The 1153433-nt window shown below is 38.8% G+C and overlaps 17 protein-coding genes, 3 long non-coding RNA genes and 1 pseudogene across 68 annotated transcripts; 11 read left to right on the forward strand and 10 right to left on the reverse strand.

Annotated features, from left to right (window-relative positions):
• Positions 1-3890: 3890 nt before the first annotated feature.
• LOC131685482 (PH-interacting protein) lies at positions 3891-39222 on the reverse strand. The gene is made up of 11 exons (XM_058969218.1): positions 38729-39222; positions 32710-32768; positions 32600-32629; positions 32121-32180; positions 16433-19678; positions 16119-16378; positions 15916-16056; positions 15730-15851; positions 15358-15509; positions 5048-7144; positions 3891-4984 (listed from the first exon to the last, which is right to left on the reverse strand). Exons 1-11 carry the CDS (start codon positions 38769-38771, stop codon positions 4652-4654), a joined length of 6543 nt encoding a protein of 2180 aa, XP_058825201.1. The 5' UTR covers positions 38772-39222; the 3' UTR covers positions 3891-4651.
• A 12201-nt stretch (positions 39223-51423) lies between these two features.
• On the forward strand, positions 51424-53265 carry LOC131685493 (dehydrodolichyl diphosphate synthase complex subunit DHDDS). Its single transcript, XM_058969241.1, has 2 exons — positions 51424-51582; positions 51637-53265. The coding sequence occupies exons 1-2, from the start codon at positions 51571-51573 to the stop codon at positions 52570-52572; spliced, it is 948 nt and encodes a 315-aa protein (XP_058825224.1). The 5' UTR covers positions 51424-51570; the 3' UTR covers positions 52573-53265.
• Positions 53266-64473: 11208 nt separating this feature from the next.
• LOC131685483 (myotubularin-related protein 13) lies at positions 64474-129869 on the reverse strand. The gene is made up of 8 exons (XM_058969219.1): positions 129793-129869; positions 89834-89919; positions 84517-89768; positions 84300-84455; positions 84017-84235; positions 83827-83951; positions 83664-83752; positions 64474-65588 (listed from the first exon to the last, which is right to left on the reverse strand). Exons 1-8 carry the CDS (start codon positions 129845-129847, stop codon positions 65496-65498), a joined length of 6075 nt encoding a protein of 2024 aa, XP_058825202.1. The 5' UTR covers positions 129848-129869; the 3' UTR covers positions 64474-65495.
• A 3-nt stretch (positions 129870-129872) lies between these two features.
• Positions 129873-131076, reverse strand: LOC131685495 (uncharacterized). The gene is made up of 3 exons (XR_009304817.1): positions 130925-131076; positions 130435-130681; positions 129873-130226 (listed from the first exon to the last, which is right to left on the reverse strand). It is a non-coding gene; the product is annotated as an uncharacterized LOC131685495 (long non-coding RNA).
• Positions 131077-142456: 11380 nt separating this feature from the next.
• On the forward strand, positions 142457-154845 carry LOC131685496 (uncharacterized). Its single transcript, XM_058969243.1, has 6 exons — positions 142457-143451; positions 143514-143955; positions 144042-144132; positions 151938-152030; positions 152095-152652; positions 154619-154845. The coding sequence occupies exons 1-6, from the start codon at positions 142582-142584 to the stop codon at positions 154698-154700; spliced, it is 2136 nt and encodes a 711-aa protein (XP_058825226.1). The 5' UTR covers positions 142457-142581; the 3' UTR covers positions 154701-154845.
• On the reverse strand, positions 152760-175844 carry LOC131685497 (protein O-mannosyl-transferase TMTC4). 2 transcript variants are annotated; one of them, XM_058969245.1, is made up of 6 exons: positions 175665-175804; positions 175449-175599; positions 175110-175380; positions 154423-154529; positions 153321-154358; positions 152760-153258 (listed from the first exon to the last, which is right to left on the reverse strand). In XM_058969245.1, exons 2-6 carry the CDS (start codon positions 175500-175502, stop codon positions 152815-152817), a joined length of 1914 nt encoding a protein of 637 aa, XP_058825228.1. In that variant the 5' UTR covers positions 175503-175599; positions 175665-175804; the 3' UTR covers positions 152760-152814. The 2 variants fall into 2 exon arrangements, with proteins under 2 accessions (XP_058825228.1, XP_058825227.1); XM_058969244.1 differs by having other exon boundaries at positions 175110-175599; positions 175665-175844.
• Positions 175845-189779: 13935 nt separating this feature from the next.
• Positions 189780-427856, forward strand: LOC131685498 (uncharacterized). 19 transcript variants are annotated; one of them, XR_009304818.1, is made up of 12 exons: positions 222470-223206; positions 303219-304350; positions 305681-307254; positions 349979-350070; positions 367701-367934; positions 368000-368427; positions 378020-378330; positions 378411-378569; positions 378652-378725; positions 389379-389687; positions 405489-406351; positions 417593-427856. XR_009304818.1 is itself a non-coding variant. In XM_058969252.1 (12 exons), exons 3-12 carry the CDS (start codon positions 305268-305270, stop codon positions 405571-405573), a joined length of 3282 nt encoding a protein of 1093 aa, XP_058825235.1. In that variant the 5' UTR covers positions 222470-223206; positions 303219-304560; positions 304953-305267; the 3' UTR covers positions 405574-427856. The 19 variants fall into 19 exon arrangements, 14 of the variants coding, with proteins under 14 accessions (XP_058825230.1, XP_058825235.1, XP_058825238.1 ...); XR_009304819.1 differs by having other exon boundaries at positions 418061-418175; XM_058969252.1 differs by adding an exon at positions 304953-305283 and having other exon boundaries at positions 303219-304560; positions 405489-427856.
• A 299-nt stretch (positions 427857-428155) lies between these two features.
• LOC131685499 (uncharacterized) lies at positions 428156-437261 on the forward strand. Its single transcript, XM_058969263.1, has 6 exons — positions 428156-428584; positions 434565-434975; positions 435032-435358; positions 435412-435939; positions 435992-436847; positions 436914-437261. The coding sequence occupies exons 1-6, from the start codon at positions 428444-428446 to the stop codon at positions 437054-437056; spliced, it is 2406 nt and encodes an 801-aa protein (XP_058825246.1). The 5' UTR covers positions 428156-428443; the 3' UTR covers positions 437057-437261.
• A 790-nt stretch (positions 437262-438051) lies between these two features.
• Positions 438052-439045, forward strand: LOC131685501 (translocon-associated protein subunit delta). The gene is made up of 2 exons (XM_058969266.1): positions 438052-438441; positions 438583-439045. The coding sequence occupies exons 1-2, from the start codon at positions 438187-438189 to the stop codon at positions 438841-438843; spliced, it is 516 nt and encodes a 171-aa protein (XP_058825249.1). The 5' UTR covers positions 438052-438186; the 3' UTR covers positions 438844-439045.
• Positions 439046-446044: 6999 nt separating this feature from the next.
• LOC131685502 (uncharacterized) lies at positions 446045-447553 on the reverse strand. Of its 2 annotated transcripts, XR_009304824.1 has the most exons (3): positions 447369-447553; positions 447050-447169; positions 446045-446988 (listed from the first exon to the last, which is right to left on the reverse strand). It is a non-coding gene; the product is annotated as an uncharacterized LOC131685502 (long non-coding RNA). The 2 variants fall into 2 exon arrangements; XR_009304823.1 differs by lacking the exon at positions 447369-447553 and having other exon boundaries at positions 447050-447362.
• A 7456-nt stretch (positions 447554-455009) lies between these two features.
• LOC131685500 (protein ABHD18) lies at positions 455010-479599 on the forward strand. The gene is made up of 4 exons (XM_058969264.1): positions 455010-455527; positions 477370-477637; positions 477703-477815; positions 477884-479599. The coding sequence occupies exons 1-4, from the start codon at positions 455436-455438 to the stop codon at positions 479040-479042; spliced, it is 1632 nt and encodes a 543-aa protein (XP_058825247.1). The 5' UTR covers positions 455010-455435; the 3' UTR covers positions 479043-479599.
• A 10357-nt stretch (positions 479600-489956) lies between these two features.
• Positions 489957-539718, forward strand: LOC131685503 (poly(A) polymerase type 3). Of its 8 annotated transcripts, XM_058969272.1 has the most exons (8): positions 489981-490090; positions 490302-490583; positions 490666-491129; positions 514343-515185; positions 515247-515983; positions 516053-516292; positions 516603-517176; positions 537732-539718. In XM_058969272.1, the coding sequence occupies exons 4-7, from the start codon at positions 514468-514470 to the stop codon at positions 516942-516944; spliced, it is 2037 nt and encodes a 678-aa protein (XP_058825255.1). In that variant the 5' UTR covers positions 489981-490090; positions 490302-490583; positions 490666-491129; positions 514343-514467; the 3' UTR covers positions 516945-517176; positions 537732-539718. The 8 variants fall into 8 exon arrangements, with proteins under 8 accessions (XP_058825253.1, XP_058825255.1, XP_058825251.1 ...); XM_058969270.1 differs by lacking the exon at positions 490302-490583 and having other exon boundaries at positions 489957-490090; XM_058969268.1 differs by having other exon boundaries at positions 489997-490469.
• Positions 539719-544282: 4564 nt separating this feature from the next.
• On the forward strand, positions 544283-545117 carry LOC131681004 (putative zinc finger protein 833; annotated as a pseudogene).
• A 20571-nt stretch (positions 545118-565688) lies between these two features.
• Positions 565689-675109, reverse strand: LOC131685507 (dystrobrevin beta). Of its 6 annotated transcripts, none has more exons than XM_058969290.1 (11): positions 674913-675109; positions 588061-588197; positions 587684-587983; positions 586978-587623; positions 586801-586921; positions 586379-586742; positions 577376-577576; positions 576937-577053; positions 575134-575184; positions 567768-567811; positions 565689-567689 (listed from the first exon to the last, which is right to left on the reverse strand). In XM_058969290.1, exons 2-11 carry the CDS (start codon positions 588179-588181, stop codon positions 567630-567632), a joined length of 2025 nt encoding a protein of 674 aa, XP_058825273.1. In that variant the 5' UTR covers positions 588182-588197; positions 674913-675109; the 3' UTR covers positions 565689-567629. The 6 variants fall into 6 exon arrangements, 4 of the variants coding, with proteins under 4 accessions (XP_058825273.1, XP_058825274.1, XP_058825275.1 ...); XM_058969291.1 differs by lacking the exon at positions 674913-675109 and adding an exon at positions 674057-674685; XR_009304825.1 differs by having other exon boundaries at positions 567639-567689; positions 575134-575746.
• Positions 675110-692565: 17456 nt separating this feature from the next.
• Positions 692566-695882, reverse strand: LOC131685512 (uncharacterized). 3 transcript variants are annotated; one of them, XR_009304828.1, is made up of 4 exons: positions 695690-695882; positions 695256-695618; positions 694810-695201; positions 692566-693805 (listed from the first exon to the last, which is right to left on the reverse strand). It is a non-coding gene; the product is annotated as an uncharacterized LOC131685512 (long non-coding RNA). The 3 variants fall into 3 exon arrangements; XR_009304827.1 differs by having other exon boundaries at positions 695680-695882; XR_009304829.1 differs by lacking the exon at positions 692566-693805 and adding an exon at positions 693829-694008 and having other exon boundaries at positions 695680-695882.
• A 50-nt stretch (positions 695883-695932) lies between these two features.
• On the forward strand, positions 695933-696703 carry LOC131685511 (dynein light chain roadblock-type 2). Its single transcript, XM_058969299.1, has 3 exons — positions 695933-696100; positions 696176-696254; positions 696310-696703. Exons 1-3 carry the CDS (start codon positions 696098-696100, stop codon positions 696519-696521), a joined length of 294 nt encoding a protein of 97 aa, XP_058825282.1. The 5' UTR covers positions 695933-696097; the 3' UTR covers positions 696522-696703.
• LOC131685505 (AP-1 complex subunit gamma-1-like) lies at positions 696647-882313 on the reverse strand. Of its 14 annotated transcripts, XM_058969289.1 has the most exons (12): positions 882042-882313; positions 845386-845946; positions 714094-714161; positions 713890-714031; positions 713633-713821; positions 712998-713570; positions 712546-712930; positions 712285-712483; positions 712110-712230; positions 697592-697829; positions 697182-697529; positions 696652-697114 (listed from the first exon to the last, which is right to left on the reverse strand). In XM_058969289.1, exons 2-12 carry the CDS (start codon positions 845439-845441, stop codon positions 696896-696898), a joined length of 2538 nt encoding a protein of 845 aa, XP_058825272.1. In that variant the 5' UTR covers positions 845442-845946; positions 882042-882313; the 3' UTR covers positions 696652-696895. The 14 variants fall into 14 exon arrangements, with proteins under 14 accessions (XP_058825271.1, XP_058825267.1, XP_058825270.1 ...); XM_058969288.1 differs by having other exon boundaries at positions 696647-697114; positions 712110-712483; positions 845386-845869; positions 882185-882313; XM_058969284.1 differs by having other exon boundaries at positions 696647-697114; positions 712110-712483; positions 882185-882313.
• A 16691-nt stretch (positions 882314-899004) lies between these two features.
• On the forward strand, positions 899005-900088 carry LOC131685509 (sugar transporter SWEET1-like). Its single transcript, XM_058969297.1, has 4 exons — positions 899005-899296; positions 899364-899649; positions 899707-899826; positions 899904-900088. Exons 1-4 carry the CDS (start codon positions 899127-899129, stop codon positions 900000-900002), a joined length of 675 nt encoding a protein of 224 aa, XP_058825280.1. The 5' UTR covers positions 899005-899126; the 3' UTR covers positions 900003-900088.
• Positions 900089-912022: 11934 nt separating this feature from the next.
• Positions 912023-914098, forward strand: LOC131685510 (sugar transporter SWEET1-like). The gene is made up of 4 exons (XM_058969298.1): positions 912023-912318; positions 912393-912678; positions 912743-912862; positions 912917-914098. The coding sequence occupies exons 1-4, from the start codon at positions 912149-912151 to the stop codon at positions 913007-913009; spliced, it is 669 nt and encodes a 222-aa protein (XP_058825281.1). The 5' UTR covers positions 912023-912148; the 3' UTR covers positions 913010-914098.
• Positions 914099-919862: 5764 nt separating this feature from the next.
• LOC131681007 (uncharacterized) lies at positions 919863-921998 on the reverse strand. The gene has a single exon (XM_058961716.1). It carries the CDS (start codon positions 921996-921998, stop codon positions 919863-919865), a length of 2136 nt encoding a protein of 711 aa, XP_058817699.1.
• A 5470-nt stretch (positions 921999-927468) lies between these two features.
• On the reverse strand, positions 927469-931382 carry LOC131685508 (KH domain-containing, RNA-binding, signal transduction-associated protein 2-like). 2 transcript variants are annotated; one of them, XM_058969296.1, is made up of 4 exons: positions 930937-931382; positions 930269-930869; positions 930031-930203; positions 927469-927954 (listed from the first exon to the last, which is right to left on the reverse strand). In XM_058969296.1, exons 1-4 carry the CDS (start codon positions 931145-931147, stop codon positions 927857-927859), a joined length of 1083 nt encoding a protein of 360 aa, XP_058825279.1. In that variant the 5' UTR covers positions 931148-931382; the 3' UTR covers positions 927469-927856. The 2 variants fall into 2 exon arrangements, with proteins under 2 accessions (XP_058825279.1, XP_058825278.1); XM_058969295.1 differs by lacking the exon at positions 927469-927954 and adding an exon at positions 928045-929382 and having other exon boundaries at positions 930937-931381.
• Between the last annotated feature and the right edge of the window lie 222051 nt (positions 931383-1153433).

Genomic DNA, 1153433 nt, shown 5'->3' on the forward strand with positions numbered 1-1153433 from the left:
TGAAAGAAAACGAAATTCAATTCATGCCCGCGGCGATGAATGAAATTTTTGGTTCGTTTCCCTCGTCATTCGTTCTCCCGACGCAGCGCATTCAGGCACGGACATGTTCGGTTTAAGAAGCAAACTGAATTTTGTTTCTATGCTAGCTCTGAGGAGAATTATTGAGCAAAAGTACCTCAGATATAGATTACGCAGTTCACTTATAATTGAAAATGTAGAAGATTCTAACTTCTGTCTTAAGTTCTCCACATAATAACAAATGAATGCTTTGGTCGGCGAATGAATTTATATTTCCTCTGCAGTCAAGCATTCAAAATTCCAAAAACTCCAGCTTTAAATGAATTTTCAATCATAGCTAATTTGATGTATTTCGCAACAAAAGCTCGAAGACGTAGTGTATTTATGGGGATCCCAACCTTGGCTATACCAATCAACCATTCGGCCATACGATCTTCCTCTTCATGCCTGATGATAGGCGGTGCTACTTGTGTAGAAGTCGTTCGATTTTATCGCTGTTTGCTTTTATCGCGGATGGTGCTTTCCGGAACTTCATATAAACGAAACGCAGCACGGACAGGTCTACATTTCGTCACACTATCCACTGCTTTGTTTAGTTGCTCCAGATGGTAAAGCATTCGTTTTTTGGGAGCCATCATAACTAAAATTCAGCCACGGTATTATACATGAATGAGTATGGTGAAGCCCAATTCCGTGACAATTTGTCTACCAAAAAAGCACCAAAATAAATAAAAATGTTGCGAATTCGATCATTACCGAAAAAGTCTTACCCGTGAGAATAAATTAAATGCAGTATAGAATTTACTGAAAAAACCGAAGAAAAATCACTTTGAAATTTTCACGCGCTTTTAGCCATTTTGCTAAGCGTAGGGCTACGTTTGACAGTTGGAAGCATGCGTTTTTGTTTTTTTTTCATTGTGCAATGTGCACCTAACTGTCCAAATAATTAATTGTCATTGTCATTTCTCAGCCCACACCCTGGCAGACGTTCATCCGCCCATCTAGACTCTGTCAAGATGAGGACCTACAAAGCCTAACTGTTCGTATGTGCTAGTCCGTATAGCACACCAGTTTCTTCCACAAGCAGGCGCCGGCTGTTAACCAGTCCCACAAGTTTCAGATACATTACATAGAGGATAGTTGGAGACAGAAAATGAAGAGATAGATTTTGGTTTGCTGAAACGATACAAGAAAAGCAAAATAATTGTGATTAGTCTTTTTTTTTATCGGGCAGATGGGACTGCAGCTTAACGTAACGTCAAGTTCTCTATTTTGTCTGGTCCAATGTATCCTGCTCCTAACAACGCGTGCTAAGTCGTCAGTGATGCAATTAAAACTTCGCATTGATTCCGCTTCTATTTTCTTCCTGATCTCCTCATGGGTCCCCTAGGTCAGAAGCGGATCAATCGAATACAAACTATTTGGCGCAAGTTCAGAGCGTGTAACGTCGTGTCATCTAGTCTGTCATCCTATGGAAAATCATCCTACCATCGCCTTGGGGTCAACGTCATATTGGCAAATTTCGCATTGAATCCGCTTCTGTCTCTTCCTAATCTCCTTTTTGTCTGCTAGGTCCGAAGCAGATCAATCGACTATTAATTGAAACGGTAAACATACTAGCAGTATTAGTCCTTACTCGCGAATACTTTTCCTTCAACTGTGCTGTTTCTTCTCTATCTTATAACATAACTCGATTATCCCTGTTCTAGTCAATATACATATTCATTACATTATGGACCAGGCAAACCCTTAATTTTTCTATTATTATTGTCCTGAGTAGCTATACCAGTGAAGGTATTTTAGGATTTCGCAAAAGAATCTCTGCCAATAAAGGCATAAGAAATATTTATCCACTATTAACCATAAAGTTTGCTCGAACCGAATGTCCGCCTGGTTCGACTCGAATAGACTACACCGACCCGAAAGGGTTGCTTATCATTTCTGAGAGCCGGTGTGCTTGGTCGAGTTTAGTAATCATAAGAACAAGTCCTGAATAATTAACTATCTCTTAGGTGCCAGTCCTGCACTCCTTTCCTGAACTAGCCTCATACTCACGATCAAAAGAGTCGACAACTAGTAGGATCCACATGTCCCCCACCCAAGCGAATTGATCAACTTGCAAGTAGGAGCACATATCTACCAACCAGCCAAGAAGACTTCCGAATCAATGAGAATGGACCATGCCAGTCGAAGGCCACAAGCCCAGCGCCACCTCGTACAGTGTCATTGTCATTTCTCAAGATGAGAACCTACAAAGCCTAACTGTTCGTATGTGCTAGTCCGTATAGATTTTGGTTTGCTGAAACGAAACAAGAAAAGCAAAACAATTGTGATTAGTATCGTAGCTATAATAAATAAATAAACGATTTCTCCTCTGTTGTCGGTTTCCCTGTTCGCAGTCCTCCCTCCTGTTCCTGATCTGTTTGGGCCACTGGCTTTCCGTTTCCTTGGCCGTCCCGCTCTCCCGCACACATCGTAGCAGGAGAAACAAATGAAAAAACAAAACAAAACATAATGAAAATAAATGGAAGTGTGCTATCTGTGCCTAAATTGATGTTGCTTCTCAGTTTTGCACGACCCAGGGGGGACTTGGCCTTGATCCCAATGCTCTGTCACCGATGTTACGTGATATTCGTTATGGAATATTCTTTGTTTGGGGGCCATTCATAAACAATGTTGTACGTTTTTTTATCCCTGATCCGCTGATACGTCTAAAATTCATTTTTAGTTTTTTTATCTCGTTACGTGACGCTCTTCCCTATTGTCAATATCCAACATCATTTATGAATGATCCCCTGGTGATATATTTAGAGCAGACAATCCAATGAGAAATAGGATTGACAGGATTTTAGTGCGCTCTTGGCACCTTGTGTCACATCTTCATGTTTGTTATACATACTAAGTATACCAAAGCATGCGATGTGATGACCGGAAGATTAGAGAAGCAACTCCTCCCCTTCCCCCCCAACTGTCCAAATAATTAATAGTTATAAAACTAAATGAGGCATTATGGTGCCACAATAAAAAGTTCTAAAAAAATCAAGGCATTAGGCGCTGCGCGGAGCTGGTCACAATTCTGGTTCTCAACCTGCCTTTCAAAACTCACCATCTATATCGGTATCTTCGTTGCGCCATCTCCAGGTTGCCAAAGCTCGGTTTTCCTAGCGTTTCGATACCATCAATCGTTGTCAGCACGCAAACGTTCAAACTCCGTGAAATGCAAACACAACAATCTTAAATTCCAGAACGCTAGCATACCAAAACAGCCTTAAGTGTCTTCAAGCCTTCTGGACAGTTGAAATATGCCTCGTAGCTGCCATCAAACTTGACATTCCCTTCGGAACTAATTTGTAACCGACAAATGAAAGGATTTCCGGAAAGTAATTATTCTCACCACTTTTAGTACTGTTGTATCGCACTATCTGAAGCGAAGAGAAGTTATTTTTGTGATATCGCCACTAGCCAAATTATCTATAATAAATTAAGGCTCCCAACCTAGATGATAATGATGTGAACATCACGAGATATGGGTCTGGATTGATTGCTTAGACACCGGTTTCACCTTACCAATCCATAACAGGGTTGCGACAAGACCACAGCTCTCTGCTTGATTTGACAGCTACTTTAAGCAACATCTGATGCTCTGGATCTACACAGGTCAAGCTTCTTCTGGGTCCGCCATCCAACCTAGTTTGCATACGGTCCATAATTAGACTCACTGTTGTTCATTCACCTACGAGAGCAAAAGCGTTTAAATTTTCATCGCTGAATGCTGATACTAGCCCTTCCATCAGGGAATCTTCTCAAGATCATCTGAAATTTAAAGATAAACGAGGTTATTTCGGAATGTTGTAGGCTTTGAAAACGCTCGGTTTACAACATTTTTGAAGGTTATAATCTATCTTCTCACAGGTTCTTACTCTGGCTTAATAGCTAGCGATTTTTTCATCGGCTTCTTGCCATATCTCTGTTAGCAATGAATCACGATTTTTGTTTTGTATTATTTATATGCAAACTTAGCGAATAAAACTACTTACAAGAGTCACGATTATGCCACTGTTACTCGATTGATCGCGACTTTCACATTTATACTGAAATTTGTTCGGGCAAAAACAGTAGAACTGCCTGTTGTTAATAATGTTCCCTTCGAAACGCGCTCTTGCCGCAAGCACTGTTTTCTTTTAACAAAATGATCGCGCGTGGCTCTGAAAAAAACTAAACAAAGCAACGATTTCATGAATTCGATCAGTCTTTCTTCTACAAGATTTATTTTCATTCGGTATTTTAGGATTCGAAATATCCTTCTTGTGTCCAAAGACATTGTAAGTTGATTGTATTTATGTAAATGAAAGTCTACTTTCGAACGCTGTCTACCATAGATAAATAATATAAATCAAGGGTAAACGCATCAAATATTCAATTGTTTGAGTAAACAAACTAAAACTGTTGTTATTAAGTGGCAGTATTGGAACGCGTTGTGGTGGCGACTCTCGCTTCGGCAGTCACCTACCAATCTATTATAATCTAACAACGGGGCACGACTAATGCAACTATGGAACAGGGAATATATTACAAAGACTGCACTGTACAACTGGGAAAGCGATGGACGCTGTAAATCAATGGCAATGGGACACTATTCGCGAAATATTTTCCGTGCTTTCGGATTAATCCGTCTCACTCGGCCCCGGCTGCTAACGCTAGTTAACGCTTCGTTGTCCTCACTGATGGCATCACTCCCATCGCCACTACTAGCCACTGCATCACCGTTGGACCGATGGGAAGAAGATGAAGGTCCATGTTGCTGCGACGGTCTAAGGTGACTACTACTACTACTGCTAGGCTGACTACCGAACATGGCATACCGCTTCGGTCGTTGCCGGGTCGTTGCATCGTCGTCATCGCTTTCTTCATTGTAGTGAGGGCGCTTCATATTTCTGGTACTTCGCAAACTCGACGGGCCAGGACCCTGTTGTTAGAAAGAGAAAAGAAAATAATAACTTTTGTTGAAATTATGACAAATATTACTTACCCCGTAATCATCTTCAGAGGAAAACCGTTCGCTCTGCCGCGTTCGACTGCTGACATTTGTTTTCCGGGAACTCGCTGCAATTTTTCTGCTAGCCGTTTGTGATCGACTCCCGCGGGGCTGCGAAGACATTGTTTGCAGCGGAGTATTATCGTCCGAATCATCATCCGTGCTTGCTGCCTCTTCTTCCTCGGATTCAGCTTCCTCTGCATCACCGACGAACTCCTCGTCGGAATCATCCTCCTGGTCATCATCCGAGGTTGCAGATGGTTTCTTTCGTTTGGCTGGTGAATTGGTTTTACTTCGCAACCGAGAACTGATTTGACCTGCGGTTTGACGAGGTCTCAATGGAGCATCGTCATCAGTAGCTTCCTCCGTGTGATCATCTGGAGTTTGATCTAACTCATCCGCATTGCGCTGGTGACGGGAAAGTTGATGTCGATTTCGCGTTCTCCGCGACGAGGGTTCACCATAATTGTGGTCAACCGTGTGGGGAGGAGGCGTTACTGAAGGTTCACTCCGGGACACATTACGTACCCGGCGATTCGTGGAACGACTTTCGGTTTTACGGGGTGATTTCGCGGGCGAACCATTCGTTCGATTAACCCGCGAGCGAGAAGGTCCAGCAGAGCTCGTGCTGGGCTGCTCGGGAGATTGTAATTGAGCGTGCGGATCGTTATCACTTTCGCTTGCCTGCCAATTTCGAGCTCGATTAGCGGCTCGTTGAGAAGTAACACGTTTGCTAATGTTACTCGTTTCTTCTGGGCTTTGTTCCGGATCCGATATTCGATTTCGCGGTCGTTTTCTTCTGCCGGACGGTTGCGAGTTCGATGGTTGCTCGTCGTCGCCCGGAGCATCCAAACTGTCTTCACTTTTGCCCCATTCAGCCTGTGCCCGTCTAGTACTGCCTCTAGTTGATCGCGGAGATTCCTCCTCGTGCTCGGAATCGGAAACTATTCGCGATGTTTTCGGTCGTTCCATATGATAACTGTGATCTGACTCGTATCTCTGCGGTCGTTTTGAAAGTCTACGTCCGCTGCTCGGGCCTTCGCCGGCATCATCTTCTTCACTATCGCTTCCGGTATTATTTCTAGTGCTTCTCAACATTCGTCTACTGGTGGTACTACTAGTAGTGTTCTTTGGCTTATCGTTTTCCTGTTCTCTTCTGCGTTCTTCTCGATGTTCTCTATCCTCAACAACTCGCTCAATCTGCCTGGATCCTGTGATTGCTGGCACACTTGCATTTCCGTTTCTTTGTCGTTGCGTCGTTTGTTGTCTACTGGACACAAAATCCTCTGATCTTGATGTGCTTGCGGCAGTTGCGACCGCACTCGCCGTTGAAGGTTTCTTTTTAGCTGTTGACGAGCTTACCATGCTCTTGCTGCTAGGATTTCGTTTGTCCTTCTTGGGTTTGGCCTTCTTACTACGTTTCCTTTTGTAAGGGTCATAAATGTCACCCGAATCGTAATTCCTTAGGTATGAAACCGGTACTCCCGCACTGTCGTCACTACTATCACTCGAATCGCTCGAACTCTCCGATTCAACACTGCTAGCCGTTCGGTCTTCAGCTTCCGTTTCCTGAGATCTTCTCGTCATCCGACTGGTAGTTGCAGGACCCGCTGTGCCTGATGCCGTTCTGTTGCGACTTGGACCAGGTTGTGCATTGAGTGTCAAATTGTTACTACTCGACGACACACCGTTTGAGCTGGTCGATTGTCCTTTTCTGGTTGCTACCGATGCAACAGCAGCCGTTCCATTCCTGGTCGGTCTCTTCTTCGGGCTATCATCATCCTCATCTCCATCGTCGTCATCATCCTCCGAAGGACGTGTCCTCGATGACGATCCTGTTGTGTTGTGACTCGGATTGGAACGTCGACTCGGTCCTGCACTACCAGTACCACCGCTGGTTCCCGCCCGGCTTCGATCGTTTCGACGGTTCTTTGGTGCTGCCGAACTAGACCCCGCAGCTCCAGCAGTGCCGCCACTAGTTCGTTTAGCTGCATTGGCTTTGCCACGCCTTCGAGCCGACTTCCAGTTGTAGATGACTGGCTTGACGTGAGCCTCGAAGAGTGTGCTTAACCGGAGGGTCATAGAGTAGATCTGGAATACGAATGGAAATGGTTGAATTTAAAGTCACGCATTTGATAAGTGTAATCTAGTGAAAACTTATTTTGCTCATATTTTTTTTTAAATTTTGATGACAATTCAATAAAAATTTATTAAAATAAATAAAACACAAAACTACACACAAAGGATGAACAAATTTGCTTAAAAAGAAACAATACAAAATAACGCTAGGCCAATCGGGACAGTATCGCTCTGATGAACGAAAATACATATAAATTTCATGCAGAACTGAACTGGAAATAATCAGATAATACGTAGATGGATAATCTGACTGGTTCTTACCGCAATGCTTTCCTACACAAGATAATTTCAAGTTTTGGTGGAAATTAGTCGTTTTAATAAATTTTTATATGAATTGCGCTCATTGAATGGAGGGTTTTTATTTTATTTTTTTTATTGGTTTAGTGAGTGCATGGATGGAATGAGAAAAGAAGACAAAACAAATGAATTGTGAGTCAGCGGATTTCTGCGTAACTGTGGGAGTTTCTTGATAACGTTGTTCTTACTCCTAGAAGTGTCTTACTTCTAAGTGGACGAGAACAATCGGTTATAAAAACGTGATAGATATAGCTGGGGCAGTATTTCTTAGGTAAAAAAACAACTCTTTAAATGAGCCCAGACGGCTGCCTCAATACTGAAAGCTTTATGCTGAGTCTTATATGTATATATGTACTTAATTTCAATAGGCGCAAAAATGTACAAGGAAAAATCTGATAATTTGAACTGCCACAATTAGAAAATCAAAAAGTAGACGGTTTCTTAAACTAATAAACATAAGTAAATTTGGGTTTTTGCATCACAGAAAAATATTCGGCAGAACTAAGTTTTACAACAATCATCTTGCCAGTTACCAGAAATTAAATAGCTAAGAGAACATTTATGCGAATTACGATTCTGTTTCTAAACCCAAATGTTCGTCCCCTTTTTTTAACACATCGCTCTAAGACTTTGGACAACTTCATAAGCGACATTTTGTTTATTCATCCCAGTTGCTTTTATTTCTTGATCCCTCCAAATTATTTTAGGATGTTAATGAGATGTACAATTTTTTTCCCTAAGTATACCTGCTCGTTGGTTATTGCAATAGACAATAATTAGTCCCTCTTTCGTCCGCAAGGACAAATCGCTTGCCAAAAAAATGAATTTCTTGGTATACTTATTATGTTCAGGTGACTGCAATTTTAGTAATATTGCTTCAAAGATTAAAATTGATGCAAACAACCCCGTTTGACGGCAATTTTCAATCATAAAACAGAGCGCTTAACAATTTTTAATCTTTCTCAACACTTCTCTTCCCGAGCCACAATCCAGCAGATCATCGTCACTTTTTGTCGCCTAATATCATCTTCGTTTCAAATGGTCGGTGTTAAGTCAGACCGGACCAAGTCGCAAAACATCAAAAAATGAGTTAATGATAGCACTGGATAAAGAATTTCTTCATCTACGTTCCACTTTTACCAGATTTGAAATATGAAACAATAAATAAGAATTATGGTTAAAATTATTTTCCAATTATAATGTAAAGGATGCTGCGATTCAAACTTTAAACGCGTTTTTCTCGAAATCAATGCACTGTTACTTAGTCCGGTCTGACCTAACACCGACCAAATGACTTTGACTCTTTCATCTTCGCGGCCGCTGCACGAGACTCTTTGGGTCTATTGGGATCTTGCTTCGTGTAGTTTCTGATATTTTTTAGGTAATGGTATCTGCAGATTTGTTCCATCACATTTCTTGTCAGGAGAAGCCGCTTATCCAATTCTTGGGTATTTCTCCTTAGATGGTACATACTGTAACACGAATAGAACCTGCTTCGAGCTCAAAATACATTGATGCATTTCAAATACCGCGCGTGCATGTATAAACAATTTCATTCGCCAGGTGAATAGTGGCCCCCTGTTTACTAACACCTATGACCAGACCCATCGAAAAAATGTCCTTTTATTATGGCTGTTGCAGCATCGGGGAAGCGTCCTGAAATCTCTAGGTTGATGAGCAACTAGCACCAAAATTATAAACTTCATCAACTCATCTTTTACTATGACTTGCTAAAACATTTCACATACATCGTCGACAAAGAACAGAAGAGAGGGATGTGAGCTCAGAGCTGAGATTTGTTGGTCACGTCACAAGACCTTCACGAAAATCAAAATGTTCGGAATTCAAATGGGAAACACATTAGTATTGTAAACATAAGTCATCACAGTAGAGTCGTGGTTATTTTCCTCTCATTCTTATTTCTATTATGAACACACAAGTACATGTAGACAGGGAACTCAGGAACAGTATCGGGTCATTAGGCCGAAAACCGCTATGCCAAATACTGTTAAGCCGAGTGGGTCTTAAAGTCGAAAGCCATCATGCCGTATGGGTCATAAGGCCGAATGGTTATAAGACCGAGTGCCATGAGATTTAAAAAATCAGAGCTAGTTTCACTCCAAAAACGATAACGATAACGACTTTATTTGACCTAACTGCCCATAAAAGCATATAAGAGTGTTATATGGATTTTTGTCGAAAATAAGTTATCTGTTGGATTGTATTCTGTATCACCACTGAATCACAATGCACAAACACATAAGATTAACAGGTTTGTTCAATACATATCGGAAAAAAACCCAAAACAATGTTGTCATATCCATAAGGCTCAATGAAAATGTAAATCTTGAGTAGCATTTTTCTCGGCTTACTGTTTTTCAATATACTTTAAGAGGGAGGTAAGGTTTTCAGGGTGAAAAATGCTTTTTTCCAATCTTTTTATTTTTTCATGTTAAGAAAGCGACAAGCGACTCGATGACGAAAATTTTTGTAGAACGTCTTTCGGAAAAAATGCGATTTGCGGTGTTAACTGCCATTCAAAACTACTAACCCGATTTATTTTAAACTTTGTATAGACATTCTATGTGAAAAATACCTAATCCCTACGTTGAGTTTTTGAGATAAATTTTAAATAAAGGGGATTTTTTACTCATTAGAAATAAAAGTTACTATTTAGCACGAAAACGAAACGATGAAACCCTTACCCCCTCCCCCCACCTTAATGGGCAGTTAAGGTCTCTGATATAGCAACCCGTAGCATCAGTAAAGCCCATTTCTAGCCATGACGTATTATAATGTTTATAATCACACGATTGAGTATAAAAAAATCAATTATGTATTTTTCCGTCTTTAAATCATGAGTTGTTCTTTTCAATTTTCAGAACTGTGATGACCGCATTACCAAGTTAATGCACAGCTGGAGCCCAGTCGAAGGCGACTAGAACATTAGGCAGAAGGCAATGAAGCCGCATGTTTAAGAAAAAATGAAAGCTTCTTAGTGATATGTAGGCCGTAACACTACACAAAAAAACGACTTCAAGCATTCTTTCGGCCAAATGACTCATTCGGCCTAATGGCACATTCGGCCTAATGAACTTCTCGGCCAAATGACCCGTTCGGTCAAATGACACATTCGGCGTAATGACCCAATCGGCCTAATAACTCATTCGGCCCAATAATTCATTAAGTGGAATGACCCATTCGACCTAATGACTCATTTTGCTTAATATGATCCATTCGATCCGATGACCCATTCGACCTGATGACCCATTCGGTCTAACGACCCATTCGGTCTAACGACCCATTCGGTCTAACGACCCATTCGGTCCAACGACCCATTCGGTCTAACGACCCATTCGGTCTAACGACCCATTCGGTCTAACGACCCATTCGGTCTAACGACCCATTCGGTCTAACGACCCATTCGGTCTAACGACCCATTCGGTCTAACGACCCATTCGGTCTAACGACCCATTCGGTCTAACGACCCATTCGGTCTAACGACCCATTCGGTCTAACGACCCATTCGGTCTAACGACCCATTCGATCTAACGACCCATTCGGTCTAACGACCCATTCGGTCTAACGACCCATTCGGTCTAACGACCCATTCGGTCTAACGACCCATTCGGTCTAACGACCCATTCGGTCTAACGACCCATTCGGTCTAACGACCCATTCGGTCTAACGACCCATTCGGTCTAACGACCCATTCGGTCTAACGACCCATTCGGTCTAACGACCCATTCGGTCTAACGACCCATTCGGTCTAACGACCCATTCGGTCTAACGACCCATTCGGTCTAACGACCCATTCGGTCTAACGACCCATTCGGTCTAACGACCCATTCGGTCTAACGACCCATTCGGTCTAACGACCCATTCGGTCTAACGACCCATTCGGTCTAACGACCCATTCGGTCTAACGACCCATTCGGTCTAACGACCCATTCGGTCTAACGACCCATTCGGTCTAATGACCCATTCGGTCTAATGACCCATTCGGTCTAACGACCCATTCGGTCTAACGACCCATTCGGTCTAACGACCCATTCGGTCTAACGACCCATTCGGTCTAACGACCCATTCGGTCTAACGACCCATTCGGTCTAATGACCCATTCGACCTGATGACCCATTCGACCTGATGACCCATTCGACCTGATGACCCATTCGACCTGATGACCCATTCGACCTGATGACCCATTCGACCTGATGACCCATTCGACCTGATGACCCATTCGACCTGATGACCCATTCGACCTGATGACCCATTCGACCTGATGACCCATTCGACCTGATGACCCATTCGACCTGATGACCCATTCGACCTGATGACCCATTCGACCTGATGACCCATTCGATCTGATGACCCATTCGACCTGATGACCCATTCGACCTGATGACCCATTCGACCTGATGACCCATTCGACCTGATGACCCATTCGACCTGATGACCCATTCGACCTGATGACCCATTCGACCTGATGACCCATTCGACCTGATGACCCATTCGGTCTAATGACCCATTCGGTCTAATGACCCATTCGGTCTAATGACCCATTCGGTCTAATGACCCATTCGGTCTAATGACCCATTTGGTCTAATGACCATTTCGGCCGAAAGACTTTTGGCTCAATAACCTCTACACTCTCAGAAACGAAATGCAGTTTGCATGGGAACTATTCTGACTGCAGGTCTGGGGTATTTACTTATTTAGCATAACGGACATTTGGTATAATTTTCAGAAGTGGTCACACTGGAGGTCATTTCCCATTTTTTCATCTACAGGGAAACAGACATAATTTTGGACTGTATGCAAAGATAGGTCATTCGGCATAACTTTGAGCCGTGCTGCTACTGAAGGTCCAAAATTAATTAGATTATTCTTCTTTGCAAATTAATATATAACATTTACGCCTAATGTGGTTACGCCACCTCGCTTCAAGTCGTGTGCTGTCCGAACTTTCGTATACGTAGTTGAAGTTGGTGTAAAAAAATGTAAAAATCCTCAATAACTTTGAAACGAATGAGTATTTTTACATATAGTCTTCGACAAAATTATGTAGCTTTGATACCTACACATTTGTTTTAAACATAGTTTGCACGAAAAGCCACAATAAAAAGTTATATTGAAAAAACTAGATTTAAGGGGGTTGCCATAGAAAACGCCTTATAAATCGATAACCTTAAATCCTACAAGTTCAAGCTCTTCAACAAAATTTTTCACCATTAGCATTTCTAAAACTTTGTCGAGGACACCAACTTTCTACCTCGTCAGTATAAAGTTTTTTTTTTTTTAGTTTGATCATAGTAAGCCATGCCTAATTTCAATTGTTATCAGATTGTGGGGAACATTATTACGAACAAATCCTCCAAAGACACCCTGTGAATATATTCGATGGTTTGGCCTCTAGTGAATTAAGTTCACGTTTTTGGCGTTTCCGACCACTGTGCACTGTCGCTCCGTCGAACGTCAAATAATTGAACTAACTAATCTTTGAGTAAACCGCACAAACGAGTGGATCGCAGGTTTGTTGGCGAGGGACCGCCGCTTCCGACGGCGAATAAGCGGCGACCTTGCATCGGTCTCGGTTATGCGGCAAAACCACATTACACTGGCTTCGCCCAAATGCTAGAGCAGTTTAACAACCGATGATTTAATATATGCAAATGATAAAGTTAACTATAGTCTGGATCGAACGGTATATAATTCTAAAGAAGAGCTCATGACACAAAGAAGGGTAATAATGATACTTTTAATTATAGAAAAACCGTATGGAAACTCACTGGCGATCATAATAAAGATAACCAAAACAAAACATACGTCTGGTGAATCGCACTTCTAGTGCGCTGCACAAACAAAAACTTGTAAAATCTACACTATACTACAACGTAAGTCATAGACAAACAATTTATAATTGCAAAAATGAGCAAACACAAGAATATCAAAAATGAAACTCAAAAGAATAAGGCAAAATCAGTTATAATATGCATTCACTCGAAATTTAATCAGTATATGGAAAACAACTCATTATTATTAAACTAGTTATTGGAGAGGCGTTTCGATTTCCTCTCATCAGCATCCGGATCCGACGCTAGCTTAGTGACAGGACTAACACATCATGATTATTGCTTAGGGCAGCTTAAGCCTTATGGCTCATTCGCTGATAAACTAGACATTCGTCTGTTATGCCACATGACCTTCAGTGAGATCACTTAGCAAAATTATGCTAAATGTCCGTTACGTCAAATGACCGTTTTACATAAGTGAAAAATAATTATGCCAAATATCCGTTATAACCTGCAGAATGATCGCTTTTCAAAATTATCTCAAATGCCAGTTATGTCAAATGACCTGCACGGTGATCACTTCTCAAAATTATGCCAAATGTAATTTATGCTGAACGTCCATTATGCCAAATGACTCGCTCACTCTGACTGGAGTACACATTAGAAACGCCCTTAATGCGCAAATTGGTTTAATCCAATTTTACCTTTTGGGCAATCTTGCATAATGCCAGACGTTCGATTCTTTGACCAATATACAAGAGTTCGTTTTCACTTTCTCGTCAGCAAACCAAAGCTTCTGTATTTGCTTCCCGTGAAATTACTCGGCACAAGCCAGCTGCTTTAGGCGTTCACATGTGTGGTGTGAACTGTTTGGATTTTTGTGTCTAACTAGTGTTAATTTCGGTACTGGTTTAGCTACATCGTCTAACTAGACACCCAGACGAGATTAATTCGGAACACAAAAACCAAACTCAATTTAAGCTAGGTCGTGTGGTTTAATCCAATTTTCTCTTTTGGGAAATAATGCACAATATTCGAACGTTTCGCTATTCGATTCTCCAGGTATGCTACTATCGTACAAAATAGGTGCTACCGATAGTGATTTATCTAGCTATGGCGAGAATGATAAACCACAGCTCGTTTTCGTTTATAGTTGAGAGGAGCTTCAAAGTAATCATAGGGAAAATTCAAGCAGAAAAGAAATACCTAGATAAAGCATTCAATATTTTTCTCAGCTGCTACAGATCAACGTTCTGTAATCTGAAATGCACATCGTGAAAAATTATCTATAACGGAACTAACATCGGTAATAACAATAAAAAAATTTATTATGGATTTCGCGTTTAGAATTTGTTCCACCAGAATCCGACACTAACTTAGTGACAGGACTAAGCCAGCGTCGGATTGACGCTAGCTCCAAAAAACAAAAAAAACTATTTGTATTTCTGAGCACATCTGTAGTCCTGCGTGATGTCCCGCAAGCAAAGAAGTTCTGATTAAGCTGGGGAGAATTAATGATATCGAAACTTGGTATGGCTTAGCAAGTCAATGCAATATGCACTATAATTCTCCTTAGTGGATAAATCTTTTGCTAAAAACTATTTTTCTTCCTTAAATCTTCTTTAGCTCTCATCAACTTAAAACAAGCTTCCTTTCTTGAGGGACATCACGCTTGACTAGTGGTTTGTTGAGGAACGCAAATTGCGCCTTCGCTTTTTTTGAGCTAGCGTCAATCCGGCGCTAATTTAGTCCTGTCACTACGTTAGTGTCTGATTCTGATAAGACGAAGTCTAAACGCAAATTCCACAACTAATTTAGTTATAGGTTTTGTGCTCTTCGTGCGCAGAGAAGGTTTTGAACAACTTTCTTCTTAATAGAGAAAAAAAATAGTTTCAACCAAAAGTTTTCTCCACTACGGAGAAATGTAGCATAATAATTAGTTGTTCTCAGTAGCATTTTTTCATCATCGCGGACATATCCCAGTTTATAGCAGTTACGATCATCCGCTTCGTGGATCAGGGGGTTTGTTAACAAGGGTATTCAAAAATGACTCGATAATAGCAAATCAAAACTTACCCTAGACCGTTTATTTGTGTTGTAGTTGCGCGAATTCTGGAATATGAGCTTCATATCTTTGCAGAAATCCAACGGTGATTCATAGTTTCCTCCCAGTAGGTCTTCCTTTATCGTGCGGAGATCCATCGGTGTGTCGACAATTTGCAGATAGTCTGTAAATGAAGTAGAGGATAGTTTTCTAGAATTTTGTAAATAAAAAAAGCTGGATATAATACAGTTTTTCGGTTGGGCAAAAATATGTAATATGCTGCTTAATAGAAATTTGTTTGGGTTCAGGTTAATCGATGGAAGTGTAACGAATGCAGGTAGGTAAACAATTCGATATCTATTCTTCCACAACTAGATCAATGTTAAACAAAACAAACAGCCTACCTGGATGCTGGATCGTATCCACCGGTTCCCGGAACGGTTCCGAATCATCACACTGCCAAATCATCTCCAACAATTCACGACAATCCACACGCCAGTCGCCTTCGGGTACCAAACGACGTGATCTGTGCGTAAAATATCATTGTAGTTAGCGACCTTTAAACATTACATTCATCATCACCATCTTACCTTCTAGATCCAGCCGGAGGTCGTCTGGTGCTGGTGCTAGTGGACGGTCCCGGCTGGTTCCCATCGCTGTCCGAGTCCGAAGAAACGTAAGTGTCCGCTAGTTGATGGTACACAGCAGGAACGTCTACATTGTTCAAATCGCTGAGGAAAAGAAACAAGCTATAACAATTTTTCTGATAGTTCAAAAACTTAGCTGCGCTTACCCCAATATCCTTAAACAGAGATCAGTAATGATTCGAGCATGCTTGACGATGTTACTGTGACTTTCATTGAACTTTTCCGCATTAGTAGCCAAATAACGAACGTCGAATTGGGCCGATGTAATTCGCCTGTAGAAATGATTCTCGAACCGTGCCTTGATCGTGTTTAGGTCTATCGGATACTCCACAACGAAAGCATATTCGGGATAAATGTTGAGGTCCACCGGAGCCAGAAACAGATCCGCTATGGCGAGTCCCATTACCTGAAAAATTTGATTTGTGAGATCAGAACATAAACATTACACCACAGTACTCACTTGTTCCATTCCGGCAATAATCCGTCGACAGGATGCATCTCGATCACCGCGTGGCCATTCCTCTGGTTTGGGCTGGTACAACGTTGCCCTCAACTCCTCCGGTAGAACAGGAACTGCTCCACCAACCTCTGCCGGCAATCGGTTTTCATCCACCGGTTCCAGATCCCACGGACTCATGAACTCATATTCACCATTGTCCCACCGAACTCGGAAACACATAAAGAGCGAATCGGGAAAACCAGCGGATAACTGATTGTGAGATTCAATCTGACCAAGCCACCAAACGTCTTCTATCATACAACGGAAACGATCACCGGGACCCCAATTACGACGGACGGAGGTGTCGAATGTTTGCTTCAGAACCAAAAAGTCTAGCACGTCCGGCATGTCGTGATATTTGATCACAAATGAGCGACCCGTTTGTACCCGGTCCTCGTTCATGATTGCCAGCTTTAGGCAGCATAATCGTGGAGGTCTTATCTCGTACTTGATACCAATAACCTTACAAAATTCGTGATCCCGCAAATCGAGAGAGGCCCATGGCTCACATTTGTTTCCCAGGTTGAAGACGTTTTTGGTGCGAACTGCTTCAAGATAACGGGCGTGACCTTGCCGGAAGTACACTACTTCATCACCCATCTGCGGATAGTAGGGAGCTTTGCGTGGAATAACTTCGCTCAACCATTCCGGCGGGCGGAATTGTTCTGGAATTTCTCCATCGCGAGTAATTGGGATTTTGCGTACTTTTGGTCGACGGTTACTATTGCTCGGTCCTGGCTGCTCCATTTCCGGTGGCGAGTAGGCGCGTCGTTCAACGTGTTTGCGTTTGGAGCGTTTTGGTGGTTCTAAATTACGTCCCGGTTCATGTGAAACCCAGTCAGAGTAGTCGGAACTTTCCGAATCCGAACTAGACGAGGCCGATAGATCCAACTCCTCTTCGATAGCTGTCGAATCATCACTATTGCTCGTCTCGGACGAGGAAGATTCGTGTTGTTCTGGAGCTTCAGGCTCAGGTTCATTCTCTCGAACTGCTCGGGTACGGTAAGCAGGTTGTGCTCTTCCATTCGGATCTCCATTGGGTTGAGCACGTCTGGCTGGACGTTGATTAGGATTGCTACGTCCTCCCGAACGTCGGTTGGCTTGGCCTCCCGCAGAATTACTGCTGTTCGATGTATTAATCATTAGCGGGCGTCGTCGCATTTCCCGCCGGTATTGATCGTGCTCATGAAGCCCAGCAGCATAAATTTTCTGTTTAAGAAATTGAAGATTGGAATGGTTCATTGGACGCACGTATTGGCGCCGGTGGAATTTATAGCCACCTTCTCGATGCCAGTTGCCGGCACTGAACCGCTGAAATCCTTGCTGGGAAAGGCCGATGGGTCGATTTGGGTCATTAGGTTGTCCTTCCTGGAACCCATTTCGAGCTCGATTGTCACGATCGTTGTTCGAGTCTGGGGCCTGATTGACATCGTCGGCTGGAGCTTGCCGGTTTGCCAACGCCTCAATCATCCGGTCGATGTTTGAGTAAGATATTTCCTGGGCCGATTCCGCCTCTACACCTAGGCCAATGTTTGGTATTAACTGATCTGTTGGGCAGCTTTCACGCCCGGGAACCAGCCTTTGCATACCTGGAGGGTATGGGTTTCCGTCAATGTCTACCAAAAACGGAGGTGGCATCAGATGAGGCATGGTTTGTGTCTGTTCATCCATCACGTGATGAGACACATCCCGAATCAACGGTCGATAGTCTGTATGGAAGAAAAGTTCTTTTGGCAGTTGTTTCAATCTTTCGTGCCCAGAACCGTAACCGAACATCAGTATGTGTCCGTGGGAATCGGTCGCGGCGATCATGTTCCCATCAGGTGACCACTTGGCATCGAAAATTCCTCCGTCACCCTGTCCGTCGATGTGATTGAGGAAGTTTGCCAGCGACACTCCACGGACAATATCCCATATGAATAGTTGACCATCGTGACCGGCAGATAGTAGAACCCCTGAATCTTTTTGATGAGATTCTAGCACATAAATTTCATTGGTATGTCCACGGAGCACCTTGTGTAGCTTGAAAGTGTGAGCATTCCATATTTTGATAGTGAAATCATTCACCGCAGTAATGACCCAATCGTCCGTGTTATCCCATGAGACCATTGTAACCTTCGGTTTAGTGCTTTCCTCCGGCGATGGTGCCGGACAGCTCGGTAGTCTTTCCGTCATGTGCAATCGGGAGGACTTCCATTGCTGAGTTTCGAAATGCCAAATAAGCGCAGTTCCATCTTTGCTGCCAGAAATAAACTTCAATCCATTGTGGGCCCACTGGATCGAATCAACCGTATCCAAATGTGACTCCGTTTCCAGAATTCGTTTTGGACCGTCTTCCCCCATCAAATAAACACGCACGTGATGATCTGCCGAGCCAGCTGCCAGAAATATTCCACCCGGAGAAAATGATGCACAAATCATCTGTGCCTGACCGGGACGCAACTTCTCATGATACATGACGGGTTTCGCATTGAACGAAGCCTTTCCACTACGGGTACTATACTCCCAGAAGGCAACAGATCCATCTGTGCTGGTAGTAACCAAATAACGTAGGTCAGCCTTCGGGGATGGACAAAAGTTTACCGACGTTATCATTCCTGTGTGCCCGGATAGCACCGCGATTGGTCCACCATATTGTAGATCCCACACGCGCAGTATTCGATCAAGCGACCCCGCTGCCAGCATAGTGTTATCAAGATTTATAGCAATATCGGTAATTTCAGCGGACGCTCCACGAAACGTCGCCAACAGCCGTCCGTCGATTGCACTCCACAGTTTGACCAACAGATCATCAGCCCCTGTAATGATATATTTTCCTGTTCGATCAAACAGCACACAATAAACGGCCGACAGGTGGCCCAACGTTTGCCGCTGCAAGTTCTGCTTCGAGTAGAATGAGGTAGGTATTGCCAGGCTGCGAACTATCGGACCAGCACTTTCCCGTCCATACAGCACCTTCACTATGTTGTGAGTATTGTTCCGATGAATCGCATCCGCCAGCGGCATGTGATGTAGCCGGGTACAATAGTCCACCAGCTGGCGCGGCCGGGTTATACTTTCTTTCGTGCGCAGAACACTCTGCCGGCCGGCTCCCATCAGCGACAGTACCCCGGGAACGGCCGGGGCCAGATCCTTGTCCAGGATGGGTCCTATGCGGGAACATAGCTCCAGCAGATGGTGCGGTCCGATGTGAGGGTATTTTCTTTCCTGTCGTGGAAATAAAAAAAGGAACAGGTTAGCAAAAGCTTTCGATATTTCGGATGCAGCACATGCTGCATTGGATGAATATTTAAACTAATACATAACAACCGAAGCACCCGCAGGTCGCAGAGGCCAAAATAAACGCAAATTCGAGTAGTTTTTATTAGGTTGCACACGGATTATGCACGGAGCTGAATATAATTATGCTGGGTTGACACGTATTTCGCACACTCGTTTGTTAGATAGATGCAGTAGTTTACTTCCTTATTTTTAAATTCTCGTTTTTCTCTCGTAAGGAGCATATAGCAAATGAAAACTGAAAACATCGCCAACTAACCCCGGGCATTGGCGTCCTAAAACTTCTAGTGTATATGAGGTTGTTGTTTTTTTTTTGAGACCAAGATTGAGACTTTTGGACTTGACTGAACCGCACTTGAATTATAAATTCGTAAGTGCTGATCAATGAGATGTTTCTATCATATAATCGTATGAGTGACAAAATTTTAAATATCGCGAAGGACACGAGCATTTCTATGTTAACGTGTTTGATCGTGTAGGGATGTTTGTAACTTCGCGTGTTTGAATTCGTTTATATAACCATGTGGCGTTTTTCATGCGAACCCTTATTCTGATTTGTAATTTTGAGTGTACGATTCAAATAAAGAAAGAAAGTGAGCTCCCCCATCTCACTGGGGTCTACAACTATGGTGCCCTGTAACTTGTTGTCTAGTGTATATAAATTACGTACTTTGGAGTGGCAGCATAAGGTTTGAAATCGCAAAATTTTCTGCATTGTCAGCAACCTTTCGCAATTCCTTTGGACCTACGACTATTACTGGCACAAACAAATTTCATGTCGCAAAGATCAATTTGATTGTCGAAAAAATAACATGCTATTTACAACAAGTTGTGAATTTAGTTGTGCTGGGAAGGTACAAGAAATTTTAGTTTTTTTTTCTATTATCATGCGAATAATAGTTGAGATTGACAAAAGATTAAAGCTTTTACCTCGAAAAAACTTAACCCAAAGTTTCCCAATCAGTCTTATCAATTGTTCTGGCACATTGCATCAGTGCTATTTAGGACACACAAACTCGTGAACCACCGCCAAAACCCTGTATAGATACTGGTCTGCGCTATTCCTACGTTTCAAAATGCGTGTGGGAAACAGCCGTCGGCTGTTATTCTGTGTTGCAGGGGGCGAAAATAAACCAGCATTGCCATACCTTAGACTCGCAGCTCACCGTTTACCAACCAACCAGGCACGACGATGTATACGACTCAAATGTTGAACGAAGAAACAATTTATGTGTGTCGCTCTCGTCGGATTTTGATATAGTGGTGCATGGGTTGGTTCAGCGCCGTCCGACAATGGGCCCAACAATTAGTATTTTTTTCGTTTATGATACTGTTGCAAATAATGTATGTACAATGCTCGACTACTGGATGATTAGGATCTAAAAGTAAGCTGACAAAGTACACTTTGAGGGGAAATAACAGACGAACCGGTTAATTAGATGGCCAAGACCATAAGTATCTGTTTGATTTGGACTTTTATCACTACTTGTGAAATAATAAAAGCTCACTTTGGCAGCGAAAATGATTAAAAAACCAACACCGTATTTTTATGTTAAGAATCGCATTTAAAAGCTTTAAACCCTAGATCTGAAATTCATCCTATATAATGAGATTTATTGCCGGGATTGAGTTAGTTTTTTTTTTTCGAGAGTTGTCCTACTGGAGCTGTAGAGCTAGATTCTCGGAAGGGCTCCCCGTCAGATACTACAATTTGCAGACGAGACAGGCAATGTCGCCCAATAAAACACTGCATTAGGACAATTGTAGCGGGCCGTGATTCTGAATGTGATATTCATTGTACGGTTTAGGTATGTGCGGGCGTAGGGACTCGCGATCACGTGTATCATCGCGAAGAGCTCGAGCATTTGTAGGTAACGTCTTCGATCGCGTGTGCGTTTGTATGTCTCGTGTGCTAACGTGTATGTAACTTCGCGTGTATAAATCCTATTTTGTAACCGTATGTCTTTCGCATATTCGCATGTGTTCTTGGATAATCGCGCACGGACCGTGAGTCTAATACTTTATTTTTTGGTGTACTTCTAAGATGCTAAAATAGTGTGAGATCTTCTATATCACTAGAGTGCCCGCTGATGTCGCCATGAAACGTGTTGTCTAGTGGATATGTGCTTTATTTTTTTGGTCCTACTGAATCTATGGACCTAAGTTATTAGGACAGAGAGTAATGGTTTCCAGACGTGACCGATTCATGAGCGCGCGAAAACGGACGTTTGTAGGTTTGTGTTTGAGACAGCGTTCAAAATTTCGCGAGCGCTGAAACGTTCTCCTTATTACCAGGGTGTTATTAAGTTTGCACGATCGCGAACGTAGGTGTGCGTTGTTAATCGCGAAGGGCTTAAGCGTTCGTACGTTAACGTGTCTGTCACGTGTGCTCGCGTTCATGTGACTTCGCGTGTACAAGACTGGATTTTGTAACCGTGTGGCATTTTCTATATACGCGCGCGTTCTTGGATGGTCACGCGGACCTTCATTCTGATAGTTAGTTTTTGGTGTCCAATTCACATTCTGACAGGGAGTAAGTTACCCCACATCACTAGAGTCCTCGGTCATGTCGCCATGCAACATGGTGTCCAGTGGATATGAGAGCATTCTTTTTTTAATTGATCCAATTGAAGGCATGGACCTAGTCTGCTGATATCAAGGATAGAAACATCCGCAAGTGACCGATTCATGATCGTGCGAGTTCGGGAGTTTTTAGGTTCACGCTTGAGACCGCGTTTGAAATTTTATAGGAGCTGAGACATTCACTTTATCACTGGGATGCGATCATGTTTACTAGATCGCCGATGTAGATGCCGGGGATGATAGCGAAGGGCTCAAGCATTTGTATCTTAACGTGTTTGTCACGTGTATGTGACTTCGCGTGTATAACTTCGATTTTATGATGACGGATTGTGTATTTTTGTTTGATCGCGCGCGGACCGTGAATCTGAAGCTTAATTTTTAGTGTATGATACAGATAGTAGTCCGTTTCCCCATATCACTTGAGTTCTAGGTCATGTCACCATGGAACGTGTTGTTTAGTGAATATGAGCGTCACTTTTTTGATTGGTTCAACTGAAGGCATTAGTCCAGACTGGTAAAACTTTCGGACGTGATAGCGCGAGTGGTGGGTTAATGTTTGAGACTGCGTTTGGAAGTTTATGGATGCCACGTTTCCCTACCGGGGAGTTTTCATGTAGGCGAAATCGCGGGCGTAAAAATATGTGGATTATTGCAATTGCATGGTCGCGTTTGTAGCCAGGTTTGTGTTATCGCGAAAGTCACGAGCGTTTGTACCTATATGAGTATAGATAGTGTATAGTAGAGATATACTAATAAAAGGAATCAAAACATGCCGAATAAAGAAAAAAAGATGCAAAGAGCTTGATTAGAAGTGTATACATAAATAATGGAAAAGCAAACTAATAGATGTACAAACGAAACAGACTAATGAAGTAGAATAGAAAAACACATGTAACATGCAATCAAACTCGCCTAAATGCAGCAAATGTTGTATATTTATCATTAACGGCAATTGCATGCTGTTAAACTTTCATCATGCTATGCTGGCCGGGAATGGATGACTCACGTGCGTCGGTAAATTTATTTTACCCTAATTTATCCAACCCGACTTTCCCGAATGAATAAAACCAAATGCTCAGATTGATCACCAGAAGTATTAGCCACTATTCTATCATATACGTCAGTTCTGCATCCATTCCCTGACCCAACTGTCACAAATACTCAGACGAATACATGCATAGATAGACATACGACTAGCACATAACAGTTGCACACTAGCACGAAAATCTACGATTATCACAAAGCTAAAACTAATAGGTTTCTACTTATTCTACTTTATTAAATTAATTTAATTATTAAATTAATTTAATTAGTATATGCAAGATGACGAAGTCGACCGATAAATGGACACACAATGACTCCCTCCGTGAGCCCCATCCACGAATACCACCAATAGAACAATATTTGCAAACATGGCACACAGCAAAAGTCAATCTACGTCGATCCGCCAGTCGGCCACGACACAGCGCATAGACCAGTGGTTTAGCGTTGGTATGCGCAGGTGCAGAGTATGAAAAAACATATAACATAAAAAAGGCGCATAAGCCCTCTCGGTCTCCTCGATGCACCACTATCGAAGCGTAATGCAACACCCATCTCTAAGCAATTGGTGCTTGATGATTTTTGCAATACCGTCAAACCCCTAAACCTTGGGAGGCTTCGGCATCAGTATCCAATTTAATAACAAAAATGTCCTGAAAATGGGGAAATACCTCTGTTTGAGCGCTCCGAAATCTCGGATTGAACGATCCTATTTTCGCACTACTATTTGAGCCAATAGGTTGAAAAAAGATAGCCGACGCTGTTTTAACTATCGGCTTCAAATGGGTAGGGCTATAGTAGAAATAGGGCGAAAATAGTCTCCACACCCTATGTCAATTTTTCTTGATTTTACACTATTTAAGCCATCTTCGCTGTAGGCGCGGAGCTTCTAAATGGATTGAAAAATTGATCAAACAAGTTCAAAAGTTACATGGAAACTAATGGGGCGCGCAATGAAAAACTGTGTTATTCTACATATTCAACTGGCCCCACTTGGTGATAGAATTCCGAGCAAACATGATTATTATCCTCGTTGCCAATACCTTTTAAACAATATTGATAGACACATACTTTGTAAATCGTTAGGAAGCAGAATAAATTGGCTCAATCGGAACATTTACCACGTTATTCGAAGATTTGTACCTTTTGAAAAACTTTGTTAAACCCGCAATAAGCGTAAGATATCTCCAAGTTTCTATGGCTTTCTTGAAGTTGAAAACACTTTGCCGGGGATCGCAGAACAACACTGATTTTCATAAAATTTCTTGAAAGTTTGTAGTAATTTTCTTGATGTTCGAAAGACTATCGTAAATTTCGTAGAAATCCTCTGAAGTTTGTGGAACATCCCAGGTTTCCGCAGGTTGTTGTCTCAGGGTTGGAGCACTTTCATGCAGTTTAGAGAACATTTCGGAAGTTCGTAGAACTGCTCTGAATCTGATTGGATATGCTTTAAGTTCGTAAACACTCTTTAGCCCAACGGAAATGTCTGAGCTCTTAGAAGATACCTAACGTGAAGAAGTTTCTTTAATATTCATACGACCTTCTTGAGTTCCTATGATTACCTTCCCTAAATTTCAGAGGGCCTCCTTTAATCTCGAAGCCCTTCTCTGAAGATACTATGAAGTTTGACAGTGTGTTAGATATCCCTCAATACTGAAAGACTGACTCAAAATTCCTCTGATTTATTGTTTGGATCTCTTTGGAGCTTAGAAGTTCACTTCAAGGTTTGGAGATTATTACTTTCATTTAAAATAGTTTGCGTGCTACTGCTGTTAATGTTAACTCAAAATCGATTTCGGGACTATGATTTCGCCTACCTGTTCAATGAACAAGTTGAACATACCGACGCGCGGCCTCTGGATATCAGTTCATTTTGACACAATCATTTTTTTCTGGGGAATGTATCTATGGAACAAGTGCTTGGACATTGTTTGCTGCGAATAGTACTGTACTCAACAGAGCGAAATTAAACGATATTATTATTGCCAAATAGAAAATAAATTTTAGCAAATTATTAGTGGCGGGCATAGCGTAATTGGTAAATCGATTGCCTTGTACGCAGCTCACCTGGGTTCGATTCCCAACTTCACACATAAGGTTAAATTTTCCAAGCCGAAAAAGGGGGGAACAACCCTAAGGATAAAACCTCTATAATCAAAATAAAAAAAAACATTATCCACACTTTCAACAACGTCCCTTTTCAGTAGGGGAGACCAGGGCTAGTTGGCGGTGTTTTGAGTTTTCATTTTTGACCACTTTGATTTGTGTAGATCTTAAAAACCGACGGTTAGCAACATCTCTGAATTTTATTAAAATGTTTGATGTATTGTCTCCATTTTTAGAGACAAAAACATGTGACGCGCAGAAACTGCCGACTTACCCCAGTCCCGGGCTAAGTTGGCGGTATGTATGGGGAAGATGGTGGAATGCCAGAAAATAAACAATCAAATGAAAATTCAATTACTTCAGGGGTCCTTATGACATGTGCTGATTGTATGTTCAGAAAAACGATGTATTATTCGACACTTACCATTCCTATTTTAGTCTCAATACCCCAGTATTTTGACGTCGATGCGTACATGGAGTAAAGCAAATTTTTGAAATTCTTCGGGCGATTGGCCGAAGTAAATATTCCCTGCATTAACGAGATAGGGGAGACCGTGGCTACTTGGCCGAAGGGGCAGGTTGGCCGAGTCTCCTTTATGAAAAGGCTATTATGCGCAGTAGCGACATCTACAGTGATTTTGATGGGGTATTAGGTCGCCCAAGTACCGACGAAATTTCAGATGTTTTTGTGTTGCCGTTTGTACAGAAACATTTGTTCTTTTTCCGACGCCGGTGAGTAAATTTACGTGTTTGAAAAGTAATATGTGTGACGTCAATCAATTAACATCCGATTTCCAAAAACTTGGTACCGCTGGAAAGGGTATTCAAAACTCTACAAAATGGATTACAGCGTAACCTTACTTTTGTTTTTGTAAATCGTGATTGTTGTCAATTGACGGCGCCGGCGGTTGAGTGATAAGCGTGACCGTTAGGGATGTAATGCACCTCAGAGCAAATAAAGAATAAAAACGCTCTTTGAACTTTTCATGCGAACCACCGCTATTCTTTCACTCCGAGGTGTGTTGCTCCCATAAGTGCATTCTACTCCATGGCTGCACACCTCAAAGAGTAGGAATAAAGTGTGAATCTTGGTCTCACACGCACGGAAACAGAGAAAGCAACAAAAAACATTTTAAAAACGTTCTTCCGATCAATCTTTGTCTGAATTATAGTTTGATTCGCCTTCCTACCTGGTTGTCAGTAAGGAGAGGCAGAAAAAAGTGGCTCTTCAAGGTGACTTTGTGTGAAATTTTGCAGCTCCACCAGAACAGATCTTGCTCTTTTTTGCTTTCAAATTTATATCGTTCTGCACATCGCAGTGTTTTTGTGCTGCTCTATTTTTCATCGGAGTATTTCGCTCTTTGTGCACATTGTGTGAGCAAATAACAAGCCTGGTGACCACCACCCATCCTAGTTGGTCTGGGTTCAATCCCAGCCGAGGTTGTCGCGATTTTTCTGAGGTGAAAAAATCTGTGGTCACGTCTTCCTTCGGTAAGGAAGTAAAGCCATTGGTCCCCAGTCCCCAGGTGTTGATGGGTCGATATCTAGTCCAGATGGTTCAGTCACCTCTCTGGTGTCGGTCTTTGGCTTCGTAGCGAAAATTGGCTGACAGAAAATAACTAGAACATGAAAAAGAATCGCACTTACTAACTTACTAACAAATATCCTCCTCCCGTGATACTTGTGGAGTGCGCAGTAGTATATACGGCCTCTAGCAAATCTTCATGAAAATGAATCAATGTATTCGGGCCATTGATAAAGTATTACATGAACACGGTGTGAGAAAAAACTGCTTCTTTCGTTTTCCAACATGGCCGCTTATTGAGGCGTTCTCAGTTGAACCTTAAGGATTCCGTTTGTAACCCTGTTGTATACAGTATAATGTTAATCACTGTCTGTTCCATAGGTAGGTACTCTGAATTAACGCTTGATGGTAGAAAAACTATCCATGGAAATTGAAATATGCCACTACTACTATGTTACATTTTACTGTGAAATGTATCAAATAATCAAATGATAATTGATGTAGCATCCGACATAAAAATGTCTCCATCGATAATTGCAGTGCAATTATAAAGCATCAGCAACGCCTTGGTTCTACATCAAATTCCCTTAAGAACTCCCTTGCCGATACTCGAGATATAATCATGTTCGCAAAAGCTTTTGAATCATCCAAGTTTTCTTGAAGTTATATTACGATTCCGATAGAATTTCGTTGATTGTAAGCGAGCGTGGTATGTACGCGAATGCGATGAACATTAGGTATAGTGCATCTTGTTCCATTTTCGCCCGCAAACCTTCTCGCTTGAAAGTATAGCAATGGAAAAGAAAACACAGCTACCCTGATTTGTTATGACACCACAATTGATCAATAAGCTACCAAACCCTATCTCGCCACTGTCTTTGGCTGGATCTATCAATTTCTCGAATACAATTCATTCTTTGTTAGACAAAATATAAAAAATTTAAAAAAATGGGTTTTTTCGCAATTTAAATTTCTTATTATAAATTTTTGTTTCTTTTTTTTTTGAAAAATGACGCAACATTTTTTTCAGTGTATATTTTTTTCGGACAGAAGTATTCATTCTCTGTAACTTGTTCTCAGATAGTTTTGCTGTATAAAATACAGTAATCGAAAAAAAAAATTGAAATTCATACACGAAGAAACGTTTACGTCCTTTTGAAAAATTACTCTTGTATCAAAATATTTCAATTGCCAGAGAATATCATGGAGATTCATACAGCGAACACACCTGCAAAGTTTCGTTCGAATCGACGATGGTCATATTTTGCGGTCGGCCGGTTTCTCATGGAATCCCTCTATTAAACCCGAGGAATTCTCTGCATCATCCACAAGTGTCATAGGATTGGTGTTAGGATAGGATTGGTGTTAGTAGGTCTGGAGATAAATCAGTATATATCTTGGTAAATATTGTGATTTAGCTAAGTACTCACACGCTTTGTTTTTTTTTTTTTTCATTTTAGGACAAAGTTTTCAGGTGTGCAACCTCCAAAAGAAATATTAATTCCATTCGAATAGGCACTTTAAAAAATTATTCTTCCGTGGGGCGTTATATAAAAGGATAAAGCCGCGTGGAATATAATAGAGGTCTATTCATTTATAGACAATACGATCATAGTAATATGTACGACGAAGTCGCTCGCGATCAATTTCCGAGAATTCAAAACGTGCAATTTGAACTCCGAACAGCCAGCCATCGGAAGTATTGCGCTTCTTATTAACACTTCAATAATAATTTTCAATGTTTGCAGTACAAAGAAAGCGTACAAAACATATAAAAGGAAATCCCAAATGAATGTGAAGAAATTCAGTGCGAAATGTTAATGACAAGTTGGCATCTCCGCTACCTATCATACACGATCCCATAATTTAGTTAAATGCCAAATTGCAAACGACAAGTTTATTATGCGTAATAATTATAATAAACACTACAACAAGGGCTCTTGATCCATCGGCGACCCAGAAGAAGAATGGATGGGAGAACAGCAATACTGGCAAATACCAACTACCATATGAGCGGTTCAATCTCGAACGAGTGGCACAGAGTACTGCACAGGATGATTTTGAAGAAAGGACCAGCAGAGCGATTTTACAACGTTTTAGCTTCCAATGGCCTTACATTTTCTGAAAGAGTAAAGTTCTGGAATGTTGATATTTTTACCACTGTTTAGGAAAGCAAAAGTATTACAAAGCTAGTGTTTGACCTTCATGAGACCTCAAGAAATCACTTTTGAAGGTATTCGTCAATGTAGATTTGTCGGTAGACGATTCCAGATTTAATAAAAAAAATGGCTTATTTTGAGACATCTACAGATCGCTTGCCACACAAAGAACTTGTTGTGCAATTCGACAGGTTCATCTTAAGCAAATTTAATAATTTACTACATGAAAGTTTTTTTAAATGCGGTTTTTGAACCAAACCTTTGCAAGTTATACCTTGGTGTGGAATAACTGGTATATTAATATATGTTATTACTGTAGAATTAGACTTCATCCTTCGCGGTTATTGTACAATCGCCAGAAGAAACCTAAAACGTTGGTACACAATCGGGAATAGCGAATCAGAAAAGGTGACTATATGTCAGTGCTTCACTCAAAACAGAATGGATAAAGGCTATGATACAAAACCTTAAGGTCCGTGCAGGATAAGTCTTCGGTACGGAGCAATACCTTCACCTAGGAACTCCTAGCATCTCAGTTACCTCTTACGATATGGAAGCGGGTTCCCAGTGGTTCTATTCTCGGTTGAAATGGTGCAAAAAGATTTTAGCCCGCCGGACACCACACGGCTTTTCAGCTTCAATTGCTCGTTAGGCAAAACAAAGAGAGGCGTTCATTTGCAGATCAGACCCAATGAAGTCTTCAAATGAGGAAAAAAAACCTGAAAAGAACAGCTCATGGTTTAAAAGCCGAAAATGATTAATCAATTTGTGGCTTCTTTTATAGCATTGGCCCTTGTTTTAACCAGAACAGGCTACTGTGGTATCTTGAAACATATTCAATTACGCTAATCCTAAAGTAGAAAATGGTTGTTGTTTTTATGAGCTCTTAAGTATTCAGGGTACGGAATTCTGGAAATTGATATTTGCTTTGGATTGCATTTCATGGGATGAAACTATCTGAAGAATGACAACTTAAGAAAAGCTGATTTCAAAATTATCTACAAATCTCCTGTAGTACCCTAGAAAACATTGCAAAGAAAAAAAAACGGCACGAAATTTGGCAACTAGATAGGTTTCAAAATTCGAGTATATCATCATAGTGATGTCGTCGGTAATTTTCATTACACTATTTGAATATTAGTCACGTTTATTTCCATCTGGCCCATAGCCAACACATCTACACTCTACACACAATATGATTACAACCGCAAATAGAGCTGACGAAGGTTTCTTCTGTGTGTATTGAACTGTGCTGTGCGGGCAGGCAACCGACCGACCGACCGAACGACCCAGCAGCGGCGAACAAGCAACCGTTCGTGTACGTTCCAACATGGCGACTTGTTTTTCGTTATGAATGATGATGATGAAATCGAACCTCCGGGGGGCAATTTTGTTAAAATTTGTATTTTTGGGTAATTTTCATATTTTTGGGATCGGGGCATGGTCCACACTAGGAAAAGTGGAAAATTGATTTTTAGGTTCGATGTCAAAAAATGTGAATTGATTGAGATGAAACTTACACGAAAATGATGGGCATGATCGAAGGAACTCGTTGGTAAACAAATCATCATGATTAACCTTCAAATTGATGTCCTTTCAAAGGATCAAAAATTACCCAGTGCCACAGCTCACAAGTTAATTTCAACCAGCCAGCGCTTAGGTAACAGATACAGACGAGAGCGACGAGGAAAGGTTTCGCTATCATTCATCGATCGCCTCTCTACAGACACCGACCTGCTTTGTGCTGGGTTGTATGCGTGTCGTGGTGAATGGCGAACAACAGCAAGGAGCGAGGGCAGAAAAATACGTTTCTGGTAAAATGGCGTCGCGAAATGAAAAATTCCGTATTATGTTACGAAACCAACAATTTGCTAGTAGAATTGGCCTTTTACCAGATGGGAAACAATATTTATAATATATTCAATGGGAAAATAATTTACTATGATCAACAACAAGCAAACGACACTATGTACTCAAATATGACAGCTGACAATTTCCCTGAATTAAATTCAAAAACTTGATCGGATAGTCCCAAAATCAAAGTAGTATTCAGAAATATCTCCGCCGACCAATGAAAAAAGCATAGCGCAAGCACATTTTAGTTATCGAGCACACACCGCTGGCAGTGTAAAAGGGAATGGGAAAAATCCTCCGCTCGCGGTGCTACGAGAGGTAAATTGAATCGTCGAATGGCGATGTCCGGCCTGGTCCACCAATAGCTATCAACTAGTTATACCCGGAACAGCGGTGGATGGAAGTCACTTTCATCCTAGCATGCTAGCTTGGTTTCGACTATGGCTTAAAGCATTCAAGATGGCCGCCGAACAGATTGAAAAATCAATATTAACGCAGCAACTTGAGCTAGCAGAAAAAACGGATAATCCGGATTCCGGCGAAAGTTTGGACCACATTATGGTCATTTTGTGGTTCTTTAAGGACAATTTCAACTATATTTAACCATATTGTCGGTCTAATGTTTTTATGCATAAAAATTGCACAATCTCACCTAAATAAGTTTTACCGGTTGTTCCGGGTTAATTCCTGGTTCCGGATGTTAAAACATGTTTTTAAATCCATGCCCCTAGTTCCTTTCGTACCCGTAACCGAAATAAGCGACAATGAAGAAAAACATTTTTTTCATCAACCCGGATTCTCCGGTGGCCATTCCACCAAAAATAGAGACCAAAAACTGTCTCCGGATCTCAAGCGCTTCGCCCGGATGCCCTTCAACCAACAAAGACAAAAACGCCACGGCATCATGCAGTGCTGAAGTGCGCAACACAAGCAACGCTAAATGGCACGGCGGCCTGTGTCTGTGTGCGAGCGAGCGGACGAAAACGGAACCGAAAAAAGTGGCCTTTCCGTGACTCATGGTTGCTCTGACGTCAGAATATAGTTTCAGATTTACGTTTTCGAAAAAAAATAAACTAAACTAAAAGTATTATTTTGCACTTACCAACTCCTCCAAGGTCTGATGATGCTCCTGTCCGGTCCAATCCAGACGGCGCGGTAAAATCTGTACGGCCGAAGAGTCGTCATCAAGCGGGTGATGGTGGCGGCGGAAAAAGGGAAAAACAAGACCAAAACAAAACCCACATAAGTCAATGAACTTTCCTCACTTTCCACCCAGACAGAACGGTGCTGTTTGGAGGCTCGACTGGCTGCCTTTCTAGGACAAGGTCAAGGCCACACACTGTACTCGGCTAACGTTGACGTTCGGTACTTTTCTACTTCTTCTTCATCTTGACAAAATTGGTCCCATCCCTGAACGCTCGCGATCGGTGGTAATTCCCACCAGCTTGCATCGGAGCACCTCAAGCAATTTGTGTTTGACAGATCGCCGAGCACGTGTGTGATCCTAAGCAAAATATTTTGAATCGAACCAGCCAGACGCCCGACGGGGAGGAAAGTGCCGTTTGTATACAATCAACTTACATTTAAATGCTCCAATTCACGGGCCAATACCTGGAACAAACGGAATGAAAGTTAGTCAGCGGTTGATCCCATTGCCCAGGGTACATTCCGAGGGACCTTTTTTTACCTACCTTGGCCGTTTCCCGTAACGGTCCATTGGCCAAAAACTTGGATATTAGGAAATATAATTCTGTAACGAGCAAGAAACAAACATCGGATTTTGAGCGATTTGCACTCTCGTTATTTTTCATGTTGACGCTGAACCAGCCATTCACGGGTAGCGCAAGAAAAGAACAGTAAAGAAAATAACCCACAAACAACTGATTCGCACGTACACATTCTCCCGTTCGATACGCGAATCATCCGTACACACACTACAGTACGGAGTGATGAGGCAGCCGAAGCAAGAAATCGGCTATGGGTAAGAGCAGTGCTGCCAGATGAGAGGTTTTGGTTTGGATTAACAATTTTGATATCATTCACTTTGTTTAAAAAAATATTATTACTTGCTAAACTAAGCTATTTATACTGTCATATAAGATCTTAAAACCATCTGTTTAGTTTCGAAATGACTGTAGTATCGTTATTAGGTTGAGCAAGTTTGGATGAATGGATAACTTCTCTTTATGGGAGGATAAGGCTAATTCGGTAACACATTTTCAAAACGATTGTTGTGGCTATACAGAGTGTAATATCATTCAATTTTCATATAATAATGCCACATTTGAACAATAGTTTCTCAAAAATTAATTGCAAAGATTGACATGGTGTCTACTCAATCTGAAGAAAAATATTCCCCGAGTATTCCAGGTTTTCCAGGGACTTTTAAAAAAATTCCAGCTTCAAAACGAAAGAAAATTTCATCCAAAACATACTTTTTTTCTTTTATCTCGTGTTTAAGTCACATCATCGTTTTTATATGTTGTATGTTGTAACGACATTTAATAGGCAAAGAACCGGAAGATATGAAACGTTAACAATTAACGTCGTTTTTACTTGAAGCGAAACTGAGTCACCTTCTAATCCGAGCTGCAATCCAAATGTATAAACTGAAAGCGGCTAGGGGATGCAATCTTACTCAGTTTCGGGGTCACGCAAAAACAACGTGATACATAAAGTTAACTAATGTAGCAAGCATCTTCAAACCTTTGGCCGACTAGGTATTTGCAGATAATTTGTAGATTATAATTATTCCCAACTTCATCATTCAAAAATTTTGTATATTAGGTAGACCGGTTATTATTCCACTTAAGCCTACGTTGCATTTTCGAATATAGTTTGGAAAACATAAACTAGTGCAGTGTCACGAATTTTATCGCGTGGAAAATAAATCACACAACGCACCGCAAAGCATTACTGCGAAAGATCGTCGACCTCGAGCTATCTTTCAAGCGAAACTACGAGTGGAACGGCAACGTGTAATGTATATACCACCGGATTCACTCCGAATCAGCTTTTGTGGACTTTCGACAAAGGGCGAAGTGTCTCTACAAGGCCTAACGTGATCGGCTAGCGTCTCCGCTAACGACTCCCGCTAACCGTAAAGAAAACCCTCCTCGAAATATGGCATTGAAAGCAATGTCAACTAACTATGTGAGAAGGCTGTAAAGCAGTTTGAAATTTTCGCATTCATGAGCAGATATAGGCGATATTCCACCTACGTCCACCAGCAATAGAAAAGTAAGCTATTTTTCCACTAATAAATTACAACAATGAGTTGATATTGATTCGTAGAATAAAAACACTGCAGAATTGTGGTAAATAAAATGCTGTAACATAATAAATCGATTGTTTTCCCTGCACGTAGATTATCACAAGATTCGAAGCCGCGAACATGTCATGTTTCCATACTGTATTGTCAACAACTTTTCGCTATTTCGTGAATGGTAAAAATTGAGTCCCTGCCTACTAAGGAATAAAAAGAAGTGCGATAAACTTGTAAAAATGAGGGCACATTTCAACCTCTGCTGCGAAGACAACTAACTTATTGGCAAGGATCATGCCAACGGAGAAGCAACATGCTGAACGAGATGTCTTCTGATGGGTGTCTCATCCCTAATACTGAAGAATGGCGTACCGGCCTGGGCAGCTGCGCTGATCTCAAAGCAGAACCGGATGAAGTTGACAAGCAGGTTTTGTCTAACTACCATTCGTGTCGCGAGCGCGTACAGAACAATATCGTCTGAGGCGGTATGCATCATTGTCGGGAACATTCCCGTCTGCGCCACTCTGGCTGAGTACATGGAATGCTTTCAGCAGAAGAATACACGAAATGCAAGGAGCGAACTCACTGGCTAAGTGACAGCAACAGTGGGACAACGCGGAGGAAGAAACCAATTCATCTCAAATATGTCGGCGTGGGTACATAGGAAGTATGGAGAGCTGAACATTCATTCGACGCAGCTGCTGCCCATGCTTGGATGCTTCCGGAAGTACTTGCATCGGTTTGGACAAGCTTCGTCACTCCTTTACCCGGAGTGCGTGAGCGTAAAGTTCGAAGGGGTATGCCTGGAGTGACAGTCGATAATATCGTCAAAGATATGCGCCACGATGAGCATATCTAGGATGCGGTAAACAGACTAGTGACAAGAATACTATCTGAGCTGCAGAGAAAGTGGCGAAGGGACTTACAAGGCAACGCCGCCGTGAAAGAACAGAACGGATTCGGGAAATATTCCGCCACAGGGGAACCCTCAGCCGTAGTAGACTAGATCTACCGCCGGGGACCAGCTGAGTAGTACGCGACGCAGTACCTGGTTCGGATTATCGGTGCGCCAGCAAATCAGATGCCAGGCTCCACAGGAATCAACGGACGGACCTCGACACCCTACCGGGTAGCTTGTGAGTAGCCTAGATCCACCGCCGGGGACAAGTTCGAGTAGATCACGTCGAACAGCCAGCAAATGGCTCACAAAAACAAGCATCGGTGTCGGGCAAAATCTACCTCCGAGGAATTCTGAGTAGGGTAGATTCAAAATAGCTGGGAACTAATTAGTTTACAAAACAGACATCGATACCGACAGAAATTCCGCCGCCAAGGAACTCTCAGTCGAAGTAGGGCAGTGTCACCGTCGGATAATATCCGAGTAGATCTCGATAAAGCTAGGAGCTAAATGGCTCAAGACGGCGGGTGTATTGGGAGAAATTCCTCCGTCGGGAAACGCTCAGTCGGAGTAGGATAAGTTCACCGCAGGGGACTATCCGAGTAGATAGTGATGAAGCTGAGAGCTAAATGACTTACGGAAATAGGGGCAAAGTTGCTCAGCTGCTGAACGGCTCACTATGACGAGAACTATTCGACTCGTTTGAATTCCAGCTAGAGGTGTGCGCCGCGCCGCCGATTACAGGTAAAAATCGGCGGCGCACTTACTATTTGTACCTGCAATCGTCAGCGCGGCGGCGCTGTGCTCGCCTCTAATTCCAGGACAGGCGGCATAACCAGCAACGACGTGGCAGATCGGTTTGCGAACGAGGGCAGAACAGTCGGTCAATTATATGCTGATCCCAGCAGAAGATCCTTGGAGAGCAGTTAAATATGTTATACCATGACAGTAGGATATGCAGTGGTTTGGTTTCCGAGAGAAATAAAGCGCGATACGCAAAATCGGAAGGAGCGAAACAGCGCTATCGACCAACACATGAATTAAAAACACCTTTCTGCTGAAAAAAAGAATCAGCACCGATGTGTGACTGCTGCGGAATACCACTGGATGTATGGCACTTGGTTCATTACAGAGGCGACGCGTTCAACCTGTTCATTGAACAGGTAAGCAAAATTTGACGACCCGAATTTTCAGTTAAAATAAATAAACAGTAGCAGCACGTAAATTAATTTAAATGAAAGTAACAATCTTCAAACCTTGAAGCTCAACAATTTAATCCGAACGATAACCAACCTAGCATACCGAGCGGGTAAATTTCAAAAAAAAATTTGTCTTCCCATGAACGGTTCAACCTCAAACATGCCCGCATCTCGTACTCTCACCGCATGCTCTGGATAGAGCAGCTGCACGAGCGACGGCTGTAACAGCAGCGTGAGTGTCATGGGCGCCGGCCTTTTGTATTTCCTTTTGCACCGGTTCAAGTCAAATATTGAACAAATACATTGGTGCGATATCCATATGGGCGTCAGAGTTGTGTGCAAACGAGAGCGATTTATAATTTTTGAGCGCGTGTCGCCGTGCGTTGATAGCAGTCGGTCAAACGCTTGTTTTTTGGTAACCTGAACAAATGTTGCTGTACTTGGGGCATATTGGTTTTAGACGCGTATGCATTCCGTTGGTTCAACAATAATAATGAACCGTCTGCTTTTGCTTCAAAGAAATTTTTGCTCTTTGCATTAACATGTTGATAACTTGTCTACTGAGAGTGTAAAATGGACATAAATTCAAATCAGGGGTTGTTCGAATGATTTCCCGTTCTATTGTAATAATGAACGGGTTGATGTTGAATATCTCATGCCTACGATATTTTACGAGAAAAATATTTTTTCTGGATTCAATGAATTGCATGAGGCACATTCAAATTTCTATCCCATTTGAAAGAATTGAGGGATGACTTTAAACCGGTAGACCAATCTTTCAATCATTGTCATACAGAACGACGATTATTTATTGGTGTGTAGAATATAAGAGTCTACATTTCAAATTAATTCATATCATGCTATGATTTATAAGTATTCAATGACAGAGTCACAAATAATCGAAGTCATTGAATAAAAATTGATCATATTCAATCGCTTTCATTTTCAATATTCAGGGACGCACCGTAAATCGCAAACGAACAAACATTCGTCTCAGATTATTGCACGAAGTGAACGTGCAGCAACGAATCAAACGTGTCAAAGTAGTTCGTGGCACAATGTAAGCAATGATAATTATTTTACATGCTTTACTAACATTTGAAATCATTTACCTATATAATAAGTGAATTGAATACTATTGTACGATATTCAACTGAATGAAAAACATGGATTTTTGAATGAATATTTTTTCTATTCATCACGAGTCACATCAGGTTCATTTTCAGCCGCCCAAAAAGAGCTTCGATTATTTTAGCTCTGTTCAATGATTTTTATACATGATTGTTTTGCTTAAATTTCAGTTCGAAAATCTTTTCAAATTCTTCGCTTCTCGGATATGTTACTTTCTACTACTCTTTTAAGCATTCTACCAGACGATTATTTAACAATTTACCGGTGGATTTTGACAACAAATTTGTTTTGCTCAGCTCTTGCGAACAGAAAAACCCGTCGACTAACAACTTTCATTGGCCCTATGATGTTGGATGGATTCGACGATTTTGTCGTACGTCGAATCCACCCGAGTAACGTCAGAAGAGATAATCAAAAAATAATTAGCTGATCTAAGAACGTCCCATGGAGTCGAATTAGTTTTAGAGATGACTGTGACGTTTTGAGGACCTTTATGGTATATTGAACAGGTTGACGGTGGAACCACACGTCGCCTAAAATCACCTTTTTGGTCAGAGGAACTGTACGAGACAGTCGTATTTTGTTTTGATACAGTATTTTGTTTTGATACATTGTACTGATTTGTTCGTTCGAGATTATCAATTTCTGGTAGTCTTTATGACAATTGATGACAAATGCAGATAAATCTTTTGTGAGCAGATAGACTAGGTCAGTTCTCGATAAATCTCGCATTTCAAAATATAAAATCAATTTATAGTTGTACAATATCTATATTGCCTCTGCTGGGTAAAAAAAAATAATTAAATAACTTTGACTCCAAGATCAAATTGTATTCATGGAATAGTTGTTTTTGAAACGTGATTTGCCCGGTAAACTTCGTAATTGTATTTTATCAACTACAAAAGAATAGTAATTATTGAATTGTTCGATAATTGTTTGCACACTGTAATCCCCAGGTTGCAATGTTAATAACTGTCCAGTAGATAATTTGACATAAAAAGATTTTCTATTTTTGCAGTCCTTTAGAAACAAAACCAATTATTATAACGTACGGGTCTAAAATTTGGTCAAATTCACCCATACCATATCAAAACCACCTCCTGGCAGCCCTGGATCATACACTTTAGCTCTTTGTGAACCCCGTAATTCGACGAACGGATGGCGAATATATCCAATTTCCAGCCCTCATTTTGAAGGCAAAAATCAGCCGTTCTCACCTGGAACCAGGACATTCCTGTTCTCTACACTTTGCAGTTCCATTTTAGCACGATCTGGTTTCGGTTCACTGATGAAATCCTTCCGAAAAAGTCATTTTTATACCACACTAAGCACTAAACACATCCGCCATTACTTAACTGCTACTTCTCGTATGAGCAACGAAACGAACGATCCGCAGCAAACCATCGCCCGAAGACAACACACGAACGGCAGCAGAGACCGAACGTGAAGCGGCGCCTCGAATTCACTCACACACACGCGAATATCTCTTCTTGGGAAATCAGCTCGCTGATGTTGCACGGGGAACAAGTCGACAGTTTCTTCCCTATTTTCACACAATTTCACTCAAATCCGGAAGGTTATCCATTATTTTCACATACTTCCGATTCACATGTATCATTTGCGTCCATATTCCGATTAGTTTAACGATTATTACCGATGAAAAGGCAAAATAATACGGAGCACACGCGAAAAACAACCGCACCGACCGATGGTTTCCTTTCTTTTGAAACGCTTCCACTGTGTTGGTGTCGAACAGCAGCGCAGTCGAGCCGAGCAGAAAGTCGAGCACTGAGGCAAGGTATGTATGAGTGCATAGTTTCGAGCAGTATGTTTTTGTGTGTGTTCGGGAAATAGGGATGGGCAGTGATATTTGAACGAACGTTCTTGAATATTCCGTTTGCGATCAGCTGATTGGAATGAAAATATATACCGTTTTCGTGTATAAATAATAAAATAACTATATATAATACACTTTACTGCATATAATGCCAAGTGAGCCCAATGTAGATAGGGAATCCCATGCTACAACTGCGTTTAGCTTGTTTTTTTAAATAATGTAATTTTATGAAATGAAACAGATTTTAATTTGCTTTCTATACAAGAGATGCCTATTTGCTGGAGAAAGACATTTATAGTATTGACGATAACTGCGACGGGACTCGCGGATAGATGTTTTCTTTTCCATTTTTTATTTTTCATTCTCCATACTACTCACATACGCTCTCATTCTGATTCACATATCGCTCCTGCCCACACTGGTTCAAAATGACGTTGTAGAGCTGGATCAATTTGATTCTTGTTATTTTAGGGTGTCTCAAAATGACATCATGTTAGAAAAGTCATCAGGCACACTTCTTAAATGAAAGGTTGGGGTATTTGGAGCACTTTCTTCTTCGGAGTGAATTTGCTAAAATGATCCCTACTGGTGGCGAATTTTGATTTTTTGAAAAATGACAATTTTGGGTAAAATTTCAAATGCATGCCTCTTGAAGTGCTCCTGAACGACTTTAGATTTTTTTTTCAGCATTTTTAGTTTTCTGAAGGTCCTAATGGAGCAGTTTGGATAGGCTTTGCCCACCCCCCCCCCGCGTTTTCCGACGCACCTCATACTTACATACTTTCTCAGATTTAAATGTTGGAAAATCAATTTTCGGTATGTAATATCAATTCATCATTACTATGTTTATTCTGTACACCTGTACACTCGGGATACCACAAGAGAGCAATATTGCGAGAGAGAAAGCTTTAGCCATTAGTTCGGACGATGCCGACGCTCTGAGTAGGGAAGGTAGTAAAGTGATGAGTATCCATCGCTGTCGAACTAGGGAGTAGAATAAAGACATAGGCGACTCATACAATGTAATGTAACTCTAAACTCGAAGGTACTTTGAGTCGATCATACCGATACTAAAGAATGGTCAAATAAAGAATGCGAAAGGCATATTATTTGAACTGTTTCTGGGTTGCGGTATTATTTATGATTTATGAAAGAAAACCCTTTTACAGGTTCGTTGAAGTGTGGTGAGGACCCTACCCGGTTTTCTCACACAACTACACTCTGCTAACAGGTTATGGGCCCAGAGTAAATTGTCCTAACAGATAATTGCTTTGGAAGAATTGAGAATTGTTCAGGCGGAGACCACCCTTTCTGCGGAACAATTATTCTCGATTATTTTTGTTGGGTTCAGAGGCTTTTTGTGGAGTGACTTTTCGTTGCATTTGCTCAGACAGAGATCTGTTTTGTCTGTGGGGCAAAGCTCCGAATATTGTCTACACAGCTAGTGCTCTATGTTGAAAGAAGGGGAAATTATTTAATTTCTAACATTTGTAAGGTTTCCAGGTATTGACATATCTTCAATTATGGACAACCGATTGAAAAGAGTAATCGTTCCGGTATTCAAAGGAGACGAAAAATCTTTCCCTCTTTGGCGAAAGAGGATGGAGCAACACTTCAAGCATGAAGGTTTGTTGCATGCCCTCGAGAAAACTCCCGAGGAAGAAGAATATTTTGAAGCGGCAGTAGGGGCTTCAGCCGAACAGGAAGCTGAAAGGAAAGAGAAACTGGCAAAACGTCTGAAAGATGACGACGCTGCTGTTAATGAGCTTTGGCTGGCACTAGATGATGAACCGATGGGGCATGTGCTGCATTGTAAATATGCAAGAGAAATCATGACTCGGTTGGATCAAGTTTACCAGAAGCAAGGTGCGGTAGCCATGCTTGGGCTGCGAACAAGATTGTACACGCTCAAGACGCAGAGATTTAAATCTCTCAAAGAGCTTTTTGCTTCTCACGAAGAGATTGTTCGACAACTTGAGTGTATGGGAGAAACTGTTACCAGTATTGAGCAGTTAAATACACTACTGGTTGCCATACCGGAGAGATATCAACATATTCTCGGAGCGTTGTCGGTTGTGAGAAAGGACGACATAGAGAAGATGTCGCTTGATCAGATAAGACGCATTTTTCTGGACGCGGAGAATTCTGGTGCGAGCGGACAAAATTTCGATCGACAAGTGGCGATGGTTGGGAACGGCAAGCAGCCAACGCAAAAACCACAGAAGAAACAACTTGTTTGCTTCCATTGTGGTAAGCCAGGCCACAAACAACGTTTTTGTCGACAGTGGAGGAATAAAAAGCAGCAGGATAAGCCTCAGGTAGAGATGCATGCGGATGGAAAGCATCGGGATGTAGCGTTAGTCACACGTCAGAATGGTAGCTTCATGGTACGAGTGCCATTAAAAAGGCTGAACGACGATTTTGTGCAGGACTCTCGAGTTTTCTGTATGGACTCACGAAAATTTCCCGTTCAATCGACAACGTTTATTCCAGTGGTGATGGATTCCGGCGCTACTCAACATATGTTTAAAGACATAAGAGCGTTCAACGAGATGTGGGACTGCCAGGAACTAAAAATTGATACCGCTAAAACTGGTACCGGTATCATTGGTAAGAGACAGGGAAACTGTTGTTTGAGGACCAATAAAATGCGTAAGGTTGATATTTACGACGTGCTTTTCATTCCGGAATTAAGCTCAAATCTCCTATCAGTTTCTCGTATTGAATCTACTGGAAAATCAGTTGTTTTCAGGAATGATATGGTGGAAATACTTGATGAGACAGGTCATGTTATTATCACAGGTAAAAAGGTAAATGGTCTCTATATTTTGGAACTGTTTTTAGTTCAAAATATTGGTAAAGCATTAACAGGTAAAGGATTGAATGAAACTGAATTATGGCATGCTCGTTTTGGACACTTGGGAATGCAAAGTTTATCCAGACTGGTAAGAGACAATATGGTTGAGAGGTTGAATCTAGTACCATCTTCCATGATTGCGAGCCCGTTTGGATGCAATTCATGCATTTTTGGGAAACAAACGCGAGAAAAATTTAACATTGATCCAAGAATACGATCATCAAGGCCATTAGAACTAGTTCATTCCGATGTTTGTGGTAAATTGCCTGAAGTGACACATGATGGTTACAGGTATTTTGTTACTTTCACAGATGATTTCACACATTTTGTCATGGTCTACTTGTTGAGTCAAAAAAGTGAAGTTCTTGAAAAATTTAAAGAATTTGAGGCTATTGCTAATTCTCATTTCTCTCTTCGTATTTCTAAACTGAGGTCTGATAACGGAGGCGAGTATTATGGTAAAGAATTTTTGGCCTTCTGTCGAGGAAGAGGAATACAAATGATACCTACCGCTCCGTATACACCTCAACAAAATGGGGTAAGCGAGAGAATGAACCGAAGCCTAATGGAAAAAGTAAGAACCATTTTACATGAAAGTAATGCACCAATGAGTTTGTGGGGGGAAGCATTATATGCTTCATGCTATACACTAAATCGTAGTCCAACAAGTGCGTTGAAGGTGTTGAAAACACCGTATGAAATGTGGTTTGGAAGTAAGCCCGATGTAAGTAAGCTCAAAGTATTTGGTTGTTTAGCTTATGCACACGTTAATAAAGAACATCGGACGAAATTAGACAAACGAAGTAAAGTTCTTACTATGGTTGGGTACGCACCAAATGGATATAGACTATGGGACGAAGACGAAAGGAAAATAATAATTTCACGAGACGTAAAATTCGATGAAAATAATTTCTATTTCCGAAGTTTTATTGACGAGGAACGCAAGCAAGTTGAATTTCACGAGAAAGAAATTTTAACAGAATGCGAAATAGAAAATGAACAAGAATTAATAGACCCTCAGATTGAATCAGCTAATGCTTCTGATAGTGAAGATGAATTTGTGGACACCGAGAATGTTTCTAATGACCTCGAAGATATAGCTATTGATGAGAGACGCCGAAGTCAAAGAAACACGAGAACCCCAGCATGGCTGAATAATTTTGAAACTAGTTTTGTTATGTCTCATAATTCTGAAGAGGTACCACAACGAATTGATGAATTAATGCAACGCGACGATTGGCACAAGTGGGAACAAGCAATGAATGAAGAGCTTATGGCTTTGGATGATAACAACACGTGGACATTGGTTAGTGGGCTTCCTAAGGGAAGAAAAACTATCAATTCCATGTGGGTGTTCGGCATCAAAAATGAAGGTGGTTTACCACGGTACAAAGCTCGACTTGTTGCCAAAGGTTGCTCACAGAGGCCAGGGTTAGATTATTCGGAAACCTTTGCGCCAGTTGCGAAAATGACCACGGTTAGGACTATGCTGGCAATTGCTGTGAAGAAAAAGTGGTTAATTCATCAAATGGACGTAAAAACTGCCTTCCTATATGGGAATTTGGAAGAAGAAATATTTATGAATTTACCTCGAACCAAGAATGAAAATACAAGAATTTGCAAACTAAACAAGAGTTTGTATGGTTTAAAACAAGCGGGTAGAAGTTGGAATCATCATTTCACTGAAACTATTTCTAAGTTGGGTTTCAAACAGCTGAACAGTGATACTTGCCTGTATGCTTGTTTTGAAAAAGGGTTATTCATTGTATTATACGTTGACGATATTCTTATTTTTGGATGTAATACCGAGAATGTCCATTGGATTAAAAACAATCTTTCTAAAATATTTAAAATGAAGGATTTGGGACAGTTGAAAACTTTCTTAGGGCTGGAATGTACACGAAATATTGAAAAGGGATCATTAGAATTATTTCAATCGACTTACATTGCCAAAATATTGAACAGATTTGGAATGACAGATTGTAAACCAGTTGCCACCCCTATGGATGCAAATTGTAAATGGGTGAAATCAGGAAACTTAACTAATGAACCGTATAAGGAACTTCTGGGTTGTTTGCAGTATTTATCCCTGATGTCTAGACCTGATATAACAATTGCTGTAAATATTTTGAGTCAATTTCAGAGCTGTCCAAGTGAGGAACACTGGATTGGGTTGAAGAGGATTCTTCGATACCTTAAAGGGACGATATCTTTTCGTTTGCTATATCATCAAGATAAAGACGACGTGCCACTTAAGGGTTATGCGGATGCTGACTTCGCGAATGACGTTGAGGAACGTCGGTCTAATTCGGGATATGCTTTTACGGTGTACGGAAACATCGTGTCCTGGAGCAGCAAGAGGCAACAGCTCGTGACACTTTCGTCTACAGAGGCTGAGTTGGTTTCGCTTTGCTATGCTTCTAAAGAAGGTGTATGGATGTCGGGTATATTGCGTGAAGTTGGGATACAATTTGTCCCGTTCACTATATACGAGGACAACATACCCTGTATTAGAATAGCAGGAGAGCCAAGAGAACATCAAAGAAGCAAACACATCGATATTAAATATATGTATATGAGAAATCTGATTAAAGAGAAGAAAATGATACTGGAATACATTAAAAGTGAAGATCAGATTGCAGATTTGTTTACTAAACCATTATATAAAACTCGATTTTGCAAATTAGTTAGCAGTTTAGGAATGATAAATTGAGAGGAAGTGTTGGAAAATCAATTTTCGGTATGTAATATCAATTCATCATTACTATGTTTATTCTGTACACCTGTACACTCGGGATACCACAAGAGAGCAATATTGCGAGAGAGAAAGCTTTAGCCATTAGTTCGGACGATGCCGACGCTCTGAGTAGGGAAGGTAGTAAAGTGATGAGTATCCATCGCTGTCGAACTAGGGAGTAGAATAAAGACATAGGCGACTCATACAATGTAATGTAACTCTAAACTCGAAGGTACTTTGAGTCGATCATACCGATACTAAAGAATGGTCAAATAAAGAATGCGAAAGGCATATTATTTGAACTGTTTCTGGGTTGCGGTATTATTTATGATTTATGAAAGAAAACCCTTTTACAGGTTCGTTGAAGTGTGGTGAAGACCCTACCCGGTTTTCTCACACAACTACACTCTGCTAACATTAAATAGTTTAAAAGAAAGATGGAAGGAATAAGGAAAGAAATTAAGGAGTAATAAAAAACAATAAAGTGATCTATTTGTATAGTTTATACTGCGTTAATTAGTAACGACCCGAAATTTCACCGCAGCAAATTATCACAACATAACGCGATCTTGTGCATGTATGTGTTGGCGGTTTACTACCCAGCGGGCGATATATCGCAGCAGATAACGGTAGTTCGGCACAATCTTTTCCAAAAGACCAAGTTCCAGCGCCAATTGTTGGTGCAAAATGCAACTCTATTGTGACGCTCGGTGTAAGCTGAGTTAGCTAGTACGCAGCAACCTGACATAATGAGTTCGGTGGTCTCGTGCGGCAACTAACACATCCGGAATATATCCTTGACGTCTTGATGGCAAACATACCTCCTGCAATTCCTCGTCGGCATTATCCTGTCCTGGATGGCTATCAGTAAATTAATCTTGTTTTAGCCATAGGTTCGATGCAGCCTTGTCGATGTACGGCTGCCCCAACTGGTGGGGGTGGGCACCAGACTGCCCAGTCTCAAATTTTTGAAAACTCAGTCGGCTCATCCTGAGTCGATTCCTAGTCCCATCAGGAGTCTTTTATCCAAATCGGACGAGTCTAGCTACTAGACCAACGTGTTAGAAATTTGTATGGGATTTTTCGACAATATACATGGAATCAGCATACTAAGTTGCATTTTCACCGCTTGGTGGCACTGTATAAATCACTTTATCACTGCAAGTGAAAATTAGAAAGATATTTTTTTACCTACAACTTTGTCGAATACTGCCAATCAGTTTAAATTCTTTAGAAGAAATTATTAAACATTTAATGAAATGCTGTCTGAGTCAGTTTTGCAACAGCACAAGGTGGTGAATCATTAGTTGATTCCTACGAACTTTATTTTTTGCTCAATAATAGTTGGGTTCAACTGAAAAGTATGCTTGGAATTATTTTAGTGCATGATATGAGTCAGCTTTTGGCCACAAAATTTCAGTTACATATTTCACCGCATAGGGGCGCTCTCACTAAACTAAATTTTAAAAGAAGACATATATAATATGGACATGTTACCAAGAATTACTGGAAAAGATTTGTTCTACAATTTTGTAGAAGACACCTAATTGCTTTCTCTTTCCACTAAGTAGTTATCGTTGGCGCCCTCTTGGTGGTGAAGTGTAGAACTAAAATTTGTTAGTTAAATAATGATGCATAGTATGTTCTCAAATTCTTTTAAATATACTATTTTGCTAAACCCAACCAGTATTTCACAAAGTAAAAGTTCGTGTAAATCGACTACTGATATCATGTGCTGTTAGGTCTCATGCAAAACTGACTCAGACATAGCTTCATTAAAAACACTCCCAGTAGGACGAAGAATCGAAAGAGATGGCCCGAAGGGGATTGGGTTATTTTATTCTTGTCACTCTAGTGGGCACCGTGCTTTCTGCTTCCACTACTGCTTTCTACGCAGTCTGCAGATTGCAGTTAAGGTTGTGGTTCGCTTACGCTAGGTGAAGTGCGCAGTAGTTGCTGCTTGATATAGTCCATGTCGGTTCGCACTTTCCACAAAGTATTCTCGCAGTTGTAGCACCTGCGCTAAGCATAGTGCCTGAATGTCGACTATTCCTTGTCCCTAGGCAATGTGAATCTCTCCAGCGCCGACTGCGGATGACGTATTCCCACTTGTCTAAACACCTTCCTCAATTTACTCTCAAGATATTCCAGGTCAATCCGGTTCCATTTTGATGACACCGAAACTGTAGGTCAACGCGGGGACAGCAAACGTGTTGATTGCTCTCCTTATTTCCCGTATTCAGGAAAGAACCATGTCCCAAATCATCACGCTTTCGTCGATCTCCAGCCTCCAGTGTCGACTAATCGCCCTGGTAGTAGCTGATCAGATCGGAATTTCTCTAGGCCAAACGCCATGCCGACGTCGTCACTTATCTTTTCGACTAGTTTGATGACTACACCCAGTCATTTTGTCGAGTCATCATAGATCTTGAAATCGTCCATGTGGAAGGTATGGGTATTCTCTTCCGGTGAGCTTTCTTCATACTTTATCTGATAGCCATGCCCGTTTCGATTGAGTGTCCTACTGAACGTTTTAGAATGCAACACGTGTTTCCCACTTCTGAGCTGCAGAGTCGTCGTTTTCCTCTCCAACGCCTGCTGCAAAAACCTCACGGCTACAGGATTAGCTTTATACATCTCCAATACCTTGATGAGGAAAACATACCACGTATGCTATCTTGTAATCGATTAAGGCCATACTAAGGTTCCGTTGGTAACATACAACTTCTTCAACAATGATTGCATCGATGATGGCTTGATCTATGCAGTCATTGTGTTTTTCTTGTATCCCTTCTGTTCATCTGTCAGGATGCTATTCTGCTTACAGTAGGTCCATACGTATGTGGTGATGAAGGTGCTCCTGGTCTAATGCGGACTTGGTCTGTACTTGGAAGGGTTGGACGTGTTGCTGTCCTTAGAAAGGAGAATTGTAGTACCACGGGTGATTGAATCCGGTAATAAGCATGGTTGGCGTAATGCTCTGTTGAAAGTGCAGCCATCGTTGGATGTACAACCAACGTTGGTACAACGGTCAGCTTCATGTACCAAAAGTCGGCATCTCGTCAATATCTTAACCTGACCATTCCTCCTTGCGCCATAGCCCGGTTGCGATGTTGTACGAGGATCTCCCAAATAGTGACCCAAAAGTTAGTGACTTCGCCGATATCCGGTAGGCCTTCGCTTCGGGCTCCTCGTGTTTGATTTGGTCGTACAAGTGTATCGCCTCAGCCGTTTTAATAAGACACTGTGTTGCTGTTCTAGTGTGTCGAGTTTTTCTGTCAGCAGGTGAGCTCCCCGCACGCGAAGCTCAGTAAGTGCAATGATCGTAGCCGATGACGGCATAATTTCGCCGATCTTTTGCCGTCTCTGTACTCCAATAGCCTTTCAATAGCGGCACGTTTATTCGCCTTTCCCGGTGATTTTGAGGCGGGTCGTCTCTACGTGTAAGTCGGTATCCTAATCATCTTCCGAACACCACTGCAACCTAGAATACTATTAGCTGCAGATCATGATCTGAACTTCACATGTCAACTTAAAAGAATACTGCAGTTTCGGGATCCTGGGGTGCGACATTGGGTCCATGTCGCGATACTGCGCAATCGCTTCGTCAATATTGAAGACCAAATCGCTTAGTAGCTGCTGATCAAGAGTTGGATCTTCTAGCAATGATTCTCTTTCTTTTCCTTTTTATTAATGACTAAGAGTGAGTCAATTTTGTGCTGTAACGAACGAAACGGTGAAGGAATAATCTTTGGAATAGCGTGAAATAGGGACATATGAGCAAGATTGGAGCTTCCTAAAGACTTAACCCTTTGTCTTTTATTACAGGAGTCAGGACCGTTTTTCTCTTCCTTGAGTACTATAGATATTAATATTAAAAAAATACTTCTTGTCTTCCAGTCCCTTGCTAATTTTTCATTGCAACATAAAAAGTTTAAATATACGTTAAATTCAATAGCAAGAAATTGTTCCCCCTCGCGCAAAATAGGATTGCTGCGGCTCTGTACCCCATTATCCGTAGCTATACACTTTCTTCTGCAAAATTACGCTCCTGTATTCGGCTCAACTATATAAAGTGTTTTCTATACTTTTAAAATTTTGTAGATACCCAGTTATGAAGAAAAAATACTGAAAAACACCAAAAATTTCACTTTTTACTAAGTTTTAATGGCTCTGCCGCTCTTATAATGCAAAATTTGTACAAACCAACTAACCAAACTTCTCCTTTAGGATCTCCAGAAAAATCCAGAAAAATAAAAAAGACAGTTCAGGACCACTTCAACAGGCATAAATTTGAAATTTTATCCAAAATCGGCCCATTTTTCAAAAAATCAAAATTCGCCACCAGTAGGAAGCGTTTTAGCAATTTAACTCCAAAGAAGAAAGTGATGCGAACAACCTAACCTTTCATTTAAGAAGTGAGCCCGATGACTTTTTTAATGTGATGTCATTTTGGAACACCCTAATCCACATTTCCCGTCCCAGGACGATACTGCTTCATTACGTCAATCCCATTTGAAATGTTGAAATACATACTTTTCCAATAATTGGAACCGACAAATGGGCCTAAATAACAAGTGTACACAAACGGAGATTTTATTAATATCTTAAAGAGGTGTAAAAATACTTCATAAAAAATATAAACACTCATTTATAAATATTTCACACTTCATCAAAATCAATAAAAAACAAAACGGCGTATCCGACTTTCAACTGTAAACAAACCGCCAGGCGGGTTACGCCTCTACATTTCTAAAGCAGTGTGTACGGGGGAAATTGACAGCATCATTGTTTACAAGGTCCGTAAACAGAATCGCCCTAAAAACAAAAACCAAATGCTTGTCCCCGGGGCGTGGGAATAACAAAGTTTCCCCTCCAGCGAGCATGGCGAAAGCCACATTTGATTTTTGTTTTCTGGCGACACTGCAGGGCGAAATTGAGAGTAGTAAAAACAAGAGGGCGACTCGAAAATGGCCTAATCAACATTTCATAGTAACACTCGGCGAAACAATTTTTTTTTCAATTTTATCAACGAGAACGTTATTATATAAAACATGTTAGTTATGCTTCCGAAAACTAGTATTGTTTCAAAGTGTTTCAATATATTTGAAAGCACAGTATGCAAACACTGTTAAAATAATTTTCTGAAGCGAACTTTCAAAGCTATCTTTCTCGAGTCGATATCATTGCGACCTCGGCCCTTTGGTTGATTCATGATCGAATTGTCCGTTCAATATTTTTGTCATTATTTCCACCAATGACAATAATATTGTACATGTACGGGTCGCTATCAACTAACAGCTAGATCCTGAACGAAGACCGAATCAGGCTACATTAAGTGCCGCCATTATAAAAGTTCGTGACAAATGTACTGTCAATTAATAGTAGGAAATATTTTAAGCGCATTTGTACTTGAAATATGCAAATGTACAGCCAATTTGTCTTTTGAATTCGTATCGAAGAAGACTATATGTCATAGTTGAAATACCTTAGTATCTATTTTGATTTCGGGGTTTTGAATATTACCTTGGATCTAGGGGCAGATCGCTCTAGGAATGTATAACAAATTTACATCAAATTAGAAAAAATGCATTTAATTTCCATTTTTTCATCAACTTTGCACTCCCTTGCACAAAAGTTTGTTTAATAATCGTCCTACGCTGATCCACTTTGTTCGACGTTGTGTAGAATATAGGGCTAGTTTTTTGTAGGGTTTTGACGTCTTACACGCAACGCAAAATACATTGCACGCAACGCAAAATACATTTTGAATTTCTATTTTGATGGAAAGAAATGCATTTAATTTCGCTAATTTTTCAAAATGCATCACAAGTGATCTGCCCCTAGTCTTGAATCCACTAAGGGCCGATTTTTTCACCCTCGCTTAACCTTTAAACCAGGTTCACCAGTACGTTTAAACCTGGCTTAAGCGTTAAGCGAGGTTGAAGAAATCGGCCTTAAGTCGCTCATATTTTCTAAGTGTCACGTCGGTTTGTCGATGACATGCGGTTAAGTCCAACACGGATACAGGTGGGCATATTTTTTTTCTATGCGTGAGTGTAGTTGTCATTTCTCTTCGACGAAGCCGAAAAAACAAAAAGATTTGAAAAAAAAACAAACAAATGACGCTGTGGGTGTGGGCCTTTCTGTTGTCATAAGTTTTGTTTCGGTTCGGTCATAATTATTTTTAATCGGGTAAAAAGTGTCCCATCGGTAGATCCGAGGTGAAGCTCGGTCTTTTCTCACTTTTGATTGTGCACTAAAGAGTCAAGATGCTCGTTCGTATGTTTATGTTTACTTCAAGGGCCCATAACGCCATGCTGAATTTTGCAAGTATAAAACTAGTACACTCAAAAGTGTCAAATGTTCTCACCTTTTTTCTCTACATTTTGGTTTAAATTCGAGTTGAACATTCTACTTTATCGACATTGTATCGTTATCTTTTTTCTCGGGCGTTCACCCTTGATATGAAAAACAAATCGCTGTCATGTGAGTGAGCGATGAGCGATTAGCTTCCAAATCGACAAGATCCAGCTCAGCTGAATCAATTTTACAAATTCTCGTTGTATCCACGGGTAATCTTTAATTTAAAACTGTGCATCTAACTGAACTAGTGAAATTTTACGGGATGTCACAGAAGGTAAATTCATTTAGTATTGATTTCACGCAATAAAAGCATACATTCCCGTTACAGAATCAATCCGACACCTCCGACTGGGTGCGTGAGAGTACTCTACCCTGGTACCACCGCGCTATCATCAAGATTCTGCAAGCCGGACCCATCCCACAGCATGTCGCGTTCATCATGGACGGAAACCGTCGTTTTGCACGGAAGGAAAACATTGCCAAAGCAGAAGGTCACTCGAAGGGATTCAACAAACTTTCTGAAACGCTGCAGTGGTGTCTCGATATTGGCATCCGAGAGATCACAGTTTATGCATTCAGTATAGAGAATTTCAAGCGCAGCCAGGAAGAGGTAGATACTTTGATGAGTTTAGCTAGAGAAAAGTTCAACAGGCTGGCCCAAGAGCGGGACAAACTGCAGCAACGCGGGATCCGCATACGAGTGCTTGGGAATTTGAAGCTTCTACCAGTTGATATCCAGCAGGCCGCCAACGATGCAGTTCTGTCGACCGAGAAAAACGATAAGGCCTTCCTGAACGTGGCATTCGCTTACACTTCGCGAGATGAGATGGCCAATTCCATCCGAATCGTTGCGGAAGGTGTCAGGGAAGGGAAATTGCTGGAAGACGATATCGATGCGAAATTGCTCGGCAGTTGCATGTACAGTAAAGACTGCTCCGAACCGGATCTGCTGGTACGAACCTCTGGCGAAGTTCGGCTTAGCGATTTCCTGCTGTGGCAATCTAGTTCCACGGTTATCTACTTCACCAAGACGCTGTGGCCAGATTTTAGCATCTGGCATCTGTTCGGGGCGGTATTCTACTACCAGCGGTGTCACTGGCAGGCGGATACGATAAGAAAGGTGCTGTTAGAGCGAATTGAGCAGCACGGCGGTGGCAACGACGATTGTCAAAAACAATCTCGAGTGAAGGAGTTTTTGTTGGGATTGGATCGGTTGTATCGGACGGAGATGGAAAGAAGTACACGAGGGAAAGCTTTGCAATAGCATGAACAAGTCAATTATGGTTCGTTTAGCCTCCTTTGCCAGACGAAAGGTTTATCCACTAGGCTTTTGCTTAATTATAATTTATTATAATGTAAACCTGTGGGCTATATTTGTAGACAGTTTGCCTGGTCAAGATTAATTAGTAAATTACACATTCATAAGTATCTATTAAATAGGTCCATTTATTGTTTACGGACGAATGTGTGCATACAAGAACGCATCGTAAATGTGTATTTGATTCAACATTGTTAAACTTTAGTAAGTCATAATAAATAAAGTCATCAGCAGACAGTGGCCGAGATAACTTCGGATTTTAGTCATTTGCTACATAATGCACCAATTCGACATATATCTGGACTCTAGACTCAGGAGCAACTCATCAGAATTTAATGAAATTTGACGACAAGCGGATTTGTCAAATGCATGTGGTCCGATCGAACACGACTTCTATTTGGCGCTTTGAGCGAAATTAAAATTTTAGCAGACCCTGCCCTGGTGCGGCGATTTAGAGGGTATAGCACTGGTCTCCTAAGCCAGCCGTTTGTCAAATAATCGAGCCCCTATCGGGAAAGAGTCTCAGTGGGATCGTAGCTCTAGCCACGTAACGTTCTGCAAACTAAGAATCGGTTGCGAAGTCTGTTAAATCAGAATTCCTCTAAGGGATTGTGCTGCCAAGGCTTTGTGATAGAAAGACGTTGACGAAATGTGTATCAGCACAGTTCAATAAACCTACCACTTATTGGAATAAAAATCTTTGTATTATATGCTAGCTAATCCCCATCGCGCGTTGCTGCGACTTTCAATGAAGTATTAGGAAAACACAATTTGTTTCGAAGCGCCATCTGACGGGCAGATAATCTCCAACCAATAGCACACAAACATGCTCTATAGATAGAGTCTTCTCAAATTTGCAGAGTGAACTCTTCCACCGGAGGAAGCACTTGCGTGGACTCGATTTTGTCGGATATCGCGACCGTGTAACTCTTCAAATCAATATTTCATGGGAGGCCATGTGAAACATTGATTGTATTCCTTGGCCCTGAACCGTTAGAAATAGTAATTACGATTGGCAGCTGGTCGCCAGCGTGGAGATCGGGGACTACCTTCTACCACAGAGAACAGACATTCATGATCGAACAAATATATTAATAAAACGTGTGTAAACATTTGAATTAATGTACGATAAACACTAGCGCCGCCAAACCAACTTATCCCAACCATCCGTCAAATCTATTCAGGAACCAGTTCGAAATCCTGAATTGATTCAGTATGGAATCTTGCTCAATGAAAACAACCGACTCCGACTCAATCGGTTGATGCATTTCAGCTGGAATTCATACTGAATCCACTCAGAAGTCCGAACCGGTTCCGGACTAGTTTGACTGGGTAGAGGTATAACCGCTGCCAATTCAGTCAAACTCAGGTACTTAAACACATGACGACAGTAGCGCACCTGGTGAAGATATCCCAACTACCTTCGAAACTGTTAGGGATTTTTACACAAGTTGAATGATGAAGATAGACGTCTGTTCTCTGTGCTTCTACATGCAATATCTATCTGCCTGACGCAGGCCCGTACGCAAGGGGGGGGGGGGGGGCTTGGGGGTTCAAACCCCTCCCATGAGGGTTTTGAATTACTTTTAAAAATTTATTAACTTCCTGTTCAGGAAAAAAATATACTGCAAACCGTTTTGGCACATAAAATGTCATTTGAGTTCGGTCATTCTAGAAACAAGCTAATGAAGAAGCCAAGGACGAGGGTGGCTGGAAAGGGACGTATGTCAAGTTGGACGGACCGGTTCACGTTTCGACAAGCTTCAATATTAGCAACAGTAGTGAATAGACAGCAGATGTCGGTCAGCGGGCTAGCAACGGCAGCTAAGGAGGAAAAACGCGAAATTGGAGAAAATCGGGATATCGTTGTCTAGAGAAATTTTACCGCCGATGATTATTCCGTTGGAGTGGCAGCGAAATGGATCGCGAAAATGGACATCGGTGAAGGGTGAAATACCGCCGCCGAGAAGTTCTCAGCACCAGCTAGCAGATAAATAGGAACGAGCACCAAGAAGGATAAAAAGCCCGGGGAAGGTAGTTATAAACAGATGTAAATTTTTATGGTCGATACCTCCGGATCGGTCTACACACTTAATTTTTTCTGTCGAATTTCAGCTTTTTTCCATCTTTTGCCGAAATCTCAACAGCTGAGATTCAGCAAACATTATTTTTGCTGATATCTCAGTAAAAGTGACGTTTGAGTGCTGAGACTCGGAAAATATTTCACCGAATATCAGTAAGCTAATCTCACTTTACTGAGATATTACGAATCTTTTCTTAAATCCACATTGCGACTTTTCAGCCATGCGCCACCGACCCGTGCATTGAGTTACGCGCCCATCTAGTTCGCATCAGTGCGAGTGAAAAAAAGTTTTGACGTTTGTTTCCGGTTCGATCGCACTCGTGTGTATCCCATATAGCAAGAACTCGACGAAATGCTAGATTATCTCGAGATAGACAATATCAGTTGCTGAACACCCAGCTGTTGGGAAATTGCCGAGCCGAATTGAGTCTGTATGTTTCAACATGTGACGATATTTGCAGTAGACCTGAGCAGGTCAGATATATCGCGAGGGTCGAACAGCAAGTAAGGAAAAGTATTCCTATATAAGGACTTTGTACGAGCGCCATTGTTATGAAATAGGCGCAATGGAATTGTCAGTTTCTAGTATCAGACGTATGCATTGAGTTTTTGAACAGCTGTAACTTTCAATTTACTCAAAAAGTAAGAAAGGCTAATTATTGCGACTTTAGCCCTTCGACGTTCACTAATACTAATATAGAGAAACGTATTTGATGACGGAATGAGACAAACTTCAACTCGAGTATTTCCATAGAGGGCCGTCTTGGGCAGGTATGATTTTCCAGCATTTGTTGTGCTTTTCTTGCGCTTTAATTTGTTTATCAAGTGGTTTGCCCGTTTTTACCCGTTTATAAGTTATCGGCATTGCAAAAAGAGCTGTTTTCAACCAAAAAACGTGAATATCTCCACACATACTAGCGATAGCAAATTTCTGTCGTCGACAAATTAATGCAGTTTAACAGTCCAAACAATGTTCTAGAACATTTATATAATGTCAAAAATATAGAAGAAAACTTATGAGGAAAAAATCGCTTTAATGGGCCTTTCACAAATAATGCCCCCTATATCATAAATCTTCAACGATAGAGAATTAAAGTCTTCAGGTAAAATGTTTGTAATGAGTTTTTCTACTATTTTGCTGAAGTAAATCTTTGTCTATCTGAATTATTAAAGAAAATAAATTTTGCAACTCACTATTAGGGAGATTAATCAACAATCTAATAAGACAGAAAGAAGGGGAGTTCTATTCCAAGAAACTACAATGCTAAAGTCAACAGTTTTGACGTAATCTAAAAAACCCCTTTTTTGATCTTTGAGACCACTGTGCAGTGGTCGGAAATGCAAAAAACGTGAACTTAATTCACTAGAGGCCAAACCAGCGAATATTCACACGGTGTCTGTGAAGTAATTGTTCGTATGAATATTCCCCACAATCTGCTAAAAATTAAATTGAGACATGGCTTACTATGATTGAACTAGGAAAATTAACTTGTTATACTGACGAGGTAGAAAGTTGGTGTCTTCGACAAAGTTTTTGAAATGCTCGCAAGGAAGAATTTAGTTGAACAACTTGAACTTGTAGGACTTAAGGTTATCGATTTATAAAGCTTTTTCTAAGGCATGAACTTTAAATTTAGTTTTTTTATATAACTTTTTTCACTGTGACTTTTCGTGCAAACGATGTTCCAGTTAAATTGTGAGTTATTAAAACCACATAATATTGTTGAAGACTGCATCTAAAATTTATACCTGAAATCGGCGGCGATGCACACATCTCTTGTAAAAATACCCATTCGTTTAAGTGTTATTGAAGAAGTTTTCAACGACATTCAATTAGCAAGGGACTGGAAAGTGGAATATAAGTATAAGTAAGTATTTCCAATGCCAAAAGATCCTGACTCCTGCGGTAGCAGACAAAGCCCTGTCAAAAAAATGCGGACGAACATGGTCAGGCGATTTAAAAAGTTTGACGTTTGACTCAACTTGCCTGTGCTAATAGGGATCTTTAATTTGGAAAAATTGTGCCAGTTTTTCATATGTATTGGTAGCGGGTGTCCTTACGAGTACACTCATATCATTCTTAAACCTTAATTATTCTTTTATGACTTCTAAATTTAAAAAAACCAAATTAAACTCAACCAGCAAACTGACAGTTGTCCTACTAAATGACGTATCTGCAAATATCTCGTTCGCCTCATTGTTAACCGGGACAGCACCCCACCCAGCATGATCTGGTACTTTGTCAATCCGCTAGCAACCTGCCATCCCAAGTTTCATCTGCAAACTATGGTAGATCTGATAAGGCTATAGGGTCGTGCAAGTCGCATGGGTTTGGATGTGTTATTGTCCTAAAAGGAAACAAACTAAAAAATGTTTTTTTCAATAGTTTCGGGCCAAAAAATTGAAAAAGGACTGAGATATTAACTCACGGTACTAATCTGCATCAGAATATGCCTTAACCCGCACACCCCTAAAGATCCCTATTGCCCCTCGGAACAAATGCAATTTGCGAATGCGATTTAAAGGCAATTTCAATACTTAGACAAATTTTCTGGCGGCTGAAATAGACTTGGTTGTTTTTCACGTTTTTCAAACATGGCGGTTCATGTTTGGCTTAAGCTTGAAATTGTTTTTTGAACAATTCGACACAGATCTTTCATTAGGGCCTAAGTCGCAATGTACTCAAATGGAGAAAAATCAGTTTCAATATTCGGCGAAGGTTTTCTAAATGTAGTTTTTATTGTAGGCATAAATTACTTTATGACCGTGTTTTTCCGGAAGCATTTTTCGTTAAACCTTATGACAATATAACAAAGAATTTAATTCCTATGTGCTTTTAGTGGGTAGAAACTAAAAAAATGCTTACGCCCAATTTGCATCCCAGTCGTGATTTAGCCCTTCAGCAACCACCATTTGCGGAAGGGCTAAACCGTGTACATAATTTTCAGAAGGGCGCGGTAAATGGGCTAAACTGACTCTGTCTTGCTGGGTAGGGCTGGGTAAATGGGCGAGCTTGACAGTATACTTTTTAATAGGGCTCAGCAAATGGGCGCATAGAAAGCCAATGTAAAAGAAAGGGCGCGTGAATCTTTTCTTCAAATTTCATGAAAATATCGAAATATTCGAATGTTTATGTGCAACAACTATCGAGTAGACATGATTATAGTAGATATTGCTTATCATTTATATAACAGAATCGCCGTTTATTCTTTTATTTGTGAATAATAACTGTACACCCGCTTCTGTCTAAAAATGTAAGTTTGGCCTTTATATTCCATATGAGAAGAAGGGCCTAAGTCGAAATCTCGAAGAAAATGCATGTTTCGCCGTTTTGTTTTCTTTAATTATACATCGAACTAAAAACCATTTTAACTAATTTTCACCTCAATCTTGTAGTATTTTTGTTGCATAATGTCGTAATAGCGAAAACGCAGTTTGTTTACATTTGCGATTTAAGCCCTAATGAAAAATCTATTTCGAATTGGTGTGTTCTCCCTTATACTTTGTTTATCTAGTGCACTTCATTTAGACAAACAATGTGGGAAACTGTGGAATAGTGTGTAAGTATAGTAGAACAAGATCTCTGACATAAAGTCTTAATGAACGTCAGATTGCGATAAGTTTTAGTGTGCAATTTGATTCTTCCTATAAGTTGGTGGTGATTACCTAGTATACTGGTAAGTATATGTGAGTGGATAATGAATCCAAAAATAAGTAATATTTGTAATTTTCATATTAGGCAATTAAGGGCGATTAAATGGCGCGTTCCCTGGGCGATTTGGGGGCGATTTAAGGGCGGGTTGGGCGCCAAAAAAATGACGGCGGCAAATCGCCCAAATGTTGCATTTGAAATAGCCCCCTAATTGCCAGCAATTTGCTGGCAAATTGAAGGGCAATTAGCGCATCCGAGTTGGCAAATAGCCCCCCGTTCGCCAGCAACTTGCCCTTTTTGACTGGGAGGGTTACGTCGCCGGTAAAGTTCAAGCTTGCTCATATGACCCTTCTACGCTTTTCTAAACTTCTTCTTTTTTCAACTCCTTGCTCTTCCTTCAGTACTATGGCTCTTAATATTTAAAAATATACTTCACTTTCCAGTCTCTTGCTAATTGAATGTCGTTAAAAACATAAAAAAGGAAAAATTAACTCACTCTCGTTAATAAAAAAGAAAAAAAAGTTTTTGAAGAATTTTAAATTTTTTGCACCAAGCTCAACTGCGTATATAAGAGAAAGGTGCAAACCAAAATGGACGATGTCCAGACTATGCATAATAAAGGTAAGAAGATTTGATGCGTGGCACTCTAGAATCCTATGAAGAGGGTAAGCTCACTTTGTGATGTTTTTTTTTTACTTTTTCCATATAAAAATCAACAACAAATTTTTTTTCGGTTTTTTCGTAAAATTTTGTAATTAATGGTAAAAAATGTTAAAATCTTCAATAACTTTAAAACGAATGAGTATTTTTACTTACAGTCGTCAACAATATTATGTGGTTTTAATGCCTCCTCATTTGTTTGTAGCATGGTTTGCACGTGTTACCATAGAAAACGATTTATAAATCGATAACTTTAGGTCCTACAAGTTCAAGTAGTTCAACAAAATTCTTCATTACAAGCATTTCTAAAACTTTGTCGAAGACACCCTCGTCAGCATACTTACCTTACCGTTCAGGCTAGAGCCTTGTTGTCTCTATCTGGTCGATCCACCGTGCTCGCTGTGCGTGCCGTCTTCTTGTTCCTGTAGGGTTGCTCTCAAGAACCATCTTCACTGGGTCGTCGTCCGACATTCTTACGACGTGTTCAGCCCACCGCAAACGTTTTATTTTTGCGGTATGCGCGATGGATGGTTCTTCCAGCAGCTGATGCAACTCATGGTTCATTCGCTTGCGCTACGTTCCGTCTTCCACCTGCACGCCACCATAGATGGTACGCAAAACCTTTCGTTCGAAAAGACCAAGGGCGCGTTGGCCCTCCACGGGCATAGTCCAGGTCTCGCGGCCTAACCACCGGTATAATCAGTGACTTGTAGATAACGAACTTCGTGCGACGGCGAATTTTGTTCGACCGGAGCGCCCTTAGGAGTCCAAGGTAGGCACGATTTCCCGCCAAGATCTGTCTCTGAATTTTTCTCCTGGTAAAGGGCGAACACGAAATTATTGCGACACATTCAACAGGGCATAACTTTTTTACATTGGGTAAAAATCAACCAAATTTTGCACACTTTCTTATTGATGTGTATTGTTTACATGCTGTCAAACTCGAAGTCGTGTTTTTAGATTCAACGAAAATGGAGGTGAACCAACGCGAGTCGAGAGAACAAATTCTTTCCAAACACCTGGAATTTCCCGACCTGTCGCACCGGCTGTTGGGAAAAATGTTGAACATTCACCATTCAACCGTCTCCAGAGTGTTGAAGCGGTTCCAGGAGCGGTTGACGTTGGACCACGGCTGAGGAGCTGGAAGAAAACCGGGACCGGAGAACAAAAAGGCGGAGGGAAAGGTGAAGCGGATGATTAAAGCAAATTCCAACGTCTCAAGCCGTGATTTGGCTAAAAAGATCGGCATGTCGCAGAGCTACGTCCAGAATGCAAAGAAGAGAGCTGGACTACATACATACAAGGTACAGAACTTCCCAAACCGCGATGAGCGGCAACAATCGACGGCTAAAACTCGGGCACGGAAGCTTTACGAGAAGATGCTGACAAAATATGGCTGCTGTGTGATAGACGACGAATCGTATATAAAAGCCGATTTTAAGCAAATTCCGGGGTTGGAGTTTTTCACTGGCAAGAGCAAGTTTTATGTGGACGACAAATTTAAGAAGAAGAAAATGTCGAAGTTCGCCTCCAAATATCTCATTTGGCAGGCCATCTGCTCTTGCGGACTGAGGAGTGAGCCTTTCGTGACAAAGGGCGCAGTAAATGGCGAGATCTACAAATCTGAGTGCCTCGAGAAGCGCATTTTGCCGTTCTTGCAGCAGCACGACGAAGCTCCGCTATTTTGGCCAGATTTTGCATCATGCCACTATTCTAAAAGTGTCCTGGAGTGGTATGTGGCCAATTCGGTCCATTTTGTTCCAAAGGACATGAATCCGACAAACTGTCCGGAGCTGCGCCCGGTGGAGCAGTACTGGGCAATGATGAATCGGGAACTTCGGAAGAGCAAGAAGACAGTCAAAGACGAGAAGGACATGTTAAGAAAATGGAAAAAAACTGAGAAACTGCTACCGGATGACACTGTAAAGACTTTGATGGAGGGCATCAAGCGAAAATGTGTTCAATTTTACACTCAAGGCTCCATCGATTAACTTTTCTTTTGATTTTTGAAGTAAATATATGTATAAAACTACCCTAAAATTTTGGTTTGATTTTAAACTTTATAAGAAAATTGGCATGACATTTTCGGTGTCGCAATAATTTCGTGTTCGCCCTTTATCATTGGCGGCGTTTATCAGTGATCCCAAATACACGAATTCGTCGACCTTCTCGATTTCGTCACCGTCAGTCCTAACTTGGGATGGGAGGTTCATATTGTCGTCTCCAGAACCTCGTCAGAATAAAAAGTTATTTTTTTTAGTTTGATCGTAATAAGCAATGCGTTATTTTTGTTTTTATCAGGCTGTGTGGAATATTTTTACGAACAATTCATCCAAAGATACCTATTCAATGGTTTGGCCTCTAGTGAATTAAGTTTACGTTTTTGGGTTTTCCGACCACTATGCAGCGGTGTCTTTTGATGATTCCTTCTCGATAACAAACATTTACCCAATGTGTTGAGCTGAGTCTTTTGGTTCACAAGACTAGGTCCAGGCCTCTGAAAAAGTCTTCAAAGTTTGAGGGTTTCTGTACGTATCTTTTAAAATTACCGTAAAAAATAAGCAACGTAAAGGGGCGCTCGATCTGATTGGTAGAATAACATTTTTTTATCCCTGAAAGTACAGTCGTGATTCGCTGGTTGGGCCACAGCCTTGTCCAACTAACGAATTTGATTCGCTAGTTGGACCGACTGACAAATGTCAAAAACTCACCAAAGGAGATGGTGTCAGTGTAAATGCATCTGTTCACATCTCAAAACATTGTCAGATTGATTGATCACGAGATTTTGACGTTCAGATGCTTTTTAGTTGGACAATGGTCCAACTAGCGGAGGACCAACTAAAAAGCGGTCCAGTTAAAAAGTGTCCAACCAGCGAATCACGACTGCATTCGAATCTTCTCGATCCAAGCGAATAGTATTGAAATCGTGAAAGTTGAGATCTATTTCTAAAGTAATCCATGTTTCGCATAATACGCATGCATCGCATTTCAAATTATTTATTAAAATTTTAAAATAATCTATTTTTGGAATAATGCTTTTTGCGATTCCCAAATCCGTGAGCTCGTTCGCTGAACCGATGGATACAATCGTTGAAAGGGGCCAGGATGCCGTGAAATGTGCCAAGTTTCTGTAGTTATTAGTAGTGGTTGGTGGCGTGGTTCTTTTTAGCCTTTCTGCAAAAGATCGCTTGAAGCGTCGCTGAAGGGGACGCATCCATTTCTCCTCGCGCTGTTTGTACACAGGGCATATCGGGATATCATGTGGACCTTGTCCACAGTAGAGACACGACTAATCCTGAATGCAATCGTTTTCAGTTCAGTATCTTTACTGTGTGAAGCATGGGGTCTATAAAACAGCCAAGCCCGTTTCTCAGCAGATCCGCACAATTCAGGCTCAAATTGGAAACGACCCCATTTACTTCAACCTATTTAGCTGGTACATATACTCTGTACTTCTTCGTAAAAGGCCCGTAGCTAGCTAACTCATGTGTCTGCTTTAAACCACACGAAGCTTATCAGGATGAGTTGGAAAAATTGCAAAAGATATAAAAACACCACCAAGGGCCCGGTTGAAGAGGGTGGGTATACTTTCAGTCGGGGAGTCGATTTTATTTCTACATCCATATCATCTTGAGGTGAATCATTGTCAGGGCAAGTCATTTTCGCACGGGCCTATTGCCCAATGTTAGATGGTAGAAGAAATGTGACACATTAGCGGTAACGATATCCAGGTGGCTCACAAGTAAAGAAACACTGCCGCTATGCTGGCCAAATAATGATCATTTACGCGCCCACACAAAAGAAGAAAAGCGATGCCAAAATCTCGAAGAGGCGGAGAACGAATAACGGAGAAGAAACCTTGAAAGTGGATTAGAAAGCTTTGCCCTATACTGTATAGCTTTGCACTGCACGGTCAATCGGTCTAAGAGTCACCGTATGAATGTCTCTTATCTATTGATCTCCACTTTCCGTACTTAGTGATCGTCATTCTCTCGGCTTGTTTCATTTCGATGACAAATTTCTATGAATTTTGTGGGACCAAAGAAAGTTCAACTTAAATACTCAGCTGATGAAATTGCTTCCGTTGGGCCGTATAACGCTCCATATTCATTTGGATTGGATCGAGAAAAAAGTTCGGTGATGTTTATTTGTTGTCGTTTACGTCAATACCTCACCACCTAAGAACGACCCGGTTATAGTAAACGGACAAGAGTAGCTGAACATTTTACTACTTAACTTACATGACTTCTATGAGTTGTTTGGGCGATGCTATGCCATGATTACGCCGTCGACAGTAGGTGAACGACAGAATTATAAATGATGTCTTTGTGGGGACTACCATTCCACTCATCGTTGGTCATTCATCACGGTATACAGTATCCGACTTACTCGAGCGTCCATACCAACGATGACAAGTTCCACTTCCACGTAGAATGCCACTTTCTTGTCTCACGCAATCAGTAGTGCCCAGTGATGATGCTATAGTTAAAGAAACGGCTTTTAATCCTTAACACGTACATTCTGTCATTTGATCACAGGTATGTGATATATTTTTGGTAATGTTTCAAAATGTTTTCGGATAAAACAATCTTTCGATGAAATTTTTTTTATTTCATAGTATATTTTCATAAATTTGATACATAATAATAATTTTATATTAGTATTGTATTACCTATAGACACTTATGTTTTTTTCACAAATGACCATGCTTTTCTCGCAATGGGTACCTACTATAAACTAGTTGTTTAAAATTTGTACAGGATGCTGAGACAATATCCACTGATAATATCGCAATTTGTATGTTTTCCTACGTTCTGTACTTTCACTGTATTTTTGTTGTATTATATTCCATGCTAGACGAGCATATGATTTTGTTTACCTTTCTTACATTACTAAATATCAATCGAAGCAACTGAACGAGATATCAACAATAGTGACAGGAAGACTAAAATTGAAGGCGGAAAACTGATATGATGAAATGATACGTAAGAACTAATCTGCGTTCAATTCTGAGATGAAGAAACAAATGATTGTTTTGAATCAGTCTTCTCTGAACTGTGTACTTTATTTAACAATGGAGTGTTTGACCTACAACTGATACAATCTTGGAAACTAATATTGCTGGACTAGTGCACTAAACTTGTTTGGACAAAAACAATAGGAAAATTTGAAAGCGAGTTTGTCGTCACCTCGTTAGGGATAAAACGATTAATATCGGAGTGAAACAATAAATATGCCCTGTATTGTCCCGTGGTGGGAAGACAGATGTAGGAATGGTCCCTTTGCTTCGCTGGAGAACGCGATTTTTCTATTAGCTTTATTGATAGATTGGATGAGAAAACAGGCCGTGCACAGTATGAGATCGTACTGTCCTATACATTTCGACATCAGAATCAGTCAAGCTGCTTCGAATCTCCGGAAATCCACTAGCAAAAAAAAACTACACAAAAAGTTGTAAAATATAAAGCGGTTTATCACATGGCGGATTGTTGGTTGGAAGTCGAACAAAAGGAAATCAAAACAAGTTGCATTAAACGTTCGGTCGAAGTTCCGAAACACTGATGATTAGACCTTTATTTAATTGATATTCTTGGAAGCTGAGAGTGCGCCCCGTTCTTTGAGTGCATGCCCCATATTTATATAATTATAGTTGAGCTCTTTCTCTTAACCCTATCCTCTAATAGAACATGAAACGGTTTCAACACTTAAAACAAGTAGAGAGTAAAACGATCAAAAGTTCACATATAATACAATGAAGGTAGAAGCACTGATGAAAATCGAACGTAAAAAAATATTTGTAAGCAATTGAATTGGTAGTGAAGAATGACGAGTTCTTTCTAAAAGAATGTAACCTCACCTGGAACGGAAATAAATGCACAACGCAACAGTATAATATAAAAGAAAATGCAGAAGTACGAAACAAAATCATTTGGTATAAATCTTTCCACTGAGAGAGGGGAAGGGGTTTTGCCATTAAACTGTTTGACCTATTCGAGAATGTCCCTTTTATGACACATCTTTCGTCGCCCTTAAAACTATCACGTAAATGTGTAACATTATTTTACTGTTATAAATGAAAAGAACAGTTGCGTAACAATAGTGACACGTACACAGATAAATACTTGCATTTTCTCACGTTTGATTTCCATCTTTTTTTTGCTAATCGCATCCCGAACTCTTTTTGCTAAATTCGAACAGCTCGAATCATAGTGAGTGAGTAGTCATTCAATTATCCTAACTTAAATCCATCTCTTCACGTGCACTGATATGAAGCGTACACACTTTCACTGGTTCATCTAGCTAGTCTCGCGCGCGCATACCTATTTCGAAAATTGAAAGTGCATTGTTATCTCGAATGTGGCTAAGTATGTATGTATGTATATGTGGCTACTCTATACATGTACTATCAATGAGTATGTGTCGATCGAAATCCGTTGGGAAATTCAAAGTTTTCAGGAGCAGTTCGTGTTTCGTTTACTGCAGGCAAGCTTGTATCTTCTCGATCCATTCTTGAGCGCTGGAAGCGTCGACGGCGTAGAAGTTGTACGTTCTACGGCTAGTTTTTAGCTGAAAGAGGAAAAAAACGATATGATGATAATTCGTTGTATCGCCCTTTTTACGTACTACCCGTAGCACTAGAGAAGAGATATGTTTGAATTGCAAATGGAAATAATGCAGTTGTATAGATCGAGTCCATCTGTTTCGGGATCGATAACCAATCATTGACCTTCAACTGAACCTCACCGAGCTACTAAACGGTCTCGTGGACTGAACGGGCACAAGTTATAGCAGAATTCCAGCCTGGCTCGAAACTAGGGTTGTGGTACTGGTAATATCGGTACTGAAAATCCCGAGAATACCAACCCATAATTGGTTCCGAAACACCGGTACTGAATAAAGATAAATACCGGTATTTTCGGTACTATATAAAAGTATTTATGACAAATACGAGCCTTATTAGGTATTACAACGGATCGTTGTTCTACGAATAAAGGAACGGAAAATTATTTTTTGCCCTGCTTAGCGGAAAATAAATTTAGTTTAAATTTTAATTTTATTTTTAAATCTTCGGTCATTAACGTACAGACGTATTTTAACATAAATGTTTCTTATTATAGCAAATCTCCAACTACTTAGTAGTTAGTTCTTTCTGTAGGGTTACAGCACCCATCCTCGACACACCACCAGTTTTGGACCATCCACACACCGTGGCAATTTGTGTATGGTAGTAGGAAAGTTAGCTGTGGGTCTAGAATTAGTGCTCTTCCCCTACGAGGACAATCTGGGCGGCAAGCTTCAGACTGTCTAATTTACTGAGCCCTTCGATTTTCTTGTGCCAGTTAGTACTACTTCCCCGTTGAGCTTCTGACTTGTTCACGAACTATTCGGTCTAGTCCCCGAGGATGGATCTGGCCTACTCTGACGAAGAGCGCCCCGGTGAGAGAAGTTCGAAAGCGAGCCAACCAGCCAGATGCCGAGGTCAGTTCGGTGATTCTGGTGGAGTAGGGCGTACGGTTTGCTAGAGCCTATGCGCGACTGGTGGTGTTTCGTCGCGGTCTACTCAGTCTAGCTTCCGGCGGTGAATCTGACTGTACGCTGATGGAGAGTTCCCTAAAGAAGTTCTCCCGATACCGATTCTTCTTTGGTTTCAATACCGCAACTTCTTGAGCCCTTTGGCTCCTTGTCCGGTGCCATTTAGCACCGCAACTCCTTGAAGCCGTTTAGTTGTCTTCTTGTGCCATTTGGCACTACTTCCTTTATGTGCCATTTAGCTCCCCGACTTGTTCGCGAACTACTCGGTCTAGTCCCCAACGATGGGCCTGACCTATTCCGACAGAGAGAGTGCTCCCGAAACCGAGCCATTCAGCGAGGTGCCGAGGTCTATTCGGCGAATCCGATGAAGTAGAGCGTCCGGTTCAGTGGTGCCCCGATGACCCGCGACTGGTGGTGTCTCGTCGCGGTCTACTTGGGCTAGTCCCCAGCGGTGCTTACGCTGACGGAGACTTCCCTGGCGAAAGAAGTTCTTCCAATACCAATTCTATTCTGGTTTTCGCTATATTTCTATCGAATTAACTGGTGGGGATGCCGTGGTCGGTCTAACGATCCCGGATGGAGCGTGGCGTCCGGTTAGCTGGCGTTTCTACGACTCTGTAGTAGTCTATTCGACTAATCTTCGGCGGTTTATCTAGCTTATTCCTGCGGAGAGTTCCCTGGCGGTGATTGCTCTCCCAAAACCGTTGCTCGATGTTCATCACGCCGTTTCCGCTGTAAGAGGTCGTGATCTACATCACGACTGTAGCCTCCATTATCCGGGGTGATGTGCGGTCCTCCCGTTTTAAGTAGCTCGCAGCACGTCGCATCAAATATCGGACATTTGAAGACCACATGCTCTGGTGTCTCCTCGACATTCTCACCCTCCGGGCACAATGGTGACGTTGCGTACCCGAACCGCTGAAGATACTTCTTGAAGCAGCCGTGACCCGACCGAAGCTGTTTCAGGTAGAAGGTCATCTCTCCGTGCTTTCTATTGACCCACGTCGACAGGTTTGGGTGGAGCCCTATCTTTTTCCGTATTGTCTCATTCTTGCTGCCACGTCACCATCGAATCGATTCTCATCATCCTCACGTTTCTGGTGTTTCATTGATTGTAGCACTTGATATCCTCCGCCAGGGTGATGCAGATGGGGATCATCTCGGCGATAATGCATACTCCCTCCGAAGATATTATTCTGTACGCAATCGCAACTCGTACGGCCACCAGACGGAACGTCCTGTTCAATTTTTGTTCACACCCCAGTCAGGAACGCAGTATCGATGACGAAACACTAGATAACAGTGTAATGTAATCAACGTGGTTGTTAAAGCTCAACCGGTCGTCGATTATCACTTCCAATTGCTTCAGTGCACGCTTCGATGCAATCACATGCCCTTCGACGGTGATATTTATCCTCTGAAACGCTTTGCAGTTGCTGACCGACAACACATCCGTCTTGTGGTGAGCTATTTGCAGCTTGATCCCGTTCATCCAACTCTCGATCGCGTCTATTGTCTCCAAGTCTCCAAGTGTCTCACTCATTACCGTTCGTGACACGCCATCCACGAAACGAACGATTTCCACTTCCCCGGGCAGCCGCAGTGTTAAGACCCTATCGTACATCCCATTCTAAAGAGTTGGACCGAGAAGGGAGCCCTAAGGAACGCCCACTGCGACTCGCATTGACTTCTGCCCTTTGTTCGTCTCGTACAGAAGTACTCTACTCTGGAAGTAGCTCTTCATGATTTGGCTCATTCTTCTGGCCTATACGAGGCTGGATGGCCCGGTGACTTCCATGATTTTGACAGCAACATCAGCTTCTGTACCTTCCACATTTCAAGGAAATTGCCATCATCTAAACACTTCTGCAGTAGCATCCTGAACATGTCCGGATATGCCAGGATCGCAACTTTTAGCGGTATTCCAGACCGCACGCTTTCTTTGATTTTAGTTGCATCGACGCTTTTTTGACGTCTTTATTTGCTTGCCACTCGGCTGTGTTTGCTCTTTCTTCTTCTTCGCCGTACGGTATCTGTGACCAGGTATTTGGATCGTGCTTCGGGCAGAGAGCATTAACGATTATCTTTAGCGTACCCGGGCATATTTCAGCTACTGTCGACGGGCCCTCATCTTCGTCATGACAACTCAGTACGCGTCCCCCAGGGATTGGCGTCTACTTCTCAGCACAGCTACTTATGACAAACTGGCTTGCTAAGCTTGAACTCCCGTTTTAAAGCGTCCCTACCTTCTCGAAATGTTGCTTGCGCTCCTTCGTCACTCCCCGATCTTGCGCTCTGGGCCCGTCTTCTGGCTTTAAGATAAGCAGCGTGTAGCGTACTGAGCTACTCATTTAACCAGTAAGCTGCACGCCGTCTACTGCATGGCTCGAGGCATTGTAACATCACAAGCCAGCACATCAGCCGCATCAACGTACTTGAGATTCCGCTGTTTGCGGAAGTGACTCAACAAAGAGGTTTTTGTTAAAGACGTCTTCCACTTTTGCTAGCCAGTCATCCTTCTTCGTGCTGCAGCAGGGTTCCATTGGCCGGTGCGGTAGCGAATAACCTGATGGTCGCTATAGGGATACTTCTCGCACACTCTCCAGTCCATGTTCACCGTCAGTCAAGGATTACAGAATGTGGCTGAATTTCTCTCGGTACCGATGTACGTACGTGAACCAATATGCTCCCACTTTTGTCACGAAACCAGGAGCCATTCTCTGCAAGAAGATGCGCCGGGCCTCAAAAGTCTGCAAATCTAGCTAGCAACATACATCTGTCTGTGTGTGGCAGTAATCTGACGGAATCGTTCCATGGAAGTTTCTTGAGAGCAAATCGCACGAAACATTTTTGTACATGCTCTATATGGTATCAAAATATGATATGGTAAATACCTACACTTGCCCCGCGTACTCCAAAGTACTTCTAGTCAGGGAACAGTAAAGACTTACAATCAAAGAGTACTCTCAGGTCACGAATAGAATCGACTCGTTCTATAACTCGTCCTTGTAGGCGATATTCGTAGCGGCATAGGGTTGGCAAACATCTGAAACTTATCACATTACATTTTTAACGTTGACTTCCATGTCGTTAAGCATACAGCACTCTTATAGCATGCAGATGTCTCCTTGAAGCACTACAGAGTCGAGTACCGTAGGAGGGGCATAAAGAGCGGGGGTGCACTAAGGCATATAAGTGCCTTATCTGCACCGCTAAGAAGCAAGCCCATAAACATGCTATGGGCGGACCTTCGTGTCCCTTCGGCGAGTTAAATAAGAAGAAGCCGTGAGAGTCACACAGCTAAATCTTAACCATTGTGCAGCAGCCCAACAGCTGCTGTGGCAGTCGGTCTCGGAGTCGAGGACAGATGTCGCCCTCTTATCAGACCCGTACAGCATCCCTGCCGGCAACGGCAATTGGGTGTCGGACGGGTCTGGAATGGTGGCAATCTGTACAACGGGAAGGTTCCCGGTTCAAGAGGTAATACACCCCTCCGCCGAGGGTGTGGCGATTGCCAAGATCAATGGTGTGTTCTATTGCAGCTGCTACGCCCCACCAAGGTGGCCAATAGAACAGTTCTACCAGATGATCGACAGGCTCTCGTCGGACCTCGTGGGCCGGAAACCGGTAGTAATAGCGGGAGACTTCAACGCTTGGGCAGTGGAGTGGGGCAGCCGCTGTACAAATAGCAGGGGTCAAGCGCTAATGGAAGCGTTTGCGAAACTCGATACTGTGCTAGCTAATGATGGCTCCGCTAGTACATTCCGTAGAAACGGAGTGGAGGCGTGGATTGATTTGACCTTTGCCAGCCCGAGTCTGGCTCCAGGCATGGAATGGAGGGTAGACGAAGGCTACACCCATAGCGATCATTTAGCAATCCGCTTTAAGATCAACTATGGTGTGCAGCATCCGAGGGCGGGAGATCCCTGTCAGGTACGCGGGTGGAAGTCCAATTACTTCGACAGCGAAGCTTTCACCGCGGCCCTGGGACTGGAGGCCAACACCGACAGTCTAAGCGGGGATGCGCTGGTAGCTGTTCTATCACGCGCGTGCGACGCCACTATGCCGAGAAAAACACTGCCAAGAAACGGTAGATGCCCGGTATACTGGTGGAATGCCGAGATTGCAGCTCTACGGTCAGCCTGCCTCAGAGCTAGACGTAGGATGCAAAGAGCTCGCACCGAGGATGCAAGAGAGAACCGCCGTGAAGTGTTTCGAGCTGCGAAATTAGCCCTTAACAAGGCTATTAAAAGCAGCAAGAGAGCGTGTTTCGACAACCTGTGTGAGAGTGCCAACGCGAATCCGTGGGGTGACGCCTACCGGATTGTGATGGCCAAGACCAAAGGGGGCTCCTCACCCCCAGAACGGTCTCCGGACCGGTTGGCAACGATTATCGAAGTACTCTTCCCGTCTCGAGCCACAAGCCCCTGGCCACCTGCACTACGAGACAGTGCGGGCACGGTCGAAATGGTGGCTCCAGTGACGAATGAAGAACTACTCGCAGTGGCTAAATCCCTAGCAATGAACAAAGCTCCAGGGCCGGATGGAGTTCCAAACAACGCTCTCAAGGCAGCGATCATAGCGAACCCGAACATGTTCAGGCTAGCTATGCAGAGATGCCTTGACGAGTGCCGTTTCCCCGATAGATGGAAAAGGCAGAAACTGGTGCTGTTGCCGAAGCCCGGGAAGCCGCCAGGCGACCCATCGGCGTACAGACCAATCTGTCTGATAGACACGACTGGCAAACTGCTTGAGAGGATCATCCTCAACAGGCTCACCCCGTACGCGGAAGGTACGGACGGTCTGTCAAGCAACCAGTTTGGCTTTCGGAAGGGTAAGTCCACAGTGGACGCTCTCAACTCAGTGATAAATACTGCCGAGATAGCGATCCAACGAAAAAGGCGAGGTATTCGATACTGTGCGTTAGTGACACTTGACGTGAAGAACGCATTTAACAGCGCAAGCTGGGATGCCATCGCGCTCTCGTTACACCGGCTTAGCCTACCGGTGGGTCTGTACCGGATCCTGGAAAGTTACTTCCAAAACCGCGTACTGATATACGAGACCGATGCCGGTCAGAAAAGGGTTCCGATTACCGCCGGAGTCCCGCAGGGCTCGATCCTAGGCCCAGTGCTATGGAACCTCATGTATGACGGGGTTCTGAGACTGAAGTTCCCTCCTGGGGTCAAGATCGTCGGCTTTGCCGACGACGTAACCTTGGAGGTCTACGGGGAGTCAATTCCTGAGGTAGAACTAACCGCAGAACACGCGATTAGCACGGTGGAGGAATGGATGAGCGCGAGAGGCCTGGAGCTCGCTCATCATAAGACGGAGGTAGTTATCGTCAACAACCGCAAGTCGGCACAACATGCAGTTATCCATGTGGGAGAAGTCGCGATCACTTCACAGCGAAGTCTGAAGTCTCTCGGAGTCATTATAGACGACAAGCTGACCTTCGGCAGCCATGTCGACTATACGTGCAAGAGAGCGTCGACTGCTGTTGCGGCACTATCAAGAATGATGTCCAACAGCTCAAAGGTGTGCGCCAGTAGACGTAGGTTACTGGCAGGCGTTGCCGTATCTATCCTCAGGTACGGCGGCCCGTCATGGTCAAGAGCACTGAGGGTAACCAGTTACCTACAGAAACTGGAGAGCACCTACCGCGTGATGTGCCTCAGAGTGATATCTGCCTACCGCACGGTATCACACGATGCATCCTGCGTGATAGCGAGCATGATGCCAGTCGGGCTGGTCATTCGGGAAGATGAGGAGTGCTTTGAGCTACGTGGAAATAGGGGAGCCCGCGAGCGCACCAGGGTGACCTCGGTCGCCAGATGGCAGCGTGAGTGGGACAACTCCTCGAAAGGTAGGTGGACCCACCGGCTGATACCTAGCATATCGAGCTGGGTGGGAAGACCCCATGGGGAAGTTCACTTCCACCTGACACAATTCCTGTCAGGCCATGGCTGTTTCCGTCAGTACCTCCACAGGTTCGGGCACGCGGAGGTCCCAGTCTGCCCGGACTGCCCAGGTGTAGATGAAACTGCCGAACACATACTGTTCGTATGTCATCGGTTCGACGTCGAAAGAAGAGCAATGCTTGACGTCTGTGGCAGGGACACAACCCCGGATACCCTTATTCAGCGGATGTGTCAAACGGTGGAGAAGTGGAACGCAGTCTCGGCTGCTACCATCCAGATTGCCAGTAGGCTACAGGTAATCTGGCGAACCGAGCAACAGACGGCGGGCACGGCTAACTAGTGATTGGTTAGCTGGAGCGAAAAAGGCCAAGCGCAAAATAAGAGAGTGAATGGTCTGTTCATGCCGAGGTAGGTTGGCGCAGCGAATGGCAACCGCGTAAGGGGTAAACCCAGCCACCCCGAAGCAAGACAGAAGAGTGAGTGTGTAGGCGTATAAGTGGACTGCCTCATGCCAAGACGGGAGGGTCGTAGCGTAGTATGTTGGAACTAAGCTATCGATGCCTCATGGCGTGGCAGAGGAGTGAAAGGGTGAGCATCCAAGTCAGTCTCACATTGCATGTTAAGGGTGAGCATAAAAGTCAGCCTCACAGGTTGGTAGCGGCTAGCACAAAAGTCAGCCTAGCAAGGAATGAAAAAGGTGAGCACAAAAGTCAGCCTCGCATGGTATGTCAGAAGTGGGGCCTAAGGAAAATGTCCCACATGGGATGCCAGAGGGAGTGACAAAGGTACAATAGAGTGGCACGATTGAGAGTGAATCAGGTGATAGGGTGAGCACCCAAGTCAGCCTCACATGGATGGGTAGGGCGAGCACAAAAGTAAGCCTAGCAAGGAATGAGTAAGGTGAGCACACAAGTCAGCCTCGCATGGAACGTAAAAGGTGAGCACAAAAGTCAGCCTCATGTGGGAGTGTTTGAGAGTAAATCAAAGTGTGATTGAGAGAGCACCCAAGTAAGCCTCATACAGGATGTATGATCGCGTGAGTGAGAGTGAATGAGTACATTCAGTACAGCCATCCCCCCAGAAGTAATACCGAGAGGTAGTTCCTGGGAGGAATGATGGCGGAGCCCAATGGAGTTTAGTCGGTATTAATGGCTGGTCACCATTCGAGTCCGACACGCCCCCAGTGCACCCCGTGTGGTAGATTGGACCCTACCGTTAGCACGTGTACTGGGCTAGGACATAAAGGTCTTCTCCATTGTAAAAAAAAAAAGAGTCGAGTACCGTAACTATGGTACGGAAAACTAAGATCATACGAATGCATTAATGAATAGGATAAAAATGAGGGGGCGTAGATGACTGCCTTGCGGACGCCGCTAAGTACATTAAACATGCTTGACCGCGTGTTATTTATGCAAACAAATGTGGACCGATCAGTCAACCATTTTGGAAATCCCAGCCGCTGTAGTTTCCGGATTGCGATGTAGTGAGGTACTTTGTCAAAAGCCTTAGAAAAATCTATATAAATATAATCCACCTGCTGGCGATTCTCGATGAAATGGGCTGATATTCCGAGATTAAGTGGGGAACAGCTGCATACATTACATTGTAGACAAACTTTTCGAGAACTTTAGGAAGACAGGTTAGTAGGGAGATACCTCTATAGTACGCGACGTTGTGAATGTTTCCAACTTTATCAACAGGAACGAAAGCTGCTTCTTCCCACGTCGTAGGAAAAAAATCCTTCAGTTAGCAAACGATTGAAGATGAAGCACATCGGAAGAGTCAGCGCGTAAGCGCAGCTTTTTATCAATTGGGGCGATACTCGATCCAGAACAAGTCCTTTTGACGTATCAATGGCAACCAGAACTTTTAAGACGTCGGCCTCACTAAGAACCAGACGAGGTAGCATTATGTTGTACGATGGCAATGTTGCTAAATACTTATCCGAAGCGGTGATGCAGTCGCTGTTGAACACATCACGAAAGAAATCAGCAAATAGATTCACGGCCTCAGCGGAGAGGGAGTGGAGGAGCTGTTCCCTAGAAAAAAAATGTCAGTTGGTGTAATACCAGAACGTTTTCTGCGATTCACGAAGGACCAAAACGTTGCGGAATGGTCACGGAGACTACTTTGCAATCGATTCATGTACTCGCGAAAAGCGTCATTCCTAGCGGTTTCATACTGCTCAGGCATGGCAAAAGCACCGAACGGTGCTGCTCGGTGGGCACTTCTACCAATAAACACGCCACCAAGAGGATTGAAGTTGGCACGCCGTACCGGTGCTCAACAGCAGACACCGGTCGCCGATACCAAGGCACCGGTGTCGGTGCCAGCGCATGATATTTAACCACCGTGCTCGTTGCTTCGGCAAAGCACCGACCCGAGTGTTTCTGACTTCGGTAGGCACCGTAACCGAGGTGCATCTCACATCGGCAGGCACCGCAACCGAGGTGTTTCTGACATCGGCAGGCACCGTACCGAGTGTTTTTAAATTCGTAAAACACGGCAGCTTATATTTCGGTAGCGATTATCGCCGCGCTATTGCTGTCGCTTGGTAAGTGGCTCAAAGCAATTTGTGCGTTCATATGCATGAACGAGCTTGGTACTTTATGAAGAATCTGTAATGCATTATACAGTAAGGAAGGATTAAGTAGGTATGCATGTAGGAATTATAAATAGATGAATGAATGGATTTAAATTGGCGTTGGTACTGAAGTCGAATTGTACATCTTAGCCAACTCTTACATCAAACAACCTCAGTCCAAGTATTACGTTTGAAGACCATAACTGACCTTTATTCAGTATCAAAATTAAAAAGATTCTTCTGCACTTCGAAATTTAAATATCGTCCAGTCATTTGTATTCTTTAAAAATAAGAGAAAATTCTCTTCTAAAAACTAAAAAATTTAATATTAAGACTAACTATTTAATGATTAATAGCGATTGGATTGTAACCTCCACATTTGTATTACTAAAAGTATCATTGAAAGACTAATATGTCAAAGTTTTCCGCTACTTAGTACTAAATAGATCAGTTTGAAAATTTTATTCAGGTATGGAAATACATATGCGCCTAAATTGAATTGAAAAGCAAATAGGAATGCGTGATAGAAAAAAATGTTGATTTTAAATATTTTTATTCGGTCAACTTTAGGACCAATATTTTCAGTCTACCTTTCGGGCAAATGGTAGTGGGTCCAACTAGTTTGTATTCCAATTTTTAGATCTTGGGTTTTGTTCAATACAAATCATCCTATTTTGTCATTCTAATAAATTCAATCAAATATACTGTTCATTTGTCAAAATTTACAGTAAAAGTAAAAAGAAACAACTTACCATATGATAATACGCAAGCGAAATAAGTCAACTCGCGTGGGAACATATCATTTACATACGCGTTTAAATTTCTATGACTTACACAAACCCAACACAAATTATACCGATGGTCTATTGACGAACCAAGCCAAATTCAAGTATCATTTCTTAAGAACGTTGTTAACATCTTATAGATGCAAAGTATGCACACATATTTTTTTTTGTTTTGCTGTGGAAAAAGGGAAATTTATTCCAAATAATAAACAGATCAGATTCGAATATCCGGGGATTTAAAAAATCTTACCCCGGGTAATCGAATCTAAAATAAAATATGTTAAATGTAAATGTATCAATTTGGCTCTGTTCAATTTGTAAAATTCCAAGGTGTGATTTGTCTTTTCAGTTGCTTTTCATTTATATAATATATTGTTAACGGGTTCATGATATATTTCAGTTTTGTATAGCTATTTGTGCATGAATTCTCAAACAAACTTAAGGTGTATTTATTGCATTACAGGTCACATTATCCGGGAAATCATTGGTCTGTTATTCGATTTTCTGGTGTAAGTCAATTAATTTTTCAACATCTAAAAAAATAAAGTAAATTAATGAGCTTTTCGTTGGTGTTGTGGTGTTACATGCTTTAGCTAACTTCTCGACGTTTAAGTGAGAGGAGTCTCTTCCTGTGCGTAGTGCTTACACAAAGCATAACTTCATTGACCAATATTGTACTGGATAGTCTGGTGGTCAATATGCTTTTAGTTTTCACAAACTTTCCAACTCATGTTTGCCATCTCCGACGGACTATAAAAAGTTATGTCGATGATAGATGCCCGACCGTATCAGCAAAAATCATCGCATATCCTTACATCGATCACTGTTTCCAGTACAGTTATACTCTCTATGACTGGTAAGTCTACACACCCACTATACTGTGCAAGAATTTAAATCTCTTTAGACAGTCAAATAAAATTTTATGTATCTAAAATGCATGCAGAAATTAAATTTTGCCGATCAAATTGTAAAAACCCATTTGAAGCTGGCTTTTTTATACCTTAAAGCAGAATAGATATAAAAACGACAAGGTATCGGTTCAATTATTAAAAATGCAGAATATAGCAAGACAAAAATTTAGTCTTCAGATTTCAAACTGCATCACTTCAGAATGTAGTTTGGGTAATCACTTACCATCTTGTCAACTAAATTTGTCTTTGTTTTATTGAGTTTATAGCTTATATAGTATAACTATCGAAGAACTGATAAGGACTAGGACACTAGCTAGCGATATTTATGATAACGTAGATTTTTTCTAGATTAATGCTCTATAAGTCTATAGTACAGCGAACCAAACGGCACGTCAACACACGGACGCCGTTGGATGTGCCAGAAAAGTAATGAAGTCCGGCCAAAATTCATTTCTATGCATTGTGCTGTGTTAAAAGTTTTGTAATGGCACTGGTAATGACGTATAAAGCGGAAATAAATCGTATGGGCGCACCTTGATTGTGCCCTAACGCCTTTACATACGATAACGTGTTTCAAGTAATTTTGAAAATTGAAGTTCTCTGCAGTAGGTAACTTGCTACAAATGATATGAACAATTCCAGTTCCATTAGAGTAAAGCGAATCCTCCCTCCCTTTTAACTTACCAGGACGGACGGAGTGCTTGGAATGAATATGAAATATCTGCGAAATATGATCACCTTATACATGACCTTGTTTTAGCGAAGGGCCACAATTTTATATGAGATTAGCTCCTCTGAAAATACGTTTTATTGACCGCAATGATAAAATTAGTACTGTAATTTGACATTCTAATTGAAATTAATTCTTTTTTCAAAACAACCTGGTAACCGGATAAACAGATTTTTTCAGTGTCTCCATTTTGTCAGCCTAAAAAGCACTATGAGGCAGTTCATCACTATTTTAGCTAAATATTGTAATAGAGTTTGCGACATGAAATGACTCAATACTTTATTATTACGACCAGCCATAGATAGAATGTCTAAAAATTGGTAACAAAGTTTCGTATAATAAAAATTATCCAAATACTGTGAAATACTTGCGATTGATTGATCGAAAATTCGAAACGTGTGCCCCAAATGGCGGCAATAGGAATAGATTCAAATTGAGCTAAGCACCATATGGTAATCGTTATCCGTATAGATTGGGATCATAAAAAAATAAAAAGATGTTTATCGATGGCAAAGTTCATATCTTTTGCTTTCAATTAGATATACATTTGCAAGCAGATAAAGAAATAGAATTTTCGTTAACTAGTATTTCCAAGACGCAAAATTAAAAAAAATCCACCATCCGCGATCTATACTTGCATCGAGTTTGGATATTTTATAATTACATATCTAACTAAAAATCAAACTGCCGTGATAATAGAAGTATATTTGCTGTTCTCTTTTATTCCGTCGCACCGAAAAATCTTTTTTTCTTTCTTTTTGTGCATATGCTAGCGGGCTTAAACATTCTCGCTTTGATATGGGTGCAAAGTCAAAGAGTTTCCGAGGTGTTATCCGAAGTTGAAAGCGCTCGGCTCCGGTGCTTCAGAAATTTTAAAGGACGATTCAGACGATACATCAGCTTCCGTCAACGTCAACGGAACGTCACCGTTCCGTCAGGATAAGTTACTTGCAGTTAAATGGAGGCATTCACACACAACATCAACGGCACGGAACGTTTTGACGTACGGCACGTGTGAACGGGCGCAAGAGAAAAGTATTTAACTTATCCTGACGGAACGGTGACGTTCCGTTGACGTTGACGGAAGCTGATGTATCGTCTGAGTCGCGCTTAAAGCACCCGGCCCGAGTGTTTTCCGAAGCATCCAAGCACCGGATCGAAAATTTAACACCGCCACCGACACAGGTGCTTCGTTTATAGCGGCCCTTACACGTTCAATATTTTTGTCAATACTAGAGAGTATTGACAAAAGTATTGTACGTGTAAAGGAAAAAAGTTGTATTGACGATGTGGATTTCAAACGGGACTGAAATATTGCAACAATATCGTCAATACTGGTATTGACAAAAATATTGAACGTGTAAGGGCCGCTTATCGTGTATCGGTGCTTCGCATCGAGCACTGGCTTGGGGTGCTCATTTCAATACACTCGGTTGCGGTGGTAAAATGCAGCACGCGGTGCCGTGGCGTGTTTGGACATGCCTGACTGCTGCTAGGATTGACGAAGCGTTATATGGTTAGCGTCGGATTTATGGCGGAAATATCGTTTGCGATGTTTTCATAGAACGTTTCGTAAGCAGCGATTTTCAGCGTACCACCACGGGTGCTTGTGGTCTCTTCTTGATGCGTCCCACTGGAACATTATGGCGGAGTATTTCATAGACAGCGCTGTAGCAAATCGCGACGGCCACGTCTAGCTCATTGCAGCACATCAAAATCATCTCCTGCATAATTGCGAACATCCAACCGCAGCACAAAAAGTTTGTGGTGCGGATCTATTTTCAGTAAAGAACTCCAAGATTTAAGCAGCTCAACTACATCGATGTTGTTTACGAACGCGGCATCGAGTATCCTTTCGATCACGTTCGTAAGTGAGCAGATCTGGTACAGACCGGTGGCAACCATAGATTCCGCGACATCTTCTTCTTGTTCTGATAAGGCGTTAAGAGACAAATAGCATTTCAAATCGCTGTCAAGCGACCACTGAACACGAGTGTAATCACTGATGACGAGAACACTGTCACAGCGGGTGGTTTTGTCTAACATATTATATACGGAATTGGCGTGTGCTTTGTACAACTCTAGGCCGCTCTTTGGCCTCAGGTATATACAGCAAATAAAGACAGACTGATGCGGAAGGGTGATACGTAATGCAATTAACTCAAAATTTTCAACTCTCCTTAAGCTCAGCAGAGACTCTGTGAGGGAGTTGTTTAACGCTATAAGAACGCCACCACCAGGTGATTCGGAACTGGAATACTGAAATAGCCTGAAAGCTCCCACCGTCCACGATACAACAAATAAAGTTTATTCTATTGATGGGGTTACTGCATTGGTTCTCCCATTTTCTGGTTGATCGATAAATTATCGGAATAACAAATCGGCAGGCCACGATGATGGATCCAAAGCATTACTTCTCATTGCAGGATCCCAACCGGCTTTGAAGGACACGAAATATATACGAGAATCATCTGGTCGCTTGGGAACTAGATGGACATCTGCGGGTTCTATTGCAGATAGGAATCTGGATACGAGTACAGTTGCGAGTTCGGTACTGCTTCGATCTCAACCAGAACGTGCACAACACTTCAAACGATAACTTAACGTTCCGACGATGCGTTTCAGATGTGTTTTAGTAGACTTCAACGCGGCCTCCCAAATAACACCGTCCGGTGCAATGAAATGCCATTCGAAAATTGGTGCCGTTGTTCGTGTGTAGTTGCTGAACCATTCCTCGTCGGCCAATAAATCATTTCAGGGATGCCAAAAGGCATCGATAGTTAAGTAGGAAACAGATTTCAGCTGAACGGCCTTCGTAATCATGCACACGTAGACGCATACGTATGGTTTAACCAATGCTGGACGTAGTATCCCTTGCTTGATGGAAGCGACTGGCGTAATCCACACCGGTAACGGTACAACGAGGGTACAACTTTTGCGGCGGACAAGTTTACTATTAACTGACAAGTATTAGTTGGGTTGATTCGAAAACATCGCACGCACTTTCGTGTGATCATTGGGACATTAAAGTGTGCGTTCAGATGCCAGTATCGCTATCGCATTGTGTTCATCGGGCCAATCTGCCCGACGTGAAGTAATTCGACATGCATATTCCGAAACGGTAAACGTATCACTGGATCCTTGTCTGGTAAGATGATGGGTATATCGGACAAATGTTTGCGAAACTCTCACATGTTTTTTGCAATTAGACGCTTAATCTTGTCTGCCAAATGAATGAGTTGAATAACGTGTATGATGATTTCTGTTGAACGACGCTACTCGCAAACTTGGTGTCAAATGTCGACTGGTTTGACGTTGGAGTGGACGATTTTGGCAATTTTCGGCGAAACGTAACCTATGATGTGTTGAATTGTCCAAAAACTACGGAATCTGGAGAACATCGGCTCCATACTTAAAGCTGTGGTGACGGCTCTGGAAATTGATAATCTAGGATGAGCTCCGGAGAATTGATCTTGTAGTCCATTTTTTGGAGAAATTCAGGGCCGTTTCTCCAGATGTAGCGCTTCGGGTAGTTGCCCTCGGGAAACAATGTCGGCTGAGTGTTGAAGAGATCGGACATACTGCCCATCTGTATTCAATCGTATGCTCTTGGATCACATCGATTCGGTTTTGCGCGAATAACTCTAACTGATTAAGTAATTTTCTTATTCAAGCCAGGACAATCGTACTATTGCACAATTCAATTTTCTGGAACGGTAGAATCCGTTGAGAAGCAGAGCAGCACATAACTCTTTACGAGGGATGGAGAGGCCATGCAGAGGTTTCAGTTTCTATGTTCTGGTAAAGAGCTGTAACTTTACAGAACCATCGGCCACCAGATTTCGCAAGTTCGTATGCCACCGTTGCGGAATCGGAGAAACCGTGCAGTTCAAACACAATTACTCCGTCGAATGTTGTACATCTTGGGATAGCGATTTGGTGCAAATGCGAAAAGGGTGTTTGCAGTTCTTGTCACCTTTGCGCTGTAATTTCGTCGACCGGCTCACGCCAGCCAGTCTTGAGCTGCCACGCTCGCTGAACCAAGAGCTTCCTCACTACGTATACTGGTGAAACAAGACCCACCGGGTCAAAGAATTCCGCAACTTCCGAATACATCACTCGCTTAGTCACTCATTGGTCGGTGGCGTGGACGACTTCGGGTGGTTGGTGATGAAAAGCATATCAGCACTAGGGTCCCACAACAAACGTAGCACCTTAATGACTTTGTTCAATTAGGATCTTCTTCTCGCGAACTTCTGGAATCTGCTCTGGAAATTGTTATGAATTCGACCACCATTTACAAATGGGAAAGGAGCTGTTTTGGCTGCCGTTGGCATCTTCCGACGAACCGATTCCGGATAGTACATCGTCCGTATGCGTTTCTTCTTTCACTATTCGAGCGGCGATTGGAAAATCAGGCACCAAAGACCTCGTCGCTACCCAAGTAAAAATTGAAGTTTTATAACGCGTTACAAGTGCAATCTTAGTTCTATGAGTAGCTATTAAACTACCATAACACCTCAATTGTTAGTGGGTTAGCAAAGGTACCGATGCTGTGCCATAGGTGGCAGTAGACAATTCCTGAGCCCGTAGCAATTGTGCTGGATGAGGTCTCCAAAAGATTAGCAGGAACCGTTTTGCTTCGTATGAAGTACTTGACGGTACATTTTAGATGCGTCTCCAGAAAACACTATTTTGAATTTTCTGAAGCGCACTACGGCCCAACTTGGGGCAGCTCGGTTAGACTTGGCACCAACGTCGAACCCAACTCGACATTTCATGGTCGAGCTTGATGGTCGCAGTACCGCGTGGTGCGGCATATAGTACGCAAGTTCGTTCGGTGGATCATCGTATTCATAGATCTTGTTGCAGTGTACAAGAGCGTCGTACTCCTGGAGGAACTCCGCATACTGCGCTGGAATGTTCTGAGTTTCGGATGAGTCGCTTTTATAGCATCTGAAACATCTTAAGGGCTAGAGCACGATAGTCGTCCAGTCAGTGATGAATCTTCCGTCCACATCTCGTTTGTAACTGGAAAGAAAGTGGGCTTCGCATGCTAACTTCAGTCGAATATTTGGGGATGTCCGGCACCTTTCCGATTTGCCAAAACTGTTGCATCATCTGCTGAATGTCGTCAATGGTAGCATGGTTAGTTTGTCGAATGAACTATTCAAAGTGTGTATCTCGCAACATTCGGCAGGACTCAATGTTCGATGGTGATGTTAGACGATGGGATTGCACCTGTCAATTTTGGCGTTACCAGGTACTCGAGAATGCAGTAAAATCGGATACTCGGGACTGAATCTACGTTCCTTAGCTACGCGCGAGGGTGTGCACGGCGTTGACACCAGTAATCGTAACATTCGCAGGTTTTTTCGGCAAAGCCAAGTGGTTGATTAACTCCTGTCACAAAATTCACCTGGGACCCACTGTCCAATAGGACGCGGCATGGAAAGCGTTGATTCATTTTATCGTAGTCCTGCAAACGCAAACGCTTCAAATTCTCTAGGTTTGAAAACCTAGAGGCAACTGTCGTTTACTCGAATCTGCTGATAAACAGTGTCCAAACTTCTGCTTCCCTTTTAAACTTGGGAAAGTTCTGAGAAACTACTTTGTGACCAGTTAGCTGGTAATACGACCAGCGATACAACCCAACGTTTAACTGCCGGTCTTCTTCGGATTCGTGCCTTTATCAGCCGTTAGTCGATATGTTTGCTTTGGAAAGGGTCCGTAATAATCTAGCAGTAATTTTTCTTCCACCTTCTGTTACTGGTTAGATTCCGGAGCACCACCGACAGGTTAATTTTGGCCCTTCAACGCGTTTATCTTATTAAGGTTTGATTAGCCTGCATATTAAGCACAGAATTAAGAAAAAGATTTAAAAGCGATCGAGTTATTAACTAAACAGAGTGAATTTCTCAATGTTACTAAATGCTATTGTAAATTTTCAGAGATAAACTTGGAGTTTTTAAGTTCTAGAAGTAACATAAATTAGTACATTCACCGCAACTACAACTCGCTAGCCATACCAAATTTACTTGCTGTAGTTTTACTTTTTCGTTCCCATTTATCTGGAATGCCGCGTTATTCGCTGGCAGAAATTTTCTGCATTGAAACCAAGCTCCCTGTCGCCAACAAAGTTGCTCCAGAAGAACAGTGTGCTATAATTGCTACTTACATCAAAGAACGCCTTTTCGTCAATCTTCTTTGAGGGCACCGGTGCCGCTTGAGTAGGTGCTTGAGCCACGGATTGCACTTCGGCCAAATCTGTAGATTAGATAAATGTGTACACATTTTAGAGACATTCATTACCTAGCCTACCAGTGCTAGCCGCCACTTACCGATAAATCCCTTACAGTTGCAATCCTCCATTGCATCGTAGTACCTCAGCTGATGTTTGTGCGAGTCCAGCACGAACCACCGCTGCTTCCAGTTCTTCAGTATCGCACCTCGTTTGTACAAATATCTAACGGCGAAACAGAATCAAACGGTGAACACTTGTAAAAATCGAACTTTTCCAGTTCAACCTACCCTTCATGGGTCCTATCGTCCGCCACATTACTGCTAAACTGATCGTAGTAATGCTGACTGGTGGTATTGGTTGTGTTCACACTGGACGTAACGCTACTGTTGTCACCCTGATTCCGAGCCAACGTTTGTTGATTTCCTTCGACGGCCTTATATTTGGTGCAGTTCTTCGGCACCGACTCGGCACACTTTTCGTGGTAGGTATTGCCGCAATCGACGCATCTAGAATTGGAACATGAAAAGATCAGATCCAGAATGTAGATGTTTATTCTAGGATTAAAATTACCGTAGACCATTCAGCAGAGGACCCCAGAGGACATTCCCGCAGTGATTGCAGTTGATCGGAGCCGAGTAGGCATGCTTCTCGAAACGATGTGGATGAAGGAAATTCTCCTGATGATAACCAACCTGACGGCCACGCATAATAATTTCCAGAGTAGATCTAAAATTAAAGAACATTATTTAACTGAATCGAATTTATTATAGGTATTGTCAGCAATCACCTTTTATGCAGTAATCGGCCATGCGACCTAACCAGAGCACTGCTAAACGATGCATGTCTAGTAAGCGAGTCGGAATGCGGCAGTTCTAGTTTATCCCACACCTGCCGCCACTTTTGCGGCAGCAACCCCCGTTCGGCTTCGGCATTCTTTAACTCTTCAAGAAGCCTAGAAAACGCATCAGCATCATACTTGTTCAGGCTGTCATAGCCAACGGAAACTACTTTGCGCTTTGGATGCCGCACGGTCGAACTTCCACTGCTAACGTAATCGCTGTCCTCTTCCAAACTATCACTGCTGACTAGCTCCGGATCGTATGGTGGACCTTGCGCTAACTCTTCGTCCAGATAGTATGACCACACTTCCAGCACGGAAATGGAACTCTGCGGCCGTAGCACCTGTCGGTCCGGATCAGGCGTGAACATGAAATTGTAGAAGATGGGATTCTTTGCGTGCTGCCGTTCGATGTAATCGAACAACGAAGGACCGAACTTTTGCGTGTTAGACGCATGGTTACCCCGACCGCCACCTCCTCCAACCCCTCCAGGATAGATGTTATCGTCGTCGGAAACGGTCAACGTTTCCACTACGTGTTTGTGGTGCGAATTGAGTGAACCGCGCTTGTCATCAATGGCCGTAATGCCAAAGTCTACGCGTTCCAGCTCACAATCAAACAGAAACGTTCGGAAGCGACAGCTTACATGGTGGTATGCCAGAAAGCGAAGATAGAACTCGTTGAATTCGAAGGCAAGCGGAAACTGAGATTGTATTTGGTGAACTGCGTCCAGGAACTGTAGGAATGTCGGAGCAAATGGGGAACCGGAGCTGCTGTTCGGTTTGAGATTGCTGCGGTGTCCGAATCGGTGACCAAATGCGAGCCATTCCTTCTCGATGAGAACACGGAATCCGGCAATGGTTCTGTAGTACGGATCGAGACAAAGCTGAGCGAGGGATGATATTTGAGCTGTCACGTCCCAACCGTCTTCGAGGGCTAGCGTGACGCTAGATTCCTGAAGGTCCATCAGATCAACGACGGCACCGGATAGTTGCAGCAGACCACGGATCTGCTGAAGCCACTCGGATCCTTCCACTAGGCGGGAGAAGGTTTGATCCGGTTCAGTGTTCACACAGGATGGTAAACATGATCGCATTAGCTTTTTGAAAGCGGTTCGCGAATGTCGGACGTCCGTGTAGTCTACGGGGATGAACTCAGCGTACATTTCCGACAGCTTCGCTGACTTAGACTGCGACTTTTCGCCGAGGAAGTATAATGGCACACGTTGAAAAGTGTATTGCTGCGATGACTGATCCCAGTGGTCACGGACGTCCCGAAGGGCGGCGGTACTATTGGTACCGCTGGGTTTGAGGGAGCCCCACTTGTTGTTTTTAGCATTCGAGCGAAGGGCTCCAAAGCTGGAGAAGGAAGAATTGTTCATCGAGTATAGTCCGACGTTGTTCTTGCGGCTGATATCGGGGGTGAGCGTTGACATATCGGATCGGGTCATCAAATTGTTGGCCGCCAGCGTCAGCGAATCCAGAGAAATGTTCGAATCGGACAAACCCCAAGTGTGTCGAATCGGGCGAGTGTGAGGTGTGGTTTTGATGACAGATACAAAGTAGCGATCTTGCTCTTGAAAGCTGGCAGAGTCAGCCGAAGTGTTCGACGATCCTGGATGTCCTTTGAGCATTCCCATCACTCCTTTTGCCAGGGGGATAGCACCTCGCAGCAGAGTAGCTCCATTTTTATGCCTCCAAGTGGCCGTAGGTATCCGATGGTGTTTGTAGCATCGGGAAAGATTCCGCAGAGCATCGTCACTGACGTCCTTAGGGCACACCAACATGGCTGGATATGTTCTACATAAACTATAATTACAGTTGATCGAGCTTATCCGGTATCCGGTTTGTACATCACCTAACCCTACCCTGAACCAATCTTTCACATAGCTTCGTTCCTTGAGCCTCTCCACGTCTTTGACCGTAATTCGAGGCATCGTATCGGCTCCGTCGTCGGAACCATCTTCATCCTCTGGATTCTCGTTGATCCCTGTCGCACTGCTTCCATACGTCTCCTCGAAATCTGCCCCTGGCAGAATATATTTCCGCTTAGTTGCTCCTTTCTGCTTAAATCCGGCCTTCTTTGCCGTTCGCAGTAGCGTCTTCTTGGCAAAATCTTTCAAGGTAGCATTTTTTTCTTTCACTTTATGCAGCGGCGTAGGGTTTGCCATTCCGTGGGTCGTAGCGAAAGCAAAATGACCAAACTCATCCTCCGGATGGCGAACCCTGTGTACAGTCTTGCGAAAAGCTTCGATCGATTCCTGAACCACTTCCTCGTCGAAGGCAACCTTGATCAGTTGGAATGTACAAGAACGTAGCTGCATACCCTCCTGAAGCACCTGCTCCAGATGTTGCAGGTAGATCACCGTCAGACGTTTCTCTTTGGTTAGCGATGATATCGGGAAGGCTCGAACGATACTCTGCTCACAGCAGTACGGATCGCAGGGCCATCCCTTGAACACGATGCGGTAGTTGGTCAAGAACAGGGCACCTTCGGCCGGTAACAGATTTGAATTGCCCACTTCCTTCTCTTCGCGACCATCGGCCAGCAGATAGACTCGCATAGGTTCGCCAATAATTTCCTCCCCCAGCAGCAACGAAGGATACTGCAGCTTGGGTTTCTGAATGGGAGGAATTCGTTTCGCTTCCCGATTTACCGCTTCCAGCGTTTCAATGTGCATCTGAATCACGCCCGGAACCATCTGGTGGAGGTTTCTCAGATGTTCGGCGGTAACGTTACCCTCATTGCACACTCGATCGATAAATTTACACACCATTTTAGCCACCTGTGTTCCCACCTCCCCTGGATCGTTATCCTCGAAACCTTCATCACTATGATCGCTGTGACTGTGCGACTCGATCACACTATTCGAAACGCTGGCATCGTCATCCGCATGGGAATCAATTTTCTGAACCTTCCCTCCGGTGTTCACGTCCTGCGGAATCAATAGAAACACCATCCGGTTTGCGTAGTGGATCGCTTGACTGTACAAAGTCTTCTCCTCGGAGCTGATAAGCTCCAATTGCTTTTCGGCGTCTACCGATGGCCATATCCGCATCTGATCGGCAGCGATCTCCAGTGCCGAAGGTTCCTGAACTCGCGAAAGCAATGTCGCTCGGTCCATTTTATCACGGGAGGCAGAATGAGTCAAACCATTGTCCGTAGACCAACTGCTGTACGGTTTGTCGGGATTGTTCCGGGGAAGGTACAGTTCTTTGATAAAGTTTTGAACATCGTGGTAGAAGGCGTCCTCCCAAAACTGTTGGTTCTTCCAAACCGGATGATCCTGTATGCAAGTGTAAGCAAACTGTATCACACCGGTGCACAATTTTCGGCAGAAGGTAGTCGAAAGAGGTAGTAGCGCTGCCGCCACACCGTATTCATCCTTAGAGGAATCGTCCTGCAGTGCTCGGTTCATTAGTTTAACTACCAGATCAAACTGCTGATGATCCAGCTGTTTATTCCCGTGAGCTATCTTGGCTAATTCTCTGCACATAGTCAACCTCGCATCCCGTTGCTTCAATATTCGAAGTACAGCAGGAAAACTCTTCCTGGCTTCGGTGATCTTATTCTCGAATATACAACTTATGCAAGTTTTCAGAACCTCCAACTTCCTTGCACTATTATTCACGATCGGTCGTAGCTCTGGCACCGGCTTAAGATACGGACCCATCGGAACTATCCGCGGTGTTGGCCGAATCGTTTGTAACCTTGCCTGGAGATCGTTTGCCGCTAAACCATCATTGATCACATTCTGAACCTCCTGAGAATCGATTAACGGCATCGATGGTTGATGTATCCTAGCAAACGCTCCTTCCGGTGGTCGTAGAATCTTCTGCTGATACGGCTGCGGGTTAGGATTCTCATTAATAAACAACTGCTTGGCTAACTCCTGAATGTGCACCAATATAAGATTTGGATCTTGAGCTTCCTGCTTGAGCAAATCATTCATCGAACTGTACAGTTCATCCCACGCATCACACGGCCTCCACGGAGGACCTCTCTCTGTCACGAAACCCGTAAAAAACATGCTATCCAAAACACGCGACAAAAAATCACAATCCACCAGATCTCGTGCACCCAGAAACCCCGCCCGATGAAACTGAATAATCGGCTTCGGATTGATCCTGATCAGTGTCAAACACGACCGATAGCCCTGCAACAACTGTGCAAACAATCGCATAAACACAGCCCGAATTTCCTTATCCAACATGCCGTCAGTTTTCTGCTCCCGAAACCCGTACGCTCCGTTATTGTTGTTGTTGTTATTCGGCGGAAATGCCAAATCCGCCAGCGCCAACTCCGGATGCAGTACCAACCGCAGCGCATTTTCAGTCGCTTCCCACAGTGCACGGGGAAGTTTAGCTACCGGTGGTACCAGCGATTCTGGAATATGAATCGAACCTCCGTCCAGATCGGCAATGATCACGTCGAGCACTTCGGTCACCTCCGACTGCATCGCACTGTGAATACCCATGATGAACGGTGTCGGTGTAGATAATACTTCTACCAGCGACGCCGGTAGGATCGGAATGTACACGTGACTGTAGCGGAATGGATACATCAGGGCCGTCAACGCTCGGCAGCTGTCCGTTAGGCGAGAGTAGCTGGTCGAGTGGAAGAGAATTTTGTGCTCAGTCATCACAGCGCAGAACAGAAGCATCACGTTTTTCGTGCCCAGCTGCTGGAACAGCAAACTAACGCAGGACCCCGTTACCGGAAGTGTGTGTGACAGGGGTGGCTGCAGGAGCTGTTTATCACCTGCACCGATTGAAAAGCGAACCTGTGGTCCACCCGGTGGTGGTACCTGAATACAACCCAATATACTCCCGATCAGATGGTGCAGGTGAAATTTCAAGCTCTCCAGGTACACTGTGTATATCGTACCCAGGCAGTTCCGAAAGGTTTCAATGTAATCCAATCGGGACACGATCACCAAACATTTTGGTGCGTACATGATACTGTGGTGGGTGATTGACGGAGGGCCACTGCTGTTCGCCAGCAAAGCCCGACTGGCTGCGGAAAGGTTATCGTCCTCTTCCTCCTCGTCGATGGGTTTACTGGGCGTGATGGCGATTGTCTCGTTGAAGCATAGACACGCGCAGTAGTGCCGATTAGCGTCGATATCCGTCAGGACCGATACGAAGAATTGTGGTTCCTGGCGAACCGTGGATAGTGACCAGCCTTGCGGTTGACAGAACTGAAATAGGAAAAAAAGAAACATGTGAGCGTTTTTCAGGATCAATATTGAGACCAGACGATTACCCATTCGATGCCAGCGATAAACGGTGTATCCGGCCAGTCTTTCTCTGGGAAGCGCTGAATGATCTTGCCATTTCTTATACCGGTTCCTGTGGGAAAAGAAGAGAGAATAAAACGTATGATTAATGATCGTCTAATCCTGGCATATTCATGGTTGTGCTGTACAAATGAAGACGTTTATTATTATGGGATTTTCGATTGAAGTGCACCGGTGTGGTGGAGTGCACTGGTTTTTCACTTTCGAGCAGAAGTGCAGAAAACTGGGTACATTGACACTTCTGCTCGAAGGGGCAAAACCAGTGCACTCCCCCACACCGGTGTATTGTCATAAAAAACGGCATCTGTGTTTTTACATAGAGCAGAAAAAATGTTCAGAAACACCCTGAACTCAGGGAACGGGGTTGAGCAGTCCCTACCGACTCGCCAAAACAACTACTCTTGCCGCCGAAGCTGATTCCTCTCCGGCACTACCTTACGGTATTACTTCGAGGAGGAGTTAATTTATGTGTATAGCACCCTCGCTGGTCTAACTACTTAGTAGTTGGTTCCTTCAAAGGTTTAAGGCACCACTCCTCGACACACGACTAGTTTCCAAAGAATTGGACCGAGTATAGAGGAGGAACGCCCGCTATGACTCACGTTGACTTCTGTCCTTCGTTCGTCTCGTACCGCCGCACGCTACTGTGGAAGTAGTTATTCAGGATCCGGTATAGCTAGTCGGGGACCCTCATTCTGATAACCTGTTAAACGCATTCTGCACATCTATCGTGACCACAGCGCAGTATCGAACTCGCCTTCACCGCTGTTTAGGTGTGTTCTCAGCACTCTCCAGAACTGTCTGAATTGCCTCCACTGTCGATTCTCCATTGCAAAATCTGAACCGCATATTGGACGCACTCACCCACCGTGCATTTCGTCAGCCTGTTAAGAATGATCCTTTTCCGTAGTATATACAACAAACATATAATTCTATGCGAGAACGGATCGCCTGCTGGCTTCCCAGGTTTTGGCAGCAATACCACCTTCTGTACCTTCCACATTTCGGGGAAGTTGCCTTCATCCAAGCACTTCTGCAGCACCATCCTGAACATGTTCGGAAATGGTATTCCATCCGGACCGGAGGGGTTTCTTTGATTTCAATCGCATCGACACTTCTGCTAGCTCGTTGTTACTTACCGATCGTCCGTGTTTGCTCCTTTTTCGCCGTGCGGTGTCGGTGGCCAGGTAGTTGGGTCATGCTTTGAGAAGAGACCCTCAACGATTTATCTTTAGCCACAACAGTTACTCTGTGGTGTCACAATGATTCAGATTTATCTGGATTATCTCTATTACGGTTGGTCTGCAATCGCCCTCGCCTGATGGTTGTTTCCGTTCTTTGGGGTGCACTTTAGTCTCTGCATGCAGTCTTTTTCCCCACATTATCGTAACATCCTGGACCTAAAGGAACCATCACTGTCTGTGTTCCTCCGTACCCCTTCTAAAACCGGATCGTCACGTGCACCTCGTCCAGGTTTCACCGTTGCTTCAGTGCACCTCTCAGCTCGTTTACTGTCGTGATCTCATCCAGGACCTTGCATACAATTACCGTCTCCGGACTTAAGGCTTTAACTTCTGCCTCTTCTCCGATCATCATCTCTTGCATAGTCGAGCTGTTATTCGTTGGATCTTCCTTCAACTCGAAGAGCATCTCACCTTTTTGGGATCATGCCACGTTTTCACCTAAATTCCTCAGCTCCGGATCCTCTCTGATCTTCTTTGGGAGCGCTGAATATGTTGTCGCGCCATTGGCTTTGACCAGACGGCTTCTTCCTTTGGTGTCTTCGGACGAGCCGGAGGTTTTTCTTTCCTCTTCTGCTCCACTTTTCACTGTCCCTGTGTTTCTCCTTCTGACCTACAACGGTTCTCCAGCTTTCTCCCTGTTGAGTGGTATTCTTCCATTCGGTAGTGAGAGCGTCCTCTCGTACGTCTGCCTTTCGGGCCCGCCTATTCTCCTGGAGAGGTTCATAAAAACCTTCTCTAAAGTCATAGAAACTGGCGTGTTCAACTCTCCAATTCTTTACAGATTTTTACAAACGCGCTTTGAAATGAAAGATTCAATATTCTCATTGAATTTCATTCAGATCTGACTTTTGGTTATGAAGTTACCGGTTGGATACTGCGGTCACATAGGAGATTTCCATCTAAACCGGTACAACCGTAATACCTGAGAGGTTGAAAATCTATTGAAATGGGCATCAAATTACTTCAGTTCAAGGAGTAATTAAATATCGACAATTCCGGAAGTCCAGAGTTCCGGGCATGTTCCAGAATTAAAGTCACGTCGGTCATTCGTTAATCACAAACGAAGTATTAGAAGGAAGGTATAGTGTGCAGTTGGGTGTCGCACTAGACTGTCCAGAAAAATGATTTTTTGAAAAAAAAAAAAAAAAAAAAACTTAATCGGCTTCCTCCTGAATCGATTCCTAGTCCCATAAAGAGCACTTGCTCCAAATTTGAAGCAAATCGGAGAAGTCTAGCTATCGAACCAACGTGCCTGAAGTTTGTATGGGATTTTTCAACAATTACATGGAGAAAACCCACCCACGGTATGCATCATATTATCATTGTAAGTGAAAACAAGAAAAATAATTTAATTATCTATAACTTTGTCAAAGACTGCTAATCAATCCGGCTTTGTTAAAAAAAAGTTGTCCTACGGTACGGTTCAGGTATGTTCGGGCGTAGGGACTCGCGATCGCGTGTATTATCGCGAAGAGCTCGAGCATTTGTACGTTAACGTGCTCGATCGCGTGTGCGTTTGTATGTCGCGTGTGCTAACGTGTATGTAACTTCACGTGTATAAATTCTATTTTATAACCGTGTGCTTTTCGCATATTCGCGTGTGTTCTAGAATGATCGCGCGCGGACCGTGGATCTGATACTTAATTTTTCGTGTACGGTTCACATTTCAGAAGAAAATGGGTTCTTCCATATCATTAGAGTTTCCAGTCATATCGCCGTAGAACATGTGGTTTAATGGATATGAGCTTTATTTTGATTGGTCCAACTGAATGTATGGACCTAAATTGCTAGAATGAAGGCTAAAGATTTCCGGACGTGACCGATTCATGACCGCGCGCGTTTGCGGGTTCGCGTTTGAGACCACGTTTGTAACTTCGTAGGTACTAAAGCATTCACATAATTACCGGAGTGTTAACAAGTTTACGCGATTGCGGGCATAGGTGTGCGTAGATGATCGCGAAGGGCTCAAGCGTTCTTATGTTGACGTGTTTGACGCGTGTGCTCGCGTGTATGTGACTTCGCGTGTATAAATTGAAACCCTGCGGCCATTCATATATTCGCGGACCGTTATCCTGATATTTAGTTTTCGGTGTACGGATCACATTCTGACAGGGAGTGAGTTACCCCATATCATTAGAGTTCCCGATCATGTCGCCATGAAACGTTTTGTCTAGTGGATATGGGAGTTATTTGATTTCTTAATTTTTCGATTTTTTTTTATTAATTAACATGGACCTAGACTGTTGGTACGGAGAATAGAGACTTTCGGAGTTTATGAGTGCTGAGACGTTCACCTATATTCAATCGTATTACTAGTAGCCTTGTCTTGTCTTAGGAGTAAACCGTCGAACTCGTTAAAGGTACAAGATGATAGATAACGGAAATCGATGGTTAAAGTCATTTTAAATGAAGGCGCAATTGGTTGAGTGGTAAGCATGAGTCTGAGTTCAATCCCAGCCGAGGACGTCTGAGGTGAAAATTCTTCCTTCGGAAGGGAAGTACAGCCGTTGGTTCCAGGTTCATTAGTCGATGGGTCGATATCTAGTTACTAACAATTATCCTCCTCCCGTGATTCTTGTGGGGTGCGCAGTAGTATATACGGCATCTAGCAAAAGCAAGTATCGGACTAACGTTCCTTGCGCGATCTACGTTCGGGCCTAACCGGCGCCGGTTTCGTTCAATAAACACTTTAGGATTACCAGGAGTTGCACATTGAAAGATGTTTCCCTAATCCCAAGCATAATTATCTACTGATTCCCTGTGCAAATTCAGCTTGTCCAGATCGATAACGGAGTGGTAGGCGGGGGTGATCGCAGAAGGTCAAGCTTAAGCTCAAGCTCGATGGCTAAAGTTATTTTAAAATCAGAGATGAGGGCAACATGGATACCATTTTGAAATCCAAGATGGCGGCCTTTTATTACCAACAAACAGTGAAAACAACTATCAATATGGGTATCATTTAAAGTAGTCATAAAATACTGGAATTTATTAATTTAGGCAATTTTGAAAACAAAGATGGCGGTTTCCGGTAACCACCTAAGCGAAAACCATAATGAATATATATCTTTATCGCTTTTGCAAGGCTGGTCAGTAGATGACGGAAACTGATGATTGAGGACATTTTGCAATCAATCCAATATGGCGACTTTTGGTTACTTCAAATCAATAAACCCACCATCAATATGACCTGTTCATAACATTCATATCGAGCAAAATCTTTTCGAATTCTTTCTGAAAGAGAACATCGACTATTCTCGTGTCTGGAGACCGTGCTCGTAATGTGTTCCTATAGAACCAGTGTGGAAGTGTTTTACCCCTTTATCATGTCATCGGAATTGTTCACAGGAAAATATTGGTAGAGGCGCAAAGAAAATAGCTGAATTACATATTTGATTTTAGCGATGAATTTGACAGCTTAGTACAATTATGATAGCATACTGCGGCTATCATATTTATTTTTCAAAATTTCTTAAATTCGCAAATTTCAGACGAAAAATAATGAATCTAGTAATAACAGCTTGTTGGAACTGGTTGTAATGAAAAACGTATTCATCTCTATTATATTTCTGTTGCAAATTTGACTCTGATGAATTGGCTGTTATGCTGGCCAAATTTGCTACGAACATGTAGTATGTGATAATAATGTTGGATTGATTAGTACCAGATAAATTTTGGCGAAATGTGTGTTAATAAAATGGCCATTATTATGTGTATTATAGCAACATACCTAAAAATGGAAAAGAAATTGGCTGCACTGCCAACCTCGCTAGATGCATACACTCATCTGTCATCTGGCACAAGAAAGGCAAGATAATCAAAAATACGAAGCCAGTTGTCTCTTCTTGTCTTAGGTTTACCCGGATCTCATTTGACTGGTACTGACTGGGGAAATTCAAAGCGGATCTATTCATTTGAGAGGATCAAACGAAGGAGGTTGACTATGAATTGCGACTCATTTGAAAGCGACGGTGAGTGAAGAGCCATGAACCGAGCTTCAGATCAACAGCAACTGATGCGTTAAATCAATATGAATGCTACCGTAGACGACTGATTGACTGTGTTCATTCAGTTTCCATTGAATGAAATGAAATTTTACTGCACTGGCTTCACCTACTTAACGGAAGGGCGATTTATCAGACTCATTCATAGGTGCCGCGGAGTTGGTTGTTTGGAAGGTCTAGGATTCGCTTCAAGCAAGTGATGCGACCTGTAAAGTGAAGTTTATTAGGTATTTGTTCAGTTACACTTCGAGTACGCGATAACGCGAAAAAAAATGTTTTTGAGGTTTTTACATTTCTTAGAAAAGAAATGTATAGAATTCGCTCAACCTTTCAAGATTTTTTCCGAGGCCCGGAGGGCCGAGTCTTATATACCAATCGATTCAGCTCGACGATTTGGGACAATGTCTGTGTGTGTATGTAACGGACAAACTCTCATTCGTGTTTCTCAGCAACGGCTGAACCGATATTATCCAAACCAATTGCAAATGGAAGGCCTCACACCCAGACAGAACGCTATTAATTTGTTTCTAATTCTGATGTTTAGTTCCTAAGATATGAATGTTTGAAAGCGCAAAAATTGCGTTTTCGCAGATTTTTGAAAATTTCTGCCAACGTTGACGACACAACTGAACAATTTATATATTTTTAAAAAGCTTATACGAATACCTTTCGAACGAACTAACGAGCTAATCGTTGAAATCGGACTATCATCAAAAGAGATATTTAACATTAAATGTGGACGAAAGATTTTTATCATTTCCCATAGCCAGAAATAAGACCAAAAACATTTAATGTATTATTAGCGCCAAAACGGATAATTTCAGGTCAATAGTATCTTCGGAGAATTTAAAGCATACAATATGCCCTTTCTTTTGGTATTGATTTACTGATTAATCCCCCTAAGATGGAAATATTTTCATAAATTTTCTTGAAAGTGATTGTATTGAAATAATGTCTTCAGCAAATTTGTAGCTCTTACTTTTGCGAATAACTTTACTGAAGACATCAAATACATATTTCGAATACTTTAAAAGTTTTGGCCTGGATTATCCTTTGTCGCCTATTTACGGTTCATTATAGTAATAATCCATTTAAATGAGCCAAATATTGTTTCGATAAAACAAATTTCGTATTTGATTTTTCTATCTACAACCACTAGAATAACCACCGAACAATTCCAAGTTGCCTAAATGGAACTTCATCACTTATCGGTGCCAAAATTTTCATTTGCGCGAACCTTCTGACTTATAACCATCGGATCATATCTCGGAAAATGTAAAGCGAAATGAATAACTCCAAGCAGTGGTGTAGCCAAGAGGATGCTTTAGGGTTTAACCACCCCCCCCCCCCCCCTCACAAAAAATAATTGGATTGAAGTTAAAAATTTATTGATGCTGACTGATTTAATCCAATATTACAATGATAATTATCTGGTCAGCACATTGATAATCTATTGTTTGAAACCTTAGAAAAATTGTGGGAATGCGATCTTGATCTGTAACTGATCTATTGGTCTTGATCTCACAGTTGTCTAATAACATCAATATCAAATACTTGCCTAAAAACATTCCAATAGAAACACATTCCAGAGTTCTGAAATCAATCATAATCATAATTTCCTATCATATTGAGTTCAGTTTTGAAGGGATGTACTGTAATATGGATTGGGAGCTTTGTTAATAGGAAGCGAAACTGGAATTGCTTTAATGTAGGGTTGTGGTACCGGCAATACCGGTACCGAAAATCCCGGGAATACCGACCCATTTTTGGTACCGTAGTACTGGTACTGAACAAAAGCCAGTACCGGTATTTTCGGTACTATACAAATTTTTAAGACAAATATGTTAACTCTGCAGGGAGATCTGTTTCAAAATATCGGTTTGCAAGATAACGTTTAATTATATTAATTTGCCTTCTAGATAAATCGTTGAGATAACACCTTTGTGTGGGAATGAGGTGGGGCCATCATCATAATAATTCTAGAAGTTAAAGTTTTATTAGCGACATTCTGATTAGTTTCCATTATTCACTGGGTGGCGCGTAATAAGACTATGGTCTAAGCCATGTCTGTATTTGGTTTGCTCTTAAACCTTTATCTATAAAAGAACGAACAGCGATTTAGTAGCTAACAACTTTAGACTGCTTCAAATGGGGCGATTTGTAATTATTGGTGATCGGAAAATTCAGCAAAACTCCATAGTTTACAGGAAAGCAAGGAGCCTTGATATACATTAGAGAATAGCAGGCAAACGACATAAAGGTTGGAATCAATTTTCAGAAAAACAAGAGAGGAAATGCGATTAACCTGCTCGGATTTACTGCCATTCACGCTTTGATTTACTGTTGTTAATAGGGTTTCATATATTTACCATCTGTTCAAATCGACGAAATTCGCACCACTTAGCAGTTATTGATTTCAAAGTGGCCTAGATTTCGAAATAAAAGAAGGTGCCCTACACGAAAAATATCTTCTGTGAAATAAGTCTTGCCATTCCGCAGCAATTAAAAATAATAAACATGTTTTTTGATCAGCACAAATCAATCATCTGAGAATAAGATCATCAGTTTGAACATTCAATTTCAGTTTGAAGTTTCTTTCGAATTTTTTAAAAAGATATTCGAGTACCGGTACTTTACCGGTACTACCGGTACTGAGGGCTTCAGTACCGTAGTACCGGTTCTCACCAAAAAGGTTCGGTACTGCGAACCCTACGTTTAATGTCTATGAAATTTAGAACTGCTCACCGAAAAATTGCATAACTTCCAACATTTGCTAAACATGTTTTTATGTTGGGAATGCGTCGAGTTGAGAAGAAAACGTTATAGAATTAATAACGAGAAAACCACCTTCCAAAAGCAGGGGAATTTATGAAAAATGGCATTTTTCGTTCCGCAAATTTCACAGGTTTAGCATCTTTGATGAATTTTACAAACGTTAAACAGCACATCATTTGATAAAATAATTTTGGCGTTATATTCACCAAGAAGTATTTATGACGAATTCACTCTTGAAACAAATTTAGTTCCAGACTTAGTAGACGTAGTATTCATGCCTACAATAAAGTTGTTTTAAATGAAAGTCTCAACAAATTCGCTAAAGTCAGGAACTTTTACAAGTTTTTGAAAAGCTGATGCTTCATAATTTTAAAACTTCAAAAATGGCGGTTTCGTAATTATGCCATTTGAACATTAAGTTAGATTTTCACCAGATCCCCACGAAAGCGATTTTCTGGCTACGCCGCTGACTACAAGTAAGTAGAAACAAAGTCGTTCTACACTCGTCCACAAGAAACTTCTTCGAATACTGCCTATCTAATATAATACATTGAAGACCCGATTTGATCAGCCCCCAATTTTATCAGCCTCATATGAAAATATGTTTGATGGGCTCTAGCTGACAAACAAGGCTGAATTTGAGTAAATCCTTTCTTGACCATGTTTTCCTTATCTTAAAGATGCAAATATGCAATAATAAAAAGATCTTTTTAATTTTTGCGCTAGAAGACTATATTAAATAATCAGAAATAGTTATTAGACTACATCAAGGGAATGGAAGAATATTTTAACAGTTCCAGTTTACTATGAAGAAAAAAAATGTCGCGATTTAGTCCATTTTGTCAGCCTAAAATACACCATGTAGATGATAAAAACGGGTCTTTACTGTATTTATTATTCACAGTAATAGGTGCATCCCATTTTCTGAGGATATTTTCTTTCAATTGCATCGAACTACACCAATTTTTAGGAAGTTTTAAGGGGTTATTTTATCGACTTCTTCCCTAATTCGGCGAACCTATTCCCATTCGTGCGATAGTTTATGTTAAAAGGGAATCCTAAATTAATTAGTACACTTAAGGGTTTATATATTGCAGATAGGGAAAATTCATAAATTTTCAGCTTTTCCTACACAATATTACAAAAGCTTCTTAAACAACTGTTCCTAATAAGATTATATAATTTACAAAGTATTTGAAATTTTTTAATAGAAGTGACAGAAGGTTATCGAAAAGTTTCGTGAAAAAGAAAATTCCAGTAATGGTAGTGGTTTTTTCTAACTGGTTTCGCGAGTTTTTTTATTTGTTCTTTGGTATTAGGAGTAGGAATAATAATTCAGATCAAAGGTAATACTGGGAAGTCATTTTTAGAAAAAGTCGATATCGAAGTAAAATTTGAACGCATGTACTTCAGAGGTAGCGAGATATCAAGAGCTGAAATTTCAGTGCTCAGTTCTCAGCCGCGTTGGGAATTTGAGTCAACGCTATGGAGAGTATGAACTTCAAATCCATTTGAAAATTTGTTTTTCGAAATTTTTGGCTCAGCACAACATATATAAATTCAGTTTTCCCTACCCAATGCATTGAATGAAGAATTTATGTATGTTATTAACGGAGCATTGGCGATAATTCGTTTGTATTACTATTTTATGGACCATTTTTCCGCTTTTCCATTACATTGGTTTTACCTTTGAGATTTCTTGCACTGATATTGTCCAATGCTAATTTGAGCGATTCTCTGAATCCTGCCACTATCCCATGTAGTATGTGTCATCAAAAAAATCGCGAAGCATCAAGTTATAAATGTTCTCAATCGATATAATACCTGAAGAAAGCGATAAGAGTTATAAGAAATGTATCATCACACTGTTGGGTGGATTAAAAGCATTTTTTAACTAGGCAGCCGGCTACCGAGAGTATCTTAAGTTTTCAAAGGCAATTTAAATTCCAAACCGTCGGCCCTGGGATATTGCCTAGAAAAGCTAAGTCACTATTTATTGCAACAATATTCAAATAGATTTCGTTATTTCTTTTCACTATATTTTTATTGGGTTGAAAACCACCGAGTGATAATACGTAATATAGACAAATGGCTAGGATAGCGCGAAATGTTATAAATCAGGAAAACATTTTTTCTCCATATCGGATTGTTTGTAAAATATGCATATACGAATAACGATAATAACGACCATTGAAGAGAACTACAAAATGTGGACAACCTGATGCAGAAGATTGTTATTGACCAAAAAACTTCTTTTTTTGGGAAAAATGCCAAATGTCAGGTGTTTGGTTTTCAAACCAAAAGACTAGTTTTGGATTCAGTTTCCTCATCAGCGAACCAGAGCTTCTGTGTTTACGACCGAGACATCACTCGGAACAAGACAGTTATTTTGACGTACACACAAGTCGTGTGACTTTTTGGATTTAGTGTCTAGCTAGTGCGATTTTGATGCTCGCTTGGATCTATCTAACGGGATCCAAGTTGATACCAGTTACTGAAGAGGAGAATCCGAAACGCTAAAAAACAAATTTTCGATATAATCAAAAGACAATCAAATTTTTTAACAATTTGTTAAACCGAGGGAAGATTCCATGGACCGACGAATGGTTCAATCGAGACAAAATTTGAATTTTATATATTAGCTCTAGATGAACGATTCCCCTCAAATTAGTTGAAATCCGCGGGTTCTTCGCGCGGAATGACCCATAATTTCAAATTTTAATCCACCAGTTTCAAGAAATTTAAATTGTAAAACAAAGAAATCGTCAAGCTAACGAGAACGTGCCGGGTCAAATAAACAAATTGAACAGCAGACATGAAAAATCAAATCATAGTAGAGATATTCTTTATACGAGCAAACGAAACTAATTTCTTCTTTGTACCCATGAACGTTTGGTATATGCAAGCACGATACAAACAGGCATTTGAAGTGTAATTGTGGTCAAGGAAGAACCGACGATGTGGATCTTCAATTGGAGAAATCATCGGCTGTAGGATAGGATTTTGCAAACGCGAGGAACGAATTTATTGTCGATGGAGTTGCAATAGGTACAACAATTTCTTGACATTTTGGCAAACAGTAATATTGAGCTGAGTGCCGTGAGTCATAATACGCGTTTCAAATTTGTGAAGTGTAAGGGCCTTTCATGCTGTAAGGTAATGCGAAGCAATATTTTGTGTATTTTACCATAATTTACCATAATTTTACCAAATTTTAACAATACCTTATTATTTCAATTTATAATATTTTTTCTTGTGTATGTGGATAAATTTCTTAGACTATTAAGATCGTTTTAGGAAACCCATAAACATTGTCAAACACAATAAAAATGTAATCTCGGAGCAAGCCGACCCCCTCATATCCTTCTTCCAATTACACCGGCCCGATTGCACGCAGTTCATCAGCACCGTCTGATGAGCATAACTCTAGACGCGGTCAGCCATTCCGAATTTCGATTGGAATGGCAAATATGTGTATCAATTGCCACGGTTCATGGAACATCGGCATCGCGCTGAACCGAATTGTTTTACTTGAGCGCGGTTTTGGCCCGAACTAAACGAAATGGATGGGCCAGATGTGTGCGCCGCTGCCGCCATAGCAAGCAGCGAAAGCGAAATAAACAACAAATCCCAGTAAATCAAGAGAGAAAGAGCCACATGAAAAGTGCGCCGAGGATAGACCTATAGTCATGCCGCAAAAATAGATTCAATGGCTCCAGTGGTTCATAACGAAAGCGGGAGGAGGTACTAAAAAATGTGAAGGTAATAAATTTCCTAGCGAAAAACAACATTGATCCGTAAAACATTTAACTTTTATGCAATTTTCCTCGCCATTCACTCTCGATTGAAGCGAGATGACGAAAGAAAAGTGGCGATGACCATCGATGAGGCGCGATGAAATTGAGAGCTTTGCGCGTGTCGGTTGCGTCTCGTGATTTTTTTTCTGATCCAGCACTTCACGGCTTGAAGCTGTTAAATGCTGTGGTTTGTATAGTGAATAGCGGTAAGTACATTCCACGGAAGGTCTTCGGTTGTTTCCGCGGCGGTGACTTTGGTGGGGGTGTCCTTAACCACTGGAAAGCGTGTCGCGTAATGTTGCCCGAAGTCAAGGTTGGTTAGGTTTCCATTGAGGAAATTTTACCATCCAAGCAAACTGTAAATGTCATCCATTTCAGTGTCATTAGTTGGATTGGTGTGGTTTGGTGATGATAATGGGTTAAGTTGGTTCCGTAATATAGGCTCAAGTCAAAGAAGTTTCGATACAACTTCAAACCTCAAACAACTGTGTCCTCAAAAACAACTACAACTGAATGAATTTTTATCTTCAAAGTACAATTTTTTTATCATTACTATGTTAAGTTCATTTCAATAGGTCCGTGGATTAAGTGGTCGGTGTTAAGTCAGACCGGACTAAGTGACAAAATATTGATTTCGAGAAAAACAAGTTTAAAGTTTGAATCGCAGCATCCTTTACATTATGATTGGAAATTAATTTTTGCCATAATTCTTGTTTATTGTTACATAGTTCAAATCTGGCAAGAGTTAAATGTAGCTGATGAAATTCTTTATCCAATGCTATAGTTATCTCATTTTTTTTATGCTTTGCGACTTAGTCCGGTTTGACTTAACACCGACCAATTATAGTGTCTTAGTTACAAATAACTAATTTGAACGACCGACTTCAACGAGGTCGAACCAAGCTAGTTGATTATCATATCAACCATGACTACTGCACCAGGAATTTCGATATCAACCTAGCCAGAGAAAGTTGATTCCCGATAACGGAAATACGTAAAACATGACTTGATCGAGTAACATTTCCCGACAGCGTCACTGCCTACCGCAATCGATATAACAATCGGCACCACCCTCTCTCTCACTCTTTCTGGTTCGGACTCGAACCTGCGCAGCCTTGAAGCCCCCAAGCGAAGCTGACTGCAACTTGCTTTTCAACCAGCTGGACGTGGTTGGGTTAAGTTTGCATGCAGGTTACATGGCAGCGTAGTAATCAATAGCAAACCGTTTCCGATATGGCCCCGACAGCGAACTTCGGTCTCCCGCCGGCATCGGTACGGATCATCGCGGTCTGATTCGATAGGCGAAATTGGATATGCTCTTTTCCTCCCTCTTATTGCGGTTCGCTCGAGCAATCTTTCTCAGATCTTGTCTTAATTAGTGCCGACGCGATCTATCCGACTTGCAGCTTGCAGCTGGGATTTGTTTCAACTGATCTGATTGGAACTCGTTACTTCCTCCATGAGGTCTATGGGTCGGTATCGATTTGCCCGAATGAAGTAGGAGGGATTACGGTCATACATCATATGTAGAGTAAGGTGAAGCATCAGATTGTATCGGTACGTGATAGAGGTTACCCGCTAGGATGAGTATCTAACAATAAAGCATTGTATTATTTCCATCGAGTACTGGGAATACCTTGAATGTCAGTTACCGAACGTGGATTCCAGATTTTTTTCAATTATGTTCATTTTCAGAAAAGCTATACCACTAAGAACATTTTCAAAACACAAAGGTATCATCAAATACCACTAACTAGGTCATGCTCCTGCCCCACAACACTCTGAGATGATGAGATTTACGACGTGCGAAACTGATGACGGTGTTGCACCATCGGAAAGGCATTCTAACACGCACGGCCAGTGGAATCTTGAATAGTTTCGATAACAATAAGATCAATTCATTTACAACTGCATCAAACGACGTATTCCTTTCATTCCTAAGTTGCTTGGCAAGTGGAAAACAGCCGATATTGATCAGTGTTTTGTTTGCTTTAGCAGAATGAAACAAAATTTTGCATTATCGATCAAAATTTAGAAAACTTTTGGGGTCGATATTTAAGAAGCTTTATACACTCGAACTCGCTAGAATTTCGTGCTTCATCTTTCTTATAAAAGAAAGGTTCCATCCCGGGAAATTATGTTTTCTCATTCCTGGGATTCGGGAATCCCGGGAAAAAGATTTTTAAATTTTACATTTCTTATTACATTTCTTACAAAAGAAATGTATAGGATTCGCTCAAACTTTGACAACTTTTTCCGAGGCCCGGAGGGCCGAGTCTCATATACCAATCGACTCAGCTCGACAAATTGAGACAATGTCTGTATGTGTGTGTGTGTGTGTGTGTGTGTATGTGTGTATGTATGTATGTACAAAATGTCATGTAATTATCTCAGCAATGGCTGAACCGATCTTAATGAAATAAGTTTCAAATGAAAGGCCTAACATTGCCATTTGACACTATTATTTTTGATTTTCGATATGTTGTTTACTTTCTGAGATATGGGCGATTTTGTCAAAACACAGCAGGTTTTTTGCAAATAACTTTCGAACAATACAATATTGTCCCACAAACTGCACATAAATAGAAAGCTTGTAAAAATACCTTTCTAACAAGCTATAGATTGTCTAAATCCGTGCACGAGCGGCGGAGATATTAGACATTTTGTATTTTTAGTCCTCGCTTACCAATTTCCACTAATTAAAAATGAGATTGTTTCATACAGAGTATTGCTTTACTGGTGTTTTAGGGGCAAAACTAAACCGATTTTGAATATCGGGGTATGAAAACACATCTACGTGATTCAAGGAATTCGATGTTGAGAACATTTTGTGAATTACCTTTATAATAAAAGAACTATTTCTCAAAAATCAATATATAAGTTCACTTCAAAGACAAAATAATGCGTTGATAAAGAAACAGTGAGTTCTAGTATTTATTCCTTGGATTAGGCATTGCGTTCAATCATGAGGTAATGTTGGATGGTATATCAATACACAGATCAACAAGTAATTCACCTAGTAGTGAGATAAAAGATTTCTAATATAATTATACTTGTGGCGTCACCGAAAGCAACTGCATGTTTGAAGCCCAAAAATCTAGCGAAAATTTAGCTCTTTTGCAAGATTTAGGTTATACTGGTTATGGAGCAAAAATTACTACTTACATTATTTATGATAAGAATGTAAGAATCAATATATCATAATAATATACCTATAAAAATAATGTCACTGCATTAACCATCATTTGCCATTCCTCACACGCCCCCCCCCCCCCACCCATCTCTATCTCACTCTCTCTCTCTCTCTCTCTCTCTCTCTCTCTCTCTCTCTCTTTCTCTATCTGTCTCTCTCCTATCGCATCTATCTAGCTATTTCTCTATGCATTTCTAAGTTGTGTGATAAGATCTTCTGCCAATCTGAAATATTTGTTAATTGTAATTGCGAAGGTTTGAGAAAACAAAACTATTTTTTGTCTGCTGCTACATCAACTCAATTTTAATTCAATTATATTCAAAGCCTGTATCTACACTATAATTAAGGAAATTCATGGCTATATCAGAAAAATATTTGGCTTAACTGGGTAATATGAAAGTTTGACGATGGAAATTTTCAAAAGAGACATTCCACGTGCGATATTTAAACTATTCGTATCTCTATTGAATTTTGAATGAAATATATACTCAAAGACTGAAAGCTGAAGCCAGGATTTCGAAGACAAAATACATGAGAGGAAGAGGTTCTAGAGACGACAATGTGAACCTCCCACCCGAGTTCGGATTGACGGTGACGAAATCGAGATGGTCGAAGAATTCATGTATTTGGGCTCACTGGTAACCGACGACAATGATAACAGCAGAGAAATTCAGAGACGGATCTTAGCGGGAAATCGTGCCTACGTTGGACTCCAGAGGACACTCTGGTCGAACAAAATTCGCCGCCGCACGAACTTGATTATCTACAAGACGCTGATTAGATCGGTGGTCCTCTACGGCCACGAGACCTGGACTATGCTCGTGGATGACCAACGCCTTGGAGTTTTCGAACGAAAGGTGTTGCGTACCATCTATGGTGGCGTGCAGATGGAAGACGGAACGTTGCGCAGGCGAATGAACCATGAGTTGTATCAGCTGCACATTCGTTGTATTGGTACGAACTTTCATGAAAAATAATGGATCAAACACCAAAAATATCCACAAATTAGATCCAGGAAAAGAAGTCCCCAAAGTACCCACTCTCGATGGGGGATATACTGAGTAGTTTGAACCATTTCTTTTTCACAATATTGGTCTGTATAGGACTTATTTATCCATATTTCCTGCACGAGAATTCCGAACGAAACAATACAAACACGCTTTTATGCAATCGACATAGCCTAGACATTTCACACTATTTACTTCAATGCAAATAAAAACTTTGAAATATCTACCTGTCTCATTCACGAATCGCATTCTCCCTCTGTCGTTCTCTGTTCAAGGGGCTTGAAAGCACATGTGACCTTGTCTCACTTTACTATATTCAATTGCGCGTTAAAATACTGGACCAGTAAATTCTGTTCTGCACATAAATCTTTTTTCGGGAATATGTGACCAAAAAGTAAACTTTGAATTCATCAAGTAAAGAAGCATGAAAACCAAAAAAAGATGGAAGCCCTAGAAAGTCCATTGCATATTTATTAGCCTTTTCTCAGAAGATGGGATTTTCAAAAACATTTCAAAACTTTCTGATGCAATGGTTTTCAATCCGTACAATCCGGTTTATTCATTTTCTTTATTCAAAAATGTGTTTGGCTTCAAATATATGACCATTTAATTTTAATTAATTATTTCATTCCGCATCTTTTTATTCGTTTTGTTCATCTGAGTTCATTTTACTTATTTTATTCGTTTCATTCTTTGGTTTCACTCTGATCAGTTTATCCTTTTTGTGCATTTTAATCATATCATTCATTGTTTTCATTGTATGTATTTTATTAATTTTTTCCAGTTTATTCATTTTGTTCAGTTTCTTCATTTTAATAATCTGACTACTTTTTCAGTTTTAATCATTTCATCCAAATAATTTATTTGATTCAATTTATTTCTTTATATTAATTTATAACCTTTTACTGCTGTTCAATTATTCATTTTAATCAATGCATTTAATTCTGCTCATTTTCTTCTTTTTATTCATTTTATCACTTCAGCTCATTTTGTTTATTTGATTCGTTTGTTTTATTTATGCATTTCATTTATTTTTTACTTTATTCGTTTTGTTCATCCATTCTTTTTATTCATTTGATCCATTTCATTAATTTGATTCATTGTATTCACTGGATGAATTAAATCAATTTGATTCATTTAATTCATTTGATTCATGTGATTCATTTGATTCATTTGATTTATTTGATTCATTTGATTAATTTGATTCATTTGATTCATTGGATTCATTTGATTCACTTGATTCATTTTGTTGCCGCGCAAATGAGTTAATTATACAATGTCAGCAGTGCATAAGAAATGCATCACTGCTACGCGTAGGGAAGGTTGATGTTGATCTTAAAATCCCGAAAATGAAATGAAAAGAACACAGAAAAAGGGATCACTGCCTATTTACCAACCTCCCGCGCCTAATATACATAAGCGTGCCATACGCAGTCCGATTAGCTAGCTTTGGTTTTTCCTTCTCACTTACTCTGCGGTTAGGATAGTAATAAAATCTTAGAAAGCGGTACAAATGTAACCGCATATTTTGTGAGCCCTTGTGGGACTGGACTAGGATTGAATAGCAGGAATCCGTATTGTGGTTAAATACGTCAGTCTTGAAGAGGCAGGGCCAAATATATAAGTAAACAAATAGGAATTGCGCCCTTCTAAGGCCATAGGAAATCTACACCGTATCTCAGGAGAATAGGGAAAAACTTAAGAACTAAAAGGGACAAATTTTCCCGTAGCGATATATGAATCGCGCGGGCAACATGTAGCTTTAAGATAACTTTTGTAAATATTTTCTGAATAAATTAAGTTTCAAAGTTCTAAAACTCCAGACGTCCTTCTAAGAAAGAAAACCCAACCACGGAAGCAGGACCACAGCCCAAGGAACATTAGGAGAGATATAAAGTCCACGGCCTCGCTCTGGTAAGCAAAGTGTTGGGAAAACATTCCCGTTGTTTCACATTTGATTCATTTGATTCATTTGATTTATTTGATTCATTTGATTGATTTAATTCATTTGATTCATTTGATTCATTTGATTCATTTGATTCATTTGATTTATCTGATTTATCCGATTCATTTTATTCATATCTTTAATTTTATGCATTTCATGTTCAGTCATTCGTTTTATTTCATTCAATTTGTTAGTATGAGTCAATTTATTCTATTAATCTTATAACTATTTCTAAATATCTTAATTTTTATGTAATAACCTAATCTAATTTGATTCGTGTATTTGGATCAAAATTATAATGATTTCCATTACTTTTTCTACTCATTTTATCAATTTAAAAACCTATTGTTTCATTTTTTGCTTTACTTTTTTATTTCGGTCGTTTTGTTGATTTGTATAATTTATTCAGTTTATTCGAGATTTTATTCGTGCAAGACTAGAAACTGTTTTCATCCCACCTCTAATTGGGTGCCTACTTCTCGTGAGTTCTGCAAACTAATCCAATAGTGAAATGTGTAAGAAATGTCTCATCTCACTGCTAGGTGGATTAAATCGGTTTTTCCAAAAGGCTTAGGTTCTGTAAATGAAATTCTGTAGGAAATATTTTGACCGGTAAACATTTGGGGTGCGTAGTGATTGCAAATTATGCTTTTTAAACCCCAAGTCCAAGTCTTACTCAAGTCACTGCTAACTAATGTGCGTATTTTCATGAAAAAAATGGATGAATTTGCCGGCCGTTGTTCCGAAGCATTTCCTTACAGTAGCGTTAGCGGAGCACAAGATATCTCTGCAACCGATGAGCCGATCGATCAGATTTTTAACAGTTCTTTTAACAGTTCATTTTAATAGTTAGATCTTAAATGAAAGGGTCTGCAAACACAAATTAGTTCTGGAAATAGTGTTACTTTCTTAAAAAATCAATCACTGTTTGTGTTAAAAATTGTTTGTAGAGGTGCTTAACTCAAACGCTATATAAAATAAGAAATGTTTCTAGAGCATCTGCAGAAATATTTGGTCGGTTCATCGAATGTATACTTCGTATAATTTGTTTTACCGGAACTGCATTTGCATGAAATTTTGCATGCCCGGATATTTAAATTTTTGGATGTATAAAAAGTAATACAAAAATGAAAGGCCTAACATTGCCATTTGACACTATTATTTTTGATTTTCGATATGTTGTTTACTTTCTGAGATATGGGCGATTTTGTCAAAACACAGCAGGTTTTTTGCAAATAACTTTCGAACAATACAATATTGTCCCACAAACTGCACATAAATAGAAAGCTTGTAAAAATACCTTTCTAACAAGCTATAGATTGTCTAAATCCGTGCACGAGCGGCGGAGATATTAGACATTTTGTATTTTTAGTCCTCGCTTACCAATTTCTACTAATTAAAAATGAGATTGTTTCATACAGAGTATTGCTTTACTGGTGTTTTAGGGGCAAAACTAAACCGATTTTGAATATCGGGGTATGAAAACACATCTACGTGATTCAAGGAATTCGATGTTGAGAACATTTTGTGAATTACCTTTATAATAAAAGAACTATTTCTCAAAAATCAATATATAAGTTCACTTCAAAGACAAAATAATGCGTTGATAAAGAAACAGTGAGTTCTAGTATTTATTCCTTGGATTAGGCATTGCGTTCAATCATGAGGTAATGTTGGATGGTATATCAATACACAGATCAACAAGTAATTCACCTAGTAGTGAGATAAAAGATTTCTAATATAATTATACTTGTGGCGTCACCGAAAGCAACTGCATGTTTGAAGCCCAAAAATCTAGCGAAAATTTAGCTCTTTTGCAAGATTTAGGTTATACTGGTTATGGAGCAAAAATTACTACTTACATTATTTATGATAAGAATGTAAGAATCAATATATCATAATAATATACCTATAAAAATAATGTCACTGCATTAACCATCATTTGCCATTCCTCACACGCCCCCCCCCCACCCATCTCTATCTCACTCTCTCTCTCTCTCTCTCTCTCTCTCTCTCTCTCTTTCTCTATCTGTCTCTCTCCTATCGCATCTATCTAGCTATTTCTCTATGCATTTCTAAGTTGTGTGATAAGATCTTCTGCCAATCTGAAATATTTGTTAATTGTAATTGCGAAGGTTTGAGAAAACAAAACTATTTTTTGTCTGCTGCTACATCAACTCAATTTTAATTCAATTATATTCAAAGCCTGTATCTACACTATAATTAAGGAAATTCATGGCTATATCAGAAAAATATTTGGCTTAACTGGGTAATATGAAAGTTTGACGATGGAAATTTTCAAAAGAGACATTCCACGTGCGATATTTAAACTATTCGTATCTCTATTGAATTTTGAATGAAATATATACTCAAAGACTGAAAGCTGAAGCCAGGATTTCGAAGACAAAATACATGAGAGGAAGAGGTTCTAGAGACGACAATGTGAACCTCCCACCCGAGTTCGGATTGACGGTGACGAAATCGAGATGGTCGAAGAATTCATGTATTTGGGCTCACTGGTAACCGACGACAATGATAACAGCAGAGAAATTCAGAGACGGATCTTAGCGGGAAATCGTGCCTACGTTGGACTCCAGAGGACACTGTGGTCGAACAAAATTCGCCGCCGCACGAACTTGATTATCTACAAGACGCTGATTAGATCGGTGGTCCTCTACGGCCACGAGACCTGGACTATGCTCGTGGATGACCAACGCCTTGGAGTTTTCGAACGAAAGGTGTTGCGTACCATCTATGGTGGCGTGCAGATGGAAGACGGAACGTTGCGCAGGCGAATGAACCATGAGTTGTATCAGCTGCACATTCGTTGTATTGGTACGAACTTTCATGAAAAATAATGGATCAAAGACCAAAAATATCCACAAATTAGATCCAGGAAAAGAAGTCCCCAAAGTACCCACTCTCGATGGGGGATATACTGAGTAGTTTGAACCATTTCTTTTTCACAATATTGGTCTGTATAGGACTTATTTATCCATATTTCCTGCACGAGAATTCCGAACGAAACAATACAAACACGCTTTTATGCAATCGACATAGCCTAGACATTTCACACTATTTACTTCAATGCAAATAAAAACTTTGAAATATCTACCTGTCTCATTCACGAATCGCATTCTCCCTCTGTCGTTCTCTGTTCAAGGGGCTTGAAAGCACATGTGACCTTGTCTCACTTTACTATATTCAATTGCGCGTTAAAATACTGGACCAGTAAATTCTGTTCTGCACATAAATCTTTTTTCGGGAATATGTGACCAAAAAGTAAACTTTGAATTCATCAAGTAAAGAAGCATGAAAACCAAAAAAAGATGGAAGCCCTAGAAAGTCCATTGCATATTTATTAGCCTTTTCTCAGAAGATGGGATTTTCAAAAAAATTTCAAAACTTTCTGATGCAATGGTTTTCAATCCGTACAATCCGGTTTATTCATTTTCTTTATTCAAAAATGTGTTTGGCTTCAAATATATGACCATTTAATTTTAATTAATTATTTCATTCCGCATCTTTTTATTCGTTTTGTTCATCTGAGTTCATTTTACTTATTTTATTCGTTTCATTCTTTGGATTCACTCTGATCAGTTTATTCTTTTTGTGCATTTTACTCATATCATTCATTGTTTTCATTGTATGTATTTTATTAATTTTTTCCAGTTTATTCATTTTGTTCAGTTTCTTCATTTTAATAATCTGACTACTTTTTCAGTTTTAATCATTTCATCCAAATAATTTATTTGATTCAATTTATTTCTTTATATTAATTTATAACCTTTTACTGCTGTTCAATTATTCATTTTAATCAATGCATTTAATTCTGCTCATTTTCTTCTTTTTATTCATTTTATCACTTCAGCTCATTTTGTTTATTTGATTCGTTTGTTTTATTTATGCATTTCATTTATTTTTTACTTTATTCGTTTTGTTCATCCATTCTTTTTATTCATTTGATCCATTTCATTAATTTGATTCATTGTATTCACTGGATGAATTAAATCAATTTGATTCATTTAATTCATTTAATTCATTTGATTCATGTGATTCATTTGATTCATTTGATTTATTTGATTCATTTGATTCATTTGATTCATTGGATTCATTTGATTCATTTGATTCATTTTGTTGCCGCGCAAATGAGTTAATTATACAATATCAGCAGTGCATAAGAAATGCATCACTGCTACGCGTAGGGAAGGTTGATGTTGATCTTAAAATCCCGAAAATGAAATGAAAAGAACACAGAAAAAGGGATCACTGCCTATTTACCAACCTCCCGCGCCTAATATACATAAGCGTGCCATACGCAGTCCGATTAGCTAGCTTTGGTTTTTCCTTCTCACTTACTCTGCGGTTAGGATAGTAATAAAATCTTAGAAAGCGGTACAAATGTAACCGCATATTTTGTGAGCCCTTGTGGGACTGGACTAGGATTGAATAGCAGGAATCCGTATTGTGGTTAAATACGTCAGTTTTGAAGAGGCAGGGCCAAATATATAAGTAAACAAATAGGAATTGCGCCCTTCTAAGGCCATAGGAAATCTACACCGTATCTCAGGAGAATAGGGAAAAACTTAAGGACTAAAAGGGACAAATTTTCCCGTAGCGATATATGAATCGCGCGGGCAACATGTAGCTTTAAGATAACTTTTGTAAATATTTTCTGAATAAATTAAGTTTCAAAGTTCTAAAACTCCAGACGTCCTTCTAAGAAAGAAAACCCAACCACGGAAGCAGGACCACAGCCCAAGGAACATTAGGAGAGATATAAAGTCCACGGCCTCGCTCTGGTAAGCAAAGTGTTGGGAAAACATTCCCGTTGTTTCACATTTGATTCATTTGATTCATTTGATTCATTTGATTCATTTGATTCATTTGAATCATTTGAATCATTTGAATCATTTGATTCATTTGAATCATTTGATTCATTTGATTCATTTGATTCATTTGATTCATTTGATTTATTTGATTCATTTGATTGATTTAATTCATTTGATTCATTTGATTTATCTGATTTATCCGATTCATTTTATTCATATCTTTAATTTTATGCATTTAATGTTCAGTCATTCGTTTTATTTCATTCAATTTGTTAGTATGAGTCAATTTATTCTATTAATCTTATAACTATTTCTAAATATCTTAATTTTTATGTAATAACCTAATCTAATTTGATTCGTGTATTTGGATCAAAATTATAATGATTTCCATTACTTTTTCTACTCATTTTATCAATTTAAAAACCTATTGTTTCATTTTTTGCTTTACTTTTTTATTTCGGTCGTTTTGTTGATTTGTATAATTTATTCAGTTTATTCGAGATTTTATTCGTGCAAGACTAGAAACTGTTTTCATCCCACCTCTAATTGGGTGCCTACTTCTCGTGAGTTCTGCAAACTAATCCAATAGTGAAATGTGTAAGAAATGTCTCATCTCACTGCTAGGTGGATTAAATCGGTTTTTCCAAAAGGCTTAGGTTCTGTAAATGAAATTCTGTAGGAAATATTTTGACCGGTAAACATTTGGGGTGCGTAGTGATTGCAAATTATGCTTTTTAAACCCCAAGTCCAAGTCTTACTCAAGTCACTGCTAACTAATGTGCGTATTTTCATGAAAAAAATGGATGAATTTGCCGGCCGTTGTTCCGAAGCATTTCCTTACAGTAGCGTTAGCGGAGCACAAGATATCTCTGCAACCGATGAGCCGATCGATCAGATTTTTAACAGTTCTTTTAACAGTTCAGTTTAATAGTTGGATCTTAAATGAAAGGGTCTGCAAACACAAATTAGTTCTGGAAATAGTGTTACTTTCTTAAAAAATCAATCACTGTTTGTGTTAAAATTTTTTTGTAGAGGTGCTTAACTCAAACGCTATATAAAATAAGAAATGTTTCTAGAGCATCTGCAGAAATATTTTGTCGGTTCATCGAATAATTTGTTTTACCGGAACTGCATTTGCATGAAATTTTGCATGCCCGGATATTTAAATTTTTGGATGTATAAAAAGTAATACAAAATGCTGTATTCGTCATGTCATGTCATATCATTCGCATTTAAACTCTTTGAAAGTCGCTTTCAAAGACGCACGCTGGATTTCTGAAGGACCTTAAGATCAAGAAATTCAGATTCTGACAGATACTCGCTCGTAACAGGAAATCGATGGTAGACTTCACCCATCGCTGCACATTTCGTCCATTATCTGCTTGATTTTGATTCATACTTAATTCGCAATGATGCTGATCTTAATGTGACGGAAATGGAGTCCACATATCATGTTTTCTAATTTGATCGAAAATAATTGCACACTACCCTGAAGCAGCTCAATCGACGGCGCCGGTGGTTGAGTGGTAAGCGTGACCGCCACTCATTCCAATTTGCCTGGGTTTTCAATTCCAGCCGAGGTCGTTGAGATTTTTCTGAGGTGAAAAAATCTGTGGTCACGTCTTCCTTCGGAAGGGAAGTAAAGCCGTTTGTCCCCGGTCTATGAGTTTGGTGGATCGATATCTAGTCCAGATAGTGAAGTCACCTCTCTGGCGTCGGTAAAGAAGAAGTGATCCAACTTCTATACTCTTACTATCAAAAATATCCTCCTCCTGTGCTACTTGTGGAGTGCGCAGTAGTATATACGGCCTCTAGCAAAAGCAAGTATCGGACTAACCATTCCTTCCCTTTCCTTCCGCGATCTATGTTCGGGCCTGGCCGGCGCCGGTATTGATGAATACTTTAGGATTACCAGGAGGTTTGCACATTGAAAGATGTTTTGCCACTCCCAAGCATAATTATCTACTTATTCTCTGTGCAGCTAGTCCAGATCGATAACGGAGTAGCAGCCAGGGGTGGTCGTACAAGCTCACTCACTACCCTGAAGCAGCTCAATCATTTCATTCAAGATTACCAAAGAACTGAGGCGACGCGTGGTTCCACCGTCAACCTGTTCAATACCACAGTCCCTCAAAATCGTGGATTCTAACATCAAACGAATAAGACCAATGAAAGATGTTCATCGGACGTTTTTTTCTGATGTTTTTCTGATCGCAGGAGTCGAGCAAAACAAATTTGTTGTCGAAACCCATCGGTGAATCGTCCAACAAACATCTTGTGGAATACCTAATTCGAGAGAGTCCCATAGAGAAAAGCAAAAAAAAAATCCGTGTAGGCAACTTCGCATTGAAAAGATTCCTAAAGTTAAATTTAAACAACACAATCATGTCTAAAGGCAATATTGAATATTCATGAATCATGTTATGATTCGAATCAACCTGCAATTATCTGTGTAAAAAATAAGATTCTATTTTTTACACAGATAATTATCCCTCCTTCCGTATAAGATAGGTTGACACATTTATAAACCTGTTTAAAACCTTAATGATGCGACAAATAACCAATTATTTTAAATATAGATGATTTCTACCAAATAGGATAGAAATTAAAATGTTCCATATTCAATTCAATGAATCCAGAAAATTTTTTTTGCTTGCAAAATATCGTAAGAAAGAGACTTAACATTATTACAATAGAACGCGAAACGATTCGACCAAATCTTTTTTGAAGTTATGCCCATTTTACATTGTTAGTAGACATGTTTTCAATATGTCAATGCAAACAACAAACAATTTTTACAAAGCAAAAATAGATGGTTCGTTGTTATCGTTGAACCAAGTAAATCCATATACGCTTATAACTAGTGTGTCCCAAGGGGAGAAAGATCTGATTAGACTACCCATGAAAACAAGCGTTCGAAACGTGTTTGAAATTTATAAAGTGCTCTCGTTTTGCACACAGAGCTCTAACGAGCATGTGGACATCACTACAATGCACGCTGGTTCAATAATTGATTTGAACCGGTGCAAAAGAGAATAGAAAAAGCCGTCGCTCTTGGCTCTCACACTACTGTTTCAGCCATCACCCATGCGGCTGCTTCTTTCAAAGCATGTGGTGAAAGTACGAGATTCGTGTATGTTTGAGGTTGAACCGATGAAACAATGAAGACAGAAAATTTCTGAAATTCTACTGGAGACGCTAGAATGGCTTATCGTTCCAATCTGAATGTGCAACTTTAGTGTTTGAAGATTTTTTCCTTCGTTGAAAATATTTTGCGTGGTACATACTGCAGTTAATTTCAACTCAAAATGGGTTTCGGCATATTCTGACAACTGGATTTAAGACTGATATACATGCAATCAAACGGGTATGAAAACTTTTCAATTTTACCTTTTGTTTTCAAGAAAATGATTCACTTTTTTATTTATTTCCATATTCCCAGGATCCCGGGATTTCCCGGGAAATTTCATATTTATTTCCCGAATCCCGGGAAGCTGAAAACCGTCGGGAAATGGAAGCTCTTGGGGTACAAATCGGCTAATCGAATAATTTTTTTATTCTTCGAGCGTGTTTTCACGGTTACGCTTCGTTCTCGATTGGTTGTTTCCTTCTCTCTACAGGACGGTGTTCATATGGTTCCGCTCGATCGACAGAAACTACTGGCTCTGTCCCGAAAATTATTTCAAAATATTCGTCGCCCCGCTTTATTACCTCATAAGACCCTTCTTAGGTTATTGGACTGGTCGTCTAACTGTATCGATTCGGACGAACACAAGGCTGTTATCCTTTAATATCGGATTTATAAAGACTCGCTCCTTGGAATGACGAACGCTCTTTGGTGCTGTCAAACCCGAAAACGTTCGATATAATGCGCATGCGCAAATTCCGCGCGGTCCCCATTTTGTCTCGGTGAATCGGGGTTCGGGGATTCTTACTTGTTCTCCGAACACAAGCTTAGCTGCAGAACATCGGAAATTTTCTCGAAATATGGATTTTAAACCAAGAACTGGTACTGATGCAATGAAAAACGATCGCCCCATTTTTTGGATCGGTGTACATCAAAGCCACATTCATAGTGCGATGAAAACGCTCCAACATTCCATGTGATTGGGGATGGTAAGCGGTGGTATGTATGTTATGTACTCCAAGGAGACGCGTCAAATCCTGAAAAACTTCTGATTCCAACGGACGACCCTGATCGGTTGTGATTGTTTCTGATGTACCATATCATGAAGTCCATTCTTTCAAGGTCATTGCTACCGTTATGCCCTGAAGCGGTATCGTCTCTGGCCAACTTGAAAATCTGTCGACGATTGTGAACAGATAACGGTATCCTTTGTATGGCAACAGTAGTCCAACCAAATCGTCATGAATATGTCGAAATCGAGCCTTTGGCGTATCGAAAGTCAAGTTCGGTGCAACGGTGTGTCGAGAAATTTTAGACTTTTGGTACTGTTGACAATCTCTGACAAACTTCGTGATATCATTGTTTATCGATGTCCAAACAAATCCATCGGTGATGAGTTTTCTTGTGGATCTGACTCCAGGGTTACCAAATCGGTATTATTCTGGGATGCAGTTTCCCGAAATACCATTGCCCGAAATGAACTATACCAATTATCCGAATTTTCCGCAAATTCTATAAAGCTACACTGCCCATGATCGCAAATCAGTCCCATAAAGGGCGAACACGAAATTATTGCGACACATTCAACAGGGCATAACTTTTTTACCATTGGGTAAAAATCAACCAAATTTTGCACACTTTCTCATTGATGTGTATTGTTTACATGCTGTCAAACTCGAAGTCGTGTTTTTCGATTCAACGAAAATGGAGGTGAACCAACGCGAGTCGAGAGAACAAATTCTTTCCAAACACCTGGAATTTCCTGACCTGTCGCACCGGCAGTTGGGAAAAATGTTGAACATTCATCATTCAACCGTGTCCAGAGTGTTGAAGGGGTTCCAGGAGCGGTTGACGTTGGACCACGGCAAAGGAGCTGGAAGAAAACCGGGACCGGAGAACAAAAAGACGCAGGGAAAGGTGAAGCGGATGATTAAAGCAAATCCCAACGTCTCAAGCCGTGATTTGGCTAAAAAGATCGGCATGTCGCAGAGCTACGTCCAGAATGCAAGAAAGAGAGCTGGACTACATACATACAAGGTGCAGAACTTCCCAAACCGCGATGAGCGGCAACAATCGACGGCTAAAACTCGGGCACGGAAGCTCTACGAGAAGATGCTGACAAAATATGGCTGCTGTGTAATGGACGACGAAACGTATATAAAAGCCGATTTTAAGCAAATTCCGGGGTTGGAGTTTTTCTCCGGCAAGATCAAGTTCTATGTGGACGACAAATTTAAGAAGAAGAAAATGTCGAAGTTCGCCTCCAAATATCTCATTTGGCAGGCCATCTGCTCTTGCGGACTGAGGAGTGAGCCTTTCGTGACAAAGGTGCTCGAGAAGCGCTTTTTGCCGTTCTTGCAGCAGCACGACGAAGCTCCGCTATTTTGGCCAGATTTGGCATAATGCCACTATTCTAAATGTGTCCTGGAGTGGTACGAGGCCAATTCTGTCCATTTTGTTCCAAAGGACATGAATCCGCCAATCTGTCCGGAGCTGTGCCCGGTGGAGCAGTACTGGGCAATGATGAAGCGGGAACTTCGGAAGAGCAAGAAGACAGTCAAAGACGAGAAGGACATGCTAAGAAAATGGGAAAAACTGAGAAACTGGTACCGGATGACACTGTAAAGACTTTGAAGGAGGGCATCAAGCGAAAATGCGTTCAATTTTACGCTCAAGGCTCCATCGATTACCTTTTCTTTTGATTTTTGAAGTAAATATATGTATAAAACTACCCTAAAATTTTGGTTTGATTTTAAACATTATAAGAAAATTGGCATGACATTTTCGGTGTCACAATAAGAAAAAATTGGCAGCACTGCCGAACCGCTCGGACGTGTTTTTCTGTTCATGCAATATTTTCCAAAGTTTTCCAATAGTATATTGTGTGTTTGACGGAAAATCGAAGTCAATCATTCACATAGTAATTTCTTCTGTAGAGTTACGTGTTAATAGGTGTGAATAGCGTGGAAATAGAGAGATTTTACGTAGTGATTATATCGTCACATTCTGATAACTTTTTAATGCATGAGCGTGAATCTAGCCGCCAAGGGTACACCAGCTCGTTTAGCGTAGCGCCATCTATACATGACTAGTTGATGCAACGATTTCACTGATGGTGGAGGAAAATTCATGCACCCTAATTAATTGAGAGCAGGTGAAATTGTTAAATGTTATTTTTTCAATGTTTATATATTTTATCTAAATAATTTTCTTATTGTAAATACGGGCTAAACAAGGTAAGTTACATCCATTTTGCACTGAAATATTGTTGAATAAGCTCCTCATAAATAACCTGCCCTACTAACACAAATTCCTATTCCTGAAACATCTATGAAAGTTGTATGGGTTCCCTGCACTTTTGTAAGTAGATGTTGAACTAACATTCCTTCCCTTCCTCGACGATTGTCAGGACGTGGCCAGGTGTACACTGTGATGCTTGTTCCACTATGAAGAAAAAGCGTTAATCCCAAATGTTTTTTTTTCTTGCGACACGATATGGTGGATATCTTGGTAATTATCAGCTGATCATTGTACAGCCACCCACGATTTGTGCAATCGTATATGCTATGCTATGCTATGACATGTTCGGTGTCGCAATAATTTCGTGTTCGCCCTTTAACAGAACGACAACACATCCTAAGAGATATTGTCATTCAAATACGGCTAAAACAATATCTCTTTACCACATTGGGTTAGGAACAATATCATATCCTTAAATTTCAGCTCTCTGTACATAGGTTCATCTATGTATGAAGAACCAAAAATCCGGATACGTAATTGCATTAATACAGGGCAGTTGCATATCAAATGATATGTTCCGTAATCGGATTCACAAAGATCACATGAATAATACTCAGCGCGCTGAATAGTAGCCATGTGATAATTGAGTTTGCAATGTCCAGTCAGTGCCCTGACTAGAAGACTGCAGTTGTGCTTGGAAAAATGCAACAAATTTTTTGACATTTTCGGATTCACGTCCGGTAGAAAAGTCTTTGTTTGAACGCAAGTTTGCAAGCTACGCGAATGGTTGGCAAGAGCGAATCTTGTGCATTATCCAACTTATCGACACTGGTACAACTGGTTCTGGACCAACGAAATCAGTCGCAGTGCCAGCTCTAGCCAATTCGTCCGCCCACTCATTTGCAGTAATACCGGAATGACCGGGTACCCATAGAAGGTAGATAGCATTTGAAATGCTAAGTTCTTCGATTGGAGTTCGACATGTGATTACTAATTTCGATCCCGAATCTGCCGAACTAAGTGCTTTCAGGGCAGCCTGACTGTCAGAGCAAAAATAGATTCTTTTACCGCAAATTCCCTGTTGAAGTGCCGATTGTACGCCACACAGTATCGCAAAGATTTCTGCTTGGAATACGGTACAGTATCTACCAAGCGAATGAGATTGGTTTAATCTCATCTCATGACAATAGACACCAGCACCGGCTCGGCCCTCCAACAAAGAACCGTCCGTATAACAAACTACGTATTCTTCAAGTTGTCGCTCCATCCAGCCAGACAGCCATTTCTCGCGAAGAGGAATTCTCACATTAAAAGTTTTAAAGGGAAAACTACATGTGCGTGTAAGGTCACTAGGAGCAAGTGTATACTCATTTCAATTAACCATTTGGGGCTACAGTCTTGTGTGGCTAATTGCACGATCTATTGGGTTACTGTTCCAGAGCCCAGTAACCTTAAGATGGTATACACAAGAAAGTGCTTCTTGTTTCAGAAACATATATTGGTTTTATGTTCAAGAGCGGCACATTGGTTTTATGTCTCTAGAGCAGGAGTAGGTCAAGAACGCACCAGCCACCGCCATCAAGACCATCCTCTGAAAATGGTTTAGCTTTGATTGGATTGTCATGACTTCTCCCTTCTGCCTGTTAACCTCTCCTCAATTAATGCCAACAATAGATTCCTCGACCTATTAATCCTTTCGTTTTTTCCTACTTCTATACAAACAGCATATCAGTACTGTTAATTCAAATATATATTTCATCGCCTTACCTTAGTCTCCAAATTATGGTGTAGTTAAAATGTCCGAACAGCATAATGCCCTGCCACGTTCTAGCTTAATCATTTGCATTATATAATTTTATATAATTCCTTTTGTTTGGTTGCTCGTACTCAATCAACGTTTCGCACTTTCCTACAGGTCATCGTGTAGGTTCAGTCGGTCGTGCCCAGCGGCGCTAATAAATACCATGCTATATTTCACCCTAAGGAGGAAAATTTGATAAAAACCAAAATTTCTCGCTAGGGTGAAACTTTGTTTGTAAAAACCAGTCTTTGTACAGGAGGGCATCACGTTTGATCAGTCGTTCGATTGAAACACAAAGTGTGTTTTAGTTTTAAGGGATTTGCGTCAAGCCGGCGCTAATCTATTCCGACAATAAGTTAGTGTTGGTTTCTGATGAGGCGAAGCCGAAACGCAACACAGTATGCTAATAAATACATTTCTGATAAAAATTACTCGATTGAAAAAACATTTCGTGGACACATTTTAACGCCATTTAACATTTATCCATGAAACTGTTATAAGCACTTTTTCCACGTATATGACACCCCTATCCCATTTGTATTGAACTGACATAAGTCAACATCTCAGCGGGCACACAAACTATGGGCTCCACTGACAGTTCAAATTGTTCTGCTTGTTTTGCTCGAAGCTCGATTTTCACTAGTCAGATACCGTACGGCATGACTCAATTTTTAGAAATTTGTTAGAAAGCGAAAATATTGGAAAGCTAATTAAAGAAATGTGTTGTTTTCGACTTGTCGGTGAATAACAAAAACTTTACATCATGGTGCACCAACAAATTAAACGAACTCGACTATCACGAAATTGTGTCGAATGAAATTGATTCTGTTTATTGTGGATCGACCCTAACGCGACGTTTTAGAAGTTGGCATAGAAATCATGGCGGCGTAGCAGATACCTGACTTTTTCATTAAAAAAATTCTGTTTATAATCCCAGTAGCACTGATTAGGGCAAGTGAAGGTTATTTCTGTTTCATCTTCATAGTAGGTCATGACTTATAGTACTCTTGATATGGATATTTTAAAATGCCCATTTTTGAAATTTTCTACGTTGTCATTATTCAACCAATTTTTAACCTTTTTATGTTATAAAAAGAATAAGAAACGACCATTCCAAAGATATGCTATGTTATGTTCTTTTACTACAAGTAGGGCATTATAGGATCGCGCACTATAGGATTCTAGAATTATATCCGTTATTGTTCAAAATTTTAACTTCAATGTTCACACATGCTTTTGATTGTACACGTAATCGAGCCAAAGCATTTTCTAGTCCTCCGATCTTACTTCGTGAGGACAACGCACGTTGACGATGCTGTAGTTGAAGAAACGGCCTTTGATCCTCACTACACATATCCTTTCCGCTTACCACTTGATCACGTGTTGATGTATCTTTCCCAGCACTATAAAACCGGTTCTCTGCTTGTTTTTGCGCCGCTGCTCTGAATGTAAGCGCTCAATATCCGCGTTTCCACTCCTTCTGTCCTGCCAGGTAAAGTTCCTGCCATACAACAAGTTCGAAATTGAGAGTTTTGCAGCTCGTCATGCAGGATTTGGTCGAACCCGGGGAAGCCAAGCGACTTGCAGTTCCATGGTGTTTTCTGGGTCTGCAAACAAAAACCTTCTGTAACCCTTGCTCGCTCGCGCTTTCTCATTTTGCTACTACTGCAGAAGACAGTAGTATCCAGTTGACGCCGGCCTACAGGTTTGATATCCTCAATAAACGCAAGGGAAGGCATGAAATAGAATTAAGTTTGATTTTTGTGTTTTGAATTCATCTCATCACTACCTAGCACCAAAGTTTAGAAGATGTACCTAAACTAGACAAGAGTTTGTTTTTCGTTATCTCGTCAGTAAATCAGAGCTTCTGTATTTGTTTCTAGTTAGGCGTTCACATGTGTCGAGCTTTTTTGTGTATAGCTAGTGCTAATTTGGGTACTAGTTTAGATGCATTGTCTAACTAGACACTCAGTTGGTGCTAGTTACTGACGAGATGAATTGGAAACACAAAAATCAAATCCAATTTACGCTAGGTCTTGTGCCATTAACGCGCAAATTGGTTTCATCCAATTTTCTCTTTTGGGAATTAATGAGATAGAAGTTTTTGAATACTTGGAAGTTCCGTAAAACAGTCTCTTTTCATTAGATACGTGAGAGATACTTGCCTCTACTCTCGGAGACGACGAGTTCCCCCGAATGATCCAATCGGCTCGAATTAAATACGCATTAGAACCACCAGTTATTCGGAATGAACAAACATCGCCGATCTGAGGTAGAAACTGGTTATTTTCAAGAGCCAAAAACTAGTTGAGCGAAACAATCAACATTCTCCCAGGTGCCAGTATTGCACTTTTTCCCTGAACCTGTCAACACACTCAAGGTCAAAAGAGTCGACAGTAAGCAGGACCCTCATGTATATCTACCCAAGGTAATTGATCTTTTTTTTCGAGAGTTGTCCTACTGGAGCTGTAGAGCTAGGTTCTCGGAAGAGCTCCCCGTCCGAATCACATATTACAATTTGCAGACGAGACAGGCAATGTCGCCCACTAAAACACTGCATTAGGCCAATTGTAGCGGGCCGTGATTCTGAATGTGATATTCATTGTACGGTTCAGGTATGTGCGGGCGTAGGGACTCGCGATCGCGTGTATCATCGCGAAGGGCTCGAAGATTTGTACGTTAACGTGCTCGATCGCGTGTGTGTTTGTATGTCGCGTGTGCGTTTGCATGTCGCGTGCGCGTTTGTATGTCGCGTGTGCTAACGTGTATGAACTTCGCGTGTATACATTCTATTTCATGACCGTGTGCCTTTCGCATCTTCGCGTGTGTTCTAGAATGATCGCGCGCGGACCGTGAATCTGATACTTAATTTTTGATTTTTGGTGTACGGTTCAGATTTCAAAAGAAGGCGGGTTCTTACATATCATTAGAATTCCCATTCATGTCGCCGTAGAACGCGTGATCTAGTGGATATGAGCTTTATTTTTTTTTTTGATTGGTCCAACTGAATGTATGGACCTAAATTGCTAGAATGAATGCTAAAGATTTCCAGACGTGACCGATTCATGATCGTGCGCGTTTGCGGGTTCGCGTTTGAGACCGCGTTTGTAACGTCGTAAGCACTAAAACGTTCACACAATTGCCGGAGTGTTATCAAGTTTACGCGATCTCGGGCATAGGTGTGCGTAGATGATCGCGAAGGGCTTAAGCGTTCGTATGTTGACGTATTTGTTGCGTGTTCTCGCGCGTATGTGACTTCGCGTGTATAAATTCGATTTTGAAACCCTGCGGCCATTCATATATTCGCGGACCGTCATTCTGATCTTTAGCATTCGGTGTACGGATCACATTCTGACAGGGAGAGAGTTACCCCATACCACTAGAGTTTCCGGTCATGTCGCCATGGAACGTTTTGTCTAGTGGATATGGGAGTTATTGTTCAATTTTATTATTTTTTTTATTAATTAACAAGGACCTAGATTGTTGGTACCGAGGATAGAGACTTCCGGACGATCCCGATTCATGATGGCACGAGCGCGGGAGTTTGTAGGTTGACGCTTGAGATCGTGTTGCTAAGTTTATGAGTGCTGAGATTTTCACCTTATCACCGGGGTGTAATCACGTTTGCGAGTTCGTGGGCGTAGGTTGCTTGGAAAATCGCGAGGGGCTCTAACGTTTGTGCGCTGACGTGATTTTGTAACGTGTGTTCTTGAATGGTCGCGCGAACCGTGAGTCTGATATTAAATTTTCGGTGCGCGGTTAGAATTCTAGTAGAGAGTGGGATCGTTTATATCGATAGGGTTCCCGGTCATGTCGCCATGAGACGTGTTGTCTAATAGGTATGAGCGTATTTTCTTAATTGGTCCAGCTGAAGGCATGGACCTAGGCTTCTAGGATCAAGGATAGACTTCCGGACGTGATCGATACGTAACAGCGCGCGGGGGCTTTTTTATAGGTTCATGCTTGAGACCGCGTTTGAGAATGTGTGAGTGTTAAGACGTTCACTATCACCATCTTTGCTGACCCAGCTGAAGGCTGGTGTAGAATGGCAGTATAGGACTCAAAAAGAAGAAATAAAGGACAATATATGAGAGACGTAATAGATTAGGTAGGTACAAGATACAGCTGAATTTATGATCATCACATGAAAGACATACATTAGTACTGAGAATTGGGCCCTAAACCCACATTGTATATTATTTGACCATGGCAGTGGACAATAAAGGTCGCCAAGTTAAGTACTAAAATTGATCACAATGTACCTTAACTAAAAAGAAAATAATCGTATCCCAAGTTTATGTGATATAATCACTGTAATACTGCTTTGGTGGAAAAGCCCCCGGACCACATCAAGGTACAGTATCATGCCGAGGGATCTACCCAAGGTAATTGATCATTTCACTTATAAGTAGAAACAGATATCCATCAACTAGTTATGAAAACATTCGTATCAACGAATCTGGACCATGCTATCTGAAGGCCCACAACTGACTTGAACCGTCTCAATAAAAAAAAAACTTGTACCGGTCCCTTGAAACTATTTAATCAGAGGTTACTCATTGGTTCACACCAATAAACATAATCCACCATCGTACTCAGACGATACAATGCGTATTTACGCTGCAAATAAAACACCACAGGTAAAAGTCCCATCAGTGTACAAGGCAAATAAATGGTTTGCGCAGTAGCTAATCAGTATAGCACCACCCGGGGGGGCTCCCCGTCAGAATCACTCACTACGATTGCAGACGAGACAGGCAATGTCGCCCACTAAAACACTGCTTAAGGCCAATTGCAGCGGGCCGTGATTCTGAATGTGATATTCATTGTACGGTTCAGATATGTGTAGGAGTGGGGATTTCGCGAGCGCGTGTATCATCACGAAGGAGTCGAGCATTTGTACGTCAATGTGTTCGATCACGTGTGCGTATGTATGTCGCGTGTGCTAACGCCATTTTAGGTTCTATTTTATATTAGCGTGGTCTTGGATAATCGCGCACGGGCCGTGAATCTGATACTTCATTTTCGGTGTACGGTTTAGATGCTAGAAGAAAGTGAGATCTTCCATATCACCAGAGTTCTAGGTCATGTCGCCATGGAAGGTGTTGTCTAGTGGATATGAGCTTTATTTTTTGATTAGTCGAATTTTTTCGAACACCTCTTTTCGGTTTACAGAAATCTCTTTTGGAAAAATCTCTAACCCTGTGTGCGGGGTTGGGAATCGAACGCAGGTGAGCTGCGTACAAGGCAATCGATTTACCAACTACGCTATGCCCGTCCCCTAGTCCAACTGAATGTATGGACTTAGGTTGCTAGGGCGGAGGGTAATGATTTCCGGACGTGACCGATTCATGATCGCGCTAGTGCGGGAGATTGTAGGTTCACGTTTGAAACCGCATTTGAATGTTTATAAGTGCTGAGACGTTCATATTATCACCAGGATGTTATCATGTCTGCGAAAGCGCGGGTGTAGGTTGTGTGGATGATCGCGAGGGGCTCAAGCATTTGTATGTTTGTTTGTCGCGTGTATGTGACTTCGTGTGTATAAATTCGATTTTTATGTCGCCATGGAACGTGTAGTTTGGTGGATATGAGCATCATCTTTTTGATTGGTCCACCTGAAGGCATTAGACTTATGCTACTAGGGCCGAGAATAGGAGTTTCCGGACGAAACCGATCCATGATCGCGCGAACACGGGCATTTAGAATTTCACTCTTGAGACCGCGTTTGTGAATTTATAAGTGCTAAACAGTTCAATTGCTAAACGGTTGGGTTATCCCGTTCGCGAGATCGTGGGCGTTGGTGTGCGTGGATGATCGCGAAGGATTCGAACGTTTGTATGTTGATGTTTTTGTCGCGTGTGTTAGTGTGTATATCATTCGCATGTTTACGTGTTCTTGGATGATCGCGCGAGGACTGTGAATATACTTAATTTTTGGTGCATGGTTCAGATGCTAGAAGTAGGTTGGCCCCGTTCCAGGTAATGTCGTCATGGAACGCGTTGTACATTTCTTTTTCTATTGTTACAATTGAAGGCATGAGTTTGGGGTGCTATGATCACGGACGCGCTCAAATGATTGCGCGAGCGGTTGGTTGATGCTTGAGACCGCGTTAGTAATGTTTAGGTGCCAAAATATTCACTAATTACCGGGGTGTTTGAATGTTGGCGAGATCACGGGCGTTCTCGTTTGTGATCAGGTTTGTGTTATCGCGAAGGCTACGTTTGTATGTTTGGAATGAGAGAGATTGTGAGTGTAATTTATTTTGTTAGTGAGTGTTAGCATGGAACCAATTTAAAATATGGCAATCAAAGAATTTGGCCCTAAATCCACATTGTACATTATTAAATTTGTAAATTTATTATGAAATCTAAATAGCGGTTAAAGCAAAAATACTTTTCTAACGATACGGTTATTCAATACGATTTCCGCATTATTTTCCGAAAGATTAAGGTCGATTTCAGCAACCAATACCGCTTTCTTAACCCTATAATACATAAACCCGTATCAAACAATAACGCGGGTGACGTCGTAAAAACTACCGAATAGTAGTTGACAACAGCTTAAAGCTCCAGTCGTGTATGTTATCTGTTTTATGAATTAACCTGCCTGAAAGCCAATTTTTGATAATCTTTGCAAGCCTTGCATAGATTGATGCAAGTCAAGGATTAGTTTTGCTTGTAAATCGTTAATTTTTGTTGGAATCCTATGGGAAAGATGGTTCGAAATGGAGAGTTAAACGAAAGCAATCGTGTGAAAAAAATATCTCCAGAGGCAGGATTCAAACCTGCAACCCTTGGGCCGCCAGCCCAATGCGTAAACATTTTTGTTATCCCTTAACTATGAAGACGTTCCGGGAAGAAAACCTTATTATCGCATTGGCGACAATGATCGTACCACTGTCTCTAGAAAGGGATCATACACAATAATAAAAGCCCCGGCCTTGGTATCTAGCGGGGAAATTAAATAGATCAAATGTGATCTCTCTAGAGACAGTGGTATGATTACTGTCGCCAATGTGATAATCATGTGTTCTTCCTGGCACGTTATCATAGCCCAGGGATAGCAAAAGGGTTCGTGCTTTGGACAGAGTCCCAAGGGTTGCAGATTCAAATTCTGCCTCTGGGTGAAAACGAATTAATTGTTCATGTTATGATAGATGAGCAACATTTGTCCGATGTCATTGATATCAAGATCACAAGAGAGCCGAACGTTCACTCTGACCATTATGGTGCGAAAGATTGGCCCAAGACTGCTTAGCCTTATTGGTTCCAGGCGTGTGAAAATCATGCGTCTAAATATACAACGACTGTCGACTGAGGATGATGTCCCTAACCTTGATGAACGAAAAGAAGATCCGCTAATAAGAGATAACCTGAAGGCAGCGACGGGACAGGCCAGAAGCCAAATGTTTGCAGCGGCTACACGTCAGAACAGTGAACGATCTGGTGAGCTGAACAAAAAGCATCATTGGAGTTAGAAACGTGTGCACGACGCAACAAAGGCACTCGCTGAAGCAGAGATAAACTTTACCAGCAACAGCACGTGAAATTTTTACAGATCGGTCAATGGCATGAGGAGGTACAGCATGCCGGTCACGATTAAAACCCGGGACGAGAATCTGTTGACAGATCGTAAATGAGTGGCTACCAGGTGAAAAGAGCATTTTAATCTGCTATTGAACGTAAAAATGGGTAGAGTCACAAACATAATCAGGATTGGGGAGTATAGACAAGCGGTAAGGTAGTAAAGTAAATAACGGAGTCCCGGCTGATCTTCTAACAATTGAGGGTGACCGGCTGTGCGTAGCAATCTACTGTGTGATCGTGATGAACTAGGTGGAAGAAAAAATGCTGTCCGATTGGTTGGATGGCCTCATATGTCCTATATTCAAGAAGGACCACAAACTTGAGTGTAACAACTATGGAGGCATAACGATCTTCAGTGACGGCTACAAGGTACTCTCCCGTGTTTTATTTAGTAGAATGAACAGGCTGATTATCGGCGAATATCAAAGTGGGTTTCGAGCAGGACTCTCAAGGACGGACCAGATGTTTACCTTGCAACAAATTTTGGGTACATTTCGGGAATACATCTTTTGGAATAACCATCTGTTTGTGAATATCAGGGTGACTCATACATAAGGAACGTTCTGTGGCAAAACATGCTTGAACAAGGCTTCGCATGATGCTGCATGGCTAAAAATCCAGCGCAAAATAGTCCGAGTCATCCAATATGTTTGTGACGTTGGATGGATTGAAGCAAAGCGATGTACTTTAATTTATTGTTCAATTTTACTCTTAGACTTCAATCCTGCATTCTGTTTCTGAGCCAGCTGAACAAAGTTCAAAATAATCGATAACTAACAGCACAAATATACTTCCACTAAAGCGAATTTATCAATTCACTTGTAAGTAGAAATACACAACCATCAATGCTATGAAGATATCGAAACAAATGAAAATGTACTCTGCCAGTCGAAGGCCACAGGCACAGCGACAATTATAAAAAAGCTATGAACGTGCTTTCTAACCCTTTGAAATTCCCATCAAATCAAAGATCATCTGTCGCATTAGTCAGGTATTTTTTATAGGCAGCCTTTAAAAAAACAACCAGCAACTATCTCTTCAAGCCGAACTGAGTTTTAAATGACAACGCAGTTTTGGCCCATTGGTCAATCCACTATCAATTACGATGGTCTACTAAACAGTGCAAGTGAAAATATGAGTCCCAGATCCCACTGACATCTGACAATATTGCCTGCATCTTCTAAACGTCTATTTTCAAATAATCTCCTTATAAAACAATCTCCATTAATTAACGGTGCCAATTATTGCTCCGACCAATGACAGCTTACTCGAAGCAATAAATTGATACCCTATGAATATGAATGAATGAATCAGTCCTAATAGAGACAATAATTTCAAAATACGCAACAAAACGGAAAAACACAACCAACTTACGTTCTTTCTCGTGATCGTATCCCACAATTACAAAGTAATCGGCCAGCCGTGCCATTTTCGGGGGGGGGGGGGGGGGGGGGGGGGGGCTTCTTTTAGCTGCTATCGATGACCCAGTGAACCTCCTCGGTTAGAACTGCTGACGGGATTCCTCTGCCCGCACCAACCCACCAGATTGCTTCGATCGAGCGGGTTGTGCGGGATGATGAATACTGCTGCTCTACTTAATAATGCTTCTTCGGCTGGTTGGCTTTGTTCAGTTGTACACTTTTCCAAGCAGCGTCTACACTGACCTGATCACTACGTTCCGCTAGTTTGCGTACGACATTGATGATGTTATAACTGAAGATGTTCACATCGCCACTGGTAGGGTGAATCAAGTCCTAGCTTTGTAAAGATTGTATTGAGTTTGTAACATGAATTCTACAGTTTAATTCCTACGAAATATTAATGATGATTATATGCATGTGTATTGTATACATTATATTGGATCAACACTATTCATAGACTTGATTCACACTACTAACAGAAGCACTTTGCGTACATCCAGCCCAATCTCCGTAATGACGAACAGCAGCAGAAAGGCGAAAGGATGAAGATTAGGCCGGAGAATGTCAACCACTGTCCACCATTTTTTTTATTCACTTGCTCGTTTTCCAGCTCAGCTACAACTCCTCCTGACTATTCCATTTTCGATAATCTTACTCCTCCGGTACTGGCTGCTACTCTTCCAGCGGTAATCGAAATAACATTCAAAAATAATCGTATTCACACTGATAACACTTGAGCACACACATCAATTTTGTTTCGCTGCCGCAGCACCCCGGAATAATCCCATGCATAGGTTTTCTTTCGCCTCGAGTGAGACTCTTCTATCCGGAACGCGGAAGACCTGCAACCGCCAGAGTAGCACAATCAAAAACGGGAAAATCTTATTTTGGGACCGCACCCCATCGGCACACACGAAAAATCAGAATACGAAATCTACTGCTGCTGGTGCTAAACTATAGTGCCAGGTATGCGGAACGGGTGAGGGAAGCAGAACAACAGCTTATGATTTTTCTTGAGGAGCAATCGCCTTTCCCGTTTTCTTTTGCATCATCAGCAGAAGCACAAAACAGATCTTTATTCTCACTTTTGTTTGTTTCCAGTGCCTATCAAACGGTCGCGAGAATGTTGTCGATATTCCAACGGGAGCTGGCCAAACTTTAGAAGAACGCAATAAGTGCACTATTGACCCCTCACTTTTGAATGGATATACGAGCGGTCGAGGTGCCTAGTCACTTTACTTACTCGAAACGGATGAAACTTCTTTTCTTCACACGACAAGACTTTGCACTGCGAGGAAAGTTGCTTGTTTGACGTTATTTTACTCTTGTTCAACTACGGCGAGGCAAGTGCGGATCGTGCACAAACACAAGCGCGATTTTTCAATTCACGAAAGTTTACCATCAACTGACATTGCGACGAATTGAAGTCAGAGGTGTCATTTTCCGGGATTCTGAATCTTTGAATAAAATTTTTTTTGAAGCTGCGTGTTCTAAAACAGTGTTTTTTTGGTTGTAAATGGCCAATAAGCATGCTGTCAAAATTCACTTTGAGAGAAAATTCCGGACAAACCGTACCTCGCCGAGAATGGATGTTAACATTTTATGAAAGAGAAAAGTTTTTTCTTCCGCTTGCTGTTATAATTTATAATCGGCGATTAATGGTTTCTTCAAAATTTCCTCTCAAAGTGAATTTTGACAGTATTCTTATTGGCCCGCGAGATCTACTTTTGAAAGAAAAAAACTTTTTTTTACTTTTTTATTTCGACTATGTTAGTCACATTTTCTTTTTAACATTTTAACGACATTCAATTAGCTAGAGATTACTGGGTAGGGAAAGTTATGAAAATTGGAGCCATAGTACTCAAGTGAGAGCAAGAATGTGAAGTAAACAGATCGGAAAACTAGAAGTGACAGGGTCATTAGAACAGGCTTAATATCGTACGGGCTTAATCTTTGTCTTCTGTCTTTGTCTTTGTCTTCTGCTCTCACTTGAGTACTATGGCTTTAATTTTCATAATTTTCCCTACCCAGTAATCTCTAGCTAATTGAATGTCGTAAAAATTTAAAATAGAAAAAAACTATTCCAACAAAGGGCATGTGATTTAAAATGTCGCCAATATCCTACTCATTTCAGGTAATTATTATCCAGCTTTTCACGTGCTATACTGGCGGTCTAAATTGTTCAGTTCGTAATACGTTTAATGGCCCTTTTTTGACCATAATCGTTTACGTGAAGCGCCCAGTGAGAGTCATTCTACGTTAGTCCAATGCGTTGGATGCTTATTTAATGAACGCCCGACATCTTCAACTGGGCGTTGCTGTCAAACTGGCGTAAACGATTATTGTCAAAAAAGGGCAATTAAACGTATTACGAACTGAACAATTTGGACCGCCATTATGACACGTAAAAAGCTGAATATTTTCATATCAACTTTTGAAACTGATTTTTCTTAGTTTTCTATAATTTCAACACAGAAAACAAATCAAATTGCTTCTATGAAGGGAAAAGATTTGGATTAAAATGCATTTTCCCTGAAATTCTATTCTGTAGCCGAATAATGACCAAAACAGGTTTAGCCCTTTTGAAGAATTAATATTGATTTCATTTGTAATTTTATAATTTTATGGAGTACAATAACCTGTCAGCACTGAGAACTGACATACAAGTAAAGGTTTCTATGTGTGTAAGAAATAAAACCGTTGTTTTTAAATGCCACCAGAAAGTAGCAACTTGTCACTAGCTGTTGCTACGACCGGCCAGCAAACACTATACGGGCGTTGCATCCAAACTTGGATACAATGGTGATTCATGCATGCGAACCTGTATTCCATGGTGCTTTTCAACGTATTTTCATTTAAATGTTTACACAGGTTTTTCAGGGGAGTTTGTTCTAGCTTATATGTCTGTTCTCTGTGCTGTAAGTACAGACTTTGAATCAGGTGAATGAAGATATTTGGATAGCAATAAATACATAAGGTACAAATAAAGTTAAACAAAAAGAAACAGCTAGCTACAAAAAAGGGCGTGGAACTAATTGTAAATCGCAATGAAATGGTTAAGTCAAAGGTTTGGGAGCATTTTTGAACAATGCTATACTAGGTTTTTCTTTTATGTTTACGGGTAGGCCGTTCCAGCATAATACTTCATGGATAGTGAAGCATCATGTACGTCCTTGTGCCTCTTTGTAGGTGTTGTTAGATGTAGTTTGGTAATAGGCCGCTATGTTCTTGCTTCAAGAAACAGCAGATTCATTGGTGGTAGTTAATTGGTACATCGTGTCGAACACACTTAAATTAGATTTAGCTGTTCGGTAATTCTTTTAGCGGAAATTTCGGTAAAGATCAAAAGATAACCAGTTTATATTTGTATTTGTATGTATGTATTTGTGACGATAGCCCGTTAGCGTATTTGCCTTATATCAGGCCAAGTTTGTCGATAAACATGATTTATTTGACAGAAAATACGTCAAATTTTACCGAACATTTTGTTATATACGAACGGTTTTACTAACATTGGCTAAGCGGTGATACAGGTGCTGGGATCAAAGTTTGAAGTAGACGATGTCGCTTCGTGAAAAATTGATTGAGTTCATCAACGTTAACGTGACGGACTGGTCCGTTGTTGTGGATTCATTCTCTTCGCAGGTTACTTTATTTTTTTTCGCTGGCTGGTTATAGTCGAAGTTTAGCTCAGCATGCCGCTTCTTGGCCGAAAAAAGAGATCTGGCTCCGTCACATTTTTTGAAGTAATCCATTGATTACCGCCTTGTGCTGGAATTTCGGAAATGTTTTTCAATGGTTTATACGCGTGTTGTGGCTTATTCCACTGTTGCCAATTAAATAATTGAATGGAGTATAAAATTCTTCTTTTATTACATAAACCGGGGGAGCTCTTCTTTCTAAATATAGCATTATATATGTTGAATTTCAATATAATTTATAATTGATTTTCCAAGAAAATGTAAACACGACCTCGTTTGACACTATCGGTCTTCCTTGACAGTGAATTTAGCCACATGTGTTAATATTTTTGACAGTAATCCCAGCAAAAGGAATGGAAGCTGTGGTCGTAATAAAGCAATTTTATGAAATAATTTTTGTTATTTGGCGTACAAAGAAGTGAAAAAAATCAAAAATATTGGCTTGATGATCCAATTGATTACTCTTTATACAGGGTGTTTGGTTCATGGTTAAGAATCTCTCGGGGGGTGATAGACTGCCATATTTGGAGAAAAATATTGTTCTACACATACCATCAAATCTCAACCGTTATAGAGTTATTGAACTTTTTGTGTAAAAAACTTATTTGTCTTAAAATACCTCTAACTTTAAAAGTATACTTTATATTTTAAATGCTTCAGTTCCATTCGAAAGGTGAGAAAATTTCCTATTGAATGGTGTTCTCATATCTTTTAAGTAATTAGTTTTAATTACCTTTTAGCTGTAAAGTAGTTAAAAGTTAGTGTTTTTGAAAAGGTTTTTGCTAATTTTCTCGAAATAATGAAGTATGATTATAGCAATATCCATTATCCAAAAGTTGGGTTTTAGGACGATTCATAATTTGTTCTTGGACGTCATATTTCTATCTCTTCTCATTTCTTTGTAACTTCATTACTATACTTTTTCTGTAACCGACTTGCAAGTGCTTAAAAGACTCTAATCTAAAAAATCTGCTTTATATCGTTATTTACAAGATTTAATTGGAAAGCTGAGAAAATGTCCTATCAGTGTATGTACAAATATCTTTTAGTTAAGTGTACTAAATGATTTTTTACTAACGAAATAACTCAAAATTTGTGTTTTTTGGAGAGTTTTTTAATTATTCTAATTATTAATCAACAAAATTTATCCTTACTATTGTTCATTTGATGCCCCTTAATGTTCTCTATAACTTTTTATTTGACACTTTGTCTATATCTCTTTTCATTTTGCTGCTATTTCATAGTTAACACAGCATGAGCTCGCCACAAATGTAGTGAGTTCGAAATCGTTATTTTTCCATATGAAACGAGGTGATAAAAACGATTTTGCGTCGAAACCAAAAGAGATAATTGAATGGAGTCAAAGAAAGAAATGTAGAACTTGCTGAGATGCATTATTTCCATGATAATAATGGTGATGTTTATTATTTACTATTTTAAGAAAATTAACGAAAATGCTAATAATAGAACTAACTTTAAACTAATTTACTTTTAAAAGAATACTAAATTCACTTAACTGAAAGGTATAACTACATTTTTCACTGTAAAATTTTCCTGGCTTTCGAATAAAAAGAAAAACAGTACAATAAATGCCATAATTTTTCAATTAGAGCTGGTACTAGTGAAAATGAGATAAAAATATCAAAGTTGAATAACCCAAAATCATGAAAATAAGAAAAGGTAAGTGTATCATGTCAAAGAACGAATTAAGCAGCTCATCAAGACTAACAATCTGAATTATTAAAATGATGAGGTTAACTATAAGGATTTTCAAGAAATGAACGAAAAATCGTTTAAAATTGTTTAATTTTCAATAAATTACTTTGAAAAGGCTACTTAAACTCATTAGCTGAAACATGTGGGGGCATCACTCAATGCGAAATTTTCTCACCTTTCGAATGGAACTAAAACATTTAAAATACAAAGTATACTTTTAAAGTTAGAGGTATTTTAAGACAAGTAAGTTTTTTACAGAAAAAGTTCAATAACTCTGTAACGGTTGAGATTTGATGGTATGTGTAGAACAATTTTTTTCTCCAAATATGGCAGTCTATCACCACCCGAGAGATTCTTAACCATGAACCAAACACCCTGTATAAAGTATTTTAAGTTATAGTTACAAAACGACTAAACTTTTCTGTTCACGCTTTTCACAATTTTGGTGGATACAAAAGTCATCGAGGGGCGAGTGTTTCGTTTTCCCTTTCTCACTCCTGGCTTTTCGTGCTATACACGTACATGGTGGAGCTGAAGCGAACCTTCGGTTTCAAGTTGCTTTCTGGACATGACCTCGAGAAGAGGTTATACGACAATACTGCCACTACTGATAGTCGCGTACATCATAAAATATCCGCACTTTGCTCGTAAGCTGGTCCTACGGTACACGTACCGTGCCGGAGAACCAAATAATATTTGCCGAACTAATGCCCCAGATTAACTTTTACGAGGAGGAGACGGGTGTAATACCCCATCAACGGGCTAATTTTGAGTTCGCGGAGTAAAATGTACATGCACATATAATTGCGGAATACCAGTATGACGAAGGTTTCCAAGCAGATGGAAAGATGAACAAACTACCGCCGAGATCGATGATTGGAAAGATTTTGGACGTGAACAGAACAGGTCAGTTAGTTGTGAATATTTCGGATTACTTTGAAGAGCGGTAGTTAATAGCTAGCATGTTGCCATTTCTTGCTATAAAAACTTTTTGACAGTCTTCCCTGCTACACGCGGTACAAGGGTACGAGCAGATTTTGTGCTTCGTTTTACACCCATACTTCGGGTTCGTACCGCATTCAGCAATTTGTGCCTAAACTCGTACCCGGAACATGAATGCGATACACTCATAGGGAACTCAACCTCTAACTTGTATCGGGTACAAAATTTTCGTTTTCTGTTTTGCATTATGTTCTGCTAGTTCAGCACCGGACTCCTGCACTCACTCTGTTTAGGTATACAGTAAAAACGACACCCAACTGAACGCAGCACGACCTTGGTGTTGTATTTCGTTTTGTGTCTTTGCTTCGTACTGGTACTGTCCATCCATTATTATATAACTTATAACTCGTTAAAATTGGCAGCTTGAAAAAAAGGTGTACAGAGAAGCTCCGTACGACGGTACTAAAGTGCGTTTCAGTCCGTGTATATATCTAAATTTTTATTACCGGTCTGTTCTATGTGAAAAGAAGTTGTTTTTTCTTCGAAAAATATATTAACATACGTGTTTACACCACCGGTAAGTCTCAGCTCTGTTGTTAAATGCATTGGCACTAGAAATAAGTTCGAATTCGTTATCGCATAATTGGCACCACAACAGACCTCCAACCTCCTCAGGTGGCATGTTACCTTTTTTGAGACGAGTTAAGATAGGGTATAAGATAGGGAGTGCCGCACTATTTCATAATTGACGCGGCCTACGATCGATGGAATGCGAATAAATTAGCATCAGCACCTTTTCTCCGTTCTTAAAAATGACATGTTACGATTCTGTTAAAGCTCAGCGAAAACTCGAATCGAATAGCCCAATTATCGCACTACTATTTGAGCCTATCCGTTAAACAAAGATGGCAGACGCTGCCCTAACCAACGGCTTATAATGGATAAGGTAATAATATGTAGAAACATGGCGTAAATACACATCCTACTATGTTGTTAAAATTGCATGATCTACATAAATCAAAACGAAATATTTTGATTTTTTTCAAAATACGAACACGATCAGCATAAGGTTAGGGGTAGTAATCTCTACTGCTCTACTGCTCGTCATATAGTTTTTTTTTCAGTTTGGTTGCTCCCCGGCTTTTCGCATAACGTTGAGAGCCTATAAGAAAATTAGCGAGGGAGAAACAAACTACTTTTTTGTATCTCCCTCGCTAATTTACTGAAAATAAAAACAAAAGCAATCTCATGGAAAGTTTTCCCGGAAAATGAATTACTATTTTTCCGGAAACAATAACTTGCTAGACTTTTTAATAAACATGGTATTACGAATCGATATAATGATCAAATGGTTAAATTAATGTCAAATGTACCACGAGCATCAACATTTATCATTATTTATCAAGTGAATTGGTCTTGTAGTAAGAATTATTCAGAATGATTTGCTAAATCACAAATATGATCGGTGTTAAATCAGACCAAACTAAGTGACATTTTATTGATTTCGAGAAAAACATGTTAAAGTTCGAACCGCAGCATTCTTTATCTTATAATACTGAATGAATTTTTGCCATAATTCTTGCTAATGGTAAAAAATCTGGCAAAAGTCGAATGTAACTCAAGAGAATTTTTATCCAGGGCCATCATTATCTCACTTTTCGATAATTTACGACTCAGTCCGGTCTTACTTAGCACCTTACTTACTATATAATTCGGAAATCTTAAAATCGATTCACGATAGCAAAATTAAAACTTACGGGTATCAATCATCACTTTTTTTGCACTTGCTCAATCAATTACTACTAATTCTACAGACACAAAACCATGACCAAACTCAAACATATAGTGGCTTAAATATGAACCTGTCGTTAAATTTTCCAACTACGTTTCTGAAATTCAGTGAATCATTTTGAATAGTTTTTTTTTATTGAAAACCACATCTTCGCAATAAAGATGTTCTGATATATTATGATATGTTCACAAAATCAATAAATTTCTGCAACCACTTTGATCCTTTTATCCATACATCGTCAGAACATTGACGAGCAAGTTACTGCTTTCTGAAAAACTTAGCCACATTCTAAACTACACTTTTATTTGTTTTTAAATTGTAGGTTTTCACAATTTTAGTAAACCGCGATGTGTATGAGCGAAAAAGCAAAAAAAAAGACTTTCCATACACATTTCCATTCAAACTTAAAACGTGATGAGCGAAAATTGGGAAAAAAAATTAATCGCCCCCAAAATTTGCAGTCTTTTGAAACCACAAAATGAACGTAAAAAGCACTGTGATCGGTCATTAGGATTATTTTTATTATAAAACCACGAGCAAGCCTACTGGTCGGGTCTGATTGTATTGAAAACGAACTTATATGTTAATTTATTTTAAAGCTTGTCTAAGATATGCATTTGTTTTGAATGAATTATTAGGTAAAATGAATAAGTTGGTAGTGAAGGAGCGTTTTTTCACATACAACAGGGAAGAAAATGTATATGAATGTACAGTAGATGGCTGTAAGAGCAAGTTAAAGGGTCCTGAGAGCAGTTTAAAAAGACATTTGTCAAATCTACATCCAACGTTAGCGTCGCAGATCCGTATTCAAGGCTATAAAAGAAAATCCGAGTCCAGTCTTGAAGAGGGAATCAAGACTAAAAAGTGTAAAACATTTACAGTAAATGTTGATCCAAATGATTTCTTTTGTGGACTCATCGAAATGGTTGCAATCAATTCGATTTCCTTCAATTTTTTCGACAGTCCGGCCTTTCAAAAAACAGCTGGTGTACTTGCCAAACCACTCGGAATCTCTATTAATGCTGACGGTATGGCGTCGTCTGTTACGGAGGTAGCCAAATGTATTCGAGGCCTCATTGCCAACGAGCTGAAATAGAAAATGTTTTGCTTGAAGTTCGATGGAGCCGCGCGACACAATAGAAAAATTTTGGGTATAAATGCACAATATTTGAACAACGGAAAACTTATTATTAGAACACTATCTATGGAGGATATGACAATACGTCAAACAGGCGAAAACTTAAAAGCACGAATCGATCAAGTTCTTCAGAAATACAATGTGGATATAATGAACGTTTACTCTGCGACGACAGATAATGGGAGAAACATGTTGAAATGCACAGAAAGCCTTCGAATGCAACAAAATAAAGAGCTGACTATGAATTTGATGGAATCTCTCGAGGCGGTAAATGATTCGGATCAAAATGACGATGAATATACTTTTGATGAATGGGATCAACAAGAAATTGAGAAGGACGATAGTGTGGATGACATGCTCAATTCATTGGAGAATTTGTTTCACAACGGCGATGAAGGATGTGTTGAGGCTATAAAATGCGGAGCACATACGTTCAACCTGATTGTAAAAGATGCATTGCGTGTTGAAAAAGACGATTCTCTAAAAATGATAAGAAAAGTTGTCAAAATCTCTAAAAGGATTGAATATCGCACGTTCTTTGAACTGGCCAAAATACCTTTGGCGAAAATTGATGTGGAAACAAGGTGGAGTTCGGCTTGGGAAATGATACAAAGCGTGTACACATACCAATCGTTTTACAATGATATTGGCAATAAATGCAATGATCTGAAGCTAACTGACGAAAATTGGAAATACATGGGTGATTTCATTGCTGCGTTTGAGTCAATCTTCAGTGCCATCAAGTCTTTTCAGTACAACAATTTAGTGATGGGAGATGTATTGAAGATTATAAAAATGTGCCAATTTAAGATTGAAAAACTTCCCCGCGAGAACCGGTTCGTCCCAGACCTTCTGAAAGCATTCGACAATCGGGTGCAATATTTGTTTGAAAACAACGCTTTTCGGGCCGCTATGATCTTTGATCAGCGATGGTGTTTCCTCGATTCACCCTTTTTTTCTAAAGAAGATAAGCTTCTTGGTATAGTAAGTAATTTGAAAGAAATATATTTTCAGCTCGTTACAGAATTCTTCATTCACAGGACCACTTGCTTAAAGTTTCCAGTTTGCTTAAAACGATTAAAAAGACAAATGAGCCACTGTTACCGGTACAAGATGCTTCGCTTGAGCATCAAAATGATGATTTTGAAGCAATGTTGGCTGAATCATGTAGAAATGCTACGACATCCATTGAAAGGAATCAGATGGATCTTAAGTTAAAATTGATTCATTTGGCGAAAACTAAAACGCGACTTCCGGTATCTACTGATATTATCAAATATTGGGAGGCAAAAAAATTCGAAGATGACGAGTTATACGAACTTGCGTCTGTCGCTTTGTCTTGTCCAGCGACGCAAGTATCAGTTGAACGATGCTTTTCGGCAGTAAAACTGCTACTGGAGCAACATCGCTTAAGAATGTCCTCGAGTCGGCTGGATGATCTGATGATGATACGTTTCAACCAAGATCTTCTTCCAGCTGCAATAGTAAAAGTTTGTGGAAAATCCATGGATTAGCACCTACCGTTTCTTTTTTAATTACTAAGTTAAACGTTTAATACAAAATACGAAAAAATAAAATTTGACTTTTAGTAATGGAATAGCTGTCGAAAATAGCTAACCTCACTCACGTCACTAACAGTAACAGTTACGACATAAAAGTAGAGTGGATTACTTGTTGTGGTTAAATGCAAATTTCTCTTACATGAAGGAGCCAATAAGCGTCAAAATAGCTATTGATGGTGCACAAATGTAGCTAATCAGCCTGAATCTGTAATACTACAGATTTTTTTTCTAATAAATGAAGGCAATTCGCATTATCAATAACGACAGCAATATTAAACGTGAATTTTATTTGATTGAACCGGGATAAGGCTGAAAACTCGCAATGATGATGTCATCATCACCAGTCAAGAAAAACTTTTGTAAGTATAACGACTGGCTGGGTCGCTCCACACAGCGCCCTAGATTGAAAAGAAAAACAAAATCAAATTCGTTATGCGCTCGTCCTGTGAAGAAAATAAATTCCATCCACACTACACCGGTAGAAGCCGCAGCCGAACTGCACCCGACACAGTATGAAGTATGGTACCAGCACGAAGCAAAGGCACAAAACGAAATACAAAACCGAATTCGTGTCGCGTTCAGTGGGATGCAGTGTTCACTGTATACCCGAACTGAGCTAGTGAAAGAGTTCGGTGCTGTACGCCTACCCAATATTTTTGTTCCCGATACAAACTTGGTATGGTTTCAGGGAAGACTGCTTTTTGATACAGCTGGAGAGTAAACGTTAGAGGACCGCCAACCAAAAGTAAAACAAACCTTCCAACGAGACCACATGAGCCATAGTTCCAGGATAGGTTGTAGTACTGAACGCGTGAGTAAATAATATTGATTGTCGTCAGCTGTTTCGCTTTCCTACACCAAAGGAGAAGCTGTGATCGTTATTCTATGTTTTCATACTCTTCGTGTTCGATGTCGCTTGATAAATAGAAGTTGTGTCCAGTTTCGTAGCTCACAAAAACTAACATCAAAATAGGCATCATCACTAGCAGCCAAAACAGGCAAAAAATGAAAATGAATTGTAAATGTAAAATAGATGTTGAAATTTCTCCAGTATTTTATAAATAGAATGTCTGCACTTCAAACTCGTTTCCCTCGATTTCTACAAAATTTTACATACATCCATTTGAAAAGTAGTTGAGAACTGTCAGTGGGTGTTTTATTAGTGGCATAAGCTTGATAATGACATTTCTTTGCAACATGATATTTTTTTGATTTTGGACCTTTTGACCTTAAAAGTCTTAAAAGTGTCAGAGTAAATTGCGTTCATGTTTAACAGCGAATGCTTAGCAACAAGAATCTTAAGCAAATTATACCTCATTAGTTAACGATCACTCTCTCTGTAGGGTCGTGTTTAATTTGTCACTGTGGAATAAAGCAATCCATTGAATTGCTGACCAATTTGAAAATAAATGCGATAAAATTCGCATTCGACATACCGTTCCTTAGGTTGACCAAACGTTCTTGTTTCCCAGGACATGGCCTGGTTTTTAACTGACTGTCCTTGGATATCGAGAAAAACGCCTAACGCTTGTTTATGGCTAGGAAATCAATCGCTTGGAGCTATACAATATTTATTACCAAACGCAACCAGAATTATAATAATAATAATAAATTTTAAACACAATCGAAAAAAATAACGAATCGGAAAACTATCACGGAATCTGATACCTGTTTGATGCTGCGAATCCATAAGTACCACTCCCAGTGCTAAAGCAACGAATGTCATTTGACGCAAACAAGTCTGGTTAACGGCTTTGTTCCGCAATAAAAAAAAACGTAAATAAACAACTCGTTCGGGTTTACAGTTTCGATAGGAAATTTCGAAAATATTCCAGTTTCGCAACTGTTCAAATAGTTGTGTAGCTTTCGTGCTACACAGGGAACGATTACCATGTCACTAAATCCGGAATGGAACATTACTTGCCGGATTTGTCTGCAGGAGGGCGAAACCCGCTCTCTGTTCGAACTGTGTCCGGAATCAAATCTAAGTTACTGTGCCAAAGTGATGCAGTGTACCAGCGTTGAAATACGATTGAATGATTCTCTGCCGGAGCAGATCTGTGCCCCGTGTATTCGGGATCTGAATGTGGCCTATCGATTCCGGGTCAATTGCGAAAGTTCCGATGCGATACTGCAATCGTACCGGGAAGCCAGTGGGACTAAGGGTGACGAGGTTGACGATGGCGATGAACAGGATGTAGATATGGCCGAGGTGTCTAGTTATACCTCGGAGATACAGATACCGATTGGCTCGGATGTTCTGTATAGTTATAAGCCGCCCTCTGGGCTCAATGTGAAGCTTGTTTCGAGAGAGCAAACGTTGCTGCTTGAGAACAATGGCGAAATAATCATATGTGGACGACCTCCGCCTGAGCTGATGCCTGAGTTGGCGGTTGACGACCGGGATGACATTGCATCTACGGGAGAATCTCTAGAAGCACCAGAACCGCCTGATGACGACGACGACGACGACGATAGTGATTCGTTGATAACGTATGACGATGCTCTGCCGCTTTCAACGTCCCGGACGGGAAATGTGGAGGAGGAACTTGATGAAGGGACCGAAGCGCGGTCAGAGTTGATCAACGGCGTTGTGGGAGAAGAGGATAATCGAACTGCCGACAGTGGTAAGCAACCGGACGACAGCAGTGTTGATCTCTTCTTCGATGCGGAGCTGGTGTATGTGGACAAAGAGGATGATCTGCTAGATCAGCTGGCAAGCATCAAGCGCGAGGATGACGTTGACGATTGGGAGATTATTGTAAGTTTGAAGATTCAAAGATGATTTTTACTTTAATCTTGTTTTTTTTTTTTTAATTTCAGTACGATGACGAGAGCAGTAACGATTACTTCAAAAAGATACCACAAGTGAGAGCAGCAAGAGCCTTTGAGGAGTCTACTGCAAACAAAGTAGAATCAGCGGTAGAACAACAGAGTTCAGTATGCTTTACTGGAAGTCCAATGAAAACCATCAAAACCATTCGAAAAGCTAATGTTCCGAACGAAGAGAAGCCTACGATCGAAAACATTATCACCAAACCCGGACCGGACGGGTTAATGGAGACAGTCATTCGGGTGAAGCGAAACTTGAAAACCGTTAAACAGCGGCACGTTTGTAAGCTGTGCAACCGTTCGTACAAATACAAACATGCGCTGGAAACTCATCTTCGGCGGCATCGTGGTGATAAACCGTACAAATGTACCGACTGTGAGAAGGCTTTTGTGGTGCCGTTCGAACTGCGGCGACACATGCGGACGCATACGGGTGAGTACTGGTGGTAATCGGTAATAGCGGCGGCTGTTTTTGTCTCTTTGGTTAAATGATTTTATGCGTTTTGTTTGCTATTACAGGTGCCAAACCGTACAAGTGCAAGTACTGTGAGCGACAGTTTTCGGATTTTGGTAGTAAAATCAAACACGAACGAACGCACACAGGAGAGAGGTTTGTGTTTTGTCTTTATTCTTTACAAGTAGTGGAGATGTTAGTGGAATGCTTTATACGTAAGTTATCTCAATAATCTTGCAAGGTTTTTCAGTGGTATGGGTATTTGATTGTTAATATGTCATGTGTTAAGTCAATAAGGCCCCGGTTTATTAAAATCACCGAGGACAAACGCTACATGAATTGCGTTAGGCTGTGAGAAAGCGTTATCCACAGAACCCAGTTTTGCATGATATTGCAGTCAAGTTGAAAAGCGTTCAGGAAGAATGCAGACTACAGAAAGTAGTTCTACACAGAAGTAGTAATACTGTTGCTTCTACTTTGGTCCGAGCGGTAAACGGTTTATTAATCGACGAAAAGCTGCATTAATTGTACGCTTGCATCAAGCCATGTTTCTGTGAAAACACGGATATCATTGTCACCGTCAACAGCAGCCAATAAATTTTTGTCCTTTGTCGTTTAACGTTCTGGTGGTACATCTGTAAACCATCAGTATTGTATACCACTGTTACCGAGATCAAATATCCTAAAGAAATCTCGGATTGGCCGTCTGGGAGCAGAAGGCGGAGTTAATGGAAAAGGAGTTGTCGTTGGCCAAGAAGTCCTTGGAAATAAAGCAAACAGTGGCACCACCAAAAGTGAAGGAGACTTATGAGGGGAAAGATAAACCCCGGAGAACGGAAACCGTGTCCCTATCTACGTTGAAGAGGTCGAGAGCTTCACCAGGTGATGCGAGACCAGCAGGCCCCAAGAAACACAAGAAGGCTCCCGGCACCGCGGTACGCGTAGCGAAAGAACAACGAAGCAGCTACTAACGTGGGTAAAAACACCAAAATAAAAAGTCGTGGGCAGCACAAAACGGAAGGCAAACAACAAGGATAAGTCAGAAAAGTGAAAGTTCTTCAAGGGACGAAGCAAAGGTCAAGCACTCATAGTCAAAGCTAACGATGGCTGGTACAAGAAAGTACTGCGCGCAATGCAGATAAACCCGGTACCGAAGGAGCTGCGACGGTACTCAAGCAGCCACACCGGAGAGATGATCCTCGAATTGGAAAAGGATCCGATGTCAAACAGCCCTACTTATAGAAAGCTCACCGAGAAAGTGATGGGCGAAACAAAGCACTAAAATCCGGGAAAATCAAAGTTGGCTGGTCGGTATATCCACTGAATGTCTCTCAGCGACAAGTGTGCTTCAAGTGTCAAGAGTTAGGCCACCTGGCGCGAAACTGCAGTGGACCTGACGGGAGCAAATTATGCAGAAGGTGCGGGGAAAAAAGCCACAAGGCTAAAGACTACCGACAGGCTCCGAGATGTCTGATCTGTGCAAACCAAGGAGATAACCATCACGTTACAGGAGGCCCACGATGTCCGGCCTTCAAACAGGCAACTGCAATGAACTCACTGTGGAGGTAACGCAAGTCAACCTTAATCACTGCGACAAAGCACAACACTTGTTGTGGCAGCCTGTAGCGGAGTCTACATGTGATGGAGCTATCATCTCGGAGCCATACCGTATCCCGGCCAACGATGGAAACTGGATGTCAGATAACGCAAAATCAGCGGCAATTTGGTCGACGGGAAGATATCCATTTCAGAAAATATCCATTTCGATTCATAGACATAACTGACAAAAGAACTTATCGATCGAAGACCAGTCATTATGGCCGGCGATTTTAAGACTTGGGTAGTAGAATGGGGCAGCAGCTTCACCAACTCAAGGGAGAGTAGTCTACTCGAGGCCTTTGCAACGCTGAACGTAGATGTTGCAAACGATGGTGCAATCTGTACCTACCGCCGGGAAAGTCGAGAATCAGTTATTGACGTTACCTTCTGCAGCCCCGGGCTGGCAGGAAGTTTGACCTGAAGAGTGCGTGAGGAGTACACCCACAGCGACCACCAAGTGATTCGGTACACTCTCAAAAGCAATAGACAGTCTGAAGCGCGTGACCCAATCAAATGAGCGGTGGTGGAAATCAATTAAGTTCGTCAAGAAAGTCTTCGTTGAAGCGTTGAGACGTGAGTGCAAAAACCTGTACTTTTGTGCAAATGAAGTGATAACGGCATTAGCAAGAGCGTGCGATGCAACCATGTCAGGAGAGGGTAAACCGAGGTACAGTTGCCACTGAGCACGGAGGAAAATGCAGATAGCCCACAACGTCGCAGAAAGAGCAGCTCTAAGACCAGTATATAAGGCAGTCGCATTTAACAAGGAAATCAAGCTGAGTAAGAAAGCCTGTCTAGAGGAGCTTTGCCGCAAAGCGAATACAAATCTGTGGGGCGACGCCTATGGAGTTACAATGGCGAAGATAAGAGAACCGGCAGTATCACCAGATAGGTACCCGGAGAGGATGAGAGTAATCGTAGAAGCGCTATTCCCATAGCTTGAGCCGGAACGGGTCGCCCACGCGGAGTTCAATGTGATTACGAAGAAGCTCGGGTAACCAACAAGGAGCTGATAGTGGTGGCAAAAGCCTTGAGAACCAAGAAGGCCCCGGGACCAGATGGTATCTTCAATCCCAACGATGATAAGTTCCCCGGTATCTGGAAGCGACAAAAGCTGGTGTCGTTGCTGAAGCCAGGCAAGCCCTCTGCAGATCCTTCAGCATATAGACCGATATGCCTGTTGGATACAGCCGGCAAGGTGCTTGAAAGAGTAGTCATTAACAGGCTTACAGTTCGGCTTCCCGAAATCTAGATCCATTGTGGAAAATATGGAGGGTGCACAGAAGCAAAAGAGAAGAGAAAACTGTTGCTGCGGAGTGGTTGCGCTGGACGTAAAACGCCTTCAATAGTGTTAGTTGGGCTGCAATCGCCGATTTGCTGTACAGATTGAGAGTTCCCGAACACCTCTGCAGGATTCTGAGATAACCTTCTGAACCGGCCACTGATCTATGAAAATGACGGCGGAAATAGAAGGGTAACCTTAACAGAAGGCGTTCCACACGGTTTCATGCTAGGTCCAAATCTTTGGGGACAACGGAGTGCTAAATCTGCCCTTTTATGCAATTCTGACGTTAGCGCCAATAGGAATATTTTTCAGGAAACCAATTTTTGTGTTTCGTGATGTTTTCAAAAGCACGAATAATGTTCCAACTATCTGTTCTGTACAAAATGTGTACAATCCATCGTAGATAATAGCCAATTGCTTAAATTTTCACTTTTTTGCAAAAACCTTGTAAATTTTAGCTAACGTCACTTTTGCAAAAAAATAGCGATTTCATTTCACTGTTTTTATGCAATTCTGACGTATGTATACAAACCAATAGTAGCGGGTAAAACGTGTCGTATATTATCAACCGTTTTAATTGAATTATCTGCAAATGATTTTGAGTTCATTCAAGTTTCCGAGGCTATGTGGTGGTCTGGTCAAATGGTCGGTTTTGGATCTATACGGATGTTCCGTGGGTTATGTCCGAGGGCCATTGAGTACATTTTCATTAATTTTCCAAAGTTTAGCTGCAAGTCAGGCATTATTATAAAATGTATTGTATATTATATCCTACATTTGAACACTATGACTACATTTTGGTATCATGTAGGCCTTTTTCAAGCAACGTGGAAGCGGTTCTGGGCTGAAAGTCCTAGTGAATACGGAATGCGCTACCCATGTTTGTGAAACATTTATACTTGAAGATACCTGCCATGCGGCACATTAACGATGATCTGCAGTCATGTAAAATCATTCGGAATCACGGAGAAACTTTACAACCCATTCGGTGATTCCGGATTCCTTTTCAACGGATGAATTTTTAAGTGAATATTCCTGTCACGCGGCACATCAAGGTGCACCAGCTCGGTTTTCTACGAACAATGCTATCACATGTAAAGTCATCCGGGATGAAACGTTTTTGTTAAACATTTCTGTCATGCGACATATCAAATAATATCAACCCTATAATTTATGGACAATGCAAATTCAATGTCAAATAGGGATACTTTATTAACAATTCTGGAATATGGCAGTTCGGACCAAACAATTCTAGTAATTATTTCTGTCATGCGGTACATCAAATTCTGTGATCTGTGATAAATACAGTCATATTTGAAGACATTTGGATACAGTGTTCCACTTAACGACTGGTTCCGGTAATTCCGGTTTCCCGCTTCTTTGGTAATTTTGTAGTGAATATTCCTGTTACACGGCTCATCAAAATACATCATATAGGTTGTCTATAAACTATTCATGCACATTTGAAGTCTTCCTAGTATACGGTTATTCTGGAGTTGGTCTTAATCTGATTGCATTTTTAGTAGATCAAGCGTGTCGAATAACAGGTGTTTTCAGGTACAAACGTTTCACAGGTATGGGTTACTCATTTTGAATCCACAAAGTCTCTCAGATGGTTTCCAAATTAGTTTAGAGCTTTTATATATACAATTTATTAATGTTCATGTTATAATAATACCAGTTTTCATGCTATAGTTTGAAAAATTAATGAAACTGGCTTAACATTGCCTCGGACTGACCCCATGAAATTTTCGTATAAATTTGGATATGCCGGATATGTGAACAGTTTTACTCACGGTTTATGAGACTTGAATAAATTCTATTTTATTTGCAGGTATTTTGGTTGGAATTGGTTTTGAAATTAGTTGGTTGGGTACCAATTACGCACTAAAATGATGAAATATAGAACAACAGCGGTCAAGGTTTTGAACAAAAGTTTTCACCAACATACATTCGTACATTATCGTGGTATGAAAAATCCATGTTGAAAAAGACTAAGCTTGCTGCTTTACAGAAGCATTCCAACTTTCACAGGAAACTTCTTTATAAAATATAAAAGGTTAAAAAAAATTATCGCACTAAAAAACTAATTTGAATACCACCCTAGCCTAATTACAACACCACCCTAGCCATTAACATCACAAAATGGGGCTTATCTAGCTCCCAACATTACTTATGATACAACAGCTTAGGAATAAATTGTTTTGCGTTGTTAAATATACCTTCAATACTATATTGCACCGGTACGTCACTTCGGTAAAAAAAATGGCGTCTACGTCACTTTGTTTTTCTCGTTTTAAAAGGCCATTTTGCATAATTTTTTAAAGACAATTACACTGAAAGACGTGGATTTTTATGGAGAACTCAGCAATACGAAAAAAATGAAATTTGACCAAAGTGGCGCTTACGTCACTTTTGCATACAAGGGCAGTAAAGTTGAGCCTCCCCAGGGTGGTGAAGATTGTCGGTTTTGTAGACGACGAGGTGCTCGTAGTGATCGGCGTATCCATAGAGAAAGTAGAAGTACTCGCCACGGAGGCGGTAGATACTGTTGAAGACTGGAAGCTCGAAAGAAAGCTGGCGTTAGTTCACCACAAAACCGAGATTGTTTTGATAAGCAACCGAAAGGTAGTAGCACAGGAACAGGCGAGAATTTTGGTCGTAGAGTATCATCAACTTAAAGCGGGAAGTTAGACAACTGGGAGTGATCTCGGCATTATCTCGGATCATGTTTAAAAAAGTGGTGCTCAGCAGCAGTAAAAAGAAGTCTCCATATCACATGCATGGGTGATGGCACTGCAGACGGAGAGGAACACATCTCGGCTGAACAGCACGTTCGGGATGATAGCCAAGGGGTGCGTCATAGGATCCGAAAATAAGTGTGCGTCATAAAGTCCGGGCCCCAAAGATGCATATCCGTTTTCGGATGTTATGACGTACCTGTTGTGCGTCACAATGTCCCGGACGTTATAACGCACTGTCGTTTTCGGATTTTATGTCGCAATGGACATGTTGGACAGTGTGACGCTCTCCTAGTATCGGATATTATGACGCACAGGTGCTGCGTCATAATGTCCCAGGTCATAACGTCTCAAAACAGTGAGCGTCATAACGTCCGGGACATTGTGAGGTACGAGAGTGAAATGCGTTATAACATCCGAAGTTATTCTTGTGTCACATGTCCGGGATCTTATGACGCACACTGATATTGAGATGTTATGACGCAGAGGTATTGCGTCATAAAGTCCGGGATAATATGACACAATCATTGTTTCGGATATTTTGACGCACACGTACTGCGTCACAACGTCCCAAGTCATGCAGCATTGGGACATTATGACGCAGTTCTTATGCGTCATAATATCCGAAACTATACCTGCGTCACAGTGTCCACGAAATTATCTGCGACATAAGATCCGAAAACCAACGTTCGTCATAACGTCCGGAACATTGTAACACACAAAGTATGCGTCATAAGATCCGAAAAGAAATGTACGTTGTAAAGTCCAGAAACTTGTGACGCACACCCGTTTCCGGATATTATGACGCAGCCTGGTGCGTCATATTGTCCCAGATATTATGACGCGTTCTTCTTTGGGACCTTATGACTTGTGACGCTATGACGCAGTATCTGTGCGTAAAAATTCCCAAAAAAATGCGTGGGTAATAGAATGACAGGAAAAAAAATTACCCCTATCGGCCTACCCCTGAGTCGATTCCTAGTCCTACCAGGAGTACTTGCTCCAAATTTACAGCAAATCGGACAAGTCTAGCTACTGGACCAACGTGCCTGAAGTTTGTATGGGATTTTTCGACAATTTACATGGAGAAAACGCACTAACTCGCATTTTCGCCGCTAGGTGGCTCTGTATGCATCGTATTATCACTGTAAGTAAAAATAAGAAAGATAATTTGATTGCCTACAACTTTGTCGAAGACTGCTAGTGAATCCGGCTTTGTTAAAAGAAGTTATTAAACTTTCAAAGAAGTTATGTCTGAGTCCGTTTTGCATGGCGATGATCATTCTACGAGGCAAAACATGGAACAATCGCCTTTCTACTTCACTTACAGTTGGAAAGTGTTGCCCGATTCAAAGACGGCTCACGGCAACCAATAGCACACACTGTAATCACAGTAGCTGAACGCGGGAAACGAACACACGGTGAACACGCGATACAAGTCCGGGACGGGACGCGAGAATTCACAGTTCGCGTGGCATTACATTAAGGCCATAAGAGGCTGTAATCAGCAACTGAGCACCTAAAAACCCTCACTAGAGGTAAGGTTTTTGCACTTATTCGTGGTAATGCCTTGCTCATGGGCAGTAAATGCTTTTCCAGGGTTTTGTTGGTCGATCGCTTTGGTTCAAGTTCGACTGGGTTGGAATCAGTGTCCACGATTAGACTCGGGAATCCGACGAGCGACCGCTAGGAGCGGTGGAAGCACGTGGCTTGGACGGAGAAACACAACGTTCGGAAGTTTGAACGGCGTGATCGTCAGGGAGTGAACTAACTCGCCGTCGCAGATGCATGGCCATCGGAATTCGTGAGTCGTAGCACATAGTGTGAGGGTGCACCTCGAAAAGTGAAAAGAAGAGAGGGAAGGATGGAGAAGAGAGAGGTGGAAAGGGAAGGAGACAAAGACTACATGTATTGTGAACTCGACTGTAGTCCTTTACTCCGAAGATCGTTACATCATTACACCAAGTGGAGCGGCATGAAAAAGGCATCTGTTAACGACATGGCAGCGCCGAAGTTTTTCACGAGGATATTTCAAATGTGTCTCGTTTTCTCGTACTTTTCCAATCTACTCCCTATGTCAGAGATGTTGGGAGATCTCTATCCAGCTCCCGGAATGGCTGACACTTGATTTATCCCAGTGAACCGTTATTGAGATTGACGAATACAGCACATCGTGATTTGTCCCATAAATCTTTTAAATTTAATAAAATGCAGTAGCAGCATTTTTTTCCTATATCTGTAGTATTTGTATTCGAAGTGTTCGGATGTTTAAAAATATTTCTCAGTATGACTATTGTACTCGTATGTTAGACAAGTCCGTCTTTTTTCCATTTCAGGCCCTACGTTTGTGAGATTTGCGAGAAAAGTTTCACCTATTCTCATGTACTCAACAGTCACATGTTGATTCACACTGGAGTCAAGAAATATTCGTAAGTTCAATAGAATATTTACATTTTTCGATAAAAAAGTCCATTTCTTCTTATTTTCCTCCAGATGCCCAGACTGCGGCAAGCGTTTCGCGAAATCACACCACTTGAAGGCACACATGAACACTCACGTTCGATCAACTAGCAATAACAATAACAACAACAACAGCATCAACAAAAGCAACTTCAGGAAGGAAAACAGCATCGACAGCATCGGCATCGGTAATCCTATTTCGACCATCATTTCCGACGCGGACGGTGATGCCGATGATGACGATGACGACGACAACGGCGACGCCGCGAGGGCACTGGCCCAATTTGATCGCCACCACCAATCCAGTAGTCTGATGGCGAGCGGTATCGATGACCGGAGTACCGATTTCCAGCTGGACGAGGGCAACCCGTTCGGGCAGCTTGTAAATATTAGCGATTACATGATCTCGACCAAGAGTGGTGATACGGCCTCGATTGGTGCCATAATGGCGGCTGACTGTGGCTCGGCGGACGAGGACGGCGTCGGTGATGACGAGGACGCTTTGCTGAATGTAGTAACCGTGCTGGCGTCGTCCAATCAAGTTTCCGGGCTGGTCGATGGAGATTATGGAAATATTCGAATTATTAACGGGTGAGTACCACCAGGGAAGGGAAGGGGCGAAAGCTGGAATAGAGGTCTTCAGGGACTTTTCAAAAGTGTCTGATTGTGGGTAGAACGACTTAAAGAAATCCTGGTGGTTCGATGAAAAAAATGTTTTATTTGTTAAAAGTGTACAAAGAGTTTTAAAACTGGTTAAAAACTGCCAGTTTGAATCTGGCGGGAAGTCATTAATTTGGCGAGATTCGTTTTGGCCATTTGTGAATCAGGGTTAAGTTTGAGCGCCTCTCGGTAGAGGCGCTCCGCTTGCTCCAGCTTACCCCAGCGATGATACAGGACGCCCATGTTTTGGTGGTATTTTTCCACCCGTGGATTGGTCCGAATTAGATCGCTGTAGATTCGTTCCGCTTGCTGGTAGCGACCCATTTTGGCAAGTGCAGTTGCTTGGGCTGCTAGCAGAGTGGGATTACCGGGAAGGTGTCGTAACGCACGGTCCGTAACGGCAAGAACTTCTTTCTGCATGTTTGCGCTATCGTACACGTTGACCATGTTGTTCCACGCTTTGATGTGCTGTGAGTCCTGCTGAACGGTCTCGTTCCAGGTAGCCAGCGCTAAGCTTTGATTTCCCATGTCGTTGTACTGAAAAATACCACGAAGCGTTAGCTGTTTAATTTTCATATCATTTGTGGGGTGAAACTTACCAAGTTCCCCAAGTTGAACATACAATTGGGATAGTGCTTCTGCTTTCGCATCGCCCGCTGATAGCTGGCCAAAGCCTGGTCGTAATTTTTCATCGCAGCATGCACAATACCAAGATTCATCCAGGCGGTGTGAAAGTCCTCGTGAAATTCTATCGCCTTCTTCAGATGCTTCAAAGCCATCTCGTAGTTCCGCTCATCCCGGTACAGATTACCTAGATTCATGTGAGCTGCTTCGTATTCCGGGTATAGTTCTATTGCACGCCGATAGAAGGTGAAGGCTGTTCGCTTGTCGCCCTCGTCGGTCGCCAGTCGCGCAATATTGTAGTGTACTTTGGCGTTGTTCGGAACCACGCGCAGAGCCGATCGGAACAGGTGATTTTCCGTGGCCCACGACGCGGATCGTTGCATTGTTCGAACAACAAACAGCAGGCAGACTAGAAAAAATCCCGTTCCTACCAGAACACGGATCCATCGAGTATCGACTTTTTCGAAAAGTTGATCAAACCCAAAAGCTATCAGGTAGCAGTATCCTAGGGAAGGAATGTATAGAACGCGTTCGGCTATGACAAACCCCACGCGGACGATTCCACAGGCTGGCAGAAAGGGAATGACCATTAGGGCTACTCCCTTCAGGATGTGGTTTCGAATTCTGGTGCGCAAAAGTAAACTTATCATAAACATGTAAAATAGTATCACAAATAGTACTCTGTAGTCGAAGAGTGATCTAACTAGGGGTATGGAGTCCATCGCCCAATCGAAGCTCAACCAGTCGGGACATAGAAGGAGCCACAGATTTAGACAGTACAAATAGTTTTGCGATAGAACTCGGGTCAGTCCTTTACTAATGGCTACCGGATTGTCTTTGTCTCGGAATTGTGGCTGAGTAAAGTCCTGAATCCATAGCCGACCGTAGATGAGGGTGCTGGTCATTATGAATAATGTGATGATACGGGCTTGTAAAATTCTATTAGCTAGGAACGATTTTACAGGACTGTGCCCGGTGATGTGCGTTAGAATGTCCAGGGCTGCGCAGGTTGCCTGAAAGGTGAAGAAATACAATCTGTTAGGTGGGGAGCTGGAGCGCTGATTTTGGGATAGCTACCAACACAGTGATGCCGGTTTCCTTGCATAGAACTGATATGATGGTACATAGGAAGATCGATGGGAGAATAGCTGCATGTTTCCAGAGTGATGTGCGGTTTTGGGGAGCTGGAATTGCATAAAAATAGGGGGAATATTTTATTCAGAGGGTGACAATATCACATTGTAGTAATTCGGTTTTTTTTTCTTGGTTTCAGGTCGATTTCGAATGGAAGCAAAATGCATGCCGCAGCTACGAGAATCCTGCCTAACTCTAGGTATTTAATGAGAGCCTGTTGAGGTAGGTAAGCTGAATTATAATAGTTTGTAAAATATAATTGAACAGAATTAACTTTAATTGCTGGTAGAATCTAGAATTCACTACCGACTGACTGAATTGTAATTAATATGAACTAGTATAATGTTATGACTTTCCTGTAAAAACTGATTGAATTTTTAATTTGTAATTTTTTTCAAATATTCAATAAACCATGTCAAGGTATGACTATTTTGACAGTGTGAGATATCTCACAATAAAAAAAACTTGAATTGTCAAATGTGGGCTTAACCACGTTCCTAAAATGTTAGAATCAAATTTTTTGTCGCATATTTTCAGTAAATGTATGATTATAACTGCATTTTATTAACACAGGTAAGAATGATAATCTATTTCGCAAGCATTGTATTTTTCGACGCTTTTTAATTGTTATATAAATTGCCAGGGGATTCCGGGCACCACCATATTCATTGGTGTGCAATATCCCAACGAGATTCTGACTTCTGGATCACTAGAAAAAATTAATAAGGCGGCTATGAATAATAATCTATCAATAAGTGATAGCAAACTCGTTCCACTTCAGTTATCCGTGCTTTGGTAGGTATCACATTGTTATCGAGTACTGTGCTTAACTAATCAATAACTTCTCTCTTTCGAATATTGTGGAGTAGTTCCTTACATGCACATGGTCAGACACTAAAAACTATGCAACGCCCAAACTTCAACGAAATGGCCAAGTCGTACTCTATGATCATTATTCCTGTTAGGTACCTTGCCAATGCTCTTAGCTATGAATAGCTAAATGCTGCTCGATGCGCGCTGATCGATAACGTCATGGAACAGAGCTCAAGCAATACTAGACCCAAGTTTAGGAAGTACACCTATAAAAAAGGATATCTTGAAATCGCCTGTGCAGACAAAGATACAGCGATCAAGCGCTGGGAAGGCGCTTCATTGGAAGCCGTTGCAGCGTCAAAGATTCCAAAACAAGCACTTTACATTGGCTATTTTCCCGACAGCATCGACAGGTCCGATGGGAACATCCTCCGCCTGGTACAGAATCAGAACGACAATTTCTGCTGGAGGGTCGTGAAGAGAAGCACGGTCCTCAAAACGATAGGGCTCCTGTTGGCGGTAGATGAGGCTTCGGTGAAACTGATAACCTCTCAACACAACCAGCTGAACTACGTATTCGGAAAGGCTAGAATGCGCCACTTGAGGGGTGCCCCGGTGTTCACTGAACGTGTAAGTTCTAAGCAAGCATGGACTGAAAAGGCTCCCCTGAGTGACCCAGCATGGTACACCTAACGACGGACTTCTGATCATAGCAATCCTGCAGCAACGGGTGCATTGGTGGCAGCTCGTCTCACGAGCTATACACAAGAGCACCCTACCGTATGCGGCTCGTGAAGTTCGTAAACTGATACACAAGGAGAGAATCGAAAAGCCCCTGTAGGCGAAGGTGCGCCAACGGCAAGAGCTGAAGTAAATACTGGAACGTTGAACAGCACACAGCCTGCGACTAGCCGCTGGGATGCCCCCATTGCCCCCAATACTCGACGGTAGAAAAACACCATCAAAATGAGCAGCACTCGCTGCATCCAAGAGAACCTTCATCACACAAAAGGTGCCACTAGCGTCTTTGCCCGGAGGTTCACCAAAGAGCACCTAGGCATCGCTCTTCTACAGGAGCCGTGGGTAAATTTAAACAATCTGGACTGAACTCCTCTTCTCCCATGTTAGTATATTGTAACGACCAGCCAACTCCGAGAGCTGCAGTTTTGATAAACGAAGCAATCAAATTCTCTCCAATTACAGGCTGCATCCAATGAGACGTTGTTGTTAAATAACAGTGGGGCACCGACGGCTTATGGCAAGCAGGAGATTGTGATCGCATCTGTCTACTGCTCTGGCGATGTGGATACAGCACCACCTTCTGAAATCAAGGGTCTCATAAAGTTCTGCAGAAGCATAAACAAGCCCTTTATCATTGGATGTGATGCCATTGCACATCACATAATACAGGGTAGTACGGATATAAATACCAGAGGTGAGTACCTATTAGAATACCTTTCGTCAAATGATGTCAATATATGTAACAAGGAAGTTGTACCTACATTTATGAATGCAGTTAGAAGCGAAGTACTGGACCTCATGTTACACGGGGCTCAAATAACAGAAAAGATTAAGAGTTAGAACGCTTCTGACGAACCTATAACTTGTAACGTCTGTACAGGTAGGGGCCGTTACGATCGAAATTCCAACAAAGAAAACGTATGTGTCGCTTTACATACCCCCTTCTCACAATAATCGTCCCTTAAAGGATGAGCTGTAAGAGTTGATTGAACAACTTCAAACATCATTTATAATAATGAGTGAGCTGAACGCCCTCATTCATTAATTTGCGGTGGCTTAGAGATGGACGTCAGGGGACGAGCAGCGATAAACGCCTTAGGTGACTATAATTTGTATATTCTAAACGACGGAACGCCGATCTTTCTTAGTCTAGCTAATCCAACACAATAAACCTAACTTATACTTCGGTTCGGTTTTGCGGTATCATCTTGCAAATTCTCGAAAATTAACATGGAATTGTACAAATTTGCAAGATACAGTCCCTCAATGGCGATGTTAACTGGACTGAGTACCAGAACGGATTAGGAGCAGTTTTGGACCCAAAAATTAGTTATGCACCCAACAGTGTGTATAGCAGCTCTCCCGTTGAAAAGTCCGTGTTGTAGTGTAGCCTTTGATATCTGATAATTGAGAGAATAACTCACCGAGGATATTCGCGGTTTCGATAGGGTCATCCGTTCTTGATCCATTGCTATTTTGTAGGGTGAATCTGTTATGTCGTCTTTTGCCAGCCAGTACGTTAACCCGCCTCCGCATCTCTGGTACTGATGCTTTATTGTCAATCTCGTCTACGAACTTCTCCCAGCTGTTTCTTTCAGCTTCTCCGATTGCTTGGTGGCATTCGTTACGTGCATCACGGAAGTTTGGTGCTCGTACTTCTGCGAGGGGATGGTTCGGCGGGTTTTTTAGTTTATGAGGGCTTTTCTTCCTGTTTTTCACGGAATCGCTGACCGTGGGACTCGCGCCAGCCAACGGCTTTTTTACCTGGTTTTATCGAGGTTTGCAGTATGCTTTTCATTGCTGCTACGACTATTAGATCAGATCCATCGTTTAGAATAATGGTGTTTGCATCTACCACTGCTTCAAGAATGCTGTTTCTATGGGATCCGTTGTTGGTAGATCCCCAGGCGTTGTGATGGGAGTTGAAATCGCCCATTGACTAATCCATGTGCAATTGTGTTAGTGCGAGATTGAGGTTAAATCGGGTGGAATTTTTGCCAAATGAGGTTAAAGGTTCCCCCACACTGACGCGATTATGTAGCAGCGACTGCGAAAATTTCGCTTAGCGATTTCGTCGCGCTTCCTGCGACAGTGCGATTCGCATGTGTGCCCACACCGGCGCGAATTTCGCATTACAAGCGACACAAAGTGACATTTGCAAACTATAGTAGCTAGATGGGACAACCTCAATTTTAATCTCATGGTAAACGACGTATGTTGTCCTAAAATTTCAAAAAATATTTTTCGATTGTTTTATCAGCCATTCAGTGAGAATAGTTCTCGACAAACATATGATTACGGCCTAAAAGCCAACTGTCAAAATCCACTTTGAATGGAAATTCCGGACAAACCGTTACACGCCAATCACAGATGTTGATAATAAACGAAAGAGAAAAGTTTTCTCTTTCATAAACTGTTGTGAACTGTGTTCGACTAGTAACGGTTTGTCTGGAATTTCCATTCAAAGTGGATTTTGACAGCTGGCTTTTAGGCCGTAATCATATGTTTGTCGAGAGTTTATCTGTCCGCGTGTCTTTATATTTAAAACATCGTCTTTGGGTCGTTTGTTCGACACAGTAATAGCGTTTTTGCTTGAACCTGAAACTGAGTCGGGTTCTAACCCCAACCGCTGTCAGTTCATACATTTTGACCAACCAAAACACATAACATAACACAAACAAACACATAAAAACCACATAAGAAAATAAGCAAGAAGAGAGGATAGTAAATCAGTTGACTATAATATTGCATTATTCAATAAGCTGTTTTGAACTATAGTGTACCAAGAAGCGCAGCGCTAGTTCAGCAACAGAGAAATATACCTCAGAAGAATCAACTTTCACCGCTGAACAGGTTCGTGTTCTTGTCCGCGAATGTGACATCGGAGGTCGTAAACTACTGTTTGATTCCAGTGCGGTCGAGAAAATTTCCGGCGAATACAATGCAGCAACAACGTCCACTTGCAGTACCGCAATACAAAGCCACAAAGCGATCCAACAGCGTGGGAAATTTTATCATCGCAAAATTTTATATCAGCACAACAGCTAAACCAAAAGTGATACCACGTCGATGGCCGAAATGATTTTTGGTTCTGCACCGATAGTATTCCAGGACAGCAGTTTGAAGGTACATTAATTGAAAACTCGAAAAGCCATTAAGTATGCTTACGTGTTTCCTATGCCGGCACAGCATGCAACCAACAGTAGCAGCAACAGCAGTCCACTTTCACCTACTTGGGCGCTGAACTGCCAAGTATCGGTCAGAGTGGACTATACAACGGCCGACATACGTCGGAAAGTGATCTTAGCTCCATAGATACAACGTCGCTACGGTCGTTTACTGTTACTTCGTCCACTTCGACGTACAACCACAGACAAAGGCCACCACTGCCAATCGAGTTTGCGCATTTGGAGCATCTGGCAGATCTGAGACTTTCAACCAACAGTGACCTTGACTCAGGGTATGGTGGAACGGATCCTTGGGCGTTTTCATCAAGTCAACCACGCCATCGCACTGAAACAGTCTAGCATCAATTTCTAATGATTTCGAGTGTTTTCGAAGACTTAGTTTAGATACCAGTATTGATATTCCGCAGCTTCTGAATTGCACAAGTTTAGACGACTCAGACGAAGTCAGAATGGCAGCTTTCATCGAGGTGTATTGAAAAATCTTTCCATCTCATTCGAAAACCGACTCACTCTAGCCGATCACGTGGGGCATGATGACGAGCTCAATACGACCGGTTCGGTGAACATTAGCAATCAAGTGACAGCGAGCGATGGTTGCGCCGGTGGTAAAAATCGACGGTATAGTGAAACCATAGTACTTACTAGACAAAAAGCGTTTAGCGGGGAAGTTCTTTCCACTGCAACCAAATATCACGGGAGACCTTTTCACAAAAAGGCACGTCTAGGAATTGTGCTGTGCGTTCAACTAAACGATGACATGCCGCAGGGAATTGAAGCATTTAGCTCGGAACACATGAGTATATTTGAATCAATGCTGTGTCGTTTAAGAATAACTGCCGAAAACGCAAGCTACAGGTAGCCGCAGTTACTCCAGGTAGGCTTGATAGAAACCCTCCACTTACCTGTTCAACCAGATGCTATTGCTGGCCGACATTAAGGATACAAATTTTTTCATCAGCACACTACTAACGGCGATATAAAAGTACCACCTGGGCTGGGTGAGTACCATTGCTCCTGTGAGTGGTTCCGCTGACGAAGCAGATACATATTGTGCTACAATATAGCGATAGAAGGAGAAGCGGTGCAAACTAACCACCAATCACCCGTACATCGTACTGTGGGTCCAATTGAGCGATTTGTACGGAACCGTCGGACAGCCGGTGAAACTGTCGAGAACAATGATCTGCGGAGGCCCCCTTGGAGCAATACAATGGATAAAATTCTAAATGAGCTATCTTACTTCGTAAGATGTAGCAAGATCAAGCGGGCTGTCCTCGTAGAGGCTTTCGACGAGTATAAAGCTGAGCAGGCATTCGCTGCGCAAAGGATTATAAATAATTATTTGCTCCTTATGTTAATTGTTAACTTTAATCAAAACTGCTTTTCCTTGACCTGATGTACAGTGTAAACTAACAGATTTTCGTTCGCAATAAAACTACAAAATTACGAAAAATACAGATTATAGCAACAGTGTCATAAGGTTTGGAGGAAATAACTGTGAAGAAAATAGAGGATTACACAAATCCCCCAGATTCTTGCGATCCGGATCTGCGATGGTTCGTTCGGCAACCACGACCAAAGACTAAACTTCGATGGCTGGTAATGAATAAGTCCTGCTGAGAGCGAACTGGTCGGAGTTACGCAGACCGGACTAAGTGACAATATATTGATTTAGAGAAAAACAAGTTTAAAGTTTGAATTGCAGCATACTTTATATTGTAATTGGAAATTAATTTTTGCCATCATTCTTGTTTATTGCTGCAAATCTGGCAAAAGTTGAATGTAGCAGAAAAAATTCTTTATCCAGTGCTATCATTATCACAATTTTTTGATTTTTTGCGACTTAGTCCAGTCTGACTTAACACCGACCAACTGTCCAAGCTAATGGAGAAAACGGTTATGAATGATATTCCAAACGTTCTGCTTTTTCGTGATTCACGGTTCGTACAGTAGGAGCTTAGACTAAGACTAAGAGCATGGACACCTAGATGGAACTCTATGCAAACTAAAAGCGATTCCTGGAGATGATCTATCACATAAAGAAAGAAGTTGCAGGTTCACAGATTAGAATAATTTTGACGCAACCTGATGAGACAGGACAAGAAGCTATAGAACTGGACGTTAATGACTTGGAATGATGTGGAATATGTTCGACTGTCACGATCGATCACAGGTACCAACATAGAAGAGGGCGAACGCAGTCAAAGAATACTTGGGGTCTTGGGCGGATTAAATAAGAATTTACAATGGAGCAGATGAAGTACGTTGATGGCTTTCGAGGTGACCAGGAAGTATCGAGGCCACTCAGCCGATGGCGCACCGGAAGAGAAAAAACGAAATCCGGTGTATTCGAGTAGGCAGCAATGCCGTGGAAAGCATTATAATGTCCCTCAGGGCAGATATTGTGCCGAAGACGGTGGAAAATTTTTGAGCATTGTGCGCTGGGGAGCAAGGTTGTGACTATAAAGGGTCTACGTTTCATAGGATTATTCCGGAGTTTGCAAGTTTTTTTTGTTCTGGTAGTGCATCAAAAAAATGCCAATTTTCCGTTTTAGATGTGCCAAGGTGGGGATTTTGCTGCAAACAATGGAATGGGTGGAAAATCTATATTCGGAAAAAAGTTTGTCGATGAAAGTTTTAATTTAAAACACTTTGGGTTTGGAGTACTGTCGATGGCTAATTCCGGTCCTAATATGAATGGTTCCCAGTTGTTTATATGTGTCCGGAAAAGTAATTGAGATGCCACATATATCACTCCGAGCGTCAATTTTAACGGTATATTTTTAGAACCGATTGACTGGATAGTAAACACGTTGTGTTCGGAAATGTTATCCGTGGAGCAAATATAGTTCTTAAAATGGAAAGATGTGGCTCGAAATTTCACGGTGCGTTCTCCAAATTGCAATCTTCTTAACAATCTTTTTTTCAAAAGTTTTTAACAAATCTCATACATTCAGTGCACTTTTGTACAAGTAAATTCCATCGTGAATACAACCGGTGGGTAGCGTTCGCAGCACCCTTTTTGGCAAGAACCGGTACTACGGTACTGAAGCCCTCAGTACCGGTAAAGAACCGGTACTCGAATATTTTTTTAAAAAATTCGAAAAAAGCTTCAAACTGAAATTGAATGCTCAAACTGATGATCTTATTCTCAGATGATTGATTTGTGCTGATCAAAAAAACATGTTTATTGTTTTTAATTGCTTCGGAATGGCAAGACTCATTTCACAGAGGATGTTTTTCGTAAAGGGCACCTTCTTTTATTTCGAAATCTAGACCACTTTGAAATCAATTACTGCTAAGTGGTGCGACTTTCGTCGTCTTGAACAGATGGTAAATGTATGAAACCCTATTAACAACAGTAAATCAAAGCGAGAATCGCAGTAAATCCGAGCAGGTCAATCGCATTTCCTTTCTTGCTTTTCTGAAAATTGGTTTCGACCTTTATGTCTTTGCCTACTATTCTCTAATGCATATCAAGGCTCCTTGCTTTCCTGTAAACTATGGAGTTTTGCTGAATTTTCCGATCACCAATAATCGCCCCATTTGAAGCGGTTCACCAAGTCTAAAACTGTTAGCTACTAAATCGCTGTTCGTTCTTTTATAGATAAAGGTTTAAGAGTAAATCAAATACAGCAGACATGACTTAGACCATAGTCTTATTACGCGCCACCCAGTCAATAATGGAAACCAATCAGAATGTCGCTAATAAAACTAACTTCTAGAATTATTATGATGACCTCATTCCCACACAAAGGTGTCATCTCAACGATTTATCTAGAAGGCAAATTAATATAATTAAACGTTATCTGGCAGACCGATATTTGTCATAAAAAATTGTATAGTACCGAAAATACCGGTACTGGCTTTTGTTCAGTACCGGTATTACGGTACCAAAAATGGGTCGGTATTCCAGGGATTTTCGGTACCGGTATTACCGGTACCACAACCCTAGTGGGAGCTTCATGAGATCGATTGAATAGCGGTCTCCAGTAGGCTGATTTGTTCACATCTAGCTGTGTCAGGAACACCCGGTTCTCTTTTGGAATATTTCCCTAGACGTTGTCCTGATTGACAAAGTAGTAAATTCTACATAAAGGACAGTACGTATCGGAGCTGGAGTATTTTTTACCGCTGGTTGTAGATCCACAAAGTAGAAATCGTTGTTCTCTCGTATAATGACAAAAGTACTATCACCTGTTAGGAGACTGTGTCCTAAGATAAGATACACATAGTGCTCCAAAAAAATGTAAAAACAAGGTAATAAAACATTTAAATCCTTCGGCGAAGCGCACATCATATTCATGATTTCCTAAAAAACTTGGTTGCATAAATATTGTCTATCTTTGGAACCGATTAAAAATTACTCGGTTAGTGGACCGAATTCCGCCAATTTGTGAACATGCATCCATGTTGTAGTGAAACATATCGCCTATATATCATTAGCTCCACGTTTTCATCGATCACAAAGGGAACATTGATCGGACCAAGCAGCCTTGTAACGCAGACCCTTTCGCCACTGAGCAACGTTGCTAGCGGTAGCATCCCCTCCTAGGAAACTCACTGCGGTACGCCTCTCCTCACAGATAAATACGCGCCATAGTCTGCTGCAACTCCACACACTCCAGTCCGTTGGTGCCGAACTTGGGAGTCTCCACATTTGGTTCCAGGATTATAAACAAGGAGATGTAAGTTAACTCTCGCATATGCGGCAGATTAGATCCGGTTTGCATAGAGGTGTATTCAGATGATTCGTCGTGGCTGCGCGTATATCCGACCAGAAGCAGTGGGGTTTTGATTTCGAATGTTCCCTCAATCTAGGCGGACAGATACATGTACTCTTGAGAAATTGAGCAGCTATCAGTGTGAGTATATTTTGATTTGATGTGCACTTGCTCTATTGGGTTATACCGTTAACCAACATACAGAACTTGCTCGACGAGAGGTTGCTATTTCTCCGTCCAGCTGAAGAAACATGATTATCATCTGATTGCATGGGAATTCCGATCGATTCCGTACCCAAGATTTCATCGATTTATCTTTATTTTGTCGGTAACTTCAATCTCCCGCTCGATTTGCGGTATGAACTTTATATTCTTATATTTCAGATTGTTATGGAGTCTTTGGCATAACATGTTCAACCGTTCATTGGCGTTAATTTCTTCCCTCAAACAAAATGCTAAAAGATCTTCCTTGAACAAGAAATGATCGTCCTTTTCTGGAAGGCCTTCTTTCTCATCATCCGAATTATTACCGACGTATCGTTTTTCTAATGCTTTCACTAATTCTTCTACGTTCGAATCGTTGGGATTAAGAGCCTGTTTGTCGAACTATTTTTCGATCAGCTCTTTGGAAAGATGAGTCCGCTTTGGAATATTTTTTCTTCTCGAAAGACTTGAAGCACTGGATTATAGTAAATAGCTCTAACCACCCTAATTTCAATTCAATTTTACCGCTCCAGTATTCATTTGATTTACCTGGCTTTCATACGGTATGTAATCTTCTTTTTCAAATAGTTTTGTTGGACTTGGTAGCGCCCATCAGTTTGGTTTTGAAATTTAGGCAATTTTTTTCGTATAACTATTTTCATTTTTTCCGGAATTCTGGTCAACTTGACCGAAAAAGGGATATCAAAGTCAACCAACAATCTACTTTGAAAGTATTATTATTTATGTAAAGTTGAGATGCGCCAAATGACAATAGTTGATTAGTCTGCGCCATCTTGAATATCTGGCGAACACCCAGCGACTGCGACACAATCCTCGCACGCAGCGATTGTTAAAAAAACGCTGCAATTTCGCAACAGCCGACGCGAAAAGTTCGCGTCAGTATGGGAGCGCACATCTGTCGCCATGAGCAGAGTTGCTAGCGACAAGTCGCTTCGCGAAATTTTCGCAGTCGCTGCGACAAAATCGCGTCAGTGTGGGGGAACCTTAAATCAGATGGCGAATTGAAAACATCGCGTTATATGTATGTTGTCTATACACATTGGAACTGTTTGGTGTCCTAGACGTCAAATAAGTTAATAACTAATGTCGTTTTTGCTTGAAGCGGAACTGAGTTTCTAACCCCAACTGCTGTCAAAATGTATGACAGCGGTTGGGGTTAGAACCTGACTCAGTTTCGGGGTTAATCGAAAACACCATAAGAATAACCGTCATATGCTGATTTCGTTTTTAGAATCGAGTCGCTCTAGGTTCGCTCTGAGCTGTCACTTTTGCATCGATTTTGTAAATATTAGAGCGAACCTAGGGCAACTCTGATCTAAAACCGAAATCCACAATAGTTTACTTAAAACTCTTAGAAGTTTTCCGGAATCTGAGAAGGAGATCGAAGTAAGCTACAGTAGCAGGCGCAAGAAAATTTGTGTCAATCTTCCTTGTATTAGAAACGGAAGAATTTGTTCGCAGTATTATTCGAATGGGTCCGAACTTACAGTGTTGTGTGCTGCCCTGATAAATTCTGTTTATTCTGAATATTCTTTGGCGGGTGTCCGGTGAAGTTTTCGTGCCTCAACTGGAGTTACCGGAAGAGATTATTCTACCTGAAGCATCAAACTTTGTTACGTGGGAGTGGTCAAGAACTATTGAAGACAGTTCCAAATAGTAGAAGGCGGATCTGAATGACAAGGGAGTATACCAACTCCCTATTACTCTAATTTTTATCAGGTAGAAGCGCAGAACAATTTCTTAATTTTTTGTATTGCGAATCTTTTTTTAAATCCAATTTGTGACTTTTCAACCATGTGCCACCGGGCCGTGCGTCAATTTATGCACCCATTTAATTCGTATTAGTGGGAGTGGAAATACGTGTTCAGTTCATTTTCGTTTCGTTTGTAGCCGAGTGTTTCCCATATAGCAACACCCGACGACGCATTGGAAACTAGTGTTCTAAGTAGCCCTGCACAACGGTAATTGAATGATACATTTTTGGGTTTTGTTCAGCCTCGTTTGATCCTGTCGCTAGTCAGCAACCAACTATCCATGATGTGTTCATTAATCAAAAGAAGTTTTTACTCGATAGCCAAGCTCATTTGCGCATCACACACACGCACTAAGCAGGAAAGTAATTAAAATTTTGTTTTTATGGAAGCGTTTCCGTGGAATTTTAATTTTTATTCTGTTCTCTGAGCTGTTCGGGTGTTTTTTGTTTTTATATTTAGTACTAATCAAACGATTTCGCCACAATATATACGCGAACGGAAATTTGAAATTGGCTAAAGAACACCCAATGAGTTTTTGTTTGTTCCTAACAAAAGTGAAAGTTGCGGAAAAGTGTGAATCGGAAAGAAAGAGAAAACTTTTGGACAAGAAGTTCGACAATTTAAGACCAAAATCCTACATTGACCGACCCAAATTTTGAACAAGTAATCATTGACCTAGAGACAGATATCAATAATTGCAACCTTCATTTTTCAACAATTAATGACGCTAGATCCACGACAGCGGAAATAATTAAAGAAAATACTTCACAAAAATGTCAAACAAAAGAAATAACAATTATAAAAGAATTGAGGGAAAAGCCAGTTTTTTATTTGAAGGCTGACAAGGGAAATAAAGTAGTAATAATGGACAAAGAACAATATGATGCTGACATGACCCAAAAAATTATATCTGGCCCGTACAGGGCACAGAGAACGAACTCCCTCCCGGACATGATTAAACGTGTTGTATAAACTCGTAAAGACTATAAACCCCTCTTGGGCGAGAATCTCACTCGTTTCAAAGTTTCAAACCCCATCTTATGCCGAATAAAGGGACTCCCAAAAATTCATAAACCCGGAAATGAAATTAGGGAAATTATTTCATCAATAGGTGCCCCAACCCAAAAAATTGCAAAATGGCTAGCACAAGAATTTCTAAATATGCCAAAAAAAAATTCCAGTCGGTCCATCACCAATACACAAGAATTCACTCTCAAACTTTAAAACTCAGGTGAAATCAAAGATTATGGTCTCCTTCGACGTAACCGCACTATTCCCAAGTGTCCCTGCAAAAGATTCAATTAACCTACTAGAGGATTGGTTATTACAACAAAATAGCAACAGTCTATGGAAAAGCAAAGTAAGATCTTATATCAAACTTACTCGCCTTTGCATGGAAGAAAATTATTTCACATTCCGGGGTGTCTTCTATAAACAAACCGAGGGTGCTCCGATGGGTAACCCACTCTCTCCATTTCTTTGTGAGCTTTTTATGGCAAAGTTAAAGGAATGTTTAAAAGAAAAAGTTGGACTAACAGAACGCTGGTGGCGATATGTTGACGATATCTTCTGTATTATCAAACGAAAAAAATTTTCCCGGATGTTGGAAACTATTAACAACATCCATAAAATTTTACACATGAAGAAGAGAAAGATAACAATTTGCCCTTTTTGGATGTGCTTGTAAAAAGAGAGGGGGGTCCTTGACTTTCGAAATATATAGGAAACCTACAAATACTGAGAGAATTATACCAAATATTTCAAACCATTCATATCAGCATAAAATGGCCGCTTTTCATCACATGGTCCATAGAATGCTTACTTTACCATTAGGGGAAGAAGCAAAAACTAAAAAAACTGAATTTATGTTCGAAACAGGTAAGCTCAACGGGTATCCAGAGCAAACCATCCAATCAAAAATTAATAAAAAATTTAGAATGCTTCATAAGCAAAAACCTCACAAACTTAACTCCAACAACTGAAAATTTAAAAAGGATAGCAGTACATTTCAACCAGAGTACGGCTTATCCATTTAGGAAAAAATTTAAAAAGTTTGGTGTAGATCTAGTTCAGTGGTAAAAATTACCAGCTAAAATCAATACTAGGATCCACAAAGGATCCGATAGAAACACTAAGCAAATCGGGGATATACAAAATATCATGTTCACATTGTGATAAAGTTTATATTGGACAAACCAGGAGAATATTAGAAATCATGCTCACATTGTGATAAAGTTTATATTGGACAAACCAGGAGAATATTAGAAATTCGATTCAAAGAGCATATTGCGGAAATAGCAAAAGCTTCTAGAGAATCTGATAAAGATTTACCATTCCACTTTAAATCCAAGGTAGCGGAACACGCTTTTTCAGAAAAAAACATAACTATAGAAGATATTAAAATTCAGCGTCAAGTCTCTAATCCTTGGAAATCGCTGTAGTAGCTGAAAACCTGGAAATTTTCAAACATTCGTCTCCTTCCTTATTAAAACGAGATCAAGGTAACGGATGTTCATGGGTCTTCGAAATTTTACCTACATGCAAAAAAAACGGTCAGCTTCATGCATCTAGGTACCCACCGACCACAGCCTACCCGGTTCCCTAGATAAAACGACTTTACAATCCCGTAATTTCCTATAGACTGATACAAACACTGAAGAAGATTACAAGTAGTAATCGAAATACCGGTATCTGTTAAATAGTGAAGTGCAAGTGCATTTAACTATAAAAAACATAGTGGAATTAAAGGGAAGAAAACCTTTGAAATATTATTGATTTCGCCACGTCAATTTTCTGTTTCGTTATTTCAGAGAGCGAGTTAAGGTGCTATAACTTTGGCTCATTAGCCAGGCTCTGCCCCATCTCAGGAATGTAGGACCAAAGGAGTGACATTAACCCTCTTAGCCAAGCTACTCCCAACGATTTATCGGTACGGTTGTCCACGTGTCTTCCTTATTCAAGGCTAAAAATAATTCTTTAATTAAATCATTCATTAAATGAATAATTTGATTGCCGTATAATTTTGAATCATCTTCATTTTGTATGCTGCACAGTTGATTGTGTCACATACCATATGTACCATAAACATAACATTGACAAGAAAAATGTAGGCGAATGTGTATGTGTAGACTAGACTAGAAAGTCTAAGAAGTTTTCTGAAATCTGGTATTCTACCCGATAGTATATATACACATGCTATTGTGATTGGAGACGACCGTTTAAGCATGCAGCAATTTAGTAGTAGCTGGCTGTCGATCTCTTTCTGGATTGCCAGTGCGATAGTTTGAAATACGTTTTCACCTGATTTCTGAAGCCATTTGTAATTAGTTCCGGCCCACTGGTTGATATCCTGGTTAGTCCTGACGTGTGTTTCTTGCATTGCCATGCAGGCTGGTAAACTTGATATGATGAGTAGCTGTAGGTCATTTCATTGGCCGCATAGTCCGTTCATTTTCCATTGGATTGCTAGTTTGTGTCTGTTTTGAAGTTCACCAGAGATATCCGTTATACTAGAAGATCTAGAGAAAAGATTGTCGCATGTCTGGTAGCTCGAATCCCGGGGTGGTTGGCCTTCTGCCATAGCCGCGTTGTTCTGAAATTGCAAACTGCGGTGGGTGATATCAGCAGGTGATTAGCCTTTTGCCATAGCCGCTTCGTTTCTTCGGTTTTTATTTGCAGTTGAATAACTGTTATAACATGTTGAATGGTTCCGCAAAGAGAGTGTGTATGAATAGAGTCCCCTGAGTTTCTTGTCATATTTGGTTGTTGTATAACCCGGAGGCGTGTCGGTGGTAATTCATTCGAGGGACAGGTGTTTTCACCCTTGTGCGTCTCGATATCCTAGGGCGCAGGTTGTCCGCTAGGTTCGGTTGGGGTGTAGCGTCTGAACTGATGGGGCTGCGTCTCCTCCAAGAGGTTTTTGCTAACGGCAAAGTGTTTGCTTCGTGATCATCGGATTTTGGATGCTTGCGAGCATGTAGCGATCTTGATTATAGCTTATGCCATAGCCGCCTAGATTATAGCTGAACTGAGATTGATGGTTCCTAGTTGCGGTTGGCCTGCAGAATGATCCACAAAGATCAATTGCTTTGTAATTGTTTAGAGTCGAACGCAACAAAATGCGAAATTGTCTAGAGAAAGCAAAATAATCTAATTGGACTGCTTTCGTAGAGGGTATCAATCCAAATTCTTCAGCATCCGACATTTGGCGACGGATTGGAACCTTGCAAGATCGTGGCAGACTTCCGAAACATCATATTAAATATAACGTAAATGTCACAGACAATCCTCAAATAATAGTTGATGCATTGGCTAATCATTACACGTTCATATCAAATCGAAACAATCATCTCCCGGCTCACATACATCTTCATTTCCTGGTCACTGCTCCTTAGAGTGGAACATGGCAAAGAAAGAGTCTGCCTCGCCTACTATAATGATTTTACAATGAACGAACTGGTCTTCATGTTAAACAAGTGTACCAGTAAAGAAATAGAAACGGATGGTATCGGTTTTACCCTTCTCAAAAATCTACCTTTACAAACCAAACCCGCATTATTGACCATTCTCAATAGTGTATGGGAGTCAGATAACATTCGCTTGGTCTGGAAACAAAAAATCGTGATACATATAACCAAAAGCAATCGAAAGAAGCGGTACAAGACGTGAAGACTATCGATAAATCTCTCTGTTAAGTTGCATAGAAAAACTACTTGAATGACTACGAAATCGGAGATTGTTTGATTTATAAGGAAGTGAAATATTAACCCTATGCAATATACTTTGCGACTGAGACTGACGTATTTTTCTCTAATCTAGAAGGTTTCAGTGATACTCCTATAAAGTTAGGAAAACATTGTGAAATGCTCGAAAATTCAAAGTCCCCATAGGTGGTACCGAGTCATCCATCCGAAATATATCAAGAGGAACTCCCCATAGATCAGTGATCTCCGTCACGCTGTTTTTCATAACAATGAAACAGCTGTTTTCCGCGATTTCAAAGAGGCATTTGTTTGCGCTGACGATATTCTTTTAGTAGCATACGGGTCGTACAGAAAACGTCTACAAAATAGATTTCATCAAGCTGCAGATAGCGCCCTAAAACAGTTACCATCGGCCGGTTTTGAAATATCGGCATCCAAATGTCAACTGTTGCATGCCTGCAATTACCGACGTCATCGCGGAACAGTTTCAGAGCATTGTATAACATTCCTCCGAAAACCATTCCCCAGAAGAAAAAATGCCGAAGCTTTTTCCCCAGAAACACATATTTCAGAAAGTACTAATTCCCAGAAAACAGATTCCCAGAAAGTACCCAGAAAACTTTCACCCAGAAAGAACCAAAACCCAGAAAATTATTTTGCCGAAGAATTTTTTTTCAGCTATTCAAATTTTTTCGATTTTTTGAAAATTCTAATGATGTAACCCCTTAATAACTCGATACTTTCAACAACAGAGTACTTAGCAAAGATCATTAACAACGTTTTCTAACTTAATAATACCCGATTGATTGCATAATTTCTATTTAATAAAAACTGTTGCATACGGCTAGTTTTTAAAAGAAATGAAGCATTTTTTTGGGAATAAACTGTTATGAATAGAAATAGGGAGTGAATAGATTTTAATTTTGTTTTTTATTACAAAGATACGTGTTTTGGCTTTCGAATTTAATTTTTGAAGACGAAAAAAAGTGCGTTTTCCTGAAAGTAGTGTTTTTTAGCTGTCGAGTCTCCTCATAGAGCTATTGGTCCGTTCTCAACAATTTTTTTAATTGTTCAGGAATCATACCGCTATGTTGGGCCGAGTGTGATTTGCAAAATTTTATTCAAAAAATGAAGTAATAATTGGAATATTTTACAGTAACGATTTGTAACATAACATAACATTTGTAACACAATTTTTTTTTTTAAAAGGTCGGGAAAATATAGCCAACGTAGCTATGATTGTAGAGAATATCAACCTTTTGGTTACTGAATACCCAATTAGCCGAAACTTTACTTAAGCGGGACCCATGTAATTTAAATATCAATGTCACCAATGACCTTTCAAGATCGCAGACATTTTTGTTTTCGTCGCTTAAAGTTAAATTGAAAAGCCGAAACATGTATCTTCAAAATAAAGAAAATCAAGATCCATTCAGTAGATCTTTCGCAATTTATTCTCAAAAAACACCTCAATTTTAGGCCTCTAGAGTAGATGACCCCCTTGAAATTTCGATGGTACATGATGCAACAAACATCAAATAATGTTATAAAAAATCTTTAATATGATAGATAGTTCTAATATGTTTTTCCTATTTTAGCCAAATTATTGCTCCAGCTATTCCTTAGTGTGCTGGAAAGAATGAATCAACCCCTATGTTTGAGAAAACCGGTCAGACGAGTGGATAACAAGTTTCATTCCGAGGGCTATTTGGCATACATATTCAAAGAGCTGCTCATGTTTAAAAGAAGGAGTCAACTCCTATGTTCGAATAAACCGGGCATACGAGTTGATCACAGGTCATTGATTCATCTGCTACATAAATTGCCATCCACGGGTCAATCGGAACATTGAGCATTGAACGAACGTTATTGCCCTTAGTACAAATGCTCCTTCCAGATAAATCAGAATCCAACTACAAAAAAGCCCCAAAACTGATGAAAACCATAGCAGCTAACAACAATATTACAATTAATCCGTCGATTGTATTGACAGATTTCGAAACCGTTGAGATAAACGCTATAGCAAGGATTGTTCCCAATTCTGTGCGATATAGTTGCTTTTTCCACAAAACGACAAATTGGTGGAAGCGGATCCAAATTTGATTATTTGAAAAGCGATCAAATGCATATCTCTTTCAGACAAACCCAGGTCTTGGACTTTTTGAAGCATCAAGATGTGCCTGAAGGCTTGGGTATTGTCCGTGCTTCAGCTCCGGAACAAATGTCCCCTTACTTCGATTACATAAAACTATACGAAGGGTTGAAAAACACTGAAGGCCAGGCCAGGCCAGATTTTCCCCTGAATTATGGACCATGCGATACAACAATGACATACCCAGAACCTCAAACGCAATAGAAGGGTATAACAGCAAATGAAATGCACTCTTAAAAGGTACCAGTGACCTTAAATTTTATGCGGTTGTGAAAGCGTTCAAAGAGGAAGAGCAGTCCACGTCTACGGAATATATGCGATATCTGCAAGGAGATATGATAAACCGGCGTCGCTGTAAAAAAAAACATGCAGGAGAGACAAAAAATTAAAAGAAGCTTTTATTGCCGACCAGGAAGATGGTACAACATTAAAAGGTACCTTTTTAGCAATAGCTCTTATATTACAAAACCAATGAATAAGTCATCTTCAGTTAAAAAACCTCAATTTCTGGGAAATGGTTTTTTCTGGGGCATGAACTTCTGGATATTTGTTTATTCTGGGCAACGGTTTTCTGAGCAAAAATACTTTCTGGGAAAAGGTTTTCTGGTAATTGGTACTTTCGACGGAATGGTATTCTGGAGAATGGTTCTTTCTGGGGAAAAAACTTCGGCGTTTTAGTTTCTGGGGAATGGTTTTTTGGGGGGAAAGTCGTACAACCGTTTAAGAGATTAGACTGAAAAATACGAGCATTTCATGTGTAAAGCAAATGGAAATACTTGGAATGATATCGGGCAGCAAACTAGATTTCCAAAAACATGCAAATGTATGAGGGTCCGCCGCTTCAGGGGCTTTGCATCTATAGAAAAAGATTAGCGGGAAAATACGCGGAAGCCGTCAAATATCCATAGTTCAGTTTGGCAAGCAGACGTAGAAACAAGGTCTCGCCGATCACCTGTCTGATCTACAACAAAGCGATACGTATAGCATCAGGAGTGGAGACAGGCATAGCGTAGTTGGTAAATCGATTGCCTTGTATGTAGCTCACCTGGGTTCGATTCCCAACCCCGGGGAAAGGGTTAAAGATCTTTCTAAAAAAATTCCTTTTCCGACAAGTCATGTGAAGCAGACCGTTTCAATGAATTCGTATATCTAGCCAGTCTCAGGGAAGTTAGAAGTGTAATTCTATTACTGGACGTGACTAGGGCGTCGCCAGATCTAACAGTAGTAAAAAGAACTCAATCATGGGTCTCAGTACTGACCGGAGCCGATTTCTCTGAAATCACTGGATCATTGAGGACGAATATACCACTATGGAATCATAAAACACTTGAAACTGACTGGTCAATATATAATACCATTCGTACTGGGGACAATTCGGCGAAAATTAAGGCAGTTTATCTAGAGACAATACATGACAAGTACTCTGAATATTATCATAAGTGTCAGGAAAAAGTAGGATACAGCGTTTTCTCAATTGGCGAAGCAACTTGTGGGACAATTAATGGCGAATGTTCTGTACTGTCGTCGGAAGTGTGCTCCACAGAATAAGACAACCGAATTTTTTACATATAACACTAGCAGTCTCAAAGCACTAGAAACAGGATACTCATAAAATTCATGGATTCAAGCCTGTGAGAATACAGCTAAATTTAAAAAAAGTCTGATTGGGTTCCAGGACATACTGACTTACTGCAAAAGATGAGATTTTCAAACATAACCTAAAAGAAACTCCCGAGGCTTTATGCGAACAGGATGGAGCAGGAAAAGATATGGGAAGCTTGGCAGTTGCAAATGAGTCCGTCTAACTCTGTTAAACCAAATACAAGAAAAAGTATCTATTTGGAACGATAGAATAAACCAATATGAACAAAGAATGTGAACTGGAACTAGAACTGGTCACAGTCGGCTGACACTCGGATCCGTCCACGATGCTCCTCTTTGCTCAAGTTGTAATGCTATGCTTACTATAACATAGAATGTACACCGTCAATCAAACCTGTTCTCGAGGTCACACTAACTGCTTAAATACTGAAAACGTCACACCACAACTTTTGGTGCAATCTCATCCAATAACAAAGAAGAAATACACACTTCCCCGCAGATTCATTATCTTGATGCCTCATAACTATTTCAAACATCTTTTTGTTTGAAATTTTATCGATACAAGTTACTAAATTGATAGAATATGATCTCAAATCACGGCTTGTGTGCAATTTGCGAGCAATGCTTTGATGTGCCAGTAGAATCTGAAACTTAACGTTAAGGTATCCATCTTTACCTAATTCCCTTTAAGTAACTTATGTTATAAATTCCAACACCCAAATACTCACATCCAAACAGTGTACTGTAAACCACCACTCCCACAATGAACCAGAACGTCGCCAGCAGCTCCGCCCGTCCCACAATACCGGCGATGGCTTCCGTGTGAATGGGATGCACCACAAACAGTACGGCCGCCCAATACTCGAAACTAAACTGCTTCCGACTTCGACTCCAGCTAATGATGCTGAAAAATTTAGGCAACATCAACCCAATCACCGTGTGCAGCAGCCAGTTGGTCGTTTTCATGCGCGTCGGATCCATTCCGAACAGGCTAATCTCCTGCTGGAAGCTAAGGATCGTTAGCGGTCGGTAGGATTTGTGACTGGTCGGATCGGTTAGGTTGCTACCCCAGAAATCATGCCGAAATAGGTCCCGCAGTGGTGTTTCCCCATTGGTGACATCTTTGTTTTTCACGATCGCTACCGTATCGTCAAATACGAACGTTCCCGTTCGAGAGGGAAAGTAACAGCAAGTGGATAGCACTATCAGCAGGCCATACTGGAGAGTGGGTAAACAAACTGGAATCGGTAAGCAATTATGAATGAAATTTAGAGGTTACTTACTCGAAAAATAGATTTCAGTGCGGGGTGGAGTCTTGGACCTAGCTTGGCACCCATCCTGCGGGAATCGGCATTGTAAATTCCGGTGAATGCTTTGTAGAATATACGATGATTACAACGTCGCTTACTCGCAAATTAGGGCGATTATCTGATGAGTGAGATGATGCCAAAACAAACACTCAATTTGACGTTTACCCGTATACTCACCACGCTCTATACAGGGTGTTGTCCGAGTTCAGGGAAATGTGTTGTTCAAATCGATCGTTTAATTTTCATAAATATTTTCGAGTTGTGTCAGTAAAGTAGATAGAATAAGCTAGATATGCATTGTTGTTAGTGTTAGTATTAGATCATTCTACTAGCTATTTGGGTCCCTAATAAAAATAAATTACAAATCCCGAAGACATTTTCGAAAGTCTATGTCGGATGTAATTGGTAAACTCATTTAAATGATTCTGCAAGTTTCACTCTGTTCGTGAAACCTGATTGGTATTTTGGATTTATTACCTAAATTTGGGAAATTTGTACCGTTGCTGCTTGAATTGCTTGATAACAGTTATAAATAGTTGCGGAATATTGCAGTGGTTTTATAGTTTTAAACAATTTGAGATACCTATTATGAATTTGCTGGTGTTGTTCGCAACTAGTATGACTGAAGTCGCAAAAAAATAGAAAGCTAAACCGTTTTTGATGGTATTCTGGGAGTCGATATGGAATGAGAAGAAAGCGCCAACAAGTTTGCGGTAGCAAAAGCGAAGCTTGATACTCATTTTCCCCAAAGAGCTTTGAAAGGTAACACGACTGTTTTAAAAGGTACTTATTTTGGATGATGTTAACTTAGGCAAAGGAACATATAAAAAAGTGTGTTAAGTAGAAATATATACCTTCGGGAAAACGTGCTGAAAAGTCGATAAATTGGAGTGATAGATAAGATCATACAGTTTGCACCGGAGGATCTACGCGAAAAACATCTAGAAAAGGGAAATTTGACGTTAATCAAGTGCATAAAAGTCGTTAATTCACATCAAGCAATAAAATATCAAGCGACCAAAATGAATGGAAAATCTGCAGTTCAATTATCTACAGACGTTTAGAGAATGTACTCGAATTTCAACAGGACAAATGTTGGGATTCTGTTCACAGAAATTCCCCAGGTTACACTAATTGCGAATACAATCAGCATAAGGCAGGCGAAAGATGCACGGCTGTCCCGTACCGCTATTAGATAAAGTGAAGACAAAGCTGGATGATCTTCTCGCTCAAGACATCATGAAAAGGGTACGGAAACCGAAATCTTGGGTTTTACCCCTAGATCCGATTTTAAAGGACAACGGAGATTCAAGGATGTGCATTGATATGCCCAAAGCTAATCAAGCGGTACAGCGGTTTAAACTATCCACCTGGTTTTCGATGAAATTTTACCCCGGGTTCGTAAGGCTCGGCTCTAGTCTCTATTGGATATAAAAGAATCATACTACCACGTGATGCAACTGAAGATTCAAGAAAAAAATTTCGGTGTTAATTGTGCTCCTGAGCTCTCCCAAGCAGAGTTAAAAATAATCGAAGCTCTTTTTTGACGGCTGAAAATGAACCTGTCGCGACTCGCGGTGAATAGAAAAAATATTCATTCAACTATCCATCTTATTCATTCAGTTGAATATCGTACAATATATTCAATACACTAATTATCTAGGAAAATGTTTTCAAATGCCGATAATGCATATGAAACAACAATCATCATCGCTTACATTGTGCCAGGGCCTACTTTGATGCGTTTGATTCGTTGCTGCACGGTCGCTTCGTGTAATAATCGGAGCCGAATGAAAATTCAATGAATTTGAATATTTTCAACTCTGCTCCCAAGACTTAATGGAGAGTCTATTGGCAGCTTGGCCCAATCTGGTAGGTAGAATGGTCATAATCGTTAAAAAACGTTTTTTGCCATCATTTTCCCCTTATATCGGCTTCATCGACAATTTCCTAGTGTTCGGTGATACGGAAGAGGTTCATGACAATACATTGAAGAGAGTTATTGATAAGTTCGAGGAACTCGGAGTTCAGTCGGCTTATAAGAAATGTAAAATTCAAAGATTTTCAGGATATGGGGCTTTCCGGGAAAAATCAGTTTGGATAATTGAAAACAATTCGTCTCGACAAACTTTTAAATATATTTTGAATGCTAGGATGCATCAGAATCACAGTTCAGCTCAATGGCCACAGGCTAATGGTGTCAACTCTGCATGCCCATATTCGGGTCATGGAATGGATGCTTAAGGTAAGCTACAGGTTGCACATTGACAAGTATTACAGGACATGAGACAATAGAGAAATCGTTGACCAACGGAAAAAATTAATTCATGATCGATTTCGTAATTTCGTGCTGTTGGACGTGGTAAAAAATCGATCAAGCATAATAAACACAGGTAACCGTTTTTCGGTTTGGCTCATTCGATATGATAGATTCATTAGTTTTATAATAGCTTTTTCGGATTTATACAAGTCAGAGTAATGGGTTAAGGTATACTGATGCGCGACAGATAGTTCGACCAGTTCACACAAAGAGACAGTAGAAATTTGCAGTAGAATGATGAACACAATACAATCACGACACAAACAGTAAACAGCCTAGATTATTCACTCGCGTAGGAATAGTGAACCTAACTGATAAAGCCTATAGCTCTTTATCACACTGGGTTAGAAACAATAGCATATTTTTGAGTTTTAGCTCCTTGTACAAAAGTTCATCTTTGCATGCAGCACCAAAAGTCCTACACGTTCATTCATAACAATTCAAATGTGAGTGGCACGTAGTCAAGAAATGAGTCTGTCAAGTTTACTCAGTTTTGAGTTTGGGATGCAAATGTTAAATTTGAGTACATTTTACTCAGAAAGCAAATGTTAAAAATAATCATTAAGTATTTTTAATACTATGGTAAGAAATGTCATAGATACTTCAATTATCATTTACCTGAACCTCCAGGCGCTAGCGATGTCCGGAAATATAATCCGACAACGTTTTTGGAAACCTCTTTCGTAGTAATGGCTGAAACTATGAAAACTAGAAAGAAAGTTAGATTTGAATAGAAACAAAAATCAGAGAAACGTACCTTTTAGTTTTCTGAATGTTCCGCGTCGACTCTACAGCTACTAGGTCCGAGGCATGATCTATTATAATGGTTTTAATCTGCGTCAAACTCCACGCTCTTTTACTTGAGAATAACTATTTTTTCACCCGAAACTTTAAAATTTAATGCTTGCTCACCAGTTGAGTTAATTCTACTCAAATTAAAACTCATTTTTGACACATTGCCTCTATTTTTAAAATTGAGTGTTTTGAACTCAAATTTTGAGTAGTTTTGAATGAACGTGTACAACGCAACTGCATTACTGTAGGGCTGTTATATACCAAATGATAAGAAGCTACATAGTCGAATTCACGAAGATCACACGAATAATACTCAGCATGTTTAAACATAACCATGTAATAATTGAGTTTGTAATGTCCAGTCAGTTCTTTGACTAGAATACTGCATCCGGCAGACAAGTTTTTGTTTACCCAAGAAATAACTAAAGAACAACTATGAAGAGATGGCGTTGTGGTAACGGATTTCATACGATAGTAACTATATTTCGTCTAGTACCAAGGTTTCGAAGGTCTGCCTTCGAAACATTGGTACTAGACGAAATATAGTTATTGTAGTTAGAAATCTGTGACCAAAACGCCATCTCTTCATATTAAAGAGAAAGTGGTCGTCGTTCCTACTATAAACACTCATAGTAATAGACTCGCGGATGTAAAAACCGCAAAACTGGCAACTAAAAAAACAAGCGCGTTAAACTGGCATCACCCAAAAATGTGCAAGCTCGAACGTGCTCGACTGTATTCGATCAGCTTTTTTTATTAAAATAATTTTTCAAGTGGTTCAATATGTGAATCAAAAGAGAAGTTATACGTTTGATACTGAGCAACAAGAAATTAAGAAAAGCAAACAAAATCCAATTTCTTTAAAAAAACACAAATTTGATGAAAAAGAGTATAAGTAAAATGCTTTTTATTCAGTTATATATAACACAATAAATATCTTTCTAAATAACATTGTAAAATACTAACACGAACATGAAAAGTGAAGCCTACTGTGAATAACAAAATAATTTTTTTATATAAAATCGCAATACTTGTTCTGCTTATTTGCATTGTATGACGTCATGCTCGTTTGGCTCCGAATTTTGACAGTTTGTTTGGCTCGATAAAAGTACCTTCGCTGGTCTATTACTATGAGTGTCTATAGTTCCTACCATTTAAAGAATAAAAGATCAGGTGATTTAGGTCCATCAAGAAGGATATTTTTGTAATTTTCCATCGAGTGTATTCTTTGACAGCAGCCCGATTTAACAGTCACTGCTTGACCATGCATCTAGTTCTCTCCCACCACACTGCGGTCAGTATCGACGTTCGCTTTTCGGAAGATTATAAAGTCGATGACATCAAAGAAATTTGAACCGTTTGTAAAAGCTCGGTTGCTTTAAAAACACGTTTCACCATTCGGCTGTTTCAAGGTATGTTTCCGAATATTCTGTGGTACTAAATAGGTATGGCCTGTACCCATTTCTATGGCTGTTGCGATGTTGGCGATTTTTGGGACGGGCTCGACGAGTACAAAGATGGCGGCTTCCGGTTCAGTGGAATTCTCTAAAACCCACCACTGTGAACATTTTTGCTACGGGTTTGACGAGTAGACGTCAAATATGAATGTCTGGGGCCATTTAGAATATCAAGATGGCGACTTCCAGTCTAACGGAATTTTCTATAACCCAATCAGTATGCATATGTTCAGAGTGAGTGCATGATAGAGATCAATGTCTGAAGCCATTTTGAAATACAAAATGGCAACTATAGGCTTAGTGATACTCTGTATAACTCAGACAACGTGGAGTGTTTTGGAACTTGATTGACAAATATGTAGTTGCCAGAGGTCTGACGTCATTTGCATTTATAAGATAAGAAAAATGTGCTCATGAATGGATTTACTCTAATATGAGCTGGTTCGTATGCTAGAGCTCATCGAGCGTATTTTCGAGGCTCAGAATCGAATAAAAAAACTGACAGAATCAGGGGGAACAATAAAATCAGGTCTTCGTTGTATTATTAAGATGAATGAGATGTCCACTAAACTAGAAATTACCATCTTAGATTAAAACATGATTTCCGGAATTGACATCCGATATTTATTCATCAATGTTATTCCAAAAATTCACACATTGTTTTGGTAATTGAAAATTATACTAAACCGAACTGGCCATCTTGATTTTCGAAATGGCCTCAGACATCGGTATTTGACATCTTCTCGTCAATCCCGTTCCAAAAATACTTATATTGATGGGATTTTAGAGAATTTCACTAAACCGGAAGTCGCCATCTTGGTTTTCAAAATGGCTCTAAACATCGGGTATCTGACGCCGACTCATCAATCCCGTTCCGAAAATACCCATATTGATGTGGTTTTAGAGATTTCCGCTGAACTGGAAGTCGCCATCTTGAGGAATTATTGATGGCGCATTAGCGGATTCCACTGAACCGGAAGTCGCCATTTTGGTTTTCAAAATGGCCTCTGTCATCAATCTCTATCATGCACTAATTAGGCCCGCTTTGAAAATATACAAACTGATTGGGTTATAGAGTACTCCGTTAGACCGAAAGTCGCCATCTTGATCGGGTTTTAGAGAATCCCACTGAACCGGAAGTCGCCATCTTGGTTTTCAAAATGGCCCTCAACATCGATATCTGACGTCCACTCATCAATCCCGTTGAAAAAAAATATCCATATTGATGGGGTTTTAGAGAATTCCAATGAGTCTTTTGCCTTCAAGAGGATTTAGAATATTTTTACTAAAACCGTTCTAATTACGAAATTCGTGCAAAACAAAAAACTTGATGGGAAATCGTCTATGTCTTTTGCCTTCAAAAGGACTTCGAACATTTTACGAAATCCGTACAAAAAAGGTCCTTTAAAAGGACTTGGAATTTTTTAGCGAAAAACCGTGTTAATTGCGAAAACCGTGCAAAAAAAACCGTGATAATTGCGAAAACCGTGTACAAAACCTTAGTGTACTCTTTTGTACGTCAGAAATCAAGACGGAATATTCATACGTCTCCCAACCTTTGAACGGAACGGATCGTTATATTTCACAGTGGTGTTCGGTGTGTAAATTTTAGTGAGTCAAGGTCATCCTTTGTTCGTTCGTTAGCTGCCATTCTGCTGGTGCCGGCAGTAAATCCAGTACATTGTTTTCGCTGGTGCGGAACAATCGACGTTGTTTGCAGATAAGTTTTGCTTTATTTTTTTTTCCTCGTTTGCTTTCTTTCCTTTTCCCTACTTTTACTCTACCTTGTAATCAAATAATAAGACACATTCCCGTTTATATAACGCTCTGCCCTCGTGCTTAAATGGCCGAGGGCGAAATACCATCTGATGTAATCATGGAAGTCCCTGATCCCCCTAATACTCGCATTGCTCCCCGTATAAAGCAGTACCCAGAAGGTTCCTCTGGGCCATGGGTGGTATATTTTCGGACCGGAGAGAAACCGGTTAATATATGAAAACTTTCTCGAGATCTGACTGCTAATTACCCGGCTGTAGCTCAGATAACACGTGTTCGGGCAAACAAGATACGTGTTCTAGTGAATGATCTCGGCCAGGCAAACGCGATTGCTTGCTGTGAGCGCTTTACACGTGAATTTAAAGCGTACGTGCCTTGTGTGGCCTGTGAAATCGATGGGGTAGTGTCCGAACCGGGCCTGAAATGCGAAGAACTGTTGGAGCACGGGGTTGGCTGCTTTAAGGACCCCTCTCTTGAACAGATTAAGATCTTAGAATGCAAACAATTGTATACCGCAAACACCGAGGGTAAGACTACCTACTCTCTATCAGGCTCGCTTCGGGTGACATTCGCCGGGTCCTCTCTACCCAACTACATCCTCCTTGACAGGGTTCGCCTACCAGTTCGCCTGTTTGTACCGCGGGTCATGAGCTGCAGCAATTGCAAGCAGTTGGGCCACACAGCCACATATTGTGGAAATAAGAAACGATGCGGCAAATGCGAAGGAGAGCATGAGGATGACTCTTGCGACAAAGAAACTGAAAAGTGTATTTGCTGCGGGGGCCCTTCACATGCTCTTAAATCATGTCCTGCGTACAAGCAGCGCGGGGATAAAATTAAGCGCTCCCTTAAGAAACGCTCAAGGCGTTCTTATGCAGAAATGCTAAAGAATGCTTCGCCATCTGTCCTGTCCGAAAATCCCTATGCTGGTTTGGCTAACGTTGAGCAAGAATCTGACGACCCACGAGAGGGAACATCTTTGGTTAACCCAGGGGAATCCAGGAAGAGGAGAAATCCAGCCTCCCCTACATTGCCCCGTAAGGGTGCCAAGGTGTCGTCCACTCAGAGTGCGCCATCTACAACCAATAAATCCAACGGAAGTGATGCACAAAAGCCGAAGCAATTTGCTCCAGGACTTGGAAATATTAATTCTAACAAGGAGTACCCACCACTTCCAGGGACATCCAAAACCCCAAGTGTCCCCTTTTTTCAAACAGATACTCAGTCCAGTAGCGGACTAATGAAATTTTCTGACATAGTGGACTTAATTTTCACAGCTTTCAATGTTACTGATCCTCTTAAAAGCCTTCTGATACGTTTTCTCCCTATAGTGCAAACATTTTTGAAGCAGTTGACTACTAAATGGCCCCTCCTTGCAGCGATCGTATCCTTCGATGGCTAAGTCATCGAACGAGGTCACCGATTCGATCACTGTTCTACAGTGGAACAGCAGAAGTATCCTCCCGAAAATCGATTCCTTTAAATTTTTACTAAATAGCTTAAAATGTGATGCTTTCGCATTATGTGAAACTTGGTTAACTTCCGATATAAATCTCAACTTCCACGACTTTAATATAATTCGTCTGGATCGAGAAAACCCCTATGGAGGAGTACTTTTGGGGATCAAAAAGTGCTATTCTTTCAACCGAATTAACCTCCCTTCGACACCAGGCATTGAAATTGTCGCTTGTCAAGTTTTAATCAAAGGTAAAGACCTTTGCATTGCTTCCATCTACATTCCTCCTAGAGCCTCGGTAGGGCACCGAACGCTTTGTAATATCACGGAATCCTTACCGGCACCGCGGCTAGTTCTGGGAGACTTTAACTCGCACGGTACGGTATGGGGCTGTCTTCATGATGATAATAGATCAACATTAATCCAAGATCTTTGCGATAATTTCAACATGACCATCTTAAACACGGGAGAAATGACGCGGATTCCTACACCACCAGCACGCGCAAGCGCGTTGGATTTATCGCTTTGCTCGACATCGCTACAGTTAGATTGCATGTGGAAGGTGATCCCTGATCCCCACGGTAGCGATCATTTGCCTATCGTGATTTCAATTGCTAACGGTTCAAGACCATCGGAAACAATCAATGTATCGTATGACCTCACACGGAACATTGATTGGAAGAGTTACGCGACCGCGATATCCGTTAAAATCGAATCCACTCAAGAACTTCCTCCGGAGGAAGAGTACAGGTTTTTTGGCTGGCTTGATTCTCGACAGTGCGAATCAAGCTCAGACTAAACCAGTACCCAGCGCGAATACCCATGGACGGTCTCCCACCCTGTGGTGGGATAAAGAGTGCTCAGAGCTGTACGCGGAAAAGTCCACTGCATATAAGGCCTTCCGGGAAGACGGGTTACCCGCTAGCTATCAACAGTACGCGTCGTTAGAAAGGCGAATGAAGAGTCTAATGAAAGCCAAAAAACGCAGTTATTGGCGCCGGTTCGTCGACGGGTTAACGAGAGAAACAGCGATGAGCACTCTTTGGGGTACGGCTCGACGTATGCGTAACCGTAATAGTACCAACGAGAACGTGGAATATTCAAACCGTTGGATATTCGCTTTCGCAAAAAAGATCTGTCCGGACTCTGTCCCGGTACAGAAAACGTACCGCGCCACGTCTTCTCACGATACCGCGAACGAAACACCGTTTTCGATGGTGGAGTTCTCACTTGCTCTCTTATCGTGCAACAATAACGCCCCAGGGTTAGACAGAATCAAATTCAACTTGCTGAAGAATCTGCCTGACACTGCAAAAAGGCGCCTGTTGAATTTATTTAACAAGTTTCTTGAGGGTAACATTGTCCCTTATGAATGGAGGCAAGTGAAGGTCATCGCCATCCAAAAACCAGGAAAACCAGCCTCCGACCACAACTCGTATCGGCCGATTGCAATGCTGTCCTGTATTCGGAAGTTGTTCGAGAAAATGATCATGTTTCGCCTCGACAATTGGGTTGAAGCAAATGGCTTACTGTCAGATACACAATTTGGCTTCCGCAAAGGCAAAGGGACGAACGATTGCCTTGCGTTGCTTTCTACAGAAATCCAAATGGCCTATGCTAACAAAGAGCAGATGGCATCAGTCTTCTTGGATATTAAGGGGGCTTTTGACTCAGTTTCTATCAACATTCTGTCAGAGAAGCTGCACCAACATGGTCTTTCACCAATTTTAAATAACTTTTTGCTAAACCTGTTGTCTGAAAAGCACATGCACTTTTCGCATGGCGATTTAACAACATCGCGATTTAGCTACATGGGTCTTCCCCAAGGCTCATGTCTAAGTCCCCTGCTCTACAATTTCTACGTGAATGACATTGACGATTGTCTTGCCAATTCATGCACGCTAAGGCAACTTGCAGACGACGGGGTGGTCTCTGTTACAGGGCCCAAAGCTGCCGACTTGCAAGGACCATTACAAAATACCTTGGACAATTTGTCTGCTTGGGCTCTTCAGCTGGGTATTGAGTTCTCCACGGTGAAAACTGAGTTGGTTGTTTTTTTCTAGGAAGCGTGAGCCGGCGCAACTCCAGCTTCTATTAATGGGTGCAACGATCAACCAGGTTTTCACATTTAAATATCTCGGGGTCTGGTTCGACTCTAAAGGTACCTGGGGATGTCACATTAGGTATCTGAAACAGAAATGCCAACAAAGGATCAATTTTCTCCGAACAATAACTGGAACATGGTGGGGTGCTCACCCAGGAGACCTGATCAGGTTGTACAAAATAACGATATTGTCGGTGATGGAGTACGGGTGTTTCTGTTTCCGCTCCGCTGCGAACATACACTTCATCAAACTGGAGAGAATCCAGTATCGTTGCTTGCGCATTGCCTTGGGTTGCATGCACTCGACCCATACGATGAGTCTCGAAGTGCTGGCGGGCGTTCTTCCGCTAAAAAATCGATTTTGGGAACTCTCATATCGATTGCTCATCCGATGCGACATTCTGAACCCGTTGGTAATTGAAAACTTCGAGAGGCTCGTCGAGCTTAATTCTCAAACCCGTTTTATGTCCTTGTACTTCGACTACATGGCACAGAGCATCAATCCTTCTTTGTACAATCCCAACCGTGTCCGTTTCCTAGATACTTCTGATTCTACTGTATTCTTCGACACATCCATGAAGGAAGAGATTCGTGGAATCCCGGACCAAATACGTCCGCAGGTGATCCCCAATATATTTTATAATAAATTCCGAGAAGTCGACTGCGACAAAATGTTTTACACTGACGGATCAAATCTCGATGGGTCCACTGGCTTCGGTATCTTCAACAATACTATCACCGCTTCATTCAAGCTCAATGATCCCGCTTCAGTTTACGTCGCAGAGTTAGCTGCAATTCAGTACACCCTTGGGATCATCGACACTCTGCCCACAGATCACTACTTCATCGTTTCGGACAGCCTCAGCTCTATCGAGGCTCTTCGTGCGGTGAAGCCTAAAAAGCAATTACCGTATTTTCTGGGGAAGATACAGGAGTCCTTGTGTACGTTATCTGAAAAATCTTATCAGATTACCTTTATTTGGGTCCCCTCTCATTGTTCTATCCCGGGCAATGAAAAGGCCGACTCATTAGCAAAGGTGGGCGCATTAAATGGTGACATATACGAAAGACCAATCTGCTTCAACGAATTTTTTAGTATTTGTCGTCAGAGGACGCTCAACAGTTGGCAAACCTCGTGGAGCAATGGGGAACTTGGACGATGGCTACATTCGATTATCCCAAAGGTATCAACGAAGCCTTGGTTCGGGGGGATGGATGTGGGTCGGGATTTTATTCGTGTAATGTCCCGACTTATGTCCAATCACTACACCATGGATGCGCATTTGCGGCGTATTGGGCTTGCGGAGAGTAGTCTGTGCGCTTGTGACGAGGGCTATCACGACATCGAACACGTTGTCTGGGTGTGCGCCGGGTATTGTGACGCCAGGTCTCAGTTGAAGGAATCCCTTCGGGCCCGAGGTAGACCACCCAATGTACCAGTCCGAGATATGCTGGCAACTCGTGATTTCCCCTATATGTCCCTTATTTATACCTTCATAAAAACGATAAATATCCCAATTTAGCCCCCCTCTTTTATTTCTCGTTTTTAGAGTTTCCTCCTGCCTTGTGGAACCGATCAGCTCCAGAGTGCCACTATGTAACCGCCATCGCCCTTACCACTACGCCTGCATAGAAGGAAACTGAAGCGAGAGCGACTCGAGGTCCGATGACTTTTGAAAGATTCCCCGCGGGTCCGAAGAATACCATCCGCCAATCCGGTACTCGACGACTTACTATACTGAGGCGCAAATTTGATACGCTGATCCCCCTCCCCCCCCCCCCCCCCCGCCGTTCGAGCGAAAGTTGCAAGTTTTGCTCTTCTTTCCCTGTCTCTCCCCTGTCCTTGATACAACTGCTGCTACACTGATGCGGAAATAAGCCACCCTTTGAATATCTTGACCAAGCATAAGTTTTAGTTAAAAAATTCAAATTAGTATTCTGTATTCCTAGTTTTAAGATAGCTATAATTTTTACTCTTTATTGAAACTCTTGTCCTCCATCTTGTAAATAGAATTGAATCCCTAGTTTTAAGATTTCTGTGAAATTTCTCATAAATATTTGTTCCCCCTTTTGTGTACTAAACTATATTGTTAGTTTTAATATTTCGTAAAATACTATTACTCCCCCTCTTGTATATCAAAGTGAATCCCTTGTTTTAAATTTTTTCATAAAAAAATCTTTTGGCCCTCTTTTGTATATTGAATCTTATTTCTAGTCTTAAGATAGCTGTAAACTTTCTTTTCCTTTGTAAAAAAATATTTCAACATTGTAACCTCCTAGTTTTAAGATATCCAAAATGTAAAAACAAAAGCATTTGGCACCGCCAAGCTAACGCATTTGTGCCTATCAAATAAACGAAATGAATAAAAAAAAAAGACGGAATATTTACCTTGACAAAAAAGTGGGCAAACAGGTAGTTGGCACTGAGTCTAAAGGGTTTAGGTCGCATTTTTTGAAAAATTTCTACAATAATACTATTTCAAATTTTGGCTTGCTCTTCTTGTCAAAATGACGGCATCAGCTTAGGGTTAAAAAAATAATGAAACGAATTTTGAAAAATATATGACTTTGAATATCCATCCTTTAAATGTTTCCCCGCCGCGAAGGAAGGTCTTCGCGCACAATAAAAAGTTGCGTGCATGAGATCCAACGGATTATCAATATTCATTTAATTTTATTTTTTTCAAATTCTAAACTTATCAAAGATCCACGGCTCTGTTAAGTTTTCGCTATAACCCGTGCCAAATAGGCGAATTCAATGAAAAAAATACGATGTTAATGACAATCTTAATCTAGGTTTTTGTATCTACTATTATTATTATCTACAAAAAAAGGGTTTTGCTATATAATTTTATTTTTGTTTGTCAAGCGTTCTAATGGGTACCATTTGTGTTAGGGCTATTAAAATTAAATTCGTCATTCGAACTCATTATGATTTTCATTCACGACATGTTAGTTTTTTCGTCGGCAGCATTGACTTTGTGTACGGTTGAAATGAGTGTTCCTACCAAATTCACCACTTTTGGGATGATGTCTCGCCAAACGTCAAAACAGATTGAAATACAGCAGTATTCGTGTTATCCACTCATCACCACACGCTTGCTATGCTTGGCACAATCTCCTTATGTTGTCCTTTCTCTTTGTGCTCTCACTCTCCGGCTCCGATCGAGGAAATCAATGCACCGTGGAATCAACCCTCCACCCACACGAATTTTAGGGTGAGCAGGAAAGAATGAAAACCGAGAGAAAGTTTATTATATTTCTGGACGATGTATACCTATAGGACCCTACTTGCTCTGCATTTTGTGTAAACGTAGCGGAAAACACATCCAAAGCGTTGGACCGCATGTTCGTTTTTATTCAAAAATGTAATATTACTTCTACACAGTAGGTGCAACTGCACTTTGCATATGTGGTGTTGTGTAAATACCACGGTTTAATGACAGTATGTTAAATGAAATGACATTCTTGCGAGACTTAATGATGATTCATTTAGTGCATTATTGCCATTGGAGTTTGGCATTCTAGCTTCGTTTTCCTAGTGATTTTGTGAACTCAGCGTACATGACTACATGACTAAACGGTGATATACAATAAAAAACTGAGGACGTCTAGACGGATGAAGATGTCTACGAATAATTTGAGCGTTAATCTCAACTCGTTAACAATTGAGATTTTATGGCATCCTTGAACCAGAATTGCTACTTGATATAGATTACTTTAATTCAACTCGTTCGCCATCCCGCTAATCTACAAATAAAATTCGTTTCTGGACATATTCTGAAATCTGAACAAACGGAAACAAAACAATTCAACACAAGTAAAACTTTTCAAGATTGCATTCTGCTCAAATATTCACCGCAAATCCACATTTCAAGCAACCGCCTCCTTCCAACAGGAAGAGAATAAACATGTGGCCTGTCCTGTCCCGTCGGTCCAGTACCTATATAGTAAGCTAAAAATCAAACGACACCCTCAGCGCACTCTTCATTCATTCATGGACGCAGGAGGCCTGCATATTTCCCTGTGTAGGTAAATAAAAGAGATAGTTTGTGCGCGAGTGTGAGTTTGTACCTACTGTGGTGTTACATTTCCGTGTAGACCGAAGTTGTCCAACGACGACGGCAACTGCCTCGGGAGGAAAATTTCTGCTCATTTTCACACTCGTTCTCGGGCTCGGTCGAATTCGAATCCGCAACCAAAACCACGGCAGCCAGTAGGTGCAGCAGACGGTAGCTTAAAGTGTGTGCCCCCATACCGAAGACGACGGTTCGATTTTTCCGGGTTGCTGCTCCGGTGGAAAAACTGATTTTTTTCTTCTCAGAAATTTGGTTGCGCTGCGTAGATTTGTGTGTGGTTTCGATTTCCAGCACTAGGAAACAGGAACGCGGTGCAAACTGGTCGATAGTGATGTGAACGATTTTCCACTGGTGATCGGTGAAATAGGTTATCAATCGCCATAGAAATGTTGTAAATCCACGACTCGGGTAATCGATAAATGGTAATTGAAACCGTGGGAAAATGAAATTCTATAGTGGAGTGTGCTGAGCTTTCCGGTGAAATGTGCTGGAAAATTGTGGTTTGAGTGTGCCGGATAATAGTGTTTTCTTCCTACAAACTGTGGGACAGGAAAAATTTCCTCCGTCGCGACGTGAAAACATGGCGATTGTGAACAGACATCGGGAAGCAAGGAATTGACTTTAGGAAATCAGTCTCAGTGCAATGGAAGGAATAGCTGCTGCCTCCGTCTGGTAGAGAAAATGTAAGTTATTTTTATCCTATGCCCAGGCGTAGGACTAACATCAAAAGAAGCGGTACGATAACAGTAGCAAATCAGTTAACCAGTTCGTAAAATTGTGCAGTAAATTTTATGGCCCGTTGGCCGTGAGAATTGGTGAATATTTTTTCACGTCAATCGAGGGGGATGTTGCATGGCAGCAATATCGCAACGGGGTGTAGATGAATTTTGGATTTTATAATGTTGCTAGACTACTTGGATTGGAGTACATTTTCTAACACAGAACGACTGGAACACTGCCTGGCCTTGGGCTTATTTTGAGTTACTACTGTGCAGCATTTCATGTCTGTCGTTCCTCTATTTTTCTATATACATAAAGCAAATTTTTTATTCGATTTTTGAGCATTTTTTATTCAATAATACACTCAGGTTTTTTTTTACGCGGGGGATACGAGTCGCGTAAATGAAAACCGCGTAAATGAAAACCGCGTAAATTTCAAAATCCGCGTAAATGAAAACCGCGTAAATTTCAAAATCCGCGTAAATGAAAACCGCGTAAATTTCAAAATCCGCGTAAATGAAAACCGCGTAAATTTCAAAATCCGCGTAAATGAAAACCGCGTAAATTTCAAAATCGGCGTAAATGAAGACCACTTAAATTTAAGAATCCGCGATAAAGGGAACCTCATTGATGGATACCGCGTAAATTTCAAAATCCGCGTAAATGAAAACCGCGTAAATTTCAAAAACCGCGTAAATGAAAACCGCGTAAATTTCAAAAACCGCGTAAATGAAAACCGCGTAAATTTCAAAATCCGCGTAAATGAAAACCGCGTAAATTTCAAAATCCGCGTAAAAAAAACCGCGTAAAAAAATACCGCGCAAAAAAAAACCGCGTAAAAAAAAACTTGAGTGTATAGATAATATATAATATACCGTGGTAAATTTTCACCCGATAACTATTGTCGGCCTGCATATTTAAAGCCTTTTGTTAGGGCAACGTCTGCCATCTTTGTTCAAATAGGAGTATTTCCCATTTTGCATGACATTGGATTGTAGCGAAGAATCCTATCTTTTAGTAACCAAACAAGGTTATTGAAACCGATTCGTACATGTCAGACTAGTGAAACTGATCTATACACTTTCCCTTCGAGTAATTAGTGGTAGGGGAGCCCGGGGCTAGTTGGCGGTTGGGGTAAGTTGGCGGTACTATTTACGGTGCAAAAATAGTCATCAAAAAATTTTATTTCTGGAATTCACTCCAAAGTAAGAAAATCTTTTTCTTGTGTATCTCGTCAATGCAGGAAACATTTACTTCGGCCAATCACCTGAAGAATTTCGAAAATTTGCTATTGAATATGGAGTACGTGTCAAAGTCAATATTCCGGGGTACATATTGAGATTGAAATATAATAGCAAATGTCGGTTAATATACAGTTTTCTTGACAAGACATTCAGCACGTTTCAAAAGAACCCATGAAGTATTTGATTCTTTTGCTTATTTTATGGCGTATCGCCAACTTACCCCGGAGCCGGGGTAAGTTGGCGGGTTTTCTGCGTCGCATATTTTTGTCTCTGAAAATGGAAACAAAGCATCAAACCTTTTTATAAAATTTAGAGATGTTTCCAACAGTCTGCCCTTCCATGCCACGTGTTCTATTTTGCAAAATCTAGCTCCATCGAAGCGGTAAAAAATAAAAACTAAAAACACCGCCAACTTGCCCCGGTCTCCCCTATAATGCATCCTCCATAATAGGTTCAAAAAAGCAAATTACGTTTAGCAGCTTGATGAGGGAGTTTTTCAATATTCAGTAATCTTCAAGATTACTAGGAGGTCGATTTCACTATTATCATGCTCCGGACAAACCCAGACTAGTTGCGGTGAGGAATTGATCCAATGGGTTCATGCCCTACGTCGTAGGAAGTGGTAAAAATAAGACTCTATACTTCATTAACTGCTTCTTTTAGACATTTCAAATTGATGTACCAAATTAATTCTGATCATTCTTATCTATTGCTGACAAACCTTGCTTCTGTTTGTAGTAGTTAAGTTGAAAAATAATGCACGCGCACCTGAAATTGCCAGTATGTCCGTCATACAAAGTAAGTTTTTGGTACAGTTAATGCTTATTTTGGGCCGCTCAAAATTATTTCTTGTTCTCGTAGCGAAAACAATCGATATTGTTTTAGTTGTAGCCCTAGTTTGTTTTCCCACTCTTAATACTGTTTCATTCCGAATTTTTTGGAATTTTTCTTTTGGCTTTTGTAAAAATAATATTTGAAATAAGTGCATCTCTTGTTATTCATCGAAATTTCTAAATCGTCTTACTGGCACTTAAATCGTTTTTACTCTTAATAAAATATATACCGTTTAGGCTCGCAGTGAAATTTTAACCCACTCTTGCTCTCTGCCTCTCACATACGAATGAATATAAAACACTGAAAGCCATTCGATGAAAAAAATAAAACAAATTTTTGTTTTCCTATTTAGTTGATTTCAACACAAAAATGAAAAACGTAACTAATTTTTTTTTTAATTTTGCGGGATTCTCCAATAATAGTTATTGAAAATAATGGTTGATTTTGAGTCAAGACGCACATCATACAAAATGACAGCAAACTAGCCAAGATGCACACCTTACTAAAATACATCAAAGTAGCGACAGCAACTAGGTTCATACACGCTGGGCATAACAGTTACGCAGGTAGGTTGCTGTCTCAGCTAGGAAAGCTTGTTTTAGCCTGGACGCAACTACCTGTACCAATACACAAATAACAGAGATTCAACTGACTTCATTTTCTATTTTAACTAGTTTATCTTTAAAAACATTTAAATAAAGGGATGAATTTGATTGATATTTTTTTTACATGTATACTACTGAAGATTGAAAGTTGCGAAAATTGTCAATTGTGTGTTTCTATTTCGGATTTAGTTGATTATATCGTCAAATTTCAGTCATAAACCAATTTCGAAATATGCAATATAATTATTTTCCATCTTTCGAGATGCCAAACTAGTTGTGGAATAAGTATGATTTTTTTGTAGTTCTGGCTAACTAAATAAAAATGAAATAAAAATTGTGCCTTTCATCCGAAATTGAAATCATCAATCAATTACCAACAATCTTTAAATACCTTTGGCCATTTCGTCTCTTTTATGAGCGCAGTTCGTAAAAAGATAGTATTATGAGAAACATAATTGAATATTATATTCACGTGCGAATTACTGGCATACGGAGTATTCCAATAATTTAATTCCATACCTTCATCCGTCGGTCAGAAAAACAAAACGTTTGAAATATCCTACGTTGTATTTTAAGATGAAGCAGTTTAATTCAACAATGAGATCAGTTGGATTCCAGTCGTTTGTGTCTTGGCTGAAATGGTAACGGCATATGCAGTTGTGTCCGGACTGAAACAAACGTTACAAGCTTAGAAAAGCATTTCAAGCTTTACTTCAAGTTTTGTGCTAGGCAGAAACGTTCGTGTCCAGACTGAGACTGACAGCATGAAACCAACAGCGCTGGATTGTTGTTTTCAGCAAAAACTTAGTTCGCCCAAATATCAACTAGACGAAACCAAAAAAAATCAACTAACTTTTTGGTTGAAATTGTGATAAATCGGTTTTCCGTGAAATAAAACATTTGTTCTTTGAGCTGATATGACTGCCACAGATTGGTAAATTATTTTCGATCCTTTTCGCAAATTATCTATTCTCAATTCTCTTACGTGATTTAACAATTAACATTCCACTCAGAAAGGACCATGCGTATTTTCCACACATTAGATATCCTTATGGGAGATTCTGAGCGCATTATCTTAAAAGTCACTTCAAATTACCTTAGTTTGAGTTCTTTCGCATTGCTTCATTCCAGGTAATGAGAAGGCGAACACTAGAATGGTAATGAGAAAGCAGATATCTAGGCATTAGAAGGTGATATTTATGAAAGATCGCGTAGCTCATTCTGCTATTATCGGCAGAAAGCTGAGATATGAGAATTATGTTATTTCACCGTTTGACAACCGACAAACGCTCACGCGATCGTACACGTCAACGTACAAACGCTCGAGCCCTTCGTAATGATACAAGCGATCGTGAAGTCCCTACACCCGTTCATATTTCAATCGTAGAATGAATATCACATTCAGAATCACGGCCCGCGTACATATTTTTGTCTCTAAAGATAGAGACAATGCATTAAACATTTTAATAAAATTTAGAGATGTTGTCAACAGTCTGTGCTTTCATGCAACGCGTTCTACTTTGCAAGATCTATCTAGATCAAAGCGCTAAAAAATCAAAACTGAAAATACCGTTAACTAGCTCCGGCATCCCCTATGCATACTGATTTGAAATGGCATTTAGAATCATATTCTACAAGAAAATCGTGTTCTTTACTGCAAACAGTATGATATGTTTAATCTTAAAAGATGTTGTTTTTTGTTACTGGCTGCATGATACACCAAAATTGTTTTCATGTTTAAAATGATGAATATTTGAATGTTGATAATATAAATAAAAAGGCCTAAGATCACAGTTATGTCCCGTGCATAATTTTTTCGCGTATAACTACACATTCGCTTTAGTTTACTCTCTACTTTAGTTAGTTTTGCTGTACAAAATACGGTAATCGAGCTTGTTTTGCGAAAGTAATACATGCAAAAACTACTGCGCCTTTTGGAAAAATATGTTCTAATTGTCAGAGATAAATTTGAAAATTCATGGACTGCAAAGTTTTGTTCGAATTGGCGATGGTCGTGATTTATGGCATAGAATTCCAACTTTTCTTTAAGAATAACGATTTAGTGATTTGCCAAGTGTATAAAAACGAGAGAAGGGTGTTTAAAAATCTCAAATCTCAATTGAACCGTGAACATCTGTTTTGAAATGGTACTTAATTTTCCGGAGCATCATGCCAAATATATGTGAGAGTCACATTTTTTCATCAAAAGGCAGAATATCGCGTCGAACGAAACTCGAGCTGGCTGTCCAAGTTATGCCGGTTACTGTGTTTTTGTTTTCGTTTTTAGACTGAAATCCTCGAACGAACCCAGTTGAAGCTGTAGCTACTGCATACCTTGCTGGTTGTACGTAAATACATATGTACAACTTCAGTTCATTCCATCTCTTCTCGATCAGTTGGCTGGTAGTCTAAATTTAGAATTTTTGAGCAAATATTTGCACTGATTTTTTCCCGCCTGCTTGACTCAAAACTGCCTGCGGCGGAGACGTACAAGATGCGAGTAGTGCCTAGGGTTAATGTTCCTGTTTGTACTTGTTCGTAGCTACTAGTGAAACATTGCAAATAAAGTTAACTATAAAAACAGACAAAATGCTAAGTAGTAAAAATAATCATTTTTATCTGCTTTACTAAGGAAAATGTCACGTCTAACGGAAGCAAGCTTTATTGGTTACAGTGAGGTGGATTCTATTGCTGACATTCGGATGGAATCTTCGAACTATAACCAAGTATTTCCGTTATTTTCCGTGTGTACGGTTTAATTGAAAATGTTTATGACCAAATACACAGCAATCTACTCTACACTTTACGTTAATCCTACCTCCAATATATAGCCGGATTATCGGGACATAATAATTCACCAATCCGCCACAGAAGTGACATCGTTGACTGCTGTGTGCTGCCAGGCGAGACGAGATTAAAATGGGATAAATATATGAAACAGAAGCGTCGAACCAATACGGCATAAGGATTAACGAAGACGCACCATACTGTATCAGAGATTTGTGGAGTTTTGTACCGTTTGAGGGTTACAGCTGGAACGATGTTTTATTTATAAATATTCGGGAATTTTGTCGCGCGCTACTGTCGGTGGCCGGGAAATTTGAGCAGGCGTTGGATTTTCGGCAAGTGACCTGGCAAGACGCCCAATTTCGGTGTGTCTTAATTGTGTTGAATATGAGGTTTTTGAATCAAACTGGAGGCTGGGAACGTTTCGGTCGGGTGAGTTCAACCGTTGCGAAAAGTTTTAGTTTTAACTGATTTCTATCCTGAAATGTATATGTATATAAATAACCATACAAGTCGTCAGCATATATTTCGCACCACCTAATAAGTCTATGAATATCTAATCTTTAAGCGGCTGTTGCTTAGATGTAAGATAATATGTCCACTCGTGAAATTGTGAGTAAGCTAATTGGATAACTCCACATTCATTGTTGATGCGAACAAAAGATCTCGAAAAAGACATTAAAATTTTCTATACTAATTAGACAAACGGAAAAATTGGACCTAAAGGGTCCTATAGGTTTCGTAGTTCAAGTCAGTTCAGAGGAATCATTTCCATGGCCAGAATATGCATCGTATTACCATTCCAACACGCTCTCAATACAGTGGAATGAAGCTAAGTCCCGCCAAAATAGTCACAAAAATGGCAATCGACAATTTTGGCAGCATTCCGTTTTGTAAATTTCACCACTGATGGTGCCGGTTGTGACGACAGCTTTACTTCGCTTCCTACAGGTACAGATCGCCTGCCAAATAAGCATTTTTGTTGCGAATTTCAACGCTGTGATCCAATGATAACCGATTATTGAACCTGTTCCGAACACATGCGACAGTTGAATTAGGGATTTTTAGTATTGTTTTTAAAGCATGATGTGTATTTTTCATGTGACAGTCCAGAAAAAAACGAATTTTTGAAAACTCCATGGGCCCAACACCTTAGTCGATTTGTAGTTTCAGCGGGAGTGTCTGCTCCAAATCTGAACCAAATCTGATAAGCTCAACATGTTTGAAGTTTGTATGTGATTTTTTGACAATTTACAATGTCTGAGTGGCCTGGACTGAATCGAATCCGACACTTTATAATTTGCATTTTTGATTTAATATGTAGAGTAGAATGGGGTCAAATAGGTATGGGGGTACAATAGATACAGGTGCAGTTATAGGGCATTATCTTTGCTATATTATTTCAGAGGTCGCTCGCGTTGCGTGAATTAGATTCACGGTTGAGAACATCGTTGCCGTTTGACGACTATCATTTCGGCTGTTATCGTGGATAAGCTGTATTAGTTACGGCGTAGTTTATGTTTTCGCATGTTTTTCTCCGAAAACGCATTGTCTTTCTTCCTCAGTACAGTACATTTATTCAATGTAAAAAACTTATTTTAATCCACCTAGCGGTGCAATTGTGCCTTTCTCAATCATGAATCACGAGAATGTGTGCGTTGTTTATACTCATTAAAAACTTTTAAATGCATATATTACATTTTATTATCATACATACCATGACAACTATATACAGGAAAATAAATCATTATTCGAGTTCTAAAATTTTGAAAAAGAAAAAACAGCCACGGTAATATTGAACTGAAAAAAGGTGCGAAATCGGCAAAGTCCCAAAAAGTCGATTTTTATAAAAAAAAAAATTTCGAGGTAACATAAAATCTCGACGTTTCATGCATTTTAAAGATGTTTGGCAACAAAAATACGAATTCGATTTCTGAAATTTCATGGGGTCCCCCCTTTTAAAAAAATTTTGAGTTCCGGCTTATATGGGAATTTCATGTGTGAACGGACCGTTCAGTCTATATTTCCGGAACCATACAAGCGATCCGTGCGAAATTTTACAGACATTTGTGGGGATAATATAGCTATCATTTGGGACTAAATTTGTGAAAATCAGCCCAACCATTTCCGAGAAACTGATATGAGTTTGCTAGTTATGAAAGATGGCCGCTTTTCCCGGGCACTTCCGGAACCGTCTATGGTGGTCAATGTAGTCAACGAAAGTTTGTTTGGCCGTCGGTGACCTAGAACTGCAAAGTTAAGTTATATGAGAGACATTTTAGCGAAATTTTTACCTTTTTTGCTTCCATCGGAGTATCGGTTTGAATCACAATTTGCTATGTGATCGCACGCCACCACCCGTAACTCCGGAACCGGAAGTCGGTTGGGGATAAAATTTATTAGCCATTTACGGGGACGCAACATCTTTCATTTGAGACTAAGTGTGGTTGATTCGGTCTAGCCATCTCCGAGAAACCGATGTGACTGTTAGTCTGAATTTGGATACTTCCGCCGGGGCTTCCGGAACCGATGATGGTGGCCAATGTGACCAAAGAGACTTTGAATGGCTGTTAATGACCTAGTACTACAAATCGAAGCAGTTGTGGTCACATTTTGGAAAAATTTTCACCATTATACATTCATTGCAGAATTTCTTAAAATCGACATTTTCTGCGTGATCGTACTCATCACCCTGTAATTCCAGAACCGGAAGTCGGATCCATTAGAAAATCAATAGCAGCCTATGGGAACGTTGCACCTTTCATTTGGGACTAAGTTTGTAAAAATCGGTTCATCCATCTCTGAGAAAAGTGAGTGAGATTGTGTTCGCGTACACACACACAGACGCACATACACACACATACATACACACACATACATACACACACAGACATTTGCCGAACTCGACGAACTGAATCGAATGGTATATGTCACTCGGCCCTCCGGGCCTCCGTTAAAAAGTCGGTTTTCAGAGCAATTGCAATACCTTTCTATTGAGAAAGGCAAAAACTGTCAAGTGAGTTTTTTCTTACGTAAAATTTAACGCTGAATACGAGTTGGTTTTTCGATGTTTTTATTTTCGAAAAAATACGAACATCAACATGAAACATACGCTTGGGGGCACGATAGGTCAGCCGTTTGGGGGACTAAAGGTCACTACTGTAATGTAAATTTAAATTATTTTGACAGGAAAATTGTGCGTAATTTCGTGCAAAAAACGCCAAAACGAAGTGAAAAGCACATAACGCAATTGCATCTGTACAAGATGGCGTCAGTGTTCGATCAGCTTGTAAACAATTCAAGCTTCCGTTCGAAACTTGTGCTTGTGTAAAAGGAAAGTGCTTGTCATCAATTAAAGCGTGTTAGATATTTCGTGTGAGTTAACAATATAATAATTTAAGGTGTTGTTGAATAACATAGAATAGATAATAAAAAAAAAAACATGATCGTAAAAGAGAAGAAAATGGAATTGAAAAAATGCTCCAAAGCGCAAAAGTGATCGTCGCACGTGAGCCGGAATGCACAACTTCAATTCCACACTCTGGCGACGACGAGGACACCAAAGAAGTCATTCGCAAGTACAAAACCAGACGCAGCTGCTAGAGAAACATGTTTTTTCAACATTTCTTTCCGCGGTTTCATGATTTTTCACAGCATTTTCCACTTTCTCATTTTCTTACGTCAATGAACTAAATTTATTAATTGTGTTATTAATTTTTAAATATTCTGCAGTTTTCATACTTTTCAAATAAAAGTAGAACCGCTGATTTTCTAGGTGTGTACATTGTTTTATTTAACCTCGAATGTAGTGACCTATCGTACACCTAGATTTTAAAAACATCGAAAAAAGAACCTTCGCCTGATTGGATTAAGCTTGAAAAATATTTAGCCATGCATGAAATCGTTATTGCCAAAACGCCAGATGTATAACTTTTCCGAAGAGTGATTGTTTGTTAAAATCAGTGCAAAAATACCATCGCACGAGCTCGCCTAAAAAAGTTGACCTGCTTGACCCCACTCTACTCTATGGTTATCTCTATCAATCAACCAATCGAACTAGCTTCGAAACTTTATTTCGTCTTTGAAAAGTCAAAGATCTTCGTTTCGTCTTTGTCTCATCAGTAATGGCCACCAATATGGCAAGGTGCATCTCGCAATACCTCACCCACAACAGCTTTTTTATTTAGTTTATTTAAAACGGCTCTCTGCGTTAGCATAAATTAACCGTGAATCGATTTTTATGAATTGAATGTAAAAATACAATTCGAATTAATGCTACATTGTATCTCCACCACACTGCTTGCCACTGTGTATGAAGATCTTCCTTTCAGGTGGTGTATCGTTTGCTGCTATTACTGCAGCATAAATCGATTAGTCTGTCCCTCTCTCGTTCTCGTACACGTCCATATAGTATTATTTGTAGTAGATAACTGCTTCGGTGTTAACTTTTCTGTGGTGAACTGTCTGGTTACAGAAATGACGCGTAGGAATCTGTCTGGGTTATGGGATGAGCGTTGTTTGATTATAGATTATGCCTTTCCTAGGTGCATTCAATTGTCAAAACAGAAGGAATAGGTCTTTAGCCATCCGCATTCTCACAACGCGAACGCCGTTGGACATATCGGGGAAAAAGTTTACCCAAATATCACTCTTCGTGGATTCCACTTCACCGCATTTCGAAATAATTTTTCCATGTATTCCGGTTAAGTACGTGATTTTCTGTCGTATTTTCGAGTTTCAATTTTATAGTCGTTTATAAACGCAGGGTTTATTTATGATATTGTTGTTTTCAACGTCGTGGTGCAAGTTGTTTTTGCACAATGAACTTATTTGCCTTGACTATACCTCTGACCGTTACCAGTACAGTTGCGCACGTGGTGTATTTGTATGTGGCCCACTTTATTTACCGGTTCGCTCATTTCACTCACCATAGGAAGCTACAGGACGGTGCTGTTTCTACAATGTATAAGTAACAACGCGGCGTAAATAGTATGCGTTCGTTTGCTTCGCCGGACGGAGAGAATTTTAGCTACTGGTCTGAAGGAGATGAGACGGTAGACTGGTTTGCACTATAAGTGTGGAAATGACGGGCCCGAGGAAGATCACCCAATGTCCCGGTTCGAGATGTACTAGCAAGCCGCGATATTCTCTACATGTCCCTTATATACACGTTCCTCAAAACCATCAATATCCAAATTTAAATGCCCCTATCTTTTCTCTTATTATTCCCAGAAGTGCCCTCTTCCGCCTACCGTACCCCAACGATGGTTTGATACGACTCCAAGACGAGACAAAACATCTGTCGAATGAACCAACAACACGAGATCTACAGTACAACATCACACACGCAGCGCGGTGTGTTCCCGATCCGTATCTGAGCCGTACTACGAAATCATCTGGAGGAACCCCTGCCGGCTCGAGGAAAACCGCCCGGCGTCCCAATACTTGATACATCCGTTCGAATCTGTAATCCTGGTCGTTGATTCCTGATGCCGGAAACTGAAAGTTTATATCCCCCCTCCCCCTGTTCAGCCTTGTCCACCCTCTCTCCCATGTCTCTGATACACAGATGTATGACTTCACCCCTTCTCCCCTTGAATATCTTCCCAAAACTTATGTGCCCCCCTATCTTCTAGTGTTAGTTGATCAATCCGTTCGAATCTGTAATCCTGGCCGTTAATTCCTGATGCCGGAAACTGAAAGTTTATATCTCACCCCCCCCCCCCCCCCCCTTCAGCCTTGTCCGCTCTCCCTCCCATGTCTCTGATACACAGATGTATGACTTCATCCCCTTCTCCCCTTGAATATATTCCCAAAACTTAAGTGCTTAGTTTTAGTTGATCAATATTTAATCTCGTTAAGAAATGCCCAACAGTACCACTACTTTAAAATAGCCCTAATTAATTCCCCTTAATCTTGAACCACTCTTTCTAGTTAATAAGCTTGTAAAATGTTCCGCTTAGTTAATAATTAATTTCTCCTACAATCTCCCTTCTAAAAATCATAAAGTGAATTACTATACAAAGAACACACAAAATGACCCGTCCCCCAAATCTTACGAATATTATATTATACCCTCTTTTATATGTATAAGTTAGCTGTAAAGTTTTTTTTTTTAGTTTCATTATATAAAACAAAATAATATTGAAATGTGTAACCCCCTAGTTTTAAGAAATTCAAAATGTAAAACAATGAAAAAATGGCACCTTTAAGCTAACGCATACGTGCTTTATCAAATAAACAAATTGAAAAAAAAGTGTGGAAATTTTTGATCTATGGTCTGACTGGCTGCTCTGTCGGTGCCAGTTGCTGATGCGACGAGGTAGTAACGCATTTCGTGCAGAGAAATTTTTCTAGTTATGATGATTATCGAAGGAAATTGATGTGAAACTCTTGGCCGTTAGATTGCTATTGGCTGAGTTTCCGTGTAATGTGAGAGAAATTAGTTGTTGGCCGTGAAATTCTAGAAAACAGATTGCAACCGTTTAGTTTTGATGTTTTATTGACACTCAATGAGCAAGGGATTGGAAGACATGAAGTAGTTTAATGACAAGAGCCAAAGTACGCAAGGAAGTGTCCGAATAGCATAAAGTGCTAAGTCACTTTACGCTTGTCCGGGCATGCCGTGGACTCAAGTGATTCGCATTTGATAAAGATGATAAAACATCCTGACTCCTGCGGTAGAAGACAAAGCGTTAACTCGTTGGGAAACTCTAAGCCTATTTCACGCTTTTTTAAACTATTTTCCTTAACATCTTTGCTCTTCCTTGAGTACTGTGTCTTATTAGAATATAATGTCTTCCAGTCCCTTGCTAATTGAGTATTGTTAAAATATAAAACGATAAAAGTTTGACTTACTTATAGTCACTAATAAAAAGACGAAACCGTTTTGGGACAATTTCATTCAAACGGCATTTTAAAATTATATGAAAACACCTGTTCATGTGCCACACGAATACACATGTGCATGCAAAAACAAATTTCCGTGCGAATGGAGCACGGTAGGTGTTAGCAAAATCAACTTGCTCTTAGTGTCGATATTGAAAGGCTCTTATACATTAACTATTTTTTCTGTAAGTGTGATATGAAGCACCATTGAGCAATGCAAGAATTAAAAATGCAAACATCTGTTTTGATGTCTTTCATTATTTGTTTTTCAAAGGGATATGGTTCTTAAAGCCCTAAACTACGTTAATTTATGTATTTCGTCTAACAGATGTAGACTACAAAAATTGTTTAGATACATCGTCTAACTTGGCCCCAAGGTGGTGCTAGCTACTGAAGAGATGAATTTGAAACACAACAATCTGGGTTAATTTTAAATTAGGTCTTGTGCCCTTAATCCTCAAATTGGTTCGATCAAATTTAACCTTTGGATTTGGAAATGAATATTGCACAGTGCCAAGCGTTTGGTTCCTTAGCAAAAAAAAACAATCGTTCGTTTTCGCTTTCTCGCCAGCAAACCAGTGCTTCTATTTTTGCTTCACGAGACATCACCCGAGACTTGTCAGTTGCTTTAGGCGTCATATTTGACGTGCGACTGTTTGGGTATAGTGTCTCGCTAGCGCTAATTTGCGTACTAGTTTAGATACATCGTCTAGCTTGGTCTCAAGTTGGTGCTAGTTACTGACGAGATGAATTTGAAACACAAAACTCGAACCTAATTGAATTAGTTAGTGGAGGCGTTTCGAGTTCCTTTCATCAGAATCCGACACTAACTTAGTGACAAGACTAAGCTAACGCCGGATTGACGCTAGCCCCGAAAAATGAAAACACAATTTGTGTTTCTGAGCAAACCCCTAGTCCTGCGCGATGTACCGCAAGAAAAGGAATTGTGATTTAAACCGTGAGAAAATAATGAACCGGTTTCGCTTAACAAGCCGATGCAGTATGCACTATGTTATATTTCTCCTTCATGGAGAAAATTTAGGTGAAAAAATTATTATGCTCCTAATTCTTGTTTTAAATACATTTGTGCGTAAAAAACAATTTTCTCTGGTCCAAATCATGAATATGCTGCCACTTCATCATGCTGCAACTGGCAAACTAAGAACATTATTTTGTTCTACTCACAGCTAACAATAGTTATGCATAACTCTCAAGTAACAATTGAAGTTTTATAGCACGCTACAAGTGCAATCTAACTTTTATGAGTGGTTATAAACCTACCATAAAACTTAAATTGTTACTAGGGTGGCTTACATGCATGCAAAGAAAAACCAGGTATTGTTTGCGTAGGTGATACGGGAATCTGATGCAAACAATATCACGCATACGGTCCTATTAATTTTTATTGTAACAAATTGGTTAGACGACAGCATTCAAATATACGAATTTTACCCGTCAGATCCAATATTTATTTTTATTATTCTTTCTAAACCCTCCAATGTTTGGGATCTTTCTTGTAAGACTCCATTTATATGTTTATTGATTTTATTTTAAACCTTGATGGTCATTCACCTTTTTGAAAATAGTATACGTTTCGGAAATTCAATTTGATTTACAATTCTTGAGATAAAAAATAAACCAATATTATTGCTGTCATTTATCCTGGGCGCACTGCTTTTCATTCCTTGTGTTAAATTTCTGGTGAGCAAGGGTCAGCTTTACTTTCTGCTGCTTTCTTAACGTTCCGTATGCCTTCTCCCTCGCTTGTGTTTGCATCCCTGTCGTCGTCGCTAGAACTTTGATTTTCGCAGTTAGATGTTTGGTGCTTTTTGCGTTTTCGAGTGAATCTGATATAGCCGTGTTCTGTTTTGTTTATTACTTTGTTAGGTGTGTTAGCTATTGGTTTGGGGATACCGCGGAATCTTGTTTGTCCGGCATTTATTTTTGGTGGGTTGTCTATGGCGTATCAGCAGATGTCGAAGGTTGTTTGTTAGTGTTGGTTGTAGTAGATGAATTTTCTTTATTTGTTTCGGTGCATGGCTTACCGTAGTATGCCGTCTAGTTACAGAGGTGGCACGTGGGTGTCTGACCAGGGTATTCTTTGAATGTAATAAGCACCTTGAGATGAACTGCCCCGAAGGTCAAGTAAGAAGGTATCGGTTGGTTTAGCTGCATTCGCACTACCCGAATACCGTTGAGAATGCCTGGGAAAAAAAGTTTCTTAAAGTGTCTTTTGTGACCGATGCACACTTTACCAGATTTCGTCAATAACCTTTTAATATAAGCCGTACTATACGTAACAAAAATTGTTCCCTAAAATCGTGAATAAAGTGTCATGAATTCTGGAACAATCACTTTTTATGAAAACAGGACCATGAACAAAAATCATGTGTTTTATAATTTTGTTCAATTTTCCTTCAGCAACACGCACACAACGCTTTTATTAGTGGAAATATTTGTTTTTATTTTGTGATTTTCAGTGACGGTTTCCGGCATGTCATTACCCAATCGGTTTTCTGTACGTGAACTAATTCGCAACTCAATGAACATTTTTCATAAAAATAAAGGTTGATTCATCATGTTATTCGTAGATTTAGGAACCAAGTGTACACAAAAAAACAAACATTCTGGATATTTTAAGCATAAATCCATTCAATCATCGTGAACTAATTCATGATTCCTAATATATTAGTCCCAATCCAATATCCGTGCTCGCAAAATAGTTCACAAAATCATGAAATAATATTCATGTATTCGTGAACTGGTTCATGATTCCTAATTCATTGGTCACGATCCAATATTCGTGCGCGTGGAGTAGTTCACAAAATCATGAAATATTATTCATTTATTTGTGTTGATGATACCTAGTATATTAGTAACGACTTACCATTCTTACTCGTGAAATGGTTCACGAAATCTTAAAATATTATTCATGTAATCGTGAACTAATTCATGATTTCTAGTGCATGATTTGCGATTTAATTTTCGTGCTGGTGATGTTTAGAAGATATCCCTAATCGTTTTCAATTTTATGGTAATGAAATTTTCACGTGAACTATTTCACAAAATTTGGAATATTATTCGCCTTATTAGGACGTCAAACATAAAGTTCAGTGTGATTTCTGGACAGAAAACGAAGTAGCGCTGAGCACTACAAATCGTAATAGTGATAGAGTTCACAGCACAAGATACTGCGTATCAATCACACTTTTATGATCCAGTTCATATTGTCTCGTTACTCTGAGTGAAAAAAAACCTATAATAACCAAAAAATAGCAGATCGCGAAGAGAAATTACGAAAACGATAATAGAACTGCTGATATCATGAACATGAGTCACATTAGTCCTCGTGTCAAATTCATAAGCAAGTTCTAGAATAAAATATCACGATAGCGTGAACAGAAATTACGATAATCGTGACTAGGATCCCAAAATCATGTACACAAATCACACAACTCCCAACAAAAATAACAAAAATCGTGACTAAGATTCTGAAATCAGGAACATGAATCTCTCTACTCATGACTAAAATATCACGATAACGTGAATAGAAATTAAGAAAATCATGACTAAGATCCCGAAATCATGAACATAAATCCTGCTAGTCTGACAAAAAAAAATCCGATAGTGAACTCGTGAATAAAATTACACAGTAACGTGATGAGAAATCACAAAAATCGCGAATAAGCTCCTGAAATCATGACTGTCGGCTGTGTATTTCCAAATCATGAACAAGAATCATAACAAAACCTAAACAAGTCTAGGGAACAACGACAGAAACCCAACCAAACATTCGAATGTAGCGCCACGTATATATTCGAAGTGAACTAGTCTTTTGAAACACACAAATAGTTTCATGACTACGAGGTTTATTATTCATAATTTCAGGAACTTGGTCACGGTTTTTGTAAATCGTTTAGTTAATGAAATCGTGAATTTATGAACGGATTTTTCTCCGTGTAGTGCGCGGTGTCAAATAATGTAGGCGAATTTCCGTTAGATCAAGGTCTATATACACGGGGATCTTGGTTTTGACGTTTTCTTATTCGATGTTGTGTTGCATGTTGTTCTTCGAAGCTTTTTGCCTCGTCTAAAGAATTGAAAGTTATTAGTACTACATGCCTCGTATGATGTAGCTGTATGTGTGACACTTCTGTAAGCACAAATTCTATTTTCACCCTGATTAACTGTTCCACCTCTGGCACTGCAGGTGTACGGCGGTTCTGCGGAGCAGGTTGAAGTACTCGAAACTGATTCGGGCCTATGTATGGTATATTGGAGATAATCTTAACTTGGCTGGCGGGGTTGTTTTGATTGAAAAGCGGCAGGTTCGTTAATGTGTAGTAGATATAGATGACGAGACGATTACAGTTGGTGTATCATTTTGTAAGACTTGCGTAATCCCACGTGAAGGGCACAAATTCTATCTCTATTTGTGCCCTTCACGTACAAAAAAGTGGTTTCGACTTCGCTGTGTCTTATCGGCTTAACAGAACTTCTGGTCTAACAGAACATCGTAGGCTTAACCAGTCGTTTGATTGGAAACATAAATAATGTTTCCGTTTTGGGATTTAGCGTCAAGTCGGAGCTAATCTATCCCGCCAATAAGTTAGTGTCGGTTTCTGATGAGACGAAGTCGAAACGCGCCCATGACTATATTAAGTTAGGATTTGTGCCCTTCACGTACAAAGAGTGGCTCCATCAAATCATTTTTTCACCTTTGGGAGAAAGATTGGTGTTTACCCAATTTTTCCTCCTTAGGGAGGAATATAGCATGAACACAAATAGTTTTTTTTCGTTTTTTGGAGCTAGCGTCAATCCGGCACTAGCTTAGTCCTGTTACTAAGTTAGCGTCGGATTCTGATGAAAGGAACTCAAAACGCCTCTCCAATCACGAATTTAGTTATAGGTTTTGTGCCCTTTACGCGCAAATGTGGTTTAACACAATTCTTAGTGGAGAAAAAATCTGGAGTAAATTTAGAATAGGACGTAAGTAACATTGAGAGCCTCTCTTTGATTACTTTCTCTTTCGATTATTACAACATAACTATATCACTTTCCACTAATTTTCCAGTACATATCAAAAGCCGACGGTTTTTACTACAATACTATGCGAATAGTTGAGTACTAAATGTCGAAACGACCGAGTAATGAACAGTAGAGAATGACTCCAAAGATAATCTTTCATTTTTACTTACGTTCTATTCTAAATTTTCTCCAGAAATAGTTTTTACCTAAATTTTCTCCACTAAGGAGAAATCTTGTCATATTTACGACGAGATGAAGCGATGAAAGAAGTGTGAGTGACTGAGGGGAGCTTGCCAATAGTAGATGCGGTGAGTGTCGTAGAGAGAACAATGGCTCATGTTTATTTACGAAAAACTTTTTGCGATTATTGGCACAAATTATGATGCGTATTCCAGAAGTGAATAGTGTAGAATAGGTAGTTAAGAATCGTTCACTAAACACAATTCAAACTAATGAACAGACAGTCGTATTTGACTGGTAATTGATCAAAGTTTGGAGCGCGGAAAAACGCTTGAAATGACTGGCTATACACTGAACCAAAAAAAATGCGACATGGAAATTATGCTGGAAAAGTGCAGCAAAGATTACACAATACAGTCTCTCGGAGAAAAAAAATGAGAACAAAACTGGTAAAGCATATCGAGCACATTTCCAATTTCTTACTCCATTGAGCAGCTATAATTTACCGTACGTGTGCATTAATTTCCGGGATTACACTTATCCTTTGCAACACTATTAATTTAGCGAATTGATGACCTCCGTTAAATGCCTGCCAGAACTTTCCCCTACTTCCATCACTTTACGCTATTGCTATAGTGTTGTGCACTTCTTACCGATTCATTCGATTTGATGAATATAAAAAATAAACGACCTCCTCGCGGTTGGTAGGTATATGTAGAAGCCAATGAGGCCGGATGTCCTAGTTTCCGATACTTTCCTGCATAAAGCAAGATTTACGAGAACAGATCCTTTTAACGAAATGAATATTAAATCAACGTTAGTGCTCAGTGTACTAATCTATAACGCATGTGGTTCCGGCTAGTCGGGAGGGCGGGGATCATAGACTCTTTTGTAAACAATAGATCGGCGGGAACAGTTATGTTGTCTGTTTTAGGTGCTTTTATGGATTATAAATCCAGGTTTTCTAATAAATTATTAGAATCGATCTTAAAGTGAGCGTTACCACATTACAATGTCTCTTCCGGGTCGGTCTGTTATTTCAATATCTCCTCGCTGTGTTGGTATATCCGCTCTTCGAGAAGTGTTTTTTATCCCCTTGGGATCTAAGAATGCTTCCGTATTGTCTATGTTCTCTATGTCGTTATTTTCCTTATCCCTAACCATACCACTTCTCCAATCCTTCCCATTAGGGAAAATGGTGAAAAGACAAACCGCGGCAAGGCACAAATCTCCGATCAACATGGGGAACGTGCGGTTTGAGCCAGTCGCTACTTATTCCTGATTCCTAAAATTGAACTCTGGTTGCTTTGTTTTTCTTGGTGATAGACACTTCAGTGAAAACTTTGTTAATTTTTTATCAAAGCCCCATCTGATTTTAGAATCTATCAGAAACACGATAACCAGCATGATGAATATTAATTAAATTTTCCGCCCGTACATATGAAAAATGAAGTGATTTTCCAAATTAAAGATCCCTATTGCTGATAGGGTTACTTTGTGCGAAATCCTACAGCTTCAGAGAAGGTGAAATATTCATACATACACACTAAATTTTTTTCGTCGACCGTCAGCTAAAATTTTTTGGCTGAATTTTCATCAGCTGAAAGTTTCTGCAATCCAAGATGCCGTTTTTTTGTTCGGAAGAAAAAACCAACTGGCGGATCCTGCCCTTGCATTTCCCGAAATGCTGAAAATTCGGTAATTGTGTCGTCAATTTGACAGCTGTCAGTTGCTGATTTTCTGTAAAGTAAATCTGTCAAACGGGTTAAATTTACATTGCTGAACTTTCGGTAATTTGGAATGCTAAAACTTTCAGTTGATGAAAATACCGCAAAAATAAATCAAATTTTTGTGTGTATATATCGATGTAAGGTGTAGAAAAATAAATCCACGAGAGCCAACACGCGGTGGTGGAGCGCGCTCGGTGGAAATCAAATCAAACCTAATGAGCCAATGCAGAATCATTACATCAGCGCCGGTGCTTCCCGCCATTAGCAAGCTGCTTCCAGCGATATAATCATTATGGGATTATTATTACAATTTTCCGTTTATGGCGATGTGACGTTGCGAAAAAGCTGACCTCGTAGCTTGCTGTTGGAAAAGTGTAGAAGAAGAAGAAGAAGCAGAAGCCAATTCGGTAGTAAATTGAAGCATGGGAGTGGTCTTCTGCCATAGTGTAAAATGCCTGGTAGTCAGGGTTGCCTCTTGCCACATATTGGCGATCCACTAGTATTAATGGAGCATTTAATCTATTGCCTGCTTCAAGGTTACTTTTAACGATATTAATGTGTGCGCGCGATGCTTCTGCAAATATGCTTACAATCGTGTTGAATGTGAATTGTTCTTATAATATTGGTATTCATCAGAGAAATCTGGATTTATTTGAACCCACAATTTATTCATAAAATAGTATTTTTTTCAATTTTTGTTTCGAATTTCATTTGTGCGACAAATAACTCCTGGTCTTGCAAGCACTCTGCGGATGTGGCAAAATGCTTCAGCCCTTCATCTCATCTGTAACTGTACAAATCTACAAGGACGACTTTGTTCAAAAGCGACTTCTGCCTTTCTTGAAGTTTTTCAAAGGTCTGCGAACTGTTTAGGATGGATGAGGCATCATATGACAATGACCGTCTTAAAGGGTGTTACGATCAAAAATTGGTCATTGGTGTGTACATCGGTCCAACTTTTCTTTAAAATATAAAATCATGTTTCTTTTGCAAGTTTACATACATAATAAAGAAAAAAATAGTCACTCAAGCTTCGTTTTCAGTGAATGAAATTTTCCGAGCCTTTCGTTTGACTCCTTCCGTCAAGTTTTGCATAGCCTACTTGATCACTTTCCTCGCGGCAGGATGCCAGTTTTTCTTGATTTTCATCTCGCTGGCAACTATTTTTCGCGTCTTCTTGACGACCCGCTTGACGATTGACCAATATTTTTCTATTGGGCGGAGCTCTAGCGTGTCGAGAGGGTCCACCTGGACGTTGTTCGCGGCGTACCATTCCATGATCTTTTTCCGTAATGGCATGCAAGGGCGGATCCAGAAATAAATTTCGGGAAGGGTCCGAAATTTAGATTTTGGAATGAAAATTGTACAATACGTTATACGTAAACACTTCAGTTAGTGAAAATCAGTTGTGGTGGTAAAATTTGGTTTGAAAGGATTTTAGTTTAAAACTAATATAAAATTGTATCTAATTTAAAATTTCTCAACAGGTTGAAAATTTTCGGGGGAAGGGGGTTCAGACCTCCAGGACCCTCCACCTGGATCCGCCACTGATGGAAAGATGCCAAATTCGGCCTAAACAGAAGGGAACAATTGTGTTGCTTGAGGAAAGGCAACAGAGGTTCTCTTGCATATAAATTACCTGGTTAATGGTTCCGATGTGAATGTCACTCTTCAAGCCACACGAACAGATGGCCTGCTACACGAGATATTTCCTTGCGAACTATGTCAGCTTAATGAGTTTGAAAATCTCTGCAACAGGTTTTACAGAGTTTGCCTAACTAGACCACCCATACAAGACGTAAAACGCTTGCTGAAAAAGTGCATACTATTCAGTTTCATCATCTACGTAATATTGTACTTATGGGATTCAGTAATTACGACTTTACAGTACTCATTTCTTTGAGACCATATAACCCTTAGGATAGTCATGCAGAACTCGGAGGTCGGATTATCATCGTAAGACTATCTCAAACGAGATCATGAGAGTCCACTAAGATCAGACGGTGTGCATGGAGAACCTTAGTTTATATCTTTGAGCAGCTGAAAATTTAATGGAGCTCCTGAGTGGGATATAAACAAACGCAATGGATTAGTGAATCTTCCTTAGATAGGAACTTGATAGACCACCACTTCAATAAAGGGGGAAATATGGGGGGGTGGGGCTAGATCTTATAAAAGGAGTAACATTTTCGTATGCCCAAAAGTACTCCTTCACGAGGAACTATCATGTCAAAAACACAAATTTTTTTTTAACAAAAAGGCAATGTTGCGAACATGTTACAACATGTCGTCTGAAGAAGTTTGAATGTGTCCAATTTTGGGACAAATCTCCCACTGTTCCATCGTACAATAACGGTGTTCTTCATGCTACTCGATGTAGATATTAACCATCGAAACCGATACGTGTAGACAAAAAGGGCTATTTAGCGATTAGTTGTCCTGCTACCTCGCTAGTAGTTGAGAGCCAGGCAGATAGTCGAGCCGCGATTTCAAAACCATTGAAGGAATTGGTCAATACTCACCATTTTATACGTGTAAGTCGTGGCGAAGATGCAGTACTTCTCTTTATTTTAGCACGTCGAAGTTTGCCCTGCTGTATGTAGTTCGGAAGAGCAGTACCTTTAAATATCACTTGAAATAATTTCGAACGTGTGATAAATTAAGCATCACGTTTGCCAGATACTGCCTTTACTTAGGTAATAAATTTCGATTTATATGTAGCTTGCCCTGCGGAAGGTTTTGGAATTAAAAATATCCATCCCGCTCTTTTGATCAAAGAGAAACCAGGCCCCATCAGTTAGCACGTCGTCGATTTCGACGATATTAGCTGGCGTGTATACGCGATATTCGATATTAAATCGTGGGTCATTCACAATAGCATTGGCCTAACTTGTTTACACCAGCGAAATTAGAAGTCAGGGTTTTGTTTATCTAAGCTACTCTGGAAAGTTAGCCTTTGGAGCAAAGGGAAACTACAAACCGATTGGTCATGGTGTGGTCGGGCTCGCGGATCATTAGTTTAGTTTACTATTTATCGATTAGTTGTCCAGTTAGCTCGCTAGTAGCTGAGAGCAAGGCAAGGATAATATTCTTGAGTTGAGCCACGATTTCAAAAACAATGAAGGATTTGGTCAACACTTACTTTTTGTTTCATGGAAGTTGTGGTGAAGACGTAGTACTTCGCTTTATTTTAACACATTGAAGTTTGCCCAGCATTTAGTCCGATAGTGCAGTGCATTTGAATGTGACTTGAAATAATGTCAAACGTTTGATAATTTAAGCATCATCTCTGCCTGATATTCAGGAATCAGTAGCGTCTGGCTCAAATGGTACGTTTTCCATGTTGATCGAAGATTTGTGCCTTTCATGTGTGTGATATTGCGTTTACTTACCTGATATAACCTTCAAGTTGTATGTTTCTTGTCCCGCAGAAGGTTTTGGAATTCAGAAATATTCACCTATTTGTTAGGAGAACAAGAAACAAGGAACCTTCAGTTAGCACGCCGTCGATCTCGACAATGTTAGCTGAAATGTACACTCGATATTCGATATTAAATCGTGGATAATTCACAATTGCGTTGGTTTGTTTTTGATAAAGCGATTCTCATTCGCATTTACATTTGTAATTTTGTTTTTTCTTTCCTCTTATTTTTTTTTAATTTGGACTATATTAGTCACATTTTCTATTTTACATTTTAACGACATTTAATTAGTTAGAGATTACTGGGTAGGGAAAGTTATGAAAACTAGAGCCATAGTACTCAAGTGAGAGCAAGGATGTGAAGTATACAGATCGGAAACTAGAAGTGGCACGTTCATTAGAACAGGCTTAATATCTTACGGGCTTAACTTTTGTCTTCTGCTGGTGAGGGTCGAGCTTAGGCAGCATAACTACGAATCACTCGAGTTCACCCGAATGTCTCCTGGCATAGACAGATTTGTCCATCTTTACTGTGAGAACCGGTTCTCACGCTCGCACGCGTGTATAGGAACGGCCACACGGTTACAAAGTCCAGTTTTGTACACGCGAAGTTACATGCCCGTGAGCACACGTGACAAACACGTTTACATACGAACGCTGAGGCCCTTCGCGATTAACAACGCACACCTACGCCCGCGATCGCGCAACCTTGGTAACACCCCGGTAATAAGGTGAACGTGTTAGCACTTACGAAGTTTCAAACACTGTCCCAAACGCGAATCTACAAACGTCCGTGTTCGCGCGATCGTGAATCGGTCACGTCCGGAAACCATTACCCTCTATCCTATTAACTTAGGTCCATACATTCAGTAGGACCAATCAAAAAATACCGACATGACATGGAAGATCTCACTTTCTTCTGAGCCGTACACCAAAAATAAACTATTAGATTCACGGTCCGCGCGCGATCATCCAAGAACACAGGCGAATATGCGAAAGGCACACGGTTTTAAAATAAAATTTATACACGCGAGTTACATACACATTAGCACACGCGACATACAAACGTACACGCGACCGAACATGTTAACGCACAAATGCTCGAGTCCTTCGCGATGATACACGCGATCGTGAAGTCCCTACGCCCGCACATAGCTGAACCGTACAATGAATATCACATTCAGAATCACGGCCCGCTACAATTGGCCTAGAGCAGTGATCTAGTGGGCGCCATTCCCCTGTCTCGTCTGCAAATTGTAGTATGTGATTCTGACGGGGAGCCCTTCCGAGAACCTAGCTCTATAGCTCCAGTAGAACAACTCTTGAAAAACTCGACGAACTGAATCGAATGGTATATGCCACTCGGCCCTCCGGGCCTCCGTTAAACAGTCGGTTTTCAGAGCAATTGCAATACCTTTCTATTGAGAAAGGCAAAAAGTGGAAATAAGAAATTATAATAAGTGAAACTTTACTTTTCTGCTGCATACTGGAACGCCTGCAGGATAAGGGTAAAAGTGAATGTCATGGATTAAGGCAACATTGTCCTGGACATCATCATTGCAAGGCCGTCAAAACCATGTCCGCTACGCCGAGCAATGATCGCCAAAAGCATTACCACTCGGTACACTACTGTGCGAGAAGCCCTCGTCACCGTTTTCGCACATTCGTTTGAGCGGATTAAAAAACATAGGTTGCGAGAATGCGTGCTTCTCAGTCGAGTTATCAACAGGCGTTGTGTCCTTTGGCTTGCATTGCATCATTTTACAGCGGGATTTTTGTTACAATATCCGGCTACATTTTTAACCTCGAGGTCTGGAATAGTTTCAGAATCATTTAATTCTTAGTGAAACTCCAGCTAAATAGCTAAATAAGAGACAAGATATTTTTACAGGTATTCGAAACGAGAAAGTCAGTAAAAGCATATCGGATTTCTCGCATTCACTTTCGAAATTCTCGTTTCGCCGTGAATATGTTTGTCATATCTTTCCTTCGCGCACTATCTTCCACGGCACATCAGTGCCCCTTTCTAGCCGTACCTTTTCGCTCGACAGTAAATGGCCATAGTACATCGAAGCGAAACGAATAATAGTGAACCGAATAAAGAAGAGGCTTAAACCACAAACTAATTCTGTCGGCACACAACGTTGCGTCTGGAGGCTTAAAAAAATATGTTAATGCTAGATTGTCATATTTTGAAATTAAATGCAAGATTGTGGTAAATATATGCGACCAAATAGTGCCAAAATTCAAACATTTCGTAGGATAGACGAGTTTTCTCAATGTTTTAACAATCATCAAATTCTTCAAAAAAGCAACGCTAACTTGCAATAATTTAAAAATTAAACAATCAATATTTTTCTGATTTTTTCCCTTGAAATTAACGATGAGACGAATTTCTTCATCGCTACCAACACCATAATCATATCATATTAAATCACTTTGTTTTAGAATTCCTAAACGCATGAGAAAATAATGAGATTATTGTTTTTAAATTTGAATTTGTTTTTTCGTAAATTTATCTCAAAGTATTGTTTGCATACATTCAAAAGCTCGCGTATGGCTGCCAAAACAGTATATGCAATAGTTTATTTGCAATTGATAATTGGCATGGTAGTATGCTGCCCATAAAGGCATAAGAGTCCCATATTGAAAAACAGCAAGCCTAGAAAATTGCTGTTAAAGTATTATATTTTCATTGAGTCTTATGGATGAGACAACCATGTTTTGATATTTTTTCGATGTTTTCTAAACAAACCTGGTGATCATATTTGTGCATTGTGATACAGTGGTGATTCAGAATACAATCCAACAGATAGCTAACTCATTTTCGACAAAAAATTCATATGGGACTCTTATGCTTTCATGGACAGTATGCATCCCAATATGAATTAAAAGAATAGAATTAGAGATCTATAACTAGAGAGGACGAGTCCTTATTCATCTTACGATTGATTTGTTCCGGAAAATATGATTTTCTTACTCCAGGTTATCTTCGCAAGTTTTTTTTATAATTCATCTATAGGACACGGCGTCATGCATTAGCCAAATGGAGCCAAAAGGAGATGTAAAAATTTAAAGCAATGAATCGAGTTTTGACAGTTGTTTGTCTGAATTCGTGTGCGCGACGTTCCGTTGTGTGTTGACCGTTCTACGCGGCTGGGAAACATTTGTTTCTTCTCCAACTGCGCCGTTCGGGTCGATCGTTTCTCACTCGCTATTGTAACTTTCGTGCCATCATCGTGATTGCTGACTTGACGTTCGTAATCAGATCTTCTTCCTTGCTTCTTGACCTTGCGGGTCCTTACTTACTGCACAGTGGTCAAGAATGTAAATTTAGCAGGAATTTTAACTTTTTGCTAAAACTAAACAACTTAACCTTCCATTATGTTTAGGAAAGTTTTTGTGCTTTGCAAGGCCCACCTTTCCGTTTAAACTGAAGCTAGGGTGGTTCTAATTTTAGCAAGTCTTAAAATTGAACATATAAACCGTTTGAGATACAGCTCGACTGTCTTGGTGGTGAAGTTGTAGAACAACACGTTTAGAAAAAAAATGCTAAAAGCATGCAAGCTCTATTTTTTATACTTTCCATTGTTCGACATATCCAAATGTAAGCTTCAGAGTGTTCCTTGAAAAAACGTTTTATTTCAATAATTTATGTAGTTTTTATTTTACACTACCCTTTCGACAATTGAGATTCTTTTAGGGTGCATAATTTGTTTTTATACACCAACTACTACACTTTTTTCGTTTTAGAGTTATGAGAACTTTTACATAAAGTATATGATTTTTTCAAATAGCATTATCTTCTATTAGGGCACTTAACATTTAATACCGATGCTGTCATATGAAATATCATTCTTTGTAGTAAAGAACACCAGAAAATGGCAAATACGATATTTTTATATATCTTCCAATATACCTATACTCAAAAAAAGTTCATTTTTAGTTAAAAGTAATATAACTTTATAACGAAAGAAGCTAGAGGATCAGTATATTAGGATGAGCTATTCTCTTTCCAAATATATATGAAACCATTTTTTAAGAAAAACCCTATTTTTTCAGTATATTTCTTGTATAATGAAAAATACATAACATAGAGTTCCAGTGTGTTCGACGAAGTTTTTTAAAATTTGATTTTCTTCCCCTTTAAAAAGGCTACGTAGCATGACATGAACCCCTACACCCCTTTCGTCACACATCATCACAAAATACAAAACACCCTCCTCCCCCATATAATGCAACGTCATTTATGGATGGTCCCTTAAAAAGGGTCAATTCATGAAAAACCAAATTTTTAATATAACTTTTTCAGTTTTATTTTTTTCCAACCTATCCTTCAGATGTTCTTGAAGAGTCTTGAAGACGAACATTTTCTTCTAACACATCAAAACTCTAGCTTCTATTATTCAAAAGATATCAGCACCTAATATATTAAAAATAGATGTTTTGAAATGCATTTTATGAAATTTAAATAAATTTCGCATTCGCTATTTTTTGCTACATTATAACTCAAATCATGACTGTATAGTTGTAAAAGAATTATCTTTTGTTTGCCTCAATGAGTGATATTGTTATTCCAAAGAACCCCATTTTTGGAGAAAAAGTGCTCACAACTTTTTAACGAAAATAGTTAGATATGTGGTGCCGTGAAACAAATGATTCGCCCTAAAACAATCTTAACGTTGTCTGAAGACTACTTCAGTTTTAAATCAATGCCGCAAAAGGTATTTGAACAAAACAGTTTTTCTACCAAACACTAAGAAACACCGTAACCTTCGATTTTAAATTTGTTGTAAAATGAAAAATATGACGGAGAGAGCTTAGAGAATTTGTCGTTCTACAACTTGGCTCTAGCTAGAATGATTAAAAAGTTACACTTCAAACCGTTCGAGATAAACTGTTGTTTTAACAAAAGAAGGGTCTCAAAAACTACGAAAACTTCTCCAAAGACATAATAAGGTTAAGTTGTTTAGTTTTAGTAAAATCTCAAAATTCCTACTAAATTTGCATTCTGGACCACTGTGTAATGGGCCAGTTCAGGCCGAAGCAAAGTTCGACTGTTTTACCATATCCTCAAATTGCTTGCCTGGTCAGAAATTTTAGGGCATTCAATTTTAAGCCCCCGAAACCAATTGCTGGCTAGAGTTACTGCAAGCGATAATAATTATTGTTTTGTGTGCTTTACCAAGACTAAAAAACCCGTTTTAATCCACATAGTGGTGCAATTGTGCCTTTCTCATTTATCCAAACTACGATTCCATGGCTGGTTATGTTTAATATAATGATGGAACTGTCTATTAGATATTCTGTGCGATTTACACATACGTACAATGAATCGACAGCTACGAACTTGAGTTGCTATGTGTCGATGCTGAAACACTTGAACCCAGCGGCGGATCCAGAAGAAGGGGTTCGGGGGTTTAGACCCCGCTAAAGATTTTCAAATTGTTAAGAAATTTTAAATTAGTCTCAACTCAAAATCATTTCAAAATTTTTTTTTAGAGGAATAAGAAAGTTTTATTCGCGTAGGGCGGTTTAGGGAAGGGTGGTGAGTGATGTGGGGGGGGGGGTTCCCCTCACCGTATCCCCCTAACTACGACCCTGTTAAAATACAGAAAACTTATGTAAGTAAAAAAAAAATTAGATTGACGATGTTCAGAGTGATTGCATAACCTTTCTATAGGAGAAAGGCAAAAATGTGAATTTGCTATGTGTCCGCACTCTTAAACCCGTAACTCCGGAACTCGGAATTTAATGAAATTCAATAGCAGCCTATGGAAACGTTGTACCTTTCATTTGAGACTAAGTTTGATGAAATCGGTTGAGCCATCGCCGAGTAACCGATGTGCTTATTTTTGGTCACATACATACATACATACATACCTGGTGGTGCATGGCTGAAAAGTTGCAAAGTGAATTTTAGAAAAGATTCGCAATGCTTTCGCGTATACTCAAAACCAAAGCAACAAAGAGTTCATTTTACAGTCGGTCTGGGCAATGTTGCCAGAACTTCGGTCGAAATTAATTTATTTGCTGTGGTTGCAATAATCACATTTTGTGGTTTTTAACCGTTTAAGTAATGTACAGGTATATAGGAAATTCCTATGTGACCGCACTAACCAACCTATAACTCAGGAGCCGAAAGTCAGATCGGAATGAAATTCAAGCATGAAGCATCGCACCAATCACTTCATATATAGAAGATGATGGAAAACGGTCAAGAATGCTCTCTGAGGAATAGGCGTGAAATTAACTCTGAACATTGGCAAGATTTCCGAGGCATGAAGACATTCTAGGTGACCAATGTGATCAAAGTGACTACAGGCCAGCGAATCTAAGTAATTTAACAGGTATTTTAATAAGTTTTACATCTTCTAGCTATCATGGCAGTACCAGTTTATATGGGAATTTACTGTATAATCGCACTTGTCAACCAGCATTCAGAGTTGCCAGAACCAAGAAAAAATATTACTAAATTTCCTTGGTTTTGATAAACTTTTCTATATGAAAATCGAGTTACCAAATTTCTATTGCGATTAGAGCTATGTTGACCCGTTAAAACATGTTAAGATATGTCTAAGGAACAACCTGTGATGATTTGTGGGTCAATGTAGGGCCTATTAAATCAGAGTATAAGTGATCTTCCTATTGAAACATATCAAAAACACGACTTTTGATTGGAGACACCTCTAAATCATGTCCAAATTAAGCCATTTTTGACGAAAGTTCTTAAATTCACACCTAAATTAAAAATTTGAGCTGACCCATGTATATTTCAAAACTTTTTCAAAATGTGGAGAGATCTAGTACATACGCACACACACATTCGCCGAACTCGAGGAAGTGAGTTGAATGGTATAAGAGTTACGGCTGGTGATTGCATAATTTTTCTATAGGAGAAGGACAAAAAGATTTATTTGGGAAATTTATGATGTGAACGTATTCTTTTATTTATAACTCCGGAACCAATACTCCGTTAAAATGACAATCGGTAGCAATCAATTTGAATACTATACCCTTCATTTAAGAATAAGATTGTGAGAATCGATTCAACAATATATGAGAAACAGGTGTGACTCTAATTTCAGAATTTGGTCATTTCTTCGCACCTTCTGGAAGCCTCGATGGTTCCCAAAGTGGTCATAGAGACTTTGATTTGCAATAAGTGATCAGGACCAACAATTTCAAACAATGTAAAATTCATTTCAATTAGTTTTGCATCATTTAGATGTAATGATTATACCGGTTTATATGGGAATTTCGCATGTGACCTCATACTTCAACCCGTAACACAGGAACCAGAACTCCGATTCCAATGGAATTTAAGAGCAGTTAATAGGGATGCAGCAGCTTTCATTTGAGACTAAGTTTGAGAAAATTGAGACAGACATTTCTAAGAAGCAAATGTGAATTAAATTTAGGAACTTGGTCATTTTCCAGAAGTTTCCGGTTCCGCCGAAGGTGTCCAAATTGGCCAACGTGAGTTTGATTGGACATCAGTGAGCTGAAACTACAAATCCAAATAATTTAGGCCACATTTTATGAAGTTTTGCATCTTTTAGATAACATGCTGATGCCGATTTATATGGGAATTTCATGCGTGACCGGACTCTTTACTCCGTAACTTCGGAACCGGAAGTCAGAATTAAATGAAATTCAATAGCTGCCTATGGGAACGTTATACCTTTCGTTTGAGACTAAGTTTGATAAAATCGGTTCAGCTATCTCCGAGGAACCGATGTGCATATGTTTGGTCACATACATACATACATACATACATACACACACACATACGCACACACACAGACATTTGCCGAACTCGACGAACTGAGTCGAATGGTATTAGAGACTCAGCCCTCTGGGCCTCAGTCAAAAAGCCGGTTTTCAGAGTGATTGCATAGCCTTTCCATAGGAGAAAGGCAAAACAATTACCTATAGATATTTAGTGAAGTGAATATATATATTTGCACAATATTCAATTGAATGAGTAATACGGCAGTATGTTGTATTTCTCCTTAGTGGAGAAAAAATTAGATAAAAACTATTTGTTGACCACTAAAGAGAAAATTGTTTTAACCCACATTTGCGCTTTGAGGGCACGAAACTTATAACTAAATTAGTTATGGAATTTGCGTTTCGACTTCGTCTCATCAGAATCAAACACTAACTTAGTGACAGGACTAAACTAGCGCCGGATTGACGCTAGCTCCAAAAACCAAAAACACTATGTTTCTGAGCAAACCTCTAGTCCTGTTTGATGTCCCGCAAGAAAAGGAGTTTTGATTTAAACCGATGAGAATTGGTGAAGTCGAAACTTGGTTTGGCTTAGTAAACACTATGCACTATGTTGTATTTCTCCTTAGTGGAGAACAAAGTAGGTAAAAACTATTTTCCCCACTAAGGAGAAAATTGTTTTAAACCACATTTGCGCGTTAAGGGCACAAAACTTATAACTCAATTAGTAATGAAATTTGCGTTTCGACTTCGTCTCATCAGAATCCGACACTAACTTAGTGACAGGACTAAACTGGCGCCGGATTGACGCTAGCTTCAAAAAGCTTAGTCCTGTCACTAAATTAGTGTCGGATTCTGATGAGACGAAGTCGAAACGCAAATTCCTTGAGCTTTCGATCTGCAACGATTGCCTGTGTGTTGCAAGCTGTTTTCTTACGCTTCCATTATTTGGAAAGTATATTGTGTATTCTTGCTATTTGGGGCTAAGTACGCTTCCCGTACCTCTTATACAAGCCGACAGTGATTTTGTGGGAAAATCAAACCCGCGTTAATTGATGTTCCAATTGGAGGGTAATGACTTCGTACGCTGAACCGAAAATTTGCTCGAATCTTGGAAAATACTCGAACTAAGCCAGCCACAAGAACAGCCAAGTGCCATCACACTTGCCGCCGTCCGTGTCCGTGATGGAGTTCGTGCACTCAATGCGTATAGATCGGTAGATTCGAATCGCTACGCGCGCAACATTCGTTCTCTCGATATAAAAATAATTCGACTGAGTGGCGTTGGTATTGGTGGCGATCACTTTGTATCTGCACTTTAAAAATACACATTTTTGTCCAGTAGATGGACGATCATAAATTATTTCTCTACACACTCCATAAAAAACTCCACTCACTACCGGGAGAGGGAACACACCTTTGTCGTCGCCATAAGCACATTCCGTGAGCGGCACTCTCTTGTCAGAGAGCGCAGCTCGTGCATGAAAAAAAACCAATCGCATCTCGATCGTGTGTGATGTTGTTTTTTTCTCGCTATGTACTCGCTCACATATGTTCACAGAGAGTTCCAGAGTGGAAGGCCGATCGGTAGAGGCAGGCAAACTGGAGTTCGGGATTCAGCAAGCGAAATCAGTGCAGCTGCGACATCGGGCGCGTATCGGTGACTTTATTGTTTTCGAGCTCAATCCGAACGCTAGACGCTTGGAGACGGATATCTAATAAATATTGAAGTGGATTATCGTTCGCTCGCGCGCGTGTTTGTGTGAGTGTGTGGGAGTATTTGTATGCTGACGCGGGGGTGTCAGCGGATATTGTTATTTTGTTCTTGTTGCTGGGTTTTGTATATACCGACGAGTTTAGTGTCGTTGAAGATTGTGCGCGCGTGGGGGTTTGATGTTGGGAGAAGAAATAACACTAAATTCCTTCGCTTTTTGGACGACTAGAATCTGCACTTCAAGTGTGCATCGGATCTGGCTGGTGTCTCGTGGCGTGGGTAGTGCAGTGAGTGTCGAAAGTTTTACTTGAATCAAAGAAGGTGTAGCGAAACGTAAAACGTGTAAAGTTAGAAAACTGCGTGCCTGTGCGAAGTACCATTGCCACCACCACCAGACGACGACCCGACGGCGGAACGTCGTCGGATGGAGAAAATCGTGAATATTGTCGCGTTTCGAGTGTTGCGCTTTTTGAATAATAAATGAGCGGTACCCTGACTCGCCGATCGGCCCCGACTACGGTGCTGCGCACATCACAGACTAGCGCAATTTCCTGTTTCCAACAAAACTCTCGTAGCGCGCAACTTTCTATCCAGCCTGTGGAAGGGGGAGAACCGCGGGGTTATTACTCGTACTTTTGGAGAGGTAACTTTTTGTTCGAATTGTAATAAAATCCTATTACATCGTACATGTACTTGCGACGACAAGACTTCCGTTGTCGAAAATTGCTTGTGAAGCAGTTAAAAAATGACCATTCGACGGACCTGTGAAGTACGGTTAAGCGGAACAAAAAATTGGTATAATTTTCGAGTAACGTTCAGCGCGCACAGCCAGACGCGAAACAAAATAGCAAAACACAAAGCCCCGAAAAATTCCAAGGGAAAAACAGCCCATTTGCAATTAGATGGCATTTTTTTCGTTCGTTTCGAGCCACGATCGTTTCGCCACACGGGTTGGGTTTGATTGTGGGATTGAAACCCGCAGCAGCAAAAAGCAGAGAGAAAGAGAGCGAAAAATTCAACAACAAAATCGGCCACGAGAGGTTCTGACAGGCTAAAGTGGGCGATATTCTTTTTTTTTGCTTCGCTGATGTGTGCGCGAGTCGTACTCGTGAGTGAACGAGAAGTTGGAAGCAAATAAAACATGTGCGAATAAAAATCAATGCGCCAATAAGTTTCTGTCGGGCCTGGTTTTGTTTGTAGGTAGGTATGTTTGTTTGGGGATCATCGTGTGAAAAGAATATCATTTCTCTGCCACGGATCAGATTGGTTGGTTGCGAAAAGAGTGTGGGAAAGAAACCGGAGGTAGGGTCTGTTCCCGCGTGTATTGATTGCAGCATGTGTGCGTACGTACCAGTAGATTGGCAATAAACGGTACAGAATAAAGCCAGCTGTGAATAAATACAGTCGTACAGCGGATTGTCTTCTTTTTATAGTTTTTGATGTGTGTAGTTGAACTATGAAAAAGTGTGCACAAATCTCGGTGTAGGCGTTATTAAAGTTTTTGTCTGCCGCGAGGTGGGTTTTATCGTTTTTTTTTATTAAATTAATCAGTGATCGTAATATATTTTCGTTGGGTTCGACAGCCAACTCTTAGATAATGTTATGTTTTCCGTTTCGAGGTTATACATTGCGGCGTTGGTAGATTCGTTCGGCAAACAGGGACCGTTCATAAACCACGTAGACCGAAATTTGAGAATTTCCAACCCCCCCTCCCCCCTAGTAGACTTTAGTAGACTTTTACCAACCCCCCCCCCCCCCCCAAGCCAAAAGTCTACGTAGACTTTTATTTTTTTTTATTCGCGGGAGATGTGAAATTAGCAAGAATCATTATAATATTCAATTAAAAATTAGCGTTCAGATTTATTTTAAGCTTTTTAAATATTAAAGAAAGGTTTTTTGCATTGGTTTTTTGTCTATGATTGATGAAATCAATTAATACCGATTCAAGGTGCTTTCCAACGTTTGTGTAGCAGAATACTTCTTTTCAAGGTTAGTCACACAAATATATGTAAAAAGATATATTGCTCTAACTAGCTTAAATTTTGGCCGAAGTGCAACCTACACCAACAATGCAGAATTGCTAAACACTTTTTGAGCCTTATTGGTACATTCAAAATTGTTAAATTATAAGAAACAATTACAAAATAATACTGTCGATGTGTACTATCATCTAGACTAAAATAATAAACCAAACATGCATACAAATTTCACTTTTTGTGAACAAATTTCAATATTTCTAAGATAATAAGATAATCTAAACAGCCTTATTTGATTAAGGGAACGAAGCTATTTAAATCTATCCAAAAATATTTATTTTTCTTATGTAATTAATAGCCGTATCACCTAAGAGTATTATCGAAAAGTATCAAATATCCGAATATTTTCGAAGAAAAATATAGTAGAACCGGTTTGCATGGAGTTGCGTAGGGTCAAGACGTAAAATTAAACGGGTGTTTAAAGATTTTGAAATCAGTGTAAATGATTGCAAGAGAAACTGATTAACTCGAGTATACACTTTGTTGTAGAAGTTTAACTACATTACTGCTTTAACCACCGAAATCAATTAATAAAAAATAAAAAAAATAATCCACTTATTGTTAAAAATCGGGTGCTTTGTTATTACAATGCTTAACATTGACCATTTTTTAGCTTTTTATGGTTCATACATTTAATGCATGTCTGCTAACTAGTGGTGTCTCAGATGATTTCACAGTCAAAATCTTCCGTCGAGAGGAATTTTGTGCGTTCGTCTTTGGAACTGACATTTTGTATTATTCCTAGACAAAACTACATCAAAATATACGCAAAAAAAAACAAGTGTGAGATTGTCCAAAAAAATCGTGGGTTCTGGGTTGAGTGGTCGCTTAATGAGTAGTTGCCTCAATAGTGTACTAGCTTTGAAGTGTCTGCATAAATACTGAATAGACCGATATTTTGAATACAACTCTCTTTAAATCCAATTTATAATAAGTAATACGAATAATAAAAAATAAAAGTCTACGTAGACTTTTGCAAAGACCCCCCTCCCCCCTCGTAGACAAACGTAGACTTTTGCCAGACCCCCCCGTCCCCCTATGAGTCTACGTGGTTTATGAACGGCCCCACAGCAGCTCGACTAAGATTCAAAACCATTATTTGCAAGGTGAAAAGAACTTAAATTTCGATAGAAAACTAATCATTGACCGAATGTTTGGAGTATGTGACCGCCTAACGTAACTGGATGGCAGTCATTATCTGTCTTTTGCCTTTCTCGGTACCTTCACGCCTTCTGAAAACTAATTTTTCATGCATACCTCAATTAATGTTTTCAACTCAAATTAAATCAGATAATGAAACGAGCAACGGGGTTTTTGATTATCATTCAGGTTCTGTCTATGGATTGAAATGTCATTTTGAGTAAAAAAAGTTTTTTTACGTGACACATCAAATCACCTTTATCAACTAACTTATAATACTTAACGAATCGTTTTTTCCAGTTCGACTAGAACATCTATTCAATACACAATACATTTGAAAGCTCCCGACTAGGTAGAGTTTTTCAACTACAGCAGTCTCCCTCAAAATAATAAAAAAAAAATCCTTTCCTTTCTTGAGACTCGTTTTGTGTGAAAGTGTGAGATTAGTGAAACTGGAAAAAATAGCATCTGTGCAATATTGTATCGAAATTGTTTCTTTATTAATCAATCTTCGTTAGCAGTGATAATCTCTGATTTCAGAGTCTTTCAAACTGAATTTTGCACGTTCCGTTAAAAGGCTTAATTGTAATGTTGACAAAACAACGAACTAATTGGTTCACGAAACGAACGACGGTACCGAGAGAAATTCCGCCGCCGGGGAACTCTCAGTCGGATGAAGGTGAGTGTGCTTCCGGGATCTATCCGAGTAAATTGTGACAAAGCCGGGAGCTAAATAGCTCACGAAAACCGAAGCTAAATGGCTCATGGTATCAGGAGCCAAATGGAGAACTGAGACGAAAATTAAAAGACACGAAAATGGGAGCTGACACCGGAATTAAATCCCTTGTGGTAACTTACCGCTGGGTAGTACCCGAGTGGAGTTTGGGGCTAAATGGCTCAAGGACATAGAGGATCTATGTAGGGTAATAGAAAGAGAGAATGACGGAAAGCAAGAGAAACGTCGGGAGCTAAGGTGGATGAGAGGTCGAACCATTTTATAGATCAAACGAGGCTCCTAGTTAACTTCAGAAATCTCATGAGCAAAAGGCTTCGTGATCCCCAAAATCAACAGCATCTTCATGTGCAGCTGTAACGCACCTACGAGGAGCCTAGTTTACTTTACAACTTCACCGAAGAAATTTTTTGGAATGATCGCCCCTGTCAAAAGATCAGTTTCTACTTATCTAGATCAAAACCAAAGTTGTCAAAATAATGCTTTTTTCCATCCAAGATACGTTGCTGAAGCCACTAATCTTTCATGATGCATACCCAGGGCGCTAGAGGTTTTGAGTGTCGTAGCGACGTCACATTCTGGAGTTCTTTACTGATGGCGAACATAGACTAGAGAGTGTGCGAGAAGTATACCCGTAGCGACCACTAGGCGATTCGCTAGCAGATCGGCCAATGAACTTGGCTACAGCACGGAGAAGGCGGGTGAAAGTGGAAGACCTCCGGTGAGAACATCGAGGAGACACAGGAGCAAGTGGTCTTCGAATGTCCAAGGTTCGAAGCAATAAACAGAAAGATGTTTCAAACGGGAGGACCGGACATCAACCCGGATAATGTCGTCCACAAAATGATAAGCGAGGTATTCACGTGAAACGCGGTCAACAGAGTGGTGACGCAGATCACGACTGCCTTATAACGGAAATAGCGTGATGAACAGCGATCAACGGTTTCACCATCGGGAAACTCTGTCGAATTAGGCTAGATCTACCGTTGGGTATTAGAGTGGCTCGCGGTTGTATGGGAAAACTTCAAAATGATTTAAACTAGCGGGCACAGCACTTTTTGAGTTCCTTTTGTGGTCCCAAATGCCTGTGCAAAATTTGGTAGCGGTTGGTTGCTTTCCGGGTTTGCGCATTGCATTCAAAGTTTGCATGGGATTTTATATGGGGAAATCAATTATTTTGCATTTTAATTGATAAGGATCCCTATTTCACTGATAATGAAAAACCAGCTACATAAAACTATAGTTCAAACCTTGGTTAACAACTTTGTCGAAGACCGTAACTAGTTACGAGTTTTCAAAAAATAGTTATAACGATTTTAAAACTTATGGTAAAATCCAAATGCAGAAATTGATTAGTTTTTCCAACACTGCCGGTGCACCACCGACATCGACATTAAAAACTTAGATAAATGAGAATATATTCATCGCAGAGACTTGGTATCTTTGAATGAAATGTTCAGAATGAATTGCTGAATAAAATAAACGTAGTCAGAAAATGAAAAGAAGCGGGGATGGGGGGGGGGTCTTGTGTACTCCCCAGTCCCTTTTTAGATTGTTTTGTATAAGACAAAGAATCATTACGTCCTTGTAAAAGTCAACGACTGAACTTTCTTAATATTTTGAGAGACCCAAATATGAATCATACTACAATCTTTGTTGTGGGAAAAAAAACATTTACAATATTTAGGATTTACACCTACAAATTTATGTTATTTTTGCTTGATGCAAAAACTAACTCAGGTCTGGAAATCGCGTTGGGTTCTAACCTGAAGTATATTGCTGGTCCACCAAGATCAACTCTGTTTTGCGTGAACCTAACTCAATTTCATCAAAAAACGCTTGTATGAAGTAACTATCCTGGTTTCGTTCCTAGATTCTCTAACGAAAACTTAAAAAAAACAATTCCGAGACTTCAAGGAATCTAAGGATATGTATTTTTTTTTAAATTCTGACTCTGAACGGCTAAGAAATAGGGTTTTAAAATATGTAAAACTTATAAACCGTTGTACCATTTTAAATGAGATAAATAGTAACACTCAAACACGTAAGATTAATTTTTAATTCGACGGTACAAACCTGCGTTGAAGATGTGCTCCTTATGTTATACTAAACTATCTAAAAAGGGAACTGGGGAGTACACAAGCCTCCCCCCTCCCTCTTCTTTTCATTTTCTGACTACGTCTGTGTTATTCAGCTATTCATTCTGAACATTTCATTCAAAGGTACCAAGTCTCTGCGATGAATATATTCTCATTTGTTCAAGTTTAAAGTATCGGTGTCGTGGTGTACTGACAGTGTTGGAAGAAATAATTAATTTCTGCATTTGGATTGAACCATAAGTTTTAAAATCGTTATAACTATTTTTTTGAAAACTCGTAGCTAGTTACCGGTTTCGACAAAGTTGTTAACCAAGGTTTGAATTATCGTTTTATAAACCTGGTTTTTCATATTGAGTGAAATAGCGATCTTTATTAACGTGAATGCAAAATAATTGATTTCCCCATATAAAATCCCATACAAACTTTAAACGCAATGCGCAAACCCGAGAAGCAACCGACCGCTCCCAAACTTTTCACAGGAATTTGAGACCACAAAAGGAACTCAAAAAGTGTTGTGCTGAAAAATGTCATTTTCGAGCAACTCTATTGGGTATTCAGTAGCGACTGGCTCAAATGGCACGTTTCCTATGTCAATCGGAGATTTGTGCTTATCGCGACAGAGCGCCGGGTATGGGTCGTCGGGGTGCCAGCGAACCAGACGCTCCATCCGTAATCGTCGAACTGACCACGGCCTCCTACCGGCAGGCCCGAGAGAAATATGGTGAATACAGAAGAAGAATCGGTGTCGGGAGAACTTTATCATGCAGGAGTATTCCCCGTCTGAGTAAGCTAGGTACATCGTCGGGGGCTAGAGTCGAGAGCTCAACGAGGAAATGGCGCTAAATGGCACAATAAGGGAGCCGCAGGGCCTAAAAAAGTTGCGGTGCTAAATGGTACCGGATAGAGAGTCAAAGCGCTCAAGAAGTTGCACTGCTGAACGGCACAAGGGAACCGAGTCGTAATATTGAATGGCACAAGGGAGCCGAAGAGCTCAGTAAATTAGACAATCAGGAGTTTGCCACCCAGATTGTCCACGTAGGGGAAGAGCACTAATTCTCTACCCAGAGCTAGCTTTCCTAGTGCCATGCAGAAATTGCCATATTGTATGGTCGGATGGTCGAAAACTGGTAGTGTGTCGAGGAGGGGTGCTGTAACCCTACTTAACCCTTTCATGCCCAATTTTTCAAAACTTTTTTTTCTTGAAAACGGTAGGGTCAAGAAACACGAAACGCTTTTTTTTTTTCATAAAAATAGATGCTTCCCTCGCAGTGCTAGAAGCTGCTCAATTCATACCTTCCAATGCTCAATTCAATTCTTGTAGAATATTTACAATAGTCCAATTGCATGGAAAACGTAGACAAAGCAGTCTAAATAGATAAGTTTTATCAGTTTTCAATAATATTGCAACATAACGAAGATATATGAAAAATTCAACGTAAACTGTTCCTGGCAGCACTGCTTCATCGGAATCCAATAAGACTAATTGCAATAACTTCATTTCTAGAGCTGATCCTTACAACTGTTAATACTCAAATGAAAGGATATAGTCCGGTTTATTAGCCTTACTTGTTTTTGTAAGCAAATCTTGCCTCAATCAAAAGTTATAGCTGTTTGAAAACGTTGTTGTCCACAAACAACATGGGCATGAAGGGGTTAAGCAATTAACTACGTTAAGTAGTTTAGCTCGAGTTTGTTCACTTAAGAACAATCAACTCATTTTTTGATGGTGATGGCGTTGACTGGTAAGAGCGGAATGTTTGCATAAAAGAAAATAGTCGCCTTGAAGAACAACTCATGAAATGAAGAATGATAAATTATATAGTTTATATTCTTGTTGCCATCAAATATATGTCCGTGTGCTGTGTCGAAATAGACAACATCCTTAGCCTATTAATCCGCCCAAAATGTTGCAAGTTTTGAAGTTCTAAAAATATAAGGGTTAAATATTCTGCATTTCTTTTGTGGATTTCGCAATCTCTCGTTAAAGTTATACGATAGAGTGGTGTAGGATGGCATAGCTTTTTCTAACCCGACAAAACGAGCCTTAGATTCAAATCTACCCCCCCCCCCCCCGAAAATTTTTAACATGTTGAGAAAATTTTAAAATAGTTTCTAGTATAAATTCGTTCTAAACTCAACATCATTCCAAACCAGATACGACCATGCTGAAATGCTGGTAGTGCTGAATCAAACAAAATCGTCACACTCATCGTGCGTGTGAAGCTTTTACAGACGAATTTCGCGCCAACTCGAACAAATGTTAGCAGCACTCTCTCAGATGTTAATGAAACTTTCTGTACATGAGAACTTTGTCACAAAAAGCCACTTCGCATACTTTGTTTTTCCAAAAATGATCTAGACTGTCTTTTGAAAAGAGTCAAACTTTTTTAACCATTTTTTTCAAATGTCTATAGTTTAAAAATGGCAAATCCTACAGAAAAATGTTGAAGGAGTAATTTTCACAAAATTAGCCAAATTTTTTAATAAAAATATTGAAAAAATTCTTCATCGTTTTCTACACTGAAAAAAAAAACGATTTTGAAAATTTAAAGTCGATTTACAAAAAACCCTATCTTTGATTTGGATGAAATTTTGTTCCAAGATTGGTAATTATGTTCCCTACCTACCGTCAATTCAAGTTGGGCACTTTTAAGGAAAAAAAGTTATTTGAAAAAAAATTTTCCTTGTCCACACTGATTTTTTTTTCAGTGCATTTTTATCGAAAACTGAACCAATAAAAGTCATAATCATCTCAGAATCCAATTTCCCAACTGTTAGTTAGCTAATACCTGCAAAAGGTATCAGTAATGAATTTGGTATAGCATCTCGGACAGGACTGGAGCGAGCCCGAAGGGATTCGTTTAACGGAGATCGCGACCAGACAACATGTTTAATATCGCGATAACTGCCACCACAAGCCACGATCTCCACGATCTCAATACGCCGGAGATGGGTCTTCTACGTATAATGATTGTACATGAGCCGAGATATCATTACCCTCATCCATTCTCTTGGACCAAGGTTTGTTGATACCTTCGGGATTTCTGACTTCCGTTGATCCACGAAATTTGTGAGCGTCCTCTGAGAAGAAATATTTAAAAACTCGTTGAAGTTACGCGGTCTTCCATAAATATCACCTTTTAATGCCTAAATGTCCACCTTCTCATTATCATTCTAATTCAAGTGTCCGCCTTCTCATTACCCGGAATGGAGCACTGCGAAAGAATTCAAACTAAGGTAATCTGCTATGATTTTTCAGATAAAGTACTCAAAAACTCCCATGTTTTCCCCAGGAAATACAAAAAATGCTTTACATGCTCCATCAAACGGAGAGCCTCCTTTAATCGTAGTACAAATGCATTGTAAAAAACCTGGGACTGAAATATAGAGACACTTGAGGTTGTTGATGTCCCATGTGAAAATTCCTGCCAGTTTCTAAGATTACCGAGACAAGGAACCACTTACTTCGGTTTTGTAACAGCACTCTTTAAGGGAAACTCTCACGCCTTTACGAGGAAGCTTAGGAGAAAAAACTGATTTTCCTCTTTCGGAAATTCATAGGCACACTAGAAGATGTTCCCACAATGGGATGGTCAGACTCTCGCTCTTTAGTGTACAAGGAAACGTAGAATTTAGTCGTTGTTGGTGGCGTGGCGCACTTTTGCATTATCGGAGCGTTCCTTAAAAGAATGTTTCATTTTGTCCCACATAATTTATATGCGGGATATGTCGAGAGATCATGCGGAGTCTCTCCACAGTAGGAAAACTTTTCATGATTCTCTCTGCATTTTCCACAGCGTGCCTTGTTTCTATTATGCCCAATTGTTTGCAATTGCGGTAGTTGATGCCTCGCAGCACAAAAAGGCGAACAAGTAGACTAGCCACGTCCAAAAGACGAAGTTTAGAATAGCAGATTCGGCGAATGGTTCGAAATGATGCTGATGGAAAATAAGTTGTTTTCATATACTCCTTGATTTTTCCTGAACAGAATTGCTTGCGAACCAGAGTTTTCACTGCTCGAAGCAAAGGGTTCTTGAAGGAGCGAACCCCATACTTTGCAATTAAGGCCTTTGTTGCAGACTACACCATCAATCTCTACTCCCCTGGCGGGTACATAGACAAGATACTTCTTCGTACACGGCTAAGTGGTATTTAGTTAAATCTTGTATATATCGATAATGTTAAATGATTCATCGTTGCCCTCATTATAGTTTGTTATTAATATATACCAAACTCGCTACTGATACTTTTTGCGTATATCAGGCAACTAGCAGTTGGGAAATTGGATTCTGAGATGATTACGACTTTCATTGGTTAACCCATTATTGCCCAACCTACTATATATAGTAGGTGCTAAGAATAGCTCCTATTACTTAAGCAATAACGCAGAACAGGCATTATCAATGAGTTGATATTGTTCATATACTCTTACAGAAAACGTTTAGAGAAGTTAGAGTGGTTAAACCGGTGTTTATGTTTTGTTTTTATTAAATTTTCCCTTAAGGGGTTACACATTTTTTCATGATGAAAAAAACGAATTTTTGTAAGTTAGATATCCTCAAACTACATACGCTGAGGAAAATTTTCTCAAAATTTCATTAAGATCGGAATACTAAAACTTGAGTTACAGCGATTCATAAACCGCTACCTATTGACGACTCGTAGGCGGTGCGTAGTATTTGATACGCTTGACCGTTGATTCGCTGCACCGACAGTAAAACTCGATTATCTCGGAGTTGTATTTTGTCAAAAAGTTCATTCGCGGCGACCACGATATCTCAGGAACCAATTAATCGATCAATCTGAAATTTTCACTGGTTGTTCCTTAGTATATCAGCTACTACTATTTTACTGGAATGACTACATTATTTTTTTCCAATCGGAAAACTCAATTTATGTTACGCGTGAAAAATAAGTTGGGCAATAATGGGTTAAGTTTTCGATAAAAATACGCTGGAAAAATAAATTCAGTTTAGGCAAGGAAAAGTTTTTTTAAATAACTTTTTTTTCTTAAAAGTGCCCAACTTGAATTTTTGACAGTAGCTACCCAAGCAACATATGTAACAAGTCTACGAAAAAATTTAGCCTATTTGGTTGTATATCAGTTGTAAAAAAGTATAAAAGCATTTTTTCAGATAGTGGTTTGTTACTAATAGACCACAAACAAGTTTGTTGCTACTAATCAAACCGTAAAAAGTGGATTTGATGACTAAATGAATTATTTTCCATTTTACCACTCCGATTCTAAACGATATTCAGTAGGTGGAACCTATAATGTTTGATAACTGTTAGTTGAAAGTAACTGAATGCTATAGTGGATGGCAGCTGTCAGTGTTTGTTTGCAATAAGTATCATATAAAGAACAAAACACTTGGAAACTCGTCAAATACTTGCCGACACTCTAACAAAACAAATTTGCAACAACGAGATGGCGTTATCAATGCATCTGTATTCGTTGTTTTTCTTCTGTCAACGAATCAGCCAGAGCAAGAAGGCGGCCATGATGCTTTAATAAATATTTGCACCATATTCGAATTGCATATTGGTAGGCGCAATCGAAAACTGCGTCATTTGCCTGGAGCGCTATATCTTATTGTTATATTTTCATCCATTCCTGATTTTATTTGAAGGCGCATTGAAAATATAAACGTAAAATTGAAAAATTCACAGTAAATCTAGAAGCTCCGGTGAAATTTAAATATAGAAGAGCAAAATATTTGCTTTCAAATATTCCAAATTATCTTGCCAAAATAACATCGCATTATTCCAACACAGAAAATTTTCCAAACATAATTGAACTCGATTTGAAACTAGGTGGCAAAATTGATTTGCAATACAGCGTACGTTTTCATGACATGTTACAAATAGACTCCGCCTTGGGGTTTTTTTGGTGATGAAACAGTTGAGATCATGTTCACCCCGGTTATATTATTACACGTGATTTGGTTTCATTATTAGTTGTTAATATTTTTTTACCACAAAATATGTTGCTTGGATAGGGAACACAATTACTTATTGTGGAACAAAATTTCGTCCAAATCAAAGATGGGTTTTTTTGTAAATCGACTTTAAATTTTTAAAATCGATTTTTTTCAGTGTTGGAGTCGATGAAGATTTTTTTAAAATATTTTTATTCAAAAATTTAACTAATTTTGTGAAAATCGCTCCTACTACATTTTTTGTAGGATTTGTCATTTTTGGACTACAGCCATTTGAAAGAAAATTGGTTATAAAAGTTTGACCCTTTTCAAAAGACAGTCTAGATCTTGTTTGAAAAAACGAAGTATGCAAAGAGGCTTTTTGTGACAAAGTTCTCACGTACAGAAAGTTTTATCAAAATCTGAGAGGGTGCTGCCAACTCTGAATACGATTTAGCGCGAAATTCGTCTATTTCTTATGTAAAGAATATCAAGGAATCGATTGCAGATAGTTTTTATGAGAGCTTGTTTTAACATGTTTTATCCTAATTCTTTCTATAGTGTGAATTTTCAGTTATGCTTGATTCCACATCTCGGAAACAGCATGAAGCGGCTGTTCAAAGATTGTTTTCCTTATGAAAATTTTAGGTATATGTGTTTCATAATATATGTATTAAAAGCAAATTATAATGATTTTTAAATATTTTTGCTATGTCGAACGAAATATTTGGCTTTTGATTCAAGGTCATTTTAATTATTGGCAATTTAATCCTTTGACTTTTACACACAAGAAATACTGCTTTTATTAAGCTGCAATCTTGCAGCCTCTTTGTGAGATGTATAGGCAGGTTCGATGCAAACTTGAGTAAAGGGAAGAATGAGGGTAAATGGGTTCACATGATCCGTACGGTTATTCTAACGATTTCCAACCGATATCATAACTATTTGTGAATTCGTGGGCTGGTTCTTGATTCATAGTTCATTATTCATGAACATCTGGCATGCCTGTGAGCTTCAAAAGATATCATTAAATCCATTTTCACTATCATACGTGAACTATTTCACAATTTGGAATATTATTCATGGATTTAGTTTTGTTCTTTGAACCAATTCGTGAAATATAACATAGTTGTATTCAGCAGTAGAGATCAGAGGTGCAAATTTTCATTTTCAAATGCCAACTTTAAGTTCAATCAAACCCAACCATGATTCAAATTCAAAGCCTCCCTCAATCATTCACTTTCAAGTTGGCGGGATTTTCATAACTGAATCGTACGTCTTCATTTCAAATTGATGCTTTTTCATTCACCAACCAAAGCTGTCATCTGCTCTGTAGAGGCCAGTTTAGGTTAAATGTTTTGTGTTTTCAAGCTTACATGGACAGTAAGAACTATGTTCAGAGTAGTTTTGCTTGAAATACCTAGTCAATACCCCAGTAAAGAGATATTCACAGGGTCAATGAAATTGAAAATGAATGGAAAATGATTGAGCAGGTCGGCTGTTTGAATGAATAATGGAAACGAACAACTGCGAATTGAACATAGTAGGGCATGATTGGAGAATTTTTCCTCCTTCAAGTTCAAAACAAACTGTTGAAAATTTGCAACTCTGGTAGAGATAAGAAAACTATTAGGACCTCGGACATCGTTATTCATTTGATGGAGTTCAGTGTGAAAAAGTCAAACTGGAAGAAGCACCAAAAATACATTGCAGAGTTACAAACCGTGTTCGCCGATCGGTGACGCTTTCATAATCCAGTTTATATTGTCACGTTACTTCGCGTAAAAATACGATTCTACGATCAAAGATAGCACGAAGAGAGATACGAAAATCATGATGTTCACGAATAAAATATCGCGATAATGCATAACGAAATTACGAAAATTGAGACAAAGCTCTTGCATTCATAAACGCGAATCACATCATTGTGTCAGAAAAGTCCGTTTGTACACTCGCTCATGTCTATGCTCCTGGAATTATGAAAATTGATCACATTACACTGCATGAAAAATTCGAGAGCCAATTCATGAATAAAATGTCACGATAACAGGAAGAGCAATTACAAAAATCGTGACTTAGGTCGTGAAATCGTGAATTTGAATCTCATTACTCTGTCAGAAAAATACGGTAGTAAACTCTTGAATAAAATATCATCATAACGGTCATGAAAAACAAGACTAATTCGCCTGGAATTATGAACATCGTTTAATTCTCGACTCTTTTAGTCGCTATAGTTAATACAAATAATAGTTAATACAAATCATGAACTATGATAAACATAATCACACTATTATGAAAAATAAAGTTTTATATGTATTCGAAGTAATTGTAAAAACTTCTAAACTAAATCTCCTCCATTTTCAAACCAATTTCAATTTCCCATAACACTCTGCTGCCCAAATTTTTGTTTTGCTTCAAAAAGCTATTGTAGATTGTTTTTGTAATGAGTGTGTGGAAATGCAAATATATTTATGAATACGTGGTTCATTATTCATGATCTCAGGAGCTTGGTAGCGATTTTCGCAAATAGTTGATTTTACAAAATCGTATTTTTTTCTTTAGTTTAGGAACAGATTTTTTCCGGGTAGTAAAAAGTATATAAGAATGACGGCGAGAAACAATGTTTTCAATTGCTTTAGGTCTTTTGAAGAAAATGCTGTTCTAATAATATTAATGAAAAATAAAGTTGTATATTCGAATTAGTTGTAATTAAATTAAAAGTCAGTACAAAAATTTTTTTTCGTCAACTAGCCAATCGATTTCAATGTATCATTTATATGATGATGTATGATGATGGTGGTCCCACCTCATACCCCTACAAAGGTGTGAGCTGGACGATTTATCTAATAGATAATTGATATTTTTACACATGACTAAACCAGTGAACAAAACAAATACGGACTGGGTAACAGTTCAGACATAGATTTTCCTTCAAAAGACCGCAACCAGATAGGTTTCAAATATTTCGCAAACAACCAGAGTCCATCAAGCAAATTTCCATCCCGGGAAGATGCTTGATGGAATCGGGAATTGAACCCAATATCCGCAATTTTCGACAATAACAAGCAAGACTCCTCCAGCCTGACCAAGATATCGCTACTACCACATACAAAGATGGAAAGTATCGAGTATGGTGGCAGTGCAGAACCTAGCCGATTTATATCATCAACGTCAGACCTCAAACTAATCTACCACTAACCCAAGGCAGTTAAGAGAAACTCCCAACTGGGAATATCCTAGATTGATCGGGAATTGAACCCGAAGTCTTGTCATATAAGAAAGAATCATCAAGGCCACTCCCAACGAACTAACTCCGGTATTACCACCATCGCAGCGATGCCAAAATTAGCCAGATCATAAAATTAGAGTTCCTGCTTTTGAAGCTGATTTTCAAAAATTCATCATTTCTTTCGGTTTTTGTCGACCTGTGCGCATTCGCAATTAGTGTAGGCTTCCATACTATGGCGTTTCAAATAATATTCAAATTATTGTATCTAAGTAAAGTAGTCATCGAAAAGTTGCCACATCTGTTTTTGAACAAAACACCCCCAGCATCTAAAAACATCTCGTTGACGACTAACCATCATACCATCCGCAGCACTACCAGTACCATCGGGGGAGACGACACGGTTTTCTCTAGCATCGACACACGGCTTAAAGCGACACTAAACTGACGCTGGTTGTTTTGTTCCGCTGATTCGTGTATGTAGGTACGTGTAAGCGGAATATTCGGGACTTTTTAGAAATAGATACAATGTGTGACCGCGGGCAGCTTGTTTCCTCGCATGTTGAACACGATCGGAGCGGACGTAAATTAGGTATTAGGAAATGATCTGTGTGGTGCAAGTTACAAATTTAAACAAAAAAAACTTCTATAACCTTTTGATAAAAAAAAATATTTCAGCATAATTTTCGGTTGAGCAACAAAATGAAACATACTTTTCCGATTAAGCATTTTACAAAATCAGTATTATCAGAGACACATACCGTGTAAGAAAGCAAGTCGATGCGGGATTCAGCACAAAACAAAGGAGAAAAAGATGAGCTATTTAGTCAATCGGAAATCTATTGCCACATGACTGAATTCCGATGACAGGAAGTAGCAGTTAGGACCGAAACGAACGGAACGGAAATCATCGATCGTGCGAGACTCGAAAGATACACAGAATTCGAAAGAGAAAGTGTTTTAAAAAAAATACGCAGAGGGGACGGTAAAAATAGATTGCCGAATTGAATTTACTATCTATCTATGTTGAGGCTGGGGAGTTGTTGTTACTGTTGCTATCGAAATTTTGATCTTATTTGCAGAAGGGAATGTTAGGACTGATTGAATTTCTGCAAATATGGATATTTAGCCAAGGAAGAGGGAAGTTGTTAGAGATTTATTTGACTTTCTAGGTAGTGTAGAAAGAAATATTGGAGCGCTCGATTTTTTGTTTGATTACGACGAATACGTATGTGGAGGAAAAAATGATTAAATTATTTTGTTTATACAATCTTTGGCCACTGTTTGAATAAAAGGTATAGAAACCACTCAAAGTTTGAAACATTTTTCCGGACCCGGGGGTCGGTTCTATAATACCAATCAACCAATCGTGTTTCTCAAGAATGGCTGGACTGCTTTTAACCAAACTAGTTTCAAATGGATGGCCCAAAATCACAGACAGAATGCAACAAATTTGTATTTATTCAGATTTTTAGTTTCTAAAATCATCATCGTGGTTGAATGACCATGACTGAATGTATTTCAGTCTTCTAGGTTGCTTGATCTTGGGGCCGAGAGATGACAGATTCCATGTACACCCTCCGCCCGCACATCTTCAGAATTCCCTGCTGAACATAATTTTAGCTGGTCTACATGCCCAGCTCATTTTTATCCGTCGTACTTTATCAACCTTCCAATGTTAGCAGTTTTGAACACTTTGCGCAGATCGTGATTCATGAGTATGTCATTCTTTAGACTCATGAGCCACGATTTTTGCTAAACTTGCATGTAAATCATACGGCTCGCGTTTTTTCGTCTCGCGGTTAACATCATTGTGTCAATATTGGTCCATAATATATGAAATCGTCGACAACCTCGTACAGTATTTCACTCATTTCCACCTCGGAACAGTATTCCGTTCGAACTGCCTCGTTCTCAACCAGCTACCGTGTACTTTGTCTTGCCAAAGTTTTAGTTGTTTCCAGAGACCTCTCTTCCAAAAGGAACAATTGCATATATTACTGCTTTGCGTACAACCCAAATGATCAACGAAGCTAAGAAAAGTGTGAGACCTCGTGATGATCGCTCCGTTTCTTTATACACTAGATCTTTGCATGGCACCTTCGAGCGATATGTTGTACAATAATTTAGAAACTGCAATCAACCCATTTAACGTCACAAGTGATGTCTGTTCGGCTATCAGCTCACTTATTTTTGTCGGAAAGCTATGCTCAAGCATTATCTGCCACAGCTCGTAACGTTTCACTGAATCGGACGCTACCATGAAGTCCACAAAGAGATGATGAGTCCGCAAGTAGTACTTCCGAAATATATCCAGGATTTGTAGCAGAGTAAACGTCTGGTCCGTCGTTGATCATTCAGTCAACGAGCGCAGTCGAGTCTACTAAACAGAACACGGAGGAGCTATTACATTATCATATCTATCAGGCTATCCGACCAATTCGACGATATTTCTTGTACTACTCAAATCGTCCCGATAACATCGAGGATTGCTTCTTACAGCCTGTCACGTACAAGTTTTAGAACTTTGGTTGGGATTCCTTCTCAAGGGCCTTACCGTGTTTCTCAGCTATCGAATAGCTTTTCGCACTTTGTCTAACGTGAGTGGATTCACAGTTTGTCAATCTTCCCGAATATGTATTCCCTTTGTGCTTTCTCTACTTGTAGTTTACCAATAAGGTGTAGTATAAAAAAGTGAACCTTCAAGGTGACTTTTTATGCGAAACCGTGCCTCGTCTGGAGCATAGATCTTTCATCTTATTGTTTTCAAGGCCTACATTATACTAATACCACATTCATTTTATCAATCTTATATCTTTGCTTCAACACCTAGAAATAGTAGGTACACTGGGATAAAAATATAAAAGCGAAACTGTGAATTCTACTTATTGTTCTCCCATTCAAGCAAGTACAATGAAGATAGCAGATCTTTTTGCTAATATTCTCAAATTGGTATTTTTCAAAAAGTATTTACGGTATTTTTCAAAAAGTATTTACGGAAATTACGGATTAACATTAAGCAAAAATTTACTCCCATAAGGGAAAACATTGGATTTAAGCGATTTGTGCACAATACCTAACATAGATAAAGTTGAATTTTAATGTTTCGAATCTATCGCATCAGTAATTGGTGCCAGCTTTGGGCCAGTTAAATGACAAATACAAATTGGCACCAGTTATACACTACATCCAAACAGGCACTAAGCTAAACAGCGGGCTAGTCCCGAGTGATGTCTCGGGAAGCAAGCATAGAAATTCGGCTTTGCTGGTGAGAAAGCTAAAAGTGTCATTCTTTCATCTATACATGTCGCTGGTATCGAGAGAAATAATTGCAATAACGAACAACTCATGAAATAAAGAATGAAAAATTTAGTGATTTTTCATTCACCCAGTGTAAGTGCCTTCTGCTTATATGATTTTCTCACATATATTTTGGCACAACACGATTATTTTTCGTTTCCATCAAAGTGCCAACTTGCGGACATTTCTTTTGATATGAGAGAGATTTTTCCGTAAAGTACGACAAGTTGCCAAAACTAATAGGTCTTCGTAGCTGAATAGTGCTACACGGAAAACCGATTCATCACAATTTCAACTAAAAAATTAGTTGAGTTTTTGGTTTCGTCTAGTTAATATTTGGGCGAACTAAATTTTTGTTGAAAACAATAATCCAACGTTGTTGGTTTGATGCTGTCAGTTTCAGTCTGGACACGAACGTTTCATCCTAGCACAAAACTTAAAAAGCTAAAGCACAAAACTTGAAAAGCTACATGAGCTAAAGCTTGAAACGCTTGTCTCAGCTTCTAACGCTTGTTTTAGTCCAGACACAATTGCATATGCCGTTACACTACCTTTTCAGCCAAGACACAAACGACTAGAATTCAACTAATCTCATTGTTGAATTAAACTGCTTCATCGTAAAATACAACATAGGATATTTCAAACGTTTTGTTTCACCGACCGACGGATGAAAGGTATGGAATTAAATTGTTGAAAAATTCCGTATGTCAGTAATTCACACGTAAATATAATACAGAGTTATGTTTCTCATAATGTTATCTTTTTATAAACTGCAATCTTAAATGAGACGAAATAGCCAAAGGATTGTTGGAAATTGATTGATTTGAATTTTAGAATAAAGGTATATTTTTTTTCTATTTAGTCACAAACACTATCCAGCACTACAAAAAAAACTTCATACTTATTCCACATCTAGTTTGGAATCTCAAACGATGAAAAATAATTATCATATTACATATTACATTGGTTAATAATTGAAATGTTACTATATAATCGACTAAATCCGAAATAGAATGATTTTGACAATTTTCGACAATACTTTCAATTTTCAGTGCACATGTATTGAAAAAAATGTCAATAAAAATCATCCCTTTATTGAAATGTTTTTAAAGAAAAACTAGGTAAAACCAAAATGAGGTCAGTTGAATTTCTGTTTTTTTTGTGTACTGGTTCAGGTAGTTGCGTCCAGGATAAAACAAGCTTTCAAAGCTGAGACAACTACCTACGTGCTTAACCGTTATGCCCAGCGTGTTGCTGTCGCTACCTTGATGTATTTCAGTAAGGTGTGCATCTTAACTACTTGCTGTCATTTCGTATGATGTGCGTCTTGAATCAAAATCAATAATAATTTTCAATAACTATTATTTGAGAATCTCTCAAAATTAAGAGAAAATTTAGTTACGTTATTCATTTTTCTGTTGAAATCAACTAATTAGGAAAACAAAAATTTGTTTTGTTATTTTCTTCATCGAATGGTTTTCAGTGTATTGACGCATGTCTTATGCGACCTCACAACTCGTGATATTTGTGCTGGAACAGTCACAATGACTGTTAATTAGCACAAATCTGCATATACTCGCCCAACATTTGCCCGATCTGGCAGGGAAGAGGTGTTAGATGCAACTCTCTGCTCTGACGGTATTACGCATGTGTTGGCAAACTGGCTCGTATCCAACGAGCTCGAACCGTCATTATCTGATCAAAAGTACATCGTTTTTGAACTTTTAAATGTCTTGCTAGTTATCGTCACATCTTGTAATCCCACATCTACAAAGAGAGTTTGGCGGCTAGGTTTCCTGCCTATTTTCCAACGATTGAATCTCCAAGTGACTAGAATGTGCTCGTGAATAAAACAAACTCATTCATAGTAGCAGCTTTCAAGGAGGGTTTTCCGCATCGAGGATTGCGTGCTTTTAATAGAAGCCCTTGGTGGAATGCAGAACTTGCTAGAGTCAAATAGTGACACCCAGGTTTTTTACATGGTTTTTTGCGAGGTCTTTACGAGGTTTTTTTACGCGGATTTTCCAATTAACGCGGTTTTTTTACGCGGATTTTCCAATTATCGCGGTTTTTGCAAAAATATTCTAAGTCCGTTTGAATGCAAAAGACTTAGAAGATTTTCGGAAAGATGGAAGAGACGGGTCTGGAAGATTCCTTATGGCCCGCACCCCAACAATATGAATATTTTCGGAATGGTCTTGAAGAGTAGGTGTCAGAAATTGGTTTTTGACGCCATTTTGAAATCAAAGATGGCGACTTCCGGTTTATTTATAACCCAATCAATATGGGCATTTTCGGAATGGTCTTGAAGAGTAGGTGCCAGAAATTGATTTTTGACGCCATTTTGAAATCAAAGATGGCGACTTCCGGTTTAGCGAAATTCGCTATAACCCAATCAATATGGGTATGTTCGGAATGGTCTTGAAGAGTAGGTACCAGAAATTGATTTTTTACGCCATTTTGAAATAAAAAATAGCGACTTCCGGTTTAGCCAAATTTCGCTATAATCCAATTAATATGGGTATTTTCGGAATGGTATTGACAAGTAGGTGCTAGAAATTTATATTTGACGCCATTTTGAAATCCAAGATGGCGACATCCGGTTTAGCGGAAATTCCCTACAACCCGTGCAATATGGGTATTGTCGGAATGGTCTTGAAGAGTAGGTACCAGAAATTTATGTTTGGCGCCATTTTGAAATCCGGTTTAGCGAAATTCTCTATAACCCAATCAATATAGGTATTTTCGGAATGGTCTAGACGAGTAGTAGACAAAGATCGATGTTTGACGCCATTTAGAATTTCAAGATGGCGACTTCCGGGTTAGTCACATTCACTATAACCCAGTCAATATGAGTGTTTTTGGAATGATCTTAACGGGTTGGTTCCAAAAATTGATTTTTGACTCCATTTTTAAATCCAAGATGGCGATTTCCGATTTCGCGAAATTCGCTATAACCCAATCAATATTGGTATTTTTGGAAGTTGAAGTTGTAGTACAAATAGGTTTAATTAAACAGTTGAATTTACTTAAATTTAAGCAATATGTTTAATTTGAATAAATTCAAACCCCCAACTCACACCACATACGTCTCTTTCTTCGCTCTCTTCCATTTTCACCGGTTTTTCCTGGATGAACACATAAAAATATTTTGCATTTTGCTGGTTTATGATTAGATCATTTAGGATTTGAAAATGGCGCCAAAAATCAATGTTTATGGAAAACCTTGCGGGGAAGGTGCAGATTTATCTATTTCTGGCACCTACTAGTCAAGACCATTCCGAAAATACCCATATTGATTGGGTTACAGCGAATTTCGCTAAGCCGGAAATCGCCATCTTTGATTTCAAATTGGCGTCAAAAATCAATTTCTGGACCCTACTCTTCAATACCATTCCGAAAATACCTATATTGTTGGGGTGTGCGCCTTAAGGAGTCTTCCAGACCCGTCTCTTCCATCTTTCCGAAAATCTTCTAAGTCTTTTGCATTCAAATATTTAATATTTGAATATTTTTTGCAAAAACCGTGTTAATTGCGAAACCCGCGCAAAAAAACTTCCAAAAGTCTTTTGCTGAGAATTTTTTAACGCGGATTTTCCAATTAACGCGGATTTTCCAATTAACGCGGTTTTTTTACGCGTTTTTTTTCCGCGGTACGTATCCCCCGCGGAAAAAGAACCTGGGTGTATGTGGAAGAGCTTTGAATCGTAGACGCTGTGATATTCATTTCTGTTCAATAAGGTTTGTTGATGGTGAATATTGGTTTGAGGAAGATGAAGTACTCTTCCTTTTTGGCGTACACTCTTCAGTCTGTACGGTACCAGCACAAACGACGACTTCCGAGTCCTTTTCAGGTAGTCCTGATTCTTGCGCATTTGCTTGTAGAAATGTCATAACCTAATCGATCAAATGTGCGCTTGAAAGTTTTGCTCCATATAAGTATCCAGGTTTTACTTTACTTTAAAGAGGATATGAAAACTTCAAGCACATTTTGAAAAAAAATTTTACTTGTAGTTTTGCAGGATATATTCTATTAGCGTGGCGGGAGATAATTGTACAATTCATTCCCAAAGTGGCCGCATTACCTATGAGGAGGCAATGCGATTTAGACCGATCAATCTGATATCCTTTCTTCTAGTCATTGGTGAAAGGTTCAATCTGGCAATATCGTGTTGTTTTCTGGTTAATGGTTGATATAATCACTAGCCGGACAGACTTACGATTAGGGCGTAAATGCCAACTGTCAAAATTCCATTTGCGGAGAAATTCAACAGCTGCGATTGGTGATTATACGCCCTAACTCATAAGTTTGGCACATTGATTGATTTCTTTAATTAAAAAAAAAAACATTTAATTATACTGCTAAAACTATGTTGTAGCAAAAAACTCCCCTTCTTGAATAGCTATCGTTTGATATCTATGAACGCCAATCCACTATTATCCATAAACACTTTCGTTGCAGTGTTGCTAGTTGTATTTATATCACAACGCATCATTGCATTTGAAAACCAGCAAAAATAATACAAACAGCCCAATCGCGCATGTGACATGTGTTTGTGTGTGCTGGCGCCATGGTAGTTAAGCTTTTTACGACATTTATCTCAGTGAACCCCCAAATTTAGTTGGTCGGCTGAAAGGAGGCGAGGCGAGTGGAGTGGCGCTTAGCTCGCGGTTGTGCCATTCGGCTCTCTCTGAACCGGATCTCCAAATGTAGCATTAGGTACATAGCCTATGTGTGATACTCGTGTTAATTAATCAATTAAACTTGTTTCTCCCGGCGGTGAGTTCAGTTATGGATACAGCAGCATTTAATTCTTCGAAGCTAACAAATCTTCACCAGACGTTCCGAAGTTCTCTCCGCTTTCGTTACTGCTTCGTTAATTGATGCTCTACGACCTGCTTTGACAGCCCTGGCTGCTTATTAGTGGTGTTTACGCTTCGACATTCGACTTTGGTATGTATATAGGACTATTTTGGGATGTTGATGAATTGCGTAGGTACATTCCTTTGATTACACAGGCAGCTCTCTTGGTGAGGCTCGTTCGTAACAGCAAATATTTCGTTTCGTTTCGTAACAATTTGACATGAATGGACGTCTGCATGCCATTCAAGTGGTGTTTTGTGCCTCACCTGACGCGTTGTTTTCGGTATTTTGTTTATGCAAAATAGGCACGTTTGAGCAAACCTCGAAACTTTCCATCGATGAATGTCTCTTTGTAGCCAATCAGTAAGTGCCCATTAATGACTTTTACGGGTCAAGCTTCCAATTGTTTTAAAATTGTACTTCGGAAGGATGGATATACAATACTTTAGATTGTTTAAAATTTGCTAAGCAGGGGGAAAGAACCACTTTGTGATTTTGAGACAGGGTAGATTTTGAGACGACGGCGCTCTGTTTGAGAAGGAAAATGGTAATTTCGTGCTTACGGATTAATCAAATTAGAATTATGTTGAACATAATTGACATGACCGGGAACTCTAGTGATATGGGGAAACTGACTCTCTTCTACCTTATGCACCATACACTAAAATTAACCATCAGATTCACGGTCCGCGCGCGATCATTGAAGAATACACGCCACATGATTATAAAATCGAAATTATGCACGTAACGAACACGTTAATATACAAATGCTTGAGCCCTTCGCAACTATCTACTGCTCCTACACCCACGATCACGCAAGCATGATATCATCCCGATGATAAGGTGAACGTTTCAGTGCTTATAAATTTTCAAACGCGTTCTCATACGTGAACCTTAAAACTACCGCTCTCGCACAATCATCAATGGGTCACTTCCGGAAGTCTTTATCCTCGGTATCAGTAGACTAGGTCCATGCCTTCAATTGAACAGATTAGTAAAATAAAGATCTCATATCCTCTGGACAACACGCTCCGTGGCAACATGACCGGGAACTCTAGTGATATGGGGCAACTTACTCCCTGTCAGACTGTGAATATCAGAATGACGGTCCGTGTGACCATCCAAGAACGCACGCGAATATGTGAACGGCCACACGGTTACAAAATTTAGTTTTGTACACGCGAAGTCACATGATCACGAGCACACGCGACAAGCACTTTAGCATACGAACGCTTAAGCCCTTCACGATCAACAAAGCACACCTACGCCCGTGATCGCACAAACCTCGGTAATAAGGTGAACGTTTTAGCACTTGCGAAGTTTCAAACGCGGTCATGAATCGGTCACGTCCGGAAATCATTACCCTCCGTCCTAGCATCTTAGGTCCATACATTCAGTTGGACCGATCAAAAAATAAAGCACATATCCAGTAGACAACACCTTCCATGGCGACATGACCGGGAACGCTAGTGATATGGATAATCTCACTTTCTTCTTGCATCTGAGCCGTACACCAAAAATGAAGTATTAGATTTACGGCCCGCGCGCCATCATCCAAGGACACATGCGAATATGCGAAAGGCACACGGTTTTAAAAATGAATTTATACACGCGAAGTTCCAAAAGCGTTAGCACACGCGACATACAAATGCACACGCGATTGAACACGTTAACGTACAAATGCACGAGCCCTTCGCGATGATACACGCGATCGCGAAGTCCCTACGCCCGCACATACCTGAATCGTACAATGAATATCACATTCAGAATCAAGGCCCGCTACAATTGGCTTAAAGCAGTGTTTTAGTGGGCGCCGTTCGCCTGTCTCGTCTGCAAATTGTAGTATGTGATTCTGACGGGGAGCCCTTCCGAGAACCTAACTCGAGAGCTCCAGTGGGACAACTTTCGAAAAAAAAAGAAATGCAAATTTACTTCAACGGAATTTGGGTCAACTCGCAGAGAAATCGTCCTTATGTTCGCGAACCTCTGGAGAACATCCCAGCTGTAGTGTCAGCTTGTCAAATCTGACCAAAGCTTCACTGAATCTATGTGAGTCTTGTATAAAAGGTATTCTGATTGCAGTTGAAAATCAAAATAGTGATCTTGCACTTTTCAGTTTTCCTCCAATTTTCCATTGGCTGCCATTCTCCAGTCTCGGTGATCGGCGCATCTTCCTTGATTGCACACAACCAGCGAGTGCAGGGATTGCCTCGAAGTCGACAATATTCTAAGTTCTCTGCTGAGCATAACTTGCAATGGTCTTTTTTCCAGAATTCGCACGACATGTCCATCCTACTGTAGTTTTATGTATCTTCTGAAGTCGGCATATTTGTATATTTGGTGCATCTTGTAGTTTTTGCGTCCGCTTCATTCTCCAAATGCTGCCGAGCATTGAACGCAGCGTTTTTCTCTCAAGCACACTGTAGTTAGTCTTGTCATACGTTTCAAAGGGCACAAATGTCTCTTCTACTGCTCTACGATCAACGCCAATAATCGTGATCTGCGAAACCAAGAAGCTTTCGTAGTTATGAATCAGTTCCTTTGCATATTAGATCTTCGTAACGTACGTTCGGGCGCTGTGTTGTACAACAATTTAGAAAGTGCAATCAATTCATCTAACGTCAAAAACAGGTCAAATGTCTTTTGACACTTGATTTTGACCCACCCAGCGTCATATGAACCAGCTGAACCAGTTTTGTCGGAAACCAAGCATCTGCCACAGTTCGTTTCGATTCGCCGAATCGTATGTCACCTTGATATCCACAAACAAATGATCCGCATGTTGTGTTCCTGGAATTTGCACAGAAGTTTTCACAAGTAATCGATAATCTGGTCCATCGTTGGTCATTCTTCTTGCTTTGGTATTCGCTGACAAAGGGATACATTGATAATTTCGTTGATGCTATCGCAATTTGAGGTATTCACACATACATTTCAAAGGTGTGCTAACAATATTTACCCGCTGAAGTTAATAACATCATCACAAGCTCACCATAATTTGTACTATATGCTTATATCTGATTATTTGACAGACAACGTTGTGTAAGTTAATAAAACAATGGTTTCTTCAAGCAAGTAAGTGCCAATGTTTTGCCTTTCTCCTATAGAAAGGCTATTCAATCACTTTGAAAATCGGCTTGTTGACTGAGGCCCGGAGGACTGAGTTTCTTATACCATTCGACTCAGCTCATCGAGTTCAACAAATGTCTGTGTGTGTATGTATGTATGTGACCAACACATGCACATCGATTACGCGGAAATGGCTGAACCGATTTTATCAAACTCAACAGAAAGGAATAACGTTTCCACGGGCTGCCGTTAAATTTCATTCAATTTCGACTTCCTGGTTTCGGGGACAGGGGTTGAAGAGTGATTTTCTCAAATTTAGTCGTTTTTTTTCAAATTTAGTCGCAAATGAAAACTTCAGCATCCCTATTAACTATTGCTATTAAATTTCATTGGAATCGGAGTTCTGGTTCCTGTGTTTCGGGTTGAAGTATACGGTCATATGCGATATTCCCATATAAACCGGTTTAATATTTATATCTAAATGATGCAAAACTAATTTGTTTTAAATTGCTTGTTGGTCCTGATCACTAACTGCAAATCAAAGTGTCTGTGACCACTTTGGGAACCTTTGAGGATTCCGGACGATTCGAGGAAATGGCCAAGATTAGAGTCAGAGTGTTTCTCATATCGTCGCTGTTGTGCTATCGTATGACAAGCACTTTTCGAGAAAAACGATTTTTAAAGTTTGAGATTGAATGTCTTAAAATTTATAAATGTTAGTTTTTCGGAGAAGACATTCGATGCTTCTATCTTTTCTGACGTAATTTCTCAATTTATGCGAAGATCAGTTGACTATATTTACAGTTTTTTTTTCGAGAGTTGTCCTACTGAAACTGTAGAGCTAGGTTCTCGGAATGGCTCCCCGTCAGAATCACATACTATAATTTGCAGACGAGACAGGCAATGTCGCCCACTAAAACGCTGCTTTAGGCCAATTGTAGCGGGCCGTGATTCTGAATGTGATATTCATTGTACGGTTCAGGTATGTGCGGGCGTAACGATTTGCGATCGCGTGTATCATCGCGAAAAGCTCGAGCATTTGTATTTAACGTGCTCGATCGCGTGTGCGATTATATGTCGCGTGTGCTAACGTGTATGTAACTTCGCGTGTATAAATTCTATTTTATAACCGTGTGCCTTTCGCATATTCGCGTGTGTTCTTGGACAATCGGCGCGCGGACCGTGAATCTAATTCTTTATTTTTTGGTGCACTGCTAAGATGCTACAAGAGTGTGAGATCTTCCATATCACTAGAGTGCCCGGTGATGTCGCCATGGAACGTGTTGTCTAGTGGATATGTGCTTTATTTTTTTTTGGACCTACTGAATGTATGGATCTAAGTTATTAAAAAAGAGAGTAATGGTTTCCGGACGTGACCGATTCATGAGCGCGCGAAAACGGACGTTTGTAGGTTCGTGTTTGAGACAGCGTTTGAAACTTCGTGAGTGCTAAAACGTTCTCCTTATTACCGGGGTGTTATCAAGTTTGCGTAGGTGTGCGTTGGTAATCGCGAAGGGCTCAAGCGTTCGTACGTTAACGTGTTTGCCACGTGTGCTCGCGTTAATGTGACTTCGCGTGTACAAGATTGGATTTTGTAACCGTGTGGCATTTTCTATATACGCGTGCGTTCTTGTATGATCACGCGGACCTTCATTCTGATAGTTGGTTTTTGGTGTACAATTCACATTCCGACAGGGAGTAAGTTACCCCATATCACTAGAGTCCTCGGTCATGTCGCCATGTAACGTGGTGTCCACTGGATATGAGAGCTTTCTTTTTTCTAATTGATCCAATTGAAGGCATGGACCTAGTCTGCTGATATCAAGGATAGAAACATCCGAAAGTGACCGATTCATGATAGTGTGAGTGCGGGAGTTTTTGGGTTCACGCTTGAGACCGTGTTTGAAAATTTATAGGAGCTGAGACATTCACTTTATCACTGACATGCCATCATGTTTACTAGATCGCGGGTGTAGATGCCGGGGATTATCGCGAAGGGCTCAAGCATTTGTATATTAACGTGTTTATCGCGTGTATGTGACTTCGCGTGTATAACTTCGATTTTATAATGACGTAGTGTGTATTTTTGCTTGATCGCGCGCGGACCGTGGTAGTCCGTTTCTCTATGGGAAAACTTGAGTTCCAGGTAATGTCACCATGGAACGTGTTATTTAGTTTTTGATTGATTCAACTGAAGGCATTAGTCCAGACTGGTAAAACTTTCGGACGTGACCGTTTCATGAGTGTGTGTGTATGTGATCAACAATCAGTTACTTAGATGCTGAAATCATGCATATGAATCACATTACTCCACGCGAAAAATAAAAGTGTGAATTCATTAATAAAATGTCACGAAAACACGAAGAGAATTTTCGAAAATCATTACTACCCTACCAAAACCATGAACTTCGTTCAATTCTCAGTTCTCTTAGTCGATAAAGTTAATACAAATCGGTGCATTCTCAAATTATGAACTGGAATCATAAACAACTTTACTTATAGCAATCGTACTGAAAATCGAGTGAAACATGATGTATTTTTGCGTGAACTAGTTTTTGCGAAAATCCAAATATTTCTGGATTCGAGGTGTATTATTCATGATTTCGGCAGCTTGAGCTCGATTTTCGTGAACGGGTAATTAAAGAGTAAAATCCGTTTATTGAGACACTCCTTTTTGTACACTTCAGATTTCAACGTAGTATTCGTCACAAAACGCTTACCACAGGAACAGATCCCTTGCCAAATCATAAGTTTTTTTCCCGAACTTATCCGCGAAATTAAACTTGAATTTGCCAAGAATCTTACAGCGAGCGGAATCTAAAAATGTGTAATTTGATCGGATTTGTTTGAAATAGGCTTTGTTGAAAAATGCTATATTTCCGCAAGCTTTTGTAGAGTTTCCGATGACACCTACAACCTTTTCTTGAATCTTTGCAATAGTTAAAATATTCGTCACATCGTTGCCAACGTATACTAAAAAACGCTTTTAATCCACCTAACAGTGTGATGAGACATTTCTTATAATTCTTATCACTCTCTTCGGATATTATATCGTTTGAGAACATTTAGAACTTGATGTTTCGCGATGTTTTTGATAACACATACTACATGGGATAGTGGCAGGACTCAGAGAATCGCTCAAATCAGCATAGGACAACATTAGTGCTAGAAATCTCAAACCAAATTAATGGGAAAGCGAAAAAATGGGCCATAAAATAGACATACCATCGAATTATCGTTAATGCTCTGTTAATAAAATATCTAAAGTGTGGTTGGAAAACTGAATTTTCCTAAAGGGGTTATTTATTTATCATTCGCATGTATGAAAAAAGCCTTATGTTTACATTTGTGAGTATCGCCCTTTTCACAAAAAAGCGTTGAAATGAAATCGCAGCTCCTGATATCACGCTATCTCTGAAGTGCATGCGAGCATAGTTCCAAGTTTTACTTCGACATCGACTTTTTCTAAAGGTGACTTCCCAGTAGTATCCTTGATTTGAATTATTATCGCTAATCCTAATGCCAAAGAACAAATAAAAACCTCTCGAGAACGAACCGTTTGGGGAAATCATCATCATTACTGGAATTTTCATTTTCACGAAACTTTTCGATAGCCTTCCGTCACTTGCGTTAATGCACTGGGTGCACAGTGCTCCGAAAATCTAGCGAAATCGTCTTAGGGCACCAGCGGGTCTAATTCAGAGCTATCTGCGCGGCGAGTTAAATCTGTAAAGAATACTAAAAATTAATTTCTATTTCATAATTTTCAGTTCAGCAATTCGAGAGATCGTGCTCACCGCAAGCCATGAAAAATAGACTACGTTGTGAAGCGATGGTAACTATTTATTAAAAAATCACGGTTAAATAAAAAATTAAACTATTAAAAAATTTCAAATAGTTTACAATTTTCACAAACTTATTAGGAAAAATTGTTTAATAAGCTTTCCTAATATTGTGTAGGAAAAAAGCTGAAAATTTCAGTATTTTCTCTATCTGCAACATATAAACCCTTAAGTATACCAATTAATTGGTATACGAATTGGAATAGGTTCGCCAAAGTCTATAAAATAACCCCTTGAAAGCTACCTAAAAATTGTTGTAGTTCGATGCAATAAAAAATCATTTCTGGCAATTCATATTTGGCTGATAAAATTGAGGTGTCAATGTATTATAATAGATATTCAGCATTCGAAGAAGTTTCTTGTGAACGAGTGTAGAACGACTTTGTTTCTACTTACTTGAAGTCAGCGGCGTAGCCAGAAATTCGGTTTGGTGGGGGTTTGGTGAAAATCGATCTTACTGTCCAAACGGCATAATTCCGAAACCATAATTTTTGAAGTTTAAAAATTATGCAGAATTATTTTCCAGAAAATAGTAACAAGGTTGTGTCTTTAGCGAATTTGTTGAGACTTTATTGTAGTCATGAATATTAACCTGAGAAAATTCACCATAAATACTTCTTGGACGATACACCGTCAAAATTATTTTATCAAATGAGGCGCTATTTAACGTTTGTAAAACTCATCGAAGATACTAAACCTCCGAAATTGGCGGTTTCAAAATGATGTTATCTTGACCTTAAATTACTGTTTTTAAACATTTGACCTATACATACAATTGGTCATACAACAAAAATCAAATGCTCATTAAAATCGATCAGAACCTGTTAGAGTCGAATGGAAATCGTCATTTTTCATAAATTTCTCTCTACATTCGGAAAGTGTTATCCTCGTTATTAATCATATTACGTTTTCGTCTCAACTCGACGCATTCCCAAAATAAAAACCTGTTTTAATCCATCTAGTGATGCAATTGTGCTTATCTCATTTGTCCACACTACGATTCCATGGCTGGTTATGTTCAATACAATGGTGGAAATGAATATTACATGTTCAGTACGATTTGCACATACATACAATGGATCGACAGTCACGATCTTGAGATACTATGTGATACTGAAACATCGCTTGAAACCAGCGGCGGATCATGGAGAATGATCCGGGAGGTCCAGGTCCTGCCGAAATTTTTCAACTTGTTAAGAAATTTTAAATTAGCTTCAATACTAAAGTAGCAACCCCTCACTGCATACTCCCTCCGGGCCGTATGATTGACGATTTTTAGAGTGATTGCATAACCTTTCTATATGAGAAAGGCAAAAATGTACCAAAGTCCAAAGAAGTCAAGTTTCATTTCAGTTTATATGGGAATTTGCTGTGTGATTGCACTCTTCAACTCGTAACTTCGGAACCGGAAGTCCAATCAATAAAAAATTCAATAGCAGCCGATGGGAAGGTTGTACCTTTCATTTGAGACTAACTTTGTGCAAATCGGTCCAGCCATCTCTGAGAAACAGAGGTCACATTTTTTTCCACATACACACATACATACACACACAGACATTTTCCGATCTCGACGAACTCAGTCGATTGGCATATGACACTCGGCCCTCCAGGTCGGGATTAGATTGACGAATTTTAGAGTGAATGAGAAAGGCAAAAACATTTTAGCAAATGTTGAAAGTTATGCATTTTTTTGGTGAGCAGTTCTATGTTTCATAGACATTAAATCAATTTTAACTTCGCTTCCTATTAAATAGAGACCCTTATTACAGTACATTTCTACAAAAACGAGCTCAATTTGAAAATAATTCTGAGGATTATGATTGATTACAGAACTCTGGAATTTTCTATTGGAATGTTTTCAGGCAGGAATTTGATATTGATGCTATTAGACAACTGTGAAATCAAGACCAATAGATCAGTTACATATCAGGACCCCATTCCGACAATTTATCAAAAGTCCTCATGATGTTTACAACAACAGGTTATCAATCTACTGATCAGATAATTGTTATTGTAATATTGAATTAAATCAGTCTGCATCAATAAATTTTCAACTTCAATCCAATTTTTTTTGGGTGTGGGGGGGGGGGGGGGTTGTATGGTGTTAAACCCCAAAACCTTCTCTTGGCTACGCAGTTGCTTGGAGTTATTTATTTCGCTTTTCTTTTTCCGATATGTTTCAGATCGATCCGATGGTTATAAGTTAGAAAAATTGCAGTCAGAAGGTTCGCACAAATGAACATTTTTACACTGATAAGTTATCAAGTTCCTTCCAGACAACTTGGAAGTGTTCGGTGATTATTTCTAGCGGTAGTAGATAGAAAAATGAAATACAAAATTCGTTTTATCAAAATAATGTTTGGCTTATTTCAATGGATTATTACTATATTGAACAATAAATAGGCGACAAAGAGTAATCCACAAACAACAAGCCATAACTTTTAAAGTATTCAAAATAAATATTTGAAGTCTTCAGTAAAGTTATTAGCAAAAGTAAGAGCTACAAATTTGCTGAAGACATCATTTCGATATAATCACTTTCAAGAAAATTTGTGAAAATATCTCACTCATAGGGGGATTAATCAGCAAAAGCACAATACCAAAAGAAAGGGCATATTGCCTCCATTAAATTCTCCGAAGAAACTATTTACCTAAAATAAGCCGTTTTGGCGTTAATAATAGATTACATGTTTTTGGTCATATTTCTGGCAATGGGAAATGATAAAAATCTTTCGTCCGCATTTAATGTTAAATATCTCTTTTGATAATAGTCCGATTTCAACAATCTATAGCTTGTTCGAAAGGTATTCGTTAAAGCTGTCTAAAAACATATAAATTGTTAATCTATATTGTCAATTTCGGCAGATAAGTTTAAAAAACTGCAAAAAACGCCATTTTTACGCATTCAAACATTCATATCTTGGTAACTAAACATCAGAATCAAAAACAAATTAATAGCGTTCATACTGTTTTTTAGTTCTTTCATTTAAAATTGGTTTGGATAAGATCAGTTCAGCCATTGCTGAGAAACACGAATGAGAATTTGTCCGTTACATACACACACACACACAGACACACACACACACACACACACAGACATTGTCCCAAATCATCGAGCTGAGTCGATTGGTATATAAGACTCGGCCCTCCGGGCCTCGGAAAAATTCTTGAAAGTTTGAGCGAATTCTATACATTTCTTTTATAAGAAATGTAAAAAACTAGCAAGTCACAAGTTTCCTATTGCTTATAAGCCGATCCATTCTTTGAAGCATATCATGCAGTTTTTCTAATCTAAGCAAGTATTAAATTTCCCCGGTTCCGCTTCGAAAAAGTGCGAAACACATTAGCTAATGTTTGCTTGTGCCTAGAATTGGCCCGATCGGATGAGGCCGGAAAATCGGAATAATACTACTTGGCCTGCTAAGCCAATTATACTGGTGCACCGCTGCAGATAGTTTCCGGCCCATCGCCACTGCATACATACAGACACGTACTGGAAACACCAAGCAAATGTTGTCTCCTAAATGCCACCTACAAGATTGTAGCAGCTGCACTAGCTGGCAGTAGTAGGTAGGTACTATTTATGTATGTCATATGTCTGTTTAGAGCGGCATATTTCCACGAATACTCCCCAAGTGGCTGTTGGCTACTGGCGTAAACGTAAACCTCATTTTATGACTGCAATATTGAATAGCTTAATGTACAGTGTACAAACAATAACGACCATTGCATCGCCGCACAGTGGGTCATTTGATTTTCGTGGAATATTTTTATGGATACTCCTATGCACTTTTCATTTCATTTGTTAAGGAGGACACGATTCTATAAAACTATATAGAACCAAACCGAATCAACATCCGATATTGATGCTTCTGACAACGTCCACCCGAAATCTGACCCATTATGCAGAAGTGGTGGTTGATGATACTATAGAAACTGACGGTCCCCGGTTTGCGCACATAATGCACTGGGTATACCAATGGCACCATTGCAATGGTTTTCATACCGCTTTCGCCAATAGCTATGAAAAGTTATACATTTTCTCACGGAGCGGCCATATCCGTAATGTTGTTGGACGTGGATGGAAAATTTGAATTCGACAAACAGTCTACTTTTCGGTCTGTTGCGGGAAAACCAAATGGCCATCTACCTCAACAGTGTGACACTTGCATGATCACTATACATTTTTTCGCGTCTATCCCTCGCGAGCACCAGTTGAATTTTCGTTGGAATATTCTGTACAGTTTTAATAGCACTGTAAAAATACACTGCAACACATGTTGATTGTGTCAAAAATGCACGAGATAGTGAAATAACTGTCCAAGAATGCATAAAACCATTTCGGATTGAGATGATAGATTGTAGAACAGTTTTTTGAATGAATTTCAGCAGAGGAACAATACGAAATCAAACACGGATACAAACCCGCTTCTGCTCGGTCGCTCACCGGAATCGAATCATTAAATTTACATCAAATATGAATTACACCTGCAAATCTAATTTCGGTGAAGCGAGCAGTTTGCGGAGTCCACCCCGTGGGATTCCTATCCGGGGACTCGGGCGGTACAAGTTCACCGGAAAGCCGTCCAAATCTGATATGCAGGGAGGTACCAACCAGGAAGAAAAATAAAGTTAGAAGACATCGATTTCACTGTTGACGTTGATGTCGACCGGTTTGGGAGCAGCGAACCGGCATATGTATATGGAAGATTGATTATGATTATGATAGAGTGGAATTTATTCTCAGGCCAGGTGATTTAGGTGCGGAGAAATATGACATTTCTTGTATGAAATAGGTACATGGTTATTTATTCTGTGGTTATTCATACTGTCCAGAGACAATGGTATAAATATTGGGTATTAGCTGTAGGACAACTCGGCTTCAATCCAGGTAATTAGATTAGCCAAACTTCTTAGCGTTGGGAAATTTTTTTCTTCCGTTTCAAATTTGTACTGCATGCGAACACTGATAAAATGAATTCGTAAATAGAACGAAAACGATCATAAAATGCATGAGTCCATTCGTCGTTTTCTGCAACAAAATATTTTCGTGCATTATAAATCGTTGGTTTCGTTCATTTTACGACCTGAAAATATGGTGAGTGGAACGATTACTTTTTACATTTAAGAGCGATGATTGACAACATTGACTTTTTACATTTCTTACAAAAGAAATGTATAGAATTCGCTCAAACTTTGAAAACTTTTTCCGAGGTCCGGAGGGCCGATTTTCATATACCAATCGACTCAGCTCGACAAATTGAGACAATGTCTGTATGTGTGTGTGTATGTATGTATGTACAAAATGTCATGTAATTATCTCAGCAATGGCTGAACCGATCTTAATGAAACTAGTTTCAAATGAAAGGCCTAACGTGACCATTTGACACTATTATTTTTGTTTTTCGATATGTTGTTTACTTTTCGAGATATGGGTGATTTTGTCAAAACAAAACGCGTTTTGAGCGAATAACTTTCGAGCGAGGCCACCACATCGCGCCACTAGATAGAAGTAGAAAGCTTATGGAAATACCTTTCTAACAAGCTATAGATTGCCAAAATCCGTTCACGAGCTGCGAAGATATTAAACATTTTGTATATTTATTCCTCGCTTACCAGTTTTCACTAACTAAAATGAGACCGTTACATACAGAGTATTGCTTTACTGGTGTTTAGGGGCTAAACTAAACCGATTTTGAATATCGGGGTACGTGATTCAAGGAATTCGTTTCCGAAAACTTTTTGTGAATTACCTCAATAATATATAATTATTTCTCAAAAATTAATATGTAAGTTTTCTTTAAAGACAAAATAATGTGTAAGTTGACCTCATAGTGAAATTTTTCTAGAGTTATGTATTTATCCCTTGAATAAGGCGATGCGATCAACCGTAAGGTAGATGTTGGTGGATATATTCATTCATAGATCACCAAGTAATCAACCTTGGAGTCAGATAAAAGATTTCTCATATAATTATACTCGTAGCATCACCGAGAGCAACTGTATTTTTGAATCCCAAAATTCTAGCGAAAATTTGGCTTCTTTCGCAAGATTTAAGTTATACAGGTCATGGCGCAAAAATTACTTGTTACGTTATTTACAATCTCTCTCTCTCTGTCTCCCTTCCTTCGTGCTCGTGGCAACTGTCACGACACATCTTTCTTGCTGTTTCTCTATCTATTTCGAAGTTGTGTGATAAGATCTTCTGATAATCTGAAATATTTAATAATGTACATTCACGTGTGCGATGTAATTGTTGAGGTTTGAGAAGACAATACTATTTTTTGTCTGCCGTTACCCTGTAAATAGTTTTTTTTTGTATTTTAGTGTACAAGAAAACATGTTTAATATTACATTCTACTTGGTAAATAAAATATTTGTAGTCCTGAGAAAATTTGCAAAATCTTTATATTGTGAGAAAACTATAACTGTTTTCAAATGTTCACACCATCAAGATGAAAGTGGTATCTTTCCGAAACGTTGAACTATGGGTAGGCAGGCGACCAAAAATCGAAAACTACATCAACTCAAATTTAATTCAGTTCTATTCAGAGCTTCTATATACACTATAATTAATGAAATTCATGGCTATCTAGAAAAATATTTAACTTAACTGGGTAATACGAATGTTTAAAGATGAAAATTCCGTTATTTAAACTATTCGTATCTTAATTGAATTTTAAATGAATCATATGCTCAAATATGTCATGTGAAAAGTGAGAACATCTTTTTTGTGATGCATGATTGAAAATATATGAACTATTATGAAGAATAACGGATCAAATGTTTCTTCTAACTTATTGTTGTCCATGTTTGTTCTATACTAAGTACAATTCAATTTCAATGGCAGTCTTTATTAGTAGAGAAGCCTTGGATGTACTGTGTACGGAAACGTTTGATCTGACTACATTTTTGCCATAAACATTACTGTGTAACAACAAATGAACCCGAAGGTACCCTTTTCATGACCAATGTAACTAGATACATATTTATTCGCAGAAAATTAAGACTTGTAATGCCAAGTATGTCTATCCATCAAGAGCCGTCTTATGTCAAGTGACACTTTCATTGACCGCTTACGTTTCCAACAAATTAAATACTTATCCTGAAAATTAGAACCATGTCTTTTTCGAAGTATTGGTTTGTATAGCACTCATTTATCCATATTTCCTGAACGAAAATTCCGAACGAAATAATATACAAGCTATAAGGATGACTGGAAAGAGACTGCATTATAATCCATTGAATGGCTTTTGTGCTATCGACATAGTATAGCTTCACACTATTTCCGTCAATGCAAATGAGAACTTTGAAATATCTACCATTCCCATTCACAAATCACCTTCTCCGCCTGTCGCTCTCTGTTTAAAGGGCTTGAAAGCACATGCGACCTTGTCTTACTTTACTATCCAATATTGAATTCCAAAAACAAATTGAACGTTCCTTATAACTTTCTTATAACTAATTAAGGTCCATCAATAAAGTAGAAACACCAGATAATCTTAAACGACGCCGCCAAGAAAAGAACAACGAAAACGAAAAGGTGAAAACAAAAAAAGAATGAAAACTTTAGAAAGTTCATTGCATATAAATTAGCCATTTTTTCAGATGACAGGATTTTCAAAAACAATTCATTACTTTCTGATACAATAGTTCTCAAATTCGTACAATACGGTTTATTCATTTACTTTATTCAAAAACGATTTTTAATTTCATTCTAAATAGTCATTTTTTCAGTTTCTTCATTTCATGGATTTTATTCGTCTTGTTTGTTTTATTCATTTTAAACATTTGACTAATTTTTTTTTTTTTACGTTTTAACGACATTCAATTAGGTAGAGATTACTGGGTAGGGAAAGTTATGAAAATTGGAGCCATAGTACTCAAGTGAGAGCATGGATGTGAAGTAAACAGATAGGAAAACTAGAAGTGGCAGGGTCATTAGAACAGGCTTAATATCGTACGGGCTTAATCTTTGTCTTCTGCTAATGACGGTCGAGCTTACGCAGCATAACTAAGCATAATGAATGAACGAAAAACATTTTCAAAATATGTATTTGTTTAAAAAAATATGGGATATACCGGTTTTTGTGCATTGTACCTTGTAGATGGAGCATACAGTTCCAAGACATCGTATTTCGTATTGTCTCCGACTCCTGTGTATGAATTGATTTAGGTATTTGAATCATTTATATAAGTATCATTGATAAATTTCAAAGAATAATCAACCAGGGCCGTAATTGGCCAAAACATCTTACCCGTCCTGGAAAAAGGTAAACCTGGAATCGCCCAAAGAAGCACATGAACATCTTTGGAGACTTGCGTTCTTCCTGTTGTCAAACAACAGCCACGCGCTCGTTCCCGTATACCATCTTCGGCGCTTGATTGTGACGATGACGGGGTAGCGCGATAATGTTGCTTGCTTGCTAGTGGCGGTATGCCATGACGCCAATCCACCCCGTGTCGTCGGTCGTCACGTCAGCTGCCGGTTTGCTGACGATGGCACCGGTTGACCTTGAATGACACCACCACGGTCCGCCCGCCATCGATCTTACCGTCGGCACTGCGGTTGCAGAGTGCCCCCCCTAAGCCGTTGAAAAGAAAGACGGTCGTCGAGTCAAAAAACTAGGAGATGTCGATCGAAGGACGTGTCACAAAAGCGACCGAACTGTGAGTGTTCCTATAGATAGATGCGCGATTCTCGGCGGATAGATACGGTGGCGTTTGCTCTGCAGTCGTGGTTTTTGTTTCGTCGCCCGCAGAGGAACGTTTCAACACGTTTTATCTGAGGTTGGCAGTGCCGTAGGAATCTGTACTGATTTTGAGATTAGTTATCTTTTACGATTTTTATGTTTTGCATCTTAAATTGAAGAAGGATTGGAGAGATTTGTTTTTATTTTGGTACCAAATTCTATATTGTGTTTAATAGTCGCAAATAAACAAAATATCATTTTTTTATAATTTAGTTATGGAATTTGCGTTCTGACTTCGTCTCGTCAGAATCCAACACTAACTTAGTGACAGGACAAAGCTAGTGCCGCATTGACGCTAGCTCCAAAAACGAAACACTGTCACTAAGATGTTATGCTTTTTCCTACATTTTTCTCGACTAAGGAGATTTATATATATATATATATATATATATATATATATATATATATATATATATATATATATATATATATATATATATATATATATATATATATATATATATATATATATATATATATATATATATATATATATATATATATATATATATATATATATATATATATATATATATATATATATATATATATATATATATATATATATATATATATATATATATATATATATATATATATATATATATATATATATATATATATATAAGTCAATTCCGATGTATTTGTTGCTTCAACCAGTCGGAATTGAATTCCAACGGTTAGAAATTCTCTTCACCATCACATTGCATTCCAATGATTTCTCGTTCGTTTTTTTGCCTTTGCGGACTAACCAGCTTCCCAATGATATTGAAGTATAAATGAACTTATACAATCGTCTCATGCTAAAACGAACTTTGACTCGAACATGTTTTATGGATAAAACCGAAGCGTCGTTTTATTCGACCTTGCGGAACCACAGGACGGTTCACAGACAAACAGATAACAGATGCTCCCATTGCGACACCGGTGTCGTGGGAACCTTTTTGGGCTCATAGGCCATACAAAGGCGGATCGAAACGAGAATTTTTATTGGAAGTTACATGAGTTTATAATTGAATTGTTTCCTAGCTCGAATTCCCACTCCAACTTCAGACGACACGACGCATTAGTGACAGCCAGGGCCGGTGGAATGCGTGGATGGTATGGGTAGTACTACCCACTGGAAAATTACCGAGGGGGGACTTACCCACTCGAAAGTCAAAACCTGAGATTAACCACGTATGTGTTTTTTTCGCACAAAATTCTTGCGTTGGAAATCCTCGATGTAAAACAATTGTATATTTTTATTCAGATACAAATTTCTTTGCTTCACAATTTAAATTTTTGAGAAAAATTAGGATTTGTTTGAAATTTGGAATTATTTATTATATTTATACTCATCTACATCTTAAAACAATGAGTTCAGATCGATAGACAAAAAATATTAATATTCAAATTTATTCAGACTATGGGATGCAGTTAGAAATATTTTTATGGACAATGTAAACAATTTGTAATTTTTTACATTAATAATCATTTGATTGAAAATTGAAGCAAGGAGAAACAATCAGTAGACTTTGTATAAGGAAGGCAAAAGATTGTTGATCCCAACATCAGTAGCAGAGACCTATCAGAGAACAAACAGAGAAAAATGACAAGGAAAAGAAGAAATTAAACTTGTAGCTTTGTGGAAAACGGAAGATCACTATCAGGACATCATGAACCGGATCGCCAACTGGCCTCCTTGGATCCGCTTGGAACTTTTGGAATCACATTTGCAGGTACCTGTTAGCAAGTCAACCAAAAGAGTGGATATAAATAAATTTGGAGGATAGCCAGCATATCTCGAACTAGAACCAAGCCGAAGGGATTCGTTTAACGCAGATCTGGCTCTACACAACTAGAAAAAATCGCGTAAATTTACGTCTCTTGACCATGACTATACGTTTAAAATGTTTAAACAGAACACGGATATATTTCGTCATTTCGTCAATTACGGTTTGTTAGATTGTGGTAAGTTTCGAAATACCTCAACGGTACAGTTTACTTTTTTTGGTGTGTAGAACACTAGGCGCACGACCAGACAACATGTTTAAGTCACCGCAAGCGCAGAGAACTTTACGACGCCAATACACCGGAGATGCGCATTCAACGTATAATGAGTGGACATGATCCGAGATGCCACCCGAAGGAAGTCACGACGTTCATCCATCCTTTTTAACCGAGGTTGGTTGATGCGTTTGGGATTCCTAAACTTCCATTATCTCACAAAATTTTTGAGCGTTCTCTAAATCTAACTGAAAAATTTGTTAAAGCTGTGCGATGTTTCACAAATATTACCTTCTAATGCCTAAGTGTCCGCCTTCTCATTACCATTCTAATCTAAGTGTCACTTGTCTTATTATTATTCTTATTATGTGAATGAACTCAAACTAATATTTGTATCAGGCAATCCGGAACGATTTCAATATAAAGAATCTAGGATCGCCCATATTCTCTCCAGGAAAATTAGGATTGCTTTGCATGCTCAATCGATCGAAGCGCCTACTTGGAACTGTAACGATGTAGACATGGTCGTAGGTAAATATAAAACCATAAGTTTTGTGGGGAAAATGCTTAGCGCGAGTATCTTTTCTGTCAGATAAATTTGTGTGTTTGAAGATATATACGTTTATATACATTATTATAATTTCATCGCGAAACGTCTATCATTTGAATGTGAATTTACGTGGAATGCTGTTGTCGCCGATAAAGAATTCTTTGTTTCGTGTATTCCGATGAAAGGTCGAATCGAGTACCCCAAGTCGTGCTAGCCCAGCTGCTAGACGAAATATTGTTTCTCTCGTTAATCCGTTGACGAACCGGTGCCAATAACCGCGTTTTTCAGTTTGCATCAAGTTTTTTATTTGCGTTTCTAACGTCTCGTATATTCGGAAAAATTTGGGCGATCCGACGTTCAAAAAGTCCTCATAGGACCTATTCGCATACAATTCTGAGCACCCTCTGCACACAACGGAGTGCGAAACCATCCACGATTGTTCGCGCCAGGTATTCGTTTTGTCTGAACTTTAATCTCAGTGTGTAAAAATAAGCCAGTCACGGTGCACACTGCCACCGGAGGAATTTTTTATTTTGATTCGATTATTTTAGATATAGTGGACGCGTAGCTCTTTCAATCAATGGGTACACTAATGAGGTAGAGTACAACGATAAATCTAACCCACTGGTAGGCATTCGTGTCATTTCCACTGTATTCAAGATTGTCATACTGAAATTGTCGCGAATATCATGCAGTAAGATAGATCGGTTATCAGTATGAAGACAACCCCATGACATGCCGTGAGAGTTGCAATCTTCTCGAACCAGTTGAGGTGCGATGTATATGGAAAGAATATCAATAAATATGTGCCTATGATTCGGATTTAACAAGCGACAACTTCAATATCTGGTACCGAGCAAAGGCCAATCCGATTGAAATAGTAGCACGTTTTCCCCAAAACGCTCCGTTTTCGGCCATGGCAAATAATGCTAAAATTGTGGAAGATCTACGTCGGAAGTAAACCTAGAAAAATAAAATAGATAATATAGATAATATAGAGACACTTGAAGTTTTGGACGTCCCATGTGGACTTTCCGAGACCAGGAGCCAATGTCTTGATCCTCTCCGCATTTTCCACACCGTGCCTTATTTCTACAATGGGTTCTTCAGTTCATGCCCCGGGTTACAACAAGACGAACAAGTAGACGAGCTCCGTCCAAAAGAACAAATTTTGGAAGAACAAATCCGGCGAAAGGCTCGAAATGAGGCTGATGCAAAATAAGTTTTCTATTACTCCTCGATTTATACTGAACACAATTGCTTGCATACCATAATTTCCACTGACTGAAGCACAGGGATTTGGAAGGAGCCACCCCCTATTTCGCAATCAAGGCCCTTCTCGGAGACTACACCATCAATCTCTACTTCCCGGGCGGGTACGCAGACAAAATACTTTTTCGTACACAGTCGAGTGTTGTTTAGTTAGATCACGCGATTTATCGATGACGTTAAATTACTTGTCTTTGGTCCGGAAGTAGACCATCCGGGGGCCGGTTGTATTAGATATAATTTGTATCGAAAATGAGACTTATTGGTATTATTATTGCCATCGGAGGAATATTCAAATCGACCTCCACTAAGCCTGAAAGGATGTCGGTCGCCGGAGATACCCATCGGCTTACATTCAGCTAGCTTCAAAGCACAGTTAGGAAAAAACCGACTCGGAATAGTTGTGGGGTATTTCGGTCGTACTTAAATTGAATTTTTTATCTATCACGAACGTCAACAGCAAGGTAGCGACTGCACAAAACATTAACAGTCCTTCCCGTCATATATGGAAGCAAGACATATAGTTTGGATCCACGTATCCGATCCGAGAGTCCGGATCCAGACTCTTGTCTGGATCAAAACACCAAATCTGGGCCTGGTTCAAGTCCTGACCTGGTAAGGGGAAAAGGGGATGGGCTAGATCCAGGGACTGGTCCATTACCGGGTATTGGTCCAGATTCGGGAACTTGTCCGCATCGGGAACTAGTCTTGATACGGAAATTGATCCAGATCCGGGAGGTCCAAACTTAGGAACTCGTCCAGATCGGGAGCTGTGTCGGATCCGAAAACTGCCTAAAATTTTTCTTTCACTATCCAAGAGACCCAATAAAAAATCCGTATTTCCGCCTATTTCTGCCAAAATTGGTGCAGATTCCGGCCTGAATTTGGGTAGAAATCCGCCAGAACTCCGGCTGGTTTGACTCGATATTAATACTATCATAGAAATCGACCGAATTATCCTACATCGTCATTCCACCGTCTACTACCTTTGCGGTAATATGAGTTTAATACTGCAATGCGCAATTGCGTGGTCTGTTACCAAAAAGGCAATAGAATCTTACCCAAAAGTAATAGGAACATGCCCGTCACATTTTCGCTGAGCCGTCGGATATACAGCCCTGTTAACAAAGAGTGTTTCCAAATAGCCACCAGATATTATCAGGGGATTTTCATTTTCACTTACACACGCCATATCTGAACTTTCGTCAGTACGAGGAGAAATCACTTCGAATCTTACATAATGTTTATAAACAGTAATTTGATGCTGCTCAATCATGTTCAGTTTTTGCTTTTCCGTACACACCAAAATTTAGGGATGAAAACTCAGCAATTTAAATTCAACCATTTGACAGATACTTTTTGCTGAAAATTCTGCAATTTTATTGTCAAATTGACAGCACAATCACCGACTTTTCAGTTATCTATCCCACATTACTGAATATTCGGTCACTGTGCTGTCATTTTGACAACCCAATTGCTGAATTTTCAGAAAAAAAGTGCCTTAAAAGGTTGAACTTAAATTGCTGAGTTTTCATCCCAAAATTTTAGTGTGTACAATCCAGCTTTCTGCCTAACAGAGCAAACCAATTCTGTGATGTTAGTCTCGTCTCGGAATTGCTGTTTCTCCGTTGTTTGGCACTGTGAGTGATAATACAGGAACTGAAATGTAAATTTGATATTATGCTAAAATGTAATATTACATACATATCTGTAGTAGTTGTAATGGCAGCTGGAATTACTTGATCAAATATACCACAAATTCCACCACGAATGGTGGAAAGGCAAATTTTAACCAAATGTTTAACCGTTGGGGACCATCCATAAATGACGTAGCATTATATGGGGGAGGGGGGAGTTTTGTATTTTGTGATGATGTGTGACGACAGGGAGGTAGGGGGTCATGTCATGCTACGTAGCTTTTTTAAAGGGGAATAGGGGTTGACCTGATGTCACGAGAATCTTACCCGTTTCTTCTAACTAACATCGTTCTTGATTTTTTTTAAATTTTTCACGGGGACAACGAGGGGGGTGAGGATTACGGTCAAGCTACGTAATTACCAGGGAGGGTATATAGAAGTTTGTGACGAAATGCTACGATGGGGGAGCGGGGTGTTAACAATCACTCAAAAAATGCTACGTCATTTATGGATCATCCCTTGCCATTTTTCAACAGCATCTCTTTGCATGCATCAGTATGTAGCTATATCAAATTTTACATTCGAACGCAATATTTAATCTGCTTCTACTCGCTTTATTATTTATTATGACTATTCCCATAGCAATGTTAGGTATTTTTTGGGGAATTTTAAATTCTAACATCACTAGGTATTTTTTATTCCTCTCAAATTACTGTCGTGTCGGTCGCCCCATTCAGCTGAGACGCGATGACAGCGGAATGGCGCATTAATAATAGTGTACATTGTGAATGAATCGAGTCCAACCGGGCGAGCAAATGACGTACGTCCATCGTACAAACAGTGAGCGCGACCAGAAACCACAAAACGGCAGCACACTTCAACGATGTCGTTGAAAATCTGGTCAACAGAAATAAAAAAAAATGTTCGGGGATATTTTTTACCTCCCGCAGGTTGGCAGCCGATCGTTTTTCTATCATCACCACTGCCAATTACTGGTCTGCTCGAAAATTTAATTGGTCGTGTCGGTCGGATTGAAATTGATTTTTCCGCTACGCTCTGGGAGGCCATATTGTCTCGAGTTTGGTCCACCCTAAATATGTTTCGAAATTTAGGATGACATGAGCAGGTCTGAGTTATCGGAAGTGATGGTGATGGGTATAGAAAGAGTATAAAAACAGGTTAACTATTAGCAGCTGTTCTTGGTATCAGAAATATATTGTATTTAGTGTTCGCAACGACAATGGCTACCGCGGCTTTGCTCCGACCTCCAACAACGGAACGATCACTTTCCATTGTAACATAGTAGCCATTTCAATAAAATGAACCTTCGTTATCTAGCAGTCGGTTTTGTCCTCTTGAATTCAATTCCACCAGCAAAAGGTGAAAGCTGGCGTATCTACAACTTTGCTACCAGCTCTATAGAGACTAAGAGCACTGAACGAATAAATAAGGGAATCGGTCTTGATGGGTCGAGCACAGCATCAATCGGTGAGGGGCCATTGATTTCTATGCGGTTTTTTTCTTCTCGATGTAGCTACCGATTCAATGAGTACAATTTCGACTTTCAGCTCTTTTCGACCCGGTCAATCTTTGATATTCGCTTCGTTGCAGTAATCTATTGAGGTGCCACCTGTTGAAAGAAGATCAGAAGAAGGCAATTGAACTTCATAGTCTGGAAATATGCAATTTTTATTGAAGATTACATCAAGCGACTGATCGATCGGCTGAACAACCTTTTCTGAGGGGTGGGGTAAATCGATTGCCTTGTACGCAGCGCACCTGGGTTCGAGTCCCGACCCCGCACATAGGGTTAGAAATTTTTCATAAGAGATTTTTCTAACTCGAAGAGGTGAATTACCTTAAGGTTAAAACCTCTATAATCGAAATGAAAAAAAAAACCTTTTCTGATTCGGATATAGTTGCTTGGTATATGCAAGAACGTAGCCAGAAAAAAATTTCGGAAAGGGTCGAAGAGTTTTGAAGTAAATTATCGGTTTTCAAAACATCTGCTTAAACGATATTTCGATACACACTGAAATCTTTTTAATACGATTTTTATGTGGTTTTGACATGAATTGTTTATACTGATTGTTCTAGTTATGCGTTCTTTTATGCGGATTCATGTATGTTTACACCATTATTTTAGCGACCGAAAATAAAAAATGTCACAGTTAATCATTAGATGCGCGAACTAATAACGAAAGATGGAACTGCTGAGAGCAATCATAGAGTCTTTGATCGCGAACGTTCTTCACATGGCAACGTTTTCATAAAAAGTTTTTTTTAGTGAAGTGCATTTGAGGTAGCTCAATTTTATCTAGTGTTTGAATAATTCTTTTAAGAGAGCGAATATAAAAAAATCAAAGATTATCGGATATCCAATAGCTTGAGCTTGTGTGAAAATTAATGGAGGATAATACTTGGGAGTAACAAATCATCATTCAATGTACAACTCCTGGGAATCCATTTGTCCGAATCTTGTTATTACTGCCGTATATACTACTGCACACTGCAATATACTTAAATTAAATAATATTTATAGGCAAGACAAACAAGTCAAAAGAAAAGCAGCAAGTAATCTCTAAAAAAATAAAAATAGCAAACAAATTGAGGCTACAACTGAAAGGTATCGATTGTAATCGCTATAAGAATATGAAATAATTTTGAGCGGTCCAAAATAACTATAAGTAAAAACATTTCTTTGCATGACGAACATACTAGCAACGTCATGCGCGCGTCGTTTGTTATTTTTCTGATTACCACAAAGAGAAGCAAGCAGGTCTATTACAAATAGCTAAGAAGAATGATAAGAATTACTAAGTCTATAAAATGCAGGAGGGCCCTGTTTTTGTTGCTTCTCTTATAATATGCGAGAAGGAAACAAGTGGATCGATTCTTGGCTTCTTTCACCGGATGTCACAAGGCCTCTAGGGGCTAGGTTTGTCCGGAGCAAGATAATAGTGATATTAACCTCTTAGTGGACACCAGTCCCTCTACGATTATCAGATCTCCAATAAACGATAAATGAATATTCAAGTATTTATTGTATTGTGGGAAAATAATATAAAAGTAGAATACAATGGTTTGATGAAACCCCGATGCTAATCACGAGCTATTCGAGGAAAGCCATCCTTGCTGGAAAGGGATTGCTTCTTTATTTGTTGGTGCAGCTTCGGCTCGGGTGTGGTTCGCTGTGCCAAGTTGCTTTGCTCCATTTTATAGCCAAGCAGAATGCTTCATAGGTGAAGAAAGCATTTTTTGTGAATGGTGAACGAACGGTTAGACATGCGATTTTTCCCATGCTTGTGAGAAACAAAATTGTTCCGTCCGTTACCCAGAAACTAAACAACCCAACAGAAGCCCCAAAAAACAAGCAGCGGCCAAAACCCGAGCCCATGTGCTGTACCATCAGGTGCCTATGAAGCACAATTGATGTGCCATGGTTGACGACGAATGATTTGTTAAAGCCGTTTTTAAACAAATCCTAGAATTTAAATTCTATGAGGCTCGCGACAAGTTTCCTGACAGATTCAAGTTTTTTTTCAGAAAAAAAAAAAAGAATTATAGTTAGGCAAGAAATTTGCGGCTTTAGCAAAAAAACAGCGGTTTGTGACGAATAAGACTGTGAATTTGAAAGTGCTAATAATGGAATGCCTAACAAATGTCACCCTTAAATAACATCCATGATGATTTAGTTACGTTTTGACCAGATCTAGCCAGTTGTCATTGTGAAAAAGCTGAATCCACCAAATTATTCCTGGCTTCGTCCAATAGACTAGTAATGGACGATAATGAAGATTTAGGCAATGGTCACCAACGTCACATTGGTCAGATGAAGAATTAGTGTAATCAGCTATCCAAGACCATGACTAAAGAAAGCATGCGCGGGTTATAAGCGGCAACAATACAAAAGAGCGAGTTTTTCTTCGAAATAATGATGAACTATTTGTACTTTTTACTTGTTCTCATTTCTTTAAACTATGATTCCATAGCTGGTTATGTTCAATCTAATTGTGGAATTGTCTATTACATTACACCTAAATATTATGGGTCACCATCTACGAGATTGATGAATTGCGTGTCGACGCAGAAACACTTTAAACAAAAAAATTAAAGGGTTGTGTACAAGACACGACCACGGTGACATTAAAAATGTAGATTTTTTCAAGAGCGTGCAAATGAATTTTATCTATCACACATATCGACTCACGTTCTTGTTCACTCGCCTGTTTTCATATGTTACAATTTCCTATATACCCTCCCCATCAAAACATAATTTATTGAAGGTCTTTTAACGGTAATCTATTAATTAATCAAGTATCTCACTAGGTGATTGGCATTATTTGGCTGATCCATCTAGTAAAAATAGGCTGGTCTGTTCAGAAAAGTTCCATATTGAGAGCTGTGATGAGGAAGCCCACGACCGCCAACGGAAATATACAGATTCTCCATGAAATATGAAATTTAATTTTCCATTTAAATTTTCAATAATGTACTAATGAACTTAAGTAAACAATCTTAAGTTTATGTATTTCTTGATCGATTAGTGGTGGAAAAAATGAAATTATTTGATAAATTACATTGTTATGCAACGTTTGCACTACCAGTTAAAACGGGTTTTTATGCTATCTTGGTGACATTTTTCTTGTTGCTAATTATTAAAACGTGTTATAACTCTGTAGTGTAATCATTATATTATTAAACCAATTCTGCAGCGTTTTATGTTATATAGGTGTTTTATGTGGTAATAGGACTGACATAATTATATCTTCAGTACAGCGGTTTGTTTCATAATTTAAAACAGATTTATTTTAAAATTTAAATTAGTATTCCCAACCGTTCTATTTGTTGTACACTTTAAAACGCAATTAGAACTGTGTTTTCAATACATAGGGTAGGACAGATATTCTGACTGGATAAACTGGGAAAACAATTTTAAGTCCAGTAACGCTTAAGACATGGCTTGAATTTTAATCGAAAAAGAACACCCACTTAAACTGCTGCTTGGACGGTAAGTTCTGTTTTAAAATTTTCCGTTGTGTGCAGTACGAAACAAAAGTGTTTGAAATTAGAAAACAAAAAGTTCTCCTGGGAATGTGATTGTTTCCGATGCAATTACACTCAAGTTTTTTTTACGCAGGGAATACAGGCCGCGTAAATGAAAACCACGTTAATTTCAAAAAACGCGTAAATTTCAAAATCCGCGTGAAAAACCTGAGTGTACTCTCCTATATAAAATATTACGCTGCTGAACAGTGCAATAACTACAGAAGCACGTTGTCAGATGCCTTACTGATAAAAAACATATAACCGAAATATGAAACATGAAAACCAATAGGCTCTTTACCCTACGCAGCTACAAAGCGCCGTAAACATGGATTAACAAGTTACAACGCACACGCATGCATAAAAATAAATATATTTTTTTCAAACGCAACACTCTTAAGCAGCACACACCGTATTGAATTAAATCCAAACCACCCCGCCCACCCACTTTGCAAGTCATTCTGTGACACCGTGCTGGTACCCGAAAAATCCGCACACGGCCACCGCTGCCGAAAATGCATAGCGTCTACCGCCTATTGTAGTGCCCAGACGCTGCAGCCATGATCTTACCCGTTCGACATAAGAACAAAAACATTCAAACGGGTACGCGTCACCTCTATTTATAAACTAACCGTATATGGTTTAGTCACTTAGGTGCGAGTGTGTGCAAATGCCAACGTTACCGAAAATCGATAGCGCTTATTGCATCGCCCGGAGACGATGTTGCTCGTATGGGATAAGAGCAACAACTGATTTAAACGGATATGCGTTGCTTCTATTTATGACTTTTCGTGTTTCATTGAGCAACTAAGCTGCCCTCTCTTGACGGCTGTGCCTGAGAAATCTGCCTCACGAATGGTAATTTTCCCGTTTTTCGTGAACTTTTTAATTTTACCAATTTCCAAAAGTCTACTTTTATTGGGGAGATATTAAATTATTACCAATATTTAAGTTAGGTGTTTCTGAATCGGTTGGTGTATGAATGATTAAAATCCATCTAGTAATATCGGAGTTATAAGCGTGCAAACCTTACATAGTTTCGTTACATGGGAGATAGTTTAGATTTTAGAATGACACCTAGCCCCAGATAGTGGAGTAAGACATTTTTAATGTCAAAAGATATATCATACTTAAGGGGGGCGTCTGGTGTAAAGTGCTCAAACCGAAATTTATTTTGTTTTACGATTTTGTAGGCAAAGCAACAATGGCTCTTTTGTGTAATGTGTAATTTATAAATAGATCTTAAATTTATAAATTCATCGCACACGAAAAAAAAAACAGTTTGAGTCGCGCAAAGTCACACATATGACCGTTCCAAGAATAGACGTCCAACCATTTCCACGTTGAGGAGCGCTGCGGCGAACACTATAAATCTTGATAAAATTGTCTGACACAGGAAATTCATTATGTTTTGTGAAGCTAGGAGTCTCTGCACCAAATATGAAGCAAATCGGACAAGTCTAGCTACCGAACCAACGCACCTATCGGTACTCGAATCCCACGAACTACACATTTTTGTGAAATAATGGTTAGTTTAAGCGCAATAGTATGTTAATAAGAATTATAATGCAAATTAGTGATCAGGAACCAGAACTCCGATTCGAATGGAATTTAATAGCAGTTAATAGGGATGTTGCAGCTTTCGTTTGACGCTAAATTTTAGAAAATCGAGTCACTTTCTCGAAGCTTCCGGTTCCGCCGAAGGGGTCCACAGTGGTCAGCGTGGGCTTGATTTGGCATCAGTGAGCTCAAACTGTAAATTCAAACAATTTAGAACACATTTTATGAAGTTTTGCATCTTTCAGATAACATGCAGAACCCGATTTATATGGGAATTTCTTTCGTGACCATACTCTTCAACCCGTAACTCCGGAACCGGAAGTCAGAATCGAATGAAATTCAATAGCGGTCTATGGGAACGTTGTACCTTTCATTTGAGAATAGGTTTGATAAAACCAATTCGGCCATCCGTGAGGAACCGATGTGCATTTGTTGGTCCTATGCATACATACATACAGACACACAGACATTTGCCGAACTCGACGAAATGAACAGTATAAGAGACTCAGCCCTCCGGGCCTCGCACAGAGGAGTAACTGGGGTCGAATCTTGGCCAAAATTATTTACTGCTGCTACTGCTGTTATTACGCCTCAATATGAACTATAAATACACAATAACTTGTTTTTGGAACAATTTGGCATGGAGAGATTATGCAAAATGCAAAAATTCTTTAACAATTTTGGACATACTCCTAATTTTGCCACGTTATAGGCAGGTAGGTATGTAATGAAATATAACGATTTTCGATGTCTACTGGCCATTCCCTTTCAAATGACACCCATATTTATGATGGTTTTCACGTTGTTTGTAACCGGATGTAGCAATTTTGGCCTTCCCTATTGCGTCAATACACTGAAGTCTTTTTATGCGGTTTTTTATGCGGATTTTCAAAGTTATGCGGATTTTCAAAGTTACACGGTTTTTTTGTGCGGATTTTCAAAGTTATGCGGTTTTTTAATGTGGATTTTCGAAGTTATTCGATTCTTTTTATGCAGCCTCCTTTTAGTTTTTAGGGCATCACCTGAAGCGAATTTTATCGAAAGCTAGATCCTCGTGAATGCACATGCGCAAACAAAAGACATAAAATGGTCATATTTTTATTTTAGATTATTAATTACTAGTCTTTGGGTTAAGGTATGAGGAGCATTCATGATGTCAGAGAAAATAAAAATAGAAAGTGACTGACAACCTTTTTACCTTTCTCATAATAAAGGTTATGTAATCGGTATGAACTTTGACTTTTTAGCCGAGGTCCGCAGGGCCGAATATTTTATACCTAGTCTCTACGTGTGTGTGTATTTTTTAGTTAATTGATGGTAAAGCGCCGACCCAGTTAGATCATACTACCGATGTCGTCCATCGTGTGCCAGAGTGAGGGACTCTGAGCAGAGAAGATAACTCTGAACCCTACACTGATAATATAAATTCGTAAATATAATGAAATCGATCATGCAATGTACGAATTCATTTGTTGTTTTCTGCAACGAAGTATTTTCGTGCATTGTAAATAGTAGGTTTCGTTCATTTCATGAACAATAATGCCTGCTTGGTGAACGAAAGCTTTCGTAAATTTTACACATGTAATGTACACTGCACGAATTTTATCGTTGATAAAGACATTATTTTTCGTGAATGAAATGAAATGTTTTGTTTATTTTAATAAGCGTTTGTGTATATTCCGTTGGTGGCACGAATTTATTACGATTATTTTAGAAAGGTTTTCGTATATATTAGCCTCTTATTGTTTTCAGGCGATCTTTTGGGATCGATCTTTGACAACATCGATTTTTTTTTTAATTTAAAGAAATCTATGTAGACAAATCGATTTTATTGTGGTACGAAGAAATGGCCGCGTGATGAACGAAAGCTTTCGTAAATTTTACTTATTTAGTTTACATTGCACGAATATTATCGTTGATAACGACAATATTTTCGTGAATGAAATGAAATGTTTCGTTTATTCCAATGAACGTTTATGTATATTTCGAACGATTTTATTGCTCACACGAATTTATTTCATTTATCTTAGGAATGTTTTCGTATTCATTAGCATATTATTTTTTCAATCGATATTTTAGGATCGATTTTTGACAACAACGATTTTTTAACTAACTAAAAGGATCGATCTGACAAAATCGATTTTATTTCAACCTGCTCACCTCTATTGAGGATTAAAAAGATTGTGGTGTGAAGTAATGGCCGCTTGAAGAACGAAAGTTTTCGTAAATTTTACTTATTTAGTATACATTGCACGAATGTTATCGTTGATAACAACATTATGTTTCGTGAATGAAACGAAATGTTTCGTTTATTTTAATAAACGTGTATGTATATTACGAACGATTTTGTTGGTCGCACGAATTCATTTTGTTTATCTTAGAAAAGAAATCAATCTTTTAGAATCGATGTTTGGCAACAACGAGTTCTTTAAACAAAAGGATCGATCTGGCAAAATCGATTTTTCAACTTGCTCACCTCTATAGAGGACTAGAAAGATTGTGGTATGAAGAAATGGACGCTTGATGAACAAAAGTTTTCGTAAATTTTACTTATTTAGTGTACATGGCACGAATGTTATCGTTGATAACGACATTATTTTTGTGAATGAAACAAAATGATTCGTTTATTTCAATAAATGTTTGTGCATATTACGAACGACTTCGTTGGTCGTACGAATGCATTTCGTTCATGTTAGAAAAGCTTTCTTATTTAATAGCATATTGTTTTGACATTGCTCCGGCAGAGAAAAACTCAAACTTCTTCATACAAAACCAACGAGCAGTTCGCGATGGCTCAACTGAATCCGTACTGCTCCGGATTCTGGATCAAGCGAAAGAGGTTCAGGAAATCTTCCTGAATTCGGCGGACACGGATACGGCTACTAAATAATCAGACCGAGACCGTCGTGATGATCAACAATCATCTGACGTATAGCAACAATGACCATATTGAAGCTCTTTTGACGTTGACGAATGCTGCTCGTAAATATTACAATGATATTGGTATATATCAACGAACAATTCGTTTGCCGAATGAAGCTGCTTCGTAATAAGCCAACGAAAGTCGTTTCGTGGTTTTCACGAAAAACTCGTAATAAAAAATTAAAGTGTTTCAATAGAACTACGAAAATTTATGAAAATTTTCTGCACGAATCTAATTCTTAGTGATTTACAAATATATTCTATCAGTGTACTCCTCTAAACTTCACCAAGAAATCCAACATTTGCCTGATCCCCCGGATTCCATTTGAAATGACTACTTGGGGTGGGGGGAGGGGTGCACTTGATTCCAGGTCTAGCTGGTCGTGCTAGATTTCGCCATATCAGTCATGCACGGCATGATATTCTACATGCCCTCCTCTCTACGTTGACCAGTTGGATGCCGTGGTCGATCCAGCGATTCCGATTGGAGGGTGGCTTCCGGTTCACTGGTGCCCCGACGACCCTATACTGGGGTTTTGTCGCGTTCGTAGCTACTCGGCGTGGTCCCCGACGGTAAAGCTAGCCTACCTCGGCGGAGAGTTCCCCGACGAAAAAATGTCTTCCGCAACCGCGGAACAGTGGGACGAGCCTGGACTTAAGTCCATATATGAAGGTTATGCGATATTCTCATTAGTATTTTTCTCGTATCAGCTGAGCTATCAGAGACATTTTCGCGAGATTTTAGGTGATTTGAGTTTTTGATGGCTTTTTGAACGGCATAACTCAAATGTTTTTTGAATTATTTGACCATAGTAACTACATACGGTTATATTCGTTTTTCAAAGAAACGGTTGAATTTATGCATTGCATTTCTTCACCAAAATTATCCGTGTGATAAAATAACATCGTAAAATCGCCAAAAACAAGTCACTAGTTGGTTTAGTTAGTGTTTAGATAACTGTTTGTCATGAATTTTTCTTGAATTCGGACTTCTAATGCGATTACAACAACGACGCCCGTAAATGCCCGCGATCACTTTATACTCATTCGAAAGCTTTGAATTTTCTCTTTAAAATAAGTCTATGCTAGTTTTGCGAAAACTTTCGATAAGTAGCTAAAATTTAAAAAAAAAACTGTGAATGGAGACGCATGGTTATTACTGATATTGAATTTGAATAATCACTTTATAGCTAGAATACATGCACAACTCTCAAATAGCATTGAGAGCATGATCTACAAGGGTTTTACTAGTGATCAAGAGTAAAGAGCCGAGTGGGAAGTATGGTTTTTTAGATTGTAAAGGTATTAGGAATATTTACAAATCAGTATATATTTTCAACCATCTTAAATATGTCATAAAATGTTTCTGAAACTATCTTACGTTAAGTTACGCAATAACTGCCAAATTGAGTGAACACAATTGAGTTCTAGTCAATTGGTGAGACTATTTTGATCCGAATTTTCATAGCGCTGATCTAGCTGCGATATTATAAAATTTATATAATAAAATAAGATAATTTTTAAATTAGCCATGTACACGAAAAAAGAGGTTTGGATTTATCTTTATCTAACATTTAATATGAAATAAGCAATCTAAGTAACTTAAAACACACCTGCGAAAAAAATCGTTAATCATCTTGTTGATTAGTGAATGTAATTATACATTCCACTAAGACGCACAAAATGTTTGTTTTGAAAATGGAAGAAAATGTATTTTTCATATCAAGTAACCCACTAATAAACTAAACGTTCCAAAATTAGTCAAACATATCTTATTTGATCCGCAAAAACAAAATAATCAATTCGCTTCAATATGGAAAATAAATTCCAAAATCACTATTGAAAAAATCATTATAAAAGACAAAATAATTACTTTGAGCCACTCTAATAAGTAGTAAAGTTAATTTCTACTTTTATAATCAAAATAGGAATTCAGCGCACAAAAATTTATTAAAAAAATATTTTGAACCTAAATAACAAAATATTTATTTTTGAGCCACCCTAATGTATAATGAATTTTGTTTTCACAAGTGTTAATATCAAAAACGATTTAGCACACCAAAATTAATATACAAAAATTTTAAGAACGATTCCGAAAAAAATATATATTTGAGACACCCTAATGAATAATAAATGTTTATTTTTAAAATGTTTTAATATCAAAAACGAATTCAGCGTACCAAAATTACATAAGACTGTCCTATTTGAACCGATACGGCAAGGTTTGGGCTTTAGTCCACCTTTTGTTCTAAGTCGTGCCACTGTGAACCGGTGACGGACGCGTTATTCTTCCTTCGGTGCAGTCCGGCGGAATGCCAAGGTCAGTCCAGCGATTCCGGGTGGAGGATTGCGTCCGGTTCACTGGTGCCACGATTCAAGCCGGCGATTCGCTACGGACTACTCGGAATAGTCCCCGACGGTGGATTTTTCCTACTCCGACGAAGAGTTCCCCGGCAGTGGAAGATCTTCCGAAACCGATACTACCCGGGCAGATGCCGAGGTCGGTCCTGCGATTCTGGGTGGAGGGTGACTTCCAGTTGATAGGCGCCCCGACAACCATTTGCCGATGCTATTTCCCGATCTACTCGAACTAGTCCCCGGCGGTGGGCCTAGTCTACTCTGAGGGAGAAATTTCCCGACGTTGTAACTTCTCTCGAAATCGTTATTTCGATGCTGGTCGGATGGGGGACCGAGGTCAGTCCTGCGATTCCGGGGAGTCACTTTGACTTTACGCTTGTCCGGACATGCCGCAGACTCAGGTGATTCGCATTTAATGCCAAAAGATCCTGCGTTGCAGAAGACAAAGAGTTAAGTAGCCGGGAAACTCTAAACTTGCTCATATGACCCTACTCCACGCTTTTCTAAACTTTCTTACTTCAAATCCTTGCTGTTCCTTGAGTACTATGGCTCTTAATATTGAAAAATATTTCACACCTTATGTGTTTTTTATACGGATTTTCAAAGTTATGCGGTTTTTTTGCGGTACGTATCCCCCGCATAACAAAACATCAGTGTATACAATTTCCATTAGCTACTGACTTATACTGTTCCAATTTTTCACGATTTCTGAGTGTCGAAAAATTTACTGAAATTTCATCACCCACAGGTCCGAATAAGTGATATTCCTAACACCTGTTATGAACCTGCGTATTATTTTCTTGGCGCAAAAGTGGGTTCATATTCTTGCCCTCAAAATTTTGTCGAATCATTTTTGCGCTAATTAATGTTTTACCAACTTTTGCCTGAGGTTTTGATAAATATACCATTTCCGATCTAACAGAATGTTTTAACCCACTCTTGCTCTCAGCCTCTCAAATATTCATTGTCATTTCACCTTCGAATAAATTGAATTACTCATATGTAAAACATTAGTGCAATATTCCAGAAATTTGCTAAAGCAACAAATGTCCCTCCCTGTGATTTGTGCTCCATACTCATACCCATATTGGGACAATTGCTGTAAACATTTCCTTGAACAGGCGACTTCCCCATTCCACGTTCGTTTAGTGGCAGAATCTGTAGCGAGTTGTTTTGGTCAAACGGTCGGTGTCCCAGTTTGCAAACAGAAATAATAATAACACCGGAGCTTAAAGCAGATCACCAATCGCGATCTCCTCTCACTTTCATGACCATGCTGACTGATGAGGAGAAAGAAATATAGCAGCGATCAGTCAGTCGCTAGTAATTTTGAAATTGGGTTACACTGTTGATGTTGATGGTAAGATGGTTGTTTTGTTTCTTTCTCAGTTTACTACGCTGAAAACACAAATTATAAATAGCGTGTCTTTATTTCTAGTCCAACACCATCGAGCCGATCGGGGCATGATGGCGACTGAGAGATCGGACTTTTTCCCTTTCATCAGTTGATCGCCCGATATTTAAAAGCTTGCGCTTGCTCGAACTGCAAAAAACCGATCACCGATTGATGAATGACGACGAAAGGGGGATGAACTGGGCTGCCGGATATCGATATGTGATTCGAGCAGCCGCAAGCCCATCAGGAAGAAGGAAGCAAACAGTTGGGTTGGCTCGCTCGGCGGAAGAGCGATCGCGGAATGGAAATCTGTTTGCATGGCCCCCATTTTTTTCCTATTGGATAATTATAGTGTGCAATGCAACTTACTCGACAACCAGCGGAGATTTGGGACTTTCAACAGCAGCAATTGCATCATACATTGCGTACGGCATCATATTCAAAGTGACCCGCATAACTGTTAAGGGGGGTAATAATGTTTTCCCCATCAATCAAGTGCAGTAAACAAATCGATCGTAAACTTGTTACGACTGTGCGATAATATGCCGAATATATCTGTTTAAGTGGATTTCGTGCCGTAGGTGTTATTTTTATAATCTTCATTTTTTGGAAATTATGACCGTAAATATTTGCATATCCATGAACTCAGCTTCCGATAAAACTATCGGAAATTTACAACGTCCCACTAGCTTAGCGTAAGATCCAATATCAAATTCGGCTCATTGACTATTTCTGACACCGGTTGTCATTAGCGCCGTAGCATTTGTCAGGCTTTACCAAACTACTAGCGAAGCTTGTCAGTATTCCGCGTGGGCGATGTGGAAAAAAATAATACTTCTAAAATCTCTTCCAGCAGCAGCTTCATTGACTATACCAAGTGGTAACCCCGAGCAAACAGGGACGAACATATTTAGCTGAATTATGAAATTCGGAAAAAGGGGTACAAGTTAAAAGAATGTTTAGAGATTTGTTCAAATTTGGGTTCGCATAATTTTCTACTCGGGTTTCCCTTCCCACCGTGGACGAGCCAGTTAACGTAATGGATCGTATATCAATGGAACAGCCAGCTGAAGGCGTTCCAAAAACGACATATTCTTTATGTATCGTACACACCTATTCTTAACATGAAAACTGTCTTAAGTGTCTAAATCACCAGACCTGCCATGTTACCGTGCTGGGCCAGACAGCTTCAGCTGTACAAGAAAATAGCTATTCGGAGAACGGAGCAAGATGTGTTAATTTATTAAAATTAAGTGGAATGGATGCTGTCAAGATCGGCGTTCGCTACATAGATCACATAAAGCACGCAGACCTCGCGTACGATTTGGTCCCGCAACAGTAAAAGCCCCTTCTTTAAAGATTCAGATAATGGCGCACGATTCGGGTAGCAAAAGAAAAAAATACTGTTTAGGAATCGCGGTGAATGAGCGGCTGAATAGGTACTTTGCAATTGTATGCGGCAACAGCCTTGGGGTCATTGTGTAAATCACTTTGGGTAATTTCGTTAAACGGAGATGTTTTCCTCCCAGCAGCTTCTTCCAGCCTCCCAGAGGAAGAAAAGCTGCAGAACCGATGTGCGTAGACAAAGCGAAAGGTCGCTGCTGATGCGACCCAAGATAACGCCCACTGCCGAAATTGTTATCGCACCCATTCAGGTTCGAGGCATTACAAGAGAAACAGTTGAAATTTTCAAGTTATCTGCAAAACTTTTGTTTCATTGCACGGAATCAAGGGCGCGGAGATCAGACTTGGGATTTAAATATTTGGGAAAATGAGCAGGATTTTTCGATCATTTTCAACTATTTTTAGCACTGTTATGTCACAGAAATTACATTTCTAAATGTGTTAAGGGGAGGTTCTCTTCCAAAATTTTAAAAAATTAGATTTTTTTCTTTTCCTTTTTTTGAAAGATATAAGTGTCTCCTATAGTGTGTTAAAGGGGTTTTTTGATCCGCACATCAAAATATTTTTAAGATAGAATGCCACCACGGGCGCCATTTTGTTTGAAAATATAACCTTCTTGAACTCTAATACTGTTTACTTCTAAGTTTTTGTTATTGGCCCTCAAAAATATCCAAATTTTGCTTACTTTTTGGTCAATTGAATGAGAACCTACCATTAATGAAAAATCAGTAACAGCCTGTTTCTAACCTAAAATACCTCGGGGACCTTCAGAAAAACTATAACTCCATGCCCGGTCATGTTCAAGATAAAATTGGAAATGTCTGTACAGTAGGGTGTCCCAAAATGACATCATGTTAAAAAAATTATCGGGCTCACTTCTTAAATGAAAAGTCAGGACCACTTTCTTCTTCGGAGTGATTTTGTTACAACGCTCCCTACTACTGGCGAATTTTGATTTTCTGTAAAATTTTTTTGATTTTGGGTAAATTTTCAAATTCATGCTTGTTGAAGTGCTCCTGAACTGTCTTAGATTTTTCAGTATTTTTTTTTATTTTTCTGGAGATCCAAATGGAGAAGTTTGGTTAGCTAGTTTGTACAAATTGTGGATTATAAGAGCGGCAGAGCCTTTAAAACTTGGTAAAAAGTGTAATTTTTGGTGTTTTTCATTAGTTTTTCTTCAAAACTGGGTATCTACAAAATTTTAAAAGTGTAGGAAACACTTCAAATAGTTGAACCAAATATAGGGGCCACATCATGTATTTATTGGCAAACTTTGATAGGTTCTGCTTCCTGCGGAACATCAAACTTGTGGTGGGCGATGAAGAACAGTAGCCCCGGAAGCTGTTGGATGTCCGCCTTGACGACATGATAAGATAATGAGGCTTTGTCAGCATCTGGGTGTACAGATTGCGGATGTCTTCCGCACTTTGTAGGTATGCAGCCCTCCTGGTCCTTGGATCTCTGAACGAAAAGTTTGTACAGATTCAACTTTTTGGCCACATCCCTGGCCGAAGCATTGTGATTCCGCTTAAACGCTTTCACTATATGGTTGTGATCCTGATCACTAATATAGCATCCATTCTAACAGTATTTCTGCTTTCATTCGGTGCGCAGAGTTTAGTAGTAATTCACCGTTAACTTCACGATTTCGAGTTGTTTTCCGATGTCCCGATAAGAGAATTGAGGATTTTCCAAGTGATTGCGCAAATTCAATTCGCAACGTTGTTATTCGGGTGACGCCAATTTTTCCAATTTTCGAAAAACTGACAGCCAGGGTTGCCACATTAAAATCTGTAATTTTTCGTGAAAAAATCTGGAAATCTGCATCGCGGGAAAAAAATTCTGTATCGAAAAACTGTATTCAAAAAATAATTAGAAGCTTCCCAAAAAATAATATTTTGACCAGTGCTGCATTCGGTAACCGTAAACAGAAAACCTTCCTACACGGTCGCAAGTACTCATATTCGACTCTCTTTCCATATAAGTTCTCACACTGTGACAACAACATATAGTGTCAGTCATACTACGTGAGTGCCTTTGCGAAAAAATGTTCTATCTTTTCGCTCTTTTGTTCACTCAGTTTGACTGAAGCCTCTCGATGACAGTCAGTTTTGAAAATTATTGTCATTAAGCCTAGCAAAGGAAATTTTAAATTCTGCACGATGCAAGCTTTGAATTCAATATTACAGTTCAAATACATTACCTATTAAACAATTGGTTTGGTTGCTAACCGAAAATGGTTTGAGAAATATTGTCTTTCATTTTCCGTCACCGTTTTGATAAGAGTTGTAAGCCACGTAAATTGCTCCTGTAATGTTATAATCAATAATATAATATTCAGACTGTATTCTATGGGTTTCCCTAATAACATAAAACTAACTTCTGTTTATTCGCAGTCTAGAGCACACAATCACAGTAGGCAGGGTTAAAATGCAAGGAAATAAAAAGAAATATATATTGTGTTTTGATCATGTTGATGTGTTCGGTTAGTTAAAAATATGCTCTGTCTGTCGATAAATATTTTTGCAGTAAACCAGGTCAAAAAACAACATGCATTACTACCAATTCAGGAGCATATAAGCTATTAGTATCATTTAAGTTTAACTATCAGTATGTTGCTGATTTCGATCGAATTTAAGGCAAGTGCGAAGGATCAATAAACACTGGCTAGTGATTGAATCGTATATGGTGATTATTTAGTGAATAAAAACTACGCTTTTTGAATTCGCGTGGTAGACAAAAAGGAAAGAGAAATTATCATTGTTTGTTGTCACTTGACTCGACTATCTGCGCCCCGTCATTTTTTTTCTCACTCTCCCTCGTCACTGTTGTTGGAACTCACTATACTCAGTTTCGGTTGCTCAAGTTCTCTCAACTGAAAAAGACGATCATCTTGATTTATGACTGAAGCTTTGCGTACATTTTGAAGAAAAAGTGATAGTCATGATTTTGTGCAACTCTGATTTTGACAATGAAAAATTAATTAATCTTTGTCTGGAGAACAAATGATATCAAAATTTGGCACTTTTGTTCCACGGTTTAGTGGTTTCTTATGATCTGAACTGTACCGGGTGCCTTTTAAATGTTATTCGAAATTCTAATACGCTGGGTACTACATATCTACACTGAAAATCTATACTTTAGTCAAAAATCTGTAATCTGTATATACAGAATGTTGGTCGTAAATTATCAAGAAAAATCTGTAAAATACAGAATAATCTGTATATGTGGTAACCCTGCTGACAGCTATAAAAATATAGCGTAAACAATACACTCGAAACTACTTCTACCCACATTTTCAAGAGAAAATGGCATACGGACGTTTGTCATACGTACGTTAGGCATAATGGATGTTAGACATAAGGACGTTTGGCATAACGGATGTTAGGCATAATATACGTTAGGCATAATTGACGTTAGGCATAATGGACGATTGGCATAATGGACGTTAGGCATAAATTATCATATTGAAGTATCCTTTAAGGAAATGACTTTTTGGTGGCAGGCCCGTAGCCAGGATTTTGTTTCGGGAGGGGCTTAAAAATTATTGCATAAATGTATTAATTCTGATGACTTGAAACAATCACTGGAAACTGAACGTAATTATGAAAAGTTCTTAGTGAAAACAATTCCAAAAATAAGACAATTGACACTAAAAACTCTAATAATATGTTGCCTGTTACAAGAAAGGCTATAGTGCATCGACGAATTAAATTTGATTATTTTTGATTTACAAGTTAGAAATTTCTCTAGTTACAAAAATGAATAGTCAAGAGCTCAAAGTATTAAGGGCTGCTTGAAAATGCTACGCTGCTTGAAAATGCTACACATTCGATACACCTTTACAATTTGTAGAAGACGCTAAATTGGAATGAGTAGAAAAATATCCAAAAACCCGTCTCACGAAACTTTACACGCATTTGCTAATCAGAAGAACGAAACCAACGTCAAGGTTGTCCCCATGAATAGGAATATATCAGTGTGAAATCAAAGTTTACCGTTGCAAAGAATGTCCGAACAAAGTGAATGTCGAAATTTGCTTCAAATCTTCTGATAAGGCAGGCGATCTGTAGATGCAGAAAATAGGTTCAACTCCTATTTTCATGATCAGGTTTCTTTCTACTATTACTAGCTCTTTGACTTCATCCGAAGTTTGCGTTAACTCGACTTTATGAAATTTTCAATTTAAATGATACTGATCATGTCGTAATCAAAACAATCCTGAAAAAAACACATGTTTTTTTCATTTGACTCTCATAGGTAATGGGTTAAAGACTATCTTCGACAACATTATCAGGCAACTCAGAATAACTATCTTTTTATCTATTTAAGTTGATTCTTTTTAGGTACTTTTTATATCATTGTACTTATGAATTAAAAATATCGTAGACTGATTTTCCTAGATCCCTAAAACTATAGTAAAAGTCAAAATGTAAAGTGAGTGCAAAAACTACTGATTTCACTACAAAGCAAGAATGCCTTAGCTCTATTGACTTTTGACAATCTTGCAAAACCGTTGTAACTTGAGAAGATTACCTAGATTAAGTAAATATTATATTTGAACATTTTGGTTTTATTTATTTATTTGAAGGTTTTATTTCGGAATTCGTGGGGTTTTGGACAATGTCAAATATATATTTCAATGATTTAATCTACTAATGGAAACTACCCAGAATTTAATCTACTGAGCGAAACTGCTCAGAATCTATTCACAAATCGAAAGAAAATTACTTAGCACTGATTACTCAATGCTTCTAATTTACATAAAATTTGGTAAATATAACATTGATGACACCACCAAAATAACTAGAGACTATAAACATAGATAATAATTTCAGCATCACTTGCTTCCGACACATGGAAGAGAACACATCGCACTTGCACCTAATTTGCCGAGGCTTTCTTTTAGAGTTGTCTGTTTTAAATTACAGCAAATTATCCGTTTCCTGTAAAACTTTTGCAAAACTCTTTGCCAATTCATTAAACAAATATGAACACTAATCTGTTTAGTAATAGGTTTGTTTGTGAATAAAAATAATTAGCTCTTGATTTTTTTCAATCATCATCAAGATTGGAAGAGATGTATGATTTCTTGAAGAAAGTTGTAATGTTTGTCTGATTACATGTTTGTTTTATCACTATTTGGGAAAAAGTTTCAATTAAAGTTGTTGCACCTAACGCAACGAAGACGAAATGAGAAGATCAGAGCGCAATTCGGAAAGAACTCGTGTTGAGTGTATAGTAAAGATAGAAGAGTGATCTTGAGTCGATTTAGATTGGTTGATTTTTTCCTCTCTTTGCTTTCTTATTTTAGATTATCTCTCTCATTTTATTCTATGACGAGCAAAAACGGAACGAAAGACTGTCACATACTTAAGACATGAAATCGAAACTGTTATCCCAACTTATTGACTTATAGATTCAATCAGTCCCAACATTTTAGTCCCTCTTCGTGATTGCCTATTATTTTACCACTTTTTGCCCGGTCCACTTTTAAAAGAATTTTTTTTGCACGTTTGTCGAAGATATCACGGATTTACGGATTAACAGTGTATTAGTACGGAACGAATTACTCGTAACAATGAAATGAAGCGTTAATAAAAATGGTATTGCGTTAAAATGACGCGAAATGAAAATTCTATTCTCGGCTCAATCGTTCTCAGATAAATTGAAATACTTTTTGTGTAGCGCAGAGTAGTGTACAGAGAACAGAGTGTACAGTGTGCACTGACCTAATACAGAAATTCAAAATTGTGTGCAATTCAAAAACTTATCATTTAAAAATAACAAACTGGGTCGTGGGTCTTTTATATATTTCCTTATGTAAACAATAAAAATAATATAACGAGTTTATGTGGTTGTCCTACAGATCTCGCGTAAGCGCTTAGCCATTGCACGTGGAAACCTGTTTACGAGGCGAGGAAATATTTTTTTCCTCACCAACTATGTCTTGGGGGGGAGTAGTTCATTTCTATCTCGCTATTGTACATTTCCGTGTCATCATCGTAGTTGCTGCCTTTATGTTCGCGAATATCTTCCTTGCTTTTCGCCCTCAATAATTGCCCTTCCAAATAGATTCCATTTCTCCCAAATGTGACATTAATCTGCGAGGAAGCGGTATCCGATCTTGTAGCGGAACATTCATTTTCTCATAGTCCATATACAGAAGGATCTTAATTATAGCATTGTCACACACAACCTTGTGCTTTAAGTTGTGCGAAATGAATGGTTTCGTCTGCACTAATTTGTTGAGCGCTTAATGCCTGCCATGGTAGAACTGGATAGAGCCGGTTTCCGAAAGTCTAATCTCTATTTACACCTTCAGGATGCGAATGATCAATAATTTTATAATCACCGCATTTGGCTGGAGCACCAATTCTTGCTTCTGCTAATCACTAATCTCGACAGATTATTACAGCTACAATTAAAGTAACAGTCTCTTGTATTCTTCAGACAAGGCACACAATATAAAAGTTACTTTTTTGTTGTTCGCTTCGCACTGGCTCGAGCAAAAGCATAAAGCACACTGAATTTCGTGACCATTGCCTTCGGTGGTTAGAAATAGCCTTCTTTAACTTTTTCTCAATAATTTGTTCAAACCAAATAAGCAACAAGTTTTGTTAAAAGTCACCGGTTTTTTAAATTTATTTTTGAAAAATTTCGGGGGGGGCTTTAGCCCCCTAGCCCCCCCCTCTGGCTACGTGCCTGCAGCATCGGGTGGTAAGAGCGCAAATGTTTGAAATTGTTTTGAATTACTCTGGAAGTTGATAAAACTCGATCAACATTTTATCTCAAGAAATCTTCACTCAAATAAAAGATGCAGAACGAATGAACTTCGAATGAACGAATGAACAAATTGCACATCTCTAAAATAGGCTAAATACTCTTGTTTAAAATCAGTCTATTTTGCATTAAGGCATGGATAAAGCACATCGACCTCTTCAAGCCCATGTTGTTTGTAAACAATAACGTTTTTAAACTGCTAAAACTTTTGATTTAAGCAGAATTTACTCACAAAAACAAGAAGACCAGTAACTGGCACTATTAGAACTTAGAACTGAAGTTATTGCTATCAGTCTGATATAACTTTGCTGGAGTAGTACCACCAGAGATATTGACAGTTGGCGTTGATAAATAAAATTGTGATATATCTTTATTATTTTCCATTATTATTGAAAACTGCTAAAGCGTATCTTCGACTATCTTTTCCTAGCATATAGAATATTTTAAATTTTCTAAGAGAATTGCGTTAAGCACCGGAAGATAAATATTTGGCAGCTTCCAGCACTGCGAAAGAAGCAATTTTCAAAGCGAGTTTTTCGTGTTTCTTGAACCCTATGAACGCTAGAAAACAGTTGGGCATGTAAGGATTAACTTAAATTAGTCCTTCATGCGTGCAAGGTGTAATATACGAATATTGCTGGTTCTATATTGATTATCTCCCATATTTTTAAGCACATTGACTGTATTCTCAAGGCCATCACAAATAGAACTACGAAAACTCTTTGCTGTGAGAGAGAGAGAGAGTTTATTCCTGTACTGTGATGAGCTACCGAAACGAAAAAGGTATCGTCACAAACGTAGAATCTGTAGCCTAATGTGGATCCTGTTCATAACACTGCCAGTTTCCATTGGATCCAAAACTTAATGTCTTTTATTTTTTGTCTAATTTTTTTGTTAACTTATTGAGTCAATTTGGTAAAGGTGTAACGGCATTTAATTAGCAAGGGACTGGAAGGTGAAGTATATTTTTCAATATTAAGATCCATAGTACTCAAGGGAGAGCAAAGAGTTGAAGGAAGAAAGTTTAGAAAAGCGTGGAAAGGGTCATATGAGCAAGCTTAGAGTTTCCCGGCGACTTAACCCTTTGTCTGCTACCGCAGGAGTCAGGATCTTTTGGCATTAGAAATGCGAATCACCTGATTCTGCAGCATGTCCTGACGAGCGTAAAGTAACTTTCATGCTGTCGAAACCGATCTTCAACTCCTTGCTCTCCCTTGAGTACTATGGCTCCTAATATTGAAGAATATACTTAACCTTCCAGTCCCTTGCCAATTAAATGCCGTTACACTAGTCTGTTCATTATTTTGTTTTTTTTTAATATTTGGATGCAACAATACATCCAAAAGGGTAAAAATTTGCTTGTATCAAAACTGAAAGGATATTTTCTTCATCTCGTCTACAGAAAAATAGAAAAAAGCTCTATACTTGTAAGGGTTAAATATCTCGCATGGTATTTTTCATTTTGGAGCATCTCGCTAGAGTTATGCGAAGGTATAGCAAAGCGACAGCGAAATCTCCAACGAAAGCCTTACGATTATTTTTATATTTTTGTGAATTATGCCTATCGTCCATTATGCCTAACGTACATTATGCCAATCGTCCATTATGCCTAACGTATATTATGCCAATTGTCCATTATGCCTAACGTCAATTATGCCTATCGTACTTATGCCTAGCGTATGTATGCCTAACGTACTTATGCCTAACGTATTTATGCTAAACGTCGCGCACCCATTTAACACACCGATTGAACCGAACACATTTAATTCCTGAGACTTTTAAGCTAAAACAAATCACTATATTCGGTTCAATAGGTTCAACGTTATTAAGTTTGGATCCTATTGTCCGCAATTTCTAGGTATGCAACAGTTACTCAACCAGTGCTTGTTTAGTGAGGGTTGTACCTAATACCTCCAAGCCAACAGCCAGTCCCACCAGCGAAAATGCATTAGACTAAGAAAACGAATACAGGATTTAAAAGCGAAAGCACTGGAAACAAACAAGAACATCTAGCCGTGCTACAACACGGATGGCATGAAAACGAAGGACATTCAGACTACACCATTGAAACAAATTCATGTCGATAAAACGCACATTTGCTGCTGCTCACTATATCCAACGAACACAATCTATCTTTATTTTCTTCTTTTTAATTTTTACATATGGTAAATATATGCTCACGGCTTAGCTTAGCTAAAGCATACAGCCGTGTTAGTGATGCGAAAGCCATAAATGAATGAATAGTTAAGTTAAAAGAGCACTATTCAATTTAAACCATTAATTTGTCTAGTAATGCTAGTGGCACCTCACAATTTTTGAGTATTCTCCGATCAATCATTTTAATAGTATAGCAAAAATTTAAAAAAAGTCTATCTGACCTCACACAAAGCCAAAGTCAAAAATCGCTACTCTATAGGCACCAGGGAGCCAGCGCTTTGTTCTATATCCAGTGCACAAACGATATTGTATCGTTGCCCTCGGTTTCGCAGTGAATTGAGTCTGCAAAGGAAACAAAAGTGCCCGTGATACGGGATAATACAATTTCGATTGACTTTAATAAAACTCGTGTTAGATCCACAGTTCAGGAGGTGAAACCACTAGTTAAAGCTAAAATGGAGCTATACATCGCGGAAGTTACGTACATTCAGCTCCACCACGTCAAAAACTGTGTTTTGATTACGTTTAGAAGTTCAGAACAGACAGAACACTTCATTGCAAAGAACGACATGCAACACGAGGTCGAATTTAATAACAGCAGAATTAAGATTCCCGTGTATATGGAAAATGACATGATGCACGTTCGGATCAATTATTTGGCACAGCACACTAAGACAGATTACATCAAACGAATTATGTCGCAATGCGGAGTAGTGGAATCTATTTCGAACGACACATACAGATATTTTTTACCGGTATTTCCAACGGCGTTCGTATTGTGAGGATGTGCAAACAACGCTGATCGTATATCTCGCAACTCTGTACAGACAGCCCGCTACGGAAAAACATGCGCCGAAGCAACTAGTCAAAACTCATCTACTGCAGCCAACTCTAACAAGCCGCCACCGACACTTACAGATAAACCAAAAACAACGACCCAATTAAGGGGTTATACACACTTAATTTTTTCTGCCGAATCTCAGATTGTTTCGCATCTTTTGCCGCAAAGAATTTTTTGGTTGAGATCTCAGTAAAAGTGACGTTCATAGCTGATACTCGGAAACATCAACAAACAAATCTCACTTTACTGAGATATCAGATTCTAAATTTACTGACTACGCGGCTGTTGGGAAATTTCCGAGCCGAATTGAGTGTGTATATAAAGTTGAGTCTTAAAAAATCGAAAAAAAAATTATTTTCTAAAAGTGCATGCTATCAAAAATATCTGCGAAATTTCATCTAAATCGGAGCAATAGAATTCAAAACACAGCCGTTTGTACCGCGTGTGTTCTTTCCACGAATGGCGTTAACGCAAAACTTTGAACATGATTATCTCGGAAAGGCGTTTCTTGAAAAGGACCGTTGCGGTATATGTGATATCTCACACTTTTTGTTTTAAATTCTTCGTATTTACATTCTTGTGGACTTGAACGATACATTTTTAATCCAAAAATTTTGGATTCTTTGCAATGATTTTTTTTTACAATTTTGAACAGCTCAAACATCGATTTTTTGTCAACATATTTTTTTTAGATTTTTTTTGGGAACCGAACCGTTTAAGTACACCAATATACATTTTTCTTTAACATTTTTATTACTTTTTTGAAATAAATTGAGCGGTTCATCTGGGAGAGTATTCACCGCAAGCCTCTGCGAAAAAAATGTACATCGGGAGAGGGACCATAACTCCGACAATTTTCAATATCTTTTTTAATAAAACTGTTTTTATTTTCTGCGATAGTGTCACCAAGACATTGACTTTCGCTTTTTTTGAACGAAATTTGCATATAGCCCTTTAAAAAAATCAGGATTTTAGCTCACTTTTCCCCTCAACTTTGTATATAACCCGTTAACCCTTAAAAAGGCAAGGGGTCTCAGTGGCCCGGCTAGTTACAGTGCTCTAGTTTCAATCAACTTGTAATTTGAAATATAATGAATCGAGCAGTGAACCGCTCATTTGATCACCCACATTCAGCCTCATTCTGAAGTGTAGAATCAGGTTTAACTTTTTACTTGTGTTATGAGAGAAATTGGGGTAAAACGGGTACACACGTTTCGGGCGCTCTGTTTAATTATATTCAAATGATAACCAGGACTTTTATACACAAGAACTATATATTCAGTGTTGAACATAAACTCAAACGAAAAGGGAAATGGGGTAAAACGGGCATGATATAGTACCGTGCGGTCCTGGTATATACTAGTAATCAATTTTTGAGACCTATTTACATAAAAAACAAAAAAACTGCGTCATTCAACCTTTTTAAAAAAGTCGCGTCCCACTGTGTTGTGGTACTATCCAAGGAATCACGAAAACATTATTAGAACGAATTTCAAAACACTTTTACTAAAACGCCTTTTGACTGAATAGGATGAGGGAGCACGTGACTGGAGAAGCCAGTGCACTTCTGTTGTACAACACACCACTATTTTACGAGTCAGTTCTGTCTCGCAAAGTTCATATGAAGTCATAGAGTGGATGATATCCAAACTGGCCCCGGCTGATGCTCCGAGATTCGGTTCTTACGATACATCGCCCGTGGCCAGTCATTCGCTTGTGAATTTTTTTTTTCATTTGGACATGAACGTCTCTATGGTGGTCAAGTCAACTACCAGATACTGATGAGGCTAAGTCAAAAATTTAATCCAAATTCATTAAACGTTTTTATGGTTTCAACCATATGTCTCATTCTGGAGAAAGACATCTTGTTTACAATCCGAACCATGTTTCGATTTCGCTATGCTCACATCAGCAATCACAAAACTTTTGTGCTTACGGGGCATCATCCGTCTTTTGCAATCAAGTAGTGTTCCAACCGTCCATGTGATCAGAGCCGTGGCGTAGTTTTCTGGCGCCCTTGGCGGAGTCTCAGTTTTGCGCCTCTATTCTATTCAGAAGACTTCATTAGGGTGCCAATGGCATGTATGGGAAACAGATGATCCTTAAATTTAGTAACCAGACGCACCTCGAAAAAAGTATTTTTGCAAATGTTTAGCTCAATCGGACACTGTTAAGAGGTTGTGCAAAACGTCCAAAGTTCAAAAATTTTCACCTTTGGAAAAACACAAAAGGGCCATTAACAGATTCAAAGATTGAATTCGAATTTTTGATGCTAAATGGCTTAGGATGTAATGAAACGTCGAGATCTACTGTCACCCTGATTTTTTTTAAAGATAGCTTTTATGGAACTTGGAAAATTCTGGATTTGAGTTGATACTGGGGTTGAATGAAATGCATGAAACAACGGGTCTTGTAATCGGAATTGTTTTGGTAAAAGTTGCCTCCCTGCTATTTTTAATTTTTAAACTGAGATTTTCAAATAAAAATCTAAAAAATTATTTTTTTTTCAAGTTTTTGACAGCCGCATTTCCAAGCTCATGTCCCATCTCAATTCAAGAATTTTCTTTGTACCACCAAGGGCGTTTTTTCAACATTACACCAGTTCTCGACGCTTCATGATATTGTTTTTCGATTGCGCTCAAATGTTGCATGGGGACTTTTTTTGTAGGTACCAAAACTTTTGAGGTGTTTCCGGTTGGAAAGTTCAGGAAGACCATAAATATTGGCACTCTACCGTATATCAAGTATACTGAGGAGACAATTTTAGGATTTTTTTTGTTGATTACGCTAGATTTGAATCACCTGTCCAAGGGCCGTCACAGTATTTCGGTTTTATTCCAGATTGCACCCACTCATATTTTTGAACAAGCAAATGAAACAAAGATGCTTTTATGATGTATTGCTGATTAAGTTTTTTACGTATTCCCCGTTCCAGTTTCTAATAAAATAGGTTGCATCCAGCCATATATCGTGTGAAGATAGAAGACATAACATTATTCCTTTACTATCAAATTCAGATTGTTCTTCAAATTATATCCTCAATGATTTCTATCTCTTCCTTCCTATTCTTCGGTTTTCACTTTGCATCTGACTCCAGGTCCGTGCATAAATAAACTTTTCTGAATTGACCCAAATGATCCAATCCTTGTTCATGGATGTCGAGCAAGATTTGTCGCCAAAGATTGCGAGCTTCAATTTAAAATCAGACAGATTGAACTGGGTTCGACCATATCCGATCTTCTTTCGGATCAAAGATAGTCCGCGGAGTATTCTAATTTATTTATTTATTTATAATTAATATCAACAGACACAGTGTGGTCCTAATGATAATTTCTTAATCTATTTAAAAAGTCAAATTGTAATTTGCTACGTGGAATGTGAAGATCGAACTCGGATGACACTCTGTTGAAGGTCCGCTGCAAACCAATGATGGCACCTTTTACTCCATAGTTAGTCCGGCGAAGAGGTAATTGGAGGAATAAATTATTGCGAAGGGCGCGAGGGCGAACGTTCATATTTATCGCACTGAGAAGCTCGGGGCAGTCAATTCGATCTTGCAAAATATCCGAAATCATCATTGCACGGAATAGATCCCGCCGCACTTGCAATGTATCGAGTCCAATAAGCAAACCCCGGCGTTCGTAACTTGGGAGCTGGTGCCGGTTGCTCCAAGGCAATCGACGAAGGGCAAACCGAACAAATCTGCACTGTACTGTCTCAATTCGATGGACACCGTTAAGATAATGAGGGTTCCACACAACTGAACAATATTTCATAGATGATCGAACGAGTGAGCAGTAGAGAGATTTCAAGCAGTAAATATCTGAAAAGTGCTTAGATATTCTCATTATGAACCCCAAACAGCGATATGCTGTTTAAACGTCAGTTGTTCATCGAGAAAAACTCCGAGATCTTTGACACAATTCGCTCTGTCAATCGTGGATTCAGCTAGACAGTAATCGAATCGAATTGGTGTTTTTTTCCTCGAGAACGTAATGACCGGACATTTCTTGGGGTTTAGGGTCATTCGGTTGAACTCGCACCATTCCGCAAAGGTTACCAGTTGGCGTTGAAAGAAAGCTGCATCATCAGTATTCCGGATTCTATGGTATAACTTGAGGTCGTCGGCGAAAGACAACTGTGGTCCTTCTAAACAAAAGTTGACGTCGTTGAAATACAGCAGAAAAATCAATTGACCGAGATGGCTGCCTTGTGGAATACCAGATGAAGCAAAGAACTCTTCAGATACACAATCACCTATCTTGACTGCTAGACGACGATCACTGAGATACGATTGCATCCAACGGAGAATATTAGTACCAAAGCCAAGTCTATCCAACTTTGCCACTGCAATAGCGTGATTAATCTTGTCAAAAGCAGTTGAAAGGTCCGTGTAAATAACGTCAGTTTAAAGGCCGTCCGACAAGGCATCTGTAACATATGCTGTGAAGGACAGAAGATTCGTAGATGTTGAACGTTTCGGCATAAATCCATGCTGAGTCTCGGAGATATACTGTTTGCAGTGGCTGGAGATGGGTTCCAACACAGCCATTTCAAACAGCTTAAGAACTGCGCTTAGCGTTGTAATACCACGGTAGTTGTCAACTACCTTTTTATCGCCTTTTTTGTGAACTGGAAACATGAAGGAGGATTTCCAGAGTTCCGGTTGTTAGCGACAATTAAAACAGATGACAAAGAGGTTCAATTAGACCGGCAGAGCATTTTTTTAGAATAATAGTTGGTATACCATCTGGGCCTGCCGAAGTTGAAGCCTTCATTTTGCCAATCGCCAGATGTACCATATTGTTGTCGATATTGATAGAGTTCAAAGACTGGTATGATTGAGGTACATTGAGAGCCGCGCGTGAAACCTGGGTCGGTGTCAGTTTCTCGTTGGAGAAAACACTCGCGAGCTTTTCAGAGAATAGTTGGCAGATCTCCTGTAAACTAGAGCTCAGTACGTCCTCCATAGCTCATCGCTGAAGGCAACCCGGATTCCTTTCTTTGCTCGTTTACATGCTTCCAGAATGTTTTGGGTTCGGACTTCAACTTACGTTGCACGTTTCGCAAGTAATCGGCATGGCAACGCTTAGATGTCTTTTTATAGACTTGGTTAACATGAACGTAGTGTTGTCGCAGCACGTAGCCCCCAAACTTGGAGTACTTCTTCAGAGCGGCTCTTTTAGTCGCTTTTCAGCTCGGCAGTGTGCCACGCTGGGTGCTTAGGTTGAAGGCCACTTCTTTTGGGTACATAGCGATCGATAGCATAGCTCATAACATTGGAGAAGGTCTGCACTGCAACGTTGACATCATCATTGTCGAGAATTTCAGTCCAGTGGATATTCGACAGGAATTCAATAATCCTATTATAGTCGGTTTTTCTAAAATTATAGCTGACGGTGTCAGAAGCATTGCAGTCATGCTTCACTCGAATCGCTGCAAGCACTATATGCAGGGGAGGGTGGTGTCTAACAGTCTTTACCAGGGGGAACGGTGCTGCGGTTACATTTGGTGCGGTTTTGCGAGGTCTGGGAGGGAGGAGGTGTTAGACATAACACTTTGCTCTGATAGAATTTTGCATGAACTGGGAAATTGGCAGGTTCCAAATGAAACTGAACCGTCTCTATCCGATCATAAATATATATTTTTCGAGCATTTTGATGTCACCTTCAATGTGGTGACCTATCGTAATCCTAAATCTACAAACTGGGACCTCTTTTTGGAAAACTTGGCGACTAAATTTCAAACTCATTCATATTAGCATCCTACGAAGAAGCTTGTCCACTTCGTACTGTTAAATCGACTAGGGGAACCCCTTGGTGGAGGGCTGAGCTTGAAAGAATGAAGAAAGTTATGAGAAGAGCTTGGAATCGGCGTCAGCGTGATGACTCCAGGGCTTTCAGGTCAGCTCGTAGTGCATATAAGAAATGTCTTAGATCTGCAGAACGGGCTGGCTGGCAAAGCCTATGCACTAATGTCTCTAGTCTGAACGAGGCTAGCAGATTAAATAAAATTCTCTCCAAATCGAATGATTTTCAGATGAACTCCTTGAAAACCAGAGATGGTGTTTATGTGACGGACGAAAAAGATGTTCTTAATTGTCTCTTCGACACACACTTTCCAGGCTGTATCGATCCGGAGTTGATCAACGTTCACAGATCTCATTCTGGTGATTCGGACTCGTGGGCGTTAGCACGCACATTGGTTTCCACTGAATCGGTCAAGTGGGCAGTTGACAGCTTTGCTCCATACAAATCACCCGGAAAAGATGGGATACTTCCCGTGCTACTGCAAAAGGGATTTGATATTCTTAAACATGTCTTGAAAAAGATTTTGCTTTCCAGTCTTGCTACCGGGTATATCCCGAAAGCATGGCGAGAAATAACTGTTAGATTTATTCCCAAAGGGGGGCGCTCAAGCTATGAAGAAGCCAAGAGTTTTAGGCCAATCAGCTTAAGTTCTTTTCTTCTGAAAGCTTTGGAACGGATAATCGATCATCACATCAGGAACGTTAGTTTAGTTGAATATCCACTGCACAAAATGCAACATGCATATCAGTGTGGGAAATCCACGATCACTCTGCTTCACGATGTTGTTTACAACATTGAGAAAGCCTTCTCGCTCAAGCAATCTAGCTTGGGTGTATTCCTAGATATTGAGGGTGCTTTTGACAATGTGTCCTTCCAGTCTATTCTGGAAGCGACGCGCGGTCATGGGATACCTGCATGTATCTCAGGTTGGATAAACGCAATGCTTAGTAACCGCATGCTTTGCTCGTCACTGCGACAGGCTGAGATACGGAAGTTGAGTATTTGCGGTTGTCCTCAGGGCGGCGTTCTGTCACCTTTGTTATGGAACTTAGTAGCTGACGGCTTGTTGAAGAAACTCAATGAGCTTGGATTTCCAACCTACGGGTTTGCTGACGATTACCAAATACTAATTACTGGATTTTGCATCGGAACAATCTTTGACTTGATGCAACAGGCATTAAGAGCTGTCGAACAGTGGTGTCGACAAGTTAAACTATCAGTTAACCCAAGCAAAACTTCAATGGTTCTTTTCACGAAGAAGCGAATAACAACCGGGGTTCGTCCCTTGCAGTTCTTTGATTCTGAGCTACTGTGTGCGGATCAAGTCAAATACGTTGGAGTCATATTGGATTCCAAACTGAATTGGTCTGCTCACATTGAGTTCAGAGTCAAGAAAGCGTGCATGGCCTTCGGGCAGTGCAGACGAACTTTTGGAAAGACCTGGGGTCTCAAACCTAAATACATCTATTGGATTTACACGACAATTGTACGTCCAATACTGTCATACGGATGCCTTGTGTGGTGGCAGAGGGGAGAGGTGGTGACAGTCCAGTCAAAGCTAAACCATCTGCAAAGAATGGCGCTCATGGCGTTGACTGGTGCTTTCACCACGACTCCGACTGCTGCTCTTGAGGCACTTCTAAATATCAAACCATTACACATACACTTAAAACAAGAAGCACTATCATGTGCATACAGACTGCAGGTTACTGGGCTTTGGAACAGTAATCATGTTGATCTTGCTACCAGTCATACACGATTGTGGTCACAAATGGTTACATGGGGTGAAGATATTCTTGCTCCCAGCGATATTACACTCACTTGTAGTTTTCCTTACAGGACATTCCATGTGAAGATTCCTTCTCGAGAGGAGTGGTTGTCTGGCTTTATGGAAAGACAACAACAAACGCAAGTAGTCTGTTACACAGACGGTTCTCTGATGGAGGGACGTGCTGGTGCTGGTGTCTACTGTCGTGAAATGAGATTGGAACAATCTCACTCACTAGGTAGATATTGTACTGTATTCCAAGCAGAAATCTTTGCGATTATGTGCGGGGTGCAATCGGCCCTTCAACTGAGTTTGTCCGGCAGAGTTATAAACTTCTGCTCCGATAGTCAGGCTGCAATCAAGGCCCTTAGCTCAGACAAATCCCGGTCCAAGCTAGTGATCGCGTGCCGAACCCAAATCGAAGAACTAAGCATTGTCAACACTATCTACCTTGTCTGGGTGCCCGGACATTGCGGTATTACTGGAAATGAATGGGCTGACGAATTGGCCAGGGCAGGTTCAGCGATTGACTTCGTTGGTCCTGAGCCCGCCCTGCCAATTTCGACAAGTTGGATAAGGGAAAAAATACGGTCCTGGGCTTTGTCCGAGCACCGCAATTATTGGAGAAATCTACAAACGTGTCGCCAAACAAAGGCGTTTCTAGAACAACCATGCCCAGTGGTTTCGAAAAATCTCTTACATTTTTCGAAGCTCCACTGCGGCATGCTGACCAGGGCTTTAACCGGCCACTGCAAACTCAATTATCACATGGCAACTATTCAGCGCGCTGAGTCTTTTTCATGTGATCTTTGTGAATCCGACTACGGAACCTCATATCATCTGATATGCAACTGTCCAGCGCTAGCGCAATTGCGATTTCGAGTCTTCAGCCGTCCTTATATAGACGAAACCATGTTTGGTCGACTGAAACTCAGAGACATACTAAAGTTTCTTATCCAATGTGGTAAAGAGCTTTAGGATTATTCGCAGGCAAGTTGAACTACTTGTGAGTTTAACTTACCTGTTGTTTATTTTTGTTTTGTGCTGTTATTTTTCCCACCCTTCCAATTCTACTTCCCCACTCCTCCTTGTCCTTTCCTTCCACTCAGGAAATGATGAAAACACACGGCAAGGCACAAATCCCCGACTATGTACGGGGAACGTGCCATTTGAGCCAATATATTCTGATTCCTGATTCCTGAACATTGGAGAAGGTCTGCACTGCAACGTTGACATCATCATTGTCGAGAATTTCAGTCCAGTGGATATTCGACAGGAAGTCAATAATCCTATTATAGTCGGTTTTTCTAAAATTATAGCTGACGGTGTCAGAAGCATTGCAGTCATGCTTCACTCGAATCGCTGCAAGCACTATATGCAGGGGAGGGTGGTGTCTAACAGTCTTTACCAGGGGGAACGGTGCTGCGGTTACATTTGGTGCGTAGTCAGATTTGCTCGAAAAACAGAGATCAAGGATTCTGTTGTTTTCGTTCACCACATTATTCGTTTGGCGCAGCAGATTTAGACTGTAGCAGTCAAGCAAACTGGTGATACGATCATGAAAAGATGACAGTTTGGGATCAGCGAACATAAATTCGTCAGAAGTAGAGCGCCATTTTAATCCGGAGAAATTGAAATCGCCAACAATCAGGCTTGAGCGGAAATCCGTTTCAGTGACTCAGTATGTGAATCAATCAATGTCGAATCGCGAGTGCGGTCCGGTGGAAGATAAACCACGCAAAGAAAAAGTGCGTAGCCAGCCAGTTTGATTCGCACCCACACCTGCTCGACACAGACCCCCAAAGTATCGTCAATCAGTTGCGCTCTCAATCGACGATGGATAGCCACAAGTACCCCGCCGCCGGTAGCTTTGAGACTGTTGCGTGAGCTGCGATCAGTACGGAAAACATCGTAGTTGGCACCAAATGCTTGCACTGACAGAGTGCTATCGCTAAGCCACGTCTCTGTGAGGGCGATTATGTCGAAGCATTCATCCGAACTTGCTATCAAATAATCGTCGATTCCTGAATTCATACCGCCGGCATTCTGATAATATATGTGTAAGTTTGAATGCCGCGATTGACTGGAAGCGAGGAGCTGATCAATGCTTGCATTAACAAAATCAGGGTCGTACTTGCCGTTGGTATCGATTTGGAAGACCCCTTCACCACTCCTGCACACAGGACCGGGACGTCTGGTGAACGCTGGCTGCAATGGTTCGACTGTGGCAGGGGGATCAAGGGCTTCCATAGTGCTAGCTGCAGTGCGTCCCAGGGTGCGATGAGCCATACCAGCGTAGCATAGAGTGCTTAGTCCTTCTGTGATCGTTGTAGAGCCGAATGTGCTATGAAGAGACGTGCTCGTTACGATGGGATCAAAATTTTGTTTTTGACATTAAAGATTCACAGCGGCGGTAGAGGTGTGTTCATCAGCAGACTGTAAGTGAAATTTACATTGAGGGCGTGCAGCATCTTGTATTGCTACGGAAGGACATATACCCTTCTTGGCTTTACCTGACACAGAAGAAGTCGCCGATTCGTCAGGTAGACCGAGATCGCTCGCCGGGGTACAAGAAGTTGGACAGACGAGTTTATCCAGAATAGCTTGGCGCTACTGTCCACCACCAGATGGATTCTTCTCCGCCGCAATCCTGATGATAGGTCGTTGGATTTTTGAATTGGTCACAAATTCACGGAAGTAGATGTTCTCCGGCCAAGAGTCTTTGGGCAGAGCCTTATCCCTGTATGATTTGCTAACGCCAACTTTGAAAGTAATATTCCGCAAGACACAGAAATATTCCACTGTGCCAGATATCTCAGAAAGTTCACCTAGATAAGCTCAGAATTAAGAGGCGACCTTAAGGTTAAAACCTTTAAAAAAAGCTCAGCATTGGGATATTTTTCCTAAAGTAAAAAAATGACGTTACTGGCGACAAGACATTCATGAAGAACTAACGCATTTACATGCCCGCTCACAAAGTTTAGATCGATGGTGTAGTTATCGATTGGAGCTTAACATGCGTGGATCAACTAAAGAACGGGATCGGCTATTTCAATAACCCCTTGCTCCAGTGAGCGAAGATTTTGAGTGACAATCGTCACCGGGCGAGACTGCTTTGCGTCTTCTTTGACAAGGATCGTCTGCATGTTCGGTTGTTTGTGCCGCGCGTCATGCATACAGTATTGCACTAATTACAAGCAAATGGATTTTCGTAACAATATTTTTTTTTGATATTGAAATTTGAAGTATTTGTCTTTTTCGTTGTTTATTCTGGAGAGTAACAGGGCCGTAGCGTAGTTTTCTGGCGCCTTTGGTAGAGCCTTAGTTATGCGCCTTTTTGCTGTCAGCTTTGGCTTTCTTTCTCAGTTCGACTTTCAAGCCGTAATTTTGTGTGTACCTGGGAATGATACTCCTATTCTACCTTATTTGGTGACTTAACCTCATTTATTGTAACAAGCAGATCAAGATTTTAACGCCCTCTTAAGGTTGGCGCTCTTGGCGGGTGCCAACCTGGCCAACCGCACGCTACGGCTCTGCATGTGGTGGTCAAGTCAGTTGCCGTATACTAATGGAACTAAGTTGAAGAATAATTCCTAATTTGCTAAAACGATAAAAGAACTCAAGTGAGTCTTAACAGTAACTGGACACAATTATTCAATTAACTTACTCTAAACCAGTACCCATTCCAAATTGTCTAACACTGTACCAGCTATAATTTATTTCAACGCGGGTGCAACTGAGTTCAAGTTAAGAATGCACTACCCACAATCCCAAGTCAGTTCATTGTCTGTTTATGGATTAGGAGCAGTGCGTCAAAATGATGGGGAAAATATTCCACCAAAGTGTTTTTCCAAACACAGCTTGGAAGAGGTTGGCATTCAGTGGCGAAAGCAAAGCATAATAAAATCATTTTCAATTTACTCGAATTATTAACAACAACAACAACAACGCCGTCGATGACAGTGGATAGTATGTACGAGGAAATAAACTGACCACCGAAAGCCAGACACACTCGGTAGCAAACATTTCAACATAACACTGCGCGTTGATGCTACCGCAGATATACACATATGCTCGGCTCAACTCATAACACCACATAAAACTATGCTGCATATATATGCGAACGGAACGAAACCGAAAGCCAACCGCGACTAATCTCGTCTTTTTTCATCTCTCTTTTTGCAGCCGCCAGTTCTAAATATACCAGCGACCAGCGCACACGGAGTCCCGCAAAGTTGGATGTACAACATCGGTTTGAAGTAGCGACTCACGTCACGCCTCGTTCACGTACGTGCGTGCTTGCGTCCATTCGACGTCGTCCATCGGCATTGGAATAGCAGTGTGTGCGCGTGTGTGTACGTGTGCATTAATTAAACGTTACCCGTGACGTCCCTGGGCAGCGATTCTATCCATGGGTATGAGTACCGTGAATTTTATGCTCCATAACAAAGCCCCCCTGAGTCAGTCAGCGTAGTGGTGGTGTTGGAGGTCGCTCCTATAGCTATTATTAACAAACATTGGAGATCGTCGCCGTCGTCGTCGAAGATCAGTGTGGAGATAAATCTTGGATCTGTGTGGCGACGTTCGCGCTCTTAGTGAACGAGGGGTGGGTTATACAAGCGACGTTGATCGCGGATTGCTGAGAGGAAAATCAAGTGTGCCGCGAGAGTGAGTGGGAGCGAAGCCAAGGGCCACCGTAGATCTCGTGTGTAGTCCGCGAATCGCGGAGCTTAGTTGCGAGAGTGTGATCTTACTAGCTAGACGTGTTGGCGGGCGTTGAATCGCTATCCGCGCGGTGCTTCCTTGCGGGTGTTTCGAGAATCAGTGAATTTTTGCATTGAGGAAGCACAAAAGCCAATTATTTAGCCATCAAGTAGTGAACCGCGTGTGTAATTTCCGGCAGTCAAAAGTGCTAATGGGAAGGAATATTTTCCGCGACGAAGAAAAAATTCCCATTCAGATGGCGAGTGATTTTCCCTGCACCGAGTCAGAGCAGAAGAAAAGTGCGGTTCTATAAATAAAAATCTCGAGAAAGTGGCGGTGCCTTGTGTGAACATGCTGCAGCTCTGACTGGTAACGATTCGGAACATACACACACGGCGGGCTGTGCCGCAGAATAAGAAGACCACCCGGGGAGGAGCAGAAAGAAGATGAAATGAAAAGTGAAAAATAAATCCTGCTCTGAGTGCAGTTCGCAATAAGAAGGAAAATTGCGCGTGATTTGTTTTTTTTCTCGGAGTAGACCAGTGAGGAAAACCGAACGCATCCTAGATGAATGAAGCTTTCAATTTCTATTATCAGAACTTGTTCTCGATAAGTGAGTTCGAATCACCCCTAGTCGCTTTCAAACACTACACTGTGATGTGTTAGATCCCCTTCACCAACCAGAATAAAACAAAAAAAAATTGCCGGTAAAGCCAACTAGGATCCAAAAGTGACCCCGACCAAAAAAACACCAACTGAAATATAACAATTCCAAATAAATGTTATAAATAAATTTTAAAAAACCATTCCCCGAAGATAATCGGTAATGAAACTGTCACCAGTGTGAACAAGAGATTTTCAGTGTAAATAACACCGATCAATCAAATCCACCCGAACGTCCGAATAAGACAGCGTGCCTTTATACTAACCCGTTTTGCTCTCACTCACTCTGCTGATACCGCACTACTGTAACCAAACAAAAAATCAGATGTTTTACAATCCCCCTTTGACTGGTCCTGCCCGTCTCACACGCACACAAACAAATCAATGATAGGCCGGACCGGACAATGGCAAGGGGGTGACAGCAACAGCCGCCCGCTTTCTTTATTTGTTTGTGTTTGTGCATTGTACATAACCATTAATCCTAGTGTTTTTTCTTTCTCTCTCTTTCTCTCTTTCGTGTGTTCTTCCTCTCCTTTTCTCTCTATGTTTTAGCTACTAATGTGAATTGAGTTCGATTGAAAGCAAACCAAAAAGGTTGAAATTTTGCCGAAAATGAGTTAATTAAAATAACAAAATAAGAAGGTGCGAAACAAAAAGAGAAGAAAACGAGAGTACTTACTCGCCATTCATATGTGTGTGTTCGTGTGCTCGATGCTACCGGCGTGGCGCCAAAGGCGCACCAACGGCTGTTGTGATAGTTCGCAACAATCCTGTTTACCTGTTTACTAGAAAAGTCAGAATATCAGAATACACATACAAACATCTGTCCGCCAACAACGGTGCCCCCGTGCGTTCTACGGTCCGTGGATGTGGATAATGATGTGTAAGAAAAGTTTTGTAATCTTATCTGTATGTAAACCGCCGCATAAATTCAAAATCAAGTACCTAGAAAGAAGGAAAGCAGAGTAGAAAAGATCGATTGTGTTTACTGTATTCTCGCTCATACCGCATTGTTTGTTGTGATTAACGTGAACAAAGAAACACACCAATACACATGCCCATACTGAGAATACAGCGCGCCGAACGAAGCTCAAGCCTCTAATAATCTTTCTCTCTCGTTCCATTCAACTCCAAAAAATGATGAATCGGAAAATTGTGTATCCGTGTGTGTGTGTGTGGGCGGCAATGAAAATCAATGAAAATTAAAACCCGCAAAAATTCGGTGTGAAAATTGTTTGAAACTTGTGCTATCGTGAACCTGGAAAATATGGCGACTACAGCGAAGCAGTCCTCCGCTTCGTCGCCTTCGTCGAATGTGCGCAGTTTCGTCGTCGAAGGCCAGCAGAACCACCATCACCATCACCACCAGCAGCAGCATCAGCAGCAGCACCAGCAACAGCAGCAGGAGGACCTCGACGCGATCGCAAAACAAATTTCCGATCACGCCGAAGCAATCTACCAGACATGGAAAGCCCGTGGCCTAGCGCCAACTGAGATCCTCAACTGCCAACTACCGACGGCGGACGGTGAGAATGCTTTTAGCAAAGCCTTGAGTCCGACCGGTACTACCTCTTCCGTATCGCCGACGTCGTCGTCGCTATCGCCATCGCTCGCTTCCGGTGCGGCGTCAACGAACCAAAGCGCATCCGCGTCCGGGGTAGCCGAACTGTTAGCGCAAGCACCCGAGCTTTCCAACAATAGCCTCGAACAGCTGGTCAGCTCGTTTGTGAACGAAGACAAGGCCCGAATCGCAGCGCAGAAGCAGCGAGCTTCCGGGCGAACTCCTACCGCTGGGTCGGCCATCAAGAGTGTGCTGCAAAAGTTTGAACAGAACGGTGCTCAAAATCTGAACACTTCGCCGGTCAGTAAACCCAACTACATCCGACCCGGGGGTAGTCCGAACAAGGTGAACAATAATAATAACAATAACAACAGCATCAACAATAATAATAACCATAGTACGTTAAACAAGAACAACGTGCCCGATGTGCTAAAAGATACGATCGTTGAGAAACCTCGCGAGAAACCTCAAACTCCGGTCAAACCGGAACACTTGTTGAACCATGTTCCTAGCTGGCCGCTGAAGAACCGTTTAGTGAAGGGCGCAGCAGGTCAGCAAACCAATTCCGATACAGCCAACCATCATCACAATTCTTCGAGTCCCAGTAGTGGTTCCAGCGGCAACAACTGTAGTAGTAGTAGTAGTAACGTTAGTAACACCAATAGCAACAGTGGCCTTAGTAGCAGCACTGGTATAATCGGTTTCCGTGGCAAGAACACATCCAACCTGCTGGAGGAGGTAATTCGCGAAGAGGAACGCTTGATAAACGCGCTCAAAACGGGAACCGTACTGAACAGTAGCGATAGTCTGCTTCCGGAAGTGATCACTTCCACCCTCGGGGATCGCGACGTTCCCGACTACGGCTACAGTAATCCTGCGTCGGACATGGTGACCACCACGACGCTGATTGCCAGTACCAACGGTACCAGTAGTACCAATGGTACCAACGGCGCCGGTGCCGATGGCCAAAACAACGCGGGTGCTGCCGGTGTCAAGCACTGGAACGGTGTTCCGATGAAACCGAACCACATACCGATTCTGAGCCTTCACCAAATCCACGAACAGCAGAAACTGTCGACGAACTTTACACGCAATGTTGCCACCACCAGACTGCCGAAAGACTTTGGCCGATCGTTGGGCGAAGAGAAGAAGGACTTCCAGGCGAAGACCATTCCCAGCCCGATCCGGCCGTTCCTGTCGCGCGGCTCGGTAGCCGAGCGGGTGCTGATCTTCGAGAAGTGCCCGGAGAAGGCGCCACCCCGGGAGCGACCGAAGGAACCGACGAAGGTGCAGGTGAGTGTACTTTTTCTTTTGTACTTCTTTGTTCGCATTTCTCTTGAAATTGGCCGGGTTAATCGATCTGTGCAGAGACTAATATCTGGGTCACTTAAATTCCAGGCACATGGAATCAGGTATTTCTCTGGATTGATTTGATATTATTCGAAATGAATATATGTTATGGAACGTTCAATAAGAAATGCAAAATTACTCCGTTCCGATGAACTCGCAAACTTTCTTTGGATATGTGGACTAGTCAAACTCTTTCCAACGTTGAGCCATCTGTACGGTGTCCTTAGCCGTTTTTTCAGCTTGCTTTAACCCCCGCTAGGTAACTGTCCAATGCTTCCAATTGATATCGTTGTCGACGAAATCCACCAGTCTAGCACCTCTCGGCTACAATGGCAGATTTCTGAGTCTGTCCACAACTTCACTGGACCTTTGTGAGCCTTTATGCAAAGTATGATGCAATCCTTTAGGCACTCTCGCTTATACAGCTTCGAGTCCATCGTTTTGTGCATGATGAGAAGCTTGGTTTTGACGGCGACTTTAGTCAAATGGAAAGTGTTATTAGTTTTCACTCCTGGGTCTGGGTTTAATTTTAACCGAAGTCATTAAGATATTCTGAGGTGGACATTTCTGGTTTCCATCTTTCCTCCGAAAGGAAACAAACGGTTTGTATAGATGTATAGTCCGCAGCGTCAAATTCCTTGCCAGAATGTCAGCTTCCAGGAAAACTTTAATTTACCGTGCGATAGATAGGTGAAACTGGTCTGAGAACCCGCCTGTAACCATCCAGATATTGGTTTCCGTATTTCATCAGAACCCGGATATACAACTTCCGGACGCGTGTTCCGGCCACTACATTCTGCTTTATCGTCCTGTTCGGTTACTTGGAGGCAAATAATGAACCGAGATCGATGGATTATTTGGGTATCACCGTATTGTTGACGATGTTTAGCGCCGAGAGTCCCAGAGTTTCCAGGACATCCGAAGCAAATTGTCTTCAAAACGAGAAACATGTCTTCACAACAATACAGATATCTTCAAAATGAAGACATGCCTTCACATCTGGCATCGCTGGGAACAATTTAAAACAAATTGACATTCGCTATCAAATAAAATTGACACAACATCGGTACAAAATCTGATGGGAGGGCGTGAAACGTATATCCCGACAATTCGCAATGGAGATATCGGAAGCCTAGGATTCTAATGAGACGAAGACGAAACGCAATTTCCATAACTAATTTAGAGAATATGTGACATTTCCGAAGATGGATATTGACTCTATTCAGTTTCATCACATCAGAAATGTTGTGCATCACATCATTTTTGGTATGTAGGACATGCTTTAGCTTCGAAAAATTCAACGGTAATACAAACGGACAAAGTTTAAAATCAACGACAAATATTTTTTAATATATTTTATCCGCATTGCGAGAATTAAAATGTGTGATATTTTATTGCTAGTCCTCTAAAATTGCAACTGTTAACATGGAACATATAAAAACCGCACTGTTACATTTTTTTTGACATAATAAATGTCACGGTTAGTTTACGAAATCACCTTAACACATAACGGAGTAGAAATAATTTTTACTGGTCTATACCACGTGTAAATGGTGGACGGTAAAGCCGCCCCACTTCATCATTTCTCCATAGCTAAGGCACTCTTTATCCTCAAACAACGTCATTTAACTATGGCGGCCGGATTACTACATGCTCTTTTTAGGAACCCTGCGTATGGCGGAGTCTCTTACGAAACACCTTTCTGGATCTTCGTATATTTTGATGATTTTTTTTTTAATTGTTGGTCTACTTGGCTCGAATTCGGAAAAGTATTAGAGTGGTATGGAGAACCATCCTACTATACAACTGTTATCACCTTTCCAATGTTAGGGGACCCTTCGTTCATTTGTGCCCAGGGTCCGGAGTGGTTTTAGAACAACTCTGTCGGTGGCCACATAACTACAGAATGCTTCCACGAAGAAAATTCTGTGCGGTCCATGACCAGAAATATATTTCATGTTATTTCTTTGAATATTGTGGTGTTCTTGAAAAGAGCCATTTCTTGATAGAAAAGAAATAATAATGTCAGTAGGGAATTAAAGTTGGTAAAAGATTCTGTTTCACTATAAAAGTACTGTCGCTACATCATTGGTGGCTGTGACCAAATATTATAAATAACAATATAGTCCACTCTTGCAAATCTCATAGAAGACACAAAACGTACGCCATCTCGCGACGAAAAAGCATTCTAATTAATCATTTCTAGCTCACCTGCGCTTAGCGTGTACTGTGAAATAACCTGTCAAAATGAAATCGATTGCAGGGATGCCAGGTGCACAGATTCTGTGTTACGCAGATTTTCAATGCGCTGCACAGATTTTTAAAACTGCACAGAACTCCACAGTTCTAGGCAAACATATGATTACGAAATAAAAGCCAACTTTCAAAATTATCTTTAAAAGGAAATTCCGCACAAATCGTTAGTGGTTGAACACAGTTCATAGTATTTAGTGAAAGAGAAAACTTATATCTTTTGTTTATTGCTTGTGGTACTAAGAACTTGATTCTAACCGCACTGCGCACTTACTATTCTTCTATTAAATTCTTCTCATAGACTGGTTAGAAGGACTGGTCTGTCCATGAAAGTACCATCTCTATCACTGGAAATACACGTGTTTTGACAGCTCGCAGTTTTCAGTAGCAGTTTGATTACTCGCACTTTAAAAGTGCGGAGTCCAGGTTGGTGGGAAGTGCGCAATACTATCAACATCTGTGATTCGCGAGTATTCGTTTGTCCGGAATTTTCACTCAAAGTGAATTTTGACAGTTGGTTTATAAACCCTAATCATATGTTTATCGAGAGTTTTCTGTTATTATTGCGCACTTCGCAGGAACCTGGACTCCGCACTTTCAAGGTGCGAGAAATCCAACTGCTAATGAAAACTGTGAGCTGTCAAAACACATACATTTCAAGTGATAGAGTCGCCAGGCCATTCGAACTAATCTGGCTATGAGAAGAGTTTATTAGAAGAATGTTAGGATGCAGTGCGGTTCGAACCCACTTTTATTGCCACAAGCAATATGTACATATTTCCACAGTGTTCTGTAATAATGCACAGGCTAGCACAGATTTTGATCCCGTGTTAGTAGAACAAACTAAAAATATCGCGGCTTGTTTGAGATAAACTTACGTTATAGTAGCTACAGATGGAATCCTATCAATATGTTGGTTCAATATTTTAAAATTATGTTCACATTGGCTGAAATTAATGGCACTTGATATTGTCATATCACAGATTTTTACATATGCTGCGCAGATTTTCAAAAATCTTACCTGGCATCACTGATCAATTGAGCCAGCAGATTTCTTTCTGTTTGAAGCCATTTGAAGTCTTTTAATTCGTTTCTCTCCTTCGTAAGAGTACGAACTCTGGACTTCAATGCCCTAATTTGTTTTTACTTTATCAGCACTTTAAGGTCGCGATTCTGCTCTTCAACTAGGATAAGCCTCACTTCCATTTCATATGCAACGCATCTTCGAAATAGATGCTATTCTCATCTTCCATAAGATTGGTTGTTGCATTGTCATTGGTTGCACATTCGGGTGCAGAAGGTGCTTCTGGAACACAAGGAAAAAGAGATATAAGCTAAGATTAAAGATATTTCGATACAAATTCGTGAAATCAATATGAGTTATCGCTTACCCTTGTCACTGAATCCCGGACATAACGCTAGAAGAAAATAACGCAATTTTCGCTTAGAGAAGGATTGCAGAAAATCTTACCCAGACATCTACTTCTCTGTTATTCAACAATGTTAATCCAGTTTGGTTCTCTATGATAAATGATTTTCTACTTAAAATTACCTATTTACAGCATTTATCGGAAAGAAACAAAGATGACGGGGCATTTCTGGAGCTGCAACAACCAGATACCGCACATTTCGGTCTACCCAGCACTTTTCTTAAACTTCGTGCAAACAATGAATTCAACTAACTTTCAATATTTTGCATTGATGACATTTTATACAAAAAAATGCGGACGTAGCACCAGTAATTATAGCAACCAGTCAAGACAATAAGGTTTTACACCACCGACATAACCCCACAAAATGAGCCGGATGAACTTCGTTTGACAATTCTCGGTGGTTTGTTTACATGGAAGTTACGTGAGTTCGAATGTATCAGATGAGCACCCGTTGCACTTGCACTCACACAACTGACAAAGTAAATAAAGCACTGAAAATTGTCAAACATTCATTATGAGTTCTCTAGTAACAATTGAGGTTTTTGTGATAGTTTACTAGTCACTCATAAAACTTAGATTGTACTTGTAGCGTTCTATAAAACTTCAATTGTTACTTGAGTTCATTCGTGTCGTCATCTTGTAGAACTCAATATGAACGACTACACTAAAATTCAGACCTTGCCATAAATCGTGTACACTTGGCGTCAGCTCTTGAAGGAGCTTGTTTCAATATTGTAAAGGAAGAGTTATTTCTAACTTCAAATTTTGCAAAAGTGTTTATCCCCCTCCAATTGGAACATTAATCAAATCAAAATTGATTTCTTGGCTTCGTTGGGATTTCCATCATGCAAATATATTTGCATTTTAACTATTGACTAAATGGAATGATTGGAGATGTCGACGTAGCTCTACTAGTAAGTGTACCATATTATCTGAAACAAAAGCTAAATTATATACCAAATCACGGGCAAACATTCCAACGCTAATGATGTGATATCAAGAACGCGTTAGACAAACTTGATTGATACCTTGCAACATAAGTTTGATCGTAGCAAGATGTAACGCGAGTAGCGTCGTGAAAACTGACGCATATTGATAGCAGCCATACTAAATGTGTATGTTATAGTTAACAGATTTTAGAGAAGTTTTTGCAGGAATTGGTTTTTCAATGAAAATTAAAGATATTTGGCGTTAGTGCGACGGATAAGGTTGATTAGAATTGTTATAATTGATTAACCGGACCAATATACATCTTGGGGAGAAGTGGGCCAATTCGGATCCTGAGCTGTTTCTTCGATCTGATAATATTATAAAAAGTATGTATACCATTTTCATGGATATCTTACAAAATTTGGTGGCTCTTAGTTAGGATTACATGGTACTTTGAAGCGCTATTTTGAAAAATGTATTTGCCAAATACCAAGATTTGCTGGCAGTCCGGCTATTGATTTCCGGTCTTTCCGCATTAGACCAATTATTGGTGATGTGAAACATTTGCTGAAGGTGAAAATGCAGCTACGGTTGTCGGAAGTCGGCTTCATCCAGTTGGAGCACGTCAGGCACGCGGTGCTGATAACGTTCAACAAATTCGCCCAGGCGAAAAGATTCATTTCGCAAAACAACTTGAAACACGTGCTGGATTGTGACACCGCTAAAATCAAGATCCCTGTGTACTAAACTTAAACGACCTTAAAAAAATGAGTCAAATGGTCTGGTTGCCCGTGGAAATTGCTTAGTCTCCAATACAGGTAAAACGTGAACAGATCCATGTCAATCGTAGAATGTCGGTCGCTATTTTTATCAAAAATGCATTTCCAAGATTTTGGCACAAAAAAGTAAAAGCTGCATTTTTAAACTGAAGTATCATCTCAATTCACAAGTCCCAGGAAGGTGATTTAAAAAAATATTTGTGCGTCGGAACTTTTTTCGAGGTGCTTAAGATTTTGCGCACTACTTGTTTTGAAAATTCAGGATCACCATTTTTATTAGTACCTTAATGTCGCTAAACCGGAAGTCGGGTGTCAAGATGGCTTCAAACATCCAATTCTGGCATTTATCAGTTAAGATTATTCCCATCATCTAAACTATGATTCTATGGCTGGTTATGTTCTATATAATTGTGGAAATGTCTGTTACATCTTTATTACACTTAGCAAGTATCCCACGACTACCATACTTTAAACAAAGAAGTATAATATTTAATTAGCTTAATCAGCCTGCGCCACGTTCCGTTTTCCATCTGCACGCCACCATAGATGGTACGCAACACCTTTCGTTCGAAAACTCCAAGGGCGCGTTGGTCCTCCACGAGCATAGTCCAGGTCTCGTGGCCGTAGAGGACCACCGGTCTAATCAGCGCGCTGCGTCTTGTAGATAATCAATGTCGTGCGGCGGCGAATTTTGTTCGACCGGAGCGTCCTCCGGAGTCCAAAGTAGGCGCGATCTCCCGCCAAGATCCGTCTCTGAATTTCTCTACTGGTATCATTGTCGGCTTTTACCAGTGAGCCCAAATACACGAATTCGTCGACCATCTCGATTTCGTCACCGTCAATCCGAACTCGGGATGGGAGGTTCACATTGTCGTCTCTAGAACCGTTTCCTCTCATGTATTTTGTCTTCGAAACGTTGATGGCAAGTCCAATCCTGCTGGATTCAGCTTTCAGTCTTATGTACGTTTCCGACATCGCTTCAAAGTTCCGTGCCATTATGTCAATGTCGTCGGCGAAGCCAAGAAGCTGGACGAACTTCCTGAAGATCGTGCCACTCGTGTCTATCCCTGCTCTGCTTATTACACCTTCTAACGCAACGTTGAACATCAGGCACGATAGACCATCACCTCGCCGTAACCCTCTTCGAGATTCAAAGCGACTCGAGAGTGTCCCTGTTACTCGAACAACGCACATCACCCGATCCATCGTCGCTTTAACTAATCGTGCATTATCTGCCATAGGTGATCTCGATCGATTGTGTCATATGCCGATCTGAAATCGATGAACAAATGATGTGTGGGCACGTTGCATTCGCGGCACTTCTGCAGAACCTGCCGAATCGCGAATATTTGCTCCGTGGTGGCGCGGGAACCCATGAATCCCGCTTGGTAGTGCCCCACGAACTCCCTTGCAAATGGTGACAATCGGCGGCAAAGACTTTGGGAGAGGACCTTGTAGGCGGTGCTAAGTAGTGTGATCGCGCGGTAGTTGCAGCAATTGAACCCTTTTTGTAGATTGGGCAAACGACACCCTCATTCCACTCCACCTCCTCCTCCCAAATTTTGGCGATTACCCAGTGCAGCGCTCTTGCCAGTGTTTCACCACCATATTTTATTAACTCGCTGGGTAGTTGATCTACACCGGCAGCTTTGTAGTTTTTCAGCCGACCGATCTCCTCCTTGACTTCTTGGAGATCAGGGGCCGGCAGCCTATCGTCTTCTGCGCGTGCTCCAAGATCCGTTGCCATACCGCCTTCGTCCTCTGCTGCTTCACCGTTGATGTGCTCGTCATAGTACTGCTTCCACCTTTCAATCACCTCACAGTCGTTCGTAAGAAGGTTGCCGTCTAAGCTCCTGCACATATCGGTTTGCGGAACGTAGCCTTTGCGCGAACTGTTCAGCTTCTCGTAGAACTTCCGTGTGTCGTTTACGCGGGACAGTTGTTCCATTGCATCGCGATCTCGTTCCTCCTGTTGGTGCTTCTTTCTCCGGAGGACCGAGGTTTGCCTGTTCCGTGCTTGTTTGTATCGCTCCACATTATGTTTCGTTCCGTGCTGCAGAATCCTGGCTCGTGCTGCATTCTTCTCCTCTATTAACTGCTTACATTCGTCATCGAACCGGTCGTTTCCTCGATTCGGAATCGCTGTACCTAGTGCCGCTATAGCAGTACTTCCTAAGGCGGCCATCTTCAAGAGTAGCTGCGCCCAGCTGTTCTTCCGTGGGTAGTGCTGCTTCCAGCCGCTGTGCGTAGTCTTGGGCAACCCCGGCGTCCCGAAGTTGCGCGATGTTGGGCCTTGGCGTCCGACTACAAAGAGTGTTCTGAGCGCATGCGTACTGCAACTAGGTAATGGTCCGAATCTATATTCGCACTGCGGTAGGTACGAACGTTGGTGATATCAGAGAAGAATCGCCCGTCGATTAGAACGTGATCGATTTGGTTATCGGTGCGTTGGTCAGGCGATCTCCAGGTGGCTTTGTGGATATCTTTGCGGAGGAAGAAGGTACTTCGGACTACCATGCCACGGGAGGCTGCAAAGCTCACGCATCGTTGGCCGTTGTCATTCGATACGGTGTGCAAGCTGTTTGGCCTGATTACCGGTCTAAACATTACCTCCCGTCCTACCTGAGCGTTCATATCACCGATGACGATTTTCACGTCTCGTTGCGAACAGCCGTTGTACACCTCCTCCAGCTTCGTATAGAACGCTTCCTTCTCGTCGTCGGGTCTCCCATTGTTTGGGCAGTGTACGTTGATGATGCTGTAGTTGAAGAAACGGCCTTTGATCCTCAACTTACACATCCTTGCGTTGATCGAAGTCCATCCAATCACGCGTTGACGCATCCAACCCGGCACTACAAAGCCGGTTCCCTGCTCGTTCGTGGTGCCACAGCTCTGGTAGAAAGTAGCCGCCCGATGCCCGCTTTTCCATACATTTTGTCCTGTCAAGCAAAGTTCCTGCAGTGCTACAACTTCAACTGAAGGAGGGAGCTGTAAGGGTAAGGGAGTGTGGGATGCAACACTCAATTTCATATTGTATCTTCCCTTTGAGAGTTGGTTTGAGAAAATCGGTTCAGTCATCACCGAAGAATCGATGTGACTTTAACTGGAGAATATGTCCGGACATCGTCGATAGAGGACAATATATTCAAAGAATGTTTGATTGTCAATCAGTGGTCTAGACCTATGAATCGATGTAATTTGGTGACCACTCCAATAGATTTTTAGCCTCTGAGACATTACGATAGTAACGGTTCATATGGGAAATTCCAGTGTGACCTTACTAACTAACCTGTAACTCCGGAACCAAAAGTCAGAACTGAATGAAATTCAATAGCAGCCAATGGGATTACTGTATCTTTCATTTTAAATTAAGTTTGTAAAACTCGATCAAGAATTTGCTTGGAAAATAGGTGTTATATTAGTGTATGAGCTTGGTGAGTTCAGCGAGGGCATCAAGAACCATCATAGGTGGCCAATATGGTCAAAGCTACTTTGATTGGTCATAAGGGAACTAGACCTGCAAATCAAAGTAGTGTTGCACCCATTTTAATACGTGTTACATTATTCGGACCAGCTAAGGAATGTGGAAATTGGCTGTGTGGCCGCTCTCTTCAACTCGTAACTCCGGAACCAGAAGTCGGATCAATTAAAAATTCAATAGCAGCTTATGGGAGCGTTATACCTTTCATTTATGTAAATCGGTCCAGCCATCTCTGAGAAAATTGTGTGAGTTAAAATGATACACACACATACACACAGCCATTTCCCGATCTCGACGAATCGAAAAGTATATGACACTCGGCCTTCCGTGCCTCGGTTAAGTGGTTACATACCTTTTTATTTAAATTTATTAAAAAAATCGAAGAAATTCTTTATATGAAAGTACAATTCCTTGAGAATATTTTCTCAAATTTTCATAAAGATCCAACAAATAGATCGAAAGTTATAGCACTTCGAAGCGCTAAAAAAAATAAAACACGGCAAGCATACTGCAGTGGGCTGGAAATGAAGCGCGAATACTGGAAGAGCTGCCAGTAATTCTAAATCGGAATATTACCTTTTCTTGTATCAATCTGCGCAATCAATCCTATGTTTACAGAGTTAGTTTGATTGCACAATGTGCTTGTCTAAGTCGCTGATGCCACAAGCCACAAACAGCATTGTTACATTTTGACGGTACGTAAAAGTCGACTTAAGTGCATGTCAAAAATGTTTTGCTCAGAATTGGTTCCATCCAGGATGAACTTCAAATCCGGGAATCAATGAAAATCTTCTCACCCGATCGGTTAGGAAACTGATCACGTAATATTTTCTGGGAATTTCCCCTCACCTGCAAGTAACGAGTTGTGAGGCTCAAAGCTATAACTAACACTAATAAAGCACATCTAACTAGTGTTTTTTTACAACCCACCGGGTATATTACGGCAAGATTAGATATCCACACCAGCAAGCATCGACCTGACCTAGCCCAAAGAGCCAAGCCTCTTTTGCCGCGTATAGTCAGACAGAAAAGTGCGCCGGAGGCCCTCCATTCGAACTTCTATGCTGCTGTGATGTGTGCGCTATATGATTCCAAACTGTGGCTGTTCGGGGTCTCCGTTTCAGAATTCCATTCCGAAAGAAGTGAACGTAGGTACCTAATGAGAGATCAAGTAGAAAAATGCCGAGATCTTATAAACAACTGTGGTTGAAAAGGGTCACCTGGGAGCGATGGGAGTGCCGATGCATGGTGGCGAACCAAACCGGTATTGGAAGCTATAGGCGCTAGAAATGTTTTTTTGTCAATGCGCATTGCTCGAATCAACACGGCTAAACGGGAAGCAACGTAAACCTATACTTACTTACACCCATTCATTCAGATCGTGGTTATTTACCTATTTCACGAGAGGTCTAGGTGCGAGAAGGTTGCTTGAATCGAATGGTTTTTTTCCCTTATACGCTTATAAGTGGTCGACTGTACATTGTAGCAAGGATCGAAGTTTGACCGTCTGGCTGTCGCTCCGAGAAGACCACGGCCCATCTGATAGCTGTGAACTGAGGTAATTAAATTTTATGGAAGTTTCAGGGCTGAACAATTTACCATACAAGGGCTTTCGGTGCGCGACTTGAACGGTTCGCTCACCCAGAGCGCGGTCAGCCAGCCAGCCATTCTCGTTGTTGTGCGAAGCGCATTAATTGCCGAGCTGGACAAATTGGCCCGAGCAACGTTGAACCGACCGACAACCTCGGAAATTGAGTCACGAGCGCAATTACCTGACGCAACCGACGTAACTTCCGGTCGCGCTTCACGTTCGAACGGTACACGTCAGACATAGAGTCACAGAAAGAGAAAAAGCGCGAATAAGCGAACAACTGTCAGAGTCGATAGTCCAAAAACCGATGCAAAAAGTTTACACTAATAGGGAGGGCCATTTAGCTTCCGACGCACTCCTCCCATAGAGAGGCGTGCAAACATAGCAACAACCTTTCACCATATGAACGACTATACTATCTGCGGATTCGTACCGATACCAAAACAAGTCCACTTTGCGGACGGTGCGCAGCGAACAACCAACCATCATCGTAGTCATTAAACCGCACGACCGACCTGTGGAGCGTAAAAAACAGAGTTTTACTTTCATCTGAATAAATTCCAAACGTTTACGCGCCCGCCGTCGGGGTTCCGTCGCTCCCGGCAGCGGCCAACGCTCGTTTTACGTTCGATGGAGCGTTCAATTAGAGAAATTATCAGTGTTTAAAAGTGTATGCACTGGGCTGCGTACCGATGGTAAGGTACTTCAAATAGCACGTTTTTCGACGCCCCAAATCGGACTCACCCCGATGCCCAGAAGCGAAGATGTGCGTTATTCGGTGCGCTCCGTTGGTAGGTATCTCAACGGTATCGTTTGCGCACGCCGGCCGCGTCCTATTAATGTGTTTCTTGTCGTTTTCGTTTTCATGGAGTACATACATGGTTTTCACAAAAAGTGTAGTTCAATGTCGGCTTAGCACTGAATTGTATAGCTACATAAATTGGCAATTTCAATAGTTAAGGCTTTTATGATGAGTATTTGATTAACCTTTTGTTGGCTTTGGATGACTCGGAGTAAGCAGTACTGCAGTACACACTAAACGGGAAGTTTTGGAATGTAATTTCATAGAAGTTCACAGTAAGAATGTAGAGTGCCCAATAGAATGGCAGTTTTTTTTTGCGTTGCTGAGATTTTGTTCTGCGTCGGTCATAAAGTCAATCTGCAAAATGCTTAATTTGAGCGACATTACCTCAAAGCAATTGAAGAATAAGATTTAAAAATATTTTCCATTGATGGTATGAACTAGAGACGGTCGGATTTCATTTTTTTTCGAACCCGAGCGCATAAATATTTAAAAACCCGAACCCGAACATTTTAAAACTTAAAAACCCGAACCCGACCCGCACCCGAGAATGAAAATTTTGTAAAGCCCGAACCCGACCTGACCCGAGAATTTTAAAATTCGAAAAGCCGAACCCGAAAATTTAAAATTTGAGAAGCCCGATCCGAATTCAACTTGCTAATACGGAAGATCTCGAAGATTTTTAATTCTAGGCACCCGTGCTGGACCCTTGACTCATCTAAGAATAGTAGAATCACTCGAAACTGAAGTAGCACCATATGCATTGAGTTATATCTGCATATGGCAAAATAAATCACTGCCGAGTAGAATCCGCATTTTTATTTACTATTATTGAACGTCAAATTTTTAACGTTCTAAGAAACTTATAAATCGTTGATATCTTAACCGGAAATTAAGTTAAATCGGCGGCTAACTCATGGGGAAACAGAAAGCTTAATGGTCACAGTTTCCAACAGTTTACATGACGTCACCCACGTTACTGGTTGGAACGGTCAAACCTGTATCGAAGGGTATCAATCATTTTCTGACGTGTTCTTGATGTCCCATCATTAGTGTTAGGACGATCTATGATTGGGTATCTAAGTTATTTTATGCTTCAGATTATACGGTAAGAGCGCCAATAGAGATGCTTCGACATATCCAGTGGAACTCTTGGAATGACTCCAAACTTTTAAAAATCCGTTAATGGCTTCAACAGAACACACAAAATTTTTGCGATCAATTCCTTAAGTTCGTGGAAATTTATGTATTTTCATGAAAGAATCCGGATCATGCAACAGCTCAGCCCTGGAACAATCTGACAGAAAGTCCTTGTTTCATATATGTACCACTGATTTGATAATGGTGCTATTATCCCATCACCATATGAGTGTCATGAACAACGAAACCTGGCGGAAGTGAAGCTAGGTTTAGGTCTGATGGAACAAAAGCAGTCACTTGAAAATAAATTTAGCCTAAACTATCTGCTTTTAAAAAAATAATGTGGCCTTTTTAAATTTGAGCCGCCATAATGACACCAAAGTACCACCAAACTTATGAGTTCAAATCCTTATTTTTCCGTTACAGTTTATTTTAATTGCAAGCAATCTTTATCATAAACCAATTTGATTATTAAACTTCCGTGAAGGCAGGTACAACCTATTTCTTTCATTTGACCAATTTTAACAGTGCTTGCTTAAAGTTTGTTTGGGGTACAAATGTACCCCACAAAACCGTTTGCGTGTTTTGTCATGTGTACATAATTCAAAAAAAATATTATATCTTTTTTTTAAAGCAAAATATCGATAGTAAGCGAGAAACTTGTGTAAAATTGTATAAGTTCCAACTCTGCTTAATAATAGTATCTGTTATTTGGTATAACAAAGCACTATAGCAAAGTAACTAGAAAATGCGTTTGGATTGGCATCGTAATTTTTGCTTTTTCGGATGAAAGAGTCAAAACACATTCGTGAATATGATTTGTATATAGTATGCAAGACGCATCATTCGATTCTTTATCTGCTGTAGTCCAGGCTCTGGAACATACTTACTTTATATACACGTACAATGCACCGGCTCTACCTATTTCTTCGACGCCTTCCTGTTTCATCTCTGCTACTGCATATTGCTGTATTTTTAACGTTTGTATTGGCGTTTGGTTTTCTAAAAAGCATCGGAATAAATATACTTCTTGATCGGTTTGTGAAAAAAATTGTTCAAAAGGAAATTTAATAAGCTTTACAACGTTGTATAAATGGTCAAAATCGATTTGAAACTACCGGAGTTATAGCAATATGAAGAAAAAGGGAAATTTGACGCATTTTAAAGACTTGTTCTATACAAAATGAAATATTACCTAATTAAATAGCCAAAACACGAATATTTTTAAACAGGTTACTTTACGAATGATTTTAGAATAAAACTATCCAATTTAATTATAAATTTAATAAAAATTAGACATATTAGAGCGATTTTAGTTCTAGGGTACGAATGTACCTCACATAATCGTTTACGTAGAGAAAAAGTCGCCGCGGCCTAAGTATCGGTTTTAAAGTACCTGTCGAAATTTATATTCTATTATAGAAAGTTGACACGATATTTTCCGATAAATTCCTGTTGACTTGGTTTATTACTAATTATCATGGAAAATAAATCGCAAAGAGATTTTAGATGAGAAACACGTATTGTTGAATGCTCTTTCATGAATGTTCGCTTAAAAATTAAATAATTCAGGCAGTTTGCGAATCTGAAGAGACGTAATTTTATGCAAGAATGAAAAAATACAATATTTTAGCACCAGAAAATACGACGAATTCTAGCGATTCAGAAGTGCTAACATTTGGTACGGTTATATGTGTCATCCATTCGTATTACGAAGTATAATTCACTACTACGAAAAAGACTGCGTTTTGTGTATAGACACAAACAGTGTCATGAAATGGATGGGTTGTTTCGTTCAAACCCCGAACCCGACCCGACCCCGATAATTTGTAATTTGAAAAACCCGAACCCGAAAGTCCAAAATTTTAAAAACCCGGACCCGACCCGAACCCGAGAATTTCAAATTTGAAAACCCGGAACCCGACCCGAACCCGAGAAGCTTAAATTTACAGAACCCGAACCCGACCCGAAACCCGTCGGGTTCGAGTCGGGTCCGGGTCCAAAAACCCGAACCCGACCATCTCTAGTATGAACAGTGTCTTACCAGTTGTCTAACCAGGTCTGGGAATTCAGAAGGCATCGAAACTAATGTTTCATAGCGCTTCTAAGAGCAAGCCTTGGAACGGAAGTGACGTTATATTGAATATATTGCTGCGAGCCAAAAAAATTTTCCTTCATTTGAAGAAAGTTTTATGAAAAAAGATTATCCTTCCAGGACCAGTACTCCAGTACTGGTTCCGGAAAAGAAGAGTTCCGTGAAGAAGAAAGAAGTAAGGGAATATATCCTGAACAGGAAAGGACAAGCTGTGTAAGGGGACTATGGCGATTATGTTCCTCTTGAAGAAAGAATTCAAGAATTAATTCAGTTTCTGAAAAAGGACTATCAACGGATAAGTATCTTGTTTTTTATAGTTCAATTTTTAGTTTAAATTTATTTTGTTTATTTTATTTGTCTTCTATGCTATGTCTTCTGTATTCTTCTCCATTTTAGTTACTTTAATTTACCTTCATTTTTCCATTTCATAACGGATGTTGTTGATTCTGATTCAATTGAGCTGAAAATTAGACGATTCTGTTAAAAAGAAAAAAAATAGAAAATCGTTTAAGGGTTATATCCTTTATCTTCAAAAGGACCTTATCCAGAAAAAAGTGTTGTATCAGAAAAGAGAGAAATCTATAAATGTAGAATAGAGTGGGGTCAAGTAGGTCAGTTTTTTGGCGAGCTAGTGCGATGGTATTTTTGCACTGATTTTGACAAACAAGCATGCGTTTGAAATTTATACATCTGGCTACGTTTTGGCAATAATGATTTTATGCCTGGCTTAATATTTTGTAAGCTTAATCCAATAAAGTGAAGGTACTTTTTCCTATGTTTTTAAAATACGGTACGATAGGTCATTATATTCGAGGTTAAATAAAACAATATACACGCCTTGAAAATCAGCAGTTCAACTTTTATTCCATGAGTATGAATACTGCAGATTATTTAAAAGATAATAATACAAATAATAAATTCAATGATGTTAAAAATCATGAAACCGTGGAAGGAAATGTTCATAAAACATTTTTTTCAGCAGCTGCGACTGGTTTTGTACTTGCAAATGACTTCTTCGGTGTCCTTGTCGTCGCCAGAGTGTGGAATTGAAATTGTGCATTCCGGCTCACATGGTTGCTTAGCTGTGCGACGATCACGTTTGCGCTTCGGAGCATTTTTTTGGATTCCTTTTCCTTCTCTATTTCGATCATATTCAACATCACCTTACATTATTATATTGTTAACTGATGCGCTTTCATTGATGGCGAGCACTTTCGTTTTTCACGAGCACGTAATGTTTGGAATGTTGTTAATTTCATTCATGGGGCTTCATTTGAATAGTTATGACTAATTTTGGTTTAAAATCAAAAGCTTGTTAAAAAATAATAAAATTAATTAATTCTCTTAAAGCTAATAAATCTCTTGAACTAAGTATTTGCGAGAAAATAACACATGAAAAGATAATATAAAAAACCACCCCAACTAATCCTACCTCCTGAAGAAGGAGAAATAATAAATTTTTGCTTTAATAGTGTTTTTCTCGAAGCCATGTCCTCAAAGTCGGTAGCACGAATATCTCAATAGCGGTTCAAGCAATCACCTTACTATTTGTTGCGTTTAAAAGCTTATTAGTTTATCTAGTCTTTGACCCTTGTTTTTGAAAACTTTGAATTGTGAGTGTTTCTTTAGAAAAAGCATTTTTTAGATTCAAAATCCACCATTTTGTTTATAATTAGGTTTTTGGAAAATATATAAGTCAATGACTGGATAATTTAACATAACATGTAAGACTCTTTATGAATTTTTAATTTCCGAAGAACGGACGACCACCAATCCATGGTACCGCATTTCATCTATTTTTTGCATTTGAAATTTCAAAGAGCAGGAAGGTTGTTCAGAAAGGGTTATCTTATGAAACTGAACATTGGATAAAGGCTAAAGTATGTTTTGTAATATGCAAAAAACCTTAATCTAATTTGCCTTCTCGGCTCCAAGAAAAAAAATGAATATGTGTCAGAATGCAGGGTTAAAAACTCCTATACCTCTTAAATTTTTGAAAAAATCGTGATGATGAGAGATGACCTAGTTTATTCAGTAAAGTTGCTTCAATTTAATTGTTTTATAACATTGTAGAACATTGCTCAAGTAAATTTTGCACTTCTAAAGAGTTGATCATTTAAGCACCTTAACCACAAGGACCATCTAAATCCACTAATTCGAAAAAAAAGGCCAGCGAAATAAAGCCAAACAAAACTATTTGGACACTAGCAGTTTTTTCTTCCTGAATACGGCTTTGGGACCAAGATGCATCGGCTTACGATATGTACTGGAATATTAGTGCCAAGTTTTATAGTGACGTCGTTATAATCGAAAGAGAAAATAAACAAAGAGAGGCTCACTATGTTGCTAAGGTCCAACTAAAAATTTTCTCCAGAATCGGTAATTGCTCACATGCTTCCATAAGGGACTCTTAGGACCGCTTTTGTCACCCTCGTTTAACGTTTAAACTAGGTTTAAACGTACTGGTGAACTTAGTTTAAAAATTAAGCGAGAAGAAATCAGCCCTTAAAGCATACAGACTCTAGGTCTTACCATCTAAAGCAATTGATTTGCGTCAGACACTAGGTACTAGTTATATTATACATACATTATACATTCATATACTTATTGTGAACATGAAATACAATACGTGTAGTGTAAAATATAAAAAGTATGACTCTCATGTTTGAAATTGAATCGAATATTTAGAACGTTTACTATATACAACAACAATGTTGCCAAAAACGGAACCCATTTGTCACCCAAATCGGAGTGTGCGAAAAACGGAATCTTACTGCACAGCTGATCCACGGTAACAGCCGAAATAACAGTCGTCGACGATGTTCTCTACCGTGAATATAATTCATGCAAAGATAATGCCCTATACCCATTGTACCCCCATACCTATTTGAGCCCATTCTACTCTATTTCTCTTTTCTTTCGAAATTTCTAAGAAATTTGAATTTGTTAAAGAAATTAAAAAAATTCTTTGAATTAATTTAAGGTTATATTTTCTGATTGTGACGATGGGAACTCCTTAGTATCTTCCATACTCTTTTCAGATATATACCGAATTTATATTCCTTCAGTTCTTGTAGAAATTGATGGAGTTATATTTGACGAATTTATTGAATTTCATGATATACTCAACCATGGATCTGAGGTATTTAAAAATAGAAGCATTTTTTCTGTTCTGTACTTCAAAGTGAACGCCTATATAAAAATATTGAAAATAATAGTTCTAAGTTTGTTACACCTAATGCTATTCGTGTCACTTTTACTGGATCTGCACTTCCAGATTTTTTATATGTAAATAATGTAATACCTCGGGGTCCTATTTACACTCCCAAAGTAATGCATTGTGATCATTGCCAACTTTTCGGTCACACTGAAATTTTTTGTTCTAATAAATTAAAATGTGGAAAATGGGGTGATAATCATATTACTTCTTGATTTTTCCTCTAACGAAAAATGAATTTTATGCAAAGGTATTCATTCTCATTTGAAAGAATGCTCTGCTTATATTAATTACCAAACTAAATTGCATCAAAAGACATTAACTAAAAGTAAAATGTATACGTATACTGCATAACTTAAATCTTCCTCTTTGAATAATACTACTAATTTACTTCCTAATGATGACGATACGGATTCTTCGGATCCTCGATCTCTCTGTAGTTATTATCCTCCAATTAAGCGAAGAAGAAGTAATGTTCACCGTGAACTAAAGAAAAACCACTACTCTTTCCATTCGATCATTTTTAATCCTAAAGAATTTCCTCCCCTTAAGGGGGTCTTCTACTCTCATAGTTTCAAAAAAAAAAAACAATTTTTTTCTTTGTTTAATTTCAATCTATATGTATTTAAAAATACGCCACAGAAAGGATTTGGTTAAAATCATATTCCTTGGTATGTTTCTGGGAACCGAAAGGTACCCATCTCCGGTCGTTTCTGAGATACTAAGCGCGGCGCACCACGATGGCGCTTGTCTACGGAAAAAAATATTGTTTAAAGAATTCACCGGTCCATTCTTGACAGTTTACGTATATGTGAGCGTCTGTGAATGGTTTTTTTGTTTTTTTTGGGACGAGATTATCGTACGGAAGAAGGAAAGCGTCGGACATTGTTATGAAATTTTCTCGCTAGCCCAAAAGTACATTCACATCTGTGACCTCTGGACGCCGGAGTTCAGTCATGATGATAATATGTGTAAATAAATGGTGCCGAGAGGGCTAGGATGAACTTACCCGGTGAATGACGTTGCCTTCTTCATCATGTCGTGGATACCGGCGCTCCACGTGACGTTCACTGTGTTCCAGTCTTGCTCCAAATCGATGGCTGCCGTTGACCACGCGGTTCGCCCTTCACCGTGCAGACTGGTCGGGCAGTGGGTAGCGTATCTCGTTCCGGCTCTCGATATGCTTCACCGTATTCGGACCATGCTCCGAGAAGGTCGCTCGTGATCTGGTTCTCCCTACTCACGTCACAATCACTTGCACGCTCAGACCGACGCGACACTTTTCCTTTAGGCTCTAGTGGTGTGTGCTCTGTCCGATTGCCCGACGGCTGCGTGGGAAGACTATCACGCTCTTTTGTCACAGTTCTGGCCTGCTCCCTCCCGTTCGGGTCACCACTATTGTCCGAGCAGTCACTGCTCCACTGTAATCACTGACCGGTGCGGCTACGGATTTTTACGGATAATGGGTGGCTTTTGTGGATGCATTGCAGATGGTCTTGTAAGAAAGTTTCACTCGCGACGACAATTTTCCGACGAGTTTATCACACACGTTAAAATCTTCTCGCGAAAAAACGTGCCGGTGTCGCATCTGCGACCACAAAATTCTAGCCCAATCTTCCTCTTCCGCGCGTCCGAACCAAGTGAAGTCTGCCGTGAGCGGAAATTGTCTGCTGTCAAACTGCTTTCACAAAATAATATTTTGCCCGCCGTTCCTTTCAAGCCAGTATTTCCTTCGTCTGGTTCAGCCGGTGTCACCCTCATGTCGATGGTTGAATATTTTATTACACACATATTGCCGAATCATCAAACTTTACTATTATTTTATCTAACGTAATAACATGTTGAGAAGCGTAGGGGAACGAGATTACGAAAACTGAAGAAAGAAAACAAAGTATCGGTGAGAAAGAAAAGGGAAAGTTGACGGACAAATCAATCGGCCAACTAACAAAATTTAATGGGCTGGCGATTCGAAGAAACTCAAATTCTGTAGAACATATGCGAAATGCAATTTGGGCTTCTCTCGAACACTGCTCATCATCGAACGAGAATCTCCAACACTCAAAGTGTTCACCCGGCAAGGACAGTTGGTGCAAGTGGCGTCAGGCTGAAGTAAAAGGAGCGTTAGAAACTTTCGAACATGTCAGGATCTCCGAAAGTCTATCATCTAATGATTTATTAGAAAGATGCTTAGGAGCTCACACCCAAAACATCAATAAGCTTCTGAATAGTGGGATCTGTTCCTTAACGCCAAAACATATGCACAAATTATGGCTGACAGTAGCCATACGTCTAACTCGTTCTGAACGCAAAGTTGGCGTTGCGGCAAAACAGGCCCGAATTCAACACAGAGAGTAAAATGTGCAAAGCCAAGAACATTTTCGTGATGAAGAAGGTGAGCTCTGCGGATCCGGTATAGTAGATTAGTAGAGTAAGTTACTACTATCGAGTTATACACCGTACTTTATCTTTAAATGCGGTTTCCCGAAAACAGTGTTTTTAAGCGGTCTAGTTAGACTTTTCCGATTCCAATATTTTTTCTCCAATTGTTCAGAAAACATATCGCTATGTTTGCTCGAGAGGGATTTGCAAAATGTCAATTTGTTTCATTTTTATGACCCCTAAAAGGCCAAAAAATAACGTAAATATTGAAAATTTTGACAAATTGTTACACAACTTTTACAAATTGTAAAATAAAAAAAATCTAAACACAGCCAACGTGAGTATGATTATAAAAAAATACGAGTTTTCTGATTACAGATTACCTAATTTGCCACAACTTTACTTAAGCGGGATCCAAAATGGAAATTGAAATGGAAAAAGTAAAAAAAAACATGATAAAGTTAGCTTACCCTATTCATAGTGTTCTAGAGCGCCAAGCACCAAACCTTCTTACCTTTATTATGCATAGTTTAGACAGTGAAAAAAGTGCATGTTCGTGCATTTTGGTTTGCACCTTTCTTTCTTATACGTAGTTGAAGTTGGTGTAACAAAAAATCTTCAATCATACGTCTCCCAACCTTTGAACGGAACGGATCGTTATATTTCACAGTGGTGTTCGTTGTGTAAATTTCAGTGATTGAAGGTCATCCTTTGTTCGTTCGTTAGCTGCCATTCTGCTGGTGCCGGCAGTAAATCCAGTACATTGTTTTCGCTGGTGCGGAACAATCGACGTTGTTTGCAGATAAGTTTTGCTTTATTTTTTTTTCCTCGTTTGCTTTCTTTCCTTTTCCCTACTTTTACTCTACCTTGTAATCAAATAATAAGACACATTCCCATTTATATAACGCTCTGCCCTCGTGCTTAAATGGCCGAGGGCGAAATACCATCTGATGTAATCATGGAAGTCCCTGATCCCCCTAATACTCGCATTGCTCCCCGTATAAAGCAGTACCCAGAAGGTTCCTCTGGGCCATGGGTGGTATATTTTCGGACCGGAGAGAAACCGGTTAATATATTAAAACTTTCTCGAGATCTGACTGCTTACCCGGCCGTAACTCAGATAACACGTGTTCGGGCAAACAAGATACGTGTTCTAGTGAGTGATCTCGGCCAGGCAAACGCGATTGCTTGCTGTGAGCGCTTTACGCGGGAATTTAAAGCGTACGTGCCTTGTGTGGCCTGTGAAATCGATGGGGTAGTGTCCGAACCGGGCCTGAAATGCGAAGAACTGTTGGAGCACGGGGTTGGCTGCTTTAAGGACCCCTCTCTTGAACAGATTAAGATCTTAGAATGCAAACAATTGTATACCGCAAACACCGAGGGAGGTAAGACTACCTACTCTCTATCAGGCTCGCTTCGGGTGACATTCGCCGGGTCCTCTCTTCCCAACTACATCCTCCTTGACAGGGTTCGCCTACCAGTTCGCCTGTTTGTACCGCGGGTCATGAGCTGCAGCAATTGCAAGCAGTTGGGCCACACAGCCACATATTGTGGAAATAAGAAACGATGCGGCAAATGCGAAGGAGAGCATGAGGATGACTCCTGCGACAAAGAAACTGAAAAGTGTATTTGCTGCGGGGGCCCTTCACATGCTCTTAAATCATGTCCTGCGTACAAGCAGCGCGGGGATAAAATTAAGCGCTCCCTTAAGGAACGCTCAAGGCGTTCTTATGCAGAAATGCTAAAGAATGCTTCGCCATCTGTCCTGTCCGAAAATCCCTACGCTGGTTTGGCTAACGTTGAGCAAGAATCTGATGACCCACGAGAGGGAACATCTTTGGTTAACCCAGGGGAATCCAGGAAGAGGAGAAATCCAGCCTCCCCTACATTGCCTCGTAAGGGTGCCAAGGTGTCGTCCACTCAGAGTGCGCCATCTACAACCAATAAATCCAACGGAAGTGATGCACAAAAGCCGAAGCAATTTGCTCCAGGACTTGGAAATATTAATTCTAACAAGGAGTACCCACCACTTCCAGGGACATCCAAAACCCCAAGTGTCCCCTTTTTTCAAACAGATACTCAGTCCAGTAGCGGACTAATGAAATTTTCTGACATAGTGGACTTAATTTTCACAGCTTTCAATGTTACTGATCCTCTTAAAAGCCTTCTGATACGTTTTCTCCCTATAGTGCAAACATTTTTGAAGCAGTTGACTACTAAATGGCCCCTCCTTGCAGCGATCGTATCCTTCGATGGCTAAGTCATCGAACGAGGTCACCGATTCGATCACTGTTCTACAGTGGAACAGCAGAAGTATCCTCCCGAAAATCGATTCCTTTAAATTTTTACTAAATAGTTTAAAATGTGATGCTTTCGCATTATGTGAAACTTGGTTAACTTCCGATATAAATCTCAACTTCCACGACTTTAATATAATTCGTCTGGATCGAGAAAACCCCTATGGAGGAGTACTTTTGGGGATCAAAAAGTGCTATTCTTTCAACCGAATTAACCTCCCTTCGACACCAGGCATTGAAATTGTCGCTTGTCAAGTTTTAATCAAAGGTAAAGACCTTTGCATTGCTTCCATCTACATTCCTCCTAGAGCCTCGGTAGGGCACCGAATGCTTTGTAATATCACGGAATCCTTACCGGCACCGCGGCTAGTTCTGGGAGACTTTAACTCGCACGGTACGGTATGGGGCTGTCTTCATGATGATAATAGATCAACATTAATCCAAGATCTTTGCGACAATTTCAACATGACCATCTTAAACACGGGAGAAATGACGCGGATTCCTACACCACCAGCACGCGCAAGCGCGTTGGATTTATCGCTATGCTCGACATCGCTACAGTTAGATTGCAGGTGGAAGGTGATCCCTGATCCCCACGGTAGCGATCATTTGCCTATCGTGATTTCAATTGCTAACGGTTCAAGACCATCGGAAACAATCAATGTCTCATATGACCTCACACGGAACATTGATTGGAAGAGTTACGCGACCGCGATATCCGTTAAAATCGAACCCACTCAAGAACTTCCTCCGGAGGAAGAGTACAGGTTTTTGGCTGGCTTGATTCTCGACAGTGCGAATCAAGCTCAGACTAAACCAGTACCCAACGCGAATACCCATGGACGGTCTCCCACCCTGTGGTGGGATAAAGAGTGCTCAGAGCTGTACGCGGAAAAGTCCACTGCATATAAGGCCTTCCGGGAAGACGGGTTACCCGCTAGCTATCAACAGTACGCGTCGTTAGAAAGGCGAATGAAGAGTCTAATGAAAGCCAAAAAACGCAGTTATTGGCGCCGGTTCGTCGACGGGTTAACGAGAGAAACAGCGATGAGCACTCTTTGGGGTACGGCTCGACGTATGCGAAACCGTAATAGTACCAACGAGAACGTGGAATATTCAAACCGTTGGATATTCGCTTTCGCCAAGAAGATCTGCCCGGACTCTGTCCCGGTACAGAAAACGTGCCGCGCCGCGTCTCCTCACGATACCGCGAACGAAACACCGTTTTCGATGGTGGAGTTCTCACTTGCTCTCTTATCGTGCAACAATAACGCCCCAGGGTTAGACAGAATCAAATTCAACTTGCTGAAGAATCTGCCTGACACTGCAAAAAGGCGCTTGTTGAATTTATTTAACAAGTTTCTTGAGGGTAACATTGTCCCTTATGAATGGAGGCAAGTGAAGGTCATCGCCATCCAAAAACCAGGAAAACCAGCCTCCGACCACAACTCGTATCGGCCGATTGCAATGCTGTCCTGTATTCGGAAGTTGTTCGAGAAAATGATCTTGTTTCGCCTCGACAATTGGGTTGAAGCAAATGGCTTACTGTCAGATACACAATTTGGCTTCCGCAAAGGCAAAGGGACGAACGATTGCCTTGCGTTGCTTTCTACAGAAATCCAAATGGCCTATGCTAACAAAGAGCAGATGGCATCAGTCTTCTTGGATATTAAGGGGGCTTTTGACTCAGTTTCTATCAACATTCTGTCAGAGAAGCTGCACCAGCATGGTCTTTCGCCAATTTTAAATAACTTTTTGCTAAACCTGTTGTCTGAAAAGCACATGCACTTTTCGCATGGCGATTTAACAACATTGCGATTTAGCTACATGGGTCTTCCCCAGGGCTCATGTCTAAGTCCCCTGCTCTACAATTTCTACGTGAATGACATTGACGATTGTCTTGCCAATTCATGCACGCTAAGGCAACTTGCAGACGACGGGGTGGTCTCTGTTACAGGGCCCAAAGCTGCCGACTTGCAAGGACCATTACAAAATACCTTGGACAATTTGTCTGCTTGGGCTCTTCAGCTGGGTATTGAGTTCTCCACGGAGAAAACTGAGTTGGTTGTTTTTTCTAGGAAGCGTGAGCCGGCGCAACTCCAGCTTTTATTAATGGGTGCAACGATCAACCAGGTTTTCACATTTAAATATCTCGGGGTCTGGTTCGACTCTAAAGGTACCTGGGGATGTCACATTAGGTATCTGAAACAGAAATGCCAACAAAGGATCAATTTTCTCCGAACAATAACTGGAACATGGTGGGGTGCTCACCCAGGAGACCTGATCAGGTTGTACCAAACAACGATATTGTCGGTGATGGAGTACGGGTGTTTCTGTTTCCGCTCCGCTGCGAACATACACTTCATCAAACTGGAGAGAATCCAGTATCGTTGCTTGCGCATTGCCTTGGGTTGCATGCACTCGACCCATACGATGAGTCTCGAAGTGCTGGCGGGCGTTCTTCCGCTAAAAAATCGATTTTGGGAACTCTCATATCGATTGCTCATCCGATGCGACATTCTGAGCCCGTTGGTAATCCAAAATTTCGAGAGGCTCGTCGAGCTTAATTCTCAAACCCGTTTTATGTCCTTGTACTTCGACTACATGGCACAGAGCATCAATCCTTCTTCGTACAATCCCAACCGTGTCCGTTTCCTAGATACTTCTGATTCTACTGTATTCTTCGACACATCCATGAAGGAAGAGATTCGTGGAATCCCGGACCATATACGCCCGCAGGTGATCCCCAATATATTTTATAATAAATTCCGAGAAGTCGACTGCGACAAAATGTTTTACACTGACGGATCAAATCTCGATGGGTCCACTGGCTTCGGTATCTTTAACAATACTATCACCGCTTCATTCAAGCTCAATGATCCCGCTTCAGTTTACGTCGCAGAGTTAGCTGCAATTCAGTACACCCTTGGGATCATCGACACTCTGCCCACAGATCACTACTTCATCGTTTCGGACAGCCTCAGCTCTATCGAGGCTCTTCGTGCGGTGAAGCCTAAAAAGCAACTCCCGTATTTTCTGGGGATGATACAGGAGTCCTTGTGTACGTTATCTGAAAAATCTTATCAGATTACCTTTGTTTGGGTCCCCTCTCATTGTTCTATCCCGGGCAATGAAAAGGCCGACTCATTAGCAAAGGTGGGCGCATTAAATGGTGACATATACGAAAGACCAATCTGCTTCAACGAATTTTTTAGTAATTGTCGTCAGAGGACGCTCAACAGTTGGCAAACCTCGTGGAGCAACGGGGAACTTGGACGATGGCTACATTCGATTATCCCAAAGGTATCAACGAAGCCTTGGTTCGGGGGGATGGATGTGGGTCGGGATTTTATTCGAGTAATGTCCCGACTTATGTCCAATCACTACACCATGGATGCGCATTTGCGGCGTATTGGGCTTGCGGAGAGTAGTCTGTGCGCTTGTGACGAGGGCTATCACGACATCGAGCACGTTGTCTGGGTATGCGCCGGGTATTTGGACGCCAGGTCTCAGTTAAAGGATTCCCTTCGGGCCCGAGGTAGACCACCCAATGTCCCAGTCCGAGATATACTGGCAAATCGTGATTTCCCCTATATGTCCCTTATTTATACCTTCATAAAAACGATAAATATCCCAATTTAGCCCCTCTCTTTTATTTCTCGTTTTTAGAGTTTCCTCCTGCCTTGTGGAACCGATCAGCTCCAGAGTGCCACTATGTAACCGCCGTCGCCCTCACCACTACGCCTGCATAGAAGGAAACTGAAGCGAGAGCGACTCGAGGTCCGATGACTTTTGAAGGATTCCCCGCGGGTCCAAAGAATACCATCCGCCAATCCGGTACTCGACGACTTACTAGACTGAGGCGCAAATTTGTTTCGCTGATCCACCTCCCCCCCCCCCCCCCCTTTGAGCGAAAGTTGCAAGTTTTGCTCTTCTTTCCCTGTCTCTCCCCTGTCCTTGATACAACTGCTGCTACACTGATGCGGAAATAAGCCACCCTCTGAATATCTTGACCAAGCATAAGTTTTAGTTAAAAAATTCAAATTAGTATTCTGTATTCCTAGTTTTAAGATAGCTATAATTTTTACTCTTTATTGAAACTCTTGTCCTCCATCTTGTAAATAGAATTGAATCCCTAGTTTTAAAATTTCTGTGAAACTTCTCATAAATATTTGTTCCCCCTTTTGTGTACTAAACTATATTGTTAGTTTTAAGATAACCGTAAAATATTTCGTAAAATACTATTACTCCCCCTCTTGTATATCAAAGTGAATCCCTTGTTTTAAATTTTTTCATGAAAAAATCTTTTGGCCCTCTCTTGTATATTGAATCTTATTTCTAGTCTTAAGATAGCTGTAAACTTTTTTTTTCCTTTGTAAAAAAATATTTCAACATTGTAACCTCCTAGTTTTAAGATATCCAAAATGTAAAAACATAAGCATTTGGCACCGCCAAGCTAACGCATTTGTGCCTATCAAATAAACGAAATGAATAAAAAAAAAAAAAAAAAAAATCTTCAATAACTTTGAAACGAATGAGTATTTTTACATACAGTCTACGACAATATTATGTAGTTTTGATACTTACACATTTGTCTTGAACATAAATTGCACGAAAAGTCACTATGGCAAAAGTTATATTAAAAAGACTAGATTTAAGCGAATTGCCATAGAAAACGCCTTTTAAATCGATAACATTTAGTCCTACAAGCTCTAGTTCTTCAACAAAATTCTTCACTATGAGTACTTCTAAAACTTTGTCGAAGACACCAACTTTCTATCTCGTCAGTATAAAAAGTTATTTTTTTTAGTTCGATCATAATAAGCCATGCCTAATTTCAATTGTTAACATATTGTGGGGAATATTCATACGAACAATTCCTCCAAAGACACCCTGTGAATATATTCGATGGTTTGGCCTCTAGTGAATTAAGTTCACGTTTTTGGCGTTTTCGACCACTGTGCATTGGTCCGGTAGCTACACTTGTCCGATTAGCTTCAAATTTGGAGCAAGTACTCCTGGTGGACTGGTGGGACTAGGAATCGACTCAGGGGTGGGCCGATAGGGGTCATTTTTTTCTTGTCACTCTAATATAGCTTAAACCACTCTGTTGAAGATATTATGTACGATTTAACTAAACATATTGATTGGACTAAATTTTCTGCTCTAGTTAATTCTTCATTAGAAAATTTTGATTACTCCTTTCAAAAATTGTAAATTGTTTTGTGATATTTTATTTCGAAATGTATCGCAATTTCAAACTAAACAACACTTAAGTTGCAATAATAAGAGAAAACGTCCAATATTTTGGTGGAATTCTGAATGTTCGTCTCTTTTAATTTATAAATCTGCAGCCTTCAAACAATTTAAATCATCCGGGTTATTTCACGATTTTTTAATCTACCGTAAATTAGAAGCTATGTTTACACGTTTACAGCTATGTTCTTGAATAAAATTCTTCTATGACCATACTGTAGTCGACTGCCAGGAGGCTACGTAATTGTTGTTGTTTTACAACCTCTAATGCAGAATATACAGAAAATTGAATAGAGTTGTTTGGATCAATGATTTGTCGTGATTATGTTCCCTCTAATAATAAAATATTTACTCAATCATTCTCTAGTCCTTTTCCCACTTAGGTTTAACTATTTCATTGCAAGAATTCAACTATGCTTTATATAACTGCAATAATTGTTCTCCTGGTTTAGATAAAGTAAAGTTTATCGTCCGTTCCAATTTACCAGATGATGTAAAGATACATTTAGTAAATTTGTTTAATACTTTTTTAACTTGATGTAAGCAACACTCCCAGCTCGCTTGCGATATCTCGGACGGAGAGGTTGGGGTTCCGCTTGAAACAGCTGGCTACTCTTGACGTCGTTTTTTCGGCCTCCAGCTTTCGATTTTCCTCAATCCAATTTGTCTTGCAGTTGACATACGCTTTCCGCACACTTTGGCAGTTGCTTTGTTCACCGACAACTTCGCCAACTTGGCGTGTCAGTAGTTTGGATTTCGGCGAGGCGCGAGCAAAATTTTGTTCTGTTGCTTCTTTTGCTTCGATGCACTGTTCACACCTGAAGATCAAATGTCAAAATTTAAACAGAAGGCATGATTCTACACACATACATCGGTATAATAAGGGGCGTGCATGTTTTAATACACGATGAAAAAATGCGTCAAGTTAAAGTTGATCAATTTTTGATCGTAAAACCCTTTAAATCTAAATTGTGTATAGCTTTATTCAATAACACGCATTAATAGTAATATTTAAATATTTGCTTTTTTAACTCTATAGTACGTACACTAAGCGAAACGCAGGTGTGCGTACTATCAAGGTGTATTATATTCATTTTAATCTAAAAAATTGTTCCCATTATTGAATATTGTTCTACTACATAAACATCATCGGATATAGAACGAATTTACTCTAACTAGATCAAAGCGCTGCAGCATTTCGGAAAATACCAACTCAAAACGAGCCAACCCATAAATCTCAATGAGTCTCCATTTTCCCACAACACAAATGAACCCATTAATAAAGATATTGTTTTTATGGCAGCGGGAAAAAATGCAAATAATTCACCACGAAACCGGCCCCCGCGTCATTATCAGTGCGGTTCTGTTTCACTGCGCGATTGCACTATTGCGCTAATCTTCGCCTTTTTTGCTAGCTTTGTTGTTTTTTTTTCCACTGGAAAAAAATACGATAAACGAAACAAACAAACTCGCCATTTTTTTTGTTTACATCTTCGCAATTGGCCGCTTCTTTGGTGGACTGCCAATGGCAGTTGTGTTATTTATATTCCACTTCAAATTCAAACTGCGCTGCTGTTGCTGCTGCTTACGAATTGTGATTGTGCTGTATGTATGTTGTGTGTATAGTGAAAACAGCAGTCGCCACTTGCGCGCCACACTAACGAGAAGAGAAAGAAGCACCAATAATGCTAATAAGTCGGCAGCCGGCGCGCGATAATGGAAGACAGCAGCTTCAATAAGTAACAACAATTGGCAACCGAGCGGATAATGATTGAGCTGGAACGGTCGCTCGCTCGCCATGGGTTTAATGGATGTGTCATTTTGATGCCGGCCTCCTTATTCATGCTGGGGGATTCGAAAATATGGGGATATTTCCTGCGCGTATTGTATATATCGTAGAAACGTATTTGAGGCTATACTGGTCATTTAGTAGAAGATTGACATATCTGTTATTTGGACTCCAATTTAAAATTTAACTTCCATTAACGACCACGTACCTATAAGCAGTTGGATTAAATCAGTCCATGACCCGACGAGGATCATCCCTGCGAAAACCGGTTTCACGCATGAACAACACCACACATAATCATTTGTGCGGTTATCCACCAACGCCAATCGGTACCAATGACAACCTCACCAAACAGCCTCCGTCATAAACGTGTCGTGTCAGTGTGCAACTTTCCGGTTTTTTTTCAGCAGTAAGATTGTGCCAAATTAAACACTTAATCCACTGCTGCAGCGTCTGATTCTCAGCCCGCCCGACCTCCTCGGATCGTGCACTGCACGAGGCTGATTAATTAATGCTTTCATTGTTAAAATGTATGTAATGTATATGTCGAGAGAAAAAAATGACGCAAAAACTGCAGTAATGTGTATAAACGACGACGGTGACGACGGCGGCTTTACTGAGATTTTCCCACACTAGGTCACCTGGTCTACACGGTTCAGTGCGGCTGCGAGACTTTTAGTTTATAAATAATAAATCTAGGTGAGCAGCCGATGCTGAAGGAGTTCCAATCTGGAAGAAACACTAGTTGGGTACGCGATGTTTCTTTGCTTCGTAGGTAACTAATGGTTTGCTTCATGGTATGGAACAACGGGCAGCAAAATCCACCTTGCAGTGATGGTTGGTCAGTAGACTGGCACGTTGTACAAATTTAGAAACGAATCTAATTAGCGAGCACAAAACATTTTAAGTTCCTTTAGTGGTTCCAAAAGATTGTGCAAATTTGAGAGCGATTGCTCTCCGGATTTGGGCGTTGCGTTAAAAGTTTGTATGGAAATTAGTATGGGAAATACTACGGCGCACGTTCTGGTCGCTATTTCACTAAACTTGAAAAAACAATTCTATAGAAAGTTCACAAGAGTTTCAAGGTAAATCAACTCGTTGACAACGTCATATTGTACCTCATCATTTTCCACATTCCACAGTTTTTTTTGTTGGAGACGAACCACTGCGACCAGTATTCCAACATTTTTTTAAGTGTATAGACCGTTCTATTGTCGCAGTCTCCCTTTCAAAAATACCTCATCTACTTTCGTATCGCCCTGCTTCAATTCATTCACACGAGTCGGTTGTCTCTCCCGTTATTTTGACGGTTGATTTTAACACATCCCCAAAGTCATACGAATCAGTTTAATCATTCTTGTCGAAATGCAATGTTCAAACATGATCCACCGTAATTCAGTTCATTTCATTGAATCGCAAGGTTGCGCCATCAGATGTTCTGCTATGTTTGTTGAGCTTAAGGCTCACAAGTGGTAATAGCTTTTTCGCTGAGGGTGTGGCCGTTGATTTGGAGATACCTGACGCAGCTTTGCCGTGTTCGTTATTGCCTAAGCTGAAGGTAATAAATTTAGTAAACGTTTGTGATCCAGGTTATGGTGTTACTGATTGGGTGTCAGCGGACAATAATCTTTTGTGACGGTTCCTGTGTATTTCCCATAATCTACAGTCTGATCACAGAATTATCACGTATTAAGTTGTCCTTTATATATTAGACCGGCAACAATTTTTTTTTGGGAACACTGCTAATTCAAATGGTAATTGGATGCGCAAATCATGTACAAAATATCAGCTTTTTCCGATAACTCTAGTTCCTTCAAGAGGTTTTAAGTTTCAATTATATATATATATATATATATATATATATATATATATATATATATATATATATATATATATATATATATATATATATATATATATATATATATATATATATATATATATATATATATATATATATATATATATATATATATATATATATATATATATATATATATATATATATATATATATATATATATATATATATATATATATATATATATATATATATATATGGAAACTCAGAAATAAAAACTTAAAATCAAATAAAAAATTCCACAGTAACTCTTCATACCTCAAAACTAATGTTCGTATAGCTTATTTTATAACGAACAGCTTTGTTGAAAGTTGCATATTGTTAAGTGGAGGTTTCCCGACAAAGTTATTTAACTTTGAAGACCAAGCGATTTTTTTTAAATATCCTATTCTAAGCATGTGCGAGAAAGAGAGGCAACACATAACTTTAAATGAAAATATCTTTTAACTGTAAAATCAGATCAATTTGCAGTCTTCGGCAATGTTAATCCTTACACCTAGCTATAAATATGTAGCTTATGGGATGCATAAGATGATACTGGCATTTTTTACTGATTTTTTTGTTTCTTGTGCCTGTGTTTCATATATTTTCACATACAAACTTTAAAACTCTTGTGAGTGACCTAAAGTTTTCGGAAAAAGCTCATATTTGACAAATGGTGAGGCCAATTACCGTTTGATTTAACAGTGTTCCGGAAAAGAAATTGCAAATTGCATTGCAAAATTTGGCATATTGTGATAATTTCAAAGTAAGCTCAGATGCCAAATTTCACATCATTTGGATAATTCTAGACTCCCGCTTACTTTGCTTGAAATTTTTGAAATTGTTACTATTGGAAAATATGGAGGAAAATATATTAAATAATATAACTTTTGAAGTAGTAATCAGAAAAATACAATTTATACGTCTTTTTAAAGGAAATAACCTTGATTTGAATGGAGATATTTTTGTTACAAGAAAAATACGGAAAAGTGGGGTGCTGGGTCATTTTGTCCCTAAAATCTCCTATTTTTAATGTTTTTTTTGCTTCGTTACGCAAATCATACATATTTTGCAGTTTTTCTAATGTGAAAAAATATCAGCAATCGAACGAAATCTTTTTGACCTTTGTCCGAATACGAGAAGTTGGAGTTGTATGGCTTTTTGTCATTTATATTAAATTTTATCATTTTCTCGTGCATATTTGTCTATTATTCTTCGATCAATTGTGAAACGTGGAAAATCCTCAGAAACACAATTAAAATAGATTCTTTACCGGAAAAATTCATAAACATCGAATTTTCTGACATTTAATCTCGATTTCATATTTCTATCATTAAATCTCAAATAATAATTCCATTCAACAATAAATGCTTATTCAATTTATTAATTTTAGTGTAAATACTCTTGGGGATCATATGAGAAAAGTTTAATTCCGGGAAAAATAGGAGGTAGAAGTATTTGGACATTTAATGAAAAAAGTGTGATTTGTACAGTTAATGACAAAAATTTTGATGATTCTGAATTTTACCGGTATCGAATCTATTTTTGCTTTATTCCTAAGAATTTTCCACGTTCAACAAGTAACTTTTTATGAAAATTGATTGTAGCATAATAGAGATATATGCACGAGAAAATGATAAAATTTAATTCCGTTCGATTACTGAGATTTCACATTAGAAAAACTGCAAAATATGTATAACTTGCATCACGGAGTAGAAAAATTATTCAAAATAGGGGATTTTTGGGACAAAATACGCTAGATTTTCAAAGCAGCGTTCACTCAGTGCACTAGCGCGACTGCCAGAAGGTATTAATTATAATTTTCTGAGTGCCACTTCAATAGTTATAGCATTTAATATATTTTTCATCCATATTTTCCCATAGCCCCAATTTCAAAAATTTCAAGCGATGTGGGCGGGGGTCTAGAATTGTCCAAATGATGTGAATTTTGGCATCTGAGCTTACTTTACTATTTGTCACAATATGAGAGGGGGGCTTTTGCGAATTCAAAAAAAAATTTTTTTGCGATGCCCTATTGGTCAATATTTCAGGAAAAAAATATCCGATTAACCCAATCGGTTCACTATTCAAAAGGTATTGATGTGCCCATTCCAAAAATGTATAACATGCTTGGATTAAATATCAACAATTTAGAGCAAAGAGCAACCAAAGCCAAAAAAAGTATATTTTTTTTGCAAATAACTCATTTTTAGTTCATTTTTCATAAAAAAGCAACAAAATTCTTTCTAAAGTATTATGTGACAGACAAACTTTTCACGTGAATTTTAAGCCTAAGATCACAAAAATCCGATAAAAACTGTTGATGTTATTAAGCACCGAGTGAAAATTGTTCTGATTATACTAGCTTACAAGAAAAATTAAGTTGCGAGAAAAAGTCTTTTCCAGATTAATTTTGGATCGCTGAACACGAAAATCAAACTCAATTTCTCTTTCAAAGAAGTTCGATTTTGTTTCTAAAAAGTGTTTTGTTTTTGCTTTAATGTTTTACATTTCTTATAAAAGAAATGTATAAAATTCGCTTAAACTTTCAAGAATTTTTCCGAGGCCCGGAGGGCACAATTCTCAATTTGCCTCCTATGAAGCTATCTCAAAATGATCCGGATTATACTTTTTTATCTTTAATCTTTTGCAGGAGCAATGTGTTACCGCTGCACTTCGAAAGTATTCTGTAGTTCTGAGACATAATATAATTAAAATTTGCAGTAGATTCTGGAACTCCTTCAAATTTTCCATTTACATAACTTAATAGGTTTATCCTTTAAATTTACTTCAAAGGTTTACCCGAAAATTTCAATGTACTCGAAGAACATTAGATACAGAAAGGAGGCTGTTAATTACAATAGATTACTTAATTTTACGTTAAATTTTCAGCCAGATAAACTGATCGGGCAGCTTGATACAGACAAGGAACATGACAAACATAAGTGCAAAATGCATGGACACGTGGCGACATAACCAGGAAGGAGTTCTAGGGATATGGGAGAACTCACTCTCTTCTAGCATCTGAGCTAGACACTGCAAATAAAGTATCAGATACAGGGTACGCGCGCGATTATTCAAGAATACATGCAAATACGCGAGTGGACCCACGGTTATAATGCGCGAATTTATACGCGCGACGTTACATAAATGCGACACACACTTTAACATACAAACGCTCGAGCCCTTCGCTATCATCCGCGCACACCTACGCCTGTGATCTTGCGAACAGGATAGTATCCCAGTGACTAAGTGAACGTTTTAGCACTTATAAATTTACAAATTCTATTTCTCAAGAATGAATCTACAAACGCCCGCGGATGGTTACGTCCGGAAGTTCCTCCTCGCGGCCCTAGCAGCCTAGGCCCAAGCCTTCAGTTGAGAAAAAATGATGGTCATATCCACCAGACAAGACTTTCCATGGTGACATGACTTGGAACTCTAGTGATAGAGTTGATAGTGATAGAGAACTCACTCTCTTCTGGCATCTGACCTATACACTGAAAATGAAGTATCAAATTCACAGTCCGCGCGATCTTCCAAGAACACACGCGAATATGCGAATAGACACACGGTTATAAAATCGAATGTTTTCCTTTTTATTAACGACTTATAGTGAGTCATCGAATTTTTTCCTTTTTTATATTGTAACGACATATAATTAGCAAGGGACTGGAAGGTGAAGTATTTTTTAAATATTAAGAGCCATAGTTCTCAAGGAAGAGCAAGGTTTTGAAGTAAGAAAGTTTAGAAAAGCGTAGAGTAGGGTCAATGAACAAGCTTAGAGTTTCCCGGCTACTTAACTCTTTGTCTTCTGCAGCGCAGGAGTCAGGATCTTTTGGCATTAAATGCGAATCACCTGAGTCTGCGGCATGTCCGGACAAGCGTAAAGTCAATTTAATGACTTATGCTGTCGGAACCGACAAAAAAACAAAAAAAAAAATCGAATTTATACACGCGAAGTTACATGCTAGCACACGCGACATGCAAACGTCCACGCGACAAGCAAACGACCACGTGATCGAACACGTTAACATACAAACGCCTGAGCCCTTCGCGCTGATACACTTCTAATCCGATTAACGCGGTCTCAAGCACACACAAATGAACGTTCATTCCCACGCGATCGTCAAGTCCATACGCCCGCACAACTGAACCGTGCACTCAATATCACAATCGGAATCACGGTCCGCTGCAATTGACTTTAAGCAGTGTCTTAGTGTGTAACATTTCCCGTGGTCTGTCAGTAGTTGTAATAAGCGATCTGACGGGAAACCCTTCCGCGTACCTAGCTCTACAGCTCCAATAGGACAACTTTCAAAAAAAATTTAAAATGTCTTGAAATCTTAGAAATTTTGGAAATTTTGGGTTACGAGCATTTTGATCGGAAATGAGAATCGCATTGTGTAATTAAATTATGTTTTTATCTGCCAGTTGAAATTTAGAAACATGTTTAATGGTGTCGCAAAAAAAAATATTGTTACCAATTACTTTTCCGCGATGCAACCGCATTAAATATGTTTTATTCGCTCAAGACTTTCGTTGACAAATATAAAAGTTTTCAAAAAAGAGTTTTTTGTAGTTTTAGTTTTTAATAAAATTTTTAATTTTTTTGAAAACTCACAACTTTTTATTCAGTTGTTTTTTTGCGAAGAAAACATTATTCCCTGCAACTTTTTCTCGGAGTTTTTTGCTGTACAAAATACAGATCTCTATTTTTTGAAACTCTTAGGGCCTTTTAAAATATTGCTTTCGAATCAAAATGCTTTGCTTTGTTGTGCAAAATGCTTAGAACCCATGCTGGTTAAACGTCATGATTTTAAAGATTTTTGGGTGAATCTTGGAGGAATTACTGTATTGTAGAATCTATCGGGAAGTGTCGATTTGAACATCAGTTCGAATCAACGAAAAAGTTATCTTACTTCAGTTCTTGCCGAAGTGATCGTTTAGAGATATGTCAATATGAAAAATAAAAGTGGAATTCTGGTCAAATAACCTGACTTCGAGACTTTTCGTATTAGCCCGAGTTTTTGGAATATTCACTTATAGGTTTCAGAGCTTAGGCGCTATCCAATCCCTTCATATCATATCGATTTGGGACAATGTATGTGTGTGTATGTAACGGACAAACTGTCATTTGTGTTTCTCAGCAATGGCTGCACCGATCTTATCCAAACCAATTTTAAATGAAAGGCCTATCACCTAGAGAGAAAGCTATTAAATGGTTTTTGATTATGATGTTTATTTTTCCAAGATATGTAAGTTTGAAAGTGCAAAAATGACGTTTTTTGCAGTTTTTTTTGAAATTTGCTGCCGAAATTGACGACGTAACAAAACAATTTATATATTTTTAGAAAGCTTATACGAATACATTTCGAACGAACTATATTTTGTTGAAATCGGACTATTAGCGAAAGAGACATTTAACATTAAATACAAATGACGGATTCTTGCCGTTTCCCAATATCTGGAAATGACCATGACCAAAACCATGAAATTGACTATTACCGCCAAAACTTCGGTGAAGTTATTGGATTTAATATGCTCTTTATATGAATATTATGTTTTTTTATTTCAATTATAGAGGTTTTAACCTTAAGGTCATTCGCCTCTAAACGTTATGTTTTCACTGATTAATTCCCCTACAAGTGAGATATTTTCATAAATTTTCTTTTAAGTGATTATATTGAGATGATGCCTTCTGCAAATTTATAGCTCTTTCTTTTGCGAACAACTTTGTTGAAGACACCAAGTGTCTGTCTTGTATGCTTTAAAAGTTATAGCATGTCATTTATCGTTCAATTTAGTAATGGTCCGTTTAAATATACCAGCCGAATTTTATTTCGATAAAGCAGAAAAGAATATCAGGACATATCTTGTACTTCATTTTCTACCTACCACCGCTTGCACCAAACAATTTCAAGTTGTCTGATTGTGTCTTGATCACTTATCAATGTGCAATCTTTCATTTGCCAGTACCTTCTGACAGCTAATTTTCTAACTTATGACCCCTTGATCGATCTAAAATATATCACGGAAAACGATAAGCGAAATAAATGACTTCAAGTAAGTGCAAACAAAGTCATCATAAACTCGTCCACAAGAAACTTCTTCGAATTAACCAAACAAAGTCATTCGTTTCGCGGAACAGCATACAACACATCAATGAATGCAGCAACTTTAACTACAGCATCCTTGTATATATAGACAGCCACTCTAGAAAGGTGCGCGTACACGATTTCTCTCCGCGCTCCTTCCATGGTGATTACAAAAGTTATGACTCTAACTCTTTTTCTATGGTGGGAATGTTTGCAAACTAACCAATTCCTTCAAACAGAACCATTTTATGCAGATCAACCGAAAATGGGACATTTAATCAGACAACTCTGATCACGCACCCAGGCCAGATTCCAATGTGCAAATTCTGCAAAAAAAAACATTGCACCACGGAAAAGCTTGTGTAAAAGCAGCGCCTACTACTGTAATTATAAGCAGCGAAACACAAGCGGCTACAAAACCAATATCTGCGGAACTGACAGGAACAAATATTCACTCAACAACAATTGCGCCCAGTGTCTCCAAGCCAACAACCGGTACCACCAGCAAAGAAGCGTTTGCAGAAGAGGACAGATATGCTCGTTCGTGCACTCGCATTCCTGTTTGATGCTCTATTGCTTTCATCGAAAACACTTTGGGTTGACTTTTTAATATTTCTTAGTGTATTTCCTCGATTCAAGCAATAAAAACTCGCTTTTTACCACGTACATAAAGTAGATAAAGCACGTTAGTTTGAACAAATGTCAAAATTTCAAATTTGTTCCCGTTTTCATCGTTTAATCATTTAACCACAGACAAACAGAAATAACACTCGAAAACAATGCTTCGCCCGCTTTAACGGTCATTTTAAATATATTTGTAGTTGGGACTGTGACCATATTTGAAATTATGGCGCCACTGATATATGAACAATAGGGTGGGACAAAAATAGATTTCAGCTCCGAGCAACTTTTTGGGTACCATTTGGGTCCTAGAACATCTGTGCAAATTCTTAACTCGATCCCTGAAACTATATTTTTGGGAAAACTAACTTTCACAAAATAATTCCTCCAGGGGTTGCCCATTGCTTCCTAAAAATAAACCGTTATGTGGCTTTTGTAGGAAATTTAACAAAGAAACAAAGTCTCGAAAACTACGAAACGATCTGATGGTTGAGAAAAAAGTTATTAAGCTGAAACCAATTGACGCTCTGACGATTGATAAAATATTCATTTTTTCTAGCACCACTGCTGTTGGTTGTCCAATTATATGTAATTTTGTTTTGATCTTCTCTTAATGTGTCTAAATCATTTATCTATACTGTTTGGCCACTTCGCAAGAGTTTTGAGGGATAAATTGAGTCTTCTTTTGTACATAATAAGAGGAAGTTAATGATTTTGTATATAATTCGACCGTCAGCAGCAGTGATGCTATGAAAAGTAAAATTTTCATTAATCTTCAGGGCATCAATTGGTTTTTGCTTAATAATTTTTTCCACAAGCATCAAATCGTTTCGTGGTCTTCTAGACTTTGTTTCCTTGGCAAATTTCCTATAAAAATCAGACATCTATTTATTTTTAGAAGGTAACGGGCGACTCTTGGAAGAATTAATTTGTAAAAGACGTTTTCCCCATACGAAATCCCATGCAAACTTTAAACCGTGGGCGCAAAAATATAGTTTCACCGATCGAACTAAAAATTTGCAGAGTTGTTCTGTGAGCCAAATGGGACCCAAAAAGTTACTCGGAGCGAAATTTTATTTTTTTCATATAACCATGTCCCACTCTAATGAACAAGCATATGGGGGATAGACCACTAGTGAAAAATTGTTCCCAAACCTGAGGGGTAAGCCATCAGCATCATTTGCTGATGTGTTTGGGACAGTGGAAAAAAGGTGGAGCTAGTGTTCTGGGAAAATTGCCGGATCGATGTTTTTTGTGGGAATTCCCTCATAGTGTTATGTCTGTTAGTCTGTGATTTAACCCTTTCATGCCCAACTTTTTTCTTGTGTATACAGGGATTTAAAACTATTTTTCCTTGAAAATGGTGGGGCCAAGAAACACGAAAAACCTTTTTTCCATAACGACAGGTGCTTTCATCGCAGTGCTAGAAGCTGCGCAAGTTTTACCTTCCAATGCTTCTTACAATTTTCCTAGAATTTTTATAATAGTCCAAATACTTGGAAAATGTGGTTGATGACGGTCTAAATTGATAGGTTTTATCAGTTTTCAAAAATATTACAAAATAACGAAGATATATCAAAATTTAATTTTTCATCGACAACGTAAACTGTCCCTGGCAGCACTGCTCCAACGAAATCCAATCAGGCTAATTGTAATAACTTCAGTTTTAGAGCTAATACTTTTAACTTTTACTGCTCAAATGAAAGGTAATAATCACATTTATTAGTCTTACTTGATTTTAGGAGCAATTCTTCCCTAAACCAAATGCTATAGCTGCTTAAAAACGTTGTTGTCCATAAACAACATGTGCATGAATGGGTTAATATGGTTAGTGAATACAAAAAAAATACTATTACTATTTTTATTGCTATACTATGAATACCAGATTTTTTCGCCCATCGTCTGTCCATCCAATTTACAGGTAAAAATGCGGGCCCCCAAGTTGGACCTGGGCCCCAGGGCAATTGTTGTCAAGCCGTTGAATGGTGGTTGATGGAAGAGGGGGGCCGGATAGCCCCGTACGCTCATTTCGCACAAAAGCAATCTTAAAAATATCTGTGTTTTCACACAAACAAAAAAACATTCCATAAGCCTCATCTTTCCAAAATACTTAACTGTTATTTGTTCACATTTATTCATTACTTTAATCACGGTTTTACCATTATAATGATTTTTGTTTTGAGGATGGCGAAAAAATGAAACAGTAGTATCTTCTTTCTAAAAAAAAACTGCAAAATGAGATTCATCTGTCAAAATTAATGTTTCAGAATGGCGCTTCCACAAATATGTATGACAGTCAGAAAGTCTTATAATTTTCTGAGATATCGAGGGGGTCTGAAGTACCCGCACGATCTTAATAGTCCCGGGTTTCCCTAATTATTTTCGTTCTATTTACGAATTTATTTTGATTCAGTTAGCATTCTTGAACAAACATATATTTTTTGATTATTTGAAAAAATAAAAACTGAACATGTTTGAATATTATTACTCATGCGGTAATTTTTTCTACTAATAACTACTCTACTACTAATACTAATTCTAAACCAAATAGATGCTGAGTATTTCTGATTTAGAGCGACACAACTCTAAATTGACAGGGCTTTATCAGTCATTACATAACTTTTCCTCTTACGAGGGAAGCACAAAACAGGCTCTGTAATGGGTCGCCGTGCGAACTGAAGATGAATAACAGCGACAATGATTGGCGGGGGAAAAATCTGGTATATTTACTGCCTGCTAGAACTGAATAGCCATAGGCACCCTGCGAGAGCTGGAGATTCGTGCACTGGGTCATGTAAATGGGTACATGTGGCTGCTGCTGCTGCTGTTGCTGTTGTTGATGACGTGTTGAATTTAGATGGTCGCATGCCTGCAGCTTGTCGTGCTGGTGCTATGACTGGGACTATAACTTGCCTATTTATTATTCGCCAGCCTTTTTGGCTCACGCCGTGTTAGCGGGGCGAAACATAGCGAATAAATGTTGTAGGTACAGTAGAAACTTGTATTTCTCCAAGTTTGAAGTCCACTAGCACTAGCACATGCAACCTTGCCTGCGGGTGGTCGTGCACGAGTGCACATAATGGAATGGAATGCAAAGTGCTGTCTGTATAGTTTTGAAGATCGTTGACAGGGAAGAAGGATGTTATTTGCGAGCTTGTTTTTTTAACTATAGTTTCATCTTAAACGTCAAGTTGTTCTATTGTGAAAATAGTAACATGAAGCTGTCCGAGAATGATTCGTTTCAAGGCAATTAGAGCCAGTGCGTTTGTACCTGTCTACTTACGAGAAAGTTGATTTATAGATTCAAAAATTCACATTTAATAGTGGATACGTATATCTGCTCTACGGAGCGGACAGCAGTTTGATAGATTATCCGACCGTTAACTGTAGGCATATGATGCCACAGACAAGATGGATCTCACAGTATTTTTTTTAACATTTCAACGTTGTTTAGCTTTGGTTTGAGAATTTTTCAAGGGAAAATTACAGCACACTAACGAAGACCATTTCAATAACATTTACCCAACAACATAAGCAAGAATCAGTCATGCTGCTTCGAATGCGACATAACGATAATGATACTGACGGGACGGTTCTGCTCGGCCGACAAGCTGCCAAGGATCGGCATGTGGCTGTCAATTTTCTCGCGAACCGACACGATTTTACCTTCATACAAACGCGAACCTACGCGTGTCCGCTACCGACAGCAAGCCCGGAACGGTCCGGAATTTGATGGGCGGAGGCGTTCGTTACGCGTGACTGACCGCTGCCGGCCGGCACAACACTTATCTGTGGATTATTTTTCACGAGCAGCAAGATGAAGCTAGTCAGTGTGTGCCAATTGATGACACATAGGTGAAGGAAGGGGGGAAATTTCGCCCCCCCCCTCCCCAAACTGATAGTGGGCGGATGTTGGCTGGTCGATTCAGAGAAACTGTCGCTCCTAAACAACGGAATTTACCTGTTTGTTTGTTGTTCTGGCTCGGATTAGCTTGGTATTGGTTTTATCGCGTACGAACCGCCTGCCAGTCAACGTCAGCCGAATCTGTGTTCGAATTGGTTCAGCGCGCACGTTGGGGGATGTATCGTTACCCTCGATTTGGGTGAGTGCAGATGTGGGAATTTGAGTTATTTTCTAGCTCAAAGTATTCAAACATGTGCCAGCTGGAAGTGGGTGGTTTTCAAACAAAGCGTTTGGCAGCTACGCTGGCAACTAATGAGATATAATTAATTACTATTGAAATCTATTTACTGTTTTTCCGCTGTTTGTGATTGAGCAATATCGAATAGAGGTGCCTTGTATCATTAACAGACACACCACGCAGTGTCCGCAATCTCTTACAATGACGAGATTGAGTTTTCCTTTAGAACACATATACATTCACGATCACTCAAGCAAATGGAAAACCGATGTTGATGTGTTCTTCAACTGTCCAAATGTTTCTAGCACCTCGGCCAATTAGTCAAGTGAAATGCGAAAAAAAATAGTCTACTAAACAGAAACGGCTCGTCCGTCTATCAGCACGTGTGTTTTGCTGCGACAACAAAAACAGCAAATACAATCGAAAAAGATTGGCAGTGACCATCTATCTGCCACGAAACATTTCACTAATTGAGATTTAATATTTTCGTTCTCTAAATTTTTTCCCCTTCTCTATTTCAGTCGAAACCTGTCAACAGACTAATCCCGCCAAACATTCATACGACGCTGCAGCGGCACTTGAGGAACTCAACGAAAGCTCCCTACATACCACAGTAAGTGTAATATATGTGATTAACAATCGCTGGTTTAAATTTCATTGGTTTGGTTCGGGGCTGGTTCAAGTGAGCGGAAAATATTTGGCAGCTCTTGTTACTTATTTATCGCATCAGTGAATTTGAATTGAAATGAAATTTCTGCGCGGGTGAAACAGGCGTGGTAAAATTAAACCGTATTCCTAAAAGAAAGCGTGAAATTCTTAGGCGCGACCAAATGATGAGATTTATTTTAACTGAAGGAGATGCACGATTTATTATTGTTTTCACATTTCTTCGAGTCTTCGTTAAATTTTTGCTTAAAATGTTTTCGTATCACAAATTAATTTTTCGTGTGTCAAAATTTAACTAAAAAACTACAACGGCACTTTTAAGACCAGGTGCGTGTGTTGTAGCTGAAAGATGACTCCGCATTCCACACTTTAAAGCCAAGACATTCTAACTAAATGTCATTTATATGCCAATTTATATCCCTTGTGTAAATCCGAATTTGGCACGAGTGTGTCGTCTGGTAGCATCTAAATATGGGTTTCATTCAAATGAACAATCTGGTCATATATTTAGCTGGTGGACCAGCACGGTACTGAACCACGCGTCTCCGTTAAAGTCAGAATTTTTTGCTTTGAACAGGAAAAATAATTCTAACCAACTTTAAAGCTTGATTGATTAATTTTGAAAATCTGTCTTTTTTATAATTTATAACAGTTTTGAAGTGTAATGTATGTCATTTGAACGTATTATAGCAAGGCACAGCCGGTGCCAACATTATTCGATCAAGCTTCACAAACCTGATATATTCTACTTATTATTATACGAATTAGACTGGTCCAAATTTATTTCACGTCTAATAGAAGAGCCCAAAGAGGAATTAAGCAAACTTGAACCTGTGATCAGAAGAGCCTGCTTTTATTCAAAAAATGTTTTCCCGCTTCTTTTCTCAGCTAATACTTTTCCTCTTACTGCACGAAAAAAATCCGTTCATAAATTCATGAACAAAAGATCAGAATTTCGTGAACTGATCGATTAACAAAAAAAATCGTGACCAAGTTCCTGAAATTGTGAATAATAAAACTCGTATTCATGAAACTTTTTGCGCTTCCAAAAAACTAGTTCGCCCCGGGTTTAGTTTTTGTGACGATTGTTCTTAGTTTTTGTTATGATTGTTCTCAGTTTGAGAATACACAGCCAAACGATGTTCATGATTTCAGGAGTTTATTCGCGATTTTTGTGATTTATCATAACGCTACCGTGCTATTTTAGTCATTTTAGTCGGATTTTTCTGTCAGACTAACGGGATTTATATTCATGATTTCAGGATCTTTGTCGCGATTTTTGACATTTTTATCACAGACTATATGTCTGTTAGTCACTATGAGGGAATTCCCTAAAAAAATATCGATCCGGCATTTTTTTGCTGAACACTAGCTCCACCTTTTATTCACGGTCGCAAACACTGATGAGTTACCCCTCTGGCTTAGAAACAATTTTTCACTAGTGGTCTATCCCTCATCATGCACGTATCTAGAGGGGGGTAGGGGGCTAAAGCCCCTCCCGAAATGTTTTGAAAATAAATTTCAAAAACATTATTATCAGCGACTTTAGCTTGTAGCTCATTTGGTTTGAGATAAAGTTAGAAGATTGCTGTTTCCAACAACCAAAATCAATGGTCATGAAATTCAGTGTGGTTTATGCTTCTGTCCCAGCCGGTGCGAAGCGAACGACAAATAAAGTTACTTTTATATTGTGTTCCTGGTCTGAAGAACAAAGGAAACTTCTACTATACTATGCGCTAGTAATCTGTCGAGATGAGTGAGTCGCAGAAGCAAGAAGTTATGCGCCGGCCATCTTCTGCGATTAGTTATGATTCGCATAAGACCGAGTATTTGTGATGAGGAACATTTTCTGAAAGTGAAAATGGAAGCTATACTTACGATAGCCACCTTTATTGAGTTTTACCACCTCAGGTATTCTGCGCTCATAGCGTTTAACAAATTGGATCAGGCGAAATCATTGATTTTGAATGATTTAAAGCCATTAAATTTTAAAGGTTGTGTGTGACAATGCTGTAATTAAGATCTTCATATAAATGGACGGTGAGAGAATTAATGTTCGGTTACAAGATCGGATAACGCTTACTCGCAGATACATATCACATATGGGAGAAAGGCAGTACAAAACATAATGCGACAGTACAATTACACATAGTATTTTTTGCACATATCAAATGCAAACTAGTACGTTCCAGTTCTGTGAAAAAACGTCACATTACGATTTATTTACCGCTGAACACAAACAATTACCAAATATGTGTCATATGTTCAGGTAATATTGGCAAAGGCTGCGTCAATATCTCAAAATATACAATCATTGAGGAAATTCACAATCATAAAGGTAACAAGCAAGCATGTTTGCGAACATAAAGGCAGCAACCACGATTATGACACGGAAGTGTTCAATAGCGAAAAAGATATGAACGACCCCCTATACGCAGTTGGTGAGGAAAAATATTTCCCTGCTTCGTAAACAGGTATCTACGTGCAATGGTTAAGAGCTTGCGTGAGATCTGTTGGACAACCAGTAAAACTCATTTTATTATTTTTATTGTTGGAAATAGATATAACTAGATAACAGAACCAATGTTTCGCGTCATTTTAACGCATCATCATTTTCATTGGCACTTAATTTCACTTTCAAGCAAGGAACCGTTCCGTTCATGCGAGTTCGCAACACTGTTGCGACTGGTTGAATCTAATAGTCCAATAATTTCGATTTTATGTCTTCAGTATATAGCAGTCTCACGATCTGTTTTTTATTCGTATCTAAGAAGCCTCAAGAGCACCTCTTCTATCTTTTCTATGCACTCTGAACGAGTGCTTTCGGCATTTTGCTCTGATCCTCTCAATTCTGTTTGAAAAAAACGGCATTTTCGAAAACACATTACATCTTCGTTATCCGCGCAACATTCAACAATAGGAGGAACAAAAAAATTGTTTCCTAAATGTTGGTAAAACAAACCTGTAATCAAAAACCATTACAGCTTTTCTCAAGAAGTCATGCATCTTTTCCAATTTTGATGACGATTGAAAAAAAAATTGAGCTAATTAATTTTAGCTTCGAAATTTCGAAATCAATTAACTATTTCTGCTTATCGAAACTGATATTTAGATTCAACACCACGGTCATTCAACTTTCCAACTGACTGAAATTTCATGCAGAATCGAATGTTTGAGTGCATATATAAAGTAGAAACATAAATTCGTTCTCCAACCAAAGCATTCATTTGTTATTATGTGGACAGTCGAACTGCATTAGTGAGCTGCGTAATCTATGTCTAGTGCATTTTCGCTCAATAATCCCTCTCAGAACATATGCGAACCCGAATGCGCAATGTCGGGAGAATGAATGACGAGGGAAACGAACCAAACATTTCATTCATCGCGGCCAGAACCTAAAAAATTGACATTTCTGCGTGAGCTTGAAAGAAAACGAAATTCAATTCATGCCCGCTGCGATGAATGAAATGTTTGGTTCGTTTCCCTCTTCACTCGTTCTCCCGACGCAGCGCATTCAGGTTCGGACGTGTTCGGTTTCAGAAGCAAAGTGAATTTTGTTTTTATGCTGGCTCTGAGAAGGATCACTGAGCAAAAGTGCATCAGATATGTATTATGCAGTTCAGTTATGCTCGAAAATGTAGAAGATGCCAACTTTTACCTTCAAACTGTCGACATAATAACAAATTAATGCTTTGGTTGGTGAATGAATTTATATTTCCTCTCAATCATTCGATTCTGCATGAAATTTTAGTCAGTTGAAAAGTGAATGAATGAGGGAGGCGTTGAATCTGAATGTCGGTTTCGGTAAATGCAAGCAGAAATATGGTAACTATTTTGAAATTTCGTGGCTCTGATCGCGGCGGGCAGGATTTGAATTTCGGTTCTCTTTCAAGTTTACGCAGGGATGTCAATTTTTTTAAGCTCTGGTTACATTTAACAAAATTTACGTAAATTACAAGAAAACAGTAATCAGGGGATTTCCTTTCGATTAGTGGACAGTCCTATGGTAGATAAAATTCCGGCTGGTTCAGTAAATTAATTCATTGAAACATCTCTTTTGCATTATCCAAAAATCCATGAATTCCGGAATGAAACCTGTAAGCTTCGTGTGCTCAAATATAATGTTTGCTTAATCTAGGTAAATACAGCTCTAGTTCTTATTTATGATTTGTAGAGAAATCAGTAGTATTTTTTGTACACCCTTTACATGTCAACAAACAAAATAGTTTTCATAATTTCAAGGATCTAGTAGAAGAATTGCCTAGAAAAATAAGCCTGTCTAATGATACAAAAAGTATCAATTTCATAAAAGAATAGGATCTGTGAGAAATCTGAATACTTAAATAGATAAATAACTAGTTGTTCTCACTTGTCTGAAAATAGTCTCTAATGTATCATTATTTAAATTGAAAATTATTATAAATTTGAGTTGAATAGGAGAACCGTTTCTGCGCATCTACAAATCGCCTGCCTAATCAGAAGATTTGGAGCGAATTTCGACATTCTCTTGTATTTGTATTTAAATAATTGAGTCTTTATGAACTATGCTAAAAAGAAATCCAAAAGTGGCATGCGCGGAACTAATGACGAAGTCGAAGATGTCGTTATAATCGTTGAAGCGACGGGTCATTTCTAATATCAGCGTTGTTGGCAGCGTAGTTAGTGTTGTGCATTTCAGAGTGCAGCAGTGTTCGCGAGCAAAGGACACGGGTTGGTGTGTAGAGGTTAATTTGTGATAGAAGATCGTGAACATCATATTCAGCCATAAGAAGCTTAGACACGAAGGTAGTTTACGACGCGGGTCTACGATCTTCTAAAGTGTGTAGTCCCAATAATCGACAACGATCTTCGTATGGTTCAGGTTCAGCGGATCGTTCCAAGGCAATTGACGTAACGCATATCGTATGAATCTGCGCTGGACAGCCTCACTTCGTTGGCTTCAAGTTGTACATATGATGGGAGCACCCACCAGAGCACGTTTGCAAATTCCAACGGTGAAAATGGTAGCTTTTAAATCTATCTATCTATCTATCTATCTATCTATCTATCTATCTATCTATCTATCTATCTATCTATCTATCTATCTATCTATCTATCTATCTATCTATCTATCTATCTATCTATCTATCTATCTATCTATCTATCTATCTATCTATCTATCTATCTATCTATCTATCTATCTATCTATCTATCTATCTATCTATCTATCTATCTATCTATCTATCTATCTATCTATCTATCTATCTATCTATCTATCTATCTATCTATCTATCTATCTATCTATCTATCTATCTATCTATCTATCTATCTATCTATCTATCTATCTATCTATCTATCTATCTATCTATCTATCTATCTATCTATCTATCTATCTATCTATCTATCTATCTATCTATCTATCTATCTATCTATCTATCTATCTATCTATCTATCTATCTATCTATCTATCTATCTATCTTTCTATCTATCTATCTATCTATCTATCTATCTATCTATCTATCTATCTATCTATCTATCTATCTATCTATCTATCTATCTATCTATCTATCTATCTATCTATCTATCTATCTATCTATCTATCTATCTATCTATCTATCTATCTATCTATCTATCTATCTATCTATCTATCTATCTATCTATCTATCTATCTATCTATCTATCTATCTATCTATCTATCTATCTATCTATCTATCTATCTATCTATCTATCTATCTATCTATCTATCTATCTATCTATCTATCTATCTATCTATCTATCTATCTATCTATCTATCTATCTATCTATCTATCTATCTATCTATCTATCTATCTATCTATCTATCTATCTATCTATCTATCTATCTATCTATCTATCTATCTATCTATCTATCTATCTATCTATCTATCTATCTATCTATCTATCTATCTATCTATCTATCTATCTATCTATCTATCTATCTATCTATCTATCTATCTATCTATCTATCTATCTATCTATCTATCTATCTATCTATCTATCTATCTATCTATCTATCTATCTATCTATATAAAAGTCAAAGTTTGTATGTATATGATTTATAGACTCCCAAACGGCTTAACCGATTTCAGTAAAAATTTGCACACAGTAGGTATTTGGTATGGGGCGTGTTTATGTGCTATTGGTTGGGGATTATCTGGTCGACAGATGGCGCTTCTGAACAAATTGTCTTTTCCTCATATTTCAACGAGCAACGCGCGATGGGTATTAGCTAGTTAAATATAAGCAACACTCCTGACGGCCGGATGCCCGGAATTTGAATTGCATATTTCGCTCACCGAATTTCCAATTTATACAACAAACGATTGATCTTCTGAAAAATCTCGGCAGCCGGCTGCCCAGAACAATTAACACATAATATTTATGAGAGTTGCGTGGATTATATCACTTATCCTGATGATTCCAGATTTATGTAACCATCCCACTAACAAAACTCCCTTCTCGTGGCAGCTGTGGAGATGCAAAGGTATAAACAGTCTCCATAACAATGGTTGTTACACTAAAATTTCCTCCCCTCCTCGATGAATATAAGGACGTGGCCGGGGCCGTTGCTGACACTTAAAAATGTTGAACTCTCGAAACGCGCACACTGAGAATAGAACGCTACTCCTTGCCTTATTCTTTGATTCTCTGTGCAATTTCGCTAGTTCTGGTCAACCACAGAGTAGCAACTACGAATTGAATGGTCATCAATCGTGTTATGCTTATGCTCATAACATAAATTGTTATACACTGCCGTTCTATTTTTTTTCTTATTTTAAAATACGTTTAGAACTGTGATAAACTGGGGGAACATAATTTTAAGTCCAGTAACGCTTTATACGTGGCATGAATTTTACACATGAATTTAAAACTACAAAAACAACTAGTAACTGTCAAAAGTATGAATTTAGAACTGAACCATTCCCGAGCGTGTCCTTAGTTCGTAAATTCAAAACAGTTCCAAAGATTATTTCAAATAATACAATAATGAGAACGGCAGCATATTCCAGTAATACCAAAAATACCGGTTTTTTTAAAAATCCCCGGTTTTCCCAACCCTAATCGTCATGCTTATGCTCAAAATATAAATTGTTGCACAGCAGTTCAATTTGTTGCTTAATTTAAAATACGTCTAAAACTGTGTTTTAGATACATTGATCAGAACAGACACTCAGACTGGATAAACTGGGGAAACATAATTTTAAGTCCAGTAACGCTTAAAACATGGCATGAATTTTAAACATGAATTTAAAACTACTAAAAACTAGTAACTATCAAAGGTATTAATTTGGAACTGAACCATTCCCGAGTGTGTCCTTAGGTCGTATATTCAAAACAGTTGCAAAGCGTATTTCAAATGATACAATAATGAGAACGGCAGCGTATTCCAGCTGTACAGTTCGAAACAAAACTGTTCGAAACAATAAATCAAAAAGCTGTGCTGGAAATGTGATTGTTTCCATTCCAATTCCACTTTAAAACTCCCATTTCAAATACTACGCTACTGAACACGGCCTAAGGCATTCGATCTATATAAAATAACAATGCAAACCTGTGATTAAAACCAATCAGTGCTTTGCCTTGGTCAGATAGCATTACTTTTGGGTTGACTACCAAGAATCGCTATGGATTATCTCGCTACTTTTTGAAAACAACTCATAAGTAAAACTGCTCTAACATAACTCTGTCTCCTCGCCCGGAATAATCTCCAACTAACCACCCTATTTCTGTAGGCGTAAATCCAGTTGAGTCCGCCCGTACTGTAGAAATAACTACAGAAGCATGTTGTCAGATGCCTCGTTGATGAAAATTTTCACTTTTTTCATAAATTGTACCGATTTCCTATAGACTACCCGATCAGAATGAAATAACAAGATTATAACAGAACACAATTTTTGTATCATATTGTGTTTTAAATTAGGTCTCGTTAGTAGTTAAAATAACAAAAATTTATAACAAGTAACAATGCGAGATATAGTTTTGAAATATTTCTGTTACGTGTTTCTGATCGGGTATTGCCCAGATATTATTCACCAATATTCAAGTTACCTGGTGAATAAATAATTAAAATCCACCTAATAATAGCGGGGTTATAAGCGTGCAAACCTTAAATAATCGTTACATAAGAGATACTTATTACATAAAGACACCTAGCCCCCGATAGGGGAGTAGGACATTTTTAATGTCAAAAAGAACCAGTTTAAATTTATTTGCGTAATGAAGAACTTATCAGAATTTTTTTCTAACGATAACTTTATTTATTTCATACTAATTGACTGACAAAACTTTTGTTTTATTACAGAATATGATTCTAAATGTCATTTTAAATCAAAATGCATTTAACAGAAATGCGACAGTTGTCGAGATATTTGGAATTTTGTTCCAACAAACACTGTTAATTCCTTATGATTTTATGCCCTTTTATGAGTTATTTGCGGTTTTCTATCATAAACTATCAACAATCAAATATTTATCGTTTTAGAAACGTAAAAAACCTTTTTAATGTATTTGAATCATTTTTAATAAAAAAGTTCTCCTAACAACAACTCTTAACATATTTTTTATAATTCATGCTATTTGCAGTCAAAAATATAATTTTCTTATTGCATATGGATCTTAATACCATTTCAAATCAAAATACTTCTAACAAAATATTTGAAAAATGTAGTTATCTTTACGATATTTTAAATTTTGTTCCTATAAATAAAATTAATTCGTTTGATTACGACCTTTTGATAAGTTAGTCGCATTTCTCCATTAAGAACAATAGGTTTTCCAAATGGCTCATAAAATTTTCTGTAACATTCATTTTGACATCAAGGCCATATAATGAATCATTTGAAAGCTACACGAAAATTATAAAACCTATTTTAATCCACCTAGCGGTGCAATTGTGCCTTTCTCAATCATGAATCACGAGAATGTGTGCGTTGTTTATATTCATTAAAAATGCATATATTACATTTTATTATTATACATCACATGACAACTATATACAGGAAAATATCATTATTCGAGTTCTAAAATTTTGAAAAAGAAAAAACAGCCACGGTAATATTGAACTGAAAAAAGGTGCGAAAAGTCGATTTTTATAAAAAAAAAATTTTTTCGAGATAACATAAAATCTCGACGTTTCATGCATTTTAAAGATGTTTGGCATCAAAAATACGAATTCGATTTCTGAAATTTCATGAGGTCCCCCCTTTGAAAAAAAATTTGAGTTCCGGCTTATATGGGAATTTCATATGTGACCGGACGATTTAGTCTATATTTCCGGACCCATATAAGCGATCAGTACGAAATTTTATAGACATCTATGGGGATATTATAGCTATCATTTGGGACTAAGTTTGTGAAAATCGGCCCAACCATTTCCGGGAAACTGATGTGAGTTCGTAAATTTTGAAAGATGGCCGCTTTTCCCGGGCACCTCCGGAACCGTCTATGGTGGTCAATGTAGTCAACGAAAGTTTGGTTGGCCGTCGGTGACCTAGAACAGCAAATTTAAGTTGTTTGAGAGACATTTTAGCGAAATTTTTACCTTTTTTGGTTTCATCGGAGTATCGGTTTGAATCACAATTTGCTATGTGATCGCACGCCACAACCTGTAACTCCGGAACCGGAAGTCGGATCGGGATGAAATTAAATAGCCATTTACGGGGACGCAATACCTTTCATTTGAGGCCAAGTTTAGTCGAATCGGTCTAGCTATCTCCGAGAAACCGATGTGACTGTTATTCTGAATTTAGATACTTCCGCCGGGGCTTCCGGAACCGAGGATGGTGGCCAATGTGGCCAAATAGACTTTGAATGGATGTTAGTGACCTAATACTACAAATCGAAGCAGTTGTGGTCATATTTTGGAAAAAAATTTACCATTATACATTCATTGCAGAATTTATTAAAATCGACATTTTCTGCGTGTTCGTACTTATCACCCTGTAATTCCGGAACCGGAAGTCGGATCCATTAGAAATTCAATAGCAGCCTATGGGAACGTTGCACCTTTCATTTGAGACTAAGTTTGTCAAAATCGGTTCAGCCATCTCTGAGAAAAATGAGTGACATTTTTGGTCACATACACACACACATACACACACACATACATACACACATACATACACACACACAGACATTTGCCGAACTCGACGAACTGAATCGAATGGTATATGTCACTCGGCCCTCTGGACCTCCGTTAAAAAGTCGGTTTTCAGAGCAATTGCAATACCTTTCTATTGAGAAAGGCAAAAAGGTGCAAAATCGGCAAAGTCCCAAAAAGTCGATTTCCAAAAAAAAAAATTTCGTGATAACATAAAATCTCGACGTTTCATGGATTTTAAAGATGTTTGGCATCAAAAATACGAATTCGATTTCTGAAATTTCATGGGGTCCCCCCTTTGAAAAAATTTTTGAGTTCCGGCTTATATGGGAATTTCATGTGTGACCGGACCGTTCAGTCTATATTTCCGGAACCATACAAGCGGTCCGTGCGAAATGTTACAGACATCTGTGGGGATAATATAGCTATCATTTGGGACTAAGTTTGTGAAAATCGGCCCAACCATTTCCGAGAAACTGATATGAGTTTGCTAGTTATGAAAGATGGCCGCTTTTCCCGGGCACTTCCGGAACCGTCTATGGTGGTCAATGTAGTCAACGAAAGTTTTTTTGGCCGTCGGTGACCTAGAACTGCAAAGTTAAGTTATTTGAGAGACATTTTAGCGAAATTTTTACCTTTTTTGCTTCCATCGGGGTATCGGTTTGAATCACAATTTGCTATGTGATCGCACGCCACAACCCGTAACTCCGGAACCGGAAGTCGGTTGGGGATAAAATTTAATAGCCATTTACGGGGACGCAATACCTTTCATTTGAGGTCAAGTTTAGTCGAATCGGTCTAGCCATCTCCGAGAAACCGATGTGACTGTTACTCTGAATTTGGATACTTCCGCCGGGGCTTCCGGAACCGATGATGGTGGCCAATGTGACCAAAGAGACTTTGAATGGCTGTTAATGACCTAGTACTACAAATCGAAGCAGTTGTGGTCACATTTTGGAAAAATTTTCACCATTATACATTCATTGCAGAATTTCTTAAAATCGACGTTTTCTGCGTGATCGTACTCATCACCCTGTAATTCCGGAACCGGAAGTCGGATCCATTAGAAATTCAATAGCAGCCTATGGGAACGTTGCACCTTTCATTTGGGACTAAGTTTGTAAAAATCGGTTCATCCATCTCTGAGAAAAGTGAGTGAGATTGTGTTCGCGTACACACACACAGACGCACATACACACACATACATACACACACATACATAGACACACACAGACATTTGCCGAACTCGACGAACTGAATCGAATGGTATATGTCACTCGGCCCTCCGGGCCTCCGTTAAAAAGTCGGTTTTCAGAGCAATTGCAATACCTTTCTATTGAGAAAGGCAAAAATATAACTTAATCATCAGACCCTATAAGGGATAAATATAAGCATTCATTGCTTTCATGTGGCTTTCAAATAGTTCCAAATATCGCATTGATATAAAACGAAAAGTTACAGGAAATTGAAACGCAAATAACTTATCAAAAGGTCGTAAAAATACAATAATTGTTTTGTTGAAACAAAATTTATAATATCTCGAAAACTACCACATTTTTGATTTTTTTTGTTATGAGCATTTTGACTTGAAATGGCATTTAAAATCATATCCAGCAAGAAAATGTACTGCAAATTATAAAAACATCGTTGTGTTAGGAAAACCTTTTATTAATAGCTTCTCCATGATCCAAATACACTAAAAAAAGTATATTTTTTACACCAATAAAACGATCAATATTTGATTGTTGCTAGTTTATGATAGAGAAACACAAATAACTTTTGAAAAGGGCATAATTTCACGAATTTATTGATTTTATTGGCGTCAAAGACCAAGTATCTGGACTTCAATCGCATTTTGGCAGATTTTTTTTAAATGCTTTTTAATTTGAAATAGCACCTTAAATCATATTCTCTAATAAAATTACAGTTTTGCCTGTAAATTAGAATAAAATTTAAACATTTATCAAGTTATCGTTAGAAAAACTTTAGAAAAAAACTGTTTCTTCTCTCTTGGGGTTTTTGTCGAAAGAAAAACAAAAAAATTGATAAAATGGGTTTTTTGCAATTTAAATTTTTAAACTAAATTTTTGATTTTGTGAAAAATGACACCAAATTGTTTTCAGTTGATATTTTAATTTGTGCATAAGTATTCATTCGCTGTAACTCGTTCGCAGATAGTTTTGCCTAAAAAAAATACGGGAAGTGAACTTTTTTTTCGAGAATGCCACATGTAAAAACTTCTATTCCCTTTTAAAAAATTGCCCTTGAGTCAAAATATCTAATTGACCGTGGAAAATGTTTAGTCTTCCATGTCGGGTTAACGCGCAAAGTTTCGTCGGAATCGAAGATGGTCGATCAAGATTTTAAAGATTTTCAGACTGATCTTCGTGGAATTCGTCAGTGCCCTAGTAACAATTGTGGTTTTATGATAGTTTTATAGCCACTGATAAAACTTAGATTGCACTTGTAGCGTGCTATAAAACTCCAATTGTTACTTGGGTGGTCACAATTAATTATTTTGCGGTGAATTCATTAAGTTTTGTGTTTCAGTGTTTTCAGCCAAGTTATTGAAGTCATTGAGACGGATTTTCAGAAGTAGACGGCCTTGTTCCAAAATAAAGTGTAATGGCATTTCTGGAATGTAACTTGTTACTGGAAGCAGATAGACAATTTGAGTCTTCAGGAAAGTTGTAGAAAACGTTATTTTTAGCATTTCAGCGCAAGATACCAACTCTCTAAATACAAGAGCAATATTGAGCAGCAAATTTGAACGTGCATCGCCTTGCTTCAGTCTATCGGTCACAAATGAGGTTGAGATCTCATCTGTAATCTGAATAATTGATTTTAAACCATCCAACGTGTCACACGTATCAGTATAATCATTTTCGCCGGAAAACCATGTTCGCGGCATAATCTGCCACAGCTCATTTCTTTTCACTGAATCGTACGCCGCCTTAAAATCAACGAACAGATGGTGGGTCTGGAATTTGTCTAGAATCATGCGCAGGCTTCTTTGTACAAGCATTAGTACGTATATTTGCTACTTTTTTGTTGGTCTTTTAGATTGAAGCTAGAAAGCAAAATGCACAGTCTTTGCCGTATAACTATTTTTTGCTGCTCTAAATATAATAACGATACTGATTGGGCAACCGTCTTTGCTTTGGCTTATGATGTTTCAGGTAGTATGATGGATTTAAACTATAGTGATATATTTTCATAATTGCGTTTATGATGAAACTGAATAAAAGTGACTGCTGTAAACTTATGAACCTTAACTAACTTCACCTTCAACGAATGTTTTATCTCGTGAGCAGAAGGACGGACACAACACTATTTATTATCAAAAACAACTGTGTTGAAGTTGAGTTTTAGTTTTTAGTTCCAGAAACCACATCAACATATTGTCAATCTATGGAATATTGTGTTTGAAGTTTCTATCATTTGTTTTCAGACTTGAATCGGTTTTTTGTGATTATCTGACATACTATTACTCCTAATTTACAAACGTCTTTTTTATTTTGTTGGGTTTTTCTAAATAACCCCTTGAAAATCAGTCCTTTAATAAGAACTTTTGTCGTATTGGTTTCTCTGTTAAAATGTCTTCAACAATGTTTTAGATATTGTAATAAGGCTATCATATTTTTTTTAAAGAGTTGTAGTTCTTTCTTTTATCAAATAGTCATTTTTCTTAACCAACGGTTTGTATCTATGTATACTAGTATATTATGAACGCATAAAGCTGCGAATGTTTGAGTATTATCGCATTCATATTACTTTTAATTTTAAATATTGGAAAAGAAGAAAAATGAATTAATATACATAAATATTAACATATTAATTATGTAGTTATCTTTTGCTGACTCGTCCCCGCTTGAATTGCATAATGAACAAAAAGTTACATGACGACGAAATCATGTATCTATTTTACTGTGTTTTCCTCGTAGTGCTTTCAAGATAACACTATTCCAGCTGCATATTTTTGCAACTTTTGTAGAAAATTCGCTAAGAAAAATGATATATTTTATCAAAGAATGAGCTGTAACTCTTTCAAAAAGCATCATAACCTCTAAAAATGTTCAACAAAATTATGCGTTTTAATTATATATAAAACATTGCCAAAGACATTTTTAAGAGAAACAAATAGGGCAAAAGTTATTCTTAAAAAACTGATTTTTGGGTGGTTGCCTAGTAGAACTCCACAAAACCAATGAACGGTTGAATTTAGAGAGTGAGTATCTTCAGCTAAAATACTAAAAACAACACTTTCTACAGCTTTACCGAAGACTGAAACAGTTTTTCTGCTTTCAGGAAAAAGTACGATTTCAGAAATGTCTTCACGCTCCATTTTGGAGTATGGCCATCTACTTCTGAAATTGTGCATTAATGACTGCAACAAAATTTCTGCAGTCACCAAAACTCAATCATTTTTACTCATTTGACAATAATTATTTTATTTGTCAAAACTCATTACTTTCCTTTCACTATCCCTGCAGTTACATTTCCTATGGCGCAAGTACTTTCTCCTCTTCGGGTTAGAGAAATCATTCTCCTCTTCGGGTTAGAGAAATCTCTTAAGAAAATATTTAATCCTATGTGCTGGGTTGGGATTCGAACCCAGGTGAGCTGCGTGCTAGGCAATCGATTTATCAACTATGACTAGGCCCGCCCTCAAAAAGGTGCAAATCGTCAGAATCAACCAATAACCAGCTGGAAGATTCTGACGTAAAATTGGAACAAAAACGTAGATTTCCCCTTCTCCGACAAGAAACAAGCTGTCTTTACTTCTGTAAATTCGTGGTAATCTTTGCACCATAAATCGTCGCTGTTGTGCTATCTTATGACAAGTGCCATGATTGTATATCTTGATACTTATAAATGGTAGAAACAATTCAGAGAAGACAATTGATGCTTCTATCTATTCTGGATTAATTTCTCAAATATTACGAAGATCGGTTAACTATGTGTCGAGTTTTTAATAAAAATGTAAACAAAAGTCGTACTCACACGTGTCATAGGTGTGTATTGATGACAAAATGTTTATGGCGTATCATAATCGTGAATGGATATTTTTCCATACAAATAAAGTAACAATTATTATCTTTTATTCATATCTTTGGCTTAATGTGGTCTATAAACAATCGGTTAGATGTATATTGTAGGAAATGAGTTAGGAAATCTAGAAAAAAACAGTAATTTTTGGTTACAGTGTTGCCAAATATGCTGTATTTCCAGTTTAAAACTTAAACTGTATTTTTGCTCGGGACGGCTTATCTTCGTTCAATAAATAACTAAGTTAGTTTGTTGAATTTAGTGAGGACAAAGCAGAATCATCAATAAATTTTGATGATATCATAAATTATGCTATATTATCCCCTAAGCAGAAAAAAATTTCCTTAAGGACACTAAAAAGAAAAGTTGGTAAAACCACGTATCCTCTACGACATTGTTGGGAATATTTTCTAATTGGTTGTGCAAACATCTATTCATTCTGTTCAGTACAGCGGCAATAATGGACGTTGGAAAACAACTTCAGCTGCTAACTTTTTTGAAACAGTAAAAGTTTTTGTCGAGAAGGAAATATTTGTGAACTGTACACGGCTGGTGGATGAATCAGTTTGTGTCGTTACCTGCTATCCAATTATTTTCATTTCTGATGGCTAGAAAGTATCATATACAACGAAACATCGGGTTTTAAAACACCTGACCTAAGTTAGTTGGTTACCGCCAATTTCATGCACCGAGCCGCAAATCTTGTAGAAAAACAATTGTATCTTCAATCGGTCTCTATTAGTCAACCTTGACCGGAGACTACATTTCAACGTCGGGAGAGAAGGTGATTATTAGGATTCAGCCGGCTCCGTGGACTGGCTGTAATAATTAGTTTGTACAGCTCCGTACTAGTAACGGGGGTTAATTGAAACAAAAATCTCTTCGGAAAACAAAAATTATCCTTTATCAGCCATTAACCAAGAATTAAATTTGAAAATCTTTTCCTACGTAAACTATTATTTTTTTTTATCCGACGGGTCCAAATTGGCATACAGACAACATATTTCCTTAGCTTCACCTTTTTGACGATGGAAGTAAACTGATTTCATTCGATAGCCAACCCATTTGACTTCGAACGCCAACTAAATCAAGTACAAAACCGTATGCGAGTGTGGCATCATTCGTATGTTACATTCGTGCTGGCTGCACTGCCCATGATCGCAACCCAGTCCCAAAAAGATAGCAGATCCTAGTAAAAGCTCTCTATGTCTGGATACGGTAAAGGAGGAAGGGCTAAGGGAAAACTAAAATCACGCTCTTTGCGTGCTGGTCTCCAGTTTCCTGTCGGTCGAATCAACCGTCTGCTGAGAAATGGCTACTACACCAAGCGTGTCGGTGCCGGAGCATCCGTCTTGTTGACGGTCGTAATAGAATATCTCGCCGCCGAAATATTGGAGCTGGCAGAAAAAGCAGCCCATGGAAACGAAAATACTCGTCAGTTGTAGCTGGGCATTCGAAATGACGAAGAGCTGAACCAATTGGGGAAGGGATTTTTCTTAGTACAATATATTTTCTAAAAAGATTATAAGGCTATGTTATTATGTTTATGCTCAACTTAAATAAAAATCAGCTAAATTTGCACTATGGACCACTGTGCAATGATTTCAACACATCAAATCGAACCATCCTTCCACAATCCATCCTACTGAAAACGATATTTTGCAGGCTCTAACATCCCCAATCAAAGTGCCTTCCCAGGGGGCAGCACCCACTCACATAATAGAATCCAATCAAGCAGGGTAACATATTGAATTTCCACCTTTGTAATCTGATGCGCTTCGCTTAGATTCCAAGTGCTTTCAGTTTGTTAGTTAGTTAGTGAGTTAGTTAGTTAGAATAATTGGATCGCCTTTCCGCTCTTTAAGTTTTGCTGTTTCATTTTCCCTCGTGTTCAGTTTAGCGCTGAGCATCTACACCACACCTACAACACGACCATTGTGATGGGTTAAGATTTTATGAATGAAGTAAAACTTTTTGGCTACTATCCGACATACGGGTAGCCGTACCAGTGCCAGTGGTGAAGGTGAATGGGAATGTGTCGCTTTTTGCCGACGTGAGACCCAAGGTCTTGTTCTGGTTCGAGGATTACAGCCTAGACCAGCGCCAAATACATGCACACAGTCTGCTCCCGATCAGAAGCTAAAACGGGAAGGATTTTCGAGAGCTGAGAAGAAACTCTTCGAACGTGTCTCGTCGTCTTTCGACAAGAACGAGAAATGTATAATTTAATTTGTAGATGAATGTCGAGTCTAATGACCGTCGACAGCATGTTGGCAGCGTTTTAAGGCGAGTTCGCCTTTTTTCATTCGTTTCGGAATGACTCATCAAGCGGTTGTTTTTTCGTAACCTCCAAAGTTGAAAACAATAATCAAAGCGCTGAAAATGTATATTTATACAAAATAATAAAACCCGTTTCACTATCTATTCCACAGATTCCACTTCCCCAATGGCAAACCGCCGCCATCAATCACGACCGAGACAACAATGCAACGGCTGGAGCAGGTCTTCGATAGCCTTCCCAACTACGAGTGCAGTCGGGATAAGTTCCACATGATTGTCACGATGTGCCAAGTGCCACTGTATTGGCGAGTTCCGCTCTTCATGTGCACACCCCTGACCGACAACGGCTGCGTGAACGGCGATAAGTTCATCAGCTTTTGGCGACAGTGAGAAGAACAACTTTGTCACACACATAGACGATTAGCGTTAAATTTTAAACAATCAATTTCAGAATGACCTCCTTCTGCCACGATCCAGCGTCCCGTTTCGTGTACATCATGTCCCGGGGGGATCGCACCCGTCCGTACATCCTTCCGGAGGATTTTGCCGCGTTGATACAGGACGTGGTGGACACCCATCCGGGGTTGGCCTTCCTCAAGGAGGCGGCAGAATTCCACTCGCGGTACGTGCACACCGTGATAGCCCGAATCTACTACAATGTGAACCGCAGTTGGACGGGGAAAATTTCGACGCCCGAGCTGCGAAAGTCCAATCTGCTCGATGTGATACAGCTGCTGGAGGAAGAGGAGGACATTAACCAGATCATGGCGTACTTTAGCTACGAGCACTTCTACGTCATCTACTGTAAGTTCTGGGAGCTGGATCGGGATCACGATCTGTTCATCGATCAGCAGGATTTGGCCAGGCACAACGATCATGGTGAGTGGCGGGGTTGAAAATAGACAGCATTTATTCTCACGTTGCCGGAAATGGCAAACTAAGAAATAAGCAGAAGTTTGAACTTTAAATTTGACCTGTTCGTAGCGTAAAACGGCGAAAGAATGTTATATGCAATATACGTCCCTAATAATAAAATTTATTTTAAGGTTGAACAGAGAATGGGGCAAAAATCGAAAACGAAAAACGGTGCCGTGCATTCATTCAGTTATTTTCGGTTCACATTTAACCTTAGTTGCAAACTGAATTTTGTTTCTTTTCTATGATGATTATGAGTGAAATTTTAGAGCAAAACTGCACTAGACGTAGATTACGTAGTTCATTTATGGTAGGTGGCAATCAATTCGAGTCTTTTTCTCATTTTTCTTGAGAGCATGAGTCGCTTAGCGATGATTTCTTCGGCATATTTATATTTATTATACAATCCATGCTTTAGCTAGAGCTGTAGCTTAGGATACGTGTTGAATTATAAAAAATTGCCTGATAATATGGGAAAACAACTGCATTGCACAATCTTATCAAAAAAGTTGAAAATGCCTTCAACAATAGTGCCTTCGAATCTATTTAGCGTGCGGTTGAATCGAAGGGGATAAAGCGTTCCACTGTTGGATAGAATACTGAAATGTTGCGTTGCCGGAGTGTGACAGCGTGACTGGGAGGCGGGACTATAACCATGAGAACTACTAGAGGCTGTCCTCAAAAGCGAGTGCTGTCACCTCTTCTGTGGTCCCTGGTAAAAGATAAACTCCTGAGTGAACCGGAAGATTTTGGATTCGAAGACGACATTGTCATCACTGTTAGGGGTAAATTAATCTACTTTATTTCGTACTGTATTCAAACTGCTTTAAACGTGATACGGCAATGGTGCAAAAGGGAGAAACTTAGCATAAACCCCAAAAAATCATAGTAATTCCATTTACAAGGATATGGATTGTCAAACTTAAACCACTTATCCTTAATGAACCCACTATCGAAGTTATTGCAGAAGCGATATACCTTGGTGTAATAATAGATAACAAACACCTGTGGAATCTGCATATCTAAAAAAATAATGAAAAAAGCTTTAAAATGCATAATGGCTTGCCGAAGACCTATCGGGAAAAATAGGGCTTGAAACCAAAAATGAAGCGATAGTTCTAAATTACATGTCTGGAAGTATCAAAATGTTAGACTTAGCTCCTTTACATGCCTGTATTATAAAGGAGGCATCACTTAGTAGGATACTATGAAGTTGTGGACCTTGTCTCGGAACAGTTGCACGTAAACACATTCACTGACAGCGTACCGTTTAGGCAAGTCTTTGATCTTCCAGATCTTCTATTCGAGATAATACCTGGTCCTTACTATCGGTTCTACAAGGTTCGAGGCTCTACATCGAGGTATATACAATTGCAAACTGTGCTAGAAAGTATCTGCTTAGAAGTGACCTAAGGGACAAGGAGTTAATCATTTTGTCAAACAGCTCTGTGCTCATGTAACTTCGACTCCAAAATCGTCTATGGCTGGTACATGGGAATAGAACGAAATGAGTTGATTGAAAAGCTGGCTAATAGGAAAGCTGCCTTCAGATATAGTGGAATCATTTCTATGGCGTAGGTGCTCATTGCGGACAGAGGCCGTTGGAAAAAAAGAAAAAAATGTCATATCGGCCTGCTATCGGTGACTTTGTTCACATGCAACAGTTCCGAGACAAGGTCCAAGATCCTGAGATGCCCCGTGAAATCCGAAAGAGATGTACCTCTTTTTGGGATGGACATGTAGTGGTTCAACATAGCTTCCAAGCCAATTGATTGTTGCCGCTTTCACTTGTGATTACTAGAGAAGAACCTTTGCTAGTTTTATACATGTCTTTTTACTTTGGCTCATCAAACCATATGCAGTCTAATAACTGTATTTTGAATCCAGTGCGTTATATTTGGATTGATGCCAATGTTTTCCCGCAAAGAGACTACGGCAAGCCATTATCGATTTTAAACTTTTTTCCATAGTCTTTAGATATACCGATTCCACAGCAGTTTGCGCTTATTACATTTAGTTCCGTGACAAATTGGATAGTGGTTTCATTAAGGATAGGTGGCTGACTATCTCCTTTCTTGTAAATTCTTCTCCTGTTCTCCTTTTTACGCAATTGCTATGTCACGTTTAAAGCAGTTTGAATACTACCCGAAATAGTAGACTCATCCTTGTCCTTAATAGTGTAGACAATGTCGTCAGCGACGTAGCCTATTACATCGTTTCCCAAACATTACAATTCGCTAAGAAGGCCGTCCTTTACCAGAGACCACATAGGGGGTGATAGAACTCCTAATTGAGGGCAACCATTAGTGGTTCTCATAGCTACTGTCTCACCTCTCAACGACGCTTGCACAGGCCGGCAACGTATCATTGCAGTGATCTAGTGGATCAGACTTTACTGAATTTAAAAAATAAATGTCATTGCAAAATTTATTTTTGCATTGGTTTTTTGTTCGATTCAACCACACACGACAAACAGTCGAACATTTATTTTGGGTGATGAGGATATGTTTAACCATATCTATTCTATCGTTTACTGAGCATATGTACAGTAGAGTGACAAGAAAAAAATGACCTCTATAGGCCCACCCCTGAGTCGATTCCTAGTCCCACCTAGAGTACTTGCTCAAAATTTGAAGCAAATTGGACAAGTCTAGCTACCGGACTAACATGCCTGAAGTTTGAATGGGATTTGCAATTTACATGGAGAAAACCCACTAACTCGCATTTTCGCCACTAGGTGGCACTCTATGCATCGTATTTACACTGCGAGTGAAAATAAAATAGATAACTTAATTGTTTACAACTTTGTCCAAGACTGCTAGTTAATCCGACTTCGCTAAAAAAAATTATTAAACTTTTAACGAAGTGATGTCTGAGTCAGTTTTGCATGGGGCCTACCAGTTCACAGTTGTATATCAGTACTCGCTTCTCACGAACTAAACATTTTTGTGAAATAATGGTTACGTTTAGCTCAATAGAATGTTCAGAAGAACCCAACTTAAAGTGAAGTGTGATTGCATAAATTAGGGGGTTTACTCCAATTTAGTTCCTTTAGGGAGTATAAGCATATTGCCACATGGCGTGATAGTCACAAAAGTTTCGGTTCACTTTTATCCTTATCAGTAATAAATAGAACTTCTGTACCACCGGGACATCAGTCCCGACCAGTCGTTCGAACGTACACGTAAGTTGCGTGTCATTTTTTGGATTTAGTGTCTACCTAGCGGCCCAGTCAGCTGTTATGTACTGACGTGGAGAATCCGAAACACAAAACATTAGACTTCATTTTAAGTTGGATTGTGCACCAATTTCATAAACTAGCTCCTTTACGGAGTATAAACATAGCATAAAAAACGCTGTAACTTTTCTTCACCTGCTTGGATTTCTATAAAAATTTGGGATCACATTCTTAAGAACCTATACTTTTGCAGAATGCAAAAATGCGGTTTTTGACTGCCCTCAACATATCTATACAGGGTGTTTGATTCATGGTTAAGAACCTCTCGGATGGTGATAGACCGTCATATTTGGAGAAAAAAATTGTTCTACACATATCATCAAATCTCAACCGTTACAGAGTTATTGAACTTTTTGTGTAAAAAACTTATTTGCCTTAAAATACCTCTAACTTTAAAAGTATACTTTATATTTTAAATCTTTTAGTTCCATTCGAAAGGTGAGAAAATTTCCTATTGAATCGAGTTCTCATATCTTTTAGTTAATTAGCTTAAATTACCTTTTAGCTGTAAAGTAGTTAAAAGTTAGTGTTTTGAGGAGGTTTTGGCTAATTTTCTCGAAATAATGAAGTATGATTAAAGCAATATCCATTATCCAAAAGTTGGATTTTAGGACGATTCATAATTTGTTCTTGGACGTCATATTCCTATCCCTTCTCATTTCTTTGTAATTTCATTACTATACTTTTCCTGTAACCGACTTGCAAGTGCTTAAAAGACTCTAATCTAAAAAATATGCTTTATATCGTTATTTACAAGATTTCATTGGAAAACTGAGAAAATGTCCTATCAGTGTACGTAGAAATATCTTTTAGTTAAGTGTACTAAATGATTTTTTACTAACGAAATAACGAAACAACATTTATCGTTACTATTGTTCATTTGATGCCCCTTAATGTTCTCTATAACTTGACACTTTGTCTATATCTCTTTTCATTTTGCTGCTATTTAATAGTTTAATAGTTTAATAAGGTTCGAAATCGCTTTTTGCATATGCAACGATGTGATAAAAACGATTTTGCGTCGAAACCAAAAGAGATAATTGAATGGAGTCAAATAAAGAACTGTAGAACTTGCGGAGATGCATTATTTCCATGATAATAATGGTGATGTTTATTATTTACTACTTTAAGAAAATTAACGAAAATGCTAATAATAGCACTAATTACAAACTAATTTACTTCTAGAAGAATACTAAATTCACTTAACTGAAAGGTATGAATACATTTTTCTCTGTAAAATTTTCCTGGCTTTCGAATAAAAAGAAAAAAAGTACAATAAGTGCCATACTTTTCCAAATAGAGCTGGTATTAGTGAAAATGAGATAAAAATATCCAAGTTTAATAACCCAAACTCATGAAAATAAGAAAAGATAAGTGTATCATGTCAAAGAACGAATTATGCAGCTCTTTAAGACTAACAATCTGGATTATTAAAATGATGAGGTTAACTATTATGATTTTCAAAAAATGAACGAAAAATCGATTAAAAATGTTTAATTTACAATAACTTACTTTGAAAAGGCTACTTAAACTCATTAGCTGAAATATGTGAGGGCATCACTCAATGCGAAATTTTCTCACCTTCCCAGTGAACCTAAAATATTTGAAATACAAATTATACTTTTTGAGTTAGAGGTATTTTAAGTCAAATAAGTTTTTAACACAAAAAGTTCAATAACTTTGTAATGGTTGAGATTTGATGGTATGTGTAGAACGATTTTTTTCTCCAAATATGACAGTCAATCACCTCTCGAGAGGTTCTTAAATAACCATGAACCAAACACCCTGTATAACTCTTAATCTAGAACGTTTAATATACATGTTTAATATATACTAAGGCGCTTGGGCGTACGTATGGTGTTGGAATTTGTATCATTTTACTTGTGCTCGAAATGGTCATATTAAAGCCGCCACAAAGATCGGCGAGTAATGTGGATCGATTATCATCATAAAAGAGCAGTACCGTGGAAGTTTAAATCTCCTAAGTTTAGTAGCGGTGCGGTAAGTGGTTCCGCGATATCCCAAAGCCCTCGGTGCCCAACCGATTCGGTAGAAGTCACATCACTTTGGACAAATCATTGAAAAAGCAAACTCTTATCGGTGACTACACCTTTTATCTCTACCTTGTGGACGGGTAGGTAGACACGGAACTCCGTGCTTGCTTTAGTGCAAAAATCACAACGTTGAGCTTAACTGGGCGGATTTTTACAATTTTAATCACGCCCGTTTCGTTCTCTCAGGTTTTTCGAAATCTTTAGTTAATTTAACGCTTTATCTCCAGGTCGGAAAAAGATCACAAACGGTCCAACCGAGTTAAATTTGTAGAACTTCAAGTGGTGAATCGAAGTCTTTGCTAAATATTGTTCGACATCCATTTCACCATCAGGTGCGTCTTTTCTAAAGAGGCCAATTATGTACGGGTCCAGAGCCCGACTCAGAATAAAAACGCGAATAATACAGGTGGAATGATAAGAATTATGGGAGGTATAATAAAATCAAACACGAATCAGGGGATAGTGAAATATAAATATGGGAACCTATTCTTAATCGGTGCGGCTGATTGTTGTTGATGTTAGTAAATTTGCCGGCGACGGAACACCAAATCAGCTAGCTCAAAGAATATGCAATAATCTTGAACAGCAGTCACGAAAGTATATATATTTCGCACGCCCAAGAATGTGCAAGGAACCTTGAGTAGCAAAAATAGAAAGCGTCATTGTTGAGGTACAAACATAGTACACGCACTTCACTGGATACACGTCCGAATGATCCGGGTGACACAATACGAATGGAGAGTGTAAACATAATGGATGTTTAAAATTTCGCTCCGTTGTGAACATCCATCTCCGACAATATTTGTTTGGTACAATCGTTGTTTGGTACAGCCTCATCAGGTGTCCTGGGTGGGCTCATCATGTTCTAGTCACTGCCCGAAAAAAATTATCCTTTGTTGGTATTCCTGTTTCTTATAGCTAATGTGGCATACCCAGGTGCTAGAGATGGGCGATTCACTCATGAATCGATCAAAGAAGACGGCCCTTAAGAAAGAGCGAATGAATCACGATTTTTCTTATAAAGAGCTGCGATTCATTGAAATGGTGTTTAGGTTCAGGGGGCCCATCCACAAAGGGGGACATTTGGAGTCCTTATTAGGCGGCCTAGGGGAAAAAAGATTTCTCGTCTTGCTGGACGTCCCTTTGGATCATCGGATCCATTCTCAACAAAAAGGAAGAGAGCATAGGGATTTTCCGAAAGGACAGGTGTTTATCCATCTCTCAGTATAAGAGAACTTTGAGCGTTTCCCAAGCTTGACAGTAAGTACAGTTTAAGCCGCACGCTTCTCGATTTTGGATGAATACAATTACTTGCAATCCGAAATCTTGAACTGTTCTAGTGAGAGGATCTTGAAGCAGCTAACCCCATAAAATAGCAGGCTATCGTACGTCAGGCCAAGCTCAGTGTCCACATCATCTATCACCACTGCCCGGGCGGGCACGTAGACGCAATAGTCCCGTATACAACAGTCGCAACAAGCAACATAGTTTACTTAGGCGAGGCCATTCACTATAACACATTTAATTTGGTCGAACGCGTGTTATTTGAGTTATGACCGAGTACTGCACAGTCAGGTGATTGAAATGTCATCCAAGTGTAATTTGTACGTAATATGCTGATTAGCGGAAAATTATCAGCAAGATGCAACAACATAAATAGCATCCCTTGGATAATAGGAACCACGAAGCAAAGCAACTGTTAAATGTAGTATTTCATACCCAAGACAACAGACAGAAACATCGTCAAACGATGCCTGATCTACATGAGAAGCTTTACGTTGTTGTTATCATGTTAAAAAATAAGTAACCAATTGTGACTCTGGCGATCAAATTTTTATGATAATCAAGGACAGGAACCTTGACTATCATACGCTTCTATGACTCCGCAGACATCCAATTGAGCGTATGGAACAACGACGGCCCAGCACTGTTGATTGAGAACTCAATAAACATTCCAGTTATTTTCAAAGCGATGAACGTTACAGCTATGTGTTTCAAATGCAACAGCTGCAATCGACTAACTTCAACCAAATAATTATCTACGTAGCGGACCAGAGGAGACATGTTTTCTCCAATGAAGTGGTATATACCGATCGACACCTTAATTATGTCAGTCGTATAGGTGTCCCAAAGCAGTTGATATGGTTCAGTGTACGATAACAAATTGAAGGACTCCTTCAATTGAGCTCCTTTGAAGGGCAACAAAAATGAGCCGTTAAGTCATTAGACCAAATATCATTATACCAAATGCATCTTTAACTTTGGATGTATCATTACGCGTAACGGATCATTAGGCCGAATGGATCATTATACTAAATAATAGGATCTCAAAAGCAACGCAACGACATAAGTTCATGTCAGTTTAAAACAACTTAATTTTGGGCCTTATTCCTTTTAGTCGTTACACACCAAAAAATAATGAAATTTAAACCACATGTAAATCAATACGAATGTAGGGTGGGTGCTCCTATAGTTGAGGTGTACCAATAGTTGCAGTAGTGGGTTATACGCCTAACTAAGGTACCAACCATCAACAAATATTTTTTTTATCGATTCATCGCACTAAAATTATGCGACAATAAAACTGTTATCCTTGAAATTTGAAATTTGAAATTTGATCAAATAACTATTGAAAAAAATGATTTTCTTAGAATTTTGAGCTCCCTTGCACCTATAGTTGATGTAGTGTACCTATAGTTGCAAGTCCCACAAGAAAGCAATGGTATTTGCAACAATAGGAACCGAAATTAGCGATTGCACCACTATTGGTACATGTGTTCCTATAGTGGTACAAGCGGTTTTGAATACATAAATTGGTTATTAAGCCATCTTTATATTTTTCCTATGAAGTAGGGACTAAAAGCTTTCGTTTAATGTATTAACATTGCCCATAGGTCTATTAATCGATTTTTTATCAAAAATTTTCCTTAAGCATGCGACTATTGGTACATCCACCCTAAACATACAACGATTGAAACAAAAATTTGATTGAAAATTACGTTGAAATCCATTGGAGCATCAAACAGCATACAATTTTACACTTTCATTCGTGTAAAATTACATGTCATTCATTTTACTGCAGTATTCAAGTAAAAATACATTGATGTACATTGGTTTTCCGTTTAAAGAAACTGTAATTTTCAATCCACGTGTAAAATTATAATAAAATTAGTTGAAGAAAGCACGGTGGAACTTAATTTTACATTTATATTCATGCTCCAAATATGTGCTTGAAAATAAACTTAAAATTGCAAAATATTTTTTTCTGTGTAGATGATGTGACTATGAGAATAGGACTCTTTACATATTTTTTTAAACAAATAAAGCTGGATTTTGCGTAGCGGATTCTCCTTATCAGTAACTGGTACCGTCTCGGCACCAGATAGAGACAAAATCCAAAAAGTTACACGTTTTGTGTGAATGTCTAAACAAGTGGCTGTCCCCAATTGATGTCTCGGGAAGAAAGCACAGAAGTTTTATTCTGCTGGTGAGAAAGCGGAATCAACATCTTGTATTTAGCTTGCGATTTAAAAGAAGACAAAATTTTGATAAAACCAAATTTGTCCATGAGGACACATTTCCTAACTTAAGTAAAGTTGGTTCTCGAGGTCTCCTTATCAGTAGCTGGTACGGGTTAATTTTTCTATTTTGATGGGGTACATCCTTTAACAATACTTAGGTCCAGTGAAAATTAAATCAAGAAAGCGGTCAAAACCGAAATAATTCACAATCAATGTCGTTAAAAATATATATTTTTCATAATATATTTTTAACGACATTTAATTAGCTAGAGATTACTAAGTAGGAAAAGTTATGAAAATTTATAGCCATAGTACTCAAGCTATAGCTACTGCGAATCGCTCAAGTCTATTAGTCTAGTGGTGATCTTACCTGATTTCTCTTTTATCAGTTCTCGTGGTAAGGAGAGACAAATCTCTCTTTGCCGTAACTTGGTAGACTTGAGCGATTCGTAGTAACTCTGCCTAAGCTCGACCCCTACTAGCAGAAGACAAAAGATTAGTCCGTAAGATTTTAAGACTGTTTCTAATGACCTTGCCACATTTAGTTTTCCAATCTGTATATTTCATAACCTTGCTCTCACATGAGTTCTAAATTTTCGTAACTTTCCCTACTTAGTAATCTCTAGTTTAGCTAATTGAATGTCGTTAAAAAGTAAAAAAATAAAAAAAGACTAAATACTAGTCGAAATAAAAAATAGAAAAGGGAAAATATATACTATAACTCGACTCCCTTCGTCTTACAGCACTCTCGTCCCGCATGATCGAGCGTATCTTTTCCGGCTGTGTAACCCGCGGAGCCCGCCGAGGCAACCCCAGCCCGATGGTGATGGGTCCGAACGGGCCGAAGATGTCCTACACGGACTTTGTGTGGTTCCTGCTGGCGGAGGAGGACAAGACACACCCGACGGCAATCGAGTACTGGTTCCGCTGTATGGACGTCGACGGGGACGGCATGCTGTCGATGTACGAGCTGGAATACTTCTACGAGGAACAGCAGCACCGGATGGAGTCGCTCGGTATCGAGACGCTGCCGTTTGAAGACTGCTTGTGCCAGGTACGCTCATATTATGTGTCACTTTAGGTTTGCAATTTATGCGAATGTTTTTTTTTCTGACGAATTTATTACCCCGCTAGATGCTGGATATGATTAAGCCAACCACGCCCGGCTGTGTCACGCTTGCCGATCTGAAGCGATGCAAAATGACGCCCATCTTCTTCGATACGTTCTTCAACCTGGAGAAGTATATGGAGCATGAGCAGCGGGATCCATTTGCACAACGTGATAATGACGATGTAGGAATTCGGTTCCAATCAATAGTTCGGAAATTTAAATCGTTCTTTGTTGGTTTCTCTTCGCTTGTTTATTTCGTTACAGCTCTCCGATTGGGATCGCTACGCCGCCCAGGAATATGAACTGCTGGTGGCAGAGGAAGGAGGAGACACTCAAGGGTAAATATCAATTGTATTAGCTTGCACCAAAATTGGAAATTCTTCTTTAACATTGACAGCAGACAGTGCACTCACAACCTATCAAATTAAATCTATTCACTCTTCTCAACGCACCACTAGTTTAGTATTTTTACTGTCTTTAAAATAATTTCACTACTACTACCACTACTACTAACAATCGTGATCAAGAATCTTTCTAGCTCTTTCTCTATCTCATGTGTCAGTTAACTCAGTCGGCTTACATTCCAAAATCAGGCTATCCTTACTAAACAACGGCATTTCGACTGCCATCGCCCGAAAACATCATTCAGCCTTGCTCCGATCCAACGCAACTCCCAAGTTTTTAATAAACGATTTTCGTTTGTGTTTTGTTCCGTTGATTTTTCCCCCCAAATTAATTGATGCATTGCATTACTTAGAGTATCTGCTAAGTTTGATTTGACTAAATCTTAAACCCACAATTCTATATGATTATCTTTCTTTTCGTTTCATTTTATACGAACACACACACACTCTCTGTTTTCGGTTTTCGGTGAAGGGAGGAAGAAACCCGATAAACAATACCCTCTTTGTTGAATGATTTTGAGTGGGAGAAGAAAGTATTTAAAGTAGCGTGAAACTAGGGGTAAGAGTTTAAATTGCAAACATTTCAGTCTAATCCAAAACCTCAGAGAAAATCAAACATCTCGCTCGCCCTGCCGCTCGATCTGTTAACCATCTATTTCTTCTTCTACTACCCTATTACTGACCGAATGACTATTGCCTCTTGCCGTTGTTTACCATTGTCGCCGTCTGACAGACGCTGATTTATTAACTGAACAAGTGCTAGGAGGCTCCATCGTGAGCTTTGCTTACTTCCCGCCTGTCGTAAATAGATTGTACTAAGACCAGTATGCGCATCCTAATCGTGTTTAACAATCATTCGGTAGCTGCTCCTAATTTTTGTTGACTGGATTGGTCGTTCGAAGTTCAGGGGTGCTCGATATGCACTGCATGGGGCAGTTACTCATTTATACAAAATCTGCATTTTAGTGCCTAATGGAGAAGCTTTGTGTCTTGTGAATGGACGAAACACCATGCGTTCACAGTCAGCTTTTAGGATACAATAATGCATCAAATTGATCCAGTTCTGATATGTTCCGGTTAGGTTGAAAGTTAGCAGATGGGTCACCAGTTCGTATCAGATCTTGATCATTTGTGTTCGGGTCTGTAAGTTACAAACAGATTGAAACATCGCCATTTTCGTAGGTGTCTCGGAGTTGGAGATTTAGAAGGGTTAAGGACAATATACATGCGAGCCACAACATAGCTCCTACGCCGTACACACCCCTCTTCCCTGCCCAACCATGTATCTGACATGAGCAAATATAAAAATACGTTTTTCAATACACTAACCTTGCCGGTGTACCACGCAACTGCTAATTGAGGAAGCTAGAACATTTTTCTATACAATCAACCGAGTTTTTGACGGAATTTCAGCTGTAGCTCTTATTTTGTACGAAAATAACATCCCTCTTCACTTGGGGTTTCTTTTCGAAACACTTTTATTTTTCTTCTTCTCACTTTCAGAACACTTTCAAATGCACTTTAATCACACACCACTAAAAATACCCGCGAAACTAATCGTTTACTAACTAAACTTCAAATTTTCTGCCAATGTGCAGATAACCGTTCCGAAGACTCATTTGTGCATTTGAATTTTCACTTCGAATTCCAATTTTTCTCAATGTATACAAGCGCGTCGGTGCCTAGCAACAAGCGTGCGTTCTTGGCTTCCACATATCTTCACCGTGAGGTCTAGGAATCACTTCAAGCAAGTGATGCGACCTGTAAAACATAATTTATTATCTAGTTATTTAGTTAGTCTCGGAGTACACGATCACTTGAAAAAAAGAATATCTTCCTTAGTTTATGAGTTTTTTTTTAAACTCTGGGCAGCCTGCTACCCAGAGTAACCTATGTTTTCTGAACAAAGGCAATTTGAACTCCAAACAGCCCGTCGTGGGAGTATTGGCTACAATATTGATAACAAATTAAACAATTACAAATATCGGGAAAAATCTCATAAGGATATGAAAAACACGCCGGAGTCCCGCAAGTTTTATTTTATTTACTAGTCATATCAGTCAGTAGTCAAGTCTGTTCCCAGATGATCTAAAAATCGTCCGTGCCATCGTTACGGAAATCGACTCTGTAGTGCTTCAAGAATACATCTGCAGACTTCAAGAATAGTGCATGGTTAAGGTGATGAGTTTCGGACACTTGCTAACTTTGAGGCTTTATGATTGATTGATTTTTATTTATGATCTTTTAATATCTTCATGGATGTCTCCTTCAAGAACGAGTTATTGGAAAAATCGGTTCTATCCGTGATCAGCTGAACTTCAATCGTACCACTCTCAGAGTTGTACTGCATCAGTGTCCTTCAAGTTTATGAACGACCATGCACTTTGAAAGAAATCATACTTACTTCTGGAAAGTCTACATGGAACAAAATCAGTTCTTAAATGCTAAATCACAATTTTGTAAAGTGAACTGTTTACAAAAATCGCGACCAAGTTCCAGAAACCATGAATAATAAACTTCGTATTAGTGAAAATATTCGCGTTTCCCCAAAACCAGTCCACACCAAAAATACATGACGTTATATCGAATGTTTGGTTTAGATATTGTGGTTGTTTCCTGAACATGTTTATTTTTATGATTATAGTTCATAATTTGAGGACTAAAAAAAGCCGACAATTAAACAATGTTCATGGTTTCAGAAGGTGGGTCACGATTTTCGTAATTTTCCGTTCCGTCAGTGTGATATTTTATTCATGAGTTCATTCTCGGACTTTTCACGCGGAGTAATGTGATTCTAGTTCGTGATTTCAAGATATTGGCAACTATCCTCGTAATTTTTTGTGGCTTAGCATATACCATTTTATTCTTCAGATAACTATTGAGTTTGACGCGCGGACTAAGGTGACTTATGTTCGTGATATCAACAGCTTTGTCATGCATTTCGTAAGTTCTCTTCTCTTTTTACAAGGAGCGAAGTGAGAACATGAACTGCACAATTTTTTTTTGGGTTTTGACGTAAGTGCCTATACTTTATTTAAGATTCTCTGGTGGCATCCAACGTGGACAACAGAACGAAATGGTGAGTTAAACGAAAGCAATTATTCGAAAAAAAATCACCCCAGAGGCATAATTCGAATCTGCAACCCTTGAGACTCCGGCCCAATGCACAAACCTTTCACTGGGTTCGTTCTCGTCCTGCCTTTGTTAATTCTACCTCTGGAGTGTTTTTTCACATAATTGCTTTCGTTTAAGTCGCCATTTCGATCTGTTTTCCCCGTTGAATACCACCAGAAAGTTTTAAATATGAACTGGTTCATGAAGCTCCGATCTTGTGATCTTGTGCCCTACTTTACAATTTTTAATGTATTTTTGGCATTTTGGTCGCAAATGAATGGCCATAATTATATTATATTTCATGGTACAATATTAAGTTCAATATTTTCACAAATTTTGTAAAATAATTCACTCGAAAATGTCCAGACGATAAGCAGAGTTGTATAAAAGTGAAATTGATTAGGGATATCTTCTAAATTTGCGAAATTATTCATAAGCACGCAATGCAGTAAGCACTAGTTCACGATCCTGTGAATAATACTATAAGTACTGTGAATTTGTTCATGTGAAAATATTGAGACCAAAATTGCATTATTTCTGAACTATTCCATAAAAGTAGAGACGTACATCATGGTTTTGTGAACTATTTCAAGAGCACGAATAATTTTGCAAATGAGTGCGAATATAATATAATCATCAATGCACTGAGCTACTTGAACTATGAACATAATCTGAAAGTGAAAATGGTCATGAATATCGACTAAACTCGTGAACTTGTTCACGAGCAACTATAGTGTATCGTGATTAAAGTACTATAAATCATGAATTAAAAGTGGATACCAATTTCATGATTTTTGTGTAATATTTCATGAGAACTGACATGATCATTCATTCCTGAATAGTAGATCATGATAGTTAATAAGTTTGGAGGGATTCATGAATAATATAATTATTTTTGTAAAAAAGTTAACAAGCAAATATCAACACGGTTATAATTTTATGATCTAATTCATAACAATGAAAAACAGATCATGACGAATCAAACATCAAATTGCATCACGAAAAAAACCCTTTAGAAAATTACCTAGTGGACCGATCTTTTTCAAACTTTCAGACAAATATGAACCATTAGTTAAATTTTGGCATATTTAATTCATTCAATTTCAATACCATAGCTATACCCTCGCACCGTACGCTTAACTCCAGTCATTAGGTTCTGTACAACATATGGCTGCAGCGTCTTCTGTACGGAAACCCACTTTTCCTTTATGTCTTCCTCAGATTTGACCTCCTTGGGATGCTTCCGTAGTGCCTGCTACATAATTGCCCCTATATTTTTCGGTGGACCTTAGTTCCGGAGCGTTGGGGGGAGGGGGTTCATGTCCTTGGGTACGAAAGTGACCCGGTTGGCTTCGTACCTCTCCGGGACAATGTTTAAATAGTGGCACGAACCTAGATCCAGCCAGAAGATCATAGGGCCCTCGTGTTGCTTCAGCAGAAGAAGCAGCCGCTTTTGTAGACCCTCCTTGAGGTAGATCTCCCGTTTACAGTCCCGGTAGTCACGATCAGCGCACTGTGTTTGCCACATGAGCAGATCGCTTGCCACATCATGTATTTATTTGCAAACTTTGAAAGTTTCTGCTTCCTTACTTCCTCTGGAACCTCAAACTTGTGCTAGGAGGTGAAGATTAGTAGCCCGGAAGCTGCCGGAAGTCCGCCTTGACGTAAGTCTCATCATCCATGATGAAACAATGGGCGTCGTCAGCAACTGGGTGTACAGTTTTCGGGCCCGTTACTTTCCCACCGTATTTTGCCGTCCGTCGGGATTTGGAGCCTTCTGCACTTTGTACGTACTTCCGGTCCTTGGCTCTGTGAACGAAAGATTTGGACAGATGCAACTTTTTGGCCACATCCCTGACCGAAGCGTTGGGATTCCGCTTAAACGCTTTTACTGGACGCTTGTAATCCTGATCACTAATAGAACATCCATTCTGACCGCATTAGAGAGATGAGAATTTTCCAGGTGCTTTCGCAAAATCAAATCGCGACATTGCTTTTCGGGTGACGCCATTTTTTTTGCAATTTTCGAAAAACTGACAACGAAAAAATATAAATATGCAATAGGTTATATTCTACAGCGTTTTTCCGTGATGCAGTTTGATGTGGGACACCCTTTATCGTGATATTTTAGTCACACGTAGAGTGATTTGTGTGCATGATTTCAGTATCTTAGCCACGATTTTTGATATTTTTGTCACGAGTAGTGTGATATATGTTCATGATTTTTGGACCTTAGTCTCGATTTTTGTAATTTATGTTCACGTTATCGTGATATTTTATACACGAGTTTTGTTTCGGATTTTTTCTGGCAAAGTAGTGGGATTTATGTACATGATTTCAGCATCTTAGTAACAATTTTTATATTAACGTAACGTAATATTTTAGTCATAAGTAGAGTGATTTATGTCCATTATTTCAGGATATCAGTGACGATTTTTGTATATTATAAGCCCTTTATCGTGATATTTTTTATTATTTGTAGCTCTATAACGTACTTTTAGTGCTCAGCGCAGTCTTCGTTTTCTGTCCGGACATCACATTGAAACTGATCAAATGAATAACGATGTTCGAGGTCCTAATAGTTTTTTTTTATCTCGCTCGCACCTATTCCTAGTTTCTAGAAGCTAGGCTTAGCTACATTTTGTGATATAGTTCACGTGAAAATTTCATGACTATGCGCAGAGTTGCATGAAATTAAAAATGTTCAGGGATATTCTCCAAACATCACAAGCCTCAAGACAGATCGTGAATCATGTACTGTTAATCACGAATCTATTAATATTTTATGGTTTTGTGAACTATATCACTAGCACGAATGGTCTGTCGTGAATATTATACTAGCAATCATGAACTAGTTCACGTTTCTATGAATAAGATTTCATTATTTTGTGAACTGTTTCACGAGCACGAATGGTGAGTTGTGACTAATATACTAGGAATCATGAACGAATTCAGGAATACATGAATATTTTATAATTTTGTGAATTATTTCACGAGCACTAATGATAAGTCGTGACTGATTCGCTAGAAATCATGAATCAGTTCACATATACATGAATAATATTTTATGATTTTGTTATCTATTTCACGAACACGGTTATTGAATCGTGACTAATATATTAGTAATTATGAGCTAGTTCACGATGATTGAAACGATTTATGGAAAATATTCCGTGAAATAGTTCACAAGAAAATATGTTTTGATTTTGTGAACTAATTCATAACCACGAAATCCAGATCATGTTCAAGATGTAATAAATCATGAGTTAGTTCACGTCGTACAGTCGACCCTGAATGTTTCTAAATCTGTGATTAAAATCACGAGGCAACCAAGTTGTGAACTAGTTCACGTATAGAAAATCGATTTGGTAATGACGTGGTGGACACTGTTACTGACGTTCACAAAACGAAAACAAATATCTCCACTAATAAAAGTGGTATATAGGCGGTACTGAAGTGAAATTGAACATAATTACATGAACACATGATTTTTGTTCATGGTCCTGTTTTCGTGACGAAAACACGCAATTGTTCCAGAATTCATGGCACATTATTCACGATTTTGGGAATAGCTATGAGACCAACTTCATGTATCTACTCGTTTATAAAATTAGTTTTTCGTCGCGCTTTTAGAGAGACCATTAAACATGGTATATAAAATGTGTTTTCATAAATAATAATTGCATCTGGAATGTTTCATATTACACTGTTTAACACAAGATCGGGGAGCAGAATGAAAAAAAATAGCCTAAGTTTGGGATCGCAGGAAACTCTTGGTGAAGAAATTTTTGAAACAATTGGAACGGGGCTTCACAGTCCAAAACCAAAGTTTGTATGGAGAACTAGGAGTGTTCAAGAAGGAAGATAGCAACGAAAATGGTCATCTTAGATTCTCGCACAAAGTCTTACAGAAAATGCTTTTCAATCAAAAAAGGAATCTATGCCATTTTTAGCTCAATCGGACATCATTAAGGGGGTGCAGCGTTTGAATATTAATTTCATAATACTCGAAAAAATCCAAAGGGGGGGGGGGGTGCATGAAATGTTGAAAATCGAATATGTCCAAAAATAGCATGAAACATCAGCATCTAGTGTCAAAACAAACGAAAACAGCTGAAAAAAAATTAAATTTTTCAGTTCCGAGGACTTTTGAAAAAAAAATTCCCCTAGCTCTCCATACAAACATTGGTTTTAAACTGTGAAGTCTTTTTTTCAAAATTTTGTGCACCAGGGGTTTCCTGGTATCCCAACTCTCATTTTTTGTTTCGTTCTGTTTCCAATTTTTTTTTGTTTTATTTTGTTTCGCAGTGTTATTCATAGTTGACATGTTTTCTCAGTTGTCGACCCGGATTGCAAGAAAACGGCTTGATCGATTTTCATGATATTGATGTCCAATTGATGGTGATATCAAGCCCTTCAATGTAAACCTAAAACAATAAAAAAACGCTTTTCTTACTTTTTTAGGCTAGAAAACAATGAAAAATTCTTTTTTTATAGTTTTAAGCCAGAAGTAGTAAAACAAATGTTTTTAGGTTCATACTAAAGAGTTTGAAGTTACTTTTTATCTCATTTTAATACCATGAAAATCGATCAAGTCGTTCTCTTGCGATCCGGAACACCAACTGCAAAATTTATAATATTTATAATAAAATCGTCGAATTCAAAAAAGTTTAGGTCTTTGACGTGGTAACTTTTTTTGAGCCGCGCGCAAAGATTCAGTATGATTTTCACCATTTATTTGATAATCCTCCCTTTAATTATATGCCACTACGTTTATACATATGTTGAAAGTTTTAAAATACTGAAAGAAAAATCATACATCTTTGAATTCAACGCGATGACATTTCAAATTTATTTCAAAAAACGTTCTTCCATAAATTGTAACCTGCATTAATTGCAATCGATAGGTGCACAAATATGTATATACCATCGCTTTTAATTCAAAGTTATAGGCTTAATTATTATTTGCCATGCCAAGCTTCCATTCATTATCGTTTGATGCGACAAAAGCTGCAACAGCCATGTTGGTCCATGCGGGGTCGCGGCCACCCAAGCTGTTCACATCTTCAATCCGTTGTTCGAAATTAGCGACGTTCGGCGTGGGATAACTTAGTTACAAATGGCGGCAGTATATCCGTGTTTTTCGTCCAAAAAGTGGTCCAGAACATCTTTTTCACGGTGTGTTTGGTAGAACAAGTATATTCGAAAAAAAAATCGGCATCAGTATTTGATAGAATGGAATTTTCTCTTTCATTCGCAACCAAAAGTAAAACCATCGGTCGGGGAACACGATTAGATATTCAGTCGTTTGAAAATCCTGTTTAACCGTTTCAAAATCAGTATGAAAATGATGGATTGATTCTATGCGATTTAGGTTCAAGTTTGTTAACGTTTAGGAAAACTTAAAGAATTTCTGTTCATCGACATACCTACAAGGCTTTTCTTGTACTCCAATCACACTTTGACTTTAAAAGGAACAAATTTTATATAACCTAGAAGAAAGCCTACTGTAATAATTCTCTTTGAGAAGAAATTCCGGAATCGCTATACGCTAAACAGAAATCGCAATAGTCAATAAGAAAATAAATTACTAGGAGAATTTACTCAATGTATGGTTCAGCGCATATACCAAAAACTGATAGTTTTTTTTCTCCTTCAATCATATATCTATTAATATTGAAAAAGACTAACAGGATTCTCAATCAAACGTTGCAATAAAATCCGTCATTTCTTACAGTGACTCGAATTGTCTGATTAAGTTCATTCAAAAACAAAGTTTTGAATTTAAGCCTATTGTATTTTACCAGGCAGGATCTGATCAGGAAGGAGGGTAATTCCAAATTACAATAGCCATCCCCTAAAATGAAAATAGATTTTATAAAGATGACACGAATACATGATAGAATTACCATCTTTTAATGAATCTTTTAATGAATAAGTCTGGTCAACATTTCTCTATACTTCCATGTTCATAAAATATCATTGGCACCCAAGAACTGACGGAATCTGAAAATACACTACACATAAATTCATCTGAATACACTGTCCAACTAAACCGTGCAAATCTAGAAACTCATCAAATGTTAATAACTTTCTCGACGATTTTATATCATTTTATATTTTTCTACAAAGTTGTGGACATAGAAATTTTTTAATCAGATTCTCAATTTTAGTATTATTTAAATGTCTATAGTACCACCTAGTGGCTAAAATGTGAGCTAGTATCTTTGTAAAACCTAAGTTCTCAAACTAAAATCTTTGAAATGAAAAGTTGTTCTAGACCCTTCGATCGATTATTTTACGATCGGTTGCAAATTAAAGGGTAAATTCCATTCTTTCGTATCCTGAAGTTTCGCGGATGCGATATTTTTTGAATAAAGTTGACAAAGACATCTTGTTTTATTTCATTTCTCTATAAACAATTGTTTAAAAATATACAAAATAGTAGCTTATCGGGTCGAAAAAAAATCTCTGTGTCTTACGACAATTTTATTGTTGGCTAATTCATTAAAATCGGTCGATTAGGTGAACGGACGAAAAACATTAAATGTTAATATTGGTGTTATTTTTTCGGAAAGCCCAACAATATTTAAATTTTTCCATTTCAAATTCTACCAACAAAATTTGATCTTCTACCAAAATTGTAATTTCACCTAATTTGGATGGCCTGTTTTAGAAATTTTGACCTGATATAATAGAAGCTAACCTAGCTTGCTGCTACCGGTGTTCTATGTTCACTAGCGTAGTCTGGCAGAGAAATATATTTCGGCTAGAAATGATGAACTGTGGGAGTTTTAAGTTACGTAGCATCAATATTTATTCCTGTTTCTTGAAATATGCCATATTATGCTATTTATAGCGAGAATCAATTATTATTGAATGCGATAATCCTGACTATTTGATTCGTGGTTCTTAGCATTGATACCAGTTTTGCTCGTTTCCAGTATCCCAGTACAGAACCTTTCGCTGCATTATCCAATTTTCCACTGATATTTTCATCGTTGTTTGGTTTCAAAAAGTTGAATGTTCACCCATTTCGAAATTGTGCGTCAAAAAAAAAAAAACATCTAGCTGCATCTTGCATAATGCATGCAGTAGCAACAATGCACTGTTCCGTAGGCTCGCTAGAAAAATAAAAATGAACTGTTGTACCTTTCTTGGCTAGAGACCCTTCAACCAGAATTGACCTTGCATCAAGTAGATCTCTTTTTGCGAATCTTAGAACCGCCATTGGTCGACCAACGACAAAATCAGCTTCGGTTCCCATCCAAATTTGAGCTCGGATGTAAAAAAAAATTCAGAGTAGTAGAACACCAAGCTGACACCTGCATAGTAATACAACAAAAAACAACCGCCTAACCTAATAGATAATTTTTATGTTTCTTTCCTCATTGCCGTAACTGAATGTGTGCTACCGTGTAACTAACCGTCACTATAAACTCAAACAATAACCTAACACACCATCCGATTCAGCTGCCTAGACGCAGCCGACGACGATGATTTCGGTGGGCCCATTTCGTCGCGCCGACCCTTGTCCGGCCATTCGGTAGCTGCGGCCGCCAGTGGTTATACTAATCGGACCATCAGTACCGTGTCCATTTCCTCCACCGTCAGCACACACCAGCATTCGAGCAAGATGGACAGCAGGTCCGTAGGTTCTGCCGCCGTTACTGCTGGGGCTGCTTCGGCTGCTGTTGTTGCTGGACCTTCTTCGGCTGCATCCCGACAGGGCAGAAAAGCGATCGATAATGACATTACCACATTTTTTAACGCATTCTGTGTGTAAGTAAACTAATGACATCTTCTGGCCAACCTAGAATGTATGCCAAGTTTTCTTTTTTAAAACAATAATAATTAGTGTCCTCCTTGTAACTATCTTCTTATAAATATTGCTTTCTTCGTTCACTCCACTCTTAGAAAGTACCCGCCCCCCGAACAAAAGCTCTTACACTGTTGAATCATTGAATGCAGCTAACTCTAATACAAAAATATAAAACCAATTGGGCTCAACATGTACAAATTTTAACTTCAATTAGGCTTTCCAACACCAATTGAAAAAAAAAACCCGTGCACTGTTCAGTGTGGTTGCATGCAAACACACAGAAAGTGATCCGACAGCTGTCCCTCCCTCTGTCATCACTTAACCCGTCTCTAGTGTCTATTGTTTATATGATGTTGTAGATATGGTATTTTCGTCTAATCTCTTTGTTATGTATATGTTATCACACACAAACACTTTTTCTACAAAACAAATCTAATTGTTTCAAACCGGGTTATCTAGTTGTTCCTCCTGATGTGTACATATCAATCGTTATCTACTGATCTATTGTCGTGCGAAATTCCTGTTGTAACCTTACCGCAACGATCGTTTGTAAAATTGTAAAATGTGTAAAATTGCAACCATGCGACAAATAACACTACCACTTATATTATATTTCGTGTTCAAAGAAGGTATTTAACTAAATATTAAAAATAAATTGTCAATGTGCGTCGATTTGATTGTTTGTATCCTTACTCTGTCTGTTTGTGACAAATATGAGATATCATCTTTATCAAATTTGCCTAAATTAATAATTTGCCTCGAGATTTTCATTGTCTACACAGAAAAAATATTTTGTAATTTTAAGTTTATTTTCATGCACATATTTGGAGCATGAATATAAATGTAAAATTAAGTTCCACCAAAAATCCACACGACTTATCGTGCTTTCTTCAACGAATTTTATTATAATTCTACATGTGGATTGAAATTTACAGTTTCTTCAAACGGAAAACCAATGCACTTCAATGTATTTTTTACACGCATATTGCTGTAAAATGAATGACATGTAATATTACACGAATGAAAGTGTAAAATTGTATGCTCTTTGATGCTCCAACTGAGTGCATTGATTTTAACGCAATTTTCAATCAAAGTTTTGATTCAATCTTTGTATGTTTACATTCGTATTCATTTACATGTCGTTTAAATTTCATTATTTTTTTGTGTGTACCTTCACCGATACTTGGGAAGGGAAAGGGAAAGTTTATGTTAAACTTACTTAACGGGAGTCCTCATGCTTAGCGACATTTATACCTAATAAAATAGTTCGCTTTCTACGTTTGCTCGGGTCAGTCACAAACAAAATCACTCCACAAGATACCCGCCGGTTCCGATAGCAACTGTAGTCTTGGTTTATTTTCACTAGTTAACATTTGCTTTCAAACGCTACCCGTGGTGTGTGCTATCGAATCATAAGGCAAACTAACTAAACATAGCATTTGCCATCGCAATGTATGCTATAAAAAATGATAAATGTCGAAACTAATGGTGCTCAAAAATCAACACCCCGATGTGAAGTATGGTACAGTTAGAGCACAGATAACAGACGTTTAGGCTAGAACAAAATGTCTTCAAAAACCTGTGTAAACTTTCAAATTGATAAACGTTGGAAATCCGTGTTTCAATATTGCCGTCTGCGCAACTGTTTGCTACACTTGTTTGACAGATGCACTCTAACTGCATTGTATTGATCACTGCGCCATCTACAAACGTTTGCCAAACGTGTTTCAGACGTCTTATTTATTCGGAATTTCAGTAGCGGGTATTTACACACGATTCAAATCGAGCCTAAACGTCTGTTATCTGTGGTTAGAGTTAAGGTACCTATGTATTTGGACGATGAGACAATAAAGGTACGACTATACGATCTGATGCGGTGCTAGTGACTTGTTAGTTTATTACAAAATCTATATCGCAACACAGAAAGAAGAATTCGTTAAGGTTCAACTAAGAAAGCTTGGAAAAGCGGCCATCTTGGAAAAGAAAAAAGCAGTTTTTTTCTCAAACCGCTGGAAAAATCTCGATGAAAATGGATCAGCAATACTCCACCAATGCCCCAAATACATTGATTCATTTTGATGAAGATTTTCCCAACAGTGTGAGAAAAAAACTGCTTTTTTCGTTTTCCAAGAGGCGTTCTCAGTTGAAACGGGTTAAATTTTAGAGTAATTTTTTTCACAATATTTCAAATACTTTTTTCGTGCTATAAATTAATGGCGGTTAAACCATTGGAATTATATGTGTTATAAGTGGATTCACCGATAAGTGAAATAGAAAGTTTATTTTTAAACACATTTAGAAAGAATCTTATTGTCTTAAGTAATGTTGTAGCTAATGCTATTGCAAATGAAATTGCAGAAAACATCGAATGTCTATCTTTTGTAGATGTTGTGGATTTGTGTAAAAGACCTCTTGAAATCAGGGGCCCCATTCTAACCGACACCTCACCTCACCTCACTTGAGTCCCCGTCACCTCATTTACCAGTCACCTCACTCACAGAAAGATATTCCGAGAATCACTTTAGGTGAAGTGATTCTTGGGTAACCGTCGTCACCCAGGTGACTCCTAGAATCGCAATTTTTAAGTGATCTCACAGCAATTTGGAAGAGTCTGTTAGAATCATCTGTTACTCACCCGGATATTACTAAAGTGTATCGTGTTGTCTAGCATCAGGCGTAATTTAGTATAAAGTAATAAGCCATTTTGTAAACCAAGATGGCAGCTTCCGGTTACCACAAAACATTTAAAACCACCATCAATATAGGTAACATTTGAAAGGTAGTGCTTTGTAGAAGACGAATGTTACTAAATGGATAGTAGTAACTTATTTGTTTTAATGGTGGTGTCGTCAAAATCCTTATAAATACAGTGAAGATCCCATTTTATCAGCCTTCGATTTTGTCTGCTCCCGATTTAGTCTACCCCCGATTTTGTAAGAGTATTGACTCGATTTTGTCAGCCTCACATAAGAATCCGTTTGATGGGCTCTAGCAGAGGAACCAAGTAAAATTTGAGTGAATATGTTCTTGGCCATATTTTTGATCCTAAGGATGCAAAATATATAAAAATAAAAATAACATTCTTTTTGATTTTGCGCTGGAAAAGTTATACTAAATAATCAAAAAGCTTTATGAGATTATATCTAGGGACAAAAGACCAATACTTTTAAGACCACCAAAAAGAAAAAAATATATCCCGATCTTTGGCTTCATTTGGTCTAGAAACAATCGATGAGATGCATTTTAAAGGAATGAGTCAGGAAATCTAGAAAAAATAGTTGTTTTAGTTTTCAGTGTTGTTGTTTCTCAGATACTTTTACACATAAAAACATCTTATACATCAACATAACTTGAGCCAATCCCCAGACACAGTCATTTGAAGCAAAAAATTGAAAATTTCTCAGCACATTTCTCGCTATATCTAAGTAACCAAGTACAATTTCAAAATTCTGAAAACGACACTTTGTAGAGATTTTTTAGACAAGTAAGGCATATCCATCTCAGTTTACCCCAAAATAGTGTTTGTCATAAGATAGCACAACAGCGACGATGTGTTCTTCCTGGGACGTCATCATAACCCAAGGAATGGCATAAGGGTTTATACATTAGGTCCCAAGGGTTGCAGGTTCGAATCGTGCCTCTGGGGGAAATTTTTCCACATAATTGCTTTCATTTAACTCACCATTTCGATCTATACTTTATCTTTATGGATCTTTGAATGAGTCCAAATTTAAATACAGATTCCTCCTAATATTATTTAACCGGTGAGCAATCATTAAAGCAAATCTGAATTCAGCGAATGATCTAGTCGGCGTAATGATCTTAGGCGAAACTAACCCTTCAGCGAAACGATCTTCGGATAAACGGCAGATTTCAATTTTCGTCTTATACTGATCACTACCTTTCAAATGACAGCAACATCGATTGTGGTTTTTAGTGTATTGCTGTAGCCGAAACACGCCATCTTGGATTTCAAATTGGCGCCAATCATCAACTTCCATCTTCTACTAATCACTACCTTTCAAATGGTGGTAGATTTCAGTGTTTTGTAGTAACCGGAAGCAGCCATCTTGGATTTCAAAATGGCACCAATCATAAATTTTCGACTTCTACTGATCACTACTTTTTAAACGACACCCATATTGATTCTCTCGGGGTATGCTTCACTTCGGATAGGGCCGCATAGTGGGCTCGGTGGGTTCGACGGCCATCTGCACCTTCAACTACAACGTGCTGGATCAGTTTAAGGCTCCACTGAGAAGGCTTGGTAAAGCGGCCATCTTGGAAAACGAAAAAAATCAGTTTTTTCCTCACGCCGTTGGAAAAATATTCATAAAAATGAATGAGTAATACTCTACCAAGATTTTCACAACGGTGTGAGAAAAAAATTGCTTTTTTAGTTTTCCAAGATGGCCGCTTATTGAGGGCACTCTCAGTTGAATCGTTTCCTGGCAGGGAGCGCCGACGGGTCACACTCGCAGGAAGTTTGTTCGAGACGGAAAAATTGTTGACGAGACCGAATCCAGCAGCATAGATCGCAAAGGTAGACGGATGGATACGATTTAATTATGGGGTACCAACGGCTCGAATTTGTTGCTGGGCAAAAGCGGCGTGGCGATCACAGCAGGGAGATCCACTGTAAAAGTGTGTAGTAAGAAAAGACCATGGTTAGTATACGTATATAGAAAGAGAAGGGAAAGCAGGAGTAAGGAGAGTAGAAAAAGAACAGGAGAATGAAGGGCGATGCTACTGAGAATAAAGTTTACGTTCCTGAAAATGTATGTTGTGAATCTCAGTTCTTTCAGTTTTGTGTGCCTTTTACGAGCTTTCCGGGCCGATCGAAACATTCGTTTCCCCCTCGACAGTCACACATGCAACAAACTTAAGACTCTATTTGAATCTGAAGAATTTTTTTTTAATTTCTTTCACTTTCACACTTACCACTAAACAATAAAATAGTGTGCTTAACAATAAACATCTCCGAACAAAAATCAACGGTTTAGACGGTTTTAGTTTACAGCACGAAAACGAAATTTTAAAACACTGTAGCGGGGTTAAAATGCGGTTGAGCAAATTCTATTCCTTCATTCGCGACTCTGACGTAGAGAACAAGAACAATCTGTAGGCCTACCACGTTACTGTAATCTGTAATAAAACCAACTCATAATCCCAAAATGTTTCATCAAAATAACAATTGGATACCCAAATAGCAAAGGATGTTCAATCAGCAAAATCCTGTGCCGTCACCGAGGGCTGGTGTAAGGAATGCACAACAAAATTCAAACGGTAAAAGAAAACAGACCTGCGATGTGGAACGTGACATAGTGAAAACTCGTAAATTTGCAGGGTAGTGGCGATCTACACAAGCTAGGAACAGTTCTTATGGTAGCGATGAAGATGCACAAGTGTGCGTACGGGTTTTAATCTATCTGTCACAGAATGCTACGGTTAATAATCTAGGGCTGCTTTTACAACATCAGCATCATCAACGTGCCTAATGTACGCCGGGTAAATTTCAACTTGTTATCGCAATATTTCCGTCAAATGATTGGCTCTATAATGTAGAGACAATAATTCGATGGAAATATTGGGATAACCAGTTAAAATTTACCCTGCATTACCCCCCATCTGCCTTACCGCACCCCGATTGGAAAACATTGCAGTATACTGTATACTGCGACCTGACGACTTGTCCACAAGGCAACGGTCTTCTTATCACTACGACAATTATGTCGTCATCATCGATCAACACCGGCCAAAAAGATGCTAACGCAGACGGCGAGGACGGATCCTTGAGGATCATCGGTTTCTAAAATAAATGTACCAAATTGCAGGTATTCCCGCGTGGAGAACAGATCGCTGAGGCAGCCCTATTGACCAACAGGCAGGAAACTCTGTTGAGGTAATCAGTGTTGCTGGCTTTGGCGGCGTCCAATATCTCTATGTCGGTGTGTTGATCGTCCGTCAAAACCTTTCGGATGCTCTCTTGTGATGCTTCGAAGTGGTCACTTGCGAGCGTTGATCAAAATGGTAGTGATATAGTCATTTGTTGATCATCCGCTCGATAATCTTCCCTAGACAGAAGGAAACAATCTAATAGGTTCGGTTTGCAAGGGCCATTTTTTAATGAGTTGGTAATTCCAGAAGCTGTTCAAGCATTTCAGTAGCGCTTTCTTCCATCTAATAAAGTATGTATCCAGAGCAGAATTCGTTTGAGAATCACACATGAGATCGTTCGAATCTTTTACGGTGTGTCTAGAGGAATCTGGACATATAATGGCTTAGGGACGGGAGATCAGTGAGCAGAAGAATCTGCCGAGTTTGTTGACAATTTACCGTGGCTTGACTGGCTTGGGCTCATTTACGAGGAGAAACCGCATCATCTTCTTGTGTCTCTTAGAGCTTTCACTACTCTTGCGATTATTAATGGTTTGGTAGACCTTCGGGTTTCACCAGTGGGTGGCATTCCGCGATCTAGACTTGTTAGAGATTAGTTTTACAAACGTGTTCTCCCCGTCTGGTGTTATTGATTCTGAGCCTCCGCCTCAAAGGCGGCCTACTCCACACGGCTATACAACGAACGGCGGTAGATTTTAATCTCTCGAGGAGAGGTAAATTGTTATTAGCGTTCTTCACATTACCGCATTCCGCATTACCGGTTATTCAGTCTGCCCTCTCACTCGGTCTCGTGTACGTACATGTCATTGTCGCTAGAGCAGTTTTCGTTTTCACTGCTGGTTGTTTTTTATGGTTCTTGTGTTTCTGAATGACCTTGCTAGATCCGTCTTCATTTTGATTATTCCTTCACTGGGTGTACTAGATCTTAGTTTGGGATTATCGAGGATTATTGTTTGACCTGCTATCTGTGGTTTAGCAGTGGGAGGATGTTTATTATGTGTGTTGTAGTAGATTCATTTCTTTAGCAGTTTTGGCACATTGGTTACCGTAGTGTGCCGTCTTATTGCTGTACTAGCACGTGGGCGTCTGCCTATGGTATGTGCAAACCGTTCTTTGGATGCGGGTGATACCTTGAGGTCAAGTAAGAAAGAACAAATTGATGCAACTGCATTCTAACCAAACGAATCCCTTTGAGATTACCGGGGAAAAAATTCTCTAGGTGTCATTAGTAATTGATTCACTCATCTCGGCATCGAGTTGTGGCTAATCATACAGTATTTGGATCGTAAGGGGGTGAATATTTCAGATGTCGGGAAGCCCGAGCAAAGTCCAACATCAAAATTACAGCAAATAGACAACATATTTTGATATCAAGCATCAAATTGAAATCTTATTTTGATATCAGTTTAAACTTTTTCATATATGACATCATATTTTGATCTCATTTTGATGTGCTTACATTTTTAGAAAAAAATGTTTGTTTCTATTTCTTTGACAAACATCAAATGGATTACTTATTTTGTTATCAATGAAATATTTTACCATCTCAATGAGTTTTCAATTTGCTTTCACTGATAGCATAAATAGTTTTCTGTTTGATGTCATAGTGCAATTTTTCTGCTTTCGATTTTGATCTTTTAACCGTTAAAACGACCAAAATGATAACAACCTGAGCAATCATTCCCTACTACATCACAACATCAAGTTTAGTTCTCAATTTGTTATCAGACTCTGCTCGGGAGGACGGACAAATCACTTATTCCGGCGTGGTCCGCTGGGTAGGACGGTTGACTAGTACTAGGCTTCTGATATTTTTTTACAGTTATCCATGAGTGCGGCAATTTGATTTCTTCTTTGGTCGGTTCTGTTTTATCATAGCATCTTGGATGGGCGTTTAAGATCTCCATGACAAGAAAGTGAATTCTTAGATCGAGGATCTGAAATAAGTTGGCACCATTTTAGCCTCCCAAGAACACCATTTTCCGCCACCATGGTATAAGTTTCTTTGAGGACCAGCCACATGGGTTCATTCATATCCTACTGTTGGGCGAGCATAATCCGTACCTTTCCCTGTGAGAAGCTTACCTTGGTTGATTAGCCGCGATTTGAGCAGCTAAGGCTGAGTTCTAGGTGTGCAACCTCTTCCTACCTTCTTATCATAGGGCAGTTGTTTTGAGTCCCTTATTGAGACCTTGCTCGATCCATTTCGGGTTGATTTTTGTGGCCGGGTGTAGACTGTACCATTCATTCACTTATTCCTTGTTATCGTTTCATCAGTCCTATAGAGGAGTTTATGCGGTTGGCGGTAAATAGATGGTTTGAAGGGTGTAGTGCAGTAAAATTTCATTTCATTCAATTGAAACTGAATGAACGCAGTCAATCTGTCGTCTACGGTAGCATTCATATTCATTTAACGCATCAGTTGCTGTTGATCTGAAGCTCGGTTCATGGCACTTCACTCACCGTTGCTTTCAAATGAGTCGCAATTCATATTCAACCTCCTACGTTTGATGCTCTCAAATGAATAGATCCGCTTTCAATTTGCCCAGTGAGTACCAGTCAAATGAGATCCGGGTAAAACTAAGAGAAGAAGAGACAACTGGCTTCGTATTTTTGGTTATCTTGCCTTTCTTGTGCCAGATGACAGATGAGTGTATACAGCTAGTGAGGTTGGCAGTGCAGCCAATTTCTTTGTCATATTTAGATATGTTGCTATAATACACATAATAATGACCGTTTCATTAACCCATTCATGCCCATGTTGTTTGTGGACAACAATGTTTTTAAACAGCTATAACTTTTGATTGAGGCGAGATTTGCTCACACAAACAAGTAAGGCTCATTAATGTGATTATTGCCTTTAATTTGAGTATTAACAGTTACACGGATCAGCTCTAGAACTGAAGTTATTGCAATTAGTCTGGTTGGATTCCGATGGAGCAGTGCTGCCAGGGACAGTTTACGTTGACGACGGAAAATGATTTTTTCATATATCTTCGTTATGGTGCAATATTATTGAAAACTAATAAAACCTATCAATTAAGACTGTCGTTGGCTACGTTTTCCACGTAATTAGACTATTGTTATTATTCTAGGAGAATTGTAGTGAGCATTAAAAGGTAAAAATTGACCAGCTTGTAGCACTTCCATGGAAGCACCTATCTTTATGAAAATAGACTTTTCGTGTTCCTTGACCCATCCGTTTTCAAGGAAAAATAGTTTTGAAACCCTACATGCACTAGAAACAAGTTGGGCATGAAAGGGTTAACACACATTCCATCAACATTTATCTGGTATTAATCAATCCAACATTTTCATAACATACTACATATTTTTAGCAAATTTGGCCAGCATAACAGCCTTTCCATCAGAATCAAATTTGCAACAAAAATATAATAGAGATGAACTTACTACCAAATAACGTTTTTCATTGCAACCAGTTCATATAAGCTAGATTACGAGATATTACTAGATTCATTATTTTTCGTCTGAAATCTGCGAATTTAAGAAATTTTGAAAAAAATATGATAGCCGCAGTATGCTACTATAATTGTACGAAGCTGTCAAATTGGTTCATTACCCTAGTAACAATTTAGGTTCTATGGCACTCTTGAAGCCCTTCATAAAACTTAGAATGCACTTGTAGTGTACTATAAAACGAGAAATGCTACCTGGGTAAGCTATATATAGTTTTCCATTCCATTCGATAAATTTTAGGTCCAATATACATAATATAGCGGTATTTCAAAAAAATTTCGTTGTAATACGTAAAAACGATTTTTTTTTTGTTTTTTAAATAAATCCTTTGTAAACATAGACAACCATACATAGGAAAACTGCGGTTGTTTACATCTGGCCTATCAAGACAACACCCAAAATGAAAAAAAACTATATGCATTGGATAGCGTTTATGTCAAATAAAACTAACCCTGCGGGAAAACCGGGAAATCATGTATTCATTTTTTCTGACAGGGCATCATTTGTCATGAAATTCGATATGTCAAATGCTTCTGATAGTGTCAAGACTGTCAACATATTTCTTTATTTTAAATTTAAATTTTATTTTCACGTTTCCTGAGTTGGAAAAAAAACATGGTTGTGATCACAAAAATCAGTTTTATCGATGTATGTAATAAAAAAGATTTTTTTCTCATTTAATGACCCAATTCATTGCTGAAATCAAATATGTAATTCAGCTATTTTCTTTCCACCTCCACCAATATTTTCCTGTACACAATTCCGATGACATGGTAAACTTTGATGGTTACCGGAGACCGCCATCTTTGTTAACAAAATGGCCTAAATTAAAAAATTCAGATATTTTATTACTACTTTAAATGATACCCATGTTGATAGTTGCTTTCACTGTTTCTTGGTAACTAAAGGTTACCATCTTGGATTTCAAAATGGCCTCACTTCCTTTTAAATGGTATCCACGTTGCCCTCATTTCTGATTTTAAAATGAATGATGAATCTGTTATGCTGGCCAAATTTGCTAGAAACATGTAGTATGTGATAAAAATGTTTGATTGATTATTTCCAGATACATTTTGACGAAATGTGAGTTAATAAAACGGTCATTATTATGTGTATTATTAACATATCTAAATATGACAAAGAATTTGGCTGCACTGCCAACCTCGCTAGCTGCATACACTCATTTGTCAACAATTATTCAGCAAGGTACAAGAAAGGCAAGAAAACTAAAAATACAGAAACAACTGCTCCAAGGTGAAGAGAAAGAAAGGTTAGGTACATTTGTCATTTTTCAGTGTATTTGGTTTTTACTTGTAAAATTAAGCATGGCTGCCGGGCCCCTGGACGAGTATCCCGATTCTTTGGCGTACGATGAAAAGAGAGAAAAGGCGGTTTCGCCTCGGATCTTCCGATTCAATTACTTAGGGACGCTTTTTATCCTGAAAGTACCAATAAAAATAATTATTACCAAACCAAAACTTACATCACAGATAACAGACGTTAGTAATTTCTTTTTCATATCCTCCTGATTTATCTGCTTCATCGAAAAAAAATGACAACCTCACTCATACAGAGAAAAAATGTTCCTACCTGTATCCGTCTTGAGTTGCCTCGTCTTACCATAGCCTTTACCCTGTATGTATTCATTATCTTGGTCAGAGTTATTTTCATATCAGTGAGTGTTCATTCATATTTATTTGTGAGTGGTTCATTGGAATGGCTCACTTCCATTAGCTGAGACCGTGCTAATGTGGGGTTGGTTTTCAATAGAAACTAAACAGGTAAAAACGTCAAATGACCAGAACCTGTTATTCAATTGACAGTGAACTCTGAGTGACTCAAACGAAGACGGCAGCAGAACTCAACTGATATAGTGGTGGTATGCTTACAGTGAAAGACTCGCAGTTTCACTTGAAACGAATATTTTCGTTTGAAATTGATATTTTACCGCACTGGTCATGACTATCTGGCTATTTTATAGCTGAGCACCTTTTCCTCTAAACCTCTACCAGAAGGGGGAGGGCTATTGGAAGGTTCCAGATCGCTAATGATACCGAGAACGTTCCTCTGGTGATGCAGATTTCGTTGCCGATTGATCCGGGTCTCCGAATCATGACCAATTTCCAGGTTACTTGATTTTGGGCCACTGGTCTCCTTGAACGCCTACCGCATGCGAATCTTTCTCGATTGCATACAGCCAGAGTGCACGAGATCTGCCCTGAAGCCGATGACCTCTTCCAGGTGAGGCCAAGCTTTCCTGCTGAGCATAGCTTCAGCCTGTCGTTTTGCTAACATTCGCACTACATGTTCAGCCCACTGTCTGTCATATTTTATCAGCCTACCGATGTCAGCATGTGTTTATACTTGGTACAGCTCATGGTTCATGCGTCTGCGTCGCCGTGTATTGAACGCAGAATTATTCTCTCAAAATCACAGAGCACTCGATAGTCTGCTCCTTCAACGTTTATACTTCATGACCGTACTGAGCCACCGGAAATATCAGCAATTTGTGTAGAGCCAACTTTGTGCGCATCCGTAGGCTGCGGGATTTTAGCTGACTACACAAACCATAGAAAGCCCTATTCGCAGCCGCAACAGGCTTTTTTATCTTACGGCTATCATCGTCACCATAAGTCACCAGTGTTCCAAGATATATGAATTCGTCGATTTCCACTTAGGTACCAGCACTGTTCGCGCTGCCTCGTTCTACCATCTACCATGTACTTTGTCTTAGCAGATTTTGAGCCTCCCTTTTAAAAAGCACAAATGTCTCTTCCACTGCTCTGCGATCAACCTCAAAGATGTCGATGTCGTCCATGAAACCAATAAGAAGCATGTGAGATCTTGTGATGTTGGTTCCGTTCTATTGCATATCAAATCTTCGTATCGCGCCTTCAAGTACCTATGTTGAACAATAGATTAATGAGTTCATTGTCCTACTTCAATCCACCAAACGTCATAAAAGGGTCGGATGTCTCTCTCACCACTCCTACCAATATGGATATTAAAATTCTTGAAATTTCCTCAGGGACTGCATCTCAATGCTTTGCTACTATTGAATGTTTTGACCCCGGAGCGGTCATTCAGGAGTAGGTTCCCGTGGAGTCGCGAGTGATTATTCCGTGGTTGAATCGTCAAATAGTCACGTAAAGATAGTAACAAGATTTCTGAGACAATTCCAAGAATGTTGATACCTACATTGGACACAATTGAAATTTATAAATCGTATCCGTTGGAAAAGGAATAGCTAAATATCTATTCAACTTTTTGTTGATGGCTGCGTTCCCAAATACGCACGCCACTTTAGCTAGTCGGCCGTCTAGTGTCAATTTCAACAAATCCCCAGTATCGTGTCTACGGTGAAAAGCCGTCTGAACCGACTGGCTTCAGCCGATTGTTTGTCTGAAGCGAAACTGAGTCAGGTTGTATCTGGATCGGTATCTGGAAGTTCGACTCATCAGTATCTGGAAGACCGACTTGACCACCAGAAAGACGTTAGATCCAAAACGAAGCGATTAAGTTGAAATAATTAACAATAATAACGTTTTTGAATCGAAGGAATTAGTTTAAAAAGAGGGTTTTGATTTTGCCAGCACTGAACAAAGTGGCGGAGCACGTTCAAATGTTTCAACTTCTAATTTATGACAGTCGAGAGATGAATTAAGGGGAGCTCTTTGCTGCAAAAATCACCATAATTGCCCGTTACACGTGAAAGTTTAGGCTCTCTTTTCCTCTTATCATTATTTCAATATACCTTAGTGTACTGATTGACTCTTAAACTATAGGAAGCATACACTTTATATTTTTGTCAGGGGCTCGAAAGATGGAACTTCCAAACATATATTGAGTATGAATAAGGGAGAGATTTGGCGTTAATAACTCATGAACCTTAAGACAAATACGACTCATTAAAAACCTTTCCAAACATAAGTCTCAGTATTGGAGTTACCGGTTATATAATTTATTCAGCAAATGTGGTGTTATTCAAAAAGTTGGGCTAGATGTTCCAAATTCATCTAGTCAGGACCTACCACCAACTTGGAGACAGTTGAACGCTAAAATCAAACTAGTACCAAAACGAAACCAATTAGACATTGTATCCAAACAGTCACACAGCTTGTGTGAATGCCCAAAGAAACTCAACTTTCTAATTTAGGAATTGTGCCCTTATGCACAAATTGGTTCAACCTATTTTTTCACTTTAGGGACTATATTTTGCGTGTACAAATACTGTAGCAGCTATTTGTGAGCTTCCGTTATCTATTTTTTTTCCTGATGGCTTTCGATTTCGGGCCTTTGCAAGTGGACACTAAATTTTATTCGACAAAAAAATTATGAAAATAAATAGGCCCACCCCTGGGTTACCATCAGGAGCATCTGTTCCCAATTTGAACCAAATCAGAAAATTCCTGGACCAATGTGTATGAGATTTTTCGACAATTTACATGAAACGAACTTAGTTGTTCGCAGTTTCGCTGCTAGATGGAATTGTATTCATCACATTATCACTGCAAGTTGAAAATCAGAAGGATTATTTTAACGTCTAAAACTTTTGTGAAGACTGCGAATTGAGCCAGGTCTGTTCGGAGAAATCATTAAACTATATCTGAACTAGTTCTGCGCGCGGATCATCTGCGCATAGATGATGCCAACACTAAGCTTTCAACGGTGCGCGGTACAAACTATGTGCCTTCCACAAAGTTGTAGAACATAAATTTTGCAGTTATCTTCTGATAATATCCATGCTGTATCTTGCTCCACTGAAAAACTAGTAGTGGTGACTTCAATTCTCACCAAATTAATTTTTTACAATCAAGATCATTTCTTTTGTACTAAAAATCTTCTAAACGTACTGCTTGAAAGTTCACTAAAATAAAAATTTCCTAGTGAAGTTGTCTTCGACAAAGTTGTTGATAAAAAGCTGTCTATCTTATTATAACTTGTAGTGATAATGTGATGAATACAATGTCATTAGCCAGTAAAAACGCGTGCAAGCGATATTTTTCCATATAAACTGTCGAAAAATCTCAAACGACGCTCGTCCCATTTAGTTCAAAATTTGGAGCAGACACTGCTGATAAGATTAGAAATCGCCTCAGGGATGGGTTCCTTTTGCTTGTCACTCTGTTCGACATAGCCAACAAAATCTTCACGATTATAAGTGAATCCATCTATCGATGGAGTAGCTATTCTTAGTTGCATTTTGGAATGAACGCATTACTCCACATTATAGACACTCATAGTAATAGACCAGCGAAGGTACTTTTATCGCGCCAAACGAACTGTCAAAATCCGGAGCCAAACGAGCATGACGTCATTCAATGCAAACAAGCAGAACAAGTATTGCGATTTTATTTTAAAAAAAATATATTTTGTTATTCACAGTAGGCTTCATTTTTCGTGTTCGTATTAGTATTTCACAATGTTATTTAGAAAGATATTTATTTTGTTCAATATAACTACACAAAAAGTATTTTACTTATGCTCTTTTTCATCAAATTTGTGTTTCTGAAGAAATTGGATTTTTTTCTTTCTTTTCTCAATTTCTTGTTGCTCAGTATCAAACATATAACTTCTCTTTTGATTCATATATTGAGCCACTTGAAAAATTATTTTCATAAAAACAGATGATCGAATACAGTCGAGCACGTTCAAGCTTGCACATTTTTGGGTGATGCCAGTTTAACATGCTTGTTTTTCTAGTTGCCAGTTTTGCGGTTTTTACATCCGCGAGTCTATTACTATGAGTGTTTATACTCCACATGGCCTAAGCAGCGCATGGTGGTTGGTTTTAGATCATACTAACGAGCTTAAACAATTTTCGGAGAAAAGATTTCTCAATCCTCGACATCTCATAAACATCTTTTAAACTCACTGTATAAATATTTTCATTGGTTTCACTGTAAATACAGTTAATTAGATTTTGAAAGAAACATATGAACTTATTCGAAGCTGTATTTATGTAAATGTTTTTACGTTCGTTACTTGTTCTCAGTTGTATCGATGCATACATATCGCTATTAAAGCAATCATTCGCTGCACTTTCTGTCCCCTTTATACGTTTCTCGCACAAATATTAGATCGTTCGACATGTTAGCATACGCTTATGATTGCCATTGAATATTAATTTTCTCATGTTCGTATACATACGATTAACTAAGCATCTCTCATCTCAGCTAGCACATAAATGATCTGCCAAAATTCACTAACCCACGTATATTTTTCTCTTCTCCGCCGATTCCCTTTCTCTCTCTCACACACACAAACACCAACTTTCATCTGAAAACTACTTCCGGATACCCCTCCTCCATACAACCCATTTCCCTGCATCATCCACCACTACCACCAACGCCTCCGCCACCCTGCCCATACGTTCTCTTCCGCAGGTCATATGACGAGGATGATGATTACGAGTCCAATATTGACATTTTAGAGACACAGTTAGATGATTGTTTGCTGAACGAATGGTGAGACGAGGGGAGCGGCGGACCACGTGGCCGCCGAAAGTCTGGCACCACTGCTACCGACACCAGCAACGGTGGCGATCTCGTTCCTCCGGAAACGGTCACCGTGCTCCAGGATGAGGACCTGGAGCGGATCGAGCAGGAGATCCTGGACGAGCTGAATCAGTTCTAAGAAAAAATAAAAAAAAAACAGAAAACGCGGGAGACTGAAAGAGACGGAAACAAATAATTAATCTATCAGATATTAAAAAAATAATTAACGCCTACAAAAACGCTGACAGCTACACCGAGAGACAGTTACATGTGAAGTAGAAAAATAATGTTCATGATACTATTTTTAGAACGGAATTTTGGGACTGGATGCGATATTGGATCGGATTTGTAAAAAACAAAAACCTTGTGTCATGCAGTCTTGTGTAATCATCATCGTCTTCATGTTCTTATAACATAGCCATTAGCAGCATCATCGTCAGCATCATTAACGTCATCATCGCTGGAGCAAAACCACACGAAACGAGTAGATATCACACAGAAACAATGAACCTTTTTGCTGTGTAGAGTTGTTTACAGTCAGTGAAATTGCATGTGTAATTTTAACCAGGAATCTCGAAGTATTTTTGAACTGTCTAACTGTAACCAACGAAGCAAACACAAATGGAATTTCCGCACTCATACGTGGATTTGAGCATCTTTTAAATACGACGGATAATGAAACTAAACATATTGACACACACACAAAGTAGGCGATCGTTTTTGATTGCTTTTTTTCTGAGAGCCAAGGTTAGGTGAGTTTCGATGTTTTATTTTAATTGCAGATAATTTATTAGTAGGATACAAAACCGCTATAGTATATTAAGTTTGGGCTCCTGGAGTTATTGCAAATTATGAAAACATGTAGCAACTAAACGCCATGCATGATAAAGATTTTTTTTTAATATAATCAAGCGTCAGAAAAATAACCTAGTTACCATTGGATAATGTAAAGGAAAAACAGAATATGTATCTCACAGCGGTGTCCACAAATGGCCCCAAGAAAAATATATGTGCTTGAGAGAATACTATCGTAATTCGTCATTATAATCATTGCTATTTCCACGTGCTGCTTGAAACTGAAACCATGCTATATATTGTACGTTTCATTGGAAACGTATCTTTCACATATTTTGATGCAACGATTAACACTCTTAAATAGATGTCTTCCGTATAATTGCACTGTAATAATAATGAAAAGCAGTTGCATTTCACCATCTAAACTAGACCAACATGTGAAAAGGGCGTAAGTACAAATGAGAGTCTCTCTTTGTTTACTTTCTCTTTCGTCAATTACTCGTCCGCTTTTACCTTTGCTGCTTAACTCTTAGCATAATACGCTAGGCGAAATCAGAGCCTTTCGTTATATACTGAAAAAATGTTGGGAAGTTTTATAATGAAGCCATAATAATCGAAAGAGAAAGTGAACACTCTCATATGCACTTACGCTCTTTTCACTTGTTGGTCTAGAAATAACAGATACTAGTATTTCGACTACAATGGACCGATGTTGAGGGCGATTTGGTAGATTCGTGTCTTTCTTAACGAAAGCTTTACCCTTTCCTGTGTGCCAATTTAGAGAAGAGTGTACTATACTTCTCACATAAAGGGCGCAACCTCTTTTGCAGACAAACAGGTCGTTCGAGGGTCACATTGCTTTCCATACTAACGCTTTTGAGCAAATTTCTCGGCTTGAATATACCTGCCCCCATCGCTCACATCCTTTCCTACAACAGTATACATAATATTGTTTATCTGAAAGGGCTTTTGAGTCCTCTTTCACACAGATCTCGTCGTCCATCAAAAACCATGCATCCGGTCGCTGAAAACTCGTGAGTGTAGTTATTGGACTTTTGTTGCAGTAGGTTGCTTCTGGTCTGCACTTTGATTGGAGATTTTCTACTTTTTATAGGTTGTCAGGTTGTACCGTTTCTTGAAACATTCGATCAATCCAACGCTCGTTCCCTCTTTTTTGGCTAAATCACGTATCGACATTGAATTAGTCTTTTTGATTAGAGATACCACTTTCTGGTCCAATTTTGGATTGAAAAATTCCAAATTTTCTGCCTCTTCCTGACAGTTCATCCAAAGAATAGTGTATGACTTCCAATGTGCTTTGTGAATTTTCGTATAGGTTCACCCTTTTCACTTGTCCAACACCTTAATTTTTATGCCATTTTGAAAACGAAGAATTTAAAAATCGTACAAAACAGTAAACAAACGAAAGATGACAGTCAAATGCACAGCATGCTCCAGCATGTGATAAGCACGAATAAGTACAGTTTCGGTACAATCATTACAATTTGGAGTTTTACTGTAAAAATACGACTGTTTTGAAAACGTTGTAGCTCTCTACAATACCCGAATTGCGAGATTTTTTATATCGAGGAAATTTAGGACACACCTAGGGCCTAAAGTCTAAATCTATTTCGGAGTTTTTCGGAATTCGCAAAAAAACTGTTTTTGTCGAAATATATTTTTATCCAGGATCGTTTTTGTTTTGTTTGGTTTTGACAATAGACTTTTTTCTTTCTTGGGTACATTAACCACTGCGACCAGTGTTTTGATCTATTGTGGTATATTCCCTGTTTAATATATGCTTACCAGGTCAGCTAATTACGATCTGTTTGAGTAGCTGCTGTTACTGGTTTTTAGCATTTTCCTACTCAGTTATTATATATCGGATGAAAATAACTACTTTTTTAAGAAAAGATTGACCAAATTCTCGATGGTACAATTAGTCCCAATCCGAAGAATATGTTCCCTTTTGTGAATGGTGCAGGACAATTGCACAATAAATGTTCCGAAGATTCTCTATCACCATTGCGGGAACGAGAGATGTCATCTTGAAGTCTTCCCAATTATCTTCATGTGATTACTGTGGTAGCAATGTAATTAATCCGGTATAAGTACTGAAATCCTTCTTAGATAAGCTAAGAAGTTTTGAGCCACTTTATTATCTGGTGTCATGAATCGTTTGCTCTGTCCAGCTGCTGAGGTGTTTTTCCAGTTGGATTTCACGATATTACTCTGCCAATTTTTAAGCTCTTCTTTCAGAGAACAACCAGATATACCACAGAATGGCTCTGGGCCAATGAATTGCTTCAAAGAGCCTAACCTTGCGAATTGATATTGAGATGTTTTCCCAGGGCCCGTGACTCCAGCTCCAACCCCGAGCAAATACTCATGGCTTCAAACACCACATAGCCCCTTGAAAAGACCTGCCAAAATTCACAACCATCAAGACACCATAAAATGGTCTCAATAACCCATAAATACACCAACATATGGTATTTCATATGGGATCTACCGGACCATGGTGATGGTGTTTTCATGGGTTGAACCCATTTCAAACACCCATGTCAAACCCCATGAGCATGGGTGTATTATGGGCTTTTCGTTTGCTCGGGACTCTATTGCCCATTTTCGAACCATCGGTTTAAAAAAATAATAGATCCTGAAGGAACTTGAGGACCTCCAGATTCCCATTCAATACGTTCTGTTTCGAATATATTGAATGGTTTTTCAAATGTGTACTTTTTTCTCCATCCAGTCTTCGTTAGTTAGTACAATGGGATTGATTACAAAGTTTCCTAGGGCACTTAAATGTTCTGAAAGGTTTCCTTTTAACAAATTTTTAGTGCGGTTTAGCTTCAGTGCAGCCTTTTCGGCTTCCAAGTGCACCATTTGATGTAATAGAAGTACGTTAAGCTGTGTATCTAAGGCCTTGGTTGGAGTGCTAGTTTTCCAAGTTTGTTTTGAAAAATGTTTTGCTTAGTCTTCGGCTACCAAACCAAAACTGCATAAGTAACTCTGGGTTTCACGATAGCCATGTGGATCATTTTGGCCTTAGTCCCCATTGAGTTCCAAAAATTGGTTTAGTTATCCACAAGGCATTGGTCGCCTTGTTTATTGCTTGCTGTAAATGTGAACTGCAGCTTAGCTTTTTATCAAGAGCAATACCTAGATATTTTACTTCAGATGAAAGTTTTAGTACAGTATTTCCCAATAGTAGCTCGCTTATTGCATATTGTCTTTTCTTTGTGAATGGAACGATGGTTGTTCTGGAAGGATTTATGTTTAGCCCTTCTCGCGGTTAGTTGTAACATTTTAGAATTTGCCACGAACAAGTATGACCACATCATCCGCAAATCCAATAATTTTGAAGCCTTGTGCTTTCAGATTTGTAATAAGCTAATCAACCACTAGAGACCACAGAAGGGGTGACAGTACTCCTCCTTGTGGGCACCCTTTTGTGGTCTTCACTGTATGTAATCCAGAAACTTCCAAGATTTGCATCGAACTAATCCACTCGATGATGCATTTATCGAAGCTGCATTTTAACAAAGACGTTTTCATTGAATCGTATGATGCATTGTCAAACGCTCTTTCTATATTGAGGACACAGCTAGTACGATTTCTTTTGTTTGGATTGATTTTTCAATTCTAGAAACTAGAGATTGAAGTGCTGTACTTGTTGATTTGCCTGCTTGATAAGCGAATTGAAATTTGATTTTATATACTCGTCTATCCGTTTCTCCATTGTTTTCAGCATTATGGACGAAAGACTTATATTTAGGTGAGTTTTAGTCTCTTTAGGTGGCCTTAGGATTAAATACTACTTTACTCTGTCTCTAAGTAGTTGGGATGTATCCGAGCGTTGAGCTAGCTCTGAACAGTTTCATAAGTGGAGCGTAAAGAATTTCTTTACTTCTTCGAAGAAGTGTAGGAAATATCCCGTCTTTGCCAGGTGATTCATATGGTTCAAACGAATCAATTGCCCATTGCACCCTAGAATCTTTAAATATCTGATTAGCCAAATTTCGATTTTCACTAGTGTTGTTTGGTTTGTTAATAATTATTTTGTTAGTTGCCTAACTTAAAAGAGACACGGAATCAGGAAAAGGAACTTTCATATAGCGTCCATTTTCTATTGTCAGAGTTCCGAGTCAATTTGTGTGGTCCTTTGAAGGAACTTTCGGTAATCTTGCAACTTCTGGAGTATGTTCAATGTTTTCATAAGCACGCCTCCAGTCTTTACGTTTAGATCGCTTTATCTCTATTGTATTCGGTGAGAGATTCTCTATATTGTTCCCATTGTGATGTCTTCGAATACGTTTCTTTGCTCACGTCAAATTTGTAAAAAAATGGAAAGGTTCCGTCGTTGGTCTGTACTTAAAAAGATTTTAAGATCAAAGTTTGTTTTATTATGATAAGAGTTGTTGTGAATTTCTGAAATTTATGAAAATAAGTACATGCGCGATGAAAAACATCAGTTTTAGTGATAGGCAACTTGAATTTTTCAATCGACCTTGTTTTATTTGTGTCGAGGAATGTAAGAGACGAGAGTGTAAAGCAAGTATGATTGTCCAAAATTTTAAATCGAAGCAAATGTTTTACGATTCGTGGTGGAGAACGTCCTATTCGTGGTCGAGAAACTCCAACGAAGTATACGTGCTCACATACAGTATTTTGCTGGAGATCAGTCTCACATGAAACGTAACAGTGAAAATAAGTGTGCTGTTTTCAAGAATAAATGCTGATGCTGATCATCAAACGTAGCTGTTGGGAATCAAAAGAGTTTTAATGTGATTTAAAATCAATTATCTGGTGAGATCAATCCAATTCATATTTCTTTTTCATCTGTCAATTATATAGCTCTAGCGACTATTGTATGTTTATGTAATTGTCATATCTTCAAAATGAAATTATATGAAACGTTTTAAAGTAATTGTGCAATCGATATTGGTTTCCGATTGACGAGTTAGTGATTTGTACATGTTCTTGCCAATGCGCCGTTGTACAGAGGAGTTCGATTTTGGCTATTTCGATCCCGTCAAATTGAAAAAAATACAACTTCCAGTGCTAGAGAATTCTTTCACCCACTGATGCTTCCTTGAGTCCTATTCCATGCATGCCTATTTAACTCTTTTACAATTTTTCAGCGAACTACCCACTTGCATTGAGCTACTGTGGCTTTGCTCTGCCAACAGAACCCTCGACTTTGCCATCGGCATTCGTTCGACAATGAACAATTTGATATTATAATACCTGCCTTCCTATTTGCAGAATGATCTTTAGCGGCCATGACACGTTCATTGTTTTGGTCAATACTAGAAAGTGTAGACAAAAGTATTGAACGCGCAATGGAAAAAATAGAGCGAGTGAAGGCGCCTTAACCTAGGCTTATTAGCCAGGGCAAGGTGTAAATACCTCTGTCCCATCCCAACGGACCAAAGGAGTGACATTAACCTTCTTAGCAAAGTCACTCCCAACGATTTATTTTATCCCCTTTAAATTGAAACGGTCGGTAGGGTTGTCCTCGTTTCTTCCTACTTTACGATTCAAAATAATTCGTTAATTAAATTATATATTAAATGCATAATTTAATTGCCGTTTAATTTTGAAACATCTTCAAACCCAACTCTGCACAGTAGGCCTGGTCGTTTTAATATTTGCGACATATGAAAATCTGTTTCAAATATTAATCTTGACAAGAAAAACATTTCAGAATAACTGCAGTGTTTTCCAGGATGCTTTTCAATACTGGCTGTGTAAGGGTTAGAATAGAATAGAATAGAATAGAATTGTTCCCATTGTGATGTCTTCTTTGCCCTGTTGAACAATTTACGAGCGCTTTTTCTAAGTTGTTCTAGTCTTTTGTTCCACCAAGATACATCTCTATTTGAAGAGCGTTCCCGAGCAAAGTCCAACATCAAAATTACAGCAAATAGACAACATATTTTGATATCAAGCATCAAATTGAAATCTTATTTTGATATCAGTTTAAACTTTTTCAGATATGACATCATATTTTGATCTCATTTTGATGTGCTTACATTTTTAGAAAAAAAAAAATGTTTATTTCTATTTGTTCGCGCACATTCAAGCGTCTGTAAAGCTGTCGGATAATTATGACGAGGGAAATTGTTCGGTTCGCGCTGTAGTAAGAACTCGCGGTCACATTAACTAATTTCAGTGGGTTTATTCCATACTTATCATAAGCACAAACTGTCCAGTATAAAACAAGAGCGTATCCGATATAATTCAACTGTAATTTATTGTACAGTGCAGTACTGTAAAGAGGTTTTCGTTTGATGATAACTGTTTAGTACTGACTGACTGTAGATAATTCTTGATACTAGCTCTTAATATCAACTTTGAATGATGACTGTTTGACTGTTAATTGTTTGAACTATATATAGGTTGCTACCACTATTAGATGAACACAACTGTTCATACAGGAAATGAGAATATTCTAGAACCTTATCTATGTATGCGTGAAACGCAACTGATTGCTTCAAGCTGTTCCGTAACGTACAGCTACTCGAATTTTAGGCTAGTAATAAACTGTTTTGAACTACAGTGGGTTCATGCTAAAATGATTCAACAATGCTAAGACTGGCGTAAACACTATTTCTTTAACAAACATCAAATTAATTACACATTTTGTTATCAATGAAATATTTCACAATCTCAATGAGTTTTCAATTTGCTTTCACTGATAGCATGAATAGTTTTCTGTTTGATGTCATAGTGCAATTTTTCTGCTTTCGATTTTGATCTTTTAACCGTTAAAACGATCAAAATGATAACAACCTGAGCAATCATTCCCTACTGCATCACAACATCAAGTTTAGTTCTCAATTTATCAGACTCTGCTCGGGCAGCTAGTTGAATTCTTCTGAGGCTGCTTCGAGATCCTGTTTAGTTACTGTAGTCCCTTCCAAAGTACCAATATCTACATTTTAATTATTTTAATGTAACTCTCAATATAGACAATAGATTTAGGGTGATACGCCCTGTTTTCGGATGATTTTTTTTGTTCTAGGTGGAATATTGGGAACCTAACCCAGGTGAGCTATGTACGATTTACCATCTATGTTATGCCCTCCGCACATATTTAGGGTTCTTTTTATTATATACTATATAAAAGTTTACTAAAGAGAGCCCAACCAGGATATCATTCTTCGAAGTAACTTTCAAGAGCTGTTTTACGACTTCTTGATTGTCCGGGGTCCAGGATGCATTCCTATTCTCCAAAGTAAATCAAAATGGGTATAGTATAAATTAAAGAAACCTTATTATAGACCTATAAATCAAACATCTAAAGCTCGCTCGAATTCTAGGCTGTGTAGCAAAAGTTTATGTAGTTTAAAGCCGTGATTTTCAACATGGGACCAAGAAGCCTTCACAGGGGGTTCGCGAAGAAAAATATATTTTCCGTGTGCATACACGCTCATTCATAACAACTCAAATTTGAGTGGCATGCCACTCTATTTCATAAAACGTGCACGTAGTCAAAAAATGAGTTTGTCTAATTCACTCAGTTTTGAGTTTGGGATGCAAATGTCAAATTTGAGTACGTTTTACTCAAAAAGAAAATGAGAAAAATAATCATTCAGTATTTTTAATTTTATTATAAATAATGTCAACGGTACTTCAACTATCATTTACCTGTACCTCCAAGCGCTGGCGATGTCTGGAAATATAATCCGACGACGTTTTTGGACATCTCTTTAAGGGCCAATCGGCACTTCGTAGTAATGGCAGAAACTATAAAAACAAAATAGAAAGTTAGATTTGAATAGAACTAATACTCAGAGAAACCTACCTTTTAATTTTCTGAATGTTCCGCGTTGACTTTACAGCTAATAGGTACGAGGCATAATCTTTTATCATGGTTTCAATCGACGTCAAATTCTACGCACTTTTTATTGAGAATAACTATTTTTTCAAGAGAAAAAATTTAAAAAATTAATGGTTACTCATCAGTTGAGTTAATTCTACTCAAATTAAAACTCATTTTTTGACATATTGCCTATATTTTTGAAATTGAGTGTTCTGTACTCAAATTTTGAGTAATTTTGAATGAGCGTGTATTGAATTTCACGTCCTGTTTCCTAAAAAACTGAAAATAATTCGAAATTGATAGCATACAAAATCCATTTTTATCCGTGTGGGTCCGCAGCAGCCCAGGGTAATTTCTAAGATGTCAGCTGCTTTCTGCCGGCGACTGTATTTTTTAATGTCATGACAGGTACACCAAAGATCCTGGCTGTCGTTTTAATTGAGTTTCCTTTTAAAACGAACGATATTACTCGTTTTAGATTTTGCGGGTTTGTTGTAGAGTTACTATATTAAGAGTTAGGCGGACACAAAAGCCGGAAAACTGGCAGCTATGATTTCAGGAAAAAAACACCGGCATCCCATGCAAATGTTGATGATATGGTTTCATACCTCTTGATTTTTTTTTGTTCTTTTCGTTTCTCTGTACTCGATAACGCAAGGAAAGAGTGAAATAATTATAATCATAATCACAATACCTTTTCCATATAGAACTTGTTATGTGACGTCATGCTCGATTGGCTCCGCCATTTGACATGTTCACTTGGCTCCGTTCAGTGTCTCCGCCTAACTATGAATATAGTAACTATAGTTTGTAGTAATACAATTTTTTCCCGAGGCTTTGTACATTCTTGACATTCTGAAAAATACATGATGAATATGACTCTGGGATGCGAAAGTGCATTTACTAACCTGAATTCTAGTAGAATAACAACAAGATGATTAATTAGCAGGTATTCAAGCAGTAAAAACAGTAATCAAAACAACGGGGACTAAACATGACAGATGAACGAAAACCGCCAGTGCTGCTAGTATATATTATTCTAATTGATATCTTTCATTAGAAAAATAAAAAATTTCTTGGATGAAAACCGGCAGGCATTGTGAAAATGTATTTTGTATATCTTTAAATAACTTGAAAGTGTCCGTTTGCAATAATGATAAGGATCATTTGATCCCACGGATCAAGTGTTCTCGTTAATAGGATTTTATAAAGTATTGTATTTAGTTATTTTTTTTTTGATTTACTAACTACGCTATACTCGCCCCTAAAAATTTATTCAATTCTCGACAAACATATGATTACGGCTTAAAAGCCAACTGTCAAAATTCTCTTTGAAAGGAAATTCCGGACAAACCGTTACTGGTTAAACACAGTTCATAGCAGTTAATTAAAGAGAAATTTTTTTCTCTTTTGTTTTCTACCAACATCTGTGATTGGCGAGTAACGGTTTGTCCAGAATTTCCTCTCAAAGGGAATTTTGACAGTTGGCTTTAAGGCCGTAATCATATGTTTGTCGAGAATTTGTTTTAAGTTGAAGTCCATAAAAATCATCCGATCGCTAGGGAGGCTGAATTTTTCTAGCGCTCGCGTTTGTCAACATGATCATCGGTAGCTGATGGATCAAATTTAAAAGCCTTCCCTCATTACGCTTTCATTATGGTATACTGTAAGCTGGTTCCTCTCACTCAAACTCAGCTCGACTCAGCCAAGTTTCTCTTTCATTCCGACAGTGAACTAAGAAGCAGGTTCGAAATCTGTTGTTTCATAATTAAATGTTGGCTAATACTATCCGATACTTTTAGCAATCAATTTTTAATTTGGAATGCAAATATACAAGATGTTGACATTTAAATTCCAGCGATTCAGTAATGAAAAATATTGCAATGGTAATATCAATGATTCGTCGCTTGAACTAAGGGTGATTGAATAAGCCAAATATGACCAAAACCCGACCAGACTATACTCGAACCCGATTTTTTTAAATCGGAAGAACCCGAACCTGAGAATTTTAAAATTGAAAAATCCGTGCCGGATCCGAAAACCGAGTTGTGATTTCAGACTCCAGTACCTCTGTACTAAATGGTTTGTAGATTGAAAAAGGCATCACCCCAGAAGGTGAAAGAATAAAAATGTTCAGGGTAGTTACGTTACGGCTGTTACGTAGCACATACTTCATTTGGCGAACTTGTTGCCAGTTTGTACTTAATATAGTCTCAGTTCTCTTGAAGGCCAGTTTAGTTCAGCTGGGTCGGTCAGCGTCTTCGCTAAACTTTTATCTCAAAAAGTCACTACTGTAGCCTGTCGAATGGTTCGACCCGATGTTTTCTTTTGAGGACCAATTGGAAAAATTTCAATGTAGGCATACAAAGTAAATTAAAAATGTACATGTTTAGGCACATCCTCTCATTACTTTACGTTTTAGGAACGTTGTAATACAAAGTGTAAGTAGGGACTACCCACCACTTGAGAACTAAATTTTACCTGCCCAGCAGACCCTTGGTAACAGGGCGGCCTAGATTGTTTTTCCTAAAGCACGCAAAAAGGATATCAAATAAACATTAAATTTCACCGTTTTATTCTTCACTCCAAACTCCTCTCACTGCACCGTATGCTGATCGTCAATTTGCTGCTGATGTTGGGCGGAAGCCGCAGGTTACCTCAATTATTAGAGCCTCCCCTGCGGCGATGGCGAAATAACGCCGGATTGTCTACCTATCGTAAACGATCCCGGAAATCACCGCAGTGATCTTTCAAGAGGGAACCTTTGTACGCCCTACTCCGTTAACTATGGAGGCAAAAAATACTACATCTATTTGGACTAATAACAACGTTCATGTATATCCATTTAAACAAAATTTAACTCCAAAACATGAAAACTATACTGAAAAGCGTAAAGAAATATTTTCTTACCCAGTACTAAATTGTTAGAAATAAATACACACTAAAAAGATTAATATTACAGCTGACGTAAAGAGGTTCGCGTTGTAATTCTTTGTCTGTTCATCGAATTTTACATGGTTTAACCTGTAAAATAACGAGCCGCGACTCGGAAAGTTTGTGTAAGATAGCTTACGTTATGCGTTGGGGTGGTCGCAGTTAATAGAGAGGCGTGCTCAGTGAGCAAATGGTTACCGGTTGTCATTTTTTTCTAGTGACGCTACGGTCATATAATTTTTGAATCGTACGTAACATTCCGCTATCTGTGTAGAACATAAAAAGAGAAGGGATTTTAAATTCACCAGGTGATACCGACTTTTACAGTATCTTTATGAGTAAAGAAAAATCGAGTCTGGTAAAATAGCAATGATTATAAAAGACAACACATCATTTGATCAGCGTAACATCCAACATTTTATCTTTACAGTTTAGCTTGTGAAAAATACGTAGGTGCCAAAGTTTAATGTAATACACAAGTTTAATTTACATGGATTGCCATTTCCATTCAATCAAAAGCTGCTTAAACAAGTCAAGAGCAATCCGTCCTTTGAACAAGTTGTGACAAAATACAAACGAAAAGGAATTGCGTTACGCACTAGGAATCATCATCAGCGCCAAATCATAGCAAACGAGTAACAAACAAAAACTCATGATCTAGCAACACATTCGTTCTTCAAGCACTAACTCGGAACCAAAATCAGCATCGTCGTTGCGCGCTCTCTGCATTCTAACTTTCAACATGCCAGCGAATAACAATAACAACACGAATGAAGCAAACGCATAGTGAAAAACACACTAATCCATCAGACGCGCTATACATATACTATGTAGTGAATGGCATATTGCATACATTGATGACAAATGATTAAATCTGTATTGTATTTCCGCCTGGCAGTGAGGGAAGCGATAGCGATAGCGACGGAGAAGTCCAAAGTCTTCGGATAAGCTGGCGGGAACGGTACCTGCGGAAGCGGCGTAACAGAAAGAAGAGGAAGTAGGCACCGTTTGACAACCGCTGTACATATAGTAGGCAACTTTGGTTTGTCGGCAATTGCAGATATTAGGTAGGTTTTGTTTTATATTGGCATTATTGTTTTATTTTCTGTAAATTTTTTATTGATTGACCTCGGTTATAAGTAGCCTATTTATCTAGAGAGGCGTACTGAATTTTGAGCATACAATTGAGGAAACAAAATGGCATAATGACTAACTAACACAATTAGAGTAGGCCATGACATTCATTCACCATGATATACCGTGAGAACTCTACCTTAGAATAAACAAAAGTAAAACAAACTGAATTTACCTTAAAAATATTACTATAGGCAGAGAAATCGATTAGTTTTATAATCAAACCTTTTCCGATACATGGCATCTGAAAAATGAAAATCGTTCCTAGGGTGAACGATATAGTGTAAACCAAACTAAGCTGATATTAAATGTATTCTACGGCATGCAGACACAAACCAACCAACAGGAAACCAAATAGATCTGTTAGATTTGAACAGAAAAAGAGATCAAATAGAGATGTCTAGCCAGTAAGAACCTTTTTCTATGAAGCAACCATTTTTCTACAAAAAAGCAGACAAGTAACCCTCTGGAAAACAAGTAATTCACACCAACATATACAAATAGTGGAAATAGAATAAAATGTGTCTATATGGAAAGTATAACATCCCGTACACGAACCGAAGCACATTGATGTCAAACATATAAAGGAAACCAGCTGTCACGTCAGGAAACAAAATGGCGTCTTTCACTCGATAGACTTACGGATCTTTCAAGTTATGAGAACAGTAAAACAATACACCATTTTATCGACTTGTGTAACTTTGAACGTTGTTTATGGAAAACACATTTATATATTTGAACAAACAACAAGCGCATATCTAGTTATTTAATTCGTAACCCTAATCTAGTCCAATTTGTGCTAACAACCAATCAAGATGGCGTCGCTCCACCTGCCAAGAAAAAAAGAGCTCATTGAATCGGAGGTCACTAAAATATGCTCTTACCAAAACTTCCCCCCTTCACCCCTAGCCACTCTATATATATGTAAACAATCTATCTATCTTTTTCCTAAGCATATATATTAAAAAAAAACCCACACGTATATATTTATTTGCGGCTTCCCTCGTAAATATATGTAATCGATTGCGAATTCCCAAACTGAAATGAATGAGTGCAGCGCAGATCAGAGCTTGTTTGTTAAGTTTTAAACTAGTTTATGCTAAGTTTTTTCTTTAAGCAAACTGTTCAACTAAGTACATTCAAATTATTTATTACGAAATAAAAGCGAATCGCCATGGTTCGGAAGAGCGCGGAAGCAAGCTACGATACCAAGAAGAATGGAAACGTTTTCGTATCCAATGAGTTTGGGCATGGAACCCTTCCCTTAGACTAAACTAGGTGAGCCCCTAAACTGGTTTTGTTTTGTATTTCTATTGGACCTTTTTCCGTCGGACCTAATCCGTGTGTGCTACAAAACGCTGTTAAATATAAAATTTTCTTGCCATCATAAAGTTTCTAACGTCGTTGATTCTTCACTCATGGAAGTCACTCTCCACTGTAGTTGAAAGGCGGTATTCAAATATCAATAAGGATATAATAAATTATTGCCTTTGTTAGGTACTCAACAAACTCCACCATATTCAGCTGACTGTCACTCCGATTGGTCTAAGCTATTACCACAGGGATCTATTACGCTTTGCTAAATAGACCTTTCCGTCAATCTATCTCTAGCTTTTCAACTTTGAGAGGAATCAGCCGGCCATTCCAAGCCAGCATCCTCTGTTGTAAAAATCAAAACAACCCAATGTAAAAGCATGTGCTAGGCTCACCATGTGTTAAAGCCTGTAGATTAGAGTGGGACACGGTCATATGAAAAAAAATAAAATAAAATTTCGCTCCGAGTAACCTTCTGGGTCCCACTAAGGTACCAGATCACCTCTGCAAATTTTAAGCTCGATCGGTGAAACTATATTTTTGCGCCCACGGTTTAAAGTTTACATAGGATTTCGTTTGGGAAAATCGACTTTTGCAAAATAATTTTTTCAAGAGTCGCCTGGCAATGGATATCTGATTTTTATAGAAAATTTGTCAAGGAAACAAACTCTCGAAGACCGCGAAACGATCGGATGCGTGTGAAAAAAGTTATTAAGAAAAAATCGATTGATGCCCTGAAGCTTAATGAAAATTTCAATTGGGTCATTAAATGAGAAAAAAAAAAGTCGTTTTTTATTACTTACATCGATAAAGCTGATTTTCGTGATCGCAACAATATTTTTTTCCAACTCAGGAAACGTGAAAATAATATTAAAATTTAAAATAAAGAAATATGTTGACAGTCTGGATTTGACACTATAGGAAGGGTTTGACATATCGAATTTCACGACAAATGATGCCCTGTCAGAAAAAAATAAGGCATGTTTTCTCGGTTTTTCCACAGGGTTATTTTTATTTGACATAAACACCATACATTGCATATAGTTTTTTTTTCATTTTGGGTGTTGTCCTGATAGGCCAGATGTAAACAACCGCTGTTTTCCTATGTATGGTTGCCAAGTTTACATTAGATTTATTTTAAAAAACAAAAAAATCGTTTTTACGTATTACAACGAATTTTTTTTGAAATCATGTTATATTATGTATATTGGACCTAAAATTTATCGAATGGAACGGAAAACTATATATAGCTTAATGACCCAATTTTTATAGCATCACTGCTGCTGACGGTAGAATTATATACAAAAATTTCAACTTTTATTATGTACAAAAGAAGCCTCTATTTATCCCTCAAAACTCTTGTGAGGTGGCCAAATAGTTCCAAAAATTGATTTAGGCACATTAAGATGAAAACAAAATTGCATATAGTTAAAAACCAGCAGCAGTAGTGCTAGAAAAAAATAATATTCTCTCAATCGTCTGAGCATCAATCAGATTCTGCTTAATAACTTTTTTCCCAAGCCTCAGACCGTTTCATGGTCTTCGAGACTTTGTTTCTTTGTTAAATTCCCTATAGAAGCCACACGACGATTTATTTTTAGGAGGCAATGGGTGACTCCTGGAGGAATTATTTTCTGAAAGTTAATTTTCCCATGCAAAATCCCATGTAAACTTTAAACAGTGGGCGCAAAAATATAGTTTCAGGGATCGAGCTCAAAATTTACACAGTTGATCTAGGATCCAAATTGTACCTAAAAAGTTGCTCGGAGCGGAAATCTAATTTTTGTCTAATCTAATCACCCTACTGTACATCGCTATATCCTTGCTACCCCCTGTGCCTGACATACTAAACTGGATGAACTCCGTTTAATATTTGAATACTTTACGGTGACATCACAAATAAACTCAAATGTTCATTTTCAACAGATAGGTTTTACACCAACCGACATAACCTCATAAAATGAGCCGAATGAACTTGGTTTGACAATTCTCGGTGGTTTGTTTACATGGAAGTTACGTGAAGTTACGAATGTAACAGATGAGCACCCTTTGCACTCGCACTCACGCAACTCACAAAGTAAACAAACCACCAAGAATTGTCAAACATGAACTTTATTCATCATGAGTTCATTCGTGTCGTCATCTTGTAGAATTCAGTTGCGTGCTCGAATGTTCATTTTCAACAGTTCGTACTGTGGATGTGGAATCAAAATTCATCAAACAAAGTAAACAAAGTTTATTCTGTAGTATCAAACTGGCGCCCCGGGATCGACATCGTTGGGGTTCAACGGAGAGAAAAACTTCTGGTGTTATTTTTAGTGCTGGGCTGGACCGGTGTGATGCCACAGCGGAACAATCAACGCCAGTCAAAGAACGCGAAGTCTACTAGACTGTAAACAGAAATTAACTGGCAATTGAATACTTTACACTGACGTCACAAATGAACTGAGTGTTCATTTTTGACAGTTCGCTTGAAGTGTTTACATGGACTTAGAAAAATTCTTTACGATTTGCTTCGAGCGAATCTAGTCGTCCACAAATTTTTCTAAGTCCATGTAAACAGTACAAGTGAACTGTCAAGAAAAGTGAGGTTAACTGTGTCTGTAAAGAAACTAATACAGTTCTGTGTTAGCTGTGCTATTTCGCGGCTTGTTTTAATAAACAGCCAAACAGAAGCAAGAAGAAGAACGGTGAAATGAAGGCGTCCCTGAAAATTATCATTATCCCGATTATGTTTTAGAAAACTCTTTTTTTATTAACGACTAAGAGTGAGTCAATTTTCCTTTTTATGTTTTTAACGACATTCAATTAGCAAGAGATTGGAAAGTGAAGTGTTAAGAGCCATAGTACTCGAGGGAGAGCAAGGAGTTGAAGGAAGAAAGTTTAGAAAAGCGTAGAAAAGGGTCATATGAGCAAGCTTAGAGTTTACTGGCGACTTAACCCTATGTCTGCTACCGCAGGAGTCAGGATCTTTTGGCATTAGAAATGCGAATCACCTAAGTGTGCATCATGTCGGAACTGACAGTATGAAGTAAAAAGTTACTTTACGCTTGTCCGCACATGCCGCACATGCCGCAGACTCACTATAGTGTTTAATTGGGTCATTAAATGAGAAAAAAATATTACGTACATCAATAAAGCTGATTTTCGTGATTGCAACAATGTTTTTTTCCAACTCAGGAAACGTGAAAATAATATTAAAATATAAGATAAAGAAATATGTTGACAGTCTGGATTTGACACTATCAGAAGCATTTGACATATCGAATTAAATGATGCCCTGTCAGAAAAATTAATACATGTTTTCCTGGTTTTCCCGCAGGGTTATTTTTACTTTGGGAGGAAATTCAAGAAAAACCAATAATCGCCGATTATAAATCACAGCAGTAAACGAAAAAGAAAACTTTTCTCTTTCACCAAACGTTAGCATCCAGTCTCGACGAGTTACGGTTTGTCTGGAATTTTCTCTCAAAGTGAATTTTGACAGTATGCTTATTGGCCGTTTACAAAAAACACGCGTGATATTTTTTTTTTCATTTTGGGTGTTGTCTTGATAGGCCAGATTAGAGTCTGTGGTATTATAGAGTCCCGTACAGAGGAATGCGCAACACTGCCTAAAATGATGTCCTCCTCATTATTCCTGGCACCCACAGTTTTTGCTGTAACTTTGAGTGACTTCAACCGAGTTACACAGTGGAGTGAATTGAAAACCTGCTGTTTTGTGGTTTATTGCACTTTATTTATAATACTATTCCATGTAATTTATTTTACATTGTTACAAAGAAGTGTAATAAACTAAACACAGTGTCTTGTTTAGGCGATTGAAATATTTCGCCATGATATTATTTTTCTCGACACTAATACTTTTCTTGCATGTTTTCCGAAAAAAGAATGTTTGTTTACTTTGCACGATAGGTAGCCATGTGACTGTTCGATAGGTAGATTTGGCTTCACTCTGTGCGAACCTTTATAACATAAACAACGCCTTTGGGCCAGATGTAAACAACCGCAGTTTTCCTATGTATGGTTGCCAAGTATACATAGGATTTATTTTAAAAAACAAAAAAAATCGTTTTTTACGTAATGCAACGAATTTTTTTTTAAATAATGTTATATTATGTATATTGGACCTAAAATTTATCGAATGGAACGGAAAACTATATATAGCTTAATGACCCAATTATTGGCTCGAATCAAAACTCGTCAAAATGTCAATTAACAATAGGTTCATCCGGAGTTTTCATTTGTGTTTGTTTTATTTTGATTCTACCACCCAATGCACTATGGTCCCAAAGCTGTATTTAGGAAGACAAAACTGTTTGCGCCTAAACCGTTAGTTTTAGATATGTAGTATCTTCGGCGAACTTTCTTAGAACTTTCTTGCCGATTTTTTTATATTAGTTGAATTAGGGTGGTCCTTGTGGTTAGGGTGATCAACGTATCAACTTCTTAGATATATAAAATTCAGCTACATAATGTTCTACAAAGTTATAAATGAATCAAATTGAAGCAACTTTTCTGAAGAAACTATGTGGCTATCTCTAATGGTTCTTGTGCTATGATTTTTTCAATATTTAAGGTAGGGTGGCTCTGTAAAAATTGGTTTTCTATTAATATCTTTTTATGTGTTAATTTCTCGCCAATACTTTGTTCTAGAGGTTTTTAGAACTTTTGTAAATACATATTTTTGCCGAAGCAATGAAGTTTCTATCTCTTTTGTTTGCATAGTTACAGGCGATTTTCAAAACAAAAATGGTTTTTTTCAAAGCTATATATCTTCCAACATTGCAAATGGATTTTCAATATTTTAGTTTCATTTGAAAGATCGAAACTTTTCTAGTTTTTGGTAAAAAAACTGCGGGAGCGTTATTTCTGTAAAAAAAATTATTAATTTTTGAAAATGGTGTATTTTTCAACAAAAATCGTTCATAACTTTTCAAATAGATGAGATAATAACTTTGTTACTTCAGCAAAAATATTCGCCATGAAAAGTTCTAAAAGTGCTGCAAACAAAGTATTTACGATAAATCAATGTCTGAAGTGACAAATGAGAAATAGTGATTTTAAGGGATCACGTTTTCATCACTCAATCTCTTATGGTAAAATCAACTGAGAAATAGTCATTGTGTGTAATGCCGAATGTCATGGCAATTCTATTGGATTTGTAAACGTTTCTGAAAGAACAGTCTACGGTACATCTAAATGGTACAGTGGATTTACAGTTTACAGTATTTACAGTGTTATCTGCAAACTATCGTTAATTCTAAATCGGCCAACAAAAATTATCTATGCTCACTTAAGTAAATCCTTTTTGGTTTGGACTAGTGCTCAAAACGAGTGCTAAAAAGAAAATGCATTTGTTCACGTCTTGTTATCTTAAAACAAAATCTTGAAACGAGTTTGTTGTTCATAGCAGCGGAAATTATTGTATGCTTTGTCAACATTTATGCAATGTTTGAAACTATAAATTAATTATCGACTATAATAACGGCTGTGGGTAAGTTAAGGAAAGATTAACAATTTTTTATTACTTCAAAATAAATAAGTAAGTAAGTAAGAGGTCTGAAAATCGCTAACCGCGGTAAAATAACTCATAAAGCATAATTCCCTAGCATCTATATAATGCATGATGACGGTTGCTTTATTGGCCACGTAATAGATTTATTTAGAGTTTACTATAGTACACTATTAACACTATTGTAAATTCACGCTAACATGTAGTTGTACGGTAGAATGTTGTGTTTTCAAAAAGGGTCATATATTCAATAGATTTTCTGTGACTTTTGGTATTATCACACACAATGACTATTTCTCAGTTGATATTACCATAAGAGATTGAGTGATGAAAACGTGATCCCTTAAAATCACTATTTCTCATTTGTCACTTAAGACATTGATTTATCGTAAATACTTTGTTTGCAGCACTTTTAGAACTTTTTATGGCGAATATTTTTGCTGAAGTAACAAAGTTATTATCTCATCTATTTGAAAAGTTATGAACGATTTTTGTTGAAAAATACACCATTTTCAAAAATTAATAATTTTTTTTTACAGAAATAACGCTCCCGCAGTTTTTTTACCAAAAACTAGAAAAGTTTCGATCTTTCAAATGAAATTAAAATATTGAAAATCCATTTGCAATGTTGGAAGATATATAGCTTTGAAAAAGACCATTTTTGTTTTGAAAATCGCCTGTAACTATACAAACAAAAGAGATAGAAACTTCATTGCTTCGGCAAAAATGTGTATTTACAAAAGTTCTAAAAACCTCTAAAACGAAGTATTGGCGAGAAATTAACACATAAAAAGATATTAATAGAAAACCAATTTTTAAAGAGCCACCCTACCTTAAATATTGAAAAAATCATAGCACAAGAACCATTAGAGATAGCCACATAGTTTCTTCAGAAAAGTTGCTTCAATTTGGTTGATTTATAACTTTGTAGAACATTATGTAGCTGAATTTTATATATCTAAGAAGTTGATACGTTGAACACCCTAACTACAAGGACTACCCTAATTGAACTAATATAAAAAAATCGGCAAGAAAGTTCTAAGAAAGCTTGCCGAAGATACTACATATCTAAAACTAACGGTTTAGGCGCAAACAGTTTTGTCTTCCTAAATACAGCTTTGGGACCATAGTGCAATGTGGCTTTGCCACATCGATTTGTACTCGTGCTGTCCGACTAGGGATATCCCCTACGCTTGAGTAGGTTTGCTTGCTTCCGATGGCGAATCGGCGGCTACCTCGCCCGGCGGATCCTCAACGGTTTTGCGCAACTTTGATTCCTAGGCCTCGGTTATGCGGCTAAGCTGCATCATTCTTATACACCTTAAACAGAGGTTCCTGAAGGGTATCGGATGGTTCCTAAAACATATTCTGGAAAATAGAAATTTTCTGGCAATGCTACAGCTTCTCGTTAAACTCTAACGCTTATGCCACCTGGGCGCCAGTTTGACGCCACAGAATGAACTTGGTTTATATTCGCCGGAAGTTGAGTGGTAAGCGTGACCCGTCACTCATCCAGCTGAGGTCGATGAGATTTTCCTGAGGTAAAAAAAATCTGTGATCACGCCTTCCTTCGGAAGGGAAGTAAGGCCATTGATCCCCGGTCCATGAGTTGATGGATCAATATCTAGTCCAGATAGGGGAGTCACCTCGGTGTTTGGTCTCGTAGCGGAAATAGGCCAACGAAATATAACTAGAACACGAATAAGAAGAAGAAAAAGACAAAGGAGAAGAAGAAGAGCCAACACCCAGCCGAAAATTACTGAAATGAGACTGTAATTCTATTTAGTTAGTATTCCGGCTCTAGTGAAACAATTGATTCTAATTAGAATCGGCTGTGTCAGGAGCTGCAATACTGATTAGTTACTAGAACCAACCAGAATTTCGGCTCATTTTCCGTTTGAACATTGGCCGAAAATTGTTAAAATTCATGATTTTCACTTTTTAGAGGTCTAATATAATAGTTGACGGACAGTGCATAGCTTATGGCGAGACAAATTATTTGCGATCAAAAGGCCGTTTGGTTTGTATTTATCAATTCCGTCCTTGCGGAAATGCTCCCAAAATTGTAAAAACTTTGGCTAGAACAGTAAGGTAACGTACAGTTTAAGTTTAACGGGTAAGGTCCAATAGCAGACAAATTAAAGGTCCACTAAATTGAGGAATACCGGTTTTCTGGTTGTGGCTGGTGCTTTGATCGAGCTTCTTATTATTGTGTATTTATATCCCCCAATTGTACCTTTCGCTAAGTAGACCAGCAGTTCAGTCATTCAGTAGTTCAATTTAACCAGTTTATAGCTTGGAATAAAAACTTTTCAAAACCGCTTTTTCTTCCCGATCCTATCTAATCTAAAAAAACCGGAAAACTGAAACAACGTGGATTTCACTGTCAACTTCCGACAGTCAGCGTACTTTCGATTATAAGTGGATGAAGGGAAAACAAGAAAATGCCAAGGAATAAACTATTTATTTCATGAAAACAGACAAATGAAATTAAATCTCTAGTGGTTAATGTCACTAATTTAGTTATTTAGTGAACGTGTACGACCATTTTTTTTCTAGCAATTTTATTTATTCAGTAACACACAAAAAAACGAGATTCAGTAAATACTAGTACAGCAAACACTGATGAAAGCAAGTAATTTGAATAAAATACTTAACAATAACTAGTTATATCAGAAGGAAAAACAAAACCCAGAAAATAAAAAGATACTTGACGAAATGAACCAAACCAGCCTACTGTGCTTCCGTTATTTACATCCGAAAAAGAAGCGACCCTGCTTGTACCGAACATGCGCGAACCTTGGTAAGTGTGTCAAAATATCCTACCGTCACTCACTTCCGGCAACCCGGCCTGTTGGCCACGATCCTGCAGCTGTCGGCGTTGACGGCGGAGGTGGGTTCACCCTGTCCTCGGAGCAATGCCGACTACGCTGGTACCCATGGAAACCGAGAACTGCATAAATCAATACCTACGTGCCCTATTGCGCTACTGTGTGTGAAGCGTTGGTAACCGTTCAAGGTTAGGTCGGGTTCTGTTCCCGCGATGTCTTACATGGCAGACACGAAGTCGCTTCAGTCTTACGACTGGTTCGAATTGGTAAGGATGGATTGGAACAATGGTCCCCGTGTCAGTCGTGGTGGCGGTGGTGAAAAAGTGAAAGTGACCTGCTTTCGACAAGTTATTACTTTCCTCTGGGAACCCCTTCCCAACGGTAGTGTTTGCTAATCGATTTTAACTATGGTATAGAAGCAGCGGTATGGTGCAATTGGTTGAGATTAGGAAGGTTAATTTGCTGAAAAATAAATCAAAAACACAAAATGAACACGTCAAAATGGCTACCGAGGCAGCACCACGAGGTGGTCAAACTGTTCGATCAAACCCGAACTTTGGAGCGCGAGTTTCGCGTTTTGGGGAAAAAGTTTGCGACGGATATAAATCTGGACCTGCCGGACTACTATGTAAGTATGGAAGGAGAGCATCGCTGGGTGGTACAGTGACCCGTACTGCTACAAAAATATATCGATTTTGCGATATCTGCTACTACGAGTGATAGTTTTATATCATTTGAAAACCTTTCAGTATGTATTGAACTTATCCATAAATTTTCTATTATCAAGAAAACCAACACGGTTAAAATAAAACTTGACTTCGGGGAATCAGAATATGTTGGCTCAAACGACACGTTGATTGGGCTTTTTATGTTGTTTTTGGGATGGCAAGAACAAATCGTTCGCAATCCAACTTTACCTGCCGGAAGTGTGGGACAAAAGTTGCTTTCCTGTCTAGTGTGTTGTCGATCACTTTCGGCTCTTTCAGGAAAGACACCTCGTTAAGCTAGACCGGCCTGGGATAGAAGGATTCGCAGCAGTGAGTAATCGCACACTTAGTGGCGGCGACAGATTTGCAAATTTCAGATTGCCGTTATCCGTTTGAGAGACAAGGTACGAATACAAACTGCGGAGTTACATAGATTATCGCTATCAATGATAGGAAATATTCAAATTTATTCTTTGTTTGTTATAGCCCTTAAAAGGGCTTTCAGTTGAACGAAAATATGCGATTCAAAAATCAAATAGGGTAGACGAGCCCTTATTCATCTCATTAGTCAGGATGTTACACTACTTCGTTGATAACTCGACTTACAGTGACAGGATTGCACTTAGATAGGTATCATCATCTTTGCTTCGTTTCTAAGAAGCAGTACAGTTAAAATTTTTGCCTGGAAATGTAAAATGCTCACGTTTAAGCGAAGCGAAAAGTTGAATATAACGTACCCTTATTCATCTCACCATTTGAGCTAATGCGTTGAATAGAGATAGCAGATACTGCTCTAACTAATGTGTTCAAATGGGTGGGATGAATAGAGGTGCTAAGATGAATTAGGGAGCAGTAACCCTACGTGCACCAAATTTCGTCATTTAGCTTGGAATCGTAGATAATTAATAATTTAATCTAGTACTGGCACCCGAAAATTGTTCATTCGGTAGTGCGAGTTTATACCAACAATGCCGAAAATTCGTCTCCCGCTTATCGCACCTTTCGGCAATGTAACCCAGATGTTGCTCGTTCGAAAAGCTAGCAACAAATGATATAAAACGGGTACACAACACTTCTATAGATACTCGTTTGGGATTTTTTTTCGATTATAGAGGTTTTAATTTTAGGGTCAATCGCCTCTTTTTAGGTTAGAGAAATCTCTTTTGGAAAAATCTCTAACCCTATGTGTGGGGTAGGGAATCGAACCCAGGTGAGCTGAATACACAAGGCAATCGATTTATCAACTACGCTATGTCCGTCTACTCATTTTGGTATTTGATACAGTCACAAGGGTGCTATCTATTGACGGCTCTGCCCGAAATAGGATGACTAATGTGTGAAGTTTTCACGTTTCCGAGATTTGTTCATTTTCACGGATTTTTCAATAGTGTATTATTATAAAATCATCAAAACGATAAAATTTAATGTGAGTTGTTTCCAAAACGATAAAATTTAATGTGAGTTGTTGTTTGGTGTTAAAAAGACGGTCCATCAAAAATAGAGTTATTAGCGTTCAAAATAGTGTTGCAAAAGTGTGACATTTTAGATTTTAGGATGACACCCAGTAACAGATATTGCAATAAGACATTTTTAATGTCATAATTTTTGGCCCCAGTTCCAACTCCTCGTTGACCTATAACGATTTCTATGATATATTTCCCCCTAATGAGAAAAATTGGGTAAACAGCAACATTTCTCCTTAGTGCGAAAATTTTTGGTAAAACCACTCTTTGTACGTAAAGGGCTAAGAGAAGAGAAGACAATCGCGTAGCCAATTTGATCCAGTCCTAACCTCAATATTGAACCAGCTACTGATTGGTCGTTTTGCCAATCATGAGCGTTTATTATATTTATCAACGGGATGGAAAACAGTGCTGCTGAATCTATTCTGGCTACTTTTCATACACATCAACATTTCATGCAAATTGAATAAAAGTCCTGAATGACGATATAGTTACGTCTACTGTTAAGAGAGACACAAATAAAAATTAAATTAATTTTTTAAATGCAGCTTATGCATTGTAAATTGTTGGTTGAGGAGCGATTTTCGTGGTACAATTATTTTCCTTATTTTCAGAAATTGCGAAAAGCATACAAAAGGAATCTGGCAACGATGAACGCTTGTTGTCTTTAGATTTACTGCCGGGCCTAGTCGGGAAAATTAAGAAGAGCAAGAAGCCTGTTGTCGTCTCTTCTCTTAGGTAAAGGGCACAAATCCTAACTTAACAAAGTCATGGGTACATTTATAACGATTTCACCACTTGGGCACCAGTTGGACGCTACAGAATGTACTTTGTTTATATTTAACGAGTTTTGATTCGATTCAACAACATCCACGGTGCCGGTGGTTGAGTTGTAAGTGTGAACTCCACTCACCCCAGTTAGTCTGGGTTTAAATCCCAGTCGAGGTCGTTGAGATTTTTCGGAGGTGAAAAAAATTCTCTGGTCACAAGTGCCCTTGGAAGGGAAGTAAAACGGCTGGATGTTGTTGGCTCGAATCAAAACTTGTCGAAAGTAAACAAAGTTCATTCTGTAGCGTCAAACTTGTGCCCTGGTGGCGAAATCATTAGAGTTCAACGGGGTGCTGGAGCGTTGTCAGAAAATTCTTATTTCCCAGATTAAATTTTAAGGAAGCTTCCCATTTAAGCCAGCCGGAATGCTGGCTGGTTCTAATTCGAATTCCGGATCCAGTTACAAACCCGATTCTAGTTAAAATTCGTTGTGTGACTGGAGCCGGAATACTAATTAGAACCAGCCAGAGTTCCGGCTAATTTCCGGCTGAACTTTACTGGGTTCCGATAACCATCCGATACTCTTCAGGAACCTCTGTTTACACGGTAAACTGGATATACCTAGAAAATTGGTAGTGGCGTAGTACCCAAAAAAGGGGTACAAATTACCTGGTAATAGGTTCCAATCCCTATAATATTTACCTATTTCTAGGTAATATCCGCTCAGATTTGATTACCAATTACCTAATTTTAGGTGGTTTCAAGTTACCTACTGGTGAGTATGTGCAGTTTTGTGGAATTTAGGTACTATTTACTTAGGCATCCAGAAAAGTGCACGAACTTAGAAGTGGGTATATTCACTCTACCTAAACTAGGTGATTACGAATCAATTATAAATACCTTGTACATGAAAAAGAATAAATATTATAGAGATTTGCACCTATTAGTGGGTAAATCGTACCTTCTATTTGGGTACAGCGCTAGTACCAATTCTCTAGGTACATCCAGTTTACTGTGTAAGGGGTACCAATTCGATGCACTACACACTTAAAAATATTTACATCTCGCAAGATGTACATAAAAGGAGCGTCATAATTCACTTGAATTTACATTCAAGAACATGTAAAAATGCGCTTTTTAACAATTTTCCATCTCCATTCAACAGATTTCTGCATCAAAAGAGACACAGTATTTTATTTCACATGTCAAAACATGTAAAATTCCATTATTAGACACCAAAAAACATTGCAATGTTGTTTACGTCAATTGTAATTTTCATTTTTTCTAAATGTGTATGAACCGAAGCGGCGCAAAGTCTCTGAGGTTCCGCCAGGGGAGGTGGTCGCCAACCCGCCGTCTGAAGCAAGTGAACCTGTGATCTACTCGTTTGCCTGGCTTACTCAAACATAGGGGCTATCCCTAGTTTAAGTCCGATTGAGTAGTAGCAAAGTCGGACAGCACGCGCAAAAGCGATGTGGCATAGCCACATTGCCAAAATAAAATTGGCAACGCTAGCAAAATGTAAACAAAAATGAACACTCCGGATGAACCCAGAGTGTATGTAAGGATAGTGAAGACAACTGTCATGATTATCTGTCAGTGATATTCCAAACGAACAAACGACCTATCAAAATACATGAATTTGACTCGTTTAGAATGACACTGACAAATAATAATTGTTCCAATTTTGGCAGTGTCGTCACTCTCCTTTTATGCACTCAGAATGAACCTATCGTCAATTGACATTTCGACGAGTTTTGATTCGAGCCAATAGTAGCGGCCCCATCGTTGGTGAAGGAATAATTTGTGCTACGGGCGTAATTTCGCACCATTTTTGAAGTTTTTTGTAAAAGAACATTTTGATTTGAAATGACATTTAGAATAATATTCCATGAAAAATTTCATTTTTGCAAGGAAAAGAATATGGAATTTAAAAACAACTTGTTAGTACAACTTTGCCAGTAATATCACAGACTAACAGACATAGCACTATGAAGAAATTCCTCCTAAAAATATCGATCCGCCAATTATTCATCAGGCTTCAGAACATTTTTTCACTAGTGGTCTATCCCCCAAATGCTTGTTCATATGTCAGTGGCGCCATAATTGCTAATGTGCCACAGTTCCAACTAAAAATATATTTAAAATCTCGACAAACATATGATTACGGCCTAAAAGCCAACTGTCAAAATCCACTTTGAATGGAAATTCCAGACAAACCGTTATTAGTCGAACACAGTTCACAACAGTTTATGAAAGAGAAAACTTTTCTCTTTCGTTTATTACCAACATCTGTGATTGGCGTGTAACGGTTTGTCCGGAATTTCCATTCTAAGTGGATTTTGACAGTTGGCTTTTAGGCCGTAATCATATGTTTGTCGAGAAATGACCGTTAAAGTGGGCGAAACGTTGCTTTCAAGTGTTATGTCTGTTACTCTGTGGTAATAGTTTCTTCATGATTATTTTATATTTAAAACATTGCATTTCTCGTTAGCACTATGTTGTATTTCTCCTAAGTGGAGAACAATTTTTGTATTTTTTCTGCATTAAGGAGAAAATTTCTCCTTATGGGAATTAATATTGCATAATGCAAGGCGTTTGGCTCCCGGGCCAAAAGAAAAGAGTTCGTTTTCGCTTTCTCGTCAGCAAACCTGAGCCTCTGTGCTTGCTTCCCGGGACTTGGGACAAGTCAGTTGCTTTGAACTTTCACATGTGTCGTTTGAACTTTTTGGAATTTTTTTGTGTCTAACTTGTGCTAATTTGGGTACTAGTTTAGATACATCGTCTAACTAGACACCCAGATGGTGCTAGTTACTGACGAGATGAATTTGAAACACAAATAATAAAACTTAATTTTAATTTAAGGAGAAAATTGTTTAGACCCATCTTTGCGCGTGAAGGGCACAAAACTTTTAACTAACTTTTTTTTAGTCACATCAGAATCCAATACTAACTTAGTGACTAAACTAAACACCGAAGCAACGCTAGCTCCAAAAAACGGAGAGGCAATTTGTGTTCCTGAGCAAATCGTTAGACAAGTGGGACATCACACTTGAATAGGAGTTTACTCAGGGACATACATTGCGTCTCCGTTTTTTTGGAGTCCTGTCACTAAGTTTGTGTCGGATTCTGATGAGACGAAGTCGAAACGCAAATATTGTAACTCATATTGTATTGTGAAGAACTATCTATTATCTATTGTATTGAATCATTTTTCATGTCTCCTGCAACGACACTAGCATTGACAAGTAATTCGAGCGACGTTAGATTGTAAAAAATATTTCCTTAAAATTCGAGTTCCCTCCCACAGCACTAAACAATCACGCGCTGCCCTTCGAAATCGGCTGTGAAGTTCAAACCTTAACATTTATGTCAAACGGTTACGCCGACCTTCTCCGCGAGCATCGTATATCAATTATTGCCTAACAATTTCCTTTTGTCGCCCTTGATATCGAACTTTATGGCTTATCATATAGGAAGCAGCAATTGCGAGTTCAATAAAGTCTCGCATTGCGCCCAAAACCATCGTCGTCGACCGGTTGCCAATAGTTGCGGTAGTTTGTTTACGTGTTGTCACACGAAAGCGCAGAATCGCCAAACATAGAGGCCACGTGGTTGTAAATTTCATTCACAAAAATAATGGCTACTGACTATGGCTCACCCATTGCAGGAATTCGAACGGTTGCTACAACAAAGCCGCCAGGGGTTCGAACTGTCGGCCCACATTCAGTTCCGGCTGATTCGGATGACCGCTTCGTCGGCGGACAAAAACGTCGAACGGAGTTTCTTCAAAATTCTGCTGGATCGCAAGGCGCATCTGATCAGGCAGAATCTTCGGAAGCGCCACTTTCAGCTGACTTTCATTATCAACAAAATGGTGAAGCTGATGCTTGGGCTGACGTACAGTTCGGAGGCGGTGATCGACGGTGCGATGCTGCTATCGACGCTGCACAACGAAAGCGTTGCGCTGGCGCTGAAAACAACCAAGGCGCGAACCCAAGCTGGAGCTCAAATTTGTAGCAATTCGTTCCCGGCTGTGATGATTGCGCCGAAGAAGGTGGACATCGGAACGATTCTTCAGGTTGGTGAAGTTTTCTACTGATTTGTAATTTGATTTAGTTTCCTTCCTTTTGGTAGATTGTCACTAAACAACGTTCGGAGCAGTGTTGTGCCACGCTTATCAACTGCCTGCTTGTGTCCTGTAAGGGAGCAACCACAACAACTCTTGAGGATGACGAATCGGACACTTCGAGTGTGGAGATATTGCGAACACTAACAGCGAACTTCAACGAAGGCATTACCAAGACACATGAACTTTTCCAGGAAGATTTTAGTTCTAGGCGGAAAAATAGCGTCAATCTCATCGCGAGCGGTGATATGCACGTGTCGGCATCTGCGAAGCCGGTTAAGATAACTCCGATAGCTAAACCGGAGGCCAGGGCCCTGGATGAATCCGAACATAACGTGGGATGCTTGCGCGGGTAGGTAAGTAGGGAGCTAAATCAATGTCTTTTCAGGATCCTGCCATCAACTTCTTCGACGAAATGGCCGCCGAAGCGGTAGCGTACAACACGATCAACTACTTGGTCAACGAACCGGAAGGAATCGACCTACTAGAAAATCTGATAACCGACGAGGAGATCTTCATCGCCAACATGTTGATGAAGGTGATCAAGCTTTGCCCGTCTGCCTTCGACAAGGAACTAAGCAAAACGGAGCTTATCAAGTGGGTGAATCGAGGCACGCGGGGTCTTTGGACGCAGGTTGGTGGAACGCTCGAGCACGTAGTACTCTGGTGGAGCAATTCGCCGCTCGCATGTAGGCCAGCTGCCTGCGCCAAGTACCTGCGAGACTGGCTACTCCTGGTAACCCCGGACGAAGCTCCCGAGCCAATACTCTCCATGCTGAAGGGTTTGGGGGAAACGTTGACGATACACGTTACGAGTACGATCTGGGATCGGCAGTTTCGTCTGTCGGTGGTTGCCTCTAGTTTACCGGTGGATCATCCCTTCGAGGAGTCAGAGTTCTACAATCCCAATATGATTGTAAGTTGCTGTGCAAATAAATTCTTCCGTTTCATTGGGAACATTTTCTCAGGTTGAAGGCACTATCTGTGGGAAAGTTTGGAGTGAGCTTCTGTATCAATTGGTGTTGATATCCAATACATGTGACATTGGAACTATCCCAAATGAGCTGCCATTGGTGGAACAGATTCCAGTTCTGCATCGACTCGATCACTCGATCCATTCGATGCGCATTTGGGCTTCAAATAAAGCACGATCACTTTGTACCGACTGGAACATGATGATGTTCTTCAAGGTAGTTCACAACGATATTGGAATTTGCTTGGAGCAGCTGCAGTATCTTCGTGTTCCTGAATTGGTCTCTCCTGACGCGCTAGAAGTGCAGGTTCAAGTTTGCGTCGCTCTGCGAGCCAAATTGGTGTCCGAAATCAAGGAAAACATAAAGAAACTGAAGCTGGCCTGCGCGGAGTGTATCGATGTGCTGGCGGCTGTTTGCAGAACGACCAGCTTGGCTTCGTTAACTCTCTGCTTTCCGCACTTTCGTCATTGGCAGACAGATATAGTGCAGAATGCAGCTAACGAATACGTAGCATACTTCTTCAACCAGGTTTACTTCCCAGTAATTGAGGCAACAAAGGATCTGGAAATTCTGAAGCTCACGTTGAAGATCATCTGCGAAGCCTGGTTGGATCACATCTATATGAAGAAAACAAAGTTCAGCAGCAGCGGTGCGTTGAATCTGCTGAAAGACTTCGACGGAGTTGCCGAGTGGATTCTGCACTGCAAGGCTTTGGATGACAAACTGAAGGCGGTACTTTCGAAGCACGAAGTTCTGCGAATGTGCGAAGGTGTCGGAAAGTTGCTGCTACGTAAACCGGACGAGACGATTTCGATTCTGCCCAGTGGAAACGAAATGCGCAGGGGTGAAGGTAGGTTATTGATGGTTCGTTGGAGGAATTAGGAGTTTGTGGATTGATTGATTTTTCACGATGCAGATGCCGGAGGAGATGAGAAAGCCCCACTGCCACCGGAGATGTTCGTACCGAACCAGAAGCGCTGGTTGGAATTGCGAGCGCGAGATAAGAAAACAATGGGTTTAAATTGCGCCTGTCTGTGCGCCGGAATGGACGTTTACTAGTGTTGCAGTTCACAAAGGAGAATAATTGTAAATTCATAGTGGTGTTTGAATATTTAAAGAAAATTATCAAAGTGCTTCTAACACATATAGTTACCAATGTAAGATTTTTAGCATTTTAATTAATTCAAAATATATAAGCGAAAATATATTAACTTAAAAACTCATGGAAAATATATGTTAGGGAGATACGTGAAACTCCTCACAATACGGGGTAAAACGTGTTTCAATACCTTGATCGTATTTTTTTTGTTAATTCTCTAAACATGTTCAATCTCTATAGTCTGTAGACTTCATAATGCTGTCTTGATAAAGCTTTTCTAGTTATATTATGTTAAATAAGTATTGTAATTTTCCCAGAACACTAGTTTTACCTTTTATTTACGGGCCCAAACACTCATTTGCTGGTGGGTTACCCTTCAGGCTTGGGAATAATTTTCCACTAGTGGTCTATCCCCTATGTGATTGTTCATAAGTCAGTGGCGCCATAGTTGCAAATGCAGATACTGTCCCAACTACTAATATATTTAAAATGGCCGTTAAAGCGGGCGCAGCATTGTTTTCGAGTACTATGTCTGCTAGTCTGTGCTAACAGGGTTTATTTTCAATTCTTTCGCTAATTTGAATGGATATTTGGTCGCGTGCTAATCTACGGTGAAGAGCACAGCAATTATTATATTCTGATTGCAGTTGAAAATCGAAATAGTTACGCCTTTCGATTTCTTTTCTATTTTCAGCGCGCGCAACTAATGCGCAACTGGTGTAGATTATAAGCAAGTTGATTCTCTAACATGTACACAAGATGCGCATTAGTTGCCCACTCTGCAAATAGGAAAAAAACGAAAGACGCAAAATCAATATTTCGATTTTTAACTGCAACTGGATACTATAGAACAAATGTAATAAATGCACATTCCTACCCCACGCTGACCAAATCAACTGTGGCTGCATGTTGACAGCCAAACCGCAGCAAACTTCACGCGAGTGGCTGCTGTCATCGATGCGATCTGTCACCGCTACGTGGCTGTCGGCTGTCCAACTCGAACACAGAATCATTAGCACTTGGCATAGCAGTTGGTAGTTTTGCACACTCAAGTTCCCGTTAAATTCACAAAATATCAGTTAAAATCACAATGAACGCGAAAGCTCTACTCATCTTCGCTCTGGCTGCGTTGTCCGCTTCCGTATGCCGTGCCAGTTCCTGCAGCAATCCGGAGGTAAAATCGAACTTTTTCTCTACCTCGGATGCAACCATCGTAAGCCAGATTGCCTTTGTCACGGAATTTACGCTGAAATGTTCCAATGCCGGAGCTGAGAAACTTCCGCTGTTTGCCGAAGTTGGTGGAAAGTTGGCCCCGGTGGTTCGGGTTGGCGACAACAAATACCAGGTTAGTTATTGAAAGTTTGTAATTTTAGCATTTACGGTACCCTGTTGGTTTGTCATGTCAGGTTGATGAATAAATAATAGGATATATTATGGTAAAATAATTCGATTTTGGACTTACAAATGTTTTTTTTATTGCTTACAGGTCAGTTGGAGCGAAGAAATCAAGAAGGCCAGCAGCGGTAAATACACGATCCGGCTGTTCGATGAGGAATCCTTCGCAGCAGTGCGCAAAGCACAACGTGCCGGAGAAGATGTTCAGTCGGTTAAACCTCTGACCAACGTGGTGGTCAATTTCCCCGGTGCCTACAAGGGACCGTGGATCAACTCGGAAATCCTGGCCACTGGTGTGGTAGCAATTGTGGCATACATAGCCTTCTCCACACGAACCAAACTGTTGGCGTAAATTGACTTTCGGTTCGGGTTTGGTGTGAACCAACAGCGCTCAGGAGATTACATCCCGTCATGTTCATTAAGTTACTCCATGTTCTCGTTGAATAACATTAACATTTATCATGTGCATTCAACATTTTCTTCATCTGTAAACTTTCAAAAGTTTGCGGGCTGGGTTGTATAAGGCTGACGAATAAACAACCTTTCAAACTTAAGTCAATGGAGCTTTCTGGAAATATCACAGGTTCGTGAATCCCTAATATTTCATGTTGTGCTTTTTTATAACATTAATGCTTTTATAATAGAGATTGTGATCCCAAGGGCATGCTGAATATAAGAAAATTTAAATTATTTAATGGTGAACCCAGTGAAGTAGCTTCATTGAGTTTGAACAAAACGTATTGCTGCTTTGAGCCATGTAGTATAGAATTAACAGGGCAGGTTTGAGAATTGGTCAAGAAGCCTCTCAAAATTCTAGCAACTAGAGGCAATACGCAAACAGCGGCACCGAATTTTCGTTTTGATGAAATGGACATGCAAAGGAGTTATTTTATAGAAAAAAATTGAACCTTTGTCGACCTCACTGTTTCAGATATTGTAACATCTTCAAGTCTCTAGCAAGAATCTACTGTTTCACTAAAATTGGAATAGTAACTAGAACCAGCCAGAATTCCGTTTCATTTTCCGGCTGGACGACTGGAGTCGAATCAGACCCCGAGATATTCGAATATGACGACCTGAGCGATCGATTCAGACATCGCGCCACGTAAACTCACTCACAAGGGGATTGCGTGAAACATAGACTAATAGACTCGCATTGGATTTTTGCGTTTCGAACTCTACTCCGCAGTAACTGACACCAACTTGTTGTCAGTTGGACGAGAAATACAAACTGGCACTAAATTAGCGTCAGTTAGACACAAAATCCAAACAGTTCACACAACATACCGTGGAAGCACCATACTTGACGCGGTTAACACAACTTCGACTTCAAATACGATTAAAAAATTGAAATTTCATTCAATTCCATAAATATTTCACATAGCAATAGATCAAACAATATAAAATGCGAGAAAAATACTTGAAATTGAAGTTTACAAGAATTTCAAAATGTTATGTAAAGTTTTTTGCGAAACACTTAGGGTCCCTAACTTGACCCGTTTTTCTTTTTCTGGTGCGCCTTATTTGACGCACTTGGGAGGATGACTAATATTCTACGAAAAATCACATTGGTTTCACCGCCAGACTTATTTTGCTCTTGTAGAAGCATTACATAGTTTACCGCACCAGTATTCCACGGTAGGATTCCACATTTACGGAAACCATTTACCATAACGATTTTTGGATTATTTGCGCCATCAACCACTTTTTTAAAGTAACGGTGCACACAGAAAAAAATGTTGGTAAAAATAAGAGTTTTTCACTCTTAGCAAAAAATAACCAACGTATAAAGCCGTGTGGTGTCCGGCGGGCTGAAATCTTTTTGCACTATTTCAACCAAGAATAGAACCTCTGGGAACTGCTCCCATGTCGTAAGAGGCGACTAACAACATGCTAGGAGTTCCTAGGCCGAGGTTTTGTTCCGTACCGAAGACTTAATCTGGGCGGACCTTAAGGTTTTCCATATTACCCTCTTTCCAGTCTGTATTTAGTGAATCACTGACATATACCTTTTCTGATTCGCCTTTCTTGATTGTGTACCAACGTTTTAAGTTTCTTCTGGCGGTTGTATATTAGCCGTAAATGACGAAATCTAATTCTACACTAAGTAACAGAATATATTAATATACCGGCACTTCCACGCCAAGGTTTAACTTCCAAAGCTTTGGCTTAAAAACCGTTTTTAAAAAATGGAAACTTTCATGCAGGAAATTTATTGAATTGGCCTAAGATGGAGCTGTCGAATTTCACAAAAAGCTTTTTATGTTGCAAGTGATCTGTAGTTGTGTTAAATTAGGTATTTTTCTATTATATTTGGAACCGTCTACCGACAAATCTACATTTACGAATACCTCCAAAAGTGACTTCTTGAGGTCTCATGAAGGCCTGACACTAGCTTTATGATACTTTTGCTTTTCTAAACAGTAATAAAAATCTCAACATTCAAGAACTTCACTTTGTCAGAAAATGTAGGGCCATCGGAAGCTAAAACTTCGTAAAATCGCACTCCTGGTCCTTTTTTCAGTGCAGTACTCTACGTCACTCGTTCAAATTTGCACCGCTCTTATGGTAGTCGGTATTTGCTAGTATTACTGTTCTCCCATCCATTCTGGTAGTCAAACGGTGGGATAGCAAAATTCTTACAAGTTTCCTATCTCATGCCTCCACGCGATTCTAAGTCTATTGATGACATTTGGTCCTTAGACCGCAGAATGAGAGGGTGCGAACAGAATGAGAGGGTGCGAACAGATCTAGTCGAGAAAACATTGCCGTAAAAATGAATAGTTGATCGGAAATTAGCCCCAATACGACTAATCTGACTAGTATCTATGAACACGGCTCAATACGTATTGAAAATTCGCCGCGTCTGTTTTTATGAACCTAATTTAAAGCTCCGTTATTGCTAACAAGCCCGTGCATCAGATTAACAATCCTTTATATTTCCCTTCAGTGTTCGGTATTATCGCTCGTATACTTGTATTCCACAAACAATCCGATATGGAAAATAAGAAATACTTTCCTTGATTTATAACATCTCGCGCTATTTTTGCCAGTATAATATGCTGTCACTTGGTAGTTTTCAAGCCAATAAATATATCGTAGAGAAGAAGTAGCGAGTTCTGTCCAAATACTGTTGCAATAAATAGTGATCCGGCCCATTACGCAGATAAGATTAGCTTTTCCAGGCAATACTCCCACGATCGGCTGTGTGGAGTTCAAATTGTTTTTGTTTAGGGAACATAGTATACTCTCGGTAGCCGGCTGCCCAGAGTTTAAAAATAACCAAAAACTAAACAAGATCATCTCTTTTTCGAGTGATCGTGCACTCGAAGACTAACTAAACAACTACCTAATAAAATATGCTTTACAGGTCGCATCGTTTGCTTGGAGCGAATCCTAGACCTGATACCCTTCCAAACCACCAACTCCGCGACACCTATGGAAGAGTCTGATGAATCGTCGTCCTTCCGTTAAGTAGGTGGAGCATCAACACTTCCTGTCTACCTTATCCTTTATCCTTCCCCGTGAACGATGGAGATGGGGGCGGCCGGCAATGATGGCTATCATGCTGTTGAGGTTTTAATATGGGTCGGATTGGTATGAATTCCTACTTACCACTTCCTAAGCAACTCTTATTAGATAATCAGCAGTCAAACATGATGAAGTCAGTGTGCAATCCGCCAAAATCATCGTCACAACGCAACGCAACGCAACGCAACGCAACTTAGCAAAAAACAACCAACGTATAGTATTTAGATTAAAAATAAAACTTTTATTTTGAGTACTATTCTTCATTTGCTTAAAAGGAAAACTTTTACTTTGATTATTATTCTTGATTAATTTAAAAGTTTTACTTTCAACCTAATAGTTGGCGTTGGTTGTTTTTTGCTAAGAGCGGAACACTCTTACTTTTAGCAATATTTTTGTGCCGTTTCATGATTCGGCAACGGGTCTCCGGCGTGAAAACTTCGATATTCGATTAAACGTTTATTCCATTGGACTTTCAAGGGTGTTCCTCAATGACACGTCCAACGTATACGAGTTGCGTTGGGGAACAAGGAAATTAGAGTCACAGAGAACAGACGTCCATCTTCAGCATTCAACTTTGTAAAATCTCTAACGGTTTCGAAGGTAGTTGGGATATCCAAACCAGGTGCGCTACTGTCGTCATGTTTTTTTGTGGCTGAGTTCGACATAATAGACAGCGGTTATTCCTCTACCCAGTCAGACTAGTCCGGAACCGGTTCGGACTTCCAGCATGAATTTCAGCTCAAATGCATCAACCGATAGAGTCGGAATCGGTTGTTTTCTTTGAGCAAGATTCCATACTGAATCCATCCAGGATTTCGAACCGGTTCCGGAATCGATTTGACGGATAGTTGGGATAGGTTGGTGTGGCGGCGCTAGTGTTTATCGTATTTTAATTCAAATGTTTATACACGTTTTTTAAATATTTTTGTTCGATCATGGATGTCTGTTCTCTGTGTTTTACGTATTACAACGAAAATTTTTTTAAATAATGTTATATTATGTACATTGGACCTAAAATTTATCGAATGGAATGGAAAACTATATATAGCTTAATGACCCAATTGTCGGAGTGCAAGGATGCACTCCCATACTAGTTTTGAGCGACATGTAGGAGCCCTTAGGGCATTTAGTGCTGCTTGACTGTCTGAGAAAATGCAGATACTTGCATACCGGTACCTTCTCTTCAGGCATACATAGGTACATTCTAGAATGGCATATATTTCTACTTGAAAAACTGTCGGCCAGTATCCCATGGGAATACTAGTGTTTATTCCTGGTCCTGTAACACCAGATCCCGTCAAATGGTTCATTTTAGACCCATCTGTGTAGAAAAATAACTGAGCCTGGACGGAGAATAGGGCCACCTTGTTCCCAGGTTGACTGTTCAGACTCATTAATTTTGTAGGGAGTTTCAAAGTTCGGCATTACCTGTAGCCAATCTTCGTTTGTAATGACAAGGTTATTTATAGGGAAATCTTTCAGAACCGTTAAGTCTCCAGATAATAACTGTTTATGACGAGTTATTTTCAATGCGCTTTTTACTGCTTCTAATTTTATCGCTTGATGAAGCGGAAGGAGGTGCAGCATTGCACCTAGTGCCTTCGATGGAGTACTTCGCATGGCACCGGTTATCGCTCCACAAGCAAGCCTTTGAAGTTTACTTAGCTTTTTTTGAGTTGACTAGCGAGGCCGATGTTATTCTTGGTTTGACAATAGACCTTTCTTGTCGGACCTAACCCCTATTTTTTATATTTTAGATCGACAGATTTCGCATTTCTAAGAATATTTACGCTGAAATGAGCTTTTCTTTACCATTCCTGGATTTTACACGATTTTTTGAAAATTGTGAAATGCAAGAATGTTGAATATTATTTTCACCAAATCAAGAATGGTGAGACCTGAAATATCAGTTTTGGCAGCACTGCTTTGCTTATTTTTGATTATTTTTTGGCAACACTGTAAATGAAGTGGTGAATAGCAACGGAACTGTAAACAAACTTAATGAACATTTCGCTGTCAAATTTGGCTTTTTAATATTAATTTCGGTCGATCACGGAATATGCTGTGTATCGTATTACCGTCATTAGGATACCGATCAAGAAAAGTATTATTATGTACATATTAAATCTTTCTTGGACTATGTGCCGTACAACAACTGCCACATCTGGCGGGAGTAGACGCATCATTACCCACTTCCACTGGCTACGGCAATGAGTTGGTTTATATTGTAAACGCCTAAACCGCCGTTCTGGACCTGGTGGAAATTTCTACGCTGACGGAGGTTAGACTTGCAAACATTTTGCTATCGCATGGAGCACTCAAAGAATGCTTTACTTACTACAACTTACTAACAAGACGTTATTCATATTTTATCACCAACAACGCTCCGTTGTATCTAGCATTAATGGGAGGGCAGTAGTTGTGATTAGGCCATCAAGATCTAGAAATCGATGCAGCGCTGGGTGAAGAATTAACCGGGCATGAGAAGTACCGATAAACTTGTACAGATTGCTCTCTGGAATTTGCTTGATGTAAATCTGAGGAAGGAAATTGGTGTTAAGACTACTGTGGAAGAGATAGTCGATTTCGTGGAGCAATGTGCCAAACTGGAGTGGAAGTACGTAGATACCTACTTGAGCACCATCCAGAACGTTGAAGGAAATTGATGCCAGGATCGGAATAGTACGGCAAATTTAGAATCATCTGGACAACAAATTTGATGGGCTTTTGTGAAATGTGATCTATCGTATCGATCATGACACTGTAAAACACTTTCTACTTAAACTGAACGAGGTACAAAATCAGAATACATGGCAGAAGAAATTCATATCGTGTGAGGGTTATATTATTCGGTTACCATTTGGTTGGTGAAGGTTAAAAAAATAGCGTGCCTTTTAAAAAAAAGCTTTCGAGGTAATCGATTGCTTTTGTGCAAACCTTCATTTTCAAAAAACATTCGATAACATTGAAGCTGAGTTCAAAGAGTACTCCACTGCCCATAATCACAAGTCAGTCCTGTGTTCTATGGGATTCCCTATATACATGACACTGATTTGCGATTATCGCCACTCCAAATACTGGGTTGAACTCAACTACACGGCTACAATCTATGGAGAGTTGAACATATGCTGTCCCCGGTTGCAGGTGATGACCGTGGAGGATCTGGAAAAACACCCACGAGACTATCATGCAAGTGATGCACTGAAAGATAGATGATACCTTTGAGGATATGCAGATGCTGAAGACAAATCCGCAACAGAAATTCATTCGGCTAAAATGTACACTAAAGTACCTGCAGCAGTGCAGCATTGAAAATTTCTGCCCGATATGTCGGATCGAAATGCTTCGTCGAAGTACGCAATGCTGCAGTGCGGGTACCACTTTTGTATCGTTTGTGCTCCGGAGATTATACGCATTGTGCGCATCAGGGACACAAGGTCAGCTGCGTGACCTGACTTCACTGACAGCGGGATGCCGAGTGAGTTATTTTTTTTAAATCAAAAACATCGTGAAAACCCCTTCACACCTTTCTGCATATATTACTTGTTCCTAATCCGACAGCTCAGAACAGATCAACGTGCGGGGTAATTCTCAAAATTTTGTCTTACTGGGATCCAATTCTGATGATGTTGGCATGGGACCTACAAGAACTTGCAATCACATCCAATCAATCAAGTTCCAAAAATGTGTCAGAGTTCAAAGGCTATAACAACGAGAGCACCTGTATGTTACTTCAGTTGAATGTCGGTTCCAAAAGACTTAATTTCATCGAAGCCACTCACGTGTTTCTAGTGGAACCCATGTTAAGCCCAAGCGAGGAACTACAGGTGTTCGGTCGAAGACACCACATCGGTCTGACTAGGTCAACTTTTATACGATCGAAGAATCGATTTATCAAACTATTCAGAATGATTAAAGTAGAACTCGCAGCAAGTTACTAGTAAGTTGTTTTTTTTTATGCTCATAACCGGCAGACGACATATGAACCGGGCTGACAATAAGGCTTATTGAAAAACTGCTCGACAAGTTTATAGTAGTTTATTACAGAAGAAATTTGAGGGTGCATAACACTATAACCAAATACAAATATATTTTTCATTTGCTGTTACTATACGTACTTGGTACTAGCGGCCTTTATCCATATTTCACCTTTCTTCCAGAACTGTTTACTGAAAAAAAAAATCGATCGATAATCGATAACGTAGACGGTCTTGGTAACAGATGATTATTTCAATCCAAAATTCCATGAGATATGTATGATTAACTGCACTTCGATGTTGATCTCATGAACAGCAGAATCTCCTTGATATCACAACTCAAGAGATTTGTAGTCGGAATAGTTAACGCATCGGCGATCTCAGTTCCCAAAACAACAGACCCGCATAGGATCGTCCTCCAAACCCGCTTTGGTCGTGTTACGATATAATCAATCAAACCAGATGTTATATTATTTATTTTCATCCCATGTGCAACCTAAACTTCCAATCAATCGGAAGTGACAATTCAATTTACCTCGCCTGATCCTTCTGTACAACATTTGACGTTCAGTTCAGTTTCGGTGCACTGCGCAGTTTATTCCAGGGTACACGACAAATTCGAGGGGAAAGGATGAAATCCTACTGACACTAAAAATTCTCCGTGTTCAGATCTCGAACATACTCGTATTCATGTACGAATCCATCCATTTGTACCAAATCTTTGGTTGGAATCAGGCAATCTAATTCACTTTTTCTATGTTGTACCGGAATTTCTTTGAACGTTATAACTTAAATCGACTATCCTAAGGTTTTCTTGTATGGGCTGTTGCTGTCTTTCAGTGTGCACATCGAAAGCACAAGTACCTGATGATAGCCGTAATAAGTCACATCACGTCCCGGAGCTCTACTTAAATAATTGTACTGCTTCTTGCTGATCCTGTACCATCAAATATATGATCATTGAAAAGGGATCGAGTTGATGCCTTAGTCTGCAGTGGGTGGAAATCATTCGATGAGAAATTTAATATGTCGATAGAGTTTTCTACTTACCCAGATATGTTGTAACTACAACTAATCTCACTTCAAAAGCAGAACAACTTTTCTTCAAAGCTTGAAGAATTTAATTAATATAATATAGTTTTCTCTAATTTGCATATCTGTTTCCCGGATCTGCACAATGAAACGTTCCACGATGACGACATCGAAGGACAAAATAACAGTTCAGCTAGCTTGTTTACAAAGTGTTGACATTTACAAGCGATTCAAACTATGTTTTTAGTTCATATAAAGAAGCTCTCAGAACTGTCAAAGAACGAGGTTATCCATTTGCACGCAATGCTCTATTGATATAAACAAATAGGTTCTTTACTGGCACGGTTAACCTCACTTTTCTTGACAGTTCGCTTGTACTGTTTACATGGACTTAGAAAAATTTGTGGACGACTAGATTCCCTCGAAGAAAATCGTAAAGAATTTTTCTAAGTCCATGTAAACAGTACAAGCGAACTGTCAAAAATGAACACTCAGTTCATTTGTGACGTCAGCGTAAAGTATTCAAAACAAATTACAGAGTTCATTTAGTTCAAAACAGCCAGGGATGCCAGGAAAATTTATACAATACTATACGGTCGAAGTTTAAAAAGTCTGCACATAATCGTCAAAGTCTGCAAGATATTTGAAACAGAAAAATTATGTAATGATATTTAAAATCATCGAAAATTAGTTGATATTTTCTGTTATAGGCTTTATGCTGCGAAATATTAACATTCTGCAAACATTCTGCAACTTATATGAAAAATCTGCAGATTTACTGATATAACAGTTAAGCTGGCATCCTCGTTGCTTCATTTTATATTCCCCACTGGGAATTCATTCAAATGGTGTATAAATGTGGGGAAATGAGGCAAGATAGCTTATGAGAATGTGGGGTCAAATGAGCATTTCGAAGTATTTTTGATTTTTTCAATAGTTAGAGGCACCAAATCACCGCGACTAAAGGCAGTATCGATTTGGAATTGGAAAATGAAGCATTTCAGTATATAAAATTTTTTGACAAGAAAGGTCTATTGTAGAGTATAACCAGTAAACCATACTAGGTCTGAGACCCCATTTCTGAGGTCAGCGTTATACCCGTCGTCGCTATCGGGCGAGTGATTTACGCGCTGCCGTTCGGCTCGTGTCTTCGTCGCCTGAAAGGCTGGAGAATAGCTCGAAGTCGCCGATCTTTCGCTGTAGTGATTTGCTAGTTCTTCCGCTACTTCTTCGGGGTTGTCCGTAGTGTAATCCGTTCGGTTAAGTACTACGGTGCTTCGCAGCCGGTTACCACGCAGAGTATTTACTGCACGCCACAGTTCAGTCGTGGTACTGTTCGGTGAGATCTTTTCCACAAAATCCTCCCATGACTTTTGTTTCGCTAGCTTAACCGCTTTTCGTGCTGCTGCTCTTGACTGCTGGAATCGTCTGAGTGCTGTTGGTCTGTCTGAATCGGATATGTCCAGACGTCGGAGGATGCGAAGATGCTTTCGACGCTGCTTAATGGCTTTCTTCACTCCATGGCACCACCATGGTGCAGCTTTTGGTCCCGTTCCGCCACTACTTTGTGGTATACATTTGATTGCCGCTGCCACGATTGTATCTGCGAACTTGTCAACGCCCCATTCATCTGTAGCGCTGATTGACTCAGCTGTTAAGCGTTCATATAGGGACCAATCTGCACGATCATAGAGCCATTTTTGTCGAGCCGTCTGTATATTCGACCAACTAGGGATGGAGATCGTGATCGGGAAATGATCGCTGTTATGTGTATCCGAGGAGGGTTCGCCAGGTGAATTTTCGAGCCAGGTTTTCTGAGCAGAAATAAATATCAGTAGCTGATGTATTGCCCGTAGCGGGGTCGATGGAGAACAGTCTAATGGGTCTAAAAAAGCCTAATGGGTCTAAAAATGCCGGAGTTTCGTCTACACGGATTGTTGACGGTCCCTTTCGGGGTGGCGTTATCAAGAAATTTTTACATTAATAGACAAAATTTCATTCAGAAAAACAATTACAAAATTTTTTTTTTTTTTTAATTAACATATCATGGACTAGTATTTTCAGACGTTTCACATATTAAACAAGGAATTCGCTAAATAGTATTACTCCTAAGATCATATTATTTTGTTTTCGGAAGGTACTAAGTAAATTATTTGTTTCAAATTCGTACTACTCGTTCCACCCTTCTTGTTCTTAGTTCCGAATTTATTTTCTAATATATTAATTATATAATCTGTGTGGAAAGGATTTAATCGTTTCGTTTAAAATCAGCAATGCTATTTGTTTATATTTTTTGAAAACACCGAACATATTATATTTGGCGCCACCGTACAGTTCAATGTCTCTATAATGTTAAGTGGAGCGCATGAAGTGTCGTCGGTGAATTTTCGCAATGTAATGCCAACAAAAATACAACTTATTTTTCGCTTTGCTAAGCAATAGTTGTGAATTTGTTGATTCAGTATTGCGAAAGCATTTTATTGATACATGTGAGTTTGTGCTGAAAGGCGTAATGATGGTAAGTGACGGATACATACGTATAACACGAATATAAATTTGTAAACTGAAACGTTTTCAGTAAGAATCTTGGTGTTGGACAAATGTGCAATTGTCAAAATATATATCACAAAATCTAAATTATAACTAAATTTCAACAAATTCTGCAGCATCAACAATCAGTTCAGAACATTAATGAACATGTTATAGCTGGCAACATAAATGACTATTTGGTGACAAAATATGTTATTAAATAACCTTGATGTTATCTTTGTTCAACCAGTGCAGCAAAAATAACTAATGTTTTCTCGTTGCAACATAGTTCGGACTTAATTAAAACTAGTTGCGATTTGCTACTTGGGAGGTTTTTGGCTGGCTTGATTCTCGACAGTGCGAATCAAGCTCAGACTAAACCAGTACCCAGTGCGAATACCCATGGACGGTCTCCCACCCCGTGGTGGGACAAAGATTGCTCCGAGCTGTACGCGGAGAAGTCTACTGCATATAAGGGCTTCCGGGAAGACGGGTTACCCGCTAGTTATCAACACTACGCGTCGTTAGAAAGGCGAATGAAGAGTCTAATGAAAGCCAAAAAACGCAGTTATTGGCGCCGGTTCGTCGACGGGTTAACGAGAGAAACAGCGATGAGCACTCTTTGGGGTACGACGTATGCGTAACCGAAGCAGTACCAACGAGAACGTGGAATATTCAAACCGTTGGATATTCGCTTTCGCCAAGAAGATCTGTCCGGACTCTGTCCCGGTCCAGAAAACGTACCACGCCGCGTCTCCTCACGATACCGCGAACGAAACACCGTTTTCGATGGTGGTGTTCTCACTTGCCCTCTTGTCATGCAACAATAACGCCCCAGGGTTAGACAGAATCAAATTCAACTTGCTGAAGAATCTGCCTGACACTGTAAAAAGGCGCTTGTTGAACTTATTTAACAAGTTTCTTGAGGGTAACATTGTCCCTCATGACTGGAGGCAAGTGAAGGTCATCGCCATCCAAAAACCAGAAAAACCAACCTCCGACCACAACTCGTATCGACCGATTGCGATGCTGTCCTGTATTCGGAAGTTGTTCGAGAAAATGATCTTGTTTCGCCTCGACAATTGGGTTGAAGCAAATGGCTTACTGTCAAATACACAATTTGGCTTCCGCAAAGGCAAAGGGACGAACGATTGCCTTGCGTTGCTTTCTACAGAAATCCAAATGGCCTATGCTAACAAAGAGCAGATGGCATCAGTCTTCTTGGATATTAAACGGGCTTTTGACTCAGTTTCTATCAACATTCTGTCAGAGAAGCTGCACCAGCGTGGTCTTTCACCAATTTTAAATAACTTTTTGCTAAACCTGTTGTCTGAAAAGCACATGAACTTTTCGCATGGCGATTTAACAACATCACGATTTAGCTACGTGGGTCTTCCCCAGGGCTCATGTCTAAGTCCCCTACTCTACAATTTTTACGTGAATGACATTGACGATTGTCTTGCCAATTCATGCACGCTAAGGCAACTTGCAGACGACGGGGTGGTCTCTGTTACAGGGCCCAAAGCTGCCGACTTGCAAGGACCATTACAAAATACCTTGTACAATTTGTCTGCTAGGGCTCTTCAGCTGGGTATTGAGTTCTCCACGGAGAAAACTGAGTTGGTTGTTTTTTTCTAGGAAGCGTGAGCCGGCGCAACTCCAGCTTCTATTAGTGGGTGTAACGATCAATCAGGTCTTCACATTTAAATATCTCGGGGTCTGGTTCGACTCTAAAGGTACCTGGGGATGTCACATAAGGTATCTGAAACAGAAATGCCAACAAAGGATCAATTTTCTCCGAACAATAACTGGAACATGGTGGGGTGCCCACCCAGGAGACCTGATCAGGTTATACCAAACAACGATATTGTCGGTGATGGAGTACGGGTGTTTCTGTTTCCGCTCCGCTGCGAACATACACTTCTTCCGCTAAAAAATCGATTTTGGGAACTCTCATATCGATGGCTCATCCGATGCGACATTCTGAACCCGTTGGTGATTGAAAACTTCGAGAGGCTCGTCGAGCTTAATTCTCAAATCCGATTTATGGCCTTGTACTTCGACTACATGGCACAGAGCATCAATCCTTCTTCGTACAATCCCAACCGTGTCCGTTTCCTAGATACTTCTGATTCTACTGTATTCTTCGACACATCCATGAAGGAAGAGATTCGTGGAATCCCGGACCAAATACGTCCGCAGGTGATCCCCAATATATTTTATAATAAATTCCGAGAAGTCGACTGTGACAAAATATTTTACACTGACGGATCAAATCTCGATGGGTCCACTGGCTTCGGTATTTTCAACAATACTATCACCGCTTCATTCAAGCTCAATGATCCTGCTTCAATTTACGTCGCAGAGGTAGCTGCAATTCAGTACACCCTTGGGATCATCTACACTCTGCCCACAGATCACTATTTCATCGTTTCGGACAGCCTCAGCTCTATCGAGGCTCTTCGTGCGGTGAAGCCTAAAAAGCAATTCCCGTATTTTCTGGGGAAGATACAGGAGTCCTTGTGTACGTTATCTGAAAAATCTTATCAGATTACCTTTGTTTGGGTCCCCTCTCATTGCTCTATCCCGGGCAATGAAAAGGCCCAGGTGGGCGCATTAAATGGTACGAAAGACCAATCTGCTTCAACGAATTTTTTAGTATTTGTCGTCAGAGGACACTCAACAGTTGGCAAACCTCGTGGAGCAATGGTGAACTTGGACGATGGCTACATTCCATTATCCCAAAGGTATCAACGAAGCCTTGGTTCAGGGGGATGGATGTGGGTCGGGATTTTATTCGTGTAATGTCCCGACTTATGTCCAGTACACCTTGGATGCGCATTTGCGGCGTATTGGGCTTGCGGAGAGTAGTCTGTGCGCTTTTGACGAGGGCTATCACGATATCGAGCACGTTGTCTGGGTATGCGCCGGGTATTTGGACGCCAGGTCTCAGTTAAAGGATTCCCTTCGGGCCCGAGGGAGACCACCCAATGTCCCAGTTCGAGATATGCTGGCAAATCACGATCTTCCCTATATGTCCCTTATTTATACTTTCATAAAAACGATGAATATCCCAATTTAGCCTCTCTCTTTTATTTCTTTTTAGAAATTTCCTCTTGCTTTGTGGAACTGATCAGCTCCAGAGTGCCACTATGTAACCGCCGTCGCCCTTACTACTACGCCTGCATAGAAGGAAACTGAAGCGAGAGCGACTCGAGGTTCGATGACTTTTGAAGGATTCCCCGCGGGTCCGAAGAATACCATCCGCCAATCCGGTACTCGACGACTTACTAGACTGAGGCGCTAATTTGTTTCGCTGATCTCCCATTTGCGCGAAAGTTGCAAGTTTTACTCTTCTTTCCCTGTCACCATATACGTCTTCTCTGCCTGCACTTGATACAACTGCTGCTACACTGATGTGGAAATAAGCCCCCCTCTGAATATCTTGACCAAGTATAAGTCTTCGTTAAAAAAATCAAATTTGTATTCTGTATTCCTAGTTTTAAGATAGCTGTAATTTTTATTCTTTATTGAAACACTTGTTCTCCATCTTGTAAATAGAATTGTATCCCTAGTCTGTGAAATTTCTCATAAATATTTTTTCCCCCTTTTGTGTACTAAACTATATTGTTAGTTTTAAGATAACTGTAAAATATTTCGTAGAATACTATTACTCTCCCTCTTGTATATCAAACTTAAGCCCTTGTTTTAAAATTTTTCATGAAAAATCATTTGGCCCTTTCTTGTATATAGAATCTTATTTCTAGTCTTAAGATAGCTGTAAACTTTTTTTTCTTTTGTAAAAAAAATATTTCAACATTGTAATCTCCTAGTTTTAAGATATCCAAAATGTAAAAACAAAAGAATTTGGCACCGCCAAGCTAACGCATTTGTGCCTATCAAATAAACGAAATGAATAAAAAAAAAACTGTGTATTAGCAAAGAGAACGAGTCAGTAGGTCAGTTTAGTAGAAAAAACTTCACTGTTTCCAAAATATATTCAGTCGCATTGAGTGTGTCCAAAATATGCTTGGAACACTGTCCACATTAGTGTGGAAGGGTCCGAAATGTGAAATATTCATGCTGTGAAGAAATGTCATTTTCGAGTTTATGTCAATGTATAAAACATCCATTGACAGTTTTCTTTCAAAACAGTAATTGGAGCAGACTCGTGCATGTATTGCATTAAAAACATAGGCAAGCAAATATTTTTGACGTTCACGTAATCTCACTTCCTCTAGGGGTCCAAAATTGGTTGGTTACCCTATGCTGTTTCGTAAGAAACATTGTGCGATATTGGGAAAACAATACAACAATTGCCATTTTTCCAAAGGCACGTTCTACTTACAATGATAATTCGAAAGAACATTTCGTGTCCAACGACATTTTAATCATCAAAATCGCTCGAAAAATGGCGGACTAATTAATTTTTTCCCAAATTAGTGTTTCCCATGGCTCTCGAGTCGAGCCCCCTTCATAGACAGTCAATCAATTATATTTATCGCACCGTTGTGGGATGTGTGCCAAACACGAGATGTTTTTCAACCGCTATGAGAAAAAAAAAACGATCAACAGAGCCAACCCACGCGCAGTTGTAGTAAGTAGTAGAAAATAAACAGTAAACAATCTTTTAGAAAAATGCAAAAGCGAATAACTATTCACGAATAACAGATCCTAAGCTATTCGGGTGGTAAACAAAATTTGGCCACAAACAAGTAAACAAGTGCTATTAATACCAGTTTTTAAGGGTTACTAGGTGACTAGTTGGCGTTGAATAGTGCGCTTATTTCGGCTATTTTTATAATACGGGGTAACACTAATGCATTGCTCGCAATTGAATCAACACTGACGCGATGACAAACGTCAATTTCGATAGCAAAAAGGGGTAAATATTATCAAGTCGTACACCGATACTACGCTGGCGCGGAGATCCTCTCACGTACACTTTGATCAAACACCGCCTCACGAACGTAGTTGGTCATGACACCAAGAATGACGTGAAAATACAAAACATCAAATTTTTCAGTGAATAATAATTTTCTCTTTCCTGTACAGGCCGACAAAAATGCTGCATCGGTAATCGGATCATGTACGGTAAATATCGTGAAGGATTTGTTGGTGGTAACCGGTGGTAGCCATTGGACCTTTCCATTCACACAATCACACTTCCATTCATAACGCATAGCAGTATATCTTGAATTGGTTGTAATTTTGTGTAGTATTGGTGTAAGTAGTCGAGTTGTTTTGACTGTTGTTCTCTCGTCTCGTTCTCGCGATATATCCAACAGCTCATCCGGCGTCACAATATCGTACGATTTTTGTAAACATAACTGCATCTATAGTGCAGTGAGCGGAGAGAAAGTAACTTGGACTGTGTTCAAAATGGCACGTACACAATCACCATTCGGTCCGCCGTTTGTTTGTACGATGTTATTTAAGGCTCGTTCTGCTCATCCACCGGGGCAGTACTAAGAAACAACTCAAACAGTGAATACAAAACACAAACTCGAAAACAAAGACTATTCTACCATCAGCATTAATAATCATCACCAGCTTTTATGTTCGCATTACAATAACTAGAATATTGTTAATTTTAAGGTTCAAGGTAAAAGAAGTAGTGCTCGGTAGCGCCGGAAAGTGATTCCTAGTCGATCAGTTTCGGAATAACTCGACGCATCCAATCGGCTACGAATCAATATTATTATTCAGCTCTCGGGCTAAAATCGGTGTGAGTTTAAAGTGAAGTAACTATCACCAAGAAACAAAAACCTCAAAAAAAAGTATCAGCGATAGTACATTTGTGAAACATCCGCCGAAGAGCGAACACTAGGTGTTATTTTTCGGTGTTTGGTGCGAAACTAGGATCTGATTCACCATGCCTCCATCGCGCCTGGACGGACTGTACCGATCGCTGCTGTTGACTAAATTTTTCTGCAAAGGTTGGGGCAAACCGGAGAATCTCGAAAGGTATGTACGTACACCTAGTTAGCTGGTAAACTCGGGAAAACACCTCCCCGGGTGGTTGCTATCTCTTGAACAATTGTTAGCCATGGGGAATCAAATGCTCTTTTATCAGTTCGGTGACTCCTTATCTATGGATTTCAGCAACTGCAATCATCCAAGCATAGTCAGAAATAGATTAGCTAGCTTTGTGGCAAATGAACAAAACACGGATTATTATTGCTTGAATCTGGAACGCAGGCCTTTGAACTTCGGCTCGAAAAATTTAGCTTGAAGTGAAAAAATAGAATCCACTTGCCTCACACAGTAGAAATTATGTAATAGTCTATCTCTGTGTTTGCGAGAAATTGAGATGAGCGGCTTGTGACTGCCAGAGGAAATACATGATTATACACTGGGGATAGTTTGATAGAACGTACAAAAAGCTAATTTTAGAACATCGTCACCGTGGAAACACTAGTTAACGAAAGCTCAGCTAATCAATAACCACAATTATTTTGTCCCGAAGGATGTTCGAACGAAGAAGGCGCTAGGTCTGAGGCCCGTGTTGCCAAATAGCCCAAGGTCGGCCAAGAGTGTAAATAAACAGCGACGCAATTTACCCTTGATGGGGCCGTTTTGCTGTGAGAGGTCGATGCATAGAAAGGGGGTGTGTCGATCGATATACATAGACCGATATCAGTGCCCCTTTGATCGGTGACGTAGTTTTTCAAAGCTGGCAATGGTTAATAATTAGCATTTCCATAAATTATTTATTGTATTAGTGCATGGGAGAATATTTTCATAGAACAGCTGCTTCAAACCAAAAATAGTTGTTTTCGAAACATAAGTAATCGTAATAAATAATAAGTAGTTTTTCAAACGAGCTATCATAACAAGTTGGATCGAACTACTACTTCTATGCCATGAGAAGCATACCAATACCAATGAGCAGTACTGACTTTTGAATGCACTGCAGGGGATCACGTACGCAACAGTTGAGGGAGTGAGCTCGGAAATGTATTCGTGGGTAACTATAGTTGTTTTGGTTGCAGAAACCGTTCAAATATTTAGCTGCCTACGTAAAATAATAACCAGAACAATAAACTGCTTGTTTATTAGGTTTGAAGTAGTGAGAAATATTTATCGTCAACGGTCGCGTAATAATGAAATGCAAATTTAATGCATCTGGTACATGATTTTTACATCAACTAGAGGTTGGTGTCTTCTAGAAGGTTGATGACACTATTATCTTTCTTCGGATAGGCCCAGCATAGTGGTCGTCTGGTATCCAACAGCATTTCAGTCAAAAATTGAACCACTGGGTTCCTGCTCTTACGTCGTGAAAAGCGACAAGAACGAGATTCTCTTTAATTCTTGCATCTCTTTTAGATTTTCTAATTTGCTATACGAATCTAGTTTCTATCGTTCTTCTTATATATTTTTTAGTGATCAGAAGACGAATTTCGCGCCAACACGAACAAATGTTGACAGCACCTTCCCATATTTTTATGAAACTTTCTGTACATGAGAACTTTGTCACAAAAAGTCACTTTATATACTTTGTTTTTCCAAAAATGATCTAGACTGTCTTTCGAAAAGGGTCAAACTTTTTTTTACCAATTTTTTTCAAATGGCTCTAGTCTCAAAACGACAAATCCTACAAAAAATGTTATAGCAGTGATTTTCACAAAATTAGTCAACTTTTTGAATAAAAATATTGAAAAAATTCTTCATCGGCTTCTACACTGAAAAAATCGATTTTAAAAATTTTAAATTCGATTTACATAAAAACATCTTTGAATTGGATGAAATTTCGCTCCAAGATAGGTAGGAAGTCGTCGCTGTTGTGCTATCTTATGACAAACGCCATTTTGGGTAAACTGAGTTAGATATGCCACATTACTTGTCTAAATAATCTCTACAAAGTGACGTTTTCAGAATTTTGATGTTATGCTTGGTTACTGAGATATAGAAACGTGTTGTTTTAAATTTTTTGCTTCAAATGACTGTGTCTGGGGATTAGCTCAAGTTATCTTTATGTATAAGATGTTTTCATGTCTAAAACCATCTGAGGAGCACAATGGCACAATCATTTTCAAAACAAAAATACACGAATCATGAGAAAAATGCAAATTAAGTTTTAAACTAATTGGCAACACTGTAACCAAAAATAACAATTTTTTTTCTGGATTCCCTGACTTATTTCCTTCAAAATGCATCTCACCGATTGTTTATAGACCAAATGAAGCCTAAAATATGAATAAAAGTTAATAATTGATGCTTTTTTTCTATGGAAAATTTTCCATGCATTAAGTATTAGTATTACATACACGGTCCGCGCGAATATCCAAGAACACGCGAATATGCGAAAGGCATACGGTTATAAAATAGAATTTATACACGCGAAGTTACATACACGTTAGCACACGCGACATACAAATGCACACGCGATCGAACACGTTAACGCACAAATGCTCGAGCTCTTCGCGATGATACACGCGATCGCGAGTCCCTACGCCCGCATATACCTGAACCGTACAATGAATATCACATTCAGAATCGCGGCCCGCTACAATAAACATTTCTGGTTAAAAAATGTTATATGTAAAATACTTCCTTTTTTATCCCGAGTCGATATTGCTTACTGCCGGGATATTTGGGTGTCTTTCACTATTGAAAAAATCAAAAAAACGGCGAACTGCTCATTTAAACCCACATGCTGATGATCCATCTTACCTCATTTCCCCATATTTTTACACCATGTGAATGAATTTAGTGTGGGGAATTTAAATAATGATGCCAGATTTGCAAATAAATGAGAAAATCTGCAGATTTATCACTTTAACTGCAGCTTTTCTGCAGACTTCAAATATTTCGTAAAACAAAATCTGTACTAGCATAATTCAACAAGTATATAATATTTAAGATTATTTGTAATATGATTTCTACTGCGAGCTATTGCATAAATCGGCCTGGCATTCCTGTTGCTAGTAGAATTCATTCAACGCTGTCAAAACATTGTATTGAACTGAACTGAATAAGGGGGCAAGAATATTGTCAATACAAGTATTGACAAGACTGCTTCAATATGACAATCACATTTGAATTCCATGACATCAATATTTTCAAAATGAGAGTACGTCATTAATATATTGATCAATACTCGATCTGTCGTTTGTTTTTGCCGTTTTTTGTTGAGCATCGCAAGTTTTTGTGCAGATTTTAACATCAAAGTTCAACCGGTTTTGACGAATACTAGAAATACAGCAGCCTGCCATCCGTCATTTTCAATGCCTTTTCGGCATCGACATCTAGTGTAGATCACTATACCGTTATTACGATACCTAGTCAAGTGACGTCCTATTTAATGCTCTACAGTGACTAAAGAGTGGATACTGAAAGCATCTTTCTCGGATTAGACACCACTAGTGAATTGAACTTCCGGCACCTCCGCGGTGTATTTATACATCAACGATTTTGATGTGACTTGTTGGATTACCCATTGAAAGCAACATTAACTGTAGAAAATTTTATATTGGGTTACGCAAATAGTGAAATGAAAGCCTCACTCATCAGCAGCCTGAGTGACAAACATATAACCATGTTCAGGGTAACGTTGATGGCAAGCGTCGGAAGACAACGTAGGGCATAATCAACAACAGCAACCAGATTTCAACCCTACTTTGAATAAGATCAACCACATGGATACCGCTTTATAGAAGTTTTATTCTTATCACTAAACAACCGTTTTTATTACCAGTTTATAATAATATATTACTTAAAAACAAATGACAGAGTCTGGCCTTATCTGAAATTTACTCAACAGTCCTTCCATGTCGCAACCCGGGATGAGAGCTGGTTTCAGCATTATTTAATTCAGCATGTATGTAATGGAAGCAGAAGCAATGTTATTTAGCTGACGGAGTTCGACATTCGGAGCATTGCCTGACTAGAGCTGACTGCCTAAACCAAAAATTAGGGTTTCTAATATTAGTTTTATTAATGTTTGATAATTCGTATTGAGGGAAATCGTTGATAAACTACGCAGAGTGGAATAATTTAGCACTGATGCTTCTGTCTGTCTGTATGCTTTATAGAATGAATCATTTAGTTTTTCTTGACTCCATTGTGAGACACCTCTCTGGCCATGTCGAGCCGATTTGCCATGCGCCGTGTATGTGTGTACCACGTTGTTATGTTATCTCGAGGGTCTCGAGTAGCTGCTACATGAAAACAGCTGAAGGCAAGTCATCTTCGAAATGCATGTGGTAGAAGTGTATTGGCCTAAAATCTATTCGAAATCAATATCATAAACTAATCGTATAGAAGTTTATGGCGCATAGAATCGAATTTTGGTCGTTTCCTTTCGCTTATACCTATGTCGTAAATTCTCACTTTTTGCATAACTTCTACCTGAAAGCTTTTCGATAATTTCTTACCTTTGCTGACGACGATTACGCGCGACTTTCTTGAAACCCCCGTGTGTACAACATTAGAACTTCCTATTATCTCATAATCCTAAAAAAACTGTGTGGTCTTTGAAAGAAAATAAAACTGTTTTGGCTATCAGGTAACAAGTTTCTTTGCTACCAGTAGCCGCTATGGAACGCCAGAGGAGGAATCATTTGGTAATAAAGCACACGAGCAAGTTCTCTTTGTGATGTTGGATGTGGTTCTTTCACAAGCCAGCAAGATCACCCAGGACGGATTGAACAAGTTTGATGGAACCGACTCGTGCTACTTCCACTATGGTTCTCGAAGCGATCACACTTTGTGTGACAATCGTTTGTTTAACTGGGTTAACTATTCAGGGTAAGTTATTGCTTTACAGGATCTACAAGTTTTCACAGATAAACTAACTATATTTCGCTTCAATAGAGATGAGGTACATTGATTTTTACCGTCAAGCCTACGCTGGTTACATGACGATTACAACTTCGACGGCTATCACTTGGATGAAGTTACCTCAATGTGGTATTGGCGAAGAGTTTTCCGGTGATTATAACGAGTCCTGCGGTTTGAACGTGGACACCGAAGTGTTGATATATTTAAGTATTGCGAGCGAGTTGCACAAGTTCAATCACATTTGCGGAAGACGTGAGTGCCAACACTTTGTTGTCCCATTGAAGAAGTTGGTGTTAGATTCAGCTGTCGTCTGGGTATAGCAATTCCCGACAAGTGGATCGAACTTCTCACAACAAAGAAGATTGGAACATTAGAAACCTGGTTCATACGTTGACCAAACGACGTGTGTCACTTAGTCGATGTTAATTTGTTGAAATACTGATTCCTTAACGATTTCGATTGTGCCATGCACCACACCGAAGAGGGTTTCCATTGGATAGACTGTCTACCACCGTATGTTAATTGCAAACATGAGAACGACAAGGAAGCTTCCGAACAGAACATAACCCTCTGCAGTTTATTCTTTAGGTATTTAAGTTCAAGCGGACGGCAGGGGTTACTCGGTTGTTTCGACGGATCTCTATAGAACAGAGAATGCAATATTTCACACGATCGTCAAGCGATAACTCCCGGCCACTGTGGTTATTTTACTCAACTTTAGGTCGCAACCTAACCTACAAGAAAACGAGGACCCAAAGGAACGGAAATTTTGTCGGTATAGAATATACCTAGTACAACTGTGTACATATCGAGGTTCGATATAGTGTGCAGTGTTTATTCAGGAACAGCGGTTCGGAATTCTGAATGGATTCCAGCTCAACCTGCAACAACCAATTCCGAATCAATCGGTTGTTGCATTTGAATAGGAATCCATGCTGACTCCATTCAGGATGCCGAATAAAATTCCAAATGGTTTGACCGGGTGAGATCTATTGGCTTGTAGAAAAATGGTTGGGTTACCAAATGGGCTGAGAGCGAAATAAGACATCTTGTATTTTGACCGAGATTAACAAATATTACGTATTTTTGAGTAAAATGTATTGGTTGAGTGGTTTTTAGAAAAGATTCCCAATATTTTATTTTCCGACGAGCACTTTTTTGTGGTGCCAAGGTAATGTGCAAGATATCAATTGATTATAGCGTGGCATCCCGCATTACACTTGAAATTTGTATGAATATCAGTAGGAAAAATCCTACTATTTGCATTTTCATTTCCAGACAACAAAGTTTTTCCTTAATTATACAACTTATTGATTAAAGTATAGTCCATGAAGTAACTAAGAAATTTGCCGAAAATAATACCGTGCTAGAAATTGATAACTGTTCAAAATTCGATGGTTCGAAATAGAGGACAAAACTTTTTTTTCTGCCAGCACTCAACATGATGAACGTGAAAAAATTTGTTTGAAATTTTACTTCAAGCAATAAAATTAATAAATGCTTTTGAATCATTAATCTGAACATAAATAATCAACAGTACTATAAGGCAGTGAACAACTAAAATGTTTCATTCACTTGAGTGTACTTAATCTAATTGATTTCAAATATACCATGTATTGAGACTAAAACTAGGGACATTTGAAGTAAAATTAGGATGCTTTCCCAAATCATCGAAATTAAGGACATGTCCTTTAAAATAAGGACGGTAGGTTACAGGCTGCATCCGATCTGGAAAGGTAACAGATCGTGACTTTAGGCAATACATTTGCCGAAGTATTCCTACTTGACATGTGAGCATTTGTGGAGGAGACAAATACTCCCGTTTTGCACGTCGCTTTATTATGGGCACTGATTAATCGCCCGCAAAATATTCAAAATAAAACCGAGAACCAGAACAAGCCAAACAATAATTGAATATTGCACGACGACGATATATAAGGAAAAATGGCAGTCTAGCTAGCTTGTTTATAACGTATTAACATTTAAAAACGATTCGAGCCAAGTTTCTCGCAATGCGGTCGAATGAAAAATTCAAGTCCATGTAAACAAGCTCTCTAAACTGTCAAAATAGTGAGGTTAAGCATTTTCATGCATTGTTCTGTAAAATTTGACAGTTTGAGATTCACCCAGTTTGTTTGGATTCATTAATGAATGTTATACCGCGATTCACCACTTCATTTGCAGTGTTCCCGATAACTTAATCGGAAATATGTTAAACAGTGCTGCCGAAACGGATATTTCGTGTCCCATCATTCTTGCATTGGTGAAAAAAATATTCAACATTCTTGCATTTTTTAATTTTTAAAAAATAATATCAAAATCAGGAAAAGTTTAAAAAATCTCACAACGGATTTGTTCTTAAAAATGAGAACTCTTTTGATAGAAATTAGAAAAATAGGGGTTAGGTCTGACAAGAAAGGTCTATTGGCCTACAGCAGTGTTTTAGTGGGCGCCATTCGCCTGTTTCGTCTGCAAATTGTAGTATGTGATTCTGACGGGGAGCCCTTCCGAGAACCTAGCTCTACAGCTCCAGTAGAACAACTCTCGAAAAAAATGACATAATGGAATTCTCAATTAATAAAAAGATGGGTGGGTAATGTCAGAGACATAAGCGGAGTGAAGTAGAATACACTTTAGGCTGTTAATACGATTGCTATAAATTTGACTATCTTCTGATAGGTTGTATTAAAACCGTTATATCTAATCAAAATATTGGTACACGTACATCGAAACCTAAAATGTTCGAACATATTTATTCTCATATGGTAACCCTGAAAAGAGCATTTAATAAGAGTGAAACAATTTATTTGGCAACAGCAGAGAATCGGATATGCTTGTACCACTATTTCGCTATTTCCATTAGACATACAAAATAACTTAAACCTTTCAGAAATTAGTAAAAATTGCAGCATTCGTATTAACAGCTTGAAATGTATGCTACTTCATTTCGGTAATGTCGTTGACATTACCTACCCATCTTTCTAATTTAGAACAGAAAAATTGTTTTGAAAATTGCATAACGTAAGGCGAATTAAAGCTACACTTTTGTGAAATCCCGACAAAAACAAAATTACGCGTTTGTCCAACGAGCTTTCTGTCCCGTTGTTGTAGTGAATTATGCCCCCTTTATGTGGTGAAGTTTACTCCCGCAAAAGTGCGTTTTGCCCTGCCCATTTTTTCAAAGTATAATTTATAATGATTTTGAAACATTTCATATTTTACATTTTTTTGAACATTTTGCAAAACGATTACAGGAGGAAATGTTGGTTGAATGATATTTATTAAATTGTCCCTATTAATGTTCTATAGCTAAACTATGATCAAGTTTCCTTAGGGGGCGTGTTTTACCCCATGTTTTCATAAGTAATAATATGCTCAAACCTTAACCAAGCCGGTATCTTAGAGTGGAATTTTCACAATAACCCTGCAATTGTCACGTATGATAATCGACAACTAATTCAGTACCAGGAGTACACTACTTTTAATGGAGCTTTTCACTTGTGTAGCCGCGATATTCGCAAACAAAATATGTAAAATGCGCATTGCGTCATTTAGCCGCACATAAAATAAGCCGGGCTTAATGTGGATACAATTAATCTGGTTTTACGGATCGTTATTTAACTGTGTGTTGTGATACGTAAAACTTTTTCTCAGTTTGCTCCGAGGACCGAATATTTTAAGTTTCCCTTGGTAGTGTAAAAATGCTCAATAAACTCGTGAATAAACTTTCCGGAGTAGCTCGTATCAAATGATCAACAGAAAATCATAATATCAGCATCCAATAAGGCTCCTTTACACAACGAATCAACCGGTGCTGATCTAATCCGCAATCGCACCCGCACTACCGCTTGCCAGAGGAAAACATAACAAAGAACAGTAATGAGAGATGGCGTTTGGTCACGGATTTCTTACAATAATATTTTATTGCGTCTATTACGTTTCGAAGGTCTATGCCTTCGTCTTCTGGGCAAAACTATAATTTGAACAATAATTTGAACAATAATTACATACAACATTCAATTTGCAAACACACAGATTACTTATAACACGAACAATATTATCTTAGTCAAGTTGGTTTGAACATTTAAACGAAAAAAAAAAACAACGCACTGATCTACACTGTAATGTCAAAATTAAGTTTGAATTTGATTTGAATTGCAAATTCGTTTTAATTGTGGCAACTTACACAGACGGTCCCCGCACACATCACTAGCAGACTGAGCAATGGAACGTTTCAAAAAGCAAAAGTGTGTGTTGTAAACAGTATCGAGGTATGGAACAGATGGAAGTGGAAGCAGCAATAATTTGACGTATAGGAAACGGGCAGAAGAGAGTGAGCGAAGTTTATGCTTAATGAGAGAGAGAGAGAGAGAGAGAGAGTGTAGCACCCCAGAGTATGCTGCATTCAAATTATTAGTGGCGGTTCTGAAATTAATTGTTGAACCATCACTAAAAATGTGGCACATTACCAAAATCTGTAAAGCTTGTAATCGGTTGTCATGGTCTAAAATTGTTTTTGACAGATCAAAGCTATGCTCATTATCAATGGCATGAACCATTAGCGCTGTGTGTGTGTGTGTGTTAACCTTCCTATCTCCCACTAGCTGGTAGTGATTTACAGAAAAAAGATGTTTGCATTTATTTAAACATTCATGCAAATAACTTGGTTCACGGATTTAGGAAGGTGTTAGCTCAATTGACTTTCCGATGACCCATTTCGTGTACAGTGCCAGACATGTTCCGAGGTCATCATTCCATCAACTAGCCCCGCCTTACTGTAATGTTTGTATCAATTGGATTGTAACATTACAGTAAAACTTTCGATCCCATTTAAGCAGGAAATCGACGCGTATTTAGTATATTGGTTCAATTTGTATATATATATATATATATATATATATATATATATATATATATATATATATATATATATATATATATATATATATATATATATATATATATATATATATATATATATATATATATATATATATATATATATATATATATATATATATATATATATATATATATATATATAACATAACACATGTTTACTAGAAAACTTACCATTTTTGCAGTTTTCTACCTTCATTCCTATCTTCCATTTGTCTCCTTTGACTCTCATCCACATTTCTTTAATTCCTGCTTATTTAAGAAAGGAAAGGGGAAATAATAAAAAAGAACCGATAGACTCCGTGTTTTCCTCAGCGCTTCCGTTTCTCTTAGTCTGGTGTCACTGCCTGTTGGACTTGTGTAAGTTGTTCCATTGGAGATCTCCAAGGGGCTGTAATTGGAGGAATATCTGACTTCTATCCAGAAGTATCAGTTTTTCACATTAATAGATTATATGTGTGCACTACAAAACAATCCCGTGTATAATGCAAGCATTTTTTGAACATTTATATGTACATATACAGACATATACACATACACATATATACATATATGGATACACACATGTATACATAAAAAATATACTCATACATTCATACACACATACATATACGCGCGCGTGTCTTTGTACTAACTACTAAAATCTTAACTAGAACAAGATTATAAGACGAAAATAAATCAATTAACCAATTCAAAACCACTATATGCCAAAATCAGAGAAAGCAGAAGATGCAAGAAATGAAATTTGTTCTCTTTGGAGATAATACTCGAGCTTCAACATTATTATGCTTATGGCAAAATATGTATCAATCAGTAATATACCACATGTACTACTCAAAAGTACATGGAAGCACTCAACACAATGAGAACAACTATTATAATGAACATGATTCAACCGACCAAAAGTAAACCAATGAACATGACAATGAAACATTCATTCTTCTTGCAGGCACGACTGTTGCAAATTGGTAACTGGTTCCAGATCCTTCTCATGAATTCAGCCCTCGCACACGATTTCATCATTCCATTCAAGCAAAACCATGCGTACTCCCCACGTACATCAAACGTCCTGCGGATAAATTCCGCAGTCAGTCTAACATACACCAAAAAAACAAAGAAATCAATTCGCTCAGTCCAAACAAATGCCATCCCGACTGGCATCATCCGGCGAACACGCGTTGTTCCACAACGCCTTCAAATCAACCCACACCCGAGACCACACACAACAAGGCACACACAATTCTAAAAACAATAAAATGAAGACCACCACTTATCCGCAATAAAACAAACAAGATCGGAAAAACTAGTGTACAACCCAGGCATCTCATTATCAAAGACAGCACTGTCGATGAATCATCTCATAAAAAGGTGATAAAGAACGCGAACAACAATGGTTGATCGCCTCCGTATACGATAAATAAACGTATAAAATAAAAATGTCATCAATAAATACAATTTATGCTGTAAAATACCAAATATCACATACAATTATGGCAAATGTTTTGAGCAGATGCCATCGAGTTTCTCCAACACCGGAACCATATGGCACGAAATCAATATAACGAACATGGAACCTATGTCGAATATAATGTATACACTAAATATAATATGCTCAATATACTCGGACAGTTATATAGTTATGTATAGTTACAATATGAAAAATAATAAGACACCCCTTTATCCTTCCAGTATTTTTGTCCACAGGAAAGATTTGTTGTATTGTACGATGAGCACTCTTCAAATTTTTGATTCGCCGTTTCAAAGCCAACAAATCTAAACAAGACAAGTTTGTTCTCGTAATATAGTTATGCAGTCTAGGTAGTGGTAATGGGATTAAGTAGAGAAAAACTAGATTGTCTTTAATCATTTTACACACTGTATATGTCAGCTTTATGCGCCTATTCAACTGACTGCCCTGTTCACAGAGAATAACTGCAGCATATGTCCCGAAATGACTCTCATATTTTCAAACATTATTAAAAACTGTCGGATACACCCGATAACTTGAAACGGCTTACCTGTATGTCGGACACAACCGACGACACGTGTGCTGGCATGAACCATTAGCGCTGTCTTTTTAAACTCGTCTACATTGCTTGTCTCTCGCTCGCTGCTTGACGATTTGAATTCATTGTACCGTTTTATGAGCGATCGATGGCCAGACAGGCGCTGTTTGAGTTGTTGTGTAGTTAAGGCTCAAGTTACCTCAAGGCTTGGTAGTATGCGTAAGAAAAATTGTGTTCAGCTTTGCCACCAGATTATCCATTTAAACCTTTTCAAAACTCTAAAAGAAGAATATCAGTCGATTTATTAGGTCATCACGATTCAATTCATGCAAAATACCTGCTGGAAAAACCATCGGCTTAGCTGGATGGTGCTTTTGAAAAAGTGGCTGTGATTTTTTATCACACTACCACACCGAGCTGGGGTACGCAACACAACTGCGCAATGAAAAAACCACAGCCACTTTTTCAAAAGCACCATTTAGCTAAGCCGATGGTTTTTCCAGCAGGTATTTTGCATGAATTGAATCGTGATGATCTAATAAATCGACTGATATTCTTCTTTTAGAGTTTTAAAAAGGTTTAAATGGATAATCCGGTGGGAAAGCTGAACACAAATTTTCCTACGCACACTACCAAGCGTTCAATTCTAACACATGCTTAAAAAAGGTAACTTGAACCTTAAACCTATGTAGGAACTGTCACATTCTGTACAGGATATACGGTAGATTATATTGCGTTTTGAAAGAAGAGGAGTGGGATCTTTCAGCTTGGAAAACGAAATTGCATTGGTTTTTGTACATTTGAAACCTAACCTTACATTTTTGTGATTCCTCTGAACGATCCTGGCAAGGGCGGGTGTTAGAGCATCTACGTGGTGGAGAGATCGATATACCTTTTGTTCGCTCTCGGGAGGGCGATCATTTACTGTGCTGGGATTTTGGTTGACAAATCGATTGATCAGTCAATTTACCAGGGTGCTGGGATAATTGTTATTGCGCAAGTATTCTCGTACCGTTAGCTTTTTCTGGTTTTCTGTTTTGTACGTTGATAGTCGAAATACCCTTGCAATGAACCCCATGGCTGTATTTAGCTTTTGCGTGAGCGGATGGAGAGAGAGAAAATTTAAAATTCGGCCAGATGCCACCGGCTTTTTGTACCAGTCGGTGAGAATCCTCTGCTCGTCCGTTCTTATCAGAACCATGTCCAAATAAGGCAAACGGTTGTTGCTCTCAATCTCACATGTAAACTGGATATGTGGATTAAAGGCATTCAGTGCACTCTTAACATGATCAATTGCATTAGCTGGGAGAGCGGTGATCAAATCATCCACATATTTCTTTAAAAAGGGGATAGGTATATTGATCTCTCATTACTGAAAACAAAGTGGTCGTTCATCTTTCTATCGAATAACAAAGAACACACGCCAGTTACAACTTGATTGTATACACCACAGTGCACTCTGGAACGTGGTGAATTTATCTGTACACGCACCTGACGCCTCATATAATATAAAGAGTAAGAGAGCGCAGTTGTCTCTCACCACACCACCCCATAACCAATCCATTTATTCAGCTTCAAAAGAAAGCGCTTTCTGCTTTTTCTGTAGTGTGTCATCATTGTATCTTCCGTGTATGCATGAAACTGGCACTCCCATGCATCACTAGAATGGAATGCTATCAGCGGTTGGCGGCAGTTATGGTATGTATTACTTACCACCGAAGAATGCGAGCTGACATGGAACACAGCAACTGCTACACTTACAACGTCAGAACACAAACTAACGATTTTTTCTTCATACTATGTTGCGTTTCGGCTTCGCCTCATCAGAAACCGACACTAACTATGCCCCCTTGATGTGGTGAAGTTTACGCCCGCAAAAGTGCGTTTTGCCCTGCCCATTTTTCAAAGTATAATTTATAATGATTTTGAAACATTTCATATTTTACATGTTTTTGAACATTTTGCAAAGCGTTATGATTGCGATTACAGGGGGAAATGTTGGTTGAATGATATTTATTAAATTCTCCCTATTAATGTTCTATAGCTAAACCACAGACTAACAGACATAACACTATGAGGAAATTCCCTCAAAAAACATCGATCCGACAATTTTCTCAGAACACTAGCTCCATCTTTTATTCACGGTCCCAAACACTCATTTACTGGTGGGTTACCCCTCAGGTTTGGGAACAATTTTTCACTAGTGATCTATCCCCCATATGCTTGTTCATATGTCAGTGGCGCCACAATTTCAAATGTGGCCACAGTCCCAACTACAAATATATTTAAAATGAACGTTACAGCGGGCGAAGCATTGTTTTTCAGTGTTATGTCTGTTAGTCTGTGGCTAAACTATGATCAAGTTTCATTTATTCAGCTTCAAAAGAAAGCGCTTTCGGCTTTTTCTGTAGTGTGTCATCATTGTATCTTCCGTGTATGCATGAAACTGGCACTCCCATGCATCACTAGAATGGAATGCTATCAGCGGTTGGCGGCAGTTATGGTATGTATTACCACCCAAGAATGCGAGCTGACATGGAACACAGCAACTGCTACACTTACAACGTCAGAACACAAACTAACGATTTTTTCTTCATACTATGTTGCGTTTCGGCTTCGCCTCATCAGAAACCGACACTAACACATTGTAGGAATAGATTAGCGCCGGCTTGACGCAAATCCCTTAAAACTAAAACACACTATGTGTTTCAATCAAACGACTGATCAAACGTGATGTCCCGTTCGAGCAGAAGTTCTGTTTATGCCGATGAGACACAAGTGAAGCCGAAACTTGTCTTGGCTTAGCAGGCCTATGCGAAAGCACTATGCTATATTTCACCCTAAGGAGGAAAATTTGGTAAAAACCAAAATTTCTCACTAGGGTGAAAATTTGTTGGTAAAAACCAGTCTTTGTACAGGAGGGCACAAATCCTTATTTCATACTATGTTGCGTTTCGGCTTCGCCTCATCAGAAACCGACACTAACACATTGACGGAATAGATTAGCACTAGTGAGAAATTTTGGTTTTTACCAAATTTTCCTCCTTAGGGTGAAATATAGCATAGAGATTTTTTCTTGTGTTCCCTTTTTATACGCGTCGCAGTTCATTCGATGAAAAAGAGTCAGTCCTAGCAACGCTTGTTACCTAAAGGGAATCGTACCGACCAATCATAAATGAGATAATTACTTTTATAAAATCCATTATTTACGTTATTTTTAGTAATTGTTTATCCTACGGAATTGGATACGAAATTGTTGTACTTATTCCGAAACAGATAGCGGAATAATCTTAATTTTTCATTTAGAACAACGGCTGATATTAACGTTAAAATAATCGGGTAAAATTACGGCAGAAAATTTTGAAACTATATATATTGAAACGTTAGAAGAACTCTACTTCAAAATATACTTAGTTGCTAAATTAGACAATATTGTCTCACAAACTGAGTTTTATTGGATTCTGAGATGATTATAACTTTTATTGGTTTAGTTTTCGATAAAAATACACTGAAAAAAAAATTGACGGCGCCGGCGGTTGAGTGGTAAGCGTGACCGCCATTCATTCCAGTTGGTCTAGATTCAATCCCAGTCGAGGTAGTTGAGATTTTTCTGAGGTGAAAAAATATGTGGTCACGTCTTCCTTCGGAAGGGAAGTAAAGCCGTTGGTCTGCGGTCAATGAGTTGATGGATCGATATCTAGTCCAGATAGTGGAGTCATCTCTCTGGCGTTGGTAATGAAGAAGTAGAATCCAACTTCTGTACTTACTAACAAACATCTTCCTCCCGTGATACTTGAAGCCGTGTGGTGTCCGGCGGGCTGAAATCTTTTTGCACTATTTCAACCAAGAATAGAACCTCTGGGAACTGCTCCCATGTCGTAAGAGGCGACTAACAACATGCTAGGAGTTCCTAGGCCGAGGTTTTGTTCCGTACCGAAGACTTAATCTGGGCGGACCTTAAGGTTTTCCATATTACCCTCTTTCCAGTCTGTATTTAGTGAATCACTGACATATACCTTTTCTGATTCGCCTTTCTTGATTGTGTACCAACGTTTTAAGTTTCTTCTGGCGGTTGTATATTAGCCGTAAATGACGAAATCTAATTCTACACTAAGTAACAGAATATATTAATATACCGGCACTTCCACGCCAAGGTTTAACTTCCAAAGCTTTGGCTTAAAAACCGTTTTTAAAAAATGGAAACTTTCATGCAGGAAATTTATTGAATTGGCCTAAGATGGAGCTGTCGAATTTCACAAAAAGCTTTTTATGTTGCAAGTGATCTGTAGTTGTGTTAAATTAGGTATTTTTCTATTATATTTGGAACCGTCTACCGACAAATCTACATTTACGAATACCTCCAAAAGTGACTTCTTGAGGTCTCATGAAGGCCTGACACTAGCTTTATGATACTTTTGCTTTTCTAAACAGTAATAAAAATCTCAACATTCAAGAACTTCACTTTGTCAGAAAATGTAGGGCCATCGGAAGCTAAAACTTCGTAAAATCGCACTCCTGGTCCTTTTTTCAGTGCAGTACTCTACGTCACTCGTTCAAATTTGCACCGCTCTTATGGTAGTCGGTATTTGCTAGTATTACTGTTCTCCCATCCATTCTGGTAGTCAAACGGTGGGATAGCAAAATTCTTACAAGTTTCCTATCTCATGCCTCCACGCGATTCTAAGTCTATTGATGACATTTGGTCCTTAGACCGCAGAATGAGAGGGTGCGAACAGAATGAGAGGGTGCGAACAGATCTAGTCGAGAAAACATTGCCGTAAAAATGAATAGTTGATCGGAAATTAGCCCCAATACGACTAATCTGACTAGTATCTATGAACACGGCTCAATACGTATTGAAAATTCGCCGCGTCTGTTTTTATGAACCTAATTTAAAGCTCCGTTATTGCTAACAAGCCCGTGCATCAGATTAACAATCCTTTATATTTCCCTTCAGTGTTCGGTATTATCGCTCGTATACTTGTATTCCACAAACAATCCGATATGGAAAATAAGAAATACTTTCCTTGATTTATAACATCTCGCGCTATTTTTGCCAGTATAATATGCTGTCACTTGGTAGTTTTCAAGCCAATAAATATATCGTAGAGAAGAAGTAGCGAGTTCTGTCCAAATACTGTTGCAATAAATAGTGATCCGGCCCATTACGCAGATAAGATTAGCTTTTCCAGGCAATACTCCCACGATCGGCTGTGTGGAGTTCAAATTGTTTTTGTTTAGGGAACATAGTATACTCTCGGTAGCCGGCTGCCCAGAGTTTAAAAATAACCAAAAACTAAACAAGATCATCTCTTTTTCGAGTGATCGTGCACTCGAAGACTAACTAAACAACTACCTAATAAAATATGCTTTACAGGTCGCATCGTTTGCTTGGAGCGAATCCTAGACCTGATACCCTTCCAAACCACCAACTCCGCGACACCTATGGAAGAGTCTGATGAATCGTCGTCCTTCCGTTAAGTAGGTGGAGCATCAACACTTCCTGTCTACCTTATCCTTTATCCTTCCCCGTGAACGATGGAGATGGGGGCGGCCGGCAATGATGGCTATCATGCTGTTGAGGTTTTAATATGGGTCGGATTGGTATGAATTCCTACTTACCACTTCCTAAGCAACTCTTATTAGATAATCAGCAGTCAAACATGATGAAGTCAGTGTGCAATCCGCCAAAATCATCGTCACAACGCAACGCAACGCAACGCAACGCAACATCTTCCTCCCGTGATACTTGTGAAGTGCGCAGTAGTATATACGGCCTCTAACAAAAGCAAGTATCGGACTAACGTTCCTTCCCTTTCCTTCCGCGATCTACGTTCGGGCCTGACCGGAACCGGTATTGATCAATAAACACTTTAGCATTACCAGGAGTTGCACATTGGAAGATGTTTCGCTACCCACAAGCATAATTATCTACTGATTCCATGTGCAACTTCAGCTAGTTCAGATCGATAACGGAGTAGCAGCACAAGCTCAAGCTCAAAATACACGGAAAAAATTAGTTTGGACAAGGAAAAGTTTTTTTCAAATAACTTGATATTTTGGCAGTAGGTAGGGAACCTCGTAGCCCAGTCAAAAAGGGCAAGTTGCTGGCTAACGGGGGGCTATTTGCCAACTCGGATGCGCTAATTGCCCTTCAATTTGCCTGCAAATTGCTAACAATTAGGGGCTATTTCAAATGCAACATTTGGGCGATTTGCCGCCGTAATTTTTAGCCGCTCTACCCGCCCTTAAATCGCCCAGGGAACGCGCCATTTAATCGCTCTTAATTGCCTAATATGAAAATTACAAATAATACTTATTTTCAGTTTCATTATCTACTCACATAAACTTATCACTACACTAGGTAATCACCACCAAACTATAGGAAGAATCAATGGTGAAATTGGCATTGCACACCAAAACTTACCACAATCTAACTTTTATTAAGAGTTTTGGTCAGAGATCTTGTCCCACTATATTTACAAACGATTCCACAATTTCCCATATTCGTTGGCTAAATGAAGTGCACTAGACACACAAAATACAAGCGAGAACACACTAATTGTTTGAAAAAACTATTTTAAGCTTAAGCCAAACATGAACCGCCATGTTTGAAAAACGCAAAAACAACCAAGTCATTTTCAGCCGCCAGAAAAGTGTTGAAATCGCCTTTGTATCGCATTCGCAAATTGCATTTGTTTCTTGCGGCAATTAGCACAGGCGAGTTGAGTTAAATGTCAAACTGTTTAAATCGCCTGACCACGTTCGTCCGCATTTTTTTTTGACCGGGAAGGAGCATAATGACCTATCTATGGAGTTTTTTGTAAATCGACTTTAAATTTTTGAAATCGATTTTTTTCTGTGTAGAAGTCGATGAAGAATTTTTTTCGACGTCCCGCAGTAGTTCTTCGTTTTCCACCGGCATTGAGATTTCACGATCGCTATCTGCTCGTCCTTGTACTCGGGGGACCGATCCTTCTTCCGACATATGATGTCCTCCATCTTGAGGGTTCGGTGAATCAAGGTATGACAGCAGTGATATTTTCGGCCGGCGTTACGCAAACTCGTTCCGTCTTTGTTGTCGAACCGCTTTTTCAACGCATTCTTCTTCTTCTTCTTCGTCATTATCTTCGCCGCTACTGACCTTCCGCTCCGCGTTCATGGATACCAGGATTTGGTAAACTGTACTCACGGGCACGTTTTCTTCTCGAAAGTGGTCTACCGTAAACTGTTTTCCACGATGACCATGCGTTTCGTAAAACCGTATAACACGCTCGTGGAGTGCTTGCTATTTTGACGCCATCTTCGATTGAACTGACAGCACCCGAGCGAAAAGAAACATGCCACCCATTTCTACGGAGTCCAGAGAGCAGTTCTCTTGGAGAGAAAAAGAAAATTCGCTCTTTGCTTTAATTACAGACAATTGTAATCATTCTCATTTTTATTAAACACCCGTTAGCAAGAAGCTGGAAATGGCCCAATTTACGGTAAGCCGTGTTTTGAAACGGTACAACGAATGTTTGATCGTCAATAGGAAGGAAAAAGTGGCATAAATGGATCTTCGTGTAGTGTGAAGGATTACAAGGGGATTCAAGAGGAATTCCAATAGTCAGTGAGAGATATGTCCAAAAAGTTTAATGTAAGCTAAACTTTTGTGCAAGCTGAAAAAAGTGATATGTCTTAATTGCGATGAACACGGAGTTCAGTGGGAAAATTTGTTGATGCTCTACACTCAGCTGTTGACGAAAACCGCATTACGTGACTTAGGTGAAAGCAGATTCCCGGCAGCTCCTTGTGCTCCCTTCCTTCACTGCTCGTCATAAACTGCAGTCGAAAGCAAAAAATGTCTAAATTTGCCAGAAAAATACATGATTTGGTAGGCAATTTGCTCGTGTGGAAAACGGAGAACCCCTTTTGTGACTACCGAAACAGTTAATGGGCATTTGCCGCGCTTGATAGAAAGGACTATGCTTTTCTGGTTAGATTTTGTCTCGTACCATTACTCGAAAGATGTTCTGGAGTGGCACATGGTTAAGGAGGTCAATTTCGTGCAAAAGGAACATCAAGAAGCAGACTCTCCGGAAGCACCCTAGGGAAGTGAAATCGTAAGCAGAAATGAGAAAAATGGATTTCCACACAAAAACAAGTCTGTAACCCGTCAGGGTAACAATTTAGCACTGGGTGGAAATATACCCTTTTGTGCGCACTCTCTCCGTAGAGTGTATTGTTTATGCAACATCCCAGTTAAGCTCAGCCGGAAATGAACCGGAATTCCGGCTGGTTCCAGCTCGCATTCCGGCTCCAGTGATACAACCGATTCTAGTTAGAATCGGTTGTGTCACTGGAAGCCGGAATACGAACTGGAACCAGCCAGAATTCCAGTTCAGTTCCGGCTGAACTTTACTGGGATTATGCTCACCACTGTTCTGTACCGTTCACATTTATTTGTAAATTTTTGTTCATTTTCGCGTTTGTGAACGGTTATATTCGTGCAGATAGGTGTATTAATTTTTGTTGAATATTTGTATATTAATAACATAGGGTTTGGTCAGGTAACCGCTCTCCTCTCGCTGCAAAAAGTGTGCGGACTATGCTGTACCGTAGCGATGACAGTTTTGCGGGATGTGCCTTTTTTGGTGTTGGTTGTGTGACGGAAGAAAAAGATAGAAAGTGACGAACCACGGTGTATATCAGACGTCCGTAAAGAGTAAATTTTTCGGGACAGTTTCCCGCCACTAAACCGAGCTAAGCGCGCGCGTGCGACGGCCAGTAATCCCGTCGAAAAGTTTCAGGCGTGGTTCGGGTACTCGAGTGTTGTGGTATTGGATCGCCGAGACGGGAAGCTAAACGTAAAAGAGCCACTCGCTTCCCATGCTAAACACAAAGGACCCAGTGATACCACACCGCCCTCACTGTGGAGGATCAGCCGAACGAGCATAGCTCTCCTCCACAGTTAATCGCAAAGGAGGGCGAAGCAGGTAGGACAACGGATCCACCTGAGATAGTTTACTGCGGTATCTACATGGGCCATTCACGGGGAGGGAGTGGTCCCGGCGATCAGTCGCCCTGTCGCTAGGGAGGTTCCAACAAAAGAGCAAAGCTCACCTCCCTAGCTAATTGCCAAGGACCGAAGCCGGAGCAGCTGACAGAAACGACCAAGGAGAACACGGCCGTTGTGTTCCCGGCTGGTCGGAAGAAACCGCCCGCCTCCCCGCCATCGTCAGAAGCAGCTGAACAGCTTCATCGACAGAGTGCAGCAAAGAGGAGATTAGGAGTGAAATGTACACGGTAAATTTAGTTTATTTGTTTGTTTACTTTTTTTGTTGTTACGAAAATCCGAAATTCTGTAGAGGCACCTAGGCCGCCCTGAAAAGAAGGGTCCGCCGGGCAAACAAGAACCCGAGTAGTGGACAAACCTAGACTTACAAGTTGGCCCAATCGATGTACAAGATTCTCTGAGCCGTGCTAAGAGGAAGGTGCGCGCATTTGGATACGACTATAAAATTGAATAAAACGAATATGAAAACAGTTTCAAATGTTTTATTTTATTCCCCAATTGTAAACGATCGGTTGAATGGGTGAATTTCGACGATCCATTTCTTGTGGCGCAATTTGAATGCGTACACCTTACAGCCTCTTGGGCTTGACCGCTTTTTATGCCAAATACAAAAATAATGGTTGAAACTTCGATCGTGTTAACACACCTTCGTTTCGACACAAAATGTAAAGTTTGACTCTCATCGAACATCTTTTTGACTTTGAGTGAAAGGAGTTTGACTCTTAAATTAGCATAAGCTGTATATTTATCTGTCTTTTCGTTCATCAATACTTAAGGACAAAGGCCTAAATCGAAAAATTACCGATAGGTATCCAGTTTATCTTAATTCAACATTCGTTCGACCTAATTCCTAACCATATGCAGAATGATCATCCCATTCGCAGTCGGCAACATTTCGAAACTATTTTTAGTCCTTTGCATCACATACCGGTTCGGAAATAGCACCGCCTCTTGCACCTCGTGTTGCCCATCCCTATTTTCTACGCTACACGCGCCAAACCAAAAAATCAGCTGATTCTCAACCCATTGTTTCCCTCTGCTCTCCTGTTTTCTTTCAGACTTTTCGAATTCCGTAAGATCATCTCGAATCGTGCGGCCTGCTCGAAGCTAGTACCGCGTGACTATCCGGTCGAAATCACCAAAGAGGAGCTGACCTCCGACTGTAAGATTATCGAGGGCAAATTCAAAACACCACTGGAAATCTACCTGCCCGGACTGGTACCGGATGTGGTTCAGGATGCACACTTCCAGATGCTGCTGCCGCACAAATGGAACGACGAACGGTTCAAGCCGATGTGCATTCATCTGGCCGGTACAGGTGATCACGTGAGTACTGGCGAATTGAGGACGAGTTAGATGATTATCAATAAACAATTCTATTTTCATTGTAGTACTATTGGAAACGACGTAATCTAATTGCCAAGCCTCTATTGAAGGAAGCTAACCTTGGGGCTATTATTTTGGAGAACCCGTTCTACGGGATGCGCAAACCAAAAGATCAAAAGTAAGTTTCGACGAAATGTTATATTGGGCACGTCACGTAACCAACTAATACTATTCTCTTATCAACAGAGCTTCAAGTCTTCACAATGTCTCGGATATCTTCGTAATGGGTGGCTGTTTGGTGCTGGAATCGCTGGTTCTGCTCAATTGGTGCGAGCGCAACGGTTACGGTCCCCTCGGAATTACCGGTCTGTCGATGGGTGGTCACATGGCGTCGCTTGCGGCCACCAACTGGCCTAAACCGTTGGTTGTGGTACCGTGTTTAAGCTGGTCGACCGCTTCTGCCGTCTTTACCGAGGGTGTCATGAGTCATTCGATCAATTGGGACGTGTTGGAGACGCAGTATTTTGCCGATGGCAAATTCCGAGAGCGTTTGTCCAAAATGGTCACCGTAGTAGATGATGCATTCGTAGCTGGTCAGCATTTTGTGCAAAATTTCAAACAATCCGTCCAGGAACTGAAAAAAGATATCTCGGACTCAAATCATCTCGTGAGCGAAGATTCCCCGAACAACGTGAATCTAACGGTAGTTCGTGAAACTACTCCCGAGCGAGAGCAGAAGCGAATCCAAATTAACCGTAGAAACGTGCTAAATCTCTCGCAGCCACTGCTAGATAAATTGCTGTCGAATGTCAAGTGTGAGCTCACCCAGGACGAAATCGATGAACTGAATATGAAAATTCAAATTGCAGTCAAAAACTACAAAGCGGAAAATAAGACTGATCGCGATGAAATGATTCTGGAGGTAAAGGCCGAGGAAGTATTGGAAACGGCCCCATCCAAATCACTTGGAACGAAAATCATGGAGTATATCAGCTGGGGAAGCAATGGTAGCACAGACGGAACGCCACCCGTAGAGAAGCGAGAACCGATCGATACAACAAAAACCAGATGGTGGGAACGGGAAGCACTGCAATTTATGCGCGGTATGATGGATGAGTGTACCCACCTGAAAAACTTTACCGTTCCTTATGACACTTCGCTAATAATCGCCGTCTGCGCCAAGGATGACGCGTACATTCCACGTGAGGGTTGCTCTAGTCTGGAGGATATTTGGCCAGGAGCCGAAATTCGCTATTTAGATGCGGGGCATGTGAGCGCTTACGTGCTGCATCAGAAACTGTTCCGATCGTGCATTGTCGAAGCGTTCGAACGGGCTCGGAAGAAGTGGATACCGGAGCACGAGCGTTTTGAGGAGGTCAATCGTAACCAGGAAGGACCCAAATAAACTAAGAAAATCTCTTTTAACCCAGGAGGGAGAAAGGCTGTGACGAAACATTTACATTGAACCAACCAAAAAAAGAGCAAAATCGATCATAAAAAATCCAAGTCATTGCAGACAGGTAACCCTAAACCGTGGAAGCAACGTGCTGCTTTCGGTTTCGAGAAGGCTCCCAAGGGTCTAAAAGAATGCACTTGGCACAAAAAAAGAACTGACCGAAACTGTAATTACTACGAAGAGAGATCATCTAATCTCGGATAAGCTTAATATTTTGAGGAAAGCTAATGCACCATTTAGGAGTGCGCTTTGCGTCTACTTCCGATCCGGAAGCTGATAGAGGAAGCGTCCAGCGTGACGGTAAACGCCATACTGCTAGGGGAAGGTTGTCGAGGAGCAAGGCTTGATTTTTGAGCAATCAGTATTTCAAAGAAAACTATGTTTAAAACCACGCTGCGCTTGAATTTTAGCTGAAAATCAACACATGTACAATTTCCATACATAAATACATTCATTGTAGAAATAAAAAAAACTTCACAGGTAGCGCCAAGCGCTGCTGAGGTTCACTCAGATTTTTTTATTTTGTTCGATGACTATTAATCCGCCGACAAACTAATCTGTCCTCAATTGTCTGCCCTTTAACCGATAAATCGAGTTAAGAGAAATAGAACATTGTTCTTCTAGAAACCTCTTATTTTATAAGAATATTTCCGTAAAAGTGAATTTTTTAGCCTTTTTTTCAGAAATATTGTTTAAATGTCGTTGAACGTTAACTTTTGCCAAATACAATGGTATTCTTTCGCTACACTATTTTCTTGGGGTTTACTCATGTTTCTTTCACAGCGGGAGACAACGACAATGTACAGTTTGTACGGTGGATCAGCAAAGTGGCAGTTGAAAATGATTGCTTGCTCTACTGATAGCTTTTGCGAATGATTATTAGCTTCAGCTCTACGATATCAGAGATTATGAGAAGGTAGACTGCTCAAGCAACTCAAGCTCGTCATAAAACTCGCCGAAATCACGCAGTAGTTGCCGCAACCAGAGGGTCTCATGGCAAGCATCCGAAAGCGCGTTATATTCCGCCTCCATGGATGAGAGTGTCATGCATGACTATCGATGGCTAGCCCAGGAAATTGTTCCTCAGCCGAAGTAAAATACGGAACCAGACCAGACGTTGATCGTCGGCTCTGGGAATCGCCAGCCGAGTCAGAATACCCAATTAATAGTTGATTAACTTTTCCGCCCAATTGAAGGTAACATCCGTTTGTCTCTTTCAAGTAGCACGAAACGCGATTCGGAGCGGACCAATCCGCCTCGCTTGGTGCGGAGAATTTCCTGCCGAGTATCGCCGTTACAGCTGCAATATCCGATCGAGCAATTCCTGACAGATACAGCAATCCGCCAAGCAAACTCCTGTACATTGTTGCATCTTCAAGTAACTGGTTGGTTTCCTGAGACTTCAAGTGCCCCGAAGCCATAGCAGATTTCGCGGTTTTGGCTTGATCCATTCCGTGTCATGCCAAGGAAGTGTAGAGTCTCTCCCAGGCAAGTAATTTCGAATTGTTTAGACAAGTCTTTGTAGATCTGTTGCAACTCCATTTCATCCGTCGTTGTGAAAAGAATATCGTCGACGTAGACTAACAGGAACACCAGAACTTTACCAGTTTTCTTCACGTAGAGACACTGATCCGCTGACGACTCTTTGAACCCCAACTTGGTTAGAACATCGTTCAGTTTTTTATTCCAGCATCATGCCGATTGACGCAACCCATAAATACTTCGCTTAAGCAGACACACCACTTTCTGTCCGACTACAGCAAAGCCGAGGGTTTGGCGCATGAATATTGCTTCTTCCAAAGCTCCGTTAAGGTACGCCGTCTTAACATCTAAATGACGGACCACTAGCTCCCGGTTAGCGGCTACTGTCAGGAGTGCCAGTAGCGTCACTTGCCGAGTAACCGGTGCGAACACCTGATCATAATCGATCCCAACCTGTTGAGTGTATCCTTGTGTCACAACTCTCGTGTTGAATTTTACCACATCAACCGCTTCGTTGCGCTTAAGCTTGAATAGCCATTTAGGACCAACTATGTTGCGGTCCAAATATCACTACGACGATAAGAGTCCATCTCGTCTTCCATGGCACTGCGCCACTCCGGATGCTCGACAGCTTCTCGGTGACTTACTAGCACCACTGAGAACTGACATACAAGTAGTTTTCAACTTGTGTAAGAAATTAAACTGTCGCTTTGAAATGACAACAGCAAGTAGCAACTTGTCACTGGTCGGAGCTTCGATCGGCCAGCAATTCTATACGGGACTTGTATGCAAACTTACATACAATGGTGACTCACGCATGCCAACCTGTATGCGATGGTGATTTTCAACGTATTTTCATTTAAATGTTTACACAGGTTTTTCGGGAAAGTTTGTTCTAGTTTATATGTCTGTTCTCTGTGCTAGCACCTTACTAGTTCTTCGAAATCACATGCCGATATACCCACGATAAAATCATCGAAACGCGTTGGAATAGCTCCTAGATTGCATCTCATTGACCGTCGAGTTCCGCTACATCCACTTTCATATTGGCTAGCAATATAGTGATCTTCTTCATTAACCGAATCGTCATTTTCTTCACTCTTATCAGGTTCCTCCTTGAACGGTAATAGCTTAATCTCTTTTTCGGGATCGTCCGGAACCGAAACAGGAAATTCCACAGATGTCATTCCATTTCTAAGTTCGATGAAACGCACATCCCGATAGATGGTTATAGAATCCGGTAGCCCTTGTGCTCCATCGAATAGCCAACGAAATAAAGTTTCTTCGCCTTCGCAGCAAGTTTGCTCCTCCTGAATCCAGGAATATGGACGAAGGCTTCACTGCCAAACACGTTCAGGTGGCCGAATTCCGGTTTCCTACCCAACCATAATTCGTGCGAAGCTGACAAACGGTTCTGCAGATAGGTAGAGGTTCCGGTGGCTAGATCCTCCTTAAGAAGATGCTCGACAACAGTCCAGTCACGGTGGACGAGACGACGATGCTACTGATACTGGCAGTCAGACTTATGCTGACCTACCGTTGCTTGCATTGGACATTCAGCTTAACGAAGATGGTACAGACCACCGTAACGAAAGCCCGTCGCAACGATTTGCTCGGCCCCTTCTCTATTAAAACATACTTCCAAATTCTTCGGTGCCAGCTTCTCTACGGAAATCAAGCTAGGTGACAATCCCGGGACGTATTTAACTTCACCAACGTTAATTCTGATCTTTGGCTTTTCGTCACCGCCAATTCCGCATACAACACTGCCACCACCGCAAATTTGGTGAAGGCTATGTCATTCATGTCGCTCTGGACCACTTTAGCCTTCGCACTATCACTTTTCTTCGGTGGGTTTTCTTCTTTCTTGGTAGATTGTAGCTTCCTGCAATTCTTACGAAGATGACCGACCTTCTTGCAGAAGTTGTAAATCCTCGTCTCCTTTTCCGGGTTTCTTTCGGCAGATCGCATAGCCTGTTCCACTTTTCGCGCTCCGTTTACCCTTTCTAGCTATCGTTGGTAATCGTCCATTATTTAACTACATCTAACGAGATGTCATCACCTGACCGGCTATCGAGAGCTGGCAAGAATCCATCAAAAGAAGGTGACAAACTTCGAAGAAGCATGCAAATTTTAGTGTCCGAGTCGAGGACCGTTCCGGCAGCGTCCAATCGATCGAACAAATCGTCGATCGCGAGCAAATGATGCTCCAAATCACTACGCGCCAAAAGATTTGTGGAACACAGTTTCTTCAATAGGTTTGTTCCAGTACCAGGAGAAACTGGAAGTATTCCGGAGAAAACCGATTCTGTGCGCTCTTTTCATCCTTTTTCTTCTTCTGGTAGGAATCCGGAGTAAAAAGGAGCAAGTATTTTTTGCTCCTGAGCAACTTCCGTGTACTGGAACAAACCTAATAACGAAACGCGCACTGAACGGGAATTTTTTGGTGATATGCCTTTAACGCAAGGAAAAGCTGGCTATCTTCAAGTAGCAGCAAGAGTGTCGCTTTCCTCTTTCGATCGGCCATTTTCCACGCCGCATTACAATCCACTCTAGAGGGAATATCACTTGCGACGATGTTCCACAAGTCTTCTCGACACAATAAGCTTTCCACACGCACTTTCCACGTAGCCCAGTTCGATTCGCTAAGCTTGGGAATCGAAATTGGCATCAACCATGTCGGCGTCGTTTTTCTACTTGATCACGGACAAAAGAAAAAAAAAACAAAATGGTGTTCGTCCGAACACGAGTCTTTCGCGGTGCTCTTTTCTGCTCCTGCTTCTTCTCCTCTGGGCCCATAACCTGACGGCTGAGTCAGGAACACCGGCGTAAAGGATTCGGAGTGGAATAACAGTAGAAAACAGCGCACGCGCGAGAAATACGTTTAACAATCGTTTAATCAGGAGAAACAACAAGGTACTTCCCTAATAAAAAAATATTATACACGAACTTTAACTCATACAGTCCAACGATTCCACATATTGTTTGGATGATACCCTGAACAGGTCGTTAGGCTCTTGAATGATAAGATGTTTATTAGGGTTGTCACGGGAAGCGCTTGGTTTAGATTACAGACACTTTATACACAGACTAGCGAAGTGTCAAAAATTGTAGCCAAACGGACTGTCAAAGTGTAGCCAAACGACCATTAGGGTTTTTGAGAGGGGATGAATAGACTTTTCTATGGCTCATGTACGTACACACCACATGACCTAATTACTACATCACAAGCTGGTGGAAAATAATAAACAAAAACGGTAAAAGTAAATGGGATTGTTTTCAACCAGGAAACTGCATTAGTGTTCGTGAGACCGGTCGACAAGAACTCAATAGGAGGGTTTGAGGAAGTCCCTGCAAAGCTTATGGGATCTTCCGTGATGTCAGTTTACATTCATGATTGCTAGTTTTGTAATTGTTTATTGGGGGCTTTAACCAAATGGTCATTCACCCGTTGCTAGTTTTTGTTTTATCTTCTCTCTCTTTAGCGGACGGCGCAAGGTCAAGCGCAAGGTACAGTTGCTGGGGATGTGTGCATTGGTAGACGTTGCACATTTCCACAATCCGTTGATAGCAAACAAAAGAAAGTTTTCTCTTTCGTTGACTGTTATGCCCCGTTCTTGGGTAATAACGGTTTCTCTATACGGAAAAATAAAACAACCCACAGAATAAGTTCTTTTAACTTAAATTTAGGTACTTTTGAGTTTTGCATCGCTATCGCACTTACACGTGCTTACACACAGAAAAAAATGTTGGTAAAAATAAGAGTTTTACACTCTTAGAAAAAAACAACCAACGCATACTCTTAGTTTAAAAATAAAACTATTGTTTCGAGGACTATTCTTCATTTGCTTAAAAGGAAAACTTTTACTTTGATTCTTACTCTTGATTAATTTAAAAGTTTTACTTTCAACCTAATAGTTGGCGTTGGTTGCTTTTTGCTGAGAGCGGAACACTCTTACTTTTACCAATTGTTTTTCTGTGTGTATTAGGGTTGTCAAAAGCAAAGCGAGAGATGCGACTCAGTCTAGGTCTTCCGTGGGATAATGTACTTTTGAGTTGTTTGAGGTATACTCAAAATTAGGAAGATTCAACTTAAATTGGGTCATTAAGCTAATATAGTTTTCCATTACATTCGATAAATTTTAGGTCCAATATACATAATATAAAATTATTTCACAAAAAAAATCATTGTAATACGTAAAAACGATTTTTTTGTTTTTTAAAATAAATCTTATGTAAACTACACTGAAAAAAATCCAAACGTTAATTCTATTTGCTTCAAACCGCTTAAAATTCATATGAAGAAGAAATGCTATTGTTATCACGCGCACACATATCTTCTATGTGTCAACTGTATAAACTATGTATGCACACACATAAGTTATATGTGCATATTGTTATAGAATGGGGTTTTATGTGGCTAATAGTTATGAAATGTGAATGTAAGATTAATATTTCTTGTAAATACACACATTAGGTTTATGTGCCAGCAAATAGTGTCTATATGCCTCCGTTAATTGCAAAAATCTATGTGTAAAATCAATAGGCATAACGTTTACTTTTTTTTGAGTGTAGGCAACCATACATAGGAAAACTGTGTTTGTTTACATCTGGCCTATCAAGACAACACCAAAAATGAAAAAAAAACTATATGCATTGGATGGTGTTTATGTCAAATAAACATGACCCTGCGGGAAAACCGGGAAAACATGTATTCATTTTTTCTGACCGGGCATCATTTGTCGTTAAATTTGATATGTCAAATGCTTCTGATAGTGTCAAATCTAGACTGTCAACATATTTCCTTACGTTAAATTTAAATTTCACGTTTCCTGAATTGGAAAAAACATTGTTGCAATCACGAAAATCTGCTTCATGTAATAAAAAAAAAATTTTTCTCATTTAATGACCCATTTTAACTATATTTTACTCAAGGTTGAGTATAGAAAACCTATCAATGAGTTGTGGTTTTTGCCGTAGTTAAAAGGAAACTACCTTCAACACGGTTTACCTAATTTAACCTTATTCCACGATACCCCGAGATTGAGTCTAAAGAGCTCAACTTTGGGTAGTTTTTCGTATCCGTGGCAACAGTAAACAGGGTGTACCTAGAGGATTGGTACTAGCGCTGTACCCAATCAGAAGGTATGATTTACCCTCTAATAGGTGGAAATCTCTATGAAATGTATTCTTTTTCATGTACAAGGTATTTATAATGGGTTTGTAATCACCTAGTTTAGGTACAGTGAATATACCCACTTCTAAGTTCGTGCACTTTTCTGGATGCCTAAGTAAATAGCACCTAAATTCCACAAAACTGCACGTACTCATCAGTAGGTAACTTGAAACCACCTAAAATTAGGTAATTGTAAATCAAATCTGAGCGGATATTACCTAGAAATAGATAAATACAGTCGTGATTCGCTGGTTGGGCCACACCTCTGTCTAACTAACGAATTTGATTCGTTAGTTGGACCGACTGACGGACGTCAAAAACTCTCCAAAGGAGACGTTAGTAGTGTAATTGCATCTATTCACATCTCTAATAATTGTCAGATTGATTGTCAAAGTAAATTTTACATAAGATTTTGACATTCAGATGCTTTTTAGTTGGACAATGGTCCAACTAGCGGAGGTCCAACTAAAAAGCGGTCCAGTTAAAAAATGTCCAATCAGCGAATCTCGACTGTATTATAGGGATTGGAACCAATTAGTAGGTAATTTGTACCCCTTTTTTGGGTACTACGCAACTATCAATTTTATAGGTATATCCAGTTTACCGTGTAGAATTTCTCATCTAAATGAATTTTGATATTTGGCTTTTGAGTCCTGATCATATGTTTGTCGAGACATGTTGTTTTTTGGCTTTTGGGCCATTAACTTGAGTCATTGATTGACTTTCAAATAAAACGTAGGCGCGTTTGAGCCCTTTTGTGTATAGTTTCCCCTTCGCCTAACAAGTTTTATACGGTATAATCACAAAGATAATGAAGGATCCCGCAATAAGAAATATTTACAAAAATAGAGCAAAACAAACCTTTCCAAACAATCTGTTAAAATCTGCCTCGCGCCATTTTCCCATGGGGTAGCCTCACTACCAGAATACACCGATATTGTCTATCCCGAGATAAACTAGCATTTCGTCGATTTGTTGCTATATGTTTCACACATGAGTGCGAACGAAACAAAAATAAACGTCGATTCGTTTTTTTCGCTTGCACTAATGCAAAGTGAATGGGCGCGTGATTCGGCGCACGGCTTGGCGGCGCATGGCTGATATGTCACGATGTGGATTTTAGAAAAGATTCGCAATACAAAAACAAATAGTCACATTGAAGAGAAAACCCCCCAGGCAACCAATAAGCATGCTAAATGTGTCTTAACGGCTATCTGATAAGCATTTAAGTCGTTTTAAATGCTTATTACTTTTGGAAAAATATACGGCTATATTACTGCTGTGCCATGCAAACGCCTTTGAAACAGTTTTTTGAATGCTGATTAACAACAGTTATGCACAACGAATGCCAATATACTGCAAGAAGGATCTAAAATGCAAATTATATGCTACTTTACTGCTTACACTAATGCTTGTTGGTTACATGGGCCTTTATGAAACCAAAAAACGTCAGGATACTAGGGAGAGATGCATTTCGATACTTTTCCACAACTGCTTCATCATACTTTGTCTTTGGGTTGGGATTTCGAGGTTGGCATAGTGCCATCAAGAGAATGTTTTCAAGTACGTTTATAACGATAATGGTGTCAACTTCTCCCCCGAGTATCCTGATGTTTTTAGGAGTACTTTGTCGATATAGCGGATTTTTGCGTGCCCCAGCACAGTGACAAAAAATCACCACTTTTTCAAAAGCACCATTGCGTCCGGTCAATTGTTTCTCCACCAACTAGTTTTCATAATTTAAATCGTGACAATTTAATAAATAGGGTAAACATATCAAGAGAGTAAAAAAAAACCCTTTGTCATCTCTTAATCGATTGTGCCTTCTCTTCAGATTTTCGGCAGAAAAAAAATTCTAGGTTCTGACAGGCAGAGCTTTGGCAGGAAAACAGTTCTGGGGTCTGGCAGGCATAGCTCAGCCAAAAAGTCTTTCATGAGAATTCGATTACCGAGCTTTTTTTTCGGAATTACACACACGCAGTTCTAGTCTAGCTTCATAGTAATCAGCGAAAGCTACATGATGTTGTTGGCAATCATGAATTTAGCGGATGAGATGAAATATTTTGAAATCATCTGTGTAGGACCGACGAGGAGTTATCAGCACTAGACGCACGTCATTGAAGTAAAGCAGAAATATAAACGGTCCCAAGTAGCTTCCCTACGTTATTTTTGATTAAAACCATGTACCTGACTATCTCCAATGACAATCATAACTGGATCTGAGAACTAGGATCGAAACAGCTGCAGAAAGTACCATTCATTACAAATTTCTTTATTTTCTCGATTATTAGGGTTACTGTGCCCTAATACATCTTAGCACACATTAGTTAGAGCAGTATCTGCTCTCTCTATTCAACGCAGCTTAGCTTAAATGGTAGGACGAATAAGGGTGCGATGTACTCGACTTTTCGCATCGCTCAAACGCGAGTATTTTAACTTTTCTAAGCGAGATTTTTTATTGTACTGCTTCTTAGAATCGAAGCAAAGATATTGATACCGATTTCAGAGCAATCTAATCACTAAATGCCGAATTATCAGCGAAAGAGTGTGACATCTCGACTAATGAGATGAATAAGGGCTCGTCTACCCTATACGAAAAACAGCGGATAAATCATAATATCAGTTTGAGTGGGACCTTCCATACTCGCTGTTATGCAGGATGCTAAACTTGATAGGTTAGTTGCTGTTCAGCGTCCAGGCGTAAAGCCATGTTAATCGTGGATTGGGTACTGTTTGCATTGACCCTGAAGTGGTTCCATAATCACCAGCTTGAGAGATACTTGAGATAGTGTATACTTTGTTTGTCGTATTCGTTGCATTCAGTTATGGTTGTGATCGGTCGTAGCTGCGATATGAACCATACAAAATAAAGCGAAGACTCAATAATAAGAAATATGTTACCCAAGTAACCACTAAGCCGTGAAAATGGCATCAATTCGGTTCTATAGTTGCGTATAGAACAAGGGTAACTGAGCTTATAGGCATCATATTGTACATGAGTGCTGTTCAAAAGCCACTTTTGGCGAAATATTCGGCTGATATGCAGCCTACTCCCACTTTTCCACCGCGCCTATGGAGGAATGTCAAAACAATTTGTGTAATGGGTAGAACCCACTGGTTGAAAAAAAAACAAAACGAAAATGGAGGAAAGACTGTTTTTCTCTCTTTCTATCTTTCATGGTCTATCTGCCACATGTGTTTGACTTTTTTCTATACAGCGTTTGATCCAGGCTCGAACTTCTGCTTCTAGAAGATATGGGGGATAAGTTGTTTCAGTGCGCTTGCTGTTTGATCCATTTGAGCATTTGGTCATATAAATGATATTTGCCGTTCTTAAATCGAACGGTTTTTGATTCGATTGGAAGTTGATTTCACTCACCGACGAACAGAAGCATGGTTTTGGGAATATTTTATTTTTGAAATTACTTCCCTTCCTACACTAAACTTAAAAGTAATTCATCGCAGTTTCGTATCATTTTATGGCTCAAAGATTTAGTTAACTTTAATTGGTTTGTGCCAAATCTCCGAAGCCGACAAGCTTTTTCTTGAGCTTACAAAGTGCACCATATCATATTTGTTTTGATTTGGACTTCATTGCTTTAGTTTAATAGAAATGTCAAGCATAAACGGCATTATAAAGGCATCGCTGACTACCGCTTACGGCTTACAACTACAGGGTTTTTAGGCTCTAAAGTATAGCTTCATATACCCATATACGGTCTATTTTAATGCTTAATGCTTGTAATGCTTATAAACATTCGAAAAGCTTGTATAAAACTTATAAACATTTGTAAAGCCCATATAAAGCTTATAAACATCGGGCAGCTCTTATATAGTCAATATGCTACTTACTTTAGTGCTTACTGGTTTGCTGGGTAGGCTTACAGTACAAAAACTAGGACAAATCAAGTATTTTCCTCGATTTCCCATGACACCAGGACAGTCAGTGTAGAATCAGGAAGTATGGTCACTCTAATAATAAATCGACTGATTTTCTTCTTTTATGGTTTAATAAACCACGCTAAGTTCTTTGAATCTTAATTCACCCGACGCATCACAATCTGGAAGAATCCAAATAAATCTGGAAGGTTGAAACCCCTGGTCCCCCGTAACGAATTTTACCAATTTTACCTCTGTTCGGCAACACTGTAATCACTGTGACAGCGCACATTTTACCGAACGCATCGAGAAACGAAAAGCAAAAAGAAAGAACCGAAGAAAAAACGATCACAAGCTCTCGCTTGCTTTTGCTTCGCTGCTGTGTTGTGTGCGGCCATCTTTGCTTTGGGGCAGGCAGGCTCAGAAGAGAAGATTCCACTCCGCAGCGAAAAATTTTCGGGTGAGTGCGTACGTGCGTGTAATTTTCCATGATTTTTCGTTTTCCCCACGGTCAAAGTTCGAGTGTGTTTCGTAGTTTGATTGGTTCTTTGTTTCGGCCGTACGATTTCGACGCGATTTAAGTTCCCGTACCTCGTCGTATCGGGTTGAGCAAAAGTGCGGATTCCCCGGAAGTAGTGAAACTAGTTTTTTTTTGTATTTGGTTGATTCAGGTTCAGGTACAAGTGCTGGGAATTGTGTACCAATCTTCCCTTCTTCCCGCAGTCGATTTGTGAGAAAAAGTGAATTGCCAACTTACATGTTTTGGGGAGAAATTTCTTTCATAAATATAAATAATCACCTCTTCCTGGACTGAAGTTCATTTGCATCGCTCTGTAAGGGTAATTAACTTTACAACACCTCTACGGTGTTCAGTTTGTGTAACATTTTGCCGTCAGACGATACCGTGACCCCAAAAAAAAGTGTAATTCTCACGGCCTGCTCTAGATTGAGAAGTATACCTTATTGTTTGCATCTCAATCGTGCCAATTTTGATTTATTTTAACCCTCTTTGTGTATCTGTGTCTATTAATCCAGTTTCATTCGTTTCATCATCATCGCGCTGTCGCTCTTTGCTGGTAATGGGTGGTAAAATCGTACTCGATGCAACAAGGAAACGCTGAAAAGACATTAAACGAAGGAAATTTACCAGAACGCGTATGAGGAAAAAAGGTCGTCGCAAAAAGCGAAAGCCGAATGTGGTTCGATGTTGGTTTTGTTTGTGCGCGAGTGGATTACGGTACCCTTACCTACCGACAGATTAGTAATAACGGGTTAGAGTAAAAATCTCGAAAGCCACCGTGGAAGTGAAAAAAGTTCGACGAAGTAACTTTGAAGGAATAGAGCCTATTGTTTGGGTTAGCCCGCAGTGAGTTGGAACGTGTGCGCAGATTCTGTCCACCGTTGCACGGGTGGAGAATTTCTACATGGAGAAACAGTAAACGGAATCTAGGAACAAGGAGACTCTAAGGACATTGGAAAAGTTGCTGCGAGCCGATAGGGTAAGTGGAGTAAATATTTGATATCAATAATGTCAATCGTTACGTTTGAAGTGCGTTTTTCTATGGCTTTAATATGCCAACGGTTGTACGCTTCGAAGGCCGCTTACAGAGCGGTGCCGGAAAGCTGAGCGGTGACAGGTAGTGACATTCGGATCCGATAAACCTGCTTGCAAAGGGATGTCAAAGTGAAAGCTGAGCGGATCTGCGTCGATTGCCTGGTTTTCCTCTGACAGGCTCCACTTGATTTGTTGCAAGCAGATTTCCCGAGTCCTAATGGCAGTACCAGCCCCAGCTCAATTTCTCGCCACGATTCTGTCAGCGGTCTAACAGTTGTCTATCAGAAATGGTCTTTAGATCGTGCTTAGTCAAATTACAAATAAATTTAAAAAAATGCGAATCGGCCTTTTACTGGCTGGCAAGTCCTTCTGCATCATTGAGTATCAGCGTTTCATGAAGAGTTTTTTCATTCACCAAAGATAGTCTTTTCATACATCGAAATTATAGTTTTATTCTATTACCAGGAGTAACTGAAATTACTCAGGAGCAAACGGAGAATCGTTTCTGTATTCTCAAGTAATTTTCATGGCTCCGGATCAACTGGGAGCAAGAAACGTGTACTGGTACAAACTTTTGGGGTTTTCGATTGATTGACACCGGTGTAGTGGACTGCACTGGTTTTGCACTTTCTAGCAGAAGTGTCAATGGAACATACCCAGTTTTCTGCACTCCTGCTAGAAAGTGCAAAAACGGCGCAGTTTCAGTGCACTCCACTACACCGGTGTCAATCAATCCAAAATCCTATTTATGAGTTATTTAGTCATATCCGCCACATTGTAATTAGATTTGAACACCACCACCTTGTCGCTAGTGTTATTAAAATTTTAGGTAATAGATTTGGGACAAAGATATGTAATATTGAACTGGTACCAAGCCAACCGTCATATGTTTGAAGCCAAACTCAGCAAAATCGTAAATGATGCAACAGATACGTAATCGGGAATCGGCAACAAAATCTATCCAAACTGAAACGAGATTTTGAGATAAATGAAATTTGATAAACCCACATAGGATTACGAGGGAACTGCGAACAACATGACTTGACTATACTGTTCATAATCAAAAATCAGTCCCACATAAGTTTTCGTCAATTTTTAGTTATGATACATACTGCAACGATCCGCATAACAGTCCCACTTGCTATGGGTTTCCTATGCAGATGGGACTGTTATGCGTATCATGGCAGCATAGTCGTTAATCCTAAAAGTCATATGGGATCATCCATAAATGACATAGAATTTTTTCAGTAATTTTTAACATCCCCCTCTCCCATCGTAGCATTTCGTCACAAACCTCTAAATACCGCCCTGGCAATTACGTAGCTTGACGGTAACTCTCCCTCCCCCCCCTGTCCCGTAATATATTTAAAAAAATAAAAAACGATGTTAGTTATTCCCCTTTAAAAAAGCTACGTAGCCTGACATGATCCCCCCCCCCGTCGTCACACATCACAAAATGCCAAACTCCCCCCTCCACCATATAATCCTACGTCATTAATCGATGATCCCTTTGCCAAAGCCGGGTTACTTCGCAAGCATTTGCACGATGCATTCGTTTGACCGTTTTACTAAAACAAGGACAATGAAGGGATGGATGTTTCAGAGCCTCACTTGAGCCAACAAGTTCGTTGAATGGCTTTGAATCTATTTTCCTCCAATAGAGTTCCCGATGACAGAATTTCTTCTGAGATCCCAGCATTGTGGCAAATCGTTATCCACTAGGAGGGTGATACCGCATGACCATGAACTTGAATGTGAACATCAGCTTGTTGCGATTCCGCTGTATGTCCAGCCTCGCATCCTAGACAGGACTTCCGTATCTCAATATCGACGATTATTCACGAGCAGACGATGCGATGTCGACGTGAGTATTAAAGTTGAGTCGGCGGTCAATTAACACACCAACTATTCCAGTGCACGCTTCAGGACCGTGCCGTTACTATAAAGTCCACAAAACCGACGATCTTTACACTCCTAAGCGGCTTAAGCGCCAGGGCGCTGTCATATATTCCGTCCCAGAGCTTTGGGGAATAGTGTCTTGTGGCACTTCTGAAGTGATGCTTAACGATTTCTGTCCCCTGTTTGTAGACCAGAACACCATTCTGAAGTTAATTTTGTGCAGCGATGGCTATTTGTTAGTGCTATTGAAAGTGTTTTTGATGTGAATCGATATCCCATTCCGAAAACAGAACCGCTTCGTTGACAAACCGTGGTCTCTCCGTAATGCTGGTTGCGGAGAGGTTTCCGAGTGTATATTGGTTCATACGACGAAATATTCTCAGGACACTTAACTGTTTTCTTTGCAACTTCATGCAAAAATATACGAAAGAACAATGTTTCCAATTCTCTTTATTCCTTTACGAGCAGCTAGCGCAGAGGGTGCTAGCTAGCGGGTTTCATGCATCGACGGATGAAGCTATGGTGCCTTGAACACAGGCAATGCAGATCCAGAGGCATGATTGAAATGATAAGTTCTGCGTTTGAGATGCACTTCCCTCGGTTGCCAGCCGAGTGATTACTGCGTGCGACTTTGCATGTATAATGCTAATTGTGAGTTTTGTGCCCTCCCCAAGGTTTAGGGGTTTGACGGTATTGCAAACATCATCAAGCATCTGGGAAACGGACTACCATCTGTACCATACACTAAAAATTAAGCATCAGATTCACGGTCCGCGCACAATCAAATAAGACTACACGCTACATCATTATAAAATCAAAATTATACACGTGACAAACACGGTAATATCCAAATGCTTGAGCCCTTCGCGACCATCCCCGGCACCTACACCCGCGATCTCGTAAACATGATAACATCCCAGTGATAAAGTGAATGTCTCAGCTCCTATAAATTTTCAAACGCAGTCTCAAGCGTGATCCTAAAAACTCCCGCACTCGCACAATTATGAGTCGGTCACTTCCGGATGTTTCTATCCTTGATATCAGCAGACTAGGTCCATGCCTTCAATTGGACCAATTAAAAAAAAAGCTCTCATATCCACTGGACACCACGTTACATGACGACATGTCCGAGGATTCTAGTGATATGGGGTAACTTACTCCCTGTCAGAATGTGAATTGTACACCAAAAACTAACTATCAGAATGAAGGTCCACGTGACCATCCAAGAACGCACGCGTATATAGGAAATGCCACACGGTTATAAAATCCAGTCTTGTACACGCGAAGTCACATGAACGCGAGCACACGTGAGAAACACGTTAACATACGAACGCTTATGCCCTTCGCGATTAACAACGCCCACCTACGTTCGCGATCGCGCAAACTTAATAACACTCCGGTAATAAGGAGAACGTTTTAGCGCTCACCAAGTTTCAAACGCTGTCTCAAACACGAACCTACAAACGTCCGTTTTCGAGCGCTCATGAATCGGTCACGTCCGGAAACCAACTCTCTGTCTCAATAACTTAGGTCAATACATTCAGTAGAACCAATCAAAAAATAAAGCTCATATCCACTGGACAACACGTTCCATGGCTACATTACCGGGCACTCCAGTGATATGGAAGATCTCACACTCTTTTAGCATCTTAGCAGTACACCAAAAAATGAAGTATTAGATTAACGGTCCGCGCGCGATTATGCGAAAGGCATACGGTTATAAAATAGAATTCATACACGCGAAGTTACATACACGTTAGCACACGTGACATACAAACGCACACGCGATCTAACACGTTAACGTACAAATGCTCGAGCTCTTCGCGATGATACACGCAATCGCGAGCCCCTACGCCCGCACATACCTGAACCGTACAATGAATATCACATTCAGAATCACGGCCCGCTATACAATTAGCCTAATGCAGTGTTTTAGTGGGTGACATTGCCTGTCTCGTCTGCAAATTGTAGTATGTAATTCTGACGGGGAGCCCTTCCCAGAACCTAGCTCTACAGCTCCAGTAGGATAACTCTCGAAAAAAAATCTCTCTTTCTTAAAACAGCATGCAAAATAATTACGCTTGCGATTCAGGGAATCGAAAAACTTACCATATGAAGAACCGCCTGAAAATAACATGTGTGAATTTAAATTAATTTCACTTGGGAATGGGGAAATAAAAATGTTTTCTCTAATAAATTAATTTTGATATCAGTCAAAATTGGTGTCGGGCCATTAGGCCGAAAGCCGTTAGGCCGAATGCTGCAAGGCCGAACGCTATTAGGCCGAGTGGGTCATAAAGCCGAATGTCATTAGGCCGAATGGGTCATTAGGCCGAACGCCATTCGGCCGAATGGGCCATTAAGCCGAATGGGTCATTAGGCCGAATGGGTCATTAGGCCGAATGGGTCATTAGGCCGAATGGGTCATTAGGCCGAATGGGTCATTAGGCCGAATGGGTCATTAGGCCGAATGGGTCATTAGGCCGAATGGGTCATTAGGCCGAATTGGTCATTAGGCCGAATTGGTCATTAGGCCGAATGGGTCATTAGGCCGAATGGGTCGTTAGGCCGAATGAGGCAGTAGGGCCGAATGGCTCATTAGGCCGTATGTACCATTGCCCTGAATGTCATTTGATTAAAAGCATCGTTTCAGAGACTAATTGAGATGACGGATTCACGAGTTTCCCATGGCTAAAAAGTCATGTTGTACTAGAGGGTCCCACGAAATGTCAAACAGAAAACTGTATATGCCTTAACATCGGTTGTGATGGGTTTATTTATATGTATTTTATTTAGAAACATTTTTTTTAAATTTGCTGATTGCGGATACCAATACGTATTCATTAGCATTGCATGTATCATCCGGAACATTTAGATACACAAGCCGTATGTCCAGAGTTGCACGACATCATGACTATCACTTTTTCATCAAAATGTACGTAAAACTTCGGTGACAACTTAAAATGATCGTCTTTTTCAGTTGAGAGAACTTGAGCAACCAAAACTGAGCATAGTGAGTGCCAGCAACAGTGACGAGGGAGAGTGAGAAAAAAATGACGGCACGCAGCGCAGACAGCAGAGTCAAGTCAGCACACAATGCAAATTCTTCTCTTTCAGTTTTGTTTACCTCGCGCTGTTTTGTTTACCTCGTAAATTCAACAAGCGTAGTTTTTATTCGTTTAATTATCACCATATGATGCAATCACTAGCCAGTATTTATTGACCCTTCTGCACTTGCCTTAAATTCGAACGAAAACAGTAATATACTGATATTTAAACTTGAAAGATACCTATATGCTTTTGGCCTGGTTACCTGTAAACATATTTATCAAGAGATAGAGCACATTTTTAACTAACCAAACACATCAACATGACGAAAAAATCTATTTGTTTTGTTTTCCTTGCATTTTAACGCTGCCTACTGCGATTTCCAATAAACAAAAGTCTGTTTCATATTATTAGGGAAGCCTATTGGCGATTTGCGGCAAAGCCAAAATTAGTCATGCGACACCTATGATTCAGCTCATGAACTGGCAAAGTGATACAGTTTGCTTTTTTTCACCCGTAAGTGAGTCGTAGCTTACAACAAAATCTTCATTATCTTCTCGGAAAAAGCTTACCACTGCCAAAATATGAATGAAACGAGTAAGAAATTTAGTTTTATTTGCAATTATTCTGAAATTACAGCCATTTGCAACTATTTCACTCATACATTTCTTCGAAATGTAATCGGGGTATTATTGTGGTTATTAAAAAACGTATCATAAATAAAGTTCCAACTAGAAACCGAGACCCAATCAGTACCAATGTCAAACTCCTTCATATTTTGAACTACGTAGGAGATTCAGTGAAGACTATCGGAGAGAAGGATCGGCTGTGCATGATACAAAGCTGACACTTTCCTATTAGCCGGATATATTCTTTCCTCGCTTGATCTGGAGAGTTTCATGAATTTACACCATCTCATGAAGGTTTAGCTTAACTTAGGATGAACGGGAAATACTGTTGCGGCGGCTACGGTGCTCAACAAATTACATTTCGAAACAGCGCGCATATAGCTCTGCGAATAATATTAGAAACCACTATGTTTTACACTCTTTTCGCAAGATGTTTACTCATCATCTTATAAAATGATGGTTTTCCTTCATTTTCATAAACAATTATCAACAATTTATTGGTAATTTGGTGTTTAAGTCGTTTTTTACCAATGTTTACAGAAAATATATGCACTATGACAGAGCAGAATCAAATCAGTAACACTTTCCTTCCAGCGCTATCTGCGAGCGGTTTCAACGTAGAATCGCCAATAGAATACAACACGAATATTATACCTATTATTAAATATTACATTGCATTAGCATGTTCCATAGTCATACATCGAATGAATTTATGAATGCGCGTAATTCTTTCACAGCTCTTATCCAAACGGCGAAGGAAATTGAAATACAATTTTTCTCGAACAAGCTTTGCTTAGCAACCAAACCACTTTTAAACAGGTAAATGTATTTGAACTGTAATATTGAATTCAAGGCTTGTATCGTGCAGAATTTAAAACTTCCCTTGCCAGACTTAATGACAATAACTTTCGAAACTGACTGTCATCGAGTGGTTTCAGTCAAGCTGAAACGAAACGAAGTGAGCAAAAGAGCAAAAAGACAGAACATTTTTCCGCAAAGGCACTCACGTAGTATGACTGACAGTGTATGTCGCTATCTCAGTGTGAGAACTTACACGGAGAGAGAGTCGAATATGAGTGCTTGCGACCGTGTAGGAAGGTTTTCTGTTTACGGTTACCGAATGCAGCACTGCGTATGTCATAAGATCAAAAATTGAGTGTATGTCATAACGTCCGAAAAATTAAAGTTTCAACCCAAATTGTTTCCGATGTTTACAACGTACCCCTAGTGCGTCATAAGGTCTCTCTGGAACAATGACGCATATTCGCTATCAGTTTTAATGTTAGCAAGCACCTCAAAACATCTCGTCATAAAATTTCTTTACGAGTATAAGTGGAACCTCCCTTTGAGTACTTAATTTCCTCACGCTTCACCAATCTTTTGACGATTTTCCTAGTCCATTTAACGAGCTACTTTCTCCCAATCTCGGTGGAGTGGCATGATTTAAAAATCTTTACGCATTTTTGCTCGTAAAAAATAACAGATGCATGTAGCAACGATCCTTGAAACGAACTTAGCAATGTAGCCCCTCGACTTGCTCAGTGGGTGTTGGGAGGGGAAATATGTTCAATGTTGTCAATCCAATGCTTCACACCAGGTAACTCATTCGTCAACGGGAACAGGTGGAAACGGGTCCGTCAACTGACGGCTCAAAAGCAGGCGACAAACGACCAGTTTCTATGCCACCATACAACGATAAGGCTTGAAACTCCTTTAACGAGTACGGAATACGAAAGATGTAAAAACACGTGTATAGAAGTTAAGCAGGGCTCACTGTAGTTAAAGGACACTACCAAATCACCAAATTCGATACATATTACAATTTTATTAGTCCTACAAGGCATATATCTAATTGTGACGTCACAGAAGTACTTGCGCTTTTACGGTGTTGCAATTACGGTGACGGTGACTGCGACGGGTACCCGGAGCGATTCCTGTTGCGGTTTGCTGGTAGTGGAGTTGGCTGGTGGCGATGGTAGTTTCCGATGGTGGTTCTAGCTGGTGAATGGTGACAGCGGTTGGTAACCGTTTGGTATGGTCGTGTCCGACCCAGGAGTACGACCAAAGACTCCGATTAATTTTCCGTTGCCCTCTTTCGGTCCACACAGGCGCGATTAGCCAGCTTTTTGACCATGCTGACTCTAATCCGTAAAGATGGCAACCGGAGATACCAAAATGGTGGTCTATCGAGGCGGTGGCGATCTGGAGAAGAAATTTTCCGAAATTGTGTTTCGGCACAAGATGAAAAGGTCCGCTGGGGGACCTTCCCAACGAATTAGTACCAGCGACGTCACCTTTTTCGCGCATTATCAACTCTTATATTGAGTTATTCAATTACCTTTCACCTATTGTATTGTACCTTTTAACAATAGCGAATTTCGCTTTCCTTCTATCCACTCAAATCTATTGAAAAATCTATCTATAATCTCTATTTTTCTAAACTTCTTTAATATCTTACCACCACTTTCTGTATCTACTTTTACTGACCGCTCTGTACTATATAATTCTCTAACCTACAATGAAATGTACAACATTAACTACTATACACACTTCACTCTAACGACATTACTTTACTTAAACGATATAACACAACGCGCACTTCTAACTCGTTGGAAGGTTGGGAACAGAAAGAGGTCGATCCGTCTCCTTGCTGAGCTATATCAAACAAAAACCTACGATCACATACGATCGGGTATTTGACAAAAGCTTTGACACATAGAATTGGCAACCCTTCCAATGGCTGCAACGTTCGTAGATGGTTTGTTGCGCGACACCTTTCGCTCAAACCGTTGTGACCGGTATCCCTAACGTGTTTCTGTGAGCGGTTCTGCGTGACTGACCCCTCCGTCCTAGACGAAACGTCAGACTTGGCGGGCTATCACTCACACAGCTTGACATCATATTCAGGGTAGGTTTTAGGATAGGTAGGCCTGAGCAAATCACGAGTATTATCACATTTTGGCGAAGCCAACAATAAACGGTGTAACCAACGGTTACAGCAACAAACAATAAACAATTGCTACCAGCTTTACGAGCTAGATGGAAAATTCGATCATCAAATTTGTTTGTCAAGGTCGCAAAAACTGAAGGGATCGTTCTTTCTTCTTTACTTCAATAGATCTAGTATACGATGTACCATGGAATTTGGAGTACTTCTTTGTGAGTTGGTAGTCTTGATTAACCTCTGATCGTTAGCTAGTTAGTCTCCGCAACGCTGTCTTTCTATATACCCTCCGTCTTTTTGATCTGTATATTCCAATGTATTGAATTATCAAGAACAACAAGCCAGGTCGAAACGTGGCATAGCCAGTCGAAGCTTGTTGGAGCACCGCATGTGGGAACATGGAAGACGATTGACGAACTTCGTTTGGACAGAAAGCTGGTAGTGTGAGGGCGAATGTGTTCCTTGTTGGAGGAAGAACCGCATAGAGGAATGAATACGCTCAGAAGAATGAACGACTCCGCAAAGTTGTTAAAAATTTTAATACCTAAGCTATTAATGAATATATTATTGCTTTTGTAGCAATCATTCCCGAAATAAAATATACGATGTTAACTGCAATCAGATGGTGTCCAACGTGGTTCTATAAGTTTTAGCTAAACATAGAAAATACAATTACCAAACAAAACCATTCTGATTATAATATCATTATCCGGAAATAATTTCTCAGAATGTACCGTTCACCAGAAAATCAACCCCAAAGTATATTGCCAATGATTGATATTTCAAAATAAAATTCCCTCCCCCCGTCGGAAGCAGCGTCCTCTCGCAAGCAAACCTGTAATCCACTCGTTTGCCCGGATTACTCAAACATAGGGGCTTTTTTTTAGTTTAAGTCCGACGGAGCGGAGCGATGTCGGACAGCACTTGACATAAAGCGATGTGGCGTAGCCACATTAGGCGTCGCTTTCATTTATTTGTTCCATTACAGCAACGAGAAAGGTGTTGTAAATATTCTAAGTTTTAAAAAATCGTGAAAAGTCACCCTTCATTGAAAGTTTTCAATGACATATTTATCATTCCCTTTGGTCCATTCGGCCTAATGACTCATTCGTCCTAATGACCCATTCGGCTTAATGACCCATTCGGCCTACTGACCCATTCGGCTTAATGACCCATTCGGCCTAATGACCCATTCGGCCTAATGACCCATTCGACCTAATGACCCATTCGGCCTAATGACCCATTCGGCCTAATGACCCATTCGGCCTAATGACCCATTCGGCCTAATGACCCGTTCGGCCAAATGGCCTTCCGCCCAATGACCCTTCCGGCCTAATGGCAGTCGGCCTAACGGCATTCGGCCGAACGACATTCGGCCTACCGGCTATCGGCCTAATGACCCAGCACCGTCAAAATTGCCCTAGTGGCACTTAGTAGAAGAATTCTAAACAAAACTGTTTTCCTTAGGAAAGTCCTTGACTTTATAGTTCACTTTGCTGAAGATTCCGCCAAATGTGTGCGGTCTCGAGTTATAGCCAACATAAAATGTATAAAATAAGTCCCAGGTGCTCTAGCACCACTTAGTGGTAGAATTCTGAACTAAGCAGACCTTGGCTTTATGATCTACTTTGTCAAAGACTCCACCCCACCAGCTATTACCGATCGCGAGATATGCCCAATATTAAAAAATGGGCCTTTTTATACGCCATAGCGCCACCTAGCGGGATAATTTCGTGTTAATGTAAGGTGAAATTCCTGTGGTCGACTTTTTTCATTTTCGACAGAGCCACCCCAACTACGGCACATGATACCCTCAACTTTGCGCGCTTACAACTTTGTCTGGTTTTATCCGATTGACTTCTAAACTTCACGAGTCGATTTGTTGTTACAAGAGGATTCTTAATTTTTCTCACGAGAGACATTCATCGATGACAGTGCCACCTAAAGCTGAACTTGTGAAACTAATGCTTTTCTCCATACATTTAGTTTATTTTTTCCATACAGCCGTTTGCGGAACCACTTCTAGTACACCAAATAAGCTGAAATTTTAAGGGAAGAATATTGACCACTTAAACTATCACTTTTAAGTGCAAGGTTTTGATTTCGAGATTTATGGCATTTTGGGCCAGGCTGATGCACACGATCTGAAACGCACTGTGGTACGGACACGGAGCTTCTCTGCACACCTTTTTAATGTTTCCAATTCTAACGTATTATAACTCATACAATAATGAATGAATTAGTGTGCCGCACCAGCGTGATGCAAAGACACAAAACGAAATACAATACCGAGGCCGGCCGAGCGAGCGCAAGTTCGGTTCTGAACTAACAGGGCGAAAACGAAATCATCAATGTACCCGGTACAAGTTAGAGGTCCAGTTACCCACGAGTGTACCCGGTACGAGTTTAGGTTCAAATTGCTGAGTGCGGCCCATTCAAAACGAAGCACTAAAGCTGCCCGTACGCGTGTACACACTTAAATTCCAGTAGGTAGTTTTAATCTGATGTACTTTTTTTCGCTGCCGCAAAACAAGAAAGTTTAAATTACTCAAAATTAATTAGGTACCGAAATATTTCATTATTTTTGGGTGAAATCGGCTTCTCTTTCTTTCGTTTTTCATTGGAGGAAGTAGGATGCACACTTTTCAGATTACCTACTGCTAGGTAATGCAAGTTCTATATGTACCGCGTGCAGCAGGGAAGACTGGTTGCACCCAATACGGGTACAGTTACGCAAATAGTGATGTCAAAAAAGTCTACCTATCGAGCATAATTGGAATCCGTCTTTGATACCTTTGCGGCAAAGCTGGATTCTAATTTTGGGCGATAGGTAGACTTTTTTTATCTTCACTCTCTGTAAACTCTATGCGTACTTCTATACTAACGCCTTTGAAATAAATGGCGTTGCGGGCTTTTGGCGATTTGTCGCTAAACTCAACTTGGTTATGCGACACTTATGATTCGGCTTATGAACTGTCAATGTGATGCAATTTGTTTTTTTACACCCGCATGTGAGTTGTAGCTTCCCATAAAAACCTAATTGAATTCACGGCAAAAAACATTTCCGGTGCACAAAGGGAATAAAATATCCTCGGCATGATACTGTATCTCCGGGAGCTTTCCACCAAAGCAGTATTACGGTGATTATAGCACAGAAGCTTGGGATAGGATTATGTTCTTTTTAGTTAAGCTACATTGTGATCAATTTTAGTACTTGGCGACTTCTATGATCCCTTACCTTGGTCAAATAATAAACAATGCGGGTTTAGGGCCCAATTCTCTCTGGAGGCACTCTTCTTTTATTGCTATATTTTAAATTAGATCTATGCTAACACTCACTAACACAAATTTCTTATTCTCTCATATCCGCTCACAATCTCATTCCAAATGTATAAACGTGGCCTTCGCAATAACACAAACCTGGTCACAATGCGAACGCCCGTGACCTCACCAACATTCAACCCCCCCGGTAATTAAGTGAACGTTTGCACCTAAAAATTTACTTGCGCGGTCTCAAGCATCAACCCACCGCTCGCGCAATCATGAATCGGTCACGTCCGAAAGTCTCTGCCCTTGATCCTGGCAGCCCAAGTTCACGGGTTCAGTTGGACCAATAGAAATAAAAACTAGACAAGACGTCCACGCGCGATCATTGAAGAACACGCGAGCATGCGAATGGCCGCACGCTTATAAAAATAATGTGTCCACGCGATGTTACATACACACGCGACAAAAACGTCAACATACAATTGCTCGAGTCGTTCGCGATCATCCACACACAACCACACTACGATCTCGCAAACAGAATAACACCCCGGTGACTAAGTGCACGGTTTAGCACCTATAAATTCACAAACGCGGTCTTGGAACCTCCAAATGCCCGTGTTCGCGCGAAATCGAATTGGTTTCGTCTGTTAACCCCTGTTCCCCTCCCCCTGTAGCATAAGTCCAATGCCTTCAGGTGGACCAATCAAAAAGATGATGCTCATATCCACTAAACTACACATTCCATGGTGGCATAAAAATCGAATTTATACGCACAAAGTCACATACACGCGATATACAAATGCTTGATCTCTTCGCGATCATCTACGCAACCTACACCCACGCTCTCGCAGACATAATAACATCTCGGTGATCATATGAACGTCTCAGCACTTATAAATATTCAAACGCGGTCTTAGGCGTGAACCTACAGTCCCCCGTACTCGCGCGATCATGAATCGGTTACGTCCGGAAGTTTAATAAATTGGTCGGTTTTCCTACATACAATCGTTTGAAATCCGTTGATATCATTGTAATTCGTGGTAGCAGTACACTCAAGCAACATGTGTAACATGTTTAAGAAAACTTTTCTACCTATTTGGTTGAATATCAGTTGTAGAAAAGTATAAAAGCATTTTTCAGACCATAGTTTGTTGCTGATAGACCACAAATAAGTTTGTTGCTGCTAACCGAACTGTAAAAATTGGATTTGCTGACTAAAAAAATTATTTTCCCTTTTACCACACCGATTCTAAACTATACTTAGTAGGTGGAGCCTATTATGTTTGATAACTGTTAGATGAAAGTAATTAAATACTTGATAGCAGCTCGTCGCTGCTGTGCTATCTTATGGCAAACGCCATTTTGGGGTAAACTGAGCCAGATATGCCACATTGTTTGCCTGAAAAATCTCTACAAAGTGGCGTTTTCATAATTCTGAAATTCTACTTGGTTACTTAGATATAGCGAGAAACATGATGAAAAATTGTGAGTTGTTTGCTTCAAATCACTATATTTAGGGATTTGCTCAAGTTATATTGAAGTTTTAGATGTTTTATGTGTAAAAATGTCTGAAGAACACGAAGGCATAAAAATTTTCAAAAGAAAAAATACACGAGTTGTGAGAAAAACACAGTTAAAATTTAAACTGGAAATCTAGCATATTTGGCAACACTGTAACCAAAAATAACTATTTTTTCTAGATTCCCCGACATATTTCCTGTAAAATGCTTATCTTCGATTGTTTATAGACCAAATGAACCCAACGGTATGAATACAAGTTAAACATTGATGATATTTTTCTATGGAAAATTTTCCTTGCACGATTATGACACGTCATACAAATTTTGTCATCAATACACGCCTATGACACGTTTGAGTGCGACTTTTGTTTACATTCATAGTAAAAACTCGCAAACATAGTCAACCGATCTTTGTAATATTTGAGAGACTAATACAGAATAGATAGAAGCATCAATTGTCTTACTTAAATTGTTTATACCATTTTTAAGTTTCAAGATATTCAATATATAACATTAAAAATCGGTTTTCTCGAAATGTGCTAAATGGCGCTTGTCATAAGATAGCACAACAGCGACGAGCTGTCAATGTTAGTTACATGCAGATGCAGATAAATGGAAGCATTCACACACCACGGTGTGTCTAAAACCATTATTAACTTAATAAATGACCATAAATTTGCAATACGGCATTCGAAAGATACAGTATCCAAGCATCTTCTCAGTAAATTTCAAAATGATCCATCGAGAGATTCGAGAGAAATGGCGATTTGAAGTTTTGTGACACGTTCCATAAGGCTACCAGCAAACACTCACGGGTTTGGTCCTATCATTATAAACGAAAAAATATTTGTCTACTTATATGGTATTTGCCATTCGAAAGATATAGTAATCAAGTATATCCGCTGCAAGTTTGAAAACATTTCATTGACGGAATCGAAAGTTATAACGATTTGTTGTAGATGTGAACAGATGCATTTGTATTGATAACATCCCCTTTGACCAGTTTTTGACATCTGTCAACCCAACCAGCGAATCACGAATGTACAAGATTCTCAACAAAAACCGTACCATAGCATAAATTGATCTGAATCAGCAAATACTTTCATGTTTTTACATATATCCATTGAATTTTTGTTTTTTTCCCATGATTTTTAGTTTGCGTTCGCTGTATTGAACCAATGTATAGAAATTGACATGTCATCGTTTTTAATAAAAAAATATTGACTAGATAATGATAATGCATATAGTTGAGATCATTTATATTGTCTATTATTTGAGGTAGACAACTCTATTTTATATTATTCTGCAGGAAAATTGTTGATTAAACGTCTACCAGTTAGGTAATGAAAAAACAATTAGAGTCAGTCAACAAGCCACTGATGCATGGCCTTTTCAAGTAAATATTCCAACTATTATTCATTTTTTTTTAAATTACACGTTATAGCGAACGTTAGCTAGGCAACCCTATTTTCATATTTTTTCATCGCAGCATATGAATAACACCTTTTGGGCATTATGTTTGTGCAATTAAATGGTAAGGTTTTTCTTTAAAACTGCGACACTTAAACGATTTAAATAGTCAATGGACAAACATGACTTCATGCTTGAAATCTGGTAGAAAACCCATCTATGACCGCATACCGCATTCAAATCGTTATAACTTTCGATTCCGTCAATGAAATTTTTTCAAACTTGCAGCGGATATACTAGATTGCTATATCTTTCGAATGGCAAGTTCCAAATAAGTAGACAAATATTTTTCGTTTATAATGATAGGACCAAACCCGTGGGTTTTCGCTGGTAGCCTTATGAAACGTATCATAAAACTTCAAATCGCCATTTCTCTCGAATATCTTGATGGATCGTTTTGAAATTCACTGAGAATATGCTTGGATACTGTATCGTTCGAATGCCGTATTGCAAATTTATGGTCATTTTTTAGTAAATAATGGTTTTAGACACACCGTGACACAACATCAACGGCACAGAACGTTTTGGCGTACGGCACGTGTGAACGGGCACAAAAGAAAAGTAGGGTGAAGTGCCTATTTTCACCATACTAAGCAAGGTGCCTCACTAATTTGTTAATTTCTCGTCCTACAATCAATGGAATGCGTAAAAATTGATATCAATAGCTTTGCTTCGTTGTAAAGAACCAATATAATAACGAAAACAGTAAAATTCTCGAGTTTGAGCGCAACGAAAACTCGAACCGAGTGCCCCTATTGTTGCGCTACCATTTGACTCAATGCGTTGAACAAAGATGGCAGACACTGCTCTAACCAACGGCTTCAAATGGGTAGGGTGATAATAGAAACATGGCGCAAACTGGCTCATCACCCTATCTAAACTTATCCTGACGGAACGGTCACGTTCCGTTGACGTTGAAGCTGATGTATCGTCTGAATCGTCCTTTATTCGTTGTTTTTCTTCTGTCAACGAATCAGCCACAACGAGAAGGCGGCCATGATGCTTTTATAAATTTTTGCACCGTATTCGAATTGCATATTGATAGGCGCAATCGAAAACTGCGTCATTTGTCTGGAGTACTCTAACTAATTGTTATATTTTCATTCGTTTCTTAATTTATTTGAGGGCGCATTGAAAATGTAAACGTAAAATTGGAAAATTTGGGACAACAATATGAAAACTATTATAATTTTGCGATCTTTCCATAAAAATTGCTCAGCATTCTTCTATGGAAGCGCATTTGTTCTAATTAAAACTTAGAGAGAACATTCAATTTCGCATCCAACGACCTATTTATCATCAAAATCGGTTTAAAATGGCAGTTATTCATTTTTTTTAAAATAAGAAACTTGCTTGCATGAACTCTTAAAAGGGTTAGTGAGGTATTGTCTCGCTCTATAGCATTCTATAATTATATCTTCCGTTATTTTTTTAATTTCAAGTTTAAAATTCAACCCAAAAACTTTTTGAAAATTCGAGTGAGCAAGTTTTTAATTAGGAAAAATTACTCTGTCATTTTTCAACCGATTTCGACCGTTGGAAGCCGAATGAAATTTTCTCCCCAAATTTGTTTTTATAAAGAGACGCTTCTTAATAAAAATGTTGAGCTATTTTTATAGTTCAAATGAAAAAATCGCCAAATAATGGTTACTTTCATATTGCTGTCCCAAAACCGTATAGTACTTTTAACAAAAGAACATAACATAGCATACTGTTGGAAAGGTCTTTTCTTCTTTTTTCTAAAACAAACAGTGAATCAAAAATCTGTTGAAATATGACCGCTAGACCTTTCCACATTTTGAAAAAGTTTTGAAATATACATCGGTCAGCTCAAATTCTTGTTCTAGGTGTGAATTTAAGAACTTTCGCCAAAAATGGCTTAATTTGGACATGATTTAGAGGTGTCTCCATTCAAAAATCGTGTTTTGATATGTTTCCATAGGAAGACCGCTTACACTCTGATTTAATAGGCCTTATAAGCCCATATGTCGTCAAAGGTTGTTCCTTAGACATATCTTAACATGTTTTAACAGGTGAACATAGCTCTAATCGCAATAGAAAATTTGTTAATTGGATTTTTGTATAGAAAAGAATACCAAAACCACGAAAAAGTACTACTAATTTTCCTTGGTTTTGATATACTTTCCTATATGAAAATCCAAATTTTTTTGTGCGATTAGAGCTATGTTCACCTGTTAAAACATGTTAAGATATGTCTAAGAAACAACCTTTGATGATATGTGGGCATGTATGGCCTATTAAATCAGAATGTAAGTGATCTTTCTATAGAAACATATCAAAAACACGATTTTTGATTGGAGACACCTCTAAATCATGTCCAAATTAATCCATTTTTGGCGAAAGTTCTTAAATTCACACCTAGAACAAGAATTTGAGCTGACCGATGCATATTTCAAAACTTTTTCAAAATGTGGAGAGGTATAATGACCGCGTAGAAACATTTTTCGTGTATACAGGGCGTTTGGTTCATGATTAAGAATCTCTCGAGGGGTGATTGCCTGTCATATTTGGAGAAAAAATCGTTCTACACATATCATCAAATCTCAACCGTTACAGAGTTATTGAACTTTTTGTGTAAAAAACTTATTTATCTTAAAATACCTCTAACTCGAAAAGTATACTTCGTAGGGTACGGTGGGGCAAATCCGACCGTTGCAACGGTAAACCCGACCCCCCTCTGTTATCCAAAATCAGAAGCACTACGCGAACTAATATCAATGTTGTCGTGTAGAGCATTGAAAATAATCATAATGGTGGTATGACAGCATTTTATTAGTCTACATTGAGATGGTCAAACGACAATAAGTGTGTTTTTACAACATTTGATTTGATTTTTGTGCATCATTGTGCATAAATGAATTTAGTCCAACTTTTTTCATATTTTTTTTAAATTGCGCCGTAATGAAAAATGACGCGGTGGGGCAAATCCGACCTCTAAATAGTGGGGTAGTTTCGACCGCTTTTTTGCTAAGTAAATGAGTATTTATTAAATTGAAATAAATTTTTATTGTTATTATTTATTATTTTTTTGCACGATGGTTCATAATTACAAACGAAAGACACAAAAACGTGATGAATATAGTATTCTTCGAGCAATTGCTCCGATGCAAATGAGAATATCTTTACGTGCTACTGCTCGTGATTTTGACATTCCAAGCTTGACATTGAATTCCATTTTCTTCATGTTACAATTCAATAACATAACATTAATTGATTTATCATAGAAAAGCCATAAAATTTGGGTAATATATGTACTAAATCAACCAAGAACATAAGCGGTCGGGTTTACCCCACCATTTTTGAAAGCAGCAAAAATGAACGTTTTCGTAAAACACTTGTATCTCTAAGTTTTCCTAAGATGTGAATAAAATGTTATGTATAGTAAGTTGCCTAGAAGTCTAACCTTTAATTTGGTATACAAAACGACTTGGTCCGATGTAAAATGAGCATTTTACAGCCAAAACCATTTACTAGGTCGGATTTGCCCCACCTTACCCTATTTTAAATCTTTTAGTTCCATTGGAAAGGTGAGAAAATTGTCTATTGAATGGTGTTCTCATATCTTTCGTTTAATTAGTTTTAATTACCTTTTAGTTGTAAAGTATTTCAAAGTTGGTGTTTTTGATGAGGTTTTTGTTAATTTTCTCAAAATAATGAATTATGATTATAGCAATATCTATTACCCAAAAGATGGATTTGAGGACGATTTATAATTTGTTCATCAACATGATATTCGTATCTCTTCTCGTTTCCTTGTAATTTCACTTCTAATTTTTTTCCTGTAATCGACCTGCAAGTGCTTAAAAGACTTTAATCTAAAAATATGCTTTATATCGTTATTACCAGGGCTTCATTGGAAAGTTGAGAAAATTTCCTTTCGAAGTATGTACAGATATCTTTTAGTTAAGTGTACTAAATGACTTTTTACTGATAAAATAGCTCAAAATTAGCGTTTTTGGAGAGTTTTGTAATTATTCTAATTATTAATCAACTAAATGTATTATCACTATTTTTCATTTAGTGCCCTTAATATTCTCTGCAACTTGTTATTTGACACTTTATCCCTATCGCTTTTCATTTTGCTGAAATTTAATAGTTAACACAGTATGACCTCATTACAAATATAGTGGATTCGAAATCGTTGTTTTTGCATATAAAACGAGGTAATAAAAATGATTTTGCTTCGGAACTAAAAAAGATAATTGAATGGAGCCAAAGAAAGTATTATAGAACTTGCTGAGATGCATTAATTCCATGATAATAATCGTGCTGTTTCTTATTTACTATTTTAAGAAAATAACGAAAATGCTAATAATAACACTAACTTTAAACTTATGTACTTCTAAAAGAATACTAAATTCACTTATCTGAAAGGTATTAATACATTTTTCTTTGCAAAATTTTCCTGGCTTTCGAATAAAACTAAGAAAAGGTACAATAAGTGCCATACTTTTTCAATAAGAGCTACTATAAGTGAATATGAGATAAAAATATCCAAGTTCAATAACCCAAACACATGAAAACAAGAAAAGATAAGTGTATCATGTCAAGGAACAAATTATGCAACTCTTCAAGACTAAAAATTTGAATTATTAAAATGGTGATGTTAACTATTAAGATATTTGTGAAATGAACGAAAAATCGATCAAAATTGTTAAATTCTAAATAAATTACTGCGAAAAGGTTACTTAACCTCATTAGCTGAAACATTTGAGGACATTTTTCAATGGAAAATTTTCTCACCTATCCAAAGGATCCAAATGATTTGAAATACAAAGTATATTTTTTGAGTTAGAGCTATTTCAAGACAACTAAGTTTTTAACACAAAAAATTCAATAACTTAGTAACGGTTGAGATTTGAAGGTATGTGTAGTACGATTTTTTCTCCAAATATGACAGTCAATCATCCCTCGAGAGGTTCTTAACCATGAACCATACACCCTGTATTAAATCGAATTAAATTGAATTGAACGTGGTTTTGTGTTGTATTTGACCAGACATACAACCTTCAACAGATCACTTTGAAAGTACATCTATTTTTGTTTATTTTGTAGCACCGTGTTATATATCGTGAAAATTGTATATGTTTAAGAACGCTGAATATTTGAGTATAGACTCGATATCTCAATGATTTGTTAGCATTTATATACTAGTTTACTTGCTATCGAACACGAGGCCTGTCGATATCATTGATATCGTGCAAAATCTTTTCGAAATCTCTCAGAAAGAGAAGATTCACTATTTACGTGTATGACTGCAAATACTGGAATTGGGCTTCACTTCGAAGTTATCGGTGTAGTTTTTGACAGCGCAAACTTGTATCTACTAGATAATGATAAAAATGGAAACCGCGACTGTTCCGAGGGCACTTCATTTTGTCGAATCAAACAAAAAACATTGTACAATAATCGTATTCGTATTCTAATTTATCTAATCCAGCTAGCGAATCAGTCAACACATTTCAAAAAACAGAACAATAAATGTGTTTTTATTTTTATCCGTTATGAAATATTTAACGTTCGTTTCGTCTACTCTGAGATGATATCTCGACAAACATATGATTACGGCTTAAAAGACAATTGTCAACATTCTCTTTGAAAGTAAATTCCACACAAACCGTTACTGGTTAAACACAGTTCATAGCAGTTTATGAAAGAGAAAACTTTTTTTGTTTACTACCAACATCTGTGGTTGACGAGTAACGGTTTATCCGGAATTTCCACTCAAAGTGAATTTTGACAGCTGGCTTTTACGCCCTAATCATATGTTTGTCGAGATATTATGCTGGCCAGATTTGCGAGAAATATGTAGTATGTGATAAAAATGTTGAATTAATCAATGCAAGATAAATTTTGACGGCATGTTTATTAATAAATTGGACATTGTCATGTGTATTTAGCAGCATACCTAAATATAATAAAGAAGTTGGCTACACTGCCAACCTCGCTACCAACCAACACTATACTTTTACAGTAAACGGCAAGTTACGCCGGGTAGCTTAGAACAAAAGCTTCAATAGCCTACCTATCGCCAGCATCTAGTTTAACTGTCATCAATTATTCAGCAGGACACAAGAGTAGCAAGAAGCCGGGTGTCTCGTCTTGGCTAGGTAGAATATAGAGGTAGCCATATATCGCCATAGCATCAAAAAGCTGCATTGGTGTTGTGCTGTTTCGACATTTTCCGGGTAAACGATTTGTTTACCGCCGAATGAAAATGTGAAATTGGGTGATATAAAAGCGGTTGGGCCTGAAGGCTGGTCATTATTGTGTCGAAAGACGAAATATACGTTGGAAATCCAACTTGGAGTGTCTGAAAATATCGTTTTGAACGGTTTTATATCAGTTTATTTTTTGGTTATATGTGCTGAAGAGATTAAGTAATTGATCTGTGCTATTGTAGTGAGAGATATAATTTTTGACAGTGGAAACAAGAATCGTTCTGCTGTGTTGATGTGGTAAGTTTTTACATTTCGTGTGTATACTAATAATAAACCCGGTACAAAATGGTACTTGATACTTTTCGAAACATTCAATGATAATTTTACATTATTTTTGCATTTGAGCGGAAGTTTCCGGAAAATATGTCGGTGATAAGATTTTTTTTGTATTGTGTCATGAATTACATGCTGTGGAAAAGCCAACCAGAAATTAGAACGCTATTGATTGACCAGTAGCGAGATACCTCTAGTGTTACTGCCAAACGAATTCCTGGACTTAAGGCCCTCTCAAGGAAAGTTTTGGACGGATGAGTTTTAATATCTTCTAATATTCTTCTGGGCTCATTCTTAGTATTCGAAAAATAATTCTAGATTTCGTTTGAGTTTAAGAACTTTATCTCAGTTTGTAATTTACTAAATCATTTTCAAGTTGTATCTTTGTTTTTATTTTTAATATGTTGAAACATGAAGATTGCAGTAGCGACATAAAAGCAAACATGGTTCATCAAAAAATGATAATTCAACGTCGATAGATCATTTTTCATTTGATTACTTGGTGCTGTAGCGAGTAGAGATGACGCGATTAGTTATTATTTATTTATTACCGTGAGTTACATATAAAAATACAGTTTGCATTCGCTTTTTTGACTGGGTTGTGGACATACGTAGTTTTTTACGAGAGCACTTTTCTATCTTGGTTCAGCAGAATTGTTTTTTCCGCTGCAAAGAGTCCTTTTAAAGGCTAAGACTAGGACGATTTTTGGGCAAGTTTTTTTGCACAGTTTCTGCTTTTATCCCAAGTTTTCTTGAGTGAAAAAACTAAGGGTTGGTAAAAATAGAAAAGGCAGATCTTGAAGTTTCCTTCTGATCCGAACATCAACATTCTGGTTGTTTTCGGAACAGTATCAACCAGTAGATGCTAAATGACTATGGCTATTTTGAAAACCAATTCAATTTCGAATAAATCCATTCATGAGCACATTTCTCTTATCTTATATATGCAAAAATAAAAGTATCTTTTTGTTCTACGCTGGATATTTTTACTGAATAATCCGAACCATCTTGGATGTTAAAATGACGTCAGACCTCTTGCAACTGCGTATTTTTCAATCAAGTTCCAAAACATACCACGTTCTCTGAGTCGTACAGAATATCGCTAGGCCCTCTAGTCGCGATTTGAAATTTCAAAATGGCCTACCTTGATCTCTATCATGCGCTCATTAAGGCAACTCTGAAAATATGCATACTGATTTGGTTACAGAGAATTCCGTTAGACCGGAAGTCGCCATCTAAATATTCCAAATGACTTCAAACATCGATATTTGGAGTCTATTCGTCAAGTCCGTTCCAAAAATACCCATATTAATTGGGTTTTAGAGGATTCTACTAAATCGGAAGTCGCCATCTTGATAATGCGGGTTTTTTTACACGCTACGTATCCCCTGTGTAAAAAAATCTTAGTGTCTGCGGCAGCATTAGAAATGATATCAAGATTGGTTTCAACTTCGGCACCTAAACTCTCGATCATCTTAGTGCCAAGAGACGGTAAGACGCGATGTTTGATTTTGCGATTATCCGCTATTGCGATTCCTCCGCCGAATCCAACAATTCGATCAAATTTAATAAATTATTTTGATTATTCTAAATCATTATTAAAAATTAAAATCCCATCCAGTTTGAAAAGCTTCGAACCTAAAAGTTGGAATTGGCATTACAGTCATCAAATGAAACATTGATTGTTACCGCAAGTGTTAGGGATTATCGTCATTCTACACCTCGATCTTAGCTGCTGTGTACCGTTGCATGTTATTTCACCAGTCCCATAAAAATGATCATAATTTTCCCTAGAACTCGAACGTGCTCTTTTAACCTATCGGACAAATTTCCTAAACCATCCTCTTTTTTCTTTCCTATTTCAGTTAATGCCGCAGTACGCGAGCTTCAAAGGTCGTAGAAATTCCACGACTAGAATCGATTGTAGTCAAGTAGCTAGCTGCGCAGCCCTTGGATTAACTTCAAGATAAACCCTCCCGGCGAAAGAAGGATGTGGAGCACCAGCAATGGTTCCGGCGGTGGCGCTGGCGGCCAATCCAATAACAACAACAACAACAATAACAAAACGCTAGGAATGACATCGGCCATCAGTTTGGCCGAACCGAAACCGGACGACTTCCTGAAGACGGGAGAACTGGAAAAGGCACTCGAACCGTACAACGTGTTCGAGGAGGAATCGGAACTGAATCACCGAATGGAGATCCTGTCCAAGTTGAACACACTCGTCAAACAGTGGGTGCGGGATGTCTCGGTTGCAAAGAATATGCCGGAAGCGGTAGCGGAGAAATTGGGTGGAAAGATTTACACCTTTGGATCGTACCGGTTGGGGGTGCACCACAAGGGTGCTGATATTGATGCACTGTGCGTGGCTCCACGGAACATCGAGCGATCGGATTATTTTGGTTCGTTCTTTGAGTTGCTCAAAAAGCAACCGGAAGTAACCGAGTGTCGAGCTGTTGAAGAGGCTTTCGTACCTGTAATTAAGATGAACTTTGATGGGATCGAGATCGATCTGCTGTTTGCGCGGTTGGCACTCAAGGAAATCCCGGACAACTTCGATTTACGCGATGATATGCTGCTGAAGAATCTGGACCCAAAGTCGGTTCGCAGCTTGAACGGATGTCGTGTCACCGATGAAATCCTGCGGCTTGTTCCAAATATTGATAACTTTCGATTGGCTCTGCGAGCGATCAAGTTATGGGCGAAAAGTACGTAAAGCCTACGTTATGTTTGAAACTGGTGTATTAATTATTTATTTTCTTCTTTCAGAGCACGGAATCTATTCCAATTCACTGGGATATTTCGGAGGTGTTTCATGGGCTATGCTAGTTGCCAGAACCTGTCAACTGTACCCGAATGCAGTGGCCGCTACGTTGGTACACAAGTTTTTCCTGGTATTTTCACGCTGGAAGTGGCCACAACCGGTCTTGCTAAAGCAACCGGATACGGTTAATCTCGGATTTCAGGTGTGGGATCCACGAGTTAACGTTCAGGATCGGTTTCATCTGATGCCGATTATCACACCGGCATATCCCCAGCAGAATTCCACATTCAACGTGTCTAGTTCGACGCGGAAGGTAATGTTGAATGAGTTCAACCGGGGCATGCAGATCACGGACGAGATCATGCTGAGCAAAGCCAACTGGGATAAGCTGTTTGAGGCTCCAAGTTTCTTCTTCAAGTATAGGCACTTTATCGTACTGCTGGTCACTTCCAACAATGCCGATGACCACCTGGAATGGTGCGGACTGGTCGAGTCCAAAATTCGCTACCTGATTCAAAATCTTGAGCGAAGCCAGCATATCAACCTGGCCCATGTAAACCCGAAGTGTTTCGATCAGCACGAACACACTCCGAACGATCGACAGAAAGACGGCGATGGTGTTAAACCGGCCCATTTGTGCGCTCTATGGTTCATCGGGTTAGAATTTGAGCGATCGGAGAATTTGAACGTGGATCTGACCGATAGCATACAGAATTTCACGGATTCGGTGCACAAACATGCGGTAAGTTGTAAAAATAAGACAATCTTCTTCTAATGCAACTAATTCAAACATTTTTTTTCTATATTTCAGGTGCACATAAAAGTACTGAAGGACGGTATGAAGATCGAAGCTCGACACGTCCGACGGAAGCAACTGAGTCAATATCTGGATCCGAATCTGCTCAAGCGAGAACGCAAAAATTCCGATTCAGGCATTGTGCATTCTATAACGGCCAACGCAAGCGGTGGTGGTGGTTCTGGTCGGAAGCGGTTGTCGTCGGAGAATATTCACACACCGCCGGCGGTTAACAAAAAAGGAAGGAACGATTCCGTGAGTGTTCCGAAACCTGTACGAGTGCAGTGAAAATTCTTTTCGTTGTTTTCTACCTTCTGTTCCGTTTCCGTATGTGTCTGCTCGAAAAGTGACGTGCCGATATCTCTTTTCATCCGCATCCCAACTGCCAATCAACTCGGGATTCTATTCACCGTTTATGTTCATAACACTTTCCTTCTGAAATTCTTTTCTTGATCGCCTGCAGCCCGAACTGACGCAACCCTTCCCCGTTTTGTGTTAATTCACAAAATCTGTGTGGTTCTTTTTCTCTTCTCTTTTCCGTGCCGGCATCGGTTTCTCGTTTCAGTTCGAGCACTGTTTGTCCAACTCATCCTCCCAGTCGTCGCAGTGTTCGGTGGCGGCATTGGCGTCATCACCAAACAACACTTCGGCAGCGGCTTTGAACAATAGTAGCACTAACAATAGCAGCACAGTCTCGGTTGCGACTGAATCAAGCTGTGCCCTCAACGATAGCACGGTCAGCAGTCATAATAACAGCTCCACTGTTGTGACACTCGATGAGTCCTCGTCGGAAACGACCAGCACCCAATCGCAGAGTCAGATCACTCAACAGCAGCCAATTCAGCAACCGCAGCAACAGTCACTACAACCCCAACCACAGACCGCTGCCGAAGTCGTTTGCTCATGACAGCCGAATCCGTTCCGAAAGGTTAACAACAACAGTTGCCACCAGAATCAAGCTCTGCATCCCAATCTCAACCATAGCCAGCAGCAGCAGCAGCAGCAGCAGCATAGTAGCAGCTATGCTGCAAACAGTAGTACTAAGATGATGATTGATCCTAGCAATGGTAGTAGCGCGAGTGGAAACGGGACGGGTAATTACGCGAGTGCGAACCGGATGCAGTTTGCTGAAGTAAAGTGTAAGTAATTCCTTTGAAAGTTCTATTTACATGAAACATTGGAACAAAATTTTAATTAATATCGCATTCAAGGGGAACATGAACAAATGACGCAACATTTTTGAAAAACTTGGGTAATCCCTCTCTGATAAAGACTTATTTTCATCACCGCACCGTTCGATTTTGTATTTGTGTCACGATAAACTAATACAGAAAAATTGGGAATGGGGGAAAATATCCTAATGTATTTTCGTTATACATTACAATTGTTCAATTTCGTCGCATTAGAAGTCGGATCCAAATTTAGCGCCGGATAGACGCTAAATCCAAAATGGAAACACAACCTGTGTTCCTGTGCAAACTAGGTACTAGTGACGCTTGGCTAGTCCACTATGTGTGAAGTATGTGGTATGAGTGTTAGTACCGGAATCAAGATAACTCCGATAGAGGTAACATGAGAGTGCCTTGGAATGCTCGAATCAAACCAGTGGTAGTTGAACTGGATCGGATGACTTTTTCACGTGCTAAAGTTGTCTAATTCATTCATTAGAATATTTTTGAGCCGGTATGGCTTCCTTACAGGATGCCAGTGAAGGGCCAAAAAGGAGCGGATCCATAAACAGAGCCATTTATGCGCAATCCGAAGGGGCACATAATCTCCTTTCAATGACAAGAACCAGCCATTTGAATATTCCAATTGTTAAGGTTTGTGTGAGAAAGGCGCATCATATAATTTAATAGCATATAATATAAGGAATATAATGCATTTAAAGGAAATAGCATGACAGTGACGATTCTAATAATTACAATAAATAAGAAATATAATCCATGCAATGAATACAATGAAATACGATAATTAGAATGAAAGTTTTATTTGTAGGTAATATACGATGTAAGTGATATATTTATGCGTAAATATAAAAAAAATATGAATATAACACAAATACACGGCGTCTTTTTTCAACAACTTAATGCAAAAAAATCAGCATCTCTGAAACTTTAGGATACGAAAGAATGGACCCTTTCACTTGGAACTATCATCAAAATAATCCGTCGGGGTCGAGAGCAAGTTGGAACTAGTTCACATTTCTACCCCTAGATGATGCTTTAGACATTCGAACAACATTAAAAGTGGAAATATGATAAATAATTTGACTATCTACAACTTTGTTAACAGCTGAAATCACCCGATTTATGATAAGATTTTGACGAAGTTATGTTTATGTTTGGTTCACTGGAGGCATAGTGGTTTTATTTGCAAAATAGTTGGGTTTGGTTGAACACTGCATTGAGAGTAATTTGAGGGCTTGAAAAGTCATCTTTTAGCCGAAAATTATGATTCCAGATTCCACTTGATAGAGGGCACCATTGATGTCTTTGAAAGAAGTAGATAAGCGTTTACCAAACTTGTGCTATTGTCCAAGATGCTAAGATCTTAAACCAGGTATGTCTTCTTTTTCATATCTTCGCTTGTTCTCGAGGATGATTAATGTAATTTTTCTTGATCCCGTCAAATATTTTAATGCCACGCAATGCCTGATGGAGTTTGTTGAAATCGAAATGTTAGAATTTGAGCCAAATGTGGTTTCCAAGGAGCCGTGGTGGAGCAGATTCATTCGGGAATAAATTAGATATCTTCGAGATCAAGCGAAGAAAAAAATAGGACAAAGATATGCTATTGCAAAAGCTTTTTCTGCATGCAATGCAACCCAGTATCGTGGAAAAGCGCCTTTATATCGTACAAGTTTGGTCAATTCTTATCTACTATCACTTATTTCAAAAATATCAATGGTGCCTTATATTTTTCGGCTAAAAGATAAGATTTTCAAGCAGTGAAATTCTGTTGAACGCACTGTTCACAAGTAAATCTAACTATTTTTTTTGCAAATAAGTGCGAGGAAATTAATTTCCAAACCACTAGGCATTGTGTAAAACTAACTTACACATAAATTCGTTAGAAACTTAAACAAACAACTTTTTGGTGGTATCAGACAGGGAAAAGCAGATTGGAATGGTGAGTGAAGCGAAAGCATTGCAGGGTCCGCCCCCATTGGCAGGATCCGAACCTGCAACCTTTGAGACTCCGACCCAATGGATAAACCCTAATGCTATCCCTGGGATATGATAACGTCCCAGAAAGAACATACGATTACCGAATTGGTGACAGTGATCGTGCCCTGCCTCCAAAGCGAGATCATACTGCCACCCAAACACATTTGATCTAGTTCATTTCCCCTGCTAGGTACCAAAGCCCAATTTTTTATTATCATCTGTTGTCTAATTTTAGTTCATTGCCCATCGTACTTCGGTGGGTGACAGGGCTAATGAAAACTGTTGATTTCTGGTACCCTGCCCAGCTAACAGAGGTATGACGGGAGCGATCCCACTGTTCGAATCATACAAATAATTCATTTATTTGGTTTTTGATGCATGTGCCAATACCTTATTTACGACTTTTTGGTGGTATCCAACGGGGAAAAACAGATCGAAATGATGAGTGAAGCGAAAGCAAGTATGTGAAAAAAAATTTCCTCAGAGGCAGGATACGAACATGCAACCTTTGAGACTTGATCAACTTTTCTGGATGATTTTAGTTTTTAGTTGTTAACAAAGTTGTACACAATTAAATTATGTATCAGATTCTCATCTTTAGTGTTGTTCGAATGTCCAAAGCAGGGGGCAGAAATGTGAACTAGATCCAATATAAAAACCCGCTTTCACAAAAAAAAAATTTGTTGCTTTGGACTCCCTGATGGATTATTTTGACGTTGATTGCAAATGAAGGGGGAAAGTCCATTCTTTCATATTTCGAAACTTCAGAGATGCTGATTTTTTTGCATAAAGTTGTTCTACTAAACACACCGTGTAGTGCAACATGAGGCCAAACTATGTCGCCATTCATCTCCGATACAGAACTCCTGTCCCTTTTTTGCCCGCCGTGTCAACCGGCGTACGAGCTACCTTATGCCCTTTTGGCTTGGACCTGGAGATGGGTCGCGTTCTGGCCCCAACCGCTGTCAGATCATACATTTTTGCAGCGTTTGGGGATGGAGCCTGGCTCAGTTTCGCTTCGAGCTGACTGGAATAGGAAACAAATAACTCGCGCGTGGAACCGTTAATATATCCGTCATGCAAAGCTTCCGGCCCAGGTTAATGTTAATTCTGGGCGGGTCATAATTATTTCATATTCTCTTCACAAATAAATAGAGTTTTATCAACGACACGACCTGAAACTTCATTAAATCTTCTGAAGAAAAAGGTCTCCGAGTAATTTACCGTCAGTTACCAGTACATTGAGTAACCCCTCGATGCGGCCAAAATAATAATTTCTCCAGCAACACTTCTTTGTTTATAGGATTTTTTCGGTTGTTGTTGTTGTATAGCAACCATTCGTAAGCAAAGAAAAAATTTATGTTTGAATTGCACTGCTACGACATGGTGCCGAATATAAGAAATTCGGAAAATAAATTCAACTGAATTTGGCAGACTCCTGTACAGTCCGGGCGAGTACAGAAAGGATGAACTGCTGAATGTGAACGGTCGTGCAAGTGACGGGCCCAAATCCGTCCACTTCATCTGGCTGCCGGTTACAAGCGTATATGGGTCGCGCAGATTCTGCTGCAGCATGGTGCCGACGTTAATCCGAAGTTATGCCCTGTTCCGCTGCACAATGACTGTTCGTTTGGTACTTTGAAGTGTCCGAACTGAATCGGAACTGCAGGAAAATCACATGTGAGTAGAAATTTTAATTATAAAATATAGCAATATTTTGAATCCTGAACGCAAATTTTCAGATGAATATAAGGAGCACTTTTGGCTGGATGCTAATCGGGCTGATATTCAGTGACTGAAAAAGAACCTCAGCCGAAAATGTCAAAGTAGTACTTCCGTACAGTAGCCCACTCAGTGTATCCGAAGCGAAAAATTCTCGAAATTTTTATTCGTAATGGTGCACAGTTGAACGAGAAAAATATAGAGATTATGGATGTGCTTCTGCGTCACGATGTCAACGTGGATACGCTCGACTTGGTCAAACAACGTCACATAGATGTGCTAGAGAAGATAAGATTCAAGCCTGTTACTTTTTTACAACATAGATACCAGCATTGTATCCCTGCAAAGCCGCCCAGTAAGCTAAAGAGAATGTGCTGAAAATTTTGAGAGATCCACTTTCACAGACAGTCGGTTAGAGTACCTTTTGGAAGCGGCCAAAGCCGGTGATCTGAGTACGGTTCGACGGATTGTGCTCTCTAATCCTTTAACCAGTATATAAAATCAATTTTCGTTGGAGTAAATATTTTATTGTTTTATATTATAGACATTCTACTCATAATCGTATCTTTGGGATTCCCTTTCGACGTGGGTGGACATGCGATTATGAGCACTATATTCGGCTATTCGTGTTAAGTTGCAGTTTAGCTAGCATATAACAGTAACATATTTCAAGAGTACCTATTCAAAAGGTCCCAAGTGACATCCAGCTCGAACTGAAGAAAACAAGGTTAAAGCAACTACAAATTTCCTAATATAAATTGTACAAAGCATATACAATATACTTGTTATACTTCTGCATTGAACAAAAAGCGCGAAAAATGCTAATGAAATCCGCAAAATACTAAAAAACAGCATGCGTGATGTGCTCAATTTGCTGTTTTTTATTGTTTTTTTTGTCATGATTTCATATATTTTATTTGATTGAATATTTTAATGCTGTTATTACATGTATTTAATTTTGATGATAAGCCTCCGAGGTCTGTTTACTAAGCCATACAAGTAAAAAGGAGGAAATGAAATAGTGGAAGTGAAAATATATGAAAAGTGTTTTTGGGAGGATTTAGATCTAGCAACTTCAACGATTCCGACTATACCCCTTTCCCGATTCTGCTACAGAAGATCAGCTAGATGGTACTCTAGGTAATGCTGGTACAGAAATCTCTCAGTTGATAAGCCTTCATTCTACCTATGAGTGACCATGTTCCATAAGCCTTCCTTTCAAAGTTTCAATGCATTTTAACCCGTCTTGACACTATGTTTGAAAATAAATTGCGTCTTCCGTCTCGGTCTCAGTTCATTTCACAACTCTTTCGTTCTCTTTAAAATTTTAAGTGATTTGCTGTTTACAAAAAAACGCAATTTTTATTTAGTAATCGGCCATAAATCAGAAAAATCCACGTGCCCGTCGTGGGAGGGAGATAAGGGTATTAGGGGTGTACCCCATATGGCATAATGGACGTTTGGCATAACGGGTTTGGCATAAAGACGTTTGGCATAATGGACATTTGGCATAATGCTTATTGAGAGGTAGGGACATTTGGCATAATGGACGTTTGGCATAATGGACATTTGGCATAACACCTATTGGGGGTTAAGGGACATTTGGCATAACGGACGTTTGGCATAATGGACATTTGGCATAATACCTATTGGAGGGTAAAGGGACATTTGGCATAATGGACATTTGGCATAATACTTATTGGGGAGTGAATCCAAAATTATCATAATCAACTTTCGTCATATATATGATGTTTTGTTTTGTTACTTGTTTTGTTACCAACAGAAAAAAATTCATATTATATGAATCACGCAATCTGTAAGTAGTTAGACGGATCGCAAAGAAAAAATGATTAGAGATAGGCACATTTGAACATATTTTTAATAGGTTAAAGGGCCCTTTGGATTACGTGATGTAAATTCTGCAAGTGAAATTTTCGTAATTCGATAGCTTGAATAATGAGTAACATGTAAACTGTACATTGTACAATACTACAGTAGAATACAGAAGTATAATTGCGTTCTTTGTAAAGAAGGGCGAATCACTATACTTTTCATATACTATTTATTTATCAATATGCACAGAATAGTATACATATTGCGCGCACGAAAGGTTCCTCCACGCGCTGACGTGTAGAAACTCTTACAGCCAAACCCGTGTGTTAGCGAAGAGTGTGGGGTTATGCTTCGCGCGTGCAGGGTTCGATTGAAAAATTCATAACGCCGAAAATACTCAAATGTTCTTTCCAAAATGTTAATGGCGTTAAGAAAAATGTTTTAAGAGAAAAGAAAGTCATCCAACATTTCAATATTTTACATTAAATAAGCAGCATGATTATTTTTAATAAACTTCATTCGAAAACTGAGAAAAGCACACATTTCATGTTTTCAACAATTTTTAATGTCTTCTTCAGTTATTGCAGTATTGGCGATCAAATAAAAGTATTTAAAAAAATTAAAGCGAATTACTACTATTTGAAAAAAAATACGTGTCAAATATTTTAGACAGCCAAATCGAAAAAATGGTAAAAAATTTGGGGTGGTAAATTTTATGTGGAATGCTCTATATATAATGTAATGTAGGGTGCATCACAATTCTGTGCCTAATAGTAATTAAGTATTATATGAAATGCATAGCGATGCAGCCTTCTTTACAAATAACACAATTATACATCTGTATTCTGCCGTACATGTTATTCTTTATTCAAGTTATCAAAAAACGGAAGTCTTACTTGCTGAATTTACACCACGTAATCCAAAGGACCCTTTAACCCATTAAGAATAATGTGTGTAAATGTGCCTATATTTAGTCATTTTTTGTGATGATCCAACTAAATACTTATATATTGCGTAATTCATACAAAATGGAAAATATTTTTTTGGGTTGATTCCAAATTACGAAATGAAACATCGTATATATGACAAAAGTTGATTATGATAATTTTGGATTCATTCCCCAATAAGTATTATGCCATTTTATGCCAAATGTCCATTATGCCAAATGTCTCATTACCCCCCAATAAATATTATGCCAAATGTCCATTATGCCAAACGTCCGTTATGCCAAATGTCCCTTAACCCCCAATAGGTATTATGCCAAATGTCCATTATGCCAAACGTCCATTATGCCAAATGTCCCTACCTCTCAATAAGCATTATGCCAAATGTCCATTATGCCAAACGTCTTTATGCCAAACCCGTTATGCCAAACGTCCATTATGCCAAATGGGGTACACCCGGGTATTAGAATTGTCCACACATATCCGCAGAGGTTGAGGAGGGGTCCAAAATAACCGTTTTCTGTCCACGTGGTATATAAATTGTCCCCAATGCCATGGTAAATTACTTAATACCACAGATAACGAAGGCTTTTCGTTTCGTAGTATCGTAACCGGAGATATTGATCAACCAAAGTGGTACGATTAACAACGAAGGAATCGTATCATTAGAAAACGTTTTCTATTGGTTGTTTTGTCCATTCCCCGACGAATACTTGATGTGTCAAATTAAGTTACTTTCATTAATCATGCACCATAGCTTGATCAAAAGTGAATCTGCAAATACAATAGCATTGTTTGGAATACTAATAACATTAGATAAATAATTGCCAATAGAAATACTTCGTAGAAACTCACCAGTCAGTAAAATAAACGACCACCGGCGCATCTGGATATCTCTGAATACCATGGATTTTCAGCGAACAGTTTCGATGCTAAATTAATTAATTTAATTTTTAATTCGTACACAGCAAATAGAATCATGTTACGAAATTTTTTGTTGTCACATTATTTTCTCCTGCGTAACCAAGAGAAGCAACGGTAACTATAGAAGCATATCAACAGATTGTTAAAAAAATAGCAGATTCACAAGTGCTGCTAGTTTGATGCATTTTCCAACCAAAAGTCATATTTGACATTACCAGTTACCTCAGTTACTGAGGGGTAGTCAGATGTGCGATACAGTTTTGGAATGCCAGTGTCTAGTCGTGTCGTTGGTTTTATGTTGTAGCTTCGGGTTGTTTACTATTTCCGATTAATTTTTAAGAGGCTATTTAATTTTTTACTTTGCTAGCTTTCCCTCAAAGAAGCAAAACTTTCGATGGCCGGCTGCCCGGAGTTCACGTTGCTTGTATATAATTCTCGGAAGTGGATCGCGAGCGACTTTCGTACATATTGCTAAAATCATATTGTCTATCAAAGCATACCTCTTAATCTTTTCCCATTTCTACTAATATAATTCCTTTCCCGTGATGCACGTGGAGATGCAGAGGTAGTCTCGGTCTCTATCAAAAGCGAGTGTCGAACTAAAATTCCTTTCCTTTCCCGATAGAACAGCGACGTGACCGGCGTTGTTGTTGACCATTTTATGAAAATGTTGGGTCAGTGAAACATACACAGAGAGAATGATTTGCGCCTCCGAATTTCCGTACCCAAATATCACATGTGACGCCAGTGATAAATGGAGAAAACCAAGAGAATGGTGGAAGAGCAGTGGGTACAAGGCCAAGTGCTTCCCGGCTGGTACCAAAATGATAAGCAAAGGGAAAGTAAGGGTTATGTACGGGGTCTGGAAGGAGAGCATTTCGCATTTATTTTCATTTTTTTTGTCTTTTCATTTGTTTCTCTTGCTACAATATATGTAACCCGGTGTAAGAGAACGTGACGGCCAAGGAAAGGCTTTCCGCCCAAACAGATCAGGAACAAACAACAGATGAGAAATCGTTTACTCATTTACTATAATTACGATACTAATAACAATTATTTTGCTTTTCCTGTCTCGTTTCAGCAGACCAAAATCTCTCTACTATCTCTTCATTTTCTGCCTCCGACTATCCTCTATGTAATCTATCTGAAACTTGTGGGACTGGTTAACAGCCGGCGCCTGCTTGTGGAAGAAACTGGTGTGCTATACGGACTAGCACATATGAACAGTTAGGCTTTGTAGGTCCTCATCTTGACAGAGTCTAGATGGGCGGATGCACGTCTGCCAGGGTGTGGGCTGAGAAATGACAACTTGAAGCATCTGGGATTTTGCCTCCTCTTCCATAGTTTTCTATGGAAAGCATCTGATCGTGAAATATAATTTCTTTGTCTTAAGTTGATTCCTTCTTTCAAGCGTGAGCAGTTCTTGGAATCGTACTATGTTCAAATTTCAACGAAGGTTGATATTAATGTAGCATTTTACACTACCCAAGCAATCAGAAGCTCACATTAAAGTGCATTTTAAAGTTCACATAAAGTTCCCAGCGAACTTTCAAGCTGCTTAAGCTTAAGTGAATGTTGCATAAACCACTATTAGAAGACAAAACACATCGGATAATGAAGTGGGTCATTTGGCAGAAAGTAATCAATCCTATTTTACCAAGGGTCGTTTATAAATGCTGTCGCGTATTGACAGCTGGTGAAAAGCCACAAATTACCAAGAGAAGAACTAAACATTTGAGACTGACTAGTGGAGCGGTGTTAATAAAATCAACAATTTTTAGACTTTTTTTCTGCGAGGCATTGTTTATGAATGAACCCCTAACAAACAATATTCCATAACGAATGTCACTAACATCGATGACAGATCAGTGAGATTAAGGCCAAGTTCCCCCTGGGTTGTGCAAAACTGAGAAGCAACATCAATTTCGGCACAGAGATTGGACTTCCTTCTCAAGTGTAAAAGTTGAGTAAAAGGCACATCCAAATGTATTTGAGATGTTACCAGCAGAGGTGGTTCTGTCGTCATTCCGTTTAGTGCGTGAGTTTCACTGAATTGATATCCAAGTGATCGTTATAATTATGGAATATGCCATTACTTTCGTAATGGTCTAGCAAATATTTGTTCAAATGACAAAACAATTTTTTAACCTGATAGTCGATTGATCCGCTTCAAACCTAGGGGACCCAAGAGGAGATCAGGAACAAGACAGAAGCGGAATCAATGCGAAGTTTTAAGTACATCACCAACGATTTAACACGTGTTGTTAGGAGCTTGATACATTGGATTAGACTAAATAGAGAATTTGACGTCGCACACTTCGAGACAAACTGGAGCAAAATTTAGTCTTCCTGTTATCAAAACTATGTTGACAACTCCCCACCGTCCCTTACTTATTTCACTTTTTTATATTATGTAAAAAGATTATCCAACCAGCCCAATTACGGTATATTTTGACCTACACGATAACAGCTTGATCATAACAAATAAAAACCTATTTTAATCCACCTAGCGGTGCAATTGTGCCTTTCTCAATCATGAATCACGAGAATGTGTGCGTTGTTTATATTCATTAAAAGCTTTTAAATGCATATATTACATTTTATTATTATACATCACATGACAACTATATACAGGAAAATAAATCATTATTCGAGTTCTAAAATTTTTTAAAAAGAAAAAACAGCCACGGTAATATTGAACTAAAAAAGCTGCAAAATCGGCAAAGTCCCAAAAAGTCGATTTTTATAAAAAAAAATTTTCGAGATAACATAAAATCTCGACGTTTCATGCATTTTAAAGATGTTTGGCATCAAAAATACGAATTCGATTTCTGAAATTTCATGAGGTCCCCCCTTTGAAAAAAAATTTGAGTTCCGGCTTATATGGGAATTTCATATGTGACCGGACGGTTTAGTCTATATTTCCGGAACCATATAAGCGATCCGTACGTATTATAGCTATCATTTGGGACTTAGTTTGTGAAAATCGGCCCAACCATTTCCGGGAAACTGATGTGAGTTCGTAAATTTTGAAAGATGGCCGCTTTTTCGGGCACTTCCGGAACCGTTTATGGTGGTCAATGTAGTCAACGAAAGTTTGGTTGGCCGTCGGTGACCTAGAACAGCAAATTTAAGTTGTTTGAGAGACATTTTAGCGAAATTTTTACCTTTTTTGCTTTCATCGGAGTATCGGTTTGAATCACAATTTGCTATGTGATCGCACGCCACAACCTGTAACTCCGGAACCGGAAGTCGGATCGGGATGAAATTAAAAAGCCATTTACGGGGACGCAATACCTTTCATTTGAGGCCAAGTTTAGTCGAATCGGTCTAGCCATCTCCGAGAAACCGATGTGACTGTTATTCTGAATTTAGATACTTCCGCCGGGGCTTCCGGAACCGAGGATGGTGGCCAATGTGGCCAAATAGACTTTGAATGGATGTTAGTGACCTAATACTACAAATCGAAGCAGTAGTGGTCATATTTTGGAAAATTTTTCACCTTTATACATTCATTGCAGAATTTATTAAAATCGACATTTTCTGCGTGTTCGTACTTATCACCCTGTAATTCCGGAACCGGAAGTCGGATCCATTAGAAATTCAATAGCAGCCTATGGGAACGTTGCACCTTTCATTTGAGACTAAGTTTGTCAAAATCGGTTCAGCCATCTCTGAGAAAAATGAGTGACATTTTTGGTCACATACACACACACATACACACACACATACATACATACACACATACATACACACACACAGACGTTTGCCGAACTCGACGAACTGAATCGAATGGTATATGTCACTCGGCCCTCCGGGCCTCCGTTAAAAAGTCGGTTTTCAGAGCAATTGCAATACCTTTCTATTGAGAAAGGCAAAAAAATAATGATAATTTATTCATGAATTAACACCTACTGCCATCAGTTTGTACACTGCTCTAGCGTTGAAAGCGGCGGCCCCTAGCAAGCAAACCTGAGACCCACTCGTTTGCCCGGTTTTTTTTATTATTGTCTATTTGATTATAATGTAATGCAAACAATTTCTAATTTAGTATATTGGGTGTTCAGCCACAAGTGCACAGTGGTTTAAAACGCGAAAAACGTGATCGTTTTGAATAACTTCGAAATGGTTCGTTGAAGCGATATATAACCTTCGGAAGAATTTGTGACAATGAAACGCTCCTTCTTTCTAAATAAAAAAAATTGTTGATTAATCCTCCTATAAGTGAGATGCAAAATTTATTTCTCGTATAATTAAAGATAGCGAGTTGAAGTATTCGGCAAAGTTGTAGTAAATTCATTTATAAGAAACTTTACCGAAGGTGAAAATGTCCTATCTTTAATGGTTTTTAAGGTATCGAGCATTATTTGAGAAAAGACCGAAAAAATCATTTTTTTCATCATAACTTTTTTTCAAGATTTTTTAGAAGGCCAAAATGTTCTACAGAACTGTCACAATTAATGAAATACATAATTTTTGTGAACAAAGTAATAAATTATGTTGAACCGTTTTTGAGATATTCACGTTTTTTGTTCGAAATACGGCCTACTTTGCTCTCAAATAACTCATGAACGGGCAAAAACGGGCAGACCACTCAGTATGGGTTTGAAAGTAGAAGAAAAATGCTATAAGCATCTGAACAAATCCTTTGTATCCGATTGTATCCAGGGCTCTGGTAGCTAGAGTCGAAAAAGATGTTTTTCTAGTCTAAAATCATGGTATGAAACATATTCGGTGAAGCTGAAGAGATAAAGTGGTAGTGTCTTCGGAAAAGTTTTAGAGAATACTCTTACAAGAAACATTGCCGAAGACATCGGCTTTCTATATTTACTGGGTTTTGGATAAAGTGAATTGTTCGGTGGTAGTACGGGTAATACGCTGGTTAATAAGCCAGTAGTCGTATGGTCAAGCCCTAATTAGAAAGGATTTTTAGTATAAGTAGGCGGCACATAAACCCTGACATTGGCTTCAAAGTCTGTCGACAGAGAAGGTCAAGTTCCACAATGAAATGTAGTACCAAGACTTGGACCATCAATATAGGATTGATTGTTCGTGTTTGCGAAGAACGAATTGACGGATGAATTTGCATTGGTATATAAATGAAAGAGGAATATTCTTATAGTAATTCGTTTACTATTCACCATCGGTATTACACTCATCCGCATCAGAATCTTCGTCAGAGTCGCTTAAATCCAACATGAACAATGCATCTGGGTCGAATTGTCGTTTTGATTTGTTTGCGGTATTCAATTCCACCTAGATGAAGTGGCATTTTTAGTAATGTTGAATATAGCAGCAGTATCATGGTATGGTTAAGTTATTATCATATATTTATACTTATAATCAAAATGAAAAACACCTTTGAGTATATTTATATGCATATCACTGACAGTTGACGGGATAATATATTGAAAAATTCACATATTATCTACATTTATGCATACCTGTAACCGATGACATGACTTTTGCAAAGTTCAGTAATGTACGCTGCCGTAACACAACACGAATCGCAACTGTTTCACGTCACACTTGATTAAAACTGCAAATTCAAATTAAGTAAACAAAACTGTTTTTCTGCACACAAAATCTGACACAACACTAGACAGCGATAATGCGACACAAGTAATCAAAGCAAGCGAGATTACCAAATGAAACCATTTTTAAGGGTTTCCATAAATGGTGCACCTTATCTAAACAACCAGTAGAGATAGAAAGCCGATGTCTTCGGCAATGTTTCTTGTAAGAGTATTCTCTAAAACTTTTCCGAAGACACTACCACTTTATCTCTTCAGCTTCACCGAATATGTTTCATACCATGATTTTAGACTAGAAAAACATCTTTTTCGACTCTAGCTACCAGAGCCCTGGATACAATCGGATACAAAGGATTTGTTCAGATGCTTATAGCATTTTTCTTCTACTTTCAAACCCATACTGAGTGGTCTGCCCGTTTTTGCCCGTTCATGAGTTATTTGAGAGCAAAGTAGGCCGTATTTCGAACAAAAAACGTGAATATCTCAAAAACGGTTCAACATAATTTATTACTTTGTTCACAAAAATTATGTATTTCATTAATTGTGACAGTTCTGTAGAACATTTTGGCCTTCTAAAAAATCTTGAATAAAAGTTATGATGAAAAAAATGATTTTTCCGGTCTTTTCTCAAATAATGCTCAATACCTTAAAAACCATTAAAGATAGGACATTTTCACCTTCGGTAAAGTTTCTTATAAATGAATTTACTACAACTTTGCCGAATACTTCAACTCGCTATCTTTAATTATACGAGAAATAAATTTTGCATCTCACTTACAGGAGGATTAATCAACAATTTTTTTATTTAGAAAGAAGGGGCGTTCCATTGTCACAAATTCTTCCGAAGGTTGTATATCGCTTCAACGAACCATTTCGAAGTTATTCAAAACGATCACGTTTTTCGCGTTTTAAACCACTGTGAAGTGGTGACTTTTCATCCCTGTTGTTTACATGATTCAGTTAATTATTATTAAGTTATAATATGCTTTCGCAGATAAGTATTTTTTTCAGTAGGATGTTTTAAACCTACTTGTCTTTTGAATAAGGAGCTAAACAAATCTTATAAACTAACTTATAAACTATAAAGAGAGCTAATCGTTACAATTGAAGATTGCAACGATTTTTGTCGGAAGTTGCTTATAATACTGTTCGTCATAATTTCTAATGTTTCTATGTTTACAAGTCTGTGCAACTCATTTGTACTAAACCAGGGAGGACGCTTCAAAATCATTTTCAGAATTTTATTCTGAATCCTTTGAAGCGTTTTCTTCCTAGTAGCACAACAACTTGCCCAGATTGGCACTGCATGCTATCGGTCTAAATATTTGTTTATAAATTAATAGTTTGTTCTTTAGGCAGAGCCTAGAATTCCTATTTATAAGAGGGTATAAACATTTTATATATTTGTTGCATTTTGTTTGGATTCCTTCAATGTGATCCTTAGAAGTGAGTTTTTTTTATCGTAAATCAAACCCAAGTATTTACCTTGATCTGTCCACGTTAAATTCAAACCATTAAATTTAATAATATGGTTATTATTTGGTTTAAGAGAAGAAGCTCTTGGCTTATGCGGAAACACAATCAATTGTGTTTTGCCGCATTAGTGGAAATTTTCCATTTTTTCACGTAATCATTGAAAATATTCAAGCTTCGTTGCAGTCGACTGCAGATAATACGAAGACTTCTCCCAGTGGCTGAGATGCTAGTATCATCACAGAAAAGTGACTTTTTACGGCCTGTAGGTAGATTTGGAAGATCAGAGATAAAAATATTGTAAAGTATTGGTGCGACGCTTGATCCTTGAGGGACGCCTGCTTTAAAGGGGGAGGTTATTAGATTTACAATTCTGATAAGAAACCTGTAGGGTACGGTTAGTAAGATAATTTTTAATTATCTTTATTATGTAAATTGGAAAATTGAAATCCCACATTTTGACAATTAAACCTTTGTGCCAAACACTGTCGAAAGCTTTTTCGATGTCTAGAAGAGCAACCCCAGTTGAATAGCCCTCTGAGATATTTGCCTTTATCATGTTAGTTACTCTCACAAGTTGATGAGTAGTTGAATGTCCAATACGAAATCCAAACTGCTCAGGAAGAAAAATAGAATTCTCATTGATATGTGACATCATTCTAGTTAGGATGATTTTTTCAAATAATTTACTAATAGAAGAGAGTAAGCTAATTGGTCGATAGCTAGATGCTTCTGCTGGGTTTTTATCTGGCTTCAAAACAGGAATAATCTTGGCATTTTTCCATCTTTCAGGGAAGTATGCTAATTCAAAACATTTGTTGAATATTTTGACCAAGTATCTCATGGTGATTTCGGGAAGGTTTTTAAGAAGAATGTTGAAAATTCCATCATAACCTGAAGCTTTTATATGTTTTAACCTTTTCATGGATTTGATCTCATCGTAGTTTGTTTCGACAATATCGTCTAGAGACAATACTTGATTTGAAACGTTTTCATATTTTTGTAAGACTTCGGTTTCAATAGGACTCACAACATTGAGATTATAATTATGGACGCTTTCAAACTGCTGAGCAAGTTTTTGAGCTTTTTCTTCATTTGTAAGAAGTATTTGGTCACCTTCCTTCAAAGCTGGAATTGGTTTGTGAGGCTTCTTAAGAACCTTAGAAAGTTTCCAGAAAGGTTTAGAATTTGGCTTGATTTGTTCAACCTCTTTCGCGAAATTTTCATTTCTTAAGAGTGTGAATCTATGCTTAATTTCTTTTTGTAGATCCTGATAGATACATTTCATAGCAGGATCACGAGAACGTTGATATTGACGTCTTCGAACATTCTTCAAGCGAATCAGAAGTTGAAGATCGTCGTCAATAATAGGAGTATTAAATTTTTTCTGTGTTGTTGGTACTGATAAATTTCTAGCATCAACTATAGATATACTTAAATTTTGTAATGCCGTATCAATGTCAGCTTTATTTTGTAACTCAAGGTCATGATTAAAATTATTCTCAATATAAGTTTTGTGCCTTTCCCAATTCGCTTTGTGATAATTGAACACTGAGCTAATGGGATTGGAAACAGCTTCTTGAGAAAGTGAAAAAGTTACTGGAAGATGATCAGAATCAAAGTCAGCATGTGTAATCAATTCGCTACACTTTGATCTGTCAAAACCAAATCAATTGTTGATGGATTCCTTACAGACGAATAGCATGTAGGACCATTCGGGAACAAAATTGAATAATAACCAGCAGAGCAATCATTAAAAAGTAATTTACCGTTGGAATTGCATTGAGCATTATTCCAGGCTCGGTGTTTGGAGCTAAAATCACCGATTATGAAGAATTTCAACTGATTTCTTGTAAGTTTTGGTAAGTCTCCTTTCAAAAAATTAATTTGCTCGCCAGTGCACTGAAAACGCAAATAGGCTGCAGCATTAAAAATGATACCAAGATCAGTTTCAACTTCGATACCTAAACTCTCGATCACCTTGGTGTCAAGAGACGGCGTAACGGAAACAAAATTAGAGTTACTCTTCAATTTAATATTTGGTTTTAAAAAAGTTTCGGTCACAACGGCTATATGCACATTATGTATCCTCAAGAAGTTGAAAAATTCGTCTTCGCACGATTTTAATGAACGAGCATTCCAATTTAAAAAAAATTAAGCGATTATTTAAAGTCATTATTAAACTTTACTTTCATTACAATTTTGTTAGAAAATTCCCATCCCGCTTGAAAAGCTTCAAACATGGAGGTAGAATTTAACATAGCAATCATCATAGGTAACATAGCCTCCTGTAGGTATTTTAATTTTTCTTCCGTTACGCTACCTAGAACCATTGGACTAAAGTTGGGTGCAAACGAGATTGAGGGCGTGGTAGTTGTAGCCGTTATTTTGGCATTGCTACCTGCCACTGAAGCATAAGATGACACACCATTGTAGGATGGTGTGACGGAGGTAGTTGTTAATCTATTTTGAATCGGATTAACACGTTTGGGCGTGTTTTCTTGAAGAAGTAGGTACATTTGTTATTTGTTGTCTAGAACGAGAATTTATATTTTTTCTCGAACAGGACAACCCCAGCAATTCGATTTATGATTTTCGCTACAATTAGCACATTTGAAACTTTTTGTGGTTTTTTTCACCGGACAAGTATCTTTCGTGTGCGATTTATCACCACAGATCATACATTTGGAATCCAAATGACAATTTTTTGTGCCGTGCCCAAAGCCTTGGCATCTACGATACTGGGTCAGATTTTGAATTCTGCCCCCATGTCGTCTATAATGTTCCCACTTTACTCGCACGTGGAAAATAAAACGTGCTTTTTCAATTACTTTCAAATTATTAACCTCATTACGGTTAAAATGAATTAAATATAGCTCCTGGTTAATTCCAGGGCGTACTGGCGTGTCATCGCCGGTAGCCTTTCTCTTCATAAGAATAACTTGTGAAGGAGAAAAGCCAAGTAAATTTTTCAATTCGTTGGATATTTCATCCAAACTTTGACCTTGAGGTAGCCCTTTCAAGACAGCCTTGAATGGTCTATCTGTCTTGAAATCATATGAATAAAATTTATATAACTTCTCCGTAAGATACTGGAGTAGTCGTTTGTGGCCAATCAATTCCTCCGCTGTAACTCGACATTCTCCTCTTCGGCCAATCTGAAAAGAGACTTTTACGTCCGGAAGGAACGTCGAAAGCTCATTTCGAAAGGCTTTGAAGTCGGAGATCATCACTGTTATAGGCGGAGGTGATTGCGTTTTCTTCTCATTGGCATTATGCGCAATGCGAGGAAATTTAGAAATTTCATCAGCTTCACATTCGGATAAAACATCGAATGAGTTGCTGCAGTCAATTGAATTTTCGGGTGAAGAAGATATCCTTTTCCGTTTAGCTTTAATTTTTGGCACACGGCCTTTCTGGGAGGACCCAGGCATGTTGGAAGAATTAAATATTTCTTTAGGCTGAATTGTTCTTGAAAAATGTTTTAGTCTTGAAAAAGACTGATTGAGTAGAAAAAGTAGGTAGCCTTGAAAAAGACTAATTGTCGAAAAAATATAGGTAGTCTTGAGAAAGACTGATCGAGCGAAAATATAGGTAGCCTTGAGAAAGACTGTTGCTGTTGAAAACTCTAGGTAAACCAGGAGCTATCAAGATTTGTGACCAGTTCGAACGAAGGTTCAAGCCGGTATTGATTGCCCGGTTTATTCAAACATAGGAACTACGAATTAGTTCAAGTTCAACGGAACTGCAGTAACACATTCTTGAATAATAAGAGACTAATTAGTTTTGTTTTGTAATAAGTTTAATTATAATATTCAAAAAGAAAATTGTGTGTTTGACTACAAATGAATTATGAAAATATGTCAAAAGTTGTTGTTAGGTAAACTTTTTTATTGAAAGCTTCTCTATGATCCAAGTACACTGAAATAGTTTCTTTTGCGTCCTTCAGATGACATTTTAAATCAAAATACTCATATCAATTTTTTTTAAAATGTAATTTTCGGGATATTTTAAATTTTGTTTTAAAAACAATTATTTTGTTAAAAAAGGCAAAATTTCAAATATCTCGACAACTATCGCATTTTGAAAGATTTTTGATTATGAGAGACTTAGAGTTATATTCTTTAATAAAATTACTGTTTTTTTGTGTCAATTAGTATGAAATTTAAAAATATGTATAAAGTTATTGTGAGGAAAACTTTTTTACCGATAAGTTCTTGTGGCAGTGCTTTATGATTACACCTATGACCGCGCACCTGGCTTTCCATGAGCGTTATGGCGGCTTAGAGGCTGTCCTTCCGTGTTGCTCAGGGGTACATTGCTCCTGTAAACATACATACATACATGCATACATTCATTCATACGAACTTACATTCATACATACATACATACCTACTATTTGGCACAAGTTTGTTTCAGCGAAAGAGTGTAATGTGCTGTCATCTAGTCTGTCCAATTCTATGGAAAATCATCCTAACATCGCGTTGCAGTCTTCGTCATAAAAGACAATTTCATATTGAATTTGCGTGTCTTTTCCCAATCTCCTTTTTGTCTTCTAGGTCCGAAGTGGATCATTCGACTATCAATGGATACGGTAAACATACTAGCAGTATTAGTCCTTACTCGCGAATACTTTTTCCTACAACTGAGCTGTTTCACATTCATCTTATAAAATAATTCGATTATCCCTGTTCTAGTCAATATTCGTATTTATTAGGATATGAATCAGGCAAATCCACATTTTTACTATTACCATTATGCTGAGTAGTTGGACGGGTGATGGCATTTTAAAGTTTCACAAAAAAATCTCTGTCCATAAAGGATATGAGAAATATTTATCCACGATTCCCCATAAAGTTTTCTCGAACCGAATGTCTATCTGCTTAGCATTTTCAAGAGCCGGTGTGTTAGTTCGAATTAAATAATCATAAAAACAAATACTGAATTATTAACTATCTCTTAGGTGTCAGTACAGCACCCCTTTCATGAATTATCCGCATGCCCAAGGCCAAAAGATTGGACAACTAATGCTACCCCCCCCCCCCCCCCCCAGGCGAATAGATCTATCCACTTATTACACGTCTACCAACCAACCATAAAAACCTCTTAACCAATGACAATGCCAGTTGAAGTCCACAGTCCCAGTGCCATTCCGTAAGTTACTGAACTGTTTGAGCTGGAATTATAATATGTGTTAGTGCATGTTTGACACGTAGAAATTCCTACAACCCAATAGGAATTGCTGGGCTCACTGGTGGCAGCACGCCTGTTACTCAGTTGACGCACCGAACAGCATCCGGTTGGCTGTGTCAGAATGTAATACAAGTTTGTATCAGTAACCCGTGATTTTATCACTCTGTTTGTTCGCGTCTTTATTTTAATAAAGTATAGTAACGTATCGGTCAACTCTGAACACGGCCCATAACAGTGCTGCAGATTTACAGATTTCATTTCAGTGGTAGTAAGTGTCTCATCCCATCTTTTAAAATTCGCCCTGGTAGATACCTACAAAATTGCAGCTTACCGCTGGTCATCTCTTTCGGCATTTCGGCACCGTCGGTCGGTCGTCTCATAGAATCGGAAGCTCTATCATCGAATTCGCCATTCCCTTCGGAACTCGTATATAAGACGTACTCTACTTATACCAACTATCTGAAGCGTAAAAGACATTATACCTATTTCCTAATCTTAAAATCAAGAATAGCTGATTGCCGATTATAATGCGGAAACGCTAACGATGTGACCATCAAGAATGCGTCAGGCAACCTTAATTGGTCCCCTTCGAAACCAGTTTGGCATTTCCAAGCAATAACGCGGGTGGCAACGTGAAAACCACCGAATAGGGGTTGAGAAAAGCTTGAATCAATATCTGATGTTGCTCCAAATGTATGTCATCCAAATATGACTTGGATAGGTCCATCGAGTCTAGTTTGCATACCTTACATAACATAACAGATTGGTTTTCTGGACAATAGTTATAAGCTACGGTAATTCCCTGTCTTCTGAATACTGCGTCATTTGTACTTGTTCCCAAGAGCAAACCTCAATATATCGATTCATGTAATTAATTTACCATCTTTTCTTTCAATTTCAGCTTCGTAAACTGATTGCATATTTTTACGTTGAAACTTTTTACCCAACAAAGCAGCCGTCGCCAGGAAACGGCCAACGATTGCTATTTCATTCATAATACAGATAAATTTTCTCGTAACGTTATTAGGAAAACAGATAACAGATGGAAACGATGACCGAACACAACATTCAACTAAGGTAAGAGAAGAAAATGGACATTAATTACCGATTGAAAGTGAAGAGCTGTATAAGAAAAGAAGAAAAAGGTAGGAGGAAAGTATGAAACGCGACAAAGATAATGTTATCAAATCTCATTGCAAAACAAATGCCGACAATGGTTGAGACAGACACTATCACAAACAGAGATAAAATGGATCAAAGAGCAACTATCTTATATACTAAAAAAGAAGCAAAACATTCTGTACATAGTAAAGTTATAGGAACACTGGTAGAAATGTCAGGAGCTCATTTATAGTTGAATAAGACATAAACAACACTTATTTATATTCGCGAGCCTGCTTCGTTCCAAGTAAGATAATTTTTTTTCTTTCTAATTTTACAAACAGCACAGTTAAATATTACCGTTCTTTTGGAAGACAGCAAAAGAGAAACAATCGATCACTTGTTATATTTCTCATTTTTATATAAACACGAGAAAACTAGCAACTTGTTCGAATCCCCTCCCACTTTTGCAGGTTTTAGAACTCCCCGGGCCCGTGCCTTTCGAGGTACAATAAATCACAAGCAAAAGTGCAATCACCAAAAATGGCAAAGACAAAAAATGCGAGAGAAAGCCGACATGAACTATTTGATTTTTAAACACACTGTAATCATTTTTGTTTGATAGATTGCCCGAGCGGTTCGGTGTGTAGACTCTTGTTAGTGGCGATGTGTAGTAGTTTTGACTAGCAAAGGTTCCCAGGTCTCATTCAAGAGTAGAGAAAGAGAGGGACATTTTACACAAAAATTTCTATCGATTTAGGGAGGATTTTACCGTTGAGGCAAACGATGAACGAGATAGGACAGCAGACATAGGTAATGTAACGATATTTCTCTGTAAATATAAACCCATTCATTATTACGAGTATGAACTAGCAGGATGCAGAATAAGCGTACGAAGAAGGAAAACATGTTTCGCCGCCTGGCAAAAGGTAGCAAATGAGTAAGGAAGGAGAATTTATGTAACTGAACTTATATTAATTTACTTAAACAACTGCAAAGAAGTGGTGAAAATGCATTGAACGAGAATGAACTTTAAAATCCATTTTTAAACAAATTCGGATTTTATTTTTATAAAATAACATCCACACGTCGTGTAATAAACGAAAATGATTCATCTTGAAAAGAAAAAAAGTAAAAAAAAATATGGACATAAAATGTTTGGAAAGAAGTCTATAAATAAATATCTATAACATAAAAATATGAAAGTATAAAATCATTCAAAATAAAAAAATGGTATATAACATACGAGGGAAACAAAAGCTCTATTCTCATTGTTCAGATTTTCATTCAAGCATTATATTGACAAAAAATGACGACAGATTGCTACAAAAGCGGTGAACAAAACGTGAACTATGGCTGAGGAAAAGGTAAACCAGGGACAGCGATAATTGACAAAATTTGACTCAACACTCTTCTAAACGTACGAACAGTTTATGTGAAAAAAAACCTACGGAATGGAACAGATTGTCGCGCGTTTCATGAAGCACTGCACAGGATGGATAGAAAAAAAAGGAAGTAAGGCTTTTCTGGTGAAGGTTTCGGATTGAATGGCTCGTTGAAAAAAAAAAATGAAATGCAAAAAAAAATAATTAAATAACAACTAGCCTCTTTCGAACTGGATCCCGGGAGCCCAGGTTGCAGGTTATTTAATCCATTAGTTGAAGGCAAAGGGTAAGCTAGGTGATGCCGGAACTGGCAACTTGTGTAAAATTCCATGTAACGCAAAACAACATTTCGGAGAGAGTTTCAATAAAGGTATATTTATCCACGTTTCGACAGAAAGAAAATCCAGGGGTGTTTTATTTTCGACGAAAGAAATGTTCCCTGAAGTTTTTTTTTGAATATGCTATATATATACGGATAAATCTTGTCGAAATGGTATGCATTCACGCTGAGAAATTATGCATCTTACGTTGTTATTGTATTCGCTGGTCGCTCGTTTTCGTGAGTCATTTAGCTCAACGCTTCATCACGATCTACTCGATCTAGTCTCCAGCAGTGGCCCTAGTCTACTTAATGGGCCAACCAGTAGGTGCTGAGCTCTGTCCAGCTATTTCGGGTGGAGCGTAGCTTCCGGTTCACTAGCGCCCAAACGAGCCACTGCTAGCTATTTGACGCAATCTACGCGCTCTAATCCCCGACGGTTGATCAATTGTACTCACGAGCTGCCCGGTAGGGAGTCGAGGTCGGTCCGGCAATTCCGGTGAAGCTTGAAGTCCGGTTCACTGGCGTCCAGACGACCCGAATCCGGTGCTATGTCGCGTACTGCTCAACTGATCCCCAGAGTTGTGCACCTAGTCTACACTGATGCAGAGTTCCCGGGCGGCGGAATTTCTTTCGATACGCGATTTGTACTTTCACGGCGGCTTTCTAGCCGATGGCTTTACTTTGTTGGTTCCTTCAGCACTTCCTCTGCAGCTCGGAGAGTATATTTCGTCGATTGATCGTCGACCATTACACCCAGGTGCTTCATCGCACGCATCGATGGGATAGATTATCCCCCGACGCTGATCACGACAGTTGCTGACCAGCACACCTCCGTCTTGTAGTGAGCCAGTTGCAACTTGACATCAGCCATCCAGGTTTCCACGAAGCCTATTGTCGCTGCCATCAACCTCCTCAAGGGCCTCGCCGATTCTCGTCAGGACAACGTCATCTGCAAAGTTTTCGATCTTGACTGCCCTGGGAAGTTACAGTGTTAACACTTCGTTATTCATTATATTCCAGAGCGTTGGGCCCCGAGGCACTCTAGCCCTGACCCTAATCGCCCTCTGCTTCAACTTCGTCTCGTAGACCAGTACTCGGTTCTAAAAGTGACTTCTGAGAACCTTGCACAAATAGTCCGCGACCCACTTTTTGTGCAGCGCTGCGGTGAAAGCCACCTCGCTGCCACTGTTGAACGCGTTCTTCACGTCGATCGTAACCACGGCGCAGCAACGATTGCCTCTTCTCCTTTGCTTCGATGCTTTCTCCGTGCTCGCGAAAACTGTGCGGATGGTGTCCACCATCGAGATCCCTGTCCGGAATCTGAACTGCCTCTACCCGTAGTCCGTTCTCACTTTCAGCGTACTTAGCTAACCTATGGAGGACGACCCTTTCCAGAAGTTTACCAAGAGTATCCAGCCCGGAATGTTACCTTACGCTCTTCTCTGACTGCCTCAGATCTTGCTCTCTGAACGCGTCTTCTGGTTTCTAAGCAGGTAGCCCGGAGGATGCTGAGCCTATCGCTCCACCAGTACACCGGACGCCGGCAGTTCCTCGGCTCCATTTTCCTCGACTATGTTACATCGCATATCCTAGCTACTGTTTCCGACAGCTCATCGGCGCTCGGAATTGGAGTGACGCTGACAGCATGAAGTGCTTCCACAAAAAGGTTGTTGTCGAAGTCCTTTATTTTCCACTTCCTCACTCTCCGCGTTACAGTACAATTCCACCGACCAATGGTGTAGTGGATCGCCTGCTGGTCGCTATGTGTATACTGCTCACTAACTCTCCAATTCATGTTATCCATCAGCGAAGGGCTGCAGAATGTTATGTCGATGATGGATTCTCGACCGTCTTTACGGAATGTTGTAGCGGAACCTTCGTTGCACAGCTCTACGTCCAGCTTCGCCAGTGCTTCCAAAAAGCTGTAACTTCTTGTGTTGGTCAGTCTGCTACCCCACTCCACGGCCCAATCGATGAAATATCCTCCTATAACATTCGGCGTTCACTCGACTAACGAGTCGGTTAATGCGTCCAACATCCGGTTGTACTGCTCTGGTGTCCACCGTGGAGGAGCATAACAGCTTCACACGAATACGCCGTTGATCCTGACGATCACGAAACTTTCGTGTGTGCTATCCATTACCTCTTGGACAGAGAACCCACCCAGTTACCATTATCGGGAGGAACACGATACGGTTCTGCAATAATTGCAACGCCGCACTTCGTTTCTGTGGTTAAAATCGACTGTCGCAATGATTGAGATTGAGATTATCTCCATCATCATTGGCCTGCCTCAACCTTTTTGTACTCTGGGCATACGACGCCCCCGTCATGTGGTCCTTTCCGCCATCATTTGTGCAGAGCAAGCACTTCGGTTGCTTTGTGCAGTCTTTAGCAATGTGTTCCGACTTCGTCTCATCAGAATCCGACACTAGCTTAGTTAACAGACTTAGATATACCGCAAGAAAAGAAGCTCATTTTAAGCTGATGAGAAATCTGTTTTTTATGGAGCTAGCGTCAATCCGGCACTAGCTTAGTCCGTTAACTAAGTTACTGTCGGATTCTGATGAGACGAAGTCGAAACGTAAATCCCATAACTAATTTAGTTATAGGTTTTGTGCTCTTCACGCGCAAAGATGGTTTTAAACAACTTTTTCCTTAATGGAGAAAAATAGTTTTTACCAAAATTGTTCAACACTAAGGAAAATATAGTATAGTGCATCTTGCGTTGGCCTGCTAAGCCAAACTAAATGTTTCGATTTCATTAGTTCTCATCAGCTCAAAATGAGTTTCTTTTCTTGCGGGAAATCACACTTGCCTTTCTCATATAAAGAAAGGATATAAAATCACTGTTAAAATCGACTTTTAACCGAGGCCTGGAGGGCCGAATGTCATATACCATTCGATTCAGTTCGTCGAGATGTGTCATTTAAAATCACACAATTTTCTCAGAGATAACTGAACCGATTTTCACAAACTTAAGCTACCAGTACACTGTTTGTCATAACGTGAAATATTTGATGAAGCAAAATTTGATCAAATAAACGTGTTTGACAAACAAATTTCACAAGGCCAGTACATGAAATCAACTGTTTAACAAACTTTTTTCATCAAATATTTGCATTGATGCATTACCGGACGTTACGCCTAATATTGTTTGACAAACATAATAAAACAAGTTTGATTGATCAGTACACTGTCAAATATAGTCAAACCGGCGTATACGTCAAACAAATCGCCATGCGAAAAAAATTTTGTGCTGTTTGAACTTCATGAATTTTCAAGAGTGCAAACACATGAAATATTTGTGTTAGCGCAGGGATGCCAAATGATTTTCCAGAAAATTTGTTTTATTTTTATGAATGGCCGAAGCAACTATATCGCACTCCTTTGTTCGTGATTCTGCAGTGTGATCAAATACAAATTAAATACGCCAAGGTCCCATACAAAAGGGTAATCATTTTATGACTCACCACGCAATCAAATTTGTCTACCCTTCGTGTTGACAGGTCGAATTGTTGAAGAAAAATTAATTTGGAAGCGCTGTTCGATCAAAGCATGCTGTTCATATATGATTTTACAGAGTACTTGGCAATCTGTAACTGCATTTGTGTGTTCAACGATTTGTTTTCTTCCACCAGCCACAGGTGGAGGAAAACGAATCGAAAATAGCTTTTCGGCCGGATTGTTTTTTATGATGCGTTGGTACTGTGCCGTTTTGACGTTTGGATTGGGAGGAAAACAAACCACTCTTGGGCTTAGGGGGATGGCGGTAGTATAAACTTGCGAGATCTTGGTGTGCGTATTTCAAACGTCAGATATCTACACAGTACGTCTCCTGAATAAGTTTTACAGCGACACAGAGCATTTCAACACCATTATAAATACTTCATGCGAGCTATTTCGAACGTTTAAATTGGCTGAGTTTTATATATGTCAGCTGGAGGAAAACAAAACCCCAATTAGTGTGTGTGAAAGGAATTACATAGAACTCTACAGCGACAAGGTCTACCCCAAAAAAGTTTAGGCAGATTAGAACGGGAATTTGAAAAATATTTAATCCTCTTGTATTGTTGGACATACAAAACGGCGATGAACACGGTATGGATTTTAGTTGCATTTCTCGCTCACTTGTTTATGTACTTTCTCACATTTACAGTTAAGTGGCAACATTCCTCTCACAGCTCCGACAGGTGTGGTTTCTGCGCTGGCATATGTAGAGCACTCTTTCGGCGCGTGCTTGTCGTTACGGAAGAACGATAGGAACAAATCAGATGCACCCTGACGATGCCAAATTTCTTCATTGCCAATCTAACTACATAACATGTTACAAATGCCGCCGAACCCTCATACACCAGCTAATTATTTTCGAAAGCTGCTTTCAGATTCGGCCTAGCGCGGAAGAAGTTGACATCAAAGTGGATCCAGAGTTAGTACACGAGGACGCGGACGATGAGCGACCAAGATATCGAAAACGCAGTGGAAGATGCTGATGAATTAAACATTTTCCTTTGGAACCAAAAATCGAAATGCACATCAAGGGAGAGAACGGGAAGATTTACGTTATTAGGGGGTTGGGAGAGGAAAAAGTTGAAATGGGAAAACGCTCTGCATTTTCGTCGATTTATGGATACGGATCGCAAGATGAAACAAAATAGTTCGAAGGGAGAAAAGGGATCTGATGGTTTGCCGCTAAAGAAGGATCGTTCATTACCCATTCGGAACCGATGTCCATATTGTAATAAAGAGTTTGCGGACAAGTACCTGATGACGACGCACATTCGATGGCACACGAGTAGGTTAAGGTTTTACTTAATTTCTTTTCTGTAAATTCCAATTTTTTTTAAATTTTTTATTTGACACGGCTCACCGGTGTAGAAAAAACGAAAACGCCATTAGAGGAGCCATGGGTCGTAAATTCCAATTATATACTGTTTACTGTTACAGGTGAAAAGCCCTTCAAATGTGCCCCCACTGTTCGAAAACATTCACTCAATCGATAACGCTGAAGATACACGTCAGGTTGCACACCCGGGAAAACTCCGTACGTGTGCGAATACTGCGACCGAGGGTTCACTCAATCCTACAATCTGACGGTGCACCTGCGAACCCAACACAACCAGATAATGGTATAGGACGCGAAGTCGACATGCTGCCCGAGCACAAATGTCGAGTATGTAGCAAGGTCTACCGATCGGCAAAAAGTTTCCGGCTGCATGAGAAGTGGCATGCCACCGGGAAACTGTTCGATTGTCGCGATTGTGGTAAAAAGTATAACACATATGTGGCCAAATGCAAGGCTTCTAAGACCGACGTGAAGGAAAAGATGTACTCGTGTAAAATCTGCAACCAAACATTCAAGCATCAGCAAAGCGGGGTGTACCACATGAGCAACAAAAACAAACACAAACGGTTCGACATAGGTTTTGAGAGATCTGGAGACGGACGAAGGAGAGGCGATTTGCCGAAACTAAAATAATTCTCGTTCTCAAATTGTTAAAGCTACCAAGCACAACACTGGGCAACCTGAGCAATTTTTCTTGAGTATGTTTTTGGCAAGTGGTGAGGATAGTGTACGCGTTTATTGGATAGTATTTGGCGCACCAACATTAGTAGCGTAAATATCCAGCGCCAGACGCAGGTTCCGTTTGATGGATTCGATGGAATCGCTATCGACAAACTCTTCATCATCTCGACTTCCATGAGCTCATTCAGTACTTTATGATAAAATAACAATAGTCAACACAGGCTACGGTCCGACCAGGATGTAGAATTCAACTAGATACATTCGACAATAATACCACGCAAGACTGGCAGTATACTCAACTGCTGTATGCTTTTCAAGAGCAGCTGATTCATGGTGAACTATCGGAAAGGATTCAAAAGAAATGGCATTTGCTTACATTTCAGCATGTATCAAACAATTGAACTCAAATAATTTGTACCTTTCCGATTTTTTGAGGCATGATTTTCCTGGAAAGACAAATACCAACAATATCAAAATAGCGCCGCTTTTTTTTAACGTGGCGAATGAATTATTTGAAGTCACGTAAATAAAACAATCAATCAATCAGCCGAATTTCAAACCTTAACTTTTTTCATTTTGACAACAAATTCTGTCAAAACAAATCAGTTTCGCGTACGGCGTATTTTGCTATCCTGAATGAGCAAAGCACGGTTGTCAAATTTCTCCATTAACAAGTTTGACAAACTTCTCCATCAACAAGTTTGACAAACTTTTCCATCGACAAGTTTGACAAACTGCAGCGTTACGCTGTTTGAAGTTTTGACAAACTGGTCAGTACACTGTTTGACAAATAGACAAATAATCGCTTTGACAAACACGAATGAAAAATTTGGCAAACTGTGTTTGATCAAATATTTCAAGATCGAATTTTCTACCGAATTTTTACAAAATTTATTTCAATTGAAAGATTGACTGCTACTGAATTTCATTCGGTTCTGACTTTTGGTTCCGGAGTTACAGATTGGTTAGTAAGGTTACACTGAAATTTCCCATATAAATCGGTACAATAGTAATACCTCAGAGGCTAAAAACTATTGAAACGGTCACCAAATTACTTCGATTCGCACGTCTAGATCACTAATGGCCAATCAAACATTCTTTGAATATATTGTCCACGATCGACGATTCCGGACGTCCCGGATTTCGGGCATATTCCACAATTTAAGTCACATCGGTTCTTCGGTGATGACTAAACCGATTTTCTCAAACCAAGTCTCAAATGGAAGGCAAAATATGCAGTTGAGTATTGCGTCGCCACCCCCTTTCCTTTAGCCACCCTGACACTCGCATTTATTTCGTCCACATCGTATACAGAAATAAGATGAAGGATTTCTGACCAATTTTTCAAATTATAATCACATGAAGACAACATTGAACTCATACTGATTAAGCTAATTAAATATTATACCTTTTTTAAAGTGAGTCAGCGTCTACTTTGGTGGTAGTCGCGGGATACGTGCTAAGTATAATAAGTATGTAATAAACATTTCCACAATTTTATTGAACAAAACCAGCTAGTGAATCATAGTTTGGATAAATCAGAAAGGAACAATCGTACCACTAGGTGGATTAAAGCAGGTTTTTTGGGGCTAACGTCAATTCAGCGCTAGCTTAGTCCGTTAACTAAGTTAGTGTCGGATTCTGCGTTGCGTTGCGAAGCACGGTGCTATTCGTAGATTGCATACTAACAATTATCATGTTGTCTATAGGTAGTTCAACTCATCTTGCTTGTGAGATAAATGATCGGGAATGGACTTTATCTCTTGTGAGTTCAGTAAACCAATAGTATGAGAATCGTCATTGCCGGCCACGACCATCTTCACCGATACTTAGGATAAGGTAGGAAATGTTGATGTAATACCTACTTAAGGAAGGCCATCGACTCAGCGACGCTTCCATAGGTATTACGGAGTTGGACTGGAGGACAGGTACAGGTCTAGGATTCGGCACGAGCAGGCAATGCGACCACGAAATGAATGTTTTATATGGTGGGATGGTTAGTCTCCGAGTACACGTATACTGGGAGCAAAATAATATTTAGTTATGTTTTTCTTGTGTTTAAGCTCTAGATAGCCGGCTATCGAGAGTGATTTACTGAGGAGTGTATTGCTAAAATTGTGAGCTAGCCTGATACAGTCGTGATTCGCTGATTGGACATTTTTTAACTGGACCGCTTTTTAGTTGGACCTCCGCTAGTTGGACCATTGTCCAACTAAAAAGCTTCTGAACGCCAAAATCTCATGTCAAATTCACTTTGACAATCAATCTGACAATATTTAGAGATGTGAATAGATGCATTTACCCTGCCAACATCTCCTTTGGAGAGTTTTTGGCATTTGTCAGTCGGTCCAACTAGCGAATCAAATTCGTTAGTGGGACAAGGCTGTGGCCCAACCAGCGAATCACGACTGTATCTATAATCGTTTGAGAATTGGGTACTGGAACCACTGGATAAGAGTACTAAGTTAGTGTCGGATTCTGATGAGATGTAGTCGAAACGCAAATTCCATAACTAATTTATTAGTTTCAGTGATTGATAGTTTTTGATATTGAAAATGTCTTACTGCACTACCTGGGGCAGGGTGTCATTCTAAAATCTAAAATCAAACGATCTCACGATTTTGCGTCACTATTTTGAGCGCTAATAACTTTGTTATTTATGAACGGATTTCCGCCTGTTTATTACCAAACAATTCGTAATTAACTGAAATTATGTTTTATTGCTATATTGTTTTGGTATTTCAATAGCACACTATTGAAGAAAAAGCAAAAATGAATAGATCTCGGAAACCGTGCAAACTCCCATACATCAGTCACTCTATCCCGGGCAGAGCCGTCAATAGGATGCACCTATGCAACTCAATCAGCTACGGAAGGCTATTTGTAGAGGTACCGTGAATTGCGTCAGTCGTTGCTCGATTTTCGCACGAGCAAGATCTGGACAATAATTTCCAGACAAAGCGATAAGTGGGACATGGCAGTGGGACAAAGGGGACAAATTAATTTATTTTTATGATTGTGTACGCGTTCGGTTGTTGAGACGGCAAATGTTTTTAGTGGTTGGTATGTACGTAGGGTAATGAGCCTATCGGCACACACGTTTTATGTTTCGCATATACGTGGTCTGTTTCGGCACTAAGGCATCTGGCGTGTTTCTGTATGTTTGAAGCACGAGCAAACTTAATTGGGTTTGCGTCTACTGACATGCGGGTGTGTGTTGAAGATGTTGGTGGATGAGCGGGGGTTTATGTTAGTGCAGTTTTAGAATTGACTTTTGGTTTAAAAAGGTTAAACTAAAGCGATCTTTGGTAGTCATCCTGAAAGTAAAACCATCTGACGAAGAGAAAACATCGATTGGTTTTTATCCCAGGTTTGCAAGCATTAGTATTTTATGTTGTTCAAATTCCGTAGGGCATATATAGGAGGTTCAAACTAAAACCGGAACGGAAACAATCACGTTTTGTTTTATTATTTCAAACATTAAAAGTGGTGTACACTGCCGTTTTCTTTGTTCTTTCATTTGAAACACGTTTAGAACATGTTCAGGAGTGTTTCAGTTCTAGATTCATAATTTTGACAGCTCTATTATATAAAACTGAAAATTTTAAGGGCATGTTCAGGAGCGTTTTCTTTTGTATAGGAGTTTCAAAGTAGAACTGAAACTGAGACATTCACATCCCCAGCAGAGCGTTTTGTTTTATAATTTAAAACTGTTAGGGCATGTTCAGAAGTGTTTCAGTACCAGATTCATAATTTTGACAGTTCTATAAAATAAAACTAAAAATTTTAAAACTAGAACTTTGCTGGGGACAGCAATTTTAGCGGGTGTTCTATTCAGTTTAAAATTCATTTTCCGCCATGTTTTCAGCGTCACTGCATTCAAATTTATTTTTCCCCAGTCCATCGTGTCCAAGTGTCTGTGCTGGAAACTTTGCATGTATTTAAAACACAGTTCTAAACGTGTTTTAAAATCAGCAACAAATAGAACGGCGTCGTATAACAATTTTAAATTTTGAAACAAAACTGTACGAAATAATAAAACAAAACGCTCTGCTGGGGATGTGAACGTTTCAGTTCCAGCTCTACTTTGAAACTCCTATATAAAATAAAATGCTCCTGAACATGCCCTTATACGACGCCGTTCTATTTGTTGCTGATTTTAAAACACGTTTAGTACTGTGTTTTAAATACATACTAAGTTTTCAGCACAGACACTTAGACCCGCTAGACTGGGGAAAATAAATTTGAATGCAGTAACGCTGAAGGCATGGCGAGACATAAATTTAAAACTGAATAGAACACCCGCTAAAACTGTTGCTGGGGACAGCAGGATGCCACCCATTTCTAGCGAGTGCAAAGAGCATTTCTATTGGAGAAAAAAATACGCTTTTTACTTTAATTACAGAAAGGTATTGAAGTTATTCTCATTTTTTGAACACCTGTTAATACATTAAGGACACAATGAAGAGTCACAGGCTGGCAGCTAAAATGGCTGCCGTTGTTTCTGTCTCTTTTTAATTTACCGTCAACATCAAAACATTGCATTGGCGCTCAAGACCAAATCGTTTGTATCGCTGTATGTAAGCATGCTAGCACATGTAATGTAGATGAATTGGGTCATTAAGCTACATTAGGGTTACCAATTGTACTGAGAGCAAATTAAGGACATCCCTGCCAAATCTATTCGGAATTGGAGCCTGAATCAGTTGTCACTTGAGCCAGAATTCCGAAAAAGTCGGGATTCTGGTTTATTTTCCAGCAGTTGAACTGGGACGTTGAATCTTGATCGAGACAAATTGGCATGGTGTATATTGAACGAAGATAACCACTTTGGCCAAACCTCATATCGAGTTATCCGACAAATTTTGGTTACTTCTAAGTAAAAACTTTTGGTTGGAATGTGTCGCAGAGAGTATGCATTAACAAAAACAATCGCTGGAAGTATTTGAAAATGGCAATTGAAATTGATTCTTTTGCAATAAAGTTGATCTGAATAATTTAATACAGGGTGAATCATCATGACGTTTTTTGATCTCGCAAAAATTTGAAAAATGGAGTAAATCGCGAAATGTTTATTTGTCAATCGAAAGAACATTTTTTGCCGTTTATTGTTTGAAAACAATTTCTTTTAAATGTTGACCATGTTGGCGCTTGAGGTAATCCATTCGACTGGTCCAATTTTTGATAACGGATTCGAGTATTTCAAGTGGTATCTGGCTAATTAGTCGAGTTGGTTTCCAATGGGAATGTCGCCACCCCTATGTTTTCTTCAATGCGTACTGGATGTGTTCGATTTTTTCGCTAATCATCCAATAACGAGAACTGCAACTTTTACTCTTTGATTGTATGGTGAATAGTGGAGTCAGTTGGCCGATTATGTCGACCATATTATGGTAGGAGTGCACGAAACACATTTCTCACTGATCGCTGATTTTCGAAATATAGTTGAATAATTTGAAAATGGTGAGCATACTGTGGTGGCAAACAATACTAAACTGCAATAACATGACATACCCTGTTAAAAACCATCATGTTGAATCACCCTGTATATGCCGAAGTTTGAGACTAAAAATAAGGACATTTGAAGTAAAATAAGGACGCTTTCCAAAAACCTCGAAAATAAGGACATGTCCTTTAAAATAAGGACCGTTGGTAACCCTAAGCTACATATAGTTTTCCGTTCCATTCGATAAATTTTAGGTCTAATATTCATAATGGGTCCTATTCTCACAGTCACGTCACTTGGTGACTAGAAGAAAATTTCCTTCTAGTCACTAGGTGACGTGACTGTGAGAATAGGGCCGAATATAACATCATTTCAAAAAAAAAATTCGTTGTAATACGCAGAAACGATTTTTTTTATTTTTAAAATAAATCTTATGTAAACATAGGCAACCATACATAGGAAAACTGCGGTTGTTTACATTTGGCCTATCAAGACAACACCCAAAATGAAAAAAACTATATGCATTGGATGGTGTTTATGTCAAATAAAAATAACCCTGCGGGAAAACCGGGAAAACATGTATTCATTTTTTCTGACAGGGCATCATTTGTCGTTAAATTCAATATGTCAAATGCTTCTGATAGTGTCAAATCGAGACTGTCACCATATTTCTTTATTTTAAATTTAAATTTTATTTGCACGTTTCCTGAGTTGGAAAAAAACATTGTTGTAATCACGAAAATCAGCTTTATCGATGTATGTAATAAAAATGATTTTTTCTCTCATTTAATGACCCAATTGATCCCTTCGCGGAATTTCGATTCGTTTGGGAAATTCGTACCTTTTTGTTTTTCAAAACAAATGAAACACGTGGTAAAAAAAATCAGTCAACTGATTGCTGAACGGTACGCTTGTGTGCTTTCCATCTCCTATCGGTATAGTACATCCTAGCCGCACACAGTTGCTATAACATAGCCCGAACCAGGGCCGCAGAGAGAAAATACGGGCCCGGGGGGGGGGGGGGGGGGGGGGGTCCAACGTACGGGCCCCCACCAATGTGTATTGCCTGAGTACAAAAAAGTCAATGTTTGAAATCCATTGGAGTTCACTGATATTATGTATAGTAGTGAAATTTTATATTTATGTACCATTTTTTTGCTCTAGTTGTTTGTAGTGCCAATGAAGGAAAAAACGTAGAGTTTTTTATACTTTGGGAGTTTTTAATACCTCTTCGACAGTTTTGGTGACTTTTAAAAGCGCCATTTTTGTTAATAGTATTTATAAAAGTAAGGAAATGGCAAGATTAAAGATGTAGTTATCACAAAAATTAAAAATATCTAAACGGCGATCAACGGCAAAAGGTAAAAAACAATAGGAAAATTAAATATTAAAATAATGTACAAAAGAGCTAAAAACAACAAAATCAACCAAATAAACAAATTAATGTCAATTGTTAAAAAATGTTTAATCGAGAAAAACCAAAACAAACTATAAAATTTCACCATTTGTTCAATAATGTTCGACTTTTTTAATCTTCGCCATTTGTTTTTCTAGTTTCCTGCTTTCCTTTATCAATTGAAAGCAGGAAACTAGAAAAACAAATGGCGAAGATTAAAAAAGTCGAACATTATTGAACAAATGGTGAAAATAGTAAAAGATCGATAAGAATGTTGGAATTTTTTTTAGAATCAATGGAAATGAATAAAAACTACTAAAAAGAATAATAATATAGAAAACATTAATATAAAAAATGCATAAAACTGAAAAACTCGATAAATCAAGAATAATAAAATTTATTTAACATTAAAAACAAAACATATTTAAAGCAATAGAAAAAATAAATAAAACGCTAAGAATGCATAAAACTAGAGGAGTAGGGGAACACGGGGCTATTCGGACCTACTTAATCAAATCGCCCTTTTAGGTGGATAGATGTGAAAAAAGTTACCGGTCAAAAGTTCTAATTGTTAGTACCTCAGCTACATTTTGGTGCCATAAAAGCTTCATTTTCACCACTCAATGGCAGCGCTAGTCGACGATTTGCAAACCTCTACGTTTTTTCATCCTTTTACAATGTAGGGGTAATTCGGACCTCCCTACGGGGCAATTCAGACCATCATTTTTCTTTATTTTTTTTACAATGGAATTAAGTTTACCTGTGAATTAGATACAAGAGACAGTCCTTAAGAAACAAAAAAAACTTGCTTTACAAAAACTTAATCTGGTATGTCACAACTGTCTATTGGCAGCCCATGTATTTCTTTGCTGTGGCGTGTGCAATGCTATGCGCAGCCGCAAGCCGTTGAACGGTGATTGACGGAATAGGGGGTCCGAATAGCCCCGTACGTTCATATCGCACAAAAGTGGTGAGCGTCTCGAAAATATCTGTGTTTTCACCCAAACAAAAATTATTCCATAAAATAGGAGCCTCAAGCTTTCCAAAACACTTATTTTTATTTTTTATTTTTAATGTAGAATACATTTAAGGTTTCAATATAGGGGTCCCGTTTCAAAATATCGGCTGCGGCACCGCGTCAGATTTTGAACGTTAATAACTTTTATCATACTAAACAGAATGATTTGATTTTTAGGCCAATTTGTTGCAAATATGTTCCTCTATGCTGTATTAAAATTTGAAGTATGTATAACATGCACTAATAACAAAAAAATGTGTTTTGAAAAATCTTTCGAAAACGACTCGGAAAAGTGAAATTTTTCAGCCCATCCCGCACAGAGCCGTCAAAATGGTGGACCAACCGAGCAATAAAATAATGAAAAGTTTATATATAGGTCCACTACATGTTTGTTTTATGATTATTCGCATTGGGTTGCTTGACGAGAGCAGTTGGTGGGGGAAAGACGGCATATTCCTTTGGTTAGGCCATTAGAAGCCGGACGGAAAGGAAAGGCTCATGCACGGCACGAGAACGAGCGAGAAAGCGATAGTAGTGCATATTAGCGCGATTATATAAATATCTGTCGGTCGGTTTTTCTCATCATTCGTATTCGTTCAAGCACTAGCAAGCAGCCAGTCCACCGAAGAAAAGCAGTCGGCGATGACGACGGCGGAAAAAGTGCCCCAGCTACTGGTGACTCATCGCAACCCGATCAGGAACTGTCGCCCTGCAAGAATTTCGCCCCAACTAAAGGGCAACAGAGTAGGCTATCGTTCCAGCGTCTGGGTCGTGAGATTGTGCAGGACTGCAAAGTCGAGCTACGCTTACAAAGCTCAGTCGTAATGATGCCCCGAGAAGCCAACGATGCCTACTTGGTCGGTTTGTTCGAGAATGCAAAATAGTGCTTTCTAGCTCACCGTGTCCGCGGGGAGTGCGTCTGAATTATGCTCCCGCAATAAAACAATAAACGGATCTTTACAGGACCAATTAATTGTGTTGTAATAAGAGTTAAACTGAAATTTACATTTTATGGTGCATAACAAATAATTTTCAGAAAGCTATATAAGAAATATGATGTGTGGAAAGAAAGAAAGAGAATTTAAATTATCCTCTCTCGCTCGTTTTCGTGCACTGCTTTTCCATTCCTTTCTGCTGCTACTACCATCATAACTAAAACGAATGTGCGTGTTCCCCCACAATCTCTTGGCCAGTGTTGCCACAATTGCATGTCGCTATTACAATTTGAATTATTTTATTGATCCTCTCTAGTATTGATAAAATATAGAACGTGCAAAGTACACTAGTCGCATGCTTTTATTCGAACTTTTTGGCAGCCTCCGTTGATTAACTGCATAAATCGATTTGTTTGTGCAGCTCCTTGCTAGTAGCAAACTAAATAGCCTTTATCAGCGCTAACAAATAAGACAAAAGAATTTAAATTTGTGAAAATCTTCTCCTTCCTTCTTTTCAAATCTGCAACATTCTTTGAAAATATTGTTGGAATGTTGTTATTGAAAAACTGAACATGCAAGTTTGCTAGCACTGGCCACTGATTGAAGGCGATGGAAAGACAGAATATTCGTTTTGGTTATGCTAGTATTGGTAGCCGAACGGAAAGGAAAGGCACAGGAATGGCACGAAAACGAGCGAGAGAGCGATAGTAGTGCTTTCTCGTGTGTTCATATATGAATATTGGTCGGTCGGTTTTTCTCATCATTCGTATTCGTTCAAGCACTAGCAAGCAGCCAGTCCACCGAAGGAAAGAAGTTGGCGATGACGACGGTCGGAAAAAGTGCCCCAGCTACTGGTGACTCATCGCAACCCGATCAGGAACTGTCGCCCTGCAAGAATTTCGCCCCAACTAAAGGGCAACAGAGAAACTAATCTGTGTTCTAATAAGAGTTAAAGTGGCTCACCGTGTCCGCGGGGAGTGCGTCTGAATTATGCTCCCGCAATAAAACAATAAACGGTTCTTTACAGGACCAATTAATTGTGTTCTAATAAGAGTTAAACTGAAATTTACATTTTATGGTGTATAACAAATAATTTTCAGAAAGCTATATAAGAAATACGATGTGTGGAAAGAAAGAAAGAGAATTTAAATTATCCTCTCTCGCTCGTTTTCGTGCACTGCTTTTCCATTCCTTTCTGCTGCTACTACCATCATAACTAAAACGAATGTGCGTGTTCCCCCACCATCTCATGGCCAGTGTTGCCACAATTGCATGTCGCTATAACAATTTGAATTATTTTATTGTTCCTCTCTAGTATTGATAAAATATAGAACGTGCAAAGTACACTAGTCGCATGCTTTTATTCGAACTTTTTGGCAGCCTCCGTTGATTAACTGCATAAATCGATTTGTTTGTGCAGCTCCATGCTAGTAGAAAACTAAATAGCCTTTATCAGCGCTAACAAATAAGACAAAAGAATTTAAATTTGCGAAAATCTTCTCCTTCCTTCTTTTCAAATCTGCAACATTCTTTGAAAATATTGTTGGAATGTTGTTATTGAAAAACTGAACATGCAAGTTTGCTAGCACTGGCCACTAGATTGAAGGCGATGGAAAGACAGAATATTCGTTTTGGTTATGCTAGTATTGGTAGCCGAACGGAAAGGAAAGGCACAAGAATGGCACGAAAACGAGCGGGAGAGCGATAGTAGTGCTTTCTCGTGTTTTCATATATGAATATTGGTCGGTCGGTTTTTCTCATCATTCGTATTCGTTCAAGCACTAGCAAGCAGCCAGTCCACCGGAGGAAAGCAGTTGGCGATGATTACGGTCCGCAAAAGTGCCCCAGCTACTGGTGGCCCATCGCAACCAACTACCGATCAGGAACTATCGCCATGCTAGTATTTCGCCCCAACTAAAGGGCAACGGAGCAACTAATCCGCTGGCTAACATTCCAGCGTCTGGTTCGTAAGGTTGTGTATTACTTCAAAGTCGAGCTACGCTTACAAAACTCAGCCGTAATGAAGCCAGTGATGCCTACTTGGTCGGTTTGTGGGAGTGGGCGTAAATTACAATAAAAGCAACGGTTCTTTTCAGGACCAATCAATTGTGTTCTAGCGAGAGTTAAACTGAAACTTTCATTTTAAGGTGTGTAGCAAATTTTCAACAAGCAACATAATACGTTGTGTGGAAAGAAGTAGCTTGCACATGGAAAAAAAATTAAATTATCCTCTCGCTCGTTTCGTGCACTGCTTTTCCATTCCTTTCTACTGTTATTATCAGTATTACCAAAACGAATGTGTTGTTGCATGTGTTTAAGAGAAACGTCGAAGTCGCATGCTTCTATTCAAGCTTTGTGGCAGCCCCCGTGAACTAACTGCATATGATTTTTTTGTGCAGCTCCGTGCTAGTAGCAAACAAAATGGCTCTACTAGTGTCTGATTCGTGAGATTGTGCAGGATTTCAAAGTCGAGCTAAGTTTATAAAGTTCAGCCGTAATGGTACCCGAAGAAGCCAGTCTTGTCGTTTTGTTCGAGGCTACAAAACAGTTCGCCAGGCACGTAACTATCATGCCAAAAATATCCAACGATCCAGTGCAACACCATCAACACCAACGCCGATACCAAAGGTTCTTTTCAGAACCACCATTATTACCATAGAGAATTATTTGAAAATTTCCCATTCAAACGTGATTCTGTTGAATATTATTAGATTTAAATTAACGTCTCGAATTGAAATCACGACGCTCTGGTTATGTGACAGACATTACCCACCCATCTTTTTTTATTGTGACCACGACTAACGGTTTAATATAGACACCCCATTTCAATATTTCTGAAGGAACAGAAGGTCGAGTTTGGAAAGTTTGTAACTTTCATTGTACTTAACCAAATTACACAATGTTCGCACTAATGATTCAGAAATATGATCAGGAATCTTCTGTTAGATTTGTAAGTATGTATAATTTACATGAATAAAGAAAAATTGATTTTCAGGAATCAATTATTATCTGTTCTTCCATTGGCCAGTACTACGCGACTTCCTCATGCTAACAATTAATTTCATCGTTAGCCATCTCCCTCATCAAGGCCAACAACGCCAACAAAACTGGTACCTTTTCAGGACCACCATCATTTTTGTAAAGAATTATTTGAAATATTCCTCGCCCAAATCACCTTTTGTCCGAAAATTCCAATGAGTATCAACATATTTGAAGAACGTGTTCCTTATGTATTCTACATCTCTCCGGTTATGTCGCAGACATTACCCACCCATCTTTTTCACTTTTATTTGTAGCTTTAATCACGGTTTTTCCATTATAATTATTTTAGTTTTGAGAATGACAAAACAACGAAACACGTTGCATCTCCTTTCTACAACGAACAGAGAATCAACTTCAACTGTCAAAATTAATGTTTCAGAACAGCGGTGCCACGAATATACACGATAGTCTGATAGTCTTGCTATTTTTTGAGAAAACGAGGGGGTCCGAATTACCCCCACTATCTTAATAACCCCGGGTCCCCCTATAAATAAAAGACAAGAATAAAATAACTATAGAGAAATTAAAAAAATGTCCGAACTAGAAAATTTTGAAAAACTGGAAAATTGAAATGATAAAAAGACGAAAAAGTAAAGGAAATTGGAAGTATTGAACAAAAACGGAGCAAACAGACAAAATGGAAAACAAAAAATAGTAGAAAAAAGCCAACATGGTATACTATAGAAACACAAAAATGAAGATATTAACACGAAAAAAATTAATAAAATGGATTATTTAAAGAATAGAAAAACCACTAGAAATGAAATTTGAAATAAATTCAAACAACGAACTAAATGTAAAATTAAGAAAAAGTGAGCATAGTGATAAAAAAATAAATCAAATACTATGCTATATTTCACCCTAAGGAGGAAAATTTGGTAAAAACCAAAATTTCTCACTAGGGTGAAAATTTGTTGGTAAAAACCAGTCTTTGTACAGGAGGGCACAAATCCTTATTTCATACTATGTTGCGTTTCGGCTTCGCCTCATCAGAAACCGACACTAACACATTGTCGGAATAGATTAGCGCCGGCTTGACGCAAATCCCTTAAAACTAAAACACACTATGTGTTTCAATCAAACGACTGATCAAACGTTATGTCCCGTTCGAGCAGAAGTTCTGTTTATGCCGATGAGACACAAGTGAAGCCGAAACTTGTCTTGGCTTAGCAGGCCTATGCGAAAGCACTATGCTATATTTCACCCTAAGGAGGAAAATTTGGTAAAAACCAAAATTTCTCACTAGGGCATAAACAGAACTTCTGCTCGAACGGGACATAACGTTTGATCAGTCGTTTGATTGAAACACATAGTGTGTTTTAGTTTTAAGGGATTTGCGTCAAGCCGGCGCTAATCTATTCCGACAATGTGTTAGTGTCGGTTTCTGATGAGGCGAAGCCGAAACGCAACATAGTATGAAATAAGGATTTGTGCCCTCCTGTACAAAGACTGGTTTTTACCAACAAATTTTCACCCTAGTGAGAAATTTTGGTTTTTACCAAATTTTCCTCCTTAGGGTGAAATATAGCATAGTGCTTTCGCATAGGCCTGCTAAGCCAAGACAAGTTTCGGCTTCACTTGTGTCTCATCGGCATAAACAGAACTTCTGCTCGAACGGGACATAACGTTTGATCAGTCGTTTGATTGAAATACATAGTGTGTTTTAGTTTTAAGGGATTTGCGTCAAGCCGGCGCTAATCTATTCCGACAATGTGTTAGTGTCGGTTTCTGATGAGGCGAAGCCGAAACGCAACATAGTATAAATCAAATAGTTTTTTTAGGAAAATAAAGAAAAATCCAATGTTAACGTATAGGAAGATGTCAATAGAAGAAGTACTTTCCAAGTAGGTTAAATGGAAAACAGGAAGAAATAACAAAAACGAATTAAATCTTAAGAAAAAGGCATAAAAAATAAATAAAATTATATTAAATGAACAATGGGAAAAAATAAAACTTCGATAAACGGAAAGCTAAAAATTAGAAAATGAGAAGGAAAATAGGAGAAATGTAAAAAATTAAACAATAAGACAAATTGGAATAAATTTGAATAAGTAAAATTGCTTTTGGAAATGCAAAAAATATGAGAAAATAGGAAATAGAAAAAGGCTATGGCAAGAATAGATATAGTAAATAGACAAATTCTAAAAATTAGATGAAGTGACAAGAGAAATAATTAAAAAAGCAGGGTATTAAAATATGAAACAATAAGAAAAAAATAAAGAATGCAGAATTTTCTCGAAAAATTGCGAATAAAGTTAAAAAACAGAGAAAAAACTATAAATTAAAGTAAGTGATAGTGATAGCAATAGAAAAAAGCAAAAGTAAGGAACGTTAAAAGATGGATAAAATAAAAGTATGCAAATAGATAAAAAAGGCAGAATCTTACAATTGTAGAAATACAAATACAATCCACAACTTGAAAAAATAGATCAATGAAATTTTAACAAAATAAAAATGTAAATGCAGGAAAAAAAATCAGTAACATGGATCAAATTTCAAATAAGGGTTGTGGTTGGATTTTACGCTATGCTGGTTTCGAAAACATTCATAATCCTACAAAAACATGAATTACTCTTTTATTTGTGTTGGTGGGTTAGCACTCCTTAAAATATTTTACAAGAATGTTTTCTAGAAATAGTCAAATAGTTAAATAAAAATAAAATCGTTACGTTCAGGAAGCGACGTTCAAAATCTCACGCTCACTCCTCCAAAACGAAAAGATTTTGTATGCGGATTTAACTTGCTACAGTAGTTAGCTAATCCTGCTAACTAGTAGATTTAGTTTAATAACAGAGTTAAATTATCTCTTCGAAATAAATCAAACACAATTTAGCAATTTAGTTGAACGTATGCTTCTTAGAATCATTGGCAGCTGCAGGATTGTGAACTGAGAGATCTTCTCTTCATGCTCCATGACATATAAAATTCAAAACAAAACTATTAACACTATACTCGTCACGAAAGGGGCTTGTTGTGTACGCAATTTGCTGTTATAGTGAAAATGTCGATAAAAGGCCGTATTTGAAAGAATTGCAAAACGTATTTATTTTTTCCATCCCTGGCCTCTTTGCTAGGGGGAATTGGTGCTGGAAACACTCACAATGTTGAAAACTACATATGAAAGTCGCTAGTAAACTGCCTGGCTAAAGCTCTGGAAAGGTTTGTACGTTGCTTCTTCCAACATAATTGACGTATGTCAGCAGGGATTTGTCAAAGAAACGTTTCGCCACTTCGAACATGATGACGTGCATAAGTCTGCTAATTCCAACTGTCGAGACATCAACATGTGGCGGTAATATATTTTACTTTCATTCTCCCACAACAGTACTGTTTTGAAACTGCAGGGACTAGGTTTTCTTGGATCGATATCCAGCTCTCTGCATTCTTACAACGATCCGCTTTCTTTAGAATTGGTACCACATACTCAAGCGCCTTCGAAACGCCAACCGGTGTACTTCAAGGAAGTCACTTAGGGCAACTTATCTTTCTCTTGTTTATCAATGATCTCTGCATCCGCAAAAGATCCGGAAAACTACTCTACGCTAGTGATCTGAATAACTTTCGTTCAATTTCCTCAGGACTCGATTTTACTGTGCTCCAACATGATATAGCCAATATAGAGGAATGGTGCTTGATGAACGGCACACGCCGAAAAGTTTTCGATGACTCATTTGACCAATTGAGCTCTCAAACAGAGGTAGGGTTACCGCCTCTAGTGGTACTTTGACCAGCGGAATTTTACTGAGCAGGGGATAGACTTCAAGAGACACATGGGTATGCGTTGAAATCAATTAGAATTTCGAATTAAAGTGATCACTCGACAGAATTTTGGAGCGCTTCTATTGCTTTTCATTGTATGAAACGCTTAAAAACAAATAAATATGCACTGTTTTATTTCTTATGTAGCTCGTAGCACTAGGAGGAAAAATATCTTATTTTCTTCACATTCACCGTAGAGTGTAATGTTTTGGTAAAGCACTCCCTCTTTCTGTGCCGTTCACATTTAGTTGGATGTTTTTGCATTTGTTTATAGTTTTGTTGATTTAGTTGGATGTAGTGATTGGTTTTCTCGGATAATCACAAAGAATCCAAAAGCACCAGCCACTCTCGCTGTGAAGGATAACCCGAGCTTTGCTCTGTTCCTCAATAAACAAACACGGGGTGTGAAATCACACTTCAGTTTCTTTCGAGAATCTTTGTGAGGAACATTAATCCATTGAAGCGAAAGTTCAATGGGGTAAAGTAAACCCAAATGGCTCATTTAAAATATTTGTCAACGCCAAGAGGGGCCCTCCTTAACAATTAGGGCCTGCACGCAAAATTGCAAAATAATCCAATGGATTCTTCCGGGCGAATTCGGATTTACCTGAACGAAGGAATTCGCCTCCGAAAACCGGCGTGGCAACCCTAAGCAGGGTTTTTTTTCTTTTAATAATTACTTTCGATACTAATCCAGCGCTTTCGAAGATTGGAAATTTAATAAATCAAAAAAATCGATTTCAGATTGGCGAAATTTGAAGACAACCTCATGACTTCTAATCAAACCATTTAATTGTTTAACCCTTACAAGTCTGATCATATTTTTGTTTCGATTATAGAAATTTTAACCATAAGGTCATTCGCTTCTTCATTCAGGTTAAGAATTTTCCTATAACAAATCTCTATTCCTGTGTGCGGGGTTGGGATTCGAACCCAGGTGAGCTGCGTACATGACATTCAATGTACGAATTCCGCTATGCCCGCTCGAGTCTGATCTTGTTTCGATACGAGAATTAGGTTAGTATAAACATAGTTAATATCAAATATGCAGTAGTTTAGAATTTTCGCTATTCTAGTTATCTCATACACAAGATATTGAATTTTTAATTGTATTCTCAAATAATTTTTTGTCGAAAAAGTATTTGTCAAAATTTTAGTTTCTATTAAAAATCCGGGCCCCCTTCAAAACTCCGGGCCCGGGGGGAAACACCCCGGTCCCCCCCCCCCCTCTCGGCGGCCCTGGCCCGAACATAACCGAACCTTTGTTGTTATACGCTAGGGTATGATCCGCCAGCTGGATTCTTTTGCCATCTCTTCTTATACTTTGCAAACAAAATACTAGTTTTGTTTCGGTTGTGCCCAAAACTTAATTTGTTCAAATTAAAATTTTCTATAGGAACCAAATTCACGTTTCTGGAAAAAAAATCCAAGAAAAGAGGAATTTCCGCACACAGACCCGAATCCACGATAACCGCGCTACCGAATCTCTCGGGAACCTGTAGAACTTTAGTTTTGGATAATGAATTCATAATTACAGATGGACGTTATGCACAGTAAACTGGATGTACCTAGAGAATTGGCACTAGCGCTGTACCCAAACAGAAGGTATGATTTACCCACTAATAATTGGAAATCTCTATAATAGGTAGACTTTTTCATGTACAAGGTATTTATAATTCATTCGTAATCACCTAATTTAGGTAGAGTGAATATACCTCTGAGTTTCTGCACTTTTCTGGATGCCTATGTAAATAGTACCTAAATTCAACAAAACTCTACATACTCACCAAAGGTAACTTGAAACCACCAAAAATTAGGTAACTATTAATCAAATCTGATCGGATATTACCTAGAAATAGATAAATATTACAGACATTGGAACCTATTAGTAGGTAATTTGTACCCCTTTTATGGGTACTACTATCAATTTTCTAGGTATATCCAGTATACCGTGTAGAAAGCGAAATCTCGAGAAAAAAACAGCGCACTATCTGACAACACTTGTAAGCAGCCTTTTAGTACATTTAGTTTCCAAGCAGAGATGCCAGGTACTTTTTTCAAATGTCTGCAATAATAATTTTAAAAGTCTGGGAAGAACAAAAATGCCAGGAAAGCTAGTGAAACCAAAAGCCTTTATATTCAAAAATCTGCAAATATCTGCAACCAAACTAAAAAATCTGCAAATATCTGGTAACTTGAGCCTTAATGCCACGTTCGTCCAATCACGAGTTGGTTCAGAATTGGTTTAAAAACAGGGGACAGAGCTGGTGAATCTTATCCTACACTGAAAAAAAAACCCAAACGTTAGATCTATTTACTTCAAACCGCTTAAACTACATATGAAGAAGAAATGCTAATGTTATCACGCGCACACATACCTTCTATGTGTCAATTTTATAATTTTATAAATATTAGAGAAAGTTAACTGTAATCTCTTTTAACCGCTGACTCTAGAGAACCCTGTCATTAGCATCAGGTGCAAGTTAATTAATATCAGAACAACGTTTGAAACAAAAAAATAATTCTGGTACATCCGTTTTGAATGGGAGCTCCAACACTGCATCAGTGATGGAACATTTTGTATGTGCTTTAAAACAGTTCATGATTGAGGTGGGACGACTGGATTAAGTAAACACAAATGTAACAATGTGCAAAACTTACCAGATTTGCTTTCGGCACGCTTTACTTCTAGATATATGGCCCACACCTCTTCCCTCCTTTGAAACGGATGCGGCAACGCAGATTTGAATGAACGAATGAACTTAATGTTTTCACTAAAGAACCAAAAACAACGGATCCGCATCATCAATGTCCCAGCAAGTTAGACCATCGACCTAGATACTGTCTAAATTGCCGGAATTCATATTGATTTATTTCGTATTCGGATACGAGTCACGGTAGATTCCCTCTAGTCTTTTTATATGGATTGAACATTGTAAAAATTGAAGCGAACCTACTGTGATTCAGTTCGAAGAACATAATCCAAATTAGCCGAAACACAGAATCGCTGTTTAAAATATTCGAACTTACCAAATTTTCAAACGGCAAACTTCGATCTTGCGGTTCTCTTCGTTAGTTTCTATTTAACCACCTTTTAATTCGTGTAGAGCTGGTGCATAACCTTGACCCGGTGTATAGCTTAGCTAATAGGTGGGGCAAATAAATATTAAATCACAGCCACAAAATACAATTCGCTCTATGCGGGATGCGATAACGCTGATCTTTTCCTTGGATAACGAATGAACTAAATTGGTGTTTTCACTAAAGATCCAAATACAACTGAATTGTATCAGCAATTCCAAAATGTCGGAATTCAAGCTAATTTGGTTTTTGGATCCGGGTCACGATAGGTTCACTCGAAACAATCGTTTTTGCATATATTATGTAAACATTGAAGTGAACTTACTTTGACATTAGCCGAATTAGGTATATAATCATTGTTTAAAATATGCGAACTTACAACATGTTTAACTGACAAGCTTTATTCCTCCGTTTTTCTTAAAAAGTTCTTTTTTTAACTTTTACTCCGGTACAGTCACACAACACAAACCGCGGCATTCGTTGGAGAAAAAATGAAATGTCATTAAAAATACCTAAAAGTACGTTCCATGCATATTACCCACTCAGTGGGTAATCACCATGATGAAAAAATACTCAATTTTAGGTTCATAATATTAGAACTTCGCGCTACGAATTTTTTACTCACAGCTTGGGTACCACATTATTTCCGTGCAGTTCAAACAAAAGATGGAAAGGAGAATCTAGAGATTGTGAACAGGAAAGGTTTACGCGTCATTGCGGTTGCGGAGCGGTTTGAGATGGCAACAGTAAAATATTTAATAACATTTGTGGAACAAACAATAAAAATAAACTTATAAAATAAAGGAGATTTTTGTATAGATTGCCTTCGTCAAGCTATACGCAAGTAAAAGCAAAAGGTTCACTTTTCCGCACTTTTCAAAATTGCTGTCAGAGCAGAAGATGTCAACTAAAGACAAGTAAAGTAATTGAATAACTACGGATTATTGACACTACTTCCGACCGATGGTAATTCTTCCGTCACAATTCTGTTCACCACTCAATTAAAAAACTGTACCGAATATTCTGGTAGAATTCGACGAGAGGCAAATTTTCGCGTCTTTTCTAGGCAGAGCCTACTACTCTAATGCAGTTAGTACTTACCTCTATATAATTACCACCTGGGAAGGAGAAACAAACACTAGGGACGAAATGGTCGGTGTAAAGTCAGACCGGACTAAGTCGCAAAACATCGAAAAATGAGATAATGATAGCGCTGGATAAAGAATTTCGTCAGCTACATTCGACTTTTGCCAGATTTTAAATATGTAACAATAAACAGAAATTATGGCAAAAATAATTTTCCAATTATAATGTAAAGGATGCTGCGATTCAAACTTTGGACTCGTTTTTCTCGAAATCAATATTTTGTCACTTAGTCCGGTCTGACTTAACACCGACCAAATGTAAAAAATCCATTGGATTTTCCTCTAAGCGCGACTCCGATTTGTTAAGGGATTCCTCTTATATAATTGTGCAAAAAGTACCTAATGTTTGATAATTTTTTGTGAAGAAGTAAAATATCTTAGACATGTGCGCTATTCTGCAAAATGTTTAAAGTTTCACCTATAAAGTAAAAATTTTATAAAACAATTTTTTTTGACACCTTATGCTTGAAAATTTTTATTTTATAGATGAAACCTTAATAAACATTTTGCAGAATAGCGCACATGTCTAAGTCATTTTACTGCTTAAAAAAATATTAAACATTAGGTACTTTTTGCCACAATTATATAAGAAGACCTCCTTAAGCGTCAAAAATAGATGGGCAAGATCCAAGAAACAACTCTGGTATTGGTATCGAAAAAAGGGCTTGTGATATACGAATACTGAAACATCCATCAACAAGTTTCAATATGATTTGGTTATTTAATTTATTTATTTGTTTCATACTTTATTCCCTCGATCGAGTTTTCTGTGTCGTGAATACATGCTCTTTCGGTATATTTGTTTGTTTAGTATGTATATTAACAACTAACTGCACCTGACCAAATACTAGTATCATTGTTGCTTCGTCACAAATACTTATATGTACTTCCCTTCAACGCCCTAATTGAGTCTCGCAGTGGCTTCAGGTAAGTGTCCAATCCAAAACCACGTGTTGTTTTTTTTTGGAAATGTTTAACAGTGCCAATAATTACCAGTGTTCATAAAGTAAATTTACGAATGCACGTATATTTTCTCCTATTTCTGATTTGAGCGTTAAATTTCATATTGTTTCATCATGACGTTTGAGTCCGAGATTTTCAACCAATAAGTATGCCAACGATCTACTACTGTTACTTTTTGCAAGTTAATTGTTGTCCCTAGCCTACACATTCACGAATGCTATCGATTTGTTTATTCGAGTAGACTACATTTTTGTTTTATTTGTTTTGTTGAATACCATTTCTCTGTATTTCAGACAGAAATAAAAACAATCGATCTACATGATCTGAATAATTAATTTAGTTGTTATTTTTGTTTAGTCAAAAACATTTTCTGTCTAAAAGGTTAAGGTGTTGAACCGCTCTCGAACACATCAATCATGGGAACTTCACTAGTCTCGATTTGCTTGGATCGATTTTTGGACGTTGATTTTCGTTAGTAGCTTTGATTTGTTATCCTCTTGATGTAAGAGATTGACAAAGAAATGAATGGGCAAAATGGCACCAATAAACTAACATGTTCAAGATGACATCTTTGCTAATTTCTTATCTGAGCGGGATAACTTTCGCCCGGTCTGCCACTGGAGTATTCATGTCAGGTATCCACGAAGTAGAGAATTTAACTCTAAACTGGTGTCCGTTTTATTGGGCTAGATTATAAATTTCACGAGCGAGTTAAAATTTTCGCTAAAAACTGGCATTACACACGAGAATCGTTTCGCTTTATGGGTGAGGAAATTAGTATACGAATTATAGCGATGGAATTATTTTTGTTAAAACATTATTTATCTATTAAGTTAACTTATTTAAGAGATTTGTATTACTGAAGTATTTTGTACATATGTGCGTTTAAGGAGCATAATCTACTTTTGTAACTGCTAAGCGTTGCATGAAGAATAAAAAAACAAAACAAATACTACTACATAAAATAAATTCTTTATTTGATTTTATAAACCTAAACGAAGCAACTAAGAATCCCAAGTAAATTATTCAAATAAATATGCTATTACGTATAGAAAAAGCATCCAATAAACGATATTTATTTTTTATTCTACGTTGGCACTAACCTTATAGGTCATTCGCCTGATAAACAATAAAAAAAACTTTTTTTCGAGATACTAAGCAGCACGCAAACAATACTTAAGTCACCGTCCCCTATACAACTGGAATGGAATTGTTTCTCTAGGCTAGATTTTAATAGGCATAGGTAATTATTTGCAGTTAACTTAGAGATCACAACGAACAGTTTGATTTCATTCGTCCTACAGTTGGACGAATCCGAACAACTACTACTGGTTCAAACGCAGTTTTAAAAATAAACATTGCTTCACCTAAAAGATAATGAACTTGCCCCGAAAAGTTCTTTCAGATACTTTCCGAGCCAATTTCTGCACGTGAATAACTGTCCTTGCAATCCGCTAACGATTAGTTATGAATTTGTATTTTTGTTTTGGTAATGATATGATAAGCAAGTAATTTTCTAGATGTATGAATTGTTTTTTTCAAGATTTCAAAAAGTTATTCGCTAGGGAAAATTGGGCAAGGGGTACCCCTTCATAGACTATTTTGTTTATTATTTTTCTTCCGCTTTCAAAGCTATACAGCGAATTAGTTCCTATACCGCATGGAAATCGGTTTCGCGTTTACTGATTGTGCGGGTTGAGACTCCACTGGGCGAACTGTTCCTGCCACTGGGCGTTGTCCTGCCGGAGAAGGAGATAAAAAAGGAAAAACAAGTTTATTATTACTTGAACTGTTATTATTTATTTTTTTTAACAAACCTTGTCACTCCATTCATGGCTGGCCATTTGCATCTCATCGAAATCTGTAAAAAGGTAATGGATCATGTATTTTTTTAGAAATTGGTCGACACTGTGCTGGTAATACCATACAATGTGAAACATCGTGAGAGGGGAATTCGTGTGCCTTATCGCTGATTTTTATAGTAAAAAGCATTCTTTCAATAACTGTGAAATTGGGTTAATCTTGTCACCTTGACAGACACGCGCCCGCCCATCAAGACCTTCTCTAGACGACTTACGAAATCTAACCATTCGTGCGTTCTCGACAGTATAGAACACAAGAAGTCGCCGGCTGATAATCGGGCTCGCAAGTCTTAGAGATACATTACTTAGTAGTGAGACATTCACCCTAGAACGTTGCACTGGGGTACAAATGTACCCCACGCCACCTTTGGAGCCGTGTGAAGTCAATAATTCTGCATTTACAGTGGAAATGTGACTCGTGACCATACCAGTTAAAATACTGGTTGTTTAACTACGTGATTAACAACTCCGTATCAACTTTTGAATAGGGCTAATAAGATTTGTAAACAATGTTTTGTTTGGCTGATTTCTCTTAATTTGTTATAATTTTAACACAGAAAACAAACATTCGCAACCGAACGCTCTTTCGATACAGTCGAGTGTGTTGTTGTAACATTACCTTGAGTTAGGCGATATCGGTGAAGGTGTTTATCCCAGCAAGGGCTGGAGTATAAACATTATAAACATTGTAAACATTATAAACGTTAAATTGTGTCAGGCAGTGCAGTGTAGTGCGGTTCTAAACAGTTTTCTTACCTGAAAGACGGCTTTGTTTAGATGAGCTATACCAACTCTCTACTGTGTGAAGGTCACGCGGGTGACGGACAAAAGAAACGAAGGATAAATTCACCTAACAGCTCGTCAGGAACCAACTGGTGAAGTGTTTCGTTTTTTACTTTTCTAATCGATTTTTTTTTTGATTTTTTATTTTGATTTAAGTGAAATAATGCGGTCGAGCGTGTTGCTCCCGCAACAAAATGGAACAAACAGAAGGATCACCCTCCGAAGACGAATCTTATGGGGAAGAGGAACGTGTATCTGATTCGGAGACAGATGATGTTATGGACGATCCACTTCCTCCAATGTCTCACAGCTCCCCGAGTTAAGGTTTATCAGGATGGATCTGCTGGTCCTTGGGTGGTATACTTTCGGCCCAAAAACAAACCATTAAACAGCATAACTGTTGCACGGGAGCTGACAAAACGTTACTCGGCCGTAACCGAGATTAAAAAGGTTCAGTCAGATAAACTGCGCGTAGTCGTTACTGACTTGAAACAGGCCAATGGTATCGTTAGCAATAGCCTCTTTACGCTGGAGTATCGCGTCTACATTGCTTCTCGTGATGTGGAGATTCACGGTGTGGTAAGTGATGCGGGTCTAACTGTCGATGATCTGGTGAATGATGGGGTTGGCCGCTTTAACCCTAATCTTCAATCAGTTAAGATTTTGAAGTGCAAGCAATTGCACTCAAAGTCCATCGAAGATGGGAATTACTATTCATAAGACTCGTTTCGCGTAACCTTTGCCGGATAGGATAGGATAGTTTTATTTGTGGGGACTTTAACTTTGTTGTCATTCGTCCCTGCGTAAACCTTCGCCGGATCTGCACTTCCAAGCTACGTTGAAGTGGGAGGAGCTGGTCTACCTGTGCGTCTGTTTGTATCGCGAGTCATGAATTGTTCCAATTGCAAGCAGTTAGGTCACACGGCCACCTACTGTAGCAACAAGCAACGGTGCGGTAAATGTGGGGAACTCCATGCGGATGATACTCTTGCCAACTGACGATAATGCCTCTAACGACCCTTGCGAGGGGCATTCTTTGGCTCTGCTTGGAAACTCTAGGAAAAGACCTAACCAAAACTCGCCTCAACTTCCTCGTAAGGGTCCTTGGTTGTCCCAAATAAGGGTACAAAATAAAAATAATTCTTCAACTGGAAGTGCTGCTACAAATCCGAAGATAATACCTGCTGGTTTTGGGAAATTGAGATACAACCAGGAGTTTCAGCCACTCCCCAGTGCACCAAAAATCCCAAGTGCTCCAGTTTTACAGTCCGAAACTCAACCTATAACGGGATTCCTTAAATTCTCTGACATTGTGGACTGGATATTCACAGCCTTCAACATTACCAATCCTCTGAAAAGCTTGCTGGTTGCTATTCTACCAACAGTAAGAACATTTTTAAAACAGTTTACTGAACAATGGCCCCTTCTTGCAGCGATCGTATCCTTCGATAGCTAACTTATTAAACGGTATCACGGATCTGATCACTGTTTTACAGTGGAACTGCAGAAGTATTATCCCCAAAATGGATTCGCACTTACTAGATTACAATAATTGTGATGCCTTTTCCCTATGTGAAACATGGCTTACTTCTAATATAAACCTCAACTTCCACGATTTTAACATTATCCGCTTGGATCGAGAAGACCCATATGGAGGGGTATTTTTAGGGATCAAAAAGTGCTACTCCTTCAATCGAATCAATCTCCCTTCGACGCTAGGCACTGAAGTTGTCGCTTGTCAAACAACAATCAAAGGCAAAGATCTTTGCATTGTTTCTATTTACATTCTTCCTAGGGTCATGATAGAATATCGAAGACTCTCCAACGTGATTGAACACCTTCCCTCGCCCCGCCTGCTTCTTGGAGACTTTAACTCTTACGGTACAGAGTGGGGATGTCTGTACGACGATAATCGATCCTCGACAATTCAAGACCTTTGTGACAACTTCAATATGATAATTCTGAACACAGGGGAAATGACACGGATTCCTAGACCACCAGCACAAGCAAGTGCACTGGACATATCTCTATACTTGACATCACTACGGTTAGATTGCTAGTGGAAGGTAATATCTGATCCCCACGGTAGTGACCACCTGCCGATTGTAATTGCAATCACCACTGGTTCAAGACCATCGGCACCAATCAATGTTCCCTATGACCTCACACGAAACATTGATTGGAAGAGCTACGCTGCTGAGATATCCAAAACTATCGATTCAACACAGGTACTTCCCCCGGGGGAAGAATATAAGTTTTTGTCAAACTCGATTCTCGACACCGCGATTCAAACTCAGACGAAACGAGTACCCGACGTGAACACCCAAAAACGTTCTCCCAACCCGTGGTGGGACAAAGAGTGCTCAGACGTGTACGCGGAGAAAGCTGCCGCGTATAAAACCTTCCGGAACGATTGGTTAGTTGCTAGTTATCGAGTGTATGCGATATTAGAAAAGCGAATGAAAAATTTAATGAAAGCTAAGAAACGCAGTTACTGGCGCCGGTTTGTCGACGGGTTAACAAGAGAAACATCGATGAGCACTCTTTGGGGCACGGCCCGACGTATGCGAAACAATACTAACGAGAGCGTGGAATATTCAAACCGTTGGATATTCGATTTCGCCAAGATGGTTTGTCCGGATTCCGCCCCGGCACAGAAAATCTATCGCGCCGCGTCGTCTTACAATACCGCGAATGAAACACCGTTTTCGATGGTGGAGTTCTCACTTGCTCTCTTATCATGTAACAATAAAGCTCCAGGGCCAGACAGATTCAAATTCAACTTGTTGAAGAATCTACCAGACTCTGTCAAGAGACGCTTGTTGAATTTATTTAATAAGTTTCTTGAGGGTAACATTGTCCCACATGATTGGAGGCAAGTGAGTGTCATCGCCATCCAAAAACCAGGAAAACCAGCCTCCGACCACAACTCGTATCGACCGATTTCAATGCTATCCTGTATCCGGAAGTTATTCGAGAAAATAATCTTGTTTTGCCTCGACAATTGGATCGAAGCAAATGGCTTACTGTCAGATACACAATTTGACTTCCGCAAAGGCAAAGGGACGAACGATTGCCTTGCGTTGCTCTCAACAGAAATTCAAATGGCATATGCTAACAAAGAGCAGATGGCATCAGTATTCTTGGATATTAAGGGGGCTTTCGGTTCAGTTTCTATCAACATTATTTATGAGAAGTTGCACCAGCATGGTCTTTCACCAATTTTAAATGACTTTTTGCTAAACCTGTTGTCTGAAAAATAAATGCATTTCTCGCATGGCGATTTATCGACATCACGATTTAGCTACATGGGCCATGTCCTCCGTAATTAAGTTTACTTGGGAGCCGCTATCAAGGAGGACGCGACAGGGATGAGGTTGGCCGTGATTGTCAATGGCATCTACCACTGCGGTGAGCAGTAGTATGGTTTTCGCGCTGGTGGTGAAATAACTGGAGCAGGATGTAGACACTTGGTGGTCTATCGTAGTGATTGCTTTCGGTTCTTCGATGGATGGTGGTTGCGGTTTAGGCGCTTTGGTTACCACCTATGCTTTGGGTTGGACGTCACGCTCTGGAACTGGCGCCACATCTTCGTGCAACAAAGTGTGGTGACGAGCCTCACACTTGCGACACGACTTGGTGGAAGAACAACTTCTGGTGAGGTGTCCTTTCCGTAGACAGTTGTAGCAAAGCCCAGCGATTCGCACCTTCTCTCTCTTCTGGGATGTGGACAGAGATAAAGGTCGAGCACTGGAAGTTGCAATGGGAACCGCCGCAAAAGTCACAAGCTGGTTCGGTCATCGTTGGATTTGCTGAGGCTGCATGACTTTTCTGAGACGGTTTCGGCCATAAGGCTGTTGGTTTTGGATTATTCGCTGCTGGAACTTGTATCTGGTACGCGGCTTCACAGTTCCCCAGAATTTCGGCTCTGGATGTCAGGAACTTGATGGTTTGCTCGTAACTTGGAAGCTCTCCCTTTCGTTGTGTGTACTCCCAAGCCTTTCGTGTCGACTTGTCGAGAGCATTCACAACCAAGAACACGGTCATGTGGTCCGACACGCCGGTCATCTCTTGCTGAAGGTACCGTAGGTTCTCTACATGCCGGGTAACCTCGTTCACCAGTGATCGCAGCTCTTTGTGAGATTCGGACGTCATCTTCTTGAGCGACAGCAAACTCCGGAGGTGTGATTCCACAATCACACGCAAATTTTCAAATCTCTCGGTGAGAATGGCCCAGGCTTGTTGATAACTACCGCTAAGCGCCTTGGTGTCTAGTATTCCGGCTGCTTGACCGACGAGAGCCTTGTCAAAATGATACAGTTTCATGGCATCAGTATCACTCGAGTTGGCCATCAGATCCAAAAAGATGGCCTTGAATTTCGGCCAGTTGGGGTAACTGCCGTCAAACGTAGGAATTGGCGCTTTTAGAGGCTGCTGTTGGATGATGACTTGTGGTTGTGAACCCGCTGCTGAGGCTGCTCGATCCTTTGCAACCAGTAGTAGCTCCTCTACATTCGTTGAGACCAGGTCAAAAAGGTCTTCGAAATCCTGATAAATTTCAACAATTTGTATTGCATCACTGTCAGCAGCGCTAGAGACGGTTGCCCTTGATGCAAAATGTTCCGCTGGATGCTCATGATTCGCTGTTCAAATTGCTTTCGCTGACGAAAGAGAGCCGCCAGTTCGTTTGGTTCTGCAGTTGCTTCTTGTTCCGTGTCCGAAAAACCCCTGAAGAATTCGTCGTCTTTGGATTGGTTATCCTCATCGGGATCATCATTTTTATTCCCGCCGTCATTAACCAAGAATGAATGATCGACCGGCATTTTTTTTGCCAATACGTCACCTTTCTTTCGTAGAAAACCTCTAACGGCAAGCGATGTTGTGCCCAGGAAAGAACACGTTCGAACACGTCAGCAAAATGCAAAGCTTCTTTCCGCACACTCGGTGTACACAAACGAATACCCAGGCAAAAACACGTTCGAACAAGTCTGCAAAGCGCAAAGCTTCTTTTCGCACACTCCGTATACAAAAACGAACACATTCTGACACGTCAGCACAGGAGCAGCACTCGTCGATACCCAGGAAAGAACACGTTCAAACGAGTCTGCCAAGCGCAAAGCTTATTTTCGCATATTCGGTATGCACAGAAACGAACACGTTGTGACACGTCAGCGCAGTGGGCGTCTTCTCGCATGCGATAGGTACAAGAACGAACGAGTCAGCACAGGGGCAGCAGTCGTCGATCCGGTTCGAAGGACCAAATTATGTTCCTACCTGGGAAACGTTCCGATTGGTAGATAGCTCAATCGCTTGAAAATTGGCTGGCTTTCCAATTGTCCAGTGGATGCTTCGTCCTGGATGGTAATGAGCAATCGCCGTAGGAAAATATAATCTAATTCTTATGGTCCTGAAAAGGACCCTTTCGACGATGCTCACACCTGGCTGGTTGGTGGTGTAATGAAGAATAGAACACTTATACTGCTAACTGTTTATTTTCTGAAGATGTTTACAAGTTAATCAAACTAAACTTAAGCTTGCTAGGGGTTCTCCTTTTATAGAGTCGGTGGTGATAAGTGGTACTAGTTTTTGTTGGTGGGGTTACCTTTCGGTGATACCAAACAGGGCCCAAATAAACTTAGTTATATAAAAAAACAGAATATCGTCAACGTGTAAGTATTATTTATGTCAAATATGAGCAGATTTGGTTCACAAAAAAGTTCCCATAAAATTATTGCGAGTTTTTTTTTGCAATAGTTGTGATTTCTGGGCGTTTATTTCTGCTCTTCGGGTGTTTCCGCTCCATGTGTTTAATAGAAGAGTTCTGCGTTCAATACTCAGTGGCACAATAGTAATTGAAGAATGACGTAGACGAATGATTCACGAACTGTTCCATGTATATAAACATGCTGATGAACTGATGAAACACGGCGGGCTATAGTGAGCTGGGCATGTAGCCCGAATGCCGGAAAAGTGCCAAGTTTAATTAGCAGAGAGCCTGAAACCGCGTCATTGACTGCAGTTCAAACACCACATTATATGGTTGTGTGCGATAGTAGAAGATGTGCATGCAGCAGAGGCACAAGTATTCTGGAGAGTGACGACCAAAGATCCATGGCCATTATGATGATGACGATTAAGTATCATTCTTATTGGTTGCGACCAGTCACGACGGTATCGTTTGTAATCCAAGGCTTGTTTTTCGTGTTCGTATTATACCAATCCAAAAATAATACAATATAAAACAAGTTTCCGAAAGAATGCTTTTTACTATATGTTTCCATTTAACCATTTAGGTGCAGGTTTGTGCATGAGCGGAAACGTTGATAATAGATTGAAAGAAAAAACAACAAATCTAAACATACTGTAGAGGGGAAACCAAATATATTAATCTACTGATGGGCAAAGAACTTTATTTCAAATTGTAACATGTAATCGTTAAACAAAGACTCTCAAATCCTAGATATATTCGTATGCAGCTACGCAAATTACGAACTCCATAGGGACTTAGCTTCCGCGGTCATTTACATGTTTAGCTTACCTAGCTGATGTCTGACATGGTAATGCATGTCGTACTCTTCGTCCGATCCTTCTGAAAGATATTCGCGTGTTGGTATACAGTGTTGAAGGTTTGTTTGTTAGGGGTAATGTGAAAAGCATCGATTTTTCGCATTTGCAAAAGGGCTTTTGTGTTGGTCGTTTGGTTTGCTAAGCCAATCTAAGAACTTGTAATTGAACTAAAGTGTTAAGTGTCTCATGTATGCTGTTTTCTTTATCTAATGCAAATGTCTTTTATATCATGTCTCTTCGACTGCGTAAGTGATTGACTGTGAAACAAAGTAGGCTTGGCAACGTGATTGCAGTGTCGTTGACGCTAGCGTAAATAAAAACTGAATAGTCTATGAAACATGGACAAAACAGACTGATTTGGTGGAAAAATTGTACTACTATAGTGAAAGCTGTAGAATTGTGGGTTTCGTTGGAAGCCTTCGTGGTTTGTTGAACACTCAAGCAGAAGCAGCCTTTTTCGATTTTTGGTTCTTTGGAATTTGTAGTTTGTATACGCGTTTGTGCGGTAGGAAAGCTGCCTGGTGGTGGATTTCGGAGTTAGACTCTTCTCTCCTTAAGAAATGCGCCCTCCGGCGGAGAAGTACCTAGAAATTTAATACCGTATTGTAGGTTATTCCCGGATGGGCGTCAGAGGTTGCTTACATTATAGTTTTAGAGTATGGGAACACAAGTTTAGCCATGGCAACAGAATGTCACAGAGCACGGATCTGATACTTAGCGGTACGCTGGATTCGCTCATAATTACACGCACACGTACGATCAAGTTTTACGCACACAAAGAAATAGAGATGATGACGGCTGAAGATCAACTGTGGTTGGCTACGGTTAAGGCTAGTCAATAAAAAAACTGCATTTCACTGTGATGAGATTCGGAACTGATCAAGCACTAAGAAAGGTATTATTTTCAATGAAATTGGTGACACATATACACGCTGAACACTGGTAGAAGCTGCTGGAGATGTGGTTTGATTGTTTGATATGTATAATGATTTGAAGACCAAACTTTGTTTGGCCTTAATTATAATTACATGAATGGTCAATTTATTGCAGGTAATGTTGTAATCAGAATATGAATTGAAAATGATTCAATAGATGAACACGAAAAGAAGACCTACTACTGGTCAAAAGTTCACATAATTACAGGGCTGCTCGAAGCAATCCACCGTGTGATAGATATATTAAATGAAGTGATTTTAGGATTGAGTGTAACTTTAGAGGAATTTATTGTTTTTAAACTGTTGGGAACTAGCTGCTTCTAGTTATGTGCATTATTGAAACAAAATTTCTAGAGTGAGAATCCAATTGCTTGTTTATGGTCTGAACGTGCCAATCCTCTAGTTGTTCCAAAGTGCTGGCAAAATGTCTGGACTAAATTCGTGGGAAAATATTGAGTTAACAATGGCAAAGCTTATCACAGAAAACACCGAGCAACTACATCTAATCAGTTGGTGACATGACACAAATAGACAAACAAATAGATGAGACATCAAAACTAATATACAATTTTAAAATATGTCTAGCAAAATGAAGAGAGCATTGATTGTGCAGTGACTGGAATCAGACATAATTTTCGGTTTTATTTTGCAAATTTGAACAATCATTGTTTAGCCAATTTGAGCCGAAATGATGATCGGAAAAAAGTTGGTGCGTTCGCTCCAAACACAACGGACACAAACAGGGAGGCTGTTCCCTACACCCTCCTAGAGCGAGGGGCCCAGAACCACCGAATGCAAATCACTTTTTTGGTTTTTTTTGTCGGGAGGTCAGTAGCTACCTGAATTCAGTTCACGCACTAGCGACGACATTGCCGACGAAACGGAATCGGCAGCGTAGTGCAAATCGTTCCGCCCGGAGCCTCCTGCCGGAGCTCTGGCCAGGTTATTTGATCCATCTGTAACAGGTGATTGGATTGTATGTGTGGTTAAACATGTAGTTGCACCTCGCGGTGTGAATCCCGGAAAACTCAAGAAAATCTTAAGAAACGAAAAACTACTCGGATGATTTGGGGCCAAAAGATTCACAAAAGCTTACAAAAGCATTTAAAACTTGGGCAAAAGTTGGATCAAGCGGATCAAAAATAAAAAGTCCACACAAGGAAGTTCTATTCTAAAATGGATACACAGGAAGCGGAAGCCGAGCAACGGTTAAATCAAGAGAAAGAAAAAAAAACCTCTAGGATTGAATTAGAAGTGATCGAATTGGGCGTTACTAACTATTGTTTCCGTTGGGGGCGTAGCCTCGCATATCCAACGGGTGAGGTTGCCCCATTCCATTGGACGCTTCCTGTTGGTGATGACTGTTTAGCATGAGTTGTTGTTGCTGCTGCTGATGCTGTTGTTGCATCAAACTATGCTGTATATGAGGTGGTATATTTTGGTGCGATGGTCCTCGAGATTGGCTCGGCATTTGGGGACCTGAAATAGAAACGGGAGGTTGTTTTTATTAAATACAGCGCTTGCATTTAAGGTGAAGATATGTAGAAGCCAGGAACGCACGCGTGTTGCTAGGCACCGACGTGCTTGTTTACATTGAGAAAAAAATGGAATTCGAAGTGAAAATTCAAACGCACAAATGAGAGTTTTCGGACATTTTCCTTCGGTCATCTGCATATTGGCAGAAAATTTGAAGTTTAGTTAGTAAACGATTAAAGTTTCGCGGGTGTTTTTTCAGTGGTGTGTGATTAAAGTGCATTTGAAAAATTGTTCTGAAAATGAGAAGAAGAAAAATAAGAGTGTTTCGAAAAGAAACCCCAAGTGAAAAGCGGTGATATTTTTGCACACAATAAGAGCTACAGATGGAATTCCGTCAAAAACTCGGGTTGATTACATAGGAAAATGTTCTAGCTTCCTCAAGTAGCAGTTTCGTGGTACACCGGCAAGGTTAGTGTATTGAAAAACGTATGTTTATATTTGCTCATGTCAGATACATGATTAAGCAAGGGAGAGGGGTGTGTGCGGCGTAGGAGCTATGTTGTGGCTCGCATGTATAATGTCCTTAAATAGAGACAAACGGTGAACGATTTTCTATGCCACCTGGTGGTAGACCCACTAGTGAGTCGTCAACAAATATAAGTAGGCTATATACAGAAACAATTTAATAGTTCTACCAGGTTCGTTTGCGGCAGCCACGATTAGAGCAGGGAAATTGAATACTTTACGATGACGTCACAAATGAACTGAGTGTTCATTTTTGACAGTTCGCTTGTACTGTTTACATGGACTTGCAAATTTTTTTTTCGATTTGCTACGAGTGAATCTAGTCGTCCACAAATTTTTCTAAGTCCATGTAAACAGTACAAGCGAACTGTCAAGAAAAGTGAGTTTAACTGTGTCAGTAAAGAACCTAATAACTACGTTCGATGGCTTGTAATTGTGTTCTTGTCGACCGGTCTCACGAACACAAATGCAGTTTCATGGTTGAAAACAATCCCACTTGCTTTTGCTGTCTTTGTTTATTATTTTTCACCTGCTAGTGATGTAGTATTGGTGCCATGTGACGTTTACGTACATGACCCGTAGAAAAGTATATTACCGTCGGCTCCATTTAGGAGCGAAAGAAGTCCGTTATCGTTGTGCACTTTGTGTCGGCCGCATACTGTCACGCGCATATATAGAAGATCCTGGCGCTTCTGGAGAAAGATGAGAGTATCGAGTGACTGAAAACTGCAGCAAGCGCAGAAGGGGAAGACGGAAGGCACGGTGGTGAAATCCTTCAGCGCCTTGGGCTGAAAGTTCGGTGCGACCGGCCACACGGTCAAAGTATTTGGCTAACATGAAATCGAGGCCAACCGTGTCGGAAATGGGAACGGTCACCCAAAAAAAGGGGCTGAGAAAAGGAAGGCTCGCACTTCTTGCTCTGGAATATTGTTCCGATATTTTTTCAATTCATGAATGGGTTAAAAACAAGTATCAGAATAGCCGGAGAAACATCCGTCAGGACGACACGAAGATCACGAGATGTCACTTGCTGCTTGACTTCGCTGACCAGGTTGTATGAATCACTCGGAGTGATTAGTTAAGTTTTTTATCCTTGTGGTTCTGTTGATTACCAGAAAAGGCTAGTACTCGGCTTATGCAAAAAAGATCTCACTCGCGGTCAGCCTCCCAGATTTTAGATCCATCTCTAACCCAAATGATAGCTTTACGTGAGAACAGTGTCCCGTATTCTGGGCAGTAGTGTGAAGAACAAGTGATACAGGTTCCACTTTTTGGCGGGTCTCCGCCAGCCGGAGGGAATTACCGACTCCAGTCGATGAGTCTCCGGCGGCTGCTGGTGTAGGGAACCCTGCTTCTTCCCGGGTAGGTCGCAATACATCTACTCCCGTAACCCCCGTACAAGGCAATTAACGAAAGACAGACATTCCTCCAAAAGTCTGGCCCACCAGGCATCTAGCCCTATTGCCGGGACTTTTGGTACCATCTTTCAATAATCAACTGAAGACACAGTCAACCCCAACCCGTACGGGCCCCTTGGCATACTCCCTGCGGTCACTGGAAGGGCAGCCCGTTAGTCCACCCAAACTCGACTGCCAACCGAGATACACCTCCACCAATTACAGCAGCACAAGACGCGACCACAAGTCAAAAGAGGAATTAACCCACAAATAACATTCGAAACCGTTAGCCAATGGTCAGGGAGATAGCCCTTTTCCCTGAGCCGGTCCTGACCGGTCGCAATACACCCCCTGCCTTCAAGGAACCATACGCCTCTGAATTGCTTCCAGATAACCCACCACATCTCATTTCCAGCCCTTACCCCGGGCAAACCTTGAATGGAAACCTACACTAACTGACGAACACCAGCACAAAACAATCAACGAACTACAATCTTCCCACCAGGAACCAGTCACCATCGCCGGATACTTTTGGCACCCAATTAGGTTCCACATCTGGCAACTGACTGAAGCGACAGGCAACCCAACCCGCGAGGACCTCCTGTCGCACCCCTTCAACCGCTGGAAAGGCGATGCGCTAGCCTACCGGAACACCACCAACAACCGAACCGACGTAGCGCCGTACCGGACTTTCTCGGCCGGCATCCACCCGGAAGCTCCAGCGCAAGACAGCCGGGCCGCAAAGTCAACAGGGATATACAACGTCAATCAGCACATCAGTATAAACCAGAAGAAGGAAAACCGAATCCAAGAGTCTCAATATAACTAGCACCCAATCCAATCGCCGGATGCTCCTGACACCCGGTAGTCTTCCGAATAAGGCGACCAATAAACGATACTCCAGTATTAGACCACCGAGCTATAACCAACGAATCACATCCCGTAACCGGGGGCCCTGCTCGTTAATGTACCGGATCCCACCGACGAGCCTTCGGGCTGTTACCGGCCGGGTAAGCTCAGCTCTCTAATCCACACTTCGAAAACATCTCAGCTCCCCGAACCTTGTTCTATGACCAAAACGCAACCAAAATTGCTGAACCCACGCGGACCCCTTGCCACCAAACCTCCACGTGAAAGATGACAAACCCTCATATCCGAAAGCTTCCTCCCCTGCACCGACCATGACCGTGGACGTCCTGGTTCCTACCGAAGAACTTCAGGCGGCTGCCAGTGCAGGGATCAAGCTCCGCCCGGGTAAGTTACCACAGTGCCCCAACCATTTCAGACAGCACGCCCAGTCTCGGCAACAATCTTCCCCACACCAACGACGGATGTATTAGCTCTTCCAGCCAGCCTACTAGCCGGCCCGGATCCCACGGAACCCATTCAGTGAAACATCAACGACCTGAGACACAACTTCGGGGACCTGCAAAATATTATTTCTCGCTTCGAGTCGTTCTGTCTCGTCATCCACGAGATTCACCTGTACGCCGGTAGCGGCCCGTCTCCCTGCTTCGGGTACAGATACGAGTGGAAAACGGCCAAAGACATCAACAACCATCAAACTATCGGTTTGGTCATCAAAGTAGCTCCGTTCCTCAAAATAGGTGATTTAAACGCCCACCTCACCGCTTGGTGGTCGGATAAGTGCTGCCACCGCGGAAATGAGATAAGTAGAATCGTGGTTGTTAACGACGGCAGCACAACCTTCACCCGCGGAATCTCCACATCGGCCTTGGACACCATTGCAAAAACCTGCGGTTAAGCAAGAGTCAACGACACAGCAGGGAAAGAACCATTTTCCCATTGAAATCTCTTCGAATCGACCTCCAACTAACCCACCCTCCGTTGCCAGTAATTGTACGAGAACGCTGACTAGGTTGCGTTCGACGAAACTTTCCAGTCCAACCTTGACTGGGACCACCTACACCCCGGAAGAGTTATCTGAACTGATCATCAAAGCTGCAGAACTAGGCATCCCCCAAACTAACGGGGACGTGCTTCGGCGCGCCATACACTGGCGGAACCTCCGCCATCAGGACACGCATGAAAGCACTACGCCTTCTACAAAAACTCCCCTGACCACCCTTTGCGTGATGAAAGAGCAGCCGAGTTCAGAGACTCTGCAATCTAGCTAGCATCCAAAAAGCCAAGGAAATAAGCTGGTTCAACATCCTGGAGGGCATACACCCAGATTCCCCAACACCTGGGCTATGAAGACGAGTTAACGTTCTCAGCGATAAACGGCGACAAAACGGTTTCTCAGTGGCTATCGACGATGTAACAATCACCGACCCCGAGAAATCGCAAACTGTGATTTCCAATCGCTATCCGTCCTCCCCTTCGCATTCGTCCGGCACTAGACACGTCTCGAAACAACCTCTATCACTTTTTCACCAAACTCCACGGTGGAATATGATATACTTTTCTCCGGGACGGAACTCATTGCCACCTTCAGGACAGCATGCGGAAATTTTTTAAATCGGTTAGCCCCGACAAAGTAGGGTACCCAATGTTAAAACACCTAACCCCAGGCGGGAAAAGGGCACTACTCGATGCCCTCAATAAAATCTAGGAAGGTGGTACCTTCTCAGACGATTGGAAACTCGTCTGTATCGTGGCAATCCCCAAAAAGAGTACAGGCACACGATCCTCGAGTTTCTAGAGAATGGTCAACCGACGGCTGATTACAGTGATTGAATAAGGAAAATTTCTTGATAACCTCAAATTCACCTTTCGGAAGAACTCGGAACCGAAATCTACCTAGGATCCCTCGGGGAGCAGATTGGAGAAGCGAAGACGAAAACTAAAACTTAGACGTGGCGAAGGTCTACGATAAAGTGTATCCGTGGATCCGTGCTTGCAGGAATGCTATTCTTAGTCAGGATGAACTCAATATTCGCTTCACTTCCCAAAGGAGTCTACGTGTTCGTCTACGTGGACGACATCATCCCAGTCGGTTTGGGTCCCCAGTACCCGGATCTCCCCGCAAGCCGCCGTCAACGCGGTCGGACGATGGGGTCTAGACACCAGTTTCAATATCGCTGCATCCAAGTGTGCAATCACTAACTGCTGCGGATCCTTTCACTCCGCCAGCGCCGCGCCGATCTCGCTCAACGGGGTTCAGATGCCCTTCCGGAAAGAGCCGGAAGTGCTCGGCATCTTTTTAGTCAGGAAAGTCGCTGGTCCGAACGATATACTCTCGCCATTTCAAAAATTACAGAAAAACCGCAATCAACGTAAGTCGAGCCTTAATCCACAGCAGGATACATTAAGAAATGGACTGGTTAATGTCCTCGGCCCGCTGTATCACGGAGCCGTCCGACTAGCCTCCAACCTGTTACCAAGCACACCTGCGGAATTCGCTTGCGTCGAGGTGGAAGTTCTTCCCTGCCGCTGGGTAGTTGCAGAACAGCGTTCAGGAGAACCCTCGGGTTCTTGGAAAAACATCGGGAGCCGAGTGCTTCACTCTTTCCATACTCACGGACCTTCCAAACAAGTACGCAAACAGCCCCCTATCGCTCATCGCCAGCCTACTCATGGTGAGACATTGTGCCTAGAATGACCCGAGCCATAGCATTGACTACAGCCTATCTCTGGTCGTCAAAGCAGGCGACTCCGCTAACCGCATCGGAGTCCACTATCAGCAACTAGTCAACCGCAAACATTCAGAGGTCACCTTCAAATATTCACCGATGGATGCAAAGCCAACGATGGGGTGGGCACGGGGTTTAGTGTTTTGAAGGGCGGGCTCTCCTTTCGCATGCCCTCGTCGTGCTCAGTCTTCACCGCAGAGGCAGGCGCCCTGGCAGTTGCAATGGATAAAGGAGCCACCGACACCCCGACGGTCATTTTCTCCGGCTCACTCTCCATATTAAAGGACATCGAGAGCGGGACATCGAAGCACCCTTTCGTACAGGCCATTGCAGCCTACCGCGACCCACTACTGTCCATCTGATGGGTTCCAACGGAATAAAAGGGAATGTCGACGCAGTTCGACGGAAACACCAACAACTGACATCATTCGAGAGATCAATGCATGTATTCAAACCAGTCTCATCGATTGGCGAAATTCCCGCTGCCATAGGCAGAAAATCAAAGGTTCCCATGACGTACGTATCGGCCGCAACAACCAGAGAGAGCAGAAGACCCTCTCCTGGCTTCAATTGACTCACGCAAAAAGAATCAAGAATGTCCCACATCAAATGCCATAACGGAAAAACGCTGTAGAAAATAACCCATTCTGTATTTTCTTTTGAAAATTTGGGTAGAATTAGTTTAGAGTGTATTGTTTACATTGTATTGTTATCGCCGTCAGTTTTTCGAAAATTGGAAAAAATGGCGTCTCGAAAAGCAACTTCGCCATTTAATTTTGCGAAAGCACCTGGAAAATCCTCAATTCTCTCATCGGGACATCGGAAAACAACTCGGAATCGTGCAGTCAACGGTGAGTCGTGTGATTAAACGTTACTACCAAGCTTTGAGCATCGATCACAATGAGAAATGCGGTTGGAATTAATGTTCTATTAGTGATCAGGCTCATAAACGTGTAGTGAAAGCGTTTAATCGGATGCTTCGGTTAGGGATGTGGCCAAAAAGTGGAATCTGTCCAAGTCTGTCGTTCGGAGAGCCGAGGACTGGCAGAGACTGCATACGTATAAAGTGCAGAAGGCTCCAAATCGTGACAAATGGCAAAATGCGGTGAGAAAGTCACGGGCCCGGAAACTGTACATCCAGATGCTGACGAAGCCTCATTGGCTCATAATGAATGATGAGACTTCAAGGCGGACATCCAGCAGCTCTCTTCACCATCCGCACAAGTTTGATGTTCCGGAGGTAGTAAGGAAGCAGAATCTTTCAAACTTCTGAAATAAATACATGATTTGGCAAGCGATTTGTAACTGGAGTGCGCCGATTGTGACTACCGGGGCTGTGGACGACACTCCTCAAGGAGTATCTACAGAAGCTTCCTCTGTTGAAGCAACACGAGAGCCCTACAATCTTCGAGCCGGATCTAGCTTTGTGCCACTATTCAAATGTTGTCCTGAAGTAGTACGAAGCTAACGGAATCACATTCGTACCTAGGGACATGAACCCCACCCCGAAACGCACTGGAACTAAGGCCCATCGAAAAATAGTGGGCAATTATGAAACAAGCAATTATAGTGCCTGTGAAGAAAGACATGAAGAAAAAGTTGGTTTCCGTACAGAAGAATTTGCAGCCAGATGTTGTACAGAGCCGGAGGTGCGTAGGGTGCGAACGTACGGTTATGGTATTGAAGTTGAATGAAATGAATTGCCTGAACGTTTTAAAAGGATCGGCAATTTTCTACAGCGTTTTTTTCCGTGATGATCCTATGCAACTGTAAGGAACTCGAAAACCTACGATAACAATACGACATACCGCGATCGATCAGAGACTTCGTCTCGAACGGCCCTGTACAGGAGCAAGTCTTAATATTTTCCATCAAGGATGCCGGACTGTACTACGGCATCTAACAACGCAGAAAACCAGACGAAAACGCGGACTTCCGCCACACTCCACCGAGGTGTGGAGAGGTGATCTGCCATGGTTAAAGCTTCAATAAACAACTAACTTCACAAATAATATGGACATCATTGGAGTGGATCGCAGAGTAGTGGAAGAGGCTGTTGGTTGCGAAAATCTGATACTACAAACTCAAAAAAGACAAAATACAGATAGCTCATAGATAACGAGGTAGTCAGAACGGTGGAAATCGATGCGGTTCGGTACGAGCTTGTCGACTAATTCAATTATTTTGGAACATTAGAACGATATCGATTTATAAAAATATAAGCAATGCTTCTCATACTCGGTTATCCGAAATTCAAATTTCTTATTTGGCAAATCGTATTAATACAACAAATGATAAATTTACCAAATTCTCGGCAGCCGGTTGCCCAGAGTAATTAATACATGATAACGCTATTGGCACGCTTACTAACAAATATCCCCTTCCCGTGATACATGTGGAGATGCAGAGGATTTGTCAGTCTCTAGCAGCGACATGTACTGGAGTAACATTCCCCAGAAAATCTGCATTCGGACGTGGCCGGTGCCGATATTGTTCAGCATGCAGGGGATCAATAAGGATTGCACAATGTGACTCATCATGTCATTCCCAAGCCAGCTGTTTCAATCAACATTTTGCAATCAATTGGTTCTTGTCGATAGCGGAGTAGTAGCCACGGGCGATCTCTTATGCTTATGCTTAAATTCATATATCTTTGAACATCAGTGTTAGGGGTCGTCCATAAATGACGTAGCATTTTTGAGTGATTTTTAACACATTCCTCTCCCATCGTAGCATTTCGTCACAAAACTCCAAATATCTCCCCCTGGTAATAACGTAGTTTAACGGTAACCCTACCTCCCTTGTCACCGTAAAAAATAAAAAAAACAAATAAAAAACGATGTTAGTTAGATGAAACGGGTAAGGTTGTCGTGACATCAGCTTAACCCCTATTCCCCTTTAAAAGCGCTACGTAGCATCACATGACTACCCCCATGTCGTCACACATCATCACAAAATACAAAACCCCCCTCCCCCTACGTCATTTATGGATGGTCCCTTATGTGATAACGATATTAGCCGCGAGATTAAAAGGTGTATTGTGGCCACGAGTAGGACTTTCTACGGCTTGTGTAGTCAGCCAAACTCCCATAGTCATGAAGTTAAAGGAGACAGACGGTGCGTTTGAGAAAAGAGCTCTGCACCCGATACTCGGCGGCACAATAAGGAATGGTGAATGGCGTAGACAAGTCTAGACTATAAACATGCTGATATTGGACAATCAGTCGTCCAATATCAGCACGTACTAATTCAAGGCTAATTTTTTTTTCTTATTTGTACCAACTTACCCTGCGGTAGCGGCGGACTTTTCCCCGACCGCGGACTAGAGTTCGGCGTGGAGCGGGGACTCTGCGTCTGGTGGTTCTTCAGCATCCGCATCAGTCCCTCGAGCTGTGCCATCAGCTGCCGGCGCGAGTCCTGCAGCGCACCCAGGTGACCCTCGAGTTCGCCCTTCCGTTGCCGCAGGGCGCGCAGTTCACTCATCAGAGCCGGACTCTCGGGTGCCACCTGTTCGGCTTCCTGCTGGCGGCGAAGTTTTTGGATTTCACGCATAATTTCTTTGTTTTTCGACTCGAGCTGCAGGATCAGTTCTCGCTGGGCTCGGGAGCTGTCTAGCCCGATCTGGACGGGATCGGGTGCGGAGCTGCCGGGCTGCGTAAATTGACCGATCAGTGGGAGCAACAGTTTTAATTTCAAAGATAAGATTTACCGTTCGACTTTCCTGAGCCAACCTTGCGGCGTACCGGGCGATTAGCCTGTGTTCTTCGTCGTTCGAGATGGCTGCTCCTCGCGTAGATGTACCGTTACTATCCAGCGATAGCCCGGTGCCCCTGAAATGAAAATCTCATAAACATTGTTTAAAGCACTAACTGAAGCAGAACCTCACCTGGAATCCAACGTACTACTCCGATCGTACATTCCGGGGATCATCGGTCCATCGTTGAAGCCATTATGCGACGGCAGGGGCGAAGGTGGCACGATGTGTGACAAGTTCAGCGTCTTTTCCGGCATGTCCGGAAACCGTGGCAGCACTTGATTAGGTTTCTCCGGAACGCACCGGAAACTTTTGCGCAATGAGTGACCAATCTGTTTGCTAGGACTTTTATAGCTGGAGTATTCCTTCACTTCGTGGTCGTTTTGGTGGTTTAGCGATACCCGTCCTTGCCAGAAGCAATCCTGGCAGAGTTGATAGGCATGGCATCGTTGACACCGGTAGCGAAATCCGGTGAAATTTTCCCTCAGACAGACGGAACAGATTGTTGGATGTACTACGGTTTCGACCGTGGCCAATCGGTGAAGTAGTGCGAGCCACACCAGACAGGCCGGACCCGGTTCGGACATGAAGGCGGCCATAAAATCATTTACGGTGATTTTGTTCTCCACGGGAAAGATTTCACTTTCCAGACCTTCCTTGTAGTGGAATGTAGGTGATTCGAAGACTGCCGCTGGGAGGGATAGTACCTCTCGGAGAAAATCTCCGAGCTTCCAGTGGATCAGCTGACCGGCACCGTCGGAGATTTGTGAGAAAATGTCTGCAGAAGAAAATGAAGATGTGGTAAGTATGGTTTCATCGAAGAGTTGGATCAACTGACATCTAAGCTTGTCGACCATCTTTCCGGCACACATGATGGCGAGGGCAACCTTGATCGAAAACACACGAATCTTGCCGGAATTGTCTCCGGCGTAGGCTGCCAGTAGCCAATTCAACAGTAGACTAGCTTTGGAATCGACAGGAACTTGTTGCGTTGGGGGAAGACGTTTGTTTAGATTGTGGTACAGCGAGGACACTAGCGTCTCCAGCCGGCTCACGCTAACCTCGTTCTGGGGTTCCAGCGTATTCAGACCATTCTCTCGGAATGCTTCGATCACGTTCCAAATGTCGACCAGATGAACTGCGGAGGAAAAAGTTTTTGAGATAATAGTGAAACATTGATGGCGGGATAGGTGAGGGAGTGGCAGGGTAACTTACGATTCGTGGATTTTTGAACATATCGGAGTTTGCAGGCAGTTCGGTACGAGGCGAAGCGGATACTGTCGAAGGATTGGATCTTAAGATCCTGCAGAATCGCCACCCGTGGCTCCATCTCCATGGTTGGGCCACACGCACTGTAAGTAAAAATTGGAATTGGTTTTTAGTTTATTTTGTTTCCGTATTATAGCTAATTTAATAATCTCAACATAATTGTTTCGGATGATCAATAAAACGACATATGTAAATATTTTATTTCAAACCTTATTTTTATTTTTAAATATGATTGGTTGTATGCTGAATGTTTGTCACAAATAATGATGTTATTCTTAATTTAGTTCAAAGATTTCATACTTCAATTGACATTTTATGTACCTTAGACCTCTCCACATTTTGAAAAAGTTTTGAAATATACATGGGTCAGCTGAAATTTTTGTTCTAGGTGTGAATTTAAGAACTTTCGCCAAAAATGGCTTAATTTGGACATGATTTAGAGGTGTCTCCAATCAAAAATCGTGTTTTTGCTATGTTTGCTATGTTTCCAATAATTAGTATTTTGCTATGGTAAATTAGTAGTATTTTTTCTTGGTTTTGGTATTCTTTTCTATATAAAAATCCAGTTAACAAATTTTCTATTACGATTAGAGCTATGTTCACCTGTTAAAACATGTTAAGATATGTGTAAGGAACAACCCTTTATGATATGTGGGCATGTAGGGCCTATCAATTCAGAGTGTAAGTGATCTTCCTATGGAAACATAGCAAAAACACGATTTTTGATTGGAGACACCTCTAAATCATGTCCAAATTAAGCCATTTTTGGCGAAAATTCTTAAATTCACACCTAGAACAAAAATTTGAGCTGACCCATGTATATTTCAAAACTTTTTCAAAATGTGGAGAGGTCTAATGTACCTATAGATTCGGTTTGATCCGACAGTTTTACCGTAAAATTCATAAACTGAACGTGGGAACTTTAATATACGATACGTTGCTTTTATAGATAAACATTCACCCGGTCGTTGGCAATTCTCATTCATCTGAACAGATGCATCCCGTTAGACTTCACACAAACTACACACAAACTACACACTAACGTACATATATAGGTAATAAATCAATCAACCCGACCAGACTACATGGTGACAAGCACTGGCTTATGTTATACGAAGCGAGCAAAGAGCACATGTTTACTTAATCAGCAGGTATTAGCTAGCCGAAGGTGCCAAGCCTGGTTGCACACATTATTCGGTTCCAGTTTGGCCATCCAATTAGCAATCCTTTGTTAGGTGCCTACAATGTTTGCCCTTCTATCACATTAGCGGTATGGGCTCATCCGTGATTTACCATAAATTGCACAGTTTCAGTGTGCGCGGGTGTGAATTGCGATTTGAGCAAACAATTTGAAATGGCCACCTGCGATGGTAAAAACAATAACACTAGAATAGAATTTAAAAAAACGATGATCTACAATGTATTGGAAATGATATAAAAAATGTAAGGTGACCTAAATTAATATTAATGTAATATCTACATTTTCAAATTTTCAATAAAAAAAATCTTTGTCTATCCCACTCATAAGCTAGCGCACAGCTTCTTTTGGAACAGTTTTGGTTTGCTGAATCCACAAATGATTCATCTGACCCATGTCGTTGGCGGCTGTTCCCTTTATGTTCAGCTCTTGTTTCATTATACTTAATACTATTGGACGAAACTGGAACAATTTGGTGGCCTTAACCGTCACAGGTCTTCTTGCCACAGAAACAGATCCCTTGCCAAATTATAAATTGTTTGGAAAACTTATCCGCGAAAAAAAACATGAATCTTCCAGGAAGCTTGTAGAATGTCAGCCAAAGAATTTCGTATAGGTTTCATCGTTGATCAAGACACATCCATCGAGCCTCGTCAGCACGTGATCGAACAGCTTACTAGCCCAGGTTCTGGCCACTGACTGCAGTTTGAGGCTTCGGTTTAGTTGTTTACTTAATCAATTACGTTTGTAGCATATCGCCGGGGTATTTGCGTCTCAATTTCTTTTAAACTATGCACCTTAATAGTGGTGCATCAAGAAGACCGGAAGGGCTTATTGGGTCTTTTTCCTACTTTCACCAGCTCAAGAAAAATTTCAGCAAAGTAAGCAATATAATATAAAAGTAGGTGCTTGCAGACTATTTGTGTGGTGCTCGGGGCCTAAGGTATCTTTGTCAAGTGCTGTATTTATCTCCTTTCCCAGCTGTCATTTCTGTTTCCTAATTGTGCATGATTAAGCTGACCAACTCTGACAAAAAATTCGTACACCATTCAACAACGAATGGTAATGGTGGACCATGCTCAGGTTTATGGCTCGCTAATGTACGGAATTGTTGTCAGAGTTGGTCAGCTTATGCATAATATTCACAATATCTGTCTTTTTCAATATATTGTAGTATTTAAATCGTACGTTCATCGAATCTGTACTGAATGAATGTCTGATTAATGTATTTTTTCTTCTTGTTATGTTTTTATTTCGGCAAGAATATTTACACATATAGCAACTACACAATACACACGAAATTACCAACGCGCTAGCAAATCCGACATACAAACGCCCACGCGATAAAAGGAATGCGCACGATAACATATGAACGCTTGTGCCTATCGCGATAATACTAACCCCGCCGCAAACGCAATAATGCTCACATAGTTACGCCCACGATTTCGCAAATATGAAAATACTCTGGGGATTAAATGAACGTGTTAGAATGTTGGTCTCAAGTGCGATTTTACAAACTCCCGCTCTCGTGCCTTCGTGAATCGTAATAGTCCGAGAGCCCCCACACTTAGAAAGAAACTTGTATACACAAGGGCAGGGGATGGGGCGACACATCGGACGACTCTAGTCGCTCTCTTCTTTCATCTAACTCGTACACTCAAATTTATGCACTAGAATGACATTCCGCGTGGATATTAAAAAAAACACTGTAACATACAGAACATATACACATAAAAATAAATGAAAAATAATTAAAGAAGTCATTCAAGTTATTGACTGTTCCGAATCATAGTGATAGGTAGAATATGAGTGCTAAACACTTCTTTGAAAATTGTACCGTGGATATTCTACCAAATTTTCCTGTGTGGCATTTTTCTATACTACTATTCAACGAAATGAGGTAACGAAGCAATTCTGAACGAAGTCTAAGTTTCGTCCTACTACTGCACTAATTAGTACATGTTATGAAGCAAATAATGTCTATATTGCATCGAAAGACCCAAATTGATGCTACGTCATTTCATGCGCAAAAAGCTTCCGACACCGTGTGAATCAGCGGCATATGTGACCATATGACACAGATGCTGATGCAGTCACATTAGTCGATCAAATAAAACACTCAGGCAGGCAATTGGTGAGGGACAAAAACAAATAACTAGCTCATTCACGAGTTTTAACGTCGCAAAGGCTTGGTGTGAAAGTTTTCCGTGACTTAATTTTTTTGTCGTTTTTGCCAGCATGAAGTACAAAAATATTTTACCCTCGTCCGGACATGCCGCAGACTCAGGTGATTCGCATTTCTAATGCCAAATGATCCTGACTCCTGCGGCAGCAGACAAAGGGTTAAGTCGCCGGGAAACTCTAAAAATGCGCACATGACCCTATTACACGCTTTTCTAAACTTTCTTCCATCAACTCCTTGCTTTCTCTTGAGTACCATGGCTCTTAATGGAAGGTGAAGTATATTTTTCAAGATATATTTCACCTTCCAGTCCCTTGCTAATTAAATTCCGTTACAACAGTTAAAAAATTGACTCAATAGGTTGTTGAGAAAAAATGTAAAAAAAATACAAATTAAGTGATTTTAAATGCAATCTGGCAAAGGCAGCAAACAAAAATGCGCACCAGTGTACATTCTACCTCTGCTCAAGCTGGTGCTATAGCAATCGACAAATAACAGTCGCCACGATCTGACGTGATACACTATTAATTTTATTTATTCGATGATCGTTTGTCCGTTTTTTAGGAGATGAGTGATGCTTTGCAGCGAAAAGAAAGCAAACTTCAGCTAAACACACTATTTGTTGATTTCAAATATTGTCGTATCCGTCCTTCTGTCAGCGGAAGATGATATTGCAACTGGAGCTTACGGATGTCATCTTCATACAGCTCCATTATATATGAAATTCGAAATTAATAACATACAATTGTTTAGTTGTAGTTGAGTGCTTAACGGTTAGGTAACGGCATGGTACACGCGTACCTCATTCTACCTTTCCAGATTTCAATTAAGAAAATCACGATATGTTTTCCATAACTGGGACCTGAAACTTGATGACATGTTAGTACATCACCAAGCATAAATTTTAGTGAGATAAAATTAAAGAGTAGATGAACCTGAGGGTAACGTCTTGGATGTTTTTACCCCCACAACAGACTGACATTACTATAGTAATTTTTATCTGATTCAAATATTTGCAGATGTTTTTAAATCAGGAAGTCATCTTATTTTTCAAACCTGCTTTAAGGAATCGCATGCGGTCGTTTTAATTCCAGAAAACCGGATTCCCAGAGATGTGTCCCAGTAGTGGAATACTATTTGTAAATTTCAAATAATCCTTTGGAATATGGATGTCAAAATTCTTGGAACTGTCTCAGAGACTGATAATAATTGTCACGGGACTATCGGATAATTTGACCGCGGAACGGTCTTCACGGAATGGTTTGCGTGGTGCCGTAAGAGATCCACAACTTTATTTGATTTCTTAACAATTCTATCTGTTTTATGCTTAGCCAGTAAGCGGAACAGATAAATGACATCATCTACAGAGAAAAATATGTAAGAAATGTAAAACAGACTATGTCATATACTGGTATACGGTCATGAAAACTTATTTCATTAAAGTTCCGCATAACATTGCCACCAATAAGCTGGAAAGGCTTGGCTTTCCCATCTGGCTAACTAATTGGCAGAAGTCCTACCTATACAATAGATTAGCTTATGTGAAATTTGCGAACCTTATCTCGAATGTTTTCGAATTACCGGCTGGGGTCCCGCAAGGCAGTCATCTCGGGCCTCTTATATTCATCTTATTCATAAATGACTTCTGTGAGCGAATCCAGTCTGGAAAGCTGTGAAATGCCGATGACCTGAAGATTTTCCGAAAAATAAAAACTCCTCTAGACTATGTAGTTCTTCAATCTGATATCGGCTTAGTTCAACATTGGTGTCAACTCAACGGAATGGATTTGAACACAAATCAGTGCAAAGTGATTAGCTTTAGACGATGTCGCTTGATTTCTCGTTTTGACTATAAAGTAGATGGCTGCATCCTAGAAAGGGTGTTGTCAACTAAAGACCTGGGTGTTCTATTTGACTGCAAACTGAAATTCAGCGACCATATTTCCACAATAGCTGCAAAAACTTTTGCGACTCTCGGTTTCTTACGAAGAAACGTGTGCACTTAGAACGTTGTACTGCTCTCTGATAAGCAGTACCCTGGAATACGCTGTCCAAGTTTGGGCGCCACACAACGCAACTCAACGTGATCGAATCGAGCGAGTACTTTTCTTACGATTTGCTATTAGAAATCATAAATTTAAAAAAAAAATTGTTGTGAGAAGTTGTAATTATCAGATAAATTGAATATTGTTATTCTCCCTAGTAAAACATGTGCTCAGAGGAGCACGCGCGTTTAACTGAATAGTTGAACAAATATTTTCCAGTCGCATTTATGAAAAAATTATTACCATCGGGACGAAATTTCTCCCTGATTTGAATGCAAATTGCCTGATTACAGGATTTCCCGATCTAATAGAATTCCTCTGAAATTCGCCGATTTTCCAGGTTTTTCCAGGAGTCGACACCTTGCTTATCTTTCTGTTGAGAAATACTCGCATTATGAAATTCTCGAATACTCGATCATGTATGCATTGCTCAAGAGATAATACTCAATTTTTGTAAATTGACGCTTCTTAATAAAAACAAATCATCTTATATTTATTAAAGTTGTTCTACATGTTATTTAACAAACAGAGAATAATATTCACGATATCATCGTGAAGCAAGTATCTTTGATGGATAAGTCAAGGATCAGTTGTCCTCCTTGAGTAAAATATGTAGGTATTTCAAGTAAGGTTAATAGGTCCCAATGAAAACAACGGCATATACATCCAGTATATCAATTTAAAATCACGCCGGCTTCTACCTTCACGGAATTCCCAAAAGTTTGTTGAACTTTGAGAGCTTTGGAATGAAATGTTTTTGAAAAGATTCTAAATTCCATATTTATGATTTGACTCCTACTAAAGCTAAGGTCACCTCGATGTGTAATCAGAAATGTCCTTAATTGCCCGTCAAACTGCATTTCGTGGAACAAGCAAAGTGTGCATAATGCAGTGAAAATTAGTGAATACCTATATAAGAGCAGTTGAATATAGTTTAAAAGAAAATTTTCTGACTGATTGATTTCTCATTTGTTTGCTAGAGATGCATGATAACAGCTTAACATTCACGCTTCTTTTCAGTTTAGTAAAAAAAATCAGCAAGGTGTTATATTGCTACGTGGTGTTTGATGTAAACATATGACACTGCCTCCAAAGAGTTATACGAGATGCGATATTGAGGTACAACATGTTTCGTCAGAATAGCGTGCCTCCCTCCATTTGTCAATGGGATGGAGTCGCCTGTGTGTAGTAGATAAAGCACGGTGTGTTTGGTAGAACAAGTTTATTCGAAAAAAAATCGGCATCTCTAAAACTTTAGTATGTGAGAGAATGGACTTTGCCCTTTCATTTACAACCATAAGTCAAATATTCTGTCGGGGGCTCCAGAACAACTTTTTATTTTAAGGTTGCACAGAGAATGCGCAAAATTCGCAAACGAAAAAAGCAGTTTTTTTCCACACCGTATGTCAGATTTTCATAAAAATCAATCAGCGTATGTAGAATGTTATTACAGTACTGCTGATTGATTTTTATGAAGATCTGACATACGATGTGGAAAAAAACTGCTTTTTTCGTTTGCGAATTTTGCGCATTCTCTGTGCAACCTTAAAGACTTTTTGTTTGAAAACGCAGGTATTCCATTGAAACTGTTTCACATTTTTGCCATTAGGTATTACTATAGACAGTCAAATATTACTAAAAGAGAGAATCGAATAGGCAATTTCACTGTCTACAACTATGTAGAGAACTACAAATAGATCTAAAATCGTTCGGGAAAGTTATTTAAATTTTGCCAAAGTTTTAAATTTACATGGAGCATATTGGTTAATAAGCCAATTTTAAAAAATATTTTCATTTGTGAAAAATGATTCGCTTTAATAGAACAGTGTATTCAGACGAATCTGAGGGCTGACAAAGTCCCACCTGAAAGCAAAACATAATTCTAGAATCCACCGGTTCTTACACGCAAATGATATCTTTTGACCAAGGAGGTATATAGAAGAGCAGGTAAAATTTGTATTAAATTGGGACTCTTTTCAAAGATACTGGGTAATGTAGTAAAAAGGAACAGTTTTTTCTGTCAAAATTGTATTTGTTTCTTATTTTTCATTTCTGCCCTCGTTCTGGAGGATGGCTGATATAATTTTTTCTATCAACATCCTGTAAGATACATTAAATTTAAACATTTATATTTCAACAAACTCGATTAGATATTTAGTCATTTGAAAATCCTGATTAACCGTTTTAAAATTAGGATAAAAATGATGGAAAATTATAATTCTATGAGATTTAAGTTCAAGTTTGTTAACTTTTAGGAAAAATTGGAGGAACGATATACCTACAAGGCTTTTCTTGTACTCCAATCACACTTTGGCTTTAAAATGAACACATTTCACATAACCTAGGGGAAAGATGTCAAAGCATACTGTCATAATTCTCTTTGAAAAGAAATTCCGAAATAGCTATACGCTGAACATAAATCGCAATAGTCAATGATAAATAAAATTTTTGTCTATTGTACGAAAATAGGGTGGTCAATATAAAAGTAGTCACATAAATTACTAGGAGAATTCACTCAATATACGGTTCACCGCGATGCTTTCTTGTTTGTTTACTGTTGTGATCCGTGTTCTGCGAGTAACGCTTCCGGATTTTTTTAGAGGAAATTCAGGGTTGTTAATCGATAATTAATCGTCATCGTCGATAACGTTAACCACCCGTCAACGTAATCAGAAACTCTGTTAACGATAATGTATCGTCGGAGTCATCGTCATCGTCGATAATGTTATCTGTGGTTATTGCGATACATTTTGCGTTACTTTCCCGTTTATTGGAGTTGAAGTTGATGCGGTTAACTTTCAATTGTTTTGAAATAAATAACTATTGAAGGACATGTTGTTGGCAGTCAATCAATAGTTTTGGACATTTTCAATACACAGGGGGTTCTACGATGTGTCAAAATGGATTTTGTTCAACTTTTGGGGAAAGTTTATTGTATTGGTAAGTGAAAAACAATAATTTTGGGCGTTTTCAATGTACCGTCGGTGCGTCAATTTTCCAACTTTTTGTGAACTTTTTATATTGAAGGGCGTTGGCAGTTGAAAATCGATAGTTTTGGACATTTTCAATTCACAGAAGGATCCACCAGTGCACAGTGTTTCCAAAGTGGCAGAAAGGTGAAAGAAATTCTTTGATCCACGAAAAAACATTTTTAGCTATAGTGTCTTCAGCAAAGTTTAGTTATATTTTATGCATTTAAAAAGTATTAGTTGGGTGATTAATTCCTCTAAAGCTGAAAAGCAAGTTTTTGTTTGGTCATTTATGAAAATAAAAAAATCTTCATTTGGCAAAGTTGTTGAGAATATTTTAAGTATTAACTTCGCTGAAGAGACTATGTGTCTATCTGTCGATTTTAATATTCATTTGTGGAGATTTCTTTGATATACCCCTAAAAATTTCTTTTTTCAAAATACTTTTCCTGGTAATTTTGTAGAATTTCAAAATGTTCCAAGATTTTGTTCTGCATAAGAAAATACAGAATTTTTGTAATGTAAGTTTATTTATATCTCTTACAACTTAGAAGTTATCGAATGTTTTAGTGTCCAAAAAGCAATATTTTGGTATGGAAGCCGCAAATTTCCGCAGACGAAGCAATACCAATACGAAACTGTAAAACAAACACTATCAAAACCGTTTGGTGGGCTCTAGCCTACGTTCAAGTCAAATTCAAGCAAACTCCTTCTTTAGCATATTTTTCTTATCTTAGAGTCTCTTCAGAACCAGAAAAAATATGTCCCGATTTTATTAATGTTATCGTTTTATCAGCCTAAAATTCACCAAGGGGCTGATAAAAACGGGTCTTCACTGTATTCAAAAAACGAATAAAACTCTATTATCATGCCGTTTATAAATTACGCTACATATTAAAGGGTAAAAGAAGGAATCATGAAGCATCTTGTTACATAGCGTAGAGACGAAACGGAGGTGGGGGCTAAAAACTTCCCAACTAGAAAAAGAAATCAAACATTGGAAATATGTAGATTGTCCTTTTTAAAATCCAACATCTTCTAGTTTAAATTAAAATTATAATAAAATCTGTTAATCACCACACCACTTAAATGTGTAGTGTAATTTGTGAATGGCCTAATAATAGTGGTTTAGTAGTTAATTAAGTTAATTACACAATAGCTCAAAATTTGTTTTCTTCTTGGTCAAAACAATTTTGATCACCTTTTTGCCGCAATACAATACACTTTCCCGTAAGATTGAAAAAATTTCATTTATCGTTGGACCCCCACTGTGCAGAGAAAATGTCCAAAACTATTGATTTTCAACTGCCAACAAGATGTCCTTCAATAACTATTTATTTCTAAACAATTGAAAGTTAACCGCATCAACTTCAACTCCAATAAACGGCAAAGTAACGCAAAACGTATCGCGATAACCGATGAACCGACGATGTCGATGAATACGACGATACAATTATCGACGATGACGATGAAGGCGACGATACATTATCGTTAAAGGAGTTTCCGATGACGATACATTATCGTTAACGAGTAACGCCGATAAATTATCGTGAAAAATGTATCGTATTAACAACCCTGGAAATTATGTAACTTCTTTTTGATGCCTTTCCCTAAGTCTTCGTGAAATGTTTTCTTTTGGAAATAATGCGATTTGAGTGCAAGCGAAACTTTACATTTTTACATTCTGATGAATGGAATCTTCTCCAAAAAATATCAAGCATATACCTAAAACCCAAAATTGTTTTTCTCTGTCAATCATCTTTCTTTTAATATTGAAAAGGACTAACACAATTTCCAATCAAAAGGTAATTTAAACTAATTGCATTTTACCATGCAGAAACTGATCAGGAAGGAGAGCAATTCTAGATTACAATAGCCATCCGCTACAATATAGATGGATATTAAAAAGAAGACATAAATGCATTATTGAAAAAATAAAATCTCTTTACTATTTTAATTAACATCTTTAAAAGGTAAGAGTATCGAATAAGTCTGGTCAACATTTCTCTATACTTCCATATTCATAAAAGAACCGACGGAATTTGAAAATATAATTTTTCCATTTAAAATGGGACTTTGTATACACTTAAATTCATCTGAATACACTGGTCAACTAAACCCAACATTTTTTGTGAGTCCTTGCAAAACGAGTTTTTAACCAATAGGCCCTGTATAAAAACGGATACAATGTTAATAACATTCTCGAATGATTTTATATCAATTTATATTTTTCCACAAAGTTGTAGACAATGAAATTTTTCATCAGATTCTCAGTTTTAGTATTATTTGAATGTCTACAGTACCACCTAGTGACAAAAATGTGAACTAGTATCATTGCAAAACCTATCCTACACCTAAATATATCCTATACCACAACCTATCCTATACCTAAATCTTTGAAATAAAAAAGTTGTTCTAGACCCGCCGACCGATTATTTTGCGATCGGTTGCAAAAAGAGATTATAACTACTAGAGGGAGCAAAGCGCTACTGTCTCCATGCATTCACGGACTGAAACATGGGGTTTCGCTTTAGCATATTGTATCCCACTACTTTGACATGTGTATACCCGGGGCAATATGTGGCAAACTAATGGGCCTAGCATATGTAAGAGCGAGATGATAAATTTTCAATGTTAACAGCTACATGCGACCAGGCCTGACGAGAGGGGGGGTCAGGGGGGGCAACTACCCTGGGGCCCGGGTCTGTTTTGGGGGCCCGCATTTTTAACTGAATTAAATTTATTTTAATTTAATTGTTGAAGTTTATTGTTTCTGTTGACACTGCAAATATATTACAATCAACTACGTTCCAATGGTTTTCTGAAGTACGTGGACGTAACCCAATTAGATTCATTTAACAGTGCAATTGAACCATTCTGGTTTCATTTATCGCAAATATGCAGTATGAAGTGGTATACAATTTACCATATTCTTAGCTAACTGTTACTAATAAAAGTTGGATATTTTCGGAATGGAGTAGACGAGTAGATGACGAAAATCAATGTATGAAGCCATTTTGAAAACCAAGATGGCGAATTCCAGTTAAGACATCATTAAAACCTAAAATATTGACGTTTTCTGAATAAGATAATCATAGAATAGATATATAGTAATATAAGATAATCATAGAATAGATATAGTGATTTGTGATGCGAATGATATGATTATAGAAAACTTTTCGCAACCAAAAGACGCAATATTCCCAAGTAACCAATAGGCATTATAACGTAGCCTAATATCTGCTTTAGATCCACATATAAAGCTGTCTTAAAGAGCAGTGAAGCCCTGAATACTGATATAATGCTGATATTATGCCAGGAAAGGCGAAATATAGTGCTATTACTGTGCAGAGATTGACAGCTTGTTTCTGCAGTACTAATGCTATTATATAGCACCAGCGCACAAATGTCAATTTTAAAAGCCTTATATTGGCAATACTAATGCTATTAAAAAGTTTTAGTTGGCTGTCATTGTCCGCCATGGTTTTGAAACCATTTCTTATGTTTCCCTTCAGTATGATAAGCAAAAAGGAAAAATTTTAAAATAAGATGTTCTGCTTAAAACCGTAATTGTCTCTCTTCTAATGCATTGTAATAAATATCCTTAATGGGGTTTCGTTCTCACATAATATGAATGTTTTACGAAAATTACCTTTAGTCAGTCTCGAACTGAAGTACCTCATCCTTCACGGTAAGTGCGCTGCGTTTGCTCCCTAGACTATATTGCACATGTTCGATTGAAATGAAATATGCCGAATATAATCTTCAAGAAGAGTTGCATAACAAATAAACCCACAGCATTACAATAGCATTATATCGGCTTTTTATTTACTCTATAATGGCACTAAATGTACTTGTAAAGCTTACATGCTTTAAAGATTCTTGAAGCATGTACGCGTTATATCAGCTTTATATACGCATATAGAGCAAGCGATAATGCTATATGTGGCTATATGTGGATATTGTTCGAAATAGCCCTAAGGTACCATTTTTATCATCTACTCGTCAAGCCCGTTTCACAAATTCCCAAATTGTTAGGGCTATCGAGATTATTGTTTAATCGGAAGTCTCCATCCTGGATTTCAAGAAGGTACCAAATATCCATTTTCATCAAATACTTGTCAAGCCCGTTCCGGAAATATCCATATTGTTAGGGTTATCGATAATGTTGCTCAACCAACGAATTTTAATAAGAATGTAAAGCGAACTTTTTTTGCGATCTAAATCCCAAAAAAGAACTAATTCAATTTACGAACCCTTGACTTGGTTCGTAAATTGAGGTTGCAGTGTACACAGCAGACTTCGCTGTTGGATCCCAGTCATCGCATTCGGAATGTTTTCTCTCTGAATGTCAGCGCAAATGTAACAACTGATTCCAAAACCGAATTTAGCCATGTTCAGAAACCGATTAAGAAAATTCGTTCAGGTCATAGTGACAACTGCAATAGCTGCATCCAGCACCTCAAAATCAACAACAAGAAACAAGGCAGCATCAGTGGTGCGAAATTTTACATTCAGTTGCCTATTTCTGATTAATTTGCTGAAACCAATATTCAGTTTCAACGCTTCTTTCATTAATTCACTTCCAAACTGACTGAAATTTTATGCAGAATCGAATGGTTGAGTGCAGAGGAAATATAAATTCATTCACCAACCAAAGCATTTATTTGTTATTATGTGGACAGTTTGAAGGCAGAAGTTCTTTTACATTTTCGAGCATAACTGATTTCCGTAATCTATATCTGGTGCACTTTTGCTTTATAATCCCTCTCAGAGCTAGCATAGAAACAAGATTCAGTTTGCTCCTGAATCCGAACATATGCGAACATGAATGTGTTGTACCGAAAAAGTGAAGGACGAGGGAAACAAACCAAACATTCACTTGGGATATCTTATTCATCGCGGCGGGCATGAATTGAATTTTGTTTCTCTTTCAAGCTCAAGAAGGGATGTCAATTCTTCTAAGCTCTGATTCTGGGCAGCATTAACGATGGTAGCATTAACGTGCGTCAAGGGAGCATGAACGATGGCGATATAGACTGTATGGCAACGCCGCAAAAAGGGTTTCCAATTGCAATGGCAAGTCGGACGCAAGTCATTCTAATAGCCAACCACAAATATTCCTTTATTAATTTTAATTTTTCCATCTATTACATGTTTAAAATACTGACGGCTCTGTTAAGCTAAAGCATTGAATCGTGTCAAACAAACAATTTTCATAAAAAATAGTTTAATTGAAACGGTTGCATCCGTATAGTTTCTTTAATCGATATTGAAATAAGAAGTCATATATGCTAGGGCCCATCAGTACTTCAAACCCCGGGGCCCGGCGCGGCTCTCGACGGCCCTGCATGCGACCTCTAGTAGTTATAATCTCTTTTGTTGCAAATGGAAGGGAAAAGTCCATTGTTTCGTATCCTGAAGTTTCGCGGATGCCGAATTTGAATAAAGTTGTTCGACAAAGACACCGTGAAAGATTTCAGCAATTCTAAATAATCTGACTACTCCGGAAATTGTCACAGGGAAAGTAGTTAAAATTTAATGTAAATCTAACCCTAACATGATGTTACAAATGTATAGGTAGATCAGCAACACGTAACGAAAAGAAATGCTGAGATTTGAACAATTGAATCATTTTGAATAATCCATTTTACACCATTTTACCACAAAGATCCATGTATTCGTTTTCAGCATGCTTCAGTGGGGCACATCTGAAAAATATCACCAAGTGTGTCCCCAAAGGGGTTTTCGGTCGGACGTGACAACCAGTTATATCAATCCGGCGGGGGATTGGAAGAGCTTTGATGGAATTATATACCCCAATGGTGTCAGTTTAATGACTTAGTAAAAAAGATTAGTGTCCGTATGTGAATCTGACGGTCTTTTCTCGGCCACAACGGTAAGCTGCAGTGTCTGAATCGATAGCTGTAAAAATAAAATCATAAAGAATGATGTGGGACTACATAAATTACTGCTCACATCAGCGACGGCAAACATATGGCCGGTAATTAGCACCGCACACAGATTAAACGACGAGCAATTGGTTGGGATGTGGAAATCGATAGTAGCTCTAATGACCGGGGCAATTATTGTGCCATTTATCTAGTGGACAGATTGTCAATTCCCGATCAAAAGATCGCTTCAAAATGGTAACAAACATATATCTTCTTTTGTTTGAATTGGTACTTTATTGTGTTTATGGTTATTTCAACTACAAACCCTAATGTATATCTCATCTTTTCTGAGAACAATTTGTATATTTCCTTTCAATCGGGTAAGCGTAAAACACTGGTGTGCTATTTGTCTGATAGTTAAAGGTATTTTACGTTTCAATTGAAACAATCCGTTCAATTATTTTGACGCAACGAATTGAGTTGGCGCGTTTGGTAATAAATGCTTAGAAACGTCCGAAAATATGTATTATCGAAGTTTAATGTACGTTAATTGGTTACGTTAACAATTAAGCTGAGTAAACATTGTGCTTCTAATGTTTTATGTTTTTGGTATGTTTTGTTTACAATCAGGTTTTAACACAATCGACGAATCGCGCGCTTTATAGGCTGAATAGCGCTCCGAATCTTGCTGCCACGAAAAGCAATTCTCGCGTCTCCTTTATGTAGAGTTGACACTAGTGCTGGTTGCCATCTGCTGGTGCCATCATGCTGGCAACTAGCACGCTACCAGCATAATGTAAACGCCTGCTATCTGCTGACAAGCGTTTACATTATGCTGGTAGCGTGCTGGTTGCCAGCATGCTGGCACCAGCAGATGGCAACCAGCACTAATGTAAACTGGCCATTAGAAAAACATTTTGAGCTTTTCATTCACTTTCATTTACTGGGAAGTTTTCAATTCATGTTCATTATATCCCAACATCCACAGACCAAGTCTCGATACATAGTCGAGGCATATGTTGCCAAGAAGCAATTTACCAATTCGCCAATTACATCCACTAATTCCTGTCTTCCTCTGCTCGTGAATTTCAGTCTACATACTTTATCCGACTGTTTGCCTCAGTAAGCCAAACAATGAAGCTCCTCGCCAACCGATTATAAATCCTTCCCTTACTGCATATGTACTACTGTAAGCTGTACTCAAAGCACCCGTAACACCGAAAAGGCGGAAAACACAATTCACTACACCATATTTTCCTCCGGTTGACAACAACAAGCTCATGTTTTGATTTCGAGTGAGATAGCAGCCGGCGACGCAGGGGGAATGTTCTTTTGCCAGCTTCCATCATCAGTTCCGCTGCAAACAAAGTGCTTTTGAAAATATTAGGTACATGAAAATTGCATGGAAACTGAATAAGAGTGGGGGTATACCGGGGATGAGCTACTTTTCCACTAGTCTTCCGGATTTCCACTGCACTGTATTTTGTTGTCCTAGTTTCAGTGTTCTATAGACACAAGACAGTCATCAGCAAACAGAAACGAAGTCGGCGGTGCAAAAATGTCCGCTGGGTAACTGACCGTTCTCGGTAGGGTGGTGGACTGGATGTTGGATTTCGTTCATTTTTTTTTATTTTATAATAATTCTACAAAATAATCTGCAGCTAAAATGATTTTGAAGAGAGCTCGTGTCATATCGCATGTCTACAAGCAAAAGCATACCCTTTAGTTTAGAAGCTGATAAAAAGTGCAGCTGCGAAAGACCACCACCTTAAAATTGCAATGTCAACATTGCAATGCATTGTTTCAATTTTGCTATTTTTATCTCTACGTTTCTGATCGAATCTCAGATTGATCTAGGTTGTACGACATCAGCAGCGAGTGAGATTAAAAACATAGGCCGGCAGACTGCTGGAGATGGTCAACAGTTGTAGCCGGGTGATGGCACTGCTTAGTGCTACTACCGCCACGAGCAACAATCTGAAGCTAACCGATTAATCATTTCTCGGTATCGCTAATGATGGCTGGCATTATTTCAAACTCGCCAATTCGGCGCCAATCCTCATCGATTTTATCTTTCTTCTAGAAGCTTATCAGTTTTTCGCGGTACATAAATATGTTATTATGGTAGGAAAAGCCGACACAGAACAGAACCTGAACAAGGTCGTTCGTGTCATGTCTATCAATTGAGCAGCCGAAAATAAAATTCGGAAGGACCGATTGTGCTTCGTAAGATGCACTATATAATTACGTATTTAAATATTTCAAGATGTCATGTTGCATAAACAGACAAGAGACAACTATGGAGAGCGACTAAAAGGTTGCTACTGGTTGCAGTTTTAAGTTCCTTGTGAGCACATAGTCAATGAGCGAAAAATGGAAGCAAACATTAAAAAATACTGATGTGATAGGTATGTGGTTTAGCGGTGTCCGGCCATTAGGCCGAAGGCCGTAACGCCGAAGGTCATTCGGCCGAAGGGCATTAGGCCGAATGGTCATTAGGCCGAATGGTCATCAGGCCGAATGGTCGTTAGGCCGAACGATCATTGGGCCGAATGGACTTTAGGTCGGGTGCTTAATAGAGAGGAGGGACAGGGATCCGAAAAAAGGGATCCAAAGCTTATCCCGTACAGCTTTCGGAGCTTCTCGGTATGAGCTAAATTTTCGTATCTCGATTGAACGAATCTCGTATTGTTTTCATTGTCTGGATATCATAAATATTCTTTTTTTCATTTGAGGTCCGAGCACACGGATTGAAGCGATGTGGGGTAGCCACGTTAGGCGCTATTATAATTAATTTTTTACATTACGTCGGCAACAATGTCCGGCCATTAGGCAGAAGGATGCTAATCACATAAAATCTGTCTGTAAATAAAATAATCTGTTCTATGACAATTTAATCAATAATGCATTATAAATTCTTGTGGAATGGAAACAATCCAATTTTCTTCTTTCATATTCCTTCTCTACCATTTTGTCTCACCCTCTTCTTCTATCTCTTACTTTTCTATTTTGTTCTACATTCTCTCTCAAAATCTCTAATTATTTCCTTAAGGACCGTTTTCTTCACCCTCGCTTAGCGCTTAAGCCAGGTTTAAACGTACTGGTGAACCAGGTTTAAAAGTTTATTAAGTCACTGATGTTTTATCCTTCTTTTCAATATGAGCTGTTCTTTCAAATTATATCCATTCCACGACTTCTATCCAGCTAGTCAAATTACGGAAGTTGACCTTGATGACAATTCATATTCATAAAACATTGTATACAACTTTTACTAAAATTCAATCTCTTTAATTCGATTACGGTAATTAAAGCGGATAACTTATTCTAGAAGCTGTCATTGTACATGCCACTAAGTTGCAATTTTTTAGAAGGTATGAACAAAAACACTGTCGGGTCAAATATTTCACCAGAAACACGCATATTTATTTATTAACTTTTTAAACTTTCTACCGCATGCAGCGAAGCCTGTGTGATGTGGCTTTGCCGCACAACCGAGGCCAAGGATCCGAAGCATCGTAAAGCTGCTGAGGATCCGCCGGACGAGGTGGCCGCCGACCCGCCGTCGGAAGCGGTGGCCCCTCGCAAGCGAACTTGTGATCTACTCGTTTGCCCGGATTATTCAAACATATGGGCTATCAATTAGTTTAAGTCCCACGGAGCGGTAGTGATGTCGGACATCACCCGGTTTGAACCGATGTGGCGTAGCCACATTAGGCGTCCATTTTATTTTTTATTCCATGCAGTCAATAAATTAGTAGCGAGAAATAGGGTGTAAATATGCTAAACGTTATAATTTTAAGTTAAAAAAATCTAAATAGATCACCCTTCATTGAAAACTGATCATTCTTTTCCGTTCCAACCACTTCATCTATCACTCTTTTTGGTTTATTTGTTCTAATGACCATTCAGCCTTTTGCATTCGGCCTAATGACCATTCGGCCTAACGACCATTCGGTCTAATGTCCATTCGGCCTAATGCCCTTCGGCCTAATGACCCAGCATCGGTTTATCAGTTATCAGTATTCGGTAACACGAGACAAAATCATGCGACCGAGCCAGGATAGTTTGCCATATTACTAGTTATTTTTTTATTACATTTGATTTTTTGTCATAATGTTAGTTATTTTTGGATCACTTTGGAGTCCTTCGCCGCTTTTTTCGTGATAGAAGAATTTCTAACCGTATGTGCGGGGTTCGGAAATCAAACACAAGCATCCCAAGTATTATTTAAAGTTTTATAGCACACTACAAGTACAATGTAAGTTTTAAGAGGCTCATCAAGAGTGCTTTAAAACCTCAATTGTTACTTGGGATAGCCGTCGATTTACCAACCACGCCAACTCCGCCGCCTCCTTATTGGTCAGTAATTCCATGAAAAAAAATATACGATCTCTCAGAATTCTTCAATATTTGGTATAATCGTTCCTTACCGAAAAATATTAGATGCATATTTTTTATTTCATTATTAGGGTGTCCTTTTCCACATTAGACGGGTTCAAAAAATCGTGTTTTTTCAAAAGTTGATTTTTTTTAATTCATAACTTTTGACCACTGCACCGATTTTCATGGGTTATAGGTCAAATAAAAGGTATTTAAGTGTAGTTTCAAGAAAAAATTACTAGCTGTACTTGTATTTACAAAACATGCAATAAATGGTTTTTCTTGAATCTCACTGGGAGGGTCCTTGAATACTCCATACTTTAATATTTTTATTTGAAAGATCATTCAAACATATCCAAACATATTTTTGAACCAGATCTAGACTGCCCATATAAGCATAAGAGTCCCATATGGATTTTTGTCGTTAATGAGATACCTGATGGATTGTATTCTGTATCACCACTGAATCATAATGCACTAATAAGTTTACCAGGTTTGTTCAGATAATATCGAAAAAATACCAAAACATGGTTGTCCCATCCATAAGGCTCAATGAAAAATGTAAATCTTGAACAGCGTTTTTCTCGGCTTGCTGTTTTTCAATATGGGACTCTTATGCATATATGGGCAGTAGAGGTTTCGGAGATATAACTTTTTGAAAATAAAAAATCTATGTATACACCTCACATACATGGAAACGATGTAACCGCATGGTAGTTCACCATACACTTCCAGCGAGTCACAGCAGCTGTGAATAAAGAAATCTATGATTTACTTACAAGCTGGGTGCAACATTCGTTTCAACCTGGGGCCTGTCCATAAACCATGTAGAAAACATTCAAACATTGCAGACCCCCGGGTTTAAAATATTTTAATGATCTTTCAAATAAAAATATAAAAGTATGGAGTATTCAAGGACCCTCGCAGTGAAAATCAAGAAAAACCATTTAATGCGTATTTTGTTCGTACAAAACTCAATTTTTTTAGAGTTTATATTTTATTCTTGAAACTACACTTAAATATACCTTTCATTTGATCTATAACCCATGAAAATCGGTTCAGTGATTCGAAAGTTTGAAAAATGACGAATTTTTGAACCCGTCTAACATGGAAAGTGACACCCTAATGACGAAATAAAAGTATATGTATCTAATATTTTTCGGTAAGGAACGATTCTACCAAATGTTGCGGAAATCTGAGAGATCGTATAACTTTCTTCATGGAATTGCTGTGGTAGTGTATACGTCTCTTTAAATCAAGAGTGAAATTTGTGGATATATAACCCGTGTCTCCGTAAAGTTGGCTACAGTCTGCGTAAATATTAGTTTTGAGTTTCCAGTGAACGTCTTGAACTGTTTTTTCGGTCTCCTGATTACGAACAAAATATTAGCTTTTTGAGGTAAATTTAATAGAATCATCATCAACGTGTCCGAATAATTCGGGTACTCCCAATAATACTCGAATGTGTTCTAGATTTCCAGATTTTTCGATATTGGACCACCAGTCTCTAGTTTTCTTGAACGCCTACCACACGCGCGTCTTCCTCGGCCGCTACACACCCATCGAGTGCTGGATCTGCCCCAAAGTCTACGACCTCTGCTCAGCATAACTTTAGCTAATCTCTCTTTCAGCATTCGCGCTACATGTCCAGCCCACTGTAGTCTGCCGTGTTTTATCAGCTTACCGATGTCAACATGTTTGTATACTTGGTATTGCTCGTAGTCAATGCGTCTGCGCTATTCTTCATTATCTACTGTGTCACCGAGCACTTTTGAACGCAAAATCTCTCTCGGTAGTCTACATCCTGCAAAGCCTATGCCTTATAGCATCACAGAGCAAAAGGGAGAATGTAGAATTTGTACGCTTCTGTAGATTACGGGACATATTTGTAGCTGAAACACGCTTTTTTATCTCGTGGCTAACATCGTTATCACATACAGTCCAATGTAGAAAAAAATGCCCATCGTTTAAAGTTTTGATAAACACTCCTTTAAATGTTCTATTCTGCAACTGTAACTCTTGTTATATTTTAAGATTGATAATTGGGTCATTAAGGCCCTCCCCTAGGTTGACAGGTTTGACGATATTGCAAACATCATCAAGCATATCTCATGGATCAGTCTTACAGAACCTCTGACAGACAATTGCTTTAAGATAGTTATTGCATTACGCCTCGATAGTGGTGCATCGAGGAGACCGAGAGGGCTTATGGGCCTTTTTATGTTTTGTGTTATTTCATACTCTGCACCAGCTCAAACTAACGTTCAATCCCTAACCTGTGCACTAGAGTGACAAGAAAAAAATTACCAGCCTTGAGTCGATTCCTAGTGCCACCAGTTGTACTTGCACCAAATTTGAAGCAAATTTGATAAGTCTAGCAACCGGACCAACATGTCTGAAGTTTGTACGGGATTTTTCGACAATTTACATGTAGAAAACCCACTAGTTCGCATTTTCACCGCTAGGGGCACTGAATGTATCGTATTATCACTGTAGGTGAAAATGAGACAGATAATTTAATTGTCTACCACTTTGCCGAAGATTGCTAGTCAATCCGACTTTGTTAAAAGAAGTTATTAAACTTCGAAGCGAAGCGATGTCTGCTGAGTCAGTTTTGCACGGTGCTTAGCAGTATATGGTTGTGTATCAGCACTCGATTCTAGCGAACTAAACATTTTTGTAAAATAAAGGTTAGGTTTAGCCCATTAGCATGTTTTCTCTAATTCCAAACGCTCGTGGCCTACGCGAGACACAAACCTGGTCACAAACGTGAACATGGAATTGCAATCATTCACACATACTTACTCCATAAAACACCCCGTCAATTAAGTGAACCTTTCAGCACTTATAAATTTACAAACGTGGTCTCAAACATTAACCCACCGCTCGCTTGATCATGAATCGGTCACGTCTGCAAGTCTATACCCTCGATTCTAGCAGCCCAGACTCATGCCTTCAGTTGGACCAATAAAACAATGATACTCATGTTAACTAGACAACACGGGGACACCGGGAACTCTCTTCTAGCATCTGGACCATACACTAAAAATGTAGTACCAGATTCACAGCCAGCGCGCCGTCATGCAAGAACACGCGAATATGCGAATGGCCACACCAGAGCTTTAAAAAATTGATATCCCTGCGTGAACTTGAAAGAAAACGAAATTCAATTCATGCCCGCTGCGATGAATGAAATGTTTGGTTCGTATCGGTCGTCATTGATTCTCTCGACGCAGCGCATTCAGGTTCGGACATATTCGGTTTCAGAAGCAAACTCAATTTTATTTCTATGCTAGCTCTGAGAGGGATTATTGAGCAAAAGTGCACCAGATATAGATTACGCAGTTCACTTACGCTCGAAAAGGTAGAAGTTGCTAACTTCTGCCTTCAAATTGTCCACATAATAATAAATGAATGCTTTGGTTGGTGAATTGGTATTTCCTCTACACTCAAGCATTCGATTCTGCATGAAATTTCAGTCAGTTGGAAAGTAAATGAATACGGGAGGCGTTGAATCTGAATGACGGCTTCGGTAAATGCAAGCAGAAATAGGTAACTATTTTAGAAGTTTTGTGGCACTGGGCCACGCGCTTATAAAAATTAAGTTACATACACTCTAGCACACGCGACGAAAACGTTAACATACAAACGCTCGAGCCCTTCGCAATCATGCACGCACAACTACGCCCACGATCTCGAGAATAGGATAACACTCCGGTGACTAAGTGAACGTTTTAGCACCCTTAAATTCTCAAACGCAGTCTCAGTAGTGAACCTACAAACGCTCGTTTTCGCTCAACCATGAATCGGTTACGTCCGGAAGTTCCTATGGGCAGTACTACCCTAGTAACAATTATGGTTTTATGGTACTCTTGAAGCCTCTTTTAAAACTTAAATTGTACTTGTAGTGTGCTATAAAACCAGAATTGTTACTTGGGTACCCACTCGAAAATTGCCTAGAGGGTAATTACCCACTCGAAAGTTTGAAACAAACCAAAATTTGAGATTAACCACGTATGTGTCTCGCTCACAAAATACATGCGTCTAAAATTCTCGATGTACAACAATTTCATGTTTTTATTCAGATACAAATTTCTTTGCTTTACAATTTAAATTTCCCAAAAATATGGGTTAATAATTCGGATTTGTTTGAAATTTCAAATTATTTTTTTATTTTTTCCTTTTTTATTACGTCTAATATGTAGTCACATTTCCTTTTTATTTTTAACAGCATTCAATTTGTTAGAGATAACTGAGTAAGGAAAATTATGAAAATTTAGAGCTATAGTACTCAAGTGAGAGCAAAGATGTAAAATATATAGATTGGAAAACCAGAAGTGGCAGGATCATTATAAAACGGCTTAAAATCTTACGGACTTTTCTGCTGGCAGGAGTCGAGCTTGGGCAGCATTACTACGAATCGATGAAGCTTACCAACATGTCTCACGGCAAAGACAGACTTGCCCCTCTGTCGGTTCTCATGGTAAAGTTAACAAGTCTTTGTCGTGAGATGTGTTGGTAGACTGAGATATGTTAGAATTAATAGGTGAAACAAGGAGAAACACTAGTAGGCTTTTTATAAGGAAGGCAAACGACATACACAAGAGGGATTAATTCCAACATCAGTAGCAGTTAAATTTGCAGCTTTTTAGCAAACGAAAGATCACTGTCAGGACGTCATGAACCAGATCGGCCAAATGGTTTTCTTAGGAGGAAGCTGGGAGCTCTGGGGATCAGATTTCCAGGTCATCAAAAAGGAAAGAAATAACTAAATTTGGGTATCTATCGTGTTCAAAAATATGTAAATGAGAGTCATATAGGAGAGATCGAGGATAGCCATCACAGCTCAAACTGGAACGAGGCCGAAGAGATTCGTTTAACGGAGATCTGGCGCTAGAACACTAGGCATACGACCAGACAACATGTTTAATATCGCGATAACCGTCACCATAAGCGCGGAGACCACTTTCAACGACCTCAATGCGCCGGAGATGCGCATTCAATGTGCAATGATTGGACATGACCCGATATATCACCCGAAGGAAGTCACCACCTTAATCCATCTCCTTTAACCAAAGTTTGTTGATGCCTTTGTAATTCTAAAACTTCCATTGTCCTACGGAGTTTTCGAAAGTTTTTGAGCATTCTCTGACAAGAAAAACTTAAAAATCGTTGAAGCTACGCGATCTTTCATAAATATCACCATCTAATGCCTAAGTGTCCGCCTCCTATTTACTATTCTAATCTAATTGTCCCCTTTCTCGTTTCCCGGAATTCAGCATGCGAAAGAACTCAAATTAATATTTGTATCTGGTACGAAAGCCAAGGAGTGCTCCTTCGTACGAAAAGCCTTCTTGGAACTGTAACGGTGTGGGCATGGGCGTTGATAGGTTAATATAATACTATAAGATGACGGTTCATTTCCCACGGCACAAAAAAGCAAACAGGTGGACAAGCCCTGTTCAAAAGAAGCAAAAGTTTAGAAGAACATATCCGGCGATTGACTCGAGTTGAGGTTGATGAAAAAAATTGTTTTCCTCGATTTTTGCTTATGCAATTACATATCAGAATTTTCACTGACTGAAGTAAAGGGTTCTGGAAGGAGCCAATTCCATATTTCGTAATTAAGGCATCTCTCGGAGATTACACCATTAATCTCTACTTCCCGGACGAGTACGTAGACATGGTCGAGTGTTGTTTAGTTGGTTCACGCGATATATCGATGGTGTTAAATGGCTTATCTCTTGTCCGGAAGTAGACCATCCAGGGGCCGGTTGTATTAGATGGACATAATTTGTATCGAAAAGGTTCAAATCGATCTCCATTAAATCTGAAAGGATGTAGGTCGTCGTGGATGCCTTCCCATTAGATAACACTATCATGCGGAGTACCCGCGAAAAGAAGATTTTATCGTAAGGAACGGAAAATTAATGCGACGAAATTTAAAAGATTGAAGTTATTGATACTTAGCTGTGGTACATTTGTAGTTTCAGTCATCAACACTTTTTCGCTGAGTCATCGGTCATACAAAGGGTGTTTCCAAATAGTCATCAGCTATCATGAGAGAATTTTCATCTTTATGCCATGTCTTAACCCATTATTGCCTAACTTATTTTTCATGCGCATCACACATTGAGTTCTCCGATCTGAAAAAAATGTGGTCATTGCAGCAAAATTATTTTTATACACAAAGTAGCTGATATTATAAGGAACAACTAGTGAAAATTTCAATTTGATCGGTTAATTAGTTCCTGAGATATAGTGATCACCGCGAATGAACTTTTCAACAAAATGCAGCTTTGAAATAATCGAGTTTTACTGTCGGTGCAGCGAGTCAACTGTCCAGCGTATCAAACACTACGCACCGCCTATGAGTGGTCTATGGACAGAGGTCTATGAATAGCTGTAACTCAAGTTGTAGTATTTCGATCTTAATGAAATTTTGAGACAAATTTCTTCGACGTATGTAATTTAAGAATATCTAATTCGACTTTTTTATCCTGACAAAAATATGTAACCCCTTAAGGGAAAGTTTAGTCAAAACAAAACATAAACACCGGTTTAACTACACTAACTTCTTTAAACGTATTCTGCAAGAGTATAGGAACAATATTAACTCATTGATAATGCCTGTTCTGCGTTATTGCTTGAGTAATAGGAGTTATTCTTAGCACCGACTATATATAGTAGGTTGGGCAGTAATGGGTTAACTTTCGTCAGTACGGGTGGAAATCACTCCAAATCTGACTACCCACTCGGGAAAAAGTGTTCCGCCGGCCCTGCATACACGCGACAAACACGTTCACATACAAATGCTTAAGCCCTTCGCGATCATCCATGCACACCTACGCCCGCGATGGGGGCGCGGGGCCAAGTAGGTCAATTTTTTTTGGCGAGCTCGCGCGATGGTGTTTTTGCACTGATTTTGACAAATAAGCACTCGTTGGAAAGGTTGTATGTCTGGCAATATTTTGGCAACCTTTTTTCGATATTTTTAAAATCTGGAAGAACGATAGGTCACTATACTCGAGGTGAAATAAAACAATGTACTCGCCTAGAAAATTCGTTGTTCAACTTTTATTTGAAGAGTATGAATACAGCAGATTATTTAAAATAATAAAGAAATTTATAAACGGAATCCATTGACATCATTCGGGTAAGACAATGAGAAAGTAACAAATGATGTAAAAAATCAAGAAACCGCGGAAGGAAATATTGGAAAAACGTGTTTTCTTTCTCCAGCTGCCTCTGGTTTGGTATTGTGAATAACTTCTTCAGTGCCCTCGTCGTCGCCTGAGTGTAAAATGGATGTAGTAAATTCCGGCTCACGTGGTGGCTTAGTTGTGGGATGACCACGTTTGCACTTCGGAGCATTTTTTGGGTTTCTTTTCCTTCTTTTTTGCAATCATGTTTTTTGCGATCATCTACTATAACAACACCATCAATGATCAATTGTAAACTTACAAGAAATATCTGACACGTTTTCATTGATGACGAGCACTTTCCGTTCAAAAAAGTGTGTAATGTTTGGAACGGGACCTTGAATTGTTACAGGTTGATCGAATACCGGCGCCATTTTCCTCTCAAAATAATGCAAATTTACATTATAGTATTAACCTATAGTGCCTACAACCGACTGACCTATCGTGTCCTACTCTACTTATGAAGTTTAAAACGCAGTCTCGAACGCGAACCCACAAACGTCTGTGTTCGCGCGATCATGAATTGGTCACGTCCGGAAATCTTTACCCTCCGTCCTAGCAACTTTGGTTTATACATACAGTTGGACCAATCAAAAAATAACGGTCATATCTACTAGACAACGTGTGTGACATTAACGGGAGCGCCAGTGATATGGAAGAACTCACTTTCTTCTAGTATCTGAACCGTACACCGAAAATAAAGTATCAGACTCATGGTCCGCGCGATCATTCAAGGGCACGCGCAAATATTCGAAAGGACACAGTCATCAAATAGAATTTTTACACACGAAGTTACATACACGTTAGCACACGCGACATACAAACGCACACATGATCGACCACGTTAACGTACAAACGCTCCAGCCTTTCGCGATGCACGTGAACGCAAAATCCCTACACCCACACATATCTGAACCATCCAATAAAAATCACATTCAGAATCACGGCCCGCCGCAATTGACGTTAAGCAGTGTTTTAGTGGGTGACATTTCCCGTCTCGTCTGCAATCCTAGTGAGTGATTCTGACGGGGAGCCCTTCCGAGATCCTAGCGCTACAGCTCCAGCAGGACAACTCTCGAAAAAATGGCAGCAAAAATTTTGTTTTATAGCAAGCATCAGACTACTGAAAGTACTTGACCATTTTTTGGACCTTAACAAACGCAAAATGACAAATTGAGAGCAGTTTGCGTGTCTTGTAATGGCCATTTTTTGACGGCGAGGGAAAATAAGCTCATTTACGCTGAAAAATCGACAATTTCATAAATAATTTAAAATAAATTCAAATCGGTGTTTTTAGGAGTAGTTATTAGATTGGTCCGTTTATCACGTGAATTGACCTGTAATCTATAAATAATACATGTTTGATTGCTAGTCGCTTATACGTCATAGAATATATTGATTCTTTGCATAACTTTCAAATCCTGATAAAGGGTTAAGAAAGTAACATTTGGAAATTACGTATCACACAGGTCGCTTCCCTCAAGCTAAAATATACCCGTTTGTTTCAACTTCCGGTAACATGGGAAGTACTCCACCTCATAGGGTTTCAGTAAATATATAACCTTCGTTAGTAGATTTTGGAGTTCCATAATTTATGGAAAAGAAAATTTTTACAGCGTCCTAATAATTTCACACACAACCTGAACCAAATTTACTCCCTTCTCGTTCGTGCTTGAAACCCGTTCATCACCCAAAACCATCATCGCAATGTCCACCTAAATTTGCAACAATTATCAACAAATTATAGCCTACAACTTCAAACAGAAATGTCACGTCGTAATTATATTAGGTTCGATAAATTTTCAGTTTCGCAGTTTTGCCCATCGCCAATATCGCAATGTAATTATAAAATATGACCCATTCGGCCGTTGCTGCTGCTGTCGAATCAGTTGACGGTGAACCTGATACCGACCACTTCTTGATTTACTGTCCCCGGAACGGGGCGGGTGTCGGAGTGTGAGGTGCGGAGAAAAAAAAAACAAAAATAAAATCCTACTCCAGTAATTAGGCCGGAAATTTGATACGCATAAATAATATGAAATTGCTTGCGGTGCGGTAAGCATTTTTCCGACCGACCGCTCTCCGGTGCGGACTTGACCAGGACGCTGCCCATCCGTCGAGGTACCTACCATTAAATGAAAGGCAATGAAGCCAAGAAACGGGCGAAAATCCATCAGCGAAGGAATTTCACTTGATTTGCTATGGGAACACATTTATTAAATCACGATTTGACTTGGTTGCTGCTACCGTAATACTTTGGCCGCCATCTGGCAGTGGACGATGCCGAAATTGTGTTTGAGCACCATCGCGGAGTGTGAAATGGGAAGGGGTCTTAGAAATGGAGACGTGACGATTTGTACGCACTTGGCAATAACGCAAAGGTTTTACCAGCGAGAAGCGTTTATCGTTGGTGGTGTGTCCGCAATAAGCGAACTCGAACTCGTCCGCACCAAATGGCTCCACGTTATGGCTGGCGCTGAAGCTTTATTCTTATTGAAATTTTCGTTATATACTACGCACTGTCTGACAGACACCACGTCCCGAACGAATCCCGCTGATGGAACTTTTGTGGGTGAGACACATTAGCGCCTTAGTTTTTGTTAGGGTGACCTATTTGTATTTGTGACTGATGAAAATTTACTCAATTTGTTTATTCTTTATTCTTTATTAGTCTTATACACCAACAACAGGCATTCCAAAGCCCCAATGGTGTTGGTCTTAATAATAAACTTATTACTAACATTCAAGTCATATACACAAATAGTGGTCAATAATTCACAAAAACGCTTTTAATCCACCTAACAGTGTGATGAGACATTTCTTATAACTCTTATCACTCTCTTCGGATATTATATCGTTTGAGAACATTTTGAACTTGATGCTTCACGATGTTTTTGACAACACATACTACATGGGATAGTGGCAGGACTCAGAGAATCGCTCAAATCAGCATAGGACAACATCAGTGCTAGAAATCTCAAACCAAATCAATAAGAAAGCGAAAAAATGGCCCATAAAATAGACATACCATCGAATTATTGTTAATGCTCTGTTAATAAAATATCTGAATTGTGGTGGGAAAACTGAATTTTCCTAAAGGGGTTATTTATTAATCATTCGCATGTATGAAAAAAGCCTTATGTTTACATTTGTAAGTATCGCCCTTTTAACAAAAAAGCGTTGAAATGAAATCGCAGCTCCTGATATCACGCTATCTCTGAAGTGCATGCCTGCATAGTTCAAAATTTTACTTCGACATCGACTTTTTCTAAAGGTGGCTTCCCAGTAGTATCCTTGATTTGAATTATTATCGCTAATCCTAATGCCAAAGAACAAATAAAAACCTCTCAAAAACGAACCGTTTGGGGAAATCTGGAATTACTGGAATTTTCATTTTCACGAAACTTTTCGATAGCCTTCCGTCACTTGCGTTAATGCACTGGGTTCACAGTGCTCCGAAAATCTAGCGAAATCGTCTTAGGGCACCAGCGGGTTTAATTCAGAGCTATCTGCGCGGCGAGTTAAATCTGTAAAGAATACTAAAAATTAATTTCTATTCCATAATTTTCAGTTCAGCAATTCGAGAGATCGTGCTCACCGCAAGCCATGAAAAATAGACTACGTTGTGAAGCGATGGTCACTATTTATTAAAAAATCACGGTTAAATAAAAAATTAAACTATTAAAAAATTTCAAATAGTTTATAATTTTCACAAACTTATTAGGAAAAATTGTTTAATAAGTTTTCGTAATATTGTGTAGGAAAAAAGCTGAAAATTTTAGTATTTTCTCTATCTGCAACATATAAACCCTTAAGTATACCAATTAATTGGTATACGAATTGGAATAGGTTCGCCAAATTTTGGAAGACGTCTATAAAATAACCCCTTGCAAGCTACCTAAAAATTGTTGTAGTTCGATGCAATAAAAAAAATCATATTTGGCAATTCATATTTGGCTGATAAAATTGGGGTGTCAATGTATTATAATAGATATTTAGCATTCGAAGAAGTTTCTTGTGAACGAGTGTAGAACGACTTTGTTTCTACGGTCAGCGGTGTAGCCAGAAATTCGGTTTGGTGGGGGTTTGGTGAAAATCGATCATACTGTCCAAACGGCATAATTCCGAAACCATAATTTTTAAAGTTTTAAAATTATGCAGAATTATTTTCCAGAAAATAGTAACAAGGTTCGTGTCTTTAGCGAATTTGTTGAGACTTTATTGTAGTCATGAATAAAACCTGAGAAAATTCACCATAAATACTTCTTGGACGATACACCGTCAAAATTATTTTATCGAATGATGCGAAATTGGCGGTTTCATAATTCTTGACCTTAAATTACTGTTTTTAAACATTTGACCTATACATATAATTGGTCATACAACAAAAATCAAATGCTCATCAAAATCGATCAGAACCTGCTAGAGTCGAATGGAAATCGTCATTTTTCATAAATTTCTCTCTACATTCGGAAAGTGTTATCCTCGTTATTAATCATATTACGTTTTCATCTCAACTCGACGCATTCCCAAAATAAAAACCTGTTTTAGTCCACCTAGTGATGCAATTTTGCTTTTCTCATTCGTCCAGACTACGATTCCATGGCTGGTTATATTCAATACAATGGTGGAAATGAATATTACATGTTCAGTACGATTTGCACATACATACAATGGATCGACAGCCACGATCTTGAGAAACTATGTGATACTGAAACATCGCTTGAAACCAGCAGTGGATCATGGAGAATGATCCGGGAGGTCCACGTCCTGCCGAAATTTTTCAACTTAAGAAATTTTAAACTAGTTTTAATTTTAAAGTAGCAACCCCTCACTGCATACCCCCCTCGGGCCGGTATGATTGACGATTTTTAGAGTGATTGGATTACCTTTCTATATGAGAAAGGCAAAAATGTACCAAAGTCCAAAGAAGTCAATTTTTGCCAAACATCTCAATGTTTCATGCATTTTAAAGGCATTTGGCATCAAAACTACAAATTTGATTTTGAAAATTTTTCATTTCAGTTTATATGGGAATTTGCTGTGTGATTGCACTCTTCAACTCGTAACTTCGAAACCGGGAGTCCAATCAATAAAAAAATTCAGTAGCAGCCGATGGGAAGGTTGTACCTTTCATTTGAGACTAACTTTGTGCAAATCGATCCAGCTATCTCTGAGAAACAGAGGTCACATTTTTTTCTACATACACACAGACATTTTCCAATCTCGACGAACTCAGTCGATTTGCATATGACACTCGGCCCTCCGGGTCGGGATTAGATTGACGAATTTTAGAGTGAATGAGAAAGGCAAAAACATTTTTAGCAAATGTTGAAAGTTATGCATTTTTTTGGTGAACAATTCTATGTTTCATAGACATTAAATCAATTTTAACTTCGCTTCCTATTGAATAAAGACCCTTATTACAGTACATCTCTACAAAAACGAGATTAATTTGAAAATAAATCTGAGGATTATGATTGATTACAGAACTCTGGAATTTTCTATTGCAATGTTTTCAGGCAGGAATTTGATATTGATGCTATTAGACAACTGTGAATTCAAGACCTATAGATCAGTTACATATCTGGACCCCATTCCGACAATTTATCAAAAGTCCTCATGATGTTTACAACAACAGGTTATCAATCTACGGATCAGATAATTGTTATTGTAAAATTGAATTAAATCAGTCTGCATCAATAAATTTTCAACTTCAATCCAATATTTTTTTTGGGTGTGGTGGAGGGGGGAGGGGGGTTGTATGGTGTTAAACCCCAAAACCTTCTCTTGGTTACGCCGTTGCTTGTAGTTATTTATTTCGCTTTTCATTTTCCGATATGTTTCAGATCGATCCGATGGTCATAAGTTAGAAAAATTGCAGTAATAAGGTTCGCACAAATGAACATTTTTGCACTGATAAGTTATCAAGTTCCTTCCAGACAACTTGGAAGTGTTCGGTGATTATTTCTAGCGGTTGTAGATAGAAAAATGAAATACAAAATTCGTTTTATCGTAATAATGTTTGGCTTATTTCAATGGATTATTACTATATTGAACAATAAATAGGCGACAAAAGGTAATCCACAAACGACAATCCATAACTTTTAAAGTATTCAAAATAGATATTTAAAGTCTTCAGTAAAGTTATTCGCAAAAGTAAGAGCTACAAATTTGCTGAAGACGTCATTTCGATATAATCACTTCCAAGAAAATTTGTGAAAATATCTCACTCATAGGGGGATTAATCAGCAAAAGCACAATACCAAAAGAAAGGGCATATTATCTTCATTAAATTCTCCGAAGATACTATTTACCTAAAATAAGCCGTTTTGGCGTTAATAATAGATTACATGTTTTTGGTCATATTTCTGGCAATGGGAAATGATAAAAATCTTTCGTCCGCATTTAATTATAAATATCTCTTTTGATAATAGTCCGACTTCAACAAACTATAGCTTGTTCGAAAGGTATTCGTTAAAGCTGTTTAAAAACATATAAATTGTTAATCTGTATTGTCAATTTCGGCAGATAATTTAAAAAAACTGCAAAAAACGCCATTTTTACGCATTCAAACATTCATATCTTGAAAACTAAACATCATAATCAAAAACAAATTAATAGCGTTCATACTGTTTTTTAGTTCTTTCATTTAAAATTGGTTTGGATAAGATCGGTTCAGCCATTGCTGAGAAACACGAATGAGAATTTGTCCGTTACATACACACACACACAGACACACACACACACAGACATTGTCCCAAATCGTCGAGCTGAGTCGATTGGTATATAAGACTCGGCCCTCCGGGCCTCGGAAAAAATCTTGAAAGTTTGAGCGAATTCTATACATTTCTTTTATAAGAAATGTAAAACGATAAAAAAAAGTCAAATGTGGTTAAAAGATTGATTAAAAAGTCTAGAAAATCGCTGACGCAGAGTTTGTCTAGACACGTTGAAATCGAAAGCTGAAGCAACCTGGTTGAAAATCCTTTGTAGACCAGTGATGGCTCCATGCATACTATAATTAGTGCGTCTGAACGGTAATCGAAGCATAATGTTGTTGCGTAATGTTCGTGGTGCGATGTTTATATTAATTTGTTCCAATATAGCTGGGGCATCTATATGACCTTGCAAAGTGTCGGCGATGAACAAAGCTCTTGCTGTATTCCTTCGAACGTAAAGGGGTTCCAGTTGAATCAGCTGACACCGGTTTTCATAGCTAGGTAATCGGACAGGATCTCTCCAGGGTAATCTACGGAGCGCGAAACGTAAAAAGCGACGCTGTACGCTTTCAATTCTCTCAACGCCGTTATTGTAGTTTGGGCTCCACACTTCAGGGCAATATTCTAGGATTGATCGGGATAAAGCGCAGTACAGCGATTTAAGACAATAAACATCAGGCAAATTTTTGGCTATCCTGAAGAAGCATCCTAGCGCTCGAGACGCTTTACCGATTGCATAAGAGACATGTTGTTTGAACGTAAGTTGAGAATCCAGAATCACTCCCGGGTCCTTCACGTGACTGGCGCGTTCGATTTCCGTTTCTAGAAGACGGTACTTAAAATAGATCGAATCTTTTTTCCGTGAAAATGATATTACCGAGCACTTCTTCGAGGTTTACAAACATGCGGTTCATGGTACACCAGTCGGCAAAGGCTTGAAACTGCTGTTGGAGAAATCTGCAATCTTCAATTGTACGAATAATGCGAAAAATCTTGAGATCATCCGCGAAGGACAATCGGGGAGTCTTCAGAATTAGATGTAGATCATTGAAGTGTATCCGAAACATCAACGGTCCCAAATGGCTTCCTTGAGGTATTCCTGACGTAGAAGTGAATATAGGGCCCTATATTCAATCTCCTATGACAACCGCTATCTCTCGGTCTGTGAGGTAAGATCGAAACCACTGCAAAACGCTACCATTTATTCCAAATATCTTCATTTTTGCTATTGTGATCAGGGATGCCACATCGAAATCTGTGTTTCGGCCAATAAAATCTTTTTACCATCTGTGATGACTACAACAGGAAAAAAATCTGCGAAAATCTGTGATAAATTTCCAAAAAATCTGTGAAAAATCACAATATTTCCAAAAATCTGTGAAATTTTTATCAAAATGCCAGAAATCTGTCATCTGTGAAAAAGAATCTGTGATCAAAAATTGTGAAAAAAATATGTGACATTACAGAAAAATCTGTGAATATGGTAACTCTGATTGTGATATCGTGGTTTAGCTTATCAAAAGCGGCAGATAAGTCGGTGTAAACGACGGCAGTTTGAGCGCGACGTTCCATACTCTCTGTTATGTAGGATGTTAAGCGTAACAGGTAGGATGCAGTTGACCGCCCTGACGTGAATCCATGTTGATCGTCACTTAGGTACTGCTTACAGTGAGCCTGAAGAGGTTCCATAATCACCAGCTCGAGCAACTTCGAGACAGCACTCAATGAAGTTATCCTACGGTAATTATTGACGTCTCGCTTATTGCCTTTTTCTGAACTGGGAACATGTTCGCTGATTTCCGGCAAGATGGAAAAATACCTCTCCAAAGATCTGAATAAGCGGAGCAACCAAAACTTCGATGTATCGCGGAGGGGAGCCCGTCGGGTCCCGGATTGAAAGATGACTTAAGTCGAGAGGAAGCTCTGGTAATCATCGTTGCATTAAAATCGATAGCACCCAGAGTGTGACCCACAAGTGGAGCTCTGCTAGCAGCGAGTTCGATTTGTTCAATAGTTAGTGCCTCATCTGTAAATACATTCGCGAATTTTTCCAAGAAAAGTTCACATATGTCTCGAGATGTAGTAGCTGTGTTACCATTGAAAGTCATAGACGACGGCAGTCCTGATTTCTTGCGCTGCTCGTTCACATATTTCCAGAAACGTTTAGGGTGCGACTTAAGGTAACGCTGAATATTTTGCTGATATCGATAGAAACAGTGTTGACTGGCTCGTTTGTATGCATGGTTGAGACTGACGTAATAGTCTCTGAGTGATATTGTGCGATACTTGGTAAACCTTCGCAGGGCAGCTAGACTTCAGCCTTTGCAGTGTACTCGTTTGCCATGGAGGGCCGGGTTGTCGATGGTGAGCTTTCTTTGGAACGTGCCTGTCAATAGCGTACACCAGAACGTTTGAAAAGGTTTGAACTGCGGTTTCGACATCTTCGGGGTCCAGAATATTTTCCCAATCGATGGTGGAAAGAAGGTCTGCTATACTGCGATGATCAGCTTTACGAAAATTGTAGGAGACAGAAAGCGGTAATATATCGAAGTCATGCACCACAGAGCTATCAATCGTGGCGATCAGTGGATGATGATGTGCCGCTGGTTTTACTAGGGGAGAGGGAGCCGTCACTATTGATATGGCGGAAACCTGATCGCTGACAAAACAAAGATCGAGATGGCGGCTATTCTCATTGGCAATAAGATTGATTTGTAGTAACGTGGCTGAGCTATAGCTGTCAAGTAGCCTCACTGCACATGAGTGGAGAACGGAATGGTCCGAATCCGGATAAAGAAATCCATTACGGGAAGATTTCCATGCAATGCTAGGAAGATTAAAATCTCCTAGTACCATGATCTCATCAACAGCATTAGCATCTTCGAGGATAGTAAAAACTGAGCTGCAGTGTGCTTCAACGTATTCGGTATCACGAGCGCGGTCGGGTGGAACATACAACGCACACAAGTACAATTTACGGTCGCCGCCAAGCTCGATAGTCGTCCAAACCTGCTCTAGACAAACCTAAGAAGTGTTCTCGACGATTCTTGCCTTCAAGCTGGTTTTAACCGCTACTAATACGCCGCCTCCGGGGGATTTTCGGCGGTTGCTAAGGCTCCGGTCACAGCGAAACACCTCGTATTCTGTACCGAACACCTGACTGGAAAGCGTGTCATCGATCAACCATGTTTTGACGAAGACAATGATGTCAAAACTCTTATCGGAGACTGCAAGACGGTATTGCTCGACGATTCAATTAATGCCATCAACATTTTGGTAGTTTAGCAGCAGTTTAGCCCGTCGTTGACCAATGCTGGAAATCGAAGAGCTTTGAGGCAAGGAAGAGCTCACAGATGCATTGTACTTGCCTGTAGTAGGTTTGCGGAAGACCCCTTGTCCCAATTCCACCACATGACCGGGACGGCTGCTGGTCGTTGGCAGGAAGGGCTCGACTGTGATGGGGGACTAAGGGCTTCCTCACGGCTGGCGGCAAGTGTGCGTCCCGGTGACCGAAGAGACGACATTACGTGGGATGTATGCAATGCAGCTGGACTAGGTGTCTCTCGTAAACAGCTGCGGTTCGCAGGCAAGACGAACGGCATCTGGTGCTGATACGGGACAATTAACGGAGAACTGGAATCGGGGAACATTTCAGCGCTTAAATTATTCAGAAAGGATGGCTACTTGCCGCAGAGGTAAGTTTGGAAGACCTTTTCTCCACTCCCGCACACAGGACCGGGACGACTGGTGATCGTTGGCTGCAGTAGCTGGACTGTGGCGGGGGGATCGAGGGCTTCCATAATACAAGCTGCGGTGCATCCCGGTATCCCATTAGCGAAATCTATCCTGCTTTGGCTGGTCGAAATTAAATTTCCGAACAAGTACTCCAGTCGGCCAAGTAGACGCTTAGAGTGCAGTGTCCTTTAGTTCGCTCGGAAGCTCAACTCGGAAAGAAACGAGGTTGAGTTTCGTGACATCGGTGTCCTTCTTGACCAACAAAATGGTTTTGGGTGCATCGCTTATTCCAAGGCATTCTTGGGTCATGGCAATGATTTCCTCCACTGTATGGCTCGGGTCAAGACAGCTCAAATAGACCCAAAACTGCTCCCGCTCATCCGCAACTGCTCTGATTTCCCGCTGAATGGCTCTAGGCGCGAATTTAAGCATTATTCTCGCGACGTCGTTTCGGAGTGGGCGGATCCTCCGGAAGTCGCTTGACAAACAGCCCCCTTTGAGTTACAGTACCATAATTGTCCGGAAAATGATTTTCAGTACGGCTAGAGAGATTTGAAACGACCGTGTTTAAATTATCTACAGCCTCACATAATTTTTTTGTGTCCACAATGAGAGCAGCGGAAACGGATTGCTGCACCCACTCGTTGAAACAACGAGCGCAATCGTGACAGAGCCAGTACGGATTACTATTGAAACTAGACAACAGGTCTAGTGCGGATCGCTGCATACCGGGAATGCAGGTGCGGTGGAAAAACGATCCGCAATGGCCGTGACATGCAATTTTCTCAATCCCATTAACGGGAGAGTCGCATGACTTGCAACTATGACTCATGGCTGATTTCAACCAGCCTTTTGTCGCTTACGACCTTTTGAAAACCCACCCGAGATTTCGTCTCGCTGAGCGCAAAGTTGAAGTGTGGGGAACACTTTCCACTACTCGCGGGCAGATGGCGAAGTGAGCACGTAATTTTTTTGTGGGGAATTACACGCAGGTTGCAGTTTCACAATATCACCATAGACTCACAAAGTTTTCACAAGAATTTCAAAGTTTTCACAAGGATTTCACTGGTGAGCAGTACACGATACAAAACAGAATGTCCGTCAAGCGACTGGAAATTTTTTCGCCGAAAAACGGTAAGTAAAACAAAGATAAAATGGAACTTTCTCCAGAGCAAAAAACGTAAACACGATGTAAACGATTATATTATGATGATTGTGGAATCAAATAGAAATGGCCCATTTTAAACTCGAGCTTGTGCGACCACCTTTGGTTGCAATCGGGACTAGCTGAAATTGCATAGATAATCAAAAGATGATATTTCCTAGGACTAATAAATCACCCTGCAATGTGCCACTCTTGATAATCATCAGGTTGTTTATTTATCAATAGCGATACCGGCCAGACTATAGACACTCATAGTAATAGACCAGCAAAGGTACTTTTATCGAGCCAAACGAACTGTCAAAATCCGGAGCCAAACGAGCATGACGTCATTCAATGCAAACAAGCAGAACAAGTATTGCGATTTTATTTAAAAAAATATATTTTGTTATTCACAGTAGGCTTCACTTTTCGTATTCGTATTAGTATTTCACAATGTTATTTAGAAAGATATTTATTGTGCTCAATATAACTATACAAAAAGCATTTTACTTATGCTCTTTTTCATCAACTTTGTGTGAAATTGGATTTTTTTCTTTCTTTTCTCAATTTCTTGTTGCTCAGTATCAAACATATAACTTCTCTTTTGATTCATATATTGAACCACTTGAAAAATTATTTTGATAAAAACAGATGATCGAATACGGTCGAACACGTTCGAGCTTGCACATTTTTGGGTGATGCCAGTTTAACATGCTTGTTTTTCTAGTTGCCAGTTTTGCGGTTTTTACATCCGCGAGTCTATTACTATGAGTGTTTATAGGCCAGACCCGTTACTCCTCTTGCTTCGATGCCATTTTCATAACTGAAGTGCAAATGTTAAAGTCAAACAGTAGGCAAAATGCTACAAACATAGGGGAAGTGAGGGTAGACGGACACATTAAGCATATATTCGAATATAACATAAAAAGCATATTTTGTCAACATGTATTACTCTGTGCTGTAGTTCCGTACGGTGGTTTTCGAATGTCCAGAGGAGTATTTTTTGTCGTGTATGACCGCGATTGCATGTTCGTCTTAATGTATCATCGCGGAGGGCTCGAACGTTTGTAAGTAAACGTGTTCGTGTGCATAAGCGTTTAAAGGGCGAACACGAAATTATTGCGACACATTCAACAGGGCATAACTTTTTTACCATTGGGTAAAAATCAACCAAATTTTGCATACTTTCTCATTTATGTGTATTGTTCAGGGCCGGAAAGCGTGGGTAGTATGGGTAGTACTACCCACTCGAAAATAACCGAGTGGGTAATTACCCACTCGAAATTTTGAACCATTTCAAAAAATTTAGATGTGCAACGCATGTATCTCGCACTACACATTTGAAAACATTGATGTACCTTAATTCCATTTGCATAAACGAACGTGATTTAATGTGAATGTAATGTAAGCGTGTGCATTGCGAAAAGGGAAAAAAATCCTTACCAATGGACCCCTCACGCTATGCTTTCTACCCACTCGGGCGTAAAGTGTTTCGCCGCCCCTGGTATTGTTTACATGCTGTCAAACTCGAAGTCGTGTTTTTCGATTCAACGAAAATAGAGGTGAACCAACGCGAGTCGAGAGAATAAATTCTTTCCAAACACCTGGAATTTCCTGACCTGTCGCACCGGCAGTTGGGAAAAATGTTGAACAATCACCATTCAACCGTCTCCAGAGTGTTGAAGCGGTTCCAGGAGCGGTTGACGTTGGACCACGGCAAAAGAACTGGAAGAAAACCGGGACCGGAGAACAAAAAGACGGAGGGAAAGGTGAAGCGGATGATTAAAGCAAATCCCAACGTCTCATGCCGTGATTTGGCTAAAAAGATCGGCATGTCGCAGAGCTACGTCCAGCTGGAGTGGACTACATACATACAAGGTACAGAACTTCCCAAACCGCGATGAGCGGCAACAATCGACGGCTAAAACTCGGGCACGGAAGCTCTACGAGAAGATGCTGACAAAATATGGCTGCTGTGTGATGGACGACGAAACGTATATAAAAGCCGATTTTAAGCAAATTAAGGGGTTGGAGTTTTTCACCGGCACTTGCTCTTGCCGGTGAAAAACTCCAACCCCTTAATTTGGACTCTATGTGGACGACAAATTTAAGAAGAAGAAAATGTCGAAGTTCGACTCCAAATATCTCATTTGGCAGGCCATCTGCTCTTGCGGACTGAGGAGTGAGCCTTTCGTGACAAAGGGCACAGTAAATGGCGAGATCTACAAATCTGAGTGCCTCGAGAATCTACAAATCTGAGTGCCTCGAGAAGCGCCGCTATTTTGGCCAGATTTGGCATCATGCCACTATTCCAAAAGTGTCCTGGAGTGGTATGAGGCCAATTCTGTCCATTTTGTTCCAAAGGACATGAATCCGCCAAACTGTCCGGAGCTGCGCCCGGTGGAGCAATACTGGGCAATGATGAAGCGGGAACTTCGGAAGAGCAAGAAGGCAGTCAAAGACGAGAAGGACATGTTAAGAAAATGGAAAAAACCGAGAAACTGGTACCGGATGACACTGTAAAGGCTTTGATGGAGGGCATCAAGCGAAAATGCGTTCAATTTTACACTCAATGCTCCATCGATTAACTTTTTTTTGATTTTTGAAGTAAATATATGTATAAAACTACCCTAAAATTTTGGTTTGATTTTAAACATAAAATTGGCATGACATTTTCGGTGTCGCAATAATTTCGTGTTCGCCCTTTATGCGTCAGTTCTTTCAAAATGTTTAGAATGCTTAGAGGATAATCTTCGATTCAAAAGAAGCTCAAATACCGACCGAGTTCAATCAATGCTGTTATTCAGGGAGTTGGAAGCTGGGTCTATTCCGGATAGTTTATTCATGCCTTGGCCAGAGCCCAGCGCAAATTGAAAATCTGCTTCATGAAATTCATGTTATTACCTATAAATGAGGTAACATTCGACTGCATTGTGACATTACTTTGACCCTCCAAATTTACGAAAGAACTTTCTGAACTGAAACACCTGCTCTTCGAGTTTGTGTAAGTGGAATGTTATACGATGCAAGTTATGTTGTTTTCACATGTTTATGTGAAATTCTTTAAATCTTTACACCTGAAGTCTTTCTTCGGGGGACTTCATATTCACCGTGGCATATTTGCGGACAATACTGCCATATTTCATAAATTCCTCTACTTTTGGAAGGCTGTTTTCTCGTTATTAATTCTATAACGTTTTCGTCTCAACTCAACGCATTCCCAAAATAAAAACATTTTCAGCAAATGTCGGAAGTTATGCAATTTTTCGGCGAGAAGTTCTTTCAAAGCAATTCCAGTTTCGCTTCCTATTAAAAAAAGATCCTAATCCATATTACAGTACACCCCCTTAAAATTGAACTCAATATGATAGGAAATTTTGATGATGATTATGATTGATTTCAGAACTCTGGAATGAGACCCTATTGGAATATTTTTAGGCAAGTATTTGATATTGATGTTATTAGACAACTGTGAGGTCAAGACCAATAGATCAGTTAGAGATGAGGATCGCATTCCCACAATTTTTCAAAGGTTGTTTCAAACAATAGGTTATCAATGTACTGATCAGATAATTATCATTGTAATATTGAATAAAATCAGTCAGCATCAATAAATTTTTAACTTCAATCCAATTATTTTTTTGGGTGAGGGAGGGGGGGAGGTGAGGGTGTGGTTAATTTGTTGCAAATAAAGTTTTCGTCTTTGCGCAATGAAAGCACAGATTGCTATCATGCAGGTTACGCATGCATCCATTAACAAACAGGGATGCCATATTGAAATCTGTATTTCGGTCAAAAATATCATTTTACCATCTGTGATAACTGAAACAGGAAAAAAATCTGTGATAAATTTCCGAAAAATGTGTGAAAAATCACAATATTTCTACAAATCTATCAAATTTTCATCAAAATGCCAAAAATCTGTGAAAAAGAATCTGTGATCGAAAATTGTGAAAAAAAATCTTTGATATTAAAAAATCTGTGAATATAGTAACCCTGCCAACAAATTAGATATCTCTAAATACATTCGCCTCAAACATTGAACCCAAGCGAACAAAGCAAAATGAGTCAACGCTGATGATGATGGGTAGAGCGAAAGACACAACTAGTACCACGACACTATGTTAACCGTGTTTGCAAATGGAGCTCGAATGTACAAGCGATTTGGTGTAGGAATAACTGTGTTCGAGATTGTACATAAAAGTGTGCTGGAAACAAGCACAACACAAAAGAAAGCATAGCACTGGATAGCGTACCTCCACAAGCAGTGTAACGGACTTCTAACTCAGCTACACTGGCTGTGAAAACACACAGTGCAGTGATCTGCTCCGCTACCGTTCAACAGGCAACTGAGCTTGTCCGGCCAAATCCGTTCTTTAGATAGTTGATGGATGTCATTAATAGAAGCGTAGCGCGCTAGGTACACAAATCTGTCGTACCGGGCTTGGGAAGCGCTATCTTCTGATTGTGATTGCGCGATATTTTGACAAGGTTGTATATTATTTAAATTTTTAATGCCATGATATCAAAAATCTTTGAGTCTATTGGAATCTACTCTTAGAAGTATTTCGGGTCGATTTGTGCAAAAAATTTGAAAATTTATCGTGAAATGGCTGAATTATATTCGTTTAAAATTGGACCACTTTTCGTTACATGCGATTTTTGTAGAATTTGCAAAGTGCATCACCATATCGAAAACAAAGACGTAGTCCTACGTCAAAAAAGGTTTCGGGGAAAAAGCCGTAACTCCGCCAATTATCAATATATTTTTCTTATCTAATTCTTGTTTTTTTTTCACTGGAAATTGTACTATCAAAATACTATAGCTTTGAAGTAATAAAAACATTGCTTTATTGCTTTACATAAATTCAAACTTTCTTCAAATTTTTCTCGCAAAATGGTATGTAACCTTTTAAGTGATATTTCAATATGATAATTTATGCCTAACGTCTATTATGCCAATTGTCCATTATGCCTAATATGGGACACCCGCACTACACACATACTTCTGTAAAATGCGAAATATGCAGGTTTTTTAGTTCGAAATTAACCCTTTAATGTCCAACTTTTTTCTGGTGCATCTAGGGTTTCAAAACTATTTTTCCTTGAAAACGGTGTGAACAAGAAACACAAAAGGCTTTTTTCATAAAGAAACGTGCTTCCCTCGCGGTGCTAGAAGCTGCTCAATTTATACCTTCCAATGCTCAATACAATTCTTCTAGAATATTTACAATAGTCCAATTGCGTGGAAGACGTAGCCAAACACAGTCTAAACTGATAAGTTTTATCAGTTTTCAAAAAGATTGCAACATAGCAAAGGTATATGAAAAATTCATTTTCCGTAGTCAACGTAAACTGGCACTGTTCCATCGGAATTCAATCTGACTAATTACAATAACTTCAGTTCTATAACTGATCCTTGTAACTGGTAATACTTAAATGAAAGGCAAAAGTCACATTTATTTGCCTTAAACGTTGTTGTCCACAAACAAATTAAGGATGGAGTGGTTAACAAAATGCGTTAAGTTGAAATTTACTATTTATTGAATATAACACCCTTTCTTTCATCAGCATTTAGCGTAGTTCGGTTCGAGATCATATTGCGAGTGGCTCTAGATTGGTTCTGTTGAATTCTAAAATTTGTGTCAGCCTACTGTGATTCGGCTCCAATGCACAGTGGTCCGAATCCAGATTTTAGGATGACAACAATATTTGTAATAGTTCTAGAGCTTTTATGTCTTCGGAGCAAATAATCTGTGTCAATTGAGGCGTCTCTTGAAATAGGTGACATTAGGGTGATCTTAACGGCAATGGTAGGTTGAAAAGAAGGACGTCACCAGCTTAAAACGATCCTGTATCAAGATGACACTGTGGAAGCAAGTGAACAAGGTGACCCCCAGTTAGTATTTATTATTTTAACGAGAATAGGAATTACGTGTCAATTGACAAACTACACACACTGATATTTAGGTCAACATCGATAATTATTGAAGTAATTTTTCGATCCAATAAAGCTCTGCCGTCTCTAAAAACTTATCTGAACAACCTGTAACCAATACTCCTTCATCCTTCAGCATGCTGTTTTTTCTAGCTTCTGCGTTTGCCGTTTTGAAACTGACACCAATCCTTTACAACCTCGAGGAAATCCCGATCCACCACAGTTGATGATCTAACTCGTAGAGAGCTGAATTGGCAGTCATGTGTTTAATTAATTAACTATTCGCATCGGTTACTTTAGCAAGGGGCAATAGATGGCTAGAGAGAGAGATACAGAGACAAAGAGACAGCGAGCCAGTCAAATACATGATATTGCCCTCCGGTGCGGTAGTGCTCGCAAGCTGCAAAATAGCCTTTTTAATCAACATCATCTCCCTGTCACCTACCGCGCAACCCTTCGAAATTGTAGACACATCATCTAGCTCGGCTGGCATCAAACAAGCGCGCGAAAACACGCTCCCTGAAAAGGTGCTGTCGCGGCTGCTGCTGCTGCTGCTGCTGTTCCCGCTGCCGGTGTGGTGTGAATAAATTATGCGAGATAATAATAACACGAATAAAAGTACCACTCTGACTGCCGACTGCAAACAAATCACAGTTGGGAAGGATTGAATTACAAATAGACAGTGTTACCTCCCACATGCCACCACCACCACCGCCACAACCCGGTCGACGGTCGTGGTTTGCTATGGTGAGAAACGAGTGCCACTTGATCACCTCTTCATGGAATGTGCCATACGCGGTTTTGCTATTTGCTCCGACATTGTTGTTGGTTCCGTTTCAAACGCCTTGTTGTGTGGGGGAAAAACTTTATCGCGGTTGTGGTGTGGAAGCAAAAATTTCGACCCCAAAATACTGGCGAAATCTGCAATAAAACTTCCACCGCCGTCTTTTCTATAAACGGCGAGGAATAACAAAACAAAACAGTAAAAATTAGATGCTTATCGCGATCTTGCACAGTGGTTCTCGAAGACACTTGAAGATGTGTTTACTTTGGCTTGTCCAATCCCATCGTATATTAATTCAGTATAAGAAGTGTTTATGAATAGACTTTATGAACATAATACGAACTGATAAATATTTGTCGCTTTGCCGGAAATGTGTCAATTTTAAAATCAATATTATGATTATTTTTATCAATTTTATCACACCACTCGTTTGAAATAGAAATACAAACACATCACAGCACACGAACCTCGATCGGAAAGCGACTCGAATCCAAAAACGAAATCACTATTATCCAGGAGGATCGCTGTACTTGTCAAGTAAATGTCCTGTGCTCTACGAATCGGCTGCGATGTCTCTCGAAATAGAAGGTCATGTTCTGCATCGGAACGTAGTACTAAAGCTTATGCTTTGCTGTTATTAGAAATAACTGCACCACCCCGGCTAGATAACCATACTATTTTTTTTAATTGAAGGCTTCTATTTACTTTTGCTAGCTCGCAGTAAACCACGATTTCACTATAGCTTCGTTTTATAATCCTTTCAAAGCTGTTTGCTAATACCCCATACCCGGCTGTGCTGCCGTACATCAGTAGTAACGCGGGAGTTTTTAAAATCTTTTCCACTATAACGAGCTTTTGACTCCCCGCCCACCCTTATGCGCTTTCATTCGCGATAGGTGCAGACTGAGGAACGAAATTCTGGTTCATTTTTTTCAGAGCTTGCACGCTTGTCGCTACCACATTTCCATCGGAGTAGTGACCAGTGGAGCAAATTATTTTCAATGTACCGTAAAACGTGGTTCCTTTGATCGCCGGTTTAATGTGTCGTTTTAGTAAATAGGAATATGGCTGTTCCCTGTCCCAGAACGAGGTCCCTGCATCGGAATTGTGCATCGAAACCGGCTGAGGGGAAAAGCTTCTGATTGGGGAAGGTAGATAACAGGTTTATGTTTGAAGTGGGGTTATGTCACCATTTGTTTGCATGGTCGTGTGGAATATTAAACGATATTTATGCAATTTTAAAGGGCTACCAGTATGCCGGACAGTACAGTTAAAATACGGTCGTGAGCGCACTGTTCTCTGATCAACAAACCAGAACTTTGCAATTCTCGAGACAGCAGTTGATTACGCGTTTACATATGTCTTTGGATTTGTTGGATTTAGTGTCTAGTTATCATCCAGGTAGGCCTGTTATGCTACTGACGAAATAAAGTAGAAACACATGACATTTCGCATTTCGAAACGAAAGATTTTTTTTAATACAAGCTTGTGTCAAAAAGTCGCACAGTGTCACCTAGCTGGACAAAACCTCAAAGTTTTATTTTGGGTTTTTCATGATTTAACATTTTTCTCTGTTTGTAAACAATCGTTGAATAGAGTCTTCTCAAAATAGATGATGAATTCTAAAAAAACCGTATTCTAGTTTATGTTTTTCAAATGAATATTTCTTTTTAATTAAGATTCCCATTATGGTCGAACTGGTTTCATTTGAAAGGTTATTCGCTGAACTTATACTTGCCATTCGATTTAGTCGATACAAGCCTTTTTTTCTCGCTCAGACATGAATAACAAATAATAAATCGTGCATAAATTATAATGTTCAAGGTGGCTGTGCATTTTTTGAAACAGTTCGGAAAGATCGCTTGTAACCAGGCCCATAGCCAGGATTTTGTTTCGGGAGGGGCTTAATACTTGTGGGGCTAAATGTGTTTCTGGTGACTTGAGATAGTCACTTGAAACTGAATGTAATTTTGAAAATTTCTTAGTGAAAGCAGTTCCAAAACTAAGGTAATAGACAATATGTTGTCTGATACAAGAAATGGTATAGTACATCGACGAATTCTTGCTTTTGGTTTTTTATTATTAATTTATAAGCTACCATTTTCACAGTTGGAATTTGCAAACGTGGTCTGGAGTGGGTGCCCCCATCATACAACTTGAAGCCAACATGCCTTGGAACGATCGATTAGGACGATTAGGACTACACACTTTAGAAGATCGTAGACCCGCGTCGTAAACTACCTTCGTGTCTAAGCTTCTTATGGCTGAATATGATGTTCCCGATCTTCTATCACAAGTTAACCTCTACGCACCAACCCGTGTCCTTTGTCCTCGAACACTGCTGCACTCTGAAATGCACAACACTAACTACGCTGCCAAACAACGCTGATATTAGAAATGACCCGTCGCTTCAACGATTACAACGACATCTTCGACTTCGTCATTAGTTCCGCGCATGCCACTTTAGGTCATTTCTTTTTAGCATAGTTCATAAAGACTCAATTATTTAAATACAAATACAAGAGAATGTTGAAATTCGCTCTAAATCTTCTGATTAGGCAGGCGATTTGTAGATGCGCAGAAGTGCAGAAACGGTTCAACTCCTATTCAACTCAAATGTATAAAACTTTCAATTTAAATAATGATACATTAAAGACTATTTTCAGATAAGTGAGAACAACTCATTATTTATCTATTTAAGTATTCAGATTTTTCACAGATCCTATTCTTTTATGAAATTGATACTTCTTATATCATTAGACAGGCTTATTTTTCTAGGCAATTCTTCTACTAGATCCTTGAAACTATGGCAAAAGACAGACCAGTAATTTTGTTTGTTGACATGTAAAGGGTGTACAAAAAATACTACGGATTTCTCTACAAAGCATAAATAAGAACTATAGCTGTATTTACCTAGATTAAGCAAATATTATATTTGAGCACACTGAAGCTTACAGGTTTTATTTCGGAATTCATGGATTTTTGGACAATGCAAAAGAGATATTTCAATGAATTAATTTACTGAACTAGCCGGAATTTTATTTACCATAGGACTGTTCAGTAATCGAAAGGAAATCCCCTGATTACTGTTATCTTACAATTTACGTAAATTTTGTTAAGTGTAACCAGAGCTTAAAAAAATTAACATCCCTGCGTGAACTTGAAAGAGAACCGAAATTTAATTCTTGCCCGCTGCGATGAAGGAAATGTTTGGTTCGTTTCCCTCGTCATTCATTCTCCCGCCATAGCGCATTTGGGTTCGCATATGTTCGGTTTCCGAAGCAAACTGAATTTTGTTTCTATGCTAGCTCTGAGAGGGATTATTGAGCGAACATGCACTAGGCATAGATTACGCAGCTCACTAATGCTCGAACTGTCCACATAATAACAAATGAATGCTTTGGTTGGTGAAGGAATCTATATTTCCTCTGCGCTCAAACATTCGATTCTGCATGAAATTTCAGTCAGTTGGAAAGTTAATAATAACTGACCGAGGCGTTGAATCTGAATGTCAGTTTCGATAAGCAGAAATAGTTAACTGATTTTGAAGTTTCGAAGCACTGAATGTAACATTTCTGACACCACTAGAATTACTCGAAACTATAAATATGGGTGAGCTAAATAATTTTAGCATCACACTTGCTTCCAAATCGAAGAACTTGCTTCTCCTGTGCCGAAGAGACTTTCTTTCAGATTTCTATGTTTTTAAATTATTGTAATTTATCCGATTTCTGTGAATCTTTTGCAATTTTTTTTGTTAGCGGCAGTTATCGCAATGCGAAGATGCTTGCAGTTACACTTTCTAAGTCAATTCAAACAATCTGCTCAGTAATTGGTTCGTTTTTAATTAGCTCGAGTTTTTTTTTATAATCATCATCAAGATTGGAAGAGATGCATGACTTCTTGAAGAAAGCTGTAATGCTTTTTGATTACAGGTTTGTTTTACCAAAATTTAGGAAACAATTTCAATCAACATTGTTCCACCTAACGTGGAATGTTGTGCGGATAACGAAGACGTAATATGTTTTCGAAAATGCCGTTTTATTCAATCCGTATTGAGAGGATCAGAGCAAAATTCCGAAAGCACTCGTTCTGAGTGCATGGAAAAGATAGAAGAGGTGCTCTTGAGGCTTTTTAGATTAGCTCTCCGTGGTTTCTGATCATCTCTCAATTTAGTCCAAAACTTATTATTGAACTAATAGATTTAACCAGTCACAACATTTTAGTCGCAACAGTGTTGCGAACTTGCATGAACGAACGAATTTCTCGCATGAAAGTGAAATTAAGTGCCAATGAAAATGATGATGCGTTAAAATGACGCGAAAGCAAAAACTATCGCCTCAGCTATATCGTTCTCAGCAAATTGAAATATTTTTTTGCCTAGTACGCTTGAATGTGATGTCTAGTATTTATACAGAGTGCACAGACCTAATACAGTAATTCAAATTGGGTACAATTATGTTCGCAAACATGCTTGCTTGTTGTTTTTATGATTGCGAATTTTCTCAATTATTGTGCTGGCTGTAGATTTTGAGATATTGACCGTTCTCAATATTACCTGAACATGTGCTACATATTTGGTAAATGTTTGTGTTCAGCGGTAAATAAATCGTAATGTGACGTTTTTTCACAGAACTGGAACGTACTAGTTTACCTTTGATATGTGCAAAGAATACTATGTGTAATTGTACTATCGCATTATTTTTGTACTGTATTTCTCCCATATGTGATGTGTATCTGCGAGTAAGCGGTATCCGATCTTGTAACCGAACATTGATTCTCTCACCGTCCATTTATATGAAGATCTTAATTACAGCATTGTCACCCACAACCATTAAAATTTAAAAATCAATGATTTCGCCTGATCCAATTTGTTGAACGCTATGAGCGCAGAATACCTGAGGTGATAAAACTCAATAAAGGTGGCTACCGTAAGTATAGCCTCCATTTTCACCTCCAGAAAATGTTCCTCATTACAAATACTCGGTCTTATGCGAATCACCACTAATTACAGTATTTGGCCGGTGCACCACTTCTTGCTTCTGCGACTCACTCATCTCGACAGATTACTAGGGCATAGTATAGTAGAAGTTTCCTTTGTTCTTCAGACAAGGAACACAATATAAAAGTAATTTTATTTGTCGTTCGCTTCACATCGGCTGGGACATACGAAGCATAAACCACACTGAATTTCGTGACCATTGATTTTGGTTGTTGGAAACAGCAATCTTCTAACTTTATCTCAAACCAAACGAGCTACAAGCTAAAGTCGCAGATAATAATGTTTTTGAAAGTTATTTTCAAACCATTTCGGGGGGGGGGCTTTAGCCCCCTAGCCCTCCTTCTAGCTACGTGCGTGCTTGTAACAATGTTTTTTTGGCCCGAGGTATGAAAAAGGTGATTTTTCATGATATGTCTGAAGAATACGCAGGGTAGTGTTTGATTATCCAGGATCCGTAATATAATTTATAAATGTCTCTCAGCATTATCAACAATTAAAAAAATGTGCTAAAAATTTACTGCACCAAATTTTTTGAAAATCAATTTTCAGATATAATGCACTTTATATTCGTAAATGTTAAATTTCCGAACAACCCTAAGTGCCAAAATTCTGAGATAAAAGAAAAACTAAATCATTTACATCAAATATGAATTCAACGCCACAAAATTACCCCGATGTGAAGTTTTCATTGAATTTGGGACACTTTGAAGGTTTTGTCCAACTTTGGTATGATCACTGTGAGAACGACTTGGTTGCATAAGGTGGCCTCTGACTTTAAAAAAGTTAGGCACTGTACGCTTCAAATTGGTTTAAACTAAATTTTCTACTTGAATATTTGTGATTTTAACGATTTTCCAAGTTAAATTATTTATACATTTGAATTAAATATTTAACATAGCTCTGGGCATAAGCTTGACTGGGCTGTGTATCTTTTATATATTTTCAAAAAGAAGATAAAAAAATTACAACTGCGATCATTTGCTACGTCTTCTATGGCAGTTTGGATGCTATAAGTCTATATTATGTCGCACTATCTTTCACGTGCATATCGTAATCACAACTGCTGTTTTGTATTCATTGCCGGGTAATCTTACTTGTATCTTGCATTTATTGGCAACAATTGTGTCTCCAACTTCCTAACATGACCGACCCAACTGCTCTAGATTTTGAAATGAAACGTCTAACAGACACAAATACTGGATGCTAGATCATGTAATGGTACATCGATTTAATCATCGTCAACATGCGGGGGGATACGCTACACAGTGGCACGACGAGTGACAAAACCCCGAAAATCAATGTCCTGTAATTCTTAGTAGTAATTCTTAGGTAAATATTTATTTTATTTTTCTCTCAGTTACTCAGTCAGTCAAAATTTTACGATAATTTGATGAAAAACAAATTTTTAACATGTCGTTGAAGCAAGTGATGTTGAGGATTTCTGTTCAATTCATTTGTTTGTACATTCGAACTTCTAATGGCGGTATCTCAAGAACTACACTGCCGATTGGAATAGTTTTGAGTTATTTTGAAACAAAAATGTGAGCTTTTTGTGCAGAAATCATCCACGTTTGTTCTGCAGCAAGAAAAAGTAAATAAGAAGTTGCATGTCATATCAGTTATTTATCTTTACACGTCGTATAATTTTTGAGATGGTCTCTAATTGGTCACTTATCATGAATCCGATCTAAAATTCAGTGTCAAGATCGTTGGCGTGGGTGTATGTGTGTGGTCGCGAAAGGTTCAAGCGTTTGTATGTTAATGTGTTTGTCGTGTGTTTTTTACCGAGAGCTGTGCTTCTGGAGCTGTAGGGCTAGGGTCTCGGAAGTGCTCCCCATCAGAATCATACAGTACTACGCCATGAATGTGAATATTGAGCGGCCCCTCGAATTACTGGTCCGCTCAGCATAGGTAAAAGCTTCTGTAACTGTCAGATGAGTGGTGGAGCACCCGCCGGATCCAGTCGTGGTTGGAGCCGAATTACTTTTGGCGGGTAGTCGCGACGCAGGCGTCGCCCCACTTTTCAGAAAACACTTTCTGCGACCTATAACCACAGAAAAAGCTATAATGGAGGGGAAACGATTTATCTCTGGGTTTTGAAAGCCATTCGGCAGGTAGAAGATCGAGGTCTGGGGATATTCAAAAGAAATTGAAGCCGTATACAAAAAGGCTTCACGGAAACATGTGTAATTTCGTGAACGATTGCGTAGTTCCGGTCGCGAAGATATGACTCATGTTTTAATCTGAGTACTCCAACAGTCTGATCTTTCACTTAGTTCTGGATCGCGGAAGAAGCAGGAGTGGTTTAGTTTTTTGCGCCTCGGTGTGGTTTCGTAGGTAAAGTTGAATCGTGAGATTCTCTATATCAGTTTTGCCATAAATTAGTTTCCCTTCCCAGTTGTATCTCGTACAAGTTAAGTGGCTCCCGCATATCGACGCAGTAGTTTTAGAGAGTCAGTATTCCCGAATTAAGGTAACGCGCAAATAGTGGACAGTGCAGTGCGTGCTCTAATACCAACTTGTTGTTGGATGCGTGTTCTTTTGTGCAGGTTTGAAGCTGCAGGATCCCGTCACACCGATCATCATCCGTCATCAACCGCTTCTGACCCCGCCAACTAGCTATAAAGTTCCCGGAAGAGCGACGACCGTCAGACTTGCGATAGATAGGGAGCAGCGTCGTCGCCAGCAAAACACCCAAAAGTAACAAAATCGGTTAGAAATTACCTTAGTTATTGGCATTTCAGTTATGTGGGTACTCGAGTACTAACGTCGGCCTGTTACGTAGTAAAAAAATTCAGGATCCCCTCCTCACTACCCCCTTACTATATCAACAATGTTATTAACCCAAAAGCTTGACTTAGTGAAGTTCTAAGCTGTCACAAAGTTTAAATTTGCTATGATTCTGAATGTGACATTCATTGTACGGTTCGGATAATAAGTACTATAGCGTTCACTAAATTATCGGGGAGTTATGTGTTTGCGAAATCTTGATCTTGAAGATGTTAGAAGAGAGTGAGTTCTTCCATATCACTAGAGTTCCCGGTCATATAACCATAGAACGTGTTGTCTAGTGAATACGAGTGTCATTTTTTTATTGATCTAACTGAAGGCATGAACCCAGGATGCAAAGACCGAAGGAAGAGATTTGCGGACGTGACCGATGAATTATGGCGCGAACACGGGCGTTTATAGGTTCCCGCTTGAGACCGCGTTTGTATGTTTATTAGTGCTAAACGTTCACTTAATTACCGGGATGTTTTATAGTTGGCGATATCACGGGTGCAAGTATGTGTGGACGATTAAAATTACATGTTCGCGTTTGTGACCAGGTTTGTGTTATCGCGAAGGCCACGAGTATTGTTTGGAATGGGACTGATCGTGAGTGTATATGAGAGAATAGACAATAAATTGTGCTAGTGAGTGTTAGAATGAATCTAACTTAAGATATGCACAGCAAAAAAAATCTTGTAACTTTATGTCTTGCCGGATGCACATAAAAGGAGCGTCCCAATTCAAATAAATTTACATTTAATTACATGTAAAAATGTTAGTTGTTCGCCATTTCCTAGGTCATTCAGTCAAAGTTTTACATTAAAAGAGTCACAATATTTAATTTTACATGTAATAGCATATAAAATCCTATTATTGCACAGAAAAATACGTCGCTTCGTTGTTTACGCCAAATGTAATTTTAATTTTTTCGAAGAGTGTGGTAATAAAAGGAAATATAACATGCCGAATAAACTAAAAAGACGCAAAGAGATTAATTAGAAGTGTATAAACGGATCGATATTATTTTTGGTATACATAAGTAGTGAAAATGCAAACTAACAGAAGTACAACAAAAACAGATTTATGAAGTATAAGAAAAGATCCCATGTAACATGTAATCAAACTACTTAAACTCGTCTAAATGCCACTAAATGCTGTTTATTTACTTATAACGATACTTGCATTCTGTTAGAATTCTATCATTATATGCTGGCCGGAATGAATAATTCACGTGTTGTGGTAAATTAATTGTACTTTGATTTATCCAATCCGTTTTTTCGAACGAATCGAATAGAATGCACAAATTGAACATCGGACGAATTACCCACTATTTTATTATATGCGCCAGTTCGCACGATATGCTTGACGATGTTTGCAATACCGCCAAACTCATCAACCTAGGGAAGGGAATACAAACAATGTGAAAAATCGTCGTAACTGGGACCGGATAGTACGGGTGTTCTGAATCATCACCAAATGTTCTGCAGATTTCTGAGATGCTCGATCATGAGACGCCATTCTTCATACATCCGGATTTCCTGCATACGTCCAGCATTCACGATTGCACACAGCCAAAGTGCGGGGCTTACGCAAAGTCGTTTGCCTTTTCCAGGTTCTGAGAATTCCGTATTTTGCCTCAATCGCATTAACGGACATTACTGATTTTGAATGTTTGCTGAAATTTTACACATTTGACAGTATTCAAGGCCTACTAAGTATTTCATGATTTAAGTTTATGCATAATGATATGGTATCATTTGAGTTATATTTCGCCTAAATAACCATGTGTCCGACTTACTTCCACTGTCCGTCTTACCCACATTTCCCCTATAGCAAAGTCGATAAATCAGACTAGTATTTGATACCAGAAATTTAATATAAAATAACAACACAGAGATAGAAATAGCTGATAAAAATAATACAGACAATAAAAAATGATGCATATTTTAGGGACATTTTTATGTGTGAAGGATATTAAATTTTCATCTAGTCCTGACATGAAGGTGAAAAAATAATGTTATAACAATATAACTTTCAGATTTCAATGTTTCCGGTGGCGGTTTCAGTTTACGACGGATAATAAAATACTGATTTAACTTTGACATGCAAGAGTTAGACCAGTTTCAACAGTGAGTGCATTTTAGCGTTCATGCACCAAAACATAAATACCTCACCAAACAGCGAATAATTCTGTCCCGCCTCGTCCATTCATAACATGTTAACAATCATTTGCCTACATTAGCATTTCGATGTTATTCCGTTAATTTTATACCCTTTGGGCATGTTCCCGTAGGTGTACCTACCTACCTACCGTGCACATTCACGTATCGATTCAAGTCGGGTCCCCCCCAAACACGATTAGTCTCCATTGGCTAGACGCCCGACCGACCGTGTGAATATGAACCGACGACCTCGCCCTGAGCCAGAATTATGCATTTCGGTTCAATGGGCCATTTTGGCTCTTTGCTTTTAGTGCTTAGTTCGCTAATGGGTTGGTGGTGGACTATTCCGCCTGGAGAACTTCTGCTTCGGATGGTTATAGTTCACATTCTGCAATTGACATACCTGAACTTGTGGTTAGTCCTTGGGTGGTTAGTCAGTGTCGAACTGATATTCGTGTAGCGACGGTATCTATTAGGTTCAATTTATACGATACGATAGTTGTCGCCAGTAGGCAGAAATGTCAAAGATGTTTCGTCACCGTTCCATCAAAATGGCAAACTCACAAAGATTGAAGTTTTTGTAATTTTTGTCACAGTAAATTTGTAGACTTGTAGAAAAAAGGAAATGGAAAGCTAATTTATAAACACACTTTTTACACAACTCAAACGTTGGAGATAGATGTCTGTCTCGGGTCAGATCACTTGTGGTACATAAACGTGTTAATCGTTCAGTTTAGCTATCACATGAGGAAATTTTATTGGACGAGCCGTGCAACTAAAACTCAAAATTTCCGCAACACTCCTCGAAAGATAATAAAATGCTCTACATGCCAGTTGATTACGGGCAGCTTAAATCGTCGTATGAGGTTCAGAGGTGGTAGCCTACTATGAAATACACGTTTCTTTTGCGATAAACTAGACAGTAGTGAATAAACAAGCATTGATGACAAAGGAAATAGATACCCGTACGAATTTCGGTCACTCCCCTGCTGCGTCTAGCAGTGCTTCGTCAGCTGTTGTTCTTTTCCAAGCTGGTAAACAAATGCGATTGTGCCAAAAAAAAACTGAAAACTTCGACGCTGAAAGTTTGACTTCCGCCGTAGAGAAAAGTTGCCGTTCACAATAGTTATTGTTTCCTTTTGGGAACAATACGCCACATGCTGGCATCTAACCGGGCAGTGTGGCGATGGAAACGACGATGGCACAAACATGGAAGGCTTCTGTCAAGTGTCGTGACGTTGATTCTCCCGCACCTTTCAGCGACACGCTTTATGCCTCTCTCTCTTTTGTGAAGGCTGTCTATTGCTACACTTTTTTTTGCTCCGAGGTTTCAGACCCTTGAAGGGTTGATTCACGGAGACAACCACCCTCCGAATGATATATGCGCTAAAATGCCAGACCCAGTGGGGTGGAATGCGCTGGATTCACATCCGATGGAATTATGCTACGGTAACTGAAATTTGTGTGTGTGTGTCTTTTATGATAATTTTGATGGTACTGTCTTTGCCCGGGTATCCAGCGTGGAAAGTTGCCTGTCTGGAAGCATCACGTATTATGTCTTTTGGAATGCAGGTGGCATTTTGTGACAAATTTTGTGCTGGAATGTTTTATTTAAATATGAAAATTTTGAAATTATGCAGAGTAGGGTGGATGTACCAATAGTCGCATGCTTAAGGAAAACTTTTGATAAAAAATCGATTAATAGACCTATGGGCAATGTTAATACATTAAACGAAAGCTTTCAGTCCCTACTTCATAGGAAAAATATAAAGATGGCTTAGTAACCAATTTATGTATTCAAAACCGCTTGTACCACTATAGGAACACATGTACCAATAGTGGTGCAATCGCTAATTTCGGTTCCTATTGTTGCAAATCCCATTGCTTTCTTATGGGACTTGCAACTATAGGTACACTACATCAACTATAGGTGCAAGGGAGCTCAAAATTCTAAGAAAATAATTTTTTTCAATAGTTATTTGAGCAAATTTCAAGGATAACAGTTTTATTGTCGCATAATTTTAGTGCGATGAATCGATGAAAAAATATTTGTTGATGGTTGGTATCTTAGTTAGGCGTATAAGGGACCATTCATAAATTACGTAACGCTTTTAGGGGGGGAGGGGGTACGACAAGTTGTGACAAGCTGTGACATAGGGGGGAGGGGGTGTTAACTAGATCGTTACGTAACATGTTTTCATCGAAGAAAAAAAATTTTTTTCTTGGAATTTGTTACGTAACAGGGGAGGGGGGGATGGAAAAATTTGTGACAATTTGTTACATAGGGGGAGGAGGGAGTCAATTTTGGGCAATTTTTGCGTTACGTAATTTATGAATGGTCCCTAACCCACTACTGCAACTATTGGTACACCTCAACTATAGGAGCACCCACCCTACTTAGTAATAGAATTATTCGAAGCAACTTGTATAGGTTGTCTTCAACATGCAGATATTCGGCTGCAAATCAAAATCAGTCCTTAGGCCAATTTCAAGTACCTGATAATACTATTTTGTTTTCTTTTTTAACCGAAAACAGTAGCTTTCAAGGACTTTTTTGGTGGTATCCAATGGGGGAAAACGATCGAAATGGTAAGTGAAGCGAAAGCAACCATGCAAACAAAACCCCAGAGGCGAGATTCGATCCCACAACCCGCGGGTTTGAATCTTGCCTCTGGGGGAATTTTTTTCACATAATTGCTTTCACTTTACTCACAATTTCGATCAGTTTTCACCGCTGGATACCACCAAAAAAGTCCCAAATAAGGTAATCGTACTTACGTCTGAAAACCAAAAAAATGAATTATTACTTTTTTAAAAATATTTAAAAATGTTATTACGATTTTAGTATAGAAGGAGCAAATTGATTGTGTAAAATTGTTGTTTCTACCAACACCTAGGATTCGATCCCAAATGTCTCAGAACTTCAATAATTGAACTTCACTAGTGGAACTAGTTTTCTTCGAAAGATGTTTTTACAAAATTTCCTGAATTACGTAATCATAGTAGTCAAAAACCGAATTAATTCAACCAGCAGTGAGATGAGACCAGTGGTGCAAATTTTCATTTTCAAATGCCAACTTTCAGTTCAATCAAACCCAACCATGATTCAAACTCAAAGCCTCCCTCAATCATTCACTTTCAATTTGGCAGGATTTTCATAACTGGATCGTACGTCTTTCAAATTGATGCTTTTTCATTCACGAACCAAAGCTGTCATCTGCTCTGTAGAGGTCAATTTAGGTTAAATGTCAACATGTTTTGCGTTTTCAAGCTTACATGGACAGTAAGAACTATGTTCAGAGTAGTTTTATTGGAAAAACCTAGTCAATACCCCAGTAAAGAGATATTCACAGGGTCAATGAAATTGAAAATGAATGGAAAATGATTGAGCAGGTCGGCTGTTTGAATGAATAATGGAAACGAACAACTGCGAGTTGAACATAGTAGGGCATGATTTGAGATTTTTTCCTCCTTCAAGTTCAAAACAAACTGTTGAAAATTTGCAGCTCTGGATGAGACATTTCTTGCACATATCACTGTTGGATTATTCATTAGTTTGCAGAACTCACGCGAAGTTGGCACCCAACTAGAGATGAGATGAACACAGTTTCAAGTTTTGCACAGATAAAACCTCGAATATTAAATTCATAAAATGAGGAGAATGATTAATAGAAATCAGATTAATAAAATAAATACATCAAATTAGTTCTGCTCAAATAAAAATTAGTGAAAAAAGTTTTAGAATTAATAGAATAAATTAAATAGTTAACAAATTGGATGAAATTAATAAAAAAGATGACTGAAAAGAGTTAATAAAATGTGGAAAAAACAATATATATGAACTGGAAAAACTTTTTTTTATTTTTTACTGGAGAAGGGCTCCCCGTCAGAATCACATACTACAATTTGCAGACGAGACAAGCAATGGCGCCCAATAAAACACATCTTTACGCCAATTGTAGCGGGCCGTGATTCTGGCTGTGATATTCATTGTACGGTTCAGGTATGAGCGGGCGTGGAGACTTCGCGATCGCGTGTATCATCGCGAAGGGCTCAAGCAGTTGTACGTTACCGTGTTCGATCGCGTATGCGTTTGCATGTCGCGTGTGCTAACGTGTATGTAACCTCGCGTGTATTAATTCTATATTAAAACCGTTTGCATTTCGCATATTCGCGTGTGATCTAGAATGATCGCGCGTGGACCGTGAATCTGACACTTAATTTTTCGTGTATTAGATGCTAGAAGACATGAAATCTTCCATATCACTAGAGTTCTCGGACATGTCGCTAGGCCATTTGATTGGCCCTACTGAATGTATGGACCTAAGTTATTAAGACAGAGGGTAATGGTTTCCGGACATGATCGCGCGAAAACGGACGTTTGTAGGTTCGCGTTTGAAATTTCGTACGTGCTGCTTCACCTTATTACCGGGATGTTATCAAGTTTGCGCGATCGCGGGCGTAGGTGTGCGTTGTTAGGTGTTCGTATTTTAATGTGTCTGTCATGTGTGCTCGGTGCATTGAGTTCTTGTCGGTCGATCTCACAAACAGTAACGCAGGTTCTTGGTTGAAAACAATCCCATTTGCTTTTGCCGGCTTTTTTTTTTATTGTTTTCCACCAGCTGGTGATGTAGTATTTGTGTCATGTGACGTGTACGTACATGAACAGTAGAAAAGTCTATGTGAGTTCGCGTGTAAAAAAGTGGATTTTGTAACCGTGTGGTCATTTCTATATACGCGTGCGTTCTTGGATGGTCACGCGGACCTTCATTCTGATAGTTAGTTTTCGGTGTACAGTTCACATTCTGACTACTACCTGTCAGAACTCATATCACTAGAGTCCCCGGTCATGTCGCCATGTAACGTGGTGTCCAGTGGATATGAGAGCTTTCTTTTTTAATTGGACCAATTGAAAGCAAGGACCTAGTATGCTGATATCAAGTAACCGATTCTTGATCTTGCAGGAGTTTTTAGGTTCACGCTTGAGACCGCGTTTGAAAACTTATAGGAGCTGAGACATTCACTTTATCACCGAGAGGTTATCATGTTTACGAGATCGCGGGTGTAGGTGCCGTGGATGGTCGCGAACGGCTCAAGCATTTGTATGTTAACGTGTTTGTCACGTGTATGTGACTTCGCGTGTATAATTTCGATTTTATAATGATGTAGCGTGTATTCTTGAATGATCGCGCGCGGACCGTGAATCTGATGCTTAATTTTTAGTGTATGGTACAGATGGTAGAAAAGAGTCCGTTTCCCCATATCACTAGCGTTCCAGGTCATGTCACCATGGAACGTGTTGTTTAGTGAATATGAGCGTCACGTGTTTTATTGGTTCAACTAAAGGCATTAGTCCAGACTACTGGGACCGAGGAAAGACTTCCGGACGTGACCGTTTCATAATTGCGCGAGTGGTGGGTTAATGTTTGAGACCGCATTTGGAAGTTTAAAGGTGCTACGTTTACTTAACTACAGGGGTGTTTTCATGTTGACGAAAACGGATTATTGCAATTGAATGGTCGCGTTTGTGACCAGGTTTGTGTTATCGCGAAGGCCACGAGCGTTTGTACCTATATAAGTATAGATAGCGTATAGTAGGTATATACTAATAAAAGGAATCATAACATGCCAAATAAAGAAAAAAATACAAAGAGCTTGATTGAAAGTGTATGGGAAAGCAAACTAATATATGTACAAAAGAAACAGGCTAATGAAGTAGAATAGAAAAACACATGTAACATGCAATCAAACTCATCTAAACGCAGCAAATGTTGTATATTTACCATTAACGACAATTACATTGTGTTAGACTTTCATCATATTGTGCTGGCCGGGAATGGATGATTCTCGTGCGTCGATAAAATCATCATACTCTAATTTATCCAATTCCTTCTTCCCGAATAAATAGAATCAAATGCGCCAATTGAACGCCGGAAGTATTATACGCCATTCCCTGACCCAAATGTCACAAATACTCAGACGAACACATACACAAATAGACATACGACTAGTACAAAAAAATTGTACACTAGTACGAAAAACTACGATTATTACAAAACGACAGCTAATAGGTTTCAATTTTTACCATTTTCTTTTGTTAACCATTTTTTTGTTAACGACCTATTGAGTCAATTTGTCAACTGTTGTTGCGTCATTTAATTAGCAAAGGACTGGAAGGTGAAGTATATTTTTCAATATTAGGAGCCATAGTACTCAAGAGAGAGCAAAGAGTTGAAGGGAGAATGTTTAGAAAAGCGTGAAAGGGTCATATGAGCAAGCTTAGACTTTACCGGCGACTTAACCCTTTGTCTGCTACCGTAGAAGTCAGGGTCTTTTGGCAATAGAAATGCGAATCACCTGAGTCTATGGCATGTCCAGACAAGCGTAAAGTAACTTGTTACTTCATGCTGTCAGAACCGAAACAAGCCCTAGAAGTCGGTCCAGTCCAGTCCCTTGCTAATTAAATTCCGTAACAACAGTTAATAGGTTTCTACTTATGTATTTATTAAAATAATTTAATTATCAAATTAATTTAATTAGTCTATGCACGATGACGAAGTCGACCGATAAATGGACACACAATGACTCCCATTGTGAGCCCCGTTCACGAATACCGCCATCAAATTGTGGAACAATGTTTGCAAACACGGCACACAGCAAAAGTCAATCCACGTCGATCCGCCCGTCGGCCACGTCATCGCGCACAGACTAGTGGTTGAGCGTTGGTATGCGCAGGTGCAGACTATGAAAGAACATAGAACAAAAAAAAGGCGCATAAGCCCTCTCGGTCTCCTCGATGCACCACTATCGAGGCGTAATGCAATAGCCATCTTAAAGCAATTGTCTGTCAGAGGTTCTGTAGCACTGATGCACGCAATATGCTTGATGAAGTTTGCAATACCGTCAAACCCGTCAGTCTTGGGGAGGGATAAATCAATCTTAAAAATTATATTTTCATCGGATATTTAAACCTACTAATAACCAATGGAAATAAGCCCTTATTAGTTTAAATCGGATGCAAATTTTTTTGTAAAATGGGAATTTTTGAGTTTCTCTGGGAAAACTTATTGAACCGACTCGATCCCATCTTCTTGGGCTTGTTTCACAGTATATGAAGCATTATCTGTTAGAATTCTGTTAAACACATAAAAGGAATACATTCGAGAGAATCGAATCCGGAGCAATATTCGACCTCGTTTAGCCAAATGATTCTCGACTTCTGATAACACTAATTTCAGACTCAATGAAGTTATAAGTCATCGAATGATAGGTATACAATACTGCGTCTAGTATTTACAAGTGTATTACATAAAATAACACTCTTAAGTACAAAATTCGTTGTAAACTAAACACTAGACCTCTCCACATTTTCAAAAAGTTTTGAAATATACATGGGTCAGCTCTAATTTTTGTTCTAGGTGTGAATTTAAGAACTTTCGCCAAAAATGGCTTAATTTGGACATGATTTAGAGGTGTCTCCAATCAAAAATCGTGTTTTTGCTACGTTTCCATAGGAAGATCACTTACACTCTGAATTGATAGGCCCTACATGCCCAAATATCATCAAATATTGTTCCGTACACATATCTTAACATGTTTTAACAGGTGAACATAGCTCTAATCGCAATAGAAAATTTTTTAACTGGATTTTCATATAGAAAATTATATCAATACCAAGGAAAATTAGTAGTATTTTTTCTTGGTTTCGGTATTCTTTTCTATATAAAAATCCAGTTAACAAATTTTCTATTGCGATTAGAGCTATGTTCACCCGTTAAAACATGTTAAGATATGTGTAAGGAACAACCTTTGATGATATGTGGGCATGTAAGGCCTATCAAATCAGAGTGTAAGTGATCTTCCCATGGAAACATAGCAAAAACACGATTTTTGATTGGAGACACCTCTAAATCATGTCCAAATTAAGTCATTTTTGGCGAAAGTTCTTAAATTCACACCTAGAACAAAAATTTGAGCTGACCCATGTATATTTCAAAACTTTTTCAAAATGTGGAGAGGTCTACTAAACACGTCATAAAATTCGTATTTTAAAACGCTAACTGCTCAACTGTGTTTTGTACAATGTTAATACAAACTATACGAATCCGTAGATATACAGGGTGTTTGGTTCATGATTAAGAACCTTCCGAGGGGTGATTGACTCTCATATTTGGAGAAAAAAAATCATTCTACACGTACCATCAAATCTCAACCGTCACAGAGTTATTGATCTTTTTGTTTGAAAAACTTATTTATCTTAAAATACCTCTAACTCAAAAAGTATACTTTGTATTTCAAAACTTTTAGATCCGTTGGAAAGGTGAGAAAATTTCCTATCGAATGGTGTTCTTATATTTTTCAGTAAATTAGTTTTAACTATCTTTTAGCTGAAAGTAGTTAAAAATTGGTGTTTTTGATGAGGTTTTTGTTAATTTTCTCAAAATAATGAAGTAGATTATAGATTATAGCATTCTCCAAAAGTTGAATTTTAGAACGATTCACAATTTGTTCTTCAACATCATATTCCTATCTCTTCTCGTTTCTTTGTAATTTCATTACTAAACTTTTCCTGAAATCGACTTGCAAGTGCTAAAAAGACTCTAATCTAAAAATATGCTTTATATAATTATTTCCAAGGATTTATTGGAAAGCTGAGAAAATTTCCTTTCGATGTATGTACAAATATCTTTTAGTTAAGTGTACTAAATGACTTTTCACTAGTAAAATAACTAAAAATTAGCGTTTTTGAGAGTTTTGTAATTATTCTAATTATTAATCAAATAAATTTATCGTTACTATTGTTTATTTGGTGCCCCTTAACATTCTCTATAACTTGTTATGTGATACTTTATCCCTATCGCTTTTCGTTTCGCTTCAATTTAATAGTTAACGCAGCATGAGTTCACCACAAATGTAGTGGGTTCGAAATAGTTGTTTTTGCATATGAAACGAGGTGATAAAAATGATTTTGCTTCGAAACTGAAAGAGATAATTGAATGGCGTCAAAGGAAAAGTTGTAGAACGTACTGAGATGCATTTATTCCATGATAATAATGTAGATGTTTAAGAAAATAATGAAAATGTTAAATCCATTATTGCCCAACCTACTATATATAGTAGGTGCTAAGAATAACTTCTATTACTAAAGCAATAACGCAGAACAGGCATAATCAATGCGTTGATATTGTTCATATACCCTAGCAGAATACGTTTTGAGACGTTAGAGTGGTTAAAGCGGTGTTTATGTTTTGTTTTTATTTATTTTTCCTTTTAGAGATTACCAATTTTTGTCAGGATGGAAAAAATCGAATTTTTGTAAATTAGATATTCTGAAATTAAAGGGCGAACACGAAATTATTGCGACACATCCAACAGGGCATAACTTTTTTACCATTGGGTAAAAATCAACCAAATTTTGAACACTTTCTCATTGATGTGTATTGTTTACATGCAGTCAAACTCGAAGTCGTGTTTTTCGATTCAACGAAAATGTAGGTGAACCAACGCGAGTCGAGAGAACAAATTCTTTCCAAACACCTGGAATTTCCTGACCTGTCGCACCGGCAGTTGGGAAAAATGTTGAACATTCACCATTCAACCGTCTCCAGAGTGTTGAAGCGGTTCCAGGAGCGGTTGACGTTGGACCACGGCAAAGGAGCTGGAAGAAAACTGTGACCGGAGAACAAAAAGACGGAGGGAAAGGTAAAGCGGATGATAAAAGCAAATCCCAACGTCTCAAGCCGTGATTTGGCTAAAAAGATCGGCATGTCGCAGAGCTACGTCCAGAATGCAAAGAAGAGAGCTGGACTACATACATACAAGGTACAGAACTTTCCAAACCGCGATGAGCGGCAACAATCGACGGCTAAAACTCGGGCACGGAAGCTCTACGAGAAGATGCTGACAAAATATGGCTGCTGTGTGATGGACGACGAAACGTATATAAAAGCCGATTTTAAGCAAATTAAGGGGTTGGAGTTTTTCACCGGCACTTGCTCTTGCCGGTGAAAAACTCCAACCCCTTAATTTGGACTCTATGTGGACGACAAATTTAAGAAGAAGAAAATGTCGAAGTTCGCCTCCAAATATCTCAATTGGCAGGCCATCTGCTCTTGCGGACTGAGGAGTGAGCTTTTCGTGACATAGAGCACAGTAAATGGCGAGATCTACAAATCTGAGAGCCTCGAGAAGCGCCTTTTGCCGTTCTTGCAGCAGTACGACGAAGCTCCGCTATATTGGCCAGATTTGGCATCATGCCACTATTCTAAAAGTGGAGCAGTACTGGGCAATGATGAAGCGGGAACTTCGGAAGAGCAAGAAGACAGTCAAAGACGAGAAGGACATGTTAGGAAAATGGAAAAAAAACTGAGGAACTGGTACCGGATGACACTGTAAAGACTTTGATGGAGGGCATCAAGCGAAAATGCGTTCAATTTTACACTCAAGGCTCCATCGATTAACTTTTCTTTTGATTTTTGAAGTAAATATATGTATAAAGCTGCCCTAAAATTTTGGATTGATTTTAAACAGTATAAGAAAATTGGCATGACATTTTCGGTGTCGCAATAATTTCGTGTTCGCCCTTCAAACGTCACATGGGATGAGGTGCAATGTGTGAATCCGAGCAACTGATTCATCGTTACCCACACGCTAAAGAGTTATAAACAATTGAGTTCTACTATTTTTTGGAACATGGCCTTCAGAATGATTCTATATTCATCCTAAGTTGGGGGCCCCTGAAAGCCTGGGGCTCCTGGCCCAGTGCGCTCATGCGTAAAGACGGTACTGAATAACGTCAGAATCAGTAGTCGCAATAAAACAAAATGTTAAAACGAACGAAATTGCATCCAATTATCCAAATCCAATTGATTCTTCTTCTAGTAATAGACAGAAATCAGACAGAGCTTTTTCCAAACAGACGTTCCCGGATTTTCTTGACAGAGCTCATAGATTTAAAACAGAAAACTTTAAATGACCAACAAATATTCAAATGTCATGATTCAATGGAACTATCAAACCGGTGCTTATATTTATTGCTACTATAGTATGGCTTACGAACAGAAAAGTTTTGCGTGTAGATAGGACAGACATGTGAGGAAACTTTTACAAGGTAGGAGGATCAGCCTATTTCCACCCTATCTATTTGAAAGCGTTGGTTAGAGTAGCGTATGTCATCTATGTAAAAATTGATGCACCTCCCTAATAGGGCTACAAAATAGGCTCATTACCTATTTGATTCCCAGTGTCATGTGGCACAAAAAACTGAATACAGTTCACATCCTGTATTGATGTTCGACCTTCACAAATACGACGCTATGTAGCTGGCGGCAAAATTGCCCTCCAGGAAAAAAAGCTCATGTCAAATTGCATAGTGTGTTATAACGCCTCGGTACGACAGTAAGCAATTGATCGTTAAATTAATTATTTATACTATATAGATGTTATAGGAATAGATGATCCACACCGCTCTATATATGGCTGTCAGCAGGACAATAAAAGTTTGGGCGAACAAATGTGTCACCTCACAGTTACACAGTTACGTGCAACGACGACTGACATGGCTGCTAGATGAGTTCATTTGCGAGGGAGCATAACGGAATGTCCCAGTGACCCTATTTCCGTGAATAAAAGATAATTTTCCGAAGCAATTTTCTCATACATACTAACCATTAGCCGTAGTCGTTGATGCTGTTGGCGACCTCAATAAATTCCAGCGAGGATAGTGTAAGGATGTATCAAATGTATATGTTTGTGAATAGTGTCCGTGACACGGTAGCTGAAGTAAATTATGAATCGGATTCATGTCTTATTCAGAGAGCTTTTTTTGTAGCTTGAAGCAAGTGGTGAAAGTGATTATATGAATGTGACTTGGGTTCACAGAACTAGTTGGTGAATGAAAGTGCGGCATAGTTGTGATATTGGATACATTCTATTTGTCGTTTCCAATTCAAAAGTAGATCAACTACAGCTTGGTGGTATTTTCAGGTCTGGATTTGGACTTAAAACTGCGTTATAAATTATAGAACGACGGCTTTCTTCAGCTAGACGTCGTATGTTCGGGTTCCTGTCAAAAAGAATCTAACCACGTAAATGTCTGGTATGCTAAGAATCGACTTCGAAGTCCGCCGAAATAGAGGGTCAAGTTCTTTATTGAAACGTAGTACCAAAGCTAGGCTCTAATGACGGTGACATTAGTGACCCTGCTATTAGTAGCTTTACAAAAGCTTATATAACCCACAAAATATAGATGGCAAAATTGCTCAAAACATTGATGGATGGTTTGGTTCATCCATTAGAGATATTTATTCAACAGATTCAATATTTCCCAGTTTATCATCACCGCCGGCGACCAGAGCCACTCTGAACGTCAATATTTACACTTCTGGGGTTGGGGTTGAAAGCTGACTCAGTTTCGGAGTCAAGCAATAACGGTATAAAAGAGGCAGTGTATTTTGTTTTACGTTTCAGAACATTTAAAATCTTATTACCAAATAAAAACACGCTGCGATGTTATTTACATCAACTGTAATATTAATATTTTCTAGGTAGTGCTCATTGTCTTACCGAACCACACTTCTTGAACTTGCTACTATGAGTCATCAGGCAAACTTTCGATTTTTATCTTTGGATTGAGAAACAGCAGTTGTTTGTCATATTTGATAGTGTTTGTGTTATTTTCAAGCGTTGAAGTTTCGGCGTATCTCAACATTGCATGTATAAAGAATATTGAAAATTCATGCATCACCGGAACGATTTCTCGATATCAACGATTTTACAGTAGAAAAGTTGGGTTTTGTGCGTTTCGTGTTCTACTTATCAGTATCTCCGATATTCCAATGCTTTATTTATGCATATTTATACTTAAAAGTAGAACCATTTGTTCTCATGAAGGGCACAATACTATTAACAGAATCAATCATGGAATGTGTTATGATTTCGTCTCATCAGAATCTGACACTAACTTAGCACCAGTTTGACGATGGTTCCAAACGCAAGCACCATTTGTGTTTCAAGGTAAACAACAGATTAAACGTGACGCTAGGAAAGAAAAGAAGTTCTGATTTACTGATGAGACTAACAACATCGACGAAAGGTTCAGCCATGGTGTGTGCACTATGCTAATTCTTCCTATGGAGTAAATTGAGTAAAACTAATTCAGGTGCCAAATGTTGAAGAGATGAAAACGAAACATAGTCCATGATTTGCCTGAGTTTTCAAATTAAGTGTTTTTTTAATGGCGCACAGCTGCCATTTATACAGATATTATACAGATTTTTAGACGTGGATACAGATTTGATACAGAATACAAATTCACTATAGTTCGCCAAAACACAATACAGATTTATACAGATCGAAAAGCCTCTCGCAATCGTTGTTTGTTCTAACTAGTGCACAGTGGCCCAGAATGAAAATTTAGCAGGAATATTAACTTTTTGCTTAAACTAAATAGTTTAACCTTCCAATATATTTAGGAAAGTTGTGCTTTGTAAGACCCTTCTTTTCATTTAAACAGAAGCTAGGGTAGTTCCAATGTTAGCGACATTCAGAATTTAATTTTTTAACGGTTCCAAATAAAGTTTAACTATCTTCGTTAAAGTTATAGAACAACAGATTTTAGAAAAAAATGCTGCAGACACGCAAGCTCTATCTTTTATACTTTCCTTTGCACGACAAATCAAAATGTAAGCTTTAGGATGTTCCTTAAAACAGTTTTATTTCAATAACTTTTGTAGTTTTTATTTTACACTAAAGAATCCTTTGGACAACTTGAAGGTTATTTTAGGACGCATAATTTGTTTTTCTACACCAACTACTAAACTTTTTTTGTTTCAATTTTAACTTTTATCTTCGATTAGACTTAACATTAAATACCGTTGCTGTCAAATAAAATATCATGCTTTGAAGTATAGATGACAAAAAAATGACAAATACGGTATTTTTGTGTATATTGCCATATTGACTCAAAACATAGTACAAAGTATATATATATATATATATATATATATATATATATATATATATATATATATATATATATATATATATATATATATATATATATATATATATATATATATATATATATATATATATATATATATATATATATATATATATATATATATATATATATATATATAACTTTAAAACGAAAGAAGCTAGCGGTTCAGTATATTCAGAGAAACTGTTCTCCTTTAAATATTTGAAAGTATTTCTGAACTCATCTTAATAAAAATCAAAACTACGAAACTTATATAAAACCATATTTTAAGAAACACCCTAATTTTTTCTGTCAATTTCTTGTACAGCGGAAAGCACAAGACAGAGTTTCAGTGTTTTCGACAAAGTTTTATAAAGTTTGATTTTCTTCAGTTTTCTAGAAGACTACGAAACTCTATCCTGAACAATTAAAAAGTAAATTTTTTTAAATAAAATTAACCCACTAATTAAAGTAATAGAAAAGTTTTGCAAAGTGCAAAATTTGATCTTGAAAACGAAGCTGTATCTGTTATGGTTTCCACCGTGAAAGTAATTTAAGGGGTGACATACATTTTATTTTAAAAAAAATCGAAATATGATTTATTACTTTATATGAAAGTACAACTCCTTGAGAACATTTTCCCAAATTTTTATTGTTACCCCTCGACTGGCTCAGTGGGTAGTTGGGAGGGGAATTTTATTTATGTTGGGTATTTATCAATTGCTACACATTTATTCACCATGGAACTCATTCATCATCGGGAACATGTGGAAACGGATTCAGCAACTGACGTCGACTGACCGGGGGAAAGGAATGCCAACACAAAGTTCCTTCAGGGACATACTCAAAAAAAGCAGAGATCGATAGGATTTCGATACACCATCCGATGGTGAGACCTGGAATTCTTTGTTGAATACGAATAACGGAAAAGATGCGTGTAAGGGTTAAACTAGGCTCATTGTTGTTCATAAATACTCCTAACTCTTAATATCTACATAATACAATTTTATTCGGTCAGTAAGGTATTAAGCTTTCTGTGACGTCACGTAAGTACTTGCGGTTTTCTGCAACTCCGATGATGATGACTACGACGGGTGGTGGGGCTGATCACGGTAATGGCTGATACTGTTTGTGATAACTGGTAGATGTTGCAGGCAACTAGAAATTATAGGTTTTGGCCAGGTCTGGTACGTGTTAATACCGAAATCAGGATTACTGGATTTTTAACTCGGTGGTAACATCCCGTTACACCGTTCTTTTCGGTCTATATTGACACGGTTGGGCATCTTCCATGCAAGGCTGACACCGCCATCCGTCGATCGGTCAATGGCTTCAAAATGGCCGACAAACGGGCTGTTGGTATCCCATAATAGTGATCTGGGGAAGAAAGTTTCCGAAACGTGTTTCGGCCCAAGATAAAGAAGGTCCGCTGGAGGACCTTTTTATCGTTGTTCGGTCTGTAATTACTGAACTGAATGGATTCTTTAATTTCCGTCGAGGAAAATCTTCACTTCCTACTCCTAGGCTATACTTCTACTGGAATAATAAGTGAACTAGAAAACACGACGCGCACATCTGCACCCTTGGGTGGTTGTCGACGGAAAGAGATCGATCTATGGTTGTGCTGAGCTAGATCATAACAGATATTATCAACACGATCAGGAAGCGACCACGAACTTTGACATTTCATTTAATTGGCCGCCCTTCTAATGGTTGCGACGTCGGTTGCAGATATGTTGCGCGACTTTCACTCAAACCGCTGTGACCGGTATCCCTAGCGCGTATCTGTGAGCGTCCTTGCGTGAGTGACCCCTCCGTCCCAGACGAAACGTCAGACTTGGCGGGATATCACTCACGCAGCTTGACAACATAATACCCAGGGTATGACTAAGGACCGGGGAACTCTTAAAGTCAGCCGAGAGAGTCGTTTTATGTTGGCAGAGCAAACAATATTATCTTTGTAACCAACGGTTACATTATAGAGATCCGAGAAAGAGATCGAAAGTTACAGCGCTTTGAAGCACGCATCGTCTACCAAGAACAGTGGTAACTTGAAATTTTAAACTTGATTATCTTGTAATGTCGTTTTTCCAAAAATGGCTTTTCCGTAATTACGTTTGCCGAAAACCACTCAACCGATTTTCTAATTTTTTTTTTAGTTGATCGTAATTAATTTTTCTTGTACCTTAACGATTTCTTTTTTATGCATAAATTTTTGTTTTATAGCCAAGAATTTTTAATACAATTTTTAGAGCTTAAAACAGAGAATTTTTTAGGAAAATTGTTCCCGAATGCAGGAAAAAATATTATTTATTCAACTAATCGTTTAGGTACTGGTACAGGAATACTCCTGTACTAATGGAATTTTTTGAGTTTTGGGATTTTAGTTTATTTATTGGTCTTGAATCGTGATCACCGTAAGCCTCTTAAAGAGAAAAGGGTTTGGGGGGAAATCCATAGATCCGCCAATTATCAATATGTTTTTATAAATTAATGCTTGTTTTTTCTGCACTAAAAAATGTACTATCAAATTTAAATCATTGCTTTATGTCTTTGTGTAAATTCAAACTTTCTTAAAATTGTAACCTTTACTACCATGCGACAATTCATGGAAAACCAAATTTTCAATATAACTTTCGCAGTTTTAATTTATCTAACATATCGTTTAGATGTTTTTTCAAAGTTTTGGAAGACGAACCTTTTCTTCTAATACAATAAAACTCTAGCGTCTACTATTCAAATGATACAAGTACTTATAATATCTAAAATTCACTTTTTTAAATCAATTTTGTGCAATTATAAAAAAATATCGCGCTCGCCATTTTTTGCTCAATTATACCTCGAATCATAACCTTAAATGTGGCTGAAAATGGATAATCTTTCGTTTGCCCAAATGAATGATATACCCAAGTAACCAATAAGCATTATAACGTAGTCTAATGCAAATGTAAAGCTTACATGCTTTTAAGATCCTTGAAGCATGTACGCGTTATATCAGCTTTATATACGCATATAGAGCAAGCGATAATGCTATATTTCGGCTGTGCATTTATGCATTATTGACGCTAATATAGAGCTTTATTGCATTGTTAATGCTATAATGGAGTTTCAATGAAACATTAGTGCAAATTTTGTGTTTTGTCGGTCTCGTATTGTTTTTTTTTGTTCTCATCGTTTCCGCGATTCGTAACTTTGTTTTGTTGTGCTGACCTTTACCAGGGGGCTCCGTTTGTGAGCTTTTTGGTGTGGGGGTAAGAGGCGGGCTATTAAAAAAAATGTACAGCCAATATAGTGCAATGATTTAATGCCTATGGTTACTCGGGTAGGTATCCCAAACAAATCCATGTTTGAAAACTCAATCGGCCTACCCCTCAGTCGATTGCATGGAGTAAACCCACTAACTCCCATTTTCACCGCTAGGTGGCACTGTATGCATCGTATTGTCACTGTAAGTGAAAATAGGACAGTTAATTTAATTGTCTACAACTTTGCCGAAGACTGCTAGTCAATTTGGCTTTCTTAAAAGAAGTTAATTTTTTAACGAAGTGATGTCTGAGTCAGTTTTGCATGGGACCCATCAGTGCACGGTTGTGTATCAGTACTTGATTCCTACAAACTGTACCTTTTTTTAAATAACGGTTAGGTTTAGCTCAATAGTATGTTCAGAAGAATTATGGTAAATAATACGAGTCACGTTTCGTTAGTGAGTGTTTTTTATATAGCGTATACCTTTTGATCTTTAAACTTGGTTGCCAGCAGCAATGAATGGTCCGTTTTCCCATAGTTCCCAGAAGTGAATGAGTCCCGTGGTGAGTATGTGTACGCACAAAACGAGTGCCAGCATAAACCTCCTCCAACCCAATGTCGTATATACAGGTCTGGCGAAGATGGCACTGTATTCGTAAGATGAATCTTACATGAGTGGTGTGAGTGATCACAGTATAAATCGACTTGCTTTCGTCATACCGGTCCACAGTGGTTTTTTTGCCAAAAACACGCGATTAATTATTTACACAAAAACGGTCAAGTTTAGATCAATAATATCTTCTGAAAGTTTTATCAGTATTTCAAGGCCTTTCTTCTGGTTTAGTACATTGAGTGATTAATCTCCCTAAAGGTGAGATATTTTTCTTATTTTCTTTAAATGTATAGATAATGAGATCATATGTTCTGCAATGTTGTAGAACTACTTTTTGCGAACAACTTTGCTTAAGAGTCCAAAACTGTATATTCAATACTTGTAAAGTTATAGTGCCTTGTTTGTGGATGACCCCTTAAAATAATTTTTTTAATATAACTTTTTTGGTATCGTACCTATGAATTTAGAATGTTCTACAAAGTTATTTGCGTCAATGCCACCCGTAACTCTTTAGAAGAACGTTTTGTTCTAGCTCTTCTATCTTCGAAGTTATCTAGCAATTTTTGAAAAAAATAGTGCTATTTCCAATAGCAATAACTTTTGAACGGGCAAAAACAGGCAACCAGCTATAGTTATAAACATTAGTACAACAAATGAACTACAAAATCCAATTTATTTCATTTGTCTACTGTTGTCTCCGGTGCTGTTATGGACGGTTTAGTGCTTTCCGCTGCTTAGTATGCATTTTTCATTAAGTGGAATTGTTCATATGTTCCTCGCTGGATTCTCTTTTTACGTATTCGTGTGCAGGAAAGAAATTGAGAGAGAAAGAGAAAGAGAGAGAGAGTGAACAAGAGAGAGAAAAAGAGAGATTGGAGAGGACCCCTAAGCGCATAACTTCCATGAAATCGCGCAAAAATCGTCTTTAAGAAAATTCTGTGTTCTTGAGTTATGAGCACCCAAAGTTTTATTATAAGTCACCAGAATGAAATATTTTATGCATTTTTTATTATACTTATAGAAAAATAAAAACCGCATTTAAGTTAAATACATTTATTACAGTTTATTTAAACATCTCATCACTGCTAGTGTCATCGTCACACGCAGACTGAACATTGGTCATAATATGTTCCGGCACACTGAACGGGGAGTTGAAATACTCAGTATTCATACTAAAACATTAGTTACTGTGCGATTATGCTTGATCCACAGTCTTTTGAAATAAATACAAGACTTCTTTACTATTTGCATAATTCCAGCGGCAACATCGAGCATATTATGTTCGTTAACGTTATAATATTGAAAGACTTGTTGAGCTACAGAACCTATTTTCATACTTCCTGTTTATCAAGGGAACCTAAATAGTATAACGAGTGTACTTTTCAATAAACAAGAATACTAAGTATATAAAGAAATTATGTTTCAATCAATTACCTTGCATTCCAATTGTACACATTTTGATCAAAATCCCTTTAAATTAGTATCGCTTAAAACATTTCGTATCATTGAATGTACGAAAAAACGTGTACAGACACTCTCCTGCACACGTGACCGCGTCAAAGTTCGGAAATCTTCTAGTTTTGAGCGTTACCCTTAGTAACAGTCGAGGGTTGCTACATCTCGGAGCTGTGTAACACTGATTTTCTTAAAGGCGATTTCGTAGAAGTTATGCGCTTAGCGGTCCTCTCCAATCTCTCTTTTTCTCTCTACTTCTTTCTCGCTCTCTCTCTAATTCTCTCTCTTTCTCTCTCTTTCTCTTTCTCTCTTTCTCAATTTCCTTCCTGCAAAAGAGAATCCAGCGAGGAAGATATGAACAATTCCACTTAATGAAAAATGCATACTAAGCAGCGGAAACCTCTTCCTAAACCGTCCATAACAGCACCGGAGACAACAGTAGACAAATGAAATAAAAATCATAACAGTTTTTGCAACCGACCGAGACGGTTGTGCCTCCAGGTGGAAGGATTTGTTCTCGAGAGAGTGACGGAGTGCGAGACGCTGTATGCGTTATTGTGGGAGAGAGAGAGAGAGAGAGAGAGAGAGAGAGAGAGAGAGACCAGTTTGTTAAGTGTGAGTCGACAGTTGATACGTCGGAGGCGTGGTCAACGGCATCCTCGACAAGTGGTGTTTTGACAGCAAACCGCGGGTAGACGAATTTGCCTACCGCGGTGGCAGAGATCGACAGTGATCGTGCCTGTACACACAGAAAAAAATATAGTGTATTGGTGTCGTCGGGCAATTCTAATCGACGAGAGGGAAGCGTCACAGGTAGACCCATTTGCTCTATTTGTCTACCGCAGAAGTGGTACGACGAATAAGGAAAACAAGTGGCACTGAAAAGTGCCGCATCGACAGTGGGATTTTCGCAGCAAGCCACAGGTAGCCACATTTGTCTACCGAGGTGGTGGAAACGGAGAGAGCGCGCTTGTGGTGGTGATACCGACGAGCAGCTTAATCGGAGAGAGTTTTGAAGTGTTGCAGGTAGGACTATTTCTCTACTGAAGAAGCAACGCGACGAAGAAGAACAGCAGGTGTCACATTGTCAAACAACGGGCACCGAGTTTACAACGTAACACATGAGGTGTGTTCTACAGGTATAACAGGTATATTTTTCATTCCTTTTTGTGATAGTTTTTCTTGCTAGGTAAAATGGATGAAGAGATGGGAGAACGAGTAACAGACCCTCCCCCTAAGCCTTATGCTGAAAATGTAAATCCGACTAGAATTAAAATTTACCCAGAGTCGTCAACGGGACCATGGATTGTATTTATTAGGCGTAAAGTAAAGGCGCTAAATATTATTCAAATTTCTAAAGATTTGACTTCGCGATTCTCGGATGTAAAAGAGATCGTCAAAGTCAATAAAGATAAAATACGCATTGTCGTTGGTAGTTTCAAACAAGCCAATGCAATTGCTTCTTGCGAGCTTTTTACGCGTGAGTATAGAGCGTATATTCCTTCAAAGGAAATTGAAATTGATGGGGTCATCACAGAATCGAGTTTGACTGTTGATGACTTAGTTAAGCATGGGGTTGGTCGTTTCAAAGACACCATACTTAAAGACGTAAAAATACTTGAATGCAAGCAATTGCATTCAGTATCACACGAAGGAGATAAAAAAGTTTATCGACTGTCTGACTCATTTCGAGTGACTTTCGCTGGGTCTGCGCTGCCCAACTATGTCATTATCGATAAGATTCGTCTCCCTGTTCGCCTTTTTATCCCTCGTGTAATGAATTGCCTTAATTGCAAACAGCTTGGCCACACAGCCACTTACTGTTCCAATAAGGCACGGTGTGGCAAATGTGGGGGTTCTCATCAAGAGGATACATGTAATGAAAATTCAGAAAAATGTTTAATGTGCGGAGAAAACTCACATGAGGTCCCTGCATGCCCCATTTATAAATTGCGTGAGGATAAAATTAAACGATCCTTGAAGGAGAGGTCTAAGCGCTCCTATGCAGAAATGTTGAAAAATGCTACCCCTAAACCCATCTTCTTAGAAAACACTTACACATCTCTATTTTCGGAACAGTCTGACTCTGACGGAGCGTGCGAAGGTACATCATTTGTTTTACCCGGAAATTCCAGAAAAAGAAAACAGTCTTCTTTTCCCAAGCTGCCAAGCAAGGGCCTTAAAATTTCTCCACCAATAGATAAACTGCGCCCAAAACCGAAAAATTCCGATTCAAAACCGAAATCAATTCCGCCCGGTTTTGGGAACGTACAATCCAAACAGAACACCATTACTGGAAATAATAAAATTTCGACTTCCTCTGAGCCTCAGCCGGGGGTAGGATTATTGAAATTTTCTGAAATTGTTGATTGGATTTTTAAAGCATTCAATATTTCTGAACCACTAAAGAGTATACTTTCAGCTTTCCTCCCAACAATTAGAACATTTTTAGAGCAGCTGATTGCTCAATGGCCCATCCTTGCAGCGATTGTATCTTTCAATGGGTAATTCACCTCCTCCAATGAAAGATTCCATCACTGTTTTACAGTGGAATTGCAGAAGTATCATACCTAAAATTGATTCCTTAAAAATTTTACTGCATAATTTAAAATGCGATGCTTTTGCTCTATGTGAAACATGGCTTACCTCAAACATTAATTTCAACTTAAATGATTTCAACATTATTTGCCTAGACCGAGACACCCCGTATGGAGGAGTGCTTCTAGGAATTAAAAAGTGCTATTCTTTCTATAGAATTAACATCCGCTTGTTTGCGGGCATTGAGGCTGTAGCTGTCCAAACGAACATTAAAGGCAAAGACATGTCTATCGCTTCTATATATATACCTCCCAAAGTTCAAATTGGACAACGTCAAATTTTTGAGGTAGTGGAATCCATGGCTGCTCCGCGTCTGATACTGGGAGACTTCAACTCGCACGGAGTATTGTGGGGTTCCCTCTACAATGATAATCGATCCTCTTTGATTTACAATGTTTGTGACGAATTTAATATGACAGTTTTAAATACTGGCGAAACAACACGCATCCCCAGACCTCCTGCACGTCCAAGTGCATTAGATCTATCTCTGTGCTCGACATCACTTCGGTTAGACTGCACGTGGAAGGTTGTACCTGATCCTCACGGTAGCGATCATTTGCCAATCGTTGTTTCAATTAACAGTGAATTAGGCCTTACGAATTCAATCAATGTTCCTTATGACTTAACACGAAATATTGATTGGAAAACATACGAAACATTAATTTCCACTTCTCTTGCTTCGACAGAAGAGCTACCCCCTACCGAAGAATATGAATTCCTAGCGGGTTTAATTATTGAAGCAGCAGAACAAGCCCAAACGAAATGCAATCCTGGAATGACAATAAATAGACGGCCCCCTAATCCTTGGTGGGACAAAGAGTGCTCTGATGCATATGAAGCTAAACAAGTTGCCTACAAAGAAATTATGAAACAGAAAGGGGGTATACGTGAGAACTTTGAAAATTATTTCATTTTGCAAAACAAATTTGACAGTATACGTCGTGCCAAAAAATCTAGTTATTGGAGACACTTCGTTAATGGCTTGTCAAGAGAAACATCAATGAGTACTCTTTGGAACACAGCCAGAAGAATGAGGAATCGAAACGTGACTAATGAAAGCGAAGATTTTTCGAATCGTTGGATATTTAATTTTGCCAAGAAAATTTGTCCCGATTCTGCTCCTGCGCAGAAAATCACTCGCGATGCTCCCACAAGTAACGATTTCATAGATTCGCCTTTGACAATGATGGAATTCTCAATTGCACTCCTCTCATGCAACAATAATGCTCCGGGACTAGACAGAATTAAATTCAACTTGGTGAAGAATCTGCCTGACCTAGCAAAAAGACGCTTGTTGAATTTATTCAATAAGCTTCTTGAGCAGAACATTGTCCCGCACGACTGGAGACAAGTGAGAGTTATCGCTATTCCAAAACCGGGAAAACCAGCCTCCGATCATAACTCGTATCGACCGATTGCAATGTTATCCTGCATCAGGAAATTGTTGGAAAAAATTATCCTACGACGTCTCGACAATTGGGTTGAGGCGAACGGCTTGCTATCAGATACCCAGTTTGGTTTTCGGAGGGGAAAGGGAACGAATGATTGTCTGGCGCTACTTTCGTCAGAAATCCAACTAGCTTATGCAAAAAAAGAACAAATGGCGTCTGTGTTCTTAGACATAAAAGGAGCATTCGACTCTGTTTCCATTGATGTTCTCTCAGAGAAACTACATCAATGTGGTCTTTCACCAATATTAAATAATTATTTATACAACTTATTGTCAGAAAAGCACATGCATTTTTCATATGGCGATTTGGCAACATTCAGAATAAGTTACATGGGCCTCCCACAAGGTTCTTGTTTAAGCCCCCTTCTCTACAATTTTTACGTGAATGATATTGATAATTGTATTGTCAGCCCATGCACTCTAAGACAACTTGCAGATGATGGCGTGGTTTCTGTTACAGGACCAAAAGCCTTAAATTTACAACAACCACTGCAAGATAGTTTGGATAATTTATCAAGTTGGGCTTTGAAGTTAGGCATCGATTTCTCTACGGAGAAAACAGAGTTGGTTGTTTTTTCAAGGAAGCGTGATCCAGCTCAGCTTCAGCTTCAGTTGGTTGGTAGAACGATAGCCCAAGTCCTGACTTTTAAATACCTTGGAATTTGGTTCGATTCTAAAGGCACATGGGGAGGCCACATTAGGTATCTAATAACGAAATGCCAACAAAGGATAAATTTTCTGCGAACAATAACTGGATCATGGTGGGGTTCTCATCCAAGTGACATGATAAGATTGTATCAAACAACAATACTTTCAGTAATGGAATATGGGTGCATCTGTTTCCGTTCAGCTGCGAACACTCACATTATTAAACTGGAACGGATACAGTATCGCTGTTTACGAATTGCCTTAGGTTGCATGCAGTCGACCCATACGATGAGTCTTGAAGTACTAGCGGGAGTTCTTCCTTTAAAAGACCGATTCTGGGATCTTTCTTCTCGTTTACTTATTCGATGTGAGGTTATGAACCCACTGGTAATTGAAAATTTTGAAAGACTTGTCGAGCTTCAACCCCAAACCAGATTCATGACAGTGTATTTCAATCACATGTCACAAGAAATAACGCCTGCTAGGTATGTTCCCACATACGTCAATATACTAGATATTCCTGAATCCACTTTATTCTTCGACACGTCCATGCAAGCAGAGATTCGTGGAATTCCGGATCATCTACGCTCGCGGGAGATCCCTAAAATATTCACAAGTAAATATCAACACATAGACTGCCTTAAAATGTTTTACACTGATGGGTCACGAATCAGTGAGGCCACTGGTTTCGGTATTTTCAACAATAATTTTTCAATTTCTCTCAAACTTGCAGAACCCGCCTCTGTTTATATAGCGGAACTAGCAGCAGTTCACTATAGTTTGCAAATAATTAATACTTTACCCCCGAACCATTACTTTATCCTCACTGATAGTCTCAGCACAATTGCAGCTCTACGCTCAAAGAGGATTGATAATCACGATCCATTCTTTTTGGGGAAGATACGAGAATCTCTGAGTAACCTGACAAGAAAATGTTATAAATTTACCCTAGTGTGGCTCCCCGCCCATTGCTCTATTGCGGGCAATGAGAAAGCTGATAATTTAGCCAAGATTGGTGCACTAGATGGTGAAATATATGAAAGACCCATCGCTTACAATGAATTTTATAGCGCTTCTCGACAGAGGACACTTGCTAGTTGGCAAACATCTTGGGACAATGGAGATATGGGACGATGGCTACACTCAATTACCCCTAAAGTATCAACGAAGGCATGGTTCAAAGGATTGGATGTAAGTCGGGACTTCATCCGTGTGATGTCTAGGCTCATGTCCAATCATTATACTTTAGATGCGCATCTCCGTCGTATTGGGCTCGCTGAGGGTAATCATTGTGCTTGTGGAGAAGGTTACCATGACATTGAGCATGTTGTTTGGTCCTGCACTGAATATCGTGAAGCCAGATCACAATTAGTAGATTCTTTACAAGTCCGAGGAAGACCAATCCATGTTCCTGTTAGAGACATCCTGGCGTATCGCGATCCTCTATACATGGAACTTATCTATCATTTTCTAAAAACAGCGTCTGTCAAAATTTAATTAAATTCATCTCCTCATACTCTCATCCAAGGCTAATCATTCACCAATTAAAGGAACCTAGAATATTTAGTTTTTAAATTTAGACAATAACAGAAAAAAAAGTAAATAAATACACCCGAAAATACTAGATCAGTATGAAATACAACAATGTAAGGAAAAAAGCAAACAATAAAGTGATTTCAGTGTTAGTTTTAGACAAAGTACTAGTATAGTTAAAATTAGTCTTAAGGATTTTTGTAACGTGCTATGTAAAAAAAGAAACTGGCGTAAAAAGCTATTGCAAATGCCGTGTCAAATAAACGTATGAAAAAAAAAAAAAAATGAAATAAATTGGATATTGTAGTTCATTTGTTGTACTAATGTTTATAACTATCGCTGGTTGCCCGTTTTTGCCCGTTCAAAGGTTATTACTATTGGAAATAGCATCATTTTTTTCAAAAATAGCTGAATAACTTCGAAGATAGAAGAGCTAGAACAAAACGTTCTTCTAAAGAGTTGCGGGTGGTATTGACGCAAATAACTTTGTAGAACATTCTAAATTCATAGGTACGTTACCAAAAAAGTTATATTAAAAAAATGATTTTAAGGGGTCATCCACAAACAAGGCACTATAACTTCTCAAGTATTGAATATACAGTTTTGGACTCTTAAAAAAAGTTGTTCGCAAAAAGTAGCACTACAACATTGCAGAACATATGATCTCATTATCTATTCATTTAAAAAAAATAAGAAAAATACCTCACTTTTAGGGAGATTAATCACTCAATGTGCTAAACCAGAAGAAAGGTTTTGAAATACTGATAAAACTTTCAGAAGACATTATTGATCTAAACTTGACCGTTTTTGTGTAAATAATTAATCCCGTGTTTTTGGCAAAAAAAACCACTGTACGGTCGTTCCGCTCCCATTTAATTGTGTGACCGCTATCCCAGTAAAGTTCAGCCGGAAATGAACTGGAATTCTGGCTGGTTCCAGTTCGTATTCCGGCTCCAGTGCAACAACCGATTCTAACTAGAATCGGTTGTGTCACTGGAGCCGGAATACGAACTGGAACCAGCCAGAATTCCGGTTCATTTCCGGCTGAGCTTAACTGGGATGACGTCGACCCGTTGTGCTTCTGGATTGTTTACATATTTCTTGAGCGTTTTTTCAAAACGTCATATCTGCAATGAGTTTCTCTCTGTTCATACTTTCTCTTTCGATTTTTACGGCGTCACTATAACACTTTTCACTTATTTTACAGTACAGATCGAAAGACGGTGGTTTTAACTAGTATATTATGCAAAGAGCTGAGGGATAAATGTTAAAGTGACCGAATTATTAACAGAAGAGAAAGTAAACAAAGAGAGTAACTCATTGCAGATATGACGTTTTGAAAAAACGCTCAAGATTTTTGGTTGCCAACACTAGCAAACCGTGTGTTCTGCCACACCTATATATACCTCATTGCCTCCAACCACCCATTGAGCAGTTGACAGGTTACACGACAAAGCTACATTTTCAGAGCAAGGGGTATATCCAAGGTGAACAGGTTAAACAGAAGTGGGTTTGATATGCTTCCCTGCGGAACACCATCGGCATTATCTTGTGCAACGCTAGCGGCTCCGTTCAGTGAGACGCGAAATTTCCTTCACTAGGAAGATTGTATCGTTCAAGCTGTACACTAGGCCATCGTGCCAGACGTTATCGAAGGCTTTTTCAGCGTCGAGCAGAGATACGACAGAGGTTTTGAAGGCAGATTTGTTCCTTTAGAGGATATTGTAACTCGGGCAAAATGGTGGATCGGCCGCTCCGAAAGCCAAACTGTTCTATAATCTATATGCTATTTTCTTCGAAAAATTCTAGAAAACAGTTGGTAAATAGCTTTTTCGAAGAGTTCGAAAAACCCTGAGAGGGTTGAAGAAACAATAGGTTTTGATAGTGGAAGAATCCTTTCCAGGTTTCCTAATGGAGATTATCTTAGCTGACATCCAAGATGAGGGGAAGTACATAAGTCATGAGCACTGATTGAAGATTAAAGCAAACTTATTAAAGAACTGGACACTAAAATGTTTGATTTTTATGTTGAAATTGTTATCGAAATCTAGGGCTTTCATGCTTTTAGAGGGTTTGATGTGGCCTGACGATTCGTTAGCTGTTATTTTCGTTTCCTCCGAAAATTCTAGGAATCCGATGTTTGTATTTTTAGTAACTGTAGCATAGTGCGGACTAGTCTTCTTTGAGAAGATATTGTTTCTAAGGTCCACCATTCTGACTTGGATGATTTTGGTCATATTGGTTTTAAGAGAAGGCAGGCAGTACGTTGGTACCGTTTGCGAGTAGTGTTACGGAGGCGGGTGAAATCGCTAGTCAGGCTGTCAATAGTTACTGATTAACTCATTATACGGAAAGATGGGACATGCAGCTGCTGATCAAAGTCTGCACATGGCTCATGGAAGTCGATGTTGCTGTCAGCGAAACTTTGAATTGTCTCCAATCGACTCGATGATAGTAACGTAGTGATGATGAGGGCCGATTGACCGAGGAACCCACTTTGGTCATCACTGGGTAGTGGTTTAATCTGAATTCCTGGTGTACAACCTGCTGCGAGATGTTGTACATATTGATGAAGAACAGACCGATAGTTCTATGAGCCCCGGGATGATTCAGTGGGGGGGGGGGTGGATTTTTCGGGGCCAGGATCGTGTAGTGGCCTTCATCTGCGTTTTAGCTCCATATAGTGGTATTTAAATTGCTGAGAGTATTATTCGAGACTAGGTGTTTGGCGTTGAGGTCGCCTTCGATGATGAATTGGCTCTGGCGTTGAGTTATCTTGATGGTGATATACTGCTATGAGTGTGATGCTAACAGCAGAGGTGTTTACCTCGCCTCCAATGGCTTCGATGAACAGCAGCCGACAACTCGACAGCAGGTGATAATTCGTAGGTCGGAATCGATATACTGATGCTTATCTCGGGTTTAAGGTGAGTTTCCATGACGAAAACTACGTCGATCAGCTTAGTGTATATTTGGTCGAACTGGGTCTTGGAACCCACACAGGCGAGTTTCAAATAGCTGAAATAACGAAGCAAACTGCTCCAAAGTGTAGAGGGAGGCGATATCCTTGGGTGGAAGAAGATTGTCACACTAATGACTAAATTCAGAAGGAAGAGCTGGTCTCTGACTGATGGAGGGAGTCGTTGGGGTTCGAGAACTGGATGGAACCGACGCTGCACCAGCTGCCAGCTGTACATGGGGTTGGACCGGTGGTAGGACCGGGATCGGTCGCCGAGATGGGTAGATTGCCGGAAAATTGAGCATTGACCTCCACTGCGACTAGTTTCTGATAGATGTTTTCTTGCGGATATCTATAAATTCCACGCACTTTGTGCGAGCCTTCGTGGTGGCGCGATGGTTTTTCCCACAGCTAGCGAACTTGGGGTTCGCTTCTTCAATTTGTTGTTAACTGTCGATGTTGTAACCCCGCCACATTTGTCGCATCGGGTATTCATGGGACAGCTGCTGGTTACATAACCGATTCGCAGATATTTCATGCATTGAGGAACGTACCGGTGATTTGGTTTGCTTAAAGCCTACTCAAAGATGGTACTGTTTATCAAGTTGGTCAATTTGAGGCTTTTCAGCAATATGGATCTGTGTTCGTGGTGAATCGGGTAAAGCTGATCACGATAAGTTCACGATGTGTCGTGCCGGAGGATTTTGTAAGGGTTTGAGTCCACATTCCACCAATGTCTCTATCAGTTCCACTTCCTTCACATCAACGAGGCCGTGCGGCAACACTTTCAGTGGTTTGATATCGGACACATCGTGCGTGAAGTACTTTAAGTGCTTTGATTTAGGGTATTTTAGTGGGCTTTTCCCTGCGTCGTCAGTTCCACACTAAAAACGCATAGCTGGAAGGTGCGCTTTTTTACCATGTGTAATTATTTTACGAAGGTCCGGGCATAGATCTGTCGGGTCTCCGCGTACAAAGATTGACGGAATCTTTTTTTCTACTCCGCCTTATTAGCTTTGCGGTTGTTGCGGCTTCGGGTTTCTAATTTTCAAGTTTGCCAGTGGATTACAGTCACCGAAATTCTTCAGTTCAAAAACTTTGCTGAACGAAATTTTTTTTTCAAGGTTCCTACCTTGATACATTGTTTGCTACAGCGTTACTTCGCCAATGTCAGGCGTATCCTAGAGCTCCTTTGTCGGTCTTGAGCGGCTTCTTTCCAGTTCCCCTCAAGAACAGGGATCTCAGGTCCTCTTCCACTGCGTATAGCCAATGTGTTCGGGGCCTCCCACGAAGTCGGCGTCCTCTTCGTGGCTCTCTGCTGAGTATTGTTTTTGCAATTCTTTCTTCCGACTTTCTTACCACATGACCAGCCCATTGCAGTCTGCCGTATTTTATCTGTTTAACAATATCCGCAGTTTTGTACATTTGATACAACTCATGATTCATGCGTTTGCGCCCACTCCATTTTTGCTTATCCCGCTGAGTATTGTCCGCAGCACTTTATGCTTGAAAACTTCGAATGCTCTCCTATCTGCTTCCCTAAACGTCCACGCTTCGTGGCCGTAAAGAGCGACAGGGAGGATCAGTGTCTTGTATAAGGCGAATTTTGTTGACGTTTGCAGGTTCCTTCACCTAAGTTGGTTATGTAGACCGTAAAAGGCCCTGTTGGTAGCTGCAATACGCCTTTTTACCTCACGGAAAACATCGTTGTTGCAAGTCACAAGTGTGTCAAGATAAACGAATTCTTCAACCATTTCAAACATGTCACCATCAAGCACTACCTCGGAACCAACACCACTAGACCTGCCTCTATCTTTACCTGCGACCATGTACTTTGTCTTGGCTGAGTTGATGACTAAGCCTATCCTCGCTGTCACCCTCCTAAAGGATGCAAAGGCCTCTTCCACTGCTCTACGATCGATTCCAATTGCATCAATATCGTCCGCAAAACCTAGGAGCATATGCGACTTTGTGATGATAGTTCCGTTCCTTTGTACGCCAGCTCTCCTGATAGCTTCTTCAAAAGCAATATTGAACAGCAAATTTGAAAGTGTATATCCTTGCTTCAGTCCATCTAAGATTACAAATGAGATTGAGATCTCATCTGCATTCCGAATACTTGATTTTGAACCATCCAACGCCGCACGTATTAGTTAAATCAGTTTCACCGAAAAACCATGTTCTGACATAATCTGCCACAGCTCCTTTCCTTTCACTGAGTCGTATGCCGTCTTAAAATCAATCAACAGATGGAGGGTCTGCAAGTTGTTCTCTCGGAATTTGTCTAGGATCATTCACAGGCTGAGCATCTGATCTGTTGTAGAGCGGCCCTCACGAAAACCAGCCTGGTGTTTGTCGACGAAGGACTTCTTAAAGCTGTCTCATTCTGCTAAACAGGATACGCGGCAGAATTTTGTACGCCGAGTTTAGGAGAGATATCTCCCTATAGTTAGAGCACTCCACTCTGTGCCCTTTCTTGTAGTACAGGTAAATAAGTCCATCCAGCCAACTAGCGGGCAATTCTTCATCCGCCCATATTCCTAGAATAATGCGGTGGCTTATTTGGTGCAGATGCTCACTACCGTGTTTGATAAGTTCAACCAGGATCTCATCCTTCCCAGCAACTTTACCGGTTTTTAGCTCACATATAGCGTACTTGACCTCGTCTAGTGTTGATAATTCCACAGCTTGTCCGCCTTTCAAAGTATTGAAAGGCGGACAAGCTGTGTTTTGTCGCTCGGAAAGCATTTTAGCGCGTTTATCGCAGCGGAATCGACCACCATGTCTTCCATCGCGTGATCGGGTCAAAAACTCGCTGGCACGCATAATTTTTCTCACAATTATCGAGTCGAAAAAATTTCACATAGGTAGAAAATAATGAAAAAGTCGAATATGTCAAAACGAACAAAGTGCTTGGCGACTACTAATAAACCGATGCTGATAAACAGATTGTTCAACTCGTTAGTATAGTTGCGATATGCCATACAACCGACGCATAAACCTTTTGAACGTGCGTAAATTATGAAAATTCGTTTTCATAATTGAAAATAGATAAATATAGATTTCTTCGTAATGACAATACACATTTTCGACAAAATCATCTGGCATCTTTGCTGACAAACTGATTGATAGCATGCTATCAAGAAAAATTTATTTGCGCATCCGATATTTTACGTTTTGATAATAGCAGTATCTATCAGAAGCAATTGTATTCTTTCAGAAAAATAGCACCAATAAACTCATATTAAAAACGCAAAATGTTCATCTTTTCTACATTGTCCATCTCAGCATACCTTCCCCTAGTCATCTAATCGGTTACTCTAACCCTACCTTTCGCCCACTTGCTGGGAAGTTGATTTTTTTTCTCTCTACTATATCAAACACACTTCCCACGGAAGCCCAAAACGCGACGATCTCACCGCGAATTAGCACACCACAAACAGGTATCGCACCTCACGCAGCTCCGTGCAAGCGACACTTGCTCGGAAACAAGTTGTGTATAATTATTATTATATTCTTGTACACCGTGGAATTCCTTCGTATGAAGGGAACCCTATGCGAAGCACTTCTTATCTTCCGGGGCCACCGTCGTAGAGCGGTTAGTTTACAAACACACCACGCACACAGCAACGACACTAAGCATTTATTATATGGCACTGGTTGGATAAACGCCTACATTCGTAAACAGGCGGGTGTTAGGCTCCGTTGGCACAACCACTAGCTCAGATATTTACACAAGCTGACATAACCACACAGCTCACCACCAGAGAGAGAGGCACGAGAGAAAAGCCTACTTTACCCGTGTACCACTATATGTGGTGTGGCTCTTCTGCTGGAGCAGGATTTTCGTTTCACATCACTTGACTTTTTCCCTTCTTTTTTGCACTTGCGACTTTTTTTTTCTTCTGTACGATTCCTTTGCTGTCAAGAAATTTTTCACTTCCTGGCTGTCTGTCTAGATCCTTACAAGTGCCTAGTAACGATTAACTGAAATATGATACTTGCGTTGACTGTAAACTGGTTAGAAGTACACCGTAAGCAAAACACCCTTTGGCGGATCGCTTATAGCACGGAAGGGAACCTCCATAAACTTTTCCTGTCATTACAGGGAAAATCTGTGGAGCCGCTCCGTTTTGAAAAGCTAAGATTTACAAACTGACAAGCAACGTGATTCAACATCAGCTACCTTTTGAAACTGTTTCCTGGAAACGCACCGAACGACAACCGAAAAACTGTTTAATCTGCAAGTTAATCTGGGAGTAGCAGTTTTTCTTCCTGGTTTTCCTGATAGCGTACACACAGTGATGGGGAAAAAAACACAACCTAACAGACTAATCCGCCATGGAACACCGGAGCGTAGCAAAGACCCGACCGAACACCGTGGAAGTGCAAACTCTTCTGACGCGAGACTGAGAGCTACTTCCAGCCGATGGCTCCGGAGAGGCTTTCGAAGAGAGAGCATCGCGTGTTGATGCATAGAATTGGCCATCCGAACCGTGGCATTGCGTGAGATAGTCCAGTCTGTACAGTACTACACCAGAACAGCATGACTGCCAGATCGCAATGGCACACATCTCGACAAACATATGATTACGGCCTAAAAGCCAACTGTCAAAATCCACTTTGAATGGAAATTCCAGACAAACCGTTGCTAGTCAAACACAGTTCACAACAGTTTATGAGAGAGAAAACTTTTCTCTTTCATTTACTACCAACATCTGTGATTGGCGTGTAACGGTTTGTCCGGATTTTCCATTCAAAGTGGATTTTGACAGTTGGCTTTTAGGCCGTAATCATATATTTGTCGAGACATGTATCAACGACACGACCTGAAACTCAATGAAATAATCAGAATAAAAAGTGTTCGAATGATACACCGCCAATTTCCAGTACTTTGAGTTACCTCTCTGTAGCGAGAAAAAACGAATTTCTCGCGTAGCACCGCTTTGATTTTTGTATTCAAGCAATTGAGCAACTTTAAAAGAAAATAATAGCCTGTAGCCTTCCCCGCTAATGATTTGAGCTTTTTAAAATTATTTTTAATAATTAAGATTATAATTATGCTATATTTCACAGGAGGAAAATTAGGTAAAAACCAAAATTTCTCACTAGGGTGAAAATTTGTTGGTAAAAACCAGTCTTTGTACAGGAGGGCACAAATCCTTATTTCATACTATGTTGCGTTTCGGTTTCGCATCATCAGAAACCTACACTAACTTATTGTCGGAATAGATTAGCGCCGGTTGAACGGGACATCACGTTTGATCAGTCGTTCGATTGAAACACATAGTGTGTTTTAGTTTTAAGGGATTTGCGTCAAGCCGGCGCTAATCTGTTCCGACAATAAGTTAGTGTCGGTTTCTGATGAGGCGAAGCCGAAACGCAACATAGTATAAGATTATAATGTTGAAGGCATACATGAAACATGTGATGTTCACTCACTGTATATCTTATTTTGTTTAATCTTGGGACGAATCCATAAAAATCAACAGATGGCATAAGTCCATTGAAATTACACGGACTAATACTCGTTCATCGATTTCATGAACAGAACGATTTACGAAGTTCCTGAAATTTTGATGAATAATCCTGCTATTCATGAAACTATTTGTGCTTGCGTCGAAAATATACATGGCGTTACATTCGAATGTTTGGTAGGGTTACTATGGTTGTTCACTGGATATGTTTAGTTTTTGTTATGATCCTTGTTCATAATTTGGTAATGCACAGCCGACCGTAAAACGATGTTCTTGATTGCAGGAGCTTATTTGCGATTTTTGTGATTTCTTATCGCGTTACCGTGACATTTTATTGCTGAGTTTTCTGTCAGAGTAGCGTGATTTATGTTTATGATTGTAGGATCTTAGTTACTATTTTTTGAAATTTTAATGACGAGTAATGTGAGTTATATTCATGACATCAGGATTTTAGTCACGATTTTCATAATTTCAATTCACGTTGTCGTGGTATTTTAGTCACGAGTAGAGTGATTTATGTTCATGATTTCAAGATCTTAGTCACGATTTTAAAAGTTTTTGTCATGAGTAGTGATTTATGTTCTTGATTTTTGAATCTTAGTCACGATTTTCGTAATTTATTTGAACGTTATCTTGATATTTTATTCTGGAGCTTACTTTCTAATTTGACACGTGGAGTGATGTGACTCTTGTTCGTTCATGACATCAGCAGTTTTATTATGATATTCGTTATTTCTCTTTACCTTATCGTGATCTGTTATTTTTCAGGAATCAGGAATCAGAATATATTGGCTTAAATGGCACGTTCCCCGTATGTAGACGGGGATTTGTGCCTTGCCATGTGTTTTCATCATTTCCTGAGCGGAAGGAATAGAGGTGTGGGGTAGAAGAATTTGAAGGGTGGGAAATATAACAGCACAAAAACAAAAACAAACAGCAGGTAAGTTAATCTAAAGCCTAAAGCTCTTTACCACATTGGATAAGAAAATTTAGTATGTCTCTGAGTTTCAGTCGTTCAAAAATGGTGTCGTCTATGTATAGACGGCCGAAAACTGCTACTGCTAGACAGTTGCATATCAGATGATAGCAGGTTTCATAGTCGAATTCACAAAGATCACATGAAAAAGACTCAGCGCGCTGAATAGTTGTTATGTGATAATTGAGTTTGCAGTGGCCGGTTAAAGCCCTGGTCAGCATGCCGCAGTGGAGCTTCGAAAAATGTAGGAGATTTTTCGAAATCACTGAGCACAGTTGTTCTAGAAACGCCTTTGTTTGGCGACACGTTTGTAGATTTTTCCAATAATGACGGTGCTCGGACGAAGCCCAGGACCGTATTTTTTCCTTATTTTCCTTATTGGCTTGTCAAAATTGACAGGGCGGGCTCAAGACTAAAGAAGTCAATCGCTGAACCTGCCCTGGCCAATTCGTCAGCCCATTCATTTCCAGTAATACCAGCACCCAGAGAAGGTAGATAGTGTCGAGAATTCCTAGTTTTTCGATTTGAGTTGGCACACGATCACTAGTTTGGACCGTGATTTGTCTGAGATAAGGGCCTTGGTTGCAGCCTGACTATCGGAGCAGAAGTTTAAAACTCTGTCGGACAAACTCAGTTCAAGGGCCGATTGTACTCCGCAGATAATCGCAAAGATTCTGCTTGGAATACAGTACAGTATCTACCTAGTGAGTGAGATTGTTCCAATCTCATTTCACGACAGTAGACACCAGCACCAGCGCGTTCCTCCATCAGAGAACCGTCAGTGTAACAGACCACTTGCGTTTGTTGTTGTCTTTCCATAAAGCCAGACAACCACTCCTCTCGAGAGGGAATCTTCACATGGAATGTCCTGTAAGGAAAACTACAAGTGAGTGTAATATCGCTGGGAGCAAGAATATCTTCACCCCATGTAACCATTTGTGACCACAATCGTGTATGACTGGTAGCAAGATCAACATGATTACTGTTCCAAAGCCCAGTAACCCGCAGTCTGTATGCACACGATAGTGCTTCTTGTTTGAGGTGTATGTGTAATGGTTTGATATTTAGAAGTGCCTCAAGAGCAGCAGTCGGAGTCGTGGTGAAAGCGCCAGTCAACGCCATGAGCGCCATTCTTTGCAGATGGTTTAGCTTTGACTGGACTGTCATCACCTTTCCCCTCTGTCACCACACAAGGCATCCGTATGACAGTATTGGACGTACAATTGTCGTGTAAATCCAATAAATGTATTTAGGTTTGAGGCCCCAGGTCTCTCCAAAAGTTCGCCTGCACTACCCGAAGGCTATTCACGCTTTCTTGATTCTGAACTCAATGTGAGCAGACCAATTCAGTTTGGAATCCAATATAACTCCAGCGTATTTGACTTGATCTGCACACAGTAGCTCAGAATCAAAGAACTGCAAGGGACGAACCCCGGTTGTTATTCGCTTCTTCGTGAAAAGAACCATTGAAGTTTTGCTTGGGTTAACTGATAGTTTAACTTGTCGAAACCACTGTTCGACAGCTCTTAATGCCTGTTGTATTAAGTCAAAGATTGTTCCGATGCAAAATCCAGTAATTAGTATTTGGTAATCGTCAGCAAACCCGTAGGTTGGAAATCCAAGCTCATTGAGTTTCTTCAACAACCTGTCAGCTACCAAGTTCCATAACAAAGGTGACAAAACGCCGCCCTGACGACAACCGCAAATAATCAACTTCCGTATCTCAGCCTGTCGCAGTGACGAGCAAAGTATGCGGTTACTAAGCATTGCGTTTATCCAACCTGAGATACATGCAGGTATCCCATGACCGCGCGTTGCTTCCAGAATAGACTGGACATTGTCACATTGTCGAAAGCACCCTCAATATCTAGGAATACACCCAAGCTAGATTGCTTGAGCGAGTAGGCTTTCTCAATGTTGTAATCAACATCGTGAAGCAGAGTGATCGTGGATTTCCCACACTGATATGCATGTTGCATTTTGTGCAGTGGATATTCAACTAAACTAACGTTCCTGTTTTGATGATCGATTATCCGTTCCAAAGCTTTCAGAAGAAAAGAACTTAAGCTGATAGGCCTATAACACTTGGCTTTTTCATAGCTTGAGCGCCCCCCTTTGGGAATAAATCTAACAGTTATTTCTCGACATGCTTTCGGGATATACCCGGTAGCAAGGCTGGAAAGCATAATCTTTTTCAAGACATGTTTAAGTATATCAAATCCCTTTTGCAGTAGCACGGGAAGTATTCCATCTTTTCCGGGTGATTTGTATGGAGCAAAGCTGTCAACTGCCCACTTGACCGATTCAGTGGTAACCAATGTGCGTGCTAACGCCCACGAGTCCAAATCACCAGAATGAGATCTGTGAACACTGTTCAGCTCCGGATCGATACAACCTGGAAAGTGTGCGTCGAAGAGACAATTAAGAACATCTTTTTCGTCCGTCACATAAACACAAACTGGTTTTTAAGGAGTTCATCTGAAAATCATTCGATTTGGAGAGAATTTTATTTGACCTACTAGCCTCGTTCAGACTAGAGACATTAGTGCATAGTCTTTGCCAGCCAGCGCGTTCTGCAGATCTTAGACATTTCTTATATGCACTACGAGCTGACCTGAAAGCCCTGGAGTCATCACGCTGACGCCGGTTCCAAGCTCTTCTCACAACTTTTTTCATTCATTCAAGCTCAGCCCTCCACCAAGGGGTTCCCCTAGTCGATTTAACAGTACGAAGTGGACAAGCTTCTTCGTAGGATGCTAATATGAATGAGTTTGTCGTATCCACGACGTCATCTAAGTCGTCTGGTTGACTAATTGTTGGAAAATATCCATGAAATTTAGTCGCCAAGTTGCCAAGTTGGTCGGTTTCCCATATTCAGAATATGGAGATTTGTACTACTTATGTACTCCATCAGTTCAGAGCCTCTCAGATTGATGTCTGAGCTGCCCCAAATGATGTGCTGAGAATTCGCATCACTGCCGATAATGAGCGGAAGCCCATTTCTGCTACAATATGATACAACGCTTTTGAAATCATCAGAAGGAGATGACTCGTTATGCGGTAGATATGCTGAACAATATATATATTTTTTGTCTACGTTTCCGACAGTCAGTGTAACTGTGACAACACAGATATCGCGAGTTGTGAGCTCCGATATGAGACACGCGTCAATAGCTTTATTTGCAAGAATGCAAGCACGAGGCATTTCACGTGGGTTAGTCATGCCTGTCTTGTTGTAAGCAATGAAGGCAGTGTTAAGTAACTTTCCAAATAGAAGTTTCCTTCATGGAAATACGGTTCTTGAACCAATGCTATGGAAGCTTTACCTTCCTGCATGAGTCGAGATAAATTCATAGTTGCTGTACGTTTATGTTGGAGATTGATTTGTGCTATTCTAACCATTGTTGATTAGAGAACTGTACATTTCATCTACAACATAAATTGCAAAACAACTAGAGGACACCAAGCGAGTTGGGATGTTAACACATATAGCGAGCCATATCAGGTTTAAATGGGACACGATCATCTGATTCCCACGGTTTGCGAAGAAAATAATGGTCCACTGTGTCAGAAATTCGCATAACACAGTAAGGGCAAAACCCGAAATGCTCCGTGCGCGACTGGCATATTTTTGACCCTCCAGTCATTAAGTCCTCGGCACGTAACTACACCTTGACTTAGGCTCTCCTACTTTCAGTCGCCTCCTACGACATGGGAGCAGGACCCCAGTGGCTCAATTCTTGGCCGGATACCACACGGCCACTGGGCAGGTTCATCTGTACACATCGAAATTTGATATTCGAAACTCAACAAAACTTCACCGAACTACCGTCAGCCGAGAGTCTCAACAAACCCCCAGCCAACAAAAATTCGGCAAAATTAAGCGGATCATCGGTGAAAAAAAACTTCGGTGCGTAGACTGAACGTTCCGCTGTGTAATGCAGCATACTGGGGAATTCGCCCAACCTTTCCCAGGCTCCGTTCGCCATTGAGAATGTTTTAAACCCCTTCAACAATTTTACCCATAGCATGGGTCGCATAACACTATGGAATTGGTGTTCCCTATTTGGTGGATTTTTACCACTGGAACAGGTAGTCTGTAGTGTAATTCTTAGCCGGTTGAAACAACCACTACCGACACTACACGGCTTATCTAGGCTGTTCGGTGAAGGACAGCTTCCATAGATGGCCGAACAGCCGTGAAAAGTGCCATAATAACGTAAGACATTTTCAAATTTATATTGAACATAACAAATTATGTACTGCTAGTTAAAACAGGTGTTTATTCTTGAACTTGCAAATATGTATCATTTAAATCGTTAAATGAAACTGAAACATCATGTACTTGATTTGATTTTATATTATTATTATGTCAACTACAATACTAGCACACTGATTCGTAAGTAATTAAAGCAATTAAAGTTAACTAATAGTTTCAATCATGTCGTCACTTAGCTCTCAGGAATCTGAATCGTTATGAACAGAAGATCGTTTTCCGGATCAGTTGCAATCACAGACTCGTTCCGTTTGGTTTTCACAGTCACTAGTAAACATTCATTGGTGGGATCTATCATTTGCGTTAAAATGTTCGCCTTATCGAACAATGCTCCATATAGTGCTATATGTTCCAGACATTCCTTTTGATTTGCGAACGTACTTCTGAGTGGGATGCCAGTTTTGGTCAATATGATTGCATGCTTGACCAGTTTAGTGTGTCGGATTTTGTCAAAACAGTGGTCCAGGTATCGCTCGAAGTAAGACTTTTCTTCCGGGATGGGTTCTGATGTCTGAAATAATACACCATCAATGTGGCATTCTTTTGATTACATTCATTACTTATACGTACCATTTCGATGTAACACGATGGCTTGGTGATCAAGAACTGAAACATTCAGCGGTGTCTTTACAAGTTCGATTGTCCGGAAGTAACCCGTGTAGAAGGGGTATTATTTAACTGATATGTTTTACATCATAGAAGAGCAATAAAATAGACCAGTTAATGATAATAATATAAATGCTAATGTATTCATGTTTGTTGGAAACGTTAAAGCGGGGGAAGACCTAGCTTGTTTTTAAAGGAGGGTGTGGACAACGCTGCGCGCTCTAGCTACGTATTTACATGCTTGAATGAATATGAAAACGATTTCTTCGAACCTATGAGTAGGATTTTAATTTAAGTCTTCTGACGTTCAAATGAAAAGGTATTTTATACTTAATCGTCTTTTAAGAAAGCCCCGAAAAGCGGCCATCGTTGAAAACGAAAAATGCGATTTTTAGCACACCGCTGGCCAAATCTTCATGGAAATCAATCAGTACTACATTAGAATTTTAGGAGAGAGAGAAGGGGCTTTTACACGCGCAATAAAAGTGCCATTACTAAGTGACATTACTAACCTGTCGTATAAGGGCCGCTAGAGAGGGAAAGAGAGAAATAGAGTTCCTGAAACTGGAACCTCGAATTGAAGTGTTTTGCAGCGACAAAATATGATTGTTAAATTAGTTATGGAATTTTGTTGATTGTTGCCATCGTGAGGAGCGGCTTAATTGTTGATGGTTTTGGAGCAGTTACAGCCATTTCTTGACTCTTGGTGGTACATTGTTCTGATCGGGAACTGAAGTCACAATCTGCCTTGCAAGTTAAGAAGTGTTGATACCCTTCGTGTTGTTAGGCCAACATCCTTCTTTTCAAACTTACGCTTCAAATCTGCAAGGTATCTGGCAAATTTTCTATTATGTGATTGTCAAAGATCTTGTGTAACGGGAGGTAAAACGGACCGACGACTGAATTAGGTTACAGCCTTCACTTATACGCCAGGCAAGCTTTAGTCTTGCCGTGAAGGAGCGAGTTATGACGCTAAAAGTTCATCCCGTCCTCCGGTGCTCGGCTAGGAGACCTCAGGTCGAGTTCTTGTCGACGACAACCGAATTCGACCGAAACATCAGCGAACACCAAACTGAACGAATGACCAAACAAATTGTTTCAACCTACAGGGTGGATTGGTTACCGCTGTGAGATTCCCTCTCCAGAGCCTATTCTACCGATACCAAACCGCGAATGAAAGAAATCAACCCAACATCCAGACCGAGGATCACTGAGTAACTCAAACGTTTTACTTTAATTCGGCCATATATCGCGATATATTTTGACGGGTAATAAAGAAAAAGATTTGATTTCATACTACTAACTAAACGCCTAATTTTGTATAATCGCTTTTAAACCTATGGTTAGTATATACATTAATTTGTTTCCGCCACTTTACTTTACTTTAGTTGCTGGCTAACGGGGGCTATTTGCCAAATCGGATGCGCTAACTACCTTTCAATTTGCCTGCAAATTGCTGGCAATTAGGGGGCTATTTCAAATGCAACATTTGGGCGACTTGCCGCCGTCATTTTTTTGCCGCCCAACCCGCCCTTAAATCGCCCACGGAACGCGCCATTTAATCCCAAAAAAAAAATGCGGACGAACATGGTCAGGCGCAGGGATGTTATGCACCTTAGAGCAAATAAAGAGAAGAATAACAAACGCTCTTTGCACTTTTCATGCGAACCACCGCTCTTCTCTTTCACAATAAACCTTTTCACTCCGATGCGTGTTGCTCCCACACGTGTATTCTACTCCATGGCTGCACGCCACAAAGAGTAGAAATAAATAGGCTCTTTAGTGTGTATCTTGGTCCCACGCGCACGTGAGTAGAGAAGGTAACCAAAAAACATTTTTAAAACGTTCTTCCGATCAAACTTTATCTGAATTGTAGTTTGATTCGACTTCTTACCTGCTTTCCAGTGAGAGGAGGCACAAAAAAGTGGCTCTTCAAGGTGACTCTTTGAACGAAATTGTGCAGCTCTTGGTGCACAGATCTTACTCTTTTTTGTTTTCAAGTTTCTCTTTGTGCGGTCGTTCTGCACATCGCAGTGTTTTTGTGCTGCTCTATTTTTAATCGGTGTATTTCGCTCTTTGTGGCTCAATGTGTGAGCAAATAACAAGCCTGATACGCTGTTAAAACTTGGCGCTCGTGTATGTGTGTAATAATGCATTTGAAACTTTTTCAATCAAACGATTCTACCTAGAAAGCTCTCGTTGCTTCAGATACTTTGATAACAAAGGATGAAATGCGGCCCGTGGGAATAGTGAATTTGTTTAATTCGAAAATCTGTCACCACGGAGCGCTAGTGTGCATATGAAATAATAAACTTTTGAGCTTGTTATATTCGGCGATTCAAAAACAACTCCTATCAGGAGCAATGCAAATGACCTCAAGAAGCAGGGAAAGCTGGTTAAAATGACCGGGCTAGTTCAGTCACCAGATCTAATTCTCATCGAGCTTCTTTGGAATGCCTTGGATTATCCATTATACAAAATGTGACCAATCAACCATAATAATTTTTCGCAGTGATTACAAGAATGCCTGAGCAATATAGATGAAGAAACTTTTAAAAAGCACACCAATAGTAAGCCAAGCTAAAGTATGAATACACTGTGAAACTTTCGTGGAAAATAAAATTGATATCATCATTTCCTTACTTGTAATTTTTCTTTGCCAGAGTTTATTTTCAGGTACGAATTAATTTTCCACTGCTCTGCGATCGACTCCAATGATGTCATGTCGTCTGTGAAGCTAAAAAGCATGTGCGATCTCATTATATAATAGTTTCGTTCCTGTGCGTTCATTCGAGCGCTATGCTGAATAACAAATTAGAATGTCATGTCAACGTCACACAAGAGTCGAATGTATTCAGCTTTTTTGACGCTTGATTTTGACCTATCCAGCTTCACACAATACAGCTTAACAATTTTTGTCCGCGAGCCAAGTTCAAGCATTACCAATCGCAGTTCGTTTCATTTCATTGGATCGTTCGCGGTCTTGAAATCTCAAAATAGATGATGAAGTCTACAAGTTGTATTCTCGAAATTTAACCGAAATTTGATATTCACCGATGAAGGATTTAGTCAATGGACACAGTCTGATGTGATAGAGTGTTTTATAGGCGATATTAATAATCACTATGCCTCGATGGTCTTGTAGATAAGGCCCTCCATCCAGATCATCCTGACCAAGAAGTGGATTGTTTTGTTTTGCCGGTTATTTCATCAGTCCCCGAATAACCTTTCCACTTCGTCTAGTTTGACCTTCATCTTCAATCCTTATCCCATGTTTACTTTGTCACCGAGAATCAAGTTTCATTATCGTCTGATGAATCTCTGCCCTCTGCCTAAGATCAAGGGTAATGAACAAAAATCAGTGACACAATAGATCAAACTAGATTTCAATATCTATAGATAAAGATGAAAAGATCTAAAGATTTTAATGTTAGAATCTTAATATATTCAACTATGGGCGAAATGAAAATACGAAATTCCAAATATTCAGAATACCAAATATCCCAAAATCGAACGATATATTTAAAAGTCAAAATATGCAGATTAAAATATCCAAAAATCAACAGACCCAACACAATTAAAACAATAATCTAAAAATTGTGAAGATCCAATAACTCAAAGATCTCAAAATCGAGAGATCTAAAATACAAATTAATGATTCAGAGATTCAAATATAAAGGTAAACCCTTTATATTTGGATCTCTGAATCATTGTGTTGAATTAAATTGCATCACAAGAATTCATCCATTCAACTGATCGTTTTCAAACATTCAGGGAATAGAAAAAAAATATATTGTTAACCTTTTTCCATGTTTGTTTTATTCAATCTCATTGCTCTTTCTTTTAACAGGGGTCATACAATTTTGTACATCGTTTGATCCAACTTGTTTTTGGTCTGGATATCCATTTTTTCCTCATTTCTGCTTTCAATTTCACTTACTTTGCACGATTTCGGAGTGCCTGCTCCACAATGTCCAAGTTGGCCACAATTCCGGTGCGTTCGGGGGATTAACATGTTTTGGTGCGAATTTTAGCTTCTTAGCCTTCCAGTACTACTTTAGAACATCTTTCGAAGCAATGGCACGGGACTAAATGCGACCAGAAAAGCGTAGGGCCTTTGTGAGACCTTAGAAGAGGAAGTATCCGCCTTGAGGGCATTCTTTCAAGTATTCCAGCCCATTGACCGTTCTGGTTGTCGCGGACGGGGTGCTCTGCTTTCCACATGAGCAACTTGCTTGCCAAACCATGCATTTTTTGGCAAACTTAGGCATCTTCTGCTTTCTTACCTCATCAGAGATGTCGAAATAATGAGGAAAAGTGAAGGAAAAGAGCACAGGAAGTTGCTGGCGAACTGCTTTCACATAAGTCTCGACATCGCTGACGAGGCAATGCGATTACGTCAACAGTTGAGTGTAGATTTTCCGCGCACGTAATTTCCCCACAGTATTTCTGCACCTTGCTCAAAAGTTTTGTTTAAATGCAGTTTTATCTCCACGTCTCTCACTGATTTCTCTTGAAAGCTTCGACTAGCCGCTTCGGATCCTTCATACTACACGGATATCCATTTTGGTCACTTTCTCTATCCTATCGACGACAAAACGTTCGTTGTATACCACGTCAAAACACGTACTGTAGATTGGATCATCACAGTCGTGATTCATTGGTTGGACATTTTTTAACTGGACCACTTCTTAGTTGGGCCTCCGCTAGTTGGACCATTGTCCAACTAAAAAGCATCTGAATGTCAAAATTTTATGTTAAATTTACTTTGAAAATCAACCTGACAATTATTAGAGATGTGAATAGATGCAATTACACTACACACCAAAAAATTATGAATTTTATCATTGACGTAATTATGCAAGCATGACAGAATTTAAGAAGCCGTAATTCACGAAATGCCGAAATATAACCGTACTCCGTTTAATTTTGCGCAATGACATAAAATTACACTTACTGTCATTTAGAACAAGCGCTGTATGTGGAGTAAAAATACGTCATTTGCGAAATTCATCGTCATGTAAAATTAAAATCAAACTTAAAAATAAGTCATTTTTGAATGGGTTACCAACCGTCCTTATTTAAAAGGACATGTCCTTATTTCCGAGGTTTTTGGAAAGCGTCCTTATTTTACTTTAAATGTCCTTAATTTTAGTCTCAAACCTTGGCATATACAGGGTGGTTCAACATGAAGTTTTGTAACAGGGCCTTTTCTAGTAGTTAACGGGTACTTACTGCAAATTGTCATGCTATTGTAGTATAGTATTGTTTGCCATTTCATAATGGAACGACTTACACTGGCTCACCATCTTCAAATTATTCAACTATATTTCGAAAATCGGTGATCTGTGGGAAATGTGTTTAGTGAACTCCGAGCATAGTATGGTCGACATCATCGGCCAACTGACTCAACTATTCGCTATACAACCAAAAAGTAAGCGTTATAGTTCTTGTTATTGGATGATTAGCGAACAAACCGACCACATCTAGCACGCAGTGAAGAAAACATAGCGGCGGTGACATCCCCAAGTATTGAAAACCAACATTACTCGAGTAATTAGCCAGATACCACTTGAAATACTCGAATCCGTCATCAAATTTGGACCAGTTGAATGAACTATCTGAAGCGCCAACATGGTCAACATTTAAAACAAATTGTTTTCAAACAATAAATGGCAAAAAATGTTCTTTCGATTGACAAATAAACAATTCGCGATTCACTCAATTTTTCAATGTTTTTACTAGATTAAAAAACGTCATGACGTATTAAATTATTTAGATCTCGATTGAAATTCAACATCCCAGTTCAACCGATGGAAAATTAGTCACTGGCATAACATTTGGCAGGGATGTCCTTAATTTGCTCTCAGTCTGTTTTGATGCTTGTATAGCCAGTTAATCTCAGCCGGAAATGAACCGGTATTCTGGCTAGTTCCAGTTCGTATTCCGGCTCCAGTGACACAACCGATTCTAGTTAGAATCGGTTGTGTCACTGGAGCCCTTATACGAGCTGGAACTAGCCAGAATTCCGGTTCATTTCCGGCTGAGCTTAACTGGGTATGTTAGGGTCAGGAGACGTAAATTTACACGATTTTTTCTAGATGTGTACTAACGTCTCTTTTGGAGAGTTTTTGACATCTATCAGTCGGTTCAACTAACGAATCAAATTCGTTAAGGCCCATTTACACCCTTGGTGAAAATGAACATGAACTCGATGCGCACCAAATTGTTTTTTCCAATATCTCACTTATTAGTGCATAGAAATTGATGAAACTGGAACTAAACGATAGTACATTAATATGCTTAGCGAATCCATGTACAATTATTGGATGTAATCACGACTGTACTAGCTACTTGCTATCAGTACGGTGAAAAAGATTCGGATTTTTGACTTCATTTTCAGGCCCTTTAGCCAGAGTTTGGTTTCGGGAGGGGCTTTAAAAAATTATTGCATGAAGCTTTTAATTCTGATAACTTGAGATAGTCTCTAAAAACTGAATAAAATTTTTAAATGTTCTCAATGGAAACAATTCCAAATTTTAGCAAATAAATTTTTTTGTAACAAGAAAGGCTTTAGTACATCGACGAATTATTGATGTTGAATTTTCTTTTTATTATAATTTACCCTCGTTACAACAATGGAATGTTGTTGTAACAATATTTATAAGCAAAACGAATACGACAGAGCTGGAAAATGCAAATTTTCTAAACTACGCTTTAAAAGGTATAGAAGACGCCAAATGAGTAGAAAAATATCCATAAAATGTACGAACGAAGAGAATGTCGGAATCTACACTAAATCTTCTGATTTAGTAAGCGATTTGTATATGCACAGAAACTTCTATTTTCTTGATCTGGCGTTCTGCAACTATTACCAGTTCTAATGCATTTTAATACATTCTATATAAATCAAACTATTTTCAAGACTGACGGATTAGAGCTCCAGCCAGGCTGGATTCTGGTGATCAATAGCATCAAAATATATATTTCGATGATTTAATCAACTAGAGGAAATTGCCCATAATTTAATCTTTTAAAGAAAATTGTCCACAAATCGAAAGAAAATCACTTAACACTGATTACTAATATCTTCTAATTTACACCAAATTTGTTAAATGTATGTATGAATAATTCCAGCTTCTCTTGCTTCCGACATGTGAAAAGGAATACATCGCACTTATTTTCCCTTTCTGGAAGAGTAAGTAAGGTGTAAGACCAACTTTCTATGATGATTTCAGTTACACTTTCTAAGTCAATTCGTCACTTGGTGAAACAAATATACTGACACTAATCTGGTTTGTTTTTCGCATAATAATAATTTGCTCTGATTTTTTCCACAATAACCAGAAAGATTGGACGATGTTCGACTACTTGAACAAAGATGTAATATCTATTTTATTACAGGTTCATTTTACCACAATTTGAGGTACAGTTTTATTTTAAGTTGTCGCACCTAACTAATCGAAGCCCTAATGAAAACGAATACGTAAGGGAAATGAGAAGATCAGAGCGCAATTCCGAAAGCACTCGAGTTGAGTGTATGGAAAATATAGAAGAGCTGCTCTTGTGTCGAATTTAATTTATTGATTCATATTTCTCTTTGTTCTCTGTGATTGTTAATCATCTCTTTCATTTTATTTATATCGAACAAAAATACTGAAAACATGAAATCGAAACAATAATTCCAACTTATTGACTTATACATTCACCCAGTTACAACATGTTAGTCGCTCTCCGTGATCGACTACTGATGTCTGTTCGCTGTATCATCACGTCGTTTTCAAGTTTACGTAGACATTAACTGGAAACCATAGGAAGCAACTAAAATGCTGCTGCTGGTTGCAAAATTAAGTTCATTATGATTGGTTAATTAATATGTGATTTAGCATCAATTGACATCCGATGGAACGTAAGGACAAAATCACGACAGTTAGTTCTACCGCTACCGTGTACGTTTCTGCATATCAGCAAAGTTAATAAAATACGAGTACGGAACGCATTCCCCGCATAAACATGAAATCCAGTGTCAATAGAAATACTATTGCATTAAAATGACACCAAAACAAAAACTGTTGGCTGTATTGATATCAGCAAATTTAAATGTTTTTGCCTAGTACGCTTGAGTGAGATGCGTAGTGTTTATACAACGCGAATTACAGAAATGCAACTAGCGATTGCGCTAGGCTGGGAAATATTTTGTCTAATCAACAGTGTCTTGGTGGTCATTTATTTCTATCTTGTACACTTCCACGTCATCATCATGGTTACTGCCATGTTCATGTTCGCGAACATCCGATTTCATCCTTGTTTCTTGCCCTTATGAGTCACGAGTATAGACTTCCTCAATGATGGTGCTGGTTGTTGATTTTGATGTACTAAGTAATTGTATTAGATACTGTGGATGAGTAGAGATGTAATGTGTGTAATAATACTATCGCATTATGTTTTGAACGTGCGGGGTCAGGTAGGAAGAAATGAGTCGGTCCACCTAGATTGCTATCATAAAAACACCATTTAATATTTGGGGAATTACTTGCTAGATGTGCACTTTATAATGAATTCCACTTCTTCCAAATGTGACATGAATCTTTTAATGGCCACGGTGCAAGTAAGTGGTATCAGATCTTGTAGCCGAACATGGATTTTCTCATCATCCATATATATGAGAATCAACCAGGTGTTACAAGTTATCATTCAAAATGACTGGTTACGCTTGGGCTAATTTGTTGAACGGTATCAGCACTGAATGCCTGACATGGTAGAATTCGAAAAGGGTGGTTTCCGTAAGCATAACCTCCATTTTCAACTTCAGCAAATATTTCACATCATGAATATTTTATGAGTCTTATGCGGAAAGGATCGAAGTCAATAGCTTCCGCGTTTGGCTGGAGCACCACCTCTTGGTTTTGCGACTCACTTATCTCGACAGATGACCACAGCAAGACTGAAAGTAACAGTTTTATTTTATTCTTTCGTCGAATCACACAATATGAAAGGAACTGTTTTGTCACACTCAGCATACTAAGTAGGTATCGTGACCGGTGTCTTTGGTCGTTCGAAAAAATCAATCTTCCTTAACATTCTCTCATTAATTTGTTCAAACCTAGGGGCAGGAAAAATGCATTTTATTTCCATTTTTGCATCAACTTTGCACTCTCTCGTAGAAAACGTAGAAACATCCTACGCTGATTCACTTTGTTCGACGTTTAATTGATTGTACCCACACTACTTTTACAGTAAACCGCAAGTTACAGCGGGTAGCCTAGAACAAAGTTTCAATAGCCTACCGATCGCCAGAATCTAGTTTAAGCCGCTTAGCCGCCTTTTCGATTACTGGGTAGGGCTAGTTTTTGTAGGGTTTTGACGTCTTACACGCAACGCAAACTACATGATGAATTTATATTTTGATGGAAAGAAATGCTTTTAATTTCGCTGATTTTTAAAAATGCATCACAAGTGGTGTACTGATTTCCGGAGCCCATAGCTAGAACGCGCTTTCTTTAGGGCCGATTTATTCACCTTCGCTTAATTTTTAAATCAGGTTTACCAGTGCGTTTAAACCTGGTTTAAGAATTAAGCGAGCGTGAAGAAATTGGCCCTTGGAATCTAAAAATAAGTCCAAAATAGTCTACTTCAAGAAGTCACTAAACGAGGTCTGAAAAAGGTTATCTTAAACTAGAATTTATTGGTGTGTGTATAATATTAGTCCTTGCATTAGTTCAAAAAAGTTGTTATTTTTCCTTGACCAGAAAAATAGTTTTAACTATCAATTTCTCGTTAACACTACAAAAATTACAATTACAATAGTATGAACAATTTTTTCTTGAACTTTTTGTTGAAAAGTATTTACCATTCATTGAATAATAGTGCAAATCCGCAGGTGTTCCTGGGCACCTCGAAAAAATGCGGTGCACATAAAAAAATATCGTGATAATTACTAATTCGGACTCTCAACTGCTCGGGTCATGTGCAACTTCGTTGGTGCTACATAAAATAACGCTGGGTAACGGTATTCAACTGCTACGCAACATCTACACTGTACCAAAACTGAAGCGTTATTCCGAATGATATTCAATATGACCCGGCCCTTTAACATTTGTCAGTTGTGTTTTGGATGACAGCCTTTTGATTTTTGTTGCAAGTTACTTTACACCCTTGTATGCAAGTATCAAATGATAGACATTCAGAAAATAGAAGCAAAAGTTTCGCATTGCAAAGCAACAACCGATCAAGATTGAAATGTTAACATTAACTTTACAATAACTAAAACGTCGAATTTGATAAGACATCCCCATATTCAGCGTATATACCAAATCAGAAAATCGAAATACTTCCATTATTTCTTAGCATAAATGTCATCGAAAAGTTGAATGAAAGTTGCTCAAAGAACAAAACGATATATATTTGGTTTTAAGCAGAAGATCAGTTCAAATCAAGGAATTGGTTGTACATATATAATTATTATTGAAACAGTTTATTGCATTTTGCAAACGTAATTTATTGTTATTGGTTTCTTAAAAACTATTGATCAAAATAATATATTCTAAAAACATCAAAACACAATCCAAATGCTTGTAACATGCTACCGTAGTATAAAAAATAACCTCACATTGAATTCAAACTTTTGACACTTTGCTTAATATATAGTTTCGTTACCAATGTCATCATGACAATCTTACAGCTTTAGCACCCAGTTAAGCTCAGCCGGAAATGAACCGGAATTCTGGCTGGTTCCAGTTCGTATTCCGACTTCAGTGGCTAATTAGAATCGGTTGTGTTACTGGAGCCAGAATACGAACTGGAACCAGCCAGAAATCCAGTTCATTTCCGGCTGAACCACAACTTTTTTATCGCTACTCCCCTGGTACGTGAGTCTTCGAAAAAAATTCTTCTGTTAAAACATGTTACGTAACGTCGGTGACTACGAAAGTAAACGAAGAGAGACAATTACGCAGTATTCAAATTTAACGGTAAAAATTTGTTGCCTTCCTTTAGCGGAGAAAGTTATGTCTTATGTGTAATATAACTTGTTTTAGTTCAGTGCTAGGGCGTTTAGTGACAACGGTTTGCCTTGCTCTCTTGGTTCGATCTTGACTATAGGTTCTATCTCTCGATGCTGAATTATGGCAGCTAGCAACGGAATTATTCTTCAATGTGAAATTTACCCAGCAGTACCAGAATATAATATTCGCGCAATCAACGAAAAGTTTCCGGAATTTGCGTCGGAGTCAGTCGAAACTTTTCATAGTTTGGATTGATACCGTTTCCGAGCTAGTGCTTTTTTAAAGATATTTTTCTGATGAGTCAGAATTTGTAATTCCGGACATATTCTCTTGTCTAGTGCGTAATTCTACTGGATCGTTGATCGACTTTTAACAATCGCACCGGGAGGTTGCTGATTTAGCTCAGTGCTTTCAAGTTTTACGGTAAACTTAAAAATTGCTGGGTGACTTGGTTTCTTGCTTGAGCGCAAAAGAGTGGTTTCCTTTCTGCTAACAATGATTAGGTTTGTTCCAGTACACGGAAGTCACTCCCTGTTGCTCCGGAACAAAAAATTCTTGCTTCTTTTCACTCCGATTTGCTACCAGAAGAAGGAAAAGAAAAGAAGATAATACAGGAACGATTTTCTCCAGAGTACTTCCAGTTTCTCCTGGTACTGGAACAAACCTATTGCTACCAGTGTTCTCTTGCGGCAACGTTGATCCATCACAGAATCTCTTACGTTTGTGCGGTGCTGGTGTTTTCTGAAAAGAGGAAATAAATCACTATTACAGCAAGATGGTGAATAGTGGGACGCAATTCTTGAGCGTTTTTTCAAAAAGTCATATCTGCAATGAGTTACTCTCTTTGTTTACTTTCTCTTCTGTTAATAATTCGGTCACTTTAACATTTATCCCTCAAGTCTGGTCATAATATGCTACTTAAAACCACCGTCTTTCGATCTGTACTGTAAAATAAGTGAAAAGCGTTATAGTGACACCGTAAAAATCTAAAGAGAAAGTAAACAAAGAGAGTAACTCATTGCAGATGTCTTTTTGAAAAAATTCTCATGCGTCAAAATATTCGTAAACAGGCGTGTGTCATGAATGCCACCTGTATATTAACCACAATCATAGTACACTCAAAAAAGTAAACGTTATGCCTATTGGTTTATAGATTTTTGCACTATTGCAGAAGAATACGTTTACGACACTATTTACTGGCACATAAACCTAATGTGTGTATTTACAAGAAATATTAATCTTACATTCACATTTCATAATTATTAGGCACATAAAACCCCATTCTATAACAATATGCACATATAACTTATGTGTGTGCATACATAGTTTATACAATTGACACATAGAAGGTATGTGTGCGTGCGATAACAATAGCATTTCTTCTTCATATGAATTTTAAGCGGTTTGAAACAAATAGAATTAACGTTTGGATTTTTTAGTGTACTTTTGTGCAGAGAATATTGTAACAACATAACGATAAAGTCAAAGTAACACCTTTCCGATCCGCTTTGTCAACGGTTCAGTGTCGTTGGTTCAGTACCGTGCACGAATGCCAATATTATTTCACACGCTTCAAATGTGAGCACACTTGTCCGGGACGGTGCCGTGCCGGACAAGTGTGAATGCTCGCTTTTGATTTGTATGAAAGAATATTGGTGTCCGTGCACGGAACTGAAACGGATCGGATAAGTGTAAATAGTGCTTAATGCTATAAATTGAACCCTTCCATAATAAAACTGAAATACCTGCGTCAGATTGTTTAATTGATTGTACATTTCCAAAGGTAATCAGCATTGTGGGGCAATGTAGTTCAGCCGCCATGGTCATCGGGATAGAACCAAAGCAGATCGAACATTGGCTCCTCATGTTGCATATCATGCGATCCGTCTAGCTCTCGAATCTGATTCAGGGACTAAGACGGCTATGTGAAACCAGTAGATTTGGCCATCACCTAGTGCCGGTCGCGTGGAAATTTTCCAAACCTTGGGATAGGAATACCTGTAACTACAATCTCTCGGGACTCGTGGTTCCTAGGGCTGTGATTCCCGTACGATATTGAATCGTTAGTGCCACCATTTCACCAGAATAATAGTTCCGATCAACATAGTCATCAATTGACAGCTATTTGGCATCCATCCTAAAAAAATATGATCGTGAAACTAGCTGTGCACAAACTTACGAAACATTTTACCTATTGTATATTTCACTCCCTTTCCAGTACTCCCTCTTTGCCTTGCATACTATGGCTTTGACCAGTTATTTGCACTAAATAACGGCTATTCCCTGTATGTTGAAAGACACCATGTCAGTGGCATTGCTCGAAAATATGCAAATAAATCCTTTGATCCGGACGCTAGTTTCTCTCCCAATACCAGGAAATCAGCTCCAAAGCAATTTTTCTAGGGTACGTTAGTCTTGAAGATGACAAGCAGCAGTATTTTCACGTTTTGATGTCGCGAACTGACTTTTTGCGACTGCACAGAAATAATGAAAAAACTTATCTCGCAAACGCATGAAGCGCTTCAAATGACTGTCATTCGAGCCAGCCCAAACACTGGAAACAGATGAAATACGAATGATCAACTACTGTTAGTTGAGATGATAATAATAAGCACCATCGTTTACTTTTTTGGGTGCAAATAATTCATATGGCGTTATGTCTATCCTTCGAATATCACAGACTGTTCATTCCAATACAGACATGAAGTCATTCGATCTTGAATCCACCATTTTTTAGATGATTGCCATTCGAAATCGTCAACATTGAGTTTTTATGTCGTTCAAATGACAAATCATATGCTATATCGCAACAATTTTTGTTCAGTGTACGAGCGCAACATGCGCTCCATGGTAACGCTAGCCCGTGTAGTTGTCAAAACAAGACGTCGTCGCGTTGTCAGAAAAAACAGGCACAAATAAAAAGAATCGTAAGTTTTCCCGTTCGATTGGCAAATTCCGCAGAATTTTCCTACGGAACTGTTATTGCGCTTTGTGACTACTGCTAGTTAACCATATTTGCTGATTTAGTTGAAAATGGTAAGCTTTCGGTGTGGTGTCATCCATAGAAAGAAATAATTTTGTGATGAGCTCACCCACTGTTTATTTTTTCAGTCGCAAGAGGTAGAGGAAACCCTAAAGCGGATCCAGTCGCACAAGGGAGTCGTCGGAACGATCGTTGTTAATAATGAAGGTAATTCAATCTGGGTATTATATTCAACGATACACTAAACCGGCCTTTGTTCCAGGAATTCCGGTGAAAAGCACTCTGGACAACACAACCACCGTGCAGTATGCGGGTCTCATGAGCCAATTGTCCGATAAAGCTCGCAGTGTTGTTCGCGATTTAGACCCATCAAACGATCTAACATTCCTGCGAGTTCGTTCCAAAAAGCACGAAATTATGGTCGCTCCGGATAAGGACTTTTTGCTCATTGTGATTCAAAATCCTACGGATTGAGCTAGCAAGGCGGTCACCATAGTGAGTACTATTTTCCAGTTGAATAAAAGAATTGGTATTTGCTAAAATCGGTATTTATTGTTTATCTACGTAAGTTTATCGAATTAAATATCTATTATAATCTATTAGTTCGCAAAACTTTCAGCGATTTTATCGTACAATACATAAAAAGATGAAACAGATATGTAGAATTTGATTGAGCTAAAACCTGATTGACTAAAAGTATCCGTAATCATTTCTTTCAATTGTGATCACCATTAAAAATATGTTCTAGCTTTGTGCCCTGTTGTCTTGTGGTTAGGTTCGGATATTTTTAGTTTTTTATGTTGAGCAATCAATTCCGATCAATGTGGTAGGTTTTATCAAATCAGGCATCAAGTAAACAAATCCGGAGGAAAATCATTAACATCCGTTTGCTCCACCATCGAGTAGTTCCCGATCTCGTACGAAAAGCGAACTTTCATCCGGAGAGGACTCGTAACCGCAGAAGAGGACCGATTAACGATGATATCTTGCACAAGTGATTCCCCCGGGAGCATTGCCGTGCTGGATGGTTCCATCATTTGTATGGAGAAGGCCTTCGGGACAGCGACCTGTTGGGATGATAATAGATTTATGTTACATACTTTCATACTTTTTCACTCAAACATCTAGATGTACCTGAAACATGTACTTATCCAACATATTAAGCGAATTGTTGGTCGTTTTCACAGTTACGACTGCCTGGTCGAACTCCTTTCGAACGATGAACTTGATGTCGATGTTGTCTCTACTGTACACGGGAATTGTCGTCGCAGAGTACTCCACCGGACTGTAAAGCTTTGCTGGACTTGGGGATGTTCCATTTTCCCCCATTCCCAATCCTAGCAGATCCATGAGGTCGATGTTCGGTGCTGGGGGAGCACCGATGGGTGTTGATAATTGTAAGGGACTCGGGGTAGTTGTGTTGGTTGTCGATGAACCACTCCCAAATGAATCCCCTAACAAGTTCAGCAGAATGTCTTGGTTCTAGATGAAAGAAAAAGTAATCAAACGAATTGAATGATCAAGGGTACGAGTTCAGTTCCTACCGAGAAATCTTTGAGCGGTACAGTTTCTTCACGTTGCGTTGCTATCTTTTGTTCCACGGTGAAGTCAGCGTTGTACTCGGATGTAGGCATGTCTGATATTTTCATTGTTGGCATCTTCTCCAGCAGGGAGGCCCTCAGATGGCTGAAGCTGGTGAACAGTTGACTAAACTCCACGGCCCGTTGCTGGAGGTCGATGTTTAAATGTGTCCGGAATGCGTTGATGATGTTTTGGATATTGCTGGGAAGAGATCGAATACAGGTAAGTATGGTAGGTTTGGTGGAATTTGGAAGTGATATTATACAATTTAATAAGGTTCCTGTTTATACAGCTTGAATTCTTGCGTAGCATTTAGAGTGTGTTCAATTGAAATTTGATAACTAACTTGTCATAAGGTTAACTAGCAACTAGATCTTTGCTAGTTAGGCCAGGTTCGAACGTACAATGGCCAGCTTAAGAGTGCCGTGTCTTGCTGACTTTTCCATACAAGTTCCTATGAAAATTTGATGACATTCCACAATCACTATGGTGCTTTCTTGAAGATATATCGCATGGAAAAGTCTCAGGACTTACAAGTGAACATCTACAGACGAATAGAAAATCAAAACTGAGCTACCGCTGGCATCGATCGGGTAGGTCTTGGAGGATAAGCAACTCATCCATCTCAGGAAAGTCAAATCGGTAGTAGGTGCGTGGCGGAAAAAACTTAGGATGACCTAACTTCTTTGACTCTTTCCTAACTTCAATCCAGTCTGACTATCTCGAAACTTTAATCCAAAGTGATTTGCTTTTCTATTTTAGCTACCAGGTAGTTTCCCTCTCGTTCAAAATTTTTCTCTTCCGTTTGACTCTGTTTCCAACTTTTCCATAGTTTTCAAGTCCCTAGCGTTTCCTGTATTACCTATCGTGCGTGTAATTTGGTGTTTTGTGTTCATGTGTTACATATTAAGGCTTAGCTATTTATTTAGACACAGGGCCGGCGGAATGCGTGGGTAGTATGGGTAGTACTATCCACTCGAAAATTACCGAGGGGGAAATTACCCACTCGAAAGTTTGGGACAAACCAAAACCTGGGATTAACCACATATGTGTCTTGCGCACAAAATTGTTCCGTTGGAAATCCTTGATGTAAAACAATTGCATCTTTTTATTCAGATACAAATTTCTTTGCTTTACAATTTAATTTTTTTGAGAATATAGGAAAATAATTAGGATTTGTTTGAAATTTGGAATTATTTGTTATATTTATACTAATGGGAATACATCCTGACACATCTACATCTTAAAACAAGGAGTTCAGATCGATAGACAAATAATATTAATGCAATTTTATTCTGACTATAGGATGCAGTTAGAAATATTTTTAAAGACAGTATATACAATTCGTAATTTTTCAACATCAAGAATCATTTGATTAAAAATCGGAACAAGGAGAAACAATAACTAGACAATCAGTAGACTTTTTATAAGGAAGGCAAAAGATTGTTGATTCCAACATCAGTAGCAGAGACCGTATCAGAGAAAGCGAGAAGAGGTAGCTTTGTGGCAAACGAAAGATCACTATCAGGACATCATGAACCCGGATCGCCGACTGGCCTCCTTGGTTCCGCTGGGAACTTTTGGGATCACATTCGCAGGTAGCTGTTAGCAAGTCAACCAAAAGAGAAGACATAAATAAATTTGGAGGATAGCCAGCATATTTCGGACAGGAACCAGGCCGAAGGGATTAGTTTACCGGAGATCTGGCGCTGCACACATAGAAAAAATCGTTTAAATTTACATCTCTTGACCATGACATATACGAGCATCAAAAATTTCATAGTTTTACGTTTGATTTTAATTTTACAGTCGTTGAATTTTGCGACTCACGTAATTTTACTACACATATGACGTTTGTTTAAAATGTAGAAGAGTGTAATTTTATGGCACTGCGCATGCAAAAGTACATCTTTCATGTAAAATTTAAGAGAACACGGTTATATTTCGTCAAGTACGGTTTGTTAGATTGTGGCAAGTTTGGGATTACACTCCAAAAAAATATGAATTTTATCGTTGACGTAATTTCAAACATGACACAATTTACCAATTCATAATGCACGAAATAAAAAGGGTGAGCGTAGCGTAGTTGGTAAATCGATTGCCTTTGTACGCAGCGCACCTGGGTTCGAGTCCCAACCCCGCACATAGGGTTAGAAATTTTTCATAAGAGATTTTTCTAACCCGAAGAGGCGAATGACCTTAAGGTTAAAACCTCTATAATCGAAAAAAAAATAATGCACGAAATGACGAAACATAACCGTATTCCGTTTAATTGTACATGAAAGATGTACTTTACGTGCGCGGTGCTATGAAATTACTCGTATCAACATTTAAAACAAACGCCATATGTGGAGTAAAATTACGTAATTTACGAAATTCAATGTCATGTAAAATTAGAATGGAACGTACAACTGTGTCATTTTTGACGCTCGTTTATGTCAGGGTCAGGAGACGTAATTTTACACAATTTTTTCTAGGTGTGTACCTCAACGACCTCAACGGTAAAACTAGATTTTTTTGGAGTGCAGAACACTAGGCACACGACCCGACAACATGTTTAATGTCGCGATAGCTATCACCGCAAGTACAGAGCGCACTTTTCTCATTACCCGGAATAGAACAATTTGAAAGAACTCTAACTAATATTTGTATCAGGCAATCAAGAACGATTTTAGCATAAATAATCTAGGAACGTCTATATTTTCTCCAGGAAAAGATGTGGACATAGTTGTATAAAACCATAAATATGGGGAGAATGTTTAGCGTATCTTTGCTCTCAGATAACTTTGTGCGTTTGAAGAACAATTATTACGTTTATATACATTATTATAATTTGATCGCCGAACGTCTATCATTTGAATGTGAATCTACGTGGAATGCTGTTGTCGCTGATAAAGGATTCTTAGTTTCGTGTATTCCGATCAAAGGTCGAATCGAGTACACAACGTAGGGCCCAGCTGCCAGACGAAATATTGTTTCTCTCGTTAACCCGTTGATGAACCGGTGCCAATAACCACGTTTTTCAGTTTTCATAAAGTTTTTCATTTGCCTTTCTAACGTCGCGTATATTCGGAAAAATTTGGGCGACCCGAAAAATGTCCTCATAGTACGCATAGTAGTTTTCGCATACGATTCTGAGCACTCTCTGACAACAACGGAGTGGGAAACCGTCTACGGTTCTTAGCGCCGGGTATTCGTTTCGTCTGACCTTTATTCCCAATGTAGAGAAACAAGCCAGTCAAAACGTTGTACGCTTCCACCAGAGGAATTTCTTAGTTTGATTCGATTGTTTCGGATATAGTGGACGCGTAGCTCTTTCGATCAATGCGCACACTAATGAGGTAGAGTACAACGATAAACCTAGCGCGCTTGGCCACCCTGGTAGGCATTCATGTCATTTCCACTGTATTCCAAGACCAGAAGCCACTTACTTCGGCTTTGTAACAACACCCACCAAGGCACACTTTCGGGCCTTTACGAGGAAACTTAGGGGAGGAAATGATTCTCCTCTTTCGTACTTTAGTGAACAAGGAAGCGTAAAAATTAGTCGGGGCCGGTGCTTTCTTTAACATTTCTTCCCATCGTTTCTTAAAAGAATGCTTCACTTTTTTTTCCGTATAATTTATATGCGGGATATATCGACAGTTCATTCGGAGTCTCTCCACAGAAGAAAAAGTTTTCTTGATCCTCTCCGCATTTTCCACACCGTGCCTTATTCCTACAATGGGCCCATTGTTTGCAACGACGGCAGTTCATGCCCCGCGGAACAGAAAGGCGAACATATAGACGAGCCCCGTTCAAAAGCACAAATTTTGGAAAAACAAATCCGGCGAAAAATGGAAAATACTCCTCGATTTTTGCTGAACGCAATTCCTTGCATACCAGAATTTTCATTGACTGAAGCACAGGGATCTGGAAGGAGCACCCCCTATTTTATAATAAAGGCCCTTCTCGTAGACTACACCATCAATCTCTACTACCCGGGCGGGTACGTAGGCAAAATACTTTTTGGTACACGGTCGAGTGTTGTTTAGTTAGATCACGCAAAATATTGATGATGTTAAATGGCTTGTTTTTGGTCCGGAAGTAGACCATCCACGGGCCGGTTGTATTAGATGTAATTTGCATCGAAAATGAGACTAATCGGTATTATTTTTGCAATCGGAGAAATATTCAAATCGAGAAATCACTCCGAATTTTACTACACACTCGGGTAAAGGGTGTTCCGCCGGCCCTGTCCGTCCGTCCGATACGATTCTCTTCTAGTATCTGAACCGTACATTGAAAATCAGATCAGCATCAGATTCACGGTCCGCGCTATCATTCAAGAACACACGCGAATATACGAATGGCCACACGGTTACAAAATCGAATTAATACACGTGAAGTCGCATACGCGCTAGTACACTCGACGAAATACGTTACACGTCCCTACTCTCGGCCCTAGTAGCATGCCATGCCTTCAGTTGGACCAATCGAAACTAGTGATATGGGAAATCTCACTCTCTTCTAGCATTCAGCACGTTAACATACAAACGCTTAAGTCTTTCGCGATCAGACACGCACAACAAAGCATGCGGTCTCGCTGACATGAAAACACCCCGGTGATTGAGTGACTGTTTTAACACAGTTCGCGCGATAATGAATCGGTCACGTCCCGAAACCTCTACCTTTGGTACTAGTAGTCTAGTTCCATGCCTTGTTACCATTTGCACCCTTTACCCCATACACCAGATCAAACGAGATGAGCAAAATTCGAGCGAAACAGTTCACCATATTGATGTTCGACACGAACGTAGGCAATAGTGGATTCGCTATAATAATACGTGTATCAGGTACTACCAAAACTATTAGATATGTGTCTTAGATGATAAACGTATATAACGTCTTTTTGTATATAATATTCAATGTAATAATTAAAATAATTCGGAGCAAAATTTAGGACAGCACAAGTAGTCGGTTCCGACAGCATTAAGTAACAAGTTACTTTACGCTTGTCCGGACACGCCGTAGACTCAGGTGATTCGCATTTCTAATGCCAATAGACCCTGATTCCTACGGTAGCAGACAAAAAGTTAAGTCGCCGGTGAGCTCTAAGCTTGCATATATGATCCTTCCACGCTTTTCTAAACTTTCTCCCTTCAACTCATTGCTCTCCCTTGAGTACTATGGCTTTAAATATTGAAAAATATACTTCACCTTCCAGTCCCTTGCTAATTAAATGCCGTAAAAACTGTTGACAGCACAAGTAAATTATATTCAAACTGTCTAAACAGGGCCGGCGGAATACTTTTTGCCCGAGTGGGTAGTAAGGTTCGGAATAATTTCTACTCGTATTGATGAAAGTTGAGGCATGGTGCGTGTAAGTTAAAATGAAAACTCCCTGATAATAGCTTGTATTCATTTGGAAACACCCTCTCCTAACGGGTTGTATGACCGATGGCTTAGCGAAAACGTGTTTATACTGTGTTTGATACTACAAAGAACATTTGTACAGCTAAGTACCGATCACTCCATTCTTTTCAATTTCGTTGCATTTCCTGCGATAGAAACTTCTTTGGTGGATACTGAAGCCCGCATGGTAATATTGACTAATGGGGTGGTATCTCCGACAGAGAACGATTTGAATATTTCTCCGATTACAAAAATATTGCCGATAAATCTCCTTTTCAATTCATACCTTATCCATCTAATACAACCGGCCCTTAGACGGTCTACAACCGGACCATATCGCGTGATCTAACTAAACAACACTCGGGCGTGTACTAATAAGTATTTATATACGTACCCGCCTGGGAAGTAGAGATTGATGGTGTAGTCTCCGGGAGGGGCCTTAATTGCGAAATATGAGATTGGCTCCTTCCAGAACCCTTTGCTTCAGTCAGTGAAAATTCTGTTATGCAAGCAATTGCGTTAAGCAACAATCGAGGAATATTAAAAAAAACAATTTATTTTCTATTGGCCTCATTTCGAGCCTTTCGTCGGATCTGTTCTTCCAAACTTTGTTCTTTTGAACTAGGCTCGGCTAACTGTTCGCCTTTTTGTGCATGAATTACCGACGTTGCAAACAATAGTTATATAGTTACCCATTGTAGAAATAAGGGACGGAGCGGAACATGAGAGAATCGTAAAAAAAAATCCTTCTGTGGAGAGACTCCGCATGAACTGTCGACATATCCCACATATAAATTAAACGGGGAAATATTGAAGCATTCTTTTGAGGTCCATTCCGAGAAGAAATGATAAAGACCAGCCACGACTAATTTCTACGCTCACTAAAGAGCGAGATTCTGACAAATCCATTGAGGGAACAGCTTGTAATGGGCCTATAAATTTTAGAAAGAGGAGAATCATTTCCTCTCCTGAGCTTCCTCGTAAACGCCTGAAAGAGTCCCTTGATGGGTGCTGTTACAAAACCGAAGTGAGTGCGTCACTCCGATTATTTTCCCAAGTTTTACACAATGTATTTACATTATAGAAAACCTGGTTAACTTTCGACGTAGATCTTCCACAATTTTAACATTATTCGTCAGAGCCGCAAAAACACATAGTGGAGCCTTTTTGGGGACCTAAATGTGCCATTATTTAAATCGGATTAGCCTTTGTTCGGTACCATGTATTGAAGTTGTCGGTTGTCAAATCCGAATCAAAGGCGAAGACTTATTGATATTGTTTGCATACTCATCGCACCTCAACTGGTTCTAGGTGACTTCAACTTCCACGGTATATCATGGGCTTGTCTTCACGATGATAACCGATTTATCTTATTGTATGATATTCGCGACAATTTCAATATGATCATCTTGACTATGATGGAAATGATATGAATATCAACTCCACCAGCTCGGCCTAGCGCGTCATTGTACTCCACCTAGATTTATAATTGTAAAATACCTCGCTACATTTAGTGTGCCCATTGATTCAGAGAGTCACTCGTCCACTATATCGAATCAAAACAAGAAATTCCTCCGGTGGAATCGTACAACGATTTGACTGGCTTAATTCAGACGAAAAAAAATCGATTACCAGATACAAATGATAGATTACCAGATACAAATGTTAGTTTGAGTTCTTTCGCATTGCTTCATTCCGGGTAATGAGAAGCCGGACACTTCGGCATTACAAGGAGATATTTATTAAAGATTTCAGTATATCTTGTCAGAGGACGCTTGAAAATTTATCAAATTTCGTGGGGCAATGAAAGTTTTGGAATCCGAAAGGTTAAAGGGGATGAATGAAGGTCGTAAATTCCTTTGGGTGATATATCAGGTCATGTCCAATAATGTTAAGTAGAATGCGCATCTTCGGAGTATTGGGGTCGGGGAGAACGGTCTCTGCGCTTGTGGTGACGGTTATCGCAACATTAAATATGTTGTCTGGTCGTGCGCATAGTGTTCTAGCGTCAGTTATCCGATCCTGTATGCCTCGCATACACATATTTTTAAACCCCCGATAGATATCCGAATTTAGTTATCGCTTCTCTTTTGGTTGACATACTAACAGCTATCTAGAAATCTGATCCCAAGAGTTCCCGGCGGATCCAAGGAGGTAAGTCGGCGATCCGGTTCATGATGTCCAGACAGCTATTTGATGTTTAATATGAAATTATTGTTCATCGAGAATTTCAGACGCATGCATTTTGTGCGCGAGACACTACCTGGTTAGTTTCAGGTTGTGGTTTGTTTCAAACTTTCGAGTGGGTAATTCCCCCACAGGTAATTTTCGAGTGGGTAGTACTACCCATACTACCCACGTATTCCGCCGGCCCTGGTTGAAATTCCGAACCAAATCAAGAAATAAAAACCTGTTTTAATCCACCTAGAAGTGCAATTGTGCCTTTCTCATTTCTCCAAACTATGATTTAACAGCTGGTTCGTACAATATAACATTATGGAAATGTCTTTCATTCTTATTACACTTGGTAAGTATATATAAGAGCACCTTTTTGCATTCATCGCAGTATCGGTTTGAATCGGAGTTTTCTATGTGATCGCCGTAACTCCGGAGCCGGAAGTCGGATGGAGATGGAATTTAATATCAGTTTCCGGGGACGCAACACCTTTCATTTAAGACTAAGTTGATCAAATCGGTATAGTCATTTTCGGGAAACCAATACAACCGTTATTCAGATTTTGGATGCTTCCGGATCCGTCGATGGTGGCCAGTGTGGCCACTGGCCACACTACAAATTCAACAGTTGTGATTACATTTTGGAAAAAATTTCGCCTTTTTACATTCATCGCAGAATTCGTTAGAATCGGGATTTGCTGCGTGATCGTACGTATCACCCTGTAATTCAGGAACCAGAACTCGGATCCACACAAAATTCAACAGCAGCTAATGGACCTTTCATTTAAAATCAAGTTTGTCAAAATCGGTTTTGAAAATTCCGAGAAACCGATGTGGACAAATCAACAAATTTTGTTTTGTAACCATACTCTTCAACTCGTAATCCGGAACAAGATGTCGATTGAAAATGAAATTCAATAGCAACCTATGGGAATATTATACCTTTCATTTGAATCTTAATTTGTAAAAATCGGTTCAGCCATCTCCGAGAAACCGATGTGGATATTTTGATAACAAATCTGCACATACATACACACATACATACACACATACATACACACATACATACACACATATACACACATACATACACAGATATTTTGCGATCTCGGCGAACTGAGTCGAATGTTATATGAGACTCGGCCCTCCGGACCTCGGTTAGAAAGTCGGTTTGTAGAGCAATTGCATAACCTTTCTATATGAGAAAGGCAAAAGAATAATATTTAATTAGCTTAATCAGCATGAGCTCAATGTTATCTTCATGTGATTATATTTTGAAATGTTGGTGGAATGGGTTTGAAAGTGGAGGGAATGGGGGGTTAGTAGAGTGGGAGAGGAAGATGTGTCAGAAATCCTTCATCTTATTTCGGTATACGGGGTGGATGAAGGAAATGCGGGCGTGAGGGTGGTCCAAGGGGAGGGGAGTGATGAAGGAGGGAGGTGTAAGGGCAAGGCGGGGGGAGGGGTGGCAACGCAATACTCAACTGCATATTTTGCCTTCCATTTGAGACTTGGTTTGAGAAAATCGGTTCAGTCATCACCGAAGAACCGATGTGACTTTAAATGTGGAATATGCCCGGAATTCCGGACTTCCGGAATCGTCGATAGTGGACAATACCCAAGTAGCAATTTCAACTTGTTGAAAGTTTTAAATGTTGCATAACTGCTACACAACATTTTGCATTGTTGGATATATTTGAAAAGAATTTCCACGGGTTTTTAAACTGATTGTGCAACTATGTAACTATAGAGCTGGCCAATAGTGTTAAGTATGCAAACATCAATAACAGTTGTGAAACTAATCAGAAACTTTGCTAACTTGCACAAACAGTCTAACAAGTTGCAATGCCTCTATGTTTGCCATTCCACCCTAAAACAGAACGGTCCAACTACCCAGTGATCGACAAATGGCACAGCTATTGTTTTCATTATTTTGCTGCAATTAGGAACATGTTGCACAACATACAAAGTGCGCTTTTTCCATAACATAGTTGTTATCAAGAGAGTTACAAATACTATACAGTAACAAAGCGTGCTACTTGGGTATATTCAAAGAATGTTTGATTGGCAATCAGTGATCTAGATCTGCGATTAGAAGCAATTTGGTGACCATTTTAGCCTCTGAGGTATTACGATTGTACCGATTTATATGGGAAATTCCAGTGTATCCTTACTAACACCCCTGTAACTCCGGAAGCAAGAGTCAGAACCGAATGAAATTCAGCAGCAGTCAATGGCATTACTGTATCTTTCATTTGAAATCAAGTTTGTAAAAATCGGTGGAGAATTCGTTGGGGAATGGGTGTGATATTAGCTTAGGAACTTGGCGGGTTCCCCGGGGGCGTCATGAACCGTCATAGGTGGCCAATGTGGTCAAAGCTGCTTTGATTGATCATTAGTGATCCAGACCCGTAAACTAGAGTAATGTTACATCAATTTTAATATGTTTTACATCATTTGAACATCATGGTGGTACCAGTTTATATGGGAATTTGCTGTGTGACCGCACTCTTCAACCCGTAACTCCGGAACCGGAAGTCGGATCAACTAAAAATTCAATAGCAGCTTATGGGAGCGTTATACCTTTCAGATGAAACTAAGTTTGCGAAAATCGGTTCAGCCATCTCTGAGAAAATTGTGAGTTTAAATGACACACACACATACACATACACATACACACACATACATACACACACAGACATTTGCCGATCTCGACGAACTGAATCTAATGGTGTATGACACTCGGCCCTCCGGGCCTCGGTTAAAAAGTCGATTTTTACAGTGATTGCATAGCCTTTCTTTATATGAGAAATGCAAAAATATCATGTCCACGTGGAATATTAACGGCTCCTAAGGTTGATTGGTGTTGCGAAAAGCCTGTTTCAGTACTGTAGACAACATTGTGCACCAGGTAATAGATTTCTCCCGCTAGTATGCATGTTGCTTTGCATGCAATATGCATAATGGAACGTACCCTGTGTTACAAACTTTCTGACAGAGACAAAACAAGGCAAAATCCGAAAGTGCAATAGTGGGACAATGCTAAAACTCTTAAATGATTTCTGGAGGCGTGTCATGGGCCAGTAGACAAAATAAGGTAGCAAAGCCCAAGCTCATCGAAAGAAAATTACTCATGTAAGGTAGGGCGGTAGGGTAAACTATGCTTAATGTTAAACACTTTGCTCGTGGTACAATCTTATGTCTATTTGGCATACATACAGTTTTCCTTCTTCTCCCTAAATTATTCACACTACTGCATGGCATCGGTGGGGGCCCCGTGTTGCTGCTCTGCCTCCGTTGTCACTGAATTGGTGCATCTGCAGTGTCCTACAACTGATCGACTATGTTGCTCACACCTGCACTTTATCACAGTCCGGTCACACAGCTGCACTATGTAGCGTCGCGTCAGCGGCTCGGGTTGCCTGCCGTTTGTCACGATGCACTCTGCCGCACCGGGTATCGTAGTCCTCGCTGCACGACTTCTCGCATGCGCATGCAGACTTACCGTCCTTATTAATTCGACAGAGCGAATGACGGGGTTGAGGGAAGTGGTGTGGTTGTGACCCGCCCTTCTTCGTAATCGCTGCCTAATTCGCTATTGCTGGTCAGCCCCAACCGTCGTACGATCGCCGTCGCACTGGTGAAGATGAAAGTTCGAGCTGCAAATAAAAGCCCTCTGGAGAAGGGCTTTTTGTATTGTATGATGATTCACTCGATCCTCGCAGGCGCTTGAAATTTATTTGGTGATTCTGCTCCAGAGCTTCAAAGCTCTGGAGCAGAATCACCAAATAAATTGCGGCCTGCCTCGTTTTGGCGTTAATGGGTCGAGCGAATAGTGATACCCGACTCGCACGAGATCTTGATTCCGTATTACGGTGCTAATCTGTCCGGCACAGGTTCGAAAAGCTGCAATTAGTGCGTTTGCATAAGCCTGTTGTCCCGATCTCGCGATGATCAAGTTGCACGTGGTTGATCGTAGGAAGGTCGTTTCAACCTTCACTGGTCGATGGACGGTTTTAATACGGATCAATTTACGATCCAGCGATCCCAATTTCCTCTTTTGATGGCTGCTCTCAATCAGTTCCACTCAACACCACTTGTCTTTTAAAACTACCTCGATTGTTCCTGACGGCTTGATCTTCTAAGATCATTGTTGCGGTGCGAGAACGAGATCGATATAATTATCATCGTTTTGTGTGAAAGGAAGATCGTGCATGCTGTTTTAGAACAGGCTGCGTTCTTCTTATTGTGCACTATAAAAATTTTTGGCATTTCATCGGCAGAATCTCGAAGTGTAACACCTGTTGCAAGACTACGAGTAAGAACTTTTTCAAAATATGGGTCATTCCATGCGAAGTGATCAAGGCACGTGTAATCGACCTCCACGGATTTGAACAAAATTTAGAGGAATTGTTCATCTAGGGCCAATATATGAAAACCCAAATTTTTGTGACAATTGAACCACGGCTCGGGTCATGGGAGCACCCCCCGTTTTGGCAAATTGCCAAAACGCTTGATTTTCTTTTGATCATATCTCCGGTTCTATTTACTCTAGAATCAAACCACAAGATGGTTTTTGATGAAAATTGTCCAAGGAGTCTATAAAAAATATTATTTTTTGCCGACCGTGTTGCTAACTATACAATTTTTTCAGTTAAATATCAAAAGTTAATTTTTCTCTCAATACGCATATTTTAATTTTGAAAATTTTAATGCCATCGCGTTCCTCAGACATTTTTACATAAAAAACACTTATCATCCCAATATAATATGAGCGCATCCTGAGATACACCGTTTTGAAGAGAAAAAACCGCAATTTCCCATATAAAATCGCAAGCGCACAACACCAAAAAACCAACTTGAGTATTCTGAGTTCAAACATAATTTTTCGTGAAGTAGACGAGAAATGATGAAAAACTACGTATTTGGTTTGCTTCTAGCAGATCAGGGTCAATTTTTATGACAGTTTGAAGATTTTCTCAATTTTGGCCAATAAAAATGGATTTTTATATGAGAAAGTCGGAGTTTTTCCCTTCAAAACGGTATATCTTAGGATGCGCTCATATTATATTGGGACGATAAGTTTTTTTTATGTAAAAATGTCTGAGGAACGCGATGGCATTAAAATTTTCAAAATTAAAATATGCGTATTGAGAGCAAAATTAACTTTTAATATTTAACTGAAAAAATTGCATAGTTGGCAACACTGTCGGAAAAAATATTTTTTATAGACTCCTTGAACAATTTTCTTCAAAAGCCATCTTGTGGTTTGATTCTAGAGTAAATAGAACCGGAGATATGACCAAAAGAAAATCAAGGGTTTTGGCAATTTTCCAAAACGGGGGGTGCTCCCATGACCCGAGGGGTGGTTCAATTGACACAAAAATTTGGATTTTTATATATTGGCCCTAGATGAACAATTCCTCCAAATTTTGTTCAAATCCGTGAAGGTCGATTTCAAGTTTGCATCTTTTTTTGATCATTTCGCGTGGAATGACCCATATGCTTGAAGTGTTCATATCCTCTTTGAGCTAGAACTGGAATGATTCCATCTTTTCCCAGAAGCTTATACAGAGCAAAACTTTCAATCATTGATTAAAGCTTGATCGATTCTGTTGTCACAATTCTACGAGCAAATGCCGAAAATAAGAACTACCTGAAAAGAACTCGGGGGCAGTCGTCAGTGATAGTTCCGTACAGCCTGGAAAGTGTGTATGCAAAAGACAGTTGACAGTTAACAGTACATCTTTGTCAGAAGAGTATTCACCATTAGCAGTTCTAATCGAACTGACATGAAAGAGACAGTTGTGCAGAGGTTTTTACAACCACTTCGCTCAGAGGATCGAAAAGCATTTCTGTAAGCTTTGCGAACCAACTTAAATGACTCCGATCCGTCTCTGCGTCTGCGATTCCAAGCTCTTCTACATAACATATTGAGTCTAGTATGTACAGCATTCCAGCAATGGGATTCTCTAGAAGCTCGCTTAACTCAAGGCGGACAAGCCTCTTGGAATGCTGCTACTATGAGTGAGTTTGGTTTATCTAAGACCTCATCCAAGTCACTTACAGTTTCAATCGATAGAAAATACCTATGAAAACTCTTCGCAAAGCCCTCACCGTAGAGTTCCCAGTTCGTAGGTTTAAGATTACGATATGTGATGACATCTAACGATATGTTTTAACGATCAAAGATGTACTTGTGCTCAGATAACGACGGTTCGAGCTCGTTGCGTATGAGTCAATTCGCCAATCCATGTGTAATACCGTCTGAGTAGAGAGTTACATCTAACACCTCTTCTCTAGAAGATCATGCAAATATTGGGCGAATGTAGGAACATTAAGTATATGCAGATTTATACTACTCGAATTCGAAAAAATATGGGAGTTTTCCTCTGAAATACCAGAAAAAATATCCTCCCCCTGAGTATATATTTTAAATGGAATTAAACATGACACGACCTATGGAATACCCACTAAAAGCAACCAGTGATTCAATAGACATAAACCGTTCCCAACTGTTACGGCAATCGACAAACATTGAGCAACCGTTCCTACTAGAAAAGCCTACAGTTTCAGTGGAATGCCCCGTTTGAACAAACGAAAGTTATTCCTTGCTGCCCGATACAAACGCGACACAAGATAACAGAATAATTTAAAAAAAAAAACACCATTATCTTTCCATGGCAAAAACAACGTTATTTGCCAACAAGCCAACCTGAACCCCGGAGTCGGCGTTGGTGGTTGTAAAGTTTGTTTTCTGATAACACTAAGCGTACACATTCACACCGTGGAAAGATTTACTTTTACTGCAATCAAGCCACGACACAGGTGCAATTTAAACTCCATTATCATTCCCTTTCGTGTCGGCTTTATGCTACATATATCTATTCTATACATTGGAATGATACTTACGCCGTGCAATGTTCCATCCGAACGCTCAGTTTGGCCAACGACACCAGAATGTACTGCTTGGTGGTGATGGATAGATGAGGCGCCCATAGTAGCTGCCGATAGTGGTCAATGAGTTCATTTTCTGCAATTAAAAAAATTGTAATTGTCGATTGTACAGACATAACAAATCGGCTACCATCGAAATCGCCAGTCTCTCCGTACTCGCCCAATGTCCAAACTGCTACTTGAACCAACGGTTGTCGATTCTCCAACTGATTCATGTTGCTAATTGACTCCAACATCTTGCCACTGATAAAGCACTGTTCTTCCTTGGGGCTGTTTGATATGAGCTGGATCGTAGACGCGATTACGTCATCTCTGATATTATTTCCCGCCTGTAACGAACATCTCACTTTGTACCAAAATAAAATCCCAGTCATCTGACTAAACAACTTACAACTGTCAGTATTTTCAACAGCACGTCCAGATGCCAATGGATCGAGGGTGAATACTGTTCGGCCGCGCTGACGATCTTACTACTGCAGACGCTCTTCATTTCCGGATCGGCCGTTTCGAGGTACTTGAGCAGTTCCCGCACAATCATTTCGATATTCTGCGAATTGATCAGCGTGAAAGACAGTCCCATGGCACATTTCTGGATCGAACTGTCCGAATCGGTAAGGCACTCGAGGATGGTGATACGATGCCGCTGAACGGCAGTCATGTCCCGCTGGACCGTCTTAACCAGCGTCAACAGTCCTACGTAGCGGATGTTTTTATCACTGTTGAGCAGGAAACGGCCGAGAATGTTGACCGCTAGGACGCGAAGACTATTCTCGGATCTAACATTGCGGTTAACGGTATAGTTTAAAATACAAGAATTACCATTCATTATAATAGCTTACTTACTCCACATTCATGATGGTCAGCACCGTCTCGTACAGAATCGCATTGCCGGCATTTTTGTTCGTCTCGGTATTGGTGGCCACCTGAGCAAGCACATCGTTCATCGTTTCCGATTGATCCGAATCGCCATGACCCAGAATTCGCAACAGACGTAATAGTTTGACCTGCAGGAAAGGATCACTGACTCCGTTAACGACGTGTTCCGGCGAATATCCGCTAACGGTTAGGGTTTTCAGCATCCGCACCAACGTCGGAATCGAAGATCTGAAGAAGCTCGTTGCGAACGGACTTTGCTCGCACATCTCCGTTATTAGGGTGACCGTCGATACGAGGATCCCGTGGTTTTTGTCGTGTAGAAATTGCGCACATCTGGGCAGGTACTCTTCCATTAGTTCAGGCACTCGACGAATCATTCGGAAGGCACAGAGGATTGCTTTCTTGCGTAGAAAGGTGTTCGAGGATGCGATTAGACGTTCGATTTCGTGCGTCAGATCACGGGCCATCTCCGGGGAGGCTATGGCTGCCAGGGTGCACAGGGCTGTACCCACAATGAACTGCGTGGAACTGTTCAGGTCACTGTAATAATAATAATAATTAGTCGTTACGAGAGAAATCAAAGGCAAATTTTTTTAGGGTACTTCTTCAAACAATTAGTCAGTAGAACGTGAATGTCCTGTCGTTCGTCCAGCAGTAACATCGCCGATAGGTATCCTATCCGTTTGTCTGAGTACTTTGGACTAGCCGCTAACTTCAGCGCTTCCATCTGTCCGAAGTGAGCTGGATAGCCGAGCATGTGAATGTAGAGCAACTTGGCCATGTTGCGACATCTAAACCGATAATTTGTGTTAACAAACTGACTGTTCTTTTTTATTATAAACAGATATTCGAGACTTACTTCCATATGCAATCCGTCTCCCGGAAGGTACTGCGGATGTAGGCACATTCTGTGTTGACCACGGTGCGCTCCTCGGCTGCCGTGCGGGCCGCTCGTATCTGTCGGATCAGCTCGCGGAGGCGCGTCGGTGAAGGCTTTCTTACTGGTGGGGATAAAATCGAATGACTACTGGACGGAAAGGTTCGATCGTTTTCAGCTACTTACGAATATTAGTTTCTATAGTTTCATTGATCACTTGTTTGATGTTGTTGATTGTCAGGCCAGGGCTATATCTGAAATAGAAGACAATAAGAAATATGTTATTGAATATTAAATTGTGTGAAGATGTAAGAGATTTACGAAGATGATGAATATGTTATACGTTTCGACAAGCTTCTTTATTAGCAAAAGTAGTGAGTAGACAGCAGATGTCGGTCAGCGGGCTAGCAACAGCAGTTAACGAGGAAAAACACAAAGTTGGAGAAAATCGTTGATATCGTTGTCTAGAGAAATGTTACCGCCGATGGTTATTCCGTTAGAGTGGCAGCGAAATGGATCGCGAAAATGGGCATCGGTATAGGGAGAAATACTGCCGCCAAGAAGTTCTCAGCACCAGCTAGCAGATAAATAGGAACGACTAGCACCAAGAAGGATAAGAAACCCGGCGAAGGTGGTTGTAAACAGATGTAAATCCTTATGGTCTACACCCCCGGATCGGTTCATGTCTCAACTGGCTACGATATTTGCCGCAAACCTGAGCAGGTGAGATATATCGCGAAGGTTTGACAGCAAGTAAGGAAAAGTAGCTATGGATAAAAACATGACGATTAACACAAAACAAAATAAGCATGAACACAATCCTTACTAAAGCAGTACTTAACGGTTGCCCCGGATGGATGAGGATTACGGGATACAAGAGGTTTAAGTTTAGTCGGTTGGCTTTACAACTACTACAAACCAATCCGAATCCACCACGAGCCAGCAGGCAACGCACAGCGCACAGTGGCGGATTTCCCTAAAAACCTGGCCATAAGTCGAAAATGGTTTTGATTGACCTGCAAAGGTACATACCACGGTTTTTTGGGGCGCAGATTACGATTTTGATGTCAGATATTTTAAATTCAAAATGGCGGATGCAAAATGGCCGACATTTTAATCTAAATATAAGTAAATTTTTACGAATGAAGATTTAATGGTTCCAGTGTATGGCAATAATGATTATAATGTATCGAATTTTAATTGGTGTGCAGTTAAATGATAGAATTTGTTGATTTGCACGCATTAAGACGTTTGGGTGTCTTGATGATGCAAGTATTATGAGAATCGATGTTATTAGTCATTCCAAACTATGAATTTTGAAATATTATGCAACATAGTTACAAAACTTTTAAACTCTCTGTGCGATTATTATTCACTCTGTACAATTATTATTCAATTGCTGTCCGATGCACATATTTTTCAAAAAATGAATAATAATATTTGTTTCTAAGTTATAGAAAATAAGCCGATTCTGCGAAGAAATGCATGGAGTGAAAATTGACAACAAGTTTGCATGCAGATTACAGTAACAAAAACGTGTTTAATCCACCTAACAGTGTGATGAGACATTTCTTATAACTCTTATCACTCTTCGGATATTATATCGTTTGAGAGCATTTAGAACATGATGCTTCGCGATGTTTTTGATAACACTTACTACATGGGATAGTGGCAGGACTAAGAGAATCGCTCAAATCAGCATAGGACAACATCAGTGCTCTCAAACTCTCAAATCTCAAACCAAATCAATGGGAAAGCGAAAAAATGGCCCATAAAATAGACATACCAACGAATTATTGTTAATGCTCTATTAATAAAATATCTATATTGTGGTGGGAAAACTGAATTTTCCTAAAGGGGTTATATATTGTACTGAAACAAAAAACGAATTTTTTTTTGAATCGATTTGAAGTTTATATTTTACTCAAATTTCCAACGCGACTGAGAACTAAGAAATCAACGCTTTTTCTTGAAAAGGGCGATACTAGCAGTGATACCATTCAAAGAAAATCAACAGTGAATATTTCCAGACTTGGTTTTATTTCCTATTTAAGAACTATTGTGTTTTTTGACATCCTAGATTGCATGATTCAGTGATCGAAACCCAAAACTTCATAAAGTATTTGAAATTATTAAATTAAAATTTGTTTTTGCTATTGAAATTGACAAAATGATAGTATCGCCCCTTTGGCGATTGTTTACTTTTTCGGTCCCATCTATCAGCATTGAAGTATCGCCCTTACGTTTTTTTACAATAACTACCGTTTTACACCACCGATTTCGTCCGGTTTTTTTTCAATAGAGATCATTGTTACTATTTACAGCTGGTATCAGTTTGATAATCCTAAAAAAATACGAAAATAACAGTTTCGCCTCTAAACTGCTAGCAAAAAAAGTATCGCCCTGTTTGTTTGCATGGAGCGTGGAGGGCGAAACTTTAAATAAACAAACTAAAATACAGTTTCGCCCGTTGTATTTTTTTCTGTAGTTTAAGAAAGCAATATCGTAGAATCAAAATTTTTAGGTTAATTTGTTGCGTTTCAAAGCCCTCATTCGCATGTAAGAAAAAAGCCCTATGTTTACATTTGTAAGTATCGCCCTTTTCACAAAAAAGCGTTGAAATGAAATCGCAGCTCCTGATATCACGCTATCTCTGAAGTACATGCGTGCATAGTTTCAAATTTTACTTCGACATCGACTTTTTCTAAAGGTGACTTCCCAGTAGTATTCTTGATTTGAATTATTATCGCTAATCCTAATGCCAAAGAACAAATAAAAACCTCACGAAAACGAACCGTTTGGGAAAATCATCATCATTACTGGAATTTTCATTTTCACGAAACTTTTCGATAACTTTCCGTCACTTGCGTTAATGCACTGGGTGCACAGTAGGGTGACAGGAAAAAAATGACCCCTATCGGCCCACCTCTGCGTCGATTCCTAGTCCCACCAGGAGCACTTGCACCAAATTTGAAGCAAATCGGACAAGTCTAACTACCGGACCAACGGGCCTGAAGTTTGTATGGGAATTTTCAACAATTTACATGGAGAAAACCCACCAGCACGCATTTTCGCCGCTAGGTGGCACTGTATGCATCGTATTATCACTGTAAGTGAAAATAAGAAGGATAATTGAATTGTCTACAACTTAGTCGAAGACTGCAAGTAAATCCGACTTTGTTAAAAGAAGTTATTAAACTTTTAACGAAGTGATGTCTGAGTCAGTTTTGCATGGGGCCTAACAGTGCATGGTTGTGTATCAGTACTCGATTCACACGAACTAAACATTTTTGTGAAATAATCGTTAGGTTTAGCTCAATGGTATGTTCAGAAGAATTATAGTAAATAATACGAGTCATGCATTGATTAGAAAATTTTAGTTCCACCTGTTACCGCATAGAGGGCGTCAACACTAACTTTTCAACGGAGAGAGATAGAAATTTGGTGTCTTCTACAAAGTTATAGAACAGGCATTCAGTATTTCTTCTGAACATCTTGATACTCTATCTCTCTTCTATGAAAAGTTAGCAGTGGCGCCCTCTATGCGGTCACAGGTGGAACTAAAATTTTCTAACCAAAACATAACTCGTATTATGTCGTATAATTCTTGTAAACATACTATTCGGCTAAATCTAATCATTATTTCACAAAAATATATAGTTCGCGGGACTCGAGTACTGATACACAACCATGCACTGCTAGGCCCCATGCAAAACTGACTCAGACATAACTTCGCTAAAAGTTTAAGAACTTCTTTTAACATAGCCGGATTTACTAGCAGTCTTCGACAAAGTTGTAGATAATTAAAATATCTTTCTTATTTCCACTTACAGTGATAATACGATGTATACAGTGCCACCTAGCGGCGAAAATACGAGCTAGTGAGTTTTCTCCATGTAAATTGTTGAAAAATCCAATATAAACTTCAGGCACGTTGGTCCGGCAGTTAGATTTGCTTCAAATTTGGTACAAGTACTTCTGGTGGGACTAGGAATCGACTCAGGGGTGGGCCGATTGAGTTTTCAAAAATTCATCATTTTTCTGGGCAGTCTAGTGCACAGTGCTCTAAAAATCTAGCGAAATCGTCTTAGGGCACCAGCGGGTCTGTAAAGAATACTAAAAATTAATTTCTATTCCATAATTTTCAGTTCAGCAATTCGAGAGATCGTGCTCACCGCAAGCCATGAAAAATAGACTACGTTGTGAAGCGATGGTCACTATTTATTAAAAATCACGGTTAAATAAAAAATAAAACTATTAAAAAATTTCAAATAGTTTATAATTTTCACAAACTAATTAGGAAAAATTGTTTAATAAGCTCTCGTAATATTGTGTAGGAAAAAAGCTGAAAATTTGAAAATAAATCTGAGGATTATGATTGATTACTGAACTCTGGATTTTTCTATTGGAATTTTTTTCAGGCAGGAATTTGATATTGATGCTATTAGACAACTGTGAAATCAAGACCAATAGATCAGTTACATATCAAGACCCTATTCCGACAATTTATCAAAAGTCCTCATGATGTTTACAACAACAGGTTATCAATCTACGGATCAGATAATGTTATTGTAATATTGAATTAAATCAGTTTGCATCAATAAATTTTCAACTCCAATCCATTTTTTTTTTGGTGTGGTGGGGGGGGGGGCTGTATGGTGTTAAACCCCAAAACCTTCTCTTGGCTACGCCGTTGCTTGGAGTTATTTATTTCGCTTTTCATTTTCCGAAAGGTTTCAGTTCGATCCGATGGTCATAAGTTAGAAAAATTGCAGTCAGAAGGTTCGCACAAATGAACATTTTTGCACTGATAAGTTATCAAGCTCCTTCCAGACAACTTGGAAGTGTTCGGTGATTATTTCTAGCGGTTGTAGATAGAAAAATGAAATACAAAATTCGATTTATCGAAATAATGTTTGGCTTATTTCAATGAATTATTACTATATTGAACAATAAATAGGCGACAAAGAGTAATCCACAAACAACAAGCCATAACTTTTAAAGTATTCAAAATAGATATTTGAAGTCTTCAGTAAAGTTATTCGCAAAAGTAAGAGCTACAAATTTGCTGAAGGCATCATTTCGTTATAATCACTTCCAAGAAAATTTGTGAAAATATCTCACTCATAGGGGGATTAATCAGCAAAAGCACAATACCAAAAGAAAGAGCATATTTCCTCCATTAAATTCTCCGAAGATACTATTAACCTAAAACAAGCCGTTTTGGCGTTAATAATAGATTACATGTTTTTGGTCATATTTCTGGCAATGGGAAATGATAAAAATCTTTCGTCCGCATTTAATGTTAAATATCTCTTTTGATAATGGTCCGATTTCAACAATCTATAGCTTGTTCGAAAGGTAATCGTTTAAGCTGTCTAAAAACATATAAATTGTTAATCTATGTTGTCAATTCCGGCAGATAATTTAAAAAAACTGCAAAAAACGCCATCTTTACGCATTCAAACATTCATATCTGAAAAACTAAACATCAGAATCAAAAACAAATTAATAGCGTTCATACTGTTTTTTAGTTCTTTCATTTAAAATTGGTTTGAATAAGATCGGTTTAGCCATTGCTGAGAAACACGAATGAGAATTTGTCCGTTACATACACACACACAGACACACACACACACACACACACACACACACACACACACAGACATTGTCCCAAATCGTCGAGCTGAGTCGATTGGTATATAAGACTCGGCCCTCAGGGCCTCGGAAAAAATCTTGAAAGTTTGAGCGAATTCTATACATTTCTTTTATAAGAAATGTAAAAAATAAAAACATGTGACAAAAATACGAAAACAAGTAAAATTCACTAAAGTTCATAGTATTATTTAAATTGTTAGACCGAGGATTTGTCCAAAGTGCATTATTACGATGAAGCGTCCATTTAAATTCATGCGTTATGCTTGGTCAGAACATGCTTGTAGTGCTTCCTGATATAGTTTTGAGCAACCACTTTTTGTTGTCATGCTTGCTCACATGCTACGACTGACAACCTTCTCACAAACAAATTAGCCGAGCTGGAGTATACGCCAAAGTGAGCTTTTTGGCCAAATCACTGCCGGAGATCCCAGTATTCTTTTGCACTATTCTGCTGATTTAGGCTCATAGTATCCATTCATATATTACACCTTTAGATTTGTTTTGCTTTGCATGATCAAACGTCATAGTTTCCTGGTAACGTTTAAGCATGGTATTCAAAATTCGATTTTTGAAATTTGGATCCTTTGGCGACCACTTCTGTTGACCTCGTTGGTTTGCAATATGAACGACCAGAATTATTTACGTCTTTTGCATTCCACTTTTGATAACTTTTGAACATGTTTATGAATCTCGATGAAATTTTCACCACTAAATACACAATTCTTCCTGATCAAAATGCAATATTGTGCGACTCGCTATGATAACCGGAGGTGCAGCAGTAATTAAAAGTACGAGTCAAAACTTTAAACTGAAAATCTTATAATCCCTGCCCGTCTCCACTTAATCAAAGATTACTCAAAAACGGGCGAATTCGGGCAAGAATTCTATGATGTTCCAAATGGAGAATCGTTCAAGGAACATAAATTGCCTTGAAACATAGTGGACATACGTGGACAAAAAAAATTCAATAATTTAACAAAAATGTGTGTTGAAACCGTCTGCTACAAAAACGTGAAAGTTATTGACATTTTCTATAAACAAACATAATAGTATCTTTTGACATTGATACATATAAATAAAGCACATACAGTTAGCATAACTTTCCATTATTCCCCATTCGAAACTGGCACTTTTATCAAAATCCAGCTGCACTTGAATAATACTGATATTTCGAGAGCTCGATAAAAAATATGAGAACGCGATGGTTTTAACTGGATGTGCCAACACCTCAAATATGAAAATTTTGGAGCGTTTCACTTAGAATAGCATGCGGCAGCACCATCTGAAGGACAATATATGTACTAGAACTTAAAGTACTACCATGCAATTTTCGACTTTTAGCCAGGTTTTTAGGCAAATCCTCCACTGTGCAGTGGTCGAAAATGCCAAAAACATCACTAGAGGCCAAACCATTGAATATATTCATAGGGTATCTTTGGAGGAATTGTTCGTAAGAATATTCCCCACAATCTGATAAAAATTAAATTGAGGCATGGCTTACTATGATTGAACTAGAAAAAATAACTTTTTATACTGACGAGGTAGAAAGTTGGTGTCTTAAATTTAGCTTTATAATATAGCTTTTTTCGCTGTGACTTTTCGTGCAAACGATGTTCCAGACAAATGTTGAGGCATTAAAACCACATAATATTGTTGAAAACTGCATGTAAAAATATTGTTGAACACTGCATATAAATTTTTACCTGAAATCGGCGGCGCGGCGCACACCTCTTGTAAAAATACTCATTCGTTTTAGAGTTATCGAAGAATTTTAAATTTTTTTACACTAAGTTCAACTGCGTACAAGAGTGAAAGGTGCTAACCAAAATGGACCAGAAGGCACTATTTTCAATGTTCGGACTACGCATAATAAAGGTAAGAAGGTTTTAAGCTCATTTTGTAATGTTTTTTACTTAGGTATTTTTACTTACAGTCTTCAACAATATTATGTAGTTTTAATGCCTCCACATTTGTCTGGAGCATGGTTTGCACGAAAAGTCACATTTCAGGGGCGGATCCAGAAAAAAAATTCGGAGGGGGTCTGAAATTTCGATTTTGAAATGTTCAGTGTACAATACGTAATATCTAATAACCTCAAGTAAGTCTTAGTGGTTAAATCTGATTTAGAATGATTTTGAGCTTAGAACGAATTTAAAATAGAAATTATTTTAAAAGTTCTTAACAAGTTAAAAAATTTCGGAGGGGGTCCGGACCCCCAGGACCCTCCCCCTGGATCCGCCACTGTCTCATTGGAAAAAGTTATATTTAAAAAACTAAATTTGAAGGTGTTGCCATAGAAAACGCTTAACAAATCGATGACATTAAATCCTACAAGTTCAACTAGTTCAACAAAATTCTTTATTACGAGCATTTCTAAAACTTTGTCGAAGACACCAACCTTCTACCTCGTCAGCATAAAAAGTTAATTTTTTTAATTTGATCGTAGTAAGCCATGCCTAATTTTAATTTTTATCAGGTTGTGGGGAATATTCTTACGAACAATTCGTCCACAGACACCCTGTGAATATATTCGATGGTTTGGCCTCTAGTGAATTAAGTTCACGTTTTTGGAGTTTCCGACCACTATGCAGCGGTGTCTTTTGATGACTCCTTCTCGATAACAAACATTTACCCAATTTGTTGAGCAGAGTCGTTTGGTTCACAAGACTAGGTCTAGGCCTCTGAAAAAAAAAATCTTCAAAGTTTGAGGGTTTCTGTATGTGTCTTTTAAAATAAACGTTGAAAAATCAAAACCCCCACCCCCTCTTGAGAATTTTCTGCGCACGGGCCTGTAAACAACAATCATCATCGCTTACATTGTGCCAGGGCCTACTTTGATGCGTCCGATTCGTGCCGCACAGTCGCTTCGTGTAATAATCGGAGACGAATGAAAATCTCCTTGGATGAATGGGCGGTTTGTTCGTTTGACGTGATCAGCTGCGTCACTGAATATTGAAAATTATTGCGGCTGAATATGATCAATTTTCATGCAATGAATTTGAATATTTTTAACTCTGCTCGAGAGTAATTATTATCGAGATATAAAGATCTTCAATATTGTGTATCAGCTAACGTTTAGCAGATTGCGCTTGTTAACCGAATTCTTCGCAGCCAAATACCACATCGGGTTTCGAGAAGGATGGTCAACATGCCAAATGTTTACTGTATTCCAATTTGCGAACGCATTATCTGTGTTTGTGGATTTTTAGACAAGGTACGATTTAATGAAACGAATAAAACCTATTGAAGATAATAAAACATATACAGAACATGGCATCCTGACAAAATTAATAAGGCGCTGGCAAGATTCAAAAATAAGTCTTAAAGTAGCCGGAGAGACACCTGACTTGTTAGTAAAGTTAGTTGGATTGAAGCAGTGCGATGCACTTTGTAACTATTGTTCGACATAGCGCGCAAAATTGCGATATGAAGCTATGGTCTGTAAAGGAACGGCACTATCCTCTCGAAATCTCACATACTTCTTGAGGACGACACCGGAATCATTGGAGTCGTTCGCAGAGTAGTGAAAGAGCCGTCTGTTATTTTTTTTGGGAAATCCGCAAATGTGATATCCCTGGCTAACGCAAAAATCCGCAAGCAATAAAAACTCCAATTTTGTTTTTTCCACCATTATCCACAATCTATTAACAATATGTATGAAAAACTTTTATTTTTTAATTTTCAAATGTCTGGCTGAAAACTCTCTCCATATTCGTCGCTGAATGTGGGAGGAAATCTACTTTCTCAATCAACCGAAGGAGCAGCGGAAATTCGACCAGATGGTAGATTTAGTGCTGTGCACCTTGTTCCAGAAATTTTCAAAATGGAACATTTAAAAAAATCAAGAATTGGAAACATAAAAATTGAAAATTAAAGCATCAAAAGATCACAATTAAAATCCTAATTAATTACAAAAATTAAAAAAAAATAAAATAAAAAATGAAGACATCCAAAATAAAAAAAGCATAAACTGAAGAAATGATGAAAAACAATACAAAAATTTAAGGATGCATTAATCAAATTCAAAGGGGCAGGCATAGCTCAGTTGATAAATCGTTTGTCTTATTCGCAGCTCATCTGGGTTTAATTTCCAATCCCGCACATAGAGCTAGAGAGTTTTCTAAAGAGATTTTTACTATTCCGAAGAAAGAAGCGAACAATCCTAAGGGTAATACTTCTATAATCGAAATAAAAAAATTAAATTTAGGAGCTTACGAATTTAAAAATCAAGGTGTTTAAAAATTTCAAGCCGCTTGATTTAAAATTTTAAAAATTAAATACTTGAAAAACGAAATTCAAGAAATTTAAAAAAAAATTATTTAAACTTTAAAAATCAAAACATTCCAAAATAAACTTTTAAAAATTTAAATATATGAAAGATTGAAAATTCAAAAATTAAAATTTTTTAAAAATCTAAGGATTCAAAAATTTGAGAAGTTTAAAATTTGGAATCCAAAAATTTAAAAAATTGAAAATATAAACATCTAAAAAATAAAAAAAAGAGAATTTAAACCATCAATGGTTTATTTGGAAATTTAAAAGTTTTGCGCATCTTACTTATAATTAAAAAATTAAACAATTGATATTTTAAAATCTTTAATTTTAAAATTTTTATAATATAAAAATTTAATAATATAATGGCTAAAAATTTAAAAAAAAATATTATTCAGGAAGTCAAACATTTGAAAGTTTATTTAAAAATTAGAAGATTTGTTAATTTTAAGAAGAATTTTGGAATTAAAGCTTAAAAACCGATTTAATCCACCTATCAGTGAGATGAGACATTTCTTACACATATCACTGTTGTATTATTCATTAGTTTGCTGAACACAGGCAAAGTTGGCAAGCTACTAGATGTGAGATAAGCACCGTTTCGAGTCCTGTACGAATAACACTTCGAATTTGAAGAAAAATAATAAAACAAATAAAAATTTAAAATAATTATGAAGCTAAAAATAAAAAAAAAGTTATTCATAAAATGGATAGAATGATTAATATAAATCAAATTAGTAAAATAAATCAAATAAACTCAAATGAAAATTAGATAATATTAAAAAAGTTATGAAATTAAAAGAGTAAACTAATTTGTTTCAAGCTAACAAACTGTTATCCAATAATAAAAGGAACTGACTAAACCGAATTAATAAAATGATTAAAATAAATAATATGAATAATACCAAAAAAATTATGGAATTAATAAGATAAAGAATACGAGTAATAAGGAAAAAATTAACCCTTTCATACCTAATATTTTTGTAGCACATATATGGTTCCAAAACCGTTTGCTTAAAAATGTAAAGTAACACGTAAAACCTGTTTTGATCAAGATAGATGCTTATCTAGCAGTGTGAGAAGCTGCTCAATTTTTACATACCGATCCTTAAGGGGGGGGGGGGGGGGGGGGTATAAGAGTTTCAACAAGAAAAAAATCACTTTTTTGCGATTTTTTTTGGAACTTTGGGTGAAACGAATTGACCAAAACTTTTGTGTATTATAAATTACTGAATGTTATTGAAATCGTTTCAATCAACATTCTGTAATTTTTTCTTACAAAAATATCGACAAGCGATTCGGTAAAGAAGCTTTTTGTAGAACGTCTCTGGAAAAAAACACGTTTTGCGGTGTTTCCTTTCATTCAAAAACTACTTGAGGATTTCTTTCAAATTTTGTATACACATCCTATGTAAAAAATACCGATATTTTTTCAATTGAGAGGGTTTTTTACTCATTTGACGCAAAAGTTGCTATTTTCTAACAAAAATTCCGCCATTTTTTGAGTAAAAAAACCCCAAATCGAGAAATTAGCTCAAAAATTGAACGTAGGGATTAGGTATTTTTTGCGTAGAATGTGTATGCAAAATTTGAAAGAAATCGGTTACTTAAAGGTTCTATCGTGATCAAAACAGGTTTTACGTGTTACTTTATATTTTTAAGAAAAACGGTTTTGGAACCATTTATGTGCTAGAAAAATATTAAGTATGAAAGGGTTAATTTTTTCCCTATTACTCGTATTCTTTATCTTATTAATTCCATAATTTTTTGGTATTATTCATATTATTTATTTTAATCATTTTATCAAATTATTAATTTTTCCCAGTTCATACATTTTATTCAGTTTCTTCATTTTATTAATTCGGTTTAGTCAGTTCCTTTTATTATTGGATGACAGTTTGTTAGCTTGAAACAATTTAATTTAATCTTTTAATTTCATAACTTTTTGAAAATATTATCTAATTTTCATTTGAGCTAATTTGATTTATTTTACTAATTTGATTTATATTAATCATTCTACTTTTTTTTTAAATATTTAAATTTTTTTTTTAATGGCAGTTTACACCGCAAATCGTTTTTTTCCAGAGATTTTCTACAAAAATCTTCGTCGCCGAGTCGTTTGTCGATATTTTGCAAGAAAAAAATTACAGAATGTTATTGAAATGATACATTATAATTAACAAGAAGTTTTCATTCGTTTTCGAGCTCTCCATCGAGACAGAGGTTGTTTTTTCTAGTCCGTAGTGCTGTGTGAGGCGATAAGGAATAGTTTTAATCCGCATTCAAGGTTATTTTGCCAGTTCGGTTCGGTCCTCAGTCTTTTGTTCGCGTGTGAGGATTAAACAATAGCCAGCTGTATAAGCTGGATCGGTTCGTCGTTGGACACCAGTTTAAAGCTAAGTGGTTTTTGTCTTTTGTAACACATTTATTGCTTTCTTCCGTCTGCGCGGGCGCTGACCCCGTGCGTTGACGTTTTCTATGGTTCCCTCTCCGGATGGTCAAATGGAAGTTGAATCGGGTTCAACTTCTAAGGCTCCCCCCCCGGCCCAAATGCTATCCAGAACTCTCAACTGGTCCATTTGTGGTCTTCTTTCGGCCCAAGACTAAATCACTGAATCTTCTTCAGATTTCTAGAGACCTGACGGAACGGTTCTCGGCTGTGACCGAAATTTCAAAGGCCCGCTCGGACAAGATAAGGGTGTTGCTAGCCAACTCAAAGCAGGCAAACGATATTGCTTGCTGTGAGCACTTTACGCGGGATTATAACGTGTATATTCCGGCTGTAAGAGTACAATCCGAAGGCGTCGTAACCGATGAGAGTTTGACGTGCGAGGATCTGCTGAAGTACGGGGTTGGCCGATTCAGAGACCGCTTACTTCAGCCAGTTAAAATACTTGAGTGCAAACGTTTGCACTCAGTAGTAGTTGCGGGGGATGGTTCAAAAACGTACCCCCAATCAAACTCTTATCGGGTGACCTTCGCTGGTACCGCTTTGCCAAATTTCGTCCTCTTGCACAAGGTTCGTCTGCCTGTGCGTCTGTTTGTGCCGCGGGTCATGAATTGCACAAAGTGTAAACAACTGGGTCACACAGCCACCCATTGTAGCAACAAGGCCCGCTGTGGAAAATGCGGGGAGAATCATCTAGATGATTCGTGCAGTAAGCAAGCCGAAAAGTGTCCTTACTGTGCGGAGAGTCTGCATGATATCTCGGCATGTCCCGCGTACAAACTACGCGGGGATAAACTGAAACGTTCCCTTGCGGGACGATCCAAACATTCTTTCGCAGAAATGTTAAAGAATGCTACGCCACCATCCTCAGCAAACATCTATACTCACTTGCCTCCTGACGAGGGCGAGGCTGGTAACCCACAAGAGGGAACATCTACTAGGGTGCCTAGAATTTATAGGAAGAGGAGGAACACTTCCTCTCGTAAAGTTCCTTGTAAAGGCCAGAAGGTGTCCCTTGAAGGGGCTCCGAAAGTCACATCTATTGGAAGTGTTGCAACCAAACCGAAGCAATTAGCTCCTGGTCTCGGAGGATTAAGCTCAGAGAAGGAGTTCCCAGCACTTCCAGGAACATCAAAAATCCCAAGTGTTCCTTTGTTTCAGTTCGAGAGTAATCATAGCACTGGAATTATAAAACTCTCGGACATAGTGGACTGGATAATAAAAACTTTCAATATTACTGATCCTATTAAAAGTCTTATGTTAGCTTTTCTCCCTACAGTGAGAACATTTTTGAAGCAGTTGACTGCTAAATGGCCCCTCCTCTCAGCGATTGTATCCTTCGATGGCTAACTCATCGAACGAGGTCACGGATTTGATCACTGTTCTACAGTGGAATTGCAGAAGTATCATCCCGAAAATCGATTCCTTCAAAATTTTAATAAATAATTTGAGTTGCGATGCATTTGCATTATGTGAAACTTGGTTAACTTCCGACATAGAACTCAACTTCCACGACTTTAATATTATTCGCCTGGATCGAGACACCCCCTATGGAGGAGTGCTTTTGGGGATCAAAAAGTGCTATTCCTTCTACAGAATTAACCTTCCATCGATAACAGGTATTGAAGTTGTCGCTTGTCAAGTAACAACCAAAGGCAAAAGCCTTTGCATAGCTTCCATATATATTCCCCCCAACACCGCGGTTGGGTACCGACGGCTACAAGACATCTTAGAATCCCTGCCAGCACCGCGACTAGTTTTAGGAGACTTTAACTCTCACGGTACAGCATGGGGTTGCCTCTATGATGATAACCGGTCTTCCTTAATTCAGGATCTTTGCGATAACTTCAATTTGATAATTTTAAACACGGGTGAAATGACACGGATTCCTGCTCCTCCAGCGCGCCCGAGCGCCTTAGACTTGTCCCTTTGCTCAACATCGCTGCGGTTAAATTGCACGTGGAAGGTAATTCCTGATCCCCACGGCAGCGACCATCTGCCGATTGTAGTCTCAATCAATAACGGTTCAAGGCCATTGAAATCAATCAATATTTCGTATGACCTCACACGAAATATCGATTGGAAGAGCTATGCTGCCGCGATATCCGACAACATCGAATCTACCCAAGAACTTCCTCCGGAGGAAGAGTACAGCTTTTTGGCTGGCTTGATTCTCGACAGCGCGAATCAAGCTCAGACTAGGCCAGTACCCGGCGCGAACATACAAAAACGTTCTCCCAATCCCTGGTGGGATAAAGAGTGCTCAGACGTGTACGCAGAGAAGGCCGCCGCGTTTAAGACCTTCCGGAACGACGGGTTACCCGCCAGTTTTCGACAGTACGCGACGTTAGACAAGCGAATGAAGAGTTTGATGAAAGCCAAAAAACGCGATTATTGGCGCCGGTTCGTCGACGGATTAACGAGAGAAACATCGATGAGCACTCTTTGGGGAACAGCCCGACGTATGCGAAATCGAAACAGTACTAATGAGAGCGTGGAATATTCAAACCGTTGGATATTCGATTTCGCCAAGAAGGTTTGTCCGGATTCCGCCCCGGCACAGAAGATTTACCGCGCCGCGTCTCCTCACGATAGCGCGAACGAAACACCTTTTTCGATGGTGGAGTTCTCACTTGCTCTCTTGTCGTGTAACAATAAAGCTCCGGGGCCAGACAGAATCAAATTCAACTTGTTGAAGAATCTGCCTGACTCTGCCAAGAGACGCTTGTTGAACTTATTTAATAAGTTTCTCGAGGCTAACATTGTCCCACTCGATTGGAGACAAGTGAAGGTCATCGCCATCCAAAAACCAGGAAAACCAGCCTCCGACCACAATTCGTACCGTCCGATCGCAATGCTATCCTGTATCCGGAAGTTGTTCGAGAAAATGATCCTATCCCGCCTCGACAATTGGGTCGAAGCAAATGGCTTACTGTCAGATACACAATTTGGCTTTCGCAAAGGCAAAGGGACGAACGATTGTCTTGCGTTGCTCTCAACTGAAATTCAAATGGCCTATGCTAGCAAAGAGCAGATGGCATCAGTGTTCCTAGATATTAAGGGGGCTTTTGATTCAGTTTCGATCAACATTCTTTCAGAGAAGCTGCACCAGCATGGTCTTTCAGCGACTTTAAACAACTTTTTACTAAACTTGTTGTCGGAAAAGCACATGCATTTTTCGCATGGTGACTTATCGACATCACGATTTAGCTACATGGGCCTTCCCCAGGGCTCATGTCTAAGCCCCCTTTTATACAATTTCTATGTCAACGACATTGATGAATGTCTTGACAATTCCTGCACGTTAAGGCAACTTGCAGACGATGGCGTGGTGTCTGTTACGGGACCCAAAGCTGTCGATCTACAAGGACCATTACAGAATACCCTGGACAATTTGTCTGCTTGGGCTATTAAGCTGGGTATCGAATTCTCCACGGAGAAAACTGAGCTAGTTGTATTTTCAAGGAAGCGTGAACCAGCACAACTACAGCTTCTATTAATGGGTCAAACTATCGCTCAGGTCTTCACAGTAAAATATCTAGGGGTCTGGTTCGACTCGAAAGGTACTTGGGGATGCCATATTCGGTATCTGAAACAGAAATGCCAACAAAGGATCAACTTTCTTCGTACAATAACCGGAACATGGTGGGGTGCCCACCCAGGAGACCTAATTAGGTTGTATCAAACAACGATACTGTCGGTAATGGAATACGGATGCTTCTGCTTTCGCTCCGCCGCGAACATACATTTCATCAAACTCGAAAGAATTCAGTATCGTTGTTTGCGTATCGCCTTAGGGTGCATGCAGTCGACCCATACGATGAGTCTCGAAGTGCTGTCGGGCGTTCTCCCGTTGAAAAATCGATTTTGGGAACTCTCATATCGATTGCTCATTCGATGCGATATCTTGAACCCGGTCGTGATTGAAAATTTCGAAAGGCTTGTTGAGTTCAATTCTCAGACCCGTTTCATGTCCCTGTACTTTGACTACATGGCGCAGAATATTAACCCTTCTTCTTACAATCCCAACCGTGTGCATTTCATAAATACTTCTGAATCTACTGTTTTCTTCGACACATCCATGAAAGACGAGATTAGTGGAATTCCGGACCACATACGCCCACAAGTGGTTCCAAACATTTTTTATAATAAATTCCGAGAAGTCGACTGTTCTAAGATGTTTTATACTGACGGATGAAACCTCGAAGGATCCACTGGCTTCGGTATTTTCAATCAAAAGTTCACCGCCTCCTACAAACTCAGTGACCCTGCTTCAGTTTACGCCGCAGAACTAGCTGCCATTCAGTATACCCTTGGAGTCATTGAAACATTACCCGCAGACCATTACTTCATCGTTTCGGATAGCCTCAGTTCCATTGACGCTATTCGCTCGATGAAACAAGGCAAGCACTCCTCGTATTTTTTGGGGAAAATACGGGAGCTACTGAGTGCTTTATCTGACAACTCTTTCCAGATTACCTTGGTATGGGTCCCTTCTCATTGCTCCATTCCGGGCAATGAGAAGGCAGACTCCTTAGCTAAGGTGGGTGCCTTAGAAGGAGACGTTTACGAAAGACCAATTTGCTTCAGCGAATTTTTCAGTATTACTCATCAGAGAACCCTCGAAAGTTGGCAAACTTCGTGGAGCAGTGGAGAGCTGGGAAGGTGGCTACATTCGATAATCCCTAAGGTATCGACGAAACCTTGGTTCAAGGGGATGGATGTGGGTCGTGACTTCATTCGTGTGATGTCCCGACTCATGGCAAACCATTACACGCTGGATGCACATCTCCGGCGTATTGGGCTCGTGGATAGTGGTATCTGCGCTTGTGGCGACGGCTATCACGACATCGAGCACATTGTCTGGGCGTGCACCGAGTACAGTTCCGCTAGGTCTCGGCTAATGGATACCCTGCGGGCCCGAGGAAGACCAACCAACGTCCCGGTTCGAGATGTGCTGGCAAGCCGCGATGTTCTCTATATGTCCCTTATATACACCTTTGTGAAAACCATCAATATACAAGTCTAACTGCCCCTTGTTATCTCCTTATCATTCTCAGAACGCTCTTCCACCTGTATCAAACCATCTGTATCGAATGAGCCAACAAACACGGGACCTACGGCACGAACATAACACGCTTAACTCGAAATGTAGCCGATCCACATCTGAGCCGTACTACGAAATCGTCTGGAAAAACCCCTGCCATCTTGAGGAGGACCACCCGGCGTCCCAGTACATGATTTCCCTGATGAAGGCCACCCGAGTTTGTAATCCATCCGTTGATCTCACGATGCCTGAAACTGAAATAATTTTCTCTCCCTGCCATCTTTGTCTACCCTCCCTCCCCTGACTCTTATACCCAGAAGTAACACCCCCCCCCCATAATCATCACGAAGCATTTAGCTCTTCTTGTCTCTTCTAGTTTTAACTATTATATTATATAATCTCGTTGAAAATGCCCAACTCTACTACCCACAAAAATAACTATAATTACGAATCTTTACAAAATTCAATCATGCCCTCTAGTTATTCCTAGTTTTAAGTTAGTCGTAAAAAATTGTCCCCCTTAATTAAACATTATTTGCTCCAATAATCTCACTGATAAAAATGTCAAACCATATTGCCACAAAAACTAAATGACCCCCCTAATCTTACGAAAACAATATTATCCCCTTGTGTAGATATATAAGATAGCTATAAAATCGCATTAGTTTCATTTTTAAAAAATCAATATGTAATCCCCTAGTTTTAAGCAATTTAAAATGTAACACAAAACAAAATTGGCACCTTTAAGCTAACGCAACGTGCCTTATCAAATAAACGATTTGAATAAAAAAAAAAAAACAAGAAGTTTTGGTCAATTCGCTTCTCCCAAAGTTCTAAAAAAATCGCAAAAAGGTGAATTTTTTTCTTGCTGAAACCCTTACACCCCCCCCCCCCCCCCTCTCTAATACACATCTCCTGCAAAGCTTTCAATACTTCGATGGGGGCAGAAAAGATAGCCGAAGGCAGTCTACATCGATAAAATTTGCCAGTTTTCAACAATATTTGAAGACAACGAAGATATATCAAATTATAACTCTCTGGTCTCTTGCAGCACTGCTCCAGTGAAATCCAATCAGAACAATTGCAATAACGGATATTTCTTGTAACTATTAGCGCTCAAATAAACGGTGATAGCCACAATTATTAGTTTCACTTTTTTGTGAGGAAATCTTGTCTAACCCCAAAGTTATAGCTGTTTGAAAACGTAGTTGTTCATAAATATCAGGGTAAATAAAATTAGTTAAGGGTTGAAATTGAATAGAATGGATAAAATATACAAAATTAAGAAAGTGATATAATGAATAAAAATGTTTTCTGTCTATACATTTTATCATTCTTTTCATTTTGTTTTAAAGCAGTAAAATGATTAAAATGAAAAAAAATCAGCGATATTAAAAAGTATGGAATTAATAAAATAAAAAATATTGTGTCTAATAAATGTTCTAGATGAAATGAATAAAATGAATGACTGCAATAAGTCAGATTATTAAAATGAATAAAATGTATGAACCGGAAAAATATTATGAAATCGCATAACACAAAAAAGTGAATAAAATAAGTTAAATAAATGATTCGAATAAGATGCATGAGATAATCAACTGATCGGAATGTATACAAAGAATCTTTCTTCTTCTTTTTTTTAAATGAATACAATAGATAAAATTAGGTCAAATAAACAAATCATTAAATGAAATGATTTAAATTAAATTTAGAATCAGTTAAATATTATAAATGAGATAAATAAACAAAACAAATATAATCCATGAAATGAATGAACTGGAAAAAATGAGTACATAGAATAAAAGAATAAGAAAGTTATTTAAATGAAGAAAACGAATAAAACGAATTTCACAAATTCCATAACAATTGTTTCAGAATATTCTTAATTTATGGTGAAAATCCCATTGCAAGGAGCACGTTTTCGTTCTCCTTTTCTTGACCGCGTTTTTAAGATTATCTGGTGCTTCTACTTTATTGATTAGTCTTCAAGAAATCTAGAAAACAGGAATTTGTTTTGGAATTAAAAGATATATTTTTAGTCACAGATATCTAAAGAATGATTTTTGTACAGAATAGAATTTTTAGGTCCAGCATTTTAACGCGTAATTGGAAACAGTAAACTGAGATAAGGCCACTTGTAAATAGTATTCATTTGCATAGAAGTACAGTAAGATTCCATTTTTGGCAACAAACAAGTTCCGTTTTTGGCAACATTTTTTTTGTCCATAGTAAATCTTTTGAAAAATGCTCAATAATCATTTTGTTGTAATAATGGATATCGCTTTTGACAAACATAGGAGTCATATTTGCTATATTTTATGGGGGCGGGCATAGCGAGTAAAGTTAAATTTGTTGATTTTTTCTATTATTTCATTCCATTTCACATATTCTTTTATAATTAATGTTCTTGTAACATTTATGATGTCACAAATTGAAAATAAAAGCTTTTAAGGTAAGTTTCCATTTTTGGCATGGTTCCAGTTTTGGCAACTGAAAAAAAAAATTGTTGCCAAAAACGGAATCCTACTGTATCTAGAAAAGAGTGTCAAGTGTCTAGGCTATGTTCGCAATCATATTATTGTCGATGTCACAAAAGCCTTGCATTCAGTCGATTACAATGCAGTCTCTTTCCACCAATCCTTATTACCAGCGAATTGTTTCGTTCGGAATTCTCGTTCTGAAGATATGGGTTAATGCGTCCTATACAAAACAATATCATGACAAAGAAATCGTTAAATTGATCGAAAAGCCAGTTAGCATTGAAAGTATCCCTGGACTGCTTTGAGACACGAACATTCTTGAAATTACATGTCGTATTTTTTCGCGAATAAATATGCTTTTAGTCACATTGATTATGAAAAATGTACATTGGGATTTTCAGTACAACCACAGAGTACACAGTCATATGTATGAAACTCTAATTGTAATTCTCACTAATTTACATGTAGAATTTGGAGCACTCAAACGAAACGTCCATTGAATTATCCAATGTCTCTACTAATTCTGGCATTGAAGCTTCAATAGAAGCGGCAAGAAGAATCATAAGGCAAATTTGGGCAATTGAAACCATCACTATAAGTTAAAAGCATCATTTTACTTGCATCCCGCATTGATAGTTCAGGGGATTTTCGGTGCCATTTTCCCGGATGTAATTTGTGCATATTTTTGGAATTTCATCAGTTATTTTTCTTAAAAGTGCATTCCAATACAATTATTTGTATTTTCGATAATATCAACCCAAAACAGGTGTTCTTAATTTTCAAATGACATATTTGAACGTTAGTTTCATTCAAAATTCAGCAGAGAAACGAAAAGTTTAAAAAAATGCACGTGGGATATTTCTTTTCAAAATTTTCGTCTTCAAACAACCATATTACCCAGTTTCAAATACCCAAGGATGTTCTTAATTATAGTATATACAAATGCTCAGTATAGAATTGAATTAAATTGGAGTTGATGTAGTTTTCTGTTTTCAAGTAGAATGTAATAGACGAATTTCGCGCCAAATCGTATTCAGAGTCGGCAGCACCCTCTCAGATTCTAATGAAACTTTCTGTACATTAAGACTTTGTCACAAAGAGCCACTTTGCATATTTTGTTTTTCCAAAAATGATCTAGACTGTCTTTTGAAAAGGGCCAAACTTTTTTTTACCAATTTTTTTTCAAATGGTTATAGTATAAAAATGACAAATCCTACAAAAATTTTTTGTAGGAGTGGTTTTCACAAAATTAGTCAAATTTCCGAATAAAAATATTGAAAAAAATCTTCATTGACTCCTACACTGAAAAAATCGATTTTAAAAACTTAAAGTCGATTTACAAAAAACCTCTTTTTTGATTTGGATGAAATATATATAATTATGTTTCTTACCTACCGTCAACAATTGAAGTTGGGCACTTTTGAGGAAAAAAAGTTATTTGAAAAAAACTTTTCCTTGTCGAAACTGATTTTTTTCTTCAGTGTATTTTTATCGAAAACTAAACCAATGAAAGTCATAATCATCTCAAAAGCCAATAAAACTCAGTTTGTGAGCAGATATTGTCTAATTTAGCAACTAAGCATATTTTTATGAAGGGGTTAACTACTTTTTCATTTTTCATAAAATCGAAATTTTTATTACTTTATCTGAATGTACAACTCCTTGCGAATGTTTTCCCAAATTTTTATAAAGATCCAAGAAATCGCTTCCAAGCGCGCTTCGTCTACCAAGAGCAGTGGTAATTTGAAATTTTAAACTCGATTATCTCGAAATGTCGTTTTACTAAAATTGGTTTTTCCGTGATCACTATTGCCGAAAAATTACTCAACTAATTTTCTTAATTTTTTTCAATTGATCGTAATTAATCTCTTTTTTATTCATAAATCAGAAGAATCCGAGAAAGAAATAACCACCACAACATTTTGTTTTGAATTTTACATAATTATTTATTTATTTTTATACATTACTTTTGTCTTAAAACTATCTTCATGCATGCTATTTTGTATTATTTCTATACAAGGGAAAATATTTTTAGTTCATCTTACCTTTTCGTCTCTACTTTGTCCCCAGGAATAGGCACAAAACTGTGGAATTTTTAAGTTCCAGATATAGTTTTGGCATTATTATACTGCTCTTAGAGTTTTTCTGACATTTTGTTGTACTGTTCAGTGAATATGTAGCAAAAAATTTTAATTTTGTGATATTTTTATCAGTTTGTTCAAATGCCCAGTTAAATAACTGGGACTTGTTATGGTATTTCTATAGTTGCGAGCAAGACTGGCTCTTTTTGCCATTCGCTTGAGAGTGCCATCACAGGGTCCTTTTCCATGGGATGCTGCAACAAAATGCCATTCTGCGCTTAATTCATACTTTGACTGGAATCTACACAAGCTTGCAAAGTTTTTCTTATTTTTGTACTGTGCTGCTGCTCCATCAGACATAAAATAAATTTTAGAAAAGCTTGTCAATTGTTTCATAAAATTTATCAGCTTTGAGAGGAACAAATGAACTGCAGTCTTCCAATCTTCCAGTCTTCATTCAAGTTTGTTATGAATATATACCAAATTCGTTACTGATACTTCTTGCATGTATCAGCAACTAGCAGCTGGAAATATGCATTCTGAGATGATTATGGCTTTCATTGGTTTAGTTTTCGATAAAAATACACTGAAAAAAATTCCGTTTAGAGAAAAAGTTTTTTTTCAAATAACTTTTTTTCTTCAAAAGTGCCCAACTTGAATTTTTGATGGTAGGTAGGGAACATAATCACCTATCTTGCAACAAAATTTCATCCAAATCAAAAATGGATTTTTTGTAAACCGACTTTAAATTTTTAAAATCGATTTTTTATCAGTGTAGGAGTCAATGAAGAATTTTTTCAATATTTTTATTCAAAAATTTAAATCACAACATTTTTGTGGGATTTCTCATTGTTAGTGGCTTTTTGTGACAAAGTTCTCATGTACAGAAAGTGTCATTAAAATCTGAGAGGGTGCTGCCAACATTTGTTCGAGTCGGCGCGAAATTCGTCAATGTTTAGTTTGTTTCCGTAAGTGGCACACTAAAATGGAAAACTATTTATAGGGAAGCAGAAGGCCAAAATGGGTTTGTTGGGTTTGGTTAAATTAGCTTGGATACTAACAAATATTTCAGATTAGTTGAAGGTCTTATGACACATCTTAGAAATTGATTGGGAAATAGCAGGATAGATCTGAATCGTCACCGTTGCCACGAACATGATGGGAGAGAGATCGGTGGTGAGGGGCGACAAGTGAGGAATGGTAAATGATGGTTAGTGCCGTGACATTATTTTTGGATATAGGGCGAAATTTCGAATTCCAGATGTAATTATCAATAATGCAACTGGTAATTTTTACGCCATAATTAGTATAACATAAATCTTGCAAAGGAAGAAAAATGTTTACTAGAATTTTGATATTCAGAAATACAGTTGCTCTCGGTGATGCTACGAATATAATATGAATATGAATTATATTAGAAATCTATTTTCTCACTACTAGGTGATCTGTGTTTTCATATACCATCCAAAGTCTATCTCACGACAGAACGCATTGCTCAATCCAACGTGTGAATACATCAACTCCGGACAAATTTTCACTTTGAAGTGAATTTACACATTGTTTTGTCTTTGAAATGAACTTGCGTATTAATTTTTGAGAAATACTTAATTAATTATTAAGTAAATTCACAAAAATCAAATTTCTTGAACCACGCAGATGTGTTTTCATACCCGGATATTCAAGATCGGTTTAGTTTTTCCCCTAAAACACTCGTAAAGCAATACTCTGTATAAAACGGTCTCATTTTTAGTTGGTGAAAATTGGCAAGCGAAAATTAAAAATATAAAATGTTTAATATCTCCGCCGCTCGTAAACGTATTTTGACAATCTATGGCTTGTTCGAAAGGTATTTTCACGAACTAATGTGCACGTGACATGACAACATTGCTTTGTTCAAAAGTTATTTGTTTAAAACTCTGTGTTTTGACAAAATCATCCATATCTCAGAAAGTAAAGAACATATCGAAAAAAAAAGTTTAAAAATCGGGTTTTAGAAAATACTGCGAAATGGGGTGGAAATCGAAATGAAAAAAAAATCTGACCAGTAATACATTGGTAACGCGCAACGTTACTGTTACAGCAGTTACTGTGCGCAAATTACACTTGCGAGCCATTGTCTTGAAAAACTATAAAAAATAAACAATAATATAATAAAAATCAGCCAAAATGAGAAAGATTGTTTTCTACTTCAAAATTAAATTAAATTAATTAATTAATTAATTAATTAATAATAAAAACAATTTTATAATACTAATTGTTACTTATGTATTAAAACAACCAGTATTTAAACAGGTATTGTCACGAGTCACTGGCAGCACGAAACCTGACAAAACGCTAACGGTAACCTACACTGGGGTACAAATGTACCCTACGCCAACTTTGACACCTCCTACCACGAAGGCAATAAGCAAACTGGCTATACCACCTTTTCCTACTCTTACTAGGAACAATAAATTGAATTGTGGTTAGGGCCCCAGGTCGGTAAATGACGAATTATCGTCTTCACACGGCTCCAAAGAAGGCGTGGGGTACATTTGTACCTCAGTGCAACGTTCTAGGGTTAAATTCTTGAATGTATTTTACTGTACCACTCGTTGTGGTTAATTAGAAAAATCACATTTAAAATGAATTTCTTGACGATATATTTCATCCTTTCTTGTAGGTGGGTTTCCATTTTCCATCTGTTTCGAAATTGTTTCTTCTTTCACAATTTTATTCAATTCGGTCTTCTCATAGCATCAGAATACATAATGTTTGTAGGTTCAAAAGAATTGTGGATTAAATTTAATAAATAAAATTATTGGTCAGGAGACAATAAATTTATTTATTGAATTCAATAAAACTAATTTATTGTTTCAATAAAAAGTTTTATCGTTCCATTTTTTAAATTTCATCAAAATTTAAAAAAAATGTTGAAATCAAATATGATATGCTTAATTTTTCTGCGTGCACTCTCGAAGCTGAATCCTTGCTACGGGCCTGACTGTATAACTGTGCATTACATTAGTCACCGTAAATACTCAATAAAACAATTTATCTGAAGCTGCAGTCACAACCCAGAGTATATGTAAGGAGAGTGAGGACAACTGTCATGATTATCTGTCAGTAATATTCCAAACGAAACAATGACCTCTCAAAATACATGGATTTGACTCGTTTGGAATGACACTGACAAATAATCATTGTTCCAATTTTGACAGTGTCGTCACTCTCATTATATACACTCAGTCACAACCTTGAACTAAACCAAACTAGTGATCTTTTCCAAAATCTGCTCCAAATTTTGGTGTAACATTGAAGTTCTAGACAAAACACTTAATATGGGCTTTAGTCGAGTTGGACAGATTTCTGTGAAGATAAGATTAATATTATTTATGCTTTTATTGCCGAACGACTGGTTGAAGAAATCCTTTTCGATTGCTCTAGAAGTATTTTCTCGAAGAACACATCACTTCACTTCACTGCCTGCTTGGATAACTTTCAACACATGCGGGTGTTCTTTTTCTTTTTTATTTGTTAATCAACCGATGCAATAATCGATAAGTCTCATTCCAGATGCGACGCCTCAGTAAACAGGGATTAAAATTCCAAATTGATTACTGTCAATTCATCACACTACTGCCGCTTTGCCTCCCACCTAACCAATCGGATCAGATTTGAAGTAAATTCAAAACCGTCATTTAATCTATACATCAGTTCATATAACATCAATCATCCACACCCACACCCCTCGTGCAGTTAGGTTGAGGATACGGTCAGTTCTCTCCAGCAGCATCCGTTCGATGGTCGACATTTCGATGAACTAGCCTACATTTTTTTTCACCGACCCACTACCCGTCCACCGAAAACGATGACGAGAGACAGTGATTTGTTTCTGCCGCAACATCCCTCAGCATATTGGTCGTAGAAGGCATTGAGAGTAGGGTGGTTCAATTGACAGGCAGCCGATTCTTGCTTTGAGCGTTTCTATGCAAATTGACAGCTATCCAATGGAATAAATAATGTAATACAATTGAGTCTTTTCTATTCATAGACGCAGATTAGATCTGATTGGAACGTACTGCAAAATTTCCGATTTCCAAGCTACCCTAGTAGCATTGGCGGAAGGTACACACTGGTATAACTTTGTTTGCACTGTGGCCCAGATTGAATCATGCGTATAATTAAACGGCGCAGGGTTGACTTTGTCCATCAATTAGGTAATGATTAATGGCTCTAGGTTGGCTTCGCGAGACGTCAGGCATTTGTACAACGCTTGATTCGCACAAAGGTGCTCTTGTGATGGAAATGCGGTCTCCAATAGGAAGTGGAAATTACTGACTGTTCAAATTTAAACTTTTATCAGCAATCGGAGAGGGGGCGCACGATGAATCATTAATCGAAGGAAAAGACATCCTACAAAGTTTGTTGAAGAATGTGACTGTTCATCGATGTTTTGCTAGCTGCAGAAACTTTTCTAGTTTGCAAAAGGAAAAGTTTTGCCCTCAAATTGTTCGGTTTGTTTTACACAGACAGGAACGAAACAATGTGGGCCAATATCACGGATCATTGAAGTACAGCATCCGCTTGTTCGTTGGAATAAACATGTCAACTAACTTTTTTATATCAACCGTTCTCTGCCTACTAGTTCAAGTTGACAATTTTGATTTATCGCTTCAATGAAGCTCTACTGTAGTTCGCTGGATCCTGCCCAGTTCATTATTTCTTATCGCCCATCTTTAATGAGTTTAGTGCTTCTGAAACCGATCCGAAAAAGAATAAGTGAAGAAGACACTTCAAAATGCCCCATTAGGTATTATTCCCTAAAATAAACCGATTCATCATTCGCATTATACCAGTGATAATCCTCGTTGGCAGCTGTACGTTCTCTACCAACGGATCTTCCGTTTTGTTTTCTTTTTCTCGTACTTCAGGAACCTTTTCCCACCACCTACTGACCAGTATTTTACTTATCTTTAACATTTTCTTCCGAGCAGCTGTCCCGTCAACCCACAGATATTAACACATACTTTTACCATATCGATTCAATGAAAATCAGGGCCACTTTTCCCGGAAAGGTCTACTGAACTAAATCTTTCACTGTTTTCATTTCAGTTGAGAAAGAAAAGAAAGAAAAACGTTCGGCTTTGAGTCGCGTCCCCCACCAGAACTAGTTGCACCTCCATTTTTCATCCTGTCACGTGTGTGCGTCAGAGACGAAATCGAAATTGAAGAGCGTGCGGTGGCGGACGATGCCAACGTCGCGTCGCGTCGCGCTGAATATATATCCTTTTGCTGGTGGAATGGAAACGACTTCGTAGAAATTTATTCCACTTTACCGGACTCTCAGCTCAGCAGGCGGGAAATGAGTGTTTCAGGGAATGGGAAAACGTCGAAAAAATTGCAAAAATCTCCCCGATAGCCATCTTCTTTTAAGGATGAATGAGTTTAATGGACTTCGGTCGGGTCGGCACGGTTGGAAAAAATTAATAAAAATTTTGCGTGGGTCATGATCCTGAATGATTGCAAATTGGGGTCAGAAGTTATGGGCTAGAAGCATTTTAATCACGGGATGGGAATGGTAAACGAGATGGTGGGTGGTGGACAGATTGATCGTGTAATTTGTGTAATCCTATGTCGAGAGTAGACATCATACAGTTTTACGACATAATTACCTGCAGTATGTCGTCCTGCATTGTCAACACGTAATTAGGCTAATACATTTATCGGTCTCCATTTGGGGAAGGATATATTATATACAGGGTGTTTGATTCATGGTTAAGAACCTCTCGAGGGATGATTGATTGTCATATTTAGAGAAAAAATCGTTCTACACTGCCATCAAATCTCAACCGTTACAAAGTTATTGAACGTTTCGTATTAAAACTTATTTGTCTTAAAATTCCTCTAACTCAAAAAATATACTTTGTATTTCAAATCTTTTATGTCCATTGGGAAGGTAAGAAAATTTCCCATTGAGTGATTCCCTCACATGTTTCAACTAATGAGTTTAAGTAACCTTTTCAAAGTAATTAATTTGAAATTTAACAATTTTGATCGATTTTTCGTTAATTTCTCCAAATTCATCATTTTAATAATTCATATTTTTTGTCTTGAAGAGCTGCATAATTCGTTCTTTAATATGATGCACTTATCTTTTCTTTTCATGTGTTTGGGCTAATGAACTTGGATATTTTTTTTTCATTTTCACTAATACTAGCTCTAATTTAAAAAGTATGGCACTTATTGTACTTGTTTTCCTTTTCATTCGAAAGCCCAGAAAATTCTACAGAGAAAAATGTATTAATTCTTTTCAGTTAAGTGAATTTGGTAATCTTTTTTAAGTAAATTAGTTTAAAGTTAGTGTAATTATTAGCATTTTTGCTAATTTTCTTAAAATAGTAAATAATAAATATCACCATTATTATCATGGAAATAATGCTTCTCAGCAAGTTCTACAATTCATTCTTTGACTTTATTCAATTATCTCTTTTTGTTTCGACGCAAAATCATTTTTATCACATTGTTTCGCATGCAAAAACAACGATTTCGAAACCACTACATTTGTAATGCAGTAATGTTTGTGTTAACTATTAAATAGCAGCGAAATGAAAAGAAATAGGGATAAAATGTCAAATAACAAGTTGTAGAGAATGTTAAGGGGCACCAAATGAACAATAGTAACGATAAATTTCGGTGATTAATTATCAGAATAGTTACAAAACTCTTCGAAAAACACAAATTGTGAGCTATTTTACTAGTAGAAAGTCATTTAGTACCCTTAACTAAGAAATATTTGTACATGCATCGATAGAGAATTTTCTCAGCTTTCCAAATAAACCTTGTAACTAACGATATAAAGCATATTTTTTAGATAAGAGTCCTTTAAGCACTTGCAAGTCGATAACAGAAAAAGTTTAGCAATGAAATTATAATGAAATGAGAAGAGATAGGAATATGATGTTAAATAACAAATTATGAATCGTCCTAATACCCAATTTTTGAATAAATGATATAGCTATAATCATGATTCGTTATTTTGAGAATATTAACAAAAACCTCCTCAAAAAACACGAACTTTTAACTACTTCACAACTAAAAGGTAATTAAAACTAATTAACTGAAAGATATGAGAACAAATTCAATAGGAAATTATCTCACCTTTCGAACGGAACTAAAAGATTTGAAATACAAAGTATACTTTTTAAATTACAGGTTATTTTTAAAACAAATAAGTTTTTTACACAAAATGTTCAATGACTCTGTAATGGTTGAGATTTGATGGTAGGTGTAGAACAATTTTGTACTTCAAATATGACAGTCAATCACCCCTCGAGAGATTCTTAACCATGAACCAAACACCCTGTATATATTTTCGATTCGCTTTATTTAATTTGTTCGGACCGTCAAGCAGAGGTGGGAAAATACCGGTTGAGTACCGGTACGGTAAACCAAATTTCCACATGTGTTTATGTTTCCTTTACATTGTGTGCGGTCTTATCGCTGGTTGTGTTTATACGAGACACGAAAACCAAACCGAGTTTCGTTTACACAGCACCGCGGTTTGGTTTTGATTTTCGTTTACCGGTGTACGAGTATGGGAAGAAAACACGAGAATAACGAAACCAAACTTCAGTTGTGTTGCGGTTGTGTATTCGGGTTGATGGCTATCGGCTATGCTAGTGCTGCTAGTATTTTTATTAAGAATTCTATTTCTGTTCAAATAAATTATGTTCGTGGTCATAAATGGCGTTCCTTAACTCAATATTGCGACATTTTCATAATGATTTATCATCAGGAAGTTTGCAATATGGGTTTGTTTGGTATGGGAAACTGCCCAAACTTCGAAAGTAAAAGGAAATTTAATAGCCTCCGCTATTTTTATACCTATGATAGCAGATCAAAATTTAAGATGACGGTATATTCAAGATATTCTGTCATCTAGAATCACGCGACATGGACATTTTAAATATAAGAAATATGTCAAAAGATCGCAAATTGATGCCTGCCGTCATTTAAAATCTGAAATGGCGAGCTATATTCAATGCTACTGATATACAATAACGTTTTAATGGTAAAAAATATCATGAAACAAGGGTATTTTTGATATCGAAAAGTTGTGTTGAGATTAAAAATTGTTATTCGTCGTCATTTTGCATCCCAATATGGTGTTATTTTCACGACGATTTAGCATTTAAAAGCATGCATATTCAATAGGCATATATTTCCAAGGAAACGAAACTTGAATTGCGTCGTAAATTAGAAATTCAAAATGGCGGCCTTATTCATGATGATTTAACAACTAGCATGGTTACATTGTGGACCAATATCCACATTAATGATTGAAGGTCGTTTTACATGTTCTGTTGTAATGAGACAGACAACTTCGTGATTGGACACAACTTGAACAATTTTTTTTATTCAAATTATTGCGCAACATGTTTTAAAAATTTAATTGTTCTGCAGTAGATTTAGTTTTTAACGGTGGTCTTTAAAATGAAAGTGTTTTTGTTATTCGTTAGTTGGTTGCTGTTCTCAATGAATTAAGTTTTTTAGTAATTGAATGATTGAGTGGTAGTTTTCTCCAAACTCGAATGTTCGCGACCAAACCTTCTAGATGTTTAAAAACGATGTACAGTAACAGCAAAAATAACAGAAATACGTATTACCAGCACTAAGTAAATAAGGACCTAATCGTGAGATTCCCCCCACTTGCGTCTGAGTTGCTTACCATATGTGAATAATACACACATACACGCAATTGCCTCTGTGCAAGGATAGATGTATCAATACGATGCGCCGTAGCAGTAATAATATATACAAAATGCGAGTGTGTGCTCGAGATTATTCGAGAATCGCCTAACCAGCGCAACCAGACGTAGATTAGATCTCATTGATACGATTATTGGCGATATAAATACAGGCCACTTTGAATGCATTGAGTGTTAATGTGAAGTTTCAAGTGATTCAAGTCATGTTTAATTGATTTCATTAATGTTATTGATTTCATTAATTTAATTGTCTTTATTGTTTTTATTTTATTGATATCGCTGATTTCATTGTTTTCTTTAATTTCATTTTAAACATTTTGACATTAACATCAATTTATATGCTCTAGACAACTTTGCCAAATCCAACATATCTACATTTCATGGTTCAGCATTGAAACAAACATCAATTGTTGAACTTTTAACAACTGCTCAGAACCAGCGATTTCGATATTACCCCATTAACTCTCAACAACTAATCGATCTCAATTCAGTTGTCTATTCTGCAGCACTGCAGACGAATTTACTACTTCTTCTTTCAACCGAAGCACCGTGTACAGAAAAAAACCAGGCTCGGTTTTCTAAAGCCAAACCGAAACCGCTGCTGAGAATACATCAACACAAGTTGAAATTCGTACGCACATGTAAACGCCTAAACGGTGCTGAGTGGCTCGGTTTGGTTTTAGAAACTGAGACTCGGTGGAGGTTTTTCTTTCGTTTACCGTGTGAACGAAATCCAAACCGAATACGATGTGCATCACTCGTTTACACGTGTTGAGATTTTGGGAACCATACCAGTGAATGTACGTACCGGTTGGTTTTCTTACCCACCTCTGCCGTCAAGGAGAATTTGACGTACGGCGCAAGTGGATCTTTGGTTCTTTGAACTCACTTGGCTCGAGTCTACGTAAATATTCTTAATATAAACACAAACAGAGGAATTTTTTCCGTTCGGCATTGTTTATATAAGTTCGGGGTCATTTATCCAAAAGCCGCCGAATGACGTTTCGCCGAAAGGGAAAATATACTTTTGCATATAAAATATTTAAAATAATCCATAAAGAATTTTAAAACGATCCATAAAAAAGTTGTCCATGTTCCATAAAACAAAACTGAAAATCCATAAAACAGTGCGAATGATTCATAAAAATGGGTGATTTGATCCATAGATTATGTAAAATTGAACCATAAAATGGTCGCAAAAGAGCACCAAAACAGTAATAAAAGAGCAATTAAAATCAACCAATGCCCCATACAAATATTGGAAATGTTCCATAAAATGATACATTTTGCGCCATAAATTAACTGACATTGATCCATAGAATATTAACAATTGTAAGTAGGGGTTTGCCCACTACTCGGGTTCTTGTTTGCCCGGCGAACCCTTCTTTTCAGGGCGGCCTAGGTGCTCCTACAGAATTTCGGATTTTCGTTTCACAACAAAAAGTAAACAAACAAATAACCTAAATTTACCAACTTTTATTTGCTGTGTCCACTCTCCCTCCACTTCACTACGGCTGCTGGTGATTCGCTGCTGCGGGCGGAAAGGCGGGCGGCTTCTTCCGACCGGCCGGGTCAACAACGGCCGCGTTCTCCTTCGGTCGTATCTTCGTTGGCTGCTCCGGCAGCGGTCCTTGTCTTTTAGCTAGGGAGGTGAGCTTGGCTCCTTTGTTGGAACCTCCCTAGCGACGGTGGTGATGAATCACCGGATTCTTCGCTCCCCGCAAAGAATCCCGGAAGACACCGCAGTGTTCTTCCCAGGGGGAGCCGTTGTCCACCCTGCTTCACCCTCCTTGGCTATTAGCTGGGAAGGAGAGCAAAGCTCGTTCGGCTTATCCTTCCAAGCGAGGGCGGAATGGTGCGTCTGGATCCTTTACGGTTAGCCGGGGAAGCGAAAGCTCCTTGATAATTAGCTTCCCCCGACGGCGATCCAGCACCAGAAACAAACGAGTACCCGAACCACGGGCCGGCACTTTCTGACGGGTATTTTTACCGTCCACACGCGCACTATACCGTACTGGTTATGGTGGCGGGAAACTGTCCCGAAAAACACAAAACTGATCAGGCGTCTGTTCGATGCCGTGGTCCGTCACTATCTCACTCTTCTCACACGATGGCCGCCTTCCACCTCGACCGAAAACACCAACACCAAAAAAACCGTACCGCTGCATAGCTGTCATCACCTATGTGCAGCATAGCCAGTACACGTATTTCAGCAGTAGGAGAGCGGTGGCCTATCTAAGCCCTATGTTAACTATGTACAATTGTCAAACAAAAATTACTACACCTATCTGAACGCACATCTACTCGTCAATACCATTCCAAAAATTCTCATATTGTGATGCGGACCATAAGAAATTTTCAAGAACCGTCGTTACCTCTTGTCTTAACAATCTTATGCATTCAAAAGGATTTATATTTTTGCAGAAATTCCAGATATTTTATACATCTATTGCATGCAAAGGAACTAATAATGTTTTCTCAAGTGTAATAGGAAAATCAGCGTAAAAAATCTCGTAAAAAACCGCGCATAAAAACCTGAGTGAATCCCTAACATTTCAAATGCGTCGATAAAATGCCAAGGATACACTACCAGTCAAAAGTTTAAGTTCACCCTACAATGTTAATGTAATATTCAAAAAGCTATGGTTTTCTTAATTTATTGTTATTAATTATTATTATTTATAATTATTTTTCGATCCATTTCTCTACGACAGACACATAAAATATGTAGTTTTTTCACTTTTCAATAATAAGATGATAAACTTCGAATTAGGTCAATTTGAATAGATATTTTTTCGAAAGTTACGATTTTCAATATAAAAACTTTTCTACTTACCTTATAATAATGAAAAATATAAAAAAAACTAACTATTTGGAATATATTTTTTGGAGTGAGCTCTCGTAGCACTAAGATGCTACACGTATTATGTACTCGACGTATCAAAAGAATACAACCTGTCATAACAAGATTGTTTGTGATCTACGCGTGCTTGGCAAAGTCTACTGAGAAACCTACTCAATTATGTAAAATTCAAAAAAAGCAAGTGAACTTAAACTTTTGACCGGCAGTGTCCATAGTAGTGCGATTGGAGTATTGAACTAATAAACAGCAGGTTTCTTATTTGTACAAGCAGAATGCAGAGTAGAATTTTTACGATTTTTACGAATGAGTCTGATTGCAATTTCCTGCAATCCGAAATCTTCACTACCTAGAGTAGGAGGTCATTGAAAAGACCAACTCTGTAATCCAACAAAAATGTAAAACTCGTACCGGTCACCACACTGTCGATCTCAACTTTGGCTTCGGGAACGTTAATGTGGTACTTTGTAATAAAAGATTTCGCAAGCAATTTCATTTGCTTGTTTCAGACCGCAACTATAACTGCAACCCTGAAACTATACGGACAAACCTTCGAAATTTTGGTCACAACCGAAAATCATTTCTTGAGCTTTTTCGAAATATTTAACGGTTCGACATAGTTCGATGGGTACAATTTCAAACGAGGATTCGAAGTCTTTAATGGCGATTTTTGTGTGGCATCCCTTGTACCATTCGGCCATTATTGCTTGAGCTTGGAGGTAGGACTGTGTAGGAACTAGTATTGACTATAAATTAAGCAGTACGGAATTTCTCATTAGTGGGTTCTGACAGTTGGTTCATACGCCCTAATCATAAGTTTATCGAGATGTATTGAAGTTAAGCCGAAAAATGAGTCGGAACTCTGGATCGCTCTAGTTAATATCCGGCTCCAAGTGACACAACCGATTCTAATTAGAATCGGTTGTGTTACTGGAGCCGGAATACTAACTAGAACTACCCAAAATTCCAAATCATTTTTCGTCTGGACCCACTGGGTATATGCAATAACCATACGAAAATTATGCGTTCTGTCCCTGCTGCACGTTATTTTCGTTTCTACAAATACAGTAAAAAGAGTAAACATTGCATCGAAAATGAATCCGCATTAGGGGAGATTATCGGCAAAATGGGAATCACTGTAATTATTGGAGCGAACCCAATTTGCCGGCGATGCTGACGATGCAGTGCCGAAAGAGCATTAAAAGCTTAAATTGTTAAAATGAAAATTATGTCAGTGCATTTCCCGCGAGAACTGTTGAAATCACAGCATTTTAATCGGGTCATGCTTTCTGCTCAGCGCACCACCTACAGCTGAGTTGCTGATAATTATACGGTTTAAATAAGTTTTACCGACATGGCTTGATCTAATGTCGTAACTCGCGATTGTTTTTCAAGCAGTTTGTTGTTTGGGTAGTGCTTAGCATATTTGCGCGAAGCTAAACTGGATCTGCTTTCGTCTTACCAACTTTTTCATCGCGTCTGGATATAAAGGTGAATATATTTTTAATGCAATAAGATGAGCTTTACCACCAGACGGAAAATACGGCGAAACAAGAGTAAATATACAAATTGTAGCAAGTAGGTATACACCGTCAACATTGTAAATTTAACTTCGAACAAAAGTTTCGCAGAAGTGTCTTCATTATCATGTTTCATCACCGGAGAAGTAAAACCGTACAACGAAGACGGAAACGACGATTTATTCAAGTGCATAACCGATGTAAACTTTTTATAGGTACATACTAGCTTCGTTTTCTTTGGGTAGGTTTATCCTTCGGAATTTCATCAACGAATTGTTTGTCGGAACATTATTTCTTGTCGCGTCTTTATTATTCGTAGGTACCGGCCTAATGAAAACTGTGAAATAAATTGCGGTGTTCGCAGTTCTTCCGTCAACGGTATAGCATAACAACAGATAAAAATATCATGTTTTCAATTTGTTTCAAGCATACTTCGTGTGCAGGATGCAATATCCGAACAAGCAACAGAACAGTGATCGACATTCGTTTAGTCGCACTCGAAAAAAAAACCTGTTTTAATCCACCTAATGGTGGGATTGTGCCTTTCTCAATCACGAACTATTGTGGTGGTAAACAGAAGATATCTGTCGTTATAGGGTTAATTGTGACATTTCACCAAGTCGCTCAAAAATTTTTGTTTTAAATTGTAAAAACAAGGATTCCATGGTTAGATATGTTCATTTTAAATTCATTATATGGCAAAGGTATATTACATTTTTACTATATACGACAACTAAGAATCAAAATCAGCATTCCAGTTCTAGATTTTTTTTTTGAAAATAAGAAAGGCCAAATCGAAAACTGGAACCATCAGAACCAGTGATCGGCGGTTGCACCATGTACGGTTCGCACCATGTGCGGGAAGGTTACTTTATGCCAAAATTATCTAAATGTCTAAAATTGTTTGCAAATTTTTTTCGAAGCAGCCTCGGTAAAACTAAACTGAAAAAGATGCGCAACTTCGTCCCTAAAAGTCGATATTTGTTCAAATAAAAAAAATTGTGAAGGTATCAAATATCGTCGTTACATGTATTTTCAAGACATTTGGCATCAAAAATACGAATTTGCGGAATTCGAGAGGAACGAGAAACTCCGCGCTAGCTGCTTTAAAGCCAGAGGATACGCTCAGCTGACAGAGAGGAGCGCATTGTAGTGTTCCACACCGCAAGGGCCGAATTGAAACTTGAGAAAAAGCGGAAAGAAACATAATTTGCAAAAAAATCAAATTTTTTTTTACATTTCATCCTTTTCAAAAAAATCCAAAATCTTGATGTAAATAACAAACGTAAATTTTCAATTTTTTTTCCAACAGAACGTTTTTTGGAAATGAAATAAAACTAAAACATAAAAAAACCACCTCAGCTCCTCCAAGACGGCCACTGAACAGTTAATACTTTGAAAAAATCTTTTCTAATCAAAGTCGTTTCAAACGGCTTATAACAATTCGATTTTGGTTTAGGGGCATATTTGACATGCTAGACCCTTTATAGGTGCAAAAAGGTTCACTTAGTCATCGGGGTGTTGTACTGTTTGCTAGATCGCGGATGTAGGTGTGAGTGAATGATCGCGAAAGACTCGAGCGTTTACATGTTAGCAAACACTGTCGCGCGTGCTAGCATGTATGTAACTGTTCCCCGGGTCCAGATGGCGGAGTTTAGTCGGTATTAATGGCAGCGTCACCATTCGAGCCCAGCTCGCCCCCAGTACACCCCGTGTGGTAGCTTGGACACCTACTAATAGCACGTGTACTGGGTTAGTACGTAAACGTCTTCTACATTGTTAGAAAAAGATGGCGTTCCCTCGTTTTTTGTCAAAAAGTGCATCAGCGGGCTTCTTGAACCACTTCGGCGAGTCTTTGTGCTATCACTCAATACTGGAACATTCCTTTCCTGCTGGAAAGCAGCGCACATGTTTCCAGTTCACAAAAAGGAAACAAATCGAACATTGACAATTATCGGGGTATCTCGTGTTTAAGTGCAGTATCAAAACTATTCGAGCTGGTTGTCTTAGACCCTCTTTTCTTTCACTGCAAACACTACATTGCAGACGATCAACACGGTTTTATGCCTAAACGATCGACAACGACTAACCTGCTCTCGTTCACAACATATGTACTCGATGGATTCGCTGACGGATTGCAAACGATGCTATTTACATGGATTTATCTGGGGCCTTCGACAAAATCAATCATGATATCGCAATAGCGAAGCTGGACAAACTCGGTATTCATGGACAACTTCTGCGCTGGTTTCGTTCCTAGCTCGATGGAAGGCAACTCCAAATCAGCATTAAGGACTGTCTATCTACACCATTCTTCGCTACATCCGGCATCCCACAAGGAAGCCATCTCGGTCCAGCGATATTCCTTCTCTACTTTAATGACGTCAATATCATATTACGAGGACCCCGCCTTTCTTTCGCCGACGACATGAAAATGTTTCGACAAATACGGGATAAAACCGATGCTGAGTTTCTTCAGAGTGAATTGGAGAGCTTTAGTACGTGGTCTGATCTAAATAGAATGGTTTTAAACTCGAGCAAATGTTCAATCGTTAAGATCATGCGGAAACGCCATCCGATTCAGTTTAACTACCATCTTTTCGACTCGAGTCTTCCAAGACAATCTAACGTCAAGGATCTCGGGGTCATCATGGATTCGGCACTAACGTTCAAACCACATACATCATCCATTGTGGATAAGGCTTCAAGACAGTTTGGGTTCATCTTCCGAATAGAAAAACTTTAAGGACGTATACTGTTTAAAATCTCTCTATTGCGCGCTGATTTACTCAACACTGGAATATTGTTCTGCTGTTTGGAACCCTTACTACCAGAACGGTGTCGACAGAATCGAGGCCGTCCAACGCCGGTTCATACGCTTTGCACTCCGACATCTTCCTTGGCAAAACAGATTTCAGCTGCCAAGCTACGAAAACCGTTGTCAGTTAATACAGCTCGATACTCTAAGCATCCGGAGGGACTGCTCTCGAGCCCTGTTCGTCTCAGACTTACTGTCTGCCAGGGTGGATTACCCTACAATCCTCGGACGCCTCGATCTTCAAGTTCGCGTTCGAGCTCTGCGCAATAACTCTCTTCTGCGAGTCCCGTTCAGGAGAACTAACTATGGGCGCCAGAGCGCTGTTACCGGACACCAGTGTGTGTTTAACAGTGTGGCGACGGCGTTTGACTTCAACCTGACAAAGAATTCGATAAAAACTAAAATAATGCGTATTCTGAAATGTAATTAGTTTAAGCAACCACCATTGGGGCCAAGGGGTCTGTTGGTGATGGTAGAACAAATAAACAAATAAACAAACTTTGCGATCACCAACTCGATTTTATAACTGTGTGGCAATTCGCATATTCGCGTGTATTCTCGAATGATCGCGCGCGGACCGTGAATCTGATACTTATTTTGTTGGTATATGATTCAAATGCTAGAAGAGAGTAAGTTTCCTCAGATCACTTGTTTTCCCGGTCATATCTGTCAAAAAACGTGTTGTCAAGTGTATGTGAGCGTCATTTTATTGCTCCAACTGAAGGCGGTGTTAGGATTGAAGGTAGATGTTTCCGGACGTGACCGATTCATTATCGCACGAACATGAGCGTTTGTAGATTCCCGCTTGAGACCGTGATTATAAGTTTATTAGTAGAAAAACATTCACTTAATCACCGGGGTGTTTCATGTTTTTGAGACCGTGAGCTTTGGTGTGTGTAGATGATCGCGAAGGTCTGAAGCGTTTGTATGTTAACGTGCTGAATACTAAAAGAGAGTAAGTTCCCCAATATCACTAGAGTGCCTGGTCATGTCGCCATGGAATGTGTTGTCTAGTGGATATGAGCGACACTTTTGATTGGTCCAACTGAAGCTATGAGTCTAGGCTGCTAGGATCACCGAGAGTAGAGACTTCCGGACGTGACTGATTCATGATCGCGCGAGCGGCGGGTTAATGTTTGTAAATTTATGGGTGTCATAACGTTCACTTAAGGGGTATATATAAAGTTGTGGCGAAAAGTGAGTTAAATTCGTGATTTATTTTTAAGGGTTTTATGCAAATTTTATTTGAAAAACCGAAAGATGGTTCGTTGGTAGCACTATCGAAGATAGAAAAAAACAATTTGAATGAAAAAAAATATTCAAGGTTGTCGGAGTCATCACCCATCCCTCGAAGCTTGTTTTTTGGCAGAAGTTTGCCGTGAACGCTCTCCAAGTCGAACCGTTCATCTGAAATCTAAAAACTAAAAAGATTATTGAAGAAAAATGCATTGTGGTGTACTTGAGCGGATCACTTCCCCAATGCAAAAAAAAATTTCTTACAAAAAAAACATGTTCACCAAAAAATTTTGTTCATGATTTTAAACAAAAATTCATTGCAAAGAATGAATTTTTTTTTATGAAAAAGGAACCGGTTTTTGAGATATCACGTTCACCACCACGATACTTTTCAAAAAGCTTCATTCCGAAATAATTGCGTTTAAAATTTTGTGTTAACTTCATTCGTTGAATAACCAGCTTGCTGCAAATGGCTGTAATTTAAAATTTTGTGCTTCGATCTGGAAGAAATTTTGCACATATTTTTCAAAAGTGTGAATATTCAATAATTTTTTTTACGATATGAGTTCCGCGTTACAAAATTACCCTAATTTAAAGGTTTCCTCAAATTCGGGCCACTTTTGAGGTTTTGTCCGACTTTTGTATGGAAAGTGTGATCACTGTGCTGCGCTACAGGTTTAGTTCTCTCTGCACTTTCTGCTGAAACATCGATTTGCGCTCGGGTGAGCATATTGTAGCGGACGATTGCTCTACGCCTTGCGTTCTTCGCGTTTTGATTCAGACATCCGGCAAACTCTGGGTACGCCTCATAGAACATCTTTTTTTGCAATTCAAACTCTAACCGGAAACCACGTCATCGATTTCAACCTTGTTTGTTGCTACGTAGACTCTATACTCCTTCGTAAAACGCCCGTTGCCAGCAATATCACTTGCCTGCTTCAAACTCTTTACCAATATCTCAATGCCCTGCCCTATCAGGGCAAATTTTCGATATTTCTGTAACACCCGAATAACGTTCCGTAAGGACTCTAGAAATCCGGAAAAGATTGAATTTACACACAAAAAGAAAATATGCCAAGACCTCTAAGAGGCGGAGAACACAAAAGATAACCTTGGAAGCGGATTAGTAAACTTTGAACTGTACGATGGAGTGTTACACTGCACGGAATGAGAAGAGCGTCTGAACGGGTAGAATGGAAATACTACTTATGAATACACTATTGACATATTGAGATCGAACCTTGTTCTTAGTTAGCTAGCTAATACACTATACTCCTCCCTAAAAGGAAAACAAGAGTCGATTTCAAAATGTCTCATCAGCAAACCGAACTTCTTTTCCTGGGTCGTCGGGGCTCCAGCGAACTGGACTCGTTGCCTCCACCGGAATCACCGGACTTACCTCGGCACTTGGCGGGTTGGGTTGGTTTCGGGAGAAATTTTTTTTTCTTTTTTTACTCCTCCCTGAAGTAATGTCGTAAGGTAGTGCCGAGGAGCGATCAGGTTCCAGACAAGAGTATTGGTTTAGCGGGTCGGGTGGCAGCCCGAACACGTTTCTTGAGTTGTTAGATTTTGTGTTTTTTTCCTGTTTTTAAACGTTTTTCGTACACACGGGGGTAGCAGGAACATACCGTTAGTTGGGAAGTTTTGATAGGATATGATGGGGTTTGGGCAGCATTGGACTCTGTTAAACCTCTATAAAAAGCCATAATTTCGAACGTAGGCCCAAAGAAGCAAGCCTGTGCCGCCTCTGCTACGATCCTAAGATTTTTGCAAACAAAGATCTTAACGATAAAAGCAACCTAGCTCAACCGGAGTGCCAAATGGCACTTCAGGATCGACGCGTTTAACATCCTGATTACGGCATACTGGTGATTACGAACGTCGACGAACAGGACATGGATCATCAATTGGAGGGCGATTTTGGGCTGACAGACGTGCTGTTCTACTCCCTGCGAAAGGAAGGATGACACCGACATGAAATGGCGAGCGGGATAACAGCACGGCTGTCACCGACCCGTTAAAACCTGGCAGGTCTCCGGGTATATTCAAAATTCATCATCAATTAGTTTGTACTAGGTTCGGATGGATCATTACCGAGTTGACGCCGATCCGGTTCTGAACATTAGTCCCCATGAAGGATAGTGTCAACTCTAGCATGGACTCCCTGCTTGCATAGATAACCATGGGATCACAAGAGGCGACCACGTACAACAAGTGGAGATAGAGGTTCGAAGTTGGGACCCAATAAAATGGAGCCACTGTTGTAGTAGGTGCCGCGAATCCCTTCGCCAAATATGGTTTAACGAGCTCACCACCTCGGCAAAGCCAACTAGTGCAATAACAGCACGATCAAGAGTAACAGTAGCCGCAGCTTCCATAACAGGACAACAAAAGCAAGAGGGTAGTGCCTGGTTGAAAATACCAAGCTTGCCGAGTACATAAACGTGGACGAACTGCACAACTTTGTCGATAAAAGGAGCAATGTGCACAAGGACTGGTTTACAAGGAACCTCAGACTGGCCATCAAGGACTGAAGAATATTGGAGCAGAAAGTAGAGCTAATCGAAAAAGAGGTTGTCGATGGCCAAGAAGTCCTTGGAAATAAAACAAACAGCGGCACCACCAAAAGTGAGGGACATTTACGAGGCGAAAGGCAAACGACAGGGAACGGAAACCGTGTCCCTTTCTACGCCGAAGAGTTCAAGAGCTGCACGAGGTAATGTGAGACCAAGAGGTTCCAAGAAACACAAGGATGCTCTCGGCATTGTAGTAAGCGAAGCGAACGAAGCAGCCGCTAACGTGGGTAAAACCACCACATGGAAAGTCGTCGGCAGTACTCAAGAGCGGACCCAGAAAACAATTTCGAAAGTGGTCCGAAATTTTGATTTTGGAACAAACATTGTACAAATCATTTTTGGTGGTCAAATTTGGTTTGAAATAAAATTTGACACTAATATAAAATTGAAACTGGTTTAAAATTTCTCAACAAGTTAAAAAAAATCGGAGGGGGATGGGACCCCAAGGACCCTCCCCCTGGATCCGCCACTGGCAGCACAAAACGGAAGGCGAACAACAAGGATAGGTCTGAAAAGAGAAAGCTCTTCAAGGGACGTAACACAGGTAAATCACTCATAAGCAAAGCAAACGATGTTTCGAACGGGAAGGTACTGCGCGCAATGCGGATAAACCCGGCGCTCATGGAGCTGGGTTCAGATGTTAAGAAAATCAGGTGCATTCGCATGATCCTGGAATTGAAAATGGATCTGAAGTCAAACAGCTCTGCTTATAAAGAGCTCACCGTGAATGCCATGGGCGAAGTGGTGGAAGAGAGAGCCTTGTGTCCGGAGGCAATCACCCAATGTAAGGACCTGGATGAAGCATCCTCGGAAGAAGAGCTAAGAGAAGCTCTGAAAGAAGAGTGTGTGCTTGGATATGTGCAGAGGGAGAAAACTTTCGGTATTCAAGTGGCTTCGGTTAGGCTTCCAGTCGAAGCAGCAAAGAAGGCAATAAAAATCGCCAAGATCAAAGTTGGTTGGTTGCAATGTTCACAGAGTGTCTATCGGCGACCGGAAGTGTGCTTCAAGTGTCAGAATTTCGGCCACCTCGCTAGAAACTTGTTTAACTATTTTCGCTTTTACGCCGAGCCGGCTCAGAGCACTAGTCCTTATGAAGGATATTGTTAACCCTAGTGTGGCCTTCGATACGGAGTAGGCGCAGCAAATTCTTTCACCAGAGGTGGTTTGGTGACAGCCGCACCAGCAACAGGCTGAGCGGAGTGAGCCGAAAGTAGAGGCCGCAAAGTGCTTGGTGGAGGAGCTCCAAAAGTTCGTAGACGCGAAAAACAATGTCCATAAGGACATTAAGCAGATGGTTTCAGAGTCCGAAAGGCATTACTGTCTGCTGTGAAGGAGTATGAAACGGCAACACTGAAGGCTGAGCTCCCCCGAAGCAGAAGAAAGAGAAGCTGGAGTGGAGAACACGCCAGTTTCCATGACTCCAAAGAGGGCAAGATCTTCGCCAAGAGATGCAAAACTAGGCGGACCCAAGAAGCATACGAGGCAGACATCCTCACTGCCGAAGGAAAGGACGCCACGGAACAGGGAGACAACTGGAGTGCCGTTGTAGGTCGGAAGGAGAAGCAAAGGAAACAGCAAAAGTGGAAGAAGACGAGAAAAGTTGAGGAAAGGAGGAGAAAAAACCCTCCTATTTGTCAGATGGAGTCAAACGGAGAAACCGTGCTTGTCAAAGCCAATGTCGCGACGACGTATGCAGCTCTCCTCAAGAAGGTCGGAGAGGATCCGGAGCTGAGGGATTTGAGGGAAAACGTGATAAGAACCAGGTGTACCCAAAAAGGTGAGATGCTCTTCGAGTTGAAGGCGAATCCCACGATTAACAGCTCGACTTTGCAGGTGATTATAACCAAATCACTGGATGAAAAGGCAGAACTTAAAGCCTTAAGCCCGGAGACGGCGATTGTGTGCAAGAATCTGGATGAGATCACGACGGTAGACGAGCTGAGAGGTGCACTGAAGCAACAGTGCAACCTGGGCGAGGTGTACATGACGATTCGGTCAAAGAAGGGGTACGGAGAAACTCAAACAGCGATGATACATCTACCGGTAACCGCTGCTGACAGGGCGATGGAGGTAGGCAAAGATAGGGTTGGATGGTCAAGATGCCCATTGAGAGCCGTGCCACGAGTGAATAAACAAGCGTTTGGGCTTGGGATATTTGGCAGGGACTTGCAAAGGCCCGGATGGATTCAAAATGTGCTGAAAATGCGAGGACACGGGTCATCTTGCGAAAGAGTTCACGCAGAGGCCGAAGTGCATGCTTTGCACTTCAGTGATCGGAAACGACCAACAGACAGGTGGCTTTGAATGTTCAGCCTACAAGAGGGCGACTGCAGGCCAACGGTAATGGAGATAACCCAGATAAATCTGAATCACTGTGATACCGTACAGCAACTGTTGTGGAAGTCTACGATAAAAACAATGTAACGTCGCTTTGATTGCAGAACGGCATGGGAAGATTCCTTGTTAAAGAAGTGATAGAAAGCTCATACGAAGGCTTCGTGATTTTAAAAATCAATGGTGTTGCAGCTGTTACACTCCTCCAAGTAGAGCAATTCAGCCTAATGCTGGAGCAATTAACCGAACAGTTGATCAACCGAAAGCCGGTAATCATTGGTGGTGACTTCAATACCTGGGCTGCAGAGTGGAGCAGTGCAGTAACCAACACAAAAGGGTGCATGAAGCTCTAGCGGAGTTAGACATACAATTGTGCAATGAAGGTTCCGTTAGCGCGTTGCGCAGAAACGGGAGGGAGTCTATCATCCACATCACTTTCTGTAGTCCTTCACTGATGGCGAACATGGCCCGGAGAGTATGCGATAAGTATACGCATGGCGACCACCAGACTATTCGCTACCGTATCGGCCAACGAAAACCTGAACAGCACGGAGAAGGAAGACCGGTAAGCGAAAGTGGAAGACGAAATCCTTCAACAAAGACCTCTTCGTTGAAACACTTCGGCCGGACAGCGGGATCGAGAACGTGGACGCGGCTGATCCAACATGAAGGAATGTGACGTCACAATGCCGGAAAACTGTGTTTCGGGAAGCTAGGGTCGCTTTGAAACCGGAGATCAAGCTTAGTAAGTCAGAATGCCATAAGGAGCTGCGTTGAGAAGTAGCCGCCAATCCCTGGGGGGACGAGTATCATATCGTGATGGCGAAAATGAAGGGTTCGTCGACGCCAGCCGAAATTTGTACGGGTACGCTGAAGATAAACGTAGAGGGTGTCTTCCTTTAGCACGATCCAACTACCTGGCTACCGACACCGTACGGCGAAGAAGAAGGGGCAAACTCGAACGATCGGTGACTAACGATGAACTCGCTGTAGCATCGAAACATCTGAAATCAAAGAAAGCCCTTAGTCCGGATGGAATACCAAACGTGGTGCTGAAAACTGCATTCTTGGCATTCCCGGACATGTTCAGAATGGTGCTGCAAAAGTGTCTAGATGAAGGCAACTTCTCCGAAATGTGGAAGGTACAGAAGCTGGTGTTGTCTCAAAAGCCAGGGAAGCCACCGGGCGATGTGGCCTCGTATACGCCAATATTATTGTTTGATACACTCGAAAAACTCCTGAAATGAATCTTTCTTAATAGGCTGAAGAAATGCTGCATGGAGCGCAAGTGCGGACTGTCCAAGATTCAGTTCGGGTTTCGCAAAAGAGCGGTGGCAAATCGGACGGTGATTGAGAGTTCTGAGAAGGCATCTAAACAGAAGCGACGAGGAAACCGGTACTGCGCTGTGGTCACGATAGGTGTGAAGAATGCATTTAACAGCGCCAGCTGGGAGCCATCGCCGCAACGCTGCATAAAATGAGGGTTCCCGACAATCTATGCTGGATCCTGAAGTGCTACTTCCAGAGTAGAGTGCTGGTGTACGAGACAAGCGAAGGTCAGAAGTTAATGCGAGTCACAGCGGGCGTTGCTCAGGGCTCCATTCTCGATCCAACTCTTTAGAACGGGATGTACGGTAGGGTCTTAACACTGCGGCTGCCCAGGAAAGTGAAAATCGAGGGTTTCGCAGACGGCGTGTCACTAAGCGTGATGGCTGAGCTTTACTCGGAATTACTATACTATAGAAATATAGCGAAAACATAAGAAGAATCGGTGTCGGGAGAACCTCTTTTGCCGGGGAACTCTATGTCGACATATGCTAGATTCGCCGCCGGGGACTAAACTGAGTAGATCGCGACGAGACACCACCAGTCTTGGGTCGTCGGGGTGTCAGTGAACCGGATTCTTTGCTCCACCGGAATCGCCGGACTTACCCCGGCACCTGGATGGTTGGCACAGTTTCGGGAGAAATTCTTTTGCTGAGGAATTCTCCGTCAAAGTAGGCTAGGACTAGACCGAGTAGTTCGCGAACAAGTCGGGAGCTGAATGCCTGCATAGGGAAGTAGTATTAAATAGCACTGGAATGGAACCAAAGGGCTCAAGAAGAGTACTGATTCTCGACTTAAAGCTAGCTACAGATATGGCCATTTTGTCTGGATGGTGGAAAACTGCACGAAAAGAAAATCATTCCCAAAATCGTGAATAAATAATCGTGCCATAAATTCTGGAACACCACGTTTTAATGTTACGAAAACAGGACCATGAACAAAAACCATGGCTTCTATAATTATGTTCAATTTCTGTTCAGTTACGCCCGCGTAACGCTTTTATTAGTGGAAATATTTGTTTTTGATTTGTGAACTTAAGTCATGTTTTCTGCCATGTCATTACCAAATCGATTTTCTGTACATGAACTAGTACACAACTTTAAGAACATTATTCATAAAACCAAAGGTTGACTTATGAAGTTATTCATAGATTTGGGAGTTTATTCATAAATCCATACAATCCTCGAGAACTGATTCACGATTCTTAATATATTAGTCACTTTAACCGTTGTCTTCCGTTTTCATTCCACTATGATGTGGAATCATAGTGGAATTAAAACGGAAGACAACGGTTAAAGTGTTTAATATAACATTCCACTAAGTCGCTCAAAACAGTGCTTTTGTTAAAGGGTGAATATATTAGTCACGATCAAATATCCGTGCTCGAGAAACGAAACCATGAAGTATTATTCATATATTCGTGAACCAGTTCATGATTCCTAGTATAATAGTCCCGACATAATTAGTCCAGGTGTTTGCGTTTCGACTGCGTCTCTTGGGTGAGTTTTGATTTTTCTTTAGGGTGGGGTGCGCTAAATTTATTTTAAAAACAATTTTCTGTAAAACTAGTTAGTATTAATTTCAGATTATTTCCAGCTAAAATTCGCAATATTTTTTTTATATTCAATACTCCAAAGCGTTAAAATGAATAAAACTCTTTGTACATTGATAAACTACTGAAATAAAAGAAGTGTAGCAGTTAAAAATGCTTTCAGATTCTTTTGTTCTAGTTAGGTTCGAATTATACGAATTCTGGTCACTCGAATTTTACAGTAAATTGAAATACTTTTTACAATACCAATGAACATCTATTTTTAATATTTAATAATTGAATATCTTTTCAGAATTAGTCTACACAAACATTTGAATAAAAAATATTGACATCAAGAATTTAATGTGGGTGAACATGCAGGTTATCAAAGTCACCCCGGAATACGAAAGCGGACCTTACAATTGAAATCATTTTTGGACAAATAGTTATAAGCGAACACTTCCAGGTAAAACCATCCAATCTTCTTCACTATACATCAGTACATGGTTTAAAAATGTTAAACTTGACAAAAATGTGCTGCGTCGAAAAATATGTAATGATTACTTCCAAAAGTGATCAATGTCACCCCGGTTTACGGTATTATTTGTAGATCCATTTTTGTTTTATGCATATTCAACATCGTTATACATTTGATATGGTGCAGTGTGACAGAAAAAGAAAACTGCGCTGAGCATCAAAATACATTATAGAGCCACAAATCGTGTTCCTGATATAGTTCATGAAACAAGATCCCGCTTATTAGTCTTACATTTATGTACATGTATATATTGTCGCGATACTCCAATTACAAAATTACGAATATCATAATAAAACTGCTTATGTATGAACATCAGTCACATCACTCCACGTGTTAAATTCGAAAGTAAGCTCTACAATAAAATATCATGATAACGTACAAATAAATTACGAAAATCGTTACTAAGATCCTAAAATCAAGAACATAAATTCTTCTATTCGTGACAAAAATATCAAAAATCGCCACTAACATCTTGAAATAATGAATATAAATCAGTCTACTCGAGACAAAAATCATGAATATAAATCACTCTACTCGTGACAAGAAAACGCGAATAAAAATTACGAAAATCGTGACTAAGATCTTGAAAACATAAATATAAAACACATTACTCGTGATTAAAATATCAAAAATCGTGATTAAGATCCTGAATTCATGAACATAAATCACTCTACTCGTTACTAAACTATCACGATAACATGAATAAAAATTATAGAAATCGTGACAAAGATCCTAAAATCAGGAATATAAATCACATTACTCACACAAAAACCGTGACTGGTATCCTGAAATCGTGAACAGGAACCACTCTACTCATGACTAAAATACCACGAAATAGAAATTTCGAAAATCGTGACTAAGATCCTGATATTATGAACTTAAATCACGCTACTCTGATAGAAAAATGCGATAGTAAACTCAGATACCTACTCGGCAAAATATCCCAGTAACTTGATGTGAAATCAAGTCGCGAATCGCGAATAAGGTCCTGCAATCATGAACATTGTTTATCTGTCGGTTGTGTATTCCCAAATTGTGAACAAGGATCACAATAAAAACTAAACATGTCCAGGGAACGCTATGTATATTTTCGACGTGAACTAGTTTTTTTGGAAACACAAATAGTTCCACGAATACGAGGATTATTATTCATAATTTCAGGAACTTGGTCATGGTTTTTGTAAATCTTTCAGTACACAATATCGTGATCATGAATTTATGAACGGATTTTTTCCGTTCGAAGACCACTACTCTGGTTTTAGCGGATCTTATGGCTACCCAGACCCGTTCCCTGAGTTCTGGGGTTTTTTTGAACATTTTTACTGCTTTCTACAAATAAAGAAAACCACACAGGCACAGAAGTTTGCCGTACTCGGCGAACTGAATCGGTTGCAATAGATTTTTATTGAGAAATCCCTCTCGCAGGGATCCCTGGGATTGACGGTATTGTAAACATCATCAAGCCACAATAGATTCAATGGAGTTATCTAAATATAAGGATCTTCGCTCTTTTTAGATTTGCACCAAGTTCTACTACTAGAGGTTAATTAGTTCTCATGTTAATAATCCACCAATCATTATGATTACTCAGGATTTGATTTGTATAAGAAGCCCGCTTCAAGATGTTGATTACAATTCGCCTCAATAGTGGTGTATCGAGGAAGCCGGGAGGGCTGATATGAGCCTTTATTCTGTTCTATACCTTTCCTCTATTTACTCGCTCATAACCAACAATCAACCAGTAACAAATAGATAATTGAGAAAGGATGTGCTACGTGTGGTGGTTGGCTATTCAAGTATTAGCAGTGTTTGAAGTACTAATGTATGTCTGTCATGTGATGATCATAACTTCAGCTGTATCTTGTACTTGCTAATCTATTACGTCTCTCATATATTGTCTTTTATTTCTTCTTTTCAAGTCCTATACTGCCATTACACACCCGCCTTCAGCTGGGTCAACAAAGATGGTGATAGTGAACGTCTTAACACTCACACATTCTCAAACGTGGTCTTAAGCGGAATCCTACAAAAATGCCCTCGCGCACTCGATTACGAATCGGTCACGTTCGGAAGTCTGTCCTTGATCCATACCTTCAGCTGAACCAATTAAGAAAATACGCTCATACCTATTAGACAACACGTCTCATGGCGACATGACCGGGAACCCTATCGATATAAGGGATCCCACTCTCTGCCAGAATTTTAACCGCACGCCAAAAATTTAATATAAGACTCACGGTTCGCGCGACCATTCAAGAACACACGCAAATCACGCCAGCGTACAAATGTTAGAGCTCCTCGCGATTTTCCTAGCCCACGAAGCCGTAAAAATGATTAAACCCCGGTGATAAGGTGAACGTCTCAGCACTCATAAACTTACCAACGCGATCTCAAGCGTCAACCTACAAACTCCCGCTCTCGCGCCATCATGAGTCGGGATCACCCGGAAGTCTCTATACTCGGTACCAAAAGTCTAGGTCCATATTAATTAATAAAAAATAAAATTGTAATATTAAGCAAAAATAACTCCCATATCCACTAGACAAAACGTTCCATGGCGACATGACCGGGAACTCTAGTGACCCTGTCACAATGGGATCCGTACACCGAAAACTAAATATCAGAATAACGGTCCGCGAATATGTGAATGGCCGCAGGGTTTCAAAATCGTATTTATACAAGCGAAGTCACATACACTCGAGCACACGCGACAAACACGTCAACATACGAACGCTTAAGCCATTCGCGATCATCCACGCACATCTATGTGAACGTTTTAGTACATGCGAAGTTACAAACGCGGTCTCAAACGCGAACCTGCAAACGCGCGAGATCATGAATCGGTCACGTCCGGAAATCTTTTTTTACTCTTTATTCTAGCAAATTAGGTCCGTACATCCAGTTGGACCAATCACAAAATAAAGCTCATATCCACTAGACCACACGTTCTACTGCGACATGACTGGGAACTCTAGTGATATGGAAGAACCCACTATCTTCTAGAATCTGAATCGTACACGATACATAATTCTTCAGATAACACACGCGAATATGCGAAAGGCACACGGTTATAAAATAGAATTTATACACGCGAAGTTACATACACGTTAGCACACGTGACATACAAAGGCACACGCGATCGAACACGTTAACGTACAACTGCTCGAGCCCTTCGCGATGATACAACGCTATCGCGAGTCCCTACGTCCGCACATACCTGTACCGTACAATGTATATCATATTCAGAATCACGGCCCGATACAATTGGCCTAAAGCAGTGTTTTAGTGGGCGCCATTCGCCTGTCTCGTCTGCAAATTGTAGTATGTGATTCTGACGGGGAGCCCTTCCGAGAACCTAGCGCTACAGCTCCAGTAGGACAACTCGCGAAAAAAAGGCAAAAGGATAAACAATCTTTTTAATATTTGAATTGTGAATGAAAACGAGAGTGCGGCTAAATCAATGTCAATCACTGTAAAGCAAACCCATCCCATTATTTGCTTGGCAACTCATTCGGTTACCAGCTTCCCATAAACCGTTCGTCGAGTATAAACATTGGGCGAGAGATATGAACAACCGCCCCGGAGAACATTTTGCAACATTTTAATGAAACTTTATTGCTTCGATCCCGGTAGGTCCGGTAATAACCTAACGTGCGCAATTCGTAAATGTGGTTTTGGAGAAAGAAGCACTTTTTTCCCTATATCCTTCCCGAAGTTGTAAAATTGAACGGGGCTACGCCAGCGGAAAATTGATAATAAAAGCTATATTAATATTTGATCTAGAAGTGCTGTGGAAACTTTGGATTTTCTTAGTTTCTTTTGAAATTTGTTTTTTTTCTATTGGTTCTCTCCACCCTGTTCTTTCTGTTTCAGGTTAGTACCAGTTCAAACAGTGAGTGCCTTGTCCCATACAAAACTAACAGCTCAATTTTCTAAACTACGTCATCGACCGTCAACCACCAAGACTAATTAATCGGTTTAGTCAATATATCACGCACTTTTCTAGCAAAACAAACATCCAATTCCAATTTGGTTTTAAACTTAAGTGCGAATTACAAATTAGAAGACGGTCGTTCCGGGCGACTTAGTTTACGAGTTGGGATCCAAACAAGGAAGGCGAATGAAAAACGAATGAAAGGCTTTTCTAAGGAATCTTGAATCTGATCGTACACCACCAAAACGCAATAATCGGTCAAATTTAGAGTTTAAATTATCCACTTCTGGCGAGGGATGAATAGAAAGACTGACAAGCTATGCCAACAGTGCCGAACCGCGCCTTGGCAAATGGTGAAAGCTTTTTCAGTCAGATAAGGAAAATTTCCTCAATTGAAAAGGGCGAACAGCTTAAAAATGGCAAACAATAATGCGGAAGTGGGAGGGCAAGAAAATGTAAGCGAGCGAGCGCCAAAAAAACACGAACAGGACAATATTTCAGCAACAGGAAACAAGGAGAAGTAAACTACATTCACACTGACTGAGAGAAAAGTTTTTCGTTGATCCAACGATGAACAAAGTCGGTGACTATTATGGTAGCAGTAATGGAGGAGGAAAAATCTGTTGAATTTCCCGTTGAGCAGCACAGCCGGAAAGATATTTAGGCAGATATGCAGACAAAAAGGATGAAAGTTTTGATGGGATTTTGCCCAGGTACTGCTTTGTTTTTGTATTGCAGGCTGTGCTATCTCTCACGCTAAATGTAGAGTAAATATATTCGTTCAAAGTTGGTCGGCTGCTGTACAAGGGTTTTGTTGATTACACTCGCCGTGAAACGGGGAAAAATCCCGTTTTAATCTACTTACTTGTTGCTGTGAGATTGGTTGGTGGGGGTCGTCCAGAAGGATATACCTTCGAACAAGTACAGCTGGGAGACCTTGTGGTAACCGGTGTTTGTAATATGTATGTAGGGCTGCGAACTCATTTTCGTCCTACAGTCGGGTCTTCTACTACGACCTAGTGGGAATCCGCGTATTAGGAGACCCTACTTTATTCTTGTTATCATCCCACCCATTTGAAGTATTAGATTTGAGCAGAGTTTGTCATTTTTGTTCAACGAATTGGGTGAAAATTAGGGCACTCGTTTGGAGTTTTTGTTTCGCTCAAACACGCCTTCTTCACATTTTTTGTACCTTACTACTAATTTTATCGGTTATAGACCGAGTAATAAACAAAAAATACGGCACTCTTTCTGATCGTGCAAAAATAGGTGCATTATCCTATACGCCACCTTTACTTTCAGGAATTCATGTTCTACCAATTGTTTGGGATCTTTTGAGTGTTTTTGTGCAATTTCCGCTGAAATTTATCGCCGCTCAGAAACACTTGTACACGCAAAACAGAAAGACAATAATAGTGGAAGATTTTTTGTCATTTAGTTCTACATATCAAAGTCTTTCTTTGCTTACTTTCTCTTCCGTGAATTACTCGGTCGCTTTACCCCTGTTCTCGTTGCATAATAAATGCATAGTCTTTTGATATATGTATATTTAACAAATGCACGTGAAAGCTTCACAGTGCTGTCGTAATAGTCAAAAGAGAATGTAAATAATGATATTCTCTCATATGCAAAAGGGACCCAGTTAAGATCTTAACTCTCTTCTAAAACATATATTGATTTTATAAGCATATCTAGTCGTTTAGCTAGTCTCCAAGTATGGAGGAAAATAAAATCTCTTGTTTTGTTATTAATGTATTTAAACTATGGGCAGCCGGCTGCCGAGAGTGGCCTACATGTTTTCTAAATAATGCAATCTGAACTGCACATAGTCTAGATATTTCTCATATATCTCAGATAAAAAAGATGGGTGGGTAATGTCAGAGACATAACCGGAGTGAAGTAGAATACACTTTAGACCGGTAAATTCTGCTCTGGAATAAGCAATTTCTATGCGATTTTGTCGACTTTAGCACATTCATAGTTTATTTGGAGTATTTTTGGAATTATCAAGTTGACAATTTGCAACATTCTTTGAAAATATTGTTGAACTTTTATGAATGAAGGCACGCAAACGAGCGTTTGACCGTCGTCCTACTACCAGCATTAGAGAAGTAGCAGATCAGCATTTTTCGCTACATGGCCTGTACCAAACAAACCGCTCGTAAGTCCACCGGAGGAAAGGCTCCCCGCAAGCAGTTGGCAACAACTCCCTGGCAACCCTATACCATCATATGGAGTTTGACAGCGACCGACATATATGGGGCGTTATAGCTATAAAGCCCCAAACAAAGAATTATGTTCGGCACTATGCTCGATATTCAAGCATTTCACACGACGTTTTGCATCTTGTGGGATGATTTAATAATTTAATTTAATCGACATTTTGTAACTAAATACAGCTTCTAATCATTCGGCTCAAAATCAATGTTTTGCCTTTCATGGCAGTGATGCTGGCTGTACAGAGACGTCGTCCTTGACAGGGGCTGGTTGGCAACGAAGGCCATGTAAAAGTGCCCCAGTCACGGTTAGCGTTAAGAAGCCTTATCGCTACCGAACAGAAACAGTCGCCCTGCGAAAAATTCACAGCTATCAGAAATCGAGCGGGCCTAAATTGTGACCCAAAATAAACCACAAACCAACAAGTTGTTTTCAGGACCAGCCAATTATAAAGTATTATTATTATAAATGAAATTTTCCATTGCCTTAAAACCTCCCACGCCCTTTCCACCCGGCTTGAATTACTATCAATCTTGATGCTGTGCGGCGGGGCACAGGCAGTTTCCATTATAGTGGAAAATTTAGGTCTGCGCGTTTTTCCCAAAAGTTTTTTAACTGTGCTGTTTTCAAGGAAGTTGTAGTTGAATTCAAAATAAAATAGTTTACTTCTATTGTCAGAGGTGGGCCTTCCAACGAAAACTAGTCTGGCTCGCTTAGAATCGAATTGTATGGACCAACCACTGCTTTCACAAAATCCGTTATTTTCAGTAATTGTACATTCTACAGAATTAGTCACAACTATTTCCAATCAGCGCAAAAATCGAAGGTTTTCATTCAATACAACAGCAGATTTTCACGTTTGAAAAAACAGGCAGCATTCTGGCCGAAAATTTTGAAACGGAGCCCCTATATCGAAACGTTCGATTTTTGTAAATTGAATCATTACACTAAACTGTCACAAATAACTTTTCATTTTGTGCCATTCTCGTGAAAGCGACGGTATTGTTCACAAGTGGCTCACTTACCATCCAACGCTCTTGACAAGCTGATGCTTGTAATAACAAAACTTCAATTTCATTCTTTGTCGATAAATTGATGGCCCTGAAAAGGGCCTTTTCTTTGGGCAGTTTTCGAAATTTACTTGGTGCTGGTGTATATGGTAACAGTTTTGGTGCCATTGAAGACGGCGTGCTTGGCCAACTCTTCTGTGACAGCAGCAAATGGACGGCGGTTTGAATTTCGCGGAACATGCTGCAAACGAACTGCTGCATGCTGATGCTGGAAACGAACTGAGCGTAAGCAACAGCATGCTGAGTTTTTATACCTGACTACAGCACAACGTAAGCTCGTCCTTTTTTGTGTTGTCCTCAATATGTGTTCGTCGTAGCTCCACCCCTTGGTTGGTCGACCACATATTTTTGATAAAGAACAAAATTGAAATTGTGTTTCCACTACGGAGATTATCGAACACTAAGGGTAAAGAGAGTAATGTAATACGGCACCTTTGTAAAATGTTTGAGAATTGAAACCTTTTTTGAATGCGCCTAGTAAAAATTCACTTCACTCCAGTTTGTTTCTGACCATATTTGCAATTTGCGTACTGAAATAAATCATAATTTAGGGTTTAACCCAAATAGCTCTCCAGGGAGAAACAGTCCATGAAACAGAAAATGCAAACTCATTCTTTGAAATGATTTTGGTGGCCCTGAAAAGGGCCTTTTTATAATGATACAAGTGAGTTCTACCTTTTCAACTTCCAAATCCATACAAAGTGCGTCCCTGCCGCTTCAGAGTATAGACGACATTCATTGCGGTTTTGCGCTTGGCGTGTTCAGTGTAGGTCACGGCATCTCGGATGACATTTTTCTGCACACCATCAGCATTCGTAGATTAAATTGGAGATGCATTTTACATCACCACGACGAGCCAGACGCCGACTGGCAGATTTGGTGATTCCCTGGATTTTATCACGAAGAACCTGGCGATGACGCTTGGTACGGGAACGCAAACATGATACCGCTCATTGTACCGTCCGGACGAGCATGTTGCTCGTGTGGTAAGCGAGCACCCACTGATACAAAACAAGCTCGCGTGACCTGTATATATAACATTCCCGTATGTAATGAAACGCTTACATGCTCCTTTTTGACGGCTCTGCGTGGGATATGCTGACAAATTGCGCATTTTCCTCGCTGTTTCCGATGGATTTTCTGAAAATCCTTGTTTTGGTTTATTTATAGTAGTCGCAGTAATTCCGAAATTTAATACGATATATGTGCACAAATTTCCGATCAGATAGTGCAAAAATATTGCGATTTCGTCCAGTAGAATGGAAGATACTCGCATTTCAAACCTGGGAAAATTTCTCAACTGAAATTTTTGAAACGGGACCCCATATTGAAACGTTAGAAGTATTCTACTTCAAAAAAATCCGGTAGAATAATAGATAGTAGTCTTCATGCCGCAGGAATATATTGCTTGCCATACTAGCACTTTTCGACCAAATTTATCCACTTGAATCCACCTATCCGCATCGTTTACATCCTTCCCTACGACGTCAGCATAACATTGAGGACCTGAAAGGGTTTTTGAGTTATCTTTCACATAGGTTTCATCGTTCATTAAAATGCATGCATCCATTCACTGCAAAACTCGTGAATACAATTTCCGGACTCTTGTGGAAGCAAGTTACTTTTGTTTTGCAATTTTTGTCTTCAGATTGTTCCGTTAGTTGGCACGTCAGACCATTTCGACGTTCGTTTCCATTTTATTGACCAAATCACGTATCGACATTGTTGGGGTTACCAACCGTCCATATTTTAAAGGACATGCCCTCAATTTCGACAACTTTGGGGAGCGTCCTTTATTTTACTTCAAATGTCCTTCATTTTAGTCTCAAACCTATACATATTTTAAAAGATCAAGTCAATTCCGAAAAAAAGAATCAATACTCATGTTAATTGGTTATATCCTTCCAGCGGTTTTCATCAATAAAATTATTCATATGTATACCCTTCAAGACTCAAAAATGAATAAAGTCTGCTTCACTTAGAATCCGGATGCATTATTTAATCTATAGCTGCAATTTGTTCAGAAAATACACGTTTTTCAACGATGAAAAAAAAATTTTCAAGATAGAAAACGAGAAAAGATAATTGATCCTGCACACTCCCGTCGAAATCCAACACATCGAGCTATTTGTGCAGCGTACTGAATCGTCTTTCCAGTTTTGAGTCTTGAGTGGATTAATATCTTTGTGTTCGGAGTCCACCTCATTGGCTAGGTACCACTACCACTACCAGGCTTTAGTGACAGCTTACCAAATCTAGCCAGATTTTGTTCATTGAGCTTTTGAGCCTTTATGAGATAATACATTTCTCCAGGAACTCTCACTTATAGAGCTTCGAGTCCATAGTTTTTGTGGAGAATGAAAAGCTGAGTCCGCAGCTGCAAATCTCTTGCCAGATTATCAGTTTCTGGGCAATTTAATCGGCGAAAAGCAGGTTGAATTTTCTGAGGACCAGATAAAACGCTTGTCCGGGAGAACCAGAAACGCGTTTTCCTCGTTGGTGTGTGTAGGATTAATTTTCTGTTCTCGTTCTTCATAACTTTTTACTGATTGTAGCAAGACGAAGCTTTCACCACCGAAATACGTACATTTTTCAAATAAATATCTGCAAGAACTTTCCAAATCCGACCACCAGAGGTGCTGTTACAGAATTAATAAAGTGTCTAAATTCTAAGTGCAACATTTGATTAAACATGTCCTTAATTTGCTCTCAACAAATTTAGTAACCCAATATCGACATTGAGTTTTTTTTTCGACAGTTGTCCTACTGGAGCTGTAGAGCTAGGTTCTCGGAAGGGCTCCCCGTCAGAATCACATACTACAATTTGCAGACGAGACAGGCAATGTCGCCCACTAAAACACTGCTTTAGGCCAATTGTACCGGGCCGTGATTCTGAATGTGATATTCATTGTACGGTTCAGGTATGTGCGGGCGTAGGGTCTCGCGATCGCGTGTATCATCGCGAAGAGCTCGAGCATTTGTACGGCAACGTGTTCGATCGCGTGTGCCTTTGTGTGTCGCGTGTGCTAACGTGTATGTAACTTCGTGTGTATAAATTCTATACAAATGCCGTTAGCTTTTGCTTATTCGCGTGTATTCTAGAATGTTCGCGCGCGGACCGTGAATCTAACACTTAATTTTTCGTGTGCAGTTCAGATTCTAGAAAAAATGGGTTCTTACATATCACTAGAGTTCTCAGTCATGTCGCCAAGGAACGTGTTACCTTGTGGATATGGGCTTTATTTTTCGATTGGTATAACTGAATGTACGGACCTAAGTTACTAGAATGGAGGATAAAGATTTCCGGACATTGACCGATTCATGATCGCGCGCGTTTGCGGGTTCGCGTTTGAGACCGTGTTTGTAACGTTTGTAACGTAAGTACTAAAACGTTCACGTTTTTACCGGAGTGTTGCGATCGCGAATGTAGGTGTGCGAAAATGATCGCGAAGAGCTGAAGTATCATTTGTTGACGTGTTTGTCGCGTGTGATCGTGTGTATGTGTCACGCCGACCGTCATTCTGATATTTAGTTTTCGGTGTGCGGATCACATTCTGACAGGGAGTGAGTTACTCCATATCACTAGATTTCCCGGTCAAGCCGCCATGGACCGTGTTGTCCAGCTCATATACGCTGGACAACACGGTCCATGGCGGCTTGACCGGGAAATCTAGTGAGCTTTCGTTTTAATTGATTCAATTGAAGGCATGGACCTAGAATTCTGGAATCGAGGATAGAGACTTCCGGACGTGAACGATTCATGAATGCGCGAGTGCGGGGTACTGTAGGTTCACGCTTGAGACTGCGTTTGAGTGATTACAAGTGCTGAGACGTTCATATTATCACCGGGATGATATAATGTCTGGAAGAGCGCGGGTATAGGTTCCGTGGATGGTCGCGAAGGGCTCAAGCATTTTTATATTTGTTTGTCGCGTGTATGTGACTTTGTGTGTAGACATTCGATTTTTATGTAGTTCAGTGGATATGAGCATTATATTTTTGATTGGTCCACCTGAAGGCATTGGACTTATGCTACTAGGGCCGAGAATAGGGGATTCCGGACGAAACCGTTTCATGATCGCGTGAACACGGGCATTTGGAGGTTCACTCTCGAGACCGGGATTGTTAATTTATAAGTGCTAAACCATTCACTTAGTCACCGGGGTGTTGTACTTTTTACGAGATCGTGGGTGTGGTCGTGCGTGGATGATCGCGAAGGACTCGAGCGTTTGTATGTGGACGTTTTTGTCGCGTGTGGTAGTATGTATGTAACTTCGCGTGGACACATTATTTTTAAAAGCATGTGGCCATTCGCATGTTCGCGTATTCTTCAATGATCGTGCGGGGACGTCTTGTCTAGTTTTTATTTCTATTGGTCCAACTAAAGGCATGAATTTGGGCTAGGATCAAGGGCGTAGGCTTCCGGACGTGACCGATTCATGATTGCGCGAGCTTAGGTTCCAACGTTCCCTAATCGATCGGGGTGTTTGAATATTGGCGAGATCACGGGCGTTCGTATTTGTGACCATGTTTGTGTTATCGCGTAGGCCACGTTTGTGCGTTTGGAATGAGAGATTGTTAGTGTATATGAGAGAATAAGCAATTTGTGTTAGTGAGTGTTATCATGGATCTAATTGAAAATATAGCAACAAAAGAAGGTTGCTTGCAGAGAGAATTGGGCCCTAAACCCAAATTGTGTATTATTTGACCATGGCAGTGGATAATAAAGGTCGCCAAGTTAAGTAATAAAATTGATCACAATGTAGCTTAACTAAAAAAAATAATCGTATCCCAAGTTTCTGTGATATAATCACTGTAATACTGCTTTGGTGGAAAAGCCCCCGAACCACATCAAGGTACAGTATCATGCCGAAGGAATATCGACATTGAGTTTTGCTTTTTTAATTAAAGAACCATGTCCAGCTTCATGTTGAAAGATCCGAAGTTCTAAGCCTCTACCTGGCAACTCTTCCAAGGAATGTGTTCCTCAAACTTGTTTGTGATTGATTTTACACTTCTATGATACATTCCAAAGCGCTTCGCCATTTTTCACTTAGTAGCATCCTTTTCACTAATTCTTGTATTGAATCCTTTGATTTTCACTTCATTTTCAATTCGCGGAATGTTGGAATGGAATAATTTATGCTGAATTCGTTTTTAGATCAAAGTTGCTCTATGTTCGCTGGGAACTGTCACTTTTGTATGGATATTGAAAACATTGGAGCGAACCTAGGGCGACTCGATTTCAAAATCAAAAAACAGCATTGAACTCTACAAAAAGGCAAACAAACGATAAAGCGCACAGCATACTGTGATCAGAGATTTTGCTTACATAGAGATGCGCGAGGACTGAAACCAAAAGTTGCATTCGAACGAAGACTACATATTAAGAAGACTGATATCTCTTTTCTTCTCCCTTACAAACGAGAAGCGACAGAGGTCACATCGCCTCTTTCGGAGGAAGGTAGGAAGCTTAATGTAAAAGTGTATATGTATGTGTGCATCACTATGGGAAGTACCACCTTTACCCGCAAGTGGCGTTGCTGTTACTGTCTCCAAATTCTGGACAGAGTTGCCAGTCTACTTGATATGCAGTCTTCGATTCGAACCTAACTACACTGAATTCCTTTGGCTAAAGACTCGCCATCTCCATCGTTTGTTTACCTTTTATCTGCCAATCTCATTACAATCCAGCATGAGACCTGTCAATGGCCTTCGTTCGAGATGGATTTGGAGCGATTTTCTTCGGATTGAATGCTTCACGGAAAACCGATTCATCACAATTTCAACTAAAAAATTAGTTGAGTTTTTGGTTTCGTCTAGTTAATATTTGGGCGAACTAAATTTTTGTTGAAAACAATAATCCAACGTTGTTGGTTTGATGCTGTCAGTTTCAGTCTGGACACGAACGTTTCATCCTAGCACAAAACTTAAAAAGCTAAAGCACAAAACTTGAAAAGCTACATGAGCTAAAGCTTGAAACGCTTGTCTCAGCTTCTAACGCTTGTTTTAGTCCAGACACAATTGCATATGCCGTTATACTACCTTTTCAGCCAAGACACAAACGACTAGAATTCAACTAATCTCATTGTTGAATTAAACTGCTTCATCGTAAAATACAACATAGGATATTTCAAACGTTTTGTTTCACCGACCGACGGATGAAAGGTATGGAATTAAATTGTTGAAAAATTCCGTATGTCAGTAATTCACACGTAAATATAATAAAGAGTTATGTTTCTCATAATGTTATCTTTTTATAAACTGCAATCTTAAATGAGACGAAATAGCCAAAGGTATTTAAGGATTGTTGGAAATTGATTGATTTGAATTTTAGAATAAAGGTATATTTTTTTTCTATTTAGTCACAAACACTATCCAGCACTACAAAAAAAAAACTTCATACTTATTCCACATCTAGTTTGGAATCTCAAACGATGAAAAATAATTATCATATTACATATTACATTGGTTAATAATTGAAATGTTACTATATAATCGACTAAATCCGAAATAGAATGATTTTGACAATTTTCGACAATACTTTCAATTTTCAGTGCACATGTATTGAAAAAAATGTCAATAAAAATCATCCCTTTATTGAAATGTTTTTAAAGAAAAACTAGGTAAAACCAAAATGAGGTCAGTTGAATTTCTGTTTTTTTTTGTGTATTGGTTCAGGTAGTTGCGTCCAGGATAAAACAAGCTTTCCAAGCTGAGACAACTACCTACGTGCTTAACCGTTATGCCCAGCGTGTTGCTGTCGCTACCTTGATGTATTTCAGTAAGGTGTGCATCTTAGCTACTTGCTGTCATTTCGTATGATGTGCGTCTTGAATCAAAATCAATAATAATTTTCAATAACTATTATTTGAGAATCTCTCAAAATTAAGAGAAAATTTAGTTACGTTATTCATTTTTCTGTTGAAATCAACTAATTAGGAAAACAAAAATTTGTTTTGTTATTTTCTTCATCGAATGGCTTTCAGTGTTGTCACAGGTCTCGTGCTCGATTGGAATGTCACTAACAGATAAATGGTAAACAAACGATAGAGATGGCGAGCAGGGATACCAGGTTTGCAGATATGTGTGCAAATCTGCAGATTTTTAAATTACACTGCATTTTTTCCAGACTGCAAATATTTTGCAGATATTTGAATTCTTTGCAGATTTTTGTAGACTTCATGATATAGATGACGGATTCTGGGAAGAAATATGTATATATTGGTTTACATGAATAGGTTTCGAAGACGGAATACAATTTTGGGATGAGTTGCTCGAAATTGCACGGTGCGACGACGCTACTCGAATCACACCCGCATCTTTACGAACGTATCGAGGAAGGACGATGAAATAGTGTTGAAGAGCCTAAATAGAGTGCTCTAGCCGTATTAAGTAAATTCATCACTCTTCTTGTGTGATACACACACTTTTTATTCTGCAAATGTAATCAATTTGTCGGATAGATAATTAAAATCGAGACTCGAAAAAATGCATTGAAAATTATCTTCCCAAATAAAGCCAAGGTCCTGAAGCTCTTGGACACAGGAACTGATTATCCCAGCAAGGTATGCATAAGGTAAAAAGCTGAGATTCCTAACCAATATATGCATTGAACTCAATTAGATTCAATTTTACGACACACTAAATATGTATGCGTCAATTCCTTGAAGAAGCATTCATGACAATGAATCGAAAGTTTGATTATAATACTGGTAAAATTATGGTACTGAGCGAAACTTGCCGACGGAAAAATGGCCACGGAATGTCTTTGTCATTCTGAAATTGATCATTGGAAGATTGGTAGAGCTAACACCTACTACATCCCGATATTAAGTTGTTTGCATGGGGTGATTGGACCATATGCAGAAAACTTTTTTTTATAATACCGCTGTTGGCCAGTGGAATTCAGAAAAAAATACTGGTACTTTCTTCTATTCAAGTTAAAGAACAGCTACGAGAACAATAAAAGTAAAAAAACCGGAAAATACAGTACCATTTCAAGCGGCAAACGAGCATACCCAATATCCATTCACTCCATAGTGGTGGAAATCAACAAGCTTATTTCCGAGTGCTTCCCTGCCTCGAGCACCTCTTTGAAATCCATTATAACTATGTTTCCCGTCACTGGCACCGGAGGACCTCCCCATAAAGCGCATCGGGCATACATATATACCCTTTGTCGCAAGTGGAGCGCATTAAATATTCACACCTGTGTTTGATGGGGAAGCACTTTTCCTTCAGCAAACGGAAACTATTTGCCTCAGACTGGCACTAGTAGGTACATCGATCCGGTCTCGAACCTGCTGACAGCCGAACGGTGGACTTTCGGTGGCGAAGGCTCGCTTCGTTCGAAACGTCCTGCAACTGGGGCATATTTGCTCAGATTTTAACATTTGCTATTTCCATAGGTTTATTATTCCCTTCTGTGCAGTTGAGCGATGTATTTCCATCGGAAGGTAGGTAAACTTTCCAACCGAGGCCTTGCAAGGTCGTTACAGCTGATTGCTATATGCATCAGCTGCTGATGTGAGTGCGCTCTGATGATGGCTGGCTGAAATATTTAGTTTTAATTTTCGGTTCAGTTGATTGCGAGGAAGTGGAAAAAAGTTAGATTGATTGTGTGAAATTTTAATGGCAGGATGGAGCATTGGACAATTTGTTTTTAATAATTCAAGCCGAGCCTTCGCAATGTGAGGTATAAAAATAAGTCTGGCAGTAAAGAAAATATTTCCCATTATCCCTCTCATATTTTCTTTGCCTTGAAAGCAAACTCAAAAGTCAATTCGTTATACGTAGACGTGACTCGTTAGTCACTTACCTTTCAATATAGGTGCTCCATTTCAAATTTTGGGAAGAAAATTTGTGTAATGTTTTGAAGGTTTATATCTTTTGATATACCTGCATGGAATTTATGAATTCTTGCCATTTTGTCGAAAGTATGTTCAGCAATGTTGTATTGAATTTTGGAATATGTATGACATACTTTATTAACGAAAAATTGTTTTGAAAAATCTTTTAAAAACTACTTGAAAATTGTGAAAATTTTGAACTCGTCTCGGTTAGCGCCGTCAATATGGTGCACCATGAACTGAACAGTTCAATGATGAAAAGTTTTAAATTTAGGACCGCTACAGATCTTTTTTATTGTCATTCGTGTTGAGCAGTGTAGAGAGAACGCAGCATCTCATCAGAGGGCTGTACAATACAGACAAGGAAATATTTATGAGCTGTAGTCGGTTGGTGGATGAATCAGTTCGTGTCGTTACGTGCTACTGGCAGGGGAATTTTTTTCATTTCTGATGGCATACACAATGAAAAACTGTATTTTGAAACCTAAGCTCGTTCGTTATTGGTTCCCGCTAATTTCATGCACTGAGACGCAAATCTTGAACAGAAAGACTTGTGATTTTAGTCGGTTTCTAGTCAGATGTTAGATGTCCAGAGACTACATATTAACAGGGAGAGAAGGTGATTAATAGGATTCGGCCGGCTCGGTGGACTGACAAACAGAACAAAAATCTCCTACCCGGAGAATATTTCCATTGGAAAATATATTAGCCCTTATCAGCGCTATCTATAAATTATAATGATAGAATTATGTGGATGAAGAATTCCGCCCTTACCTACAGTGTGGGCAGGGTCCGAATTACATGCGGCACACCAACTGATAACAGCTGGAGGCTATTAACCGATTATAGTGCGTTTCCTTTCAGGCATCCTTGTATACTCACTAGATTTTCCGCTTCTATGTATCCGCAAGTAATTTTTTTTATTCAATTCGTTTATTTGATAGGGTACGTTTGCGTTAGCTTATATGTTCCATTTTCTTTTTGTTTTACATTTTGAGTTTCTTACAAATAGGGGGTTACACATGTAAACATGACGGCGCCGGTGGTTGAACGGTAAGCGTGACCGCCACTCAAATTGGAGCCTGGGTTCAATTTCAGCCGAGGTCGTTAAGATTTTTCTGAGGTGAAAAAATCTGTAATCACGTCTTCCTTCGGAAGGAAAGTAAAGCAGTTGGTCCCCGGTCTATGAGTTTGGTGAATCGATATCTAGTCCACATAGTGAAGTCACCTCTCTGGCGTCGGTAAAGAAGAAGTGATCCAACTTCTATACTGCCGCTATAAGCATAAATGTCCCATGTGCTATAGGATTTCCTATAAACATGGGACAATTATGCGTAGAGCGGCAGTATACTCCTGTGATACTTGTGGAATGCGCAGTAGTACTTACGGCCTCTAGCAAAAGCAAGTGTCGGACTAACCGTTCCTTCCCTTTTCTTCCGCGATCTACGTTCGGTCCTGGTCGGCGCCGGTATTGATCAATACTTTAGGATTACCAGGAGTTGCACATTGAAAGATGTATCGCTACTCCCAAGAATAATTATCTACTTATTCTCTGTGCAACTTCTGCTCTTCCAGATCGATGATGGAGTAGCAGCCAGGGGTGGTCGCACAAGCTCAAGCTCAAGCTCACTAGGGGGTTACACATTTAAATATTATTTTGTTTTTATATAATGAAACTAAAGAAATTTTACAGCTAACTTATACATATACAAGCGGGGATAATATAATATTCGTAAGATTAGGGAGGGGGGGGGGGGTGTTTTTTGTATAGTAATGCACCTTAGGCTTTTTTGAAGGGAGATTATTGGAGCAATTAATTATTAACTAAGCGGAACATTTTACAAGCAAGCTAATTAGAAAGAGAGAGCGGTTCAAATTTATTAAGATTAGGGGGGATTAATTAGGGCTATTTTTAAGTAGTGGTACTGTTGGGCATTGCTTAACGAGATTATATATTGATCAACTAAAACAAGAAGCCCCTAAGTTTTAAAAAAGATATTGAAGGAGGATGGGGCTAAAGTCCTACATCTGTGTATCAAAGACAGGGGAGAGGGGGTGGATAAGGCTGACAGGGAGGGTGGGGGAAAATATCAATTTTGAGTTTCCGGCTTCGGGAATCAACGGAAAGCATTACAGATTCGGACGGATGCATCATTAGACTGCCCAGAAAAATGATGAATTTTTGAAAACTCAATCAGCCCACCCCTGAGTCGATTTCTAGTTCCACCACGAGTACTTGCACCACATTTGAAGCAAATCGGACAAGTCTAGCTACCGGACCAACGTGCCTGAACCTTGTATGGAATTTTTCGACAATTTACATGGAGAAAATCCACTAGCCCACATTTTCGCCGCTAGGTGGCACTGTATGCATTGTATTATCACTGTAAGTGAAAATAAGAAAGATAATTTAATTGTCTACAACTTTATCGAAGACTGCTAGTCAATCTGGCTTTGTTAAAAGAAGTTATTAAACATTTAACGAAGTGATGTGTGAGTCAGTTTTGCATGGGGCCTAGCAGTGCATGGTTGTGTATCAGTTCTCGATTCGCACCAACTTAACATTTTTGTGAAATAATCGTTAGGTTTAGCTCAATAGTATGTTCAGAAGAATTATGGTAAATAATACGAGTCATGTTTTGATTTGAACATGTTAGCTCCACATGTTACCGCATAGAGAGCGCCAACACTAAAATATATTATTACGAAGACTCATTTGCTTGTAATTAGTGCAATAATGCATGTATGACGCGCGGCACAAACAACCGATCATGCAGACGATCCTTGTCGAAGAAGACGCAAAGCAGTCTCGCCAAAAGGCCACTCGACAGTAGTTTCAATGTCCGGTACGATTGTCACTTAAAATTTTCGCTCACTGGAGCAAGGGGTCATTGAAACAGCCAATCCTGTCCTTCAATAGATCTACGCATGCCAAGTTCGAATCGATAACTACACCATCGATCTCAACTTTGTGAGCGGGCATGCAAACGCGTTAGTTCTGCATGAAAGTCTCATCGCCATTAACGTCATTTGTTTGCTTTAGGTAAAATATCACAATCCTTAGCTTATCTAGGCGGATTTTCGAGATATCTGGCACAGCTGAATATTTCTGCGTCTTGTGGAATATTAGAACACTTCGCGGACTATCCTTGATCCAAAACAAGATCGGATGCGGTCGAACCCAGTTCATTAAGTTTAATTTTAAATTGAAGCTCGAATCTTTGGCGACGAATCTTATTCGACATCCATTTTAGGATCATTTGGATCAATTGAGAAGTATACTTAATATACGGTAGAGTGACAATATTGATGGTCTTCCTGAAATTTCAAAACAGACGCACCTCAAAAGTATTGGCAAATACCTCGAAAAAGGTCCCCAAGCAAAATTTGAGCGCAATCGAAAACAATGCCGTGAAGCGTCGAGATCTGGTGTAATATTGAAAATGTCTTTGTGGTAGGTGAACATGGGTAGACTTGACCAAGCACAGAATTCTATTATTGGCTATGACATATTCTACAAGGTTCTTAAAAAAATTTCAAGAATATTTGTATGCTTGTTTCGATCCCTTAAGGTCATTTTAAAAGTTTGGAATGAAAATTCCTTTCCTTATAGAAAATATAACGTAATTAATAAATTTGAGTTAAATGATGTAATTTTTTATCAAACTTTGTATGGACATATCTACTTGACTAATAATTATCTTATTCCTTTTGAAGTAGTGAAACGATTTTACAGTAATCGAAACATTGGAATAGTTATTATTAAAATTTGCACGACATTGAACGTAAGAACCAATGTTGGGGAGACTTGACCAAGATTTTGTGGGGAGACCAAGTGGCAATAAACTGAATAAAATCCCACCTCAAACACCAGTCTATATCTTTTAGTAGTAGTAAAGTTAGCATTAATATGGCGAATTTCGTAACGTGTGAACAAGCAGTACAGATAATCCCGAAAAGGAAATGCATTTAAAAAATCGAAATTTACGAAGCGCAACCCTTTTATATTTTTTACTGCTACCTAAGGATCTCAACAATATGGAAAAAAAGATTTCAGTATGTTTTATGTCATTATTTTTTGTCCTGATTTTTAAAAAATCTCTTGGTCAAGTCTCCCCAGGCCTTGGTCAAGTCTCCCCGCAGTGGGGAGACTTGACCAAAAAAAACGTCCACAGGAAAACTTTTATAACTTTTGCAAAAATAAATCCAAAACTCTGCAAAAAATCATGAACGCGCACAATACCATATCATATCTCAATGAGTTTTGAAGGATTGAAAACTTTTTTAGAGAGTTATGCAGGGTTTAGCTGAAAACCTGGACAAGTCTCCCCATGTTCCCCCACAAGGAATATTTTTTGAATTGAGATGGGAGTTGAGTTTGGAAATGCAGTTTTTATTTTTTTTTTGTATGCCAAATGTTCTAGAAATCAATGAAATATAGAAATCGGGTGTTAATTCGCAAAAAAAGTTTCATAAAGGCTATTAAGCCAAAATTCAGGGTGACAGTAGATCTCGACGTTTCATTACATCCTAAGCCATTTAGCATAAGAATTCAATTTTTGAATATTCTAAGGATCCTTTTGTGTTTTTCATGGGTGAAAATTTTTGCACTTTGGCCGTTTTGCACAACCCCTTAATCGCGTCCGATTGAGCTAAATTTTTTTGTTGTTGGGGTGCGTCCGGTTATTAAATTCGATGATCATCTGATTTGCATACATGCCGTTGGCACTCTAATATACAGTCATCTGAATAGATGCTCCCTCCGTCGCCTTCAAACACCTAGCGTCAACTGATTTCGTAAATATACAGTAAAAGATTTGTGTCTGGAATTTACATGAAATGAACGACAGTTAAACATGAATTAAGTAGGGAGCAGGTGGGCCATTTCCATGTACACAAATTATTATTTGAAGGTCGAGCTGAAAAACAAAGCCAAAATAAACACCAAAGGGGCGTAAAACTGAGACTCCGCCAAAGGCGCCAGAGGACCACGCTATGGCTATGATTACTTATCTGTCAGTGTCTTTCCTATCGAGCATGGGATCTGTCAAAAGCACTCAATCCGAAGAAAATCACTTCGAATCCTTCTCGAACGAGAGTCATTGATAGGTCTCGTGCTCGATTGGAATGACACTGACAGGTAAATGGTAAACTACCCGATCAGAATGAAATAATAAAAAGATTATAGCAGAACATAATTTTTGTAACATATTGTGCTATAAATTAGGTCTCGTTAGTAGTTAAAATAACAGAAATTTATAACAAGTAACAATACGAGATATACTTTTGAAATATTTCTGTTATGTGTTTCTGATCGGGTAACGATGGAGATGACGAGTCTTTATCCAGAGGGATTCAGTGTCGTTAGCTGTAATATTTATTTTCCACAATTTGTCGACTACACTGCACAGTGGTCCAGATCGCTAATTTAGGAGGAATTTTTACTTTCTGACAAACCTGTATAATTTAGCCGTATCATGTCTTAGGATGAATTTGTGTACTTTAGAAGATGCTTCTTTTTATTGGAATAGTTATTAGGGTGGTTCTAATTTATCTAAAATACGAAAATAAACTTTTTACTGATGAAAGATAGAGCTCCACAGTCTTCCACAAAGTTGTAAAGTAACTTATTTTGAATAAATTTGTTGAACATATTAACATATTATCTCTTTTAGTTTTTGTTATACAAGAAATTTAAAAAAAAAGATTAGGGTGTTCCTGAAAAAAACGTTTTTTTAGTATAACTTTCGTATCTTTTACTTTTTGTTAACACAACCTTTGAACAGCTTATTGAAAACTTCAAGCCGAGTATTTTTCTCCAAGACACCGAAGGTCTAACTTTTTTCTTTAAAAAGTTATGGACACTTTTCGTTAAAAAATAGCCTATTTCAAGGCTCAATATCGCTGATGCGGGCACCTAAAATTGAATTCTGTTTCCACCACATGAAAGACCATACTTATTAGTATATTTGAGCAAAAATTGGCGAAGACGATATTTTTTTAAAATTTGCAATTTAGATTTAAAGTTTGTAGTTTTGCAGGTTCAACGCATTAAAGCATTTACACACATATCGTTGTATTATGAAAAAAGCCACTTTCAAATATCATTCTCTCATCGCAGCAAGCTTTGCATAAGTGAAACGACTGTCAAAAAAGGTTTCTGATTTTATTCGTTTTAAATAAAACTAGTAAATATGGATATTAGTCGAAGAGAGTTGGCGAATTTGCTTATTGCTGGTAAAAAGACAGATGAACTGCTTAAGTTCATTACAAGTAGTAATCCAGATGTAAAATTGAGACTTGTTAGTGCTCGGAAGAAAATAAAAATCTTCATGTTGGAATTTAGAAGGTTGTGGATTCGGAGTAAGCGCACGCAAATTCGGTTTGAGCTGGAAAATTTTGTGTGGCTTGAAGGAAAGCTAAGATTCGAAGTCGAAGGTAAAGGTAAAGGCCGAAAGAGGAAACCATTTTCCGAAATATGTCGCAGAGCCAAAATAAAAAGATTAGGAAAGTTGCGCGATAAGTATTCCACGGAAGAACTTGGTTTAGCGTCAGCCGTCAACGCTAATTCTACTGGTTTCCGTTTAGTTGGCAGACAAATCGAACGATTGTCGAAAAGTCCCGTCAGATCTACCGTAGAGAATTTAGGATCTATGGCTGTCCCGATTGCAGAAGCGTTTACTGCGGAGGAGGCACTTAGATTTATTTGTGAAAATGATTTTTCTAAGGCGCAGTACCAAAACATACGCAGCTCAGTTATGCAGAAGGGTTTGGACATTTATCCCGCGTATAATAAAATAGTAGAAGAAAAGAAACTATGCTATCCGATCGGTATGTACTATTCTCAAAGATTCGTCTCTGAATCAACAATTTTTTTCAGGAATTTCTGTTTCGCTTCCCCACAGACCGGGACTTAGAAATAGTTTGAAACAGTGAAATTTAAATATAACTTCTTGTAAATTGTGCAAATAAACGTTATTTTGTAAGTAAGAACTTTTAGTGTTGTGCGGACTGAAAGTTGTCCAAAGCAGGCGGAAACGAACGCCCTTTTGCTGGCCTGTGCGGGGCCAGCCAAGTTTATTTCGTTTCGGGTGCTGTTCGTCCGCCCTGTGTTTCACTGCTTTTCTCGGGCTTGAGTATCGGCCAGATCCCGGCGTAAACATGGTCCTTCGAACCGGATAGACCCTCAAGTCCGCAGGATGGCGCTCCATTTACCGCAAGCCAAGCGGTCCGCTGCAAAACGCGCGCAACGATCGCGCTTTTGTTTTCGCGAGCGCCATCGCGATCAACCCGGTCTGTGGGAGAAAATGCAATGGAGACTGCACCCATTTTCCAATACTGCGAAGACGCGGATCGAGATTACTTTCGCTGCTGATTTGGAGAATCGGCGGCCAGCTGGACAGCTATGCAACAAATCTGCCAGCTGTAGGACGCGTTTTCCATCGCATCATCGACGGAAATGGGTGAGTGCAGTTCCATTCAAGTGTGTGAATAAATCAGTGCTTCTGGTAGTCTTTTTTCTTGCCGTTGACGAAGAAACACAATTCGCGAAAGTTACACACCGACCGCGCTGTAACAGTAGGTCCAAGCAGGACCGATTCGTGGCCACAACACGTCCCGCTTTCGCTGCGATTCTTCGGGACGAGCACCGTTGTGAGCCATTTACGTCATTATATATTAGTGAGCACCCTACGACGAAGACTACCAGCCCGATTCACACTCGAAACCAGCCATATTGTGGCATCAGATGCCAAATCCCACGTCATCAATTCGCGGCAAACCGACGGCCGCTTCATCTAGTGCAGCACAGAACGACGTTCTTCGTATGTGTCGCCAACAGACACTCGAAACGGCGCGTGATCGTGTTTTCCCTACATAAGCCTGCACTAGATTTGCTCTACCGGCATTAGAGCTGTATCGTACCCCGTACACGCACACTAGGCACATTAAGGATCTCTGGTGGCCAAAATGCGCACAACGTCAACCCGCACACACGCACGATTCGTACTTCCTGGAAGCAATTGGCTTCACTTTTCCCGTCAAAGACGACCGAAGGACGATTCTCACACACACACAACCACACACGGATGTCGAGTCACTTTCCGACCTGGGAAGCAACCAAGTGCTTCATATTTCACCGTTGGTGTTTTCTGGTCCCACCAAAGGGCGATTTGGTGGAATTATGATTGCGTATTCGCCAGAAATCATGCAACCGGAAGGTGACATTCGCCAAATTCTTCACGTCATCCGTCAGCTTACCCGATACTGGATCAACTTTCCGTGGGATTCTGTTCCTCAACGCACTCCTTGTGGTTGGACCGGAGGAATCCATCTTTTTGCGTGTAATCCGTCCACGGATGTACGGATTGCACCACAAAGTTGATCACATCGCATCACTACACGCAGTAAGATACGACGAAGCCGTTTTGTCACCACCATCAACGAAGCCATAGCAGCAAACACACCCGCCGGACGAGATCCCGGCCCTCACTCAGGGCATAGAGTCGCCAGACGAGATCCTGGCCCAAGCTCGGGGGAATCGAGCAGTTCCTGAAGCATCTGTAAAGAGCACAAGCCTCGCCGGGCGGGTTCTCGGAACCCCCCGGCTGTGACTTGACAATAGTTAAGTACCCTTTTTTCGCTCAACAGCAACGATGTTTGCGTACAGATTTCTTATATTTCAGTATTCATCGTGATCGTTACCCACCGCACTATAGTCTGTACGCACATCTATCCGGACAGAATTTCGGACCGTTTTATCATGATCGTAGGTGCACTCATCGCTACATCAACGAAGCTCTACGATCACCAATCCGACAGAATATCGGACTACACCGTCTATGAGCATCATCCCGACAGAATATCGGTATGAAATCACTTACCATCACCACGAACGTTTGTGACGTCACGGGATCACCACTCCAGTAGCAGACTGGACCGCACAGATGTTTTCTGTGATCGCCGTCGACGAGTCACCATCGCCTAGCAACACTATCTCCGGACAGTTTCCGGCCCGTACTACGTCATCGCAAGAAACAGACAATACAACGTCATCACAGCTACACCGCTAGTCCATACCAACTAGCGGAATCGTCAACGCTACCAACTCTATCGTAGTTCGACCCATCTCACAGGCCTAAGCAACTACTGATTGAATTTCCTTGATAATTCAAGGCGGGGAGAATGTTCACGCCGAAGTGAACATAGTATCGGAAAATTATTTTGACCGCTAAAATCGACACCAGCTGACAGTGTGCCAAATCGAATAATTTCCCACCCGCGGCACAGATGAATTTCTTCTCCAATTTCGGTCAGCTGGCACACACGTAAAACGAAGGCAAGCTAATATCATTGCTGTTCAGCTGATTGCTGCTGGTCTTTCCAACAATGACTTTTGCAGTCCGGTGGTTTCTACGCAAATTCGTTGCCGTAGCAGCACCGACTGAAGAGGATCGCACACACTCGGGGCGATCATCATCTTTTACCCGTCAGCCCATACCATGCCTGTGGGACCGGACGAGTAGTACAAAGTTTATCGCCGATCAAGACAGTCCAGCACAACTGACTGTGCGTCGCGCTCGCCGTGCATACGTTGCACACCGCTTCCCCACAGACCGGGACTTAGAAATAGTTTGAAACAGTGAAATTTAAATATAACTTCTTGTAAATTGTGCAAATAAACGTTATTTTGTAAGTAAGAACTTTTAGTGTTGTGCGGACTGAAAGTTGTCCAAAGCAGGCGGAAACGAACGCCCTTTTGCTGGCCTGTGCGGGGCCAGCCAAGTTTATTTTGTTTCGGGTGCTGTTCGTCCGCTTTGTGTTTTGTGTTTCACTGTTTCCCGGGCTTGAGTATCGGCCAGATCCCGGCGTAAACAGCCTTCTTGTGCGTATGTTCCCCTTCAAGCTCTTGTTAACCATACCGTGGAACGACTCATCTCGTTTCTGAATATTGGAGTTCTACCACTGCATCCTGAGGATAATACGTTTGTTATCTTTAAGTGGGGCTGCGATGGAAGCAGCAACCATTCCCGGTAGGCAACATTATTTTTCTTCTAAACTTTGACTGACAGTCTCTTTTCCACTTGAACATAGATACAAGCAAATGTGCGTTGACGAAGATGAAAATGGAGAACTATTCGAGTATAACGATTCGCATATATTTGCTCTATCTATAGTACCTTTACGTGTAGTTAGTCGCCGGAAAGATGAGTCAAGAGATTGCATTCTTTGGAATAATGATTTTCCATCTTCAGTATCCCTGTGCCGACCAGTAAAATTAATTTTCAAGAAGGAAAATCCTGAACTAACAAAGGATGAAGTTGCCGCGATGAACAAGCAAATCGATGAATTAGTCCCGACTATAGTAAATGTTAATATGCGCAAGATTCCGATTAGTTCAAGCTTCATATTTTCCATGGTTGATACGAAGGTAGTGAATGACGTAACAGGCACACCGTCTCAAGCGTGTTATATATGCAAACGCTCCGGAAAGCGATTGAATGATCCTTTACTGGAAGCCAGCGATCCACCGGATAGTTTATATGTTTTTTCACCTTTACATGCATTAATACGAGCAATGGAGTTACTATTGAATATTGCTTACCGTTTAGTTCTAGCAAAACCGCGTTGGCGCGTAGGCAAAAATACCAGCGAGCTTAAGGAACGACAAATAAAAATTCGACAAGCGTTACGTGACCGTTTAGGTCTTCGTATTAGCGAACCTTTGCCAGGTGGCGGAAATTCTAACGATGGTAACACAGCTCGAAAATTTTTCAGAAACCGAGATGTCGTTGCAGAAGAAACCGGGTTGGACGAAATGTTGCTAGAACGTATGTATGTGCTATTAACAATCATCAACAGCAAATTGGGAATTAACGCGGATGCTTACCGGAGTTACGCTGAAGATACACGATTGCTTTATGTACGCCTGTATGGTTGGTACGCTCTCTCACCAACCGTGCATAAACTCCTGGTCCATGGAGGAAGCATTATTCAACATAACATGCTGCCAGTAGGTATGTGCAGTGAAGAAGTTCAAGAAACCAGGAATAAAAGTATTCGCAGATTCCGAGAATTCCACGCACGCAAATTCGATCGACTCGTCAATCTTGATGACGTTTTCAAGAGACTTCTTGTTTCATCAGATCCTATAATTTCTCTTAAATGTAAACGTCGAATTCAACGAGCACCGCTGGATATACCTGAAAATGCAATGCATCTACTTTTGAATTAATTGGCATTGAATAAATTCTCCTTATATAAATCATAGATTGTTGTCATAGCCAAATTATTTTTAATGAACACATTCTGTATTGTTGATATGTAAGCAAAACAGAAAAGGAAATACAAAGGCTTTAGGCAATTTCTTTTATGTCGCTATGCGATAAAATTTAAAACTTTGGTTAGTAAATTTAAAATTACATGCTTAAAAAAAATAATATTTTCCAATTTTTGCTCAAATATACTTAAAAGTATGTTCTTTTCTATGGTTCAATCCGAACTTACTTTTATTTGCCCCAATCAGAGATAATGACATTTGAAAAAGGGCTATTTATGAGCGAAAAGTTTCCATAACTTTTGAAAGTATAAAGTTAGACTTTCAGAGTTATGAAAAAACGTGGATTGAAGTTTTCTAAAAGCTGTTCAAAGGTTGTTTTAACAAAATATAAAATTTCTTTCGAACATTAACAAGTCTCAATTTTACATTTGGATTACTACTTGTAATGAACTTAAGCAGTTCATCTGTCTTTTTACCAGCAATAAGCAAATTCGCCAACTCTCTTCGACTAATATCCATATTTACTAGTTTTATTTAAAACGAATAAAATCAGAAACCTTTTTTGACAGTCGTTTCACTTATGCAAAGCTTGCTGCGATGAGAGAATGATATTTGAAAGTGGCTTTTTTCATAATACAACGATATGTGTGTAAATGCTTTAATGCGTTGAACCTGCAAAACTACAAACTTTAAATCTAAATTGCAAATTTTAAAAAAATATCGTATTCGCCAATTTTTGCTCAAATATACTAATAAGTATGGTCTTTCATGTGGTGGAAACAGAATTCAATTTTAGGTGCCCGCATCAGCGATATTGAGCCTTGAAATAGGCTATTTTTTTAACGAAAAGTGTCCATAACTTTTTAAAGAAAAAAGTTAGACCTTCGGTGTCTTGGAGAAAAATACTCGGCTTGAAGTTTTCAATAAGCTGTTCAAAGGTTGTGTTAACAAAAAGTAAAAGATACGAAAGTTATACTAAAAAAAACGTTTTTTTCAGGAACACCCTAATCTTTTTTTTTAAATTTCTTGTATAACAAAAACTAAAAGAGATAGAGCTTTAATATATTCAACAAATTTATTCAAAATAAGTTACTTTACAACTTTGTGGAAGACTGTGGAGCTCTATCTTTCATCAGTAAAAAGTTTATTATCGTATTTTAGATAAATTAGAACCACCCTAATAACTATTCCAATAAAAAGAAGCATCTTCTAAAGTACACAAATTCATCCTAAGACATTATACGGCTAAATTATACAGGTTTGTCAGAAAGTAAAAATTCCTCCTAAATTAGCGATCTGGACCACTGTGCACTGTGTTTGACGTTTATTCCTTTTTTTTCGTTTTCGTGTTTTGCACTGTTGATGTTAATATCCAAATCTAGTGAATGTTCATATTATATACCAGTTAGAGTAAGAAAATAGTTCTGTTGAGAAAAAGTGTAATGAAGCAACGAAAATAAAGCGAAGATTCTATTTCCTAACTTAAGTATAATAATATGGCCAGTGAGTGTATTTCATGACGGTTGGTATCGAAATTAGTTTTTTTTTCATTTCGTTTATTTGACACGGCTCATAGCGGTAGCTTAACGGAGCCGTGGAGCTTTCATGTGTTTTCAATAAAACATCACAAAATGAGATAACTATAGCATTGGATAAAGAATTTCGTCAGCTACATTCGACTCTTGCCAGATTTGAAATATGTAACAATAAACAAGAATTATGGCAAAAATTTATTTCCAATCATAATGTAAAGGATGCTGCGATTCAAACTTTAAACTCGTTTTTCTCGAAATCAATATTTTGTCACTTAGTCCGGTTTGACTTAACACCGACCATATGTAAGTATAAAAATAAAAACAAATTAATATTGATTGTTCGGTGGATCTCGTTGCAAATCGGCTCGCCTGCTGTGTCAGGGGATCATTTAAATCTCTACTCTCCTTCACATCAAGGTCATCATCGTTAAAAGTGTCTTGGTGCTTGCAATCAGGTGTTCTTTCCTGCTTCTTACATTTACGGGTGACCAATGTAAACCCGTCGTCATTGTTATTATCTTCTTCACCGATGTTGCTTACAGTAGTTTTTGAGGTGCTGGATGCTGCTTCTGCTGTTGTCAATATGGACTGAACAGCTCTTTTTTGGGTTGGTTTTCCGTGGATGCGTTGGCAGTCGGTAGAGATGCATTCTCCTCTGTATCTTTCGCGCAAGGTTGTCCGTGGTGCGCTGTCTGATTACAATACTTGCACGTAGGAGTTTGCCCTCATGGGTGCATGCATAACATAGTTTGGTTAATAGTAGCTTCGCGGGTTTTGAGTTTTATAGTCAAGTGGGAGGGGATAGGTCTTTCGATCCGCATCCTCACCACAAGAACACCGTTAGGTGTACCTGGGGAAAAATTTCTCCACGTATCAGGTGTAACGGATTCTACTTTTCCGTATTGCGACATGTATTTTGCAATTAGATCAGTAGGGGTACGTGTCATGTAGCTTTACATCTACGTAGTCTTTTTCTATATACACGGGAATCTTAATTCCAACTTTATCACTTTCAGCCACGTGCTTCAAGTTGTTCTGCAAAATGAAACGTTCAACTTGGACTAACGTGTTGAATGATACGAGTACTACATTGCGAAGATGATGATACTGAAGATACATAACCTCCTTAAGCCTAAGCTGCATCTTCACCTTCAGCAGGTATTCCACTTCACGGAAACTCAATCGTATTGAACAGAATTTAAAGTCAACGACCGCTGTATTGGGTCGGAGCAGAGTTTTTTCGTCAAATTTACTCATGATGGCAAGATTAAATTAAATGTTTCCTTTGTTCTCGAGACAATGCACACTAGATCCAGAGATTGGTGGTTGTTGTTCACTTGGTTCGATTGTACGTCTGACTTGGGTAGAAGTAGAAAGTAGACTGTATCGAAATTAGTTGTATAAACCACTACTGCAAACTGTTGGTAACACCTTGGTAACCGATTCGACCATCCGCTCTACAGTTGAATATAAACAAATGTCAACTCTTTTTCCATTTTCACTAACCACAATGTGCCCGGCACAACGGCTGGATCAGAAAACCAACATTTTAACTTCAATCGGTAACAAGCTTTCTGTTTTACATCCAACCTGCCAGGTTAGGTAGGTCAATGTTTTCGCTCCGAGGGGAGGAATGAATCTTTTTCAAACACTTGTGAGCACTTGTGTAAATCTGTGAAAACGGTGCTTCAACTTTTAACGACCGGGCGCACGGCTTTGAGCTTGAACTACTTTGGTTTAATGTCTGGCGGATGACATATGTATGTACGTTAGTGGAACAGGTCGTCAGGTAGTTAGCTTTTGAATGAAGAAAGCGGCTGTGGCTGAATGAGTGAATTCTGGATGGGGTATTTTATGTGATTTCCATTTGAATCTTGTACCAAGTAGGTACGGTCTCTGTGGTTAAGGGCTTAAGTGGATTTGCTTTTTGCTTTGATGGTTATTCGCCCTCCATATGTCATATAGGTCATGTCTATGCGTATTCGAAGAGCTTGATAAGGTAATGTAGCGTCAAATTGTAGACGTGTTGACGCTGGTTTTAATGTTCGCCCGGTGCTCTGGCAGAAAAAAAAGACTTATTCTAATCCACCTAATGCAATTGCACCGTTGGCATATATGCAAACTACCGGTCGTCGAACAGTGAGATAACATAGTGCTCACAAGTTTCTAACTCATACCTCTCCGTGAGTCTATTGATGAGATTTAATTCTTGGACCGGGGTCTATTCGATACCATCGGCCTACTGCGGTAGTATTAAAATGGGAATCTCATATTGTATTGATCAATCTCAATATGATATTTCTCTTGATGACTTGCATACCCTAGCATAATGGTCGGAGACGTCATAAACTTGAACTTAATTCACTAGAGACCATTCCGTTTATTTTGCTACAACGAACATTAGTCGCCGAAAATCGAGCGAAAAAAACCAACTGTCGAACGATGGATTAACTCCTCAAACCAAGAAATCGATACCTCCTACACTAGACAATCTAGGTCACGATCAAAACAAAGTAGAAAAACAATTAGTCCGTTGCTTGTAAGTGCTGCCCACTTGTTACAAATTTTATTTTTATTTGTGTCATCTCAATTAGGCCCCCTCAACCTTTTTCTTTCATTATCGTCTAGGTGAAGATGTCGCCTAATTGGCTAATTTGGTCCTCTCTGTATAGCTTAGCTCGAATCCCATCGACGAGGGAAATGTCTGCTGTAATCCACCAAACATAAAATATGCAAGTGAGTTGACCTAAACGACCTACTCCAGCCCACTTTGTCACATGTGTCACATGGGTTATAAATCGATAAATTCGTCTCGGTCGAACAGTGACAGTTGTTGGGGGACAAGAGTGGGGCAATTCAATGATGATTGGCGGATGAACACGGTTAATATTACCTGATGGAATGGAATGTGGAATTTACCTGTGGGGATGGAAAGAAACAAACAAGCCCCTGCACTGACAGGGGTGAAATTCTATTCTGTCACATGCCACCGCAACGGAGTGGGTCATGTAAAAATGAAGGCAGGCAGTACCGACCCGAAGCTTTCACCGAGGTTGTATTTTTATAGTGATGTGAAAGTGAACAGACAGATAGGGATATCGAGTGGAAGACGCAAATTGGAACAAGTGCCCGTGGATCAAATGGCGTGTGATATAATTGCCACATACCAGATGGTCAGTTCTAGCAAATGTTGATAAAGTGATAAAAAATGGATGAGTTAACTACACGAAACAACAAACGATGGAGACGCATGGTATTTCCTTACTATATGCATTGTCGATAGAATGTATTGTGTTCTCGAGAATTACTAGATGATATGCACACTAAGCGTAGAAATATAACGAACAGGGAAACGAAAGGATATTCTTGTAGTGTTTTTGGATGTAGCCATTTGAATTTACGGTTGGAAATTCAAACCAATTTAGCAGTTGCGTAACAGCTTAGAATAGACTAGAGTTTCCATTTCCGACAACGATTTCTCAGGAAACGTAAAACCGAGATTACCGAGAATGATTCGTTTACTTTTCGAGTTTGGCGAATTTCTGGACTGTTTCTGGTTCAAAAATAGTTTTGTTCGACATAGAGATTCGGATCGCAGTAACCATGCGCGTCGGGTGTGAATTTCGCAGACGTCAGTAGTTAAAAATTTAAATTTTGGAAATATTTAAGTGACTCCTGGAAAAAATGAAAAAAATCCTTTCGGGAAGAACTGAAGAAAACAAATTGATGGTAAGATTCGGCAGATGCTCCACTACAGGAACGGAATGGTTCCAGGATGGTGGAGAGAAGTACAGCAAAAAGACCCCTCGATCGTTACCGGTGAGCTCCTTCTGATTAAATTGTCTACCCTTCTTTCTTTGAGATTGTTTTTAAGTAAATATTTGGATATTTATTTCATTGAAAATTACGCTAGTATGTTGTCTTTCTCTGAATAGAGTCAGCTTAGATGCCTTGTGGTATCGGAAGACTGGAACCAGGAGTTAATTTACTGGATTCCTTTTTCTGTGCCGTGGGAGGTAGTAAAATATTTATATCTTGGATTATCTAGATTTTCTGGTTTTTCTTCTGTTCTGTTCTGGCGGTTGTTGTAGCCGATTTGAAATACTTGAGAAGATTCATGCCTGTGTTCATGAAGGCCATTAAAGTTTGGCCATAATTCCATTTATGCTTTATACCACGTTCGGCCTTAGATGTGCGAAATAAATCTTGCCGAAAGCATGTACACTAATTGTCCACGTTTCCTCCTTATTCAAAATAGCTCGTTGATTAAATTACTCATTAAATAAATAATTCGATTGCCGTATAATTTTGAATCAGCTTTTTGAACACTGCACAGTTGGCCTGGCCACTTTAATGATGGTGTCACATGTACCACAAACATTAATATTGACAAGAGTAGAATTACTCCAACATACTTATCGTATTCTGCGACAACAATTTCCAAGTCAAAGAACTGCTACAGGCGAGCTCCGGATACAAAATTACGATTGATGTTTTATTTGGATTCACTGATAGTCCAACATGAAGATACCATTACTCAACAACACAAAAGGCTTGTTGCATCAAAATCAAAAAGCCATCGGCGAGACCATATGTCGGAAACCCAAGCTCATTAAGCTTTCTCAATAAGCCATCGGTGACAAAGTTCCATAGAAGTGGTGACAGCACACCACCTTGAGGACATCCACAGGCACAGCTTCCTTATCTCCTACTTCGACCAATCTCTGCGTTTGCGATTCCAAGCCTTAGTTCTAGTACGTTCGGTATTCCACCAAAGCTGAGTGAGTTTGTTTTATCCACGACCACATCCAACTCACTTGGAGATTCAATCGTCGGAAAGGTACCCATGAAAACTAGTCGCCAACACCTCTTCCTGGAGGTCCCAGTTCGTAGATTTGGGATTACGACATTTGACGATATCTAGCGAGATGTTTCAAAGTTGATTTATGATCTGATAACGCCCGCTGGGTACGTGCCAGTTTTCCAACTCATGCGTAATACCTTCTGAGCAGAGAGTTATATCTAACACCTCTTCCCTATTAGTTCGTTGAGTGATTTTCTACATTAAGTATATGCAGATTTGTACAACTTAAGTATTCCATCAATTCGGTGCCTCTCAAGCTGATAGCTAAGCTGCCCTAAATTATATAGTGGGCAAATATTTCATGTTCATATTGACTGCGATATCACAAATATCGCAAATTGTGAGGTCGAATATAGGACCCGCGTGAATAGCGCTATTCGCAAGTATGCACGCACGAGGCAATTTACGTGGATTTGTCCTGCGATTTTTGATGAAAGCTACGAACCAAAGTTATGGAAGCACATTGGTTTATGACCGCCTATACTTACCTTATCGTTCAGTCTAAAGCCTTGTTGTCTCTTGCTATATACAGAAGCCACTCCACTCGGTCCATTGCTGCTTGTCGCCAGCTTCGCAGTCTTCGAAGGATCCGCAGATCGTCCTCTATCTGGTCGATCCACCGTGCTCGTGTCTTCTTGTTCCTGTAGGGTCGCTCTCAAGAATCATTTTCAGAATTTTGTTCGACCGAAGCGTCCTTCGGAGTCCAAAGTAGACACGATTTCCCGCCAAGATCCGTCTCTGAATTTCTCTGCTGGTATCATTGTCGGCGGTTACCAGTTAGCCCAAATACACGAATTCATCGACCATCTCGATTTCTTTACCGTCAATCCGAACTCGGGATGGGAGGTTCACATTGTCGTCTCTAGAGCCTCAAGTATTTTGTCTTCGAAACATTGATGGCAAGTCCAATCCTGCTGGCTTCAGCATTCAGTCTGATATACGTTTCCGACATCGCCTCAAAGTTCCGTGCCGAAGCCAAGAAGCTGGATGGATCCCATGAATCCCGCTTGGTAGTGCCCCCACTCCCTTGCAAATGGTGACAATCAGCGGCAAATAATTTTGGAGAGGATCTTGAAGGTGCGCTAAGTAGTGTGATCGCGCGGTAGTTGCAGCAATCCAACTTGTCACCCTTTTTGTAGATTGGACAAAAGACACTCTCCATCCACTCATCCGGAAGAATCTCCTCCTCCCAAATTTTGGCGATTACCCAGTGCAACGCTCTAGCCAGTGTTTCACCACCGCATTTTAATAGCTCGCTGGCTAGTTGATCTACACCGGCAGCTTTGTTGTTTTTCAGCCGACCGATCTCCTCCTTGACTTCTTGCAGATCAGGGGCTGGCAGCCTATCGTCTTCTGCGCGTGCTCCAAGATCCGCTGCCATACCGCCTTCGTCCTCTGCTGCTTCACCGTTGAGGTGCTCGTTATAGTACTGCTTCCACCTCTCAATCACCTCACACTCGTTCGTTTCCGTCTAAGTCTCTGCACATATCGGCATGCGGAACGTAGGCATTGCGCGAACTGTTCAGCTTCTCGTAGAACTTCCGTGTGTCGTTTACGCGGTACAGTTGTTCCATCGCTTCGCGATCTCGTTCCTCCTGTTGGCGCTTCTTTCTCCGGAGGACCGACGTTTGACCGCCTATAGCGAACCCCGAATGGGTATTAGGGACATGACCATCATGTGCATCACTCGATTTGCAAAGAAGCAAAGGTCTACTCTGACAGAGATTCACCTCACGTGGCAAGAGTAAATCTCATGTATGACTGGCATAATTGCTTCCCGCCAGCCATTTATTTGTTGGCATGGAGAAACACTTTGACTTGACGACGTGCGAGTAGGAGCTCGTGGCTAAGATATTCCAAGCCACCGGTAGCTCATGGCTGGTTTTGTCCAGAGCCTAGCTGGTGGTGGTTCAGGGATGCCCTGCGAACGTAATCGTGGTTGCTGACAACGATGGGATTGGAGAACTAGTGAGAACGGTTGCTACTCTGTATCGCTGGCGGATTTTTGATGGCGTTGGTAGAGATCAATGGCTGCTGCTGGCGTCTTCCCTTTTTGGCGTCTATCGACAGGCCCAGGACCAGAGTGGCTGTGACGAGAGAGCTAAGTTCTCCTTAGTGGTTATTACCCAAGGGCACAGAACGATCTCTGGTTAGATATAAGAAGCATCCAGGGCTCACTGGGTCGATTCGTGTGCTGTCCGGGTGAGGTTGATTGAGTCACCGAAGGCTATGAAAATTGTATCACACAATTGGCTCTGTCAAAGCTAGTCTAGTTATCCTGTAGGGAGATATATGAGGAGATCGCTGGGTCAAGATAATGTCTCCGCATATTTCTCACTGGAGGATAACTAGGCTAGTCTAGGCTCCCTGAGGGAATTGGCTCTAGTCTAGCATTAATTTCAAATTCTCAGCCGTATTATTATTTAATTTAGACGCTTGATTTATGCAACTCGTTTATTTGATTAGTTTTACATTTTCTATTTCAAATTTCAATTTGCTTCAAATATTAATGTTGACAAAAAAACACTAAAGAATAACTGCACTGTTTTCCAGGATGCTTTTCAATACTGGCTGTGTAAGGATTAGCATAGAATAGAAATTACATTTTGAATTTCTTAGTTCGTCGAAATCGAAAAATGTCTGTGTGTACTTGTATGTGTGTGTGGCATTTAAACTCACAATTTTCTCAGAGATGGCTGAACCGATTTACACAAACTTAGTTTCAACTCAAATGTACACCGCTCCCATAAGCTACTATTGATTTTGTAGTTGATCCAACTTCTGGTTCTGGAGTTACGAGTTGAAGAGTGCGGTCACACAGAAAATTTCCACGCGAACTGGTACCATCATGATGTCTAAATACAGTAATACATATTAAAATGGGTGCAACATTACTTAAATTTGCGGGTCTAGATCACGAATGATCATTCAAAGTAGATTTGACCACATTGGCCACCTTGGACGGTTCATGATGCCCCCTTCGAACTCGCCAAGTTCCTAAGCTAATATCACATCTATTCCTCAGCAAATTCTAGGCCGAATATTACAAACTTTATTTGAAATTAAAGATACAGTGATCCCATTGACTGCTATTGAATTTCATTCGGTTCTGATTCTTGGTTCCGGAGTTACAGGTTCGATAGTAAGGTCACACTGGAATTTTCCTTATAAGCCGCCACAACCGTAGGCTAAAAATCTATTGGAATGGTCACCAAATTACATCGATTCGCAGGTCTAGATCTCTGACTCCGGGCATATTCCAAAATTAAAGTCACATCGGTTCTTCGGAGATGACTAAACTTATTTTCCCAAACCAAATCTCAAATGGAAGGTATAATATGCATCTGGGTGCTTTTCTATTCTACTTCATTGGTCTGTTTGTTTTGTACAGTTTGCTTTTCCATTACATATGTATAGCAAAATAGTATCGGTCAATTTATACACTTCTAATCAAGCTCTTTGCATCTTTGTTTTCTTTAGTCGGCATGTTATGATTTCTTTTATTAGTATATCTCTACTATACTCTATCTATACTCATATAAGTACAAACGTACAAACGCTCGTGGCCTGCACGATACCACAAACCTGGTCAGAAACGCGACCACTCAATTGAAATCATCTTACGCCCGCGATTTCGCCAACATGAAAACACCTCGGTAGATAAGTAAACGTAGCACATATAAATTTCCAAACGCGGTCTCAAGCATTAACCCACCACTCGCGCGATCGTGAAACGGAGGTTTTCCCTCAGTCCTAGCGGTCTAGACTAATGCCTTCAGTTGAACCATTCAAAAAAATTACGTTCATATTCACTAGGCAACACATGGTGACATTATCTGGAACTCTAGTGATATGGAAAAACTTTCTCTCTTCTACCATTTGTACCATATTCTAAAAAATAATGATCAGATTCACGGTCCTGGCAATATCATTCAAGAATACTCGCTACATACAAATGCTTGATCTCTTCGCGACAATCCATTACACCTATACCCGCGTTCTCGCAAACGTAACATCCTGGTGTAAGGTAAACGTCTCAGCGCTTATAAATTTTCAAACGCGGTCTCAAGCGTGAACCTAAAATCATCCATGCTCGCACGTTCATCAATCGATCTCTTCCGGAAGTTTCTATCCTTGGTATCAGCAGACTAGGTCGATGTCTTCAATTGGACCAATTAAAAAAAGAAAGCTGTCATATCCACTGGAAAACACATGGCGACATGACTGGGAATTCTAGTGATATGGGGTAACCCACTCTCTGTCAGAATGTGAACCATACACCGAAAACTAAATATCAGAATGAAGGTCCGTGTGACCATCCAAGAACGCACGCGAATGTATGAATGGTTACACGGTTACAAAATTTAGTTTTGTACATGCGAATTCACGTGACAAACACGTTAACGTACGAACGCTTAAGCCCTTCGCGATCATAAACGCTCACCTACATCCGCGATCGCGCTAACTTGATAACACCCCGGTAATAAGGTGAACATTTCAGCACTTACGAAGTTTCAAACGCTGTCTCAAACGCGAACCTACAAACACCCGTGTTCGCGCGATCGTGAATCGGCCACGTCCGGAAACCATTACCCTCTGTCCTAGCAACTTAGGTCCTCTGTCCTGGCAACTTAGGTCCTGTAGGACCAATCAAAAAATAAAATCATATCCACTAGACAACACGTTTCATGGCGACATGACCAGAAACTCTAATGATATGGAAGATCTCGCTTTCTTCTATCTTCTGAGCCGTACAACAAAAATTAAGTATTAGATCCACGGTTAGTGGGCGGCATTGCCTGACTCGTCTGCAATTGTAGAATTTGATTCTGACGGGGAGCCTGCACGTTATCGTGATATTTCATTCTTGAGATCACTTTCGAATTTGACACTTGTAGTAATGTGACTCATGTGCATGTTTAATTACTATCGGAATTTTTACTCGGAGTAACGTGACAATATGCATCGGATCATAAAAGCTTGACTGATTCGCGGTATCTTGTTTTATGACCTACATCACGAACACGATTTGTGGCTTTTATTTTAAGTACTCGGCAATTTTTTCGTTCGGACATCACAATGGAAACAAATGAATAAAGATGTTAGTTTTGTTATTTCTAGTGCTCGCATCTGTTACTATTCGCTAGAAGCTGAACATAACTATTAGATATTTTATGAAAAAAAAAACAAATTTTGTGAAATGGTTCATGTGAAACTTTCAACACCATGTACAGAGTTGCATGAAATTGAAAATGATTACGGATGTCTTCTAAATATTTCATGCACCCAAGATAGATAATGAATCATGTACTACGAATCATGAACCAGTTCACGAATCTATGCATAACATTTTATGGTTCTGTGAACGATCATCGCTATGATCGCGAATTGTCAGTAGCAAGGAAACATGGATCCGTTCACGTAAAATAAATACTATTTGAAAGGATTCATGAATAAAATTCCAGGTTTCATGAAATAGCTCACGACAAAGTGTTTCGATTCTGTGAACTACTTTACAACCACGAAAACTAGATCATGTTCCAAAAGCTATAATTAAAATCACCTTTGGCTTTATGCATAATGTTCATACACTGTGAAAATCCATTTTTATCAGCCCATAATTTTGTCAGGTTTTCGACCCGATTTCGTCAACCAGCCAGGGTTATGAGGCTAGGTATACGGACTAATGTTGAATATTATAACAGCTTCGGGGTATAAAAGAAAATAAATAAATATGTTTTGTCGTTGCCCTTATTTTATCAACCAAAGATACACCAAAGGGGCTGATGCCTTTCTCATTTATCAAAGCTATGGTTTAATAGCTGGTTACGTTCAGTATAACATTGTGGAAATATCTATTACCCCAAGTAACCAATAAGCATTATAACGTTGCCCAATATCTGCTTTAGATCCCCATATAAAGCTGTTCTAAAAAGCCGTGAAGCCCTAAATACGTATATAATGCTGGTATTATGCCAGAAAAGGCGAAATATAGTGCTATTACTGTGCAGAGATTGGCAGCTTGTTTCTGCAGTACTAATACTATTATATAGCACCAGCGTACAAATGACAAATTTGAAAGCCTTATATTGGCACTACTAATGCACTATTAAAAAGCTTCAGTTGGCAGTCATTGTCCGCCATGGTTTTAAAACCTTTTCTTATGTTTCCTTTCAGTATGATGCGCAAAAAGGAAAAAAATGAAAATAAAATGGTCTGTTTAAAACCGTAATTGACTCTGTTCTAATGCATTGTAATGAATATCCTTAATGGGTTTTACTTCTCACGTGATATGAATGTATACTAAAATTACCTTTAGTAAGTCTCGAACTGAGGTACCTTGCCTCGTCCTTCACGGTAAATGCGCTGCGTTTGCTTCTTGGACTATATTGCATATGTTCGATTGAAATGAAATATGCCGAATATAATCTTCAAGAAGAGTTGCATAACAAATAACCCCACAACATTACAATAGCATTATATATCATTATTATTTGATCTATAATGGCATTAAATGCACTTGTAAAGCTTACATGCATTAAAGATCCTTGAAGCATGTACGCGTTATATCAGCTTTATATACGCATATAGAGCAAGCGATAATGCTATATGTCGGCTGTGCAGTTATGCATTATTGATGCTAATATAGAACTTTATTGCGTTGTTAATGCTGTAATGGAGTTTCAATGCAATATTAGTGCAAATGTATAGCCAATATAGTGCAATGGCTTGATGCTTGTGGTTACTTGGGACATTCTTATTACACTTGGTAAGTATATATGGTGCACTTTTGCCACGAACCTGACGCTGACACACTTGAAACAAACAAAAATAAAATATTTAATTAGCTTAATCAGCGTGAGTGCAATGTTATCTTCATATTAGCATATTTTGAAATGCGTGTGGGGTAGGGGTAGGGGGATAATTATTGGGAGGAGATAATGCGTTGGGAACAACCTAACATATTTTGGTATACGGGTGTGTTAAGGGAATGTTGGTGTGAGGTTGGTCTGAGATGGGGTGGGGGTAGGATTTTTGTGAAGAGGGAGGGGGTGCAACAGCCAACTTCATATTATACCTTCCATTTGTGACTAGGTTAGTGAAAATTGGTTCAGTCATCACCGAAGTGGCTTTAGTTCTGGAATATGTTCGGAACCAGGGACTTCCGAAATTATCGATAGTGGACAAATTATTCCAAGAATCTTTGATTTACCATCAGTGATCTAGGTCAGCGAAATAATTTGATGTTCATATCAATAGACTTTTAACCTATTTTTTTACAATGGAGAAGACCTTTACGTCCTAGCCCAGTACACGTGCTATTGGTAGGGTCCAATCTACCACACGGGGTGCACTGGGGGCGTGTCGGGCTCGAATGGTGACGCTGCCATTAATACCGACTAAACTCCATTGGGCTCCGCCATCATTCCTCCCAGGAACTACCTCTCGGTATTACTTCTGGGGGGGACTTTTTAACCTATGAGGTAATTGTACCGGTTTAAATGAGAAATTCCCAAGTGACAGTAATAACCTCCCTGTAACTCCGGAACCAAATGTCAGTACTGAATGAAGTTCAATAGCAGTCAATGGAAGTATTATATCTTTCATTTGAAATTAAGCTTGTAAAAATCGGTTAATAGTTCTCCGGAAAATAGGTATGACATTAGTTTAGGAACTTGGCGAGTTTCTCGGGGGCATCAAGAACCGTCATAGGCGGCCAATGTAGTCAAAGCTACTTTGATTAGTCATTAGAGATCTAGACCCGCAAATTCAGAATATGTATCGTTCGGACACTATGGTGTTGCCAGTTTATAAAGGAACTAGTTAATACCCATCGCACGTTGCTGCGACTTTCAACGAAATAGGAGGAAAACACAATTTGTTCCTGTAGCGTAGGCCGCCGGTGGCCACTGGTTTTATACGACGGGAGCAGGGTGGATTTTCCTTACGGACGTAAGCTATTTCGTTTTCTTTCGCACAAATATCGCACAGATTTTCGAATACTTGATATGTCTTTACTTATCCGACTGACCTAACGCGGCCGGGCGAGGGCTATCACAAACAACTGACTTCTTACGACTCACTTATCCGATTCGCGCATAGGGACGTTTCGATATTAAAATACATCGATTCATAGAATCGATACTGGTATCGAATGCAAGTACTGATACTTTCGATATAATCGTAGTCGTAGTATCGATACTTGAAAGTATCGCCATTCGATTCCGCACTTTTACCACAGACTAACAGACATAACACTATGAGGAAATTCCCACAAAAATATCGATCCGGCAATTTTCCCAGAACACTAGCTCCACTCATTTGCCAAACACTCATTTGCTGATGGGCTACCCCTCAGGTTTGGGAACAATTTTTCACTAGTGGTCTATCCACCATCTGCTTGTTCATAGATCAGTGGCGCCATAATTTAAAATGTGGGCACAGTCCCAACTACAAATATATTTAAAATGACCGTTAAAGCGGACGAAGCATTGTTTTCGAGTGTTATGTCTGTTAGTCTGTGCTTTTACAGTAGCTTAATTCCCTGAATTAGGTAATCTGCAAACCGTTGTTTGGAAATTCAGTAGTGGGTTTTGTCAGTTAACGTTTTGCTCTGCTCCTGCGAACAGAAAAACCCGTTCGACAAATATATTTTATTGATCTGATTCGTTTGATGTTGGATCCAGTCGACGATTATGTCAGACGTCGAATGTCAGAAAAGATAAACAATAAATAATTTAGTTGATCAGAAAGTCTCATGGACTGTCAAATAATGGGCAATATTCGGAATCGATTTTTTCATCAAATGCGATTGGTGCTCCAATTATTGTAGTAACTCAAATGTAACAACCGATTCCGCAATGGTTTAGCCTGAATAGGTAATCACATTTCACTCGGAAATAATTCCAAACTCGTTCATAATTCCGAATCGAATACTTCCAACTACTGGTTCTTTCGATTCTTTTCGATATCGTAAAGATTGTAGCGATATCAGTAAAGTATCGTGATTGAAGTATCGATACCAAAAAATCGAGCATCGGAAACAGAAGTATCGATTCCGTACTAGTATCGAAAATATCGCAACGTCCCTATACGCGCACGCCTTCTATCCGTGCGGTCACTAACTGACTTAATACGACTCACTTCAACGACTGACTTCCCTGACTTGCTTATCCGACTTACTTCTTCGCCAGCGCGCCTGTTGCGCGTGCGAACCCTAATTAACTTTTCACGACTGACTTATCCGACCTGACGCAAAAGACTTTTATCATTTCGTCTGTGTAGACTTCTCTCTGAAAGAGTCTCAGACCTAAACAAAACATTCTTTCCACGCTCGCGAGAGTAAAGACCCCGGTGGATGAATCAGTAGTTCACTATGACTCATACTCGGAAGCCTTTACTTTCTATAATAGCGTCGCCGTCTGCTGCTAGCAGCAACAAACTGAGTTTAATTAAACAAAGTGTTTATTCTTTTCCGTAAGCGTATGGCTTGGAAAGCGCGAGTGCATCAAAATATCAGCTTAGCTTAAGGCTGTAGCTGGTGATGTAACCCAGGAAATTAGCTTCCATGGTGCACTACTTGGAGAAATTTTCCAGGGTTGATGCTGGCCGAAAACTATGGGCGCTGCATGCCCCCTTACTTACTGAGCTTGATGTTGCCTCGGAGAGACGCATCATCAAGACGATTGCGCGGGTCATTAGAAAAATTTGTGTCAAAAAGTCTTTTGTGTCCTAACTCCTAAGATTGCCATTACATAAATAATATTTGTTATTACTTTTGTCAAAACCAAATATTTACAATTTTCTATCATTATTTGACATTTTCTTAACATCCTAACTTTACGATGGTCCTAGTGTGCACATCTTCCTGCTTCCAAACGTTACATCCACTCTCGGCTCCTCGACTCGGTTGCGTAGTGGTTCTCGGAATTCAGATTTCGGGCCCCTCGTGCGGCAGGATATTTCCAATTGGTTGAGAAGTGACATCCTTCTTTGTCCGCTGATTGTTGTCTTCTTGGGCCATGGTTGCTTGCTCATACATATTGTTTCGATTCTGTCTTCTCCGTTCACGTTGTTAATTTTTGTTATCGATTCCTCGCTCCTCAATTCTGGTTAGAATTTATTTGTTGTACCACCCCTCGATCGATTACATTGATATCGACGTCCTTTACGTATTTGTCTACATTGGTTTCTCCCTCAACGTTTGGCTTATCCGGGAGATTTGTCTGCTTGCTTGCTACCTTCAGGCCATATTGATTGTGGGCTACTGAGGCGCTATTTTCAATCACACAGACCGGGTTTGACTGTTCCGACTGTGGCTTTAATCTTTGGTTTAGGCTGATCCAGGTTTAGCCTTCGTTGCCAATACTCCACTCTCAGCTTCATTGAATTTCTCGTTAATAATGGGCTGTCCTGCTTGTTTCGTATTTTGACCATTCTTCCACCTCCGAGATCCCCTCCATCTTCTTCCCGTCACCACCTGCAACCGTCCTTTCCAAATCCATCCTTGTCGAACGCGAAGCGCCATCTGACGGGCAGATAATCCATAAAAAATAGCACACAAACACGCTCCATAACAAATTTCTACTACGTTTAAGTTTCTACTGGAATCGGTTAAGCCGTTTGGGAGTCCATAAATCATATACATACAAACATTGACTTTTATTTTTGGTATTTTCTCGTGAAAATTTGGCTAAGAAGTAGAGTAGAGTGTATTGTTTACATTGTTTTTTTTATCGCTGTAAGTTTTTCGAAAATTGGAAAAAGGCGTTACCTGAAAAGCAACGTCGCAAATTGATGTGGCCAAAAAGTTGAGTCTGTCCTAGTCTTTCGTTCATAGAGCCAAGGACCGGGAAAGACTACATAGGTACAGTAAGTGCAGCAGGTTCCAAATCGTGACGAACGGCAAAATGCGGTGGGAAAATCACGGGTTCGGAAACTGTACACCCAGATGCTAACGAAGCCTCATTGTCTCATCATGAATGATGAGACTTATGTCAAGGCGAACCTCCAGCAGCTCGCGGGGTTACTGTTCTACACCGTCCAGCACAAGTTTGAAGTTCCAGAGGAAGTAAGGAAACAGAAACTTTCAAAGTTTGCCAAAAAATACATGATTTGGCAAGCGATCTGCTCATGTGGCAAACGGAGTGCACCATTCGTGACTACCGGGACTGTAAACGGAGAGATCTACCTCAAGGAGTATCTACAGAAGTGTCGACTTCCTCTGTTGAAGCAACACGGAACTACAGAAGCATCCCAAGGAGGTCAAATCAGAGGAAGACTTGAAGAAAAAGTGGGTTTTCGTACGGAAGAAGCTACAGCCAAATGTTGTACAGAACCTAATGAGTGGAGTTAAGCGAAAGGTGCGAGCGTACGGTTATGATATTGAAGTAGAATTAAACAAATATACTAAAAGCTTACTAATGGGCTATCTTTTATTATCAGCAGCGTTTTTTGCGTGATTCAATTTGATGTGGGACACTTTTTACTTTATAGAAACTGTGTATCCCAAAAGTATGAACAAGAATCATGTCAAAAGCTAAACATGTTTAGGAAAAGACCACAGTAACCGAACCAAACATTGCAAAGTAACGTCTTGTACAGTTTTGCGCGCATTAATTTTTTGAAAACACACATAGTTTCATGAATACGAGGCTTATTTTTCATAATTTCGGGAACTTGGTAACGATTTTCGTAAATCGTTCAGTTTACGAAATCGTGATTTTTTGTTCATGAACTTATGAACGGATATTTTTTCGTGTAAATCTTGGCGTCGAGAGCGTTTCTAGGGACTGGTGGAATATTCATCATGTTCCATATCCGAGACATGTGCCAAATTTCATCCAAATCGAAAAGGGTCATGCCTATTTTTTGCTTTTTCTGTCAGATTTTTCCTGGAATTGCTCTAAAGTAGACCCAAAAGATTTGTGAATTGAGCAAAAAAGCAGTGCACGAGTAAATAAGGTTAGTAGTCGCCCACCCTGCATGCGATTTTTTTGTGTTATTTCAGGGACTGCTGAATATTATTCAAGAGGACAAAAATATCAGCACAGAATATAAGATACGGAAACCGGCCCGGCGGATCCAATTTCGCCCAAGCAAAAAAGACGAGAAGGTTTTAGGGTGTGTGTAGTACTAGCCACATTATCCGCTTGCCTTGTAAATATGTAAAGATAAGGAAACAACACTGTTGAACAACTTAATTCTCCTGTATAAGCTATAATTATTCATGACAGGCATTGTGAAATTTAGAACCCAGTGTGAGTGATTTATGTGTACTACTACAACATGAAAACAGAGCAGAGATACTGTAATGGAATATGTGGAGGCAGTCACACACAAAACCGGGGGATGGATCCCCGTAGCGGAAGTGTCCTTATTAAGCACGCACACGTCTCGAAAGGTTAGTCCTCGTAAGATCCCACATTCATCATATCTCAAAGGGGACGCATCAACAAACATACCTTGCAGGACTTGCAAATTTCCATACCGAAACAGAAATAGCACCGTCCATGATTCATTAGTCCGACTTGTGTTGTTTCGTACGCACAATGTGTCTCTAGTAAAAGACCGGTGCAACGTGAGAATAATTTCGAAAAATAACTTTAAACGAAACTGTAAACTCATATGTAGATCTAAACAGGAACACTAGAGCGTTGAGCAATATAGCAATCAAAATAGTTGAAACCATTTCGGCCTACATAACAGACGACGTTTAACGCTGGAACAAGTGTACAACGAGCATTTACAAACAGCAGCCAACAAGCCAAAGAAGGACGATCCAGATCCCGAAAGAGTCACTCGAAAGCAAACCGCCTCGGTACTACATTTCGTTGCGGAACTTGACTTCCTGCTTCGACAGACGTTGCAGTTAACTTTCCGGCATACAGGACAATGGCAGAGCTTGTACTACGATCCAACTTAGGCAGAGAATCCTGTCTGGTCGTCTTTCGAATCTACAACGATTGGATTATGAGACCGTCCCAGGCTAAGAGGTTCTCGCGTGTGGAGCTTTTTACCACTTTTATGTACAGTTCCCCCTGCACGATTGTGGGTGGTAAAATGACTGAAGTGTTGGGGGAAAAGAATAAGAAAAAAAACGATTTGAGCCGTGCTGTTTTTTGAATTTTAAAACCTCTTTCGTATAGGGAGAAAGAAGCGCCTAAAGTGCTGCGCTATGTCAATTCCGAAAGACAAATGAGGATAATGATCTTGAAGATGGTATGTATATACTGCTGAAACACGCATCAAGGCCATTTACTACGGTTGTCATGTGTGTAGATGGTTGCTAAACCGACATGGATGCGTGACCTTTTTTTCAACTGAATAGTGTGGAGACGCATGGTACTCTTTAATAAAGCGATCAATAGTAGATCAAATATTTACCAAAATTCCGAAATGTTCGTTGGAAAACCAATTGAAAACCATACTCTTCAAAACGATGGAAAACTGTGAAGATCCAATCGAAATCATCGTTCCGACACGTTACCTATTTGCGGTGCAAGTAAATCCTTTCGAAAACTTGAAAAACACGTCTGAGAGTCGTGCGGATTGTGGAACAAGCCACGGTGGAAATAATCAAATGGATCAGAAAACACTCTTCAGTGTGGAATGTACCGAGAAATCGTGAAGTGTAACGAACGCCATTGGAATCGAGTTAAAAGTTTGCCAGCGTAGATATTCGGGTGGGACATTCTGCCACTCGGACGTTGCCCTCTGCGAAACTGCGATGCGAAAATATACCGACAGCCGTGACTGATTCCTATCGGTGTTTGTTTATGTCCTTAGGATCAAATCTCGAATTTCCACTCGAGCGCAAATCCAATTGTTCCAAAAGTGACGCGACTTTTCCTTTACTCTTTGTCTCACTTGACTGCAGACAGTGCTGCTGCTGCTTCAAATTCAAAACTTCAACCCTTATACGGGTGAGCGCTGATGGAGAGCGGGAGCAGAAAGGAGATGTCTTCCGGACCCTCTATTCATCTGCCGGTATCCGGTAACTATCGGAATGGGCGCTGGCGTAGGAGCATGTTTCCAGTTCACTTCGGGGGGAAACCTCAGCAAGCTGTGTATTGTGTACATTCTGAGGGAAAAAAAAGAACGGCACCCGCAGTAGGCATGAGCCGAAGAAAAGCGCCAGCAGAATAAACACTTTTGTTCGAGCACGGTTTCGTCAACTTTTTCGTCTCTACAGAAATGAAGCTTTGTGTGCTGGTTGGGGGATCGTTTGAAAATGACGACACGTTTCAAACAGAGGATAGAAAAAGTGAAACGATTTATTTGTCGTAGTGAAAAAATATTGCTAAAATTGTGGTACCTTTTATGTGTCGTATTCAATGTATGTCCCCTTGTTAGCTTGGACCACTTTAAACTGTTCCTTCACTACATGGTTCAGGGCACTTTCTCCCGAATCTGTCGGTATTGTTCGGTCGTATTCATGTTCGCTGTTGGAATATTTTCATTCACTGAATTGTTCACCTCAATGGAGTTTAGCGCTGACTACATTGTACTTTTGGATATACAATCAAGAAATACGAAAGCGATTATAACCTTTCGAGAGCACAACATGCAGGTAGTAATTCCTAGTGTTTTCTAGTCGAACCATAATCTTGTTCTGGTCCATTGTAACATAGATTAATCGATACAGCATACATACAATTACGGTGTGAAACAAGATTTTTTAAAAAAAATCTTAAGAAATTAATAAGCGATGCAAAATAGGAATTGTCAATATTATTTTCGTAAAAACTACAAGGGGCAGCCCTATGGGGTTGCACGAACTGTAGACGTAGGACTATACTACTTAATGTAAAATATTTATTTTCTTAGTACTTAGTGTGTGGGAAAAAACAAATTTTAGACAATATTATCACATCTCATGTATAGAACAAGCTTTCTAGTTGCTCTCAAACAGATCCTAAAAGTTCAAACACCCATGGATAACCCTAAGTTTGTAGATGTGCTTCGATGCCACAGGATTGTAAAATGGTTAATATTATGTCATGAAAATTCAATTCTTCCGAGACAATTTTTTTGCCTGCAAAATGCCCTGTATGTATGCAAAGCTCACGATTTGTTGGGATATTAGCATTGATCGGAAAATGCTTTCCAACGCTGCGCATTGCATACATACAGGACATTTTGCAGGTCACCAGAAGCTGTTCATTTTACCACCGCCACATATTCATTTTACCCACTCGCTATAAACATGTCTCATTTTTGAACATGTTTAGAAATCAAGAATCATGTTTGAAAAAATGTGTTTATGACGAAGTATTTTTACCAGATATGTACAAAACATGTGTAACAAGAAACATATCTCATTCACTTATTAGTTAGAAAATAATGACTTTGCTTAACGTGTTCATTTTACCGCCAGTTCCCCTACCTACCAGCACATTCGCCCCAAACATTGAACCCAAGCGTACAATGCAAAATGAGTCAACGCTGATGATGATGGGTAGAGCGAAAGAGACAACTAGTACCACCACGACACTATTAGCGCATTTCACCAAAATTCTACGCGGCCTTTCCCGATTGAATGGAACGGCCGCGCTTAGCCCATCTGTCATAATATCGTGATTTTGCATAGCGAAGGGCAGAATGATTTTGTTCCAAAAACAGCCCTGCGTTATGCAACACTTTGTGCAGGTTGATTATACCAGTTGCAAGAGGGGCCAAATTCACCAAGTTCCGTAAAATTCCTTTTAAATTACAGAATTGATAAAATTGCTTAGATGAGCTAAACTAATTAATCAAATCCTGTTTTAAAAACTGTCCTTGCGTTTAAACCAAAATGGGAAGCTTATTACTACCACAACATTACTCAATTTCAAGCGCAAATAGCAAATACATGTGCTAGTTAAACCAAAAATTTACTGGCAACATTACAGCGGTATTTAGGAAGCAGTTGGAGCGGTCGCCTGTTGGACGACACAGGGTAGCGTCCCTCCACAGCCAGTGTAACGGATTTCTAGCTCAGCTACACTGGCTGTAAAAAACACAGCGCAGTGATCTGCTTCGCCAGCCGTTCAACAGGGAACTGAGCGTGTCTGGCCAAGTCCGTTCTGTAAATAGTCGATGATGACGTCATTCATAGAAGCGTAGCGCGCTAGGTACACCAATCTGTCGTACAGGGCTCGGGAAGCGCTATCTTCTGTGTGTTAATGCGCGATATTTTGACATGGCTGTATATTATTTAATTTTTTAATGCTATGATATCAAAAATCTTTGGGTTTATCTGTTGGAATCTATTCTTAGAAGTATTTCGGGGCGATTTGTGCAAAAAATTTGAAAATTTATCGTGAGATGGCTGAATTATATGCGTTTAAAATTGGACCACTTTTCGTTACATACCATTTTTGTAGAATTTGCAGAGTGCACCCCCATATCGAAAACAAAGACGTAGTCCTACGTCAAAAGCACGTATTTTCGATCATGAAAATTATGACTATATGCATAAATGTAAAAAAACGGATCCATTCTATTTAATCCATTCATGCCCACATCTAAAAACTTTTGATTTACCGTCAAACGGGGTAACTTGCAACACTTCAACATGTTTATGTTCAGATTAATTTAACAACGCTAATAATAGTGTTTGCAATTTAGCATTATAGCTGTCAAAAGCCAGCATATGTTAAAAGATAATCATGTACTACCAGTCATTATTTTCGGTTTCTTTAGCGCGACAGGGTAATCTTCTGTATTTCGAGATATTTCAATTAAAAACAAACTGAAATGTCGTGCTTTGGTCCACTTCAATGATAAGAGCATTTCATTTGTATCTCTTACGTACAGATCGAGTATACAACAACAAACGTTACTGTTTGATACATGTTTGTTTACCCTCTCAAATATATGCAAGATAACGATTTAACTATATTAACTACCCATGTGGGGTAACATGCAACAGTATTTTGTCTTATTACTATTATGACTCTAGCCATCTGGCTGATTGAGCGTTTCAAATAATAGTCTGTATAGCATTTTGAATCAAATTTTAAAGGTATAACCTACAACTAGAATATGAAAATGCTCCTTAAATACAGAACAGTACCAGGAAGTCGTCTTTACGTGAACTTGCTTCTCTAGCAATACTAGAAAATTCTCAATTTCTATCTTATACTCAACTCAGGAGTGGATCCAAAAAAAAATTTCGGAGGGGGTCCGAAATTTCGATTTTGAAATATTCAATGTACAATACGTAATATCTAATATCCCTCTTTTTAAAATCAGTTTTGGAATCTGGTTTGGAATGATTTGGAATTTAGAATGAATTTAAAATAGAAACTATTTTAAAATTTCTCAATGAGATAAAAAAAATTCGGGAAGGTCCGGACCCCCAGAACCCTTCCCCTGGATCCACCACTGACTCAACTGGATTGTTCTAGCATTTATAATAGTCCGATTGCATGGAAAAGATAGTCGTTGACAGTGTAAATTAATAGGTTATCTGTTATCAATAATATCTGAAGACAACAAAGATTTAGTATAATTTAGTTCTCGCCGTTCACTGATAGTTTCACTGCACTGTTCCAGTGGAATCTAATCACGTTAATTGCGATAGAACTGAAGTTATAGTTCTATGGATATACTTGTTACTTACTAGTTCTGAAATGAAGGGTTAAAACCCTGTTAGCTAGCCTTTCCTACGAATTTCTTGAATAAATCGAATGTTCCCGCTGTTCAAAAACGTTGTTGATTATAAACAACATGGGCATCCAAATTATAGTACATTTGGTCGCTGTTCTTTGTAAATAACATGGGTATCCAAATTATCGTACATTTGGTCAATGTACTAAAGGTAAACAAAAATATACAGCAATAGACTTCAATGAAGTTCATGTGTTGCAAGTTACCCCATATGCGGGGTTACTTGCAACAGGCATAATTTTTGGCCATCGTGAAAACAGGGAATGATGCTTTGATTTGTAAAATACCATTTAGTAGTCTTTATACTCCCATTAGCGCTTGTACATATTGAAAATTATTCTAATGTTACAGCATTTTTAGTTACACCGCTTTGAAGTTGAAAAGTGTTGCAAGTAACCCCGTTTGACGGTAGGCAAGATTAGCTCACAAAAAGAAGTAAGACTAGTAACTGTGATTATTACCTTTCATTTGAGCACCAACAGTTGCAAGTATTATTTGTAGAACTGTAGTTATTACCATTTGGGTGATTGAATTTCTATGGAGCAGTGCTGCCAGGGACAGCTTGAGTTAACGGTGAAAAATGAAAATTTCATATATCTTCGTTATTTTGAAATATTTTTGAAAACTGATGAAACCTATCAATTTCAACTGCTTTTGACTACCTTTTCCACGCAGTTGGACTATTGTGCAAATTCTAGGAGTATTGTATGGGGCATCGGTAGTTAATAATTGAGCATCTTCTAGCACTGCAAGAAAAGCACATATCTTGATCAAAACAAGTTTTTTTGTGTTTTTAACACCAACAGTTTTAAGGAAAAATAGTTTTGGAACCTTATATGCGCTAGAAAAAAATGGGCATGAAAGGGTTAACTGTGTTATGTGTTGTTTTACACGGTGTTGCAGTGATTTTGTACGTATCAAGTGACCTAGTATAGGTTGTAGATCTCGCCAAATAAGACATAAGGCATAAGACAATGTTTGAGAAATGTCGTATACCCGCAAAATCTTGATTTATGGCAAAAAAACTATTTTCGGGACATTCTGCATTAAAATAAATTCTACGCAGTCATTTTTCAACCGATTTGAAATTTTTTGAGTGTTTTGGAATGAAGAAGAAATGATTTTTCCAACGGAATGCTATGTTATGTTTTTTTTTATCAAAGATACTTGTGTCAAAAATATGATAACAACCAAATTTTGCGATTTTTCCATGAAAATTACTCAACATTGTTCTAAAGAAGCGTCTTTGTTTTAATACAATTTTAGGGAGAGCATATTGAATCCAACGACCTATTTATCATCAAAATCAATTGAAAAATGGCAGAGTTATTATTACTATTTTTTTATTTTTTTTTATTTCGACTATGTTAGTCACATGTTCTTTTTGCCTTTCTCATATAGAAAGGTTATGCAATCACTCTGAAAAACGTCAACCTAATCTCGGCCCGGAGGGCCGAGTGTCATATCCCATTCGACTCAGTTCGTCGAGATCGGAAAAAGTCTGTATGTGTGTGTGTATGTGTGTATGTATGTGTGTGTATGTGTGTGTGTATGTGTGTGTATGTATGTGTGTATGTATGTGCGTATGTGTCAAATAATGTCACTCAATTTTCTCAGAGATGGCTGGACCGATTTGCCCAAACTTAGTCTCAAATGAAAGGTGCAACCTTCCCATCGGCTGCTATTGAATTTTGGATCGATCGGAATTCTGGTTCCGGAATTACGGGTTTCAGAGTGCGGCCACACAGAAATTTCTCATATAAACTATAGGAAAAATTAAAAATAGAATTTTTATTTTTGATGCTAAATGTGTTCAAGGTGCATGAAACGTCGAGATTTGATGCAAACTCGAAAAAAAATTGACGACGATTCACTTTTTTGGATTTTGGCACATTTTTGCCTTTCTCATATAGCAAGGTTATGCAATCACTCTGAAAAACGTCAACCTAATCCCGGCCAAATTTTTTTTTCGACTCGCATAAGGTTTCTGGATTTTAACAGGGGCGTAGTAGATGGTTTACGGAGAGGGGTTACACCCCCCCTCTACTGTTCACTCCCCTCCTTTAAAAATCTCCTTAAATCACCCCTCAGACCACCACCTCATACCCCTCCCTTTCAACCCCATCATCTTTAAACCACCACTATATTACAAAGCATACCAATTTAAGCTGGGGAGTCGTTCGTTCATGGGACTTTCGCCCTCCTCACATACCCATCCCCGCATGACAAAATGAGTTAGCAAGCAGATAACATTGATCTAATGCTGATTAGGCTAATGGAGTATGATATTTTTTTGTTTCAAGTGTTTCACCGTCGACACGTAGCTCATCAAGTTCGTGGCTGGCATGCCATTGTGTATAAGTGCAAAGTGTACTAAGAATGTAATGGACATTTCCACAATTATGTTGAACATAAAAAGCCTCCGTGCCATAGTTTAGAGAAATGAGACAGGCACAATTGCACCGCTAGGTGGATTAAAACAGGTTTTTACATTTTAACGAGATTCAATTAGCTAAAGATTGCTGGGTAGGGAAAGTTATGAAAATTAGAGCCATAGTACTCAAGTGAGAGCAAGGATGTGAAGTAAACAGATCGGAAAACTAGAAGTGGCAGGGTCATTAGAACAGTTAATATCGCACGGGCTTAATCTTTGTCTTCTGTTAATGAGGGTCGAGCTTAGGCAGTATAACTACGAATCACCCGAGTTCACTAACATGTTTCCTGGTAACGATAGACGTGTCCATCTTTACCGTGACAACCGATTCATAAAAACACGCGGCGTATTTTCAGTACGTATTGACCCGTGATCATCGATACTAGTAAGATCAAAGTTTTATTGGGGCTAATTTCCGAACAACTTCATCGAGAGAAAATATTAATCGAGGGTTGTATTTGTATACAACCCTCGATTAATATTTTCTCGGTTTGTACCGAACCTACAAAAGAAAACCAAGAAATAATTTTGAGCTGCCCAAAGTAACCGTTAACTGTACTGAAAGATTCACTATGCAAGACAGATACACTAGCAGTTTCACGTGCGTGTCGTTTGTCCCCCTTCCCTGTCAGCATACGAGCACAGATCCTAGCCGATCTTCACTAATGCCACTCCTGCTCGAAACAAAACTGAAACAGGCTCAGGTCCGTCAACCTGTCCAAGTGAACGAACTGACAGCGGTTTTAGATAGAACCCGACCCTGTCCCAAGTTTTAGCAAAAACGGCAAAAGGTGGCGTGTACCCCGGTTGGCTTTGCGGGGAGGTAAGGGATAGGAGTTCTGTATCAGAGGTGAATGGCGACATAGTTTAGCCTCATGTTGCACGATTTTCATTAAATAACGTATAACGTATTGTACAACGTTCATTATAAAATCAAAATTTCGGACCCCTCCAGAATTTTTTTTTTCTGGATCCGCTCCTGTACAGATTTCCAGATTTTCTCACAAAAAATACAGATTTCAATGTGGGTTGGCAAAGCTTTACTTTCCCCCTGGATCCGCTGAATCTGTATCGCGGGAGAAAAATTCTGTATCGAACATCTTTATTCAAAAATTAACTAGAAGATTCTCAAAAAATATATATTTTGACAATAAAAAATCAATTATGATAACCGATCACATATGTAATAATGACATTGGTTTTAGTCTTTATCTGGAGAACAAATGATATCATTTTTATTCCACGCCCGATTAAAAAAAATGTACACGGGGGCGGGCATAGCGTAGTTACTAAATCGATTGCCTTGTACGTAGCTCACCTGGTTTCGAATCCCAACCCCGCATATAGGGTTAGAGATTTTTCTTAAGAGATTTTTCCAACCCGAAGAGGCAAATGACATTAAGGATAATATCGATTACTCTTAAGATATATTAGTGCTATACAAATAGTCTTACCAAATGACTAGAACTCATTCAGTTTGACAGTTGCTGCGAAAGTTAGCAAGAAATAGTACCAGAAACATTTTATGACATATTTCAATTGGTTGAAAATATTGACTGATTTTTAAACATTCTGAATACCTTTACCAGCTAAAAACTATACTTTCCACTCGGCTCCTCACTTTTGATCACTAGTAAAACTAGTGATGGTGCCGGTGGTTGAGTGGTAAGCGTGACCGCCACTCATTCCAGTTGGCCTGGGTTCAATTCCAGCCGAGGTCGTTGAGATTTTTCTGAGGTGAAAAAATCTGCCGTCACGTCTTCCTTCGGAAGGGAAGTAAAGCCGTTGGTTCCCGGTCTATGAGTTTGGTGGGTCGATATCTAGTCCAGATAGTGAAATCACCTCTCTGGCGTCGGTAAAGAAGAAGTGATCCAACTTCTATACTCTTACTAACAAAAATACCCTCCTCCTGTGATACTTGTGGAGTGCTCACGGCCTCTAGCCAAAAGCAAGTATCGGACTAACCATTCCTTCCCTTTCGTTCCGCGATCTACGTTCGGGCCTGGCCGGTACCAGTATTGATCAATAAACACTTTAGGATTACCAGGAGTTGCACATTGAAAGATGTTTCGCTTCTCCCATGCAAAAAATTATCTACTTATTCTCTGTGCAACTTCAGCTAGTCCAGATCGATACCGGAGTAGCAGCCAGGGGTGGTCGTACAAGCTCAAGCTCAAGCTAGTAAAACCCTTGTAGATCATGTTCTCAATGCTATCTGAAAGTTGTGCATGTAGGGGAAAGAGGGTAACAGTGGAACTATGAAAACGTATTGTTTTCATAGTTCCACTGTTACCCTCTTTCCCCTACTTGTATCATTATTCTAGCTAAGAAGCGATTATTCAAAAGCAATATCAGTAATAACCATGCGTCTCCATTCACAGTTTTTTTTTTAATTTTGACTGCTTATCGCAAGTTTTCGCAAAACTAGCATAGAGATATTTTAAAGAAAAAAATAAAAGCTTTCGAATGAGTATAGTTTGATCGCGGGCATTCAAAGGGCGTCGTTGTTGTTATCGCATTAGAAGTTCGCATTCAATAAAAATTCATCATACGTCTCCCAACCTTTGAACGGAACGGATCGTTATATTTCACAGTGGTGTTCGGTGTGTAAATTTTAGTGAATCAAGGTCATCCTTTGTTCGTTCGTTAGCTGCCGTTCTGCTGGTGCCGACAGTAAATCCAGTACATTGTTTTCGCTGGTGCGGAACAATCGACGTTGTTTGCAGATAAGTTTTGCTTTATTTTTTTTTCCTCGTTTGCTTTCTTTCCTTTTCCCTACTTTACTCAAATCAAATAATAAGACACATTCCCGTTTATATAACGCTCTGCCCTCGTGCTTAAATGGCCGAGGGCGAAATACCATCTGATGTAATCATGGAAGTCCCTGATCCCCCTAATACTCGCATTGCTCCCCGTATAAAGCAGTACCCAGAAGGTTCCTCTGGGCCATGGGTGGTATATTTTCGGACCGGAGAGAAACCGGTTAATATATTAAAACTTTCTCGAGATCTGACTGCTAATTACCCGGCCGTAACTCAGATAACACGTGTTCGGGCAAACAAGATACGTGTTCTAGTGAATGATCTCGGCCAGGCAAACGCGATTGCTTGCTGTGAGCGCTTTACGCGGGAATTTAAAGCATACGTGCCTTGTGTGGCCTGTGAAATCGATGGGGTAGTGTCCGAACCGGGCCTGAAATGCGAAGAACTGTTGGAGCACGGGGTTGGCTGCTTTAAGGACCCCTCTCTTGAACAGATTAAGATCTTAGAATGCAAACAATTGTATACCGCAAACACCAAGGGAGGTAAGACTACCTACTCTCTATCAGGCTCGCTTCGGGTGACATTCGCCGGGTCCTCTCTTCCCAACTACATCCTCCTTGACAGGGTTCGCCTACCAGTTCGCCTGTTTGTACCGCGGGTCATGAGCTGCAGCAATTGCAAGCAGTTGGGCCACACAGCCACATATTGTGGAAATAAGAAACGATGCGGCAAATGCGAAGGAGAGCATGAGGATGACTCTTGCGACAAAGAAACTGAAAAGTGTATTTGCTGCGGGGGCCCTTCACATGCTCTTAAATCATGCCCTGCGTACAAGCAGCGCGGGGATAAAATTAAGCGCTCCCTTAAGGAACGCTCAAGGCGTTCTTATGCAGAAATGCTAAAGAATGCTTCGCCATCTGTCCTGTCCGAAAATCTCTATGCTGGTTTGGCTAACGTTGAGCAAGAATCTGACGACCCACGAGAGGGAACATCTTTGGTTAACCCAGGGGAATCCAGGAAGAGGAGAAATCCAGCCTCCCCTACATTGCCCCGTAAGGGTGCCAAGGTGTCGTCCACTCAGAGTGCGCCAACTACAATCATTAAATCCAACGGAAGTGATGCACAAAAGCCGAAGCAATTTGCTCCAGGACTTGGAAATATTAATTCTAACAAGGAGTACCCACCACTTCCAGGGACACCAAAAACCCCAAGTGTCCCCTTTTTTCAAACAGATACTCAGTCCAGTAGCGGACTAATGAAATTTTCTGACATAGTGGACTTAATTTTCACAGCTTTCAATGTTACTGATCCTCTTAAAAGCCTTCTGATACGTTTTCTCCCTATAGTGCAAACATTTTTGAAGCAGTTGACTACTAAATGGCCCCTCCTTGCAGCGATCGTATCCTTCGATGGCTAAGTCATCGAACGAGGTCACCGATTCGATCACTGTTCTACAGTGGAACAGCAGAAGTATCCTCCCGAAAATCGATTCCTTTAAATTTTTACTAAATAGTTTAAAATGTGATGCTTTCGCATTATGTGAAACTTGGTTAACTTCCGATATAAATCTCAACTTCCACGACTTTAATATAATTCGTCTGGATCGAGAAAACCCCTATGGAGGAGTACTTTTGGGGATCAAAAAGTGCTATTCTTTCAACCGAATTAACCTCCCTTCGACACCAGGCATTGAAATTGTCGCTTGTCAAGTTTTAATCAAAGGTAAAGACCTTTGCATTGCTTCCATCTACATTCCTCCTAGAGCCTCGGTAGGGCACCGAACGCTTTGTAATATCACGGAATCCTTGCCGGCACCGCGGCTAGTTCTGGGAGACTTTAACTCGCACGGTACGGTATGGGGCTGTCTTCATGATGATAATAGATCAACATTAATCCAAGATCTTTGCGATAATTTCAACATGACCATCTTAAACACGGGAGAAATGACGCGGATTCCTACACCACCAGCACGCGCAAGCGCGTTGGATTTATCGCTTTGCTCGACATCGCTACAGTTAGATTGCATGTGGAAGGTGATCCCTGATCCCCACGGTAGCGATCATTTGCCTATCGTGATTTCAATTGCTAACGGTTCAAGACCATCGGAAACAATCAATGTATCGTATGACCTCACACGGAACATTGATTGGAAGAGTTACGCGACCGCGATATCCGTTAAAATCGAATCCACTCAAGAACTTCCTCCGGAGGAAGAGTACAGGTTTTTGGCTGGCTTGATTCTCGACAGTGCGAATCAAGCTCAGACTAAACCAGTACCCAGCGCGAATACCCATGGACGGTCTCCCACCCTGTGGTGGGATAAAGAGTGCTCAGAGCTGTACGCGGAAAAGTCCACTGCATATAAGGCCTTCCGGGAAGACGGGTTACCCGCTAGCTATCAACAGTACGCGTCGTTAGAAAGGCGAATGAAGAGTCTAATGAAAGCCAAAAAACGCAGTTATTGGCGCCGGTTCGTCGACGGGTTAACGAGAGAAACAGCGATGAGCACTCTTTGGGGTACGGCTCGACGTATGCGTAACCGTAATAGTACCAACGAGAACGTGGAATATTCAAACCGTTGGATATTCGCTTTCGCCAAGAAGATCTGTCCGGACTCTGTCCCGGTACAGAAAACGTACCGCGCCGCGTCTTCTCACGATACCACGAACGAAACACCGTTTTCGATGGTGGAGTTCTCACTTGCTCTCTTATCGTGCAACAATAACGCCCCAGGGTTAGACAGAATCAAATTCAACTTGCTGAAGAATCTGCCTGACACTGCAAAAAGGCGCCTGTTGAATTTATTTAACAAGTTTCTTGAGGGTAACATTGTCCCTTATGAATGGAGGCAAGTGAAGGTCATCGCCATCCAAAAACCAGGAAAACCAGCCTCCGACCACAACTCGTATCGGCCGATTGCAATGCTGTCCTGTATTCGGAAGTTGTTCGAGAAAATGATCATGTTTCGCCTCGACAATTGGGTTGAAGCAAATGGCTTACTGTCAGATACACAATTTGGCTTCCGCAAAGGCAAAGGGACGAACGATTGCCTTGCGTTACTTTCTACAGAAATCCAAATGGCCTATGCTAACAAAGAGCAGATGGCATCAGTCTGCTTGGATATTAAGGGGGCTTTTGACTCAGTTTCTATCAACATTCTGTCAGAGAAGCTGCACCAGCATGGTCTTTCACCAATTTTAAATAACTTTTTGCTAAACCTGTTGTCTGAAAAGCACATGCACTTTTCGCATGGCGATTTAAAAACATCGCTACATGGGTCTTCCCCAGGGCTCATGTCTAAGTCCCCTGCTCTACAATTTCTACGTGAATGACATTGACGATTGTCTTGCCAATTCATGCACGCTAAGGCAACTTGCAGACGACGGCGTGGTCTCTGTTACAGGGCCCAAAGCTGCCGACTTGCAAGGACCATTACAAAATACCTTGGACAATTTGTCTGCTTGGGCTCTTCAGTTGGTTGTTTTTTCTAGGAAGCGTGAGCCGGCGCAACTCCAGCTTTTATTAATGGGTGCAACGATCAACCAGGTTTTCACATTTAAATATCTCGGGGTCTGGTTCGACTCTAAAGGTACCTGGGGATGTCACATTAGGTATCTGAAACAGAAATGCCAACAAAGGATCAATTTTCTCCGAACAATAACTGGAACATGGTGGGGTGCTCACCCAGGAGACCTGATCAGGTTGTACCAAACAACGATATTGTCGGTGATGGAGTACGGGTGTTTCTGTTTCCGCTCCGCTGCGAACATACACTTCATCAAACTGGAGAGAATCCAGTATCGTTGCTTGCGCATTGCCTTGGGTTGCATGCACTCGACCCATACGATGAGTCTCGAAGTGCTGGCGGGCGTTCTTCCGCTAAAAAATCGATTTTGGGAACTCTCATATCGATTGCTCATCCGATGCGACATTCTGAACCCGTTGGTAATTCAAAATTTCGAGAGGCTCGTCGAGCTTAATTCTCAAACCCGTTTTATGTCCTTGTACTTCGACTACATGGCACAGAGCATCAATCCTTCTTCGTACAATCCCAACCGTGTCCGTTTCCTAGATACTTCTGATTCTACTGTATTCTTCGACACATCCATGAAGGAAGAGATTCGTGGAATCCCGGACCATATACGCCCGCAGGTGATCCCCAATATATTTTATAATAAATTCCGAGAAGTCGACTGCGACAAAATGTTTTACACTGACGGATCAAATCTCGATGGGTCCACTGGCTTCGGTATCTTCAACAATACTATCACCGCTTCATTCAAGCTCAATGATCCCGCTTCAGTTTACGTCGCAGAGTTAGCTGCAATTCAGTACACCCTTGGGATCATCGACACTCTGCCCACAGATCACTACTTCATCGTTTCGGACAGCCTCAGCTCTATCGAGGCTCTTCGTGCGGTGAAGCCTAAAAAGCAATTCCCGTATTTTCTGGGGAAGATACAGGAGTCCTTGTGTACGTTATCTGAAAAATCTTATCAGATTACCTTTATTTGGGTCCCCTCTCATTGTTCTATCCCGGGCAATGAAAAGGCCGACTCATTAGCAAAGGTGGGCGCATTAAATGGTGACATATACGAAAGACCAATCTGCTTCAACGAATTTTTTAGTATTTGTCGTCAGAGGACACTCAACAGTTGGCAAACCTCGTGGAGCAATGGGGAACTTGGACGATGGCTACATTCGATTATCCCAAAGGTATCAACGAAGCCTTGGTTCGGGGGGATGGATGTGGGTCGGGATTTTATTCGTGTAATGTCCCGACTTATGTCCAATCACTACACCATGGATGCGCATTTTCGGCGTATTGGGCTTGCGGAGAGTAGTCTGTGCGCTTGTGACGAGGGCTATCACGACATCGAACACGTTGTCTGGGTGTGCGCCGGGTATTGTGACGCCAGGTCTCAGTTAAAGGAATCCCTTCGGACCCGAGGTAGACCACCCAATGTACCAGTCCGAGATATGCTGGCAACTCGTGATTTCCCCTATATGTCCCTTATTTATACCTTCATAAAAACGATAAATATCCCAATTTAGCCCCTCTCTTTTATTTCTCGTTTTTAGAGTTTCCTCCTGCCTTGTGGAACCGATCAGCTCCAGAGTGCCACTATGTAACCGCCATCGCCCTTACCACTACGCCTGCATAGAAGGAAACTGAAGCGAGAGCGACTCGAGGTCCGATGACTTTTGAAAGATTCCCCGCGGGTCCGAAGAATACCATCCGCCAATCCGGTACTCGACGACTTACTATACTGAGGCGCAAATTTGATACGCAATTTTACTGGTACTGGTACTGGGCACGATCGAATTTTGCTTGGTAGCCTCTGCGTACGGTTATCCGTGGTGTAGCGGCTGATCATAGAATTAGCACGCAGGTATCTGTCCTGGATACGTGACTCGTGATCGCTAAGTATATGTCACACCTTGGATTGATTTGCATTGGATGGTCAGGTAGGAGGTGATGAGTTTTGTCGTACGCATTTTTACCCCACACACACCGTTGCGAAGACCTGGGAAGAATTTCCTCCAAGTATCTTCCTTAACGGTACGCACTTCTCCGTATTTTGACATGTTTCTTCATAACGCTAGCATAATTACGCGGTGCAAGGTCATGTAGCTTTACTTCAATAGTGTCATCGTGATGCTGTATAAAATCTCATAACATTTGACGGCGTGTTTCAAGTTGTTCTGTGAAGCAAATGATTCTGCTCGGATAATGGTTTTGAACATAATCAACTAGAGGCTACTTAAGAGGGAAAAGTGCCACGACGTCAACATCAAAATGACATTCTTGACCCTACAGTGGCCTCAGAAAATATGACCAACAGTATGTCCCGGAATAGATGACTTTATGTAGGTCGAATATAACGCATTTTAACATTACACAATAATGACGTGAAACTTTAAATGAATTGCATCTCAAAATCGTGTGTTTTTCAACTTTTTATCCTAATATATCCATCGAATAATTGACTCTATAGTATTGAGACAATAATTCGATGTAAATATTAGCATAGCAATTCACCTAAGCCCCCATCAGCAGAAGCAGAAGACAAAAGTTACGCCCGTAAGGTATTAAGCCTGTTCTAATGACTCTGCCACTTCTAGTTTTTCTATCTGTATACTTCACATCCTTGCTCTCACTTGAGTACTGTAGCTCTAAATTCTCTTAACTTTCCCTACCCAGATTTCTCTAGCTAATTGAATGTTGTTAATATGTAAAAAATGACACATTAAAAATTGCTCTTAAAGTTTATTCAGATCTGACTTTTGGTTCCGGAGTTATAGGTTGGTTAATACGGACGCATAGGAATTTTCCATACAAACCGTAACGCTTCGCGGCTCTAGATCACTGATGTCCAAATAAAGATTCGTTAAAGTTATTGTCCACTACCGACAAAAACTTTAAATACTCTTTATTTGGCGGTTGGTTGCACCCCTAATCCAACCATCCTTTCCCCCTTCCGAAATCTCATTGATTACATGGACCACCAAAAAAGTTCTGACAGTTCCGTAAAAATGGCCATCTTTCAAAACTAACAAACTCATATCAGTTTCTCGAAAATGGCCCGATGTTCATAAAATTAGTCTCAAATGACAGGATCCCAATTTCAAATTTCAGAAATTGAGTTCGTATTTTTTTAATGTCTTTAAAATGCATGAAAAGTCGAGATTTGATGTTATCTCAAAAAAAATGGACAAAGATCGACTTTTTGAGACTTTGCCTTTCTCATATAAAGAAAATCGAAAATCGACTTTCCTACCAGTATTATATACCATTCGAAAAAAAAACCAATAATGCGAAGGTACTCTTTTCAATGTTTTTAAAATCTGCGGGGGTACGATAGGTCACTATATTCGAGGCTAAATAAAGCAATGTACACTCCAAGAAAATCAGCGATTCAACTTTTATGTGAAGAGTATAAATACTGCAGATAATTTAAAAGTTAATAACACAAATAATAAATGCAATACATTGGCGTCATTCAGTCAAGAAATGAGGAAGTGGCAAATGAGGTGAAATATAATGAAACCGGTGAAAGAAATGTTGAAAAAACATGTATTTTCAGAATCTCCGTTTGGTCTTGTACTTGCAAATGACTTCTTCATCGTCGCCAGAGAGTGGAATTGCAGTTGTGCATTCCGACTAACGAGGTTGCTTAGCTGTGCAACGATCACGTTTGCGCTTCGAAGCATTTTTTTGGATTCCGTTTCCTTCTCTTTTTCAATCATGTTTTTTCTATTATCTACATCTTAAATTAATATATTACCTCACGCGAAATGTCTGAAGCGCTGTCGTTCATGACGAGAGCTTTCTTTTCACATGAGCACGTAATGTTTTGAACGAAACCTTGAATTGTTTAGAGGCTGATCGAATACTGGCACCATCTTGTACAGATGCAACTGTGTTCTTTACGTCCTCTTGACTTCGTATTGGCGTTGTTCGCATGAAATTACGCACAGTTTTCCTGTCGAAATAATGCTGATTTACATTATATTAGTGCCTTAAAACTACTGAACCTATCGTGCCCCCAAGCGTATGTTTCATGTTGATGTCCGTATTTTATTTTTCAAAAACAAAAATACCGAAAAACCAACACAAAACTCATTGCCAGCATTAATTTTTACATAAGAAAAAACTCATTTGACAGCTTTTTACAGTGATTAAATGTACTGTACTAAGGACAAAAGATAATGCGTTTTCGCAGAACAACACATGAAAACATAAACGACGCCGTAACAAATACAGATGATCATTCGTTATCGAGCACTCAGTCGAGATAGAAGTCTTTTGTCATCGGTCCGTACACTCTATAGCGACAAATAGTGTTAATCCGCGTTCAAGGTTATTGGCACACTCTACGCCTAGTTGAGGTTTCATTATTTTTCCCTTCTTTTGTGTTTCTGTTTCTGAGTACCGTTAGCCGGTCAGTGAAGTGAAGCAGTGTTCTTTTAGTAAGCCGTCTGGATACCGTTACATACACAAGCTAAGTATTAGTTTTCGTTTCCCCTTCTTGGTTGTCTTAATAACGTGCACTGGGCAATAGGCCCGTGCAAAAATGACTTCCCCTGACGGCGGTTCATCTCAAGGTGAGATGGACGTCGAAATAAAATCGGCTCCCCGGCTCAAGGTATATCCGAGCTCGGCCACCGGGCCATTTGTGATCTTCTTCCGGACCAAAGAAAAAAAGTGTTTGAATCTGTTGCAGATTTCTCGAGTTCTGACGGATCGGTATTCGGCCGTGACAGAAATATCGAAAATTCGCCCTGATAAGCTTCGGGTGGTGGTTAACAGTTCAACTCAGGCAAACGATATTGCTGGCTACGAGCCCTTTACGAGGGAGTACAGGGTGTATATTCCAGCTAGCAGGGTTGAAGTCAGTGGGGTCGTTTCCGATTCGAGTCTGAATTGCGAGGACCTGCTAAAATATGGGACTGGCTGTTTCAAAGACCCCATGCTTAAGCCAGTGAAGATACTGGAATGCAAACGTTTGCATTCAGCATCAGTCGCAGCTGACGGCAAGAAAATATACGTCAACTCAGACTCTTATCGGGTGACCTTCGCCGGCTCTGCCCTGCCCAATTACCTCCTCTTTGACAAGGTTCGTCTACCTGTTCGCCTCTTTGTGCCGCGGGTCATGAACTGTACTAATTGCAAACAATTGGGACACACAGCCTCCCATTGTAGCAATAAAGCCCGCTGTGGGAAATGCGGTGGGAATCATGCGGATGATTCCTGTGGTAGAGATGTCGAAAAGTGTCTCTACTGTGGGGGAAACCCACATGATCTCCCTTCATGTCCCGCGTACAAACAGCGCGAGGAAAATCTTAAGCGTTCCCTTCAGGGACGCTCTAAGCGATCTTTTGCAGAAATGCTTAAGATAGCTACGCCACCTGTCTCTACGAACATCTTTACCAACTTGTCTACTGACGAAGGCGACTGTGATGAACCCCAGGAGGGAACATCTTCTGCTGTGCCTAGAAGTAGTAGAAAAAGGAAGAACATTTCTTCTTCCAAGCTTCGTCGTAAAGGCCAGAAGGTGTCTCTTCATGGTCCCCCTAAAATAACTACTCAAGGAAGTACTGGTGCAAAACCGAAGCAAGTCGCTCCCGGTCTCAGTAACCTGAGCTCAGAAAAGGAGTTCCCAGCACTTCCAGGAACATCAAAAACCCCAAGTGTTCGCATATCTCAGCCAGAGAAAGAAAACAGTGCTGGCTTAATAAATTTCTCTGACATTGTGGACCGTATTCTTACAGCGTTAAACATTTCTGACCCCCTTAAAAGTATCTTGATAAGCTTTCTCCCCGCAGTAAAAACATTTTTGATGCAGTTCACTGCGAAATGGCCCCTTCTTTCAGCGATTGTATCCTTCGATGGCTAATTCATCGAACGAGGTCAAGGATTTAATCACTGTCCTACAGTGGAATTGCAGAAGCATTATCCCGAAAATCGATTCGTTTAAAATCTTACTAAATAATTTGAAATGCGATGCATTTGCCCTATGCGAGACATGGCTCACTCCAGAAATAACCCTACACTTCCACGATTTTAATATTATTCGCTTGGATCGAGAAGACTCTTACGGAGGAGTACTTTTGGGGATCAAAAAGTGCTATTCTTTCAATCGGATCGACCTCCCCTCGACACCAGGCATTGAAGTTGTCGCTTGCCAAACCAGAATTAAAGGCAAAGACCTTTGCATTGCTTCCACCTACATCCCCCCTAGAGCCTCAGTTAGCCACCGACGGCTTTGCGATATTGCGGAACTCCTCCCCGCACCGAGGCTAGTTTTAGGTGACTTCAACTCCCACGGCACGGCATGGGGTTGCCTTCATGACGATAATCGATCTACCCTACTCCATGAGCTTTGCGACAACTTCAATATGACTATTTTGAATACGGGTGAAATGACACGGATTCCTGCCCCTCCAGCGCGACCGAGCGCCTTAGATCTGTCCCTCTGCTCGACATCGCTGCGGTTAGATTGCATGTGGAAGGTAGTCTCTGATCCCCACGGCAGCGACCATCTGCCAATCGTAATTATTATTGCTAACGGTTCAGGCCCACCTAATACAATCAATGTTTCGTATGACCTCACACGAAATATTGATTGGAAGAGCTACGCGTCCGCGATATCCGACAAAATCGAGTGCACTCAAGAGCTTCCTCCGGAGGAAGAGTACGGGTTCCTGGCTGGCTTGATTCTCGATACCGCGATTCAAGCTCAGACTAAACGCGTACCAGACGCGAACTCTCGCGGGCGTCCTCCCAATCCATGGTGGGACAAAGAGTGCTCAGACGTTTACGCGGAGAAGGCCGCTGCGTATAAGACCTTCCGGGACGACGGGCTGCCAGCTAGCTACCGACAGTACGCGATGGCGGAAACGCGCATGAAGAGTTTGATAAAAGTCAAAAAACGTAGCTACTGGCGCCGGTTCGTCGACGGACTAACGAGAGAAACATCGATGAGCACTCTGTGGAGTACGGCCCGGCGCTTACGAAACCGAAACAGTACTAATGAGAGCGTGGAATATTCAAACCGTTGGATATTCGATTTTGCCAAGAAGGTTTGTCCGGATTCCGGCACAGAAGATCTACCGCGCCGCGTCCCCTCACAATAACGCGAACGAAACACCGTTTTCGATGGTGGAGTTCTCACTTGCTCTCTTATCATGTAACAATAAAGCCCCAGGGCCAGACAGAATCAAATTTAACTTGTTAAAGAATCTGCCAGACTCTGCCAAGAGACGCTTGTTGAATTTACTTAATAAGTTTCTTGAGGGTAATATTGTCCCTCATGACTGGAGGCAAGTTAAGGTCATCGCCATTCAAAAACCAGGAAAACCAGCCTCCGACCACAACTCGTATCGACCGATTGCAATGCTGTCCTGTATCCGAAAGTTGTTCGAGAAAATGATCTTGTTTCGCCTCGATAATTGGGTTGAAGCAAATGGCTTACTGTCAGATACACAATTTGGTTTCCGCAAAGGCAAAGGGACGAACGATTGTCTTGCGTTGCTCTCAACAGAAATTCAAATGGCTTATGCTAGCAAAGAGCAGATGGCATCAGTTTTCCTAGATATAAAGGGGGCTTTTGATTCAGTTTCTATCAAAATTCTTTCTGAGAAGCTGCACCAGCATGGTCTTTCACCGACTCTAAACAACTTTTTGCTAAACTTGCTGTCTGAAAAACATATGCATTTTTCGCATGGTGATTTATCGACATCACGAATTGGGTCTTCCCCAGGGCTCATGTCTAAGCCCTCTTCTCTATAACTTTTACGTGAATGACATTGACGAATGTCTTGCCAATTCCTGCACGCTAAGGCAGCTTGCAGATGACGGTGTGGTCTCTATTACAGGTCCCAAAACCATCGATCTGCAAGGACCATTGCAAGATACCTTGGACAATTTGTCTGCTTGGGCCCTCCAGCTAGGTATCGAGTTCTCCACGGAGAAAACTGAGCTAGTCGTATTTTCAAGGAAGCGTGAACCAGCGCAACTACAGCTTCAATTAATGGGTCAAACTATTGCTCAGGTTTCAACTTTCAAATATCTCGGGGTCTGGTTCGACTCTAAAGGAACCTGGGGATGTCACATTAGGTATCTGAAACAGAAGTGCCAGCAAAGGATCAACTTTCCCAGGAGACCTGATCAGGCTGTACCAAACAACAATATTGTCGGTGATGGAGTACGGGAGTTTCTGTTTCCGCTCCGCTGCGAACATACATTTCATCAAACTAGAGCGAATCCAATATTGTTGTTTGCGTATTGCTTTGGGTTGCATGCACTCGACACATACGATGAGTTTAGAAGTGCTGGTGGGCGTCCTTCCGCTGAAAAATCGATTATGGGAACTCTCATATCGATTGCTCATCCGATGCGATATCTTGAACCCGTTAGTAATTGCAAATTTCGAAAGGCTTGTCGAGCTCAATTCTCAAACCCGATTTATGTCCTTGTACTTCGATTACATGGCACAAAATATCAATCCTTCTTCATACTATCCCAACCGTGTCAATCTCTTTCATGCTTCTGATTCAACTGTATTCTTCGACACATCCATGAAAGACGAGATTCGTGGAATCCCGGATCACATACGTCCGCAAGTGATCCCAAGCATCTTTCATAGTAAATTTCGAGAAGTCGACTGCAACAAGATGTTTTACACCGACGGGTCAAGCCTCGACAGCTCCACTGGCTTCGGTATATTCAATCAAAACCTCACCGCCTCATTCAAACTCAATGATCCTGCTTCAGTTTACGTCGCAGAACTTGCTGCTATTCAGTATACCCTTGGGATCATTGATACTTTGCCCACCGATCATTACTTTATTGTCTTGGATAGCCTCAGCTCAATCGAGGCTCTCCGTTCAATGAAACCTAGAAAGCACATTCCATATTTTCTGGGGAAAATCTGGGAGCGCCTGCGTGCTTTGTCTGTAAGATCGTACAAGATTACCTTAGTTTGGGTTCCCTCGCATTGCTCCATTCCAGGTAATGAAGAAGCGGACTCTTTAGCTAAGGCGGGCGCTTTACAAGGTGACATATATGAAAGACCAATTAGCTTCAGCGAATTTTTCAGTATTACTCATCAGAGAACCCTCGAAAGTTGGCAAACTTCATGGAGCAATAGTGAACTGGGAAGGTGGCTACATTCGATAATCCCTAAGGTATCGACGAAACCTTGGTTCAGGGGGATGGATGTGGGTCGGGATTTCATTCGCGTGATGTCTCGGCTCATGTCCAATCACTACACGCTGGACGCACATCTCCGGCGTATTGGGCTCGTGGATAGCGGTATCTGCGCTTGTGGTAACGGTTATCACGAAATCGAACATGTTGTCTGGGCATGCGCCGAGTACTGTTCTGCCAGATCTCAACTATTCGATTCCCTTCGGGCCCGAGGAAGATCACCCAATGTCCCGGTTCGAGATGTACTAGCAAGCCGCGATATTCTCTACATGTCCCTTATATACACGTTCCTCAAAACCATCAATATCCAAATTTAAATGCCCCTATCTTTTCTCTTATCATTCCCAGAAGTGCCCTCTTCCGCCTACCGTCCCCAACGATGGTTTGATACGACTCCAAGACGAGACAAAACATCTGGCGAATGAACCAACAACACGAGATCTACAGTACAACATCACACGCGCAGCGCGGTGTGTTCCCGATTCGTATCTGAGCCGTACTACGAAATCGTCTGGAGGAACCCCTACCGGCTCGAGGAAAACCGCCCGGCGTCCCAATACTTGATACATCCGTTCGAATCTGTAATCCTAGCCGTTGATTCCTGATGCCGGAAACTGAAAGTTTATATCGCCCCCCCCCCCCCGTTCAGCCTTGTCCACCCTCTCTCCCATGTCTCTGATACACAGATGTATGACTTCACCCCTTCTCCCCTTGAATATCTTCCCAAAACTTATGTACCCCCTATCTTCTAGTTTTAGTTGATCAATCCGTTCGAATCTGTAATCCTGGCCGTTAATTCCTGATGCCGGAAACTGAGTTTACATCCCCCCCCCTTCAGCCTTGTCCACCCTCCCTCCCATGTCTCTGATACACAGATGTATGACTTCACCCCCTTCTCCCCTTGAATATCTTTCCACAACTTATGTGCCCCCCTATCTTCTAGTTTTAGTTGATCAATAGTTAATCTCGTTAAGAAATGTACAACAGTACCTCTACTTTAAAATAGCCCTAATTAATTCCCCCTAATCTTGAACCACTCTCTCTCTAGTTATTTCTAGTTAATAAGCTTGTAAAATGTTCCGCTTAGTTAATAATTAATTTCTCCTACAATCTCCCTTCTAAAAATCATAAGGTGAATTACTATAAAAAGAACACACAAAATGACCCGTCCCCCAAATTTTACGAATATTATATTATACCCTCTTTTATATGTATAAGTTAGCTGTAATTTTTTTTTTTAGTTTCATCATATAAAACAAAATAATATTGAAATGTGTAACCCCCTAGTTTTAAGAAATTCAAAATGTAAAACCATGAAAAAATGGCACCTTTAAGCTAACGCATACGTGCCTTATCAAATAAACAAATTGAAAAAAAAAAATACAGATGATCTACAATAACAGCCAAAATGACAGTCATCAATGATGTTCTTTACCATGTATTTAATTCACGCAATATGAACGACCTCTGCAATAACGTAGCAATGATAATTCCCTATAGCTATTTGACCCCATTCTACTCTTAACCTTTTTGACCCCATTCTACTAGGTATAGCAAGAGATGATGTGATTTTATATAACTGCAAAATTGCAGGAAGATTTGATTGCAAAATTGAAAGAGATGCTAACTTAAGAAAAGTATAAAAATTTCCCATTCAAAAGTGATTCTGTTGAATACGATTAGTTTTGAATTTACAGGCCGAAGTGGACTAACCACACTCCGGTGATGTCACAAACATTACCCACCCATCTTTTTTTTATAAAAATGTTATTACGTTATTAAGATAGAGGGGTCAAATTAGTCACAGGAATTTATTGTTTTTGTCAGGACTGTAAATGTACCATCATCACACACGTTTCAATCCTAAATATCTCAGAACATGTTCATCGCCGAAACTTGTTGACTTCGGAAGAGTTTCTTAGAAGTGAATTGATTTGTTAAATTGTTAATCACATTTTGGACTACTCGTTTATACAGGGGATGTATGTGTATGAGTGTATGAGTGGATATGCAACATAGTACATTTTCCCATAATAATTTTATTGCAATCTTTAAACGCAATGACAAATTCGGGAAGTAACCGATCTCCAAAACCAACAACTATGAGTGACTGTACTATAAATACTCACACAAAAAATTTGCTTAAAAGTATGACACTTGCGAATTATTTATTGAACTAATCGAATCAAAAGTTTACAAACTCGAATTCGTACTTCAATCCAAAATTTAAATCCCCCTCAAAAACTATTTTCAATGCTCCACTTGTTAACATTATAATCCAATCGGAATCGATTTGCACCAATTCCAGATCGGTATTGAATCCGTTGTATCAGCACGCTTCCATAATACAGCTGAAAACCAAAGTTCAAAGGTTCGTCTGGCCCATCACATTCAGTGCTTGAATGAAAAGCAAACAAATAACATCGAAGCGGAATAACTGTAGGTTCAGTCAGATAAAAATATCAGCCGTTCGAAATCCTCCCGGAATATCCTCCCTTCCTCACGGCAACCCGCGGATTTCGCTCGCGCCCGATTGTTGCTCGCAAAAATGTTTTATTTTTGATTGAGTGCATTGAGTTTGCTCTGATATCCATGTGGGCTATGAATATTTAGCATACCTACAAACTCTTCTACTTTATCGTGTGTTCTACCGTCGCGCGCTATAACCTTCCGTCGTGTTGTTTTAGTATCTACACTTTCTTTTAGTACACTCATAATTTGATTTCCGAACCGGTCAGCTGCACCTCAAAATATTTGAGAAAAGCAATTTTTGTTCCGATTGTTAGTTTTTGATTGTAATTGTCTCGAAGCAAACATGCTAACAAATCTTGTTAAGAAGTTTCCGCAGACTCATGAAGCTAGCTGAATAAAATTCAGTTAGAGTGTACAACTTACACCAACAGCATACGGCGCGAGACCGAAAAAAGCGCCTCGGGGATGCACGCCTGTGCCGGATGCGGATATGGAAGCACCGAGCGACGATAATACAATACGGGAACGAAATAAAAACGAAAGCATGTGCTTTCGTCATTGTGTCGTGCTCGTTGACGTCGCCACCGACATTCTCTCAGTACCTACCTTTACCTACATTGGAACGGTTGGTTCAGTCAGTGCCATGGTTAGAACTCTGCTTCAGTTGCGGTCATGCCTGTATCGTTCCACGTGGGAAGAGTCCCGATCAGAAACATAATATAACAGAAATATTTCAAAACTATATCTCGCATTGTTACATTTCTTATAAATTTCTGTTATTTTAACTACTTACGAGACCTAATTTATAAGACAATATGTTACAACAATTGTGTTCTCTTATAATCTTGTTATTTCATTCTAATCGGGGTCCCATAAGAAGTATTGTCAAAACGGTAATATGTATGAATGTTTTATGCGGATTTTTGTAGTTCATAATCTACAATCTACAAATAAAAACCGATTTAATCCACCTAGCAGTGAGATGAGACATTTCTTACACATATCACTGTTGGATCATTCATTAGTTTACAGAACTCATGCGAAGTAGTAAATCAAAATTATAAAATATACGAATCAAATTATATTAGCTTAATTAATGAAAATTTAGACTATATTTAGAAATAAGTATAAAATTAATAGAATGAATTTACTCAAACTAACAAATTGAATGAAATAAATAAATGGAATGACTGAACCTGAAATGAATAAAATTAAAGATATGAACAAAATGAATTAAATGAATCAAATGAATCAATTTAATTTAAGGGTTCAAATTAATAAAATGAATGGAATGAACAAAGAAAATAAAATGAATAAAAAAAATTAAATGAATAAATGAAACAAACGAACCAAATAAACAAAATGAAGTGAATTGACAAAATGAATAAAAAAGAAGAAAATGTATTGATTGAAATGATGAATTAATCGATGTTGTAAGGTTATACATTAATAGAAAAAATAAATTGCGTCAAAAGAATTATTTGGATGAAATGAACAAAACTGAAAAAATAGTCAGGTTAATAAAATGTTCTTCATTTTAAACAAAATGTATGAACTGGGAAAATGAATAGAATGCATTGAATGAAAACAGTGAATAAAATAAGTGAAATGAATGATATGACTAAAATGCACGAAATGAATAAACTGATCAGAGTGAATCCAAATGATGAAACGAATAAAGTAGATTAAATGAACGCAAATGAACAAAATTTCTAGGGCTTCTATCCTTTTTTTGTTTTAGTCTTTTCGTTTTCACGTTTCTTTACTTGACGGAGTCGTGATTATTTAGTGTTTCAACATTATTGATAGACCTTAATTAGTTATCAGAAACCTGGAACGTTCAATTTGCTTTGGAAATCAAAGTTTACTTTTTGGTCATATATTCCCGAAAAATATTGTGCAGAATAGAATTTGCTGGTCCAGTAATTTAACGCACAATTGAATATAGTAAAGTGAGACAAGGTCACATGACACATTCTTTCGTGACGTTTACAACGATTTGACGAATCTTCATTCGACAAATATGTCATAACTTTATCAAATGAACGCCTACATCAAAACTTATTACAGATTCGGAAAGTAGACAAAATCTCACGAAAGCCCTTTGAACATAGAGCAAAAGATGGAGAATGCGATTCATAAAAGAGACAAGTAGATATTTCAAAGTTTTCATTTGAACTAAAATAAATAGTGTGAAGTGTCTAGGCTATGCCGATAGCATAAAAGGCGTGCATTCAGTTGATTATAATGCAGTCTCTTTCCAGTCATCCTTATAGTTTGCGTATTGTTTCGTTCGGAATTCTCGTTCAGGAAATATGGATAAATAAGCCCTGGACAATCCATTACTGTGAAAAAGAAATGGTTCAAACTGTCCGGATGGCAAAAATGTAGTCAGATCAACTATCTGTCCAATGCATAAACTCTGATTGTAATCCTCGTTAATTTACTTGTACAATATGGAAAACTTGAACGAAACGTGTGCTGAATTATCCAATGCCTCACTACTAATTGTGACTTCCATTGAAACTTCAATTGAAGTGTACTCAGTATAGAGCAGATATGGACGACGATAAGTTAGAAGACACCTTGTACTTGCATCCCCCATTGAGAGTGGGGACTTTGGGAGACTTCTTTTCCCGGATCTAATTCGTGGATATTTTTGGGCTTTGGTCCGTTATTTTTCATGAAAGTTCATACCAATATAATGTATGTGCATTTTCAATAATAACATCACAAAAAGGTGTTCTTAGTTTTCACATGACATATTTGAGCATATGTTTTATTCAAAATTCAATAGAGATACGAAGAGTTGAAATATCGCACGTGGAATGTCCCACCTCCCATTCAAGTCACATATTTTTCTGAGATAACCATGAATTTCCTTTATTATAGTGTTTATACAAGCTTTGAATAGAACTGAATTAAATTTGAGTTGATGTAGTTTTCGATGGTCACCTGTCTACCCATAGTGCAACGTTTCGAAATACCAATATCACCTTGAAAATAGTTATAGTTTTCCCATAAGGCGAATATTTTGCAAATTTTCTCGGACTACAAATATTTTATTTGACATGTAGGATGTATTATTAAACTTGTTTCCGCGAGTCTCTTTTACACTAAAATGCAAAGAAAATAATAGGGCAACAGACAAAAAATAGTTTTGTTTTCTCAAACCTTCACAATTACATCGCACACATGAAATCAGCTTGAATATTAATAAAGATTAGCAGAGAATCTTATCACACAACTTAGAAATGGATAGAGAAATAGCAAGATAGATGTGAGTCGTGAAAGTTGTCACCAACATGAATAAAGAGAGAGAGAGAGAGAGAGAGAGAGAGAGAGAGAGAGAGAGGGAGAGAAAGAGAGAGTGAGATAGAGATGGGGAGGGCATGTGAGGCCATGCCAGACCTTATTTTTATAGGTATATTATGCGATATATTGATTCCTTACATCCTTATTATAAATAATGTAAGTAGTAATTTTTGCGCCATAACCAATATAATCTAAATTTTGCAAAGAGCTAAATTTTTGCTAGAGTTTTGGGATTCAAAAATACAGTTTCTTTCGGTGATGCCACGAGTATAATTGTATGAGAAGTCTTATCTCATTACTAGGTGAATTACTTGATGAACTGTATAATTATATACCATCCAATATTTACTTCACGATTGAACGCAACGCCTAATCCAAGGGATAAATACATGAACTATGAACGCATTATTTTGTTTTTGAAGTGAACTTACATATTGCTTTTTGAGAAATAGTTCAATTATTATATAGGTAATTCACAAAATGCTTTCATAATCGAATTCCTTGAATCACGTAGATGTGTTTTCATACCCCGATGTTCAAAATCGGTTTAGTTTTACCCCTAAAACACCAGTAAAGAAATACTCTGTACGTAACGATCTCGTTTTCAGTTGGTGAAAATTGATAAGCGAGGAATAAAAACACAAAATGTTTAATATCTCCGCCGTTTGGGAACGGATTTTGACAATCTATAGCTTGTTGGAAAGGTATTTTCATAAGCTTTTCGTTTCTGTTTAGTTTGTGCGATATAATTGCCTTGTTCGAAAGTTATTCGCTTCAAACCAGCCCTGTTTTGACAAAACTACCCATATCTCAGAAAGTAAACAACATATCGAAAAACAAACATAATAGTGTCAAATGGGAGCGTTAGGCCTTTCATTTGAAACTAGTTTCATTAAGATCGATTCAGCCATTGCTGAGATAATTACATGACATTTTGTACATACATACATACACACATACACACACACACACATACAGACATTGTCTCAATTTGTCGAGCTGAGTCGATTGGTATATGAAACTCGGCCCTCCGGGCCTCGGAAAAAGTTTTCAAAGTTTGAGCGAATCCTATACATTTCTTTTGTAAGAAATGTAAAAAGAGCTGATATAATGCTTCAAACTATATGGCGCATGGTTTGATGACAATTTGTCTCGATAGGTCGTACAGCTACTGGCGAAATTAATTAGTTTGATTTGAAAATTCAAAAAATTGGTTGATCTGAATATCATAACAAAATGTTATCAAAACTATCTTTCCCGTTGACTACCCTTTCTATAGCTCTAACATTTTCTGTTGTTTCAACTACTTGTCCAACTTGGCCTTGTTTAAAATATAATTTGTTACACAAGTTGAATTTTGTTATAATTTTGTTATTCCATTACTCACAAATTTAGGAATGTTAAACGATAAGTTTTTCAAGTTTTAGGAACGTCAAATCTCACAAGTTCCAGAAAAGTTCTACTATTTCAAGGAAATCTAATAACTTTATAGAAGTTTTTCGATTCTCAAACAAGATTTTCGTTTTTCAGGAAACTTTTAGGGGCTAGCTATATAGCCCGATAATAACGCGAATGTAATGGACAGGATCTGGATCACGCATTCCCAGCGGCTTTTGAAAAATAGTATGGTAGAGGCTCGATAGCAGAACGAACACATCTATCCAAGAGTCTTCTCCAATCAATATTTCTATAAACTTGGTGACGTTATTGTAAAATATTCAATATATTGACGTGATTCATGGTTAGATTATCGTTCGTGTCCGAGCCTTCACCGGAGCACATCGTATTTTTTGCTGCGGTATTTAGTTGAATTGCAGTTCAAATCGAAGTGTACGCTTTGTTTGTCCGAGTTGTGGATCGAGTCTATTGCTCCCGCATGAACAGACAAATCGTTGTTAGGGAAGATGGGTTGATATTTCCACACGTTTTTTGTATACTTCTTATGAATTTGCATTTTTTTTTCTTTTGAACAACATGCTACCCCCGTACTTAAATCACAGACTAACAGACATAACACTCAAAAACAAAGCTTCGCCCGCTTTAACGGTCATTTTAAATATATTTGTAGTTGGGACTGTGGCCACATTTGAAATTATGGCGCCACTGACATATGAACAAGCATATGGGGGATAGACCACTAGTGAAAAATTGTTCCCAAACCTGAGGGGTAACCCACCAGTAAATGAGTGATTGGGACTGTGAATAAAAGGTGGAGCTAGTGTTCTGGGAAAATTTTCGGATCGATGTTTTTTGAGGGAATTCCCTCATAGTGTTATGTCTGTTAGTCTGTGCTTAAATGGCCAAGGGTGAGAAACTACGTGATATTAACATGGTAATCCCTGAGGATTTCGCAAATAAAAAAATATCCCGCAGACCCAACTGAAAAAGAACTCTGTCGATTCATTGAAAATTTCTTGGGATTTGAGATACTTTATTTGTGCATGACGTCGATCAGATAAATCAGATCGCTTACTGCGAGCATTTCACGCGGGATTATCGCGTCTATATACCTGCTAGGGCAGTGAAGATTGATGGCGCCGTCTGAAGTGTACAGACCTGTGGAAGTAGTTGATTGCTGAAAAGATCCTTCACTTCAACAGACTAAAATTTTGGATTGGATTTCGTGCGACATTTCGTGCGAAATTCCGTGCGAAATTATGTGCGAAATTCCATGTGAAATTTCGTGCGAAATTCCATGTGAAATTCCATTCGATATTCGTGCGACATTCCGTGTGAAATTCCGCACAAAACTCCGTGTGAAATTCCGTGCGAAATCCCGCGCGAAATTTGTTCGACATTACGTGCAAAATTCCGTGCGAAATTCCGTGCGAATTTCCGTGCGAAATTCCGTGAGAAATACCGTTCGAAATCCCGTGAGAAATTCTGTTCGCAATTCCGTGAGAAATTACGTTCGACATTTTGTGCGAAATTCCGCGTGAAATTTCCTGCGAAATTCTACGCGAAATTCCACGCGAAATTCAGTGCGAAATTCCGTGTGAAATTCCTTGCGAAATTCGTGCAAAGTTTCGTGCGAAATTCCACGCGAAATTCCATGTGAAATTCCGCGCGAAATTCCGTGTGAAATTCCGTGCGAAATTCCGTGTAAAACTCCTTGCGAAATTCCGTGCGAAATTCCGCGCGAAATTCCGTGATAAATTACGTTCGATATTTTTTACGAAATTCCATGTGAACTTTTGCGCGAAATTCCATGTGAAATTTCATGCCAATTCGTGTGAAATTCCGTGTGAAAGTCCGTGCGAAATTCCATGTGAAATTTCATGCGAAATTCGTGCGAAATTCCGTGTGAAATTCCGTACGAAATTCAGTTTTAAGTGCCGTGCGAAATTTCGTGCAAAATTTCGTGCGAAATTCCTCGCGAAATTCCGTGCGAAATTCCATGTGAAATTTCATGCGAAATTCATGCGAAATTCCGTGTGAAATTCCATGCGAAATTCGTGCGAAATTCCGTATTTTTGGTTCATCTTCTGAATTAGAATACGTTTTCGCCCCAACTTTGCCACCAGGAATAGGCACAAAACTGTGGAATTTCTGAGTGCCAGATATTGTTTTGGCGTTATTATATAGTTCTCCGAGTTCTTCTGACATTTTGTTGTACTGTTCAGTGAATATGTAGCAAAAATTTAATTTTGTGTTACTTTTATCAGTTTGTTCAACTGTCTAGTTATATAACTCTCGGGAATTTGTTATGGTATTTTCATAGTCGCGAGCATGACTGACTCTTTTTTCCATTCGCTTCAGAGTGCCACCAATAACATCACAGGGTTCTTTTTCTTGGATGTTGCAAAAAAAATGCATTTCTGCGCTAAATTCGCCCTTTGACTGAAATCTGCACAAGCTTGCGAAGTTTTTCTTAGATTTATATTGTGCTGTTGCTCCATCAGACATAAAACAAATTTTAGAAATGTTGCTTTTTGCTTGTATCAGGCAGCTAGCAGTTGAGAAATTGATTTCTGAGATGATTGTGACTTTCATTGGTTTAGTTTTCGATAAAAATACAGGACATATTCGATTATCCGTAGTCTCGATTATCCGTAGATTCGATTATCCGTAACTCGATTATCCGTAGTCCGAAGAAATTGTTTCAATTATCCGCATATTATTTTTTCTAAAGCTACATTACACATCTATGATTGTAATTGATACCAACTGCAGTTTCTGAAAGAATAAATATTTTCTAAAAAAAATATGAAAACTTCATAGAAGTGCAGAAATTTTACTTAATTGTAGCATATAATTTTGAATTCGATGCGATGAGTCACATATTTTCGCACACCAATCAATTACAATTGATACTAGCTACAGTTTTTTTTTAAAACCAGAATTTTATGTTCTCACAAAATATTCACAAAAATATGTGGAAATACAGAAATTTCGCATTTAAAAAAAACTTTTTTCTATCCCAATATTTAAATACAAAAATCGATTGAAATTGATATCAGCTACATTTCCTGGAAGCACAAAATTTTAAACTCTTGAAAATTACATTAATTTGGGAAAATAAAGAGATTTCATTTAATCAACATATATTTCAACTCAATGCGGAAAGCTGTAAAATTTGATGCACCTAATCGATTGACTACAAACTTCATTTTCCTGTAGATGCCTGTGATTTTCTCTGTAATTTTTAGAATGAATACAATGACCGATTTTGTCAGCCCCATTTTGTATTTATGACTGACGAAATCTGAACATATTGGTTTCAGATTGTTTGAGACTATCGAAGGTATGAAATAAAACCCTAGAATACTCTTCGGAATCAGTCTATTATCGCATCAGTTTGAAAAACAATCGAAACTTTAAATACTTTAAGCACATCGACATTTTGAATTCTTAACACACTTATGCAAAGGCTTTCGCTTTAATTCCAAGAAGATTTTTTCTTAAATGTAGCTGACAAAATCGGGTCAAAAAGCTGACAAAATCTGTTGTAGAAAAATTTGGTAGCGGATAAACACTTCTCTGTAGTCAGTACTTTGCACCGCTCTGAAAAGAACAGCGCTAATAATTCTTTACAAAGTAGATGCACTGAACAGCCTTTAAGCGACTCGGTAGAACACCGAGCAATGGCCAAATGAAGATCCTGGATGAGGTTTCCACCAAGCAAACAAGAGAAAAAAGCTTACTGTGCGACGATGTATAACAAACTGTATCACTTAATGCCTTTGAACAAGCATATTTAGAGCTAGACATTCACCGAAACGTACACACCGCACCAACTGTTTACCAAACGACGTTCTAAGGTTGCCAACAAGTTTTTTGGGTAACTAGTACTTGTATTTGCTATTTGCAATAGTAATAAGCCTCCCATTTTGGTTTAAACGCAAGGACAATTTTTAAAACAGATTTTGATTGATAAGTACAGCTCATTAAACCAATTTTATCAATTCTGTAATCTAACAAGAATTTTTGAATTTTACTAAACGTGATTAATTTGGCACCACTTGCATCTGGTATACTCATCTTGCATAAAACGTTGCATAACGCAGGTGTTGAGTGTAAAGTTCCCAGAAACCCCCCGTTGCGTGGTGCGGCAAGTCAGCCCACATTTGAATTTACCCTAAAATGGGTTATGGTGAGAGAGAGTGTAGACGAGGAAATGACCAAAACAAAGTGAAGTGTCAGAGTGATGAAATAGAAAATATACGGCGAATGAAGAAAAGTTTTAAGGCGTAAAGATAAAAAATATAATTTGTAGAATTATAGGAAGTGAAGCAGAGAAGATCGTGGTGTAGAGTATAGATCGGACAGATTGGATTAATTGAGGTGAAGGAAAAGTTTCTGTTCGCGGTCCGTGGTATTTCGGATACTAAATTGTAAGTAGCATAAGATAGGAAGAGCAATTGGAAATGAAATAAAAATTTGTGTTTCAGCTTCGAGCAGATAATACCGCAACTAGCGAGTTGTACTGCTAAACGAACTCCGAACAATTACCGCCAACAGCAGGGCTGACTTTTGTAACAACCTGTTTACTCATTCAGCCCTTCGTTATGCAAATTTGCAACATTAACAGAATGACTCAGCGCGGTGTTTTATGAAGCGCGGCCGTTCCTTTCGATTACGAAAGGCCGCATGGACTTTTGGGTAAATGCGCCAATACTGCTGCTGATTGAACAACGCACGCTTCTTGGTGTCGTGCGCATAAAAAGTTGTGCATTTTTAATACTTGTAATGTGTGCAAAATTTATCCCCCTTAGAAATCCATATTTCGAATTTGTCCAATGCTGGTTCTTTGTTGGACCTACGTTGGGCGACGCTCAGCAGACCGTTCAGCATGCGTCCATTACTGGACTTGTGTTGGATGGTTTTGAAACAATTTTTTGGGCTTCTTAGTGGAATCTAGCGTGTTGCTTCTCTTAGAAGATTCCCAAAGTTTTGTTGTCGTATACAAACTAGTGGTGCGTAATCTCAAACTCAGTGGCTATTTCTGTTTGAATTTACCAAAACCAGTATTAGGTTGACTGAAGTTTCACGCAGAGAATTTAGCTTTATGTGTCTTGATTATTAGACTGAACATAAGTATATTAATCCAAATTAATCGAACACAATACTTTAAAATAAAACAAGTTAGCTAAATAACTTATTACATGTCTTACTTTCACTTTATAGAATATAGAGTGATCGATATTCGTCCATAAGTCGAACATTAATGCATGTACCATAAGTCAAACATTGATGCTTGTACCTTAGATACTGTTTTTCAACATATAACAAATATATTTCACGAAGAAGAAAAAAACATTTGTTTTAATTCGATTATCCGAAGCGAAATTTTTCTTCACCCTACGGATAATCGAATCTGGCCTGTACACTGAAAAAAATTTAGTTTGAACTAGGAAAAGTTTTTTTAAATAACCGTTTTTGTTTGAAAGTGCCCAATTTGAAAATTGACGGTGGGTAGGGAACATAATTACCTATCTTGGAACAAAATTTCATCCAAATAAAAAATGTTTTTTTTGTAAATCGATTTTAAATTTTTAAAATCGATTTTTTTTAGTGTAGGAGTTTATGAAGAATTTTTTCAATATTTTTATTAAAAAATTTGACTAATTTTGTGAAAATGACTCCTACAATATTTTTTGTAGGATTTGTCATTTTCAGATTATAGCCATTTGAAAAAAAATTGGTATAGTTTGACCCTTTTCAAAAGACAGTCCAGATAATTTTTGGAAAACAAAGTATGCAGAGTGGCATTTTGTTACAAAGTCTTCATATACAGAAAGTTTCATTAAAACCTGAGAGGGTGCCGCCAACTCTGAATACGGTTTAGCGCGAAATTTGACACAGGTATTATCAATATCAGCCCCAGATCAGGTTCTCGCCGCCATTTCATTTGCAGCCTTGAGTAATGTTTATTGGGGTACATCGCAGTGTTAAATTATTCTACGCTGCTGTCATGTGGAAAAAAATCTGTGCCAATCTATATTTTCTACAAAAATCTGTAATCCGTACCGTTTACATCTCTAATAGTGAACAGAGATTCGAAATCGACTAGCAAACAGCAAGTCAGAGCAAGCATTCCCAATTTTTTTCCGCTAACATTCTTTTGAACTTTTTACTATAACTTGCGATACACAACTCTATTATCCTATTTTTAGTTTGATTTATTCACACAAGATATACTGTTCCAGGGTTGAAGAAGATTCAAAATCAATAAAGTAACATTTGAGATAAAAGTCAATCCCACTTTTTTGAATCCCTTTGGTATCCTGAAAGTTGAACTTCATAAGATTTTTAAAAAGATGTACATGACAGTTTGCCACAATATAACCGAAAATAATAGCGCAGGATTACCACAAATACGAAAAATATCGACCAATATAGTAAAGCATATCAGCTGAACCATGCACAAAAACTTTTTTGTCATGAATCAACCCCTTTCTTCCGTTGTGCACTCGAGAAAACCCACCACGTTACTACGTTCCACGGAGAGCATTTGTCGCCGAAGCGAAGAAGACTCGGTGGGTGGTATGAAATAATAGCTAAATACATGAGAATTTCACGACACCCCTCTGGGGAATCGCGGCTGATGGGGAACAAATTGGCCTTTTGAAATTGATATAGAGGCACGCAGTTTTTGCCGAGGAAGTCAAACACGAGTTAATACGTTGTTTATTGGGTGAGATTTGAGCTGAAATAGTACTGGCGACGGGCTATTCTTTCGTATCCCCAGGGAAATACTAACGAGTTCGACAAACCATCGAAACTTTTTCGATTGGTTCATCCTCATAAGCTGATCAAAGACAGAACAGCGAATTGGGTCGGTGTCGATTGTAATTTCGTTATTGTTTTTTTTGCGGATTATGGGGACATGTTTATATCAGTACAGTGAAATGGGAGTGAGTAACACAGAAAATAATAATTGTATGTAGTTTAGATGGAAAAAATATCCCAAGTCGAAATTAATCACAATTTTAATATCCGCAAATAAGCGAGAATCACTACAGTTGTTCCATAATTGCATCTCAACCTTGCTTCCATTACCATGTGTGCGTATATGTACACAGCTCTTATCGCACCGATAACGGGCTGCTTCTTATCTTAGTCCACATTTGAACCAACATTACCACATCCATTTACCGTTCAGGTGAAGTTCCCGCTGCCGCAAGGCAAAGCACACTCATTCCTAACTCAGAACGTGTGCCAAGTCGCTGGAGCCCTGCTTGGTGCTGGTACTAACGACCACTTTCCCCACCGCTATACAGCCTCTATAGCATGCAGTATGGAATATTACGTGCTCAAAAGTAACCTAGCCTAACTCACACGATTCCGAGCGAACAGTCGAAATATACATAATTTGATTCGAAGTGGTTTCTGCCACTCTTGCTTAGGGTGTATCAAATTCGAACTGAACTGAAGAAGAATTATGCATATACATTACCTTCGATTATGCTCCGGGGGCAGAATGCTCCACTCCGTCTCGTAATACGGATACATTATGGTTCTGCGGAGATTTCACTGCTAACGCGATTCCTCACTTCCTTGTTTAACCGCACCGCACCGCGACACTACAGGTGGCAGCGACGCCACGACACAGGTGACGGCGGCAGCTCGCTCCGGAAAGACCCCGCTTTCAGACGAGCCGCACAGGCAGCCCGTGACGAAATGGGCTCGTTTCGATGTGGAACTTTTGTGAAATGGGTTAGCTTTCGTGCGCCTGGGCCGGTCCCGGCGAAGTGACTTTTTTTTTAATTAATTTTGTTGTTTTCTTTCTCTCTCTCGCTCTGTAGCACTCACTCTGCTGCTGCTGTCTCTACCTTTAACACTTGTGTTCACTATTTGCTCGCCCCCGCATGCATAATATTACACTTGTTTCCTCATGATTCAACCTCTCTGGAAGGTTGGCAGAGCGCGAGGATCGATTGCTAGAATGTGCTCCACTGGTAGGTATTTATTGCTCGGTATCGCTGGAGGTCGCAAAAACGAATCGATTTTGGCGGAACTGTGAGAAGTTGGGAAATGAATCGTACGCTACTGATAAAAGCTATTGGTGTTTATTTTTGCGTATCAATGCGGGGGAACTTAGGGCGACGATCCGCACCGAGTTCGACAATTTCAATTCTATTTCATCGTTTATGGAGCATTTATTTTATCACCGGGATACGGTGGCTGTTCGAGTGGAATTGATAGTTCTCAATGGGTTTCAGTTTGTCAGGCTACATCTATACAGTAGCGTAAACAGAAATTTGGCTTGGGGACTTGGGGAAGTTTTTTTAAATCTAAATTATATTTCAACTACTATAAGTTAAATGACCAGCGTTAGGCCAAACCGAACTGTGCACCATAATTTTTTCCTGGTATTTTCAATCGTAAACTTCATTTTTCGATAATTTACCATTATCAAAGAAAGTTTAAGGGTACTAATTTGCTTTCTATTACTATCGAAGTTCTCAGAAATAAATTGATGTAGGTGTTTCTAGAGCTACATTGGATGCGATAGCGATTTTTAGGCGCTTCTTGATCCTCTTTGGCTTAACACAGGCCAAATTTAGAAGGTTTTGTGAACCTGCAGCATGAAGATAAAAAATACTTCTAATGTAATTTTATTAAGGTTCAACTGATAAAGCCTCGAGAGTGGCCATCTTTTAAAATAAAAAAAGCCATTTTTATCAAAGTTCCAAGAATTGTTAGAAGTGTTTGGTGAATAAACCTGACCAAAATTATTTAATTATTTATTTCCAGCTGAAACTAATGTTCAATCCATGTTATAAAAAAATCTTATTTGATGAATATTATATAAAATAAATTAGTAATCATTTGCAGTTTTGTATTCATATTCAGTGAAACAAAATATTTATAGTCATATATTTTATATGAGGGTATGAATGAAAACTAGCTCCAGAAGGGCCGCCGAGAGGGGAGGGGGGACGGGGTGTTTCCCCCGGGCCCGGAGCTGTAGAGGGGGCCCGGACTTTGAACAGAAGGAATGATTCTGTTAAATACTATTTCAGTAACAATAAATTTATAAATTCAATTAGAGTTTTAATATTGGTATTAGTTTTCTCCAATTTATATCATAAAGTTAATCGTAAATTATATTATAAAATTTTTACTGCACGAAACACTGATCAAAAGAAAACTTTGAACATTAGAACTCAAAAACGATTTCAACGCGCAGAAGGCAAAAAGAACAGGACCTTTTTTGTAACTTATTTACTAAAAGACTAAAATTTATTTTCAATTTCATACTGCAATATTTTGACCGACTACGGGTTCTTGAAATTGATTTTGATTCGTATTCTACTAAATAATTCAAAACTTTGAAATCTACGGATAGGTTTAAAAAAGCAGCGTTTTTTTGTTAGGCTACACGGTTAAAATAAAATCATTAGTCCAATTGCGATTTCCCATCTTTTCAGGACGATTTATGACTTCTATTTCTATTTATTTCAATCCGTCGTAACTGCTAAATGAATCACAAAAGAATCTATTAATTAGAAGAAAGATGAAAACTCAGAAATTTTCGTTAAGAGCGCTCAATTGGTCAAATAGGACTTGAGAAACGAATTCTGAGTAACACCATAAAACAAGAAATACGTGAAAATCCACGATTTAAACGATTCATAGTATTTTTTCATGTTCACTTGGAAAATATTATTTAAATACGAGAACCCGAAAGTTTCTTTTCATCTTTACCTTTCTAAATTCAAATGAATTTTTCCATTTTTTTTTGGCATTTCGTTGGAGAAATTCTTTATTCTTCATATAATATAGAGTTTCTATTGTTTCGAGCGTTTTGTCTTTCCTTTGTTTCATATTTGCTTTTTTGGTATCTTTATTTCGTCCAGGTTTTTCATTCTTTCTATTTTCTATAATTAATTATTTTTACCATTTTTGCTTCTTTTTAAAACTTATGTTTGTTCCATTTTCTCAATTATTTTCATCTTTTCATGTTTTTTATATCTTTCGTTTTATGTTGAGTTTTATTTGTTTCTTTTTCATGCGTTTGTTTAATTGTTTCCTTTAAATTTATTTAGTTTATTTCATTAAACTTTTGTTTCCTATTATTTCACCTTTTCTATATATTTTTAGTATTTCTCTATCCGCCCTTTTTCCATATCTTCATTTTAGTTCTCTTTCATTAGCTTAAAATAACTATTTTGCATTTTTTTCGCTTTACTTTTTTCATTTTGTGAATTTTTCTGTTCTTCATTTATCAGTTTTGAAATTTATGCTTTTCTTGTTTATGGATTTTTTCAATATTTTCCTATTTATCTTTATTTTATGTTCAATTACATTTAACATTTTGCTCATTTAAACAGCATTGAATTCCATATTTTTTATTTTGGTAATATTTTCATTTGAACATTTTTTGCATTATTTTATTTTGATCTTTTTGCGTTTTTTGAATGTTTTCTGTTTTCTATTTCATCAAATTTTATATTTTTTCCACTTTTGCTTTATATAGATTTTTTTATTAACTAACGCATTTGTTTTTTAATTTTATGCTTATTTTTCTGTAAGACAATATTCTTATTTTTTCCATTTCTTCTAGCATTTTCTTTTTTACCCATTTTAACCATTTTGATTTTACATGTTTTCTATGACTTCACTTTTGTATGTTTTTGGGTTATTTCCACTTGTTCCTGTTTTCTAATTTTTCTTTACGCTATTCCATCCAATTGTTCTCATTTCTTTCTATTTCTATTATTCCCTTACACTTATTCAATTCTAAATAAGTTCATTTAAAAATAATAACTAAGACACTTTTTGATTTTCCATAGCTATTTTATTTTTATGTACTTATTCCATCGTTGTTATGTTTCATTTCGCCTATTTTGTTTTTTTCCTGCGTTCATGTTTTTTTATTTCGTTACTAATTTTTATATTTCAAACATGTTGAACATTATTGTTATTTTTACGTCTTGCTCAGTGGATCCATTTCGTTCATTTCTATATTCGTTTACTTTTTTGCAGTCTCGTTTTCATAATTTTTGTTTTTTCATTTTTCTTCCTGTTGTCAATGCTCATAATATTTTTTTTTCATTTTGTTGTTCAACCGTTTTTCGTTATTTTAACCATTTTGCAATATTTTTCTATTTCTTCAATTTTTGTCTAATTTCCTTTTTCATTTCCTTCGCTTATTTTGATTGTTTCAATTGTTCAATCTGTTTTATTTCGCCATTTTTTTTCAAATTGTTTACATACTTTCAAATTTTGAGTTTTCCATTGTTTTAATTTGTCCATTTTCTTTCTCAGCTTTGATTTTTTTTTTTCATTTTGGATATTGATTTGGGACTATTTGCATATTATTAATCTTTTTCCATTATTTTGTATGCCATTTTTTTAGCTTTTTCATTTTGTATCATTTTATCTATTTATTTGTTTTTTTCCTGGTTTGTTCTTTTTTTTAATCTTAAGTTTTATTTGAAACGGCTCAATGCGTTAGCAAAACTGAGCCGTGGGTCTTTTAATTTTTTTTTACAATAAGTAAAAAAAATAATTCTAAGAATGTCGGTCTGCCAGATCTTGTTGACGCAGTTTGCTGCTGCGTGTTAAGATCTTTTTCCTTGGCGGTGAAGCGGCTTGGGGGTCATTCAGTCTGCCTTCTCTCGCGTTATCGTTCCCGTCCATGTCGTCAGCGGTACTGCTTTCTTGTTGTTCACGATCAGAGGTTCTTATTTGTTTCTTGTTCTTACGGGTCGCTGTTGTATATCCGTCTTCATCGGTATTTGCTTCTTTATTGGCGATGCTAGTTGTTGGTTTGAAAGCGGTTGTCATGGTCGTTTTCCGTAGTGGGCTGTATGGTTACAGAATTGGCATGTTGGGGTCTGCCCGGGATATGTGATTAGCGTTGTTTGCTTATAGGTTACGCCATCCTTCGATGATTTGCATTCGATAGTCATGTTAGAAGGTATTGGTTTGGCCACTCGCATCCTCACCATACGAACGCCGTTGGGAATGCCGGTAAAAAAATTTCTCCAGGTGTCATTCGTAATAGATCCTACTTCTCCATATTGCGACATGATTTGATTGATGTAATCTTTCTTAGTGCGCGGGGCCAAATCATGGGTACGCACGTCCACCATGTCGTTTTCCATATGCACCGAGATCTTGATTCTGGTATTATTAAACTCGACCTCGTGTTGCATGTAGTTCTTTTTAATGAAGTTTTCGGCCTGTGCTAAGCTTCTAAACGTGATCAAAACACAGTTTTTTAAGTGATGTAGCTGAATGTACATAACTTCAGCGAGATTAAGCTCCATTTTCACTTTAACTAATTGTTCCACTTCCTGAACTGTGGGTCTAGCACGAGTTTTATTAAAGTTGATCGATATCGTGTCATACCGTAGTACAGGCACTTTTGTTTCATTTGGCAAACTCAATTCACTCCGCAGTCGGGGACAACGATACATTTTTTTATTTTTAATTCGTTTATTTGACACGGCTCATAGCGGTAGCTTAACGGAGCCGTGGATCTTTTATACGTTTACAATACATGTAAAAGTAAAAATACAAACAAAAATTAATTAATTGGATCTCGTGCGCGCAACTTTTTATTGCGAGCGGAGACCTTTTTCGCGAGGTCTGTTGGCAAACAGCGTCAGGGGGGTCATTTAATTCTTTCTTGTTTTTCACGTCCCGGTCGAAGCTGACTTGGTGTCCGGGATCAGATGTTCTCCCTTACTTCTTACACTTATTGTTGATCAATGTAAATCCGTCGTCATTGTTACTGCATTCGTTGTCGAAGTTGCTTACAGTTGCTTTTGGGGATGATTCTTTTGCGCTTGTCATTATGGTCTGAACAACTGCCACAAATTTGGCCACCGTTTGTGGTTCAGGCATTGGTATAGAAAACTCTGTTTTAGTTTGGTTTGCCGTAGATGAGTTGGCAATCGGTTGAGATGCATTTTCCTCTGCATCTTCCGCGCAAGGTTCTCCATGATGAGCTGTCTGATTACGTAGGAGTTTGCCCCTCATGGGTGCATAGCGTAGTTTGCATAATTGTAGTTCCGTGAGTATTGAGTTTTATTGCCAAGTAGGAGGGTATAGGCCTTTCAACCCGCATCCTCACTACAAAAACGCCGTAAGGAGTACCCGGGAAGAAGTTTCTCCAAGTATCAGGTGTAACGGATTCTAGTTCTCCGTATTGCGGCATGCATTTTGCAATTGGCTCAGGAGGGGTACGAGGTGATAGGTCATATAACCTTACATCTATATAAACCACGTGTTTTAAGTTGTTCTTCAAAACGAAACGCTCGGCTTGTGCTAACATGTTGAATGATATTAACACTACATTGCGAAGATGATGATACTGAAGGTACAAGACTTCCGCAAGCATAAGTTGCATTTTTACCTCCAGAAGGAATTCCACTTTACTAAAACTCGGTCGTTTTAAACAAAATTTAATGTCAACGATCGCTGCGTTGGGTCGGAGTACAGCTTTTTCGTCAACTTTACTCATGATGACAAGAATAATCCGACATTTCCTTTGTTCTCGAGACAATGCACACTAGATCGAGAGGCCTGTTGTTCATTTGGCTCGATTGTACGTCTGACTGCGGCAGAAGTAGAGAGTAGACTGAACGATACAATTTGTATGTGCACTGATATAGAACAATAGCTAGCTTGATTCACTGGTGCCTGCTATAGCGTAGCGATTTTTTTGCTTCTGCTTTGTGCGACGCACAGTGGCCGGAGGCTGGCCAAAACCTCAGAAATTTATTTTTGAAATATTGATATATTATATTTTTCCTAAATTTCTCATATATTGAATGATGTATATTCGAAATTTTATGATCATTGGATAAGAACACGATTTTTAACACGAGTTTTAACGTACCAAAGTCCGGATTTTTTAATGATTTTCATTTCCGAAACCACCATTGCTCTGTTCACTTCAAATGCATGTTGCTCTTTTGATTTTGGTTCGATTTTAGCACAACTAGTTTCATTGTGTAGAGGAACTAAAGAACTTGGTTAGTGAGTAAAATACATTTGGTAAATTTGCTTGGAACTATGACTTTTTAGTTTAAATATGCTTAAGGTGGTCAGATCAAAAATACTTTGTTCACTAATGTATTCGGTACATATTTCGGAATCATTTCGGAACGGTCACATAGTATACATTCTATGTGAAATTACCTCTACTTTTCGAATATCATGGTCTCGTTCTGCGCCTAGGTGCGCAAAAAGGTTTAAGGAGATTTTGAAGCTTTGTTGCTGATATTGAGACACATGGTGTTTTGTGGAAAATAGTTAGACAATCTACAGTAAACCAACACGTTTAACAATGGTTTTTAAATAGTGTTCTTCATTTTTTATGATATTGTTGCCATTGGTGAACAGTAACGGAAAATCTATCATGAAAACGGGATCATAGTTATAAGAAAGGTTCAATGACACTGTATGGAAAAATGCATTTAATATTTTACGACTTTTGACATCAAAAATGAGCTCAGCACCTCAAAATTAGCTTAAATTGTGATTTTCAGGCAAATTAGGTAACATTTAAGGTTTTGTCCGATTTTTGTTTGAAGAGCCGCCACTGTGCGACGTCAGAAGATAGACTGTGTTCCTTTTTTGTTTTTCTCTCTTCAAATTCTACCTCAATTGAATGTTTTTTTGTTTCTTTAGATTTATAACACTTCTATTTGGCTACTATTTTCCGAATCTGTTTAAGGTTTTAATTAGGAGTTTTACAATAATATTTTACCAAATATATAAATGAACGACTCGCAAAAATCCCTTGAATCAGGCTTTCCCGAAACCAAAAAAAGTCAGCTACACTATCGAACAAATGAGATGTTGTATTTTTAGAATTTGGAGATGTTGTAGCGCACCGACTTGGCAGAATGTGTTGGTTTTTTAACGAAACGTAGGTGAAATTAGACAAAGATCCGACCAATACCGACACAAGGATAAATATGAAAATATTGATAAATCGGCTAGTTTCAATGCCACTCAAAATTTTGATATTTAAAAGGTTTTACGATCCAAATTTGGTCGACTAAAACTTGACGCATTTCTTTGCAGGATACTCAACAAATTTGAAAAGCTCTCATTTGCAGAAAGATGCCAATTTTTATTTTATCATTTGCTCTTCATTGATAAAAGTGTTTTCCAAACGAGACCAGCAACACAGAGAAATTTTGCTCGCATATAGCCGGAATCCGAACTACTTGCACGCCAAGGTAAGGACATCATTAAAAGTGACCAATCTAACTGTCACCAGCGTAATGGCAAACGGAAGTAAAAGTGGCGGATATTTTCAAGCATTTGAATTTATCGAAGTTCACAATTATCTGGTTTAGCAGGCTTTCTGCACCTGTGGTTTGAAAAGCGACATTTTCGTTGCGATCGAGCCCGTCAACAAGCAAAATTACTTGAAAGAGTGTATGAAGAAACGTTTTCTACCTTTCCTGAAGCAACACGATATTCCACGCTATTTTGGCCGGATTTTGAATTCTGCCATTACTGAAAAAGGAGATGTAATGATATGACGCCTACAAGGTTCAGGTGGCGCCCAAGGACATAAACCCTCCCAACACAGTAAATCTCGTGGAATATTGGTCCATTTTCAAGTGGAACCTGAAAACGACCCAAAACTGTATAAGTAAACTGGCGCTAGCGAACAAAGTGGACGAGGTGACTGTACATAATTTGATGGCAAAAGACAACTTGAGTGGTAAGCATGACCGCCCCTTAGCCCAGTTGGTCTGGGTTCAATACCAGCCGAGGTCGTTTTGAATTTCTGAGGTGAAAACTCAGTATCACGTCTTCCTTCGTAAGGGAAGTTGAGTCGTTGATTCCGGTCCATGTGTTGATGAACCTGGTTGTGGAGTCACCTCTATGGCGTCGGTGATGGACACTGTGTGCGGACAAAGACCGATGGAACTTAAACGAAAAAAAATAAAATGACCGCAACACCCTTTGAAATAAAAAAAAACATTGGAATTAACGGCACTAGGAGTATTCTCCTAGAGTTCTCCACAGAAGTTTCTATCCACTATACATAACCAGGTTTTCCAATAGATTTCGAGCTTAACAGGCTCTGAGTTCGAAAAATCTACAATGATGGAGGAGGCCCTTATGTTGAGCCTCCCGGGCCCATAATCTCTCTCTACAGCCCTGCTTTTCCCTATTCCCAACTAAAACAATAAATAAAATAATAAATATTTATTCTAGCGGAACAGCAGACGATCCTTGTCGAAGGAACGCAAAATAATCACCCGATACGAGTTCGAAGGGGCACACAATTTAGTTTCGTCCAGTGCGATCGTTATTGAAAATCTTTGCTCTCTGGAGTAAGGGGCCCTTGAACTTGCCAACCCGTTGCATCAATAGATACATGACAAACTCAAATTGATGAACACATCTTTGATCTCAGCTTTGTTAGATGCGGTAGTGGTTCACAATAGACTTGTTCCCAGTAACGTCACACAGTGGGACCAATCCAAAAAAGGAGGGACAAAACCTATTGGAGGCCTTATATGTCATTTTAGAACCAGCATTTCTTTGTTCCTATATCCTTATGTTCACAATATTATCCTGCAACTTTTTAAATAGAATATTTTTTGGTTGGACTAAAGTAGAGTACCAGAGCACAAAAATATTACAAAAAAAAATTTAAAGTGTCGATGTCTTCGACAAAGTTGTAGAATATTCTGTTTTGAATATCTTCTTTTAAGATACTACAGACATCAGACCTCATTTTTGCGGCAAAATTGCTGTTTTTTGTAAATATGACCAAAAATTAGTTTTTCGTCTTTTTCATGCTAAGAACCTCAATTGATTGATTTAATATGTTCTACAAACTTGCTGGTATAACTAAAATACAACTTTTTGTTGAAGAGACTAAAAACGTAAAATTAATATTTCTGCTTCTAAAACTATTTTTCATATAAATTTGCTCTATTTTCATCAAAGATTTTTGTTTTTTTCTGACCTTTTGTGCAACCAAATTTTGACTATTCCGATACTATATTATTCCTAGAATAAATTTAATATTACATGGAAACAGGATATAGTTGGACGCATTGTTTGGGCGACCATTCATGTACGACGGTTTATAACATAAAATGTGTTTATATTATTTTTAATTTATATACATTATCAGCTATTAACAAAATATTATATTTCACACGTACCTACAAGCATGTAGAACATATTGAGTTAATCAATTACAGTTACAATATGGAAAAGTGAAAAAATATAAATTTTTAAGTTAAACTGCCAAAGAACTACGATTACGGCTCAAAAAATAAATCTACTGTCTGTATATGATATTTTCAACAAAATTGTTCCAAATACAATATTTGACAACTTTGCTGAAGATCTGAACCATTTAATCGAAATTTTTATTTTTTAAACCAAGATTTCTACTTTAGTTTAACCAATAAGGTTAGTTATACAAATTCATAAAAGTTGAACAATACATATTCGAGGCGTAAGATATTAACCTAGGCGTCTTTGGTCAAACATTCACAATGTAATTCAATCATTTTTATTTTTTAGATGGTTGAAGACTTCAGTAAAGTTGTATAATAGTTAATTTCGAACATTTTTGTTGAAAATACCTTACACATACGGTAGATTTATTTTTTAAACCGAAATCGTTGTTCTTTAGCAGTTTAATTACAAAATTTTGTATTTTTCTTAATTTTTCCATGTTGTAACCGTGTTCTACATACTTGTAGGTGCGTGTAAAATATAAGATTTTGGGAATAGCTAATAATATATATAAATTAAAAATAATATAAACACATTTTATGTTATAAACCGTCTTACATGAATGGTCACCCAAGCAATGCGTCCAACTATATCCTGTTTCTATGTAATATTAAATCAATTCTAGTAATAATAGAGTATCGGAATAGCCAAAGTTTGGCTGCACAAAAGGTCACAAAAAAACTGAAAACTTTGATGAAAATAGAGCAAATTTATATGAAAAATAGTTTTAGAAGCCAAAATATTAATTTTACGTTGTTAGTCTCTTCAACAAAAAGTTGTATTTTAGTCATACCTGCAAGTTTGTAGAACATATTGAATTAATCAAATGGGGTTTTTTGCAATGAAAAAGTCGAAAAACAGATTTTTTGGTCATATTTACAAAAAAAACAACGAGTTTCTCTCATAAATGAGGTCTAATATCTGTGGTATTTTAGAAGAAGTTATTAAAAACATAATATTCTACAACTTTGTCGAAGACTCCTCCAAAAAAAATTTTTTGAATTTTTTTTTACTCGGGTGCTTTAGTCCAACCAAAAAATATTCTATTTAAAAAGTTGCAGAATAATATTGTAAACATACCCTACGAAAAAATGCTGGTTCTAAAAGGACATCTAAGGTCTCAAATAGGTTTTGTCCCACCTTTTTTGGATTGGTCCCACTGTGCGTCATTTGCTTTCTTTAGACAGAATAGGGACCATTCATAAATTACGTAACGCTCTTAAAGGGGGAGAGGGGATACGACAAATTGTTACATTTTGTGACATATGGGGGAGGGGGAGTAAGCGAGAACGTTACGCAACAAACAATTTTTTAAAAGAATTTATTATATGATTGGGGAGAGGATAATTGAGAAACTTATGACAATTTGATACATAGGGGAGGCGGACCGTCAATTTTGGCGTTTTTTTGGCAACGTAATTTATGAATGGTCCCATACCACGATTACAAGCTTATCTGGTCTATCTTTCGATCTCTGAATATTGCTGCGCGATTCTTTCTCAATATTCAGAATATTTAACAGACTATTTTTGATCCGAAACAGAATGTTAGAATCTTTGATGACGCATCTTGTTCGACGTACATTTTACCATCAAGTAAGTCTTTTCAGGAGAGCCTATTTATGCAGGAGCTAGAGCGCGGTGCAAAGGTAAAACATAAAGAATGCGAAGGAAACGACAAAAAATATGAGAGATATAATAAATGAAAACAAATCCGAGGCTAGGAAACCAAAAATGTTGTCACCTCTCTTCATTAGATGTATGACTTGATGCAACCGAATTTCTTAGGGGGTCGAAAAAAATATATTGCTTTGAATAAAAGTACAACTCTTTGAAAATATTTGCAGAGCCATATCTTTTAACCATATTGCATATGTCTTTTGTCATTTTTCTGTGCATAAAAGTGATTGGAGGCTCGTCAAATGAGACTGCTTGACAAAACCGAAAATCTTTAGTGTAATGAGACCACACATTGTTTTTCGGAAAGAAGAAGAAAAATGATGGAAAATTACGATTTCGGTTTGTTTCTAGTACGTCAGGATTGGTTTTTATGAGCATTTGAAAATTCTTGTGTCTTTAAAAATGTTGCTCTAATATCATTCTCAACAACTTTACCGAAGGTACGAAGCCTCTGAATAATGCTTTGAGTTTATTCTCCAAAATTATTTCCAGAAGGATTAATCACCAAATTTTGTTTTCCAAGAGATGCTTTGTATTACAATATAAAATTTCTTCGAAGACATTAAACCTCCAAAGTAGGTGGTTGTCAAATAATGTGATCTAGGCCGTGAAACAACTAGCTTCGGACCTTTATTTCAGAATTGACTTGAAAAGTGCATAACTTAAGAACGCAACCTTGTGTAAAATTACGCCATCAATTTAGCACTCAAATGTACGTCATAAATGACTATTAAAAACTAATAAATACTATTAAAAACTAATTCTGACACACTAGAGATAAACGGAAAAGCCATTTTTCATCATTTTCCTTTTTTCTTTCCAAAATACAATAAGTCTCAACCCACTTAAGTTTTTTTTTTACGAACAACGTTATAAATGTTAAATTAAAATAAATCCCTCATTTTAGAAAATACGATAAATGGGTGATAATTATAATTTATTGTTTAAAGACCTCTGAAATAAGTATGAATTAATATTTCAATAAAGGCAAACAAAATTGTTTAATTTTATTTTATATCGAATTCAAGCAGTGTGAAAAGTAGCCCCCAGTTAGTCCATATATAATATTTTAAAACGCAATGTGAACAACTTTTCTTATTGTGAACCAATTCTGCTCATATTTGGCATAAATAACACATACACGTTGACGATAAATCTCTGCTGATGTGATACAAAACCATCCATTAGCCATCCATTATAATTCGTCAAAATAGAAAAAACGATAAAAAGTGCACCAAGCGCGGCGGTACAAATTTTAGAGTACAATGCATCGATTTTTTGGGAAAAACATTCTCGTATGCAGGAAAAAAATATTATTTGTTCAACTGATTTGTTCAGATACGTGGAATACTCCTATACTAATAGATTTTTTGAGTTATCATGAGCAAAATGAGAATGAAGATTCTGTGGCACATCTTTTTCTGAAATCTGTAAATTGTTTATTTTTATTTTGACTGAAATATTTTCAGAGTCAACCATCCTTGATGAAATCAAAACATTCTATAAGTTATGCAGTTCTTGATTCTGTTAGAAACTCAGCAAGTAAAATTACTTAAACATGTAAAACGTTTGACTTCCAACTGTGGATTTGAATTCCATTGGAAGCAAATTTCATGGATATTTAAAAAAGACCTTTTGATTAATTTGCATCCCTATGTTTTCGATGCATGCATCCATGCATTCCATTTATCACTTATATGAGTAAATTAGTCCGGATAATTATTAACTTCCGCAAATAAAAACTTACGTTTTCACATGAAAAGTTATTAGCGCTCACACAACTTCTCCGGATAAATAAATCCCCCGGAGAATGGACTAACAGTTTAACTTCGTAACGTTTATGCTAGTCCTGCTAAGAAACACAAATAGTATTTGGGTTTTTGGAGCTAGCGTTAATCCGGAGTTAGCTTAGTTCTGTCACTAAGTTAGTACCGGATTCTGATGAGACGAAGTCGCTACGCAAGTTCCATTACTAATTTATTGTTTGTGGTTAGTTTCCGAATTTTCAGCTAGATATGAAAACATTTTGAAGGTATTTGACTCTCTGTGAAAAAGCCTCCCACGCCCCCGCTGGCAACGCTACTGCATCTATAATAAAAAATAGGTATTGGGTATCTTTACGTGAGTGAGCAAGCATCCCATAAAGAATCACGTACTACTCAATAAAAACAGATAACACACGGCTAGATTTGTTTTGGTTCCGGGTAGGGGAAATGCATCTCAGACGGACACCCCAAGCGTGATAGGGGGTGATTCTCAGGGTTATAGCAGCACAGCCTTGGTACTACATTCCGTAGTGGAACTTGACCTTCTATTTCAACAGGCTTAGCAACTGATTCTTAATGTACAGGACAATTGCAGGGCTCGTGCTACGATGCTACTGACCGCTAAGAATCCTTCTTGGCTGGGGCTGTCGAACATACGACGAGCGGCCTGTGAGATCATACCCTCTGAACCGCCAGTCCAGGATGTTTAGTTTTAAAAATAAAATAAAGTTTAAACGCTTTACTATACATACATTCGAAGATTTATTTGCTCGGCGCAGTTAAAAGAATTGTTAAATTGGGTGCATATTGAAATGAATATTATGAACCAATGAGAGGCATTAATAATTAAATTGGGTTTAAATGTCTGTATAAAAATTAAATTTTAAGAGCAAAGAATTTATTGAATGAAACAGTTCTTTACGCATTTGTGTTTTCGTTCATATCTGGAGAAGCTACTAAAAATAACTTAGAGGTGTTTTTCATAGGTACTGTCATGTTTCGTTAATCGGACGCCTCGAATGCTAAAAACTTCAAATTCTATCAGTTTTAGTAAATTATGAGCTGCGTAAATTTATCGACATGAGCTCATTTTGCTTCCAATATTACAACACAAATACAACACTCACAGTGCACTTCGTGTTGTCTTCATAGCAAACGGTTTCCCAAACGCTAGGGTCACACGAGGCCAACTTTGATCTACCCCGCAATAGGAGAGAGCTAATTAACTAACCACAACTATGGTTGAGGTGATAAAGGTCGTCTAACTCACCGGAAGCTTGCTACATCGGGTGGATTTTCGTGCAACTACACGGCTGCACAGATTGACAAATGTAGTCAGACAAAATTCGTTTGAATATTCTCGTTATTTCAATACCAATAAGTTCCGTACAAACCATATTTCGTAAAATGTATGTCATTTGTAGCTCGTGCTCTACAATTTAGTAAGTGAATTAAACACGTTGTACCAAACTGGTTGCGGTGAATTTGTATTGTGAGTCATTAGGGGCAACACTATTACACAATAAATACATGAGCATAGAAAGTCCGCATTTAATCTGCTGTAAAAAATCGAAATAAGAAGCCAAATCATTTGTACATTATAAGTTTTTTTTGTTAGGGGAAATTTTGCCACTGCGACCACTATTCAGGTTATGTTTTGTGGCTGCCACTAATTGCTCTACATGTTACAAATTACCCGAATCCAATGTAGTTGGAAGCGAGTTGTTTGTTTGTCCACATGTGTCATCCCAACCGGGTAGTACATTATTGATGTAGATAAGGATCCGTAAGATATAGTACTGCACAATGGCAGAGAATATATTCCGAGCTCTCGGGCTCCTAGTTACAGAATCGACAATTGTCATCTTGACTTTTACTCGAATATAACTACAATATTACTGGAAAACGTATGTAATTATACGACTACATTAAAGACCTTGGTGTAAATTTTGGATTACCAGCTTATTTACCCTTGTTACCTGGAATTCGGTGTCATTTGGATCAATATGATCTAAGTGGGTTCAGAGACGGTTTATGAGGTACGCTTCTTCCAGACATAAGATCAATTATGCTGTCCAGTCATCACAATAATTCACAGAATTCAAAGAGTTCTCCGCATTATTTAATTTTAATCTTTCCTTATCTGGATTTTGAAGACGCATTAAATCACACTAGCTTTAAGATATTTCATTAGGACATTATGTTAAATGAACAAAATTTGCCAAGTACAAATTCCGCCAGATCGAAAAATATTGCTCAATTCTCACGCGGAAGTTAAAGAAAACCGGAGATACACGACTCTGGACACTGATCAAGTTGCACAATAGGCGCGTCCTTAAATCCACCAGCAACTCATCGGTATTTTGATGACTTTTTGTTGCGGGAGAGTAAAGCGACGCGCTGTGACACCAATGTGCAACATAAACAAAGCTTGATTATGTTGCGCGAGAGAGAGATCATCACATCAGACAGCTCAACAATCCATCGTACGGTGAGGGCCGATGATTTGGTCAACAAACGGCATCGAGAGGAAAGAGACCTTTAAAGTACACATACCAATACACCAGTTATTTGGCATGCGCTAGTATTGAATTGCTGAGAAATAAGTTTCACTTCTGTGTGTCAGTCGAGTGAGCAGTTTAGTAACTGATTGGACTTGCGCCTATCGTTTTTTCCTATTTTCGGCCTGGCAACTTATGCGCATCTTATGTACATTTTAGTTGATAAATTGCTTATCCTAAACACTAGTTGCGCACTCTGAAAATAAGACAATAAACAAAGAACAAGTTCACTATCTCGCTTTTCAATTGCAATCAGAATACTCTTCCTTTATGGACTATTCTTTAAATGCATTTTTTAGCTTCCTACAGCTAATTATATAGCTATTTGAGTGTTTTTCGTGTTGGGTCTACTAAAAAGGTCTATATGTACTCGTCTCAATGCTTCAGGCATTAATTGAGATGAAACCAAAACTGTTATTAGCATTTATAATTTAAGTTTGATTCGGTGGTAAGTAGTTTCTTCAAATTGGTCGCGCTTTTGAAGATTCAAAATTTGAATATCTCATCTTCAGTTCGGTGTTTTCCGCACAGCTGAACGGTCAGTTAATTTTTTCAATTAATAGTTCAGCAACGTGGCTTCAATTTACTGATTTTCAGTAATACATTTTCCGAGTTTCAGCAAAACAAACGTCACTTGTACTGAGATCTTGGTTAGCTCGGCTGCATAAAACTTGGTAAAAGGTTGCGGAAAAAGTGAGAGTCGGTAGAACAAAATTAATGGTGTAGCTTCCAATCTGCTTATTTCGTTGACGTTGGAAAATGCCTGTATATTTTTATGAAAATATAAGGTAACGAGCAGATTTTCTCCTTGTTTCTATTATCACCCTACCTGTTAGATCAGAAAAGCACCTAAGCCTAAACAAACAGTATATTTACTGTTGGGAAATAATTCAAACAATAATACGTTCAATGTTGCTGATGTATACCAATCACTTAAGGGACCATAGATGTTTTTCTGATCCGTCTTAAAAAAATCATCGAACACGAGAATGTAAAATATATTGAGGTCTCTTGCGTAGTTAAAAACACACTTTAGTGTTTAAATACAATATTTAGCGACATGCAAAAACTGCTTTACTGCCCCTCTTCGGTACCTTGAAGTTGTTTAGGCAAAACAGATAAAAAGCGCAATAGTTGCAATGCTATTTTGAAAATACTTTCGAGAGTCCACAGAGTTCCAGAACAAAGAATAAGCCAGCGGTCACTGCTTGATGAATGTAAAATTCACAAATTTTACATTAAATGCGGTGTTCTTTTTGTCCAAAGGAATTTTTTAACTTTAATTGGAACTAATTGGAATTTGAATTCGACTTTGTGTAAAATTGATCACTTCATATTCTAGAACTTATATGGACCTTAATCCAGTCACCAGTATATATTAATATCAGTAAATCTACTAAAATTGCTTCCGAAAAAAAACTCTGAATTCATGAAGTTTCAATCTTATTTTAGTTGTGATTTTCTACATGCTTTAAAAGTTATTATAAAGGTTTTGAATCAGTTTTATCGATTGACCACATTATCTTTGTACAGTATTATTGAAGCCACACATGATCCACTTCGGCACCGATTCGTGTTGGCCAACCGCATCAAAGACATTATTTACCAAACTCTGAATTTCTAACAAACAATTTGGTGTTGCTCAAGGCATTTAGCTGAATACAATGCGATCGTCCCGATCTGCCATGCCAAGCTTTGTAGCGGTAATATTTTATGCTGGCGGCCATTTTGTTTTAGTCTTACGATTGATTATATGCAATTATGCGATGTTATTGTGTTAGAACAAAAGGAAAACTATTTGTTTTGTGATTTGAATATAATGTGGTTGTGCCGAACCGTCATGCCTAGTTTTCATTGCGGCAAGGTATCTTTGCTGATATTTATGCGCGAGCTTTTTTATTCAATTGCGATGTGGCGTACTGTAAGGGGCCGTTTATTTACCACGTGGACAAAAAACCCCTCTTTTCTGAACCCTTAAACCTTATGAAAATCGTTCAAATCTCAACGATTTATGATATTTTATATTTACATTTCAAAGATTCATCACAAATAACCTTTGAATTCTTGAATTGGTTCGTAATTTCAACCTCTAGCTATGAAATCCAAAATTAATGTGATTAGACCATGTTACAGATGATTGCATCAAGTGATTTAGGGTAGACGAGCCCTTATTCATCTCATTAGTCAGGATATCACACTATTTCGTTGATAACTCGACTTAGAGTTAGCGGATTGCGCTTAAATAGGTATCATCATCTTTGCTTCGTTCCTAAGAAGCAGTACAGTTTAAAAAATTTTCCTGGGAAATGTAAAATACTCGCGTTTGAGCGAAGCCAATAGCTAATGCGTTGAATAGAGATAGCAGATACTGCTCTAACTAATGTGTTCAAATGGGTGAGATGAATAGAGGTGCTAAGATGAATTAGGGAGCAGTTACCCTAGATAAAAAATTCTGATTCTTTTTCGTGCGAGTTCTTATGATTTTTTCGATAATAGTCTTCATAGATGTTTTCAATTTTCACACGTGATGCACACGCATATACTTTGCTGTTATAAGCACTTGGACTATTTAAAAATCTTGAAAAAATTTGAATATAACCGCTCACACCAATGACAATACAAATTTGTTTCATTTGCGACCAAGCAGCAATTTTGCTAGTATGAAAAGGCACGTGGTTTATACGCTTTCACAATTCTTTTTTTCTTTCGAGTCGCCATATTGTTTTGGGAAGCCTTTTAGTTTACACGCTTTCACTCTTTCCTTGCTTGATTTAACCGCGTGGGGGATTCTAACTGGATTCTTTTTACAATAACCGGCAGGATCGCCAATGTAAGAATTTGATTTTGCCAATGCTCATTCTCCTATTAAATTTATTCTATATCATTTTCACATCAATTTGAGAACACGCTTGTTGGAATTATTATTTTTTTTATTTGTGATCATTTATCATTATTCCCGAAAATGTGGTGGGGGAGCGGAGTTACCCTTTAGACTCCCCCTCCTTCCCTCTGGATACGTGCCAGCGTGGACTTAAGTCTGATTTGTCCTAATCTTTAGTTAAAATATAGGTTGCCTGAAACTCACTCAATTGCAATGAATGCGATCCGCCAGTGCAATAGTAGTACGTAATACTCGCACCAGTTTTTCACATATATTGTGCATCTAATGAAGACTGATGTTCAAAATACCTTTGATGGTAGTTGAAATGAATAAATTTCCTTTTTTTAACCCTTTCATGCCCAACTTTTTTCTAGTGAAGGTAGGGTTTCAAAACTATTTTTCCTTTAAAACGGTGGGGTCAAGAAACTCGAAAAACCTTTTTTCATAAAGGTAGGTGCTTTCCTTGCAGTGCTAGAAGCTGCTCAATTTTTACCTTCCAATGCTCACTACAATTCTCCTAGAATATTTACAATAGTCCAACTGCGTGGAAAACGTAGCCAAAAATAGTCTAAATGATAAGTTTTATCAGTTTTCACGAATATTGCAACATAACGAAGTTATATGAAAAATTCATTTTCCGTCGTCAACGTAAACGGTCCCTGGCAGCACTGCTCGATCGGAGTTCAATCAGACTAACTGCAATAACTTCAGTTCTAGAGCTGATCCTTGTAAACGTTAATACTCAAATGAAAGCCAATAGTCACATTTATTAGCCTTACTTGTTTTTGTGAGCAAATCTTGCCTTAATCAAAAGTTATAGCTGTTTAAAAACGTTGTTGTCCACAAACAACATGGGCATGAATGGGTTAATGCAAAAGACTTAGATGTTTTTCTGAAAAAAAATTCTAAGTCCTTTGAAATGCAAAGAACTTAGAAGAATTTTGGCAGTCTATTTTTTGCGTGGATTTCGAAATTAACACGGTTTTTTTTTTCAAAAACATATTCTAAGTCCTTTTGAATGCAAAAGACTTAGAAGATTTTCAGAAAGCTGAAAGACGTGGGTCTGGAAGATTCCTTATGGCCCGCACCTCAACAATATGGATATTTTCGGAATGGTCTTGAAGTAGGTACCAGAAATTGATTTTGACGCCATTTTTAAATCTAAGATAGCGACTTCCGGTTTAGCGAAATTCGCTATAACCCAATCAGTATGGGATGTACAAATAGCTTTAATTAAGCAGTTGAATTTACTTGAATTTTAGCAATGTGTTTAATTTGAATCAATTAAAACCCCCAACTCATATTACATACATCTCTTTCTTCTCTTATTTCCATTCTCACCGCACTCTTCAGGATGCACACATAAAAATATTTTACATTTCGCTGGTTTATGATTAGATCTTATATTCGAGGATGTTTTGGATGATCGCCCAGATTTTCCATTCAGGAATTTCGGTTAACCGGAAGTCGCCATCTAGAATTTCAAAATGACGTCAAACATCGACATTTGTCTCCTGCTCGTCAAAAACCATTCCGAAAATATTCATATTGGTTAAGTTGTAGAGAATCTCGCTAAGCTGGAAATCACCATCTTGGATTTCAAAATGGATCCAAAATCAATTTTTCATGGACAACCTTGGGCTGAAGATGCTGATTTATTTATTTATTTATTCCTGGCACCTGCTCGTTAACACCTTTCCGAAAATACCTATATTGATTGGGTTACAGCGAATTTCGCTAAACCGGAAGTTGCCATCTTGGATTTCATAATAGCGTCAAATATCAATTTCTGGCACCTACTCTTCAAGACCATTCCGAAAATACACATATTTATTGGGTTATAACGAATTTCGCCAAACTGGAAGTCGCCCTTTTGGATTTCAAAATGCCGTCAAACATACATTTCTGGCACCTACTCGTCAAGACTATTCCGACAATACCCATATTGCATGGGTTGTAGAGAATTTCGCTAAACCGGAAGTCGCCATCTTGGATTTCAAAATGACACCAAAAATCAATTTCTGGCACCTACTCGTCAAGACCATTCAGAAAATACCCATATTGTTGAGGGCGGGATATAAGGAGTCCAGACCCGTCTCTTCCATCTTTCCGAAAATCTTCTAAGTCTGTTGCATTCAAAAGGACTAGGCATATTTTTTTTGCAAAAATCGAGATAATTGCGAAATCCGCGCAAAAAAACTGCCAAAATTCTTCTAAGTTCTTTGGATTTAAAAGAACTCAGCATTTTTGTAGGAAAAAGCCTAAGTCTTTTGCATTCAAAAGGACTTATTTTTGCAAAAACCGAATTAATTGCGAAATCCGCGCAAGAAAACTGCCAAAATTCTTCTAAGTTCTTTGGATTTAAAGGAACTCAGCATTTTTGTAGGAAAAAAGCCTAAGTCTTTTGCATTCAAAAGGACTTATTTTTGCAAAAACCGTATTAATTGCGAAATCCGTGCAAAAAAAAACAAACTTTTAAAAATATTCTAAGTCTTGTGTTGAGAGTTTTTTTAGGCGAACTTTCGAATTAACGCGGTTTTTACGAGGATTTTCGAATTAACGCGGCTTTTTACGCGGATTTTCCAATTAACGCGGTACGTATCCCCCGCGTAAAAAAAACCTGAGTGTAATACATTTTCATTATACATGACATGACAACTACATACAAGAAATCAATATTTGAGTTCTAAAATTTTGTAAAAGAAAAGACCGATCAAATCGATAACTTGAACCAGTAATCAGCGGTTTGAGTTTGGTCGTCTTGATCAGCTGGTAGGAGAAACAGGATAATGTTCGTATAATGTATAGGAAGGATGCCCATATGATCTAAACACCAAAAATGGTTTGGTTAAAATCTCGATGCTTCATGCATTTTAAAGTTATTTGTCATCCCAAATTCAAATTCGATTTCTTAGAATTTTTTAGTTCCTTCTTCTATGGAAATTTCATGTGACCGGACGATTAACAGTTTATATTTCCGGAACCATACAACGGATCCGTACGAAATTTTGTAGCAGGAAAACATACCTTTAATTTGAGGCATTTGTGATAATCGGCCAAACCATAACCGAGAAACTGATAATAGCAAAAATAACCCGAGAATAGTGAAAAACTGTATTTGAGCGCAATGAAAACTTGAATGCCCTATTTATCATGCAACTGCGCGCATCAATCAACAACCATCCTACCAGATGCGAGTCCAAGAGCACACTGACGCCAAAACTTCGTTGACGGTGGTACACGCATTCTTGAAAGAAGCTTATACAACAGGTAAAAGAAGCGAAAGAGATAGCATGCTGGGTGCCGACCACATGTTGTGAGAATGGGAATTTATTTCAGCCGACTGCATGCCCCCACCATCATTTCAAGAACGAATGAGAAGCGCGATTGACAGATCTGTATGCGTACCGCGCAGTGCAACCAAAAGTACAGATGTTTCTATAAAGCTGCAGATTATTTGAATTGTATAGGTACAGATTAAAATGATGTCTAAGGAAACTACAGCATGGTACATATTTTTGGAGATAAAATGGTAAAACAATAGTTTTATTTGACATTTCTAATACCTAGTAATATTGAGAAAGTGTATATAGGATATATAAATTTACGGAAACTGTTTTTCTTTGGTGTGTAATACAAATATATTTTGTAATTTGACTACTCCAAACAAATGATTTACTGGCGAATGAACTTATTATTGAAACCTTAACAATAGAACAAATGATTTTTGCACTAAGAACTCAGTGTTTTTTATTTATTATTGACGGAAAAATAAAGCGAGATTGGAAAGGTTGATGTATAAAACACCCAAATTAACCAAATATTATTCAACTAGCAAAACGTTTGCATTAACTTATTGCTGTAAATTTCCGTACAAATTTTCTGAAAAAGTAGTGAGATTTTTTTTATTCCCGGTAAATAATATAGAATGTGGCATCACTGTTACCAGCTTATTTTAGTTTCTCTTTGCTGCTCAGCAGCGAGAGGGGAATGGGTGTCGCAGCTCTCCAACGTGCAATGTTGCATCCGAAGTTTTGTATCACAACAGAGCAAAACTTTCTCTTTTGCTCACCGCGGCGGCCATGTTTAACTCAACAATTTGGTCATCGATGACCAATTGTTGAGCAATGTTGAATTTCGAAACACGCCTAATGTTGCCGATGGCCAGTTTAGTGTCGAGTTCTCAAAGTAGATGTGCAGGATCAATTTTCTTTTCTCTTCTTCCATCTATTTCTCCCATATAATTCGCTATCTAAAAAATTCAAATCCGAGCACTAGAACGCTGCTGACGAATTTCGCGCCAACTCGAACAAATGTTGGCAGCACCCTCTCCGATTTCATTGAAACTCTCTGTACATGAGAATTTTTTCACAAAAAGCAACTCTGCATACTTTGTTTTTCCAAAAATGATCTAGGCTGACTTTTGAAAAGTGTCAAACTTTTTTTACCAATTTTATTCAAATGGCTATAGTCTAAAAAATGACAAATCCTACAAAAAATGTTGTAGGAGTGATTTTTACATAATTAATAAATTTTTTTAATAAAAATAAAAAAATCTTCATCGACTTCTACACTAAAAAAAATTGATTTTAAAAATTTAAAGTCGATTTACAAAAAAACCCCATCTTTGATTTGAATGAAATTTTGTTCCAAGATAGGTAGTTATGTTCCCTACCTACCATCAAAAATTCATGTTGGGCACTTTTAAGGAAAAAAAGTTATTGAAAAAAACTTTTCCTTGTCCAAACTGAATTTATTATTTCAGTGTATTTTTATCGAAAACTAAACCAATGAAAGTCATAATCATCTCAGAATCCAATTTCCCAACTGCTAGTTAGCTGATACATGCAAAAAGCATCAGTAACGAATTTGGTATAGCATCTCGCACTGCACTGCACGAGGCCGAGGGGAATCGTTTAACGGAGATCTGGTACTAGAACACTTAGTGCACGACCAGACAGCATATTTTATATCGCGATAACCGCCACCACAAGCGCTGAGACCGCTCTCCACGACCTCAATACGCTAAAGATGGGCCTTGCCATCATACATTCTCTTGGACCAAAGTTTGTTGATACCTTTGGGATTCCGTCCTCTGAGAAGAAATATTTAAAAACTTCACCTTCTCATTATCATTCTAATCCAAGTGTCCGCCTTCTCAATACCCGGAATGGAGCACTGCAAAAAAATCAATCTAAGGTAATCTGCTATGATTTTTCAGATAAAATATTCAAAAACTGCCATGTTTTCCCCAGGAAATACAAAGAGTGCTTTCCATGCTCCATCAAACGGAGAGCCTCCTGTAACTGTAACGATGTTGGCACTGCAATATAAAACCATCAATTTTGTGGGGATAATGTTGGCAGCACAACCTCTTTTATTATTGCACTCACCACTACTGTCATAATAATTAGCATAAAAGCGATGCATATCTATCATTATATGACGAACGTTCCGTGTACTTCAATCACAGGATAAATCGAATACACAACGTAGGCCCTAGCCCCCACACGAACCATTGTTTCTCTGATGATCTGTCCGTTAATTTGTCGACGGACCGGTGCCAGTAATCGCGTTTTTCAGCTTTCACCAAGTTTTTCATTTTCATTAGGAAAAATTCGGGCGATCCGACGTTCAAAAGTTCCTTTCGCGTGTAATTCTAAGCAATCTCTGCCCACCACGAGGTAGGAAACTGTTCACGGTTGTTCGCATCGTGTACTCGTTTCGTCTGTCCTTTAATTGTAATGCAAATGCATTGTGTAAAACCTGGGGGAAAATGTAGGGACTGAAATATAAGAACACTTGGGGTTTTTGATGTCCCATGTGAAAATTCTTGCTAGTTTCTAAGATTACCGAGACCAGGAACCACTTACTTCGGTTTTGTAACAGCACCCTTCAAGGGACACTCTTAGGCCTTTACGAGGAAGCTTAGGAGAGAAAACTGATTTTCCTCTTTCGGAAATTTATAGGCACATTAGAAGATGTTCCCACAATGGGATGGTCAAACTCTCTCTCTCTCTCTCTCTCTCTCTCTCTCTCTCTCTCTCTTTAGTGTACAAGGAAACGTAGAAATTAGTCGTTGTCGGTGGCGTAGCGCTTTTTTGCATTATCGGAGTGTTTCTTAAACGAATGTTTCATTTTGTCCCCACATAATTAAAAAGCATTTTCCACAGCGTGCCTTGTTTCTACAATAAGTTCATGTCTCGCGGCACAAAAAGGCGAACAGGTAGACTACCCCCGCCTAAAAGATCAATGTTTGGAAGAGCAGATTCGGCGAAAGGTTCGACATGAGGTTGATGGAAAATAAGTTATGTTGAAATACTTCTTGTTTTTTTCTTGAACGCAATTGCTTGCGAACCAGAATTTTCACTGGCTGAAACAAAGGGTTCTTGAAGGAGCGAACCCCACACTTCGCAATTAAGGTCCCTGTTGGAGACTACACCATCAATCTCTACTTCCCTAGCGGGTACATTAACAAGATACTTCTTCGTACACGGCCAAGTGGCTCATCTTTGTCCTCACTCAAGTTTGTTATGAATATATACCGAATTCGTTACTGATACTTTTGCATGTATCAGGCTACTAGCGGTTGGGACATTGGATGATTATGACTTTCATTGGTTTAGTTTTCGATAAAAATACACTGAAAAAATAAATTCAGTTTGGACAAGGAAAAGTTTTTTTTCGATAACTTTTTTTTCCTTAAAAGTGCCCAACTTGAATTTTGACAGTAGGTAGGGAACATAATTACCTATTTTGTAACAAAATTTTGTCCATATCAAAGATGTTTTGCCTTTCTCATATAGAAAGGTTATGCAATCACTCTGAAAAACGTCAACTTAATCCCGGCCCGGAGGGCCGAGTGTCATATCCCATTCGACTCAGTTCGTCGAGATCGGAAAAAGTCTGTATGTGTGTGTGTGTATGTGCGTATGCATCAAATAATGTCACTCATTTTTCTCAGAGATGGCTGGACCGATTTGCCCAAACTTAGTCTCAAATGAAAGGTGCAACCTTCCCATCGGCTGCTATTGAATTTTAGATCGATCGGAATTCTGGCTCCGGAATTACAGGTTTCAGAGTGCGGCCACACAGAAATTTCTCATATAAACTATAGGAAAAATTAAAAATAAAAATTTTATTTTTGATGCTAAATGTGTTCAAGGTGCATGAAACGTCGAGATTTGTTTTAAACTCGAAAAAAAATTTGACGACTATTCACTTTTTTGGATTTTGCACATTTTTGCCTTTCTCATATAGAAAGGTTATGCAATCACTCTGAAAAACGTCAACCTAATCTTGGCCAAATTTTTTTATCGACTCGCATAAGGTTTCTGAATTTTAGCAGGGGCGTAGTTGATGGTTTACGGAGAGGGGTTACACCCCCCCCCCCTCTACTGTTCACTCCCCTCCTTTAAAAATCTCCTTAAATCACCCCTCAGACCACCACCCCATCCAGTCCTCATACCCCTCCTTTTCAACCCCATCATCTTTAAACCACCACTATATCACAAAGCATACCAATTTAAGCTGGGGAGTCGTTCGATCATGGGATTTTCGCCCTCCTCACATACCCACCCCCGCATGACAAAATGAGTTAGCAAGCAGATAATATTGATCTAATGCTGATTAGATGAAAGTATGATATTTTTTTGTTTCAAGTGTTTCACCGTCGACACGTAGCTCATCAAGTTCGTCGCTGGCATGCCATTGTGTATAAGTGCAAAGTGTACTAAGAATGTAATGGACATTTCCACAAGTATGTTGAACATAAAAAGCCTCCGTGCCATAGTTTAGAGAAATGAGAAAGGCACAATTGCACCGCTAGGTGGATTAAAACAGGTTTTTTTTTTGAAAATCGACTTTATATTTTTAAAATCGATTTTTTTCAGTGTATGAGTCATTTTTTCGATATTTTTATTCAAAAACTTAACTGATTTTGGGAAAATCACTCCTACAGCATTTTTTTGTAGGATTTGTCATTTTTGGACTATAGCCATTTGAAAAAAAAATGGTTAGAAAAGTTTGACCCTTTCCAAAAGACAGTCCAGATCATTTTTGAAAAAACGAAGTAGGCAAAGTGGCTTTTTGTAACAAACTTCTCACATACAGAAAGTTTCATTAAAATCGGAGAGGGTGCTGCCAACTCTGAATACGATTTAGCGCGAAATTCGTCAGCTATAGAATAAATAAAGTGTCCGGATACTGCGTGAAACAGTCTAGTGCATATCATAAAATGTCGCACTTATCCTGGCTTGTTTTTAAACTTATTCTCATGAATTTAATTAAACAGATCAAGATTTCTGCGCCCCCTAAAGCTGGCGCCCTTGGCAGGGGCCAACCCGGTCAACCGCACGCTACGGCTACGGTTACAATATAAAAAGGGAAAATTAACTAACTCTTAGTCGTAAATAAAAAAATGAAAATAAGGAAATTAGCAAACAATTAATTCATTCTATTGAGGGGTGTGATCTCGCTCCAGAGGTAGTGGTACGATCACTGTCGGAAATGCAATAATCATGTGTTCTTTCTGGGACGTCCTCATAGCCCAGAGATAGCATAAGGGTTTGAGCATTGGGCTGGAGTCCCAAGGGTTGCAGGTTCGAATCCTGCTTCTGGGAGGATTTTAGTTTAACTCACCATTCAGATCTGTTTTCCCTGATCGTTATCACCACCAAAAAGATGGGTGGGTAATGTCTAGGACATAACTGAAGTGAAGTACACGCAGCAAAAATTAGCATATTTAAACCAAAAATATGTGTTATTGAATCCAATCATTTATTGTTTATCACTTTAACAAACAAACTTATTGGTTTGAAAATATTTTTTTATTAGAACAACAACAAATTTTTGCTTTCAATAAATATATTATGATTTTCTTTTAATTTCAATAAAATAATTATTGAAAAACGGAACGATAATTTTGTTTTATTGAAACAATAAATAAATTTTATTGTCTCCCGACCAATAATTTGATTTATTGAATTTAATACATAATTTTATTGAACCTACAATTCGAATGCTGCAATTTTTACTACCTTCTGTATGGTTGCATAACAATCAGTTATTTCGGTATTTCTAGTAGAGATCCAAATATAATAGGGTACCCGTACATTTTTACTCGAAATATATCGCATGTTTGCATTACACTCACATAATTCACTTGCGATGCGTGGCAAATTTCAAATGTAGTACCAGGACATTACTTTTAATAACGCATTTAACTTTGAGAATTTCACAAACAAAATAAGTTAAAGAGCATTGAGTCAATAAGCCGATCATAAAATAAACCCGTCGTAATGTGGATGCACAAATACCGCCATAAATGCACCTGTTATACAATTAATCTGGTTCTACGGATCGTTAGAAATCGTTTCAAATCGATCTTTTTGTCTCGAAGCATCGATTTTTTGCATCCAATCTTCTCTGCACGATTGTTAACTTATAAAATCGATCTGGTAAAATCGATTTTTCTTTTAAAATTCCCATTGAAAAAGATACGATTTTCTTACAATCGATCTTTTTGTCTCGAAAAATCGATTTTTTCATTCGATCTTTCCCGGTCCGATGCTTGACAGCACCGATTTTTATTATTTAAAAAAAATCGATATAGCAAAATCCATTTTATTTTTCGAAATGCCCACCACTAACCAGTGCTTATCAAATCGTCTATCGCACCAGCACTACTGCTTGCCAGTGAAAAACGAACCAAAGAGCGCACTCCAATGTATACTCCAGTGTATTCAGATTTCTGACGTTTAAAATACGCACACTGAGATCTCCGACCTTCTCTTAAGCCAAGAAACGGTTTGTTTTCCTCTCAATTCGTTGAGTAAACGATTTATTTTCCTCCCAATTCAAACGTTAAAACGGCACAATGCCAACGCAGATGGATAAGTCTATACAACGCAGTGCACTTTGGAGCGCGGGCCGTGGTGAATTTTTTTGATCACACCACACATAATTTAAAGAGCAAAAGAACGGGGTCTCTCACGCCCAACCACCCCATCTCCAGCGCAAAGAAAAGAGCGTTCTACTTTTTCCGTGGCTGGTGTATGATCATTGTATGCATGAAACTGGCGCGCCTGTGCATCATTGCAATGATTGCTAGCGGCAGTCATGGAATACGCATATTGCCCCGAAGAGTCTGATCTGGCATACTAGGTTTGTTTACTACGAGGTCAGAAAGAAAACTTTTCATCAATTTTTTTCATGTGTTCTGTTTTTATACGTGTATCGCATTTCATTGGATGACAAAAGGGCAGTCCCAGCAACACTTGCTTGGTAGAATTGTACGGGCCAATCATGTAGTAGATAATTACTGCTTTCACAAAATCCCTTATTTCTATTATTTCTAGTAATTGTACATACTACAGAATTAGACACAAAATTGTTGTACATATTCCCAATGAGATAGCACAAAAATCTTATTTTTTCATTCAGTACAACGGCAGATATTCAAGTTCAAAAAATCGGGTAAAATTCCGGCCGAAATTTTTGAAACGTGGCCTCTATATTGAAACGTTAGAAGTATTCTACTTCAAACATGTATTGGCACTTTCGTTAAAATCCAAAAAAGTAATCAATTGTTCAGATTCTATTGTCGATACCGTTTTTAGCATATGAAGAAAAAACCTGAAATTTGGACTGAAAGTAGTTCGAGTTCCATCAAAATAGGTTATAATTCAATGCTGTACAATCTCACGATGGTCTTTGAACCGTGACGATAAATATTGAATGACCGTATCACCACAATTTGAATGTCGTACAAGATATACCACAAATTACAGCAAACAAATATGTTATTGTTATTATGATTATTTTTTATTAAGGCTTCAACCTCGAGAGTCTAGCGAAATCGTCCTAGGACCGGCGGAACACTTTTTTCCAGAGTGGGTAGTAAGATTCGGAATGGTTTCTACCCGTACTGACGAAATTTCAGGCATGGCGTGTGTAAGTGAAAATTGGAAATTCTCTGATAATAGCTGATGGTAACTTGAAAACACCCTTTGTTAACGGTCTGTATGACCGATGGCTCAGTGAAAACGTGTTTGTTGATTACTGATACTACATGGAGCATTTGTACAACTAAGTCTTAATTATTCCTTTCTTTTAAATTTCCATTCACTGCGATAGAACCTTCTTTGGTGGGTACTGAGGCCCGCATGATAGTGTGGACCAGGCATTGTAATTCTCACTCACTCACGCGAGAAGAAGCTTATCCGATGTCCAACTTTTCCGAGATAAAAGGAGTCTCCACAAATAGCGTGAGAATAATTTTCCCGATACAATTTATCTATTTTTTTCCTTCTCACCGGAGAAGGTTTTAATATGTTATTTTCTTGGAAATCAATAAAAGTGTCAAAATATACGCTTCATTTCTAAGAAAAGCGACAAAAAATGACGATAGACTTGTTTTATCGTTTGGGATAGCGGTATTTATTTCTCCGGAGTGTGTGAGTGCCAATAACTTTTCGTGTGGAAATGTGAGTTTTTATTGTCGCAGTGGCAAATTATTCGGACTCATTAACTCATATGGTGTGGACTAATTGGAAGGTAGCTCCTTCGACCAACATCCTTCTAGGTTTAATCGGCTTTGATGGCAAAACAATCGTTTTCAATACAAACCATACCCATTTAATACAACCCGCCCCTGGATAATCTACTTCCGGACCAAAAATAAGCCATTTAGCATCATCGATATATTGCGTAATTCAACAAAAAACACTCGGGCGTGTTCGAAGAAGTATTTGATCTACGTGCCGCCTGGGAAGTAGAGATTGATGGTGTAGTCTCCGAAAGGGGCTTTCGTTACGAAATATGGGGTTGGCTCCTTCTAGTCACTTTAGTCAGTCAGTATGCAATCAATTGCGTTCAGCGTTTGGTCAGACCTGTTCTTACAAATTATGTTTTTTAACGGAGCTGGTCCCTCTGTTCGCCGTTTTGCGCCGCGCGTTGTTGCAAACAATGGGGCCATAGAGTTACCCATTGTAGAAACAAGGCACGGTGTGGAAAATACGGAGAGAATTCTGAAAAGTTTTGCTTCTGTGAAGGGACTCCTCATGAAGTGTCGACACATTCCACATATAAATTATACGCATTCATTTGAGGAATGCTCCGAGAGGAAATGCTATAAATGGCTACGCCACCGGCCACAGCAAGATTCCGACAATCCCATTCTGGGAACATCTTCTAATGTGCCTATAAATATTTGAAAGAGGAGAATCATTTCCTCTCCTAAGCTTCCTCGTAAAGGCCTGAGAATGTCCCTTGAAGGGTGCTGTTGCAAAACTCCGACGTAAGTGCGTCAGTCCTATTATTTCCCTAGGTTTTGCACAATGCATTTGCATTATGTAAAGCCTAGTAAATTTCTGACGTAGATCTGCCACAATTGAGCGACCGAAATAAAAGTCGCAAGGATATAACATGCTTCACAAAACCCGTTTCAAACATATTAGAATATAAAAATCGGAAATAAACTACAAGAATAAAAATCGAACAGAAATCCTTCAGCATAAGAATCGCTTAAAAAGTTCTCACCCGTAAAACCCGGCAAAGGTGAACCTCCAGCATAAAAACGTTTAAAAATAAATAAATCGCTCGTAGGAGCATCCGTATATCTCGATGTTCAAGATTAAAAGTCGGCTAACAAAAACTACTTTGTAAGAATCGGATGTATTGCTTTCCGGTTTTTTTACTGAAAGTTTTTTTACCCGACTCTTACGAGTCTATTCGGCGCGAACAAACCGTGGACGGTTTCCTACTCCGTGTTGGGCAGAGAGTGCACATAATTGTAAGCGCAAATGTCTTACGGGACTTTCTAAATGTCGGATCGCCCGATTTTTTACGAATATACGCGACGTTAGAAAAGCAAAGGAAAAATTTAATAAAGCTGAAAAACTCGGTTATTGGCACCGGTTCGTCGACAGATTAACGAGAAAAACAATTTCGTCTGGTGGCTAAGCCGTACGTTGTATACACGATTCGACCTTTGATCAGAATACACGGAACCAAGAATCCATTTTCGGCGAACTGCATTCCTTTCATATCTAGATTCAAACGATAGACGTTTCGCGATGAAATGATAATACTGTATATAAACGTAATGATTGTTCTTTATACACACAAATTTATTTGACAGAAAAGATGCTCGCGCTAAGCATTGTAGTGCGCATATCACCGTAATGTTCATTAGATGATGAGAGCTATGCATAGCTTCTATACTAATTATTATGACAGTAACTGCAAGGGCGATCAGAAAAGAGACTGCTGCAAACATTCTCCCCGCAAAACTTATGGTTTTATATTAACCTATCAACGGCATCGGTACAGTTCCAAGGAGGTTCTCCGTTTGATGAAGCATTGAAAGCACTTCTTGTTTTTCCTGGTAAATGGGGAGTTCCTGAGTGCTTTGTCTGAACAATCGTACCAGATTACCTACCAAATACAAATATTAGTTTGAGTTCTTTCAAAATGCTCCACTCCGAGTAATGAGAAGGCGTACACTTAGGGATTAGAAGGTAATATTTATGAACGATCGCGTAGCTTCAACGAGTTTTTTTAGGATTTCTTGCCAGATGACTTGGCAAATTTCGTAGGGAAGTTTAGGAATCCCAAAGGTATTAACAAACCTTGGTTTAAAGGGGATGGATGAAGGGCGTGACTTCCTTTGGGAGATATCTCGGGTCGTGTCCAATCATTGAACGTTGATTCCGCATCTCCGGCAAATTGGGGTCATGTTGTCTGGTCGTGCGCCTAGTGTTCTAACGCCAGATCTCCGTTAAACGAATCTCTTCGGCCTCGTTCCAGTCAAGTGACTATCTTCGAACGTTCCTATATGTCTCTCATTTACATATCTTTAAACACGTTAGATATCCAAATTTAGTTATCTCTTCTCTTCTTATTAACATGCTAACAGCTACCTGGAAAAATGATCCCAACTGTTCCTAGTGGATCCAAGGAGGCCAGCCGGTGATCCTTTTCATCATGTCCTGACAGTGATTTTTCGTTTGCCAAAAAACTGCAAGTTTAATTTCTTTTTTCCCTGTCCACACGGAAAAAATCCGTTCATAAATTCATGAACAAAAGATTTCGTGAATTGAACGATTTACGAAAATCGTGACCAAATTCCTGAAATTGTGAATAATAAACCTCGTATTCATGAAACTATTTGTGTTTCTAAAAAACTAGTTCACCCTAAGTACATACATGACGTTACATTCGAATGTTTGGTTGGGTTACTGTTGTTGTGCCCTAGACATGTTTAGTTTTTGCTATGATTCTTGTTCATAATTTGGGAATACACAGCCGACAGTCAAACGATGTTCATGATTTCAGGAGTTTATTCGCGATTTTTGTGATTTCTCATCACATTACCGTGTTATTTTATTCATGAGTTTGCTATCGAATTTTTCTGTCAGACTGGCGGGATTTACGTTCATGATTTCAGGATCATTGTCGCACATTTCGTAATTTCTATTCACGTTATCGTAATATTTTAGTCATGAGTAGAGTGATTCATGTTCATGATCTCAGGATCTTAGTCACGATTTTTGATATTTTTATCTCGAGTAATGTGATTTATGTTCATGATTTAAGGAACTTTGCCATGATTTTCGTGATTTCTATATTCATGAACTAGTTCACTAATCCATGAATAATATTTCATAATTTTGTGAACTATTTGACGAGCACGAATTGTCAAACGTATACTAAAAATCATGAACCAATTCACGAATACATGAATAATATTTTATGATTTTGTGAACTATTTCACGAGCACGGATACAAGATCGTGGCTAATATATTAGGAAACATGAATTAGTTCACAAGGATTGAAGGGATTAATGAATAAAATTCCGAGTTTCGTGAACTAGTTCACGAGAAAATATCCAGAATGTTTTGATTTTGTTGTCTAATGTTCCTAAATCTATGCACAACATCACGAGTTAACCTTTGGTTTTATGAATAATATTCATAAAGTTGTGAACTAGTTCATGTACAGAAAATCGATTTGGTAGTGACATGGCGGAAACCGTGACTAATGTTTTCAAAACAAAGACAAATATTTGTCTACACGTAGTTGGCTACACAGTACAGGGAAAACTTGAAGAACACATACCAACGTTTCCATTCTGTCCCGCATATGATCGCTGCTACAGTGATGAAATGTTTATATAGCTCATTCGAACAGCTACGCATCATGTGTTGCTATGGCCTATGGTGTAAGTAGGCGTTTTAATGAGTAGATCATCATTAGTGTGAAGCGTATATATGCGAGTACATGTCGTCATGGAACGGGTTGTAGCGAGGTGTTTTTAGCGAATAGATGTTTGTCGGCTCTAATCTAGGAATCTGACGGTTGGATTTTTTTACAAGAAGTTTCAGGTCATGAGCTATTTATAGCAGCGGAGAAAAGAATTGAACAAAACAAAATGCAGTGGGTGGGGGACATGTAAGGTTTAAGATGGAGAAGAAGGGAATCTTGTGTGAGATTCGTAAGCAGCAATTTAATACGAAACAAAATACTAGCGTTCATTCATTTTGTGAACTATATGACGAGCACGAATTGTCAGACGTATACTAGGGATCATGAACCAATTCACGAATACATGAATATTTTATGATTTCGTGAACTATTTCGCGATCACGAATGGTAAGTCGTGACTATTATGTTAGGTATCATGAACCAGTTCATGAATACATGAACAATACTTCATGATTTTTTGAGAACTATTTCACAAGCATCAATGGATAGTGGATCATGACTAATATAATAGGAATCATGAATTAGTTCACGAATACATGATCAATATTTGTTTTTTTTTGTGAACTATTTCACGAGCATGAATGGTAAGTAGTGACTTTTGTACTAGGATTCATGAACCAGTTCACGTATACAATATATTTATATTTCATAATTTTGTGAACTAATATTTCATAATTTTGTGAACTATTTCACGAGCACGGATATTGGATCGTGACTAATATATTAGGAATCATGAATTAGTTCACGAGGATTGAAGGGATTCATGAAAAAAAAATTCCGAGTTTCGTGAACTAATTCACGAGAAAATATCCAGAATGTTTTGATTTTGTGAACTAATGTTCCTAAATCTCTGAACAACATCATGAGTTAACCTTTGGCTTTATGAATAATATACATAAAGTTGTGAACTAGTTCACGTACGGAAAATCGATTTGGTAGTGACATGGCGACAACCGTGACTGAAGTTCACAAAACAAAAACAAATGTTTCCACTAATATAAGCGTTACTGAAGGGGAACCGGCCGGTTGTCACGGTAAAGATAGATACGTCTACCTTTATCAGGACACATGATAGTGAACTCGGGTGATTCGTAGTTATTCTGCCTAAGCTCGACCCTCATTATCAGAAGGCAAAAATTAAGCTCGCACGATATTAAGCCTGTTCTAATGACCCTGCCACTTCTAGTTTTCCGATCTGTTTACTTCACATCCTTGCTCTCACTTCAGTACTATGGCTCTAAGTTTCATAACTTTCCCTACCCAGTAATCTCTAGCTAATTGAATGTCGTTAAAACGTAAAAAAGAAAATGTGACAAACATAGTCGAAATAAAAAAGAAAAAAGATTTGAGTAAAAGAAACATTTCCACGGAAGAAAGTCTCCAAGTGCCAGCTGCCAAATGTCTCGATTCCATTTCTTTCGCACGAAAACAACCATAGCTTCAAGAAATTTGGTTCAAACAAGTTGGGCTAAACTTAAAGTAACCTTAGAAATATATGCTCCAGTTTTGTTGTATATCCAATCAGATTTTGTAAAGATGTACTGATATTTTCTGCATTCGAATTAACAGGCTAAAGTGTATTCTACTTCATTCCGCTTATGTCGCTGACATTACCATCCCATCCATTTAATTTTAAATAGTTTTTTCGTGCCCCGAAACTGCGCTAACCTTAGCTGCTGCCGGCAATAAAAAGAAAGTTCTTAGGAGCCGGTTTCTTCAAAGATTACGTCAGTTATTGTTTAAGGGCAAATCTGAAGCTGTTTAAATAATTTCCACCCAAAATAATAAACAGATGAATGTAGCGCGTTAACCGTCATTTTTTGCGATCCAATCGTAAATCGTTTTATTCTCGGAATTAAAATGGTTTATTATCATCCATCAAACTTCAAAATCTTTATGTTGAAGAAAATTATTCGAGGACCGAGATTACGATAGGCTAAAATGTACTCCTGGAACCTACTACAGCAATAAACCGAATTATTACAACTGTTACTTTCAATTTGTATTAATAAATCAAGAGAATTTCGCAGCTTGAAATCAAAAATGAAGCTAAAGATAGGAATGGTCTTAGTTAGTTTTTTTTAAGCGCTTCCAATATCCATTTTATCAGGTCAGCAGCTATCCTTAACGCTAGTTTACATATACTAAATTGATTTCCTTTGATCAGTTCAACCAATCCCGCCAAGAACCTCCAGCGTAACCGAGACGATGAATGAACTCCTATTCAGAAAATTTCTTTTTTCCCGCTCACTTCTCTTTCCATTTCAACAGGTTTTCACTATCGAACATCGATGTCAGCACTCTTCTTTCGGCACCAAATAATCGCATCCATTAGAATCACGCCTCACCCCGTCAGGGCAGGGACACACACGGGCTAATTGGGCACGTGCTTATTTAATCGAATTTCACCACGAAAATTTCGTGCTCGTCTTCCAATTACTGTCACTGATGAAAAATTTAGCCACTCTTATTGGATTGCACTTTTTTCCCTGTCGGTCGCAACCATACCTGTTGGTATCGATGCATTCTTCGCGCGGGAAACTTTCCCCCCATCAAAACCTCATGTAACGAAGGTTGGATCAGCGTTTCTCTCGTAATCCATCCACATCACGCACACACACGTCACATCACCAACCACTTGCGATTCTTTCGTTTTCCTGTGCCCTGCATTCAAGCGTGGAAAAACTAATATTTTCGCCTCATTTCATACCGGATATTTCCTCACTAGTTAGGATTCACTTGCACCAAAAGCCGCGTGATTTACCTAGTTCTACTACGCGAAACGGCAGTACCGATAGAACTGACGCGATAACGAACCAAACGATCGCCTAACTGACTGACTGACTGACTAACTTGACAAACAGCCTGCCTGGATTCGTCGTTTATGACGTCGCTTTCCACGGACTGATTTGACGTTGGTAGCCGGTGTGCTTTATTTTTCATCTGCCGCAGCCCAAACGGGACAGGTCCTTTCTGCTTGGGGTACAGTTTTCCACTGGTTGAAGCCGCACGGAATGCAGTGTAGTGTACAGCCAGCCACACCAAGTAAGCGACCATCCGCCCCCACCGCTGCTGATACGCTGCCAGCACCCGGTGTCGCCAAACACGAGCCGATAGCACGGCTCAACGGGTGCGGATAGAGACGGTATGATAGCGTATATATAAACGCGCGCGTTGTGTCAGCTCACAGCTGGTCCGGCGGTGGAAGCCGACTGGAGCACAGATTTTCAGCGGACAGACGTGCTGCTTGGAATGGTGGATAAGGCGCGTATTTTTTTATCGAGACATTTTGTTTTCTTTTTGTTTAATGAGGGTTGAGGATCGTTTGTAAATAAAAAAGTCGAAGTTTGGTGCGATTGCATAAACTTTCTATATGAGAAAGGCAAAAAATGCATATACCACAAGGATAAATCAAGAGTGCTGATTCAAATAGACCTTAGTGACAAATGTAAACAAACTGAGTTATTTGCAGCACAGCATGTGATTACAACATAGCTAACGAATACCGAAAACCAGGATTCATTATACCCAGTATTTATCAAAATAACAAGCATTATATAAAAAGTCGCAAAGTTTTCATGATCATATTTTGAAATTTTGCACTTGAGACCTTTTAAAATGAAAGGACCTATGCGCGAAATATTTCAAAACCTCTGCAACTGTTCATAGGCGCCATGCAAAAACGACGCAAGATTCATTTCATTCCATGTTTTCCCCACTGCACATAGGTACCTAGTAAAAACGTCCTAAGCATCAAAATAAAAGAAATTATTTTCTTCTATTCATGCGACTTATTTTCGAAGTTGAATTTAGTAAGTATAATAAATTAAATGATAATTGGAAAGCTTAGTTATTCTAAAGTAACATGCCATTCGTTGGTTTTAACCACTTACAGCCAATGATTTGTTAATATAAACTAAAGTTTCCCGCATTTTTTTTTGCAAGACTTCTGTTAAATCCAGTGCAAATATTTTCCATAGTAATGAAGAATATTCGTATTCCGGTGCTCGTTTTGTCGAAAACTTTGAAGAAATTCAATATTCGTCGTAAGAGCTACCTTTGCTGAAAAAAGCCGTATGTGCAGCGTCGTATGATTCTTGGGCCCGAAAAAAAGACCTATGTGAAAGGTCCTATAAGTTTCAAAAGGACGCATCATTCTAAAGCGCTTAAAAACTACATTAGCACTAAACCCTTTATGTTTTTAGCATTATTTACTTAAAGAGCATAGTCCTTAGACTATATTGGCATAATTGTTCCATCAAAACGCATATTTGTTCTCTAATAGGGATTTGTTTTAGATTCATGAAACTTCAGCCTCGTTTTTCTCAGTTCGAGCTCAATGTCACTTAGGACCTTTTGAATAAGTACTCTTGAAATACTGTTATTTTGGACTCCCGTGCTTCCTTCTTCATCAGAGGACAAGTGGTATTCGGATGTTTTTATCCTTTTGTCTTTGTGCATTTTTTCGATTTTAATCAGATTATAACAGAAGAAAAAGTCTTTTTTGTCTTGAGAAGCATTTTGGTAGAAGGTTGAAAATATAAAAAATCGAAGAAAACAAATCTACAATGCAGGCCAATGTGAATGGGGAGGATGGAGTTTTAGAGATTCAACTCTACCCGTGGCCACATAGGCGTACCCTCAGTAAAGTTTGAGTATCTTATCAAATGTACCAAAATCCCTGATCAGGGAGAACTTAGATCACTCACGCTTCGATTACTACTGATGCCACCAGTTGCTGTATTAGGAAACAAGAACTGATATTGCTTATTATTCTTTTGAATAAAACATTTTTGGTGGCTTTTGTTTTCATTGGTAAAAATGATTGATTCGTGCTATATTTATGATATAAAATACGTCTGGCTCTTTATCTTTTGGAGAGTAAAAATGACGATAAGTACTGTACATACAATGGTCGTTATTTGTTGTGTACATGAACTTGATTTTCTTTTCTGTCTGTTTATTTGATATGGCACGCTTAAGTTGTCAAATTTCCCAAAAATATGGGTTACAAAATAAAATTATCTGAAAGCTGTATAAACAAGGAACAATTTTTAGACTATCTTAAATCTAGGGAACAGACTTCGTAAACTAGGAATTCACATCAATATATATATATATATATATATATATATATATATATATATATATATATATATATATATATATATATATATATATATATATATATATATATAAATATATATATATATATATATATATATATATATATATATATATATATATATATATATATATATATATATATATATATATATATATATATATATATATATATATATATATATATATATATATATATATATATATATATATATATATATATATATATATATATATATATGAGGGATCAATTGAAATTTTTTTTAAACTAGAAGGGTGGTCAGTTTGTTTTTCTGTTTGTTCTTGATAAAAATTTAATACAATTAAATAACCAAAAAAGGATTCGGGAAGGACATTCGATTTCTACATCGGAGTAACAGTCGTATAAGACTTTCTTTTGTGGTATCCAACGAGGAAAACTGATCGAAATGATGAGTTAAGTGAACTACAAAACTATGCAATATTTCCCAAAGAGAAAAATTTGATGAAACCAATTTGCACATTAAGGGCACAAGACCTAACTTATATTAAGTTTGATTTTTGTGTTTCAAATTCATCTCGTCAGTAACTAGCACCAACTGGGCGTCTAGTTAGACGATGTGTCTGACCTAGTACCCAAATTACCACTAGTTAGACACAAAAAAAATCCAAATGGTTCACACGACACATGTGGATGCCTAAAGTAACTGTTCCGAGTGATGTCCCGGGAAACAAATACAGAAGCTCTAGTTTGCTGACGAGAAAGTTGTCGCTTGTTACGGCATAGTTTCACTAGACACATACTACGCACTTGTATCGCTTACCTCAAGAAAATAAATCTGCTAATATAAGTAGAAGTTGTTCTGAAATATGTTGGTATAGGTTTAGGGCTCCCAAATCATAGCTACATTGAAATTTTTTAAAGGAATTTTATGACGGTCGTCAATGAAAACCAGTAATACATTTATGACTAGTTTTTAATAATAGACCTTTCTCGTCCGACCTAACCCCCTTTTTTTTTTCTTATTTTTATTCGAAAGATTGCACATTTTTAAGAATATTTCCGTTAAAATTAGACTTTTTAGAGCTATCGTGATTTTTTAAAGTTTGAAAAATGCAAGAATGTTGAATATTTTTTTCGCCTTTGCAAGAATGGTGAGACTCAAAAAGTGTGTTTGGGTAGCACTGGTTTGTATATTTTTTCTTGAGTTCTTGGCAACGCGGCAAATGAAGTGGTGAGTCGCGGTACAAAATTCATTGGCAATGTAAACAAAATAAAGTGAACCTCTCGCTGTAGAGCATTGCATGAAAATGTTTAACCTCACCTATTTGACAGTTCAGAGAGCTTGTTTACATGGTATTGAAATTTTTTGTTGATTCGATCATAGTATGAGAAACTTGGTTCGGTTCGATGCTAAATATTAACACCTTGTAAACTAGCTCGCTCAGTTGTAATTTGTCTTTTAGCATTTCGACTTTTGTTGTACATGATTCGTTGAAGTGAGCCGTTTCTAGCCAAACATTTGAAAAAGGCTTACTCCAAAATGCAAGTTGATAGTTGGTGCAAATTAAAAGTATTTTTTTCTAATTTGATGCGAATTTGTTATACATTCCTAGCGTGATCTGCCCCTACTTCTGTGCTCATATTAAACCCACATTTTGTGTGCGAGCCCGAACAGGGTATTTTGTACAAAAACACATGCACATGTTCGCCTATACACCTCACCATTTCTCATTCTCACTCTCATCAAAACTAGCGTTGACTCTTGTACCTTGTGCGAATCGTTCTCGTCTACGCACCCGGTGTACGTACACGGATGCTTGAACTAAAATTTTTACACCGTTCGCTTGGGTTCGATGTTCGAGGCGAACCTGTACATCGAGACAAAGCATGTTTAAGGTTGAACGCGTGCACGAAATTTTTTACATACTTACAAACCTGTCGATGTTCATGGGAGATCTGGTTCCAAGAGTAGATGTTCATGATAACTCTTGATAAAATTGTCTGAAACAGAAAATTTAGTAAGATTTATAAAGCTTAGACTTGAAGTTCTTCGATGAGCCAAAAAAGAAAATAGAAAAAAGTTTCAATTTCGAAAAATGGCATCAAAAAACTGAAAAAGCTTATATTTTAAAAGTTCGCTTACTTTTTTTCAAAATAATGTGGAGAATTTTTTTATTCAGTTTTCCGTGGCTCATCGACTGGCTACATATATTATGCACTCTCATTAAAATATGAAGTCAATCAGCTGAATAGTTTTTGAGTTATCGCGTCTGCCAATTTGAAAAATGCGGTTTCGTCAGAGCTTTCACCATTCATTCAAATTCAGCCCGAACGAACCACAATACAGTTCAGTAAAACGCTTGCCTTCACCCCAGCCAAATGAATTGCTGCTATACCGAAGCAACAACACGAGAAAACAGAAACAGGCCCGAATATATCCACACAAGCTTGCATAAGCACGTATCATTATAATGATGAACAGTTGCGAGCATCATTGAGAGAGAGAGTATAGCAATATTCTCTTCTCTCTTGAAGAGTGGTCCCTGGTTGTTAGGTTGATTATTTGATGGATTTGGTTCACGAACATACAAGCTGTTGAATCATTCAGATTCATTGCGTAATGCTGAATCTGAATATAAAATTTATCTGGCCATATTAGCGGTTTTCAGCCTATTTCGCTACGTCAGTTAAGAACATGTGGCTTGTGGAGCGGACGTTAGGCAACAGGTACCGCTAATTTGATTCTGTTCAGGTTTGAGGGGAAAAAATTTGAACATGCGTTCACGATGCTTTATAATTTTTAGGGAAATCGTAGATATTCAAACATCGATATGCATTTTATCAGTTTTTTGAATGTTGGTTCCTCATATGACTCAGCCCAAAACACATAGGTCCAGTTTTTTCTAACATTGTATATCTACCCAAGCAACCAAAAGTGAGTATAAGGGAGCTGCATAAGCTTCCCGTTTTAAGTAATTTTGCGATACGTTTTGTGTACTAATAGCGGCTTAAGCAGCTTTCAAGTTCCATTGAAGCTTAAGCAGCTTGAAAGTTCGCTAAGAACTTTATGTGAACTTTAAAGTGCGCTTTTTAAGTATTATCCGAACTTCTGGTTGCTTGGGTACCTTAAAAATATTTGAAATTATATAATCGTGAACCAAAACGAAATGGTTATAAGCTTGGTTATAAGTTATTCGCATTTAACAAGGACAATATATGTTTCAAACTATGATGTACTACATTCTTTTCCTAAATGTTGTGCAGATTGGTTAAATGTTAACAAATATAATACTAACCACAAATTTGATGAGCAAGATTTATGACTCCTGATTAAATTTGATAATACCTACTAACGGAGTGTTTAAAATGTACGACATATTGTGAAATATTTAATAATCAGAAAATTACTTCGAACTTTGTCTAAAATTGAGCAGGAATAGAAAAATTACACATGCCTTTTAATATGTGGACAGAAATTAGTATCCCGCTTTAATGCTTCAATGATCTGGACAGATTAGTTCACTGCTATCATTCCGAGTTTGGCGAATAAAGTTTTATTTGGAATATCCTCCAAATGAATCTTGACAGTTGACTTTAATGCCTTTATTCTAAGTTAGTCGAGATTTTTTTTGCAACCAGGCAACCAAAAATGTTTTCAAATTTTGTTAAATGGAAAAAATCACACAATTTTTTTTTTATTCCATCAACATTGCTAACCTATCATTCAAAATTTCTCAACTGGTTAATAAAAACTTGACACAATTTAACAATTGCATTCATCGACATACAAATCAAACATGATTTACGAAATTCATCGTCATGTAAAATTAAAATTAGATCTAAACATATTTGATGCTCGTATATGTCAGGTTATGCTTGGTCAAGTCTCCCCATGTTCCCCTCACCATGTTCGTATTTTCACAATTCGACAGATTCAATAGGTTGAAGACAAAACTAAAAAATAGGGCATATGAAAAGCGTACAGAATATGTACCTATCACGAATAAAAATAATAAAACACAACAAACACATTCTCGTTATGAGCGCTGCTGTCCGAGGCAGCTGGGCGGCATCATTTTGCGCACCTACATTCGCTCCCAGCAAGCAAAGAGAATCTGGGTGCCTATGTACGGTTTGTTATGGAGAACGAATGGTGCACAGCGGTTGATATCTCTTCGAATGGTAGAGAGAATGAGCAACAAGTATTATTACGCTATGCTCATATACCTACACTATAGAACAGTAATGGTTCACCAGCCTCGGTGGTGGTGAACCAAAGCCGTCAACTCCGCAGCTCAGTGGGTGAATGGTTCAATGGGTGGTATATTCGTGAAGCGAAGAACGAATGAAGAGTGTTCGCTCTTTTTCAGCTGATTCGTTTTCCAAGCTCTGGGTTTCGTGAAAAATCCCTATTAAAGTCTGATCATCAAATTAGATTTAAACTAAGACGAGACATGCAAATAGCAAAAAATCGAACGTCAAATGCAGCCTGGGGGTACTGTCAAATGCAACCAGTCTATTTAAACTATATGAAGCAGAAAGAGAGGCTATGTGAGACGAACTATAGAATGAACAGAAAAAAGAAAAAGAAAACATCTATCGGCAAGTCACGCAAGAATTTGCTTGCGTTTGGTGTCCAAGTAGAAACAATATGCGCAATCATACGAAATAAAACTGTATCAAATTTTTAAATATTATAATGAATTAGACCAAAACTTTTTCTCAATGCTTACGTTTGGCAGTTAGACCCTCTTGTTGTTGCGATTTCATTTGGTTTGCTTTTTTTGCTGAATCACAACGTTAGTCACAAAACATTTTGATCATCTTTGGTAATTGATGACCATTACGACCCATTCTAGGTCCGCTCCAGTTGCAGCTGTTTCGTCCCATCCGGAACCGAGTCAACCGATGGTCCAGCCTGCGACGCGCTCGGCTGTTGCTACGTTAATTGCAGCCACCAGCCAGGGACTTGGATTAAAGTCTAAAATATCAGGTACGCCAGGTGGTGTTGCTGCAATCGGTTTGCCGTCAGACATTCCCCTAACCAGAATATTCAGCGGTTCCGATTCGAGGGAGGCAGCCACAGAAGCACAGACTGCTTTGGTTCAGCAATACGCTTCCGGTCCTGTGCGAAAGAGCAGGCCGATTTGACCCTGTGCAACGGTTTCAACAAGACGCTCAGGCATTAGTAGCAGAGTCCTTGCACCTACAGTAGGGTGTCCCAAAATGACATCATGTTAAAAAAGTTATCGGGCTCACTTCTTAAATGAAAGGTTAGGGTATTAGGACCACTTTCTTCTTCGGAGTGAGTTTGCTAAAACGCTTCCTACTGGTGGCGACTTTTGATTTTTTGAAAAATGGGCCGATTTTGGATAAAATTTCAAATTTATGCCTGTTAAAGTGGTCCTGAACTGTCTTAGATATTTTCCCAGCATTTTTTATTTTTTTGGAGATCCAAACGGAGAAGTTTGGTTAGTTAGTTTGTGCAAATTTTGAATTATACGAGCGGTAGAGCCATTAAAACTTAGTAAAAAGTGAAATTTTTGGTGCTTTTCAGTATTTTAATGTAGAATACATTTAAGGTTTCAATATAGGGGTCCCGTTTCAAAATATCGGCTGCGGCGCCGCGTCAGATTTTGAACGTTAATAACTTTTATCATACTAAACAGAATGATTTGATTTTTAGGCCAATTTGTTGCAAATATGTTCCTCTATGCTGTATTAAAATTTGAAGTATGTATAACATGCACTAATAACAAAAAAAATGTGTTTTGAAAAATCTTTCGAAAACGACTCGGAAAAGTGAAAATTTTCAGCCCATCCCGCACAGAGCCGTCACTTTGGTAGACCAACCGAACAATAAAATAATGAAAAGTTTATATATAGGTCCACTACATGTTTGTTCCTATGGTTATTCGCATTGGGTTGCTTGACGAGAGCAGTTGGTGGGGGAAAGACGGCATATTCCTTTGGTTAGGCCATTAGAAGCCGGACGGAAAGGAAAGGCTCATGCACGGCACGAGAACGAGCGAGAAAGCGATAGTAGTGCATATTAGCGCGATTATATAAATATCTGTCGGTCGGTTTTTCTCATCATTCGTATTCGTTCAAGCACTAGCAAGCAGCCAGTCCACCGAAGGAAAGCAGTTGGCGATGACGACGGCGGAAAAAGTGCCCCAGCTACTGGTGACTCATCGCAACCCGATCAGGAACTGTCGCCCTGCAAGAATTTCGCCCCAACTAAAGGGCAACAGAGTAGGCTATCGTTCCAGCGTCTGGGTCGTGAGATTGTACAGGACTGCAAAATCGAGCTACGCTTACAAAGCTCAGTCGTAATGATGCCCCGAGAAGCCAACGATGCATACTTGGTCGGTTTGTTCGAGGATGCAAAATAGTGCTTTCTGGCTCACCGTGTCCGCGGGGAGTGCGTCTGAATTATGCTCCCGCAATAAAACAATAAACGGTTCTTTACAGGACCAATTAATTGTGTTCTAATAAGAGTTAAACTGAAATTTACATTTTATGGTGTATAACAAATAATTTTCAGAAAGCTATATAAGAAATACGATGTGTGGAAAGAAAGAAAGAGAATTTAAATTATCCTCTCTCGCTCGTTTTCGTACACTGCTTTTCCATTCCTTTCTGGTGCTACTACCATCATAACTAAAACGAATGTGCGTGTTCCCCCACCATCTCATGGCCAGTGTTGCCACAATTGCATGTCGCTATAACAATTTGAATTATTTTATTGTTCCTCTCTAGTATTGATAAAATATAGAACATGCAAAGTACACTAGTCGCATGCTTTTATTCGAACTTTTTGGCAGCCTCCGTTGATTAACTGCATAAATCGATTTGTTTGTGCAGCTCCTTGCTAGTAGAAAACTAAATAGCCTTTATCAGCGCTAACAAATAAGACAAAAGAATTTAAATTTGTGAAAATCTTCTCCTTCCTTCTTTTCAAATCTGCAACATTCTTTGAAAATATTGTTGGAATGTTGTTATTGAAAAACTGAACATGCAAGTTTGCTAGCACTGGCCACTAGATTGAAGGCGATGGAAAGACAGAATATTCGTTTTGGTTATGCTAGTATTGGTAGCCGAACGGAAAAGAAAGGCACAGGAATGGCACGAAAACGAGCGAGAGAGCGATAGTAGTGCTTTCTCGTGTTTTCATATATGAATATTGGTCGGTCGGTTTTTCTCATCATTCGTATTCGTTCAAGCACTAGCAAGCAGCCAGTCCACCGGAGGAAAGCAGTTGGCGATGATTACGGTCCGCAAAAGTGCCCCAGCTACTGGTGGCCCATCGCAACCAACTACCGATCAGGAACTATCGCCATGCTAGTATTTCGCCCCAACTAAAGGGCAACGGAGCAACTAATCCGCTGGCTAACATTTCAGCGTCTGGTTCGTAAGGTTGTGTATTACTTCAAAGTCGAGCTACGCTTACAAAACTCAGCCGTAATGAAGCCAGTGATGCCTACTTGGTCGGTTTGTGGGAGTGGGCGTAAATTACAATAAAAGCAACGGTTCTTTTCAGGACCAATCAATTGTGTTCTAGCGAGAGTTAAACTGAAACTTTCATTTTAAGGTGTGTAGCAAATTTTCAACAAGCAACATAATACGTTGTGTGGAAAGAAGTAGCTTGCACATGGAACAAAAATTTAAATTATCCTCTCGCTCGTTTCGTGCACTGCTTTTCCATTCCTTTCTACTGTTATTATCAGTATTACCAAAACGAACACAATGTGTTGTTGCATGTGTTTAAGAGAAACGTTGAAGTCGCATGCTTCTATTCAAGCTTTTTGGCAGCCCCCGTGAACTAACTGCATTAAATGATTTTTTGTGCAGCTCCGTGCTAGTAGCAAACAAAATGGCCCTACCAGTGTCTGATTCGTGAGATTGTGCAGGATTTCAAAGTCGAGCTAAGCTTATAAAGTTCAGCCGTAATGGTACCCGAAGAAGCCAGTCTTGTCGTTTTGTTCGAGGCTACAAAACAGTTCGCCAGGTACGTAACTATCATGCCAAAAATATCCAACGATCCAGCGCATCACCATCAACACACACGCCGATACCAAAGGTTCTTTTCAGAACCACCATTATTACCATAGAGAATTATTTGAAAATTTCCCATTCAAACGTGATTCTGTTGAATATTATTAGATTTAAATTAACGTCTCGAATTGAAATCACGACGCTCTGGTTATGTGACAGACATTACCCACCCATCTTTTTTTATTGTGACCACGACTAACGGTTTAATATAGACACCCCATTTCAATATTTCTGAAGGAACAGAAGGTCGCGTTTGGAAAGTTTGTAACTTTCATTGTACTTAACCAAATTACACAATGTTCGCACTAATGATTCAGAAATATGATCAGGAATCTTCTGTTAGATTTGTAAGTATGTATAATTTACATGAATAAAGAAAAATTGATTTTCAGGAATCAATTATTATCTGTTCTTCCATTGGCCAGTACTACGCGACTTCCTCATGCTAACAATTAATTTCATCGTTAGCCATCTCCCTCACCAAGGCCAACAACGCCAACAAAACTGGTCCTTTTCAGGACCACCATCATTTTTGTAAAGAATAATTTGAAATATTCCTCGCCCAAATCACCTTTTGTCCGAAAATTCCAATGAGTATCAACATATTTGAAGAACGTGTTCCTTATGTATTCTACATCTCTCCGGTTATGTCGCAGACATTACCCACCCATTTTTTTTCTTCAAAACTGGATATCTACAAAATTTTAAAAGTACAGAAAACACTTTAAATAGTTGAGTCGAATTTAGGGGCGTAATTTTGCTGAAGAAAGTGTATAGCTACGGCCAATGGGGTATAAGTTATTTACGTTTTTGTTAAATAACCTTTTGACATTTTACGATATTCATAAAAAATAACACTGTTCTGCAAAATAAAACAACTTAAGTGGGCTTAGTCCGCATATTATTTTTCGGAAAATGGAAGGAAAATGATGAAAAATGGCGTTTTTCGCTTGTCTCTAGTACATCAGAATCGGTTTTTATGAGCATTTGACGATTTTTTTAAAAAAATATTTTCTATATTAATAGCCTCCTAGCGGGCTTGAAAATTACTAAAATTAAACAAATATGTCGAGTTAACGGCAAGTTATGGCGTATATTTGAAGGCTGAATTGATTAACGTACTTACATTTTGTATATAAAGTCTTATTTTCATGTTAGGAACTTTGAAGTGGAGAAAAATGCAGAAGAATGAGGTGAGTGTTGAAAAACTGATATTTACTGTTTAGATCACATAATTCCGAAATAGTCAAATTTGGGGCAAATATCCTCGAAAAAGTTTTACAACAGAATACAGCGCATCTTCTGACACAATCGTCTTGTTGAAGATGCCTCCTAGAAGTAATTATGGAGAATTAACTCTTCAAAAAATAATTAGAGACTTGGCGTCATTAGCAAAGTTATTATTTTTATAATTTAAGTTACAAAAAAAATCATCAGATGCTCATTAAACCTCGTCCTGACATACTAAAGACGTACAGAAAACGTCATTTTTCATAATTTTCCTTCTATTTTTCGAAAAACAATGTGTGGTCAAAGCACATTTGAACTGATTTACTTTTTGGAACAGAATTATTTTTGAAAAATTGCTAAAAATGTCAAAGGTTATCTAACAAAAGCTTAAATAACTCATACCCCATTAGCCATAGCTATACACTTTCTTCAGCAAAATTACGCCCCTGAATTCGGCTCAACTATATAAAGTGTTTTCTGTACTTTTAAAATTTTGTAGATACCCAGTTTTGAAGAAAAAATACTGAAAAACACCAAAAATTTCACTTTTTACTAAGTTTTAATGGCATACAAATTTGGAATTATAAGAGCGGCAGCTCTTATAATTCCAAATTTGTACAAACTAACTAACCAAACTTCTCCGTTTGGATCTCCAGAAAAATAAAAAAATGCTGAAAAAAATCTAAGACAGTTCAGGACCACTTCTACAGGCAAAAATCAAAAGTCGCCACCAGTAGGAAGCGTTTTAGCAAACTCACTCCGAAGAAGAAAGTGGTCCCAATACCCTAACCTTTCATTTAAGAAGTGAGCCTGATGACTTTTTTAACATGATGTCATTTTGGGACACCCTAACCTACAGCTTGTCGAGTGAGCAATTCCGACCAAACCTCCGCCGTTCGCACCAAGTTGGATCACAACAATAAGATTAAATAGCAGGGTGTTTTTAACGTGACCATAGTATAACGTAGCGGATTTAGACAGATTTATCCCGCAGAATAAGATAGCAAAATTACCCAAAAAGTAAGAGCTGACAGCCGAAGTGAAGAAACACACATCCTCTACAGAGGCAAGCAATAACGAAACGCAGCGTAATTCCTCACAATGAATTCTTGAGCATTTTTTCAAAACGTCATATCTGCAATGAGTTACTCTCTTTGTTTATTTTCTCTTTCGATTTTTACGGCGTCACTATAACACTTTTCACTTATTTTACAGTACAGATCGAAAGACGGTGGTTTTAACTAGCATATTATGCAAAGAGTTGAGGTATAAATGTTAAAATGACCGAATTATTAACAGAAGAGAAAGTAAACAAAGAGAGTAACTCATTGCAGACGTTTTGAAAAAACGCTCAAGAATTGTTCTCGTTAGATTAAATCCCAGGAAGCACACTTTTAAATAACATTGGAAAATACTAATACGAACATAAAAAGTGAAGCCTACTCTGAATAACAAAATACATTTTCTTAAATCAAATTGCAATACTTGTTCTGCTTGTTTGTATTGTATAACGTCATGCCCTTTTTGGCTCCGGATTTTGACAGTTTGTTTGGCTTGAGTAGCACCTTCGCTGGTCTATTACTATTGGGATTTTCGATTGATTGACACTGGAACTGCATCATTTTTGCACTTTTTAGCAGAAGGGCAGAAAACTGGGTATGTTCTATTACACTTCTGCTAGAAAGTGCAAAACCAGTACACTCCACCACACCGGTGCACATCAATCGAAAATCCCATATGAGTGTCTATAGTGGTCAAAATCTCCACCCAATAAAAACTGTTGCCATCGACCGTTGTTGACAATCTTCATCAAAAGTATTGCGGAGATGAATCCGTATATTTCCGTAGAAAAGGTTGCAACTATGGATCCGTAGAAAACCTCCTAATCTATAGATCTACTAAGATTTCCATATTATTTTCCTAATTCCTAAATGATTGTGCACATTTTGGGGGAAAATTTTTTTATGTGAATCAGAATAATTCTTTCGAAGATGTCAAGTATCTGCGATTATAGTATCTATATCGGCGATGATGTGTTCTGGGATATTTAGAATGGAAGCTTAGGTGTTGGTGGCACTTTTGCAGTGTTGGTAGAAAGAATAAATTTCTGCAATCCTCTTATCTGAAAATTGCTGTAATATTTTTTTAAAGTTGCTATTTTTAGAAAAATTGTTAATCACTTGAAGGACAAACTTTCTATGGGATCGTTTCCTATTGAGTGAAAAAGCGATCTGAACGTGCGGGGTACAAAAAAGTAGTTTTTCCCACACCAATTTTCAAACAAACTTTAAACGCGATCCACATATCCAGGGAGCAACCAATCGCTCCCAAAAATCATATGTGCAATCATATGGGATCCGGATCACAGAAGGAACTAAAAAGTTCTGTGCTGGAATATTTCCTATCCACTCTACTGAAACCCCCCTTCTGCACAAAATGCTTTTTATCAATTTTTTCCTTAGTGAGAGATATAGCAAAGTCATCTATTTTGTATTCCGAGCAGAGTTAAAAATAATCGAAGCTCTTTTTTGACGGCTGAAAATGAACCTGTTGCGACTCGCGGTGAATAGAAAAAATATTCATTCAACTATCCATCTTATTCATTCAGTTGAATATCGTACAATATGTTCATTTCACTAATTATCTAGAAAATGTTTTCAAATACCGGTAAAGCATATGAAACACTTTGATGCGTTTGATTCGTTGCTGCACGGTCGCTTTGTATAATAATCGGAGACGAATGAAAATCTGCATGGATGAATGGGCGGTTTGTTCGTTTGACGTTTTCAGCTGCGTCACTGAATATTGAAAATGAATGCGGCTGAAAATGATCAATTTTCATTCAATGAATTTGAATATTTTTAACTCTGATTCCGAGTACCAGAACTAATTTCACCTATCATGAGCCACTCGTCAGTATGTTTCATCTACTCAACTACTGCTGTAATGTCTTTGACCTTCGCGTTTTTGCTAATGCCACAAAGCAATTGTTTTCTATATATATATCTAATTTTAAAACCCTAAAGCTTCCTGCAGGCGATAATCGTTAAGAGATTAGCAATAAACCCTAACGTTGAAATTTCTGATTTGGTGTTAGAGCCAGGATTTTTGGGAACGCATGTAAAAACATAATTTTAAGATTGAAAGATTGCTTAAGTAAACAATTTGAAGGGGTGGACCATAAGGAACGGTCAAACAAAACAGTGCATTCACATAAACAAACAGTAACGCTCAAAGGAATCTGATAAAAATGCAACACTGGACATTCTGAAGTCTAAACAGTCGAACACAAGAAGAATAAGATAATGTAATGTTTTTTGTAAACAACTAACGCTAGTGTAAAAATAATAATTTTCAATAATAGCAAATTGCTTTGTCTTGCGCGTTTAGAAACCGAACCAAACGTGACCCTATCGTAAAACGAATGACAGATTTGGGTTTGTGGTGACCTCTTAAGTAATTTTGAAACCTCTAGCTGGAAGAAAAAAATATTGTGGCGCTTGCTAGTGTAAGGCCCAACACATTTAAGATCGCAAAACGATATTGCATGAAGTATTTTCTCTTCGTTTTGAAAACCATAGGATAAGGTTATATTATGAGGTTTTGAAAACCTACGCAACATTTCAGGAAGGAAGTAAAATCCCTTCGAAAATTATCAAACCCATTTGTATGTTGAACAAATATATAAATAAATGATATTGCCGTATCAACAGACACCAGAATGGATACATTTATATCACTGAAACAATTTTGAATCACCTTCCACAAAAAAAGCAAATTGCGTATCATCCCACACTCACAGTCTATCTCACCAGCTGCTATCTTATCTCGAGTTGTTATCTATTTAGAAATACATGTACCGCGTGGTATGTATGCGACCGGCACCCTGTTAAAACAACGATTGCATTGCATTGGCAGGAACAGAGAGAAAGCAAACTTTACTTCCGAAGTAACCACATTCATGCAGCACCATCTGTTGGGGTGACTTGTATTCTCTATATTCCCGTCATCTACGATAGTAACTGGTAATTAAAGGGTAAACTGTTAGCACAATTAACAATTGCTCCAACGAGTAATCGATTGAACTAAAAAAGCTTCAAGTTGAAGCAAGTTTTTCGATGAAATTTTGATGTTTCCCTCAGAAGCTCAAATCAATCGGTTTGTAAGTATGAATGAGATTCTGATGAGGTACGGTCGAAACGCGATTCATGAATTACCACAATATAGGTATTGTACTCATAGGGTTGCCACCGCCGGCAAGACTTCCACCCGGAGATTTTTACAGACCTGGGATAGGCTTGTATAGAAGCACCTGCTGAATTCAAGTGAGACAAGTATAAACTTTTGCAGTCTTTTTGTAACTCGTCAAGGTATCAATTACCAAAATTGACTCACATTCACCGTTTAGTGATTTGATTTGGCATAGCATAATGGACACCACTGTTCTGAGCTTTTATTATTAAAATATCAATTTTTCGCATTTGGAACCATTTCGTCGATTTATATATGTGTGAAATTTCAACTCCCCGATTTACACAAAAAAATCCAAAAGCCCCGACCACTCTCGCTGTGGATGATAAGTCGAACAAAGATTGCCCTCTACCAGGAGAAGTAGAGTGAAGCAGGCAGTAGAGGGGACACGGAATTTTTGCTGGGCGCAAATTCGGTTATTCATCATCAGAATCGCTAGGGAGGTTCCAACAAAGTAACAAAGCTTTTCTCTCAGGTCAACAGTTAATGACCGTTGCAGGTGCAGCCAACATTTACACCAGAAGAACTCGTTTAATACAAATAATTTCAGTTAAAATTATTCATTGTCGCACTAGATCCGGAGAAATTCATACAAAACCCGGAGATCGGCTCCAAAAACCGGAGTCTCCGGGTCAAAGCGGGAGGGGTGGCAACCCTATGTACTCATTACGGGCTAATAGTTTTCACCCAAATATCTCCCTGGAAGTAAAATTAGTTTTAAACCTATTCGCTCTGCAGTGAGAAATATAGCAAATTTACACCATTTTTTTCTATAGTTTTACTATTCATACTGACTCATCATTGACAAACCTCCTCTATCCACTGTTCCAATATAATCCAATCCAAATTGATATAATATTCCTTTCGCGGAATCACCACATCAGTCACCGTCGCCGAAAAAGCGCACTTCTCGCAAGGTGCTAACAAGACGCTAAATCGAAAACGATCGAAGCAGGCGCGCACTTACGCTATACCGTTTAATCATGGATCGTAATCTATGTACAGAAATCAAGGCCATAAGAAGCGACCGACGCGACGGATTCGCATTTTGCTCTTGTCTCTAAACAGAACAGATGTCCAGACGATTCGATCAGTCAGTTCCTGAGTACCAGTGAGTAGCAACGGGGTGCAAGTGTTTCCAAGTGAAGGATGGAATCTGTTGCACGAGGTTTGCTGCCCTTTCGGGATGTGATTGGGAATGTGGCGGGTATACTGACGGTTGCGCAATTCCTAAGCGGATGTTTCGTCTGTAATCAGATCCGGCTGAAACAAAGCTCCGAGGGATTTTCGCCGCTTTCGTTCGTGCTGGGCGGTGCACTGTGAGTATCGATTCGGGTTCGGAATTAAGTCAAATCAAACATGTGACATACACACTTGATTTCAAAGGGCATCACTGCAGCTTAAATACTCACAAATGCTTGGCCTCAAAGCGATGATCCTTACAACGTGTTATTCGCTGGCCATTTGTCTGGTGTACGCCGGGTGGTATTGGCTGTACATCCCACGAGGAAAGGCGGGCAATTTTTGGAAGCTCGTTTTACGGACCATAACGGTTGTTAGTGCTGTGCTACTCTATGCCGGTCTGGAGGATCCGGTTGTTGTTAGGGACCGATTTGGATTGATAGTGACGGTGCTAACTCTGGGATACATTGGTCTGCCGTTGATGAAATTGGTAAATGGTGCGGAATATTATTTTTAAACAAACAATTAACTCTTTTAATCCTTCTAGGGAGTGGTAATTGAACGCAAAAGCTGCGAAGGGCTACCTCTACCAGGGATTCTTGCCAGCACTGGAGCCTCTATCCTATGGCTACTGTATGGAGTTATTCTGCATAATTATTTCATCATTGTGAGCTCTTTTTATCTGTTAAGCCTCTATGAAAACTTTTTCACCAAGTTAATTATTATTATTTTTCGTCTGCACAGATTCAAAAGGTGATTGCTCTCGGGTTGTGCACGATACAGCTATCACTGTTTGTCATTTATCCGGCACCGTCGAAAGCCGTGAAAGCGAAGAGCAAATAAACGGCGGTGTGTTTATTGTGATAAGGGAATAAACTGGCGGTAGATAAAATTAGGAAGAAGTTTTAATCGAGTTGATATCTGTCACCGATGCACAGCGGGGCCGGGCCGGTCAAAACCTCCAAAATTTATTGTCGATTTTCACACCTTTTATATTTTTTTTCTCTAAATATACTTTACCCAAAGCTGTTTTCGACAAATTTTTGAGTTAATTGATTGAAAAATATAAGTGCTACATTTTTTGAACCGTACAAGGTCTTCATAATCTGCAAGTATTAGAGTGACAAAAAGTTTTTGTTCATTCTAATTCATCTCGCTTTAATAAGTACTATAATGATAATTTAACAACACATATAGGCGTTTCTAATATAAAATCATCTCATGAATTCAATGGCGTATTTCGATTTGAGAAACAATGAGTATTTAAAAAGTTACCAATAAAATCGATGCGTGTTGAAGGGTCTCATCTAGTACAACTGACGTAGAATTTTATCTAGTTTTCAAAAATCATAGTGCCATCTTACGCCGTTTTGCGCCGAAGGTTGATATTTGGACATTTGTAAAATTATTTTTTTGTGAAGACGCATGGTATTTTTTAATTTCATGAAGTTTTGCATTATTATTCACCGGTGGATTTCTTTTTCTGAACGCTGTTTGTAAATTCGGGGCTTGGGGCGATTTGCTTGATACAAATATAAGTACGCCTTAACCGTCTTGCAACTGTGACTCGTGTTTCTATATTTTCACAGTTATCTGCAGTACAGAAAAATTCAAATAAATACAAGCCAACGAGGCAAACTAACTGCAACTATTATCATATCTTTCCATGAATACTATTTCTTTAGTAGGTATTGGTTGTTAGCTTTACTGGTGACCGATGTAAGGTAAACACGTGAGTGTGGGAAGTGTTCTTTTTTACCCAATGTTTAGTTATTGGCCAGTAATGCCACATTTATTTTCAAGAGCAAACTCCCTATTGAATCTATCACAATCAACAATCAAATTCAAAATCTCCCTCAATAATTCACTTCCAAATTGGTGAGAGTTTCATGCAAAAACGCTCAGGCCTCTATTTCAAAGCATACACATACAGTGCAAAGTATGCTCAGGATGTTTTCGTACGAAAAACCAAGTCAGTACCCACAAGGTGAGATATACATATCATTGGAATTGAAAATTAATAGAAAAGTATTGAGCGGCTTAGCTGCAGTACGCATCGTATGAGAACTCTAGGACATGATTTGAGATCTCCATTAAAATCAAATGAACCTGTCATCTTTTAATAGCTTCAGCAATAACTATAAATAAATAAACCAATAAAAGAAAAATTTCAGGCATTCTTTCAAACACCTTAAGATATGCTATCTTTTATAACTATTCTAAACGCATACGTTCATAAATTAGTAAATGAGGATTATCTCTTAAAGAGTTGTGAAGGGATGATTTTTTTACGATGGTATTCAGATTGGACTGAAGATCTACAAACAAATGTATAAAATTACATCATTTTTTATTCACCAGATTTCGATAAATTGGAACCACCCTAGATAACTCGTTACTAAGGACTACCCTAGGAAATCAAAATGTTTCTGTTCACTTACAAAGTATCTGTTTTGAGAAGTTAATAAAAATCACTTTTGCGAAATAAAAAAAAAAATTTAGATCACCCTAGGCTGTCTAATTTTTGTTTTAGCGTTCTAATTTAATCAAAATCGCGTTCAGCGCTCCAAAATTACCCTTAGATGATATTTTCAGACATTTTAAACTACTTTTGAGGTTTTGTCCAGCTTTTGTATGGAGTGGATCCACTGTGCGTTATTTCGCTATTTCCTTTAGATATACCGAAATAACTTATTTTGATAAAACCTTTCAGAAATAAGTAAAATTGCAGCATTCGTATTAACAGCCTAAAGTGTATGCTATTTCATTACAGTAATGTCTCTGACATTACCTACCCATCTTTCTAAAGTAAAACACTATTTTTTTTTCTAAAAACCTAATGAATGCATAACCTAAAGCGCTGTAAAGCTACACTTTTATGAAATCCCGACAATAAAACAAATTGTTTGTCCAACGAGCTTTCGTTGTGGTACTGAATTATGCCCCCTTGTTGTGGTGAAGTTTATCCACCGACAATCTGACACGACACTCTATTTTTAGATTTGGCAAGAGATTATTAGAGAGTTGACGCAAAAATCGGTGAGTTGTACTGTCAAACGGACACTTGTATTTGACAGTACGAGCTACAAAATTGTGCCTCAACTCTCTAGTATTCGACAAAACTGTCATGTATCGTTTAGAGTTCCTACATTAAACGTCTGGTCAAGAGAAAATTGACAGCCATAAGCTTCAAGAAATTTGGCTCAAAAAAGTTGAACTAAACTTGAAATTGTTGAAGCGTAATAATCTTAGCATTATATGTTCCGGTTTTATTGAACAGTTGACATTTATTATTTTGTAAGGATATAACGATATTTGACAAAAGATCGAGGAATATGCTAAATTCAGAGTAAAAGACATAACAACGACGTTGTATATACTGCATTTTCGACAAAAATCTTTGAAACCTGATAGTAAATCGTTTCATTCTCGAAAAACGACAATGGAATGGTTTATCAAACAATGTATTTGAAAAATGTTATTTTTTCGATTTACTTTTCATGAAGTCAACTGAAGTACAAAGTTAGTCAATACCACTGTCCTTTCTACTTGAAACGTTTATATAAGATGCTCATGTGAATACAAAAAACTTCTGCTCGTTTGAATATGTCAAACTCATCTTGCCTACACTGAACCAAGAAATCTCATAATATATATTAAAAATATCACATAGCTCACAAATAATGAAAATCCCATTCATATTATGTGTATCCATTGAAAATCATGTGCAAGATACACAACAATCATTATGATACACGAATAATATTGAATGTTCAATACAATACATTGTATATTAACGGTGGATATCTGTGTTGTCAGATATATGTTATGTGATATGCACATATGAAAAAATCTTGGCAGGAATCACTTGAAGTTCTGCAGGCATTTCTATCGACGATTTTGAATCCAGAGCATTTTCAAATACGTTGATGCTTGCAGGAAACGCAATGTAAGTTTTATGTTTAATTTATAAAATCCTTCCCAATTTATTTTTTGCAGATGTCGACTATTCTTCGAATTCGAGCGGCATATTTATTGGAAGCCAACCGAACCTGTTGGGAACCAGGAACCCTTAAACTCCCTGGATTTTGAAGCATTACAGTAAACCTTTATCGATATGTATATGATTTTAAGCATCAGGTTCATTGTTTATAAATAACTAAAATGATCAAAAATAATAAAAAATGTAACCGAACTAGGAATAAATTTATTTTAGTATATTAACAAATTGTAACCGAACGTTACAGAAATAAGACTAAATTTTTGAAGCTATAATCCCGAATTAAAAACATTCAAATTGCTTAATTTTTACACAAAATAACTCAAAACAAGTACTACGTACATTGCAAAAACACAACACCGCTGGGATTCACTGCTACCAAGGCCTGGAAAGGGGATCGTCAGTAGCCCTACCAAGGTCGAACCCTCGGAAACAGGGCAAGAATCGCCATCAAATAGTCGTCGACGATCACTTTTATACAGGCGAGCAAGTGCGTAAGACGTATTTTTAGTAAAAACAAATTGCGATATATAAGTAGGTGAAGTGAAACTCTACCAGCCATTCAGGTAACTAGAGTGAGAGGCCATCTTGGTGCTTACTAAGATCATTAAGTGCTCAGCCCTAATAAAGGGATTATTGTTCACTTCACCCTAGGACCTTTTGATACCTACCATAATTTGGGAAGTTGCGAACTCCCGGAGACACACCGCACACGCATCGGCCTAGGTGACTTGACGGTCACCTATGTCTAACAGTAAAGGACCAGCCCTCTGGTCGCCAACGAAAACCAGGGACAAAGACTCTCGGGCAAAGGCCCCAATTACCAAGAAGAGCAACCCTTCTCGGTCTGGTAAAAGTCGGTCTCGTCCGTCGCCAACCGATCTCGTCAACGAAGGAAGCGCCTGTTGGACACCTCGCCCAGAACGCCTTTCTGGACCGCCATTTTACCCACCACCCCAGGATCTAACCCTAAACCCAAGGATCAGTCATCGCCATCTTGCAGGAAGTTCATCGTGCCAACAACAATTTCGGAGATAAACCGATCAGCGAGCGCTCGCCGGTCCATCTACCTGGCAAAACAGTCTACAATTCGGTACGTACCAGTGACTAGTGAACCCACCAGTGATACGGTAACACCGTACACCACCATACAATAAAATTACACACGTTAAGAAAGTTGAGTGTTTTCGCATAGCACAAGATCCGCGAAATCCCTCCAGTTTGCCCAGTAGCGCGCCGACCCTGCGACTAAGCCCGAGTCACGTGCTGCTGAAGCTTGTCGGGTAAACCTTAAGTTACAAAATCACTTGAAATTTATCATGGAAACCAATAATCCTCATTAGTATTCCAATTCAAATCTATTGACACATACCAATAACAATCATTGGTATTTCCTATAGAATGTATGTGAATGTTCCAATGAATATAATCGTGAGCATATCAGGAATCTCTATGTGATATTCACTTATGACTTATGTGGAAAACCACATGGAAAAAAATTATGGATGTTTTCACATAAATTTTACATGATTTATGTGTTCAGTGAAGACTTTTACTAGAGTACATTAGTGTTCTTTTATGAGAGATATGTTACGTAATGATGTGTACCTCATTATACGGATGGAGCTACTGTTCTGACGTAATTTAGTTTAAATTATTTGCCAAAAATTTTCACCGAAATCGTTCTAGTTGTCATGTCGGTTTGCCGGTGATTTACCCTGTCACAAGTGCGTTTTGTCCTGACCATTTTCCAAAGTGTAATATACAGGGTGTTTGGTTCATGGTTAAGAACCTCTCGGAGGGGTGATAGACTGTCATATTTGGAGAAAATAATGTTCTACACATACCATCAAATCTCAACCGTTACAGAGTTATTGAACTTTTTGTGTAAAAAACTTATTTGTCTTAAAATACCTCTAACTCAAAAAGTATACTTTGTATTTCAAATATTTTAGGTCCACTGGGAAGGTGAGAATTGAGTGATGCCCTCACATGTTTCAGCTAATGAGTTTAAGGAGCCTTTTCAAAGTAATTTATTGAAAATTAAACAATTTTAATCGATTTTTCGTTCATTTCTTGAAAATGCTAATAGTTAACCTCATCATTTTAATAATTCAGATTGTTAGTCTTGAAGAGCTGCATGATTCGTTCTTTGACATGATACACTTACCTTTTCTTATTTTCATGAGTTTGGGTTATTCAACTTGGATATTTTTATCTCATTTTCACTAATACCAGCTATAATTGAAAAAGTATGGCACTTATTGTACTTTTTTTCTTTTTATTCGAAAGCCAGGAAAATATTACAGAGAAAAATGTATTAATACCTTTCAGTTAAGTGAATTTAGTATTCTTTTAGAACTAAATTAGTTTAAAGTTAGTGCTATTATTAGCATTTTCGTTAATTTTTCTTAAAATAGTAAATAATAAACATCACCATTATTATCATGGAAATAATGCATCTCAGCAAGTTCTACAGTTCTTTCTTTGACTCCATTCAATTATCTCTTTTGGTTTCGACGCAAAATCGTTTTTATCACATCGTTTCATATGCAAAAATAACGATTTCGAACCCACTACATGTGTGGCGAGGTCATGCTGTGATAACTATTAAATAGCAGCAAAATGAAAAGAGATATAGACAAAGTGTCAAATAAAAAGTTATAGAGAACATTAAGGGGCATCAAATGAACAATAGTAACGTTAAATTTTGTTGATTAATAATTAGAATAATTAAAAAACTCTCCAAAAAACAGAAATTTTGAGTTATTTCGTTAGTAAAAAATCATTTAGTACACTTAACCAAAAGATATTTGTACATACACTGATTGAACAATTTCTCAGCTTTCCAATGAAATCTTGTAAATAACGATATAAAGCATATTTTTCAGATTAGAGTTTTTTAAGTATTTGCAAGTCGGTTACAGGAAAAGTATAGTAATGAAATTACAAAGAAATGAGAAGAGATAGGAATATGAAGTCCAAGAACAAATTATGAATCGTCCTAAAACTCAACTTTTGGATAATGGATATTGCTATAATCATACTTCATTATTTCGAGAAAAGTAGCAAAAACCTCCTCAAAAATATTAACTTTTAACTACTTTACAGCTAAAAGGTAATTAAAACTAATTAACTAAAAGATATGAGAACACCATTCAATAGGGAATTTTCTCACCTTTCGAATGGAACTAAAAGATTTAAAATTCAAAGTAGACTTTTAAAGTTAGAGGTATTTTAAGATAAGTTTTTCACATAAAAAGTTCAATAACTCTGTATCGGTTGAGATTTGATGGTATGTGTAGAACAATTTTTTTTCTCCAAATATGACAGTCTATCACCCCCGTGACGTTCTTAACCATGAACCAAACACCCTGTATAATGATTTTGAAACATTGTATATTTTACATGTTTTTGAACATTTTGCAAAGCGTTATGATTGCAATTACAGGCAAAAATGTTGGTTGAATGATATTTATTCAATTCTACTAATTAATGTTCTATAGCTAAGCTATTATCCTTTTTCCTTAGGCGCGTTTAACCCAACTTTTAGTAAATAATAATATGCTCAATCCTTAACCAAGCAGGTTTCTTAGAGTGGAATTTTCTCAATAACCTTGCAATTGTCACGTATGATAATCGACAACGAATGCAGTACCAGGACATTACTTTTAATGGAGCTTTTTACTTGTTGAGCCGCGATATATGCAAACAAAATAAGTAAAATGCACATTGCGTCATCTAGCCGCACATAAATTAAACTTAAACATTGATGATTCGTAAAACTTTTTCCCAGTTTGCCCCCGGAACGCGCACCGTGGTGAATTTATCTGTACACGCACCTGACGTCACATATAATTTGAAGAGCAAGAAAGCGCAGTTCTCTCGCACCAAAAGAAAGAGCTTTCTGCTTTTTCTGTGGTGTGTTATCAATTCATCATTGTATCTTCCGTGTGTATTACCTCCGTATTACCTACCACTTACCACCAAAGAATGCGAGCTGACATGAAACGCAGCAGCTGCTACGCTTACAACGTCAGAACACAAACTAACGATTTTTTTCTTATGTTCCCTTTTTATACCTGTTGCTGTTCACTCGATGACAAAGGGGCCTAACAACGCTCGCTGCTTGATCGAATTGTACCGACCAATCATGGATCAGATAATTACTGCTTTCATAAAATCCATTATTTCCGTTATTTTTGGTAATTGTACATCCTTCGGAATTTTATACAAAATTGTTGTACATACAGGCCAGATTCGATCATCCGTATGGTGCAGAAAAATTTCGCTTCGGATAATCGAATAAAATATAAAATGAAATATATTTATTTGTTGAGTGAGCAAAGGCGCTTTATCCTAGGCTTTTTAGCCAGGGCAAGGTGTAAATACTTCTGTCCCATCCCAAAGGACCAAAGGAGTGACATTAACCTTCTTAGCAAAGTCACTCCCAAAGATTTATCATATTCCCTTTAAACGGAAACGGTTGGTACGGTTGTCCTCGTTTCTTCCTCCTTTAAGGTTCGGAATGATTCGATAATCAAATTATTCATAAATTGAATAATTTGATTGCCGTTTAATTTTGAAACATCTTCAAACCCAACTCTGCACAGTAGGCCTGACCGTTTTAATATTTTCGACATATGAAAATATGCTTCAAATATTAATATTGACATGAAAAGCACTATAGAATAACTGTAGTGTTTTCCAGGATGCTTTTCAATATTGGCTGTGTAACGGTTAGAATAGAATAGAATAGAAAATGAAATATATTTGTTATTTGTTGAAAAACAGTATCTAAGGTACGTGCATCAATGTTTGACTTATGGACGAATATCCATCACTTTATATTCTATAAAGTGACAGCAAGCTATGTAATAAGTTATTTAGCCAACTTATTTCATTTTAAAGTATTGTGTTCGATTAATTTGGATTAATATACTTATATTTGGTCTAATAATCAAGACGCATAAAACTAAATTCTCTGCGTGAAACTTCAGTCAACTTAATACTGGTTTCGTTAAATTCAGACAGAAACAACTGAATTTGAGATTACGCACCACTGGTTTGTATACAATATAACTTTGGGAATCTTCTAAGAGAAGCAACACGCTACATTCCACTGAGAAGCCCAAATAATTGTTTCAAAACCACCCAATACAAGTCAATGGATGCCTGCTGAACGTCGCCCAACGTTGTTCCAACAAAGAATCAGCATTGGACGATTTTGAAACATGAATTTTTTAGGGGGATGAATTTTGCACACGTTACGAATATAAAAATGCACAACTTTTTATGCGCATGACATCAAGAAGTGTGCGTTGTTCAATCAGCTGCAGTATCATCATCGTCATCATGTACTCTAGAGATATTGTTTAGCGAGTCAATCAGAAACTAGCTAAATCTTGGTTCTTGGATATTTTTAGCTATAAATATGCTTGTTCAAACGCATTAAATGATTCGGTTTGTTATACAACGTCGCACAGTAAACTTTTTTCTCTTGTTTGCTTGGTGGAAACATCATCCAGGATCTTCATTTGGCCATTGTTCAGCGTTCTACCGAGTCACTTAAAGGCTGTTCAGTGTATCTACTTCGATAAGAATTATTAGCGCTGTTCTTTTCAGAGCGTACAAAGTACTTTCTACAACAGAGTTTGTCAGCTTTTTGACCCGATTTTGTCAGCCACATTTAAGACATAGTCTTCTGATTTCCCCTATGTTACACGATGGAATTAAAGCGAAAGCCTTTGCGTAATTGTGTTAAGAATTCAAAATGTCGATGTTCTTAAATCTTTTTTCAAACTGATGCGATAATAGACTGATTCCGAAGAGTTTTTTGGGGTTTTATTTCATACCTTAGATAGTTCCAAACAATCTGAAACCAATGTGTTGTTCGTCGGTCCTAAATGGGTCTCATAAAATAGGTCATTGTATTCATTCTAAAAATTACAGAGAAAATCACAGGCATCTACAGGCAATTACAATACTTGTTGATTAAATGAAATCTCTTTATTTTCCCAAATTATTGTATTTTTTAAAAGTTTAAAATTTTGTGCTTCCAAGAAATGTAGCTGATATCAATTTCTATCGATTTTTGTATATAAATATTGGAATAGAATAAAAGTTTTTTTGTAAAAAATGCAAAATTTCTGTATTTTTACGTATTTTTGTGAATATTTTGTGAGAACATAAAATTCTGGTTTTCCAAAAACTGTAGCTAGTATCGATTGTAATCGATTGGTGTACGAAAATATGTAAGTCATCGTATTGAATTCAAAATTATATGCTAATCAAGTAAAATTTCTGTATTTCTATGAAGCTTTCATAATTTTTTAGAAAATATTTATTCTTCCAGAAACTGAAGTTGGTATCAATTACAATTATAGGTGTGTAATGTAGCTTTAGAAAAAATAATATGCGGACAATTGGAACAATTTCTTCGGACTACGGATAATCGCGTCATTTTCTACGGTTAATCGAGTCTACGGATAATCGAAAATGGCCTGTATTTCCAATCAGATAGCGGGGAATAATCTTAATTTGTCATTCAGTACAACGGCAGATATTCACGTTCAAGAACTTCGGGCAAAATTCCGGCAGAAAATTTTGAAACGGGGCCCCTATATTGAAACGTTAAAAGTATTCTACTTCAAAAACATAAAACATAAAAAGGCCGATAAGACCTCTCGGTTTCCTCGATGCACCACCATCTTAAAGTGTGATGTTTGGAATATCGTCAAACCCGTCAATCTAAGGCAGGAGTTTACGCAACTGTTGCGCATAGAACTAATTTCATCCAAAATTTTAATTTGAAAGTGAAGTTGATTCCGTATACCCTGTATTGTTTTTGGCAATTATACAACTCAAGGGATCAACGCTATTTGAACTTTGTTTGCTTATGCCGTTTTAGCTTGAGGCAGAAACTAACTCAGTTTCGGACCTAGGGTGATGAGCCTATTTTGGCACCATTACGGAGAGGGTCGCACTATTTTTTGAACAACTTTAAAAGAAGCCATATTATCTATAACCTTTCTCAGAATAAAGTATCAGTGTACTGTTTCTTAAACATCTATATAATGCTAATTTAGCAGAATTGCCTCAATTTTTCAATGTTTCATTCTGTGCATCTATTCCCACCTCAACGATCCAATTATCGCCTCATGGGTGTGCCAATTTCCACCTCATCGAAAAACAATATAGTTGAAACGCAATGCCTCATATTCCATTTGCGTCGATTCAAACTAGGTATCCAGATCATGGACGCCAACGTGTGATTTGTAAAACGAATCATTCTCCTTTTTTCAGCCGATCAAAACAAACGTAAACATCACGCACATCAATGAAACTCGTCAGCTGTTAGTAGAAGAGCGCCCAGAATTGCGCACGCAGAAAAAAACCATTCGAAGGTTAGCAACTGGAATGACAAGTTTCACATCACACCTTGCTTTCTCCCGATCCGAATTGTATGTGCAGATGAAAATAAAATATCTGCAATCAACAATTAGTTGAATAACTTGAAGTAATTGATTAGTTATACCTGAAATTGCATTACATTATATTTACAAGTTCATGTTTTGGTTTGGCCGCACTGGTGATTCTTTTTTGTATGATGGATACAAAAAGTTGGTTTTGATTGTGGTAGTGCATCAGCAAAACATGCCAATAATAGGAACGCCCGTATTTAGTTTTATCCTATTATAACACTAGGCCTATTCTAGTGTTTGACGAGTGATTTTAAAGTGAAATTATCGTAAAAAGGTTCTCCAGCTAAAATAAAGGTATGTATCAGTGCAATGTTTAGTATATTTGTGCTGGAATAACGAGATATGAGGCGGTAAATGCTGGCTCGTAAGTGTTTATTTTCCTAAGCGCCGTTGCATCCAGTTTCGGTTCCCTACGTGAGTGAGGCGGATTAGTAGATATTTCAATAAGGTGATTTTGTTTTAATTAAAAGTTGGATTTAGAGGATAGTTCTAAATACATATGTGCACAACAAATAAAGAATAAAACTTGAGCTTATTTTTTCTCACCTGTTTTAGCCAAATCGATAGTGTCATTATCTCATATGCTTGGTTCGAAACCAAGGGGTACGAAATAGGGTCACAATAGGCACATCACCCTATCTGCTGTCAACCAGTTTGTTTGAAACCAGTTTCGAACCTAGGTCATGAGCCACTGAACTAAAAATCGGGTTGGGTTCTAACCTGAAATATATTTCGGATTCGCTCACACCACCGCTGTTTTGCGAGAACCAGTTCCTTTAAAAATGTTTGTTTGAAACAACTAACCTGGGTTAGTTTCTAGGTTCTCAAGCGAAAACGACATTATTTAGGACTAGGCATTAACAAAATCAACTTGAAACCCACTTCATTAAATAACTGTGATGAAAATGTTCCGCTGATTATTCGTATTATACATAGAGCCGCACAAAAATATGCGTACACGTGATCTTGTTCCGATCATGTGCTTAGTTCGTTCATGGTTAAAGATCGTTCTGTCAGCAGAGGACATACCATTGAAGCCAATTTACACTAACTCCTGATTCCCTGAATTTCGCATTAAACATGAGCAATTGCAACACATTATATCTACAAACTGAGACAATTAAACAAATAAACTCATATTAAAACGAGCTGTTATCTATGAACCGAACAAGGCGAGTCATGATTGAAAATTCGCTTGTCATGACACCTTCCGTTGATTAGGGTACGCAAACTTAGAGTGATATTCACTACGACCCATATTTCATCTAGCCGCTCCTGTACACACATGCGAATAACAATCAACAACAGACACGTCACAGTTGTAACGTTTCGTGATAACACACTCGCAGTTTAAGACACTAGCTCGCGTCCCATCGATGCTAGTATCACTTGAACATCATTCGCGTCGCGTCGCAACGCTGTAGTAGACCGCTGATTGAGCGAGAGAGAGAAACACAGTTCAAGGTTACTCGTGTTTTTGTCAAATTTCTTCCATCAGCAACAGAATGGAATCCCTCTCCCGGGTTCTTCAACCGTACAAGCAATTGGTGGGCGATGTGGCCGGAATAGTGACCGTGTTGCAGATGTTCAGCGGATGCTTCGTGTGCAACGACATCCGCAAAAAGGGCAGTTCGAACGGGTTCTCACCCATGCCATTCATCGGCGGTTGCGGGCTGTAAGTATAGGCGCGAGGCGTTGCGTGACTTGCAGCTTAATCACAACAAGTGCCTAACAGGTGTAAATCGCCAGAACCATACTCTTTTCACAGCATGCCCTTCTGATGGGCGATCTGGCTATGATACGGGCTAACGTGGTTGGTTTGGCCATAAGCGTCGTCTACACCGGGTTCTACTATTTGTATACGCCGAAGCAAAGCCGGGGTCAGTTTTGGAAACAGGTTGGAATAGCGGTGGCGATCACCACGTCTCTGTTGGCTTATGCGCAGTGGGAGGATCCCGCACTGGTGGAGGATCGCTTCGGATTGATCATCACCGTGATGCTGTTGACATTGATTGCGCAACCTTTGTTTGGACTGGTGGGTTGCTGTTATTGAATAGATTGCTGAAAAGAGACTGGGAATTAATAGTTGATTCTTCTAGCCGGAAATAATGCGTAAAAAAAGCACCGAGGGATTGCCTTTTGCGATGATTTTGTCTGGTACCGTGGTCGGGTCCATGTGGCTGTTGTATGGTATTATACTCAACAATACGTTTGTGGTGGTAAGTAAGAGTCAGTATGATGCAAGGTTCGTAACTAATTGAATGATTTTGTAGCTGCAAAACTTGGCAGGCGTTGTACTGAGTGCAATCCAGTTGGCGCTGTTCGTGATATACCCTTCGAAGGATTCGAAGGAAAAGAAGCAGTGAGATTTGTTTGGCTACTCGCAGTATTATTACATTGTAAAAGATGTTGCCATTGTTTTACACGATATCAAAGATACGATCGATACAGGGTTTAAAATAAATAATGTAGGCACTAGGGTTAACCCATTATAACCCAGGGGTTCAAAAAGTGAGCCAAATGCAGTGATATCTTCAATTCCACCAAAAAATGTATCAAAGATTATGGGAAAAATAAAATCACCGCTAAAAATGGTTTTGAGAATGAAAATATCTCGCGCAAAAAATTTTGCACGCTTAAATAAAAACAACAAATTTTAAGTTGTTTGACATATTTCTTCGGATTTTCTGATAGACAGCACTTCTTTTACACCTGTAGGAGCGTTTTGTCACATAATGGAATTATTAGCACGAATTCCAACAATAAAATTCAATTAAATGTATTGCTTACTTTTCAGCCGCCATTTGCCCCAACTATACACGGTTCAAAAATGTAAACAAAATTATAAAAAATGGCAGTTGTCTTGTTTCACAATGAAATATGAAATGCAATGATCCCATTAGCGCAATAATAAAGCAGTTAGATGCCAAAATTCTGCAGTAAATACGCGTCAAACGATTGATAGTTCTGCGTATGAAATTTCATACGCTAGGATATAATGGGTTAATGATATAAAAATCTTCGATAATGAAAAATGCACTGTCCAACAGTATGTTTACACTCAATTCGGCTCGGCAATTTCCCAACAGCTGTGTCATCAGAAGATTTAGAAACTGATATCTCAGTAAAGTGAGATTTGTTAGCTGATTTTCGGTGAACATTTTTTTCCGAGTATCAGCTATGAAACGTCGCTTTTATTGAGATCTCAGCCAAAAAATTGTTTACTGAGATCACAACTGTTGAGATTTCGGCAAAAGATGCGATAAAAGCTGAGATTTGGCAGAAAAAAATTAAGTATGTTCACTTTAAATTGTATTGGACGCAAAAACAACAGAAAGAAAATTCAAAGCTAAGATGGTCTGTTTTATCGTATTTCTCAAGCGAGCCAATAGCAATATTTTGGTGTCAAACACCTTGGTAAAATTAGGCAATAATAAAAATATTAGAAAACTTTACTTGTGTTGTTACCAATCGGTCCCTTTAAAATGTGCTTTAGGGTCGTGAAAATGATATACCAAAAAGCTACAGGCGAGGATAATTGCTAAATGTTCAAAACTTTCAATTCTTCTGCAACCCTTCTTATGTATACCCCGAGAGTAGGGGAAACCGGGGCTAATTGGCGGTGTTTTCAGTTTTCAATTTTTCCCGCTTTAATTCAGGTAGATCTTGCAAAATAGAACACGCGGCATGAAAGAGCAGACTGTTGGCAACAGCTCTGATTTTAAAGTGTTTGATGCATTGTCTTCGTTTTTAGAGACAAAAATATGTGAGGCGGAAAGCCCGCCAACTCACCCCGGCCTCGGGGCAAGTTGGCGGTATTTGAGTATACGCCAAAAACTAAGCAATCAAATGGAGATTCAATAACTTCAAGGGTCGTTTTGGAACGTACTGAATGTCTTTTCGAGAAAACTGTATATTAACCGACATTTGCTATTATATTTCAATTTCAATACCCCGCCATTTTGACTTTGACGCGTACTCCCTATTCAAAACCAAATTTTCGAAATACTTCATGCAATTGGTCGGAATAAATCCCAGGTAATCAACAAGCATTAGTGTATGCAGTAAAGTAGCGGAAAATTTGCATTTGAAACCGTTGTTAATCAGCATTCGAAAAACTGTTTAAAAACTTCTTGCCACTACGCAGCATTCTGAATGTACAACAGCAGTAAAAAAGCATTTTCATGGCACAGCAGTAATTTAGCCGTATATTTTGCCAAAAGCGACTTTTAAATAGCATTTAATATGACTTAAGTGCTTATCAAGTAGCCGTTAAGATGCATTTAGCATGCTTATTGGTTACCTGCAGGCATTGCATTTATCGCTCATATGAGTAAATGCGCCCGGATAGTTTGCTACTGCGACAATAAAAACTCACATTTTCACACGAAAAGCTATTGGCACTCACACAACTTCTCCGGATAAATACAACGTGTTATTTCTCCGGATAAATAAAACAGCCGGAGTATGAGCGAATGAGTTTATCACGGTATCCTTTTAACGTTCGCTGCTTTGCTGTCGTTATTCAAAAACACGAAAAAACAAGTCTATCATACTTCTTTGCCGCTTTTGTTTGTAATGTATTTTTTGAAGTTTTAATTGATTTCCACAAAATTAAAATTTTATCACCTTCTCCGGTGAGAAGGAAAAAGTCAAATAAATTTTATCCGGAAAATCATTCTCACGCTATTTGTGGAGACGGAGAATTTTGCGACTCATCTTAACTCGGAAAAGTTGGACATCGGATAAGCGTGAGTGAGAGAGAATTACAATGCCTGGTTACCTGGGATTTCTCCTACATTGGCGAGAAAAAGATTTTCTTACTTTGGAGTGAATTCCAGAAATAAATTTTTTGATGACTTTTTTTGCACTGTAAATAGTACCGCCAACTTACCCCAAACGCATATTTTATTAAAAACTGTTTAAAAAATAAACTTTGTTTGTGGATAGATGTAATATCTATACGGATACTGAAAGCTCTCTTCACGCGCTATCGAAAAATATAATCATTCGGGAAATAGATTGAAAATCACCCTAAATAACGTAAAGTATTTAAAATTTGGAAAATTTACTTGGTATGCTCGAAAACACAATATCACCCACAACTTCCACCAAACAAATCGTTTCGCAACAAAACCACATTGAATAACGGGTTTCACATAACTTGAGGAACACAAGAAGAGGTATATGTCGCTATATGTCTAATGGAAACAGAGAAAAAGGGATTCCGCCAGCTTAACCCAACCGCCAACTAGCCCCGGGCTCCCCTACTAAAAACATTAACTGCGTTTTTCTCGAAACCACACTTTTTGAGCAGGTCAGAACTGTTACTCGAACAAATGATTTTTTATCGTTTTGAAATTTTTATTGAATATTCAAAAACTAAATTCTGAATTTTTTTTGTACTCAAGAAATTTGCGACGATTTTTATGGCATTTTCAGTATTTTTTTTTACAAAATAGAGCAGCATTTTCCGAAAAATCAAAATATCGATAAAATCCTACGTACGTCGTTTATAAGTAATTAGAAAAATCTTAGTTTTGAGCTATAGGTTAAAATTAATAGGGAGATAGGTTTCCAGCCGTGGACCCTCCCCAAAAAGACACGGGGGAAAGCTGCACAGCCGCCATCTTGTGACAGAATTGCTTAAAAAAATTGTACTTCACAACTAGTACTATACATTCCATTTGACGAAATCTCGATTCACCTCTTTGTTGCGTCTAGAGATATTGCTGAGATATGCCAATTTTTTCGTATTCTACTAACCCCTTAAATAGGGTCTATTGATAAACCAAGTAGACCGAAATTTGAGATTTTTGTAATTCCACCCCCCCCCCCCCCCCATGTTTTTAAAAACATGTTTTTCGGCGACTTTAAACATAACTTCTAGCACATTTGGTTTAATCAAATTTTTGAGGAAAAGTTGAAGAAGGTTATTTCCAACCACCAAAGACAATAGTTACTTTTTCCACTTTTTATGCGAACCACCGCTTTTTTCTTTCACAATAAACCTCCTCACTCCGATGTGTGTTGCTCCCATACGTGCATTCTACTCCATGGTTGCACACCTCAAAGAGTAGAAATAAAGAGGCTCTTTAGTGTGAATCTTGGTCCCACGCGCACGGAAGCAGCCAAAAGACATTTTAAAAACGTTCTTCCGATCAATCTTCATCTGAATTGTGGTTTGATTCGCCTTCCTACCTGCTTGCCAGTGAGGGGAGGCACAAAAAAGTGGCTCTTCAAGGCGATTCTTTGCGAAATTGTGCAGCTCTTATTGCACAGAACTTTCTCTTTTTCGTTTTTAAGTTTCTTTTTATGCGGTCATTCTGCACATCGCAGTGTTTTTGTGCTGCTCTTTTTTCGTCGGTGTATTTCGCTTTTTGTTCACATTGTGTGAGCAAATAACAAGCCTGAATACGGTGATTATAAAATTATCGATGACTCGCAAAGGACCGAGCATTCAGAATGTGGAACATTTCCTGAACGTGTAAATGCGGGTTAGACTTTCGGAAGCCGCTTTTATCGAGTTCTACCATGTCAGGCATTAAGCACTTATAGCGCTCAGCAAATGCTGTAATTAATATCCTCCTCTATATGGACGAAAATGAATGTTCCGCTACAAGATCGGACACCGCTTATTTGAAGATTCATGTCACATTTGGGAAAAATGCAATCCATTCCGAAGGGCACGTGTAGAAACTACTTCACGGTATTTCAAATAGTGTTTATGTGCGATAATATCCACAGAAAAAAATATTTTGTAATTTTAGGTTTATTACATGCACATATTTGGAGCATGAGAATAAATGTAAAATTAAACTCCACCACAAAGACAAACGATTTGAAAATTGCAGTTTTATTGAACGGAAAAAATGCACTTCAATGTATATTTATTCGAATATTCCTGTAAAATGAATGACATGTAATGAACACGAATACACGAATGAAAACGTAAAATTGTTTGCTTTTTGATGCTCCAATTGAGTGCATTGATTTTAATGTAACTTTAAATCAAATTTTTGATTCAAGCTTTTTTGTTTACATTCGTGTTGATTTGCATGTCGTTTAAATTTCATTATTTTTTGGTATGTCGTTACACAGAGTATTCTTTCAAGGTTAAATTAATCCGTTCCAGTTCTGCGAAAAAAACGGCACATCACGGTTTACCCTGCTTACACACCGCTGAATATAAAAAATTGCAAAATTTGTAGCAGCTGGTCAGGTAATATTGACAACTGCAAAAGCTGCGTTAAGTACCTCAAAATCTACAACCAGTACCATCGTTGATGAAGTTAATATTTGTAAGGGCAAAAAGCAAAGAAGAAATCAGATATTCGCGAACGTAAAGGCGTCAACTACGATGATGACACGGAAATGTACTACAACGAGGTAGCAATGACCGACCCCCCCAAGACGCAGTTAGCGAGTAAAAAATATTTCCTCGCTTCGTAAATAGGTTTCCCACGTGCAATGGCTACACGATTGCGCGAGATCTACCGGATAACCATTAAAACTCGTTTTATTATTTTTATTGTTTATATAATGGAAAAAAATACTCACGGCTACGTTTCTCATTTAAATGAAAAGTTTTTGAACTGTACACAAACTTTTTATTTCTGTATAAGTTCAGTGCACACTGTACTTTTAGTATAAACACCAGGTATTACATTCAAGATACAATCGAGAAGACAGTTTTTGTTTTGCGTCATTTTAGCGCGATATCATTTTAACCCTTTCATGCCCAACTTTTTTTTTTCTAGTACATGCAGGGTTTCAAAACTATTTTTGCTTGAAAACGATGGGGTCAAGAAACACGAAAAGCCTTTTTTAATAAAGATAGGTGCGTCCCTCGCAGTGTTAGAAGCTGCTCAATTATTACCTTCCAATGTTCAATACAATTCTCCAAGAAAAATTACAATAGTCCAATTGCGTGGAAAACGTAGCCAAAGACAGTCTAAATTGATAAGATTTATCAGTTTTCAATAATATTGCAACATAACGAAGATATATGAAAAATTCATTTTCCGTCATCAACGTAAACTGTCCCTGGCAGCACTGCTCCATCGGAATCCAATCAGACTAATTGCAATAACTTCAGTTCTAGAGCTGATTTTTGAAACTGTTAATACTCAAATGAATGGTAATAGTCACATTTATTAGCCTTACTTATTATTGTGAGTAAATCTTGCCCCAATCAAAAATTATAGCTGTTTAAAAACGCTGTTGTCCACAAATAACATGAATGGGTTAAAACAACATTGCGCATTTAAGGGTTAAATATTTACGATACAGAATTGACGAATTCAAATTATTTTATTAGGCAACTTGCACTGATCATGATGCCAACACAGCGAAATGAGCCCTGTGGTAACGCAATCAGTATCCCATTACGTCGCTGTTGTGCTATCTTATAGATATGAATAAAAGTTAAAAATTGATTTTTTTTGCCATGGCGACTTTTGTTTACATTTTTAGTAAAAACTCGCAACATAGTCAACCGATCTTCGTAACATTTGAGAGATTAATACAGAATAGATAGAAGCATCAATGGTCTTTTTTGAATTGTTTATACCATTCATAAGTATCAAGATATTCAATCTCAAAATATAAAAATCGTTTTTCTCGAAATGTAATTTGTAATTTTATTGAGCACGATAACCTGTTAGTACAGACTTTGAATCAGGTCAAGGAAGTTACTTGGATAGCGGTAAATACATAAGATACAAATAAAGTTACAAAAAAATAACTAGTTAAAAAATAAACTAAAAGCAAAACAAAAAGGAGTAACTAATTGTAAATTGGAAAGAAATGGTTAAGCCAGAAGTTTTAGAGCATTTTTGAACGATGTAACACTGGGTTTTTCTTTTATGTTTAGTGGCAGGGCGTTCCAACAGGATACTCCATACACTAATAAGCTTTTGCCGCTGGATGTACTACGCCGTGGAATAATGAAGCATCGTGTCCGCTCTTGTTGACCTCGTTGTAGGTGTTGTAAGAGGTAGTTTGGTAACATTCCGTTATGGCCTTGCTTCAGGAAACAGCAAATTCTTTCGTGGTAGTTCGCTGGTAAATCGTGTCCAAGGATCGTGTTTCTGACTGCGGCGGTTGTATCACGACGACGAAGGTCGAACAGCTGATTTGAAGCACCGATGTAATTGTTTGAGTGATGCTGACAGTCCGGGAAAATAAACTACGTCGCGTAGGTAAAAATTGGAACTATCACAGATCGTACCAGCTTAAGTCTTGTTGGCAGCGAGAGAACTGGAGCAAATCTTCGGAAAGTTCGAAGGTACCCTTCTGAACCACATCGTTGACCTGGTTGGACCAGGAGAGATTGCTGTCCATCTGTAGACCGAGGTTTATTACTTTGCTGGATAATGAAATCGTTTCTCCGCTAAATTTAATAGCATTCGGCGGTGTTATAGTGCCAGTTCTGTTGAAAATGATTGCTTGTGTCTTTTTCGGGTTGGGAGAGAGGCGGTTTGTTTTAGCCCAGCGGACTATCATAGCAAGGTCTTCATTAATATTGGCTATAAGTCTGTCTATTTCAGCTACAGGTCCAGAGATATAAATCTGAAGGTCATCGGCGTAATGTTGGTAATTAGACTTAAGTGCTGCTGGTAGGCTATTTATATAGAGGCTGAACAGCAACGCGCTTAAACAAGAACCTTGCGGTGTTCCATCGGGGACCGTGCGGCTAGGTGAGGAATCGTTTCCGATGCGAACCGATTGGCTGCGCTGTTCAAGGAACGATGAAACAAGGCTGCGGGCAGCTTGCGAGAAATGAAATTCGTCGCGTAATTTGGCCTTTAGTATACGGTGATTCACGCAGTTAAAAGCCAGCGAGAAGTCTACCAGCACCATGACGGTGCCGTGGTTTCTGTCAAAACTGCAGAAAATATCGTGGGTTACTTTCGTCAGTGCTGTTGTCGTGCTGTAGCCTTTCCTGTACCCAGATTGATGATTTGCTAATAATGGTGGGTTGGTACTCTCGAGGTGTTCAGTTATTTGAGAAAGCAAGATTTTCTCCAGGATCTTTGATATTGCTGGCAGGACACTGATTGGACGGAAGTCCTTAGGTTGGATGGGATTAGAGGTCTTAGGTATTGGTGTAATGATTGCTTTTTTCCACGTAGATGGAAAGGTGTTAGTGGTGATTATTGTGTTGAAAAGGTGGCACAGCAGCGGGAGAACGAACGGACAGAGCAGCTTGATGAACGAGATGGGAATGCCATCTGATCCTACGGCGTTTGTTTGAATTTCATGTATCTTTCGGCATATTTCATCAATGTTGGTTAGTCGAAAACGGAACTCGGGTGCACCTCGATCAACAACTGAGCGGTGGTGTGGTTCACTTACTGCTGGTTCCGGGCTCGTAGTTTGAAGTTGAAGATGTCCCTCCGAGAAAAACTGATCGAGTTCATCAACATCAACGTGGTCGACTGGTGTGTTCTTTTTTACGTTGTTGTGGATTCCTTCTCTTCGTAGGTTGCTCCAAAGTTTTTTCGCCGGCAGGTTATGGTCGAAATGTAGCTCAGCGTACCGCTTCTTGGCCGAAAAGATAAGAGATCTGGCTCTGTCCCGCTTTCTGACGTAATCATCCCATTGATTATCACCTCGTGCTCTATTTGGGTTACGTGAGTACAGTACAAATGCGAGGTCTCTAAGTGCTGCAGCTTGCTTGATTTCATTTGTGATCCAGGGTGTGCGTTTGTCGCGTACTGTAATTGTCCGTTCAGGGGCATGCCGTTGCAGAAGATTCTTAAGCTCCGTAGCGAGAAGATCTGCTTTAGTGTGAGGATCTTCTGTATTGTAGATGGGTTGAAAATCTGTTGTTTGGAAATCAGCTTGTAGTTGTAGTTGGTTGACATTACGAAAGTTTCTTACACGGATGGACTGTGGTGGAGGTTTCTGTATTCGAACGTTAGTGAGGAGGTAGATTATCTCGTGGTCGGAGATGTTTGCGCTGGCAGTTTTGGACTTGACAACATTTTGCGGTGAGTCGGTTATTAGGAGATCAATTGTTGTAGAACTGTTATCGGTGATACGGGTGGCATCTGTGGGAAGTACTGTCAAATTGAACGTACGATTAAGCTGAATTAATGCGGCTAGATTTACTGAGGGTTGTAGTGCTGTTATATTAATATTAAAATCGCCCACTAAGAACATCCGGTCGAAACCAAAATCGAGCAAATCTATCAAGAGTTTCTCGTAGCTCTGGCTAAACTGCTGATTCGAACAGGATGGATTGTAAAATACAACAATGCCGATGTTGAGTTCGTTGATATTGGCTTGAACTGCTAAATATTCGACTCTTGATGCGATAGGTAGGTCGAGGTTGAGCTCTGATTTCATGATTGCTAAATGGCGCTTGTCATAAGATAACACAACAGCGATGATGATTAGTTAAATTCAAAGGCGTCATTTTGGCTCCACGTTGGCTCCAGAAATCGCTTACTAGTTGTCTTAGTTTTTAACTCAAGAGTGCTGATTCAAATGGTCCTTAGTGACAAATGTAAACAAGCGGACTTATTTGTAGCACATAATGTGATTATTACAAAGCTAACGAATATGGAAAACCAGAACTCATTATGTCCGGTATTTATTAAAATAACAATGGTTTTACAAAAAGTCGCAAAACTTTCGTGATCATATTGTGAAATTTTGCACTTGACACCTTTTAAATTGAAAAGAACATATGAGTGAAATATTTCAAAGCTGCTTCGACTGTTCATAGGCGCCTTGCAAAAACGACGCAAGAGTCATTTTATTCTATGTTTTTCCCATTGCACATAGGTACATAGTAAAAACGTCCTAAGCATTGAAATAAAACAAAATATTTTCTTCTGTTCATGCGACTTATTTTCGAAGGTGAATTTGGAAAGTATAATAAATTAAATTATAATTGGGAAGCTTGGTTATTCTAAAGTATCATGCTATTCATTGGTTTTAACCACTTCCAGACAATGGTTTGTTAATATAAACTAATGTTTAGTGCAAATGTTTTCGCTAATACTTCTTTTAAATCCAGTGCAACTATTTACCATAGCAATAGATAACACTCGATTACCTTGGTGTGGGTCCCTTCTCATAGCTCCATTCCGGGCAATGAGAAGGCGGACTCCTTAGCTAAGGCGGGTGCCCTAGAAAGTGACGTTTATGAAAGACCAATTTGCTTCCACGAATTTTTCCGTATTACTCATCAGAGAACCCTCGAAAGTTGGCAAGCTTCGTGGAGCAGTGGGGAGCTAGGAAGGTGGCTACATTCGACAATCCCTAGGGTATCGACGAAACCTTGGTTCAAGGGCATGGGTGTGGTTCGTGACTTCATTCGTGTGATGTCCCGACTCATGGCAAACCTTTACACGCTGGATGCACATCTCCGGCATGTTGGGCTCGTGGATGATGGTATCTACGCTTGTGGCGACGGCTAGCGCATTGTCTGGGCGTGCACCGAGTACAGTTCCGCCAGGTCTCGGCTAATGGATACCCTGCGGGCCCAAGGAAGACCAACCAACGTCCCGGTTCGAGATGTGCTGGCAAGCCGCGATGTCCTCTATATGTCCCTTATATACACCTTTCTGACAACCATCAATATACAAACCTAACCGCCCCATCTTATTTTCCTTATCATTCTCAGAACCCTCTTCCACCTGTATCAAAGCATCTGTATCTAATGAGCCAACAAACACGGGACCTACAGCACGAACATAACACGCTTAACTCGAAATGTAGCCGACCACATCTGAGCCGTACTACTAATACTAATACGTCTTATACTCAGAAGTAACACCCCTACCCCCTCCCCCCTCAAATATTTTCACGAAGCATTTAGCTCTTCCTGGCTCTTCTAGTTTTAACTATTATATTATATAATCTCGTTGATAATGCCCAACCCTACTACCCTAAAAAAATAACTCTAATTACGAATCTTTACAAAATTCAATCATGCCCTCTAGTTATTCCTACTTTTAAGATAGTCGTAAAAAATTGTCCCCCTTAGTTAAACATCATTTGCTCCAATAATCTCACTGATAAAAATGTCAAACCATATTGCCATAAAAACTAAATGACCCCCCTAATCTTACGAAAATCATATTGTAGTGTGTAGATATATGAGATATCTATAAAATCGCATTAGTTTCATTTAAAAAAAATCAATATGTAATCCCCTAGTTTTAAGTAATTTAAAATGAAAAACAAAACAAAATTGGCACCTTTAAGCTAACCCGAATAGAAATGTACAGTAACAAAATCATTATTTTCACTGTGACAGTACAGTAATTTTACAATAATTTTCAGTACATTCTAGTGCTATACTACAATACAAAAACAATAAGCTTTAACGTTTCTATAGTAAATTTTAATGTAAAATCGTCTTTTACAGTAGAAAAGGGGGGTGGTTATGTATCTTAACATTAAAAAAATCGATTTTTCTCTATACATTTTTTTCTCGAAAACGGTCAAATTTAATGTTAATTTACTGTATCAGTTTTTTTCCTGAACAGCAAAATTGATTGTTACATGAAATTTTATTGTAAATCTACTGCGAGAACTTTGCGTCGGACAATGTTGAAACAGTGATAACTATAATATTTATTGTTTTATGGTTGTTTGTAGAGTGAATACTATTGTAAAATTTTATTTGGGAACGCAACGTGCCTTATCAAATAAACGAAATGAATAAAAAAAAACATGTTCTACGACTATTTTCACTCATTTCTTCACCAAATTAGCTCGCTTGATGTTTTTTGTTCTTATTTGTACCAACAATTTCATATATTTATAAAAAAAACCGTTGAAAACGGCACGTTTAAAACCATTCATTTTCCATCATCCATTTGTTTACATGAACTTCACGCACACAAGCTGTCAAACTCAGCTTCGCAGTCGCAAATTAACATCAAGATGCCAGCACGACAAGAATGTCTGCCTATAGATGGCAGCGCACGTCTCAAGATACAAGGGTTTGTGACTCAGATACATTTTATGAAGCAAAGCACGGTTACATTGCGTTACTTTCCGAGCCTCAGATCTACCACCGGGATGACATTTGCTATGAAGCAGTACACGCATGTGTTACATAGCGGTACTTTCTGAACCCCTGCTCGATCGGAATGACATTTGTTGCGATTTCTGTTTACTTGGCTGATCAGTAGTTCGCAGATTTTCTAAAGAACAGCTGATCAGCCAAGTAACCAGAGAGTGCAGCAAATGTCATTCCAATCAAACTGGGCCTCGGAAGGTACCGCTTAGTAACAGCGTGTTTTGCTCCATAGTATCATCTTGAACGTCCGGGTGGCAGAGCACCGACTTCATTTGCTCATGTATAATAATCATCAAAATTATTTTTATCTTTTGAGCAATGCAGTATTGCTAATTTTTAACTGTGCTGGATCATGATAGTTTGTGAGCCCCCATATTTAACGCAAGAATTGGGGGTTAGCCACTTTGGAAAGTATTGTTGCGAATAATATTAGGGTATCTCAATGCTATACCTTTGTCTAATGGGGAACCAAAGATTCAAAACAAAATCTGGCAAAAAATGTATAACATCAAAAATTTTTAACCATAGAGCATTAAAATAGATCATATTTAAAAATTGTTTTATGATTTCCTTTCATTCAGCATTATTTCCATAGCATTTTTATTCGTTAAAATGGTATGCACTATTTGACATCCTCGATTAATTAGTTTAAAAAGCCAAAATGGCAATTGTCTCGAATCGCGGCTTTTTCTAAAAATGAGTTACTTCTTGGATTACAAATGGTTAACGAAAATACACGAAACAAATAATCTGGAGAAATGTACTAAAGTAGCTGAACAGATAATTAATACTATTTATAAATTACAAATAAAACTTGCTACCACTAGTATTATGCTCGAGAAAGTGCGGATATGCGCAAAGCTATACTGATGCGGCTTGACCGCAAAGCCTAGTTCAAGGATATTCAGTAACAAAAATAAAACAATTGTCGCATACTATTTGGCAAACGAATAGTTCACAGCTTTGCTTTCGTAGCACTGCCCATAATCGCAAGAGTCTCATGTTCTATCTGATTCCCTGCGTTATTAGTTCAGGCGGACATACTCATATCGTTTCTGGGTATGAAATGCAAAGATTGTGTACCACTTTTACAAAATTCAAAACACTTCCTTGGCGATATTCTGGCCAGACGTTCAATAAATTCAATAAACCTGTAATGACTTATAGTTTCCTTACAGTACATTTTTGGTGTAGATTCGGTCTGATAGGCATTTCTGCTTTAAGACAAAAATGCGAGCCCCCCTCAACCCAAATTTTAAACCAGGACGAATTAGCGCATGGGCGCCATTTAAACACTTTTTTCAATATAAAGAATGTCATTTGGTATTATTCAACATTCTTACCTTTCAGTTTCCATAATTTAACTTTACGCTAATACTTACCACCTATTTTTTATCATCATTCCTTGTTCTTTTGAGAGTATGGATGCTATTTTAGATTTCACCTTCTTTCTCTGTAAGGTACGAGTGGATTAGCACCTTAGTCCCCAGTTATGTCGGCGTTCTCTGCCTGTCAGTGCGTTCAGTAGTTTCCGGCGGTAGTGCACTTGTATATTTCTTTTCCTTTGTTTTTGCTTATATTCATGTGTGCATATTAGAGTGGGACATGGCTATATGAAAAAAAAAATCAGGCCGGGTAGCTTTTTGGAACCCATTTAGCTCCCAGAACAACTCTGCAAATTTTTAGTTCGATCGGTGAAACTATATTTTTGCGCCCACGGTTTAAAGTTTACATGGGATTTCGTATGGGGAAAACGTGTTTTGGGCGACTCCTAGAGGAATTATTTTGCGAAAGTTAATTTTCCCATAGAAAATCCCATGTAAACTTTAAACAGTGGGCGCAAAAATATAGTTTCAGGGATCAAGCTAAGAATTTGCACAGATGTTCTAGGACCCAAATAGTACCCAAAAACTTGCTCGGAGCTAGAATCTAATTTTTGTCCCACCCTAGTGCATATACATATGTATGTTTTTCAGTTTCATTCATTGTTTCCGAATCTCCAAGGATAAAAAAATATCAGCAGATCTTTCTTACTTAGCCTTCCGGTGGGTGCGTTGAATTGTGCGACATTAACAAGCAGTAAATATTAGTTATTTTGAGAACTTATTTCTCAGCATTGTAGAATCGAAAAATCGAAGAATGCTGCTTGAGGTGCCAGTATTATGTGTGCATATGGTTGTAGATTCTCGATCAGCAATATACTGAGAGCTATCATCTTTTTGTTCACTCTTTATAATCCTATGCATGAGTTTTTGCACATCATTAAGCCTTAGTAAATCTTGTTCGCTTCCCCAGAGAAGAAAAAAAATAACTAAAACGATACAGAAAGGAAAAACGTGAGTGTTATGAATAAATAAATTTATATTGGCCACTCAGAATGGTTCAACGGACATGAAACAGGAACATGGTTAGTCAGTTAGACCAACCTGACACAACGCGCCCATTCCCCTTACTGAGCAAAAGGGCAGGGAAATTCAATAAACCGGTAATGACTAAACCAAAAATAGAAACCGGAACAAGATTTGCAGATTCACACTTTGACAAATTTTAGTAGATCAAAAAATGTTTATGTAATTCTAAAGACAGTATCCGAGAAAGAATAGAATAAAAATAGCGACTAACATAAGACTTTTATTTTTTGAAAGAGATTAAAATATGCTTAATAACAACATTAAAATTTGCTTAGTAAAAAAAAATTAAAATATATTCAGCTTTATAGACACGTTGTTCTTTCTCAATCTGATACGTGTCAAAAGCTTAAAATAAAATAAACTTGAGGTCCTATTTAATCTATCAGAGTCAATTGATCACCCTTATTCTTGTTTATAACGAATGCGAGATCCGCTCGAAAGCGATTCAAACGAATAGTAAGTCCATTTGATTTTGCTGTCGTAAGCAATTTCGCATTCGTCGTAAACAAGAATAGGGGTGGTTACCTGTGGCCGGAATGGTATACTTACGAATCACCATTCCAACAAATTAATGACTATCAGTACGTTAGTTTCCCGAGCGTGCCTAAATCACGCCCCATGTCGCGGGACCCAATCCCTCGCATATGCCAATGGTTCACCACACAGAAAAGTGATTGGTGCGCACTACTTCGAAGTAGTAAGTCTGCCGGCTCCTGGCTAGTTATCACAGTGTTCGGTTGTTAGAAAACCCCTTTTCAGCGGTACAGATTGCGCCGTAATAAAGGATTCGGCGGTATTCCGCGACTGACAGGTGCACCTCTTGCCATTTGATGTGGGCCGCGAAAGCCTCGTACTGAAATGGAAAAAAGTAGTCAGATCATATTCGTGAGGTACGTTGTGGACTTGATCAGAGATGCGTGTTTCGAGTTGAATGAAGAAACAGTTTGATGATTGCGATTTTTTTTGAGATGGGAGACTTTATTTTTATCAGCATTATTACATGTTCGTTTGTTTTACATACTTTTGCGATTATTTAATAGCTGAGTAATATTTTGAATATATTAAGTTTTGCCATCATACTTTATAGTTTATTATATCTTCTTTCAACATTATTGATTCTGTTGGTTTAAATTTTATTTTTCTGCTGAATTAATCTTGCTTGCTAATCTGTCTGCTAGCCTGCACAAGTTTTGCTTTTCGATTTATCTTCTACTACAATATTATTTTTTATTGTTTCAATAGGACTGAAGAGCAGTACAAGTTTCCTACCACGGAAGTGACAAAATTCTTAATTTTTACCTTTCAATATTCATTTTTATGTTAATAATTCTAATTAAACTGGAAAATACAAAAAAAAAAGTTAAAATTGTAATTTTTTTCAAGCCTACCATTGCGTACATAAAATTAATCTTATTTTTTCATGAAAATAAGCTTAGTTCCTTAATTTATTTTTTGCAGATTTTTATTTATTGTATGGTATAGTATTTTCATGAATTATAGCATTTTAGGTTTTTAATGTTTATAATATATGTTTTACTTCTATTAAGAGTCAATCGTTGGTGCTCAAATGTTTAATAGTAACAAGTATTACACTGGTTACTAGTTTTTGGGCCTAGAACAGTTTTTTTTCATTTTCAAGATAACTTTAAAATGCTTATTTAGGTTTACACCACTCGGCTTACGGGGGTATTACTGTGATATTACGTCAGTGCTTTTATCATAAAACTATTAAATGTTCAAATTTCATCCAAAGGTTTAGCTTGTTTAACCGTCATCATGTTGTTTTCGTTTAATTGTTGTTGTTAAAGTTGTTGAATGTAATCTCCTTCTCCAATTTTGCGTTTCTTTAGATCCTTCCTTTTAGCTTCCTCCGGTGTTTTCCGCCCCCTGCTGAACCAATGGTCTTCCCCACCGAGTAGTTTCAAATAAAAGTTTGAACAAATTTACATTAGTTAGTTTGAAAAGCTGCCGGCACTTGGAGGTCAACAGTTTTGACCTAGTTCGTGTAGTTAAAGCAGCTAATCCTGTGATCGAATTGAATTCTACGGTTTTTGTTTCTCATTCTTAACACGTTATTTCAAAGTTGTCGAGATGTATAAAAATTATGCTGGTGTTTACTTCTGGGGTCGACCATAGGGAGCATGGCGATATCGGGGGACACCTTCGCGGGCAACATGTTTCATTGAGAGCTCCTCGGCGTGGCCACCACGCGGCGGCATTACATATGATGATGGCTTCCAGGGTCGGGCAGCGGCGCTGACAGGAACCGGTTTCGGTGAAGCTGTTACAACACACAGATGAGTGGGAGGAGGATGTGGGCGTTTATTGTATCGGTTAGTCTTGGGTTTATAGCTCAGAATAATCAGTTTTGATTTGTTCGATTTATTTCGACGGAAGAGATTTGAGTTTCTACGGCCGGTGTCAAGTTTTGTTTTAGGCAGATTATAGCGAAAGAAATTCGGCAAGTTTAAGGCAAATCTCGAACGGATTATGCCAATAGAATTTTTTTTAAAAGAAAATGTTAACAGTTTAAAATTTTTAACGTTTGTAAGATTGTAGCAACGTTTAAAATTTTAAATTACTCATCTGAACAGACTTTGTTCTACCCTGCTGGCCTCCGCTGTTTAGAATCTTATTCGGCACACGCCTTGCATTACTGGAGGAGCCTAGTCTAGCACAAAATTCTTCGTTTGGTCAATCAAGCTAAATTTGTTCAAAAGTTTTGGCATTCAAATACAACGAAGAGTGGAATCGGTTATCTTTCCCCGTCAGTTATACTCCGAAGAAGAGAGATCGCTACCGAAACGGAGTCCCGGCTCGTCTCCATCATCTTCATCGTTCCGTGACTCATCAACATCTTCTCCCAAAGACGACCATCAGCGTCATCAGTAGGGAGGTCGATAGTAAGAGGAGGGAGGATATAAATTACCTGCATATGGCGCCGGTTCTCGGTAGTACTCACGGCGGTACTCTTGCTCATATTCGGGAGCTTCCGGAACATATTTAGGACGTTGTACCGGCGGTCCAGGTTGATGATACGAGTAGTTTGGCTCGTAACTTTGTTCGTATACTGGCTCTTCGTAACGCTGAGGAGGCCCAGGTCTAAAATAAAAAAAATATTTATCAACTACCTGCAATTCGACCAACGTTCGCTAAACTCCACCCACCTCGGTCCGTGCGTTTCCTCCATAGCGGCTCGTGCCTTATCCAAAATCGAGAGAACTTTCTTCGGTGCAGGAAGGGGTCTCGAACTGATAACCGGTGGTGGTGGTGGTGCTTCCATCTGCATCATCGGTTTCTTGAATGGTTTCTTCGGCGGAACTTCAGTTTCGCTATCCTCCATCAGCTCTCGCATCTGTTCCTGACGGATGAAATCGTTGCTGTCTGGAATCAGGTACTTGCGCAGTTCAGCCAAAGCGTAGGCAATGCGAGCGTGCACCTCAGCCGGTGGTCCGTTTGCATTCACCTCGACGTGCAGATCGTCGTTCAGATGTGCATACTTGGGATCCATTGCGTTGCGCAGTTCTTCCTCCTTTTTGCGGTCCTTCATCGAACCTCTTCCCAAAATCGCCATTTTGCAAAGTGTATCTTCCTGAAGCCGTTTCATTGTGTTTCCCTTGGGACCGAGCAGTTTACCAACAAAGTTAAACCGTGGATGTTCCTTGATCGGAACTAAAATCTTAACCGTTACTTTGATGTGCTTCTCACGATAGATATCAATGTAGCGACGAGCTGGCGGTTTACCAGATTTTTGGACGTTTTCAATTTCTACAAATCAAATAACCGAAACCCTTAATTATATTACCTAGCGTGCATCCCCTCAGCAAAAACTTACCCACTTCCAGAAGCCGGTCCGCAATCGGATATTTCTTGTCGATGGCAATTCGCTCCGCGATCATGCCCTTAATATACTCCTGGGACTTCTGATTTTGGGGATTCTCTTGTTCGTCGTCCATTTCCTCGATTTCTTCCTGATTTTTACTGTTATTCTTGCGTTTGAAATCGCTCGCTTCATCGTTATACCCGTTTGCGTCCTGGTCGGCCATTTTACTTTCTAATTGGCTTTTGACTAACCTGAATTTGATTGAAAAAAGCGGCTCGACAAATGCGTATATTTCAATACTGATATTTCACGGCCTTGGCGAATCCTCTGCTTGTCGAATATCACTCGGGAAAAGGTTTAACAAGCTTTTTTTTACTGAAAATTGTGAAAATTTACCGCAGGAGAAAAAACTGTTACCGCACGCACCGACTGATGGTCAATGATTGATGGAGTGAAAATTTGGTAACGACTCAAAGGCGTTATCTGAAGCCGTGACGATAAAGAAAATGGCGATATGATAACCGCATACTAACGGACAGGGTGGCCAGAATGTATTTCATGATTCCTATACACTGACGCAAATTTACTTGAGAATTTCGTAAGTCGTAACTTATGAAGCTACACAATTTTGATTTTATTGGACGCTTATGCATTTCATAAGTTCGCCCTATGAAATTTATAGACGTATGTAATGATGTTCATATTCGTATTATTGTGAAAATGTCATAATTTTACCATATGAAATCAGTGAAAATAGGAAACTAGGCATTTTTGGAAGTTGATTGAATTTAATGTTCTTTTTTTCAAATTTGGGGACATGAAATGTAAGTAAATATTCTTCGTAACTTACATTACTTTCATAAGAAATGTATTGAATTTTCTTAAACTTTCAAGACGTCTTTTCATTCATTTACATCTTATTGGAAATATTATGAGACTTCACAAACTCATCAAAACATCAAACTAGAGATGTGTGAATTAATTCGTTTAAATAAAAAATATATATTATAAAATGAAAAATATGATGCTGAGTATATTTTCTCGTACTAGCGCCATATGATATTTCTATGGATTTCATAACATCTCATTTATTAAATTTATATTCAAGCATATTGATTTACATAAGCACAGTCGCATGAAAGGTATAAAGATGGCTTAAAAATTTCATTAGCATGACTTATGAAAATTCTAAGTGACTCGATGGCCATTTTTTCCTCCGAGTCATAAGTCAAACTTATGATTTTCATATGGGATACTTGTGGCGCCGAATCATAAGTGATTCTTATGGAATTCATTAGTTATTTTATCTCGGTGTAACATTTCCCCGAAAACCATTCACCAGAAAATAAAATGCCAAAACTCAAGATGGAGAGAAAGGTGGGAACATTTGACACTTTTGAGTGTATTAGTTCTATACTTGCAAAATAAGGCATGGCGGCCGGGGCCCTTGAAGTAAACATCAACATCCGAACGAGCATCCTGATTCTTTGGCGCACGATAAAAAGTGAGAAAAGGCCAGCCCGAATAGAAATGTACAGTAACAAAACCATGATTTTCACTGTGACAGTACAGTAATTTTACAACAATTTACAGTAAGTTTTAGTGTTATGCTACAATACAAAAACAATAAACTTTAACGTTTTTACAGTAAATTTCATTGTAAAATAGACTTTTACAGCGAAAAAGGGGGGTGGTTATGTATCTTAACATTAAAAAAATCAATTTTTCTCCATACATTTTTTTCTCGGAAACAGTAAAATTTAATGTGAATGCACTGTGTCAGTTTTTTGGTGAACAGTGAAATTTATTGTTACATGAAATTTTATTGTAAATCTACTGTGAGAACTTGGCATCGAACAATGTTGAAACAGTAATAACTATAATATTTATTGTTTTATGATTGTTTGTAGGGTAAATGCTATTGTAAAATTCTATCCGGGAGGCTTTACTTCGGATCTATCGATTAGAATACTTATGGACACTTTTTACCTCGAAAAAAAACCGATTAAATTAACTATGACTGTATCGAAAAAAAACTTATGGCAACAGAAGGGCCCGCTACGTCAACTGTTTGTGCTTTTCTTCTTCATATACTCTTGTTTTTTCGGCTTCGTCAAAGAAAAATGACAACCGCACTCACACACAGAAAAAAATGTGCACACCTGTATCCGTCTTGGCCAAAACTATTTCCCAAAAACATCCCGATTAGAATTTTACAATAGCATTTACCCTACAAACAATCATAAAACAATAAGTATTATAGTTATTACTGTTTCAACATTATTCGTCGCTGAGTTCTCGCAGTTACAATAAAATTTCATGTAACAATCAATTTTACTGTTCAGGAAAAAACTAATGCAGTAAATTCACATTAAATTTTATTGTTTTCGTGAAAAAAATCTATGGAGAAAAATCGATTTTTTTAATGTTAACCACATACATAACCACCCCCGCTTTTCACTGTAAAGTCGATTTTACATTGAAATTTTCTGTAGAAACGTTAAAGTTTATAGTTTTTGTATTGTAGCATAACCCTAGAACTTGCTGTAAATTATTGTAAAATAACTGTACTGTCACAGTGAAAATCATGGTTTCGTTACTCTGGATATTTTCCAGAAAGTACCAAATCCCAAATTTACCAGAAGGAACCAAAACTTAGAAAATTATTTGACCAAAAATTTTCTTTTTTTTTCAACCAAAATCGTAACAATCATTTCATTTAGATTATTCACTTAAATACGGAGCGTAGCGTAGTTGGTAAATTTTTCCAACCCGAAAAAAGAGGCGAATGACCGTAAGGTTAAAACCTGCAAAATCGGAATGACAAAATGCTTGTTATGATCACAATACATATCGGGAAGGCTCCTTTTGTGATCTTTGAATGTAGAGCACCAACAGGTAAATAATTTATTTATTATCATTCTTTCGATTGAGATATTCTGGTTGCAGTTGAAAATCGAAATAGAAAACTTGCGCCTTTCGATTTTTCTCCTATTTTCAGCGTGCGGAACTAAAGCGCAACTGATGTAGATGATGCGCAAGTTGATTCTCTAACATGTACACTAGACTGGTTCAATTTTTGACTTTTAGCTCCACCGGGCCCAACTGACTCCTATTATGGCCCTTAGAATTTGTGCAAATTTTGGTACCGATCGGTTGTGTCTACGGACCCACCCTCCAAAAATTTCAAAGTTTATATGGAAATTAGTATGGAAAATCGGTTAAAATTGAAAATAAATTCTTAAAAAATCACCTCATCAATCAATTCATGAGAACACTATATATTTCTAAAGGTATTCTTCAGCTGAACACATTCGTGGAACATTGTAAGTTTGTGAAAATTCGCAGAGAAAAGTTATTAACTAAAGAAGCAGGATGACTTCAAAACAAGTGGATTTTATTGTTAATCATAGCAACCATGTTTGAATAGCTGCATCTGCCATACGGGAGCAGTGGGTGGTAAGCCCATTTTACACTTGTATGACGATAGAGCTCTTCCAACAGGGTTGCTATGATTAATAATAAAATCAGCTTGTTTTGAAGTCATGCTGCTTCTTTAGTTAATAACTTTTCTCAGCGAATTTTCACAAACTTACAATGTTCCACGAATGTGTTCAGTTGAAGAATGCCTTTAGAAATATATAGTGTTCTCATGAATTGATTGATGAGGTGATTTTTTAAGAATTTATTTTCAATTTTAACCGTTTTCCATATAAACTTTGAAATTATTGGAGAGTCCGTAGACACAACCGATCGGTACCAAAATTTGCACAATTTCTAAGGGTCATAAAAGGAATCAATAGAGCCTGGTGGAACTAAAAGTCAAATATTGAACCAGTCTAATGTACACAAGATGCGCTTTGGTTGCCCACTCTGCAAATAGGGAAAAAACAAAAGGCGCAAGTCAATCCTTCGATTTTCAACTGCAACCAGAATATTTGATACTATACTAATAATAGTGTATTGTAGTGCGTATAATATAAATTCGGATTTTGTTTTTGCTAGTTCTCGAAGAGAGTTTGTCTATGACTGAGTATTTCTTTGGCTTTTAGCGTTTTTTTGAGTGACGTTTGCGACGTTTGAAACAGTTACGTAAAGCATTTGTGTGCCATAAAGAGTGTTACGATCAATATTTGATCGAATAAAACTTCATGCTTTTCTTTTAAATGTGGATCAAAACAAATGCTTAAAAGAAGGATAACCAACTGAATCCATATGAAAAATAATCAGTACCTACAGTGCAATACAACACTTTAAAAGTTGCCTCAATTTTTAACAAGATTGACATAAAGCCATTTGGCAGAATATCGTTTGACATAAGACATTATATACTAGTTGGCCATTTGGCATAGCTGGCCTGTGGTATAAATACCATTTAGCGTAAGTTATGAAAATACTTTCGAAAGTATTTAGTGCCACATGTTTGAGTAAAACGAGCCAATCGGGCGCATCGTACGTTTCCGTACGAAACATTTCCAATTCAAAAAAGAATAAATGCTCATCTTTTGTCAAATGTGCATTCAGTTCGATTTTAATACGATTTTAAAGACAGCTTGAAAGAAGGAATCAATCCCTATGTTCGAGTATACGAATAGATAACAGGCTTACTTGCGAGGGACCGCCGCTTCCGACGGCTTATCAACAGCAGTTGTACACCGCATCAATTCCGCATATTTTAAAACCTAGCGCAACGCATAGCACTATTTTATTCTGTTGCATTCTAGAAGGGGATCACCCTAGGGGCAGATCACTTGTGATGCAAATCAGCAAAATTAAATGCATTTCTCTCCATCAAAAAAATATTCATAATGTATTTTGCGTTGCGTGCAATGTATTTTGCGTTGCATCAAAACGTCAAAACCCTAAAAAACTAGCCCTACATTCAACAGAAGGTCGAACAAAGTGAATCAGTGTAGGATGTTTGTTAAACAAACTTTTCTGCGAGGGAGTGCAAAGTTGATGTAAAAATAGAAATTAAGTGCATTTTTTCTAATTTGATGCAGTGATCTGCCCCTAGGGGTTACCGCTTCCGATGATTGTTGCCAAATGGCTCCTAAAAATACCTGTACTGATTTTTTAGATTTGTCCTATATGTATGTTTACATTACTAAAAGAAATTTAAAAAGTCTGCTATTGTCTAATGCTGTTAGCAGATCGGTTCCAAAGCAAAATTTTCTGCAAGAAACAGTTGTTGCATTCCTGCAGGAATTCTGGTAGAATCCTTACAGATAGATCCCAAGAAATTCTGCCAGGCATTTTATTGTGCTGCTGGTCATGTGAATTTTAACTGCACACTCAATTTAGTTCGGCAATTTTCACGCACAGCTGAACAGTCAGCAAAATTTTTAAACTAATATCTCAGCAAAGGGACAATAATTGGGTCATTAAATGAGAAAATAAATCTTTTTTCATTACATGCATCGATAAAGCTGATTTTTGTTATTACAACAATATTTTTTCCAACTCAGGAAACGTGAAAATAAAATTTGAATTTAAAATAAAGAAATATGTTGACGGTCTTTATTTGACGCTATAAGCAAACATCACTTGTACTGAAATATCGGCAAAAGCTTTGTTTTCAGAGTGTTCTGCTGTGTAAAGCTCGGCAAAAGTTGCGAAAAAAGCTGAGATTTGGTAGAACAAAATTTTGTCTGGCGCGTTCAAGTGGGCTGATTCCTGGTTAAGTTCAGCCGGAAAGTGAGCTGTAATGCTGGCTGGTTCTAATTCATGTTTCGGCTTCGGTTGTGTGACTGGAGCCAGAATACTAATTAGAATAAGCCAGAGTTCCGGCTGTATTTTATTAAGTTATAGCACAGACTAACAGACATAACACTCAAAAACAAAGCTTCGCCCGCTGTAAAAGTCATTATAAATATATTTGTAGTTGGGACTGTGGCCACATTTGAAATTATGGCGCCACTGACATATGAACAAGCATATGGGGGATAGACCACTAGTGAAAAATTGTTCTCAAACCTGAGGGGTAACCCACCAGAAAATGAGTGATTAGGCCTGTGAATAAAAGGTGGAGCTAGTGTTCTAGGAAAATTGTCGGATCGATGTTTTTTGAGGGAATTCTCTCATAGTGTTATGTCTGTTAGTCTGTGGTTATAGTGCTAAAGTTCTTGGATTGATCATGACAATTTGTTACAGGCCCCTTCTAGGCAGCCATTTTGTCCTAGCCAAGATCTGCCTTTGATAAAATAAAAACAACCCAATATTATTGCACGGGCGACATATGCCTAGAAGCGGCAAGGCCCATCATATGTTAACTATTGCTTGTGGAACTAAAAACTGGATTCCAATCGCACTGCGTTCTTACCATTCCCCTTTTAAATTCTTGTCATAGATTGGTTAGTTCGACTGGTTTGTCTATGAAAGTACCATCTCTATCACTTGAAATACATGTGCTTTGGCAGCTCGCAGTTTTGAGATCACACGCACTTTGAAAGTACGGGGGAAGTGCACAGTACTGTCAAAGCAGAGACTAATTGAGACTCACGAATTTCCCGTGGCTCAAGAGGTACTAACTCATGTAGTACTATAAGGTCCCTCGAAATGTCAAATAGATAACACGATGGTAGTCAAGGTATGCTGTGCTTTTTTTTCTGAAAGGCTATCGGTTGTTCATTTTACATCACAGCAAAATATATTTTTGCTGAGAAGGTGTTAGGAGCTAGTAAGCAAGTTCTGAAATTCAATTGTTATTTAATGAAGCACGATTTTGTGATGGCGAATTTCCAGTCTTTAAAACTCTTCACAACGGAGTATTGGGGAAGGACTGTTTGTTTGAAATGACGATTTTGTGTGGTAGCCAAGGATGCAAAATGCCCACCTTTTCTGCGGCTGTAATTTTTCTGCCTACATTCTCATTTCTCTTTCGACGCTGTAGCTGTACGGTAGTCTGTAAGCAAAGCAGTAACATGACAAAAAATACTGCCCCGGTACAGTCACCAGACGCGAGCGGTACAGCTTCTCTTTCCTTATTTTACACTTTTTAATATTTTTAATCTATTCAATATTTTTAATCACAAACGACGACAATGAATGCGGTTCGTTTACGCCACGACCGGCATCAACGCTTTCGTGTGCGGACCTCTCCCTTTGACTATGCAGAGAAAAGTGTACAAAGCGAGAGAACAAACTTTACTACGCCATACCAACGACCATACTCTCACCGAGCAGTCAGAGTACAGCAGCAAAACAAAAATGTATTCTACTGCTGTACAGGAAAATGTACTCGGTTTGGCTACCGTTCTGGCAAGAGCTGTAGTGATGCGTCGCTGTAGCGGGCTGTTCGGCTTGTGCAAATGTAAATATACCCAAAAAAATGTAATTTATCGGTACCCTTGGCATCCCTTGTGGTAGATACCCCTAACAGTGACCAACGCTTCCGACTGCGTATCACATACAACATAAACGTTGTACGGTTAACTTTCCCAAAATCATCCACAAGTTAAAGTTCAGAAATACCCACTAGACAATATTTGTTTTTAGATATTTTTAGAAATATATCTTTCAAGGGGTTTACAATCATCAAATTCCTTACCATATCTTGCGTCCCATGTCATTACGTTGGACCATATAGGTATCATAAGGTTCCGGAAGTTCTGACGCATATTCGTTGTGATGGACTTCCTAAGTACTGGTGCACTCATAGTTTCCTCTACTCCGTTACAAAAAATTCCGAATATTTTCCTGGTCGCTGTCTTCCTCTCTCGATTATGTTACAAAAAGCAAAATTCGTAACACATTTTCGCACGTAAACAATTTCAGATGTATGCAGTTTTGATCCTAACAACGACCAATAACTAACCGATACCAAATTTACAAACCTGATAGAAAAAGAGAACACTAGATTAGTTCGGCAAGATTGGCAGAACTGAAGGGACCGTGCTACTACTCCAGAAGATCCAGTAAACAGTGTACCACACTATTTTGAATGATTCTTCGTGAGTTGGTAGTCTCGATTAGTCTCTGGTCAAAGTCTGTATATCTCCATAGAGGATGACAGGAGTGACATCCACATCCCCCTGATTTTTACCGAGTGTCTGTCTCAAAGGGAAGAAAAGCGTATCCGCATAAGAATACGATGAGTCGCAGATTTGACAGACGCAAAATAGATTCAAGATAAACATGTGTATACAATAATATTATCTCGCTTTACATATGCCTATACCTTATCTGGTATCATCTTGGTTTTTCACGTGGTTTGCAGTTTGAAAAGACCAAAATTGACAAGACCATAATTTGATGTTGAAACGGTCTAGGGTAACAGATGTATTTTTACCACCTCACATTTTGGCTCACCTTTAGTTTTTTTTTATGTTTATTAAACGAATTTACATAAAATTTTGAAAATCTAGCAGCAGTTTTATTGAAAAACTCTTATTACAGCTATTGTATGTCAAGATTATTGTTGCAGATACATATTACCACTATAAATCGCAAAATTGTGAAAATCAGCAACCGCTATACAGAAATGAAGAAAAAACTGGAGGAAGCAGCAATATTGCGAATTTTTTTATTTATCACGCACATCAACAGGCCGTACTCGGCCCCAATGATGGAAACTTAAACTAATTACATCTAAAAAACTGCAGGAATCGATTTCTGAAGAGGCGTTGTAGCCCCGTGGGAGCGGCATTACCTGTTTGAATAGTTCGTCGAAACGGCACTCTCAGAAGAACGTTTTCGCGTAACGTTCTGGACCTTGCTTGTATGTTAACTCGCTTTAGTAAATCTGGAGAATCGATGCGTCCTGACAGAAGATCAGAGATGAATAAGGCTCTTGCAGTTTCTCTACGACGCTGGAGAGTATCGAGCTGGATGAGTTGACACCGACTCTCGTAGCTTGGTAGACGAACAGGATCACGCCAAGGCAGGCGTCGAAGAGAATACCATATAAATTTTCGTTGAACGCCTTCAATTCGATCGCTGCTGTTCATGTAATTCGGGTTTCAGACCGCCGAACAATACTCCAGCGTAGAGCGCACTAAAGAGCAGTATAGGCTTTTGAGACAGTAAATGTCTGTAAAGGATTTAGCCGTACGGAAAATGAAGCCCAGGCTTCGCGAAGCTTTACCAACAACATACGAAATGTGATTCTTAAATGTAAGTTTCGAATCTAACAGTACTCCAAGATCCTTAACGCAGCTCACCCGGGAAACAAGAGCTCCGGACAAGTTATATTCAAAATCAATGGGATCTTTTTTCTGGAGAACGATATCACAGAACATTTCGCCGGATTCAGAATCATTCGGTTGTTTTCACACCATCTGCTGAAAGTGTCGAATTGCTGCTGCAAATATTGTGCGTCCGTTCGGCTCCTAATTCTGTTGAAAATTTTTAGATCATCTGCATACGACAACCGTGGTCCTTTCAGCTGATAGTTTACATCGTTGAAATAGAGAGTGAATATAAATGGTCCGAGATGACTTCCTTGCGGAATACCAGACGTTGCGAAGAACAGTTTGGAGTATGCATCACCTATGTTCACACTGAGTTGACGGCCAACGATTTTTTTTAGGATTGAAACCATCGCAGGAGCGATCCACTGAAGCCAAGTTTTTCCAATTTAGCGAGCGATATCGTGATTGATTTTGTCGAAAGCTGCAGATAAGTCAGTATATATAACATCAGTTTGTTGATTCGCATCGAACCCTTCGGACACAAAAGAGGTTAGAGATAGTAGATTCGTCGACGTAGATCGATTCGGCATGAATCCGTGTTGGTCTTTAGAAATATATTCCTTACAGTGAAAAAACACTGACTCCACCACGACTAACTCAAAGAGCTTGGAAATGGCACAGAGCGCAGAAATTCCTCGATAATTGTCAATGTTTCTCTTATCACCTTTTTTGTGGACAGGAAAGATGAAAGCTGCTTTCCATAATTGAGGAAAAATCGCGGTTGTCTGTGATATTGGATTGGTTCCACCCTGGGACGGGACATGCGAAGACGGTCTTCTTTTTTCCTCTCGATGTTGATGTTATTTTGCAGGGAAACCTCCGCTTGCAAAATAATTTCAAGCAAATGTCGATGATAGTGCTGTGCCGATGTGGCATAGATTTCTGCCGATGAGGTTCAAATTTATGCCGAAAATAGTAGAGCTCAAACATGACATGAATTATGTTATCGTTTGTCTTAGCTTTGTAAAACAACATTAACCATAACTGTTGAGAAGATTAATAAAATTACACGTGCCGTCGTTACATTTTGCATATTTATTTCTGTTACATCTAAGCAACATGTAAAATATATTTTATAAAAACGCCTTGTATATAGCAAGGATATGACGATATTACCCAGACACTGTCCATTTCTAAATAATGAAAATCGTCAAGAAAGGTCCGGTTTGCAATGACAGGCCATTGCCGGTTCGCGGTGACAGTTGCTTTTTTTCACTTTGCACGTCCCGTCCAAGGTTCCACCAAACCAGATATACACTTTTTCAAAAACACAGCAGGGACACCATCTGGCCCAGGAGATGACGATGCTTTAAACGTGGATGCTGCTGATACAATATCCGAGTGCTCCACACGAATCTCACTCACTGACCGTTCGAGTTGGGCCACACCGCTAGCTGCAACGTCAATCTGCTGCGAGGACAGAGTCTCACTGACGAACACACTCGCAAATTTAGAGGGGAACAATTTGCATATGGCTTGTGAATCATGCCCAACTTCACCATTCAAAAACATTGTAGAAGGTAAGCCGGTTTCTTTCCGCTGCTCATTGACGTATCTCCAAAACGATTTAGGATCCGACTTAAGCTTACGTTGCATTTTTCGTTGGTAGTTTGAAAAACAAAAACTGTTCAGTTTTTTAAAATCGTTATTGAGCCTTACATAATAAGCTCTCAGTGACAAGGTACGGCGTTTGGTTAACTTTCGTAATGCTGCTCTTTTCGCAGTTTTTAGCTGACGTAGCTCGGCTGTCTGCCAGGGGGATTGATCACTTCGTTGATTACACTTTGGGACATGACGATCGATAAGGTAGCTCATTATATGGCAGAACGTTTCAGCGGCGGAGTTCACATCATCCTTGCTTAGCACAGAATCCCAGTTAATACGTTCGGAACATATTTTAATTAAAATATGCCATGTTTTGTTGAACAAATTATGTTACTGTAATCATAACTAATTGATGAAAGTAAAATTGCGTAAATTATACGAAACATTACATCACAGCTCAAACAATAAGCTATGACCACAATATATTGTACGATTTAGGGAAAATACATATTTCTGCCATATCTTCTGCAATTAACCTTTTCATCCATTTCTTGACTGTATTGCTACTCAATGAAGAGTGTAGGCGGCATTGCATATTTTTTCCTTCTTGTTTATTTGACATGGCTCGATGTGTTAGCATAACTGAGTCGCGGAACTTCTATGATTTTTATACCATGTAAAAATTAAAATTTACTTTCAAAATACCTACCTATCGGCTCTTGTTGCCGCTTGCCAATAGCTGCTTTGCCTCCAGCACCTTGGAGGTCATTCGGTCCGTCTCGTCTCGCGTTTTTTGCTCACGTCCATGCCGTCATCGGTACTGCATTCATGATGCTCACGGTCAAATGTTCTTATTTGCTTCTTGAACTTACAACTCGCTGTTGTAAATCCATCTCCATCGGCATTTGATTCTTTATTGATGATGATGGTTGTTGGTTTGGAGGCATTTGGTGTAATTGTTGTTACTTTACTCTTGGTAATGGCGGTTTGTTTAGTGGTACTGTGCCCGATCGTTGCTGGTCTCGTGTTTGTTGCTGCCCGCGGCATCATTCAGCTCAGAAAACCCTTTGAATAAATACTGTTGTTGCATAGAACGGACTTCCATATTCGAGAAAATATGTATAAAATACTTCTGTAAACAATGAATTCCCCTTTGAAACACTTTCGCTGCCGTACCAGTATATTCAAAACTAGCGGTATAAGCCTTCAATATAGTCAAAAGGCAGTACTTTTGAGCAATCCATTTGATCTTACACAATTACTGCGAGTATACACGAAGTGGGCGATAATATGCTTGCAAAATTGTTCCCATGGCCAAAATATATTTCGGCCACGAGTCAAAATGAAATTTGGGTGGCGGAAATAGAAAAAAAGTATTTTATTGAAAATACAATTTTTATTGATTTCTAACTAAATGAAACGTTTTTAAGAGATCTATATTGATGGTCAGATGTAAGCCGATGTTGTGCATGAGCATATTTACCAACCTTTGCAGTTTTTATATGTCCTATTCGCAACATTTAAAAACTATGTTCAAAAGTGGGCCAAAATACCCTTTTACCCTATCCCTGACAATGATCAGAAAAGGGAAAACCCTCGTTTTTTACTACACGGATACGAAAAACTACCAAAAATTGAGCTCTTTTCACTCAATCTCGGGGTGTAAGGTAAAATTAGATAAACCGTGTTGAAGGTAGTTTCCCATTAATCACGGCAAAAATCACAACTCATTGATAGGTTTTTTATACTCAATATTGAGTTAAATATGTCTAAATTTATGTTGAATCTACCTAATTTTGAGTATACCTCAAACAACTCAAAAGCACCTTATTCCATGGAAGGCCTCGACTAAGTCGAATCTCTCTCTTTTTTTTGACAACACTAATAAGTGCGAAAGCGACGCAAGACTCAAAACTACCTAAATTCCATCTTAAATTTGCAAAAGGGTGAATAAGATTTGTAAACAAACTTTTATTTTTATGGTTTCTCTTAATTTACTATAATTTCAAAGCAGAAAACAATTGAAATTACTTCTACGAAGGGTAAAAATTTACATTAACGCATATTTTTCATGAAATTCCATTCTGCAGCAGACTAATGAGCGAAAAAAGTTTGTTTACAAAACACACTTTCGCCCTTTTGTCGAATTCTCGACAAACATATGATTACGGACTAAAAGCCAACTGTCAAAATCCACTTTTAATGGAAATTCCGGACAAACCGTTACTAGCTGAATACAGTTCACAACAGTTTATGAAAGAGAAAACTTTTCTCTTTCGTTTACTACCAACATCTGTGATTGGCATGTAACGGTTTGTCTGGAATTTCCATTCAAAGTGGATTATGACAGTTGGCTTTTAGGCCGTATTCATATGTTTGTCGAGAATTAATATTGAATTGAAGTTAAAGGAACTTATTCTGCGGGTTGTTTTATTTAACCGTGTATGCATATTTTTGTTTCTCAGTGTACATTTGGCAACATTGATCGATAAATCGATACGTCTGGCCACTCTGCTAACACCACGCGTTACCAGGTGTTACGTGAAGATCTCGGCGGTTATTGGGAAATCTTTGCACGAGTCGCACATAGATGGCGCTATGGTGGAACTTTTGTCATTTCAAAAGAATTTACGATTACTATAGAGGTCGCATGACGCTGTTAACACTGATGGTTTATTGTTATATAAATAATATATTGTAATTTCTTTTGTCATTTCGCAAGGAGTTTGGTACACGGAGAACTTTATTCAGCCATTAACAGCATTTTTTTTCTTTTTGCCTCGATTTTTGCTGCTGTAAATTTTATTTATTTATTGTTTAGTTTTTTAGTTTTTTAGTTTTTTTGAGATATTGAAATCGTATTGCGGGCAAACTTCGTTAAAATGTCTAATACTTATCTCCTGCAGGAATGCAGGGCAATCGATGTTACCAGATAACATATCGAATACGAAGAGAAGCTGCAGGTTTTCTCGACGGTTTGCAAGTGGTTCAAGTCGCATAAACTGACATCGTTCGGTGTAGTTTGGGAGGTTGAGTGGGTTAGTTCACGGTAAGGCTCGTAGAACTTAGCGAACGAAGCTTCGCACCACTGGATCAATGCGTTAATGTCTTCTTGAAGAAGGCTACATCAGATTTTCGCATTTAAAAACTAAGCTGATGTCGTTGATGAAAAGCGTAAAGATGAGTGGTCCTAAAATACTACCTTGTGGTGCCCCGGAAGAAATGCCAAAAGTTCTTGCGTGTGATTTATTTAACTTGACGAGGCTGTTTGATTTGAGAGATACGAATGAAACTATTTCACCAATCAAGCTGGGAAACCAAGCGTTTTAAACATTTCGATCACAAGGGTGTGAGGCACTTTGTCGAATGTCTTCGAAAAATCAAAATCCACATTCTGAAGTAGTTTTTTGTTCTGAAGTTTGCTTTGTCACGAAACCATGTTGAGCTTGGAAATGATCGACTGGGAAGCGTGATAAAGGCAATTATACATAATCCTTTCAAAAACTTTCCTGCGAAAAGGTTTGAAATCGTTTGGTTTTTTCCCCTGGGTGGGTGGTGCAATTTTTTTTTCTCCTGGGTGGTAATGGATATGCACATTTGGACCTATTCTATTGTATCATAGCCAGTTTGTATGTGACTTTAAATGCACACTTAAAAATCACGAACAACTAAAATTTTATCGCACTCAACGTGGCGGAAAATTAAACAAGTATCTTTTTTTAAAATTTCAAATAACCGTACTAACCAAGTACTCTGATAAAACAATGTCTTGCAAGAGAGATAGTTTGCACACATTTTTGGTTATAAAATTCAATCGCCATGGCACAGGGCGAATTAAAGGAACAGATATACAGCAAAAGAGGCATTTGACATCAGAACGGCATGCTGACAATGTCATTGCTTTGGCAGCTTTTGCGGAGCAAAGTTTAATCTCCCTTTTTCCTCTCGCAGTTCGCTGCAGGTTGCCGGTACTGAGCCGGCCATGAACAGACAGGAATGTGTAACAAGTTTTTACGGTGCTTTCCGCGCCACTTTGGTTAAAGTGTCATCATCTCGTTTTCCATAGTTTTGCTTCCGTTCCGCATTAATTTCCAACCATGGGGAACTGTTTTTCTGCTATATCTATATGGTGGTGCTGCGTCAGCTTAGCTGTAGATATGATTGCCATCGAGCAGATGGGCACCGACCGGAAGCAATAGAATCAATCGTTTCAACAGGTTTCAACGGTTTCCATCTCAAACCGTAAGCTTTATGTAAATGTGAGCTGTTTAGCAAGGTGTTTGTGGTGTTTAAAGGTGGTTTTTGCAAATAGGAATAACGTTTGATGATAACATCGAATATAAATGAAATATTTTGTAAGATTAATACAAAAGACAAAATATGAAAAATCGTGCAATTTTTATACATTTCTAATAGGTTCTTAGTTTGCCCCAGCAATGCAGAAGAAAATTTAAATAAAACGAAATTAGAAGTCAACCATAATAATACATCCCGGTCTGATGGTGGAATAAAGCACTGTTAATCTCACAACAGTCAAAATTTCTCTAAATGATTGCAGTACTAAAACTTTGCTCCTAATGGATAGTTAGCACTATATCAGGTATCGGATAAATAGAATATTTAAACTATTTTTATTTAGGGGCAGAATGTTATCAAATTGTGTTATTGCTTGGTTGCACATCCAGGAGTAGTTGAGTGCGTCGAACCGTCAAAAATCTGTAGCCCTTGTGATTTTTTCGAGGATTTTAAGAAGACTATAGATTTTAGATAGTGCAACAGGGAAACATAAAAATGAATGAAATTGTATAAAAACCAACGAAAAGATTTCTAGTGGTAAGATTCAAATCTTTTCTCAGGTTGCTTGACTCGTATAATAATCTCTGCTGGTGAGGGGGATCTCCCACAAAAATAGTACCTCATATTCAATTGAAATCAAATCGAACCCTTCCTCAAGAAATCAGTCTTACGGCGAAACCATGGTCGACAAATACAAAGATCGATTCATGAAATAACCACACAATTCGACTGGTCCTTCCTGGAACAACAACAAAAAAATCAAAACCACCCCGATATCGTGAGAATTAACAAGATCGGCCAGATGAACTGAGGGTGACTGTGCGTGACCATGAGAAGAAAAACAAGATTACTACGAGTTTTTCTTGAAGGAGTATCGTGTCTATGTACCGGCACGGGCAGTAGAAATTGATGCAGTAATCACCGGCACGCGGCTGACATGCACAGATCTGCTGAAGTACGAGCTTCAAAGCGCTGGAACATATTGCTTGTCATACAAACAACTTTTGTTATTCACATTAGGCTTCACTTTTCATGTTCGCATTAGTATTTTACAATGTTCTTTAGAAAGATATTGATTGTGTTCACTACATAAAAAGCATTTTACTTATGCTCTTTGTCGCCAACTTTGTGTTTTTGAAGAAATTGTTTTTTTTTCTTAATTACTTGTTGCTCAGTATCAAACATATAACTTCTGAATCATATATTGAACCACATGAAACATTATTTTGATAAAAACAGATGATCGAATACAGTCGAGCACGTTCGAGCTTGCAAATTTTTGGATGATGCCACACTCTGAAAATTTTTCACGTTCGTTTTACATGAAAACATAGGTAGTTTTCATCCACCTTATTTTTCACGTAACTATTACCGTAATTGCACGTAGCCGAATAAAATTTAGATTCCGGTAAATAAGACATGATTGTCGCGTATTTCTTACGTAAAGTTTTGGTGAGAACGATGTGAAATCAGGTAATATTTACGCGATATTCCGTTGCATTTAAAATGCTTTTAAGGTAGGAGGTACGTGGATTTTCACGTTCGATTTACCTGAAAACATAGGTGGTTTTCATCCACCCTATTTTTCACGTAACTTTTACCGGAATTGCATGTAGTCTAATGAAATTGTGATTAAACTATGTACGTGCTGATCAGTCTAATAAATAAGGCATTATTTTTACGTGATTTTTGCGTGAAGCTTTGGTGAGATCGACAGGAAATCAGGTAACATTTACGTGATGTTCCGTTATGTTTAAAATTATTTTCAGGTAGGAGGTACGTACGTAATCCAAGATGCTTAAAGCTCAACCATTGGAATTCAAATATTAGACAGACTCTCTTTGCAGAAAATTCAGTAATTCAATTGTCAAATTGGAATTAGAGATCGTGGCTTGATTTAATTTCATACATGAAATAATTTGTTTATTTGTTTTTATGTATACATATATATGTTTTACTTTGGTTGATGATGTGATTTCCATATGCTTATATCTTTGACCTGAGTTTACAGATATCGTAACCAATAAAACAACTAATTACAAATTAAATGCAATTAATCTTCACACAGATTTATTTCAAGATTCTAGCCTAAAAGTGCTACATCGCTTAATCGAGCAATGTTAGCAGGTGAAAACAACGATATTGAGCATAGTATCATTATAGTGTCAATAGGAACATAGTTGGCTTATAATAAAGGTTTCATCGCACCTGACGTCTTTCTAAAAGACATTGTTTTTCGCCACTTATATAGTATTCGCAAATTTCGCCAATTTCTTTGCATTGTTCATTTAACTATTCCAAAGTAACATCTAACTGTTCCAAGTGTAAACCGTAATCTCCAACGGCACACTAGTTGCACCAGATGCCACCAATAGGGATTGTGATGCTGTACCACCAACTTCGATTCAAGTAGAGGCTTCGGGTTAGCTTCTTCGAGCAATCTAGTCTTAGTCGTTTCAGATTGATTGGTTAATATCAGTGAATTCACCACATCGCTTAATCCTAAACAAGAAAATTTTTCAGTAAACTACTGTTAACAATGTCTATTTTTATCACGTAGAGCGTGAAATCAGCTTATTTTCAGAATGTATTTTCTGTTTTTAACTTATTTGTATTTAACGAGAGAGTTGATCAAATAATTACCAAGTTATTTGAAATACAATTCATACTTTTTGATTAAAGATTTTTATTCACAAGAGAATTATTTAGTCAAACATGAGCGACCGAAAATAAAAGTGGCTTCGATTATGGGCCCTATTCATACCATCACCTCACCTCGCCTCACTTTATTCACCGTCACCTCACCTACCAGTCACCTCACTCACGAAGAGGTATACCGAAACTCACTTTAGGTGAGGTGACTGCTAGAATCATTTGTCACCTATCTAGATATTTCTAAAGTACATCGTGTTGTCTACCAACAGGCGTAATTAAGTATAAAGTGATAAATTATTGATTCAAGTCAGTTTGTAATCCAAGAGAGCGTCTCCCGGATACCGCAAAAAACTGCAAACCACCATCAATATGGGTGTCATTAGAAAGGCAATGATTGGTAGAAGACGAAAATTGATGATTGGCGCCATATTGAAATCCAAGATGCTGACTTCTGGTTATCACAAAACACTGATAACCACCATCAATATGGGTGTCATTTGAAAAGTGCCCAACAGTAGACGACGGAAATTGATGATGGCGACTTCCTATCACCACGAAATACTGAAAATCGATTATCATATGGATGTCATAAGAAAGGAGGTGGTTATTCGCTGAGAGACTTCTTGATTAGGGTGTCCCAAAATGACATCATGTTAAAAAAGTCATCGGGCTCACTTCTTAAATGAAAGGTTAGGGTATTAGGACCACTTTCTTCTTCGGAGTTAGTTTGCTAAAACGCTTCCTACTGGTGGCGACTTTTAATTTTTTGAAAAATGGGACGATTTTGGATAAAATTTCAAATTTATGCCTGTTGAAGTGGTCCTGAACTGTCTTAGATTTTTTTTCAGCATTTTTTATTTTTCTGGAGATCCAAACGGAGAAGTTTGGTTAGTTAGTTTGTACAAATTTGGAATTATAAGAGCGGCAGGGCCATTAAAACTTTGCAAAAAGTGAAATTTTTGGTGTTTTTCAGTATTTTTTCTTCAAAACTGGGTATCTACAAAATTTTAAAAGTACAGAAAACACTTTATATAGTTGAGCCGAATTCAGGGGCGTAATTTTGCTGAAGAAAGTGTATAGCTATGGCTAATGGGGTATGAGTTATTTAAGTTTTTGTTAGATAACCTTTGACATTTTTAGCAATTTATCAAAAATAATGCTGTTCCAAAAAGTAGATCAGTTCAAATGTGCTTTGACCACACATTGTTTTTCGAAAAATAGAAAGAAAATCATGAAAAATGACGTTTTCTGTTCGTCTTTAGTATGTCAGGACGAGGTTTAATGAGCATCTGATGATTTTTTTTGTAACTTAAATTACAAAAATAATAACTTTGCTAATGACGCCAAGTCTCTAATTATTTTTTGAAGAGTTAATTCTCCATAAACGCTTTTAGGAGGCATCTTCAACAAAACGATTGTGTCAGAAGATGCACTCTATTCTGTTGTAAAACTTTTTAGAGGATATTTGCCCCAAATTTGACTATTTCGGAATTATGTGATCTAAACAGTAAATATCAGTTTTTCAACACTCACCTCACTCTTCTGCATTTTTCTCCACTTCAAAGTTCCTAACATGAAAATAAGACAAAATGTAAGTACGTTAATCAATTCAGCCTTCAAATATACGCCATAACTTGCCATTAACTCGACATATTTGTTTAATTTTAGTTATTTTCAAACCCGCTAGGTGGCTATTAGTATAGAAAATTTTTATAAAAAAATCGTCAAATGCTCATAAAAACCGATTCTGATGTACGAGAGACAAGCGAAAAACGCCATTTTTGAGCATTTTCCTTCTATTTTCCGAAAAATAATATGCGGACTAAGCCCACTTAAGTTGTTTTATTTTGCAGAACAGTGTTATTTTTTATGAATATCATAAAATGTCAAAAGGCTATTTAACAAAAACGTAAATAACTTATACCCCATTGCCCGTAGCTATACACTTTCTTCAGCAAAATTACGCCCCTGAATTCGGCTCAACTATATAAAATGTTTTCTGTTCTTTTAAAATTTTGTAGATACCCAGTTTTGAAGAAAAAATACTGAAAAACGCCAAAAATTTCACTTTTTACTAAGTTTTAATGGCTCTGCCGCTCTTATAATTCAAAATTTGTACAAACTAACTAACCAAACTTCTCCGTTTGGATCTCCAAAAAAATAAAAAATGCTGAATAAATATCTAAGACAGTGCAGGACCGCTTCAACAGGCATAAATTTGAAATTTTATCCAAAATCGTCCCATTTTTCAAAAAATCAAAAGTCGCCACCAGTAGGAAGCGTTTTAGCAAACTCACTCCGAAGAAGAAAGTGGTCCTAATACCCTAACCTTTCATTTAAGAAGTGAGCCCGATGACTTTTTTAACATGATGTCATTTTGGGACACCCTATTCTTGATACGTCGAACTTCACTAATGATGGTTGTAGCCTTGGTCTTCGGCTAACCGTCGTGGGCAAACCGGAATATCCAAAACAAGGGTGTCGGCGCTTGGTAATGGTAAAGAACAACCAACGGGATGTGCGACTCTTGCAACGTATGAACTATGATTTTTTTTTTGTAAAACTGCGACGTCGCAAACAACATAACGCGAATCGTGGTTTAATAATCTTATGGCGCATGCTCCAAAGCTTATGAAGAACCCATATCCTATGGAATTTTATCTACTGCCCAATTACTTTGCTCATATTATACACTTCGCATCAATTATAATTTTAGCTATTATAATTCTTATTTATCTATCTTACCTGTTCAACGTTTTCCGGCCTTCATAATGATTTGTTGGTTGGTTGGTTCAGTGCCCACGTATGCGGTATATATTGCAAACTATTCAATCAAATTGGCACCGTGTCATAACGTGCGAGGCCATAATGTCCGAATGGTGGTGCGTTATAACGTCCGGGACATTATGACACACCAGACTGTGGCATACTATCCGAAAATGGATGTGCGTCATAATATCTTGGACTTTATGACGTACATTTATTTTCGGATCTTGTGTGTCTCGACGCCCCGGGCGTTATGACGCACATTAGATTTCAGATCTCATGTCGCAGTTGATATCCTGGGCACTGTAATGCACAAAGTTTCGGATATTGTAACGCATAAGAACTGCGTCATAAATTGAGAAGCCCATGGATGCGTCAAAAGGTCCGAAAGTAAATGTACGTCACAACATCCGATATTCGTATTGCGTCATAATGACACACACTTCTACGCCATAATGTAGTGGACTTTATGACGCTCACTGTTGTGGGACGCTATGACCTGGGACGTTTTGACACAGTAGCTGTGTATCATAATTTTCGGCACTATAAGTGCGTTACAGTGCCCAAGATTTTATTGCGACATAGAATCCGAAAACGACAGTGTGCCATAACGCCCGGGGAATTATAATGCACACGGGGTACGTTATAATATCTGAAAAAGGATATGCGTCATTAGAACCGCACTTTATGTCGTACACTCATTTGCGGATTCTATGACACACCACGTGTGCGTCACAATGTTTCAGACGTTAAGACGCACTCCATTTTGGAACCTTATGACCTGAGACAGTGTGGCGCAGTGCCTATGCGTCAAAATATCCGTTACTATGAGTCTATCCCGGACTTCATGACGCAGCGCTTCTTTTGGAAATTATGGCACAAGAATGGTTTCGAATCTTTTGACGCATTGTTTTTTCGGATGTTATGACACACTTGTGCGTCGTAATGTCCCGGACGCTCTGACGCACTGCCCTTCGGACATTATGACACGGTGCCAATCAAATTGATCGCCAGCCCACCAATATCTTCGCCTGCCTGTGGGTTTTAAGTTATGCTGGTTGAATTCTGGCGGTAGTGGGATTCTCTAAGGTTTATCGTTTTTGACCCCGCTCACTCCCTCCCTGTGATGTCCACGTGGACTTTCCAAAGGATTTTTAGGGTTATTTAAAAAAATGGGTTTCTAGAAAATTCTCCAATGTGTTAGACTATGTACTATTACGCAGAAGGAATTAATGAAAATCTTTTAAACTTGAACCACATAATATCACTTCATTAGTCTCTTGTAAAATTCCCATGGCAATATCGCAGATTCATGAATTGACTCGTACTGGCCGTCGACAAAGGCACCGTGAGCATCAGAATAAATTGGCTCCATTTACACTATCCCCACGTTTTTCGGAGATAAAGTATCCCGATTCAAAACCTTCAACATATGTTTTGTACAAAAAGAAAGGAACCGGAATAAAAATTAGAATAATTAGAAATTCGGGACTCTATCCGGGACGTCTGGTCATGCGGGACGTCTGATCACTATGTACAATGTAGAGTAAATTGCAACTGTTACAGTTTACTTACATTTCGGTTTCTCCAAAGCTGAATAAAGTTAAAAAAGAACGACGGTGTTGGAGAAATATCCACAAAGTTCAGCTATTCCGAACTCTCACTGAACTGATCCTCGGGTTCAGTTCAGTTCAGATAAAAATTCCGATTGCACCTTCTGAAATTAAATAAATAATAAACAGTGCAAATGGTTACACCCAATAATTAAGAAATTCTTTAAAAAACAACTTACCGTTCAATATTTGCAATAAACTGTTGGAAATTTTTAATCCAGCAGTAAAAGTTCTTCCACCAGTTCTTCCTATGGTTTGGTGGTGATTACCTAGTGTACTGATAAGTTTATGCGAGTAGATAATCAATCCGAAAATAAGTATTATTTGTAATTTTCATATAGAGTAATTAAGGGAGATTAAATGGCGCGTTCCCTGGGCGATTTAAGGGCGGGTAGGGTGGCAAAAATGACGTCGGCAAATCGCCCAAATGCTGCAATTTGCTGGCAAATTAAAGGGCAATTAGCGCATCCGCCCTTTTTGACTGGGTTATTATGAGTGTTTATAGTTCGTACCAGCCTCCTGGCAACCCTATACCAACATATGAAGCGTGACAGCGGCCTAGATATTTGGGGCGTTATAGCTATTGAGATATCTGACGTTTAAAATACGCACACTGAGATCTTGCATTTTTATACTACCGCCCTCCCCTTAAGCCCACAAGCGGTTTGTTTTCCTCCCAATTCGCAGTGCAAATGATTTGTTTTCCTCCCAATTTAAACGTCAAAACGGCATAATACTAACGCAGCTGGATAAGTCTATAAAGTCCCGAACAAACAAGCGCTATAGAGTACTTGACAATCTGTAACTGTATTAGTGTGTTCAACAGTTTGTTTTCCTCCACCTGTCATAGATGGAGAAAAACAAATCGAAAATAACTTTTCGGTCGGATTATTTTCATGATGGAATATGACCAACCGGAATTGTACGTCCCCCGAATAAGTTTTACAGCGACATAGAGCATTTCAACACTATTATAAATACTTTACGAGAGCTAATTCAAATGTTTAAATTGGCTGACAGTTTTATATATGACTGCTGGAGGAAAACAAACCCCCAAGTAGTGTGAGTGAAATCGTTTGCATAGAACTCTATATATAATATTAAAGCATTTCACACGACGTTTTGCATCTTGCGGGATGATTACCCGGATAGAATTTTACAATAGCATTTACCCTACAAACAATCATAAAACAATAAATATTATAGTTATTACTGTTTCAACATTGTTTGATACAAAGTTCTTACAGTAGCTTTACAATAAAATTTCATGTAACAATAAATTTTACTGTTCAGCAAAAAACTGATGCAGTAATTTCACATTAAATTTTACTGTTTTCGAGAAAAAAAATGTATGGAGAAAAATCGATTTTTTTAATGTTAAGATACATAACCACCCCCCTTTTTACTGTAAAAGTCTATTTCACATTGAAATTTACTGTAAGAACGTTAAAGTTTATTGTTTTTGTATTGTAGCATAACACTAAAACTTACTGTAAATTATTGTAAAATTACTGTACTGTCACAGTGAAAATTATGGTTTTGTTATTGTACATTTCTATTCGGGTAGATACCATATCATTCAGAAAATTGATACTTAGTAACCAAATACAGCTTTTAATGATTCGATCCGAATTATTGTTTTTATTTTCATGGCAGTTAACGATGCTGAATCCTTCTGGATAAAGACTCGACACGTCAATCGTTTGTTTATCATTTATCTGTCAGTGTCATTCCAATTGAGCACGAGCAGATATGCCAGATTTGCAGACAAGTCTGCACATTCGCAGACTTTTAATTTAAGCTGCAGATTTTTGCGATGGCGCAGATATTTGCAGATTTTTTAGTTTGGTTGCAGATATTTACAGATTTTTGAATATAAAGGCTTTTGGCTACACAAGCTTTCCCGACATTTTTTGTTCTTCCCAGACTTTTAAAATTATTATTGCAGAAATTTGAAAAAAAGTACCTGGCATCTCTGAGCACGAAACCTGTCAATGTCATTCCAATCGAGCAGAAGACTTATCAAATGTTGCAATCTGATGAATGAATTTTGGAAAGTATTGTGATAGTGAGTTGAAATATTTTGAATAAATTTCTGAATCGAATCTCTAAGGCAAGGTAAAACATATAACTTTTATCATTACGGTGCCTTCTAAAAGTTGCTTAAACCATTTACCAGGAAGTGAAAAAACCAATATTTTTAAAACCGACGGTCTTTATTCACTAATTCAGCGTCATTAATGGCAGTGATGCTGCCTATAGACGCCTTCCTTGACATGGGGCTGGTACGGATGAAACGTCCACCCCGAGTTGCCCGAGCAAATACTCATGGGTTCAAACACCACATAGCCCCTTGAAAAGACCTGAAACATGGTCCGTGCTAAAATTTAAAACCATCAAGACACCATAAAATGGTATCAATAACCTATAAATACACCAACGTATGGTATTTTATATGGGACTAGCTAATACCCATCGCGCGTTGCTGCGACTTTCAATGAAATAGGAGGAAAACACAATTTGTTTCGAAGCGCCATCTGGCGGACAGATAATCTTCAACCAATAGCACACAAACACGCTCTAGAACAAATGCCTACTATGTATAAATTTTGACGGCCATCGGTTAAGCCGTTTAGGAGTCCATAAATCATATACATACAAACATTGACTTTTATATATAGATAGATAGATAGATAGATAGATAGATAGATAGATAGATAGATAGATAGATAGATAGATAGATAGATAGATAGATAGATAGATAGATAGATAGATAGATAGATAGATAGATAGATAGATAGATAGATAGATAGATAGATAGATAGATAGATAGATAGATAGATAGATAGATAGATAGATAGATAGATAGATAGATAGATAGATAGATAGATAGATAGATAGATAGATAGATAGATAGATAGATAGATAGATAGATAGATAGATAGATAGATAGATAGATAGATAGATAGATAGATAGATAGATAGATAGATAGATAGATAGATAGATAGATAGATAGATAGATAGATAGATAGATAGATAGATAGATAGATAGATAGATAGATAGATAGATAGATAGATAGATAGATAGATAGATAGATAGATAGATAGATAGATAGATAGATAGATAGATAGATAGATAGATAGATAGATAGATAGATAGATAGATAGATAGATAGATAGATAGATAGATAGATAGATAGATAGATAGATAGATAGATAGATAGATAGATAGATAGATAGATAGATAGATAGATAGATAGATAGATAGATAGATAGATAGATAGATAGATAGATAGATAGATAGATAGATAGATAGATAGATAGATAGATAGATAGATAGATAGATAGATAGATAGATAGATAGATAGATAGATAGATAGATAGATAGATAGATAGATAGATAGATAGATAGATAGATAGATAGATAGATAGATAGATAGATAGATAGATAGATAGATAGATAGATAGATAGATAGATAGATAGATAGATAGATAGATAGATAGATAGATAGATAGATAGATAGATAGATAGATAGATAGATAGATAGATAGATAGATAGATAGATAGATAGATAGATAGATAGATAGATAGATAGATAGATAGATAGATAGATAGATAGATAGATAGATAGATAGATAGATAGATAGATAGATAGATAGATAGATAGATAGATAGATAGATAGATAGATAGATAGATAGATAGATAGATAGATAGATAGATAGATAGATAGATAGATAGATAGATAGATAGATAGATAGATAGATAGATAGATAGATAGATAGATAGATAGATAGATAGATAGATAGATAGATAGATAGATAGATAGATAGATAGATAGATAGATAGATAGATAGATAGATAGATAGATAGATAGATAGATAGATAGATAGATAGATAGATAGATAGATAGATAGATAGATAGATAGATAGATAGATAGATAGATAGATAGATAGATAGATAGATAGATAGATAGATAGATAGATAGATAGATAGATAGATAGATAGATAGATAGATAGATAGATAGATAGATAGATAGATAGATAGATAGATAGATAGATAGATAGATAGATAGATAGATAGATAGATAGATAGATAGATAGATAGATAGATAGATAGATAGATAGATAGATAGATAGATAGATAGATAGATAGATAGATAGATAGATAGATAGATAGATAGATAGATAGATAGATAGATAGATAGATAGATAGATAGATAGATAGATAGATAGATAGATAGATAGATAGATAGATAGATAGATAGATAGATAGATAGATAGATAGATAGATAGATAGATAGATAGATAGATAGATAGATAGATAGATAGATAGATAGATAGATAGATAGATAGATAGATAGATAGATAGATAGATAGATAGATAGATAGATAGATAGATAGATAGATAGATAGATAGATAGATAGATAGATAGATAGATAGATAGATAGATAGATAGATAGATAGATAGATAGATAGATAGATAGATAGATAGATAGATAGATAGATAGATAGATAGATAGATAGATAGATAGATAGATAGATAGATAGATAGATAGATAGATAGATAGATAGATAGATAGATAGATAGATAGATAGATAGATAGATAGATAGATAGATAGATAGATAGATAGATAGATAGATAGATAGATAGATAGATAGATAGATAGATAGATAGATAGATAGATAGATAGATAGATAGATAGATAGATAGATAGATAGATAGATAGATAGATAGATAGATAGATAGATAGATAGATAGATAGATAGATAGATAGATAGATAGATAGATAGATAGATAGATAGATAGATAGATAGATGTACCGGACCATGGTGATGGTGTTTTCATGGGTTGAACCCATTTCAAACACCCATGTCAAGCCCTATGAGCATGGGGGTATTATGGACTTTACGTTTGCTCGGCTGTACAGGTGTCCACATTTTTTTTTTCTATGTGTGTGTCGGCTGTTACTTTTTTGGAGCAAACAAGAAGAAATGAATGATATATCAAAAGCACGTGGTCCCATACTTCATTTTGATTGGTTAGTGATGTAAACATTTGCCCGTTTGCGATCCTGGACGCCATACTTATTTCCAACACGTGCTTACAAGCTTCGTTTCGATTGGTCAGTTTGTTGATTATGTATTCCGAGGTCCTGGGACGTCATGATTAATTTCCTTAGCAACAAACCAACACACTCAAACATGACGAATGTGAACACCTATACTATAATGCATCTCGCGTTCACCCCTAAGACAAGACGGGACCGAGGGATTGCCCTTCCTATGATCATTCTCAGGGATAGACCGTTCCAACATCAAATTATGGTCTTTTTAAAATTTTGGTCTTGTCAAACTGCAAATGACGTGAAAACCCAAGATGGTACCAGGTAAGGTATAGGCATACGTAAAGCGAGAGTTTTGGTTTTACGATTGGCAAGATCGACATTGCGTAAATACTGATTCACTTCCCAAAAAAGAGGTTAATAAAAACGAAATTAATTAAAACAATGTTTTGAATATAGAAACTAGTGCTTTCAGCCTCTCAAAGCGCCACCAAAAATATTATTGTACACACATGCATACACCTTATGCAGATTATCTTGAATCTGTATTGCGTTTGTCAAATCTGTCACTCTTCTTATTCTTATCCGGACACGCTCTTTTTGCGGCTAGTGATGTTGGCAGTGCAGCCAATTTCTTTTTCATATTTGGATATGTTTGCTATAAACACAATGTCCGTTTCATTAACAAACATTTCGTCACATCGAATACTATATGTTTCTAGCAAATCTGGCCAGTATAATATCATATCAGACCGCAAGAACAAAACTAACATTCATAAATATAATCGACTCACCCTTCCGCCATCTTGCCATGTGAACGACTCAGTCTGCAGACTACACACTTTTTATTTAGTAGATTTACATAAAAACGTAGAATCACTGGATTACAACTCGACATATCTATACTTTGTTTTCTTTTCATACGTGGGTCAGTGACATTCTAATCATTCTAATCGAGAATAGTAAATTTAAAGAATACAAATTAAGGGTTAAATATTTACGATACAGAATTGAGTTCTTGTCGCCCGCTCTCACGAACACTTCTGTAGCTTCCTGGTTGAAAACAATCCCATTTGATTTTGCCGTCTTTGTTTATTTTTTTCCACCAGCTAGTGATGTAGTGTTTGTGTTATGTGACGAGTACGCACATGAGCCGTAAAAAAGTCTATTGACGAATTCAAATTATTGCATTAGGCAACTTGTACTGATCATGATGCCAACACTGCGAAAAGAGCCCTGTGGTAACGAAAACAGTATCCCATTAGTCAAATTCGAAGACGTCATTTTGGCTCCCTTCACGCTGGCTCCAGAAATCGCTTACTAGTTGTCTTGTCTTGTCTTAGGTCCACCCTACTTATGGACACTGCAATGCATTGTGTTAGAAATATCGGTCCTCCTACAGGAAGCACCACCAGTAATGAAAAATTATCCCACACGCTCATTCAAAACTACTCAAAATTTGAGTTCGGAGCACTCAATTTCAAAAGTAATAGCAATATGTCAAAAAATGAGTTTTAATTTGAGTAGAACTAACTCATTTCTTGAGTAATCATAAAATCTTCAAAGTTCTGAGTGAAAAAAATACTCTCAAAAAAGTGTGCGGAATTAGGTGTTGATTTAAATTTTAAAAAGAGCCTCAAGTTAAAGCCGATGATCGTTCATAAAACTAGAAGGTAAGTTTCATTGAGTTTTGCTTGCTTTCAAATCTTACTTCCAATTGTGTTTTTTTAGTTTCGGCAATTTATACAAGATGCCGATCGGCATGAAATAGATGTAGAGAACGACCCTTGGATTAAGTTCCCGAACATCGCAAACATCTGGACAACGGTCTGGAGGATCAGGTAAATGATATTTTAAATGCCAATGAATGTCTTTGCACTTTTATGAAAAATGCGGAATGATTATTTTCTGTATTTCCCTCTTGAGTAAAATGTACTCAAATTTGACATTTTTATCCCCAACTCAAAACTGAGTAAACGAGGAAAACTCAATTTTTGATTATGTGCACTTTTTATGAAATTGAGTGGCTGGCTACTCAAATTTGAGTTGTTATGGATGAGCGTGCATGAAAGATTATCCCAGCCTAATACAATCGGCTTCTTATTTTTGGGTAATTGTTCCGAATCACGGCTTTTTCGAAAAGAGGGTTAATTTCTTTTGGAAATGGTTCTAAATGGTCTATTTTATAACAAGCAATGAAAAAAAATTCGGGGGGAAAGCTTTAAAGTAGTTTAAACTGGAAAAATAAGTTGTTCCCACTTACTTTACTAACAATGGCATAGTTCATGAGAAAATGACGTTAAGGGTGAAGGTAGTGTGATTCGGCTTTGCCGCATAGTTGAGTTCAGGGATTCGAAGCGGCGCAAAGCCGCTGAGAAACCGACGGACGAGGTGGTTTTGATCTTGCTATCGAAGGGTGCAATCAAACCTGTAATCCTCTCGTTTGCCCGGTATACTCAAACATAGGGGCTATCCCTAGTTTAAGTCTGACTGAGCGGCAGCGAAGTCGGACAGCACTTGAATGAAGCGATGTGGCCACATTCGGCACTGACAACATTTTATTTTTGTAAATGAATACTATTCTATTGTTACTAAATAAAACATTGTTAATGCCTAATGTGGCTACGCCACATCGCTTTTCGCCATGCTGTCCGACTTCGCTGCCACTTAGTTGGACTTAAACTAGGGATAGCCCCTATGTTTGAGTATACCGGGCAAACGAGTGGATTACAGGTTTGATTGCACCCTTCGATAGCAAGATCAAAACCATCTCGTCCGTCGGTTTCTCAGCGGCTTTGCGCCGCTTCGAATCCTTGGACTCGACTATGCGGCAAAGCCGCATTGCACTACCTTTACCCTTAACGTCACTTTCTCATGAGCAATGCCATTATTAGAAAGGTAAGTGGGAATAACTTATTTTTCCAGTTTAAACTACTTTAAAGCTTCCCCCCCCCCCCCCCCGAATTTTTTTCATTGCTTGTTATAAAATAGGCCATTTAGAACCATTTCTAAAAGAAATTAACCCTCTTTTCGAAAAAGCCGCGATTCGGAACAATTACCTATTTTTGCTTCGACATTCTTCTTTTTGCACAATTTCACCCTGCCGAAATCTTCCGAACAGTGTTGTTATTTTTACTAATGAAAATAAAGTCTTAGTAATTTATTTTATGCCGGAAATATTTTGTATCTTGAATCAACTATATTGTTGAAGGGTTTTCCTATGTCATGGGTGTTTAGTAAGGTTTGATGAAGCCATTTTCTGAATGATTTCAGATTATTGTGTGGATTCTGTCTTATTTTTGTTAAAGTTAATCAACCATGTTTAGTGGTAAATGCATAAAAATACTTGTTTCATTTTGCCGCACAATTTCCGTTCAATTTAGTTATTTTTAATTTTTTTTAAGATAATGATTTTATTTGTCAAAAGTAACGACTATCTTTTCTTATAAATATAGCAACACTGCCAAACATAATTTCGCCAACGTCGTTGATTTCGCTATCCCTGCAATAACATTGCGTACGGTGCACAAAGTCAGAATCAACCAATCAGGAGCTGGACCATTCTTACGTAAAATTGGAACAAAAACGTCCCCTCCCCCTATTGTCACGTTTTGCCTTAGATCCCAGCTATAGAAGGAATAAGCCTTCCCGAATAGAAATGTACAGTAACAAAACCATAATTTTCACTGTTCCAGAACAGTAATTTTACAATAATTTACAGTAAAGTCCAATGAGCAATAACTGTACCGAAAGCATTATTTTGTATAAGTGATACATTAACAGTTCCGGGCGTCATTTGGTCCCCTGCCCTGTCAGCTTACCCAGACATCTTCACTAATACAGCTTCTGCCCGAAGCGAAACTGAGTTCCAACTCCAACCGCTGTCAAAATGTACGAACTGAACCCGACCCAGCTCCGGGTCCAAGCGAAAGCGGCATAAGGTGGCTCGTACCCCGGTTGGCACAGCGAGAAGTTCTGTATCAGAGGTGAATGGCGACCTAGTTTGGCCTCATGTTGCTCAATAATACTGCTTTGCCAACCATTTCGTGATAACACATTGCTCTTGGGAATAAAGTAGTATGCCGAAATTCTTAATTAACATGGGAAAGTTTCTTGGGATGCATCTTTTTGGATGTGTTTTCACATCTGTGTTTAATTTTTTTCCGCCTGGAGTACTTTCTAGGTGGGTATAAAACTTTGACTGAACCGAAAACATAAGTTTCTCTTGGAGTGCTAGGTTCCCCGAAGAAAGCATGTCACTCTTCTCTGACATGAAATAATAATATATTGCTACTGCATTTTGTTTTGCAATTTTCCGTGACCCGCAGGAGTTTTGCATTTTCTCGCGCCATCAACAGAACTATAGGCATGTATAACGATATAAAATTTTCCGTTGCAAAGCTGTTCCGTGTTGATGACAACAACGTTTCGAAACTACTGAACGAATAAATCACATTAAAACGTGACGTATTCGACAGAATACCTTGCTGAAATTGTGGTAGCTTTCGGGTGCTTTCAATTCGGAACATTCCGGGCTATACGTGACTGATGCGAGGTGAATGGATTGAACTGGGAATCGCATCGTGCGTGCTGTGGAATAAACTTTAATTATAACTTATGTCAACCAATTGTCAGATCTGTTTCGCATGTATTGTTATATCGAAAACAAAATTTCCATTAATTAATATTCATAACAGTTTTTCATTAACACATGAATGTGATTATATTTACACAAACCTTAATTACTCAAATTTGATTAAAATTGCACTTTGCGTTTTAAATTATTTTGAGTATGAAGTAAAATGTAAAATACGGCATATAAATTTTATCTGGGAAGGCATCTGTTTGGCAAAGAATCGTGCATAAAGCAGAGGTTAACTGCCGGCTTACTCACAGACGAGTTCTGCCAATGTGTGATTTATTATTCCTATTCGATTGTCTAGATATCTCCCTCGTCCTTTCCATTTTTAATAATCACCGGTAATTCCATTATCGTATTTTGTATGCTCACCACGATCAGTGTAATATTAGTAGCAGTTTTTGCGATTAACAATTTTATCGAAAGAGTCATTCCATTTTTAGGATTACTTGACTCAATCTAGAACAGATCAATCTAGAACAGATTATCGTCGAGTCGTTAAGTATTAATCTATATTGGAAGGAATCATTGCAATATTGGTTTGAATATTCAAATAATTCGACAACTTGACTATGGATAGCTCATATGAAGCCTAATCTTTGTATCAATTGTACCGAGAGTAGAGTATCTGTTTCAGTAGTCTCGTAGTTTCTCTCTTGCGAAGCAGGAAGAGCTTTTCTACAACTCTACGATTGCCACCAATGATATTGAAGGGGATAATTTTTTTTTAAATAATCAGGTTAAATTTCCTACCGGACCGGATGTTGGTTATTGTTAAGTTTTTACTGATCTCAAACTGTTTGTTACATCTTCAGATGCGTTCTTTCCGGTGAACTATTAATTATATACGATAAAAGGATCTACAGTTGTTGTTTCCAGTCAACTCCTCAACCTGTCAACTTACGTCGGGTTCGCTGAGCGACTGGACTCGGAAGCAACCTGTCCTCATTCTTCTTTTCTCGCACAGTATAATTGCTTCCCTTCACTTGGAAGCTTCGCGGCGGGAACCGACAAAGCTGTCCCACTCGACAAGTAATTACTTGAAAACAACAAAACATCACACAACAAATGCAGCTCACCGGGACCAGGTTTCTGGCAGCTACTCGGATTGGTTTTTCCCGTTTCTGTCAAGGTGGTAGAGAGAGAAAGAGAGTGAACGGTAGATGAAGCAATTAAAAATGCACCGCTCGTTAGTCGTCCTAATATACATAGGGATTTGAAATTGGGTTTGCAGTTTCCTCGAGATCGGGGAAAGCGTGGAAAAGCCGAAATACCAACAACATACAATATGATCGTTAGCAGATGATTAATAATTCAACAACGAATGAGTAATTGGATGGAGGCGGAAGTGGGAGGGTCTCGTTTTGTAGTCATTGCGGTCAGCTGGAGTGACGTTTTTGTGACGTGTTGAGTTCTTTATTCTATTCTATTCTAATCCTTACACAGCCAGTATTTAAAAGCATCATGGAAAACACTGCAGTTATTCTTTAGTGGTTGTCTTGTCAACATTGATATTTGAAGCATATTATAATATGACGCAAATATCAAAACGGCCAGGCCTACTGTGCAGAGTTGGGTATGAAGAGTGTTCACTGATCACTGTACAACACGTCAAGAACCTGAACGTAAGACGATTCGAGCAGGACAATAAAAGGCGGTCGATGCAATAATCAAGCAACACTACGTTGGTGATATGCTTGTTAGCACTGATAGGAAAACAAGGCGAAGCTCGCACAGGAAGTCATAAACATTCACGAGGAAGCTGGGTTTGAAATTCGAAACTGGATATCAAACTCCGCTACGGTCATGGTCAACTTGAAACAGAAAGCGCTTTAAGAGAAGAACCTAAACATTGATGACGAAGTTACTACAGGAAAGGTGCTCGGAATGTGGTGGAATACGACAACAGACCGATTAACTTTCAAAATATCCTCGCGTTACGATGAAAATCTGCTCTCCTGCAGTCGAAGCTGACCAACCGCGAAGTTCTCTGCACATTGATGATGATGGAGTACAATCCGTTGGGTTTGATTACGCACCTGTCGATGTTTTTGAAGGTTCTTCTGCAAGAAATATGGATAGCATCAGTGGGCTGGAATGCTCCTTAAGAAGTCACGTACTTCAAGAAATGGCCGTTTTTCGGAAGGTACGATCTGGATAAGTGACGAGTTGTTACCGAACGTCAACGCGTTCGTTGACGGAGGTGGAAATGCACACAGTTGTGGATGCAAGTGAGAACGGTTTCGCGGCGGTCGTCTATCTTCGATTTCGCGAGGGGATTGTGAGCTAGTTGGTAGGAAAACGAGAGTAGCACCATTGAAATTCCTACCCATCCCGAAGTTCAGACTATATGCGGCCTTACTCGGTGTCCGATTGGTGGATACGATAATGGCATCACTGTTCATCACGGTTAGCAAGCCGTACTTCTGAATAGATTCTATGGACTTGTTATTCTGACTTTGAAATCCGACGAAATAGAACGTCGCTGACGAAAGAACGCAGTAGACACGTATTTCCAATCTATCACCGGACATTCGCTGGTTCTGCGGACCAGAAGCTCTTGGACAAAATGAAATGTGGCTTTCGATTCCTCCTTCTTCTGAGTAGCACGGCTTTCGTTTTCCGATACATCGACAACTTGCAGAACTCTATGAGACAAGAACATCGTGTCTTCGGATCGCTGGTGCAACAAAACCTATCTAAAGCGGAGGAAGTCTATATCGATGAGATCATCGTGCTAGCTGCAAATCACTTTGCGAGAGATGATTGGACGAAGACGATTAAGAACAATCCACTAATCTATTGCGCCTCCCTAGATGAGAATTGGGTTGCTCGTGTCCGTGGTCGAACAAAAGTCTGTACGTTTGCCGAACGCGATTTTGTTGAGCCCGCCATTCTCCCTCGTAACCTTCGCAACCCTCGTAACGGCTGATCATTGCCAACATTCACGAACGTTTCAACCACCTAAACAATTCCACAATCATCAACGAAATTCTACAACGCTACCGTATTCCTCGTTTGTAAGCCACCTACCATGCAATCCGGAGAAAATTGCAGGTGTTGCAAAAACGATCGAACAAAACCGTAACCTCCAGCGATGGCTGATCTTCCACATTATCGTCTGTCTGCTTTCAGCCGCCCGTTCGCCTACATGGGGGCGGTTTCTTTCGGCCCCATTCTGGTTCTGCTTGGACGGCATTCAGAGAAAAGGTGACTACCGACTCTTGCGTAAAGGCAATTCGAAACATCATGGCTAGGAAGGGAGTACTGGCTGTCATCTATAGCGATCGCGGAACTAGCTTCTAAGCTACAAGCAAGGTGATCAAAACCAATTACTGTCGGCGAGCCAAAGTTTGACCGAAACTGCTGGCCTATGGGTAAGGTTATTGCAACGCAACAGGCTCCCAACGTACGTGTACGGCGCGTTAGTGTACAGACAGCAACCGGAGTATCTTTAGCTGTTCTCGACGTGTGCGCTGTAGACAATACGCTGACGAAATTCTGTAGAGGAGTGTTGACTACGCCCCATCATCAACCACACCTAATTAGGTACACTCGCATTCGATGTCGCTGCGTTAGGGCGTGCCCCACCCAACCCGTTTAGTGGAGATCGTCAGCAGTAGAAAGGGCATATACAATAACAAAGCGAAGATAGTTTGTAAATAAATTCTAATTCCTACTGTTCTGATTGGCGCTTACCCTAGTAGAATTCTCGACAAACATATGATTACAGCCTAAAAGCCAACTGTCAAAATCCACTTTGAATGGAAATTCCGGACAAACCGTTACACGCCAATCACAGATGTTGGTAGTAAATGAAAGAGAAAAGTTTTCTCTTTCATAAACTGTTGTGAACTGTGTTCGACTAGTAACGGTTTGTCTGGAATTTCCATTCAAATTGGATTTTGACAGTTGGTTTTTAGGCCGTAATCATATGTTTGTCGAGAATTAAAACTAGTAACTTTGAGCTTAGAAATAGGATACAAAATGAGGTGCTATTGGTTGGTGTACTCATCTCTTATTTTTTGGATAATCTGTCATTAGTTCGTGTTATGCTGACTATAAGCACTGAGAACTGACATACAAGTAAAATTTTCAATATGTGTAAGAAACAAGTAGTAGCAACTTGCCACTAGCCGGCGCTACGATCGGCCAGCAAACGCTATAAGGGCGTTGCGTGCAAACTTGGATACAATGGTGATGCATCCATGCGAATCTGTATGCGATGATGATTTTCAACGTATTTTGATTTAAATGTTTACACAGGTTTTTCAGCAAAAGTTTTTTATAGCTTGTATGTCTATTCTCATTGATGTCTATAATCGATTGAAACATACAGTGTTGCTAGAGAAATTTACATGAAGCAGGATTACTAAAAGTAGGTAGTACAATTGTAACTCCATTTTCCCAACCGTGCATCAGATATATTTTACCAAAGAGACGTGCCCCCCCCCTTTACCATCTGGCTGGAGCCGCCTATGGGTGAAAGTTAAGATTTCTGACAGCTTATACACAACCACAGATGCAAAGCCAAATCAAAGGAATTTTGGTTTGTTTTCCACGCGTAGAACCTAACCTCCTCCGATTTTTGCCAGGGGTAGGCTATGGTTGTCAAACGACATATATTTTGTGCGTACCCAATAGAAAATCTCCAGAAAGAGAACTGCGGAAAGAAAAACAGCATTTTTGGCAAGTTATGCCTCAGCAGTGTATGGCAACACGTCCAATGTTATAAGGATAGGCAATGTTCGATTGGATTCGTTTTTTGACAGCTAAACGCGAATCCAATCGATCCAAAATGAGTCTCCACAGTTCTATTTCTAAAGTTTTTCTACGTTCCTAATATCTCGCTTCGGTCCAGTGCTTTGAACCCCGTTTTTGGTTGCTTCACCCCAAAAAGAGAATATAACGTAAGTGGTTTCGCATATCTTGTGTACTAGTAGTCGGCAATACTTGCAAAAGGTATTGTTTATTACTATTTAACCGTGATAAACGGTCCCGGTCCAGGCGATGTTGGTTACGAACAGTGTCCCCCTGGTTTTTTGCAGTTCAAAATGCTTCATGCTGAAAAAAAGATTTGTAGGTTAAATTCAATAAATAAAATTATTGGTCGGTAGACAATAAAATTATTTATTGCATTCAATAAAATTTATTTATTATTACAATAAAAAAATTATCGTTCCCTTTTTTAATATTTCTTTTATTGTAATTAAAAGAAAATTATTGAAATTAAAAATGATTTTATTAAAAGCAATAAGTATTGTTGTTCCAATAAAAAAATATTTTCTATTCAATAATTTTGTAGGTTAAAAGTGATAAACAATAAATGATTGAATTTAATAACACATATTTTTGTTTTAATTATGCTAAACTTTTCAGCGTTTCCTTACGAAATTAGTCGGCATTTCTCTTCTAACGGGGATGGAAAGGCTTATGATAGGGGAAGATAGGGTAAAATGCACCCCCGGGGCAAAATGCATCCCTTGCTTATATCGAAAACTGCTGAAAATTTCTAGAAAATCGTAACGCCAGTCGGAAGTCCGCTATAGTAAACATACACTGTCAAAGTTTGATAACCGTACATCAATAGCAGCCCGCGAAATAAACAATAATTGTGGCTAATTGTTTTATAGCTGAGTTATGATCATATTTCCTTAGGGGGTGCGTTTTACCCCATCTTCCTTCTACACCCGATGAAAAAATGTTGGTTATCTGGATGGCCTTTTTCTAGCCTACTATTCGGTTATTCGGCTAAATGAGTTGAAAGATGATAGGTAGTTAAATAAACTTAATAAGGAGTTTGTCAGTTTTAATCATCCATCTGTTTTTTTTTTCAAATAAACATTTGGATTTTTAATGTCAAGTGTCCGAGTGTGAAACAAGCCGAATATTCCAATAAAACAGAACGATTCGTTTTGAGGAGAAAATAACCATCAACCGCAGCCAGCGCTCAGCAGAGGAAGCTGTTTTCCATTTGCCTGCGGGTTGTTCCGTCGTTCGTGCCACAAACAAACCTTCCAACTGTGCTTTATACTGAGCTCAGCGACGCTTTGGTGATGGGTGGGTATGGGTATAGGAAAACACATGACCTGTAGCAAGAAATTTGCATACCATAATAGTTTCGGCTGCTGCCAGTTGTCTGGTTTTCCATTTCCTTATGGTTTCACGCGTTTCGGTCTTGCAGTGAAAGGGAAGTCTGCGGCATATAGAACTGGGGATGATTTTTATTCCCTCTCGATCATCAGTTTATCAAACTGATAGATGTGCATGTGGTATAAATGTATTTCTATACGAGAAGGTAAGCCACACACCGCCCAAAACTGTATCCGGTTTCTATCTACTGCACAAATTCAACTTTTGGCACGAGCACGTGCTGACTGGCTGGAACCGTATCAAATTTCCACAGCTCGGAGTCACGTGTAACACATTGGTAACATATGGAAACAGGTGAACATAATTTTGTTTGCATTGCGCCTGAACGAAGTAGGTGGGGGGCAGTCATAGCAACACTAGCATAAACATCAGCAGCAGAGGGTGGCCGGAATGTTTGGGCAGCGTTGTTTATCATCATTGATTGGACATTTTGCGAGAAACGAGCCCTTTTCATGTTTTCATCGCTTTTGATATTATCTGGTTGCACTTGTAGCTTTTTCACATTCTCGTTTTAAGCCTTTGGCTGTTTTTTATGTTCCAGAATGCCTGGTACATTCAGTACAATAAACTATGGGGGATTTAATTAATGGTATTCCTAAACGCTTTCGAGTTAAGATGCCAGTCAAAAGATTTGAATATTGTATTCAACTAGACTTATGCAAGCTCTCTGTAAGCGAAAATTGGTAACCGAGTGTCGTGCGAAGCGAACAAAAGATGGAAATTAATTCGTTTTGTAGCCTACAAAAGAGCGTAGAAACCGCTGAGATCCGTTCGGTGTGAATTTCGTAATTTTCTGTTGAATTATACTTGTTCCCGCTTGGTGGGATTTCGTGGGTATGAAAAGTAGTTTGTCTTGTACCGAATGAAACTTTTCACAGCGATGGTGGTTTGGATAATAATATTTAAATTGCTTGTTGTTTAATGGCTGTGACCAGGAACAAAATAGAGTGAATTTAGAAACAGTTTTCGAAGTTGATGAAAATGAAATCATTTAAGGAACGTCTATCTGTCCGCTGATTCTGTTCATTTGTCTGTGATCTAACTTCAGGTATTGAAGTCTAAAAGTTTATTTTGATATTTTTGGAGGTTTTCATACATGGTTTTCTCTAGTGCGCGGAATATTCACATAACTGACACGTGGTAGTTTGATTGTCATAGGTGCACAATATAGTGTGTGTATATAGAGGGGCATGTCCCACGGTTACGGAGGAAAGTATAGCCGTCTAAGCGCAAGCTTTCCACCTGGACACCCTTGGCAATCCCGTGGAAGAGATTTCTCCATCGTTCGCGTTGAACGGAGATCACTTCACAATCACGTTATCCGGTGGCAGATCGTGTAATCTTACCTCTACGGAAACATCCGCTATACACTTAGTTGAACTGATATCTCGGAAAAGTGTCATTTGTTTGCTGATTTCCAGCGAAATATTTCCCGAGTCTCAGCAATCATTCCTAGCTTGTACTGAGATCTTGTTCTTGTGGATGGAGTGATCTACTTGGGAGCGATTGTCGATTTTCGTAATGGGTAATACACATTTTTTTTAACTACCGCGCCATTTCTCGCGCAGACGGCCGAATTCTAAAGGTTTTGCAGATAACTCATTGTATTTAGGTTGAGATTCACACAATGCACACAACACTCATAATACGAGAATAACCGTATTTTAAATAAGATTATTGTAGCTCTGAGTACAAGAACCAAACGCGCCAGGTGCCTGTTTTTTCTCCGTTTGCTAGGAAACCTTTTCGTGGCCGGTGTCATTGGTGGCTAGAAGCATACTGAATTTTACCCTACCATTTGAACTAATACGTTGAACAAAGTTGGAAAACGCTGCTTAAACTCAGGGCCGTAGTGTGATCTTCTGGAACCCTCGGCCAAGTCTCAGTTTTTCGCCCCTGTGTAAACATTCTTCAGTTCGACGTTCGAAAATAATTTAGTATGTACACGGAAATGTCACACTTATCCTAAATTATTTTATGACTTTCCTTACACAGTCTATAAAACTGATTAGCGCTACCGACCTGTCTATGAAGTTGTTGAAACCTGGGGCTTGGTATCTAGCGGCGGAAAATTAAATGGACCAAATGTGTTGGGTGGCCACTGCGGTTGTGTGTGATCTCGCTTTAGAGGCAGTGTACGATCACTATCACCAATGTGATAATCATATGTTCTTTCTGGGTCGTTATCATATCTCAGGGATAGCATAACGGTTTGTGCATTGGGTCGGAGTCTCAAAGGTTGCAGGTTCGAATCCTTCCTCTGGGGGATTTTTTTTACATAATTACATTCGCTTCACTCACCATTTCGATCTGCTTTCTTCATTATATACCATCAAAAAGGTCTAAAATCACATATTCTGGTTGCAGTTGAAAATCGAAATAGTGAATTTGCGCCTTTCTATTTTTCTCCTATTCTCAGCGTGCGGAACTAAAACGCAACTGGTGTAGACGATGCTCAAGTTGATTGTCTAACATGTACACAAGATGCGCATTAGTTGCCCACTTCACAAATAGGGAAAAAACGAAAGGCGCAAGTTCAATTTTTCGATTTTCAACTGCAACCAGAATATTGTTTTTCGGAAAGTAGACTGAAAACGATAATTATTTCTTCAGATATCGTGCACATGAACCGAAACGTACCAATGGGAAATTGAATAGAATTAACACATCACTCGTTAGTCAAATTTTTTTTAACCAATTTGTATTCAATTTGGAAGTACGCATGATTTTTATAAAAAAATGCGGAAACTAATTTTCAGAAAAAAATGTCAAACGCGACAAACCATAATTTGAAGACCAACAAAACACTAATGCTTTTTGAAATTTTAGGTAAAAGTTCACTGTTGTTTGTAATAAATTCGAGGTCAAGTATTTGAAGGTGACAGACGGAGTATTTTTTTCTGGAGAATTTTTGAAATCAGTTAATGCTAGATTTTTAAATGCGTTGGATGGAGGATTGTTTCAATCCGCCTACAACAATCCGATAAATTTATTTGAATATTTATTCCGTATTCCATTGGAAACTAAAAAACCAAAAATCCAATTTCTAATACATTCAACCGAAGTTCTTTCGCCCATTTCATGAAAATCCACCCGCAAATTTTGAACTGTATTGCTTGTGGCACTAAAAATTGGATCCGAACCGCACTGCACACTTAACTAACAATCTCCTAATAAATTCTTCTCATAGACTGGTTTGTTCGACTGACCTGTTCATGAGAGTACCATCTCTGTCACTTGAACTATATGTGTTTTGACAGCTCGTAGTTTTCAGTAGCAGTTTCAACACTCGCACTCTTAAAGTACGGAGGCCAGGTTAGTGGGAAGTGCACAATACATTCGTGAAATTAATTGTCGCTAGGTGTTTTAAGGCAACAAAGGGAATTCATATTCAGAAGACTGTATATCAAGACCACTTTAATAAAGAGACAATTTACCATGATTAGTTTAGTATCATCTGACTTGTCTTTCAATTAATTTAAATGCCGTAGTTTCTGTTTCTTCATTCGCATTCCTTAAGTTTGCGCATTGCGCCAGGTTATAGACTCATGCATAAACAAACTCTCCTGCAAAGACCTAGGTGATGGTAAAATGGACTTGGAACAAGACTCATCATTAAACTTCTTGTTTAAAATCATATACATTGAACTCGGCCGAATCATATCCAAGCTTCTTTCGGATCTAAGACAACCGTTAAGCATTCGAAAGATTTCGAAAGAACTGTGTAGGAATATTCAGCCGTGACAGATATCAGATAAGTTGACCCAGATACGCTCAAAATTATGATATTCTGTTTAAAGAAAGCAAATGACGTTACTGGCGAGAAATCTCGTATGAAGGACTGCGTGTTTACATGCCCGCTCATAACGTTGAGATCGACGCACAGTGGGACGGAATCAAAAAAAGCCGGACATTGATATTTGCGACGAAACTATTGGTTATAGCACTTTGATGTCTTCGGAAAGGTTTCTTTATTTTTTAAGTAGTTTAATATAATGTTGGAAAAATTTTATTTAAGGGGGTATATACGCAGATAAAAAAATAACTTTGCAAGTTGTTGCCAAAATTGATTGTCATGTATGGAAAGTTTGTAGATGAAATGATTTTATGAAACTTTGTAGAAGTAGCAAAATAGCTATCTGTTAAGTGAAAAAAGTTATTGGGTGAAATTGAAGTACATGTCGGAATACCCCCTTAAAAAGTGTTTTTTCATTGTAACTTTTTTATTTGATTTTTAACAGTTTCTCGATGTTCTAGAAAGTTGTAGATGCTTTCAAAACACACCTTTTTGTGGAATAGACCAACTCGCTATCTCTTCATTTTTAGGGTGTGGTCGTTTCAACCTAGTTTCAATCCCAGTAGACCTTGCTTTATGTTTATTGGGTCTTCTTCAACAATGATCGTCTGCTTGTTCGGCTGTTGGCATCGTCATGAATTGCACTGTATTGCAGCAAATTGCAACTATGTTGTGACAATTGCGCCCAAGTAAAGTTTCATGGAAAGCTAAAGTAAACAGGTTCTGGTCATAGAAATTTCAAAGGCGTGAATATAAAGGTACGAAAAGAATGTACAGAGAGTGAAGCCAAAAAAAGTCTACCTATCGATTTGGAAGGCGGTGTTATACGAATCAGCCAGCAGCAATATCACTCTTTGGAAAACCTATTGAAGTTACAAAAAGGAGTAGAGGAGAAAAGGATCACTAAACCATATTGAGAACCAGTTGGATGTTGAACCTATGCCGCCATGCCAACAAGGCTTCATTTAGCAGGCGTCGTGAACTATCTGAGTCAGTTTCAGAGTTGTCCAAACGAGATACATTGAGTACATCTCAAAAGGATTTAACGTTACGTGAAAGGAACGGTAAGTATGTGCTTAGTATACCAGAGAAGGAGTTGTGTACCGGATGTGCAAGTGTATTGTGATGCTGAGTGGGCCAATGATGAATTTGATAGACGCACGGTTAGTGGATGTATCTTCGTGGTGTTTGAAAACACGATTGGTTGGATAACCAGAAAGCAGCAGACGGTTCTTTTGTCATCTACAGAGGCGGAATTGTCCGCATTGTGCACAGGAGCGTGTCACGAAATGTGGTTAATTCGTATACTTGAGGATCTGTGGTGTACGCCGAAGGAGCCACAGATTATCTACGAAGACAACCAAGCTGCGATACGGATTATCGAAAATTCGAAGGATTTCGGCCGACGCAAGCATGTGGATGTCGAATTCCATTTTTTGAGGGATCTGACAAAGCAGGGGCTAATTCGGGTTCAGTTCTTGTCATCGTCTAACCAACCAGCTGATATGATGACTAAAGGTCTACTTGCAGCAGCATTTCAACGTGGTCTAGCTAGAGCTGCTATCAATCTTACGAATGGCAGCGATTGAGCAGGGGTATTGAAGGTGAGTCTCTGGCATCCCTGTTGATTTACTTATGCAACCGCCGCTACTATGGAGTACCCCTACACGCCGGGCTTTACTGTGGTAGCTGTCATAAATGGTACACGGAAACTAAAAACTACCTAAAATTGAGTTCCTTTGACTCAATCTCGTGGTATCGTGGGGGAACTTAAAATTAGGTAAACCGTGTTGAAGGTAGTTTCCATTTAACCACGGCAAAAATTACAACTCATTGATAGGTTTTTGGTACTCAAATTTAAGTTGAATTTACCTAATTTTGAGTTCACCCCAAACAACTTCCTCCACGGAAGACCTCGACTGAGTCGAATCTCTCCTTTTGTTTTTGACAACACTAATAAGTGCGAAAGCGACGCACAACTCAAAAGTAAGTTAAAAGAACTTATTCTGCAGGTTGTTTTATTTAACCGTGTAGCTCATTATTAAACATTATAGTTACTACATTCATAGTTAGGCGGAGACACTGAGCGGAGCCAATTGAACATGTCAAATGCCGGAGCCAATCGAGCATGACGTCACAAAATGTTATGTTTTTGAAAATATGTGAAGGAGGTATTGAAATCGTGGTGATAATAAAAACACTAATTTATTGTTTCTGCAAATTTTTGATAAAATGTTTTCTGGCTTGAAGTGTGACATGTAGTTTAGTTTAAATTGCGGTTTAATATGACAAAAAAGCAAATTACATTAAAAAAAGAATAAAACATTTTTATATTGCCATCGACTTACTATCCTGACATTTTTCGCGAGGAACAGTGACTCGGCTGATTCGTAAACGGAAGACTATGTATTTTTTAATTATTTTTTCACGGATTTGATGGCAATTTGGCATGTGGGCTGCAGGTATATTTGACATAAGTCTGAATAAGTTTTTGTCCAAATTAGTATTCACAAGTCGAAGATGGTCGATATTTTTTTTGAACACTTCCTCCAATTCCATAAAAAATTAAAGGTATTTATGTTGACGTATGTCAATGCATTGCCTGTGTAATCTTTCAGTTTAGTAAAAAATGTAACATCATCCATAGGAATCTCAGTTGAAGTACAGCATTATATACAGTAATTGCAAACTTGAGATCGAAGCGATATCTGACGCATAATCATACCCGACAGATAGTATACGACGTTCTGTTCAGATGATCTACTACATAATGCACTACATTCCTCGTTCATTTCCTCGTCATCAGATGGTACTTCATTTTCGCAAATATTTGGAGATTCAATACAGACATCACTCGATTTTTTTTCTTGTGTGCGTTTGGTTGCTAGCTGTTTGGGAAAATCAAGTAACCAATCGCTTTCGTCCCATTCATAAGAGGTTGCTGCAATATCGTTAAGATATTGTGAAACCGTGAGTAGCTTAAGGTTGTTCTTAATCTGTAGTGCATTTGGCCGACTTTGCCGACTTCTGAGTTGAGAGAAAATATTTTCCAACGAGTCTTGTGTCAATCTTCCACCAAGAAAAAAATCGAATCCTTCGTCACGCAAAAACTTTTATTGAAGCCTGAACATGCTGTCGGTCACCATTACTACTGCGGATTGCCATGGTTTACATCTCCTCTCGGACCCAACTTTACAGCTATAGATGATGGACCGAAACGTATTCAATGATGAAACCAAAGTGGCATAAGAATTTTCGTTTCTTTTGCTAAACGCTAGCTGAATTGAACGAGTGGTCATGTGTGAGAACCAGTAAGCTATTTGATCTATCAAAAAAGCTGTTGTCATTACATCTTTCCTCCCAGTTTCATCACTGAACAATCGTAGTGCAGCTGCAATTCCATGACTCACGTACTTCGTGGAGTTTTTAACTTTCATTTTCTCAAAATTGGAGGTACTTTTTGAGAAGTCCACATCTTCGAGTTTTAATCCGCATGCCATACGGAGATCGCAGCCCTGTTCATACAAAACCAGCTCTCTTAAATGGAAAATATCGGCCATAGGCGTACTTAAACCACTCGCTTCCACAATTCGCATGTCTATCTCAATAGTGCGGTTCGCAATCCAGCCTTGGATCATGCTTTTGAATACATGTACACTATCTGGCATTATTTCCAGTGTACGGGATGAATCTACTGGATGAATTATGGGTCTATTACAAAGAACTTTATTTCGTGTATGCATAACACCGCAGTCATTCCAAAATCTTTTGTTGTTACCTGAGTTAATGAATAGAAAAAGTAGATTATAAATTAGCTTAGCGAGAATTGATCAAAAGCAAAAATTGATTTGGGGGCGAGCATAGCGTCGTTGGCAAATCATCTACGAAATTTATCAAAATAAACAAGAGCTTTGCTTTTGTCTTTTAATGTTGGAGTGTGTAACTATATCACCAAGTTATTATTAATAGTTTTAATTAATTTTTTCTAGATTAACTGTAATCCTACTGTTCCAAATAACTAGGATTTTAAAATGTATGGCTTTTTTAAACAGCTGGAAACTCGAGAGGTTGTTAGGTCATATAAATAGGCATACCTCCACAATCACTGATTACTGCATGCACGCGAAGACCTGTCAGCTCAGTTTTTCGGATCACGTCGAACAAAATCGATTTTAAACATCCATGCTCGACTTTATCACCCGTGAAAAAATAAGCAACGATTTGTTTCCACCTTGCTTTGAGCCCAGCCAGCATAAAAACTAGGACATGGTTTGCTAAGCCTGAGTGATTTGGAAGGGTGTTATTACCTACGAATCTTTTCAAATTATTACAGTAATTTAATCCGGGTTGAATGGCCATCTCGTCGAAAATCAGAACACAATTTCTGTCGGATTCACTAACGCAGCTTACTTTGTGGAGCAGAAGATTGAAAACTTCTTCCAATATGCCGCTTTCGAAATGAAGTGACTGAAGTTGCTCTCTTAATGTTCGACTACTAGGCAGGAACCGCTTCTTTCGTTCGATTTCATATGCTGTCGATCCACACAAAAATTTACATTGAAGACCTTCTACAATACTTTCCTCTGATCACTCTTTAATTTTTTTCAAATTTTCGGTCATTAAACGGAATTGGTCGGTGGTCATTTTTGCCTGCACATCCTCCAATTTTCTTTTTAATGCCTTGTTCTCTTCTTGAAGGTTGCTGAAATATTTTATAAGTCAATTTAAAAAAACTAAATATAGAAAATAACCCGCTCACTTTAACATTCCACTGCATTGTTCACAACTCTTTACTAACACCAACTGTTTGCCAAGCTCAATACCGCCCAGTCCTTCAGGATGGAGAAATGCTTCATCCAAAAACTCCATGTGAATGTACTGTAGGGCCTGCTCGGTTTTTCGCAAACCTATTTGGTGCTGAATTGCAATGCTTTGAACGTTTCCGGAAATAACGGGAGCAAAGCGTTCATCTTTTCGAAAATCTGCCGATGCCAGATGCAGTTGCGGAACATCTCGAAAAACCGGAACTGCATGACTGGTTTTCAAAATTTTACCGCTTGGAGACAAATATAAACTTTTTTCATCAAAGTGGAGCTGTTAAAAATGGATAATATAACTTCTCAAGCAATAAAAGCAATAACATACACTGCATAATCTAGCCTTTTCCGGAACAACGAAATCTATTGCAAGTTGACAAAAATCAAGCCACTCTTTCCTTAAGTTTTCCTGCTTCGGGAAACGAAAATAAGCCACATTTTTATCTGACATCGAGAACTGTTCGCGCAGTTTTTAAAAAAGCACTTCATTGCTGCAAAGTTTACGTTATTAATTGATTAAATAGTTCGTTTCAGTACTGTAATAAGGAGCGTTTTGTAAAGTTTGAACAATTGTACGGGGTGCCAGAATTTTATTTCTGAGAACACAGTTGCCAGTTTACCAGTTTTTGTCTCCGCCTAACTATAGAATGTAGTAACTATATTAAACATCCGTTGATATTAGGTTTGTTCCAGTACATGGAAGTTACTCCCTGTTGCTACGGAGCAAAAAATTCTTGCTCCTTTTCACTCCGGTTTGCTACCAGAAGAAGAAAAAAGAGAAGAAGATAGTACAGGAATGATTTTCTCCCAGTTTGCTCCGGAGTACTTCCAGTTTCTCCTGGTACTGGAACAAACCTATTATTAACCGCGTTATTTATTTCAGATGGGAGTTTCGATTGATGAGCACCAGCGTAGTGGAGTGCACTGGTTCTGCACTGTTTTTGCACTTTCTAGCAGAAGTGCAGCAAAATGGGTATGTTCCATTGACACTTCTGCTAGAAAGTGCCAAACCATTGCACTGCATGCACTGCCATCGAAAATGGTATGAGTTTCTGTGCTATTCCGAAAATTCATTTTACTAACAGGACTCTCTCATTGTCTTTTGGCGCCTTTGATAAAATCTCAATTTCACACTCATTTCTTGTTCAAATTGGCTTTCTTCTCCAGATCGGCTTTCGAACCAAAATTTAGTGTGCACCTGTAAATTTACAACTGACTAAGGGATGATCCATAAATGACGTAGCATTTTTTGAGAGATTTTTAATACCCCCCCCTCCCCCATCGTAGCATTTCGTCACAAACCTCTAAATACCCCCCCCCCCCTGGTAATTACGTAGCTTGACGGTAACTCTGCCCCCCCTTTTCCCCGTAAATTTTTTAAAAATTCTATTCTATTCCCCTTTAAAAGAGCTACGTAGCATGACATGACCCCCTACCCCCCCTGTCGTCACACATCATCACAAAATACAAAACTCCCCCCTCCCCCATATAATGCTACGTCATTTATGGATGATCCCTAACTATGATTGAACTATGATTTTATGACTAATCCTCACTTATTTTATAATGCGGTTTAAGGTTTCAGTTCTCGCTTAAGTTTGGCGCCCTTGGCGGGGTCCATTCGGCCAACCGCACACTACAGGCCTAGTCAAACTAATAGTTTCAAATTGATAGGATATTTGTGGGAATAGGGTGGAGATAGGTTTAACACCCCACATTGGCTTCTACTTGCACGAACTGGAGAATAGTGTCGTCGTCAGACGTTCAGCATAGGCTTTGGTCTACACATTCTCGAAACCACAGAAATGATTGAAAAGATGTCACGTAAGCGTGAGTTTATTAGCGTAAGCAACATCGAACTATTTACTTAGGGTTACCAACCTTGTCTTTAATTTCGATGATTTGGGAAAGCGTCCTTAATTTTACTTCAAATGTCCTTAGTTTTAATCTCAATCCATGTTATATTTGAAATCAATTAGATTAAATTCACTCAAGCGAATGAAACATTTTACTCGGTATTTTAGTTGTTCACTTCCTTATAGTCTTTTGATTTGTTATGTTCAGATTAATGATTCAATAACATTGATTAATTTTATTGCTTAAAGAAAAGTTACAAACTAATACTTTTCATGGCTCTCATCTTGTTGAGCGCTGGCAGAAAAAAAAGATTTGTCCTCTAATTCGAACCATCGAATTTTAAACAGCTATCACTTTCTAGCACTGTCGGCAAATTTCTTAGTTACTTCATGGACTTTAATCAATAAGTTCTATACTTAAGGAAAAACTTTTGGAAATGAAAATAAAAAAAATGGATTTCTTGTACTAATGTCCATACAAATTTCAAATGTAACACGGGATTCCACGGCCTAATATTGTGCATAGTTTCTTAGGAACAAAAAAGCGCTGTTCCAAAAAAAATATTGGAAATCTTTTCTTAACACCACTCAACCAAACAAATTTTAGTCAAAGATGAGTAAAATTTGTTAGTCTCGGTCAAAATTCAAGGTGTCCTTATTTCGCTTTCAGCCCATTTAGTAACCCTAATTTACTGTTTCTTCAATACGCAAGTAACCACGGGTCATAACAGTTACTATAGCAGCACATCGATTATTATGAATAATAACCAGTGTTACCAGTTTCATGCCTTTTCAGTAAATATAGAATTTTGACAGTACACCCAGGTTTTTTTGCGCGGGGATACGTACCGATTAAAAAACCGCGTAAAAAACCACGTTAATTTGAAAATCCGCGTAAAAAACCCTCAGCAAAAGACTTAGAATATTTTTGGAAGTTTTTTTTTGCACAGATTTCGCAATTAACGCGGATTTAGCAAAAATATTCCTTTTGAATGCAAAGAACTTACAAGAATTTTGGCAGTTTTTATTTTGCGCGGATTTCGCAATCGAAGAGTAGGTGTCAGAAATTGATTTCGACGCCATTTTAAAATTCAAGATGGCGACTTCCGATTTAGCGAAATTCGCTATAACCCAATCAATATGGATATTTTCGGAATTGTCTTGAAGTTTAGGTGCCAGAAATTGATTTTTGGCGCCATTTAGAAATCCAAGATGGCGACTTGCGGTTTAGCGAAATTCGTTATAACCCAATCAATATGAATATTTTCGGAATGGTCTTGAAGAGTAGATGCCAGAAATGATTCTGATCGATTTTGAATTTCAAAATGGCGACTTCCGGTCTAGCGAAATATTTATTGGGTTGTAGTAAATTTCGCTAAACCGGAAGTCGCCATCTTGGATTTCAAAATGGCGCCCAAAATCAATTTCTGGCACCTACTCTTCAAGTCAATTTCGAAAATACCCATATTGTTGGGGTGCGGGCCATAAGGAGTCTTCCAGACCCGTCTCATCCATCTTTCCGAAAATCTTCCAAGTCTTTGCATTCAAAAGGACTTAGAATATTTTTAGCAAAAACCGTGTCGATTGCGAAATCCGCGCAAAATAAAAACTGCCAAAATTCTTCTACGTTCTTTGAATTTAAAAGGACTCTGAAAGAATTTTTTTCAGAAAAAAGTCTAAGTCTTTTGCGTTCAAAAGGACTTAGAATAGTTTGGAAAAAACGGGTTAATTGGAAAATCCGCGTAAAAAAACCTCGTAAAAAACCGCGTAAAAAATAGCTGAGGGTTTCAACTTTAACTTTCGAAACAGGAGTGTCTGGTCGTGTCGTCGATCTATTGAATCTTTCTTGTAATTGAAATTACATTGTAATTTGTAATGAATGTAATGAAACCTAAATCGTTCGAAATTGCAATGATTCACAAAATGCGTCAACTTCTATCAGTAAACTTCCATAAAGTCCTCATTATTGCATTTCTGTTTTGGGGAACTTGTATTAACTGACTTGTTTGATCATACCTACACATTCAATTCAGAGCCAAAGAGGAGTCAGAAAATATAGAAACTAGCAAAATGGCATTTTGTTCACTGATTTCTAGCGAAATATTTTCTTAGCCTTAACTAACAAAAGTCACTTTTACTGATATTTCGCCAGAAAAAAACATGTTCACCGATATCTCGGTAAAATCCGTAAACACACAGCAGAAATGCGCGGCAGACTGCGCGCAATTTGTTGAAGTTTACCCATCAAGAACAAAACCTAATGAACCGAAGCGATTCCCATTTCAAAGACCCGTAATCAAGAAACTTTCCGCCGGTCAGTCTCGAAACAAAGGCAAAGAAGAGATAGGGAAGGCAAAGCTCCAGATCGGTAACGGAAAAATTGAAAGTTTGAGCAACTTGAAAAAAGTTTCAGTAGCATCTCGAGACACCGGATATTCAGTCTGCAGTGCAACTTAGGATTCATCCCGAATCTGGATAGCTGACTGAGGGTAAGAGTTATTTTTTCGTCAGAGAGCAATGGTGCAGCAAATCGAACTAACATAGTTTATTGCTTGCTTCTGATAGACTGTCAGTTTGATGTAGTTTATGATGCGAGGAAATGATTGCTTGTTAAAGTCGACACAGTCGGAAATTAAGAAAGGCTGAACGACAGAATGACGATAAAAGAACAGACAAAATGACGAGAAAACAGTAAGATAGAATAAATTAAGGGAGAAGAAGAGACCCAGTGAAAGTGAACAACTACGGGTTGATAGAAAAAAACAGGCAAATGCAAAGACAACAAGTATGAAAATAAAATAAAACAACTGAAAGTTGAACAAATTGAAAACAATTGAAATAAAGACAATAACCTCATAAATTTTGCAAATAAATTCATAATTATGACGAAAACGTTTCACATCCCAACTTGGAACTGGCTAATTTTCTTTACTTTGTGAGCTCAACAGAAAAATAAATTACCCTGACTTAGTCAAACGTTTCAACGAACTGCACAAAACAAATGTGAAACTACTTGAGCAAAACTGCAACCAAGCTATTGGCAAAGGTCCAGTAGTTGGAAGCCATCTAAAGTTTTCAAGTAACGAATGACTGCCGAACAGTGCCGGACGCGTGCCCATTCCAAATGTAATTTCCGTTTAATTTTCCTTCGTTTCTCGAATGGGCGCCGGTGTGCAGTTTTCGACATTCAATTACAGGAACAGTGGAAGAGAACAGCACATTGTACCATCCTGAAACACGATTTCAAATTTACACAGCCCTGCTACAAAACTTGTATAGGTTTTCAAAGATGCGACTCAAAACGGAACGACATAGTAGGCTGATTGATGTTTGTGTTGTGAAAGTTGCAGAAGAGAATTCCAGACAGTTCAGGATACAGCACAGGTAAGTTCATCTCACTTTTTATCAGAGAAACAGCTCTTTGACAGCTATTTATTTATTTTACGACAGAAAAAAAAATAATGGACCTCCGAAATCAAGGGGGCTCGTTGCTGGGATTATGACCTTGTTGGCTGTTTTCGACAGTCCTTCAGCCGTTCGTACTGGGTAAGTATGAATGTCGATCTACGAAGGCTGGCCCATTTTCTGGTGGGAAAAAGATTGCAATCTGGTCGCTGATTTTGTCATGTCATTTGGGTACGGATGGTGAATGTGAAATGTGAAAACGGGTCAGTGCTAGACGTCTATGTTTGTCAGGAAAATGGAGTAATAAATGAGAAATGTGTGCGAGCGGGCTTTTACCAAAATACTGACTGGGTTACGCGCCGAGACTTTTCACCTAAAACAGGATCCGCCAGCTCTGTCTCCGTTATCGAACCAGTCTCGTACCAACTCGTCATTGGATGAAATTGACATCAATAGGTGCTCGGTTTGGAAATTAAACCTTCTAAAGGGCTGTTTGAAAGTGTGGTCAGAATTGTTGGATATCAAGCTGGTTTTCTGCGACAACGAATGTCCGCAATGATATTTATACTGTATTTATTACATGATGAAACTGGATATAGGGGACCGTGGAACTTCCCATTTCCAAGCAAATAGAATCAAATAATTCAAAACTGGTAAATTTGAAGGGGACTTTCGTCCCATTTGCGACGATCTAGGACAAAAACTAGCTCCAAGTAAAGAATATAGCTAAGTTTCTCGATTAGCACCGAACGTACTCTGCACCGAACTTTCCATCACAACCGGCAACAATGGGATGGGAGTTGCTTTGGGTGATGCTGATAATGAAAATGTTGAAATGACGCGTTAATGGCACACGACGTCGTAAATTTTAATTAAGTGCCAAGTAAACGAAATACTACCACTTTCTTAATGATAACGAAACTGGTTGGTGGTTTGAGACGCGTGTGGATTTCAGGGAAGGACATATGGTTTTTGTCTCCATTATAGCGACCATTGAATTAAGAGTGGCGTTCAACCAACTTATCCAAATAAATGACTTATATTGAAAACTATGAATCAAGAGAACTTTCAAAACAAGAGCTTTGACCTGCCAGCGTAAAACGATAACGATAGAGCTTCCAAGTAAACTCGTTCCAGTGAAAACCAGTTAACGACTTGAACTTGAACGGAAACAAAGTTATGTCCTTGCATCTGAACGGCATTCTCTTATTCAAAGACAAAAGAACATTGTCGAGAAAGTAATTCAATCATAGTGCTCTGCAGCACGAGAAACATTTGTGCTGTGACTCACGGTAAACGAAGGTAACTAAGCCAGCCGGAATAATACAGGGAAAATGCAAATACTTGAAGCACACGAATGGCATGTTGTAGGAAGTAAGGTGAATCAAAGTATAATAGGATAAGAGCACCAGCACCGTTTGAAAATGCTACGAAATGCACTCTGCAATGTTAGTAACCGGCGCAAACATAAATCGGCAGCGTGGATCATACATTAGAACAAAGGCACAGGAATAATTAGCACTGAAGTTTGATAGTGCAAACCGAGACAAATCTGGAGAAATAGTGGTCAAATTTATTTTGTTCTTAGCAGAGAAACCTAATCATGGCTGTGCTTCAATATCGTTATAAATTTAAGCACTTTCGATAATTTCGGATACAATAAACTAATTAATGGTTTTTCTTTCCTGTTTTTTGCAATTTACCTCACAGTGTGAAACCATAAAAAGAATGACGGTAATATGGTTTCAAGAGTACCATAAAGCCTGTTTTTGTTGTCGCTTCCGTTCATGCTTCTCACAGTAGTTGGCTGCATTTTCAATCATACCGGCCAGCGTGCTTTCGGGACGCACTTTTTGCCATACGAGGTTTACTCTCTACGTGAAAAGCTATCAACTTGTTAATATCAGGTGCAGGATGGCATTTAAAATCATATACCTATCGTAATGTCGTTTGAATTGACTTTAAATAATACAGCAAATACACTATTGTGGTTTTCTGTTCACAAAACGTTTCAGCACGGCTATGAAATAGCAATCTGACGAATGAATTATAACGTAGCAATCTGATATTCATGCGAGCAGAATGAGAAATCAAATGGGATGTATCGTTATACTCTCCCGAAGGAATAATGTGCTCTACTGATAAAGTTAAGTCGAATGTTTCGTGTTTCGGGGTTTCCCCGTCAGTATCCAGCAACTAACTGGGCCGCTGGCTGTCAGCAGTCACAAAAATTTCAACTTAGTTTTGAGTAGGTATGCAATGTTTTTGTATAAATTCGCTCTCTATGGAGAATCAGCTTCTGTTAAAGCCTGTAGCTCTTTGCCACACTTTGTTCGGAACAATAGCATCCCAAATTTTTAGTTCCTTGTACATAGGTCTACGTACGGGAATCCATAAATTCGCATACGTTATAGTATTGCCACAGACTAACAGACATAATACTCGAAAATAATGATTCGCCCGCTTTAACGGTCATTTTATATATATTTGTAGTTGGGACTGTGCCCACATTTGCAATTATGGCGCCACTGACATATTAACAAGCATATAGGGAATAGACCACTAGTGAAAAATTGTTCCCAAATCTGAGGTGTAGCCCACCAGCAAATGAATGATTGGACTATGAATAAAGGTGGAAGTAGTATTCTGGGAAAATTGATGGATCGATATTTTTTGAAGAAATTCTTTCATATTGTTATGTCTGTTATGTTTCAAGTAATAGAGATGGTACTTTCATAGACAGAAAGTAGAACTAACCAGTCTATGAGAAAAATTTAATAGAAGAAAAGTATGTGCGCATTGCGGATAGAATCTAGTTTTAGTGCCTCAAGCAATAGTTGTAAACAATTTTTCACAACAAAATATATTGCTTGAGATGATCATATTCAAAAAGATGCAAATTATACCCAGATATCTGACGAGAATGTTGTATGTGTACTTGGAGAATGCACCAAATTATACATTTTTAGACTCGCATCCGCCAGAAAGATTGTATTCGGGCCCAAGTTTGTAAGCTTCGCGAAATTGTAGCTGAAATTCAATTACAATCGATTGGTATATAAAAAAGTATAAGTCATCGCTTTGAATTTCAATTTATTTGCCAATAAAATGAAAGTTCTGTAGTTCCACGTACCTTTGTCTATTTTTTGAGAAAATATAAGACCTTGTTCTTTCAAAAAAAGCCGCCATCAATTACAATCGATTGGTGAATAAAAAACTATAGGTCATCGCTCTAAATTCCTCGTATTTACTGAACTTTTCCTACTACACACCATTATTTTGTAACTTACATACAGTATTGAGTTTCTCCACGCTTGTGCGAACATTTTGATATGATAGTATCCATATGTGATATGAAGAAATATTGAGTAACCATGTTACATTTCAAACCGTAAAACTAAACAAGTGCAATGTGTTTACGAAAGACATAGGGGAACTGTGGGTAAGGCGGACAGGTTGGGTAAGACGGACAAATGGTTATTTTAGGCATATAACATGTAAAGTTAAATTGAATTATATGAGTACTCTCTCTTCATGGATATCCTTGAATTATGAAGCACTCAGTAGGCCTTGAATATTGTTAAAAGCGAAAAATGTAAGTAAACATTGATAATCAGTAGTGCATCTTCGTGCGGATGTAATTTTTACGTCTCTAATTTTAAGGTTTGTCGAGGAAAAAATCAATTTTTTAGCGGCTTTTTTCTTTTATTTCGATAATGTAACTCTTAAATGACATCTTCGTGGAAAATAACAGGTAAGTTCTTATACGAGTAAATAAGTGCAAGCGTTTAAAAAATATGTGTACTGGTGGGGCAAGACGGCCAGTCTTGATTAATTCTATTGATTCATCCTTATATGAATGTCTCGCGTGTAGAAACGAAATTCTAGCAGTCAAACGTGGAGAACCATCCAGTTAGCTGAAGTCTCACATGTAGTAGACCGCAAGATGTACGTTAATGTGACCGAGGCTGAATACGGAATTCAAAGGACCTGGAAAAGGCAGAATACTTTGTGCAGGTCCCATATTCTGGCTATGTGTAATCGAGGAACTGATGTTACCAATTGCGTATTTAATATGTAACTTTCCAGTTTTGTATAAATGATTTGTCTGATCATTGGAAGTGATTGTATAGCTCTCATTATGACAACGGAAAAAACGATATTAGAAAATATATCATTTGCATCAACTTTAAATTGAACCCCAAAACGTTATTTTTCACCTCGAATTGAACATATATATTAAGAAGAAACACAAACTATCCAAAACATCCGTTAGAAACAGTAAATTTTAATATTTTGTATTGTGATCATCCTTTCGGCGACATGTCCGTCTTACCCCCACCATATGTCCGTTTCACCCGCAGTCTGGAAAAAGTTCAGATATTTCTTTGTTTTCTATTTCTTTCAAAAAAGATGCTTGTTGATTTTTGTAACATAATCCCTCTGGGCACTCGAAATCCAACATATGGAGCTACAACATAGAGTACTTCATGTTGACAAAAACATGATTTTACTATGTTTTATTTGAGTATAACCTTAACATGTCCGTCTTACCCCCAGTTCCCCTACCTTTCTAGTGGTGAAGACAGATTTTAAATCGGTTTGGTAGCAGCTGAGATATGATCGGTCAAAGTAAGCGTTCCCATTTTTTGGACCCCCTTGGAAGTTCGTGTAACTTTTTACCCCCTTGGTATTCCGAGTGTTAATCCATCTTCCATGTTTCGTGTATTATCGTAGGTGGCGTTAGCTGTTACTGAAAAAATGCAGGGTGTAGTTGTCATTAGTTTAGCAATCGTTGTTGGTTTGACAGATGTTATAATTTCGACAACAGTTTGCGATTTAACTGAAGGCTCTTAAGTCTCTAAATTTGCTTCTGTTGCATTAGGTGTTTTTGACAGTAGTTAAGATGACAAACTATTGTAGGGTAGTGTGACGGAGATAGGTAGAGAAATTGGTAATCTATTTTGAAGCGGATTAATACGTTTGGACATGTTTTCTGGAAGTGTACCTGAAGAAGTAGGTAATTTTTTTATTTGTTGTTTATGTTGCCTAGAACGAGAATTTATAATTTTTTCTCGAACAGGTCCTGTCCCGAAATTTGATTTATGATTTTCGCTACAATTGGCGCATTTGAAACTTTTTTTGGTTTTTTGTACCGGACAAGTATCTTTTGAGTGCGATTTATCACCACTGATCAAACATTTGAATCCAAATGACAATTTTTTGTGCCGTGCCCAAAGCCTTGGCATCTACGACACTAGGTCAGATTTTGAATTCTGCCCCCATGTCGTCTATAATGTTCCCACTTTACTCGCACGTGGAACATAAAACGTGCTTTTTCTAATACTTTCAAATTATTAACCTCAGTATGGTTGAAATGAATTAAATAAAGCTCCTGGATAATTCCAGAGCGTACTGGCGTATTATTGCCGCTAACCTTTCTCTTCATAAGAATAACTTGTGAAGGAGAAAAGCCAAGTAAATTATTCAATTCGTTGTACATTTCATTCAAATTTTGACCTTGTGGTAGCCCTTTCGAGACAGCCTTGAATGGTCTATCTGTCTTGAAATCATATGAATAAAATTTATATAACTTCTCCGTAAGATACTGGAGTAGTCGTTTGTGGCCAAACAATTCCTCCGCTGTAACTCGACATTCTCCTCTTCGGCCAATCTGAAAAGAGACTCACGTCCGGAAGGAACGTTGAAAGCTCAGTTCGAAAGGCTTTGAAGTCGGAGATCATAACTGTTATCGGCGGAGGTTTCTTCTCATTGGCATTATGCACAATGGGAGGAAATTTACAAATTTCGTCAGCTTCACATTCGGATAAAACATCGAATGAGTTGCTGCAATCAATTGAGCTTTTGGGTGGAGAATATACCCTTTTACGTTTAGTTTTAATTTCTGGCACACGTCCTTTCTGGGAGGACCCACACATGCTGGAAGAATTAAATATTTCCTCAGGATGAATTATTCTTGGAAAATTTTTTAGTCTTGAAAAGGATTGATTGAAAAGAAAAAATAGGTAGTCTTGAGAAAAACTGATCGAGCGAAAATATAGGTAGTCTTGAGGAGAACTGTTGCTATTGAAAAACTCTAGGTAAACCAGGAGCTATCAAGATTTGGGACCGGTTCGAACGAAGGTTCAAGCCGGTATGTGGTAAAAAAATGATTATGAGGAGTGTTCAATCAACGACCATGCGGTAGACTTAGGTGGAAAGCCCAACTCCTACCAGCAGAAGGCAAAGGATTCTTCACATTTCCTTCGATCAGGTTCAGGCCTGCCTAGTTTTCCATTCTAAGTTTATTACTGATTCGCTCTTGAATACCTATCCGTCTTTCAATTTAATTGCTTTCGTTTCTCATAGCCTTAAATTTGTTGAAATAAACTCAATAAACTCGAAACAGCAAGTGTTGCTAGTGTTGCATTGGATGAGATAGCGATTCACAATCACTCCAGGATATCTCAATGGATTTTTTTTCTTCTTTTGTTTATTTGACACGGTTCAATGCATTAGCAAGACTGAGCCAACGATCTTTCAAGGCTCGCCACTTGTGCACTAAGCGACCTGGATCAGTTTTGAAGCGAGGGAGTCCAAGAATGTCTCATGTAGACTTCTGATGCGGTCATATAGTCAGCATCGTCGACGAATCGGTATTTCCGGAGTCTGCGAGAACGGACCAACCACAGGTCAGCGGAACAGATAGATCCTTAGTTGAAGAGTGTTGGTGTTGAAAAGAGGTGCGCTTCCGCTGTTAAGTACGATAGAGCTACATTATTTCAAGACTTCAGCAATTTGGTTGACTCGTTGGTCGCATCTGACGGATCTCAACAGTGGATGATGGACGTTGAAGTCACCCATCTACCAGACGGGGTTTCTATTCGTTCCAGAATGTTCTTCAATTTCGTATCAATGCACAGTGTTGTTTTTTCGCCAAAAACTTGCGCAAAATTATTAACGCGAAAACGGTAAAGCGAACAGCAATGGTGTCTTCTAGGATGTTTTATGAAGATCCAAGACCTTCATTTTGATGATATAGTTAAAGTGATTAATTCCCCTTGAAGTCAGATATTTGCCAGATTTATTTTTCCAAAGTATGCAAACATAGGATGAATTCTTCAGAAATGTTACTGAACCAAAAATCTATTTATAGTACACTCGAAGTTATGGACCGAATGTGAATGACCCCTTAAAAACTTTTTTAACATAACTTCTTAAATATCGCAGATAAAGCTTTAGCATGTTCCAGAAAGTTGTTCGTCTTGTCAAGATACATACTTAGAAGTAATTGGGTAATTTTTGGTAAAATCCGCAAAAAAAAAACTAAAAATTATAACTTCTAAACGGGAAAAACGGGTAGCCAACATCAGCAGTATAAAACTCAAAAGAGTTCACTTGTCTCTCGTTGTCTCCAGTAGAGTTATAGATGATTTGTAATTAAGAAAAAAATGTGTATTTTGATGATTTAAATAACTTCGTAAAATATATGAAGCCCGTATGAATGATAATTGGAAAGATATTTTAAAAAAATATTTTTGGAGTCATCCAAATATAACGAGCTATAACTTCTTAAGCATTACAAGAAGAGATTTCATGTGTTCAGGAAAAATGTTCATAAAAGCAATCTCCACAACTTTTTCAAAGACACTGAAATTTACGAAAATCATAGCAGCAAATTTTTGATGAGTAGTCCGAAATCACTATTACTCAGTCGTTTCCACGTTAACAACCAATCACCATTTAAAATACTTTATTTTTCAAACAATGCTAAATAATTTAGAAAATACCCGAGATAAGCCGTTATTGTAATATAGAATGTTGTCCAATATGATAATTTAAGCCTTTTTATGGAACATACCGAACTTGTCACAATGATATTTAAAAGTTATAGTAATAAAGTGGTTTTAATGGGATCATCTACAAGCAATCAGCAATAATGTTGAAAATATGAAAGATAAAGACTTTGTGTCTTCAGCAAAGTTGTTGGCAAAAGCTTGCTCTACAACTCTGCCGGAGACATAATTTTAATATATGCACTTGCCAGAAAGTTGGTTTATAATTCTCACTTTTAGGGAAAATTATCATCAAAATAACAACGTCATAGGAAAGGGCTTGTAATGTTCACAAATTCCTCCGAAGAAATCATTGACCCAAATCTAGCGATTTGGGCGTAATTAATAGATAGCATGATTTTAGAGAAAAAAAAACACTGTGCAATGTTTCGCACTTCGGTGAGTATGTAAACGGAGGCCATCGTTCATCCTTACGTAGCACTTTGACGACTGGTTACGGAATATTCACAGGTATTTTACGGCTTTCTCAGTCTGAGTAATATAGGCAAATGATTTATTTGTAGATTGACCAAGGGTTTGGCCGTTTTGGTGACCCTTTTCAAGGAAAAATCTAGTCTCCGAAAAAACCGACAATTTTCTGTGAAGAATTCCATTTAATCTCTTTAGGATCTAGGAATTCTTCACAATACATCATTTACCTCATTTTGATTCTTCTGAGAACTAGATGGTCAGAATGTTGAAGTTAAGATGCCGAGTGAGTCTATTGAGGTGGATTGGGACCAATGCATGGTGGGGTCATGTCTTTGGGAACTTTGCCGTTGAGGCTTCGGGATTTGTCGTTCAATCTTTTCCAAGCTTTCTTATCTTTTTGATAGCTAGATCTCCTAAGTTCTGGCTGATTGGAAGAGCAGACAAAGGTTCCAGCCAGTTCTTGGGATTGCTTTCAATAGTGGGAATTTCGTTGGTATACATCCAAGAATGGCTACACGGTTACTGGTGCAGCTTGGGGTTATTCCTGTCAAGGCCGCTCGCTACATTGCTCAGCTTGATTGTTTGATAATTGTGGCCCTTCATATTTTGAGCCGTTCAGTGATCAGAGCTGGCATGAGAAATCCACGTGAAATGCCTCGTGCATGTATACTTGCGAATAGTGCTATTGAGTGGGTGTACACACCCAGTCAATAGCACTATACCCCAGTCATAAATACGTTAGGTATAATGGACGTTAGGCATAAATACGTTAGGCATAATGGACGTTAGGCATAATGGACGATTGGCGTAATGGACGTTAGGCATAAATCATCACTTCAAGAAAAGACATTTTTAGCGGTGATGGCCTATAGTGATAAGAGCGTAAATGTTTGAACTTTTTAGATGTGGTAGAATTACTCTGGAAGCTGATCAAACTCGATTCAAATGTTTTTCTACTGTATATACAAATGCGTGGTATGCGGAAACTCAGCTTGTCTTAATTTCTCTACGTACAACCTATAAATTACAAATGACTAAAACAGCAATTTTTTGCCTTTCTCATATAAAGAAAGGCTATGCAATCACTGTAAAAATCGACTTTTTAACCGAGGCCCGGAGGGCCGAGTGTCATACACCATTCGATTCAGTTCGTCGAGATCGGCAAATGTCTGTGTGTGTGTATGTATGTGTGTGTGTATGTGTGTGTGTATGTGTGTGTGTGTCATTTAAACTCACACAATTTTCTCAGAGATGGCTGAACCGATTTTCGCAAACTTAGTTTCATCTGAAAGGTATAACGCTCCCATAAGCTGAATTTTTAGTTGATCCGACTTCCGGTTCCGGAGTTACGGGTTGAAGAGTGCGGTCACACAGCAAATTACCATATAAACTGGTACCACCATGATGTTCAAATGATGTAAAACATATTAAAATTGATGTAACATTACTCTAGTTTGCGGGTCTGGATCACTAATGATCAATCAAAGCAGCTTTGACCACATTGGCCACCTATGACGGTTCATGACGCCCCCGGGGAACCCGCCAAGTTCCTAAGCTAATATCACACCCATTCCCCAACGAATTCTCTACCAATTTTTACAAACTTGATTTCAAATGAAAGATACAGTAATGCCATTGACTGCTGCTGAATTTCATTCGGTTCTGACTCTTGCTTCCGGAGTTACAGGGGTGTTAGTAAGGATACACTGGAATTTCCCATATAAATCGGTACAATCGTAATACCTCAGAGGCTAAAAACTATTGAAATGGTCACCAAATTACTTCTAATCGCAGATCTAGATCACTGATTGCCAATCAAACATTCTTTGAATATATTGTCCACTATCGACGATTCCGGAAGTCCGGAATTCCGGGCATATTCCACAATAAAAGTCGCATCGGTTCTTCGGTGATGTCTGAACCGATTTTCTCAAACCAAGTCTCAAATGGAAGGCAAAATATGCAGTTGAGTATTGCGTCGCCGCCCCTCCCCCCCGCCTTGCCCTTAAACCTCCCTCCTTCATCACTCCCCTCCTCTTGGACCACCCTCACGCCCGCATTTCCTTCATCCACCCCGTATACCGAAATAAGATGAAGGATTTCTGACGCATCCTCCACTGTTCAAACCCATTCCACCAACCTTTCCAAATTAAAATCACATGAAGATAACATTGAACTCATGCTTATTAAGCTAATTAAATATTATTCTTTTGCCTTTCTTATATAGAAAGGTTAAGCAATTGCTCCAAAAACCGACTTTCTAACCGAGGCCCGTAGGGCCGAGTCTCATAACATTCGACTCAATTCGCCGAGATCGCAAAATATCTGTGTGTATGTATGTGTGTATGTATGTATGTATGTATGTATGTATGTATGTATGTATGTATGTATGTATGTATGTATGTATGTATGTATGTATGTATGTATGTATGTATGTATGTATGTATGTATGTATGTATGTATGTATGTATGTATGTATGTATGTATGTATGTATGTATGTATGTATGTATGTATGTATGTATGTATGTATGTATGTATGTATGTATGTATGTATGTATGTATGTATGTATGTATGTATGTATGTATGTATGTATGTATGTATGTATGTATGTATGTATGTATGTATGTATGTATGTATGTATGTATGTATGTATGTATGTATGTATGTATGTATGTATGTATGTATGTATGTATGTATGTATGTATGTATGTATGTATGTATGTATGTATGTATGTATGTATGTATGTATGTATGTATGTATGTATGTATGTATGTATGTATGTATGTATGTATGTATGTATGTATGTATGTATGTATGTATGTGTGTTTCTATTGAATTTCATTTTCAACCGACATCTTGTTCCGGATTACGAGTTGAAGAGTATGGTTACGAAACAAAATTTGTTGATTTGTCCACATCGGTTTCTCGGAATTTTCTGAACCGATTTTGACAAACTTAATTTTAAATGAAATGTCCATCAGCTGCTGTTTTGTGTGGATCAGAAGTTCTGGTTCCTGAATTACAGGGTGATACGTACGATCACGCAGCAATTCCCGATTCTAACGAATCCTGCGATGAATGTAAAAAGGTGATTTTTTTTCCAAAATGTAAACACAACTGTTGAATTTGTAGATCTAGGTCCCCAACAGTCATTCAAAGTCTCTTTGGCCACACTGGCCACCATCGACGGATCCTGAAGTATCCAAATTCAGAATAACGGTTATATTGGTTTCTCGAAAATGGCTAGACCGATTTGATTAACTTAGTCTCAAATGAAAGGTGTTGCGTCCCCAGAAACTGATATTAAATTCCATCTCCATCCGACTTCCGGCTCCGGAGTTACGGGTTGTGGAGTGCGATCACATAGAAAACTCCGATTCAAACCGATACCGCGATGAATGCAAAAACGTGCTCTTATATATACTTACCAAGTGTAATAAGTATGAAAGACATTTCCATAATGTTATATTGTACGAACCAGCTATTATATCATAGTTTGGAGAAATGAGAAAGGCACAATTGCACCTCTAGGTGGATTAAAACAGGTTTTTTAGACTGATATGAACACCGAAGAAGCCTACTAGTAATAGTTGAAATACTAGTATCTGATTGATGGTGAAAAGCAATTATTATTAATATAGTGGAATTAAACGGAAGGAATTGTGACATTCCGCGAAGTCGCTCAAAAAGTTTTGAATTTTGTAAAAAAAATTGTCTTTCGCTTTTTCAAATAAAATTTGTAAAAAAAACTCTCTAAGAAGCACGAACTTAGCTCATTTGTTCACCATAACTTTGTATATAACCCCTTAAGGTATGAATAACGTACCTCATTAGCTCTTACATACATGTATGGTGCATACATACATGTCTAAGAAGAAAATATGTGCTCTTAAAGAACAGCTCATGAAAGAAAGAATGATGCATTTTTTTTTTTTTTTACATTTTAACGACATTCAATTAGCTAGAGGTTACTGGGTAGGGAAAGTTATGAAAATTAGAACCATAGTACTCAAGTGAGAGCAAGGATGTGAAGTAAACAGATCGGTAAACTAGAAGTGGCAGGGTCATTAGAACAGGCTTAATATCGTACGGGCTTAATCTTTGTCTTCTGCTAATGAGGGTCGAGCTTAGGTAGCATAACTACGAATCACCCGAATTCACTAGCATGTGCCCCGATAAAGGTAGACGTGTCTATCTTTGCCGTGACAACCGTAAATTATTTATTCAACGAATATATAAATGTTGCTGCTTCAATATTGATTATTGATGAGGCCGTCAAAATAGAACTACGGAAATTGTCTGATACGAGAGAGAGAGTTTATTTGTGTACTGTGACGATGTATCGAAACGAAAAAGGTATCGTCGTAAACGTAAAATCTGTCGCCTAAGGCTGATGCTGTACATAACAATGCAAGTTTCCATAAGCTCCAAAACATAATGTTATTTGGCTTTTTTTAAAATTTGGATGGAACTGTATTGGTTATATATATAATGGGCTTGAAATGTGCTTGTACCAAACTGTTGACTTAAATCATGGGATACTTTCTTCATCTCGTCCGAGGAAAAATAGAAAAAAAAACCCTACAGTTGCAAGGGATAAATATGTCGCATGGTATTTTTCATTTTGGAGTCTCTCGTTAAACCCGAAAAAACAAGGATTGATATCTCTATAATAAAGAAAGCCTTGCGATTATTCTTATATTTTTGTGAATTATGCCTATCGTCCATTATGCCTAACGTGCTTATTCCTAACGTGTGTATGCCAAACGTCGCGCACCCCTATTGTCTCATGTCTTATGTCCTAATTTACGACTCACGATATTTGTGTCGTCACAGTCGATATGACTATTGATATCATAAACAGGATATACGTCTATTGTTCGCCCTCATAATGAATCACCACCTTCTGATGATTTCAAATGGGTTGTATCATACAAGATGCTGATGCATGCTTCTAGAGGAACCACTTGGTCAAACGCCGAAATTGCTCGACTCGAGAAGCTTTGTGGATACTCGTCTGACAGATGAAGTACTCTATTGTCAGGACCGGCGGAAAGCGTGGGTAGTATGGGTAGTACTACCCATACCGAAAATAACCGAGTGGGTAATTACCCACTCGAAATTTTGAACCATTTCAAAAAAATTAGATGCGCAACGCATGTATCTCGCACTACACACATTTGAAAACATCGATGTACCACAATTCCATTTGCATAAACGAACATGATTTAATGTGAATGTAATGAAAGCGTGTGCATTGCGAAAAGGGAAAAATCGTTACTAATGGACCCCTCACCCTATGCTTTCTACCCACTCGGGCGTAAAGTTTTTCGCCGCCCCTGTCTATTGTCTTTTGACACACACACTTTTCAGGCTGTACGGAGCCGTCACACACTGCTCCTGAGATCTGACTCTTGGGCTTTTGCTCGTAGGACTGTGCGACAACTGAATCGATCAAATGGGCGATTGTATGATTTGCTTTGTTCAAAGCTGGAGGGATTATGGATAAAGCACAAGATTCTCGTCCGAGCTCAGAAAGAAATCTGGCTGGTGTAAGCCAAGGACTTACTTATTCAAGCGAATACGTAACTAGAGCAAATAACTCAATCGTTGCGTGCAATGGGAACATTTCAAAATTTATAAAATCTAGATCCAGACAATTCAAATAAATGTAAAAATCGCAAACAAATTGTACACAATTGGCATTGATTCCCTCTAGAAATAGCAATTAACGAAAGAGGAATGAGAAATCAATATTCGATTGAACACTCAAATAATTTTGTTTCGGCAAATTATTTTAGTTATTGTTAGAGAACACTACCCAGTGCAACCGAGTGAGGAATTTCACAACTAGGTATTAACATATATTCCAAAGACGACCCCATCAGTCTTCATGGTGGGACAGATACAAGCTGAATCGAAGCTAACCGCTGAGCAGGAAATACAGTTTCACACCTCACAGAGTTTCTTTTTGCATATACACCTACTCTGCTCCATTCTAGAAGCACCAATAGTTTTGCTCAAACTCTACTCGCTTGGTTGCAGTCGAGCAAACGAACGGAAGCGGAAAACGGTGTTTATACAATTGCGGGAACTATTCACCGTGCAGTTGTACTCTATTTCAAGACACTTTATGTGACAAAAGCTTTTTCCGGAAGAAGAACTTTTGCCGGATAGATCGCTTCTTTTTTCGCCACACTCACCGTGAAGAAAACTTCGTCTAATGCCTTTTCAATGCACCGGTGTTTCAAGTTGATACCACAGAAACGTGATTGCGGCACCGAATGACAGCTGCTATCAGCGACCGGCTGTGTCACAAGTGGAAGGGGCAGGTACTTAAAACATTAATCACGTTTCAGGCCGGAAACCATATATCTAACCACCACCTACGATTGTGTGTACTCTTCACTCGAGTATGGCAGACTAAAATTAGACCGCAATCTAATTATCTTGTAGCGCCTTCGATTTGATTACGAAGTGAACAATCGTTTCGCCGTGCGTAGCCTGTATATGTACAATCCTAATGCACACCTGCGAGGAACCAACAGTGTTCCCGGCAGATCAATCTCTAGAGAAGCGTTCGTGATATCGGCCGCAAACTTTACTATTTTCATCGTCCCCTATAACATCGCTAACCGTTCCGTGTACAGCAAAAGTTCCGGGATCTTGCATGCGAGTCGCTAGAGACGGTAAAATGAATTATGCATTCGTAAACGTTTTGCCTTCCGGGAGATTGGTTGAGTCCATCCCTTTAAACAATATCGGTGTCCGGAGGACCCCGATATTCAAACTGCATTGGGATTAGATGCCAACAGTCTTGCTAATGGGCTACTAGTAGCTCAGTTTCCCTTTTGGAAGTGGGCCACACTGATTACTTCGTGTAGGTGCAGAATAGTTACCAAGTGGGTTTGACCTAATTCAGATTCACTGTTCCGTTGCCTGGTAGCAGTCATGCATTGTCCAGACTGGAATGAATACCATTAATGTACATCAGTTTTGTTGGTGGAATGTGGTTTGAAATAATTTTAAGTTTGAAAAAAATATAAAATTGAAAGTAATTCCAAATTTTCGTAGCAAGTTGAAAATTTTCGGGGGTGGGTCCAGACCCCCTGGATCCAGCATGGTTATAGAAAGTAAGCAAAATCAAAACAGTAAAAATTTATATTTTTTCGTTCAATGGATGTGTGCACAACCTGATGTGGAGTCAGTTGTTCGTTGGCTGCAGGCGAAAATAAGGGGAGAAATCGCACACGAAGTTATTGTTCAATATCGATGGAAATAATATGCATGCAAATAAGTACCAAAGGGTACCGAGATTCAATGGGAATCTCAGCATCTGGGAGTGATCTGCTTGATTGGTCCAACTATCCGGTGGCATGTTTTAATAATTTCGTCTTGCTCCTTGGTCAGATTTGTATTGATTCAAATTTGTATCGAATCGAAATGTCTGACTGTTTGGTGGAGTGCAAAACGCGGTGACTGACAGGCCCGTAGCCTAGGATTTTGCTCCGGGAAGTGCTCAACAATGTGATATGCAATGTTATGTGAATAGTTTGACTTGAGATGACCTTGTCAATGACAATTACAAGACAATGAAAACTAAATGATATTTTTTAAAATTTTCGGTTTTGAAAAAAATTCCGAAGCAACAACCAATATAATAATTAAGATATACGTTTGGTACTGTTTACAAGGTACAGGAGGCTACAAGCCAAATTATCATTGAAAAAGTTTCCGGAAACTTTACACGCAGTTACTCCCCAAATCGACTTGCATTGTGATGGATGACAGGAATTGCGTCAAAATCGACTCCTAAGACAGGAATATTTAAACGGTCATGTCGGAGTTAGGAATTACAGAGCACGTTAAAAAGAACAAAATTCCAAAAAATCAGCCAATTGGAAAATTTAAAACTAATATAAAGAAAGCAGTTAGTAAGCATTACAGTGCTCAAAAAACTGCAAGGGGCAGCCCTATGGGGTTGCACGAACTGTAGACGTAGGACTATACTACTAAAGTAAAACATTTTAGGGTAGTTTTATACATATATTTACTTCAAAAATCAAAAGAAAAGTTAATCGATGGAGCCTTGAGTGTAAAATTGAACGCATTTTCGCTTGATGCCCTCCATCAAAGTCTTTTCAGTGTCATCCGGTACCAGTTTCTCAGTTTTTTTTCCATTCTCTTAACATGTCCTTCTCTTGCTCTTTCGAAGTTCACGCTTCATCATTGCCCAGTACTGCTCTACCGGGCGCAGCTCCGGACAGTTTGGCGGATTCATGTCCTTTGGAACAAAATGGACAGAATTGGCCTCATACCACTCCAGGACACTTTTAGAATAGTGGCATGATGCCAAATCTGGCCAAAATAGCGGAGCTTCGTCGTGCTGCTGCAAGAACGGCAAAAGGCGCTTCTCGAAGCACTCAGATCTGTAGATCTCGTCATTTACTGTGCCCTTTGTCACGAAAGGCTCACTCCTCAGTCCGCAAGAGCAGATGGCCTGCCAAATGAGATATTTGGAGGCGAACTTCGACATTTTCTTCTTCTTAAATTTATCGTCCACATAGAACTTGCTCTTGCCGGTGAAAAACTCCAACCCCGGAATTTGCTTAAAATCGGCTTTTATATACGTTTCGTCGTCCATCACACAGCAGCTAAATTTTGTCAGCATCTTCTCATAGAGCTTCCGTGTCCGAGTTTTAGCCGTCAATTGTTGCCGCTCATCGCGGTTTGGGAAGTTATGTACCTTGTATGTATGTAGTCCAGCTCTCTTCTTTGCATTCTGGATGTAGCTCTGCGACATGCCGATCTTTTTAGCCAAATCACGGCTTGAGACGTTGGGATTTGCTTTAATCATCCGCTTCACCTTTCCCTCCGTCTTTTTGTTCTCCGGTCCCGGTTTTCTTCCGGCTGCTTTGCCGTGGTCCAATGTCAACTGCTCCTGAAACCGCTTCAACACTCTGGAGACGGTTGGATAGTGAATGTTCAACATTTTCCCAACTGCCGGTGCGACAGGTCAGGAAATTCCAGGTGTTTGGAAAGAATTTGTTCTCTCGACTCGCGTTGGTTCACCTCCATTTTCGTTGAATCGAAAAACATGACTTCGAGTTTGACAGCATGAAAACAATACACATCAATGAGAAAGTGTGCAAAATTTGGTTGATTTTTACCCAATGGTAAAAAAGTTATGCCCTGTTGAATGTGTCGCAATAATTTCGTGTTCGCCCTTTACGCATGCAACCGCTAACAAACAGGAATGCCACATTGAAATCTGTGTTTCGGTCAAAAATATCTGTCTACCATCTGTGATAACTAAAACAGGGAAAAACCTTTGAAAATCTGTGATAAATTTCCGAAAAAATGCAATATTTCCAAATATCTGTGAAAATCTGTGAAATTTTCATCAACATGCCAAAAATCTGCCATCTGTGAAAAAGAATTTGAAAAAAAAATCTGCGACATTACAGAAAATCTGTGAATATCGTAACCCTGCAGTTAGATATAGGGAAACTGTGGGTAAAATGAACAGTGGGGGGGACGTGTAATGAACAGGTAGCCAAATCAAATTAAATATAGAACAAACTTCACAGAAACGTGACCTGTCAAGTATTCAAAGGATATTGAAATCATTTCATTTTATAAAAAGCTATCGAATGTAAAATAAATATGATAAAAACCAAAATCGGCATTCATGTCTGTCACTGATGTTAAATTCGGCATGGAGAATATAAGGTATTTTGAGGCCATTTTATTCTAAAAATTGTGTTACATCATAGTAATTGAACTTCTTGCAGAAAGTTCACTGCAATAAGTAAGTATCATGACAAAATGGCTCAATCGGAACAGCTGTTTGAAAATAAAATGTCGCAGGGGCTAAAATGAACAGGTTGTAACGCTAACTTCAAGTTACTATATCTTCACTGCTCTCGAACAGATCCCAAAACTTCAAACATCCATGGATAATAAAGTTTGTAGATGAGTTTCAATGCCACAGGATTGTAAATTGGTCAATATTACGTCATGAAAATTCAATTTTTCCGTAACAAGTTTTTTTTGTCTACAAAATGCCCTGTGTGTATGCAAAGCTCATGATCCGCTGGGATATCAGCATTGATCGGAAAATGCTTTCCAACACTGCGCATTGCATATATACAGGACATTTTGCAGGTCACCAGAAGTTGTTCATTTTACCACCGCCACATTTTGCCCACACACTATAAACATGTCTCATTTTTGGACATGTTTTGAAATCAAGAATCATGTTTGAAAAAAATGTGTTTTATGATGAAGTATTTTTACTAGATATGTACAAAACATGTCTAACAAGAAACATATAAGGTGATTGTAATATCTCATTCACTTATTAGTTAGAATATAATGACTTTGCTTAACGTGTTCATTTTACCGTTAGTTCCCTTACCTACCTACACATTTGCCTCAAACATTGAACCCAAGCGCACAATGCGAAATGAGTCAACGCTGATGATGATGTGTAGAGCGAAAGAGACAACTGGTACCACCACGACACTATTAGCGCATTTCCCCAGAATTCCACGTGACCTTTCCCGATTGAAAGCCACGGCCGCGCTCCATGAAACACCGCGCTTAGGGGCCATACACTAGTTACGTAAGGGCATATGGGGGGAGGGGGAGTTTCAAAATATCTTACAAATTCTTATCTGAGGGGGAGGGAGGGTTTGTCCTTTCTTACGTAATATCATAAAACAAGTTTAAGAAATTAAATCCATAAGGAAAATATTCTTTTTAATAAGAAAAGGAAACTATTTTCATTTGTACCATATAATCCTTGTATATCAAACAATATGAGTAATTTTTTGGCTCTTGGTTGTACATTGTTCTTTTCGGGAACTGGAGTCACAATATGCCTTACAAGTTAAGAAGTGTTGATGCCATTCGTGTTGTTCGACCGATTTTGTTCTGTTCAAACGTTCGATTCAAACCCGCAAGGTATCTGGAAAATGTTCTAACATGCGATTGTCAAAGATCTTGAATGTCGAATATTTCCAGAGTGTGAACTGTATTTTAATTCAAGAAAATTCGAAGATGGTTAACTCAGAGCTATGCGTACGATAAGCGTCACAGCTGGAACTCAGAATGAATTAATGCCAGAAGAGGCTATAAATTCTTTTAAATTCTACATCACAAGAAAATAGGTTCAAAGGAAGTGGAATATAGCACATAGATCTAAATACTGGTCGCAGTAGTTCGTCTCCAACAAAAAAGTGGAATATGGCAAAGCAGATCATGTGCACCAAATTGGAGTTATTGAATATCTGACAACGGTTATTATTTCTACTGGATGAGATTGGCATGAAATTAAAGTTCTGCAGATGATTACAGTTAAATTTTGTCATGAGTTTTCTTGTAATAATTCTATACATATCGTTTTCGCTATCTTATTATTTGATGAATTAACAATTCGATTTTTTAATTACGATAATCATGATAAGATCTTATGTAGGGGGAGGGGGAGTTCACCAAAATCTTACGAACTCTTATCTGGGGGGGGGGGGGGAGGGGGAGGTTGAAAAGCTCTAAAAAAGCCTTACGTAATTAGTGTACGGCCCCTTAGCCCATCTGTCATAATATCGTGATTTTGAATTTGCGAAGAACTGAATGATAACACGTTTTGTTCCAAAAAACAGCCCTGCGTTATGCAACACTTTGTGCAGGTTGATTATACCGGTTGCAGGTGGTGCCAAATTCACCACGTTCCGTATAATTCAAAAATTCCTTTTTAAATTATAGAATTGATAAAATTGATTGAATGAGTTAAACTAATTAATCAAATCCTGTTTTAAAAACTGTTCTGTTGGACGGCAATGGGTAGCGTACCTCCACAGCCAGTGTAAAGCACTTCTAACTCAGCTACACTGGCTGTAAAAACACACACACAGCGCAGTGATCTGCTCCGCCTGTCGTTCAACAGGCAACTGAGCGTGTCTGGCCAAATCTGTTCTTTAAATAGTCGATGATGACGCCATTCATAGAAGCGTAGCGCGCTAGGTGCACAAATCTATCGTGCCGGACTTGGGAAACACTACCTTCTGTGCGTAAATGCGCGATATTTTGACTAGGTTGTGCATTATTTAACTTTTTAATGCCATGATATCAAAAATCTTTGGGTTTATCTATTGGAATCTATTCTTAGAAGTATTTCGGGGCGATATGTACAAAAAATTTGAAAATTTATCGTGAGATAGCTGAATTATATGCGTTTAAAATTGGACCACTTTTCGTTACATACCAGAATTGGTAGAATTTGCAAGGTGCACCCCCATATCGAAAACAAAAACGTAGTCCTACGTCAAAAAAAGTTTTTCGTGCGATAATAAGCCCACCGAATGTTGAAAATATATGTGTATCTTTTCCCTTTTACTTTTTACCGACGTTCAATTAGCTAGAGTAGGAATAATTATGAAAATTTAGAGCCATAGAACTCAAGTGAGAGCAAGGATGTGAAATATAGAGATCTTAATCGATACTATCTATAATCGTTATGTTTTCGGATTAATTCAATTTCTTGTACAAAAGTACTTTCAATCTCATCGGCTGTCTTTTGCACCGTTTCTATAAATCAAAATAAGGGTGGCAGGGAGTCACTTCACTTCTTCCATAACTGCAGATGCCTTTCCAAATCATTAAATAATGAGCAAATTTATCTGGATCGTTTATCCCATTTCCTTTCTCCATTGGGTAGCATCATTTATAAACATGTCGTATGTAACGTATGTAACAGCTATCGTTAATAATTTTTGTTTAAAAGGTACCTTTTAAACCTTTCAAACAACAAAAAATGTTGGCGATAGTTGTCACACACATTACGTACGATATTTTTGAAAATGACGAAAAAAATTTGACCCGGGATTTGTACAAAGTTCACTTTTACGTAAGTTTCATCGATCATCGAAATACATTAGTTGCACTTGGCCAGATCTTGCTAGTATTTACTAGTTCCTTGCATGGTTTTCGGCAAACAGATTTTGTTTCAGCATCCTGTTAGGATGTTTGATGGCGTGCTATGATCGCAAACCTACTGGCAGCAGATTTGCTGAACTGTAGTTTGTACCGTGGTGAATCTTTGGTCTAAATAATCCACGGAGATTGTGGGCTACCCTAATGATCTTGTATATATAGTCGATTTTGGCAATTTGAGAACTTCATTACTTCTAACCGCGTTATGTTTTTAATGTTAGCGTAGATTTTTCGAATCATACAATTCATCTTCGATAGCTCCTGATAAATTCCACCACTAAATAAGCAATGTGCTATAGTAATTAAAAATAAACGGTTCAATCAATTGTTTCTTCAACGTACGGGTCAAAAATTGGATCCCGCAGTCTGCTTCCTCGCAAATGGGGCTGGCTGTTGATTTGGAGGTATCGGATGAAGCCTTTGCTGTTATTATTGCCAGATTTTCATTTTTACATTTTAACGACATTCAATTAGCTAGAGATAACTCAATAGGGAAAGTTATGAAAATTAGAGCCATAGTACTCAAGTGAGAGCAAGGATGTGAAGTATACAGATCGGAAAACTAGAAGTGGCAGGGTCATTAGAACAGGCTTAACCCTCTAGTGCCCAAATTTTTATTTGGCTTCAAAAAACTTTTGGAGGTGGATTTCGTGATGAGAAAATCGAAAATAATGTTGATAATTCATGTAAGCAATGGATTTTCTTTTAAAGCCTTAAAATAAGTAGGCCGCCTAGAGGCAATGTTGGGCACCTGGGCGAATAAAAAACAAAAACTTTTTTTCTTCTAGTTACTTCAACATAAGCGAATTCAGATGGTTTATATTTTGGACTCCATCAGAACGCAAATTACCCAAGCTAAGGAGTACTTCTCTAGTGATTGGTTGTTAGATTAATTACTTCTAATTTATAGTAGGGGAGACCAGTGTCTGCTGGCGATGGTTTCACTTATCATGTTTTATTTTTTAATTTAAGAAGAGCGTGTAAAAGAGAATTTTCTAGATTCTTCAGGTGAAATGCCGAAGTAAACAATCAAAAAAGAAAATTTTTTTGTGGTTACGTATATTGTATATACGGCCACGGAAAGTTCTTTTCGCGCGCTATCGAAAAATCTAGTCATTCGTGGAATAGCTTTGAACTAGCTCTAAATAACAAAAATGCTGAAATTTAAAAACTTAACCTAGGGTAATGAGCCTATTTTTGCCCTTACCATGTGAAGCCGGTGGTTAGAGCAGCGTTAGCCATCATTGTTCAACGCATTGGAAAGCAAAGATACTGGTGCCAATGCATACGCATTGCATCAATTGTATTTCGAGTAATTAATGAAATGGTGAGGCACCCTCTCTAATACGACTAAAATGGGCACTTCACTCTAATATACTCAAAAACTTAACGCTTACCGTGAATGAAACAGAATGTAATGCAACATAAGTACATGGGAGAATGTATTACACAGTACTTGAAGTGCAGGACTATAAACAGCGCCATATGTCTACTACAAGAGGAGAAAAAAAGATTCCGCCAACTTACCCCAGACTCCCCTAAATATAATTAAATGATAGTCCTTATCTATATTCTAACAGCAGCATTCACCCAAAGATTTTAAAACATGCTTCTTTTCAGCTAAAATTGCATATAAAGCTAGTTTCGGTACGATAAGTAATCACAAAAGACTAGACTGAAATTTTTTTTCGCGCAGGTGCCCAACACCACCTTTAGGCGGGCTAAGTGTTTTACCAAAAAAGCTAAACTTCCGAATTATTCCACTAAACCAATTCACATCTATAGTAAAATGCTACTAACAGGCTACTCCAAAATATTTTTTTTAGTTATTAAAATTTCCAAAAATAGTTAAAATTTGTTTGGTGAAGATTACCACTAAACACAAAATTGTCTTTTTCCACGTTTTCATCGAATGTTCAACTTTGAGCTTCAATTGCCTTCAAAAGAAAGTTACGATTATTCAATCAATTTGTGTGCATGAAAGGTGTGAGTGTTGGGAAGAAATACTAGTGCGGATGGCAGCATGCAATCATGATTTAGCAGTTTTATTAAGATTTTTAAAGAGACAGCCTAGAGGCGGTGTTGGGAACTAGGGGGTTAATATCTTACGGGCCTAACTTTTGTCTTCTGCTGATGAGGGTCGAGCTTAGGCAGCATAACTACGAATCACCCTAGTTTACCAGCATATACCGGTTCTCACGGTAAAGATGGACAAGTCTGTCTATGCTAGGAGACGTTCTACAAAAGAACTTCGTTACCGAGTCGTTTGTAGATATTTTTTCCACAGATGATTTACAGAGTGTTGTTGAAATGATAAGTTATAATTGACAAAAGTTTTGAGCAATTCGCTTCACGCAGAGTTCTAAAAGAATAATAATGAAATGTATTTTTTTCACACTGAAACCCTTACCCATCTCCTCCCCTCCCTTTTACAAGTAATAAAGTTGTGCGACTAAAATGGGCGACTGATCGCATCTTTATGTTCGTAAGCAAGGATCAGTTTTTCGAGTTCATAGCTTCATTATGTGGCAGTCAAATTGTCTATAGACGTGTTAATGTTACACATTGACTGAAAGAACAACGTTTCGATTCATACATATCATATTTCTCACTGACAATTCTAATGGACTCAGGTGGAATGCCCGATCCCTACCAGCAGATTCCTCACATTTTTTTCCGATTATGCCCATATGAGCCTGTTTAGCTTTAATTTTCCGTTCGAAGTTTGTAACTGATTCGCTCTAAAATATCTATCGACTCGAATTTTCTTATCTTTCGTTACGCTTAGCTTTTAATTTTCTGAAAATAGCGTACAAAATCGATACAGTAGTAATGGCGGCAATTAAAAACTTGGTAACAAATCCTGAAGAATTTCAAATTTTGGGTAGTTTTTTAGTAGATTAAATTATTGAAATATATTTGTTGCATTGTCCAAGTACCCTGAAATTATAAATTTTGCCCTCAAATATGCTGAAAAACATGGTAAATTTAATTTGTTCAGACAAATATGTTTTGCTAAACTAGGTAAACATTGCAAAATATTTTTTTTTTAAACTCGTTTAAACGACACGGCACAATGCGGCACACAATAAAACAACAAAACGAGTATTGTTAGTTGCTCGTCAGAGCTCAACTTGCCGCTTCGCGTGGAGACCTTTGCACGCGACGGCGAAATATTCGATTCGTCTCCCTAACTGTATCTAGAGAGTTGTTCATTTCTTTCCCGCTATTGTACACCTTCGGGCAATCATTGTGATTGCTACCTTGACGTTCGTGATTAGATGTTTTTCCTTGCTTCTTGCTCTTACAGATCACGACTCACGAGTATGGACAATCTATCCTTAGTAGCATATTCCTCACTGTGGGCGCTGGCTATTGTTTTTGAGGTGCCAGCTGCAGCTTTTATACCTATCATTATTAGGACCATTCATAAACCACGTAGACAGAAACTAGATTTTTTGAGATTTTTTCCGGTCTATCCGCATTCTTACCACTCGAAAACCACTTGAAATATTATTGAACGTTAGCGACACTGAATGACTGACATGGTCGAATTCGATATAAGCGAAATCCGAAACTTCATGATTCATTTTCATCTACAGGTTTCTTTGTTGTGAGCGAAATACACAAAGCCTATTTGGGATCTTTTAGAATGATGGTTGTGCTATTTTTGGAGCAACTTTTAAAAGAAGCTATATTATTTTTGGTAAGATGGAAGCGATGTTGGAATTTTGTCCATTCCCTGTCAAAAAATGAAAAAAGGAATTAAAAAACGTTGGACAAAATTGAACCATTTTTACACGTGCCCTAAAGCGATTGCAATTTTATATGGGAAATACTAAAAAAATTTCAAACGTTTTATATCAAAATTCATAAATTTTCAAGTTTTCGGATTCATTAAAAAAAGTCTTTCAAAATTTTGTATTATAAAAATGCTCAAATTTCTTATTCATTTTTTTCATTCATATATTTTTTTCAAATTTTTAATCGTGTGCTCTAGCTCTACCAAGTTTCCAAATTTTTTGATCAATTTGAAAAAGGTATAATTTAATCGAAAGACAAAAGGTCGAACGACAAAAGGTCGAAAGGAATAAAGGTCGAAAGACAAAAGGTTAAAAGATAGAAGGTCTGATAAATTTCAAAGGTGAAACCGATTTTTTAATCTTTCAATATTTTGAAAAAATACTTTTCAAGGAACGACAAGCTAAATATCATAGCTACCATAGCTATTCATAGGTAAAACTTTAAAGGATTGGCAATCTTCGAGCAAACGTGAATTCAATTCTTTGTTTCACTATAATAGTGCAAAAAAGATTTGTTTAACAATGTTACAGGATAAAGGGCCTATTTTCATCCTATTAAATAAAATTACAGTGTATTTGCTAACTTATGAGTCAATTTGGCCCCACTGCTGATTCTTTCCTGTGTGCTAGATGCAGAAAGGTGGTTTTTGATTGTGGTAGTGTATTTAAAGTAAACATGGTGAAAAATGGACCCGCCGTGTTTCTGAATCACGTATTACAACGCTAGGCCTATCCCAGTATTTGATGAGAGCTTTACTAGGGAATTAATCATAAATTTATTTTTCAGCTGAAGTAAAAGTATGCATCATTGTAATGTTTAATATCTTTGTGGCGGAATAACGAGCTCAAAATTAAGAGGTGCTAAATCCGGTTACAAAAGGTTCTTCTGCCTCAATAGGTACATTACCCTAACTAGTTTTACACGTTTTTACGTTACGAAATGTGAAATGCGAATATGTTTTACAATTATGTTCAATTTCGCTTCAGTAACGACTGCATAACGTTTTTATTAGTGAAGATATTTGTTTTTGTTTTGTGAACTTCAGTCACGGTTTTCGCCATGTCATTACCAATTCGATTTTCTGTACGCGAACGAGTTCACAACTTTATGAATATTGTTCATCAAAACCAAAGCTTGTTCGTGATTTAGGAACATTATTCAGAGTCCGATTGTACGGTATGAGCTGTCTCATGGTTTAATTACATCTTGAGCATGATCTGGTTGTCGTGGTTGTGAATTAGTTCACAAAATCTAAACATATATTCTGGTGAACTATTTCAAGGAAGTCTGAATATTCTTCATGATTTTAATCATCGAAAACTAGTTCATATTTTCTAATATATTAGTCACGATACAATACCCTTGCTCGTGAAATAGTTCACAAAATAGTACAGTATTGTACATATATCTAAACTGATTCATGATTTTTAGCGATTTAGTTACGATTCACTATTCATACTCGTGAAATAGTTAACAAGATCATAAAATATTAGGACCTTGAATTCTTTTGATAAGGTTCAAAAACAACAACTGCCTAAAATACATTATAGGGCCACAAATTCTATTCGTGATTTAGTTCACAAAACAAGATACCTCGAATCAGTCACACTGTTTTGATTCAGTTCATATTATCACTTAATTTCGAGTAAAAACATTAACATTAATTAAAAACAGCATATCACGATAAGACGAAAAGAAATTACGAATTTCATGATAAAACTACTGATATCATGAGCGTGAGTGACATTACTTCACGGGTCAAATTCGAAAGTAACTTTAACACAAAAATATCACGATGACCTGTATATAAATTACGAAATTCAGACTGAGGTCCTGAAATCATGAGCATAAATCACGCTACACGGCCAGAAAAATCCTATACGAAACTCGCGTGAATAAAACATTGCGAGAACGTGAATTTAAATTACGAAAATCGTGAATAAGGTCCTAATATCATGAATTTAAATCGCTGCTACTCTTCCAGAAAAATCCGATAGTAAACCCATGAATAAAATATAACGGAAGTGTGATAAGAAATTAAGAAAATCTCAACAAAGCTCCTGAAATCATGAAGATCATTTGACTGTCGATTCTGTTAGTTGATGTAGTTTATACAAACCAGTGTATCTCCAATAACAAATCATAACAAAAACTAAACACGCCCTGGGAACAACCATAGTAACCCAACCAAACAATAGAATGTGTTCGCCATGTATATAACACATAAATGTTCATATCATGCTCGTATTATCTTTGAGCGGGGCTTCCCGAAGAGGAAATATCCATGAAATTATATTGTGGTTCAGTAATTCTGTAATAGGTCTTTGAAAAATCGATAGAGCTAACATCTACTACTCCCCGAAACTGAATTATTTGCTGGATTTTTTTTCATTATACCACAGCCCTCTCGTGAGATTAATAATAGAACTGTATCCGTTTGGTGCTATCGTAGCAGAAATTTTTAAAATCAAATTTCTCCACCGCAATGCAATTTGTAGTGGCCACGCAATTCCATAAAGTACCATTCATGATGACAATCCGTTTCCACCACTCCACCGATCTCATACCCGCGTGACGGACGGACGTGCGCGTGTGACGGTGACAAATTGCTACCATTTTCCTCCGTTTCATTATACATCCCCAATCGTCATTCCAGCAGGGTTGCTAGGATTGCACCCCTACTCCGTACCGTCAGCAATCGGCCACTGACCGACATACAACCTAACCGAAGCAATAGGGAAAAGGGTGTCACATCAGCGCAGGTACCCAACAATTCCGTGTGGGTTACTAGATCACTTGGTGGTTCACACGTGCATGCACAATGCACATACATATATAACTGTCTACCACACACACACACCCGTTCTTAATGATGGCTGATGGTTTGGACTCCACGGGGTGCGTGATGCAATGGAATGCAAATGCAACCTGTAAATGGATAGGAAAAGGGATATAAAACGGTACATTGTTCGCACTGGAAGGAAGTACGACACCCCGGGGTAAGGCAGATCCGGTGTTTGGAGATTGGGTTAACCGGGAGTGGGCTGTTTGACGTTTCGAAGCGAGCATAATTTCTGGCTGTTACCGTTTCCCGTGAGCTCAAATCGGGAGGCAACTCGGGGGACCAGTTACCCTAGATTGTGAATCCATATTTGCGGGGTGAAACGATGGCAGGGAAGCAAGGGAAAATGTATGAATAATCCAAATAACGGAAACCCAGGATGATGTCGAATATATGGAAATAGTGGTGTCCGTGGACGATGATGTTGATGATGATGATGATGATGATGATGATGGTCGTTTTACAATCCTTGTTTCCTATGCTGAAGATTGTGTAAAGGTACTTCCGTTCGGTGTGGTCGAAATGCCTAAGGATAGATGGAGAGGGCTCATCTGTTTGACACAGATGCAAAATTGAGCTTCGAAATAAAGCTTCGCAAGAGCTATGCATATCCGATAGCAGGAAACAATTATATTGACGGTCCAATAGTTTAAGGGGGAATATGTGGAATAACAGACATAGTTCGATGATCTAACGTCTCCGATTTATCTTCAATTAAAATTCATCAGACAATGGAGGGTTCATCTCTTTCCTGAAATCGACTCTATTCCCCATACAGCTCTTCAAAAATCATTTCTAATGACCAGTTATTACAGGGAGTGCATTCAATATTCATCGTTGCTCATATCACACGCAAACTGATCTTCGTTTGTGCAAATTTGATAAAGAAGTAGTGAAATTGAACCGGCAGCAAACAGAACTAAATTATTCAGCATCAGTTAACTTTTGCAGTCCCATTTTCCCAAAACGACGTCAACATTTCACTTCTGGGACTTCTCAACCGCAATTCATCATGTAATAAATTTCGAGCATAAATTCCTGTTGAACTGTGTGGTATTAATATTTGAAGCATTTTCTAGCCACCCCGGCCGACCTGCCGGGCCTGTTGTGATACACCGTCAGATTGCTGTCGTGTACACTGGTGCCGGAGCGATAGTACGGGATTCGGTTTAGAACTTAGTAGTCTGGTGAGCTGGCTTTTGTTACCCAGCAACCGAGTGTCGTCCCACACCGATTTAGTATGTGGCAAGTTTTTGGATTTCGATTTCTATGCATAGAGAATCGAGTTTCTGGGTTTTCTCTTTCAGGTTTGATGGGTAGGGGCTGGTCATATCTCTCCGGCCGGTTATCATAGCTGTACTGGTCTGATGTCAGTTAATTTTAATAAACTATCAATGTTAAATTAGTTTAGCGGTGTGACACTGGAGATTCGAACAGGCTGATTTGCTCGTTCTAAGATAATTAAATATTGATAAATTAGTTAGCACTTATGTTTATTCAACATCATATAAACGGTGGTATATTTGAACGTCGGATCAGAGACTGAATGTTCAGTTAACTTGGAATAAATTGCTGTCAAGTTGAGGAAACATTGATGTTCGAATTTATGAAAGACAGCTTTGCTTCGCTTAGTATTTTCCCTATTGCTAGAAATCATCTCTCTAATTCATCAATATCATGTGGACGGGATCAACAAATTTCTTTAAGTCAGCGAATACATTGAAGGTACATTGAAACCTTCATTTACAAACTCTTTTTGTACATAATATTCGATCAACGTAACTTTTTTTACGAAATAAATTCGAAATATCGAACTCTTTTTTTAAGAACCGAGCTCGTAAAAAAAGTTTGACTATGATCTAATTGGCTAACTAACAAAAGTTGGGTATTTTGTAAAGAATTTTTCACTAGTTGTCTATCCTCCATATGTTTGTTCATATGTCAGTGACGCCATTATCGCAAATGCGGCCACAGTCCCCACTACAAATATATTTAGAATGATCGTTATAGCGAACGAAGCATTGTTTTCGAGTGTTATGTCTGTTAGTCTGTGGTTTTAGGATATTTTGAAATCTGAAATGGGGAATTCTGGTTAAGAAAACTCTCAACAACCTCAACAATATGGGTTTTTTTTTCCGGAATGGGATTGAGGAGCAGGTCACGGAAATCAAAGTTTAGGCCATTTTGAAATACAAAATGGCGACTTCTGGTATAGAAAACTCTCAATAAACTCAACAATATGGGTTTCTCGAGATAGGATCGTTGAATAGATAACGGAAATCAATGTTTTAGACCGTTTTGAAATATTTACTAATACTGCGACTTTTCGTTTAAAAACGCTTTTAATCCACCTAACAGTGTGATGAGACATTTCTTATAACTCTTATCACTCTCTTCGGATATTATAACGTTTGAGAACATTTAGAGCTTGATGCTTCGTGATGTTTTTGATAACACATACTACATGGGATAGTGGCAGGACTCAGCGAATCGCTCAAATCAGCATAGGACAACATCAGTGCTAGAAATCTCAAACCAAAGCAATAAGAAAGCGAAAAAATGGCCCATAAAATAGACATACAAACGAATTATTGCTAATGCTCTGTTAATAAAATATCTAAATTCCTCAATCAATGCATTGTGGTGGGAAAACTGAATTTTCCTAAAGGGGTTATATATTGTACTGAGCCAAAAAAATCGAATTTTTTATTGTTTTGAAGTTTATACTTTACTCAAATTTCCAACGCGACTGAGAACTAAGAAATCTACGCTTTTTCTTGAAAAGGGCGATACTAGCAGTGATACCATTTAAAGAAAATCAACAGTGAATATTTCCAGACTTGGTTTTATTTCCTATTTAGGAGCTATTGTGTTTTTTTTACATTCTTGATTGCATGATTCAGTGATCGAAACCCAAAACTTTATAAAGTATTTGAAATTATTAAATTAAAATTTGTTTTTGCTATTCAAATTGACAAAATGATAGTATCGCCCTTTGGCGATTGTTTACCTTTTCAGTCCCACCTATCAGCATTGAAGTATCGCCCTTACGTTTTTTTACAATAACTAACGTTTTACACCACCGATTTCGTCCGGGTTTTTTCAATAGCGATCATTGTTACTATTTACAGCTGGTATCAGCTTAATATTCCTAAAAAATACGAAAAAAACAGTTTCGCCTCAAAACTGCTAGCAAAAAAAGTATCGCCCTGTTTGTTTGCATGGAGCGTGGAGGGCGAAACTTTAAATAAACAAACAAAATACAGTTTCGCCCGTTGTATTTTTTGCTGTAGTTTAAGAAAGCAATATCGTAGAATCCAAATTTTTAGGTTAATTTGTTGCGTTTCAAAGCCCCCATTCGCATGTATGAAAAAAGCCTTATGTTTACAATTGTAAGTATCGCCCTTTTCACAAAAAAGCGTTGAAATGAAATCGCAGCTTCTGATATCACGCTATCTCTGAAGTGCATGCGTGCATAGTTCCAAATTTTACTTCGACATCGACTTTTTCTAAAGGTGACTTCCTTGATTTGGTCACTATTTATTCAAAAATCGCGGTTAAATAAAAAATAAAACTATTAAAAAATTTCAAATAGTTTATAATTTTCACAAACTTATTAGGTAAAATTGCTTTCGTAATATTGTGTAGGAAAAAAGCTGAAAATTTCAGTTTTTTCTCTATCTGCAACATATAAACCCTTAAGTATACCAATTAATTGGTATACGAATTGGAATAGGTTCGCCAAATTTTGGAAGAATAGTCTATAGTCCCTTGAAATCTACCTAAAAATTGGTGTAGTTCGAAGCAATAAAAAATCCCCAAAAATGAAATGTACCTATTAATGTGAAACACAGTGAATAATACATACAATAAAGACCCATTTTCATCAGTCTCGTGGTGCATTTTAGGCTGACAAAATAGGGACATTGACTAAATCGGGCAATTTTTTTTCTTTATAATAAACTGAAACTGTTAAAATATTCTTCCCGTCCCTTGATGTGGTCTGATAACTATTTCTGATTATGATGAACTTTTTATTTTTGCATATTTCCATCTTCATGATAAGAAAACATGCTCAAGAAAGGATTTACTCGAATTCAGTCTTGTTCGTCTGCTAGAGCCCATCAAACATGTGTTCATATTTGGCTGATAAAATCGGGGTTTCAATTTATTATAATAGATATTCAGCATTCGAAGAAGTTTCTTGTGAACGAGCGTAGAACGACTTTGTTTCTACTTACTTGAAGTCAGCGGCGTAGCCAGAAATTCGGTTTGGTGAGGGTTTGGTGAAAATCGATCTTACTGTCTAAACGGCATAATTCCGAAACCATAATTTTTGAAGTTTTAAAATTAAGCAGAATTATTTTTCAGAAAATAGTAACAGAGTTCGTGTCTTTAGCGAATTTGTTGAGTCTTTATTGTAGTCATGAATGTTAATCTGAGAAAATTCACCATAAATACTTCTTGGACGATATACCGTCAGAATTATTTTATCAAATGAAGCGCTGTTTAACGTTTGTAAAACTCATCGAAAATACTAAACCTCCGAGATTGGCGGTTTCAGAATGATGCTATCCTTAAATTACCGGTTTTGAGCATTTGACCTATACATATAATTGGCCATACAACAAAAATGAAATGCTCATCAAAATTGATCAGGACCTGCTAGAGTCGCATGGAAATCGTCATTTTTCATAAATTTCTCTCTACATTCGGAAAGTGTTATCCTCGTTATTAATCATATTACGTTTTCGTCTCAACTCGACGCATTTCCAAAATAAAAACCTGTTTTAATCCACCTAGTTGTGCAATTGTGCTTTTCTCATTTGTCCAGACTACGATTCCATGGTTGGTTATGTTCAATACAATGGTGGAAATGAATATTACATGTTCAGTACGATTTGCACATACATACAATGGATAGACAGCCACGAACTTTAGCTACTATGTGATATTGAAACATCGCTTGAAACCAGCGGCGGATCATGGAGAAAGATCCGGGAGGTCCAGGTCCTGCCGAAAATTTTCAACTTGTTAAGAAATTTTAAACTAGTTTTAATTTTAAAGTAGCACCTCACTGCATACTCCCTCCGGGCCGGTATGATTGTCGATTTTTAGAGTGATTGCATAACCTTTCTATATGAGAAATGCAAAAATGTGCAAAAGTCCAAAAAAGTCAATTTTTGTCAAACATTATTTTTTTCGAGTTTACATCAAATCTCAATGTTTCATGCATTTTAAAGTCCTTTGGCATCAAAAATACAAATTTGATTTTGCAAATGTTTCATTTCAGTTTATATGGGAATTTGATGTGTGATTGCACTCTTCAACTCGTAACTCTGGAACCGGAAGTCCAATCAATAAAAAAAAATCAATTGCAGCCGATGGGAAGGTTGTACCTTTAATTTGAGACTAACTTTGTGCAAATCGGTCCAGCCATCTCTGAGAAACCGAGGTCACATTTTTTTCCACATACACATATACACACACATACATACACACAGACATTTTCCGATCTCGACGAACTGAGTCGATTGGCATATGACACTTCGCCCTCCGGGTCGGGATTAGATTGACGAATTTTAGAGTGTATGAGAAAGGCAAAAACATTTTTAGCAAATGTTGAAAGTTATGCATTTTTTTGGTGAGCAGTTCTATGTTTCATAGACATTAAATCAATTTTAACTTCGCTTCCTATTAAATAAAGACCCTTATTACAGTACATCTCTACAAAAGCGAGCTCAATTTGAAAAGAAATCTGAGGATTATGATTGATTACAGAACTCTGGAATTTTCTATTGGAATGTTTTCAGGCAGGAATTTGATATTGATGCTATTAGACAACTGTGAAATCAAGACCAATAGATCAGTTACATATCAGGACTCCATTCCGACAATTTATCAAAAGTCCTCATGATGTTTAAAACAACAGGTTATCAATCTACGGATCAGATAATTGTTATTGTAATATTGAATTAAATCAGCCAGCATCAATAAATTATCAACTTCAATCCAATATTTTTTGGCTGATGCGGGGGGGGGGGGGGGTTGTATGGTGTTAAACCCCAAAACCTTCTCTTGGCTACACCGTTTCTTGGAGTTATTTATTTCGCTTTTCATGTTCCGATATGTTTCAGATCGATCCGATGGTTATAAGTTAGAAAAATTGCAGTCAAAAGGTTCGTACAAATGAACATTTTTGCACTGATAAGTTATCAAGTTCCTTCCAGACAACTTGAAGGTGTTCGGTGATTATTTCTAGAGGTTGTAGATAGAAAAATGAAATACAAAATTCGTTTTATCGTAATAATGTTTGGCTTATTTCAATGGATTATTACTATATTGAACAATAAATAGGCGACAAAAGGTAATCCACAAACAACAAGCCATAACTTTTAAAGTATTCAAAATAGATATTTGAAGTCTTCAGTAAAGTTATTCGCAAAAGTAAGAGCTACAAATTTGCTGAAGGCATCATTTCGATATAATCACTTCCAAGAAAATTTATGAAAATATCTCACTCATAGGGAGATTAATCAGCAAAAGCACTATACCAAAAGAAAGGGAATATTGCCTCCATTAAATTCTCTGAAGATACTATTGACCTAAAATAAGCCGTTTTGGCGTTAATAATAGATTACATGTTTTTGGTCATATTTCTGGCAATGGGAAATGATAAAAATCGTTCGTCCGCATTTAATGTTAAATATCTCTTTTTATAATAGTCCGATTTCAACAATCTATAGCTTGTTCGAAAGGTATTCGTTAAAGCTGTCTAAAAACATATAAATTGTTAATCTATATTGTCAATTTCGGCAGATAATTAAAAAAAACTGCAAAAAACGCCATTTTTACGCATTCAAACATTCATATCTTGGAAACTAAACATCAGAATCAAAAACAAATTAATAGCGTTCATACTGTTTTTTAGTTCTTTCATTTAAAATTGGTTTCGATAAGATCGGTTCAGCCATTGCTGAGAAACACGAATGAGAATTTGTCCGTTACATACACACACACACAGACACACACACACACACACACACACACACACACACAGACATTGTCCCAAATCGTCGAGCTGAGTCGATTGGTATATAAGACTCGGCCCTCCGGGCCTCGGAAAAAATCTTGAAAGTTTGAGCGAATTCTATACATTTCTTTTATAAGAAATGTAAAAACTCTATAACCTCAACAATATGGGTAATATCAGAATGAAATTGACGAGTCGATGCCGGAAATCTATGTTTAAGGTAATTTTGAAATCTAAGATGGCGGCTTATGGTTTACAGTACGCTCTATAACCTCAACCTCTTGGATTTCAAAATGACGTCGTTATTCGATTTCCGTAATCTAACTATCACGCCCATTCCAGAAATACCCATCTTGTTAAGATTTTGAAAAGTTTTGCTCAACCACCGAAAGTCGCCATCTTGAATTTCAATATGACGTCCCTCATCGATATCTGTCATCTACTTGTCACGCCCGTTCAAAAAATACCCAAATTGTAAAGGTTTTGAAAAGATTTGCTCAACCAGAAGTCGCCATCTTGGATTTTAAAATTACGCCACTCATCGATTTCCGCGATCTCCTTGTCACGTTCGTTCCAAAAATATCCAATATCCGTCTTGTACCATTCAAGCCAGTTGCGAGAATATCTTGATTCACTTCACTTGCATTTTGATTGATTCATTTTACCTGCTATTCTTCACAGTAGGGGAGAGGGGGTAACAATGAAACACATTTTTTATGCGATTTAATTTTGATGATAATACATGTTATTTGTGTAGCCAAAAGTGATACATAGTTTCACTCTGTTGTTAACTAATACATATATTTTTTCCAGCTGGCAAAATTCACGGGAAATAACTTTTTTTGGATAATAAACAGTCGGTGGTAAAATGTACCAGTGAGCCCCATGGGTAGGAACTATGAAACACGACATCGTCTACAGTGAAATATTCAACTTGCAAATTTCATTCTTTTGTTTTGACGAATAAAGGTCCTAATACTTCCTATTAAAGTTATGTTGAGACGCAAATCGTTTGTTTACGCAAGATATCACTATATCATCGCGTAATGTCGGACCACCATATATGCATATAAGATGCAATCCTGAAAGAACCGATAATTTCTACAAAACTTGCCCAAATTGACAAACTTTCCATTTAATGAGTTGTATTTATTGTGGAAAATCGGAACCCATTCACATTTTAATATGGATCACAAAAACAAGAAATTTTCACTGTTCCCCATATATCATCGTTTCACAGTTACCCAATGGGTCTATTTATGAAGATTGTCAAATTACACAAAACCATGACAAGTTACCAAAAAGCTTTGTTCGCGGCAAATGTTGAGCATAAAATTTGCTACAAATAACAGTAGAATAAACATTTATCTGGTGAACGGTAACTCATAAAAATGGAATAATAATTTTTATTGCAAATTTACTCTGACTGTTATAAAACAAACAAATATCCATTAAAAGAGGTAGAGTTATCAGAAGTCTTCCAAAATATAGTAACACGTGTAAAGAATTAGAAACCATGAAATATGAGGGAATAAGACGATTTTGTTCATGCATTATGATTTTATTGCGATTGTTTCATAGTTCCTGCTGATCCACCGTTACCCTCTCTCCCCTACACAGTGGTCCAGAATGTGAATTTTAGCAGGCATTTCAACTTTTTGCTAAAACTAAATAATTTAGTCTTACAAGATGTTCAGGACAGATGTTGTGCTTTGCAAGACCCTTCATTTCGTTAAAAAAGCTTGGGTGGTTCTAATTTAAGCAAGGTTTGAAATTCAACTTTTTAACGGTTCGAGATAGACTGCTTGACAGTTGTTGTTTGCCGGACACGGTGGCATTGAAAATGTAGTGTGCAATATAATTCGCGTTATTGGCGGTAAAACATGATGATGAGTTATGTTCAATCAACAACCCCGCGCTAAACTTGGGTGGAAAACCCAACTCCTACCAGTAGAAGGCAATGGATTCTGCACATTTCCTTTCGATCATGGCCATATGAGCCAGCCTAGTTCTAGTTTTCTGTTCTAAGCTTATAACTGATTCGATCTAGAATACCTATCCGTCTTTTAATTTCTTTGCTTTCGTTTCTCTTAGTCTTAAATTTGCCGAAAATAGCCAACGAAATCGATACAATAATCGAAATATCGCACGTTTACTCTCTTCACGAATATGGTCGGTCAAAGTATTCATTTTGTCGAGTAGTCATTGACAACCGGGCTCAACATTTTCGATACGCACAAATTTAAATCTTTTATGCGGAACGAGTACCTAAATAAATCGAAATGAGCAAGAGTGTGCCGGTTTGCCACCGAGTTTCAAGTTGTTCCACGGAGCTCAAAACAATCGGTTTTCAAAATTTGAGAATCGTCGATTTGTTTTTTGCTGAAGTTTAAAAACTCTAGTGTCGCAAAAAGCAACGCGGTACTAGACTCATCGCAGCGACATGCTCTCAACTAGCACTGACACTGAGTGCCGTAACTCTCCAGTTGTGGTGTGCAAAGCAGTAAACAGCGCACTGCATAATTTAAATATATCTGTCGGCTACTGCTATCGTCTCCGCTCCGACGTTCGACCAGAGAATGAGCTCACCCGAGCAATGCTGAAAGTTATATATCCGAGGATGACGTCATCGGTAGAATCAATACATCCAATCAGAGCCATGGAAAGGAGACATCACGAGCGCTTGGACGCTGGATGTCTAGACCTGTCGTCGTCGCCACCCTCAGCGGTAGCAGTAATCAAATGCAGCACTCATCGCTGCGCACTGTTTTAACTTAACATGCCTGACTGCAACTGCTGTTCTTTACGGCCGAAGTTCGACGGGAGAATGAACTCGCCCGAGGAATGATATTCTATACATAGTCGGGGATGACGTCATTCATAGAAGAGTAGTCTGTTGGATGCTCAAATCTGTCGTACGAGACGCTATAGGCACGAAGGTACTTGTCTGGTAAAAGAGCAACAACTGATTCATACAGGCACGCGGCACATTTATTTATAACTTTTCGTGTTCGTTTGAGTCACTAAAGTGCTCCCTATTTACGGTTCTGCCGGAAAAATCTGCCTCTCGAACGGCAATTTTTCGTTTATTTGTGAACTTTTCAATTTTACCGAGTCGAAAGTCTACTTTTATTCGTAAAATATTGAATTATTATAAATATTTAAGTAAGGCGTTTCTGAATCGTTTGTTTTATAAATGATAAAAATCTATTTAGTAATAGCGGAGTTATAAGCGTGCAAACCTTACATGGTTACATTACATATGAGATATTTTCGATTTTAGAATGACACCCAGCCCCAGGTAGTGGAGTGACATTTTCAATGTCAAAATTGCTATTGACACGCAAGCTTTTATACTTTTCATTGTACGACAAATCCAAGTGTAAGGCTCAGGGCATTCCTAAAAAAGGTGTCCGGCCATTAGGTCGAATGGACATCAGGCCCAATGGACATTAGGCTTAATGTCCATTCAGCCTAGTGTCCATTCGGCTTAGTGTCCATTCGACCTAGTATCCATTCCGCCCAGTGTCCATTCGGTCTAGTGTCCATTCGGCCTAGTGTCCATTCGGTCTAGTGTCCATTCGGTCTAGTGTCCATTCGGTCTAGTGTCCATTCGGTCTAGTGTCCATTCGGTCTAGTGTCCATTCGGTCTAGTGTCCATTCGGTCTAGTGTCCATTCGGTCTAGTGTCCATTCGGTCTAGTGTCCATTCGGTCTAGTGTCCATTCGGTCTAGTGTCCATTCGGTCTAGTGTCCATTCGGTCTAGTGTCCATTCGGTCTAGTGTCCATTCGGTCTAGTGTCCATTCGGTCTAGTGTCCATTCGGTCTAGTGTCCATTCGGTCTAGTGTCCATTCGGTCTAGTGTCCATTCGGTCTAGTGTCCATTCGGTCTAGTGTCCATTCGGTCTAGTGTCCATTCGGTCTAGTGTCCATTCGGTCTAGTGTCCATTCGGTCTAGTGTCCATTCGGTCTAGTGTCCATTCGGTCTAGTGTCCATTCGGTTTAGTGTCCATTCGGTCTAGTGTCCATTCGGTCTAGTGTCCATTCGGTCTAGTGTCCATTCGGTCTAGTGTCCATTCGGTCTAGTGTCCATTCGGTCTAGTGTCCATTCGGTCTAGTGTCCATTCGGTCTAGTGTCCATTCGGTCTAGTGTCCATTCGGTCTAGTGTCCATTCGGTCTAGTGTCCATTCGGTCTAGTGTCCATTCGGTCTAGTGTCCATTCGGTCTAGTGTCCATTCGGTCTAGTGTCCATTCGGTCTAGTGTCCATTCGGTCTAGTGTCCATTCGGTCTAGTGTCCATTCGGTCTAGTGTCCATTCGGTCTAGTGTCCATTCGGCCTAGTGTCCATTCGGCCTAGTGTCCATTCGGCCTAGTGTCCATTCGGCCTAGTGTCCATTCGGCCTAGTGTCCATTCGGCCTAGTGTCCATTTGGCTTAATGTCCATTCGGCCTAATGTTCATTCGGCCTAATGTCCATTCGGTCGAATGACCTTCGGCCTAATGACCCAGCATCATGGAAAAAATGCTATAGAAACGCAAGCTTTTATACTTTTCATCGTATGACAGATCCAAGTGTAAGCTTTAGGGCATTCCTAAAAACGGTTTTATTTCTATAACTTTTATAGTTTTGTTTTACACTAAAGAACCTTTGGACAACTTGAAGATTATTTTAGGACGCATAATTTAGGAGGTTTAGTATCTTCGCAGAAATCTGTAACGTAAAACTGCACATCATCTGATAAAATAATTTTACCGTTATATCTTCCAAGGAGTATGTATGGAGAAATTATTCTTCAAACAAATTTAATTCTAGACTTAATGTCTTCAGCAAAGTTTTCAAGAGTGCTTTTACAAAACACTTTGTTGAAGGCATGAATACTCCATGCGTTCAGGGTATCGAAACATTTTTTTAACAATATTTTCAGAAATGATTTAACACAAATCAGTGACAACCTTCATCGATATGGGTGTAATTCGAAAGGGAGTGGTCAGTAGACAACGAAAATCGATAATTTACGCCATTTTCATATTGAAGTTGGCGACTGCTGGTTACCAGGAAATAAAGAGAACATACATCAATATGGTTGTCATTTGAAGATGGTGGTCAGTAAAGGTACCTTTGACATATGTCGAAATATGTAGTTTAATAACTCAATACTGGATATGACACAAGGAAAAAAACTGACCACCCCTTTCAAATGACACCCATATTGTTGATGGTTCCCTCCATTTTCTAGTAACCGGAAGTCGCCATCTTCAGATTGAAAATGGCGCAATTATCGATTTCCTATCTGTACTGACAACTTCCTTTCAAGTGACACCAGTATTGATGATGATCTTCACTGTTTTGGGGCAAGCGAAAGCCGCCATCTTGGCATTCACTGTGGGGTCAATAAACAATTTCCGTGTGCTACTGATTTATACTGATTCAATACCTCACGGGATCAATTCTCCTCTGTCTCACCTATACATAAACGCTCAGTGTTGAATTGAATGATATTAGAGTTGATGTAGTTTACGTTTTATAGTCATACAAATCTATCTATAGTGCAACGTTTCGAAGGAAAAAACTTTCGTCTTCAGTTGGGTTGTGGTACCAGTAGTACCCATTTTTGGTATCGAAATATGGGAACTAAACAATTATAAGTATTGGTTTTTTCGGTACTTTGCAAAACTTATAGTGGAGTAGAGTAGGGTCAAATAGGTCAGTTTTCTTTGGCAAGCTCGTGCGATAGTATTTTTGCACTGATTTTTAAAAACAAGCATTTTTTGGAAAGGTTATGAATCTGGCAAAGTTTTGATAATAATGATTTTGTGCCTGGCTCAATATTTTTCAAGCTAAACCCAATAAAGCGAAGGTACTTTTTTCGATGTTTTTAAAATCTTGGGATACGATAGGTCACTATATTCTAGGTGAAATAAAACAATGGATACGCCTAGAAAATAAGCGATTCAACTTTTATTTTAAGAGCATGAATACTGCAGATTATTAAAAAATTAATGACACAAATAATAAATGACGTCATGTGGAACTGAAGTTGTGAATTCCGGCTCACGTGGTTGCTTAGCTGTACGACTATCACGTTTGCGCTTCAGATCATTTTGTTGGATTCCTTTTCCTTCTCTTTTTCAATCATGTTTTTTCGATTATGTACCTCAACCTCACCTTGAATTAATATATTGTTACCTCACGCGATAAATCTGACGCGCTTTCAGTGATAACGAGTACTTTCCTTTTTCATGTCACGTAATGTTTCGAACGAAACATTAAATTCTTTTGAAGCTAATCGAATACTGGCGCCATCTTGAACAAATGAAATTGCGTTCATTATGTTTTCTTTACTTCGTTTTGGCGTTTTTCGCGCGAAATTACGCACAATTTCTCTATCAAAATAATACAAATTCACATTATAGTATGACCTATAGTGTCCCCATCTAGAGTGGCTCGAAAATGACATTTTTCAGCACAGCACTTTTTGAGTTCCTTTTGTAGTCCCAAATGCCTGTGCAAAGTTTGGGAGCGGTCGGTTGCTTCCCGGGTTTGCGCATTGCGTTTAAAGTTTGCATGGGATTTTATATGGAGAAATCAATTATTTTGCATTTACGTTAATAAAGATCGCTATTTCACTCAATATGAAAAACCAGGTTTAAAAAGTGATAATTCAAACCATGCTTAACAACTTTGTCGAAGACGGTAACTAGCTACGAGTTGTCAAAAAAATAGTTATAACGATTTTAAAATTTATGGTTCAATCCAAATGCAGAAATTAATAATTTCTTCCAACACTGTCGGTACACCATGACACCGATACTTTAAGCATGAATAAATGAGAATATATTCATCGCAGAGACTTGGTACCTTTGAAGGAAATGTTCAGAATGAATTGCTGAACAACATAGACGTAGTCAGAAAATGAAAACAAGAGGGGGTGTGGCTTGCGTACTCCCCAGTTCCCTGTTTAGATAGTTTTGTATAACATAAGGAGCACATCTTCAACGCAGGTTTAAACCGCCGAATTATAAATTAATCTTACGTGTTTGAGTGCTACTATTTAAGGGCTCTACTGATATCTCATTTAAAATGGTACAGCGGTTTCTGAGTTTTACATATTTTAAAACCCTATTTCTTAGCTGTTTAGAGTCGGATTTTTAAAAAATGTATATCCTTAGATTCCTTTAAGTCTCGGAATTGTTTCTATTGACGTTTTCGTTTGAGAATCTTGGAACGAAACCAGAATAGTTATTTCAAACAAGCGTTTTTTGATGAAATTGAGTTTGGTTCACGCAAACCAGACCTGATGTTGGCGAACCAGAAATATATTTCGGGTTAGAACGCAACGCGATTTCCAGACCTGAGTTAGTTTTTGTCTCAAGCAAAAACAACACATAAATTTGTAGGTGTAAATCCCAAATATTGTAAATGTTATTTCCCACAACAAAGATTGTAGTATGATTCATATTTGAGTCTATCAAAATATTAAGAAAGTTCAGTCGTTGGCATTTACAGGGACGTAATGGTTCATTGTCTTATTCAAAACAATCTAAAAAGGGACTGGGGAGTACACAAGCCCCCCCCCCCTCTTCTTTTCATTTTCTGACTACGTCTATGTTATTCAGCAATTCATTCTGAACATTTCATTAAATGGTATCAAGTCTCTGCGAATATATTATAATATATTAATATTGGGACCACAAAAGAAACTCAAAAAGTGCTGTGCCCGCCATTTAAAATCATTTTGAAGTTTTCCCATACAACCGCGAGCCACTCTAATGCGCATATGTTCTGATGTTTTCGCTGTGTTCGATGGTGCTTCGTTCCTCTCAAAAAATCATTGAACTAACTAGGGGCGGATCCAGAAAAAAATTTCGGAGGGGGTCCGAAATTTCGATTTTGAAATGTTCATTGTACAATGTGTAATATGTAATAACCTCATTTAATTAATATCAGTTTTGGTGATCGAATCTCGTTTGGCATGATCTTGAGTTTAGAAGGAATTTAAAATAAAAAATATTTTAAAATTTCGGAACAAGTTGAAAATTTTCGGGGGGGGGGGGGGGGTCCGGACCCCCAGGACCCTCCCCCTGGATCCGCCACTGGAACTAACAAATTCTTGCGATAATCAAGATACTTGAAGATACTTTCTGGGAGTTTATTTGATGTGAGATACATATTTCTACGGGTTTGCTTAGTTCTTGATTTCGGCTGTAATCGTGGATCAGCTGTATTAGTTACGGCGTCGTTTATGTTTTCGCGTGTGCTTCTGCGAAAACGCATTGTTTTTCGTCCTCAGTACAGTACATTTAATCAATGTAAAATAATGTCAAATGGGTTTATTCTTACGTAAAAAATAATGCTGGACACGAGTTTTGGTTTTTCGATATTCTGGTTTTCGAAAAAAAAAATATGGACATCAACATAAAACATTTGCTTGGGGGCACTATAGGTCACTACTGATCGTCTCACAGCCAGAGTTGCACAAAATCATTACTATCACTTTTTCTTCAAAATGTACGCAAAGCTTCAGTCACAAATCAAAATGATCGTCATTTTCAGTTGAGAGAACTTGAGCAACCGAAACCGAGCATAGTGAGTACCAACAACAGTGACGAGGGAGAGTGAGAAAAAAATGACGGGGTGCAGACAGTCGAGTCAAGTGACAACACACAATGATAATTTCTGTTTCCTTTTTGTCTACCACGCGAAATCAACAAGCGTAGTTTTTATTCACTAAATAACCACCATATACGATTCAATCACTAGTCAGTGTTTATTGACCCTTCGCACTTGCCTTAAATTCGATCGAAATCAGCAACATACTGATAGTTAAACTTAAATGATACTTGGTAGTAATGCATGTTGTCTTTTGACCTGGTTTACTGCAAAAATATTTATCAACAGACAGAGCATATTTTCAACTAACCGACCACATCAACATGATCAAAACAGAACATATATTTCTTTTGATTTCCTTGCATTTTAACCCTGCCTACTGTGATTGAGTGCTCTAGACTGCGAATAAACAGAAGTTAGTTATATTAGGGAATCCCATAGAATACAGAATGAATATTATATTATTAAATATGACATTACATGAGCAATTTACGTGGCTTACAACTCTTATCAAAACGGCGACGGAAAATGAAAGACAATATTTCTCAAACAATTTTCGGTTAGCAACCAAACCAATTGTTTAACAGGTAATGTATTTGAACTGTAATATTTAATTCAAGGCTTGCATCGTGCGGAATTTAAAATTTCATTCGCTAGGTTTAATGACAATAATTTTCAAAACTGACTGTCATCGAGAGGCTTCAGTCAAACTGAGTGAACAAAAGAGCGAAAAGACAGAACATTTTTTTCGCAAAGGTACTCACGTAGTATGACTGACACTATATGTTGCTGTCACAGTGTGAGAACTTATACGGAAAGAGAGTCGAACACGAGTACTTGCGACCGTGTAGTAAGGTTCTCTGTTTACGGTTACCGAATGCAGCACTGCTCACAGCTAAGCAACCACGTGAGCCAGAATGAACAACTTCAATTCCACAGTCTGGCGACGACGAGGATACCGAAGAAGTCATTTACAAGTACAAAGTCAGACGCAGCAGCCGAAACAAACCGTTTTTGAACATTTCTTTTCGCGGTTTCATGATTTTTCGACATCATTTGCCATTTCCTCATTTTCTTACCTGAATGACGTCAATTTTTAATTTAATTAATTAAATAATCTGCAGTATTATTACTCTTCAAGTAAAAGTTGCAGCGGTGATTTGTTTATTTTAACCTTGAATATAGTGACCAATCGTACCCCCAGATTTTAAAAACATCGAAAAAAGTACCTTCGCCTTATTGGATTTAGCTTGCAAAATATTTAGCCAGGCATAAAACCATTATTGCCAAGACGTTGTCAGATTAGAACCCTACCAACGTGTGTGTGTGTGTGTGTGTGTGTTAACCTTCCTATCTCCCACTAGCTGGTAGTGATTTACAAACAAAAGATGTTTGCATGTATTTAAACATTCATGCAAATAACTTGGTTCACGGATTTAAGAAGGTGTTAGCTCAATTGACTTTCCGGTGACCCATTTCGTGTACAGTGCCAGACATGTTCCGAGATCATCGTTCCATCAACTAGCCCCGCCTTACTGTAATGTTTGTATCAATTGGATTGTAACATTACAGTAAGACTTTCGATTCCATTTAAGCAGGAAATCGACGCGTATTTAGTATATTGGTTCAATTTGTATATATAACATAACACATGTGTACTAGAAAACTTACCAGTTTTTGCAGTTTTCTACCTTCATTTCTATCTCCCATTTATGTCCCCTTTGACTCTCATCCACATTTCTTGAATTCCTGCTTATTTAAGAAAGAAAAGGGGAAATAATAAAAAAGAACCGATAGACTCCGTGTTTTTCTCAGCGCTTCCGTTTCTACTAGTCTGGTGTCACTGCCTGTTGGACTTGTGGAAGTTGTTCCATTGGAGATCTCCAAGGAGCTGTAATTGGAGGAAGATCTGACTTCTATCCAGAAGTATCAGTTTTTCACATTAATAGATTATATGTGTACACTACAAAACAATCCCGTGTATAATGCAACCATTTTTTGAACATTTATATGTACATATACACACATAAACACATACACATGTATACATAAAACCGATTTAATCCACCCATCAGTGGGATGAGACACCTCTCATACATATAACTGTTGTATTATTCATTAAATTGCCAAACGCACGCAAAGCTGGCAAGCAACTATATGTGAGACAAGCACAGCCTCGAGTCTTGCACGTATAACACGAATAATAAACAGAATAAATTAAAAAACAATAACAAAACAAACCAAAAATCAAAACAATTATGAAGCAAAAAAAAAGTTATTCATAAAATGGATAGAATGATTCATATAAATCAAATTAATAAAACAAATCAAATTAGCTCAAATGAAAATCAGACAATATTAAAAAAGTTATGAAATTAAGAGAGTAAACTAAATTGTTTCAAGCTAACTGTCATCCAATAACTAAAAGAACTGACTAAACCGAATTAATAAAATGAAGAAACTGAACAATATATGAACTGGGAAAAACTTACAATTTAATAAAATGATTAAACAAATGAAACAAACAACATGAATAAAACAATAAAAAAAATTATTGAATTAATAAGATAAATAATATGAATAATGTGGATAACACTAACCGCCATGTTTGAAAAATGCAAAAACAACCAAGTCCATTGCAGCCGCCAGAAAATTTGTCGTCTAAGTATTGAAATTACCTTTAAATCGCATTCGCAAATAGCATTTGTTCCTAGGGGCAATTAGCACAGGCGAGTTGATTCAAATGTCAAACCATTCAAATTGCCTGACGATCTTCGTCCGCATTTTTTTGACCGGGTACTGACTCCATTCAGATATCCGAACCGGTTCCGGAATGAGTTTAACTGGGAATCAGTGAAATCGTTGCATCAACTAGTCAAGTTCAGATGGCGCTGTCGATGCTAAGTGGGAACATTTTTTGGTAGCTCGCTCGAGTCGCGCACATACATAGTAAAATAATTGTGATGTGACGATAAAATCACTACGTCAAATTACACTATTCCAACGATATTTTTGCCTACCAACACATAACACAACAGGAGAAACGACCTACCGAGCGATTAACTTCGATTTCCTATTAAATATACTATATTTCACTGCAAAATTTTGTAAACTATGGGAGGAACGCAAAATCACTTCCGAGAGATTCGGCAGTGCTCATTACAACCCTACCAACGTGTTTGTCAAAATAAGTGCAAAAATACCATCGCTCGAGCTCGCCAAAGAAAACTGACCTACTTTACTCTACTATTGACACATGTTGGAATATGTAATTTAATAACTCAATACTGGATAAGACTCAAAGAAAAAAAATTGACCACCTCTTTCAAATGGCATCCATAATGGTGATAATTCTCTCTATTTTCTGATAACCGGAAGTCGCCATCTTTAATTTAAAAATGACTTAATTATCGATTTCCTATGTCTACTGACCACTCCCTACCCGACACCCGTATTGATGATGATCTTCACTATTTTGTGGCACCGGAAACCACCATCTTGGCTTTCACTGTGGGGTCAATATACAATTTCCGTAAGCTGCTGACTTACACTGATTCAATACCTCATGATTTTCCGGGCATCGAAAAATTTGCTGAAATTTCATCACCCACTGGTTCACGGAAAAAAATTATCCCCACCGCCTGTTACGCACCTGTGTATTTTTTTTAGCGCAAAGATGGGTTAATATACATTTCTTGCCCTGAAAATTTTGTCGAACCATTTGTGCGCAAATTAATATTTGACCCACTTTTACCTGAGGTTGTGATACATATACCATTTCTAATCTAACAGAATATTTTAACACACTTTTGCTCCGAATTTTTTTTAACTCACAAAAAACTACAGAAAATGCTTATGTTCAAACGACTGGAATGATGAGATTTACTGCCCACAACCATCGTTTTGCTTTAAAAGACTGAGACAGCGGTTTTCAAATAATAGAAAATGTTTATTTTTTATCATTTCGCGGAGTTGGATTGAAAAAAAAGAAAAGGGGATCAAGTCTCTTCAGTCTCATTTATATTTAAACGAATTAAATTAGAATTGATATAGTTTTTGATTTGTGGTCGCACAAGCCTCTCCACAGTGCAACGTTTCGAAGGAATAACCCTTCATCTTCAATAGGGTTGTGGTACCAGTAGTACCGGTACCGAAAATTCCCGGAATTCCAACTCATTTTTGGTACCGAAATGCTGGTACTAAATAAAAATAAGTACCGGTTTTCGGTACTTTGCAAAACTGATAGTATATATGTAACCTAAAGCTAAAACTTGACGAGAAATAAAATGATAACATCTCCAGAAATCTATCTGGCAATTTTTATTTTTTTCCGATTCTCCAATCCTTGCTGGACACTTAGAAGTGTTTGTAGATCGACATAGAATTAGTATGGAATATATTGCGACGGGAACGCAACTTTGAAAGGACAATGAATTCACGACGATAATGTAATGATGAACTGTGAGAATCAGACTCTCTATGGAAAACTCGAACGTTACAAACTGCAAATTACTTTACCGCACAGCTCTAGTCTTTGATAGGGGACATATGCCATCCCTGATTAAACCTTATAGTATAGGGGCCCGCTTCAAAATATCAACCAGCAAGTTGGCAATATAAGCACAGACTAACAGACATAACACTATCAGGGAATTATCTCAAAAAACATCGATCCAGCAATTTTCCCAGAACACTCGATCCACCTTTTATTCACGGTCCTAAACACTCATTTGCTTGTGGGTTACCCCTCAGGTTTGGGAACATTTTTTCACTAGTGGTCTATCCCCCATATGCTTGCTCATATGTCAGTGGTACCATAAATGCAAATGTGGCCACAGTCCCAACTACAAATATATTTAAAATGACCGTTAAAGCGGGCGAAGCATTGTTTTCGAGTGTTATGTCTGTTAGTCTTTGCTATAAGTTCAACGGTTATGTATAATTCCCATCGTACTAAATGGAACATTTTAACTGTTTGGTCGAAAAGAGTTACAACGGCCTTCCATTAATTTTCCAAATATTGCAACGAATGAAAAATAATGCAAAACATGATTTTTTGAGAATGTTTCATAAGCTGAGTTCCCATTTTTCGCTGTGTACCGACATAATTATTTTGTAAGAGAAGTAGAAGAGGGAACAGAAAATGACTGAATGAATGCAGTGGCGGATCCAGGGGAAGGGTCTTGGGCGTCCGAACCACTCCTCCCTTCACCCCGAAGTGTTTTTAATTGTTGAGAAATTTTAAATTTGTTTCAATTTTTATTAGTTTCAAACTCAAAATCAATCCAAACCAAATTTGACGAACAAAACTGACATTCATATTACATACGTAATATTACATATTACGAATTGCACAATGTTTATTTGTTACTATGTTTTAATTGCCGCAAGGTTCTACTGTATCGATTTCGATAAAATCGATACAGTACAATGTTTATTTTTAAAATCGAAATTACGGACCCCTTCCGAAATTTTTTTCTGGGTCATCAATTTATCAAATTGTCAAATTGAGGATACCCGGCTAACTGTTGATTTATTGTTGAAAATAGAGTACGATTTACTCACAAAAAAGAAACAACTCTTGATGTGACTCATTTGGGAAGATTAAAGAAATATCTGGTTGATTTTTTTATTCCATATAAACCAATAAGTGCTCATATGTAAACTGCCCAGCTGACTCACTCCATTTGCTAACACCATAACGATTTGAGCTAAGGAATATTGACCTCTCCGGGTGACCATGAAAGAGGAACGAAATTGAGCCTGCAACGATTAAGAAAATGTATCAGTTGTATGTCTTGTCCTTCAACGCATTCATTCAGTCATTTTCAGTTCTAATTCAGTCGCAAACTGAATTTTATTTCTATGCTGACTATGACTGCGATTATCGAGCAGTTCACCTTTTTCTTCAACTTGTCCACATATAACAAATGAATGCTTTGTTGGCGAATGAATTTATATTCCCCCAGAATGAATTAGAGAGGCGTTGAAACTGAATGTTTGTTTCGGTAAATGCATTCAGAATTAGGCATTTGAATTTGAGATTTCGCACCACTGATGAGAATCACAAATAAAGTAAAAGCCTTCTGTCTGAGTATTAGGCCATTCATTTGAAATTGGTTTGGATAAGATCGGTTCAGCCATTGCTGAGAAACAAGAATGATTGTTTGCAACATATATACATACAAACAGACACACACAGACATTATCCCAAATTGTCGAGCTGAATCGACTGGAATAAAACATTCGGTCCTCCGAGCGTCGGAAAGTATCTATATATTTCTTATAAGAAATGTAAAAACTAGCTATGTACTCAACCAGCTAGAACTTCGGCTTAGCGTGGGTGTGCTTGGACTTTCGTGTAACATATTCAAAACATATTATTACCATATTAGACAAGCCTCAAAAGATCTGCAAAGCCCTTCAGTGTTATAAATAAAAACTTGTGGAAAAACAAATCTTTAAAAAATCTCACATCGACTATTTATGGAAACTCTCCTGTTTCAAGTTTTATTCTTCCACCATTCTTTGCCATAGTGAGACGTATGCAGGCCACAAAAGAAGTCCTATATTGTTTCCGTTGTTGCACTCAGCAAAATCCTAGCTCCGTAAAGTTTTCCACCGTTGCTGCTTCTCATGAAATCCAACGAGAAGCTCGCTGCTATTCACGAGGAGTTATTTGGCTTGCTTTATTGCTGCACTTTGTCCTGCCCCCCTGCCGTGGAAATTTCATTACTGAGTCAGACTCCTCAACCCATTTGCCGGGATTGCTTGAATTGGAGACCGCTTGAGTCTTCTTTTGTTTGAAACTTTTACTTGAATCCGAAAAGCTCTTCAAGACATCAAGTTGGCGTTGAAATGGTTCAAAACTTCTTATCGCGGAGCTCATTAAATCATTAAGTCATAGTAAAAACAGGTTAAATACTAATCTAATTATGAGGGTGAAATTGGCGGTTTTGATTCGATGATTGGCGTTCAGGGTGGCATAATTTACCGCTTCCAGATTGGTAATTTATCACGAGCTTGGCATCGGTTGCACGGACGATCGGTAACCGAAGCCACGAAAGCCACATTATTGACACGGCGTGGTTTGTGACACAATCTGCTTCAAAGCTAGGTTAGTTGTGACGGTTATGGTGATGTGTTTTGGGGAACGAGAAGCATTGAAGCGTTCAAGGCCTGTACATCAGGGCCGATCTGGTTTTGAAGATTTAAGTTAAACTTTAATTTTTAGACACTTTTTAACCTACTATATGTTCTAAGTCTTATAAATCATTATGGTTTCCTGAATTTTCTAAATCCTCCATAAATACCAGATCTTCTAATCAATCTATGCTATCTCAAAAATTTCACATAGCGTAACACTATCGCATATAGAACAAGTCCTCAGGTGGCCTTTTCCAGCGATTAAACAAGGGTAGGAAGCCTTCTTCGAGGGCCATCTTAAGCGGTCAGTCGACCGTACCGGCCGAGAACGCTTGAAGACAAAACTCACCTGTGTCTCGATGAGTGAGTGAGTGGTTGAGTGAGCTCAACAAGATGAAAGCCTTCCGGACAGCGGCGATAAAGTTGGTCCTGCAGTGTTTGGCATGTCCTACACACACAGTTTACACATTGTCGTATACATAGTAGCTTTCATCCCTTCGGGCATGAATGGAAGCTCTGTCGTCTGTGCAATTTTATAGGTTGGTGAAGGGGGTGAGGAAAGTGTTCCTCATAATAGTTTAGATGATGTACGATGCTTTACCTTTCAAAAGTGTACTGACTACGGTATGTGTTGAGACGAGTAATGAATGGAAGATAAACAATCCCATATGCTTCGCTTGCCATAGTTTAAAGAGCTGATCATGGGCATTAATGTACTTTCAACAAAGATCATGTTTATGCAAGTTTGATACTGATAAATTTAGAGCATGGAATATGTTTCGGTAGAGGGAGAAACTACATAACAAGTTACATATAAGTTAGTTATGGAATTTGCGTTTCGATTTCATCTCATCAAAATCCGACACTAACTTAGTGACAGGGTGCTGGCTCCGAAAAAACGGAAACACTATTTGTGTTTCTGATGAGAAATAATAAAAATCGGAACTTGGTTTGGCTTAGCAAGCCAATGCAATATGCACTATGCTAAATTTATCCTTAGTGGAGAGAAATTTTTCTTCACTAAGTGTGTGAAACCTTCCCAGATTGCTTTGGTATAGGTCCCTTCTCATTGCTCCATTCCGAGCAACGAGAAGGCGGACACTTTAGCTAACGTGGGTGCTTTAGTAAGTGACATTAATGAAAGAACAATTTTTTCAACGAATGTTTCAGCATTACTCATCAGAGAACCCTCGAAAGTTGGCAAACTTCGTGGCGCAATGAAGAACTAAAAATTCGATAGTCCCGAAGGTATTGACGAAACATTGGTTCAAGGGAATTGATGTGGGCCGTGACTCGGGTAATTCGTGTGATGTCTCGACTCATGGCAAGGCTTTACACGCTAGATGCACATCTCCGACGTATTGGCCTCGTGAGTAAAAGTGTATACGCTTTTGACGACGGCTATCACGATATCAACCACATTATCGGGGCGTGCATCAAGTATAGTTCCATCAGGTCTCAGCTAATGGTACCCTTCGGGCCCGATGAAGATCACCAAACGTGCCGGTTCAAGATGTTATGGCAAGTCGCGATCTCCCCTGTATGCCCCTCATTTATCTTTTTCTAAAATCAATCAATGTAAGAATTTAGCCTCTTTCTTTCTCTTTTCTTGTTCTCTGAAGTTCCCTGCACTGCTTTTGTGGCGCAGGCTCGCATCAAAGCGCTACTGCGCGATTGGCTCTATTTTCACCACTGCACAGTGGTCCAGAGTGCACATTTGGTAGAAATTTTGAGATTGTACTAAAACTAATTGGAGAAGTTTTCGTATTTTGTGAGCCCCTTATTTTGTTAAAACAACAGTTAGAGTGTTATAATTTTACCAAGGTCAAAAAATTATTTTTTTAATCATTCTAGCTGGAGCCAAATGACATTCAGCAAAGTTGTAGAACGACAAATTTTGGAAAAGTTTGCTGAAGACATGTAAGCTCTATCTCTCATATTTTTCCTTTAACAAGAAATTTAAAATCATAGGTTAGGGTGTTTCTTAGAGTTTCTTCTTGTTATATTCCAATAACTTTTGCAGTATTGATTCAAAATTGGAATAGTTTTCAGACTATTTTAAGGCGAATAATCTGTTTCATGGCACCACATATCTTATTCTTTTCGCTGAAAAGTTGGGAGTACTTTTTCGCCAAAAATGGGGTTCTTCGGAATAACAATATCACTCATTGCACAGTGGTCCAGGAAGCGAAATTAGTGGGAAACAATTGTTCACGCTTTCATCTTTGACATAGAGATTTGATGTCTTAGAAAGATGACGCGTGACAAACTGCTTCTTTTGGCTGAAGCAGTTTTAGGGTGGTCCTGAAAACATCAAAGTTACAAAAATAATTTCAAATTCTAGTTGAGATAGAACAATACTTCCTTTGCAATTTTCTAGAGCAATCAATTCTTAACAACTTTGTTGAAGATGACAACTTTGTATCTCAAGCCGTTTTCATTTTAGAGTGATTTCCATAACATAATTTAGGGTGTTTCGCAAAAAAAACAGGTATTTACGCACAATTTTTTATTGTGATTTGTCTTATAAAAGTGCTTTTGCTAAAAGAAGAAAGTTTTTTTTCTTGTCTGGTTCAAAAATTATACATGCTACACTCACTGAAAAATATGCCATTTTCAAATGTACGTATCTCTGATAATTTAAATTGCATTTTAAAGGTGATACTTTTGTCTATAACATTAAAAAATTGGAGAACGTTTTTTGACTTTCTAAAATCTAATGTGAGTAAAAGCATTTTTGCATACAATCTTACAGCGTAACTATAGAAAACAATATTTACACAGATTCGGTTAAGTCTTGCCAAGACTTTTCAAGGATTACATTAATTTACAGAGTTGTTGCAATGCAGATAGGGTAATGATCCTATTTTGGGCCTATTCTTTAGGGTGCTGCACTATATCATCAATTACTCGACCTACCATTGTTGGAATGCATATGAATTAGGATCAATGTTTTTTCCTAATAACCAGTATAATTAAAAAAACCGGAAACGGTGAAATACTCGTGTATAAGCGCAATATAAACTAGAATAGTTTGCCCTTAATTATCACCCTACCATTCGACCAACACACATAGTGGAAAATGCAGGGTATTCGTTGTATTCAAGCAAGCTTTGCAAGTCAATGAAGCTTTGATCATAACTACAGTGAAAACCCGATTTTATCAGCACCCGATTTTATCGGCCCCCGATTTTATCAGCTTCATATGAAAGTTGATAGTTGGTAGTTTGATGGGCTCTAGCAGACGAACCAAATTGAATTCGAGTAAATCCTTTCTTGAGCATATTTTTCTTATCTTAGAGAAAAAAACGGGTCTTCACTGTATTGATCTTTGCAGTAAAGGATTAAGCTTGATGATATAAAATCTGTTTCCGATAGTTTCTATTGCGCTCATGTTATGGAAAGCACTCTAAAATGAAAACGGTTTGAGATACAAAGTTGTTATCTTCAACAAAGTTGTTGAGAATTGATTGCTCCAGAAAATTGCAGAAAAAAGTATCGTTCTATCTCAACTAGAATTTGAAATTATTTTTGTAACTTCGATATTTTAAGAAGCAGTTTGTCATGCACAATAAATGTTTCTAAAACATAAAGTCTCTAAATTCAAAGAAGAAACCGCGAACATTTGTTTCCAACTAATTTTGCTTCTTGGACCATTGTACATTGGGGCAAACAAAAGATAATTCTTCTTTAACTATAACTAAGGTCATGATTATTGATTAATTGAGCAAAAATAACGAACACAAAATTTTTTTAAATTTCATAAAATTGATTTCGAAAAAACCTATTTTTGATATTAAAAGCACTTATATCTTTTGAATGATAGAAGCTAGCGTTTTGATATGGTAAATGTTCGTCTTCAAAACTCTGTAAAACATCTGAGAGATAGGTTGGAAAAAATGCAGACTGAAAAATTATATTAAAAATTTGGTTTTCATAATTTGGCCCTTTGTAATATGTTTAAATTACATTCACGGTGGACAATATCGTAAATATAGATTATTTTCATAATAAAATACGGCACTTTACAATACGTTTCTATTATTTTAAATAGCGGATAGGGTCGTTCTAATTGTTTTCAAATCAGAAAATTAACTTTCCATTGGTTCGAGATAGATTTTCACTGTCTTCACGAAACTTGTAGATAATAAAATTTTAACAAACTTTGTCGAAGACAGTTGAACTCTATGTCGTGTACTTTTCATTTTACAAGAAATTAGTCGAAAAAACAAGGTGTTTCTAAAAAAATGTTTTTTAAGCTAACTTTTGCAGTTCTGATTTTTAATTAAAATACAATCAGGTATATTGAAGGAGAACAATTTGTCTCAATATACCGAATCTCAAGCTTTTCTCGTCAGGAAGTTACATATACTTTTTACTATAAATAAACTATTTTTTGAGAAATACTGCAAAATTTAAAAAAAATCGAATTTGCCATTTTTTTTAGTTATCTATACACCCAGATTTTCTTTACGCGGGGATACGTACCGCGTAAAAAACGCGTTAATTGTAAAATCCGCGTAAAAAAACTCTCAGCAAAACACTTAGAATACTTTTGGAAGTTTTTTTTGCACGGATTTCGCAATTAATGCGGTTTTTGCAAAACATTTTTCAAGTCCTTTTGAATGCAAAGGACTTAGAATATTTTCGGAAAGATGGAAGAGACGGGTCTGCAAGACTCCTTATGGCTCACACCCCAATAATATGGGTATTTTCGGAACAGACTTGAAAAGTAGGTTCCAGAGATTGAGTTTTGACGCCATTTTGAAATCAAAGATGGCTACTTCAGGTTTAGCGAAATTCGCTATAACTCAATCAATATTGGTAACTTCGGAATGGTCTTGAAGGATAAGTGACAGAAATTGATTTTTGACGCCATTTTGAAATTAAAGATGGTGAATTCCGGTTTCGGAATGGTCTTGAAGAGTAGGTGCCAGAAATTGATTTTGACGCCATTTTGATATCCAAGATGGCAACTTCCGGTTTAGCGAAATTCGATATAACCCAATCAATATTGGTAACTTCGGAATGGTCTTGACGAGTAGGTGCTAGAAATTCATGTTTGACGGCATTTTGAAACTGTTACCGATCTAAGTTTTAGCTGTTTCGTAACAATATAATTCCATCCACCGGTAATTCAATTATAGTATGTAAGTTATGATTTTGTTTTTTTTGTAAGTTTTTTTGTTATTGGCTCTCTATTATTATTGTTGTTAGTTTGTTAATTGAATTAAAAAAAAATATATTTGTTGTTATTTTTGTTTAACATAGGATAAGTTGTTGTACTAACCACTAACCCCGTTAAAATTCAAACCAATAATTAGGCGTCGATAATTTGCGAAAAAAAAACATTGTAAACGATAGCGGTTGGGGGAAATTTGGGAATTCTGCCTGCATTGCTCGAGGGCTGAAAAGAGGTCTTTCGTACCCACCCCGGAACGTCCAGACCAGGCGTTGGGGCCTAGGACGTGTTCCCCTCTGGACCAGTCATAACTCCTCAAGGCACCTATAATCCCGCAACCGTTACCAATCTGAAGCTATTGAATGTACCGGAAAAACCGCAACGGCAAAAGACGGCAAAATAGTCCGCACTAATCATAGGCAAACTGTCTAATGCAAAATTTACTAACGCCGAATCTGTTGCTGCATGACTGATTGGCACCGCAGTGGAGTTGAGTCAGGTGCCAGTAATTTAGCCGCAGAACCACTGTTTCCGGAAAAGCTAAGGGAGAGAGAGAGATAAGGAGGACGAGAGAGAGAGAGAGAGAATAAGAGGAATTGGATATCGTAGAGTTCTTGGGAAATGATGATGAGTGAGGTAGGTCAGTTTGGATGCAAGCCTAAGGCGAGTAAGTTCAGTGAAATTATAAAAACGGTATAGTTCGCAAAGTATAAAATCCTGCGAGAAGTTTCCAACCTAGATCAGGACGGACCTGATATTACGAGTCCGCTCGAAGTGATTTTCCGGTCCAAATTCGGCTTGTGTCCCACCGGTGGCCGCTACGATTTTTCGGAAGTCCGTTTCCATTAAGACGGCAACCCGCCACTACATCGTGAAATTACCAACCCACGGTACGTCCGCCGAAGTCCGCCGCCGCACCCTAGCACGGCCGACGAGAATCGCTCCTGGGGTAGACAACGGTACGCCACTCCATTGTGGAGCAACGAAAGCACCAAGGGACGGTAACATCTCGGACGCGTGCGCAGTTTGCTAAAAGGTCACGCGCATCAGTTCTACCCACGCTGGAAGCACCGGCGCTACGCTAGTATTGACGCCAAAACCACTGCCTCGTTCGCCAAGCAGCATCGACAGCAACGACGGCCCGCCAAACGGGCTCAGGTACGTTCAATTCCTCCTCTCTCCCACCCACGTGTCGGATCAGCGAAGGGCCCCAACGTTAACCATTAGGCGCCTAAAACTCCGTTCAAAAATAAATTGTAAAATTGTAAACCTTTTCTTTTTGTTCCTACGAGAGCCTTTTTCTTTGTTGGATGGTTTCTATATTGATTCGCCTGAGTTGAAAAATTGTTTAAAAGCGGTAAGTACAGTGAGTCCTCCTGAGAACGGTAGCCGACCCTGAGATCAAAAAAAGGTGAGCTAGCCGAGCGGTGTTTTCACCAAAACTTACAATTGGCGATCCTCGTTAAACAAAAATATCCCAATTACCATTGGAATATTTTTGGCCGTATCTCGGGGAGACTCGTGTACAATTCGTCACGTGCTTGATATCGTGGCTGTTAGCTTGCTCTCCTAAATGATTTGGCGCGCAGTAGAGTGTTAGAATCATTCCGGCATACACACAATAGTGATCAAATTGTCTTTTGGAAACCGTGTGATGCTTGTTAGTTTGTCAGAGTTTTTTTTGCATTTTTTTGGGTTGAATTGTTTAGCTAAGGGAACAATATACATCCCACGTTTTCTTTCCATTCCTTTTCACGCCGCAAGTAATTGCCAATCCTCTTAGTTTGAATAGTTGATAGTTGCTTTATAAAGATGGGTACGGAAAAGAGGTTTACCAGAGAGAATATTAGGAGAAGATATTTAGATATGAGAGTTGATTTTTTAGATGGAGATGATTTAGATGTGGAGCTTGCTTTGCGAAATGTGCTAGTTACGGGCGATAAGACCATGTCCCGCCGTCGTCGCATACTGCGGGAGGCAATAAAACAGGAAAAAGAGCACGGGTGGATGAAAAAACAGTTAGTGTATGAATCAACCATAGAATTGGAAATTTGTCAAGACAAAGTAGATAAATTCGAATTATCCGTTCTTACAAGCCCTAACCCCGCGCCGAAGGGACAAACTTCACTACTACACGTGGCCAATCGATTGATGCTGGTGATAGAAGTGAACATAGATCCAGAAAGCATACAAGCCGAGGAGCTATTGATAAAAGTAATAGAGTACCTTAACCGTGTTTATGGGCAGACTGTCTCTGGTATAACCGACATGGGAAATCCAACTGAGGAAGATGAAAACTTACCGGCGCCAGATCATGTAGAACCTGCTGCCGAAACGGAGGGAAATGATAAGGAAGTAGATCCGACGCCCAACGATCCCATCGCGCTTGAATTGGTCGACTCCCTTAGACGGTTAGGAATCTTAAATAATAGTACCGGTTTCTCGAATTTAAGCGAACTTCGAGACTCAATATTGGATCTCGAAAAGGAGCTTAGACTTTTAAGAAATCTTAGGGCAGAATATAATCTGGCCAGGGGAAATTTCGCTCAAAGTGAGCCAGCTACCGACAACCGACCCCCCAGCATTCAAACTTCCCAAAACCAGTTAGTAAAATATCCAGAGAACCCATTGGTTGTTCCCCGCACAGATGTGCACACGGGAACTATGCCCAAAATATTTCCAAATAATGTCACTAGTACAACGTTAATTAATCAATACTCGAGTCCGATTGTCACACCGGTCGTGAGATCGAGTGCATGCGTGTATACCAATGTCACACAGCCGATGTTCTCTCTACCAGATCCCCGTCCAAAACAAAACCATACTACCGTAAGCTTATCGTCCATTAACCAGCCATCAGTGCCAATAGAACATTCGTTCGATACCCAAACTGAGTACGAGCTTTTGGCTACCCAACAGAATCGACGTCTATTCGTCCCAGAGCCAGCATACACTGGCGCCCCAAGCCTAAACCCAACAATGAGCTCAGTCTATCCACCGTTCTCTTCATGTGAGTTTCCGCCAGCACCCCACCCAGCTCTAGCACCAACACACACTGGTGTACCGAACCCATTTCCAGTGTCAAATTCCCAGTTCCAACCACCATATTCACTACAGTATTTGACAGGATTCCACCCCGCTCCAAAACACACCGGAGCAGCAAATCTTATCTCAACAAGCAGCTCTTTTTACCCACCACATTCTTCTCCAGAGTTTCCACCAGCTCCGCTCCCAGTACCACCGAACAATGCACCCACTAATAGAACAACCCCCACATCCCATCGTACTTTACCAGTTTCTCAATGGAATATTGAGAAGTATTCGGGTACTGATCAAGGAATGAAACTGAACGAATTTCTATCAATGGTTGAACAACTCTCACTCTCTGAGCGGGTTTCTGAAGATGAACTATTCGATTCTGCTTTTCATCTCTTTAAAGGGCCGGCATCCAACTGGTACATGTCCATGCGCTCGGGGTATCGGTTGCTTAACTGGCGTCATTTAGTACATGAGCTGCGGAAGACATTTGTTCACCCGGAACTGGACACGTTGGTGAGGTCTCGAATATATCAGAGACGCCAACAACGGAACGAGACGTTCCAAGAATATTTTTTTGACTTAGAGAAAATGTTTCGGTCCATGATTACCCCGATGAATGACCAAGAAAAATTAGACATTCTAAGAAGAAATTTACGTACGGATTACAAAAAAGCACTTTTGTGGAAACCAGTGGCAGATCTTCCTCAGCTGGTTGAAGCAGGACATCTCATTGATGCGTCAAATTTCTCTATGTACCAGAAGGTATTTGGTACTGAAAAATCAGTAAACATCGTCAACAACAAAAATTTTCCCAATTCAAACACTAGTAACGGGAAACATCAGTATCAATATCAAAATAAAAATGAATCAGAAAAGTCAGCTAGGGCCAAACCTGATACTTTTGGGAACTCTCAACCTTCCAGACAGGTTATCGACCAAGGAAAACGTCCATTGGACCAGAAAAAAACAGGAGTTGAAGACCCGAAAGAGGGACCCTCGAAGCCGCATAGAACCCTCGAATTTTTAATAGCTGGCTTTACTCCACCACCAGCGAACGTTTGTTTGAATTGTCGCCAACCCAGCCATCAGATTGAACAGTGCCGGTCGTTAAAGGGACTAATCTGCTACATCTGCGGTTTTAAAGGGTTCGACACACAAAACTGTCCTTATTGTCGAAAAAACGTACATCAGATGACCGAAAATCGCCGGTCATCCGAAAAATCAGCGTAAGTTATCCGTCTTCTGACTCTGCGTCAGAGGGCTGGGAATCTGTCAAATCTGACCTGTATTCGGAACAGACCCCACAGATTCTCCAAATTACTGTATCCAATTTTGATGATAATCGACCCTATGCGTGGGTAAATATTCACCACCTTAAAATAAAAGGGTTACTCGATTCCGGTAGTAATCGAACGCTTATAAGTAATAAACTATTTCAGCGCCTGCCCAACATTAGATTGAAAACACCAACGGATCACTTAGAGCTACGATCTGCAGACGGGAGTATTCTGAATATCTTAGGAGAAGTTTATATTCCCTTTAGATTTGATGGGAAAATAAAAGTCGTGCCGGCGCTGGTAATCGACGAACTCGTGGTAGATTGCTTACTAGGTATGACTTTCTGGTCTCGTTTCCATATTTACCCACACATTGAACAATGTGCCGTTATACATACCGATGAATATAAACTAGTAATAGATGAATCATCCACACCCCTCTCACCGGAGGAGATTCACGCACTCACTCAAGTTAAGCAATTGTTCAAATGTGCAGTGCCTGAGTGTTTACCGACGACTCACTTGATCGAGCATGGTATTGAGATTGTTGATGAGTGGAAATCTAAACCTCCCGTTCGACAATACCCCTACACCATGTCGCCAAAAATTAGAGAAAAAGTTGCTGAAGAGCTTGATCGCTTGCTTCGAGTAGGGATAATTGAGCGTTGTTCCTCGGACTGGTCATTAAATGTTGTACCAGTAATAAAACCCTCTGGCAAAGTTCGCCTCTGCCTCGACGCGCGTAAAATTAATGAACGCACCGTGAGAGATGCATACCCTTTGCCCCATCCTGGCCGCATTTTAGGGCAGTTGTCTCGAGCAAAGTATTTGAGTACCATTGATTTGTCGGAGGCATTTCTCCAAATTCCTTTGGAAAGACGGTCCAGGAAGTACACGGCCTTCAGCATTCAGGGCAAAGGGATGTTCCAATTTACAAGGCTTCCATTCGGATTGGTCAATAGCCCCGCGACGCTATCCCGGCTAATGGACCAGATCTTAGGCCACGGGGAGTTGGAGCCGAACGTATTTGTTTATTTAGATGACATTATCATCGTCAGCGAATCGTTCGAAGAGCACTTACGGTTACTACAGGAAGTAGCACGACGGCTGACAGCCGCCAACCTTTCCATAAACTTAGAGAAATCGCGGTTTGGCGTAAATGAGTTGCCATTCCTAGGGTACCTGCTGTCGACGGACGGACTCCGTGCAGATCCAGAAAAAGTGCGGCCCATAGTTGAATACGAAAGACCCAACACCATAACCAAACTTCGCAGGTTCCTAGGAATGGCTAACTACTACCGTCGGTTCATTAGCGATTTCAGCGGTACGACGGCCCCCCTAACCGAACTCCTTAAAACTAAAAGTAAATTGCTAGGTTGGAATGAACAGGCGGAAGAAGCTTTTTGTTTTATTAAAGAGAAGCTAATCACCTCGCCCATCCTAGTGAGTCCCGATTTCACGCAGGAGTTCATAATCCAGACGGATGCTAGCGATGTAGCTGTCGCTGGGGTTCTCTCCCAAGACCTGGATGGACAGGAGAGAGTCATAGCCTTCTTCTCACACAAGCTAACAACACCGCAAAGGAATTATCATGCTTGTGAGAAAGAAGCTTTGGCTGCCCTGTTGTCCATCGAGGCCTTCAGGGGTTACATTGAAGGATCACACTTCACTCTAATTACGGACTCCTCAGCCCTGACCCACATATTACGTACAAAGTGGAAGACCTCTTCACGATGTAGCCGCTGGAGTCTGACACTGCAGCACTACGATATGTCCATTATCCACCGGAAAGGTAAAGAGAATGTGGTTCCGGATGCGTTGTCTCGTTGTGTGGCTGTAGTCTCAACCCGTGCTAGGTCGGCTTGGTATAACGACCTAAAACAAAAGGTCACCGATCAACCCGATGAGTACGTTGACTTTCAAATATTTGATGGCGCCCTATACAAATTTGTCTCCACCCCAAACCACCCTTATGATCACCGGTTTGAGTGGAAACAGGTAGTCCCACCTGAGAACAGAGAGACTATCGTAAAAGACTGCCACGATCAGTCAATGCACATGGGCATTGAAAAAACGTTGGCAAGAATACGACAAAAATATTATTGGCCAGGTATGGCCCGGGAGGTAAAGGACCATGTGCAACGATGCCCTATTTGCAAGGAAGTAAAGGCAGCCAATGTAGCCGTAGTTCCTCCTATGGGTGAGCCCCGAATAACCACCCACCCCTGGCAAATCATCGCGGCCGATTATATAGGTCCTCTTCCGAGAAGTAAGAAAGGAAATCAACATGTGCTGGTTGTGTTAGATCTTTTTAGTAAATGGGTAATGCTTACCCCAGTACGCAGGGTTGAAAGCGAATCGCTTTGCAACACATTAAAAAACCATTGGTTTTTACGCTATTCTACGCCGGAGACAATCATCACGGATAACGGATCCGTGTTTCTATCTCGACCGTTCAAATCACTTCTAGAACGATTTAACATTAGGCATTGGCTTAATACGAAGTACCACTCTCAAGCCAACCCGGTGGAGAGGGTCAATCGAACGATTAACGCTGCAATTCGAACCTACGTGCGAGAAGACCAGCGTCTTTGGGACAGTCAAATTGCAGAAATCGAAATCATTCTCAATACATCGGTACATTCCGCCACGGATTGCACTCCTTATTTCGTAGTGCACGGTCACGAAGCGTTCACGAAGGGCACTGACCATAAGTGGTTTTCCAGAGAAGATGGGCCAACCACTGAGGATCAGATGTTATCCAAACAACAACTTTTCGCCCAAATTTATGACTTAGTCAAAACCAATCTTAAAAAAGCCCATGCCTCAGGAGAAAAACGATACAACTTGCGACATAAACAGTACGCAACCCCCCTTCAAGTTGGTCAGCTTGTATATCGACGCAACATGAAGCAATCTAACGCCGCAGAACGGTACAATGCAAAATACGGTCCTATGTACCTTCCTGCGAAAATCACTGCAAGAATAGGAACCTCGTCCTATGCGCTGGAGGATATGGACGGTAAGAACCTGGGGATGTGGCCGGCAGCCCATCTGAAACCAGGATAATTTATTATTTCTCTATTTTCACTACATAACAAAATGACATCGAATTTTTGTCACCACATCTTGCATCAAAAATCGCGATCGCTATAGCAGATCGGTAGTCCAACCAAACCTGAAACAAAAACAAGTGTTACTTTCGGAAAATTCACACAGTTAACGTCTATCCCTCCACGGGCTCAAAACGGCCGCCCAGAATGCCTCTTCGGAGCCTCAGAATCACCATCTCTGGCTGCCCTCGCAGTGCGCCCTATCTGCGACATCCTTCGGTGATTTACCATTCCGCTCCTTTAAACTCGACTCTTAGAAGATAGAAAAATAAGCTGATAAATGGAAAGCCAACTCACTGGCTGTCGAAATTAAAAATATTCACACAGTACAGCAACACAAACGGCCATGTGTTGACTCCGTCTGACAGGTAATTTCCACCTAACTGTTGAGCTGCTCACATCTCTTTGTCAGGTTAGGAGGTTTTTGCTATAAACGTCGATATAGTAGGTTTACTAAGCACTCATAATTCGAATTCGCGATTCGAATTACCTCGATGTGATAGTTAAACATAGTTCCAGGAGTATACGTTGTAACCCCTAATGCCAAGGAATTCGTATCAATATGACCTTTGTTATATACCACAAAAGGCAGTGATCACGCTGTGCCTTTCAGATGCTTCGTGATGGATTTTGAGAGACAGTTATGGGTTTTGTCTCTAAAAGGGAATGTGCGTTAGGAATAGCTAAAATTAGAAGCGAATGAAGATGAATGAATGACGACGGTATGAATGATTATGGAGGACGCGTCCATTGAATGGGAAGAGTGTATGAATACGGATGACTGAGATTAAAAAATTTTCGGAGTAGGTTTCCTGTAGTAAACTCACAGGTGGAAAAAAAATGGTGAGGAAGAAACATAGATGTTCCCGCTAAGGAAATGGAATGGAAAGGAGTAGTTTAAAAAGGAGGAAACAATGGGAAAGATGAAAAAGGGAAAAGAATGCAACAATTCGATTTAGTAGCAGGTCTGATCGGGGCGGCCAAAAGACAATTAAATTTATCTCTATTGATCCAGTTCTGCTGTGCACACAGGTCTGACACGGAGAGCAATTTATACGCGATGGTTTCAGAATAGACGAAAAATTATTACATAATTTTTCTACCCTACCACGGGGAGAATTGTTACCGATCTAAGTTTTAGCTGTTTCGTAACAATAGAATTCCATCCACCGGTAATTCAATTATAGTATGTAAGTTATGATTTTGTTTTTTTTGTAAGTTTTTTTGTTATTGGCTCTCTATTATTATTGTTGTTAGTTTGTTAATTGAATTAAAAAAAAATATATTTGTTGTTATTTTTGTTTAACATAGGATAAGTTGTTGTACTAACCACTAACCCCGTTAAAATTCAAACCAATAATTAGGCGTCGATAATTTGCGAAAAAAAAAACATTGTAAACGATAGCGGTTGGGGGAAATTTGGGAATTCTGCCTGCATTGCTCGAGGGCTGAAAAGAGGTCTTTCGTACCCACCCCGGAACGTCCAGACCAGGCGTTGGGGCCTAGGACGTGTTCCCCTCTGGACCAGTCATAACTCCTCAAGGCACCTATAATCCCGCAACCGTTACCAATCTGAAGCTATTGAATGTACCGGAAAAACCGCAACGGCAAAAGACGGCAAAATAGTCCGCACTAATCATAGGCAAACTGTCTAATGCAAAATTTACTAACGCCGAATCTGTTGCTGCATGACTGATTGGCACCGCAGTGGAGTTGAGTCAGGTGCCAGTAATTTAGCCGCAGAACCACTGTTTCCGGAAAAGCTAAGGGAGAGAGAGAGATAAGGAGGACGAGAGAGAGAGAGAGAATAAGAGGAATTGGATATCGTAGAGTTCTTGGGAAATGATGATGAGTGAGGTAGGTCAGTTTGGATGCAAGCCTAAGGCGAGTAAGTTCAGTGAAATTATAAAAACGGTATAGTTCGCAAAGTATAAAATCCTGCGAGAAGTTTCCAACCTAGATCAGGACGGACCTGATATTACGAGTCCGCTCGAAGTGATTTTCCGGTCCAAATTCGGCTTGTGTCCCACCGGTGGCCGCTACGATTTTTCGGAAGTCCGTTTCCATTAAGACGGCAACCCGCCACTACATCGTGAAATTACCAACCCACGGTACGTCCGCCGAAGTCCGCCGCCGCACCCTAGCACGGCCGACGAGAATCGCTCCTGGGGTAGACAACGGTACGCCACTCCATTGTGGAGCAACGAAAGCACCAAGGGACGGTAACATCTCGGACGCGTGCGCAGTTTGCTAAAAGGTCACGCGCATCAGTTCTACCCACGCTGGAAGCACCGGCGCTACGCTAGTATTGACGCCAAAACCACTGCCTCGTTCGCCAAGCAGCATCGACAGCAACGACGGCCCGCCAAACGGGCTCAGGTACGTTCAATTCCTCCTCTCTCCCACCCACGTGTCGGATCAGCGAAGGGCCCCAACGTTAACCATTAGGCGCCTAAAACTCCGTTCAAAAATAAATTGTAAAATTGTAAACCTTTTCTTTTTGTTCCTACGAGAGCCTTTTTCTTTGTTGGATGGTTTCTATATTGATTCGCCTGAGTTGAAAAATTGTTTAAAAGCGGTAAGTACAGTGAGTCCTCCTGAGAACGGTAGCCGACCCTGAGATCAAAAAAAAGGTGAGCTAGCCGAGCGGTGTTTTCACCAAAACTTACAAAACCCAAGATGGCGACTTCTGGCTTAGCGAGATTCTCTACAACTCAATTAATAAGAGTATTTTCGGAATGGTTTTGACGAGACAAATGTCGATGTTTGATGTCATTTTGAAATTCTAGATGGCGACTTTCGGTTCACCGAAATTCCCGCATAAAAAATCTAGGCGATCATCCAAAACATCTTTGAATATAAGAGCTATTTCGCTTAGATAAATATTTTTATGTGTTCATCCAGAAGAGTACGGTGAGAATGGAACTGAGAGAAGAAAGACACGTATGTGGTGTGAGTTGGAGGTTTGAATTGATTCAAATTAAACACATTACTAAAATTTAAGTAAATTCAACTGTTTAATTAAAACTATTGGTACTACAACTTCAACTTCCAATAATACACATATTGATTGGATTATAGAATATTTCGCTAAACCGAACATAGCATGGATTTCATAATGGCGTCAAAAATCAATTTTTGGAACCTACTCGGTAATATCATTCCGAAAATACCCATATTGACGGGGTTATAGCGAATATGGCTAACCTGGAAGTAGCTATCTTGGAATTCACATGGCGTTAAACATTGACTTTTGTCTCCTACTCGTCAAGCCCATTCCGAAAATACCCATATTTATTGGGTTATAGTAAATTTCGCTAAACCGGAAGTCGCCATCTTGGATTTCAAAATTGCGCCAAAAATCAATTTCTGGCACCTACTCTTTACGACTATTCCGACAATTCCCACATTGTTGGGGTGCGGGCCATAAGGAGTCTTCCAGACCTGTCTCATTCATCTTTTCGAAAATCTTCTTAGTCTTTTGCATTCAAAAGGAATATTTTTTGTAAAAACCGTGTTGATTGCGAAATCTGCGTTCTTTGCATTTAAAAGGACCTTAATTTTTTCCAGAAAAAAAGTCTTTTGGATTCAAAAGGGCTTAGAATATTTTTGCAAAAACCGCGTTAATTAGAAAATCCGCGTAAAAAACCGCGTTAATCGGAAAATCCGCGTAAAAAACCGCGTTAATTGGGAAATCCGCGTTAAAAAAACGCGTTAATTTGAAAATCCGCGTAAAAAAATCTCGTAAAAAAACCTAGTAAAAAACCGCGTAAAACCGCGTAAAAAACCTGGGTGTAATGTATTTGTATGATAGATGGGAATGTTTTGAAGTGGTTTTAGTGGGGTTAACAACATAAAAGCGTGCATTGTCCGTTGTACAGCGATTCTGCTCAACCCCGCCAAAAGACGGAGTTTGGCAGCAGAAAGTTAAAACAAATTATGCCCCTTAAAATATTCTCCAAGTTGTCCAAAAGGTACTTTAGTGTAAAATAAAAACACCCTAAAGCTTACATTTGGATTTGTCGTGCAATGGAAAATGTAAAAGCTTGAGCTTGCGTGTCTTCAGTAAATTTGTCTAAAATGTGTAGTTCTACAACTTCTTCGAAGACAGTCAAGCTCTATCTCGAACCGTTAAAAAGTTCAATCTTAAAAATCGCTAAAATTAGAACCACCCTACCGAAAGAAGAGCCTTGCAAAGTACAATTACTTTGCCAAACATTGTAAGGCTAAGTCATTAAATTTTAGCAAAAAGATCAAATTCCTGCTAACTTTACATTCTGGACCATTGTGCACTGTACTTGCACAAACCAAAATTTGAGCTGAAACGACCTTACGATCTAACCTAATTTAGAGAATTCCCTACGGGTCCCGCTGCGTGCTGTGTTGACAGTACAAGGCTGTCATAACCGTCGACGATCTGCCATTAGCTGCAAGCTTGATTATTCTCTTCACTGTCATCGTTGTCCACCATATCTCACCTGTACCGGCTGTTTCTACGATTAGCGATGTATTTTTTTTACTCGATTAACGCAAATAGTCGATTGATCTTCAAAATAATCGATTATAAGCTCGGCAAAATTGAGTAAATCGATTAACTGAAAATGAATATGAAAATTACTGAACAGAAAAAACGACAAGCGTCTCAAAAGCTTGACACAATAGGATTTACTACCCAATCGATTTTTGATCTTAATCGATTATCTTGGTCGGCTAGCCGAAATTTGCCGTCATCATTAACTACGATGCTGAAAGCAAATCCCCGTGAAAATGCCTCTCTTAAGCAAATATACCTTTGTAAAGAAAAGTAAATTTGAATCTGTTTCCCCTTTTTGCCTCAACTACATTCTCCATTGCTCCTTACTTGTTGAATGTAGTTTTAAAAAATCATACCGTAATCCTCTAGGTTCGCGAAAATTGGCACGTTCAAGCTGGAATAATACCGTACTTTATCAAATAAACAAACTGAATAAAAGACATTGGGACCTTTCCAATATATGCTGATTCCTGAATACAAAAACATCTCCGCCCGGAGCTCCATCATTAGGTCCTAGAATCCTAAGTACATACCTAAAATATTAGAATCAAGACCCGTCGGAACATTTTAAACCTCTCGGGAATATGCAAACACCCCTTAGTTATACAATTGAATTTATAAACTGAAACACAAATGTCTTGGCCATCAAACCCGCAAACATACAAACACTCATATCCTTCGCAACTATACAGAATCGGTCACAAACGCGAACATACAATCGTAATCATCTACTCACATCTACGTCCTTGCAAACATAAAAATACCCAGCGATAAAGTCGGTCTCAAGCGCGGAAATGTAGATGCTAGTTCCCACGTGATCGTGAAGTCTTTACGTTCCCACATTTGAATCGTATACTCAAATATCACAATCTAAATCATGTGCCCGTTGCAATCGGCCTCAAGTAGTGTTTTAGAGAGTGACATTCTCCATAATCTGATTTCTGACAAGGAGGCCTTCCGAGAATCGAGCTCTATGGCTTCAGTACGACTCCAATCTCATAAAATATTAAAATTTAAATAAAAACTTCACCCAGGAAGTTGTGATTTAAAAGGTGTGTATTAAAATGCACCTTCAAAACTGTGCGAGTTTTGAGTACGTCTGGAAAATTGTTTACTTGACTACAAATTTCAGAAATAGCTCACTGGCTGCCTTGAAGCGAGGCATGCAATTTTGAATATGTGAAATATATGACCAAAACCCAGATATCTAGCCAAATTTTCAGTTTGGCCATATATCATCGTGTTTGTACCAGTTTGTTTACATCGTGTTTGCTTTTTTGCTCTGGAGAAAGTTACATTTTATCTGTGTTTTACTTACCGTTTTTCGGCGAAAAAGTTTCCAATCGCTTGACGGACATTCTGTTTTGTTTCGTGTACTGCTCAACAGTGAAATCCTTGTGCTAAAGTGCTCTATTTCGCCGTGTGAAAACTTTGTGAGTCTACGGTGAAATTGTGAGACTGCAACCTGTGTGTAATTCCCCACAAAAAAACTTACGCGCTCACTTCGCCATCTGCACGCGAGTAGTGGAAAGTGTTCCCACACTTCAACTTGGCGCACAGCGAGACGAAATCTCGGGTGGGTTTTCAAAAAGTCGTAAGCGACAAATGGCGGGTTGAAATCAGCCATGAGTTATAGTTGCAAGTCATGCGACTCTCCCGTTAATGGGATTGAGAAAATTGCATGTCGCGACCATTGCGGATCGATTTTCCACCGCACCTGTATTCCCGGTATGCAGCGATTCGCACTAGACCTGTGGTCTAGTTTCAACAATAACCTGTACTGGCTCTGTGACGATTATGCTCGCTGTTTCAACGAGTGGGTGCAGCAATCCGTTTCCGCTGCTCCCATTGTGGACACACTTGTCTAGAGCAGGTTTGGACAATTATCGAGCTTGGCGTCCGTAAGTTGTACTTGTGTGCTTTGTATGTTCCACCCGACCGCGCTCGTGATGCCGAATACGTTGAAGCACACTGCAGCTCAGTTTTTACTATCCTCGAAGATGCTAACACTCTTGATGAGATCATTGTACTAGATTTTAATCTTCCTAGCATTTCATGGAAATCTTCCCGTAATGGATTTCTTTATCCGGATTCGGATCATTCCGTTCTCCACCCATGTGCAGTGAGGCTACTTGACAGCTATAGCTCAGCCACGTTACTACAAATCAATCCTATTGCCAATGAGAACAGCCGCCATCTCGATCTTTGTTTTGTCAGCGATCAGGTTTCCGCCACATCAATAGTGACGGCTCCCTCTCCCCTAGTAAAACCAGTGGCACATCATCCTCCACTGATCGCCACGATTGATAGCTCTGTGGTGCATGACTTCGATATATTACCGCTTTCTGTCTCCTACAATTTCCGTAAGGCTGATCATCGTAGTATCGCAGACCTTCTTTCAACCATCGATTGGGAAAATATTCTGGACCCCGAAGATGTCGAAACCGCAGTTCATACCTTTTCAAGCGTTCTGGTGTATGCTATTGACAGGCACGTTCCAAAGAAAGTTCACCGTCGACAAACCGGCCCTCCATGGCAAACGAGTACATTGCGACGGTTGAAGTCTATTAAGAGAGCTGACCTGCGGAGGTTTACCGAGTATCGTGCAATATCACTCAGAGACTATTACGTCAGTCTCAACCATGCGTACAAACGAGCCAGTCAAAACTGTTTCTGTCGATATCAGCAAAATATTCAGCGTAATCTCAAGTCGCATCCTAAACGTTTCTGGAAATATGTGAACGAGCAGCGCAAAGAATCAGGCCTGCCGTCGTCTATGACTTTCAATGGGAACACAGCTACCACATCCCGAGACATATGTGCACTTTTTTCGGAAAAATTCGCGAATGTATTCACAAATGAGGCACTAACTATTGAGCAAATCGAACTCGCCGCTAGCAGAGCTCCACTTTTAGGCCAAGCTTTGAGTGCTATCGATGTCGATGCAACGATGATTACCAGAGCTCCCTCTCGGCTTAAGTCATCTTTCAATCCGGGACCCGACGGGTTCCCCTCCGTTATCCTGAAAAGGCACATTGAAGCTTTGATTACTCCGCTTCTTCATATTTTTCGACCATCTATTGCTAGAGGAGTTTTCCCGTCTTGCTGGAAATACGCGAACATGTTCCCAGTCCACAAGAAGGGTAATAAGCGAGACGTCAATAATTACCGTGGAATAACTTCATTGAGTGCAGTTTCGAAGTTGTTCGAGCTGGTGATTATGGAACCTCTTCAGGCTCATTGTAAGCAGTACCTAAGTGACGATCAACACGGCTTCACGTCCGGGCGGTCAACAGCGTCTAACCTGCTGTGTTTAACATCCTACATGACAGAGAGTATGGGACATCGTGCTCAAACCGACGTTGTTTACACTGACTTATCTGCCGCTTTCGATAAGATAAATCACGATATCGCAATTGCAAAAATGGAGAGATTTGGATTAAATGGTTGTGCTTTGCAGTTGTTTCGATCCTACCTCACAGACCGAGAGATAGCGGTTGTCATAGGAGATTGTCAGGCCCCCATCTTCATTTCTACGTCAGGAATTCCTCAAGGAAGCCACTTGGGACCGTTGATGTTTCTGCTATACTTCAATGATGTACATCTAGTTCTGAAAACTCGACGATTGTCCTTCGCAGATGACCTCAAGATATTCCATCTAATTCGGTCAATTGAAGACTGCAGATTTCTCCAACAGCAGCTTGATGTCTTTGCTGATTGGCGTAACACGAACCGCATGTGCGTGAGCCCGAAGAAGTGTTCGGTAATATCTAGAAACAGACATTGAACGCGTCAGTCACGTTAAAGATCTGGGAGTGATTCTGGATCCTCAACTTACGTTTAAACAGCACGTCTCCTATGCAGTTGGAAAAAGCATCTCGAGCACTGGGATGCATCTTCAGAATAGCCAAAAATTTTACGGATATCTATTGTCTCAAATCGCTCTACTGTTCTTTATCGCGATCAATTCTAGAATATTGCTCTGAAGTTTGGAGTCCAAACTACAATAATGGCGTTGAGAGAATAGAGTCCGTTCAGCGTCGCTTTTTACATTTCGCGCTTCGTAGATTGCCGTGGAGAGATCCTTCCCGATTACCTCGCTATGAAAACCGGTGTCAGCTAATTCAACTAGAGTGCCTACATGTTCGAAGGAATACTGCAAGAGCCTTGATCATCGCTGACACTCTGCAAGGTCGTATAGATGCCCCAGCTATTCTGGAACAAATCAACATAAACGTCGCTCCTCGAACACTACGCAACAACATTATGTTCAGATTACCATTCCGACGCACTAACTATACTATGTATGGAGCCATCACTGGTCTGCAACGAATTTTTAACCAGGCAGCTACTGCATTTGATTTCAACGTTTACAAACAAAATCTGCGCATACGTTTTTTCAGACTATTTAATCAATTAGCTAACAACACTTGACCTTTTTATTCGTTTTAATTATTGTATGACTATTGTTTTTCTGTACTTGATTGTTAGAAATTATATTAGTATTAAGGCCAACATCATTGGGGCTTTGATATGCCTGTTGATGTATTGAACAAATAAACAAATAAACAAATTTGATATTAGAAAAGTCTGGAAGATTTCTGGTAAATCCAGAATATTGGCAACATTGGATTGCGCTTATACAGGTGATGCAGCGCTTCGTTGTGATTGGTGGATGTTTCCTTCCGCGTCATTTATTAAACTCTTGTAGTGGAACCTGAAACGGAAAAGGATAGGGAGGTGAAAAGAAAGCGGAGAATAAAGTCAAAATTCTAAAGAAATAAGAGCAATATTGAACTAAAAGATTCATATAGACTTAACTAACTCAGAAATATTTTTTCGGAAATATCGGCAGTTATTTTAAGGAGCCTGATAATTAAAGATTGTACAAATAAAATATAGCTTTTGTAAGTCAAGGGTTTGCGTTTTGACTTCGTCTCATCAGTATCACAAATAGGTGTGATGAATAGAAGAGCCAAGAAGAATTATGGAACAGTAACCCTATCAATGTGTTCGTTTAAGTGGAAGTCAGAAGAGGGTTTTCAATTTCAATCGCATTGTTTTTGAAAAGTAAGTGCATTTAGCCACGGGGACAATCAACTTTTTTTGTGTCCAAAGAATTTGATTTCAATATCCTTTTCATCAAAGCTGACGCATATTCATCAAATAAGTCAATATTGATACTGTCATGGGTTATGATTTTGTATTTATCGTCCTTTTTCTTCCCGATAAAAATGACATTCTTTTGGATATTTGGTGATTATTCGTAGTTCACTCTCTGATCGTTCCCCCTTCCAGGAATATCATCAGAACAGCTTTTATCCGACGCAATCTTCCTCGAAAATCTGTTTCGATGGATATTTCGGTATCGCAATAAAAACTTTTTTTTTCGTCGCATAACGAGAACGACATGCTTCACTACCATTCATCCATCATTCTTCGACCGCCCGCAGCAAATAATAAACTTTTGTGTTGATGCCTTTTCAAACACAACTGTTGACACGGAACGTGCGTCGGAAGTCGCAACAAATGCTAACGACCTGGACGAAAAGTTATGTGCCCGGCTTTACCCCCCATTCCAACTTCAAACGTCAGAAAGCCATTGTTGAGGGGTTTTGCAAGTATTTTTTTCTCCTCCTGTTATGCTTTACAACTTTCATCTTCATCTATTTTCATGGCTTTCGGTTTTTCACAATCACCGTTTTTGTGTTCCTTCCTCCTGATCTGCAACTGTTTTGATGGTGCAAAGGCCAGAAAGCCTGAGAAATTCTGAACAATGGGAATTCGCTTTTGGGTGCTCGCTGTGCGGATATTACTACACAACAACAGGGACGAAAGGGTGGGAACAACTCGTAAACTTTCACTTGAACTTTTAGCTTCCTTTTATGTTATCCAACGACTAGTGCGTGTGGAGTGAGCAACAGCCAACCGTATACCGAATTTCATTCCTGAGGCTCGGTCGTAGTGTCATCCTTCTATGTGTGTCATTTCTACTGGTTGTAAAAATAATTGCTACATACAACTGCTTTGATGGAGGTTACAGTTTTTGTTATGGTCTACTGCTACTGGCTCAAATATTGCACAGTTGCTCAGTACAACCCAATGTTCCAGTTAAAATCCTTTACTCCGAGCTGAAATTTTCAAGTATTCAGTCATTCTGACCCCGATTATTATTCGGGACCAAGCAGCCAGATTGTGAGGAGCACACTATTCACACTTGCTTCGTTGAAATTGCCAATTCCATCACCAGAGCCCACCAGTTTCTAGGTTAATGCTTTTTTCCCGGACAGTACTGAAAAGTTTTCTTTGGAGACGTCACCGGCACAGGGTAAAGTTTGGTGCTAGTTTTATGCTATCAGCTAGGATTGCTTCGCAAGTAAATTGGTCCTTCGAGAGCGATGCGAAGCTAACAGTCACAGGTTGCTATGTAGGATTTAAATTCTTTTGATTTGAAACTAAACTTAGAATATCCCATTTTCTGTTATTATGGTAGTCTCTTAAGAGCGATCTTTTAAAAATAAATTTTTGGCTGTTCGACTTTTGACTTTTAGCTATTGATTTTTTTTATTCATTTCAAACGCGTTAGCTTGGCGGTGCCAAATTCGTTTGTTTTTACATTTTGGATATTTTAAAACTAGGAGGTTACAATGTTGAAATATTTTTTTATAAAAGAGAAAAGTTTTACAGCTATTTTAAGACTAGAAATAAGATTCTATATACAAGAGAGGGAGCAATAGCTATTGCTTGTTGACTGTTAAATATTACTACTGACCAGTTTCGTGTTTCATTCACTAACGTTTAATCATGGATATGATGAAAAGAACAGTTGCTCTAGATCCAATAGCATTGTTAACCATCCCTAAAATCCCTCATCCACCCAAGCAAACCCGATTTAGTAAACCATTCAAAAGACGTGAAGTTTTTCCTATTAATCTCACCTTGCCACTCACGTCGGAAGATTAGCAGCCGTTTGCTTCTGGGTCTTGCCAAGAATTGCTTTATCGATTGCTGCGATGGTGTACAAGGGTGAGCCATCATAAGCCGTGTTGGCTCATTCATGTATTCTATTCAATTGCCTGTCGGTGTGAAAGGTGTGTCGGGATGCCGATATGAAGCAGCGAGAAATCAGTTAGATACACACCTTCCGGCTTGGTATCGCATGGTTCCTTCAACTAATCCTGGCTTATGAATGGAAAGTGAGCTGCGTGGTTGGATGCTTGTGTCCCTTTGGATGAATGGAAAATTGATAAACTTTCAATTTATATTAATTTAAGACTCCATCCCAGTCAGTTGGCGGAGATTCTTTGACAATATCCAGGGCCGGCGGAATACGTGGCGCAGTGGTCGGAAACGCCAAAAACGTGAACTTAATTCACTAGAGGCCAAACCATCGAATGTATTCACAGGGTGTCTTTTATACTGACGAGGTAGAAAGTTGGTGTCTTCGACAAAGTTTTAGAAATGCTCATAGTGAAGAATTTTGTTGAAGAACGTGAGCTTGTAGGATTAAAGGTTATCGATTTATAAGGCGTTTTCTACGGCAACCACCTTAAATCTAGTTTTTTTAATATAACTTTGTTCATTGTGACTTCTCGTGCAAACTATGTTCAAAACAAATGTGTAGGTATCAAAACTATATAATTTTGTCGAAGACTGTATGTAAAAATGCTCATTTGTTTCAATGTTATTGAGGATTTTTACATTTTTTTACACCAATTTCAACTACCTATAAGAAAAAAAGGTGCAAACTTTTTTAACTGTCTAAACTATGCACAATAAAGTTAAGAAGGTTTGATGCGTGGCACTCTAGAACCCTATGAATGGGGTAAGCTTACTTTAACATGTTTTTTTTACTTTTTCCATACAAAAATCAGCTAAAATTTTTTTTTTTGATTTTTTCCGTCAAATTTTGTAATTAATGGTATGACATCCTTTTGTAAACCTTAAATTCATTATGACATGTCTGTTTAGGTATGTAGTAGTTTGGGATCTCCAATTATATTAAAAACTTCACATTTTCGCTCCCACGTTTATAAAATCTGAAATATTCAGGTATAAGTGAAAATAATTGTAATTGAATATCAAACCAAGAATTTCATAAATCGGGGCAAAAAAAGCTTAAAAATTTTTTTTTTCTGATTTTTGTATGGAAAAAGTCAAAAAACATGATAAAGTAAGCTTACGCTGTTCATAGGGTTATAGAGTGCCACGCACCAAACCTTCTTAGCTTTATTGTCCATAGTTTAGACAGTTAAAAAAGTGCCTGTTCGTGCATTTTAGTTTGCACCTTTCTTTCTTATACGTAGTTGAAATTGGTGTAAAAAAATATAAAAATCTTCAATAACTTTGAAACGAATGAGTATTTTTACACACAGTCTTCGACAAAATTATGTAGTTTTGATACCTACACATTTGTCTTGAACATAATTTGCACGAGAAGTCACAATGAAAAAAGTCATATTAAAAAAAACTAGATTTAAGGGGGTTGCCATGGAAAACGCGTTATAAATCTATAACCTTTAATCCTGCAGGATCACGTTCTTTAACAAAATTCTTTACTATGAGCATTTTTAAAACTTTGTCGAAGACACCAACTTTCTACCTCGTCAGTTAATTTTTTAGTTCGATCATAGTAAGCCATGCCTACTTTCAATTGTTATCAGATTGTGGAGAATATTCATATGAACAATTCCTCCAAAGACACCCTGTGAATATATTCGATGGTTTGGCCTCTAGTGAATTAAGTTCACGTTTTTGACGTTTCCGAAAACTGTGCGTGGGCAGTATCCTCTTGAACCAAGACTTGTGGATCTTTTTGGGATTCTTACACTTCCTTTGTTCCACGAAATTTGCCAACTCATTGAAGCTAAGCAATCTTTCATAAATATCACCTTCTAATGCCTAACTATATGCCTTCTCAATACCCGGAACGAAGCGAAGGCACTCAAAATAAGGTAATCTGGTATGATTTTTTAGATAAAGCGCTCAGAAACTGCCAAGTTTTCCCCAGAAGTGCTTTCCATGGTCGTTGATAGGTAGACATAAAACCATCAGTTTCGTGGTGAGAATGTTTGCAGCACAGCCTTTTTTATGATCACCCTCACCACTACAGTCATGATTAGCATAGAAGCGATGCATAGCTGTCATCACCTGATGAACGTTACGGTGATATGCGCACTAATCGATCGGAGGTTGAATCGAATAAACATCTATCTAGGGTCTAGCCACCAGACGAAACATGGTTTCTCTCGTCAATCCGTCGACGAACCGGTGCCAATAACCGCGTTTTTTAGCTTTCATTCAGTTTTTCATTTGCGTTTCTAACGGCCTTTTCGATACAATTTTGAGCACTGTCTGCCCACCACGGAGTAGGAGACAGTCCACTATTGTTCGTGCCGGTACTCGTTTCATCTGACATTTAATCGCAGTAGCGAGAATCAAGTCAGTCTAAACCTTGCCACCGGAGGAATTTCTTGTTTTGATTGGATTGTTTCGGACATAGTGGAAGCACTAATTGAGGTAGAGTTCAACGATAAACCTAACGCACTTAGCCGCGGTGATGGTGTAGGAATTCGTGTCGTTTCCATCGTATTCAAGATTGAAATTGTCGCGAATATCATGCATTAAGATAGATCGGTTATTATCGTGAAGACAACCGCATGACATACCGTGATAGCTGCAGTCTTCTAGAACCAGATGAGGGGCGATGTATATGGAAACAATGCCGATAAGTCTGCCTGCCATTCGGACATGACAAACGACAACTTTAATACCTGCTAAAAAGATTCAAATAATTGGGTATGCTGATCTCCAAAAACGCTCCTCCATTGTGTTTTCTTGGCCCTGGCGAATGTAGAAGATCTACGTTTGAAGTGAACCAAAAACATTGTGTTAAAGCTGGAAATGATTTGTCATGTTTCGAAAATGCATAGGCACATTAGAAGATGTTTAGTGAACATTGGAATGTAGAAATTAGTAGTGGCCGGTGGCGTAGCCCTCCTTAACATTTCTTCTCGGGGCGTTCCGTAAAAGAATGCTTCATTTTTTCCCTGCATAATGTATATGCGGGATATGTCGAGAGTTCATGCGGAGTCTCTTCACAATAGGAAAATGTGTGATGATTCTCCGCATTTTACACCGTGCCTTATTTCGACAAAGGGTTGCTGTATGTCTGTATGGCCAATTGTTTGCAATGACGGCATTCCCCGCGGCACAAAAATGTACACAGGTAGACGAGCCACGTTAAAAAGAACAATGTTTGGAAGAGCTAATCCGGCGAAATGCTCGGAATGAGGCTGATTGAAAATAAACTGTTTTCCAATGCTCCTCGACCTTTGTTGTACGCAATTGCTTGCAAACTAGAATTTTCACTGATTAAAGCAAAGTGTTCTGGAAGAGAAGCCAACCCCGTCTTCGCATTAAAGGCCCTTGTTGGAGACTACACCATCAATTTCTACTTCCCAGGCGGGTACGTAGGCAAGATATTTCGTTGTACACGTCCGAGTGTTGTTTAGTTTGATCACGCGTACATCGATAATGTTTATTGGTTTACCTTCGGTTCGAAAGTACACCATCCAGAGGTCGGTTGTATTAGATGAACATAATTTCTATCGAAAAGAGACTTATCGGCATTATTTAAGAACTTTTCTGGCGGTATCCAACGAGAAAAACAGGTCGTCACTACGGGTATAAATCACTTCGAATCTTACTACCCACTCGGGCGAAAAATTATTCCGCCGGCCCTGGCAATATCTCTGTTTGAATGGAAATGCAATGCGAATTGCACTTGAGTAACGGTTTGAAATGAAATGTACAGTAATAATTTATCGAATTGCTGTGTTATATATTACATAAAATAAACTATCAACTTAATTAATATTGCATAGTCTCGAAACGTACTATTCACCTTCAACAGATAGGTCATACCGATAAGGTTTGAAATAAAGAAGCTTTGGCTGTGTAGTAGACTGCCCAGAAAAATAATGAATTTTTGAAAACACAATCGGTCCACCCCTAAGTCGATTCCTGGTCCCACTAGGAGTACTTGCTCCAAATTTGAAGCAAATCGAACAAGTCTAGCTACCGGACCAACGTGCTTGAAGTTTGTATGGGATTTTTCGACAATTTATATGGAGAAAACCCTCTTGCTCACATTTTCGCCGCTAGGTGGCACTGTATACATCAGATTATCACCAAAAGAAGATAATTCTGTTGTCTACAACTTTGTTGAAGACTGCAAAGCGATTCGACTCGAATAGGAAAAGTTATTAAACTTTTAACGAAGTGATGTCTGAGTCAGTTTTGCATGGGGCCTAGCAGTGCATGATAGTGTATCAGTACTAGGTTCTAACAAACTAAACATTTTTGTGGATTAATGGTTAGATTTAGCTGAATAGCATGTTCGGAAGAATTGCAGTACATAATACGAGCTATGCTTTGGTTAGAAAATTTTAGTTCAATCTGTGACCGCATAGATGGCGCCATCACTAACTTTTCAACGGAGAGAGATAGAATATCGAAATGTTTGGAAGAATTACTGCAATATTCTTGTTCTACAACTTTGTAGAAGACACCTAATTTCTATCTCTCTTCGTTGAAAAGTTAGTGTTGGCGCCATCTATGCGGTCAGATGTGGAACTACAATTTTCCAACCAAAACATAACTCGTATTATGTACTACAATTCTTCCGAACATACTATTCAGCTAGATCTAACCATTATTCCATAAAAATGTTTAGTTTGTTAGAACCTAGTACTGATACACTATCATGCACTGCCAGGCCCCATGCAAAACTGACTCAGACATCACTTCGTTAAAAGTTTAATAACTTTTCCTATTGGAGTCGGATCGCTTTGCAGTCTTCAACAAAGTTGTAGATAATAAAATTATCTTCTTAAGTTTCACTTTTGGTGATAATCTGATGTATACAGTGCCACCTAGCGGCGAAAATGTGAGCAAGAGAGTTTTCTCCATGTAAATTGTCGAAAAATCCCATACAAACTTCAAGCACGTTGGTCCGGTAGCTAGACTTGTTCGATTTGGCTCAAATTTGGAGTAGACACTCCTGGTGGGACTAGGAATCGACTCAGGGGTGGGCCGATGGGGGTCATTTTTTTCTGTCACTCTACTGGGTAGTTTGGGTTAGGCAAGCTACACAGCCAAAGTTTCGGCGTTTCGAACATAATTTTTTTAATGTACTTCCCAGGAAGCCCGGACCATCCATACTAATCAACATCGTTTAGAAACATCTGCACTTTATTGACTTGTTTTTTGGGACGAGTTGTTTGCAGTTGGTTACAACCATATACGTTGATTAGGGGAGCCCGGGACTAGTTGGCGGTTGGGGTAAGTTGGCGGAATCCCTTTTTCTCTGTTTCTATTAGACATATAGCGCTTTCTCTTCTTGTGTACCTCAAGTTATGTGAAACACGTTATCCAATGTGGTTTTGTTGCAAAACAATTTGTTTGGTGGAAGTTGTGGGTGATATTGTGTTTTCGAGCATACCAAGTAAATTTTCTAAATTTTAAATACTTTGCGTTATTTAGCGTGATTTTCAAACTATTTCCTGAATGATTATATTTTTCGATAGCGCGTGAAAAGAGCTTTCAGTATCCGTATAAATATTACAACTATCCACAAACAAAAGTTATTTTTTAAATAGTTTTTAATAAAATATGCAGGTGGGGCAAGTTGGCGGTACTATTTACAGTGCAAAAATGTCATCAAAAAATTTTATTTCTGGAATTCACTCCAAAGTAAGAAAATCTTTTTCTTGTGTATCTCGCCAACGTTGGAGACATTTATTCTGGCCAGTTGAATGAAGAATTTCGAAAATTTGCTTTTGAATACGGGGTATGCGTCAAAGTCAAAATGCCGGGGTATTCAAACTGAAATATAATAGCAAATGTCGGTTAATATACAGTTTTCTCGAAAAGACATTCAGCCCGTTCCAAAAGGACCCTTGAAGTAATTGAATTTCCATTTGATTGCTTAGTTTTTGGCGTATCATCACATACCGCCAACTTACCCCGGGGCCGGGGTAAGTTGGCGGGTTTTCCGCGTCACATATTTTTTTCTCTAAAAATGGTGACAATACATCAAACACTTTAAAAAAAATCAGAGATGTTGCCAACAGTCTGCTCTTCCATTCCGCGTGTTCTATTTTGCAAGATCTACCTACATCAAAGCAGTAAAAATTGAAAACTGAAAACACCGCCAACTAGCCCCGGTCTCCCCTACGCAGGGCCGCAGAGAGAAAATACGGGCCCGGGGGGTCCAACGTACGGGCCCCCACCACTGTGTATTGCCTGAGTGCAAAAAAGTCAATGTTTGAAATCCATTGGAGTTCACTGATATTATGTATAGTACACTGAAATTTTATATTCATGTACCATTTTTTGCTCTAGTTCTTTGTAGTGCCAATGAAGGAAAAAACGTAGAGTTTTTTTTATACTTTGGGAGTTTTTAATACCTCTTCGACAGTTTTGACTTTGAAAAGCGCCATTTTTACATTTCTTATAAAAGAAATGTATAGAATTCGCTCAAACTTTCAAGATTTTTTCCGAGGCCCGGAGGGCCGAGTCTTATATACCAATCGACTCAGCTCGACGATTTGGGACAATGTCTGTGTGTGTGTGTGTGTCTGTGTGTGTGTGTATGTAACGGACAAATTCTCATTCGTGTTTCTCAGCAATGGCTGAACCGATCTCATCCAAACCAATTTTAAATGAAAGAACTAAAAAACAGTATGAACGCTATTAATTTGTTTTTGATTCTGATGTTTAGTTTCCAAGATATGAATGTTTGAATGCGTAAAAATGGCGTTTTTTGCAGTTTTTTTAAATTGTCTGCCGAAATTGACAATATAGATTAACAATTTATATGTTTATAGACAGCTTTAACGAATACCTTTTGAACAAGCTATAGATTGTTGAAATCGGACTATTATCAAAAGAGATATTTAACATTAAATGCGGACGAAAGATTTTTATCATTTCCCATTGCCAGAAATATGATCAAAAAAATGTAATCTATTATTAACGCCAAAATGGCTTATTTTAGGTCAATAGTATCTTCGGAGAATTTAATGCAGGTAATATGCCCTTTCTTTTGGTATTGTGCTTTTGCTGATTAATCCCCCTATGAGTGAGATATTTTCACAAATTTTCGTGGAAGTGATTATATCGAAATGATGCCCTCAGCAAATTTGTAGCTCTTACTTTTGCGAATAACTTTACTAAAGACTTTAAATATCTATTTAGAATACTTTAAAAGTTATGGCTTGTTGTTTGTGGATTACTCTTTGTCGCCTATTTATTGTTCAATATAGTAATAATCCATTGAAATAAGCTAAACATTATTTCGATAAAACGAATTTTGTATTTCATTTTACTATCTGCAACCGCTAGAAATAATCACCGAACACTTCCAGGTTGGAAGGAACTTGATAACTTATCAGTGCAAAAATGTTCATCTGTGCGAACCTTCTGACTGCAATTTTTCTAACTTATAACCTTCGGATCGATCTGAAACATATCGGAAAATGAAATGCGAAAAAAAACTCCAAGCAACGGCGTAGCCTAGAGAAGGTTTTGGGGTTAAACACAATACAACGCCCCCCACCACACCCAAAAAAATATTGGATTGAACTTGAAAATTTATTGATGCAGACTGACTTAATTCAATATTACAATAACAATTATCTGATCCGTAGCTTGATAACCTGTTGTTGTAAACATCATGAGGACTTTTGATAAATGGTCGAAATGGGGTCCTGATATGTAACTGATCTATTGGTCTTCATATCACAGTTGTCTAATAGCATCTATATCAAATTCCTGCCTGAAAACATTCCAATAGAAAATTCCAGAATTCTGTAATCAATCATAATCCTCAGATTTATTTTTAAATTGAGCTCGTTTTTGTAGAAATGTACTGTAATAAGGGTCTTTATTTAATAGGAAGCGAAGTTAAAATTGATTTAATGTCTATGAAATATAGAACTGCTCACCAAAAAAAATGCATAACTTTCAACATTTGCTAAAAATGTTTTTGCCTTTCTCATTCACTCTAAAATTCGTCAATCTAATCCCGACCCGGAGGGCTGAGTGTCATATACCAATCGACTGAGTTCGTCGAGATCGGAAAATGTGACCTCTGTTTCTCAGAGATGGCTGAACCGATTTGCACAAAGTTAGTCTCAAATGAAAGGTACTACCTTCCCATCGGCTGCTATTGATTTTTTTTATTGATTGGACTTCCGGTTCCGGAGTTACGAGTTGAAGAGTGCAATCACACAGCAAATTCCCATATAAACTGAAATGAAAAATTTTCAAAATCAAATTTGTATTTTTGATGCAAAATGACTTTAAAATTCATGAAACATTGAGATGTTTGACAAAAATTGACTTTTTTGGACTTTGGTACATTTTTGTCTTTCTCATATAGAAAGGTTATGCAATCACTCTAAAAATCGTCAATCATACCGGCCCGGAGGGAGTATGCAGTGAGGGGTTGCTACTTTAAAATCAAAATTAGTTTAAAATTTCTTAACAAGTTGAAAATTTTCGGCCGATTCTGGACCTCCCGGACCTTTCTCCATGATCCGCCGCTGGTTTCAAGCGGTGTTTCAGTATCACATAGTATCTCAAGATCGTGGCTGTCGATCCATTGTATGTATGTGCAAATCGTACTGAACATGTAATATTCATTTCCACCATTGTATTGAACATAACCAGCCATGGAATCGTAATCTGGACAAATGAGAAAAGCACAATTGCACCACTAGGTGGATTAAAACAGGTTTTTATTTTGGGAATGCGTCGAGTTGAGACGAAAACGTAATGTGATTAATAACGAGGATAACACTTTCCGAATGTAGAGAGAAATTTATGAAAAATAACGATGTCCATTCGATTCTAGCAGGTTTTGGAATTTTTTAATAGTTTTATTTTTTATTTAACCGTGATTTTTTAATAAATAGTGACCATCGCTTTACAACGTAGTCTATTTTTCATGGCTTGCGGTGAGCACGATCTCTCGAATTGCTGAACTGAAAATTATGGAATAGAAATTAATTTTTAGAATTCTTTACAGATTTAACTCGCCGCGCAGATGGCTCTGAATTAGACCCGCTGGTGCCCTAAGACGATTTCGCTAGATTTTCAGAGCACTGTGCACCCAGTGCATTAAGGCAAGTGACGGAAGGTTATCGAAAAGATTCGTGAAAATGAAAATTCCAGTAATGATGATGATTTTCCCAAACGGTTCGTTTTCGAGAGGTTTTTATTTGTTCTTTGGCATTAGGATTAGCGATAATAATTCAAATCAAGGATACTACTGGGAAGTCACCTTTAGAAAAATATCAGGAGCTGCGATTTCAATTTTCTTAGTTCTCAGTCGCGTTGGAAATTTGTGTAAAGTATAAACTTCAAATCGATTAAAAAAATTTCGATTTTTTGGTTCAGTACAATATATAACCCCTTTAGGAAAATTCAGTTTTCCCACCACAATTTAGATATTTTATCAACAGAGCATTAACAATAATTGGTTGGTATGTCTATTTTATGGGCCATTTTTTCGCTTTCCCATTGATTTGGTTTGAGATTTCTAGCACTGATGTTGTTCTATGCTGATTTGAGCGATTCTCCGAGTCCTGCCACTATCCCATATAGTATGTGTTATCAAAAACATCGCGAAGCATCATGTTCTAAATGTTCTCAAACGATATAATATCCGAAGAGAGTGACAAGAGTTATAAGAAATGTCTCATCACACTGTTAGGTGGATTAAAACCGTTTTGTTAATAGTATTTGTAAAAGTAAGGAAATTGCAAGATTAAAAATATAGTAATTACAAAAAATAAAAATATCCAACGGGCGACCAACGGCAAAAGATAAAACAACAATAGGAAAACTAAATATTAAAAGAATGTACAAAAGAGCTAAAAATAACAAAATCAACCAAATAAACAAATTAATGTCAATTGTCAAAAAAGGTTTAATCGAGAAAAACCAAAACAAAACCGATAAAAAATTGATAAAGGAAAACAGGAAACTAGAAAAACATATTGCGAAGATTAAAAAAGTCGAACGTTATTGAACAAATGGTGAAAATAATGAAAAATCGATAGAGAAGTAGGAAATTTTTTTAGAATCAATGAAAATGAAAAAAAACTACTAAAAAGAATACAAACATTAATACAAAAAATGCATAAAACTGAAAAACTCGATAAATCAAGAATAATAAAATTTATTTCACATTAAAAACAAGACATATTTAAAGCAATAGAAAAAAAATAAATAAAACGTTGAGAATGTATAAAACTAGAGGAGTATATATAAAAGACAAGAATAAAATAACCATAAAGAAATTAAAAAAAATGAACGAACCAGAAAAATTTGGAAAGCTGGAAAATTTAAATGATGAAAAGACGAAAAAGTAAAGAAAATTGGAAGTATTGAACAAAAACGGAGCAAACAGACAAAATGGAAAACAAAAAATAATAGGAAAAAGCCAACATGGTATACTATAGAAACACAAAAATGAAGATATTAACACGAAAAAAATGAATAAAATGGATACTATTTAAAGAATAGAAAAAGCACAAGAAATGAAATTTGAAATAAATTCAAATAACTAACTAAATGTAAAATTAAGAAAAAGTGCGCATAGTGTTAAGAAAAGATAAATCAAATGTTTTTTAGGAAAATAAAAAAAATATCAATGTTAACGTATTTTCCTCAACTGAAAAAGTACTTTCAAAATAGGTTAAATGGATAACATGTAGAAATAACAATAACGAATTAAATCTTAAGAAAAAACGTATAAAAAATAAAAAAAATTATATTAAATGAACAATGGGAAAAAATAAAACTACGATAAACGGAAAGCTAAAAACTAGAAAATGAGGGAAAAAATAGGAGAAAGGTAAAAAAATAAATAATAAGACAAATTAGAATGAATTTGAATAAGTAAAATTGCTTTTGGAAATGCAAACAATATGAAAATAAAAAAGGAAATAGGAAAACGCTATGACAAGAATAAATGTAGCAAATAGACAAATTCTAAAAATTAGATGGAATGACAAAAGAAACAAATAAAAAAGCAAGGTATATAAATATGAAACAATAAGAAAAAAATAAAGAAAGCAGAATTTTCTCAAAAAAAATGCGAATAATATGAAATAACAGAGAAAAAACTATAAAATAGAATAAGTGTTACCAATAGAAAAAACCTTTTTTAATCCACCTAGAGGTGCATTTGTGCCTTTCTCATTTCTCCAAACTATGATTTAATAGCTGGTTCGTACAATATAACTTTATGGAAATGTCTTTCATTCTTATTACACTTGGTAAGTATATATAAGAGCACCTTTTTGCATTCATCGCGGTATCGGTTTGAATCGGAGTTTTCTATGTGATCGACCTCCACAACCCGTAACTCCGGTGCTGGATGTCGGATGGAGATGGAATTTAATATCAGTTTCTGGGGACGCAACACCTTTCATTTGAGACTAAGTTGAGCAAATCTAGCTATTTCGAGAAACCAATATAACCGTTATTCTGACTTTGGATGCTTCCGGATCCGTCGATGGTGGCCAGTGTGGCCAAAGAGACTTTGAATGACTGTTGGGGACCTAGATCTACAAATTCAACAGTTGTGTTTACATTTTGGAAAAAAAATCAACTTTTTACATTCATCGCAGAATTCGTTAGAATCGGGATTTGCTGCGTGATCGTACGTATCACCCTGTAATTCAGGAACCAGAACTCGGATCCACACAAAATTCAACAGCAGCTGATGGACCTTTCATTTAAAATTAAGTTTGTCAAAATTGGTTCAGAAAATTCCGAGAAACCGATTTGGAAAAATCAACAAATTTTGTTTTGTAACCATACTCTTCAACTCGTAATTCGGAACAAGATGTCGGTTGAAAATGAAATTCAATAGCAACCTATGGGAATATTATACCTTTCATTTGAATCTTAGTTTGTAAAAATCGGTTCAGCCATCTCCGAGTAAACGATGTGGACATTTTGTTAACAAATCCGCACATACACACACATACATACACACATACACATACACACATACATACATACACATACACACATACATACATACACACATACATACACATAGATATTTTGCGATCTCGGCGAACTGAGTCGAATGTTATATGAGACTCGGCCCTCCGGGCCTCGGTTAGAAAGTCGGTTTTTGGAGCAATTGCATAACCTTTCTATATAAGAAAGGCAAAAGAATAATATTTAATTCGTTCAATGTTATCTTCATGTGATTATAATTTGCAAAGGTTGGTGGAATGCGTTTGAACGTGTACGGAATGTGGGTTTAGTAGAGTGGGTGTGGAGGATGCGTCAGAAATCCTTCATCTTATTTCGGTATACGGGGTGGATGAAGGAAATCTGGGCGTGAGGGTGATCCAAGAAGAGGGGAGTGATGAAGGAGGGAGGTGTAAGGGCAAGGTGGGGAGGGGGGGGGGAAGGGGCGGCTACGCAATACTCAACTGCATATTTTGCCTTCCATTTGAGACTTGGTTTGAGAAAATCGGTTCAGTCATCACCGATGAACCGATGTGACTTTAATTGTGGAGTATGCCCGGAATTCCGGACTTCCGGAATCGTCGATAGTGGACAATATATTCAAAGAATGTTTGATTGGCAATCAGTGATCTAGATCTACAATTACAAGTAATTTGGTGACCATTTCAATAGTTTTTAGCCTCTGAGGTATTACGATTGTACCGATTTATATGGGAAATTCCAGTGTATCCTTACTAACACCCCTGTAACTCCGGAAGCAAGAGTCAGAACAGAATGAAATTTAGCAGCAGTCAATGGTATTACTGTATCTTTCATTTGAAATCAAGTTTGTAAAAAGCGGTAGAGAATTCGTTGGGGAATGGGTGTGATATTAGCTTAGGAACTTGGCGGGTTCCCCGAGGGCGTCATGAACCGTCATAGGTGGCCAATGTGGTCAAAGCTGCTTTGATTGATCATTAGTGATCCAGACCCGCAAACTAGAGTAATGTTACATCAATTTAATATGTTTTACATCATTTGAACATTATGGTGGTACCAGTTTATATGGGAATTTGCTGTGTGACCGCACTCTTCAACCCGTAACTCCGGAACCGGAAGTCGGATCAACTAAAAATTCAATAGCAGCTTATGGGAGCGTTATACCTTTCAGATGAAACTAAGTTTGCGAAAATCGGTTCAGCCATCTCTGAGAAAATTGTGTGAGTTTAAATGACACACACACTTACACACACACACATACACACACACATACATACACACACAGACATTTGCCGATCTCGACGAACTGAATCGAATGGTGTATGATACTCGGCCCTCCGGGCCTCGGTTAAAAAGTCGATTTTTACAGTGATTGCATAGCCTTTCTTTATATGAGAAAGGCAAAAAGCTAAAGAAAGGAACGTAAAAAATGGATAAAATAAAATTATGCAAAAAGATAAAAAAGGCAGAATCGTACAATTGTAGAAATACAAATACAAACATGAATCAAATTTCAAATAAGGGTTTTGGTTGGATTTACGCTATGCTGGTTTCGAAAACATTCATAATCCTATAAAAACATGGATTGTTCTTTTATTTGTGTTGGTGTGTTAGCACACCAACACAAATATTTTACAAGAATGTTGTAACTGATTTATAGAAAATAGTTCAAAAATAAAAATAAAATCGTTACGTTCAGGAAGCGACGTTCAAAATCTCACGCTCACTCCTCCAAAATGAAAAGATTTTGTATGCGAATTTAACTTGCTACATTAGTTAGCTAATCTTGCTAACTAGTTGATTTAGTTTGGTAGCAGAGTTCAATTTTCTCTTCGAACTCAATCAAACACAATTTAGCAATTTAGTTGAACGTATGCATCTTAGAATCATTGGCAGCTGAAGGATTGTGAACTGAGAGATCTCTTCATGCTCCATGACATATAAAATTCAAAACAAAACTATTAAAATGTTAGTAGAATTTTCGCTATTCTAGTTAACTCATACACAAGATATTGAATTTTTAATTGTATTCTCAAATAAATTTTTGTCGAAAAAGTATTTGTCAAAATTTTGGTTTCTGTTAAAAATCCGGGCCCCCTTCAAAACTCCGGGCCCGGGGGGAAACACCCCGGTCCCCCCCCTCTCGGCGGCCCTGCCCCTACGTGACAGTTTTTATAACAATATCTTTGGTAATGTATACAAAACTAAAATACTAATTGTTTTATATTCGTAAATCTAAAAAGTTTTATACAATTTATCAAGAAATGCTGATGAATCAACAAAAAAACTGACCTTGAACAATTACGAAGCTGTGGTTATTGTTTAATTACTATAGAATATGTATCTCACACGGTTTGACGATGACACTTCTTTTGATGCCTCTTCATTTACTAACCGTTTTCGTGTTTCACACTGCTGCCATCCATGATTGAACGGAGTGAATTTTCAAAAATCTTAATAAAATGTTACCAAGGGTGGCAAAACAGAAATCCTGTTGAGAGAAAGTGCAATGAAATAAGGAAAATAAAGTGAAGATTTTCTGTCATATCTTAAGTGTAATCATATGGCTATAGGGACTGTACTTAGTGACCTGTCTGATTCTTCACCATCGCATAATTACACAAATATAATCTGATATATGCCCTCCATCATATTAGAGCACTTGAATTATTATTTCCCGCACCTTCGAGTTCTTGTTTGTGAAGTGTTTCGAGAGTAAATGAGGGGATTCTTGTACGACATCATCTAATGGTACCATGCGCTAGGTCCCCTACAGGAGTGAATTTAATACTTTTAACTTCTGTCTTGAGGGTGGGAGATTTATATGATTGCATCTCGTTGTGTATTGTTGGTAGACGCCCTAGAGGAATTTCATCGTCTCTAAGAGCCTTTTCTGTTTCTTGTGGAATCCGGCGAGGCTATTTGCAAATATAATTTAACTGATCCAATGATTTCTTTTTTGCTCTAAATTTCGTTGGTAATAAAGTCTGCTCCACTTAGAATTCAGACACATAAAATTAGGTATTTCTCGAGATTGATTTGACATAAGAAAAATATTGTTGTACTTTCATAAGAAAAATTGCAGAATTACTCTGACGGTATTGGAAATCGCTCGTGGACCTTTTTGCCGACATCAGCTGTTGAAAACTAGTCCAATACAGTAGCCATGTTTTCCAATATCGAGGAATATGTACAGCGTCCTGATACGTCTTTCCTGTTTTCTTTGGAAGGTTTGTTATCCTTCTCGATGAAATCCACCTTATCTTTGCGGATTAGACGGATGGTAGTGAAGGTAGTAGCGTTGGGTGGTTCTTCTTGCAGCCGGCTAGTTTTTTCCTTCGCCGGGTTGCGGCCCCTAGGGTAGACCTTCGTTTGAAGGATTTAAAAAAATCTTCAAACGATTTCAAAGCGCAATTAACATCAAGTTGGCTTTTTTACATTCATTTACACAATTGAAAATTATACATTTTAAGGTTACCTGTAATTCTCCCGGTACATTCGTGGGTTATCCGGTAACTTTAAGACCGCGTGGTGGCTATCCGAAACAACAGCCTTTTTGTTCTTTATGACCGCATGGGAACTTGACATAATATGGTCTATAATTTTCTTCACTTCCTAAGAAGATACATTAATAATTGTTGGACTATTTTTTGTCCATCTATATTCCTACTTTATGTTTCCAAAACATTTTTTCTACCAATCACAATCTACTCTTTTCTCATCACTACTTGAACTTAACTTTTTCTAAACGACGTCTGACTGTCTTGGTGGTTGACATCCGATAGAGCTTTCTTCAGTTCTAGTGGTCCAAATAGCTTTATTGCGACGAAACCCGAAGCCTTCCCGAACGCGATCGATGGGTTCGAACTTTGCGGTCGACTTAATTGATTCGCTCTCCTTGGCGAACCTCAGTTGAAAAAGAGCAGAGACCGAGAACGCGTACTAACCGTGAAGATCACTATGGGCTGAGGAATATCTTCTTTACAAGATATGTAACCCCGTTACAGCAGTTAATTGAAATCCAACGATATTCAACGGTATAGCGAAATAGTCGCCTGAGTAGATGCTTCGTCCGTCGCTTCAAAATACCTGGTAAAAAATAATTCCACAAAATGTGAGTACAAGATCTGCGGCTGGAATGCGTATAAAATGAATAGCAGCCAATAACGAACGAGCTTTGGTTGGCGAAGGAACGAAAAGTCGGCTGCTGCTCTTAATAATCGTCTTCTCAGTAAACTGGTCTTCCTGTACAGTTTACAAAAAGGCTCCATCCGTCGCCTTCAAACACCTGGCTTCCGGTGAAATTATAGACAAATCTGCAAAGAACTTATAATTTAACAAAATTTTAGTATTCGGTTAATGTTTCATATTCATGGTTCTTCCTGAAATAGTTTGGGAAGCTTCGGTTTAGCTGTCCGCTGACGAGGCAACAGTGCCCACGTTACACAAATTAATCGATATGGACAGCTTCTGCTAAAATTAGTTTTGTGTTGCATGAGTTGGATACATGGTATAGAACATCGTCGACGACTAGCCCTCTGACATTGATGTGAAGGTTTGATTTCTCCTGAAGACAGTGGGTACGTGAAGACAGTGGTCCGTACGACATAGTTTCAACTAGCGTGTGCCCACCGCTTTCAGAGGATCGTTGCAACACTGTAGACAAGGGACGATGGAGGCAGGGGCCGTAGTCGGCAGGATTTTCTAGATGCAGATGGGGAATCGAATAATAAGAATAAGCATCGTGCAACTGATGGTGGTGGTGAATCTGACAGGTCCGCTCATAGCGGGCAGTTTCTTGATTACTCTGACAATAGTTGACAGGACGATGGGCTGCCGATACTGAGATTTACAGTCTGGAGCAACTCATAGGATATCGGGTGAGGTCTTTCTAATCTATTGTTTATTAGTATGCTTTCAATATGCTCTATATTTTAGGTTACGTCATCTCCACATGGCTATGCAATTCAAGTTGAATTTGGTACCGAGACTTTTTTAAATCGGCTTTCGCATTGGTTTCGCAACAAGAGGTAAAAAGATACGAACATTTCATAGTGTGTAGGTTGGCAGCACAAACGTTTTTTTTTATGTACTAAGCTATTGCTATGTGATTAAATATGCTAAAAACCTATTTTAATCCACCTAGCGGTGCAATTGTGCCTTTCTCAATCATGAATCACGAGAATGTGTGCGTTGTTTATATTCATTAAAAACTTTTAAATTCATATATTACATTTTATTATTATACATCACATGACAACTATATACAGGAAAATATCATTATTCGAGTTCTAAAATTTTGAAAAAGAAAAAACAGCCACGGTAATATTGAACTGAAAAAAGGTGCAAAATCGGCAAAGTCCCAAAAAGTCGATTTTTATAAAAAAAAATTTTTCGAGATAACATAAAATCTCGACGTTTCATGCATTTTAAAGATGTTTGGCATCAAAAATACGAATTCGATTTCTGAAATTTCATGAGGTCCCCCCTTTGAAAAAAAATTTGAGTTCCGGCTTATATGGGAATTTCATATGTGACCGGACGGTTTAGTCTATATTTCCGGAACCATATAAGCGATCCGTACGAAATTTTATAGACATCTATGGGGATATTATAGCTATCATTTGGGACTAAGTTTGTGAAAATTGGCCCAACCATTTCCGGGAAACTGATGTGAGTTCGTAAATTTTGAAAGATGGCCGCTTTTCCCGGGCACTTCCGGAACCGTCTATGGTGGTTAATGTAGTCAACGAAAGTTTGTTTGGCCGTCGGTGACCTAGAACAGCAAATTTAAGTTGTTTGAGAGACATTTTAGCGAAATTTTTACCTTTTTTGCTTTCATCGGAGTATCGGTTTGAATCACAATTTGCTATGTGATCGCACGCCACAACCCGTAACTCCGGAACCGGAAGTCGGATCGGGATGAAATTAAATAGCCATTTACGGGGACGCAATACCTTTCATTTGAGGCCAAGTTTAGTCGAATCGGTCTAGCCATCTCCGAGAAACCGAGGTGACTGTTATTCTGAATTTAGATACTTCCGCCGGGGCTTCCGGAACCGAGGATGGTGGCCAATGTGGCCAAATAGACTTTGAATGGATGTTAGTGACCTAATACTACAAATCGAAGCAGTTGTGGTCATATTTTGGAAAAATTTTCACCTTTATACATTCATTGCAGAATTTATTAAAATCGACATTTTCTGCGTGTTCGTACTTATCACCCTGTAATTCCGGAACCGGAAGTCGGATCCATTAGAAATTCAATAGCAGCCTATGGGAACGTTGCACCTTTCATTTGAGACTAAGTTTGTCAAAATCGGTTCAGCCATCTCTGAGAAAAATGAGTGACATTTTTGGTCACATACACACACACATACACACACATACATACATACACACATACATACACACACAGACATTTGCCGAACTCGACGAACTGAATCGAATGGTATATGTCACTCGGCCCTCCGGGCCTCCGTTAAAAAGTCGGTTTTCAGAGCAATTGCAATACCTTTCTATTGAGAAAGGCAAAAATGTTCGGTCGGAGCTGTTTAGGCGTTTTTGTATTTATGTTTAGTACTAAAAAACCGATTTCGCCAATTTTCTCTATCATTATTTAAGAGAGCGAGTAAAGGCGCTATAATCTGGGCTTATAAGCCAGGACAGGGCTAAATACCTCTGTCTCATCCCAGGAGCTTTGAATCAAAGAAGTGACATTAACCCTCTTAGCCACGTCACTCTCAACGATTAATCAAACTCCCAATTAATTGAAACGGTCGGTACGGTTGTCCACGTTTCTTCCTTATAAAAGGTTCAAAATAATTTGTTGATTTAATTCTTCATTGAATGAATAATTTGATTGCCGTATAGTTTTAAATAATCCTCATTTTATACGTTGTACAGTTGCCCTGGTCGCTTTAATGATTGTGTTACATATCGCATGTACCAAAAACATTAATATTGAGAAGAAAAATGGTAGGCGAACGTCTACACATTGCAGACGTTCGTCCACAATTTTTCTTGCCATTATTAATGTTTGTGGCACATATTGAATATGACACAAGTATTAAAGCGGCCAGGCCAATGGTGCAGCGTACAAAATAAAGATGATTCAAAATTATACGGCAATCAAATTATTCATTCCATGAATAATTTAATCAACGGATTATTTTGAACCTTGAATAAGGATGAAACGTGGACAACCGTACACAACCGTTTCAATTTGATGGGGGTCCTAGGTTCCTAGGATGGGACAGAAGTATTTAGCCCTGCCCTGGCTAATGAGCCAGGGTTATAGCGCCCTTACTCGCTCTCTGAAAAGAAAAAAATACCGAAATCGGTTGATTAGTAGTAATATAAACAAAAACGCTTTTAATCCACCTAACAGTGTGATGAGACATTTCTTATAACTCTTATCACTCTCTTCGGATATTATATCGTTTGAGAACATTTAGAACTTGATGCTTCGCGATGTTTTTGATAACACATACTACATGGGAAAGTGGCAGGACTCAGAGAATCGCTCAAATCAGCATAGGACAACATCAGTGCTAGAAATCTCAAATCAAATCAATGGGAAGCGAAAAAATGGCCCATAAAATAGACATACCAACGAATTATTGTTAATGCTCTGTTAATAAAATATCTAAATTGTGGTGGGAAAACTGAATTTTCCTGAAGGGGTTATATATTGTACTGAGCCAAAAAATCGCATTTTTTTAATCGATTTGAAGTTTATACTTTACTCAAATCACCAACGCGACTGAGAACTAAGAAATCAACGCTTTTTCTTGAAAAGGGCGATACTAGCAGTGACACCATTCAAAGAAAATCAACAGTGAATATTTCCAGACTTTTATTTCCTATTTAAGAACTATTGTGTTTTTTACATCCTAGATTGCATGATTCAGTGATCGAAACCCAAAACTTCATAAAGTATTTGAAATTATTAAATTAAAATTTGTTTTTGCTATTGAAATTTACAAAATGATGGTATCGCCCCTTTGGCGATTGTTTACTTTTTCGGTCCCACCTACCAGCATTGAAGTATCGTTCTTACGTTTTTTTACAATAACTACCGTTCTACACCACCGATTTCGTCCGGGTTTTTTTCAATAGCGATCATTGTTACTATTTACAGCTGGAATCAGCTTGATAATCCTAAAAAAATACGAAAATGACAGTTTCGCTTATAAACTGCTAGCAAAAAAGTATCGCCCTGTTTGTTTGCATGGAGCGTGGAGGGCGAAACTTTAAATAAACAAACAAAAATACAGTTTCGCCCGTTGTATTTTTTGCTGTAGTTTAAGAAAGCAATATCGTAGAATCAAAATTTTAGGTTAATTGGTTGCGTTTCAAAGCCCTCATTCGCATGTATGAAAAAAGCCTTATGTTTACATTTGTAAGTATCGCCATTTTCACAAAAAAGGGTTGAAATGAAATCGCAGCTCCGGATATCATGCTATCTCTGAAGTGCATGCGTGCATAGTTCCAAATTTTACTTCGACATCGACTTTTTCTAAAGGTGACTTCCCAGTAGTATCCTTGATTTGAATTATTATCGCTAATCCTAATGCCAAAGAACAAATAAAAACCTCTCGAAAACGAACCGTTTGGGAAAATCATCATCATTACTGGAATTTTCATTTTCACGAATCTTTTCGATAACCTTCCGTCACTTGCCTTAATGCACTGGGTGCACAGTGCTCTGAAAATCTAGCGAAATCGTCTTAGGGCACCAGCGGGTCTAATTCAGAGCTATCTGCGCGGCGAGTAAAGTAAAGAATACTAAAAATTAATTTCTATTCCATAATTTTCAGTTCAGCAATTCGAGAGATCGTGCTCACCGCAAGCCATGAAAAATAGACTACGTTGTGAAGCGATGGTCACTATTTATTAAAAAATCACGGTTAAATAAAAAAAAATTATACTATTAAAAAATTTCAAATAGTTTATAATTTTCACAAACTTATTAAGAAAAATTGTTTAATAATCTTTCGTAATATTGTGTAAGAAAAAAGCTGAAAATTTCAGTATTTTCTCTATCTGCAACATATTAACCCTTAAGTATACCAATTAATTGGTATACGAATTGGAATATCTTCGCCAAATTTTGGAAGAAGTCTATAAAATAACCCCTTGAAAATTACCTAAAAATTGTTGTAGTTCGATACAATAAAAATCCCCAAAAATGAAATGTACCTATTAATGTGAAACACAGTGAATAATACATACAATAAAGACCCATTTTTATCAGTCTCATGGTGTATTTTAGGCTAACAAAATGGGGACATTGACTAAATCGGGCAATTTTTTTTTCTTTATAATAAACTGAAGCTGTTAAAATATTCTTCCCGTCCCTTGATGTAGTCTGATAACTATTTCTGATTATGATGAACTTTTTATTTTCGCATATTTCCATCTTCATGATAAGGAAAACATGCTCAAGAAAGGATTTACTCGAATTCAGTCTAGTTGGTCTGCTAGAGCCCATCAAACATATGTTCATATTTGGCTGATAAAATCGGGGTGTCAATGTATTATAATAGATATTCAGCATTCGGAGAAGTTTCTTGTGAACGAGTGTAGAACGACTTTGTTTCTACTTACTTGAAGTCAGCGGCGTAGCCAGAAATTCGGTTTGGTGGGGGTTTGGTGAAAATCGATCTTACTGTCTAAACGGCATAATTCCGAAACCATAATTTTTGAAGTTTTAAAATTATGCAGAATTATTTTCCAGAAAATAGTAACAAGGGTCGTGTCTTTACCGAATTTGTTGCGACTTTATTGTAGTCATGAATATTAACCTGAGAAAATTCACAATAAATACTTCTTGGACGATATACCGTCAAAATTGTTTTATCAAATGATGCGCTGTTTAACGTTTGTAAAACTCATCGAAGATATTAAACCTCCGAAATTGGCGGTTTCAAAATGATGCTATCTTGACCGTAAATTACTGATTTTAAACATTTGACCTATACATATAATTGGTCATACAACAAAAATCAAATGCTCATCAAAATCGATCAGAACCTGCTAGAATCGAATGGACATCGTTATTTTTCATAAATTTCTCTCTACATTCGGAAAGTGTTATCCTCGTTATTAATCATATTACGTTTTCGTCTCAACTCGACACATTCCCAAAATAAAAACCTGTTTTAATCCACCCAGTGGTGCAATTGTGCTTGTCTCATTTGTCCAGACTACGATTCCATGGCTGGTTATGTTCAATACAATGGTGGAAATGAATATTACATGTTCAGTACGATTTGCACATACATACAATGGATCGACAGCCACGATCTTGAGATACTATGTGATACTGAAACATCACTTGAAACCAGCGGCGGATCATGGAGAAAGGTCCGGGAGGTCCAGAATCGGCCGAAAATTTTCAACTTGTTAAGAAATTTTAAACTAATTTTGATTTTAAAGTAGCAACCCCTCACTGCATACTCCCTCCGGGCCGGTATGATTGACGATTTTTAGAGTGATTGCATAACCTTTCTATATGAGAAAGACAAAAATGTACCAAAGTCCAAAAAAGTCAATTTTTGTCAAACATCTCAATGTTTCATGCATTTTAAAGTCATTTGGCATCAAAAATACAAATTTGATTTTGAAAATTTTTCATTTCAGTTTATATGGGAATTTGCTGTGTGATTGCACTCTTCAACTCGTAACTCCGGAACCGGAAGTCCAATCAATAAAAAATTCAATAGCAGCCGATGGGAAGGTTGTTCATTTGAGACTAACTTTGTGCAAATCGGTCCAGCCATCTCTGAGAAACAGAGGTCACATTTTTTCCACATACACACATACATACACACACAGACAGACGTTGTATGGTGTTAAACCCCAAAACCTTCTCTGGGCTACGCCATTGCTTGGAGTTATTTATTTCGCTTTTCATTTTCCGATATGTTTCAGATCGATCCGATGGTCATTAGTTAGAAAAATTGCAGTCAGAAGGTTCGCACAAATGAACATTTTTGTACTGATAAGTTATCAAGTTCCTTCCAGACAACTTGGAAGTGTTCGGTGATTATTTCTAGCGGTTGTAGATAGAAAACGTTTTTAATCCACCTAACAGTGTGATGAGACATTTCTTATAACTCTTATCACTCTCTTCGGATATTATATCGTTTGAGAACATTTAGAACTTGATGCTTCGCGATGTTTTTGATAACACATACTACATGGGATAGTGGCAGGACTCAGAGAATCGCTCAAATCAGCATAGGACAACATCAGTGCTAGAAATCTCAAACCAAATCAATGGGAAAGCGAAAAAATGGCCCATAAAATATCGAATGATTGTTAATGCTGTGTTAATAAAATATCTAAATTGTGGTGGGAAAACTGAATTTTCCTAAAGGGGTTATATATTGTACTGAGCCAAAAAAATCGAAATTTTTTTTGAATCGATTTGAAGTTTATACTTTACTCAAATTTCCAACGCGACTGAGAACTAAGAAATCAACGCTTTTTCTTGAAAAGGGCGATACCACTCAAAGAAAATCAGCAGTGAATATTTCCAGACTTGGTTTTATTTCCTATTTAAGAACTATTGTGTTTTTTTACATCCTAGATTGCATGATTCAGTGATCGAAACTTCATAAAGTATTTGAAATTATGAAATTATTAAATTAAAATTTGTTTTTGCTATTGAAATTGACAAAATGATAGTATCGCCACTTTGGCGATTGTTTACTTTTTCGGTCCCACCTATCAGCATTGAAGTATCGCCCTTACGTTTTTTACAATAACTACCGTTCTACACAACCGATTTCGTCCGTGTTTTTTCAATAGAGATCATTGTTACTATTTACAGCTGGTATCAGCTTGATAATCCTAAAAAAATACGAAAATAACAGTTTCGCCTCTAAACTGCTAGCAAAAAAAGTATCGCCCTGTTTGTTTGCATGGAGCATGGAGGGCGAAACTTTAAATAAACAAACAAAAATACAGTTTCGCCCGTTGTATTGTTTGCTGTAGTTTAAGAAAGCAATATCGTAGAATCAAAACTTTTAAGGTTAATTTGTTGCGTTTCAAAGCCCTCATTCGCATGTATGAAAAAAACCATTTGTAAGTAACGCCCTTTTCACAAAAAAGCGTTGAAATGAAATCGCAGCTCCTGATATCACGCTATCTCTGAAGTGCATGCGTGCATAGTTTCAAATTTTACTTCGACGTCGACTTTTTCTAAAGGTGACTTCCCAGTAGTATTCTTGATATGTATTATTATCGCTAATCCTAATGCAAAAGAACAAATAAAAACCTCACGAAAACGAACCGTTTAGGAAAATCATCATCATTACTGGAATTTTCATTTTCACGAAACTTTTCGATAACCTTACGTCACTTGCGTTAATGCACTGGGTGCACAGTAGGGTGACAGGAAAAAAATGACCCCCATCGGCCCACCTCTGCGTCGATTCCTAGTCCCACCAGGAGTACTTGCACCAAATTTGAAGCAAATCGGACAAGTCTAACTACCGGACCAACGGGCCTGAAGTTTGTATGAGAATTTTCAATAATTTACATGGAGAAAACCCACAAGCACGCATTTTCGCCGCTAGGTGGCACTGTATGCATAGTATTATCACTGTAAGTGAAAATAAGAAGGATAATTGAATTGTCTACAACTTAGTCGAAGACTGCAAGTAAATCCGACTTTGTTAAAAGAAGTTATTAAACTTTTAACGAAGTGATGTCTGAGTCAGTTTTGCATGGGGCCTAATAGTGCATGGTTGTGTATCAGTACTCGATTCACACGAACTAAACATTTTTGTGAAATTATCGTTAGGTTTAGCTCAATGGTATGTTTACAAGAATTATAGTAAATAATATGAGTCATGCTTTGATTAGAAAATTTTAGTTCCACCTGTTACCGCATAGAGGGCGCCAACACTAACTTTTCAACGGAGAGAGATAGAAATTTGGTGTCTTCTACAAAGTTATAGAACAGGCATTTTTCAGTATTTCTTCTGAACATCCTGATACTCTATCTCTCTTCTATGAAAAGTTAATAGTGGCGCCCTCTATGCGGTCACAGGTGGAACTAAAATTTTCTAACCAAAACATAACTCGTATTATTTACTATAATTCTTGTAAACATACTATTCGGCTAAATCTAACCATAATAGCTTAATAACTTCTTTTAACATAGCCGGATTTACTAGCAGTCTTCGAAGAAGTTGTAGATAATTAAAATATCTATCTTATTTTCACTTACAGTGATAATACGATGTATACAGTGCCCCCTAGCGGCGAAAATACGAGCTAGTGAGTTTTCTTCATGTAAATTGTTGAAAAATCCAATATAAACTTCAGGCACGTTGGTCCGGTAGTTAGACTTGTCCGATTTGCTTCAAATTTGGTACAAGTACTCCTGGTGGGACTAGGAATCGACTCAGGGGTGGGCCGATTGAGTTTTCGAAAATTCATCATTTTTCTGGGCAGTCTAGTGCACAGTGCTCTAAAAATCTAGCGAAATCGTCTTAGGGCACCAGCGGGTCTGTAAAGAATACTAAAAATTAATTTCTATTCCATAATTTTCAGTTCAGCAATTCGAGAGATCGTGCTCACCGCAAGCCATGAAAAATAGACTACGTTGTGAAGCGATGGTCACTATTTATTAAAAAATCACGGTTGAATAAAAAATAAAACTATTAAAAAATTTCAAATAGTTTATAATTTTCACAAACTTATTAGGAAAAATTGTTTTATAAGCTTTCGTAATATTGTGTTGGAAAAAAGCTGAAAATTTGAAAATAAATCTGAGGATTATGATTGATTACAGATTTCTGGAATTTTCTATTGGAATATTTTCAGGCAGGAATTTGATATTGATGCTATTAGACAACTGTGAAATCAAGACCAATAGATCAGTTACGTATCAGGACCCCATTCCGATAATTCATCAAAAGTCCTCATGATGTTTACAACAACAGGTTATCAATCTACGGATCAGATAATTGTTATTGTAATATTGAATTAAGTCAGTCAGCATTAATAAATTTTCAACTCCAATCCAATATTTTTTTTTGGTGTGGGGGGGGGGGCTGTATGGTGTTAAACCCCAAAACCTTCTCTTGGCTACGCCGTTGCTTGGAGTTATTTATTTCGCTTTTCATTTTCCGAAAGGTTTCAGATCGATCCGATGGTCATAAGTTAGAAAAATTTCAGTCAGAAGGTTCGCACAAATGAACATTTTTGCACTGATAAGTTATCAAGTTCCTTCCAGACAACTTGGAAATGTTCGGTGATTATTTCTAGCGGTTGTAGATAGAAAAATGAAATACAAAATTCGATTTATCGAAATAATGTTTGGCTTATTTCAATGGATTATTACTATATTGAACAATAAATAGGCGACGAAGAGTAATCCACAAACAACAAGCCATAACTTTTAAAATATTCAAAATAGATATTTGAAGTCTTTAGTAAAGTTATTCGCAAAAGTAAGAGCTACAAATTTGCTGAAGGCATCATTTCGATATAATCACTTCCAAGAAAATTTGTGAAAATATCTCACTCATAGGGGGATTAATTAGCAAAAGCACAATACCAAAAGAAAGGGCATATTACCTCCATTAAATTCTCCGAAGATACAATTGACCTAAAATAAGCCGTTTTGGCGTTAATAATAGATTACATGTTTTTGGTCATATTTCTGGCAATGGGAAATGATAAAAATCTTTCGTCCGCATTTAATGTTAAATATCTCTTTTGATAATAGTCCGATTTCAACAATCTATAGCTTGTTCGAAAGGTATTCGTTAAAGCTGGCTAAAAACATATAAATTGTTAATCTATATTGTCAATTTCGGCAGATAATTCAAAAAAAAACGCCATTTTTACGCATTCAAACATTCATATCTTGGAAACTAAACATCAGAATCAAAAACAAATTAATAGCGTTCATACTGTTTTTTAGTTCTTTCATTTAAAATTGGTTTGGATAAGATCGGTTCAGCCATTGCTGAGAAACACGAATGAGAATTTGTCCGTTACATACACACACACACACAGACACACACACACACACACACACACACACAGACATTGTCCCAAATCGTCGAGCTGAGTCGATTGGTATATAAGACTCGGCCCTCCGGGCCTCGGAAAAAATCTTGAAAGTTTGAGCGAATTCTATACATTTCTTTTATAAGAAATGTAAAAAGACAAAAATACAAACCAACAGACAACTCACCTTCGATAAAAATCCATACAGGACTTCTATGTCCTAATAGGCAGTACAGGATAATGAAAACAGAAACCTTCCGGAACGCATTTCCTCCACATTTTGTGAAAAAAATAAGAAAATTTTCGTTACGCCGGAATGTACAAAAAGTCGCATCCAAACGTTTATAACACTCGTTCGCCAAAATTTAGAATTTATCGTTTGTTACCTTAGTTTGCAAAAAGCAAGTATAAAATACATCTTATTTCAAAGGAATTGAAAATATCGACCAGTATCTATGTACTATACTGTACACAATTACTAAATACACCCACTACAAATAATACATATGAAAAGGATTTAATTTTTGGTTATTGCGAACATGAAAAGGGTTGCACTATCTCTAGTATGTTTTTTTTTCATTTCATAACTCTTATGTATAAACCGGGAACATATATTCCAAAATCCCGATTACATGTCGCCTAATTTTCTACTCCGCACTTATTAATTATCACGAAAAGTACCAGTAAAATTACATTTAAGATGATTCTAAAATTGCATTTAAGACATTCTATCACTCTATCATGTAATTCAGATCATTGTGGAATGGTACACAAGAACCCAATCATTTTAATCAACAAAAACCTGCAGCTACTGTCGCATTCACAATTTTGCATCCTTTTCTCTGCCAGGTAAGAGTATGATGAATAATGTAAAATAAAATTGTACTTCCTTTCGTATGGTCGCTTCCTGTAAATGCTTCCTTATTTTAAACTGCCAAATAACACCACTCGCGAATAATTTTCCTCCAAGCTTTTTCTCGAACCGGCTATCACTCGTATCGGATTCTGTGTTTTACCACCAGGCTTGCGGCCACCGAGAATACCTCAAAAAGTTTCTGGGGATCTGAACCCACAATGCAGGAAACAAATGAAAAAAATATCACGAAAATTAAGGTGTTGTAAATCAGTCAGGAATCAGTAGCGTCTGGCTCAAATGGCACGTTCCCCATGTTGATCGGAGATTTGTGCCTTGCCAAGAATCGTCTTTTCATCATTTTCCTGATGGGAAGGATTGGGGAAGTGGTAAGGTTAGACACATAACAATTAAAACAGAGCATTCTGCACCCCCGGAGTGATGCTGAACGATCTGCAGGTGCTACAACAGCAGGAATAAAACTTCCAACCCCCGGAGGGATTTAAAACCTCTACTCAAACAGTGAGCGGATATATCAACACCCTCGAGGGGATATTGAGATAACAGAACGACAACACCCCCGAAGAGATATTGTCATTCAAATACGGCTAAAAAACTATAGCTCTTTACCACACTGGGTTAGGAACAAAAGCATATCCTTAAATTTCAGCTCTCTGTACATAGGTTCATCTATGTATGGAGAACAAAAAATCCGGATGCGCAATTGCATTAATACAGGGCAATTGCATATCAAATGATATGATGTTCCGTAATCGGATTCACAAAAGATCACATGAATAATACTCAGCGCGCTGAATAGTAGCCATGCGATAATTGAGTTTGCAATGTCCAGTCAGTTCCCTGACCAGAATACTGCAGTTGTGCTTGGAAAAATGCAACAAATTTCTTGACATTTTCGGACTCACATCCGGCAGAAAAGCCTTTGTTTGGACGCAAGTTTGCAAGCTACGCCAATGGTTGGCATGTTCGAATGCAGCCCAAGAGCGAATCTTGTGCTTTATCCAACTTATTGACAGTGGTAGAACTGGTTCTGGACCAACGAAATCAGTCGCAGCGCCAGCTCTAGCCAATTCGTCCGCCCATTCATTTCCAGTAATACCGGAATGACCGGGTACCCATAGAAGGTAGATAGCATTTGAAATGCTAAGTTCTTCGATTTGAGTTCGACATGCGATTACTAATTTCGATCTCGAATCTGCCGAACTAAGTGCTTTCAGGGCAGCCTGACTGTCAGAGCAAAAATAGATTCCTTTACCGCAAATTCCCTGTTGAAGTGCGGATTCTACGCCACACAGAATCGCAAATATTTCTGCTTGGAATACGGTACAGTATCTACCAAGCGAATGAGATTGGTTTAATCTCATCTCATGACAATAGACACCAGCACTGGCTCGGCCCTCCAACAAAGAACCGTCCGTATAACAAACTACGTATTCTTCAAGTTGTCGCTCCATCCAGCCAGACAGCCATTCCTCACGAAGAGGAATTCTCACATTGAAAGTTTTAGTAGGAAAACTACATGAGAGTGTAAGGTCACTGGGAGCAAGTGTATATTCATCCCAAGTAACCATTTGGGGCCACAGTCTTGTGTGGCTAGTTACACGATCTATTGGGTTACTGTTCCAGAGCCCAGTAACCTTAAGACGGTATGCACAAGAAAGTGCTTCTTGTTTCCGAAACACATGTAGTGGTTTTATGTTCAAGAGTGCCTCGAGAGCAGCAGTAGGTGTTGTCGAGAACGCACCAGTCATCGCCATCAAGACCATCCTCTGAAGATGGTTTAACTTTGATTGGATTGTCATGACTTCTCCCTTCTGCCACCAAACAAGGCACCCGTATGGCAGTATTGGTCTAACAATTGTTGTGTAGATCCACTGAATGTACTTGGGTTTGAGTCCCCAGGATTTGCCGAAAGCCCGTCTACATTGGCCAAAGGCCATGCAAGCTTTCTTTATCCTAAAATTGATGTGAGCTGTCCAATTAAGTTTTGAGTCGAGAATTACCCCAACGTACTTAACTGGATCTTCGACAATAATTTCAGAGTTAAAAAACTGCAATGGACGAGCTCCGGTTGTAATCCTTCGTTGCGTGAAAAGCACCATTGAGGTTTTATTTGGATTAACTGATAGTCCAACATGAAGACACCACCGCTCAATAACACATAAGGCTTGTTGCATCAAATCAAAAAGTGTGTTAATGCAAACACCGGTGATCATTATATGATAATCATCGGCGAAACCATACGTCGGAAACCCAAGCTCATTTAGTTTTCTCAACAAGCTGTCGGCGACAAGGTTCCATAGAAGTGGTGACAGCACACCACCTTGAGGACATCCGCAGACACTCAGTTTCCTCATCTCTACTTGTCTTAACGATGAGCACAGATGTCGGTTGCTAAGCATTGCGTGTATCCAGTTCGTGATATATGAAGGTACTCCATGATCTCGTGCTGCTTCCAAAATGGATTCGAAAGACACGTTGTCAAAAGCACCTTCAATATCGAGAAAAACTCCTAAACTTGATTGCTTTTGTGAAAAAGCTTTTCCAATGTTGTAGACAACATTGTGTAACAGGGTGGTAGTAGACTTCCCCCGCTGATATCCATATTGCATTGCATGCAGCGGGTGCTCGCCCAAGCTACCATCCCGAATGTAGTGGTCGATTAAACGGTCCACTGATTTGAGAAGGAAGGAGGTCAGACTGATCGGTCTAAAGCTCTTTGCCTCCTCATAAGTGACGCGGCCACCTTTGGTAATGAATTTGACAGTTATTTCCATAACTGACATATTTCAACCCGCCGGATGCCACGCGGCCTCTAGGCTGGTTTTGTCCGGAGAAAGATAATAGAGTTATCAACCTCCTAGTGGACCACAGCCAGTTACTGGGGAGTTCGTCCGGCTCTTCCCAGGCTCCGTTCACCATTGAGAATATTTTAAACCCCCTCAACAATTTTACCCATAGCACGGGTCGCATGACACTATGGAATTGGGGTTCCCTGTTTGGTGTTACCACCGGAACAGGTAGTCCGTAGTGTAATTCTTAGCCGGTTGAAACAACCACTACCGACACTACACGGCTTATCTGGGCTGTTCGGAGAAAGAAGCTGACATTGATGGACAGCTCCCATAGATGGCCGAACAGCCGGCAGAAACTGTATGAATGCAGGAAACAAATGAAAAAAATATCACGAAAATTAAGGTGTTGTAAAAGTAGATAATCGAAAAAAAACTTGGTCGAAAAAGAGAAGGAAAAGGAATGCAAAAAAGCTCCGAAGCGCAAAGGTGCTCGTCCAAGAGTTAAGCAACCACGTGAGCCGGAATGCACAACTTCCTGCCCACACTCTGGCAACGACGAGGACATCGAAGAAGTCGTTCAGAAGTATAAAACCAGACACAGCTGATGAAAAACCACGTTTTTCAACATTTCCACCCTCGGTTTCATGATTTTCCACATCATTTACCACTTCCTCATTATCTTACCATTTATTTTTATGTTATTAATTGTTATATAATCTGCAGTACTCATACTTTTCAAATCAAAGTTGAACCGCTAATTTTCGACGCGTGTCCATTGTTTTATTTAAAATATGGCAGATGTATAACCTTTCCAACAAATGCTTATGAGTCAAAATCAGTGCAAAACACCATTGCACCCCACTCTGTTCTAATCCCTTACAATAAAAGCAACTATATTTCGAGAAAGTTTTCCTAAAATTTTGAAAAGGGGCCTCCTGTAGAACAAAATGTTGTAATTATTTTAATTCACTCTCAAGCCCCATTACACTCGAAGCTGAAATGAAAAATGACCGTTCTCCGTCCTATCCTGAACCCGACCATTATCCGGTGACAGAGCAATTAGAAAAGAAAGCAAACGCATTTGTTCAATTTCGGTACATTTGCAATTCTCATCACCGTAGTAGAGTTTCCCCAGCTGGCAAAACAAATGCCAACCACTCACCCAAAAAGTCAATATTTGGACTAAACTCATGGGTCTCTCTATCTATGGGGCTTTGAATAGCTAGATTGAGTGATTGCACATTTGCACACTGACTGCTACGGTGTAACCGTAGCCACATTCCAGTAGGGAAGTGGAAATTCTTTTGAGTTTAAAGTACTTTCGAGCATGATACATAGCACTAATGTTCATCAGTAGAAGAATATATAATTGAAGACTTCATTACATCCCAGAACTTTTTCTGAAGAGTATGAACGTAGTCTAAATTTAAAAACTGAACCAACCGCAATTCTTCTAATAGTTGTCTGATTAGCCTAATACATTCTCAATCTAATAGATAGAATTTATATACCGTGAGCCGGGCTGTTCATAATAAACTAAACAATGACGCCATTAATCACAACAATTGGCAGCCGTTCGATTCTTTGGTACGGATTGCTTCAGCAATACAATCCCCATTATGTTCCAGATGGTTCTCAAAGTTGATGCCTTTTTCAACTAGTACACAGGTATACCGTTTCTATCTATAGGTACGTTTGTGTCTTGATGGCAGAAGCAAAAGCAGTGCAGTATAATACAGACAACTACCCTTCCCCACTCGTACATCCCACCACCATCACCAATTGCAACTCCCTCTCCGGTGCACGTGGAGCACGTGGATTCAATTTTTCCCCCATTGACAGAGGCAATAACTTTCAATCGCGAAGAGTTACGAGCCATCGGATAAAGGAGCAGGACGAAGTTCTCCGCGCGTGGGCTTTGTTTTGTTGCGGAGGATTCCTGACGGTCGGTCGTATTTTGTGAGCTGTTTATGACCGAGTCGAGCAGTACGGCCCCGTAGGAGATCGCAGAATCGGCGAGTTATGAAGGAACATGATTGCATTTTTTTGTTGTAATGATTCCCCAGAGTGCAGGATGAGGCATGTGCGGCGAGTTTTTAATGTTAGACCGTGTTATTACTGTATCGAGGAATTTAGCAGCAACGGTGAGCCTGGGGTTATGGTTTTAGGTGGAAGGAGATAAAAATCAGTGAGATTTGTTATCCAATAATAAAGTTATGATACGTGAATATGATTCATACTGATTCTATGGACTTGGGTAAAACCAATTTATAGCGTAAACATGATTCATTATCTCTAAATAAAGACTGCAAGAATTTTGCTGGTTTAAACTAAATGTGGTCAACCCTAAGAAAATTATTTAGTGGCGATTTTGAATAAATACTTCACTTGTTATAAATCGACAACCGGTAGTGAAAGAAAATATTAATCTTATTTGGCTCGAGCTCGTAGTAGAAGAAGAGGAGATAATTTCCGCCTTGGACGACACAACAGTTGTTAAAGGTTACGACATCGTTTGCAGGGCTCCGTGTAGCAGTTGATTCGAGCGATCCAACATCACTTTTCGGCAACTGCTGTGCTACCTGGTAATGGCCACATTGAGCTAAATTTGTTTATTTTACCATTTGCTGATTAATTCAAGCCATAAATAATGCATTTATCTCTAGATGCACACCACGCCAGACATGCAAACTATGTTCGATTCCTCTCGCAATTATGTCTCTCGCTCTTCAGCACCCATCGTCACCCACTGTGATGAAGTTCTCTTAGTAACGAAAACAATACTTCCGAAACGGTTGATAAGGAATTCAATATCCTGTCGATTTAGAGCACTGATGTCTAGATGGAATATATATTACCTCATCGCTCACTATTCCACCAATTTTCCAGCGCAGAAGTAGGTGGCAGCTTTTGCCGAAATTCACCTGTAGTGACGTTACTCGCCGTACCAGAACTGGCTCCAGCAGCAATGTAGGTAGGTGCTTTAGGGAACAAAATTGATGAAGCTTAGACTTTATTGCATTCTCGAAGCATTTGCGCATTCTAATGGCACGTGCAGTGGGTATGTAAAGATGTGTAACATTCTTCCTACATAATTGAAACGCTTTAGATGAAGATTAAAAATGCTACCGCTATTCAGACAGTACAGATCAATTGCATTTTCGGAATGAAGTAAATCGATGTTTGAAACTATTTTGAAATCCAAGACGGCGACTTCCTTTTTAGATAAATTCACTATAACAATTTAGGTACATTTTTAAAATAAAATTGACGGATAGATGATGACGGTAAATTATGGAAATCGATATCTGAAGCCTTTCAGAAATCTAAGATGGCGACTTCTGGTAAATTTTCTCTAACCTTATCAATACGGGTATTTTCAGAATGAAATAACTATGTAGTAGATAGGGGAGACCGGGGTTAGTTGGGGGTGTTTTCAGTTTTCATTTTTTACCGCTTTGAATTTTGTAGATCTTGCAAAATAGAACATGTTGCATGAAAGGGTAGACTGTTGGCAACATCTTTGAATTTTATTAAAATGTTTGATACGTTGTCTTCATTTCTGGAGACAAAAATATGTGACGCGGAAAACCCGCCAACTTACCCCAGCCTCGGGGTAAGTTGGCGGTATGTATTGGGTATGTTGGCGGACTGCCAGTAAATAAGCAATCCAATGGAAATACAATTACATAAGTGGTCCATATGAAAAGTACCGATTGTCTTTTCATTAAAACTATATAGTATTCGACACTTTTCATTATATTTCAGTCTCAATACCCCGTCACTTTGACTTCGACACGTACTCCATATTCAAAAGCAAATTTTCGAGATTCTTCAGGTGATTGACTGAAATATTAGTCCCGACGACTCTACACCCCTTCCTCGATTTTTACAGCTTTTTGACCCGATTTGGTCAGTCTTTCATTTGCTTGCATTTCGTTTGCAAAGAAAATTATATTTTTTTTTGAATTTTGCACTGGAAGTTTTCTTCAAGAGAAATTTATACTAAATAATCAGAAAGAGAGTTTGCGATTGTCGGGGGTTAAAGACAAAATATTTTAACAAATTCGATTTATTAAAAAGAAACGAAAAATATGTCTCCATTTTGTCAGTATCCCTGTCTCGTCGACCTATAATTCGCCGATAAAAGCGGGTTTTCACTGTATACAGGGATAGATATAGTGATGATATAGTTACAGAAGATTTTGATGATGCCACTCATCGATTTACGCCATCTACTCGTTGCTAAGTCTCGCTTGGTTTGTCATATGTAAATCAAACTTACGAGTCAACCTCGCTGTTCGGCTGTATGATACTTAATGCATTTATTTCATTCTTTTTACTTTTACAGAGGCCGCGCTCTCGGGTGGCATACGTGATTGTTTTTGCTACGGTCAGCATAATCGTTGTCGCGCAGTAGACTCGATTATGCTGACGCGTTCTTTGATAACTTCGCGTTGGGATGTTTATGTTCCCAATAATCGCGGGTCGGTATCCACCACACGCCATATCTAATTAAATTTAAAAATTATGCTATAGTTTTATTTTTAAATGCATATGATAAAAGTTTTATTTTACTAAATTTTAAGAAGAAAGTTATTTGAATACTAATAATGATAATGATAATAAAGATGGTAATTATAATAACAATAGTAAATACTTTCAATCATCCACCACACGTCCTTCGTATGGTTTTATTTTACTTTTGTGGATAAGATATTCTTGTTTATTTTTTAAAATTTTTACGTTTGGATCTAAGTCTTCGAGAATTTTATATGGTCCTAAATACTTTGCTTCTAACTTCTTGGCTGTTTCATTTTTTATCCAAACTAAATCTTCAACTTTATATGTTTTACGCTTTAAATTTCTGTTTATTTCTGTTGATCTTTTGGTTTTATCTTGAATTAGTCTATTTCTTACTTCGTTGTGACAAATTTGCAATCTATTTTTTATTTGCTTACAATAGTCCTCAAAATTGTAGAATGGTTCCGGTTGTGTATCAGTTAGATTTGAAGGCATTTTGGATAATTTTCCATACACAAGGTAGAATGGTGTATAGTTTGTTGATGAATGCACTGTGTTATTGTATGCAAATTCTTAGTACGGAACCCAGTTTGACCATGAAAATAAATTATTGTCGCATTGGGTTCTTAAGAAATTTCCAAGACTTTTGTGGGTGTTCTCTAATGCTCCTATCGCTTGGTGATAGTATGCAGTGCTATTTAATTTTTCTATTTTCAAAAGATTTGCAATTGATGTGAACAGTTCTGACATGAACTCTGTTCCTCTATCAGTCGCTATTCTTTCCGGTACACCGTATTTTAGTATTACATTTTTAACAAATGCTTCCGCAACGGTTTCTGTTGCTTTATTTTTTATTGGTGATGCAGTAATGAACTTTGTCAGTTCACACTGTGTTGTTAATATATATTCATAACCTTCAGAGGGTATCAATGGTCCTACAAGGTCTAGATAGATTTTTTCAAATGCTGTTCCAGCTGTTGTGGTTATCGTCATTTTTGGTTTTGCAATATTGGTAGTCTTATATTTTGGACATATTTCGCAAGATTTAATGAATTTAGTCATATCTTGTTTCATGCCTTTCCAATAAAATTTCTGTTTTATTGTGTTTATCGTTCTTCTTATACCTGCATGTCCTGCAGTGGGTAGTATGTGGTAATCGTTCATTATTAGTTTTTTGGTCATATTGTCATTTATAAATTTCACTTTATTTGAAATTCTTGTTATATTTGGGATTCCCTCTATTAAATCATTATTAATTATTTCTTCATAAAATTTGTGCGCACTGTTGTTATTCATTTTTATATATAATTCGTCGACGTTATTGCATATCAATCCAAGTTTATCCATTGTCTGTCGTGACGAGACTAATGTTTCTGTAGGGTTGATTACGATTTCTTTTATCTCTGGGATCCATTTTATATTTTCTTGATTGTTATGTGGCTGTATTTTAATTTCGACTGTAATACTACCTGAAGTGTCATGGCCAGTGATCACCTCGTTGGATGTATCAGTTTTTTCATTTCTTGATTTTGTCCTTGTTGTTACGAATGCATTTTGTGTTATTTTTGAATGCATGTCTTTTAGATCAGTTGTAGAAATACGAGATAACGCTTCTGTATTTTCACAACCTTTCTTGTATTGGACAGTAAAGTTGTGTTCCTCAAGAGCTAGACGAAACTTCGTTAGTCTGCTTGAAGGATCATTTAGTGGGAAAAGGTAAACCAATAGTCTGTATACAATTCAAATTTTCTACCAAATAGACAGGTACGAAAATGTCGGATTGCCCAAACCACGGCCAAAAGTTCCTTTTCTATTGTTGAATAGTTCTGTTCAGCCTTGTTCAGCATCTTGCTGGCAAAAGCTATTGGTCTGTCATTTTTGTTACTAAGTACTGCTCCTATTCCATATCCTGAAGCGTCAGTATGCAATTTGAAAATATTATTTTCATTAAAATCTGGATAATCCAGTACTGGTGGTTTTATAAAAATATTCTTTAGTTTTTGGAATGCTGCTTCACATTCGGCAGTCCAGTTGAAAACAACATTTTTCCTAGTTAGATGATTCAGTGGGTCGCACAATTCAGCAAAATGTGTAATGTGCTTCCTATAATAGTTAGCGAATGCTACAAATCTCTTAACTTCGTCAGAAGATGAAGGACTTTTCCAATTTTTAATTACCTCAATCTTCGAAGGATCTGGAAGAATACCTTCCTGTGAAATATAATGTCCTAAATAAAGCAATTCTTGTTTCAGAAAATTACATTTTTCGGGGTTCAACTTGAGATTTACTTCTCGTTATCTATTAAAAATTGAAATTAAGTTTCTGTTGTGTTCTTCAAATGTTTTTCCAAACACTATAATGTCATCTAGGTACACTAGACATTTGTCCAAATTTAGTCCTGACATAGCTACTGTCATAAGACGTGAAAAACTAGATGGGCTTGTCTTCAATCCTATTGGTAGTCTGGTCATTTGATATTGTCCAGATGGCGTCGAAAGTGCAGTTATTGGTCTGTCTTCAGGTTTCAATTCACATTGATAATAGCCTTGTGACAGATCTAAATGAGTGAAGTATTGTGCTCCTGCTAGTGAATCAATTACTTCTTCAATATTTGGAAGGAAAAATTTATCATCTTGAAGGTTAGTATTGACTTTCCTTTAGTCAATTACCAATCTCCATTTCTTCGTGTCATCCTTAGCTTTTTTAGGAACCAGTAATAATGGACTGTTCCACTCAGATTTTGCATCTTCATTTTTCCTACTTGCTTCCAAATTTCCTCTTTTTGAGAGTGAGGTGTTCTACATCACTGTATTTCAAACAGATTTGTTTAATGATTTTATCGTCTGCACCTTTTAAATGATTTAATTTTAATTCTTTCAATAAATTTTCTGCTCTAATTTGATTTAAATTGTTCTCTTCTTTATTGAACTCAATGACATTGTAATCTGATGCTAGAGCTATCTCCGGTTCGAGACGAGTAATCGTTACGGGTTTATTTCGCAGATTCAGTACTCGAACGGGTACAACTCCATTTGAAGGTTGTCCAATTGAGTTGGCAATAAAGACTTGAGGTTGAATTTGTTGATTAAGTACTACACAAGTGTCGACAATTTGTGTCTGCACAAGAGTAGTAATTTCTGTTCTAGGGGGAATTACGATGGAAACAGTACCGTTAAGATTAAGCGGTATCTGTATCGTGCTTTTATTTCTGTTTATTAGCGTCAAGGTTAGTGAGTCAAAATTAATGTTTGTTTTGTAATCTAATGTAAAATCAGTACCGATTAATCCTGATATGTTGCTCGGCAAATTTTGTACTATGTGGAATTTTATTTCGAATTTGTCCTTTCCAAAGTGTAAAATAGTATCGATGGATCCTATGGATTTTGTTGATCCATTTATCCCTTTGATGGAAATTATGTAATTTCTCTTTATCGGGGCGTTTTCCGGTATGTATCTTTTATCAATGATGCTGCATGATGCACCACTATCAATGATAAAGTTGATGTAATTATCAAAAAACGTGAAATACTGTTCTTGGCGAGGAATTCACCTTTTGCTGATTTAATTCAACGAAATAAATCAATCAAATTTGCTTCACGATTTGGGTGTTGTGATTGTGGTTGGTTGTTTTGACAATTTTCTAGCGCTGGTTCGGCTACATTCGCCGAATGTTGGTTTCCCCGTTGATGATTTCCTGTCTCGAATCGTGGAGTATTACTTCCTCGGTTCCCACGGTTTCGTCGAGTACTATGGTATTGAGGCATGTTTTGATTCGGTTGATAATTGTAACCGGAACCACGGTATCCGGATCTACCTCTACCTCGAAAACCTCGGTTGCCGCGATAACCTCTGTTATCTCGGTAACTTCTTTATGAATTATGCTGGTTATGGTTATAGCCAAAGTATTTTGGTGTCTGGTGAAATGACATGTGGACAGTTTCTCCATCAGTGTTGTTTACTTCTAAGGCATCACTGATAGCCTTAGTTAATAGGGCCCCTTACACGAGGCGCTCGTAATATCATTACTGAGCAGTAATGTCACTTTTAATGATCGTGTAAGGTGAGTAATGACGGAATTCCCATACAATTCCAGTAATGACACTACTTAGTAATGACACTTTTATTGCGCGTGTAAGGGTCCCTAATGTTTCTGGGTTACGGGCTTTGAGAAAAAATTGAGTTTTCGGATCCTTCAGTCCGTTTGTAAAAACTTTTATAGCGACAGGCTGGACAATAGCGTCTGCAGTCGCTTCATCATTAAATGCACCCCTAGATACATGAGCAGCAGCGAGCTTTGCTGCTAAGTCATTCATCTGTTGGCCATATTCGCTCATAGATAGTTTATGTTGTTTGATATCCGCCATCTCTGCCTCGATGGCCTGAGGACTAAATCGAATTGCAAATTTTGCTTTCAGTAAATCTTTCGCATTAACTAACGTTACAGCGGTGTTAATAACACCATGTGCTGGTCCGGTTAATCTAGTTTTAATGAATTTAATAATGTCTACTTCAGCTACTCCTTCTGAGTAGTCTTTTAATAAGTCAATGGATTCAAAGAATCCCGCTAATTTTTCTGCTTCGCCATTATATTTATCTACTAGTTTTAAAGCAAGAGTTATATCTAATCGGTTAGCCATATTGTTGCCAGTGTCTTCGTCTGAGCTTAGGCACGAATCTGTTTCTTCAACATCAGAAACTACTTCTTCCTTTTCTTCTGTATCTTCCTCTCCTTCTTCCAAAGGTGTAATGTTGAGAGGTTCCTCATTTAGTATACATATGCACTCTCGGACTATATTTTTCAATACGATATACCTTTTTCTTAAATCATGAAAATTTTTCCCCTGTGTATTTAGCACTATGCTTTTTAAACTAATTAAATATTCCTTTAAAACCTTTATCTTTGCAGCTCGCGTTCTACGTGCATGTGGTTTGTTTTTCAAAATTGTCTCTTGCAAATGTTTGATTTTGTCTCCTAGTTCAAAAATGAATCCATTTGTATCCATACCTGATTCCCTTTTGTAAAATCTCCTACCGCTTGGTGAACCTAAAACAATTTGTTTGTATTAGTTTTTAAACCTTTTGGTGACGTGTCATCGATACATCCCAGTATATTTACGTTGTAATGTTCTGCACCTCCATCAAGTCGAGGAATGTACACGTTCGCGGTGACTCTTTCCTATTCTTAACCTCGTTTCGCGACAGGTGCGATTTGGCCACACGTGGATCTCCTATCAGCAACACGTTGACATCTCTTTGAAGTCGAGTTCCATCGGTTTCTGGTTTTTTCTTCAGTATCCGCCACATTATTGACCTCAACTTCACTTTTTTTCTTGTCTTGTGTTCACTTTATTACTTGATCACTTTTATATTATTGATTTGTTTCAATCTTGACGGAGTTTCCTTTAACCCGTAGAGGCAGGCAGACTACCCGGTCATGTTGATCACATTTTGCTACACAAGTATGTCCCGGTATTTCATTGCGCACAAATTAAAATTACACATCGACGGTCGCCCGTCGAGCTACGCGCTCAGCCACCCTTTCGGTGTGCTGGCGGTGCAGTTTTGCGAGTCCCTTCAGTATTGCGTATCCAACCGCGACGGCTGCGATCACGCAAATAGCCACTGTTTGTGCGGTGTGATTGGATGCACTTCCTACTACTGGCGCGACGATTTCGTCGGCCGAGAAAAATCCCATTATAACACTAAATAACTATAATAATCAGCACTGCAATATTCTTAACTCTCTCTAATTTGGCAGGATCGCCATGCTAAGTTTCGCTTGGTTTGTCATATGTAAATTAAACTTACGAGTCAACCTCGCTGTTCGGCTGTACGATACTTAATGCATTTATTTCATTCTTTTTACTTTTACAGAGGCCGCGCTCTCGGGTGGCATACGTGATTGTTTTTGCTACGGTCAGCATAATCGTTGTCGCGCAGTAGACTCGATTATGCTGACGCGTTCTTTGATAACTTCGCGTTGGGATGTTTATGTTCCCAATAATCGCAGGTCGGTATCCACCACATCGTCTAGCCCGTTCCAAAATACCCATATTGTTAGGGTTATCCATAAAATTTCTCGACCGGAAGTGGCCATCTTGGATTTCAAAAAGGCCCCAAACATCAATTTACATCATCCACTTGATAAGCTCGTTACAAAAATACTCATACATAATAATAATTAAATTTTGTGAACTGCTTTGATGAAACGAATTTTATGTCGTTTTTGTTTGAAGCGGAACTGAGTTAGTTTCTAACCCCAACTGCTGTCAAAATGTATGAACTGACAGCGGTTGGGGTTAGAACCTGACTCAGTTTCGGGGTCAATCGAAAACGCCATTAATAAGATAATCGACTCAGCCCGATAAATTGGAACAATATTTGCATGCCATGTAATTATCTTAGCAATGGCTGAACCGATCTTAATGAAACCAGGGGTGGCATTCTGCATCTCTTCTTCTTCTTTTTCTTCTTCGTCCAATTCTGATTATTTTCCGTCGGCCTATTTCCGCTACGAGGCCAAACACCGACGCCAGAGAGGTGACACTCCCACTATCTGGACTGGATATCGACCCATCAACTCATGGACCGGGGACCAACGGCTTTACTTCCCTTCCGAAGGAAGGCGTGACCTCAGGTTTTTCTCACCTCTGAAAAATCTTAACGACCTCGACTGGGATTGAATCCAGATAAGCTGGGGTGGGTGGCGGTCACGCTTACCACCCAACCATCGGCGCCGTCATTCCGCATCTCGATTCGAGTGACTCGATTCGAAACGTTTTGAAGTCGTTTCGACCTGGGAGGGAGAAACAGACACTACGCACGAAGTGTAAATAAAAGCACTTGTCACGAAGCAAGAAAACTTCCGACAGTAAAAATCGATCAAGGTGGGCGACGCTTAAATGAGCAAATTTCTTTTTGCGTGTCATTGATGCAAGCGTGTGACCGGCACATGACTTCAATCGTGTGATGGAAATAGAGCTAGGGACAGTATAAAATCAGTGAAAGTTTTTTTTCCGGGTGCTTTACATTGATTCGAAGATAAAGTCAGACGACAGATTGGTTCCAGTATTCGAGTGAAAAGGAACACATTTCGGAACGATGTGTCTCACCTTCTATTTTTGCCGTTCTTTTCCTGCATTCTACCACAATTTCCTAAAAAATTTCTTGCACTGATTATTAAAAACCGTTATTAAATTGAAGCTGAAAAATAGAAATTAATTTTATAAAAATTAAACTAACAGAATCCTTGACTAAGGAAACTCGCCTGTAGAGACACGTTTATCTGATTTGTGAAATGTCGACCACCATTGAATAAGAGAAATGTACCGGTTTATTTTTCAAATGTAAAGAAGAATCTGCAAAAAATCCTTATTTATTTAATGTTACATTCAAGTGTAATTTACGATTGACGGCTCCACCTCATATCTTATAGAAACATGTGACGTTATTTTCCTCCTAAGCTGTTCATTTATTGAAATTCATATGACGACTGGTTGAAAAATATCTATTTGTCCTTTTCACTTCAAAGCATGATATTTTTTAAACAAAATGCCCGCAAATCGCTTAAGTGGTTAAGGTTCAAAAAAATATTGCCTATTCTGAAAGTACATACTGACGAAAATATCTGTGCGAAATTTCATCCAGATCGGAGCACTAGAACCACAAAGAACTGACTTGTGTAAGAAATAAAACTGTCGCTTTGAAATGACAACAGCAAGTAGCAACTTGCCACTGGCTGGCGCTTCGATCGGCCAGCAATCGCTATACGGGACTTGTGTGCGAACTTGGATACAATGGTGACTCACGCATGCGAACCTGTATGCGATGGTGATTTTCAACGTATTTTTATTTAAATGTTTACACAGGCTTTTCGGGAAAGTTTGTTCTAGCTTATATGTCTGTTCTCTGTGCTAGAACTACAGCCGTTCGAAGCGCGTTGGTTCCATCCTCGTATGTAGTTAACACAAAACTTTGAACGCAATTATCTGAGAATGGAGTTTCTTGAAAAGGACCGTTGCGGTGAACGTGACATCTCAAAAACTACTCAACCGATTTTCTTAAATTTTGTTTTAAATTGTTCGTATTTACATTCTCGTGTACTTGAATGGTTCCTTTTTTATCAGAATTTATTTGATTTTTTGTAATATTTTATTTTAAATTTTGAACACCTAAAACATAAATTTTGTTATCAACACAGTTCTTTTATCGCAGAATTATTTTTTTAATGCCGAAACCGTTCAAGTACACCAGAATACATTTTTTTATAATAGCTTACTTTCTTTTTCGATTTAAGTTGAGCAGTTTGTCTGGGAGAGTGTTCACCGTAAGCCGCTGCGAAAAAATGCGCTTCAGTCACAGCAGTGGCCTGTTCATATAAAGTTGTGACAAAATTATAAAAATTGGTTTATGTGGCTAAAAATCGGGTTTTTAACTAATTTTGGGTCGCTGAATCCATTTCTGATATCAGTTTTGAAATTCCATAATTCTTTTTTCGACTACTTTTATATAAACCCATTTGAAGGCGTTGGACGTTAAAGGGTTAATATACACGTTAATTACAGAAGTCAATCATATCGGATGACAGAAATGGTTGACCAACAGGTAAAAATTACTAATTTTTCAGTAGTATGATGTTCTGTAGGCAATCAATTTGTAAGAAGATTTATGAACTACAGGGCGTCTCCATACGGGTATTTTCAAAAACATAGACATAACACCTTCGGCGCGAAAATGCGTAAGATGAGGCTTTTATATGTTGGAACTACACTAATTTTTGAGTCAGATTGATAATAAGGGACCCATGGGAGACCATCTCAAAAATTGGAAGACGTATAAAGATAAATTACTGAACTGACACTAGATTTCTCAATTAATTTTTCTTGGTGTTGGACAGACGTGATATAGATGTGCAAAAAGCTCACATCTATAGTTTAGCATATTCATTCATCTTTCCAAAGAACTCAAAATAATTCCAATCGGCCGTGTACTTCTTGAGATATCGCCATTTGAAGCTCTAAGGTACTAACAAATTTAATGAATGGAATTGAACAGAAACCCTCAGTTTTCATCCGATTGTGGTAACATTTGGAGATACTTTTATTCAAACTGGGAGAAAAATAAAATAAATATTTTGAAAAGAATTACAAGACATTCATTTTTGGGGTTTTGTCACTCGTCGTGCCACTGTGCGGGGACGCGGCCATAATGCCGATAATTTGCAATATTTTTTTCATACAACTTGTTTTTATTTTCTTCGATAGTATGACTAACAAATTGCCTTTTGCTTTTCCAAATAAAATGACTCTTTTAAAAAAATCACGAACTTAAATATATGAACTGATAGCAATTTGGGTTGTAAACAGAATCAGTTTCTACGTCTAGAAAAAACGTCATATATACTTTCAGGCTGCAGACCATTTGGCGAACTTTTTTCACTTTTGATTGAAATTTGACAGTTCCAACCACAAGAGCGACCCATTCCAAATGTTGACCAATGGATAGGTATTTGGAATTGACAGCTGTAAAAACAGCTTTAAATTATGTCACTCGCAGCTTTGGAGCTTAAATCATAGACTAACAGACATAACACTCAAAAACAAAGCTTCGCCCGCTTTAACGGTCATTTTAAATATATTTGTAGTTGGGACTGTGGCCACATTTGAAATTATGGCGCCACTGACATATGAACAAGCATATGGGGGATAGACCACTAGTGAAATTTTTTTCCCAAACCTGAGGGGTAACCCACCAGTAAATGAGTGATTGGGATTGTGAATAAAAGGTGGAACTAGTGTTCTGGGAAAGTTGTCGGATCGATGTTTTTTGAGGGAATTCCCTCATAACAGTGGCGTAGCCAGAAATTTGGTTTGGAGGGGGTTTTGATGAAAATCGCAAATTTTTTGAAAAAATGCTAAAATTTAATATGAGTTTGATAAATTATTGAAAACTCAAAAACATAAGTGGTCTAACAGATGTCATACCAGTCTACAAACAAGAAGGATCAACATGGAACAGTTTTCAAACCTCTATAGATTATTTTCTTGTATAATATGTCAATGAAGTCAAAAATTGCGATCTTTTAAAGTGGGATAAATGATCTAAAAAATTTTCAACGTTCAAGATCACCTAATATAATAATCCTTGACTTTGAAGGTTTGACAACTTCGGGAAGTTATCAACATAAAACAGCGCCTGCTTTGATATTGAAATTTTAGTGATTAACTCTCATAGAGGTAATTATGGTGAATTAATTTTTCAAAAATATTAAGAGACATGGTGCCTTCAGCAAAGTTTTTGATAATGTCATTTCAAACAATTTTGTTGAAAATATGAAGGCTACATGAATTCAACATATAGGGATTTAAATGGACTGGGCCTGCTATATTTCTTCTTGGTGAAGAAAAATTTAGGTGAAAACTATTTTTTTCTGTGCTACGGATAACATTGTTTGAAACCATCATTGCGAGTTGAGAACACAAAACCGATAACTAAATTATGGATGGATGGAACTAAAACTTGCGTTTCGACTTCATCTCATCAGAATCCGACACTAACTTGGTGGGCGGACTAAGCTAGCGCCGAATTGATGCTAGCTCCTGAAAATGGAATCACTCTTTGTGTTTTTGAGTCCTTTTAATATCTGGGAATTATTTGTTTTAAATCCAGTTCCCTCATTTTTTTGTAAGCTTCAAAGGCACCTTGAACGCAATGTGAATTTATTATTTAATTACCGCAGAAGAGATTTATCAAATACAGTAATTTCAGAATAGCTTGTTGTAAAGGTTTTCTACTACTATATTTCGATACTCTGAACATGTGGGATATTTATGTCTTTGACAAAGTTGTTTGAAATAGCACTTTCGAAAACTTTGCTGGAGACATTAAGTCTCGACCCAAATTTGGTTGAAGAGTAATTCTTGTCTATAATTACTTCTAAGAGGATTAACCGTCAAAATTATTCTATCAGCAGATGAACAGTTTTACGTTTTGAAATTCTTCAATGTTACTTAACATCGAAATTTGGCAGTTTCGAATGAATGTGATCGTGACCGTTAAAAATTTATCGAGCATTAATTTTACTTTTCCTCATTAGTCAACCTCACAACTTGCAGTACTAGTACGTAGCACACAAAATTTTAGTACGCTATTCATTGCATCCTGCTAAGAGGCTATTCATATAGTTGATAATACAACAAAAATCCAACGCTCATAAAACCGATCCTGACCTGCTAGAGACAAAACTACATCAGCTTTCAACTAGTTTCTGAAATGTTATTCTTGTTGTTAACCATATTGAATTGTTGTCTAAACTCTACGCAATCTAAAAAAATACATTTTCAGCAAATGTTGAAATGTATGTAAGTTTTCGGTAAACAAGCTTATGTTTTATATGCAATCAACCTATTCAAATTTAGATTCCCATTCGAAAAATTGTCTCTAATCCATATTTTGAAGCATCTTTCCAAAAATGAGCTCATAATAATTCAGACAGTTATTTTATTTTACATTGAAGTAATCTGACAACTATGGGATTTTGGCTAAGAGATAAGTTACAAGATCCTCTTCCCACAATTTTCCAAAAGTTCTCATGACGCTTTAAACACAGTTCTCAATGTAGTGATCAGAGAATATTTTTCCAAAAATATTTTGTGGAATATTAAATTAAATTCGTCAGCATCAATTTTTTTTTCAAACCAATTAATTTTGGTTTGGGGGGGGGGGGGGTTTAACCCCCAAAACCCCCCCTGGCTACGCCACTGCCTCATAGTGTTATGTCTGTTAGTCTGTGCTTAAATATCCACTAATGAAATAGCCGAAAAAACATTTGACATAACATGTTTTCGTTTTCATATTTGCCCTTTATTTTCTACTGAAAAATATCGACAACCTAAATAAAGTACAGAAAACTGTTTCCACCTTTCTTTTCACATCCTCCAACAACAATTATTTAACTGTCTAACTGTCAATTTTAACCATGCTATACAACAGGGTTATTTTGCAAATAACTTTCGAAGTGTAAGTTTTTAACTAATAAATAAAAATAGAATATTTTAATGAATCGGATCATCTGATTAAGCTTTGAGCACCCAAACACTAAAAATATTATGTCGATGTCAAACCTCATGTCGAATTAACTTGCTAATTTTTTTTATCGAAACTTTGTTCATATTTATTTGCATGAATCTAGGCCTACGTTGATGATTTTCATTTTTTGAGTACACCCTCAAAAGAAACTTTAAACTGGGGCATCGCCAAATCTGACGAGTAAAGTGTCACTCATTCTAAAATTGTTTAATGAGCCACAAATTTTTAAAACTCTTCACACGATTTTCGTCATTATTACTTATCTTTACTATAGATATGAAAATAGATTTGAATTCACATGTTTTAAATACAGGGGGCGGGCATAGCGTGGTAGGTAAATCCATTGCCTTGTACGCAGCTAACCTGGGCTTCGATTCCCAACCCCGCACATAGGGTTAGAGATTTTTCCAAAAGAAATTTCTCTAACCCGAAAAGAGGCGAATGACCCTAAGATTGAAACCTATATAATAAAAATAATAAAAAAAAGATTTTAATACAAAGATGATATAAATTATTTTAAAACAAAAAATATTTTTGAATTATCAAAAAACTTGCGTCACAAAATATTTTTTTTATTCTACATTCCCATTTCTTAGATCAGAGAACATTTACAGCGTCGTCTCATTTCCATAATTACATAACGAGCATAAAATATACGTTAGGCATAGTTCATTGAGCATTTAAGCGACGATACAGAATTACATAATTCAAACATCATTACGACTTTTTAAGATTAATAAAAATCCAAGTGAAAAAGACGCTTTTGTTGAATCCTTCCACTAGTTGTTTTTATAGTGATTATTTGCTCCTTATGTTCAAAAACTGTCGTTCTGTCTGGTAATTTGATTAATTTATTGAAATGTAAAGATTATTTGAAATATTCATATAATCTATGCGTTTTTAATATTTTACATTATATCAACATCGCAGTATTGTCTTAAAACGATGCTCGAAGCGCTTGAACGCATCCAAATTCTAATTCAACATTGAATACATAGAAATACAATATATTTGATGATGGCAGTACGGATTCCCGAAAAATTCATCTGGTTAATGTGAATAAGATTTTAAAATCACAGCAAAACTTTGACAAAATTTAACTATTTTGCCCAATCTAGACAAAAAATCAAGGAAACTTATTGTTCGTAAACATTTTCAAGCAAGAATACGATAACAATACTTTCCTTTCCTCGATGTTCACTTCTTTGTGGCTCGGAGTGACAGTTTCATTCTAGCTGGCTATGACGTTCACATTTATTGAGTCTGTTTCTCCCTCCCAGGTTTCGACTATATTGCGGCATTACGTATTGCATTCGACCTTGTTGTTGTTAGATGGCGGTATTAGATTTCGACTGCGAGATATTACATTTATAACATTAAAAAGGGCAATTTTACATTGAACGTTATGTTATGGGCCAGCTTTAATTGAAATATCTCGTAAACTAATAAGGTTCTCAATATAATTATAAATGTTTTCATAGAATAAAAAACTTATTATTCCAAGCTTGTTTTTTCAATATATTTCTAGCATTTGCAGAATTCATAACATAAATAACAAAATAACTATATCCGATTTTCATTGGTGAGTTCATTCGAAAACGCACTTTTTATTATTAATAAATTTATCCGTGCAACTAAGAGTTTCCGAGTTACCAGTGGTTGAAAAATGGCTCAGTTCAAAAAATTCAAAAACTCATAACTTGAAAAAAATCTATCGTATTCAGCCAAAACAAAAAAATGTCAATTATTTTGTGCTAAGAACGCAAGAAATTTTTTTGGTAAGAAATAAAATTGTGGTTGTAAATTTGACGTGGAATAATCTGTACATTAAATACGTGAAACTACTCAACTTTTCGTTCATCAAGATGCCATTTTTTCAGATCGTGAATTAAACGAAACGAACTAGTTACAATGCACGAAAATGCTTCGTTGTAGAAAACGAGTAATGATTTTGTTCATCGTATGATAATTTTAATTCCACCTAAGAATTTTTTTTTAGTGCAATCAAAATTGCAGTTTGTTTTTGTTTTTTTCCGATGAGCGTCAAATTCACAGAATAAAAATAGTGATAGTGGTACCTAAATAAATTGACCCAAACATGTTCATAATTTGTTCACGTCACTCACCCTTATCACCTTTTTCAATGCCTGGGTATTATTTTATTTTGATATAACTGTATTGTTGAACTTCTTACCACAAAATTTTAATATATCTCGCTGTTTAAGTTGAAGCACCGAAACATCTAAATGCCTAGCTGGTAGTGTCTTTTATTCGGACCTCAGTCGCATGATTGAATGCATTATCTGTAGAAACCGCTTATATCAAATCTTTTGGAAAATATTCATAGCGAGCAAACCGCCCTTTTCAATAAAAATGGCTAATTTTGCATTAAAATTTGGATTTTCAGGGTTTTTTTTTCAGGAAACTGATAGCTTCCACACACCTAGAAAAAATAGTGTAAATTTACGTCTCCTGACCCTGACACATACGAGCATCAAAAATGACTTAGTTTTACGTTTGATTTCAATTTTACATGACGTTTAATTTCGTAAATCATGTAATTTTACTCCACATACAGCGTTTGTTCTGAATGGTAGGAAGTGTAATTTTATGTTATTGCGCATTTAAAGTATACGTTTCATGTAAAATTAAACGGAACACGGTAATGTTCCGTCATATCGTAAATTACGGTTTGTTGAATTGTGTCATGTTTGCAATTACGTCAACGATAAAATTCAGATTTTTTTGGTGTGCAAAAGCAAGAGAAATTCAGCAATTGATGACGCAAAAATTTAAAAACTAGTTCGTTAAAATAGCCATTTTTAGTTGAAATAGTCAAGACAAAAATGCGTTTTCGTGTTTGCGAGGTTTTTCGTGTACATGTTAGTTAATTAATTAATTTGATTCAAAGTTCTTTGCTATATAATATAATATTCTGTATTTTCATGCATTCAATACAAATGACGATATAACACCTAATTCTGTTGGTGTATAAAACGTACATTATGGCATTGAATTCAAGGCTATATTGTGAATTTGAAAACAATTGAGGTATAGTCGGGAACAAATGCATAAGAATATAAAATTGTTTAAATCACCACTTCGAAATCAATCAAGAATGATTGTGATTCTATACATCTATCAAATAGCGATTAGACAAGTCAAGGTGTCTTCACTTTGCTCCATCGATTTATGTTAACACTTTTTTATTATTACGTGGTGTAGGATAATTTATTAGCAATATTTAGCATTACTTTTTCAAAAAAAAAGTATGTTCCTGATGGTGAAAGTAGATATAACATAAAGTAGCTCAGTACGTGGGAACTTTTTACACCTTTTGGTAATTTTATATCCTCTAAGTATTCCGATTGTTAACCAATTAAAGAATGACATGAAATAAAAACGCAAATCATAATCTCGAACGACAGTCGACAGCAATAAAACTATCGAGCAAATACGTTCGACTCGAGTCGCTTTTGAGTTCGATTATTATGGTTCCATAATGCCAACACTTCTCGATAATCTAGTACTTCTTCTAACGAACTCGAACGAAAATTTACTTTCGAAATACATAATGCGAAACAAGGTCGAGTCGATAGAACTTTAATCGAATCGAAATGCGTAGTGCCACCCCAGTTTAGAATGAAAGGTCTAATATGACAATTCAACATTATTATTTTTATTTTTGGATATGGATATTGAATGGATATTTGGTCATTTTGTCAAAACACAACATGTTGTAAGCATATAACTTTTGGACAAACGCATTTGGTTGCATTTTGTGCATATGGTTAAGAAGCCTATGAAAATGTCTTTTTATCAAGCTATAGATTGTCGAAATCTGTTCACGAACGGCGGAGCTATTAAACATTTTATATTTTATTCCTCACCTAACAATTTCCAATAAGTAAAAACGACACTGTTACATAGAGCGCATTGCTTTACTGGTGTTTTTAGGAGCAAAACTACTTCGATTTGGAATATCGATGCATGAAAACATCCATGTGATTCAAGGAGTTCAATTCTAAAAAAAAAAGTGAATTAACTCAATAATAAATTAACTATTTCTCAAAAAAAATATATTTAAGTTCACTTCAAATACAAAATAATGTGTAAGTTAAGCCTAAAGTTACCTTTTTTGAGCATGTGTTAGAATTGAACGTTTGGCAGTATGCGCAGGAAAAATTGTAGTCAGCTTTGCCACCGAATTACCCATTTAATCCTTTTCAAAACTCTAAAAGAAGAATATCAGTCGATTTATTAGATTATCACGATTCAAATCATGCAAAATTGTGATGTTTCTACTTTATTGATGGGCCTTAATTAGTCATCAGGAAATCTAGAAATCAGGAATTTGTCTTGGAATTAAAAAATGTCTTTTTGGTTACAGATATCTGAAAAATGATTTTTGCACAGAATTGTATTTTCAGGTCCAGTATTTTAACGCGTAATTGGAAATAGTAAACTGAGATAAGGCCACCTGTAAATGGTATTCATTTGCATTGAAGTATATAGAAAAGAGTGTCAAGTGTCTAGGTTATGTTGGCAATTATATTATTGTTGATGGCACAGAAGCCGTACATTCAGTCGATTACAATGCAGTCTCTTTCCAACCATCCTTATCACTTGCGTATTGTTTCGTTCGGAATTCTCGTTCTGGAGATATGGGTTTATGGGTCCTACACAAAACAATGTCATGACAAAGGAATGGTTCAAACTACCAGAATAAATATTTAAATTTATCGAAAAGCCAGTAGCCCTTGAAAGTGTCCCTGGACTGCTTTTGAGACACGAACATACTTGAAATTACAAGTCGTAGGGTAAAGTGCCTATTTTCACCATACTAAGCAGGGTGCCTCACTAATTCATTAATTTCTCGGCCTACAATCAATGAAATGCCTAAAAATTAACATCAACAGCTTTGCTTTGTTGTTAAGAACCAATATAATAACACAAATGCGCTGAAAACAGTGAAATTCTCTTGTTTGAGCGCAATAAAAACTCGAATCGAGTGCCCCTATTGTTGCGCTACCATTTGACTCAATGCGTTGAACAAAGATGGCAGACACTGCTCTAACCAACGGCTTCAAATGGGCTTGGTGACAATAGAAACATGGCAAAAATGGGATAGTTATCCTATTGTTCACAAATAAATATGCTTTTAGTCACATTGATCATGAAAAATGTATTTTGGGGGTTTCAGTACAACTCAGTATCAGTTGTAGTTACACTGTAATATGTATGACATAAATTCAGTGAGATCAACTATCTGTCCAATGCATAAACTGTGATAGTAATTCTCGCTAATTTACGTGTAGAATACGGAGCACTCAAACGAAACGTATATTGAATTGTCCAATGCCTGTACTAATTCAGGAATTGATGCTTCAATTGAAGCGTTCTCAGCATAAGGCAAATTTGGGCAATTGTAACCATCACTATAAGTTAAAAGCAACCTTTCACTGAGATGCAAGTATAGTTCGATAGTTTAGAGGTCTTTGTGCGCCATTTTTCCCGGATCTAAATTGTAGATTTTTTTGGAATTTGATCCGTTATTTTTCATAAAAGTGCATTCCAATACAATGAGTCTGCATTTTCAATAATATCAACCCAAAACAGGCGTTATTAATTTTCATTTGAGCATATGTTTCATTCAAAATTCAGTAGAGATACGAATTTTTTAACATTTTTGTCTTTAAACAACCATATTATCCAATTTGAAATATTCAAGGATTTCCATAATTATAGTATATACCAACACTCAGTATAGAATTCAATTAAATTGGAGTTGATGTAATTTTCGGTTTTTGGTTATATAACTCTCCTTAGTGAATCGTTTTTTCTTGAATCACGCAGATGTGTTTTCATATCCCGATATTCAAAACCGGTTTAGTTTTGCCCTAAAACACCAGTAAAGCAATACTCTGTACATAACGATCTCATTTTTAGTTAGTGAAAATTGGTAAGCGAGGAATAAAAATACAAAATGCTTAATATCTCCGCCGTTCGTTACGGGTTTTGAAAATCTATAGCTTGTTCGAAAGGTGTTTTTACAAGCTTTCTAATTATGTGCAAGTAGCACGACTACATTCGTTTGTTCGAAAGTTATTTGCTTTAAATCCTTTGTGTTTTGACAAAATCTCAGAAGGTAAACAACATATCGAAAAACAAAAATAATAGTGTCAAATGGCAATGTTGGGCCTTTCATTTGAATTTGATTTCGTTAAGATCGGTTCAGCGGTTGCTGAGATAATTACATGACATTGATGCACATACATACATACCAGCGACATCGCCATTCAAAAAACCAAGGAAACCAGCCTCCGATCACAACTCATATCGGCCGATTTATATGCTCTATATGCGATACTGTATTTCAAAATATAAAATAAGGTAAACATTATCCGAACAGAATGTAATTTTGAAGAAAAATCAACATCCCCTTTTCCATTTTTCGTTTATCTATGCGGCCAAGAGTTCATGACAGAAACATAGTCAAGGTTCAACGGAGAAAACTTGGAAGAGCAGTCATTTTGGAAAACTAAAAAAGAACTTTTTTCTCACACCACTGGAAAAATCTTCATGAAAATTAATCAATTTTTTCGGGGCGTTGGTAGAGTATTACTGATGGATCTTCATGAAGATTTTTCCAATGGTGTGAGAAAAAACTGCTTTTTAGTTTTCCAAGATGGCTGCTTTTCCAAGCTTTCTCAGCTGAACCTTAACGTGCAGCGCTGCCACGTGTCCGTTATTCGAAGGACTAGTGCGACAACCAACCATACAGTCTAACCACTTACCAACCTGCTTATCTTTTCGGTCAGATTCGTATACATTTACCCACATTTTCTTCAAGCCGTGAAGGCAACTTGATAGCGAAGACGAAGATGTCTTGTTCCAAAGATGGTCAACTGTGACAAATCATCGTTGACCTGGTAATCCTTTCCTTAGGCGTTTCAAAGCACATGCGAATTGCCACAATTGTGTTGCGTGATTTTGTGGGTCAAATTAGCCCCACTCACCACCGCTAGCACGCTGTTGTAGGTCAAACTCAACTCAGCACACATTGGTTGGATTGTCATCCTGCACAAGGAGATTTTATTCTCAGGTGATACGATCCTCAAAAACGCCGATCAGCCATGTTGGTTTTAGAAACGACAGCTAACAACATTGTTTACTATTTCTCTCCATATGTTTGCTTAGATTTCAGGCGGTAAACAAAGTTGTTCGCTGTCATTTTGCTTCCCCGCAGTATGCTGCAAGCTTACCTCACTCCTCACCTAGTTATTACCAAAGACGAATCACCTTATAACTCTAAGCACCTTGATCCTGCACGGCCGCTCGGTAACTAGTAGCAACAGATGCATCCGAATGCAATTGCAGGTTGTCTTATTGTTTGTCCAACGTTTGGCAAAAGTGGGTGGTCATCATACGTGGTGGTTTTGTCTGTCTCGCATCTCACAAAGCAACGGAATGGTGGAATAGAAGCTGACGGCTGGAATGATGGCTCCGTTGTTTGTGCAAACTGTTCATTATTTTTGGCTCTCCGGTTTTGCGAACCTTCGAAATGGAGTGAAAGCAACAATGTTGCCTTGGTTACTGGCTTGTGTTGTGGTGGTGTTGCTGCCTGACTGCTATTATTGTTAAAAAAAATTGGTTTATTTGGTTACTTAGAATCATGTGCCAGTTCAAAAGAATTTTGCTGGTTTGATTAAGGTTCGGCGGAATTTTCAACAATATGGATTACGGTTGGTTTGAACTAGTTCTGTGTGTTTTGTTCTAATTAATAGTACTTTTTTAAAAATAAATTTTAAAGCACTTTCTAATATTCTTTTGCCATATAATTTACTGTCCAATACTGTCCAACCTCACAAATCATCGCTTGTCTCTGTGGCCATTGTTCACAGTTTCAATTAGAATCTCCACAAACAGTGGTTCTCGTAACAATTGCCAAAGTATTTAATTTTCCCCGTGATTTACAGTTATTTCCATTTCCATACCAGCAACCACTAAAATTAACTGGAATAACCGTCTCCAAGCTACTGCCGTGGCCACTAGTCCAGTAGTGTCGTAGGTACTGTAGATATATACTAGAGTGAAAAGTGATTAAATTGCATTCCACAGCTCGGTGCAGATGCGAATTTCCACCGTAATGGCTGGCGGACTTTTTATACACCCGCGGACACTGCATTCCACCTGCATCCGATATGAACCGGACTCATCAATCAAGGGAGGTACGTGTCATAAATATACCGACTTCCGTTTTACCACCACCGCTGACCGATCCGGTGCCGTTAGGCAGAAAGCATCCGGTACAAATAAAAATTGTCAACTGCATCCTTACGGGGATAATGGAATACAAACATTTCACAATTTCCGACATGTTCAGCTCATTCCAGCAAGCGAATTTAAATTTGTGTCCTGGCAAACAGGTTTCAAATTTAAAAACAAAATGATCCAGTTTCATTTTACTTTAGAATATCAATATAAAACTCAATCCATCATTTTGAAATCGGCCGTATCTCAAGAAACAGGAATCAGTAGCGACTGGCTCAAATGGCACGTTCTCCATATTGATCGAATATTCTTTTCATCATTTTCCAGATAGGAAGGATTGGGGAAGTGGTAAGGTTAAGAATAAGGAAAATAACGACACAGAGAACCTAGACAAATCGGAAGTATTCTTTACTCCCAAGGGAATAAAAGACACTTCTCGATGAGCGGATATGTTGATATCCGGGGATATTGAGATAGCAGAACGACAACACCCCCGAAGGGAGATTCCCATTCAAATTTGGATTGAAGCGATTTAGGTTTATAAACGTTCGCGGTGAATTTTTGGAAGATACAGTTCAGTTTATATCCCTTTTTCGCTAGAATTTCCAAAGATCAGTCGTCGATACTGCAAAAATACTGTCGTATTTTCTCTATCATCGACTTGATTCTCAGAACTTCCCAGCAAACTCTATAGCTATACTCTATACCTCTTGGGTTAGGAACTATAACATATCCTTGAGTTTCTGCTCTATTTATGGAGAACCAAAAAATCGGATACGCAATTGCATTACTGCAGGGCAGTTACATATTAAATGATAGGAAGATCCGTTATCGGATTCACAAAGATCACATGAATAATACTCAGCACGCTGAATAGTAGCAATTTCATAGTTGAGTTTGCAATGTCCAGTCAGTGCCCTGACTATCAGAATACTGCAGTTGCGCCTGGAATAATGCAACAAATTTTTTTGACATTTTCGGACTCACATCTGGCAGAGAAGTCTTTATTTGAACGCAAGTTTGCAAGCTACGCCAATGGTTGGCATGTTCAGTTGCTACCCAAGAGCAAATCTAATGCTTTGTTCAACTTACCGATAGTGGTAGAACTGGTTATGGATCAACGAAGTCAGCTATAGCGACCACTCATTCATTTCCAATAATATTGGGATGACCGGGCACCTATAAAAGGTAAATAGCATGCATTGCATTTATCGCTCATATGAGTAAATGCGTCCGGATAAATTGCCACTACGACAATAAAAACTCACATTTTCACACGAAAAGTTATTAGCACTCACACAACTTCTCCGGATAAATAAAACCGCCGAAGAATGAGCGAATGAGTTTATCACGGTATCCTTTTTGCGCTCGCTGCCTTGCTGTCGTTATTCCAAAGCACGACAATACAAGTTTATACGCTTTTCAAACAATAGAAAAATGAATATGAAACAATGGAACAAAACGAAAAAAAACGTAAGAGCATTGGTAAGAAACAAAAAGATAAAAAATATAGAAGCCAAGAAACTAAAAAAGGTGCAATAGGAATAAATGTAGCAAATAAAATAATTAGAAATATGAGTTAAAAACATTTCGAACTGCTCCGAAAATGCTAATTTTCTTTTTCCAAACTTGTAGGTATCGGAATTATGGGGAATATTGACCGTAAAACAGTTTTTGAAAATGATGCTGTCACTTTTAGCGGAGACACATTCTCCATCTTCTCAACTTAATTTTGTGCTGAATTGAGTGCTATTTTCTGTTATTTCAACTAATATATACTCTAAATTCAAAACGTTTTTGCATTAAAATTATCTAGTTATTTAGTTGAATTCCTGAAAAAATATGCTAATTTTAGGGAGGTTGTTTTTTCCTCAGTTGATTTCAACAAATGTCAGTTTTGAATTTAAGGCATTCTGTTTTTAAATTTAAAATTTTTCGTAGTTAAATTTAAAATGTCAATTTATTTAAATTTACGACAGCTTTGGTTAAATTTAGCGTTTTTTCTACTGATTTAAAAAAATAAAATTCCTGCTTTTTAGACTTATATTTCGACATTAATTTGATTCAGTTGAAGTCCTTTAGAATACTATCAATATGGGTATTTTCGAAATGGTTTTGACGAGGGTGTCGGAGGACAATGTTTAGCACCATTTTCAAATCCAAAATGGCGACTTCCGGTTTAACGAAATTTTCCTTAAGGTAAAGGGGGGGGGGGGGGGGGGTGGTTGGGTAAAAGTTTCAGCGTAAAAAACACTTTTTTGCGAATTTTTTTAGAACTTTGTGTGTAGCGAATTGATCAAAACTTTTGTACATTATAGTGTATTTTTTCATTAACATGCTGTAATTTTTCTAGGCAAAACTATCGACAAGCAACTCGGTGACGAAGCTTTTTGTCTCTGGAAAAAAAAACATGATTAGCGGTGTTACCTGCCATTCAAAAACTACTCAACCGATTTATTTCAAACTTTGCATACACATTCTATGTAAAAAATATCTAACTCCTACGTTGAGTTTTTGAGATAATTTTTCGATTAAAGGGGTGTTTACTAATAAAAAGGCGGAATTTTTCGCGAAACGAAAAAAAATTAAATGAGTAAAAAAACCCTAATTGAAAATTTATCTTAAAAACTCTTCGTAGTGGTAGGTACTTTTTAAATAGAATGTTCATACAAAGTTTGAAAGAAATCGGTTGAGTAGTTTTTGAATGGCAGGTAACACCGCAAATTATGTTTTGCCAGAGGCGTTCTACAAAAAGCTTCGTCACCGAGTCGTTTTTCGATATTTTTGCATAGAATGTATAAAAGTTTCAATCAATTCGCTTCACACTAAGTTTTAAAAAAAATCTCAAAAAAGTGCTGAAACCTTTGCGACCCCCCCCCCACCCGCTCAAACATTGCGACGCGAAGGGACGTACACGTCCCACTTACTTCTCCTAAGTTTTTATTTGATTTCTAGTTGGCGTTGATATCTAAATACGATTTCTTCCTTTAATCAACTCTTAGAGGTGTAAGGACTATAACTAGCACAAAAAATATGTGAATTTGTTAATTACTTATGTTGACGACCATAGTATTAAGCATTTGAAGTATATAAAATTGGTATTGTAATTAGATTAGCCCATTTCATCGTGTGAACCGCAACTCACACTCGCTATAAATTATTACGATCGAACCGAACGATACGAGACCACTCACGAGACAAGATTAGGAATGTTTCTCTTTTTCCGATCGATCAGTCACCGATCGTGGTTTTTGTGCGATCGTGCATAGATTAGGACAGTTAGGGTAGGCAAGATCGAATCAGTCTCGATTAGTTATCGCAACAATATACACACGTTTTCGATACCAGCAATAAACATTTTTTTTGTTCCCGCCAAGTGCAACGTGAATTTTATACTTGGGTGAAAAGAATTGCCTGTTCAGCCATAGTTGTCCGCATGAGTAGAGGGTAGTATTTCGGAGCGGATATCATCGTTCCTGTTGCTGCTGATTGCTGTCGTTTGCCAGGTTTGGCGAAACAACTTATTAGTTATAAACAATTAAAACTCAAAAATCTCGTTTTTTGCAATAAATTCGGCTGTGTCTGAACTAAAACTCCTAGAGACTCAAAAAAAGTATCTCAAACATTGAACTAAATAATATATTTTTTGCAGAATTTTTCGTAGGTCAGTTTTTTTCGAAAAAAAAATGCGCATAAAACTCGATTTACGAGAGTTTTTTGGGGTCACTGATTACGATTCTGATGCCAGAATTCGAAAATTCAAAATGGCGCCTACAAAATGGCAACCATTTTTACGAATTTGGCAAATTTTGTTACCGTCAGTTTAAAACTCGATTGACGGTTTTTTTGGGTCGCATAGTCGTTATACTGGATCCGCATTTTGAATTTTGAATTTTTGACGTCAGAATCAGAATCAGTGACCCCTAAAACCTATATAAAGCTAAAAATAACAGTATTTACAATGAAAAAAAAAAATTGCATCGCAAAGTGTTAACCCAATCAAGATGAATATAATTCTGTAATTCATTCAGTATAGTTGTTTTCGAATAGGCTTGATGAATATTTGCGAGAATTGTTCCTTGGTTCCTAATTTTGGCTTATAACAATTTCTTGTTAGGAATATATTTCCGTAAATGGATCTAAAAACGTAAACCACAAACTTTGACAAATATTCCTTATTTGAATCTCATAATTTCTGGATTAATCACATAAAACCCCCAACAACATCTACCTCTAATAACTATTCGTCATCTCCATTTCGAAAAAACTTTGATAGAATTATAGAATTTCGCTTAACTTACACGCCGAAAAAAAGATTTGTAGGTTCAATAAAAATATGGATTAAATTCAATAATAAAATTATTGGTCGGGAGACAATAAATTTATTTATTTTGAATTCAATAAAATTTATTTATTGTTTCAAAAAAATATTATTCCATTTTTTAATAAATGTTTTATTGAAATTAAAACAAAATTACTGAAATTCAAAATGATTTTAATGAAAACAAAATTTTATTGTTGTTGCGATAAAAAAAGTATTTTGAGACCAATACGTTTGTTATTTGAAGTAATAAATAATAAATGATAGGATTCAACACTTTTTTTTGGTTTGAATATGCTTAATTTTCTGCGTGTAAAGTTGCCAACTTGGATTTTAGAATGGCTTAAAACATCTGTCTCTGGAAACAACTCATCCGAACCATTCCTAGAATAACCTTAATGATTAGGTTTTCTCGAACTTCGTTAAACCGAAAGTCGCCATTTTTAATTTTGAAATGGCGCTAAACATTAACCATCGACACTCACTCGTCAGTCATTTTAAAAAAATCCTATACTGATTGTGCTGCAAAAAAAAATTGATTAACCGGTAGTCGCCTTCTTGGATTTAAAAATGGCGCTTAACATCCACCTCTGACACATCATACACGAAGGGAACTAAACGGACGTAGACATGCTAAATAGGGTTACTGTTCCCTAATTCATCTTAGCACCTCTATTTATCCCACCCATTTGATCACATTAGTTAGAGCAGTGTCTGCTATCTCTATTCAACGCATTAGCTCAAATGGTAGGATAAATAAGGGTGTCTTGTACTCGACTTTTCGCTGCACTCTAACGCGAGTATTTTACATTTTCCAAGCCAGATTTTTTATTGATCTGCTTCTTAAGAACGAAGCAAAGATGTTGATACCTATTTAAGCGCAGCCCAATCAGTTGAAACCGAGTTAACAGCGAAATAGTGTGACATCATGACTATTGAGATGAATAAGGGCACGTCTACCTTAAATACATTATGCACTGAGACTATAATTGTTTCACTGACATTAAATCTTCTTTCTTGAGAATACATACATTGCCACAATTTCACTCCACCAGGCCAGAATATAAGAGAAAAATAAAAACTGACCACCATTTTCAACCAAAATACTACACTTTTCGTGGACAATTTCATGTAACATTAACTTCTCATTTTATCTGTGCACTACTTATTGACAATAATCCTTTTGAACTAAAACTAAACAACGTTAATTCACAAAATATTTCGTGTACAAATCTACCACAACACCAATTACTAACAATTTATTTTTTTCACTCAAGTGAATTTGACATGAGCAAAAACTGTTCTGTTTTTAACAATGTTTCTGGTTATAAAGTTCAGTAAAGGTTTTTGTTATTCGCCGTGCTGAATTTTCACAGCATATATACACAGTTCCGAAATAACAAAATAGCATTCTTTATCTATTTGGTTGAGAATGCTGTTTTGATTCCTAAATTCAACCGCAAACAAAGTTGAAAATGCAAATTTTATTTTTAGTTTTTGTTTCGCTGGATTGTGTCCTGCATTTTATTTAACTAAAACCTTCTCTTAAAAACAAAAACTTAATTAGAAAAATATAAGCTGAATTTTAACTAAATCGCTTGTTATTTTTAGGAATTTGTTGTCAAATTCAACTAATTTGAAAACAGAAATAGGATTTAGCACTAGAGCTGATTTCTATCTTTCCGTGCACGTATTTCAAAATGGGTTTCAGCAGCATCGTAGCAGGCGTAGGAACACAAAACAGTACCCTTCCTCTTCCAAAACCAAAACCCACTTGTAGGGGAACTGTGGGTAAGATGGACAGGTGGGGTAAGACGGACACATGGTTATTTTAGGGATATAACATTAAAACTTCAATTGTATTGTATGTGTACCCTATCATTATGAGTAAGCTTGAATTATGAAACACTTAGTAGGCCTTGAATACTGCTAAACATGCACAATTTAAGCAAATATTGATAATTAGTAGTGCAATTTCGTGCGGATGTAATTTTCAAGTTTCCGATTTTAAGGTTTATCGACGAAAAAATCAATTCATTCGCTGATTTTTTCCTTTATTTCGATAAAGTAACTCATAAGTGACATCTTCATGGAAAATAACAGGTAAGTTTATTTATGCGTGAATGAGTACAAACGTTGAAAAAATATGTGTACTGGTGGGGCAAGATGAACATTCTTGATTGATTCTATTGATTCGTCCTTATATGAATGTCTCGCGTGTAAAAACGAAATTCTAGCAATCAAACATGGAGAACCATCCAGTTAACTGAAGTCTCACATGCAGTAGACTGCAGGATGTGCGTTAATGTGACCGAGACTAAGTATCGAATTCCTAAAACCTGGAAATGGAACACGATTTTGTGCAGGTCCCATACTATGGCTGTGTGTAATCGAGAAACTGATGTTTCCAATTACGTATTTAATATATATCCTTTCAGTTTCGTATAAGTGATTCTGACTGATCATTTGAACTGATTATATTGCTCTCTTTATGACAACGGCATAAACGATATTAGAAAATACACCACTTGCTTCAACTCTAAATCGAACCCCAAAACGTTATTTTTCACTTCGAGTTGAACGTATATATTAAAAAGAACTACAATTCATTCAAAACTTTCGCTAGAAACAGTAAATTTTAATATTTTGTATTGTGATCATCCTTTCTGCAACATGTCCGTCTTACCCCCACCATATGTCCGTTTCACCCGCAGTCTGGAAAAAGTGAAGATATTTCTTCGTTTTTCAGTTCTTTAAAAAATGATACTTGTTGATTTTTGTAACACAATCCCTCTGGGCACTCGAAAGCCAACATATGGAGCTACAACATAGAGTATTAAATGTTGACATAAACATTCTCTTACTATGTTATTTTTCAATCTATCCTTAATATGTCCGTCTTACCCCCAGTTCCCCTACATCATATTGTTTTAATTAACGACTCCAAGCTCCGTTTCTGTTGCTGTGTGCTGCGGATAACAAAACCTAACTGCATAACTCATCGGATTCAGGCAACCAAATTCTACCAAACCGGCTAAGCGCAATGGATGGATGAATGGATTACGAATTTAATGAAATCCAATTTTGCAACGCGGAAACAAGTGCGTTCAGAATGGATGCTTGACATTGCCGTGTTGATTCCTCATGGGCTGCTGTGTGTTGATGACAGAGGGCTATATAGGTACCTAACGATGTGTTTCCCTGTTGCTGGTTGGGCCCAATTCGGGATGAGAATCACATTTAGCTTTGCCTGCTAGGGTTGGTTTGAATTTGAATATTGAATGAGATTAAATTTACGCGAATATGCGTTTCGAGTTCAGGCTGAAGGCTGTTTGGTCAATTTTATGACGCTAATTGAAATTGAGTGGATTTACATATCTGTTAATTTAACTTGATGCGAAGGACCAAAAAATTAGGATTCGAAGGTAATCAGCCCAACGAGTTTGGTCGAAAGTTAGGATATTACATATTTGCATATGACGGGAAATTTTGCCAAGAATACTTTAACGTTTTAAACTTTTTATGACGAAAATATTGCACCATTACAAGATAAAAAAATACTTGGCCAAATATTAAATACCTACATTTATTTCGTTTAATTTGATATTGTAAGACTCTTAAAAAAAATTCTCCTTGAGTCCATGTTTATATCTAGAATTTTTTTAAATTGGTCGATTTGTTGAATGCGCTCCGTTAGTTCGTGCAAAATATTGTTTCTTCTTTCAAACATAATTTTAATTTATATGATTGCTATTATTTAAGTATTTTAAAGTTTTAAACAGATAAATCCATTACAGGCATGTAATATAGGATATACTAGACTAAAGTTAGATATGCTGTAGCTACTGTTTTCACATTAATCGGAGTAAAATGTTTCAAAATCAATTTGCTAACTCAAACAATCGAAGAAAAACTATCCATTTACTTAGACTAACAGTAGTTAGTAGTTTTTTTTTTGCAAACTCCAGACTGACAGTTTAAGTTTGTTCCCCTCATCTACTTTTGTCTACATTCCGTCATGGAACATGAACTTTTCTACCGACAGTTTTTTGCCACCATTTTTTGCGTACAGATCAATTGGAAGGTCAATGCGATCATCCCATACTAAGAATTTCTCGCAGACAATGCTCAAACCTATCTCTTTACGCAAGAGGAGAGTAGCAAAAAAAGTTAAAAAACTTTCTTAAGTTGAACTATTTACATTGTTTACTTCGGGGCATCACAGAGTGGTGTTATTTTTTCTCGATTTACCCGCTTTTTCTAAGAAGTTTTTATCATTCTGCGTTGTCTTTTCTTCTCCTCCCTCAAGACAGCAAACGATACCCCCTAAGGATGAGATTGGCGCCGCGATTCTGTCTTTTTACGTGTTATTCTTAGGTGACAATAAGAGAAGAATACCGAGCAAATAAAAGTAACCGGAACTGTCTTCGTCTAGATGCTTATCTGTACTGGGTACCAGAGTTAAAAACCTGTTTTAATCCACCTAGCGGTGCAATTGTGCCTTTCTCATTTCTCTAAACTATGGCACGGAGGCTTTTTATGTTCAACATAATCGTGGAAATGTCCATTACATTCTTAGTACACTTTGCACTTATACACAATGGCATGCCAGCCACGAACTTGATGAGCTACGTGTCGACGGTGAAACACTTGAAACAAAAAAATATCATACTCCATTAGCCTAATCAGCATTAGATCAATGTTATCTGCTTGCTAACTCATTTTGTCATGCGGGGCTGGGTATGTGAAGAGGGCGAAAGTCCCATGAACGAACGACTCCCCAGCTTAAATTGGTATGCTTTGTGATATAGTGGTGGTTTAAAGATGATGGGGTTGAAAGGGAGGAGTATGAGGGCTGGATGGGGTGGTGGTCTGAGGGGTGATTTAAGGAGATTTTTAAAGGAGGGGCGCGAACAGTAGATGGGGGGTGTAACCCCTCTCCGAAAAACCATCAACTACGCCCCTGTTAAAATCCAGAAACCCTAAACGAGTCGAAAAAAAAATTTAGGCCGGGATTAGGTTGACGTTTTTCAGAGTGATTGCATAACCTTTCTATATGAGAAAGGCAAAAATGTGCCAAAATCCAAAAAAGTGAATCGTAGTCAAATTTTTTTTTCGAGTTTGCATCAAATCTCGACGTTTCATGCACCTTGAACACATTTAGCATCAAAAATAAAAATTCTATTTTTAATTTTTCCTATAGTTTATATGAGAAATTTCTGTGTGACCGCACTCTGAAACCCGTAATTCCGGAACCAGAATTCCGATCGATCCAAAATTCAATAGCAGCCGATGGGAAGGTTGCACCTTTCATTTGAGACTAAGTTTGGGCAAATCGGTCCAGCCATCTCTGAGAAAAATGAGTGACATTATTTGACACATACGCACATACATACACACACACATACACACACACATACACACACACATACACACACACATACACACACACATACATACATACACACACACATACAGACTTTTTCCGATCTCGACGAACTGAGTCGAATGGGATATGACACTCGGCCCTCCGGGCCGGGATTAGGTTGACGTTTTTCAGAGTGATTGCATAACCTTTCTATATGAGAAAGGCAAAAATATCGAAGCTTTTTTTTGAAGGCTGCAAATGAATCTGTTGCGATTCGATTCGGGATGAATGTGAAAATATTCATTCAAAAATCCGTGTTATTCATTCAATCGAATATCGTACAATAATATTCATTTCACTAAATTTCTGGGAAATGTTATCAAATTTTGGTAAAGCATATAAAACAATAATTAGGTTCTTTACTGAAACAGTTAACCTCACTTTTCTTGACAGTTCGATTGTACTGTTTACACGGACTTAGAAAAATTTGTGGATGACTAGATACGCTCGAAGCAAATCGTAAAGATTTTTTCTAAGTCCATCTAAACAGTACGTCCATCTAAGTCCATCTAAGCGAACTTTTTACTAATGATAAAAAAAATGTTATAAAAAAGAAAATTAGAAAATCTAGAGAAAATTTAGAATAGGACGAAAGTAGCAATGGGTCTTTCTCTTCCGTTCATTACTCGGCCATTTCAACATTGACTACTCTACTCTTTGCATAATATTCTAGTAAAAACCGTCGGCCTTCGATATGTACTGGAAAATTAGTGCAAAGTGTTGTAATGACGTCGTAATAAACGAAACAGAAAGTAAACAAAGAGAGGCTCTCAATGTTACTTACGTCCTATTGAAAATTTTCTCTAGAAATATTCGGCTAAAATTGGCATAACCCGCTTTTTGTGCGTAAAGGGTACACTACTTATAACATAGTAAGTAATGGATTATGTTTCGAATTCTCTGCCCCAGAACACCATTATAAAACATCTGATTGCTTGCGAATACAAGTCAAACAAACAAGTGTTTTTGGAGGGCAGGGCAGATTCAAATAATACGAAGTAGGTATAGCCACTGAGAACTGACATACAAGTGAAGTTTTCAACTTGCGTAAGAAAATTAAACTGTCGCGTTGAAATGACAACAGCAAGTAGCAATTTGCCACTGGTCGGCGCTTCGATCTGCCAGCAATCGCTGTACGGGACTTGTATGCAAACTTGGATACAATGGTGGCTCACGCATGCAAACCTGTATGCGATGGTGATTTTCAACGTACTTTCATTTAAATGTTTACACAGGTTTTTCGGAAAAGTTTGTTCTAGCTTATATGTCTGTTCTCTGTGGTATGGCTTCCGTCACTCGCAGAAATGGTTTCCATCCAATTTTCTCTCTAGGGAGTACTATAGGATAAATATGAAAAGTGGAAATGAAAAAAATTGAGAATCGGCTACAGGCAAATTCAACATATTCAACATGGTAAATATGGTGCGGCCGGGTGGATAGAGCTCAATTGAATATCATGTTTCTATAAAGCGCTTTTTTGCTATTTTCCTCCCATACACGAACCATCAGTCGCCTATCAATCTGATAAGAGTGAGATTGCCCTTGATGGTAGCAGATGATTTTATTATGATCCTTCGGTAAATGTTTTATATAGCCGTTGCGGGCTTGGCCGATGATATCGTATCCTATAGAATAGAGATTGAGAGATTCTGTTGCAGGGATGCGAGAGTGGTGAAATATTGAGCAAAACTGTATGCGTTCTCAGCAATGGCATTTCTTTTGCTAAACCGAAAGTTGGATATTTCGAAAAGTTTGATATCTTACAATAGGGATTTAAGGTGATATTTTATCTACGAAACTCCCTGACCTGTAAGTTAGGGTTCGCTTACCTATGAGCATGCAGACTCACCTTTGACTCTCTCGAGGGCTGCCTAAACTAGCTCTTTAGAGAGGTTAACTGCCATTGGACGTGGACCGCTATTCTCTCCGAGCACGCAATCACGCTCGGGCACTCACGGTACTCTTCTTCGGTGAATTCCGGGGTGGCTTGAGGGACGGGTTCACTAATCGCACCACGGCCACAGTGGTGTTTTTGATGGCCACACCACGATTTTCCGACACTCGCGAGGTCATCAACGGACGGTGGGTTCGCTTAAGGTGGCACTATTTCACACGCGCGCGCACACAAAGTTATTTCCGAGCTAGGGATGGTGGAATTACGAGGGAACACTTTTTTTCTGGATCCGATACTGAACGATTTCCCGGTCACTATATTCCGATTTCACCGTGAGCTTGATCGCAGGGATGGCGTTAGATGGCTTTTGTTCACTAAGAGGAACTCGATTTGATACGTGGCTTCGATTTTCTGGACACACTTGACGATCATTTACCAGTACGTGTTGCTTGATCAAAAGGTGAAGCCAAAGAGAGCGAATCTATCCCGCAAGCTGATCTCCAGCCCCCGATATGATAAACTGCGATCTTTTTGAGCGTTGTGTGTTTTCCGGATTTGGTAGCTGATGATCGCACTCGGACGGTTTGGTAGCGGTAGTGTTTGAATTGGCAGTTAATTTTATTAAACAATTCTACACCTAACTCCTATCAAACAAACTCAAACAGAAATTTATATTTTTTATTTATTAATTTTAATTATGGGACAGGGTGACATGTTACATTTCCCCCGAGGTACAATAAAAAAAAAAGGAATTTTAATTACTTTTTTTGACAATCAATACAAAATTTTCATGAATAATCACAATCTAACAAATTATTGAACAAATAACGGAAATAGAAAAAAAAAAAAAACAAAACAAGTAACAAATTTAATGTAATTTTACTAATTCCTTTGACAAATTAGACAAATTATTTAGCAGGGGATTCAAATCGGGTACGCGCAATTGGGTGACCCTCGTGATCGGCAGGCCATCACGGCGAGTCTAGATTAGGATTCATACGGGGCGATTTGAATTCCCGAGAACTCTGACACAACCTGTATCAGAGAGGCACTGGTTAACTATTTATCTTCGTCCCATCTAACCGTCTCTGGTAAGTCTGCAATTTCTCACGTTTGGCTTGAAGTAGAGGTATGAGTTTTGTTGGATGGACCACTAAGTATAACAAACTACCACTTTTACATTCGGGCAGCTCGCCATCAAGATTGGAGTTAGCAATTCCGCATGCAGAATTTGGATCGATAGAGTCTTCTAACTGTTCTGTCTTCCTGTTAAAGACACACGTAGAGTATCCCTGTTGACCACTAATTTATAGCTTAAAACTTATGATTGATTCGGCCGGCCTAAAATATCGTACGCTACTGGCACTGTGCTCCTAACCGTTATCTTCGACCCAGTAAACGGTGAAGTATGATTGAGCTTCTAGGTGCAAACTTTTTGCTCTGATCCTCCTATGCTTGTCTTTTCCACCCAACTCCCACTGAGATACGCTCTAGACTACATAGGACAGAATCACGATCACTCACGTTATACAATTTGGCTCTCTCAGTGCACATGAGAGAGAAATTTATTTGGAGTGACCCTGCTGAAATGCTAACTTTCTCCCTTCCTTTCTCTGTTAACGAACCAATCCACGTGGTCTCATACGTATACTTAGAGCTATGTGATCACGTTTACGGTTTAAGATGCTCGGCTGGCCAGGTACCCAAATTTTTACCGTCGCAATCTTCAAGCTCATAGGAACTTGACCCATGCTTAGCGACTACGCGACAAGGTAGGTACATTGGTGCCAGCTTCGCATTATAATATTCCCCCGCGTTTGATTGTTTGAAATTTTTTCGATAAATTTGTTGTCCAACTTTGAACCCTTCAGGTCTGGATCGCTTGCGAAGGTTATATCGTCGGGAGCTGGTTTCATATGCTTTCAATAGGTTCTTCTTGACAATGTCGTATATTTCGTCACTTATTGGTTTGTGTGAATCTGCACGTTGTTCCGGTAAGTAATCTTCTTTTTTCCGCCTCCGTAGGTGGTCTTCGCCGGAAGTGGCGATTTCGTAGTGTCGCGTGACGAAGAATGGCGATAATCCGGTAGCCGAGTGTACCGTGTTGTTAAATACGTGCTCGATATCCACTATGTAGGTATCCCAACAACGTTGATCCTTCTGACAGTAGGTCCTTATCGCCGCGTTGATAGACCGGTTTAAGCGTTCCACTGGATTTCCTTGGCTGTGGTGCCTGGAAGTGGTCCAATGTTTCACGTCAAACCGATTTAACAAGGCCTTAAATTCCTTCGAAAGGAACGTCGTAGCGTTGTCGGTTAAAACTATTTCTGGTATAGAATTTCGAAGAAACCAACCTTCGCGAAGAGTCTTGCAAAGGCTACCTGATTCGATCCGTCGCATAGGGTGTATCTGACACCACTTGCTGAACAAGTCTTGAATAACCAAAATATACATGAATCCCGCCCGACTTTTTGGTAACGGACCCACATAGTCCATAGCAATTATTTGCCAGGGGTGATCGGCTAGTTTTTGCTTCCCCATCATCGGTATCGTGGGAACTACTGCTGGTTTGCTCTCTTTGCAAACTGTGCACTTCTGGACGAACTTTCGAGTTTCAGACGCCATATGGGGCCAATAATAACGCAACTGCAATCGGGATAGAGTCTTCTCGACGCCCAGATGAAAGCATCCTTCATGCTCTTCCTCAATTATCCTCCTGCGGTTTTCCGGCGGTGGTACCATTTTCCATTCGAACCGAACGTCGTATGGTTCCTCGTCGACCGGAACGTATTTCCATAATTGACCGTCCTCCAACCTGAAGTCCGAGAAGCGCTCAGGTTCTTCCTGAATCTGTTGGAGCAATTTCTCGTATGAAGCGAGGCAGGGTCTGACTGCAGTGATTGCACAGATGCTTCTTGAAAGCGCATCAGGAACAATATTGTCCGTACCTCTCCGATGAACGATCGTCATGTCCAAATGTTGGAGGTCCAGGCTCCAACGACTGAGTCTAGATGAGGGCCGCCACTTATTGTTGCGAATATATTGTAGCGCAGATGCATCGGTTACAACTGTAAAGTGACTACCCTCTATGTAACCCCTGAATTTTTCTATCGACAATAGCACCGCAAGAGCCTCTTTCTCAGTGGCCGAATAATTTTGCTGGGCCGAGTTTAATTTCTGCGAAAAGAAGCTAATGACCTTTTCCGACCCATCTTGTAATTGGGTGAGAACACCTGCTACGGCACGATCACTCGCATCGGTTTGCAAAACAAACTCCTGTTCAAAATCAGGGTTTGACAAAATCGGTGCAGTTATTAATCGTTCCTTTATTTCTTTAAAGGCGGCGTCAGCTTCCTTGGTCCATCGAACCACTTTCGGTTTACCGGTTAGCAGGTCCGAAACAGGCGCAGTGATTGCGCTAAAGTCGGAAATAAAGCGACGATAATAATTTATCATCCCAAGGAAACGACGAACCTGTCGGACAGTTTTAGGGGCTTCGAAATCTAAAATACCCTGGACTTTTGATGGATCGGGTCTCAGACCGTCACAAGATAATAAGTATCCGAGAAACGGGACTTGAGATCTACAGAATTGCGACTTAGTAATATTAATCGAAAGATTGGCATCTCTCAATCTCTTGGCGACTTCCTCCAAAAGTCGAATATGTTCCCCAAAGCTATCACTGGCAACAATTATGTCATCCAGGTACACGAACACATTAGGTTCTAACGCTCCTCCCCCCAAAATCTTGTCCATGAGCCGAGACAACGTGGCCGGGCTATTGGTAAGACCAAAGGGAAGGCGCGTATACTGAAACATGCCTCTACCTTGGATGCAAAAGGCTGTCAGTGGCTTGGAGTTTGAACATAACGGTATCTGGAGAAATGCATCTTTGAGATCGATGGTGCTAAGGTAACGAGTTTTCCCCAGACGTCCCAGTATTCTCCCAACATGGGCAAGTGGATACGCATCCCGTTTCGTTCGCGCGTTCAGTTTGCGCGCATCGAGACACAACCGAATCGATCCATTCGGTTTTTTAATCGGGACCGCATTGAGCGCCCAGTCTGACATTGACTCTTCAATTATTCCCAAAGAGAGTAGCCGATCTATCTCTTCGTTGAGCGCTTTGTGGATGGAAGGTGAATAGGGGAAGGGGTTCACTCGGATGGGTGGAGAGTCTTTGAATTCGGCTTTAAGTTCTATAGAGTGTTGGGTCAGCGAGGTAACCTCGAGCTGATCGGACATAGCTGGCTTAAAAAGTTTTTTTATTCTGTCAATTTCATTTTGCTGCTCGGAGCTAAGCTCGACGAAACAGGACGAAGTATATTCGGGGGATTCCTCAGCATTTATTTGAAGAATGCGAGTTTCATTCATGGAAATGTGAATTTTGAATGCCTTAAAAAAATCCATACCGGCAACACATTCGACTGGAAGATCGTCTACAATAGTCGTTTCCAGAACCTTTGTTTTGTCGTTAAAACAAAACGGCAGATAAACGCTACCCATAACCTGAAGTTGGTCTCCTGAAGCACTAGTAAGACATAGGTTGGATGGATGAATTCTAGTATTCGGGTTTCTCCAAATACGGGAGGTTTGGGTAGAAATCAAAGTCTTTTGACTTCCACTGTCTAGCAGTGTTTTGATTGAGTTATTATAAATGGTAGGTTGAATATAAGGACGATCATCGGAAATGACAGATAATACATACTTTTCTGATGATTCCTGTCCTTTGTAATAGTCGCAGTCGGATATAGGCTCATACCCTAATGTGAAAAGTGTGGTTGTTATTTGGTCGTGGGAATCAATTTCGCTGTCATCTGACCCAGATTCGACAACTACTTGGATGGGCCGGCCTCCCGCCGGCGTTGTTCGTTTTTTGAACAAAAAGGGCATTTATGAGTAGGAAAACCCGTAAACCCACATGCTTGACAATGAACCTTATAGGGTTGCGTACATTTCTCGGTCGTGTGCTGCTGACTGCGACAATTGAAACATACGAACTTATCGTTCAATGGTACATGAGTGCGGATTTGCGCTTCTATTCCTCCTCCTTCGTTTTGTTTGGATGGGCCCGGTTGGGGACTTGGAATCTCCCGCTTATTGTTTTCTTGCTTCGGTCGATCAGTCTGCTTGGAGCTATCTTCTTTGTTCCGCTCCTCTCGATTGAACGGTCGCTTGCTGTTTTTATTCGCAAAATTGCCTCCTTTGTTTTGGTGCTCTTGGCGGTTTTGATTTTCGCGGTTGTTGGGTCCTCTATTTCCATGGAAGGGGTTCGGTCCTCTCCCTCCCCGTTGGTTTGGGTTTCCTCCATTTGATGAATGGTCGGAGGCTTCTACCGCGTGAGCTTGAGCCTGGTTATAAGGTTTGGAGAACAGATATGTATTGGTAGCGTCAATTTCTTGTCCCGCCCGTTGCAGCGCGTGAAGATCATGTATTTCCCATCCAATAAGTGCACGCTTGTATTCCGGTTTAAGATTCCTGCGCACTGTTTGAGCTATTTCTTGTTCCGATACCGGCTTGGTCAGGCTTTTGAATTTCTTCTCTATATCGAGGAAAAATTCTAGAAAACTTTCGTTTTTCTGCTGTCTACGTTGATATATTTCGAGCAGCACGAAATGATCCAAATCAGGGTGCCGGAAAGTGGTTTTCAGACTCTCAATTAGCTGTGAATAAGTAGTAAACCGATGCTTGTTGCTGGTAAACCACATTTTTGCTTTACCGGTTAGCAAATTACCAAATGATCTTAACAGTTCTGGTTCGGAAATTTGTTCCGCTGTGGTCCAATCATTAACTTCCCATAAGAAGTCATTTAATCCTATTCCACGATCTTCGCCAGCGTACTTCATGGGCCATTTTACCACTGGAATGGTCTTCACACGATTTGGGAGGGAATTGAAGTGGTAATCTCGAAAAGGATTTAAGCTAGGGGTAGTTACTGGCGGAATATTTCTACGAAGGTCCATACCGAGTATATCTGCTGTGGGTGGTTCCACCCTTGAAGAACTAACTCTCGAATATGGTGGGTTAGAGGTACGGTTTTCATACGGGTTCTGTGAAAAAGGTGTAGGGGACTGTGATTGAATATTAAGGTTGACATTTTGTGTAGAAGGGATTTCATATGGGTTCGGGTGAATAGAAGAAGACTCTGAGTGAAACGGGTTTAGGGGGATTTGATAATGCGGATTGGAATAATGTATGAATTCATTTGGGTCTGACCACTGTGAAGATACAGGATGAAGGCTGGGAGGGTCGTGCGACAATGGAATATTAGTGGCATCTGTTCGGTACGATGTATATACTGGTGGATCGTTGATAGTCTCGTACCTAATGTAACCTGTGGATCGAACAACGTTCGTCACATCACTAAGCGACGGCATATGCGGTCGCCCTGTATAAACACCACTTGTTAAATTCACTGGCTCATTTTCTAAATCTCGTAAGGTATCAAAACGCACTTGTCGTGATTGATGGACACGAGATGACACTTGGTAACGGGGAGTCGACCATATGGGTGGTAATGGTCCCCACGTCGCATACGAAACCGTTGTTGCACTTGTCACTACTGTTGAATGCGAAGCTGACACCGACGCCTGCCCAATAGCTAAATTACTTAAGCCTATTATTGATTCTACTTCTTGATTAATCTGTGTGTTAGAAAAGGTATTATCCTGATTTGGAATGAAGTTGGGTATATTATTTGAGGGCTGAGGTAGAACTGCAGACACCTCATTCGCTAACGATTGTTCTGTTGAAGCACTAGACATGACAGGCACATCAGATGCCAATGAAATTAAGTCAGCTGCATTATTATTAATTTGCGCTTGGGCGGTGAGACTTGCAGCTCCTTCTATAATGGGGAAAGAAGGTGTAGCAGGAGGCGGAGGAATTGTCTCTCGAGTCTCGAAATATTCTAAATAGGTTTGAATAACTTTAGAGAAAATCCAATTTGCATCATTTGCCCACTCTCGTGTTCCAAAAGTTTTCCTGAATAATTTTAGTCGATTGTATAAATGCAGTAATCCAGTCTTGGACCTATCTTTCGCTAAATCATCCGACCCCACCTCATTCCAAACTCTTTCCAATCTACTGCGACAGATGAGAATTTCTGTCCTCGGGTCTCGTTTGTACACGTAAACTCGCCTTAAACCCTCTATTTCTTCCCGAAGTGATTTTTTTAATTTTCGGCGATTTACACTCATACCACGATCTTTATCTTTCAGCTGGTTTCTAATTTCCAACTCGAAAAAAAGCTCTTCTTCTGTAAGAAAAGATAATGACATTTGCTCTAGATACGCTTTGTCTAAATTCGCCATGGCGCCCCTTGCAATCTCAAACTATATAACAGAATGTACAAAATCGTCCTCGCGTGTCGCCCTGATCTGCACAATTAACAAGCTGAAAGTGTGGATCGAATGATCAAAATATGACTCGACCGAACGATGAAGGACAAAAGAACACGGAATCGATACAATTTCTGTGTGTGTTATTTGAAGCAACATGCGGTCAAATTTCACTCTATGGCTATTACTACCTACGCACGTGATCTGCACTATACTCGAATCTATCGATCAAGGGCACCGCATGAAAAATTGCCACAGCCAATATCAAATGGAGCAGTTGGGAATAAAAAAGTGTTTGAACTGAGAGTTGATTTTTTTCTCGATCTAATTTTTATTCGTCAAACATCTTTCAAAACTTCCCCCACGTCCAATGAAAAAAAATTAACTCTCGATAAAATCGCTAGCCAATTATTTTCGCTGGATCGCCAGAATGTAAGTTAGGGTTCGCTTACCTATGAGCATGCAGACTCACCTTTGACTCTCTCGAGGGCTGCCTAAACTAGCTCTTTAGAGAGGTTAACTGCCATTGGACGTGGACCGCTATTCTCTCCGAGCACGCAATCACGCTCGGGCACTCACGGTACTCTTCTTCGGTGAATTCCGGGGTGGCTTGAGGGACGGGTTCACTAATCGCACCACGGCCACAGTGGTGTTTTTGATGGCCACACCACGATTTTCCGACACTCGCGAGGTCATCAACGGACGGTGGGTTCGCTTAAGGTGGCACTATTTCACACGCGCGCGCACACAAAGTTATTTCCGAGCTAGGGATGGTGGAATTACGAGGGAACACTTTTTTTCTGGATCCGATACTGAACGATTTCCCGGTCACTATATTCCGATTTCACCGTGAGCTTGATCGCAGGGATGGCGTTAGATGGCTTTTGTTCACTAAGAGGAACTCGATTTGATACGTGGCTTCGATTTTCTGGACACACTTGACGATCATTTACCAGTACGTGTTGCTTGATCAAAAGGTGAAGCCAAAGAGAGCGAATCTATCCCGCAAGCTGATCTCCAGCCCCCGATATGATAAACTGCGATCTTTTTGAGCGTTGTGTGTTTTCCGGATTTGGTAGCTGATGATCGCACTCGGACGGTTTGGTAGCGGTAGTGTTTGAATTGGCAGTTAATTTTATTAAACAATTCTACACCTAACTCCTATCAAACAAACTCAAACAGAAATTTATATTTTTTATTTATTAATTTTAATTATGGGACAGGGTGACATGTTACAGACCTTAATAATAATCAGTTATCCATGATGTGCTTTTCTTTTGCGATTTTTCCGAACACAAAAGCAGCTGTTTGAAAACATATCTTCTTAACATTATCGTATAACTTACCCAGGGCCGTAGATAGAAAATACGGGCCCGGGGGGTCCAACGTACGGGACCCCACCACTGTATATTGCCCGTGCATCACAAAGTTAAAGTTTGAAATCCATTGTACTTACTGATATTATGTACCTATATTACACTGAAAGTATATTGTTATGTACCAGTTTTTTGCTCTAGTTGTTTATAGTGCCAATGACGGTAAAACGGAGGGCTGTTAATACTCTATAGTATTTTGAATACGTCTTCGTACGTTTTCGTGACTTTGAAGAGGAATTTTTCGTCAATAGTAAAGATTAAAAATGTAGTACATAATTGCAAAAATTATAAACATTATCTAAACAAAAAACAAACAAATTGTAGAAAAACAAAATAAAGGGAAAACTTTATATTGAAAGTGTGTACAGAAAAACTAAAAATCGCAAAATCAACCACATAAACAAATTAAAGTCGATTGCCAAAAAATGTATAATCGAAAACAAAAACCAAAACAAAACCTGTAAGAATCGATAAAAGAAAACAGGAAACTAGACAATCAAATTGCATAGATTAAAGAAGTCGAACATTGTTGAACAAATGGTGAAAATTATAAAAAAATCGGCAGATTTTGAAAAATTTTGAGAATCAATGAAAATAAAAAAAAACAACTAAAAAAATACGAACATTGATATAAAATAAAAATGCATAAAACTGAAAAGCTCGAAAATAATAAAATATATTCAACATTAAAAACAAGAAATATTTAAAGCGATAGAAAAAGTGAATAAAGCGTTAAGAATGCATAAAAGTAGAGGAATAGATATAAAAGACAAAAATAAAGTAAACATGAAGAAATTAAAAAAATGAATTGAACAAAAACGGACAAAATGGAAAACAAAAAATAGTATAAAACTAAAATGGTATACCATAGAAACACACAAAATTGAAAAAATAACAAGAAGAAATTGAAAAAAAAAGATTAGATTATTTAAAGAAAGAAAAAAAAATTAGAAATGATTTTTTTCCCTTTTTTATTTCGATTATATTAGTCACATTTTCTTTTTTACATTTTAACGACATTCAACTAGCTAGAGATTACTGGGTAGGGAAAGTTATGAAAATTAGAGCCATAGTACTCAAGTGAGAGCAAGGATTTGAAGTGCTGTGTCTAGCCATTGCCTTACACAATGTAGCAAGCCCGCTACGACTGTAAGCACAGTGACAATAGTCTAATAAAAATCTATCCCGTCCTTCGAAAGGCAAACAGCGATGAACAGCAGCAATCATCATAGACTTGTCCGCCTAACCAGGACACGTGCTAGTGAACTCGGGTGATTCGTAGTTATTCTGCCTAAGCTCGACCCTCATTAACAGAAGGCAAAAATTAAGCCCGTACGATATTAAGCCTGTTCTAATGACCCTGCCACTTCTAGTTTTCCGATCTGTTTACTTCACATCCTTGCTCTCACTTGAGTACTGTGGCTCTAATTTTCATAACTTTCCCTACCCAGTAATCTCTAGCTAATTGAATGTCGTTAAAATGTAAAAAGAATTAGAAATGAAACTTGGCAGAAATTCAAACAACAGCCTAAATGTAAAACGAAGAAAAAATGCGCATAATGGCATAAAAAATCTAATGTTTTCTAGAAAAATAAAAAAGAAATGAAAAAACTAACCTATTGGAAAATGGCCAACAGAAAAAAGCACTTTCAAAATAGGTTATATGGAAAAATGAAGAATAACAAAAATGAACAAAATGAAATATTAAGGAACATGTGTAAAAAAATTATAACAAATTAGCAATGAGAAAAAATAAACCTACGAAAAACGGAAAGCTAAAAACTAGAAAACATGTACCAAAATACGAGAAATGTATATAAAGGGACAATGAGACATTTTGAAATGAATTTAAAAAAGGAAAAAAGCAAAAATATATAGAGAAAAAAGAAAATAGAAAAAGGGAATTATAAGAATGAATGTAACTAATAGACTAATTTTAAAAGTTTGATGTAATGACAAAAGAAACAAATGAAAAAGCAGGGTATTAAAATATGAAACGACAGAAAAAATAAAATAGAATGGAAAAATTGCAAATAAAATGGAAGAACTCAGCAATGACTATAAATTAAGGTAAGTGTTATGGATAAAAATGCAAAAATAAACAGAATGAAAAGCAGGATAAAATAAAAATATGGTAACAATGGAAATAGATAAAAAAGCAGAATGTTGAAATTGCAGATATACCGCGACTTGCAGCCTTCATCAGTGTTTGTATCATTATTCCTTCATCAGTGTTTGTATCAATATGCGAAAGACATCAAAAAAGAAAAAATGTTTAAAATAACATTCGACTAAGTCGCCCAAAAACAGTGCTTTTTTAAGCGCTAAAAAAATTGATCAACGAAATTTTGACAAAATTTTAAAAAATCCATGTGAAAATGGGGAAAATAGCGAAATATAGATCAAATTACAAATAAGGGTTCTGGTTGGATTTTACGCTATGCTGGTTTCGAAAACATTCATAAAAGCTAAATAGGCTCTGCTTTATTTCTTATGTAGTTCATAGAACAAAATATATCATATATTCTTCACATTCACCTTAGAGTGTAATGTTGTGGTAGAGCATTTAGGTATATCTTTTCGCATTTGTGAAGAGTTTTGTTGATTTAGTGGGGACAGTACTTCACATCCTTGAATATCTGCAAAAAATCAAAGAGCACCAGCCACTCTCGCTGTGAAAGATAACTCATGCGAGCTGTGCTCTGCTTTACAGTAAACAAACGCGGGGCGTAAAATCACACTTTAGTGTCTTTCAAGAATCTTTATGAGGAGCATATAATCCATTGATCCATTGAAGAGAAGGTCCTGTGGGGTAAACCCAAATGGTGGTGAGCACTTTTTATATATATTGGCCAACACCGAGAGGGGCCCTTCTTATCGATTAGGGTCTGCAACCCGAGAATAATGTTTATGATGATTGTGTGCTAGACGATTTATAAAATGATGCTGAGAGTTCCTCATGAGGAAAAAATTGCAAAATTGCAAAATAATCCACTGGATTCATTCGGGCGAAATCCGAATTACATGAACAAAGACCCGGAATTTGCCTAAAAAAACGGTGTGGCAACCCTAAATAGAAGGTTGAGAAGTTTTCTTTTTCTTTCTAATTACTTTTGATAATTACCCAGCAGTTGCGAAGACATAACAATAAATCAAAAAAATCGATTTCTTAATGACGAAATTTGAAGACAACCTCATGGCTTCTAATCAAATTAATAAATTTTTACCCCTAGCAAGTTTGATCTATTTTTTTTATCATAAAAATTTTAATCTTAGGGCTATTCACTTCTTGATTCAAATTAAAAATTTTCTTTAAAAAATTCTCCATTCCTATGTGCGAAGTTAGGAATCGAACCCAGATGAGCTGCGTACATAGCAGTCGATGTACCAACTACGCTATGCTCGCCCTGGTCTGATCTTCTAATTGGGTACAAATACATATATTTGATATCCAATAGGTATGCAGTAGTTTTTAAAATCATACACAAGATATTGAATTTTTTTTGAAAGTATTGACTAAAATTTTAGTTTCTGTTAAAAATCCGGGCCCCCTTAAAAAATTCGGGCCCGGGGGGAAACACCCACCCCCCTCTCGGCGGCCCTGAACTTACCTGAATCTATGTAGCAGCTAGAATCCCCTGTCTATGGACCTCAACAAAAACGACCCATCACCATCCCACTATTTATGTCTTCCTTCTCGATAGGACACGCATCTGAAAAGGATGCTGGACAGCGTAGGATTGCTACACGCAATGCTGAGACATCCGAAAAGGGATTCAGTGCTGGCAACAAGACATCAAACGGAAATAAACCCCATCCTGACCGGAAAGGGGAGCAAATCTTTCCAAGTGCCACTTTTTCCGAGGGTCGTCCATTTTCGATTGGATGGTTGTCAAGTGCCTTCCAAACACTTTAGGGCAATTTGTCGAGCAAGTAAAGGAAAATATCAACCTTCGGGGGTGCTACTAGTAGTACTAACGAATGTGAGCAAAGTAGGCGATGTTTTGTGTTTGTGTGAAACATAAGAAAAAACAACATCATAATGTAGCTAATTCGTTAGAAAAAGCATCAAACGCCTAGACATTCCATAGAAACAGAAACAGAAGTCATGACAACCAGTATTGAGTGTAGGTACTAAATGCTCGTTCGAACAATAACAGTACCATTTGTATCTTGTTTGTTTGCATATTTCATCATATCCCAGTAAGCTACGGCCTTTTGATAAGATACAGCCGTTTTTGAATTGACAAGGATAGAATTTAGTCGAGACGGGTTCATCACTTGCTAACCTTTACGATTTAGCTGATGTGATGTTTACCCCCGTAAAACAGTAACGAGCTGTAATTTTTAACGACTGAAAAGGGATAATACTTGCAAAACAAAAACAAAACATGCCAACGAGTTGAAAGGACATCAATCCCACAAAAACAACTCAGCCAGTAGATATGCTAAGCAGCTTATTGTGAGTTTAACTTCGAACGTGGTCCTTTCATCACAGGATCTTTCGGTTATACCCACTAACCGCATTCAATAGGATAGTAGGTTACAGTGCTCAAATCTTGACATCGCATGGTTTGGTCCGGCTTGGCTTTGAATCACATCCTTCGAAGGGGGGGGGGGGGTACTGGTCAAACGTAGTAAAAGAAAAAATATCACTAGCCAGCGGGAATTCGGTTAGAAAATGCCATACTCAATAGCAGTAGCAGGTCGAGATGGTGAACGGTGCGCTTTTGAAAGCTCTCAAAGCTGATTGAATTTTCTATGACCAGGGAGAGAGATTTGAAGGGAGTTGTGTTTCTTTTCTTCTTTTACTTCTGGAACCTAACTTTGAATAGGAACTAAAATTTAGGTCAAAAGAGGATGAATAAAAGATGTGTCAAGAAAGGTCCCATCCCCACACCGTGTCCCCATGAGAGCGATTAAAAAAGATTTTAGCTAGCATTGCTAGATTCAGGTACAAACTATACAGTTCGACTTACCCATGTCATATTAGTAGGATATCGTAACCGGTAATCTTCGCCTACTTTGTCCGAATCAAGTTTTGACATTGAAACAGTCGTGCGTTATCTAATTCAGTGAAGTTTTCTTGTTACCAACCGGGATACCTACTTGTTGAAGTTCGCCCAAAATGTAACATTTTCTGAATTAAAAAAAATATAATAAAATATAAAGTTTGTGGTGCCATTTGCCGAATAGTTCGATGCCGTTGCTGCTGTTGTTAGTAACACTCATAAAATTGCATTTTTAAGATTACCAAGCTGCTGCAGTATGCCAGGAATATTTGCTCATACACATACGGTGCAAATTGAACGAAAAGGTATCCCAATAATTTTGAAACACAAACTTTCACCCCAACGATCCAGACCCGAAACTTTCGTCCAACAGTTAACGCAGCTGCTGTTTTTTTGAACAGTCGACTGACACACAGGAGAAAGTTTCACCCATCGAAAATTCCCTATGAAGCAGCAAGAACTGGCTTAGTAAGGTTTTTCTTTGTTGTCCGAGATAGCTTTTCGTACCTCCTAACAGAGTTGACTGTACCTACATGGAAGATCCCGTCTTGCATAACATAGCTGTACTTGGCTAGCTTGGACTTGGTTTTCAAATCATGAAAACGGTGGCTTGTGGTGGTTTGCTGTTTTATCAGCCTGCTTTGCCGTTAAAGTTTGCTGACTGCTTTATAGCTACGACTTTCAAAGTTGTCTGTGATCAGCAGAGCAGTTTATTTCGACAAGTAGGGGAGAGAGGGTAACAGTGGATCAGCAGGAACTATGAAACATTCGCAATAAAATCATGATCGGAATCGTCTAATTCCCTCATATTTCACAATTTCTAATTCTTTACACGTGTTGCTATATTTTGGAAGAGATCTGATAACTCTATCTCTTTTAATGGATATTTGTTTGTTTTGTGATAGCCAGAGTAAATTTGCAATGATAAACATTATTCCATCTTTATGAATTACCATTCATTGAATAAATGTTTAGTCTATTGCTATTTATAGCAAATTTTATGCTCAACATTTGCCGCGAACAAAGTTTTTTGGTAACTACTCATGGTTCTGTGTGATTTCACAATTTTCATGAATAGACCCATTGGGTAACTGTGAAACGATGGCGTATTGGGAACAGTGATTTTTGTTTTTGTTTGTTTTTGTGGTCTGTCTCAAAATGTCAATGGGTTCCGATTTTCCACACTAAATACTACTCATATAGTGCAAAATTAGTAAATTTGGCCAAATTTTGTAGAAATTGTCTCTTATTTCAGGATTGCAGCTAATATGCATATATGGTGGTTCGATGTTACGCGATGATATAGTGGATTCTTTCGTAAACAAACGATTTTCGCCTCAATATAACTTTAATTCAAAGCGTTAGGATCATTCTTCGTCAAAACAAAAGAATAAAATTTATAAGTAGAATATTTCACTATAGATGACATCGTGTTTCATAGTTCCTACCCATGGGGCACACTGATACATTTTACCACCAACTGTTTATTATCCAAAAAATGTTATTTCCCGTGAATTTTACCAGCTGGAAAAAATATATGTATTAGTTAACAACATAGTGGCACTATGTATCACTTTTGATTACACAAATAACATGTATTATCATCAAAATTAAATTGTAGAAAAAATGTGTTTCATTGTTACCCTCTCTCCCCTAGTATGTAGGAGGGTAACCTAAGACATATGTAATTACAGGTCAAGTGGGTGTAGTCTAACACTGCTTTCGGTCAGAATGATTAATAAAAAGAATGAAAAACTGTTTTTCTTTGTAGTGGTTTCATGTTTGTGACTTGAGTAGAGAAGTTGGCTAAGTGACGATGTTACATATTTTCTTTCCCTACCTGTATGCAATTTAAATATAATAATTTAGCGAATATATCTGCAAAATGTTTTAATATTCCTGGATTAAGCTTACTTTCGGCATTTTTTCATTGTGTACTATTTTCTGGCTCCAACAGCGGGTTTGCACAATATTTTTCAATTTGAAAAATATCATGTGAGTGAAAAAACAGTAATTTTCTATTACATAAACTTCTTAGTTGATATAACCTCACGCCTATTTTTGCTTTATATCACAATGCCCTTTATTACCTGCTACATAGTCAAAACTCAGATACAGAACCTTTAAATGAAGTTCTGTCCCAAAACAAAAATAAAAGACAAGTTGACGCTTCCATCATTCATCACCTTGCAGTTAAATATTTAAATTTCCTCCTAGAACCGCAAACACCTGAACTCATGAATATAAAGTTTGTCGCACGGACTCCATTTCACGCTTCAAGCAATCTTCGTTCAACTATCCAGGTGCATTTCCCCGTTTTCATAAATACACCAGCTTCAAGTAATGGTGGGTAGTAATGTCACAATCAAATCTAACCATTCGCAAAAATTGCCAAAAACTATCAACTACGAACGCTACACGATCCTGCGAACAGATGCCCATCCCCTTTCTCTGACAATACTAATTTTTGGTCCTAAATCCAAATGCAGCAAAGAGTGCTATGTCTGTTTGTCCATGCTATGTAGCACATAACTTTAATCGATCGGAAACGTGGAAGCTGTGGTGCATTCTTCGTAAAGTACTTTTACTTTTTAAACCATGTATGTACGTATAACCGCAAACCACCACCAATCGTCACTGTGGTAGCCCGATTGGAGCTTTTGGCTTTAGATAACAAGTTGCATCGAGTCTTGTCTAACGAAACCAATTGTGAAAAATGCAACAATCGGAAATTCAGTTTAAATTTCATCCACTCAAAGCAAGCTACGAACAAATCGAATAGGGAACCAATTTTGTTCGCGTTATATTGAGTCTTTCTGTTCGGGAATCTTAGACCATCACGGGCTTCGAAGTTTTACAATGCATCATTGTGTACACTTTTTGCTCCATCGTTATACAAGTGTAAACCAGGCTTACCACCAACCGCTCCCGTATGGCAGATGCAGCTATTCAAACAGGGTTGCTATGATTAATAATAAAATCTACTTGTTTTGAAGACATGCTGTTTCTTTAGTTAATAACTTTTCTCAGCGAATTTTCACAAACTTACAATGTTCCACGAATGTGTTCAGTAGAAGAATACCTTTAAAAATATATAAATTTTAACCGATTTTCCATACTAATTTCCATACAAACTTTGAAATTTTTGGAGGGTCTGTAGACACAACCGATCGGTACCAAAATTTGCACAATTACTAAGGGCCATAAAAGCAATCAGTAGAGCCTGGTGGAGCTAAAAGTCAAAAATTGAACCAGTCTATCATGCAATCACTCCGAAAATCGCCAACTTAATCCCAACCCGGAGGGTCGAGTGTCATATGCCATTCGGCTCAGTTCGTCGAGATCGGAAAATATCTGTGTGTGTGTATGTGCGTGTATGTGCAAAAATGTCACCTCTGTTTCTCAGAGATGGCTTGACTGACTTGCACAAACTTAGTCTCAAATGAAAGGTATAACCTTCCCATCGGCTGTTATTGATTTTTTTTATCGATTGGCCTTCCGGTTCCGGAGTTACGGGTTGAAGAGTGCGACCACACAGCAAATTCCCATATAAACCGAACCGAAAAATGCTAATTGGGGGGGGGGGGTGTGGGGCTAGTAAAGGAAAATTTCAAAATCGAATTTGTATTTTTGATGCCAAATGTCTTTAAAATGCATAAATTTGAGATTTGATGCAATTTCGAAAAAAAATTCGTGCGAAATTAACTTTTTTCGACCTTGGCACATTTTTGCCTTTCTCATAGAGAAAGGTTATGTAATCGTCAACCTAATCCCGGCCAAATTTTTTTTGACTTGTATAGGCATAGGTAGGGGTATGCAATTACTACTTTAAGATTAAAACTAGTTTAAAATTTTATGACAAGTTGAAATTTTCGGCAGGGTCCGGACCCCCGGATCTTTCTGCTTAATCCGCCGCTAGTATCAAGCGATGCTTCAGTGTCGACACATAGCATCACAAGGTCGTGGCTATCGATCCATTGTACGTATGTGCAAATCGTATTGAATATGTAATATACATTTCCACCATTGTATTAAACATAACTAGCCATGGAATCGTAGTTTGGACAAATGAGAAAGGCACAATTGCACCACTAGGTGGTTTAAAACAGGTTTTTCATCATGTTTGTTTTTCTCATAACAATTTTCTTTTTTTATACTTCTAAAAATTGCTTATTTTTCAGTTTTTTAAGTTTCTTTTTTCTGTGTTCTAAACATTTTCGTCTTTTAGATTTTTTCATTTGTTTTCTATTTCTTCGTATATTCCCTTTTGTCTGGGCTATTTTTTATCTTCGTATGCTTTACTTTTCCTTCTTCCATGGTTCGATTTTTTTTCTTTATGCTGTATCCTTTTAACTTTTCTTATTTTTACTTACTCTTCTCTTTTGCATTTTTTTTACTCTTATTTTTTTACTTCCTTGTATATTTTTTAATTCTTTGTTCATTTTATCAAAAATTTCTTTGTCCTCTTGGAAATTAGTCGCCTGGTGCAGTACATATTCATATCTGTACAACCATAAAATGAACGACTGTTCTGAAACTAAAAACTTCATCAATTTGAATCACGCCTGTATTTCCGATTTCTTTTTTTATTTTCTATTTTCAACATTGATTTCGTTCTCTTTTTCATTTATTCTTTTCACGTTTTCTTTATCATTATTTCTTGTAACACCTTTATCTGTTCATGTTCTTTTTTCTTTCCGTTTTAGTCCTTATTTTATTTTTACTCATTATTTTTATGTCTATATTTTCGATGCTCTCGTTTTGCTTTATTTTTGGGGTATGATACATTCATTGTATTTTTAGATTGTTCTTTTTTCTTTTTACTACTTGTTTTGTACGGAAAACGACGTTTTTATATGTTTGCGTTTTGTTATTTGCTTTTTTTGACTTATGTGCTTTGCGTTTTTTGCTAGCTTTTATTGTAATTTATTAAATGTGACGTTTTTGTTATTTGTCGTCCTGCTTTTAGATTTTGTTTCATTTTGTGCCGTTGTACCCTTTCTACATTGTGCTTGGTTTTTTTTACAATTTGCCTTTTTTGTTTGATTTTTTTATCTTTGTTTATTGTTTTTTTTATTTTTGCTTTTTCTGTTATTATTCTTTTGCTCTCTTTATCTTTGGCTTTTTGATTTCTCGTTTTAGCCTTTTGTCTTTTCTGCTTTTTGCCTATCTTACTGGTTTGTTTTTTTCTACTTTTTATTTCTTTTACTTTGTTGGTTTTAATTCGCATGTTGCCTTTTTAACTTTTTGCCTATTTGGTTTTTTACCTTTTCTTAATAACTGTTTCGCATTTTACATTTTTTTTAATTTTTTTTGCTTCCTGCTTTTTTATTTTTTTTCTGTTTTGCTTTTTCTTATTTTCCTTTTCGGTCTTTCTTACTTTATTAACTTTTTTACTTATCGTATTTTTTTCAGTTTTACAGTTTTGTGTTTTTTTTGCTCTCAGTACTTTCCAATTTTTTTTTTGCGTTTTGCTTTGTCTATGGTAACCTTTTAGCTTTTATTCAATTTGCTTATTCAATGTTAAACCTTTTGCCTTTGATCTTTTGTTTTTTGCTTATTTTGCCTTTTTTGAGTTTTTCTTTTTAGGTTACTGGTGATTTGATTTTTACTCGTGTCTTTTTTACTCTTTGGCTCTTGCTTTCTGCCTTTTCTCATTCTTGTGTTTTTTCTTCTTGCGTTTTTGCTGTTTGCCTTATTTTTTTACCTTTTTGAGTTTTGCTTGTGTTGTTTCAATTCTTTGCTTTTTGCCTCTTTTACTTTTTCAAGCTTTTTCCCATTTGCCTCTTTTACATTTTTATTTTTACTTTGCTTTTTACTTTTTCACTTCTCGCCTTTTCCGCATTTTACATTTTTTACTTTCTGCTTTTTTTCTTTATGCCTTCTTTCCTATTTGCCTGTTTTTGTTTATTTTTATTGTTTGCTTCATTCCATCCATTATTTTTATCATTTTGGTTTTTCCCGTTTAGCATTTTACCCATTTTCTCTTTTTGTCTCTTTGAATTTTTTATTTCTTCTCACTTTTAATTGTTTTATTTTTTGAATTAATTTACTTATTGCTTTTTACCCTTTTTGCTTTTTGTTCTTTCTATCTTTCACCACTTCTAATTTTCAAAATAATAGCTTTTTTGCCCCTTGTATCTTTTATTTATAACTTTAGTTATAACTTTGACATTTCAACTTTTGGTTTTTTTTGCCATTTATCTATTTTGCCTTATCTCTTTTTTTGTTTTTTTGCCTCTATTACTTTTTTTTCCTTGTTAACTTCATTGCTTTCCGCGTTAATTTCCCGTGATACATGTGAAGATGCAGAGGATTCCTCGGTCTCTGGTGGTGATATGTACCGGACTAACATTCCTTCCTTCCCCAGAAGATCTGCATTCGGACGTGGCCGGCGTCGGTATTGTTTAGCCTGCTCGGATCAATATCGGTTGCACAACGTGGCTCATCATGTTATTCACAAGCACGGGTGATTTCTTATACTATGCTTATGTTTATGATTATGCTTGTTGACTTTGTTGCTTTCTGCCATAGAGTTTTTTTTCAAATTTTGCTTGTCTTTTTTGCTTTCTCTTCTTTTACTTATTTCGTTTTTCTTACTTTTTGACTTTTTAGTTTTTTATTTGTTGCATTTTTGTTATTTTGCTTTTATTAGGTTTTGATCTTTTCTTGTATTTGGCATTTATACTGCTGGTCTTTATTTCATGCCTTATTTATTTGAATTCCGTATTTTTTGCCACTTTTGATTTTACCGTTTTTCTTCTTATTTTGTTTTTTGCCATCCTTACCTTTCGATTGTTTTGCTGCTTCCCTTTCCTGCTTTTAGTCGTTTTTTGCGTTTTGCTTATTTTGCCTTCTGCCTATTTTATTTTCTGTCTTTCTTGATTTTTGCCTTTTATGTCTTTTGTCATTTTTTCTTTTGTTATTTTTGTTTGTTGCTTTCGTGATTTTCACTTTATTACTTTATGAATTTCTTACTTTTTTTTGAGTTTTGCTTTTATGACTTGTAGTACTACGATATGAATGTAAATAAAATCGAGCGGCCCCTCGAATAACTGGTCCGCTCAGCATGGGTAAAAGCTTCTGTAATTTCCCTCTAAGAACGGTTGGTTTCAAAATCGTCCAATGAAGGACGTTTGTTGGACCAATTTGGACAACGTCCAAATAACCGTTCAACGAACGTCTATCGTTGGACCCGTGTTGAACGATTTTGAAACAATATTTTGGACGTCTCAGTGGATTCTCCCGAAATGTGAATGAGAGTGAGTGGTTGGTTGGAGTTCCTTCGAATGAACTGTCAGATGAGTGGTTGAGCACCCACCGGATCCAGCCGTGGTTGGAGCCGAGTTACTTTTGGCGGGTGGTAGCGACGCAGGCGTCGCCCCGCTTTTGAGATAACCCTTTCTGCGACCTTTAACCGCAGAATAAGCTATAGTGGAGGGGAAACTATTTGTCTCTGGGTTTTGAAAGCCATTCGGCAGCACCCGGGATTTGGTGGTAGAGGATCGAGGTCTGGGGATATTCAAAAGAAATTGAAGCCGTATACAAAAAAAGGCTTCGGGGAAACTTGCGTAATTTCGTGAACGATTGCGTAGTTCCGGTCACGAAGATATGACTCATGCTTTAAACTGAGGACTCCAAAGATCTGATTTTTCACTTTGTTCTGGATCGTGGAAGAGGCAGGAGTGGTTTAGTTTTTTTTTCTCGCGCCTCGGTGTGGTTTTATAGGTAAAAGATAAAAATCGTGAGATTCTCTATATCAGTTTTGCCAGTAATTAGTTTTCCCTTCCCAGTTCTAACTCGTACAAGTTAAGTGGCTTCCCGCATATCGAAGCAGTGGTTTAGAGTCGGTATTCCCGAATTAAGGTAAGGTGCAAATGGTGGCCAGTGCAGTGCGTGCCCTAATTCCAACTTGTCGTTGGATGCGTGTTTTTCGTGCAGGTTTGAAGCTGCAGCATCCCGTCACACCGATCATCATCCGTCAGCAACCGCTTCTGACCCCGCCATCTAGCTAAAAAGGTCCCCGTGAACCATCCGGAAGAGCGACGACCGTCAAATTCGCGCTAGCTAGGGAGCAGCGTCGTTGCCAGCATACGTCCAGTGGCTGGGCACCGACTATCGATCAACCCACGTGGGAAACATGTAATGCAGTGACCTCCATCAGGTCAGACTCTGCCAGCAAACGACCGGGCAAATCGTTTGTGGCAACCGGATCAGCATCTCCAGCGGACTGGATCTTCGAGCGACCCACGTAAAACCATGGTAGTGTGAGTACTCATTTCCTTTTTTTGACATGCGAATGATCAATTTTGTTTAAACCCGTAAATGCCGGTTCAGTGAGCTAAGTGACAGCGTTTTCGTGACAAGCTCAAAAAGCCCGGGTTCGAAACCCGATTATCAATTTTTTTGTTCGGCGGTTTTATTTTTCCCACCCCGTGAAAATCCTAGGTCAGCGATGAAATCGCTGTATTACACGCAAACACGCCGACTGTATATGCACGCACCGTAAGTTGAGCCACTCATTTTCGGATGAACACCACGTTAGGTAGTTAGATTTTTGATATGCTTTGGGAAGGGAGAGAGACAGGATAGGCAGTGACCATGTTGGTTAGCGCGCTGCGAGGAAATTAGCTAGCGAGTTGAAAGGCCTGGGTTCGAGACCCGAAATGTGAAATAAATATTTTTTTGTAAGCGAATTATGAGTTGAAGTGATTAAACAGTTTTTTTTTGCAGTAAACTATTTTTTGGTATTTTCTGGTGTAGGTAGTTTCACGATTTTCGGTCGTTTCCGTTTTTAGCGAGCAGAGTTGACTCCTTTTTCCTTCGACTCCACCTTTCCTAAATCGGCCACGATTAGGGACCTTGTGTTTGAGTAGATCTTTGCCCGTGATGATAAAAAGCGTTAGAGCTAATCAATTATACCGGTCTGAGACCTTCTTTTTATACTGTTCTTGATTTCTAGCGAATGTTTTCAGACTGGTAATCAAGGTACCTGAGTCCAGTTGGACCATTCTGGAGCCAGAACTCAGAAACAAATGGTACCCGCCCGTAGGAGGGGTCTCAATAGCTGGGCAAACCGAACAAGGCGAATGGTCTCCTTCGGGAGTGGCGCTGAAGCCATCCGCTAAATATTGATTTAGGCTCCGGCTCCAACTGCCTCGGGTTACAGACTATATTATATTTGACTTTTTAGTTTTTTATTTGTTGCATTTTTGTTATTTTGCTTTCATTACGTATTGGTCTTTTCTTGTATTTGGCATTTATACAGCTGATGTTTTTTGTTTTTGTTTGTATTTCATGCTTCTTGCTTTTTTTATGCTGCAGTTAAATTCCGTATGCTTTGCCACTTTTGTTTTTTTCCTTTTTTCTTCTTATTTTGTTTTTTTTTGCCATCCTTACCTTTCGATTGTTCTGCTGCTTCCCTTTCCTGTTTTTAGCGGTTTTTGCGTCTTGCTTATTTTGCTTCCTGCTTTTGTCTGTCTTGATTTTCGCCTTTTATGTCTTTTATCATTTTTTCTTTTGTTATTTTTGTTAGTTGCTTTCGTGATTTCACTTTAGTTCTTTATGCATTTCTTTGCGTTTTGCTTTTAAGACTATTGCCCTGTTTGTCTTTGCAGGTTTCGGTATTGTTTATTGTCTTTCTCACTTATAGATTTTTAATTTCCACTTTGCCTTTTGTTCTGTTTCCTCTTTGGTCTTCATCTTTTTGTCTATTTTGCATCTCTTACTTTCTGATTTTTTTTGTTTCTGTTGTATATTCACTTTTTGATTCTGGTCTTTTGACAACTTTTTGGAAATTTTTACCCTTTACCTCTTTTGCTTTTCGTATTTTTTGCACTTTATTTTTGTTGCTTATTGCCTTTTCCGCTTTTTTCTACTTTTTATTTTTTGCGTTTTTTACCTTTTTGCTATTTACCTGTTTTAAGTCTTATTTGCTTTTTCCCATTTCACCTTTTCGCCTTTTGCGTTTTAGTTTTTACCTATTTTGACTCTTTCCTTTTGTACTTTTCGTCATTTTTCCTTTTTGTCTGTTCTATACTTTTGCCGTTTCTCTTTTCCATTTTTTTGCTTTTCTTACTTTTTGATTTTATTGCTTTTTACCTGAGGGTTTTTTTCTTACTCCGCTTTTTACCGTCTTGCTTTTTCTTCTTTTACTATTTTGGATTTTCTTACCTTTTTGACTTTTTGGCTCCTTTACATCTATGTTTTCTTGCGTTCTTTAAAAAAATTTATGTTGCTTTTTGGCATTTATTCATATTGTATTTTATCGTTGTTTACATTAATAATTTCTTACTTTTTTGCTTTTATGATTGTCTTCTAGACAGTTAAGCCTTTATTATGAAGAGAGTCGGCTAATCAGTCATAATGTAGATAGCGAAAACAGCAATATTACTTTTATTTCCAACATTTTAATGGATTTATTCTACTTTATAATCCATGATAAAGGTGGAATATATCTATTGGAGCGTTGGAAGTATAAGTAGTATTGTAGTTTTCGTTGTCTATTTTAGACTAATTCCGACAAACTCCTCATAATGTTTTGCTTTTTTCTCTTTTCTTTTCCTATTTTGTTTTCTGCCATTCTTACTTTTTTGACTGTTTATCTTTTTTGCTTTATGCCTATTTTACTTCTTGCTTTTTTGATTTCTGCCTTTCTTGCTTTTTCTTTTATGTCTTTTTCGTTTTGGTCTTTGTGCCATTTTTCTCATTCTTCATTTTTGTCTTTTTTGCTTTATGTTCCCTTCACTGAGTGCTTTTTTATTTCTCTCTGTTTGACTTTTGCATCCATTTTATACTTTTTGCTTGTTTTATGATTACTGCATTTTGCTTTTTAAATTTTTTGAATGATGTCTTTTTTGATTTTTGCCTTTTACCAGACGAGTTAAAAAATAGTTTCGAAGCCGATTTTTCTTCAATTAAAAGTTCAGGACAAACTACTTACAGCACAAAATCACTTTGTCACATAAAAACTACTGGCAATTTTTACCCCGTCAACATCCCACTAGTCAAGCTGTTTATTTTGCAACCCCATTCCATCCATTGCGAAAGACACTCAACGAGATGAGCATCTTCGTGTTAGGAGGGAAGTTTATCTAAGAAACGCAACATTTACCAAGCAGTCGCAGCTCTGGTGTGATGGAAATGCTCACTCGGGCAATGGACGATCTCGTCTCGTTTTCAGTCCGGTCCAGAAATTAATTGCAACCGTTTAGCGTCGGGAAAGGTCCCGTAAATTGAGCCATCTCCTCCTGGTAGCCGTTCTCCGGTTAGCTGGGGAATTCCCCTTTTAGCAGAAGCGTTTTTTTCACTAGTTTCTTTCTGTCTCTCTTTCCATTTCTTCATTTTGCCCTCCATTGAATGACTGAAGTGGGCTCGAGTTCATGGATGAGTTAAAGGAAAAGGAAATATAATTTTGTTAGAAGCCATTTCCCAAGCGACGCTTACTTTGATCTTTATTGCACTCGACGTGTTGCTGCTCACCCAGTCATGCTAATTTTGATGAAGGCTGATCCTGCGGTGGCTGTTTATTGCTGTTGTTGTTTTAAATTCATTCTTGTTTTTTTCATTTTACTCGAAACAAAAATTACCGTAAAAGGCTGAAATGTGCATTTTTACTGACTTTAAAAGTTTCATCCAATATGTCTGCACATCGAAGAACGAAGAACATTCAGCTAAGTGGGGATACATTAATAATCCTTTTCTCAGACAATCCACCTGATTGAAGAAGAAGCACTTCTTTTTTCAGATCAACCTTCCACAGAATCAGTATTCGATTGCTCATCGTTCATGTCAAGTACGTGTGTGAGTGTGTCATCTCTTGGGACGCATAATGGAATATCCTTTTTTCACCTCGTTTGGAAAAAGAAACTCAAGCTATTCTCGTTACCTTCTCGGCACTTTGATATCGTTTTATTGGCAACCGTTACATCTATATTAATATCAGTTGATGGAGAGAGTGAAGGGAAGGGATTTTTCAATTGATCACGATCAATGAAAGAAATTGAATTAAATCACACACGAGCAACGAGTTGAGGATGGTTACCGTTGTCAGGTTATGTCGGGTGTCATCACAATGTTAACCTCGGGGAATCAAAGCAAACGGTGTTTTATTTTCGTTGGCTGTTCGGTACTCGCACATCAAAAAGTGTTTTGAAGATGAAGGGAGTGCGAAAGGATTTTCTCCATGAATGCTCTTGCTAATCGGTTCAATTAGCATTTTTTTTTTTAAATTTTGAAAATGCTTCACAATTGCAGAGCGTTGGTAAGTACAACATTATTACAAAAAAGTTGTTTCGCGAATGGATGAAATGGCAGTGACAAGTTTCCCTACTTTATGGCAAACCCCAGTTTTTACAATTAATTCAAGACAAACTACCACAAATTAATTTTTTCATTTAGGTGCGTTTATTTTTTGATGGTCTCTGAGTATCTGTCACTGATGATTAGAAACGACCATATCTACCATAATCAGGATCAGAACCGACGACTTCACATCACTTCCGAAGAAAATTCGACCAGAGATTTCATCTCAGAAAATCCCAAACAAATTTGACTGGGATTAAACTCGGACCCACTGAGGTAAGAACAACCACGCTCATCACTCAATCACCGGCGCCGACACATAAAAAACGTTTGATGGATTATGAAAAGTAAACCTGGATACGTCGTGATTAAGCTTACCACTCTCTCCTGTCGTTATCGCAGAAATTTATTCTCAGCTAATTTAATTTCCTTCACTTTTAGTACCGCGTGAGAAAAAGAACGCTCTCCGCAATTGTATCCATCCATTCTCCTAATTACATAAGTAGGAGGCGGCCATTGTGCAGCGAAAGCCCGGAGAAAGCTTTTCCGTTTTCAGACAATTTGTGGTGATTCATTCCACTGCTGATGGCAACCATCCTGCATGCCGGCCGGGAAGGAGAGGTGAGAATGTTTTTTTTTTCGGTGATCTGGTCCGATCCGAAAGGCGAATAGCGGATCCGGCTAGCTTTTTACACCGCAAATCGGACATTAGCATGAATGGCAGGATCGACCACCGTAATGCAGTTAATGGGTGGCAATAAAGAAACTCTTGGCTGCGATGAATGGAACGCCCATCTATTCAATTTGTGGCCGCAGAGAGTGTGAGAGGTGCCCAAAGTGCCGATGAGGAGGATTACAATCACTAAGGATTACTACTTTTGGACGCTTTTTGATTCACAATGGGACAGGCGGATAACAGACCATTGACTGTTTTTAATTGATTTGGTGCTGGAAGTCATTAGCAAATTTTTGATGGTTGATCCGATAATAAAATAAGTGATGTTCGTGAATAGAAAGAATTTTCGAACTGGTGGTGGCATGTTTACACCCTGGTGAAATGAGAACAAAGTAGATCATAGTTTTTCTCTAGTCAAACATTGGAGTATGAAATGGCTCCTTCGACAACAGATTGATTAATCGAATGAATAATTGATGGGCAAATTTGCATCGAATCTACCATCTACGTACCGTTTCCGAATCACAAATTGCAGATAGATTGACCGCCTCCAGCAAACGGAGAAAATTATGATAATTATCCCGCCCATTCTGCGACTCCTGCCGATGGAGCGTAAGGTCATAAATATTCATCGAATCTCTAGGGGCGTTCAGACAATTCTGTTTGCGTTTGCTAGATTGCGGAAGTTGGGTTTCTCCGCCCTTAAACGTGAATCAAATAGATGATTGGTGACTGTCCCTGCTGTACCGATTCAAATTATACTATTTCGGTTGAGTATGCAAAGAGAATATTTGCAGTTTGATGGTTCGGTTCGGTTTATTCGGACAGAGAGACGAGATGTTTTACTTCGCAATCATCGTGTGAGAGGGGCGAAATTCGGTATCAAGCCTTCACCAATTTTTCAATGCAAATGACACGGAGAAAATTTGAATGTATAACCTATCACCCTGAATTTTCGACCAAAGGCTGAAAACCATCTGAATCTCGCTGGTGCACAAAAAACGCTTCCGAATAACGGATCCCGCTTTAATACATCGTAGCATCTCCTGTGCACAAATTATTCGCTTGAATTAAAATGTCGCTTTTTCAAGCCTAGAACATTCCGGTTGAGCTTTACTTCTCGACTTTTGGGTCAAAATGCTGCCGGGCGACCAGCCTTGGCCCAAAACAGAAACAACAATTTCATCTGTCTCTCTCTCTCTCTCTCCCAACCACCCTGTCACCATTCCTGACACCTAGTTAGCGAATAAATGTGAACTCGCTTCCTCCGTCCCCGCTACATCAGTGAGTCGCTAGAGAAGACCAAATTTCATGATATTTCTCGTAGACTTGCTGGATTAATTCCCGCTCGAGACTGGTACGGAGTGTAGCAATAAATTAGCAACTGGAAGCGAAACCTGACCTTTTTCTTTGCATTCTAACTGTCTAGTTATAGCAGCTGCGAAACGAGTGGGATAATTTGCCATCATTCTTTGCCCGACTGATAATCCTTGTTGAAGTCTTAAACTTTTGCGGAAAATTATTGGTGGCGTGGCGTGAATTCTTCGTTTCGATGAATTGGGCTATTTTTGGAGTAATCTCGAACTGCCCTCACTTTAGCATAATATTTATGATAGAAAATGTCGCGTTTTGAGAAAACTGATGAATATTCAACCGTCTCAAGAATCCTTCAAAGGTTCTAGGAACGGATGATAGTGAAACACAAGTCAGGAGCTGAAAGTTTCTTCCAGGAGCTCAGGAAACGATTCGGATTGAAAACGTACAGGACGCAGAACTTTCCAAATCAGGAAGAATCGCAGTTGCCAGGACAGGATTTTTTTTTCACGGGTAAGAACAAGCTTACTGTGAATGACCTTTTCAAATGAAGAAGCTGT

The sequence above is a fragment of the Topomyia yanbarensis genome, chromosome 2 (genome assembly GCF_030247195.1).
Source record: "Topomyia yanbarensis strain Yona2022 chromosome 2, ASM3024719v1, whole genome shotgun sequence".
NCBI lineage: Eukaryota > Metazoa > Arthropoda > Insecta > Diptera > Culicidae > Topomyia > Topomyia yanbarensis.

What these genes read in the sequence shown, in the direction of transcription:
- LOC131685482 (XM_058969218.1), bottom strand. Translation starts at nt 38,771, where the DNA reads ATGGAACTGCAAAGTGTAGAGAACAGGAATGTCCTGGTTCCAG. An exon ending in CTCTGTTTAAGGATATTGGG is followed by an intron (nt 16,057 to 16,118) that starts GTAAGCGCAGCT and finishes TCTTTTCCTCAG; the next exon opens with CGATTTGAACAATGTAGACG. An exon ending in ACACAAATAAACGGTCTAGG is followed by an intron (nt 7,145 to 15,357) that starts GTAAGTTTTGAT and finishes TTCGTATTCCAG; the next exon opens with ATCTACTCTATGACCCTCCG.
- LOC131685483 (XM_058969219.1), bottom strand. Translation starts at nt 129,847, where the DNA reads ATGGCACGGCTGGCCGATTACTTTGTAATTGTGGGATACGATCACGAG. An exon ending in GGCCGATTACTGCATAAAAG is followed by an intron (nt 84,456 to 84,516) that starts GTGATTGCTGAC and finishes CTTTAATTTTAG; the next exon opens with ATCTACTCTGGAAATTATTA. An exon ending in CCTCTGCTGAATGGTCTACG is followed by an intron (nt 84,236 to 84,299) that starts GTAATTTTAATC and finishes TTCCAATTCTAG; the next exon opens with ATGCGTCGATTGCGGCAATA.
- LOC131685496 (XM_058969243.1), top strand. Translation starts at nt 142,582, where the DNA reads ATGTCACTAAATCCGGAATGGAACATTACTTGCCGGATTTGTCTGCAG. An exon ending in TTGACGATTGGGAGATTATT is followed by an intron (nt 143,452 to 143,513) that starts GTAAGTTTGAAG and finishes TTTTAATTTCAG; the next exon opens with TACGATGACGAGAGCAGTAA. An exon ending in CGAACGCACACAGGAGAGAG is followed by an intron (nt 144,133 to 151,937) that starts GTTTGTGTTTTG and finishes TTTCCATTTCAG; the next exon opens with GCCCTACGTTTGTGAGATTT.
- LOC131685497 (XM_058969244.1), bottom strand. Translation starts at nt 175,718, where the DNA reads ATGGGTGCCAAGCTAGGTCCAAGACTCCACCCCGCACTGAAATCTATT. An exon ending in CACTGAAATCTATTTTTCGA is followed by an intron (nt 175,600 to 175,664) that starts GTAAGTAACCTC and finishes CCCACTCTCCAG; the next exon opens with TATGGCCTGCTGATAGTGCT. An exon ending in TTACAGTACACTGTTTGGAT is followed by an intron (nt 154,530 to 175,109) that starts GTGAGTATTTGG and finishes ATGCAATTCCAG; the next exon opens with CTCCCCAAAACCGCACATCA.
- LOC131685498 (XM_058969247.1), top strand. Translation starts at nt 304,305, where the DNA reads ATGAATGAAGCTTTCAATTTCTATTATCAGAACTTGTTCTCGATAA. An exon ending in TTGAAGACTGCTTGTGCCAG is followed by an intron (nt 378,331 to 378,410) that starts GTACGCTCATAT and finishes TTACCCCGCTAG; the next exon opens with ATGCTGGATATGATTAAGCC. An exon ending in CACAACGTGATAATGACGAT is followed by an intron (nt 378,570 to 378,651) that starts GTAGGAATTCGG and finishes ATTTCGTTACAG; the next exon opens with CTCTCCGATTGGGATCGCTA.
- LOC131685499 (XM_058969263.1), top strand. Translation starts at nt 428,444, where the DNA reads ATGAACACGTCAAAATGGCTACCGAGGCAGCACCACGAGGTGGTCAAA. An exon ending in TGGACCTGCCGGACTACTAT is followed by an intron (nt 428,585 to 434,564) that starts GTAAGTATGGAA and finishes CACCCATTGCAG; the next exon opens with GAATTCGAACGGTTGCTACA. An exon ending in CGAAATGCGCAGGGGTGAAG is followed by an intron (nt 436,848 to 436,913) that starts GTAGGTTATTGA and finishes TTCACGATGCAG; the next exon opens with ATGCCGGAGGAGATGAGAAA.
- LOC131685501 (XM_058969266.1), top strand. Translation starts at nt 438,187, where the DNA reads ATGAACGCGAAAGCTCTACTCATCTTCGCTCTGGCTGCGTTGTCCGCT. An exon ending in TTGGCGACAACAAATACCAG is followed by an intron (nt 438,442 to 438,582) that starts GTTAGTTATTGA and finishes TATTGCTTACAG; the next exon opens with GTCAGTTGGAGCGAAGAAAT.
- LOC131685500 (XM_058969264.1), top strand. Translation starts at nt 455,436, where the DNA reads ATGCCTCCATCGCGCCTGGACGGACTGTACCGATCGCTGCTGTTGACT. An exon ending in TGGCCGGTACAGGTGATCAC is followed by an intron (nt 477,638 to 477,702) that starts GTGAGTACTGGC and finishes TTTTCATTGTAG; the next exon opens with TACTATTGGAAACGACGTAA. An exon ending in CGCAAACCAAAAGATCAAAA is followed by an intron (nt 477,816 to 477,883) that starts GTAAGTTTCGAC and finishes TCTTATCAACAG; the next exon opens with AGCTTCAAGTCTTCACAATG.
- LOC131685503 (XM_058969270.1), top strand. Translation starts at nt 514,468, where the DNA reads ATGTGGAGCACCAGCAATGGTTCCGGCGGTGGCGCTGGCGGCCAATCC. An exon ending in GATCAAGTTATGGGCGAAAA is followed by an intron (nt 515,186 to 515,246) that starts GTACGTAAAGCC and finishes TTCTTCTTTCAG; the next exon opens with AGCACGGAATCTATTCCAAT. An exon ending in AAAAAGGAAGGAACGATTCC is followed by an intron (nt 516,293 to 516,602) that starts GTGAGTGTTCCG and finishes TTCTCGTTTCAG; the next exon opens with TTCGAGCACTGTTTGTCCAA.
- LOC131685507 (XM_058969290.1), bottom strand. Translation starts at nt 588,181, where the DNA reads ATGGAGATGGAGCCACGGGTGGCGATTCTGCAGGATCTTAAGATCCAA. An exon ending in GATGGTCGACAAGCTTAGAT is followed by an intron (nt 587,624 to 587,683) that starts GTCAGTTGATCC and finishes TTTCTTCTGCAG; the next exon opens with ACATTTTCTCACAAATCTCC. An exon ending in CCATGTCAGACATCAGCTAG is followed by an intron (nt 567,812 to 575,133) that starts GTAAGCTAAACA and finishes ACCTTTTTACAG; the next exon opens with ATTTCGATGAGATGCAAATG.
- LOC131685511 (XM_058969299.1), top strand. An exon ending in GATCGTTGTTAATAATGAAG is followed by an intron (nt 696,255 to 696,309) that starts GTAATTCAATCT and finishes CCTTTGTTCCAG; the next exon opens with GAATTCCGGTGAAAAGCACT.
- LOC131685505 (XM_058969288.1), bottom strand. Translation starts at nt 845,441, where the DNA reads ATGTATCCGTATTACGAGACGGAGTGGAGCATTCTGCCCCCGGAGCAT. An exon ending in AACTATAGAAACTAATATTC is followed by an intron (nt 714,032 to 714,093) that starts GTAAGTAGCTGA and finishes TATCCCCACCAG; the next exon opens with TAAGAAAGCCTTCACCGACG. An exon ending in GAGACGGATTGCATATGGAA is followed by an intron (nt 713,822 to 713,889) that starts GTAAGTCTCGAA and finishes TTATCGGTTTAG; the next exon opens with ATGTCGCAACATGGCCAAGT.
- LOC131685509 (XM_058969297.1), top strand. Translation starts at nt 899,127, where the DNA reads ATGGAATCTGTTGCACGAGGTTTGCTGCCCTTTCGGGATGTGATTGGG. An exon ending in TTCGTGCTGGGCGGTGCACT is followed by an intron (nt 899,297 to 899,363) that starts GTGAGTATCGAT and finishes TTGATTTCAAAG; the next exon opens with GGCATCACTGCAGCTTAAAT. An exon ending in TGCATAATTATTTCATCATT is followed by an intron (nt 899,827 to 899,903) that starts GTGAGCTCTTTT and finishes TCGTCTGCACAG; the next exon opens with ATTCAAAAGGTGATTGCTCT.
- LOC131685510 (XM_058969298.1), top strand. Translation starts at nt 912,149, where the DNA reads ATGGAATCCCTCTCCCGGGTTCTTCAACCGTACAAGCAATTGGTGGGC. An exon ending in CGCAACCTTTGTTTGGACTG is followed by an intron (nt 912,679 to 912,742) that starts GTGGGTTGCTGT and finishes TGATTCTTCTAG; the next exon opens with CCGGAAATAATGCGTAAAAA. An exon ending in TCAACAATACGTTTGTGGTG is followed by an intron (nt 912,863 to 912,916) that starts GTAAGTAAGAGT and finishes ATGATTTTGTAG; the next exon opens with CTGCAAAACTTGGCAGGCGT.
- LOC131681007 (XM_058961716.1), bottom strand. Translation starts at nt 921,998, where the DNA reads ATGAAATCAGAGCTCAACCTCGACCTACCTATCGCATCAAGAGTCGAA.
- LOC131685508 (XM_058969295.1), bottom strand. Translation starts at nt 931,147, where the DNA reads ATGGCCGACCAGGACGCAAACGGGTATAACGATGAAGCGAGCGATTTC. An exon ending in GGACCGGCTTCTGGAAGTGG is followed by an intron (nt 930,870 to 930,936) that starts GTAAGTTTTTGC and finishes TTTGATTTGTAG; the next exon opens with AAATTGAAAACGTCCAAAAA. An exon ending in AGAACCGGCGCCATATGCAG is followed by an intron (nt 929,383 to 930,030) that starts GTAATTTATATC and finishes GTGTTGTAACAG; the next exon opens with CTTCACCGAAACCGGTTCCT.